Genomic DNA, 1,153,433 nt, shown 5'->3' on the forward strand with positions numbered 1-1,153,433 from the left:
GCCAGGGCTCAAGTCACCAGGCTGTACCCCACCTCTGCCTGCCACCTATCCCAGTCCCTCTCCTTGCCAGTGTGATCCAGAGCAATTTGCTTCATTCTCCTTGCCTCTCTTTCCTCACTTAATGAAAAAACAAACAAACAAACAAAAAACAAGCCAATTTCCTTGCAGGGTTTTGTGAGAATTCAAGGAGCTAACAGCTGTAAAATACCTGGTGTATGACAGATATTGGGAATACGTGTCTTACTTCTGAGAGAACAAGAATGAACTTTGTAAAAATAGATTGGCTTGCAAATAAGATATATCATTACTTACATTCCCCAATTTTTTTGTTTGTTTTTGACAAGGAGATTTGGAGAGTTTATTTGAAACATTTCAGGCTGCTTTACTCTGAAAGGAGTAAGCTTTATGGCTCTACACCCCCACTACTAATTTAACAAATTGTCTAAAAACTTACCCAGCATTTCTGCAAATCCTTTCCATTGAAATTGTCACAGTTTAAAGTCATTTATGCTATTTTCCTTATTCTGGCAGTCCCCACAGAAGCATCTGCTTTCTATTTACAGAACTAAACCCAGAGACCATGAGCTGGTCTGATTAATTAGAAATTACCAGAGTAGGTTGCCCTCCCCAACACAACAGTGACTCTTCTTCATATTCTCAATTGGTTCAGATGGTAAAGAAATCTGCCTGCAGTGTATGAGGTGCGGGTCTGATCCCTGGGTCAAGAAGATTCCCTGGAGAAGGGAATGGCTACCCACTCTAGTATTCTTGCCTGGAGAATCCCATGGACAGAGGAGCCTGACGGGCTACAGTCCACGGGGTGGCAAAGTATCAGACAGGACTGAGTGGCTAACGCTTTCACTTTTCATACTCTAATTTAAAGCATTTGGTCTTCATAGTTGGTTTATTTCAGGTCCAGAGAACAGTAATTTGCCCAGCCACATTGCTGATTACCCAAGGGGCTGCCTGAGCTTCTTTGGGGAATGAATAGCCCAAATCAAAGCCTCTGAGAACCTTGGAGAATCAAAATGCAGAAGCCTTGATATTTGCAAGCAAATAGTACTGAGCTCACAGGGACAGAAAGCACAGGGGAATAAAGGTTGGATGAGACTTAATGAGTTATTTACAGCAGAAACCTACCTGTGGCTCTGCACACACTCTGTGTAACCTGAGTGGATCATAATCTTCTTGAAAACAGCACTCACCTCCCTGGGTTGCTATGATGTTTAAATGGAATAATAGATACAATGTGCCATAATAAACTCCACACACTCCAGGGGTAGCATGTTATTTTCCAACAGCTGTCTGGCCAAATAGTACCGAGATTCCACAGGGTGATTCACCAGCGTAATTCACAATCATAGGCATAGATTTGGCCAAACTTACAGTCAGAAGAGGGCTTCCCAGGTGGTGCTAGTGGCAAATAACTGGCCTGCCAATGTAGGAGATATGAGTTTGATTCCTAGGTCAAGAAGATCCCCTGGAGGAGGGCACAGTAACTCACTCCAGTATTCATGCCTGGTGAACCCCATGGACAGAGGAGCTTAGCAGGCTATGGTCCACAGTGTCCCAAAGAGTCAGACATGACTAATGTGACTTTGCACAGCACACATGTTGTCAGAAGACCCTTTGATTTTTCTGGAAAAGAAAATTTCTTTAAACTAGGTCTTTCTTTAAGCTGGGTCCAGATGCCCACTGTGAATGGGCAATAGAGAGCAGCCAGGATGAGGGCTCTGAGAGGATATTTGGGAGGAGAGGAGACTGACATTATTCCTGATGTGGTCTGACGTATTGGGAGAAGATTTAGAGAACTGACAGTCTGGGCAAACACAAAGAAAACTACATTTAAAAACAAGCCTACTATTCATTTTATAAACCAATAGTTGTTCATATTCCTATATGACTCGTTTAGAATATTGTTTGTGTGGTTATAATGCTAATATTAAATATTGAATTAATAAAACTTTCATTCAAGTATAATTGAGATTTGAGGAGAAATGTGTGTGTGTATGAGAGAGCGATATACATACACACACAGAGAGAGATGGGAGGAAGAGTGAAAAAGAACTAAATCCTTATTTCCATAGAAAGAAGTCAATTTATGCTGCCTAGCACTAAAAAATCACAAGTAGTGTTTAAAAGGTATGTAACTGAGGGGCGGTCCTAAGATGGCAGAGGAATAGAATGGGGAGACCACTTTCTCCCCCACAAATTCATCGAAGGAACATTTGAACGCTGAGCAAATTCCAAAAAACAACTTCTGAATGCTGACAGAGGACATCAGGCACCTAGAAAGGCAGCCCATTGTCTTCAAAAGGAGGTAGAGGAAAAAAAATATAAAGGATAAAAAGAGAGACAAAAGAGGAAGGGACAGAGATCCATCCTGGGAAGGGAGTCTTAAAAAAGAGAGGTTTCCAAACACCAGGAAACACTCTCACCGGCGAATCTGTGGCAAGCCTTGGTACCTCAGAGGGCAACATAACTGTGGGGAAAAATAAATAAATAATTTAAACCCACAGATTATGTGCCTAAGGCAAATCCCAGTGGAAAAGCAGTGCAGACGCTTGCATTTGCCACTAGCAAATGGGAAATGGGAGCTGGGCAGGGAGGCTCAGGCTGCATTGCTTAGGGTAAGGACCGGGCCTGAATGCCCCGAGGGCCATCTGAGGGAACTAACTTGAGATAGCAAACCAGACTGTGGGATAACTATCCTGCAAAAAGCCCTGCAAAAAAAAAAAAAAAAAAAAAAGATGTCCTTTTCATTATAGGGGACTGGAAGGCAAAAGGAGGAAGTCAAGAAACACCTGGAATGACAAGCAAATTTGGTCTTGGAATATGGAATGAAGAGGAGCAAAGGCTAGCAAGGGTTTTGTCAAGAGAACACACTGATCATAGCAAACACCCTCTTCCAACAACAAAAGAGAAGACTCTACACATGGACATCACCAGATGGTCAACACCGAAATCAGATTGATTATATTCTTTGCAGCCAAAGATGGAGAAGCTCTATACAGTCAGCAAAAACAAGACCAGGAGCTGACTGTGGCTCAGATCATGAACTCCTTATTGCCAAATTCAGACTTATATTGAAGAAAGTAGGGAAAACCACTAGACCATTCAGGTATGACCTAAATCAAATCCCTTATGATTATACAGTGGAAGTGAGAAATAGATTTAAGGGACTAGAACTGATAGATAGAGTGCCTGATGAGCTATGGATGGAGGTTCGTGACATTGTACAGGAGACAGGGATCAAGACCATCCCCATGGAAAAGAAATGCAAAAAAGCAAAATGGCTGTCTGGGAGGCCTTACAAATGGCTGTGAAAAGAAGAGAAGCGAAAAGCAAAGGAGAAAAGGAAAGATATAAGCATCTGAATGCAGAGTTCCAAAGAATAGCAAGAAGAGATAAGAAAGCCTTCTTCAGCGATCAATGCAAAGAAATAGAGGAAAGCAACAGAATGGGAAAGACTAGAGATCTCTTCAAGAAAATTAGAGATACCAAGGGAACACTTCATGCAAAGATGGGCTCGATAAAGGACAGAAATGGTATGGACCTAACAGAAGCAGAAGATATTAAGAAGAGGTGGCAAGAATACACAGAAGAACTGTACAAAAAAGATCTTCATGACCCAGATAATCCTGATGGTGTGATCACTGACCTAGAGCCAGACATCCTGGAATGTGAAGTCAAGTGGGCCTTAGAAAGCATCACTACGAACAAAGCTAGTGGAGGTGATGGAATTCCAGTGGAGCTATTTCAAATCCTGAAAGATGATGCTGTGAAAGCTGTACTCAATATGCCAGCAAATTTGGAAAACTCAACAGTGGCCACAGGACTGAAAAGGTCAGTTTTCATTCCAATCCCAAAGAAAGGCAATGCCAAAGAATGCTCAAACTACCGCACAATTGCACTCATCTCACATGCTAGTAAAGTAATGCTCAAAATTCTCCAAGCCAGGCTTTAGCAATATGTGAACCGTGAACTTCCTGATGTTCAAGCTGGTTTTAGAAAAGGCAGAGGAACCAGAGATCAAATTGCCAAGATCTGCTGGATCATGGAAAAAGCAAGAGAGTTCCAGAGAAACATCTATTTCTGCTTTTTATTGACTATGCCTAAGCCTTTGACTGTGTGGATCACAATAAACTGTGGAAAATTCTTCAAGAGATGGGAATACCAGACCACCTTACCTGCCTCTTGAGAAACCTGTATGCAGGTCAGGAAGCAACAGTTAGAACTGAACATGGAACAACAGACTGGTTCCAAATAGGAAAAGGAGTTTGTCAAGGCTGTATATTGTCACCCTGTTTATTTAACTTATATGCAGAGTACATCATGAGAAACGCTGGGCTGGAAGAAACACAAGCTGGAATCAAGATTGCCGGGAGAAATATCAATCACCTCAGATATACAGATGACACCACCCTTATGGCAGAAAGTGAAGAGGAACTCAAAAGCCTCTTGATGAAAGTGAAAGTGGAGAGTGAAAAAGTTGGCTTAAAGCTCATATTCAGAAAACGAAGATCATGGCATCTGGTCCCACCACTTCATGGGAAATAGATGGGGAAACAGTGGAAACAGTGTCAGACTTCATTTTTCTGGGCTCCAAAATCACTGCAGATGGTGACTGCAGCCATGAAATTAAAAGACACTTACTCCTTGGAAGGAAAGTTATGACCAACCTAGATAACATATTCAAAAGCAGAGACATTACTTTGCCAACAAAGGTCTGTCTAGTCAAGGCTATGGTTTTTCCTGTGGTCATGTATGGATGTGAGAGTTGGACTGTGAAGAAGGCTGAGCGCCGAAGAGTTAATGCTTTTGAACTGTGGTGTTGGAGAAGACTCTTGAGAGTCCCATGGACTGCCAGGAGATCCAACCAGTCCATTCTGAAGGAGATCAGCCCTGGGATTTCTTTGGAGGGAATGATGCTAAAGCTGAAACTCCAGTACTTTGGCTGCCTCATGCGAAGAGTTGACTCAATGGAAAAGACTCTGATGCTGGGAGGGATTGGGGGCAGGAGGAGAAGGGGACGACAGAGGATGAGATGGCTGGATGGCGTCACTGACTCGATGGACATGAGTCTGGGTGAACTCCGGGAGTTAGTGATGGACAGGGAGTCCTGGCGTGCTGCGATTCATGGGGTCGCAAAGAGTTGGACACAACTGTGCGACTGAACTGAACTGAACTGAACAAGTATGAAAGGGGAAATTAATAATAATGCAATAATAGTAGGAGACTTTAATACCCCACTCACACCTATGGATAGATCAACTAAACAGAAAATTAACAAGGAAATACAAACTTTAAATGATACAACAGACCAGTTAGACCTAATTGATATCTATAGCACATTTCACCCCATAACAATTAATTTCACCTTTTTCTCAAGTGTACATGGAAACTTCTCCAAGATAAATGACATCTTGGGCCATATATATAGCCTTGGTAAATTCAAAAATCATTCCAAGCATCTTTTCTGACCACAATGCCATAAGATTAGATCTCAACAGGAGAAAAATTATTAAAAATTCCAACATATGGAGGCTGAACAACACGCTGCTGAATAACCAACAAATCACAGAAGAAATCAAAAAAGAAGTCAAAATATGCATAGAAATGAATGAACATGAAAACACAACAACCCAAAACCTACTGGACACTGTTAAAGCAGTGCTAAGGGGAAGGTTCATAGCAATACAGGCTTACCTCAAGAAACAGAAAAGTCAAATAAATAACCTAACTCTACACCTAAAGCAACTAGAAAAGGAAGAAATGAAGAACCCCAAGGTTAGTAGAAGGAAAGAAATATTAAAAATTAAGGCAGAAATAAATGCAAAAGAAACAAAAGAGACCATAGCAAAAACCAACAAAGCCAAAAGCTGGTTCTTTGAGAAGTTAAATAAAATTGACAAACCATTAGCCAGACTCATCAAGAAACAAAGGGAGAAAAATCAAATCAACAAAATTAGAAATGAAAATGGAGAGATCACAACAGACAACCAGAAATACAAAGAATCATCAGAGACTACTATCAGCAAATATATGCTAATAAAATGGACAACTGAGAAGAAATAGACAAATTCTTAGAGAAGTACAACTTTCCAAAACTGAACCAGGAAGAAATGGAAAATCTTAACAGACCCATCACAAGCACAGAAATTGAATCTGTAATTAGAAATCTTCCAGCAAACAAAAGCCCAGGACCAGATGGCTTCACAGCTGAATTCTACCAAAAATTTAGAGAAAAGCTAACACCTATCCTACTCAAACTCTTCCAGAAAATTGCAGAGGAAGGTAAACTTCCAAACTCATTCTATGAGGCCACCATCACCCTAAAACCAAAACCTGACAAAGATGCCACAAAACAAAGAAAACTACAGGCTAATATCACTGATGAACATAGATGCAAAAATCCTAAACAAAATTCTAGCAAACAGAATCCAACAATATATTAAAAAGATCATACATCATGACCAAGTGGGCTTTATCCCAGGGATGCAAGGATTCTTCAATATCCTCAAATCAATCAATGTAATACACCACATTAACAAATTGAAAAATAAAAACCATACGATTATCTCAATAGATGCAGAGAAAGCCTTTGACAAAATTCAACATCCATTTATAATAAAAACCCTCCAGAAAGCAGGAATAGGAGGAACATACCTCAACATAATAAAGGTTGTATATGACAAACCCACAGCAAACATTATCCTCAATGGTGAAAAATTGAAAGCATTTCCCCTAAAGTCAGGAACAAGATAAGGGCGCCCACTCTCACCACTACTATTCAACATAGTTTTTGAAGTTTTGGCCACAGCAATCAGAGCAGAAAAAGAAATAAAAGGAATCCAGATTGGAAAAGAAAAAGTAAAATTCTCACTGTTTGCAGATCACATGATCCTCTACATAGAAAACCCTAAGAACTCCACCAGAAAATTACTAGAGCTAATTAATGAATATAGCAAAGTTGCAGGATACAAAATCAACACACAGAAATCCCTTGCATTCCTATACACTAACAATGAGAAAACAGAAAGAGAAATTAAGGAAACAATTCCATTCACCATTGCAATGAAAAGAATAAAATACTTAGGAATATATAAAGAAACAAAAGACCTATATATAGAAAACTATAAAACACTGGTGAAAGAAATCAAAGAGGACACAAATAGATGGAGAAATATACCATGTTCATGGATTGGAAGAATCAATATAGTGAAAATGAGTATACTATCCAAAGCAATCTATTGATTCAATGCAATCCCTATCAAGCTGCTGCTTCTGCTGCTGCTGCTAAGTTGCTTCAGTCATGTCCAACGTTGTGCAACCCCATAGATGGCAGCCCACCAGGCTCCCCTGTCCCTGGGATTCTCCAGGCAAGAGTACTGGAGTGGGGTGCCATTTCCTTCTCCAATACATGAAAGTGAAAAGTGAAGGTGAAGTTGCTCAGTCGTGTCCAACTCTTAGCGACCCTATGGACTGCAGCCCACCAGGTTTCTCTGTCCATGGGATTTTCCAGGCAAGAGTACTGGAGTGGGGTGCCATTGCCTTCTCCCCCTATCAAGCTACCAATGATATTTTTCACAGAACTAGATCAAATAAATTCACAATTTGTATGGAAATACAAAAAAACCTCGAATAGCCAAAGCAATCTTGAGAAAGAAGAATGGAACTGGAGGAATCAACCTGCCTGACTTCAGACTATACTACAAAGCCACAGTCATCAAGACAGCATGGTACTGGCACAAAGACAGAAATATAGATCAATGGAACAAAATAGAAAGCCCAGAGATAAATCCATGCACCTATGGTCACCTTATCTTCGACAAGGAGGCAAAAATATACAGTGGAGAAAAGACAATCTCTTTAACAAGTGGTGCTGGGAAAACTGGTCAACGACTTGTAAAAAAATGAAACTAGAACACTTTCTAACACCATACACAAAAATAAACTCAAAATGGATTAAAGATCTAAATGTAAGGCCAGAAACTATAAAACTCCTAGAGGAAGACATAGGCAAAACACTCTCCGACATAATTCACAGCAGGATCCTCTATGACCCACCTCCCAGAATATTGGAAATAAAAGCAAAAATAAACAATGGGACCTAATTAAAATTAAAAGCTTTTGCACAACAATGGAAACTCTAAGCAAGGTGAAAAGACCAGCCTTCAGAATGAAGAAAATAATAGCAAATGAAGCAACTGACAAATAATTAATCTCAAAAATATACAAGCAACTCCTGCAGCTCAATTCCAGAAAAATAAACGACCTAATCAAAAAATGGGCCATAGAACTAAACAGACATTTCTCCAAAGAAGACACACAGATGGCTAACAAACACATGAAAAGATGCTCAACATCATTCCTTATCAGAAAATGCAAATCAAAATCACAATGAGGTACATTTCATGCCAGTCAGAATGGATGCTATCCAAAAGTCTAGAAGCAATAAATGCTGGAGAGGGTGTGGAAAAAAGGGAACCCTCTTACACTGTTGGGAATGCAAACTAGTACAGCCACTATGGAGAACAGTGTGGAGATTCCTTAAAAAACTGGAAATAGAACTGCCATATGACCCAACAATCCCACTGCTGGGCATACACACTGAGGAAACCAGAATTGAAAGAGACACGTGTACCCCCAATGTTCATCGCAGCACTGTTTATAATAGCCAGGACATGGAAGCAACCTAGATGTCCATCAGCAGATGAATGGATAAGAAAGCTGTGGTACATATACACAATGGAGTATTACTCAGCCATTAAAAAGAATACATTTGAATCAGTTCTAATGAGGTGGATGAAATTGGAGCCTATTATAAGAGTGAAGTAAGCCAGAAAGAAAAACACCAATACAGTATACTAACCTATATATATGGAATTTAGAAAGATGGTAACAATAACCCTGTATGGGGGACAGCAAAAGAGACACAGATGTATAGAATAGTCTTTCAGACTCTGTGGGAGAGGGTGAGGGTGGGATGGTTTGGGAGAATGGCATTGAAACATGTATAATATCATATATGAAACAAATCACCAGTCCAGGTTCGATGCATGATACAGGGTGCTTGGGGCTGGTGCACTGGGATGACCCAGAGGGATGGGATGGGGAGGTAGGTGGGAGGGGGGTTCAGGATGGGGAACACATGTGCACCCGTGGTGGATTCATGTCAATGTATGGCGAAACCAATACAATATTGTAAAGTAATTAGCCTCCAAAAAAAAAAGTATGTAATTTATTAATGGTGGTAGTGGTGGTTAGCCACTAAGTCACGTCCAATTCCTGTGACTCCATGGACTATAGCCCACCAGGCTTCTCTGTCCATGGGATTTTCCAGGCAAGAAAACTGGAGTGAGTTGCCATTTCCTTCTCCAAGGTATCTATCCAATCCAGGGAACAAACTCACATCTCCTGCATTGCAGGAAGATTATTTACTGCTGAGCCACAAGGGAAGTCCAATTTATTGATAAATGAGTAAAAAAAAAAAAATAGTAGGAGTTTAAAAAGTTGCAGAAAGTGGTCTCCTAGAAATAAAAATTTGAGATTGTGGGCAATGACTATGGGATTGTTTTTGTTTGGTTTGATTTTGCACTATTTAACTCCATATGCATACGTATTTAACCTTGATAAAAAATAAAAACTAAGTTATAAAAATTATGGTATTTGATCTGGAGAAAATCAATGACAATATTCTTCTTTCCCTTGGTAATTTATTGTTCTGTATGGATTCCAAGACTGAGTAAGGGAGACAAATTTTTTCTGCATGTGACCATACAAGTATATTGTGTGTGTTTGTGTGTGCATATGTGCATGTGCACACACATGTGCATATGTGTGTTCATGGGCATATAACATGCTTGTTCACTTACATTTGCTGAAAGGAAGAGATATACATTCATACATATTAATGCAGACTGGCTTGTAAGAAGCAAGAGAGTAAATAATGTGATGCTTATTAAAAAAGATAAGAAGCAATCTAAAATAATGGAATTCATAAAAGGAGCCATAAGCAGAGATTAAATTTTTAAAATTCTAACTGAACAGTTCTTTAGAATGTAACAGCATTGCTTAGATTAAATAATTGAGGTTATGGAAACAAATAATGGTTTACTTTGCATTTATTTTCTATAAATAGATCTAATGATTATCACTGTTAAAAATGATCTATTGTTCATTATAAAACTTATAAACAGAATTAACAAGTTCTTGTCAGTTTCTTGAACAAATCAAAGAAAAAAGCACTGAAGGAAATAAATATTTAAATGCCATCTGATATTTTTAAAGAGAAAATTTGTATTCAAAATATATAAATTTGGCTGGTTAAAAATTAACAGGAGTCTTATAAAGACTTGTGCAGTAGTGTAGTGTTGGAGACTGCTGCACACTTCCAGAAAGAAATAAGATTTGTCAAGATAGAATTCTGGAAGGGAAAGTGTGCACTTGATTTGAACCCTGGAATTCTAACTCTCACTGTCTGCTAGGTACCATGCAGCCCAATAACTTTCTAGCTCAGGTGGCATGGAGATGATCAAACATGAACCCACTCCATTAATGGAAACCACATATAGTTGACATACATGTACACATACGTATATATAATTAATTATCCAAAAGTACACATGGAACTCTGATGTTAATCCCTGGCTACTTTTCTCTCTGAGAATGTAATACAGCCATCCTTGGCCAGTTCTTTTCCTGGGTGTTACACATCATACTTGACTCATAAAGGAGATGACCAATTGTTCTCCTTTGTTATAGTACTTAGTTAGAGTCTTAGCATTTGACTGTGTTTCCTACAGATATTAATAGCATGGTTACATTCTGAATCTTCATCACTGATTTCTAGAATGGGGATTGCTTGCTTTAACTCACTTGGCTGATGCTGTGGGTATAGATTCTGTGATTATCTGTTCTGGCTGTTACACCCCATGCTCTCAGCTCTGATGACCACGTGCTTGGCATACTGTAACAAGATGAAGGATGCTTTAAATTCCTTTAGGAGGGAAAAATCATTTCTGGCTTAGAGCTGGAGATGAAATCATTCCTTTTTGTAAAGAACCACAGGCACCGAGATATTTTCTATGCAAGACAATTACACCCTCCCAGGAGCAGAGATTCAATGTGACACTGCTCAATTGTTCCAAACTTGGTATCATCCAACTTGCAGTAGAATATTTAACTTGTTCTCTTTTCCTCTTTCCAAGCTGGAGAGATGATTGTACAATGTCAGCAGTTGCCAGTTTCTCCAAGGTATGCATTCACATTGGTTTTTATTAATTCTCCTGTCCCCATATTCTGATAACAAAACTCCCTTTACAGTTGAGAACCCATTCCATGAGATTTATGAAACTGATTTCTATGTCTTACTGCCCCTACAGGGAAAGGGAAAAGATGTATATTAGGCATTTAGGGAGTAGAAAGAGAGGGAAAGCCAGTGCAGTAGGAAATTCCATCTTCAGGACTTCACCCAAGTAAGAAGTTACAGGGACAGGCAGCATCTCATTTGCTTCCAAGACCTTGGTCTTAGCACATGTGAATTCTGATATGACTGTTTTAATGACTTTTTATTACTCTCTATTATTATTTTTGCCTGCCCTGTTTCCAAACTTGTTTGATGATCAGGCTCATCTGAAGAACTTTTAAGTGAAGAAGATGAACAAAATGAATTCAAATCTTCTGCAAAGAGATCTAGGCAATGAGTATTTTTCAGAAGCTGCCCAGGAGTTTCTTAGCAGGAGCCAACTTTGGAATTCACTGACCTGCATAAGCAGTGTCATCCATGAATTAAACCATGAATTAAATGACCAAATTTCTGATCACTGCAGAAAGCTGACAGGATGATGTGACATTTCACAGCATCCATGTGTGTGCCTGCTGCAGGGCCTGTCTTCAGCTTTTATCAGGGAGAGCAGAATAAATTCCACTTCCCACTCTATGGAGGAGGCTAAACCTAGGACAAACTGAGCAGAGAGGCTACATCTTCCAACAGAATGGAGTTTAGAATAAAAGTCATTTAATTAATGGATGACACTGCTTATGCAGGTCAGTGAATTCCAACATTAGTGGCTAATGCTTTCCAGGCTGTACTGGAGAAAAGTAAAATCTCTATCATTGAAAGTGTGCATAATTAAGGTGAACAGTGAACTAGTTCATAAATTGAGGATGCAGGACTTTGCTTCAAAGCAGGCATCTGATCTCAAGGCAAATAATCCCGGAGTAAGAATAGAACAAGACCCACCACAGATGGCCAGCAGATCTTAGACTATCCGGACGGAAGAGGGACCCAGACTAGAATGGAGAAAACTCTTTGCCATATGGGTATCCAGCTTCCAAGATGGTTTTCAATGACACCTGTTTTCTGATATTTATACCCTGGGGGAGTCCCTCTCACATTGTACAGGGTTTATTTTTAATGAGTCTAGGTTGTGAAAGGCTGCAGCTTCTGTCTTGGGCACTCTCTCCTCTGCCTGTGCTCTTTCTCTCTCCTGGACTATTTGCTCCAAGGTGAGCCAGGTTGTGGGCAGTTCTCTGGAGAGACCCTTATGGGGAGGAACTGATATCTTCTGCTAAGAACTGTGTGACTGGTCTTGGAAGTGCATCCTTGAGCCTCAGTCAGTTCTTCAAAGACTGTAGCCCCATATGACACCTGGGATGTAATGTAACCTCATGTGAGACCTTGAACAGGAACCACCTAGCTAAGCCACTCTTCAATTCCTGACCCTTAGAAACTATAAGATATTGAAACTATTTGTTTCAAAGCAATAGATAACTGATAACCAAGCCAGTTCCACAATGAGAAGGGTCTGTAAACTTATTGTCAGAAAACACTCTATTTTTGAAACTTGTAATTTGCTGATTCTTTAGTCAATTTAAAGTACATAATTTATATTCTAGAATGTTGACCAGTAATTCTTGACTAATCTTTTTGTCACTATGATTCACTTACTCAGTAAACATTTAATCACCTATAATACCAGATCTTATTTCAGGCTCCATGAATAAAACATGAACAAGACTGACAAAGACCTTACCCTCACACAGTTTATATTATTGATGACCATAAAAAGTAAACACATAACTTAAAAGGTATTTTCATGTAGTGATAATTTTCATGAAGAAATAAACACACACACACACATATGTAGGTTCTTGGTGGCTCACACAGTAAAGAATCCACCTGCCAATGTAGAAGACATGGGTTCGATTCCTGAGTTGAGAAGATCCCCTAGAGAAGGAAATGGCAACCATTGTTGCCTCGGAAATCCCATGGACAGAGGAGCCTGGTGGGCTACAGTCCATGGGGTCACAAAGAGTCAAATACGACTTGAGTGACTACCACTTACTATATATATATATATACACACAAATGAAAAAACTATATATGTATATAGTTGTTGCTGTTTAATCACTGAATCATGTTCGCCAGGCTGCTCTGTCCATGGAGTTCTCCAGTCAAGGATTCTGGAGTGGATTGCCATTCCCTTCTGCAGGGGATCTTCCTGACCCAGGGATGAAACTCAGTTCTCCTGCACTGCAGGCAGATTCTTTACTGTCTGAGGCATCAGGAAAACCCTATTTCTATATCTATCTATCAATGTATCTGAATCACTTTGCTGCACACTTGAAATTACAAAATTGTAAATCAACTATGCTTCAATTAAAAAATAAATTAAAAATTTAAACAAAGAAATAAACATGTGAGCTGAATGAGACTAGATGCAGAGCTGCGGTGAGACAACATCTCTTGATCAGGTGGTTGGGGAAGGTCTCTCTAAGGAATGGAATTTGAGCAGAAATCTAAGGATGCAAAAGAGTGAGTTAGGAAGGGCCTGAGAAGAGAAAACCAGGCAGAAAAGAGCAAGAGCAGGGCACTACGGTGGCAAATGTGACTGTAAAGGAATACTATCCTTACAGTGTCTTTTCTACCTGCTAAGGATTCCTAGGGGCTTCCCTGGTGGCTCAGATGGTAAAGCATCTGCCTGCAATGCGGGAGACCCGGGTTTGATTCCTGGGTCAGGAAGGTCCCAGATGTTGGTACCCAGGTGAGCAGATTTCCCTTCAGCAGGTTGCTAGTTCACAGCATCCAGGTGCTTACCTTGGCACATTGCTAATCATTTTTCTTCCCTCCAACATTCTTGGTGTCCTTTCTGAAGAGCGAGAAGAAATACTCTTGTAGATAGATTTATTGGAATATTGTTTCACAGACCAGAAAAGAGAGGCTATTACCCACTTCACTAGACAGTGGAACTCCCTGCTCTTCACACATGGTAGTTTTTAATAAGCATTTTTTATACTCTTAGCTCATTATCTATCTGTGTCTCCCAACTCTGAAAGAATTGAGAATTTTGGAGACAAGAGCAAGCCATTCTCATACCCAAGTCTCTGGGGAAGCAATCTCATGCCCCTCAGTCTTAGCACTCCACACCTGCCATGTGAATTAAGGAGTGCCACTGGGGCAGGTGTATATCACTCTGAGCCCTGCCTCTCATTCCCTTGCTGTTGCTAACTCTCCCCTCGGTCCCATTCTGTGAGTCTTTCCATGCTTCTTAATGAAGCTTCCCATCTTTAGGAGACACAGCTGCTGTGCTCTGTGAAGGTTGCAAGACCCTCTGATGTGCTGGCCAGCTATTCCGAGCATCCAACGAATCATTACTTTTTCAACAATCTGGTGTGCAGCTCTGCGTGGTCATATTATTTAGCAGCAGATAATTTGGAGGGAAGAGTGAGATTTGCATTTGCAGTGTGCTGCAGTTTCCGAATCAGTCATCGCTCTTAGCTTGATGCAGATACTGTGTATATCAGGGTGAGCCGTGAAGTCACCATGACCCTTGGAGAGGAGCTGGCCTCTGTGCAGTCCTTCTGCTTCACGTGGCAGTGCATTGCCATTGAAATTCTGGCCAATTTCTCTTTCTTGCCCCCTAAACTCCCTGTGACATAAATTACAGTGATGCTCCAAGTGTCATCAGATTGGTAATTGAAAGGACACTTGGCATGTTTGAGAAGGATTCAGATGGAGAAATAAATCTGTTGGAACATTGTTGAGCTGTTCTTCCCAGAAAATTTCTTCCTCCTGCCCGGATGGTTACAAACTGACCAATAGAATCATGAAATATGGTTTATATGAATCATGAAATATGGTCTAATATGGTTTATATTTAGACACAAATGCAGAGATAAATAAGTCAAAGCAAATTGTTTCTACAAATAAGGATGATAGACAAGTTTTTTTTTTTTTTTGATAGACAAGTTAGAAAGAAATTAGAAATACAATCACCAACACTAAGTTGAGAGACAACCCTGGATCGGGTTCTTTTAAAGGCTAACAGAAATAAGTAGGTTGTTATTGGCAAAATGCATGTTATGATTTGTTCCTTTTTCCATTCAGACATCTTTAAAACATTATATGCCTTTCCTGATGGGGCCATAACTGAGATGTATTCACCATTTGGTATGATGTTGATAATTAGTAACTTTTCAATGTCAAGTATATTAAAACACAATCTCATGACCTTAGTGTAGGAAAAACTTTCTTAAATGTGATACATATATAAATTAAAACCATAAAGGAAAACATTTGTAATCTGGACTATATTAAAATTAAACATTGAACAGATACTTCAAAAACAGAAGGCTTCTAATGGATAATAACCGTATGAAAAGATGCTGAACTTCGTTGGTCATTAGGGAAATAGTTTAAAACCACAATGTGACACTAGTATACCTCCACCGGAATGGTGAAAATGAGAAAGACGGATAATAGTCCCTGGTGGCAAGGATGTGAAGCCACGGTAACACCCATAAGCTGAGGGTGAGACTGTAATTTGGTATAACAATTTTGGAAAAGTGTTCCATAGCATCTATTAAAGTGAACATATATACACCTATGAGCCAGCAATTCCACTCCTAGACATATAACCAACAGAAATGTGCACATATATTCACCAAGAGACAGTAAGCACTATGAACAATACCAAAAACTGAAACCCAAATATCCATCAACTGTAGTATCTGCACAATGGAAAACCATACAGTATTGAGAAATGATTGCCTATAATTACATGCCACAACACAAATGAATCTCACAAAAATAGAGTTGAGTGAAACAAACCAGACACAAAAGACAACGTAGTGTAGGATTTCACTTGTACAAATTTCAAAAACAGACAAAACTAATCTGCAGAGTTAGAAATCAAGATAATGGCTGTATTTGGAGGGTGACAAGGGACTGGAAAGGGGTTCGTGGGGCTTTTGAGGTTCTGGTAGTGCTCTGTTTCACAATCTGAGTGCTGGTTGCTCACTTGATAAAGATTGATTGAAGTGTACAATAAACATTAGTATAATCTTTCCCAGGTGTATTCCATAATAAATTAAAAGTTAACGTTAAAAACCCTCCATAGATGAATGGACAACCAAAATGTCGTGGATTCATGCAATGGAATACTATTCAGCCATAAAAAGAAATGAAATTCTGACACACGCTGCAACAGGGATGAACCTTGAAAATATTCTGCTAAGTGAAAGAAGCCAGTCACAAAAGGCCAGTCACAAAATATGTATATTTCTATTCATATCAAATGTCCAGTATGACCAAATCCATACAGACTGGAAGCAGATTAGTGGTTGCTATGGGCTGGAGGCAGGACAAGTGGAGAGTGACTTATGATGGGTACGGAATCTTTTTGTGGAGCACTGAAAATATTCTAGACTTAGATAATGGTATTGCACAACTTTGTGAATATACTAAAAATCACTGAATTGTACACCTAAAAAAAAAAAAAAAAAAAGAATCTGGGCTTTCCTGGTGGTCCACTGGCTGAGAATCTACCTTGTAATGCAGCAGACACCAGTTCAATCCCTGATCCGGGAAGATCCCACACACCGCAGAGCAACTAAGCCCACGGTCCATGACTACTGAGCCCACCTACTGCAACTACTGAAACCCCTGTTCCTAGAGCCCGTGCTCTGCAACAAGAGAAGCCCCCACAATGAGAAGCCTGCACACTGCAACCAGAGAGTAGCCCCCACTGCTAGAGACAGCCCACTTGCAGCAATGAAGACCTAGGGCAGCCAAATATAAATAAAGAAAAATTTTTAAAGAATCTTATCATGTGTGAAGTATATCTCAATTTTTTTAAATCCTCTGGAGTACTGGCTTTTCTACAACCATCAAGACATATGGGTCCTTTAAGTTATTGATTATCTGACACAATCTGTCCAACTCATTCATACTGTAGATTCCACATTAGTTTGACTATTCTGGATCAGGAATCTTAAATTTTTATTTTACATAGAGTGTGGCATTATCATTGAAAGCTTTGTGGATCACCAAACTGTTTTAAATATGCAAAGCTAAACCAGTAGATTGAGGGGAGTCACGTGTTATGTACAGTGACAAGCACTAAAGCTCTGCTCTGCTCTTTTTTCCTTGGCTGTGCTGGGTCTTCATTGTGGCTCAGGAGTGTGTGGGCTCAGTAGTTGAAGCACATGGGCTTATTTCGTCCACGGCATGTGGGATCTTAGTTCCCGAACCAGGGATTGAACCCACATCCCCTGCATTGGAAGTCAGATTCTTAACCACTGGATTGTCAGGGAAGTCCTTGCTCTTTCTAAAAATTTATATTAATATTCCCATAAACAAATGTGTTACAGAATGTGCGTGTGTGTGCTAAATTGCTTCAGTCGTGTCCAAGTCTTTGTGACCCTATGGACTACATCCCTCCAGGCTCCTCTGTCCATGGGATTCTGCAGGCAAGAATACTGGAATGGGTTGCCATTCCCTTCTCCAGGGGATCCTCCAGAGCCAGGGATCAAACCCTCATCTCCTGAGGCTCCTGCATTGGCAGGCAGGTTCTTTACCACTAAGCCATTGGGAAAGCCCCTGTTACAGAATGTTTTTCTATAATAGATTATCCAGTGGGAAAAAGCTAACACTTGTCTAATTGAATAGACATACATTAAGATTCTCAAATTTGTTCATACTCTTTGACCTAGTAATCCTTCTTCTAGGAGTCTATCCTAAAGAGATAATTAGGGATGTTTATTCATATTAAATGCCCAAACAATAAGGAAAGAGCAAAAAGGGGTGGAGGCAGGGCCTTCCAACACCCAAGCACAATTCTGGGCACAGAGTCTGAGGGAGTCAACCTGCTCCCCTCCTCCCCACCCCCACACAAGTTCCCTGGAGTTAGAGGAATGTTGATAACAGAATTTCATAGACACTGAGGGAGACATGCCGAAGTCACTAATCCAAGTAGTCCACCAAGTATGTGACAGCATGTCCTGTCTCTTCCCTTTTGCCCTCCTCAGTCTTCTAGCTATTCTTTTCCCAGTTGCTCAGGGCCTGACCCTGGCTAACATCCCTAAAGACAACATTGACAAGCTTTTGGCCTTGACCGATTAAAGTCAGCTGGCTAGCTCTGATCCGGAAATCTCTCTTGAAGTGGCATGGAGCTGTGTAAATAAATATTTGGAAACAGGACAATGAAAGTAGTGGAGTGTTAAAACAGGGACATCTTCACTCATTCGCACCAATGAATTCTCTGCCAAATGTTTGATCTCCATGCTGTAGACAGATAGAAGCTAAGTGAAAGGAGTGGAAGGAAGAGAAACTAGCAACCTCACCCCTCCTTGTTTAGATTCCAGTTCTTTGAAGAGGAACACCGCAGGGCCAGAGCAGGTGAATTTCCTATAGCAGTGCTCCATAGAATTCCAACATCTGTCTTAATGTAGCAGGAGACAGTGTCAGTATTTTCGAGGCTATGTACTTGTAACTTGTTCTACTTTCTATCTTAAAGTCAAAAGAGATTCAGACAGCATAGGAAAACATCCAAAGGACTGTGTAATAACTTTTAAAATTATTTAATTAAAACTATTGTTATAAATGTAGCAAATGTTTATTATTTAAAAAATTATTTTTCCCCGCCATTCTGTCTCACTTCTCAGAAGTAACCATTATTCATAATAACTTCAGTGGCTTTGTATATATCTATTATGCAGATACAGATGGATAAATTTTAGTACAATAAAGCACTTGTTCTCAAATTTTAATATAAGTGATCATCTGAGAAACCTGTTAAAAATGGAAATGGGGCCGAGGTTGTTTTACAAAAACCTCAAAGATATTGATGCAAGTGGTCTGCAGAGCAGACCATTGAAATCTCTCTACTCTATTATCCTTTGAATTCTTTGGAGTCAAAGATTATCAATCCCATGCCTTCTTGTAATGTGTTGAAGTGACACATCATTCCAACTCTTCAGATGTGTATCTGCAGAAGCAGCTTTCTTGACTGGGAAGGGACTTCATTTTACAAGGTAAGAGGGCGTGTGTGTGTGTGTGCACGCATGGGTGCATTTGCACATCTAACTTACTTTAGAATTGTTTTAGAATTCACTTCGAAAAACCTATACGGCAAAATTTTGCAAGGGCAGAAAGAAAGGAGGTAAGGTATACAGTTAGAAGGGAAAAGATGTCTAATCTGTTTTTCACAAGAAATAGGGGAATTTTTTCCAAGACCTTAATGCAACAACGAGGAAAACAACAACAAACAGCAGGAGCAATGACAGACAACGTTAAGAATAAATGAAAAAGAAATTAAAAAGAGAAAACCTTGTAGGAAAATGACTGTGAGAGATGGGCTAAAAATTTAAGGTAGAAAATTTGAAAATGAATAAAAGAAAACATTTCTTTATGAATCAATCAAATGATTAAAGTAAAAATTCAAACATGCAAAGGGAAGGTTTGGAGATAAAAATTTAAACAATTGAAAATAAAATCTTCTGCTCAAAAGCTGAAATGAAAATCAAAACAAAACCAAGTTTATATAATGTAATGTAAGGTAGAATGTTAAAATTAGAAACAAGGAAAAATAATAAAAGGGGACACTCTGAGCTCAGAAGGTTAAATGTTGAATGGGAAAGCAATTAAATAAGGCTTGCTGTTGTTGTTTACTTGCTGAGTTGTGTCTGAGTCTTTTGGGACCCTGTGGACTGACTGTAGCCTGCCAGGCTCCTCTGCTCATGGGATTTCCCAGGCAAGAATACTGGGTTGCCATTTCCTTCTCCAGGGGATCTTCCCTGGAGATGACATCCCCAAAATGACATAAGAAAAAGCCATTTTAAAGTTGAGATATTAAAAATAACAATAATAATATGAAAAGTGAAAAGCATAAGCAAACAAGTAATTTGCTGCTAGGGCCGACTGTGGATTCTTCTGGGCCTCAAAGTGAAAGTGAAAGTCACTCAGTTGTGTACCATTCCTTGCGACCCCATGGACTATACAGTCCAAGGAACTGTCCAGGCCAGAATATCGGAGTGGGTGGTCTTTCCCTTTTCCAGGGGGTCTTCTCAACTCAGGGATCGAACCCAGGTCTCCCACATTGCAGGCGATTCTTTACCAACTGAGCTGAGGGAAGCCAGGTAGGAGTCTTTCAGCAGTGAGAGTGAGGGTCTATATCACTGAGCTTTGGAGTCTAGATCTGCAGCCCAGACACTGTTTCAGAACTTGAAGACCAAGTCTCTTTTGTCAAGGTCAAGTTTTGGTGGGTCTGTACCTTCAAGGAAGAAACCAGTAGCCTCCTTCCTCTCCTATTTCCCCCACCACTAAAAATCTTTCTTTAAGACCATGGCTTGTCATTTTCTTTCAGGTCACCTTCTCTGATTTGTGTAGACAATGGAGCAGGGGTCCAGCTTGTTCAGGCAGTTGGGATTGTGGCAATCTTCTCTCCTGGCACAGGTCCTGGGATGGCCCTGGGTTTTCAAACCTCCAGGACCTAAATTGAGATTGAGTCACCCATCTTCCCCCAAATGTGTTCCTCCCAGTCCAAGTTCACTCTGCTGTTTAATGTGTAACCATTGCCCTGATCAGTGAAGCAAGCCACTTCAATCACTCTGGACTGTTTTCTCGTGTTCACCCCTACAACCAATGGGTCACTGAGTGCTGCCTCTTTTATCTCCCGCATCTCTGTTCTATCTTCATCATGTCTGTACTTTACAAACCTTCATTGTAAGTGAAATGGGTGTGAAGAGATAAGCAAGGGTTTTGTGTTTTTTGTTTTGGAGCTGGGAATTCATGAAAACAGTAGCTTGCAGAGATGTATACCATCTCAAAGGCGAGGGTAAAGAGGAACTGGGAAAACTGTGCAGATGCCAGAATTAATTCCATAGCACTAGCTCTGCTCAGTGCCACCCTACTTGGCATGCTTTTCTGATGTGCTGTCATCTTAAGCAGCAGAGGTGGACAGTCAGCTTCTCCATTATTTAATACAGTCTAGAAAGACAGTCTTCAGAGTTCCTATCTTGCTTAACATTTGTTTTATTCAAAGGAAGACAAAAAGCTCTGAGAGATAACAGAATGCTTGGGGCCAAGAGGCTTTTTAGTAATCATTATCAATCCCTCTGGCTTTCCTGGTGTGGTGGCTCAGCAGTAAGGAATCCACCTGCCAATGCAAGGGATGTGGGTTTGAGCTCTGGGTTGGGAATATCCCCTGGAGAAGGAAATGGCAACTCACTCCAGTATTCTTGCTTGGGTAATCCTATGGAGAGAAGGAGCCTGGTGAACTACCATCCTTGGGGTCGCAAAGAGTTGGACACTACTTAGCAACTAAACAACAACAATAGTCAATCACTCTTATCTTTATCCTCCCACAATAGAGCAGAGGCAGCATAAATCACATATTACTGCTTTTAATGAAAGAGGCTTCAAGTCAAGGGACTGCAGGACATGGCCCAGAGCCTTTTCTCTTACTAACCTGATTAGATATTCAATCTTCCGATGTTCTCTGAATCAGGCCAATGCTTATACAACACTGCATTTCTGGGTTCCCAAGAGAAGCTCTGGACTTAGCTCACATCAAAGCACTTTGAGTTTAAGATGCTGTGAACTGATAGTATCTGGAGACGGTTACAGGGGTGGGAGATGAATATGTGGTTGCAGAAACTTCTGGCAACAAATTCTGACACTGACTTTAGGAAAACACTGCCTCTTGTTTGAAAAGCAGCTCCAAGTGGATGTCATGCTGACAATAATCAGATTTAAAATTAGCCTTAATATGCCTTCATCAAGGAGGCTTAATTGCAGGGCCCAATCAGTAGACAAAATAACTGCCACGATAATTTTGCTGACAAAGTAATTCTAAACAAACCATTTCAGAATGAGCAAAATCTCTTTGGAATCACTTAGTTTTTGAAGTCACTCAAGACTTCCTTCAGGTCCATCTCATGCACCAGGTTTTTTTTATTTTAAATGTACAAATTCAGAATTTGCATGTTTTCCTTTCTCCAACTCTAGGAATTTTTATTTTTTGGCTGGATACAGCATTCTGGTATAGATCAGATCAGTTCAGTTCAGTCGCTCAGTCGTGTCTGACTCTTTGCAACCCCATGAATTGCAGCATGCCAGGCCTCCCTATCCATCACCAACTCCCGGAGTTCACCCAGACTCATGTCCATTGAGTTGGTGATGCCATCCAGCCATCTCATCCTCTGTCGTCCCCTTCTCCTCCTGCCCCCAATCCCTCCCAGCATCAGAATCTTTTCCAATGAGTTAACTCTTTGCATGAGGTGGCCAAAGTACTGGAGTTTCAGCCTTAGCATCATTCCTTCCAAAGAAATCCCAGGGCCGATCTCCTTCAGAATGGACTGGTTGGATCTCCTTGCAGTCCAAGGGACTCTCAAGAGTCTTCTCCAACACCACAGTTCAAAAGCATCAATTCTTCAGCACTCAGCCTTCTTCACAGTCCAACTCTCACATCCATACATGACCACAGGAAAAACCATAGCCTTGACTAGACAGACCTTTGTTGGCAAAGTAATGTCTCTGCTTTTGAATATGCTATCTAGGTTGGTCATAACTTTCCTTCCAAGGAGTAAGTGTCTTTTAATTTCATGGCTGCAGTCACCATCTGTCGTGATTTTGGAGCCCAGAAAAACAAAGTCTGACACTGTTTCCACTGTTTCCCCATCTATTTCCAATGAAGTGGTGGGACCAGATGCCATGATCTTCGTTTTCTGAATATTGAGCTTTAAGCCAACTTTTTCACTCTCCACTTTCACTTTCATCAAGAGGCTTTTGAGTTCCTCTTCACTTTCTGCCATAAGGGTGGTGTCATCTGTATATCTGAGGTGATTGATATTTCTCCCGGCAATCTTGATTCCAGCTTGTGTTTCTTCCAGCCCAGCGTTTCTCATGATGTACTCTGCATATAAGTTAAATAAGTAGGGTGACAATATACAGCCTTGACGTACTCCTTTTCCGATTTGGAACCAGTCTGTTGTTCCATGTCCAGTTCTAACTGTTGCTTCCTGACCTGCATACAGGTTTCTCAAGAGGCAGGTCAGGTGGTCTGGTATTCCCATCTCTTTCAGAATTTTCCACAGTTTACTGTTATCCACACAGTCAAAGGCTTAGGCATAGTCAATAAAAAGCAGAAATAGATGTTTTTCTGGAACTCTCTTGCTCTTTTGATGATCCAGCGGATGTTGGCAATTTGATCTCTGGTTCATCTGCCTTTTCTAAAACCAGCTTGAACATCAGGAAGTTCACGGTTCACATATTGCTAAAGCCTGGCTTGGAGAATTTTGAGCATTACTTTACTAGCGTGTGAGATGAGTGCAATTGTGTGGTAGTTTGAGCATTCCTTGGCATTGCCTTTCTTCGGGATTGGAATGAAAACTGACCTTTTCCAGTCCTGTGGCCACTGCTGAGTTTTCCAAATTTGCTGGCATATTGAGTGCAGCACTTTCACAGCATCATCTTTCAGGATTTGGAGTAGCTCAACTGGAATTCCATCACCTCCACTAGCTTTGTTCGTAGTGATGCTTTCTAAGGCCCACTTGACTTCACATTCCAGGATGTCTGGCTCTAGGTCAGTGATCACACCATCGTGATTATCTGGGTCATGAAGATCTTTTTTGTACAGTTCTTCTGTGTATTCTTGCCACCTCTTCTTAATATCTTCTGCTTCTGTTAGGTCCATACCATTTCTGTCCTTTATCGAGCTCATCTTTGCATGAAATGTTCCTTTGGTATCTCTGATTTTCTTAAAGAGATCCCTAGTCTTTCCCATTCTGTTGTTTTCCTCTATTTCTTTGCATTGATCGCTGAAGAAGGCTTTCTTATCTCTTCTTGCTATTCTTTGGAACTCTGCATTCAGATGTTTATATCTTTTCTTTTCTCCTTTGCTTTTCACTTCTCTTCTTTTCACAGCTATTTGTAAGGCCTCCCCAGACAGTCATTTTGCTTTTTTGCATTTCTTTTCTATGGGAATGGTCTTGATCCCTGTCTCCTGTACAATGTCACCAACCTCATTCCATAGTAGGGAGCACTCTATTTACCTGCTCTGTGGTCCTGGGCAAGTTACTTATCCTCTCTGAGTCTCAGTTTTCTCACCTGTAAAGTGAGGGAACAATGCTCACCTGAAAGACTGTCAAGAAGTTTAAAATAAATGAAGTGTGTAAACCCATCTTTATTTCCTTTCTCTTTACCAAACCCAAATGGCTCTGGTGTGTTCAGCTTAATGTCCCTAGGGACATTGCTGCTGGAATTTTTAAATCATTTGAAAATAGAATTAGTTTGATGTTGGCAGCAGCAGAATATCCCCCTATCCTCAACTCCTATATCTAGTTTAGTGATTCTCAACTGGGGAGAATCTCAATTTTTGGCCCACCCAAGGGACATTTGGTAATATCTGGAGACATTTTTGGTTTTTGCAACTTGCCGGGGGCAAGGGACAGGTACTACTAGAATTTAATGAGTTCAGGGAAGCTGCTAAACATCCTACAAAGTATGGGGCAGCCCCACATAACAAAGGATTGCTGCTGCTGCTGCTGCTGCTGCTGCTGCTGCTAAGTCGCTTCAATCATGTCCGACTCTGTGCGACCCCATAGACGGAAGCCCACCAGGCTCCCCCGTCCCTGGGATTCTCCAGGCAAGAACACTGGAGTGGGTTGCCATTTCCTTCTCCAATGCATGAAAGTGAAAAGTTAAAGGGAAGTCGCTCAGTCGTATCCGACTCTTAGCAACCCCATGGACTACAGCCTACCAGGCTCCTCCATCTTGCCCTAAAAATCAGTAGCACTCAGGTTGAAAACTTGAACCTAAAGGATGGTATATACTCTCATTTGAGAGTTCCCTGAATGTAAGGCATGTGCCTTATACATCATTCTTTCTCATAGAGAAGGTTTGAAAGACAGTTGGGAAAAATACTCCAATGGGATTGCTCTTATTGTTGAATGTCAGGGGAAGATTTCAATTCAGCATGACTTTGCCTGTATTTCTTTCCTCTTTGGTGAAGTTGGGCTCTGTTAGCATTTCTCTAACATCCTACATTGTCTCATTTCCTTTTGATTTGCAGTATCTCCTTCGACTTTTCCCCATTTGATATATAGGATTTACTTGGATTTATTATCCTTCTCCTCTGTTCATACTGGATGCTGAGAAGCGTAGAAGCATCTGTATAGGAAACTTAAGAGAGATATCCTGGTATGTGAGGTTGAGGATGCCCAGACCGACCAGGGCAGTGACCATATGAAATGAGATGCCAAACATTAAAAGAAGCTAAGTAGAATCACTAGATGAGACCTCAAGGAAACCTGGCTACACTAAGGACACAATTGTATGGATAGACTTATTTCCCTAACTGACTCCATTCAGTTGACTATACAAACACTTACAGATGTGTGGAATTACACAGTATCTGTTTATTTATCTATTAACTATCATTTATCTGTCTAATATATGGATAAAAGCCTGGAAGGGGCATATATTAAAATATTAATGCTGGTCATCTTGATTAGAACTCATTTTTTCCCCTATATACATGCTCCTGAATATTCCAGATTTTTTATGAGTATTTGATAAATTGAAAAATAATAGACATAGTTTCAGAAGAATTTGAAGAGTTGTTTTCAACGTGTCTGCCTGAACCTTGTATGCTGAGGATTTCTCCTCCTCTGTAAATTTCAAGTTAGATGTTGGCAAGATGTTGGCAACCATGTGTGCTAAGAGATAAATTGCTCTCCCACCGCCCCAGCTGAGAGTCATGTCTGGGTAACAGCTGCTTTGATAATGACTTTATTTTGTGATGGATGAATTCTTGGTTGCTTTACAGATGTTGAAATGACTTGGGCCAACGAAATTGCACGTACACCTGTTCATTTCTCCTCACTCCTCTCACAGTGGGTGTGGGAAACAGATAGCCCATTACAGGGCAGAAGGGATGGTGTGACCTGGCCTTCCTCTCCAGAGGCAGCATCAGCCTTAGGCGCTTGCTCTTGGAGAGCTGCATGAAGCTGGCAAAATTATGCACCAACGCAGTGATACTGCCCCACAGCAGGCTCTGCTGGGGTACAAAATGCCACTCCCATCCTTCTCTTATTCCCTCTTCCATTTTGCATTCTGCGGTGATAGAAGATTGCTCTTTTCCAAATGTAAACAGAAAAATGCAAAATCCAGTCTTGAGAAGGAATGATCTCACTTCTGACCTTGCTCTCATTGGTTCTGCCTGACTTCTAAGTATGTTGACTTAGTTTCCATTTTTAGCTTTCTTTCTGCTGATTGGGCCACTGATCCTGGTTGTCTAGGTAACATCCAGGGTCTGGTCCATTTGTTCAACATCACCACTACCACACAAGAAACTGGAGGTCAGATCCAAATGGTGGAAATAAGACAGTAGTGATTCATGAAGGAAAAGTGCGAATGATATAGCAGAAAGATCCACATGGTCATCAGCTAGCCTAGAAAGAGGAGTAGAGTGTGGCTTGATTCAAACTCCAGCTCAAAAGGATTCAAATGGACGTGTGTTTGATTTTTTTGGTATCAGAAAGGTCTAGCTATGAGTATTTACTACTTAGTATTTTTTGAGAATTTACTATACTGAAGATATTGTCCTGTGAAGCTTATGAACATGATTTGAAATAATCCTTCAATAGTTGTTATAAAGGAATTGTATAGACAAAGTGTTACAAACCAGGAAATAACTAGGTCACACAGCTAGGAAGCTTTGGAACTGGAAGTTGATGTAGGATTTCACAGCTTATATATTCTTAATAACTGCGTAACCATGACATTGCTCCAAAGTTGGACTTTTCCTCAACACACATGTACATTCTCATTCTCTCTCTCTCTCTCATGTATGTTTTTTCCTGGTATCATATTTTGTGCTTTTGTTTTTAAAGATTATATTTAGTAGCACCAAGTCGATAGCATTACTTGGTTCCAAAAATGAAATGAAGTGAAATGAAATGAAGTAAAATGAAAATAAAATAAAAATTGATTATGTTCTTAAGATTTAATTCTGTAAGAATTCTCTGCAAGTTCAGTAAGGTCTTACTTGCTAGACTGTCACAGTTTTAGAAAACTGTGATTGGCTTCAAGTGACATTTTAAATGGAGCACCATCAAACCAGAGTTTATTTATTGAAAGTGAGCTACAAACCATGTGTGTTTTAGTCTGTTCAGGTTGCTATAACAAAATTCCACTGACTGGGTGGCTTATGAGAACTTTATTTCTCACAGTCTGGAGCCTGGAAGTCTAGGGTCAGGGTGCTGGCTGGTCAGATATCGGTGAAAAGTCCTTTACCAGTTTGCAGTGACATCAGGTATTATTCTCATCAGTCGTATCCAAATGGTAAATTGTATTAATATTAAGGAGTATTACAAAATCACTTTCTTTTCCCACAGTTTTACTTGCCTGATATTTACCTGCCCATGTGTACCACAGTGGCTTTGTATTTGCTGGTATTTGCCCATCTCTATATTTTCAACTATTCATGTCATTTTATTTTAAGCATATATCTTATAACCTGTATTTGTCCAGATTTTGTTTCTCCAGCCAATCTGAGAAAGATTTGGTCTGGTTTCTCTTTTTGTTTTTACATATTATACTTCAAAAATATATAATTTTCCTTTTTCTGTCCTTGCAATGACAATCAATTTCACCTCTATCACAGCACACACATATATTCTTTTCTGAACTCAGGTTGATCCTAGTAATTTGATTAATAAGCTAAGCTTTCTTAAAAGTGAGGCATCCTTGCTTCCAACCGTAAAATAAGTCATGGGATGTAATGTGCAGCATAGGGAATAGAGTCAATGATATTGTGATAACTCTGTATGTGACAGATGGTAACTAGGTTTATCCTGGTGATTGTTCCTTAACGTAGAAAAGTATTAAATCACTACGTTGCACACCTAAAATTAACATAAAATTGCATGCCGATGACAATTCAATAGTAAATAACTAACTAAATAAAAGGGCTTGGAAAAACAAAGAAGGAAAAGCTGGATCCAGAAAATCTGGATTCAAATCCTAGTTTTGTCACTTACGTTCCTGCTAAGGGACTTCTTCCAGTAACATGTTATTGCTGCATTGGCAGAATGTTGTAATGATATTGAACTTATATAAACAGAATCATAAAAAGTGTTTAAAAAGAATGACTCACCTTGGACACACGTTTAACCTGGTCTTGTTGCTTCTAGAGCCACTCTTCCTCAACTTGTCTCTTGTGCTGTGGCCAGATCGAAAGTGGTGATCTTAAAATGTAAATCAGTTCATGGCCATTTACCGAAGTATCTATGTCAGTGGCTTTAGCCACATAAAGAATATAGTTCCAACTTCTGGGCCTGCCATTCAAGGTCCTTGACCTCTTTTCCAAGCTCATCTCTTACTGTTCTTTCTCCCACACTCATGTCTGTTCCAGCTATAATCCATTTCCTCTTTTTTAAAAAATTTAAATTTATTTATTTTAATTGGAGGCTAATTACTTTACAATATTGTATTGGTTTTGCCATACATCAACATGAATCTGCCACGGGTGTACATGTGTTCCCCATCCTGAACCCCCCTCCCACCTCCCTCCCTGTACCATCCCTCTGGGTCATCCCAGTGCACCAGCCCCAAGCATCCTGTATCCTGCATCGAACCTGGACTGGCAATTCATTTCTTATATGATATTATACATGTTTCAATGCCATTCTCCCAAATCATCCCACCCTCTCCATCTCCCATAGAGTCCAAAAGACTGTTCTATACATCTGTGTCTCTTTTGCTGTCTTGCATACAGGGTTATCGTTACTGTCTTTCTAAATTCCGTATATATGCATTAGTATAGTGTATTGGTGTTTTTCTTTCTGGCTTACCATTTCCTCTTTCTAATGGCTCATGCCCTTGATCAATTCTCTTAGAAAGTGCTGAAGGAATGCAGTTAGGTGCCCAGCACTGGGTTCAAGGTGGGGCATGAGAGTGGTGATAACCACTGGCCAGATGTCTTCTTTTATGGGGCTCCCAGCAAGTGAGGATGACAGTGAAAACTCATATGATCACCACAGGATAGGCAGAGGTGGTTGTGGGAGCACAGAGCAGGAGCCCACAACCTTAACTTTGATAGCCAGGGAAAGTGATGACCAAACTGGAACCCAAAGGATGAGTAGGGAATGAGCCTGGCCTTCTTTCCCTAGTCACCTGGTGGCTTCCTGCTCATCCTTCCAAGCCTCTCTCAGGCCTCACTCCCTCTAAGTGGAAGCAGTTGCCTCCTGCTCTGTGTACTAGCTCAGTGTTCTCTACATTATGGCCCTTTAGCCATGGGTTGCACTTATTTGTCTGTCCTTCCTGTTCTAGGCCATGAGCCTCTGGAAGGCAGAGTCATTTCTTATTACTTTTGTATCCCTGTACCCTGTGCATGGTGCACAGTGAGTGCCTGATGAAAGTGCATGAGATTTGGTTCCTGGATCCTGTGCTTCTCTGCCCAGCACATCTCCTAGTCCTGGACCCACTCCATACATTCCTGAACCGTTTTCTGGCCAGACTTTCCTTGGTTGCTTGACTCCCAGAATCCTCTTGATTCTTCTGTTGCTGCTGCTGCTAAGTCACTTCAGTCATGTCCAACTCTGTGTGACCCCATAAACGGCAGCCCACCAGGCTCCCCCCCCGTCCCTGGGATTCTCTAGGCAAGAACACTGGGGTGGGTTGCCATTTCCTTCTCCAACGCAGGAAAGTGAAAAGTGAAAGTGAAGTCGCTCAGTCGTGTCCAACTCTTCGCGATCCCATGGACTGCAGCCTTCCAGGCTCCTCCGTCCATGGGATTTTCCAGGCAAGAGTACTGGAGTGGGGTGCCATCTCCTTCTCCGGATTCTTTTGTTACTCTGTCCCTAAACTGACTTCAGCATTCAGAAGGCTCCTTCTCTGGTACCCCATTGATTTCACCCCTCAAGGGGCTGCAAGGGTAACTCTCTTCATTCCACAAAATACAGAATGACAGACAAATAGCTTCTACTAAGAAGTATTTATCGATGGTGCTTAGTTGCTCAGTCGTGTTCAATGCTTTGCGACCCCATGGATGAGCCCACCAGGCTCCCCTGTCCAGGGATTCTCCAGGCAAGAATACTGGAGTGGGTTGCCATGCCCTTCTCCAGGGGATCTTCCCAACTCAGGGATCAAACCCGGATCTCCTGCATTGCAGGAAGATTCTTTACCTTCTCAGCCACCAGAGAAGCCTATTGAAGGTGATAAGTACTTTTAATAGCATGTCTTCTCTGAGATTTGGTGCCTGGGAAAGGATATTTTCTTATGAGGTGATAGAAATTTAATTTAAAAAATGACATCTATATATCCCAACTTGCTTCCTTGTTTACACTGACTTCCAGGAAGCCCAGACTTAGATTTAACGTTCAAGTGTATCGCCTCTATTCGCATCATGTTTCTGGTAGAATTATCTTCTTCCTTCATTTGGGTGTGTTTTGATTAGTTTTCTGAATTAAAAGAAAAAAAAACATTTGAAGTGTTCATTTTCTATTTTAAGGTCAGAAAAATTTAATTCCATTAAAATAAAAATATAGAATATTACTACATTTTCACATAGAATTATACCATATTTGCTCCACCCACCTACACCCAAATTTATTTTAAATTGTGGTTTTATTGCAAGTTACCTGAAATATTTAATTCAAGAGTAAGTTCAAATTAAAAATTTTCTTCTTTCCTCCTTTATTGTTTTCCTTTTTCATAAAACAGGTTGAATTGGTTGAAACGTGCCATATAGTTTAACTATACTAGAGATCATTCAACCACTGTGTATCAAAAAGGAAAGGAGAGGATTTGAGAGAAGGAGAGGGCATGGATAGAGGACAAAAGGGATGGGAGGGGATTTATTTACTGAGTGATGACAATTTCCAGCCCCATCATCCACAGGCTTCTCAAGTCATGAAATTTCCATTTTAAGATGAGGTAAATGGCTCTCATTTCTTTGATTGGAGAAGTTCAGCAAACTCACTGTCTCATGATCCCCCCTTGCTATCATTTCCTAAAATCTCCCATCAAGTACTTGGTTTTTCAATTAAATTACTTGATTATAATTTTCTGATTTTACAAATTTTATTCTTGTTGCATTCCTAGTGTCTAGCTCTAAATATTTTTTGATTATTGTATTAATATTTATTTCCATTAAGTTAAAGGTTTATGTTTAAGACGGATTGAACCCATGTCTTTCATGTCTCCTGCATTGCAGGTGAATTCTCTACTCACTGAGCCATTGGGGAAGCCAAATATTTCATAACTATGACAAGATGAAACAAAGGTATATATGTTAATTACTCAGTTCATTATAGAACAGGCAAGTAGGAAGACGTTTAGCTGATAGTTCAAAAGTGGTTTAGAGTGGATTTGCAAATAGACTCCAGAAACATTCAGCCATGCACTTTTTCTTCTGCAATAGTCATCAGATTTTCCTATCCTTAGTAGTCACTTTTGAGTTTGAGAATGCCAACTAATTACCCTTCCCCCTATAGCTTCTGAATAAGAGCAAGAGAGGAACTAAAGTATCAATAGATTAAAATTCAATGATCAATTTTATTTCAGGTAAAGCTGAATTGGAGAATGTGGCTTAGCCATAGGGACAAAACTGGGCTTTTCCTTCAGTGTCCTTTGGCTTGGCTAATTTGTCCAGGCTTAGAATCCTGTGGGGATGGGGGCTGAGCTGAGGGTGGGAGGCTCACTGGCTGGGAAAGCCTTGGGCAGTGTAGGCTGAGAAGATGGGGTGGCCAAATGTGGAAGGTAACCCAGCCCCACATTGCCACAAAATGAAGGAATGAGGTCACACTCCCAGAATCTCACTAGTCCTTGAGAGGAGGGTCTACAAGGTGGCAGAATACTCTTTTTAATAGCCATGAAAGGGTTAGTTTCTATTTAATGCACCAAAGCAAGAGCAACAGAAGGGAGAAGGGCTCGTTCCTCCCAGCAAGAGTCCCTGGATCTCGGGTACTTGGTCCAAAAAATTCCCTTTTTCATAGATGAAGTCTGGTAACTCCTAAGTGACAAATGGTCTGACTCTGTCTCCTTTCTTTTACCTACAATTTATCATTTTATCAGGCTGATGGGTAAATCTATAAATGCTCCTTATGTGAAGGACATACATGTTAATGTCATCAAAACTTAATGTAAAGGAAGCTTCAACCTGACACTCAGGCGTGTGTGCATTGATGGGAAGCATAATTACTTGGGAATTACTATGGATCATAAAGGAAATTTTTTTCCTGTAATTTATGGAGGGTTCATGTCATCTCAACCCAGGTTAGCCTGTAATTGCACATCTTGGTGACAATAAAGAGCAGTGACCTGAAGGCATCTAACACTTCTGCCGTGAGTCAAGAGTGGCTTGTGCTGTGAATTCCACATCATTTGGAACTTCCTGACATTTCTTCCAGCTGTTGGGAGTTTATGATCCAGATATGCCTCCAATGGATATAACACGCAGAAAAATCCTTTGCTGGGCTCTGACCCATATTTCATTAATTCATGATTAGATTTATCTAGTTCTGGCTTGATTTATTTCTGGTCTGTGGGTCTGCATTCTTTTCTATCGCTAAATTTGTGCCTTCAAAGTGTGGTGTGTTTCATTTGGTCAGTTTAATAAATTATATAATGGTAAGGAAGAAAAATAAAAGATAAAGTCACAGTCAGGAGGTAACAGTGTAAAATGAATAGATTATAAATACATATTTTTAATTTTTTTAAATATCTGTTTTTTAAAAAGTAATTAATATGATCACTATACAGCATGTGGGATCTTAGTTCCCTGACCAGGGATCAAACCCATGCCCCTGCAGTGGAAGCGCCGTCTTAACCACTAGGCCACCAGGGAAGTCCCTACATTATATTTTTATGAAGTAGGTCTGATTTTCTAGCTGACTTGAGATGGTCTTCTTAGAAGGATCATTCTTTACTGATGCTCAGAGCCTATAGTGATCCAGCAAAGGTCAAGAGTCCCCAAAGCCAGTGCTTCTCAAACTTTAATATGCATGAGCATCACCTGATTCTTCAAGGTTGGGGTGAGGTTTAGATTCTGCAGTTTCAACAAGCTCTCAGTGATGTTGATGACTGAGCAGCAAGAACCTAAATTACCAAATCAAAACACCAGCTCTCCAACTCATCACAATTAATTTTATTCCACAGCATGTTTAGGGGAATGTTATTCTCAGGAAGATGTTTAGGACTCAAATAATTAAACAAAAAAACCTGGAAAGTACACACATTTATGTATCTCTTCTTTTCATTAAATATATATCTGTTTGGCAAAAAATGTTAGACTCTTTTATACAAAAACAAAGCAAAAAAAAAACCAAACAAACAAAAACCAACCCCCAAAACCAACAACCCAAACCCTCTGCAAATTGTCAATACCTGTAATAACTACAATGATGTAAACTTGGATGTCTGACAGCTTGACCATCTTGTGGAACCTGTGTTGCAGCAGAACCCCCCAGACCCTTAGATAGCAACTGCCTGTCATCGAGGCTTTTAGATTTAGTACATTAGAGATGAAGCAGGACGACTGATTTCAGCATTGTGCTTTCAGCTAAGGGGCTGGAGGAATGTGTGGCAATGAAGAAGGCAGGTCAGGGATGGGGCAGGGAGAAGAAACCCAAGACTAGCTGAGAGACAGAAAGGGTGGTCACAGCCACAGGGCAGACGTGATGTGGCCATGGGACCCTCAGATCGTGTCTGCTGACCCAACGCTTGTGAGAACTAGGATGAGGCAACCGCTGCTGCTCTTGGGACCAGAGAGGAACTGGGCAGGCAGAGGCCAGAATGGGGGAGGGAGGGCATTTAGAAGCAGATTTCAATTCACATGGAACTGGTGGTGTGAGCAGACCCTCTGGGGAACGAGGAGTGGTGTTTGTCTTCTCGAGAAGCTAGATCGTTTCCGGTTCTTCCAGACCCAGAGCTTGAGGCACACCCCTGTGTCTGGCTGCAGATTGGGAGGAGGTCTGGGCTGCTGGCTTGGAGCCGCTAGGAGGGGAGGACTTGCCTGCTGGAATGAAGATGGAAGGGCCCTTTGGCTCTCTCATTGGCGGTGGATTTTGCTTTTCTCCCACCTTTGACTGCAGCGACGGGAGGTAACCTAAAGCAATGGAGTCTAGGAACAGAATCGGGGTGGTGAGCAGGATGCCAGGGAGGGGCAGAAAAATGCCAGAGTTAGAGGAGGCGAGGCCAAAGGAAGTGTGGACCCACAGCGTCCCTTGACCACAGCGGATTCCACGGTGTGGGCGCCTTTTCATTCTTCTCTCCTATTAGCTAAATCTTCCAGTTTTGGAGGGGGTGCATCTGGGCCCAGGGTGCTTCAATTACAGTCATAGACGAAGTCATAGTTGCTGGGCTCCTTGGGGATGGGTGGAGGCGCGTCGGGGATCTGAATGTTTTCCAGGTCCAGGAGGCGGAGCTTGATTTCCATGCTGAGCAGCGTGTCCAAGTCATTCCGTGTTAGGTCACTCATCATGTCTTTCCCCAGCAGCGCATTCAGCCCATCTGTCCAGATACAGTACTGGGGAGAAAGAAGGTGACAATGAGAACGACTGATGACAATTACAAGAGGAATAACAATAGCTAACACCAACTGATCACTCAGCAAGGACTGGGCTCTGTGCTAAGGGCTTTGCCTACATCATCATTTGATAGTCAGCACCTCTATAAAATTGACACTTCGGTTAGCATCTCTGTTTTACAGATGAGGGAACTGAGACAATGAGAAATTAAGTCACTTGGCAGTATGTGGAGTAGGTGGGATTTGAACTTATGCAATCTGCCTCCATCGTCTGCACTCTTCTGTACAAATAATGCCTCCCTACATAGCAGCAGGAGGATTTGAATTTTTTCTGCCTGTGCAACAGAATATCTCTAACATCCCACCAGTGAATCAAAGAGTTAAAGGTATTGGTAGAATATACCCTAACACTCCTGGACTCAACATCAGATCATACTTGCTACTCTCCTGACTCTGAGCAGTTCTAATCTAGAGCTAATATCTGACTATCCTGTTTGATTCCTGCACTCAAAATGACAGTCGAACTCCACTCTGGGGCTAATGGTGGTCCTACCTTTGTATTTCTTTTTTTTTTTTTTTTTAATTCTTACCCTTGCTTTCAAGGGCAGCGACCCAGGCTAGGCCTACAGTAGATGAGTTTGTTCTCTGAGGCAGGACAATGCAGCTAAGTTCCTGCCCTCGAGTTCCTAGGGGTGTGCGGCCGGGGAAGGGCGGCCGCCCGCCTCCTTCCCCATCCGGGGCGCCGGGGTCGTGTCGATGGCTGAACACTTCCGGGGCCGCTACAACCTCCGCGGCTAGAGCGCCCTTCCTCAGCCGGTGAGGCCGCGATCCTACCTTTGTATTTCTTAGCAAAAGATTTAGGAATAGCTCAGTGCTGCCCAAGGTCTGGTGGACAAAATGGCTAAAATTATTGGGTGATCTTAATGGAAGGTGGCTTAGCTGCCAGTCTACGGACCTCTTCTGCCTGGGCTTCTGGTTTCTAAGGGTTTTCTCCTCCAGGTCTTTGGAGTCTGATCCCTGGGGACATCACCTGTTTTGGAAAGCACTCCATAGTAACCAACTAAGGATTTGGTTCTTCCCCTCTCATTAAAAATTAATCATGCCCTTTGCTTCTTTCTCCAGTAGGCTATGAACTATGCTTCATTTATCTGAGTACCTGCCTTGCTCTTGTCAGCATCCCTCCAGAGGCTGAAATCCTGCCCTGACCATTAAAGCCATAATACTTGGTGAAGAACTAGCCTCTGCTGCCAACATCAGAAAACTGCCTGCATTCTGGATGTTGTGCTCAGCTCACCATTTAGGATGTCCTAGTCCTATTCAGGGCTTCTTTGATAGTAATTCTTTGATAGTAATTTCACTGCTCTTCCTGTGGGACTGATCTTCCTTCTAGAATGTGCTCTAGATTATCCCCTCTCTTGCCCTTACTGGGTCAAGTTGCAATTCCAGACCCTACTTAGCTTGTCCTTTGCACTGTGGTTACCTGGGCTATGTTCCAGAATATGACAGCAGATCTCAACAAAAAAGCACTATGAGACGGCAAGCTTTATACAGATCTTAAGTCACAGTGATGGCTTAGAAATCTACCCTGATGCACACTGGGGGCTCCACTTGTTAAGCCAAGGAGGTGTGTTATTAAGTCTGTCTGAGTAGGGCAGTCCTGAACTGTAGAGCTTTGGTTCGGCTTTGACTATGGGATCTCAGCCAGAGCACTCAACCCATCTAAGTATCAACTGAGGGCTAAGAGGTTTCTGGAAGTATTAGTGATCTTGTGAATGCCTTAGAGGGTTTCTAAACACATCTAAACGTTTGTTTCTTCATAAATAATCTTGATAAAAATAGAACCCAGGTCCTACTCTGTAGATCTTGATCTTACAAATCTTAGGTCAGGAAATTTTATTTAGAAAAGCTTCCAGCTAATTCTGATGTATCTCCATTTAGAAGCACCACTGAACCCCATGCTCTTTGAGGCCCCTTCCAGTTTAGACACTGTTTCACTGTAAATCCCTAAGTGCTGGGGTCGCTACTCTTTGTACACAGCCTTCCCAGTCCTGGCTAGCTTCCTAGTACAGATTAATTTAACCCACAGGAACACTTCTGTGGTGCTTTTCTTTTGAGAAGCAGCAAGCACAGAAAACTTTTTTAAAAAGCATCATGATCAATAAATAAAAACTGTAGTACTGAATCTGAGTTGGAAATATCGGTATAAATGTATGATGTATTTTGTCTTTTAAAAACATAACTCCAAGCTCTGTCTACAAAAATGCCTAAAAATAATCACCAACCCAGTAATAATAGGCACATTGAATGTCCAGATTCTGGTTGCTAAATACCAAAAGGAGTCAAAACTCCATAGAGAAAAGGCAGGGAATGCTCAAGAAGAACCTGGAGTATCTTGTCATGCCAGAATGCCTGAAAACTGCCAGGGTCATCTGTCAATAGGACTCAGAAGCCAACCAGAAGGTATTCCTACTTTCTCTATAGTTGTTCAGTCGCTCAGTCATGTCCAACTGTGTGCCACCCCATGGACTGCAGCATGCTAGGCTTCCATGTCCTTCATTGTCTCTTGGAGTTTGCGAAAACTCACGTCCATTGAGTCAATGATGCCATCCAACCATCTCATCCCATTGCCCCCTTTCTTCTCCTGCCTGCAATCTTGTCCAGTGAGTTAGCTCTTCACATCAGGTGACCAAAGTATTGAAGCTTCAGTGTCAGTCCTTCCAATGAATATTCAGGGATGATTTCCTTTAGGATTGACTGATTTAATCTCCTTGCAGTCCAAGGGACTCTCAAGGGTCTTTTCCAACACCACAGTTCAAAAGCATCAATTCTTTGTCACTCAACCTTCTTTACGGTTCACCTCTCACATTCATACATGACTACTGGAAAAACCATAGCTTTGACTATACAGACCTTTGTTGGTAAAGTGATGTCTCTGCCTTTTAATACACTGTCTAGCTTTGTCACAGATTTTCTTCCAAGGAGCAAATGTCTTTTAATTTCATGGCCGCAGTCACCATCCACAGTGATTTTGGAGCCCAAGAAAATAAAGTCTGTCACTGTTTCCATTTTTTCCTCCCATCTATTTGCCATGAAGTGATGGGACCAGATCTACTTTTTCTAGATAAGATAATTTGGACACTGATAATGACAATAATGGCAACCTATTGAAATGTAGGACTTCCCAGGTGGCGCTAGTGGTAAAGAACTTGTCTGCCAATGCAGGAGACATAAAAGACATGGGTTCGATACCTGGGTTGGGAAGATCCTCTGGAGGAAGGCATGGCAACCCACATCAGTATTCTCACCTGGAGAATACCATGGACAGAGAAGCCTGGCGAGTTACGGTCCATCGGGTCTTTAGAGGTGCACAAGGGGAGTATTTACAAATAAAATGATGACATCTGGATGCGCTTTGAAAATAATCTGGGGTATGGCAGCTGGGTGTGGGCGGGGATACAGGTGAAACTTCATTGTCTATGAGTTGATAATTGCTGAAGCTAGGGGATGGGCACTGGCAGGAAGTCCTGAGTCCAGGTCCTGCTTTCTTCCTTCCAAGCCACCCAGTACAGGGCTCAGATAGAAGGTGTTTCTGGAACAAGACCCCCATTGTTTAAATCCAGGTTCTATCACTTACTACTTGTTTGATCTGGAAAAAGTTTTTTAAGTTCTCTGTGGAGCATTATTTTTTTTCTTTTAATAAAATGGGAATAACATTAGCTTGTTTCTTTTACAGTTACAGAATGAAGATTGAGGGAGGTGAGGCACACAAAGCATTGAATGGTGCCTGGTTCAGAGTATTCCAGTTATAATTACTATTGTCTTTACTATTGTTGAGGTAGTCAATTTTGGGAGGCTTCTCTCTCCTCCTTTGATCAGTGAAGATATCTGTAATAGAACTTTCTGCTTTATGGAGCAATTATGCAAATAAAATGAGGCAATAGATATGAAAGTGGTCTGAAGAAATTAAAAGTATTCACAAGTGCATGGCATTTTTCTCCTCACTGCATCAATAAAAAGTGGCAGATATGAATAAAAATTTGGCAGTCTCAGAGCATTTATCCTTATCTGGAGTTAATGTACACTGGGCAAAACAGCCTTGTATAGATTTAAATAGCATCCTCAGTTCTACTATTTTAAGTGGTTTCCTATATATCTTGAATATGGTGGCCTGCGTACAACCACAGTTTTATTTAAAAAGAGAAATGGTAGGACACCGTATCTATTTTCAAGAAGATGAAGACAAAGTCATTCCCTTCCATGAACTAAATGTCAAGTAACACAGAATTATATTTAAGCACCACTTTAAATGCAGGATTTGCATCTAATCTTTCTTCTCTTTGGGGGATGTACAATTTTATCCAAAAGCTTCAAAGCAGTAAAAAACAAAACAAATACAGAATAACTTCTAAATGAGTTAAATCTCCCTGGGGAAATGGGGAACAAAATTCAAGTTCTATTAAAATGTTCCTTCCTTTCTAAAAGCTTTTTATGTTACCACATGCACAACAAAAATTTGAATGGTATCATCTAAAAATAAGAGTTTCAAGCATGATGTTGTGTTCTAGCTTACAAGAAAAAAAGTTAAATCAGCCATAGCTGCTACTTCATCTTACAAATGCATTTTCCTAGATTTATGCTAAATATTTTAAATATAGCTGACAGTGTGCTTCGAGAAGAGAAACAAATTATACATATAACAAGATGTCAAAAAGGAATAAAAGCATCTCAAAAATAAAATTCCAACAGCAGAGACAGTCCTAAACCTCTTAAAATAACTTAAACATGATAAAAAATCTAGTTCTCAAATGTTTTAAAGAATTGAGACAAATTTATTATGGGAAAATTTTGACCAAAACCTAAATATTCAATAAAAACAAAGCCATAGCTAAGGATGATATTTTTTCTGTAACAGTATGTCCTTACTATGAAGCACTTGTACCTTCTTCTTTACCATAAACTCTTGATTAAGCTAAGAAGAAGCTGAATCTGTTTAATTTGCAGTTTTTTGAGAGGTTTTCATTCTATTCTAAGTCAACAAAATGTGCATTTGCTCATAATTTTTCTTAGGTAGACTTAAAAAAAATTCTTTCCAGTATTTTTTTATCTGCTGTTTTTCTCAAGAAAATATGACATTCTCTCATAAATTAACCCCTGGAGATCTTTACCTCATGCTTGTCAGGAGCTATGAAGTTCAGTTGGCAGTTTGAGTCATACAAGATGGAGAAAGCAAGTTCAAGCACCTCCTGCAAGAGATTAGAGAAAACACCACACTGAAGACAATTTGCACGTTTTGCTTTTCAGTTACAAATGGCTGCAGATTGCACGTGGAATAGTGCCTGTAGTGGGTCCAGGCAAGAGGAGCGGTAGTGAGGCTGATGGGAAGAAGGACGATATTTTTCAAGATTCACAACACGTTTCCTTCTCTCTGTTCATGGGAGGTCTGCATGAACCAATTCGTTTAATTCTCAAGACAGTGCATGGAGCAAGTGTTATCATTCCCTTTTTATGGGAAGGAGCTCAGAGAGGTTAAGTGAGTTGTCCAAGGCCACACAGCCCCAAAGCTATGCTACTTTCCTATCTTCAACATCTCCCTCCCAGGGAGACCACGGAAAGTAGTAAACTCTTTCGCAATCAGCAACATTATGGGCTGCTCTATCTTCTATCATTTCCAAAAAGACAGGTGTTCATAGTGGGTATAAACTTCCTAAAACATGGAAGCTACATAGGAGGTAATGAGGCTTCGGGATGAATCCACTATCTTTAGGTAGTATGTCTGCCCTTTGATCTCTGAACTACTGTAGAGCAAAGTTTATATGAAACCTAGTTTTATCCTATAGTGGCTGCAGGGTATAAAGGACAGTATGGGCCCAAGTGGCAGAATAGCTGGATTCATTCATTGGTGAATGTCTCTTTGTTCGAGTGCCTGGGTTCATTCATAGTACAGACTATGAGACAAACCCAAAGGGCCAAGGACTAAGTGTTGCAGTCATTCCATTGTAGCTGAATGACCTTGGCTGAGACACTTAGTGTTGTTCCTAATATGTGCGTTAAAATATGCTTCTCAAATTGTACACACTATGCACTAATAGATATAATGATTATTCTACTGGATTGAGCAGTCAGCAGGTACAGTCTCTGGAAGATGAGAGTCACTGAACATCTTAGCACCCTGTATTGTGTTTGTGTGCGTGTATTAGTTGCTCTGCTGCTGCTGCTGCTAAGTCGCTTCAGTCGTGTCCGACTCTATGCGACCCCATAGACGGCAGCCCACCAGGCTCCCCTGTCCCTGGGATTCTCCAGGCAAGAACACTGGAGTGGGTTGCCATTTCCTTCTCCAATGCATGAAAGTGAAAAGTCAAAGTGAAGTCGCTCAGTCGTGTCCGACTCTTTGCAACCCCATGGACTGCAGCCCACCAGGCTCCTCTGTCCATGGGATTTTCCAGGCAAGAGTACTGGAGTGGGGTGCCATCGCCTTCTCCAATTAGTTGCTCAGTCACATCCAACTCTTTGTGACCCCATGGACTGTAGCCCACCGGGTTCTATCCATGGAATTCTCCTGGCAAGAATACTGGAGTGGGTAGCCATTTCCTTCTCCAGGGGATCATCCTGACCCACGGATCGAACTTGCATCTCCTGTGTCTTCTCCATTATAGGCAGATTCTTTACCATCTGAGCCACCAAGGCAGCCCCTTTCAACACCCTAACAACTCCTAATTTGGAGGAAAGAGCCAAGTGAGTCCACATCGATGCTCTGCATCACTACAAAACTCATGTGCTAGCCTACCTTCTGTCTCTGTGTCTATTAGGCACCACTGAGGACTGCCCCTTTCCCTCACGGTATGATCTAGGAGCTGCATTCTCAGTAACCACCCGCAGGCGTTCTTTCTTAGGGAAGTAGACCTCTCCACATCATTCTCTACCTCAACATCTGTCAGAGGATTTGTCTTTGGCCAGTAACTCACAGCAAGAATGCTCCAGAAAGAAGACAGAAGGGAGAAAGATGAGGTCACTGCCTCTAGATTTAAGAATTTCAGATGAGAAAGAATTCTCCCAAGCGGACTCCAAAGGCTCAACATTAGGCGGATGCCTCTCCTGACACAGTCAGCCATCAGGCTATTTGTGGCTCTCATGAATTCTGTGTTTGGCTAGACTCTAGCTGTCCCCTCATTAAGGGAAAGCAGCTTTTGTTCTGAACCCAGACCTAACAGTATCTCATCCTCTTAGGGTATCCTCACCCTACCAGAAATAGAAACAGGTGAAGGAAAAACTGCTGAATCACAGACCAGGATCTATTCTGCAAGACTACCCACTCTGAATTTTTCATTCTTTTTTTCCTTAGGATTCTATTCAAGCCTGCCCAGGAAAGATCAATAAAATTGGAAAAGAGTTCACCAACAAACAAAAACAATTTCCCCATAAGTTTAGCATCTCTTTCAGGTCTTTTAGTGCATAATGAAAATGGTCATGGGTCCTAACAGTGGTACCATAATTGGTGTCATCCTTTTAAAAAAGCCTGTAAGGCAGTCCATATCAAGAACAAGCCGTCCCACTTTTGGAGTTACTCCTAAAAAAATTCAAAAGGAAGCAAAACTGTATATACTATTATCTGTAAGAATGTAACAGAACAGAAAAACACAGCACTGCACTCAGTTGTGCCTGACTCTGCGACCCCATGCACTGTAGCCTGCTAAGCTCCTCACTCCGTGGGATTTTTCAGGCAAGAATACTGGAGTGGGTTGCCACTTCCTTCTCCAGAGGATTGCTCCATCCCGGGAATTGAACCTGGGTCTCCTGGGTTGCAGGTGGTCTCCCGCATTGCAGGTGTATTCTTTACCAACTGAGCCACCAAGGAAGCCATAAGAATGTAATACAAGGAACTAAATAAATGTCCTCCCTTCTTTGGGTAAAACATTAAATAAAGAAATCACAAATTAGCAACCCTGCAAAATAAATGCTGCTAGGCATTAAGTAGCAGCAGCAGCATATATTTCGCAGGGTTGTTAATGGGAAATGGCAACCCACTCCAGTGTTCTTGCCTGGAGAATCCCAAGGATGGGGGAACCTGGTGGGCTGCCGTCTACGGGGTCGCACAGAGTCGGGCATGACTGAAGCGACTTAGCAGCAGCAGCAGGCATTAAGTATAATTACAAACATTTGATTTTAAGTGGAAAAACAAACAAGAGAAATGAACATTATTTACATACTGATCACAACTAGGAACAATGTCTAGCTGTGGTTGGAGACTGGAACCGAATATGTGAAATGAAAATAATTATGTTAAGGTGCTGGGATCATAGGTGATTATTTTCTTTTAAAAAACTGAAAACATTTTTCAACAAAATGTTAAGCTCTAATCTCCTAAATTCATAAAAACTGTTCTTAGATGAGAAACATTGATATAGATGATGATTTCTTTACTAATCTTAGTGTCATCCCCTGGAAAAATTCTGACTCGTACTTAGGAGATTGGAGAGAAAGGAGAGGAGGGGCTTTGCTTCTGGACACCCAGTCAGTACATCACAGCAGCACCAGGTGACCTTCAGAAGTCAACAGGAAAAGGTGAGACTGACAACGGATTTCTGACTGATGCTAGACCATGCCTGCTGCTCTGCTTAGGGCAGGCACATTAATCATCCCCTTGCTTACGACAGCAGGTGTGAGCATCACCAGAGCCCAGACGTGGCCTCTTGACTAGGTGCTGAAGTCTCTTGAGACCAGAGTGTCAGTGTGGCTGTCCTTGTGACACTTTCTCTTCCACAGGGCATGGAGTAGGAAGAAAAAGGAGGGGGGGCTGCCAACTTTAGGTTTTGCCCTTCTAAGGCATTTACCAGCGAGGACGTGAAAGAGAGGAACTGTCATGACCTAGATTTCTGATAAACACAGGCAGGGAATAGGAAATTCGTGAGAATGTCAATCCCCACTTTAATTTCACCAAAGCTGCCTGGGAGGGGTTGGAGGAATTACTTCTCTGAGTCGCACGCCTGCGTTAAAGGCTGCTATCACTTATAATGAGTTTTATTGACGTCTCCAGTTGGCTGTCATTGAGGCTTTGGTGGAGGTCAGCTCTCTAGCACTTTGAGCAGGCAGGCTGCAGAGCTGGCAGCGACGGCCTCTCGGGCTAACACTCTAGAAGCGGCCACCTGTCCAAACTGTCTGTGAGGGAGAGAGGTGCCAGGAGGCGGTGGAGTAAGTGGTTGTGGATCTGGGGCAGCATCCCCCTCAGGGGCCTCTTGTCACACACCACAACACTCTCTTAGATATTTGATGCTCTGCGGTTTTGCTACTCACTACCTAAGGTCTTTTATTCACTCTGGATCTAAGTCAGTGAAAAATCATGTCCAGGAGTAGCTTATTTCCATCCTCCATCTCACTAATTCATATGTCCTCCCCTCACATGTGGAGGAAGGCCTGGGATAAGTGAGTTCTGTGGCTGGAGGATACAGGAGGAACTCGCCCTATGACCTCTGACCCTACTCAACCTTCTGGCCCTGGGTCTAATGACAAGGCATACAGGGTCAGGGGATGCTCAGAGAAATTCTGGGCATGATGGTGTCTTGGTTTGGGGATTTCCACCTTCCAGGGCCACGTGATGGGCTGATGGAATATGAGAGTAGAGTTTTATACAACATAATTTCACTGTAAAGTGTTGGCTGCCATTCCTTACATTGTTTTGGGGTGACTTGTCTAATTTGGCCATCTCACCTGGCATTCACTTTAATCATGTTGGTTCTCCAGCATCTATCCATGTTATCTTGAGGGCAAAGCATTTTGATTACAGATGTGTACATAACTTGGCATGTGTGTGTGCTAAACGTGGCCAGAGAAATAGTAGATTTCATAGCTATTAACACTGCGGCTCATCTGTATACCTATGAGTTTGACTTTCTATTGTAGAAGGTAAAATCAGTCATTCATATATTATATAGTGAGAGGGTTTTGCCTTCTGTGAAGTAGCTTTATGTTTGGGCCCCATCTATCTGAGCCAATAGTTCTCCAACCCATTTTCATCTCTGTCCCCATCAATCCTACTGTGAATTCAATGTTTCTCAGTCAGAGGATATTCATCAGATGTCAAAAGACCCCACGCGCCTTTCATATATTGTTTCCTTCTCCTAGAAGGTCTTCCCCTCTCTTCTTTTCAAAACCCAGCTCAGACATCACTTCCTCCATGAACCTTCTCAAAATCCCAGGCTCCCCTTGTTTTTAAATTTACTGGGGCATAGGCACCATTGGATTATAATAGCATGTGGATCATTAAATCTTGTATCTGCTCTAGACACAAAATATCAGGGGCCAGGTCATATTTATCTTTGGATTCCCAGCACCCGGCACAGGTCTGGTATAAAGAAAATACTCAATATAGTGTGACTATGAATGATGAATGAAATAACTCTGAATAAAAGGCTTTTTGCTTAAGATCAGGATTTTCAAGTCAATACTAGAACATCATCTTCTAATATAATCTGCTTCTAATTTCAGGTACGTTAATCATACTGGAAAAATAAATCTGGGCTCTGGGCATGGTGAAATGGAAGCATGTCTCAGGTCAAACATATTCCTATCCCTTTCACTGATATCTGGTTAGAGTTTTCCTCTGGTGATTGCATGCTATTTAACTTCTAAAGCCCAAGGCAGTAGGATAAGTACCAGGACTGCCTACTTTCAAAAATACAGTAACAAATCAACTTTATTTCATGAACCACAGAGTTTGAATTTAGAATCCTTAATCCTTAAAAGTCAAATTCTTCCAATTCAATTTCCATTCACCCATGAAAATTCTTTTCAAGTATCAGGAATTTCCTACTCTCTCTGTGAAGAAGCCAATACTTTTTGTGTCCACAGAAATTTGTTGCACCAACTTCTTTTAAACAAGTTAGACTCAGCTCCAGGAGGACAGGGCTGTGTCTGCCTGTGCATCACTCTGTGCCTATAGCCCATCCTATCTCAAGTGCTCTAATGCTGACTGAGTGAAGGACTCTATGAAAAAAGACCTCTGCCTCAAGGGAAAGGATCAGTCCCTTTCCTTTATCTATTTCTAGGACCTTAGACTGTGCCTGGCATGTCAGCTGTTGAATGAGCAAGAAGTACTACCAGTTACCAACAGATCTGAATGTCCAGTTTGCCCTGCTCATAATTAAGCTAACCAAGAGTCCTGGGGCATAAAATGTCAGAATCTACTGTCTAGCTGGAAAAGCTGAAGAGCCAGCAGCAGGCCTTGGTTGCTGCCCACTGCCATGCCCTGACAGGCCTCCTGTGGACACACTTTGGCCAGCCCTCCTTTTAAGTTGCAGGCCTCTTCTTTCCATCTCATCCCATCTCATCCTCCACTGCCCCCTTCTCCTTTTGCCTTCAGTCTTTCCCAGCATCAGAAGATATGGTTGGATAGCATCACTGACTCAATGGACAGGAATCTGAGCAAACTCTGAGAGATAGTGGAGTACAGGACTTAGTGACCGAATGACAACAACTCCCCTTTCCTATCCAGAAGTCCCAGAGGTAGGGAGGAGCAGGCCTCTGGATCATTGGGGAAGGGGTGTGAGTGGGTTAGGAAATAAATTATTAGAATTTCGGGTTTCCTTTCTACTTTCTGACATTTTTCCTGATGCATCAAATATATGAGCACTATTAATATTATAAGACAAATTATTTTCATATGTATACAAATGAAAAAGCCAGGCTAGCAGAGCTACTACTACCTCTCTTAGCCTTCTAGGCTAGCAGATCCCAGAAAGTAGCCTTCATTTGAAGTCTTATCATGTGTTTACAGCACTGTGTCCCATTTACCAATCCATTCTTCCATCATCCAACCACCTCTCTCTCCATCCATTCATCTATCACTCATTCATCTGCCCACTTGCCCAGTTTTCTATAAGTGTCACCACAATTTTTAAAAATAAGGTTGGAAAAGTCATTCACTCAGTTTGTTTTGTTCTCCTCTAAAGGGAGAGGAATCTGAAACAAGAAGGCCAAAATCAGCCACATACATCCTAGGCTCAAATGAGCTCATCTCCATACCTGTTTTGACATTGATGGCTTGTATCTTCTTTCATTTTCTTTTGGTTAGTCAAGCTAGAAATTTCAATTTCATTTATATTTTCCAAGGACCAAGTTTTGCATTTGTTGATTTTCTCTACTATTTTCCTGTTTTCAATTTCATTGATCTCTAATATTTATTATTTCTTTTCTTCTGTTTTCTTTAGGCTTAAATTGCTCTTCTTTCTCTAGTTCCCTAAGGTGGAAACTTTACTGATTTTAGACTTTTCCTCTTTCCTAATATATGCATTTAATGCTATACATTTCCCTTTCATCACAACCCACCCATTTTAGTAAGTTATATTTTCATTTTACTTAGTGTAAAACATTTTGTTATTTCTGTTTAGACTACCTCTTTGGACTATGGGTTATTTGGAAGTGTGTTCTGAAATTTCCAAACATTTTGGGGATTTTCCATCTATCTTTCTGTTATTGATTTCTAGTCTAATTCCATCGTGAATTAGAATACAGTTTGTATGACTGTTACTTCTACATTTGTTAAGATCTATTTTATGACCCAGAATGTGGTCAGTCTTGGTGAATGTTTCTTGTGAGCTTGAGAAAAATGTATATTCTGCTGTTGAGTAGATTTTCTATTAATGTTAATTGGATCAAGTTAATTGATGGTGCTGTTCAGGTCATCAATATCCTTATTGATCTTCTGCTCACTTGATCTATCAATTACTGACAGAGGGTTACTGAAGTCTCCAGGACAATAATGGATTTGTGAATTTCTTCTTCCAGTTCTCTCAGTTTGCCTCGTGCATTTTCATCTTTGTTCATCCCATTACTTTCACCTCTCTTAGTTTCTATATTTAAGTGGGTTTCTTGGAGGGAAACATATATTTAGTCTTGCTTCTTATCTACTCAAATAATCCCTTTTAATTGGCGTATTTAGACCATCGACATTTAAAATGACTATTGACATAGTTATATTATGTCTGCCAAGTTTGCAACTTTTTTCATTTGTTGCATTTGTTTTTTATTTTCTCTCTTTTTTTTTTAAAAAAACTTTATCCTGTTTTGAGTATCCTTACTTCTTCCTCCTGTACATTTTGACTTTTCTGTCATTCATTTTACTTATCCATATGCTATAGATATAACACATTTTAAAATTATTATTTTAAGCAAAGAGTTACCTTTTAGATTAATTAATAAGAAAAAAATATACTTTTCTTTTACCTTCATATATTCCTTCCCTAATACTCTTTGCCTCCAAGGGCAAATGCCTCCAAACTGGGGACAAAGGAAATTCCTCTACCTTTTCAGACAATGCTGCCCCCCACACCTTCTGTTATGGAATCTAGGCTGTCATGGTGAACAACATGGTGGGAAGGGTGAAAAATACTGCAATGTGAAGAGTATTCAAGCAATATACAACTTTGGGAACATTTTCTCCCTTAAGCTGAATTTGAACCGTTTCAAATATGGGAAACAATATTTCCCATGATGCTGAAGAATATTAGGCCTTGAAAATTTTTCTCAGATTTTTGGGAGTCATCTGGTCTCTCTTCCATTTCCCAGACTTCTCTGAGACCCCATAGGGGTAACTAAGAAGAAGAAAATGGAAGAGATTGGGGAGAAAATGCAGAAGGGAGACTATGAACATAAATAGGAGGGTAGGAGGGGCCCAGAGGACGGAGATGAGTGGAAAGACTTGAGAGAAGACTGGTAACATCAGTGAGGGCAATTCCTAGGGCTGTATATGGACAGGAAGTGGGAGAATACAAGACATGGTAGGGATTCAGCAAGTGATCAGTGAGAGAAAGAGTAAGACTGAGAAATGTAAAAGGAATCAGGGAAGGAAAAGGAACTGAGTTTAAGAGATGTGTAACTGCGTGACACATCTGCACACACACACACACACACACACACACACACTCCCCAACCACACAGGCATAGCTACCAAAGAAGGGCCCATTGTAGTCACTAACTGCGTTGTGCAGACAGAACTACTTAGAATAATTTGGAAATCATACCTTATTTTGTTTAAGGGCACCTTTCTCTTTCATATGAGGGCAGTCCTTTCCCGTCACCACAGCTTTGATATCTGCCACCGGCACTGAAATTCATAAGAGAAAATGAAAGTAATTACATCATGTGACCGTGTAAGTGTCCATAAAATAGCAAGACTAAGCATTATCGAGTCTGTTGGGACAGCTGCCATTCCCAGACACTATAGCAGGAAGAGACAAGAGATGAAGAGAGGGAGAAGTCAGGCAGGCTCCAGGACAAGGAACTAAAATATACTCTTAATATTCTGGTAGAAAGTATTCCTGGGGAGAAAAATCTATGTTCATAAGTAGAATTTGTTTCAAGAAAAGAAATACCTAAAAAAAAAGATTGCACACAATAAAAAACCCACCATAGTTGTGTTAAAAGTGATGGCATTAGAAGAACCAATAATGATATAAGTAATAGTGGTACTGATACTGATTTTATGGAAGACATCTATGTGCCAGGAGCAAATGCCAAGTGCTTCCTATAGACTGATATCTCTTACTATAGTAGTGACATCACTTTAGTTTCTGAGTTTTGGATAATAAGGGGAAGTAACCCTATTACAAAAAAATCTATCTGAACATAAACCATTCTGAACTCTCACTCTCCAAATTCTCCCTCTTGCCATCTCATTAATTCTCACAACCATTCTGTGAGGCAGGTTTTGTTATTCCTAGTTTATGGACAACAAAACTAAACTCTATTAAATAAAGGGAACATTCCTTTCTGTTAGGGAAATAGTAGCTGGCACTTATCTTGGAAATCCTGAGAATAATGCAGTTAGATAAAATGATGTTATCTATCGTCTTATTCAGGACTTGCGGGAAGATAAAAGATATGGAAAGGCTTTTGCCCTTAATGCTTTTGTTAAGATCATCTGATGGAGAGAAGGCTGCAGGATGGTTTGGAAACTTTGTTTTTTTTTTTGGTTTGGAAACTTAATTTTAAAAACTGCAGAGTTATCTGTCCCTTTCCAACTCCTAATCTTTCAGTCCCTCAAGGGACTCTAGGGGCTCAGTTAGGATGTGCAGAAGCTTTGATTCATCAATTCCTTGGACTCCTCCAATGACGAAGATAATGAGAGATTTGACCATTAAAGTTCACCTACTTTTATTGGGGCATTGGGTTCTGGGGGTGACATTTAGATGAAGATAAAATTATAAAATATGTAGAATATCAACATGATATAACAGGAAGGCTCTTTAAAAGCTAACATTTTCCGGGTACCCTAAAGTTGCTAAGAACTCTGTCCAAATCCGTGATACCTCCAGAGCTCTCTCGAATCCTAGCGAAGAGTGGTGCTGTGATGAAATCTTCTAGGATTCTCTGACGGCACCTCCTGCTCTCTGTCCCACCACATCTGCTCCTCTAGCGTGGACTCCTGGTTCTAGATTCCTTGGTAGATAGGACTTGTTCTCATTAATAACGTTCTGGGCACATGGAAGACCATGCTTCTCAGCAACTTTTGCATTTAGGTGGGCCCGAATAGTGATTAGCTCTGGTAATGAAACATGAGAGGAGATGGCCTGGCTCTTTTCCTGGCTGAGGCAGTGAGAAGCCCACTTCCATCAGCCTCTCTTCCCCAGCCACAGGGACTGATTAGGCCACGTGGTCCCTCCAGATGGTACAGCTCTGGGATGTCAGAGCAGCCATCAGCCTGTGTCCCTGTGATCATGCAGAGCAGTCCTTTGAAAGCACATGTCAGTTATATAATTGAGGAGCGAGAAATAAACTGTTGTGAGTCAGTGAGGTTTGGGGGGTTATTTATTCCTGAAGCTTAATGTAGCAATGCAGCCTCTTTTGAGTGGCCTGACCCTTGACCTTGGACCCCCTTCCTCCCCTACCTGGCTTCTTGGGATCGGCATCTTCTTGTAGACAGTCCTTGTGATTTCTGAACTTTCCTTTGATCACAGCCATTGACTTTCAGCTTTTCTCAAATCCATTTTCATAACCAACAATCAACCCTGTTCTCAGTGGCCAACCTGGCTACCTACTTGCTTCTCTGGGAGGAGATACTTGGGCACTTTGGGAAGTTGGGTTTACTTAGTGTTTACTTTTCAGTGGAAAACGTACCACTGAAGTGAATTTGTGATATAATTAATGTACAAACTCCAAAACCCTTCTCAAGCCTCAGATGGAGTTTGAGTAGCAAGCACCTCCTAGAAAGTCTTCTGCTGTTCAAATATGTAACGTGCTCAGTGAATGAGAGAGTGTGTCTATGACTGGTAAATAGTAAGTTACCCCTTGGCTCTGAAAACCCATCATGTGGAGCAGGACAAGGGTCACACTAAGGTCTGCTGTGGGAGCAGTCTTCAGAATCTCTAATAAGCGGGCAGCGGGGGAGAGAAGGCATGCTTCCACCATGCTGGTGGCAGTACGTATTTTATGTGTTTCATATGCATCGCCCCCTGTCAAGGAGAAAAGCTGCTGTATTTCTCACAGGATTGTGGCTAAAAGGAAAACACAAAGTTCTAAAAATACAGCGTGGCTTTTAAAGATTGTTCTTTGCATAGTTTGTTGTTGGATGCACTGGAAAATTAGGCATTGGAAGGGCCAAAATGTCATCTTCTCTAAACCCACCAGCAGAGTTAGACTCACACATTTGGAATCTATACTGTAGGAGGTGACAGAGGGCTCTTGATTACTTCAAAATAGGGCCAGCGTTTCCATCAGGTCTTTTTTTCATGTGGGAGCAGGATAACAAAGTGGGGTTCAGAGATATGAGAACCAGAAAGGTCACCATTGGTTCCCTAGCCCCCACTCTTAACTCCTTGGGGCCTGCCCTCATTTCTTTCAATGCTATTTTCAGTTTAAGCTGGATTGAGACAATCTAATCCAACATTTCCATTTTATAGATGGGAAGACTGAGGCCTAAAGAGAAGAAATATGTCACACAGCTAGTGAGGGACAGAGCTGAGACAGCCGCTTTTTCTTCTATTCCATGGTCTCTTGCTAGGCCATGATTTTCTCCTATGTTTGGAAGGTGTCAGCTCCCCAGATCATGCTAAACACATGTCAGACACAGCCCTGGAAGTGGTTATCACTTCAGATATGTTCAGGAAGCTCTTTAATGGCTAATATCTGTGGGAGAAATTTTAATTGTGATTTAAAACAGAAATGTGTTTTTTTAATTAAAAAAGTAAATGTGGCCATCATGATAAAAATTGTTCTAGCTTTCACCCTTGGGAACCAGAAAGTTGAGGCAGAAATCACCCCAGGAAGCCAGTAAGTTGAGGCAGAAATCACTCCAGGAAGTAGCCAGTAAGCATGATCACTTGCCGTATATATAGCTCCGCTGTGGAAACTCCTTTGGGCAGAGATACAGAGGAGGGGCAAGCTGATCCCAGGACAGTTCAGTAGAGGATCTGGCCTCTAACTGAGCAGTCTGGAGTGGCTGGAAGAATCACAGAGCCTGGATTTGAGTTCTAGATGCACCTACTGGCTATGCCACTTTGGGCTTAAGTTCTTGGAGCATAAGCTTCCTTGTGGGTAAAAATCTGGACCAGGGGTTGGATAGCTGCATTCAGGTCTTTGCTCTGTTATTTACTAGACAAGTGGCCTTCAATAGGTTACTTAACTTTTGTGTACCTCTGTTTCCTAATCTGTAAAAGAAGGGCAATGGTACGTACTGCTTCAAGTCATGGGGAGGACAATTTGTTAATATGCAGAGCTCTTAGCACAGTGCCTGGTATAGAGTAAGCACTCCAAATATATTTGCAATTATTCTTATTATCAATAATCAGAGTTAATTCTCTTTGTAGATTGAAGGACCTAAATTACTTAGCATGCTTCAACAACCCAAATCGCCCCACTTTGCTTTGCTCTGGCTGCCACTCCTCTCTTCTGTGGTAAGAGGCTTAATGGTCTTGTGTGAGGGACTGAGCCCTCTCCTCCCGGCCCCTTTGATGCAGGAGTGAAAAGCGCTGGCCTAGATTCTCTCAAAGGGCGGTTCTGAGAGGTGGGGGCACTGCTGGAAAGCAGTGGAGTCTGGTTTCAGTGGGGTGATGAGAGTCTGCATACCTGGTGGGAGGAATGTGGGGCAAAGGGAGGTAAGGAGATATGGACTTTTCAAGGGCCATGTTTCCTGTCAAACAAAAGGAATACGAGAGAAGAGATTTGCTAAACTTTTAGGCACGAAGACAGCTGAGTAGCCCTCAATCTCCACTTGCATTCTCTGGATTAAGAGGGTTCAATTACACTATTTGACTCATCAATATCTCAATATTCAGCTGGTTAACTTAAGGGGTGGAAGACAATTTTCCCGTTGGTCTCAAGAGAGGGCAATCGTACATGGCAAGAGCAATGGCACTTGAAATTAATTAAAGGAACAGCTCATTTTTCTAGTGGAATGAGGTTTTTGACTTTGAAGGGCTCCAAGAGGATGGATTATTTTGCTCCAGGCAGAATGCAGAATTGGAATTAAATGCAAACCAGGTGGCAGGCCTGAAGCAGCAAACTTTGGTTTCCTGGGCTGAGGCCTTCTCATTTCCTGCACAAAACAGCTTGATCTGATTTCATTACATGAATGTTCCTCCTTACTGGCCCACCTGGCACACAGATATAATCTCTTTAATACACACACATATACACACGAACACCTGCACAGGTATGCATTCTTGGTTTATCTTACAATGGGTAAACTGTTTGTAGAGCACCTCTTCTGGAACTCTGAATTCCTAGATTTCTAAGGCCACAGAGGAAAGGGGCGGACAAGAGTTTCAGAGCCACAATCAGAAGGGACTGTTGCAATGCTTTCTCTGAACGAGCATCACAACCATGACCAAAAGCTCTCCAGAGATTTGCAGCTCTGTCCTGGCTCTTTTGCAACCACCCTGGCAAGCTGGTTCTCCCTGGCATCGGCACTCCAGTTTCCAGTCCTTGGGGATGCAGGCCTTGGTAGAGCTTGGGGTCATCAGCTTGTGGACAAGTCTAGAGACAGCCCCTACACAAGGCTTAGGTGCTGTCCATGCCCTGACCTTCTCTAGGGGGAGAGCTACTGACTTCCTAAGCAGCAGAGCCAGCTAGAATGAGAGTGCTCCATTTAAACTACAACCCATGACAATTTATGGGTTGAGAAATGGATTAGATCCCTACAAATATGGGGATAAAGAATACATTCAGTGCGTGGGAGAGCCGACTCACTGGGCCATGTGGGTCAAGAATGAACCCAGATGTGTTTTATTTTTTCTGGCCCAGACCACTTTCTCTATTTCCTGGCTAAGTTAAGAGAGAGGCAGTGGGAGAGTTTGTAGAGAGCTTCTGATTGCTATGGCCAACAGTAACCTCAAACTCTTCATTTTACCACCTTAAAGCTCTGATTCCAAGTGGCTGGCCTTTGCACAGTTCTTTTGAGCTCATGAGAGAGGATTCTCAGTGAATTTTTCACCAGTTAATAGCAAAGACAGGAAAATGGAGACACTCATTTTTAGAGATGCCATGAGATTTTCATACAGCTTATTTAGTGCAAGGGACTGTCCTTTATTCCAAGGTTAGGCCCTTCTGGTCTTTCCTTTTTTTTGGATCGAGTTCTTTTTACAATGAAAGGAATGTGATATTAAATTTTAGTTAGATTTTCTTTTTTAATAGCTTTTCTTTTTTTCCCTGCCAAAACCTGAAGTTGGCAAACCCACTATCCACTCAGGTTTTTATTCTTTTAAAATGTTTACGTATTGGTGAAAGCCAAATTTAGGGACCCACTGGGAAGCATATCCAATAATATCTAGCCCTGTAGTTCTCACTTTAAATGCGCATCAGAATCACCTGGAGGCCCCATGAACCCAGAGACTGCTGCTCCATTCCCAGAATTTCTGATTCATCAAGTCTGGGAGGGAGGATCTTGGGATCTGCATTTCTGTAAGTTCCCAGGTGATGCTGCTGCTGCGGATGGTCCAAGGACCACAGTCTGAGAACCACTGTTTTAGCTTGTCCGTGGTGGGATGGAGGTTTTCTGAGACTTAAAGGGAGGGTCCTTATCACAAAAAGAGAGGCCTGGAATGATCCCACAACAGGAATGTATGTATAGACACTATCCCAGACTCTGCAGTACTGGGTTTCAGATTTCTTTCCTTTCCTGTTAACAGCGCTAATAACATGGACTGAGACGGCAGTGCTCCCATGAAAGGAAATAAGATTGCTTTCTGAACTAAATGACACTACAAGGACCAGACTGTCCCATTTTTAAGCTGGAGGAAGAGAGAATATGCCAGGTTGTCTGTCTGATACGTAAGCCTAGAGTCTGAGTGTGTCAGGAATTTGCCACTCGTGGTTAATTTTCCCCTGTGACGGCTAAGAGCTGCAAGGAAGACAGTACAGATTGGACTTCCATGGGCCCTGGGGCGATTTTGGGGAGGTGCCAGGACCTAGGGGTAAGGATTTTACCTGTGAATTATGTGATTCATGGAGAGTCAAGGTGACTTTAAAAAGTTATTTTAAAGTGTCTTTACTTTTTCCTCACTGTTAAGTTATTTTAAAGTGTCTTTACTTTTTCCTCACTGTTTGATTTCTCTACCTGAGATATCCTCTGACGCTATGTCTAACTTTATCTCATTTCTATTCCAAATTAATTCATTACCTTTGTGTATTAAAAAAATTTTTTGGGGGGCCATGTGGTACATGAGATCTTAGTTCCCCAGCCAGGGATCAGATATATACCCCCTGCACTGGAAGCATGGAGTGTTAGCCACTGGGCTGCCAGGAAGTCCCTACCTTTGTGTATTTTAATGTTTCCATAATACTGTGTTTAATTTATATACCTTGTTGTTGTTTAGTTGTTAAGTCGTGTCTGACTCTTTTGTGACCCCATGGACTGTAGTCTGCCGGGCTCCTCTGTCCATGGCATTTCCCAGGCAAGAATACTGGAGTGGGTAGCCATTCCCTTCTCCAGGGGATCTTCCTGACCAAGGGATCAAACCCTTGTCTCTTGCATTGGCAGGCGAGTTCTTTACCACTGAGCCACCATTCAGTCAACTATAATGAATAAAAGTGGTAGGGTATCAAACACACAATTCAGGTGAGATTATTTTGGATCATCAGAAAAAGACAGCTGACAATCAGGTTTATGCTGGTTTTGTTTCTTAGAACAGCACATGGACAAGTAATATAAAAGCAGATGTTGGAATTCTAGAGTTGTATCTTTCAGGACAGATGTGTGAGTATTCCTTTCCCAAACCACAAATCCACCAAGGTCTTGTGCTTGATGAGATGGCTCAGGCCAGGACTCAGCAAGGTGGGCCATGTCCAATGGGTTTACTTAGGTTAATAGTCTTTCTGTATGATGTTCTGTGACCAGGAAACAACCAACCAACCAAAACTCAAGCCTCCTACACAGAAGAGACACTTACGTTTGTCCTGCAAGGAATCATGGGGCACTTCTCCCTGGGGACTTTCTTCCAGATCTCCATAGTGCAGGACCTTGTGGTTTGGTGAAAGCCGACAATACCAAAACTTGTCTGAGGGAAGGGAAAAAAAAAAAAAAAGAAAATGCAGATTTACTAGGTAAGTGATTCTGATTTTTAAAAAATATTGACATCCTTATTTCCTCAGAGCCTTTCCTGAGAGAATAGGCAGTTTCTTTGATTTTAAATCCTCAGAAAGGAATGAATTCTAAGAGCCCTGGCGGTCAGTCCCTTCTCCATTTTCATATGCAGTTAGCTCCTGCCTTCCACGTAGACATTTGGTGCCACTGGGAAAGTTACCAGATCCTTTGAGGACAATGGCAACAAGTCTGAGGTGGTGACTTCCAGAGGAGTAATTCATCAATATCTATAATGATGAGGGCATGATTAATTATTCAGTTGGGCCTGACAAAGTAGGGAGAGAGATGAAGAAAAAAGAGCTTTCTCAGAACTTTTCTGCTTCCACTTCCTTCTGTGAGATTCTAAGACTATTGAGATGTTTGTGCCATATCTAAGCTGGCATAGTAAGGCCTTCACCCCTGAGGCCTGTACACACAAACTAATCATGAATATATTATTAGGATGCTAGTAATCCATACACAAGGGGTGGGATTCATGAGGAACCACCCCAAGTCAGAAATGTATCCAAGAATGAGGATGTCACATTCATCTCTTCTCTAATTCGTAGAGTTTAGTTCCCTTGAACAGGCTTGACCAGTACCTTAGGATCATCCTTATAAATAACTCCCTCAGCTTAACTTCATCTGCTCCCTCAAAATGTAATAACAATTTTTGAATGAGCTTGTGAGGTAGTGAGAAGGAGGTAAAGAGTGCTTTTTCTAGATGAGAAACTTAAATTGTGAGAGTGATCTTTGTGCAGCTCTCAGGGCTGGGGTAGATGCTGCCTTCTCTGGGAAGCCCTCTGTGATTACTGCAGCCAAGGGGACTCTTCCCACCCTCTTAGCTGCTCCAGCGTCTCCTTTGATGGTTGGTGCCCTCATGTTAAATCCCTTAGTATTCCCATTATCTGCCATAGAGCTTAGGCAAGCAACTTGCCCAGTGGGGACATGATGAACAGTTATTAACAAAAGAAGAAGACTCCAGGACACTTAACAGTCCCGACAGTGTACAAAGCCAAGGCTCTCCGATGACAGCCATGGCCTTCATGATTGCACAGCACCAATCCCTTGGCACAATGCCTGCCATGTAGAAGCTGCACAGTTGCTATTGGCTAAATTGATAAATGAAGACCCAAAAGGACTCAGTCAAGATGTGTAAGTCACAAAACATCCATGACCTGTATACCCTTTGTCCAATTATGTGGTTGGCAAACATAGTGGCCTGGGTCAAATCACCCCATTACTGTGTCTCCCAATACAAATTGCCAATCTGACCAGAAAGCTCTCTATAACATTTAACAAAAATGTTCTTTTATCTAAAATTGCTTTCACCAAGAAGTATGTCTTAACTACAATTCTTTTAGTAGAAAACCAAGTTTTAAAGATGGAGGCAAAAGTCACACAGTGAACAAAGGAAACACCCAACTTGATCCACAAAAGCAAAATGCCTCTGTGATTCCTTTCTCAAGTATAAATAGGGTTTGAGAATTCCTGAATGTAGTCTGTATACAGCAATCCACAAATTTAAAAAAATCTAAACTCCAGTGGAAAAATTTGAGAGGAAAGAAAAAGTTATTTGAAGGCTAGGAAAACATCTGGAATTGCTAAATTTTCAAAATTCTGTTATATATATACACTCAACACAGGGAGGGCATTTCAAAGGGAGAAAATAAAATCATTCCCTGAATAATTCATAACCACTTCAATTAGGCAGCTTTCCATGAGGAGAACATATTTGAGAATTTGACTTGTAATTCACAATAGGAAAACTGCAATTTGATAGGAGTGGGCTAAGCTTCAGCCATGAGTACCAATAGCGCTCTCGGGGGCCTGGCATGATGGTCTATAAAGATCTCTTCATCCCAAAGGACCTTCCACCTTGTCTAAGTAAACTGTGATGACCACAGCTGGAAAAACTTTCTATAGTGCTTTCCTTCCCCTGCTACCTCTGAGGTGGGACTTTGGCTAAGTGAGCAACTGTAATAGGGTAACAGAAAGCTGGGAGGGAAGTTGGTGAGCAGTAGCACTTGGACATGCTGGTCTTATTTTGAGTAAGCCTGTTCTTTCTAGAAATCCCTCACTTCTCAAGCTGAGGTAAACTCAAGAGACTAGCAGTGCTAACATGAAGCCCAGGAGTCAATATGGCATAATCAAAGAAGACTGTCATCCTCAACAGATTTGGGGGAGCATTCGGAAATTTAAGTGGTACAAACATATATTGTGGAGCTAAATGCACAATTTACATTCATTTGCAACACTTCAGAAATTTGCTGCATACACCTCCATAGCTTGTCTATTTAATAGGTTGAGTCTGTTTCTCCAATGACTATTTGCAGAGTGCCTACAGTGCTCACAGGACTCTACTGGATGTAGCAAAAGTCATCAGGATGAAAGGCAAGCATGAGGGACAAAGCCGAAAAGCTCAAGGAGAAGGAGCTCCCTCAGTTCTTAGTGGCAACTTAAAGAAAGACGGTGGAAACACTTGTGTCTCAGGTCTGGGAAATATGGACAGTGACTCAGCAACTCTGCCTGTACTACAAGGAAAAACAGGAAAAGGAGAGATCTCTTGTGCACAACATTCAGAGACTACTGAAATCAGTGGCTACTTATCATGAGGGTTGAAGACAATCATCTTTGCAATGTTGTAGTTGCTGTTTGTTTAAAGAAACACAAAAGGCTACCTGGAAACCTGGAAATCTACCATAACACTACAGTCTAGAGCTGACAGATTTTCCTCCTTCCAGAGGACTAAATTCTCTTGACTTCTTTTTTTTCTTTGTTTTCAGATCTGAAATCCCTGGGCTTCCCAGGTAGCTCAGTGGTAAAGAATCTGCCTGCCAACATAGGAGACGTGGGTTTGATCCCTGCATTGGGAAGATTCCTGGAGAAGAAAATGGCAACCCACTCCAGTATTCTTGCCTGAAAAATTACATGGACAGAGGATCCTGGCAGGCTACAGTCCATGGGGTTGCAAAAAAGTTGGACTTAACTGAGCATGCATGGGCACCGGAAATCCCTGGTGTGTATATATTTATTTATGTATTTATTTATTATTATTGGAGTATAATTTCTTTACAATGTTGCTTTAGTCTTTGCTGTACAATCAAGTGAATCAACTATATGTATATATACATCCCTTCCATGTTGAATCTCCCTCCCACCCCCACACCTCCCTGCCGCCCCGCTCCATCCCGCCCCTCTAGGTTATCGTGAGCGCTGAGCTGAGTTTCCTGTGTTACACAGCAGTTCCCTTTAGCTATCTATATTCCACATGGTAGTGCATATATGTCAAAAAATTTTCCCAATTTGTCCCACCCTCTTCTTCTGCCCTGGAATCTCTGGACTTTTAAGACACACTGTCTTTTGGTTTTCCTTCTACCTCTGACTACCTCTTCTCTTATCCCACAGAAGTTCCTCTTTCTCTGTCTACCACTAAAATGGCAGAGAGCAAAAGATCTGTGCATCATCAATGTGAGTGATGTGTTCTGCTCCTCCCATCAAATAAGAAGCCTTGGATGGATGACAGAATATTGGGAAAAGGGCTGAAGGGCTTGGGAAGGTTGTTTTGATTCATAGACAAATGGGTGGATACTGAGCCAGTCTCTCCCTCGGGATAAAGGCTGGAGTCATTAGCTCCGGGAAGGTTTAGAGGCATCGTAACTTGTGTGTCTGTCTTGAAGGCAGAGCAGCTATAAAGGAAGCAGAGAGGCCGGCTCCAGCCAGCATAGCACACTGACTTGTTGGGTGAGACAGTTTCAGTGTTAGCCACTGGTGGCAGCTTGATTTGCAGTTTCTTTTATGGTAAGCAAAACATGTATTTTCTTTTCAAAACCCAGCATGATGTTACTAGTTCCCCAATCCCTTTGGGCAATGAATGAGTGGATTGTGTCACTAAAAGCAATTAGCAAGAAGCAGCGAGAACATTAGCAAAGATTGTTTACTAGCCTTTAAAGAGAAAGCATGAGTTAATATGGAGGTCTTTCAGTCAATTACAAATGTTACTACATCAATAGCCATTTTTAATTCCCCAAACTAAAAAACTGAAAATATGGAGATAATTTTGTGCTTCACTTTTTTCCCTGTGTGTATGTATGTGTGTGTGTGTGTGTGCATGTGTGTGTATCTGAAGGATCAGAGAGAAAAGCTGGTTTCAAAGCTCACAGCCTGGTAAGAAGGTCTCCAGGGCTGATTAAAGTTATTCCCAATGTCACATAGATCATTATGGAGCTAATCACCCCTGACAACTGTAATTCTTGCAGTAATATTTGATATAAGTTTCTGCACCACTGCAAATACTCTGTACCTGCTTTATTTAATAGTAAGGAAAGAAATTTTGAGTTTTATTTAATTTTAATTAACTCAAATAGCCATAGGTAGCCATACGGAACAGTACAGTTCACTGCCTGTCTTTGTATCCAAAGTGCAGATGAGTGTAGAGTTGGCCAGCAGGTCTTTAGGGCAGATGGGCAAGCTGAATAATAGCTACCATTGTTGAGTAGGAAATGTGGTTTGTAAAGTGAGGCACAGGCCACAGCAAGAACTGAGTCCTGATTGACTCTATCATGGACTCAGGGACATCCTTGTATTGTGTGCAAAGCCTACAGCTGGCAGCTGGCTGCTGGCCCAGGGGGCCCTAAGAATCCTGTGTTTGGGAGACAAGTGACCTTTACTAAAGCCAATTCTTATGGCATTTCCACTAAGATTTTGAGTCTTTCCTAGGTTAACCTAAAATGTGCAATGTCTTCGGTGTGCTCAGCGGAAGGTCCGCTTCAAACCTTCCCACGTTACAAAAACATCAGCGATCCTAGCGATGTGTTTAAAGGGAAATATTCTTGAGTTCAGTGAAGGAAGACAACAACCACAGATACAGAATGAAGGTCATTCTGCCTTTCAAATCTTCCTCACTACACTGAACATTTTTCAGAATAGAGACTCCTGTTTTGAGTCAGAATTCTGCCTCCCCGGAGACTCTTGTTTCACAGCAAAAGATAACTCCAGAGCCCTGAAGACATCTTCAAGATGGTTTAGCTTAACTGATGCTTTGGAGTCCACAGACCTTAGTTACACACCTGGCCTTGACACATCAGCTATGGAGTCTTGGCCAAATTATAAAAATCCTTATGGACTCCTATGGTTCCTTTGTTAGATAACACTAAAAGTTATATGAGTAAAACATATATAGAGTACCTGTCATTCATCTTTCACAGAGCCAGCTCTCAAGTATCAGTACCTTGGTATCTTTCAGTTAACAGTAACCCCTCTCATCCACACTACTGGATGATAATCTGTTATTCTGATCTATTGGAAAGTGCCTTTTTTCCTGAAAATAATCTGGCTTTTATTCTTTTGACAATGTACATTTTATACATATTTGCCTTTTTTTGTAAAAATGAGTTATGATAAGGTTTGCTGCTGCTGCTGCTAAGTCGCTTTAGTCGTGTCCGACTCTGTGCGACCCCATAGACGGCAGCCCACCAGGCTCCACCGTCCCTGGGATTCTCCAGGCAAGAACACTGGAGTGGGTTGCCATTTCCTTCTCCAATGCAGGAAAGTGAAAAGTGAAAGGGAAGTGGCTCAGTCATGTCTGACTCTTCGCGACCCCATGGACTGCAGCCCACCAGGTTCCTCCGTCCACGGGATTTTCCAGACAAGAGTGCTGGAGTGGGGTGCCATTGGTGATAAAGTTTAATGGAATATTAAAAGAACACTTAAGTCCAAGAGGAAGAAACAACAGGTGCCCCCAAATGGGCTGAATGTACCACTTGACTGCAGGTCTCTGGAGTGAAATGAAAGGGCAAGGCAGGTACAGCAACTGTGGCTGAAGTGCAGGAGCACGCCAACTCCTCTGGGTGCATGTTTTGTTCATCCCTGGGTTTCAAGTTATATTTGTCAAGTTAATGCTTAGAGAAGGGATGCTGGTCAACAAAATGGGCACTGTCTTTAAAGAGAAGTAGAAATTTCATGCTATGATTTCTTGAAAATGACACTCCAATGTGTAGCCCTGGGCTCTAATCAAGACTATTCAATGCAAGTGATTCTGAAAGACCCTAATCTCTGAAAAGGAAGGAAAATAGGAGGCAGTTCTGAGCCTATAGAGTCTCACGAAGCAAATAATGGCTTGAATGTAGGCAGCTTCTGAGATTTCATTAAAACTCTCTTGAGAAGCCCAGGGAACACAGATACAAGGCAAATTTATCATAAAGGACTGTGGACAAAAGCCTTTCACACTCCACAGTGAGTGCGGGACAGAGTGAAGCAGATATATGACAGTCACTACCAGTCCATGGCCTATGTTTAAAAACCTATATTCTAGGGACTTCCCTCGTGGTCCAGTGGTTAAGACTTCCAATGCACGTTCAATCCCTGGTTGAGGAGCTAAGATCCCACATGCCTCGTGGCCAAAAAAACAAAACGTAAAACAGAAACAGTATTGTAACAAATTCAGTAAAGACTTTAAAAATAGTCCACATCCAAAAAAAAAAATCTTTAAAAATCAAAAAATAAGAATGTATATTCTGAGTAACTATAAATTAAAATACTAAATATCATTAATGAATGTTTGACAATGTGCTGAGCACTAGACTAAGCGCTATGCATGCCTGATTTTATTTAACTCTCGAAACAATTTGATGTAGAAACTGATGTCTTCACTTGACAGATGAGGAAAGAGAAGCACAGAGAGATTTATTAGGTTGCCCAAGGCTAACCAGCTAGCAGGCAGGGAGGCAGGACATGGACGCAGCATGGTGCATCTCCCATGATTTACTGCTTCTCAGTTCTTCTGTGGTCACAATTCCCAGAAATCCACATTTGTATATATCTCTATTGGACTAACCAAGCAGCAGAGTTGCAAATGAGGCAGACAGAATGATGGGCAAGTAGAAACTCAGGGACCTTCTAGCCAAACATGGCATGATAAAGGGCTCTACATCTGCTCCTCCCCTTTCCAGTTGGGTGGACAGGAGCCTCTTTCCTACTTTCCCCTAGAAAGTTAATACGTAAATCCACTCATCTGTGTCTAACTCCCTGTCGGACAAGTTTAGAGGGAGTGTGGTCATGCATGGGCCCTTTGTACTTGCTCTTTAACCAGGGATATATTTCATGGGTGTCCTCGTCTCATATCTTACCTTTCTCAAAAGGACTTTGAGAAATAATTTTACTTCTCAAATAATTTTACACCTGCTGCTGCTGCTGCTGCTAAGTTGCCTCAGCTGTATTCGACTCTGTGCGACCCCATAGACAGCAGCCCACCAGGCTCTGCCGTCCCTGGGATTCTCCAGGCAAGAATACTGGAGTGGGTTGCCATTTCCTTCTCCAATGCATGAAAGTGAGAAGTGAAAGTAAAGTCGCTCAGTCGTGTCTGACTCTTAGCGACCCCATGGACTGCAGCCTACCAGGCTCCTCTGTCCATGGGATTTTCCAGGTGAGAGTACTGGAGTGGGCTGCCATTGCCTTCTCCATGTCCTCATTAATGTGTGTACATCTGAATGGAATGTTTGGATGGGGTGATAGGAAACCAATTTCAGCACAGTCTGCTTTGAATCTCTATTTTTAAGCACACAAAGCTAGTCACCAGATTTTAAATCAATTTACCAAACCCCAAAAAGCCTTCCTTTCTGCACTTGGAAGGATGATTTTATACTAAACACAGATGGTCATGCTCCCTAGGGAGTTTAACTAATAAATTTATAGTCTAGATGCTAATCATTTTTTGTTCATTAGGTAATTCATTTTTAGAAAACTGAAAAAGTTGAACATTTGGAAATAACGCTTTTTTGGCCAAAAAAACTGTAATTATGACATCTAGAAACAGAATTATTCTAATAGAATCTACTCATTTCAGCCTAGAAAAGGAAGTCTTGTGGTGGAGTAGACTGGAAGGTTAAATTAGCTTCTTTGAATTATTATTGTATTCAGAAGAATTGCATCAATAGCTGGCCATGAATGGGGGCATTTGGTGGCATGGGAATATTTGCTACCTTTCCCCTCCCCCACTTCGTGCTCTCTCCCCAGTGTCAAGTACATAAAAACTGTATAAATTACCTAATGTGGGCAATACACCCTGACTATTGATTTTGCCAAAGGCAACGAGGTGATCAGGGCATATAACAGACAATCCGGCTAACTGAAATAACAGATCATCTGATCTTGTACTCCCACTTAACGGATGAGAAATTGTGGACCTGAGAGGTCATGTGTCCTGCCAAAAGACACTCAAGTGGTTCCTCACAGAGTTGAGAAGCCTAGAACCAAGCCTTCTCACCCCCAGCTCCTTGTTCTTTCCTACAGGGTCTTCCAGAATAAAAGAGTAACTACCTTCTACTCCCCCCCACCCCACCCCCCCTTTTTTAGCTGCTTTCTAAGAGATGCATTCATGACCACTTTTCTTCCTCACAGTAAATTCAAGAGACAGGCATTGTTATCCCCATTTCATGGGGGAACTGCCCAAGGTCATGGAGCTGGACAGAGGAAGAGGCTGGATGGCACTCACTGTATCTGGCTCCAAGGCTCCTGTTCTCCTCACTGTACCACACTCTTTTCCTGGAGCACCATCCACTCTGATGAAGGTGCCCAAATGCAGGCGATGCAGCAAAGAAGGAGCAGTGAGCCAGTCCTTCCATGGCTGAATGGAAGAGGTAAGTGCCTTCCTCCTACTGTGAGCCTTTCTCAGTCCCAGCTGTAACTCAGCTCTTTCTTATTCTGCCCATTGTCCTCTCCTGAGGCCCAGCCTGAAGCTCACTGTCATCAGTGAGGGTTTCTTATCCCCTGGGAATGACCTGCATTTTCATTTGTCAAGGAAGTTCTGCCTTTGGACGTTTCTTAATATGATTTTTAATGGTTGCATTTGAAATACTTTGAATTTACTCAATATTCAGCACAAAGCCATTAAAAGTAAATGGCCGGGAGGATGGGCTCAGTATAAACATGAAGTGATGTATGTCATTAGTGGACGGGCGCTGTGTCTAAGCAGGGCATCCATCAGATTTCAAAAATATCTGCCAGGGTTTCTCCAGGGCCATAACTGATGTTTGTTCTTGGTACAGTTGCTAATGCTTATTCTTTTTCCTGACTGTTCCCCAATCTCTTCACCTCTCCCTGAATTTTATATTTCAATTTTATTTTCTATTTGTTTCTAGGACAGTATGAATACGAATACTTTGACTTTGCAATTAGCCATATGTCAAGAAAGCAATCAAAGGAGTTTACCTTCCTGGCTAAGAAACAGCTGGACATGCTTCCCATCTACTGGAACTAGTTTAATGGAACCCATTTGGACTCAATATTTTGGGATTAAAATTTATAAAGACAATTCAGAAATTTCTCTTGCAAGATTATGAAAACTGATTCTATCCCACCGTGGTTCACTGTTACTTATACTATGAATAAAATATTCTGACCTGGAAGAGAATCAGTATGGGGATTTGAAAACAAGGGCCATCCATGCTGAAAATTCCAAGATCAAATCACCAACAGTGGATGCTAGCACTCCTGACAGCATAGTGAATCATTAAAGGTTAGGGCCAGAGAGATGCTGGAGTTTAAATCCCTACTCTCTGTGACTGGGCAAGTTACTTTGTACCCCACTGCTTTAGTTTCCCTCACTGCCTTAGTTTATCTATCTGTAAACTGGGTGTAATCACAGTAGCTACTTCCTAAGGTTACTGGGAAGATGACATGCATTAACATGGGTCAAGTGAGAGCCTGGCACATGGTAAACACTCAGTAATGTTAGCTGTTGTGGGACCACTTCTGGCAGACATGAGGCATGAAATGGTTCAGGTGACTCTTCAGTTCCACGGGTCTTCTGCTGATTTTAGATTTTGATTCTTCCTGGGTCTACATAGGAAATTAAAACTTACCTGGAATAAGTTAGAGCTATTCTTATTCTGAGTACAATGCTGCTTAGCCGACCCTTAAACGAACACCCATACCCATGTGATTCCTTAGGGAGCAGGCCACTGTTCTTCCTTGCTAGGTCTGGAAAGAATACCTTGCCTCCGCCGGCAGTTGAGTTTCCTAAAGCAGGTCCCTTCTACGAGGCGGTTCAGGCGTTGTTGTTTGATCAGCTCCAAGATTTCTGGCTGGATCTTCTCCTTTAGTTCCCTGTGAAAGGATAAACACATATTCCACAACCCACCTTGAGAAAAGCACTTGTCTGAAAGGGCACCATGGCAGAGAGGGCAGGTGCGTAAAAGCTCCATCTTTTCCTGAACATCCCCAGACCTCCTAGGTTGGTGCTTTAGAGAATCATTTATTAAGCATCAGTAAACAGGGTTGTCTGCTGTAGTAACTGTATAGATTCTCTGACTTTTACAGAATACCCACAAGAGCCCCAATCACTTCAGTGACGTTTTTCTACACTGATGTCTCCAGAGACATTTTGTCTCTTGTTTTATAAAGTCACAGATACAAATTTATGCAAAAATTCACTTAGTTCTTCTGAGACAATGAATTACTGGTCATATTCTACTCCGTACAGCAGATAGATAAACTCCTAGACTACATGTGTGATCTGACCAAACAGGAGTGATGGACAACCATGTGGTGACTATTGTACAGCAAACACAGTGTTGGGTGAAGCAAAGGACCACTTACAAAGCGGAATAACATATCGTCCGAGATTTTAGCCCATAGAGATGGGGATAATGAGGGCATAAATTAAGGATTTGCATCTTGTTTCAGGCTAATACAATGTAATTTAGGTTTAGATGTACTATGCTGTAAAGATGAGTACAGTGGGTTGTGAACCCTTTTTCTTTTCTCAAGAGCAGAGATTTTTTTATCTTGTGAAATTTTAGGTAGCACCCTCATATTTGAGTATATTAAAGCTAGAGTTTTTCTAGTTGAAGATGTATAGAGAGACCTAGAGTCTAGCCCTCAGAGCAGTGTTGAAAGCAGTGACCCAAACTCAAAAGACTAGGATTTCCATCTAGGCTCTGCTCATAATTGGCATTTCATGTAGCTCCTCTAAGTCTCTCCTCATTCGTAAAATGGGAACAAGAATGTTTCCTTCCAAAGGGGATAGTGTGAGTATAAGTGAGCTGTAAGCGCTGGGCAGGAATGCCAAGCGTTTCTGGATTTGCTTAGATAATATTCTCGCCTTTCCTCAGGACAAACATTTCTTGTGCCCATATGTAGTCAAGGCTCACATTTTTCGTAAGCTTCAGCCTTAACTCTGGGCTACTCTGGATCGTAAGCAATCTATCTTCACGTGGTATTCTGTTCCCAGGTATGAAAGGCCCTACACATTCAGTCAGTGTGTGCTATGAGCCAGGCAGTGTACTAGGCAAATGTAGCTCATTTAACACCCTTCTCTCCTCCCCACCAAAGAACCCCCGACTTGTGGGAACAGGTATTAATATCATCAGTCCCATCTCACAGATGGAGAAATAGCTTACAGAAGTGAAGCCCTGAATAGGAGTACACAATCAAGTGTTTCTTGTGCAAACTGCTTCTATTCACTCCTGAGAAAAAAATAAAGAATAAAAAGCGATATGAAAGGATCTGGCCATCTAACCAGGTATGCTAGTAAGCTGTTGATACATATTTGGACTTAAATGGCCTCAAATACCAGGGCATTTGATACTGTTCCATCTGACCAGTTTTAAAGCTGAATGTGGATATTCACCCCAATGGTACAGCTTGGTGCATCTGCTCTCTGTGCATTTTCTCTTCTGGTGTGGGTCTCACAGGGTCTCATCTCAGGCATTCAGATCACTAACATTACCTATTATCAGCATTCAGTTTTTGTAGAATGGACTCAGAATTGCAGTTTTGATGAACCCTGCTCTGAATGGACAAGAAGGTGGAAGATAGCCAAGGTAGTCACACATGACAGTAAATCACTGCTTCTGGCTTCAAGTCGGGGTAATGAGGTGGAGAAATCATGGGAGAGAGAAACTGGGAATTTCATCAATTCTTAGGTTAGAGATGCACCTTTAAAGAATAGTTTTCCTAGGCTAGAGTTAACTATTAAAATGGAGATGAGGATGCAGAGATGAGGACCAGAAGGAGGAATAACTGAAAGAACTTGATGATTTATGATTTTTAGTGTAAGAGGCAGATGTTATCATCATAGCACCTTCCGTTATGAACCATCTCTGGGGATGGACTGTCAGAATAAGCGGATCTGCTGCTACAAAGGTTACCTTTTCTTGTTATGAACCCCAAGGACCCCAAAACATGTTTAGGCAATGAGGGAAATGGAATAGCTTTTTTCTTTTTTGTAAGTGATGTCCTCTTCTTTCCCGCAAATGGGCTCAGTAGCTGCAGACTTCACTCATATTAGGAAAACATATGTAATCCCTACATGGTGTTTCTGTGAATGAGATATGACCTCTGGGGGAATCCTGGTAATAAACATGGGCTGAAATTGGGCTTTGACATTCTCAGCTTGGGGTTAATGAGGTCAAGGTCATGGGTTCACTAGCTCTGCTTTGATAAATATTCCTCTATTTCTAGCTAAAAGCTTTGTAAATAAATAAAAGGAGGAAGATTAATGGAGGTAGAATAAATGAGTGTATGAAGAGCAGTTCAAAGTCTAGCACTGTTTCCGGAAGAGAATTCCAAGTCTAAGCCCAATGAGGCCGGTGACATATGCAGAGGACAGACAGCACCACTAGACTGGTGAGCCTCCTTTCTGGACCTGTGTTCATCTAGAACAGAGGCTGCATTGAACACTGGCATTGGCTATGAAAGCCATGAGCGAAGCTTGTGACCAGTCTTTAACAAGGATGTAGATTTGCAGGACAGGAAGTCCTGGCTCTATCTGCTTTTCCTTTTTCTTCCTCACCTACCTGTACTGTACACTCCGAGATAAGATGAGGTATAAACGAATATATTCACAGTGTCAGTTTTACCATTTCTATATTGATAGTGAGACAACTTGTTAAATTCTGGTTATCAACTCATAATAAGAGTGACTAATTCTCAGAGTGTTTGTTAAGTGCAGGGCATATACTAAGGGCTTTTCATGTATTACTTCACTGAGTCCTCTGAACAACTCAACAGTGTAGACATTTTATTAACTGTTTTTAGAAATGAGAAAAACAGGTTTAGAATGGGTGATAGAACTTGACTGAGGAGCCACATTTGCAAGCGATGGCCTGGGAATCTGATCCCGGGTCTGTTAGCTCCTGGGTCTGCGCTTTCCACATTTTGCTACTCTGCTTCCATGGTGTCTGTCCCTGCAGCTCCCCTCCCCCTCCCCCAACATCATGGCAAATGATCTATTTGGGGACTTATTAAGCTTTTTATATCCATTGCTACTGCTGCTGCTAAGTCACTTCAGTCGTGTCCGACTCTGTGCGACCCCATAGACGGCAGCCCACCAGGCTCCGCCGTCCCTGGGATTCTCTAGGCAAGAACACTGGAGTGGGTTGCCATTTCCTTCTCCAATGCGTGAAAGTGAAAAAGGAAAGTGAAGTTGCTCAGTCGTGTCCAACTCTTGGCAACCCCATGGACTGCAGCCCACCAGGCTCCTCTGTCCATGGGATTTTCCAGGCAAGAGTACTGGAGTGCGGTGCCACTCAGGTCAATTGTGCGGATGAACTTATCTGCCCTGTAAAGTCACACAAGGTAGAAAGTAACAAATACCTTCTTCTGAAATAATTAGTCAAGAGCTAAGAAAGAAAACAGAGCTTCTTCAACCCACTGAATACACAGTCTTCCAAAATATTTGTTCACCCAGAGCTTGCATTTTTCTGCTCAGGAAATATAAACATTTTATAAAAATGAGATGCACGCCTTGAGGGATCGTCGTGGCTCTGAGATTTGCTTCCATGCTGTGTGCAGCAGCCAGGTGAGGGGAAGGGGATGGTCAGCGGTGTTCTGCACCAGAGATCAACCATCCAGCCCAGCCACTGCCCAATCTGCAAAATGAAAAGCTTGAACTGGATGACCTTAAAGTTGCTTTTCAGTTCTAAAATATGAATTCCTAAGCCCCAAGCTTGGGTTAGATGTGTCTCCTATGTGCTTTTGTGACAATCTACCCGCCTGCGCTTCCTCTCACCTGGCACTAAGCACAGTCCCTGATAATCCCTGCTAATCTCAGCTTTGAAGCCTGGCACAGGGACAACCAAGTGTCTCTGTTTCTCTGCCTGTCCCAGCACCTCGGGACCTTGCAGGAAGGAGTTACTCAATACATACTTGTTAAGTGAATGAATGAATGAATACAATCATACATGGTTCTCTGCATTTTCTTTGTTGTGGGTTTATCCCATGAGCCACTGTGGCAGCATTTAGACTTCATCCAACTACAATGAGTTCCTGTCTAGCAGATCATTCTAACAGACAGAGCATCACTGGAGAAGCAGCTGGAGGCTGGTAGCCTCCTGCCTACTTCAGGGGCCAGGATAGGGATAAGGTTGGTTCATGGCCTCCCCCATGAAATAGCTCTGACAAGTTTTTATGACTTTACCAGAGCTCTGGTGGACCATGGTGCTTTTTAGTCCCATGCCCAAGTGATGATGCCAATGTATATACATACAGGAGATTTCTTTTGTATTTTCATAGCTTCTCTCTATACAATAAGCATAAAGGTATATAATAATAAAAATAAAGATAAGAGTTTCTTATAATTACTGGAAAGCAAGGGAAATGAAACTTCAGAACGTCATAGCAGAGCCTTGAGAAGTAAAGATATGAAGTCAAAGCAGGAGCAAAATATTTGTACTTGACAAGCACTTAACAGTCTTATTTGGAACAAAGTCATGGTCAAACATTAATTTAGAATCACTTGGCCTTTTGGACTTAACTGAAGTGGTCCCTTAAGACTCTTTTTAGGCTTTAAGAATTGTTGTCAAAAGCATAATAAAATCTTCTTGTGTTCACACATCTGCTGAAACAAACATGAAATCCAACATTGCAGTACTGTAGGTCCCAGGATGGGGCAAAGGGCCTCTGTCCCTCCTTGCAAGAGAGAAACTGCATCAGGAATCACCTCTCACCAATCAGAATGGCCATCAATGAAAATCTACAAACAATCAATGCTGGAGAGGGTGTAGAGAAAAAGGAATCCTCCTACTCTGTTGGTAGGACTATAAATTGATACAGTCACTATGGAGAACAGTATGCTGCTGCTGCTGCTGCATTGCTTCAGTCATGACCGACTCTGTGCGACCCCATAGACGGCAGCTCACCAGGCTCCCCGGTCCCTGGGATTCTCCAGGCAAGAACACTGGAGTGGGTTGCCATTTCCTTCTCCAATGCATGAAAGTGAAAAGTGAAAGTGAAATCGCTCTGTCGTGCCTGACCCTCAGTGACCCCATGGACTGCAGCCTACCAGGCTCCTCCGTCCATGGGATTTTCCAGGCAAGAGTACTAGAGTGGGTTGCCATTGCCTTCTCCGGGAGAACAGTATGGAGGTTCCTTAAAAACTAAAAATAGAACTACCATAGAATCCTGCAGCCCCACTCCTAAGTATATGTGTGGAGAAAACTATAATTCAAAAAAACATATGCACCTCTATGTTCATAGCAACACTATTTACAATATCCAAGACATGGAAACAATGTAAATGTCCATTGACAGAGAAATGAATAAAGAAGATGTGGTGCATAGATACGATGGAATACTACTAAGTCATAAAAAAGAATAAACTACTAAGTCATAAAAAAGAATAAAATAATGCCACTTTCAGCAACATGGATGGGCCTAGAGATTATCATGCTAAGTGAACTAAGTCAAACAGAGGAAGACAAATACCATTTAATATCACTTATGTGTGGGATCTAAAAAAAAATGAATGCTATAAATGAACTTATACCCCCAAAAGAAATAGACCCACAGACATAGACATGGTCACTTGTGGTTACCAAAGCAGATGAAGGGGATAAATTAGTAGTTTGGGATTAACATATACACACTGCTACGCATAAAACAGATAATTGGCAAGGACCCACTGTATAGCATAGGGAAATATATTCAATATTTTGTAATAACCTATAAGGGAAAAGAATGTGAAATGTATCTATCTATCTATTACTTTGCTGTACACCTGAAACTAACATGACATTGCAAGTCAACTATGTTTCAATAACAGACTCTTTTAATTAAAAAAAAAAGAAATAAACAGCATCTCTGAGGAGTCAGCTGTTTATTCAAAGCTCTTTCTACTTGGTATTCAGGGGCTGTTATCTTCTTCTATTAATAGATGATGACCAAAGCAAAACCCCAGCTCTGCCTCTTACAAGTGCTGCCTGCTGCTTGCTGTGGATATGGGTTAGGTTTTACATAGATGTGAGCTTCCAAAGGGGCTTCCCAGGTAGCTCAGGTTTAAAGAACCCGCCTGCCAATGCAGGAGATGTAGGAGATGCGGGTTTGATCCCTGGGTCAGGAAGATCCCCTGGAGGAGGAAATGGAAACCTACTGCAAATGACAACCTGCTCCAGTATTCTTGCTTGGGAAACTCCATGGACAGAGGAGCCTAGCAGTGTACAGTTCATGGGGTCCAAACTGTCACATGCAACTGAGCGACTAAGCACGAATAAGCCACCAAAGGCCCTGAGGAAGCATTTCCCCTCCCCTGCTGCCTAACCTCATCCCCACAAAAGCCCACAGTTCCGCTCTGCAGCTTCTAATGATGCTTCTTAAGGCTTGAAAACAAACACAGTAGATGCTATAGCTTGGCTATTTTTTTTTTCTGTGCACTTTTAAAAACTTCATCTTAGCCTTGCACTTGGCAAAGCAGCTCTGGTAGGGGAAATGAATATTAGCTAAGGGATCTGTGGGCTGGAGTTCAAGTCCTGGATCCTACACTTGCCAACAAGTTCCTTTCCTCTCTAGACTATATTCTGGTCCTCAAGTAGAAATAAGACTTGCCTTCCTCACACAGGTGTGAGGACATGATCATAGCATAAGGAACATGAGGAGGTGCTTTGCAAATCGCCAAGCACTGAACATATCAGATATATTGGAGCAAGAAACAGAAAGCAGGGATAAAGAAAAGGAATCAGAGAGAGAGAGATGTTGAAGAGGTGCTTCATGACACCAAGGATGTAAGATGGTTTCAGAAGAAGCCACATTCAGTCTTTCGAGGGAAGAATGAGAGTAAATGTCAAACACCTTCCTTACTTCCCGTTCTGTTTCCTATTTTCTTTCCTATGAAGTATAAGGTAACAAAATTGACCTAGTTCTAAGAAAAGGACACAGGAAGATAAACAGCTCAATACTAACAAAAGATAAAGGAAACAACAGTCTAAAACAGTGTGCATGTTCAAGGTTTAGAACATCATAAAGATGGAGATGAAATTACACAACCATTGCAAGTGCCCCTGATGCAAAGCCCTGTGAAAACGAGCCCCCTGATTCTTCACCTCAGGCCTCTGGGTTGATAGCTACAAGAGATGTTCTGCTGATAGCCATATGAGACGTTCTGATGCGAAGCAGAGCCAATGGGGCAGGGAGACAGTGGGTCTTTCCTGTCAAGCTCACGCTCCCTCCCACCCATGACACTTCAATGGTCCTCTTGTTTTAATTATCGCGAAGTCTCATTCTGGCTGGAGCAGAACATCTTGCCACTCAAGAGTGCCTACATAGAATATAGCTTTATGGACAAAACAAAAAAGATTGTCCCAAGTATTAGAAAAGTTGCCAGTCTTTTCAGCTGCAAATCCTTAGAGGACTCATCAGTAACGGGGTCACTTCTTGGTTTAGATTCTTCTGCCAGCACCTCCTGTCTCCACCTCCCCATAGCCTACCCCTGCCCAGCCTTTCTCAAGGAGTTGCTGAGACTTCAGGAACTGAGTAGAGATCTTTCATTGGCTTTCCATGCAACACAGCCCAGCTGGGTGATAGGCTTTCACTCTAGAAACGGTGCGTCAGAGCTGTTGAGAAGGCAGGGGTCAGAGGTAACTTACAAAATCGGGCGAGACTGGAAATCTTCCTGGTTCATCCTCTCAGACTGGCGGATTTTCAGGATTTCTGTGTAGCTCAGGTTCTGCAGTTTGCTCTTGAACTGGTCCAGGGAGCTAGGCTTGGTTGTAAGAGCTCTCATAACCTGTTCCTTCACCACCTGCATTACCTGTGAGATTGAAGGAAAACCATAATTTTCCTGGGGATTGACCTTACCCATTCAGAAAAATCTTCCACAGATTATGGTTCCCTAGCCCCCGGTTCCCTTCGTTTGCACTTTTGGCCCCAACTTGGAGTGTGCTTTTCCAAAGAGTCAACTGCTATGATATACAGCTTTCATTTCCTCCTGTACTACTGGAATTGCAAGGAAAAGGTGGATTGACTAACTTTGAATTGGGAAGGGAGAGGGAGACTTAGGGTGGGAGGGTATATACCTATTCATTTGCTTGATATATTATATGACTGTAGACAATGCAACTCAAGAGAAAAAGGAGTCTAAGCAACAGCTAGAAGTCTGCATAATCATTATTTTTTTCCAGGAGAAACTCTCTGAGACACAATTAACTGTGGAAGTTTGGTTGGCACTGGTTCAAGTGAATGTGAAATAATACCTACACCCGTCCCTCCTGGGTTGCTTTTGCCATGTAGTTAAGGTCTGAGTGTTCATACAGATGATATAGCCAGAAATGTGCATGTGGTATTGCCTCTCTGAGCCAGGCACTAAAAAAAGAGGTCTACTGAATTAGAGCTGACACATCCCATTGGAAGCCTCAAGGAAAAAGAAGAATATGGTAATTGGCTGCTTCGGGACAGGTCCAGACCACAAAGGCAATTAACCATTGCCTCTATTAATGTGGATTCATCTTCATCCAAATATCTAGAGCAGGAAAAGACCAGAAAACACACAGAGGCATCCAAGAGACTGTAACCTTGCAGCTTCTTTTTTTCAAATCCTCCATTATAGATGCTAACAACAATTGTTACCCTTGATAACATACCTACTATGAGCCAGATACTATGAAAGGTACTTCATATGTATTCTTTATTTTAATCTACTCTAGTTCAGGACGTGGGTATCATCATTATTCCTATATGCAGAAACTGAAGCTTTGAAAACTTTAGTCCAAAATTCTATAGATGATGGGTAGGTGGTTGAGCTGAGATTTGAACTTAGGGCTGACTGTAAATGCTGTATTTTACTGTCTTCATAGCAACATTCTGGGGTCATCTGCAACTTAAAAATAAGAGTAGATCACCAGTGCACCTCAATTATGTGCTAGGTTCGGTGTCAGGCACTTTGCTGTTCATCAACTCATTTAATCCTCTTTTCAATACAGTAAACTATATGTTTTTACTAGTACTTTAAAGATAAGAAAATGGACTCAATATTGGGAAAAGAATCTGAAAAAGAATAGATATATGAATATGTATAGTTAATCACTTTAATCACTTTTCTGTACAGCTGAAACTAACACAACACTGTAAATCAACTATAATATAAAGTACAACATTTAAAAAATATGTAAGAAAATGGTTACTGAGAAGGATTGAGAACTTCTCTAAGGTCACACATATCTAGTTGAGATCTAAGATACCTGTATGGTGAACAGAACACACACTGAGTGTTGAACAGCCCCGGGGTACCACCTAGCCCATCATTATGACTGTGATCTCAGTATGCTCCTATGGCTTCTAAACAGTTATTCATTCAACAATTCAAGCACGGTAGATAGTAATTGCTCACTGATGGGAAAAAAAAAAAAAAAAAAACAAGTATTAACTGCTCGTCGTGTCTGACTCTTTGCAACCCTATGGAATGTAGCCCGCCAGACTCCTCTATCTATGGGATTCTTCAGGCAGGAATGCTAGAGTGGGGTGTCATGCCCTCCTCCAGGGCTTCTTCCTGACCCAGGGATCAAACCCAGGTCTCCTGTGCTGCAGGCAGATTCTTTACCACCTGAGCCACCAGGGAATCCCACTCACTGGCTAGTCCCACCAAAATGTCAATATTTCATGAAATGTTATTGAACAGAAGTAACAGTTTTATAGGATGGAAAAGACCGTGGCAACCAGAACTTTCAAACCCAAATGATGGCCAGGTGATGGCGAAAAATCTCACCACCTCAAGTAATATTAGGCAGATGAAATGTCCTCCACACACTGGACAGCTTGTTGCACCAGCTGAGCTCTGTTTAACGGCATTGCCCTTCTCTGATGGTACAGGGTGCTTTCTCCAAGTGGATGTCTCTAGCACAGCTGTCCTATTACAAATAAGGACCTGTCCAGTGATCTGCTGGGGTCCACAGACATTGAGAGGCAGAACAAGAAAATGAATCCTTCTTGGTAGCAAAACAAAATGTGCCCTCAGAAAAACCAAAGCCTTGGGGGAACCCATAAGCCCATGAGTCCCCTCAGCTCAGGGATGTCTGATAGCTCACTCTTTAGTCATCTGCATGCACATTGCTTGCCCTGCCCTTGTGTAACCAGGAATCCCATGTCAACCACATTTTCCTTTAGTCAACTGAACACGGCTGAACCAAGGGTAAGATGAGTCATAGATGGCCGGGAGACAAACAGGTCTGTCTATTTTCAAGTGCTATCAACCCTTATTTTCCCTTATATCCTTCTAACCTTTAAGAATCCATGCCCACAGTAAGACTGCCCACTACTAGGTAATCTATTTGCATTTTCATAGGAACTATGAGGCAAGAAGTATTTTATCACAAGAAATAAATCTAATTGTAGGAATCTTGAGAAACTTCAGAAGAAAATGCAAAGGATGACAGATCTATATCATTCACTATGGATCTGCTTTATCCAGTAGGCAACACTGTTCTCAGAGGACTGTGTGCCATGCTTGCCTTGTAAAGAAGAGGTTGCTGGTGATAACACTGATCTAAGACTCTTGAGAGTACCTTGGACTGCAAGGAGATCCAACCAGTCCATTCTGAAGGAGATCAGCCCTGGGATTTCTTTGGAAATAATGATACTAAGGCTGAAACTCCAGTACTTTGGCCACCTCATGCGAAGAGTTGACTCATTGGAAAAGATTCTGATGCTGGGAGGGATTGGGGGCAGGAGGAGAAGGGGACGACAGAGGATGAGATGGCTGGATGGCATCACCGACTCAATGGACATGAGTCTGGGTGAACTCCGGGAGTTGGTGATGGATAGGGAGGCCTGGCGTGCTGCAATTCATGGGGTTGCAAAGAGTCAGACACGACTGAGCGACTGAACTGAACTGAACTGAAAGGCATGAAGGCAACTGTCCTCCAGGCCAGTGACTCATGGGACTTTCTGGGGCGATGGCTGGATTACTCTGCAGTGTAATTCCACTGGTTATTAGGGTTACCATAAGTCAGACTACATTAAAAAAATATTTTTATTTATGTATCGGGCTGTGCTGGGTCTTAGTTGTGGCATGTGGGATTTTTATCTGTGGCATGTGGAATCTAATTCTTTGATCAGGAATCTCTGACTTAGCCCCTGTGCATTAGGAGTGCAATTTTAGCCAATGGACCACCAGGAATGTCCCAATCAGACTGTATTGATCGAAACTTTTTTTTTTTGAGATTTGGGAACGGATTTTCTAAAAACCCAACTACATACTGTTAATAAGAAACATGTTTTTTTTTTTTAAATATGTGTTTTTACTAAAATTTTAATTTTTTTTTTCTTTTTTTAAAATTTATTTTAAGTAGAGGCTAATTACTTTACAATATTGTATTGGTTTTGCCATACATCAACATGAATCCGCCACAGGTGTACACGTGTTCCCAATCCTGAATCCTCCTCCCACCTCCCTCCCCACACCATCCCTCTGGGTCATCCAAGTGCACCAGCCCCAAGCTTCCTGTATCCTGCATCAAACCTGGACTGGTGATTCATTTCTTATATGATATTATATGTGTTTCAATGCCATTCTCCCAAATCATCCCCCCACTCCCTCTCCCAGAGTCCAAAAGACTGTTCTATACATCTGTGTCTCTTTTGCTGTCTTGCATACAGGGTTATCGTTATCATCTTTCTAAATTCCATATATACGCATTAGTATACTGTATTGGTGTTTTTCTTTCTGGCTTACTTCACTCTGTATAATGAGCTCCAGTTTCAACCACCTCATTAGAACTGACTCAAATGTATTCTTTTTAATGGCTGAGTAATACTCCATTGGGTATATGTACCACAGCTTAAAAATTTGCTCGAGAAGCATTATTTGTGAAATCAACATAACAAACATTGCTGAGTGCTCGTGGAAAACAGATGGAAACAGTGGTTGACTTTATTTTTTTGGGCTCCAAAGTCACTGCAGATGGTGACTGCAGCCGTGAAATTAAAAGATGCTTACTCTTTGGAAGGAAAGTTATGACCAACCTAGACAGCATATTAAAAAGCAGAGACATTACTTTACCAACAAAGATCCGTCTGGTCAAGGCTATGGTTTTTCCAGTAGTCATGTATGAACGTGACAGTTGGACTATAAAGAAAGCTGAGTGCCGAAGAATTGATGCTTTTGAACTGTGGTTTTGGAGAAGACTCTTGAGAGTCCCTTGGACTGCAAGGAGATCTAACCAGTCCATCCTAAAGGAGATCAGTCCTGGGTGTTCATTGGAAGGACTGATACTGAAGCTGAAACTCCAGTGCTTTGGCCACCTCATGCCAAGAGCTGACTCATTTGAAAAGACGCTGATGCTGGGAAAGATTGAGGGCAGGCAGAGAAGGGGATGACAGAGGATGAGATGGTTGGATGGGATCACTGACTCAATAGGCATGAGTTTGAGTAAACTCCAGGAGTTGGTGATGGACAGGGGGGCCTGGTGTGCTGCAGTTCATGGGCTTGCAGAGTTGGACATGAGTGACTGAATTGAACTGAACTGAAGGCATGCTCTTTGCCTTGTGTGAACTAAGGCTCTAATAAGAGAACCAGGATGAGCAAAGATTATGACAGCTGAAATGTGGATGTGACAGAGCAGATGGATGGATAAACATTGTTGGCAGATGGGAAGGTATTTCAAAGAAGAGAATGTCACATGAATTTAGAATGAAGTATGCATATTCAGTGATGTTGAAACAGGTAAATAATATGGAAACTACCACATCTTAACTGCTTGAAACCTGGGCTATGTCTGAATTGGAACCAGTTACATAAACATTGTTTCATGCCCCCAGTGTAACGGAAGAGAGGAAAATTTCCAGTTGACCTTCCACCTGATCTGCTTCTTTTTTTACTCAGGCAAAATGCTAAATTTGGGATGCTTCAAAAATTTTGAAATTGTGACCATCTCATATCTTGCAGTATAAATGGTGGCTAAATATGGTCAAGGCTGAATTATAACACTTTGTAGTTTCATGTGAGGGGCACTGCAGGAGCTGTCCCTTTCCTCATTTAGAGAAACTCAGAGTTGAGCCAAGGTTGTAATTGTCATCTCCTAATGTTATTTGACCTTCTAGCGGGAGGTAGGACATGTAAGAGAGACAAAGATATAGCCACTAGAACACCAAAAATGAAGAGGTTTTAAAATAGAATTAGGTTAATGCTGGGGGAGTCTTAACAGCTCTCTCCACTTTCCTCATTTTATAGATGAGAAAACAGGCTCAGAGGGCCAGGAGATTCTCTTATTTCATGAGTTTCTTAAGGAGCTGCCAGAGATGACAGTCACTAGACTACGTGTGACTAGACACAATGATAACGCTAGTAAGAGGGTATGTAGCATGAACTGACCAATCAGCATCCTTCCCAGACTTTTCTGACTCGACTTGAGGCAGAATTGAAGTGTGCTCTTTTCGCCTCAAATTGAGAACTGTGAGAATGTCCCTTAACATATGGCAGAGTGGAAGATAATGAGCCCGATGCCAGTAGAATCAGACACAAGAAAGTTAGAAGCACGTGCACGTGTGTGTGCGGGGGTGGAGAGAGAGAGAGAGAGAAGGAGAGAGACAAAGAATGTGTTAATAATGGTGATGCCATGTGCATGTACTAAGTCGCTTCAGTTGTGTCCGACCCTTTGTGACCCTTTGGACTGTAGCCTGCCAGTCTCCTCTGTCCATGGGATTCTCCAGGCAAGAATACTGGAGTGGGTTGCCATGTCCTCCTCCAGGGGATCCTCCTGACCCAGGGATCGAACCTGCATCTCCTGAATTCCAGGCAGATTCTTCACCACTGAGCCACTGGGGAAACCCAATGATGAAGCTATGCTGTTGCTGCTGCTGCTAAGTTGCTCCAGTCATGTCCGACTCTGTGTAACCCCATAGACAGCAGCCCACCAGGCTCCCCCATCCCTGGGATTCTCCAGGCAAGAACACTGGAGTGGGTTGCCATTTCCCTCTTCCTTGCATGAAAGTGAAAAGTGAAAGGGAAGTCGCTCAGTCATGTCCAACTCTTCGAGACCCCATGGACTGCAGCCCAGCAGGCTCCTCTGTCCATGGGATTTTCCAGGCAAGAGTACTGCAGTGGGGTGCCATCATCTTCTCCAACCACAAAGTCAGTTCAACCCTGGTATTTGCTGGTTTGATTACATAAGCCTTTTTTTCTGGAAATGGTTTGAATGGGATTCTTGTTACTTTCAACCGAAGATCTCAATGAACATAAGCAATGAAGTATGCAGGTATACCAATTTAAGAGGCTGACGTTGCCCAGATTGGAGAAAAAATAGGAAAAGGTCACTGGGTAGGAACAATAAAGCTATTTTGAAAACAAATAAGTTAAAATCATCTTCATTTATATGCTCATGGTTGTACCTTTGCATGGAAATGATGATAATCCCTTATGCAAGTATGGGAAACTCTTCAGCTTCTACTTATGCTCTGCACTTAAAATCCACTGTTAGAATTCCATTTCTCCTGCTTAAGACTTTGATCCCTGCTAGACGTAAGCATCCATAAGTGGAACAATCCTTTAAATCCCCAACAATCATTTACACTTCAGTTTGAAGAAAATATAGCCCTTTTCTTAAGAGTAGGTTGATAAGGGTGAAGAGGTCTGGATGGCACTGGCCCCAGGAAAAGGGAAGCAAGTGGTAGGTATACAGGATAAAACAGCAGCCAAATATTGGTTTTGCCTACCTCACAGTTTTGCTTGGCACTGGCCATTGTTCTATGTCCAACAGCAATGACCTGAGCGACAGATGTCATTGTTTCCTTAAGAAGGGGCAAAATAGTCAGAGGGGGCAAACGGCCTTCTATTCCTTTGCAACATACCTTCTACAAGAACTAGAATTAATGATGTGAAGTCTCTGTTAGTGCTCTATGTGTGCAATTTAAATCAGGATACTCACAACCACCATCTTTAACCCCATCCTCTTTGGGAAACCTTTAATCATTTTCTGAAAAACCCACAATGGTGTTGCAGAGGCACGAGCAAATCAGTGAACTTAAAACTTCTTAATTACAACATGTGCTTTGCCACAGACATCAAAGAAAACATACTCTTAGAATTTGCATTTGGTATTGACTGATTATTTAATCAAGGTCTGAACCGTGCCTGTGGTCTGAACCGTGTGTTTCTGGAGTTTTCCCAGCACACACTGACTGTAATAACATCATATGTTACAAAAGAAGTGGGGGTCCCACAAGACACTTGTACTTTAAATGGAGAAAACCTTTTGGCTCCTTGGCAGAGTGGGTTAAAGGTGTAAGTGCTGGGTATCCCTGAATAGAATCAAGCATGCTGGCAGTCTGACGGTGCTCCAGTTTCATTATTGTTAACTGCAATGAGCTTCTGATCCATGGAGCCTCTGTGTGCTCCTGGTCTCATCAGCTCTTTGACCCTGACACACCAGTTACATCTTTATCCAGCATCATTCATCCATTCATTCAACAACTGTTTCTGAGCATCTACAATGTAAAAGGCCCTAAGAGTGAATGTTCTTGTGTGGAATGAGCTCCTGGCCTGGGAAAGTGAAAGACTTGCAACTCCATCTGCATCTTCCAAGAGAGGACGTGACGTCATAGTGGTGCATGGGCAAGATATTCATCCCTCAAATATTTCCTGAGCCCCTCTCAAGTGCCAGAGGGCTGAGGGTGTAGAATGGGGATTTTGGCTGGGGTTTAAGGAGAGGCCAGATATGGACATGAGGAGGAGCAGGGAAGGAGCCCGTCTCAGTGGAAGAAACGGCATGAGGCAAGCTCAGAGAGAGGAGAGAACAGCTCTAGGTGGAGAAGAGTGGCTGGTGGTTTCATTTAATTGGAGAAATGAGGTGGAGTTGAGAGGTAAGGCTGGGAAGATGGTAGGTGGCTTTACTAAGATGAAAAATGCAGATTGTTTTTTTCTATTACTAATGATAAATCATCAGAGGATTTTGGGTGGTGTGATGGAATTCAGTAATGTATATTGGGACACATACAAAGGTATCTTTTTTCCTGGGCCAGTTGGGGAAAGGAGGGATGTCAGCAAAGTCTACACGGTTGAGACAAGACTGTTGCTGGGACTTGAAGGATGAATGGGAGTTACGATGTAATGGAAGAGGAAAATGTCCCTCCAGGCAGAGGGACTGGCAAGAGCAAAGGCAGGAGGTAGGCAGTGCATGACTCAGGTATTAGAGAAAATATGCTTTTGGAGTTCGCGTTAGTAGTTTTCAGCCAATGGATGGGTACTGGTTGCAGGGCAGCTACACAGCCTTTAGAGCTCAACACACACAATTTTGAAACCAGGCTGCCAACTTCCTCAAGACACTCAATCCCTCCCAGACTCATTTCCATCATCTGTAAACTGGGAGAATGAATCATTTGAGATTCATCAGAGCGTTAGTGATAAAGAATCCTTCTGCCGATGCAGGAGATGCAAGAGATGCATGTTCGATCCTTGAGTTGGGAAGATCCCCTGGAGTAGGAAATGGCAACCCACTCCAGTATTCTTGCCTGGAGAATCCCATGGACAGAGGAGCCTGGCAGGCTACAGTTCATGGGTCTGCAAAGAGTCAGACACAACTCAGCAATGGAGCGCGTGCGCACGCACACGCGTGCACACACACACAGACACAGACACACACACACACACACTGTTTATTGTTAATGAGGTAAAGCCTAAAACTCTGCATGGTATATTGTAGATAGTTAGCAAACACTAGTTCCCCTTCTCAAGCCTTAGTTTACTCACTGTGAAGTGGAAATAATAGTACAGAGTTCACAGGGTTGTTGTAAAATCTAAACAACATACTATGTGCAAAGCATCTGACACAGTGAATGGAACATACTAGATTCATGACAAATGTGAGTCCCCTTACCTTTTGAGAATGAAATTATGTCAGAGGTTTCTCCTATAAAAATATTCCCAGACCACATCATCTGTATTATCTGGCAACTTGCTAGAAATGCAGCTTCTTAGGCCCACCCCAGGCCCATGGAATCAGAAACTTTAGGGCTGGGCCCAGGAATCAGCGTTTTAATAGCTGCTCTAGATGATTCTGATGCACCTTCAAGTGTGAGAACCTCTGATTTCAGCAGATGTCCAGCACCTCTTCTGAGCCTTTAGTGTGGCCTCTATAGAGAGTCCTGTCATATGTCTATAAAGCAAGGAAGTTAATGACTAGTGTATCTGTAACCCCATCTAGATTGTAAATCCCTGGAAGGCAGGCACTGTTTCTTGTTTGTATTGTGGCCCATGGTACTTAACAAGTATCTGCCGGACTGTAATGATTGATAGGCTCAACACTGAAGATTCTCAGGCTTCTACTGTTCATCTATAGAATTAAACAAATGCAACCTTAACACAACTGTAAGACTGCTAACACACCTCTCAGAGAGCACTTTTCCACAGCCTAAGGAATAATGTCTGTGGCTTTGAGATGGTGTCTTGGGGTTCCAGAGGTCGTTCTGGGCTTTCTTTCAGAGGTGAGCTGGAGGGGGCTGATCTGAAGCTGAGTGAAGGGTTTTGGAAGAAGCCATGGCAGTATACCACTAAAGGGGATGCTTACAAATATACAATTACCCAACCAGTGGTGCCCGTTAAATGGATTTATCTCCATGATGAAGAGAAAAGGCTGTCTTAGAGAAGACAGATGCCAATGCGGTCTGGCTTTAAAATGACTCATGAGGGAGAGTTCTCATTGCTGGGTTTAGGACTGGAACCATTTTTCTTCCCAGAAATGTTCTTTACATAAAACAACAGAAGGCTGAGAAAACTTGAGGGATTCCACCTGAAGAGGAGTATGGGGGAAGGAAGACCCCAGGTACCCATGTATAAGCAGGATACTTTTCTGGAGACTAGGACTCACTCTAGGGGGCTACTCTCCAAGGTTAGAATGTGGGGAGAAGTGGCCTTGCCTAGAAAAAGTTCAAGAAGTTAGGGTGAAAACTGGTGACTTACCTGGAAGGGACAGTTACTGAACCAGATGTAGGCTGTCAACTGACCTCCATCCTTTAGAGGTCTTTAAACTTAGGATAGCTTCTGGAAACTAGAGATGATTCTACTTTATAGTTCTGCCATAGGTAGGGAATGGACTGCCTGAGTCAGTTCAAGCAAACAAGACTTCTGCTGAGTGCTATCAAGTGTATTGTCATGCTGCAGTCAATGGGGTCGCAAAGAGTCGGATACAACTTAGCGACTGAACAACAATAAATCAAGTATATTAAATGAAAGAAAGAAAAAATAAAAGTGATTTCTTAGCCCAAGGAGCAGGATTTAATTTTTCTGTATTTATCTTGGGGCAGTTTGATCTAGAGCAGAGGTTGGCAAACTTCTCTTAAGGGCCAGATAAGAAATATTTTAAGCTTTGTGAACCATATAGTGTCTGTAGTAGCTACCCAGCTCTGCTGTGGTGCCATGAAAGTGACCACAGATAATAAGAAATGATGAGCATGGCTGTGTGCCAATAAAACCTCATTTGACAAGATAGCTGGTAGACTGGGTATACAGCCTGCAGGTGGGAGTTTGCTAACCCCTGGTATAGAAGGAAAATACCTGGCTTTAGAATTAGGCAGTGCTCATTTCACAGTCTGCCTCCATCATTCACTTAACTGGGCAAATTGCTCTAGCTTCTCTGAATCTTGTTTCCTTGTCTATAAAGTGGAGGTGAATATCTCTAGTTAGGATTAGAAGATGCACAATATTTACCCCATTACTCTATACTCATCATTAGGAGGCTTCCCGTGAATCACCATTCTAATAACAGCTTATCCAAAGGAAAAAAAATCTTCCTTGTAGCATGCAAAAATCCTCATGACAACCTGGGGGGTTCATAACATGTGCAGGGCAATTCAAGATTATATTTAGGTTGCACTGAATAGAATTGGTTCAGACAGATTAAAGAGTTGTTTCTTTAAACAGTGTTCTCAGCTCTCCCTCAGAATGGTTTCACGGACTGGAAGACACTCTGGCCCATCCTTGCTTCCTTCTACCACACCTCCTACTGGGGTTGGACCAGTGCAGGCCCCTGCTGATGGGTCTGACTCTCCAGGACTCCATGGGATCAGGCTTAATGTAAGTGAATAGAGACTGTTCTGAAATCACAAGTCAGCTCAGCTGGTGTGCAACCTCCAGCCCATCCTCAATTTCATTCTATGTCCTCAAATTATACCAGATGAATCTGAAATAGTCTGTTCATTAATAAATGCAATAAAGTGTCTCTGCACTTCATAGAGGACATGATCTAAGCCTGGCATGTGATAATCATAAGAACCAGCAAGCTATTTAGCTTCTCCCCACCTCTGATGCTCCAGTGGGTCTTAATAGCTCTCTGAGCTCCTGTGAGCATCCCTCAGAGCGGGTGTCGATGACCTAATTCTGAGCTGTGTGTAACATGGGCTGTGAGGACACCATGATCAGACCTCTCTAAGACAGCATTTCTGAATCCATCAAACACTAGGCTTACTATGCATCAAATCAAAAGCCAAGATATGAACCCAGGAGCTGAGAATAAGAAGAGTTCACTGAAGACTGGGCTGTTCCATTGGTTTGACTCCTCCCAAATCAGAGTCTGGAATGCAAACTGCTGACAGTCTTGTTCTTAGGGGCCCATGTATCTGTACTGTGCTGGTATTGCACCTTGGAGTTTCATTATGTCTTTGGTGAGTGATGAAAAACAAAGTAGCAATGATCCAAATGGTGGAACTCTCTGGGCTGGGGAACCTAGTTCATGAAAGTTGGGTATTTTGCTAGGAGGATTATAGTTTTCAGAAGTGTGAGATGCTCATTCGCCTCTTAAATATCTATTCTTTTCTTTGACTTCACATTATTATCACTGACCCACCCCTGGAACCCTGCCTCATCACCTGATGCGACTTCCCAACAGCCTCTGGCTTCAACTCTGCCCCTTCCAGCCCCCCTACATAGAGGCTGGATTATTTCCAAAAGGTAATCTCATCACTGCCTGTTGGTGAAGACTGGCTCCTTCAGCGTGACCACGAGGGCCCTCATGGTTGCCTTCCACTCCCTTCTAGCCGATGCCTTCTACACTGTATCACCCTTCAGATTCCATGATCCAGCCACACTGAGATTCTCCCAGTGCCTTGAACTTCATCCTGTAGCTTCACTTGTGCTTACTTCCTCCCACCTGTGACTAATGACCTCCTTCCAATACCTGTTCATTCTTCAAATCTAGAAATCCATCTCTGACCTGCTGCCCTCTCACTAAAGGCAACGTCGGACCACCTATTCTCCCCTCATAGGACTGTATCATAATGTCATGGGCTGTGTCCTTCTTGGTGATGACTCTTGTATATTCAGAGTCTGCATGATCTGATCACATAGTAATTGACAAAAGGTCTGTTTAATATATGACAGATGGACTCATCAAATGATTAAAAGAAGAAACAGCCTCAAAATCAGTAATTCCCAATTTTCAGTCTACAACAAAATTTAAAATGTACCTTTGGCTGGCCTCACCCCCATAGATTCTGATTCATCTAGCTGGGAATGGGTTTCACACACTGAAAACCCACTGGTCACACTCTACAAAGCTCCCCGCTGCCGCCGCCACCGCCAAGTCACTTCAGTCGTGTCCGACTCTGTGCGACCCCATAGATGGCAGCGCACCAGGCTCCCCCGTCCCTGGGATTCTCCAGGCAAGAACACTGGAGTGGGTTGCCATTTCCTTCTCCAATGCATGAAAGTGAAAGTGAAGTCACTCAGTCGTGTCCGACTCTTAGCTACCCCATGGACTGAAGCCTACCAGGCTCCTCCGTCCATGGGATTTTCCAGGCAAGAGTACTGGAGTGGGGTGCCATTGCATTTTCCACAAAGCTCCCAAGGAGGCACTAAAGTTCAGCTGAGGTTGAGGGCTACTGGTCTTAAATGAGGAGGCATAAGAAGGTAGGAAGGAGCTATGATGATTGTCATTTCAGGAAAAAGAGAAAGGGATGTTCAACTTACAGATGAGGAACCCACAGCTTGGCTTGTTACAGCCCTCAAGGGCTCTAACAGTTCCCCTAAGGGCTGGCCTTCAGGTACTAGCTACAGTGTGGAGAGGGTGAGTGCTTTCACCTGGGACAGTCAGAGAGATGGTCAGGAGACTGCATCTGCTCTGAGCAGGCTTGGACAGGGCTCTCTGATGCCACCCCACTCGGGGGCTGGGTAATTTTCCCTGGGCTGCTTCTCACTGAGGCGGCCCTAGTCACCATGGTGCAAGCATCTGTTACCTGGGCTCAGGTGTTGCTCAGGGACCCACTGTAGCAAGGGCAGCCACCGCCTTCCCAATAAGCCCGCAGTCCCCTGGGCAGCAATCAGTATCAGCATTTCCAGATACATGGCAGATGCCTGAGTGCCAACACTGAGTGAGCAAGCCTGTGGTTGGCAGTGTCCAGACGGGCCTGGGGAACCTGATGGAGGGCTATTATTAGAGACACTATGAAAAATAACTTTTTTAAACTCACCCCGAGAGCAAAGCAGATGGCACCAGAGCTGTTAGAAATGGAGCTAGCTGCTTGGCACTGCCTTTTCCTTGCTCAGAACTTCCCCTAGTTCAACTACAAATAAAGTAGGAATCAGATGGCAGGGGGTAGTGATGCTCAGACAGGTTCAATCATCCTGAGAATCTGATCATATCCAAACTAAGAGCTCTGAGGGCTTTGCCATCAGCCCCAAATAACTTATTAAATGATGTCTGATCTGTGGTTCCGTGCAGGTGCTAACTGGGTGATTTCACATCTGATGATGAAGACACAGGCACTAACAGCTGCCCTGCTCTTCACAAGAAGGCATTTTAATTTAAGGTTTCAGGCACCTTTACAGCCAGTAAAAAAAAAAAAAAAAACATTTCAACTAGCAATTCATCTCAAAATCAATTAGTGCTGGCTTTGTGGAAGAACAATGGATGTGGAAGAAACATCCTTCTCAGTTTCTTCAGCATCCACAGGGAGCCAGTTCAAAAGAGGAGGCAGAAGAGGTGAGGGCTGGGATTAATGCCTTCCCTCTGCATCTTGCCCTTAGAGCAGGGGAGACCAAGAGGCAAACAGTCCTGTGACCAGGCTTCTTTTCCCCACTGAAACAGGGAGCCAGATTAATACAGCCATCAGGCTAGATTTGCTGGTTAGCTAATTGAAGGCCCTGGTGGACAGCAGGGAGCTATTTTCACTAGTGTCTGAGGATGCTTGCCTCAGGCAAGCAAAGTCCCTGCCAATCACATTAGTGGGTGGCATTTAATTCCATGGCTTTGAATAAACGACATGTCAAGTAAGTCAGTCAAAATGCATGACCATGTGTGGTGAGAGAAGCAGAAACCAATGGGGCTGGTTTTCAGGCCATAAAGTACCCTGAAAAGTAGGATAGTATAGTACAACAGCCGACATTCAGGGGCTGGCATAGAGTGAGCAGGAAAGAAGAGTTAATGACTGGAGGAGGGAAAGGAGATGGAAGATGGTAGAGCTGAAGGATCATCAGTAATAGAAGACGGAAGGCAAGATGCCATTTCACTCATGCTAGATATTCATGGCACATACATTCACATCTTTGAAATTTCACAACTTTGAAGGTTCTTATGGAGAAGACTTACTGTAAATGCATTGTGTACTTACTGTAAATGAGGGTGAATCCTGAAGCCTCCCACATTTGGCTCTCCTAGTAGGTTTGCATAAGCTATTAAATAGTGACAAATGAAAGAGGACAACCCACCCCTCTGGAAGGGAGATTGAATAAACTTTTCATAAGCGGACTGCTCAGGCAAGAACACGGGGGAAATGGGGTAGAAAAGGCAAGGTCTGGCTTCTATAAACCAGCTCTGCCACCAGGCAAGGCTGCCGAACTCTGAAGACATGGGGATCACTGCTTCGACAAGTCATTCCGGAAGGACCGTGCACCAAAGTGAACGTGCTGGTGGATGCCCCTCAGCAGACAAACTGCGCAGGGGCATGGCCATGCAGCAGAGCCCACTGGTGTAAACTCTGACATACAGGAGGGAATCTTCTTGTCGTCCTTCTCCAAATACTATTTCCTTTTCAGTACTCGGCAAATTAAGAGTGTGATATTTTTTCCCTCTCAGTGGTCTTATTTCACTAAAAAAGTAATTATAAGCTTCAAAATTATGAAATATTTCAACAGAAAATACTACAGCAGATACTTCATCATCCACCATATTAATTTTATTTGTGTCAACATTTTGTTTTAGATGTCTTTTTTAAAGATATAAAATGCCATACCTCATTCTACCCTTGCCAGAGATATATTCTTTCTGTAGATATTTTTATAATTCTACATATGCCTGTATGCATAAATAACATGTAATATTTTCTTGTGTTTTTACAGTTTTAAGCAAATGGTATATCAAATGTTTGTTTCTATAGTTTACGGTGTGATATTATAAGTGGACCATTCTTCATTGAGAAATTTAGAAATGCCTTTTACTTTCCAAACAGATTCAGCTGAATCATCAACAAAACATATGAAGAGTAAATATGCTTTTATTTTCTAAATTTTATCTAATGAGTTGTCAATTCCGGGTATGGCATTAGAAGCTTTAAAAGTACAGTTGACTGTTGAACAACATGGGTTTGAGCTATGCAGGCCCACTTATTTGTGGATTATTTTCAAAGGAAATGCTACAGCTACATGATTCAGGGTTGGTCGAATCCTTAGATGTGGAGCCACACTTACAAAGGAAATGCCCAAACTACGTATCATATGTGGAATTTTGACGGTGCAGAGGGTTGATGTCCTAACTGCCAGGTAGTTTGAGTCAGCTGCATGTATTCAGTCCCGAAGTGCTGGAAACACAAAGAACTAGATCCAAGGCTCACTCTTACAGAACTCAAAGGCAGTCAGGAGGAACAAATAGATGTGAACAAAAATAACAGTGGCCTCAATAAGTGCTATCATGGGTGTGAGTTACCAATATAATTGGGGGCAGGGCAAGCAAAGAGACGATTTAGCATACCACTGTTTTCTGTGCATACAAACATGTTGTTGCTCTTGTCGGATCACTTCAAGGACTTCACTTCCCAGAGTGTCCTGAAATTATGTATTCACTACTGGTTTCCCTTTGAAGGAAGAGACTATACCTCATTTTTCTTCTTATCGTTAGTAGGTTTTAAAATTTCTCATACCTGGAAAATATCCCCTACAGTGTAGTAAACCAAAGGTCAATTTGACTGTATTTCTGAATTACATGCTTTAAAACATGATTTCTGGCCCGTCCTGGTGAAGTCTGGGGTCAAATCTGTGTGATAGTTTTAAGCAGAGGGAAAGAGAGGGTTTGTACAGTAGCAATGATGGATTAACTCTGGTTAAAACACTGATGTACCAACGCCCTGCTGTATTTCTCCCAGATGGTTGTAAATTGGGACATCTCATAAATCCCCAGGCCTTTCCTTTTCCACAGTTGGTTATTACAGAGTCCCAGGGCAGAAGAGCACTTTCCAAAGTAAAGCAATTGTGAGCTATTTATTATCTTTAAAGGAGAACCTGTCAGCCACCATGGCCACAAAGCTCAGACAATTAAAACCACCCAAAGTGCCCTGATTCTGCAAAATCCTTTCAGTCATTTGGTGGTTTGGATCTAATGCATCCAAGGAGGCAGCTACTGTCACAGAAATCCACTGGGTCTGCCCTGTATTCACCTGAATGTGACACCTCCTGCCCCGCTTACTGATGGGTCCTTTGAAAGAAACAGCCTAGATGGCAATTATATAGCACATATCTCAGCATTCTTCTCTCCCATGACAGTGGCAGACATGACTAATCCATCACAGCACTTTCTTTCCTGCTGAACCAGAACTCTGTCTGCAGGCAGTCACTACCAATCAACTGAATTTGGTCTTCACAATAGCACTTATCTATCATCTCTGAAGGAAACGATGTTAGTCAGCAATAGTTAATTTTACCTAACACATTTGATTGTTCAATAACTTTGGATTAAATTTTCTTAAAAGCCCTAATGCCCCAAACCAAATTTATTGAGAAATAGCTCAAGTTCTTTCAGGGTCTGAACTTATGTTCAGTGGTATGTGCTTGTGAAAGTTGTTCAACCCAATAGCTAAACAGTATTTCTATCTCACTATCTTGGCAATTTGAAGTCAACAATGACACCTCTGGAAATGGTGTACTATCCATGGAAAGAACTTAGTTATGGGTCTAAGAACAGTGCCAAACACTCAGGAGGGGCCAACACATGTTTGTTGAATGTATAAAATAGTGGGAAGACATAGGTCACCTTGTTCAAACTGTACACCTTCTGATGTTGAGCATGCTCACCTTTTCCTTTCTTTTCAAATTTCAGTTAGTATGAACATCTGATAGGTGAAGAGAGTGAAGTCACTCAGTCATGTCTGACTCTGTGACCCCATGGACTGTATTCTGTCAGGCTCCTCCATCCATAGGATTTTCCAGGCAAGAATACTGGAGTGGGTTGCCATTTCCTTCTCCAGAGGATCTTCCCAATCTGGGGATTGAACCCAGGTCTCCCGCATTGCAGGCAGACTCTTTACCATCTGAGCTACCGGGGAAGCCTGACAGGTGAAAACTGGGGTCCGAGAATTTTCTGGGGGATACGAGGGGAAGACAATGATATCTATTTTTCCCAGTGGTGTCTGCTGATGGATAAACAGAACCATTTTCTCCTAAAAGGAATGCTTGAGAACTTGCAGGAACCAAAATTTTAGGAGTCAAAGGGGACAAGTGTCACTGAAGATGGTGCAGAAGACGATAGTCCTTTGAAACCAAACTTGAAACCTGGTGACCTCAGTTACTTGGTAGCCACCCATATTTCTATACAGGGCAGTAACTATAGGCTAGTATGCACAGGTGCACAAGGATTGATGAAATGCTGAATAAACCGTGACACTGCAAATGTTACAAACTGCTTATTGGTATTTGTTCAAACTTCTTTTTCTGAAATCTCATATTCTCAAAGTGACTTTTCCTTTTGGTTTCTTATTTGAGTATAAAAAAATGAAAAGTTCTTACCCTCAAGGCAATAACTATTGCCCAATAATTTTGCCCAAACTATAGTTATTTTAGGCAATAACTATATTGCCTAAAAGTGGAGATGAGTCTTCTAGAAGATCTCAGGAAGGATCCTGGAAGTTATAGGAAAAGTCTGTGCTAGTAATAAATAAATAAATGGATGAGTAAGTGAATAAAAGAGACAAGCAAATAAAAGGGAGTGTGATAGAACTGAAGAGTAGATGTGTTTCTCCACAATACCATCTGTATGCCACTCCTTCTGCATAAGGCACTGCACTTGGCTCAGATGGTAAAGAATCTGCCTGCAATGCGGAGGACCCGGGTTTGATCCTTGGATTGGGAAGATCCCCTGAAGAAGGGAATGGCAACCCACTCCAGTATTCTTGCCTGGAGAAACCCATGAACAGAGGGACCCGGCAGGCTCAGTCCATTGAGTCGCAAAGAGTTGGACATGACTGAGCGACTAACACACACACATAGCCACTGGGAAATGGGGGTGAGACAGGCACAGAGGTATAGGACTTAATGCATACAAGAAATTATATACATGATATAACTTCATAATCCTAATTTTTTTTACATTTACTAGTTTATTAAAGATATGGTAAAGGATACGGTTGAAAAGCCAGATGAAGAGAAGCATGGAGTGAGGTCTGGAAGGTGCCAAGTGCAGGAGCTTCTGTGCCCATGGAATTGGGGTATATCACTCTCCTGGTGTGGATGTATTCACCAACTCAGAAGCTCTCTGAACCCTGTGCTATTGGGATCTTATGGAGATTTCTTCATGTGAGCATGGCCAACTATGACTGCCATTTCCAGCCCTTGTCCCCTATCTGGAGGATGGGGCAAGGCTGAAAATTCCAAGCTTCTAATCATGGCCTGGTCTTTCTGGTGACAATTTCCATCTAGGGGTCCACCCAGAGTCAGCTCAGTAGAATAAAAAATTCTCTTAGAGCTCTTATCACTTAGGATTTCCAAATGATTTGGGAGCCTTGTGTTAAGGAAGGAGTCAAAGACAAATATTCAAATAAGAGATACATTAGTGTTCTTATCTCACAAGAAATTAAAAGGGTGTTCAGAATCCTAAAATTTTTAACCGAGTGGAACTCTAGAGGTCAGATTGCAGCATGTGCCAAGCTAGAATTAAATTATTTACTCAAAAATCACACACTGGAGAGTGGCATACAGCCCAAAGCTCCCGATTCCTACCTGGCAGGTGAGACCATTTCCATCTGGGGTGGTTAGGAAGCATCCTATGAACAAAGCAGGTTCTGGTGGGGTTCTTCAGGATGGGTTTGATTTAGATCTAAAAACAGAAGCGAGGGAGATGGGCTTTCCAAGCCAATTGAAAAGCACTTTCTTAAGATCACTTTGGCTTTAGTAAAAGGTCAAAGGAAAACAGTGACCACTGGAGTCACACAGAACTGGGTCTGATTCATGGTTCTCTTACTTTTGCATCTGTGTGTCCTAGAGCATATTTTTTAACTCTCCAAGTCTCAGATCCCTAGTAAACTGGAGATTACAGTATAAACATTGCAGGGTGATGTAAGAATTAAAGAGTATTTGTTGAGCAGCTTTTACAAGACCATACATCCATGACAGCTGTTGTTTATGCTTATTCACTTAGGGAGGTGGTGGTGGTGGTTTAGTCGCTAAGTCATAGCTGACTCTTGCGAACCCATGGACTGTGGCCTGCCAGGCTCCTCTGTCCATGGGATTCTCCAGGCAAGAATACTGGAGTGAGTTGCCATTTCCTTCTCCCTCACTTAGGGAGAGGGATAGGAAATAAGCTGTGGGAGACAGGACACGATCAAACTATGGATGCCTGTAGCTGCCAAGTAGAAGAATCTGAGCTCTATCTTGCAGGAAGTGATGAAAAATTAAAATCTTTGAGTAGAGGAAGCAAAGTCATAAAACCAAACATTAATAACTAAGCCAGAACACCTGGTGAATTTTCTTGTCTCATCTCCTGTGTAATCTTGGAGTCATCCTCTCATCTCTGGATTTTCTCCACCCAAATGGATTTGGGCATCCCTATAACTTTTGAATTAAGCATTTCAGATAGGTTAGTGAAAAAATGCCTTCTGAACAAGGGGATTATTTATCTTCAGGAAATACATATCCCTAAAGTTTCTAGCCAGAAGTTGGCAATGGAACTTCAGAAATGTTTTCTGTCAGTTTTATGTCAGTAATAGGGAGAAAAAGCCTGTTCTAGAAAGGATGAAATAAAGTACCATGCCCAATTTTGGCATGCCACTAAATGGATAAGACTCCAGTTAGCACTAAGATATTTTTTCTATAACTTGAAAATGAATGTGTTTCTTCCTCATTGTCTCACATAAAGGATAGAAAAAGGCAAAGAGGAGAAGTTTTGAGTAAAGAAATGGATGCTAAGCCAACATGAAACAACAGGTGAATGAAATGAGAAGGAAAAACAAGAGGTACATAAGGCAAGAAAAACACTATACACAATAACTTTTGTGTGTGTAAAGTTCAGTTGATAAAGAAAAAGTAAAGCTACAAATGCTTGCTCTTTTGCATAAGATCTTCAAAAGGAACATCTCAAAATACTCACACGAGTGACTTCTGTCTGAAGGTGTGGCTGAGAAGGCTCCATAAGCAAGTTATAAATGGTAGGTCCCACAGCATAGGGAAATGATGCAGTTATGAAAGTATATCAGTAACATGCCTTACACGGAATTTGGGGTACCTACCAAGAAACCACACCCCAAGGCATTTATTTTAACTGCAGAACCTGCCTCTTCCCTAGTTATGACAACCAAAAGTCATACCACTGTTTCTAAATGACTCTCCTTTCTCAAGAGTCCACCTCCTGTGCTCCCATCAGCCAACTTTCAGCTATTTGTCTTTGGCTAACTGGGCTTCTAAGATGGGTCTGCAACTGGCTTATTCCATACACATCATTAATCAGTGCCAAGCTAAACAGGCTCCAGCCCCAGCTGAGAGTACAGTGTCTTGGCTCATCACCCCAACAACTAATGAACAAACATGACTGATGACTACTGGGCAAACACCAGGCAAAGAATGCAAGGTGCCCAGGTGAGTCTTGCTTTAGATGTTACACCTAGGAAGGCTGTCTGACAAATACTGATAGCCAATGTAGAACAACAGGTGAATGAAATGAGAAGGAAAAGTAAGAGGTACATAAGAAAAACACTATACATAAAACCCTTTTTGTGTGTAAAATTCATTTGATAAAGAAAAAAGTAAAGCTATAAATAAATGCTTGCTCTGTGGCATAAGATCTTCAAAGGAACATCTCAAGATACTCATATGAGTGCCTTCTGTCTGAACATGTGGCTGAGAAGTGAGCTTGTTTCAGACATATAGTGTTAATAATGTACCATCAGGTGAAGCTTGCTGGCTTTCATTTAAAGTGTTGGGACTTCCCTGGTGGTCCAGCGGTTAAGAATCTACCTTTCAATGCAGGGACCGTGGGTTAGATCCCTGGTTGGGGAACTAAGATCCCACATGTCCCGGAGTTACTGAGCCTGTGTATCACAACTAGAGAATCAGTGTGTTGCAACAAAAGATCCCACGTGTTGCACCTAAGATCTAATGCAGCCAAATAAATAGTGTTAAATTATAAAAAGGTTAAAACTTGGGTCATCTATTGAGCATATCCAGTAACTTGTGTGACACTGGGTAAATGGATCTAAGCTGTCATAACTGCCATGCAGTAAAGGAAACTTAAGAGTGGCAAGGATTCTTCAATATCCTCAAGTCAATTAATGTAACACACCACATTAACAAATTGAAAAAATAAAAACCATATGATTATCTCAATAGATACAGAGAAAGCCTTTGACAAAATTCAACATCCATTTATAATAAAAACTCTCCAGAAAGCAGGAATACCTCAACATAATAAAAGCTATATATGACAAACCCACAGCAAACATTATCCTCAATGGTGAAAAATTGAAAGCATTTCCCCTAAAGTCAGGAACAAGACAAGGGTGCCCACTTTCACCATTACTATTCAACATAGTTTTGGAAGTTTTGGCCACAGCAATCAGAGCAGAAAAAGAAATGAAAGGAATCCAAATTGGAAAAGAAGAAGTAAAACTCTGTTTGCAGATGACATGATCCTCTACATAGAAAACCCTAAAGACTCCACCAGAAAATTACTAGAATTAATCAATGAATATAGTAAAGTTGGAGAATATAAAATCAACACACAGAAATCCCTTGCATTCCTGTACACTAATAATGAGAAAATAGAAAGAGAAATTAAGGAAACAATTCCATTCACCATTGCAACAAAAAGAATAAAATACTTAGGAATATATCTACCTAAAGAAACTAAAGACCTATATATAGAAAACTATAAAACATTGGTGAAAGAAATCAAAGAGGACACTAATAGATGGAGAAATGTATCATGTTCATGGATTGGAAGAATCAATATAGTGAAAATGAGTATACTACCCAAAGCAATTTATAGATTCAATGCAATCCCTATCAAGCTACCAACAGTATTCTTCACAGAGCTAGAACAAATAATTCCACAATTTGTATGGAAATACAAAAAACTTCAAATAGCCAAATCAATCTTGAGAAAGAAGAATGGAACTGGAGGAATCAACCTACCTGACTTCAGGCTCTACTACAAAGCCACAGTCATCAAGACAGTATGGTACTGGCACAAAGACAGAAATATAGATCAATGGAATAAAATAGAGCCCAGAGATAAATCCATGCACCTATGGACACCTTATCTTTGACAATGGAGGCAAGAATATACAGTGGATTAAAGACAATCTCTTTAACAAGTGGTGCTGGGAAAACTGGTCAACCACTTGTAAAAGAATGAAACTAGAACACTTTCTAACACCATACACAAAAATAAACTCAAAATGGATTAAAGATCTCAACGTAAGACCAGAAACTATAAAACTCCTAGAGGAGAACATAGGCAAAACACTCTCCGACAAACATCACAGCAGGATCCTCTATGACCTACCTCCCAGAATATTGGAAATAAAAGCAAAAATAAACAAATGGGACCTAATTAAACTTAAAAGCTTCTGCACAACAAAGGAAACTATAAGCAAGGTGAAAAGACAGCCTTCAGAATGGGAGAAAATAATAGCAAATGAAGCAACTGACAAACAACTAATCTCAAAAATATACAAGCAACTCCTACAGCTCAACTCCAGAAAAATAAATGACCCAATCAAAAAATGGGCCAAAGAACTAAACAGACATTTTTCCAAAGAAGACATACAGAGGGCTAACAAACACATGAAAAGATGCTCAACATCACTCAATATCAGAGAAATGCAAATCAAAACCACTATGAGGTACCATTTCACGCCAGTCAGAATGGCTGCGATCCAAAAGTCTACAAGCAATAAATGCTGGAGAGGGTGTGGAAAAAAGGGAACCCTCTTACACTGTTGGTAGGAATGCAAACTAGTACAGCCTGTATGGAGAACAGTGTAGAGATTCCTTAAAAAACTGGAAATAGAACTGCCTTATGACCCAGCAATCCCACTGCTGGGCATACACACTGAGGAAACTAGAATTGAAAGAGACACGTGTACCCCAATGTTCATCGCAGCACTGTTTATAATAGCCAGGACATGGAAGCAACCTAGATGTCCATCAGCAGATGAATGGATAAGAAAGCTATGGTACAAATACACAATGGAGTATTACTCAGCCATTAAAAAGAATACATTTGAGTCAGTTCTAATGAGGTGGTTGAAACTGGAGCTCATTATACAGAGTGAAGTAAGCCAGAAAGAAAAACACCAATACAGTATACTAACGCATATATATGGAATTTAGAAAGATGGTAACAATAACCCTGTATGGGGGACAGCAAAAGAGACACTGATGTATAGAACAGTCTTTTGGACTCTGTGGGAGAGGGAGAGGGTGGGATGATTTGGGAGAATGGCATTGAAACATGTATAATATCATATATGAAACGAGTCACCAGTGGAGGTTCGATGCACGATACTAGATGCTTGGGGCTGGTGCACTGGGATGACCCAGAGGGATGGTATGGGGAGGGAGGAGGGAGGAGAGTTCAGGATGGGGAACACATGTATACCTGTGGTGGATTCATGTTGATATATGACAAAACCAATACAATATTGTAAAGTTAAAAAAAAAAAAAGAGTGGCTTTGTCAGCAGTCTTGTTAAAAAGGACATGAAAAGGCACTGAAACATAAGAAAAGGTGCCTGCCATGTCTATGCCTTATTAAGAAATGCTCATACTTTAGGACAAAAGAAGACATGCCCATTGAAAATTATCCTGTAAAGACAGCATGTTTAATTATCTCTAATATTAACGCTACCAAAGATGGGGTAAATCACAGGAGAAAGATAGGAGCCAGTTGCTAAGCCACATCCAAAGGGATTTATTTTTGAAATTATCATAATATTAATGATAGTTAAAGCTGGTAAGGTACAACCCCTAGGGATGTTCTGGGTATAAACTGACCCATAATGGGCAGGGCGAAAGAGATAAATGAAGTGGAGAGAAAACTGGAACACTGGGCATTAAGTAAATGGGTCATATTCTGTCTCACTTCATTATTTTGATGTATTTCCTAAGGTCCTTTAGCAATATAGATTGGAAATATCATGAGTTTCACAAACAAGGAACTCTTCAGTTAATTTGTCATTTCTGAGTCTTAATTTCTAAATTAAATTAGAAAAGGCTAATTAAGCCTAAATACAGGTAGGAGCATTCAATTAGAAAGTATAAATGAAAGTATCTAAAATAACTTCTGACACATAATAGGTACTTAATAAGTACTAGTTTCCCCTCTGCTTTTCTTCACGTGTGTGTGGCATGTTTTACTTCTACCTCCCATTAAAGCTTATTTTGTACATCTTCATTAAGCTGTCAAAGTTGCTCAAATTCAAGATTTGTCCAACTATTTACCCCTACAGCACCATGAAGCCCACTCAGGAGGGGTGCAATAAATGCTCACACAAAAATGACCAAAAGACTCAACCCATTAGGCAAGGGGCATCCCTGCATGCATGTTTTATAATCCCCTGAGTTCAACACCTCTACTAACATAATGATCACACTGTGTGCAATTTATAAATCCACATTTGCCTCTTTCACTAGACTGGAAACCCTCAAGGGAGACCTAGTACCTAATAGGCACTCAATAAATAATAGATGACAATATCTTTAATGCACCTTTGTATCTTCTGGGGGGACTCTGTTGGTCTGAAGCACTACTCAGCACATTAGAGGAGAGGAATGCCAACATTCCTCAGCAGGAGAACAAAATGTGTGAAAAAGTTTATCTTGTGAGAACATGTACAGAGCTTGTAGAAAAAGAGTTAAAATACAGAGACAGAAGCTGTGGGATGTTTATACTTTTGTCTAAACAAAAGTGAGTTGACTTCCGGACATAGAATTTAACCAACTTGAGCAGAGAATGCAGTGGAAGATGACATGAGTTTGTTCTCACAACAGCTTTCTCAGCTTATGAAATGAACTGGGACAAGACTACATTTGTCAATAAGTAGTAACAGAGTTTGAACAACCTCACATTCTGTTAGCTGCGTTTTGGGGGAAAGTCGGAGGAGGAGTTTATAACACAGGCAAAGAATGGGGTCATGAAAAAGATATGCGTAGTGTACAGAAGAGTTAAAACGAGCCTGTGTGCTCCAATTTTTAGGTATGTAACTGCCTGTCGACGTCCTATTGACTTGGGTCGGTAATAAACCATGTGGTTGCAATTGGACTCTGATCATATAGCAATAGCAGAATATCCTTGATAGTCTCTCAATATGTAACTTGGCAGCTCAGAGATTTGCATCGAGTTTTAAAGTTTCATGTATCATTTAAAGCAAGGAGTATTATCTTGGAGCTGTTCAAATTACCTGTAATTGTGTGTCACGTTTTATGAATGTGTACATGTGCTTTTCTACCCCCAGGGAATCCGTGGCTGTCATCAGATCCTTAAAGTTGGTCATGATGAAGTCCCAAAGAACCACTGATTTAAAGAGTAGCATGAGAAAAAAAAAAAATTAATACAAACAAGAGCAGAAGCTGTGTTTCTAGCTTTGAGATATAAACTGATTTCTCTGTCTCAAAGCATTGTCTTAGAAGTGTCCCATAAACACTTCTCACACATTTCTAAACTTGAACTTATTATCTTTGTCTTAAAACTGCCCTGCCTACAGCATGTCCTATAAGGATTTATGGCGTCCTCCTTTGGACCAAAAATAACGATGTCATCTTGGACACCTTTCTAGTCCTTAGCTTCTGTGTCCAGTCCTCAAGTTGTGGCTCCAGCTTCTTCATGGTTCTAAGCTCTGCCCTTTCCCTTCTACTCCCACTTCGTCTGTTGAGGCTCCACATCCCTCATCCGGATGAATTCAGAAGCCTTCTAACTCCCTCTCTTCATGTTCAGATCCTCCCATCCCTTCTCCACGGTGTTATGAACTCAATACAAATCCAACCATTTGGATCCAGGTGCCCAGCACCATAAAAGATAAACTTTTCCATGTCAGAAAAGATGGCTCCCATCACAGGGCCTCTGCCTGTATCTTCTAGTCTCACTGATTGCCATTTCCCTGTTCAGATTCTGCCTTCCAGAAACACCAAGTTACTGGTGATTTCCTTGTTCTTCCACGTTGATGTCTCTTTTTGAAATGTTCCCTCTTTATTGGGCTAACTACTCATCCCTTACACAAGCAGGCCTGTCACCCATCACAGCCCTGATCTCATTCTACTAAAAGGCTTAGTTTAAGTGAACACCCCTTCCACCTCCACCATACTGTCATATTCTTTGGGCAAGGAAGCTTTCTATTAATTGTGTTAGCTCCAATACTTAGAATATTGCCTAGCCAACTGAGAATCTGTGGCATACTCATTGTCTTCTGCTTGGGGTATCCTGAAGACATAATGGCTGCTCTGCAGGCTTGGCTAACAGAGTCACCTATAGGAAACCATTCTGAAGGGAAAACAGGTCACAAAGGCTCTACTTTAGAATATAAAACCCTGCTTAATTCCAGGAGTTCTGCCCCTCTGATACTGACCTGAGTGTCAGCCAGCTGAACGATAATTCAGTCTTACCTCAATTTTTTATATGCATCAGCAAAGTATAATATTATTTCTTCATCAACAGCATTATTTGTGGCAAAAGAAGCCAATGACTTGCACAGCTAGGTCTGTGTGACCCTGCCCAATCTCCTCATGCATACAGCTGTTTTTTAAAACTCATGTTCCTTTATACAGCTTAAGGCATTTTGTATCTGAATTTACTTAGGTGAAACAGGGATGATAAGATCTACCCCAGAGTAGTTAACATAAAAGGCATGACACATATGAAAGTATTTCATAAAGTATAAGGTGTTATGCAAACACCTTGCTCTCCATCATTTTAGAATGATCACGAACATTTGAGTAAATGGCTTCCTGGTGTAAAATGAAGATCCCAGAAGATCAAGTTGTGAAAACCAACAGCTTTCATTGAACAGAGCACAGTTCCATTTAAAAATCTGGCCCTAGGAATAAAAGGCCCTAGGAATAAAAGATTAAATATACCTAGTCTTGGTCATCTTGCTCAGGTCACTAGTCATGATATATGCATATTTGAAATAAAACTACTCAACAATGTTATTCAACATATTTACTCCTTTATTTAAGCAATAGGCAGGAGAAAGAGTAATTGTGTACATGGGATTCTGGTCAGAAGAGTGAAAACAAAGATAATCAATGCTGACACCACATTTGGCCTCTGTTTGTGTCCCAGATGCACACTCTCTGAGAATAGAGAAGAAGCTTTCAATCATGTAAACCTCCTCAGCTTGCAGCCCAGAAAGAATTCATGAATGAAGACAGAAAGCCAAGTCGAATCAACAACTTTGAAGGACCAGAAGGCTGGACTGCTGTTTTCCAATCTTTCTATCTGAGGCAAAACCAAAAATAGCAGGGGCTTGCGTTGGAAACCCAGGAAATCAAAGCAGGAAAGATGCTGAGGGCTGAGTCATGGCAAGTGACCTCATCAACAAGGAGGCTGAATGTAGCTATAAACGACAGATGATGCGGCTCCATCTGAAACAGGAGGTAAGCACCAGAGAGATGGAGAGGATCAAGGCATTGATGTGATGCCCAGCGTGAGACGGAATGACTTATGAAAAGCTTCCTTCCAGACAGAACTGCTTAAATGAAGTTCAAGGAGGCTAATCTTTAAAAGATGTAATGTTTATGTGGAGGCATCCTTAATGCAGTGGGAAGAGTCCTGGTTTTGGAGCTTTGCAAAGCTCTGGGCTTTGGGGGAAAAAAAAAAAAAAAAACCTTTGGGCTTTTCCACTTAAGCTGACATGGTTCACTTTCATCACCTTTAAAATGATATAATAATACCTCCCTCCCAGAGTGGCTATAAGGTGAAATGAAATGAGGCACCAAGCTTGGTGACTAGACCAGAGCACGTGTCCAATTAATGTGTGGAGGCTCCTCCTTCCTTCCCCAGCAGACAAAAAGCTTAGTGGTGCCAGTTCTTGTAATGTTACTTTCTTCTCTAATCATTCCCAGTTATAACATCTTTGCCCAAACAGAGATTAGATATGGCCTAGTTCTGCCTTCAACCTAAGCTGGTGATAATCTCGATCATCTCCTGACATATGGCCCTTCAGCCTGCCTGCTAGAACAGGCAGGTGCTACAAGATGGAACTTTAATTGTGAGAAAATTTTGCTGCAGCTGTTAAAATATGCCTACCTCATAAGAGTTTATAAATTCAAATAATGTCAGTGTTTTTCAAAATGTAAAGCACTATATAAATGTAATGTAAGCAAAGAGATGAAAATATATCAGTTTATATTAAGTAGTCTAGTTCTCTAAGGCAACACTTCTCCCCTTCCTCCCCCTTTATCAGTAGAATCCCTTTTCAAATAGATCTTACGTATTACCCAGTACTTTACACCAGGGCTTCCCTGGTGGCTCAGATGGTAAAGAATCCGCCTGCAATGCAGGAGACCAGTTTGATTCCTGTGTCGGAAAGATCTGTCGGAGAAGGGATAGGCTACCCACTCCAGTATTCTTGCCCGGAGAATTACAGGGACAGAAGCCCCTGGTGGACTATAGGCCATGGGGTCACAAAGAGTCAGACGTGACTGAGCGACTTTCACTTTCAATTTCCACCAGGGCTGCCCTGGTGGCTCAGATGGTAAAGAATCCGCCTGCAATGCGGGAGATCTGGGTTCGATCCCTGGGCTGGGAAGATCCTCTGGAAGAGGGCATGGCAACCCACTCCAGTATTCTTGCCTGGAAAATCCCCATGGACAAAGGAACCTGGTGGGTCCATGGGGTTTCAGAGAGCCAGACACGACTGAGTGACTAAGCACAGCACATTACTCAGTACACGCACCAAATGAAGGCAAAGCTTGACCGTGTAAACTGGAAGAGGGGCCCGTGCGCCCTTCCAGCCCCCAGCTCCTTCTTCCATTTCTCTTACACTGTGAGGCACCTGAACTGTACTGCAGGGCTCCCTGGAGAAAGGAAACTTGAAATCCCCTGTTCTAAGGAGACACAGAGCTCTGATATCAGCCTTGTACTTTCCTAGAAAAAGGGAGAGATGTCACAGAGAAAGGACTGGTTTATAGTGTTATTTGAGCGAAATGGCTCAATTTGAGTCCAAGTAGTAATTAGCTTAATGAAGGCCAAAGCTGTAATTACGACCAGCCTGGTGGTAATGCAATTTGAGATACTTTGCAAGAATTTCAGGGCAGAAAGGAAAATTCAGTGAAATCTGAGGGACGCAAGCTGCAGACTGGAATTTTTGAGAGCTCTCTTAGTGAATTTCACAGAATGTCTTAGGTGCAAATAATACTTACTAGTTTAAAAGTGTTGTGGACACCACAATTTCATTATTAACAGCTTATTATTAATAGTTTCAAATCCTGCTATTAACTGATAATTATAAACACTGGGATTCCATTTCCTTACCTACAAAGATGGGAATCAAATCTTATTCTGGGTGGGAAAGTACTTCATAAGATCCTAAAACCATTAACCTTAAGATGAAAAACTGTTGGATTTACCGACATTAAATATAAGGATATTTAAAAAGATACTGGTAAGTTACCAGGGACAAATAACAAAACTGGGAGTTAATTATTGCAGCAGCCAGAGCTGACAAAGAATTAATACCTAGAATTTAAAAAGAAATAGAAAAGTGGATGAAGGGCATAAAAATGCAATTCTTAGAAGGTAAGGTAAATAGGTAAGAAGCACATGAACAGAAGCTCAAATTCACTAGTTTTTCAAGGTATGAAAATCAAAACGACAATGACACGTGCTCTCAGCAATCAGAATGGCCAAATGTTCACCCAACATTGGAGAGGGTATAAGGAGGTGAGACCACTCATGTGCTTTTTCCATTTATTAATATAGGAACAATCTGAAGCTAATAATCATATCATATGACTCTGAATCCCAGTTCCTGGGTATGCATCCCCCAAATAATGCTTAACACGGGTCCCCAAGGGTTACAAATGAGGATGTTTGTTGCGGAATTTTTCGTGACTAGTGGAGATCTGGAGGTGGGATAGGTGTATATCAACTGGAAGGATATAAATAATGTGAAATGAAATACAGGCAATGAAATACTATGAAAATGTCAGGAGTCTACATAATAGGGATCTACCTGAAAACATAATGTTCAGTAAAAACTAAGAAACATTTTTTATAGCCTATTTGTATTAAAGATTTATCATTTACAAAAATGACAATATACACATACACCAATAATAAGATACATTTTATAAAGACACATGCACATTTGAGTTCCAGAATATGTAGGTAGTTCTCTATTGGGAAGGGGAATGGGTTTGGGAGCCAGGGTGAAGAGGAACAGTAACAAAATAAAAGGTAAACATTAGGAGTGCGATGGGGGGACAGAAGGGAGGCTCAAGAGGGAGGTGATATATTTATAATTATGGCTGATTTGCCTTGTATGGCAGAAGCCAACACAACATTGTAAAGCAATTTTCCTCCAAGTAAAAAAATAAAATAAAATAAAAGGAAAGTCTTCCATGGACTTATGGTGATAAGCTATATAAGCTATATAAGCTATATATAAGACTGAGGAGTATGCACAACCCAAATCTGTATCTGAGGGCCAACTCTTAAAATGTTGGTAAGTTCTTGTGAAAATTAGGTGAAATCTATAAAACAAATTTCCTGGCATATTGGAAATACCTATTTGGTTCCCCTGTGACTCAGGAAATATGAAAGGAATGGGGTTTTCTTCCCTTAGTTTATCTAATAATTTAATCTATGAAAATAAATGAGTCTCAAGAAAGCGAGGAACTAAGAGTAGGACTCAGATATGGGTATAGAAGATCGGTACTCAAATCTGGGTGCATATCAGAATCACCCAGAGGATTTACAAAAAAACCACAGATAACCAGGCTCCACACCCACATCTCCCAGGATGGAAGGGATCTTTTTCTCTACATGGCGGAGGTGATGGGGATCAGGGCTGGGGTCCGAAGAGCAGCATTTGAAAAGCGTTGCCATCATGCCTGTCTGTCCACTATATTTCAGCCACTTAGGTTCTTTGGATCATTGCTTTTAAAACCTTCAACAACTTTTGCTAAATAAAGCAGCACTGAATTGCTCAAAAAGAAATACATTTCAAAATATATGACTAGTGTGTACAGTATGGTACTCCATCTGCTCTTCCAAAATACTTGAGTTTTAGAAAATAATGTGTAGATAGGTCTATAAATTGCTACCTCCCACAAAACAAAGTAGACTCACTTTAGGGGGTATGAGAAAATATATTTTTTCTTTTGGTTTATCCATAGATAAAGATTTATCTGTAAGAGCAAGCAAACCTGGCTTCCTTCCTTCCTTCATTTATTTAGTCATTCAGTCAACACCTAATGATGGTTCGACTAACTCAAAGTAATTCAACATCTGTAATAAAAATAACTTGCACAAATTCAGCAACTTTCCTTCTCCTAGCTCAATACTCAACCCAGTAAATGTGCATCTTGGGTTGGATGGTCCTAGAAGGCAGAGAATGCAACTCTCTCTGTTGGATGTCATTGTGTGCACACGGACTCCAGCATTTGGTTAATAATGACTAGGACAATCGTTCTTTTCTAAGATGCTTTTCTTTCACACAGTATTTAGTACCATGCAGTCTCTGCCTTTCCCAGTGCTGTTCATATACTAGCTTTGAGCCTTGAGGCTCAAAGATGAGGCTACCTACCCCTTATCTTTCCCAAACCAATCTTTGTCACCAGTGAATGAGGTTTTGACCGGCTCAAGAGAAGTAGCATTTAGTAAAAGAGGAAGAAAGTCGGATAACTCTGGGTTTGAAACTCGGCTTTATCATCTACTGTCTGAGTCTCAATCTCTTCATCGGTGAAATGGGATAATGAAATCAACTTTGCTGGGTTGCTGTGAGCATCACAGAGTGAATGTACAGTGCCTGGAACAGAGTAGACCTGGCAAATACGGAAGTGAGGCTGCTGCTGCTGCTGCAAGTGTACTGCTACAAAACCAATATCTAGTCCTCTCATGTGAGCTCTGGCCCCCCAGTGCTCACAAAGCTCCAATTCATAGCTCAATGCTTTGTGATTCACGCTGGGCTCCTGGTGGAACAGTTTCTTCAATCCAAAGTTCTCAGGAAAATGAAGCCCACCCTGAACTAAGATACGATCTTAGCTGCAACTGGAACAACCCATCTGGCCATTACCAACCTTCTTTCCTTAGAGGCCTAGCCCCTGTCATCCAACCATCCAGCCTGTCATTCCTAAATCTCTAGCCAATGTCTTAAATTGAGATCTTAGATTTTATGGACCTCTCAGAGCTATACTGTATCATACTGAGAACTCTCCATGGGGTGCCCAAAGCGCCCAACCCCTTTTAGATACCAGCAGTAATCTGATCAGGATGCTTGGTTCTTCCTTCTGGTCATTCTAGCCTGGACTAATAAATACCTAATAGCTTTCACCTCCAGGGGTCAGCTTTAGACTTCATCCTCTAATCTGGCCTCTAAGACCTAGATCTCACCCCTTCTACTGTATGTAATATGCCCATTGACAGCCATTCAAGAACCAACATATAGGGTTCTGGACCTACACACAAAACAATTTGTTGAATATGAGTCAGTGAGTCCGTGGAAATGAATGATGGAACAAACGAATGCATCACTCCTATTTACAAATGAGATTTGGACTGACTGGGCAGCTGGACTGTTGCCCAGAGCAGGCAACTATCACCTGGCACTGCCTCTGGAGAGAAACGCTGATCTCATGTACCTCTGAAAGGCTTATATTTTCCCATTGTGCTGATTTGTGGATATTTAAAACAACTGCTACAACATCCGAAACTAAAAACAATGTTCTTTAAAGTTAAATCATAACACAGTGTTCAGTTTATACCCTAAAACATACTCTCTCGCTCAATACATTAATTTTCATATCTTCATAATGAAATTCATGTATATATATGTGCATATATTTTAATGAATATCAATAGATCATTACGGTTTTATGCAGGAAAGGTTTTTAAAAAATCTGGCATGAAACATATACATATTAAATCACTCTACAAAATGGTAATTTATGAACAGAATTTTCCATGTTGTTTTCTGCCATTTAACTTCTCTGTTGTTAGACTGACGATCTTGTCTCTTGAAATGTCATTTGTTTTGAGACGTCCTTTCTGACTCTCCTATGAGTCACTCTATTCTCTGTTCACCCAAAGCTCTTTTTATAGGCCTCTATGAACATATTTAGATGATCAATTTCCATGTCCATGAGAAGCAGTGCTACCTTGTAGTTAGGAGCTGGACCACAGGACCAGATCTGCCTTTAGAACTTAGCTCTGCCACTTACTAGCTATGTGGTCTTGTCAAGTTACTTAATCTCTCTTGGCCTCAGTTACTTCAACTGTAAAGTGGGGATAATAACAGTTGTTCAGTTGCTAAGTCGTGACCAGCTCTTTGCTGTTATTACTATTATTATTACTACTACTCCCTTTCCACCTCGTCTGTGACCTCCCTGACAGCTGATGAGGGTCTGTTTCTTGCACTTGGTTCAAGAGTCAAGTATAATCATTGGTATATTGTAGGTATTCAATAACTATCAAATGAACTCTCCCAAATACCTTATTTTCAACACAGAAAAGTTCCTAAATGTTCTTCAGTGGAGCAAGGATCCAGACAAGATTGTGTTTTAGTCTGTTGGAACTGTTATAGCAAAATACCACGTACTGGGCAGCATATATTCAACAATAGAAATTTATTTCTCATAATTCTGGAGGCTAGGAGTTTAAGATCAGGGTGTCAGTATGCTGGGTGGGGGCTCTTTTCCTGGTTCACGGCTGACATATTTTCATTGTGTCCCCACGTGGTAGAATAAACTAGAGATCCCTGTGGGCCCTCTTTTATAAGAACACTAATGCCATTCATGAGAACAGAGCCCTCATGACCTAAGCGTCACCTTCCAAAGGCCCCTTTCCTAATACCAAATGGGGTTTGGGTTTCAACATATTAATTTGGTGGAGATACAAGCATTTGGACCATGGCAGATTCACTGTAAAAATCGCCATATTTGTGGTAGTCGTTTATCTTTCAAAGTTGCATGTCTCTTGAAAAAGTCCTTGGAAGAAGGATCACGTTGACTCTAGGGCATTTGCTGGGCTTTAACTATGAGGAAGTGCCCAGGTGAGGTTGTTCCAGAGAGTGGCAGGACTTCTTTGCATGGTGCAGACCTCCTTCCCTTTCTTATGGCACTCTCTATCAAACTATCAAAATCTATCACCCTCTATCAAACACTTGGGATTCTCTATATTTGCTCTTTGCTAATTATTCTTTTGCCTGTTCCCTTATGAAAGTAAAAGGGTTAGTCACTCATTCGTGTCTGACTCTTGGCAGCCCCATGGACTGTAGTCTGTCAGGCTCCTCTGTCCGTGGAATTCTCCAGGCAAGAATGAGGCAAATTTCAGGGAAACAAAGTAAGGTATCTATTTACAGTAAAATGGTTGAAAGTTCCAAATATAAGACGTAGGTGGTCAAGTCCAGTCAAGTCCACTGTCCAGCTGAAACACTTTAACGTAAGAGAGGAGGTTAAATTGAACAATCTATTCTTAAAAGAAAATCTACTGATTCATTAGCTAGTTCACTATGAATACATTTTCTCTCAACCTCCAACTACACAGAAGCTCATAAACTTCTATTTATTATTTTACTTCATATCCTTTATTTTTTTTTCACTTTTTCCCTTTTAAACTCAGATATCACAGACTGAAGAAGAAACAACAGATAATTGAGTTTCTTTTATCAGCCTCCTCCACCAGGCATTTTAAGAGACATTTTATTTATTCCTGGCTTTTGGGAAAATTTCAGCCTACGGATTATTTGTCATTTTTCTCATTTTGGTCAATTTGTCATTTTAATTAGTTTTATTCTTGGATTCTGGAATCTTTTCCTTTTGAAAATTAAGAAATCTTCCCAAACATGACTTGAAAGAGAAGGAAAAGCAAAGGGAAACAAGGAAGACAAAGAAAAATATGAAAACTTCCATCTTAGAATGCGTGTTTTGTGCTAAGTCACTTCAGTCGTGTCCAACTCTTTGCAACCCCTATAGTCTGTAACTCGCCAGGCTCCTCTATCCATGGGATTCTCCAGGCAGGCATTCTGGAGTGGGTTGCCTCGTCCAGGGGATCTTCCGGACCCAGGGATCAAACCTGCATCTCCTATGTCTCCTGCATTAGTAGGTGGGTTCTTTACCACTAGCGCCACCTGGGAAGCCTGGTGGTACTACACCTTTTTCTTTTCTACATCCCCTAGATGCCAATTAATTAACTAATGAACATTAAGGAAGATTACTCAAACTTCGAGAATAGAATGCAACTTTGAGAACTAATGGGTTCACTAACCTGAGTGAAATTTTTTCTGAACTTGGACTCACATCTTGCAGGATAACCTTCTATGTCAATATTACAGCCTCAGGTAGAAGAGTAAAAGTAAAGAGTAAACTTATTTTCAGTTTAGAGAAAACAGTTCCAAGAATGCCATGGCAACTGAAAATGACAGAAGAAGGGAAACCATGACAAAAACCCTGTGTTGACTAAATTTGTAGCAGTGGAGGACCTCGTCTACGGGCTTAGAATTGGCAAAGCTTTCCAAAGAGCAAGAGGTTGGGTGGGGATCTTGGAATTTTCAAGGCACCTTCTGGAATTTAGAACTTCAGGGAATGAATTTTTAAAAATTCATTGGGATCTTTGGGACTGGGATCATGCATTAACTCATTCAATTACATTCAGGGGATGTCCACTTTGTTCTCATTACTAGAAATTGAGAAAGGAATATAAATAATTATAATATGGCATGAGGAGAACCATAATAATACCATAGGTTATTAAGCAGGGAAGTAGCACCAAAGATAAGATCTTTCAAATTAGGTCAAGTAGGATGAGTAGGAATTTGCCAGGTAGAAGAGAAAAGAGAAGAGACATTTCTGGCAAAGTTATGAAAAACCCTGGCATATTGGGAAAACTGAAAATAGTTCTGTATAGCTGGAACACAGACAGTGAGAAAGCTGGCCAGTGGAAAGACTGGCAATGAGGCTTCTGTGGGCAAATCACACAAGCCTTCTGTTCCAGGCCGAGGAAGCTGGATTCCCCCTGCAGGAACCACCAAAGCATCTAAACAAAGAGTGAGATGCCCTTCTGAGCTATGTTTTGGAATGGTCCCTAATCTAAATTCTACCTATTCCAGCTAGGTTTCACTTCCAATTCTAAGTTTAATCTTTATTAAACATTTACCATTTAGACTGTTACCCAACAGCCCTGGTCTTGCCTCCATGGTTTAGCTCATCTTTCCTAGGAGAAATGTCCTTCTTTCTTCTTTGGAGGTATGTTAAATCTGGGAGCAAGAAGCTTACAAGTCTATGGGCTGGAAGCCTGTGACCACTTAGTATGAATCTCCACCACCTTACAGGTGGAAACGAGGGTAAAAGAACCTACTGCTGCTGCTGCTAAGTCGCTTCAGTTGTGTCCGACTCCGTGCGACCCCATGGATGGAAGCCCACCAGGCTCTGCTGTCCCTGGGTTTCTCCAGGCAAGAGTACTGGAGTGGGGTGTCATTGCCTTCTCCGGTAAAAGAATCTAAGCAGTACAAAAACAAAGAAGAACCTCTTCCAACACCAAAACAAACAAAAAACAACCCCTCTCACACAAAAAACTCCCCCCAAAAAACAGAACCATAGGGATCTTAGAACCAATATGTCCTCTATGCACTACCTTAAAACATAGACACACACACACTCACACACACGCACACACAGGTAAAAAAAACCAAATGGAAACACTGAGTGGAAATGTGTTTTCTCCCACTAAAGCGACACATTTGGCAAACTTCTTTAAAGAACATATATTTGGTAAATACAATGCAAATATTTCATGACAAAAACAGTGTGCATTAAACTTACTACATGTTGTGGGGGGAAAGAGGAGGGGGGAGAGCATTTGTCTTGGACAAAATTGGAGAATGGAGGGGGAATGTTGCCCCCATGGGGTGAAGTGGATGCAAAGTGGGCCCCAGGGAGACCAGTGGTCTGGGGGACACCTGATCATTTAAGAAAAACTGAAGGCAGGGGCCATGGGAATGGTTGTGTCTTCTGGGCAGGGGTCTCACCTTGGGATAATTTTGCCCACCCCCCACCCCACGGACCATTCAGTAATGTCAGGCCACCGCAGGTGGAGGTGGGGCATGCTCCTGGCATCCGGTGGGCAGAGCCTGGGAGGCTGCAACACACCCACAGGGCAGAGGACAGCCCCAAGACAAAGGATTATCCCAAATGTCAATAGCACTGAGGCTGAGGAACCCCTGCACCCATTCTTGGCTGCACTTCCCATGGCTGCGTCTGAAGACTACTGCCAATAGATTTAAAAAAAAAAACACTGTAATGTCTAAAAATAAAATCATTTTTATACTTCAAGGAACAAACAGAGGGATCATTTTTTTTTTTCGTGACTCTCTCAGTGCTTGAACATTTCCAAAGGCTGGAAGAGCAACCCTGCCTTCTATACATAGCTCCCAGGCTCTTGGATCCTCTCTGAGCTGGGCCGCGCCAGCCCTCTCTGGGCTAGATGCTGCTGCTGCAAAAGATAAGACCTTAATTTATAAAAGGATGCTATTCCTGGCAGGTAATGGCCAGAAATTTCCAGGAAAATCATCCTTTCTTATCTCCAGCCTCCCTCCCTCTCCATCATGCAACCCCTAGCATTTGATCCCTAATTTACCCCCTACTCATTTCAATTTTCCTGGACCCCAATTCTGGGCTCAAAAGCCCAGCAAGCTTTTTCGCCTTTTCTTTCTCTTTGCCCCAACTCCTCTGACTCTGAATGCAAAGACAGGCTGGAAAATGAATTTTCTAACAAGCAATTTTTTTAAAGGCAAAAGGTCCATGTGCCATTAAGAATCCAGAGTCCGGCCGGCCTATTACCTCCGATAAATCACCTCCTCCCAATTTTCTTCTAACAAATGAGGGCTGTGAGGGCTGCCGGGCTATAGCAGAAATTTGTTTAATGACAGTCTCTGGAAAATTAGCCACTGAGCAATGGTGAGGGAGGCCTCTCCCTTCTAGCCCCACCCCTGCGGCCTCTTTTCCACCCTAAACTCAACAGCCACATGGAGGACCAAATATGTGAAGAAGGCTCAGGGCCTGAGGAATCAATCTGGATTTCCCGTGCGTTCTGCTTCTTCCGATATCCTTGCAAGTCCCCTTCATCTTCATTCCTCCATCCCCGGAGTCCAGTGCAGTACCGGCTCAGCTACACCTGCAGGGTAGTATTTTTACCTTCCTGCTCTCCTTTTCCTGACCCAGTTACATAAGGAATATCCCGGCTGCCCAAGGCAAGGAAGTGGAGGGAGGGAACTCGGAATTCGTGACCGACCAAGACTCCGTCCTCATTTCTGCTCTGCTGTGTAAGCCTCGGTACAGTTCCCTGTTGTCAGGACGATGGCAGACTGTCCCACGGGAGGACGGGGCTAAGACTAAGGCCTGTCCCTTTGTTTTACAGAAGCATTAGGCTTGGGCCTGGAGTGACTGGCTCAAGATCACGAATTTTTTTAGTGGCGAGATTAGGGCCCACGTCTCCTGGGACTCCTGCTTTGAAGAGCACAATGGGCGATTTTTCCTCTTGTCTCACGTGTGGCAGGGTTAGGGTAAGTCTTTGCCTGGGCCCCCAGAGTCCCATGGGGGAAAGGACCCACTCCAACTAGCAGTAGAATTTCAGATCTTTGTCCTTTTAACTTTGGGCATCACTCAGTTGTTGTCGTCTAGTCGCCAAGTTGCATCTGACTCTGCGACCCCATGGACTGCAGCACGCCAGGCTTTCCTGTCCTTCACCATCTCTCAGAGTTTGCTCAGACTTGTGTCCATTGAATCGGTGATGCCATCCAACCATTTCATCCTCTGTCATTCCCTTCTCCTCCTGGGCTTCCCTGAGAATTGCACTTAAATCTCACATGATTAAACCTTCCCATCTCCTCCTTCTCTTCTTACTGTGAAGAAGGAGAGGATGGAGAGAAATCCAGTACTTGGCACTTGGCACCTTGTTCTTACTCTACAGAAGGTTGTATTCATGCATGGTTTCATTATGGAGGGGCAAGTAGGAAACATATGATCTGCCATTGGTAATTGGTACTATCATTTCACACAGTACTTTCTGAAGCCCAGAGCTTGTCCTTCAATGTTTCCAAACTATTATGTTCAAATTCCTATTTGACTCAAAATTTATAGCTTTCTATATAACTAATGCCATGGAATCCCATAATTCATTGTGTTTTCTACCTTTTAAATTAATTTTGACCTAATTCCACACATATTGGGGAGGAAGAAACTTATTTTGAAGCAAACAGTAAGCAATTATTCCTGAAAAAATTGGTGACTATGCAGTTTTCTGCTGCTGTCGTTGTTTAGTCACTAAGTTGTATCCTATTCCTTTGTGACCCCATGGGCTGTAGCCTGCCTGGCTCCTCTGTCCATGGGAATTCCCAGGTGAGAATACTGGAGTGGGTTGCCATTCCCTTCTTCAGGGAATCTTCCCGACCCAGGGATCGAACTGGTGTCTCCTGCATTGGCAGGCAGATTCTTTACCACTGAGCCACCTAGGTGCTCAAATACCCAGTCTTTTAGTCTGAAAAATTATAATAACAGCAATACTGCCCCTTACAGAGCACGAACCACATACTAGGCACAATTCTAAATGTTTTATATGGTTTAATTCATTTAATAGTTTTCAACAACCCTAGGAGGTAGATCCTATTATGATCCTTGTTTTAGAGATGAGGAAACTGAGCAACTTGCTTAGGACCACACAGATAATGAGTGGCAAGATAGGGATTTGAATCCAGACTATTTGGCTCCAGACTCCTTAACCACCAGCCTACCCTGCCTCAAGAGATGCTCTCCGGCAACAAGCTTAATGGCCAAGGAAAAATACAAAGAATATATTACAAATTTGTAGACAACTGGCAAATTCAAGATTCTTTGCTTAACCTAGAATTCCCTCAGACCTGTTGGACTATGAAAACTTCTTCCTTTTATACCTGCTTACAAAATCTCGAACACATATTTCATGGGATGTAATTTAGAATCTGCTGCTCAGCAACAATCCCACACACAGGAATCCTTATTTAAATTAGTGCTAGTAAAGTTGCAGAGCCTTCCTAGGCTAATTCTCACACTAACAGCAAGCAGGGAGCTATAATAACCTTCTCTTGAGAGAAGTCATTATTAACTGTCCACTGTATGGCTTTATCACATCTCTTGCTGCTGAAGAGTCGTGCAGATATCCTAATTAACCAACTGATTTCACCATTTTTGGCAGAGTATTTAGAAAAGTGTAAAAGCTTGCACTATTTTCTATCAAACCAAAAAATGAGGGGACCAGGACCTGGGAATGGACCAAGGAGTGACTGAGACATTTCATGTGTCTGTGTTCCCCTTTTCTTTCTCAATTCCCCTTCCCAAAATGGAAATTGCTGCTCTCGTTTTCCCTTTGAGTGGATTTTCATTTCCAATTTAAAGAATCTGAGTAACTCCTGCTAGATACGACTGGTGAAGAGCACATCAATGCCCTCGCTGTCTGTGGCAAACTACACCCATGTCCCAGCCAATGGGAGAGAATAAAGACTACAGGCCATTCCTTGGACTATGGCTCCAAGTCTCACATCTGGGGCAGTGGCTGCTGTTGTTTTTTTAAAAATCAATTTCCATCTTCACTTGTGAGAAGGACCCACAACTAGTAAGATTTACTCAGACATTTCAAATCACCAGCTGTAAATGCTAATAGACAAGAGTAATCTGGGAGTTTCCAGGTGGTTTCTGAGCTCTAAGAAGGATGAACTCTGATCTATGGGTACATTGCATGGATATACGTCAGGTAGGAATGTATCCTATTCCTTTGTGACCCCATGGTCTGTAGCCTGCCAGGCTCCTCTGTCCATGGGATTCTCCAGGCAAGAATATTGGAGTGGGTTGCCATTCCCTCCTCCAAGACATCCTCCCCACCCAGGGATCAAGCCCGTGTGTCCTGCATCTCCTGCACTGGCAGGCGGATTCTTCACCACTGTGCCACTTGGGAAGCCCACAAGGTGGAGAGATCACAGGCTGTTACATAGGGCAAGACGGGCTTATGTGACCTATGGTAAACACTTAAGGAAGTTTCTTTATAAATATTGGTCATTTTTATGGAAACATATTATCTAACTCTAAGAAGTACATATTATATATTATTACATGTATTTTGAACAGTTCTTAATGAAGATCTAGTTAATGTGTAAGCAACCAAAGAAGGCACAGATCAATGATAGCTTCTTGAGGTCCATAATTTTAGAAAATACTAACATTCTTTTCCATAGGACAGTGCTTGCCCTCCCTTCCTCTTTTACAGAGCAAATTTACCTTAGTAAACTAGATTAAGAGCAGCAAGGTGATAAAGTAAACTTATACCCTGATCATTTATAAATGTTGACACAATCCTATTTTAAAGCTGCAGACAGTAGTATACAGATCAGATTTATTTCTGAAAACATAAGGACATTTATAAGAACAAGTCACATTTCAGGCTACAGCTGCCTTTCCTTGCTCCCAGGAGCAGAACACCCAAACACAATACTGGACACCAAGCAGTAAACACACAGTGAATGGACGAAGCCTGCATTTATAAGCACCTTGTCATCCCCCAGTGCAGCTGGGTGTACCGCTTCTCTTTTACCTGCAGTCTACTACATCTTATCGATGATGGGGATTACACAAAGTTCAAAGCTGGAAGAGCAGATTTGGAAGCTTACAGTACACAGCTAGACAAAACTACCCATTGTGGTATCACATCCAGTTCTACTTTTGGGAGACCGTACCAAACCATTTTATTTATTTATTTTTTTGCAAAATACATGCCTGTTCTTTCCATCCAATGAGTACAACTCTAGAAATCAAATTTGAAGGAACTAGTCCATACTAGAGTATGAATGATTGCTAGAGGCCCACAGGCTATTTACATATTTAAAGGAATTGGTTACTTCTTAGGACTGTCATTTCAGCTACTATAATAGTAGCTCAAGGGGGAGAGATTTGGGGGTTCAAATTCAGAAAATAGGTGATTGGTCTCTCAATTCTTCTGGGAAACCAGACTTAAATTCAACCGGAATAAATCATATCAAATTCTGATTATTCAGAAATCCAAACTTCATCTCTTCATGCTTTATCATTTTCTTTGGGTATTGGTAAGTCCCTGATAATCTTAAAAGGCAAATGAGGGGAAAGAATATTCAGAAGTTTCATTTTTTGCCACTTGTTAACCAAGAAGATAAGCTCCTTGGTTCAAGTGAGGCTTCAAGATTAACTCCGGCATTCATAAATGTATCTTTCCTCTGCCCCAGAAAACAGAAAGCTGACTGTCTCTTGCCACCCGCACTTCTATCCAAGAATAGGATTATTTTAAGACATTCTGAATCTCCTCCTACCTTCTACCCTGCAGACTCCAGGGCTTTGACAGTAATGCTTACCCTCTCCATCCAATCAATAGGACTTTAAGCAAATCATTCAGTGTAACCAGTCAAAAGGAACGATCTGTATAAATCAGGTGCATAAGGCAAGTCCAACAGCATTAGTGACACATAAACAGCATTCTATACTTGAAAAGTTGAGTCTTTGATAAAAGCGATGTGTTTTGCCATCTTTTTTAAAAACCCTGATCCAGGAAGCAGTGACGAGAAAAGCAGCAGGGTAGTGACACCCTGCAACCAAAAGATAATGTCGACATCTATTTCAGGCCCTGCTTGGTTCCCACTGCCTGGTTAATAACACTTGCCTCCAGAGTCAGCCAACCATCCTCCATGTCTATTCCAAGTCCTCGCCATAAATATCAACTATGGTCTAAAAATGCAATCAATCATCCCACCCATTGGGCCAATTGGAATCAGACCACCAGGGAATCAGATGACCCTTACTGAAGAGCTTTTTCCTACTAGACTGAATGTGAAAGAGAGCTTTTCTGAATGGCAAGAATGTACCAAAGTGTGCATTCTATACATCTGACACATATAGAGCTGCTCAGCATGTGTGTGAACTTGTGTGCCTGTACAAATGTGGACAAAGGACTAGAAGCACAGGAGTGACAGACAGTAATGGCCGCATAGCCACACCAGCCACTGAAAACCAGCACTCATGGGATGTCTTCTCTGGCTAGCTATTGAGTTAAGCGATGCACCTGCCCTAGTAACGATGTTCTCAACTTCACATTATCAAGAAACGATAACTGAGAGAGGTTAAGAGCTTTACTCAAGGTCACATGGCTAGTAAGTAGCAAAATGAGAATCAAACAAAAGATGCATAGCACATCAAAGCCTGTACACCCTATAGCTGCCTTTGAGGACTGACCTCAGTGTGGGCAGTTGCAGACTGGGCTGTAGACTCACTTCCAATGTCAAAAGCCAGCCATATTGCTGAGCTTTGCCTTCCCCTGCAATATGAATGGGAGACTAGGTGATGCCATCTCCTCTTAATCCCCTAGGATCACTTCTGGTGAACCTCCTGCCTCCCAAATCAGTTTTCTGAAAGAGGGTAAATACATTTCAAAGTGTTAGAAAATTCCTCACTCCAGGTTGGAATTAAAATTATCACGTAACTATTCCTTACTGGGCAAATATACAACGACTCTCAGCATCACTTTTTAAACCTTTACTAAGCACACCACCCTTATAGCAGAAAGTGAAGAGGAACTAAAAAGCCTCTTGATGAAAGTGAAAGTGGAGAGTGAAAAAGTTGGCTTAAAGCTCAACATTCAGAAAACAAAGATCATGGCATCCAGTCCCACCACTTCATGGGAAATAGATGGGGAAACAGTGGAAACAGTTTCAGACTTTATTTTTGGGGGCTCCAAAATCACTGCAGATGGTGACTGCAGCCATGAAATTAAAAGACGCTTACTCCTTGGAAGGAAAGTTATGACCAACCTGGATAGCATATTCAAAAGCAGAGACATTACTTTGCCAACAAAGGTCTGTCTAGTCAAGGCTATGGTTTTTCCTGTGGTCATGTATGGATGTGAGAGTTGGACTGTGAAGAAGGCTGAGTGCCGAAGAATTGCTGCTTTTGAACTGTGGTGTTGGAGAAGACTCTTGAGAGTCCCTTGGACTGCAAGGAGATCCAACCAGTCCATTGTGAAGGAGATCAGCCCTGAGATTTCTTTGGAGGGAATGATGCTAAAGCTGAAACTCCAGTACTTTGGCCACCTCATGTGAAGAGTTGACTCATTGGAAAAGACTCTGATGCTGGGAGGGACTAGGGGCAGGAGGAGAAGGGGATGACGGAGGATGAGAAGGCTGGATGGCATGACTGACTCAATGGGCGGGAATCTGAGTGAACTCCGGGAGTTGATGATGGACAGGGAGTCCTGGCGTGCTGCGATTCATGGGGTCGCAAAGAGTTGGACACGACTGAGTGACTGAACTGAACTGAAGCATCTTAAAGTCCTCCAGCTGCAGGCTCAGTGTGGTCCAGCTCTAAATGGGTTGCCACCCAGTCACCATTTGTTGAATGGATGAATAATGAATGGTTCAACCAGCTGATGAATTTAAAAGAGGGTATGACTTAAAATCACTATAGCAGAACAATATAAAAGTAGCTGGCAAAGGTATATTGAAATGTTAAGTATTAAAATCTATGGTAGCCAAATCCATCTTACTGGTTTCCAAATGCACTTGAAACACACCACTGCTACATGAGTTGCCTGGATATGGGCCAGTGCTTATCTGGTCAATGATCGACTCCCAAAGTGTAAGTAAGGAGGTTCACCAGCTTTGCACACCCCTTTGGGAACAATTGAGAAAATGAATAGCCTGTTGCTCAATGAGATCCGAGTGGCCTAATGAAATAATACACCTCCACAAGGGCCTAAATGATGTTTGGGGATTCTGTTGCTCATTAGGTAGCATCGTGCTGTGAAAAGAACTGGTCAACCCACAGTGAAAAGTGGTAGGAAGCACATCTAGTCACTGAGCAGCCATGAGCTTACTCCCTCTCACTCTGTTTCTCTTGCAATTGAACTAAGTACCATAGTATATGTGATTTCCCAGCTCATGGGCTAGCCGACATTGACCAGGGAGAAGCCATGGCCCCAGATGTGTCTAGAAATTGTAAGAGGGCTATTTGGGGCCCAAGGCAATTTTGTTAACAATATCAATAGCAGGTCAATGTCATGAAATTCAAAAACTATATTTTGCTTCCAAATTCAGTGAATTTTATTCCACATGCCTATACTTGGCATATTTTAGGATGTGCCTTTTTAAGATGAAAAGAGTTAAAAGCCTACCTCCCTGCAATTCCCTCAAGTTAAAGCTATTTTAAATTTCCTAACCTTTGAAGGTTTGTTTCTCTTATGCTGTCATTAAAATTACTTATGCTTTTAATTTGCTGAGTTGCATTTAGCAGGAAGCCTCCCAAGCCACATGCCGAGCTTCGTTACTTCCTCCTGTGTTCCACAGCACTGTTCCCCATAAGAGTAAGCCCTAATTGAAATGTCCACTAAAACAGGGTAAAATCATCTTCTACAGAATATGCTCAGGTACATCACATTTTAATGCTGTGTTTTTAGACACATCTCACTGATTTTTTAAAATAAACTTTCACTGAGAAAAGTCCATCATCCAAATCACATCATATTTGTCATTTCTGCTGCTTTCCAATCAGGCAAGTGGCAAAAAAAACCAAGCTTGTTCTCCACGGTGGGAAGGGCATGCTTCCTTTCTTCTGCACAAGGAGGGCACGCAGACAAATTCAGTGGACACTTCCAAACAGGCTCACCTGTGAGATGAGTGTATGGGCACTTTCAGTTTCTTTCTCTCTGCTTCCTTCTCCATAATATTATTAATCAGTGGAAAGGGTTAGAATGAAAATGAGTTTCTGGTTTTCCAAGAGCACTTGGTTCATTAACATCAATTTGATAGTTTATGCCTTTATTCTTAACATTGAGTTTGAATAATGTGGAATCTCTGGCCACCATCACTCTAGTGAGAATCATTTTACAGTGAGAAAGACAGATGTACGTTTGAAAAGAAAAATGCTTTCTTTAGAACAGGTAAGGCAGCTTTGGGGGATTCATCCCAAAGAGTCCATGTCCTAGGACTAGTACTAGCTGTGTGAGCTGTAAGAAGCACCATTTGAGATGGGCCTGTTAGTATGAACTCGTGACCTTAAATAAGACCTATTTATCTTCCTAAGGCCCCAGTTAATCACAACACTAATAAAGACTCTGTAGAGTTGTTGCAGGAGTAAATTATAAACACATGGACAGCACCTAATGGCACATCCAGCTCATAGCAGATCCTCCGCATATGTAACCTGAACACAAATCCAAAATGTGAGCTGGGACCTTGGGCACACATACAATAGCCTCCCTGAAAAAGGAGGATGCTATTACCTATTTTACAGAATTCATTTAATGACCATCTGTATGTATCAATTAGTAACTGGTCTAATATTATATGCTAGGAACTTTTGTGTGTTTGTGGCTCTCTTTAAAGATATGCATAAAAATCAGAAAGTTCTGTATGATATAAGGTATTATTTCAGGTAACCAGATACTAAACACAAAAAGCTGTACAGGCCCAGGTGGTAAACACATGCTGAGATGTAACATGACCTGCTCTTTAGAGGGTAAACCTTATTCATTCATTCATAAAACATTTTTGTGGGTAAGTTAAGAGGCAGGCAAGGCGTTATTTAGACCCAGTTTAATAAAACATGGTCCCTGTCCACACACAAGAGAGGGCTCCCATACAGTTCCTGGCTCAACATCCTTCATAGTCAGTATCAGTTTCCTTCTTTCCTTCCTCAAGGAGATCTCTGGTTAATGGAGAGACAAATGAACATCAGTTCAAGGATTGGGTAAAAAGTGCTTAAAGAGAGAAATGTGCCTAATACCCTTTTGTCACTTTCAGGTTCATGTATGGAAGGGGACGGGCTTCCCTGGGGGCCCGGTGGTAAAGAATCCTCCCGCAATGCAGGGGGAGATGCGGGTTTGATCCCTGGGTCAGGAAGATCCCCCTGGGGAGGGCATGTCAACTCACTCCAGTATACTTGCCTGGAGAATTCCATGGACAGAGGAGCCTGGCCGGCTACAGTCCATGGGGTGGCAAGGAGTCAGACACGACTGAAGCAACGGAGCATGCAGCACAACCCTGGTCTCAAAGAGTGTGTGGGCCTGAAAAGGACCTTTTATGCCACTCACTCTGCTTGAAGAAGACTTTACAAGTCCAGGTGGCAGGCTGGGAATGTCTGTACTCCAAGCTCGCTTAGATATAACTATTTACAATGTCACAGACTTTCCATAGCGAAAATTTTCTGGGAACAGACTGAAACTGTGATATTTGCAAGGACACTAATCTGCTTGGCTCAAGACACCCGAGATAGGAATGACTACTCACTTTCTTCCAGGAAGACCAGGTCACTTTCTCCTTTAAGAACAGGAAGGACTCTAAGTCTATGCTTTTCTCTTGGAACTTGGATGTGAGAGGATGAACTGTAGCTCCCACCAATCCTCTAAGGTGAGAAGTTAGTTGAAATCACAATTGTAGGAACAACAGTGACCCATGCTTGTCTATCCACACATACCTTGAAAGCTCCCTGGGAAATACTTCTGTGCTCCAGCAAGCTACACTGAGAGGTGCATGACCAATACAAGCCCTTGGAAGGAGACAGCTCCAGAATGAGGCAATAGATGAGGGTAACACTCACATGCGCTCAAGGGCTCCACCTCTGTGAGAATAAGGGCAATTCCATAGGAACCTTCCAGACACATGTACAACCTGGGGAGTTTGGAGTCTAACTACTAGGCAGGGAAGGCAGGGGCTGGAGAACAGAATGTAGGGAGGCAGGGGCAGCTGAGTCCCAGCCACACCAGAGGGCTCATGGTTTCAGGTCTGTGATTTTTACACTGTGTTCAAGAGAGATGGAGGGATTCACCTCAGAGAACCGGGGGTTAGGGCATTATTTAAGTGAAAATAGCTCTGCTTTTAAAAGTTTTCCCTTAGACATCTACCTCCTCCCCTCCTTCTTTATTTCTCTCTCTCTCTCTCTTTCTTTATTAGAAAAGTTTTGACTGTGGAAATGTTTGAAATTTGCTAATTCAGCTTTCCTGGTACATTCGTTACTGGAGAGAGTCCCATGGGAGTGAAGTCAAGCGTTGAGAACAGGTCTTACTCTTAGAGGATATTTGCAGCAACAGGAAGAGAAAGTAAGGCTCATAGAGATTGGGACAATATGACAAGGAGCAAAGATGTAGAGAACTGGGGACAACTCAGGTGACTCAGAGGTTAAAGCTTCTGCCTCCAATGTAGGAGACCTGGGTTCGATCCCTGGGTTGTGAAGATCCTGGAGAAGGAAATGGCAACCCACTCCAGTATTCTTGCCTGGAGAATCCTATGGATGGAGGAGCCTGGTAGGCTATATAGTCCACTGGGTCACAAAGAGTCGGACAAGACTGAGCGATTTCACTTTCACTTTCAGGTGACAAGTCATATTCCTGGCATCCTGTAAACCAGGTTTATTATATGCACATTTAAGTCAGCTCTTCACCACCCGGGGACAGCGGGATCAAAGACGATGAAATACTTTCCCAATTGGCTCGGGAGCCAGAGAGGTCTGAGGAGTGGACAACATCTGCCCTTGCTTTGGAAACTCTGCAGGAAGAGAAGGGCACGAGCTTTACAGCACTTGCACTATTTTCCACTCCCTAAACACACCTGTGAAGCCAAACCTGCTGGGAGTGCCTTCCAAGGGAAAAGAGAACCTTCAGGCATGGCTTGGTAAGGCTAAGAACTGTTTACTTTGGGGCATTATAAACGTTAATAACATTTGGGATTATTTCTGCTTTGGATGCAAGTAATTGAAATGATTGAAATGGAAATGAAAACATGTGCTTTTGATGATTAGGAGATGAAAAAAGAAACAATTAGCATGAAGGTTAATAATGGGCAAAACAATTTTTTTCCTTGACAATACAGATGCTCACAAGAGGAAATGTCCTTGAAAAACTTTTGGATTTTGTAATGCTCCACTGGTATCGCTAGAAAAAATACTTAAAATAGCCAAGGGCCAGAGAAATGCTAAAGGAAATTCACAGAAGTAGTTCAACTAAGGGTTAGAGACAAATACCCAGGCTGTCCCCAAGGTCTGAGCCTGAGGAAACTCACTCCTCATTTCCCATCACTTGAGTGAGATGCTGGGCATGCAGGGAAGTTTCAGTTCTTCCATCTTGGACATTAATTGTTTCTGCTCAACTAATAGACACCACCACAGTCTCCCTCACTGCAAGTTGTCTCTTGAGAGGTTATAAAGGTATTACCTTGTCTCTCCCAAAAAAGAATCTGATACCTAACTGGTCTGACTGCAAAGTTGGAAGGTACAACTCCACCATCTCCATTCTTACTTGGGGAGTCAGCCTACCTGCTATCTTGCTCAGAGTGCATTAAAGCACAAAAAGGAAGCCAACAATCCAGTGGTTTTATTAAGGCTGTCTATTCAGGTGAGGGGAGAAGGCAATGGCAACCCACTCCAGTACTTTTGCCTGGAAAATCCCATGGGCGGAGGAGCCTGGTAGGGTGCAGTCCACGGGGTCGCTAAGAGTCAGACACGACTGAGCGACTTCACTTTCACTTTTCACTTTCATGCATTGGAGAAGGAAATGGCAACCCACTCCAGTGTTCTTGCCTGGAGAATCCCAGGGATGGGGGAGCCTGGTGGTCTGCCGTCTATAGGGTCGCACAGAGTCGGACACGACTGAAGCGACTTAGCAGCAGCAGCATTCAGGTGAGGGGATTCCCTAATAGCTCAGCTGGTAAAGACTCTGCCTGCAATGCAGGAGACCATGGTTCGATTTCTGAGTTGGGAAGATCCCCTGGAGAAGGGATAGGCTACCCACTCGAGTATTCTTGGGCTTCCCTTGTGCCTCAGCTGGTAAAGAATCTACCTGCAATGCAAGAGACCTGGGTTCGATTCCTGGGTTGGGAAAATCCCCTGGAGAAGGGAAAGGCTACCCAGTATTCTGAATACCCAGTATTCTGGCCTGGAGAATTCCATGGACTGTTAAGTCCATGGGGTCGCAAAGAGTTGGACACGACTGAGTGACTTGCACTTTCACTTTTTCATTCAGGTGGGGAATCCATTCTCCTAGCCCAAGGCCTCCTAGAATTTTCTCTCGACACTCAACACCTCAACAGCCTTATTCATTCACAGAAGCACATCATGTGAGGCTCTTGGCACCCTTAGAAGAAGGTGCACAATCAAGGGTGTGGAGACCAAGTTTCTAAGAAGCTGAGACTACGTAACTAGTCCAAAAAGCACACAAAGAGCTCAGCCACTCCAGTAAGGGAAGTGGTACCTGCTACATGAGAAAGCCAGAGACATTTGGTGTTGAACGTTAGTCTAACACTCACAGGCTATGTCATTTTGGAAAGAAGTAATTAACCTCTCTAAATCTCTGTTATTTTATCTGTACACCTGTCTTGCTGAGGTGGACGTTAGTGGTAACTTATATAGTCATTGCCCCCTTTTCCTTCCTAAGAGAAGCCTCATTTTATTCAGATATCCACCTATCCTCTGGGCAGTCCTTGAGCCTGAGTTAACGTTAACACTAACCCAGTCACCCTGACTGCAGGTGCCAGTCTGATTGGTCTGAGCTCCTCCCCACGCTTTTTAACACTATTTGGTTTGGAACAGGTGTGTATTCAAATTCTAGCCAAGGAGACAAGCAGAGCTTTGGCTGGGTGCTTCCACAAATATTCTCACTCCTTCTGTTATCATATTCTAAAATGACCCATGTCTCATGGGATGTTGTGGTGTGCAATGTCCAGCACTAAAGCTGCCACACAGATACGGGCAGAACCCGGGGAATCGCAAAACTGGAGTCCAGGGAATCCAGAGCTGCAGCCACCCTGGACTGAGTCAGCTCTGAATTCAGTCTCCATTTCTAGCTTTCAATTATGTGAGCCAATACATTTTCTTCTTGTTAAAGATAATGAATAACTGCAAATTTTCTGTTACTTGAAAATTAAAATATATAAAATAATAAATACCTATTAAGAATTTGGCAGAAGATAAATAAAAATGAGATGTCCTGTGCTTAGTGTAAGACTAAGTGCAGGGTTTGCATTTAAAACATGCTAGTTCTTTTTGCTGTAGTGTCTTTCCTGGCTGCACTGCCTTACCTAGATTAAGGGATTCTCCCAGAAGACTTATTTTGGTTTTATTCAAGCACAGGGACATCAGTGGCCTTATAAATGTTGAGAGGCTTTGTTTTGTTCACTACTGGTATCTAGGAATTGAGGGTGCTGAGGACAGGGAGAAAAATATTATGGATTGAATTGTGTTCCCCCCAAATATAAACCAAAATCCTGATGCCAGTACCTCAGAATGTGGCCCTATGTGGAAAGAGGGTCATTACAGACGTAATTAGGTAAGATGAGGTCACACAGAGTAGGGCGGACCCCTAGTTCAGTATAATTGGTTTTCTTGTGAGTAAGTAGCAATGTGAAGACACAGACACACAGGAAAATGTCATACGATGACGAGGGCAGAGATTGAGATCACGCAGCTGCAAGCCAGGGACTCCAAGGACACCAGCAAACCACCAGAGGCTAGAAAGAGCAAAGGAAGGATTCCCGTACTGGTTCCAGGAGGAGCGTGGGCCTGCTGACACCTTGCTTTTGGACTTTCAGGGTCCAGAACTGTGAGACAGTCAATTTCCACTGTTTCAAGCCACCTTGTTTGTTGTGCTTTCTTATGGCAGTTCTAGGAAATGGATATAGTGCCTAATCAGAAACATGTAATAGAAAGAAACCAGGTGGAAAGCAAGCATTTAAAATCATCTCTTTTTTAAAAAGAACTTTAAAATGTTATCAGGTGTCCTCTCTCTACAGCAATGTGTGCCAGGTTGCTAAAACTCTAAAATTTTCTCCCTAAAAGCATCCCAGTGGCCCTTATTTAGAGATACAATCATTCCCTAAGTCTTTTCTTTAAAAATGGAATTAGATGCAGCAGTCAGATGTATAACTTAGATAAAAGCGCAGCTCCTACAGCTGAAGAAAGCTGGGGAGATTCAGACCTGCTGCCAACTCTTTATAATGACCCCTGAGTGACCCCAATAAAATCATCTGGGTTCCATAGCACTTAGGCTGAGAAACACTCTTCTAGGTCATGCAAATAATGGGTGCTTATGGCTATATTTAGAAATACAATAGGAGTTCTGGTAAATGATTGCCGAGTAACTGACTTGCCATATTAAGAAATGCTCTCCTTCCTTTCTGTTAATATACTGACTGATGCTCAAGATGATGAAAAAAAGTGAAACTGTTAGTCGCTCAGTCATGTCCGACTCTTTGCAACTCTATGGACTGTAGCCCACCTGGCTCCTCTATCCATGGAATTCTCACCAGGCAAGAATAAGGGAGTGGGTAGCCATTCCCCACTACAAGCTAATCGCCTAATTGCTGTTATGCCTCTGTGCTTTGGGCTTCCCCAGTAGCTCAATGGTAAAGAATTCGCCTGCAATGCAGGAGACACAGGAGACACGGGTTCGATTTCTGGTCAGGAAGATTTCCTGGAGAAAGAAATGGCAACCCACTCCAGTATTCTTGCCTGGAAAATTCCACAGCCAGAGAAGTCTGGTGGGCTATAGTCCACAGGGTCGCAATGAGTCGGACACGACAGCACACACGTGGCACAGCTCTGTGCTTCTGCTTCTACCAGGTGTGGAGTGAGATTTTAGGGTCTGCCAATTACACTTGTTAGTGTTTCTGCCAGTTATGCTTGTTAGTGTAATTATGCAATTTGGTTGCATATTATATACACTGATGAAATGTGGGTGTGAAAAAAAATGCTCTCAGCTGCATGATTTAGAGGCTAGGGGAAAAAGTGGCTAAAACAAAATCAACCTGCTGTAGGGTTAGGTGTGGGTGGGTCAACACAAAAGACTGGAATCTTCTGTATTTGGATTGGTTCCTAAGTGCCTTCGAGATCTCATTCTACTTTAAGAAAACTGAAACGAAATTATGGATGATGTCTTTTCAGCCTGGTTTCTCAAAGACTGGTCATTAAAATCTCCAATCAGCAACTCTAAGAAATGCTTTGGTCTCACATTTTTAAAAGGTGAATTAATATGCATTTATATTTTTTAAATTAAAGTAAAATATTTAAGGCATATCTATATCATGTTACCATAACCATTTCCATGGTCTTTTTTAAAAATTACCTAATCAGCTGCCAATTCCAGCTGCATAGGGTAAGAGGGCCCTTAATCGCAGTTGCTTCATTTTTCATCCTTTGTTCTTAGACGGGCAAATGCTGTTTTGTTTTCTTTCTTAACCTAGTTGTCATCAATGGTCACCTAGAATGTAAGTTCCATTAGGGAGGGGATGTTTGCTTTGTTCAATGAATGATGTTCTAGAATAAAAAAAGTTCTATTGATTCAAAACATCAAAGACATTGTTAATTTTTTTAAAAAAGGAAAATGTGTTTACTTGCATAACTTTTAAAGCTATTAGAAAATGGAAAATGACCCATAAATCACCTTCTTTGGAGGTAATTATACCTTAGGAATGAGTCTCAGGAAAGACTTTGTTGATTTCCTGGCCATATCATATGTAGGTCAAAGACTTTGTCACTTACCATAGACAGAAGCCTGAGACCTGCTCCCTACCCTGACCCAGTCAGGTGAGGGCCAGCACTCTTAGAGCAGCTCTACATACAGATTTGGTATGTTTCACCTCCTGGAAATGGAAGTCTACAGGGTGTAAACCTCATTCCAACATGGATTTCTGTGTTTATTGTATTCACTCACCCAGAACTGCGTTTTCTGAATTTCTCAGGGATGACATAGTAATAAAACATATCAGCAGTATTGTAGTGGTTCTGGACTATTCCACATGCATATAAGAGTCCTTATCCCCATCCAGATTGCAGATAAACTCTTCCCTTGGGGAGCTGCAGGCACTCTGAGAAAGTCAGGCCAGAAAGGAGAGAACAGGGAGCGTCACAGTGCACTCTCCTGCTTTTAGCTGAGGAGACTGGGAGCCAGAGGGGCCAACTGGCTGGCCCACAGCGTGCATGGAATAGTATCTGACCTAGAGTGAGAACGCAAATCTCCTGTTCTAATCTTTGCCACACTGTATGCCCCTGGAAAAAGGAAAATAGGAAGAGGAATCAAAAGGGTATGAATGAGTTCAAAAGGCCACCCTGTCCCTACATGTGGCATGTACACAATAAATACTGGTTGGTTTGGCTGCCTGACTCCACAGGTGGCAAAAGGCTGAATATCATGCGGTGTGAACAACATCAAGACTTTGTAAATGAGAAGAATCTGGAATGGCATATGTTGTTGCCATCCTCCTAACCCCATTAGCAGCTGGGCAAGTGGAGATCAAAGAGACAACCTTTCCCAGTTCTGAGACTGTAATCTCTGGAGGGACTTCTGAACACAGCCTACATTGGCAATTAACCCACAACTTCACAAGGGTTTACAGTCATGGCAGGGCAAATCTGGTGAAAGCAACATCAGACAGAGCAGGCCAAGGAGAGCCTTCCACACTCCAAGTGTAGGAGGAAAGGCAATTGCCTGGTGGCTTACAAGTCTTTCATTTATAAGGGTGATTATCTCCATGGGCTTCCTTCATAGCTCAGTCAGCAAAGAATCTGCCTGCAATGCAGGAGACCCAGGTTCAATTCCTGGGTCAGGAAGACCCCCTGGAGAAGGAAATGGCAATCCCCTCTAGGGGATTTCCATGATTTCTAGGTTTTCCATGCTTGCCTGGAAAACCCCATGGACAGAGAATCCTGGTGGGCTATTATAGTCCATGGGGTTGCAAGAGTCGGACACAACTTAGTGACTAAACCTCCACCACAATCTCCACAGAGGGACTTATAGAGAACAGAGAAGCACAAAGGTACCACTGAGGCTGCTTTTCTGGATTGTGAGTGTTTATCTATTCATCAGCCCCTGAGAGGGTCATGCTTAGTGATCTGAAGCACAGGCTTGGGCAAGAGACAACCCATAGTTTAGAATACTGGTTCTGATGCTGGGCAAGTTGTTTAGCATTTCTTAAAACTTCAGTTCCTTTATTTGTAAACTGAGGTGAAAAGGCATCTACCTCAGTTTTGTTGTGAATATTAAAAGAAATAATCAATGCCAAGTGCTTAGCACATAGTAGATGTTTAACAAATATTGGCTAATGAATAATAAATAAGTAATGCATGTGTGCTAACTCCTTTCACTCATGTCTGACTCTTTGAGACCCTATGGACTGTAGGCCCATATTCTCCTCTGTCCATGGGATTCTCCAGGCAAGACTACTGGAATGGGTTGCCATGCCTTCCTCCAGGGGATCTTTCCAACCCAGGGATTGAACCCAGGTCTCCTTTGTCTCATGCATTGGCAGGCGGGTTCTTTATGACTAGTGTCACCTGTGAAGCCCAATAACTAAATAATAATAAAAACAGGAAATTGATAGTCTTAAGGAAATATGAGAAACTTTCATCATCTGAGTCAGTCATCTGAGCGTCTAGCACAGGCACACTCTCTAAGCACTCACAAAGCACAGGCATTGTGAGGCTTTAAGAAGCCCTCCACAAAAGGAGTCTCTTCACCAGCAGGGGAGTTACACCATGTACATGATTAGCTTTTAAGTGAGGTAGAAGATTATAAATGCACAAGAGAGGCACAGTTAAAGTGTGATAAGAGGTTGGGAGAAGAAAAGACAACTTCTAGCTGGGGAATTCAGAGCAGCTTCATGAATAAGGTGGCACTGTCCCTCAGCTATGTGGTCATATAGTGTTTTTTTAGAATAAACTCTACCACTCTCTGACACCATGCCTTTCTATTAACACAGGTGTAAAAAGCTAAGAGTAGTTTCTTTAAGGGCTTCCCAGGTGGTTCAGTGGTGAAAAATCTGCCTGCCAATGCAGGACACTGAGGTTCAATCTCTGGGTTGGGAATATCCCCTGGAGAAGGAAATGGCAATCCACTCCAGTATTCTTGCCTGGAAAATCCCCTGGACAGAGGAGTATGGTGGGTTGAAATCCATGAAGTCACATGAGAGTCAAACACAACTTAGTGACTAAACAACAAGTTTCTTTAGAATTCTCTGCATCAGCATTTTTCAGAATATGCTTTGGGTTACACTAGTTCCATGATATGCTCAGTGGGGTAGGGGAAAGGAAATTGGATAAGAAGGAAAGAATTCGGTGATGTATAATTTTAAGAAACTTCAGTTTTTATACCCTTCTCCTGGAGGCTCACTATATGTATCAGGATATATGAGTTAAATCTGTTCAACTTACAAAATAAACCTAGGATATCACAAACATATTTGGTCATGTAACACCTTTTATCTCTTAGTACAATACCTACTCGGAGAAGGAAATGGCAACCCACTCCAGTATTCTTGCCTGGAGAATCCTGTGGACGGGGGAACCTGGTGGGCTGCCATCAATGGGATCGTGCAGGGTTAGACACGACTGAAGTGACTTAGCAGCAGCAGCATAATACCTACGGATTTTCTAGTTCACCTTGGAAATTGTTGCCTTGAATGAGTTGCATGCGATGAATACCATGTCAAACCTAACCATATTCAGGCAATCTAGAAGGAAAGTTTGTGGCTTCTGGCTTTGTGCCTTGGGACCACACTCAGGGGAGATGATCAAACACACACTTCCAAAGGATTTAACTCATCTTTTCCATCTTTTCTACAAAACACCCTTACGTGGCCTGTCACAACACCTTGTGAGGTGGACTTTGTCTCCTTTCCACAGGTGAGCAAACTAAAGCTCAGAGAAGGTAGACCAGTGTGCCTAAGACTGCACAGCTGAGAAATGGCAGGGCTTGGGGTCTGTTCCTAAGCCTTCCTGGTCACTCTACCCCAGTTGTCTTAGATGTACAATAGTGCTAGAAAGCTAGGATCACCTTAGTTTAGTGCTGGGTGATTCTAGGGAATAGGGTTTTAAGGACAGACATAAGTAGTAATCTATAATTTATACAAATCTAGTGGAAATACAGTCATCATCTTATCAACAGATATTCAGAGATCCACTTTTTTAAGGTCCAACAGTCCCAAGCATTCTCCTGTTCGGCCAGATCTCCACACACTGGTTCACCACCTGGTGGACACTGAGCACAGAATTGCAGGGTCACTGGGCCACATCCCACCCTAACTCACTAAATGGTCCGCTCTTCTGCCACATCTGGAAAATCTTTCCTGTTCTACCAGGAAGCACTACTGCATGTTAGTTCTAAGACTCCTCAGCTATATATGGAAGAAACAAAGTGATTTTTACAAAACATCAGTCAACAGTCCTTGAAATAGAAACATGAAGTAATTACAAGTGACAGTTCTCCAATTGTGCTAAGACTCAGAAGCGGTGCTTTCCCGGTCTCAGGAGACCAACTGGTGCCACTACCATCTGAGAAAACCTACGACGTGGGCTGAGAATTTCAGAAGAGTTATGGAGAAGATGCTTTCTTTGCTGTAGACAACGAGTTATCTCAGTTGCACGAAATCCACATATTTACACCATGACTGAGAAAATCTGGATAAATGGCATGACTTGCTCCCTTTAAAGGAAGTGTTTCCTGCAATGGAGGATTCAGTGTATTTTAGTTTGAAGGGGTCTTAACAAGAGATCATACATGGCCTTGCATGATAATTAGGAGGTTTACTGCTCCAGCCAGGACACTCAGATAGTAAAGAATCTGCCTACAATGGACAAGACCTGGGTTTGATTCCTGGGTTGGGAAGATCCCCTGAAGAAGGGAATGGAAACCCACTCCAGTATTCTTGCCTGGAGAATCCCATGGACTGAGGAGCCTGGCGGGCTACAGTCCATGGGGTCACAAACAGCTGGACGCAACCAAGTGATTAACACAACACAGCATCAACTGCCCCAGCCAGGACCTTTTCAGGCTTCGTGAAAAGCCTGTACATAGGATGAACACTTGCTGAGAAAAGAAACACAAAGTATAGGAGCCTAGGAGTTGTTATACTATCTGGTAAGATGCTCCCAGGAGGGAGGAAGAGTTAGAAGAAAAAAGGTGGCTGTTACAACATACTACTGAGAGTTTCCAGGGTGCGCTTAGAGGGATAAACTGCCACGACAAGCCACCTTCAGATCACAGCAGCAGCAGGCTGGCCTAGCAGGATGGTGCACGGTGCCAGAGACCTCAGCTACCCCTGGAACCTGGATTTCCATCTCAGAGGTGCTCCCTATCAGTTGCTCCCCCCATCAGTTGCTCCCCCCTTATTTTGAGCACCCGGTTCTTTATTTGCACATCAGGGAAAACCTTTACCACATGGTTAGAGGATGATGTACATGCAAAAGAGAATGAAATTCACCAAAGTCCTTCCCATGTATGCATTCATGGTCACTTACTTAGGTGGGTTATGTAATTCTGGGATTGTCAACAATATTTTTCTTTAAGTATTAAACAAACTGAAATTATCATTAGTGTTTGTATAAATTAATCTTATTTGCCCCACATCCATTCTTAAGCTCTGCCTTAGCTTAGGTACTATACTAGTCCTAACACAGAGTTACTCACTTTCCCCTTGTCTACAGTCCCCTCTATGGTGTTCTGGATCATCACTCATGGACAGATCTTCATCCAATTGTTTGAGTCAGAAGGACAATGAAGGACAGACCGCCATTCAGTTTCATTAATTGATATTACCAATTAGATTAGATTTTTGAGATCAAAGATAGTCTCGCTCCTACTTCTCTCCCCAGCACCTGGCATAGGTGTCCAATCGCTGCATAAGAGGGTTTGACTAAATGAATGATTGGAGTGTATATCTATATCTTGAATTATGGAACTGTATTATATGCCTCTAAGTAATATACTCACCCCTTGCTAGGTAAACAAGAGTATTACTTTGGATTTTGGGAATACCTTGCAATTTTTTTCAATGAAAGAACATATGTTCATAACAATAAAAAACAAACAAGACCTTCACTCCAGCTCTACATAACAACACTCACCCTCCCTCCTGGGGCCTCAAAGGCCCCCTTTCTGGCTTTGTGTGGAAACTGGCACAGGTGCCCTCTTGATGAGGCCTTATGTACTAGACAACAGTTGTGCAATCCTTTATGAAGATGCCAATAATGTGGCTGGTTTCATAGTTAGTAAATGATCGGGGAATTGTTCAGAAAGGCAGGGATGAGTGAGCGAGTAGGATGGAGGGAGCAAGTACCCCAGGTGGGCATCTTTTCTCAGTGCCATCTGACACTGTCATAAACACACACAGAACACTTACCTCATGCCGTCTGAATCACTCTCTATATATGAATTACTTATTCACCACAGCAACACTCCCCATTTTAAACATAAAGAAATTTAGGCACAAAAAGTTAAGGAATTTGCTACAGATCTCTCAGCAAGTAAATGGCAGAAAAAGGAGGTGAGCCTGGCCATGTGGTTTGAGTTCCTTCTTGCAACAGTAACATCCTGCTTCTTAGATATCACAGTCCAGAGAATTTGATGATCATTCTCATCTGTATCATAACAATTGAAAAGCTGAGATTCAAAGAGACTCAAAATCTTTCCCAGAGTCCACCGATTCACATAAGGAGTACACAACTCAAAATGAAGTCTGTCTGATTATGAAGCTCTTACCCTTGGCAGTATCCTACTGGGGCTTCCTATATGATATGTTCTCCCCTTCTTACAGTTTTAGTGGAAGATGCCTCATTATTTCCTAGGGTGAGCACCTGGTTCAGCTATACTGTTGAATATCGAGCTGTAATTTTACCAGGAATAATTTTTCTGGTCTCTTCCCTAACATGGAAACAAGATTCCCTGATAATAAGAGCTCATAGAGTCAGCTCCACTCCCCAAACATTGGTCTGTTGCCTGCTGGCTGCTGGGTGCTGTACAGATTGCTCTGGAAGCAGAAGGCCTGGACAAGCGTGGCCTGGGAGGCATTCAAATCCCTTATTGGAAACATAGGCCTTTATCCATGGAGACAAGACTTGGGAGGAAAAGCCCAAAGCCCTAAACCCTAATAAATTAGCAGTCCTTTTGAGCGTGGAAGTATAACTAGAAGGTAACCAGGCCAGAGAAGCCAAGGAGACTGTGCTAGTGGTGATCAGTGGCCCAGGAGAGGAAAGAAAAGCCCTGAATTCACTCTGTGAACACAGAGCAGAGCAAATATATGTGCTATATTTTATACTGACGGCTGACTCCTATCAGCTTTGCTCTCTTCTCTTGGGATAAGACTAAAGGGAAAAACCACAGACAACATTGCTATCGTTGCTTCTTCATTATTTATGTGTTATTTCCTACTGCAGTTCTCCACAATATCTTTCCTCCTAATTTCCTATTTTGAATTGTTCAATTGCATGGTATCTATTGGGTTTCCTTGGTGGCTCAGAGGTAAAGAATGTGCCTGCAATGCAAGAGATGCAGATTCTATCCCTGGGTCAGGAAGATCCCCTGGAGAAGGATATGGCGATCCACTCCAGTGTTCTTGCCTGGAAAATCCCACGGACAGAGAAGCCTAGCAGGCTACAGTCCACGGAATCACAGAAGAGTGGGACACGACTTAGTAACTAAACAACAACATGGTGTCTGTTATTATCATTTGCTTTCTCAATACCTTTTTTTTTTTTTTTTCTGTTTTGCTGCACTGTGAGGCTTGTGGGATCTTAGTTCCCTGACCAGAGATTGATCCCAAGCCCTCGGTCATGAAAGTGTGGAGTCCTAACCACTAAACTGCCGGGGAATTTCCATCAAAACTTTCGTGGAAGGGGAAAATAATAATTTTTGATTACTACTGCTATCTTAGGCACCTTCTAGAATCATTTGACTCACCTTATATGATTTATAACTTGTCTACTTCCAGAAGGAATTGAAAAGCCTTATGACAACACAATGCACCAGATCAGTGAGCCCTCAGAAACAAGAAGAAGCAGGAAATAAACATTATAGAAGGAGGGAAGTATACTTCAAACAGAGCCCAGCCACAGTGACAGAGTGTTTAATTTAGCACGAAGCTTTCTGGGCATCCTTAGAATGACCATTTAGAAGGCCGTCACTTTAATCTGCATTATTCCAGCTATGGACACTTAGCCCACAATTTAAGAATAAGAATGGCTCTATATTTTTCCAAGAGTGGCTTACTGCATTCTCGTTGCTGTGGATGCACTGAGATGACCACTGGGCCAATTTCTTCTGCAAGATGACTTGCTGATGTAAATGGTTCCTCACCCCACCCATTCTCTTTTAGGTCAGCAGCCATGGTGTGCCCACACACAACAGCCAACATCTACCCAGAGCCCTTGAAGGCACTATTTTTAGCAAAGCAGCCACACAACACACAATCCAGAATGACTGTGTGTCTCACTTCACCTGCTTTTCTTTCCAACAGGATGAACTTAAATTAGAAGGGGCCAACGAATCACTATATCAGACAAATTTCCACTCTGACTGCCGAACCTGAAAAAGTGACATTTTAAAGAAACCCTTTTGGAATCCTGGAAGGAACGGCACTGGAGGCAGGTTATTGAAATGACTGATTTCCACCTGTCCCTGACTCTGCCTGCCAAAGGAGGATGGGACAGGGACAGGCTGCTGGCACAGCAGACGTGGCCCGAGCTCACAGCAAGAACAGCAAAGTTGACAGCTGTGCTTTTCTGCACCGAACACCCTGGGAAAATCAACGCTTGGGCAGCCCTGCTGCCATCTGTGGAGTTTCTACAGCAGACAGGTTATTTATAGAAACTTGTTTGTGCAAAGCCAATATTTACCTGTCTGGGCTGTCAAAATTTACAATTCATCTGTGCCATTAGCCTGCTGTTTTCCTGTTAATAATGGAAATTTCCATCACCACGAAGAGAGGCTTGGGGTAGCTATGAGGGCTATACTGTGTCCCAGTAGGTAGAGCAATGAGTAGAATTAATGGTTACAGGGAAAATACATCTGCTGTCCAAGTGGCCACTGGACCCTCCTGCTTTGCTGTGAGGATAAAGGGTTGTCAGGACAGAAAAGTGGAATTCTCCCAGTCACTTCATTATGGTTGAAGCCTTAATGCCACCCCTGGCTAAAATCAAAATGGCATTTGCTGCAACAACCTTTATGTGTGTGTGTTGTGTGTGTGCATGTGTGTGTGTGTGCATACAGGTGGGTGTATGTTGGTCTGTAACTTCTAAAGGAAGATACCAATAGTGAGGATAGGGGTGGGGTGGTTTTCCATAAATTCCTATCCTTTCTTTCTGAAACCATCAAGACTCTATTTTTCACTGAGAACAGCCTTCTCTTCTACCTCACTGATCATCCTCTTCAGTATCTTTTGTGAGTTTGCGTTCATCTGCACGTCACTTAGACGCAGTTACAGGTGTAGACAATGAACTGATGGTTCCCAGGATGTAAAAGGAGGGAGGGACAAACTAGAAGATTGGGACTGACATATAAACACTGCTATATATAAAGTAGGTAACTAATAAGGGTCTACTGTACAGCACAGGGAACTCTAGTCAATACTGTGTAATGATCTATACGGGAAAAGCATCGAGAAAGGTAGGATATATGTACACGGATAACGGATTCACTTTGCTGTACACTTGAAACTAACACAACACTGCAAATCAACTATACTCTAACAATAATTAAAATAAAAAAATAAATGCAGGTGCACAGTCCTGGACCCTCTTTCTCTTCTCACTCTCCACCTTCTCCCTCGGTGGTCTCCTTTATTCAAATGACTTACAGTTCTATCTCATGCTTATGAAACCAATTTTGTATCTCCAGCTAATCCCACTTACCTTTGCTCATCATTCCCTCTAGCTCTGCACAGGACATGACTTCCATGTGTATGCACACAAATCCCTTTTCATCTAGATCAGAAACTGAACTCATCTCTCCCCCAAATCCTGGTTTGCTATTATTCTCAGAATTCTCTATCTTGGTTAGAGGTTCCAATATCCACCAGAAATCATATTCAATGTCTCACTTTCCAACTCACTCTCAATTGCAATCAACAAATCACCCAGCTCTGTTGATTTCACAGCCTAAACATTGATTGATTCCATTTCCATTTTGGCCTGTACCTTGATTCGATCTTGTATCATGTCCTTCTTGGATTAGCAACCACCTCCTAAACCTCCTAAATTGGTCTCTCCTCTAGTCATCTGGGACTTTTCAATCCAGAAAGTTTTCTTTCTAAAGCACAAAGACCACGATGTCTACTTGGCTTAATATATTTCTGTAGTCTTCCATAACCCTGGGACAAAGCCTGAGTCCCACAGCAGGTTGTACAAGGCCCTTCACAAGCTGACCCAGCTCACATCTACAGCTGTATTTCTTGATGCTGTCCTGCTTACACACAGATCAATGATCTGGAAGCATCCACAGTGGAGCAACCACATTCCTCTTCCTGGAATATCCCACAAGCACCTCTGCCCCCAAGATTCTCTCCTCCTTCAGGATGTTGCCTGAGGATATCAACTAAATCAACTATGTTCATGATAAAATTCACGAAGGTAGGGCTCAATTGACAGAAGATGAGCAAATATTTGTTTGTGACAAACAGCCAAGTGGAGGATTATGTGTTCTTTTGATTTAATTTTCCAAGCTTCTGTGATAGTTCGTAGCATGCAGTAGATGTTCAAGAAATGCAGACTGAATACAGAAGTGGTAAAAAGTGGTGAATAACATAACTAGAATAAACAGGATCTTGATTTTATATGGAATTTATCTTACAGCAGCTTATAAGCACTCTAAAGGACATTTTGCCTTTAAAATTGGTGAGATAAATGGGGGAGAGAGAGAGAGAGGGATGTTCTTCTGTGCACTGATGGGGAAGGTAAGGGAAACTAAGGCAACTTGTGGGATCCAAGTGCACATAACTCTGTGCAGAAGAAGCTGGACTCCTTCGGCTAAACTCTGGAGCAAGAAGATGATCTGTCATCTGGCTAGTAAGTCAGCCAGGTATAGGAACTCTGCATACATTATCATTTTATCCTTACAAAGGTTCTACAACATAGAGGAGAAATACAGAATTTTCTTTATGGCCAACTAGATGCTCCATAAATGGGCTGGGCTTACTCAACGCTCACCTTCTCGGGTTCTGCCTTTTTTGGTCAGAGTTTCCAAGCTCTCTATTCCCCCAGTGCTTCGTTACATCTCCTTTTCATCCCTCCTGTCTATCTTACCACTTTTTCAGAGTTTAATTTTAGAAGATGAAACCACTGGCATTTCCCAAATGAACACAGTTTGAGGAACAAAATACTATGCATGTTATACAAACAATGAGGTACATGGCTGATGGGAAGTGATTGACTCCTGACTGGCTGGACTGGCTGACAGGCCCATTATTCACAGATGTGAGAGAGGAGGTGACATTTCCTTTAGCCTCATGAGTGAGACTCAGGAACTGAGCAGCCCACAAGCAGCTTTTTATGTAACCAGCCCACCATCTCTGCAGGAGACATGAGTTAAAACATCTGTTTTCTTTCCTCTTCCCTCCTGCAGTTCACTTTTCATGGTGGGTGACTGGGCAAAGGGTCACTCACCATGGAGCCCCAGGTTTTTCAAATTTCCTCCTTTGCCCCCAGCCACTCCTATCTTCTGTCCTTTGGTCCAACCTCCCCTGGATTTTGGTTCAACCTCCCTTGGATTCCAGGGCCAGCTGTGCTTCCTGGCTCCAGGAAGTTTACCTCTTTCTCTCTACTTCTTTGCTCATTCCTAAGGGGAAGGTAACAAGTGTGCACCTCTCAGCAAGGCTAGGGATGGACTCAGTCCTTCTTCAGTAGCAACACTGATCTACCCAGAGATATAGCCAGTTAGGTATTCCTCAAACCTTTGTGCACACAAGACACTGTGCCTTAGGGTCAGAGTCCTTATGGGGATCAGCTCTGGGCATCCTCTGTCAAGGCTCTGGGATAGACTGAAGATATAGTCCGAGAGTTAAGCTGAGGATAGGCTCCAGGAAGCTGTTACAGTGGGATGTGTGCCCAAACGGTTGGGGGCAGGGGTCTGAGATAAAGGCGAGGAGGGTATGCCTGCCTATTGCCCCTGTAGAGCCATAGATGACACCTTATTCTCCTGTCACTCAAGGCAGAAATGGAGGAGGCTCCATTTCTCTGTAACTTCTCTCTACTCATAGTGGGACCATCAGCTTCTCTCTAAAATATATCTTGGAATCACTTTCTTGCCTCTATGCTCTACTGCCTTGGTCCTACTGCTTGGACCACTGCATCAGTCTCCTCAGTGGTCTTCCTACTTCCACTCTTAAGCTGCCCCTATCTATTCTGGGTTCAACAATGGAGATCATCTTAAAAGTAATTCAGATCTCATGTAAACATATATCTCTGCTGTATCTATAGCTGATTCACTTTGTTGTACAGTAGAAACTAACACAACATTGTAAAACAATTATACTCCAATAATAAAGTAAAAAAAATTATATTAAAAATGTGCAGGGGCAAACTTCAAATTAAAAAAAAGTAATTCAGGTGAGTGCATCATATTGCTTAACATGCGTCAATGGTTTCTCACATTGCCTAGACTGAAGTTCAACCCCCTCACCCTGGTCTACAAGAACCTGCATGATTTGATCCCTACCCAAATCACCAACATCATCTTCTGTCACTTTCCCCCTCACTCTGCTCTGGCCAAAGCAGTCTTAATATCACTTCCTTGAACAAACCAAGCTCTTTCCTGTCTTGGGTCTTCTGCACCCCCTGCCTGGAATGTACTCTCCTCCACACACTTTCACATAACTGCCTTGGTAATACAGACTGCACCAGAGGTCAGGGATACAGTCGAAGGACCTGCCTTTCTAACAGGTTGTAGGTGAAACTGATGGTGCTGGCCCAGGGACCACAGCTTTCTCTGACCACACTGTTCAAAAGGTTTCCCCTACCCCTGGTAGATTCTGTCTATGCCCGTTTTTGGTTTACTTCATAGTACTTCTTACATTTGAGACCATTCTGCCTCGTTTATTCTTGTGTTGCCTTTGCTTGTCTCCCCTGCTAGACCGTAAGCTCCATGAAAGCAGAACCACGCCTCTTTGGCTCAGCATTGCGTCCCCAGTGACTGGTGCAAGGCCTGGCAAATAGTAGGCTCTCAATAAATACTTATTCAAGGAAAAACAACACAAAGTGGGATATAAAGGCCAGAGCAAGAGACTCTGAACTCAAAGACCTCTACATGAAATTAGCAAGGAGATTGCAGCTGGAGCTGGTTGGGAACCAGAGAGGAGGGTCTGGGCACCGGCAGGATGTCCCCAGGCAAGGGCCAGTGACTGCTGAAAGGTGTGTCCCTCTGGCAAACCCACTGCACACAGATGCTCAGCGTCAGGTGGAGGCCCATCTCCACCCCTGGGGGCTGCCAGGCTCAAGGCAGAACATGGATCTTGAGAAGAACCTCCCAGAGGATCCAGGTAGATTTTAAAGGAAATCAGTCAAAGAGGCCATCAAAGGCCCTTTAATTAAATGTTCTGCTTGGTAACCTCTTAGCGATTGTTCCCTGTCCCTGCGGGGTCAAACACGGCACCTGGCCACGGGAGGTGAGAGAGAGATGGAGTTGGCCACGGAAGCTTTGATGGCATTTTAATGAATGCTACAGAGAACGAGAAGGGTAGGCAGACAAAAGCCGTGAAAGATGACACTAATGAGTCTTATCCAGCTATGTGGATTTATGTGATGAATGCCCAGCACAGAAGAAACGTTTGATTAATAGGACAGCCTCTCTGTATCATCACTCTCACCTTAGAGTCTCCAGGTAAAAGGGTGGTTGTAAAGGGGCTGACTTGCTTTTAAGCAAGGTTCAAAGAAAAAACAATCACTCTAGACTCAGTTATGAAAATGAGTGGAGGGAAAGTGGGAATTGTAATGGTGCTTTTGGAAAATAAAAGGAAAAAAAAAAGACTTAACACGTTCTTTCCTATCACAGAGAGTCTCAAGCGAGGTCTACTTACATAAGAGAAGTTCTACTGGCATGTGAATGGATGGGGAGGGAAAAGTACTGACATCAAAGAAGACAGGGGTTCTTCTGCCCTTGGAGAAGACAATCTCTTCATTACCCCCAAAGCACTGCTTACGGGACCCAAAGGAAGGTGACAGGACTCTCATGACATTTCAGTACCATGAGGTCAGGTGTCGAATGGCAGAAGACAGGTACTGCTCTCTTCATATAAACATGAACATCACACACAAACCCCAAATTAGTTGTGCAAATACTTTTTAGGTCTGCAGTTAATGTCTGAAAACCCCAACTGTGACAATCTGTTAGATATATTTATGACACAAGTATGCTAAATTCAATGTAATTAAGTTAGAATAGGTAGCAATATTTTAAAATGTGATCCTTAATGCAACCATCTACAAAAAAAAAAAACACTTAAAAATTTTAGTGCACAGCTTTCTAGAACTTTTCGTAAGAATAGGTTTAGTATAATATTGTACATATTGTTTTTAAAACCTTTTTTATATAACATAAACATCTTTTCTATATAAAATCTATGCTAATACATCAACATCTTTAAGGAAAACAGTTTTCTATTTTCTTTTCTCCTATTGCTGAACATGTAGGCAGTTTCCAATCTTAACCTGTATTGAATGTACCCACAGAAGAGTTTGGCATCTTATGGGCATGTGTGTTAACATGTTGCTGAATGAATGACTAGATTTCACCTTTCCTTGCTCCAGACCTGGAACAGTATAGTGTGTGTGTGTGTGTACGTGTGCGTTTGGTCATCTCAAGGGTAATTTTGGAAAAAGGAGAAGTAAATGTTTCAATCTAAAGTTACTATCTTTATTCAGAAGCTAATAGACCTGTACTGAAAATTTTAATGCTCTGGACTTGATGCCTAAAACTTGGATACTTGCTCTGAGTCTCAGGCAGGCTTTCCAAAGACACTGCAGTTGCTCATAAGTGCGTAAACACACAAGTTGCTGGAAGGCAGGAGAAGCCCATGTGTAGGCTTACATAGAGCATTAAGCCATCTCCCCTCATCGTCATAGCAGTGCTGTGAGCTAGGTGTGTCGACCTCATTTACGGTTGAGAAATGGAAACTAGGAAAGTAAAGGAATTGCTGGAGGTCACAGAGCCACCAAAGTATCAGGGTTAAAGTTCAGACTAAGTGCTCAGAGCGCCTTCTACTGAGGGCAGATGCCCCTGGGCAAGGCTGATGGGGAAGGACAGGCATCTCTGGAAGGCAGTCCAGGGATTGTTGGACTGCCAAATGAAGGATGAAGATAATGGGTAAGGGCCAAGAGGGCCCCGGTGCAGAAGTCTGTGCTCAGTAGCAGGTAGAGTTTTCAGTCCTCCACCCCAAACACCACCAAAGAACTTCAAAAAAGTAATGCCAGCATGCATGCTCAGTCCCTTCAGTCGTGTCCGACTCTTTGCGACCCCAGGGACTGTAGCCCGCCAGGCTCCTCTGTCCATGGTATTCTCCAGGCAAGAATACTGGGGTGGGTTGCCATGCCCTCCTGCAGAGCATCTTCCCAACCCAGAGATCCAACCTATGTCTCCTGCATTGCAAGTGGATGCTTTACCCGCTAAGCCACCTGGGAAGTGCGCCCCCCCACACCCCCAAAAAGTGGTACCTTCTTGTTTTGGCCTAAGGCAGTGAGGCAAACTTCAGCTGTGGCACCTGGTCAAAGTGAACGTCAGACCTCAACAAGGAGTATGTGCACTTTCTCTTAAAAGATAAGAATCCAAGGTTCTGTTAACAGGCGGGGCACTTTCTGGCCTGATATTGCCAAGTGCATGTATTTTTTCAGCTCTTTTGAAACTGTTTCTCTAAAAATGGTTTCCTTGAACCACCTTCCTTGGAATCACATAATTTGTTTGTTTGTTTTTTAAAGCAGATTCCTAAACCGTATCCCTATTAAATCTTACTGAATCAGAAATTTTGCAGGTGGTTTCCAAGATTTGGCATTTTTACAAGCATACCAGGTGAGAAATGTTTCTAGGTACTAAAATTTGAGAGTCATTCTTTAAATTCATTATACAATTTCTGACTTTGGGGTCTTAACAAGACAAAGTTTATAACTGAAAGATTAGAGTCAGTATCAGCTGTCGTGTCTATCATGCTTTAAGGCATGAAAAGGCTTTCATGTTACCTCATATATGGTCTCTGTGTAGTTCCCCTTACACAGAGGAAGAAACGAATGCCAGGAGGTCATGTGACTTTTGGGCTCACGGCTCCTAACTGCTCACAATAGGAAGTAAACCCTCTTCTCTAGGTGCAAATCCTCTGCTTCTTTTTCTACATCCTCTCATCTCTTAATTATCATCAGTATACCCCTTGGTCTCATTCCTCAAAAATGGAGAATCCATTTTTAAGAACAAATTCTCCAAGTAAAAGCACTTGGAAAAGCAACATGCTTAGCGGGTATCTTCTCTTATGAAAACACTTCATGATGTCTTGGAAGCGCGTATACCTCTTTTTGTTCCCCTTAAATTCGTCACAGCTGCCGTGCGAAGGATACCAATTAGAGCTGTGATATCTTTCTGTCCCTTGCTGCCTCCTCGGGGTCCCAAAGGCAACCCTGTCCATGCCTCTTCCTCTACTCAGGTTGTTGCTTCCGCTTTGAATTCTCTCTCACATGACCTCTATCCCACTCCTATGGATGTGGCAAATTCTGAATCATCTTCCAAAGTCCAATCCAAGTATCTCCTGCTCTTCGTCGGTTCTCAGCTGCCCCTGCCCCATCCTTTACCCACTTTCTTTTTGCCTCCAAGAGGATTAACTGTTTTCACATCCTCTACTTAAGTCTAATGGAATTCAACAGGGCAGTTGGTTTGTCTCTACTGCTAGACCACTTGATGCTTGAGACTAGATCCTTTTTTCATTTTTATGTCTCTCTCTTAGTCAGTACTTGATACATAAATAGATGTCTGATTCAAATTTATCTCTCAATATTTGTTCCCTTTTTCAAAACCTTCTTTTGTCTAGGATGTCCTTAAGGCTATAAACATTTTGATTCAGGAACAAGTCAGAACAAAAATCAATAATTCTCTCCAAATCCTGCATTTGTTTTCTTTTCTTTTTTGAAAGAACACAATTAAGTGAGAAAATTTCCAAACAAGGCCTTGGTCTCTTCTGTATCCAAGAAGTAATTTTAGACCCAAATGCCATCAGATCAATCCATGTATTAAATGCTCGTAAAGGACAATTCTGAAATTGGCTAGGTTGCCTATAAAAAAAAAAGGTCAGTTTATCCAGGAAGTTTTGTTTTACAGCTTGAAAATGCGCTGAGGTGTATAAGAAAATGAGTTCGACTTTGAGACTGCCAAGTGAGGCCATCTCGCGACAGCCTGGAGACAGACAAGGCTTTTTAGCAGTTGTTGGAAAGACTATCATCAAAAATATGTTGTGCCTACATACAGATGATTAGCCTACATAAACACCATCAGTTGGGAAATTTTTCAATGACTACTTTGAAATTGGAAAAGTTAAACTTATAACAGGCAAATAATGGGTGGTCTGTAGGTTTGATTATAGGGCAGGAAAAAAAAAATAACAAGAAATGATTAACTGAAGTGAGTTTCCACTGTCCTTTCACATCCATCAGCTACTTCTCTGGTAGTCTGAGTTTCCCAAGTCCGAAATGTCTAGTGGTGAGCAGAGGAAAATATCATTTCCAAGTTATGGTCCAAGTAATGTTGTCAATTTCGCACCAACTGTGATCGCCCCAAGAGATGGCCAAAGCCATTTAAATGCTATCAGCCTTGTTTCTGTGGAAAGGATGGCACCAACTCTTTTCCAAAGTGAATTTGAAGTACACTCCATCAAAATAGTACTTGTTGAAGCATTCAACCAACCTAGTAATTCTGAAATACATTCGGGCAAAGACCCCAAATATCACTGGATGGTGATTTTCTAATCTAGAGAAGATAATGGACAACTGAAGGAATATGGTTTCTGAAAACCTTGAGGTTGCTCTTGACAGGTTGGAGGCGAAACCCCTAGGGATCCCCAGCCCCTGTCAGACCACTCTCCTTGGCATCCAAAGAGCCTTCCAAGTGCTCCTGGTTTCTGGTGCTATTTCTGCTTTTCCTCCTCCCACCGATCCCACCTCCTCATGAGAACCACCAATGAGACCAGTTCCAACAAGAAACTACTGTCAGTTCTGAGTAGCCCACTCTCTCTGAGACTCCACCGGAATCAGACTGTCACACCTCTCATTCCTTTGTATCTCAGTCAAGACTCCAGCTCATTCCTCATCACCCAGACTCTCACAGATCTGCATTCCCAAAGGTTCTCTGTATTCCCTACTTTGCCTGAAGCTCTGGTCACCCCCTCCTATTATCTTCAGACCTTTCCAGTGTGCCCTCTGAAACCCAAGGTCTGTCATCAGTAAATTCCCCTGTGTCTTCTGAAAGCATTTGTTTCTCTTTCTTGCCCTGGTGGAAATCTGGATGACTTTCTAGAAGACTGTTTCTCTTCTGTAGGCTTCTCTAGTCTTCCTTCTACCTCTTGGTACTACTGCTCTTGGAGATTGGATAAGTTGTCCTTGCTCTTCCTGGCTGCATCCAGACCACTGTCCTTTCTACTCCTTAACCCTTGTCCAGGTCCTTTGAGATCCCATCAGATTATACTACTCACTAGCCCTCCTTGTGTTACTTACTCTCCTCCCCGTCATGCCCACAATTTACTAAAGATTTTCTTACCCTCTTTCCTATTGCCATCGTTCTGTTACTATTCTTAGTAATCCCAATATCCTCACAGAGGATCCATCCAACATCTAGCTTCTTAGTTCCATGGCCTCCTCAACCAATGATCTTGTCCATTATACACTCCAAAGTCACTCTTTGCTGTGATTGTATCTTAAACATTGTTATTGCTGATATAGAACATTAGCCAAAGTTTCAAGTTGACAACTACTATCTCATCTTTACAATTCACTCTTGCTAATATGTCCATTCTGAACATTCTCTGAACTTACTGTGACTTCTGATATTGTCATCATTTCCTTCCCTATTCATGTCTTCACTTTTTTATATCATTTATATTCCATTATAATTATAATCACTCCCTTACATTTGCTTCCAAATACCCAGCACCTCTCCCCTCCATACTTGCCCAGCAAATCACCGATCTTCCTTAAATCCTATTCTCTGCTCTGCCCTTCTGCGGAGTTGAGTGGCTGGAGGAAAGCATACAATGGTGCAGTCTGGCGTCATTTAAAATCTATGACCATGGCTAACAAGTGAGTTAGTTCTGTTGGCAGTCCTACTGTGCTTCCCCAGTTGATCCACTCTTCATAGCTTCATTCTACTTGCAAACCTTCAGGGCCCCACCCCTTCCTTCTTAGTTTTCATCAGATAACTGATTCTCATTTCAGTAAGAAAGTAAAACCAATCACAAGAAAACTCCTCTAATTAGGCAGTGAATTAGAGCTGAAACTGCTTTAATCATGAGCACCAATGACCTCCAAAAGGCCCCTTCTGATAGATAATTTACAGTCTTCATTCCACAATAGGGTTTGAAACAGATGATTACTGCCTCTTCCAAAGAAAGTCTTTCTTCTCCTGACACTCAGAATACCACATTTTGTTGTCTGTGTGCTTTCTATTTTTTCTTAGTATCCGTTATTGAGTTTCTCTCTCTCTCTTTTTTTTTTTTTTTTGGCTATATCAGATGGCATGTGGGCTCTTAGTTCTTCAATCAGGGATCAAACCTGTGCCCCTTGCAGTGGAAGCATGGAGTTTTAACCATTGGACTGCCGGGGAAGTCCCTCATCTTTCTGATCTCTAACTGTTGGGAGTGCCCTGAGTTTGGTTCTTGAAGCTTGACTGTCACTCCCTAGACGAGCCAGCAACTCTCAAATTACATTCTGGTCCCAACCTCTTTGTAGGAGTCAGATGCATCTATTGCACTGCTCTCTCCACATCTGTACTTAGATGTTTGTCAGGCATCTAACACCCAACAGCTCCAAACTCAACTTTTTCTTCCTCTTCCCTAACCCCAGATCTGTTCTTTCCCAGTGTTCCTCAACTCTATAAATGGTGCCATCAGAACCGAGAGTCATGGTTAATTTCATTCATTCTGTCCCATCCCTACTCCAATCAGCGTATCCTATTGGCTGTGTCTGGAACACAAATTCAAATGTGACTGCTCTGTCTTCTCCAACCCTTCCACCTTAGTCTAGGCCACCATGTCCCTTGCCTGCTGATCCCTGCAGCAGCAGCATCCTCATCTCTCATGTCATCTTAACTCCTCTGCAGTCACAGTGACCCTTTAAAACCTATCAGATCCTGCCACTCACGTGCTCACCATCTCCAAGGGCTCTGTGTCTTACCAAAAACAAAAACCAAGGTTCTTTCCATGGCCCTGCGAAGTCTGGACCCTGTCTACCTCTCTGACTCAGTCCCCTACCACGTTACTCCTTGTTTACTACCCTCCAGGCACACTGACTGCCTTGATGTTTTTTAAACACCAAGCTTGCTCCTATTTCAAGCCCCTTGAGCCTGATCTTCTCTCTTCCCAGAATGCTCTTTCTCAGCAATAATTACATAGCTTTCTTTCCACAGCTCCAGCATCACTTCCTTACAGAAACCACCCAAGGGAACTCCAACCAAAACAGCAGCCCCAACCTTTCTCTAACCTTTCAGCCTTGTATAAGTTTTTCTATGATGTTATTACTTGATACGGCATTATCTATCCATCTATACAGGGCTTCCCTGGTAGCTCAGATGGTGGATTGTCTGCCTACAATGCAGGAGACCCAGGTTCGATCCCTGGGTCTATGAGAGTGAAAGCGAAAGTGAAGTCGCTCAGTTGTGCCCGACTCTTTGCAACCCCATGGATAGATAGTAGCCTGCACCAAGCTCCTCTATAATTAATTAAATTAATTATCACATAACTAATTATTGGAGAAATAACTGTATAATAAACTGAAAATAATACTTTTAAAAGGCATTTTGAGGACTTCCCTGGTGACTCAGTGGCTAAGACTCTGTGTTCCCAATGCAGGGGGCCTGGGTTCAATTCTTGGTCAGGTAACTAGATTCCACATGCCCCAGCTAAAATATCCCATATGCCACAATGAAAATCGAAGATCCTGAGTGCTGCAAGTAAGACCTGGCACAGCCAAATAAATAAATAAATAAATATTTTATAGAAGGCAGTTTGGAGATTCCTTGAAGTAGATAAGACTTTGATGAAGATCAGTGCTGTTCAAGGTGTGGTTGTAGAGCAGTGTTAGTCTATGAACTGCTTGAGATTCGACCACAAGATAAAGCTTGCATGAGAAATCAAGTCAATGTGCTGCTTCCTTCATTGAGAAAGTCTTACCAGGGCAAAGGTATAAACTGAACTAAACTGTATGTTTAATGACATAGTTGATTTAAATTCTGTTGCAAATCAGTTACAAAGAGCTCACTCTGAGTAATGCTGATGTAGACCATCTAGCCCAGTATCTTTTGCAACTTTTTCTTACCTCTGGTTTTGAAAACTATTTTTTAATCTCTGAGCATGCCTAGAGATAATTAAGTGTCCCTTCCACATACATATGAGGCATACATTGGTGACAATTTTGGAATATACGTATTGATGATGTATATCAAGAAAATAGAGGATAGATATGAAAGAAGACAAAATAGATTTTCTTTTGAGAATCATGTTGCAATGTATATAGCATGATCATAATTGGATAGATCCAGTGGGTTAGAAAAATAGGTAATGTCTACTATTATAAGCTTCTTTCAGGTTGAGTATGAAATTTCTTTCTCCTTTTATATCTCCATAGAGGAGTATATTACACAAAATCTTCACTCTTTGGCTTGCAAACACTAACTCAGCAGATATTTACTGGTGCCTAATGAACAAAGGCCTAGGGACCCACAGCAAACAAGACAGAGACTCTGGCTTTGTGAAAATTACATTTTAGTGGAAATACAAAGAAAAGTAACCAATATTGTTTTAAAATTCCAACTCTGTATCTTCCAGGAATAATGCTAATGATATTAAAGACTATATAGGGTGTTCACATTACCTCGCCTGAGAATTAGGGGATTTTAGTCCACCAAACTCTTTGAGGATTAGCAAGCTGCTGCTGCTGCTGCTAAATCGCTTCAGTTGTGTCCAACTCTGTGCGACCCCATAGACGGCAGCCCACCAGGCTCCCCAGTCCCTGGGATTCTCTAGGCAAGAACACTGGAGTGGGTTGCCATTTCCTTCTCCAATGCATGAAAGTGAAAAGGGAAAGTGAAGTCGCTCAATAGTGTCTGATTCTTAGTGACCCCATGAACTGCAGCCTACCAGGCTCCTCCATCCATGGGATTTTCTAGGCAAGAGTACTGGAGTAGGGTGCCATTGCCTTCTCTGGAGGATTAGCAAGAGATGAGGTTAAATAAACCTCTATTATAGCAATGTCCTCTTCATTTTCACAAATGTGTTTTTTTTTTTTTAAAAAAACTCCACCATAAATCTCAAGAAAACATACAACTGTTCCAAAATCTCTTTCTTTTCTTTTAAGCTTGATGATACTTATGAATATTATTTTCTGTAAAAAATATAAAGGATTCAGTGATTTTTCAGTACTTCTCTAAGAAAGCTATATTTTAAATATCTTAATTGAAAAAAAAAGTTTCACATGGTGCTTTAACCAGATTTAAATGAAATGACCTCTTGCCCTTCTACCCCATAAAACAATACTTTATACTTTTACACAGCCAAACATGTAGTAGTCTCTAGAGCTGGACTCTAATTTCCACTACCTGTTTTGTATTAGCTGAGAAATAAAAAATCCTGACTCAGCAGGAAAAAGCCTTCATAGCTTCAAAATTGTGTCACTTAATTAAATTAGGCTTTCTAAAAGGAAATAATTTTCTAATCTATACTTGCAAACATGCTGCTCTTTGGTGGAATGCTTTTGAAATTTTTCCTAAAATAATCACATTGTGCTGGATAATTTTAAGCCTTGGCTGAGGGAAGTTTCCAGCTGTCTCTGGCCTCCTGCTTTACAGTGGGTTCCAAGCAGATCAGTGCTTCCTATGTGCCCATCTTGGGATTCATGAAGGGTCAAGCTGCTCACATGGAAATCACAGGGAAGGTTTAAAACATACAGATTCTCAGGACTCAGTCAGGTGACTAGTCCCAGAAACAGACACCTGTAAGCCAAGCTGCAGGGTTGGAATTTTACCTAGAAAGCAATATGGCACCATCACAGACGTTGAGGTTGACCGTGGCATCATCAGATTTACATTACAATGAAGTATGAAAGATGGATTAGAGGGTAAGCCAAACCCAAGAAGAGCAGAACATTTAAAAAATTCTATAGGGATTCAGTGGCAGATTTTATTTTCTTAGGTTCCAAAATCACTGTGGATGATGACTGCAGCCACAAAATTCAAAGACAATTGCTCCTTGGAAGAAAAGCTATGACACATCTAGACAGTGTATTAAAAAGCAGACCCATCACTTTGCCAACAAAGGTCCATATAGTCAAAGCTATGGTTTTTCCAGTAGTTATGTACAGATGTGAGAGTTGGACCTTAAATTAGGCTGAACACTGAAGAATTGATGCCTTCAAATTGTGATGCTGGAGAAGACTCCTGAGAGTCCCTTGGACAGCATGGAGATCAAACCAGTCAATTCTAAAGGAAATCAGTCCTGAATATTCATTGGAAGGACTGATGCTGAAGCTGAAGCTCCAATACTTTGGCCACCTGATGTGAAGAACTGACTCATTGGAAAAGACCCTGATGCTGGGGAAGACTGAAGGCAGGAGAAGAGGTGACAGGATGAGATGGTTGGATGGCATCACCGACTCAATGGACATGAGTTTGAGCAAACTGTGTTAGATAGTGAAGGACAGGGACGCCTGGTGTGCTTTAGTCGATGGGGTTGCAAAGAGACACAGCTTAGCAGCTGAACAACTAACAATAGGGATTCAGGGTCAGTCATCTGGGACCAATAAACTAAACGGGAGAAGTCAGTATACAGATTTAGGATATTTTTTAGGACACAGAATGTAAAGAACTTGGTAACTTATTGGATGTGGTAGGTGTTGAGAGATGAGAGGAGCTGATAATGCCGTCCATGGTCTGACCTGAGTGACTGATTGAAAGGACTTGATGGCATTGGGATGGGAAGAAAGGAAAAACAAATAATAATTTAAAATTCAGAGACTCATTCAGTGTTTTGAAGCTGCCTTTCTTCTGTATAAAGGATGGCTTCACATCATCTGCAGTTAGAGTCAATTGGCAAAGGTCTTAAGAAAAAGTTTTGGGTACATGTGTGACTCAGTTAGAACTAGGATAGTTATCCCAAATCACTGTTCTCTCCACTTCTAGAGAATTATTACAGAAAAGTATGAAAAGACGTAAAGATTGTTCACCCCAGCATTGATTCTAACATTGAAAACTCAATAACAACTCAGGTGTCAACTCTGGAAGATTGGTTAAACAAATAATGACACACCTGTGCACTAGAGTGTCACATAGCAATTACTAATGATATCACTGAACAGCATGTCTCTATGTTTAAAGAATGAAAAAAGGCGACCACATAACCAGTACAGATAGTGCGATATTCTCATAAACACACACAGAATAATGTCTGAGGGAACATAGATTAGAATCAACAGTGTTTTCATTTGGATAGATGAATTGTACATGTTTTTCCTTTAGGAATGCTTTCATTTTCTATCTTCAACTATAAACTTGAATTAGTTCTGAAAAAGTGACAATGAAAGCATTAGCCGCTCAGTCATGTTCAGCTCTGCGACCCCACAGGCTGTAGCCCGCCAGGCTTCTCTGTCCATGGAATTGCCCAAGCAAGAACACTGGAGTGGGTTGCCATTCCCTTTTCCAGGGCATCTTCCCCACCCAGGGATCAAACCCAGGTCTCCCGCATTGCAGGCAGATTCTTTACTGTCTGAGTCACTTACCAATCAGTTCTACATGAATTAGTTCTGCATAAAACATACACTATTAAAATACATTCCTTTTCTTATTAAAGAAAAAAAAAACACTATTCAATTTTCATAATGATGTCAGTTTTTCACCTACACATCTGATATCCAAAATACAAGTGTCTCTTCAGTTAGCAACACAGACGATGTGCAACTGAGGCTCTGGCAAAGAGTCACCTTTGAACTGAATGAGGACCAGCGCCTGTATGTGAGGTGTATGCGGGCAGAGAAAGCCAGCCCGCAGAGCCTGCCCTCTGCCCTGCCCCAGGGTACTGTGTGTTAAGACCTTGGGTTATAGCAAAGCTATAAACTTGGCTGGATACTTTAACTCTTACCTATAAACATGAAATTCTTGTAGAATCCTGTGACTGACATAAAATTCCATGAAGACCCATTTCTAGAGACTCTGAAAACTAACTTATATTTGTTTTATATCTTACTTTGTAGTACAGTTATTTGTGTATGTTTGCTATGCACCTTATTAAACTGCAAGCTCATGGAAGGCAGAATTTATGTTTGATTATGGTTTGTATTCCCTAGTGTCAACAGTTTGCATACATTAGGTATTCAATATTCATAGAGAATTATGGATGTTTCTTGTATAAGACCCAATGGAATACATTATGTTCGAATTTATTTTAGAAGTTCCTTCCCTTAAGAACGGATAGCCTTCCCTTTTAACTAACCAAAATTACATAAGACATCATTTTCTTTCTTTTTTTAACCCTGGCCCTGAGGAAACAAAGAACTACATTTAAAATTCTCAGTTCCACTATTACTTCATTCTCCCTCTAAATGGTCTTGAGCTTGAATGGACTGTGTTTAGGCATCATACATGTGAGTTACCTCAAAACCATTTAGGAAGCTGATGGAATAAAAATATGAAGAGCTTAATCATAAGTGGTTTAATAAATAATTAAACCAAAATGAAAAGTAAATTTAAATAAAATGAGAAATATTGAACTTCCATCATGGTCCACCAGACACTCCATCAACTAGTTTCCTTATCTTTGACCTCTCTGCCTCCACATTCTCACGGGGCTCCAGCTGCCTGGCTGTCAGACACATCTTGAATACTTTGGCTTTAGGGCTTTCAGAAGCTTTCTTTGCCTGAAACACTCCCAGGCTCTGGATAGATGTGACCACACTTTCTCAGCATTCTAATTCCTTGCCTGACTGTTCTTCCTGTGTTAGCCCTCTCTCTAGGACCCGTCTTTTCATCCATCATTCTTTACTGTCGTTATAGCACCAATCACCTCCTGGTTGCCTGGCTGTCTCTCTCACTGTCTCCCTAAGAGCAGGCTCTTGGTCCTTTCTGTTCATTGTTGCATCCCCAATGCCTAGAAATGATGGCTTACAACAGGCACTGGAAAAAATATCTGTCTCATCAAAGAATGAATGAATAATTAAAGGCATTTCCTCCCTAGGTTATAAAGAAGAAATCTTGTTCTTTCTCCCAGAAGACAATTTGCAAACTCAGCTATGGGGAGATGTGAGGAAAACACTGGAAAAAGAGCTGGGGGAAGGGAAGGACCTCTGAGATGTTGTCCAACCTCATTTACATCACAGAAGTGTACTTTCAAGCTGTTTACAGTATAGGTTCTGCGGCTAAAATAAAACTTGAAAAGCAACGATCAACATAAATGATAAGTCTGCAAAAGAATCCTGTCTCTAGTTAGCACTGAAAATTGGAATGGCATTGCTATAAAAACATAATCCTTAACACTATATGTTGCAGTGTAAAGATGGCAGTGGAAAGGTTCAAATGTTACTGAAACCCATTTAGAACATCATTTCCTCTGCATTACCTAGCAGATCATTAACATCTCTTTGAAACACCCCATTTGCCTGTATGATATGACCTTAATTGGAATCAGGCATATCTCCCCACATGAGGAGTGTTAGACTATTAAACATATACCACTGGATAGAATGCTTACATTTTCATGTCTTGATCCCCCCATACTGTCTGTATTAGTATTTTTTTTTTCTTACAAAATGCCTTCAAAGAAAAGCTCTGAAGGAAAAAATGAATACAGTTCATTTATTTTTAAATTCTGCCAAATCATCTCAGTCAGGCAATAGAAAGGAAAAGCGGAAAGTGCTTGGTGTAATAGCGCCATATTTTTTTCTGCAGCTTTTCCATTAATTCTCAGGACCTCTGGCTGCCTTCCTTTCAGAATGAAACCTCATTTACATCTTACATTATCTTGCCTACTTCCAGCCGTTCATTACTGCAGAAGTCATGCTACAATGGCATTCCGCCAGCATTAGTTTTAATGTCACTCTTATGACTGAACTGTATACCTTGGAAGCCACTTGCGAGATGGGAATGAGACTTGAATCAATGGGCAAGCTCAAAGGTTATTTATATTTGAACTCCTTGTGTCGCACTGAATATTAGGACCACAGGGTTTTCAGGTGAGACTTCTGAAAACCCGATCCACACATGCTACTCCTCAGATAATGCTGTTTCACATGATAATCCTGTTTCCCAAAGAAGAGGCAGCGAAGGACACCACCTGTCTGTGATTCCTCAACAAGAAGGCTCTTTCCTCTCTTAATCAATAATGATGACAAATCTATTCTCTAAAACTTGACATGGAGATGATAAATGATTTGAGTAATGTGTTGATATTAATATGAACAGTGTCTTCTTCCCTGCAAGTACTATTAACACCAATGAATTGAATGAATGCGCCATTTGACAGTTTTGAACAAGGAAGTGGTGAAAACGGATTACCAAAGACTACAAAGAAATAATGAAAAGAAACTTTGACCATGAAACAAATTATGCTACAACAGGGGCCAGAATAGATACACTGGTTAGAATTAGGGCCAGTTTTGAGACCCATTAACCATCTGGAAAATGGGATAGGCAGCATGTTGATGAAATCAGCTGGCTCTTCTGAGTGGAATGGCAATCTAGAAACTGAGAAATCTAAGGTATGGAGGATGTTTAGAAATGTGACTTGAGAATAATGAAGCAACAATTCCCAGGAACAATTGGCCTGTCTGTCATTTGTACTCTCATATGCTGGTAGGTAGTATATGAGGAATAAAAGTAGCAGCAAGTGTTCTCATAAGTGTTCAGTGTATAAAATTAGTACAAACACTTCTGGCTAGTTTATAAGAATTTATTTCTTCTCACGTTGCCTTTCTTTCCTATACCATACAGGAATACATACCCTAGGTCAATAGACCCAAACTTGAGTATTTAATGATGCTTGTTAGATGAAGCATATATTTTAAGGTATACCCTTATGACGTGGAGCCCAGCAATATGTTTCATTAACAAGTGCCTCCATTAACCCAGCCTGGCACCAGTTTTCAGCCCTGGCTCTTGGGTAGGTCATTTCAGGAGATTTGTTAAATTGCCACTAGGGGGAGTGTTTGCCAAATTTTGTGCTTCTGGAAAAGGGAGGGTGTCCACTGCTTCCGGAAGCTCAGACTAACAAAAAGAAAGGATAAAGGATCAAAAAAAGGAAAAGGAGTCAGTGTTCCTAGGTGAGTAAGAGGCATTTTTAGTAGGAATTTAAATATCTGGCAAGAACAGCTGACTTCCTAGGGATTAATGATGAAAGCCCATGATGGAAGCACTGGGACACTATAGACCTAGGGTTTTGGAACCTTCTAGGCTCCAAAGGTCTCTAGCTAGAACGTTCTCCTGCCTTTTGTATGTTCTTGTGCACTAGCTGAACTTTATCTAGGATAGCAGCCCTTTGACACCCATAACATTCATTACTACTGTTTTAGTCACCCAATGCCTGCTTTCATCTCATTTTCAGTGATAAGTTTTTCAATTCATGTTTCCCCTATATTTTCTTTGATAAAATTGTCAATGGTTATTATTTAATGGAAGTAGTTCTTGGATTCACTATTGCTTCTGTTTCCTAGTTCATTATTGGTTTTTATCTTTCTTCTTGCCCCTTCTTTGTTCCTTTGTTGTTGTTTTATAACTTGTCCTTGATTTATTTATTCTCATTCTTTCTATAAAAATAATGATTTTTAGGGCTATAAATATATCACATAAAGAGAGTTTTGGCTGTATCTTGTAAGGTTCAGCATGCCATGTTCTCACTGTCACCACTTTCTGAATGGCCTCTAATTGTAGCTTTTATTTCTTCTTTAACTCAGTAGTTACTGAAAAGCCTCTTACACTGAGAATTTATTAAGGATCTTTGGCCATGTGACACATTTTCTTTAAAAAGTTGCATAGATCCTTGAAAAGAAGGCACACATTCAGTGTAAGGTGTGAATTCAATATGTACCTATTGGTTGATACTTATGTTTTAAAAAATTCTATATATTTAATTTGATAATATATTAAGAATGCTGTGATGTTTTATCACAACTATATTTTTGCCCATTCTTTTTTCTTAACTTTTCCTTTTCCTTTTGATAATATTGATATGTTGTGAATAAAGATTCATGACTATTTTTATTAGTTTGAACATTTTATCTATGAAATGATTCTTTATCCCATTTGATGATTTTAGGCTTAATTCCTTCTTTGCTGTCCATATTGCTATTCCTATTTTCTTTCTTTCCAACTTGTGTGCTCTATTTTTCCTTCAAAATTTTTGTCTATCATTTATTTAGGTGGTTATCTTGTGACTAGAATATGATTATATCTTGTTTTATAATCCAACTTATCTTTTCTTAGGAAGTTTAACTTGGTGTGTATATGGCCACAATAGGTGGCATTTTTCATCTTTCACTTCCTCTCTAGCTCTGTACTTTAAGTTGGTACACATCAGAATCACTTGAGTAAGTTGGTGTGGTGGTGAGGTGTTGTGTGTGTTGTTTTTAAACACAATTAAGCCTCACTTGCAATTCTGGTTTATAAAGTTAAGGTAATCCAGGGGCTGGGTCTCTCAATTTTTAAAAGAATCAATAGGTAATTATACTGTGCACCAAGGAATGAAATCACTGCTTTAAATACTTCCAAAACAAACTCTAAATTATGTATCTTCCATAATCAAATTCAGAGTAAACACACTTTCCTATATTGATAATACTGTAAAAGGTTTTTATTTTTACTGTCAGTAAAGAATCCATCTGCAGTGCAGAAGACCTGAGTTTGATCCTTGGGCCAGGAAGATCCCATGGAGAAGAGAATAGCAACCCACTCCAGTATTCTTGCCTGGGAAATCCCATGGTCAGAGGAGCCTGGTGGGCTAGAGTCAACGTGGTTGCAAAGAGTCAGACACAACTTAGTGATTAAACCACCATGACCAATATTTAATTAAGATTTATATTAAAACAATTCATTTTGACATTGCATACCTACAGCAAAAATATGTACAAGAGAACATCATATTAAAAGTAAAAGTCTTCTTCTGCGTTCCTCCATCTCATTCTCCAGTTACTCATTTTTAACATTGTCTTATTCATTTTCTAGACTTTTTTTCATATATGCAAACAGACACAAATGCATGCATACACCCAACACAAACACACACACACACACACACACACACAAATACCAGGGGTAATATGTTGTGTAGTATCCTCCTACCTTTTTTGTTCACTGAGAAATGTTTCTTGGCCATTTTTCCATTAAAATATAGTTCATTCTATATAGTAAGTTCACATTATCATAATTCATTTAGACACATGCCACTTGGGTATCAGACATGATAGCCTGGTTTGGGGAAGCCCATGCAAGCATAGAGTGCATTGCTCTTTGCCATGAGATATTTTTCCAAACATACAAGTGACAGAATGGTGGCCTATGACTTCATCTTTTTGAAGCTCTCAATTTTGTTATTAACTGGATAATATCGTTCAAGACGATTTACTCTCTCGTAAATTTTTTCACTCTTTTCTAAGATCCTGAGAGCAAAACCTAGATTGTATTCTCTTTGGATTCTTCCCATTTACCAAACACAGTACTAGGCACTTAGTATTCACTTGATAAATGTTTTGTTGAATCAATGCATATTGATGACAATGCAAAATGACCACACTTCTACTACTCTTCTAAGATAAGAGCAAAACCATTTCTTATTTTCTGTTTGCTCAAATGCAAGAACAAAACCCCAAACCCAGTGACTTAGGTACGTGGCTGTTTAATGTCAGAGCTGGTCACTTAGTCTAGAATCCCTTCACCAGAACTCTGCCCTGTGGGATCAGGAAGAAGCAGGAGTCACTCAGAAGAACACAGATGCACAGTGTAGGCTGCCCATGCAAGGAGACTTTGGGGAAGAAGCCAACAGAACTGGATACCACGAGGGGTTCACCATTCCAGCTGTCACTACCACGGGGATGGCCCTGCCCCACCGAGAAGCTCCTTGCAACTACCAAGGGCTTGATGGTCAGGCTGTCTATGATTTTACAGTGAGAGAATAATTTCAGCTGAAGGGAGCTTGAGAAGGATTATCTGGAGAGGTCATCTTTAGCAAAGAATGAAAGGAATAAACATTCTGAATTTCACCAAACACTATCTAAGAGGATATGACAATTACCTACAAGTACTTAGCAGGCTTTAGCACCAAGGTGAGGCATGAACTGTGTAAGGTGCTTTATAGAGGTATGAGAAAGTCTTGGCAGGTGGTGGTAATTAAATTTGTTATTTTTCAGTTGCTCAGTTGTGTCTGACTCTTTGTGACCCCTTGGACTGCAGCACACCAGGCTTCCCTGTCCTTCACTATCTCCTGGAGTTTGCTCAAACTCATGTCCATTGAGTTGGTGATGCCATCCAACCATCTCATCCTCTGTCCTCCCCTTCTACTCCTGCCTTCCATCTTTCCCAGCATCAGGGCCTTTTCTAATGAGTCAGCTCTTCACATCAGGTAGCCAAAGTATTGGTAATTAAATTACATTGAGAAAAATTGCATTTCAGCTGGGGATGTCAGAAAGTCTCCCTTATCTGTTACATAAGGGTCCCAAAGAATATGCTGAAGTCATTTAAAGCCAAACTGGACCAGTTATTTGGGAACATAAGAGAAGAACTAGTTTTAAATGTGGGGTGGTGGTGTTAGGAAAGGAGGAGATAGCTAGTTTAATTAGTCACATATGTCCTATTGCTTTGAAGGGTTGTAAACACCTCACTTCCAACTCTAGCTGGGAAAGACAAACCGTCAAGATTCTAGTGACTCAGAAAAGCAGTATCATCGAGAGATCTAAGTAAGCTTGGCATTATTTACCCACCAAATCTGCTTTGAGATGTATTTGGTCAGCTGTGCCTGGCTTCTGTGACTGGCTCTATTTGTCCAAAGGCTAATTAGCTCGAAGGGTAGAAAGATCAGCGAGTTAATCCATAATCTCAAGTGACTGATGAAATCTAACTGCCAACTGGTACCAGAGCAGATACTTTTTCTTTAAAGGATTAATAAGGCATGCTGGCTATTCTCAAATATTAGCCTTTGCAAGAATAAGACAGGATAAAGCAAGAGAAAAGATGATTAGAGATTTTTTTTTCAAAAACCCACTTCAAACATGTATATGGTCATTTCACAAATAAAACTTCCAGGCTGGGTGATTCATAGGTCCAAGGTAGTTGTTCCTTTGATCTCCAATAATGAAGACTTCATTGCTGAGCATCTATTATGTACCAAACACTCTTTCACACGGTATTATCTCTGTCGGTTCTTACAATAACCTTATAAGGCAGGTACTATTATTCTTCTGTGAGTCCTCATGGCTCAGAGGGTGAAGAATCCACCTGCAATGCTGGAGACCTGGGTTAGATCCCTGAGTCAGGAAGATCCTCTGGAGAAGGGAATGGCTACCCACTCCAGTATTCTTGCCTGGAGAATTCCATGGAGAGAGGGGCCTGGTGGGCTACAGTCCATAGGGTCTCAAAGAGTTGGACATGACTGAGTGACACACACACACACACACACACACACACACATTATTCTTCTATTTAACAAGTGAGGCTATTCAGTCCTGAGGTCACACAGCTGGTAGGTACGATTTAAAACCCAAAAGCTCTGGCTCCAGAGTTTTTTATCTTAAATACTCTGCTGAACTTCTCTAAGCGAAAGGAAGGAGACGAGGGGCCAGGACCAAAGTCTCCCTGGTTCCAGGCCTCCATCCTTAGAGGTACTCTGATAACAGCTTATGTCTTCTCTCTCTGTCTTTTCACATCATCTTCCCTCCATGCATGTCTTACCTCTGGATCCAAATTTCCCCTTTTTATTGGGACACCAGCCATCTTGGCTTAGGGCCCATTCTAATAACTTCATTTTAACTTGATTACCTCTGTAAAGACCTCTGTATAAGGTCACATTCTGAGGTGCTGATGGTTAAGACCATCATAGCTTTTTTGAAGGAGGACACAATTCAACTCCTAACATACATCAAGGTTGCTAGACAGGTTTAAACATCCACTTGTCTAGGACAACCCATAGTCAGGGCAGCTAGAGCACAGCACAGACTCCCATCAAGTCTGCAGGTACATCATGAAAAGCCCAGCCTTCTACCTTGTCAAGGAGCACGGCTGGCTGACAGAAAGGCCAGTACAGAGGCTCGTGAAAGGTATTTCTGATCTGAAGGACTGAACCCAGATGTCTAAGAAATCACTCTTTAGCACTGTCCTATTGGAGTCTTGACTGAGGGGTGACATTTACACTTGGGGCTCAGTTTGCCCCATGAGAAGAAAACAAATTCCCTCCATCACTGGATGACCTTGAACTATGGAAAGCCCCATCCCTGATCCTGTCTTCTAGAGTACTGGTCTCCTAACTCTCTATTTTTTAAAAATCTACATACTCTTTAACAAATTTTTATGTTGACTTAGGAAAAATTTTTATTGAAGTTGAAATAGTTGCAAAGAATATAATTTTCAGTGTATCACAGTGTTGATATTTAAAAAATAAAATGGTTGCATCGCTTTTAAAAGTGTATCCTTGGATATGCATACAAGAGTGATTTGATACCCATAATTGCTCATTTAAACATATGTGAATAAGTTCTTCTTTAATAACTGGAAATTTCACATCTTCATTTTTCTCATTTAATACAGGTCAGCAAACTTTTAATATAAAAGGCCAAATATAATTTTAAGCCTTCTGGGCAGTCTCTGTCATACCTAATCAACACTGCTATTGTAGCATGAGGGCAGCCACAGACAGTACATAGACAAATGGGCATGGCTAGATTCCAACCAAATTTTATTTACAAGAATAGGCCATGGCTTGGATTTGGCCCATGAGTCACTTGTGAACCTCTGTCCTAGAACTCAAATTCTCATCCTGCTTCCCATTTTTCCCATTCTATCTTGATTCTACTCATAAACTTTTTTCATAATAGAATTTTATGCTTAAATGTTAGCTGTTAATCATACTATTGTACTTCTCTGAAACAGAATATATATATGTGTGTGTGTGTGTGTGTGTGTGTGTCAACTTGGAAGTCATATATATGTGTTTTATACATATATGAAAGCCTCATATATATATATATATATATATATATATATGTGACTTTCAAGTTAACTTGGAAGCCACATATATATGACTTCCAAGTTGATATAGGAAGCTTGGGAGTCAGAGAGACCTGGATTTGAACTTACTTCCAGAGAGACCTGGATTCTTCCACTTACTTCCCTGGTGGCTCAGATGGTAAAGAATCTGCCTGCAATGCAGGAGACCCGGGTTGAATGCCTGGGTCAGGAAGATCCCCTGGAGAAGAAAATGGCAACCCACTCCAGTATGCGTGCCTGGAGAATTTCATGGACAGAGGAGCCTGGTGGGCTATAGTCCAGAGAGTCGAAAAGAGTAGGACACGACTGAGGGACTAACACTTTCACTTTCACTGCCACTTACTAGATGGATCATAAGCTAACTCTTCTACATCTCTATCCCCTTACCTGTAAAAGGGGATATAATGTCTTTTAACATTGCTGTTAGCACGATACTGAAACTATGTTAGGAAAAAGGATGGAGACTGAGAATCACACTAAAGCCTCCCGGATTCTCGACTTCTATTCATCCTTTGAGTATACAGGGATGCACCTTTTGGTAAAAACTTGTATCCTGATAGACCATGGCATGTGGTAATTTAAAAATAATAGTTACACTGAAAATATTTTTTTAAAGGTTTGAGAAATTCCATTAAAAGGACCTAAGAATATGTAAAGTGCCTAGCATAGAAAAGGCACAATTCATATGCCCACCAAAACAAATGTTTCTAACATTACTCTGGCCTTGAAGCAAGTGACTGGGAGTGAGTTTATGAAGGACATAAATTAAGCAGGGGTGGAAGAAAATGATAGCTCGCTACACACAGTGTGATTATTGTATAGTTACCTATAGTGCTCAGATATTGAGCTAAAAGATTTTCCTACCCACTCATACTTATACCTCTGCCCAGGAGACATGGAGTTGCCACAGTTCTTGATCACCATAGCTGGATTATTTCTTCTTTGACAATTCTAACAGTTCAGAAACCTCTGGTAAAGTGAAAAAAATCTGGTTCATCCAAATTTCAACTTGTAAGTTGTTTTGCAAAACTAAAAGAGTGCACAGCTCTTGTGTTTGCTCTTACAATTCAGATCTTCTTCTGTGTTCATTTCTAACTCTGTGCCAGCAAGGCCATAAACAGAGACCAGGAGAAAAGAAGGCAGAAGGTAAGGACAGTTATTGGCCAATTTGTTTTCATCGATTTCTTTCAAGTTGTTTTCAAATAGTTCTTCCAAGGCCCCAATTTTTGAAAGTAGATATTTATTCTTTATGCAAATGGGCATGGAAATAAATGCATAAGTGAATGCATGAATGAATTAATGAATATATAAATAACTTGTCTGTCAGAAATTTTTCTTATCATGGCTTCTGCATTTTAGGCAATTCCAATTTTGACACTAATGATTGCATTAAAAATAAACCTCCATGCAGAATAATCCATAGATTGTCATAGATTATCTATGTTCACAGATAATACTAAGGCCTAGAATTCATACACAGTAGGCATTCGGCAAGTATTGATTGTTGAATAAATTGAGAGAGCAAGCAGATGTGGCCACTGTCCTTTGTTAACAGAGACATATTAGCAAGTCAATCAATTTCTCTGAGCCTCATTTTTTCTACTTGTAATAACGTAACTGCATGGTGCTGTTCCCCTTCCCGTCCATGGGACCACTGAGTCCAGATGAAGAGCCCTGGTAACTACCCCCAGTACCCCCAGGCTGTCACCAGACGAAATTTATTTAACATCCTGGGACTCAGGTTTCCTCAAGATCTAGGATGTTCAGTTCAGTTCAGTTCAGTCGCTCAGTCGTGTCTGACTCTTTGCGACCCCATGAATCGCAGCACGCCAGGCCTCCCTGTCCATCACCAACTCCTGGAGTTCACCCAGACTCACGTCCATCGAGTCAGTGATGCCATCCAGCCATCTCATCCTCTGTCGTCCCCTTCTCCTCCTGCCCCCAATCCCTCCCAGCATCAGAGTCTTTTCCACGGGAATACAATAAACAGATCACCAGATGTTACAAAGGAAGAAATCACACCTCCTCTCTTGACAGAATGTATAATTCAGGGGTATTAAGTTCATGGCTGGCGGTGGTAGAGGGTGGGTAGGGGAGGGGAAGAAAGCGATCAAGAAGTGTCTGAGAACTTGCATAGAGAAGAACTCAAAATATGCATGCTTTCAAAGCTGCTTATTATATTTTCAAGAAGAAGGACAGAATTGGTGTTGTATGGCTAAGACTTGGCTATCCAGAAAGATTTATGGGCCATCTGCAGAGACCCAAGAACATCTTGACTTACAAATGTAAACACCACCAATTATTTATGGCAGTTCACAGTATCCCTGAATGCCACAAGGCATCTGCCTAGAAGCACAATATCGTTTGATCTTGACTGGCTTCCAAAATCAGGAAAGTATACATCATCATCCTGGAGCTTCTGGTACTCTGCCTCCAGAAACATCTTCCCAATTATCCTTCCTCAGAAAAACAAGGCTGAGTCGTTAGGAGATATTAGATTTTAAATAATAATAGTAATACTTTATGTCATAATTCACAAAGCACATGGAAAGTGTTAATTCTTTGGTTCTTTAGACATTTCTATATGTCAGATTAGTGTAAATAATATTTATATTTTATCTGTGAGGGAAGAAAATACTAATAATTGGAGAGGTAACATGGCAAGACCTAAATCTTAGTAGTGGCTAAGCTGGGACTTTTATCTTGGGCTTTGGTTCTAAGTGCTTCCCTGGTGGCTCAGTGGTAAAGAATCTGTCTGTCAATGCAGGAGATGCCAGTTTGATCCCTGGGTCAGAAAGATCCCCTGGAGAAGAAAGTGACAACCCACTTCAGTCTTCTTGCCTGAGAAACCCCATGAATTACAGTGGGCTTGTGGGCTACAGTCCATGTGGTCACAAAAGAGTTGGATACAACTTAGCAACTCAGCAACGAACAATGGGGTTCTAAGGGCAGTGCTCTCTTCTGGGTGGCCTCCAGCACTAGCAGAGCTGGGATAGCCCCTGTGGTTTAAGGAGAATGACCTGAGAGCAGACAGCAAGCACCCTGGTTGTCCAAGTAGAGAATCTTCCATAGCCAAAGTTTTGAGCTAGATATTCTATGAGATATGAAAAGTAAATGGCTTCTACCCAAGGACTATAATCATACTGTTTTCTCCTTACGTAGTGTATTACAGCATACTAACCACTCACACAGACATCACTCTAATTTTCATTCAACAGCCCTGTGAATTATGCATCTTTACTTCTATTTTAACAGATAAGGAAAACTAGGATTCATAAAGGTTAAATAATCATCTACACAGTGCTTGGAAAACTCAGAATGGACAGGGATGGTCCATAAGGCAGTCTTTGCAAAGATTGTTGGGTCTAATTTGCAAAGGCATTTGAGCCTGGCTCATGGAGTCAATGAAGGCTTTTGCCCCTCAAACCCTACCACTCTCTATAGCTGGAGGGGTGTGGCCCTGCTCCCACTCTTTGGGGGTACTAGAAAGAGTACCAGTGGACAGTACCAGCATAATACCCCTCAAACCTGAGTCTCAAATTAAAGCCTTAATGTTGAGAAGTCTAGAGGGAGTACCAGCATCAGTGACTTTCAGACGCTTCCTGCTTTGAAATCACTTTTTGCAAATGATAAAGCTTCTGAAATGCAGATTTCACTTTGCTGGCCCGTTAGACATGAGCAGGCTCTGCATCACCTGCTGGGACCTCTGGACTGGGCTGGCTCTAGATAGAAATGATTTGTCCCAAGAGGCTCTGACTGAATGAAAGCCAATAGCTGATGGGTGCTTCATTCCAACCAGGCAATTGGATGTTAGAATTGTCCCAGATGCTATCTCAAATGTTCAGCTAGAAGAATTCCAACCAAGTCAGAATGAAATTTTATTTCATTATGCTTCCAGGTCTGGGAATGATGCCAGTGAACTGCTCTCCTTGACAGGTCCCTCATCACTTAGAGCTCAAAGGAAGAGAGAAGTGAGCTCCCGAAGTGCCAGGCTGCAGCCCTCCCTGTCAGATGGCAACACCTCCATGGAACAGCTGAGCAAGGGGCTGAGGCAAGAACTGTCATTCCCTTATCGCTGAAACCCTGCATACTGATGATAATTCCCTGTATGTTCCTTTCCAAAGTCTTACACAAGGCACCGAGCTGATGAAGCGACCTAGGAGAGGATGAAAAGTCAGTTTCAGCTTTAAGCCAATTCTGATCCTTTGGCAGTGGCTGACTTAGCGCTGTGTTAAGAAGGATTCTGAAGCTCTGTCTGGGTACAATGGGAAAGACTACTGTAACCAATGGAGCATGGGCCCTCGAGGACTGAATGTTTCCAACTTGACACATTCATGACCCGGGAAGTCACCAGGTCTAAACTCCTCCTTACCCATGTGAAGATGCTGAGGAGCATAAGCGTTAAGTGACTTGTAAAATTTAATTCTTAAAGTAGAGATGACAATGCGAGACTACTGCTCTGTCCTCTATATGATAGTTTTCTAGTCCTGACTTTCTAGATGAAATAAGCTAGTGAACTTCAAAATCCTGTGATAATGCAAAAGCAATTACTGTAATGATAATTTTACTTATGTAACATACAGCTAGTTCCCAGTGTCTCTGTAATTACTGAAATCCCACAGCACTTCTTTTCATTCATGATTGAGTGGATTAGCTCTTGGCTTGGCCAAATATCAGCAGATTCACATACCAAGTCATCTTGCTCTCAAGAGTCAACACTGCCTATGGTTTAATCTACTTGGTTTGCCACTGTTGTCTCAGAACGAAAAGATTAAGTCATGTCATAGAAAGAAAGAAGTTGCAAAGGACTCACACAATTTCACCCAACCAACACTTGTCAAGTGCTTAAGTGCACAAGGCATTCTCCTTGGCAGTTCTGTCCAACACGCTAGAAATGGGTGGAGTTGAACCAGAAGGCATCCCCACTTCTAGGGATGGTATTTAACCGTATGGCATTTTTTTCCTTTCTCAATTTTTTCTATTATTTCTAAAAGAGCTCTTTACTAATGGAAGGCCTAAGAGCACCAAGCTTGGAGTGAGCTTTATCCTTCCACTGGCAGACTGGGCTGAAATTGTCAATGTCAGAATATCTTTAGGAGGCTGGAATTGGATACTTCTATGAAGACTTTGTAGCATCATTTTGATCTAGTTATTGAAGAGGTTGATTCTGTTTTCATGATTGCTTTTATATTTATAAAAAGAAAACTTTAGATAAGGATGTTGAAAGTAAAGATCTTAAGACCAAATTAATTGTAGGCACTATTCAGTCATTAATTTATGTGTTGTTGTTGCTCAGTCGCTAAGTCGTGTCTGACTCTTTTGTGACCCCATGGACTGTAGCCGACCAGGCTCCTCTGTCCATGGGATTCTCCAGGCAAGAATACTGGAGTGGGTTGCCATTTCCTTCTCCAGGGGATCTTCCTGACCCAGGGATCAAACCCATGTCTCCTGCATTGGCAGGCAGGTTCTTTACCACTGAGCCGCCAGGGGAAGCCCTCAATAACTTTTATAAATAAATAAAATTTGCAGAATTGAATAAGATGACATCAGTTAAATCATCCCTTAGCCTCAATTATGCAAACAGAATTATCTGCAGCAAAGTTACCTTCTTATTCTGGTTTGCTTAGCTTATTATTAAAATGAAACTCATGTTCCCTGAGCATATTAAGTTGAAGGAAGTAGTGCCAAAGTGCAGCGAGTGGCAAGGCCAAGATATCTGAGGACTGAAAAATGCCACGGATGGCATATTGACTTTCTGCAATGCAGAATGGCACACCTTTTAATTCCCCCATGCCAAACAGTGCAATGGAGCAACCAGATTTAGCTATATGCTGGATGTGACACACACAATGGTTAAGGGCAAAAGGTAAACACATCTGTGAATACTAATGTATGGTTTTTCTCTTTGTTAGCAGGGCAAGCCTGCTTGATACCTAATAGAGGTAAAAGAGATCAAGGTGCCATGGCCTGATGAGTAAGTGAGAAATGTAACTGACCTAGTTTATAAGGAGAATTCTCTGAGGGTTCACCACTACACTGTCCAGGGGAGTAGCCACGAACCACACATGGTCGTGGGAACCTTGAAACATGTGGTTCATGAGACTATGCAGTTGAGGTGTTTTGTTGTTTGTTTTGCATTTTTTGTTTTAGAAATTTGAAATTTTATTTAATTTTAGCTAATTTAAATTTTAAAATTGATACTTCAGTTATTGGAAAACTTCTAAGTATGTTTAGAACAACTTCTGTTCCTGAATCTACTTTTGTAACTGTAAATTTTGTGAAATCTAAATACAGATTTCCCGTGAAAATTCAGTCTCCAAATTGTGTTGTGCTGTAAGTGTAAAATATATGTCAGACTTCAGAGACTTAGCATGAAAAACTTGAATATAAATATTTTGTTAATAATTTTGTAGTTTGATATAGAAAGGATAATATTTTGGACATATTGGGTTAAATAATATAATTTATTAAAATGAACAGATTTAGAGTTTGGTTTTTTTTTTCTTTTTACTTTTTTAATGTGACTGCTAAAAAAATTAAAATTATATAAATTGCATTGTATTCCCGCTAGACAATGCTGCTCTAGAAAGAGATCTGTCATATTGTTTCTGGAGGACATTGTTTATTGAATGGTTATTAAATGTGTCTTCTACACATATGAATTGTTGCTGTTGCTGTCGTGTCCAACTCTTTTGTGACCCCATGGACTGTAGCCCACCAGGCTCCTATGTCCATGCAATTCTCCAGGCAAGAATACTGGAGTGGGTTGCCATTTCCTTCTCCAGGGGGTCTTCTTGACCTAGGGATCAAACCTGCATTTCCTGCATTGCAGGCAGATTCTTTACTGTCTGAGCCACCAGAGAAGCCCACACAAATTAATACTTGGTGTAATACTAGAAACTGCACAATATTAGACACGAATAACAAATAACCCATGTTTTTAAAAGCTGCTATTAAGACCCCTACAGATTCCTTTTCCATATAGCAATGTAAGCTTGCTTTTATGCTGCAGTCTTTCATTTCTTTATCTGCCAAACTGAAAATTTTGAGGTCAATAATTTTTGTTTTTCCTTCTAGGAACCCAACCTTTCAGGAACCCAACCTTTCCTTTCATTTTTCATTAGTAAGTCTTCAGTGGAGATTGCCAGTTTGCAAAACAGATAGAATGTAGATGCTCTGGTTAAAGTGGGAACTGAAGACTCACCCCGCTTCCACATTACCCCAGTTATCTCAATGATGGCAACTCTGAGGTGCATATTTTGAAATCTATGTCACTTGATGATTTCCAGGCCTAATCTTGACCTTTCAGTTGCTTCGTCTTTGTTTGTCCTCTGTCACTACCTGGAATCTTTCTGAGTTGGGGCCATCACTCCTGTTTGCCAAGTCTTCAGAAAGCATGGTAGCCCTGGTGATTCCCACAGCACACCCTGGCTGCTCTATTGTTGTGGCCCTTAACAACCCTCACCATTGCTATGGCAACTGCAAACCATTCCTGGCAAATGCAAGCAAAGGGCAGCTATGGAAAGAGTGACCTCCCACCTCTCACATATGGCCCAGGAGGAGCTGGTTTCATATAGAAATTGACCCAGTTAATACCAGTCAAATAAATACTCTGCAGAATAAGGTGGCACACCATACAGGAACACGGTGTGGTGGTGGGGTTGAACAAATGCAGCATTTTGGTGACAGGTTTTTACTTAGTTCAAATTTTTTTTCTTAAATGGTATTATTAATAATTTACTCAACTACCCCACAATGCCTTTCTAATTTGACTTTAATTATTGCAATGACTCTTTAATTCAACTCCCTGGGGTCTGACTCCACTAGTCAGACTAGATGACCTAGGAGACTGCCTTCCTCTACCCACCTGGGCTCCGTCCACCCATAAATTCAGCATTGTGGTAAATCAATGTGTGTGAAAACACCAAGCACTTGCCAGTTTCTAGCTGGATAAACGAAAACAAGTTCTTTACATTTTTGGTGACTCCATCTCCTCACTTAGGAAGTAAGGAATACAAGTAGTTCTGCTGGGCTGCTATAAAGATTCGTTGAGCTATTACATCTGCATAAAATATATTGAACAGTGCCTGGCACACACTTAATGCTCAAGGCAGGTTAACTACCCCTGTTGTAATTGATTTTATTCCAACTGCTGGGAGAACTGAGGAATCTTATCATTCCAACTTAATGCTAAATTTCAGGAATTAGATTCAATGTACTTATATTCACTCTGACTTAATGTTGGGAAACTCTGATAGTCACTTAAAAATCTAAGGGAATTCACTTTTTGGTCTTTATATTTATCTTTATTTTTTAAAAAATATTTATTTATATATTTGGTTATTCTGGGTCTTAGTTGCAGCATGCAAACTCTTATTTGCAACATGTAGGATCTAGTTCCCTGATCAGGAATCGAACCAGGTCTCCTGCATTGGGAGTGTGGAGTCTCAGCCATTGTACCATCAAGGAAGTCTCTACATTTAACCTTCTAATATGTCCTACATCCTACAAATTCCAAGAAGAGGTAGTGGGAAGAAGCCTTCTCTTCCAAGAGCAAACTAAACAGTTACAAACATGCAATTAATTCTGGTCCTTGAAAGAACATTTTCAAGTCCCATAATTCTAGCTTCACCAACCCTCTAAGCTCAGGAGTGAGAAAACCACCATGATCTATAATGATTTCCAAAACTTTTTAATACAGATCTTAGGTGAGAACATCCAGGGTCTCATTCAGATACCGAAATCATTGCTTAAGCCAGACGCTGAGTAGACCTGGCTGTAGCAGTACATAGTGGACCCATTTGCAAAAAGGAGACAATGAACATGAGCGCATAATAAATTCTTGGCTAGTCACATAGGGCAGAGATCTTACTTGACCCTGAAATGGGCTGTCCCCAAAATGTTATGAGATTCGGCATAAAGGTATTTTCTTAAGCCAGGGGAGAGTTTCATAGCTTTCAAACTCTTAGACTTCCATGACAAAAAATAGGCTAATAACTACTCTTATTCTTTTTTTTTACATTTTGACTGCTTCCATAAAAGGCTATTTTTTTCTCTCATTCGTGCCAACAGGTGCCAGCACTCCGCTCATGTCAAATGACACTAGAGGGGGAGAGAAGAGGTCAAAAGAGGATGGAGGGTCATTCTAATGAGGTGACGGGCACTTAATGCAGAGCCTCTAGAAACCAGACTTCCTCCAAATTGTGCCTATACTGAGGTGTACGGGGTAGTGAGATGCAGCAGAGAGATGCTCACACTCGCCTCCAATCAGGTGGAATTCTCGATCAGCACACCATCCTGAGCAGCTTGGGATCACAGGACAGCCTTCATTTCTAGAGAGCTTCAGTTAACAGACAAGACGCGGACCTGGAGCAGCCAGGTTTCCCGTGTGGGATGCAGGCACGCGGAGCTGGGAAACTCTCCATGTTCTCCAGAGAGTTAACCCTATCTCTTTACCAGTCACAAAAGCCGAAGATCTTTCCTAAACACCCAATCACCCTCGCTCTGTTTTCAAGTTTTCTACAGGCAAAACCTTCCTACTCTTTTGTTTCTTTACCGGTTCATCACTGAATCCATTTAGGACACAGCAAATTCCATTCTAGAGCCACGTGAAGACCTACAACGCTCTTCTGTCAATAGGACCTTGTTTTAAAGGACAAGCCAATGAGACTTCCCATATATGACTACTTTACACGCATCTTGATAATGCTTTTTTCTCTTTGTTTCTCTCTGTTATCTGAACCCAAGTGGACTGTAAACAGAAGATGTCAAGTGTGCTGTCAGTCTCCCTGGTACATAACGCGGGAGATCGCATTAAAAAAAAGTCACAGTAATGAAGCTTCAATATCAACAGAGATGCTGGGGAGAGGCTTATTAGGTAGAGCTGGAAGCCCCAAGTTCAGCTTCCACTCTCTGCACCCAAACCAAAGGCAATGCCTCTTCTCTCCACATTCGGAAAGACTGTAGTTCCCCTGGAATCCTACATCCTACTGCTGAGGATAGTGCTTGAGTTCCATTTCACCACATATATATTTAAGTTTGCAGCTAGAAGCGTCCCTAAAGGCAAAGAGTTTCTCCTTTCACACACAGCCCCTCCATTGCCTGTTTACAGCACTGCTTTCTTATTCCTCCTTTTTCTACTCAACAAAATTGAAAATTTCATCACCAGTGTCAGAAAATTAAACCCCAGGGAACAGAGCACTAGCTCAGAGCATCGGTTCTCTGGCAAAGAGCCAATCCTTGAATTCAACTTTGCAAACCTTCTCTGGTTTCAAAGGATGCAAAACAGAGTCATTTAGAAGCATGCTTCTTGACAGCCGGAATCTCTCTGACTGCACTCTAACTCTTTCTGCAATTAATTTTTTAAAAAGAGAGAGAATATATTTCAATTTGGAGACCGATTTCATGAACGAAGAAAGGGACCCGACCTAGCTCAGTTGCATACTTCCCGAGCAAGAACGGCAGTGCACCCAGCAGAGATGCTTCTTTCTCTGGCTGAGGGTCTGAAGAAGTGTTTGACAAACCATTGTAATAACATCTCTCTTCACAACGCAAACACCGGCAACACAATCAAGCAGCTCGCAGCTCAGGTCCGTGCCTGCACCCTTCTCTCTCCTCCCAGCCATGCACAGGATTGACTCTCATAAATTTAGTTTTAAAAGCTTCCTCTTTTGAAATGGATTCGTGCCCAGGAAGATAAAGTAAAACTCCACTCCTCACACTGATCCTAGCAAGACAAACCAACATCCCAGTAAAACACACAGTCAACTACAAACCCCATCATACCCGAGCGATGCATGCAGTCTTTGGAATACAGAGGCTCACACATCATGGGAACCCTAGCCTAGAGTGCTGATTCCTCCATGTGCTTGTTCCAATTCACCGTTTTCTTGGCAGACAATAAGACAAAGCTACATTTTAGCTCAGGCTGCTAATACCAGCGCACAGATGTGTAAGACTGAGGTTTACTCACCAAGCCCCCGTAAGTCCATCTTTCCCCAACTACAGATGCTGCTTCTAAGCTGCAGTTGCCACCAAATGACTTAAAGTCGACCTCCAGAAGAACAAAGTGCTGAAATACTGGACGGTTCCTGAGTGAGCTTGTTCACAAAATAGATTTCCAGTTGAGCCATGTGAATGGAGACCCGCCGCACACCTTTGAATGGTATACACTTCAAGTCCAGAAAAATAAGCATGTAGCTCTGCTTATGTTTATGGAGCTGGAACCCAGGGGTGCTCTGATTGGCAGAAGTTGCAGAAAGATCAGCCAATCAAAGGGAGCCTCCATTTCAGGGAAACTCCTGCTCATTTATTTAGCATCTTCAGAGATCATCGGCTTTTCGAGGGAGAGCTTTTCTCTTATAGCACCACAAGAGAAAACAATAACTTCATTTAATTTTAGTGCCCTATGCTCTTCTATCAATAAAGAGATACCTCCTCTTCTTGGTATTCCTCAGCACTCCCCCTTTTCTTGTAAAGAACTAAAAACAAAAGAAAAGGAGGAAGAAGAAAGAGCTAGTGGTGGGCTGGAGATAGTTCATATTCATCAGCCTCCACCTTGTTGGGAGAAAGGAGGGGGGAGCTCCCAGGCTCAATAATTACTGATTCTGTTGCCATGGAAACAGACTGGCTGCAGCAAGTTGGATTCGTGTAGAACATCTGCTGCCAGACCCACAATCTAACTGCAATCTCATCTCTGCCCCCTCCCTACTTTCATTTGATTGTGAGTTTGCTTTCTCCCTCCTTTTCTTCACATACAGTTTTTGTCCAGAAATGTCATGTAACAGCCTCACTCTGTACACACAGTACCAACACGCCAGGGGTGCTCACATACCCAGAAATGCGTTTATGCAAGAGTGCATCCCAGCAGGGCTCCCCCGAGAGGATTCATCCTCTGATTCATACTCAGGATGTAAACAAACACACACAGCCCCTCCTGAGCCTCCACCTCTCATTAAAATGTACTGTAAGTCACCTATAGAATGAGTGGAGTATCTTTTAAAATATTTGTCATCTAACAGTGCTAAAAGCCCTCAAATAAAAGTTTTCAGTGGCATTTCTCGAGGGCACTGTGGTGGTTCCTAGCAAACCTCTGGAATGAAGAGACGAAACCAGGTGCTTGTGGAAGAAAGCTTGCACAAACCCTTAAGTTCAACTTCTTTGCATTAGCACCTCACCAAGGTACCCTGAACGCTGGGGCTCCTCCCGGGGATTTCCTCAGCCCCTTTACATCCCCTCTAACTCCTCCCTTTGCATGCTCCAAATTCTGGTTGCATGACCAGTTAGTCACTTTAGATATGCTGTTATATTTCTCTATAACAGCAGGGGCCGCCACTGAGCAATGAATGGCTGCTTGGTCTGGTCAAACCCAGGTGATCTCACACCTGGGTCTGCGGGAAGCCCTTGACATGATGGAATTCTACAGAAACTGATGGAAAATGGCAAGTGTCAAAGAATGTTATAATTCTGGCTTAAGTTAGAGAGAAAGAAATTATTTTCTGTCCCATCATCATGAATCTTAAGGAGAATCTTTTCTTTCTTAACAGTCTCTATAAGCCTGGTGACCTCAAACCATTAATGACACTGGCCAGGCTTCCTAGAGGGCTAAAGTCTCTTGCTCTTGGAGCCAAGGTGAATTATTCACTACCACACAGACAGTGTCTAACAAGCAACAGGAGCCCTGGACCTCCTTTATTCCTTAACGACTCTTGGTCCAAACCATCTGTCTCCAAGTGCTCAGCTCTGGCCCAGTGGTCTTGATGTTACATTTGCTCTTTCACGAATCTGAGTCCTGGCTTTCCATTTTGTTTCTTTGTGCCACTGTGAGCTTGGGAAGGAATTCTCACCCAGGTTCTGCCTCTCAGGCACCCAGCAGTCTTTCTCAGCTCTGTCCAGACTACCTCAACACTCCGGGGTCATGCATATCTCAGATTTCCTCTACCACCTTTCTGGAACCTTTCTAAGTTCCCCTGTCTATCTTCCTCTGCCATGGGGACACCTGCGCATTGCCCTCTCACCCTCCTGAGATTATCCAAATTGCTATTGTTTTTATGCAGAAACATGTCATTCCAACCAGGTCTTCTTCCCTGGTTGGAAATTTAATAAAAATTGAATCATTTGTTTAACAAATATTTAGTGAGTGTTTATGTGCCAAAAGTAATTGTGCTCATGACAAAACAAGCTAGCACGTGTTGTGCCTTACAGCACAATGACCCTAGCAGAGACACAAAAGATATTAGAATGTAACTTTCATAAGGAGGATGAAGGAGAGCTGTGTGCTATGGGCACAAATAATAAAAAGACTGAACGTAGTGAGGTAAGGCAGAATACTTCGGAGGAAGAGATATCTAAGATCTAAAGGAAGAGTAGAAGGTAATGAGTTGAAAGCAAGGGGAACAGTGTTTCAGACATAAGGAATAATACATACAAAGGGCCTTCCTAGACACACACTGCCTACGAGGGAGGGTGACAGCTCTGAAAACCTGAAACAAGCCAAATGTGACTGATCAGAGAGAAAATGATTAAAAGGGCAGTGTGAGATGAACCCAGACAGCAAGCAGAGGCCAGATCTGCAGGGTCTCAGAGATCATGTCTCGGAGTTGGTTTTTATCCTATCACAATGACAAGCCACTGAAATACTTCACTCAGTGACTCCCTGACTTCATCCCTCAACACACCTACGTAACTCAATATATTCCCCAGTTAATCTCAACAACAAGTTAACAGTCTAATTGACATAGCTGATTTCAAGGCGTGCATAACATGTTGAACTGACCTAGCTAACATTTACGAGTTAATAGTCTGGGTAGCACTCCATCTGGATTAACCAATTTAAGTCTTACAACAACCCAGTGAAGTATTATTATGGTCCCTATTATAACAGTGTGAGGAAATGGAAGTTTAAGGAAGTTAAGTAAGGTTACCAAGATAAAAAGCAGCAGAGCTGGATGTGAACCCAAAGATTCCAGCTCCGGTTTCTTTAAAAGAGATCTACAGGGACCACCTGGATCAGAATTACCTGGAGCTCTCGGCCAAATGCGGGTTCCTAGGATCCCACTGTATCCCTCCTAACCTACGATCTTAGGAGTGGAATCTAGGAATGTTTTCCCAAGCTCTCCAGGGGATTCTCGTATACACCACAGCTTGACAATCACTGCAAGAGGGGTTAAAATAAGGAGAAAAAAAAAGACTAATCCTAAATTAATCTTTAATGCATAAAATGGAGAATGGCATGTGTGTGTGTGTGTGTTTGAGAATGGGGGTGGGTCTCACTACTCCAAGCCAACCCAAAGAATCCCTTTACATCAGAACAAAATCCCATTCCTTTGACTATCAATTTCTGAGTTGAGAGTAGGTACCATACATAGCACAGTTTGGGGCTCAGCAGCTCTGCTGGTGGTGAAGGAATTCATCTTTCAGTGTCATATCTTTTTGCCTTTTCATACTGTTCATGGGTTTTTCAAAGCAAGAATGCTAAAGTGATTTGCCATTCTCTTCGAGTCTCTTGGATAGCGAAGAGTTCAAACCAGTTAATCCTAAAGGAATCAGTCCTGAATATTCATTGGAAAGACTGATGCTGAAGCTGAAGCTCCAATACTTTGGCCACCTGATGTGAAACACTGACTCATTGGAAAAGACCCTGATGCTGGGATAGATTGAAGGTGGGAGGAGAAGGGGATAACAGAGAATGAGATGGTTGGATGGCATCACCGACTCAATGGACATGAGTTTGAGCAAACTCTGGGAGATGGTGAAGGACAGGGGAGCCTGTTATGCTGCAGTCCATGGGGTTGCAAAGACTCAAACATGACAGAGTGACTGAAAAACAACAACGATACTTGCTGGTGAGCAGGTATCTGAAGAAATAGCATGTAAGCTCCTGAAGACCAGATTTACCAGGTAGTTAGAGATGCTATCAGACTTGCCAGCAAGAAGACAGGTAGAGCTCATATTACCTGAATGATATGAAAGTGTTTTAGTTGCTCAGTCATGTCTGACTCTTTGTGACCCCATGGACTGTAGCCTGCCAGGCTCCTCTGCCCATGGGATTCTCCAGGCAAGAGTACTGGAGTGGGTGTCATTTCCTTCTCCAGGGGATCTTCCTGACCCAGGGATCAAACCCATGTCTCCCACATTGCAGGCAGATTCTTTTATCTGGTGGCTCAGATGGTAAAATGCTAAGAACTGTCATAACTTTTCTTTGGGTAATTTTTTTCTAGAAAATTCATTTTTTAAGACAAAATTTGCAAAGACAACAGAGAACGATTTTTGGCCTTCAGTCTGATCTGCTGCTTAGTCGCTTCAGTCGTGTCCGACTCTGTGCGACCCCATAGACGGCAGCCCACCAGGCTCCCCCGTCCCTGGGATTCTCCAGGCAAGAACACTGGAGTGGGTTGCAATTTCCTTCTCCAATGCATGAAAGTGAAAAGTGAAAGTGAAGTCGCTCAGTCATGTCTGACTCTTAGCGACCCCATGGACTGCAGCCCACCAGGCTCCTCCGTCCATGGGATTTTCCAGGCAAGGGTACTGGAGTGGGGTGCCATTGCCTTCTCCTCAGTCTGATCTACCCCCTCCTCTATTCAAAAGTTAGCGAACAGGCACTTTGGTTCACCTAGCTACTTCTGAAAAATAAGCAGCTTTATCTACATTTCCAGAGGAGTCACTTTATACAGAGTAGCTACAGAATCTTCAGAAAATCTTCCCAGGATTTTTCCCATGGAATGTTGTCTAGTACTTTTGTTACTGAGATTCCAGACGGGGTTAGTCAACTTGGCCATTATTGGGTATTCTTCCCTTTCTACGCTTTGTAATGAAAAAAGTATACACAAGCTTAAAGAGCTACTGATGGATGTAAACTATTATACAGAGAATGGATAAACAACAAGGTCTTGTATAGTACAAGGAACTATTTTCAATATCCTGTGATAAACCATAAGTGAAAAGAATATGAAAAAGAATATGTATAACTGAATCATTTTACGGCACAACAGAAATTAACACAACATTGTAAATCAACTATACTTCAATTGAAAAAGAGACAGCTGCTAATGAACCTCAATAAAAGGGAAACCTAGATTTTACTGCCTTGATATTATTTGAACTTCTGCTTGTCAAGTCCCCAAGAACTGGTACAGAGCATACATTTAATGGACTTGTACTCTAGAGGCTTAAAAGGTATTATTGGTAGCATATCATCAGTTATGAACACATTCATATTTATTATGTGCTGCCCACAGACAGAAGAAGGAAATCACAGCATCAAATACCTGGAAAATTCTGGGAGAAATAATGCCACCTGGGCATCTGAATAAAATCAGAGAAAAATATCTTTCCATTTTACCCCCACATTCCAGCCTGTACTCTGTTTCCTTCCAGGTAGGCACTGCTGGTGCCATTTATCCTGTGTTTTCTAGGGGAAGATTCAAACTAATTAAATTCTATTCCTTTCCATAAACATGATTTATCAAATGTATTATTACCAGATTTGATGTAAGTCATATAACTTTGCAATACTTTAAAAATAAATACATAAACCAAAAAGGATTCTGTTAGGTGACAATATATATTTTGGGATCATAAAATATAGAGATTATAGTGGAGTGATTTCTAAATTTGCAGTCTACATTTTCCTCAGTCTACCTACAGGTTTTAGCTAAAATGAACACCATTTATATTGGGCATTTAAAAGAGAGCTGAGGAAGATTCCATTTACTGAGTTATAAAGAAGTAGCACTAATAGCAAATCCTATTTGCCAACTCCTGGTCCTAAACAGATCACTTCCACAAGCCGGACATCAGTTTTGTTAGGATGCATGTTTCATTGCTGGCAATGTATATGATGGTAATGACAGCCTTAATTCATGATATGGTTATACTGAGATCAAGAAGACAGACTCCCATAAGCAAGGCGTCTAGAGCAGATTCAACTGCCCCACAAGCAGCCTAAGACACGTAACTCGCATTGTGAGGCGTTAATATGAAGTTTATGTCCCTGAACCTTGCTATTTTTGTGTTTCCCTTAGAAATGCTTAAAATATAAGCAAAATCTACAAACACTGAAATAAAAGTAGATCCACAAAATGCAAACCCATCCATAAACAGGTCTCTAATCCATGCACTTCTTCCCTCTTTCAGAGCAACTGACCTCTGACAGGTGGTGGCCATGATTTGCATTCATAAGGTTGGAGAGTCAAGGTCTAGAAGTCCTTGGGTGTGAAGGATTTAACCAAATAAAATCATCTGGCCTGAGAAGAACATGGGGAGCAGAAGGTTTGTTGTTTTTTTTTTGAAAAGTTTGAAAGTGGAAGTCGCTCAGTTGTGTCCAACTCTTTGTGACCCCATGAACTATACAGTCCATGGAATTTGCCAGGCCAGAATCCTGAAGTGGGTAGCCTTTCCCTTCTCCAGGGGATATTCCCAAACCAGGAATCAAACCCAGCTCTCCCGCATTGCAGGTGGATTCTTTACCAGCTGAGCCACAAGGGAAGCCCATGAATACTGGAGTAGGTAGCCTATCCCTTCTCCAGTGGATCTTGACCCAGGAATTGATCTGGGGTCTCCTGCACTGCAGGCGGATTCTTTACCAGCTGAGCCTGTAAAGGCGGCAGGAGAGTAAGGCCTAACATCATGCAGCTCTTATAATTTTGTCTGTCTGTAAAGGAGTACTGGTGAATTCTGAAAGTGTATGGACTTGCCAGCTCAAATTTTTCAAATACACTATGGAAGTGCATTCCAGAATTGCAGGCTGATGAAAAATCATGCCAAAAGGGAAAATGAAAATGCCAAAATCCTCAGCTCAGCCTTGCCAAGCATGTCCACTGCCAGTATGGTGGCAGAAAGCTGCTGGGCCAATGGTAGGATATGCTCTAGATGATACAAAATGGGAAACAGCTTCTTCACCATTTGGAAAAGGGATGCTTCTGGGCTGTCATCACATTCTTCTTGATTTTCAGATCTAATGCATAAGCAAATCTCTCCCAATTCTGAGAAAACATAGAATTTCACAAGCAAATAATTCTATCTTTTGAGAATAAAATTAGCTTCTGATATTCAGTAAAAGGGCCAATTTCGTTTCAGTCAGCAGATATTATATCTATTGTTTTGTCAAATGGTTAACACTGGATGCCCTCATTCTTTCTGCTCTTTCTGCTCACAGATTCACAGATAAATTATGTGTCCTGGTCTTTAGTTATAACAGGCATTACACTGCAACATAACATGGTAAACCAGGGATGAAGTGGAAAATAGGAGGGTTTGCTGAGAAAGAGGGAAACCAAGAAGATTAAGAAGATAAGTAGATGTGGTTTATTTAGGCAAGGAGGGAGGAAGAGGAAGGCGTACAGACATCAGTTTCTGGGACGTCAGGTTCTAAGATGTGGAAGGGGATGCTACAAAGCAAAAGGAGTTTAAGGGCTTGAAATAAAGTCCAAGAGGTCTTACAGAACCACATAAGAAACCACAAGGGGAGGACACCCACAGGACCAAAGGGATCCAACATATGAAATTCTACTCTGAGCCCTATTTAAACTCAATCATTTTGCCTTTGTCCCTTAATAAAGACCGTGTTCAGAAGCCAGACACATTACAACCATGCCCCCACCATTTCAATACCAAAACAACACAGCAACTCTCTAGGAAAACCAACTCTGAGTGTTGTGACCACTCATGGCCAACTGGCATCACGACTACAAGGACAAACTCGTTCTGAAACTCAGCCTTCAATATTATCAGCTGGTAAGAGCCAGATTGCTTGCAAACTGTTCTCTATTCTACTTCCAATTAAAGAAAGCTATGAAATGTGAACCATGACCCCTAGGCAAATGATATTAACAGGTTATTCCCAACTCTCAGGAAGAATGAGCTTTGCAACCTAATTTGTGCAGCAATTAAATTCAGTCCAAAGTATAATTTTGTTTTATTGCTCAGTACTTGCCTTCATTTTTTAAGTCAGTAATTGCAGGAAGGAGTTAATTTGATAATATAAATAAAAATTGGCCCCAAAGGGCAATAACCCATCCATTTAAATGCAAAAATGCTCTCCCTCCAAGTCATTCCACAGCAAATATGAAACATGATTTCCAAAATGCATTGCCTATAATACTCTTAATGCAGTGACAAGCAAAAGAATTGTGAAGCAGATATTTCAAATAATGACATATGTTCAACTATGAATAAGTGCTCTTGTTTACATTTTTGGGGAATCTACTGTGTGTCAGACATCTTAGTTTTTCTGTTCACACACTGAAGAAATATCTTTCACCAAAAAACTCCAGTTTGTAATTAAGGAATCGGGCCTCCATTCATTCAACTAATATTTAGGAAGTACTTATAATGTGCTTTCACATGTTTCTTTAAGGTTGTTTTTTTCAAGTCTTGGATACTGAAGAATACAGCTTTAATATCTTAAAAACAACAGAGCTCTGTTCATTAAGTTTTCTCTTCACGTATTCATTGTATTTCATGTCTTTTCCCCGCCAATTCTGTTCTGCTTACCTGGTGTCTAGTCATACATTAAAACCCTCCCAATAGAGTGCCTCTCCTATACAATTCCTCCTTTGAATTATTTCCATACAATGTATATTAGGTTTTTGCTATTGCATATGTCATGCTATTTTGTAATTATCTCTTTCCAGGGCTATGACCAATTCTGTGAACTCCTTAGAGTCTGATTTATTCACACAACACTAGGAACACCGTCTCTACATGTCTCTGATACCTTAGCCAAAAATATAAAATCTTTTTGCAAACCTTTACACTTAGGGAAGTGATAAAATCCTTCTGAGTACTTCTCTGTTATTCTACCCAACCTCAAGGATAAAGTTATGAGATGAGGATATCTTTGAAAACATCTCAGTGACTCATCTCATGTCTTCTTTCATTCCTTTCTCCTCCTACTTCTGCATCCCGAGGGGCCTCAGAGAGATGGAAAAGAAGTTAGATACCTTCCCTCCAGGAACCCATTTTACAAGCAGCCCAGGTGCTGGGACCCTCTCTCTATGAACTCGCTCACTTTCTCAAGGATGTCACATCTGCTTAGAACTTTTTTGCAGTTAATGAGTCTTCCTCGAATGGAGCCTCAGAGGGTTTTGATCTTAGTACCGATCAACTTCAGGCTGAAGATGCAGGGCACAGGCTCAGCTGGCACAGATAGCTCAAATACATGCTTTATTTTAAGGAAGAATAAATAAACTTAGCCTGAGTTGATAATGTGGGCTGTTGTGGTCAGAGAATTCCCCCTAGACCAGCACCACTTAGCAGATCACAACTGGAGCTTGATGACAGTTCTGTATTCTCATACTTTAAAGTTGTTCATAAAAATATGACTGTAAGAACATTTATGCTCAGTAGAGAATATGCTTAACATTATAAACTTAGTAAAACAGAAAAAATTATTATTAATCACACCATGAAGAGGAAACCATTGTTAAAATCATTCAAATTTCATGTTGAAAATTTCTTAGTTTACATTTTTTCTTGGTTAAGATATAGTGTTGCATCCTGCTCTCCCCACTACATTTAACATAATATTTTAAAATGTTTTCACAAATATCATTTTTAAATGACTACAAAAATTTGACACATAAATAAATGTGGCCATAAATTAATTTATCATGTTCTCATTGCTGAATTATTGAGTTAATTTCCATTTTCTTGCTGCTGTAAATAACAATGAAATGAACATCTGTATGTTTTCATTTTTTCCCTGGAATGTCCATAATTCTAAACACCTGTATTATAGTGCATGACTTTATAAATTAGTTTATCAATTATTGGTAGATTTCCCAATAGGAAATTTGTCCCAACTTGTTTCTTAAAATTCTGCTGAAATGTCAAGATTTATGCCAGCAAAATGGTAGCAAGCAGCCCTCTAATGTCATTGTGGATGCCAATTCCTTCTTTCTTTTTTGCAGAGGGAGCTCCAGGTTTTCCAACGGATATAAACAAGGGAGGAGAGGAAAGGAGGTAATCAGCCTCACAAACAGCTGGGGACTAGGTCTCCCAGGCTCTGCCATGGCCTGTGTTTGTAGCATCTCATGCCCTGGTCTCTGAACAGGAGTACACACCAGCACAAAACAATCAAATGGTTTTTGTCAAGCACTAAATACCATCAAAACCAAATGCAAAGGTGTTTTTAAGGTGCACACAACACACATACACATAATTTCTTTTCTTTCTCTCCTAGAAGTGCCTGAATTTTCTTCCTGGTCCAAAGAGAAATCATCACTCTGTAGTATCTTCCTTCTCCTGCTCATCTTAGCTACACAATAATACCCTTCACTTAAGATTGACTTTATTCCATAATTTGCCAAGTTTGTTCTAAGGTAAGCTTTCTAGCTTATTAAAAAACAGAAACATTATCAGTTTCTTTTTTCCCATTTGTGGCTGGATAAAAAATTCAATCCATTTAATTTCCTGGTGGCTCAGATGGTAAAGAATCTGCCTGCAATACAGGAGACACAGGTTTGATCTCTGGGTCAGGAAGATCTCCTGGAGAAGGGATAGGCTATCCACTCCAGTACTCTTGCCTGGAGAATCCCATGGATGGAGGAGCTTGGTAGGTTACAGTCCATGGGGTTGCAAAGAGTTAGACACGACTGAGTGTCTAACAGTTTCAATTTCATTTCAATATTTGTTGAGTACTTGTATAATATTTCAGTTGGCCCCTTGGGATAGAAAGGCAATACCGAATTTTTCCTTATTCTCTGGAGTAGAGTCAAGAAGGAGAAAGTACATGTGACGAACTATAAAATAAGACCATGGTTTTCATGGGTCTTTTTAGGGTTCTACTGTATTGCCATAGGCAGGCATGAGGTGGGACAAAAGGTGGCTAGGGACCTGCTTGAAGCAAGATAAAAGAGGTTTTCAAACTCAATGTATGGCCAAGCATGTGAAGTGCTACAAGAAAGGGAAAAAGAAAGTGCATCTAAAAGAAAAAAAAAGATTCTACCTCCTTGGAAGGGCTCTGCGGAGCTCATGGGCTGAGTTTTGAAGGATGGGCAGACTTTCAATACAAAGAGTGACGGGTCTTCCTTGTTGAGGGAACATGGGTAGAGACCTGGACATTCAAGGCACACTGGAGGAGCCATCAATGCAATGAATTACAGGTTAGTAGGGGTGAGTCGCAGGGTGCAACAGGCATTTCATTTGGAAAACTGGCTTACAATAAAATAGTTTGTCATCATGCTGCAAGAAGAGGAAACCCAACGTTTCCGAGTACAAATGTGTTATTAGAAGAACTGTGTTCTAAAAAGGTGTTTCTGGCAGCTAGGGAAAGAGAACTTATAGGTGGGCTGAGTCCGGATTCAGGGAGAATGTTAAAAGACAAACACAGGCTCCACAAGAGTTAATGGTGGCAGGAAGCAGGATAAAAGTGGTAAAAGCAGATGACCCTTTCTCATACACTCCTGGACCCACAGGATCTGGGGACAGGGGAGGAGAAGAGGTGAGGAAAGCCAGGGACCGCTGTAAGGTTCCAAGACTAAGAGACGAGGGGCCATTCTTAGAGTTGATGGATGATTGAAGATGAGAGGCTGTGGGACAAGAAAAAGGCGTAGGGGGATGCCTAACCTTAAGGGTTGAGCGGCGGTTGCAGTGCTTTGTGAGTCAAGCAATGGAGATGATCCCAGGAGGCACAGGTGGGGACACAAGCCAAAGCTCCAGGGTCATGGAACAGGATGAACATATGGGAACGGGCCATTAGACTTGACACTCAGGGGTGACTGCTGACCTAAATAAAGCAACTTCAGTAGGTGGACTTGGGTGAATGTCAAACCACAGCAAGTGGAAGAGGTGGGCAAGGAGATGGTGATCTCTCCTGGGAAATTTGGCAGAGAGGGGACAAAAGAGCCTGTGAAGAACCTGAAAGAGGAATCTTGAAGGAAAGGAGAGATTTTTAGGTGAAGAGAAGAAACTGAAGAGGGAGGAGGAGAGAGAATGTCAATAAGTATAAAGGAGAAAGGGATAAAAGATTTATTTTTATACATTTTTTGATGTCTTTTTTCATCAGAGCAGAGATTCTTAACAATGTGACTTCTTTCCAGTCTTAAATTAGAACTCAACAATTCGTCTCAATCTCCACTTGCCTCTAAGAAATCCTGTCTTTTATGGCTAAAGAGGTTTTCAAGTATTCAAAATGTGTATTAGTGCATTTTAGAGAGTCATATTTCTCTTCTCAAGATGTTATATTTTTAGCTGCCTTAAAATTTTTTTTTGCCTAAAATATCACTTGTAACTGGAACAATGATAATTATTTTACTTCATTTAATACATATAGTGTATCGTGTATATACCTTGTGCATGTGTTCATATCCAAAGCCAGAGTAAGATAGTTTTTAAGAAGAGAGCGACTAAAAGGGTTATGTGCTTCAAAGAAGGCAAATAACGAGAGATTTTAAAATGTCCATCAGAGGTAATTCTTGACTTTGTCAAAACGGGAGGCTTTTGTGGCTAAAGAGGTTTCAAGTATTGACAATATAATTTAGTGTATTTTAGAGTCCTACTTGTCTCCTTTTGCTGAATTCTATTTTAGTGAGAGCAGAAGACAAGTTGCAGTGGATTAATGAATTAATGGAGGAAGAAAAAAGAAATGGTACACAGATGGAACTATATGAGGAAACCCAGCTTGAAGTAGATAGAGGATCAAGAAGGAGTCATTTGTTTTTGTAAAATGCAAGAGATGTGAGTACCTTTTTATCATGGTGAGAAGACAGCATGCAAGAGGATGATACCGATGATGGGAAGATTAGAAGGGACATTGGTGCAGAGGACAAGGGAGAGAATTCAAAGCCCAGAAGCAGGAAGCTGCCTCAGGGGCCACCTCTCTCTAGACGGGAGAGGGGTGGTAGGTGCAGGTGTAGGAGAACCATCCAGGATCAAGCACTAAAGGCAGAACTGGACTAGAATCCACGCCTCCCACACCTCGTCTGGAGCACTGTGTAATCCTGTGGAAATGGCCCAAGTGCTTTATATATATTAGGATAAACCATAAAGAATGTTCAATTTTGTAATTCAGAAATGGTCAAATATCTGCCATTTCATATGACCAGCTCATCTTGGCTCATTTAACTCCCACAACAACTATATCAAGTTGTTATATTAAGTAAAATATCTATATTATTTCACAGATAAGAGATTGAGAAACAAGGCAAGGTAATGAACTGATCCACCCAAGATCACGTAGCAAGGAAATAATGGCACTAGAGTTTGAATTCCACTCCTTAGGTTCAGGGTCGATGCTGCTCTTGACTTACTGAACTTACTGACTACATTTCTTCTTTCTTTGTGAATCTCCAAACCCTCCTCTTGGTTCCTCAGCAGTGGGAGGGGGTTGGGAGTGGGGAGGTGAGTGCAGTGAGGGGTGGGGGTGGGAAGTCAAGGTTGAGGGCGTGTCTGCAGCAGCTTCTAGGCTCTTTTATCAGCCAAGTCTGTCCTGAAGTGTTCTATAACATGACAGTTTAATGAATACAAAATTTTAGTGAACTGCATCAAAAAAACATCAATATCTTTTATTCACAGTCTCATGTTTTCTGGTACATGCACGAGTGAATTTTATCTGTCTGAAAAAAAAAAATCAAAACCATCTCTACATTCTGTTATCTGCTTAGTAGAGGCTTGGAACAAATATCCAGAGTTGCTTAGTGCCCCATAAAACAAGCCAGGCATCTTTTTCTAACACATTTGAGGGCAACGGCATCTCCATTTTATATATATTTCTTATCGCAATAGACACATTTTAATAAGCAGGGCATCTCTGAGACATGGTTCTTATCCTTTTCTGCTTCTGCTTCAAGAACACACAGTGGCCTGGGAGCTTTCGGACAGAATCCTATGCTCTGTGATTCAAAAAATGGAAATCTGGCATTATATGCCAATGACATTTACTTCTGTGGCAGCTCAAGCGGCAAAAAGCCATATGCCATACACCTCGATTCCAGCCAAGCCACGCAAACGGGTATGTGAAAGAGAAATAAGGAAATCAGGACCAGAAGAGTTCTAGGGACTTGACTGCACTTTAAACACACAATAACTGTGGCAAGAATCAAATCTTCCTGCTCTTATGAAGCTCTTAGGGAATGCAACTTTTTTCTAATTTAAGGGAAATTTGGGAGGCAAAGGTAAAATACAAATGACAATTTTTATAAACTGCATGATGCCCTCATGTTTACTATTTGACATGCGAGACAGGTACAGGTTTCTTGGGAGTGCTTGGGTAGAGAGCAGTCATCTAAGTGGGATGAACTGCTGAAAGGCATGTCTGTCTTCCACACTGGAAAGTCTCTTGGTGGCCATCTTGTGAAAGGATAAATGCCATTATTGGTATTATTTTCCCCCGTGGCCTGGAGAAGAAACAAGACTAGGGAGAAATAGAATACTCCTCAAATGGCCAGGGCATGTGGGTTAAGCAAATCCAATAGTGGATATAAGAAATGAGTTAAGGTGAAACAATAAAACAGAGGTTTTCGTTTTTGTTTTAAACCAACTCCCCTTGGAAAAAAGAAATTTAGCTTATTTTGCAACTCTTCAACATTTTTGAAGCTTTCTATTCATCTTATTTAAAGTTACAGATGTGGAAAAATAATTTTAATTTTTCTTAAAACATGAATGGCAAAATCAGTTGTAACTCCCTCAAAATTCTGACATCTGAAGAGGAGATTCAGAAAGAAGGATCTAGAAGGGTTTTTCAAGATCTATTGGAATCCAGGACAAGAAAATTCCTTATTCTGTAGAACTGCAGAATTCTTAGTAACTATAGTCTCTAGTAATTGAACAACAGTGACCATCCCACAAAAATGGTATAAATTAATCCAGTTTATTGGCTGGGTAGGCCATTATAAATAATGAGTAAATTAAACATTTCTGGCCATTTATTCATTCAATCTTCAACCGTCCAAAAAATGAGCAGAGACTACTTTAAAAATAACAGGAAGATATTAAGATTTAAAACTATAGTTCTTGTTTCCAATGACATATTTAACTTAGAAAGGCAGATTTGTAAATACACTACTACTCTTAGCTCAAAGATATTTTCCAAAAGAAATTTTGAATTCCATGTTGTGGGGGCAGAGGTGCAGAATTTCAGTCTGAATGAAGGGGAGACAGTAACCATCTTCCTAAGGTTGCGCTTGTGCAAAATCCTGAAGTAGAATTTCAACAGGCAGATGGAGGAAGACATTTCTGGCAGAGGGAAGGACAATGAGCAAACACCTCAGCTAGGAAAGTATGATGGCACATGCAAGGAATGGTGGGCAGTTCAGAATATGCAGAGCTTCAGACAGGTACAGGTGAAGATATAAGGATGAAGCAGGGAAAAGTATTTTAGGCTAATAAAAGAGAAATGTGAACATCTTGTTAAGGTTAGGAAACTATATAAGTCAGGCAATGGACAGCTATAGATGGATTAAAATCAAGAATGATACGGTCAGATCAACGTTGCAGGACATTTGGAAAGTGGGAAGGTTTTAAAGCTAGGAGAAAAGTTACTGAAATAGTTGGTTTCTTAGTCAGCTATTAAGAGTGCTGTGTAACAAATAATCCCAATAGCTAAGAAGTTCTTCTATTCACAGGTCTATAGGTCAGCTGAGGTGACAGTGTTAAGCAAGATGTAATTTCATGGGATAGGTAAGGAAACTGCAGTCTATATGCCTCATTCTGGGAACTACAATAAAGGATTAATGGCTTCCCAGGTTACAGACTTTATTTCATGATGAAGGTAGAGTGCAAGAGCCCAACCCAACCACAGAAGCCATAGTCAGGCCTTTGCTCACTTCACATCCATGAACATCTCACTGGCCCAAGCAATCACTTGTACCAGATTTGGACAGAAGAGGAATATCAGAACCAAGGCAATGATGAGAAGGCAGAGGACCCAACAGTGGTTGTATTGACTCTGGTCACTGACTGGTGGTTTCAGAAAGAGGGACTAGTTTCCAAATAGAAACACATCAGACTGCCAGCTCCACAAGGGCAGGAACCATCAGTCTAGTCCTTCTCTGTATTCTTAGTGCCTGGGACAGTGCCTACTATGTTACCAACACACAATAACGTTTGTTGAAGGGATGGACCGCATTTAAAGTGTAGATTGGATATTAACACTACTAACCGAAAGTGGACCACTGATGTGGCCATGCTGTGTACATGATGGTTGTGGGAGAGTAACACTGAACACCTTCTATATCCCAGATATTGAGTAGATACCAAGAATACAGAAAAAGCAAGGCTCTACTCACTAGAAACCTGCCAGTTAGACAATTGCAGTTCCTTGTGGTAAGTTTTAGATATGGGTATTCACAAGGACAGAGCGAGGGGAGCACTTGAAGAGATCTGAATGAGTTGTTGCCAAAAGCCACAGTGGCTTGAGAACTTTCCTTAGGGAGAGTGTTGACTGGGTGTAGGAATGATATCCGACTACCCGCCTAAACAACTTCCTCCATGTACTTCACTAAGCACTCACTATCATTTTTAATTTTACCAGAACTTCAAGGAAAATACATAGAAAAGAAAGGGGAGAGGGAGGAAAGGAAAAGAGGAAACTAGCAGTTTGGAATGTTCATCTCTCATTCAAATTTCCACATTGATTTTTCTCTCTATAACAAATAGGTAGAGAGACTGTGATAAAATTGAACCTTATTGAGTACCCTCTTTTTTGCCTCTCAATCTTAGCTTCTGTTTTTGACCTGTTAGACCCAGTAGCTTATGTCCATGCTTGGAGATGGAGTGGGCAGGCCAGCCTCTGGTGTCATGCCATGCAGGTAACTGCTTTAGCACCAACTTAGGAAAATGAAGGTGGAGAGTCTTGACTCATCATTCATGGCTGCTCAGATGTAAAAGCATGACTTTGAAAAACCTACACAGGCACATGAGTAGTGTAAATGAGCAGTTAAACTATGTACATTTAAATAATTAAATATATATTTTTGCTCCTGACCGCCATGATCCAGTATTTTCACAGCGGGCATGTGGAAATCTCACTTGGGATCTTCTAACTTCTGCTACCTCTTGTACTGGAGTCTTTGCAACTGGCTTCTGACACTTCTGTCTCATTCTGACTCCTAATCTCATTTTATCTAGGGCCCCTCTTTGCCCTCTATCCCCTGCCACTACCCAACATCTAGTCCCCTCAGGTGGCAAGAAGTGCCTCCTGTACTTCTGTTCCACCTTATGATACACAGGTCTCTGAGGAGTGTCTTCTCAACTCCCTTTTAACATAATTTACTTTGCAAATGCAAGATAAATATTTTCTTTTAAATCAAAAAGGACTTGGCATTTTTTGAGAGATTCCCATCAAATGGTATTCTTCTTAGCTATCCATCCCTGTTTCCTATCTGCCCTTTACTTTAGAATGCCTAAATCTCATTATGCCTAGCTTAAAATATAGGTAATTTCCTTTCAATTGGATGTATACTAATAAAATGGTTTCTGTGCCATTATCAAATCCCTCACATGATCCACCATGGAATATGGAATGCAGGTCATAGGAACCAGTTAGCAACTCATACACTGCCCCCAAGGTGTAGTTAATAAAAGGGAAAAGAAGCTTCCAAAGTCATTGAATAGAGTTATAGAGAACAGTTAACTTAAAGAGTTGTCATTATTTTCATGTTCAGGAAAGGTCTGCAGTTGAACCAAGAGACATATACATGGTGGTATAATGTATCACATAGAGAATATAGTCAATAATATTGTTTTAATTCTGTATGGTGACATATGGTACCCAGACTTGTTGTTGTGGTCATTTCACAACATACACAAAATTGAATCACTATGTTGTATCCCTGAAACTAATGTGATATTGTATGCCAATTATAATTCACTAATATATATATATATACTTTTAAAGGAACTGATATGTCTCACCACTGTCCAGTAGAAGAACCTATCAATTCTTTGCTTCTCATAACTGGCAGGTCTTAATTTAGCACACAATTCACCTGCCAGTGCAGATCAAATACAGGTTTGATCCTTGGGTCAGGAAGATCCCCTTGAGAAGGAAACAGCAACCCACTCCAATATTCTTGCCTGGAAAATCCCATGGTCAGAGGAGCCTGGTGGGCTACAGATCATGGGGTTGCAAAAGAGCTGGACATAACTTAGTGACTAAACAACAACAACACATTCAGAGAAAGATACACCGAGTCTATGAAGACTTTGGAAACGAGAAAAGCCCTGAGCACATAAAGGAAACTTCAAGATGTATATTTACTATTGTCAACCTTTTCCCCAAATTGTTCATGAGACTCAAACACAGCAAGTATTATTTTTTAAATTTTCCGATTTTAGAAAATGTCAAGAGAGAAAAACATGTTAGCTGTGTTTTCAACCAACTAAGCCTATCAGTTAGCTTTTAAACAAATTGTTAATAGTTTAACCATTTCTTGTGAAAATTACAAGAGTCAACAAAATCTAATTCTTTCTGGATGATTCAGGATCCTTGTATACAACCCCTTCAAAAGGACATACACTCAGGCTGTTAGTGGCACAATCTCAGGATGGTCCCTGCAAATGAACCACTGTACGGTCACCCCTGCTTTCTCATAAAAGTTGCAGTGCAGCTGGGACCACTAAGACGGCATTCTGAGATGGACATTCTATTAAGCTAGTCACTTAAGTCAGAGGGAGAAGCCTGAAAACATTTCGTCATCAGCTTTGCCATGAGTTTTCTTTTTCAGGGGAATTTAGAATCCTGTGTCACCTGGTGCTCGCGCCAGGCCAGACTGAGCCAAGCAGTTTTGCGCCTGACAGGGTCCAGGGCTCAGAGCCCAGGTAGCCATGGTATTGCTCCTGCTGTTTCCTCACAGATGAGGAATCTGAAGCTGACAGGGCTGAAGCCCTTGCACAAGGTTATCCAGCTGACACTGGGGAACCTGGGCTCTTGAAGGACCAGCGTGTCCATCTCTGAGATTCTGCGAAGCTCCTGCATCACCGTGGTACATCTGTGGGTAGGCTGGGGAGAGCGTCCCTCATAACCACCAACTGCACAAAAGGACTTCCTCCTCACTAAGAAATGTGCCCCACTGTGGTCAAAATCCCCCTTTGCGGCTAAACCGTCGGAGAAGCAAACGGCAACCCACTCCAGTATTCTTGCCTGGGAAATCCCATGGACAGAGGAGACTGGTGGGCTACAGTCCACAGGGCTGCAAGAGTCAGACATGACTTAGGGACTAAACTACCACCACCACCACCCTGGGAAATCAAAGCTGCTCAATTATACTGAACAATCCAAATGCAAATTACTGTTTGTCCCCTGAGATCAGCACCTCCCATATGTATGGGGCAATTTACAAAGCCTACCACTGAGGGTCTAATTCTGTGATTCAGGGAAATATCATTGTTATTATTATTATTACTGCTACTCAGCTTACAGATGAGAAGGGACTTGGCGGCTAAAGGACATGCTCAAGGTCACATTTCAGGTGAGAAGCCATGCTGGGACTGCCTGCAGGCTCTTCTGTTGCTCTCTCCCAGGGGAGGTGAAAATTAGTTCTTGGAGGAGCAAAAATTCTTAGTCTTTTAACATGGAAAGTACAGATATACATATATAAACAAATAACAATATATCTGCATAATTGAAATTTCAGGAGGAGGGTGATTAGGTTTGAAAGATATGTTTGAAAGCTCCTTAATGGGGTTGTGATGCAAAACAGTTGGAGAAATACTGCTTCACACGGAAGCAATCTTCCCATCTTAGTCAGGACTATGTTACCTATAATTAATACATTTCTGCTTAGAAAGTGTACATGCTGAGATCTATTTAAGAAGATACCTCTTGAAAACAATAAATTAGTACAGTTGATCTTTCTTGGTCTTTTCACTGTCTCTCAACAGCATAATTGATATTGATGAGGACATGCCATGATTACTGTCCAACAGAAAGTGGCAAATTACATGAAAAAGGGTAATACCACCTTAAGTGGATACCTTAAACACACTGAAACACAAGCACACACACACACATACACAAACCATTTGCTACCTATGCAATGGGAAACATCAAAGGAAAAAATAAACCTATTCATATAATACATTTGCTTCTAGAGGAGATTTGATTTCCTTCCTGCCAAACCTAAAGACCTACATGAAACATGAGAAGCCTTTTGAATAAATACTTGTAAATGGCCTCGACAGCTGAAAAATGGATAATCCCATATGACATGAGGGCCTTTTCAAAGACTTCTCCTCTACTTAAATATTCACGTTTCAATTAAAACATACACCTACTTTATTAACCACACCAGGCCTGGGTTCAGATCAATAACGGCAGCACCAGTTGGAATTCTAATGAAGATAAACAACGCTGAGTTCCCCCCAGCTTCCCCTGGGCACAGATGCACAAAGCCTCCTTTCACAACTTGCTCCAAGATATTTTACAGTCACCTGCCTCATGCAAATGAGATTCATGTTTATTCATGGTGAGAGTTACAGACCACCTTTCATTCCCTAGGCCAGCTCAGCTAACCAACAGAGCGCTGTCTGCACCATGACGAAGTTGAGCTGGCCTAGGAAGGGGACTTCTGAATAGCTAATTGCTCCCTGAAAAGCATGCATAGAAAGTCAGTAAGCTGGAAGCGGTTTGGGGAGAAAACATATTTCCCTTTTTCATTTATGTGGTCACTGCCTTTGAGCTTTCAAACAATCCCTTTTCTATACCACATCAGAACCCATTAGATGTGACTATGGGACTAGAGAGTGGTTATTTTCCATGGATAACCTTCCAGGGGACTTCTCAGGATGTGTCCCCTGTCTTGTGTCTTGTTCTCCAATTCTTCCCACTGTGTTTTCACCCACTGACTTGGAAGAAGCTGGTAGCTCAGCCAGAGGCAGCTGCAGCTTTGTGTGGTGGGCCTGGGTTCTCCCCGTGCACAGCCTCTCCTCTTTGAAGGGACGATCTCTTATCTGTGAGCTGAGAGCGTAAACTCTATCGTGTGTGCTTTGCTTATTACGCTGTTGGGTAGCATTTTAAAACAGTGCTTTCACTCTAGAGTGACTGCATTTTTCAAATCATTAGTTTCTTCAGTTTTGGTAATTTGAAGGCATGGCAAAGTCATTTGATCTTGGTTTTTAAGGCCCATTTTGACAGCATCTGAAGTAACACTAATGCTATGAACAAATATTTTGATGGTATCTTAGTAGGCTCAGCCACCCTGGGGAGAAGTCTGGGCAACAAGGTAATTGCTGGAGAGGCCTTAACTCTCACCAGACATTAAGTACATGAAAACTGGGGGACCTGCTGATTTTTAGGCTGCTACTCATGGCTTGTCACGGGGAAAATCAAGGTACCTAATAAAGATGTTTGGGGAAAAACACCACCAAATTTTCAGCTTCAACCTTATTTCCACCAAAGTTAGATGAGCTGTTTAATTCAGTTCAGAAGTTAACTGGGGCTACATAGACAGCTTCACTTTGCTTTCTTCCCCCTCCCTCCTCTTTTTTTAAAACATAATGGCTAAAAAAATGTCTTCTTGTGAAAAAGCAATTTACTTGTATTTCATAGACAGGATTTATCTTATTACATACAAAAAGAGCACTTTACAACTGCATGTGATATTTTACTTCCTCAAAGTCTTTTTACATTTATGACTTCACCTTAAGATCACACCACTATAAGAGAAAGCGATAGAATTCTGGTATCCACTTTTTTTTTCTTTTTAATTTTCAGGCATAGAGCTCCTGAGTAAGAGAGTCAGGATTAGAACCTGGGCCTTGTAGACTGACAGACACACTGCTTCATCAGCACAAGTCATGAGTTGGTGAAATGTGTTACATGTGTCAACTGATGGTAATTCTATGGACATGATTTACCTTTAGTGATCAAATCTACCTTAATGAAAATCTTTAATAGTGCTGGCTCCACCCCCAAAAAATTAAATTGGCATGTGGTTCAGTTGGACACCGGGATAACAGAGCTTTCAAAAAAGCCCCCTAGGTGATTCTAACGTACAGACAGGCTGAGAAATGCTGTTATTCATAGATATTGAGTTTGATGTATATATATCCTTATTCAAATTTTTCAAGTGGAGCAGTCTGACACAGAAGCTTGAAATGAGATTCCCATACCTGAAATATCCAAGTCACTTGCATCCTCCTTCCTAACCCCCAACTCAAAAGTAAAGGCTTCAATGAAATGACTATGGAGCCACTTGCATTTTGGGGGATCCAGCTGTGCTTTAGCTCTTCTCTAATACCCATGACAATGAATAATGTATGCTCTGAAATATTGGTAATAAAAGGCAAAACCACAGAATACAAACTCAGTGGCCTGAATCAATGGATTACTCTGCAGAGACTGCTATATTGAGAAACTGAAAGTACTTTCAAAGCATAAATATTGTAATCACTCTTTAATTCTACTTTTCTTGAATAAATTAAAAAAAAAACAACAACACTGCATCTGCTGTTTCCCAGGTCTGGAGCAGCAGTGAGACAGCTGCTTTTCCAAACACTCACTTTCAGCAGCAGTGTTAACTTCCAAGCATTAGGTATCTACCAACGAGTGTCCTCAACAAAGTGGGTTGTAGAAGAGATTCCTGGGTCTGCCGGAATCTGGTATTGTTTGTTGGGAAGAAAAACCAAAATTTTAGATTGAGAAATACTGCTTCTCCACTAATAAGCCAAAGGAGGCAAATAGTTAAGCCTTTCTTAGAGAACCCTGTATCTCAGGTTGATGATTAAATCCACCATCCATGTTTTCATTCAAACAGGCAAAAGCTTGAGAAGATGTCCAAGAAAGTTCAAAGAAACTGTGTCTTCCGTTAGACTCTTAAAATACTTCTGAATTTCCATTTGTATAATCTTAGGAAACAAGAAAAACATTAAATCTACCAGTAACACCAAACCCACATTTGTTCCTAAACTCAGTCTCTTCTGCTACCAAGTTAATAACAAGAAGAAAAGTGAACTGATTACAATTTCAGCTTTTCTCTTTTCCAATTTATTATCTGGTAAAGCAAACAGTGGCTGATAGACAGGCAGCAGGAAAAAAATCAGAGAAGACATTCTTCACATTTAAGTAAAGGCTCTCACTCAGGGTCCTTCCCCACCACTCCCCCACCCCACCCCACCCCCGCCCTTTTGTTGTTGTTGTTGTTGTTAAGGCCAGCAACAAAAAAGAGAAATAAAAGAAAAAGGACATAATTATACCTGCATTTGAGCAACCATTAGCAGAACTCTGCAACTGGTATTATGCTAGTCTACCAGAAAAAAGAGCACCAGAAAAGCTCATCTGTCCATTGATTCATGTTTGAATCATGTTTCATTGATTTAAATTGATACTCACAGATACAAATCTATTATATTTACTAGTTAAGTACACATTATGGTAAGCAGAATAATGGCCCTGTGTTGATGTCCATAATCTAATCCCCATACTCTGTGAATGTATTTCCTTTTATAGCAAAAGGGAATTTAGATTGCAGATGAAATTGAGGTTGCTAGTCAGCTGACCTTAAAACAGGAATGATTACTCTGGATTACCCAAGTGGTCCAGTGTAATCACAGGGGTTCTTACAAGTGAAAGATGGAGGCATAAGAGGGATCAGAGTGAAGAGAAATGTGGTATAAAGGACTGAACTTGCAATCGCTGGTTTCAAAGATGGACAAAGAGGGCCATGAGCCAAGGAATGCAGGTGGTTTCCATAGCCTGGAAAAGGCAAGGAAATGAATTCTCCCCAAGAACCTCCCCAAAGAAACATGGTTCTGCTGACATCTTATTTTAGTCCTGGGAGACCTGTTTTTTGCTTCTGAACCAGGGAGCTGTAAGATAAAAAATTTGTATTGTTTATGCCACTACAATTGTGACAATATGTTACAAAAGTATTAAAAACCTAATACACATGCGATTAAAAGTATATAACTGATATACTTTTCTGGTTACAAAAGTAAGGCATGCACAGTATTTAAAAGAAAAAAGCAAACACACCAACATTTGATGTAGAAAATTTAAATGCCTTGTCACACCCATTCCTGATCCTCCACTGATTTCCATTCTTGACCAGTGGGCATGTGGAGTGGGGCGCTCTACCTCTCAGGCCTCCAGCTGCCTACTCACAACCATAATTAACCACCCCTATTTGGCAGCAGATTTATCATTTGTTGCTTAGTCACTCAGTCGTGTCTGACTCTTTTGCGACCCCATGGGCTGTAGCCTGCCAGGCTCCTCTGTCCATGGGATTCCCCAGGCAAGAATACTGAAGTGGGTTGCCATTTTCTTCTCCATAGTTTATGATTGTCCAGTGCAAAAAAGATGACACTTAGGCTACAATAGGAAACTGTATTTGAACCTGGCTCTTAGATCTTGCTGAAGAATGTTTCTGCAACCATATAAGTTAATTAAACAGATTTTCACATGACCCTTTGGGGGCCTTACTGTCACCTACCAGGACCTCACCCTACGCAAGGAGAAAATCATCTTCACCGGCCCGAGCACACAGCAGCCATGAACAAAATGGATCTGAGAGCCAGGCTCACCTCCTCCCTCCAGCCCTGCTCAGCAACTCCAGACTGAGGCCTCTGATTTCCTTTGTTACTGATGTATTCTTAACTTTATGTCCTAAACTTATAAGTTCTACAGTAATTAAGTACTTAAGTCTATGTACTTATTCCCTTGAGCCATTCCTTTGCAGGAATTTGCCAATATTTTCTATATACCTCATCTGTGCATAGATCAATAGCAATGATATTAGATTTTATCTTGCACAAAAATGCAGATATCTAAAATTCTGGGGAAGAAGGCTAGATGAACCCCCCCCCCCCCCAGAAAGCAGATGGATACCTGGTACCAGAACACATGGGAGCCAGTGACATCTTCTCCTGAGGAACAGGTGTCTCCAGGACACAAGAGCTGAGGACTGAGTGACTTTCAGAAACGGCGCAGCATGGGAAGAGCTGCGTTGACCCAGAGGCAAGGTGGCTACAGCACTCTGGAACTCTCAGAGCCTGCCGACTTAACTCTCCACTTGGTTTGGTCTGATTGAACAAAGGTCTCCATGCTCCTTCTTCCCTCTCTCCTAAGGATAATTTGCACCTGATTTGCAAAGTCCCTCATAATCAAGTAGAGTACACTTAGGCGGCTACAGTTATAATCATAAGGGAATTAATGGGCTTCTTCTTTCTCACTTCCCATCCCAAATCATGTCTGTCCTTGGACACAGTTGCTCAGACACTTGCAGCTCTAGTACACAATCTACAGACTAGTGTTTTCCACAGAGGGGAGTCCCTGGGGCCAATTTCAAGGATTTGAATAGATGGCCCAAGCGAATATACAAAAGGGTTGAAGATCACTTAAACAAACCAGTACACAGATTAAAAAACAATCAAAACATTTCTTAGAAGTGGTTATAACTACAATGAACAGCAATAGGATAAACATGAAGATGTAAAACAGGACATCAAAATCACAAAATGTGGGGGAGGGTAAAAAAGGTCCATCTTTTAGAATGTGTTTGAACTTACATGACTATCAGTCTAAAGCAAGTAGATACAGTTATGGGTAAACTTTCTCAAAAACCAGGGTAACCACAAATCAAAAACATACAATAGATTCACAAAAATCAAAAAGAAAGCAACTGAATAGGTGGCCCAGAATGACTGAGATGGAATGGTGTTCATTCTCTGTTACAAGTGCAGGTAAGATCATTATGCTGATAGAGACAGGTTCTAACCTTGGGGAGGGCTTGGGAAAAGTGTCCTTTCCCTGGTTTTCTTTCTTTTTAGCCAATATTGGTTCAAGATGCCATGAACCTGAAATATGGTGGAAAAGAAGGACTAGATAGACTTAAGTTCAGAGAAAAGGGGACTGGGAGGCAAAGACCATGAAGAATATCAAATGACACCAGAATACAGATATTACGTTATGCCCCAAGCATAAGCCCATGAAGGCCCTGCAGGATGACTCTGAGACCAGACACTTAAGACTCAGAAACAGTTCTGTCCCCAGTACCAGGCCAGGGAACACGGGTGATGGGGGCTAATCAAACCTAGAGCCATATATATTAGCAAATCAGAATTATTACAGTCCTATGCACACCTGCCCCAACCGCCAGTTGTTAGTAGCCACGTCATGATTGCTAACAAGGCTTTGACCTAAGGATAAAGATTTTGTTTATCTTGAAAAGTGCACAAGATATATCCCCTTTTTTTAAGTTGATCAACACTCTTCTCTCCACCCAACATTCACTCACAAGTGGAAATGTGAGATTCATACTCTCCACAAAAACCAAATGCTTTCTGTAAACCAAGAAATGTTCCATTTCAACTTACTCAACTCCCACAAAGAGGTCTTGCATTTTAATAAAAACTCTTTGTGACAGAGAAAAGGGCAGTTATCTCAACCCATTCATAACCCAGAGAGACCACAGCAGCCTTCCTCATCTCATTCTCTCCCTAGCAGTCACCTGCACAGGTGAAAGGCAGGTGCTTCCCCCACTAGATCTTATACTAACAAGGCCTCCCAGCTCAATGCCATTAAAGGCAAAGTTCACCTTATCAATATTTCTCAAGAAAGAGTCTCTGCCCGTGGCTTCTGCTTAGTGAGCCAAAAGGAACAAACTGTTCCAAGCTTATCCCTAGAGAGATAAGAACATCATTGGCACACAGGCTCCTGTCTGTACAGGTATGCCTTCCGTTTTCCACCCTCAAAGCCACCTAAACTCACAGCCATCCTCATTCTCCTTTCATGCGCAGCAAAGAGATCATGCAAAGGGTGGGGAGGAGCCTCTTCCAGGACATAGGAAGCTGATGCCTCTGCCTCAGATTCCTCTTACCTTGTTGAAGTCTTCAGAAGTTGCCCTCATTTCCTTCCATGTCTTGTTCAGGAGCTGGATACAGATGCAGAAAAACTCCTCAAAGGATCTGTCATGGGTGAAGAACATCGGGTGGAAATCGTTGCAGGTCTCACTAGCTGGAGGAAAGAGGAGGGAAAGAAGGGAGGAAGTTGAGAAGGGAAATGAAGAGACACGGCCACATCCCCCAGAGGGAGACAATGGGAGGCACATTCGGCTCAAGCCACCATAGAAAAAAAGGCACTTAGAAAAGGCAACCAGAGGCTAGTCCCCATGAAACCTCCAAGTTTAAGGTCAGATGGTCAGACCTACCCTTATGCACATATTTTGATTGATGGAAGTTAGCTCGTAATACTTCCCACGTTATGATCATTATGGCTTTGTTCCAGGATGCCTGGTGTTGAATATGGGCTCTGCATCTGCCTTATTGACCTTATAAAGATCATTCAAACTGCCCTGTCAATCACAGCTCCTCCATCACCCATAATTTCCCATTTCTCAACTGAATAACTGGCAGAAGATGAGCTTTCCCGAATACACAATTAATTGCAACGTTGAAAATAGCATCCTTGAATTATTTCTCCAGGGGGCTCTTTTCCCTCTTATGGCAGTAAGCAGGGGACATCTGAGATCATTAAGCATCTGATACCATTAACCATTTGTTTGACATTTCCAGATACAGATGGCTGGAGGTCGAAGCAGCCCAAGTGTCTTTGAAGGTTCAGTCCTGGACCAAACCCTTAAGTCAGTCAGACTGCCTTCAAACCACCTCATTACAAAGTTTCCTTTGTCACGGTCAGACCCAGTGCTCTGAATTCTAGGTGTGGCCACCTGTCTCCTCTTCCCAGACCAGCACACCAGCCCCTCCCTTCTCCTCAGCTCTTTGTCAAGCTTACATTTTTACAGTCCTTTTACATACATTCATTTGCTCTTTAGAATACCTCTGACTGTTCATGTCATATGAATAAGGCTACTGGAGCCCAAGGAAGTAAGCTTTGTGACTCCCCTGTCCCTGATTCCCCAGGGCCAAAACAGGATTCTACATTTTTTTTTTCTTTTAATATAGGCTGTTGCTGTTGTTGCTGCTGCTGCTGCGTCGCTTCAGTTGTGTCCGACTCTGTGCGACCCCATAGACGGCAGCCCACCAGGCTCCCCTGTCTCTGGGATTCTCCAGGCAAGAATACTGGAGTGGGTTGCCATTTCCTTCTCCAATGCATGAAAGTGAAAAGTGAAAGTGAAGTCGCTCAGTCGTGTGATACAGTGAAAGAATTTCTATTTTAATTGAACTCTATTTAAAGGCAAATTAGTCCTCAAGGCCCCAAATGGTTGAATTTCAAGCCCTAGCAGCCCAGGAGGGCAGGAGGGGTGGGGCGGCAGTAAGGTTCACAGCACTTGGGGAAGGTCAGGGAGCCCTTCCTGTAGTTGAACACAGACCTTATTTAGGGAGAATCCCCTGGGGAAAGCCCCTGGTGAGTTAGCCCTGATCAAACCCATGGGGACATGCTCCACTCTGGAAGGGGCACACCTATGCACAAACCTCTTTTGTCTTCATCCTTTAGAATAGATAGTAAATGCTGTTCTCTTCCTGAGAAGGTAGGGGCATAGGCTAGCAGCAGCCAGCAGTCACACTAAAAAGTTTGGGTCTAAGGGCAAAAGATTTGGGTTCAAGTCCATCCATGACAATGAGGAGCTCACTTCACCTTTATGGCTCTTGATTTTTGAAACTAAAAAGTGGAAATGAAATCTCCACTGCCTCCCCCATTCATGGGAAAGTGCTTTAAAAAGATTAATATGGAACAAAGCGGTGGTGATGACAATGAAGATTGTACCAGCAGATCACTTCCAGGAACATGGGATGTTCTCTGATGGCCCTCAGTTCTTAGTCAAGCCTGTTATTACATCTCAGAAATCAGAGGAAAGAACATATGAGTAACCCCAAGTCCAGCTCCTGTTAGTGGTGACTGGCCGACTGTTAGTCACAATCGTGTCTGACTTTTTGTGACCCCATGGACTGTACCCACCAGGCTCCTCTGTCCATGGAATTCTCCAGACAAGAATACTGGAATGGGTAACCAACTCTTCTCCAGGAGATCTTCCCGACCCAGGGATCAAACCCAGGTCTCCTGCCTTGCAGGCAGATTCTTCAGCATCTGAGCCACCAGGGAAGCCCGTTAGTGGTAGAGATGACGAAACTGAAGAAAGTGAAGTCCTGACCTGATATACAAAGCTATTTAAGGAACTTGAAAAGTAAATGCAGGAGGGTTGTGTGTTGCTGCCCTGGGCAATGAGCTGGCACTCTTACTTCCATAAGCACTGAAGCCAGTAAAATTACAGGTCTACAGCAGCACTGTAAAGCACTATCACCATACAAAAACTTATTAATCACATTATCGCAGTACCTTTTTCAGGACTGGTATGATTATATGTGTACTTTATGCCCTAATTAAAGTTTTATGGGACTACTGGAGCTGTGCAAGCCAGACAAAACTGAGAACAACGAGCCCTGCTCTTGCTGGGGTGAAGAGGGATGAAAACGACATCCTTAATAATAGGGATCAGGTGGTAGAAGATTGTGTGTAACTCACAAGGGCTCTAGGGGTGTTATCTTCACAGCAACCCAGGAGGTAGGCATGATGCTTATCCTCATTTTATATATGAAACTTGAAGAAATTAAGCCTTCCATCATGTCAACTAAGGCACGTGGCCCCAAACGAGCATTGGAAACCTACAGTTTTTGTTGACCCAGCAGCAGCTTCCTGCCTTAGTTGACACCAAGAGCACAGGGCATTTCCTTGTGATTGATGCTTTGAAAGTTAAATTCTCCACCTACTCTCCCAGATCTCCTTGGATTCTTCCTTCAACAGAAACCATGATCTTGATGGACAGCCCAGTGAGGCTCACAGCAACTACACAGCCAGCACCTGTTGATGGATAATACCTGGCCACGTGACAGTACCAACAACGGCCATACCACTGTCATTAGCCACATTTCAGGCCCTACTTTCCTCTAGGAAAATAACATCAATTTCTTTTTATTTAAATTAGAAACCGTGTTAGAAGGGTTATGAAAGTTGTCCAGGGTCACACAGCTTTCAAGTGGCAAACTCAAACTCAGTTGACTTGGCTCCAAAGTCCATCGTCATTGCCCTTCCATTGTTGAGGTGACAGCCCATCATTGTTGCACATCCAGCATTCTACACCAGAGCCACTCTTTCAACCTCCATAAGACAACAGCTTTCCCGTCGTCCTAAGCTTCTTTGGGACTCATCCCTTGTGATGAGAAATGGGCACACAACAAATCAAAAACAATTTGCTCCCTCACATGTTACCAAAGAAACAATGAGAAGACTGGTGTATTTTGGGATTTATGATTTAAATATTTTTCCTATATTAAAGGCAAGAAAAAAGTAGTATTTTTTTCCTCAAAAATATTCAAACTGCAGATATTCAGGATTGAGGATGATTGAGCAGAAGGACTGGTCCAGATTATCTGATCTATTTTCCTCTTTCATTTTTCAGGTAAGAGCAGTGAGAAAGGCAAAATGGCTTGTCCAAGAGTTTGTGTTGGCCGAAAGTAGGCAAAGATGCTGGGAGTCAGGCTGCTTGGGTTCAAATCCTGGTTCTATCACTTACTGCTGAGCCAGCTGGGCCACACATCTCATCTGTCATTGCCTGAGTGTTCTCATCTGTAAACTGGGGGCAACAGTAGAACGAACTTCATCAGGGGGCTGTGCGGATCAAAAGGGAACATGACTACAGGAAGTAAGCTCAAGGCAACTATGGGCCAACAAAATTACGCTGCTCTTCATCCCATAGCAAGTGGCCTTCAGCCCAGGCTGTCCCAGTGATAAACTAAACTTGCATCAGCTCACAGAGGTGGCCTGATTCTCACGAACAGGGTCCTTAATCTGGAGATTTAAACAAACAAACAAACACACAGATAAAAATAGGGAAGGGAAGGGTTATTACTGTTTTTTAAGGAAAACAGAAACACTTTTTTGAAGAAAAAGAAGTGTTGAATTTGTAGGCAATGATTTTATAAATGGAATTTAAAGAGAAATTTTCAATGAGACAAAAATAGATTTTTTTAAGAACCAAGTTGTTTTTAAGCACACTATTTTTAACACAATGAGATTCTCTTTTATTAAAAAAAAAGGATCAACTTACTGTTCTTTTAAGTCTGGAATATTAAGGTATTTTCAGGGCTGGGAGTAAATGAGTTCTTATTAATTTGCTGACATTTAATTCACTTTTAAATAGGAAGCTTTGAAAACTTCTATAATCCACACACTTTGTTTCTAAAATGAAAAATAAGAATGCTATACACTTATGTAGCATTTTTGCCTTTCAAAGTAGATTTGTTCCTATTTTCCATTGGATACTGTAAGGTGAGGCAGATATGGTCACTGGAGGCTCAAAGAACAATGGCTTTTGTAGGGTAGGAAGTAAAGAATGAAAAGTGAATACAAAGCAAGGGTTCTAGTGCTGCCCTGGGACCTTGAGAAGGTCATCTCAGCTCCAGGGCTCCAAGTTTCTTACCTGTAAATGAGACCACCTGGTAAGGTTCCACACACACACACACACACACACACCATAATGTATTTTGAAGTCCCTAATGTCCATTAGTAATTATAGAACTTGGAGATTACAACCTGCATTGAACTTTATGTCCTAAATTATTATTTCCTTGAATGACACATTTCAGTTAGGGTATTAGGGCATCAGAGTGGCATTTGATAGGCTTAGAGACATTTGATAAGCTAGTATTCAATCTTTCTTTCATAAGAAAAGTGTTAGTGTTTTCAGCCCCTTTCAATCTATTAATATCATCGAATGCAGACCATTACATAAAATTACACGACTAAAGATAGAATGACAAGATGACACAGGAAAATGCATATAATTTCTGCTCTTTCATGGGAATTTTCTCAGACAAATGTAATGTTTCAGATGCTGAAAAGCTCTGTTCCTGCTTTCGATGACCCTTGCTATACTCAGACTGTGAACCCGTTTGCAAGTGACTAAAGGGACATGTTTTGGTGGCACTAGGCAAATTCTGAGTATTTTTACCATGAAATAATGAGCCATTTCAACTAAACCAGTCTTTGGAAATGGTGCACTTTTGAAAGAGAGATAAGCACTGGCCTAACACAAAGGGCATTTTGTTTTAAAATTCTGAGCTACAGGAAGAAGGGGATAAATCATAAACACAAGAGCGCCGTGAAAACTGTCAGAATGGCTGCAAAATCTTACTAGGTAGCCACAGCATGGAAACTAGAACTATCTGTGGCTCTCGGGTCAATCTGGGAAATATATTGATGAATTCACAGATGCAAATGTCTATTTATACCTACGCACAAAATCTCACCCTTGCGGCCTTTGAATTTTCTATTTTTAGACTGGGTATTCCTTAATAGCTTGGCTTTGGAGTTTTGGTGCTGTGTGGGAAGAGGCTCAAAGTTCAAAACCTTTTGTAGGTGGGAGAGGTGAAAAGAGGCAAGGAGAGTGAGGGCAAGGAATGTGAAAAGTTCCCCACTGCTGAGCTCCACCAGTGCAGAAGCTTCCACTCCTGCTATTTCAGGACAGGGGATCAGATGCTTGAAAGCTGCTCAGCGCTTCCAGCTCCTGAAATCTGGTTTAACAGAACTCTGGATATTCTTTTCTATCCTCTCTCATGCCTAAAAATAGTATGAAATTGACACTAAAAAGACATATCGTCTAATCCAGTGCTCCATTGTTCACTTTCCTTCTGGGCTTTTTTTTTTTTTTTAAGGACATGCAGAGAGAAAAAAAAAAAATACCAACTAGTGTTAGGGCTAAAAATCAGACTCTAGCATCAAAAGATAAACAATTCACCAAGAATGACCTGAGGCCATAGCTCAAGCTCACAGTTGTGTGTTAATAAAAGAGCAGAGATGCTAGAGTGAGGTTGATCTGGGCAAATTTTGGTGTCACTACTGAATAGCAATGTGACCTTAACCAACTTACTCTTCCTCCGGGGCTCAGTTTCTTCATTATAAAAAAGATAATGCATCTTACCTCATCAGATTGCTGCTGAGATTAAATTTAAAGTGCTACACGATTCACATATTAACTGAGATAAAATAAGTGCTAGTTGTTACCAGTTTTAATAGCAAAATAATTATTATTGTACTTAGCTAAAATGGCAAATTTGGAAGAATTATACTTGTAGATAGACATTATGAAACTATAATAATTAGAACAGCTTGATATTGGTCCATGAATGGAAAAACAGAACAACAAAATAGGATAGGGACTTCTTACCTTCAGATATAGTCTTATATGTACAGTCACTAGATTTATGAAAAAGGTGACACTATAGTGAAAAGAAGTTTCAACAACTTGTGCTGAGCCGATTACATATGCATCTGAAAAATGAATTATAACTCCTTACCTCATACCATCTACAAAAATCAACTCAAAGTAGATTATAGGTCTCAGTGTGAAAGGAAAAACAATGAGGCTCCTATATAATACAAAGAATAATACTGATAACTTAGAAGTGAGCAAAGATTTCTTAAACAGAATCAAAACAATCATTAACCCTAAAGAAAAAGGTTTGATCTGCTTATATTAAAATCAAGAACTCTTGTTTATCAAAGGGTACAAGAAGGATGGCAACTTCAGGGTAGGAGAAAAACTTGCAGCATTGTCTGGCAAAAAACTGATATCCATTGTATATAAATACTTCTAATAAATCAATAAGCGAAAGAAAGACAACAGAAAAATAAGCAAAACATAAGTAGATACTTCACAAGATATCTAAGTGCCCAATGAACACATGAAAAGATACTTGGCTTTTTTAATCACCAGAGAAATGCAAATTTAAACTACAATGAGATATTTTCAAATATCACCAGAATGGCTACAATGAAAAGATTTAAAAAAATAATTAAGTGTGGATAAGAATGTAGAAAAAAATGGAATTCTCATAAACAGTTGTTAGGAGTGTAAATCAGCTCAACCACCTGGAAAAGAAGTTTAACAGTATTTAGTCTACCTAAAACATTCATACTCAATGATACAGCAATTCTACCCAAAGATATAGATCCGAAAGAAATGCATCAACTGCATAAGAAGGTATCTGAATGTTCACAGTGGCTCTATTTGTTATAACCCAAATCTCGAAACAGTCAAAATGTCCACTCAATATATTAGATAAATTTTAGTTTATTCATATAGCAATATTTGTTGTTCAGTCTCTCAGACATGTCCAACTCTTTGCGACCCCATGGACTGCAGCACTCCAGCCCTCCCTGTCCATCAGCAACTCCTGGAGTTCACCCAAACTCATGTCCATTGAGTCGGTGATGCCATCAAAACATCTCATCCTCTGTCATCCCCTTCTCCTCCTGCCTTCGATCTTTCCCAGCATCATATCTTTTCTAATGAGTCAGCTCTTTGAAACAGGTGGCCAAAGTATTGGAGCTTCAGCTTCAGCATCAGTCCTTTCAATGAACATTCTGGACTGATTTCCTTTAGGATTCACTGGTTTGATCTCTTTGCAGTCCAAAGGACTCTCAAGAGTCTTCTCCAACACCACTTTATAGTAGACTTTGTAGTAAGTATATAGCAACATACTTACTACAAAGAAATACTTTTTAAAAAGCTATACTGCATACAATAGCATGAATGAATAGAAAACACAACATTGAACAAACAGAATCCTCTTAAAAAGACCACACGCTATGTGATTCCATTTATGTAAAGCTCAAATTGGAAAATTTATCTATGGTAGTGGAAACAGGGTATTCTCCTATTCTCTTAGAGACAGGAAGAAATTGGGGGTAAGGCAGCCCCCAAGGGTCTCTGTGCTTTGCTGTACTTAGTCACTCAGTCACATCCAACTCTTTGTGAACCCACTAGGCTCCTCTGTCCATGGGGATTCTCCTGGCAAGAATACTGGAGTGGGTTGCCATGCCCTCCTCCAGGGGACCTTCCCAAACCAGGAATTGAACCCAGGTCTCCTGCATTGCAGGTGGATTCTTTATCATCTGAGCCACCAGGGGAGCCCCCACGGGTCTCTGGTGGTTGCATAATACTCTAGATCTTGAGCTAAGGAACAGCAAAATGGATAGCTGATTACTAAAAAATTCACTGAGGTGTGTTATGCTTTCAGGATTTGAATACTTCTATTCAATTAAATTAGATTGATATAAAAAGTTAAGTTAAAAGAGTAGAATATGAGCTTTCTAAGCAAATAAGAAGGAACAACATTTCAGACAGTGTAAAAACTACTGCAGATGATTTTGATGGGCTTTCAGAAGTGGTGCTGTATTTGCCCTGCCCATTACCTCTAGAGCCAGGGATTGGCATTTCATGTAGTCAGGTTAACTGCTGGATAGAAAAGCATATAACCTGTCTATTCAGGCATCCTACTGCAATCACTTAAGTGGTATTAGCCTCTAAAATTGTTCAGGGGTATGTCTCCACACCTGGACTTTAGTTCAATTTCATCTGTTAGGTAGATAAAAGGGTATATGTGTGCATTTTCTTTTGTGAAAGAAATTCACTGAAGAGTATTGCAGATGCTGATGGAAAAGCTTTAATAGATTTGACTGGTTTATACAAACTCTTAGAGTTACAAATCTCTTAAATTAGTTTCCTCCCTCCGTCCCTCTCTCATTTCCTTCATTCATCTACAGATCCTTCCTTCCTTCCTTCTTTCTTTCTTTCCTTTCATCCATGCATGTGCATGTCCATCTATCCATGCATGTGCATGTCCATCTATCTGTCCATCCATCAGTCCACTGACCCACTGATTTGCTCATCCATCCATCCATTCATCCACTCATTCATCCATCCATACATTCAACTAGTAAGGTGGTTAAGAACAGGGTCCTGGAGCCAGTCTGCCTGAGTTTGGATGCTGGCTCTGCCACTCATTATCTATATGACCTTGAGCTCAAGAAGAAGGAGAAATGAGTAAAAGCTGAAGAAACCAGCAGGCATCAGATCATCTAATTCTTTGTAGAACACATTAGGGAGCATGGGCTTTATTCCACCTGCAATAAGAAGCCATTAGCAGGTTTTAAACAGGAGTGGAATAAAGTAACAACTTCCTATCACCTTTCTTCCTCTACCTTTTATCTCTTTTTAATGGAATTAAAATTCAGGTAATTTGAGGATCCCTGTTATTCTGGACTCTACTTGATACTTCAGTGTATTAAGGGCGAGTGATGAACTACATAAAAACATTAGTGCTAAGTAGTTAGGAGTCACCAGAATTGAGGCTAGAATTCTTTCTCTATACTTTCTCAACTAAGTCCTTTATGTCATCAAGTCTATTATTATGATGATAATAACAGTAATTTACATCTGTAGAACTGAGTAAAGATATAGTGAGAGGAGTCCCTTAAAACACCTAGCATAGTTCTTGGCATATAATAAGCACTCAATAAATGGTAGCTATAAAATGCTGTGCAGAATACAAATATGATGTGCAATTTTCCCCAAAATCTTAAATTTAGATTCACACAGGTTTAGTCTGTGTGAAATCTTGTTCACTTGAACCTCCCTTCATGAAAGTAACAGACCCCCTGGAAAATTATAGAGCTGCATCTACCAAATGACAAAATGTGCAGAATTTCCAGGAAATTATGATTTCTAATAAGAATGAGCTAAGTGACTCCTAGATGTTGGCTTATAATTGAAAAATGGGCTTTCTGACATGCTCCGTGTTTGTGCTTCTTGGTCCTCTGGCTGAAACTAAGATGGGCAGTAAAACAGAATCTGGATCCTGACACCTTCTCTCTTGACAAAATAACTGCCTCTGGATTCACTTATACGTCTCTGAATGGTCTAAAGGAAAGAACATAATAGGAAAAACTGAATTCTTTGGGAAGAGTATCAAGTTTGTAGTATGCTTTAATAATACAAAACCAAAATGAAAAATCTAATTTGCCGACCTCCTGGGTGAGGGGTGGCTGCAGCATTGATAGGCACAGTGAACGATTAGGAAAGAGGAAAGTTCTAGTTGGGTGGTAGACAGTCCAAGGCAGGGCAAAGGAGAGCACATCCAAGAAGTGATTACTGCATGCCCTTACTGAAATTTCCTTTATAAGGAAAATTATTCTCAGAAGTGACACATTAAGAGACTGTCATACAGCAAATTTAGCATGGATAGAAATAATTGCCTGTTCAACCATGTGAGATGGGCACTCAAGGGTTATGTTGGGATAGAGGCTGATTAATGAACGGCTGGGACGTGTCTCACTGAAGCCCCAGCAAGAAAGAGCTGTGTGCCATCACATGACCATGGATGACATCTTTACCTGAGGCTCAGAGCCTTAACCAGGGCTGCGGATCTGGCAAAGAGGCTAAAAATAAGTAACCCTAAGTCCAATAAATAGCAAATAAAGGAAAGAGGACATGTCAAGTCTTGCTCATCGCATACATTCTTTCATGTCTTTGGTACTCAGTAATTGAGTCCCCTTAAAAACTTAGTGATTACATGTAGGTGTCAGGATAAAATGCAAATGATTTAGCAAAGCATTCAACACTTTCCAGTCTGCCCCTACTCCATTCTCCTAACTTTTCCTAACTGACCTAGGACTGAACATTAAATTCAACAATAAAGTCATCAAATAAACCTCTTCACTTATATCTGTGGGGCTGCCCCATGGCTCAATGGGTAAAGAATCTGCCTGCAATGTAGGACACGTGGGTTCAATCCCTGGGTAGGTAAGATCCTCTGGAGGAGGGCTGGCAACACCCACTCTGGTATTCTTGCCTGGAGAATCCCATGGACTGAGGAGCCTGGCGGGCTACAGTTCATAGCACTGCAAAGAGTCGGACATGGCTGAGCAACTACACGGGGACACATACTTGTATCTGCACATGTTAAGCTCCTGGGTTTCCCTCTTCATGAAGCCCAGTGAGTCAACCTTCAAAGTCCATCCCTTTGCTAAAGTCATTTCCCTCCAGCTCTGCCCAACTTCTGCTTCCTTTGTGTTTCCAGACCTTTTATTTCTTCCATCCGCTTGGAATCCCCACACTTGATTATGAGCCTCCAAGACACAGGAATCCTGATTTAGTAATTTCTGCATTCTTAACGGTGCTCACATGGCCAGCCTTCCACAAACACATGCCCACAATGCCTTCTCTGTTTTCCTCCTTCTTCTGCCTCCCTAGACATGCTTTTCTTCTATGTGGTTTCCATTACACCCCACTTCATGCACTGTTAATAAAATGGGATGAGAGAAGTTCCCAACTTTTGTATAACACACATTTCGGCACTCTTGCTGTGATAGGGCACTTTGGAAGGCCCCATACATGCTTCACCCACTACTTTAAAATAAATTGTCCAACCTACAAAATGACGCAGTCCTCTGTATCCTCTCTACCAATATCCTGAAATCCAAGTATAGGTGCTCTCTTAATAGAAAATGAGCTATGGAGTCTGGAGTTAGCATGTACACACTGCTATATTTAAGCTGGAGAACCAACAAGGTCCTACTGTATAGCACTGCTGCTGCTGCTGCTAAGTCGCTTCAGTTGTGTCCAACTCTGTGTAACCCCATAGACGGCAGCCCACCAGGCTCCCCCGTCCCTGGGATTCTCCAGGCAAGAACACTGGAGCGGGCTGCCATTTCCTTCTCCAATGCACGAAAGTGAAAAGTGAAAGGGAAGTCACTCAGTTGTGTCCGACTCTTAGCGACCCCATGGACTGCAGCCTACCAGGCTCCTCCGCCCATGGGATTTTCCAGGCAAGAGTACTGGAGTGGGGTGCCATTGCCTTCTCCGCTGTATGGCACAGAGGAACTCAGTTATGTGGCAGCCTGGATGGGAGAGGAGTTTGGGAGGGAATGGATACATACATATGTGTGGCTGATTGGCTTTGCTCTGTACCTGATACTATCAGAACATTGTTAAAATGCTATACTCCAATATAAAATTAAAAAGTTAAAAAAAAAGAAAAATGAGGAATTTTATAAGGGAAGCAGATTAATCACATAAATGTAACAACAACAACAAAAACGCCTCAAATCTGGTATGTACCCAAATTATGGTATATAACCCTCCTCCTGTAGATCAAATGCCAACAACTAGTCCTGCCCCAGGGTAGGGGCCTCTTTCCCTCTCCCCGCCCACCTCAGTTACCACATGTGGCTTTGAGCAGGAGCACCGGAACTCAGTGCTGATCTCGAGCCCTCAGCAGACTTCGTTACAAGGAACATATGGCCTCAAAAATTGCAGGACAGTGTTAACAATGTGTCCCCCTACCCATGGGGAATTAAAGGGAATATGGGGGATATGAAGAGAACAATCCAGTGACAATCATGCTTTTGCCAATGTGGGCTTTGAGAGGATGAAGATTTCTGTCAGTGATCAAAACAGACTTAAACCCCTAATTTTTTGCCTATATATAGTTCCATCAATCCTCTTAAAGAAGAGTGCATATAAGGAGTACGGCTCTCTCCTACCCAGGGTCACGTGGGCAGGTTTGTGCAGAGCGGCCAAGCAGTGTATCCAGCAGAGCACCAGCCCAAGAAGTGTATCCTCAAGCATCGTGTTAATAATGTAGGAAAAAGTCAGGCTTCACACAGGCACTTGACTGAGATTTACCCCAGAAAAGAGGAAACGAAAAGATAAAGCATTACATATCAAACCAGGAACAGCTGGCTGGAAAACTTGAAAAGGACATAGTCTGAATTACCAGTCACTTGGGAAATCTGCCAGAGCAAGTTAGAAGGTGAGTAGCCTAGAAAGCTGTTATTTACTTGATACCATTGCAGTGGCCATGCAGAAGAACTGTTCTAAGCTCCTTACAAGTATTTTCTCATTTAGTTTTCATTACAATTGCATAAAGGAGGTAGAGCTATTATCACCTTAACTGTACAGAGGAGAAAACAAGGCACAGAAGAGTGATGTTGCTTGGTTCACAGAGCTAAGAAGAGGCAGAGCCAGGATTTAACAATAATTTGGGTCCAGAGTCCTTCTTATCAAACTACTCAACACACATTAATTCCCCTCTATGGAAGATTTTTATAGCACAAAGTTAATACTTTCTAGAACGCCTATTTACTGTGATATAAAAATAAATTTAATTCCATTTCTTTCTTCTCCAAGCCATTATTTTAATGAACACTTAATCTTGAAAACTAAAGTAATTTTTGGATATGCAATTCTTACAGTTGGTAAGAATGCTGCATTTTCCAATTTATCTATGGCAGACATGTATTCCCACGAAAATGTTACTGTTTTAATGCCAGGGGAAAATTCAACAATTCATAGACTTTTAATTTCAGGTACCTTTTATTTGTTCATTGGTTTCTTAATAAAGAAGATAGAAAATTTGCACAGAAGATTAGGAAAATCAAGCTAATGAGACCAATTTATTTTTAATCAAACAATTCTATAGCACTTAATATATTCCAGCCTCTGTTCTCTGTGCTTTACAACTATTAAATCATTTAATTCTCATTTGAGACAAGTTCGATTCTCAACTCTGTCTCACAAGTGAGGAAAATTGGGGCACAGAGAGGGTAAGTAACTTACTTGAGGTCACACAGCCAGAGAGAGACAGGGCAGAAAGTAAGTCTGGAGGCGTCAGCCTGCAGAGGCTGTTCTCTGAATATATGCGTAGTCAGTGTACTTGGAGGTCTCCTTGCCCTAGTAGCGTTCTAGTTGCTGCTGGTGCTGTCCTAACCATTACAATACTGATGAAGCAATGAGAGCTTCAGCAGTATTCACATAATAAGGCCATTGAGCTCCTTTGACCCTGAGTGATCACACACATATCCATGACTACCCCAGATGTCTCAGGTTTAGGGTAAGTAGTCAAATTATATTATTTCTATTTGTTAAAAATAGCCCCATGCACTCTAACTTCTTTCAAAAAATTATGTTGGAACTGGATTTCTATTTCACAGAAATAGCTTCAAACAAATAAAAAAATCAGGCATCGGTGTTTTGGTGGTATTCTGGGAAATAAATTTGAGTAAAAATGTGGCACATTCACTCTGGGTGTGGTCCCAGAGTGCATCTCATTATCTTGAATACATGGACATCCAAGAAGTGAATACAGTTCTGCAGTTGATAAAATTATTTTCACTATTAAAGAGCACTAATAAAATTAGGTTTAAGTTCTTGTTATTGCTTTAATGAGACTAGTTTTTCATCTTACAGACTGTGGGCTAATTAGTATTCCAAGGAATGAAACATTGGTTTCTTGTTGTTGGGCCTATGAGACAGGTTCACATACATAGCTTCTGCCTCAGGAATGTGTGTCTGTAGTCAGTCTTAAATTGATGGCAAAGATATATTTTAACCCTTTGTTATCCACATTCTTTTTATATTGAATGTCTGCAGCTTTTTCCTCCATGGTCTTGCTGAGATATAATAATAGTTCTAAAGTTTCTCTAACATCCTTATATATTCAGGTGGTTATTATCCAATGACAGACTGCCTGCCGTTGAACTTGTTCTAAGCCAAATTCAACAAAAGTTATTTTGGCCTTCAGCTTCTTAGCCATCATCTTTCTCTTTCTTTTTAAACTCTCACCAAAAAGACATCGTTTTAGATAAGAACATATCTTAATGAAAAACCGAACTAAGGATAAGACTAAAATAAGATGCTTTTAACTTCAAGAGGACGATTTTCTGATGAAAATTCTCAGTCCTTCCTTCCATATGAAATAAAATGTAATGCTCTCAGACACTTTCATTTCCCTTCTTTGTAGACAGTTATTTTATTTTACTTTTTGGTCATACGATCTTATTCTTCATGTTTTGAAATAGTTTTCTCCCTCGCCTAGGACAAAAGCATTTGAGAACTTTGATTTTATAAAAATTCCCAATTCTCTAAAAACAGAGGGTGCTTCTGACATCACTTCCATTCTCTTATACACATAAATGATCATCAGGACATCTCCTGTGGTCACTAGAATGTACACAGGATACCCAATACGGGTACCCATGTTTCCTAGCAAGAAGGACATTATATCTAGCATGTAGAGTCCCTATAAATGCTTTTGAGGTTATTTGGCAGCTGTTAAGACTCGAGAGGGTAAAACATAAAAACAATAGCCTACTGCTGCTAAGTCACTTCAGTCATATCCGACTCTGTGTGACCCCAGAGACGGAATCCCCGTCCCTGGGATCCTCCAGGCAAGAACACTGGAGTGGGTTGCCATTTCCTTCTCCAATGCATGAAAGTGAAAAGTGAAAGGGAAAAAGTGAAATGCATGAAAGTGAAAAGTGAAAGGGAAAGTTGTGTCTGACTCTTCGCGACCCCATGGTCTGCAGCCTACCAGGCTCCTCCGTCCATGGGATTTGACTAGCACTGGATAATTGTTCTTCCCAATCTCACTGTTCTTTCTTGTCTTCTTCATAGACTTGTTTTTTGTTTGTTGTTTGGGATGGGGGTGGTGCTTTTCTCTGCCCAAGGTTCTGTTCTCATCTTTCTTTTCTTTTTTCTCTTCACTCTTGCCCTAGGAGAACTGAACTACTCCTGTGGCTCCCATGGTCACCGTTGTCAAATCTCGTTTTTGAGGTCAGAACTTTGCCCTGAGCTTCAGATAACCAGTTGCTTACTGGACATGTCTGCTTGGATATCCCTTAGTCACCTCACACTCAAAATGACCCAAACTGAACCCATCCCTTCTATCTAGTCTGGTTCCCCATCCAAGCAGTCTCCTATGCTTAGTCATCCACAGTCGACTGGACTCCTCTCTCAGTCACCTTAGTATTCTGAATATATTTATTTCCTCCTTTCCCCTCCTGCTGCCTCTGGGCTGGGTTCAAGTGTTCATTGTCTGCTGTACCAGATGGTGACAAAGACCTCAAAACGTCTTCCCACCCTCAAGACAGATTCATATTCCTCACTGCCCCACGAGGAATTCATGAAAATCTGTTGCCACAGCAAGATACAGATAGAGCAATAAGAAGCATTTAAACCTATTATTATTAGTGCTTTATCATAGTGAAAATAATTAAGTCACTCTGCTTAAAATCCCTTAGATAAAATCCCAGCTCCTCTCAAAGTCTTTACTGTGTGTACTCTGCCTAGTCTTTAATAGGCCCATTGCACATTTTTTAAAATAAAACTTCCAGAATGTGTTTACTGGGGAGAGGGAGAAAACAATTTCAAATTTTGAGAAGGAAATAGAATGACCAAACAAATTAAATCAAATAAGCTGTTTACAAGACTTCTAGACTTAAATAAAAGTTTCTCTTCTGCCTGAAACACCCTGCCTTGTCTCATTCCCCGGTTGGTGTTGTTTAGTTGCTCAGTCGTGTACGACTCTTTTATAACCCCATGGACTGTAGCCCACCAGGCTCCTCTGTCCACGGGATTTTCCAAGCAAGAACACTGGAATGGGTTGCCATTTTCTCCTCCCGGGGATCTTCCTGACCCAGGGATCGAACCAGTGTCTCCTGCATTACCTGTGGATTCTTTACTACTGAGCCACCTACTCAGTGATAACTCCAAAGGTCTTCTAACATCCAGTGCAGTTACCACCTCCATGGGATGCCTTTATTCTCATTACCTGTAGTCTGATACCTCTAACTGTCTCCATCTCACCCTCCATCATTTACACCATTCTCTATCTGTTTTTGTGTCTTTCCACAAAAATTCCAAGACTCTGGAGCTCCAGGACTATGCCTTTTCTGTCTTTAGAGTCTCCAAAAATGTTTGTGGAATGCATGGTTAGATGTGACACGCTACTTGTCCCATGGGACAACATTATTGAAGCTGCAACTTGCAAAAAGGCTCCATCTCCTTGCTACACTGAAACACAGCACTGAAATCTCATATTCTTGCCAGCACTAGTTAATCATTAAACATTTCTCCCCACTAACAAAACAAAACATGACCACAGGAGAAGGCTCTGCAGAGACCGTGCCCACACATTTCAATGCCTGGGCTAAAATAACCATGTAAGTGTGTAGGACTCTTCATCATATCGTACCAGGAAACTCGCCCTCCCATATTTAAAAATACACTTGTTTGGCTTGATTCAGGCTGTTCCTCATTCCAGGCCTGCATGAGTCATTGGAGAAACATCCTATTAGAGGGCACCCCACAGATTGGCTTCCTTTGTATGTTTTCGATGAGTCAGGATGTATGAGTCACAGTTCACTCTTATGACAAAAGGAACCTGTTCTCCCTTCCTTTTCATTACTAATATTTTGTGGGCTTCATTGGCACCTTTTAGAAACATCTAAGGCAGCCAGGGGCAGCTGGAGAATTGGCATTATTTATTTTTCACAAGCTACTCTACTTAAAGCCCCTTTCACCAGAACAGCAGGATACGGTGGAGTTCTAGCACATCCAAAGTTCACGTGGCTCCTGGGAGGCCTGCATTTGGCTTTTGCTGCTATGCATGTCATCGATGTGAGCAGGAAGGCTCACAGGAGAAGACACCCCACAAGGCCCCTTTCAGGACAGGTACCTAGAAACGGTCTCCCAGAGCTACCATTGATAAAGGGCCAGTTGGCTTCTCTTTCTTGGCTATGATAGACAAATGCTTGGCTAAGGAGAGTGACATTTCTCAGCATAATCAATGGCCAACTAGTGAGCACAAAGCTGAGTGGAAAGACAGTCAAAGAACTGCAATCATCTAGATGTCATCCAGGACACTCAGAACCTGCCAATGGAAGAATTTTTAAGCTCCATGATAATTAGAAACAATAGAGGTTAATTCCTTTCATTCCATTCCAGCAAATCTTTCAAGTGGCTATCCACAGAGATAAATCGGGCATGGAATCAGTGGCAGAAGAAAGTACAGTGAGTTATATACGCCACAAAAGAAGAATATGCAAAGGGTCATGAGAGTCCCGGGGAAGGCTAAGTTTATTTTCTTAGAGGAATTGGCATTTGAATTGGACCCAAGGATGAGGAGAATCTAATTCATAGTTCTGAATGTGTTTTTCCTTCAGAACCCAGTCAGGCTCCCTTCAAATTCATTTACATTCAGACTCCAAATTCCATAATCAGCATCTCTGGGAAGCCATTTAAAAGCATGCATAGAAGCCTGCCTGCAAGGGAGATGCTTCTACCCAGTTCTATCAGGAATAGTTTTACAGCGGCCAATAAGTGAAATAGAGAAGAGACTCACTAAGTCCACATCGTTCTGCTTTCCAGGGGATCCTAGTGCAGTGAATTCTGCTTCTGCTTTAATAGAAGGTGATAAAAATACTTGCCACCCACTTACCTCAGAGGAACACTGCCGGGATGCATAATGCTCAAAGCACTTTGAATTTTTTAGGTGAAAAGTGCTTTTGAAAACAAAGCTTTGTGATCATGAATGTTTGGTAAAAAGGAAGCAAAAACATTGTCTAGAGCATGTGTTTGTCGGGGTCGGAGGAAACCAGACACTAGATTATAACTTGTATAATCTTGTATAACTAGATTATACAAGAAAGTCAGCATTCTACAGTCAAGCCCTGAAAGTCCTTTCCCAGGAGGTAAGACCATAACTATTCAGGGTACATTTAATATATCAAGAAATGAGGCAAAATTGGTGTCTTTGATGATAGAGGTTTCTGATAAGAATAAAGAATAAGGAAAAGGAATTGCAATTTGTCCCATGATGAGGTATGGGGGATGTAAATTTTGCAGGCTGAGATAATCAGAATTGATTCTTAAAAAGCCAAGAAAAGAACACACAGAGGACACTGGGAGAAAAACTTTGAATGCCCAAGGACGAACGGGGTACATGATCCAAAATATTCAGTAGTGCAGTATAAAGACAACAGAAGATAAAGGAAAGTTGTAAACAGTGAGTAACTCTCTGAATTAGGCTACAGAGCTGTGTAGAAGGAAGAAATTAGACCCTTAGAAGGCTTGAGTGATAGTCCACTCTCTGGTACCAAGCAGATATATATATATATATATATATATATGTTCTCTATGTGAATGACTTAATTTCTCACAGCTTCACACAGCTGAGAGAATCAAAGGAGAAAATGTTAAAAAGTATCATCAAAGATGTGCTGGTATCTACAAACATCAGGGGTGGTGATGATGGAGCTGAATTGGTGGGAATGACAAAAAACCAGAAGAAAGTCCCCAAAGGAGAGCCACACATTTTGGTGGTAGAATTTTTTCTTTTTTAAAAAATACATGCAAAATCCTGGTGTTGAAGGAAGACTTCTGGAAAGGATCTAGTAACGCAGAAGGGATACAACCAGGGTTTAGACTTCCATGACAGGGAAATATTCAAGACATATTTTCAACAAATTGAATGTGGATGAGAAGACAAAAGAAACAAAAATCATGTCGAGAGCCCATGTCTGCAGAAATTGTAGGAGAACAAAGTGGCCAATGTAAATGGGAAGCTGAGGAAAGAGGGTGGTAAAACGGTGGGGTTGTTAAAGAATAAAAGATAAGCTTCTAATAAAATAGTAAAATGAGGGGTTAAAAATTTATTTATGGAATTTTCTGCATCTGCTAGTTAGCCTCACCGAAAATAAAATGGAAACTCTTCTATGTAAAAAGATTAGAATATGCCCTTTAAGGTTTCAACAAAAGCAAATCTGCAATGAAGAGGTGTCTCGTGGGATTAGGTTGACGTCAACAGTTCCTGTGCATCATGTTTTCTGTTATTTTCAATAACCTCAAAAGCTTTTTGGTTTTACTCCAGAGTAATATTCATGCTTGCATTTCCTTCCCCAATTCATCCAAAAACCTGATCAGCCGTGCTTTCACTGGGTTCTAGCCAGTCCTATCCACTCACACCTATGACTGAGGAGCCTGGAGAATAACTGAGCTGTTATCAGGGGAAGACACAGACATCGCCTGTGATAAGAACTCAGTAAGAGGGGCCAGGAATCAGGCCATCAGATGGCCTGAGCAGAGTGGACATGGGCTTGCAGCCATTGGCAAAAAACCTTGTAACACAGACTAGAGAGGCCAGCTTTGTTTTTGAGAAAATTCAGACATGAAGAAGAGGGATAGGGTAGTGAGAAATAAACTGAGGGAAATAACAGTCTGTGACCAAACCTATAGGAATCAGGCATTAGCCTGACTCCATCATCACCCAAAACCTGAGTCAGAAGTCAAATTTGGTCTGTTTTCTAAGGACATGAAAATAGACACATGACAGTGGGTCAGTTGGAGCAATACCTTAAATTTATATCTATAAATATTTCTTTCTATCCCTACTAAGTTCTGGACTTCTTCCTGAGTATTTTTCATGTATAATACAGAGATTCTTACTAACAAGATGGGTCATTTTCAAAAGCTTTCTTGTTTTTGCTTTAAGACATCATCTCATTTTGACTGAATGAATGATATTGCAAAGTATACTCAGATGCATTTATCTATAGCTTTAGGATATGGCTAATCTGGGCAACTGACACTTCCCAAAGTGTTAATATAGAATAAAGAAATTACAGAAATTATGCAAAACACAACCTATATGAAACACACTGATTGGACATTGCAATCAAGAGGACAATAAACATTTCCAGAGAGGACGGTCTCAATTTATCAGACACTATGCTTAAGTGGACCCATCTGCTCTGCCCATCATCCCCCATATCTGAAAAATATACATTCTTTAATTCACTTGTATGGCCCGTGCTTTTCAATCAGGGGACCACACAAAGACCACCTCAATGGAAGCCAAAGAAAAAATAAGCATGAAGGAAGCCATGAGCCCCTTGGCAACAATTGCCTCAGCCCCTCCACTTCTACGTGTATCTCTCACCACCCCTTCTTTAAGACAGTTTCATCTCTACTTCTTCCTACTTGGCTCAAAATCCCATGTGCACTCGGCCCCAGACTCATACTGCCCCTGGAAGCTTTAGGTCACTGACCTGACTGTGCAGATTCTTATACTCTAGCACTCTACCCAGGTGGTCCCTGGTTTCTCAGAACAGTTTCTCTTAATTTAATGGAAACTTTGTTCAGATATTTTGCTGGTGACTCAAAAGATACTCATATTTTGGAATGGATTTTCTTGTCTCCCTTAATTCTTACCATTGTAAGAAAATTGTAACATTTTCTGAATAATCTAAGCATCACCTACACCTTGGTAGCTACAGATGTTGGTATGACAGGTTTCTTCCTTGCTTAGAGATTTTCCTTCTAATATCACTTTTCTAAGCTCAGGAAACTTTGACATTCTTTTTATTCTTCAAAGGTTTAGAAAAAATTCTGGATGAGGTTTAGTGAAACAAATCATTGCTGCTTTACGTAAGTAACTACGATTTAGTTTGCAAGGACACTCTCCTGGGCACACAGGATCACAAAATGGGGGGCACTTTACATCATATGTTTACCAAGGGGTGAGATGTACAGACTTATGAGATGCCATGGTCTGAGGTAAGGTTAGTTTTGTTTCAAAATGTCAATGCTCTTTTGATGATAACAGCCATATTCTCTCCATGCTCCCTGAAGCCTGCTTAGCACTCTGTCCATAGATCATGAAGAAGAGAGACACGGATGGCATCTACACCAGGGCATTTCCTGCCCTGAATCTCCACTGTGGGTCCAGCTAATGTGGGTGGATAGGATGTTCAGCAAACTGTATCTTGGTCCCTTCCCACAGAATTGCAAAAAAGCATCATCATCATATTTTTACTTAATACTGACCAAAACATGAGGGGAAATTGAAATTCTGCAAAGGCAATTTTGACCTTTGAAGTTAAAGAATCACCATCAGAAGCAAGCAATACAGAACACAAAGAATAACTCAATATCATCAGAATTAGGAAGGAAGGTATGTTTTGGTGGTCACTATGCACTTTCCTTATGGAAATCTTTCCATAGCCTGATTCCAGTTGATTCAGTCTATGCCTAATTCCTCCTGATCATTTATAATCAACACTATGACCCACATGATTCACTTGCATAAATGAATTTTTTGGTTTTACATACTTTTGACTTGTATTTATCTCCTCTCTTTATAGGAGCAACATGATGTTGATTTAAGATAAAATGTAGGCTCCAATACAAAATCACTGGAAATGCAATGACTTAAAAAAATCTCATTTTACCTGGGAAAGGTATTGCATTATAGTGTTTTCCAGAAGAACTTCCTGTAATCTTGGAAGCGTGTGTGTGTGTGTGTGTATCTAGTGAAGTGAAAGTGTTAGTCACTCAGTCATGTCCGACTCTTAGTGACTGCATGGACTGTAGCCCACCAGCTTCTTCATCCATGGGATTTCCCAGGTAAGAATACTGGAGTTGCCATTTCCTTCTCAGGGGATCGTCCCGACCCAGGAATCGAACCCATTTTTCTTGCATTGCAGGCAGATTCTTTACTGTCTGAGCTACCAGGGAAGCACCCGGAATGTTGCTAGTATGACTGAGAAACTAAATTTTTAAATTTTATTTATTTCTACCTAATTCAAATTTCTATAATCAGATGTGGTGAGTGGCTAACCTCTTGGACAGTGCCGTTTTAGAAAGATGGATATTCGGCTTAGGAACCTCCTACTAGGCAAAACCATCCTCAGAGCACAAAACTAAAACCAAGTAGAAATAACCTGAGATGATTTTTTTCTCATCAGTAGCCCATTTGCCACAGACTGAAGGGGTGATGTTGTTCAAAGTAGCTGTGATGCTGTATGAAGAGTTCTTGCATAGATCTTCCAACCCACGACCAACAGAAAGGAGACTACATGGAAAAGAGTTAGTATCATTATGATAAAAACATTAACTGACACAGAAACAGCAAAAATACGGACACTAATGCACCCGACTGTGATCAGTGTGTGCCTGATACGATAGACAACACTGTAAGAGTGACACATCCCTCCTCCTCCTCCCCAAGATCGTACTTCATCGGCAGTGCGCCCTGGTACAACATAGCCAGTCCCACACTTGAAGGACTCATGCTTCTCACACTATGCTGCCACCACTTGGTGTATTTCTCCACCAGCAAAGGAGAAAGAGGACATTCTATTGCCCACCCCGTCAGTCAAAAATGGTGGGTATAAGGAATAAATGCTGTGTTTCTTTCTACTTGTATCATTACCATTCAATATAAGTCTAAAAGCTATTTGCAAATAGGAAGTTGGGGAGATCAGGAAAGAGTGTAGCATATATAAGTAATGTCAACATCCTGTATAGGAGAGGGAATAAGGAGAAACAACACTCAGGTTACATGGTTGCACGACCTTGGCTGTCTCTATAATGTCCTTAGGGGAAGGGAACAATGTGAAGATTAATGTTGCCATTTGTCATTTTATAGCCATAAGCCTGAACACATGAAGGCCTTATTCATCATGCACAGAGAGCAGGCCCCTGAAATATACAAGGTATATTTCAAACAGGAAGGTCTTTGCCTACATTGCTGAACTACTGTGGGCTTCTGAGTTATTACCAAAACATTTGAGGTCTGTGTGTGGCAAAGGAAAGCAGAGGTGGGGGTGGGGGGGTGGGAAGGTGGGGGGCAGTGCGTTGAACAACAGCCATTGTGTTCATGATGCTAAGGACAGTGTGGACACCTAGAAAAGATGAGTATGTATTTGGTCACCTCACACTGCCCACCACCATGGCAGGTACAGGAAGTCTGCCCTCCCTGATCAGTGCCTCAGAATCTCCATTCGCTTCTCTCTTCAAACCACTAGTAAAACAAAGAAACAGCTGCAGAAAATTGGAAGCAATAGATGGGCCTTCTCTCAGCTAATAGAGCGTAAGCTTTAAATAAACTGATTGATTTCCTGAATGTATTAACAGAACACCTCAGGTTTCCTCTGCTTTGTCCCTGAATTTTAACAAAGGCTGAAGGCAGCTCTGCTGACCATGTTTCTGAACCCTGGATACATGTTAGAATAGTCTACTTTAAAAAATGCCAGTGCCACTGAAAACAAATGAGTGGTTTACAGGGCGTGGGGGAAGAGGTGTCAACCCATCGATTCAAAGTGGCCCATCGATTTTTAGGGTGATGCAAATAATCAGTGTGTTGACTGTGGCACTGGTTGCATGACTATATGTATGTCAAAACTCAAGGACCTGTACACAAAGAAAGAAGAACTTTACCAAATGTAAATTATGTCTCCATAAACTTACCTGCAAAAAACTACTGATGTTTGGGCCTAACCCAGATAAATGAAATCAAATCATCAAAGCATGAGTCAGGACATTACTGAGAAGCTTCCTAATGATTCTCACATGCAACCAGGACTGAGACCAATGCAATTTGTGGCCATAGGAGAGTCACATGAAAAAGGGGCTGGGCCAAAGACCAGTGGTGTTGCTGGCTCTAGAGAAAGAATTCAGGTTCTCAGTTTTGCAGTTTGTGAACTACATATTTCTGCCTCTTCATTATAGGAATGCCATCCCCATTATCCAATGAGGGACTGGGAACAGTCACTCTTTTGTATACTCATCAGACAGACTCGAGGGAGGGTGGTGATGCATGGGATGTTTGTAAGGGAAAGTGCTACAATCCACTCATTTTGTCCAACAAAGACTTAAACAGGTGCTTGTTTGGTTGGTTTTGATTTTTTCTTTTTTTTTTCTTTTTTTGGTAATACAGCAGATAGGCTCTTTTGGGGCACATGTGAAAATCCTCCATGAGGTACGGTTTGGGAAGAGCTCTGTCCCAACAACCTTACTACTTCTCTCTAACCTCTCTGAAGACGAGTGTCCTTACTGTTAAACAAGGACAAAGATTGCAATGGCCACTGCTCTCCCTTAGATCACCTGGGACACTCAGAACAGCCAACCTGCAAGAAAGTGATCTATCAACTGTATCCCATTAAAATAGCTAGCGTGAATTACACATTTACTGTGTTAAGCATTTTCACATCGTTATATATTCATCCTGAAGTATCCTAAGTAAGACTATTCCTGTCTTCAGTTAAGAATGAGGATGTTGGGACTTCCCTGGCGGTCCAGTGGTTAAGACTTTGCATTTCCAATGCAGGGGTCAAGGGTTCAGTCCCTGGTTGGGGAACTAAGATCCCACGTGCTGCATGGCAGGGACAAAGGGGTAAAAATGAGAATGTTATGGCTTTGCCATCATCTCCACCATGCTAATAGTATATTTCACGTTACCTTTTTACTCCTCCTGAACATCCGTCTTGTTTGATGTGGTGATCACTCCTCCCCTTCCTCTTGGCTCTTGTTCATGAACTACTGATTGTCTGCTTACTGGTTCCTCCTCCTATCCTTAACCTCCAGGTTAGTGCTCAGTCCTGCACATCTAGGCTTCTCTAGCTGTCCTCACTCCCAGGGTGATGCAATCTCATCCAGTCTCTGGGCGCTGAGTCCTCTCCCTGCACCCAGACGCATATTTTCACTACATAGCTGTCAGCACCATTCAGATGTCTCACAGATACCTCAGAAAGACAGCTAAGCCTGGGTTCCTGATTTCCATCCTCAAGCTCTCCCCTCCCCCAGTCTTCCCTTCTGTAGTAAATGACCAAAGACCTGGAGGCATCTTTGGCTCCTGTTCTCTCAAACCCACATCCAATACACAAGCAAATCCTGCTGGCTCTTTCTTGAAAATAAATTCAGAACCTGATTACTGGTCACCATCTCCACCACTACCTGGTTTAGCCTCGTCACTGACTGTCGCATGTGGCCCCCTAACTAGACATCCTCTTCCACTCCTGCTCCAATCTCTTTTCCACAAAGAATCCAGAGGGATCCTTTTATAATGTAAATAAAATTAGCAATACAGAAGAGAATAGAATGTAAACTCCACAGGACAGGCCTCTGACTCTTCTGTTCATTTTGTACCCCTAGTGTCTACACAGGCTGGCTGGCACTTTTGTGAATACTGGTTGAGAGGATGAATGAGCTCGCAATGGCCTTATGTTCTGCACCCAGTCACAGTGCTAAGCCAGGATCTGCCAGGCTCTGTGACTTTCTTCTGCAGGCTGCACGGTCTCTTGGGTGGAATAGTAAGTCACAACTACTGAGCTGCTTGATTACTGCTAGCTTTACTTCCACACACGACACAGAAAGCTTCTAGAAAAGCTACTGTGAGATCAGCAGAGCCTAGAGTTAGATGTTGAGTTTCACTACTATGTCCTTCAACACATGTACATCATTGTTATCCTCATCATAGGGGTCTCTACTCTTATCATTGTGCTGAATTCAACAGCTACTAAAACCATTAAAAGAAGAATGCTTTTGTCCACACTATCTTCTGGGTCTTCAGTCTGAGATTACTCTAGAATTTCAAATAATCTTCAGCTATTTACAGGCTTAGACACATTCTGAGTCAGAGTTTGAAGGCTTCAAAATAGTATATGGTACCAAAATGGTTAGGAATGTGTGTAAAATCAAAATAAATAAGTATGAATTATAAAAGTAATAGTGGAAGTAGTGTGCATGAATGTAGTTGGCACTCTGTTATTTACTACAACTGTTTCAGGCTATTTTTAAAATTCCCATGCTAGTTTCTGCCTGTGTTTTGCTCAAAGTGGCTACACAGCTGGGCTCTAGGTGGAGGTAATCTAGAGCTAGAGTCTCCCAGTATGAGGCTATGAATGCTTTACTAGGATGATCAATAGAGACCCTTAGAAAGAGTAACTAGTTTAACACAGAGACACACTATAAGCTAGGACTGACTCTGAACCACCTAGAGTATAAATCCATGACTAAATATAAAGTGTGTTCTGGGTAGGCTTGTGGAACAGAAAAGGAACATTAGTTAAAAACCAAGGAAATCTGAAAGTATGGACTTCAGTTAATATTACTATTATTGATGGAAACAAATGTAATATTCCAGTGTAAGATGCTAATAATGGCAAAAACTGGGTAGTGGGTATGTGTAAAATTTTTATATTATATTTGCAATTTTTTGTAAATCTAAACTTTACTAAAAAATCAATTTCATTAAAAATATTTAGTGGCACAAGAAGGTAAGATTTTGCACTGTCTGCTTACTGCCCCCAAACTTATACCATTATTATAAAAATTTCTTTATTTGGACAAGACAGTACATGTATTTTTTTCAAATGACAGTAGCTCAAAAGCTTTTTTAAAAAGGCCCTCTTGCTGACTGCTTTTGCTCTGCAGCAATTTGCCTGCCCTTTATTCTCTATTAAATCTTAAAAATACCACTTATTTCCAAGGAGGAAGAATTATTTATATATTCATGCACTGCCTCATTCTACAAAGTAATCAAGTGAAAGGAAAAAGAGTTAAATAAAGTCTTCCTTTTTCTAGAGTCCCTAAAATAGCTTACAAGATAGTCTATATTTCCATAATAAAAAGTATATTTTATGCAGTAATTCAAAGTTAACAAAGTATTTCCCCACAGATTAGCATACATTAGGTAACCACTGTGAGGTTGAGAATTATCTCTACTTTAGGGACAAGAATACTGAGGCTCTGAGAGGCAAAGTAAAACCTTCCAACCCATGCAGGGCTTTCTACTTCCTGCAGACGTCATGACCTCTTTTATTCAGCTGATCCGGGAGCCACTGCCATCACACCAGATGCAGCCTTCAATGAATTAAATCCACAGACACATCTTGCCAAATTCTAAATCAATCCTCGCTGCGTCCACCTTTGCATATACACCAGTCTCCTGCTTTCTGAATGTAAATAAGCTGAGAGCCGGCTCATCTTTCCTTGTCACCTAACACATAATTTTACCTGTCTCTTTTTAAAATTATACAGTGTGTATAACTGTCCAACAATTATACACAATTTCAACAGATTAACTCAAGGTCAGCCTTGGAAAGAGAGAAAATTGCTTTCTGTACATACATAGTCATGTTAGAAGTCAGAACCATCTCAGATGACTCTGCAAGAAACATCAAGTATTCTTTGTATTTTTCGCACAAGGAATCCCAAGACATTTAGCACTTACTAATGTGAAAAGAAAGGGGGCCCAGGCCTCTGCCCAGCCACCTTCTTGTTGGAGAACACAGCGCCGTGCGCATCCCAGTTGGAGCTGCCTTCCGGGCTTCAGATCAGCTGAGAAAGAACCCTGGTGTGTCTGCTCTCATTAGAGCAGCAGTTTAGGTTTGATGTTTTTGATATGTCATAATCATCGAGGAATCAAATGGAGGAATGAGAATGATGAAAACAAGACAAAACAAAAAAATCAAAGCGTGAGACGAATCAAAGACCGAGGCAAACGTCTGCAGTTAACCCTGACGCTCTGAAACTCATGGAGAGATCAAGGGGAAGGTGACAATATGTACCTTGCTTGAGATTTTGACACATTGGGTAAGGAGATCTTTGAGAGATCAAGGGAGTTTCGTGAGCCAAATAACAGCTAATGTAAATTCGCTTTCTGATTTTTTAAAGAGAACCTGGGAACTCTCTTTGTGCAATTCCAGCACAAAGCACAGAGGGGTTTTCAGGATCCTTTCAGCTTGTGGAAGAGGCTGTGAAATGCTGGGAACAACTCACTAGGTGCCACTAATGAAACAAATTCTCCTTCTATGTTTACAACTCACAGATTGTCATATTAAAAAATTATGCCTTAGGATCAATCAAATGTTACACTTAAAAAGAATCTGCACAATTTGTCAATGGTAGTTGTTGATGCTGCTTCTTCAGCTTGCAAAGGAGAAAGAGAAAGCACTGAGCCACAGAACTGAATGTCTAGAGGGGCAGGGCTAGGACTGGCTCACCTTTCTGTCCCCAGCCTCTAGCAAAACATGTTTGTTGAATAAAATGACCTGGCCTTCTACTTGAGAGGCCAACTGAACAAAATAGCTTGTTAAATACAGAAATGGCTCATTAATCAATGCACCTGCCTGTCACAGAATTTCCTCTCTATATTTACCTGATTTTTTGCTATCTTGTGTAAGCTTTGAAACAAAAAGCTGACAGAGCTGGACTGACCACAAAAGAAGGTTCAATAATGGACAAGAATGCCAGCGTGGCCCCAGTTAACCTGGGTCCATTTTAGCTTATGAGAACTTGAGGTATTCAGGGGGTTTAGAGGAGAACAAATGCACAGAGTGGATGCAGCTGCCCAGGGTCACTTGTTCCCCATGGGATTAATATATCACTCTTCAAGAATCTTCCCCAATAAAGACATTCTGGCTGCACCACAGCTGCCAACTCTTCCTGGCTGGGTCATGTGACCTACTCCAGTTAAGTATCTTAAGTATAACCATGCATGCCACCACAAATATATCTAAACTGTGCCTTAGTTCAGTTCAGTCACTCAGTTGTGTCCGACTCTTTGTGACCCCATGGACAGAAGCATGCCAGGCTTCCTTGTCCATCACCAACTATTGGAACTTGTTCAAACTCATGTCCCTTGAGTTGGTGATGCCATCCAGCCAGCTCATCCTTTGCCGTCCCCTTCTCCTTCTGCCTTCAATCTTTCCCAGCATCAGGGTCTTTTCCAATGAGTCAGTTCTTTACATCAGGTGGCCAAAGTATTGGAGTTTCAGCTTCAGCATCAGTCCTTCCAATGAATATTCAGGACTGATTTCCTTTAGGATGGACTGGTTTGTTCTTCTTTCACTCCAAGGGACTCTCAAAAGTCTTCTCCAACACCACAGTTTAAAAGCATCGATTCTTCAGTGCTTAGCTTTCTTTATAGTCCAGCTCTCAAAAACCATAGCTAAATTAAAAATAAATATACCCTGTGCATGAGTTTGACAGACTTCCCTAAATGAAATATATGAAATTTAATGCTTATTTATTTATCACCAAGAGACTTTTCTGCACTCTCTTTCACAGATGTTAAGATGGGATGGAAAGGATTTTCCTCATTGAGCTTAATGGATGTGATGTGGTCAGACAGGCCCACCAGGAAAGCAATCACTAGCTTGATACTCTAACATTTTTTTACTTACAACTGCTTTACTCATAACAATTTACAGTGATTTAATTTCCCTTTAAGTTGTTTTTTCTGTCTTCTGATTGGAATGTCGACCTTTAAGATAGAGATCACTACACTTGTCTTGTTAGTGGATAAATACAAAAGCACACACTGTACCACCTCGGACACAGCTGGCTCTTAATATATATTATTGAATGAACTTGATAAATAAATGCAGGATCTGAGTTGGGAAGAGGTGCTTCCTGAAGCCTGACCACTGCCAGTGTTGCTCTGGGGTTCCCAGGATCCTTTCCCCCAAAGGTCCCTAGATCAGCTTTCCCAAAAGGATTCTCTCTGACTGCATCTCTTCTCCCTGGAAAGACCATTCTACTGTGGAAAAGATTCAGCTGGGTGGCCTTTTTATACTAATTAATATATGGGGCATATTCAACACCCTTCATCTTTGTGCAACCCAGCTTTCCTATTCTAAAGGAAACCAAGTGGCAGAGGCAGGGAGGAGGAGCTTAAAGCTGCAGAACTGTCCAGCTTTCCTTAAAGAACTTGCAAACTTTGATTTCCAACCACACACTTGCAAAAATGAATTAGCTGATTTTTGTCTCCAGATCAGCCCAGGGAAAGAGGAAGGCTTACTGAGAGAAAACAATGAAATCAATCTCCTTTAATAGATGTTTGGGTGAAGAAATACATCCTGAAATGAAATGGTCTCTACAAGGGCTATTTCAGGCTTTGAACTTTTATACTGAAGACTTACTTCTACTAACATGGTCAGAACAATCATATCCTGCTATTCCCAAGGACTAGCCTTGCTGAGGGCTTTCTCTAAGTTAAGCATTCTGGTAGATATTTTACATACATTAGTCCAATCATCCTCACGAAATCAAAAAAACCAAAATTTTTTTTCAAAGAGAATATTCAATAAGTGGACCAACTCTTTAGTAATTTGTATAATTTTTCTAAGCCTAATAAATCTGACCTTGAATTTGATCATGTTAAAAAAATGGCCTAAATTTTGAATGAGCATAATTTCTAATCTCCATTTTAGAGACAAGAAAACTGATATGTAGAGGTATTAGATAGATTGACTAGGGCCACCCAACTATTAATGGTAGAGTTATGGGGATGTGAACCCAAGACATTTTGTCCTGAACACCTGTTCTGTTGGAAAATAAACCTTTTCATCTGTTAAAAAATTAATACCTTTAATGAGATACAGTTTATGTACCATAAAATTCACCCACCTAATGGTGAAATTCAACATTTTTTACTGTACTTTGAGAGTTGTGTAGCTATCACCACTGTATAATGTTAGAAGATTTTCATCCCACCAAATGAAACTTCAGACCCCTTAGCAGTCACTTTCCATCCTCCTTTGTTTTTAAATCTTATTTTCCACTTTCTGTCATTCTGGCCACTGAAAACAATTTTGTTTTAATAAATTTAAAATTTTGAATCCTAGCAGTTGACACTTTTCTCTCCAAATGTGGCTTTCTTTTGGGAATGTGTCATCATTTTCTTTAGAACAATTGGAGAAATCAAGAACTTAGGTCAGCAAACCTATTTGCCACATTCGATCATGGGATTCAAAGACAATTGCCCTCTGGTCCTCCCCTTGAGGAGATGGATCCATCACAGATTTTACTTAGTATGAATATGTAAAGCCTTCAAGGACAGATGATACCTAGGTGTTCGGTAAGAATGAAAACTTTACCTCCCAAACCTCTTTTTCAGTAGTCTTACAATAGTCTTGAAAGAGAAGGTGGAAAGACAATCAACAGTTGCTGTGTCCCTACAATGATCCATAATGCCTTAGAGCAAGTCTACATGGTAGTTAACTTTTATCAGATGCTTGTAGAAGCCAAGTTCAGAGGCTGACTTGGAGTATTTTTGTAAGAGTCTCATCTGTGCTATGGAAGAAAGTCAAATATTTTTTCATTGATATTTAGCTTGCCCTAAATGAGGTTAACTACCCTCTAGGGGGACACAATTTAACCACAGAAGATAGCACAAATGGAGGGCCCCATTTACTCCAAGGGCTTTGGGCAAGATGCCCTGCCATAAATGTGGAATTTCTCATGAGAATTCTTCCTTTGACATGTTCAGCTTCCTTCCTCCTCTGGCTACTACATGCTGCTTGATCAAATATTGTTTCCTTTCAGAGTGGATATATGAAACACCAAAATGTGTAAAAGAGCTGCAGTGCTAAAAAGCAGGAAGATGATGAGAAACAGGGCTTGTGTACTTGGCCTCTTAATCACATTGGGTAAGATATGATATAAAGAGCTTTTCAAATGGACACCAGGACATCTTTACTCTGGAGATTATTCTTCTCAGGGGAACAAAAAAAAAAAAACTTTCAAAGAGAATTATTCAGTAAGTGGACCAACTCTTTAGTAATTTGTATAATTTTTCTAAGCCTAATAAATCTGACCTTGAATTTGACCAGATGTTAAAAAAAATGGCCTAAATTTTGAATGAGCATAATTTCTTTCAGCTCAAAGTTCTTTATGTGAATTCTTATTTAATCACAAAACCTTACAGGATGAACCTTGAGGATTAACTATATCATTTGTTATATTTCCTAAAATCAAGTTTCTATTTTTTCCCTTTGATTTTAGGGAGATTTTTCTCTTTCTATCCATCTCACATGTATCATAGAAAGCATTTACTAAGTGCATAATTGGGTATAGCAATGTTCTATAACTTAATAACTAGCGAAATTTGAATGAATCCTTTCCTCAAGGAAATTTACATTTAAATTCTAGCTATAAAATTTATGAATCTTAATTGGTTTGGCTTCCATGCAGGGTTTTATATTAGTTACCATTATATATCAGAGATTTTCCAACTTTTCTCTCCATTATGCTTTATATTCCTTTTCTCCATTAGTAGTTCCTTTTCTTCTTTTTAATTTTAGGTTCACAAATTTTTCTCATTCGAGCTTAATCATAGATCTCTGGGTCCACAGAGAAAAATGCTCATTTCAGACAATTTCTCTGTGTCTGGTGAGACCCCATAGGAGGACAGAAGTACCTTCCCCTGTGTGTCCAGCTGTGTCCCTGTCTTATCTGCAGAACATGACTGTCTACTCTGCACAGCCTGAGTTTATGAGATTTCTGCTTCTGTGGTCAAGATGTTCTGTCAGCGAAGTTCCTCTAGTTGTCATGTGATGACCTTTACTCAAGCTTTTTCATTCTTGCAAAAACCATGGTAAAGAATTGATATCTCCAGCCACTAGAACAGGACTTTGTATGTATAAGAGAAACAAAAACTGAAGAAAAAGTCTAGTTTTCATATCTAGTTTATCAGTGATGTAATCAAACCCTTAATATGCTTTCTTAGCCAGATACCCATCTAATCCAATATTTGCCTCATGTCTAAGTCTACCAAGAATCAATGAATATATACCATGAGATAATTTTGCATATTATTAGAAATGTAATTAATAGGTCAAGAGAGCTCTAAGAACATCATGTTTCATCTACTGCAGCTTTCTCAAAATCTCAAATCTCTTCCATAATTTATCTATCTTGAGAAGTCAGTGGACTGGGGTCAAGGCAGGCTGGGTGCCAATCAGATTTAAGAAAAGCAGGCAAAATCATCAGAAAGCTTGATGTAAGGCTGTGATCTATATGGTATGGAGTCATAATACTGAGGGATGCCAACAGGCAATTGATGCAACCTCAATTGTTGCAGGGCAGAGATAAGTAAAGGGCTTCCCAGGTGGTGCGGTTGGTAAAGAATTTGCTTGCCAATGTAGAAGACACAAAAGATGTGGGCTTGATTCCTGGGTCAAGAAGATCCCCTGGAGGAGGGAATGTCAATCTACTCCTGTATTCTTGCCTGGAGAATCCCATGGACAGAGAAACCTACTGAGCTATAGTTAATGGGGCTGCAGAGAGTCGGATATGACTGAGCGTCTGCAAACACACACACACACACACACACACACACACACAGACACACACACACAGAGTGAGAGAAGTAAAAAGCAAACCTTAGCCTGGGGGAATGCCTGAAAGGCCCTGCCTTGATTCAGCACCACAAAGAGCACCAAACCACCCGCCCTGCTTTCAGAGGTTGTGCGTGTTCCAGTTAGTTGCTCAGTTGTGTCCAACTCTTTGTAACCCCATGGACTGCAGCCCTGCAGGCTCCTCTGTCTATGGAATTTTCCAGACAGGAATACTGGAGTGGTTGCTATTTCCTTCTCCAGGGGATCCTCCCAACCCAGGGATTGAACCCAGGTCTCCTTTATTGCAGGCAGCTTCTTTTTTTTTTCTTCTAATTTTATTTTTAAACTTTACATAATTGTATTAGTTTTGCCAAATATCAAAATGAATCCGCCACAGGTATACATGTGTTCCCCATCCTGAACCCTCCTCCCTCCTCCCTCCCCATACCATCCCTCTGGTTCATCCCAGTGCACTAGCCCCAAGCATCCAGTATCGTGCATCGAACCTGGACTGGCAACTCGTTTCTTACATGATATTTTACATGTTTCAATGCCATTCTCCCAAATCTTCCCACCCTCTCCCTCTCCCACAGAGTCCATAAGACTGTTCTATACATCAGTGTCTCTTTTGCTGTCTCGTACACTGGGTTATTGTTACCATCTTTCTAAATTCCATATATATGCGTTAGTATACTGTATTTATGTTTTTCCTTCTGGCTTACTTCACTCTGTATAATAGGCTCCAGTTTCATCCACCTCATTAGAACTGATTCAAATGTATTCTTTTTAATGGCTGAGTAATACTCCATTGTGTATATGTACCACTGCTCTCTTATCCATTCATCTGCTGGTGGACATCTAGGTTGCTTCCATGTCCTGGCTATTATAAACAGTGCTGCGATGAACATTGGGGTACACGTGTCTCTTTCCCTTCTGGTTTCCTCAGTGTGTATGCCCAGCAGTGGGATTGCTGGATCATAAGGCAGTTCTATTTCCAGTTTTTTAAGGAATCTCCACACTGTTCTCCATAGTGGCTGTACTAGTTTGCAGCTTCTTAACCATCTGAGCCACCAGGGAAGCCCTAGAAGTTCTCTAATGATGACAAACTAGTCTCTTCCACAGAGAAAGCCTGGAACCAGCATCTGTGGTTTATAGGATGTTCAGCAAGTGTCTTGGGATGTGTGTCAGGTAGAAATGATCAAGTTCTCATTTTTTTCTATTCTTGGTAGTAGGTTTGTTAGAATATTCCTATAGAAATCTGCACTTCCAGACATGGGGGGAATTCATTTTAAAAAATTCCATAACTAACAACAACCACGAAAGACTGTCATGTAGTTTTGGTTCAAACATAATGAGCAATAACTCACGACTTTGCAGTACATATTCATTTGTTTTAACAAAATCAAACAATAGACAAAATCTGTGGTTTAATTTCCTAGTTTACCTCTAGAGTTACATGTGGTAAATCAGACACTTTTTCACTTGGCAATCCTTGAAACAGTTGAAGAAAGTTCTTATTTCTCCTCTTAGGTTTTTCTACAAAAGGCTAATCATACCCCATTTCTTCAGCTGTTACTTACAGACATCATTACTTTCTTCAATATATGCTTATTTGCCAAGGACAGTCTTAAAATAGGTGTCCCAGAATAATCCCTAGTATTGCAGGAATTGTCTGAGGCAAGTGTATCTACCATCAGACTATTACCTCTTCTTGGATTTGCAAACTATTTTGGTGAGTACAGCCTGAGACTTCACTGGTTTTACTTAACAATCATTTACCAAAGGCTTAACTGACAATGTCATCAACTAAAATGCTCAGGTTCTTCACCCAGGAAGATTGATCAAAGTCATTTCCCTGGTTTTAAAATTGTGGAATTGATTTTTTTTAATTGAAATGCAGAATTTTGTCAAAGGTAATTTTGATATTTATCCCACTGTTTCAGCCTACTAGGACATAGAAAAGTCTTTAATTATGAAAAGCTCCTCTTGATTTGGGTATTCTGAAAAGTATGATAAGTATAGTTTGCATTCCTTTATTCAGACTATGGATTCAATTTCTTAAAAATATACAGCCAAAGACAGACCCATGTACTCTCCAAGAAAATGATTCTAAGAAATTCTTAAAATATTCCCTCTCTTAGACACTAGATACACTATATTTAAAGGCACCTGTCTAATTTATCATATTAATACTTAGGACAGGAAAGAAAGTGATTTTTGGTAAAATTGAATTAGGGAACCCAAATGACTCTAAGTATTTGCTACTTTCTCTTACGAAAACCAAAACCTAGGCTTTTTCAATAATACATTTAAAATTTTTGTCAGTGGTAATTGTTTCCAGAATCCACTTTTAAAGATAATGAAAGTGATAACATTCACCCCCCGTCCCTTAGCATACACTGATTAACTGCCTGCCACAAAGACATAAGAAATGGATTCTGTTTTCAAAGATATGGGAAGAATGGGGAATAGGTTATGGACACTATTACATTGGTGTTAGTAACAAAAGGCAAAATGTGCTAATATTTTATTAAATACTTTAAGAAATCATAAGAGAGTATGTGAAATAGAAAAATTTTAGTATTTTATACAATCTCAATTCAAGTTAAATTTAAGAATTTATGTTTATTCAAATTATACTCAGCATACCTGGGGAATTTGTGTAAGATATATTATATAATTAATCCATATTATAAATGGATCTTCCCTGTAGCTCAGACGGTAAAGAATCTGCCTGCAACGAAGGAGACCTGGGTTCAATCCCTGGGTTGGGAAGATCCTCTGGAGAAGGGAATGGCAACCCACTCCCGTATTCTTGCCTGGAGAATCCCACGGACAGAGGAGTCTGGTGGTTCACAGTCCATGGGGTCACAAAGAGTCAGACAGCACTGAGCCACTAACACTATACCACTATACTGTATATTATGTAATATTTTACAGAATCATAGGATTTCAAAACTGGCAATAATTTTACCCTCCCCTTGCAAACAGCATGCATGCTGTAGTAATTTGGAGGAAGGTACCACTATGTAGCAATCTCCAATTTTTGGCACCTCTCCAATCTTCACTGAAAATCTGCTTTAAAAATTTCAATTTTCATTGCCTGTAAATGTGAAATAGACAAGCTTCTTTGGTTTAAACATCTTTCGAACCGTTCATGCACATATTAGCATATGTACTGCATTTCTTGTCCTAGCAATAATGCTACTGCTTATAAACAATGGAGTTAGGCATATTCCATTACCCAGGGAACAGATTTCTAAGGAACTTATCATTTAGCTTCCCCAAGATACCCATGTCTCCCTGTCAGCCATGTCACAAGCAGTTGCGGCTCATCCTGAAATGTAAACACTGAACATTAAAATGAATATGAGAAAAATGGCTTCTGTGGCCAGTGAATAAATAGAGAAAATGATAAGAAGCAAAGAGCCGGAATGTCTATAAAATAAACTTGTCCAAACTAGAAGCAGGAAAGTATACTGCATAAACACAAGTTTTAAAGATTTGGGTGAACTCCCTCTTGACCACTTACTAGGAATGGGAATTTAGGCAATCTGAATCCCTCTCTGAACCTCGTCTCCTTCATCTTTTAACAACTGATGCTACAGCAGAAGCCAAAGACCCATGAGTCCACACAGGTATGTGTGTCAGCCTAAAATCAAAGCTTTAGCACTCAAGATACCAACCCACCCCCTGCAGACTCACAGCCCAGCAATTCTTCCCAGAGCTAACAAAGCATGGTCTCCACCATCCATTTGCAGGATCTGCTCCAACCGGCCTTTGAGTCCGTGTTCAACACAGTGTTAGCTCCAGTCCTCCTGCAGGTGGAATGTCTTATTAGGTCTGTCTCCTGAGATTCTGAGGGTAAGAAATTGTTTGGGGAATGTACCTGCTCACCACATCTGTAATAAGCCCTATAATCACAGGTCTTGCTGTGCCCACAGATGCATTACTGTGTACAGTTAAGCTGAGCCCAATTCTAAAGGGCACCAGAACCACCAGGGCCATGTGAATGGTGCCCCCTACAGCTGGGCAGTACCCAACTATACACAGTGGGCTGCCACAGTCTTTCTAAGGCGGATGCCTGCTCATAGTCTGGGCTGAAAGAGCAACCTTAGATTTCCATATTTCATTCTGTACAATCCAGTAAGATTTAGCATTGATCTTAATAGTAACCAGCAGCCAACCAATCACAAAATATTCAGTAACCATTAGTGCTTCGAGAGGAAGAAAAGAAAGGCAAAAGCACAATCCTACCTGGAAAGAATTGATAATACTCTTGTCTCTCTCAATAATAATTCAAGAAGAGTTTAGTTTGAGTAAAATTTGTGGAGTAGTTTTTATACTTTGGAGGAAAGGTGATTTATAAACACAAGCTATTTTTATTGACTATAGATCCCGAGCTGGTTCTTTTTATGAGGTCAGTGTACCCGCGAGGAAAGAAATGCAGTGATTAAAAAGCAACAACAGTTGCAGTTTCTTCTCAGTGACTTTCTTGACAGGAGCACTAGGTAGGGTCTGCTTTTCACACATGAGTTCACAACGAGATAACTGATTCTGGGAGCACCATCCTTCAGAACTCCTACTGCACACACTGTGATTAGACCAAGAAGAGCTCCCATGGAAAAGCTGAAACCCAACTGTGATCCGTTAGATGGGGGTGTGATTGCCTGTTAAAAAACAAAATAGGATATCCCTACCACAAAATAGATCTATTTAATCTGTCAATTTTTATTTTTATTTATTTTTTTTTCTGTCTTAATTTTTATTTATTTATTTATTTATTTAAATACAAAAGGTCCCTCTGTGTCCAAAGGGATCCCGCCCTGGTGCCTTGCCTAGGACCCCGGCTAAATCAGGTAGTCAAATGCTTACTGAGAGAGAACCAGACAAGAATACTGGAGTGGGCTGCTGTTTCCTCCTCCAGGGAATCAGCGAGAGCCAGGCACCATTTACCACAGCATGATGCCACCTTGTCTTCAGAGAATCTCAGTACAGGAAACCCTGGGGTGGCTCGCCAGGCCAGGCCAGGCTCTGAATACTGAGTGTGGTATACAGATCCCCCTGGAAAACCAAGAGGCCCTGATTTCACAGGGGCAATATTCCTATCTGAGAATATTTGGTGGAAGGATTCCACAAAGACTGTGAGCCATTAGAAAGTCCAGAGTTGTGGTCTAATTTCACACACAGCCTAAAAGGATTTTTCAGAGATTTCTGAAACCCATGGTAATTTTCTTCCTTTCTACTACTCCCAATAAAGGACAAAGGGGAAGTGTGGGGAGAGGCCTGTGTCATCAGGCATTATGCTGCTATCCATGAGGCATCTATCAGTTTGAGATGTCCTGTCCAGGCCACCTGGGGTCTCTGTAGGTGAGAGTCTCCAATAAGGACTGGATGCTGGAATCTTTTCCAAAGCCCAGTAAGCCACCCTGAGACAAGTTCCCTTACCTTTGCTCTTCTGTGTTTTCTGTATTGATGAAGTCTCTTAATGAACCCAAGTCTGGATTCTGATATGCTCAGGGAAACCACCACATCAGTTAGGGGCTTTTATAGGCAGATGTTCTATAAGACAGGGAGCCTGATGACCCATAGTCCTCTGCAGTGCTTGTTGTCATGAGTGCCTTAACATAATTTCAACAGGAATATGAACCAATGTATCAGCTTCTCGCATATAGGACATCATAGAAATCGGATGTATCAATAGTAACAGTAGTAGTAGCAGTAGTAGCAGATATTTTATGGCCTATTAATTAGCTGCTATATTTTCCTCTTTCGTTGTATGGCAGAAGCCATTTCTGTGTTTCACTGCTTTACAGTACTGCCATCAATAGTATCTCACAGAGCCAAAGAATGATTCAGTACTATGTTAGTCATTAAGAATTATTCTAACTGGCAAGGAGATTAAGCTTTTAACTCCCACTTAAGGAAATGTGGCTTTGAAGTCATACGAAGGAGGCCCTAGATAGGACAGCTTAATTCTAGGCAGGTTTCTTTTTCCTTTATTATCCTGTGCCTCCCTCAAATTTTCCTGCATGAGGCCTCATTCCACCAGAGCAATAATGATAGCAATGCCTTCCATTTTCCTGTTAGTTTCCAATGGCTCCAAATTACCAATCTGAGTTGGAAATGGAGAAAAGGCAAATTAATGATGGATAAATGACTTACCTAAGGGCAGGCACGGACTGTACCTCGATTACCTGTTGGCATGTTAGTTTTGACAGCAGTCACTTTTAGAGGTTTCCGTATTATCATTGCAGGAAGAAGTTGGCAATGAGGAGAGTTACGTACAAGGAAAGACATGTATTGAGCACCTTCTATGAATTAGGCCCTTTGTTAGGGAATTTCACATCTGTGATCTCTTTTGATCTTCACAACACAACTATGAGATAAGAAACATCGCTGTTGTTGTTCAGTTGCTAATTCATGTCTGACTCTTTGTAACCTCATAGACTGCTGCACGCCAGGCTCCTTGGTCCTCCACTATCTCCCGGAGTTTGATTAAATTCATGTCCATTGAGTCGGTGATGCTATCTATCTCAACCTCTGCCACCCCCTTTCCAGGTCTTTAAAAGCTGGTACAGAAGGGCTTATAAAAGTACTCATCTGAGGTCACAGAATCAGCAAGAAGCAAAGCAGGGATTTAATCATCTAACCAAACCCTGGTGCTGAGAAAGCAACAGGAATGTTTTTCATTGGGCATAGTCCCTTTCCCTTTGTCTGGTTAGAAATGGGCCCGTAAAATTCTACAACAATCAACCAAAACATAAAAAACTTAGGTCAACAATTATTTTATGCTTTACAGCCGACATAATGTTAGACCATTATCTTTATTTAAAGTATAACTAAACCAAGTAAATTAATTTGTCAAAAATGTGGGTTAATATCCCAAGTTTTAGCCCAATATGGTGATGGGCTGGGGACAGGCAGGAAAAGAACAGGAGGAGCAGGGAACTCAGACACACAAGGTTTCTGACCTCCAAGGCTACTCAGGCTAAGTCTGATTTCCTAGAACACATTTGAATGACCATTTTGATCCATGACTGGTTCTGACCTCCAAAATTTGCTTACTGTTTTATATTTGCTATTGGGAAGTAGGTACCTGGCATAATATCAGGTGTGTTTTAGGAAAAAAAAGTTTCACCCCCAATTTTCACTGACTAACAGAACAGAGAACCAAAAAATAGTTGGAATAATGGTGATAAGAGGATCATTTTGTATGGAAATCAAGTAAAATAAGGGTTTTAAGGAAGAAGGGATTAGAGGACTTCTCTGGTGGCCCAGTGGTAAAGAATCCACCTGCCAGTACAGAAGACACAGATTTGATTCCTGATCAGGGAAGATCCCACATGCCATGGGGCAACTAAGCCCCTGTGCCACAACTGCTGAAGCCCATGCAACAAGAGAGGCCACTGTTATGAGAAGCCCGAGCGCTGCAGCTAGAGAGTAGCCCCCATACTCGTGGCAACTAGAGAAAGCCCTTGCAGCAATGAACACCAAGAGCAGCCAAAAATAAAGTAAAAACTAAATAAAATTTAAAAATAATTTTTAAAATGTCCATGCCTGGGCTCACACCCAGGGGCTCAAAAAAACAAAAAAACAAAAAAAAAAAAGAGAGAGAGAGAGAAAGAGAAGAGATTAGAAAGGAACAGATTTAAATGGTAATAAAGATCTTAGTCTACCACTCACTATTGACTACCAAGAGAGATTTACAGAGACGGCCTCCTTTCTAAGCACTAGATACAGTCAACATTTATAGATGGAAAAATATATGTTCTAAACAGAAACTGTATTTCTTTCCTCATACAGTAAACCTAACAAATAGTCAAAGAAAGTGACTCGGGTTGCCCACAGTTCACACTCATGGTGGAAGTACTTACTGGCCCAGCAAGTACTCCCCTTCCTGCCTCCATCCTTCCTTCTCCCCTTTCCTCCCTGCTTCCCTCTCAGCCTCCTTCCTCCCTTCCTGTTTTCCATCCTTCTTTCCTTCCACAATGCTTTCTTGCCACCATATATAGAACAGATATCAAGTTGGAATCGAGGAGGTCAGAGTGATAAAGCAGACAGTGGTCTTCAAGAACTCGTGTCAATAAATGAAGTCATTTAGCAGTGGGGTGACTTAAAGAGGCAGTATTGTCTGGTGCATTTTACTATGAGAATGGATTATAGTAAAATTAAAAAAAAATAAAAAGAAAGTATGTTTGAATCAGTACAATAAATACTCATGGGACTTTGTGACTCAAACATTTAATTGATTACCACCTTAAGAGTTTCCATGTTCTAATATTTTTCAATCAGGCTTTTATTCTTTTAATCCCTAAGATTCTGCAACTAATATCATCCCAAGTATCAGCTTCATCATCTAAAAATTGAAAATCACACTGAAAGACAACTCGTGACTTTGGACAGAAATAAACCCTGGCCAGGTTATATTTTCTTCTATGGAAAGTGTTCAGCATTCAACCTGCAGCATCCTAGTTGACATAGCAGCATCCTGTAATTACCCCTAAAGGCCATTTGATTTGATGATAATATATTCATCACCATGTATAATTTACATAATGTTTTACAATTATCCATTAATATGCAAATGTTAGGCTAAAGATTATGTGGCCTAGAAATGCAATGCAAGTACTTCCCTGATAGTCACACTCTGTGTGCATATAGATATCTAACCCAAGAGGCCTTTCAGTTTTAGCAAAGAAATGATTCATGCTGGTGGAAATGAAAGGTGAATGAACAAAACTTATCACCATACACAAAGCCATGTGACATTCAATCAACAGTTATTCAGTTTGGGGCACAAGGTTGGGCACCCAGAGTATGGGGATGAACAATATTTTTCTCTCTTTCAGCAAGGGCCTCCATGATGTTAGAAAGCCTGTCAAAAGTAGCACCAACCAAAGGCAGGAGGTAAAGGTTAGACACAGGCATCCTTGGACTTGTAATTACCATGAAAATAACTGGCCGGGTGAACATTGTGACACACTAATCAGATAAACTAGACTGTGAAAATCAATCCTCTTCTCCTTTGCCCAAGAGTAATCCATCTAACAGGATAAGGAAATGAAAGTGGGAAAAGGAAGACATACGTATATCACTATAGCATCACTGTTGATGTGTTAAATGTACTAACACAAGGAAATTTAGTTATGTTCCCATAGCAACTGCAGCTCGCCTCTTGGACCTGGTAAATTAAGTTATGGAAATTAATCCTATTTAGAGCACAAGGAAACACTGCCCCTAAGCAAGGGAAACCACAGCTACGTTGATCTTCCTATTAACCAAGTAGCCAACACTCCTCGAGAGGAAGACCGGGAGGAAAGACGCTCACATTAGGAACTCATTATGGGCTGTTGCTCAGGGAAAACACTTGCATTATAACTCATTAAAGGCTATTGTTCAAAGCTATGGTTTTTCCAGTAGCCATGTATGGATGTGAGAGTCGGACTATAAAGAAGGCTGAGAGCTGAAGAATTAATGTTTTTGAATTGTGGTGCTGGGGAAGACTCTCGAGAGTTCCTTGGACTGCAAGGAGATCAAACCAGTTGATACTAAAGGAAATCAACCCTGAAAATTTACTGGAAGGACTGATGCTGAAGCTGAAGCTCCAATTCTTTGGCCACCTGATACAAAGAGCTGACTCACTGGAAAAGACACTGATGCTGGGAAAGATTGCGGGCAGGAGGAGAAGGGGGTGACAGAGGATAAGATGGTTGGATAGCATTACCAACTAAATGGACATGAGTTTGAGCAGACTCTGGGGGATAGTGAAGGACAAGGAAGCCTGGCAAGCTGCAGTTTATGGAGTCACAAAGAGCTGGACATGACTTAGCGACTGAACAACAGAAGGAATGTTTTCTTCCACCATCACCACTTGACTAGCTGGGGAAGGTACAGTGCACGTGGACCCAGAGACATCAAAGAGAATGAACAGACACCTTTGCCCTGAATGCTAGGCAATTTTATGTCATCCACTCAGTAAGAGAAGGATCCCACAAAATGCACACTGTAACATACTATTTATTTGTGAATGCCAATTCCCTTTAGGTTTGATTAGAGTCCAAGAGAGAAAATAAGGTATGGATCTGAAACTCGTGTGAAGGGCAAAGTTTTAAGTCTTATGTGATTGTCAATTCACATGATGTTCACCCCGGAACAAAGTCTGATTGCAATATCTGAGGGGATCTGAAGATTGCATTTTAAATCAATAAGTAGCTTTTAGGGAATAACGAAACCATGACTAATATTAATCCAATTAGGATTTCTTTATTATGCCAGCACTCATTTTCAGGTTCAATACGGAATCTAAATCCTTAGAAAAGTTGCTAATAAAAGATTCCAAACTTAGTACTGAACAAAGTTTAAAATATTTTAAGACATGCTTATACTTTCCCTCTCTGATGAATACAACAAATCTGCGTGGTAAGTGAACTGCAAAACTGTCAGCCAACGCCAGCAATATCCAAAAGTTACACATGCAAAGGTGTCAAATGACAAGTTATTTAATAATAAATATTCCAGAACCAATATCATAAGTCTTTCTCTTCACCAGGACGTCTGCCTTCATCCTGGACTCCTTTTAGGTCCACATATATGACCCTTGGCCTCTGTGCTTTTTGGTTCTGCCCCTCCAGCTCCTGCCTCTCCTTTGCATGATCCTCTTCCTTTGAAGTGAAGGGAAAGTGTTAGTTACTCAGTTGTATCTGACTTTTTGTGACCCATGGACTACAGTTCACCAGGCTCCATGGGATTTTCCAAGATTCCCTTCTCCACGGGATTTTCCAGACCCAAGGATCGAACCCAGGTCTCCTGCATTGCAGGCAGACTCCTTACTGTCTGAGCCACCAGGGAAGCTCCCTTCTTCCTCTATGTGGTCCCTAAAGGAAGGTTTCCTGCAGGTTTATCTCCTAGACCTACACTAGTCACTCTCCAAATTCCCTTGAGGCAATCTTCCCAACACCATGACTTTACTACCAACTCACAGGGCGATGACTCCCAAGTTAGTATCTCTAGCACAGGCCTTCCTCCTGTGTTCTATGATCTGCATATGTATCTATTTTGACAGTGAAAGCACTCCTAGAAGACTGGAGGAACAAACCAAGAACTGGAACACTGCCTACCTTGAACAGCAGTCAGGCCACCTGGGAAGAAGGGACAGTCAACCATGCAAGACACTGAAGGAAGGTCTGGAGCCAGACTTCCAGGGCACTGGAGGTGCCTGAGTTTTGCAGTTACCATTAGGAGTGGCATGTCCATTAACGGAAATGTTTATGCACTTATGCTTGAGCTTTGGAATCTAGTATTTAGCAACTTGAGAACAATGGCAAGAACTAGGCAAAATGGAATCTCCCTTGGCACAATGTGACTCTGGGGTCATTCTCTGATAAGGTTGTGATTTCAGGTCAGTGGATTTTAATGCCTCACATACTGATACTGAGAAAACTGGACTCAAGGGCTCATGCCAATTTTAGGGTAGAGCAAAATTAATAATAACAATAAGGGAACTGGAGAGCAAGGTATTTGCGATTTGTTTCCAATACTTGAAAATCCACTTGCATTACCCAGTTAGGAAAAACTATGAGGGTACAATCACCTGCAGGAAGAACCACAACTGATTGGACAGAGATGCCAATAAAAAGGACTTGGGAATAAATTCTCTATCTGAGAAATATTCAGGACAGAAAAATTCTGCACAAGCTGTATTGATGAAGCAAACCTGATCAGAATTTAAAGAGGATTCCATAAAAAGGGGATCCATGTATTCTAGAGAAACTTATCCATTTGTCTTTAGATAAAGCTGTTAAATCCATAGACGTCACTGGTTCCTGAGGGGCAGGAGACAGCCCAAACACTCATCTGCAGATACAATGTTTCAGAAGTGAACATTTTAATCAAATGATGCAAAGGTGCCCTCTCAATTGAAAAGAATGAGAATAATTTATGTGATAAAAATCACCCATAGTACATATATGTGCTGAGCAACTTACAACTTTCAGGAGGTCTCTAGGATGTGGGGTTACAATGATGAGCAAGATTTCTAAACACATATGCTCCAAAGATTGGCAGAAATGCAAAGAATATTAACAATGACTATTGGGATGATCTTTTACATTTTATTTTAACTTTAAAATTTAACTTTAAAATTTCTAATTTCACTACTATGTTTAGGAAACTGTTGCACCATCAGAAAAAGAGCAGAGAGGTTTAAGAAAAAATAAGGAGATAATTTCAGAAATGACTTTAGATCATTAAAACATCTTTGTTTCTAAGTTATCTCTATTAACTTTAGAATCAGAAAATGAACAAACCAAAAATAGAAACTGTTAGTCTAGAATATCTTGAAAACTCACATAAAAAAATTCTTAAAGGGAGAATTGTCTCTATTACTAACACTGTAAAGGTTTAAAAGTTTCCTAGAAAGGAAGCTGGTAAGTATGTTCTTACAGGCTCTCCCTGGACTAGATTAATTCACAAATCTCAAAAGAATGAGTTTGAAATGACTCTAAGCAGGTTATCCTCACCTAGAAATAAAACAGTTCACCCTCTACCTGAGGTTATGAGAATCCCAAATTCAATATGATGGACATAGCCACACCTTCTTCCATCACAGTTGACACTGTGCCCCCTTCACTAAGGCATGCAAATTTTAACATTTGTTTGAGTAAAACATAAGTAAGGAAATTAACCTTACAAAAGAACAAAACAGTGACAATTCAGCTAGCTCAGACATCAGCATGATACACAATATTTAAACTTACAGAACTGGTGGGGTAGGGCACTAATAATGAGACACAGGAATGTTCAGGCTGGGTTTCCAAAGGAGGAGATGGTGCTGCTGACAAAAAAACGGGGATTCTGAGGGGTCCTAGAGAAATCCCCTTTAGAAGGTCTGGGCCCCTCAAGTAAATATTGCTCAGTAATGGTTCTGCTCCCGAGATAATCAGATGGTTCCTCAAATTATTTGAAGACTGAAGATTCTAAATACAAATGTGGCTGATAGAAATTAATTATAAAATACTGTTTGAATTTAAGTAACAATTCTGCCTTTGAATATAAAAGTGTTGATGACTTCATTTTAAAATGATTGGTGGGTCTCTTGTCCTCAAATGCCTGGTTACTGCAGTTGAAAGTCAGAACCATACCATGACAATCCGGCAGAGGCCTCTCCCAGGACACACTACCACTCACATGTCTACTGTTCCAGCTGCTGCTGCTTGGGGAAGCTCCAAGTGTGGAAATGACTCCACTCCAGTTCTGCACTGCCTGGATTGGTGAGAATTATTGCTTTTACTTTTTACTCCACCATCTGGACAGAGTCTCTGCCCTTCCCACTGGGTCCAACTAGAAAAAACGGGGATACATATGAAAGCTTGCTTTATCCATACAATTTGTAATTCTGTTCCTAAGATGGATCTATTTAGAAGAAAAACTATCTCACAGCTCTGTGTGTCAGATAACTATCTAACTATCAGAAAAACTACCTCACTGTGCTCTGTGAGGGGAGGGGTGGGAGGGAGGTTTAAAAAGGAGGGGATATATATATGTAGTGTTGTTTGTTGTTTAGCCGCTAAGTCAAGTCTGACTCGTTGGTGACCCCATGGACTATAGCATGCCAGACTCCTCTGTCCGTGGGATTTTTCAGGCAAGAATGCTGGAGTGGGTTTCCATTTCCCTCTTCAGGGGATCTTCCCCACCCAGGGACTGAACTTACGTCTCCTGCACTGGTAGATGGATTCTTTACCACTGAGCCACCTGGTAGCTGATTCACTTCGTTGTACAGCAGACATTAACACAACACTGTATAGAAATTACACTACAATTTTTTTTAATTTTTTTAAAAAGAAGAAGTATCTGTTTCTAGATCCAAACCACTTTGATCAGACTGACAAAGAAACACCAAATTCCACTCTATTTCTTCCTAGCCCCTTCATCTATAATACTGGATAAAGATCCAGAACTGAAAGCAGAAAGGTTGTGGGCTACAAGTATGAAATGAAGAAATTCCAATTCTCAACCTGTGCCTCAGTGAAGCAAAGAAATGTGAACTACTAATAGGAGCTGAAATTTCTAATGTATCCCATCTCATAACATTTCCCAAATTTTTAATTTATTCCATAACAAGTATTTTTATGTCAATGTTTGGGAAAATTATTTCAAATGGAGCCTATCTCCAATTTTATACCAACAGTTAATGAGAAAATTGATCTCAGACTTAGTAATCAGCTTTGCTAGAATGCTCCTACTCATTCTGTTAAAAATTATGAATTGGAAGAATTTTGAAATCTGATTATGGGTTATGTTCTATTTCGCTCCATCTCACTAGCATAGTCGAAAATTTTCTTATGTGAAGTTAGTCCGATTTCACCCTTTTTAACTTTGAGAACATGAGTTAATTTGCGTGCTCACTCTGCATATTTATATCTAAATCCTAGATTTGCTTGGAAATGTGAATTTTATCAGTTGTCAGAGGCAACTCAACATGGGATGGTGAGATGGGGAAATAATCAAATTATATTCACATGAAACTTAAGCTGGCTCCCATCTGGCTAAACTTTAAGCTTAAAATAAATGTAATTTTCTCTTCTTCACCTCATCCGATTAGACATGGGAGACATTCATTTGGGGGGTGAGAAGATAGTAATCAAGGGAGGTAAAAGAGAAGAAGCTGAAACTGCATCATTTAAAATCCTCATTACCCTACCTTCATAGCACCATTTGATGGCAAAAAGACTGCCTGCTTGACTCCCTTCACTCTGCAGTGCTCCCAGAGCCTTCCACCTCTGGGGGGAGTGTGATAAACAGACTTAAAGAGGATACTGTAGGCTGAGAAAAACTCATATGAAGATGCAATCTTCTTTTAGTCTTTATTTCTTTTTCATCAGTAGGAGAGGGCTTAGACCTAAAACAGGGGTTATTTATCAACTAAATAAGCTCACTAAAAATCACATCCTCTCTTGACTCCCATGGACATCTGTGAAATTTGTGGGCCTGTGTGTGCTTGTCTGTACTATACAAATTTGGATAGTATCTATCAATTAGGAATAATGACTAGCAAAAGGATGGGTTTACCTTCATGTGATCATCTATAGCCCCTTGTTTTCTTGAGCATGTGTTCTGGCCATTATTGACTTCTAGAAATAGATGGTGTGACGCATTGCAGATTGCAGGGCATGAGTTTTGCTCTGTTGTCAGGGAAAGGTTCTGGTCTATCTCATAAAACTACCATCTAAGATTAAGCAAAGTGTGGTAATCCAGTGGAGAGAAACACACGCCATCTCTCGTCTCTACTGTGACATTCCTTTATATATGCTTAACAAAGGGTAGGGGGACACGCTCATCAAGGAAAAGTTGTGTGATTCTAAAAGTTGAATAGATAAGATTGCTGAAGGCTTATGGCAATCAGGTTAGATTTAACTTCACCAGCTCCCCCCCACCCACCCCAACTTCCTATTGGCTAAGGACTATTTATCAAAGGCAAAATCAATTGTCAAGAGAACATTCTGAGGGGAGATGGAAATAGTCTCTATTCTGATTGAATCAGTTCAGTTCAGTCGCTCAGTCGTGTCCGACTCTTTGTGACCCCATGAACCACAGCAAGCCAGGCCTCCCTGTCCATCACCAACTCCCAGAGTTTACTCAAACTCACGTCCATTGAGTCAGTGATGCCATCCAACCATCTCATCCTCTGTCATCCCCTTCTCCTCCTGCCTTCAATCTTTCCCAGCATCAGGGTCTTTTCAAATGAGTAAGCTCTTCGCATTAGGTGGCCAAAGTATTGGAGTTTCAGCTTCAACATCAGTCCTTCCAATGAACCAGGACTGATCTCCTTTAGGATGGACTGGTTGGATCTCCTTGCAGTCCAAGGGACTCTCAGGAGTCTTCTCCAACACCACAGTTCAAAAGCATTAATTCTTCTGTGCTCAGCTTTCTTTACAGTCTAACTCTCATATCCATACATGAATACTAGAAAAACCACAGCCTTGACTAGATGGACCTTTGTTGGCAAAGTAATGTCTCTGCTTTTTAATATGCTGTCTAGGTTGGTCATAACTTTCCTTCCAAAGTGTAAGCGTCTTTTAATTTCATGGCTGCAATCACCATCTGCAGTGATTTTGGAGACCCCCAAAATAAGCTACTGTTTCCACTGTTTCCCAATCTATTTCCCATGAAGTGATGGGACCAGATGCCATGATCTTAGTTTCCTGAATGTTGAGCTTTAAGCCAACTTTTTCACTCTCCTCTTTCACTTTCATCAAGAGACTCTTTAGTTCTTCTTCACTTTCTGCCATAAGGGTGGTGTCATCTTCATATCTGAGGTTGTTGATATTTCTCCCGGCAATCTTGATTCCAGCTTGTACTTCTTCCAGCCCAGTGTTTCTCATGATGTACTCTGCATGTAAGTTAAATAAGCAGGGTGACAATATACAGCCTTGAAGTAACTCCTTTTCCTATTTGGAACCAGTCTGTTGTTCCATGTCCATTTCTTACTGTTGCTTCCTGACCTGCATATGGATTTCTCAAGAGGCAGGTCAGGTGGTCTGGTATTCCCATCTCTTGAAGAATTTTCCACCGTTTATTGCTATTCACACAGTCAAAGGCTTTGGCATAGTCAATAAAGCAGAAACAGATGTTTTTCTGGGATTCTCTTGCTTTTTCGATGATCCAGAGAATGTTGGTAATTTGATCTCTGGTTCCTCTGCCTTTTCTAAAACCAGCTTGAATATCTGGAAGTTCACGGCTCATATATTGCTGAAGCCTGGCTTGGAGAATCTTGAGCATTACTTTACTAGCGTGTGAGATGAATGCAACTGTGCAGTAGTTTGAGCATTCTTTGGCACTGCCTTTCTTTGGGATTGGAATGAAAACTGACCTTTTCCAGTCCTGTGGCCACTGCTGAGTTTTTTCAAATTTGCTGGCATATTGAGTGCAGCACTTTCACAGCATCATTTTTAAGGATTTGAAATAGCTCAACTGAAATTCCATACATATATCAAAACTAAAGAACTGAGTGTAAAACAAATACCATATATTAACACATATATGTAGAATCTGAAAAAATTGGATATAGATGATCTTATTTACAAAACAAAAATAGACACAGATGTAGAGAACAAACATATGGATACCAAGAGGGAAAGAGGGGGATGGGATGAATTGGGAGATTGGGATCGACATATATACACTATTGATACTATGTATAAAATAGATAACTAATGAGAACCTATTGTATAGCACAGGGAACTCTACTCAATGCTCTGTGGTGACCTGGGAAAGAAATACATAAAAAAGAGGGGATATATATATACACATGCATAGCTGACTCACTTACGGTACAGCAGAAACTAACACAACATTGTAAAGCAACCACACTCCGTTGTAGAGCAACTTTAATAAAAAATTAAAAAAACACAAAACCATACAATAGAATACCTAAAATGGGTGAACTTTACTGTGCTATTTATACCTCAACAAACCTGACTTAAAACGGGAAGCGAAACAAAACAAAACAAAGCTCACCTGTCATTAAAACAGGAGGTGACAACCTAGATGACTCTCGAAAACATTGTATTGAGTGAAAGAAGTGACACACACAAGGCTACATACTGTATGATTCCATTTATATGAATTGTAGGTAGAAGTGAATGAACGAATCATTCATCTCTTCCACCCACATACACACCTCATACTCCTCACCACACTTGCAATTCTAGGACGAAAATCATATTTTTCCCAAAGCTGGCCTCATGGTTTCAGGAAGAAACTAGCAGGATTTCACGACTGTATTTTAGAGTCTTGAAACGATTATAGTCCAAAGATAAAATCAATTTTGGACACTGTGATTAACTCTCTAAGAGAATTTCAGAGAACGCTCCTTGAAGATGCACTTTCCCTTATTACTCTCCTCCCCAAATTTAACTCAGTTCCAAAATTTAAATAAAGAGGACAATTTAAGTTTGATATCATATTCCTCTATTTGCATCTTCCTCTATTTGACATAACTTTAAAAAATACTCCTTCTACCATATCTTCTCTACTAACATTAGTCAAAAAGGTCATCTCCTGGAACCCTCAATTTCTCCAAAATGATTAAAATAAACAAAATGCCCTGAGGTAAATCTCACATTGCTTGTGTTCACATTTCAAACATGATATTAGGTCAGACGTTACTCTGGAATATTGCCCAGCTATTAAAATTAGTGAGTTCTATAATATCACACACACACACACACACACACACAATACATTAGTCTATGCAATCAGAGAGGACCAGACAAGTTCATCACACCAAGATTACTGCTGAGATGTGGGACTCAAGAAGAAGCAAACTGAGGATGGAGAGGGGAATTCATTCTCTTCATTTTAAATCTACTATATAATTTAAAGTACTTTATAATATCATGTGCTACTCTTTTAATAAAAGTATTAAAAATAAAAAAAGAATCTAAAACCTTAACAAATTTAAATACTACCCTATACAGGCCTTTGACAACTCAATAATGAGAATGTCTCCCAAAGTGGTTCAAACCCCTACAAACGGACTTTTTTAAAAAGATCCTTCTGATAATAGGGTTTGGATTGCCACAACTTAATTTCAGAATGCTAGTTAATGCGTTCTAATACTAATGCTAGTTAGCTCCTCTAAATATTTTTAAAGCAGTCTTAAATATATAAAGTAAAATGATCACCCTACATATGTTTTAAATTAGAACCACCAATTCTGCTTTATTTCAAAGAATCGATCTTCTTAGTCCTCACCTAAAAATCATGTGCCACCTGATAATGTCATCAGTTTCTCTTATTTATATAACATAAAGAAAGAAATAAAGTGTAGTCTCTTAGTCGTGTCTGACTCTTTGTGATGCCATGGACTATAGTACGCTAGGCTCCTCTGTCCATGGGATTTCCCAGGCAAGAATACTGGAGTGGTTGCCATTCCCTTCTCCAGGGGATCTTCCTGACCCAGGGATTGAACCCAGGTCTTCTGCTTTGCAGGAAGATTGTTTACCATCTGAGCCACCAGGGAAGCCCTAAAATATGAATTACACATATGTGTGCATGCATGCTAAGCCACTTTAGTTATGTCCAACTCTTTGCGACCCCATGGGCCATAGCCCACCAGGCTCCTAACATAAGGCATGCACAATTCTCATGATGATGGGAGGGATTTGGGGGCAGGAGGAGAAGGGGAAGACAGAGGATGAGATGGCTGGATGGCATCACTGACTCAATGGACGTGAGTCTCAGTTAACTCCGGGAGTTGGTGATGGACAGGGAGGCCTGGCGTGCTGCGATTCATGGGGTCGCAAAGAGTTGGACACGACTGAGCGACTCTGATCTGATCTGAATCACTTTGATACATAAAATATAAATGGCCAATTCATCATCAAAAAATGTTTAACATTTCCCATAAAATAGCCAAAATGGAGATGATATTTTGAACTCTCAAGTGAATGATGAGAGTTCTGGGTTTTGTTCTTTTTACAGTAGTGTAGTGAGCAGACACTCTCTCACATTCTGTTGAAGGGGAGGCAAATATTGAGATAACCTTTTCAGAGGGTAGTTTGGCAACAAGTAATCAGAACTTAAGGGTGTACAAGACTAGCAATTTCACTTCTAGGAATTTATTCTAAGTAAAAGACTAAAGATGAATGTCAGATTTATTTACAAGGATGATGATCTCAGAGGTGTTTATGATAGCAAAAATTAGATAAAACCTCAACATATAAAAAAAGACATCTATTAAATAAATTGTGATGTATCTACACAGTGGAATGGTATCCAGTCTTTAAAGAATATATCCTTGAAGGATATTTCAAGAAAAAGAAAGATGTTATAGATATGATAATTCTGAACAAAGAGAAAAATAGGATTCTGAACTGCAGAGGCAGAAAAACCTTACATTTTTAATATGTGCATATTTCTGCAAACATATGTATATTTACAGATAATGTGAGGATATAAACATAGATACAGTAGAGGGTAGAAGGACATGTATCACTTTGCTTATAGTTGTTATCATGGGGTGGCAGTATAGTGAGTGACTTTAATTCTCTTCTTTAAAAATCTTTCCCATTTTCTGGCCACACTATCCAGTGCAATCTACAGATTTAATGCAATTCCTATCAAATTACCCATGATATTTTTCACAGAATTAGAACAAATACTCCTAAAATTTATATGGAACCACAAAAGTCCCAAAATTGCTAGAGCAATATTGAGGGAAAAGAACAAAGCAGGAGGTATAACATTTCCAGACTTCAGACAACACTACAAAGCTACAGTAATCAAAAGAGTGTTGTATTAGCACAAAAACAGACATATGGATCAATGGAACAGAATAAAGAGCCTAGAAATAAACCCACACATCTACACTAAATTAAACTCTGATAAAGGAAGCAAGAATATACAATGGAGAAAAGACAGTGTCTTCAGAAAGCATTGTTAGGAAAGCTGGACAGCTGTATATAAATCAATGAAGTTAGAACACAACCTCACATCAAACAGAAAAATAAACTCAAATGGCTTTAAAGATTTAAATATAAGATATGACACCATAAAACTCTTAGAAAAGAACATAGGCTAAACATTCTGTGACATAAATCGTACCAAGGTTTTTTTAGGTTTTCTTGCCTCCCAAGGCAATAAAAATAAATGCAAAAATAGACAAATGGGACCTAATCAATCTATGTGTACTTGTACAACAAAGGAAATAATAAACAAATGAAAAGATAATCTATGGACCAAGAGAAAATATTTGCAAATGATGCCACTGACAGGAGCTTAATTTCCAAAATATATAACAGCTGATACAGATCAATGACAGAAAAAACAACCCAATCGAAAAATGGGCAGAAGACCTAAGCAGATGTTTCTCCAAAGAAGGCAGACAGATGGGCAACAGGCACATGAGAATATGCTCAACACTGCTAATTATTAGAGAAATGCATATCAAAACTCCAATGGGGTACCACCTTACTCTGGTCAGAATGGCCATCATTTAAAAGTCTACAAATAACAAAAGCTGGAAGGGGTGGAGAAAAGGGAACTCTCCTACACTATTGGTGGGAATGTAAATTGGTGCAGCCACTGTGGAAAACAGTATGGATGCTCCTCAAAAAACTAAAGATATAGAGTTGCCATATGATCCTGCAATCCCACTCCTGGGCATGCATCTGGACAAAACTATAAAAAAAATGCATGCATCCTAATGTTCATTGCAGTACTATTTACCATAGCCAGAAATGGAAACAACCTAAATGTCCATCAACAAATAAATGGATAAATACGTATTATGTATAAGTAATGCAATATTACTCAGCCTTTAAAAAGAAAGAAATAATGCTACCTGAAGCAACATGGATGGACCTAGAAGTAAGTCAGAAAGAGAAAGACAAATACCATATGATGTCACTTATATGTGGAATGTAAAATTTGACACAAACGAACTTATCTCTGAAACAGAAATAGATTCATAGGCACAAAGAACAGACTTATGGCTACAAGGGAGGTGGAGTGGGGGAAGCGTGGATGAGAATCTGGGAGAGGAAGATGCAAATCATTATATAAAGAATGGATAAACAGTGGGTCCTCCTATATAGCACAGGATATATTCAATATCCTGTGATAAATCATAATGGAAAGAATATGAAAAAAATATATATATATAAAACTGAATCACTTTGCTGTAGAAATTAATGCAATTAATTAGAAATTAATGCAACATTGTAAATCATATATACTTCAATAAAATAAATTTTAAAAAAATCCCCGTTTTCTAAAATTTCAATAATAGACATACTGTTTTTAAAAATTTATTTTTAATGTGTTGATTTTATAATCTTTATATATATACATATATATGTGATATGATACTGGTTTATGTAATTTTTTGATAAAGAAATGGCAGAGAGAAATCAAGGGCAATTATTATATAATCATTTATTTAAAAATAAAAATCTGATCCTATATAAAATGCACAGTATCATAAAGGAAATTTAGAAATAAAATATAAGCTACAAAATATCACTTGGCTAAACCAAAGATAGAAACCAAAGACTAGTGAAGTCTTTTGTTTCTATGGAACACTTCTTCGTTGAACAGCTTAAGATGACGCATGGAGATTTTGTTATCTCTCTAATAAATGGTTTTATTCACATGGCTGCACTGATGTTAGACTATAAGTTAATGAAAAGCACAAAGATAATTCCACGATTGACTTCTATATTATCTTCAACAAATCAGCCAGGTTCCAGTACCAAGATCAAGATGTGTGACATTGCAGATGCTCAATAGATACTGTCTAATAATTCTGTATGTGGGCTTCTCAGGAGGGAGAGATGATGAAGAAACATGTATTTTTTGAGCACAGTTCTTGAACCATGTAAGTGCTCTACAGAAACCCACTGAATTCAAATTAATCAGGAGGGTCCCCAAACGTTATGTGCCAATAACCTGGACCATATAGGCTGGGTTGAATTAGACCAAAAACAGTTACAGAGGAAAGTGCTAAAGAGCCAAGGAACAAAAGAGGTAGTTTGGTTTTTTAAGGTACTGCAAATGGCCTATATCTAAAGGAAATGCAAGCTGGTTGTGGCAGCTACTTTAGGGTTTAGGTTTTGTTTTGTTTCTTTCTTTTTTCTTTTTCCCAAGTTGTATAGAGAATAAGGTTAGAAAAGCAGACAGAAGCCAGATTATGGAGATTTTAAAGGTCCAAAGCAATCGGGGATTTTCCACAGTCCTAGGTTTGAGTGGGAGTGAATGACTATTCAGTGATTTTCTTATTAGTCAGGACCTCACAATTGCTTTCTCAGGTCCCACTTATTCTTATTCACATTCCCTCGATTGCATGAAGGGAGCCCAGGAGGAAGGAAGGGCATTTATCGTTTAGCCAGACATTTCTGCTCGGGTTTTAGATACAGGCTTTTACATACATGGTGGTTGAATGGCTTTCCATTTGGAACTGTTTAAAACAGAATATTGTCTTTCAGATGCAACACGGGTAAAACGCTGAAACAAATCAGAAACACAAAAGCTATTTTAAGGCTCCAGTCATTTCTGGCACAAAAGACTGGACACTGCCCTTTCATTTAAAGATATATCTTGTGGCTCCCTCTCATGTACATGTAAGAAATATCACACATAAAATTCTCATTTTCTAATCTGTAAAGAAGCCCTTCTAAAGAGCCTGGAAATTTGGGGTTATCACCAAGAGCTAGAAGTGGTACCAAGAGAAAAGATGGACGTGAGTAGTGAGTAGAAATCATGCAAGAGATGCTTATGGGCAATGATCAGCCTCACTCGTATCATTGTGAGGTAGGCAACTCATCCGTTAAGATAAACTCTATTGGAATAACACATCTGAATAAAAAAATATGCAACGCATACATTAATATAAAAACAGACAATGCTCTATAGTGCAGGTAATTTCAAGGTGAATTGCCTTATGAAGGAGTAGGGGAAGAGGCTTTTAAAGTTTTTCAACCATGACCGACAGCACCAAACGCATCTTGTATCCCAGTACACATGCAGATGAAACTGATCTAATGAAACACTTGTCTCTGCTACTTGTGAAGCACTCTAAAAATTATTTTATTCCATTTTTTAAAACCCTATTCAAAATTCACTACAGTGATTTCATTACCCAAATGAGTCACCATTTGCAATTATTTCAAGAGAGTAATCCATTTGACTGCCTCCTTCCTGATATTTTATTCCTATTTCTTCAGATAAGATGCTTATAACTACATCTCATGAACTAATCAAAGTTAGAAATCAAATGACTCGAGGCTATGACCCAGAGGAATATTCAGAACAGTAGAAATTATGCTATTATCTTAAGTATAAATGCAGGCAGCCGCATGGCATAGAGATGGTTAAAAAAAAAATGTCCACGGGTCCCCTCCTTACCATCTCATCAGCTACAATGACCAAAGTTATAAGAAAGAAGCAAAATGAGCCAAAATCTAGAGGGTTAAATATATTTTGGTTTCGATTTTCTTGTTTGTTTCCTCATCTTCTGAAAACTCAACTCTCTAGCCAGTCAAAATAGCTATAAATGTCACTGCCTATGCTTCTGACTTTTTCTCAAGACTAAGAGCAGCAAAGAAACTTGGGCTCCACTCTTTCATAAAGAGAACAATCATCTTGCTCCTATTGGTGATGATCTAAACATAGCAGTATTCACCTGATGGTTTCTAACCTCCATCTGATGGACACAGTCGTATCAATCTGGGCCTGCCCCACCATCCAGCAGGCAGGCCCCAGCAAAGCATAGGGCCAACCCTGGGGGACCAGAGTCCCGGTGCTCGCCTTCTCTAGGATGAAGGCAACAGGCAGCATCTGTTGAGTCAGCATCTGTTGAGTCTGTCAGACACTACGGTTAAGACCCATCCCACTGTCTTCTTCATCCCATATGACATCGCTTGTTCTGATTGGGAGGTTTCACTGACTCCCATCTGTCCAAATCATAGTCCCAGAGTCAATGGATTCAACTTTAAAACAAAATTTGTCTTTCCTCCAGTTCCATATGTTCCACTAGCTGTCCCCCATGCAGCCTCTGCGTGCTTTTCATCTATGCTGCATTAGTAGACAGCCTTACGTAAGAATCTCGATGGAGCTGTACTATAAAGTAAATGAAGCTGAAGGGAGAAAATGTGCAAAGACAGACAAGGAAATGTCATTTCCATGTATGTGAATGTGCTTCAGTTCAGGCCTCGAGTCCAGTCCTGTGTAATGTTGCTGTCAGGAAGTAGGGGCTGAAGAGTGAATCTGATGTAGGGATGCAAAGGAACAAAGGATGGATGCTCTGGAAGGGGCCTATGTATGTAAAGGTCCAGAGTGAAGAGGAAGAGTGTCATGATGGGATTTCCGGAGGGCAAGGGTAGTAAGGCAGTGGCTGATTTTGCATCCCTTTCTAGTTATGGCTCAGTGTCCTACTCCTCTACTTGGGAAGGACTTTTCAAGCTCCCTTGGGGTCGTACTCTGGTTAGGAGGCCCTGAACAGCCCCTTATTTTAATCCTGTCTAAGACCAGCCAGAAGAACAAGATTTTATTCCTGGCCATATTCTACAAGGAGAAGACCCTTCAGTATGGGACAAAGGAATCCCTGGAAGGGCTTTTAACACCCAACCTGTACGAATCAGCCTTGGACCAGAAACCACTTATCCTAACAGGAGAGAATAAAGGAAGTTGGAAGAGAAGAAGGTTTTACAACCCCTCGTGGGTACATTCCTAAGGCATGACCTTTTGGTGCTCTGCCAGTCTCTGTTGCACGCTCCTATTCTACCAGTTGTTAAGCCAAATGGGGAACATACGATGGTACACGACCTTACAGCAGTAAACGACACAGTGATCCCCATACAGCTCTCCATGGCCATTCTTTATACATATTAACCCAAATTCCTGAGGATGCTAAAAGGTTTACAGGACTCGATCTCAAGGATGCCTTCTTCTGTACTCCAGTTCATTCCTCATCACAATGTCTGTTTGCCTTTGAGTGGACTAATCTTGACTCAGGCCAAATGCAGCAATATAACTAGTTGCCTCAGGGGTTTGGGGAGAGCCCACCTGCTTGCTCAGGCCTGGGAAAGGGACTAGGGCTTCCCGGGTGGCTCACTGGTAAAGAATCTGCCTGCCATGCAGGAGACGAAGGTTCGATCCCTGGGTCAGGAAGATCCTCTGGAGGAAGGCATGGCAACCCACTCCAGTGATCTTGCTTGGAGTATCCCATGGACAGAGGAGCCTGGCAGGCTATGGTACATGGAGTCACAAAGAGTCGGAAGCAACTGAGATGCAAGGGTAATGAACAGAAGTTTGGATTTTATTCTGAGAGAAAACAGGAAGAAATGGGAGCCATCTTATTTTAATAAATCAGATTAAACAGATATGATTTATGCCCTAGATAAAGCCCAGGTTGCAGGATGGAGTAGGGATGGATTAGAGCAAGCAACTGTGGAGGCAGTACCATGGTGATCTAAATCAGGATGATGGCAGCGCAAACACAAGGAAATAGGGAGACAGAAGAAATCTTAAGTGGTCAAAAGGTATACACTTCCATGTATAAGACAAATACAGCATAGTAACTACAATTAACAACACTGGAGTTAAGAGTGTTGCATATTTGAAGGATGCTAGAAGAGATCTTAGTTCTTATCACGAACACAAATTTGTAATCACATGAGGTGCTGGAGGTTAACTAAACTAATTCTGATCATCATTTTGCAATATATACATTTATCAGCTTCCCTTCCCAAATTATTACATCATAAGGGCTAACACTAATACAAACTTACATGTTGATTATATCTCAATTTTTTAAGAAAATCTAGAAAGAAAGCTTTAGGTGCTGTCTTGACAAGGCCTGGTCATTGACTGACTGTGGACCTGTGGCCGTAACTAAAGATGACCTCAAGTTTTGGAGTTTTGGGAGGACAGCTGGGTAAATAGAGGCAGGGATCAGAAACAGCAGCCAATTTGGGAGGGAAGCTGGAAAGGGTTTACCTTTACTTTTACCAAGTCTTCTGTTACAGTCCACTGGTGGGAGGGAAATGGGATGGAACATATGGGAGAAGAAGACTGTATATCTTCCCTTTGTAACTCAAGTCAAGTGAAACTACTTAGGGACCATGAATATTTATAAATTTTGACTGACATTTTTCTCTTTTATTTTTTTCATAAGTCATATCAATTCATTATTAAAATTACAGAGAAGCATAATCAGGGCCAATCTATCCATGGTGCTTTGCAGGCACAGTACTGAGGGCCTGTGGGTATTAATACTCTCCAGCCCATGAAACTGTTTTCATCTGAATTGCTTTAAAAAAACCACCTTCCCTCCTAGGTGGTCACCACAAAACAGAAAAAAGTTAGAAGAAAAACATAAACAGGATAACAACCAACCCAGAACAGTGAATCCAGCCTGGATTATAGTCATCTTTATGACAATATAGTCTTTTTTGCAGACTTTCACTAATCTCTCTTTTTTTTTAATTTTATTGGAGTGTAGTTGATTTACAATATTATGTTATTTTCTACATATACATATATCTACTCTTTTTTAGATTTTATTCCTATGTAAGTCATTACAGAATATTGAGTAGACTTCCCTTTGCAATACAGTAGGTCTTTATTAATTATCTATTTTATATATAGTAGTATGTATGTGGCAATCTCAATCTTCCAATTTATCCCCTCCCATCTTTATCCTCTAGTAAGTTTGTTGTCTACATCTGTAACTCTATTTGTGTTTTGAAGATAAGTTCATTTGTACCTTTTTTTTAGATTCCATATGTAAGTGATGTCATGCAGTTTTAAAATATAAATTTTAACATTGTTTTACAGAATAAGCTGACCACAAAGGCAAAAGCTCCTGGGGCTTACAAAGGTCATAATGTGTCTGTGGTATGGACAGCTATATGTCATATCTAGGCCTATAAGCCTCTGTCATATACAGTAGATCCATGAGATACACGTCCATCTATCTGAGCAACTCCCTACGTATCATCACCCCAGGCCCCACCATCTCAACTAGGTTTCTTGCCCCACTCCCAGTTTTTTCAGTAGTTTAAAAAACTGTCTCAAAGCTTGTATCTAAATCTTCATGACTGCTTAGTAGTGTGCAAATGCTTCATCCTTTCTATGGGTAAATTGTAAACGAATAAGAAACTTTAAATTTTCAGATCATCTGACATAGAACTTCCACTAAGAATTAATCCTGAGGAAATAAAATCAGATAGAATTACAAAGACAGATATCACAATGCTATTTCCACTAAAAAATGGAACATCTCTAAATATTCTGTAATAAGAGTCTGGTTAAATTAATTATAGTTGATCCACACAATGAAATACTAAGCAGACATTAAATAATACATATAATTATATATTTATTGTAGGAAGATAGTCACAACATATGAAATGGAAAAAATAAGGTATTTCATATATTATAGTTTAATCTCTTCATAAAGCAATATATATATACCAATCTATTTTAGTGATGGGATCATGGATAATTACTAGTTTTGCTTCTCTGAATTTAAAAATTTTTCAACAATGGGCATATGTTACATTGGATTAAAAAATACTAAAAGTACATACTCTTTGATTCAGGATCTGCTGGTAGATATTTAACAAGAAAATTATTACAGATGTGTGCACAGATTTAGCCACAAAGATATAGTTCTCCGTCATCATCAGTTTTTCCCTCTCTACTGAATTTTCCTATGAGCATGTATAAGTACCATAATTTCTCCCATTGTTAAAACAGTTCCACTTTCATGTAAATTAGTGTAGCCACTACCAGAAGATAGTATGGAGGTCCTTAAAAAACTAAAAACAGAGTTACCATATCGTTCAGCAATCCCACTCCTGGGTATATATCCAGAAAAGATGAAAATTCTAATTTGAGAAGACACATGAACCCCAATATTTACAGCAACACTATTTACAACAGCCAAGATATAGAAGCAACCTAAATGAATATCAACAAATGAATGGACAAAGAAAATGTGGTATATATAAACACAATGGAACATTACTCAGCTATGAAAAAGAATAAGATAATGCCATTTGCAGCAACATGAATGTACTTAGAAATTATCATACTGAATGAAGTAAATCAGACAGAGAAAGACAAATAAGCATTTACAGTATAGCACAGGGGACTATATTCAATATCTTGGAATAATCTTTAGTAGAAAATAATCAGGAAAAAATACATATATATATATACAACTGAACCACTTCGCTACACAACTGAATTAATGCATATAATATAATGCATAATCAACTATACTTCAATAAAAAATAATTTAAAAAATAGGTGATGAGCCCATTACCAGTAGTTTGCTGACTCCTTTTCTAGAACATATATTTAAAAAAAAAAAAAAGACTAAAAAAATCACATTTGACACTTGACTGTAACTTCCCCTCCAGCTTCCACTTTACTTTTTTGCTCTGCCATAAAGCAAATCATCTTTCAACAGTCCACATCAACACCTATCAAACTCTGTGTAGCAAAGGACCGGTTTATTTTTCATTTCTAATCTGTGACTAGAAACAGATACTCATGGAAAATGAAATAAAATTAATCAATAGAAAAATGATCCTGTGCCTGAATGTCATGACCATGTCAAACTTCTAGAAAAGTTTCTAAAAGCTGACTTTGTACTATTAATACATCCCTGCAGCGATCCTCAGACATGCTGAGCAGGACTCTTCTGTACTCACTGTCCCAATCCTTCTGCCGTCTCTTGCTGTTAACCCATCCGGTCAGGCTCTCTTTCCATCCTTGTGCTGAAACTACCATTGCTCAGATCACCTTGAGCTTCCACACTGCTAAAATCAATGCTCAGATCAGATCAGATCAGTCGCTCAGTTGTGTCTGACTCTTTGCGACCCCATGAATCGCAGCACGCCAGGCCTCCCTGTCCAACACCAACTCCCGGAGTTCACTGAGACTCACGTCCATCGAGTCAGTGATGCCATCCAGCCATCTCATCCTCTGTCGTCCCCTTCTTCTCTTGTCCCCAATCCCTCCCAGCATCAGAGTCTTTTCCAATGAGTCAACTCTTCGCATGAGGTGCTCAATCCTCTTTTAATTCCACAGTCTGCAGCATTTTATACATGCAATCTCTCCTTCACCTTTAATTGAACTTTCTCTTGATTATCTTCCTACATCCCTATGATTCTACTCAGAGTCATTCTTCTTCTCCCCAGCCTTCAACTTTGGGGTGCTCAGAGCTCAGTCCTGGAACCTCTTCACTGTTCTCATCCAATCTCATCACTTTAAATAGGGTCTATATGCTGATGATGCCGAAAGTTAGATTTCCAGCTCAGAACCATCCCCTGAATTCTAGACATACACACACATCCAACTGCAAAGTCAACATCTGGATGTCTAAAAGGCATCTCAACATTAACATGACCAAAACAGAACTGCTAATCTTCTATGCCCTTCATCATTCTCAATGACAATTTCTTGCTTCTTTTTTTTTTTTAATTTTATTTTTAAACTTTACATAATTGTATTAGTTTTGCCAAATATCAAAATGAATCTGCCACATCCTGAACCCTCCTCCCTCCCCATACCATCCCTCTGGGTCGTCCCAGTGCACTAGCCCCAAGCATCCAGTATCATCAAACCTGGACTGACAACTAACCACCCATCCTTGACTCCTCTTTTTATTTCCTGGAATTTAACTGCTTTTTAGCATCTCCACTGCTAACACTGGTTTAAGACATCATTATCTCTCAGCTTGGTCACTGTAGTGGAGTATATTAACTTGCCTTCCCCCATAGTCTAATCTCAATAGAAAAACCAAACCATTTTTTCAAATCATAAGTCCCATAACAGCATATGCATGCTCAATCCATCCCATGGCTTCATTTTTCACTCAGAGTAAAAGCTAAACTTGTTACAGTGGCCTACGAAGGGCCTGCAGAGTCTCTCCTTCCTCCGATCCTCTTTATCTCCTGCTACTCTCCCCGGGTTCTCTCTGCTCCTGCCACACTGGGATACTTGCACTTTTTTTCTGCTGGATACATCTGCTTCAGGGCCTTTGCACTGCTGTTCGCTCTTTCAAGAAAGCTCTTGATTCGATACTACCTTGGTCCCTCCCTCACTTCCTTCATACTTTTGATCAATGTCATCATCTTAGTGAGGCAATGTCACGCATCTTCCCTTTTCTGTCTGATCTGTCTCTGTTGTACTTTTTACCACATGACATACTTCTTCATTTGCTTATTTTCTGTTGGTCTCCAAGTAAAATATATGCTACTTAAGAGAAGGGATGGTGTTCAGTTTAATTTTACTGTCACAGCCCCAGTACTAAGATGCAAACTGTATTTATTGAGCAAATGTTCATCCTGATGCCCTTCATAAAAAAAAAAAAAATTATTTTAAGCAATTTAAGTATTTATCAATAAGAGATTCACACTTTCAGAAAATAGGATACTATTTATATCTGTATCTACATGATGGCCATAGATATCAAATGGAATACTATTCAACTGTTCAAAGTTTACATGAACTGCAAATGACTACATTTACTGAGAGGAAAGAAGCCTGTAACATCTTAAAAAGAATCAGATTACCAAGTAATACACATGGCATTAGCTCATTCCTAAAAGGAAAAGTTTTTAAAGTATATGCATCAATGTAAACTCCTAATCCAAAACAACATTTTTTAAAAATGATCAAAACAGTCAACTCCACAAGGCCTTAAATCCGAGGTTTCCTCTGACAACATTCATGACACAGAAGAGCAGCAGGATGGGTTCTGATCTGGCCATGTTGGGATGGTCTGTGCAATTTGGTGGGATTCCATGGGCTCCAGTGCAAAGCTGCTCCTTAAACCATTAAATACCTAATAAAAGCCATAGAACCATCAGAGCTGTGCTTCTACAAGTGGGATAGGAATGACTTGCAGAAATGTTAAGTAGCATTTGGATTTAGGCTTGTGTCTTCTTCCAAGTTTCAGGATTATTTAAACACTCCTGTTTCCAAGTAAAGATGGGTAAGGCAGCTGCTTCAGCCCCCGACAGCCCCACCGCATCATGGAGTGAGGCAAGAGCCACCAAACCCAGCCGAGAGGATGACAAGGTGGGAAAAGACAGGGTGAAATCATCTAGGCAGGGAAGACTGAAGTGAGAGGAAGGGTTTTTTTTTTTTTTTTTTTGCTATTTCCTTTATCTTTTCTGGCAAAATTAAGGTTTAATTCTTTGCTGGCAACAAAGTTGATTTTTCAAATGAGGAAAACATTCACAGAGAGAAAGCACATTTAACTAAATTTTATGTTCAAAAGGTGAGTGCACTGATATTTGCAAGTCCTCTGGTCCATGCTGAGAGGCTGCCTTATCACTAGGAGTTCCTCCTCACAAGGTCTTTGTGCTTCTCTTCAGTTCTCTGACACGGAATCCACTAACCAATCTAGGTTGTATACATGTAATTAGAGAACTAATGATGGCCAAGTTCTAATTAACTAATGCAGTGGTTAGGGTCACCTTCTCGGGTTCATATAAAGGATTCTGCTGAACATAGCAGTTTTGGACCTGGTGGCCACTTGGGCAATAACAATGTTTTCACCAGAGGAAACTGAGGACCACATAGGAGACGATACTTATCTAGAGCTGGTCAGTAGTGGATCTATTAATAGAACTAGATTTCAGGTCTTCTAGATGACTCAGACAGTGAAGAATCTGCCTACAATGCGGGAGACCTGGGTTTGATCCCTGGGTTGAGAAGATGCCCTGGAGGAGGGCATGGCAACCCACTCCAGTATTCTTCCTGGAGAATCCCCATGGACAGAGGAACCTGGTGGGCTACAGTCCATGGGGTTGCAGAGTCAGACAGGACTGAGCGACTAAGCAGCAGTACCCAATCTAGGGCTCTTAGCACTCCATAAAGATAACCATTTAACTGGGATCCAAATTACCACAGCAGGGAGAAAGGGGGTTGAAAAGAGATTTCCAAACCTAGGAGACGCCAGTCTCGCTGCCTGGAAATGAACTGGGGAGTTTATAAAATGTGCTGATTTCTGGATTCCATTGCAAGAATTTATATATCACAGACATTCCTCTCAAGTAAATCTGATGCACAACCAAGTTCAGGAATCACTGGCCTGGGTTATACAAGACAGAAGAGCATAGAACCCAGCAGATTTCTATTAAAAAAAAAATGCAAGTCATTCTCCTTACTCACTCTATGAAAAAAATAACATGGAAATATGCAATTATAAAGCTCAAAATAGCTTCTTCAGGAGGAAAAAAAAAATGATTCACACTTCTAAAGATGCTCAGGCCACAGCTGCAATCTGTTCTTATGGCCAAAACCCTTGGAAAGCCCAATTAAGGGAAGCCACGTTGGGCTTGGTTGCCAAGACCCACCCAAAGCTGTGTTGTTCTCTCTGGAGACAGGGAACAATGACCACACCCTAGGGAGACATGCAGGCAGCTGACACTGACCTTCAAGGAGCTGGAAGCTTGGCTTCCTAACCTACAGCTGTCATCCCATGGGGCCAGGCTCCCTTCAGATCCTAGAGGCTAATGCACCTGCTTGGGCAGGAGGCGTCTTGGGAGGAACAGTTTACTGGCCTTTCACTAGAGTCCAAGCTCTGGGCTGGTTCAAGTCCACCCCATTTCCCATAGCGAGGGGGTGGGTAGAGAAGAAGAAGCAAGCTGAGAGCTGTCTGGAGGCAGATGGGGAATATAATAAATTAGGAAGTCACACAGCTGTGTGTTCTGAAACACAAGATTGAAAATAGATCAAGTTTTCCTCTTTGGGGAACATACTGTGGTGTTGATATTTTCTAATTCAAATTTGGACCCAGGAGGCCTCCTCACCAAATTACCCCAAGGCGGAGGAGGGGGAGGGATGAAGAGGAGTCCTTTGGTATAATTCATTTTCACTTACTTTGGAAGAAAAAAGGATGCTGTTTAAGAGGTTTGGGGATAAAGCAGAGACATCATAAAAAATTTAGTGATATCTGAAAAATATTTTTGGAACTGATTTTGAAGCAAATGGAAAGTTACTCTATTTGTATGGTAAATACTTTTTTATTTTTTTGGACCATGCCACATGGCTAGTGAGATCTTAGCTCCCCAACCAGGGATCGAACCCTGACCCTCAGCAGTGAGAGCATGGAGTCTCTACCACTAGACCACCAGGAAATTCCCATTAAATATTTATTAAATGCAGATTTATGTAAAGCACAGGACCAGAGGCTTAGCTAGAACATAAATTCACTCTGAGCCTCATTCTTGGAAGCGCTTACAGTCTGTAAGGAAGATAGGGCATTCTTTAAAAAATGAAAGCAGTATTGATAGTTTTGCACAGTAGTTAAAAGTAAACAGCACAGTAATATCCCATAATAATTAACTGTATCGAATGTCTTCATGACCTCAGCCTACTTAACCTCTCCTAGGGATGGGGGAGCCTGGTGGGCTGCCGTCTATGGGGTCGCACAGAGTCGGACACGACTGAAACGACTTAGCAGCAGCAGCAGAGTCCCAAGTCCTTCAATTGTAAATGGTGATGCTATAAGGGTTAACAGTGTACTGACCTCACAAAATTGCCTTCCAAAGAGAAAGCATCTGAAAAATGGTAGTGGTCTTGTTTTGCTTTTTTTTTTTTTAAATAGATTCTTTCTACTTATCTTTAAAGATCAACAAGTGGTTTTTGATTGAAGTTCAAGTGCCCAGAGTTGGGAGATTCTATTGGCATTCATCTCCTAATCTACTCCAGCAACCAGGAAAATCCATCCAAAGCCCTCAGAAGCTTTAAAAGGCATCCTAGAGCTTCTGTCCATTGCTGCTCTCTCAACCAATGGGGACTCCCTGGGAGTCAGTCCAACACTGTAGGCAATGAACTGAAGACTGGAGGTGTGGGTATCCTCCTGGATTTCTTGTGTGTTTGTTTTTGTTTGGCACATATATATTTTGGTTTTAAACCTTATAACTTAGCATCTCATCACTATTTCAGTGCAGTTTAACATCTTGATTGTGTTGTTTTAATTCCTTTCTTTTTCTGATCTATTTTATACTGCTTTACCATCTAGCTGAAACTTACAGCATTCTACTTATACTTTTTCTCTAATTTCATCCCTCCCAAATTAATATTCTATTTTTACAACATCCTTGGGTCTTTTATCTCATAACTTGGTGTGATACACTCCTACAATAAGTTCTGCAAAGTGTGATTAATGCTCTGGGGAAAAAAAAAAAAACAAACAGCCTATGGGTCTAACCCTGGGTTTTAGAAGAGACAGACATCTGCAGAACTAGAGGAAGATGGTTTTCATTTGTCACATTTTTGGAGTGAGACTAGTAACTTTAATACTAGATTGATTTCCCAAATGAGAACTGAAGATACCATCCATTTAGACAGCCTGCTTCATCTACTGGGATTACTTTACTTTAACGTTTTTTTAAAAATAATGTTTCTACTTATATAAGAAGCTGCATGTCCTGAAATCCATAGTTTTTCATGTATGTAACCACTGGATTTTTGGTAAGCCACATCCCCAGTATTGTTGAACAGAATGGAAGACAATGAAACTCATCATATATGCGGCTGAGCTGCACTGAGAAGGTGGCAGGTAGCAGTGAGCCTCTCTCAGACCCCCAGTGGTGAGATGTCCTGAGCCCGGCTCCTGCCACTGCTCTAATCATGATGCCTCATCCAGTGACATCCCAAACTTTCCTCCCCACAGCCATCCAAGGAAGCCTCTTGTGGGGCAGGGCTGCGGGCACTTTTTGTTCTAAGAGACAACAGGCCAGAGCTGGATCCAATTTAAAATCATATTTATTTATTTGAATTTTTAAAAAATATATTAAATTTTTTCCTGCAACAAGACACATTTTTTTCATATTTCCACATGCTCTCTATTGTGAATATGTGTATATATGTATATATGTATGTATGTATATATGTATGTATGTATGTATATATGTATGTATGTATGCGTAGACAGAGAGAGAAAGAGAATGGTAAAGCAGATATGGTAAAATGTGAATATAATAGTAGATGAACCAGGGTGAAAGGTATAAGTGAATGAATTCTTTGGACTCTCTTGCAAAAAAATGTTTTTTAAAAAAGAAATACTTTTACTTCCACTCGTTTATCATTGCTCTTACTTATCAATTCTTCCTTACCAATTTTTACATTATTATTCTTCCAAAGGAACTCTACCATCGCTCTGTGATGTTCCCATCCCAGATCCCATTGGTATTTTGGAACAAGATATGAGCCTGCACATTGACTGGGGAGCTTAAATCTTGATCACAGTATGTATGTTTTCCTCCCAGGAATAAAACACTTATTTAAAATTTGTGCTGCATATCTTGGTAAACTCTTACAGTTTTCTTCACATTAGTCCCAAGATGTTTTCTGTTAGGATTATTCCGAAGCAGTTTACATTTTTATTGCCACTACTAGAAAAACCCTTTTTATCCATTTTATAATTAACTAATTATTGCTGACATACGGAAATGTTACAAAGTTTTGTTTATCCACTATGTAGCTACTCTTCTAAATGATATTAATCCTAACAGCCTTTCCATCGCTTCTTCAGGGATTTCTAGATAGTTTTATTGTCTATAATTTAAAGTACTTTGTTTCTATCACTGTGTTGTACCTCTATTTGTGTCTATCAGCATCCTTTGCATCCTACTCTAGTTCCAGATTTTAATGGTAAAGCAATTTTGTTATTACCATTTTAAATATCATGTTGGCTTGTTGCATTGTAGTAGTTTACAAAATGATGCTAAGAATGTATCCTATCCCGTCTTTAACAGATGACATTAGTGCTATCAAATACCATTTTGGATTAATTGAAATTAGCATTTCAGTTTTCATATGGAGTTTATTCAGATGTAACGGGCACTGTTCTGTTTCTTTGTTACTGAGTTGCTTTGCCTTCCCTGAGATAAACGGATCTTTGAGCCAAATTCAAGGTCCACTGCTGCTGCTGCTGCTAAGTCGCTTCAGTCGTGTCCGACTCAGTGCGACCCCAGAGACGGCAGCCCACCAGGCTCCCCCGTTCCTGGGATTCTCCAGGCAAGAACACTGGAGTGGGTTGCCATTTCCTTCTCCAATGCATGAAAGGGAAAAGTGAAAGTGAAGTCGCTCAGTCGTGTCCGACTCTTCGCAACCCCATGGACTGCAGCCCACCAGGCTCCTCCGTCCACGGGATTTACCAGGCAAAAGTGCTGGAGTGGGGTGCCATTGCCTTCTCCCAAGGTCCACTGCTAGTAACTATCAATACAAAGGTCTTTATAACATGTATTTTGAAAACACTCATAATCTATTTTTTGTTTTGTTTTTTAATTGCTTTTGTTTTCACCATTTAATTATTTTCAAGTTATCTTTACACTTTTCAGTAAACCACCTCAACTTGTAGGGGAAACAAGGCCACAAATAAGGTAAAAACTCTTCACGTAGTCGAAAGTACAACAGAAGAGACACAGATAAAGTGCTTTAGGAGTTTAGAGGAGGATGTGATATCCTGTTACAGCTGGAGTTCAGGAAGGAATCAGAACAGTCACCCAAATGGGATGTTAAAGATGAACCTGGATGAAAAATATTGCTACAAGGCAGAAGGTGACAACGGGCATCTGTATCCTGTCAGTATGTCTGTGTCTCTCCTCATCATGAGGCGGGCAAATCTACCAGGCTTCCCTCTCAATCTATAACCTAATTTGATAGGAGGAATGGATACTGATTGTTTCCAGCTATGTATCTTCTCAAAAATAATGTAAAAAAGGGCAAGTCCTAAAAAAGCCTATTGTAACTATAAATTATTTTCATCCATTTATAATTGAGATGTGCTTGATATATTCTTTCAAACTGCCAAACTTAATTTTTCTCAGCAACCATGTGTCTATGGAGACAACCATTACACTGTGATTCAGAAGGATATACAAGGACAGCCTTCTGACACACCAACAAAACACCCCAGAACTTCAGATTCGTATGACAGCCACTGGATGCACAGAAAGAGTTGGCTTTGCTATGGGATGAGATGCATTTCAGTGTCTCTGAATCTCTGCATATTCAAGTACTTCCTTCAATAGGACAGCATTTTATAGTTAACAAAACACTTTAACTGACGTTCTTCCTCTGATTTTCAGATGATGATGATTTTCCTGTGTTACAAATGGGAGACTAAGGAGCAATATGTCTGGCTATCATGACAAAGACAAAATCACTGATGTCTATCAACCAGGGCTTCTGATGCTGGATACAGGAATCAGGCCCTCTCTCTCATGGTACTACTGTTATAAATCCTGATATCAATTGTTTAATTTTAGTTTTAGTGGAGTATAACTGCTTTAAAATGTTGTGTTAGTTTCTGCTGTACAATGAAGTGAATATGCACTATATGTATGCGTATGTCCTCTTCCTCTTGAGCCTCCCTCCACCCCTCCCCTTCAATCCCACCCCTCTAGATCATCACGGAGCACTGAGCTGGGCTCCCGTATACAGCAGCTTCCCACCAGTTTTCTGGTTTACACACGGTAGTGTATATATGTCAGTCCTACTCTCCCGACTCGCCTCACCCTCTCCTTCCCATGCTGTGTCACATCTCCATTCTCTACATCTGCATCTCTATTCCTGCCCTGCAAACAGGCTTGTCTGCACCATCTTTCTAGACTCTAGGTCCATTCACATCACAAATGACCTAATTTTGTTCCTTTTTATGGCTGAGTAATATTACATTATATATATTTTAAACAACCACTTTGGACTGACTTTCATACTCTCTCCTATGACATGTTAAATTGGGGCAAAAGTGCATGTAACTTCCTAAATCCAGGCTCAGGGCTTGAATAATTTTTGCTTATTTGCTTACATTAAACTTAAGGCTGAAATAGAGTATGAAAGTATAGACTATAAAGAAGTAGAATATAAACATTTAAGACAGAGTCAACATCTGAGAGGCTTCAACTTGCCATGGATCATGGGTACAAGCTAGTATTAGGAGGGAAAATGTCCTTAAGAGGTTTAATTGTTAAAAGCTAATTTCCTTGAGTTTGCTTTAGCCAGGATGTTCTAAGAATGAAAGTGATGGATGTATTTCTCCAAGTACGAAAACACCAATGTCCCAGAGTTAAGTGTCTATTCTAATTGTTGTGCACTCCAGAGTCCTTCAGATTGCTCATCTGTGTTATTTTTACTTGCTAAAGCAGAGGTGTCTGGGTGATGAATTATACAAGGTGCTTCACTCAGCACCACTGGTATGTGATAATAAATATTTCCACTGAAAGACAAGGTAAGAAAATGCTTAAAATTTTCATAGTGTGTGATGCAGATTTTGTTCTTGTATCTTTTTTTTTAAACAGAGAAGTAGCTATTAAATTTTAATCTAATTATGGTATAGTCAAACAGCTGAAGATGGCAAAGTTATTTCAGAGAAATATGAAGGCTTCAATCATAAATGTATGTCCATCCTGCCCTTCAGAACACTCTGGAGAATAACACACACGAAGGCATAATTGAGGAAGTGGAATATCCATTTGCTAAAAAGAAAATAAGGTAGTGGAGCTCTAGTAGCAAAGTGATGAAAAATGAAATACATTATAATCAAACTTCAATTTCCATTTTTCTGCAACCTTTGATATTGTGACCTAAAAAAATACAGTGCATTTCCTCAACTCCAAATAAAGGCAAAATGACACAGGGCTATAATCTTAATTCAATTTGTTATAGTTTTTTGCAGCAGTAAAGAAAATGCAGAAAATAGGTTTCAAAGTAAAGGGACAGAATTAAGGGTTTGAGCAGTTTGCCAATTTTCTTTAGCTACCCATCATCCTATGGCCACTCAGAGAAGACTAGTTTCAGTCTTGGGAGAAGCTAATGATTTCTATGACCTTTACATGTTCTAGTTCCCTCTCAGTGACTGAGTTTGACACAAGCAATGGTCACAGTGCTGGCCAAAGATACATGAGAAAAAGTTTGCTAAACGGCTTTTGGGTCTACAGTCACACCACCCTGAACACATCTATCTTATCTGAAGGGCTTTTGAAAACATTCTTAGACACCTAAGAAAGATTCTCTGGAAGACACAGCCTCTTGTTCCTCTGGACCATGTGATGATAGCTGCCATTTTGCTATAAGCACGAGAACAAATTTGGTATGCCAAGAATGGCAGAACCAAAAGATGGAAAGAACTTGGGTCTTTGGTGACATCACTAAACAGATATCCACCCCCAGAACCTACTCATGTCTGAAGCTGTGACATTCAATAAATGTTCTTCTTATGTTGGCCATTTTGAGTTGGGATTTTGATTACCTGAAGCTGAAAACCTCCTAATCGACTCTCCATTCATTATCTGTGCTAGGCTAGAGTAAGATAAGTTTGTCTCTGGTCCTGGAACTGCATATTGTCAGGCTTGCAAGGTCTTGTCACACCCAGAAAACATAATCTAGTTCTAGAATTTTATGCTTAGGACTGCAACATTTCTTTTTATTGTTAAAGTTCTTCTACTGGTTCCCACTCCACTATCTGGTGAAATCCAGACACCTCCGTGCTGCAAATCCTTATACCTTGATCCTTGCCTCTCCTGTCAGAATCTCCTCCATTTGCCTGCTCCCTCAAGCTTCCTGCTTTTGCTATACTGAAGTACAAGCCCTCCATATCTGCAAGGGATGGTTCCAGGATTGGTTGGATCCAAGGATGCGGAACCAGCAGATAAGAGCAGACTGCAGAATTCTCCAAACCTCCTGGTCTTTCCACCTACAGGTCTAACCCCCTGGAATTTTCAACAGCTTCTTCCCACCGTGCCTGCCTGGTTATTCTTTTCTTTATCTGCATGATTACACACACTCAGATACCTCTTCTTGAACAAGATGGCAGAGGAGCAGGTGGATGTGGAAAACATCTCTCTCCACGGATATACATCAGGAATAACCTTCAGACACAGAAGTGCATGCAGAACACCAGCTGAGAGCAGACAGGAGTACCTGACTAGCGGAAAAGAATATATAGACCCACGCAAACTTGGTAGGATGAAGGAACTAGGGGAAAAACAGGAGGGTTAGTAGCACTGGACCTGCCCTTGGCGGGTGGGGGAACTGAAGCAGGGGTCTGATCCCCACATCAGGGCAATTGTCTGAGTCAGAGGAGAAACATTTAAGGCTGAATGTGAAACAGCTGATCTGTGGCAGCCTAAATGGAATGAGAATCAGACAGTCCTTGCCGCAGCCATACATACCCCAGACAGGGACGAAGGTCCCCTGAAAGATGCAGCAGCTGGGAGCTAGAGTTTAGAGATTCTGGAGCAATCCCAGGGCGAGGGCTGCTGTTGACTGTGGAGAGATGGATCGCGGGAATGGAAGAGAGGAGATTGTGGTGGGAAATGCCTATGGAGGAAAATGGTCAGCCACGGAAGCAAGGCCATACTGCTGAGTCATGTGTAGGGGGTGGAGACATCACCATAGCCTCTCTTGCCCCACACACCAGCATCAGCAGCTGAACAATAAGAGAGACTAGCCCATCAAACCCCTGATGCACTTAACTATAGAGTAGGATGCCACCCAGGATACCCCTTTAAGTGCCGGATGCACGAATCTACAGTGTAGGACCCCAGCCAGAGGGGCCCCTCTATGTGCCTGACGCTCTAAACAACAGAGAAAGACCCCAGAAAAGGGAGCTCTCTATGTTCGTGAATGGGCGGAGCTATGGAGAAAGACTCGCCAAACAGGCCTTCTGATTGGCAGCTACAAGAGGCTCAAATAAAGACTCTGATAGGGTCATAACTCCTGCAGCTGAGGCAGTCCATGTCCCTGCACACTTGGTGCCGCCAGGGTCCCTGTAAGCTAAGCAGCTGCCCCACTTTCATGTTCAACTCTCACTGGGGCAGAACTGCCACAGGCAAAAAAGACTTGCATCTATGCGCGCAGGGTCACTTTGGTAGTGTCTGACTCTTTGTGACCCTGTACACTGTGGCCTGCCAGGCTTCTCTGTCAGGGAGCGGGGTTCTCCAGGCAAGAATTCTGAAGCGTATTGGCCAATACTGGTTGCCATACCCTTCTGCTGCTGCTAAGTCGCTTCAGTCGTGTCCGATTCTGTGCGAGCCCATAGAGGGCAGCCCACCAGGCTCCACCTTCCCTGGGATTCTCTAGGCAAGAACACTGGAGTGGATTGCCATTTCCTTCTCCAATGCATGAAACTGAAAAGTGAAAGTGAAGTCGCTTAGTTATGTCCGACTCTTAGTGACCCCATGGACTGCCCACCAGGCTCCTCCGTCCATGGGGTTTTCCAGGCAAGAGGGGGGTGCCATCGCCTTCTACGCCATACCCTTCTAGAGCACTGTATTTCCTGCTGCCCTAGCTGCCAACTTTCCTGAGTACCTGGTGCTACCAGAATACCTGCGACCCAAAGAGCTGCACCACCTCCACATTTGGCCTTCACAGGGGCAAACCAAAGTCCTCCAGGGCAGCTTCAGGAGCAAACCCCAGTGGACGACACACATGCAGAGGTGGAAATAAAACCACAATTGAAACCCAGGGGCAGCGTGGCTGAAGAAGACGACCCAAAACCTTCCCACCAGCTGTACAAGCTGCAGATTAAATCCACACGATCAACTAGGCAGACTTTGTATCTATGGAATATATAAAAGGTCATTGACAATTCCCACAAAAATAAATGCACTAGTTCTGATAGCTGTGGACATTGGAGGCAAGAAAACACAGGAGTAGGACCAGATTAGAATCTGAGCTGCCCTCACAGCAGGTCCAGAGATCAGCACCGTGTTGGAGGGCATCCTAGGGAAGTAAGGTGGACTGTGACTTCCATCGAGGGAAAGGACTCTTACAGCAGTGACTCAAGAAAAACATTATTCTGTTTTGACGTGTTCTGTAGATTCTCTTGGAATTTTTTCCCCCGTTTTTCCTCTTCTGTTGTAGCTATGGATTTTATTGGCACTGCTGCTGCTGCTGCTGCTGAGTCGCTTCAGTCGTGTCCGACTCTGTGAGACCCCAGAGACGGCAGCCCGCCAGGCTCCCCCGTCCCTGGGATTCTCCAGGCAAGAACACTGGAGTGGGTTGCCACTTCCTTCTCCAATGCATGAAAGTGAAAAGTGAAAGGGAAGTTGCTCAGTCGTGTCTGACTCTTAGCGACCCCATGGACTGAAGCCCACCAGGCTCCTCCGTCCATGGGATTTTCCAGGCAAGAGTACTGGAGTGAGGTGCCATTGCCTTCTCCTTATTGGCACTATGAAATCTAATTGAGCTTTTGAGCTTTTTTCCCTCAGTTAATTAATAATTAATTATTATTAATTATTATTTCATTGTTCTTAGAAACCTCTGCCTCTACACTGGGCATTTGCAGTTCTGTGGAGTTTTCCTTTTTTTTTTCTTTTCTCTGTTTTTAATTTTTAAAAAATTTTTAAACCTAGTATTTTTTCTACATTTATTCCTTTGTTTTTTCCTACTGTTCTTTTCCCCTTGCAGTTAATCTTTATATAAATCTTCTTTATCTGCCTCTATTTAACTTTGCATATCTATTCTTTCTTTTCTTTCTTTCCTTCCTCTTAACACATTAGTTTTATTTTCATTGCTTTATTTCCCAATTGGCACCTTACTTTGGTTTTATTTTCCAGTTTGTGCTTTTGTTAGTTTTGTTCTGGTAGATACAATTTTTGGTTTCCTTTGTTCACTGGGTCAATCTATTGTACTTTATTTTTGTTGGACTGTATTGATTTTGCTTATGGTTGTATATGTATATGTGTATATTCAGTCACACTTTTTATTGTTGTTATAAACCTCTGCCTCTACACTGGGCTTTTGCAGTTCTGTAAAGCTTTCCTTTTTTCCCTCTTTTTTCCCTCTCTTTTTTATAATTTTAATTTCTAATTTTTTAAGATCTACTTTTCTACACTTATTCCTTTGTTTCCCTTTTCTATTGTTCTTTTCCCCTTGCAGTTAATATTTAATGTATATAAATCTTCTTCATCTACCTCTGTTTAACTCTGCATATCTATTCTTTCTTTCCTTTCCTCTCAACATATTTGTTAGTTTTGTTTTCATTGCATTATTCCCCATTTGGCACCTTGCTTTAGTTTTGTTTTCCAGTTTCTGCTTTAGTTAGTTTTGTTCTTAACTAGTAAATATAATTTTTTATTTCCTTTGTTTGCCAGGTCAGTCTACTATATTTTATTTTTGTTGGACTGTTTTGACTTTGCTCATGGGTGTATATGTAAATGTGTATATTCCATTATTTTAATTATTATTTGCCTGATTTTGTAACTGCCATTTGTCTGGGATTCATCTTTGGTTTCTCATCTTTGGGCATTTGTTTTAATCTCATTTAATGCCATAACAAACCATTTGTGGAATCTTCGTTCCTGACCAGAGATCAAGCCCTGAGCTTTGGAGTGGGAGCACTGACTCCAAGACCTTAGACTATCAGAGAACTAATCTTAGGGAGTATCAAATAGTGAGCACTCACACAAGGGAAACCAAGTCTATACAAGACCCAGCATCACTGAACCACCAGTAGCACCCTGTACAGGATGCCTCATCTAAACAACGAACAAAACAAAGTGCAAACACAATCATCAGCAGACAGGGCTACCACCTCACTCAGCCTTGCCCGTCAGAGGGAAAACAAACAAAAATCCAGCACAAATCTCACCCTATACAAAGCTTACACAAACCACTGGACCAACCTTAGGAGGGCAGAGACGAAAAGGAAGAAAGAATTCAACCTTGAAGGCTGGGAAAAGGAGACCTCAAACACAAGTTAAAAAAAAAATAATGAAAAGGCAGAGAAACACTACACAAATGAAGGAACAAACTAGAAACACAGCGGTCCAAATAAATGAAGGGGAAATAGGAACTACCTGAAAAAGAATTCAGAATGGTGCTAGTAAAGAGGATCAAAAGCCTTGAAACAAAATGGAGAAAATGCAAGAATCAATTAACAAAGCCTAGAAGAATTAAAGAATAAACATACAGAGACAAACAACACAATTACTGAAACTAAAAATACTCTAAAAAGAATCAATAGCAGAATATCTGAAGCAGAAGAATGAATCATTGAGCTGGAAGATAAAATGGTGGAAATAATTTCTGAAGAGCAGAATAAAGTAAAAAGAATGAAAAGAACTGAGGACAGTCTCAGGGACTTCTGGGACAATATCAAATACACCAACATTCAAATTATAGGGGCCCCAGAAGAAGAAGCGGAGAAGGCAATGGCACCCTACTCCAGTACTCTTGCTTGGAAAATCCCATGAATGGAGGAGCCTGGTAGGCTGCAGTCCGTGGGGTCGCTAAGAGTTGGACACGACTGAATGATTTCACTTTCACTTTTCACTTTCATGCATTGGAGAAGGAAATGGCAACCCACTCCAGTGTTCTTGCCTGGAGAATCCCAGGGATGGGGGAGCCTGGTGGGCTGCCGTCTGTGGGGTCACACAGAGTTGGACACGACTGAAATGACTTAGCAGTAGCAGCAGAAGAAGAAGAAGAGAAAAAGGAAGGGTATGAGAAAAATTTTGAAGAGACTATAGTTGAAAATCTCCCCAACATGGAAAAGGAAATAGTCAGTCAAGTACAAGAGGCACAAAGAGTCCCATACAGGATAAACCCAGGTAGAAACATGCCAAGACACATACTCATCAAACTAACAAAGAAAGAATATTAAAAGCAGCAAGGGAGAAGCAACAAGTAACATAGAAGGGAAACCCCATATGCTTAACAGCTGATCTTTGAGCAGAAACTCTGCAGGCCAGAAGGGAATGGCGGGATATATTTAAAGTACTGAAAGCAAAAAACTCTACAACCAAATCCTTGTACCCAGCAAGGATCTCATTCAAAATTGATGGAGAAATAAAATGTTTTTCAGATAAGCAAAAGTTAACAGAATTCAGCACCACCAAACCAGCTTTACAACAAATGTTAAAGGGACTTATACAGTCAAGAAATACGAGAGGAAAAAAAAAAAATCTACAAAATCAACCCCAAACAACTACGAAAATAGCAGCTGGAACATGTGTGTGTGTTAGTTACTTAGTCATGTCCAACTGTTTGCAACCCCATAGACTGCAGCCCACCAGGCCCCTCCATCCATGGGATTCTCCAGGCAAGAACACTGGAGTGGGTTGCCATTTCCTTCTCCAAAAGGAACTAGAGAAAGAAAGAAAGTGAAGTCGCTCAGTCCTGTCCGACTCTTTGTGACCCCATGGACTATAGCCTACCAGGCTCCTCCACCCATGGTATTTTCCAGGCAAGAGTACAGGAGTGGGTTGCCATTTCCTTCTCTGAATTGGAACATATATATCAATAATTACTTTAAATGTAAATGGATTAAATGCTCCAACCAAAAGACACAGACTGGCTGAATGGATAAAAAAACAAGACCCATATATATGATGTGTACAAGAAACCGACTTCAGACCTCAAGACACATATAGACTGAAAGTGAGAGGATGGAAAAATATATCCCCTGCAAATGCGAAGCAAAAGAAAGTTGAAGTAGCAATTCTCATATCAGACAAAATAGACCTTAAAATAAAGAAGATTATAAAAGATAAGGAAGGACACTACATAATGATCAAGGGATCAATCCAAGAGGAAGACATAACAATTGTAAATATCTATGCACCCAACATAGGAGCATCTCAATACATAAGACAGACTCTAACAGACATAAAAGGAGAAATTGATAGTGACACAATAATAGTAGGGGACCTTAACACCCCACTCACACCAATGGACAGATCATCAAAACAGAAAATTAATAAGGAAACACAAGTCTTAAATGATACATTAGATGAGATGGATCTCAGTGATACCTTCAGGACATTCTATCCAAATGCAGAAGAATACACCTTCTTGTCAAGTACACATGGAACATTCTCCAGTATAGATCACATCTTGGGTCACAAATCAAACCTCAGTAAATATAAGAAAACTGAAATCGTATCAAGCGTCTTCTCTGACCACAATGCTATAAGACTAGAAATCAATTATAAGAAAAAAACTGTAAGAAACACAAACACATGGAGATTAATCAACACATTTCTAAATAACCAACAAGTTTCTGAAGATATCCAAAGGGAAATAAAAAAATTTCTAGAAACAAATGACAATGAAAACACAACTCAAAACCTATTGGATGCAGCAAAAGCAGTTCCAAGAGGGAAGTTTATAGCAATCTTACCTCAAGAAAGAAGGAAAAAATCGAATAGACAACCTAACTTTCACCTAAAACAACTGGAAAAAAAAGAACAAAAAACCCCCAAAATTAGTAGAAGGAAATAAATCACAAAGATCCAAGCAGAAATAAATGAAAAGGAAATGAAAGAAACAATAGTAAAGATTAATTAAACTAAAAGCTGGTTCTTAAAATTGACAAACCTTTAGCCAGCCTCATCAAGGAAAAAAGAGAGAAGAATCAAATCAACAAAATTAGAAATTAAAAAGGAAAGGTTACAACAGATAATGCAGAAATACAAAGGATTATAAGAGACTATTATGAACAACTATATGGCAATAAAATGGATAGAAATGGACAGATTCTTAGAAAAGTTCAATCTTCCAAGACTGAACCAGGAAGAAATAGAAATTATCAACAGCCCAATTACAAGCACTGAAATTGAAGCTGTGATAAAAAAATTTCCCCAAAACACAAAAGCCCAGGACCAGATAGCTTCACAGGAGAATTCTATCAAACATTTAGAGAAGAGCTAGTGCGTATCCTTCTAAAACTCTTTCAAAAAACTGCAGAGAAAGGAACACTTCCAAACTCATTTTACAAGGCCACCATCACCCTGATACCAAACCAAACAAAGACAACACAGAAAAAGAAAACTACAGGCCAATATCACTGATGAACATAGATGCAAAAATCCTCAAAAAAATTTTAGCAAATAGAAATCAGCAACACATCAAAAAGCTCATACACCATGATCAAGTTGGGTTTATTCCAGGAAAGCAAGATTCTTTAATATACGCAAATCAATCAATGTGATATACCATATTAACAAATTGAAAGATAAAAATCATATGATAATCTCAACAGATTCAGAAAAAGCATCTGACAAAATTCAGCACCCATTTATGATTAAAACTCTTCAAAAAATGGGCATAGAAGGAACCTACCTCAATTGAGTAAAGGCCATATATGATAAGCCTAAAGCAAACATTATTCTCAATGGTGAAAAACTGAAAGTATTTCCCCTAAGATCAGGAACAAGATAAGGGTCTCCAGTTTCACCACTATTATTAAACATAGTTTTGGAAGTCCTAGTTACAGCAATCAGAGAAGAATAAGAAATAAAATAAATCCAGATCAGAAAAGAAGAAGCAAAGATCTCACTGTTTTCAGATGACATGATACTGTACATAGAAAACCCTAAAGACAGTATCAGAAAATTACTAGAGTTAATCAGTGCATTTAGCAAAGTTGCAGGATACAAAATCAATACACAGAAGTAACTTGCATTTCTATATACTAACAATGAAAAATCAGAAAGAAATTAAGGAATCAATCCTATTTGCCATTGCAATAAAAGAATTAAATATCTAGGAATAAACTTACCTATGGAGACAAAAAGAACTGTACATAGAAAACTATAAGACACAAAAAATGAAATCAAAGATGACATAAATAGATGGAGAGATATTCCATGTTCCTGGGTAGGAAGAATCAATGTTGTGAAAATGACTATACTACCAAACACAACCTACAGATTCAATGAGATCCCTATCAAATTACCAATAGCATTTTTCACAGAACTAGAACAAAAACTTTCACAATTCATATGGGAACACAAAAGACCCCGAATAGCCAAAGCAGTCTTGAGAAAGAAGAATGGAGCTGGAGGAATCAACCTTCCTGACTTCAGATTATACTACAAAGCTACAGTCATCAAGACAGTATGGTAGTGGCACAAAAACAGAAATATAGACCAATGGAACAAGATAGAAAGCCCAGAAATAAACACACACACCTATGGGTACCTTATTTTTGACAAAGGAGGTAAGAGTATACACTGGGGCAAAGACAACATCTTCAATAAATTGTGCTGGGAAAATTGGACAGCTACATGTAAAAGAATGAAATTAGAATACTTCCTAACACCAGACACAAAGATAAACTTAAAATGGATTAAAGACATAAATGTAAGAATAGAAACTACAAAAATGTAAGACCAAAACTAGAGGAAAACATAAGCAGAACACTCGACATAAATGAAAGCAAGATCCTCTATGACCTACCTCCTAGAGTATCAGAAATAAAAACGAAAGTAAATAAGTGGGACCTGATTAAACTTAAAAGCTTTTGCACAGCAAGGGAAACTATAAGCAAGGTGAAAGACAACCCTCTAAATGGGAGAAAATAATAGCAAATGAAACAACTGACAAAGGATTAATTTCCAAAATACCCACGCAGCTCATACAACTCAATGCCAGAAAAACAAACGACCCAATCAAAAAGTGGGAAAAAGACCTAAACAGACATGTCTCCAAAGAAGACATACAGATGGCTAACAAATGCATGAAAAGATGCTCAACATCACTCATTATTAGAGAAATGCAAGTAAAAACTACAATGATATCACCTTACACCAGTTAGAATGGCCATCATCAAAATGTCTACAAACAATAAATGCTGGAGAGGGTTTAGAGAAAAAAGAACACTCTCACACTGTTGGTGGGAATGTGAACTGATACAGCCACTATGGAAGACGGTATGGAGATTCCTTAAAACACTAGGAATAAAACCACCATATGACCCAGCAATCCCACTCCTAGGCATATACCTTGAGGAAACCAAAACTGAAAAGAACACACGTATCCCATTGTTCATTGCAGCACTATTTACAATAGCTAGAACATGGAAGCAACCTAGATGTCCATTGAGAGATGAACGGATAAAGAAGGTGTGGTAATATACACAATGGAATATTACTCAGCCGTAAAAAGGAACACATTTGAGTCAGTTATGATGAGGTGGATGAACCTAGAACCTATTATACAGAGTGAAGTAAGTCAGAAAGAGAAAGATAAATATCGTATTCTAACACATATATACAGAATCTAGAAGAATGGTACTGAAGAACTTATTTACAGGGCAGCAGCGGAGAAACAGACCTAGAGAATAGACTTATGGACATGGGGAGAGGGGAGGAGAGGGTGAGATGCATATAAAGAGTAACATGGAAACTTACATTATCATATGTTAAATAGATAGCCAACAGGAATTTGCCGTATGGCTCAGGAAACTCAAACAGGGGCTCTGGATCAACCTAGAGGGGTGGGATGGGGAGGGAGATGGGAGGGAGGTTCAAAAGGGAGGGGAAATATGTATACCTATGGCTGATTCATGTTGAGGTTTGACAGAAAACAATAAAATTCTGTAAAGCAATTATCCTTCAGTAAAAATTAAATTAAAATGAAAAAAAGTCTCTTCTTGAGCGATGTCATATCCCTTCCTCAGCCTGCATGGCTTTCCATGAACAAAATAACTAAACAATGCCCCTAGGAACATTAACATATCTTAAATGTAATCTACAAATAGTAAGATGCTTTATAATTATTTGTTTACATGAAAGACTCTCCAGTCAGTGCGTGAACTGCTAGAGGATGAAGTGTGTGTTCTAAGTCCTCGTCATCAGTATAGGTTTCCCAGGTGGCTCCATGGTAAAGAATCCTCCTGCCAAACAGGAGACCCGGGTTCAATCCTTGGGTCGGAAAGATCTCCTGGAGAAGGAAATGGCTACCCACTCCAGCATTTTTGCCTGGAGAATTCCATGGACAGAGGAACCTGGCTGGACCCATGGGGTCTCAAAAGAGGTACCACTTAGTGACTAAATAACAACATAAAGGAAGAGCTCTAGCTATTGAATGAATGTGAAATAAAAAATAAATATCCTAGCTCTAACTGCAATTGGAATATAACTTATCTGTTGGATCCTTATCCAGAGGATAAGTAATTAACCTATTTGTGTCAGAAATCAAATTTTCTTTGCATTCCTAAAAAGCTTATTATTGCTTTTGAAACAGTACTACAAAAGCAAAAACAACAGTTATCATTGTTAGCTCCTGTTAGGAGCAGGGTTTCTTCATAACGAATCGATTAGCCTGTATCATGCCTCCTTTCCTTTGTAAGGAAACCATTTCCTGCTTTCGCCTATTCTCACCCATCCCACATTCACAAACACACCTCTCCTTTTGAAAACGTTCTCCCTCTACTTCAATATTCTTCTACATGGGGCTGACAATTCTACAACCCAGGCCACGGGGATGTGAGACTACCTCTAGGTCAATAGGATTCTTCTTTTTGTGATTTTTAAAATTGAAACTAAGAGAACACAAGTGCCTCAAACAAGCCCCATGAAGAAAGCCAGCATCAAACCAGTCAGTTCTAAAGGAAATCAATCCTGAATATTCATTGGAAGGACTGATGCTGAAGCTGAACCTCCAATATTTTGGCCACCTTAAGTGAAGAGCCAACTCATTAGAACAGACCCTGATGCTGGGAAAGATTGAAGGCATGAGGAGAAGGGGACGACAGAGGATGAGATGGTTGGATGGTATCACTGACTCAACAGACATGAGTTTGAGCATGCTCCAGGAGATGGTGAAGGACAGGGAGGCCTGGTGTGCTGCAGTCCATGGAGGTCAGAAGAGTCAGACATGATTGAGTGACTGAACAATAACAACAGAATGTACAGAATGAAGAAACAAAGGATATGGTTGCAGATCTTGCTTCCAGTTGTCACTTAAATCAGAGCACTTTCCCTTCTTGGCTTAACTTGGCAGTTTGTTTGTTTACGGGAAGTAAAATCCTATCACTTGAAAAAAAGACTATCATCTTCCAACTAAAGCACATCCAAGATCTCATTTAACCCTCCCAACAATTATATGCAGTAGACAGTATCTTTATTTTATGGATAAGGAACCAGAAAGCTCAGAACAGAGAGAAGCATGCCCAAGGCATCTGATTAATAGCTGAGCTATGATTCAAATTAGGTCATTCAGATGCCAAAATGCAAACACTTGACTTCCCTGCCTCTTTCTGAACCACTCTTTGAGCAACCTGAACACCAGTTTGAATTCAGTGACCTTAGACAATAGGCAGAAAGCACAAGTCTTCTCTTCATTAATCAAAATAGATGCTATTGATCTTGGTTAACTCCTGGGGGTATTACAGACTTCAATTAAATACCTTGATAAAGTGCTCTGAGAATATAAAGAGGCATTGTTTTATAGACTACACTACTAAACATTTGCGTCTTACAATGCCAATAATTGGGATGTAGAAAAACAATGCTTTTTTAAAAAGTAATCCAAAAAAACCTTGTGCATAAATATTAGGTATTAGTAATTTAACTGAACATTAATATGTTTGCTTCAGACACTAAGATATAATTGGTATTTCAGAAGTGGGTTCCCTCAAAAGACCTTAAGTTAAATCAAAAGGCAAAACATTTCTAGAAAATTGAATCTTCCTACTACTGTAGAAAAATGAGTTAGAATTTTAATTAGTACTTCTTTCGTCTCAGTACTTGCTCATAGACGTAATGTGACCGTGATCTTCCCGGTCAATTATTAACACAAATCATTGATTTGGGAATGGAGAAAAGCAAACACACACAGACCAAAGGGAGATGGATTTGTGTGTGAACCTAATTTTCCTCAGAAGAAAAACAGACATCTCCTCCAGCGTAAGGGTATGCTTAAATTTACTTTTTCTATTAGTAACTTATTTAATATGGCAACAAACAAAAGGCAATCCATTAAAAAGCAATTTTCCTCTTACTCCAGGGTGTTTCATCATTTGCTATCTAGCACTCAATCAGAATGTAGCAATCCTTTAATATTTTATGAGTAGAAAACAACCAATTTGGGCATGAAGACTTCAGAAATGTGGGGGTCTTTTGTAGGCTTGCAAAATGTCAGAAATGGGCTCTGCAGTCAGTAGAGGGTGAACACAGGTCATCCTGAAAGCTCAACTATCGAAATTTGAAAATTATGCTTTAGATCAGATAATGGGTGTGTGTATATATATATATATATATACACATGTATTTATGGATATATAAACACACATTTATAGCTAAGAGGAAAAAACATCAGTTTCAACTCATATACTTTCTCAAGTGGAAGACTGATTCCTGGGGACAGAGACCATATCTGGTTCACCTTTGCACCTACAGTGTTCAACATTGTCTCTGGCATATTGTAATTAATCAGTAGATTTTTATTAAACAAATGAATAGATGCATTTTTCATCTTAGAGGAAAGGAAGCCTGCCATGGAGATGTCAGAAACCAGACCTGACCTGGTGCTAAGCAAGTTGCAGCAGCATATTGGAGGCCTTCTCTGCAGCAGAAGGTTCTCACCTTCTGAAATGGTGCATAGTGTCTGGAACACCTCCAGGGATCCCAAAGGTATTTGCCTTCATTCTTACTTGATTACCTCAGCCCACAGAATGGGATTCTCTCCTGGTTCCTGGCTTGACTACCAGGTCTTCAAAAATCTGGGGAGGGTGCTCTATACCAGGCAGAGGTCAGCCCCTAATCTATACCAATTCCCTCCCTCAAAGCACAGAGCTGACATTTACATGAACAGCATGCTCTGCTTAGACTCTTGTCACAAAAGTTCTTGTCCACACACCAGATGGGGCACCATTGACAGGGAGGAGAGTCCAAATCAGATACACATTAATCTTGCCCACATATAGCCTGAAATGTGGCCATCCTGTCCAAGTTAGTTTCCTGAGGTTGAATACTGCCTATTCCTAGGGTACTCCTCTCATACTTAACCCTTGCAATTTCAGACACCAAAGTTACTTGTGATCAAGCCAAAATGAATGCAACTACTCAAACCATCACCCCAACCCTGTCTGGGAAAATGTAGGAATATGAGCATGTAGTGAAGTTTGCTACTCGTTACTCAAGGACACAAATGTCATAAGTAGCCAAGACAGAATCCCGCTGCCTGTTGTCCCCAACATTCTCCCTCTAGTCTACCATATTTCTGCTCTGTGCTAACTTGTAGCATAATGGACACATGCCCATTGGGCAAAGGAGAAAAGCAGAAAGCTGGGTATGACAGTCGAAGCACACAAGAGCTTACCTTCTGCTATCATCAAGATGAGAGTAGGATAGCCAAAGCAGGCCACTGGGGCAGACAAAAATGAAGGCAGGACAGGAGAAGGACATTGCAAGGCAGTAATCTGGACACAGGATATACCAGCCAAGCAGAGCGTGACTGTTCACGTTTCTGAAAATCTTGGATAGTCATCAGTGCCTTTTAGCAAGTGACTTTCTAGACTTTTCCCCATCAAATTGAGATAAACAGGAAATAGTCATGCTTATCAGACTGAGGAATTCAGGAGGATTTTTTTGACTCAGGACTTTAATTCTTCAGTGGAATACCTAGTAAGCTGCACAGCAGACATAAGTCTCTACAAGTTAGTGAAATGAGTAGGAAGGATAACTCAGGTCAAGGATTAAAGTAAAAATGAAATGTTAGCATTGGTGATAAGTGAACCCAAACAGACTACACAGACATCTCTCAGGATAGGTTGTTACTCTTTTAATGCAAAAATGACCTAATTTGGGCTTTGTAATGACCTGAAAGTAATGACCTTTCATGGGAGTTCCGCACCCGATTTGGTTTCTTTCCCCCACCCACATTGGGAGGATGATAACACTCACTGTGCTTGGTCAAACAGGCTCAAATTCTTAGCTTTTTTCCTTATTAAGTTCTACATTTTTAAAATTTACCTTAGCAGTGATAGTAGTCAGTTTTACATTGTAAATAAAACATAACCCCCTTTCCAATTTCATCTTTAGATTCCTTCCCATCAATCATTATAGACCATTATTTTATGCTCTCAAACAGGTGACTAAATATTTATGCTTTCACAATAATACCAAACACTAGACATTCCTCTGGTATAAACAGCTTTTGCTGATGCCTATGTTATTAAGTCTACAAGAAAAGATTTATATGTGTGTCGGCTCTATAGCTGTTATAGGGAATGGAATTTAGCTGCTATAGGGAGACTCAGTGTTAACAATGATTGCAGGCCAGGTTAAATCAGATTTGCCTTAACTGGTTAAAACCAAATTATGCAAGGGAGCAAAAGCCAAGAGAATTATCATGCTCTCTATTTCTAGGTATCCTCTCTTAAATTCTGTAACACTGTGTAAGGGAGGAAAAGAGCAATAAGCATATTTCTGACCACACAGCTACTCATTTCCTTCAATAATTCTATCTTTCATAGAGAAAGGATTATAAGCAAGTAAAATACTTGGAAGCAAGAGAATTTCATTAAAGTGTGCCATTTTTCTTTATATAAGAAAGATGTTTCAAAAAGCAAAAAGAAAATGATCTACTGGTAGCTTAAAATTGGAATTTTAAAAAAGAAACCCATAGATCTTTTCCTAAACAGAGCAATATACACTCTTACAATATTTTAAATTTGGTCACAATACCTGCACATTTTTCCATTCCTGTAGATTTTAGTATTTATTCCTAGAGCAGACATGCAGAAATACATACACGGGAAACCCGAGTTAAAGAATGTTTGGTCCATGGGAATGATGCCCATGCTCAGCTGTCAGCACCTTGGGAACCCTGACTGTAGGTGGGCACCCCCAGAAGCTGGATCTCTGCCAAGCTTCATACCCTGTGGGAAATGAGGGTACTTACGCAGCTCGCCCACTTTCAGGATTTCACACAGCATCTTGGTCAGCTCTATACTACTGCGGCCAAAGGGACATTCATGCTTATCTTCTCGGCTACTGTTCTCAAGCACAATCTGCAAGCAGGAAAGGAAGGAGGTCAGAAAGGGAAGTCAGTTTACAGAAAACATCAAAAGTGTTGGCTGTATTGTAATAGAGACACAGATCCACTTCAGACCACCAAACTAGGGCTCTTGGGAGCAGAACAAAATTGTACTCTAAGTATAGTCTCTGTATATAGGGCTGAAAACCCTCTTGTTTTCCAAATCTCCTAAAAACCACTTCCAACTCTGTAAGAGGATATTTTGCTCATCAGTTTCCACTTACCCAGAGGTGCCTATGGAGAGTTTTTAAAAATAGTACAATAAAGACTTTTTACTTAAGTAACAAAACCACTCTCTTATTCTCCCAATCATATCTTCCCTTTCCTGGGAATAGCAACTCTCCTTTAACGACTTCAGCTCTGACAGTTTCTTTCTTTTTTTTCAAATATTCTTTTCCACTATGGTGTATCATAGGGATATTCTATATTGTATAGAACTGTATTCTATACAGTTCTCTATGCTATACAGTAGAACCTTGTTGTCTCTCCATTCTATATCTAAAAGTTTGAAAGAAAGTGAAAGTCGCTCAGTCATCCGACTCTTTGCAACCCCATGGACTGTATAGTCCATGGAATTCTCCAGGTCAGAATACTGGAGTGGGTAGCCTATCCCTTCTCCAGTGGATCATCCCAACCCAGGAATCAAACTGGGGTCTCCTGCATTGCAGGTAGATTCTTTACCAACTGAGCTATCAGGGAAGCCATGTAAAAGCTTACCTCCTGCTAATCCTAACCTGCCACTCCATCCCTCCCCTCCAATCCCCTTCCCCTTGGCAACCACATGATTCTGTTTCAGAATAGGTTCATTTGTTCATATTTTAGATTCCACATAAAAGTGACATCATATGGTATTTGTATTTCTCTTTTTTGCTTACTTCACTTAGTTTGATCATTGCTAACTGCATCCATGTTACTGCAAATGGTATTATTCCATTTTTTTTTAATGGTTCAGCTCCTATATTTAATCACATATTTCCCACAGGAGTTTCCATGTTCTTACAAGAGCTCACCCCAGCATTAGTTGACCAAGCACACCTAATGGACATGTGACACAAAAATGGACCATCCAGAGTTCTTCCCTGAGACTTAGCACCATAATTGGGAAAATTGACCCAACTATGCTTATATTACCCAAGAGGTATGAGTGTAGGAACTACCTGAAAGTGAGTCTGCAAAAAAAAAAAAGGAAAAGAAAAGCAAGTCAAAATGCAAGGGGAAATAGAGCAGAGGCAGGGGTGGCCGTGGCAGCATTTGAGTGCTGAGCAAAACTACCTCCCCAAATTTATGGTTTATTTGCTCAACCCTCCCTTTGAAAATTATTTGTGCCATCTAACAAATTATCTTCTTTCCTTAAGCTGGTTTGAGATATTCCTACCATAACTAAGGGAGCCATTTAGCACATTTATTAAACAAAAGTAAAACAAAAAAGGGAAAACTCTACTTCAGGAGTAAAGGGCTATTAGCCAACTGTTCTAAAGCACACAATAATAATAAAAAAATTAAGGTTGCCAAACTTCAAATTCATATGTCGACAAAAAGAATAATCAGCTTATTCATCTCTGAAGCTCCCTATAACTTTCCCAGTGGGTTGTCTGGAATGTCCTTAAAAGCTATAGGACCTTCAGTAGGTGTCTCCCAGAAGCGTTTACCACTATGACTTCTTCAGTGGAAGAAATGGTGTTTTATTCATTCAATCAATAGTAGTAATTGAGTACCTACTGTCTACCAGAAAAATGCCTAGGCCCATAGAGTGGAGAGCGAGACCAGGGCTTTGACCTATAGGAGCATCCACTCTAACCATGGCAGACAGACAAAATGAAAGAGGCAATTACAGAGAGAAGAGCACTGATATATAAACACTATCATGTATAAAAGAATTAGTGGGAAGTTGCTAAATAACACAGGGAGCCCAGACTGGTGCTCTGTGATGACCGAGAGCAGAGCAGTATGGGGTGGGGATGGAGGCAGGGGAGGGAGGGAAGGGATACACACACACACACACACACACACATATATGACTGATCTGTGTTGTTTTACAGCAGAAAGCAACACAAAATTGTAAAGCAATTTCCATCAATTAAAAAATTAATATACTTTTTGAAAAAGAGGTAATTATAGTTTATAACAAGTGCTACCAAAAAGATTAACTGGTTGAGGTGGTAAAGAGTAACAAGAAAGACCTGCAGAGGAGAGTACAGATAACCAGGTGACTATTAGGAATCAAGGGGTGAAATAGAGTTTGCATGTCAAGGTCTAGGAGAAAGAATAGTCCAGGCAGAGATCAAGGACAGAGCCGCTGAGTTGAGTAGGGTATGTTTCAGATACAGTCTCCTCACGTAGCCTGGTCTACAATGTGGAGGGGTCTGGAGCTGTGCCGGGCAGTATTAGGATTCCAGGAGGCCGAGCAGGGAAGAGAGAGCCAGAGGGTGTAGAGGTTGGCTGAAACCACTGCCCCAGGGCTCCAGTGGGTGTCATTTTCAAATTCTGAGATGCTAACCTGGAAGTTGAGACAAGTGAGCAACATGGTCTGATTTGTTTTGAAAGATCTACAAGTGTAAAGAATGGATAGTAGGGCCTAAGAAAAAAAGTGCAGTCCTTGCAGAAGGCCTATAGCATCCCTGGCAGAGATGAAGGTGGCTCGGCTCTGACTGCGAGGGTGCACTCATTACACAGTAAGTGATCAAAAAAGGCAAGGAGAATGAACACACAAGAAATGAATACGGAAAGTGCTTACGAAAGACGGATAACAGGAAGACCGTTTGGAAGAAGTGAAGAAAAAGGAGAAAATTAAAAGGGGAAGAAGGAAAAGTAAATCAAAGTGCTGTTTTATTTACACAGACAGGTTCCAAATAGCAAAGTAACATGAGGCAGCACAGGATATGGAGAATGGTTTAAAAACAAAGGAGTAGGGACTTCCCTGGCAGTCCCGTGGCTAAGAGTATGTCTTCCAATGTAGGCGGATCAGGTTTGACCCCTTGTCAGGGAGTTAAGATCCCACACACCTCAGCAGCAAGAAAAAACAAAACATAAAACAGAAACAATATTGTAACCAATTCAATAAAGACTAAAAATAGTTCACTTCAAAAATAAATTAATTAAAAAAACCCAAAGGAGTAGAATTTCAAAACGAATGTGCTCCCATTGTTTTCCTCACAAACACTATAACAATAACACACAGAAATATACACACACATAATCATACGCATTGACAGTATCACAAACAAATCAACCATTTCCATTTGAGGATGTTCCTTCCAGCATCACAGGTATACCCAACCCCAATCACAACAGAAACAGTTCCACTTGCTGCATCAGGGGCAGTTTTCAAAGCCTTCATCATTGTGGCTTTATCACCCTTATGATTGTCCAAGAAGTTGATGAACTATCCCATTTTGTGGGACTTGTCAACCGTTTGCAGCCAGTGCATGCTTGCTCAGTCACTCAGTCATGTCCGACTCTTTGCAACCCCATGGACTATAGCCCTCCAGGCTCCTCTGTCCATGGAATATTTGCAGCACATGCTCACATAAATAATTATGCATTGACTATCAGCATGAATCTAGCCTTTGCTGTCCTTAAGATTCATCATAAAAATTCTTACAGTCTCCTTAGCCAACACACATTTTGAGTTAGTTACTTTTTTCTCTCAGAAAGCTCATCATAAACTCCAACTAAATCCCTTTTCCTGCCAAGCAGAAAGGACCAGTACTGGAGTCCTTGAACGGCTCTGCCCCTGTTCATGGTCTTTTCTGGAAATCTGCCTGAATGTGAACAGTCTCATTCAACTGAGCCTGAATCACTTCTTCCTTTTAGGTGAATCTTTTCTGGTTCTAACCAGAAATTCCAGTTCAGAAAAGCAGAAGGGAAGAACGACCGTATTCCCATCCATCAGTGAATTTTCATTTCTCTTTGAAAATATTTGTATCTGAGACAGCCCCATCAAGGAGCAAATCTGAATCTGTGGATGATGGGGAAACGAAGGGAGGAAACCCAGCAGAAGACAGAACAGAAAGAAAAGACAGGAGACAGGTGGTTTTCAGCCAGCCTGTGGCTCCCACTGACACTCCCTGGCATTTCACATTAACATTCCATCAACATTTCATGAGCACATCAATATTTAATGAGGATGTGATCTGAATACACTGCACATGGAATTACTGCAGCCAATAAATGTTCCGAACATTTCCAAGGCACTGTTTATTAGCAGGCACTAAATTAAGGAGTAATTTAAGTAACCAATATGTAAATCAGCTTGGAAAAGCCCTGCTCTTCACTTTTTAATGTACCATCTATCTTATCATATTTACCCACCTGAAGAAAAAGAAACTCTCCTTCTTTACTGGTTTTTTTAGACAAGACTGACACATATCATTCAAGTTAGTTACCTGCATGGGCTTTAAGGTCAACATTGTCACAAAAATATTCAGAAAAGACTAAATTATGAATATTACTAATAAGATATTACTATAGTGAGAGATCATTCTTAGACTAGACAGTAGTTTTTTAACTTAATATACTAATATATCTGTTTTCAATTTCAACATTCTGGTACTATCCATGTTTATCTGATATACTTGGGCCTCTATCTGGAAATATCAAAGCATATTTTTCATCTTTATTTTTTCCCCTCACTCTTTGGTTTTAAGAGCAAACAAACTGTAACAGAAACCTCGATGGGTGGAATACATATTTAAACTTTCTATTATCACTTACCTTAGAATATTTCATACAGCAAAAGAAGTTGTAACTGTCTGCATATTTTATAAAACACTGGATATTTATGCAATATTAAGTATAAAACATTTGATCAAATACTTCAAGATTACAGAGTATATTTACATACATTCTATCCACTGACCCCAACAAGTCTATAAGATTAATGAGGCAGATACTATTATTATTCTCTTAGGAAAGCTGAAACAACAGGAAGAGGTGACCTGCCTAGATCATACCTAGGTCACTCCTGGAATTCAATTTTTAAGGTCTTCAATTTCCAAATCTCTTTCTGCCCCATTATAGCTTACAAATTGCTTTCACATACACTTTGCCATGAAACTCAATGGATTTCTTGGTCTCAAGAGGCTAAGGGAACTTTGATCAATTTCCTCAATTTCACTGAAGTGGGTCTATAAATCCCAGCCCCTCCTAGACAAAGGTATAAGGTTCTCTCTTGGTTCATTTATCCCCCGAGGGTCAGTAACAATTACCTGGGTGAATGACTTTGTGCAGAGTGTCCCTACAGGCTTTGTTTTCATGCATTTTGAGTTCTTCTTCTGCACTGGTGCAGATGACAAACCTCTCTGGCTTGGGAGTGACTATTACGAGCTGAGAACAAGGCCAGCCACACTCTAATAACTGCCCTCCTCTGGCTTTTGGGACTACCCTTCCCCCTTAGCCTCCGCATCACATTGCTGACATTTACATTGTCCCTGGCACACTTTCCTCCACCTTTTCCTGAGTGAGGCTCATCTGGGGTGAGTCCGGTTCATTCAGCTTTCCCTGTAGCCAGCCCTGGAGCAAGCCTCAGGGACTTCCTCCATCTCCTCTCATCTGTGGAGACTTCTTGTGCACGCCACTTCGACTCTGAATGTCACAGGAAGCCTCAAGGTCTCCTCACAGGCCACCAAAGACAGTGTGTGAACCTACTTATACCAGAAATACAAGATAGAAGGTCCGAGGTGCTTGTATTCAAGCAGGCATCTTCCACGGGGTTATACAAGTTATACACGAGGTTATACAAGTTCTGCTGCTGCTGCTGAGTCGCTTCAGTCGTGTCCGACTCTGTGTGACCCCATAGATGGCAGCCCAGCAGGCTCTGCCGTCCCAGGGATTCTCCAGGCAAGAACACTGGAGTGGGTTGCCATTTCCTTCTCCAATGCATGAAAGGGAAAAGTGAAAGTGAAGTCGCTCAGTCGTGTCGGACTCTTCGCGACCCCATGGACTGCAGCCTACCAGGCTCCTCCGTCCATGGGATTTTCCAGGCAAGAGTACTGGAGTGGGGTGCCACTGCCTTCTCCGTATACAAGTACAGACAATAAGAAAGGACCCCGAAACCCAAATCACAGTCTGATAGTTTTGGCAATAAAATCCCAAGACTAAACAGTTACAGTCACCATAGGAACCTGTCCTCAGAGCCTTGTCAACCCCACAAGCTCTGCAAAAACTTGTCTCTTCACCCACCAGAGAAAATGCCAATCTTCTCCTGTGTTAAACCAATAAATAAAAAATAAAGACCTTTACTGTATCAACAAGTCCCCTCCCTATCCCCAACACAGCAGTACTTCTACATTAGTAATAGAATCATGGAACACCCCAGAATGAAGTGTTAGCCCTTAAATCTCATCATTGACACCCAGATATTTTCTGAATCAACGTGTAAGGCCAACTTGGGGGGTGGGGTCTTACATCCACAGGAATTTGGGAGACAAGAGCGAGCCACCTCCTACATTTCCCTTTGTACCAAAGACAATGGTGATTGGTACCAGAAAGCCAGAGGGAAAGCTTTAGAAAGAGCACTGAGCTACCTCAAATGGGCTGCACAAGACCTTAATCATGATCATGAATTTTGAGCAAGTCCCTAAAAATTAAACAGGCATGCCAAATCCCTAATATGCTTTTAAGTGTGCAGAGAACAAAGTAATATTACAATCATAGAAAGTATGCCAAGCAGGAAAATAAACCAGAGCGAATCAGAATCCCAGGCGGTCAGTCTACCCAACCTACCACCACTTCTTCACAGATGAGCATAGTGAGCCCCAAAGTAAATAGCTTTAAAGGCACAGACAAGACGGGAGAAAAAGAGAAACAGAACCTAATATTTACCAAGAACTTTTATTTCCCAGACTTTGTTCTAAATGATTTCACTGATTATCTCATTTAAGGTACATATACTGCTGTGAGACAGGAATATTGCATTGTCCCACTTTACAGATGGAGAAACTTAAGCAAAAAGATGTGGTATAATTTGCCCAGGGTTCATGTAACAGAAATAAGCAGACCCAGCTCAGGGACTCAGGGTGTCTAACACTAAAGCACACATTCCTGGTTACTGACTCCTACTGAAACACATGATACTAACTTTTACTGAAAAAGGAGAGGGTGAGATAATTATAATAAAGCTTTGATCAGGAAAGTTCTTTTCAAGGTAACAAATGACTAGAAAATGTGGCTCTAGACAGATATGGTTTCCCTGCATCTACTTCTAATAGATTTGGTGACTTGATAATGACATTCTTAATCTCAGTTTTCTCCCACAAAAACAGAAATAGGAATACCCACCCACAAAGGGCTGTAAAGATTAAATGGAAACAGAAAATGGAGGAAAAGATTTCAGTGCCTGAGACATCTCAAATACTCAATGAGGGAGACGACTGATCTACTATTACTATAGTAATTACATGAGCTCTTGCCTTACTGAAATATTCTTATAACTCTAGGGTAAAGATGTTGAAAAAAATCAAACAAAAAAAAACCAGTCACAACTGGTATTGAAATTATTAATCTTGCTCTTTGGGAAAGTAAGAACTTGGATGGAATAAATATTTCTGACTTAGGTTTCTTGAAGTTCTTTCAGCATCTTTTTACAATGGTAGTTCTCAAACTTGAGTGAGCATTGGAATTATTTGGGGGCTTATTAAACACAGACAGCTGGGTTGCTCCCCCAGAGTTTGACTTAGCAGGTATGGGAAGGAACGTAAGAAAATATAAAAGCAAGTGAATCGAAGTCTAAATTCTTTGGAGGTACTGGGGGGATTGAGGGAGGAAGTGTTAGCAAAGCATTTTAGAGTTCATTTAAAAATTATTTTTAGCAGCATAGTCTTTAAGAAAGAGAAAAAAACTTCTTCCCTGAACCTTAGTTGGCCCTTTAGAGAGAGATCACTGTCCATGGTATGCCCAGGGCTGAAAAGCCAGACCTCTAGGCCTTCTGAAGGGCCAGTGATACCCAGCAATTCAAATGGAGCAACCAGATAAGAGTCGGAGTAACAGATCACCAAGGAAAAGACCATCCGCAGAAGAGTTTGCAAAAACTTAAGGAGCAGTTTCCAAGAGCAAAAGAACAATGCATCTCAGGAAAAGGAGATTTTTTTTCACCATTTTCAGACTGGTGAAAAACCAAAGTGGAAAGCACACACAGGGAACTGAGATAAATAACAATCTGGACAAATGAGAAGAATAGTATAAAACCCAGCTAATGAGGTGAAATTCTTTCAGAATAAAATTAGGCAATTGCACATACAGAGGCATAATAAAGGCCATAAATATAAAATGGCAAGGAATTGACTGGGTAATGGTGTAGTAATTAAAGCCTGGAGGTTCATAATAGACCTCGAATGGAACATTAATCAACCCAAAAGAAATGCTGCCTGCACTCTGATATAGTGCAACAAAAATAGGACGTGTGAAACACAGCGGGCAATCACATCCACACGCTGCTGCGAAGTCCTCCCTTTAAACATGAAGTCAGGGAGCACCAAGAGGGGAAAGGATTAAATAACAGCAGAGATGACTTGTGTTTGCACCTGTGCCTGCACAATGATGCCGCTGTCACTGGAGGAAGTCGCGGCAACAGCTCTGTTGACTGTTCCAGGGGCCAGAGGATAGCCGGAGGAATTCCCTAGCTGATGCCTGCATCCAAGAAACCGGGTTGGAAGATCTCCTCTCTCTGGGCTGGAAGACCACCTCTCCTAGGCCAGTACGTGTGTTCTTGGGTCCAAGGATGGTAAAGGTGTGAGGCACGTGTAGTGACCCATAGACGCTTGGAGAGGCAACATCTGGTTTATTTAAAGCAGTGGTTCTCTAACTGAAGCAGGCATTAGAATCATCTGGAAGCTTATTAAAACTCAGATTGCTGGGCCCCACCCTCAGAGTTATGATTCAGCTCTTCTGGGGCAAACCCAAGAATTTACATTTTCTAACAAGTTCCCAGGCAATGTGGATGCTGCTAATTTGGGACCACATTTTATGAACCACTGTTTTTAAAGTTATACCACGTCTCTCCTTCCAGTTCCCATCATTAGCAAACCTCCTGTTTTTAAGGATGTGAAAAGCAATGAGAGTAGAAAGAAGAAGAAATTTAAAAATCTGAGTTTTGGGGTTTTTTTTTTCTGTGACTAATAAAAAATATTATTAATAATAATTAAATAAAACCCATAGAAAGAGAATGCAGTTGGTAGTGGCCAGGGGCTGGGGGGAAGGAGAATGGGGAACAACTACTTAATGGGTATATGGTTTCCTTTCAGGGTGAGGATAATTTATGTCTTAAAACCAGACAGGTGATGTTTGCATAACATAGTGAATATACCAAATATCACTTAAAAGTTCACTCTGAAATTGTTAATTTTATGTTATGTGAATTTTGCCCCAGTGGGGGGGAAAAAAGAATGAATATATATGGACTGATTACTATGTGCAAACTGTTAAGCGTTTTAACTCCTTTAGTCTTCATAAGCTGTCAAAGCAGGATATGTTACACATAAGGAAACCACACCTCAGACATTGAGTAACAGTTAAAATGTGATATGCCAGCAAGGTATGATTTCTACACTGCAGTTTTAAACGGTTTCTTGGGTGACATGAAATGTGTCTGTCTCCAAACTGGGGCTTAGGACTACCCAGATATGGGCACTAGAGGACATAGTTCCAAAACGGCTCAGGATGACACTCCTACAGGACACCCAAGGACAGCCACACTCAAGGGAGTGAAACATGAAGGCCTTACAAAGTCCCCAGTATACACTGATGAATAAGGGCTCCGCTGCATATGGCGTAAATGCAAATCACATAGCTTTCCTTGCATTTATTTGTGAAAGCTCACATTTTTAATTATATTGCAGATAAACAGGACAACTGTAGGTCGGCTCAAACTTTCAAGCACTCACTGCTCACCTGAAAATCTTGTTAAAATACATATTCTGATCCAGCAGTCTGGGGTAAGCCTGAGGTCCTGCACTGCTAACCAGTTCCCAGAAGATGCTGATGACGCTGGTCCAAACATCACATTTTGAAAAGCAAAATACTTCCCCAAATGTGTCATTTGAATTCTAGCCCCACTCTCCTTCATACCCTTGGATTGAGTGATTCATCCAACAAGCATTTCTTTAAGCATTGATTATTGCAAGTAACTTGCCAGAGGCTAAAAATACACATATAGATAAAATACCTTCTTTAGGGACTTGTAATATATTTGGAAGACATAAAGGGATGGCAGGTCAGATATTCACGTGTAGGGCAGATATTCACTTGCTATGTACCTCTTTTGTGTCCTTCTATATTGTTTGCATTTTTTACACAGAAATAGGACTTTCTGGGATGAAGGTGCATATAAGATGCAGTGGGCAGGCAGGCTTAGCTTCATCAAGAGGGTGAAACTTGGAGAAGAAACTGATTCCAGACTCTATTCTGAGGCATCTCTTTAACATTCCAAACCAGAGGTGAGCTATGGAATGTAATAAAGATTAATTACAACTGGGAAATGGATGCCGGATGAAGGCAGAGAAGCCCCTCTGTATCTTGGGCAATATTAACAATAAATCACACGATCACAAGGCAGAATTTTGACTCACTCAGTGTTGCATTACTGAATACAAATGCCTCCTGTCTCCTTCAATGGAATACAAAGACACCAAGATGTTTGGCATTGTCTGACAGTCACTTTTAGATGAAAAATTAGGCTTGACATTTCTCAAGCCTGATTTCTTACTGAGAAATTGTCACCACTGTCTTAACAGTTATTGCAGTCTTAAAGCTATGTTACACTGAAATTTATTTGGATATAACTTGCTTTACTAAACAAACACATTTCAGGAGAGCTAGTGATGAAATAGATCACACCTGTTTTCTCACTTGGCTTACAGATTTATAAATTCACTCTGTTTTGGAAATATGGACATGAGGGGATGGAAAGGTGAGGAAGAGAGAACTATTTTCCATCATCATCTTCTGGACAATAATAAATTGGCCTTTGCAGAAGCATTTTCAAACAGAAAAGAGTGTCAATTTTCCAATTATATACATATTAAGTTAGCTACAATGGGAAAATTACTTATTGAAATCTAATTAAATTAGGTCATACATTGTTTTACTTCAAGTTAAAGGCGTGTGAAAAGAGAATCTATCTTCTATTAAATCTAGCTTTTTAGATGGAATTTATCTCATTATATCTGATTCTACATAGGCATCCCAAACTTTGGCTACTTCTGCCAAATGAGAGATCTCTGTGATGAGACAGCCTGCCTATAGAAGTTGGTCCAGATGTGGGTTCCCAGCAGTCCAGAACTGCTTCCCCTGACACCTCCCCACCGCCCCCTCTCCTCCTGTGCCTGTCTAAATTGTCCTTTTCCTTTGGACCCAAGCCAGTGCTACTTTCTCCATAAAATTTTATGCAATTCTTTTGTCTAAAACCTCATCCCTTTATCTGTGAGAAATTTACCTTATTTCTCACTGCACTTCTCACTTTCTGCTCCAAATGTGGCTCAATGAGTAAAGAATCCACCTGTAATGTGTGAGACTTGGATTCAACTCCTGGATTGGGAAGATGTCCTGGAGAAGAGAATGGAACCCACTCCAATATTCTGGCCTGGAGAATTCCATGGGCAGAGGAGCCTAGTGGGCTACAGTCCATGGGGTTGCTAAGAATCGGACATGACTGAGTGACTTTCACTTTCACTTTTCATATATGCCTTATTTCCCCTAATGGGGCTGAGCCTTTAGGGTCAGAAACCACATGTTAGTCACCTGTGGATCTCCCACACTGCAGCAAAATCATACATACACTCAGTTCAGTTCAGTTCAGTCACTCAGTCATGTCCGACTCTTTGCGACCCCATGAATCGCAGCACGCCAGGCCTCCCTGTCCATCACCAACTCCCGGAGTTCACGCAAACTCATGTCCATCGAGTCGGTGATGCCATCCAGCCATCTCATCCCCTGTTGTCCCCTTCTCCTCCTGCCCCCAATCCCTCCCAGCATCAGAGTCTTTTCCAATGAGTCAACTCTTTGCATGAGGTGGCCAAAGTATTGGAGTTTCAGCTTCAGCATCAGTCCTTCCAAAGACTAGTGCTCATTAATGAACAATTATCAAACAAGTGAATGAATAGTACAGGGTACAACTCCAGCCAGGCCCACCGAGGGTCCATCACCATCCTTTATGGTGACCACTAGCTTGTGAGAATTGAACATGGGAGTTTCCATAATCTATTATTTCTGTACATTCACATGCATCCTGAGTTCTAATCATCTTCTCATCCCCTGTGACCCACATTCCCCATCCTATTTCAGAAGCAACGACTTCTGTATGTTCCCAGCAACCTCAGACCTCACTCCTTTCTTCATCATGGGGGTACTCAGGACCCAGAAATTACTTGCCATACAGCCATGCAGCTAGGAATCCAAGCGGAGGAGGAAACTTCATTTAGAAACTCTCTTGAGGAACTACTGCTGTGCACGGCCAACATGGCAGATGAAGGACAAACTCAGAAGGGAATGCTCTCTGGACCAAAGCCCACATTTCAAAGGTCTGCTCAGGGAAACTGTGTGCTCACCTTCTTTGTGCATTGTGAAAACAAACATTTACAGAGCGTTGGAATGTGTGAAAAATGTCCTCAGTTGCATGTTTATGGAAAACACTTGGCAAGTATTTGCTATAAACGCTTCCTATAAATGCTGAGAATGAAAACCAGCAGAAAAAAAATGTCTGTGATGTGTCTGGGAACCAGCTTCCATAGCAAAGGAATATGCCCTCCACATACCCACCATGCTCCACTTCTCACCCTCCTGTTACAATGAAGGGGTGGCACAGAATCCCCCCTTTTGGGTTTCGGTGATTGGGGCAACATTCCAAGGCCTTCAAATCCAGCATTCCAAGTTGAAGTCATGAAAGAGAAGCCTACTCCTGCTTCCGAGGTAGTGATGCTCCCATAGGTTCCTTCTCTTCTGTGCACATTGGGCACCAGCTCTGATTCTAAGTCCCCTGTTCCTGGAAATAGTCCTTCCATACAAACCCCAATTTGCTTGCCTGATGATGAGCCTGTCCCTAAGTTAATTTTATGATTTGCTGTTGTTTAGTTGCTAAGTTGTGTCTGACTCTTTGCAACCCCATGGACTGTAGTCTGCCAGGCTCCATAGGATTTCCCAGGCAAGAATACTGGAGTATGTTGCCATTTCCTTCTCCGGAGATCTTCCCAACCCAGGGATCGAATCTGTGTCTCCTGCACTGACAGACGGATTCTTTACTACTGAGCTTCGAAGGACACCCACTTTTTTATGATGTTTTCAGGTAAAACATAAAAAATGGGGGAAAAAAAGACTCAAAGTATTCCTTTATAGCAAGATTAATAGGGAAATTTCTTCTAATTACTGTACAATTGACAAAGATCGCTGAAGATACAGGTGGAGAGGGGAAGACAGTGTTGCAGGCTAAAGCAATGAATGCTTGTGATTTTCCCAGGAAGCAACCTTGACCAGCCCCAAACTGCCCTTTGGAATGAACCAAGCTCCTCTTGTGCCACCTGAGGTACATGTGGGGACCAAAGAGAAGGTGGCTGCTCTTGTTTCCAATCAGCTTACATGACAGTGTTAAGAGTGTAAGTATTAGGGAGATAAATGACCTCCCAGTTGTTATAGCCCCCAAAAGACTATTTTTTCCTTCATTTCAAAATCCTTTCTTTAAAAAAAAAAAATGACACAAATCTTAATGCACTTAAAGCTGCCAAGGCAAAGAAATGCAGCTGCCTGGCTGTATTTGCATTTACATGGGTGCCAAATTCTGTTCCTTTACTCATACTCGTGTGCAGACACCTCCTGCTAACCAAAGGTCCTCTAAACTGCATGTTATTTGAAGCTAATGATAAACATCTTGCACAGCAATTGTTTTGCTTACTTATAAAATTATTTCCTGTAGGGTTTTCCTGATGGTTCAGATGGTAAAGAATCTTCCCGCAATGCAGGAGGCACGGGTTTGATCCCTGGGTGGGGAAGATCCCCTGGAGAAGAGAATGGCAATCACCTTCAATACTCTTGCCTGAGAAATCCCACAGACAGAGGAACCTGGCAGGCTACGGTACATGGAGTTGCAATGAGTCTGACACGACTGAGCGATTAACACTTTCACTAACTTTTCACTTCAAGTCCATTACTAGAAAAGGAATTAAGTCAAAAGAGCTTGTTTGCTTAAAATATATTTACTGATATAAACCACCATCCAAGAAGCTTGTATCTCTTTATACTCCCCAAGGCAATGGGAGAGAATTACCATTAAAATCATTTCACCACCAAAATCCAGAATACTGACAAAACCAGATGCTAGTGAGGATATGGAGCAATAGGAACTCTTATACACTGCTAGTGAAAATGCAAAACGGTACAGGCACTTTGAAAGACCGTTTAGTGATTTTTAAAATAAAACTAAACATACTCATATTATTCTGTCCAATGACCACATTCTTTGATATTTATCTGAAGGAGCTGGAAACTTATCTTCATACAAAAACCTATCCATAGATGTTTACTGCAGCTTTGTTCTTAATTGGCAAAACTTGGAAGCAACTGAGATGTCTTAGAGTAGGTGAAGGGATAAATGAACTGCAATATATCCAGATGACAGAATACTATTCACTGCTGAAAAGAAATGAGCTATCAAGACACGAAAAGCCATGAAAGAAACTTAAATGCATATTACTAAGTGAGAGGAGCCAATCTGATAAAGTCATGATTTTCACGATTTCAATTACATGACATTCTAGGAAAGATAAAACTATGGCAATAGTAAAAAGATCAATTCTTGCCAGGGGAGGATGAGGGCAGTGAGGGGAAAGAGAGGCAAAACACAGGTAATGTTTAAGGCAGTGAAAATACTCTATATAATACCATAGTGATGGATACATGTCTCTATACATTTATCCAGACCCACAGAATGTACAACAAGCATGAACTGTAATGAAAACTATGGACTTTGAGTGATCACGATGCGTCAGTGCAGGTTCATCAACTGGAACAAGTACCACTCAAACGTGGATGTCGTTAGTGGGGGCGGCTGTGCATGTGTGGGGGCAGGGTATGCATGGGACATCATTGTACCATCCCCTCAATTTTTCTATGAACCTTAAACTGCACTAAAAAAAATATAGTCTTAAAAAATAATTCATAGCACCCATCTGAACCTAGGATGGAAAAGGAAAATCTATATGTCCTTGACATTTTTCCCAGCAGGAAAAGGAAGTGATTAGTAAGCACCAACCTGTCCCAATTACCCCACAGCTCCAGGCTGCCTCGCCACCCATGGCAGCAGCCACTCCTGAGTCCTATAAAGCTGCACCTTTCATGGGATGGGATGGTGATGAGAGTGGGGGCGGGGGGTGGTGGTTCCCCTATAGGCTCTCAAGGGAAGAATTCCTATGTAAGTACGCTCAGTTTTGTCCTACTCTTTGCGATCCCATGGACTATAGCCCACCAGGTTCCTCCACTCCAGGCAAGAATCCTGGAGTAGGTTGCCATTTCTTCTCTGGGGGATCTTTCTAACCCAGGGATCGAACCCAGGTCTCCTGCATTGCAGGCAAATTCTTTACCATCTGAACCACCAGGGAAGCCCAAGTACAAATCACTAAATTCAATTAAGAAAATTCAGGATTTAGAGAAGCTTCATTCTTCCTCTTTCCACTTCTAAGGCATTCTAGTACAAACAAAGTCTCATATCACTCAGGGCCTCTCTCTTCCTGCTCAGAATCACCTTTTGTCAGTTCCTCAGCTTTGCTGACAATAGGTTCCTAGGGGAAAAAGGTCCCTGCTCAAAATTGTCTTATTTGAGAGAAATGACAATTAAATAATAAAACATGTAATTATAGAATTCCAAATTGAGTCAGTGCTCTATAGGAAGTAACAAAGAAAGAAAATCAATAAAAGAGGCGCCTTGAGGATGAAGTACTAAAGAATGAGAGTTACGTGGGCAAGGAAGTATGGGCAGAGAAAAGTGGAGCTGAGACAGTGGGAATGGCATGTGCAAGAGCCCTGTGGCACAGAAACATCACCATTCAAGAAATGAAAGTGCGCCAGACTGACTTCCCTGATCCTAGTAATCACAAGTTTAGGGACAGGTATGAATGACATGTATCTGTGTCTTCTAAAAGCCTCCAAGTATAAGGACCCTTGTATTTATTTACAGAATAGCATTCGATAAGTCAGAGAGAAATTAAGCTGTTAAGGCCGTTATATCTGTTACTAATAGTGCTTCAGCTACTTTATCAAATACAAGAAAAATATTGTCTATGATTTATCCTAAATTTTGGAGTCTTAGTCTTTTTCCTCAAGACAAAGGAAAAATTGATAAAATTGAGATCAAAAAGAAAGCTACCTGACAATGTCAAATACTTCTGGGTGTACCAGGTGTATTGCACAGTTCCTAAGGGGAAAGCTATTTTTACTGAAGACAATGGGACATTCAGGAACACTACCATCTAAATTCTATTATACCAACACAAAATGCTTTCTGATTTGGTAGTCAGGCTGCTGATACTGGCTGGACTGAAGTCACATGAATACAATTTAAAAATGAAAGTCAGCAGTGATTCACCCAAGTATAAGCATCAGCATATCTGAGGCAAGGCCATTTTGGGGCATACCTGTATAACTGCTAATTTGGTTTCTATTCCAGAATGGACAAAGGACAGAAGGGCAGCTGCAGTTAGCATATTCCAGATAAAAACCCATCTCTGTGGCTTCTTACCTTGGGGTGACTGGTGATCTGGCCAGGAGGCAGAACACAAGCACCCACTCGATTCAGACACCCACTTAACAGATAAGTGCTGTAGAGTATGTAAACAGCATTACACTTGGAGTAAAACAAAGGAGGGAAGGTGGATGGGGAAAAAAGGATGAAATTACAGTCTTATATTTGGTGGTGAGAAGAGGCCACCGTGAATCTAGAGGAAGTGAGAGCAAAGGTACCCCTAAAAGGGGAGCAGATTTCCTGGAGAGGAAGCAGCAAGTGCAGACAACCCTCACAGATATTAAAGATTTGCTTCCAAACCACTGCAATAAAGCAAATATCAAAACAAAGCTAGTCACACAAACTTTTGATTTTCCAGTGCATATGAAAGTTACATTTACACTATACTGTAGTCTATTAAGTGTGCAATAGCATTGTGTCTAAAAAAACAATGTGCATGTCTTAATTAAAAAAAAATACTTGATTGCTAACAAATGTTGACCAGCAATTGAGCCTTCAGCGAGTCATTATCTTTTTGCTGTTGGGGTTCTTGCCTAGATATTGATGAGTGCTGACTAACCAGTGTGGTGGTACTGATGGCTGGGGTAGCTGTGGCAATTTCTTAAAACAACAATGAAGTTGACCCCATTGATTGACTCCTCCTTTTATGAATAATTCTTCTGTAGCATGCAATGCTGTTTGATAGCATTTACCCACAGTAGAACTTTCAAACTTGGAGTCAGTTCTCTCAAACCATGCCACTGCTTTATTAACTAAGTTTGTATGATATTCTAAACCCTTTGTTGTCATTTCAGCAACCTTCACAGCATCTTCACCAGCAAAGGATTGCACCTTAAGCCACTTTCTTTGCTCATCCATAAGGATTTTGTCTCTTAAAGGTTTTTTATGAGATTGCAGCAATTCAGCCACATCTTCAGACTCCACTTCTAATTCTAGTTCTCTTCCTATTTCCACCACACTTGTTGTTACTTCCTCCACTGAACTCTTGAACTCCTGAAAGTCATTCATGAGAATTGGAATCAGTTTCTTCCAAACTCCTGTCAATGTTGATATTTTGACCTCTTCCCATGAATCACAAAATTTCCTTATGGCATCCAGAATGGTAAATCCTTTCCAGAAAAATTTCAATTTAGAGATAACAACAGAGGAGTCACTGTCTATGGCAACTGTAGCCTCATGTAATGTATTTCTTAAATAATAAGACTTGAAAATGGAAATTACTCCTTAATCCATGGGCTGCAGAATGGATGATATGTTATCAGGCATGAAAACATTACTCTCCACCACAGCTCTTAGGTTAACTGTCAATGACCAGTAATATTTTGAAATGCAATTTTCTTTTCTGGGCAGCAGGTGTCAACACAAGCTTAAAATATTCAGGAAATCATGCTGTAAACAAGCTGCAATACAGGCTTTGTTGTTCCACTGATAGAGTACAGGCAGAGTAGACTTAGTATTACTAATTCTTGAGGGCCCTCGGATTTTCAGAATGGTAAATGAGCATTTTCATCAAGTAACCAGCTGCATTAGCACCTAACAAGAGAGTTCTTTGAAACTTGATTTCCCCTCTCTAGCTATGAAAGTCCTAGATGGCATCTTCTTCCAACAGAAGCCTATTTTGTCTTCATCAAAAATCTCTTGTTTGGTAGAGTCACCTTCATTCACTATCTTAGCTAGATCTTCTGGATAACTTGCAGCAGTTTCTACATCAGCACTTGCTGCTTACCCTTGCATTTTGATGGAGATGACTTCTTTCCTTAAACCTCGTGAATCAACTTTTGCTTGTTTCAAACCTTTCTTCTGCAGCTTCCTCACGTCTCTCAGCCTCTACAGAATTGAAGAAAGTTAGAGCCTTGCTCTGAATTAGTCTTTGTCTTAAAGGGAATGTTGTGGCTCGTTTGATCTTCTATCCAGACCACTAAAACTTTGCCAATATCAGCAATAAGTCTGTCTAGCTTTGTTATGATCCATGTGTTAATTTGAGTAGCACCTTTAATTTCCTTCAAAAATTTTTTCTCTGCATTCACAACTTGACTAACTGGTTCAAGAAGCATAGATTTTGGCCTATCTGCCTTTGAATAGTGGTGCTGGAGAAGACTCTTGAGAGTCCCTTGGACTACAAGGAGATCAAGCCAGTCAGTTCTATAGGAAATCAACCCTGAATATTCATTGGAAGGACTGATGCTGAAGCTGAAGTTCCAATACTTTGGCCACCTGAATGTGAAGAGCCTACTCATTTGAAAAGACCCTGATGCTGGGAAAGATTGAATGCAAAAGGAGAAGAGGGCAGCAGAAGATGAGATGGTTAGATAGTATCACAGATTCAATGAACATGAATCTGAGCAAACTGTGGGAGATAGTGAAGGACAGGGAAGCCTGGCATGTTGCAGTTCATGGGGTCACAAAGAGTCAGATATGCAACTGAACAACACCACCTTTCAATATACCTTCCTAACTAAGCTTAATTATTTTTAGCTTTTGATTTAAACTAAGAAACATGTAACACTTCCTTTCTCCTGAACATTTACAGTCCATTGTAGGGTTATTAACTGGCCTAACATCAATCTATTGGGTCTCAGGTAGGGACATCCAAGGAAAGGGAGAGAGATGGGCAATAGTCTGTTGGCAGAGCAGTCAGGAAACATATAACATTTATTGCTGAAGTTTGTCATTTTATACAGGCATGGTTCATGCAACCCTAAACTATTACAATAGTAACATCTAAGATGACTGATCACATATTATATATTATAAAATATGATAATGATGAAAAAGCTTGAAAAGTCTGAAGTATTACAAGAATTACCAAAGAGACACAAAAGGAACAGATGCTATTAGAAAAATATTGATAGACTTGTTTGACAGAGGGTTGCCTCAAACATTCAATTAGTTAAAAAAATAATGCCACCAATATCTGCAAAGAGCAATAAAATGAGGTCTGCCTATACCAGACCCAGAGATTGGAATGTGTACCTGGAATGTAGAAAGTAGACAGAATGCTATGAACTGAACAGTATCTCCCCCTCCCCCAGTGTGTATGTTAAAGGTCTAACCCTTGGTCTTCCAAAATGTGATTATATTGGGAGATAAAGCTTTTAAAGCAGCAAGAAAATGAGGCCATTAGCATGGGGTTCAAATTCAATAAACTGAGACCCTTATAAGAAGAAGAGAGACACCAGGGATGTGAGTACACAGCAGAATGGCCACAGGAAGCCACAGTAAGAAGGCACCTGTCTGCAAGCCAAGGAAAGAGGCCTTAAGAGGAACCAACCCACTGGCCTCGACCTCAGACCTTCAGCCTCCAGAATTGTTAAAGGGTATATTTCTATTGTCTGAGCCACCGCGTGTTTTGTTATGGCAGTCCTAGCAAACTAATAACTAAGGGGAACTTCATCAACTTGATAAAGAACATCTATAAAGACTCTACAGCTAACAACATCCTTAATGGTAAAAAACTTAACTCTTTCCCCCTAACATCAGGATTAAGGCTGGATATTCCTTCTGACTTATCCAACATCTTGTTGGAAATCCTAGCTAATGCAATAAGATAAGAAAAGGATATGAAAAGTACACAGATTGAGAAAGAAGAAATAAAACTGTTGGTGCACAAATGACATGATTATTTATCCAGAATCTTTCAAAGGACACACACACAAAAACATCCTGGAACTAATAGTCAATTATAGCAAGACTGTAGGATATTGGCTTCATTAAATCCAACAAAGTCCACATTAATGCAAGATGATAATAACATGAGAAACCATGTGTGGGAGAGGGACTGAAGGGGTAATACATGGGAACTCTGTGTACTTTCTGCTTAATTTTTCTGTAAACCTAAAACTGATTTAAAAATAATGTCCATTATTTAAAAATAACTTAAAGAGCTAAAGAGGCCTATAACACTTTCCACTTAGATACACAGAAGAGAGGGGATTCCCAGAAACTTTTCACCTCTTAAAGGGACAGGCAAAAGTGAATAGCAGCTCTTGGAACTTTAGAGAGTGGCACAGCAACTACAGCAGAAAGAGGAGAGGCCACACCATACCCCCAGCACAGCAGCTACTAAGCCCTCCACAATGAAGGTAGAAAGTGCATAATTAAAAGGGGAACTTAGCTGATGACAGCAGAAAGGAGACAACCTGTCACAGAGCAGGTACTCAATAAAAATGTATTTGTTTAACTAGAATAATGGGACAAACAATGGACAATGTGGACTGAGAAAGAACGGATGTGGAGAAAGAATGAGAAGATACGGCTGGGTCTAAGGATGGACCCAGGACAGCCCCTGTTGACTAAGGGTTTAGCTGATACCCTCATGAGCACAGCGTCACCCACACATGAGGCTGCCTGCAGTTTCTAACCTTGCAGTTCACTGGGCCTAGTTTGTACTGTGTCAACTGCATTGAGTTCCTTCTATTGGTTGGTTACATTTTTTTTTTAATCAAGCAATCCATCCACATGTTTTAAAATCCCACTATGTTTTACAGTTTAAAAACAACAACAAAAACCCTTTAGATACAGCTAAGTAAAAAGTTCTAAACCTAATACCCAGCTTGGGCTGGTGCAGAGGAACACGAAACATGTAACTACCAGGTTTAGACCTGCTTCAGATTCCAGTTACTGAAGTAGGTACCAAAAGAACTCAGGCGGTGAGAACTCAGGGCACATGCACTGCTATATCTAGCAATTGTTCACGGATGTGGAACCAGCCTTCACTCCTAAGATGATGGGTTGTCTGAGATAAAACCAAGCTCATGCTGAACAATGATCTCATCCTGAGGCTTGAAGTATTCCATTCAAATCATTGGCTTTAGAAGTCAGAAATTCTGCTTTCCAGTGCAATTAGTAAATCTAATCACATATATTCACACTCTCAAGGGGTCCTGATTGTTTGGCAGGAACAGCTTGGTTATTCACAATCAATGAAATTAATGCCACTATTTTTAAAACATGAAAAAAATGTACACAAAAACAAGCCTTCAGGCTGCAGAACTTGGTCAAAGAAAGAGTCAAAATAAAAAGTAAAGAATAAAGTATTTAAATAAATAATTAGACAAAGATTAAAGTCCCAGCAAGGCTTTGCCTTGAGGTCCTTGTTATCCTATGGATTCTGTGCCCCAGATCACCTAGAAGGAAAATATCACTCTAATAAAAAAGGTTCCTATACATGAAAACTCTGTGTTTAACTGGCAACATATAATTTCATTAAAAAAAGAAAAAAATTAGGAGCAATTGCTGCTGTAAAGCCATTTCAGGGACAAGGGGAGGGAGGGATCTGTCAGCACTAGGGGAAGAAAAAAAAATGATGTGCCACCAAGCTTTATTCCAATCATTTACTTCATAGTTAAGTTTAATTACACATTACACACTGTCTTGTAATTATGCCACTTGGGAAACTGCCAATTTTCCCCTTGAAATGTTAAAAGTTCCTTAATTTATTTTAAAGGCTCACCATTGCCCCCATCAGCACCCCGTTAGTGCATGAGGGATACTCGGTTTCTGTGCCCCTTTATGTGCAGGCTGCGGGCAGCAAGAATTCCATTGCGTGGTCTGACACACAGCACCGAGGGCTGACTGTGCGGAAAGCCCCCAGACACTGGACTCATGTATTTATAATAATATCTGATGCCTTTTTTTCTTTAATATTTACAACCAGAGAATTTGAGAACCATGCCTAATCTTTTCCTCTACTCTTGGGAGGTTAAAATTAAAGTCCTTTATTCTCAGCAAGAGAACAAATACCAAATACAGGATGAAGCATCTGCTCTCCAGGAGCTGACAACAAGGTGAAAGACAACATTCAGCGCAGAAATACGAAGCCCCAGGAGACAGGACAGTGAACCAAGTATAACTTTATGCACCAGGAAAAGAAAAAGTCAAGTAAGAGACGTTGAGCACCCACTGTGTGATGACAATGCACCCAGAACTTCACAAAGGTCGCTAATATCATGGCTACTACGTCAGGTCCCTGAGGCTGCAGGCAGCCAACTAGAATTCATAAAGCAGCCAGACAGAATGTAATAGGGAGTCCTGGAGCTCGCAATTCTTTTGGAGAGAGTGCAGGCCCTACCACAGGCAATTTAAATTCTCTCTTCATTAAAAATACTGTGTAAGGTGAGCAAAATACATCCTTAGAACTTACTTGATTTCCCACAGTCCACACAGTCAGTTTCAACCTCTATATGAATCTACGAACCCCTAAAAGGCACAGGGTATGGACATGAAGTATGGAAGCAAACTCTTCAGTGTTAAACTCAGCTCTAGCACAAGCACTTCCTTCAGTTCAGTTCACTTCACTCAGTCGTGTCCGACTCTTTGTGACCCCATGAACTGTAGCACGCCAGGCCTCCCTGTCCATCACCATCTCCCAGAGTTCACCTACACCCATGTCCATCGAGTCGGTGATGCCATCCAGCCATCTCATCCTCTGTCGTCCCCTTCTCCTCCCTCCCCCAATCCTTCCCAGCATCAGAGTCTTTTCCAATGAGTCAACTCTTCGCATGAGGTGGCCAAAGTATTGGAGTTTCAGCTTTAGCATCAGTCCTTCCAGTGAACACCCAGGACTGATCTCTTTTAGAATGGACTGGTTGGATCTCCTTGCAGTCCAAGGGACTCTCAAGAGTCTTCTCCAACACCACAGTTCAAAACATCAATTCTTCGGCACTCAGCTTTCTTCATAGTCCAACTCTCACATCCATACATGACCACTGGAAAAACCATAGGCTTGACTAGATGGACCTTTGTTGGCAAAGTAATGTCTCTGCTTTTGAATATGCTATCTAGGTTGGTCATAACTTTCCTTCCAAGGAGTAAGTGTCTTTTAATTTCATGGCTGCAGTCACAATCTGCAGTGATTTTGGAGCCCCCAAAAATAAAGTCTGACACTGTTTCCACTGTTTGCCCATGTATTTCCCATGAAGTGATGGGGCCAGATGCTATGATCTTAGTTTTCTGAATGTTGAGCTTTAAGCCAACTTTTTCACTCTCTTCTTCCTTAGCTGTGTGTAATCCTGTGTATCAGTTTCCCCATCCACAAAATGGAAATAATGACAGCATCAACCTGAGTGAGTTGATGTTGAATGTGAATATTGAAAGAGATTTCTCTTCCTTTGCCTGTGTGCAATTGCTTCAGTTGTGTCTGACTCTTTGCGACCCTGCCGCTCCTCTGTCCATGGGATTCTCCAGGCAAGAATACTGGAGTGAGTTGCCATGCTCTCCCCCAGAGAGTCTTCTCGAACTTGGAATTGAACCGGTGTCTCATGTCTGCTGCATTGACAGGCGGGTTCTTTACCATTAGCACCACCTGGGAAGCCCCTCTCTTTGGTTTGATGCTTTTTAGTATCTGAGAACAGAGAAGGCAATGGCACCCCACTCCAGTACTCTTGCCTGGAAAACCCCATAGATGGAGGAGCCTGGTGGGCTACGTCCATAGGGTAGCTAAGAGTCGGACACGACTGAGCGACTTCACTTTCACTTTTCACTTTCATGCCTTGGAGAAGGAAATGGCAACCCACTCGTGTTCTTGCCTGGAGAATCCCAGGAACGGCGGAGCCTGGTGGGCTGCCATCTATGGGGTCACACAGAGTCAGACACGACTGAAGCAACTTAGCAGCAGCAGCATCTGAAAAAATGAACCGTTTTTTATTTTCAGTGTGAATATGTCTCCCTCTGAGACAGATATAAGCAATAACAGAAACATCTCATTTGCACACTTTTGGCTGTTATTGCAACATATTTAAATAGCTTATCTGACTTTTTTAGTGTCTAGGATTAATGAACAGCATGCTTCTGTCTGGCTGTAATGCCAAGAAGTTTTGAACCTTCTGAAATTCTTCTGCTTGTCACTTCTCCTGTCACTAGTCTGAAGCTAATGACCACATCTGCAATCTGGAAAGCTTTGTAGTGATCCCTTCACCAGGCTCGATTACCCCTTTAAATAGCATGATGTAAGTAGCAATCAAATATGTGGTAATATGACAATACATAGGAAAAAGACAGCCTCGGTTTTCAAAGGATTTACAATCTAATAAAGACACTATGATATTTATATAAAGTCTGTAATAAAATGGAAGAAGTTGCCACCTCTCCTCCTTTTAGGAACAACCTTCTGATCATGCTAGATTTAGGAAAATCAGAACTGAATATAAACACTTGTTTGATGGTCCCATCAACTTCCCATGTCTTTAAGCATTCCTCTGAGTCTGTCCCTTTACCCATCATGTCAGGAAAAACAGACCTGTTGCATTCATCACAAACCAAGCCCTGAGAAAGGAGGCTGTAGAATGCAAAGAGCCTAAGATTTGGAAGCCAAAGCCGAAGTTCAAAGTCAGCTGGTCTCCTGGCTGTTTGACCTAGTGGAGCTCTTAGTACTCCTGTAAGTCCTAGGACCTGAATCTATGTGATAACACATCTGTCTCACAAGCTTTTCTTGAAGACTGAGCTAAATATATGGAGTGCATCTTATGTCACCCAACCTGTACTAGGTACTTATTTTCTCTGAACAATCAGCGGAAGACAAGTATCACCATAAAGAATTACTTCCATCCTGAAATGACGTCTTTAGTTTAGCATTTTTCTCAGGTATTTTTTTCCAGTCCCAGTTCCTCCCCAGACCTGACCATTGTGTGTTGGGAATCCTTAGTTTCTTCCTCCTGCTTTGTGGCTAAATCTTGGCTCCCACAATAGCCAGTCTGAGTCTTGAACCAAAAGAAAACAAGTCATTTGGTCTCAGTGGTTTCCAGTGAATAATTAAATACAGCAAGAATATATGTTCTAAGACCCAAGGTTTTATTTCCAATGGAGTCACTAAGCTTCTTTCTTCCAAGGTACTAAGAATTGCCATTCCAGGGAGTGAAAGCAAAAGCAAGATGAAACCACACACGACACGCTCAGTTATCCGTCTCTGAGCGACAGCAGAATCACGGGAGTGAGCCAAGCCCCACCCTCCACCTCACACAGACAGCCTTGGGTGGGAGTGGGATGGGGGGCTCTGGGAATGAAGCATTTCCAGAAAAAAAAGCAATTATGCCCACAGTAAATAAGACTCAAAGTCTGAAATCATGCTATGTCTTCAGATTTTACTCTGGGCATAGTGGGATGCTCAGATTTGCAATTTCTCCTTGTGTTCTGTGCCCGTCCAAGTGTGGGTTAATTCAATTACGTCTGCTGCTTTCATTAATACATGGTTACCAAGTTTATTCAAACAATACATGAAAAACCAGACTGCCCATCAATAAATTCATGTTGCAAAAATATACCTTTACATGATTGTTAAGAGAACCAAAGACCATGATTCCCAGATGATAAAAACGAATTGATCACTGGCAAGAGACGATCGAAATAAAACTAAAGAAACTACTCAACTAGCAAGCAATCATTAAAATCCACTATGTGCCAGGTGCCAGAGGTAGAGTTGTGGGCCAGGGGTGGTTCCCAAAGTGTTCTGAACTGTGGTTAGAAAAATCTTTCTAGCAGCTAGCCTGGAAGGTGGGTTCAAAGAGTGCAGGCTTTAGCAGGGAGGTAATTAAGATAATATTGTAACAATCTACATGAATAGAAAAAAGGGAGAATAGATGAGAGGAAAAGAGAAAGTTTAGAATGGAGAACGCATAGAATGTGGTATCTATATAGGTTTGGGCTCACTGTCTATTAGAAACGAAGACCTGGACAGATGCCCCATGTACGTATAGGGTCTGGATGTCTCCAAAGGACTATCCCCTCACAGCGTGCAGATCTATTTCATCTATGACACCATTGTCCATCCACTCAAGCCAGTATTTCTCTCTTCCTTGGAGGGAATCAAATTTATCTCAGCTCCAAAATAATTCATTCAAACTGCTTCTCCCCAATGCCACGGCTACTACCCTCAATCAGGTGACCATCGTTTCTCTATAATTTCCCCAATTTCATTTTCACCACTAGTATCGATTTCTCACGTTTCTTTTCTGGCAGGAGAATGATTTTTCTAAAATCGACTCTCATTCTTTTTCCTTAAAATAGTGCAGAAATTCTTCACTGCCTTTGGGTTAAGGCCTAAACAACTTAATACTACATGAAGGATGCCTAACGAACCAGCCCACAATTATCTCCCAAGCCATGATCATATCTGCCACTCCCTGCCTTAACCATTCTGTGCTATTTGCGGTTCCTTAAATAAAGTGCACATCTTTATGCCTCTGTTTGCATATTTCCCTCCATTTAGAGTACTTTCTCACACCCTTTTCCCCTCACCTGATAACTAGTACTACCCAACAGGTCTAAGTGTTATGCCACTTCTTCCAGGAAGTCCTCCTTACCTGACGTCTATGTTTGTGATGCTCCTCTGTGTCCCCAGTATCACTCATACCCAATCAAAATCCAATGAGTGGCTTGGAAAGTGCTGGTATTTATCTCTTCCCCCAGCTCCCCATACTTGCCATCTGTAGACAGTAAAATCCTCAAGGACAGGACTCATGAGTGACTTGCTCCTTGGGGACTTGCTGTCTCCTCATTCACTGCAGGCTATTTGATAGTTACTCAGTAAACGCACGCAGCCTGAGTGCCTGAAAGGAAAGTGCTCCACAGACTGGGCCATGAGGATCATGCGCATTTGATAAGCAGAGAAACCCATCAGAGAGACTAAAACAGCCAAGGAGAGAACCAAGACAGACACCATAGGCTGCAGGCAAAAAAGGGAGAACCAGCCAATGGAAACAGTGTCCAGTGTCAATGGGAGGGCAAATGAGACAAAGGAGGAGGTGAGGGCTCTTCATGTAGCAGGAGAACAGTTTCTGGAAAGTGACGGGTGCCAAGTGTTGTAAAGTCAGGGGCAGGTGAGTTAGAACATGGCGCAAGGAGACAACAGGGAAAAACACACAGTGCTCGAGGGAAAACAGTAGCTGAAGGGTGGTGGAGTGTATCAAGGGCAAAGAAGGAACGGGTATGCGTGTGTGTGTACATTAGAATTCTTTTTAAAAACCTCAGCCATAAATCTGACTGGCAAAGTGAAAAGTGAGACTATATATTCAGGTAGAGAATACATGCTTACTGAATGAAAGATATAAATAATAAGTGAATAACTGCATTTAGATAGGAAATTTACCATAAAAAAACACAAATTTTATCAAAATGTAAACTTATTAAAAACCCAAGAGCCCACCTTTATATTTCAGAAGAGACCACTCAGCTCATAGACCAAAATCTATAATTAGCTGCTGAAATGACAATTTTCATTGTCTCTATTTTACTGCCAGTGGGACATCTGTTTTCATGTGTGTGCGTGTGTGCTGAGTTGTGTCTGACTCTTTGCAACCCCACAGACTGAAGCCACCAGGCTCTTCTGTCCATGGAATTTTCCAGGCAAGAATACTGGGGTGGGTTGCCATTTCCTACTCCAGAGAATCTTCCTGATTCAGGGATAAAACCTTGTCCTCCTGCATCTCCTACATTGGCAGGAGGATTTTTTACTACTGTGCTACCTGAGAAGCCTGCTTTCATAGTCGCTACAAAACTTCTTTGCAGGGACTTGGCTAGTGGCTCAGTGGATAAGAATTGGCCTGCCAATGCAGAGGATGTAGACTCGATCCCTAGTCTGGAAGACTCCACATGCCACAGAGCAACTAACCTCGTGCGCCACAGCTGTTGAGCCTGTGTTCTGGAACCCACAAGCAGCAACTACTGAAGCCAGGTGCCGCCAGAGCTGACACTCCACAAGAGAAGCCACCACAGTGAGAAGCCCGCATGCTGCAACCACAGAGTCGGCTCAGTCTCCACACTAGAGAGCCCGACCAAAGCAACAAAGACTCACTGCAGCCAAAAATATGTACATTAATAAATAAACATTTTAAAAAATCGAAAAACTTCCTTTGAAATGCCTCAGATTTTATATACGATCCTGTAATCCCTTTCATTCAGATAAATAGCTTTAGCTTTCCAAGTAGCAGTTAATGACCCCGAAGTCAGATAGGACACAGAAAAAACATCAAGGAAGGGACACTTTTTAGAAAACAACAGATAACTCAGTTATCGGAATGTCTAACCAGAAAGTAAAGTGCATGTGGATGAAAAGGGCCACACTTTCCTTTCAAACAGGATTTTCTTTTAAGTTCCTATCAGATATAAAGTTCTATCAGGTTGCTGTGGTATTAGTTTAACTTATGATGGTTTAGAGAACACATCGAAGAAAATGGGCTTAAAATATTATATTACTCTTCTTGAGACATATGTGCCTTATGCAATTAACAATACATTGAGCATCAATATTCTAATTTTAGAAACATTCATCCACAAACATGAATCAGTTAATGCTAAATTTAATTTCTAATAGGCTTCTTCTTTTCACACTCAACTCTCTAAGGCCATACTACATGGTATCTCAAAAATATTAATTTACTTACTGTGGGAGCAATTACATTCCTAGAAAAAAATCTGTGCAATAAATGTACGCACATATAAAACAAATTAAACTTTTTTGAAAAAACTATTTTCTTATGGAAAATTGTATTTCTGACCGAGTACCTGAGAAGTGCATAAAACTTTCAGAGAAATTCATAAAATCCTTCATATAATTAAATTATAAATAATGCTTCAATATAAGTCAAAGTTTGTCAAATTGCATATATAGAAAAACATAAAGTTAAAATGTTTGAAAAGACCCTGATGCTGGGAAAGATTGGAGGCAGGAGGAGAAGGGGACAACAGAGGATGAGATGGTTGGATGGCATCACCGACTCAATGGACATGAGTTTGAGTAAACTCCGGGAGTTGGTGATGGACAAGGAGACTTGGCATATTGCAGTCCATGGGATTGCAAAGAGTCAGACACAACTGAGCAACTGAACTGAACTGAACTGATAGTGCTTACAGGGAACTCAGATCTGGCATGGCTTTTTTTCAAAGGAGTCACTACTGGGTAGGATAAATTTTCATGGTGCAGACTGTCCCATGTTTTAGAGGGTTGTGGCTAGTAGAACCCCAATGGGCATGGTGACTACTAAAAAAGGAAAAAAAAGCCCACACATTTTCAAATGCTCCCTGGGGGAATAAAGCTCCCTAGTTTGGAGAAGAAACTGTAGCCCATTCAAAAGGAATGGCTCACATTTACATCACCAGGTAACAATAGTGAAAGGTCTTGAGCCCTGGTCTCCAGAAAGCCAGTGCTAAGAGGGATCCAACAGAGAAGGTCTGGAGTAAATGCTCATGTGCTAAGTCACTTCAGTTGTGTCCGACTCTCTGCCACCCTATGGACTATAGTCTGCCAGGCTTCTCTGTTCATGGGATTTTCCAGGCAAGAATACTGGAGTGGTCGCCATGCCCTTCTCCAGGCGATCTTCCCAACCCAGGGATCGAACCTACACCTCTTAACGTCTCCTGCATTGGCAGGCAGGTTCTTTTACCACTAGCGCCACCTGGGAAGCCCCATACAGGCTCATATCCTACTCCGATTTCAGCTTTAGCCTTCATGCATTAGGATTTTCATTCATTGACTATTTTCTAAGTTTATATCCAGTCATCACTTTAACCACTCACCAATGCCCTTGCCCATTTATTCATATCCTCCTCCATCTCAATCATAGATCTATATTCCTGCCCCAACTGTGGTCCTCTTTCTAGAGACTGGGGACAGAGGTCAACACAAATCCAGGGTCTCCAGTGGAGCAGCCTTGATGGGCAGACCTTCTCTATCACTGTCTCCATGCTCCAGTTCTTTCACACTCTGTCTTTCCTGCCGATGCAGAGCTGGGCACCTTCAACTTGCCTTCACCCCACCCACAAAGGAATCTGCTCTGGTAGCTGGTGTTTCACTGATCTGTTATGAAATGCAAGAAGGCATTTCATCTCCCTCCCCATCTCTCCCACACTTCTCTGTTTATCTTATTGTATCTACAGCATTAGATTGAACAGAGCAGTACTAGACAGAATCCTGAGACTCTTCTCAAGAAGTCAGAAAAGTCTTAAGAGATTTCCATTTCTCTTTGTTATTTAAGGATAAGAGATTTTGCCATAATCAAATAACTGAATTATATATTTTTCCAGTATCTAATATATGTTTAAAATGTCATCATGTGAAAAAAACCTAAAAGTTAAAAATCCCTACTTTGGTGTTCATTTCATTTAATTTTCATTTTTTACTTTACTAAATAACAGAAGCAAAACTCTGGGGCCACTCATCTAAAGGGTAATCCCTCTATATATACAAGTTGGAAATTCAAATTCAGCAGAAAACCTACAACAGTTGAAAGAGGCCACATGCTTACCCGGATGTAGGCATCCTGATGGTGCTTGGCGAAGTACAGCATGTTGTCCAGAGCTAACATCCCAGGAGGGGTCTGGGTAAAGTCCATGGCGGGGTTGACATGATTCTGTGGTTAAAACAAAAGGTTTGATCAGGTCAGTTCTTCAGTAGATTTCATCAACAACCACTAGAGGTCTGGTTTCCCTCCACAAGACCACAAAGTACCACAGGGCAAGCTCCAAATAATCAAGTAGGACATTTGCTGTCTCCATGTGAGCCTGTTGTGGTGGCGATGGGGGCTTCTTTCTACAAGTGCGTCAAAATCGGCTTCTAGACACAGGGTTGGGAGACTCAGCTGAAAATCGAAATATGGGATTATTCTTAGACATGTGACATTGCAAGAAAAGAAAATAATGCAAAAACAGTTATTTCTGGTGGTTGTGCTCTACTGGAACCAGTAGTATTTGGGAAGAAAGACCTGGGATAAAGCTGTATGTCTGCCATTTACCTTTCTGCACCTTAACTTCCTCATCCTCATGAGTGAGGGTAAAGTATGGTCACACCAGTCCATGGTGTTTGTGAACTGTCCAGACTTATAGGTCTCTGCAGACACATGACTATAAAATTCAGATGTTCACAGGATCCTAACATCTCCCTACTTCCAGGGAGTGCTCTGGCCTTGTCACCCACACAGTGTCAAGAACCACACAAAAAAACAAAACACAATAGTTATAAATATGCCCAATAAATTGTCCATATGCTCAAGATTATTCAGTAAACACCACCAGAGACTCCTAGTCAGGGCAGTAAACCACTTTCCACAGCCAACTGTCGAAAACAATTACCAACATCTGTCTTGAAAATTCAGATCTAAATGGCTAATGATTTGGGGGGCTTTCCAGGTGGCACCAGTGGTAGAGGACCTGCCCACCAATGCAGGAGATGTAAGTGTTGAGGGTTCCATCCCTGGGCTGGAAAGATACCCTGCAGGAGGGCATGGCAACCCACTCCAATATTCTTGCCTGGAGAATTCCATGGAGAGAGGAGCCTGGGAGGCTATGGTCCATAGAGTCCCACAAAGTCAGATACGACGAAAGCAACTTAGCCCACACGCAAATGATTTGAGGGAAGTCATTTTTCTGCTAAAGAGATTGAAAAGAAATGCTGAAGAGATATTCAAGAAACTACTCTTTCCTCATAATCTAGGTAATTTGTATGAAAGAATATATTTTATTTTGTTCCTGAATACTTCTTAATAAACAGTCTGACCCTCTGATATGCCAGAGAAATTTTGGTCAACGGTAATTTTTTTTACTTTACATACAGGAAGAATTTTTTGTTCACTTGCTCAAACAACCCACACTTTTTTACCTCCTTCAAGAATACACAGAAGTTATCTTTTGCATGCTGATTTGACATTGTTTTATGAGCTAATAACATGTAAAATTATAGGACAGTGGCTTCCTACTGGCCACAGTTCCGCAATTTCCAGAAACCTCTGTCCATATCTGTAAAGCAATCTGGGCCCATGTACTGACTTCAATATTTTGTTTTAGCACTTTAACCTGATTTGTTTGTTAAGATGTTGAAAAATTTTTTAAATACCGAAGTACTACTAGTTAGGATAAGAAAGATATATTTCATAAAATAAATAAAATTGTAACAAAAATGAAAATCATTGAGCACATCAAGTGCAGTGAGATTCAGCCTTAATCTGATACTCACTGGTGTATGAGAGTCAGACCTGTATTCAAAAGTGAGGGGGTGGGTGAAGCAAAATGCTGAAAATAAATGATCAAAGATGTAGACTAAAAAGTAACTTGCAGTGAAAATCTTGTAATATTTTCAGTCCTTTAGAAGAGAATGGTAGAAGTGCCCTCATTATGTGTACATTTTTATTTTGACTTGAATGTATTCGATTTTCATGAACACAGCTAACATAAAAATGTTACTATCTGTTGAATACTCTTCAGGGCTAGCACTAGTTTGGGTTTCACTAGGGTTCTCTCATCTAATAAATAGGTGGTGGGCACTATTGTTATCCTCATTTTATTAATTTTTAATAATACAATGCTGTTTTATTTTTGTTTAATTCTGGAGTAGAATACTCCAAAATTCATCTCATATTTTTTCTTAGGTGTACATTTTATTGAAGTACAGTTGATTTACATTATATTAATTTCAACATTTAAAGTTATTACAAAATATTGGCTATATTCCCTGTGCTTTACAATATGTCCTTGTATATTTTATTTTATCCATAGTGGTTTGTATCTTTTAATCCCATACTCCAATTCTGCCCCTCGCTGCTTCACTCTCCCCACTAGTAACCATCAGTTTGTTCTCTATATCTGTGAGTCTTTTTCTATCTTGTTGTAGTCATTCGTCTTATTTTTCAGATTACACACATAAGTGATAGCATACAGTATTTGTCTCTCTCCATCTGACTAATGTCATATCCTCCAGGTCCATCCGTGTTGTTAAAAAATGGTGAATTTTTTTTTTTTATAGCTGAGTAGAAATCCATTGTATGGATGGATGTGTGTGTGTGTGTGTGTGTGTACACACATATATCTACATCTATGTCACACCTTCTTTACCCATTTGTTTGTGGCTGGACACTTTGGTTATTTTCATATCTTGGCTATGCTGCTATGAACACTGGGATACATGTATTTTTTTGAATTAGCATTTCAGTTTTCTTTGAATATATACCCAGGAATGGAATTGCTGGGTTATATGGTAGTTCTAGTTTTAGTTTTTTGAGGAAGCACCATACTGTTTTCCATAGTGGCTGCACGAATTTTATTGATGAGGAAACTACAGCTCAGATGAGATAAGAATCTTGCCCAGGAACTTGCAACTTGAACTTGGAAGTGCAGGCAAGGTCTTGCTTGGACAACAAGTTTCCACATGCTTTTGCTCCTACTTTTTTCCTTTATATGTTGAATGCATTTATTTTGGTACTGCTAGCCATTTATACTTTATATAGCCTGAGAAAAGCTTGAGAAAAAAGTAGGCTAATCAATATTAGCTGCTACACAGCATGGTCGGGCCAACAAAGGAGAGTGTGCCAAATAAAAGAGAAAAACATGACATTTACTTCAGACTTATTTCTAGTGTTGGTCTATGAATCTATTCCAAAAATAAGTATATGGAAAGACAATCATCTGAAAAAGAAATTAGTTTCTCTGAATCTAGTTTGAACAACCCTCCAAAGCTATGTGTTAGTGAAGCTGACCAAAAAGAAGGCCCTGTGGGTCAAGGGTCATCAGTCTTGTTTGAACAGTGCTCCTAGGACCCTCTAGAAACCTATTTCAGTCAATTATACACTTCCTTAGGCACACAATGGGGGTATCAAATAGGGCACTGCTGCTTTCAAAGGTCTTACAGTAAAGAAAAAGTATATTTTTATAGCTCTTTTAAAGATTCATGTGGCTATTTAGCAAACAGTCCCAATAAAATAATGCCTGCTATCTGTTACGTGTTATATAAACCACCTTGAAGATGTTAACTCTTAATCCTCATAAAATTCCCACAGAGCGGGTCTTATTATTTTCCTCCATTGATGGTAGAAAACTGAGGCACTGAGCATCTGGATAGCTTGCAGAGTTTTAGAGCCAGAAGGTGGCAGAACCAGAATCTGAACTAAGGTCACAGGCTTTAAACCAGGATTTTAGTGTCACGTAGCTGTTCAACCAGACACCTTTGGAAATTTTACAAAGATGTCCAATGCAGGTTCTCAGTCGTTGTAGTTTTCCCCAGTCAACGCTTTGTTCAGGCAAAGTGGGCCTGTGATCTATCCTTTTCAATAAAAGCTCTAATTTCTCCATCCCTTCCAGACATAACAGACCAGAGTCTCTCTCATGTTCAATAAACCAGGTCTTATTGTCTCCAAAAAATAGGCTCTTATTAAACCAAAGTCAATTAGAAAATTGCCTTTGATTTTCTATGACTTGCTCTAAATTATGAAGCGTCACTGCATTTTAGATTAAAAAATAACTTGCCTTGTGAGTGAACGATAGTCTGGTTTTTTTCTGTCTCTGTCTTTTTAACTCATTTTTCCAGCCTCTCTCTCCTTGAAATGATTGTTTCCTCTTTCTCTTTTGGTTTTAACAGCCAGTGAAATTATTTTACAAGCATAGATTCTGATAATGGAAAAAGTATAAGAATTACTTGCCAAGACATTTGAGAGCTCTCTATACTGTGACGAAAATAATCTGAGAACCCAGCAAGGCCAATAGTTCCCCTATTCCTTCCTTATTTATGAGATGCTCTAGATACAGATTTATTTTCTTTTCTTGTTCCATGTTATTTTTTTCCCACCTGTCTTGAAATGGAAGCTGCAAGTGCTTTGATAAATGACTTGAAAATTTCCCTTGTTTTACTGCAAAGCCTGTGTACCTCTGTACATCCTCCTGAAATGCCATTTGTTAGAGCCTGTAGAAGTGCTGCTCCCTGAATCACATCAGACAGCTCTAAGCCTCTGTAGAAAGGGGGAGCAGCCACTTGCATTTCCAAGGCACCAAAAATTTTCACTTTGGGAAAATGGTACCAACCAACTGAAGATAGCATGATTTATTTTATAGCGAGCACCCTACGTACGGTTTGTGTTTAGTGTTCCTAGAGATCTGTTTCTCTTCTATTATCCTCATGCCAGTTTTTTAAGTTGAATTGTTTCAATCACACATCCAAGGTCTAAGACAGAGAATCTTTAAATATGTTCCAGGCCCAAATCACTGGAGGTCACTGGAGAGTTGTGGACTTCAAATATAAGCTAGGCTGGTCATCTGATTTTGTAGTTAAGAAAACTAAGCACCTGGTGAACACTGGTGCTCCAACTTAAGCAGGAATCCAAGCCAAATCTCCTGAAGGCTCTGCTGAAGCACCAATTGCTGGCCCTTCTGATTCAGGAGGGCTGGAGTGAGGTCCAAGGATCTGCATCTCTAACAAGTTCCCAAGTGACACAGATGCTGCCGGTTGGGGACCACAATTTGAGACCTACTGATGACTGCAATGACTCATCTCAAATAACACAAGTAATATCAAAGTAAGATCTGGAATCCATATCCACTCATCCCCTGAGTCCCATGCAGCTTCTCTAAGCATCCCTGAGTCCCATGATCCCCTGAGTATCATGCTTTAAACTGACTGGTTCCAGGGTGTGATGCATTATAAATATACTTGTTGTTTATCTGCTTTGTGCTTTGGCCTCTTATTCAGAAAACAGAAATTTCCTTTTTCAGAAAAAGGAATTATAATTTAGAAGCCTCTCACTTCTATTTCTCAAATTTCGGACGAAAATAATATATATTAGTACCTCCACGGGGAAGGTAGGAACCTGTAATCAGTCAATATTTTTTACTCCTGAATGCTTCCTGGTTGGGGAAGCAGTGCTGGCACGAGCCTGAATGATTTTTAAATGATCTGTGTTTTTCAATTACCAATGCCATGCTAGTCCTTCATTAGTGTGGATAATAAAGAGATGATTACAATAATGCCTGCCAGATGGCATATCGCAGAGAAAGCCTTTGAGGATTTAGGAGTTAATATTTGTGCTATATGAGTGCCTACATTTGCTGAACAAATATAGCATTAAAAGCAACCTTTAAAACAAATCACATTGAGTGAATATTCATTCAGTCTAGGAAAAGCCCCATCAAGGCTATTTCTTGAGGCTGGTAAATTAAGGTCATGTTCTCCAAGGGGAAGCAGGTTTTGATGGTTGCAAAAGATCACGTGGGAGTTGTGCCAAACTGTGCATTCCTTCCACTCCTTGCCTCCCAACCCAGGAGAAAGGGTATGTGGGCATTTCAACAGGTTCCTACAACAGCACTTATCCACCTTGGATGCCCCCGAAAATCCCCTTTGGAGCTTTGAAAAATTCTGATGTCCAGGCTCTACCCAAAATCTGCTAAGTGGAAACCAAGCAACTGGATTTCTGAAGCTCCAATGTCCAGCCAAGATTGAGAACACTTTCCCAAATCATTGGGTCTCAAATTTGAGCATGATCAGAATCTAATAGAGCGTCTGTTCAGTTAGATTGCTGGGCACCACCTCCAGAGTTTCTGGTTGAGGCCTGAGAATCTGCATTAATACATGTTTCCAGGGGTTACTGATGGTCTCTGGACCATACTTTGAGAACCTCTGCTCTAAAGCCACAGTAACCCAATGCAAGAGAGTTCTAGGGACCTATACGCACCAACTGATGGAGTTGGAACCTTGATTCCCTGTATCAAAGTGTTTGGTTTGGCAGGGACTTTTATAGTGATGTCTGCTTTAGGGAGGACATGCACTCTTCAAATTGATACAGGCTCAGCACTCTCTCACCTGGCTGCCTCACACAGTAAAATGAGGAAGTTCATAACAGTATCTGACTATTTGACCCCCAACACAGATCACTGTTCCAAAGTCCTAGACATAGCCCTTAGAAATCTTTGCATTCTGTCCTTGGTCTCTTTCCATTAAATTCAATAAAAATGAAGAATTTGGATGAATACAGAGAAGGCAGCTTATTAAATCTGACCTAAGAGTGGGCAAGATGGTGAATATATTGAAGAGCAGAAAAATAGCTGTGACTAGGTACAGGTGGGCATTGTGCCAGGTACTCCAAAGGGGCGATTTAATTTAATCTTCCCAACTACCCAATGAGGCAAGTTATTAAGGAGGTAAATGTTATTCTTCTCTGCCTACAGATGAGAGTGATTCGTGCAAGATGCTGGTTAGAAGTGGCAAAGTCACAACTTCAACACTGTAGCTTTTTTTTTTTTCCTATTTAGGTTCAAAAGGTCTTTGGAGAATAGGAAGATGGGTCCCATTAGCAAGTAGAAGTTTAATCAGAGAAATGTAACATCCCATAAAAAGACTGTTTTAAAAATTCAAGAACAAATCTACTACAGAAAAAGGGAAATCTGGCTCACAAATAATTCATGAGATTCCAGCTCCACATCATTAAAATTTGATTCTTTTAGGTAAAGCACAAAGGATCTACAAGAAAGAAATACTCAGAAAGATGCTAAGGGTTCAGGTCAACAGACTATCCATGCTTCTATGCTGGCCTCCCTCTGAGCTATACATTCTCTTCTTTGCCTGGCCTCTGGAACACCCCTACACCTTTGCTTGTCTTTCTAATGTCATTCACCCACCTGTTACTCTGGTTTTCCTGATCTTCAACTTGGCTCCATTTATCTTCTTCCACAGGTCCACAACTAACCTTTTGGGGAATACCTCCAATTCACCATCCACTACTACCCAGTGTCACTAGGAACCCCCTCCCTGGGTCTGTTCTGCAACCTAGGAGAGTTCATGACCTATTCTATATTAAGAAATATGAGTTAGAGTTGGCAATATAAGTCCAAGATGAATCAATCTCAAGTGGCAGGCAGGAGGCTCTGACAGGCTGGGTTTTATTAACAGGAGCACAACCAGAAGAAGAGAGGAGAATTCCACCATCCAGGCCCAGCTGAGGCCATACCTGTACACAACAGAGAGATCTGGGGGGCCCCACTGCGAACCAGCTCCCAACACATAGGAAATTATACAGAGGGGCAGCCAGGAAGCAGCAGAAATATCTGGACAGAAAGGTGTGTCAGAAAAGTTGGGGGAAAAAAAATTTCAGATATTTAGCCCAGGGGGAAAAGTATACGTGGTGTGACGGTGGTGGTATGTAGTAGGATGGGAGCCGTGATCACTATTGTCACAATTGATCACCATTGTCCTCAGGCATCTCAAGGATTGATATCATTGTAAGGGCAGCTACAGGAAGCAGAATTGGCAGAAAACAGCCTTTTCAGAAATACTGAAGCAAGGACTGGATGTCCAGCCAGAATGTTTTCCAGAGAACTAAAGGGTAGAGAATTGGAGCAAAGGACAATAGATACTTAGCAGCCCTGATTCATTCCTTTTCTTATCAAATAATTTTGGATTTATACTACTGTGCAAGGCACCACAGGAGACAAAAATGATAAATTTCATCCAAAGATTTAATCAAAATAGTACTTGGCTTCAAGAAACTTCTGTTTCAGAAGTGAATTATTAAAAGCCTTAACAGTACAGCTTTGAAATATGCACATGTGCACATACACACACACTCTGCACACACATACACCCCACAAGCATCAATAACTTCACACATGCATACTGTGGAAGGTCTCACACAGAAAATTCTGGATTTAAGGCTAATTTCCTTAGTCAAAAAACATGTATATGTATGGGTGAGTCCCTTTGCTGTCCACCTGAAACTATCACAACATTGTTAATTGGTTATACCTCAATATAAAATAAAGTTTTTTTAAAAAATTGTCCTTTTAAAAATTACTCTTAAAAGGTCAGAAAAGGCCATGAAGTGCTATGTATACAATTTATGAAAAACTGGGCTCACTCTTCCTTCATTATCTTGAAGAAGCAGAGTTGAGACTTACTGAATAAAAGAATAAATTCTAATATTGTTTATTTTGTATGTTGATTTAACAGTCAATACAAAGAATTACCATGAAAACTCAATTAAAAACGCCTTGGGAATAAATTTCCTTTAAAATGAAGCTGGTTACGGTTTAAAAAAAAGCCTTCATGAATAATGAAACAATGCTGTCAAGGTTTATAAAGATATCTGCAATTTTTCTACTGATCTGAATGCACGCAGGATTCTCATTGACCCAAGCACCGTGGCTCTTGCTAGCAACACCCTACTCTTTCTTCCCTGAACTCCCAGCAGCTTTTTCACTGCTCCTTTTAGAACTCCCTTTTTGCCGGACTTTTGTAGTTTTAAAACAGAAGGTGAACTAGCATCAGTTATGCACAGGGGGTTTTTCTGTCTCCCTCTTTCACCCATCCCCAGGAAGAGCACAGGCTAAAAGGTCCATCAAAGGACACAGAACGTGTGCTACCCTCACTCCAGGGCTGGCGCTGCTAGTCATGCAGGGAACCCGTTCCCTCTGAGCCTAGCACAGCTCTCCAGGCAGCCTCTGATATGGGCACCACCACCAACATGGGAGACAAAACCTCTTTTCTGTGATGGAGCCAGGAGCTGGTCAAGATGCTGCTGCTATAGATGGGATGCAGGGGCTTGTGTACTACAATCCCCGCCACCTCCAGGACCCAGCACTGCATGGTGCTAGTGATGATGGTGATGACAGCTCTAATCATGGAAGTGTCACAGCTAACACACACACAGCACTTAATGAAGGCTGAGGACTATTCTAAGCCAGGGGTTACTTCTGCCCAGGGGCCAGATTGGGTCCAGCACTCAATTTTGTAGAGTTGTGAGTTTAAACGTGTATGTCCCTTCTTATATTTTCAAATCTTGTTTTTATTCAAAGGGAAAATAATTACCTCTGACACATGAAAATTAAATGAAATTAAAATTTCAATGTTCATAAAGAAAGCTTTGTCAGAACACAGCTATGCACATTTATTTACATATTATCTGTACCTGCTTGAGCATTTGGCCTGCAAGGTCTAAAAGTTTTACTCACTGACCCTTCTTTTACAAGAAAGTTTGCCAACCCTCTTTCTAAGTGTTTTGTTTTCACAGCAATGCTGTGAGTTAAGAAAATTAATGACTCTTTAATCAAAGTTAAACATCTCAACTATCAAAGAAATGCTAATGTTTGGTAAATGTTTAGTATCTGGATAACACAACCCCTATGTGAATGTTTAATGTTTTGCTCCCCTGGAAAACATTGTACTGATTTTAAAGATTACTAAATTTTAACTGGATAAATCCTGTGTCTTGAAAATGTTAAGTTGAAAGGAATGTTTTTAGTAGCCTTAATTTGTGATGCAAAGTCCCACCTTGGTGTCTTCAGGTCCCTTCTCCTTGCCAACCAAAGGCAAACCTGGGAAGGGACCTTTGACACACTTTTATATAAGACTTTTATACTTTATATAACTTTATGTAAGACTGCCTGCAATTTTGATGAGTTGGGGATCTGGACTGTGTCTCATAAGCATTCTCCTCCTTCCCCCTTTCAGCACAGCTTTTGTAAATGGCAAAGTCCTGGCTTTTAAATTTGGAGACTGTGTTCTCTTTTCCATACCAGTAGAATTCTTATGGTTGTTTTAAAGATGAAGAAATTGAGGAGCAGAGAAGTTAAGTGTCTTGCCAACATTCACACAAACATTATGCTTGGATTTGAACCCAGAAGTTCAGAGCTCATTTTTTAATGGCTATCCTAAAAGGAGAACTGGCTAACTACACAATGAGGGTGGGGTGGGGTGGGGTGGGAATCACGTAATAGAATATTGTATTTGTGCATGCTCAGTCACTACAGTCGTGTCCAACTCTTTGCGACCCAAAGGACCATAGCCCTCCAGGCTCCTCTGTCTATGGGATTCTCCAGGAAAAAATACTGGAGTGGGATGCCATGTCCTCCTCCAGGGTATCTTCCCCACCCAGGGATCGAACCCGGGTTTCCTGTATTGCCGGCGGATTCTTTACCTCTGAGCACTGGGGAAGCCTGATATAACATTATACAGCCTTGAAAAATTATCTTCATAAATAAAATAGACAAGCCATTTGCCAGACATCAAGAAAAAAAGGGAGAAGAATCAAATCAACAAAATTAGAAATGAAAATGGAGAAATCACAACAGACAACACAGAAAAACAAAAGATCATAAAACACTACTATCAGCAACTACATGTCAATAAAATGGACAACTTGGAAGAAATGGACAAATTCTTAGAAAAGTATAACTTTTCCAAAACTGAATCAGGAAGAAATAGGAACTCTTAACAGATCCATCACAAGCATGGAAATAGAAACTGTAACCAGAACTTTCAGTAAACAAAACCCCAGGACCAGACAGCTTCACAGCTGAATTCTACCAAAAATTTAAAGAAGAGCTAACACCTATCCTACTCAAACTCTTCCAGAAAATTGCAGAGGAAGGTAAACTTCCAACTCATTCAATGAGGCCACCATCACCCTAATACCAAAAGCAGACAAAGATGCCACACAAAAAAGAAAACTTTTTTGTTTTGTACAGGCCAATAACACTGATGAACACAGATGCAAAAATCCTTAACAAAATTCTAGCAAACAGAATCCAACAACATATTAAAAAGATCATACATCATGACCAAGTGGGCTTTATCCCAGGGATGCAAGCATTCTTTAATATCTGCAGATCAATAAATGTGATACACCACATTAACGAATTGAAAAATAAAAACCATATGATTATCTCAATAGATGCAGAGAAAGCCTTTGACAAAATTCAACATCCATTTATGATTAAAAAAAAAAAAACCCAGAATGCAGGAATAGAAGGAACATACCTCAACATAATAAAAGCCATATATGATAAACCCACAGCAAACATTATCCTCAATGGTGAAAAATTGAAAGCATTTCCCCTAAAGTCAGGAACAAGACAAGGGCGCCCACTCTCACCACTATTATTCAACATAGTTTTGGAAGTTTTAGCCACAGCAATCAGAGCAGAAAAAGAAACAAAAGGAATCCAGATTGGAAAAGAAGAAGTAAAACTCTCACTATTTGCAGATGACATGATCCTCTACATAGAAAACCCTAAAGACTCCACCAGAAAATTACTAGAGCTAATCAATGAATATAGTAAAGTTGCAGGATATAAAATTAACACACATAAATCCCTTGCATTCCTATACACTAACACAGAGAAAACAGAAAGAGAAATTAAGGAAACAATTCCATTCACCATTGCAATGAAAAGAATAAAATACTTAGGAATAAATCTACCTAAAGAAGACCTATATATAGAAAACTATAAAACACTGTTGAAAGAAATCAAAGATGACACAAATAAATGGAGAACTATACCATGTTCATGGATCGGAAGAATCAATATAGTAAAAATGAGTATACTACCCAAAGTAATCTATAGATTCAATGCAATCCCTATCAAGCTACCAAGCGTATTTTTCAGAAAACTAGAACAAATAATTTCACAATTTGCATGGAAATACAAAAAACTTTGAATAGCCAAAGCAATCTTGAGAAAGAAGAATGGAACTAGAGGAATCAACCTGCCTAACTTCAGACTCTACTACAAAGCTACAGTCATCAAGACAGTATGGTACTGGCACAAAGACAGAAATATAGATCAATGGAACAAAATAGAAAGCCCAGAGATAAATCCACACACCTATGGACACCTTATCTTTGACAAAGGAGGCAAGAATATACAATGGAGAAAAGACAATCTCTTTAACAAGTGGTGCTGGGAAAACTGGTCAACCACTTGTAAAAGAATGAAACTAGAACACTTTCTAACATCATACACAAAAATAAACTCAAAATGGATTAAAGATCGAAACATAAGACCAGAAACTATAAAACTCCTAGAGGAAAACATAGGCAAAACACTCTCTGACAAAAATCACAGTAGGATCCTCTATGGCCCACCTCCCAGAGTAATGGAAATAAAAGCAAAAATAAACAAATGGGACCTAATTGAAATTAAAAGCTTTTGCACAACGAAGGAAACTATAAGCAAGGTGAAAAGACAGCTTTCAGAATGGGAGGAAATAATAGCAAACAAAGCAACTGACAAAGAATTAATCTCAAAAATATACAAGCAGTTCCTGCAGCTCAATTTCAGAAAAATAAATGACCCAATCAAAAAATGGGCCAAAGAACTAAACAGACATTTCTCCAAAGAAGATATCCAGATGGCTAACAAACACATGAAAAGATGCTCAACATCATCATTATCAGAGAAATGCAAGTCAAAACCACAATGAGGTACTATCTCACATCGGTCAGAATGGCTGCTATCAAAAAGTCTACAAACAATAAATGCTGGAGAAAAAGGAACCCTCTTACACTGTTGGTGGGAATGTAGACGAATACAGCCACTATGGAGAACAGTGTGGAGATTTCTTAAAAAACTGGAAATAGAACTGCCATATGACCCAGCAATCCCACTGCTGGGCATATACACCCAGGAAACCAGAATTGAAACAGACACATGTACCACAATGTTCATCGTAGCACTGTTTACAATAGCCAGTACATGGAAGCAACCTAGATGCCCACTGGCAGACGAATGGATAAGAAAGCTGTGGTACATATATACAATGGAATGTTACTCAGCCATTAAAAAGAATGCATTTGAATCAGTTCTAATGAGGTGGATGAAACTGGAGCCTATTTTACAGAGCGAAGAATGTCAGGAAGAAAAACACCAGTACAGTATACTAACACATATAACAACAGACTGGTTCCAAATAGGAAAAGGAGTTCGTCAAGGCTGTATATTGTCACCCTGTTTATTTAACTTATATGCAGAGTACATTATGAAAAACGCTGGACTGGAAGAAACACAAACTGGAATCAAGATTGCCAGGAGAAACATCAATAACCTCAGATATGCAGATGACACCACCCTTATGGCAGAAAGTGAAGAGGAACTCAAAAGCCTCTTGATGAAAGTGAAAGTGGAGAGTGAAAAAGTTGGCTTAAAGCTTAACATTCAGAAAACGAAGATCATGGCATCCGGTCCCACCACTTCATGGGAAATAGATGGGGAAACAGCGGAAACAGTGTCAGACTTTATTTTTTGGGGCTCCAAAATCACTACAGATGGTGACTGCAGCCATGAAATTAAAAGACACTTACTCCTTGGAAGGAAAGTTATGACCAACCTAGATAGCATATTGAAGAGCAGAGACATTACTTTGCCAGCAAAGGTTCGTCTAGTCAAGGCTATGGTTTTTCCTGTGGTCATGTATGGATGTGAGAGTTGGACTGTGAAGAAGGCTGAGTGCCGAAGAATTGATGCTTTTGAACTGTGGTGTTGGAGAAGACTCTTGAGAGTCCCTTGGACTGCAAGGAAATCCAACCAGTCCATTCTCAAGGAGATCAGCCCTGGGATTTCTTTGGAAGGAATGATGCTAAAGCTGAAACTCCAGTACTTTGGCCACCTCATGCGAAAAGCTGACTCATTGGAAAAGACTCTGATGCTGGGAGGGATTGGGGGCAGGAGGAGAAGGGGACAACGGAGGATGAGATGGCTGGATGGCATCACTGACTCGATGGACGTGAGTCTCAGTGAACTCCGGGAGTTGGTGATGGACAGGGAGGCCTGGCGTGCTGTGATTCATGGGGTCGCAAAGAGTCGGACACGACTGAGCAACTGATCTGATCTGAACACATATATATGGAATTTAGAAAGATGGTAATAATGACCCTATATGCGAGACAACAAAAGAGACACAGATGTAAACAACAGTCTTTTGGACTCTGTGGGAGAAGGCGAGGGTGGGATGATTTGAAAGGGTAGCATTGAAACATGTATATTATCATATGTGAAGTGGATCACCGGTCCAGGTTCGATGCATGAGACAGGGTGCTCAGGGCAGGTGTACTGGGATGACCCCTGGGGGACAGGATGGGGAACACATATGCTCCCATGGCTGATTCATGTTGATGTTTGGTAAAAAAATACTACAATATTGTAAAGCAATTAGCCTTCAATTAAAATAAATACGTTCAAAAAATTATCTTCATAGAGTATTTAGGAATATAAAATATATGTTGTACTCTGTGTAGAATTTCAATAGTAGTATATATTCCTTGACATTGTATATTTTATATAGAGTACTCTCTATGTATTCTTATTACATATATATATATATATATATAACAGACATATACATGCAGGCAATATCAAGATATATACTTAGCATGTAATTGTGAGTTTTTAAAAACTGGAAGGAAACTTACCAAAGTATTAATGGTAATTTTTTTTGTAGTGGTAGGGAGATGGAAGACTTTTTTCCCTACCTGTCGGTGTTTTTCAAATTTTCTCTAATGAAGATGCATTGCTTCTTACTTATATCTGAGTAGAGGTGTGCCCATTGTTTTCTAAAAAGAAACAGAGACCATCCTGCAGGAAAAGATGAGAAATGGTTTGGAGTCTCACACTGGACTCCGCCCAAGCCTTTGCTGAAGGCCCCCTGTAGGTCATGTTCAGCTGTGCCCAAGGGACACATCTGGGCAGAAAGGTTCATCTCCACCTGCCCAAGTAAGTCCTGTGCAGAACAGCTTGCCTCCTGAACATGGCATTTCAGAAAGTGTGAGAATTAAGAAGGCCAGGAAGAGGTCCCTTATCTGAGTCAGAGGCAATCTCAGGTCCTGAGTCCCCCTGGCTTGGACCACTGCATGGCATTTGCTCAATTTGTCAGCCCTACAAAAGGTACAGCCCTCTGGGCTTAAAGGACTCCCCTTCTTTAACCCGATCCTTTTAAGCCAGCATCTCCTGGAGCCTGACTGTTCACACCTCAGTTCACTTTGTCAGGAAACTAGAATCACAGCTTCAGCCTGAGTGAGGCACTTCACTACTGACTGGGCAATCCTGGGCCAGCCCAGGGGCGGTCACCTGTAAATGCTGGCAGTTGGACAATATTATCTTGATGGGACCCTTCAGCTCTAAAGTCTTCAGAGCAGTAAATGTTCAGGGTTCCCCAAATATGTAGGGCTGAACCTTTGAAACTGCCAATATCTGACCATTTGTGACCTGCAGTAATGGAATTTCACAAGGTTCAATCTAAAAATAGTCAAGCTAAATAGATGCAGCCACCCCAGTTATCTTGAAAATTCCTGAAAGAAGATGGCTTCCTAAAGAATGCAATGGAAGCAATTCCAAAGAGAATAGCTGGAGCTGAGGATAGAAAGAGTGCCACAGTTTTAGTTTGAAAATCAGTAATAAAATAGATTTTTTAAAAACAAACTTCCAAAAATGCGTCTTATGACACACCTTCTGCCTCTAAGAAATCAGCAAAACCACAGCAGAAAAATCTCCCCTCCTGGCTGTCACTCACAGGACCCAACAGAAAAGCAAGTGATCTCTGCTTGATTTGGTTTTGCTCACACTAAATCTACCCATCTGCAGATACAATGACTGTGACCGTCTCAGTCCTGAGAAAAACGATCTGAAAAACAAGGATTTGAGACCATTACCAACAAGAGAGCAATAAACCCTGAAAGAGGATAAGAATTATTGAAAATGTTAGATAAATAGCATGTGAATGCCAAGTTGCCCCTAACCTTAGCAAACAGATTGAATGGAATTATTAATACAAACTACCACGTCAAAAAAGAAAACACCTCCTGGTTATCTCGCAAACATCACGTGCTCTAGGAACTTGGTCCTAAAGGAGCCCCAGTGTGCAAGGATCTGTCAGGTTACTCAGAGGCTGAGGGCAGGGGTGAGGGACAAGAGAAACTGAAACTAACTTCTTAAAGTCTGATTTATTTTTTGGTGGTTATTTTAACTAAATTCAACCTCCTCTAACAACTGGGTCTTTTTTGTAATTAGATCTCAGAAAAAAATAACTTCAAACATACACATTATGACTTTAAACTCATGATATTATCACAAGATATGTATGTAAAGAAAATTGGACTCAAAATTTCTACAACCATTTTTTTCAAAGTACAAAAACATGCAGGGAAGTGATATGCATCATGATAAGACGGCAGAAGGATAGGGACAGGTGGGGAGAGAGGGGGACATGGACTTAATCTGTAATGTCCTATTTTCTTAATCATGCCTCCTCCCCAAATAGAGATGTTTGAGGAAAATACAGTTAAATGTTACTATCTATTAAATCTGAATTGTAAGTACAGACATGAATATCTTTGGTGGTGGTGGTGGCTTTGTCATTCAGTCATGTCCGACACTTGCAATCCCATGAACTGTAGCTCATCAGGCTCCTCTGTCCATGGGATTTTCCAGGGAAGAATACTGGAGTGGGTTACCATTTTTCCCTGCAAGGGATCTTCCCCACCCAGGGATCGAATTCAGTTCTCCTGCATTTGCAGGAAGATTTACCACTGAGCCACCAGGGAAGCCCAATATCTTGTATCTTCAGTTATTTTTCTTTGAGTAAAATAGTTCATCATTACAGTGTAAATTTAGAAAGGCTATATTTTCTTAATGTTATTTGACTACAGCAACTGAAGTAGGTTTAATAATTTTAGGACTTTGCACCTTAAATATGAAGGCATAATAAAATGTAAGAAGAAAGGTAGTTGTGACCAGAACTGAAAATGGGCACTAACATCTGCTATTACTTTCATACTGATTATGTTAACTTTTTCCTCTGCTGTACCCTGGCATGTAAAAGAGAAATGAAATGTATTTTTAACAACAAAAGAGGAAACCAAATATAAAAGAAGACCCTTGGAGATCAGTTTTCCTATTACCTTTAGTGAAATTCAGTTGATACCTCTGTTTCTCTTAGATAAGGAATATTAATAGGAACATTTCAATCCTCCACAAATGAATCTTTCTTCAGCAGAGTGAGTGCATACATGGGCCGTCTGTAAAACCATTCTGAACATATTTATATAAATTCCTCCCTCGTCTACAAAAGAGCATAATTTCCTCTTCTAGTCTCCCATTTTTCTAGTAAAAGATCAATTTTCTCTTCAGCACCCCGAAGAGAAGAAACTTTGCTGAGTTCTTACATATCAGACAAAAGGCAGAGGAGGTAGAAAGAGTCTATTTGTTCACAAAGTGCTCACTCTTCATCAGTAAAGCTGGTGTAGGTGGTACCTCCCTCAGTGGCACCGTATGCAGGGGGTGAGATGGGAAAAATCAAGGGACAGTTCAAAGGGAGCACAGCTGGCCCCCCAAAAAGACCCCATAAAATCCTACCTCTAGGACTACAGTGCAATGCTGGAAGAATATCCACCTGGGTCCTGTGCCCACCATGTTCACGGAGCTTATTCTCCAAATATTTCACCCTAAATCACTTTGAACAAGCAGGAAAGTCTCTTCAGTTCTGACAAGTACTTCCTCAGTAAAGGGCCTGGCTAACCAAAAAGGGCAAAACAAGCACCCGTAAAAAGCAGCAAAGGGTATGGTAAGCAGCACAGACTTGGAGAGACACCAATGCGGGTTCCAATGCAATCTTCAAAATCAGCCGATGCTCTTAGAAAAGAAATAGCATCACTGACTCAAGGGACATGAATCTGAGCAAGCTCTGGGATATACTGAAGGATCAGGAAGCAACAGTTAGAACTGGACATGGAACAACAGACTGGTTCCAAATAGGAAGAGGAGTACATCAAGGCTGTACATTGTCACCGTGCTTATTTAACTTATATGCAGAGTACATCATGAGAAATGCTGGGCTGAAGGAAGCACAAGCTGGAATCAAGATTGCCGGGAGAAATATCAATAACCTCAGATATGCAGATGAGACCACCCTTATGCCAGAAAGTGAAGAAGAACTAAAGAGAAGAGCCTCTTGATGAAAGTGAAAGAGGAGATTGAAAAAGTTGGCTTAAAGCTCAACATTGAGAAAATGAAGATCATGGCATCTGGTCCCATCACTTCATGGAAAATAGATGGGGCAACAGTGGAAAGTGTCAGACTTTATTTTTCTGGGCTCCAAAATCACTGCAGATGGTGACTGAAGCCATGAAATTAAAAGATGCTTGCTCCTTGGAAGGAAAGTTATGACTAACCTGGACAGCATATTTAAAAGCAGAGACATTACTTTGCCAACAAGGCCCCTCTAGTCAAGGCTATCGTTTTTTCCAGTAGTCATGTATGGATGTGAGAGTTGGACTATAGAGAAAGCTGAGCACTGAAGAATTGATGCTTTTGAACTGTGGTGTTGAGGAAGACTCTTGAGTCCCTTGGACTGCAAGGAGATCCAATCAGTCCATCCTAAAGAAGATCAGTCCTGGGTGTTCATTGGAAGGACTGATGTTGAAGCTGAAACTCCAATACTTTGGCCACCTGATGCAAAGAGCTGATTCATTTGAAAAGACCCTGATGCTGGGAAAGATTGAAGGCGGGAGGAGAAGGGGATGACAGAGGATGAGATGGTTGGATGGCATCACTGACCTGATGGACATGGGTTTGGGAAAACTCCAGGAGTTGGTGATGGACAGGGAGGCCTGGTGTGCTGTGGTTCATGGGGTTGCAAAGAGTCGGACATGACTGAGCAAAGGAACTGAACTGAACTGAGGGAAACCTGGCATGCTACAGTCCATGGGGTTGCAGAGTTGGACACAACTTAGTGACTGAACAACAACAACAAAAATCCCCACTTCTTCACCTATAACTCTGTGTAGTATTCTCTCTCACTTGCTTGGCGAAGATCAAATGAGATGACATATAGAAAACATTTTGAACAGAGCAACAGGTAATCCCCAGGGAAATGGTAGCTGTGGGTTATTCACTTTCCATCTAGAATTGCATCAGTGTCCTCCCTCACCTTCTGCCAAAAGATCCCTCATTCGGAAATTCTGGTCCTTTTTCTAGTTCTGGTTCCCTTCAAGAAATCAACGGTCCTTGCATTCTTAAGCTTCAGCTTCCAGGCCCCACAGAACTGATTCCCAGACTATGCTCTGCTGTTGCTGAGTCACTTCAGGCGTGTCCGACTCTGTGCGACCCCAGAGACGGCAGCCTACCAGGATGCCCCGTCCCTGGGATTCTCCAGGCAAGAACACCGGAGTGGGTTGCCATTTCCTTCTCCAATGCATGAAAGTGAAACGTGAAAGTGAAGTCGCTCAGTCGTGTCCGACCCTCAGCGACCCCATGGACTGCAGCCTTCCAGGCTCCTCCATCCATGGGATTTTCCAGGCAAGAGTACTGGAGTGGGGTGTCATTGCCTTCTCCAAAGACTATGCTCAACCCACACTTACTCAAAGATCTCACCAATACTGTGCTAAAGGGGCCTCCTTCCCAACACTGTTGAATCATCTCCCCACCCCAGGATTCTGCCAACAGAATCAGAAAAGAATTAAAGAATCAAAAGTTCCCCAAAGATCCTGGGGGGATATTGTACCTTCCCCATCTCCTTGCATTCAAGTGTGGAAAATTTCAGTCTCCCACCTGCGTAGTAATTTGTTCTATTTATAGAGACTTCTGGCAGAAAAGATTCAATAGCATTTTTCATTTTCCACTCATTTGTACATTCATCAACATTTTACCTGACTTCCAGGTGCCAAGTTACATAAGATAATGCAGCATTGTATGTTGAGTACTCTGTCACTTCAAAATAAGTGTCCCTAAGCCACCATAAATCTGAGATACATTAATTCTCTTCTTAGGAAAATGACTTAGGTACACAGTTAAGGTGATCAATGCAAAGTTCAAATACATATGAAATTTCCCTCCACTGATTTGTGTGTGTCTCATTGCTTGGCATTTACTGTGCTTCTAAGACATTATAAAAAGCCCTGAAGTAATCAAATAAATATATATCTCAGTTAAACATGATGTCATCTGCCATACCATTCCAAGTCAGGGAGCATTCCTTAATGGATAGAGAGACAGAGAGAAGAAAGAAGAGGGAGCAAATAGGACTGATGGCAGGAGAAGGATAATGTGAGAATAATCAGGGTGTGGGAGGGTAAACCGAACTAAATATATTTCATGTCTGATGATCCTTAAAGGACGAGGGTGATAACTCCAGGGAACAACTGCATACATGGTTGAGGGTTTAGAAAACCCCACTCCTGCTGCCAAAGGAGTAAAGACAAAACCTACCTCTGTAGGGTACCCCTGAACCCCCAGGGATGTTCTGAAAAGGCTCTCAGGATTCTGTAGACAGTTCCAGCTCTGGTTAGAACAATTCCCTACACAAGCCCAACTCCAGCTCCTGAAACTTCCATTCACACAAATAGAATCATTTGCTAATCACGCTGACATCACTGGGTAAAAGTCTTGCTCACATACATTCTCAGCAGTCTACTTTTGAACCTGGTAAATATGCACTTATTATGCTTTTGGGTTACTATGAACTACTACCACACACACTTGTCAAGCTACAAATATATTTCATAGTGACTGGTAATAACTCTATTTCACGTGAGAGATTAAAATCTTGACAAAGGGAAAGGTTCAAAACTTTAATAACAGGACTCCTGTAAAAATACAGAATAAACATGGGTCAAGATTTACTCAACTCAGTAATGAAGAAACAAGTAGGATGATAAAACTGGTTCATAGTGCATTTGAAGAGGATGGTGTTTGTAGCATCTGCAAAAAGAATATTAGTAAAAGACTGCTGTATTACTTATAAAGCTAGTTAATGTCCTACAGAGCATTATAATATTTGGGGTAAGATTTCCTGCTAGGCAGCTCTACCAGCTAAAACCTACACAGTAGCATACCATTTCCCACTGACTAGGCTCTAGTAACAGTAAACAACCCAGTTAAACACAGGAATGCTCTCCTGGAGAATGGAATCATCTTTGGCCAGGCTTTTTTTTTTTTAATGCTCCAATACGACATTGAAAGGATATGCCACTCTACTCTTTGCCTCCTTTCCAAATTCTCAATTTTTTTCTTAGTAACTTATTGCCTATAATACTACACATTTCAAATAAAGGGAAAAAATAGCTGTGACTTAAACCAAGTTGGGTCGCAAATTAGAATTTTCTCTCATTGTTTTTCCCTTTTTCTATTAGAAGATTATTCTTAAATCTGATCTCTGAATTTCTTAGCGTAAAACAAAAAGCTGACTCATTAGGGGAGAAAAGAAAAGAGTTTTTAACCTGCCACTTAAATATCAAACTAACTCACTTCAGATGTTCTGAAAAAGAAATGTGCTGTCAATATTTGTGAGCATAAGAGGGAAGGGAAGGTTCACACTTATGAATCTAAGACATGTCAAAATCTCAAAGCTTAGTGCTTTTGACTTATGGCTTTGATTTATGAGCCTTGCAAAAGTCTACAATCTAGAGATAATTCTCATCTGAAAGTATAAAACTTCTAGAAATTCCATTTTTAATTAGTAAGACTCAGAATTAAGGTTATCATCTTCATCAATTCTAAGATGCACTTGTTTTTCATATTTTAATAGTTCTAAATCTGGGTAGAATTCCAAAATCAAGTGGGATCTTTGACTTCTCTCTACCAGACATCAGTCACAAAGTAATTTTCTTTGCATGAGCATGTGTGAATATTAAAAACCCAGCATCACATAGCAGAATGGGTATCAGGATCTGCAATAAAAACATTGAGACAATATTGGAGGTTTTCTTTTTTAACCCCAAGCCCCAGTGGTTGTGCAAAGGGGTAGAAGCAGAGGCAACTGAGCATGACTCACTACATTTTCAGCTGGGTGGCAGCCAAGAGTGTGCCAACTCTACAAAACTGCAGAAGAAGGATAGTTTAAGAGCTCAGCACCACTGACTTTTAATTTGTTTTCAGATTCTTTGTAAGCTGTATCACCAAATGGTTCTTGACAGCACATGGGCAAATTGTTTGGAAAATATAGATAGATAATGAAGAACTGAGGTGGAAATGATTCAGAAGAGGTGGGTCCATGGATAGAAATTTCAGGAATGAAACTTATTTTCCTGCTACTTCCTTTTATGTGCTTTCAAGAGTGTTAAATAATAAGCATCTATGTACCCAGGGATTGAACCCAGGTCTCCAGCTTTGCAAATGGATTCTTTACCACCTGAGCTACAAAGGAAGCCCAAGAACACTGGAGTGGGTGGCCTATCCCTTCTCCAGCAGATTTGCCCAACCCAGGAATTGAACTGGGGTCTCCTGCATTGCAGGCGGATTCTTTACCAACTGAGCTATCTGGGAAGCCCATCTATGTATCAGTAAGTCTGATTGAGCTCTTTAAATAAACATAATATTTTAGAAAATACTTAAATAATTGGAAATGAAGTGTGAAAGTGTTAGTTGCTCAATTGTGTCTCTTTTCAACCCCAAAGACTATAGCCTGCTGGTCTCCTCTGTCCATGTAATTGTCCAGGCAAAATACTGGAGTGGGTAGACATTCCCTTCTCCAGGGGCTCTTCCTGACCCAGGGATTGAACCTGGGTCTCCTGCATTGCAGGTGGATTCTTTACCATCTAAGCCACCAGAGAAGACCCAAATAATAGGATTAAATAAATAGATAATAGTAAGTGTTGGTTAATAGTTCACTGAGTTAGGTTTATTTTCATTCTAAGTTGTACATAAAATGTATATCTCCCAATAAATGACATCTTTGACAATGAAATACGGAGATATAAATGTAATACAGTAGCAAGAAGGTTTATCCAGGAGAATTCTAGGTAAATTTATGTGATTAGCTAAATACAATCCATTAACTTATTACTGTCACTAAGCTTTACTTTCTCTTCAAATACATTTTAAACTGAAGGGAACCAAGAAAACACATCTAACATAAAGAGATACTTAAACTCCATGAATTCCTAAACACATTCACACACATACCAAAAGATGAAAATAAGAACTGTGACAACAGTATTTGTCTCCAGGGAAGGGAAGAGGAAGGCTGGAGGAAAGAGATAGAAGGAATCATTTCACCATTTTTTTTTTCATCTTCTGTGCCTTTTAAGGGCTTCCTAGGTGCCTCAAGTGGTGATGAATCTATCTGCCACATCGAGAGATGCAGTTCAATCCCTGGGTTGGGAAGATCCCCTGGAGGAAAAATGGCAACCCATCCCAGTATTCTTGCATGGGAAATTCCATGGACAGAGCAGCCTGGCGGGTTACAGTCCATAGGGTCGCACAGAGTCAGGCACAGCTGAGCACGCTCACACATATACCTTTTGAATTCTGTACTTATCCTATTCAATATATAAGAAAAGATAGCAAGAATTTTTTTCAATAAAAAGTTATCATTTAGAAGAACCCTGTTTTACCATTTAGAAGATATCAATCATTGAACAATGGTAGAAGTTAGGAGTTAAAAGAGCCTCTGATGACCATCCTGTAACAACATTCTCAAAGATGGAGCTGAGTTTCTAGGACTTCAAGTACAATATATAGAGGAAAAGAAAAAGGAATTCCATATGGAGAGTTTTAATTTTAGATGACTTCTCTTGTCAGCTTCATTTCTATTTCTCCTCTTCTTTGAAATTCTGTAAAGGGTTGAGGGTGGAGAGAGAATTGTCTGTGCTTTCGTTTAAAAAAAAAAAGTCATTTCATACTGAAATCCTCTTCTGAGCCGCTTGAGATATTTCAGAAAAGAAATTTACTCTCAGTAACTAGGAAGTGTTTTCTGAGTATATCTTTTTTACATAAGAAAGGCCAAGTGAGACATACCAATGCATCCCTCATTTTGCTTCCTTCCCAAGCCTCTCTCCAAAATACTACAACACCCAAATCAACTTATCGTTCTCCCTATCCTCTCAAAGAGTCCATCAGCTAAGCTAAGAAAAAGTAAGATTTGATATGACATTTCTGTAAATTTAGGAAGTAGCCTGCTACCAAGAAGTACTAATAGCCTTGATTACCATATTAGATTCTACAGCAAGTGGCCAAATGCCTTATCTTAGGTGGAGGGCACATTAGCAACAATACAAGAAGTACAACTCAAGTTAACTACTCAGTTACTATCAAGTTAGTGCGTGTATATGCTACGCCTAGAGGGAAAATGGCCATCTTAAGTTGCAACACTGGAGCTAAATAAATAGGTTCTGTGTACGCATATAAGTACACATGCTTGAAACCCCAATTTCCCACAACTGGAAGAACGCACTTAGTCATCTCAACAAGCTATTAGCAGACTAGATTTTCCACTGTGAAAGGAGTAGAGGGCAGCAGGGAACACAGATCCGAAATAATGAGAAAATTGAGTTGAAACAGACACACAACAACCTCCTGTTATAGTAAACAACTTTCATAAGACTTGACTTTCCTCTGATGAAATGTGAAATAGCATTTCCTGTATCTTAATTCAATCTGCTTAATAAAATGTCTCAAAGGATTACCTCATCTGTAACTGTTCAGAATTTAAGGCAAACCCATTTAACTCTGGAGATACACTCTTTGAAATTAGACCCAGTGGCCTCAGTAATATTTCCCTGTTCTCAGACCCGGCCAGCACGGGCACGTGGGAATGCACCATGTCTTCTTCTATTCCACCTGGAAGCCCCTCGCGCCATCTGAGGGTCCAAGGAAAGGGGCCGCTGAGGTGGGTGGAAGCCAAGTTACAGTGGTCCCCTTTGATGCAAAAAAGCAACAGAGCTGCTGCTGCCAAGTTGCTTCAGTCGTGTCCATCTCTGTGCAATCCCATAGATGGCAGCCCACCAGGCTCATCCATCCCTGGGATTCTCCAGGCAAGAATACTGGAGTGGGTTGCCATTTCCTTCTCCAATGCATGCATGCATGCCAAGTCGCTTCAGTCGTGTCCAACTCTGTTGACCCCATAGATAGGAGCCCACCAGGCTCCTGTGTCCACAGGATTCTCCAGGCAAGAATACTAGAGTGGGTTGCCATTTCCTTCTCCAAGCAATGAAGAGGATGACTGGAAATCCCACTGATTTGCCTTTGAAGGTATTTTTCCAAATTTCCCTTTGATTTTACATGAAGCCAATTATCAGAGAAGGTCTTCCCTGGTGGCTCACCAGGTAAAGAATCTGCCTGCAATGCGGGAGTCCCAGGAGACACAGGTTCAATCCCTGGATCGGGAATATGCCCCAGAGGAGGGCATGGCAACCCACTCCAGGATTCCTGCCTGGAGAATCCTATGGATGAAGGAGCCTGGCAGGCTGTAGTCCATAGGGTCTCAACGAGTCAGACATGACTGAAATGACTGAGCACAATTATCAGAGAATTCATTTCAAAGTAAATAATGAAACTAAATTGCAAAAACTTAAATTGCCCATGATGACCACTTCCCCTGTCCCCATGGTGGCATCTTCCCACAGGTAGGCTCAATGCATGAACTCTAGGTGAACTCCTTCAGTAATGCATCTTGTGTTAAGCTCAAAACTTATTCAGAGAAGAGATAAGAAATGCTTTCCTTTAAAGGACCTCTCTCTTTTTTTTGGCTCCTCTCAGGACCACTCCCACCCCCAAACTCACATGCACAATGCAGATGGCACCTGCTCTGTTGGCTTTCCTGAGACTGGACAGAGAAAAGCCACATGACAGTGACGGCCCACCCCCAGGTTCCTGTAATTCCAGGTTACTAATTGACTACATGGCCATATCTGCCCATCTTCTGGTGAAACCAAAGTCATCTGCTTCGTGTTCTGAATAAAATCTTAGTGATCACTCGAAGCCTGTTTATATTCAGTCCCTAAATCTGTCTGAACCACCCTGCCAAGCTCCTTAATTAGTAAATGAAACCATGATGGGGGTGCAAATCTTCTGTTCTGTACTCCTTCCCACCCTACCTCAACTTATCTTATGCATCTTAAGCTAATGAGAATTATCCATCCCAGGCTTAATACCCTCCCCACTTCTTTTTTTCTGTGTACGTGCTTGGCAGTCAGCTCGTGGTCTGTTAATCAACACACAACACAAAAGCTGTGAAAAGGACTGAATCTACAGCAACACTCATCGAGGGAGGCAAGCCTACTTCACTATATGAATCTCTGAGCAAGATGTTTGGGGTTTGGGGAAATCTATTCAGAAGTCTACTTTAATCACCAAAAATTAAGCCTCCCAAGCTTCATCAGGAAAATAAATCAAAGTGTATTCTGATCATTTCTAACAGCCAACACAGATGCTGAGCCTAAGGAGAAAAGGGTCAGTTTGCCTCTGGGCTCCCGGGCACGTAAGCCTTCAGAGCTCATCCGCCATCTGTAGTGAGCAACTGTCTGGGGACACACGTCAGAGCTCTCATAACCCAGCATCAGGCAATGGAGCTTAAATGTCACTCCCAGCTAGACATCCAGGCACATCCCATGCCCACTAGTCCCATGGTTAAGATAAACTTCAGGCACCAGTATGTAGTATTATTCATTGAACTGCACTCACTTTATGATCTGAGGCTGGCACATTGTTAATTACATGGCAAAGAAAGGTCAGAATCAGGTGACAATGGAATCCAGCTGCCCCACAACACAATTGAATTAATCTGAGACACAGGGCCATCACCCTTAAATCACGGCCATAAGCACAAGCTCCTGCAGCCTCTCTTTATCAATAAGCCATAGAATGCAGTCCCTGAATCCTGCAGTTTCTCACTATGAAATGACATTCCCTTAGCATACTTAAAATGTAAAGCCTATTTTCCCAAAGGAAAAAGAAGGGAATTAAGAATGGCAGAAACTAAGAGGGAAGGAGAGAGAGAAGAGTGACAGAGAAGAGTGATATAGAAGAGAGAGGAGGGTTGGAAGAAGAGACGTAGGAGGAGAAAAACTGCATTGGAAATACCAGAAAAAGGGACAACAGGAGAAAGGGGACACAAGAGTAAAAGGTCAGAGGGAGGGGACGTCCCTGGTAGTCCAGTGGTTAAGACTCTGCACTTCCACTGCAGGGGTGGCGCACTTCCAGGCATGGGTTTGATTCCTGGTTGGGGAACTAAGATCCTACATGCTGCGTGGCACAGCCAAAAATCATCATCATCATAATAAAATTTAAATTAAATTATTAAAAAATGACAGAGTAAAAGAAAAATAAATGTGGGATAATTTTTGAGATGAGCATATTAATAAAATGCTTATCACTTCCAAATGTTGAACATGGGCTTCGAATCAAGTTGCCATTTACTATCATCACCTCTCGGAGTACAAATTAGTAAGTACTCACAGCTCTTTAAATTTGTTCAGCATATTATTTTCCATGTCTGATCGGAATGAGACAACAATGGTAACCGGTCACAGATGACACTGCTGAGCTACAGAATGAATCCTCCCCTTAAGACAACCAAAACCAAACAGATATTAAGAGAGAGGACGCTACTGAGGAGTTACATCAAGGCTCATCTTCAACCACCTCTCTCAACCCTACAAGGACACTGCTTTCCCTCTGTTCCATGCCCAACTCAAAATGGCCCCCGGTCACAGTACACAACAGTGTCTACTCTCTGTGAAGAAGAATGCAGCTATGTTTAATTGCAAGTTGGATTGTAATACTTAAAAATGATTTTCCACAGCAGATTGAGATTCCGGTTAGACATAAAAGAAAGCTTTCAAATGATATTTGGAATGATATACAAGACACCCAGCCAGCTTTTAAAATAGTCTTTGATATTGTTGAGAATATATTTTTACTAGAAAAAATTTCAGTATAGATTACAGCAGGCCGGCGAATGAATTTCGAATTGACCTTTTAAATCCCAACAATTTGATCGTCTCCCCAAAGACTCAATGGCTGCTTTGCTCTCACTATCACTTCCTAAAAGATCATTTTCAGAACCCCAATAATAAGTCCACATGAAAAGACAGCTTCCAAATGGACTTCCTTATCACCGCCTGATCCCAAGACACAGGCAAAATGCCTTCTTATAAATGACATTGTGCTAAAAACAAACACAAGCAAAACACATCACGGAACCTGAGAACAACGAAAACCTTCAAGTACTTTGTTAGTGACTGACCTCAGTGAAATAATTCAAAAGAAAAGCAAAAGTCATAAAAACAAAGATGCACAATAGAACATTATTCATAAATAGAAAAATACTGCAACATCAAATGTCCAGCAATTAAAAATGTCTAAATACATGACAGTGTATCAACTTAATGACATAAACAGTCATTAGGATGACGGCGATGTAACAATATGAAAAAAATCCTTTTGATGTAATGCTCCAAGTAAAATATGAAATAGTCTGTTTTTTAGCATTATAATTAGGTAAACATTACATATATGATCAAAACTAGAAACAGAGAACAAAAATTGTTGATCCACTGTAATCTGAACATAGAACTCAATTTCCTTTTGTTCCCTGATTACTATTATGCCACAGTTTGTGCAATAAACAGAAACTGGAAAAGAAAAAAGAAGGAAAATGGCGAAAACAGATCACAGCTTTTAGAAGAATATATTCTCAATGTCAGACAATACTGATATAAACCAAGATGGAGTATACAGCTTAATGAGAAAGCACAGAGATGGCATAGCAATTAAAGGAAGAAGTACAGCTGTATACTCCAGTGAGGAAAGAGACAAGCTCAGAAAGAGACACAGCACATTAAAAACTAGAGAGAACGGGACAGAAGAGATCTCAGGGGCGCTGAAATTAAGAGCTTCAAGGAATTACCAAAGATCACCTTTCCAATTAGGAAGCTCACTCATCAGTCCTTTAAACACAGCATGCTCTAGTAGAAGACTGAGGGTGCAGCAGATCTGAGATTTCCTTTTCTCTGCCCTGTCAGAAAACTTTCTGAACATATGTGGCTTATGAAAGCTCATGGTACTCAACTTGGTGGCAATGGCTGCCAAATACGTTCACACATCAAGTACGAAATACCAGCAATTAAATACATCATCTGCAAGAGGAAGTACAGAGAAGTGGGGTGGAAATGTGCTTGTTTCAATAGTTCTTGAACTTCAGAGCTAATTAAATTTCTTTTTTTTTCCCTCCCAATTGGAAGGATAGGTAATTAGCAATATTCAAGCTACAGCACAGTAATTTAGAATGTGTTCTGGGAGCCATAATTAGAATTAAATCATAGGAAGCAAACAAGAGTGATCTTCCATCTAAAGATGAATGTTATAAAATGAAAACTACATATTTGTTTTCTTTTGTTTTATGTTTTATTTGTCACTCTATATTTGGGAGGGCACTATTACAAAGATTTTATGCATTAAATACCAAACAATTCTGTACACCTGAAATTAAACATAATGTCTTATGTCACTTATACTTCAATAAAAAGGGGGTATTTCTAAAGTAAGCCACGAATTAGAGAAAGATTGAGAGTGACAATTTCAGCTGCTGGTGGTCATAGACTGATTATAGTTTGTGGATCACTTAGGCCCTTCCTCATTTTGGCTCATTGTTTAAATTGAATATTTCTAGGACCCAGATAGTTCATGAGTGAATGGGAAATGAGATACAATCCACATCCATGTTATTCCTTATACTGGCAGGAAAAGTTTATATTAAGATTAAAATCAGCTTTATGAAATATCCACAGATGCTCTGTGTCTAGAACTCAAAGAGTCAAAGTTCAGCAAGGAGTTAGGCAGATCAGGACTCAGTCAAGCACATCTATGTCTCTAGCATGCTTTGTTCCAGCGCACAAATCTGACACACAGAAAATAACCTTAAAAGAAATCTCAAGATGTGCTACGCTTTGTCCAAGACTCTCTAAACACTTTAGAAAGTGGCGTACCCACTGTCAACTTAAAAAAATAGTCACGACCTAAAAGTTGAGAGTTACACTTTATTCGGCAGGAATTGTTAGGATTTCAAACCCAGGAGACAGCATCTCAAGTAACCCTGAGAGAACTGCTCTGAGGAGGTGCAGGAAGGAGTCAGGTTATACAGAAGTTTTGCAACAAAGGGCAGGCAGTCTGAACATCAAAAGATTATTGTTAATTAAAGATAACCAGATAACCTAACTTAAGAAATTTAGGACTTTTCCACATATGGGAAAATGCAAGAGTCTGGGCTCACTGAAACCATTCCTTTCACATGCATCTCAGCTCTCCTGTGGCCAGAATCCTGTGGTTTTCACATCCTGAGTTCCCTTGGGGCTCACCACCGGCAGTGGCTGTAATTTGATGGCTGTTAGATCGCAAGTATTCCTCTCCTTCCTGAGTGCCCTTAGGCTCACCAGCTCACACTGGACCACTGGAATCATTGACGACTGTGACATCCTTGTTTACTGATATGGCAGGAAATATCCCACTTCTCACTATGCTTTTCAAGTGGAGTTGAGAGGTTGAAAGTATTTGAGAAAGAGGAAACCGTGCCTGCATTTGATTTTCCTTCATTGAAATACCCTATGTTATACAGAAAACTTAAATGAGCTCTGAGGATTTTATGCAAACAACCAAGTAACTGACCACGGTATTCAATTTTTAAAGACTAGTTGTAGCACCATGAAAGTGAAAGTGAAGTCGTTCCGACTCTTTGGGACCCCATGGACACCAGGCTCCTCCGTCCATGGGATTTTCTAGGCAAGAGTACTGGAGTGGGTTGCCATTTCCTTCTGCAGGGAATCTTCCCGACCCAGGGATCGAACCCAGGTCTCCCTCATTGGAGGCAGACACTTTACCATCTGAGCCACCAGGTAGCACCATAAAGAGATTTAAAACCGCAAAACAGAGAAAGAATATAAGAAAATTATAAAAGTCAATAAAGAAACCATATATCCCAGATATGATGTGATGAGATTCTCTGAGTAGAATGACACTTCATTTCCATCATATTCTTTCTTAAAAACCATAACCCGCCCCCCAAAGAAAAATCATAACTCCAGTCTAATCATGAGAAAACATCAGAAAAAAAACACAAACTGAGGCACTTTCTGCAAAACACAACACTAGATCTCTTTTAAAAGTGTCAAGATTGCTACACAAAGGAAAGACTGAGACATTACCACGGGTTGGAGGAGCCTAAGAAGACACGACAACTAAATGCATTCTGGAACCCTGGAAAGAAAAGAGGATATCAGTGGGAAAACTGGGGAAATCCTAGTAAACTCTGTGCTTCACTTAATAGTATCATACTAAAATCAATTTTTAGTTTTGAAAAATATACTACCATTGTGTAAATGTAACATTATGGGCAGGTACACAAAGGGTCACAGTAATTCCCTGCACTATAGTCCCAACACTTCTGTTCATCTAAAATTACTTCAAAATAAAAAAGTTTAAAATGGAAAGAGAACAACGGAGGAATTTTTCTTAGTGGGAACAGACTGCTGAGGGGAATTTTGTCCATGTGGCTTAAAAATAATCCAAATCTAATCTGCATATATTTGCATATAGCTTTTTCATTTCAACTTTTACAACAAAAGCCAAAATCCTTTTAGGAAAAGCTGAGTTATCAAATACAGCAGGATGGGGGAAAGGAAATACAAAGATTTGGGAGAGGCTGCATAAAGGGAGGAGAAAAAAACAGAGAGTCACTTCTCTGGTTCTGATAGCAGCTATAACACTACTAATAAAATAGTCTTAAGAAATTAGCCATGTACCCAAATTGATATTGTTGATTTGCTTTATAAACTCAGGGTAGTAATGCTTTTTTTCTTGGCAGAGGGAAATTCTACTGCCAAGGAAATAAAATGTACCATCCTCCCTGGGAAGGTATACAAGAGTCAAACAAGCAGCCTTCGCCATGCCCTAGAAGACTGGCTTAATTATCTTAACAATTTACATGGCAAATTGTCATTTTCTCACTTAACATTTGACAAGTGAATTAACATAAAGGGAACTCCATTTGGCTCCACAATATCAAAAAACAATGATTTTAACACAGAGCACTACACAATATGATTCTGTCACTGCCCTCCAGTCCTGAAGCATAAAACTGCTGATAAACAATTCCTAAATCCCCATTCTGCATCCCACTCCAGTACTCTTGCTTGGAAAATCCCATGGATGGAGGAGCCTGGTAGGCTGCAGTCCACGGGGTCGCTGAGAGTCGGACAAGACTGAGTGACTTCACTTTCACTTTTCACTTTCATGCACTGGAGAAGGAAATGGTAACCCACTCCAGTGTTCTTGCCTGGAGAATCCCAGGGACAGGGGAGCCTGGTGGACTGCCAGACGTCTATGGGGTCGCACAGAGTCGGACATGACTGAAGCGACTTAGCAGCAGCAGCAGGGAAACTAAACCCAAGCCCACAGGGTTAGGGCAGCTTTGCAATGTAGAGCTAAAAAATGCCATCTACACACAATTGCTAGTTTTTGAAGAGATAGTTTGAGATAAACAATGTTACCATGTCTAGCCTTTGGAAATCAGGACTCATTTTTCCACAGTACAGTATAAAATATCATGAGAACTTGAATCCAATGGTGAAAAATATTAGCCAAACTCAGGTTGAGAGACAATGTACGTAATAACTGGCCCATATCCTTGAAAACAGAGAAGGCAATGGCACCCCACTCCAGTACTCTTGCCTGGAAAATCCCATGGACGGAGGAGCCTTGTAGGCTGCAGTCCATGGGGTCGCTGAAGGTCGGACACGACTGAGAGACTTCACTTTCACTTTTCACTTTCATGCATTGGAGGAGGAAATGGCAACCCACTCCAGTGTTCTTGCCTGGAGAATCCCAGGGACGGGGGAGCCTGGTGGGCTGCCGTCTATGGGGTTGCACAGAGTCAGACATGACTGAAGCAACTTAGCATCCTTGAAAAATGACCAAGTAAGAGCTACTCCAGATTAAGGGAAAGCAAAGAAAATGGCAACAAAGTGCAACGTGGAACTGTGGATCTGGACTGAATAAAATGGTATAAAGGACATGTGATTAAATTTGAGTAAGGACTGGACAGCAAAATAGTATGTATCAATATTAAATTCTGAGATTCTGGTAACTGTACTAGGTATCCTTTCAGAATATAAATATATACTAAAGTTTAGTGGGAAATAAAGTTTAAATTGCAGTTGTGTTAAGACTGCATGTTCAGTACTGCAGTCCTGAAAAAGAAAATGGGTGTTCTCGGTAGAGGAAAGAATTCTACAATACACAGAACACATCCATTCATATAATAAACCAAAGACTTTATTGTGTGTGCTAACATACAAGGTTATGCCTCTCACTACCCTCCTCTTAAAAAACACTGACTGAAAATTGTTTTGCACTCATTTAGCCCAATTAAGATTGGGTCACCTGGCTTGGAAAATAAGAGGTGAAGGTCAATTCAGGTGTGGGTTCGATTCCTGAGTCAGGAAGATCCCCTGGAGAAGGGAATGGTAACCCACTCCAATATTGTTGCCTGGAGAATTCCATAGACAGAGAAGTCTGGAGGGCTACAGTCCACAGGGTTGCAAAGAGTTGGACATGACTGAGGAACTAACACACAAACTTGATCCACTTGGGCCAAACATGGCCCACTACCTCAAATGCCCACTAAATTGAAAGCTATGTGAAGATGCTGCCCCCTGGTGTCAGCACGAGGCAATTGGAGCAGCACAGTAAAGATGAGTTTCTCATCTTCTAGACCATTTTATAACATTGGCCATGCATCTTACATACCACTGCATTTCATACACTGGAAAATATTAGATGATATATTTATATAACAGTGCCATAGTTATTCACTTGCTTTTCAATATGTTCTTGAGAGTGAGAGACAAAGAGGCAGCATAAGAGAGTTCAGGCCAGAAGAAAGAGATATATACAAAATATAAATGAATTCTACCATGTGCTTTCACAGTGGGAAAAGGTTAAAAATTATTGTACCAGAAGCTGAACCAACCACTCATGCTCCAACACCTCCTCATTTGCATTCCTTAGTCCTCTTAACCTTTTATTTCAGAGAGAAGCAGTATGGTTCAGTGCCAAACAGCAGTGGCCTGGAGAATGAGACAAAATTATCACTGAATTTTTGGTGTCACTTCTTACCATCTGTGAGACTCTGGGCAGGTTATTTAACCTCAGTATATTCAGATATAAAATAAGGGGAAAACATCTATTTCACAAACTGGTTGTGAAGATTAAATGAAAAAAAAAAAATCATCTCAAACACCCAGGAGAGGACCTGTCACAGAATAATAAGCAGACAAAAAAGGCTGAGTTTTTCTTTCACCCCTGGGTTGATGAACCAAAAAGAAAACTCATACCTCTGCTACTTGTTCTTTTTTTTTCTCTTCAAAGTCCTACACAAAGTGTCAAAAAAAAAACAGCTCACACATGGAAGCGAGACTCAAAATGCAGTGACTAAGATGCATTTGGTAAAAGTGACTGGTGTGTACACATACTTCTATGGAACCACTTTGTGCTCAGTCGCTCAGCCGTGTCTGACTCTTTGCAACTCCATGGACTGCAGCCTGCCAGGCTCCTCTGTCCTGGGAATTCTCCAGGCAAGAATACTGGAGTGGGTTGCCATGCTTTCTTCCAGGGATCTTCCCAACCCAAGGATCGAATCCAGGCCTCCCACATTGCAAGTGAATTCTTTACCGTCTGAGGCACCAGGGAAGCCCTTAGAACCATTTTAAAGGAGACTATTTTAGAGACGGACATCATAAAACCTTCCCATAAGGACCAATAAAGGAATAGAAGGTGGAACACAGGTGTGGAAGACTAGGAGGAGGAAAGACAGATCTATTTATAGTGATTGACCCTTTCATTTTCATCGTGATTAAATATGCTGGGCAAAATTAAAAGCTGATGATAAAGAAAAATGGCAAACATTCTGACAGCCTACTCAGTAAATAACGCTGTTTCAATAATTATGCAATTTCTTGTAAAGCACTCTAAAACACTTGCAATAAAGACACGACAATTCCAAGAAAAAGGCAAGGAGATAACAGCAGGAACTGACGGACCCAAAAGCTTTATTCATTCACGCAGTGCCCATCCATTCCACTCCTATTACAGAAAGAGATAAGAAAGACCTAGAAGCTGACCTCCTATTATTTAGGACCCACCAGGGGAGCGAGATGAATCGGGAGATGAATTGGAATTTGCTCTATGAAAAGCAACAAATCTGTGCACAAAGCGCAGAAGTAGCACAGAAGAGAGAGGAAGAGTCTGTGCTACAACACCCCCAAACTCCCTCAACTTTCTCACCTCACTGCTCACCTTCCAGAACTTTCTCTTTCCTCAAGGTTAAGGATGATAAAGGTTAGAAGAGGAAAAGATGGACAGAGTTGCTCTGCTTCTATTTCACTAGTAAAAAATGTACTAAAATAAGAGCAAAATACTTTACCTTTTCTCTTACAAACAATAATAGCTTACATTTGCAGGTTTATTACATACTGGGAATCTCAGTGATTGTATTTTTTTTTATTCTAGACTGTCCATTTTGTTCTTTCCTATGGTTTTTATGTCTCTGCTGACACTTCTAATTCTGCTAAGATTTTCAAACATTGAAAACATGGTTTGCTTTTTTCACTGTGGACAGTTTTCACAAACATTTTAAATTCCTCTCCTAATTTCAACATTTGGTTCATCTTGGAGTTGGATTTGAGAGAAATTTGCCTTCATTCCTCATATATCAGAAAACATAAGACTGTTTTCCAGCCATTATGAATGTTAAGTTGCAAAGAGTCTGGATCCTGTTATTATTCTCTAAGGAGTGTTGTTTCCTCTGTTTTGGCAGATCATTTTCTTGCTTATGCTTGAACTGCTAACTGTTTGGAGGCTGAAGTTCTGGTCTCACTTCAGACTTTTTGTCTATAGCTACTGTTTTGGGTCTGCCCCATGCACAGGTGGTTCCGAGGTCAAAGATGAGTATAGACAGAGTTTGGGGATAATTTCACTGGCTACCAAGGTGGTCTGGCTCCAGGCACTAAAGCTATAACTGCAAATACCTGTAGATATGGGTTCCTACAAATTGCTCTATATAAAAAGGGCAAAAAGCCCTAAAATGTAGCCTGGGAAACCATAATCCCTGCAGAATAAAAATATAGCAAACCTAGACCAAATATTTATCCAAATCAACCCGCGTTCGTTGAATTGTCTGCATACATTTAAGTCCATCACAAAGCATGAAATTATTGTTTTTCCTCTGTTCTACATATTTGACCAATCTTCATGGGCTTATCTTGTGGCTTGGCTGGTAAAGAATCCGCCTGCAATGTGGGAGACCTGGTTTTGATCCCTGGGTTGGAAGATCCCCTACAGAAGGGAAAGGCTACCCACTCCAGTATTCTGGCCTGGAAAATTCCATACACTGTATAGTCCATGGAGTTGTAAAGAGTCGGGCACAACTGAGTGACTTCACTTTTCATGTCTATTATGCAAAAATCCTCTCACCTTTTGAAGTCACAGCATATGAAGACTGAGGATCATTTCTCCATTATAAATAGGGGAATAAACAGAGAATGGGCTATGGGGAGGCACTCGCCATTCCCTCTCCCATCATGGCCTCAAAGACTTTCTTTCTAAGGAGTTATTCTGGATGAAATCTGATAGCTTAAAGGCAAACAAATGCATCTTCTTTTGAATTTGCTGTCAGTCTCTATTTTTAACAAAGCAGCAAATAGAGTTTTAAAATAGAAACCATTTCTATACTTTTCAAAGAGAGTACAATGAAATTTGATACAATTCGAGCATAATAAAGAGGTCTAACTAGTATCATTTATGCAAAGAAAGGCTTTGATAACACTTATTGTTTCCACTTGTTAAAGTTTCCATTTGTTAATATAATGCTGCTTTAATAATTACAAGCAGCATTGAATATCCCTAAAAAAACTGCTGTGATTCAGTCGCTAAGTCATGTCTAACTCTTTACAACCGCATGGACTATAGCACACCACACTTCCCTGTCCTTCACTATCTCCAGGAGTTTGCTCAGTTTCATATCCACTGAGTTGGTGAAACTACCTAACCATCTCATCCTCTGTCAGTCCCTTCTCCTTTTGCTTCAATTTTTCCCAGCATCAAGGTCTTTTCCAATGAATCAGCTCTTTGTGTCATTGGCTATACTAAAGGCTTTGACTGTGTGGATCACAACAAACTGTGGAAAATTCTTAAAAAGATGGGAATACCAGACCATCTCACCTGTCTCCTGAGAAATCTGTATGCAGGTCAAGAAGCAACAGTTACAATAGGACATGGAACAACAGACTGGTTCCAAATTGGGGAAGAAGTATGCAAAGGCTGTGTATCGTCACCCTGCTTATTTAAATTATATGCTGAGAACATCATGCAAAATACCGGGCTGGAGGAAGCACAAGCTGGAATCTAGACTGCCAGGAGAAATATCAATAACCTCAGATATGCAGATGACACCACCCTCATGGCAGAAAGCAAAGAGGAACTGAAGAGCCTCTTGAAGAAGGTGAAAGAGGAGAGTGAAAAAGCTGGCTTAAAACAACATTCAAAAAACGAAGGTCATGGCATCTGGTCCCATTAGTTCATGACAAATATATGGGGAAACAATGGAAACAGTGAGAGACTTTAATTTCTTGGGCTCCAAAATCATTGCAGATGGTGACTGCAGCCATGAAACTAAATGACTCTTGCTCCTTGGAAGAAAAGCTATGACAAACCTAGACAGCATATTAAAAAGCAGAGGCATCGCTTTGCCAACAAAGGTCCCTATAGTCAAAGCTATGGTTTTTCCAGTAGTCATGTATGAATGTGAGAGTAGGACCATAAAGAAGGCTGAGCACCAAAGAACTGATGCTTTTGAACTGTGGTGTTGGAGAAGACTCTTCAAGAGTCCCTTGGACAGCAAGGAGATCAAACCAGTCAATCTTAAAGAAAATCAATCCTGAATATTCATTGGAGGGACTGATAATGAAGCTGAAGCTCCAGGGCGATGGCCACCTGATGTGAAGAACTGACTCATTAGAAAAGCCCCTGATGCTGGGAAAGCCTGAAGGCAGGAGGAGAAGGGGAGGACAGAGGATGAGATGGTTGGATGGTATCATGGACTCAATGGACATGACTTGGAGCAAGCTCCAGAAGATGTGAAGGACAGGAAAGCCTGGCATGCTGCAGTCCATGGGGTCACAAAGAGTCGGAAACAACCGAGAGACTGAACAACAACTTCGAGTCAGGTGGCTAAAGTACTGGAGTCAGCTACAGCATCAGTCCTTCCAATGAATATTCAGGGTTGATTTCCCTTAGGATTGACTGGTTTGATCTCCTTGCAGTCCAAGGGACTCTCAAGAGTCTTCTCCAACACCACAGTTCAAAAGCATCAATTCTTTGGTGCTCAGCCTTCTTTATGGTCCTACTCTCACATCCATACATGACTACTGGAGAAACTATAGCTTTTACTTATACACCTTTGTCAGCAAAATGATGTCTTTGCTTTTTAATAAATGAAAAATACATAAATACTTGGTGGAAATGCAAATCGTTATAGTTCTTTTTCTAACAAACTGTGCAATATACATCAAAATCCCTAAAAAGAGAGTATGACTAAATCTTGTTGTGGACAAAGATTGCTTGGATGTGGCCGCAAGAGTTGCCTCCATGACTGCTCCTTCTGTGAGAAGCTTCTATGAATACAAACAGAAAAGACAGGCTTCATCAATAGTGCTTAGCTCCCATATTTTTTAATATTTTCACTAAGTTTCTGTCAGATAAAGCTAAGCATATGATAAGATGGCATAAAAATTCTACTACATTTTCACTAGAAACCTTAAAATAAAAATTCACTTTGAAAATTTAAAAAACTAGAAGATCACATTTAGAGAAAGTATACTTATATATATAAGCATAGAATATATCTGGAAAAGATATGCACCAAAATTGTAACTATTTATATACGAAGGAATATGGTTTATTTTTTTCTAAATAATTTTAGTTAAAATTTTAGGAATTCTCGGCACCATGTCTTGCTCTCAGAATTAGAATAGTTTAAAAAAAGAATTCAAATAAAGTAGGTAGAAACAATGTGAATAAAATCAATTTCATGGACAGCAGGAAGAATTTAAAAATAGGAAGTACAAATAAACAAAATTAAATTAGAGTTTCAAAAATATCTGTAAATGTTGACCCAAGTGTCTAATAATTTCTTCTAAGGAAATAATTCTAAATGTGGACTGCACAACATGATCATCGAATCATTTCCATAATTTATTTTAAAATGTCCTTAATTATTGGAGGACCACCTAAGTAAGTTATGGTTTAAGTACTTACTGCAGAGCATCAGTCACTAAACATGATCTTTATCAAAGTTTACATGTGACAAATGGAAACGATTGGAAATTGAACATGAAATTTAATCTCAAATATGAAGAGAACAGAGCCCATAGAAAAAGCAATTAAGGAAAAATACTAAACAATAACAGTTTGCTATTGGAGGGTAGGATTATAGGTGTTGTGTGTGTGTGTGTGTGTTTGTGTGTGGTTTCCTATATGTTTGCTTTGCTTCTTCACAATTTCCTCTCCTCTCCTTTCCACAATAGGGAAGTACTAAACTGACCAGCAGAAAAAAGAATTTTAAAAAGTAGAAAGAGAAAGTCCGAGGGGTAAAAACCAAAACAAAACACTGCACATCCTTGTTCAGATCTGGAGAGAGGATTTTTTTGGAGGGCTTTGAAGGATTCAGCCTGACAAGTAATTATCCGTTTACCATGTCTGCCCAATCTTGTGAAAACTACCAAGGACTCCATGAAGTCTTTGACCACCTCCCTCTTGGTTTATCCAGGAGGCAGGAGGAAAATGCCTGTGAGAAGGCAGGCTGGGGACAGGCAAGCACACTTGAAGCCCCCGTGCCTGACAGGGGTCACAGTGCACAGCCCCCAAAAAGATGCTCATCCACCCACAGGCCCCCTGCACTTCTGCTAGGCTGACATTTTCACATAGATCGCTTTTAAGACGGAGGCAATTTTTTTCTGACATGTAAACTGAATGAAGACAACAGGCTGTTAAAGAAGCAGCAGGGGAGGACAGAGAGGATGGATGGAACTGTGGACCATGGGAGCATCAGACGAGGATGTGGCTCCACAAGCCTCCACCAGGGAAGGTCCTGCAGGACTGGGAGCTTGGAGGAGGAGCACCCTTGGAAACCAGCAGCCTTAGGCAGTAGACTCACACCCAGCACTAAAAATAGGGCAGGACTATCTATACCTTGTTGAGTCACTAGGAAACACTAAAAACAGGACAATGCAGAAGGCTCTTTACAGGAAGAGTATCAATTTTGTTTCCTAGCTCTTGCCTGGAAAATCCCATGGACGGAGGAGCCTGGTAGGCTGCAGTCCATAGGGTCGCTAAGAGTTGGACACGACTGAACGACTTCACTTTCACTTTTCACTTTCATGTATTGGAGAAGGAAATGGCAACCCACTCCAGTGTTCTTGCCTGGAGAATCCCAGGGACAGGGGAGCCTGGTGGGCTGCCGTCTATGGGGTCACACAGAGTCGGACACGACTGAAGCGACTTAGCAGCAGCAGCAGAAGCTCTTAAAAACAAATCAGACAGTTCCTATGTTACAGGCCATCCAATTTTTCTCTTCTTGTCAATTTCTCTCCTGCGAGCAGATGGGCACACACACCTGTGCACGTACACATAAGCACACACACATGTATGTGTGTGTGTGGGGGGCGGGACAGCGGTAGTGGGATGCCCCAAACAAGGAGTCTGGGTGAGGGATTAGCCACAGAAGCCCATAATCGGGGTATGGGAGCTGAAGTGGGGCTGGAGGTTTGGGAGTTCTTGTGGGAGTGAGAGGATGAGCTAAATAAACTAGTAAACCTATTACACATCCTCTGCTCAGAGGAACCCACACTGAGTATTCAAACCGTGCTATACTGACAGTATTCCCGCCACCGGAAGGCCTACAATACCCCCATATGCACACAGATAAAAAGGGCTGCAAGAATCTATTCCAAAACAACATCCTCTTTATACTACCATCAAAGTGAAATCTTCATCTTTAACCACATACTCTCCTAATTTAAAATTATCAAACTATCACCCAAACCCCCAGGCACAAATTGCTCACGACTTGTCGTCAAAGGAGCACTTTCTTCACATCTTCCCGTTGTCCTTGCTCATCACTCATGCTCCTCCTTCTCAGCCAGGGCTAATCCGCACTGGTCCCTTTGTTTACCCTCGAATTCCTGCACGTCTAAACACCTCCCCTTCTATGATGCCCATCTCCAATGTCTGCGCCACATGAGCTCACCTCTAAAGTAGGAAAAGTCATGGCTGTGCCTCGTGCCTTGTGGAGGCTCCACTGCATGGGAACCGTTTGGCCCAGGTCCCTAGACGGGCTCAAATGCTGCTGCTAGTGGGGTGGTCACTGTGGCTGTTTTGTCACTGATATAAGACCAGTGGAAACCCTAGTGGGCCTCCTTAAGATGACATAGACCCAGCAGGCTAGTCAGTTTGGTGAACATTTTAAAGAGGAGGAGCAGGAATAATAAGAAAGCAAAGGGTTCATGCACACCCATTACCCTTTTCTGACTACAGAAAACTCCAGAAACAGCTCAGAACTGCGTGTCATCTCTTACTGGTAAGTCTGTGGGTTTTCAAGAGCGCACAGAGAATTCCTCCTGTTCCCCTTTCTTTCCTCTTTGGAGTGAACAACGCAGGACATGTGCCAAGATGCCTGAGCCGGGACAGTTCTTACATAACCACCTTATTCTCAAATTGGTTCTGGTCCCTTCCATTGGAAAGGTTTTGACAGCCTTCCTACACATACAAAATGCCATACCCAGAATTAGAATCCCACACCACGGAGCCAGCTCCTGGTGTATAAATTACTTCCTCCCAGACATAAAACAGGTCTGCATGGCTTGTTCACACCTCCTCTCCCAAGGTCACATCACACCGAATTCAGAGCTATGAGACACACGGACAAATGGTGACCATTTGGAAAAGAGGACAAAAAATAGTCTCAGGAAAGAGAATGAGAATAGAAGGCCCACTAACTTGACCTGGGGCTGTTCAATTGCTGTCCAAGGCAAGGTTGACAGCAAGCAGGCGATTGCACCAGGGGTCTCCGTCCTGGCATTTCTTCACCCTCTGGCCTGCACCCTGGAAGATCCAGCACTGCTTTTCAAGATGCTCTGATACCGGCCTGTGTGTGTGTGCTAAGTCGCTTCACTCGTGTCTGACTTTTTTGCAACCCCACACACTGTAGCCCACCAGGCTCCTCTGTCCATGGGATTCTCTAGACAAGAATACTGGAGTGGGTTGCCATGCCCTCCTCCAGGGGATCTTCCTGACCCATGGATCGAACGCACGGCTCTTATGTCTCCTGCATTGGCAGGCAGATTCTTTACCACTAGTGTTACCTGGGAAGACCCCTGACATCCTACCAGGGGCAAAATCAAGAGGCTCAGCCACGAAGCAGAGCATGATGGGAAGAGATGCTGGATGTTTACAACAATCCGTCATAGGTAGCAGAACCCCATAACTGCTTGTCCTATTTAAGACTCTGATCAAATGCTCGAGTTCTAGTGCAGTCTAGCCTAAGTCCAAGGTACTCTCAAGGGCTACCCTGTATGGAGTCAGCTAATTGAAAAGTGTTTCCTGTTTGAACAGCAAAATTTCTTTGATTTACATTGTGATTTTGAGCCCTCCTGCCTCTTGGAACTCCTCACAGGAGCAGGTGTCTATGAGGACAGAATCCCTAAGGACATACTTAGCCATGGGCCTGAATGCTGGTTCCTGAGCTGCTATTCAAGGCAGAGGAAAAGGATTTACCTCTTCATTAAACACTTCTTGACGATTATAAAATTCCTGCCCTGCCAAACACTTTTAAAAAATTCTCTAGAATTCATGGAATTTGGGACCTATTGTGTATGTGCGTGCATACTCAGTCATGTTTGACTCTGTGCAAGCCCGTGGACCATAGCACAACAGGTTTCTCTGTCCATGGATTCTCCAGGAAAGAATACTGGAGTGGGTTGCCATGCCCTTCTCCAGGGGATCTTCCTGACTCAGGAATCAAATCTGGTCTCTTGCATTGCAGGAAGATTCTTTACCATCTGAGCCACCAGGGAAGCACTCTTGGGACATATTATCCCTCAGATTAGCTCCACTTTGAAGCCACTTATTTCTACTCTCTAATACAACTGGTTCCAGTCAATTGGAGAACTGTCAAAGTCAAAACGCAGACCCCACACTCACGGTGGTCACCCAACCCAAAGGGTAACAGCAATAATTAGAATTTATTAAATTTCTCTCAATGTCAGGCAGGTTTCTAAGAATTGGATTTCTGTTAACTCATTAATCTCAACCACGAAGCTTAGGTAGGAACTATTACTATGCCATTCTTACTAATGCAGATAATGGGATATAGAAAGGTTAGGTAAATTGTCCAAGGTCACGCAGCTGAGGAGCAATGGAGCTGGGATGCAAAACCAGGCAGTCTGGCCCCAGACTGTGTGTCCGGAGAGCAATGTTATATTATCTTAGATGAAACTGACTTGTTTATATATCATTAAGCCCACATTGGGAGAAGGCAATGGCACCCCTCTCCAGTACTCTTGCCTTGAAAATCCCAAGGACGGAGGAATCTGGTAGGCTGCAGTCCATGGGGTCACTGAGTCGGACACCACTGAGTGACTTCACTTTCACTTTTCACTTTCCTGCATTGGAGAAGGAAATGGCAACCCACTCCAGTGTTCTTGCTTGGAGAATCCCAGGGACAGGGGAGCCTGGTGGGCTGCCGTCTATGGGGTCGCAAAGAGTCGGACACAACTGAAGCGACTTAGGAGCAGCAGCAGCCAAGTCCACATTGAGCTATTTCAAATCTTAAAAGATGATGCTGTGAAAGTGCTGCACTCAATATGCCAGCAAATGTGGAAATCTCAGCAGTGGCCACAGGACTGGAAAAGGTCAGTTTTCATTCCAATCCCAAAGAAAGGCAATGCCAAAGAATGCCCAAACTACCGCACAATTGCACTCATCTCACACGCTAGCAAAGTAATGCTCAAAATTCTCCAAGTCAAAATTCAGCAATACGTGAACTGTGAACTTCCAGATGTTCAAGCTGGTTTTAGAAAAGGCGGAGGAACCAGAGATTAAATTGCCAACATCTGCCATATCATCAAAAAAGCAAGATAGTTCCAGAAAAACATCTATTTCTGCCTTATTGACTATGCCAAAGCCTTTGACTGTGTGGATCATAACAAACTATGGAAAATTCTTTAAGAGATGGGAATACCAGACCACCTGACCTGCCTCTTGAGAAATCTGTATGCAGGTCAGGAAGCAACAGTTAGAACTGGACATGGAACAACAGACTTGTTCCAAATAGGAAAAGGAGTACGTCAAGGCTGTATATTGTCACCCTGCTTATTTAACTTATATGCAGAGTACATCATGAGAAACGCTGGGCTGGAGGAAGCACAAGCTGGAATCAAGATTGCCAGGAGAAATATCAATAACCACGGATATGCAGATGACACCACCCTTATGGCAGAAAGTGAAGAAGAACTAAAGAGCCTCTTGATGAAAGTGAAAGAGGAGAGTGAAAAAGTTGGCTTAAAGCTCAACATTCAGAAAACGAAGATCATGGCATCTGGTCTCATCACTTCATGGGAAATAGATGGGGAAACAGTGGAAACAGTGTCAGACTTTGTTTTTGGGGGCTCCAAAATCACTGCAGATGGTGACTGCAGCCATCAAATTAAAAGACACTTGCTCCTTGGAAGGAAAGTTATGACTAACCTGGACAGCATATTAAAAAGCAGAGGCATTACTTTGCCAACAAAGGTCCGTCTAGTCAAGGCTATGGTTTTTCCAGTGGTCATGTATGGATGTGAAAGAAAGCTGAGCGCCGAAGAATTGATGCTTTTGAACTGTGGTGTTGGAGAAGACTCTTGAGAGTCCCTTGGACTGCAAAGAGATCCAACCAGTCCATCCTAAAGGAGATCAGTCCTGGGTGTCCACACCTGATGAGAAAAGCTGACTCATTTGAAAAGACCCTGATACTGGCAAAGATTGAAGGCAGGAGGAGAAGGGGACGACAGAGTATGAGACGGTTGGATGGCATCATCAACTCAATGGACATGAGTGTGGGTAGGCTCCGGGAGTTGGTGATGGACAGGGAGGCCTGCTGTGCTATGGTACATGGGGTCGCAAAGAGTCAGACATGACTGAGAGTCTATACTGAACTGAACTGAACTGAAGCCCACATTCCCTGTGCACCACCCTTGTACCTGCTGAATGGTAACCCTTGTTGCAAAATCCCATGTACAAAGAAAGAATGCCAGGAGAGGGCAACTTGAAGGAGTTCGTGACTAACACTGTTTAATAAGTTGCCTTCATAGTTTTGTTTGCAAGGAGACAAAATTCTTGTCGGTTTTAAGCTAAAGTTTAAGGCAGACGGTTTTGGCTGGCCCAGGGTTCAGTCTTTTAAAAATTACCCCACCAAGTACTCTGACTTCTACGAGCTGCTCTTGATAGAAAATATCTTCTGTCTGGAGAGTAACTAACACACATGCCTTTGTGTGGAGCGCCCCCTAGTGACTATAAATCAGCACTGCCGCTGCTGCTAAGTCGCTTCAGTCGTGTCCGACTCTGTGCGACCCCATAGACGGCAGCCCACCAGACTCCCCGGTCCCTGGGATTCTCCAGGCAAGAACACTGGAGTGGGTTGCCATTTCCTTCTCCAATGCATGAAAGTGAAAAGTGAAAGTGAAGTCGCTCAGCCTTTGTGTGGAGCGCCCCCTAGTGACTAGAAATCAGCACTAACAGGAGATAAATGGCCCAGCTTGGGTACAGTGATGCTGAGAAAGCTTGAGGGCACGAGAAGCGGGTGTCAGAGGACGAGATGGTTGGACGGCATCACTGACTCCATAGAAATGAGTCTGAGCAAAATCCAGGAGACAGTGAAGGACAGGGAAGCCTGGAGTGCTATAGTTCACGGGGTCGCAAAGAGCTGGACACGACTTAGCGACTGAACAACAATAGGCGCAATGAGTACTGAACAGGAGGAGAGTGGGGAAAACGGAGCAGGAGAAACCCATCCTCTCACTCACTTTTCAGTAGTCACCTGAGAGATTCTGCCTAGAGTTAAAACTAATTGCATTAAAATACGAGAGGAGAACAAAGCTCAAATATTGTCATGGCAATGAATCACAGTCCATTTGTTTGTAAAAAATTTTCCTTTTCAATATTTCTTTTAAAAATATAAAGCACTTCCAGAGCGCAGTTATTCACACGTCCCTTATAAGGTTGTTGTACTTTTCTCCATCTTCATGGCATCCATGGGTAACAGCTGACTCATGGGGGGCTGATTCTGAGATGAGACTGTCCCCAGTTCTTGCACCTCTGCACTCCTCTCCCTTGCTAGGGAAGGGAGAAGGGAAGTAACCTGTCACGTACGTGAAGTCACCAGCTGATGGAAGTGGCAGCAACAGCACAAGCCCTGATACAGGAGTCAGGCAGTGGTAACAGGCCCATCTGTCAGCTCCTACAGTGACAGAGAGCCTGCGTGGGGGCTGCCCCTGCAAGCCAGACACACCACGCCCACTTGGACCATCCGTTCCCACCCCAGCCAGACAGCAAAGGAAGAAGAAGAAACAAAAAGTCTGCAAGTGTTCTACACGGAACTTCTTGGTGTCCCTGCATCACCAGCAAGTGTGATGATGCGACCCTGCGATGCAGGCGGCCCTACCACCACACCAACCAGAAAAGCCCACCGCGCAGCAGCTCTGCCCAGTGATCTGCTCCCCGCAGTTCAATGACAGAGAAATGAAGCCCAATATCCCATCTTCTGGTTCTGCCAGAGACTTTCAGAAGCGAACTTTTATTCTTCTATGTGCGCACCCACAACTCCAACAATGCTATGGTCTCAGCACTTAAAACCAAACGTGAAGATAGTAGATGCTACACTGTGCATCACTGATCGAAAACATCCAAGACAGACACTGCAGAGCCCATCCTGGCCACGGTGTCCTCTCTTCACCTGTCATGAGGAGTTGCCAGACTCTTACCTGCCAGTCAAGGGAGTGACTGACAGAACTGCCTGCAAATTCTGGCTTAAACTATGAGTATCCTCAAACAATGCCCTTCTTTGGCTTTCCCTTTCACAACCCCCTTGCTATTTGTTGAAGTGAGGAAGAGAAAGGCAGGGATAAAAGGGAAAGAAATGTTCACGAGGTTCAAGTACCCCATACCATCAAGATGGGAGTCTCGGTGATCTCTCTGAACAATTAGTTCCAGAAATGGCTACTTAAAAGGGGCTTTCCAGGTGGCACTCTGGCAAGGAATTAGCCTGCCATGCAGGAGACACAAGAGACACAGGTTTGATTCCTGGGTTGGTAAGATCCCCTGGAGGAGGCATGGTTACCCACGCCAGTATTCTTGCCTGGAGAATCCCATGGATAGAGGATCTGGGGGGCTACAGTCCACAAGGTCACAAATGGCTACTAAAGGAAAAAGTTGAAAAATGAATCCATAATATTCTACTCACCTGAGAAATACGTATCAAGAATGAGCTCAGACTTCCACAATAGCTTTGTACCACATCCCAGCTGGTTCGTTTTTACTCTGCTACACACTCCAAGTTATTGTTGCTCCACGTTTTAATTATGTATATTTTTAACCCCCCAAATACATTATTATTATCATTGTTTCTACAGTCGATATTCATCTGGATTTTCTATTTACAGTGCATTCTTTCTTGAGTTTCCATGTTAAGACAGAAGAAAATGTTCGATGTATAGACTCTTAACACCCCATATAAAATATTTTCACGACAGCATAAGGAAAAATAATTGGAAATGAGCATCAGGAGATGTGGATGCTACATATAAATGCTCACTGGCTATGAACAGCAGGCCAATCTCACTTAACAAGGAGGCCAGGTGGGCATCTTAGAATGGCCCTAGCTTCTGTAGATGGAGAAGGCAATGGCATCCCACTCCAGTACTCTTGCCTGGAAAATCCCATGGGTGGAGGAGCCTGGTAGGCTCCAGTCCATGGGGTCGCTAAGAGTCGGGCATGACTGAGCGAGTTCACTTTCACTTTTCACTTTCACGCATTGGAGAAGGAAATGGCAACCCACTCCAGTATTCTTGCCTGGAGAATCCCAGGGACAGGGGAGCCTGGTGGGCTGCCCTCTATGGGGTCACACAGAGTCAGACATGACTGAGGTGACTTAGCAGCAGCAGCAGCAGCTTCTGTAGGACCTTGATGAAGGCTAAGCAGACCTCCTGAAGAGATCCTAAGGCTTCTTTTCTTGTCCCTACAGCTTCAAACTCTGCAGGCTGATAAGCAAAGCTGTAATATAATTGGGTGTCCCAGTGGCTGATACTCCCGAGTTCGTCGGGGGTGAGGTCTGATTGAGAGTCGTCAACGGCTGTGGGTTTACTCCATCTGCTGGCTGCTTCTGCTCAGGCTTCATTAGTAACTGTATCTCTCGGCTAGTTCGGTAATGCCCGACTCTTTGTGACCCTAAGGACTGGAGCTCACCAGGCTCTGTTGTCCACGGGACTTTCCAGGCAGAAATACTGACTGGAGTGGCCTGCCGTTTCCTCTCGCAGATGCGCAGTGCTCTGTTAGTTTCCTTTCAGATGGAGCAAGACTAGAAATGATTAGGACCGAGGCCTCACTGCATTTTGAATAGGGAAAGGGGATTTCTGAACAGAATGGACCAGAACACAGTGTCCATGAGGCAGAAGATAGAAGATGTGGTTCTGGGCAGTAGGTGCATGTGGTAACTGCCTGTGATTTCATCCAGACTGAACCTAAACATTCAGGGAGTTCAGTTATCCCTTCATCACAGTCTGTAAAAGGTCCCTCCCTCGGGTGGAAGGAGTAGGCTGGGGCTGGGTGGACTGACTAAGACTTGCCAGAGCTTCTGTGAAGAGCAACCCAAGCCTAATTAGTTGTCCCATTTTTTATGACCTAACTTTCATGGGTCACATCTTTAACTATTTGAAATTAGGGTTCTTGATTAGGAATACTATTCCAATTATTAAATCATCCCTATGGGAAAAAGTGATTTTCTTTATTAAAATCTGCTTTAACTTGTGGTTCCAGAAATGCTTGAGAAAGGGGGTTAAGGACAGCAAAAATTAGGTAAATGTTAAAATCTACTTTCCATATAGTCTAGATTCTTGCTAATGCTGTCCTTGTAGTCCAAGGGACTGAATCACATTCTCAGTGACAAAACCTTTAAGAAAGTCCTGTTAGGAGTGATGCTGAAATATAAGCCAGACCCACCCGAGGCTGTATTCTCATCTATGCAGAATGAGTTTGGAATGAAACTTGATTATAGGATGAAAATTCACCTAATTACCGGGATGTAGTATTTGGTACTGGAGAAGGCAATGGCACCCCATTCCAGTACTCAAGGAGCCTGGAAGGCTGCAGTTAGTCCACGGGGTCGATAAGAGTCGAACACGACTGAGCGACTTCACTTTCACTTTTCACTTTCATGCATTGGAGAAGGAAATGGCAACCCACTCCAGTATTCTTGCCTGGATAATCCCAGGGACGGGGGAGCCTGGTGGGCTGCCATCTATGGGGTTGCACAGAGTCGGACACGACTGAAGCGACTTAGCAGCAGCAGCAGCAGTATTTGATACAGCAGCAGTTTCAAGGCAGCCTCTTGAAATAAACGACTCAAGTCACAGTAGGTTATAGTATTCACACCCACCCGGACTGTCCTGAGTGGTGCCGTGACTTGCAGACATTTGTTGACGTCTCACATACCTGTGAGCTCTTGAAGGATGGGCCATCTCTTCCCAACTTAGCATGTACAGGATACGTGGTGAGCACAGAACTGAGCCTAGGACCACCTTAGCTTCTCCTCTCCATGGCTCACCCCCACCTGAAAGCTCTCCAGGGCCTTACAGTACATGGATTCTCTTTGTTTCCTATACCTATGGTCTATGAAATCATCACGGACACTGAGCCATTGTTCCTAAGGGCAGTACAGGTTTAGGTTCCTTTGAGCCCCTGGTCACAAATTTTTGTCAATCGATCAATATATAACCTTGTTTTGTGTGCATTTCTGTTTAAAAACTCACTATGTAGCATATTGTTGATTCATTAACACAACTCACAGCAACAGCAGTGTCACTCATGCCTGAAGTCAGTTTATCTAATACACAGGTTTTCTCCGTAAGGCACGTACATCACAGCCTCTACACTTAGGAAGACTAGACAGCACTTTAGCACAAAGTTTGGGGGCCATTTTTAATGGCAAAATCACCAAGAGAAAGCACAACATTTCGAAAATGTGTCCTTGGCTGGACTGCAAAAGGGATACTCGTTTAAGAGTTGAAACAAGACAGCAGATCCCTTGCTGATCTCGTGAGACTGCCCAGTAACTCAATTTTTTGGCCACTATGTGCTTGTCTGCAAATGACTGTGAAAGCCCACGATGACTGATTTCAAATAAATTGTAGGGAATGGGTGAATATTCAGGTATGGAAGCCATGAAGATTGACTGTCTATTTTAACCCCTCTGAATTTAAAATTCTCTATAATTGGTCTCTTGCTTGTAATGCCAACTCTACTTCTCTGACCCCAGGACAACATGAACACTGGTCATGACAAATTTCTTGCAGTTTCCCAAGCACACATTATTCCCTCATCTTTGTTATTTTGAACCATGCATTTTCTCATTATCTTCCTAGGAGCAACTTACAACGCTCACATTCCCCCAGCATTGTCTCTCACAGTGTCATGGGACACTGGGCAACATTCCAATAATAATATTAATAGTAGCTGTAACACTGTCCAAATTGCTATGTCCGGGTATCATTCTGTATGATTTGTAAGAGTTTACTCATTTAATCCACACAACAAACCCATAGACAGAAACAACTAACATGCCCCATTTAAAGATAAGAAAATTGAGACATGACAATGTCAAGTACCTTGCCGGAATCACTCAGCCTGTGAGTGGCAGACTCAAAGACAGCCCTGGACAAGCATAATCCCAATGTCACACTCTCCTAGTAGCTGTTGATTTCAGCAGCACTTAGACTAAGACGCTGTCTTCTGTGGTATGGGAACAGAGATGGAGATGGAGATGGAGGAAGAGATATATAAATATGCATCTCATTTCATATCCTGCCATCTGTATTTGAGAAAAAATATATTAAAATGACACCAAGCACTGCATATATAATTATGGATAATTATACTTGTGCATAAGTATCTTCTATCACCCAAGAAGGTAAAAAAATCCTTTAAAAATTTGAATGTAAATCTGTATTCATCATTTGTTTTTTCATTTTCTTATATTTTCTGATGCTTTGGAATCTTGGGTCCTTGCTGACATTGGAGGGGCTCCCCTTTGCAGACTGACCTACTTTCTAGAGATAAGAAGGCTGCCTTCCTCCCCCAACAACCTCCTTTCTCAGGTGTTTACACTCGGGGCCACCATCCACCCGCCCTAATGAACACAGGGCCAAGTACCGGACAACGCAGGGTAGTATGCAGGCTTCAGAACTCAGGGAGATTATTCAAACCAGCCAGTTCTGAGTCTGCTTACCCGCTGTGCCTTAGCTTTCCCGTGGAAACCACAACAAAGGCTATTGCCTTAGTTTTCCCCTTGCTCCCTCTGTCTCCTGACCGACCCTAGTGCCCCCTTAAGTTCCTGTGAGGTCACATGCTCCCTCCTCTTGGGATCTATGAATAACAACCTGCCTGTTCAACAACAACCATCTCCAGGGGCAGGGCTGGCCTTATTATACCTGAATACAATAAAACCTACATTTTAAAAGAGTCTTAATTCTGAAATAATATTTTTCCCACTACCTTGTTTCACCATCACGTTAGCCATTTTTTTTTATCTGCTAAGACCATCTGAAAATGTTAAGGTAAATGCTTATCAAAACACTTCATATTAAAAGCACATTATGCTGTTCAGAAACAGTTTCTTTTTAAAAAATGAGCTTATTTTATCCCCAGTCAAGCTCAAGAAGAAGAAAAAGACAATTAAGGAAAAAACCCACTCTTTTCCATTTTCTGACATCTTCCTTAGTCTACGAGGGCTCAAAAAAAGAACTACAGATATCTCCTTTTAGACTGGACAAAGGTAAAATCCACAAATAGAGAAGCTATCAATTTGACATCAAGACAGTCATGTTCTGAAGGGTCTGTGGCTAGGAACTCAACTCAACTCTTCTCAGAGTATGCAAAGCATTCGTCACAGTTCTTGGTCATTATAGTCAGGTATTTCCTGTGTTTTCAAAATAAAATCATTCTAAAAATGTGAATCTGCCTTCTGTCAGGTTGAGAAGCACACGTGCTCCTCCTTAGAAGTTCCAATAAGATTAGTATTAACCCAGACATCCTTGACTCCCTCTTCTTACCAGGGAATCTATAAGCATGTCCATTTTGCAACTCAGAAACCATTCACTAAAAGATCTTAGAAGAATAAGCAGCTTTGTGTTAAGAGCAAGTGCTTTTCTGTGTTATGACTAACCATATAAGCCATTTAGCCACTTTACATTGGGACTTTAGAATGATTTCACCAGAAAAATCTGCTCTGTTGGGATGCTGCACTGAGAAGAAATGTGAGGCCCATCTGCCTTCTCAAAAGTGTCGTGCTTTATTATCCGGTAACAAACTGTTCTTCTTGCCTTGTTGGAGCAACGGCCCCTCCACTTCGGAAAACTGAAAAAGCTGCCTATGATTTCCTTGATATGTGCTCTCCGAAAAGTAAGGGAGGGAAGTGCCGTTTGCTGGGTGCCTCCACCATGCAGGTGCAAGGCCAGTTGCTAAAAGATGGTCTTGAGCAGGGCCCTCCAGCAGCTGCGAAATAGAAGAGCATCTGCCCAGTTTCATCCTGAAGAAACTGACATCCAAATAGGTTAAGTAACTGCCCCGTGCTTGCATGATAAGTCACTTCAGTTGTGTCCAACTCTTTGCGACCCTATGGACTGTAGCCCATCAGGCTCCTCTATCCATGGGATTTTTCCCGGCAAGAATACTGGAGTGGGTTGCCATGCCCTTCTCCAGGGAATGTTCCCAACCCAGGGATTGAAACCGTGCCTCCTGTGTCTCCTGCTTTACAGGTGGATTCTTTACCACTGAGCCACCAGGGAAGCCCAAATAACTGCCCCACTGGCCAGTTATTAATAAATGGCTCATTATCAGTAAGTGGCTTTTTAAGTGGGAAGGATGGAATTAAAATCTAGACTCACTCAACTCCAAAAATTTGTCACTTAACATTTCCTGGGCAATGCGTACTCAGGAGATGTAAAAAAGAGGAATAACAATCTTATATGACTTGAACTTTTCTTCAAAAAGATCCAAAAGGTTACCCAAATCTCAGATTGTGGAGGAGGTCGGTAAGGAGTTTACAGACAAGATTACTCCTCCTTTGGAAGCACAGAGAGAATCCTTTACCAGGATAGTTTCCAGCATCCAGAGCTTTCCGGGCCAGACACTTGAGGTCCTCAACCAGCTTTCTGCGTTTTGCACAATGGCCTCTAGGTGGCACCACCAGCCTGTCTTTCCATTAGTGAGGCCTGTGTATTTCTGCTGACAGGTAGTCAAAAGAGAAAATTTCTGCTTGTGAAAGTGGTTGCATCATTTCTAGCATTAGAAATCATGACTGGTCTTTTCAGTTTCTCCATTACCTGATGCAATATTGTGGCCTGGAAGAAGTTTCAAAGGAAGGACTAAAATTGAAAGCTCAAAGAAAAGTACCAGGGAAATATGAAGGAAATCAACACTCCATTTTGGTTATTCTCTGTTCAAGATTTTTGCTTTTTTTTAAATGACTTTTCAAATCCTTGGAGTGGAGGCCACATAAGTGCTGAAGGCCTTAAAACCACATAAAATTAACTTTTACTTTAAAAATGCAACATTCTTCATAAAGTACTCACAAAGCAAAAAACACTCAGCAGACGTTGAAAGCTAAGACAGAGACAGACCCCAGAAGCCAACTGCGGAAGGAATTATCAATCGTGTTATGACAGATGGAGTTTCATCGAGAAAAATCACTCAGAGTTTGGCTTGTGGGATACCCTGGAGATTTCACACAGGACTAAAGTATGGAAATAAAAAAGGAGGTGTCTCATACCTCCCACCCTCATTAAGTCTAATCCTCCCTAGAGACCTGCAGTAACACAAAAAGCTGGGATAATCCAGGTCCTACCGAGTGGTCTTTCCTCAACTTCCCTCTCTCCTCCATCCCTCAGACACATGCCCAGGACAACAGATAACACTGTGTGTTCTGGGACCCAACTGCCCCCGACAAAACCCACTAGGACCTGGGTCAGAGACACACTGTGTCCAGGGATCAGTGTGTGTAAAGAGTTCACTTTGCATTTTCCACATTGTTCAAATGCACTAGAAATCCAGGTAGTTAAAAGGAGGAAATCCAGGTAGTCAAAAGGAGGAACATGAATGGCAGTAACTCAAGTGTATGCTATCCACAGGCTGTCCTCCAGGACAGAATATCAAGATTGAGGGGAAGCAGTTCGAAGTGTACACACCTTGGTCTGTGCCCTGGCCATTCTGATATGACCTAAGGGTAAGAGATTGGATGATTTTGCACAACTTCCCAGGTGATTTGCATATGACTCCTGGCTCAACATGGGGCTTCCCTGGTGGTTCAAAAGGTAAAGAATCTGCCTGCAATGCAGGACACCTGGGTTCACTTCCTGGGTCGAGAAGATCCCCTGGAGAAGGAAATGCAACTCACTCAAGTATTTTTGCCTGGAGAATTCCATGGACACAGGAGCTTGGCAGGTTCCAGTCCATGGGGTCCCAAAGAATCAGACACGACTGGGCGACTAACTTTCACTTTCATTTTCCTCACTGAACACATTAAAGTAAAACCTGGAAGGAACTGTCGGGGAGGTAGAGTGTGAGCTTTCGACGGCTAACTCCCTAGCAAATGGAGTCTGCCAACACACGGGTGAGGGCAGGGCTGGGGCCACCTCGGAGCCTTGAGCATCGACACACACCAAGCACAGGGACGCTCACCTCTCCATTAGTCTTGGAGCTTTTTGCTAAAATTTAGACAAACAGATTCAGCTAAAAGATCAAATGGAATGTCAAAGTCAAAATTTGGGATATGACAACATAAAAATGAAGCTCTGTAAAGCAAGCTGCAAAGTTGAATACAATGCTTCAGAAGTGTTCTTCTTAGAAAAAACATGTTAAGACTACCAGTAAATAAGGAATAACATCAAATTATTTTTTTTCTAGTTTTACAAATATTATTGGAGAGGTTTATAAAAAAGTTACTCTGATGCACCAATGGTTAAAGTGGAAATTACCCAGTGTTTATGGAAAGCAATTTGATGATGTCGAAAGCTTTAAAAATATATATCATAGAAATGCCAGTTCCATGGATTTATCCTAATGACATGATCAAGGATGTACATCAATACTGAGAGGCACAGATGTTAATTGCAGACTTATCTGTAATTTTAAAACACTGAAATACTCAGTAAAAGAGCTTGGCTAAATAAACTGTAGTACACTCATATAATAACAACTCTTTAGTAATGAAAACAATGCATATAACTGACGTGGAAACATTTTCAAAGAATTCCCACAAAAGATAAGGTTTTCCAAATAACAATAAAGCATAAATACCAATGTGTACAAATGAATATTAATATTAGTGTGTGTGTATGTATATTCAAGGAAAGAGTATTTGCAGTTATAAAATAATGCCTGATCATTTCTAATTACTGAAGACAAAAGTCTGATATATGTTGGTTATGAAGGAGGTAGAAAGAAACCCAAATTTACACCTGCAGAATTTGAGGTTAATAAGCCAAAGGTCATATAGAAATGTGATAATGATGAAAGCAAAACTGGACCGGAAGCAGAAACAAAAACAACAGATTATATTCAGGACAAGGCTGTGTTCTGATGTGCAAACCAAGTAAAAAGAAAATCTAGGTGGTGACTAATTAGCATCCACAGCAAGACAAAACTTTCAGGACAATATAAACTGCAGGTCACACCACGATCAAATTTCAGGAGACTCTCAATCTGATTTTGATATGGAATCGACATATGTGAATAACCCAGTCACCAGCCCCAAATAAGATTTCTCCCACAGTTGCCATCACCCATTTAATTTAAATAGAATCTTCAGCCTCCTGTGAAGTAGATCTAACGAAGTCTAGATGCTTTCCGGGCTAACTACTCTTGGTTACACTTAATCAGAACTGAATAAACAAACTCAGTATTAGTCACACTTGTACAAGTTATTCCATTCCGCTGCAGCCAGAAGAGATTTTCATGTGATCCTGTTTAAACCAGCTAAACATCTGGAAAATGTGGAAACTATTCTGTAAGGCACAGGAGGACCACACGCTCAGAGGAGACATCGCTTATGTGGCTGAGGTCAGGCCCCCGGGTGCTGGAAGGAGAGAGCTTACTGGAGATGGCTTACTTACTATGAAGCCAAGTTTTTTATAATCCCGGGTGTACATGGACTTGCGCTTCTCCATGCTGCCACTGCTGTTATTTGGTTCAGACTCTGCATCAAAAGCAATTCTTCGAAGTTCAAATATGATGTCCCGCTGAGCCTGAAGGGGTTAGGAAGGAAAAAACGGGAGGGAGAGAGAGCTGCCTTCATTCTGTGATGTTTCATCCACTCCCTCATTCCCCAGGGTCTAAATGAATCACTGGGTACAGGCAAAAGGGAAACAGATAAAGGGCAACCAGTGTTCTAAGTTACAGCTCTGTGAACTCTTTTCCCCCTCCTGCCACTCTCCCTGCTGGTCAGCCTTGGCTTTATTCCACAATTATCCTCATGGCCAAGCCCCTTGGACCTCTGGTATCAACTGCCCTGTGACATTCTCAATGAGGGCCCCAAATATGAGGGAAGGCTTCTGATTGGAAAAAGCCAAGTTAGAGGATCTTGAAGTCCTGTACTGTCAGAAATAAAGTGAGAGGTACATAAGGTTTAAGAACAATAGGTAAGTGACAAGGGACCCCTAACTCCACTGAGAAGTGACTTCATAGAGACAAATATGAAAAATGGTTAAAACGGTAAAGGTTCTGTGGTGCATGTTTAACCACAATAAGAAAAAGGCATGTATCTTTTACATAAAAAGGAGGAGGTTTCCAAGAAGGGAGGGCTGTTCCACCTCTGGACGCACTGCCTTTCGAACTAGAAGTCATAAGGCAGTCTCATCTTTCTGTGATGATTGCACTTGGCCTTGCCAGAAGTGTGGGGCACATTAGACGGCCGCTGGAAGCCTCTGGATCATTCTTAATCGCGTGGCCTCACGCCACGAACGAAGTGCTGCGGCGGTTACACACTTCGCATGTGCATCCACATCTGCCAGAGATCAGACCCTCACGTGCCAATAACGAGTGTTTTCCTTTCCAAAGCTGCAGCGCTGTTTAAGCTGCAAATATGCTACAGCAGCGCTCCCAGCTGTTTCCTCTCACTCTGTCTTCACACAGTAAAGTTCCCCCAGAGCCTTTTGGATCAAGACTTAACCTCTCAAGCACAACAGCCAGAGACCTAGAGAGATCTGTAGCAGAGAGCCAACCGACAGAAATGGAAGCCCAGAAATCAGATGTAACCTGGGACCTCCACCCACGGCTCTGACCACTGGAGAATGGAAATACTCTCTCAGCCTGTAGAAGCCATATCACACAGAGCTACCAAGTGGCTCTGTGTCCTGGGGACTTGAATCCCAAGCTATCACCAATGAAGGCACTAGCCAAGAGTCAGTGTTTGTAGTCATGCGACGTCAGGCTTTCTTATCCAATAAGGAAAGAGTATGCATGTGTTCGATACATAACAAAATATTTCATTTATTTTATTCTATGATCCTATGCATGTTTAGTCACGTAGTTATGTCCAACTATTTGCGACCGTTTGGACTGTAGCCTGCCTGGCTCCTCTGTCCATGGAATTTTCCAGGCAAGAATACTGGAGTGGGTTGCCATTTCCTACTCCAGGAGATCTTCCTGACCCAGGGATTGAACCCCTGTCTCCTGTGTCTCCTGGATTGCAAGAGGAGTTTTTATCCACTGACCTGTCAGAGAAGCCCTCTCTGATTCTAGATTCACCAAAATTTTAAATCCATTTCCCTAAGTTCTGAGATGATAATAATATTACCATCATCAAAAGCCTCCTGGTTTCTAAGAAGCTCAAGAAAAGACTTTTAAGGATGTTCTTTCCCTCATATGCTTTGACTGTTGTCTAATGAGCACTCACCTGGTCCTGTGGGTCCATCTTGGTCATCATCCTATCTTCCAAAAGGTTAAAGGTCAGCACCTGCAGCACATACAGCTGGTGTGCCATTTCATTGTTGATGGCCCGCTGAGCTCGGATGACATGCTAGGGAGATGGTTCATGAGTGAAACATTTTTAAACAAAGGAATAACGTAACAGCAAATAACCTAATTTACCCACCCCACCCCTATCATGATGCCAAGTAGAACCTCAGAAGACCTCATTTGGAAGCACGGGGCATGGAGGTGGGTGGAACCACTTTCAGGAGAAAGATGAGTGCACAGGTGACCCTGGTGTAAATTTTCCTTTACATTTCAGGACCCAATAAGCTTCCTGATCTTTAGGCCAGAACTGGGGAAAGACCTACTGTGTTCAGGGAAGAGTGGAGGTGCAGCAGGAAATGGAAATGCGGTGGCTATTACAGCCATATAAGAGAAGGTATGCCTAAAATGAGAGCGTCTTGAGGAGAGCTGTGGATTTCTACAACAGAAGCACTCCTTGCCTGCTTGCCTTGCCAGAAAAATAAATGGTATACATGTACTGTAAGCAGTTCTGCCATCCTCTTACCCTACAGCTGTCTCCGAGAAGTGATCCCACATCTAAACAGGGAAAGCTTTAGAAGCATCACACAAAGGCAAAGTAGCTATCAGATCTGTCATTAATTCACTGTGGACATTATACAGTGACCACTACCCCAACAAGGCAGTGAGTGAATTTTTTTTTTTGGAAAATGACCCTTCCCCTTAGAAACAGAACTAAAATGGAATAAATATAAAAAGAGTGGCAGCAGACTATAATACGTGGGCCTTTGTCCCCTCAAGGGCTGGGTTTGAAATGGAATTCAAGACTTGGACCTAATATGCATCTGCTTTGGCAGAAACCACAGAAACAGTGGTTTATCATGCCTTAAACAGTTTATCATGCCTTAAACATGCCAGTCAACCAGAGATTTTCCCGGTGGTTCAGTGGCTAAGACTCTGTGCTCCCAGTGCAGGAGGCCCAGGTTCGATCCCTAGTCAGGGAATTAGATCCTGCATGCTTCACCTAAGACCTAGTACAGGCAAATAAATAAATAAATACTTTGTAAAATGCCAACCAACCAGTCAAAGAGGTGAAACACCCACTCGAATGAGTTATTTTGAATTGCTAGGCCCAACCATGTCTTGCTGTCTCAAGGAATTTTCTCTGGGTGCCCTGAACCTGGACTCCACAGCCTGGCTCTGAGCACCATGATGAAACAGCCAATTAAAGGAGAGGTGGGGTGAAGAACAAGACAAAGAAGGAAGTCGCTGAACCAAAATTAGGTGCGTTGGAGGGTGGGAAGCCAAGCAATGGGATGGGGAGAAATCAAACCTCATATCTTCCAATCTTCCCAAGAGAATGTTAATTCTTGGTATATGTTTAATGTCCAAAGTGTATGGGCACTAAAGCATGTGGCTATTTATTTTATTAGCAACTCAACAGTATCTACACTCCACGTTCTTGCCAGAGAATACCAACCAATCTTAAACTTCCAGTCATCAAGGTCTCATTTAAAACAGTCACGCTGAAGTAAACTGATCTTTGAGACATGGTAGCTACAGTCATTTCACCCACTCCATCTCTGGGCATTCTAACTTCAACTGCCACACCAAGGCGATATCAACAACAGGCTAAGACTTTAATTCCAGGTTTCTGCTCTTTCATCACCCTCCACCCCCTACACAAATACCTTCATTTCTCTATGATTAATATTGTTGCTTCCACTTTTATTGAGAGTGAGTATAAAAAATAACCGTATTTTGAATCCCTCTACAATTTCTACAAAACCATTCTTGGACAAAGAACATATTAGAATGTTCTGACAATACCCGTTTCAGATTCCAGTTCCAGGGGGTGGGAATATGTCATCCTCCAAAGACCTGGGGTACCCCTTTTATCAAGTAATGAAAAGTACACTCATATGGTTTCTCTTTATCCTTAATAGCCAGGAAGTTTAACATCATACTTGATGACAAATTGTAGTCATTATTATTGGCTTTGGATTCTAGAATATTTATTTTATTTGCCCTCATAAGGTTTTTAATTTTTAATGGCCTCATGGTATTGGAATGTGTGTGTATGTGTATGTGTGTATGTAACTGTATGCTTGCAGAACTCCTTTTTGGAATTATACACGCATAAATCTTTATTCTTTTTTTTTTTTTTTGGTAAGCAGAAGAATCAATCACACATGTTTCTTTCAGCCTTTAGTTAAAAGTCAAGTAGCAGATAAGGCCTCAGGAAATCTCGCTATCTGATTTACTTCTAAACATTCACAACATAACATGTAGAGCCTCTTCTTGACTGAGGTTTCAGGTATTTTTTGCATTACAGTGAATGAGTGGGTTTCATGCCTGACCTTCCTGCCTTTCTGTAGCAAAGTGGCCCAGGAAAATGATGGTCAAAATTTCAGGACTTCTCTCAGAGTCTGATATGTTTCTCTCTAGTTTCCTCATTAAAAACGGTATTAGCTCATATTGGTGGATTTGTTAAAGTCAGGGAGTCCCTAACTTCCTTACATACAAAGCTAAAGCTCTGGTGAGTTATAATAAACCTGCCACAAGGCGTTTCTCTCTTCCAGGGACCCCCGCCCTCCAATCACAAGGCCATCTCTGGGGGAAAGCTTTATTTATTCCATTTCCAAAAGTACACTTTTACTTCCTTTCTACTTCCCACTGCTTGGCCACAGAAGCAAGTCACAGAACAAACCACAAAACCAAGCCAAAAGAGGAGATCAATAAATCTTACCAGACCCTTCCTCCCCAGCAAGGTGCTCACAGCACACAGGTACTCACCGTTAAGATGATGGAACGCAATTGCTTCTGAGCCAAAATATTCGCCATCTCCTGTGGAAGAAAACACGCAGATAGAAAAGCATCAGTTTGAAAGAAACATTTCCACGTGGCCCCAAATGACTTTATGCTGGGGTGTGCTTCAAAACTGGATATCAGCAGTATTTCTTACCAAAGAAAGGGCTCAAATGGACAGTACTACTCAACTGACTTTGTGAATGTTGTTTAGATAATACAGCAATGTCCAAAAACAAAGGAAAGAAATGTGGCACCTGTGACTTCTTTCTTTTTTTCTTTTTTTTTGAATTTCTTCCTTCCAGGGAAAGGTGAGTACTAAATCAAAATCAAACACTCCAAATGAGAGCAGTGGCTCTCCACTGAAATGGCTCATCAGCTTTTATTAGAATATATATGTGCAGAGAGTTGTTACTACAAGGCAACTTATGCCTGCGCCTAGGAGATTTCAATACTAGACAGCCATCACTTTAAAGATCTAAGACTTCTAAAAGCCATTTCATCTGAATCTGTGCAAAACCAAACATTGAGTAGTATATACCCCAAGGCTTAATAGTCTATCCAAATGAATTGAGTGAAGTTTTAGCAAAGGACAGACATCTGGGCAGATGCTATGCTCTAGGTCCACACCCAGTCTCCCTGGGCCTCAGTTCTGCAGATTGTGCACTGGCCTACCTGAGTGGCATAGAGGTTTTGCAGGTGATTTTATTAAATGACATGATTTACAGATGCTCTTTCTAAACATTGTCAAATAGATACTAAGGGAAAATTAAACAGTTGGACGCAATTGGGGTACAAACATCCAAAAGGAAAAATACTGCTCATATTCAGGAAGTCACTGGAATGTTTATTGGCAAAGGGGGTAATTTGAGGGTCACCACTCTTACTGAGTAGAGAAGAAACTAAGTTGTAATTTAAAAACACAACCGTGAATTTGATCAAGGTCAAAACAAACTTGTAGAAAGCAAGGCGAACTCAGAACACGGGGAGGAAGTACAAGGGGGTGCACAGGCAGGGCTGGACAGGAGCAGAATGAGGGCGCAGGGCCTGCTGAGTGCTGACGAAGGGAACGTGGGGACTTACAGTCAGAGGACACTCAAGGATGTCAACACTGCTGTCTACACCAACCTAACGGCCATCGCCACCACAGAAAGGAAAGCAGGTAGGAGAGAGAGGGATGGAAATTAGGAGCACTCTGTTAGACATCACAGCTTAATGTTAAAGTCCCTGCTCATCCACAGCATTAAAGAGACACGCGTACAAATACTCTACGGTGATCTAAAAAGCCTAGAGACGGCATCAGTCAAAATCCAATGCTGAATCCTCTTCCAACCTCTTAAAAACAAGAAGGCAAGGACAAGGACACCTTCAGAAATAAGTTAAATGGTGATCCAGAAGGAACTGCCCTTCGACGGGGTGAAGAAAGCATGCCTTCTTCATGATCAAAACAGAAAAAGTCCATCTTCTGTTTTTTTCCTTGGACCAGATGAATAACAAAGGCTCAACATTCCTTTCATTCCTTTTCTTTTATAAAAATAAACGTATTGCGTTATTGGCACACACACACAAATCCTCTGTGCCTATGTTAGCCTGACATAGATGTGCTTAGTCAATCAGTCGTGTTTGGCTCTTTGTGATCCCATGGACTATAGCCCTCCAGGCTCCTCTGTCCATGGGATTCTCCAGGCAAGAATACTGGAGTGGGTTGCCGTTTCCTCCTCCAGGGGATCTTCCCAATCCAGAGATCAAACCCATGTCTCCTGTGTCTAGTGCATTGCAGGGGCATTCTTTACTGCTGAGCCATCGGGAAGTCCATATTAGTCTATCAACTTACAAAGTTTTAAAATAAGTTAGAAGGAATGATATACTTCCAACATCTACTAGAGCAGTTATTATAATGATCTGTTTATGATATTTATCTTCTGCAGAAGAGTATGGTCCTCTCAAGGGCACACAGACTGTCCTTTTCATTTTTGTATTCCCAGCCCACAGCACAATGACTGACACAGAGTAGGCAATGAATGTTTGATAAAACAGTCCGATACCCTCTTAAAGGAACTGGAGCGTGATCAGAGAGAAAACGGAAAAATCCTTGTCCATATCATGGATTTTTTTTTTGTCCAATATTAAAGAATGATTTGAGAGAACTTGAGAATCTATGGAGAATATTTTATATCATTCAGTTCAGTTCAGTTCAGTCGCTCAGTCATGTCCTACTCTTTGCGACCCCATGAATCGCAGCGCGCCAGGCCTCCCTGTCCCTCACCAACTCCCGGATATAAAAGTATATGATTGTGGTTTAGTCACTAAGTTGTGTCTGGCTCTTGCGACCCCATGGACTGTAGCCTGCCAGGCTCCTCTGTTCATGGAATTGTCCAGGCAAGAATACTGGAGTGGGTTGCCACTTCCTTCTCCAGGATAAAAATATATAGATAAATATAAATATGGATATGGATACAGGCATACCTCAGAGATATTGCAAGTTCAGTTACAGACTGCTACAATACAGCAAATACCTTGATTAATATTAGCTCATACTAATATTTTGGCTTCCAAGTGCATACAAAAGTTATGTTTACACTAGACTGTAGTCTATTATGTATGCAATACATTATGTCTAAGAAAACAAAGTACATAAAACATTTTTTTACCCTCCTAAAGGAACTAGTGCTTGATCAGAGAGAAAATGGAAAAATCCTCATCCACATCATGGATTTTTTGTTCAATATTAAGGAATGGTTTGAGTGAACCATTAAGAATACTTTATTGCTGGTGGTTGCAATGGTAAGAATCTGCCTGCAATGCGGGGGACCTAGGCTCGATCCCTGGGTAGGGAAGATCCCCTGGAAGAGGACAAGGCAACTCACTCTACTCTGTTTGCCTGGAGAATTCCCATGAACAGAAGAGTCTGGAGGGCTACAGTCCATGGGGTCTCAAAGAGTCGGACATGACCGAGCGACTAAGCACAGGACAGATTGCTAAAAAATCGTAACATCATCTAAGTCTTCATTGACTCATAATCTTTTTTGCTGATGGAGAGCTTGAAAATTTGCAAGAATTACCAAAGACACCATGTGAATAAATGCTGTTGGATAATGGTGCCAGTAAACTTGGTTGATGCAGGGTTGTCACAAACATTCAATATATATATATGTATATATATATATATATATATTAGTATCTGTGAAGCACAATAAAGCAAAATGCAGTAAAACGAGGTCTGCCTGTATAGATATATTGACATGGAAAGATGTCCACAAAATCATGTTTAGTTTTAAAAGCATTTTTAAAAATAAACAGTGCATGCAGTATGATCACATCTAGTGAAAAATGATGTCTGAGGGGAAGTCTTTGCACAAAAAAAGTAGGAAGTAGGACCACGACAGTCCCACAGGGGTAAGTAGTGGCAGTGTTTCCCTCTCTGGGGATGCAATTATAGGTGTTTTTATTTCTATTTTTTTATTTTAACTTCTTTTGTTTTTATGATATTATACATGTTTTAATGCCATTCTCCCAAATCATCCCCCCCCCCCACAGAGTCCAAAAGACTGTTCTATACATCTGTGTTTTTAAAACTTCTTCCGGAATCTGTATTTTCTGATTTTTCTACCAAATCTTTAAGCTAAAGGGTTTGTTTGTTTAAAATAATGCTTATCAAAACATAAGTGTTTGTAGAGAAATTTGGAAGTGATCTGACAAACTTCTTCATCATGGAAATAATAAAATGAATAATGGCAACTAGTTGTAAAAAAAAAGGATCCATTTGCCCCCCTAACAACAATCCCCTCTCCGATAAAACAGTACCCTTTCTCTTCATTTGGGCAGGAAAAGGGAGCTTCTCCAATATCCGAGAGGCAGGCATGACCCAAGCCCTCACCTCCCAGGGCGGCTGACAGGGCACCATTACGCAGGGGGCAGTTATACCCCTGCCCAAGCTCAGCGCTCCCTCAGGCAGGTCAACTCCATGAATGCAAAACAAAAATGTAGCTCAGGTTTGCCTGCCAAGTAAAAATATTTGACTTTGGCGGTATCTTTCTTCAGTAAAAGTAGAAATAACATATTGGTATTCAAAATCCTTCCAAATTCATTAACATTAAAAAAAAAAACAACACCCAAATAATGGAGTCCTACCAATGTGTCTGACCCCGAGTTGGAAAGAGATGTTGAAATAAATAAAAATTTTTGACCGAAGTAGAATTTATCCAATGTCTAAAAGCTTAAAAAAAACAAAAAGGGACATTCCTGTAAATCCAATAAATAAGTGTTAAGGTTACATTTTAATCTAACTGGAGTAAGAAAATGGGCTTGATGTCTCTCAAGTATCAAGAAGTTGTTTACCAGACAAATACAAGGTCATTCTGCAGGAGATGCTTCCTTGACCAGCACTCAATGGGATGCTTTGCAGATAAGAGCAAGAGTAAGGCTGGGATTCTAACATGGACTCTTAATCAGCTCAGCAACCAGTCAAGTTCCTTACCTCTTTGACTCTCAATTTCCTCATTTATAAAATAGAAATAATAAGATTTTCTATAGATATGAGGATTAAATGAAATGACATAAAACATATTTGCAAGGCAGACTCTCAAATATTATCAGTGACAGGCTTTGGCAAGTTTTCTTACTTGCCAAAAATTTCAGAACTTTCAATTTTTCAAAACATAAATCAATCAATAACAAATACATAATATACAGTAAGATATTACCAATTAGCTTGAGCTTTTGCTTTATCGGACTTTACTGATATTCAAAAAATAATGACAAATAAGCTTTCCTTCATTATGAACTTGAAGTAATTTTTAGAGCCAACTCTCTTTTAACTCACTAGAAAGTATTTTATAAATTAAAAATCAAAATACTCCTTTTCTTGACAAATAGTCACTGATTCATCCTAAATTCAACATAGTCTATAAAGTCCAAGTTAATTTTCTATTGACAAGTATTGTCATTTTTATCTCAAAGACTAAAATCTGAATTTTCTCCTGGTTGATAAACACTCTTTCTTAGTTGAATTGTTTACTTAAATGATTTAATGTTATTAGACTACCTTTTGTGATTTAGTATTAATATAGTAATATATGTACAAACCGTGCTACGTCGGTTTCATATAGCCTAATTTTTCAAAAATAAAAAAGATTTGATTAGCAGAATTCAAGCCTAATATTAACGGCATTTCTAGTATAATGGTACCCCATTATATTTTCATTGTTATCATTGCCCTGGAGTCAGCATAGATTGGCATCTAATTCCCTACTTCTTCACGGTCATTCAATTACAGTTAATCAGATTAATAGTAATTTTAGTGTAACAGAAAGATGCAAGGGGTATGCATCTTACTCATGCAGAGGTCTGAGTGAAACTGTAGCACTTGGGGTGAGTGTGAGCTTTCCTTTCCTCTAATCTAGCCACAGAGGGAAAGACAGTTTCAAGAGTCTAGGTCAGTTTAGTCAAAGTCTTAGTTTTGGCCTGGCTCTTGACCCCACTCTACAAGCAGCTATCATTGGTCTGGCTAGGCATCCCTGGTCTGGCTAGCAGAAGAATCAAGCTTCTCTGTGATGCCCATGTCAGGCTTGTGAACATATGCAGGCAACTTACTGGCCTGATGGGAATTATCATGCTCCCAGTATTTAGATATAAATATAAAAGGAGCAGCCCTGCCCATGATCCCACTTAAGATCTGCAAAGCTGCCCTGAAATATCCAGACTGGAAAATAGGCTTGGAGACGGCAGGCACCCCCTGGCTCCAGCCAATACCAAACCAAAAGCACAGGAAACTAGAAAGCCACTCTGCTTCTTGTACAAATGTGACTCCTAGGAATGAGCAAACAAACCTAAATGGAAAACAAACCAGAAACCCTCATATTTAGCCACTGAGGTTTAAAATCCCTGGCAATGAAAAAAATAAAGTAAAAAAAAAAAAGTAAAATTCTTGCCACAGTGTTCAGTAGCATGCTAACCTCCTAAATTCTTCTAAAACGATTTATTAGTAACTGTCATAAGCTCCCCAGTATACTTTCTAAATGCTGAAAGATCTCATATTTCCATCTAGTTTCTAAAGGGAGTCAATTGTGACCTAGGTAACAAGTATGTTATGTTGCTGGAAAAAAAAAAGAAAGGATTCTGAGATGTGAGCCAAATTCTAAGACATGCAAAAGCACCACTTCTTCCACAGCCACTTTATAATGGTCCTTTCCCTCGCTGAAGAAGAACCAAAGATTGACAAAGGACAGTATTGAAGGGTACGTTCCAAGCAGGTACATTTAAGGGGTTCCCTCCTTCTGATGACACAGAGGAGAGGAAATGAATGCTCACTCCTCCTGGGCACATCCGCACACGGACAGCAGAAATACCACTAAGCAAAGAGCCTCTTACAGATGAAAGGTTCTCTCAACTGCGGCAGCAATTTACACATTCCCTTTCCCATCTTCCCACCCAGCAAAGTGTGACAGTTCTCAGAGTCTAGCTTTCCTCATCAGGAAAATGGGGACAATCCCTCCCTGGCCCCAGTGAGTATCCAGTGAAATGACAGAAGGCCACAGGGGCTTCTAACTCTGCATCCACCACAAAAGCAGTTTCCTCTTTCTTTCAGCTCTTTGTTTGGGGCTTCCATACTGGGTTTCACATGATGAAAGGGCTTTACCTCTGAAACACTTCATCTCCAACTAGCTCCCACTGGATCTGTGAATGATCCCAGTCTGGCCAGGCAAACTGCTGCGAAGCAGAGAACCCCAGAGGAGTTGCTGGGATTGGAAGGGGAAGGCTCTCCCTGCACCAAAGCTTGTCAGCCCTGGGCACAGGCTTTAAGGCAGAAGAAATGCAACTTACCTGCCTCCTCTCATCAGGGGCCTTCAGGAAAAGTGCATTAATCACTGCAATGGTATAGGTCTGGATTTCTTGATCTGTCCTGTAAAGACACAGAACAACATCAAAGTCAGAAAAGACCAGGGAAGGCGCCAAGATGGCGGAGGAGTAGGATGGGGAAAACACTTTCTCCCCCACAAATTCATCAAAAGAACATTTAAACGTCGAGTAAATTCCACAAAACAACTTCTGAATGCCGGCAGAGGACATCAGGCACCCAGAAAAGCAACCCAACTCCTCGAAAGGAGGTAGGAAAAAATATTAAAGACAATAAAAGAGACAAAAGAGGGAGGGACGGAGTTCCGTCCCGGGAAGGGAGTCTTAAAAAGAGAGAAGTTTCCAAACACCAGGAAACTTTCTCACTGCCGAATCCGTGCCGAGCTTTGGAAGCACAGAGGACAACATAACAGGGAGAAAAAATAAATAAACAATTAAAACTCGCAGATTGCGAGCCCTACGGTAACTCCTCCAGCGGAGAAGCAGCGCAGACGCCTGCATCCGCCATTAGCAAGCGGGGGTTGGGCAGGGAGGCGCAGCGCGGGCTGCATCGCTGAGAGTAAGAATCTGGCCTGAATACCTTGAGCACTATCTGAGCGAAATAATTTGGGCTAGCAAACCAGACTGTGGGATATCTACCATGCGAAAAGCCAGCCCTAACCTAAGACACCGCCAGCCCGCGCACGGAACAAAGGACTAAACAGAGGTAGCCGGCTGCAAACCTTCCCCCTCCGGTGACAGGCAGCCAGAGCCGGAAGTGGGCAATCGCAGCCCCAGAGAGACATTATCTATAAAACTGGCTTCTTTGCTAACTAAAACTTATTGGGGGTCTGGACGGTTAACATCTGCCTGAGAAGGTGCGCCGGTTTTACACCCAGATAACCAAGTGGCAGGGAGGCGATAAGTCGCAGCATTGGCGCTCGCCAAACACCTCATCACCTGAGCTGCTCGGACCTGGGAAGAGCACAAAACGCAGCCCCAACTGAGTCTGCGCCTCTGAGGACTACCTGAGTGCCTGAACCTGAGCGGCTTGGACCTGGGAGGTGCATGCAACCCAGGGCCAGCCTCGGATTGTTCCCGGCGGAACAACCTAGAGCCTGAGCAGTGTGGGCAGGGAGGCTACACGCGCCGTGAGCGGGGGCAGACCCAGTGTGGCTGAGGCACTGCGAGCGCACGCCAGTGTCATTTGTTTGCAGCATCCCTCCCTCCCTCCCCATAGCGCGACTGAACAAAGAGAAGAAATACAGCTCCACCCACCAGAACACCGACACAAGCTTCCCTAACCAGGAAACCTTGACAAGCCACCTCTACATACCCACACACAGCGAGGAAACGCCACAATAAAGAGAACTCCACAAACTGCCAGAATACAGAAAGGACTCCCAAACTCAGCAATTTAAACAAGATGAAGAGACAGAGGAATACCCAGCAGATAAAGGAACAGGATAAATGCCCACCAAACCAAACAAAAGAGGAAGAGATAGGGAATCTACCTGATAAAGAATTCCAAATAATGATAGTGAAATTGATCCAAAATCTTGAAATTAAAATGGAATCACAGATAAATAGCCTGGAGACAAGGATTGAGAAGATGCAAGAAAGGTTTAACAAGGACCTAGAAGAAATAAAAAAGAGTCAATATATAATGAATAATGCAATAAATGAAATTAAAAACACTCTGGAGCCAACAAATAGTAGAATAACAGAGGCAGAAGATAGGATTAGTGAATTAGAAGATAGAATGGTAGAAATAAATGAATCAGAGAGGATAAAAGAAAAACGAATTAAAAGAAATGAGGACAATCTCAGAGACCTCCAGGACAATATTAAACGCTACAACATTCGAATCATAGGGGTTCCAGAAGAAGAAGACAAAAAGAAAGACCATGAGAAAATACTTGAGGAGATAATAGTTGAAAACTTCCCTAAAATGGGGAAGGAAATAATCACCCAAGTCCAAGAAACCCAGAGAGTCCCAAACAGGATAAACCCAAGGAGAAACACCCCAAGACACATATTAATCAAATTAACAAAGATCAAACACAAAGAACAAATATTAAAAGCAGCAAGGGAAAAACAACAAATAACACACAAGGGGATTCCCATAAGGATAACAGCTGATCTTTCAATAGAAACTCTTCAAGCCAGGAGGGAATGGCAAGACATACTTAAAATGATGAAAGAAAATAACCTACAGCCCAGATTATTGTACCCAGCAAGGATTTCATTCAAGTATGAAGGAGAAATCAAAAGCTTTTCAGACAAGCAAAAGCTGAGAGAATTTTGCACCACCAAACCAGCTCTCCAACAAATACTAAAGGATATTCTCTAGACAGGAAACACAAAAATGGTGTATAAACTCGAATCCAGAACAATAAAGTAAATGGCAACGGGATCATACTTATTAGTAATTACCTTAAACGTAAATGGGTTGAATGCCCCAACCAAAAGACAAAGACTGGCTGAATGGATACAAAAACAAGACCCCTACATATGTTGTCTACAAGAGACCCACCTCAAAACAGGGGACACATACAGACTGAAAGTGAAGGGCTGGAAAAAGATTTTCCATGCAAATTGGGACCAAAAGAAAGCAGGAGTCACAATACTCGTATCAGATAAATTAGACTTTAAAACAAAGGCTGTGAAAAGAGACAAAGAAGGTCACTACATAATGATCAAAGGATCAATCCAAGTAGAAGATATAACAATTATAAATATATATCCACCCAACATGGGAGCACCGCAGTATGTAAGACAAATCCTAACAAGTATGAAAGGAGAAATTAACAATAACACAATAATAGTGGGAGACTTTAATACCCCACTCACACTTATGGATAGATCAACTAAACAGAAAATTAACAAGGAAAAAAAAAAAACAACATGTATCTATAAAGCTCACTAAAGCAAAGCACAGTAAAATGAGGTACGGCAATAAAAAAAAAAAAAAAATCACCACTGAAATCCCATATTGAGCAGGTGATATGCAGGGCAATTTCACATACTTTGTCTTATTTAATCCTAATGGTAGCCCTGTGATAGACATAAAAAAAAAAAATGAAAATAAGAGAGGAGAAACTCTATGGGTACCATTTCCCGAACTTGTACTTTCAGCTTGAGGACCCAGTGTGGGAGGAATAGGGCATGGAATTGTTGCAAAGAACCCTTAAATCCTTAGACATGTTGTGCATTTTCTGAGAATGGAAATAAGCATGGTTTTCCACTTCTAGACATACTATTGGATTTATTGTTGATGCAACCAATAAAGTGTGAGCTCATCTAAAAAAAAAAAATCCCTTATTAGATATATGATTTATAATATTTGTGCCTAAAATATGTAGATACCATCCATGGTCAATCCTAAAATAGTCTGCTTTTCTTAGCTTCATAATGTCAACAATTTAGGATAAGCAGTACATTAGGTTCTAATATAAAGCTAGTCACAAAATGTTTCTGTGGTTACGGTCAAACAATAACCATAGTTGTGGTTTGAGCAAACTGAAGTAATCTTTTTTGGACAATAATGATTTGCTGAATGGATGAATGAAATGAATGAAGCAAGACAATCAAAGATCATTCAACTTAAATTATTTAACGGTATGTAAGGAATTAGGTTTCCAAGACATAGTGACTTATATTACTCATACTACATTCATGCTGAGCAAATATCACCTGGATTCATGTTGCTATAAAAAAAAGAAAAAAAAAAAAAAAGAAAAAAAAAAAAAAGAAAAGAAAAGACCACCCCTCAGTGAGACCATGATAAGGGTCATGATTATTGCCCCAAAAAAGGTGAGAGAGAAAGGCAGGACCCAGAGAATGCAGTCAGCACTGTGTATTTCAACCATGAAAAGCTGGAAACACATGAGGAGACAATTACTATTGCTAGCCGGACAAAACACACTCACCCAGAGATATAGGTGGCCAGCTGGCTCTCTTCCTCTCTCCTCTATTAGAGTTAAAAATATGGACCAGTGTGTTTGTGTGTGTGTAATTCTCTGTCTGATGCATGAAGTACATCTGGGAACAGTCCTGGGTGTCCCCACATTCTTGGGCTTATTATAGAGGAAACTGCTTTGTCTCCATGGCAATATTACATATTCTAAAAATCTATTTTCAACTAGAAACTTCAAAGAACAAGAAGGATAGGTTTTTATGTTTACAAATTTGCTTTTCACAGGAATGAAATCAGAAATTCCAAATGAAGCCAAGATCTACAGTTAGGTGCATGGTAAATAGTAAATATTAAGCACAGCACAGCATAAATAGTAAATAAGAAGGACCCAAGGCATAAACAAAGAGCAGAGGCCAGAGAGCTACATTTAGAGATAACTGAGGAAGAGGCAGAGCTTATCACACACAGCCTCAGGAAGGATGAAATTCTAAGCCCAGTGCCCCACTGGCTGGCTGTGTGGCCTTGGACAAGTTCACGGGGTGTCCCTACACAGCTTCCTCATCTGGAACGCTGGGTAAAAACACACTCATTTCAAGGAGCTGCTTTTAGGATAAAATGAGGTAATGCACATAAAACCTTTAGTACAGCGCTTGGCAAATAAGAAACTCTCCTCTTGGCAAAGTGCACTGTAAGTGCACAATGATGCCCTTGAGATTCAGAGGAAAGACACAGACTTTTAAGTTGATACAGGTCGCATTCAGGGACACGTGAAATTGGTACCATTTCCAGCATGAGTTCACACAAAATCATCATTTTAGAGCATGGGCTAATTTTCCCTGAGGCCACAGTCTATAGCTTGTGTGACTTACAATTTTACACTCTAGTCAACCATCTCCTACCCCCAAACGAAGGAAACATCTAATGCATTTTGGTAGTTTAATATAAAGTTTAATTTAAACACATAGTCAACATTTTTGGTATACTGAGAACTACTGAATACTCCCTTGAATCCCCATTCTACACCCGCAACCCAAACAGGCCAATCAGGTTTCCTCTTGAAAATCTGCCAGTGTGACCTGAGAGAGCAGGGGCAGCACTTACTGGGAGCCAAGTCACATTACTGCCAGCCAATATACCAGAGAAAAGGCCTGTTGTGAGAACTCCAAGGAAGCCATAGTTTCTGTCCTTCCCAAGGCTTAGCTACTCAAGTCATTCCTCGGTTCTATAAAACACGCCAGTATCCTTTCAATAAACTCCCTGTCCTAGTCAGGATGCTTCTTGCCACCTGCGATCCAAAATACTTTCATTGATCAAGTGGCATCCTACAAGGATTCCTTCTCAGGCTGGTATCATCAGAGGCAACCTTGCTAGTTATCTAAGAGTGGGGAGGAGAGATTCCCCCAAAACCCAAGGCTGCTAGGGCAGCTATCTCATAGCTCAAGCGTCTTAAAATTTTGTATTTTATAAAATACACTAGAAAAAGGTTATTGTAATCACCTGGAGACAAATAAAGAAGTCTGGCTTTAAAAACTCCTAATTAACTATGAAAATTCTCGTATTGCAGAAAATACTGTATGATTAAGGATAAAGACTCTATTGAGATTGTAAGAGAACAAATTGCTTTATTGTATCTTATTAAAAGAAAAGCTCTACACTATCTAGCAACATTTATCAGAACTGAGTCCCTACCAAGGCATTGCTGCTAAGCCACTTTAGTCGTGTCCGACCCTGTACGACCCCATAGACGGCAGCCCACCAGGCTCCCCCGTCCCTAGGATTCTCCAGGCAAGAACACTGGAGTGGGTTGCCATTTCCTTCTCCAGTGCATGAAAGTGAAAAGTGAAAGTGAAGTCGCTCAGTCGTGCCCGACTCTTAGCGACCCCATGGACTTCGGCCCACCAGACTCCTCCGTCCATGGGATTTTCCAAGCAAGAGTGCTGGAGTGGGGCGCCATTGCCTTCTCCGACCAAGGCACTAGGGACACACTAGTCTCAAGAAGAGGCAAGGGGCGCACCCAGGGCAAGTCACTGTGTCATGTCAGTGTGATGGGGGACAAACGTGAGGCATGGTTTGATTATATAACAGATCAAGATTCTTTTTCTGTATATATTTAATGAAACCAATACCAAACCATCATGGGAGCTGTCTGCCTGAAGAACGTTCCCTCCCCCTGTGGCAGCGTTGATCTTGCTCACCCTTGGAGATGCGGAATGAGTTGGCCGATGGTGATCTCCTGTGCCACCTTCTGATAGAGGTCGTGGCTGTTGAGCACCATGGACTCCAGAATGGCCAAGGACCGTTGCAGGATGGAGACATCTATGGCCGACTTGTTGACAAAACTTGCTATCTGAAAACCCGAGAGAGACACAATTGATTACTCACGCTAAGCAGAGCAGAGAAGCAGAGAAGGGAGCAAATGAAGTCAATCGGTAGCTCATTTAAGAAACACCAGCTATTCAGTGTGAGAAGTACCTGGAATTATAGCAGGATAGCCAGAAATGTAGTGTCAACAATGACTGTTCACCACCTTATTACAAACCTCTATTTATGGCCTATTTCTCTAATTTGGTAATAAGCAATTTTAGAAAGGAGATGGTTTCAAAGAATTATTCTGTCTGGTGTTTTTGGAATGGTTCGTCTGAGTTTCAGCTTTCAGGGGCAGATAATTTCAACACATATATTGTAAGAACTCTTGTGTTTCTTTGAGACAGCAATTTCAACATATACTAATAGCCATTGCCTCCCATTTTCAGGCTACTCCTTCACCCATACAACCCATGGCTTTTATGTTCTTACTATGCTTCTGTTACATTCTTAAGGGACTCACACAAATCACACTTGTCAACACAGTTCAACTGGCAACTTTTCAGTCACTGGCTAATCTCCTTTTTATTCCTCAGTGAAGCACTCTTTCCCCCATTCTTTCCATTTCTTATGGTTAAAATAAATTCTTCTAATCACTCTCAAATTTAGCAAACAGGAAACCAATTAAATCAGAAGTGCTAAAAGTTAAAATAGTCGTTTAAGCTCTAAAATACATTCCCTTAGGAATTCATCACTAAAGCCTCAAACATAATAAATCAGAATGTAAGAGGGAAGTAAAATAAGGGTTAGAATAATGGATCACAGAAACCCAAACACATGGGTACCATAAAGGTTTTATTTTAGAGGCCTCATTAAATGTTATTACTGTTTGTTGACAACTCACATTAAAATGCTATTATTATATCATCATAATGACTGCTTTCTTAAAAGCTATTTGGTTCCATGACAAATTGACACTTATAGCTTCCCCTTATCAACGAATATTTCCCTTTTTGCTATTGCATTGACCCCTTCTCCTCATTCCCTCTTCATCTTTGCACAAGATAAAATTCAAAGGCACCATGGCAACTTACAGTTACCAGCTCAACCATTTTTAGCCCAATGACTCCCCAGTGAAAGCAGAGGGTACAGTGAAAAACAGAGGTGGGCAAGTACAGTTATCAGTATGCTCTCTGCCTCCAGATACACCTGGATTTAGGAGATAGAAAATATGTGACATAAAGAAATAAAGTAACATTATACTAGTATATTCCAAAAGGGTATTATTTTATAATACAGACTATAGGAAGAGTATGAGATTTTTAAGATTCTCAAAAGACTGCTTTAGCTCCTTTCACAGCTAATAAACTTCTTCAATGTGTTTACTGTCCCTGGCAAGCCCCTGCCTTAATCCTCACTGTCTGGGTCTATTCTCCTATCAGATCTACCACGATGAGGCCACTTTTCTTTCCCTAAGTCCATCTATCTCTCACAAAAATCCAGTGACCCTCATGCTGTGCTTAGGGTTAATGCCTAACTTAGACCTCTTCTAAATCCAATATTAATTCCTTGACTTCCTCATCAATGCCACACCAAACACTTTTCATGATCCCAGTACAATTTTTGACACTTATTGGAAAAGAGAAGAACTTATAAAGAAATATGTTGACAATACCACTGATTTCTTGGCACTGATTCTATTTTCCTTCCATGCTCCTATTCTTATTTCCATGTAGTAAATTTGGATGTACCTTTAAGACTCTGTGGAGAATCTTCTAGTTGAAAGTTTATGACCAAACCCCCTCCTCCACCCTCTTGCCTTCATCCCCTCTTTTCATTCATTCAGGTAATAGGTGTTGACCATGTACTACAAAACAGGCTTGCACTGACCTAGGATCTGGAAATCAAGAGATGAGCAAAGCCACATGCTTTTTAACTTCAAGGACCTTATAATCTAGCAAAGATGGACACACAACAGTCATTTACTATGAAGTATGTCAGAGAAGGCAATGGCAACCCACTCCAGTACTCTTGTCTGGAAAATCCCATGGACGGAGGAGCCTGGTAGGCTGCAGTCCATGGGGTCGCTAAGAGTCGGACACGACTGAGCGACTTCACTTTCACTTTTCACTTTCATGCATTGAAGAAGGAAATGGCAACCCACTCCAGTGTTCTTGCCGGGAGAATCCCAGGGACGGGGGAGCCTGGTGGGCTGCTGTCTATGGGGTCGCACAGGGTCGGACACGACTGAAGCGCCTTAGCAGCAGCAGCAGCAGCAGCAGCATGTTACATGCTTATTCTTGGCATCCAAAAGTATAAGTCCACTTAGATATTCTAAAGTCTAAAATTAAATGGGCTAAAAATCAATCTCACTGACTTCTTTCCTATTCCCCTTTTCTCAAGTATCACCTTTCTCCAAGTTTGCCATGATCATTAGTGATAAATAGTCCCAGTTCCCTACTTTCTGTCTCTGTGAACACATTTGCAATGTCTGAAAGTGTTAGTCGCTCAGCTGTGTCTGACTCTTTGTGATTCCATGGACTGTAACCCACCAGGCTCTTCGTCCATTGAATTCTCCAGGCAAGAATACTGGAGTGGGTTGCCATTCCCTTCTCCAGGGGATCTTTCCAACCCAGGGACTGAACTTGGGTCTCCTGTATTGCAGGTAGGTTCTTTACCATCTAAGCCACCAAAGAAGCTCTGTGCAACATCTACCGTCTCACATACATGAAGTCATATATGCACATTGGAACATGGTCCAGCTCATTCCTGGGTTACTATGACAGCAGCTTCTTCAATTTCCTCTATATTCAAGATTTCCCTCTGATACAAATTTACCCTCTACTTCTGTAAATATGCCTTGACAGTATTTCCTTTCTGGAAATACTCAAGAAAGCATGCATCTGACTCTTTAGAGTCTAATGTACAATTCTGTAGGAGATACTAGTTGTCTTTTGAAACTAACTTCTATCTTTTGGCTTATTTATCAGTAATTTCAGCTTGACATTTAAATGACCCAATACTTTCATCTAATGAATACTAATAAACAAGGTATCAGGGCTGACTGAGCAAACATGATGACTGTCCTCATTGGTGAATGGACAACTTTGTGAAAGTTTAAATGTTACTTTCTATGTCTAGTTTAAAAACTACAGATCGCAGTATAGCTATAGAAGGTTAAAAATCATCTTGTTAAATTTTAATTTCCCTTGTCTTCCTCAAAATCAATCATGACTTCCTTTGCCTTTAAATTTTTTCCAGCTGCATTTCTGTACTTTGGCCAACATGGGTGAACCAGCCTAAACCTGTCAAAGTACAGGTTCTTGAAGGTAGGTCTGTATCAGAGAGAAAAAGAAGGAGGAGGAGCTAACAATAATGATATCTATTACTTCCACATGCTTCCACTCATTTTTAAAGTGCTACCTAGAACTTTGGGAAAGTTATACACACAATGCCATATTTAAAATGGATAACCAACAAAAACCTACTGTACAGCACGTGGAATTGCTCAGTGTTATGTGCTAACACCCCTGGATGGGAGGGGTGTTTGGGGAAGAATGGATACATGTATACGCATGGCAGAGTCCCTTCACTGTATACCTGAAACTATCACAACATTGTTAATTGGCTATACCCCAATCAAAAATGTTTTCAGTGTTAAAAAAATAAAAATTAAAAGAAAAATAAATAAATAAAGGTGCTACTTAGATAAAACATAGGAATATTTGGGTGACTTTTAAGAAGTTAAGGGGCATCACAGTGTATGAAATCAGTAATACAACTTTTTAAAATCACAGAAACACTTTGAATTACTTAGAAAGAGACCTTAAAATTATCCTCTGTTATCAAAACTGAAAAGATACATGGAGAACATGGAGCCCCTCTCCCATATTTTAAGTTATTCAGGCAGTGGTCCATAAATCTCTCAAGCTTTTAAGAGGCAAAAATGACTGGGTCTCTAAACTGAAATTGGCTGGATGTTTATCTAGGCACTGAAAATACTGCAGAGTGAACCAGGCCCTCCTGCAGAGCTAAGGTTTCAAGAGCATTTGTATAAAACTTTCCTTCCAAGAAAAGGCTCTGATGTTATACTTGGCCAGGGTAAAACCAACTCGTAACACAGAAAGTTCTAGGTTGTTTTTCTTTTATTTCATTTCTTTCTTCCCCATGCCTTCTGACCCTCTCTCTAAGTCACCAAATCTTTAAAAAGCAGCAACATTAAAGACTGGCATCAAGGGATTCCAAGTTTCAAAGTGTTCATGAAATGATATTTCTTATTACAGAAAAACTTTGTAAACTAGACTCGAGATCCACACATAACAAAATAGATAGCAGAGAAGGATATCAGGGCTGGCAGGGAAAAAATATTTCTCCAAAGTCGTATGAATTTGGCATTAATAGGAAGCCAAGTCTGGACCACAGAGATAAGCATCTTTTGTCAGCACATTTCCTAGCTGATTTTTGTCTAGATAAAGCTCCATTTAAAAGACAGTTGCCTGTATACAATTCCTGGGTTGTCAAAGTGCTGAATTTGATCCAGCTAATGAATAAAAAGATAACCTTACAAAAACTTTCAATTATAAAGTCATTTTCTGATGACCACTTTTTAAAATTCACATAAGGAGTAGAGCTCGAAGTAGCAATGCAAGGAAATAGAATGGCTAGGAATGAGGCTGGAATACATTATAAACATGTTGTCTTCTGAAAAATACTCAATGTTTAATTTAAACTGCCAAGACTGCTAGTCTTTGCTTCCCTGAATCTAATATGATTTTTTGGTTAATTTCAATGAGCGAAAACCATTTTCATAAGCAGTTAGAAAATTAGATTATTGTCAGTCTCTTTAACCACATCTCCCATTTAAAGAAAGATACCTTTGTAATTCCTTTCCATTCATGGCTGAAGTTTTACTTGAAATATATTTTAAATATGGTGGCACTGTATTCTTTTTTTTTTTTCCTTCAAGTTTTAGAGTTTAGAAAAATACTTCCAAAGCAAATTTCATTTATTCATTTTCACAGAAATGTATTAAGGTCTGACTCAATGCCACGCCCTGAGGAGAGAGGCCAGAAGAAAGCCATGGTTCCATCCTAGCTTTCTTGGACTCATGGTCTTGGGAGAGCCAATCAAAAGAACAAAAAATTCATAGGAGAGTGATAAGTGATGGAACAGGGGCATGTACAAGATTCAAGGAGAATGGAGAGCAGAAGAAATCAGTTAACTCTGCCCCAGTGAGGTCAGGGAGGGCTGAACAAGAGGCTATGCTCTTTCAACAAGTCTGCTCTTCTGTCCTTCAGAATCTCTTCTTTCCAACATTTAAAGTGCAGGTACATGCTGATGCGGGAGGGAGCCCTGAAATGGGGGGCCAACGACACCCCACTCTCCATAACCTCACTCTACCTCCCCAAGCCACTGTGTCCTCCCCTCCTGACCAGGAACACACACTTACTGCTCTCTTCTGCAAAGGATTGCTACAGGAATCAAGAGATAGTGTTGCTGAAAGCACAACCTAATTTCAAGGAATTCACGTTGCGAACAGCATTGTTTTTATAGCAAAAAAGGCTATAATATCAAAGAAGCAAAGCAATTTGAAAGTAGAAAAGAAAAGCCCACCATAAATCCAGAATGAATTTAAAAATTTTAAGTATAAAAAATATCTGCAAAACCCAGTATCTTCAGATTTAAAGTTGCCTCCCAAGAACTTTTTTTTGTAATTGGAAATATAGTTGAGTTACAGTGTTGCATTAGTTTTAGTACAGCAAAGTCATTCAGTTTTATATGTATTTACGTGCATGTGTGGGGGTGCTCAATCTCTCAGTCAAGTCCGACTGCGATTCTATGGACTACAGACCTCCAGACTTCTCTGTCTACGGGTTTCTCCAGGCAAGAATACTGGAGTAGATTGTCATTTCCTTCTCCAGGGGCTCTTCCTGAGAGAGGGATTCAACTCTCATCTCCTGCACTGGCAGGAGAATTCTTTACCACTGCCCTACCTGGGAGGTCCATGTATATATATACATACATATTTTTTTTAATTTTTCAGATACGTTTCCATTACAGGTTACTAGAAGATATTGAATATAGGTCCTTGCACTATATAGTATATTCCTATTGTTTACCTATTTTATATATAGTAGTGTATATATGTTAATCCCATACTCCTACTTTATCCCTCTCCTCTTTCCCCTTCGGTAACCATAAATTTGTTTTCCATCTCTATAAGACTGTTTCTGTTTTGTAAATACATTCATTTGTATTACTTTTTAGATTCTACATACAAGTAATATCATATAATATTTGTCTTTTTCTGTTTGACTTACTTCCCTTAGTATAATAATCTCTAGGTTCACCCATGTTGCTGCAAATGGCAATATTTCACTCTTTTATGGGTAAATAATACTCCATTTCTCTAGAACTTTTATCTTGGAGAGACAAAATACAGTAATATTTTTCAATGCATTTAAAACCTGACACTTATATTTATTACCTGCCACCACCAAAGGAGAGTACTTCCTAACACATCTGGATTACCTTGGCTTTCTCTTCTACACTCATTTCTCTCTCTCTCTTTCTTTTTTTCTAAGCAATTCATGCCACTGATAAATACAGGCAAAAAGAGGCTTCATCCTTCTTTTTGTGTTTTCTTGAGTAGTTCTTACTACTCATTTTTTCTCAGCTTTATGCCCTTACGTAAGAAAAAAGGATTCAGAGGTACATCAAGAAGACCTTGGGTTCCCAAACAGTTCTTGCCTGAAATAAATAGACAACATCATTCTGGTATTCAATCTGTGAGACTTTCATTCCAAACATCCTCATTCGACAGACTAAGGGCTCTCCTATGCTCTTCAGTTTAAGGCAGTAACTCCCTCCAGGTACTGATTAACTTCAAAAGGAAAAGACGTAACTTCAGAGTGGGGAGACCCAGTGGTATCTGCTGGGTCGCAACCACATAATCAAGGTCACCATTAATAAGAGGTATCAACATCACATATTCTAATGTGATCCTCTAAAAAGAGCACAACATTACTTCTCTGACATTCTTGCCAAAAATGCATAACCTTGATTTAAGGGAAATATCAAACAAACCCAAACTGAGGGACATTCTACAAAATAACTGACCAGTATTCTTCAAAACTGTCAGTCATGAAAGACAAGGAAAAACTGAGGAACGATCATATTGGAAGACACTAAGGAGACATGATAACTAAATGCAGTCTCGAGTCCTTAACCAGAGAAAAACTGGTGAAATCAATTAATGGTGATAAGTCTTATAGCACTGTTAATTTCCTAGTTTTGATAATACTGTTATTATGCAAAATGTTATCATTAAGGAAGTTGGGTGAAGGTCATTTGGAACATTTTGTACTTTTTTTTTTTTTTAATTTTCTATAAGTCTACCATGATTTCAAAGTAAAAGTTCTTAAAAACTCAAGTGACTCATCCTGGATTTTGTTTTTATTTTCTAGCTTTCACAAAGACTCTCTGAAATTATTTTAGACCATTCTTCCCAGGAATCTAGACCTGTAAGATAAATATATGAATTCCAAATATCTCTTCAGTCTCAGTAACAGCAGAACGAAAGATGCCAATACATTTATAAACCATTTCACAAATACAAAGAGAGGAAAAATAAGTTAACAAATTAATGATGATGATTCTTGATTTAACACTACGTTTAATAGTTGAAAAGTCAAGGCTATTCATTTTTGGTTAGAAGACTGGAAAGAGAATTGTAAATCTGCAGATGTGTTTTTATTACTATTCAACGGCTAGGGATGGTGGGGAGCTCTTCTGCTCCCTCCTCACACCAGGTCCACCTCTGCCTGCCCCTTTGTTAGCTTCCTCCTAAGGACAGCAGGAACCAACTGAACGAGTTGATCCCAGAGACACGTACTACAACAAGATTACGAGTGAGCAGGCTTACTCTGCCCAAGAGGCATGGACCCAAGCACCCCATTTTCTCTTACATTTCTGCTTCAGACCCAGTCATGTAGCAATCAATATATTTTGCCTCTTTCCCTTCTCCTGAACACCTAGTTGAGGAGAGAAGGTTCAGGAAAGATACTAGGAACTCTAGTTAGGTCTTAAAAACAATGGAGCCCAGAAGAGGGGTTTTAACATGTCACCTTGACTTCTCTCAACTAGGGGTTCTCTTGTACAACTCCTATGATCCCGCTGGGGAGAAAATGTCATTTTTATATAGAATTTAGGCCCTCAGACCACCATATATATAATACTATCAAAAATCACACTCACACTTTAACACAAAGAACTAAAGGAAACAACTTTGCAATAAGCTCAAAGCATAGAAAAATATCTGCAGAAAACCAAGTGGTTTGAGCTTGGGAAGCACAATCTGAATTACCTTCTTAATGAATGCCACTGAAAACGTATCCCAGGACACTATTCCATGGTCCATCAGCTCCACAAAGGCCGTCAGGGTGAAGGACAGCATGTCTCCAAAGCTGGAAAACACAAGGAGGCGTGAGGGTGATAGGCCAGGAGTTCAGCACAAGGAGAGATGGGAGTGAGAGAGCTTTAGAGGGATGAATACAAGCAGAACTGGACAAGATCACTGGGATAAGCAGCTGGGCCACAGACAACGTCCTTACACACGTGGCTCAGTAGGAAGGAGGCAGGTAGCTTCACAGTGAGAAGCCTGGGCCTCTGGGGGACAGACCTGGATTCACAGTCTCACTCAGGTGAGCTGTGTTGCCCCTGAGCGGGTCCCTAAGATTCTCTAAGCCACCGTCTTCTCCACTGAAAAACTGGATAGTGAAATCTGTTCCATCACAGGGCTGCTGGTAGAGCACTGAATAAAGTTCAGCATACAAGCATTCAGAAAATGATAGCTTAAAAAAGCTCCTCAGCAAACAAATATTAGGAAGAGGGCAACACGCTTCTCTTATTATCTCTGGGTATCCAACAGGGAAGGTTATAAATAAGTCTATTAAAAGTATGAGCACTTTGCAAAAGATTCATGTGGCCCATAAATACCTAGGGGTGTGTGTGTGTGTGTGTGTTTGTGTGTGTGTGTGTGTGTGTGTGTTTGGTGAGTGCATTTACACACATACACACACTCACAGATACAAACATATATGTAAGTAAGCATATTAATTTCTATGTTACACTGTCCAGCATTTTAACTTTAGTTAACAGGCTTTATAGAATATCTTTCTAGAATATTATAGATAATAACGATTTGCTGGCCATTGACTTGCTGTGATTCAGAAGCTGTAGGAAGTGCCTCATGAATGAGTTAGAAATTTAAACAGATCAGGCAAACTCAGGTAAAAGAATTGCCTTCTATAATAGCTCCACCCACACCCCTTACCAGACAACAACCTGGTTTCTAGTGCTTACAAAACAACTTTGAGAATCTTTTACAGAAACTCACCTCTACTGTAAATTATCACCATAATAGTATTAACTTAAAACTCTCAAGGTAAGTTTTGTCTCTTCGGGTATATTAAATTACATCCATCAGAATCTCCATACTGTATACAACCATACTGATTCATATGCTTGACTTTTTAAAAATAAATTTAGTAGTTCCGATTTTTAATCTGTAGATTCCTATATATCATGACTGCTACTTTACAGAGTTTCATAAAGTGTTTAGATGGAGTCTTCCCATTCATTTTCAATGAACAGAATAGAAAACTGGCTCCTATTTCTTTTAAAACACCTTTGCAGTCCCCCTTCTTCCCAGTGTTCTCAGCCTGGCCTCCATGGAGGACCTTGGAAATCTTGCATCATCTCAGAAGCTGTGATGCTGAAAATAAATCTACAAAAGAGGAAGTGAATCTCAGGCAAGGACTGTAATCCAAAGGCACCAGACACAACAGAGGGGATGAGATGTGCTGGATGGAAATGGTTCAGTGGGTGGTTTCTGGAGTCAGACAGCAGAGGTGGACAGCTGTAAGTGGACAAGTCACTGACACAGTCTGTGCGCAAGTTTCCTCATTTTTTAAAACAGAGGATGACAATGATGCGGCTAGTGGAGGTGATACTTTACTCAAAGGATTCCTGGGGAGATAAAAGGAGTTACCACACGTACAGCCCTCTGAACAGTGTATAACACACGGAAGGCAGCATATGAATATTAGTTATCATCATTATGCAAAGAGGTATTTTAAAAAGGTACACGAAGCTCATGATTTTCAAATGTCTGTCTTCACTGTGACAAGAATTCTCTGTCCTTGGAACCAGAAAAAAAAAAAATTCAAGGAAAGCCAAACCTTTCAAATCAGATTAAAAAAGCAGCATATATTTTTAAAAGACTTTTCTGAGTCACAGACAAGCAATCCCCATCTTACAGGTTCCCCCTAGGTGGCATCAGAGAATCATGCCCCAAAAAGAAATTCCAAACCAGAAAACTCAAGCTCACTTTAAGAAAACAAAAAAAGTAGATAGTCAGGTAGAAAATGGACTAAAAGGACAAGTAAGAAAGGTTATAGAAAAATTCCAGAATGACTCTTCTACAATGAGTCATAAGAAAATCTAAACACTAGCTTGCAAAAAAAAAAAAGGAAATTTCTTCAGGAAAATAAGAAAGCCAGGAAATAAAAACAATTAGTAAGATTTATTAACAGATTATTAGATATTAGTATCACTGTGAAAACATTACATAATTATGTATAGAATTTTTAGTGAACAATATTATGTAATTTATTACTTTGTTGTATTATTAGTGGTAAACAATATTAACTAACTTCCCTTGTGGCTCAGACAGTAAAGTATCTGCCTGCAGTTCAATGCCTGGGTCAGGAAGAGGCCCTGGAGAAGGACATGACAACTCACTCCAGTATACTTTCCCCAAGAATCCCTATGGAGAGAGGAGCCTGGTGGGCTACAGTCCAAGGGGTCACAAAGAGTCGGACGTGACTGAGCAACTAACACACACACACAAACAATATTAACAAGTTTTTTACTCAAAAAAAGGGGAAAAAAAAAACACTAAGTGATAATGAACCTGGAGTCAGAAATGGCAAGTGCTCCAGTATTCTTTCCTGGCAAATTCCATGGACAGGGGAGCCTGGCGGGCTACAGTTCACGGCGACACGACTGAGCACACACATACATACACAACTGATAATGAATGGTTTGCATTTCTTTACACCTGGCCTGCTGAAAGATCTCAATTGCTAAAAAATGTACATGACATTGGAGGATGGCATTCATAGGTTCCATGCAGTGTAAAAACATTGCCTTGGTGTTGTCACTAAGAGAAAAGCAATGGAAACAGAAAAAGGAGTAACACATGGCTAGAAACAAGCTCTTCTTTACATTCCCTATATTTTGAACTAAAGACAGTATCAGTCCTCATTAACTGCTTTAAAAGCAAAAGATAAATTGTACTTATGCGCTCTAATTATCTGAAGGCAACAGAACTCTGTTCCTCCCTCAATGGACTCATAATCCAAATGGCCTCAGCGACATCTTGGGATACTCCCTCTTCCTCAAATGCCCCAGAACTCTGCCTACAGACTCCTCAGACAGGCTCCCAGGACCTGGGGCAAAAGATGCAGAAAAAGAGAAACAGTATTGTTTGGTTTCCAAATCTCCAAGCTGCTTTGGGGAACTAGTGTTTCAATCTCCATGGTTGGAATTGGAGCACTGTTTCTGAGACTGCCCCTAGGGCTTTCTGTGCTTGGCAATCACCAGTTAGTGTCAATGGTTGAGAAGTGAGAGAAGTTTCTTTACATCACACACCAACGTGTCCAGAGCAAGGATCACTCTCTTGGTCCAAAAAAGTTTTATATAAATGTTATATCATGCGTGCTCAGTCACTCAGGAGTGTCCTACTCTTTGTGACCTTGCCAGGCTCCTCTGTCTGTGGGATTATCCAGGTAAGAATACTGGAGCGGGTTGCTATTTCCTTAATGTATACTTATATAATTATTATCTAATAACACTTTCTATACTTGTGAAAGTGAAAGTGTTAGTCACTCAGTCGTCTTTGACTCTTTGCGACCCCATGGAGTATAGCCTGCTAGGCTTCTCTGTCCATGGAATTCTCCAGGCAAGAATATTAGAGTGGGATGCTGTCCCTTTTCGAGGGGATCGAACCCATGTCTCTTGTATCTCCTGCCCTGGCAGGAGGATTCTTTACAATCTGAGTCACATATATAATTATAAGCGGGCTCTCCCAGTGGCTCAGCTGTAAAAAATCCACTTATAATGCAGGAGACACAGAAGATGTGGATTCGATCCCTGAGTCAGGATGATCTCCTGGAGGAGGAATTGGCAACCCACTCCAGTATTCTTGCCTTGAAAATTCCATGGACAGAGGAGCCTGGTGGGTTAGTGTCCATAGGGTTGCAAACAGTTGGACACGACGAAACGACTGAGCACACACACATGTAATTATAAACTCTACAGATTAATGTTATTAGACATACATATGCTATATATTCATATGTATGTATATGTATAATATATAAAATATGTTATTAGATATATTTTATATATTATACACATTATATATGATACAATATCTTGTATATATAATGTATATCTTATATACTGTGTACATATATAACATACTTTATCTATTATATGATATATACATATATATTATTATATAGAATATGTATATAATATATTGTATTATATATACTATATATATGACATATATAATTCATTATAACTGGTTGCTGGATGGCATACTACCTTTCCATGGGAGACATTTTTCAAAATTCAACTTTAAATCCTCAGTTGCAAGGAAAGGATGGCAGTGCTAAAATGTTATTACCTTCCAAATCAAGGGACTCACTCACCTCATCTCAATTGAGGCAGCTACAAAAGCTCTTATTGAACCCTGACACAGATGTTTATTTCCACTGCTAGAGGAGTGATTCAGGTTCCAAAGAGGACAGGCAAGAGCCAAGATCCTGTCTCTGAAATCAGTGCTGGGTGCAGAAGATCAAGGCTAAAAGGATTATAGATATAAAGCAACCACATGGCACATGCGGGGAGCATTTTTATTTGTTTAGTTTATTTGTTTTTTTATAAAGTGCTAAGCTAAAGATTTTGCAGTACTGGCTGCGACAGATTAAGCTGACTACAAACTTTACATGCTGGTCGAGAGCCATGTCACAGCCAACACACCATGTGTGCTGGAATGATTCAAATAAATGTTTCTCATCAATTCAGTAGAGACCATCTTCTTTCCAAGAAAATTCAGCCAATCTCAAAGCATTTAAATTTTATGCTGTTAGTTTTATCAAATAGTGCTTCCAAATGTTTTCATTGGGTGCCATGCCCAAGAGAGAAGCAGAGAAAAGATGAAAATTAAGACCACTTTTAAAGTTATTAATAAATCATACTGAATATATCTGTAATTGCCAAAGTTAATGATATAACTTTGTTCTACCTTGCCTGTTGAGTTTTTCCAAGTATTTTATTTGTGTGGTAAAACTTATAGACACAGAAATGTATGGATTTCTAAACTGCCCCAGTGGACATTCCCTTTAGAATCATAGCACGATATATCAACAGACATCCTTTCAGCTCCTTTGTTGAAAATTTAGCTGTGGATCAATGTTAGACTCTTTATTCTATTCTATGGATCTGTCTATCCTTTTATATCAATATCACAGTATGTTAATTACTGACTTTGTAGGAAGTCTTTAAGTCAGTTAATGAAATCTTCCAACTTTATTGATTTTTATGGGTTTTTCAAGATTGTTTTGGCTCTTCTAGGTCCAATGCATTTCCTTTAAGTTTTTAGGAAAACTCGTAATTTCTTTTTTAGAAACTGTATTGCACTAAACCTAATTTGGGGAGAATTGCTATCTTAACAATACTGTGTCTTCCAATCCATAAAATGCTGTATTCTCTACTTATTTAGGTCTTCATTAATTTCTTCCAGCAATATTTTTTATTTTTCAGACAACAGGTATTAATGTCTCATTAGTTCCTAAGAATTTTATCATTTCTGACGTCTGTAAATGGAAATTATAAAATTTCACATTTCAGTTGTTGGCTATTAAAGTATAAAAATATATCCCTTTTACATACTGATGTTATACTCTGAAACTTTGATAAATTCAGTTATGAGATCAAGCCATTTCTTTGTAAATGCCTTAGGATTTTCTGTGGATAGTTGATTTTACTTCTTTTTTTCCAACATGAGTATCTTTAAAGACTTATTTATTTGGGGTTGTGCCCCGTCTTCGTGGCTGTGCAGCTTTCTCTAGTTGCGGCAAGTGGGGCTACTCTCTAGTTGGGGTGTGCAGGCTTCTCATTGCGGTGGCTTCTCTTGCTGCAGAGTGCAGGCTCTGAGGCCCGCAGCTCTCAGCAGTTTAAGCTCCTGAGCTCTAGAGCATAGGCCCAACAGCTGTGGCACGCAGGATTCGTTGCTCCTTGGCATGTGGGATCTTCCCAGATCAGGGGTGGAACCCGTGTCTCCTGCATTGGCAGGCAGATTCTTTACCATTACCATTAAGCCACCAGGGAAGCCCTTATTTCTTCCTTTCTGACCACGGTCTTTTATTTCTATGTTGACTTATTGCTAAGGCTAACAGCTATAGTACAATGTTGACCAGAAGTGCAAAAAGTGAATATATTTGCCTTATTCCCAATCTTTAGTGGGAGGAGTGGGGATTCATCTTCCAACATTAAGTATAATGCTTTTTTTTTTCTTAGATAGTCTTTATCAGGTTGAGGAAGTTCCCTCTATTCCCAGATTGCTGAGAATACTTATGAATGAGTGTTGGATACTATGAAATGCTTTTTCTGTATCTGTTATCTATTTTCTGTATCTATAAAGGTGGTTTTCCTGTTTAAGTTTTCTCCTTTATTTTTCTAAATCATGGTCACTGATTTTCAGATGTTAAACTTCTTCTGAGATAAATCTTGGTTGCCACAAATCTTCTTTATACCTTGCTTGATTATATTTGTTTATATGTTTCTGGGGAGTTTTGCACTTTTGTTCATTAGGTGGCCTATAATTTTTATTTCCTAAATTAGCTTTGTCAGGTTTTGTTATCAGAGTGATACTAGCTTCACAGGCCTCATAAAATGATTGGGAACTTTTCCCCACCATCTCTCTTTTCTGAAACCGTATGTGTAGATTCAGTATTTCGTCTGCATCTGCACAATAAAACTCACCAGTGCAACCAATTTTCATTGTGTAACCCTCTAACAGTCTGTATTTATACTGAGCTTCCTATTGGGTTAGCTGGGACTGTCAGATCTACATCTGCTTCCTCTTTTCTTCTTCCTTTCACAGGCATCAGCTCTACCTCACTATCTGAAAGGTATTCATATCCAACCTCACTTTGTGCCACAAAGTACCACCAATTCTCCAATAAACCTCTTACTCTCCTTACTCCATCTCAGCATCAGCTGCTCAGGGACTAAACTGACACATCAAAACTGACCACGAGCAAACAAAAAATCTGAATACCCCTTGGGGTTCACATACACACGTGTATATTCACACTTCAGTGATCAGTGATATACTTGGGCAGAATTCATATATATTTATGAGGGTTTCATATCCTCTGAGCCTCCTTTCTTTCATGGATTTTCCTTAGTTATCTAGTTGTTCTGCCAGCCCCAAATTATGTCGCATGGACAGAGGAGGCATGTACCACCAGTAACATTAAGATTGAGGGTTTTCATCACTCCATAATACCTGGATGGGGCTTCCCAGGTGGTACTAGTGGTAAAGAAACTGCCTGTCAACTCAGGAAATGTAAGGCATGCGGGTTCAATCTCTGGTTCAGGAAGATGCCCTGGAGGAGGGCATGGGAACCCACTCCAGTATTCTTGCCTGGAGAATCACCATGGACAGAAGAGCCTAGCAGGCTACAGTCCATAGCAGGCACAGAGTCGGACACGACTGAAGTGACTGAGCACACACGCAGAACGCATGCTACCTGGATGAGAAGGGATCCTCAGGCAAAAAGCTGTAAACACACAAATCTCATCTAGAGCCAATTTGTTCTCTCAAAGACTGACTTACTTCTTTCCTGTCTGTTTCAGTTGCAATCTAGTTCCTTAAATGCTTGTTTTTAGATGTTTTTGTTTGCAATATTTTGTCTAGAGGTCATAACTGTTATCTATGGTCCTTAGTCTGATTAGGCTACTTCGCCATTACCAGAACCAGGATCCTGAGCATTGATTTTGTCTACCATAAATAAAAATCATGATTCACACTTGTAATGCCCCTATAATCCAAAAGATTAACACTGCTGACAGATAAATTTTGAGAAGTTATTTGGGCTGGAGTCCAAAATTTTACATTAACAAATTGTATTAGGTTATTACAGAAGAAATAACCAGTTTGAATCCCAATACCACTTCACTTTAACTTCCGCATCAGGGAAATAATGCTAATTTTACTCATCTTGTGTTGTGGATAAAAGTGTGAATTAGAAGTAACAAGTGTAAACATTTAAACATTGAGACAGTGCCCAGGACAGAGTAAATTCTCAACAAAAGATGGATTTTATTGTCATTACCATTAAGTGTTTCTACTGTATTAAAATATATATCAAAATCAGATTTAAGAAGCTTTATCCTAAAAATTCAATGTTTCTACCTATTAGAATTTAATAACTGAAGAGTTCCTGCAACTAATACTTTTTCTAGTGGGAGGGGCAGGGGAACATGAAAGCTTGGAGACCACTATTACACTGTTCAGGATTTTCTCTGGAGGCTTAAAAATAAGGTGCACATTTTCAGATGCTGTTCAATCTTCCTTCTCAAGCTGAAACTGTATGCTTAACAACTGGGCCAAATGGAAATTCATTCAGCCTATTACAGAGAGTTTATAAGATCCTATTTGGACTCCTCTTGTTTAGTGAATAATAAAGGCATTGAGGAGGGAATACTCTAAGAAAGAACTTTTGAGATCTCCAGACACAATTATCATGCAATTCAAATACATGGGTGACTGAACATTTTCTCAGACTGAAAGTAAATAATTTTCCTTCCATACTTCAATCTTCAATATTTTTATGTGGATCTTTTTCTTACCACGTCATTGAAGAAAATCAAAGATTTTTGACTTTGAACATTACATAGGCCACAAAAAAGAAAGGTTTTGTTTTTTTTTTTTTGCCCCGCCTCTTTCCCTTTGTGTTGGTCATCTTGGCGAATCACTGGAAGATGGCGGTTCCGGCCGAAAAGGAAAGGTTTTGTTTAAAGTAATACATAAAATTATGCCTAGCCTTGCTCCAAGAGAAGGGGAGCAATCCTGATGTGATCATTCTGTGGTTACAAACATAAAAACACTCTACCACAAAGCAAAAAGAAAAGGGAAATAATTTTTTTAAGAACCTGTTTATAAGAACATAAAAAAGAAAGAAAAAAAATCACTCAAAATATCTAGACACATAGTTACACAATCATTCAGAGGACAGAGTTTAAATATTCAGAGAAGAAGGAAGTGTTACATCATCTATATCAACAGATCAGAAATTCTTACCAAGGCTTCATGATCTTCTGCAATTTCTGGTATCGTCTGTAAAATTCAAAAGCAACCATGTAAGGCTCATGCATGACAGCGATGGATTTTACACAAATTACATATCATGAATAAAGCCCAGAATGAGCTATATGACAGGTTTAACAGCCATTAAGGGCATTTCATTCATTTCAAAACATTTCTCCAAGTAATAAATTTGTGTTTATTAATGACACAAAACAATCAAAAATAGGGATTAAACTACTATAACCAACCTAATGCATTTACTTTTGAATAAAGGCAACAAAGGGGGCTTCCCAGGTGGCTCAGTGGTAAAGAATCCACCTGCAATGCAGGAGCCACTAGAGACGATGGGGGTTTGATCCCAGGGTCAGGAAGATCCCCTGAAGGAGGAAATGGCAACCCACTCCAGTATCGGCTATAGCCTATGGGATCACAAAGTTTCAGACACAACTTAGTGACTGAGCACGCACACAAAGGCAACAGAAACACTCCCTTTGGCTCAGAACGAGTATATATTCAACTAAGGAGGACATCACTAGAAATAAGGGGGAGCATGTTTTCAATGAAAAAGTAGAGCCCCAAAGCCTTAAACCAGTTGTTCTTTAAGTACATGCTCAATAGGAGAGAAATAGTTGATTATCTTTCTTTGGTAAAATGCTCACTAATTCTACTTCCTCTTTTCTCAGAGGGAAAAAAAAAATGCTTCTTCTGAAGGAAAACATCATGAGACAGTGCAGTAGTCCTGGATGACAGCTGGACCTCAAGGATCGTAGCCTGCAAAAACAGCACACAATCGACAACACTTGTCTGCAAAAAAGGACACTTATGCTTCTTAAAAAACTAAAGATTAGGTCAAAAAAATTAGGTAATAAGTGATTCTATCCTTATCAAGCCACTTCCCATTCCTCAAGCCTGCCAAATCTCTGGCATTAAGTGTGTTCTTCCCTCAGTTGGGGGAATACCCTTCTCCTCCTTGTCAGACTAGCTAAACCCTACCCCACATTCATTCCAGGCTCCTCTGTGAAGCCTCCCTGACCTCTGATTTCCCTTCCTTGACTGGACTGAGTGTGGCACCCATGTTGGCAGCGCTGAGAATACACCGGGCATTTGAGTTAGGACATCTCACAGCCCTTCCAGCACCATGAAGGCAAAGGCTGGCTCTGTAACTCAACTACTAACTATACCATCAGGCACCTGCAGAGTAGGTATTCAATTCAGAAGAAGTTAAATTTCACATTTCAACCACATCAATGTAAATGTAACCACTTCGGAAACCCAAATGACCACGAGGTGATCAGATCTAGTATTTGATAAAACTGGGGAGTTAAAAATGTATGTAATCTTCCTCTTCCTCCCCTCTTCCTCCTCTTTTACTTAGCTTTATCAATAAGTAATAGATATAATTAATTAAATAATATATTATATATGTATTCAGTGTATATATATACACTGAATAAATGCTCTACCTAAAAGTTGAGGATTTTGTTCTAGTTGAAGGACCTGGACTTAAGCCCATAGTACAGCCTCTCAAGACTGCTTCTGAGGGACTGCTCCAAGGCCTTAAGGGAAGAATCAGTATACAATGGAATTTTTGCAACAAAAACCAGTAGTCAGAACATCAAGATTACTGTTAAAGACAAATCGGACTTCTTAAGCTAGTGGATTTAGTGCTTTTCTAAGTACTAGAAGATGTAAGAGTCTGGGCTCCTTGAAATCATTCCTTTGATATGCACCTTAACTATCTAGTGAAGGAAATGGCAACCCGTTCCTGTATTCTTGCTTGGGAAATCCCATGGACAGAGGAGCCTGGTGGGCTACACAGTCCATGGGGCTGCAAAGAGTTGGACATGACTGGGCGACTCTCACTTCACTTAGCTATCTAGGGCCATTATCCTGCTTTTTTCCATCAGGAATCCGCACAGGGAGGGGGTGCAGCTGCAGTGGTTTATGGTTTGATGGCTCTAATGTCCTTTTTTAGCTGAGATGGCTGGAGGACATTTTTCATCCAGATCTGTATTAGCTTCCTTTTCTTCTCCTTCAAATTGCCATGGGCAGAGTAAAAGAAGTAGGCGGCCATGGAGAGGCAAGCCTGAGCAGAGTTTGGGCCCTTTTGCAAGAGCCAAACACTACCCTCCACTAAAAGGAACTGGGGCTCCTTGGAGAAATGACTCTGGCCAGGATTGGGGCAAGAAAAGACCAAGAAAATCTCAGAACATTTCATTGAGCCAAAAAGTACAGAAATGCTCAAAGAATAATGGGAAACAAGGTAGAACACAGAAGACAGCTTGAAGAAGTTTCCAAAGCAATACCGGGGACACTGAGCATCAAGGTAAATAATAACGGTGATGAGTTCTAGCCCAGGGAATAAAATAAGAACAAATGGGCCTACACTGCTTTAAAGGTAGTGTGCTGGTACTGTTGAAGAACTAAATCTCTAGGGAAAAATATATAAATCTGATTTGTACCACTTTCCATTTCCCATGGGTAACTACTCAGGATTCTCTCTTAATTATTTACAAAAGGGGTAAAAAGCATTACTGGGAGATACTTGGAAGGCACTATCTTAAAAAGTGGTCAAAGTGAACAGCAATAATAAGACAGAGATATCATGTGCCATTAATAGGATGCAAAGCATTTGTGATATTCTAGCCAAAGACATACGTTTTCTAAAACAAGAAAACATTGGATAAACCTATAGAAAAAGAGAATTTATGTTTCAAAGGGAAATTGGTGTCCACAGTTTTGTCTAGTGGTGAATTAACTGACTTCTTCCCTGCAGGTGAAAAACTAGTTTTGCCTCTATTTGCAGTTCATTTCAACATTCTTCTGTTTCATGGAAATTTGTGTCCTTTGACTCTTCCTTTGAACCGGTGAAAACACCTGCCCAGTTCCCTTATATCAAATGAATAACATACATTCTTGTAACATATGTTCAATTTTATATCTGTATGAAAGCCATGCTTTTACCTTTCCCTGATAATTACCTTTTAATTAGCTACTTATTAATAAACCTCAATTGGAGAATATTCTATAGATGGCTGACCTATGATCTTGAAAGTGTCAAAGCCATGAGAGAAAAGGCAAGATTAAGGAATAGCTCCAGACTATAAGAGATTATACTAGGGAACCAGTGATTGAAACTTACATGAGTTGTCTGGCAACAGGAGGTCCCAATGAGGAAGAAAGTGCTGCCACCAAAAACTAACCAGGAGAATTCAGGAGGGGCGGGCCCAAAGGACGGTGGAGAAGCCAACCCATATGTCCTACCAACCTCCCGAAATCCTTGCTGGAATCCATCTTGGCTGAGAGATTGCATGTACAACCAGGAAGTATGCTGAGTCAGACCAAATATGGGCACAAGCAAGATGATTGCCCAGAGACAACCCAGAAACTATGCATGACCATAAAACCTGAGATTGTGATCCACAAGGCAGAGCAGTTATTCTGGGTTCCTGTACCACCTTGCTGCTCTCTGTCCAGGCACCCCTTACTAATAAAGTTTTTTTTCTTGTATTTTGTCAGTTCTGTGTCTCCTAGAACAATTCATTTTTGAATGTTCAACAAGCACCTACTGTTCAGACCTGGAAAAGGTCCCCCTTCCTGCAACAATTAGGAGAAGGCAGGACAACTGGGTGCAAAGGGCTCTCTGGGATTAGATCTTTGTAAAGGACACAATCAGGACAACGGGTGAAACTTGAGCGTGCAACTTTTCCATTAAGTTTGGAACTGTTAAATTACTTGAACAAGCCACCCTTTAGAGCAGGCAGCTCGAATACTCTGGCTTCCTATATAATCAATCCAAAACCCGAAACCTACAAATGCCTCCAGGTTAGGAAATGGAAACCTAAGGACAAGCAACCAGACTTGACTAACAGTCTAACAAGGCCCTTGCTTGTTTCCACTTCTTCTCTGTAAGAGACTCTTCCCTCCCCAGCTCCTGTGGACAGAGTGTTTCTAACCACTTCCAGTTTGGCACTGACCAATTCTAACTGATTTCTGTTCAAATACACTCTAAAAATGTTTGCTATGGGTCAGTTAATCTTTTAACACAACTGCTTCAAAATTAATGCTTGTCAGAGGTGTATGTGTGTGAAATATATAAAGCAATCAATGCAATTTTTCAAAATAACCTTCTGGCCTCAGGCCTGTGCATCCTTAGGTATATATAAGCGTGTGTGTGTGTGTGGGGGGGGGGGGTGTTCTAACCCCTGTAGCAGATTCTGGCTTTAGAAAGTTCTTGACCAGAGTACAGAGAGAGAAATTCAGTGTTTCTCACTTCTCTACTTCCTCACCTTGGCTTCAGAGAAACATAAGCAGAAGAGGAATTTTTTGTTGTGATATCTGTTTTCTTATCTGAAGTTCTCTCTCTCTCTTTCTCTCCTTCTCCTTCTCTCTCTTTCTCTGTCTCCATATATATCCACTTCAAAGGAAACATAATCAGGGGAACAAATGATTCTCCAAAGACAATGCTTCACAGTGATCAGAAGCCCCTTACCTTAGCCCAAGCTGTGGCATCCTTTCCCCCAGCAGAAGACAACCTCTCCTTTAAACAGGCTGTATGACCCCTTCTTATTTCTATTATGAGAGTGATGGACAAAGACACAGAGACAAAGCAAAAAGGGATGGCGAGGCGGAGTTTCAGCATAAAGAATTTTCTGCCACACAACCCCCAACAAAGCCCAAGAAGATCGGCCCCTTTGGCGTTTGTGATGCAAATTCCTGGCAGGGCCCCAGAAGGGCTGCTCCTGTTGAAACTCCCTGAGCTCTGTGTTCTGCAGCGCCAAGAAGGTAGACTGAGGGAGCTGGAAGACTCAGCCAGCTTCTCAGCTGGGGCCCACGGACCACACAGAACTGCTTCTTTCTGGTTCGGCCTGGGGAGCCGCTGGCTCCTCCTCATGGCCTCTGTCCGAGGTGAAGTACAGGACACGCATGGTGTGACCTGTGCTTGGCGGCTGGCAGAGATTCCCTGATCAATCTGGCCTGGCCTGGACCTTCCACAACAACCATGGTTTATAAGAAACACTGAATTCTCAGAAGCAAGAGCCTGAATTAGAGCCAATAATCTGTGTCCGTGAAGCTTAGCAAAGTCACTTTCAAGAAAGAAATTTATCTTTTGTGTGAAGACAAAAAAGGTCACACATAGTCCCAAACTGTCATATGCATGACTGTGTCCTCTCCCTCCCCACCCAACAACACACACATTCTGTGTCTAACCCATTGTCAGGAATATCTGGCATTCAAAGAATACATACTTAGCTGAGTGAATAAAACCTAGAAACCCATTCTCAAGTGTGAGTGCCAGGCAACATCAAGGCCAAGACATCCTTTTGCATGCTTAATTTAGATCATAACTGAATTTCCACACCTGCCACACAATCACAACTCTGACTCCAGCCAGCAGAAAGTGACCTGAATCATCAAAGTTTAGTACGAAACTGTGTATTAACAATGACAATTTATATGAACAACACACATAGCTATACACACACCTGAACAGCCTCATCTGTGTCATCTATATGACAGAATGGGGAGGAGACTGGCAATTTATACAACAAATGTGGTTTGTTTTTAAGACAATTATTTAAGGGCTTTGCTGTGCTGTGTGCTTAGTCACTCAGTCGTATCTGACTCTGACCCCATGGACTGTTGCCCGCCAGGCTCCTCTGTCCATGGGATTCTCCAGGGAAGAATACTGGAGTGGGTTGCCATGCTCTCCTCCAGAGGATCTTCCCGACCCAGGGTTTGAACCCAGATTTCCTACACTGCAGGTGAATTCTTTACCATCTGAGCCACCAGGAAGTCCACTTAAGGGAAAGAGTCCCATAGTTATTTTAGAGATATACATATAAAGTAACTACGGGACTCTTTCCACTGTTGCTAGCATAGCCAAATTTTGGAGAAATCAACTAAGCAAATAAAAAGTCTTGTAAATTCCCCAGATTAGTGAAAACTCCTCAAATACCTCACTGCTATTTTTTTTTTTTTTTTTTTTGCTATTTTTCTTAGGAAAGCCAGAATCCCTAAGGAAACACCAGCCCAGTATTGCCCAGGGTGTTAGGAATGGACATACTCCTACAAGAAGGGTAAAGTACAAATTAGGACACGTCAGCAAGCTATGGGGCTGTTCTTATTTTAAAACAGTTTGAATATGTGCTGAATTAGTAATTTTATTTCAATAAAAAAATTATTCACAAAGATTCTGCTGAATGAAAAACTGATGAGAGAATGTTCACAATCATAATAAAACCTCAAAACAGTAAATATCCAACAATAGGGGAAAGGTTAATTCCACTCTGCATATCCTTCAAATTATCATATTACAGTGCTTACCAACTGTACTTCAACAGAGCTTTAAAAATGAACTAATAGGCAGACAACAACCTAGAGGGGAGAGATGGGGAGATGGGAAGAACGCTCAAGACAGAGGGGATATATGTATATACATATAGCCGATTCACTTTGTTGTACTGCGGAAACTAACATAACATTGTAAAGCAATTATACTCCAATAAAAAATAGGCAGATAACAAAAATTACGAAGGGAATAATATTTAACGACATAGCACTATTGTTAAGTACAAAAAGATTACAGAGACCATTAATATTATAATTCTACTTTTGTAAGACCTGTGTCTGTGTGTGTAAGCTTGTGTGTGTGTGTGTGTGTGTGTGTGTGTGTGTAAGCCTGTGTGTGTGTGTATCTATAAGAATGTACAAAAACAATATAAACCCAGATGTTAACAATATTTGCCTGTAGTAAGGCAGAAGACAAATGATTCTTATTTGTTTCTTTCTGCTTACTTACATTTATTTTTAAATAATAAATAAATGAGTTTTTGGTAAATATATGGATTTAACTTTTTTCACTCTTAACTTTTCTGCCCAGGGTGGTGCTACTGCTTACTCATACTCCAAGGGCGTAATTTGCCTGTCATGTTGCCAAGTGGGAAACTAGAAGGATCCTGCCCTTTCATTCTTGGAAATGTTCCTCTGTTCTTCTGATTGTTGAACAGCAAAAGGGCACAGAGTAAACCATCCAATTGTGTATGTGCACAGCAGCATAGACAAAGAACACGGTGTTTAATTAAAACCCTAAGAAAAGCAGTGTTATTCACTACAATGGATTTAAAGTTGCAGGTACAATTTTTTTTTCTTTCAAATAAAACAAAATATATCATTTCCGAGAATCTTTTAATATCTATCCTTAAAAAAAAACACAGAAAACAAAAATAATTGCCCATTCCTTAATGGATACCATTTTCTGACTCAGGCTGGAGAAGCAAGTTTCCCCAAAATATATATATGCTTCCACATCTATCTCTCAAGCTGAAACTAGGAATGGAATTTCAAAATGATACAAGAATGGAAAAATGAAATTCAAGTTTTAGACACTGTGTTCTGCCAAAGTGTCACTGCCTCTCGCTCCTCTGTTGTTCATTTTTTCCCTGTAGTCTCTCCTGGTACCAGCTGGAAAGAGACGTTAAAAAGCTCAGCCTTGGGTAATGGCAAGCAGGCAAGCAATCTTTGAATCTCATTATAGCTCAAAGTAAGAAGAAAAATTCCAGCTACATTTCTTCAGTGTTTCCTAAAAATTTCCACAGGTCCTGTTCAGGAAACTGCTGCCTTTCCCACCTGGAAGTCTGCCCAGGAGTCATAAGTAAATGCCTTCCAAATTGCAGGATCTATTTAATTTGTGCAGCTTCTATTCCAAAGGTTTCCTGTTAATTAATTAAAATCTTGTTTAAGTTTAATTGAGAAGCTGAGTTTCCCTATGACAAAAAGGTCCTTCTCTTTTCCTTTTCATCTGAGCAAAAGATCTGAAAATAACTGTTCATCAAATGAGCAGCTTCCTAGCATGAGTGGCAAGACCTTGCAGAAGGAAGGCAGGAAGGTTGTACAGCTCCGGTGCCCTCTTTACTCCATCCCTATGAGTAGTGTGACTTTGAACTTATACGCAAAATGGTGATAAGGGCACACACCAAGGTCATTCAGAGAGATATCATCCCTTCCCAGTAACACAGTGTGACGGGAAAGTATCAGAGACAATGCAAACCAGAACACACTCAAGATCTGGTCTTGAGTTCTGTTCATCTGTCTGCAGTCAAGGTGGATGTAACAAACTGGGATGGCTTACAGATTACAAATAATTAAAATATGAATGAGTATGATACATTTTGGAAAAAAAAAGAATTCAATTACTGTGGTTCACATACAGTAAATTCAGTATTGACGTGTGAAACCTAGTGATATAATTCAGATCTGCTGTCCCCAATGTTCATTCTGTAGGCCACTCCATGAGTCAAGATAAATTACAGAAAAGGCAACAGCACAGATGAAAACCACTAAGGTTGACAAGGCCATTCATCCGTTTTCACTCTTTCTCCTCTCCAGCACAAGTGGTAGTGTCTCCTTGATGGGTGTCATGGGCTGAACTGTATCCCCTGAAATTCATATATTGAATTCCTGTCCCCGATACATCAGAATGGGGCAGTATTTGGAGATAAAGCCTCTAAAGAGGTGATTAAGTTAAAATGAGGCCTTTAGGGTCCTAATCCAGTCTGACTGGTGTCCTTGTAAGAGGAGGCAAACTGGACAAAGAGACACCTAGGCTGCTTTTGATTAGAGGAAACTTTGTAAGGACATAGGAAGAAGGTGTGCATGCTAAGGCACTTCAGTCATGGCCAGCTCTTTGCGACCCTATGGACCGTAGCCCTCTGGGCTGCTCTGTCCATAGGATACTCTAGGCAACAATACTAGGGTGGGTTGCTGTGCATTTCTCTGGGGGATCTTCCCCGGACCTGGGGATCAACCCATGTCTCTTAAGTCTCCTGCATTGGTAGGTGGGTTCTTTACCACTAGCGCCACCTGGGAAGCCCTATAGGAAGAAGGTGACCATTAGCAAATCAAAGAGAGAGCTGCAGAAGAAACCATGCCTGCCAACACCTTGAGCTTGGACTTTCAGCCCCCAGTACTGTGAGAACAGAAATTTCTGTTATTTAAGCCATCTGCTCTGTGGTATTTTGTTACAGAAGCTCTAGCAAACGCATATAATGAGAAACTAAAAAATTAAAGCTCCTAGCATGCATTCTCCAGAGAATTGTCAAGTATATAACTGCCAACCTCCAGAGGTTCTGGAGCTCAGTTCCAGTCCTCTATTTAGGGTACATATCCCATGCACTCTGGTTTTCAGTGTATGGACCACTGTAACTGTAATTATGATTGTAGTTCTGATAAACCTGGAAGTATTAACACAATGTCATTCTGAATATGCCAGAGTTTAAGCCCCTGGACACTTAGGTATCTGTGGCAGAACCAACTAATATTATCAGGTTCCACTGAAACTGGTTCTAGTACATTGTTTTTGATATGCCAATGGCTGAGATTCAGATAAATCAATAAATGTGGGAACACATTTATGTTTTTGTTTAACATGTTACAAATGTAATGGAGGCAGAAGCTCCCAGGGCTCACTATCCCACCAGAAGTGGTAATGGGTGTGAAGAAGGGCCTACCATGTATGGCAAGCTCATGAAGTCATCCACAGTCACCAGTGAATGTGTTTGTAATCACAACTCACAATCCACTGTCCACTAGTTACAAGAAGTGAAGAATCTGATACACTCCTCACCGGATTCTAGCCTGGAGCTTCCAACAGGCAGAATCCTCTTTCTCCTTTTCCTTGGGTGAGCCTCATGGATGGCTAAACTTATTCAACTTCCCTTCAAGTTGCTGCTTCAAGCACCAACTCCAATTTACAGTAACCACTTTGGATTTTGATGACACCCAGAATTTGAGATTCCCTGTCCTACTCCAAGTCCATGTTTGCCAAAAATTTAATAAGCCGAGTTTTAGTCATCATTTACAAAATAGATAAGGAGATAGTTGGATGCATCACTGACTCAATGGACATGAATCTGAGCAAGCTCTGGAAGACTTGAAGGATAGGGAAGGATAGGGAAGCCTGGCATGCTGCAGTCCATGAGGTCACAAAGAGTCGGACACGACTGAGCAGCTGAACAACAACAACAAAACAGATAATACTGTCTACAACTGACCCTTTCCAGATCACCCAATCCTGATTCCCAGTCCTCTTGGATTAGACTTTCCCCCCTTCCATTATTCACTCCTGGATGTTTTCTCTACTTGTCTGTGAAGTAAGACACCCCCAGCTCCAAACTCTGGGGAACATTCTAATATAGGAGATATTTCTATTGTTATAAAACATGCTCTTTGAAATAGAAAAAAAGAATCCTTTATTAGCCAGTAGCAGAGGCTAAATAAAGCCAAGTGTAGGAGGAGACAGGAAGGAAGGAAGGAAGGAAGGAAGGCAGTGGGCTGAGACAGGTTTCTACTATGTACAGTCATCAGGTCATTCTTTAAATCACCACATACTGAAGAGACATTTAAATGACCCAGGTTTAAACTGCAGTTCTCGGTGATATTTATTCTTTCCTAATAAATACCTACCCCAGCTCTGCACATTATTCATTTGGCATATTACTATGTAGTTGGCTGGCTCAGCATCCCCACAAGGTCTAACTGGCATACTCTAATAGTCTTTACCAGTAGCACCTGACCATATAGAAATGAGCAGTTTCCTGTGGACCCTAAGCTGTCATTCTGTGGTCAAGGGAATGATCTGTCCACACATATAAAAGCTAGGTCCATCTAGCTCCTTAGACTTCACAATCACACCACAGAATCAAACCTTTCCCTAAGAAGATGAACTCCTCAAACAGAAATGCCCATTCCTTCCTTGCTCAGGATAGAACTCCAACTCCTTAAAGCCCATTCACTGACACCCTCCTGTAAGCTTCCATGAGATGTAACTGGTCCAACCTCTAGATTCCCAGCCCTCAGGAGGAATTGCACCTCAACTGAATTCTGCCTCTAAAAAGTTTTGGATGGCAAGATTCACATCTTGTAAAATTTTCCCGACTTCTAATTTTTTGTACACAGTGGGTACCTAATAAATGCTTATTGTGCATACATGCTAAGTCGCTTCAGCTATGTCTGACTCTTTGCTACCCTATGGACTGTAGCCCACCAGGCTCCTCTGTACGGGGGATTCTCTAGGCAAGAATACTGAAGTGGGTTGCCATGCCCTCCTCCAGGGGATCTTCCCGACCCAAGGATCAAACCCATGTCTCTTTATATCTCCTGCATTGGCACGTGGGTTCTTTACTGCTAGCACTACCTGGGAAGCTGAATGTTTATTGTACTTAATGGTAAATAACTAAATACATGTATTTGATCAGTCAAATGTTAATGTAAAAAAACAATTACTTTAGGGATGCTATTTAGACCTGATTTAAGACTCTGAAATCTAAGGAGGTATTCTAACTTTCTTTAAAAATGGAGTGAGGGGAGGAGAATTCTTTTTGCAGATAAGCAAAGGATGTGAGGGATTTATATTTTAAAGAACTATAATTTGTGTTGGAAAGGCCCTTAGAGATAATGACCTAATATTTCTCCTTCTAAATCTGAAATTTCAGACTGTGTTAGACACTGACTAGTTGGTGGGTGGAGAACATAGTGATCCTTAACAAAACCACACCCCACACACTATCTTAAACGCCATTTTTTTTCCTGAGCCTAGACAATTTCTGGTATTTAAAACTAGAAATTCTAAGAACAAGGAAAGTATACCCAGAATGAAGTCTAGATAAAAGGTGCTTACTCGGTGCCACTTTCCACCATCTGTGTCAAGAGAGAGATGCCGTCCAGATTTATAAACTCCTGGGCAAATGTGACGTCCCGGGAGAGGCTGGCCAAGTCCTTTAGGGCCTCCAGCTTGGCGTCCATACTCGATGACTGGATTCGCTCATGGAGCTGCTGGGCGTTTTGAGCCTCACCGGAGAGAAAAACAAAGCAAAGAGTGTTCACAGAGGAAACCACCGCAGATCAAAAAATAAAATAAAATCACCATCTCATTGAGAAAGGAAGAAACAAAGGCCAAATGCACAAGTTCAGTTAAGTATTACAAACCAAGGGAGGTTTCCAACCATAATGACTTCACCTTCAGGCAATGCTTGTCAATTTCACAACGAAAATCAGTTGCCTTTCTTTGACAGGACCCATATTCCCATCTCAAGGAGAAGCAAGAGCCCAAGAACAGTAAAACCCCGGAAATGGAGCGGGTATGGCAGTGTGGAGGGGAAAAGGGGGAGAATGTTTACTTTTTAAGTAAAATTATTATCTACAAATGACAAAAAGCTATTTGCTTAATTAAGCAATTGCACAAATTTATACAGCATGTTCAGCCATTCAGTCAATACTCTGAGTAATAACTGCCTACACAAAATGTTCAAAAGCATCATTAGACACCCAAATAATCTTTCGGGGTTACTGAAAATCTTCCAGCACAACACAACGGAGCTTGTAAATTCCACTTTTCAACAACATGTGTTTCATGCGCATTAGTTATTTACAGCATGATTTTAAAACAAAGTAATTAAACAAGCAAACACAAATACAAAAAAAATTTTAAACCAAATTAGCAGCTTTGCCTAGAATTAGAGTTCTCATTTTTAAGGCATTGGCACCTGGCTTCTACATCCAAGACAGAAATATACTGGAGGATCTGAATGTCTAGATAATAACGTGTCTTCACATTATGTGGTTTTCAGGGACAAGCAGCCTAAGAAAGCGACACTGATGCAGGGGTCTAATCGACAAAAACTCAGCCACATTGGGGAGGGGCCTCACGGAGGTATGTTGGGCAGCACGAACGGTTGGTGCAAAGGAAAAACAGAAGGAACAGGCCTAGGATGTCTGCAGGGATAGAAAGAGGACCAGTGTGCCTGCGGTTGGAGGACAAAGAGGGGCGTGTAAGGAGGTGAGGACAGGCAAACAGACTGGGCCAGGTGGCCTAAGAAGTTCATAAGCAGAAGCAGCAGAGCTGGAGGAATCCTGGGTGGTGATGATCTTCCCTGACTGATAGGATGAATTTAAACATCTAGACAAATGTGTGGTACCTTTGGAGCTCTTAAAATAGCTTTCATATTCAAACACTAGAAGCAATGAATATATAAATGCACACATATTTGCATAAACATGACCCAAGGAAACAAATCAAGATGTAGCCCACTGTTATTTATGAATTGTAATGTTCTGCATAATTTTTTGTTGCAAGCTTCACTTTTCAAATTTTCCATGAGTCTGTAATATCTTTATATTTAGGGGAAATTTTACATTATTAAAAAATAAAATAGCCTTAGTTTTGATTTTCCAAGCAGTTAGAACAACTGAAAAAGACTCTAATAGCCGTGTGGGTGATTGTATCAGAGAGTAAGTATTATTTTCCAGCATTGTCCTAGGAGAGAAAACAAGTTTCATCTTGAGTCACTCAAATAGCATGGTATGGCTGCCTAATGTCCAGGGATGAGAAAGTTCTGGGCCCAAGCTCAGAGGCAAACAGCCTCTGAGGGATCACAGTGGACACAGAATAGGTATATGCAGTAGATGCGTGCCAAGTATTTACCATCTTTGTTCTTTACGGTCCTAATTAAAGCTTTTCCCAAGGAATTTCCCGAATGGTTCTGGGTCCATGATACCAACTAAGAAGTAATCAAAAAAGTCTATAGGCTCAGATATTTTCAAATGTGCACTCAATATTGCCCAGCAATCCAACCAAGTTTCCCTGGAATGTCTGCTGCATGCGTACTAAGTCATCAGTCATGTCTGACTCTTTGTGACCCTACGGACTACAGCCCGCCAGGCTCCTCTGTCCACAGGATTCTCCACGCAAGAATACTGGAGTGAGTTGCCATGCCCTCCTCCAAAAGATCTTGCCAACCCAGGGGATTGAAGGTGTGTCTCTCAGTCTCCTGCAATGGCAGGTGGGTTCTTTACCACTAGCGCCACCTGGGAAGCTCTCTCTAAAATGACTCTTTCACACCTTTTCTTATTTCCTTAAGGCTCCCTCATTTCCTGTTTCCCTCACACTGGTGATCTTGCCTTACATTTTATTGAGGAAATCAAAGTAATCAGCCAGGAATTTCTGCATCTTCGTATTTCAAAAAGCACAGAGTTCCTTCAGCTTCCTGTTTGCAAGGACACGGCCCCGGGCCTCTATGCTCCTGCTCTGCTTCTTTCTGAATCTATGTACCTGACCCCTGTTTCCTGTCCAAGGTCAATCGTTCCCTTATCCCCAGCCCTAGAGCTGTCACCCTCTCACCTTCTCAGGCATTCTGCCCCTACTGTGTCCCCCTTTCTTTTGTACATCAGTCTCTCTCTGTGCAGTAGATCAGGTCCAGCTACAAACATCTGTAACAGGCCCTGTTTTAAAAACAAATGAAAAGGTGTGTACATTTGTCACACCTTTGCACATTGAGTCAATTCACTTCCAGCCAGGCCCTCGTTTCACTGCTTCCATTCTCCATAACAGTTCTGGAATTAAGAGTGGGTCTAAAATTGCCACTCACCTCACCTCACATTCTCCTCCTCACCTCCATCCATGAGCTTCCATACTCACCCCTATCTACCCATACAACGTCTCCATGATGCCCTGTCTACCTCGCTCATCTGGTCCTCCTTACCTTCTCAGCAGGCCTCAGCATACCTAAGTGTGCCTAACAGACTCCTAACTGCCTGGTTGACGTGTCCTCATGGACACAGGACAGGCATCTGCAATTCTTCATTTCCCGCTTCCTAAACTTTCTATTCCAGTAAGCAGCACTGCTGTTGATTGTGCCCAAACACCAGGGACATCCCTGCAGTCTCCCTCAAGGAGAACCACAGCCCCAGGATCAGGAAGTGCTGGGGCTTGCCCTCCAACACTCCTTCAGACCCTCCATGTCCAGAACACACAGGCAGCCTGCGCCATCATCTCCAACTGGCACTGCCATCCCGTCTCCTAACCCGGCCCCTTGACACTGGCAATCTGTTCCGGGGCAGCACCCAGAGTGATCCTGTCCCCCCTCTGCCTAAAAGCTTCCACTGGCTTCCCTCTGTGTTAAGCTCATAGGGCAACAGCAAGAAACAGAACTTAAGACATCCTGCCATCTGTTTTAGGTTTCTCAGCTCAGGAGAAAGAAATTGGCTCAAAAAATCATTAACAGTCTTACAGTTAAGAATCTCTGACAACCTGAATCCACAGAGTGACTGGGGTAACACTGTTTTCTTTTCGCCACAGTAACTGGCCCCCCAAATCAGCGCAGCAGGCTCTTTAACCCAGATGCTTCTAATATCAGTTCCCCAAGTGCAAGAGAGCAGAAGGCAGGGTTGCGCTTAAAGCTGACGAAGCAACAGCAGATACTTGATAAGCAATTTTATTTAATTTGTCCACATGGGCCAAAATGAGGGATAAGAGGCAAGAAGAGTTCAGGTCATATATAAAAGGGCTCCTAAAAATCTGATAGTTTGGAATACTGGAATGGTTTTAGCATGGAATGTCATGATTCATCTCTCGTATACTGTAGTGACATTATGAAATTTGTTTGCAGGTTTATTTAATTAAAAATAACATCAGCCAGGACTTCCCTGGTGCTCCAGTGGCTGATTCCGTGCTACCACCACAAGAGGAACAGGTTCGATGCCTGATCAGGGAAGATCCCATATGCTACGGTTCAGTTCAGTTCAGTTCAGTTCAGTCACTCAGTCGTGTCCGACTCTTTGTGACCCCATGAATTGCAGCACACCAGGCCTCCCTGTCCATCACCAACTCCCGGAGTTCACTCAAACTCATGTCCATCGAGTTGGTGATGCCATCCAGCCATCTGTCGTCCCCTTCTCCTCCTGTTCCCAATCCCTTCCAGCATCAGAGTCTTTTCCAATGAGTCAACCCTTCGCATGAGGTAGCCAAAGTACTGGAGTTTCAGCTTTAGCATCAGTCCTTCCAAAGAAATCCCAGGGCTGATCTCCTTCACAATGGACTGGTTGGATCTCCTTGCAGTCCAAGGGACTCTCAAGAGTCTTCTCCAACACCACAGTTCAAAAGCATCAATTCTTCAGCGCTCAGCCTTCTTCACAGTCCAACTCTCACATCCATACATGACCACTGGAAAAACCATAGACTTGACTAGACGGACCTTTGTTGGCAAAGTAATGTCTCTGTTTTTCAATATGCTATCTAGGTTGGTCATAACTTTCCTTCCAAGGAGTAAGCGTCTTTTAAATTCATGGCTGCAGTCACCATCTGCAGTGATTTTGGAGCCCCCCAAAATTAAGTCTGACACTGTTTCCACTGTTTCCCCATCTATTTCCCATGAAGTGATAGGACCAGATGCCATGATCTTCGTTTTCTGAATGTTGAGTTTTAAGCCAACTTTTTCACTCTTCTCTTTGACCTTCATCAAGAGGCTTTTTAGTTCCTCTTCACTTTCTGCCATAAGGGTGGTGTCATCTGCATATCTGAGGTGATTGATATTTCTCCTGGCAATCTTGATTCCAGCTTCTGCTTCTTCTAGCCCAGCATTTCTTATGACGTACTCTGCATATAAGTTAAATAAGCAGAGTGACAATATACAGTCTTGACATACTCCTTTTTCTATTTGGAACCAGTCTGTTGTTCCATGTCCAGTTCTAACTGTTGCTTCCTGACCTGCATACAGGTTTCTCAAGACGCAGGTCAGGTGGTCTGGTATTCCCATCTCTTGAAGAATTTTCCACAGTTTATTGTGATCCACACAGTCAAAGGCTTTGGCATAGTCAATAAAGCAGAAATAGATGTTTTTCTGGAACTCTCTTGCTTTTTCCATGATCCAGCAGATGTTGGCAATTTGACCTCTGGTTCCTCTGCCTTTACTAAAACCAGCTTGAACATCTGGAAGTTCATGGTTCATGTATTACTGAAGCCTGGCTTGGAGAATTTTGAGCATTACTTTACTAGTGTGTGAGATGAGTGTAATTTTGCGGTAGTTTGAGCATTCTTTGGCATTGCCTTTCTTTGGGATTGGAATGAAAACTGACCTTTTCCAGTCCTGTGGCCACTGCTGAGTTTTCCAAATTAGCTGGCATATTGAGTGCAGCAGGGTGCAGCCAAAATAAAATAAAATAACAGCAGCACATGGTACAGAAATATGTATTATCAGAAGTTATAAAGTGAAAAATAGAGTTAGCATAATGCTAAAAGTTTCTTGTGATATTCCTTGAGAACCATTTCTATTCTTTTATTGACATATACCTATTTTCCCTGTGCATCAGGGGGATGACTCTACACATCGTGTTCTGCAACCTGCTTTGGCACTTAATAAAATTCTGAGGTGCTTCTGAGGCAGCACATGCCACATTCTTTTTCACATCTACACAGTATTCTGTCACACAGTTATCACCTAATGCATTTAACTAGTCCCAACTGATAGCTAATAGGTTCCAATAGGTTTTGATTATGGAAAGCAATGATGCATACAGCCCTGTATGGATGTGTATGGGGTGTGTGTGTGTGTTTGTGTGTCTGTGTGTGTATCCTACAGTGCTTTTGTGAGACTATCTACTGAATAAATTCCCAGGAGTCAAATTGTCAGAACAAAGACACATGCATTTTAAGCTTGGGTGAATACAGCTAAATTGCCCTCCAAAAAGGCTGTACCAATTTATACTCTTGACCCCACAGCATCTTTGCCTCGTGCCTTGATTATCAAGAAATGTACATTTTCATCTCTTTTTTGAGAGGAAGATTGAGTTTCTTCTTTCACAGCTATAGGTATATAGCCATATATAGGTCTATGTAGATCCTGCTTGGCAAGATAAGATAGATAAATATATAGATTTATAGAAAGAGAGAAAGAGATCATTTTTGTTTATAGATTTTGGACCATATATTTTGGGGGCAGTTTATTTATTCACAAGGGATCCTGCAATTTGAGGAATTAACCCTCCATTTTTTACTTACATTGCCAATAGTTTTTCTTAATTTGCTATTTTTTATTTTGTTTCTGGAATTTTTCGCAAATATGAAAGTTCTGTGGTGTTTTTATTTTTGGTAATCAAATTTATTAATCTTTTTCTTTGTAATTTCTGAGTTTTGTGTCCTATTTAGAACTTAGAATGGCTTTCCATACTCCAAAACTACAAATATATTTACTATAAAAACTTTCCAAAACAAAAATTTCAGGAATGTGAAAACAATGGTCTGGAAACCTAGGCTTCCTCTATTAATAACAGGAACAGTAGTCAAAATTTATGTAAAACATGCTTCATGCAACATGTGACCTCAGGTTAGATTTCCATAGCTATTATTAATATTATCATGACAGATACAAGGAAATACTACTTAGCAGCATAATCTGAAGGTCTTCAAACCTTTAAATGCTCAAAAACTCACACATATTCACACACATTTCCAGGGTGGGTTCATGGCTATATTTTCATACCACTGGGGAGATAGATAAGGATATGACATCTAAAAAAGATATATATTTAAGATGGTCAGTAGAGAGATTGTCTGAAGATATGCAACATAGAGGAAGACCATATGCCAAGTGTTGGGCTATTAAAAGAATAACTATGCAGTTTTTTTTAAATCTTTTATTATTAATGCCCTATTTTGTTAGGAATAATCCAGAAAGAATAGTTTTATAACAGAGTAAGACTGAAAATAAATCCTTCAAAATGCCATTGATAGAGTGGACATGAGCTGCACATTACCTAAAACAAGAGTGTGTGCATGCATGTGTCTATGAGTGTGGGCGAGTGTGATACTGTGGCTACAGAGAGAGTTCAGCTGAGGTAGATACAAAAACTTGTAAAAGTTAGCACAACACCATTTGCTGGTTTCTTTATGGTACTCTAACACCTCCTTGCAAATTCAATAGAGACAGTTTTCAAAAATATATTTTTATTGTGTATATAAGAAGTGAAAGAGTTAGCATATGCTGACCCATATTTTTTCAGTCAAACACAAAATCTTTAAAAAGAAAATCTACCAGCAACAAACAAAGTTTAAAGATCCAATATGTCTTGCTTATAGAGTAATTCCCAATGCTAGACTCCATGGCTACAGTCAAACCATAAAGTGCTTACTTAAAGTGCAGGAGCTTGGACCCTTGACATCTTAGAAAGATGTCATTATTCAGCTTCTCTTTGAAGGCCCAGACATCAGCATTTTTAAAGTTCTACCAATGATTCAACTTTGGGGACCACTATTCTCTGGCAAATGTAAACTAGTCTCTTGCAGGGGGACTCTATTGTATGGTGTTGTTTTTGTGCACTGGTTTTTGCACGTCTCCCTTCACTGTGTTGGGTACACGAAGGGCACAAGCTCCAGTGTCCCCAGTGAGGCCAAGTCACACCACAGTGTCAGCATATTGGCTTTCTGGATGCTGAGAAACTTCACCCTGACAAACACTAACCTTCTTGCAAGCAGTAGCTTGGCACTGCAGAAATTTTGTTCATGAAGCCAAGGCGTAGATTAAAAAAAAAAAAAATGGTGTCTTTCTAATTCTGAGATGAAACAAAAGGTATACTCTTTCTTCCCATCAACCAGATGAATAATTTCAACAGGATACATAGGAACTACAAAACCCAAATGAAACCATGGTCTCTAAAAGTCAAATTAAGGTGAATTCATGCTAACTGAAGTAAGGTCAGTGCTAAGGCAGACAAAAATGTCTTGGCTCAACATGGAGTCACTGAAAAAGGAGTGTGAATGGTAATTTCCCTTAAGTGGGAAAGAAGGTACCAAAAGCCAGTTTAGCCAACTCCAGCAGCGTATTCTATTGAGCCCATCACTGTGTTTACGCTCAAGATGTTACTGGGTAAAATGTTTAGGTGTTTGTAAGCCTCTCTAATGTAATTTTCAACAAGAAGAATTTGTGGTGGTTACAGTACCCACAATTTAATTTTAGCCAGATGCTTTTCCCAATTTTTAAATTTATTTTTAGCCTAGCACATGGCTTCAGTGGAAACTGAAAATGAGAGCTAGACACAGTTTTCATCACATATGCAGAGTGAAAATAGTAACACTTGGTGTATTTTGTGCAGATTATTTTTTAGGAAAGTGATAAAATGCACTGTGAAAAAAACATAGTTTAAATATGCTAATGTTACTACCCAAAGTCTCCATAAGCAAGTAAGAAAGATCAAGTTAAGCAATACAGTTGGCTACAGTAATCTAAATATATTGTAGCATTTTGTTTAGCAGTTTTTATTTGGAAAACTTGAAAGGGTTTTTTTCTAGAATCAGCTGTCAGTGAAACAACAGAAGTGGCAAATATTTCTTAAACTATATTTGATGGATCGTCACAATAACTGACCAAACCTTAGGAAATACTTAAACGTTTTCACTCTTCCGTACACAGACACACGCCTTTTGACTTTCAAGGGAAGTTTAACAGGCTGTCTCTACTTGTGTTCCCTTTGTTTGTTCAGATAGTCTCAGGTGGATCTGTGGGTAGGTAGGTAAAACCGATTCGCAGGGTAGAGTTATCCTATCTATGTTATGAGAATTGTTGATATGACCAGGGAATTCAAACTTTAAAGTGAATTTACTTGCACATAACCTGGAACAAAAACTTCCTTTTCTGTGCCAGGAAATCAAAGGGGGGCATTCCTGCTACTCCAGAATAGGGGAACACTCCAAAAATCTTTTGTTTCACATGAGTCACCTTGAAAATTTAATATCCCATAATCACGTATAACAAACTGCAAATCACAGAACCACAAACAAGCATCAACTTACCGGAGATGTGGTTAATCGAAGGATAGTGCCATTTTTTATTTCATTTCTATTCTGGAAAAGAAAAAAAAAAAACTGTAAATCTTCAAGTGGAAGCTTGGGAAAGAAGAACACAAAGGCACATATCACCTAGCAGAGAGTCTATATATAAATAATATGCATTCATATGATTCGGTCTATTCTCACTTGAATAATTTTTAATTCTTTCTACAAAGGACTTTAATCTGGGTCCCAAGGCAATGGCACCCCACTCCAGTACTCCTGCCTGGAGAATCCCACGGATGGAGGAGCCCGGTAGGCTGCAGTCCATGGGGTCACTAAGAGTCGGACACGACTGAGTGACTTCACTTTCACTTTTCACTTTCATGCATTGGAGAAGGAAATGGAAACCCACTCCAGTGTTCTTGCCTGGAGAATCCCAGGGACGGGGGAGCCTGGTGGGCTGCCGTCTATGGGGTTGCACAGAGTTGGACATGACTGAAGCAACTTAGCAGCAGCAGCAGCAGATGCATTAACTTTATTTCCCCCTTCAATTCTTTTTTTTTAATTTAATTTTTATTTTATTTTAGAGTATAGCTGACTTATCGTGTTGTGATAGTTTCACATGTATAGCAAAGTAATTCAGTTATACATGTGCATATATTCTTTTTCTGATTCTTTTCCTATATATGTTATTACAGAATATTGTATAGAGCTCCTTGTGCTATATAGTAGGTCCTTGCTGATTACCCATTTTTATATGTAGTAATGTATACATGTTAATCCTAAACTCCTAATTTATCCCCCCACTCCTCCCTTTCCCCTATGGTAACCATAAGTTTGCTTTTGGTGTCTGTGAGTCTATCTCTGTTCTGTTTCTTTCTATCATCATGGACAGCATACCATACAGAGGAAGTGAATATGAACCCAGAGAATAGATACATGGGACACAAGGATAGTAATCAAAACAAGCAAGTTTAAAAGATTATTAAAAGGAGTATTATCCAGCAAAATCATTCCTACATACATACCCAAGAGAACCAAAACTACATAACCATACAAAAACTTGTACCTGAATATTCAGAGAAATTTTATTCATAACGACCAAGGTATAAACAACCCAAATATCCATCAGCAGATGACTGGATAAACAAAACATGGTAAATCCATTCAATGGAATATTACTAAGCCATTAAAAGAAACAAAGTATTGATTCATGCTACCACACGATCTTGAAAACATTAAGTGAAAGAATTGAGATGCAAAAGCTATGTATTTTATGATTCCATTTGTCAAAAGAGGTCCATCCATAGACACAAGGAAGCAGACTAATGGTTTCAAAGGGCTGATGGAGGAGGATTTGGGAGTGAGTGTTAACCGGCACAGGAATTTTTTTTCAGGGGTGATGAAAATGCTCTAAAATTGATGGTGGTGATGATTTTAGAAATCTGTGAATATAGTGAAATCCAACAAATTGAAGAATTAAAAGCCAGTGAGTTAAAGAGCCTCTTGATGAAGATGAAAGAAGAGAGTGAAAAAGCTGGCTTAAAACTCAGCATTCAAACAACAAAGATCATGGCATCCGGTCTCATCACTTTATGGCATAGATGGGGAAACAATGGAAACAGTGAGAGACTATCTTCTTGGGCTTCAAAATCACTGCAAATGGTGACTGCAGCCATGAAATTAAAAGACACTTGCTCCTTGGAAGAAAAACAATGACAAACCTAGACAGCATATTAAAAAGCAGATATATTACTTTGCTTACAAAGGTCCATATAGTCAAGGCTATGGTTTTTCCAGTAGTCATGTAGGGATGTGAAAGCTGGACAATAAAAATGGCTGAGCACCGAAGAATTGATGTCTTTGAGCTACGGTGCTGGAGAAGACTCTGGAGAGTCCCTTGGAGAGCAAAGAGATCAAACCAGTCAATCCTAAAGGAAATCAACCTTGAATATTCATTGGAAGGACTGATAATGAAGCTCCAATACTTAGGACACCTGATATAAAAAGCTGACTCACTGGAAAAGACCCTGATGCTGGGAAAGATTGAAGGCAGGAGGACAAGGGGACGACAGAGGATGAGACGGTTGGATGGCATCACCCACTCGATGGACATGAGTTTGAGCAAGCTCTGGAAGATGGTGAAGGACAGGGAAGCCTCGTGTGCTGTAGTCCATGGGGTTGCAAAGAGTTGGACATGACTGAGCAACTGAACAACAACAGCAACAAACTGAACACTTTAACAGGTGAATTTTTGGTCTGTGAATTATCTCAATAAAGTTGTTCTCTTTTTTGGGAAAAAAAAAGTTAAGAAGGAATCTGGTTTCTGGTTTCTTAACATTTGCTGGTTTCTATTGAACGTTGCCTTGAAGTTAAGAACAAACAGCATATATGAGCAGATTCCAAATTGGTCCATCTCCACTCAGCAAGTATATTGGAAGTGAGTGTTGTGAAGCTTTCACTTAGCATCTTTGGCATGCAAAGGAGAATTTCACTGGCAGTTTCCTCTTCTGCCACCAGAGTACGCACCATGCTCAGCTTTCAGGAGTTGACCTTCTGGGAGTCACACCACCACATCCCCCACCCCGGAGCACTGAGCCAGGAGGTTAATAAAGTGCCTTGTGGGTCAATCTCCTGCACCATTTCTGACAAGCCACAAGCTAGAATTTGCTCAGGATGCAGCAGGCACATTGGAGTAGTAGGAAATTTCTCAGAATGAGATGCCATAAACACAGAATACTCACTCTCGCCCTCAGCCAATTCTGATGACTTATTGGAAAATGAATTTTCTAGAACAATTATCTGAAAGCGAGCAGGCCTCAGGCCAGTACTTTCTCCCAAAGAAATCCTAATCTGAACGTTTTACACTGAGTTCAGCAGGCCTGAAAGCTCCACACTGCTAGATCCAAACTTTCCTTGGGCAATTTCAGCCCAATTTAGAGCATCCCCAGCCAGACACCCTGGGCCACCTCTTGAGAGAGCAAGGTCTTCATTACCGGAAGTGTGTAGGCAAGGGCTGGATGACCACTGGGCAGCCCAGTTCAGTTATAAGATGGTGAAATGAATTTCAGTATTTTTTTTAAAAATCTTTCAACTCTAAAATTCTATGCCTCTAAGAGAAATGGAGAGGAAAACCAAAAATACTCATTATAGAATATTAAGGAAGCCAAATAGATAGCTATGTCTTTCCTGCTCAGGTTTTATATGAATCAAGAAATAAAGGAGTCAGAAGGTGAAAACCTAAAATATCTCCTTTATTAGTGATTATGGAACACAGGGCTGAGAATGATAACCAGCAGACAGCTAACGAAACCCTCAGATTAGCATACCTGTTGAGGTTAAGACCCAAGTCGGGTTCCTTCCCAAGAGGAAAAGGGGGCCTAGTTTATTCTTCCCAAGTAACAAATCAAGCAGGAAAAGAGGGTATAAAGAGGCCTGCAGGGTTTAGCAATAATCTCTCCTCGTGAAAATTAGTAGTGGTGATGAAGCATTCCTAATAAAAGCGGTAAATTAACATTTATTGAAAGGCACTGTGGTGAGGGATTTGGGGTTTTGTTGGAATGGTTATTTAACCATCATAATTATCTTATGTTCACTTTAAAGATAAGAAACCAAAGCTGCCAAGAGGATAAGTTATTTGCCCAACATCAAGGAGGGGGAGGGGGGGACTCAAACCCCTCAGGGTGGGGGCAGATGACATCAGAGGCTGTGCTCCCTCTGGAAAAGGTAAACAACTTAGACCTTGCATTCCTCATTAGAGGGGCGAGCTCATCATCTGATTGCCATATATGAGAGCAAAGAAGTAAGTGCGGTATTAACAAACGCTCTGCAGATTCCCAGGTGCTCTCCAGGATGTCCTGGACATGAGGCACTGGGTGGAATTATGGCTGGGGTGACCTCAAGCAATTGACCTCCATGTTGACTCCTTCCACACAGACTCCTGACTTTCTGGGATCCAAGAATGAGTACTCTGAAGAAAGAGTCTTGAGGGTTGTTTATTTAAAACAAAAGCAGTGTCAAAACCACTGACAGGCAGGGCTGGGTTCAAATTCCATCTGACTCACACCACCTTGTAAGCTCAGTGCAAGCTATTCAACCACTCCAATCTAAAATGGGAAGAACAAGTCATTGCTTAGAGAATGCAGCAAGAACCAGATGTGACGTATGAGCTGTGCCTGGCCTAGAATTCTTTCAAAATGGGATTGTTACATTGAGAGCAGCACGCATCCCTTCTCAATCGGCAGCTGATTTGCTTTCTGTCTCTTCCTTATACCCAAAATACATTTTTTAATCAGTGTTTAGTATTTTGGAACAATAGATAAACAACAACAGCAAAAAATAGAAAAGCCACAAATATATGCATTAAAAACTTTAAGGTCCCAACAGAAGGGTAGATCAAACTCAAAGAAAGAGCCAATGGTAGACATCTGCTTCGGAGACTTTTCCATCAAGAAAATCCCCTGGATGCCACCTCTCGTGCCACTGACTGATGATGACGCCTTTTGCTCTCCAAGGAAGTCGAACTTGGGATGTAAACACGGGAAAAGGCTTGGACTTATTCTTATTTCATAAGTCTCATCCAGACAGTGTAGGGCATCACTGATGAGTTGGGTTTCCGGCTAGGATAGTCTGAACTAGATCCACATCTCACTTCTTACCTGGGGAATCTGGTACAAGTGACATAGCTACCCTCTGTGTCAGCTTGTTCGTGTGTAAAATAAGGATAGCACCCGTCTCCTAAGGCTGTTCTGAGGATTAACTGAAATAATCCATTTAAAGTGCTTAGGACAGAGAATGGCACCTTGCAAACGCTCATGAAAAAAGTTAGCTGCTTATTATTAAGTGCAAAAATAACATCCGAAAAGCACATTGCTGCATATGCTTACTTGTTTTGAGCCAGTCTCTATATGTAATCCAGCCAGTAAAAATAACAGTGCCGTCTAGGTGATCTTGAGTCTCAGACTTCAGGAAGTCAGCAGCACATATCCAGCGGGATAACAAATGCTATCAACCATTCACCTATTCCATCAGCAGATCAGCACGGCTGAGGGGAGGTCTGGCACACAGCATGCTCCACATTAAAGGCTGAGGACCTGGCACCCATTCTTTTATCATACTCTCGGGCCTCTACATCTGTTTCAGAAGGGACTTCTTTGATGCAGTCCTCCAAGCATCCAGCAAGCGGTGTGTGTGTGTGTGTGTGATTTTACTTATCCTGCCCATTGCCTGCCTCCCTCTACCTCCTGTCCATTCCCTCCAGCTTACCCTGACCAATTCACCTCCATCCGCTGATACTCTGCCCCAGCTGGCATGGATCCATTCTTCCTTAGTGAAGTGAGTAATACTCTAGCCAGCTTTGTCTGATCAACAGGTTATGTCAGTGACCTTTGGTAAGCAGATTTCAACAGGATCAATCCAGCAGCATTCAATAGAGGCACTTTTCTCAGGCCAGACAAGGAACATCATTAAATGACTTATAAAAGCATGTGTGTGTACGTGACGGGAGTACTTCCCTGATGGTTCAGGGATTAAGGGGGAAAAAAAAAAAAAGACTTTGCACTTCCAATGCAGGGGTTACAAGTTTGATCTCTTATTGGGGAACTAAGATCCCACATGCTTTGTGGTATGGCCAAAGAAAAAAATTAAATTTTAAATTTTAAAAAATATATAAAATTTTAAAAAGATATGCACTTTAAAGAAAAGCATGTGGGGGAAGGAACAGCAACAACAAAAAAAAGTGAACTCCCTCCCTCCAAACAGAGAGGGGGATTCTGCAAAACTAAAGAATGTATTCATCAACTCACAGAGCCAAGAAACTGTCCCATGCCCCTCTCTGGGAAATCAGTCTTTAATCCCTGATTCTCATGGGATCTTCATACCACTGGCTTGAGAATCACCCTGAGTATTAAAATGCAGATTTCTGGGACTCCCCAGCCCACCAAGCACACACTCAGGGGCCTCAGCGGCTACATTTTCACTATGCTTGCAAATAATTCTGATGCACAGTAAAGTTTAGAATCATCCTGGTCTAATTCATAAGACCATGCAGCACATTTAGAGTCAGTGTTTGGAATTTCAAGGTAATAAAGTAAGGCAAACAAGACTAATGGCAGCTCCTTAAAAATGAAGAAGAGAGCAGCAGAAAGAACATTTCTGCAGAGAATGTCCTAAAGTAACAGCACACAATGTACGGGAAGAATGACAAGGGCCCAGTGAAAGCCGCTAAACCCCACTGTCACAGCTCCTGCCACCCAGCAGTGGCAGACTGTACTAGCCCCTGACATTCACAAGCATCTCCATAGGATGTCTTTGTGCTTCTTCACGGAACCAGCTCAGTGACTCGGCCTCTGTGTGGATCGGATAATAAGATTCCTCAGGAAAATGTCACTGTTGTCATATTTTGCCTTCTGAAATTTGTTTATCTCAGTAGGCCAACTTTCTATGTAGCCAGGCAATATTAAGAATTATTCCCTGGTCAAAAATTCCAAATTCTACCCCCTTCCTGTGACTGAGAAAGGAAAGCAGGAGGTCAGAGGGGGAGGGGGCACTCACGACCAGACCCCGCAAGTCCAGGCAGCTCCAGGACCTTTTCTCTGGTTCTGCCTTTGTCTGTCACTGTCTCTCTCCCCTGATGTGATGGGGTCCTTACTTTGGAAATAATACTAGGAAATAACGCTGTTCTTTGTATCCATTACTCAGTCATCACAGAGGCTGATTTTTCACTGTAAACCTGATCCTTTCTATCCTTTATGCGTCCATTTGCATGATCTTCAAATCTTTGGGCTGAGGGAAATAACTGAGGACCACATATGACATGCCGGTTGCTAGGTTACAGAGCAATGCCTCTAGACAGAGGACTACAGGTCTAACATTTGAGGAGGAGTATAGAAATACCCTAAAATAAACCTGAACCCCCAAAGGCCAGGAGAAAAAGGCTGAGAGGTGTGGTGGGGAAAAAGAATAAGAAAGAAAGGGTGGCAAACTCTTCTAAAAGCACATTTCACATAACTAATATTGCAGACTTCCCTGGGGTCCTTACCATCAAGGACCATGTTCCTTCCCAGCCCCACGCCCCAGCTCCATATAGCTTGAGCAATTCATCATCATCCGTGGACGGAAGGATCTGGATGTGACTTCTTTCCACTCTTTTTTCATGCCACTAACTAGATTCTATTCTCAGTTATTGTCTTTCTTTAGTCAATTTATTTTTCATAACACCCATGTACCATTCACACAATTCCCCAAAGCGAGAGAAGATAGACAAGACAGGTGATAAGGAATATTTAGCTAATTACCTATCTGTCCTATGTAAACACAGACCATGATAGGGGAGGGCCTGTTCCATCAGAACGCTTTGTTCTCTTTCTACCTGTAATAAGATCTGGGTAAAAGGAATGGAGAAAAGCTGGTAGACAGTCCTCAGGAGCCCAGGGAATCTATGGGATGTAGTGATCCCAGGGGAGAGCCAGAGGAGAATGCCTGTCCCCCTTTTCGTTTTCATCAACTGCTTGTAGGAGACAAAGAACAATGTTTTCTGGAAAAGAGCATGCTTATCTTAAAGGAACAGGCACTATTAGATTTCACTGCTGCTTGGAAAGAGGCACCTTTTAGAAAGCCAGGGAAGATGCTTGCTTTCTCAGCCAATTTCATATGGCAAGAGTGAGACACATCTACCTTTGCCGGTCCTAGGTCCGGGCCCTAGGACCAAAAACTCAGGGTAGAACCCAATCCATGTCTCTGTCCCTCTAACATCCTAGAGAAAAAACTGACTGAGTCCAATCTGTTAAGAAATAATAAAAGGTCACTATGTAGATAGCATATTCAAAAGCAGAGACATTACTTTGCCAACAAAGGTCCGTCTAGTCAAGGCTATGGTTTTTCCAGTAGTCATGTACGGATGTGAGAGCTGGACTGTGTAGAAAGAAGAGAGATGAAGAATTGATGCTTTTGAACTGTGGTGTTGGAGAAGACTCTTGAGAGTCCCCTGGACTGCAAGGAGATCCACCAGTCCATTGTAAAGGAGATCAGCCCAGGATGTTCTTTGGAAGGACTGATGCTAAAGCTGAAATTCCAGTACTTTGGCCACCTCATGAGAAAAGTTGACTCACTGGAAAAGACTCTGATGCTGGGAGGGATTGGGGGCAGGAGGAGAAGGGGATGACAGAGGATGAGATGGCTGGATGGCATCACCGACTCGATGGACATGAGTTTGTGTGAACTCCGGGAGGCCTTGCATGCTTCAATTCATGGGGTTGCAAAGAGTCGGACATGACTGAGCGACTGAACTGAACTGAACTGAACTGATGTAGATGGTGAATCAACCTTGAAGTCAGAGTAGTCAGTTCCCTTGAGCACAGAAGGTGACAGGGATAATTTTGGTAATACAGACAAGTGGGGTAAGCACTAGCAACATCTCAATACAATAAACAAAGAGAAAACATTTAAGGCTTTTGAACATTATGACGGAGGGAATGTTTCAGAGAAATAAATCTGTCAGCAGCAGAGAATTAGAATGGAGAGTAAGTTAAAGAGATTGGGCAAGGTGGTGGAGGGTTGCAGCAATACACAGCTGCTTCCATCTCTGCAAGGCTTGGCATTCACTATATTAGACCCCGGATTCCAACCACAAGACTCCTGGCTGGGAGCATCTCCTGTCTCCAAGTTAACAATCCAACAGAGAGACCCAAGAACTGAAAAACTAGTAATAAGCTCTGTGACAAAAATCTGTGCCTTTCTTCCTACACATGACTTGCAGGACAATGAACAAAGACACATTTTTCATGGGTGATTTCATAATGTTTAGCAAAAGCCTTAAAAATCAAAATCAAATTCTATGAAGTTTTTTCCTTTGGAAACACCAGAAAGGCAAACATTTTATGAAAGCTGTCCACCGAGGCATCATTTATAACAGAGAGAAAACAACTAAAAGCAAGCCCAGATACTTTAGTTATTCATTTACTGTCTCTTAACCCGAAATCCAACATTCTTGGCCCAACTGCATATTGGAGCTGGGCCCTGCAACCATTTCCCTTTTGCCATCTAGGAGAATGTTAAACTTCACCAACAGAGAGCACTGGAATGATCCTGCCCGGTCATCAAAAGGTGGTTCTCTTTTATCATTGTTATTATCATCACCATTATTATTACTATTATACAAAGAAGTCCACAGGCCTCATCCACCCTCAACCCTTCCCCTAAAATAACTTGTGACGGTCTATCTACTTTTTGGAACCCTATTCTAAAACAACCTGGGATTCTGTAAGGACAAATATTTTCTGATTCAGGTGAGTCAGTGACAATTCTCACCAGGCATTTTTTTTTTTTTTTTTTGCTGTGCTGGGTCCTCACTGCTGTGAGTGGGATCGTTCTCTAGTTGTGCAGAGTAGGGGCTACTCTGAAGTTGCAATGCACGGGCTTCTCATTGCAGTGAATTCTCTTGTTGTGAAACACAGGATCTAGGCACATGGGCTTCAGTAGCTGTGGCTTGCAGGCCCTACAGCGAACACGTTCCAGTAGTCGTGACACACCGGCTTAGTTGCTCCGTGGTATGTGGATTCCTCCTGAACCAGGGATCAAACCTCTGTCCCCTTCATTGGCAGGTATGGAGTCTTATCCACAGCGCCACCAGGGAAGTCCTCTCCAGGCAACTTTTAACAACCTTGTGGCTTTTGTCTTTAAAAGCTCCTGACTCTCTTCCTTGGAATATTCTTTTGTGTTTACCCCAAACCTGTGTCTTCTGAATTGCAAATCTTAAGACCCCCCAAAAACTCTTTTCTAATATGCAGCCTCCTGCATTATTTTTAAGTTAGCACATAAAAAATGTAGGTTGCATAATAGTATTGCACTATGAATCCAAATTGATGGAATATATTACGTGTGTATAAACTGGTAAAATGCTGATGTCCAGGTAGATCCAGTAACAACTGGGCAACAATGCTTTTTACTTACAACATATGAAAAAAAGGAAAAGAAATTTTTTAAAATGGCTGATATTGTGAGTATTTGCCCACCCCAGCTAATGAACATTGGTTATGTTTCTAGGGGAGAAAGCAATCTCCATGGTTTTGGACAGAAAGATTTGCACAAGCTAGGGTAAACCACATAGATCAGGCCTCCCCTATGGTCCCTTTTTTCTATCTATTTGAGATAGAGATTTCATTGCCAGCCCCTCCTGCTATCAATTTTAACATAACCCCCAATCAGATGGCATGTGTAAATGTTTAAACCTGGATTGTGAAGGGCAAATCTCAGTGGTCTCAGAAATCCACAAAGTGCTGGAGAAGAGAGCTGCACTTACAGGAAAGAAGCTTATGCTTGTAAAAAAAGAAAAGATTTTAAAGGGCCATTCCAGTGGCATTGACAAGCATCACTAAGGATGCTGCTTGTTTTTCTTTGGTCACGTAAGTCATGTCTGACTCTTTTGTGACCCCATGGACTGTAGCCTTAGGCTCCTCTGTCCATGCAATTTCCCAGGCAAGAATACTGGAGTGGGTTGCCATTTCCTTCTCCAGGGGATCTTCCCGACCCAGGGTTCAAACCCCCATTTCCTGCACTGGCAGGCAGATTCTTTACCACTGAGCCACCAGGGAAGCCCAGGAATGCTGCTACAGCTAGGAAAATACAGACGCTATGGCCTACTCTAGGCAAAGCCAATGCAGACAACAGACTACGGAGTGAGAACGAGACGCAAACCTTTATGATGGAGAGGAGAGCTACTGAATAAAATGGGATGGAAACACCAGAAAAGGAAGAGTAACTGAGCTTGCTGCTGGTTTCAAAGAGACAGTGTGGTGTCTGGCATCTCGAACACAACCTGCTGTGATGTGAGCCACCCTAACACTGGTATCAGATGGGACTGATCCAAACCTCGGCATCACTACTGACAGCTTTGTCACCTGGGCATTTGGCATAGAGCCTGGCACATAGCAGGTGCTCAGTGAACATCCGGTCAATTAATACATGGGCATGACAGCTCCTCCGAGCCCACCTCACTGCTATAAGGAAGATCGTCACACCTAGACCGTATGGTGTTGTCATGGGATAAAATTAGACAGTGCTAATAAAGGCTCTGCCTGGCACTGGGTAAGGACTCGATACATCATTCACAAAGAAGAGGCAGCTTGGGTACTGGGTACTGGAAATACGAAAAATCTGTCAGATCAAGAAGCGGGAACAGAAGCTCAGGCAGAGTAAATGCAGTTCAGGCCATTAGGTTCCCCTGCCTGAGATCCTGTAAGGCAGAGATTTAAAGAATCTCTTTTCTTTTTGCCCCCTTTCATGGATGTTTTGGAAGTCTAGTGAAACCTACAGATCACTTCTACAAATAACACTTTTAAATGCATAAAATAAAATACAGAAGCTTGCAAAGAAACCAATAGTTATCCAAGTTTTTGAACTGTATCATAGTAATACATATGCTACTTTTTCAGTATCAGTTCAGTTCAGTCGCTCAGTCATGTCCAACTCTTTGTGACCCCATGAACCACAGCACGCCAGGCCTCCCTGTCCATCACCAACTCCCAGAGTCCACCCAAACCCATGTACATCGAGTCGATGATGCCATCCAACCATCTCATCCTCTGTCGTCCCTTTCTCCTCCTGCCCTCTTTTTCATCAGCAAACTTTTTCCATCAAGAGCCAGTTACTGAGAGGGAGGAGCCAAGATGGCGGAGGAGTAGGACGGGGAGAACACTTTCTCCCCCACAAATTCATCAAAAGAGCATTTAAACGTCGGTAAATTCCACAAAACAACTTCAGAATGCCAGCAGAGGACATCAGGCACCCAGAAAAGCAACCCAATTCTTCGAAAGGAGGTAGGAAAAAATATAAAAGACAAAAAAAGAGACAAAAGAGGGAGGGACGGAGTTTCGTCCCGGGAAGGGAGTCTTAAAAAGAGAGAAGTTTCCAAACACCAGGAAACCTTCTCACTGCCGAATCTGTGCCGAGCTTTGGAAGCACAGAGGGCAACTTAACAGGGAGAAAAAATAAATAAACAAGTAAAACTCGCAGATTGCGAGCCCTAAGGTAACTCCCCCAGCGGAGAAGCAGCGCAGACGCCTGCACACGCCATTGTCAAGCAGGGGCTGGGTAGGGAGGCGCGGCGCGGGCTGCATCGCTGAGAGTAAGAATCTGGCCTGAATACCCTGAGCGCTATCTGAGCGAAATAATTTGGGCTAGCAAACCAGACTGTGGGATATCTACCACGTGAAAAGCCAGCCCCAACCTAAGACACCGCCAGGCCCGCGCACGGAACAAAGGACTGAACAGAGATAGCCGGCTGCAGACCTTCCCCCTCCAGTGACAGGCAGCCAGAGCCGGAAGAGGGCAATCGCAGCCCCAGAGAGACATTATCTATAAAACTGTAAGAAGGCTTCTTTGCTAAATAAAACTTCTTGGGGGTCTGGACGGTCAACATCTGCCTGAGAAGGTGTGCCGGTTTTACACCCAGATAACCGAGTGGCGGGGAGGCGATAAGTTGCAGCATTGGCGCTTGCCAAATACCTCATCACCTGAGCTGCTCGGACCTGGGAAGAGCACAAAATGCAGGCCCAACTGAGTCTGCGCCTCTGAGGACTACCCGAGTGCCTGAACCTGAGCGGCTTGGACCTGGGAGGTACATGCAGCCTAGGGCCGGCCTCGGATGGTTCCCGGTGGAGCAACCTAGAGCCTGAGCAGTGTGGGCAGGGAGGCTACACGCGCTGTGAGCGGGGGCAGACCCAGTTTGGCTGAGGCACTTCGAGCGCACGCCAGTGTTATTTGTTTGCAGGGTCCCTCCCTCCCTCCCCGCAGCGCGACTGAACAAGTGAGCCTAAAAAAAAAAAAAAAAAAAAAGTATCCTCCACCGTCCCCTTTGTTTCAGGGCGGAAACCAGACACTGAAGAGACCAGCAAACAGAAAAAGTTATAACAGAGGGAAACGCCTCGGAGATTAAAACCCTGTGGTTACTATGGACTACATAGGAAGGGGCCTATAGATCTTGAGAAATATAAGTCGGACCAAGGAACTAGCCAAAAATGAACTGAACCCACAATACTCACAACAAAACCAGAGAAAGTCCTAGATATATTTTTACTATTTTTACGATCATTCTTTCTTTTTTTTTTTAATTAAAAAAAAAAAATTTAAGTCCTCTATTGTTCCTTTAATTTTCACTTTTATAACCTATTACTTTGCAAAAAAAAAAAGACCCTATTTTTTTCTTCTTCAGCAAACTTCATATATATATATTTTATAATTTTTTGACCTTGTTTTTTTTTTTCTTTTTCTTCTTTTCTTTAACATTGTATTTTTGAAATTCCAAACTCTACTCTAGATTTTTAATTTTAGCTTTTTGGTATACGTTATCAATTTTGTACCTATAGTCTTTTTTAAAATTTCTGTGACTTTTTTTTTTCTCTGTTTCTTTCTCTTCTTCTTTTATATAACATTGTATATCTGAAATTCCAAACTCTACTCTAGATTTTTAATATATGCTTTTTGGTATTTGATATCAATTTTGTACCTATATTTTCTTTATAATTTTTGCGACATTGTTTTTGTTTGTTTGTTTTCTCTCTTTATTTTTCTTCTTCCTTTTTTTTAACATTGTATTTTTGAAATTCCAAACTCTAATCTAGATTTTTAATTTTTGCTTTTTGGTATTAGTTATCGATTTTGTACCTGTATTTTCTTTATAACTTTCACGACCTTATTTGTTTTTCTTTGTCCGTTTTTCTCTCTTTCTTTTCTTCCTTCTTTTCTTTAACATCATATTTTTGAAATTCCAAACTCTACTCTAGATTTTTAATTTTTGCTTCTATGTATTTGTTACCAATTTTGTACCTTTAAGAACCCAATCTTCAGGACCCATTTTTCACTAGGGAGCGAGATTACTGGCTTGACTGCTCTCTCTCCCTTTGGACTCTCCTTTTTCTCCACCAGGTCACCTGTGTCTCCTCCCTAACCCCTCTCTACTCTACCCAACTCTGTGAATTTCTGTGTGTTCCAGACGGTGGAGAACACTTAGGGAACTGATTATTGGCTGGATCTGTCTCCCTCCTTTTCATTCCCCCCTTTTATCCTTCTGGCCACCTCTGTCTCCTTCCTCCTTCTTCTCTTCTCTGTATAACTCCATGAACATCTCTGAGTGGTCCAGTTGTGGAGTGCACATAAGGAAGTGACTACTGGCTACCCCACTCTCTCCACTATTGATTCCACCTCATCTCATTTGGGTCACCGCTAACTCCCTCCTCCCTCTTCTCTTCTCCATGTAACGCTGTGAACCTCTCTGAGTGACCCTCACAGTAGAGAAACTTTTCATCTTTAATGTAGGTGTTTTATCAATGGTGCTGTATAGAAGGAGAAGTTTTGAAACTACTGTAAAAATAAGACCGATAACTGGAAGCAGGAGGCTTAAGTCCAAACCCTGACTCCAGGGAACTCCTGACTCCAAGGAATATTAATTGACAGGAGCTCATCAAACGCCTCCATACCGACACTGAAACCAAGCACCACACAAGGGCCAACAAGTTCCAGGGCAAGACATACCAAGCAAATTCTCCAGCAACAAAGGAACACAGCCCTGAGCTTCAAGATACAAGCTGCCCAAAGTCACCCCAAAACCACAGACATCTCATAACTCATTACTGGACATTTCATTGCACTCCAGAGAGAAGAAATACAGCTCCACTCACCAGAACACCGACACAAGCTTCCCTAACCAGGAAACCTTGACAAGCCACCTGTACAAACCCACACACAGCGAGGAAACACCACAATAAAGAGAACTCCACAAACGGCCAGAATACAGAAAGGACACCCCAAACTCAGCAGTTTAAACAAGATGAAGAGACAGAGGAATACCCAGCAGATAAAGGAACAGGATAAATGCCCACCAAACCAAACAAAAGAGGAAGAGATAGGGAATCTACCTGATAAAGAATTCCGAATAATGATAGTGAAATTGATCCAAAATCTTGAAATTAAAATGGAATCACAGATAAATAGCCTGGAGACAAGGATTAAGAAGATGCAAGAAAGGTTTAACAAGGACCTAGAAGAAATAAAAAAGAGTCAATATATAATGAATAATGCAATAAATGAAATTAAAAACACTCTGGAGGCAACAAATAGTAGAATAACAGAGGCAGAAGATAGGATTAGTGAATTAGAAGATAGAATGGCAGAAATAAATGAATCAGAGAAGATAAAAGAAAAACGAATTAAAAGAAATGAGGACAATCTCGGAGACCTCCAGGACAATATTAAACGCTACAACATTCGAATCATAGGGGTTCCAGAAGAAGAAGACAAAAAGAAAGACCATGAGAAAATACTTGAGGAGATAATAGTTGAAAACTTCCCTAAAATGGGGAAGGAAATAATCACCCAGGTCCAAGAAACCCAGAGAGTTCCAAACAGTATAAACCCAAGGCGAAACACCCCAAGACACATACTAATCAAATTAACAAAGAACAAATATTAAAAGCAGCAAGGGAAAAACAACAAATAACACACAAGGGAATTCCCATAAGGATAACAGCTGATCTTTGAAGAGAAACTCTTCAAGCCAGGAGGGAATGGCAAGACATACTTAAAATGATGAAAGAAAATAACCTACAGCCCAGATTATTGTACCCAGCAAGGATCTCATTCAAGTATGAAGGAGAAATCAAAAGCTTTTCAGACAAGCAAAAGCTGAGAGAATTCTGGACCACCAAACCAGCTCTCCAACAAATACTAAAGGATATTCTCTAGACAGGAAACACAAAAATGGTGTATAAATTCAAACCCAAAACAATAAAGTAAATGGCAGCGGGATCATACTTATTAGTAATTACCTTAAACGTAAATGGGTTGAATGCCCCAACCAAAAGACAAAGACTCGCTGAATGGATACAAAAACAAGACCCCTACATATGTTGTCTACAAGAGACCCACCTCAAAACAGGGGACACATACAGACTGAAAGTGAAGGGCTGGAAAAAGATTTTCCATGCAAATAGGGATCAAAAGAAAGCAGGAGTAGCAATACTCATATCAGATAAAATAGACTTTAAAACAAAGGCTGTGAAAAGAGACAAAGAAGGTCACTACATAATGATCAAAGGATCAATCCAAGAAGAAGATATAACAATTATAAATATATATGCACCCAACACGGGAGCACCGCAGTATGTAAGACAAACGCTAACAAGTATGAAAGGAGACATTAACAATAACACAATAATAGTGGGAGACTTTAATACCCCACTCACACCTATGGATAGATCAACTAAACAGAAAATTAACAAGGAAACACAAACTTTAAACGATACAATAGACCAGTTAGACCTAATTGATATCTATAGGACATTTCGTACCAAAACAATGAATTTCACCTTTTTCTCAAGTGCACATGGAACCTTCTCCAGGATAGATCACATCCTGGGCCATAAAGGTAGCCTTAGTAAATTCAAAAAAATAGAAATCATTCCAAGCATCTTTTCTGACGACAATGCAGTAAGATCAGATCTCAACTACAGGAGAAAAACTATTAAAAATTCCAACATATGGAGGCTGAACAACACACTGCTGAATAACCAACAAATCACAGAAGAAATCAAGGAAGAAATCAAAATTTGCATAGAAACGAATGAAAATGAAAACACAACAACCCAAAACCTGTGGGACACGGTAAAAGCAGTCCTAAGGGGAAAGTTCATAGCAATACAGGCACACCTCAAGAAACAAGAAAAAAGTCAAATAAATAACCTAACTCTACACCTAAAGCAACTAGAAAAGGAAGAAATGAAGAACCCCAGGGTTAGTAGAAGGAAAGAAATCTTAAAAATTACAGCAGAAATAAATGCAAAAGAAACAAAAGAGACCATAGCAAAAATCAACAAAACCAAAAGCTGGTTCTTTGAAAGGATAAATAAAATTGACAAACCATTAGCCAGACTCATCAACAAACAAAGGGAGAAAAATCAAATCAATAAAATTAGAAATGAAAATGGAGAGATCACAACAGACAACACAGAAATACAAAGGATCATAAGAGACTACTATCAACAATTATATGCCAATAAAATGGACAACGTGGAAGAAATGGACAAATTCTTAGAAAAGTACAACTTTCCAAAACTCGACCAGGAAGAAATAGAAAATCTTAACAGACCCATCACAAGCACGGAAATTGAAACTGTAATCAAAAATCTTCCAGCAAACAAAAGCCCCGGTCCAGACGGCTTCATAGCTGAATTCTACCAAAAATTTAGAGAAGAGCTAACACCTATCCTGCTCAAACTCTTCCAGAAAATTGCAGAGGAAGGTAAACTTCCAAACTCATTCTATGAGGCCACCATCACCCTAATACCAAAACCTGACAGAGATGCCACAAAAAAAGAAAACTACAGGCCAATATCACTGATGAACATAGATGCAAAAATCCTTAACAAAATTCTAGCAATCAGAATCCAACAACACATTAAAAACATCATACACCATGACCAAGTGGGCTTTATCCCAGGGATGCAAGGATTCTACAATATCCACAAATCAATCAATGTAATACACCACATTAACAAATTGAAAAATAAAAACCATATGATTATCTCAATAGATGCAGAGAAAGCCTTTGACAAAATTCAACACCCATTTATGATAAAAACTCTCCAGAAAGCAGGAATAGAAGGAACATACCTCAACATAATAAAAGCTATATATGACAAACCCACAGCAAACATTATCCTCAGTGGTGAAAAATTGAAAGCATTTCCTCTAAAGTCAGGAACAAGACAAGGGTGCCCACTTTCACCATTACTATTCAACATAGTTTTGGAAGTTTTGGTCACAGCAATCAGAGCAGAAAAAGAAATAAAAGGAATCCAAATTGGAAAAGAAGAAGTAAAACTCTCACTATTTGCAGATGACATGATCCTCTACATAGAAAACCCTAAAGACTCCACTAGAAAATTACTAGAACTAATCAATGACTATAGTAAAGTTGCAGGATATAAAATCAACACAGAAATCCCTTGCATTCCTATACACTAATAATGAGAAAACAGAAAGAGAAATTAAGGAAACAATTCCATTCACCATTGCAACGGAAAGAATAAAATACTTAGGAATATATCTACCTAAAGAAACTAAAGACCTATATATAGAAAACTATAAAACACTGGTGAAAGAAATCAAAGAGGACACTAATAGATGGAAAAATATACCATGTTCATGGATTGGAAGAATCAATATAGTGAAAATGAGTATACTACTCAAAGCAATTTATAGATTCAATGCAATCCCTATCAAGCTACCAACAGTATTCTTCACAGAGCTAGAACAAATAATTTCACAGTTTGTATCGAAATACAAAAAACCTCGAATAGCCAAAGCGATCTTGAAAAAGAAGAATGGAACTGGAGGAATATACCTACCTGACTTCAGGCTCTACTACAAAGCCACAGTTATCAAGAGAGTATGGTACTGGCACAAAGACAGAAATATAGATCAATGGAACAAAACAGAAAGCCCAGAGATAAATCCACGCACATATGGATACCTTATCTTTGACAAAGGAGGCAAGAATAGACAATGGATTAAAGACAATCTCTTTAACAAGTGGTGCTGGGAAATCTGGTCAACCACTTGTAAAAGAATGAAACTAGAACACTTTCTAACACCATACACACAAATAAACTCAAAATGGATTAAAGATCTCAACGTAAGACCAGAAACTATAAAACTCCTAGAGGAGAACATAGGCAAAACACTCTCTGACATACATCACAGCAGGATCCTCTATGACCCACCTCCCAGAATATTGGAAATAAAAGCAAAAATAAACAAAATGGGACCTAATTAACCTTAAAAGCTTCTGCACATCAAAGGAAACTAATAGCAAGGTGAAAAGACAGCCTTCAGAATGGGAGAAAATAATAGCAAATGAAGCAACTGACAAACAACTAATCTCAAAAACATACAAGCAACTCCTACAGCTCAACTCCAGAAAAATAAACGACCCAATCAAAAAATGGGGTAAAAAACTAAATAGACATTTCTCCAAAGAAGACATACAGAGGGCTAACAAACACGTGAAAAGATGCTCAACATCACTCATTATCAGAGAAATGCAAATCAAAACCACTATGAGGTACCATTTCACACCAGTCAGAATGGCTGCAACCCAAAAGTCTACAAATAATAAATGCTGGAGAGGGTGTGGAGAAAAGGGAACTCTCTTACACTGTTGGTGGGAATGCAAACTAGTACAGCCACTATGGAGAACAGTGTGGAGATTCCTTAAAAAACTGGAAATAGAATTGCCTTATGATCCAGCAATCCCACTGCTGGGCATACACACTGAGGAAACCAGAAGGGAAAGAGACACGTGTACCCCAATGTTCATCGCAGCACTGTTTATAATAACCAGGACATGGAAGCAACCTAGATGTCCATCAGCAGATGAATGGATAAGAAAGCTGTGGTACATATACACAATGGAGTATTACTCAGCCATTAAAAAGAATACATTTGAATCAGTTCTAATGAGGTGGATGAAACTGGAGTCTATTATACAGAGTGAAGTAAGCCAGAAGGAAAAACACCAATACAGTATAATAACGCATATATATGGAATTTAGAAAGATGGTAACAATAACCCTGTGTATGAGACAGCAAAAGAGACAGTGATGTATAGAACAGTCTTATGGACTCTATGGGAGAGGGAGAGGGAGAGGGTGGGAAGATTTGGGAGAATGGCATTGAAACATGTAAAATATCATGTATGAAACGAGATGCCAGTCCAGGTTCAATGCACGATACTGGATGCTTGGGGCTAGTGCACTGGGACGACCCAGAGGGATGGTATGGGGAGGGAGGAGGGAGGAAGGTTCAGGAGGGGGAACACATGTATACCTGTGGGGATTCATTTTGATATTTGGCAAAACTAATACAATTATGTAAAGTTAAAAAAAAAAAAAAAAAGAGCCAGTTACTAAGTATTTTAAGCATTGCAAGGGAAGAAATTTTCTGTTGCAACTGGGATACATAAATGAATGGGCATGGCTGTAATCCAGTAAGTTTCATTTACAAAACTAGGTGGCAACCTGGATTTTGTCCACAGGCTGTAGTTCACTGGCACCTTTATTAATGCGTAAAATAACAAGATATACTATAAGCGCTAATAACTACTATAATTTACAATTAATGCAATTATCATAAATGACATTTTGAGATCATTGCAATAATAGCAATAAATGGAAATATCTATCATTTCTACCTGTAACGCAAACACAGATATTATTTAAACTAGCATGGCTTGTTGTCTACAGTCTCATTGAAATAATGTGACTTTTTTATTGTCATACAGTTATAACTTTCTTCCTATACAAATTCATAGACCCTGGGTTAAAACAATGGCATTCTGTGTTCTTAGAACAAAATCCCAATTCCTATCATGGTTTAAAAGACTCCCGACATGGCTGTGGCCAACCTCTACCATCCTATCTGATACTCCCCCAACGCCCCAGCTCACTCTCCTATTCCCTTTTGTCACTTATCACACCAAGTTCTTCATGCTTCAAGGCTTTTGTACTGGTTGTGCCTTTTGCTGCAGTGCTATGATCTGCCTCCTTGTTATTCTTCAGGCTTGGCATGGATATCACCCCTTCAGAAAGATACTTCCTGATGCTTTACAGCAATCTTGACCACAGATGGACATCCGGGGCCTTGCAGAGAGATGCAGATTGTCCCAGAGCTGGCACAATCCCAGTGTAAAGACCCAGAACTCAGACATTAAGCTTGAGTAGCCCAAACTTGGTACCTTAGGGGAGGAGTATAAGTTTGTTTCTTGGGGCACACATAATTGGAGAAGAAGGGTCATAGGCCCCCAGTTCTGGAAACTGTGTCCACTCTCCTGCAGCCTTATTTCCTCTATATCTGTTTATTTGGAAATTTAAAACAAGTCAAGTCATATTTCTGACCCATTCTTGAACCTAAATTACATGGCTAGCCTAGCAGACTGAGCTCCATAGCCATGCCTGCCTACCACACTCTGCTCACAAATCTTTATCACATTACCTCACTTATTTCGTTTGGAGTCTTTACTTCAATCTGAAAAATAAATACCTTGTCATTAAAAAAAAAATCTCCTGTCTCCACCCACGCCCATGAGAACATATGCATCAGAGGAGTAGGCATCCTCTGATTGTATTTTAGTTTTATTCATAGTATTTTAAGTTTTATTCATAGTATTTTAAGTTTTATTCATCATCAGTGCCTAGAACAGTGCATGGTATGTAAAATGTGTTTAATACATACTTTTTACATGAATGCAGTGGCTATTTTAATCATAATAGGGCCTGAAGCAATAGTCAGAATATATCTGTAAACTAAAACTAACTGCCCACTTTTCTCTTCAAAGATAGAGATACTGTCCCTTTCTTCCTCCCACAATGCAAATAAATCTAAGCCCATCTTTCTTTCCTTGCCCTATTTTACAAACTGCAGTCAATCTACGGCTATTTATTTCATGCCTACTATGAGATACTTGTATTATCTTTTTTTTAAAAAAAAGGGAAGAACAGAGATAATAATTGCTCATGTTCCACTATCAATTCTTGTGTTCCCATAATGTCCTGAATGGATGTTCACCTAAGCCACAGCATCAGGCTGCGCTAGCACAGAAGCAGAGTTACAAAGAGTCCCAGACATCTACAACTGAGCTCTGGGACTCACAAGACCATCCAGAACCACTCCTAGAAACTAAACTGTTACAATCCTAAGAGGAATTGCCCAGTTATGAGAAGAAACCAGGTAGAAGTCTTAGAAAAGCAACATTTGGCCTGGGTGTTGGAAGTGAAAGTACCCAACAGAACATATTAGAGAAAGAATGGGTTTGAGCTTGACTCCCACTATAGGTTTTTCCCTTCTAGCCTCTCTTCTTCTTGCACTAGAATAAAAACTAGATTTTAGGTAGATCTCTCTAGATGAGTTAGTATGGATGACAAATGAAAGAGAAGGAAATTAAACAATCAAAACTTTGAAAGTATTACCATAAAACTTCCAGAAGAAAACATAGGCAGTAAGCTTTTTAACATGGGTCTTTCTGGGACTGTTTAGATTTGACACGAAAAGCAAAGGCAACAAATATAAAACAATAAACAAGTGGGACTACTTTAAAAAGCTTCTGAACAGCAAAGGAAATCACCAACAAGATGGAAAAGCAACATATTGAATGACAAAAACTGATGTACAAATAATTTACAAATCATGTATCTGATAAGGGGTAAATATCTAAAATATATGAAGAACTCATGCAAGTCAACAGGACAAAACCAAACAATCCAATGGAAAAATAATGGGCAGAAGTCCTGAGTAGAGATTTCCTTAAAAGAAAAATGGCGAAGAGGTACATGAAAAGATGCTCAACATCTCTAATTATGAGGGCAATCCAAACTAAAACCACAATGAGATAATGCATCATGCCTGTTTCCATTGGCGATCATAAAAAGATAAAAAAATTAAGAGTGATTGCAAAAATGTGCAGAATAGGGAACTCTACTGCACTGCTGGTGGGAATGTAGATTGGTGCAATCACTATAGGAAATAGTATGAAGGTTCCTCAAAAATTAAAAGTAGAACTAGCATATGACGCCACAATCCCACTTCTGGGTATTTACCCGAGGAAAATGAAACCACTTGACTTGAAAAGATATATGTACCTCCATGTTTACTGCATCATTTTTCTAAGTGAAATAAGTCAAGATAAATACTGTATGTTTCACTTACATGTGGCATCTTAAAAAAAAAAAAAAAAACCTAAGTTCATAGATACAGAGAACAGATTAGACTGGCAATTGTCAGAGGGGGCGAGTTACAGGGTGGGCAAAATGGGTGAAGGGAGTCAAAGTGATACATTTCCAGTTATAAGATAAGTAAGTCATGGACGTGTCGTTATGGCATGGTGACTATAGTCCATAATACTGTATTGTATACTATATGACTCAGTGGACATGAATTTGAGCAAACTCCGGGAGATAGTGAACAACAGGGAAACCTGGCGTGCTACAGTCCATGGGGTCACAAAGGGTTGGACATGACTTAGCGACTGAACAACAACAGTACTATTTGAAAATTGCTAGGAAAAAAATATTTGTAATTATTTAGATAAGGGACGTTAACTCCCCACCTCTGACAACTGCCAGTCTAATCTGTTCTCTGTAACTAGGGACTTAGGCTTTGTTTCCTTTTTTCTTAAGATTTCACATATAAGTGAAACATGCAGTATTTATCTTTGACTTATTTCACTTAGCATTCACTTAGACTTATTGTGGTTATCAATTTACAGTATATACAAATATCGAATCCTTATGCTGTACACCTGAAATTAATGGGGAGTGAGTGAAAGTCGTTCTGCTGCTGCTGCTGCTAAGTCGCTTCAGTTGTGTCCGACTCTGTGCAACCCCAGGGACAGCAGCCCATGAGGCTCCTCTGTCCCTGGGATTCTCCAGGCAAGAACACTGGAGTGGGTTGCCATTTCCTTCTCCAATGCATGAAAGTGAAAAGTCGTTCAGGCGTGTCCAATTCTTTGCGACCCCATGAACTGTAGCCTGCCAGGCTCTTCTGTCCATGGAAATATCCAGGCAAGTATACTGGAGTGGGTAGCTATTCCCTTCTCCAGGGGATCTTCCCAACCCAGGCATCAGACCCAGGTCTCCCACATTGCAGGGAGATTCTTAACCATCTGAGCCACCATATAAAGTTATGTCAATTATATCTCAATTAAAAAAAAAAAACTTACAATGTATTAGAAAGTTCATCTACATCCTCATTTTTCACTGGAGCACCTGCCCTGCACTTGGACCTCTGGGCCTTATCTCTAGAAGCTGTCTGTCTTGCTGGGAGGACTAACCCTCTTAGCACAAGTAAAGTAGTGAGCAAGAGAAAAAACACACTGGCAATTAGAACAGGTGTTTTCCTTAAGAGTTGATTTAAAGATAACTGCCAGAGAAACATTTCTTTTATACACGTCTTCTCTTCCATAAATGTGTCTATCCAGATGAATCAGCTAATTGACATGAAGGAACTTCTACTTGGTGGAATAAATGCTTTTTTCACATAGAGACTCTACAATGAGATTTTTGTTTTTACTATAAAAAGATACTGCGAAACAAGGTGACATACATCAGAGAAACATTAGCTGATTTAAAAGGAAAGGCTTTTAGCAAAAGGTAAAGAATTAGATAAAACTGAGTTAAAATCCAGGTTGTACAATTAGTCATATACAATCCTCAAGTTAATCTCTCTGATACTTAATTTTGCTAATAATAAAAAACAGGAAATACACTGATAAATATATCTAGTGTATTTGCAGAAATTAAGCTCAGTAGAAAACTTTCTATACAGGAAACACTCAATGAATTATACATAAATAGGTATAAAGAGTAGAAGTTCTTAAAAACAGATACAATTTATGATAGACATAAAATTGTGAGTCATATAAATATATATAACAACTTTGAGGAAGAAATTATAAGAGTTTGTTGAAACAGGTTAAAAAACATTCTAATAAATGGGAAAATATATTGTTCACATGGAGGAGATAGACAGTATGCTAATAAAAGCAAATTTCTTCCAAAATTAATCCATATGTTAAATCCATTTTAATCAAAATGAGTATCAAAACTTTCTAAATTTTGAAAGAAAATAAAAGAGAATACCTTTATAATATATGACTAGAGGAAGTGCTTTCAGACAAAACGTAATAAGCCCAAGCAATTAAAGGAAAAGTGATTAGTTTGATCATACTGTACTCAGACACTTAGTCATGTCCGACTGTCTGTGACTCCATGGATTGTAGCCTGCCAGTCTTCTCTGTCCATGGGATTTTCCAGGCCAGAATACTGGCATGGGTTGCCATTTCCTCCTCTGGGGGATCTTCCTGACCCAGGGATCAAACCCGCATCTCTTACATCTCCTGAATGGGCAGGTGGGTTCTTTGCCACTAGTGCCACCTGGGAAGCACAATCATACTAAACCAGTCTTATTAACATCTCTTTAACAACAGACAGCATAGAAAATTAAGCAGTTATGGACTAGTGGACTAGGGTTTCATAGGACTTCATACAAATGAAATCCACACGCCTTCACCCTCCATCCAGTTAGCATCAGTAGGACTATGGGATGACAGAGGAAGAGATGGCTGGATGGCATCACCAACTCAACGGACATGAGTGAGCAGACTCCGGGAGATGATGAGGGACAGGGAGGCCTGGCAGTCCATGGCGTCACAGAGTCGAACATGACTGAGTGGCTGAAGAACAAAGCCGTACTATGACAAGTACTGGGTAAAAAGAAGGGAAGAGGACTCTATTTTGTGAGTAGGACTGTGTGTATGTGAAGTCGCTCAGTCGTGTCTGACTCTTTGTGGGCCCGTGGACTGTAGCCTACCAGGCTTCTCCATCCATGGGATTCTCCAGGTAAGAATACTGGAGTGGGTTACCATTTCCTTCTCCAGGGGATCTTCCCAACCCAGGGACTGAACCCGGGTCTCCCGCATTGGAGGCAGACGCTTTGACCTCTGAGCCACCAGGGAAGCCCGGTGGGACTAGGCTAAAAGAAATGCTTTGGAAAGCAGTTTGGCAACTCCTAGTAAAGTTAAAGATACAACCCAACAGCTCCCTACATTCTATTCTAGAGAAATGTTCAAATGGGGTCACATAAATATATGAACAAGGATATTTATGACAGTACTATTTATAATACAAAAATTGGGGAAACAACTTCATTGCTTGTCAGCAGAAAAATGGTGATCAACTGTGTTTTAAAAAATCAACTGTTTCGTTCATGCCATGGGACATTACCTATCATTTATCTTGAAAATATAACTTTGAGTGAAAAAATTAAGTTACCTTCAGTATGATACCAATAATTTAAAATTTAAAGCATAAAACAATTCTTTATATTATTCAAAAATACAAACAGACATAGAAAATTTATAAAAATTCATGAGAATAATATACATCCATTTCTGGCTAGAATTTACCTCTGGGGAGGGAGGAATAGGAGGAGAGACAGGAAAAAAGATTAAGCAGGGTTGTAGCAGGACTTGCACTTTTTTAAACAAAACTTGAAGCAACAGGCAAAATGTTAACATCTATTAACACCTAGATGATTGAATATATGGGAATTAGTTATGTCATTTTCTGTACTTTCTTATGTTTGAAATACTGCATGATTTTAAAGTTTTAAATTACTATTTAAAAAACCATCACTACTGTAAAACTCATCTGACTCAAAAGTAGTGACTGGATTCCTTACATCTATGCATTACTTAGTAATGAGGAAACAATTAAAGACAAACATATATTTAAAAACAATGTGCTGACTATAAATTAGCCTCACACAATCCCACTTTTCTGTTCCCTGTCAAAAGTTACATTCTTAAAACAACCAAAATGCAGTCTTTTTAAAAAGTGCCTATTAGTCAAGCCAATGATTTTCAAATAATGAAATCTTTTTGTTCTAGAAAGGGAAAAGAAATCCCTCAGAACCAAAAACAGACAAAGAGGTTTTGTATCAATATTATCATGTTTTATGTGCTTAGGTTTGTAAATGTATATTTTATTAAAGTTACCAGCAGGAATAATGAGGCTTTTTTATTAACATGAAAATTCAATATCTGGCATTATGGATGGTCGTTAGAATAATACAACGAGTTTCTACATTCAATTTGCTTCTGTGTTTTGTTATCTTATTCAATATAGAGAAAACCTGGATACATCTATACAGTATGCTAGTTTTCTATTGTTGCAAGACAAATTACCACAACCTTAGAAGCTTAAACAAATGTGTAATGTCACAATCTCTATGGGTCAGGAGGATAGCTCATTTTAACTGGGCCCTCTGTTTAGGGTTGCACAGGGATAAAACCAAGGTGTCAATTGGCTGCATCCTTATTTGGAACTCAGAGACCATTTCCAAGTTTATTCCAGTTGCTGCCTAATTTGTTTTCCTTGGTTGTTTGATGAAGATCCTGCTTCTCCCTATTTCCTCGCCAGCTGTTGCCCAGGGACCACGTTCAGCTCTGAGGTGGCTCTCAGGTCTTTAGCCTGTAGTCTTCTCTGCAACCTGGCAATTTACACCTTCTCAAGCCAACAGAGAAGCATCTCTTTAATGCTTCACCCTTTTTAAAGGGGCTGTCTGATTAAGTCAGGTCCACAAAGACAGTCTCCCTTTTGATGAAGCCAAAGTCAACCCAAAAGTCAAGTGATTAAGGATCTTAACTGCATCTGCAAATCCTCTGACATACACTGTGATGTAACCACAGGAGTAAAACGATCATATTCCCAGGTCCAGACCACACTCAAGAAGAGGGAATTATACAGGGCATGCAACAGTAGGGGATGGGAATCTCGGGAGCCACCTTAACTTACAATTCTGCCTACCATACCCAGCTATGTATTATGTAATAGCTATAAATGATGTCCTTTAAGATATCACCTTGAAGTCTCAGGAGTTTCTCAAGATGGTTAGGGAATAATAGGGCATATTTTTGCCAAAACTGTTTTGCTGTTGTTCAGTCATGTCCGACTCTTTATGACCCCATGAACTGCAGCACACCAGCTTCCCTACCCTTCACTATCTCCCAGAGCTTGCTCAAACTCACGTCCATTGAGTCGGTGATGCCATCCAAGCAGCTCGTCCTCTACTGTCCCCTTCTCTTACTGCCTTCAATCTTTCCCAGCATCAAAGTCTTTTCCACTGAGTCCATTCTTCCTTTCAGGTAGCCATGTACTGGAGCTTCAGCTTCAGCATCAGTCCCTCCAATGAACAGTCAGGACTGATTTCCTTTAGGATTTACTGGTTTGATCTCCTTCCTGTCCAAGGGACTCTCAAGAGTCTTCTCCAGCACCACAGTTCCAAAGCATCAATTCTTTGGTGCTCAGCATTCTTTATGGTCCAGCTCTCACATCTGTACATGACTACTGGAAAAAACATAGTTTTGACTATACAGACCTTTGTCACCAAAGTAATGCCTCTGCTTTCTAATATGCTGTCTACGTTTGCCATAGCTTTTCTTCCAAGGAGCAAGCGTCCTTTAATTTTATGGCTGCAGTCACCATCTGCAGTGATTTTGGAGCCCAAGAAAATAAACTCTGTCACTGTTTACATTGTGTCCCCATCCATTTGCATGAAATGATGGGACCAGATGCCATGATCTTAGTTTTCTTAATGTTGAGTTTTAAGCCAGCTTTTTCACTCTCTCCTTTCACTTTCAAGAGGCTCTTTAGTTCCTCTTTGCTGTCTGCCATAAGGGTGGTGTCATATGCATATCTGAGGTTATTGATATTTCTGAGGATATTGAATCAAGCTGGCAATCTTGATTCCAGCTTGGGCTTCATCCAGTCTGGCATTTAGCATGATGTACTCTGCATATAAGTTAAATAAGTAGGGTGACACTATATAGCCTTGATGTACTCCTTTCCCAATTTTGAACCAGTCCGTTGTTCCATGTCCAGTTCTAACTGCTGCTTCTTGACCTGCATACAGGTTTCTCAGGAGGCAGGCAAGGTGGTCTGGTATTTCCATCTCTTTAAGAATTTTCCACAGTTTGTTGCAATCCACACAGTCAAAGGCTATGGCGTAGTCAAATCTGTATAACTAACCTCAACTCTCATTCCTCATAATAAACACTAGAAGTCAAGCAAAAGACACCCAAAACTTACTGAAAGGAATAAAATTAGGTCTCCTCCTGTTACTGGACACCTGATGTGTACCCAAGCCATGAAGCCTGAACTATCCCTGATTGTACATGAACCAGGCACTCAGGTTCTGCGGCAGTAAATCTGCTGGGATGATTTTACTTGAGTAGGCGGGTATATGCTTGATTTAAAACAAAACAGTCCAATCTTTCCAGTCAATGACACATTTATAAGCGTAAATATATGCACAAGGATGAAGGCAACAAAATGTTTCATGTTGAAATTTGCCTAAAGGCAACTTATCCTGGGAGGTTTAGTTAAGAATAATGAGGCTATTATTAGAGTTTATGTTGATCTTTTTTATTCATGTTGAAATAGTTCAAAGCAACAGTTTAAAAGGCCAGATAATTCAAATATGTCTACAATTGCTAAGCCATCTCTAAAATCCTCTGAAATGGAATCTCCTTCACAATAATATAGAAGATCATAAGTTCAGCTCCAAAGATGACACTCAAAGTTGTGCGACCTAAAACTCCAAGCTTCCCCAAGACCCTGCGAACCTTTACTGACTGAATGAAATCACACAAGAACATGCCTGACACACAGGGGTTCATCAATAAGCAGTGGCTGTATAAGTCAGGATAATCCAGTTTGATTCTTCATTCAAGTTCTATTGATAGTTTATAAGGAAATAGTTAAAGAATCAGAGAAGGCAATGGCACCCCACTCCAGTACTCTTGCCTGGAAAATCCCATGGACAGAGGAGCCTGGTAGGCTGCAGTCCATGGGGTCTCGAAGAGTCAGACATGACTGAGCGACTTCACTTTCACTTTTCACTTTCATGCATTGGAGAAGGAAATGGCAACCCACTCCAGTGTTCTTGCCTGGAGAATCCCAGAGACGGGGGAGCCTGGTGAGCTGCCGTCTGTGGGGTCGCACAGAGTCGGACACAACTGAAGCAACTTAGAAGCAGCAGCAGTTAAAGAATTACTAAAAGACTCAGTTTAAGGAATGGACATTTTAGCATTTTAAAAAAGAGAGAGGGGAAGAAAGAAAAAAAAGCAAACAACCTAAAATACAAACAAAAAGAACTAATTTTAAAACTGAGTTGGATACTTCTCAGCCATTAAGAAAGTTTGACAAATACATAGGAAATATAACTCACTGAGGGATGACCACGGGCAAAGCGCCTGGCATAGTGTTTTAGCAGCATTATCCCATTTAATTGTCATTACATAGTGGAGTAGGTAGAGTGTATTAACGTGTCAAGATGCATATTATACATTAAGTTAAAATGCAAGTTATGAGAAGAATGTATATGCTATGATCCCAGTTTGCAAAGCAAATTATGCATACTCAAATATATCTGAAGTGTTTACATTAAAATGTCAGTGGTTTTCTCTGAATACTAGGATTCTGATAATTAAAGCAATTTTTATTCTTCTTTTTTACTTTGAATGTGTGTCCAACATGTTTATCTGTGTGCATAAATTTTTTAATGAAATTGAAGATTTCATATCTGTTTGTTTAGGAGTAGCAGATACCAAAAAAAGGAAATTTTTATGTAAGTTGCATTAAATTAGTAAAGTGGCACCTTACTATTTTTTATATCTAAACTCTAAACCTAACTACAGTGCTTGCAAGTCTAAAGTTTCAAGAGAGAAGGAAAGAAAGAAAAGTTGATGAAGAGAGACTAGGAAGAGAAATTTTTAAAAAGATAGTTAATATTCTAAAAAAGGAGATGGTAATGAGGAAAGATAGAGTGAAAGGAATCAGTAGGAAGAAAAGGGGCCACAGGAGAATTAAAAATAAATATCGGGGACAGAGAAAGAATGAGAAAAGAGAAGAAATACATCAAAACAATAAGAATAGAGGAGGAACCATTCCTTCCTATTCATCTCTAAATGAAATGGAAAAACTTCAATAAGATCACAATGAATCACTTTTAAAGCTATTTTTTATTTTTTGTAATTTTCCCCTGTAAGAGTGAGAAGGGGTTGAAGAATGTACTTGATAACCAAGGTTAACTTGTCCGACACCACCCCAGAACCTGGACAGGACTGCAATTAACACAACAAGTATTTTTCAGCTTTCTCTTTAGTCACAGTATCAAGCACAAGACTGTCTTTGTTTTTTTTTTTTTTTGATGTTTGAGCGTTAACTCATTATTTATTTTGATTGGTCATTACAGGCAGATTCTTTTTTTTTTAAATTTTATTTTAAACATTACATAATTGTATTAGTTTTGCCAAATATCAAAATGAATCTGCCACAGGTATACATGTGTTCCCCATCCTGAACCCTCCAGAGTAGTGACTGGGTTACAGGTGCCGCTGATGATAACAAAACTCTTATTTTTTAACTACAGTCTTCAGACATGGTAAAGGAAGTGAACCCATTTCCCCAAAAATTATACTCAAAAGGAGGTATAAATATCCAAGTGCCTAATTCTCTCTAATTTCCTCTGAACACTTGCTCAATTTACCCAGCTTCCTCCTGCCACCCTTAAGAAAAAGAAGCAATAAATTATTCCTCTACCTGTACCCTTTGTCAACGTGAAAAATCACATCGTTGATGCTCTGTGCTTTAATGATGTAAACTTTCTTCAATTCTTATTTTAACTATCTTGTCTTCTTCCTCTTAGCTTAAAACATCAAAATCAAGCAAAAGTAAAAGATCGAGTTTAATTTTTGGATAGCTTCTGGAAAATAGTAACTCCGCTAACAGCTTTTCCCTGAAGGAGAAAGGTAAAGTGATGTGGCATGTGGTGGTTTAATTAAAAAGCCCCAAAGTTGTTTGCCATCCTTTCCATGGAGAGGAGGGGCCCATATCTTCTCCCCTTGAATTTGGTCTATTTTCAGCAATAGACTACAGCAGAAGCTTCGACAGAACTTACCAGTCTAGGTCATAAAGCGTCAAACATCTGCTCTATTCTCCTGGAATATTGGTTCTCAGGAAGTACCCTTCCAGGGAGCTCCTAGGAATATTGCCACCATGCTGTGAGGAAACCCAAGCCTCATGGAAGGACCATAGGAAGGCACTCCAGTGTACAATCCCACTGGAGCTCAGCCTTTGAGTCATCCCAGCCCAGGAGCCAGACATACAAGTGAAGATGCTTCCAGATGATTCTGGCCCCAATATTTGTATCTTCCCGGATGGGACTCTAGACGTCATCACAGACAGGTTATCCTTGCTTTGCCATGTCCAAAAGGCTGACCCAGTAAGTATAACTAATCATCTCTGCTGATAATAGGTTTTCGTTTTATGTTACTAAACATGGGGTATTTTTGATGCAAAAATGAATGGGAACTATGGAGATAAAAAAGAAATGATCTTGCAATAGTTATTACTGCAACTTAACTCTGATTACAGTAGAAAGTGGGCATCCTAAAACCCCAAATGTCACAGAAGGCCGTATCCAGAAAACACTGAAGACACACCACCTTTCTGGGGTTGCAACCAGATCTCTTTCCTCTGCCCTCTTCCCAATCTTTCTACCAAACTTTTTATCTTCGTTTTATTTCTCTTCCTCCTTTCGGTCATGCCTGCTCCTCAAGTTTGCCTTTAAATCACTGACACATTATTGCTGTGGGCATTCATTCTTTCATTAATTAAATTTTTGAGCATTGTTCTAGATACTGCGATAGCAAAGGTGAGGATATCTAACTTTGTCTGTGACCTTGTAGAGCAAATAGTGTAACAAAATGCTTTTCACACTACAGGTCACAGTCAGTGATAGTCGTGAAGTCATCCTGACGGGTCCTAGCAAACATTTTTAAAAATATAAAACAAAACAGAAAACAATAAAAAAAATAAATTAACAACATCATGACAATTGTTTCATGAATTTTTTATGTTACCTTTGGCACACAGAATGTTGTGTTATCTTATAACTTTGAGAAACATAGTTCAATAGCTATTCAGAACTAAACCTCAGAAGGAAAAACACCAATACAGTATAATAACGCATATATATGGAATTTAGAAAGATGGTAACAATAACCCTGTGTACGAGACAGCAAAAGAGACACTGATGTATAGAACAGTCTTATGGACTCTATGGGAGAGGGAGAGGGTGGGAAGATTTGGGAGAATGGCATTGAAACATGTAAAATATCATGTATGAAACGAGATGCCAGTCCAGGTTCGATGCACGATACTGGATGCTTGGGGCTAGTGCACTGGGACGACCCAGAGGGATGGTATGGGGAGGGAGGAGGGTTCAGGATGGGGAACACATGTATACCTGTGGCGGATTCATTTTGATATTTGGCAAAACTAATACAATTATGTAAAGTTTAAAAATAAAATGAAATTAAAAAAAAAAAAGAACTAAACCTCATTCTTAGAGCAAAAAACATGAATGGGATTGTGGTCAGGAAATTTGCAATTAGGTTTCTGGCTTTGAAATACAATGTCACAGAGCCGTTCTCAGAATCTCCTCTACTGATACAGGTTTTTGCTTTTTACTGTCTTTTGTTTTGTTTAAAAGGGTATTCTGGGTCATTTTTGGTAAATAAGTGCCTGCCTTTGCGGGAAACCCATGTGTCACTCGTTCTGTATCTGAACATTACAGTTAAATGCTTCAGTACTTGAGTCAATCTATTCACTGGTTTAATAGCTGAACTGGAGAACATGGAATTATCATGACCTCTGGCATTTATTTTTGCCTGCAATTCTAGAAGCAGCCGTATCTTACCAAACACAAGCTAGGGAGCCTAAGCAAAAAAGTTAGCTGCCTGTGTAATCATCTTGTTATAGCCTCTATCCAACAGTCACTGGTAAACATTAAATAACATGTCATAAAACCCACTGACATCTGAGTAATGCTGGTGGCAGTCGGTACCCTCCCTCTCTCGCTCCCTCTCATTTATATGACTCAACTGAGACTGTTTTTTTTTTTTTTTCTTCATACTGAAATAAGTATATACTCTTCCAAGTCTTCTCTGGAGGAAAAGCACCAAATGATTTAAAATGATAGCTCCTGCCCAATTCCTAAACTCTTAATTAGAAAACTTTAAAAAAATACCCCACAAATGTTTTCAGAGACTTCAGAAAGTCTAATGCCAGTTTACTTTGAGTCACTAAGAGCAAAGGTACCAGGAGAGGGAGGGTGACTGGCTGGCTGAAGCCTAATGCCAGGGCTGGATAGCTTCTGGGGAAATTTGGAACTGTCTGATGCCTGTATGCATTCATACCAATGTGTGTGCATATTTCCATTTTCACAAGTTGGGCTTGATGAATTGAGTGAGAAAGGTCTGAGGGAACCCAAGAGTAGTACCTATCATTCTATCCCAATAACACGCCAGGAACCAAATACCCAAGTATCACGTGGCTATCATCCTGCCCTTCTGTCTTTGACAACTGAACTGGGAAAAATCCAGTATGTCCTTAAAGTAAATATTAATAATATTAATAATCTTTTGGTTCCTGACTTGGAGAAACTCAAAATGTAAGGTCTAAGGGATGATAATAAAATTTTATGGGTTCACATGTGACATGTGCTACAGACTGTGTCACCCTAAAAGTCATTTGTTAAACCCTAATGCTTAATGTATTAGGAGGTGTGACCTTTGGGAGATGAGCTTCCCTGGTGGCTCAGAGGTTAAAGCGTCTGCCTGCAATGTCGGAGTCCAGGGTTCGATCCCTGTGTCAGGAAGATTCCCCTGGAGAAGGAAATGGCAACCCACTCCAGTATTCTTGCCTGGAGAATCCCATGGACAGAGGAGCCTGGTGGGCTACAGTCCATGGGGTCGCAAAGAGTCGGACACGACTGAGTGACTTCACTTCACTAGGTCATTCCCTTGTGAATCGGATTAGCACCCTGATGAAAGCTGTCTCTCCCATTCTGTCTTAGGAGGGCACAGTGACAAGATGGCCACCTATAAACCAGGGAGCAGTCCCTCACCAGATGCTGAATCTACCAGCGCCTTCATCTTGAACTTCCAACTTCTATAACTGTTGTTTTTAAGACAGTCAGTCTATGGCAGTTTTGTTACCCAAACTGAAAGGTCTAAGACACAGCAAACACAATAGGATAAATTCCAAAGTGCTTTTCTTATTGGCCAAGACTCTCACTACAGCTTCTGTTCTTAGTGACTTGCTTTCACCATGTGTGCTGTGGGCTTAGTCACTCCAGTCATGTCCGACTTTGTGACCCCATGGGTTATAGCCCACCAGGCTCCTCTGTCCACGGGATTTTCCTGAAAAGAATACTGGAGTGGATTGCCTTTTCCTTCTCCAGGGGATTTTCCTGACCTAAGGATCGAAACTGCGTCTCCTGTGTCTCTTGCATTGCAGGCCAATTCTTTACCACTGAGCCACCAAGGAAGCCCTGTTTTCACCATATGAACATATAATTCCAACTACAAACAGCTGCATTCACTTGTTCCTTAGTTATTCGAAAATGTGGCACCACAGTGGACTGTGACTATCCTGTCTCACCTCCATTTAATGAAAAAGAGTGTGTGGGGTGGGCAGAAACTGCTGACAAGGTTTCAAAGTTATTGCCCCTGTTTTCCTTCATGGAAACTCTAAAGCATGTATTTAAGCCTAGAATTCTCTCTGCTCTTCTGTGATCACTGTTTCAAACAGAGTCAACTCCCTGATAAAGAACCAAAGATGGGTGAGCCACAAGAGTATTAATGGATCCCCCAGGGTGAAATAAAGTAAAACTCAGTTTCTCAGAATTGAACAACAAAATAAATCACAAAATTTGGGGTAAATTTTCTGTCACAACTACAATTTGGTTCTTAGAGGTTGTTGCCTGCTACAACAAAAATACATGATCATACTGACTTTGAAACTGTATTACTGTTTGATCATCTGCCTAATGATGAATTATTTGTATAACATGAGTTACCAGAGGGTCTCTTATTTTTCCCTTCCCATAGCTATTGCTGTGAGTTCTCAAAAACAGGTCACTGATTCTAAAGAAAGAGTACTGAAATCCATAGACTGGATTTAAGTATCATCTTGTGAAATCTCACGAATCTTTAAAAATTTTAGTCGACATCCAGCACAGTATAAATATTATGTGTGTGTATGTATGTACGTATATACTTATTTTGGGAAAGAAAATTAATCAGTGGTGGAGTACTGAAAGCCAACTTTGTCACACTGATTTAAGACTCTTAAGAGGAGCATTAAGATTCATTTATTCACTCTAGGATTTCTCCACTGTGAATAATCTGAAAGTGTATGTGCATATTCTGGTAATTGAATTAACCAATATCATACATAATTTATTAAGCAACTAATTGTACCTTTTATCTTACACACAAAAAAATGCATCACATAAAATCCACAAGCAATCTTTGAATACCTACAGAATATGTTCGAGGAACCACATGAGACACTGTACAGGGCCCCCGAGGTGAAAAATGAAGGTTTTGATTGTAAAGTACTTGCAACTTGGTGGGAGGGGGGATAAAAATTAGCCCACAAATAGTTAAGTCACATTTTAAGGCAACAGTCAAGAGATGCAGATCCTGCTTAGCTAACAAATGAATCTAAGAGATAATAAACTAAAGAGACAATCATTCCTACAACAACAGAGCCAAGGGAAGGGATTTAGAGCTAAGGACTGAATGAAGACACTGATCTCCAACACTGGGGAGAAGATTATTTCAGGCAAACACCCAAGGTCTCTTCCAGCTCAGATCATTTAGAATTGGTAGGGACAGAAGGGTTGACTGTCCTGAAATGGCAGTTATTTTAATGGCATTATTTCCCATGTGTATTCCTTGTTAAGACTCACCTCCCCCAGAAGCAAGGAGTCTGCCATTTCATCTCTTCATACCCAGCATCTAATCTAGTACCTGAAACAGAATAGGAGGGAGTAGGGGGGGTTGGGCAGGACTGAACTGCAGGTGAGTACAGCTACCAGGGGAGTCAGAGCAAAGTTTATTTGGAGAACATCAAGGCAATTTGGCTAAAGCAGAGAGAATAAGAAAAAGAAGGCAAATTGAATGTGTTGATTGGGGCTAGACTGTGACACACCTTGACAGCCAGGTTAAGGAAGGAGGTTGGACTTCATTCTCTCTCAGCAACAGTGAAAGTCAAGTGAACGCTGTCTCCATTATTAGGGAGCACACAGGACTACAGGCTGGTAAGAATTCATAATATGGGTTTTCTTCTGCAGCCAAAAACACTGCCTGCCATTCTGGTAAACAACAAATGTTGCCCCCAATAAAGTCATCAGCCACAGTAGCCAGTTTCCATGGCGTGCCCTGAGGACAATTTAGGATAGAGAAAAAAACTGGATACTGACCCTAGATACTTAAGATGCATATCTAAGGAATAAATGCAATGAGTCCAGACTCTGCATCTGCCCAAACATGGAAAGCACTAAAATCATTAACTTGAGATGCCTGGTTTTCTATGAGTAGCAGGAATCTTTGATGTTTGACTAAATGTTTGCTGTTGTTTTTCAGCAAAAACTCCCACATATCCTGGTTCCTCCTTTATCTCTTTGGATAAAAGCTATCTGAGAAGCTGTGTCCTGTCCTCAGTAAAGCCCCTGAATAAAACATAACTGATAACTTTTAGGTCATGCATTTTTCTTCAGCCGAGACATTGCATGCAGGAATAAAGAGAAAGGTCCAGAGGTTGCTCACACTTCTAATGGGTAAGGTTCAAATGTGGCACTGGTGGTACCACTTGGACTTGTTAAAAATATTTGAACCCCAGACTTGATCTATTGGATCTGCATCTCTAGATCTGAGGCCATGATCTATATTTACATTGAGAGCTGCTAGATTGGAACTTAAAAATGACGTGACTAGGAACAACACAGCTTTACTATCTAAAAAATAAAGTGCTGTACAACTTTGTATATATACTAGAAACCACTGCACACTTAAATGGTAGTTTTTATGTGTATGAGTTATATCTCAATTAAGATGCTAAAAAAAATCTCAAGCTTAGGACAGTGCCTGGCACATACAGGAGGTCAGTACAAGTTACTTTTCTCAAATGCATGCATGCATGGCTCTTTTCCCTGGACAGCCTTGGATTATGAGCTGGTAGATGCAGGACAAGTAGCTTGTGTAGAAGAGTCCAGTACTTTCTAAAGACTGGTGACAGGCACACAAGCAGCCAACAGGGCAAGGAGCATCCATACCAGAAGTCAGGTTCGGTTACAAATCAAAAAAGGAAGAATTCAGCAGCAAGGCACATGTGAATGTAGAGTGAGGATCAAAGGGAGACAGGCAGCAGAGTGTGAGAAAGGCAGGAGATGGGGCAAAGGGGCAGCAGGAGAGAAATACTGGGAGTCAGAAGCCTCAGAAGAGCTGAAAGGCCAGGGCAAGCTGAAAAGCAGGAACATCTTTCTCTGCCCATTCCTACCTGCTGAGTGCCAGTCCCGGATCTTTCTTTGCCCGTCCCTGCCTGCTGAGTGCCAGTCCTGGAGGCGCTTCCCCAGATCAGCAGGTCACAACCCATGCTGGTCACACCTGGCTGAGGGACAACTTGCTGAGGCAGCCACAGTGGCTTCTATTGAACAAATCCAGAATCTTTCACCATAGGTAGCAGAAAAGGGGATGTCTCGTACAGATGTGTGGCTGGGTTAGGAAATTTACAACATTCCTGGGCTCTGGTTTGCTTAAATTAAAACGCCTGTCCCAGTGAAAATTCTTTGAACAAGAGTAACTGAGACCTGCATACAGTGGTTTCAGGGGCAGAACTGAAAATGCCACAGCAGATCCTCTCACAGGGATGCGAAGACAGAAAACAGAGAACAGAATGGAAATAGGATTGGAAGCCTCTCCCCCTCCTCTGGCTTCCTCACAGGCCTTCAGCCCCACCTATCTCAAGTCTCAATCCTTTCTGCAGCCCGGTGTTCACCTTGTAGGAAGATGCATTCGCGTTGACACCCCAGTAGTTTTGACTCCATATGTCCTTTCCGTTCTAGCAAACACCATCGCCCAACTCACCTCTCAAGTTCAGATTTCCAGGAGAGAATGTAAGGGGGCAGGGCTCAGCTAGGGTAAGGCATCAACCAGTCCCTTAGCTGTTGGGGGCAATAGAGAAGGGACAAATGGCCTCCCAGGAGCCACTGGAGAGGCAGCTTCCCAGGAAAAGACATGCCTCAGTTTGCTTTGTGTTTTGTTGGGTGGCAATGGTAGTCGGTGTGTGGGTGTGTGTTTGTGTGTGTGTATTCCACTCTTCAACAAAGAATATGTTCCAAACATGAAACTTCCTTAAACTACTTAATATGCAGCACTTGTATGTATTCTCCCGAGTGGATCCCCCCACCTCGTAAATATTTTCAGTGACTTTCAAACATTGTTAACCCCAGGATAAAAAATAAGACTACACATATATTACATATGAAGCACACAAAACAAATGCTTCACAAAACAACACATGTAATGCACCCTGATCTTTTCTATCCTATTATAGCCATTTTAATGCTCCTTCAACCTGCTAAATTGATCTAACACCCACTAACAAGTGGTGACCAGTGATCTGAAAACCCTACTATTACCTCTATCACCTATAATTTTATCATTTAAAAACAATTTCACACTTTTCATATCATACTTATATAGAAGAAAATTCCCCAATTCTTTCCCAATAATATCCTAAATTCCACAATATTGTAGACAGTTTTAAAAGATGAACCAAGTTTACAAAAGATGTCTAATGCTTTAAATTGTTTACCCAACAATGTTCTTAAGCTAGTCATATGACACCCCTGTTCTCAATCTGTTTAGTGACCAGTAGGGACTCATGCACTGTGTCAACCAACCTAGCTGAGAAGCACCACCCACTGTCTCTGTACAAAGCCAAGCTGCCCACACAGGGATGGAACCAGCTCCCTTGGGCTCACCAAACTTGTCCCAATGGGAAAAGAAATTCTGTTGGTAATGTGTGTATCTCTGGGGAATTTCTAAGGCAGATTACTTTCTTCAGCAATGCCGATGCAATTGGGTTATTGGGTCATGGATATAAATAGGATCAAATGCTTGTTGGAGGACCAAGAGGTAGCAGAATGAGGACTGTCAGTAGAGGAAGCTAGGGAGGTAGAAGAGAGGATGGAAAGATGGATTTCCCTCTCCAGCACCAAGAACTGGTGTGACTTCCATCTGCGGCACAGCATGTTGAGAACTGCCGAGATTCCTGCCTGTCCCACAGCATGGCCCAAGAGTGTGGGACACGGGCTCTTCAGTCAGACCTGAGCCCACCCCTGATCTTTACTGACGTCCCCTGAGCCTCAGTTGTGTCCTCTGTAGAATGGAGCAGGTACCAATAAAACCCGGTTCACAAGCTTCCTGTGAAGACTCAAGTACAACAAAGAGCCCATGTGAAGCGCTAAGCCTAGTGCCTGCCACAAAGCAAGGATCCAACATATGTTCCGGACAGTTGTTATCATCCCCCAACTAACGCCCCAGCTCACCTGCCAAAGTGCTTAAAACACACAAGCAGATGTCTGTCTTTGAATGAGTACTTTTCCCATTAGCCTCTCGAATCTCTTATCAGACATGGTTAGCCCACTCCAGGACCTTTTTGGATCCCTCCTCTCTTCTATAATAAATTGATTTCTTCCTCTTCTTTCTCAAAACCAGTGCTCACTTCAATGTTTTCTCCCCCACTAAACCCTGAGATCCATGGATACACAGAATGAAAGGGACTCATCTCACTAAACTATTTATAGTGCCCAAAGCTTGATGGTTCACAATAATTGGACTGAATTCCACACAATAATCAGGTGGTCTCCGGACCCAAGTCAGACACACAAGTACCAGAGAAACGCAATCCCTGTCTGCCCAGGGATTATGGGAAGCTCAAGGCCTGTCTGAGAACCCAGAGCATTTAGGAGGTAGGAATGGCACTAAAAAGGGGTGCCCTTCAAAGACGCCACTTCCTTCCCAAAGGTTCCTGGGGCCAGCTTCAAAGAGGAGTCTGGATGAGGCATGGCTATCTCTATTTTTACAAAATAAGAACTTCCGGAAATAAGATACTGCCAAGGTATATCACTATACTTCACACATTCTGAGGTAGGTCTTAGCACACGGGGACCAAATACCATTGTGAAACTGTGAGAAAACTTCAAGGGTCCACCAGTACATGATCTCCTAAAGGTGCCTTCTACCACGCCCTGTGCTTTCAGGGAACCTACCTCTCTGTATGCTTAGGGTTAAGGATAACAAGGCAACTTTCCTGTTTCCTTAAAAAATATAGTATTAATCAATGATACTATTTTAGATAATCCAGACCAAAGGCAAATGAAAATGTATTTGCTAATCTCTACTGAGTAGAAGACTATCTGTTATAACTTCCTCCATGCCATCTTCTTAAGGAATAAGGAGGTCATAATAGCGTGGCTCAGTGGTGAAGAATCCACCTGCCAATGCAGGAGATGTGAGTTCAATCCCTGGGTCAGGAAGATCCCCTAGAGAAGGAAATGGCAACCCACTCCAGTATTCTTGCCTGAAGAAGCCCATGGACAAAGAAGCCTGGTGGGTTATTGTCCATGGAGTCGCAGAGTTGGACATGACTGAGCGTCTGACATGAGCACAGACTAAAGCTGGTAACCAATGCTCACAGGTTGTAACAGCCTATATTTATTGTCCTGAGGCAATTACTAACATCATCAGGATCAATGGCATAGTGTCAGCAAAAAAAGGGGGGCATCATAAACAAACTAGGGCCCTTCCAGGAGGTGACATAGGTAGATTGGAGGCTCAACCACTGCCCATCTGTATGACCTAAACAAGCTGTTGCATAATCTTTCTCTGTCTCATTTTGCTCATGGTAAAATGGAGATAATAATACCAGCATCATCAGACTGCCATGAAGATAACGGACCACCCACTTTAGCCCTCTCTCTCTATAAAATTATCCTTTCAGAAGACAAATTCTACTAGAATACTTAAACAAATGGGCCTACATTGAATTAAAAAGCTTCTTCACAGCAAAGGAAAGCACTGACAAAATGAAAAGGCAACCTATGAAACAGAGAAAAGTATTTGCAAATCATATATCCGATAAGGGGCTAATATCCAAATTAAATAACAAGTTCACACAACTCCATAGCAAAAACAAAAACAAAAAACACTCCAATTTTAAAAAATGGGCAGAGAAAGTGAATGGACATTTTTCCAAAAAAGACAAGTAGTCAACAAGTATATGACAAATCAGTATCACTTATCATTAAGGAAATGCAAATTAAACCATAATGAGAAATCACCTCACACCTGTTGGAATAGCTATTATCAAAAACAAAACATAGAAAGAGATACGTATTGGTGAGGATGTGGAAAAAAAGGGAACCCCCATACGCTGTTGGTGGGAATGTAAATTGGTATAGGTACTAGGGAAAACATAAAGGTTCCTCAAAAAATTAAAAAAAAAAAAAAAAACGGAATTAAAACAGGATCCAACAGTCCCATTCCTGGGGATACATCCAAAGGAAATGAAAACGTGATATTGAAGAGATACTTGCATTCCCACATCCATCGAAACATTACTCACAATAGTCAGGATACGGAAACAACCTAAGAGATGTCAATGGATGAATGAATAAAGAAGATGTGGTAGAAATATACAACAGAATATTATTTAGCCATAAGAAAGAAGGCAATCTGGCCATTTGTATCAACATGGATGTACCTTCATGGCATCATGCTAAGGGAAAGAAGTCAGACAGAGAAAGACAAATACTGCGTGGAATCCCTTATCTGTGGAATTTTTTTAAAAAAGAAAAAGTCAAACTCATTGAGGCAGAGAAACAGAGAGTAGAAAAAGTGGTCAGGAGCTGAAGGTTTGGTAGAAATAGAGGTTGGTAAAAGGGTACAAAACTTCAGATTATAAGATGACTAAGGTCTCAGGATCTAATGTAAAATATGATGACTTAGCTGATAACACTGTATTATATAGACATGTGCTAAGAGATTAGAGGACTTCCCTGGTAGATCAGCTGGTAAAGAATCCGCCAGCAATGCAGGAGAACCCGATTCAATTCCTGGGTCAGGAAGATCCCCTGGAGAAGTGATAGGTTGCCCACTCCAGTATTCTTGGATGTATTGGTGGCTCAGTATTCCTGGTGGCTCAGACAGTAAAGAGCCTGCCTTCAGTGTGGGAGATCCAGGTTCAATCCCTGGGTTAGGAAGATCCCTGGAGGAGGGCATGGCAACCCACTCCAGTATTCTTGCCTGGAAAATCCCCATGGACAGAGGAACCTGGTAGGCTACAGTCCATGAGATCGCAAAGAGTTGGACATGACTGAGTGATTAAGCACAGCACAGGGCAAGAGACTAGAACTTAAATGTTCTCATCAAAGAAATAATTAGAGGTGATGCCTGTGTTATGAACTAGATAAGCATCATTTCATAACGTGTATGTATATCAAACCACCATGACATATGCTTAAATATTTCACAATTTTATTTGTCCAAGTACACCTCAATAAAGCTGAAAAATACACAATTCACTTTTTATTTTGTATTCTCTCTCTGTCTCTGAGCCATCATTCTGAAATATAAAGTTTCTGGGGCAGAATCTGAACTTGTAAATAGCTGAATCTTAATGTTCTCTAAGCATTTGCATGCTATGCTTCTGCTGAACGCTGCTCGACAATATGACATTTTTTTCCCTTGTGCTGAAAAACAAAAGTTAATGGCCCAATAAGCAAATGAAGACAATTTCAGAAAATGGGCTTGGATAACATGAGAAAAGCAGGGGAGGTGCCTTCCTGAGGATCTTAGAAGACTGTCAACATCCGTCAGTTACAGAATATGTTAGCTTGTCCTGCCAGAGCTGGAGAATTTTTCTTCTTTAAAATTACAGGTGATATTTTATCCCTGCCAGTGGGAGGGGGAACCACTTCATATACAAGGGAAAGTCAGTAACTAAGAATATGCACAAGTTTCAAAAATTAGTCACTGGTTACCATGGTAACGCAAATATTGCCTAACAACTCACTGGGCTGTAAGTAACCGAGATGATGCTAAATACATCACTTCAAAATGGGAAATGGACTCTATTTTTAGGAATACTTGCAAAGAACTAGATGGACCTAACCGCAGACTGAAGGTGGCTCAGATTGACCCCTGTGGACCCAGGATTCAAGGTCCATCTCCTGCCCTGTGTGCATCGAGTTCTGTGTCACACGCATGTGCTATGCCCAGAGACAGCTGCAGGAGGAAGAGTGACGACATTTTATTTACAAACAAAAAATGAGCTTTCTCATTCCTTAAACTTTTAGTAAAGGAAGAATCCTTGCTATTGGGCAGTGGAGACATAACAGATTTAGGCGGCAGTCCCTTTAAATTCAATGTTAAGGATCTCCTCAGAGAAAATAACTAGCATGCCCAATGAAATAAATAATTTTCCTTTTGATTTGAGTAGTTTGAATTTTCTGAGTAGATATTAATGTTAGTTAGAATAAAAGTATAAACAATATATGAATTTTTAAATTATTCTAACAACTGACCGTACATCAACACCCTCCTAAATGAAACTTAGCATATGACTTCTGTTCATGGTGCACAGTGCCTGGGACACTGGGGCCCCAAGTCTTCAGAAAAGTGGTCCCAGAGCAGTGTTCTTCCTAATGGTCCCTGAGTATCAGCATCAGAATTCCAGAGGGCCCTTACAGTGTAAAATCCTAGGCCATATCTAAGGCCCACCCATTCTGAGTCTCTGAGGTTGGGATCTGAGAAATCTCCATTTAAAAAAGATGCTCCCTGTGATGTTTATGTTCTCTGGTCTGCGAAGTCCATCCTTAGCAATCACCAATAAATTGAGGTCTCCTGACAATGAAGACAGAGACAGGACAGTCATCAGGGGACACAAACCAACATGGTTTATCAAAGGCAGAGCTGTTGTGACTCAGTGGCTTTTGGGCCACAACCTAAGGTATAAAACCAGCACAAAATACTTGTATTATATGTGTGTGTGTATGTATGTATGACCCAAGTTTTTCAGAAACAACATGGGTGATGTACTCTGGCCTACTCTTATTATATTCTAATTTTTAATGTTACAGCAACCAACTAAATTGATTTCACTTCCCACTAATTGGTGGTGGTTGAAAAACTCTATTATAATATCTGTTGTCCTATATTTTTATCACTTAATAATTTAAAAATTTTTTCATATCGTATCCTAAATAGTAGAAAGCCATTCAGTCTTTTCCAATACACCCTCAAAGTCACAATATTTTAGTTACCTTTAAAAAGTGGATCAAGGTAAAGTGACACAGTCTTCTGTTTAAAGGAATCAAAAACAATACATTCAACTGCTAGCATTTAACTTTTATTTATTTACATCCTCTTTATCTCATAAATAGCATGCAGATTATATAAGTGTTAGGGGAAGCACACTGATTGAAACCGCCCACCCTGGCCAGGCACCATAGTAACCATTTGCATGAGCTGTTTTATGACAGGAGATCCTGATAAGGAATATGGAACTAATAAGCCACCACCAACCAGAAGAGTTTGGGAAAGGTCGAAAGGAGACACCGCGTGTCCATCCACTTCCCAGAATCCCTCTCACTAGCATCCACCTTGGCTGAGCGATGTGTGCCCACCAGGAAGGACTCTGAATTAGAATGATTGGCCAAAAACCACCCAGAATCTAATCCCATCACCATAAAACCCGAGACTGTGAGCCACGCAGCAGAGCAGTCCTCCTGGGTTCCCTTACCCTACTGCTCTCCACCCGGGTGCCCTTTCCCAGTAAAGTCTCTTGCTTTGTCAGCACCTGTGTCTCCTCGGACAATTCATTTCCGAGTGTTAGACAAGAGCCCAGTTTCAGGCCCTGGAAGGGGTCTGCCTTCCTGCAACATAAGTATAAAATAAATTAAAAATCTTAAGAAAGTGAAGCAAGAAGAAAAGAAAGACACAAAATTGAGTGCTTATGGAATAAATCAAAGGAACAAGTACAAGTAATAAAGACAATACAGGCCAGGAAATCTAGGCTACATGTTAACTCTTAGCTTTCTGGCCATCAGTGTGCAGAGGAAAACATGATCAGCTATGAAAATTCCAGGACCCATCTGGGAAGAATAAGCAATTTCTAAGAAGCATTTTCAGGCCTCTGGCTGTCTTCCCTTCAGGCTGGACTGAACACTTGTTGCCTCCTCAGGGTAGAGAGGGCAGTCACAGTGGGACAGACCCTTATTAGTGCCTCCACCCTCCACCACCATTTCATTCACAGGGAAACTGAAGATCGCTCTAAGGATTGGGACAAAGCAAGCCAGGAGCCACAGGCCACCCAGTTCTCCCTTTTCTTGGAGCACTCTGTATTCACTCCTGTCCCAGAGCTGGCCAGCTTCCTGTGATGAAAACTGTTCACAGACCCATCCTCTTCCTCCCCACCAACCCGAAAGGCCATCAGCTCCATGAGAACAATTTTGGCTCCTACGCGTATCAGTGAGCTCTCCATAAAACCGAGCTGAATACTAAACTTCTCCAAGAATTCCCCAAAGGAAAAGTGATAAAAGCACAAAGATCTGAATTGGCTTCTTGGTCTACGGTTTATCACTCCTGAGATTTTCGCTAAGCCACCTGACTGCTCCGATTCAGTTTCTTATCTGTTAACCAAAGCCAATGCGGTTTCCACCACAGGTTAGTCTTGTGGACGAAATCAACAAACAGATGTAAGGAGGCGGGCCCAGTTTCTGGCACACAGCAGGTGCTCAATAAATGTTACTTTTCCCTTCTCCACAGAAATCTCTAGGATATTAATTGTACTTTCTGCTAGAGCCACTATAGTATTCACAATCCTTCTCTCACTTCCAATTTTCCCAGTTAAAATCACCCACGAAAAAGCAGAGTTCCCAAGAACCACAGAACACTCAATGCCTACACAATGCCACCTTCAAAATGGTTTTTGTCATTGTTTCAATAACTTTAAGCAGGGCTTAGAGGTTATTCTGAGGAAAAAAAAAAAGTCTGAGAAAGGAAAGCTTGCCTAAGTCATTAAGTATCAAATAAATACTTAAACCAAGCAATAAAGAAGAGAGATCATTAGTAAATTCACTGTTAGAAGGCAAATGCTGTTGCTAAAACAGAACACAGAAACATATTTGGTCTTTACTCTTGAATGGGCTAAATATCCCCTTGTTAATACTAAAGTAGCGGTTGGTTGCTTTGCAGACTCTGTTTTCGTGAGAGATGTAAAATTTAGACCAGCATGTTTAGTCTTGAGCAGAGAAAACATCAGCTATGTTTTAATTTCCTTTAAATATAAGTGTTCCAGATTAAATAACGTGGATGACCTACCTTTTCTGTGATATAGAAGTTTGAACTATCAGCATGCTGCAGTGCAAAGTATTCATGGTTTGCAAGGGACCATCTGAAAAATGCAAGCAAAAGCTGATTAAAAAAACAAAAAAGAATAATTTTCATGTTCATATGATAGACTTAGATGAACTTAGCACCCTGTGATTGGAACTGGGCCAGTACCCAAGATATGCACAGGGCAGTTCCTAAAACAAAATGACTTTAGCTCCCTTATCATGACCCTGAGACCAAGATCTTATTCCAAGCCTATTGTTCACCCTTTAAGTATTTTATCTTCACAGCTTTGAGGGAGGGCTCATTAAATATAAAGTTCCATTCTTCCCTATGATGAAGGAGTAAGTGGAGCAGAAAGAGGAAAACAAAGGAAATGAATGCTATTTAAATTTTTGATAATTGTTACATTTCAGTTGTCTCTGTAGTCTACCATCCCCAATCAGTATGCCTGCTGTAGACTGGAACATTTCAGTTAAGAATTGTTGTTGTTTAGTCACTAAGTCATGTCCCACTCTTCTGTGATCCCACAGACTAACTCGCCAGTCTCCTCTGTCCATTTAAGGATCGCAGGTCTTAAACGAATTCCAGGTAAAATTCTATTCATAGTTCTGCCTTAAAAATTCAAAAAACCTCAGGCAACTTCCATATGCATGGATTGTTAGAGCAGCCCAAGAGAAGTAGGAAAGCTCACTATCTTTGTGAAGTTCCACCCACTGATCTGTCTTTTAAATTATTTTATCTTCTGTGGGGACCTGAGTGGTCTTCTCATTTTATATCAGATGAAGTGTGCACTTAACTTCGGGAACTTAGACTGCTTCCTGCTGAATAGGATGAATGAACCACATCTTTTCAAAGTAAATAAGATCAATCCCAATGTCCACATATCAGGACTTCTACACTTCCCACTCTTTGAGAAACAGAGAGAATGTTTTGGTAGAAAAGACAAGGAAATATTACACAGTAATTCTTGGTGTCTTGAGGCAAGTCAAATAGTGACTTAATGAGTAATATTTAACAATTGCACAAGAATATTTTATTTGCCTTTCAATATGGTGCCTGGAGCTCCCTGGATAAATCCTGAGTAACACTTACCCATCACAGACTTCCTTTATTATTGCAGACAGTGGTTTTTTCTGAAAAATAGAAAAAAAGGAAATACTTTCTGTTAGTTTCATTTCATCATTTTAAGCTCTAAAAAAAGAAGAAGAAGAGGCCTAATAAAGACACTTAAGTAAGAACAATTTACATTTTCTATTCTTGGTTGTTGTGAGTTTGTTTTTCTCAAGGTTAATAATCGACCAGCCATCACCACCAACTGCATTAATGATGTATTATCCTTTGGGTCCCTTTTTTGTTGAACAAAATATACATCATATTTCACTTGAAAGTGAAAGTGTTAGTCGCTTAGTCATGTCCAACTCTTTTCAATCTCATAGACTGTAGCCCACCAGGCTCCTCTGTCCATGGTATTGTCCAGGCAAGAATACTGGAGCAGGTTGCCATTTCCTTCTCCAGAGGATCTTCCTGACCCAGGGATTGAAACCAGGTCTCCTGCATTGCAGGCAGATTCTTTACCATCTGAGCCACCAGGGAAGCCCCAGTATTTAACTTAGCCACATTAAAATCAGGATGAAACATAGTTTTGGTCAAAGATCTCATAGGCAATAACAACCTACAAAGTCAATTGATCACCAGAATTCCTCAAGAGTACTACATGGGTTCGGAGAAGGTAATGGCACCCCACGCCAGTACTTTTGCCTGGAAAATCCCATGGACGGAGGAGCCTTGTAGGCTGCAGTCCATGGGGTCACTGAGGGTTGGACACGACTGAGCGACTTCACTTTCACTTTTCACTTTCATGCATTGGAGAAGGAAATGGCAACCCACTCCAGTGTTCTTGCCTGGAGAATCCCAAGGACAGGGGAGCCTGGTGGGCTGCCATCTGTGGGGTCGCACAGAGTCGGACACGACTGAAGCAACTTAGCAGCAGCAGCAGTACATGGGTTGGAGAAGGCAATGGCACCCCACTCCAATACTCTTGCCTGGAAAATCTCATGGACAGAGGAGCCTGGTAGGCTGCAGTCCATGGGGTCGCGAAGAGTCAGACATGACTGAGCGACTTCACTTTCACTTTTCACTTTCATGCATTGGAGAAGGAAATGGCAACCCACTCCAGCGTTCTTGCCTGGAGAATGCCAGGGACGGTGGAGCCTGGTGAGCTGCCGTCTATGGGGTCACACAGAGTCGGACACGACTGAAGTGAATTAGCAGCAGCAGCAGCAGTAGCAGTACATGGGTAGGACAACCAGTAGTTTGGCTTTTTGCAAACAAGCTTGGATGTAGGGTAATTTTATGAGAACACGAGGCAAATGGAGTATGAAGAGTAGTGACATTGTTCCTACAAAGTACATAGAATTCTTCCCACAACTGTGGTCCCGGCAAATGTCAATCATGCAGCAGCTTGAGCAGGACACACGCGAGTAACGGGACCATGACACCATGTGCTGTGGTGTCAACTGGCGGCTGACTACAGCTGTACTCTTGGCCTAATAGCCACAGCTGTGCTCTGCCTGCCTCCAGATAGAAAGAATGTAGTGAAGAGACACAGACAGCTCATCTAGAGATGTTGAAACTCTTTCTGCTTTGGATGTAAACAGACCCCAGCTGTCTCCTGGGATGGGCAGGAGTGTGTCTACCAAAGGAACACATCACAGACAAGAAACAAATGGGGAAGAGAAATCAAAGAAATACAACACATGGTCCTGGATTTTCAAATACAACCACAGAATAGCATCTAAACACTTTCTCCTCCTGTCCCTCTGCACACTGTGGTATGGCAGAAGGAATTTGAATCAAGCAGAATTGGTTTAACTTGCATGTTAAACAGAATTGTCAACTTGCATGCAGTGAGACTGACAACTTCCTTAATTTGCTGAGCCACAACTAGCTTATCTGCAAAATGGGCAGAAGACCTACCCACTCCTCAGGGTTGTCCTAAGAATTAAATGAAAATTAAAATAAAGGGCAAAATCCTCAAAAAAGGGTTAGGGCTCCACTTCTTTACTCTCTCGTGTCACTAGAAGAGCTTGATTTCCTCTTTGCATCCTTGCCCTCGGACCCAACGTTGCTAGGTCCCCCTCTTGGTTAATTCCAAGCACCCCATTCTTCACAGTCCTTCCTGAGGGCTTCGGGGCCCTGGTAAAGGCTCCAGTGCTGCCCTCAGTGTTCCTCCAATGCCCTCCTGCACTCTGGAGCGTAGGGTCTATGACTAAGCCCACCACCATGTTTTCAAAAGAACGTCTGCCTGCAACTCTAAATGCAGTGGGCAGAAAAGGGACCGAGAATTGTGGAGGGGTGGAAAGGCAGTACATATTAGCATTTTGAGTTAATCTCTTTTAGACTAAGATTAGAAATGGAGATTGGATTCGACAATGAGGTTACATGTTACAACTTGAGGCCTTTGCAAGAACTTGTCCATTGTTTACAGCTCTGGCTGTGAGTCAAAGAGCAAATGTACACTCCCAACCAAAGGAGAAAGGAGCTTTAGGAATAAAACTTTTTTCATAAATTGAGGATTTTGCACTTCCAGTTGTCAGAGACCTCTCCAGGCTATTAGTATTTCATGAGGACCTACCAGTCTCCTAGATAAGCTGCAGTCGTTCAGATGGTAAAGAATCTGCCTGCAATGCAGGAGACCTGGGTTCAATCCCTGGGTTGGGAAGATCCGCTGGAGAAGGGAATGGCAACCCAATCCAGTACTCTCACCTGGGAAATCCCATGGACAGAGGAGGCGCCTCGCAGGCTATAATCCATGGGGTTGCAAAGAGTTGGACACAACTGAGTGACTGACACTTATTTACCTACCAGTCTCCTAACTCCCCCAATCTTCTTGCATCCTCAAAACTAAAATATAAATAACAGGGTCAAATTTCAGACTTAAATTATATTGAAAGGACAGATCGAGCCAAGAAAGTATTGCTAATGATGTAGGAGAAGGCACTTAAATTACTGCTTTCAGAATGGGAATCCTTAAAGTCTAGGTAACTTAGAGGAATTCAGATTTTAATCCAGGTCTAATTCATAGTTTCAGAGTCAAATTTGAACAGACAGAAGTGGGCTTCTAGAACTATTATATCTAGAACATTCTGAAGTTGGCTATATGAAAGGAGTAAAGACTCTGGAAGAACAAAGTTTAGAGATTTAATAGAGAAAGATTAGAGTAAAACTTCAAACCCCAGAGGAAAAGGACTCACAGTTAACGTAACTGCAGCCTCACCAATTGAAATGAATGCTGTGTAAGCATGGGCGGGTCCCACTGCCTGCATCCTACACCCGCCCCCTCCCTTCTTTACATGTTCCAATGAAACACTGAACTCCACCACCCAAACCTAATTCCAATGACTTCACAATTTTCAACTCCCTTAATTCGTCCACATTTTTAATGTCATTACTACCTTCTTTTTGAAACCACCTTTCCAGAGTTGCTGTATTGCCTTCCATCTCCTACAGTTATAAGCAATAATCCTCCGATAAAATCCACGAGATCCTTCATTATTTGTTTTACTTCTAACTTCAGATTTATGTTTCTACTTCTTCTGTTTTCATTCAACTGGTCAGTTCCTCATCCCAAGTCTGCAATCTGATTCCACTCTTAGAAATCTCTGGCAGCTTGTTAGAAACAGCATGTTAACTCTCCTTCAAGCATCTTATTAAATATACAAACAAAAATCATTACTCTCACGATTCCCTAACCCAAAAATAGCATGTCCCCACCCCAAAATTCTCGCCATCTCAGTCATGATTTTTTCTATGACACCACTACAGCCCAGAGCATCATTAACCTTTATTTCTTCACACTCTGAGTCTGATTTGTTACAGGTAGTATTACATCTTCCTCTGTGACATTCATATCATTACTTCTCACCTCCTCCAAATTGCTCTTCTAAAATCTTAGCATTCCTCATTCCAACTCCTACCAGATAAATCATACCCCAGTTCCTTCACTCTTAATTCTGCTTTCTCAGCCCCAGTGCCTTTCCTGAGGAACAGCCCATTATTACTGGCATTAACTACTTGCCATAAATTTCCAGTCAAACATTACACTGGCCTATCAAACACAGATTCTGGTCTTGCATTAGTTCCTATATTTGTATTACCTACGTCTAGTAGTTCTCTCATGTAGATTTCTAGAGAACTTATCTTTGCCTTCTCTATTCTGTGAAATACAGATATCTACAAGACACTGAGTCTCATCAATACTTTGCAAAAACCTCTCTCTGCTTTATCCCTTCCAGACCTAAACTACCACCTTTGGTTAAGAATTCTCAGGATCCTGGCATCAGATCCTTGCAAATAAGTCTGTACATCACCAGTTTCTTTCTTTCTAATTCCTGCATTAATTATAATTAGGTAAAATTAGACTTTCCCCATAAACTTTGCTCATGTTGTTCTTTTGCTCTAATATCCACCATAGATCTTCAATGACCACCACCTGTATTGTATAAATCTTTTAGCTTGTCATCCAAGGCCTTCCAGAATCTGGTCTCAAGCAATCAAACTGTCTACTAATGTTGTACACGTTCCCCATACTTTTGGCTTAGCTAATGATTCATCCAAAAAATCCCACCCCCATATTTTTACTTTATGCCATTTTTTAAATATTCTTTTTGGCTGTGCTAGGTCTTCATTGCTGTGAAGGCTTTTCTCTAGTTGCAGTGGGGTCTACCCTCTAGTTGTGATGTGCAGGTTTCTCTTTGTGGTGGCTTCTCTTGTTGTGGAAAAGAGCTCTAGGGCTCGTGGGTTTAATAGTTGCCGCTCCCAGGCTCTAGAACATGAATTCGATAGTTGTGGCACATAGATTTAGTTGCTCCACCGCATGGTGGGATCTTCCTGGATCAGGGATCAAACTCATGTCTCCTGAATTGGCAGGTGAATTCTTTACCACTGAGCCACCAGGGAAGCCCCAGTGTTTAGGCACTAAAGTTGTCCCCAACTGTTTGTGACCCCATGGACTGTGGCACGCCAGGTTCCTCTGAACTTTCACCATCTCTCAGAGTTTGCTCAAATTCATGTCCATCGAGTCAGTGATCTCAACGTCTGTTGGCCCCTTCTCCTTCTGCCTTCAGTCTTTTTCAGCATCAGGGTCTTTTCCAGTGAGTTGGCTCTTTGCATCAGGTGGCCAAAGTATTGGAGCTTCAGCTTCAGCATCAATCTTTCCAATGAATATTCAGGGTTGATTTCCTCTAGGATTGACTGGTTAGATCTCCTTGCAGTCCAGGGGACTCTCAAAAGTCTTCTCCAACACCACAGTTCAAAAGCATCAGTTCTTCAGCCCTCAGCTTTCTTTATAGTCCAACTCTCACATCCATACTTGACTACTGGAAAAACGATAGCTTTGACTAGATGGACCTTTGTTGGCAACAAAGTCCCCCTATACTTAGCATATTAAATGAATCACTCCTAAGGACCTAGTATATCTGTCTTACTTTCTTGTCCCTTGAAAACAAGGTATCTTACAGTTCACAGATGCTAACAGGATATAAGAGGAAACAATATATTTCTGTTAAATGGAAAATTCACTTACTTTATTTTTTTAAAAAAAAGAACCAACAGAAAAGCCTTGACTATAAAAGTAAACCATTTCCTAAATGCCCATCAATAGATGAATTGATAAAGATGTGGTACATATATACAATGGAATATTACTTAGCCATGAAAAGAATGAGATGAGTCATTTGTAGAGATACGGATCGACCTAGAGAGTTTCATACAGAGTGAAGTAAGTCAGAAAATAAGTACTGTATATTAACACATATATGTGGAATCTAGAATAATGGTACAGATGAACCTGTTTGCAAGGCAAACATAGAGATACATGTAGAGAACAAATGTGTGGACACCACAGCGAGGGGAGAAATGGGGGATGGGATGACTTGAGAGATTGGGATTGACATATATACTATGACTACTACATAGAAAATAGGTAACTAATGAGAACCTATTTCTAATGGAGAATCTTCATTGGAATGACTGATGCTGAAACTGAAGCTCCAATACTTTGGCCACCTGAAGTGAAGAAATGACTCATTGGAAAAGACCCTGTTGCTGGGAAAGACTGAAGGCAGGAGGAGAAGGGAGTGACAGAGGATGAGATGCTATTCAACTGGATAGCATCACCGACTCAATGGACATAAGTTTGAGGAAACTCCAAGAGATAGTGGAGTCAGAGGAGCTTGGCCTGCTACAGTCCATAGGGTAGCTATGTATACATGTGTATACATATAGCTCATTCACTTTGCTGTACAGCAGAAACTAACAAAATATTTTAAAGCAAGTATATACTCCAATAAAAAATAAGGAAAATGATTAATGCATATTAAAAAACAAAACAAAAGAAAAAAACAACCAACAACATCAAAGTAAACCATTTCAAAGTATAGCCTGGATTAATCAGCACGAATCCCACTTCCTACCATGTAAACCACTGTGGGGTGGCTATAAGCAGCTGCTTAGACATGTGAAGGTTGTCACCACTCCCCACACAGACCACTCTGTGATTCACAGCTTGGGAGAGAATTGAGCCAGCCAGCTGATGAGGAGTATAATTCAACAGGTGATAAAGCAGATACCAATCAAATGATTGTCACCATCCTTTAGCAAGGCCACACAGGTGAGCAGGAACTATTGCTGTAAACAGGGATGGAACAAGATACTCCCAAATACACTATTTTGGTAGCAGTGCTTTGCTCACTTTCTATATAAAACCTTCAATCTGACATGACCTCCTTGCCTGACTTAAATTCTAAACTAAAGTTTGGCTCTATGTTTTAGTTAATATTTGTTCAGGTTACATAAGATGTTTTTATAATAATGCAAGTTTCACCTGAGGAAAAGAAAGCTTCCAAGGCATGCTTGGAAGTTCACTAAAACTTGGGAGTAGGATGACAAGCGCATTGCCTTAGTAGCTTTCTGTGGACCCACAAAATATTTGCCTTTCATCTCATTGAGAGAAAAGACTAGAAGAAAAGAAAATTTGATCTAAAAGGATAAAAACTGGTTCTTCTCTGAGTCCATAAACCATAAAGGAACTAAAATAAATTCTATACTCTATACAAATATATCTCCATGTAAAATATCAAGGCAAAATTATTTTAATTGCCTGAGCGTGTTTTTGTAACTCAACAAAAATCATAACTAAATCCCTTAAGCTTTTTGTTTTGAAGGTCAAATCGGTCTTCTCAGACTCAGTAATGAACTAAGATGGAAACAATAGAAATGTTTTTAAGGATAACCCAGAGGGTTAGTCAGTTACCAGATTTCCAAGTGCAGGTGACTGGGAATTAAATAGACTCTCCACTTGTTCCCTTTAGCAATGGTGAGGTCATTGTTCACCACATGAAAGTATTTCTTCTCTTTATACTAATTGGAGAAAATTTCAATAATGACACAAATATTTTTATTCATCAAACAAAGTATGCATTTCCAAATGAATTTTATTGGCAAAGTACTATGTGCCAACAATTATATTCATGGAGTAAATAAGCTTTTTGTTGTTGGATTTGTTTTTTTTAATTTATCCCTCCCTTTTAAACTCTTACTCTCCAAAAGAATTCCTTTATTCAACTTAATTTATCATAGACTACATCCAGAAAGCCAATTTCCAGTACAAAAAGATTTTTATTTACTTTTCATAAAATCACCTAGATTCCTGAGAATGGTCAAATTCACTAGCAATTAGCTTGTGATCTATATCTCTGCCTCTGTTCTCACATGGTGTTCTCTCCTCTTCTTACAAGAAGGATGTAAATCCAGGGTGATTCCATCACAAGATACACAATTATATATATAAAACCCCTTTTTCAAATAAGGTCACCTTTTCATATTCCAGGTGTTATAATTTGGACATACCTTTGGGGCCACTGTTAAAACTATTGCAATTGGGTAAGAAAAATATATATATATATTTTTTAAGGATTAGGGAGAAAAGAGAATGCACCCTTTTCTCCCTAATCCTTAAAGTGGGTGTTGGTCCTTCACTTTTCTTCCTAAACTCTTTCTTGCTTTTAATGAAATGCCAGTGTCCCAAATCCCTGAATCCATGCCTCCCACTTGACCCCTCTTCTATGGTCTGATCCTGCATTTCCAACAAGCCCTGGTGGATCCACATAAACGTCCTGCCACCTCTTCAAGGTTAGCACTACATTCTCTTCCTCACTAAACCAGATCCTCCTCCTGTCTCACTTTTATCTCAAAAAAAAAAAAAAAATATATATATATATATACATGTATTTATATCTCACTCTCCCCGCCCAAAGCTCATGGTTCCTTTCAGACATGAGAGGGCCCCCAGAAGAAACATCCTTGGGGATCTCCAGTTGTTTATTTCAGAGGCTGTGGAGTCCAGCCTGCCTTGAGGCATGTTCCCCGGACACAGCCCAGCTGTTGCCCCTCGTCCGTGTCCCCTCGCTGATGACTGCAGTTCCCATTCAACCACCTGTTCCTGCCTGTTGGCAGCGCACTTGGCCTGGGGATACTATGCGACCCAAATGCTCACCTCAGAGCTCACAGGTCCTCTCTGCCCACATTTCTGCCTTGACACTCGCCTGTGGAGGCTGGTATCTCCCTCATCTGAAGTGATACACACTGGTCAGCAACTATAAATTGTGGGCTGCTGTTCCTACCTCTGACATCCACTTCTCAGGCCCATGTCTGTCCTAAAAAGAGCACCACATCAGAAAGAAAGCTTGGCTTCTTCAAAACCTTATTTATTTCAAATGTTTTTAAAGATATGGGGTGAGGGTACGCTTATGAGATAGCAGTAGGGACACCAGAAAAGCACTCAGAATGCTGAATTTTTATCAACAACTTGCTTTTCTACATCTTACCCCAACTATAAGCACTGGAATAACTTTAGAAAATGATTTCCTGGGGTAGAACCCCAACTTCTGCAGCCCCTGGTTTTGTAGCTTTAGGCTTACTACTTCTCCTCTCAATGTTTCCATTTTCTTTTCTGAAAATAAAAGTAGCACCTCATTTGTAGAGTAGTGAGGACTAATTGAGAGGATGTTATATCAAACTCTCAAAACCGCACCTGGTACCCAGCGAGGCACTGGATACGTGTTACCTCTGAATAGGTTCTTTCATTTTGTGTATCCAGCTTGGACACTTTGCAGGTACTTTCTTTAAATGTCGGTTAAGAAAATAAAATACATGAATGAATGAACATCCAGTTCTTCTTCCTTCTTCCTGGAGTGACTCCAGCCCCCAGGGCTGCCTTTGGCACTCATCTCATCCTGTTCTTTACTCTTCAATGCATTTTTGTTTCCTCTGCCAACCAGATTATACACATTTGGAGGGAAACACTGCCTCTGAGACTCACCTCTGTCACTTCCCAAGCAAATGGCTGCTAGGCTACAAGGCGTGCAATTAATGAACTTTTTTTTAAATTAAAAACACATCTTTTTTCAGACTTTCAGCTTCTTTCCCTTTCTTCTGGTCTCTTCCAACTGCCTCTGAAGCCCAGGCAGAAGCTAAAGATGGAAGACAGCAAGAGAAAGGCAGGAGCAGTCTCCCATCACCACCTCGTAGCCACTCTGCCAGAGGGCCATTGTCAGACAGCCCTGTAATTGCAAAACCATTTTCCACCAAGACTGAAGGTTCTTGGTCCCAGACTATTATAAAGTCTTTCTCCAGTGCTTTCAACGAATGTGACAGATGCTTTGGTTTGACACTTTGGGGTGGTACAGCACAGCACCTGGGATTTTTACTTCCTTTTATAGATGGAAATTCATTGAACATATTCTGCCCAGCAGTTCTGAGTGATGTTGGTCCAGAAAGAAAAGAAAGCCAGCTCCTAAATGTCAGGACACCTCTGAGAAGGGATATATGCATGTTGACTAAGATGTAGCCCACAATGTGACTTGGGAAAACTTGCAGGTGCGGTAAGTAACCCATCTAGTTCCCGGAGGTGCCTCCTGACACCATGTCAAAAACACCAGTCATTTTTACAACAGCTTTATTCTTCCTCCAACGAGCCTGGTGACTGCTCTCCATGCTTCCAACCATATACCTTTAATAAGGAGGAATCAGATGTCTCTGAGAGGTGTGTATGAATATTCTGTTTTCCTAATAGCTGCTTAGATAAACTGAAAGTTAATGACAAAACCACACTTCCCTGAGGCAAATTTACTAAGAGCTGGTTCTTGGAAAGCACACATTTTGACAACAGTTCCAATGGGAATCACTGACACAAGATTCCAGTGACTGTTAGAAATGACAAAGGCAGGGGGTGAGGGGAAAGGACGCCCAACTCCGTCTCCAAAGCAGTAAAAACTACGTATCCCATTAATTTTAAAAATAGAAAGATGACACTCTATGACACCTTTTTCTCGACAGATGATTTGTTTCAAAAATAGTTTACTAAAAATGACTTGTTTCAAGCTTTATGAATCTAATTAAATATTAGATTCAGCAAGACCAAGTGCAATCTTTGCATCATAAAAATCACCGGACTATGCAAATGAGCAGACACAAAAAATAATCAGTACTCTCACTCAGTTCAGTTCAGTTCAGGCGCTCAGTCGTATCCGACTCTTTGCGACCCCATGAATCACAGCACGCCAGGCCTCCCTGTCCATCACCAACTCCCGGAGTTCACTCAGACCCACGTCCATCGAGTAAGTGATGCCATCCAGCCATCTCATCCTCTGTCGTCCCCTTTTCCTCCTGCCCCCAATCCCTCCCAGCATCAGAGTCTTTGGTATGAGGTGGCCAAAGTACTAGAGTTTCAGCTTTAGCATCATTTCTTCCAAAGAACACCCAGGGATGATCTCCTTTAGAATGGACTCTCATTAGTAATGAGTTAAAGAGGAGGAGAAGGTTCTCTTTCTCTTTTAGGTCCTCTGATATACCTCTGCTCAGTAGAAACTGTGTTCTGCTTCAATTGGAAGCAAAACTGCAATTTTAGAAAATGACAAAAATGTAGAAATGAACAATGCAAAAATAAAGCCCTACTCACATCAATTATCTATTCTGAGTCTTCTTCCTTCTTCTTGAGTATTTTACATTGTCCTAATACCAATGTTACTATGGATATAATTTTTTTTTCCAAATTTCAATATCTCAGGCAGCAAAAACAACAACTTTCCCAACTACTATATCCTTCTCTACCTTCCTTAATATCTGTCTTTTCTAAGAAGTGCTCCCAGATAATTCCAGCCTGTCTGGTGGGCCATTTCATTCCACCACACCTTGAGTCAGTTCAGTTCAGTTCAGTTCAGTCACTCAGTCGTGACCAACTCTTCAGGACCCCATGAACTGCAGCATGCCAGGCTTCCCTGTCCATCACCAACTCCCGAAACTTACTCAAACTCATGTCCATCGAATCAGTGATGCCATCCAACCATCTCATCCTCTGTTGTCCCCTTCTATTCTGCATTCAATCTTTCTCAGCGTCAGCGTCTTTTCAAATGAGTCAGTTCTTTACATCAGGTGGCCAAAGTATTGGAGTTTCAGCTTCAGCATCAGTCTTTCCAGTGAATATTTAGGACTCAGCGTCTTTTCAAATGAGTCAGTTCTTTACATCAGGTGGCCAAAGTATTGGAGTTTCAGCTTCAGCATCAGTCTTTCCAGTGAATATTTAGGACTGATTTCCTTTAGGATGGACTGGTTGGATCTCCTTGCAGTCCAAGGGGCTCTCAAGAGTTTTCTCCAACACCACAGTTCAAAAGCATCAATTCTTCAGTGCTCAGCTTTCTTTATAGTACAACTCTCACATCCATACATGTGAAAAACCATAGCTTTGACTTAGACAAACTTTTGTTAGCAAAGCAATGTTTCTGCTTTTTAATAGGCTGTCTAGGTTGGTCATAACTTTTCTTCCAAGGAGCAAGCGTCTTTTAATTTCATGGCTGCAATCACCATCTGCAGTGATTTTGGAGTCCCCCAAAATAAAATCTGTCATTGTTTCCACTGTTTCCCCATCTATTTGCCATGAAGTGATGGGACCAGATGCCATGATCTTAGTTTTCTGAGTGTTGAGTTTTAAGCCAACTTTTTCACTCTCCTCTTTCACTTTCATCAAGAGGCTCTTTAGCTTTTCTTCACTTTCTGCCATAAGGTATGTCATCTGCATACCTGAGGTTACTGATATTTCTCCCAACGATCTTGATTCCCACTTGTGCTTCATCCAGCCCAACATTTTGCATGATCTACTCTGCATACAAGTTAAATAAGCAGGTGACAATATACGGCCTTGACGTACTCCTTTCCCAATTTGGAACCAGTCTGTTGTTCCATGTCCAGTTCTAACTGTTGCTTTTTGACCTGCACACAGATTTCTCAGGAGGCAGGTCAGGTATCACTTGAAGAATTTTCCATAGTTTGTAGAGATCCACACAGTAAAAGGCTTTGGCACAGTCAATCAAGCGTTCTGGAACTCTCTTGCTTTTTCAATGTTCCAAGGGATGTTGGCAATTTGATCTCTTTGAACCAGAGATCAAACTGCCTTGAGTCAAGTGTTCTCTTTTATATGGAAATGAGTGAGTGATTCACTCTGTGACTCAATTCAGGTCCTAAGGTCTGCCTACCTTCTCTTCTGTGAAATAGTCCACTTACTAGTGTTAAGCTCATATGTGGAAGGTTAATCCTATTTATGTGCATGGTATGAAAGGATTGATAAAAAGTCAGACAAGCTTGATAGAATAAACAGAAATGACTGCTGACTGTGATGGATAAGGTAATAGCAGACCAGATGGGTAGATATGAAAAAGCGAGATAAGCTCTGGAGGCAAAGTAGGGTTCAAGTTCAATTTAAACACAGGATTATGAATGTTTATCAACTGCGAAGAAACTCACCTTAAGACAGCTGTCAAAAGAATACTAAGCCATAGCAAAGAGAGTTTTAAGAAGTAAGTTTACTTTTTTTTGACTTTTTAGTTCCCCTTCTTCTCCTTCTTGTCTCTCTGTGCCGTGTAGGTGGTTTACTGTTTGAGTGGGTGAGTGGTTTACCATGAGAGGATGCACTAGCACCAATTCACCTTTCTTTTTGAAAAAGTTTATTTATTTGGCTGCATTGTGTCTTAGTTGTGACGCATGGGCTCAGTTGCCCCACAGCACCTGGGATCTTAGTTCCCTGACCAGGGATCAAAGCTGCGGCCCCTGCATTGGCATGCAGATTCTTAACCACTGGACCACCAGGGAAGTCCTCCATCCTTCTTTCTTCAGTGGTGATGGATGTGCTGAGAAACGTGCCAGCAAGTAGTGGAGAAACATGGGCTTCTAGGTCTCCAATGTATGTCCCATGAGTGTGACCATGGCTACGTGAGGCTAAACCACAGCCTGGAAGAACAATAAAACAGGCTCTTCTGGAAGGATCTGAAATAGGCAAAGAACTTTTAAAATTGCCCTACCTTTGACATACCATTAACCCACACTTTCATTGTCTATCATTATTTGGTCAGCCCTTCTGATAATAATGATAATAGCAATAGCTGTCATTTACTGAGTGACTACCATATCCCACTGCAAGATGATGTTACTGAGCCTACATTACAAATGAGAAAACTGTACGAGGATCTCAAAATGTTAAATAGCTTGCTCACTTGTCTCACTTCATTTTGTATCCTCTGTCACTATCCTGTGCTGTCCTAAGTCACTTCAGTCATATCTGACTCTGTGCATCACTATGGACTATAGCCCACCAGACTCCTCTGTCCATGGGATTCTCCAGGCAAGAATACTAAAGTGGGTTGCCATTCCCTTCTCCAGGTCACTATCCTAGGCCATGACATAATTATTTCTCACTTGGGCTACTGCAACTAATTACTGTCTAACTAATCTTTCTTATTTAATTTTATTTCTCACAAAACAGTTCTTCAACTTTGACCCTCTAAAAATGCAGATCACATCATGTGCGGTCAAACCTTCTGCTGAGAAACATTCCTTTTTTTCCATGACTCTTGGACAGAGTATTGAGTCCATACAGTTCCTCATGACACACCCTCTATCCATCCAGCGGGCAAATCCAGAGCCCCGTGTGGAATTTGTTTCAACTCCAAAGAAAGAAGGTATTAGGCAGGATCTCAAATATTACCTCTCCACCATTTCTTCCATTCTTGTTCTTTATTAGTAGGATTGCCAGTTAGACACAGGATGGGACTTCTTAACCTGTCCTTTCAAGACAACTTCACACTTGTGTTTTTTGTTCCTTTATCTTTTGGAATATATTCTGGATGTATTCCTTACTTCCAACCTCCAAGTTACTGGTTCTCTCTTTAGCCAAACCCACCATAGAATAACTCTGTGTATTTTACTGCTTTTTTCCTGTTGTAGAGTTTTTCTTACATTTTATTTCTTACTTTTACATTTCTGAGATTTTCAATTGTTTCTTTCTCAAATTTATCTATTCTCAATTTATGTCTACCCATTATATGCGCATAATTTTCTGTTTGTGAAGATACTATTCTCTCTCTTTTAAAGTCCTTCCTTTGAGGGCCCATGACACACTTATTTTTAAGTCCTCCCTTGAGCGCTATGTTCCTCCACATTTACCAGATAGAATAGAGCCACCTGGAGCAGCAGCAGCCCGTGTGATAAAGAGGGACCAGATGCAAGTTTTCTGAGGTAACTGACTGTCTAGAAAGGCTGAGGGAAAGAGGAGAATCTAGGAAGACATGCAGTTGCAGCTTCAGCAAACTGGGTATATGTTCATATATCACTGAGAAAAGAAATTATTAAGGAAAGCAAAACTGCACAGGTTTGGGGGTGGAAGGAACAATGGGGACTGATTTTGACTATTTTGAGTTTAAGGTGCAAGAGGCATCTAGATGGTCAAAACAAGTAACAGATGGACACTGTTCATATGGGTCAGGAGGTCAAGAATGATGTGACAGTGGAAATTATGAGCATCTTATGGTGATAAGGCTGATGAATGCAAATAGATCACCACAAACTTGTTCCAGTGTAATGATCATGGCTCAGATGGTAAAGCGTATGTCTAGAATGCGGAAGACCCGGGTTCGAGCCCTGGGTTGGGAAGATCCCCTGGAGGAGGAAATGGCAATCCACTCCAGTACATTTGCCTGGAAAATCCCATGGACAGAGGGGCCTGGTAGGCTACAGTCTATGGGGGTCACAAAGAGTCGGATACAACTCAGCAATTTCACATCTCAAAGTCATTTGGCTGTCTTTTGATTACGGAATGCTTTGATGGAAGGATAAAAATAGATCTTCATAAAGTCAATTCATACGATAAAACAATATATTTAGAATGCGTGGTGGGGACAAGGGGAGGGATGTTCTTCTCAAAGGGCCACTCCTTTCATAACTGTATTTAATTGCATCATCAGACAGAGAAGGTGTAAACATCACCTATTTCCTTTGCTCCTATTCTTATGACTGTCCCACACACCAGGCACTGTACTAGGCACGGGGAACACACATGGCCTGTGCATAGCATCACATAATGAATAAGTGGAGCCATATGGACTGTTACAAATGCATATAACAAGGGCCTGGATCTGATCTGAGAAATCAGATGACTTCTAAGGAGTTTACATTTCATCTGGGATCAAGAGGGAATGGGAGTTAGATGAGCAGAGAAATGAAAGGATGGTAACTTCCAGTTAAAAGAAAAATCACATTTGTAAAGGCTCTGAGAAGTGTGCAGTTATGAAAGAAAAAAAAATTCACTTATAATTAGAACCAAGATAGGAGTTTGGTGGAAGTTGCAGTAACTCTAAGCAAAGCTGGTGAGGTAAGCAAAGGCTGGGGATAGCAGGTTCGTAGCCAGAACGTCTAGATTTTATTCTAAGTGCAGTGGGAAAGCACTGAAGGTTGATAGGCCTGGGAGAATGCCTTAGAAGGGAAGTAAGAGTGGAGACCAGGAGGCCAGCCGAGGAGGCAAGTGGAGGCAAGCGAGAGCAGTGAGGATCAAGAATGGGGAGGGAGGAGGGAGGAGGGTTCAGGATGGGGAACACATGTATACCTGTGGCGGATTCATTTTGATATTTGGCAAAACTAATACAATTATGTAAAGTTTAAAAATAAAATTAAAAAAAAAAGAAAAGAAAAGAAAAAAAAGAAAAGGTAGACAGAATCAAGAACCACTGAGGAGGTAAATTCCACAGGATTTGCTATTTGAGAGACTTTAGGAGTTGCAGGGGAGGTGGTCCAGCACCATGGTGGTACCACTGACTCAGAGGACTCATGAGTACATCTGATGGAAATTCTAGGAAAAAAAAAAAAAACAACCAGAAAAGCATATATTTCTTTCCCCCTGAGGCTGCTCTCATTCCCGAGAAGTTCTGGGCACCTTGCACAGGTCTACACACCCCTAGAGACAAAGTGCAAGCTGCCTTTCTCTAGAACAAAGCACCTTTTTAGGAGAAGCCAGAGTCCTGCTTCATGCTGAAAGCTACATATTTATATACTCCACCACAAACTGCCAGTTGACCTAACAGGAAAACAAAATACACAGTGTGACATACACGAAAGGTTCTAGAAATGTGAGATGTCTTAGTCATCAAAACCTTAAGGAAACATGGTTGATAAAAGGTTCTGTCCCGAGTTACCCAATCTGCTCTTAGTGACAGAGCTGAGGAAGGGAAGTAGACGGAGGAGAATATCACCCCTACCTACCTAGAAAGCAAACTGAAATCTGCAGTTCATCTTCAGAGAAAAAGCAGAATGCTGGAGTTCATGCTTGTGCAATTAACCTGGGTTCTCAGCTAAGGGGAAACATATGTTTTCCATCTTTCTCCTCCAAAGCATGGCAAACTCTAAGATTTTAAGAGATTATACACACTCTCACATACAAAGGGAGAGAGCTAAAACCAGAAAGGGAAGTTCTTCGGTCACTTTATATTAAAGGAAGTTTAAGAAATAGCTGTTACGATACCAAATCCAACAGTTGCAAAAATCAGATGAGCCATGACTTTTCCTGTCTCAGTATCATTCTACCTGGTTATGACAGCACAAAACCCAGCAGTATAACATCACACAGGCTTCATCACACTTTTCTTGCTGCTGCTGCTGCTAAGTCGCTTCAGTCGTGTCCGACTCTGTGCGACCCCATAGACAGCAGCCCATCAGGCTCTTCCGTCCCTGGGATTCTCTTAAGCGGGACCAAATAAACTCTTGAAAGTGTCATGTTTGTATTCTTTATAAAGTAAGAAAAAGCGAAGAACTATTAGGACCATTTTACTGAAGGAAGCATTAAGGACTCCCTAAACATTACTGTGGGAGCCAGAGGCAGCACCAGCAGAGAGAAATGTATAGGGCCGCACAACAGTTTCTAAATCTGTGTCCAAGAACATCAGCATTACTACGAAGCTTGAAGAAACAGGAATCCCCAGCTCTTGAACCACATCTACAAATAATCCTCTCTGTGTTCAATACGTGTCATAAACAATTCAGATGCAGAACCAAGCTTGGAGCCACTGATTTAGTCCCCCCTTGATAGGAGGAAATTTGTCCACCACCCAGGGGACATTGGCACTGTCTGGACACACTGTTGGTCGTCACAGATGGGGGAAGGAATGCCACTGGCATCTAGTGGGTAAAAGCCAGGATACTGCTAAAATCCTCAAATGCAAAGCACAGACCACAAAACTAAGACTTCTCCAGTCTAAAATGTCAGTAGTTCTGAGATTGAGAAAGTCCAATGTAATACAACCGTTCAGGAAAAGAGTTCAGGACAGGCACAAGACTTTTCATTTCTGCAGGGCAAGGGTAGAACCTTGTTTTCCAGAAATTCAGTCTCATTTTCTTGATTCTATGGGATCTTTTTTATTATGAACACTGTGGCAAAATACACATTACATTAAAATTACAATCTTAACTATTTTTAAACATACTGCTCAGCAGTGTTAAATACACTCAAATTGTGTATTCTATGTGACTGCAGGGAAGTCAAGAGATACCTGGAGTAACAGGCAAATTTGGCCTTGGAGTACAAAACAAAGTAGGGCAAAGGCTAACAGAGTTTTGTTAAAGAGAATGTACTGGTCATAGCAAACACCCTCGTCCAACAACACAAGAGAAGACTCTACACGTGGACATCACCTGATGGTCAACACCAAAATCAGATTGATTATATTCTTTGCAGCCAAAGATGGAGAAGCTCTATACATAAGCAAAAACAACACTGGGAGCTGACTGTGGCTCAGATCATGAACTCCTTATTGCCAAATTCAGACTGAAATCGAAGAAAGTAGGGAAAACCACTAGACCATTCAGGTATGACCTAAATCAAATCCCTTACGATTATACAGTGGAAGTGACAAATAGATTCAAGGGATTAGATCTGATAGACAGTCAATCCTGAAGGAAATCAGTCCTGAATATTCATTGGAAGGACTGATGCTGAAGCTGAAACTCCAATACTTTAGCCACCTAATGCGAAGAACTGACTCACTGGAAAAGACCCTGATGCTGGGAAAGATTGAAGGCGGGAGGAGAAGGGAATGACAGAGGATGAGATAGTTGGATGGTGTCACCAACTCAATGGACATGAGTTTGAGTAAGCTCCAGGAGTTGGTGATGGACCAGGAAGCCTGGCGTGCTGCAGTCCATGGGGTCGAAAAGAGTTGGACACGACTGAACTGAACTGAACTGAACTGAACGTGATTGCATCTGAATTCAGAATGTTTATTTGGAGCTCAACTGTTTTAGCTCACCAGGCTCTCAATATTTAAATGTCTTGGGAATTACAGGTTTTTAGGCTGAAAAGATAACTTTAATGCACTTAAGGAAAGTTTGTATCATTGGTTCCAGTCTTGCTTGAAACATAAGAAAATGGTTCTATTTCATGTGTGACCCTGAAAAAAAATCATAATTGGCTCCTAAATGATTATTAAGCAGGGCGCTGAATGACTACCTCACTGAATCCCCACAAAGTCAGGAAGGACCCAAGAATATTGACAGTTCATCCTTACAAAGCAGGAGGCTTGTCCCCTGTCACACAGCACTTAGTAGCAACCCAGATTTTGAGTCCAAATAAGCCCATCCAAAGGCTGTGCCTGTAAGCACCAGGCCAGTCTGCCCCTCCCAGTGTCCAACCCCAAAGAAACCCCCACGTTTCAAGGCTCTGTCTCATTTCAGGTGGGCTCCTTCAATGATAACCCAGACCATTCACCATCTTTTCCCTAGTTTTTAAATAAATTCAGACTTGGCTTTCATCATACACTGTGTCCCAGGAAGTCATCTTGTCAGTGGATGGAGGAGGCAATCCGGCAGTGGTAGAAGTGTCTGTTTAAACGAGGCTGTTGTTACTGGTGTGAGCCATTGAATGGAGCCATAAGGGATGGAGAGACCCAAACAGAACCACCGAACACACAAAATCAGACAGACAGCGAAGGACAAATACTGGTTTGATCCCTGGGTCGGGCAGATCCCCTAGAGGGAGCAAACCACTCCAAGATTCTTGCCTGGAGAATCCCCATGGACAGAGGAGCCTGGGGAGCTACAGTCCATAGGGTTGCATGAGTCGAACACAACTGAAGTGACTAAGCACACACACACAATATCACTCATATGTGGAATCTACACACACACACACACAAAATTCAATTTCCTAGAAACAGAGGGTAGAAAAGAAGTTGCCAGAGGTTGGCGAGTGAGAGAAATATGAAGAGATTGGTCAAAGCATACAAACTTTCAGCTGTAAGATGAACATGGCCTGAGGATTTAATATAAAACATGGTGACTACAGTTGATAATACTGTACTGTATGATTGAAACTGTCTAAGAGAATAGAACTTATGCTCCCGACTTCCCTGGTGACCCAGTGGCTAAAACTCCGCGCTCCCAGCACAGAGGGCCCAGGGTTTGGTATCTGTTCAGGGAACTAGATCCCACATGCCGCAACGAAGACTGAAGAGCCTGCCTGCTGCAACTAAGGCTTGGTGCAGCCAAATTAATAAATAAATATTTTTAGAGAAAAACAAATGAATTGTTCTCATCCTATGTCAACTGTACCTCAATAAAGCTGAAATGAAATTTAAAAAAGAGCTACCAAACAGAATTATGATTTAGTACAAACGGCCTGGATTTTTTAGTGTCACCCAAAAGTGACAGTGAAAGTGAAGTCGTTCAGTTGTGTCCAACTCTTTGCGACCCCGTGGATTGTAGCCCACCAGGCTCCTTCCTCCATGGGATTCTCCAGGCAAGAGTACTGGAGTGGGTTGCCATTTCCTTCTCCAGGGGATCTTCCCGACCCAGGGATCGAACCAGGGTCTCCAGCATTGCAGGCAGACGCGTTAACCTCTGAGCCACCAGGGAAGCCCAATCTGGATTCAGATCAATAACATCCTATCTGTGTGATCTCAGGTAACTCGGAAAAATTATGAAATGAGAAGTGTAAAGCCTGCCTTGCTAGGCTTTAGGAAGGGGATGAAGTACTCCATGCAGGGCACTTATGACACTGCCGGGCACATCATATGTGCTAATTGGATGGTATACGTTATTATTAATATTACCACTATTACTAGTACTATGTATAGAATGAGTTAAACTCCTGTGTCAAGCACAAAAACTTCAATGCGCTTTATGCAATGAGTGAGCCATTAAAAGGTCTTGGGTAAATCAAATTTATGCATATTGAATTATATCTTAAATATATTACAGAAATAGGATAGCTTAAATATACTACAGAAATCAGATAGTTGAGGGAAAACCATGAGCAATCATTTTGTGCACGCTTGCCTAAAAACACATGCATCTATGTTCCTTTTAGAAAAATAAAATCTGCAACCATGTATGAAGAGGGGTTGCTATTGTAATTTCTTTCTCTTTGAAGAATGGAGAATACCAATGTTTTATGCTTATCTTTACTACTCACGATTCAAGCCAAAAGTCATCCCACAGAAAGAGACCAATGTGATGGCCTGCAGAATACAAATGTATATAAAACAGACTGACCACCAGAAGCTTATAATCTACTTCAAAAGACTTAGGCACATTTTAAAAATGTAAATAATGTCAGGCTCAAGTTATGTTAACTGTAAACAAAATCTACAGGCAAAGAAAACGATATAAGGAATTAAAAGGATGGGACTTCCCTGGCAGTCCAGCAAGCAAGACTCTGTGCTTCCACTGTAGGGGTAAGAGTTTGATCCCTAGCCAAGGAACTAAGATCCCTCATGCTACGTGGTGCAGCCAAAAAAAAAGGGGGGGGGGGTAGGGATTAGAAGGATGGAGAAACAACTGCATTGCAACAGAACTGAAAAAGACTTGAGCAGAAAGGAGGCTCTGTGTGATGCTAGCAATGCCAAGATTTAGAGTGGAGGGAGTAAGAGAGGGCAGAAGAAAAGTGCGTGGGGGAAAGAAAAGTGCAAATATGGGCAGGGACACACTCGTAAAGGGGCGGTTTCTCCAAAGCAAGAGGGTACTTGAGAACTGCTCACAGCACATGCAAATACCTTGAACCTGGGATAATGTAAGAGAAAATCACAGCAGGACATGAAGCAAGCCAAGGAATCTGACAAGTCTCAGGGTCACCAGGAAGCTCAAGGATCATCCATGACTTTTTCTTTTAATTGTGGTATACTTTCTTCAAACAAAATCTTTCCCCAAAGCATCCAAAAGCGAGAAAAGGTCAACAGCCACTGCTGTGGCAGAAGTGGGCATGGAGACCCTGGAGGCCTATGGCACACAGCCTTCACCCTGAACCATTTGAGGAGGATCTGCAGAACTAAGGTTGAAAACCATGCATCTCTTTTCATCATCCCTTCTGGGCAAATACACAGCAGAGAATATCTAAGGCCCAGATTGGAGTGGTGGCTTTCTGGCGTCAGTGTAATCCTTGTAAAGAAAGGCATGGGGGGCAGAACAGAGGCAGGAGGAAGACAGTGCAGCAGACAGAAGAGCAGGTGGCAAAGAGGTGGGAGAAAATATTTTGGAGAAATACTAGGGAGCCAGTGAATATTCCACAGCATGAACTTGTTGTGTGGCCAGTTAGCATGTTCCTTTATTACTAGGTGATGCCTCCCTCCCACTTGCCCTTTAACTTTTTCTCTTTCCTAAATATTTACAAAGTCATGCAGAAAAAGAAGGATAAAGGTGGGAAACCATTCACGATAGAAGGGCAAGTAAAAAAGAAAACCTGAGCATCTCATTCTCTTATTGGATGAGAACTTGCTTAAATGAGCAGCAGAAAAGCCTTTGCATGCATGCTAAGCCACTTCAGTCGTGTCTGACTCTTTGTGACTTTATGGACCATAGCCCACCAGGTTCCTCCATCCATGGGATTTTCCCAGCAAGAATACTGGAGTAGGTTGCCATGCTCTCCTCCAGTGGATCTCCCCAACCCAGGAATCAAACGCACACCTCCTGTGGGTCCTGCATTGCAGGCAAATTCTTTTACTGCTGAGCCACCAGGGAAGCCCAACAATGCCTTTACTGTGCAATTACTCTGAACTGGGCAGTGTCCTATTCTTTTCATACATTTTCTTTAATCTTCACAATGATCATAAAAGTGGTGACTTATTATCTTGACAAGACAAAGATAATGAGGTTCAAAGAGGCTAACCGGGTTCTCACAGAAAGGGGGCCACTGAGCCCACCCCACAGGTTTAAATGTCCTGGAGCCCACATCGTGTTTGTTAGGACACACTGCATTATGCCTCTTGTCCAAGAGCTGGGGGTTCTACACGCTTGACCAAAAAACATCTGTTCAGAAAGCATTAGGTTAACGGGAAGAGTGGACAGGAAGCCTTTTTGGCTCTGTATATCCAGACAATGATCACCTAAAACCGCAAATGGTTCCTGAGGTTGAAAGCCAGCAACAGACAGTGAAGACAGGAGCAGAGGCCGCTGCCATGAACAAAGAAGCTAGATGACAGCTCTTTTGAGAGCCTCACATGATAGAGCAGACTTCACTTGTAAAAGGTTCCTCGGGGCTTTTCCTGTGGAGTAGAAACACAGAACTGTCTCCTCAAAATTTAGAATGAAGATAAACCAATCCACTCCAAGTAGACATCCCCTGCAATCGGGATGGGCCCTGTCTGAGCAGACTTGATCCCCACTCAGGAATCTCCCTCTCCCAGCTAGTCATTAATTATTTACTTATATAGAAAGGTTGGTCAACAGGCACTAGAAAAAAAGGTATTCAGAAATGGAGTAATTCAGGCTCAAGGTGGTTTCCTCTCAAGCCCCTGCAGGATGCAGTGAGGGTGACTCTGCTCTAGATTTATTTACTGCTCGTCGCAAACCAGATCAAGGGTCCACCCCAGGTCGGCAGAATCACAATCTCTGCAGTGGGCCTGGGAGTGCGCCTGGGATGTTTGTTTCTCACAAGCTGCCCTGACACACTCAGGGTTGAGGACCACCAGTTTAAGTTGATAGATAAGGACAACACAGTGTGACAAGTGGAGGGATACTGGAGGTTTGGGGGAGAAGACAGAGCAGCCATGCTTGACCCAGCTTCCAGAAATACCTTGTAGTGAAATGGTAGCTAAGAGCAAAGGAGCAAAGGTAAAATGCGATGGGAGAGAAGCAGGTGATGTGACCTTTACTAAACAAGGTAGAAGATTAGGAGAAAACTGCCCAAGTCTTCCTTGCTTGTGCAGATACATTTGCGATCCTAGTGCCAACTTCCAACTCAATCAAGAAACAGCACCTGATAGCAAGGCTGCCACTCACTCCAGCTTCAGCCACTGCAGGGCCAAAAGGGACTGGGTCTCCTAACACCTTGTGGAGGTCTCCATATGGCATTAGCAGGAGGTCTACAATGTAGCCAATGGTTGAAAAGTTCGGTCTTCAAAGTACAGAAGGCCTGTGTTTGTGTTCTGGTCTCACTGACTAGGAAATCATCTAACTTCTAAGAACCTCAATATTAGCATCTGTAAATTTAGAACCATCACAAAGAATGAGACAAAGCAACTTTATGTACCTCTTGACGTGATGCCCTGAAGAGGACCCTCATCTCTCCTTTCTGTCTGCCAAAAATGCAAAACATGCATCTAATTGGAAAGAAACACTGGAGAAACCCAAACTGAAGGCCATCCCACAAAATACCTGTACTCTACTCTACAGAACTTTCTAGGTCAGGAAAGATAAAGAATCTCCAAAGAACCATTCAAGAGCCTCCAAAGAACCATTCAAGAGCCGTAAGACCAGAGGGACATGACAATAAACGTATTGTTATGATTGATCCTTTCAGGATCCTGAAAGGATGTCAGACTGAGGAAAATACCTATCAAGGATCTTATTGGAATAACTGATGAAATATGAATATGGGCTTTGGGCTCTGAACCAGATGATAATTTTGAACTAATGTTCAGTTTTCTGGTTTCTATAAAGAGAGTATGGTTATGTAAGAGAATGATTTTGTTCTTAAGGAGGACACATTGATTATTTGGGGTAAAGAGAGATGCTGCCTCTAAGTCACACTCAAATGGTTCAAAAGGGGATATGTATACAAGAGAGAAAAAATAATGAAGCAAAATATTAATAATTAGTAAGTCTGGATAAAAGGTAGACAGGAGTTCTTTGTACTATTCTTGTCATTTCCGTGTGTGAAACTGTATTGAAATAAATTACTCCTCAAAACTATCAGGCCATGAAAAACAAGGGAAAGACTTGGAAACTGTCAAAGACTGGAGAAGACAGAGGAAACAAGATGGATATATTACAGTGCAGTTGGTATTCTTGTATTGGATCCTGTCACAGAAGGACATTAGTGGAAACACTGATGAAATCCTAATAAATTTTGTAGTTCAGTTACTAGCAATCAGCATAGTTGAAGCAAATGTACCACAGTTATATTAAGATGTTAACATTAGGATAAACTTAGTGAAGGGTGTACAAAAACTCTCTAACAATCTTTGTATTTTGTCTGTCAATCTAAAATTGTTACCAAATAAAAAGAATATTTTAGAAAGATTATTGATACACATACAACAAAGGCCATCCCCAAAGGCAGGGACAGGACACTGATTCCACAGGCCCCTAAGAGTATACGTCAGGAATTGCTGTCTTAAATAAGAGGTTTCCAAACACCCTTGGCCATGGCAGAATCAAAAGGAAATAGTTTACCTGAACCACTGACTTAGAATCTCTGGAGATGGGGCCCCAGAGAACATTTGAACAAGTGCCCCAAATGTTTCTGATATGGCCTCGGGCTTGGGCACAGGTATCCAGCTCAATATTTCTCAGACTTAACTATACAAGGAATCCCCTGGGGACCTTGTTAAAATTCACATCTGGGTCAGGAGGTCTGGGTAGGGTCTGAGAGTCTGTATATCTACTGAGCTCCTAGGTGATGTTCAAGCAACTGATCCTCAGCCCCACCTGCAGACAAGGCAAAGCAACAAAACAGAATGGGCCTGGGTCCATGACACTGGAGCATCAGTGTCATGTCACTGGAGCATGCCAGCCCAGGATGGCCCTGTGGACTTGAAAGAAAGAAGGAAAGAAAGTGAAGTCACTCAGTCATGTCCGACTCTTTGTGACCCTGTGGACTGTAGCCTACCAGGCTCCTCCATCCATGGGATTTTCCAAGCGAGAGTACTGGAGTGGATTGCTATTTCCTTCTCCAGGGGATCTTCCCAACCCAGGGATCGAACCCAGGTCTCCCACATTGTAGGCAGATGCTTTACCATCTGAGCCACTAGGGAAGTACTATGGACTTGGGAAGTCCTGTGGACTTGAGAAGCCAACTTCTATCTCTTTGAAACAATTGTTCTCTTGGGTTGTAGACAAACATAATCCTAACAACATTTAGTCTTCACCAAGTAGCCCCAGCCATATCTTGCAGTAATATTCAATGTGTACCCTCTCTCAAACAGCACATGAAAAAGCGTAAACAACTGTTGTCTGACACAAATGTATGTAAAATAACTGAGCGCACTTCTCTACTTTCATGGATTGCTTCTAAAGTCAACAAAATCTGCCTCAAAGAGCAGTTACAATGATTATGACATGTTGGTCTGATGACACCTTTTTTACAACAAAATTTACTCTTCCTTACATTCATGCTCAAACTCAACTAACTCTCATTTGACCTTTATAATTTAATGAATCATTTGAATGCACACAGTAGCTTATAAATCTTCCAGTAGTCTTCAACCAGATAATAAAATCTGACCAGAAAAAAAATGTACAGCGTAATCATAAAATAGTATCGAGTACATAAAAAGTAGAGTTGCTATGGTACCCTAATTTTGAAAACGTAGAAAGCCATCCAGAACCCCATACTACATGCTTTATGAAACCCTTAAGCATATACTAGGTCTCGAACTTTTTTGTTTTTAAGTCATTTCTTCTAGAATGACAAAAGTGAGCTCCCTGAGATTGCCTGCAATCGATTACATCATAAGACTCAGTACCCAAGCTAAAGGATGCTTCCATAGGTAAAACCATGCTAAAAATCTTTGTGATATTTTTTCGTGCAGTAAAAATTTACTGGGCATTTTTCATATACCAGACAATACACTAGAGCCACAGTGCATTTAACTCTAATAATGAAATGACAACTGGCTAGGACCCAAGACCCACCCCTCTATGCTAATTTCATCATCAAAATAGTAATAGGACAAAGTCACATTGTACTTGATGGCTGCTTCTGCAAAAACCAGAGAAGAGTGACCCCCAAAACTAAGTTTTGTGTTGTCTATAATAAAACAATCTACTCATAGTCATGAGTCTCTGCAAGGCAGTGCTAGGACAGCTCCACTGCATCAACGGCCCAAGTCCAGTCCCCTCGTCCCTCCAGCTCCTTCACAGCTTCGGACACAAACCCTGTACTGACTCACTCTGAGTAGATGTTGGACAAGTATAAAACCCCATCCTTCGCCACTACATGTGGTACAGAAATCAAACTATACTGTAACTATTATCACACCAATTTTTCAACACAGCCAGAGAGAGAACAGGAGAAAAAAGAACTAAGTCTGGGAAAAATTCAGAATAGAAGGGAAACTAAAATAACCGCCAAATGACTGCCAGTCTTACTAACCTGGTCGATCTCCATGAGCTTGGGGTAGGCACCTGGCCATTCTATGGCCACCTTGACGATGTCCGCGGGCGGCGGCATTGCAAATTCCAGGAACGTCCAAAGCCAGTGGAAGTGGGATCCTACGGTGTAGACGGCTGCACGTGTCTACACCTAATGAGGAATGACGAAAAGAGAAAGAGAAGTCGCTCAGTACAAATACAGGGTGAATTTTGCTTTATCACTTCCTGTTTTCACTGGTGGTTTAGGTACAAGAAACGGCTCTGGGTGCAGCAGACTCAGGGCGCCAACTGCACCACTCAGTGGCGGCTCCCCAGGAGGGAAGGTAGAGGAGGGGAAGATACCAATGCCCTGGGCTCAGAGCCACCGGGAGATGAGGCGCTGGCGAGGGATAGGCTCCCAAGTCTCCAGTGTGAAGCAAGGCGGAACCCTTACCGACCAGTTCTGCTCTGACCGGTGCCCGGGGTCTGAATGAGCCTGGCTCACTCTGCCCAGAAGCACATGCGAACTCCTCGTGCTCAACAGTCTCCGGAAGGACAGATTGCCCAGGAAGTCATGGCCAGGAAGCAGCATTTCTTTAAAGTGTTTTCTGGGTGTCACAAATAGAGCTCTGCACTATAGCAACCAGGATATCATGAGGAAGGAGCCACGCCCCACGGTTCACACACATGTACACACACCCTCCCTCCCCAAGGCCAGTTCACAAGAGGCGAAGAAAATTAACTGTGGTGGTGAATACAGCATTCAGAACAGACCTTGAATTCTCACTGGAATGAATAGTGTTGCTTACACAAGGGAAGTAAGATTAATCCTCTGCTGCCTCTCTTTCCCAGACTCCCTCATTTCTTTAAGAATGACTTTTTTTTAACATAATATTTTTGAACAGGTAAAACATTCATGCAATTCAAAATGAGAGTGTGTGTGTGTGTGTGTAAAGACAGTGTGAATCTCCCTCCTCCCGAACGGATATAACTTCCATCCCATCCATCCAGCTAGCCACTGTTAATAGATTCTTATGTGTCCCTTCAGAATTTCTTCATGTAAGTCAAATGTTAAAACATATATTTCCCATTTTCTTTATATAAAAGGCAGCATTCTAAACCCTGTTTTATTCAGCTCATGTGTCTTCTAAAACCTTCTATATTAGTATAAACACTGTATCCTGGTTCCTTCTACAGCTGCATAGTCATTCTTTGTATAGAAGTGTCTTATCTGAAGAGCGAGTCCCCTGCCATGAGCCACTGGGTGATCTCTCACCTCTGGCTGTTATAAACAAGCCTCTGGTGAATAACCTTATGCATACATCATTGTGCTCACTTGCAAGTATACCTTTACAGTAGATTCACAGAAGTAAAATTGTTGGGTCACAGGGTATAAGCAGTTTTAGATTCTGACACCATCTCCAAATATCCCTCCCTAGTGAGAGTTGTACCAGTCTACCCTCCCTTTAGCAATGGATGAGTCTGCCTATTTACACAGACTCACCAACAGATTGAACTTTTGCACACCTCCATGCACTGAAAAAATATATTTCAATGTACTTCCAATGTCTATTTCTCTTATTGTGAGGGAAGTTGAACGTAAAGATGTGAAGTCCCATGTCTACTTTACTGTGAACTGAAGTAATACTTTGCCCGTTTTCTACTGGGTTCTTGGTCTTTTATTCAGAAATTGATCTCTGTATAAAGCTTCTAGTCAAACATATGCAACTGATTCTTTATCAAACCCGAGTGGGGCTTGTCAGTTACTAACCCCTGTCTGTGGCAGTTGGACATGGCTAAGATAATAGAGATAACAGAGCTAATAGTGACAGCCTAATGTCAGTTAATAATAACAACACAAGCAGTGATATAAATAACTAACTTCACCAGAGCTGACAAGTAAAGGAAATGAACCAAAACAAAACGGCTGCCCCTCTGGCCAAGGATGATGAAGCCAGCCTGGTGTGAAGATAATCAGTGCTAACCAGCAGGAGCATATCTCCAAAGCAGTGGTGCAGTGGCTCATTCAACAAATAATTATTAAGCCCAATTCTGTGCCAGCTGTTTTCTCAGTGCTGGGGATACAGCAGCAAATCTGCACCTTAGGTGGCATCAAGGGACATGGAGAGAAATAAATCAGGGAAGGAGAATCTGAAGTCTGTGAGTATATCTGTGTGGGAGGGGCAGGATGCAGTCTTAAATAGGGAAACCAGGGAAAGCTTCAGTGAGAGGCAGAATGTGAGCAAAGGTCTATGAGAAGTGAGAAGGTGAGTCATGCGAACACTTGGGGAAATCATGTCACAGGCCAAGAGAGCGTGTTGACTGAAATAAAAATGCACAACCTAAAAGTTGAGAGTTATGTTTTATTCAGTGGATGTTCTTAGGACTTTGAGCCCGGGAGGCAGCATCTCAAATCACCCTGAGTAAACTGCTCCCAAGAGGAAGCAGTGAGCCAGGATATATCGGAGTTTTTGTAACCGTACCAGGAAGTCGAAACAAAAGATTACTGTTAATAAAAGAATACTAGATATCTCAAGTTAAGGAATTTAGTGCTTCTCTGTATATGGTAAGATGCAAGAGTCTGGGTTCACTGAAACCATTCTTTGATGTGCACCTCAGCTGTGTGGGGCCAGAAGTGCTTTCTCATAGAGGAGGGGAGTGGCTGCAGTCTGCTGACTGCTGGATGGCAGACATCCTTTGTTTCCTTCCTGAGTTCCCTCAGGACTCACATTTGGGCCGACTGTAACATGGTGGCTAGATCCTTTCTTTACCAATATGGCAGGTAATACTTTATTTCAACTAGCAAGTGCAAAGGCCCTGAGGGAGGAGCATGCCTTACCTGTTCCTGAAACAGGTGAGGGGCCAAAGTCAAGTAAGTAAGAGTAAGAGTAATAAGAGAGTGAGTTCCAGCAGTTTGGGGCCACAATGTGGTAGGTTCACTCACTGTACTCTTGACCCTCCTAGACATTCCTATGCTAACTCTTGGTCTTAACTTTTAAAGAAGAAAGTTCATGTCCATGCATATCTATCTATTCTGAGTATAAATTAGCACAACTTTCCAGAGGTATCTTTGGCAAACTGTACTCAAAGCCTTAAAATTCTATATTCCCTTTGAGTAATTTTACTTTTCTAGGATGTTTCCTTAAGAAATAACTATTAACTCAACCATAACAATGTCAATTGCCGTTTTGGTTGTAGTTCCCAAAACTTGAAAACAATTGAATATTCAACAACAGGGACTGCTACATAATTATGGGTCTCATAAGTACAAATACAAGCAGCCAGTCTGCACTGGGACAGATTTCTTCATAATCTGTACACTCTTTTAATTCACTTGAGAATTCTAAGATAGTGTATTTTATCGGTACCACATCACTTCAATCGAGGATCCATACTGAATTACATATCCTAGAATAAGAGTTAAGAAAACAAGTTCTAATGTGAAAACAGACTCAGTGCAAATATCAGGTAACACTATTCAAACCAAAGAACACATAATCGTGGTGGTGAAGAGAACAGATAATAGACAGTAGAAATAAAAATGCATTTTGAGCAATTTCCTCCCAACTCTACACAAAATAGTCTAGAGTTACTTTGAAAGAGGTCATCTGGCCTTCCAGGAATCAAAGGCCAAGTGTGCTTTTTTTCCCCTTTAAAAGATATTTATTTCTCAAAGACTGTTCAGACAAAACCTGTTGAACAGGTGAGAATAGAATAACACAGTTCTCCTTGTGCCTCCGTAGAGAACAACATAAGAGCGGTGCACAAAGCAGCCATTGAGAGCAAAGAGGCTGGGAGCACCCCTTGGGAACTCACCTAACCAGCCCAATTAGTCCTCATCAGTTTTCCCCACATTAACAAGCAGCAGAGATGGGGTACAGCCAGGTTCCCATAGGTAGAGTCAGGTGTACAACTGCAGAATGAATAATCCCATCCACCTCATTATTCTCAGAAGTCCACATTTTATCCTCTTGAATTTATATTTCCACGAAGAAACAGTTAGCTTCTATATATAGTCATGTTGCTACTGATGAAATTCAGAAGAGAACGTTTCTAGCTCAGGTTTTCTCACCCTTGTAAGATGTTTAGCAGCATCCTTGGCCTCTACCCACTAAAGGTCAATAACCCTGTTTAGCTGTGACAGAAATGTCAGAAATGTCTCCAGACACTGCCAATGTCCTCTGAGGGGAAAATCGTCCTCCAGTTAGGTGTGAGCTGCCAAGTTCTCAGGACTTCCCTGGTGGCTCAGATGGCAAAGAATCTGCCTGCAATTCAGAAGACCTGGGTTCAATCCCTGGGTCAGAAAGATCCCCTGGGAAGGGAATGTCTACCTAGTATTCCTGATGCAAACAGCCAACTCATTAGAAAAGACCCTGATTCTGGGAAAGACTGAAAGCAGGAGGAGAAGGGGATGACAGAGGATGAAATGGTTGGATGGCATCACGTACTCAATGGACATGAGTTTGAACAAACCCTGGGAGATGGTGAAGGACAGGGAAGCCTGGTGTGCTGCAGTCCATGGGGTCACAAAAAGTCTGACATGACTGAGCATCTGAAGGACAACAAATTCTTACCTGGGAAATCTCATGGACAGAGGAGCCTGGTGGACTACAGTCCATGGAGTCACAAAGAGTTGGACACGACTGAGTGACTAACACATGCCAAGTTCTCTGGGAAGATACTAATGATCAGGGCAAGCCATGGCTGAAGAGACACAAGACAGGCTCAGCAAGAAACATGAACATTCAGACCCAGTGCCTGGTCAGGCATCACTGAGATGCAAAAGTATTTCTAAATTTCAGTCAACAAATGTAGTCTCCTGGCATCTTTGCATCTTCAGACACAGTGCTCATAGCTTTTGAGTCTTCTCGTCAACCTCCCCCAACCACAGCTTGGAGCACTGTAAGGCAGGGTACACATCCTGATCACAGTTACATACCAGGGCCCACAGGCATCTCATGCATGGTGTTGGCTGAATGCATCCTTTCTACAACTGACATCTCATCAGAGCTACTGGCAGTAAAACTGAGTCTAATCAAATTGCCCAGTAAATATAAGCTGCATGAATTTATGTAATAAACTCCTTGATATAATAATTGTTATGCAAACTATAATTTCAGAACCACTGAAGGGCAGTGTAGGCGAGATCTTTTTTAACCACTCTGCCTTGTGGTCCTCCCTACCTAAGGAATGAGTGGAGAATTCTACAAGGTTCTGGCTTGGTTGCTGATTAATTTACTTTATGCCAATACTAAGATTCTACAACCTTAATAAGATGCATGTCAAAGGACTTGTTTACAGTTAAGTAAATTAAATGAATAAAAAAGGAGTCACTTCTTACTTGGAAGTGAGTTACCAAAATCCTCAGATGTAGCCCTGAGCAAGTTGAAGTTGTCTTTATTATTCTGCCGAATGTCTCCTCCTTATCTTTGGGTCACGTATCTGATACAATGGAGAGAAATCACTCTTGATTTCTATCTAGAAATCTATCACTGTGCATTGTTCTAAACCCAAAGTGCTACATGTTCTGTGTTTGAAACTCATTCCACTGAAGTCTCCTAAAGATGTGTCACATCTCTGCATGTTTTTCCAGGCAGTTTGATTAGATCTTGAAGTTCATAAAGTTCCCAAATATCTGACCCATTTTTTCCCCTGAATTTTCCATAAGAGTTTTAGCTTTGGGTCTCTGAATGGCTTTGAACTCTTTTATCTTATTTCTAGCCTTCCTGTTACACCAGCAAACCCTATTAAGAGAAGAGAAAATCAAGCCTATAAGGATGTTCTACAGGAGTTGTGTAGTGGGAAAGTTAACATGATTGCCCTGTGAACCATGTATCCCCACAACTGTACTGAAAGAGCCTGATAGATGGACCAGTAGAAGTCAAAAGGCAGATCGATGGGAAAGAAATAGCAAACAGCTGGAGAAACAATTTGTTTCAACTCCTCTGTCTCTTCCTTTCCTCCATAGGCAAGCTGTCCCCTGCTCCACTCGCCATCATTATCTACTTGTGACAGATAATAGGTTTATAATGAGTATGGGAATAGTGGGGAGGGAGAACTAGTTCCAGATTTTAAATGTTCAGTGGTCCCAGATAGAAAAAGAGATAAGACAACATTTTCCTGTGGTATCCAAATTATGTAAAAAGGGAAAGGACCTCTGAAAGTGGCTCTGAGAGTAGCCTTTCATTGTAGGAAGGGGAAAAAAAAATCCCCTTTCTCAATCCTCTTAGGTTCTTCAGCTGGGGACTGCAAATTAAACTAACAAAAAAAAATTAAAAGAAGAAAAAAAAGTTTATTTATTTATTCATACAATGCCTGCACATGCCAAAGAACTCAGAGATGAGTAACTCAAAGAGACAGTTAAAATTTGGAGCTCATAACCATCTTAGCAGGGGTGATTAAGCGAGGAGAAAAGGCTGGAGAAAAGGCTAGACAGAGGAAGAGGGGTTCAGGACTTCATGGATGCAGGTGGAAATGTATGTGGTAGAAAGGTAAGTTGGAAATGCACACTAAGAAAGGGTTGTTTACTAAGGTTTGTTATGCAGTCAGGTAGATGAGCCATGATCTCCAGGGACCATGCGAGCAGGGGGAGCAGACTTGTGTTTCCCACACTGCAGGGTCCAGATGGAGTGACACATGGTGGGGGTGCCATTTCAGATTCTCCATCTCTGTTAGAAAACTGTTGGCCATTGTGAGAAGAGCAGAGGGGCCAAGGAGGAAGTTTTATGACTTTATAAATGGGGGAAAACCCTGTGCAAGACATAAGCATTCAGAAGAAAGTGAAGAAAAGAGAGAAGTGAATCAAATGCAAAACCAATATCCCATTTTATGGATATGCAGTGCACGAAAACCACATATGGTATCTCACTAATAACTTGGCCCTTTACTTACCAGGTGGGGGTAATGTGCTATTAGATACCTTTGGCTTACAACAGGTTGCAAACTTTCAGAGAAAAATGCTTTCACAGAGGCTTGAACTGTCATCATGGAGGCTATGGTACAGTTGGCAGAAAGGGGCAGGGATGAGCTGAGACCAAGCACTGGATTGGGCATTTGAAATACATACTTTCTTACTTACTCTTTACCCCAGCCCCAAGTGACAGTTGGCAACATCTGCAATAAATGAATGAAGATATAAAGTCTCAGCAATTTGAACTACTTCCTCCAAATATTTACATACTCTCCAGAGGATGATACCTCTCCTCTCGGTCATGATACCTACTGTGGGCTATTGCATTTATTTCCTCCTCTTGATGAAAGTGAAAGAGGAGTGAAAAAGTTGGATTAACGCTCAACATTCAGAAAACTAAGATTATGGAATCTGGTCCCATGACTTCATGGCAGATAGATGGGGAAACAGTGGAAACAGTGGCTGACTTTATTTTGGGGGGCTCCAAAATCACTGCAGATGGCGACTGCAGCAATGAAATGAAAAGACGCTTACTCCTTGGAAGGAAAGTTATGAGCAACCTAGACAGCATATTAAAAAGCAGAGACATTACTTTGCCAACAAAGGTCCTCTAGTTAAGGTCCTATAGTTAAGGCTATGGTTTTTCCAGTGGTCATGTATGGATGTTAGAATTGGACTATAAAGAAAGCTGAGCACCAAAGAATTGATGCTTTTGAACTGTGGTGTTGGAGAAGCAAGGAAGTCCAACCAGTCCATCCTAAAGGAGATCAGTCCTGGGTGTTCATTGGAAGGACTGATGTTGAGGCTGAAACTCCAATACTTTGGCCACCTGATGCGAAGAGCTGACTCATTGGAAAAGACCCTAATGCTGGGAAAGATTGAGGGCAAAAGGAGAAGGGGACAACAGAGGATGAGATGGTTGGATGGCATCATCGACTCAATGGACATGGGTTTGGGTGGACTCCGGGAGTTGGTGATGGACAGGGAGGCCTGGCGTGCTTCGATTCATGGGGTCACAAAGAGTCGGACACGACTGAGCAACTGAACTGAACTGAACTAGATTCACACGATGAAGTTGCAACTCCCAGTATCTAAGATTGTGACTGTAGTTGGAGATTGGGCCATTAAGGAGATAATTAAATTAAAATGAGGTCATTAGGGCAGCCCTATTTCATCTGATTGGTATCCTTATAAGGAGAAGAAATATGGACCCACGTACAAAGGGATGACAATTTGAGGACATAGCAAGAAGAGAGCCATCTTCTTATCTCTTGGCTTGATTATTTGAGGACAAGCCAAGAAAAGAGGGCTCACTTAGCCAACCCTGCTAACACCTTGATCTCAGACTTCCGGCCCCTAGAACTGTGAGACAACAAATCTGTGTTGTGTAAGCCACTCAGTCTGCAGTACTTTGTCATGGCAATCCTACCAAATGTACAACACCAAAAACAGAAAACATAGGGAAGGGGCTATAGTTGTTTTGAAAGATGCTTAAAATTTTCTGCATTCCACAGCACATGATAAAAATTTAAACACAAATTACAATCTGAGAGTGTAGGGTCTTAGCCACTGTACCAGTAGGAAAGTCTCAGTTCAGGGAGCCCAGGTTCCATCCCTGGTCAGGGAATTAGATCTCACATGCCGCAACTAAAAGTTCCCATGCCACAACTGAAAAACACCACGTGCTGCAACTAACACCTGGCAGAGCCAAATAGTTCATTAAATATTTTAAAAATTGCAACCTGAGAAAGTATTTGCAATAACTATGTCTCATCTTGCCTGGAGAATCCCAGGGACGGGGGAGCCTGGTGGGCTGCCGTCCATGGGGTCGCACAGAGTCGGACACGACTGAATTGACTTAGCAGCAGCAGCAGCAACCTGAGATGGAAATCCCATGGACAGAGGAGCCTGGCAGGCTACAGTCCATGGGGCTGCAAAGAGTCAGACACAACTGAGTGACTAATACTACTACTATATTGTTACCATCAAGAAAAATGTAAAAGCAAAAGCCCTTTAAAAAAAAATTACTTTGTTTTTAATCCATAATATTTAGTGTAATAAATCTAGCCATTATAATTTCTGTTCTGATGAAACCACTAAAGTAACATTTCTTTAGTGGTTTATTGACCACTGATCTATTGACATTTTGGACAACATCCATCCTGAGAGACTGTGGATGTTCAGTGACATCTCTGACTCCGTCCACTAGAGCCAGGAGCACTGCCTCAGCTGTGACCATCAAAATGTCTCCAGGCATTCGCCCAGTGTCCCCTGGGGGACAACATCACCCATGGTTGAGAACTAGGTCACTCAGGTTACTAAGTCTAATCTTGCTTTAAAAAAAAAAAAAACTTTATTTCATAGAGACCAACTTTACAAAGTGGATATTAAGTTGTACATATGATATTTTAACTGCAAAAAAAAAAAGGGAGATGAGATATAAAGATCAATTGAAGAAAACCAACAGGAAAGGGAAGTTGACACAAAAACATGAATACCTTGATACCACTTGAGGGTAATTCTGTAACATTTTACTCCAACATATTTCCTTCACACACATCTCTAATGAGCGCTTGTCACTTGTCAAATAAAAAGATGCATAACATGAGAGTTGCCAGTTAAGTTTTCTTTGGGACAAAATGAGAACGGCAGCTCTGAGAGACTGCTCCAGAGATGCGGTTGGGAGAACGTCAACATATAAGATTTTGGTGGAGGGGGGTGTTCATGCAATCAAGCACTTACTTTACAAGAGATCTTCTGCGAGTCACGAAGAAAGGATGTCACCATGAAGAGATATAGTGGTTTTCTAGACATGAAGAGATGCAAAGACTGGGATCGTGAAATCAGTTCCTGAAAACACCTAGGCACCTGAAGACCTGTTCCACCAGATTCCCTGGCTTACAGAGTGTCTCACTCCACCCTGAACTCCCTCAGAGGGTGTTGAAGGTCAACAGGAACAGCAGCACAGGGCTCGGTCTCCACAGAGGTAAATGGTAAATGCCCTTGTTGTTGTTCAGTGGTTGGCAAATGCTCTAGCCAAGTACCAATTTGTAGTTGACAGGCAAGTGCCAATTTGTAGTTGACACACTCCAATTTTTTTGTCTAGTGGTCTAGCGAGCTTTTCCATCTCATTTCTTCACGTATTAGGTCCTGTCTCACCAGCTATTAAGCAAGAGTAGGCATGCGGCCAGGCCTGACCAATGACAGCCCCCATCTCCTTGGGAACAGTGGTTGGCCCATGGGACAGACATGGTCCAAGCAAATCAATTTCTGGGGATTGATTTATGAGGCCTGGAAGGAGAGTGTTCTCTCTTTCTGCATGGCTTGTTGAGCGAAGCTGTCAGTAGATAGATCCCATCCATGGAGGGGAAGGGCTGTCTGTTACAGGAAGGAATGAGGCAAGGAGAAGCAAAGACAATCAGAGAGGAGAGACAGGAGGGTGAATAAGAGGCCAGGAATCCTGACTATGTAGAGTTTCTGTCTTCTACACTTTTCCTTCCACTCTCTGATCTATCTTAATATTCTTCCTAGACTTTTGAACTCTTAAATTCACCATTATGCTAAGTGAGTTTGGGTTAGGGTTCTATCACTCGTCACTGAAAAATTCCTGACTGAAATAATCAACTCTATCATAACTGTTTATTGCTCTGAATTAGAATCTTGTCGTTCCCTTAGAGATGACTGGTACATAGAACACACACTGAAGTTACACAGTCTAACTTTGCAGCCAAGTGGGAGGGATACTTTGCTCTACAATTCTGGAGCTGTGATACCTGCCCGTCCATATTTCTGATGGAGCCCTCTCTGCCTAGGACCTGCCTTGGCTCTCCAAGACTGCTAACAGAAGTCGTTAATGCATATATGTGCAATCTAAAAAAAAAATGGTACAGATGAACCTATTTGCAGGGCAGGAATAGAGTCACAGATGTGGAGAACAGACGTATGGACATGGGCAGTGGGGGGGAAGGGGAAGGGAAGAGAGTACCACTGGCATACATACACTTCCACGTATAAAATAGATAGCTAGTGGGAAGCTTCTGTATAACACAGGGAGCTCAGCTCAGTTCATAATGACTTAGAGGGGTGGAATAGGGGGTGGGGATAGGAGGGAGACCCAAGAAGGAGGGGATATACGTATACATTTAGCTGACTCACTTCATTGTACAGCAGAGACTAACACAACACTGTAAAGCAATTATATTCCAATAAAAAAAAAAGTCATGCCTGCATTTTAGGATTAGTCTTAGGCAAGCATTTCCCACAAACACTACTTCTTTGATATATTAAATAACATAAAGCAAAAAAAAAAAAGAGTCAAAGCTCTTGTAAATCATTGAATGGATAATAGCTAATAGTAATAACCAGTTCATGGACTTTACATACCAACCTTATGGAATAGGTACCACTTACTAAACCATTTTATAAACGAGGAAACTGAGATGCAGAGACATTAAGTTGCTCAAAGTCCCATATCCCCCTGTGGAGCCCAGCCAGAACGCAATCCACATCTGTCCGATTCCAGAGCCCATGGTTTTAATTGCTATCCCATATGTTGAAGAGGGCACATATACTATAGGTCTTTAATATAATGCCCGTGTACTGTGAAATCTTCATATGCAATACACAATATTTCCCAAATGCACCTATCCAGAAAACTCTGATTTTTTCATGGAGCATCTAGTGACTGACACTGGTTTCTCATGGGACACACTTTGAGAAGAGATGCTTTGAGACCATTTGCCTCCTTTACCTCTCAGGAAAAAATGAACTGTTGAAAAGTCTGGGCCAGAAATACACTGGAAAGTGATAGAGAAAACTCTTTCCTTTAGTCCCATATTGAATTATCATCACCTGTGTCTATGGGATTGTCTCCAGGAAAGAAGCCCTGTTCTTTGAGTAATTCTTTCCAGTTCACATAGGAATTCAACTAACCACAGCTTCTACTGTGCAGGCCATCAGAAGATATATAAAAAGAAACAGAAGATTTGTATCTGTGATAGCTGGATTCTGAACATCTCACTTCTCACTTTAAATCTCTGGCAGGTGATTCCAGGCACATAAACCTTTCTGGCGCCCACCTGCCTCTGAGCACCACACCACCAGGGCCCCCTTCCCCATCAACTGTATCCCTGCTCCCCACCCCCTCAGACGCAGGCAATAACAGGTTTTCCCATAAAATCATCAATGATTCTTTTGCAGTGGCTGGTGGTAGCACTACTTAAAGAAGACAAGTCCCAGACTGGCCAGGTCAGGATCACTCTCCAAGTGTATCAAAATCTACTGAGGGGAGAGGGACAGTCCTGAGAAAAAGGTTGGCTATCTCTCTCCTATCAAACTCCTGGCCATTTCCCGAGCTTGCCAAATTTTTGCGGCTCCTGCTTCTGTTCAGTGTTCCCTCTGCATTCCAGAACTTCTCTTTCTCTCCCCCTGGGTTGGCTTCAAAAAAAAAAAAAAAAATCCCCACCTAGCCTTCAAAGCCAATTTCATGCACCCACTTCTCTTGAGAGATTTCTCTGACTCCATAGGCTCCAAGGCAAGAAGGAACAGCGCTCACATCTGTCTTCTTAGGTGCTTACAATGCACTGGTCAGAGCACCTTTCCACCTTTCCTTACGCTGTTGGTTAATGAGTTCCCCGAGGGCAGCGATCATCTTACTCATCTCTGGACCTCTGTTCCTGACCAGATGGCACGGCAAACAGCAGCTCAGTAAATATTTTTCAGACAAGTGAATAAATAAATCACTCTTTCCTTAAAAGCAAGTTCAGAGTTTTTTGGTTTGGGTTTTTTTTTTTTGATGTGAGGGATTACTCGAGCCAAGGATGCATTTTTAAAAATCCAGAATCCTTTGCATAGAAAACCTTTAGGGGTTTTTTCAAGCGCAACTGTTCATTTGTCTCATGGGACAGAAACAGAAATGGAGGTGCTCCGAGGTGAGAGCAGGGTTGATTCCGAATTCATTTTCCTCCCAGAGAAATTCTGTCAAAATACAAGATGAGATTAAAGCCACTGATGCTCATCCCTTCAACTCTGAGCTCTCTCTCACACTTTAGGGAATCAGCATCTCAAATGGAAAGTTCATTATTTTCACACTAATGTACACACTTTCTCCCTTGTTCTAGTTTTTGGATATTTGCTTTTCAAATTCCTTTTCAGCTGTTGCAATGCCAGTGTCTGCTCCCCACAACTCCCCAGCACCTCCCCCCAGCTCCCCTCCTCCTCAGGCAATTCCTATCACTCTGTGAGGTGTGCCGGCATTCCCAGTGGGGCAGACAAAGCTCAGGCCCAGTTTCCTATCTCAGAGCCCAGACTTGAGGCCACAGGAAACGCTGGAGCGTTTCCACCATCCTGTGAGCCAAACACTCAAAGTTTCCAAACCTGCTGATCAAAAAACAATACGCAAAACTTCTCTCTCCCTCCCTTTCCAGCAACAGCACAGCCCTAAAGGCCACCCTAGGAAATTCAATCGTATCGGATTAGCAGGGAGGGCCTTCTGCAGAAGGTGGGTGTCCGGCTGCACTTCCACAGGCTTCCACTGACAACTCAGCACAGAATTAATCATCCTAAAAGGCGGTGCCTGATGCAATGCCGAGCACCCCCCAAACAGGATGGCAATAGCCTCTGCCTTTTTCTCCCTCCTCTGGACCTTTAGGTTTCATTCTTCAGATGAGCACAGACATGTGAGTGAGCATGCTCAGACGTCCACCTGGGTTAATCCTGGTTCTCCGCATCCACAGCTCCCTGACTCTGGACAAGTTACATACCATGGCTCACCTTCAGTGTCCTCATCTGTAAAACAGGAGCAACAGTAGAACCTTCCTCGTAGGTCTGTTGTGAAGACAAAACACATAAAGCAACTAGAACAGGGCCTGCTACAGCATTCTGATGATTATTAATTGACCAGGCATGTGGTACCTGGATGAATAAACCAGGGGATTCTGTCATCTTCTCTAGTGAAATACACGGCATTCCAGTGTGTGTGCTCAGTTGCTCAGTTGTGTCTGACTCGTTGCGACCCCAAGGACTGTAGCCTGCCAGGCTCCTCTGTCCATGGAATTCTCCAGGCAATAATACTGGAGTGGGTTGCCATATCCTCCTCCAGGGATCTGGCCGACTCAGACATCGAATGCACATCTCTTCTGTTTCCTGTATCTCCTCTAGTGAAATACATGGAGGTCCTACCACAGGGGAATTCTTTTTTCCCTCAAGCATCATAATGGAAGTACACAAACTGTTAGGAGGGTAGAGAATGATAACTTGGCCTGAAAGTCTCAGGGTGGGGAGTGGGTCATAGATGAAGATTTTTCCTGGGTTTTAAAGGATGAGCAGAAGTTTCCAGGTGAGTGACTGGCTTGAGAGGAACTGGAGATGAAGATCAGGGTTAAGATTCAGGAAGGATCGACCTGCACTGCAAAGGCTGGGAGTCGCAGAGAACTGCCTGAGCAGATAGCCTGCTGAAACAGGCACGGGCCTCCCGAGAAAATTCTCTCAAGTATAGGGAGATGACCGGAACTCAACTTCCTCTTGATACTTTCTCCCCAGGGAGGAGTGGATGTGGTCTTCAGTTAAGAGGCAATTAATAGTCCCTAAAGAAGATGATACCACCCTTATGGCAGAAAGTGAAGAGGAACTAAAAAGCCTCTTGATGAAAGTGAAAGAGGAGAGTGAAAGAGTTGGCTTAAAGCTCAACATTCAGAAAACGAAGATCATGGCATCTGGTCCCCCATCACTTCATGGGAAATAAATGGGGAAACAGTGGAAACAGTGTCAGACTTTATTTTGGGGGGCTCCAAAATCACTGCAGATGGTGATTGCAGCCATGAAATTAAAAGATGCTTACTTCTTGGAAGGAAAGTTATGACCTACCTAGATAGCATATTAAAAAGCAGAGATATTACTTTGCCAACAAAGGTCCATCTAGTCAAGGCTATGATTTTTCCTGTGGTCATGTATGGATGTGAGAGTTGGACTGTGAAGAAAGCTGAACGCCGAAGAATTGATGCTTTTGAACTGTGGTGTTGGAGAAGACTCTTGAGAGTCCCTTGGACTGCAAGGAGATTCAACCAGTCCATTCTAAAGGAGATCAGTCCTGGGTGTTCATTGGAAGGACTAATGCTGAGGCTGAAACTCCAATACTTTGGCCACCTCATACAAAGAGTTGACTCATTGGAAAAGACCCTGATGCCGGGAGGGATTGGGGACAGGAGAAGAAGGGGACAACAGAGGATGAGATGGCTGGATGGCATCATTGACTTGATGCACATGTTTGAGTGAACTCCGGAAGTTGGTGACGGACAGGGAGGCCTGGCATGCTGCGATTCATGGGGTCGAAAAGAGTCGGACACGACTGAGCGACTGAACTGAACTGAACTGAAAGAAGGACTAAAGGGGTGTTCTCTGCTCAGCAGGGGGCCGGCCCCAATTACTTCACAGCTTCTCCAGCTGTCTGTCCTTCCAGCTTGGCAGAAGCAGGGGTTTTAGAGAGGACAAAGGTACAGTGGCCAATGATTACACAGCTCCTCTCCTAGCTTTAAACAGAAGCACCTCAAAACATTTCTCAGGAAAGATTCCACTAGAAAACATGAATCTCCCCTATTTTCAGGGTTTTAGATAGTTTATCCTCTGGTTACAAGGTACCACCCCACACCCCCGGCAAGACAAACAAAAACACAAGCCTATAAGTTTTTCGGTTTTATCTCTTCCACCTTAGGAGGTGCTATCAAAACTCCCTGGATTGCCAGAGGGAAATCTCTTCCTTCTGTTTTTTATCTGGGTTCCCTCACAAGTTTGCAGCAGTTTGTTTTAAGACAAAATGCTATCAGGAGACATGCTATCAGGTAGCCAGGCTTTGAAGAGTGTTTCACACAAACATTAAGATAACAATGGGTCCAGTGAGTGGGCCAGCGTTCCCTGTGGATGGGGGAACAAAAGAATTGCTCTTCCATAGACATATATCCAGAAACTGCTTACTGTTTATTTAAAAATAAAGCCAGGGTACAAACTGGGGGAAAGGTAGCCTGCAGTTCTATTCTGAAAGCCAGTTTTACTGATTACACCCTGAGGTTATTAACATCCAAAAGATCACATTCTGGATGGATTTTTTTTTTTTTTTTTAATGCTTTTGCCCTTCACTTTTCACTGGGCAGAGCTTCTCTACAATCTGTTTGCATGGCCCTGGGAAGCAGTGAGATTAAAAACCGGTAAGAGGAAGACAGAGGGATTCCAATTCAGTGTTCACAGTTTGCTAACTGAGGACCTTTTAAAGTTTCTGTTGGTAAATTAACAGGATGCTGATGATTTAGGATTCTTTTTAGTTAGCAGATGCAAGCTATTTTATATCAAATGGATAAATAACAAGGTCCTACTATTGCTCAGAGAACTATATTCAATACCTTGTGATAAATCATAATGGAAAAGAATAATAAAAGGAATGTATAATTGAATCACTCTGCTATAAAGCAGAAACTAACACTGTGAATTAACTATACGTCAATTAAAAAAAAATTTAAGATTCTTTTTATCTATAAATAGTTGTAGAATACTTGGGACTCAATCTGCTACCATCTACTTTGATAAGGACTCAATCATACAAAAACTAACAAACTGATAATAATAAAAACAGCCCTGCACACACACACACAAACCTTGCTAGATTAGTGAAGATGACTGTGGAAAAAATTAGGAAGAACTTCCATGTATCTTAAGTTCTATTGCAATATACTTTGCTTTGCCTAAAAAAAAGGTCATATATTATCAATCTTTGTGGGACACTTGAGTTCTGCTGACAGATCTGATAATGGGGTCAGACACTAGGACCTAATTATCTGAGGCATGAATTTAATGAATGAGGTCAAAGAAAATCAGATTCTACTTGATACCTAACAATCTTACTTTTTCCAGTTCTCAAATCAAAGCCAACAGCTCCAAAGGGGCAAGATGGCATAAGAAAGAGGATAAGTTTTAGAGTCAGACAGAGCTGGATTTGAATGCAAAAATGGCTGGTGTTTTAAGTCAGGGCACAAGAAAAGCAGATTTGCATTCTGCCTCAGCCTACAGGAAAACAGACACATGTGGAGAAAGAATGAACTGGTAAAAAGCCTGGTAAGATTGATGGCAATGGCTTGCGGGGTTGGCCTTGTAGATGGAGAAGGTGAAGGATTTACAAGCTATTTTTGAAGATTAAAAATCAACAGACGTCAATAAAATGGATCTAGGGGACAAAGGAGAAGCTGGAGTCAAAGATGAGCTGGCTCACTCTGGATGAGCCAAAGTGATGGTGATGTCATCACTGAGCTAAAAGTGAAAGTCACTCAGTCATCTCCAACTCTTTGAGACCCCGTGGACTATACAGTCCATGGAACTCTCCAGGCCAGAATACTGGGGTGGGTAGCCTTTCCCTTCTCCAGGAGATCTTCTTAACTCAGAGATTGAACCCTGGTCTTCCGCATTGCAAGTGGATTCTTTACCAGCTGAGCCACAAGGGAAGCCGATTACTGAGCTAGGGCTATTCCAAAAGGAAGATTCATGGCAGCCAATTTGTTGACCACTACCAGTAAGATCCACCTGGAGGACCCAGTGGTAAAGTCCAAGGCACTAGTATAAGAAACATCCTCTCCCCTCTTTGTAAACCTAATCTGCTTTACTGCAGATTACCTCCAAAACTCATGGCCATTTCCTTCTTATTAAGTTGAGAGGCAGCAGAGGATAGCAGTCATGGCCACAGACTGAACTCAGATTGCATGTATTCTAATCTCAGTTTCAGTGCCTCCTAGCCTGAGGCCTTGGGAAAATTGTTCTCTGTGCCTCAGTTTACTCAACTCTAAAATGTGGGAAACCACAGTAACTATCCCACAGCTTTCTTGAGATAAGTAATATGATGATGGTAATAGCTAATGGTTGTATAACTTACTATCTGCCAGGTACCCTACTGAACAGTTTACGTATTTTAACCCATTCAATCCTCCCAACCTCCCTCTGACATAGGTGCCATTCTAATCTCCATTCTAAAAATGAAAAATGGAGTCAATGAGGAAACCAGCCACTAACTTGGCGGGTTAGCAATCTAGCCAGTCCAAAGTCTGTGCTCAGAACCATTATAATCAACTTCCTCTGACTATAACATACACAAAAAGCGTAGAACAGGGCCTGGCAGAGAGTGAAACCAAGCACTAACCCCAGGAATCAGTAAATCCAGGCTTTTACAATCAGAAAGAAGGAGGCCTTAAGACACTTTTTCCATCATGGATCCCTGCTTCACCTTCTCACCCAGTTCTTACATAATACTGATAGTGATTTCCTGAATTGGCTTCTGACTTTGACCCCATAGACAGGAATCATACAGCCTGAAATTTTAGGCTCATCACAGATATATTTGTTGATGCTGTGACAGAACCTGCAACTTGAAAGGAACTCTGAGACACACCTCAGCAGAAAAAATACCCCATGGCTACAATCATCACTTCCGGTGAGTTTAGACAAGGATCTTTTCACAATCTCTAACTTTTTACATTTTCATTTAATGAGTAGATAAACCTTGTATGAGTTTATTCATCTCTCCCCCAGAGAAAGAAGAGAAGGAGTCTTTTATAAGCAGGTAACATGATTTTATTTCCACTAACAAGGAATAATCTTAATTGACATCTAGCTCTGTCAGAGTACAGCCTCAGAACAAGTACTCAAAACTGAAATAATGACTTTTTGGTAGCAGGCCTCAGCATTTAATGAGCTTATTATGGCAAAGAACCTAAATAGCAAATCAATTCACTCAGGTACAAGAGAGTTCACTGGGAAGTTATACAGCTTAAAATGAAAGTTTATGAAACTCCACTGAGATTAAAAAAATAATAATAATAAGGTAGACATTTCAAACATCTACTTAAAAATTTTCCAGGCAAAAATTAATTCAGCCATGCAGTAAAGCATAAAACTCTGGGAGGCCAAGAGACAGAAATTATTTATTTTGAGAAAAATCCAGGATCTGTTTGAGGGTATTCTTTGGCATATCCACCAGGAGGTAGGGTGACTGCCTATTCAAAAGTAGGATCAAATTAAGCTCCTCAAATTTCAAAAGGATTTCTACTCAATCCCCAGATCAACTGACTAGTTAAGGCATATGTGGTTCCAAGTAACTGCCAAGAATGAAGAGTAATTGCACTCTGCAGCCTTATCAGTAAGAATAACGTTGAACTCGCTGCCATCTACACAGATGGTGCACTGTATTGTCTTCAATGGAAAAATGTTATAAATAGGCATAATGTTTACTAATAGAAAGTTGATTTAATCACTTATGATAAAACTTTAAGATGGAATAAGCAGTGGTAAAGGATATACCCTCCCAGGATGCCAATCTGGAACCCTAAATACATTTTTCTTTGAAATCAAACTCTCTGATCAGTGTTTATCTCTATCTTTATTAATACAAAATGAGACTTCAGAGATACTCAGGGGACCCTCATATGACTGTGTGTCTAATATCAATTCTGCCAAATTGGCACAGTGGTAAAGAATCCGCCAGCTAAGGCAGTAGATGCAAGAGACACAGGTTTGATACCTGGGTTGGGAAGACCCCCTAGAGAAGGAAATGGCAACCTGCTCCAGTATTCTTGCCTGCAAAATTCCACGGATAGAGGGGCTTGGCAGGCTACAGTCCAAGGGGTTGCAAAGAGTCAGACACGACTGAGCAAGCATGCACAGTATTGAATATATGACTAACAGAGTTCCAAGTTTCAGACAAAAATCTAGAGTGCTGAAATCTAGAGTGTTACATTAAAAATCTTCTGAAAGGTTTTACTCAACGCACTCCAGTACTCTTGCCTAGAAAATCCCATGGATGGAGGAGCCTGGTAGGTTGCAGTCCATGGGGTCGCTAAGGGTCGGACATGACTGAGCGACTTCACTTTCACTTTCAACCATTTTTCCTTTCACCTAAATGTTAATCCAATTAGAAAAAGGGATTTGTTCCCATATTTATTCATGTGTTTCAAAAATCTTTAATGTATAGAAAAATCAAGGAGTTCTATAAGGCATGCTTTAGTGCTTTAATTCTGGTCTTTATTTCTGCTTTGAAATTTTTTTCCAGAATCCTTACTTTTAGTAATTAAAATTTTTAAAAATTCATGTCAAACCAAATTTCTTCGGCCTTTCTTTTCACAACCTTAACGTTTGGCAATGTTTGCTTGAGAAACTGGAGCACACTGGAGCACTTCTGTGGACACATCCTGTTCTTCAAGTGCAAGACAGCTCAGGATAATTCCTGTTCCACCACCACTGATGGAAAAATAAGATAAAAGATGAATCCTATTGCAGATGGGCCAGGAGCTCTTAACAAAGCTCTGGTGTTTTTATAAACTCTTTTACGTCTCGCACTTGGAACTTGTTCTCTGAATGGTGTCCAAACATCTTTATATTTGACATTTGTGAATGACTGTCATAGCTTGAAAGGTGAGAAATGCAGGTAAGCTTTGAGCCTTTATCAAATGAAAAGCTCTTCCGCCCCCACAGGTTTACATCTGAGCCTGCATAAGGTGGGAAAGCAATCTTAGTTTTTCTGTCTCTTCCCATCTGTTAGGAAACACAGCCACTTTTACTGAAAGGACTTCTAATATCAGGCCACATTTCCACTTTGTGTTTTAAATTCTATGATGTGGTCCTAAATTCCTAGAGTAATCAAAGGCTGTGAAACCTCACAGAGTGAAGAGTCTTTAAAATGGGGATCTGAAAATAAAAGTTGTTTTGGTGAAACTCCTCTTTTCCCAAGCTCACTACAGGGGATCATGTTGAAATGTGAGGAAAACAGGAGTGTAGGCAGGACTCAGCCCTCAACAGGGAAGAGAAGCATCCAGTCTCCCTCCATTAGTGTTGGCCAGCACCAAAGCCGCCGCAGGACAGAAAGCCAGCGGGAGATCTACTCAACACGGGTCCCTGGAGAGGCACTCCACATTAGAAAAGCAGAAGAAAAGACTGTCTTCTGCTGCAGAACTGACAGTTCTCAAATACCATCTACCCATCTCAGTCACTAATTCTAAAAGCCAAAACTTTGATCTCAGTGATCGTAAAAGTTCAAACCTAATGTAAAGACACAGAAAAAAAAACTGTGGCTTCTGAGGTAAAGTGAAGAGTTGAAGAAGTAACCAAACAGTTAATCAATGCACACCATCTGAAGAATCTTTTCCTCAATAGTAGACTCTTTTTTCTCCATTACTTGCAATTATCCCAACTCATGACTTATCTTTCGATAGGCAGATAGAGACATACTAAAGTATCACCATGAGCACCATTCTCTTTCCTATGTTGTCACAATATCCACCATGTGCAATGATTTTAAGCTTCATTAGTATAAAAATGTAAAACAGTTAATATTCACTGTATAACCTACTAAACTAAGATCATGACATCCAGTCCCATCACTTCATGGCAAATAGAAGGGGGGAGTGGGGAAGCAGGGACAGATTTTATTTTCTTGGGCTCCAAAATCACTGCAGATGGTGACTGCAGCCATGATACTGAAAGACACTTGCTCCTCAGAAGAAAAGCTATGACATATCTAGACAGCATATTAAAAAGCAGAGGCATTGCTTTGCCGACAGGACTCCATACAGTCAAAGCTATGATTATTACAGGAGTCATGTTCTAATGTTTCAGTTTGATGATAAAGAAGGCTGAGCACAAAAGAACTGATGCTTTTGAACTGGTGTTGAAGAAGAGTTTTGAGAGTCCCTTGGATGGCAAGGAGATCAAACCAGTCGATCTTAAAGGAAATCAGTCCTGAATATTCTTTGGAAGGACTGATGCTGAAGCTGAAACTCCCATACTTTGGCCACCTGATACAAAGAGCCAACTCATTGAAAAAGACCCTGATGCTGGGAAAGATTGAGGGCAGGAGGAGAAGGGGGCAACAGAGGGTGAGATGGTTGGATAGCATCACCTACTCAATGGACAAGAATTTGGGCAAACTCTGGGAGATAGTGAAGGGCAGGGGAGCTGTGTGTGCTACAGTCCAGGGGGTCGAAAAGAGTTGGACATGACTTGGCGACTCAACAACAACAATCTACTAAAAATAAAAACCACTACAATGATAAGAAAACATCAGATGGATGAGTCACCAAACTAAGATTTCACTTCCATCTACCACTTACAGGGACTTTTCCACCAGTGAGGTTCCTACCATTATTACAATGACCTAGAATTTGTCTCTAAATTCTAAGCAGAAAACCCCATCATACTCAAAAAGGCTAAAGAATGAGAGGGAAAATTCAGAAAGTTTCCTTACATTTGCCCCTCAAGTTTCATAATGGTGCCATTTTTCTAAAAGACAAAGGAAGAAACTATATTCATATTTAGGTGGTGTCAGTGGACTGTCCAGTGTATTTTTTCTTCAAAGTTAGATTATGTTTCATAGAAGAAAAATAAACATTATGAGTAATAACTATTTTATGTCAGACTGTAATTATTTCTCATATATTAAAACAGGCAAAAAATCCTTCCAACATCATATCATCATATATAAAATCTCTGTGAAGTACGTGGGCAAATACTATTACACAAATAGAGAACTGAGGCATAGAAATTAAGACCCAACTCAAAATCAGATTAGCTCCATTCCGTAACACCTAGTGTTCAGAACAGTGGCTGAAGTAAGACAAAGTTATGGAATCGTGAATGAATCATTTACATTGTCTAAATTATGTTTCTACTCAAAGACAGGAAGTCAGATTTTGAGAACTGGCAGTAGTGGTAAAGAATCTGCCTGCCAGTGTAGGAGATGTAAGAAATGTGGATTCAATCCCTGGATCAGAAAGATCCCCTGGAGGAAGAAATGGCGCCCTACTCCAGTATTCTTGCCAGGAGAACTCCATGGATAGAGGAACCTGATGGGCTACAGTCATTGGTGGCAAAGAGTCGGACTTGACTGAGCATCTGGGCATTCATTCATTCATTCAACCCTCACATTAAGGAGCCTCATCTATGGAGCACTTCAAGGCTGGAATGACATCTAACTTACATCTACCCCTTTCCAGTTACATTCCTCCAGAGTCTCTGCAGAACAGCAGCATCTCCCAGCATGATGCAAAGAACCTGCCCCAGTTCAGTGACAGTGTTTCTCAAACTCCTCTAAGGGAAAAAGAGACATTCTCTATTTATTTCATAATAATTAACAAGGGTCTTTCGTTTCATCATTCATGGAACTTAGAGTCTCTGACACAAGAGTGAAAGAAAGTCAGAATTTACATTTTTATTCTGGACTGAAGAAATCAATGAGACAGTAAAAGAACAAAAAGATACCAGATGCTACTGAATTACTTTACACTCACCTAGTTCCATTATGTCAACAAGAATAGGAAAGTAAAATCTATCTGATGAGTTTTTACAAGCCCAACATGTTCTGGCATCTGTCTCTTTCTCTGTCCCCACCTCCTACTCTGCTTACTCTCTTCTGACCACTCAGGAAGTCTTGAAGCTATTCAGATTTATCACACTTTCCACCCACTGTTCCTACAACTTCCCATAGCTGACATGTTCACCGAATTCAGGACACAGCCCAAATGTCATCCCCTCAGGGAAGCCTTCTCCACATGACCTAATGCCAGTAAAACTGGCATACACACCCCAGCGTACACATTCCCAGTCATCTTTTCCCTCTCTCATTCACTCTCCTTTACTCCTTATCTGTCACTACCTTGTAGCATATTATACACTCATCTGTTTGCTCCACTCTAGAGTTCAGACTCTGTAAGAGGCAGGAGTACTGTTATCCTCACCATTATGTCTCCAGTCATACAGTATATTCTTAATGAATATTTGGTGAATTGGGAAATGAATAAATGAATAAATTGATTAGATTTGGGGGAAGCCATTTATTTCTTAGATGCTTTAAAACAATTCCTTGGCAATACAGTGAAAAATAACAGGTTCCAGATTAAATTCAACAGAGGTGTAACCTAGAGAGACTGGGGAAGACAATAAAAGAAAGAATTAGTTAAGCAAAGTGCAAATTAAGTATTGCCAGGATGTAGTAGGAAAAAATGGTGGGTATCAGACATGGGTTCCAGTCATATTTATGGAATCAGAATTCTCTAAACAAGAAAAAGAAGCTGGAGGACTTCCCTGATGTTCCAGTGGTTAAGAATCCACCTTGCAATGCAGGGGACATCAGTTCAATCCCTGGTCCGAGAAGATCCCAAATGCTGCAGAGCAACTAAGCCCATGTGCCACAACACGCCAGCCTCAACTACTGAGCTCAAGCACCACATCTACTGAAGACCACACCCCCAGAGCCTGTGCTCTGCAACAGGAGAAGCCACAATGAGAAACCCGTGCACTGCAAAGAAGAACAGCCCCATTCACATGCAGTAATGAAGACCCAGAACAATCAAATAAACTAATTAATAAAAAACAAAAAACCTGAAAGTAATAACCAAGATGTGGTATTGTAAATGAAATTGTTTTATAGCATATAAACAATGAGAAATAAGCATACAACAGTCACATGTTACTTCCTCTTACCTTTCTCTCTCCACTAACATCCACTGCAGATACATTCATCAATCATTAATAATAAACTTAACTGCCTTCTGTCATAACCTAACAGGGCATCAGAATCACCAACTCATAGTCAATCATAATTTCTTAAAGCCTTTCAACAAAGTAGACAAATTAAGAGTAGAGGGGAATTTTTCTCCTAAACAATGTATACAAAAAGCTGTCATAAACAATAATTTCATTTTTTAAAAAAAGTTGCAAAATAGAGTTTATATTTGTGTAACTCTAATAAAAAGGAAATCATTAATAAACCATTGAAGACAACGGTTACAAGGCTGAAGGAAGGGTAAGGAATCAGGACTTCAAAGGCATCCGTGATGGTGATGTTCTATTTCTTAGGTTGGGTGGTGGGTACCTGGCTACTAATTTTATTACTCTTCATTAAACAACATATATGAACCTAACAGAAGAAGATATGAAGAAGGGGTGGCAAGAATACAGAGAAAAACTATGCAAAAAAGATCTTCATGACACAGATAACCACAATGGTGTGATCACTCACCTAAGCCAGACATTGTGGAATTTGAATTCGTGGGCCTTAGGAAGCATCACTATGAACAAAGCTAGTGGAGGTGATGGAATTTCCATTGAGCTATTTCAAATCCTAAAAGATGATGCTGTGAAAGTGCTACACTCAACATGCCAGCAAATTTGGAAAACTCAGCAGTGGCCACAGAACTGGAAAAGGTCAGTTTTCATTAGAATCCCAAAGAAAGGCAATGCCAAAGAATGTTCAAATTACTGGACAATTGCATTCATCTCACATGCTAGCAAAGTAATGCTCAAAATTCTCCAAGCCAGGCTTCAACATTACGTGAACCGTGAAATTCCAGATGCTCAAGCTGGTTTTAGAAAAGGCAGAACAACCAGAGATCAAATTGCCAACATCCACTGGATCATCAAAAAAGCAAGAGAATTCCAGAAAGACATCTACTTCTGCTTTATTGATTACGCCAAAGCCTTTGATTGTATAGATCACAACAAACTGTGGAAAACTCCTCAAGTGATGGGAATTCCAGACCACCTTACCTGCCTCCTGAGAAATCTGTATGCAGATCAAGAAGCAACAGTTAGAACTGAACATGGAACAACAGATTGGTTCCAAATAGGGAAAGGAGTACATCAAGGCTGTATATTGTCACCCTGCTTATTTAACTTATATGCAGAGTACATCATGCAAAATGCCGGGCTGGATGAAGCACAAGCTGGAATCAAGATTGCTGGGAGAAATATCAATAACCTCAGAAATGCAGATGACACCACCCTTATGGCAGAAAGTGAAGAAGAACTAAAGAGCCTCTTGATGAAAATGAATGAGGAGAGTGAAAAAGCTGGCTTAAAACTCAACATTCAAAAAATGAAGATCATGGTATCCAGTCACATCACTTCATGGCAAATAGATGGGCAAACAATGGAAACAGTGAGAGACTAATTTCTTTGGCTTCAAAATCACTGCAGATGGTGACTACAGTTCCTTTTAATGAAATTAAAAATGCTTGCTCCTTGAAAGAAAAGCTATGATAAACCTGCGGCTGCATCGCTTCAGTCATGTCCGACTCTGTGCCACCCCATAGACGGCAGCCCACCAGGCTCCGCCGTCCCTGGGATTCTCCAGGCAAGAACACTGGAGTGGGTTGCCATTTCCTTCTCCGATGCATGAAAGTGAAAAGGGAAAGTGAAGTCGCTCAGTCGTGTCTGACTCTAGCGATCCCATGGACTGCAGCCTACCAGGCTCCTCCGTCCATGGGATTTTCCCAGGCAAAAGTACTGGAGTGGGGTGCCATTGCCTTCTCTGATGATAAACCTAGACAGCATATTAAAAAGCAGAGACATTACTTTGCCAACAAAGGTCCATCTAGTCAAAGCTATGGTTTTTCTAGTAGTCACGTATGGACGTGAGAGATAGACTATAAAGAAAGCTGAGCGCCAAAGAATTGATGTTTTTGAACTGTGATATTGGAGAAGACTCTTGAGAGACCTCTGGACTGTAAAGAGATCCAACCAGTCAATCCTAAAGAAAATCAGTCCTGAATATTCATTGGAAGGACTGAAGCTGAAGCTGAAACTCTAATACTTTGGTCACCTGATGCGAAGAACTGACTCCTTGGAAAAGACCCTGATGCTGGGAAAGAGTGAAGGCAGGAGGAGAATGGGACTACAGAGGATGAGATGGTAGGATGGCACCACCAACTCGACATACATGAATGTGAGCAAGCTCCGAGAGTTGGTGATAGACAGGGAAGCCTGGCGTGCTGCAGTCCATAGGGTCACAAAGAGTGGGACACAACTGAGCAACTGGACTGAACTGAACTGTTTTTATATATCATCATTAGTCTATATGGTATACTTAATAAAATTATAAAATTCCATCATCGTTTACTAAAATAAAAATGTTAAAATTTGCTATTTATTTACCTAGAAAATTCCCTTATGTGAAAGACCAAATTTTAGCATCATAACAAAAGAATGATGCACTCGTTTACTAATTAATAAATCATGGGAGTACTTTGAAACCTTCCGGTATATAGGTAAATTAGTTATGTCTTAAGAAACTATTGGAGAAAGAAATGGCAACTCCAGTATTCTTGCCTGGAAAATTCCATGGACAGAGGAGCCTGGTAGGCTACAGTCCATGGGGTCTCAAAGAGCCGGGCATGACTGAGCAACTTCACTTCACTTTAAGAAACTATGCATAATGCTGAATCAATAAATCAGAAGATACAGATAAACGATAATGAATATTTTCTTTCTTAATCAAGTAAGGAGCATATTTTCTAGTGATGCATAGCTTAAAACCTTGAGATTCTAACAGCACAGACTAACTGCAGTTTCTTCCTGATTCTCTTAACCAGTGGCATGTTTCTTATTCTTTTCCTGAAATACCCTCCTCTCATGAACCACCTGCATCACTCCCTTGATGAGCTGATGGCCTGTCATGTGAATACTTAGCAACTCCAGGGAATGATGGGCTGGGGGTGGGGGTTCTTACAGAGAGAAATGAGAAAGCAGTTGAGATGTAGGCTCAGAAATACCTTCTTTCCATGTCCCTGTTACTAAAACTAACCAAAACTAACTGTCAAAAGTAAAATCCTGAAATGACTTAAACTGCTACAAATACTTGTTAGTAATTGCCATTTAGTCATTCTCTTGACCTTCTGTAATGAGTATCAGGGTGAACATTAGCTCTTCTCAGTTTCAGTTTAAAAAAAAAAAAAAGCAATGAGCTTCTAGTTCCAAAACTCTCTGATTAATCACAAACAATCTAATCCTGATCCCTACTTTTAAAATTAAGAAAACTAATTGGAGAAGTTAAGTGACAGAGGCAACAAATACATCCTCATGTGTTTAAGACCATAACTTCTGAAATCAGGAGGCCTGGCTTGGAATCCTGGCTCTGTCACCAACTAGCCAGGTGACTCTGGGCAGATACTCTCCCTTAAGCTCTCCAGGCCTGTTCCTCATCTGTAAAATGGGAATAATACTGCTACTTCACAAGGTTGCTATGATGATTAAACGATGCCAAGTGCTCCCATGAGACCCTGCCACACAATATGTTCAATAAATGATTATTATTATTATTTTTATTTTCCAAGGTCACAAAGCCTGCTAGTTCTGAAACAGAACTTTCTATAGATTTCTTTTTTATCCACTTGACCCTAACCCACATGTCTCATATTTAAAGTTACGTCACCTTAATAATAAATTTTTTATAACTCCAAATTGTAGTAATATACTTTTCTCTCCTTTCCAGGGCTAACTGGAACATAGGTAAGTGTATTTCAAACTAATAAAAATGCAGGAATTCAACAAATAATTGTCAGTCTACTTCCTGCCAATCCCTTCAGTCTAGTTTACACATTTAATGGGTATTTTCGTCTGTTTTTCTAGATAAATCCTTCACTCATAAAGGGATCTGGCGGTTGGCACGTCTCTTTAGCACTCTTTTTTTCAAAATTATCTTTCTTTTCAGCCTGGCATAGAACAGAAGGCAGGTTAAGATTAACATGAGAGACCTCCCACCTCAGTCAGACAGGCTTTTATGATGGAAAAATGCAGTTAGAAGCCCATCCTGAGGCTTGTAAAGATTCCACTAGTCTTCCACCCAAACCCTCAGTGCTGAGAAACAGTCACAACACGCTGTAACATCTCCAGGAAAAGATCACCCTAAAGATTATCACCTCAAATCCTGCCTCTCCAGCTGCTCTGCAAGTCAGCATTTCCTAGGACAGCAGGAGAGTCAGGTGTAAAGATGAAGATGGCGCTGGGGGAGGTCTGTTCTAGGAAAGGCACGCTTATTTACCCTAAAGCCAAGAGCAAATAATCTAACTAAGCCAATATGCAAAAGTGGTTGTCTAATAAATACAGATTTTTTGTGGCAAATCCCTCTGTTGAGTATTTTTTTTTTTTTTAATTACACGAGGTCTAAAGCTTGTTTGTTCATGGTGCTATTTTAATTCAAGCAATGCTTTTTCTTTTAAACAACTTTACACGTTACCATAAACGCTTAATGGCTATGCAAACAATTTTTACTCACTTTAAACCAACACAACTACTCATGGAAGTGCAAAATGTAAATAGAATCAATGCATAAACTCCCAGTTCTCTCCTATCCTTGCTGCCTTAGGAGACCTGCTCTGAGCTCAACAAGGGCTCGTGTTTAAGGCACTGACAAAAACTGATTTCTCATCCAATCAATGAGAAAATAAAACATTATTTGCTACTTAGGAGTTCTAAAAATAAGCTGAAGTCTCCATCATGAGAAAACATGCACTATGTTGGACTTCCTGACACTACTTTATGATTTATTTTTCATTTAAATTATAGCTGGGGTATGGGTACCATGTAGCCCAGGCCCCACTTCAGCCAGCTTTTCCTAAGAGCTGTCGTTTATTATACCCTGAGATTGCATTAACACAGCCACAGGGGCCCAGTGACCAATCAGAATGCACTCTGCCCCCAAGGGACCAGTATAACAGTAAGTGCTGGCTGAAGGCCAGTGCCTTGGACACCCAGGCAGCCCCAGGCAGCCCCAGGAAGGAAAAAGAGGAGGTAACTGCTAAAGCTTTGCTATTCTTATGCAATCATTTGTATCTAACTGTATCAGCATTCAGGTCCCATTTCTCCATGTTGCCCAAGAAACCAAGACCTTAATAATAAAATTATTATTTTTTAAATAATAAAATAACAAATTTTGGAAGTCTTGCAAAAGCTCAATACATTACATCCACGGCATCATTACCACTTGCCAGATGAAAAGAATATTAACTGTGTTTTTAAAAAAATTGAGAACTTTTACATAGTAATTTTGGTTATTTGTTCCTATCTCCTTGACTCCTCTAACAGTTCCTCTTCTTGGAAGCAAAGCAGAACTCAAAAGTATGCATAATCACACCTTAACAGGTTACCATTTCTCTAAAAACTTGGTAACTGAAAAAGAAGGAAATTTTGTTTTTACAGACCAGTAATCGGACATCAGATTTATCCTGATCAAAAAGGACCAGCTCCTGCAGTCCAAGAGAGAAAGGCTGAACCAACCCAGCAAGTTTCAGGATTATACCTCTGAACAGAGACCTGACCTTATAACCACAATTTTGTAAACATTTTTGTTTATCCAAGATCAAAAAGTTGCAAGAAATCTGTGAACCTGTAATTCATAGCATCCTTTCATTATCCATTAGTTTAAAAAAGCCATATCCACAGGATGTGGCAGGTCTTACAAGTTTCAAGAAGGGGAAGCTGCTAGGCCATGAGTTTGTCTTCGGGTCACTAGAAGCAGATCTTAGTTCAGAGATGAGTCAACTCTATGGCCTCACACAATTATGCAAATGAGGGGTGAGACACTAGTACCTCCCCAGGAAAGGGAAGGTCATGACCTTTGTGTCCTGAAAGGGTTCCCCTCCCAATATTCCTTACTAGGCACAGCACTTCAAAGGGGAGAAGATGGGTAAATTTGCATAAGGATAAGGAGTTGCCTTATTTTATTGGGTTCCAAAATCACTGTAGATGGTGACTACAGCCATGAAATTAAAAGACACTTGCTCCTTGGAAGAAAAGCTATGACCAACCTAGACAACATATTAAAAAGCAGAGACATTACTTTGCCAATAAAGGTCTGTCTAGTCAAAGCTATGGTTTTTCCAGTAGTCATGTATGGATGTGAAAGTGGGACCATAAAGAAAGCTGAACACTGTAGAATTGATGCTTTTGAACTGTGGTGTTGGAGAAGACTCTTGAGAGTCCCTTGGACTGCAAGGAGATCAAACCAGTCAACCCTAAAGGAAATCAATCCTGAATATTCATTGGAAGGACTGATGCTGAAGCTGAAGCTCCAGTACTTGGGCCACCTGATGGCAAGAGCCAACCCATTAGAAAAGACCCTGATGCTGGGAAAGATTGAAGGCAGGAGAAGGGGACGACAGAGGACAAGATGGTTGGATGGCGTCACTGACCCAATGGACATGAGTTTCAGTAAGCTCCAGGAGTTGGTGATGGACAGGGAAGCATGGCATGCTACAGTCTACGGGGTTGCAAGGAGTTGGACATGACTAAGCGAAGTGACTGAACTGAAACTAATAGCAGAGCCTCCTTAAAATACAGCTGCCCTCCACCTCCCCTTCAGGAGGAAGACAGACTCTCACCACCAGGAAGTATGAATTCTGCTTCCATCAGCATCAGAAAGCCTAAGAGAACTTTCCATACTTTCCCACCGAAGCTCTAACCCCACCCCCCCACTTTTTTCTTAAATTGATGTATACATCTTTACTTCTGGACACTTGACAAATTACTCCTTACTGAGTACTCCTACAAGCACAGGTAAATAAGCCTTCTCTTTTCTCCTGTTAGGACTTCTCTGGTGGTTCAGATGGTAAAGCATCTGCCTACAAAGCAGGAGACCCAGGTTCGATCCTCTGGAGAAGGAAATGGCAACCCACTCCAGTACTCTTGGCTAGAAAATCCCATGGGTGGAGGAGCATGGTAGGCTACAGTCCATGGGGTCGCAAAGAGTTGGACACGACTAAGCGATTTCACTTTCACTTTCTCTTTTCTCCTGTTAAATCTGGCTACTAATTGACTTGCAACTAATGTGCGCGAAAGAATGTTCAGAAAATTGATATGAAAAATAAAGGAATAACTGACCAAATTTGAATGCTAGTACATACAAACTCACAGAGAGACAGACAGGGAGAAAAAAGAAAACCAAATAGTCTAACAACTTTTATGGCTAGAATAACAAAAAGGGAAAAGAAACTAATATCGAACAGTGGTTTTCTATGTAAATACACATATCTAATTTGCTAAATTCTTGACTCTGCTCCCTACAATATTTCACCTTTTTAGGGAGTGAAGAATCTATCCAAGCAATCTAAGAGTCATTCCTAACTCTTTCTTTTCTTATCCTATACATTCATATTCATTGTCAAGACAAGCAGATCTGACCTCCTAAGCATCTCTACCCATCTTCTTCTACCTACACTGTGACCATCTCCACTTCCTCTGGGACCTCTTTTTTTTTTCTTAATTTTTATTGGTGTATAGTTGATTACATTGCTAGGACTACTGAAATAGCCTCCTAACTGGTCCCTGGCATTCACTTGCTTCTCCTGCCACTGCCAATTCCATTCACTACAGAGAACTTTTAAAATAGCTTATCACTTCCAATCTCAGAATCCCCCAGTGGATTCCCAGTGCTCCCAGAATCTTTACCATGCACTTATCTTGCATCATTCTCTCCTTGTTCATTACTTTTCAGCCACTAAGGTCTTTCTGGAAAGGGTCAGGCTCTATCCTACCTCACTCTTTACTTGGGAAGATCAAACGAAGCTCATCATCTGATCTCAGATTAAATGTCACCTTTTCAGAGACCTCTTTGCTGCCTGCTCGTGGAGGAAAACTGCCCCCTGCCATAGCAGTAAATAAAGAACGTTGCCTGCAAGCCATCAGCTACTACAGCCGCCCCCAACTGTGCATCCTGAGAGGACTCAGAATGGGAGAAAAGTTAGCTAAGGTACATATCAAAAGAATGATTTCAGTGAGCCCAGACTCTTGCCTCTTTCCATACATAGAAAGGTACTAAATTTATTAATTTGAGATGTCTGATTTTCTTTATCTAATAGTCATCTTTTGACATTCTGACTACTTGGTTTTGTTGCAAAACTCCTATTATGTCCTGGCTCCCCCCTTTGTTGTTCAGTTATTAAGTCCTCCAACTCTTGTGACCTCGTGGACAGCAGCACTCCAGGCTTCCCTGTCTTTCTCTATCTCTTGGAGTTTGCTCAGACTCATGTCCATTGAGTTGGTGATGCTATCCAACCATCTCGTCCTCTGTCGTCCCCTTCTTCTGCCGTCAATTTTTCCCAGCATCAGGGTCTTTTCCAATGAGTCGGCTCTTCACATCAGGTAACCAAAGTATTAGAACTTCATCTTCAGCATCAGTCTTTCCTTTACCTCTTCCAAACAGTTCTTCAGAGCTGAGAGGCTGCCTCCTGGGCTTAAAGTCTTCAGAAAGTTCATCGAATAAAACATAATTCTCAACTTTTAGGTTGTGCATTTTGTCTCGATCGCCACATCCAACTTCAAAATTAAGTATTTATTCTCTACAATTACAACCTATAGAACTGGTTATAATTTTCTTTCATAGAATGGGTCAAAATGTGTGACAATATACTTCTAAACTCCATGCAGGCAGGGGACATGGTGCTTTTGTTTCCACTGATACCTACTGCCCAGTACAATATCCAGCACCATAGGAGAGGATCAAGAAATATTTGCTGTCTGCTAATGAAATTAGGTATTTTAATCTCCACATTACCTGTTATAAGATGACCATGTGACCCGGTTTGCGTGACACTGTCTTTGTTTACACCTGTTGCACTAGCATTATGACTGACAAATTCTCCCTTTCACTCTGGACTTTATGATGAGTAATATAGTTACTCTACCTATAAGGAAGTTGAGATTTGAAGAGATCAAATAGACTCAATTCTCCTTATCCATGGTTGTTATTCTCTATAGAGTCTTCATGAACACTGAATTAGCAAATGCTGAACCCCTGCTCCAAGGTAAAATGCAGAATTACACTCCCTCACCCCAATCCAGGGAATGACTGGTTAAACCACTTCCTTCAGCCAATCAATAAATAACCTGGCTTCATGTGTGTTTTTGTTTAAAGACACCTTATTTAACATGTATTGTTGATCCATTAACCTTGAACTCATGGCATCAACATGCTTACTCATGTCTGCACACAGCTAATTAGCTTCCATAGTTTCTTTTTAAGGCATAGCACAGCCTTCTTGCATTTGGGAACACAGAGAGCACTCCATCACTATGCTTTGGGCTAATTTTAAATAGTGAAATCACAAACAAAAAGAATAAAACTTTGGAAAATGTGACACTAAATAGACTATGAAAAAAAGGACATTTGTTTACAGTACAAGAGATGAACCAAGAAGGCAGAGTACCTTGTTTGACCTCAGCTGGGAACTTGCTCACTGGGCAATTCCAAATGTTCACTGCTCCGTTCATGTCTTCAAGTACTACAAAAGCACCCTAAGCACCAATTTGAGGTTATAAATAAATAATCTCAAGTAGGCAAATTCACAAATATGGAATCCTCCAATAATGAGGATGCACTGTAGCTTGTCTAAGGTGATTACAGACACTGTAGAGTGAAGACAGACCCCAGAAAATGTCCAATTTCACATCCATTCATTAGACCAGTATTACCAAGGGAAGAGCTGCTCTTTTTGAAGCAAGGTACCACTACTCTAGATTTCTTGTTGTTCAGTCTCTAAGTTGTGTCCAACTCTTTGCAGCCCCATGGACTGTAGACTGCCAGGCCCCTCTGTCCATGGGGTTTTTCCAGGCAAGAATACTGGAGTGGGTTGCCATTTCCTTCTTCAGGGGAATCTTCCCAGACCAGGGATGGAACCCACCACCCCTGCATTGGCAGGCAGATTCTTTACCACTGGGCCACCAAGGAGGTCCATTACTCTAGATAGATTGGTTATAATTATTAAAACCCCTAGATTGCCAGTTTATCAAAGTTTCAATAGAAAGTACAGAGAGAGGCAAAACTCCTTCACAGAATGGACACAGATCTGTATAAAACTGGTTAGCAATTGACAACTCTACACTCCTCAAGAGTTAAATTGTAAGAACTAGCTACTAATAAGTGACAACTCACAAGGGAGCCCCAAGTTACTTATAATAACAATAGGTGATTTCACAATAAGATGTAGACCCTAAGATTTACCCAAAAAATGCAAATTTATGAGAATATAAATATTTTAAAACTCAAAATTTGAACCACTCACAAACTAATGTACAGGTAAGTTGATCTACAGACCATGAGAAATCCAGGATCTACACTTCGTCCTTGTCCACAGGGGAGGAAAAACTCTTCAACAACATTCCAATACTTGATTACTCTATTTAGGAAATCCTCTCTATGGTTTCTCACTTCTTACTGAATTTCTTTTTACTCTTTCACGTTTTTTTTTTTTTTTTGCGGAGGGTGGCGGCGGGTGTGGGGGTGGTTTGTGGCATGTGGGATCTTAGTTCCCTGATCAGGGATCCAACCCATGCCATCTGCATTAGAAGCTCAGAGTCTTAGCCACTGGACCGCCAGGGAAGTCTCTCTATTTATTCTTTTAAAACACATTCAATCACAAGGGTTGAGACCAGCCTATAAGTTTATGAGAAGTATGAATAAAAATAGTGTAAATTACAACTTAGTTTTCTATTTAGAAATTTAAAAGACTATTTAAGAATTCAGCATTAGACAAATACTTCCTACTGGTCCACTTTATGCTAACTGGCTTTGTTACCATGTCAAGACATACACTGCTTTATGGATAGAAGGCATAATATGTGAAATAGCTAATTGATATGAATTTAAGGCAATTTCTAGATCAATTGCTTTATACTTAAAAAAAAAAGTCTTCTTCCTACCATTTAGAAACTAGAGAGGATTTAGAGAGGGTTTTGAAATTTGGGAGAAAATTAAATGTTTTCTCCTAAACTCAATTTAGAGTTCATGATTTGAAATAATTTCAGACTTACATAAAAGTTTCAAAATGATCAAAAAAATAAACAACCCAATTAAAAATGGGCAGAAGACGAATAAACACTTTTCCAGAGAGGACACGCAGATGGCCAACAGGCACATTAAAAGATGCTCAACATTGCGAATCATTAGGGAAATGTACATCCAAACCACAATGGGGTAACACCTCATAGCTGTCAGAATGACCATCAGCAAAAACCAAACAAACAAAACACCCACAAATAACAAGTGTTGGCGAATATGTGGAGAAAAAGGAACCCTCATACGCTGTTGGTAGTAACGCAAATTGGTGCAGCTCCTATAGAAAACAGCATGGCGGTTTCTCAAAAAAATAAAACTGGAACTACTATATGACCCAACAATTCTATTCCTGGGTATATATCCAAAAAATAAAAATAAAAACAGTAATTTGAAAAGATGCATGTACCCCAGTGTTCAAAGCAGCCAAGAAATGGAAGCAACCTAAGTGCCCATCACCAGATGAATGGATGAAGAAAATGTGGCACATGTTTACCTACGGGCTTCCCAGATGGTGCTAGTGGTAAAGAACCTGCCTGCCAATGCTGGAGACGTAAGAGACTCAGAGGTCCATCCCTAGGTGGGGAAGATCCCCTGGAGGAGGGTGCAGCAACCCACTCCAGTATTCTTGCCTGGAGAATCCCATGGACAGAGGAGCCTGGTAGCTACAGTCCATAGGGTTGCAAAGAGTCAGACAGGACTGAAGTGACTGAGAATGCACATGCATATGTGTGTGTGTATATATGTGCAAGCATATGTACATATACACACACAGACACACATATACACACACGCACATATATATATATACACACACACATGCATATATATACATATATACACACATGTATGTGTGTTTTCAGCCGCTTCAATTGTGTCTGACTCTTTGCGACCCTATAGCCCTCCAGGCTCCTCTCTCCATGGGTTTCTCCAGGCAAGAATACTGGAGTGCATTGACGCACCCTCCTCCAGGGGATCTTCCCCACCCATGGATGGAACTCTGAGTCTCTTATTCTCGAGCATTGGCAGGTAGTTTCTTTACCGCTAGCACCACCTGGTAAGCCCCAAAACAGAACACAACTTCTCCTTACAAAGGTATCCCTAGCTTCCCATACCAAGAAGGGAATAGCAACCTTATCACCTGAGATGAGATGGCACCAGATGGACCTGCACAAGCAAACCCCACTAATTTTGACCCTTACCTTCCATTAGTTTCCACATAGCTTTACTTTCCTACATTTTACCATTCTTGGAAGCCTAACACCCCTTTCCTTCACCTTGTCACTGTTCCAAAAATTTTTGTTCTTTGTTAAGATACCATACAAGCCCAAGTTCTAACCACCCCTTTGAGTCACTCTTCACTGAGTTTCTCCCTTATGTATGCATGCTGCTTGTGTCAATCAACTCATGTGTTTTTCTCTCATTATTCTATCTTTTCAATCTAATTTGTAGGACCCCAACTAGAGAACCTAGAAGCATAAAGGAAAAAGACGTGTTTCCTCCCCTATAACTATATATGAATAACATGATATCATATATAGTTATAGACATGATATAGACATAGTTATAAACATGATATCCCTGTACCCTAAATATTTCAACATGTACTTCTGAGGATCAAGAGCATTCACTTACAGGGAATTCCTTGGCAGTCCAGTGGTTGGGACTCCAGGCTTTCATTGACAAGGGCATGAATTCAATCTCTGATCAGGGAACTAAGACCCTACAAGCCGTGCAGAGAGGCAAAAAAAAAAGTTCACTTACATAAACAGAGCATAGTTATCAAAATCAGGAAATTAAAATTGATACAACACTAGTATATAATCTACAAGACCTATTCAAATTCCACTAATGAGCCCAATTATGTCCCTTATCGTACAAAAACAAAGAATTTGCTTCCCTGCCTGGGAGCCAATCCAGGATTGCTAACAGAATTAAGTTTTTCATCTTTGGTTTCTTTCAGTCTGGGAGATTGCTCAGCCTTTGTCTTTTGTGACCTTGACATTTTTGAAGACTACAAGAAAAATCTACAAAAGTTACTTTTCAGAATGTCCCTCGATTTCGGTTTGTCTAATGTCTCCTGGCAATGAGATTCTGGTTATGGATATTTGGCAGAAATACAACAGGAGTGATGTCACATTTCATATCAGGTGGCACCTGTAGCTTGTTTATCCCATTAAGGGAGGTGTCAACTTTGAGCACTTCGTTAAGACTGCCCGCCTGATGAGTTTACAATTTTTTACTTGTCAATTACATTACATGCATCTGACACAAAAATCTCGAAACACTTCACAAATGAGTCCACTTACATAGTTTCTACTGTCTGTATTCTTTGTTATATTTGTAGAGATTCTATTTGGGGGTTCTTCTTTATTTCCTACCTATTTAATTATTTATTTATTACTATCATGTTTCTATTACTTTTCCTTTCTTATAACGTGTTACAAGAAAAATATCTAAACAGATTTTTGTTTTCAGGCAATGTTCAATACGATGTGGGTTTTAGGTAAATTTTGACATACCCAGGTTTTGTTGGTTTCTTTTATACTTTACCTCTAGTATGGATAGAATATGTTGCTTAGACAATCGACTGGATTCCAGTACCTACTTTGGCCATAGAAACAGAAAACAAATGCACATGCATGATATGCTGATGTGGACACTCTTTTAGTCCATTCAGGCCCATAACAAAGTGTCATACACTAAGTGGTTTGTAAACAACAGAAATTTACTTCTCACAGTTCTAAAGGTTGGAAGTCATGGAGCCTGATTAGATTCTAGTGAGAGCCCTGATTTGCAGACTGCCTAGCTCAGCTGGTAAAGAATCTGCCTGCAGTGTGGGAGACCTGGGTTCAATCCCTGGGAAGATACTGTGGAGAAGGTTACCCACTCCAGTATTCTGGCCTGGAGAATTCCATGGACATAGAAGCCTGATGGGCTACAGACCATGGGGTCAAAAAGACTTGGACACACCTGAGTGACTCTCACTTTCACTTTCTTTCATTTTACTTCACCTTTCATCCTCATTGTGGCAGAAAGTAAAAGCTGGCCATCTTCCTGGCCTCTTCTTACAGGGGACCGTAAAAGGCCGAGTGCCAAAGAACTGATGCTTTGGAATTGTGGTGCTCTTGAGAGTCCCTTGGACAGCAAGGAGATCAAATCAGTCAATCCTAAAGGAAATCAACCCTGAATATTCACTGAAAGGACTGATGCTGAAGCTGAAGTTCCAATACTTTGGCTATCTGATGCAAAGAGCCAACTCGTTGGAAAAGACCCTGAAACTGGGAAAAACTGAGGGCAGGAGGAGAAAGGGACAACAGAGGATGAGATGGTTGAATGCCGTCATTGACTCAATGGACGTGAGTTTGAGCAAACTCTGGGAGACAGTGAAGGACAGGGGAGACATGTGTGCTGCAGCCCATGAGGTCACTGAAAGTCCAACACAAGTTAGGGACTGGACAACATAACAACAACTATCTCATTCACGAAGGCTCCACCCTCATGACCTAATCACCTCCCAAAGCCCCTACCTCCAAATCCCAGTACATTAGGATTCCCTCCAAATCCCATAACATTAAGGTTAGGCTTTCAACATAAAAAAGGGTAGAGGGGAACATGGGCTTCCCAGGTGGCTCAGTGATGAAGAATCGCCTGCCAATGCAGGAGACACAGGAGACTCAGGTTTGTATCCTGGGTTGGCAAAATCTGTTGGAGGAGGAAATAGCAACCTACTCCAGTATTGGGTTCGATCCCTGGGTCGGGAAGTTCCCTGGAGAAGGAAAAGGCAACCCACTCCAGTACTCTTGCCTAGAAAATCCCATGGACAGAGGAGCCTGGTGTCCATTGGGTCGCAAAGAGTCGAACACGACTTTCTTTCCAGTATTCTTGCCTGGGAAAACCCATGGACAGAGGGGACTGATGGTCTACAGTCCATGGAGTCACTAAGAGTCAGACACGATTCAGCAACTGAGCACACAAAGAGGGAAACAGAATTATTCAGTCCAAAGCACACATTTAATTACTTACACTCGAACAAATAAATGAAGTAATACAAATGCAAATAAAAAGTGCAACTATTTAGAAAAGATATATTTAAATGAGTGATCAAAATAATTATACTGTGGAAAGAATTTCTATTTGTCAGGAAAACACTAAGGTCTAGAATGACTCAAAAGGCTGCCCAGAAATCTGGCCCTGATAAATTAGTTCTTTCACGCTAATCTGTAATAAAACCAGCAAGTGTTGTACACACACCCATACAAAACATCAGTATAAATGCACACAAATTGGTTTGAGTGTGTGACCTTGTTCAAATAACATTGCAGGTATCATATTTGAAAATATATGCAATTATTTTACAAAGTATAGAGTATACATTCCATACTTTGCTTTTAATAAGCACCATCAACATGGCCTAGGGATAAATTCAAAGATTTAGTTTAATATTTTCCTTGTGGCAAATGCATAAACTTCCTTGTACACTGCCTGAAAGTCTACCTCTTAGCAGGTCTTCCTTATTCTACTCTTGCTTGGGATAGTTAATTCTCCAGAATGATCCATCTAAATACAGATCAGATCATTTTCACTCTTTTGTCCAAATCTCTCAGAGGCATCCCATCACATTTAGAAAAATATTCAAAGCTGTATCTATAGTCTGTCATCAGCCTCTCTGATCTGGCCTCCAGGCTCTCTCTGCACCTCCTTCCCTTGTCTCCCCCTCCATTCAAGCCTCTCTGGCCTTGCTGTTCTCCAGGACGCCAAGCTTCTCTGCCTAGAACATGCACCCCCACAAACTGTCCTGTGACTCCCTCTCCCTCTTCATTCAAGTTCTAATGTCACCTCCCTGGGGAAGCCTGCCTTGACCCCGACTCAAAATAGTGTCCCGTCCTTCCCACCTCCTTCCTCAACTTGATTTTCTTGCTGATGCTTCTCAAAGCAGGATAGCATCTCAGGGATTTGTTTACTTTTTTATTTTCTGCATTCCCCACCAGAAAAGAAGCTGCTTGTGAGCATGGGTGTTTCATTCACTGCTGTACATCTAGAAGAAGGCCCAGCACATACACTGTGTGTGTGTATGAGTGTGTATCTGTGTGTATGCTCAGTCACCCAGTCAAGTCTGACTCTGTGACCCCAGGCACTATGAAGTGAAGCGAACTGAAAGTCCCTCAGTTGTGCCTGACTCTTTGTGACCCCATGGATTGCACAGTCCATGGAATTCTCCAGGCCAGAATACTAGAGTGGGTAGCGTTTCCCTTCTCCAGGGGATCTGCCCAACCCAGGGATCAAACCCAGGTCTCCCACATTGCAGGAGGATCCTTTACCTGCTGAGCCACAAGGGAAGCCCATGGATTATAGCCCTGATGCCTAATAAATATGTGTTGAATAAAGCAATGAATGAGTGCCTGTGTACACACACAGAGTGAGAATATGGAGAGTGGAAACTCTGTCTTTACATGAAAATGGCCTTGCATCAGAATGGAGTTTTGAAACTCCAAACATCAGGTCCAATCCCTGGAGATGCCAGTGCACAGGGACTCACAGTGTTCAACACTCCACAACCGATTCTGATTCAGAACCAAAAGCCAAATACCTCTCTCAAAGGCTGAGCTACCTGTTAACTGAAGATCTTCAATTTGAGGGCTCCAAGGCAGAATTGAAGTTGCTGTGCTTCAGTTGCTGGCTCTTGGCTGGAAAGAACTTCACCTATACAGTTAATGCCCACAGGCCACAGTCCTGTGGGCCACAATGACCCTATCCCCAGCACTGGAAATAAGAACACTTCTTAACTAACCTGTTTGATTTGTAAAGAAAGGGTGTGCCAACCAAGAATGCAGGTTTCCTTTTCTTTAGAAGCCTACTGAATGTTGTGATTGTCAGGAGCAGAACTTGGGGAGGGAGAAAGGAATAAGAAAAGAGGAATCAAGGCTTGGATAATGAATGGGCATAAGGTAGCAAGACAGGTTATTCCTATCTCGGGAATCTCACTGAGGAGGAAGGGGAGAATAGGATTGAAGCTTTCCTGAGGTGTCTCCAATGGTATAATGCTTGTCTCTCAGGCCCTGAACTCAATGCTTCACACACAATTTTTCCATGAACCATCATGTTACAGGCTGAATGTCTGCATCTCCAAATTCCCCAGGTTGAAACTTTATCCCAGTGTGATAATACTGGAGGTAGGGTTTGGAGGAGGTGATTAGGTCCTGAAGGTGTAGCCCTCATGAATGAGATTAGTGCCCTTTCTAAAGAGACCTCAGAGAGCTCCCTGCCCTCTTCTCCCAGGTGATGACGCCTCAAGAGGATGAACTTATTGTCCTGACAATTCACAAGCACAGTCGTCTGTTAAAGACCCAGAAAAGGCCTTCAGTAAAGCAATCTGTTGATTCTGTTTTTCCCAGTGTCTTATTTAACCATGGAACACTTTAACCATCACATCCGTTAATGACCCGTGGAACACACTTTAGGAAACATCTTACATGCTTGTATGGAATGTCATGATGAATTAAAACCTCACACGAGAGTGAAAGTATCAGCACCCAGGAGTGGACAGGCTGATATGGAGACCTGGGTTTCTCCTCGAGCAAACATCCATAGAAACCAAAAACAAAAGATAAATTATGTATATCTGTGGCGGATTCATTTTGATATTTGGCAAAACTAATACAATTATGTAAAGTTTAAAAATAAAATAAAATTTAAAAAAAAAGAAAAAAAAAGAATAAACATTAATCTGTCTTCTAAAAAAATTATCATGAACTGCAATTTTTTAAAGTGCTATTTATAATAAACAATTCTGACTTTTGCTCTTCAATCTATGCAGCTGATTTTCTGTAATATAATAGTTCACATGCCACCACACTTTGCAAAAATGACATTTCAGCCTTCTGGGAAGTTGAATTTGGGGAAGGAATATTATAACTTGGGGCAAGACATGTTGTGACTGAGGAAACCAAATGTCATCTTGTCTCCCTGCCAATATCAAGTTATTGCTTAGAACTAGTCGGACACGACTGAAGTGACGCAGCAGCAGCAGCAGCAGCAAACAGAAACTGGAGAAGGTAGCCTAGGACTTCTCCCCGCCCTGTCCCAGCCATCAGAAATCTGTCCTGTACATGATATGGTCCTGTATTTATACAAGAGACCACACAGAATACTGCTGCCACCTGGTTGAACAAAATACATTCTGAATTGCAACAAAAGCTTCAGAAAAGGGTAACTTGAAGTAGCACACATAGTCACCCAACACACAGTGTGGCTTCTAAAAATAAAACCATGTAATTTACATATTTCTATAGCAAGACTTGCTCAAATAGTTCCCTGAACACAGGGAACCATAGGCCATTTAAACTGAAAGGATTGAGTTTTTCAGGTTTTCTCTTTTGAGCAAAGTACACCTTCTTTTTTTAAAACTTTTAATTCAAGAAATAAATTACAATGCAATGCCAAAGCACTATTATCCACAGCAGCAAATTAGAGAGGGCTAATTTGTGGACACAGCCATGCCCTGTTATCTGTACCTTGTCACTTTAATTTAGCACAACCAAAACCTCACCATTTCTTTCGTTTTTACTTCTCCACATAGCAGAATTTTAGCCTTCATGCTGGGTTTCAAAGAGTCCAAATAAAACCAGCACACATTAAGCAAAACAGCCACATAAGACCTGTCCTTTATGTTTGAAGGAAAAGACTTTCAAAGTTCAGGAGGAGGTTTTTTAAAAGGCACTAAGTCTTGGGAAGGTTTTTTAAAGTCTATTTTAAAACATTGAGATTTATTCCCCACCATTCGTTGACATGAATGTGAACAGACACATGTATTTCTTCAAACAGAAGCAATGAAGTTGTTTCTTGAAATCTGCACACAATAATCTGTTGTTAAAACATCTCAGCTATGCAAGAATCTCAAAGAGTCACAAATTATCAAAGTTAAAAGATAAACCTATACTGTCTATCGTGCATTACAGGCAAGAATGATAGATTGGGCTCAGAGCTAGTTTCCAATTCTCAACATCCTGTTCTTACAATAGCGAATACAGCCATCTCTCAACCATAGGAAATAAGATTGTCAAGTTGCAGTAGACCCAAATGCTTCCACCTTCACCTAAGGGCATGCATACAGCATGAAGCATGGGTGCCCCCAGGATCCTTAATTAACTCTCTGGCACACGCAACCCTCAAGAGCGAGAGCTGCTATTTGAGACAAAAATCAATAATCGTAAACAGAAATATACGTTTTCCACACAGCCTCACGGGTGTCACCCAATTTCCAAAACCTCATCATCTTCTTTCCCCATACCACCTTCCTTTCTCACCCCTTGAAATTCAGAGCATATTCCATGGCCCTTTCATCCCCCAAGCAGCAAAGCCTTAAGTATCCGTCACCTGTGCTCTCATTCCATAAATCAGTTGCTTAGAAATATTAGCAACAGTGGATGGCTATGTATCGGCTACCACAGTGACAAGTTGTAAAAATGCACCACGGACGCGAAAATGTCGACTCTTTTGAAACTCAACTGGTAATTGGAATTCAGAGATAGTGCCCCACCATAAATCTGTACTTTGCAGCTGTCACTGGGAGTAAAAAGTCTGTCTTTTGACCGAGCAGGGACCCAAAGCCCATTACAGGGAGCACTTGCTTACACAGCTGTCAGCCTCCAGCCCCTTCGCCACTTGGAGGAGCGGGATCAGTTTCACATCAGTTTCACATCCAGCTATCCCCTCTCCCCGCTTGTCCTGGCCAACTTCACCTAGCAGATGCCTGGCAGAGCTGAAGAGGGTAGAACTCTTTCTATCAAATACGAAATCTGACTAACAGAGGCATAGCTTAGTAAGATACCCCAAGGAACACATTTTTGTTCCTGCTTGTCTCTCCCCGCCACCCCAGCCCCCAGTCCCTGATGCAAGGCCACCTAGGGACAAGGTAAAAGTGAAAGTTATAGGTCCCTAAGCAGACCACAGGGCCTACCTGCTTTGAATACATGTTTCAGGTGATTCTATTTCTAATTCTTTTCACTGGTCCACAGAGTTTGGTACTTACCACAGCCTCTGACCCTTAAAATAAATCAAACAGATGGCAAAAACTGGTGCCAGAATTCACATGGGGCTTTTTGTTTTGTTTGCAAATGGAAACCAAGTCTCTGTTTCTTGAGCCTTGCAGGTGCTCACCACTCCACCCTCCAAGCTATTGTTTCTGTCCACCAGGTGCTAAGGGCCATGAACTCCTCATGAGGCAGCACTTTTAGAGGAGAGGACGATCTGGTTGCCAACATCTGCCACAGAGCACAGATGGCCAGGCTAGGACTCAACAGCCAACCTGGTGACCATGTAGACACCCCAACTGAACACGTGGTTCAATGTCCACAGTGTAGAGACACAAATCAGGCATGTTCCAGAAAAGAAGTACTTATCCTTTATAAAGGCATTTGTATGAAAGGTCTTATCATGGTATGGGCAAAGGAGTAAACAAAATATAAAATTACACTAAATTGAGGAACCTGAAGTTGGACCAGGATGGGCTGGTCCATGTATATATGTGTGCTTCCTTTATAAAAATCAAAACAACCTTCTAAGCTTTATTTGGGGAATACAGGGTCCATGCCTAAGAACTCCTGTGGTCTTCATCACTCACAGAAGTATTCAGACCCTGTCGGCTCATCTCTCACCAATGAGCCACACAGAACCATTGCTGCTGGGCTGCAGGTAGACGTACTTGCATGCCAGGTTTCCAGTTTGCAGCACCTCTTCAAAAACAGATTCTAGCACTAAGAGCCTCAAGGTTTGGGTAACTGCAGTAACACTCACTAGAAAACAACCAGCTTTTTTACATAAGGAGCCATTTGGGACCACAGGTTCCAGGGCTAAGTACCTGGGGGCCTTGAAGTGCTTGGCCACCAGTGTGAGAAAGAACAACAAACCCTCCAGGGGAGAGGGGATTGAAGCAGCAGAGCTCTGAGGCGTGGGGGCTCACCCCTAGAGAGGCAGCATTACTCAGTTATAGAAAGTGAATTATCATCTTCATGCACAGACAACAAGCCCTCAATGGACTTTGTGCCAAGGAGCCGAATTCCTTTGGTTCACAGTAGTGGGGGCACACTGGTCTCAACAGGGAAAAAAATACCCATTGGGACTAAATCTCTAAAAGAAAGTCTGCAACTGGGGAAGTTAAATAGAAGATAGTAAGATATTCCAAGAACATAAGCCTCTTTAAAAAAAAAAAAAAAGCTTTCCTTCCTTTTACATGGCTTAAAAAAATAAATAACAGAAAAGAGGGAAGTTGCTACTCTACAGTCTCTCTCTAACCCAAGTTCCCATGTGGCCAGTGGCAGAAAAAAAAAAAAGATCTCTAAGGAAACTGAATAAAGTGGTAAATGTTCCTGAGAGTGAACGTATAAAATCAACCCAGAAGGAAGTCACACAGAATCACACACAAGCAAAGGCATTCAGGGGTCTTCAAACTGCCTGAGGCTATTTCAGTATCTAAAGAAAGAACACAAGCAGAGAGGTGGCCAACCATGAAAGCAGACCCAAACTGAAGTTTGGGAGGCCACCCCAGCTGTACCCAAGGCAGGGCAAGCCCCACCCCAGACTCACGCCTCCACGTAGCATTACCAGGTGCGAGGCTCCCACGCAGAATGCAGGAACCAGGCTGCCCCGGACCGGATGCCTCTGGACCTTCTGATCACACTGGCCAGCTCCTCGCTCTGTGCGTCCTTATTTACCAAGCAGTCTCCTGACTGCACCTGGCTTCCTCCTTGAAGATTTCCTACAGGGAGGAAATCTGCTAGTCAAAGAGTGCCAGTGGCCTTGAGTACATTTCCCACATTCAATCATCAAATTGGCATCTCTCTCCCCAGTCCCCAGAAACTTGCTAATTGCACCTGTCCCTGGGAGGTAGCTCTACTCTTCTGGAGCTGACAGTCTTTCTTCTGAGTCTGTTTTCACCCGCTGAGAGCTATTGAGATGCAGGCTTGTTCCTAGCTATGCCCTAGGCTTCACCACCTCTTCACCCCTAAATCTTCTCAAGGAAAACCAGGACCCCTCTTCCCCACATTTCCATCAGCATATAATGCAAATCTCATCAGGACAATTCATTTGTGGAAAGAAAGTCCAAGTTTGTTTATTAACATTTTTCTTTAAAAAACTTGTTTTTAATTTTCAAGCAATCTCAAAGTTACAAAAAAAAAAAGGCAACTAAAGTACAAAAAGCTTGCTTCCTTTCTGAAACACTTGAAAATAACTTGCCAAACAGAAGCCCATCACTCAATAACATTTCAGTGTGCATTTCCTACAACAGTGACATTCTCCTCCACAACCACAACAAAACCATCAATATCAGGAAATGAACATTTAATACACGCTGCATTTGCTCCTGGACACTATTCAAATTTTACCCAATGTTCCAGTGTTGTACTTTATAGCAGAGGGAGTCAGTTCATTCAGAATCACACAGTGCTTTTAAGCTGTTGTGCCTCTTTATGTGTGTGTGTGTGTTTATGCATGCTAAGTCACTTCAGTCATGTTTGACTCTTTGCGACGACGCTATGGACTGCAGCCTACCAGGCTCCTCTGTTCACGGGGATTCTCCAGGCAAGAATACTGGAGTGAGCTGCCATTCCGTTCTCCAGGGGACCTTCCCAGCCCAGATCGAACCTGTGTCTCCTGCATCTCATGCATTGGCGGGTAGATTCTTTATCACTGCGCCACCTGGAAAGCCCATTATATCCTTTAGCCTCCTTTATTCTAAAACATTATACTCAGTCTTTCCCTGATTTTTCTGACCTTGACGGTTTTTAAGATCACAGGCTGTTTATTTTGGATAAAGTCCCTCAATCTGGCTTTGTCTGATGCTTCCTCTGATTAAATTCAGGTTGTGGATTTCTGGCAGAAAATCATGGAAAAGTGATGCTACATCCTTTCCCTTGAATGTTATCAGGTGATCCATGATTTTGAACTGTCCCGTTGCTGGTTATGTTCACTTTTTTCCCTGGTTTGTGTGTGTGTGTGGTGTTCAAATCCCCACAAGTCCACGAAGATTGGCCTATCTAACCCAAAGACAGGCTGAGCAAGTGAGGGCCCAGGAGTACCTCGGTTTGTATTTGGTTGGCCAAAAAGTTCATTCAGATTTTTTTCTGTTACATTGTATGGGGAAACCCAAACAAACTTTTGGGCCAACTCTATATCTTCTCTGCCCTCTATCACAAACAGTGCTCCACTGCTCTGCCTCCCCCTTGTAGGGAACAGTAGTGATGGCAATGAAAGCAGATTTATAGAGATGGATTTACAGAAACGAGACATACAGAAAAGGAAAGAAGAGAGATGAGATGCTTTTGTGGGCAAATAACAGAATTCCTTAGGTCCTACTCACACAATTTTTCCCTACAAGTAAGTTGCATTCACTTCCTCAAGCAAAAAAGGTCCCCCTTCACTTATTCATTCACTCAATCTACAAAGAAATATATGGAGAGCCTCTCTGTTAGGCATGGGGACACCGATACACAGAGGACACCACCCTGCCCTGAAGGACAGAATGGTTATTTACAGAAATACCATAAACAACTACAGTGAGTTATTGAGGAGAACCTACTTCAGGTTCACAGGAAAGCAATCCAGCGTGGAGACTGGCTAGCTCAACACAGGCTGGCGTGTTCTGCTGAAAGCAGGTGTAAACAGATCCCAGGTCAGCCTGAGAGCAAAGCTGAGCTGCAGGAGACGACAGATTGGAGAAAGAGGTAGACAGGGACTGGGTCAGAAAGACCTTGGTAGGTTTAGCAAAAGTCTTCATTACTCATCCCTTAAGCCATGAAGAACCACTGAAGGATCTGAAGCCCAGTGGCAAAATCATGCAGATACTTTTACAACAATCTGAGGAACTATGTACAAAGAGGAAGAAGGGGAAACGGAAGGGAAGCTAAGTACACAGAATATATTGAGGAGAAAATTGCAGTCATCAGCCGGACCAGAGGCTGATGAGGGTTAATATGGGGCAGCAACAATGAGGAGGAAACAGGGACCAGATTCCATGGAAACACAGGATGCAATATCCAAGGGATTTTGCAGGAGCATGAGAAGCAGGAGATCAAGACATATCAGAAGTGCCTGGGGGCTTCTGGATTAAGTGGATATGAGTAGGGTGCTTTTAATCAGAATCCAGACTATAACAACAATAGATGTTGCTAATGACACTTCCAGACACAAAACCAATTTCCCAAACTCTTAAATCTGGTATCCTAGTGAATTTATACTCATCTGGGTTGGTAGAGGATTTCAAGGACTGTTTGCTGCTACGGATAGATACCACAGCATGCTGAGTTTCAGCCCCGGTATTTTAATTACATTTGAGTTCCTAACATTACCTACTGCTGTGATTATTGTGGGCATAGCTGGGAGTGATTGTACAGTAAGAGAAAGAGTGAGAGAGACATTTAAGACTTGTTCATCCTTGCCTCACTCACTGCCACCTACCACTTACACTTCCCTAATCATTTTCAGAAATGTTGGAGTTGAAGAAGCCTATTATTGACTTAATGACACAGCACACTTCTCATACATTTTTAAGTAATATGAATTATAACCAATTTTGTTTTGAGAACTTTAAGAGGTAGATCATGGCATCCAGTCCCATCACTTCATGGCAAATAGAAGGGGAAGCAATGGAAACAGTGACGACTTTATTTCACGGGTTTTCAAAATCACTGCAGATGGTGACTACAGCCATGAAATTAAAAGACGCTTGCTCCTTTGAAGAAAAGTTATGACAAGCTTAGACAACATATAAAAAGCAGATACATTACTTTGCCAACAAAGGTCCATATAGTCAAAGCTGTGTTTTTCCAGTAGTCATGTATGAATGTAAGCTGGACCATAAAGAAGGCTGAACGTCAAAGAATTGATGTTTTTGAACTGTGGTGTTGGAGAAGACTCTTGAGAGTCCCTTGGACTACAAGGAGATCAAACCAGTCTATCCTAGAGGAAATCAATACTGAATACTCATTGGAAGTCCTGATGCTGAAGCTGAAGCTCCAATACTCTGACCACCTGATGTGAAGAACTGACTCATTAGAAAAGATCCTGATGCTGGAAGATTGAAGATTGAAGGCAGGAAAAGAATGGGATGACAGAGAATGAGATGGTTGGATGGCATCACTGACTCAATGCACATGAGTTTGAGCAAGCCCCAGGAGATGGTTGATGATAGACAGGAAAACCTAGTGTGCTGGAGTCCATTGGGTCACAAAGAGTTGGACACGACTAAGCGACTGAACAGCAACAACAACAGGAGAAAAACTGAAAACACCCTACAATGCTCAAAAGCTAAGCTTAGGAACTGTACATTTACATGGTGAAAGATGAAAACTCTATGTTTGGCTGAAATCTAGAGGCAATTATGGTTCTTCTCCTCTCCCAACATTTTGTTTGTCCTGCTAATGTAAAGCAAACACCTCTGCTATATCTTATTTTAAACTACTTCTCTCTATACACCCAAAAAGCAAATATTCAGGTCTGAGGTAAGAGATGGGGACTTTCCAAGTACAAATCCATGCAATGAGTCAAAATAATTGCACAGACCTTTTACACACATTGTTTTTGATTTAAAAAACAAAAAACCCAACAGTATCATAGCTTTTCTGTAGGCAGTCTCAGCTCTTTTTCCTTTACTTATTTCTTCCTTTTATCTATATTCTTTGGTGCACAGTATTGGGTCACCCTCAGCCACACCTTGCCATCACTCACCTTGGTGAGAAGCATTTGAGTTTTCTGGGCAACACAGTGAAGTATATATAATCAGCAGTGGACCTTGATTCATATAAACCTGAGCTGATCTGGTGCCTCCACATTACACCCTGTCTACCCTAAACTAAGTCACTTGAACACTCTTAAGCCTGTTTTCCTAAGCACAGTGATGATAATGATAAGCTCACCTAAGAAGATTTATGTGAATATTAAATCACAATGCATGAAACAAAGATTCTCTCCTTGCCAAACTTTGGTCAGGCTCCCCCGAGCCCTCTGCTTCCGTCTCTGTCCTTGTAGAACCCAGTTTTAATAAGAATTCTGCTAAATTAGTTCAGAAAGAATTCTTACTATCTGATCAAATTCCTCATCCTCCAGTTGAACCGTGATCACCCTGGCCTGCCTTTAGCCAGAATCCTGTCAATGCTTGCTTGGTTTAGCAAGAATCCCATATTCTCAGCTTTCCCCCTTAGTGACTTTCCTTCTACTGTCCATTCCCCAGCCCTGCTGCACACGTGCATGCTCAGTCATGTCGACTCTTTGAGAACCCATGTACTGCAGCCTGCCATGCTCCTCTGCCCATGGGATTTTCCTTGCAAAAATACTGGAGTCGGTTGCCATGTCCTTCTCCAGGGAATACTCCTGACCTGGGAATCGAACCCATGTTTCTTGTATTTCCAGCGTTGCAAGCATATCCTTTACCCTCTGAGCCACCTGGGAAGTTCCCCCAACCCTGTTCCTCGGCTATAAATCTCCACTGTCCCTTGTTGCATTTGGTTGGAATTGAGCCTACTTCTTTACTGAGGCCTATTTTCCCCCTATTGCAATGGTTCCTGAGTAAAATTAGTTTCACAGCTTTAACTACCATCCAGTTCTGGTTTTACTGTGAAATGGGTGAAAGACTCTAACATTGTTCCTAGTGTAAACAAATTCCAAAATGTTATAAAATGACCCTTGTAAAATACTTACATATTAAAGATGCATTTAATTCCATGAGAAAACCAACAGAACAGAAATATTGTTTCAAAGGATTATAGGAGAAGATAAATATTTATATATAGTCACTGAAAGAAAGAATGCTGAAATTAGGTTGTTAAAGTAGATACAAACTTTGTTTAATGCCTTGCAGGGCATCAAAATTATACTTTTGGATTATCTTTTCTAATGAAAAAGAATCATTTGCATTGCACCATTTTCTGTAGGTATTCATCTACCCTTATAGACTTGTAAAATATTTTAACCAACAGTAAATAGTAAATCTAAGAAAAGCAAAGAAAGGCACACAGGCCTAGAGAATTAGCTAATCCTTGGGTAGGGATTATGTAATTCAGTATGACTTTGAAAGGACACAGAATCATCCTTTTGCCTGTTTCCACGTTTCAGGTATATACATATATTATTTATTTTTCTTTTTTTTTGTTCAGTCACTCAGTCCTGTCTGACTCTTTGCAACCCCATGGACTGCAGCCAGGGGTCTGCAGAGTATATACATATATATGTATATACCTTCTACACTAGAACATCACAAGTGTTCAATGTATTAGCCAGAAACTATTTTGAGAAAACTATATAGGAAATCCTATAGGACTCAAGTGCTGGAGAAGTCTCCTGAAAGTCCTTTGGATAGCAAGGGGATCAAACCAGTTAATCTTATGGGAGATCAACCCTGAATATCCACTGGAAGGACTGATGCTGAAGTTGAAGCTCCAGTATTTTGGTCATCTAATGCGTATAGACAACTCGTTGGAAAAGTCCTTGATGCTAGGAAAGATCGAGGGCAGAAGGAAAGAGGGCATCAGAGGATGAGATGGCTGGATGGCATCACCGAAGTAATGGACGTGAACTTGGGCAAAACTTTGGGAGGTGGTGAGGGACAGGGAGTCTTGGCGTGCTGCAGTCCCTGGGGTTGCAAAGAGTTGGAGAGGGTGACTGAACAACAACAGAAGAAGTAATAAGAGGAAAGTTCATAGCATCAAATGATCTCATTAAATAAGAAACAAAAGGAGAATAAAAATGACTGCATCATGTTATGAAGGAATATTTGTCTAAATCTGATAATATAACCCTAAGACAGAATGGTATAGACTGAAGATAGGGATTTTCATGAGAAAGAAACAAACTGGGTAGAAATATAAAATTAGTCATACTCTAACCATAATGATGGAGAAGGCAATGGCACCCCACTCCAGTACTCTTGCCTGGAAAATCCTATGGACGGAGGAGCCTGGTAGGCTGCAGACCATGGGGAAGCGAAGAGTCGGACAAGACTGAGCGACTTCACTTTCACTTTTCCCTTTCATGCATTGGAGAAGGAAATGGCAACCCACTCCAGTGTTCTTGCCTGGAGAATCCCAGGGACCGGGGAGCCTGGTGGGCCGCCGTTTATAGCGTCGCAGAGTTGGACACAACTGAGGCGACTTAGCAGCAGCAGCAGTAACCATAATGAACAGAGTAGAATGTCTGCAAAATGTATAGCCAACTGAATTTTATTTAACTTACTTATATGTTAAAACAAGACTCAAGGGAAACTCTAGATGCTTTTTTATAATTTTTTTTTTAACTTTTTGGAAAATTTTTATTTCTTTTTTTTAATTTTATTTTATTTTTAAACTTTACATAATTGCATTAGTTTTGCCAAATATCAAAATGAATCCGCCACAGGTATACATGTGTTCCCCATTCTGAACCCTCCTTCCTCCTCCCTCCCCATACCATCCCTCTGGGTCGTCCCAGTTATAGTATAAAATTTCTTAATTTCATTTCTTCTTTCTCTTTCTATCCCTTTGGATAGCAATGCTTAAAATACTTGATGCTCGAAATAGGAAGATTCGATTCAGTTATCAAAGATTAAGAAAGTTGAAGGGTGATTCATGTCGATGTATGGCAGAAACCAACACAGTATTGTAAAGCAATTATCCTCCAATTAAAAATAAATACCAGAATACTTCTTCTTCTGAAAACCCTATAATTAAACTTTAACAAAAATTATTACGAAGGAAAAAAAAAGAAAGTTGAAGGAAGGTTCAAGCTCAGCTTTGAAACAATATTTGAGGAATATGTCTTCCCTGGTGGCTCAGATGATAAAGAATCCTCCTGCAATGCAGCAGACCCAGGTTCAGTCCCTGGGTTTGGAAGATCCCCTGGAGAAGGAAGTGGCCACTCACTCCAGTATTCTTGCCTGGATAATCCCATGGAAAGAGGAGCCTGATGAGTTACAGCCCATTGGGTTACAAAGAGCGGGACATGATTGAGTGACTAACACTTGAGGAATACATAGGGTAAAAGTAATGGTTATAAAAGATATCTGTAAGACAGTCTCATTTGGTAGCACAGGTACACCAACAGGGTTATGAACAGCATGATTGTGAAAACAGAGTTGGAATCTGCACATCCATTTACCAGTGATTTTCCTGTAGGCAGCCCACATCACCTCTCTGAACATCAACTGTCTCATCAACATGGCCAATAATATACATTTCATTAAGACTCCTTTGAGCATTAAATGAGCTCACGTCACACAAACTCCAGTCTAGTCCTTGACACATGGTAGACACCAGAGAATAAGTACTACCTTTTTATGCCCCCAGGGTCATTTTTTTTTGGAGGAGGGATGTCTAAATACATGAAAAGCAGTAAAGGACTTTTGAACTGTATTCTAAGTAACCTAGAAAGTAAGGAGGTTTATTTTTTTATTTTTATTTTCCCTTCCTATCTCCAGGACTTTCAAGTTTCTTTCACAGGAAAATCCAATCTATATATTAATTTTAAAGTTTTTAATTAACCACGACACACTCTTTCTTCTGAAGCCCTGTTTGCTGCTTAATTCAAGTAACAGGATAAGAAAACTCAGATGGCAACCAAAAAGGGACTGATTTCACCAACCTTTTTTATCTTTCTGCTTTGTTTCCATTATTTTATTTACCTCGTGACATATGATTCCTGGACCCTTGAAACAAATGAAAACTTTTCTAAGTAAGGAAGCCAAAAGGGGAAAAGTTTCCTCCCCCAGGGAAACAAGAAAGAAGGGCAAGAAATCAGAAGATAGCACGGGCTCTGGTGTATCGCTGCTATTGTCACATCACGGTCTTCCAGCCTCACGTTCACGCATAAATCCCTCCTGGAAAATGACAGAAAGGATGATCTTAACGGAGACACACTGATACTTCTTGGACTCAGTCCCCCGAAAGATGTGATAAACAAGTCTGTGCCCTCTGTGTGTGTCCCTTGATCACCACCTCCATCCTCAACCCAGAGGCACAGCGGGGAGCTTCCTTCAAGAGTCCCTATTGCATTCCTGGGCTCCTTTCTGGGAAGCATCACACTCAGCTTAAGATTCTGACCTCCTAAGAGAATCATCCCCACCTTGCAAGCATATTCTAACCCAGTGCCAATTTGAGATACATTGGATCACTAGAGAGAGCTGGTCCAAACACAGCTTCATTAATGCTGATACTTAATGTGTCAAGGAGCAGCCCCCTCACATAAATCCTCATCAATCCAACAACTGCTGGCCAGACATGTGCCCCTGAGACTCTCCAGCCTGGACATCACATTCTGCCACTTGGCTGGACAGAATTCTTCAGTCCCCAGCTGGTTTATTCCCTCCCATCTGCAACCCAACTCCATCCAAGAAGCACATCCATCCAGGTTCAGGCCCCTCCTCCATCTGCCTTGCCTCAATGTCATTACCCACCGGGCTCTGCCAGGACAGGACAAGGAGGGCTGGGAGCACACCCTTGATTCAACTCACTGAGCAAACTCCTGGGGGGAAGAAGGGTGGGAGGAAAATTATTTTCTTCCAAGACTTGGGGAAATAGAGCGTCAGGCAATTTTGATCTAAATGTCACAATGTGCCAGCCCATCATATCCTCTACTTCAGCCTAGTCCAGATAGAAAGAGAACCCAAGTACTCTGACTGTAAGCCACTGTGAAACTGTGTGGGAAAAGAGGAAAGACTGAACTTTTTATCTTTTCCTTCCAGTAGACAGACATCCACCATCCTTTTGGACAAGGCATGGCACTGTGCTATACATAAAAGGAATAAGCTGAGTGACTGCTTCCACAGAGGCCAGAAACCCTATTATCTGAAGTTTCTTGTAGTACCATTACTCCAACATCTTGAGCAGATTTTCACACGTCCTTTAAAGGACCCATTTCCTCTAAAATTCTCAATCTTCAATTTGCTGTGACTTCCCTGGTGATGTTAGTGGTGAAGAACCTGCCTGCCAGTGCAGGAGACATGAGACATGGGTTCGATCCCTAGGTTGGGAAGATCCCCTGAAGGAGGGCATGGCAATCCACTCCAGTATTCTTGTCTGGAGAATCTCATGAACAGAGGAGCTGATGGGCTACAGTCCATGGGGTCGCACAGAGTCAGACACGACTGAAGCGACTTAGCAGGAGCAGTGGCAAAATGGGGAAAATACTGTACTCCCACTGCAGGTATTGGCATAAACTCTCTTTCCCCTAGGGTTGATGTGAAGATTAAATATTTAAAATATGCAAATTATCTGACCCAAAAGAGTATTCCAAAAATTGATCCTTCTCTCTTTTCCCTGCATTTATGTGAGATATGCCAATTAACTGCAAAAGGGTAGAGGAACTGACTTAGTGGCAAATGTTCAGGCTTCTGGGAAGACTACAGCTCCAGCTCTGCCATTTCTACTGCAAAATGTAATAACCTCTGCTTTGAAGGGAGTTATGCATCATAATGAGATGATACAGGACTGTGTAGAACATCAGATGGCATATGCTCACTTAGAACTGAGGCCCTTTGTCTTGCACACAGCAGGGTTCCTCTGTCTAAACTCTGAACCAATAAGACCTGAAAAGCAACACGCAGCCCAGGATCAGGGGGGGCATTCCTGGATGGAATCAGCATCAGCATGCTGTCCATTTATCACAAAGTACTGTGCAAACTACGAAGCCACTGGAATTATTAAAAAAAAAAAAAAAGTCAGCTTCACTTAGCAGTCAATTCATCAATTTGTCCTTAGGGAGCACAGACCTAGTTTGTTTGTTAGGTTGTTTTCCTTTTCTTCTGCCAGTTTCTTTGAGAAACGGGGCTTCCCTGGTGGCTCAGCTGGTAAAGATTCTGCCTGCAATGTGGGAGACTTGGGGACCTGGGTTCGATTCCATTGAGAAATAATTGACAATTTAAGGTGTACAGCATAATGGTTTGACTTATATACATCATGAAGTAAGTTTAGTGAACATCCATCATCTCATATAAGATACACAATTAAAGAAATGGAAAAAAATTGCTTTCCTTGTAATAAGAACTCAGGATTTATCCTCTTAACCTTCATATATAACATATGGTGGTACATATGGTGGTGTGAATTACGTTCACCATGTTGTACATTACATCCCTAGTACTTCCTTATGTTTCATTGAAAGTGAAAGTCGCTCAGTCATGTTAGACTCTTTGCAACCCCATGGACTGTAGCCCATCAGCTACAGTGGGAAGCCCAAGAATACTGGACTGGGTAGCCTATCCTTTCTCCAGTGGATCTTTCCAACCCAGGAGTCGAACTGGGGTCTCCTGCATTGCAAGCAGATTCTTTACCAACTGAGCTATCAGGGAAGTCCTTACTTACTTACTTCCTTACTTAAGTACTCACTTATCTAAAAACTGGAAGTTTTGACTACCTTCATCCAATTCCCACTTCCCCCATGCCTCACCTTTGGTAACCACAAAGCTGATCTCTTTTTTTGTGTGTGAATTTGTTTGCTTGTTTTTGACGTATAATTGATCTACAATACTATGCTAGTTCTTGTTATACAAAATAGTGATTTGATATTTCTGTACATTTCAAAATTATCACCACAAATCTATTACTATTGATAGTAAATCTATTTGATCTGTCACCATACCAAGATACAATTATTGACTGCATTCCCCATACTATACATTTCATACCCCTGACTCACTTATTTTGCAACTGAAAGTTTGTACCTCTTAATCTCCCTCACCTATTTCTCTCCTGCCTCCGTCCCCTCTGGCAACCACCTGTTCATTCTCTGTATCTATGACTTTGTTCCTATCTTGCTATATTTGCTCATTTGTTTGTGTTTTTTAGATTCCACAGTCAGTGAAACTACGTAGTATTTGTCTTACTCTGTGTAACTTATTTCACTTAGCATAAATACCCTCTAAGACCATTCATGTTGTAGCAAATGGCAAGATTTTATACTTTTTAATGGCTGAGTAATATTCCGTGTGTGTGTGTGTGTGTGTGTGTGTGTGTACAGTAGTTCTGTTTTTAATATTTTGAGAAATCTCCATACTGTTTTCCATACTGGCTGCACCAATGTACATTTCAGCCAGTGTACATGAGGGGGCCCTTTTCTCCACATGCTCACCAACACTTCTTATTTGTCTCTTTTTATAACAGCCATTCCAACAGGTACTAGGTGATATCTCACTGTGGTTCTGGTTTGCATTTCCCTACTCTTTCCTGGAGCATCCCCATGGACAGACGAGCCTGGCAGGCTACAGTTCAGGGGTCACCAAGACTCAGACATGACTGAGCGACTAAGCACAGCACAATGATTAGTAATGTTGAGCATCTTTTCATGTGCCTGCATGTCCTCTTTGGAAAAATGTCTATTAAAATCCTCTGCTCATTTTTTAAACACAGACCTATTTGTGGTTTTTTTAAATATATTCTCTTTTCCTAAAATTTCATAAAATCACTTCAGGGGATAAATATTAATTACAAAGCATTTTAACTGAAATAATTTTAAAAGCCCACAACATTTTTCACTATAAATGAAATAGCTACATCAAAGGTAAAATCTCCATCTGAAAAGCCCCCCCAATTTCACATAAATATGGAAAAGAGTTCAAAAAGGATAGGAGAGAACACAAAACTATCCTTTTCAATTACAGGGACATTTGATTAATTTTGCTTGAAAAGATCAAGGAAGATCAAATTTTCACCTTTTAGGGGTAACACTCAGGCTGTTGACTACTGTTTTATCTTCTACCTCCAAATGCATCTCCTTGTCAAGGAAGAAGTAAGATTTAAACCACTTTACAAATGGCAAAGTCCTCCTCCTTTAGGACAGAGGACAAAAATCTATGCACAACATGTGCATCTGGTAAAATTTTCAAGGCAAAAATCCTAAGAATTTTATGAAACACTGAGGAGGAGACTGATAGCTTTGTCTTACTTTGGTCCAAAACTTTGACTCTCAGAACTGAAACATTCACCATCATCTAATCCAGACTGCTTTCATCCTTAATTTTAGCTGTAGAAGCCTTATCCAAAGGAAACCCTTCAGCAGCCCTAATCTGTGAGGAAGCTGGAAGAGTGCTTATCAAGGAAGAAGTGGGAGGCCAGAGCCTGGCTCACTCTCCCCGCCCCCCCACACTCCCTCTACAGGGACCTCTAAGCTCATCTTCAGACAGTCTGGGCTCAAGGAAACATAGTTTGAAAGTAATTGATACCACATATCATATCACAGATTAATGAGGATGCTAAGGCCAAAAAAGGGACAAGTAGCTCCTACAATAGTCCCCGCGATAAATGAGGGCTGGTCAAACACTCAAGGGGCTCAGAAAAGCCACTTCCTGGCCTCTGTGCAGCTACAATGACTAAATGACCCATGTGAGCCCCAAAAAAAGACATCAGAGGAAATCTGCTAAAGGTCATTTTTCTAATACAAGAGACAAAGGGAGAGGAGAACTGCTGGTGTTTCCCCTTCCTCTTTCTTTCTGCTACGGCTGTGAGGTCATAGTGCCTGGTGCTACAGCAGCCATCTTGAGACAATGAAGCATGAAAAAAAGACAAAAGGCCAACATATTCATTATGGTTGAGCAGAAGAAAAGATCTTGGGTCCCTGATGATTCCCCTCAGCTACTTGATGAATCTGAAGCCACCTGGCCCTGACTTCTGGTTAAGTAAGTCATAAATGTCCTTACAGTAAGAGACTCTTGGCCAGGTCTTCAACTACTGTATTCTACCTAATATAAACGCTTCTCCAGATATTTCAGAATCAAGTGTACTACACATTAAGCAGCACCTACATTTCCCCACAAATTATCTCTAAGCTCTGCTCCCAAACCAAAGTCATGTGGAAAGTTCAAAGCAAGGAGAGAAGGTACAGTCAACCTGGAAGACAGTCTGGCATCTTCTTACAAAGCCAAACTCTTAGTCTATACCATAGAACCCAGCAACTGTGCTGGAATATCAAAGCATAACATAATGCGGATGAATCTTAAATGCATATTTCTAAGTGAAAGGAGTCAGTGTGAAAAGGCTATAGACAGTTTGATTTCAACTACATAACATTCTGGAAAGGCAAAACTATAGGAACAGTAAAAAGATCAGAAGGTGTGTAGCTGTCAGGGGTCGGGAGGATGGGGATGCAGGTAGAAGGGACGGGAGAGCAGAGTGATGAACAGAGAGAGCACAGGAGATTTTCAGGGCAGTGAAACTATTTTGTATGCTTTTATAATGCTGGCTACATGACATATGCAGTTGTCAAAACCCATAGAATGTACAACACAAAGAGAGAACCTTAATGTAAACTGCAGACATTAATGGATATTAATGTATCAATATTGGTTCATTAATTTTAAAAGATGTAAGATGTTGCTAGTAGGGAAAACTGTGTGCAGAAAAGGGAAGTATATTGGAACTCTCTGTACTATCTGCTCATTTTTTTCTGTTAAATCTAAAACTGTTCTAAAAAACAAAGTCTATTAATAGAAAAAAAGGAAAAGGAAAGAGGGAACTACTAGGAGAGGGGAACAATTCCCAAAATTATGTTTTTTGGTTTCTGTTTTTTTTTTCTCAAATCAGTACAGAAATTCATCCAATTTAAGGAGTGTGTGGGAAGGTTTGAATGAGCATCTTCCATCCTCACTGGTCTACAAAATACCTCTCTCCCTTCCACCAAGACCCATCTCTGAACTTGACCCTGGGTGGCTCCTCCCCTTCACCTTCACTTCACTCCAACGAGTGCACTTTACTGCCCATCTGCTCTGTCAGCTTTCCAGGGCATCCCTAGGGTCCTCAGCTTATTTTTACTTCTGATAATGATATCTGTGGAAAAGGAGGCATCCTTCAAATGTGTCTCCACATTAATGGAAGTAACATCCTAGTAAATAATAGATAAATTCCCTGGGGCCCTTCAGGTTGTTTACATTAGGGTTATCTCATACCCAAACACTGTCCAACCACTCCCCAACTGCAGCATCTTGAATTCCAATCAGTGTTGAGATCTAGCTTCTCTGTGGAAAGGTAAGTAAGGATTCTGAATTCAGCACAAATAGAAGGAGGTCTCATACTCCAGTCCCAAAAGTTTCCTAGATCTTTTTTTTTTCTTCCCATAGTTTTCTATGGCATCTCAAAGGCTGGTTTAAAAGTTCAGTACTAAAGCGACTGAGGCTGTGGCTGGATAATTGTTTTGATGAAAAAACAAAATATTTATTAAAAAAAAATCAGCTATTAGTTGGCTCAGATTTCTTCCCTGTTTTTCTGCCTTTTTCATCTTTTCTGAATAAAATGCAAATGGGCACATGATCAGGAGTCCTCCCTAAAAGTGTGGACACTATGAAATTGGCCCCAGAAGGAGGCATTTGCTGAGCAAGCATTCCCTGGGGAGCAGTCACTGTGGCCAGATCAATGAAGCTTTGGTAATGGGGCCACCAGCTCAGGGCTGAAATGCTTGTGTAACACAACATAACTTGGGGGTGACAATGGGATTTTATCCAAATCAATCATTCCCACCAGTAGGGCATGGGTGTTTTAAATACATCTAGACCAAACAACAAGAATGAATACTAACTAACAATTCTTCCCCAAAGGTCAGGCTTTCTCAGGGTTCCTGGCCTTAGCACATTGAGTTCCCTCTGCCTGGAGTGGCTTCCCCTTTCAGCCCAAGCCAAGCCTCATTACCATCCTCACCCCCAATCTCTGTCATACTCACACATTTTTCAGGATACAGCAGGAATGTTCCTCCTTTGGGAAAACCTGGAATTTACCCAAAGTGGTTATTCAATTCTTCCTCTCTGCCCCCTATTCTCTGCATGTGTCTCCTTTCTCAACGACTGTTAGCAAATCTTTGTCTTCACTTGACAGAGGGTTCCAAAGGCAGGGCATTCCTCTTAGTTCTCTTTCTAGCTCCAGCCATGTGACAGTATGCTGCCCATAGCAGGTTATCAGCAGATGCCTACTCAAAACACAGATCACAGAAGAAATGAACACACAGTATCCTGCATACAGTGGCTGTAAAAAAAGCCTCGAAACAGAATCTCTTTCAGCAAGAAATATTTTTTCAGCTTGACAAAATATTAACATGCATTTTATGCATCATTTAGCATAAAAATAAGCTCACAGAGTTTAACTCTGGGGAAAGCCGGCTTATCTGCGGTTATTCTCCCAAATCACAAAATAAAACAAATACATTTCCATGTTGTTTTGACTGACACAAATACCTGTGATGAAATGAATTGCACAGAAACACAATGCTAGCCTTGAAAGTAATAAGTTTCTTCATTTCATATCTGAGGCAATCATACAGCAATTAAACTTGCTTGTGCGTGGGGCACTGAAATCATGTCTGGCATGCTTACTGGGACTCAGGATGCTGGGTTCGTTCATTAATGGGGATGAGGTTTTTGGGAAGACAGGCTTATTAGAGTCAGGACAGTTATAACAGAGACAGGCATGACCTCTTCCAGTCTGGAGGCCTTACGGAGAAAACCACATGTCCCTCAGGGGACAGTGCCCACGCTGTTCTGCCCCCGAGGGTCAACTGTCTGGTCTCAACAGCTGGCCTCCAAGAATCTCACCTCAAGAGGGGCAGACCTTGGGAGCATGGATCAAAATTCACCAGGAAGCGCACCCAAATAAGGGAAATATTGACACTTCCTTCCCTGCTTAGTAATTCCCAGGTCTGCTGAGGCTACGAGCAGAATTAGGAAACTAAACTTAAGATGCAGAGGAGATGAGAAAAACAAAGGACTAGATGCTGCTAGGATTTTGTCTTTTGCTCATTACATCTCAGGGTTCACTCCATCATTCATGCAAACACCTGTGTACCCTCCTCGGTTTAGGTCCTGTGCCTAACATAACCAGTTCAGTAAACAGCCATCTTCTTGAGGTGGCTGGTGAAAAGAAAATATTGCAAGAAGGAAATCTATACTGTCAAAATCTTTCTTTTTTTTTTCTCTATACATTTCCTGCCTTCATTGCCAATACGAAAGATTTCCATTTGATTTGCTCCTGAATTCAAAATGATAAAACAATTTAAGATATAAAACAATCAGGCAGAAAAATATTCTTAGTGAAGAAAAATAAAGGTAAGAAAGAAGTAAGAAAATATTCTTAGTCTCGTTTTTCCACCTTTAAAATATGTGTTGACTAGAAAACTCCAAAGGTCCTTCCGGGTTTAAAACTTGATGACTCGCTAGTAATCAGGAAAATGTAAATTAAAACAGCAATAAGATAGCATGTTCATCTTTCAGATGAACAAAGGTTAAAGAATTCTACAATATCAAGTGTCAGAATGTGGTGTAAATAGGATCGCACATACTGCCAACTGGGAGTATAAGTTAATATAACTTGTTTGGAAAGCAATTTGGTCATATATAGTGAAGTCAAACAAATTCTGTGGGCCAATTATTCAGTATCTAGGATGATCACATACATGCTCAGGGTGACATGGATGAAAATAATCACCAAGGAATAGTTTTCTATGGCAAAATTAGAAACAACTTACATGCTCATCAATAGATAAATAAAATGTGATACAGTCTAAAGGGAGCTTCCCAGGTGGTGCTAGTGGTAAAGGACCTGCCTGCCAACGAAAGTGAAAGTAAAGTCACTCAGTCGTGTCTGACCCTTTGTGACCCCATGGACCGTAGCCTACCAGGCTTCTCCGTCCATGAGGAAGAATACTGGAGTGGGTTGCCATTTCCTTCTCCAGGGGATCTTCCCAACCCAGAGACTGAACCCGGGTCTCCTGCATTGTAGGCAGACGCTTTACCGTCTGAGCCACCAGGGAAATCTTGTAATAGATGCGGGTTTGACGCCTGGATTGGAAAGATCTTCTGGAGAAGGAAACAGCCACCCACTCCACTGTTCTTGCCTGAAGAATCCCATGGACAGAGAAGCCCAGTGGGCTACAGTCCACGGGGTCACAAAGAGTCAGACACGACTGAAGTAACTTAGCAGCACGCATGGTCTAAAGGTGACCCAATATACACCAATTAAATATAAATAAACATTGGAGAAGGAAATGGCAACCCACTCCAGTGTTCTTGCCTGGAGAATCCCAGGGACAGAGGAGCCTGGTAGGCTGCCGTCTATGGGATCACACAGAGTCGGACACGACTGAAGCAACTTAGCAGCAGCAGCAAACTATAGCTATATACGTGGCTGAATCTCAAAAATATTAACAAATGGACAAAAGATGAAGATCAATACATACATACTATACCATTTAGGCAAATTAGGCAAAAATAATACTAACGTATCCTTCGAGGATATATGTATTTGTTTATACATATATGTATATAAACGTCTATATATACATACAGATTATATATAGACATATTATATGTGTCTGAATATATAATATACAGACATATTATATAAAATCAGTGGTCGTCCAACAGTAGTGGTTCTTCTTCCCCTAGGGTCAATTGACAATGTCTGGAGATATTTTTCTTTGACAAAATGTGAGCAGAGGGTGCTACTAGAGAGAGTAGTGGCCAAATATTCTGATAATTTCCTATAATCCAAGGAACAACCCTCCAACAACAAAAAATTATCTGGCCTAAAATGTCAATAGCGCTGAGGTTGAGAATCTCTGCTTGAGAACTTTGAAATATAATGGTCGTTACATATCAATTATTTAACTAATAATTTCCCAGCACAAATTTAACTTTCTCAGCATATATAAACCTCTTTAGTGGCCACTGGCTAGAGTTGGAAGGCAGTAAGCTCCAAGACACAAAATGCCATGCTTCCTTTTCTTTAAAATAAAATTTAAAAATCACCAGTAGGTTCTGAAATACATTTTTTTGTCTTTTGAAATGAGAGATTAAAATGTTCCCAACATCCACAATCAATATCTTTCATGGGTTCCAACACTATGGTCAAACACCATTCATCAGGCCTGAAACAGGCTCACATTCACAAGGACTCCTTCCTCCCTGCATCTCGTGTTCTCTCTCATGACTCTTCCACTTCCTCACAGTGCTATCATTTGCTGGCTAGTAAATACCCAAGGGTACTTCATTGGAAAAATTATTTGTAAATTATGTTTCAGTAAATTGAATCATGTTTTAAATGAACTAAAGTAGGTCACCACTTAAAGGAACTTGCTAATAAACATTAAGTGACATTATAATAATATACGTATCTATTATACGATGCAAATAATAATGAAAGCCTGTTTTTTTCTGCTGTGTAAGGACTCATGAGTACATTTCAGGATCTGCAGCAAAGCACACGAATATTGAAGTCAAGCCTGTCCCAAGTTTCCAGTGTTCTCACTTTACTCAACTTCACTAAACGGTACCTTTTTGCATTACCCATTGCAAACCTTGCAGTGCAGTGTGCAAACGTCGTCTATATGTACAATGGAATCTTACTCAGCCTCTGAAAAGAAGGCAATCCTCTCACATGCTACAACACGAATGAATCTTATGGACATGATGGCAAGTGAAATAAACCAGTCACAAAAGGACGAATGGTGCATGATTCTATTTACATGAGGGAGTCAAACTCTTAGAAACAGAAAGAAGAAAGTAGAACAGTGGTTGCCACGGGTTGGGAGGATGGAGAACAGGGAATGGGAGTTGTTGTTAAGTAGGTATAGAGATTTAGTTCAGATATATAAGCAGTCTATTGCACAAGAGTGTTCATATAGTGAACAGCACTGAACTACACCCAGATGGCGCTAACTGCAAAGAACCTGCTTGCCAGGGAAGGAGATGTAAGAGACACAGGTTCTAACCCTGGGTCAGGAAGATCCCCCAGAGGAGGGCATGGCAACCCAGACTGCGGTATTCTTGCCTGGAGAATCCCATGGACAGAGGAGCCTGCCAGGCTTCAGTTCATAGGGTCACAAAGAGTCAGACACAGCTGAAGTCACTTGGTACACACAGCACAGCACTGAACTAAACACTTGAAAATGATTAAGATGATAAATTTTACATTATGTTTTTTTAACCACAATAAAAAAGCTTTTAAAACATCAGAAGCAGGACCTTCAGAAAACATTCTAGAAGTTTAAACGTTGATTACAGGTCTGGTTGTGACACTGAAAACCTCAGTGAAAACTCTGACTCAACAGAGGATAGAGTCCAGCATGGAGTCAGCATCATAAACACAGGAGAAAAGGGCTCCAGGAAGCTGACACATGACAGATTTGGCAAATGACAGAAAAGCAAACAAAGCAAGTTTCCTAAAAACTACTGGATACCAGAAGTTCATGGTGGCTAGAGGGGGGAATTTAGGTTGTGACAAAACTTTGAATTAATGCTTATTTCTGCTAAATATCTTCTCAACTACCAAGAATAATGAAAAAATCTTAGTGAAGCATTAGTTTTGTGCTGGTTTATATGCATCATTTCATCAAATCCTCTTGGCAACCTTATATGGCAAATGTCCTGGTTACTTATTGCTGCATAACAAAACATCCTAAAACTTAGGCCTTCAAACAACAGTCATTTACTTTGCTCATGAAACTACAATTTGGCAGGATTGGGCTGGCATGGCTGCTCTAGACTCCATGTGAAGGCAGCCAGGGTGGCTTGCATGGGGCTCATGAAGGATCCAGTTTGCAAGATGGTTCACACATATGCTGGAGAGCTGAGCTAGCAGTCAGCTTGGAGCTCAACTAGGCTTGTGGGTCAGGGAGTTCAATTACTCCCACTTTTTACAGCAGGGTGGCTGGCTTCCAAGAACAAACACCACAGAGCAAAATGGAGAAGCACAGCACTTTTGTGATTTGGCCTTGCAAGACAGATAGCATCACTTCTGCTATATTCTGTTGGTCAAGGGGGTCACAATATTCCACTCCAGATAAAGAGAAAGTATGTAAACCCTATCACTAGAGGCAAGGACAATCAAAGTGATACTGTAAAAAGCAAATATGAGGGGTCAGACTGAATATCTTTAGAAAATATAATTTCCCACAGTGGTCCATGGAGAAGGGAATGGCAAACCACTTCAGTATTCTTGCCTTGAAATCCCCATGAACAGTAGGAAAAGGCAAAAAGACAGGACACTGAAAGATGAACTCCCCAAGTTGGTCGGTGCCCAATGTGCTACTGGAGATCAATGGAGAAATAACTCCAGAAAGAATGAACAGACGGAGCCAAAGCAAAAACAACACCCAGTTGTGGATGTGACAGGTGATGGAAGTAAAGTTTGATGCTGAAAAGAACAATATTGCATAGGAACCTGGAATGTTAGGTCCATGAATCAAGGCAAATTGGAAGTGGTCAAACAGGAGATGGCAAGAGTGAATGTCGACATTTTAGGAATCAGCGAACTAAAATGGACTGGAATGGGTGAATTTAACTCACATGACCATTATATCTACTACTGTGGGAAAGAATCCCTTAGAAGAAATGGAGTAGCCATCATAGTCAACAAAAGAGTCTGAAATGCAGTACTTGGAAAAATCTCAAAAACGACAGAATGATCTCTGTTCGTTTCCAAGGCAAACCATTCAATATCACAGTAATCCAAGTCTATGCCCCAACCAGTAATGCTGAAGAAGCTGAACAATTCTATGAAGACCTACAAGACCTTCTAGAACTAACACCCAAAAAAGATGTCCTTTTCATTATAGGGGACTGGAATGCAAAAGGAGGAAGTCAAGAAATACCTGGAGTAACAGGCAAATTTGGCCTTGGAATATGGAATGAAGCAGGGCAAAGGCTAATAGAGTTCTGCCAAGAGAAAGAACTGGTCATAGCAAACACCCTCTTCCAACAACACAAGAGAAGACTCTACACATGGACATCACCAGATGGTCAACACCAAAATCAGACTGATCATATTCTTTGCAGCCAAAGATGGAAAAGCTCTATATATATAGTCAGCAAAAACAAGACCAGGAGCTGATTGTGGCTCAGATCATGAACTCCTTATTGCCAAATTGAGACTTAAATTGAAGAAAGTAGGGAAAATCACTAGATCATTCAGGTATGACCTAAGTCAAATCCCTTATGATTATACAGTGAAAGTGAGAAATAGATTCACGGGATTAGATCTGATAGACAGAGTGCCTGAAGAATTATGGACAGAGATTCATGACATTGTACAGGAGGCAGGGATCAGACCATCCCCAAGAAAAAGAAGTGCAAAAAGACAAAATGGTTGTCTGAGGAGGCCTTACAAATGGCTGTGGAAAAAAAAAAAAAAGTAAAAAGCAAAGGAGAAAAGGAAAAATATACCAATTTGAATGCAGAGTTCCAAAGAATAGCAAGGAGAGATAAGAAAGCCTTCCTCGGTGATCAAGGCAAAGAAATAGAGGAAGACTATGGGGAAGACTAAAGATCTCTTCAAGAAAATTAGAGATACCAAGGGAACATTTCATTCAAAGACCAGCACAACAAAGGACAGAAATGGTATGGACTTAACAGAAGCAGAAGATATTAAGAAGAGATGGCAAGAATACACAGAAGAACTATACAAAAAAAAGATCTTTATGACCCAGATAATCACAATGGTGTGATCACTCACCTAGAGCCAGATAACCTGGAACGCTAAATCAAGTTGGCCTTAGGAAGCATCACTATGAACAAAGCTAGTGGAGGTGATAGAATTCCAGTCGAGCTATTTCAAATCCTAAAAGATAATGCTGTGAAAGTGCTACACTCAACATGCCAGTAAATTTGGAAAACTTTACACAGGACTTTACACAGGACTAGAAAAGGGCAGTTTTCATTAGAATCCCAAAGAAAGGCAATGTCAAAGAATGCTCAAACTACTGCAAAATTGCACTCATTTCACATACTAGCAGGAGAAGGCAATGGCATCCCACTCCAGTACTCTTGCCTGGCAAATCCCATGGACAGAGGAGCCTGCTAGGCTGCATTCCATGGGGTCGCTAAGAGCCAGGAACGACTGAACAACTTCACTTCACTTTTCACTTTCATGCATTGGAGAAGGAAATGGCAACCCACTCCAGTATTCTTGCCTGGAGAATCCCAGGGACAGAGCAGTCTAGTGGGATACCGTCTATGGGGTTGCACAGAGTCAGACACGACTGAAGCGACTTAGCAGCAGCAGTAGCACATGCTAGCAAAGTAATACTCAAAATTCTCCAAGCCAGGCTTCAACAATACGTGAACCGTGAACTTCCAGATGTTCAAGCTGGATTTAGAAAAGGCAGAGGAACCAGAGATCAAATATCCAACATCAGCCGGATCACTGGAAAAGCAAGAGACTTCCATACAAACATCTACTTCTGCTTTATTGACTATACCAAAGCCTTTGACTGTGTGGATCACAACAAACTGTGGAAAATTCTTAAAGAGATGGGAATACCAGACCACCTTACATGCCTCCTGAGAAATCTGTATACAGGTCAAGAAGCAACAATTAGAACTGGACATGGAATAACAGACTGGTTCCAAATTGGGAAAGGAGTACATCAAGGCTGTATATTGTCACCTGTTTATTTAACTTATATGCAGAATACATCATGCAAAATGCTGGGCTGGATGAAACACAAGCTGGAAACAAGATGGCCAGGAGAAATATCAATAACCTCAGATACACAGATGACACCATCCTTGTGGCAGAAAGCAAAGAAGAACAAAAGAGCCTCTTGATGAAAGTGAAAGAGGAGAGTGAAAAAGTTGGCTTAAAACAACATTCAGAAAGCGAAGATCATGGCATCTGGTCCCCTCACTTCATTGCAAATAGATGGGAAAATAGTGGAAATAGAGGACTGTTTATAACGGTCTATTTGGGGGGGAGGCTTCAAAATCACTGCAGATGGTGACTGCAGCCATGAAATTAAAAGACGCTTGCTCCTTGGAAGAAAGGTTATGACCAACTTAGACAGCATATTAAAAAGCAGAGACATTACTTTGCCAACAAAGGTCCATATAGTCAACGCTGTGTTTTTTCCAGTAGTCATGTATGGATGTGAAAGCCGGGACTATAAAGAAAGCTGAGCACCGAAGAACTGATGCTTTTGAACTGTGTGTTGGAGAAGACTCTTGAGAGTCCCTTGGACAGAAAGGAGATCCAACCAGTCCTCCTAAAGGAAATCAGTCCTGATTATTCATTGAAAGGACTGATGCTGAAGCTGAAACTCCAATACTTTGGCCACTTGATTCGAAGAACTGACTCATTTGAAAAGACCCTGATGATGGGAAAGACTGAAGGAGGGAGGAGAAGGGGACGACAGAGAATGAGATGGTTGGATGGCATCACCAACTCAGTGGGCATGAGTTTGAGTAAACTCCGGGAGTTAGTGACAGACAGGGAGTCCTGGCGTGCTATAGTCCATCGGGTCGCAAAGAGTTGGACACTCCTAAGCAACCAAACTGAACTGAATAGTAAGTATTATCAGTATCATCTCCATTTTTTAGATAGAGTATCAGAGCTTTGGAGTGGAAATAAACTCCTCCCACAAAAAAAACACAAAGCTATTAAGTAATGACTCCAAAATCCAACCCAGATACCCATGACTCCTAGAGTCTGAACCCTTAATTACTCTTAACTATTCTGCTTCCCAGTTCTTCCACAATTCTCACTCTGAGTACTTCCCTTCCTAAGATCTTTACTCTCTTTGCATATAAGGGGCTTAGTTCATATGTGTGCTTAGTGGCCCAGTTGAGTCTGACTCTTTGCAAATTAACATGAAAACAAACGAACTTTCCAACTACACTAGTTGGAAACTATAACTATAAACAAACTATAACTTTCCAACTACTGAGCCAGAGGTAGCTCTCTAAATATTTGCTCCCACTATTATTGTGTTTTTGTTAATTTCCCCTTTCATACTTGTTAGCATTTGTTTTACATATGGCGGTGCTCCTATGTTGGGTGCATATATATTTGTAATTGTTATATCTTTTTCTTGGATTGATCCTTTGATCATTATGTAGTGACTGTCTTTGTCTCTTTTCACAGCCTTTGTTTTAAAGTCTATTTTATCTGATACAAGTATTGCTACCCCTGCTTTCTTTTGGTCCCTATTTGCATGGAAAATCTTTTTCCAGCCCTTCACTTTCAGTCTGTATGTGTCCCCTGTTTTGAGGTGGGTCTCTTGTAGACAACATATATAGGGGTCTTGTTTTTGTATCCATTCAGCCAGTCTTTGTCTTTTGGTTGGGGCATTCAACCCATTTACATTTAAGGTAATTACTGATAAGTATGATCCCGTTGCCATTTACTTTATTGTTTTGGGTTCAAGTTTATACATCCTTTTTGTGTTTCCTGTCTAGAGAATATCCTTTAGTATTTGTTGGAGAGCTGGTTTGGTGGTGCTGAATTCTCTCAGCTTTTGCTTGTCTGTAAAGCTTTTGATTTCTCCTTCATATTTGAATGAGATCCTTGCTGGATACAGTAATTAACTCTCACTGTTTGCAGATGACATGATCCTCTACATAGAAAATCCTAGAGTCCACCAGAAAATTACTAGAACTAATCAATGAATATAGTAAAGTTGCAGGATACAAAATCAACACACAGAAATCCCTTGCATTCCCATACACTAATAATGAGAAAATAGAAAGAGAAATTAAGGAAACAATTCCATTCGCCATTGCAATGAAAAGAATAAAATACTTAGGAATATATCTACCTAAACAAACTAAAGACCTATATATAGAAAACTATAAAACACTGGCGAAAGAAATCAAAGAGGACACTAATAGATGGAGAAATATACCACGTTCATGGATTGGAAGAATCAATATAATGAAAATGATTATACTATCCAAAGCAATTTATAGATTCAATGCAATCCCTATCAAGCTACCAACAGTATTCTTCACAGAGCTAGAACAAATAATTTCACAATTTGTATGGAAATACAAAAAATGTTGAATAGCCAAAGCAATCTTGAGAAAGAAGAATGGAACTGGAGGAATCAACCTGCCTGACTTCAGGCTCTACTACAAAGCCACAGTCATCAAGACAGTATGGTACTGGCACAAAGACAGAAATATAGATCAATGGAACAAAATAGAAAGTCCAGAGATAAATCCACATATCTATGGACACCTTATCTTTGACAAAGGAGGCAAGAATATACGATAGATTAAAGACAATCTCTTTAACAAGTGGTGCTGGGAAAACTGGTCAACCACTTGTAAAAGAATGAAACTAGAACACTTTCTAACACCATTGCTACTGTTAAGTCACTTCAGTCATGTCCGACTCTGTGCGACCCCATAGATGGCAGCCCACCAGGCTCCACCATCCCTGGGATTCTCCAGGCAAGAAAAGTGGAGTGGGTTGCCATTTCCTTCTCCAATGTATGAAAGCGAAAAGTGAAAATGAAGTTGCTCAGTCGTGCCCGACTCTTAGCAACCCCATGGACTGCAGCCTACCAGGCTCCCCGTCCATGGAATTTTCCAGGCAAGAGTACTGGAGTGGGGTGCCATTGCCTTCTCCGTCTAACACCATACACAAAAATAAACTCAAAATGGATTAAAGATCTAAATGTAAGACCAGAAACTATAAAGCTCCTAGCGGAGAACATAGGCAAAACACTCTCCGACATACATCACAGCAGGATTCTCTATGACCCACCTCCCAGAATATTGGAAATAAAAGCAAAAATAAACAAATGGGACCTAATTAAACTTAAAAGCTTCTGCACAACAAAGGAAACCATAAGCAAGGTGAAAAGACAGCCTTCAGAATGGGAGAAAATAATAGCAAACGAAGCAACTGACAAAGAACTAATCTCAAAAATATATAAGCAGCTCCTACAGCTCAATTCCAGAAAAATAAACAACCCAATCAAAAAATGGGCCAAAGAACTAAATAGACATTTCTCCAAAGAAGACATACAGATGGCTAACAAACACATGAAAAGATGCTCAACATCACTCATTATCAGAGAAATGCAAATCAAAACCACTATGAGGTACCATTTCACGCCAATCAGAATGGCTGCGATCCAAAAGTCTACAAGCAATAAATGCTGGAGAGGCTGTGGAGAAAAGGGAACCCTCTTACACTGTTGGTGGGAATGCAAACTAGTACAGCCACTATGCAGAACAGTGTGAGATTCCTTAAAAAACTGGAAATAGAACTGCCTTATGACCCAGCAATCCCACTGCTGGGCATACACACTGAGGAAACCAGAATTTAAAGAGACACGTGTACCCCAATGTTCACTGCAGCACTGTTTATAATAGCCAGGACATGGAAGCAACCTAGATGTCCATCAGCAGATGAATGGATAAGAAAGCTGTGGTACATATACACAATGGAGTATTACTCAGCCATTAAAAATAATACATTTGAATCAGTTCTAATGAGGTGGATGAAACTGGAGCCTATTATACAGAGTGAAGTATGCCAGAAAGAAAAACACCAATACAGTATACTAACGCATATATGTGGAATTTAGAAAGATGGTAACAATAACCCTGTATACGAGACAGCAAAAGAGACACTGATGTATAGAACAGTCTTGTGGACTCTGTGGGAGAGGGAAAGGGTGGGATGATTTGGGAGAATGGCATTGAAACATGAATAATATCATATACGAAACGAGTTGCCAGTCCAGGTTCGATGAACGATACTGGATGTTTGGGGCTGGTGCACTGGGACGACTCAGAGGGATGGGACGGGGAGGGAGGAGGGAGGAGGGTTCAGGATGGGGAACACATGTATATCTGTGGTGGATTCATGTGGATATATGGCAAAACCAATACAATATTCTAAAGTTAAAAAATAAAATAAATAAATAAATATTTGCTAAGTTAGTTGCCTTCTTTTCTGTGCTTAACAATCAACTCCTTGAAAGAAATGAAGTTCGGTAAAACCTGACATCTGTATGATATGTGATTCACTTTCTTGCATACATCAGGAGTTTCATAAGTACTTGTTTGAAATGGCCTACCTGTGTACTTATCTATCTCTCCAACCCTCCACCAGACTGTGAAATACTAAAAAGCAGAAAGACAGAGGGCTGGATGCTTAGATCACAATAATCTCTGTGCCTCATGCCCCACCCCAACACACAAACAGCCCTACAGAGTGTGCCTTCATTAAATGCTATCCTGAAGAAATGAATGAATGGCATACAGAGATGAGAGCAGAATGAACAATAATCCAGGTTTATAATAACTGTCCTCATTCAAACAAGAGAAACTTTTATTCAAACAAGAGAAATGAGATCCCATTTATTGGGCCCACTGGCCTAGTCCTAAATGAAGGCAACCAGAATTATATTTTGGTGGAGAAAAAAGAAACAGAGGGTTGCATGATAGACCTGTAAAGGGAAGAAGACATTAGATGAAAAATGTTTCAGCTGCATGAAGAAAAGATACTATTTATAAGCATCTTATAAATGCTTTTTGACACCCTCCCAACTTAGATGTTGAGGTCAGTGCAGAAATGCATGAGGAGAAGAGGAGGAAGGAAATTTGTTTCCTGATGCTACTCCATGCCAGTCACTCTACTAAGAAAGAGCTCAGGCTTCCACTCCCACAAGTAATACTTTCACATAAAATCTAGAACAGCTGGAATAGGAAGTAGAAACAAAAACTAGTGTGGCATTTTGCTGCTACTACTGCTGCTAAGTCACTTCAGTTGTGTCCGACTCTGTGTGACCCTATAGACGGCAGCCCACCAGGCTCCCCCGTCCCTGGGATTCTCCAGGCAAGAATACTGGAGTGGGTTGCCATTTCCTTCTCCAATGCATGAAAGTGAAAAGTGAAAGTGAAGTCGCTCAGTCGTGTCCGACTCTAGTGACCCCATGGACTGCAGCCTACTAGGCTCCTCCGTCCATGGGATTTTCTAGGCAAAAGTACTGGAGTGGGGTGCCATTGCCTTCTCCGGCATTTTACTAGCTCATAGCAAATGATTTTAAGAAGCAATTGTGGAGATACAGCAACTCATTTCTACCCTAGCAATACTCTAAAAGGGAAATCCCACTGGTATGAATACTGATTGTCAGTTCAGTTTAGTTCAGTTGTCCAACTCTTTGTGACCCCATGGACTGCAGCAAGCCAGGACTCCCTGTCCATCACCAACTCCCAGAGTTCACCCAAACGCATGTCTAATGAGTCGGTGATGTCATCCAACCATCTCATCCTCTGTTGTCCCCTTCTCCTCCTGCCCTCAATCTTTCCCAGCATCAGGGTCTTTTCAAATGAGTCAGCTCTTCACATCAGATGGCCAAAGTATTGGAGTTTCATCTTCAACGTCAGTCCTTCCAATGAACACCCAGGACTGATCTTTAGGATGGACTGGTTGGATCTCCTTTCCGTCCAAGGGACTCTCAAGAGACTTCTCCAACAGCACAGTTCAAAAAGTATCAATTCTTCGGCTTCCCTGATAGCTCAGTTGGTAAAGAATCCACCTGCAATGCAGGAGACCCCAGTTCAATTCCTGGGTTGGAAAGATCCCCTGGAGAAGGGATAGGCTTCCCACTCCAGTATTCTTGGGCTTCCCTTGTGGCTCAGCTGGTAAAGAATCTGCCTGCAATGCGGGAGACCTGGGTTCGATCCGTGGGTTGGGAAGATCCCCTGGAGAAGGGAAAGGCTACCCACTCCTGTATTCTAGCCTGGAGAATTCCATGGACTGATTGTCAGTGGATGAATTCAAAAAGCAGTCATCTCTTTTCACATACACACACATCTGTGTAAAAAAAAAATAAATAAATGAAGTCTCCCTTCTTTCATTTACCACCCAGCCTTGGTTTCTTCTAGGCTTTCTATATCTGCTACAACATTTCTTTATTTTCAAAAGAAATCATTGCAGCAAGCTTTATACTCTTTCTTTTCCAGCAACAAGTGGGTAAAGTGGATTGTAGCAGCAATAAAAGTGGAAAGTGATAGTGGAGAAAAATTAATACTTCATGCTTTTCATCCTCAAAACTCTTCAAATAAAATTTAATTTTGCTAGCTATTGCCCTTTAATGTGCTAAATTAGAAGAGGTAATGCACTCTGCTTTTCCAATTTCTTTATTGTATTAACGAATCTCTTTCCCTACAGTCTACAGAAATATTTTTTTGGGGGGCGGGAGGAGTGTGCAGATTTTAGCAAGTATATTCTTGTATTGAGAAAACTAATATTCACATGAGTAATGAGCATATTTTTCCTTACCAGGTTCATAAAAATTTCCACTGTTACTTCTGGTAATTATCAAAAACACTCACACCAAACACACATATTCTCCACTTCTCAGAAGTTTGCCTCCCACTCCACCAGTCATACTGTGATGCTTCAAGGTCACATGGTCATGGATGGCTTCTAGTTTTGATACTGACATGAGAATGGTGCCTCCCAATTTTCATTGCTGTCACTTTACGTTTCAATCCCAAGTGTGTGTACATATATTTAACTAATATATGTGCTCCACAGAGGGGAAACTTCTGTTCAAATTGAAGTTCCCTCCTCACTCTCAACTATCTCCCACCACCACCCACAAAGCAAACATTTTGAATGAAATAATACTAACCATCATTTGGTGTCATGATTCAACTACGTTATTTAAATGACAGAAAATAATTCTTACCGTTAGAGTACATTTGACAAAGCAATTCTAAATCCCTGAATAAGGAAGAGTTTTTCAAAAGAACAAACTGAATTCTCAAAGAAAATCATAAAGAAATTTGGTGGCTTTCAAAGTGAGAACTATTCTCTGGGTTCAAAGCATTTATAGGGTCCTCCTGGGTGCTGACTGGAGGCTGCACCCTTCCTTCACCACCCCAGCCTGAGCCACTTCTGTTTTGTCTCTCTTACGTAGTAAGTTTCTGCTACAAGATAACTTTTGAATAAATTACCAATTTTTATCTTAAATAACTAGTTGAGTAGATAAAAACATACTTTTGATATCATTGATACCATTGTTTACCAATCAAAACGTTATTTTTTTCCAGTAGTCATGTAAGGATGTGAGACTTGAACCATAAAGAAAGCTGAATGCTGAAGAATTGATGATTTCAAACTGTTGTGCTGGAGAAGACTCTTGAAAGTCTCTTGGACAGTAAGGAGATCAAACCAGTCAATCCTAAAGGAAATCAACCCTGAATACTCATTGGAAGGACTGATGCTGAAGCTGAAGCTCCAATACTTTGGTCACCTGATGCGAAGAGCCAGAAAAGACCCTGATGCTTGGGAAGATTGAGGGCAAAAGAAGAAAGGGGTGACAGAAGATAAGATACTTAGATAGCATCACCAACTCAATGGACGTGGATTTAAGTAAACTCTGGAAGCTAGCGAAGGACAGGGAAGCCTGGCATGCTACAGTCCATACAGTCACAAACACTGAGACATGACTGAGCAACTGAACAACAACAGATCAATCAAAACACTCTAGCCTGGCCAACTAAGATGAGTAAACGCTGTGGCAGAGAAAACTAAAGGAAAACCACTGTGAGGCAACTGTTGTTTTTGCTCCTGGCTGTTTTCAATAACAGCAGTGGTTTTAATATTATGTGTGCACATTCTCTGACACTCTTCTCTTTAAAAAAAAAAAAAAAAAAGACTCCTGGTTCTCCTCCCCTTAGAATGGCCTTTTCTAAAACACAGAGTGTTTGTGATTTCCAAGGCTAGATCATAAAAAGATATAGCTGCCACTTGACTATCTCTATCTCAAAAGTTCACCCTGGGAGAAGTCAGCTGTCATGTCAAGAGCACAAGCACCAACCGACCAAGCATATGAATGAGCCACCTTGGAGCCAATCTTCCAGCTCCCATCGGGCCTTCAGATGACTTGCAGACCCCATTAACATGTGTCTATGACGTCAGGCCAGACCCTCAACCAGAACTCCTCAAGATGCTCCTGGATTCCTGACCCACAGAAACCACAGAAGAGAGTAAAGACTGTTGGTTTAGCCATAAAGTTTTGGGCTACTTTGTTACACAGTAATAAATAACTGGTATAAGAATCTTTTTTTTTTTAACTGCTAAGCATTTAGACTCTAGCCAAACTAGATCATCGTTTTCCCAGCTCTTCCCTTGTCTAAAGTCCCCACTTTTTTCCCTTCCCCCACCCACAAAGGACTCATCTCCCCAGGAATCTTTCCCTCCTCTTTCCCTCCTCTTAGCCCCTTAGACTTTTTTCCTGTGCCTCCCTCCACATTTGACCCTCAGTATTAGCTATTTGGGTGCCTGTCTCATTTCCCTGACCAAGCTGAAAGACCAGGAAGGCTATACTTCTAAGGAAAGTCTCTCAATCAACTTAGACTCAACAGAGTAACTTGCACAGAGCAGCCACTTGGTCCCTTTACTAAAGAGAAGAAAATACCAGTTGGTACAACATGGCAAAAAAGGGCAACCACCAAATGAATTATGTCATCTGAAGGCATTTCTCACTTCTCAGAAGAAATCCCCAGGGCCAAAAGCGAGTGTCCGTGTGACACGCAAGCTTACAGCCCTTAGTTCTCTTTTTCTTGCTGCCTAAAACCCCAGCCTGTCATTCAGTGAAACATCCTTCAGCATTATTATATACTATATCCATACATACAAGGTGAAGAAGAAAGGAGATTAATATATTATTAATTTAAAATAGAGGTACCCAAGTCACTGGCCATGGTGGACATTTGTTGGCTGCCTCTCAAACATCCATGCTCCCATTCACTCTTCTAAAAAATCAAATGTTTGTCCTGCCATTCTTAGGTGATCACTTTGCTCATTAACTAGAGGAATTTGTCCCTTGCCCAGCTCCAAAGTTCAACTCTGGCAGAGAGAGAAAAATGCCCAGCTCCAAAGTTCAACTCTGGCAGACAGAGAAAAACAAAAAGAAACCAAACCCTAAATGACCTAGGGAGTGGCTGAATCAAGCTATTAATTAATTCTACATCTTCCTATACCTCTAACCTTTTCATTTACATAAACTTTTACTGTTTAAGCCACTTGGCACAGGGTTTTCTATTACTCACAATCAAAGTTATCCTAACTGCTAGACTGGAAAAATCTAAAAAAACACATCAGGGGTGAATTATGACAAAATCTTATCTGCCAGAACAAATGATCAGATAATTGTCAGGGACATTCCAAAAACACTTAATACTCCTTTTTTCAACCTTCTTGGAGACTGAAATATACATAGCATACATATAATAAAGAAGACCTAAAAAATTTTCTGAAATGAAAAAAAAAAAACTTAAGTTGTTAAACCAGTTACCTAAGTTGATTTAACTTTGCTATTGTTTATTACATAAAACCAAGCAACACCCTATGTTCTGAAACACATACTTTGGGCCACAGTTTTCATCTTGATAACAACTGAGTCAATCTCAAGGATATCTATGTATGAAGCCTGTGAATTTTTTAATTGCATGCTAACGTATCTTGCAACCCAGAGCCCTACTAGGGTACTTCTCATGCTTCCAGTTACTGACTGTACAAATTAGCATGATATCAACTTGAACAAAAGAAATTAAGCAAAGTGAATTAAACCACTGGCCTGAAATGCATATTACATGGAAATGCTGAGGTCTTCTGATTGACCAAAAAGTTCTAGATTGCATCTGTAGTTCTCTCCTCAACTGCAAAGATTTGCTTGTATCTGCAGTATCAAGGGTATATGGTGAAGGAGCAAGGGATCCTAAGCCAGAATACCTATGTTTCAAACCCTGACTTCATTACTTACAAAAATGTAGCCTCAGCAGGTTTGCTTCTCCAGGTTTCAGATCCCCACTATAAAATGTGAATTCTAACAGATATTACTCAAAAATCTAGTAAAGACATAAAAATTGAATAATAATAATCTAAAGCAGCACAGTGCCTGGCATAAAATAAGTGTGCAATAATGTTCACTGCTGAAGTTACAGTAATTAATACTGAAAAGGAAAGTAATGAATATGCAAAAAGGTTTATCTTCCCAAAGATACATCAGAACTTCAAGGAAAAAGCAACATGAATTAGAGTAATAATAACTCTCAATACGAAGTAAAAGGATCTCACTTAAAGATGAATGTTAATCCTTAATTATTCACTTTGAGAAGAAAAAAGAAGGGAGTACATTAAAAATAAATAGCACCTCAACAACTCATAAACCAAATAGCAAAAGCACATCTTCAACACATCTTAGAACAAAATTCCCAGAACAGCAATAGACCCACATGAAATTAAGTTCAAAGTATGTTCCATAATGAAACTACCACCTTTCTAATAACCAGCATTTCAGCTGATCAGCACCCCTAAATGAGCATGCAAATTCAAGCCTGTATTTTCAGACTTGCAACTGACTTGTACCAGAAATAAGTGAACTAACTATAGATAATTCCTTTATTGGACTTCAATCTAAAGCTAAGCTTTATTTAGGCCTTCAACGTGTAGAATCTATTTCCTAAATCAGATGTGCTGCCAACTATAAAACTGACGACACCAACCTCACAAAGATGAATCAGGGAGAAAAATAGCAATTTGACTTGCAGTCAACTCTTAGGTTGTACCCTGCTGAATAATATAATAGACATATGTGTTCTCCAAACTTAGGGACGGTGGTTTAGAATCTTGAGAATCCCGTTTCTATTGAATAATTAAGTCAGCAGAATGTGGTTCAAGTTTCACCCCACGACTATGTTACTTGTAAACCTCATGTTACCCCAGGAATGACCCGAAGCCACCTTGCACAGGGCCCAGGCGTGCCGCAGCATTCACACGGACCACCATACGAACTGCACCCTGGAGCTGAGTGGATACGACAGGTGTCTTACAGGACCACCTTGAAAGGATAGACACATTTGCTCAGTCCAGCCTAGAGTTTCTTGAACTTGCCCAACAAGGTTATTTTGCATTCCCTTTACAGAGCAGCAGAGGAGATTTCCATCAAGCAAATACTCGAGCAGAAGTAGAGGTGACAACAGCCCTGGAATCAGAATTTGTCTGCAGATGAGTCCTGTGGGCCACAGCATCGGAAGAGTTAACTTCTGATTTCCCATAGTGTTACTCGGTGTGGGGCTCATTCACTTCCTCAATTTCTCCATGAACTAGCTTGTGAAATCCTAGACTGGAAATGACTGGCCATAAAAGCGCACCCCTACTGAGCACTTTCTATAAGCCAGATACTATCCAACTAGCCTTTTCTCATTTAATTCTCACAGCAATCCTCTAAGAAAGGCTATTATTATCTCCACTTTACAGCCACCAAAACTGAGACCCAAAGCAGTCTGGCTGGTGGCCACACCCCTGAAGTGGGCACCCAGGACTGGATCATAGAAGGTAGTTATGGGTTGAATTGTGTCTCCCCAAAAGCTATATTCCTAAGCCTCCATATTCACGAATGTGACCGCACTTGGAAACAGGGTCCTTGCAGATATAATCAAAGTTAAGATGTGATCCTTAGGGTGAACTCTAATCCAATATGACTGGCATCCTTTCAAGAAGAAGAAAACGTCATGCCAAGACACACACACACACAAAGAAAACGGCCATGGGGAGATGGAGGTAGAGACTGGAGTCACACTGTACAAGCCAAGAAATGCCTGGAGCTACTCGAAGCTGGAAAAGCCAAGGAAGGAGCCTCCCCTAAGACTGGGTCCCAGGGAGCAAGACTCCCTGACATCTTGATTTTGCACTCTTAGCATCCAGAACTGTGAGAGAACAAATGTCCGCTGTTTTAAGTCACCCAGTTGCAATTTGTTAGGGCCAGGCCTAGGAATTGAACCCACAAGTCTGGACTCTCACTAACTACTCTTTCCCCCACCCACACTTCCACTTAATCTGACCTGTCTGTTAAAGAAGAGACACGAAAACTGCCATTCCACGATACTTTCCCAGATTTGAGACTGTTACAGATAGCAAGTGCAACATCTTTTGAACTGTCTTGAATAGTATTTTTACTCAAAATTGAAATAGGAGTATCCTACCCCACTCCCCAACTTCCAGCCCATCCAGCAGTCTGCAGTTCTGCTGTCCTGTAATGGGTTAACAACTTAAAAACAGGTTGTCTTTTCAAAACACAGTATCTGGTGACCTGGCCCAGATCACTGCAATGAGGTAAGATTGGAATCTCTCCCATGGGAGATTCTAGAACCTGGAAGTGGATCTGCCCAAACCCCAGGGGTGAGCAAGGCTGAGAGCAAGGACAGAGGCAGCTGAGGTAGCTGGGAGTGCACTGCCCCAGTGGAACTCTGTACCTGCTGAATATCAAGGCCAAGGATGCCTTAGAGTCAGCTCAAGTAGCCGCATCAGCTGCTGCAGGTCAGACTGGGGACAAGAAACATAAGGCAAGGCCAGGTATGGAGAGGGCCAGTCAAAGAATACACAGGATTCCCAGGTACAGACAGGTGGTCGGAATCAGGGAAGTTTTCACCCAACAGGGTGCAGTCAGTCACCAACAGGGTGCAAACTTCAGCTTCTGCAGTTGGAAGGCCAGAGAGGCAGGAAGGCGAGACTGGTACGAGTCCAGGGCTCAGCTCTCAGTGGGTTCTCCCAGCAAGGATTCGGGCACTTGGAACAAAGCAGAAGCCAGGTACAGAACACCAGTCAGCCAGGAGAGAAGAGCAGCCAGGGTGACCTGATCAGGATGTGTTGGTCCCTGGTCCTAGTGACCCCTTCAGCAGTCCACCCGCCAGCTTCAAAGGCTGGGCCTGCAAGGGAGGGAGCAGTGGGGAACACAGAGCAGAAAGCAGGCAGGCTCTGATCCAAAGTGAACTTGTCACCTCCTAGAAATGCAGAAAGTGTTTTTGGGGAGAACGAGGCTAAGGTTCAAGCTCTACTCTTAAACTTTCCATGAAGAAATAATCCAGGCTTCCCTGGTGGTCCACCGATTAATAATTGGCCTTGCAATGCAGGGGACACGGGTTTGATCCCTGGTCCCAAGAGACTCCCACATGCCATGAAACACCTAGGCCCCTGTCCCACAACTACTGAAGCCTGCATGCCCTAGAGCTCATGTTCCACAAGACAAGCCACCACAATGAGAAGCCTGAGCAACACAGCAAAGAGTAGCCCCTGCTTGCTGCAACTAGAGAAAGACCGTGCACAGCAATGAAGACCCAGTGCAAACAAAAATTCGGTTCAGTTCAGTTCAGTGGCTGAGTAGTGTCCAACTCTCTGCAACCCCATGGACTGTAGCACGCCAGGCCTCCCTGTCCATCACCAACTCCTGGAGTTTACTCAAACTTCTGTCCATTGAGTCGGTGATGCCATCCAACCATCTCATCTTCTGTGGTCCCCTTCTCCTCCTGCCTTCAATCTTTCCCAGCATCAGGGTCTTTTCAAATGAGTCAGCTCTTCACATCAGGTGGCCAAAGTTTTGGAGTTTCAGCTTCAGCATCAGTCCTTCCAATGAATATTCAGGACTGATTTCCTTTAGGATGGACTAGTTGGATCACCTTGCAGCCCAAGGGACTCTCAAGAGTCTTCTCCAACACACAGTTCAAAAGCATCAATTCTTCTGCACTCAGCTTTCTTTACAGCCCAACTTTCACATCTATACATAACTACTGGAAAAACCATAGCTTTGACTAGACAGAGCTTTGTTGGCAAAGTAATATCTTTGCTTTTTAATATGCTGTCTAGATTGGTCATAACTTTCTTCCAAGGAGCAAGTGTCTTTTAATTTCATGGCTGCAATCACCATTTGCAGTGATTTTGGAGCCCACAAAAATAAAGTCTGTCACTGTTTCCACTGTTTCCCCATCTATTTGCCATAAAGTGATGGGACCAGATGCCATGATCTTAGTTTTCTGAATGTTGAGTTTTAAACTAACTTTTTTACTCTCCTTTTTCACTTTCATCAAGAGCTGTGAATAGAAGAGAAGCAAAAGGCAAAGGAGAAAGGGAAAGATATACCCAAGGAGAGATAAGAAAGCCTTCCTCAGTGATCAATGCAAATAAATAGAGGAAAACAACAGAATGGGAAAGACTACGGATCTCTTCAAGAAAATCAGAGATACCAATGGAACACTTCATGCAAAGATGGGCTCAATGAAGGACAGAAATGGTATGGACTTAACAGAAGCAGAAGATATTAAGAAAAGGTGGCAAGAATACACAGAAGAACTATAAAAAAAGATCTTCACGACCCAAATAATCACAATGGTGTGATCACTCACCTAGAGCCAGACATCCTGGAATGCAAATTCAAGTGGGCCTTAGAAAGCATCACTAGAAACAAAGCTAGTGGAGGTGATGGAATTCCAGTTGAGCTATTTCAAATCCTAAAAGATGATGCTGTGAAAGTGCTACACTCAATATGCCAGCAAATTTGGAAAACTCAGCAGTGGCTACAGGACTGGAAAAGGGCAGTTTTCATTCCAACCCCAAAGAAAGGCAATATCAAAAAACGCTCAAACTACCACATAATTGCACTTATCTCACAAGCTAGTAAAGTAATGTTCAAAATTCTCCAAGCCAGGCTTCAACAGTACATGAACCATGAAGTTCCAGATGTTCAAGCTGGATTTAGAAAAGGCAGAGGAAGCAGAGACCAAATTTCCAACATCTGCCAGATCATCGAAAAAGCAAGAGAGCTCCAGAAAAATATCTACTTCTGCTTTATTGATTATGACAAAGCTTGTGACTGTGTGGACCACAACAAACTCTGGAAAATTCATAAAGAGATGGGAATACCAGATCACCTTACCTGCCTCCTGAGAAATCTGTATGCAGGTCAAGAAGCAACAGTTAGAACTGGACATGGAACAAAAGACTGGTTCCAAATCGGGAAAGAAGTATGTCAAGGCTGTATACTGTCACCCTGCTTATTTAACTTATATGCAGAGTACATCATGAGACAAGCTGAACTGGATGAAGCACAAGCTGGAATCAAGATAGCCAGGAGAAATATCAATAACCTCAGATACGCAGATGACACCACCCTTATGGCAGAAAGCGAAGAAGAACTAAAGAGCCTCTTGATGAAAGACAAAAATTAAAATAATTAATTTTTTAAAAAATAATTCAAACTGGTACTGTTAAAATACTTGTGATTGAAATTTTAAATAGAAAACTATATTAATTGAGAAGACAGTAGTCTTTGTTCCTTTTTTACAGTGCTTTGCAAACAGCAGAAGTAATTAAAAGGACATGAGGCAGGGATGCAGATTTCTGTGATGATGCTGTCTGGAAATGTCACCCAATTGAAAGTTTTTCATGGTTGGGTGGGTTTGTTTTGTTTGATCTTTTTTCCACTAAAAACATGTTTTTTCCTTTGTTGTTCTGTAAAGAGTTGTGCTGAAATTACGTGTGATGTGATCGTTCTTTGGAAACAATAAAATTTTAGGATAATTGAAGACTGCAATAATGCCATTTATAAGGCAGGATCAGCAATATCATTATTTAAATAAATATATACAATTTGCCAGGTGCAGAAACTATAGCTGAGGATAAAGTTTGGTCCTTTGTCTATCATCCAGAGATACTAAGATACTAAGGTCTTCCTAATTTCAGCACTTTTTTATTTGCTCATTATTTATAGAATTCAGATCATACTATTTCATATCATTCGGTTTTCACTTATTTGTGCATTACTTTCACAAAAAATTTATGATCATTTCCAATTACTGTAATCATCCTTTGTATGGAGATGTAATTCAAGCGTTTACCTGTCATTGGACAATTAGAAAGCTTTCATTTTTACACATATGACAAGGCAGATTGAACATCTCCAAACATAAATCTTTGCCTAGTGTGACAATAATTTTAAAAAGACAATATGGATTAGGCTCTTATTAAGTTCTGGGTACTAAGCTCAGTGCTTTAAGTGTGTTAGCCCAACGAATCTGGATACCAGCACTGAGTTATGTGCTCTGCTATGTCAGCTGCATCAATCTGTGGTGAGGGGAGGCAGACATTTTAGTTTGGAAAAGCTAAAGAATTTGGAGCAAACAGTGGCTGGGATTCAAACAGCCTGGATCTCTGTCTAGACCCTCAGCCCCTTGCAGGCACACAAAGGCAAAGACCACTGAGTTATAGCAGAAGACAAGTCACAGGCTTGTCTGAATAGCTGAGAGGCTCCCCAGAAAGACTGGGCCAATTCTCACCCTGCAGGGCAGCATGAGATAGCTGGCCTGCCACCCCTCACCAGCACTAATGGCTCCTTGGGGCCCCCAAGCAAGTTGGGGAAAAACACATTTTATATGCTGACATCTAAGAGAGTAACAGAAGCTAAAGCAGGGCCTCTCATCCTCTTTCTATTGAGTCCTTCCCATCCTCTTTCTATTAATAAATAAATGTTCACTTGTGCACCTAATTTTGTGTAAGTTTCAAACATAATCCCCAAACTTGCATAAATTCCAGGCCTCACAAGATTTGAATCCACAACTGTCTAGGAAGAACATTAAGAGTTGTGGTAGAGATGATGCTATATGTTCAATCACATCAATTGCATTTTCCACAGGCATATGGCAAAAATGTATTTCCCAGCCTCCTCTGCATTTGGCCACATCTGTGCTGAGTCTTCGGAGAAGGCAATGGCACCCCACTCCAGTACTCTTGCCTGGAAAATCCCATGGACAGAGTAGCCTGGTGGGCTGCAGTCCATGGGGTCGTGAAAAGTGGGACATGACTGAGCGACTTCACTTTCACTTTTCACTTTTGTGCATTGGAGAAGGAAATGGCAACCCATTCGTGTTCTTGCCTGGAGAATCCCAAGGACAGCGGAGCCTGGTGGGCTGCCGTCTATGGGGTCGCACAGAGTCGGACACGACTGAAGCAACTTAGAAGCAGCAGCAGCAGTGTTGAGTCTTGGCTAAAGGAAGCCAGAAGATGGGGAGTGTGTTGGGTAGATATTGATGCCTAGGCTGACCTCATTGGACTTTAGGGTGATCAAAAATTACATTCTTACTGTGGTGCCATTGATAGTTGGGGGTCATTGTAATGGCATTCAGGGTTAACTAAGGGAACAAAGCAAAAGACTTCAAAGAATTTGCCACACCTTTGATGGCTCTCTTTGCATGCCTATGTCACAATTATCTTGCTAACTTGGCATCTTTCCCTCTTATTTCTAAGCAAGCAAGTAAAGCAAATTTGCCGCAAGTATGCACGCTTGTATCTGACAGCCTTAGATTTCACTCCTAGGAACTCCTCTGCCACGTGGTATGCAAAAGCAAAGCCCAGAGCCATAAGCCACGTCTTCCTTTTAAAAACACACTCTGTGCAGCAGAGGCTCAACTCTTAATGAGGAGACAGAGTGAGTGGCAGTTACACATTTTCCACCAAACACTTTGGAATCCTGAGTTTTCTGCAAAGGAGCACAGATGTTCATATCTCCGACAACAGCCAGAAGCTTCTTGCCAACACATCAGCCCATTTCAAGAGAAAAACAGACACAAATACCAAATATATGCCAAGTTCTCTCTAAACAGCAATTTTCCCCTATTTCCTTATTTTAGCCAACTTGACTCTTTCTACCTTGCCCACCACATAGTTTCTGATTTCTTAGCACATGTTTATTTTGCGAATATCAGCCAAGAGGGTTCAAGATGACTTGTATCCTTCAGAAATCTACCCTCTTCTATATCCAGCAACTTCTTCAAGCACCGTATCAAGATAAATGCCGCAATCCCTCTGGGTCACAGTGCTGTTTCCCCAGAAGTCAAAAACCTTTCCCTGGGAGGATAGTCCTCCAGATTTCAAAGCTGAGCAAAAAAGGCTAGAAACTCTCTACTATAATCACAACTTCTAAACTTCAGGTCGTCCTGAAATTATCATCTCAATTCAACCTCAGCTTCTTCGGGGTTGACTATGCAGCACATAGAGGAAGCTGCAAAGGGAAAGGATGGAAAATGAAAGGTTTTATCAAAATAGGAAGGTGCAGTGGATTTTTTCTGAATGCTCTTTCTCCAGGCAAAGAGAAAAGAGCTATGCCTCATAAACAGCAGCAGAAGAGGATGTGCCAGAGGGTTAACCACTTTCACTGGTCAAAATTAGCCCTTGCTCTTGGGGCTTACAAATGCACTGGGATTTAAACTCAAGGAGCTGAAGCCACAAAGGATGGTCAGTGGTGTTTCTGACCTGTGTAGGGCCAGGGAGCCAACCTATGCTCCCAAAACACAGACAAGAGGTGCCTCTGTCCCCATACACAAGTTGACCTTTAAAGATTGCAGCTCATAAATCCAATTGCTTTGTGCAACTGAGATATTTGTGGCCTAGTCTGACTGGTTAGCTCTGATGGTTAGACCATCTGGCTAATAAGATTACAGTCAGTCCCAGCATAAGAAAATTAGCTTTCTTCTCTTTCAACACTACAGATTCATCTCTTTCCCAACTTGAAACAATTTTACAAAGCCAGCAAATAAAGTTTATTGATTACCAATTATATACATAGCATCCAGAGAAATAAATTCAATAAAAAGAGGAATTTGCATTATTTATCAGTGTCTTTCAGCCCTGAAAGACTTATTTCTGTGAGTTTAGACAAAGAATTTACATCTCTCTGGCCAAGAGGCTGAATGTTATTGGCTTAATTCATCAGATTTCCCCCCTCCAAATCTGTGCTTCCTTTTGGCCTAAGGGACGTGGTACAAGTCCCAACACATCAACAGCATTAGGAGAGAGAAGCTCATGTGGTTTTCCTGCCTCTTTCAGAGGATTCAGCTGTTGGCAGGAATATACACTTTCAGGGAATTTTGTTTAGTCATGAAGCAATTGGCTTTCATAATTTTAAATGTTTTTGGTGGATTTTTAACTGCTTAAACAGGTGTACAAATAGTCAGATGAAGCGGCAACACCTGCCTTGCTATTTAGGAAAAGGGTTTTAGAATTAGTTAACTGATTGTAAGAACTCCAAAATGTGTTTCCATAATGATGCACTATAAGATTTCTTTGGAAATAAACAAAATCGGACAGGCATGATGCCACACTCAGTTAAATCACAGGGTCCACAGCACCTCAGCAGGGCATTTCAGAGCTCCCTTCCAGGTGTGGTGGGCATCACTTAGATACTTTCCTATTTATAGTTCCTAATAAAAGCTACCATTTACTGGGCACTCCTTGTGCCAGGCCTGTTAAGCACTACATACATACAGAAGTCTGTATTACTATCTAAATCTTACAGCTGAAGAAACTGAGATTTGAAAATATAGCATAACTTGCTTAAATTTCCATATCCAGTAAATGGAGAATGTGGGGTTCAGCTCTGGCTCTTTCAAGCTCCAAGTACCATTTTGACCTATACCGATGTCTTTCATATTACAGCTTACTTCCTAAAACTATGGAAGGGAAACATGACCACCGTTTCCCTTCTAGTCATTTTTCTATGCGGTCAGGCATTCCTCTCACAGCCCACAGTAAACTCCTATAGACACGATTAAGCCTGTGTCTCTATACTTAACCTCTTACAGCTTTGCTTTCGTTTCTGAGACTAAATAAAACTTGCAGCTTTCCATTTTATATAACTTCTCAAACATCTATCCCAATTCTTAATCTTTTTAAGATTTTTTGTTTTTTACCTCTTTTACCTAGAATTAAATGTCTGATTTTGCTCTGATCCATAAACCCACATAGGAGGAAATAAACAATCCCTTCTCAGGGAAATACTCTCTTGGGGAAACCCAGATTCTCATGGGAAACATAGAAATGAGTTTGACAGACAGTGTCAGATTTATTTCCTTTTCTCTTCTTTTAAGCTCTAAGTGCCCTCTGTCAGAGAGATGGCATTTCTAACCACTAAAATATCCCTCTATAAAACTGAGGATACCCTTCTCCTAAATTAAATGATCTGCTTGAGATAAAGTGTTCCCTCCTGAAGTCCATGCTGATAGACCTCATGCGTGAGGGCCCGTTAGAAGCAGAGTCCCCTGCGGAATGCAGAGCAAGGTTTAGCATGATACTTCCCCCCTTCCCAGGATAAGAGAGCAAACTGTAAAAGATCCATGAGCATACCAGGATTAGATCATCATTTCCTCCATAGCAGAATGGTCTTCCTCAGTTAGAAATCCCTTTTCCAGTGGAAAAGCCAGTGGCTTTGTTGACCTTCTTTGTCTTCCATCTGGGCAGCTCAGAACCATTAGCCCAGCAGACTCATCGATCCTTTGTACTGTACCAACATCAGCCATTTTTTGTATACTTGAAACGTATAATTCACAGAAGCTTTGTATCCTTCCGTGAGTCCTTTTCAGTATCCCTGAGCAGAGATTTACAAGGCCACAGTGTGCTATATAGTTCAGAAAATGGCCAGATGGACACACTACCAGTACCCACAGGTAGTTCTTCCAAACTGAAGCCATGAAGGACTAGCCATCTGATACAATTCTGTGTCCCATCTCTATTATAACTGAACAAACTATATCTTTCTCAGGAATCCATTGATATTAGCAATTTGGGTAGAACCTTAGAGAATCTGGCACTGTAGCACATGGCCCAAAGCCCAGGAATCAAAAAACAGATGTGATATGAAACTCCAGCCAATGAAACAATTTAGCAATGCCGAGAAACCTATAGAGATGATTTTCCAATGTGACTTCTTTCATAAATAATCTGTCTTCTAATGACTGTCTAAGGTCAATGGTTTCAGAACTGGACTTCTTAGCAAGGATGACCAACAGACTTACTTCAAGTTCTGGAACAGTTTATTTTTAACATCCCAAAGAGCAATACGTAGTCCAAATAATAGCAATAGCAGTTATATACATTGGATGTACACTCACTGAATAAATTAACAAATGATACAAACTCTGCCAACAACTAGTTTTGACTTTGGTCAAATCATCATGGACCTTAGATTTCTCATGTTTAAAATGAGTTATAAGGATTAGGTGAGGTGCCAAATGGGTGCTCCACAGAAAACTGGTTCTGTAAAATGTGATAGGTGTTATCTAAGAAAGAGGGAAACTGTGGTTAATTAATTTTGAAAACTGTCATGTTACAGAAGAAAACAGATTTCTAACTGCAGGTTTCTGAGCATTTAACATGCTCATACATAAAAAGAATATCCTTAAGCAATTTTTATGAGAGCCACCCACTTCAACAAAGCTATAAAACCCTTAAGTCACAAGAGTCTCCAGGCAAGTCTCTGGATGCCTGGTGCCTCACAGTTCAGCACACTTTTAGGCTCTCAACAAATATCTGCTCCACAGGCCTTCAAATCTCCTAATAAAAGGACCCTTCTTCAAGGTCATCTTTGATATTAATTATTCTCAGCGACCTAAGATCAGCTAATGTGCAGTCCATCTTTCCCTTCAGTTCTGCCTCCTTCTGGCTCTATGACCTTGGGCAAGCTATTCATCCCATCTAAATGTCGAGTTTCTTACCTATAAAATAAAAGTATTAATAGTAGTTACTCAAAGGACTGTAGTGAGAATTAAGAGAGATAACGTGTATAAATCACTTTGCATCACATATAATAAACGCTCCATAAAAGGTTATCTGTCCTTGTTGTTATTATTAATATTATTCACTAGTGTAACACACTGTTGGGATTCCTGTCTCAATGTCACCACTAAGCAGCTTTTGGTGAGTTGGTTTGTATACAGCCTCATCAGTGGCAAAAGGCAGACTTTGGATTATATGAGCATTTCCCACACTCTAGCTCTTCAAAGCTCTTATTTCACCTTAGTCTCACCCTACGCAAGAAAGTCTGTGAAGTCATAGGTTTGATGTGCTTTTATACTTTTTCCAATATGCATTAAAATGAACAATTATTTAAATACCTTTTAAAAGCCAGCATTAATACCTGATTCATCTTCAACATCTTTCCACCAAGTAACTGGAAAACAGTAACGTAGGATCTCTAAGATCATTTCAATAGAAGATACTGTATCATCTCTGCTGAAAAACTACAAACAGAATTTTGCAAAAGCTAACCTGACCCTCTCAAGTATCATGGTTCCAACCATCAAAGGGGTCCTTTTAAGAAACTAGATTCAAATCATTTAACAGCTGGAAATCTAAGATGGCAAGGGGCACAGAGTTGCCTGTGACTTTTCAAAACAAAAATGGCATTTAGGATTCTCTCCCAAATTCAGATATATGTTCTTTTTCTGTCAAGCAAATTAACGTGTGTACTTATTTGGAACAAAATGGTTTGCCAAAATGGACCACTATTCTCTAGTTCAATTCACAATAGAAGAAAAGATATCTCTAGGATGTGCTTCATTAGCTGAGAGGTGGAGAGATGCTTTTAAGATATGTTTGGGCTAAGACATTCTCAAATTCCAAAACTGAAACTCGCAAAAAAGCACATAACAGGCAGAACAATGCCCAGCCAGGAACGGGAGCACCTTTCCCACCCACCCACCCCACCCTCAGGAAAAGCGCATGATGAACAGCTCTTAACATTCAGATGAAATAACCCCCAGTCACCTCACCCCAGGTTGGCAGCAACCATTGTTGAAAATGTGTCACAGCTCACTCCAGTGTAATGTCACCCTCCTTCAAATGTCAGCAAAAGAAAAGCCACGAGGAGATGGAGAAAGACATAAACAGTACTGTAGACTGGTCCTTAAGAGAAAGACCAAGGATACTATTTTGTAAACATTTAATGGACTCCAAATTTCAGCCCTTTCATGAGCAGAAACAAGTCTAAGTGGCAGTCTATAATATCTTTGCTGTAATATCTTTACTTTTAACTGCAATCATTCTAAAGCTCTTTTAATAGCTGTCACCTATTCATTTCCAGGCTCTGGCAAATTATAGAGGAGACAGCTGCTGACAGCTTCCCTTTTTCTGTGAATGGCACGCTCTCATTCTTGCAAGGCCATGGTCCTCCTCCATGGCACATCTACCAGGAACACAAAAGTCCTGCTTAAAAAGGACAATAAAGACAACAGTGCCCAGGTCTGCCAATTCAGAGAGACCTTGGTTATTCCAGCTCTCTCTCACAAGACCAAGGCCTCTCCCATGCAAAAAGGAGGAGAAAAATCAGTTTTCCCCATATATACTCGAAAGGCATTTTAGCAACATAAAGGATGCGTGTTTGGGAAGGGGATGGTGTGTGTCTGTGTGTGTATGTATGTTTTGGAGGAGGATGGGGACAGTGATTCCACTTGAAAGGAATCAAACTTCCAAGTATTACTAATATCATAAACTTCATCCTCTCAGGACACACATCCCAAGAAAAAGAGAACTGGGTCAAAGGCACACAGCAGTCCATAAAAAAATAAAATATTTTGAAGCTAAAATAGTACTTAATAAAAAAACTGAGTGATCACTTTTGGCACCTGGAAAATGGTACAGCCTGTCCCCAAATATTAAAATTGTATGAATACAAAAATAACTCTTCAGAGGAGCATTCAGAACTCAGGCTAATGAATCCAGTTATTTTGCTTCCTAACTGCCTTGATTAAATGGAACATTCGACTCTGAATGGGGATGGGGCAGAACCAGTGAACAACAGAGTATATGCTTAGAGTCCTGTCACATCTGTGTCACGGGGATGACAATCAGGAACCAGAACCTTACTGTGACATTTCTTTCTTTAACGCTGGTTCTTTTTTAAGTCAACGTGTAGCCTAAAAAGCAAAACAATCCAGTGAGAAGGCACATAGGAGAGATCCCTAGGAAATATTTTTCAGTCTTTATGTTTTCAAAAATTCAAAGACTCAACAGATGAAAGTACAGCAATACACAAATTAATTGCTCCTCAGAAGATGAGCTTTTGACTTTTTAATTCATGTTCTGTCCTTAACACCAAAGCAGAAGGAAAACATACAACATACAGTGCTTACATACCTCTATGGCCAAGTGTCACCTTTTTCCCTGGGGCTTTCTTTATCCTCCTGCGAATGTGTTTAAATTTAAGATGCAGTCTTGGCAGTATGTGTAGCTCAGTGATGCAAATAGTGTGGGATGGCGCCACCCAGAACTCTGTGAGTAGGAGGGCAACCAGGAAATCAACTTTCCTTTTCTCAGTGTGACTCTATTCCATCCAGAGGAGGGTTTGGGCACGCATATTGTCGGCTGTCTTTTTCAATTGGGGAAGGGAGGAGGCATAGGGAGGGAACGTCAAGTCATAGACTGAAAGGGCTTATATTGGCAAAACACCTGAATTTAAACCATCAGTTAATTTCCAACTTGTCTTCTCCCTACCTCACTTCTCTCGGTGATCCCACATCCGTCCTGGGGTGGGGGGCGGGGGGTGGTCTCAAGGCTATAGGATGGAATCCAGTTATACCTCTAGAACAGTCAGATATTTGAAAGGGAGGCATCAGCTCAATGGGCAATGGCAAATATGTTGGAGTGATTTATTTGAAACATTTCTTAAATCTTTTCCAGAAGTGCTAAAGGCTGAGAGAAGGGCTAATCTTCAGTTTCACTACCCTCTTACCTTGCTGTCTTGAAAAATGCCCCTTTGGGCACATTCTACCTGCCAGACAATGGGCAGGGCACAGAGGATGCGAAGATAAATATGGAACCTTCATTATATTCAGGAGCCTCCAGGCCAGTAGGGAGACAGAAAAGTAAATAAGTGCAAATTGATGAGTTTTATCATTCTTTTTTTGCACAAGGCATGAATTAATTCTCTATGGTGGGCCAATCAGTCAGAGGCCAGAAGGCTTTCTGAAGGAGGCATTTAAGAGGGCAAAAGGTTGTAAAGGATGAGGAATGGAGAGATAGCGAAGAAGAGGCATCAGAAGTCATCCAGGGATTCCCCAAGGGGGCTCCACATCACCATTAACTAGGGCAGGAACTCTTTGTTTAAATACAGATTTCAGAACCCACCCAGAATCCAAATGTCTTGTGTTGAGGACCCAGATTCCAAGTTTTTGTAACTGCTGAGATGATTCTAAAGCAGCTGACTGATTCACGGATCTTTGATTGGGATCCATCAATTACATCCAGCCCCCTTCCTGCATATTACAGAGCTAAGAAAACTGGAGCCATCAAGGAGGGCACAGATAACAGTGAGTTACAACCTCAGGACCAAGACTCTGGCCTCTTGAACCTGAATTCCATGCCTGGACCACCAGAGCCCACAGACCTCATGAGGCACAACATTTTCCTTGAAGCAGGACATTGACCAATAGAAACAGCGGTTGGCGCCTGCCTGAGAGGACCAGCGACACTGAGTTACTGGTGTGTCCATCACTGCCTCTTCCCCCACTGGAGGGAGGCAAGTCACGTTCTGTGTATCACCACTTCCCCGGCGTCGAGTGTTTAAAGAATGATTCAGGGGAGCTGCCCTGGTGGCTCAGTGGTAAAGAACCCTTCTGCCAATGCTGGGGACGTGGGTTCAATCCCTGGTCCAAGAAAATCCCACATGTCTCACAGGCAACTAAGCCAGCACACCACAACTCCTGAGCCTGTTCTCTAGAGCCCGTGTGCCACACTACTAAGCCCACAGGCCACAACCACTACACACTGACAGTGTACACTCACACCTACAGCCTGGCACCACAAGAAAAATGACCACAATGAGAAGCCCATGCACCGCAGCTAGAGAAAACCCAACTGCGGCAACAAAAACCCTGTGCAGCCACTGATAAATAAAAATGAATATTTTTTAAAAGAGAATGAGTCAGTGAATGAAGTTTACAAATGGGGTCTACAAACAGGACTCCCGACACCATTGGGCAAGTACTGAGAAGGTCCCCTGTCCTAGGGACCTTATTTTCTCTAAAGGGTCTTCTAAAAGAAGACCCATGCAAATCTGGTAGTGGAAAACACAATGAACTTTAAGTCTCAATGCAAAGAGCATTCTTAATGTTAAGAACACTATTCTTAATTCAAAGAACAAACTTCATGAAATGCTTTTGCGGACATAACAAATTCTAATGAAATGGCCTTTTCTCCCTACAAAAGTTAAAATCAAGCACGTGTTTCAGAGTCAGCCAACCAGAAGGGGGTGGAAAGATACAGGAATGGTGCATCTTGTGACTCCTAATTCCATCCCCTCTAACCAACCATTGGCCTTGAACACACAATTTTTGAAGAGAGGCTCAAAACGTATGTATCCTTTCACATCTACTGCATGCTGGCTGGAGCCAAGGAACTCTGTTCCTTGGTGACATGTTTCATTTTCTCATGACATTACATGGACACCATTTCCATTTATACAAGAGGATATGGAAGCTATGAGAGCTTAATGAATTTGCCCACAGCAAGTAGGGGATGAGTAATTTCAGACTCCATCTGTGTAGCCGTGGCGATCCTGCCTCTGTCACTCCCCCAAAGCAGCTCAGCAAAGTGTGTAAGAGAGCGAGGGCGTCAGGCCTGAAGCCAGTCAAGGGCTCTATTTAAGGACCTTCTAGTGTTGCGTGATTCCCATATAGACAGCAGAATCAAAGCAGCAGTCAGAATAGTCAGCTTTGCACAGACCTATGGGGTGTGGCTCAATGGATAAAGAATTCATCTACAATGCAGGAAACATAAGAGATGTGGGGTTTAATCCCTGGGTCAGGAAGATCCCCATGTCCCCCAGGAGGACATGGCAACCCACTCCAGTATTCCTGCCATGGACAGAGGAGCCTAGCGGGCTATAGCCCATAGCATCACAAAGAGTCGGACACAACTGAATCGACAGTATGCACATGGTATTGGCGAGTCAATTATGATATTTCTAAAGGTGAAACAGCCAGCCTACTAAATTCTTACTGGAGCCATTGAAGCAGAAAAGCTCTAGGTCAAGTGAATGCAAGTCCAACCTGAACCATTAAAAACAGAGTCACGGCCCTTCTATTAATTCCCCAACTTGAACCAGTTTGTAGACCCAAAAATCCCTTAAATAAAGATGAGGGTGGGTCCCCTTGAGGAAGGGCCCTGGTACATTGCTAAAAGCATATACTGTTAATCTTTCTCCTAGCCTTCCCCCAGAGGGACTAACAGCCTCTTCAGGGAGACTGTGCAATGGGGAAAGGGAAATAATCAAACCTTTGGGGGATTACTGGTCACTGACTCCGAAGTGACACTAATTCCAAGAGACCCAAAATGTCCCCAGTGGCCCAATTCAGGTGATCAGTGGAGTTTCAGCTGAGATCCATCTTGCAGCAGGTCCCTGACTCCAAGCTTTGGTTATTTCCTCGGCCCTAGAATTCATAATCCAAGTAGACATACTCAGCAATTGGCATGATCCCCACAGTGGGGAAGCAAGGAGTTGTTTGGTTATCTAATTGAAGTTGAAAAGGGCTGGGGAAGGTCGGAGAATGTGGCTCCAAAGGCCCAAACTCACTCCACCTCCAGAGTGAACTCAGAACACTTAAGTTTGGGGTTTACTGTGTGTGTGTGCTATCTGGCTTAAAAGAAATGGGCTCAGCTCAGCACTTGAACACCAGGATAAATCGTTCCAGCAATGAAGAGCCACGACACCTATCAAGTTTCAATTGCTAGCTAAAACCCTTGATAGCTGCTAGAAAAATAATGTGCGATTTTAGCTGAGAAACATAAATTATCAAGGCCATGATACTCTCAGAACGTAATAAATGAAATATAGGTAACCACAGATGTGGTAAGGATCCCAGCCCCCAGCATGTGTCATGAATGCTTGGTCGCCCACAGGCACCGGGAGGAAGGAAGAGAGAAACAGATTGTCCAGATTCAACACGGGCTGAACCGTGGATGAAGACACAGAGGGGGTACAAGTTTCAGGGTGGAAGCCAAGAAATGTTTTCTACATTCTTCCAACTTATGTTCTCCTGATATCTCCGCCCCATAGGCTTTCTGGTGACGAGGAGAGAATTACAAGCAGACACATGAAGTATAAATACTTCTGCAGGCAGTAACGCGCTGACAATGTTGGTGTTCTCCTCTGGAACATTCATTACACACGTCTGGGTCCAGTGGAATGACAGAAAAGCAGTAACCACTGCCACCACAGGATTAGGGCACTGCAAAGCCAGCAGCCGCTCGCCTCCCACATCTGACATCTGTCTGGCCTGTGCCTCCATCACAGTGACCTCAGGCGGGACCAGTCTTCAGCAAAACTGAGAGCGATCAGAATTACGTGCCAGGCATCCCCGAACCACTTGTCCCTGGGGCCCTAACTCAGCGATAAAGAAGCCATTTTAAAAGGTCTTCCAAAAGGACGCTGGGCTCACGTGCATGCATCATAGCGCTTCTTCCTGCAGATGCTCACTGAGCACCTGCTGCGGGATCAGCACTGGGAATACCCGCAGTCGACCCAGGAACAAAGACCGGAAGCGGAGTGTGAAGAGACAGCACAGAGAAGCACTAGTGCGTGCCAGGAGGGCACATGGGGAAATCACGGAGGGATCCCAGAGGAGGTGACCACTGAGCTGGGTCGTGTTGACCACAGGGACATGTGGCTTCGGGGTACTTCACTCTCTCTTCTAGCCACCTGATGCCTTTTCCGTCACTTCTTTTCTGCTGTAAATTCGCCCTTAATATTCATTTCTACCTGATTTCACCTGAGAAGGAATTCTGGGCTCTTATACTTCCCTGGGGAACCGCTGTGAGCCCACTCTCTTCCTCTTGATTGGTTTCCAAGCAGAATTTTAAGACGGCACCAGAACAGGGGAGCGAAAGGAGACGCCCTTCCCGAAAGTAGTCCCCCTGGTATCCCTGGCCCTTTGCTACTGCTGCTGCTAAGTCACTTCAGTCGTGTACGACTCTGTGCGACCCCATAGATGGCAGCCCACCAGGCTCCCCCGTCCCTGGGATTCTCCAGGCAAGAACACTGGAGTGGGTTGCCATTTCCTCCTCCAATGCATGAAAGTGAAAAGTGAAAGGGAAGTCGCTCAGTCGTGTCCGACCCTCAGCGACCCCATGGACTACAGCCTTCCAGGCTCCTCCATCCATGGGATTTTCCAGGCAAGAGTCCTGGAGTGGGGCCCTTACGTCCCTGGAAAAAATTCGACATTGTGGCAACTATGGGCTGACTGGTCTCTCCCCTGCACAATGTGCCAGTCTCCTGCTCCAGATGGCAAACTGAGCAAAACCCATGGAAGGGCTTCTCACCACCTCCTCATCGGGGCAGGCTTCCCACCACCTCCCCACCTCATAGCTTCATTTGGGCCTTATCTAAGAAGATTCCCAGGCTTCCCTGGTGGTGCAAGTGGTAAAGAACACGCGTGCCAATGCAGATGTAAGAGAAGCAGGTTCGATCCCTGGGTCGGGAAGATCCTCTGGAGGAGGGCACGGGCAACCCAATCCCATATTCTTGTCTGGAATATCCCATGGACAGAGGAGCCTGGTGGGCTATGGTCCAGAGGGTCACAAAGAGTCCTACACTGCTGAAGTGACCTAGTATGCACACAACAAGATTCTTATTAAATGGCAACAAAATGAAAAGCAAAATATCAGAGACACAGAAGTAGTAAGCCATAGATCTGAGAAAACAGCTGCATATGAAAGGATTAGGAAATAAATGAGAAGAAACCCAAAGGATTTAGAATCCATTTCAGGTGCCCTGTAAGAAAATCCCACCAGTATGGGGAGAACAGGCCCACGCTAAAATCCAGGCAATAAAGAGGTTCTATCCTGGACTGGCTGCCTGATAATGTTTTACCTTGAGGTTTATAATTCTTTTTTCACTCTCTAGCACTTTCTAGGATGAGGCTTCTTAAAGTGGAGAGAGGGCCACTTGCATCAGAATCAACCTGAGGGACTTGTTAAAACGCAGTTTCTGGGTCCCTGGTGATTCTTAGGCATTTTGAAGTCTGTGAACCACAGAACTAGGGACTTTATCCTTCTTAAGTGGTTGAGATATCCATGCTAAATCACTCAGTTAAACTGCTCTTTAAAATCTGAAGGAGACACTAGTGGCTCAATTGATTATTTTAGAAATTGTAAAGATTCTAAAAGTAGTAATAGTGAGGTCACATTGTGACCAGTTTTAAATGATGTAAAAGTTAACACACTGAAGTCAGAAAGATCATTGCAAAACATAAATGTGATCACATCACTCCCCTGGGTAAAACACTTCAGCGATTGCTCATTGCTCTTTTGAGAAAGGCCCAGACCCATGGTTCCAATGAGCCCTCTTTTCCAGTCTAATCCAGGCCTGGAGAGTTCCCTGCCCTGTGTTCTAGCTTCAGTTCCTTCAACATCCAAGTCTGCCCTTCAAATGACCTTCACACACACTAGCCATAGGCAGGGACTCTTCTTTCCCCAGTAAAATCTGTTCTTTCCCTTCCCAGCTCTGGCTGTATTAATCCCCAGTATCAGACCTTTTCCTCCATAGCCCTCGGCACAGTTTGAATGCCACATTTTTTTGTGTGATTCTGTAATTAATGTACACTTCCTCTACTGAGGTCTAAGAAGTCCATGACATCAGCTACAGGGCTATTTTTTTTTTCCCTAGGAAGGAGACCCACCATTGTTTATGTATCATCTAGCATACCCATGGTACATAGCTGGTGCTCAATAAATATTTGTGGATGAACAAAGGAATTAAAGAGTATTTCAAAAGCAAACACTGGCAGCTGATGCAGATCCCACAGTAGCCACCAAGAATTTAAACATACTCTGATCTCTCTCCTAAAGGTTAAAGGTTCCAGGGTCTCTCTAGCACCAGGAAGAATCAAGTCCTCTGGTGGTTTCCCTCCCCCTACCTATGTTACAAGATACCTTCCTTTGCATTTACCATTTCAAAAGGATGAGCCCAACTCTTCCTAATGCGATTCCTGGAATTTGAAAGAAAAGTGGAGTTCAACATTAAATGCTATTATGCCATTTCTCTGGGCCTTGCTTTGATTTGGCTGTAAAAAATTACCCTAAAGCCTGTTCATTGTCTAAAAAATATATGCTGAAATAAAAACAGACCTCGGGGTTTTCACAATGACTTACTTCCTATATTTTTGTACACCTTCATGAGTCTTATCATTCTCGGCTCCAGGTGCCGGTTCTCAGACTGTTTCAAGGCATTTTCAAATGCTGGAATTGTTATCAGCATATTTGAATGATTTCAAATGGCCCTAAATAAGCTGGCAATAATCACAACACAATTTCTACTACAGTAGAATGAGGCTTCACGAGGATATAAATGAACCCACCATTACCGCCCTCTCCTCTCTGCCATCTTGCCAGCAGTTGGCCCTGGCTCAGGTAATGAAGGGCTTGCAGCCCTGACTGTACTCTTTCACATGTTCCTGAAGCAAAGTTCTCACAGCATTGTTCCCCATCCTTCACCAAGTAGACATAATATTCCAATGCAACGGGTTCAAGTGAGGCAAAAATGACTTAGACAAATCAACAGAGACACGGCAGCAAGAGAGCATTACCGCATTTGATGTGCTACAGAAAAATCCTGGATTTTGAAAGAAGAGTGAAATTCAACATTGAAACTGCTATTATACTGTTTCTCTGGGCCTTGCATTGTTCTGCAGCCAGTCTCCCTGACATGTATTATCTATAAAACGGGTCCAAGGTGAATGAATATGTTTGAATCACTGTTGATCTGATCTATATTTTGCTGTGGATGTAATTCTCCAGTGACGTATCATAAATTTATATTTCACTATATAAATCTTTGTATGGGTCTTTAACATTTATTTTAACATTGGATCCTATTTAAAAGCCACATACTAATCCTGATAGATAGTAAAGAGGCCTTACCACACAACTGACAATCTAGCAATGAAAAATCCATACTTATCACCCTACCTGGGAGAAGAGAATGTGACTGGGGATTTTGTTGTACACTAAAGAGAGTGTATAATTTGTCAGGTACCAGACAAGATTTGATTATAGTGATTAGATAAGAGATTTTTCATGACTATAGTAAAAGGGGTGTGGGGACTATACTTTTCAAAGCACAGACTTGGAGAAGTAGTTTTCACTTGGCACATTTCTCTCCTACACCCATACTTCATGGCAGTTTAGTGTCTATGTTGAGGCTTTTTGTTTTTTCAACCCACTTCATAAAAGCCAGTACCAAGTGGCAGCTACATGAGCTACTGCTTAATGAGCTGGTGAGCCTTTCAGCTAGTTGTTGCCATCCTGAAGGAGCATGAAGTAGAAAAGGCATCCAAATAAACTGGAAATGGCCAGGGAAAATGAGTAGAAATGGAAACAGGTGGCTTCTACTTAGGTGGCCATAAAATGAACTGTCCAACCTGGGGCACTTGTGAAAGAGAAACTTGGTACAATTACTCACGCTGGGATGACAGAGCTATACTGTGGCTGTACACTCAGGATTGTAGACATCCTAGTTTTATTTTCCTATTGCTTATATCCAGAATATTTTCTAATCTGATTTATAGGCTCAAATTAAAGAAGAAAAATGAATACTTTCTTACCATTCACCTGCCAGTGAACATTTCAACCATCCCCTACTCATGAGAAGTTCCAAACGACTTAGAAAGGGACAGTTACAAAGCATTATTGGAACCACTGAGCTAAGTCCTTAACATGCAGCATAATCATATGAAACCCAGTTCAACTGAATGAAATTCCTGCCAAATACTTCTCCACTATTGCTCCACAAACTGTGGGTTTCTCACGGGGCTCCCATCCACACCAAATAAGAATAGCCTCAGGAAGGCTGAATTCAAGGAAAGGGAAACACCCCCAATTAGCAACCTCCATTCTCTCTACCCAAAGTAAAATAATAATAAAACAGTAAAATTCCAGGTTAGTTGTCAAAGAATGGGAGATAGAGATCCATTTTCAAGAGCTTTTATTTGAGGGCCCCACGTTGCTAACATTATTCATTATGTCAGTTCTTTTAATTCACAATCAATGGTAATTTTCCCTAACCTACAGTCTGTTTCTCCTGTTTTCCTGAAGAAAAAATATGTAAATCAACCTAACAGTCTAGTCAAGATTTTAGGAGGAATTCCCCAAGCTACTTAAAGAGGATAAAATAATAAATGTATGTCTTTAAATGATTTCAGGAAAATATCTGAATAAAAAACTTGAATCAAAACTACTGCATCAGTAATGATAACATCAACAATCACAGCAAATCCAACCCAACCCAGTACTTTTGGGGTATCTTATTTTACAATCATTATTATGTTTAGTTACCTCAGCAACTCTAAGAGGTAGGGACTTATGCCCATTTGAAAGGTATAAAATCTGAGGCTGAGAAAAGAACCCTCAACCAACACATATTTATTTAGATTTAAACCTCAAAGACTTTTCCCTTTTTTCCAAATCCATTCAGTCACCAAATCTTTTATTTTCATCAATGCCAATATTTTTTCCTTCTGGCTTGAATCCAGCCTGGAGAGGGGGAAAGGTTGGCCCTCTGAAAGTTGTCTCTTTAAAGGAAGAGGACTGGCCCACGCCTCAGACTTGAAAATGGAATTGCATTTATACAGGAAGTTTTATTTACTCATTTGATCAAGACTTTGTGTTTCCTCGGGTGGGCCTAGAAGGAAGTGGCTTACAGCTTCCATCCTTCCTTGGCACTTCCCGCCTGCTGTACCATCCAATCTATCTTCCATGTGGCTCTGGGACTTATGCTCCTTATTGAATTCCAACTGAGTCTTTTTCTTGCCTAAAATCGTTTAGCATTCCTTTCCACTCAATCCAAATGCCCAGCTCCCAGAAGAGTTGACACAAGGCATCTCTCAAACTTTCTCCCCACCACGCTGATTGCTGTATTCCCCAGACTTAACCAGTTCTTTCTTTTAACATTCAGCTTTCCAGAACATTCTCAAAGTCATTTCATTGTGAACTCCTTCCTCTGTGATCTACACACACTAAACATACATTTGTCACACTCTATTATGACTATCTATTAATGAATTTGTTTCTGTGACCGCTCCCCTCACCAAACTGCTCATCTGAAGTGGGTCTTATAAGGACCAGCAAGAGTCTTGATTGTATGACATAAAATGCTATCAAAATGGCTACTGAATGAATGAAGTATTATGAAGCATGCTATAAGCCCAATCATATTTCAACTTAAAAATACTTATATGCATATTTAAGTATAAGGCACACATTTAAAACATTCTCACTGTTGTTTGAGTCACCAAGTCGTATATGACTCTTTTGCGACCCCATGGACTCTAACAGCCTGCCAGGCTCCTCTGTCCATGGGATTTCCCAAGCAAGCATACTTGAGTGAGTTTGCCATTTCCTTCTCCAGGGAATCTTCCCCACCCAGAGATCAAACCACATCTCTTGCATTGGCAGGAGGATTCTTTAGCACTGAGCCACCAGGGAAGCCCGTTTAAAATATATATACTACAATAAATAAATAAACTTTTATTGTGCTTCTCTTATCCTAATCCAGGCAAATGTTTCTCCAAATCCTCAAAGAACAGGCAGTAATTGAGAAAGTAGTTCTAACGAGTTGAAGTCACTACTTGGCAGTAAAGTAAGTTTAAGGATGATGGAAACAAATACATTCCTTGATAAAAATTTTGATTTAATGTGATTTATACTGACTTGCTTTAAAAATAAAAATGATAAGCACTGGAGAAAACAGGATTTAGCAGGTGATAGAAGAGTTTCTTTGTTCATAAAGACCTTTCAATATTAGGAGAGCTACATGGATATGTGTGTGTGTGTGTCTGTGTGTGTGTTTGTCACACACACACACACACATACATACACAACAAACATTTACTATTTTAGTGTATGAAAGGATCAGTCCTATCCCCCAAATCTAAATGTCTGAATACTTGGCCACTTCCTACAGAATGGTGCATGGCTGGAATAACGAGGGCACATGATCCACTATAAAAATGCTCTGAAAATGATGGGGTGGGGCAGTGGTGAAAGTGGGCAAGAGTCAAGGCAAAACTAGTCTTACTGAGTGTTATTGGAATTCTCTCTTCACTCAGCCAAAACTACGCAACCTAACCAAAGTCCCTCCACTGGCTCCACCTCCCAAGCCACATGCCTTCTGGGGGCCAAGGGCAGAGCCAGCTGTGGCTCTGCATTTGGATAAAAGAGCCTGAAAACAGGGGAAAAAAAATTATTTTGAAATGCATTATGCTTCGAAATTAAGGGTAATTGTGTGTAGCAGCCTGGAAAATATAGCTCATCCAGGACTGCTCAGCCACAGAACCCCAGAGCACAAAACACTGGCTTTCTAAATGCAATCTCAAACTAAAAAAAAAAAAAAAGCACAAAGGGCGGAAGGAAGGGTGGAGGTTGGCTATAGGGCTGTGACTTGTAAGAAGGTGGCTGCCTCAGGGAGATACAGCTAGTACATGAGCCGGCAATATCGCTGTATCTACATCGTCTAAGCCACTAGACGCTGCCCTGCTCTAGCAGCACAACAGTGAAGGTAAATAAAAGGTTGACAGATAATTACATAAGGAAACAAATGTGGCAAGAGTAGGACAGGGATCTAATGGACGGAGTGGAAAAGGACTCCACATCTAGCAGCATCTTAAAGCAATGTCCTGATCACCCTAACGGACCATTAGTATCTATCACTACCCAACTAGCCAAGGTGTATTTTACCAGCAGAGGAGGCATTTCACCCTCTCAATTCATCCCCACACAGACAGTTCTTTAATCTCGTAACAGAGACCTATGAACAAGCCCAGCTAAATTCTGCGACCATCCTCCTGTTTCATTGATTTTATTCCCATTATGTGGAGGATATAGCTAACGCGGTAACCATGGGCCAGAATTCAAGACCTTGTGAGGAAACAGAGACATAAAATCACTAGCTACAGTTTTTTTCAACCAGAGGGTGACAGGAAGAAACACACATGAAACTGACTTGAAAGCAATTTGGGTTAGGAAAACAATTGCAGTTTTAGGAGAGGAAGCTAGAGAGGAAACTTGGAGAACTAGAGGAAATAAATGAACATAAAGGGTGAGACCACCCACGTGTGAAAAAGCCACCTTAGGGCAAAGGAATCACCAGTGAATAGAAAACTGGGCCACTTATAACTGCTGTCAAAAGTCTAGCCTGTTGGATAGCCCAGAGTTGGACTAATTCATGCAAGAAAACCAAACAGTGGTTCTTACTATGGGAAGGGTACTGGCAACTGATTATGTCTGGAGACATATTTGGTTATCACACCGGTGTGCTGCTCCTGGCATCAGGTGGTAGAGGTCAGAGAAGCTAGTAAACATCCTAAGAGTCACAGGACACAACAAAGGATCATCTAGCCTCAAGGGTCAACAGTGCGAGGTTGAGACTGCCTGACACAAAGGATCAACATAGAATTGGCAATAGCCTGCATGAACAAAAAGAGAATTTACAGCCTCAGCATCACCCAATGGAGAAACCATCCTGGCTAAAGACTCTAGTCTCTGGTTCCCTTGGTTGGTATTAATATATGGGGCAGGACAAGTAGCAAAAAAGGTATGACTAGCTGGAAGATACTTTAAATGTATTCCTTCCTCCAAATTGGTCCCCATCACCACCACACCAAGTAGTTCCACGCTTTTGATTTCATCATGACTCATCCACAAAGAGAAAAAAACTGTTGGTTAAAGAATATGTGTCTATTCTCCTTGGCAAACCTCAGTCTCATTTTTGATTAATGAATTGCATTCTGGCTTATGTGCTTCAATATCATGAGCTTAGGTGATGGGCGTACTCTCCCTGAGAGAAGGATCACTGACTCCCAGGACTAAAGAGGTCAGCTCTGGAATGGGATATACAAAGTTAGGCACTGAACAACTTGGCCTCAGTGATGACAGACGCATCCCTAGGTGCCATGGCAACCAGGACACATCCATCAGAACCCAGGGCATTTCTACTAGCATATAGGAGTGAAGGGTATCCTGGATGGGCTGCAGCATAGCTTGACATGGGGGTCCTGGCCTCAGACTAGGCTAGTCCAAGAGAACCAACAAGAAGAATAAGCAGTCAACATAAGAGTCATGGGGCATGTGAAAGAAACAGCAGCATAAAGAGTCAGAAAGGGCAGATGTCGGTTCAGATCTACTAGCCAAGCACAACAGTGACATTTCATTTCTCCAGGCCACTTCTATAAAATGGATAAGAACACTATACCAGTTTTTCCCCACTGTCTCCAAAACAGCATTCCTGGAGGAAGCATGTCAGCTGCCGGCACAAGGAGGAAGATGTAGCATGAATCCTGTGACCCCAAGGCCACTGGGGCAATGCTCAGTCAGAGTTACTCACTCCTGCCGCCCTCTAACCTCTGCTCCTTATCCAGCAAGTATAACCCACCCAACCCACAGCAGTCTGGGAGCCCAACAAGTAGTACGCTTGCCAGTGTTTTCTACTGAGGAAAGTTATGTTCCCTGCATTAACTGTTAGAACTAAAATAGCCAAAACGGTAGCCTCAACTCCTAAAATTAAGGTTCCAGTAATAATCTTGCTCAGATTCTGGAAATCAGTGTTTGTGGGGGCCTAGAACACTGACTGAGACTCATCATCTCCTTCTATTTATACATGTGACTAATCTCTCTACTCAGTAGTAGGCCAGGTTGTTGCTGTGGTTAATACTGTTTGATGATCTAGCATTCCCTCTCCCACACAGATTCCTACCAGATACTTGGCTGTTCACCCCACCTTAGGCTGGTGACAAAATTCTGCTCAAACTGACCTGCACTTATCTTAAAAAAGTTCAGAAATCATAGTGCTAAGTCACAAGTTAAATTAATCATGGATCATAAGAGTGATCTGAGGTGTTCAGTTCTGGCTATTAAACATAAGTTCCAATTGTTGACACTCAGACAACCTAAATTATCCAGGGACCCAAACACTGCAAGCAGTGTGTACACTGTGCTTTCAGGCTAGCTTTGCTGTATCTAAAAGTGCCGAACCAGGCATATTCAAAGGCTTTCACAGGCCACACACATTTCATGGGAGCCACACTCTCTTCCCTGGGTAACTGGTCTTCAAAATCCTGATGTTTTGAATGGTACTGAAGTTCTCAGCCTTTTTGTTTTTTTGGTTGGCCAGTTCCAAGCCCTGGTCAGCTAAGAAGCTTAATCTAATTGTGTATCACAGCAGTGTGGCAGCCACCAGACAAGATTACTTCTGTCTTTGCAAACCTCTGAAAGTAATTAAAATCATGCCTTTGAGAACTGTGAGGTGTAGAATATGAAAGAAAAAGTTCAGTGGAGTAAGTTCCAAAGACCTCAAAAGCTTAAAGACCTCATAAGCTCTAAACTAAAACTTAGCCAGAAAAGAGTATTTTTCACTCATTTTATGCTAAGTTATTACATACAATCTACTGCCCTTCTATATCACTTAAGTGAAAACCATACACCTGGATCTCCAGCTTTGTCAAAATGGCATTCTTGGGGCCTAACAGACCATTGAGTTCTATAAACAGTAGTATTTTAAAGGTTGAGTCAATGGCTGATGCTTTTATTGCATCTGATTCAACACTGGGAAACAGCATCTCTTGCAGGAGATTAAACTAATAGCATTTTGTAATGAGGGAGGGTGCTAAGTGTTTCTTAAAGTATGACCCCGTGAACACTTTGATCACTATCCTTGGCAAATGATTTAAAGTGTATATGCCTGCTGCTGCTAAGTCACTTCAGTCGTGTCTGACTCTGTGTAACTCCATAGACGGCAGCCCACCGGGCTCCCCTGTCCCTGGGATTCTCCAGGCAAGAACACTGGAGTGGGTTGCCATTTCCTTCTCCAATTGTATATGCCTAGCATTATTAAAACAGACTTTTTTCAACACGACTCATATTAAGTAATATATTTGGCATTTAGATTTGGTATCTGTTTTGTAAAACACTCTATTTTCCATTGTACTCTCTTCTATTTTGTGTTTTCAACTGCTGGTCTGGACCTAAGAAATTGATGTTATGATCCATTCCTTGTTGCAACCCTAAGCTTTAAAAACACTAGTTAACTAGAAGAAGCAGAAATGGAGTTGAGTAATTAGCAGGAAACACTTGAGGCTTGGTGATGTAGAGAGGCTTTGTGATGTCTTAAAAATCAAATGATCCACTTGGATGGTTTCAGGCATTAAAAAGTGGTTGCAGGCTTCAGTTACAAACCTTAAGGGTACCCACTGTCTTAGATCCAGACAGGATATGTCCTCCATAGGAATGATTACCTATAAACCTACAGTGTTCAGAAAAACGATAATGTCAGCAAAGTGTGTGTTTGGAGCCCCTTGGCACACCCCCAGCCACATCCTCTCTGCAAGGGCTTCAAAGCATGCCCTTCCTTCACCTTTATCCCCACCCATTCACACCCAAAACCCAAAGGGGGGTTATTTATTACTTTAAAACACTCAAATGTTGTCTTATCTCAATTTAATAAATATGTATGATTTGTTAACAGCACTGTAGAAGCCCCTCGTCCCATTTCCTCTCTTTCACTTTTCTTCTCTTGGGCTTTTCTCATCTCTCTTCTCCCCAGCATCTGCTACCCAGCTCCATTCTATCTTCCTCTCCTTCCTCCTTTATTCCCTCTCCTCCTCTCCTTCACTCCCATCTACTGGGGGAGTGGAGTGGCATACAGTGGCCGTCTCTGACTTCACTCTATTCACAGTAATACCTTTCTTCCCAGGGGAGTCTTCCTTTGGCTAAAGTAACACACACTTTAAAAAGACATTCTCCAAGGAGAGTGATGAAACAGATACCAGATCTAAAGCGGTTATGTGTTATTAATAAACTGTACTGGTTGTTCACTCTCCCAAGGAATCATTTCTCAGTTCCTTTCTTCAGGCTGAAATTCTACAGGGAGGAGTTTACTCAAGGCAGAAAGGGATCTGCAAGAGGTGCGGCTGAGCATGGGGAGACGACAGAGGAGAAAAGGCAAAAGTCTTTTCTTACTTGTCCCTGATGCTGTAGTATTTTCTCGACATATTTCCCTGGTGAGCCTCTCCCATGAAGGCCCATCTTAGTCAGTCAACAAGTATCTATTGAGCACCTACTAGGTAGGAATCAGTCTAGGTTCTGGCCCTGTAAATAAGACAAGGTTTCTGCCCTTGTGGAACTTCCATTTTAATGGTCAAGATAGACAATAAGCAGACAAAGAAATGAATATATAATACCAGAGGGTAATAAATGTTTAGAGGGAAAACTGAGAGACTGAAAAGGACCAGGGAGTGGCTGGTTGCTATTCTACAGTCATCAGGGAAGCCCTCCTATAAACTGACAACTGACCTGAAGGAAGCATTGGAGTGAGCCATCTGGACACATGGGGGAAAGCTCCTTGTGACAAAGGAATAATATGTGCAAAGACCCTGGGGACAGAACTTGGTGAAAAAGGAGAATGTGAGGCAATCAGAGTTGCTGCAGTCAAGAAGGGCAGAGAGATGAGACAGAAAGAAGAAGGGGTAGATGTGTCTGCTCCCGAATTCCACCATCTCAGGTGTGGGCCAGCCTCGCAGCCTGCCCCTCCCTGACACCTATCCAGCTTCTTCACAGTTCCCTTCCCTCCTGCAGAGTCTGAACACTCAAGGTCATTCCCTCAGATTTTCTGAGAGGACATCCAGTCCATCTAATTAAAAACAATCAAAATCAAGTCATAAGCCATAGTAAGAAAGCAATATATATGCACATTTAACCACAGCCCTTAAGAGACAGGAAATCTACCGCAGTAAAGAGCAGGGGCAGAGGTCAGCTACAAGAAAAAAAAAAAAATGTCCCCCACATGACAGCAGGGGATCTGACCTTCCAACTCACAAACTGGGGAACAATACACTTTGAAACAATCTTGGGCAGTAGGTATGGAGGTGAGATACTATGGAAAACCATGATCAAAGGAGGCTGATGTTAATGGCCACTGACACCTTTTGGATCTGAAAGCGAGCCTGAGTGGTGTTAGGCCCCTCTAGTTCCCAAAGTTATCCTCAAAGAGTTGATATATAAATGCCAGTCATTAATTATTTTTATTTTATAGACCAAAAAAAGAACAACTCAAAAATTCACCCCCAAGTCACTGGCAGCGCTACCGTGGGGAGCACCGCGGCCTCTGTCTCAAGGGTGGAGAAACCCTTGTTACAGATTCTCTGAAATCTTAAATATAACGATCTAAGTTCGCATCATTTAAAGCCAGTGATGTTAGCAGGCCCAATTTTGGGGCACTGGGCACCACAGAGTATGCCCTGCGAGGCCCCGGGGCTGTCCAGAGACCCGCAGAGCCGGGTCACACCACCGGGGTCCAAGCCCTTGGCTTTAGGTCAACGCAGGTCCCACCGTCAACAACCCTTGTCCGGATCAGTCAATTTCAAACAGCATCTAGGCGGCAGAGGGTCACTCAGCGGCATGGACTCCAGGGCTCCAGAGCCCCTCTCGTCTTTCGGTCTCTCTCTCTCTCTCTCTCACACACACACACACACACACACACACACACATACACACGCTCGCCGCCCTCGCGCGCGCCCGCGGCACCACACGGACTTCCCAACCCCAAACACACGCGCGCACCCCACGGCCGGCTGAGTTCTGTATTTCCTCTTCCTCAAAGCTACTCTTGCGATCTTAGCCGCCCCGCTCTGCTTCGGACTCCAGGGCCCCCAGAACTCTGCTACCTCCCTTCCCTGAAGGCGCGCCCGGTGCGCCCCTCCTCTGATGCCAGGGTCACCCATCGAACCGCACCCCCTCCACCGCCTTTCCGGGTCCCAGCCGGGACTTCTGAGTGTCCCCGGGAGGCGGGTATTTACTAACAGTCGTCCGGGGCTCCCAGCTGTCCCTGCCGCCCCTTCGCGTCCCTCCGGGCCCTCCACCCCTCTAGACCATCACCGCCCCCTGCCAGGAGCGCGCCTGCGGGGGGATTCCCTCCCATCTTCGAGCGCCTGAGAAAAGCCGGGAGTCCTCGCTGCCAGTCCTTTCTCCCGCGCACCCTCTGTGGTGCCCAAGCCCCCAGTCCCACTCTCCCCGTCCCTAGTCCCCAGTCCCCCAGCTCCAGCAGCGCAACCCCAGGTCGACCCCCTGCAACCAGCCCTGGCCGAAACGTCTCGGCTGGTTCCCCGGTCACGAGCCCTGCGCCCCCTCCTCGGCGCCCCTCCCTCGGCTCCCATTCCTCCTGCCGCCTCCCCCTCTGCCCTGACTTCCCCAACTGCGGAGTGCCCGGGCGCGCCAGCAGCCTTCACCCCGCCGAGCCCGCGGCCACCCCCGCCTGCGCCGCGGCGCCCCCAGAAAGGAAACAAAAGTCTCCGCGGCGCCCAGAGTCCCCCGGAGCAAGACGCCTCCTCCTCGCCCCAGCCCCAGGTCCCTCCCGGGCCGCGCTGAGGTCAGCGAGTCAGGGCGCCGCGCCAGCCCAGGAAACTTTACGAACCTGCCCGGGGTCGCAGGACCGCGGCGGCGAGGGTTCCCAGCGATAAGATCTCTGGCGACCCCGCGACCGTGGAAGGGGAGCCGGAGACTCTGTCGCCCAGCTCAGGGGCCCCGGCGGTGTGAGTGGCTCTGCTTCTATCTATCCCGTGCCCATCCTCGCCCGCTCTCGCTCGTCCGAGAACACGCACTTACACTCCGGGTCGGCCGGCTGCTGCGCCGCCGGCTGCCGCTGCTCTCACTTCCTCTTCCTTCCTCCTGCTGGCCAGAGACACATTTTGCATCTGCAAGGCATCCCGAGATTAGCCGCGAACTCTCCTACAGAGCAGACGCTGCGGAGTGGCCGCCGGCGCCCCCGGCACCTGCGCCGGGACCCGCGTGGTTGGCGCGTTCGCCTCCAGCCGGCGCTCTACTGCCTGCCCACCGCACTTCGCCTGGGGGGGGATGGGGGTGCCCACGACTTTTTGTAGTCCCCCTATTTAAAGAGAAAGAAATGTCAAACACCGTGCACGCCTCAGTTCTGCTATAAATAATATGTGTGCAGAGCATGACTTCTCGGATGAGCTCACAAGCGGCGTTTTGCAGGCACTAATTAACTCCGTCACCCTCATAGCGCCACCTCCGGGAGGCCGGGAGTGCGTGGCATTTTTTTTACAAGCTTTCAATTTTGGCAGTTGGTTTGGGATTTTGAGGGGAAACTTCGGTGGGCCGTTTTAAAGCTACTTGAAGCTGGACTCTTGGACAGCTCGACAAAATTAACGACAGAACGTTTCCTCCTCCTCACAGTCGCCTGTGCGCTTACGGACCACGGGATTTATTTCTCATCAATTAAGCCAGGGATTCCCTAATTTTGCATAACTTTGCATAAAGACGTTCTATCCCCAATTTGGTCTGTAAGGTACATTATTTGATTCATATAACCTATTTTAGTCCTTTTTAAAGCAGAAATCAAGCACGTTAACTGAGTAGCTGCCAGAAGGGAAATGACAGTTGTTGCAAGGTTGCAGGAGAAACACCTGTCCTGTCCAAAATTCTGAAGTATCTATGCTGGCTCTACCAGAGAAGGAAAAGACAATTGCTATGCATTCCCTGGAAATTGGCAAAGGAGATAAATTGGGACAGGGAGGCATTAGAATGTAAGCAAAGGTGTTTTTTAGGTTTCAATCCCACCCACTCCACCACCTAGGCCCCAAAGGAGATTTAAATTTTAACCCTGCACTGACTGCAGCCATGAAATTCAAAGATGCTTGCTCCTTGGAAGGAAAGCTATGATAAACCTAGACTGTATTAGAAAGCAAAGACATCACTTTGCCGACAAAAGTCCATGTAGTCAAACCTATTCACAATAGTCATGTCCAGATGTGAGAGTTGGACCATAAAGAAGGCTGACTGCCAAAGAATTGATTCTTTCGAATTGTGGTACTAGAGAAGACTCTTGAGAGTCCCTTGGACTGCAAGGAGGTCAAACCAATCAATGCTAAGTAAAATTGACCCTAATTATTCATTGGAAAGACTGATGCTGAAGCTGAAACCCCAATACTTTGGCCACCTGATGCCAAAAGCCAACTCCTTGGAAAAGACCCTGATGCTGGGAAAGATTGAGTTGCAAGAGGGGACAGGGGCAGCAGAGGATGAGATGGTTAGATAAAATCACCGACTCAATGGACATGAATTTGAGCAAACTCTGGGAGAGAGTGAAGGACGGGGAAGCCTGGTGTGCTATAGTTCATGGGGTCAAAAACAGTCGAACACATCTTAGCGACTGAATAATAACTGTCCATTAGCAGCCAAGAGCTCCAAGCAGCTATTGAATGCTTGAAACGTGGCTAGTGCTAAGATGTTCTGTAAGTGTAAAGTAGACACTTGACTTCATGTGAAAATAGAAGATAAAATAGCTGGTTAATAATTTTAATATTGATTACATCATTCCAACAAATGATGATAGTTTAGATGTGATGATTCAGTTGGGTTAATTATTGGGTTAAGACATAAATGTATACTATATATACTAATTTAAAATAATTTTACTGGTTTCTTTTTACATTTTAAATGCAACTACTAGAAGAAATAAGATTATACACATGGTTCTCATTAGTGGCTCACATTATATTTCTAGTGAACCACTCTGATCTGACCCCTTATTATATGCATAACCCCAGGAGTTAGTATCAGGAGCATGAATACTTGGGTGCAGATCATTATAAACCAATAATTTAAAGCAGGATGATTCCAGGAAAGTAATTTCGCTTCTTTATTTCCCCATCTGTAAAACAGTAATGATACAGTAATAACAGTCAACAGGGCAGCTATCAAATGAGGTAATTTAATAAGCAGTCAGTAAATGGGGCCTTTACTAATGATGATGAGATGCTTATAATAATAAGTATGAATTTCATCCACAACTTTCTAGCTCAGGCACATAAAGACCTTTAGTGCAGACATCATGAACATTCAGTAAGTGTTAGCTGTCATAATTGTTCCAAGGGTAGACAGGGAACTTCTCACAGCAATTAGACAACTCCACCTCTTTGTAACCTTTGGTCCCAGTACTGCCCTCTGCAGTTAACACGGAGTAAGTCACATCCTTTCTAGGGAGATAACCTTTCAGATCTTTTTTTTTTTTTTTAATTTTATTTTATTTTTAAAACTTTACATAATTGTATTAGTTTTGCCAAATATCAAAATGAATCCATCACAGGTATACATGTGTTCCCCATCCTGAACCCTCCTCCCTGTTCCCTCCCCATACCCTCTGAGTCGTCCCAGTGCACTAGCCCCAAGCATCCAGTATCGTGCATCGAACCTGGACTGGCATCTCGTTTCATACATGATATTTTACATGTTTCAATGCCATTCTCCCAAATCCTCCCACCCTCTCCCTCTCCCTCTCCCACAGAGTCCATAAGACTGTTCTATACATCAGTGTCTCTTTTGCTGTCTCGTACACAGGGTTATTGTTACCATCTTTCTAAATCCCATATATATGCGTTAGTATACTGTATTGGTGTTTTTCCTTCTGGCTCACTTCACTCTGTATAATAGGCTCCAGTTTCATCCACCTCATTAGAACTGATTCAAATGTATTCTTTTTAATGGCTGAGTAATACTCCATTGTGTATATGTACCACGGCTTTCTTATCCATTCATCTGCTGATGGACATCTAGGTTGCTTCCATGTCCTGGCTATTATAAACAGTGCTGCGATGAACATTGGGGTACACGTGTCTCTTTCCCTTCTGGTTTCCTCAGTGTGTATGCCCAGCAGTGGGATTGCTGGATCATAAGGCAGTTCTATTTCCAGTTTTTTAAGGAATCTCTACACTATTCTCCATAGTGGCTGTACTAGTTTGCATTCCCACCAACAGTGTAAGAGGGTTCCCTTTTCTCCACACCCTCTCCAGCATTTATTATTTGTAGACTTTTGGATCACAGCCATTCTGACTGGCGTGAAATGGTACCTCATAGTGGTCTTGATTTGCATTTCTCTGATAAGGAGTGATGTTGAGCATCTTTCAGATCTTTGAAGATAACCCTAGAATTCTACCTACACTTTCTCTTCTGAGGATTAAACATTCTTATCTATCTAACTCCTTTTCAGGTGATAGGGCTTCAAATCTCTTTCACCTTTTTGTAAAGGACACCTGTCTCTGTCTTTTTAAAAAGTTAATTGTCATGTAAATGAACTAACTAGACATTAAAAGCAATTTATGAACTATGGTGTTGGAGAAGACTCTTGAGAGTCCCTTGGACTGCAAGGAGATCCAACCAGTCCATCCTAAAGGAAATCCATACTGAATCTTCATTGGAAGGACTGATGCTGAAGCTGAAACTCCAATACTTTGGCCACCTGATGTGAAGAACTGACTCATTGGAAAAGACCCTCATGCTGGGAAAAATTGAAAGCAGGAGGAGAAAGGACAACAGAGGATAAGATGGTTGGATGGCATCACTGACTCAATGGACATGAGTTTGAGTAAACTCCGGGAGTTGGTGATGGACAGGGAAGCCTGGCGTGCTGCAGTCCATGGGGTTACAAAGAGTTGGACACGGCTGAGCAACTGAACTGAACCGATGTAGCCTAAGCTCTTGGCAGTTATTTTTCAGATTCATCCAGTGCAAGGGGAAGACTGAAAATTATTTGCTGTGTTACCATTAGGCAATGTCCGTGCTTACGAGGTTAGTCTTAGAAACCAAACTCTCTGGTCCACCATCTCTAGGTCTCTTTGGATTTGATTCAGGTGTCCAGTGTCTCTCCATGTCTGCAGGTCAGGTAGAACGCTAAGGTTCTGGGTGACACCCTATTAACAAACTCCCTCTGCCACCTTGTGGGGGTCAGCATTCTTTGGGTTATCTGGTTCATTCAGTTTCTGATAACAACCCTCTTAACTGTGCAATTGCCAAGCCTTATTTTTCTGTTGTATTCATAAAAACATCTTAGATGTGTCAAATGCCTTAGAAAAGTCCACCTTCACCCTGGGCTAGCTGGTGGTCTGTAGCAGGCACTCTGTGCAGAGAGGGCATTGTGGTGGTATCATGTGGAAGGGCTCTATCTCTGGACTTGGTTGTTGGACATAAATTTCAGCATTGACATATACTAGCTGCATTACCCTATGCAAGTGACTTAACTCATGGACTAAAACTATATCTACCTGGGAGGGTTGAGTAAGAATTAAATGAGTTAACACAGTAAAGCTCTTAAAGCAGGGCTTGGCACGTACAAGCATTCACTAATTGTTAGCTTAGCTATTATTACCTAGAACAGCCTTCTAATCAGCAAATAAACAGCAACATCTCCCGTTTCCTACCTATCAGTTTCTATCCGTAGGGGAGGAAAAGAGCTAGTATGAATGACTCTGATTTTATTTTAGCTCCTGGTCAGAGCTCAGATCATTCAATCATCAGGTCATGCTGTGGTAGAGAGAGGGACCACTTGATAATAAGGATCAGAATCCAAGTGCAGCCCGTCACTCGTACCTGCAGGAATTCCACCAGGACAGGGCTAGTCTCTCTGCAAATGGGCCAGCCTGCGGATAGGGAAGTGGACTCAAGATCTCCTCTGCAGGACCACCCACCTCAGTCTCAAGATGGCTAGGAGAAAAGGAAGCATGGAAGAGAGGGCTAGCTAAAGAACAAAATTCACTGAAGCGTCAAGTCTAAACTGCCTCCCACAACTATGCTTACAGGACAGCTTTGTACTGTTGAAGGATAGAGAGCTATTTGGGTGAAATACCCAGATTTAATAACTCTATCCTGTGTTTCCCACCTCTTTATTCTCTGCTGTGCTTACAAAACTCCAAGATAAGATGGATGAGTACTCAAATATCACCATGAAAACCCCAAGTGCAAAAATGGCCTATTATATTTTTAATCAATGATGACTCATGTTGATCAACTCTTTCCTTCCTAAGTATTTACAAATATTCATTTCTAATTCATTTTTTAAAAACATTTATTGGACTGCAAATGGGTCCTGTGCATTTAATAATACATTTCATAATTTGCTTCAGAACTCTCCCTCAAATCAGCCTCAACTTCCTTGATCTATAACTTGAAGAATCTGTTCTCTTTTCCTGTCTTAGAATCAGGCTTATGTTGGCTTGACTCCAGTCTTGAAACAGCTCTGGGGGTAGAGAGAGTGACCTCAGCTCCAGGAAGCTGCTGTACCAGAGATAACAAGGTCTGCGGAGCAGGCAGGCACCTGCAGTCCAGAGCCACTGGGGTCAGCCCTGGGACAAACCGAGTGGCAGGGAGGTGTGTGTGCAGAGCCTTCTTTCTCTCTATCATCCATTAATTCAATGTGTGCTGAATGCCTTAAATGACAGCCACTGTGAGAAGAAGGGAGGCTACAGTGGTGGGCATGAAAATCATGGGGGTCCCCCTCCTGGCACTTTCAACCTAGTTAAAAAGAGAGACTATAGTAGAAGGATATAGTAAAGGAAGGCTGCAGTACCATAGGGGGCAGGGATGCTACCATAATCTGTAAACCCTCCTGGGGAAACTCTGCTAGAGCTGAAACCCAAAGGGTGAGTGAGTAGGTATTAGCCAGGATGGCGAGGGGTCTGTGAGCTGGGTAATGGGAAGGGGTTCTAGATCAACAGGAGCAGTTTGTATAAAGGTCTATAGATGTTATAGTGCTTTTTAAATTGACCTTTAAAAAGTCAATTTGGTTAAAGTATGAGAATATCAAAATTGAATCCAAGAGCAGAGGGCAAAATCTAAAATCTGGAAGCCATTGGCATTATTAAGGTTAATGGGAAGGCACTGAAAAGCTTTTTGTTTGAGGGTTTTTTGATTTGTTTTCCAAGTGAAATATTTTAAGCAAGAGACTGTTTTTGTATATTGATGGTTCATCCTATCAAATAGAGAATGGATTAAAGGGGACACCAAAAGGCACAGGGAAGAACGGATAGGGAGTTATTGCAGTAAACCAAAGATAGAGAGGATGGAACCTAAGTCACCAAAACTGAGAGGCTAGGAAGAAGTGGAGAAGCAGAAATGACACAAAGGAAGCTTAGGGCACGTAGAACAGATGGTCATTTATCCCAGCTGTAGAAGCCCACAAACAAGGATTTGCTTTTGCCTTACTGCCTCGGTGCAACCAAACATTGAACTTCTACATTATTATGCATGGCAGAACCAAATAGTATGACTGTACCTAAAGACAAGGAATATAATCTTATGTCATTAAGCCAGTCACTCCTGAAGAGTAATGTGTCAGGAATAAAAGACTGAACAGATTCTCTCTTCTGGATTCTGTCAGATTCCCACAATTTGGGTATATTTTCATTTACTTCATGGAGGCATCACAACTTTGTGGTTTTCCCTCCTTGGAGTCTTAAAATTGCCAAAACATATTAAAGTCTTCCATACCCTTGCACGTGGAATCCACTTTACTCTTGAAGACATTCTCCACAAAGCCTTCAGATTTTCCATCCCAACGTCACTTATTCCCTCACAGTTTTCCCAGGATTTCTTTTCATTCCCCTTTAGTTATGTCCCATGTTTCTTGAATACTCTGACTTCTGCTTTGTAAGATTTGTTTCGCTGAATTATATAAGAAAATTGATTTTTTAGAAAGTATGAATGGAAGATAAACATTTCTGAGAATCTTCATGTATGACAATATCCTTTTTAATGTTTTTAAAAGTTTTATTTGTTGATATATAGTTGCTTTACAATGTTGTATTAGTTTCTGCTGTGTGACAAAGTGAATCAGCTATCAGATCAGATCAGTTGCTGTCATGTCTAACTCTTTGCGACCCCATGAATCGCAGCACGCCAGGCCTCCCTGTCCATCATCAACTCCTGGAATTCACTCAGACTCATGTCCATCGAGTCAGCGATGCCATCCAGCCATCTCATCCTCTGTCATCCCCTTCTCCTCTTGCCCCCAATCCCTCCCAGCATCAGAGTCTTTTCCAATGAGTCAACTCTTTGCATGAGGTGGCCAAAGTACTGGAGTTTTAGTTTTAGCATCATTCCTTCCAAAGAAATCCCAGGGCTGATCTCCTTCAGAATGGACTGGTTGGATCTCCTTGCAGTCCAAGGGACTCTCAAGAGTCTTCTCAGCACCACAGTTCAAAAGCATCAATTCTTCGGCGCTCAGCCTTCTTCACAGTCCAACTCTCACATCCATACATGACCACAGGAAAAACCATAGCCTTGACTAGACGGACCTTTGTTGGCAAAGTAATGTCTCTGCTTTTGAATATGCTGTCTAGGTTGGTCATAACTTTCCTTCCAAGGAGTAAGTGTCTTTTAATTTCAGGCTGCAGTCACCATGTACACACGTATCGCCTCTCTTCTTGAGCCTCCCTTCTAGCCCCTCAACCCATGTCCCACCTGTCTAGGTCATCACAGAGCACCAAGCTAAGCTCCCTGTGCTATACAGCAGGGTCCTACTAGCTATCTGTCTTACACACGGTAGTGAATATATGCCAATCGCAATTTCCCAATTTATCCCAATTCCTCACTCTCCCCACCCCCATGTCCCCATGTCTGTTATCTGCACCTGCATCTCTATTCCTGCCCTACAGATAGGTTCATCTGTACCATTTTTCTAAATTGCACAGATTAATAGATAGAAACATGTAATATGTAAATACAATGGAATATTCTGTGTATGCTCAGGCTCTTTGCAACCCCAGTAGCCTATATATAGTTTATAGTCTGCAAGGCTCCTCTGTCCATGGAATTTTCCAGGCGAGAATACTGGAGGGGATTTCTAATTCCTACTCCAGGGGATCTTCCTGACTCAGAGATCGAACCCAAATCTCCTGCAACTCCTGCTTGGCAGGTGGATTCTTTATCACTGAGCCACCAGTGAAGTCCTTATTCAGCCATAGAAGGGAACGAAGTTGGATCATTTGTAGGGATACAGATGGACTGAGAGTCGATCATACAGAGTGAACTAAGTCAGGATAAGAATATCTTTATTTGCAGGTACATTTGATTGGAAGATTGGCAGCCATCAGAACACTAAAAAAGCATGGCTTCCTGTCTGCCAGCTGATAAAAAGTGAGAGGTCAAAATGGTCTTTCTCTCTTGTGGTTTACTTCATGTGTCTGTGTATGTGCCCATGTGTATGTGTATTTTCTTTTCTAGAAGCATTTAGCATCTTGTCTTTATCCTTGACATTCTGAACTGTTGTCAGGATGCAAAAGGGTGTGGGTATTTATCACCATTCTCTCTTGGCACTACATAAGCCTTTCAAAAGAAAGGGTTGTCTCTCTTCAACCTCAGGAAATTTCTTTCTGTCTTTTCTTCATTTTCATCTCATTTTTTGTATTCTCTTTTCTGGAAGTTCTATCTAAATCCTTGTTGGATCTTCTACATCATATCTCCTTATCTCCTACCTTTCTTCCTTTTTTTGCTCTGTGCTTTTCTAGAAGATTCCTGACTTTATCCTCTGACCCTTTTAGTGAATGCTTTTAGCATTAGCCATCATGCATCTTGGGCTTCCCTTGTGGCTCAGCTGGTAGAGAATCGGCCTGCAATGAGGCCTGGGTTTGATCTCTTGGTTGGGAAGATCTCCTGGAGAAGGGAAAGGCTACCAACTCCGGTATTCTTGCCTGGAGAACTCCATAGACTGTATAGTCCATGGGGTCGCAAAGAGCCAAACATAACTGAGCAACTTTCACTTCACTTCATCATGCCTTTTGGTATTTCTGATTGTTCCTTTTTTCACAGCAGCCAATTCTTTTTTTAAGGACATATCTCTTGAACTCTCTTCTGGCATTTTAATTAAAAACTGATTTGCTTTGTTTTTAAATTCTCTATTTCCAGAATCATCTGTTAATTTGAGGTTTTTTTGTTTGTTCACATTGGTGCTTGTCTCTGGGACTGATGATTTTCTTTAATAGTCTAGTGATCACAGATTATCGGTTTATATTCCTTAATATTTATATCTATGAAAATGAATAGTATTTTCAGGCAAATCTTTTAGTTTCTTCAGACAGCAACTTCCCAGGTGGTCTAGTGATAAAGAACCCACCTGCCAATGCAAGAAACATCAGAGACACAGGTTCGAACCCTGGGTTGGGGAGATCTCCTGGAGGAGGGCATGGCAATCCACTCCAGTATTCTTGCTTGAAGAATCCCATGGACAGAGGAACTTGGCAGGCTACGTCCCTAGGATCGCAAAGAGTTGGACACTACTGAAGCAACTTAGCATGCATGCAAAAAGTACTGCTGCTGACCATCCTCTAAATATAGATGGGACCCACTGACCCAGCTGTTCTGTACCCAGTCCTTGATTGTTGCTTGATTAAATTCCTCAATCACTGTTCTGCAGTCCATTCTTGCTCCCAGTGCCTGCAGCCTCTAAGCCAGTGTGGAGTCTGCTGGACAGATCTGTGTCTGTGTCTCTGTGTCCCCTTTCCCCCGGGTCTCCTCCCAGCATTAGCTCCCTGCACTCTGGATCATATAGATCCAGTCTACTGGCCATACTACATAATTTCATCACTGCTCTGGCTACTGGTCCCTCTTTCTGTTCTCTCTGTGGTTTCCTATTGATCACCTTTTGTATACCTTTACTGTTATTTCAATCGGAATTTTGACAAAGGTGAGAAAACCCAAGTGCTCAGCCTACGTTCTTCAATCCAGACCTCCCTTAATTTTCTAATCACTATACTCCAACTTAGCATCCACTTACCAAATTGGCTAGAGATCCAGTCTCAGTTGATCATACACGTCCATCACCCGCTCCATGATCATATAAGTGGATGAAAATGTTTATGGGTGACCCCAAAGAGTTTTTTGGTCTGTGGCATTTTCGTGTTGGAGCCTTTGTGTTGAGGGCAGACAGGACTGCTGCTCTTGAAGCTCACTCTGAGCCCACATGGAGATCTTGCTTACTGTGGTTTCCAAAGCCCTGGTGCTCAATTCCCCATGCTCTCGGGCACCAATACAGTCAAGCTTTCCAACTCCTCATGCACAGGAGAGCTTACCTGGACTCTGCAAAATGTCAGTGTCATGACAATTTTGAAAAGAAAGCAGAAAAAAACAGTAAGGAAAAAATAAAGAGATCATTCAAAACTATAAGAAAGAAAGAGGTCAATCATACATAAAGACTGGAGAAGACTCTTGAAAGTCCCTTGGACTGCCAGGAGATCAAATCAGTCTATCCTTAAGGAAATTAACCCTGAATCTTCATTGGAAGGACTGATGCTGAAGCTGAAACTCCCATACTTTGGCCACCTGACGAGAAGAACTGACTCATTAGAAAAGACCCTGATGCAGAGAAAGATTAAAGGCACGAGGAGAAAGGAGTGACAGAGGATGAGATGGTTGGATGGAATTACTGACTCAATGGAATGAGTTTGAGGAAACTCTGGGAGATAGTGAAGGACAGGGGAGCCTGGCATGCTGCAGTCCATGGAGTTGCAAAGAGTCAGACATGACTTAGTGACTGAACAACAGCAATTCACATAAATAATACAGTAAGTAAGTTTTGATTAGATCCTGATTCACTGAGGAAAGCTATTAAATATATTATTGGGACAACCTGGAAATTGAGTCACTGAATCAGTTCAGTTCAGTTCAGTCACTCAGTCGTGTCTGACTCTTTGTGACCCCATGGACTGCAGCACGCCAGGCCTCCCTGTCTATCACCAACTCCCGGAGTTTACCCAAACTCATGTCCATTGAGTTGATGATGCTATCCAACCATCTCATCCTCTGTCATCCCCTTCTCCTCCTGCCCTCAATCTTTCCCAGCATCAGGGTCTTTTCAAATAAGTCAGCTCTTCACATCAGGTGGCCAAGTATTGGAGTTTCAGCTTCAGCATCAGCCCTTCCAATGAACACCCAGGACTGATCTCCTTTAGGATGGACTGGTTGGATCTCCTTGCAATCCAAGGGACTCTCAAGAGTCTTCTCCAACACCACAGTTCAAAAGCATCAATTCTTCGGCGCTCAGCCTTCTTCACAGTCCAACTCTCACATCCATACATGACTACTGGAAAAACCATAGCCTTGACTAGACGGACCTTTGTTGGCAAAATAATGCCTCTGCTTTTTAATATGCTATCTAGATTGGTCATAACTTTCTTTCCAAAGAGATAGCGTCTTTTAATTTCATGGCTTCAGTTGCCATCTGCAGTGATTTGGAGCCCCAAAAAATAAAGTCTGTCTCTGTTTCCACTGTTTACCCATCTATTTGCCACGAAGTGATGGGACCGGATGCCATGATCTTAGTTTTCTGAATGTTGAGTTTAAGCCAACTTTTTCACTCTCTTCTTTCAATTTCATCAAGAGGCTCTTTAGTTCTTCTCCACTTTCTGCCATAAAGGTGGTGTCATCTGCATATCTGAGGTTATTGATATTTCTCCTGGCAATCTTGATTCCAGCTTGTGCTTCTTCCAGCCCAGCATTTCTCATGATGTACTCTGCATATAAGTTAAATAAGCAGGGTGACAATATACAGCCTTGACTCCTTTTCCTATTTGGAACCAGTCTGTTGTTCCATGTCCAGTTCTAACTGTTGCTTCCTGACCTGCATACAGATTTCTCAAGAGGCAGGTCGGGTGGTCTGGTATTCCCATCTCTTTCAGAATTTTCCACAGTTTGTTGTGATCCACACAGTCAAAGGCTTTGGTATAGTCAATAAAGCAGAAATAGATGTTTTTCTGGAACCCTCTTGCTTTTTTGATGATCCAGCGGATGTTGGCAATTTGATCTCTGGTTTCTCTGCCTTTTCTAAATCCAGCTTGAACATCTGGGAGTTCACAGTTCACGTATTGCTGAAGCCTGGCTTGGAGAATTTTGAGCACTACTTTGCTAGCATGTGAAATGAGTGCAATTGTGCAGTAGTTTGAGCACTCTTTGGCATTACCTTTCTTTGGGATTGGAATGAAAACTGACCTTTTCCAGTCCTGTGGCCACTGCTGAGTTTTCCAAATTTGCTGGCATATTGAGTGCAGCACTTTCACAGCATCATCTTTTAGGATTTCAGTCACTGGATGGTAGATAATTTTTTTTTTTTTTACTTTCTTGGGTATAAAAATAATATTGGGCTTATGGAGGAGAATGTTTTGATATAAATATATAAATGAAGTTGGGCAAAATGTTAACAATTCTTAAACCTACAAGGAGGGTACAAAGATATATTTATTAAAATAGTTTTTTAAATATTCTGTATGCTTGAGATTTTTCAAAATAAAAATGTGGGGAACAGAATTGTATCTTTTGAAGGGATCTGTCCTGGGTTATTTTATCAAAACCCATCAAGGTCTTAGATTTACTTGTGTTGGCCAGCTGGTGCAGAATACTTGGGTTGATTCCACTGAATTAACAGAATGCTCCTGTAAGGTGCTCTCCCTGAGTACTGAAATGAACTGGGGTCTACTAGTAAAAAGCTACAAGAATATCTGAACAGCCATTTATTTTATGTGAGACTCTATAAGGACAACAAAAGGACAAAGTAAAAATGACTCAACTCATGTTGAATAAAAACTATACTTATTTAATTGTTTAGTTAAATGTGTACTTATATTCTACAAATGCTTCATAGTGAGACCCTGGTCTTTTTAAAAAAAATATTGTTTTAAAAACTTTTTATTTTGTATTGTACTGTGGTTGATTAACAATATCAATCGTTGTTTAAAAAAAACAATTGTTAAAAAGTTCAGTTTTTCAGGGCTATTTCATTTTGTAATTGATATGAATTTTAACATTTGTACATCTCCAAAAAATTCCTATCTTAGGATTACTACTTTATTTTTTTCGAGATCCAAGAGTACTTTGTCTTCAGTGAAAGAAATTCAGAGAGCCTACACATTTTAAAAATCAGACAACATATTTTAAAATAAGTTTTCTGCCTCTTTCCTCTATTTCAATTTCTTATTACATTAACTCTTATGTTGAGTTGACTAATACCTTCTACCTTCTCAGATTGGTCACTGAGAGGCCTTCACCTCTCAGGTGCTGCTTCTTCTAAAATTTTTAAGCTTATGCATTGGTTTTATTCCTTATGTATTGGGATATAGCCAATTAACAATGCTGTGATAGTTTCAGGTGAACAGCGAAGGGACTCAGTCATACATACACTTGTATCCATTCTCCTCCAAACTCCCCTCCCATCCACGCTGCCGCAAAGCACTGAACAGAGTTCCATGTGCTGTATAGTAAGTCCTTGTTGGCTATCCATTTTAAATATCACAGTATGTACTGCGTCAATTCCAAACTCCCTAACTATCCCTTGCCCCCATCCTTCCCCTCACCACACCCCAGCAACCATAAGTTTTTTCTGTAAGTCTGTGATTCTGTTTCTGTGAGACCCTGGTCTTAACCTCTGATTTTTTTCTTATTAAGCACTGGATCTAAAGATTTATCAGGAGTTTCTTCTTCAGTCATCTGAGTTATAACTGTCAATTAACTTTATCTAGAAACTACAGTAGTATATTAAGAGGTGAAATGCTCCCTTCTATCTACTACGAATTAGTATTAATAATGTGTGGGGCCCAGGCAAATCCTCTTATAGAATAGCAAACACTCTGGATTTGCCTGTTGCCTCTGGTGTCATTTTATTTATCGCTCTATTCTTTGTGCTTCTGGAGGAGTTAGGTGTGATGACCTTCACATTAAACATTTTGGGCATGAACCCTTCATGGGTGACATAGGCAGTTGGCACCGCATCACATCCACACATGCATCGTTAGGCTATGTCACTCTTGGGAAGGTTGTCACCACCAACTAGACTGAGCCAGTGAAAAAGTACTTTTCTCCCTTTACAATTAATAAGAAATCTATGAGAGGACACTTTACACTGTACAAATATCCTATTCCAGAACCATCTTTTACCCTGCAGTTTTAGCATCTGCAGATAATTCTCCCCGATTCCAATTTAATTCCAGCTTGCTTCCTGTTTCTTTTACTTTGTTCTCCTAGTTCTGAATTCCAGTAACTGTAGCTTACTTCTCTTTGACCGCCAATCTCCCTGGAATGGATGTTTATCCCTACTCTCACCTTGATTTGAACCTCTTTTCTTTTGTTCTCTTTCAGACTCAATTCACACTTCCAGTGTTCCATCATTTTTGCTTCAGTTTCTCTCCCTACAACCCAGGTAAGTACTGTCTCCTTCAAGGGTGGAAGGGATTTGGCACATATAATGTGATAAAAAGGACTTATTTTCGTCTGAGTATGCCATTTACTGGGCTTCCCTGGTAGCTAAGCTGGGAAAGTATCTGCCTGCAATGTAGGAGACCCCAGTTCTATTCCTGGGTTGGGAAGATCCCCTGGAGAAAGGATAGGCTACCCACTCCAGTATTCTTGGGCTTCCCTGGTAACTCAGATGGTAAAGAATCTGCCTGCAATTCAGAAGACCTGGGTTCGATCCCTGGGTTGGGAAGATCCCCTGGAAGAGGGCATAGCAACCCATTCCAGTATTCTTGCCTGGAGAATCCTCATGGACCAAGGAGCTTGGTAGGCTATGCAGTCGCAAAGAGTCGGACATGACTGAGTGACTAAGCACAGCACAGCACATGCCATTTACTACATCAGCACGGTAAGTTTTTTGGAGGAATAGAGAGGGCTTCCAGAAGGACATTTGTGGAAAATATCACATTGTATTTCATCATGAGAGACACCCAATCCAAGAAAAGCAAATAAATTGTTCTTTGTTTGCTTTCTGCTATTAGAAGTAATTTCATGTCATAACCAATTAATGGAATCAGAGAATTACTCCTTTCAAAGATCACACTTGCTGTCCCAATACTTGTGTGTCCTGGGCTAAATTCTCCTACAGGACCCAAAGAAAAACAGCTCACACACCTGTGTAAAGACCACAAGCTAAGGAGGGGGAATTTGCATATTACAAACTTGACAATAAATAGATGGAACTCACATCCTGGTGTTACAATACTCCAACCAGCTTTCTGCAGTTTGAAGCCTTGTTATGCTTTTCCCCCAAATTTCCTCTGTTTTCACGTTTGGGGTTCATTATTCATCCATACCTTGATTCTTTAGGCCTCTATTCCTACCTTACTCTTTTCCTAGCCTCCACAAACAAGTTTGTTTTTTTTTTTTCCCATCAGTTTCTTGACTTCTGTGAAAAGGAAGTCTTTTTATTCTGAGCAATAGATTCTCTCCAGGTTGAGGGTTTAAAATGTTCTCTGACTACGAAAAGCTTTCTCATGCCCCTTTGCAGTCAGTCTCTCCCCTCATTCACCCAGCCCTCAGCAACCACTATCTGCTCTCTGACACTTGGATTAGTTTTACCTGTCCTAGAAATCCATATAAAAGAAATCGTAGAGCATATGCTCTTTTATGTCTTGCCTTTTTTCACTATGTGTGACATTTATATCAGCAGTTCATTTCTTTTTACTACCGAGTAGTATTGCATTGTACAGATACATCATTATTTATTCATTTTTATTCATCTATGGTTGGTCATTTGGATTTTTTCTAGTTTTTGAAAGAAAGTGAAGTGAAGTTGCTCAGTTGTGTCCAACTCTGCGACCCCATGGACTGTAGCCTGCAAGGCTCTTCTGTTCATGGGATTCTCCAGGCAAGAGTACTGGAGTAAGTTGTCATTTCCTTCTCCAGGGGATCTTCCCTACGCTGGGATCAAACCCAGGTCTCCCACATTGCAGGCAGACTCTTTACCGTCTGAGCCACTAGGGTTTTTAGCTATTGTGAATTAAACTGCTACAAGTATTCATGTAGTTTATGTGTGAATGTATATTTTCTTTTCTCCTGGGTAATTGTCCTATTTATTGATTTCAGCAATGATTCTGTGGGTATTTCAGTTTGTCAAAACTCATCAAAAACTTAAAATTAATACATTCTGTCCTTCATTAGAGGACTGGCTAAGCAAACTGTGGTCATCCATACCATGGAATAATACTCAGCAATAAAAAAGAATGAAATACTGATACAACGACTTGGATGCATTTCCAGGGAATCATGCTAACTAAAAAAAAAGTCCTACCATAAAAGGCCACACACTGTATGATTTCATTTAAATATTGTTTCTAAAATGACAAACCTATAGAAATGGAGAAGAGATTAGTGGTTACCAGGCACTAGTGCTGGTGGGTGGGACAGTGTGGGGGTGAAAGAGGTGTGTGATTATAAGGGCTGCATGAGGGAGCCTTGTGATGGAAATGCTCTTCTTTCCCACTGTATCAATGTCAATATCTTTTTGTGATAGTATACTATATATATTTTTAATACATCTTCTTATATATGTATACTGTATAATATATATATATAATATACACCATATTTTATAAAATAACATTGTGATATTTTGCTATGACTTCACTTGGCTACCAGCTTAGGTAAATAGTTCGTGGAATCTTTCTGTATTATTTCTTATAACTGTGTGTGAATATACAATTATCTCAAGATGAAAATGAAAAATTTCAAAGAGGTGAATCTTTTAAAAGGTATGTAAATTACATCTCATTCAAGTGGATTGTTTTAAAAGTTCTCCTTTCAGTCTGTAGAACTCACTTGCCCCCTCCAGAGACCAGTCAGAATTTTCCTGAAGATCTGTTCCCACTTTGTGATTCACATGACTCATGAATCAGGCCCTCTGAGCCATTTCTCTCTTCCACTTCTTTCCTCACTCACATCTTCTCCAAGAATCGGGATCACATTTTCCATCTTCCCCTCCTGGGTCACCACACACGATTCAGGGTCAGCATACCTGAGCTCATCTACTACCTTGGTCCCTTCAAAGACACACATACCTGGAGAAATTTAGTTCATCTATAATTCTATGTACATTGATTTTGGTTTAGGATTGAGGTCCCAGATTTTGATTGAAGGTTACTTCCTTTAAAAGCTCCATAGTAAGTCAGACAGAGAAAGACAAATATATGGTTTAGCTTATATGTAGACTTTAAAAAAAGTGATACAAATTAACTTATTTACAAAACACAAAACAGACTCACAGTCTTAGAAAACAAATTTAAGATCACCGGGGGAAAGGGTGCAGGAGAGGGATAGATTGGGAGTTTGGGATTGACATGCACACACTGCGGGTATTGAAAATAAATAGCCAAGAAGGACCCACTGTACAGCACAGGAAACTCTGCTCAGTGTTCACTAATAACCTAAACGGGAAAAGAATTTGAAAGAGAATAGATACATTTATATGTATCACTGAATCACTCTGCTGTATACCTGAAACTAACACACCATTGTTTATAAACTATTCTCCAATATAAAAAAAAAATCCTCCATGGCTTCCCTGGTGGTTCAGATGGTAAAGAATCTGCCTGCAACGCAGGAGACTAAGGTTCAATCCCTGGATCAGGAACATCCCCTGGAGAAGGAAATGGCAACCCATTCCAGTATTCTTGCCTGGAGAATTCATGGACAGAGGAGCCTGATGGGCTACAGTCCACGGGGTCACAAAGAGCTGGACCCAACTGAGGAGCTAACACTTCCACTTTCTTTCCATGACATTGATTTTATTTTAAAATCAAAGTCCCAATTTTTTCAATTTTTTGTCAACATTCTATATTGTTTGCCCCGAAACATGACCTTATCTCTTCTTTTCATTTCAAAAGAAAAGGGAAGGATTATATGTGAAAAGATATTGAATACTTTAAGGACAGTGTAGTAATTTTACCATTAATTGCCAGTTTTAAGGATTTGGACTTGATATGGTTCTTATATAATTTTTTTTTAATTTTGCTAATTACCTGGATAAAATTTGGAGGAATAATATTAGGTTTTATATTAATACAATAACATTTATTATAAAATACAGCAATTACTCACTTCTAAGCATGTGAATTTATTTCCCTAGTGAATCTAATATTGAGGGCACGAGCCAGGAAGATAAAGAGCAAGTAGGATCCTTCTTCATATATTTGCCCAAAGGCAAAAATCTTAAATAGCATTTTGATTCCATGAGCAAAAGGTTTTAGATGAACCTAGAGAAGGTAGGCCCTCTTTTCTGGAAAATCCACTACGGATTTTAAGATAAGTTCAAAGTAGGTTATGTAAATAACATAATTATGTTATCTTGAGCACTCATAATTGAGGTGAGATCTTCAATTTGCATATGTACTTATGAAAATAGGAAAGTTTTATAATATTTGAGGGAAATGATCTGTGGTTTATTCCAAAGAGACTAATTATAAAGGGAAAACATTTTAGCATTCTAGGCAGTGGGTTGTGGGTATATTACTTCTAAGTAAAGTAAAAAATAACTTGTTTTTGCTATTGATATTCTTTGTCTGAAATTTCTAATCCTGAAAAGCAAGGATTAAGCAATGAAAGGTCTTTTGTTTGTGTTCAGTTCCACAACTAAAGGAAACAACACATTTTATTGTCCCCATTTTAAATATGAAACAGAGACTCAAAGAGATTATGTGACTTGCCAAGTTCATACAACTACAAAGTGACAGATGAGAATTGAAAGCAAATGTCCCAGTCCAGAGCCAAGATCACTCTGCTATAGTAGACATCCAATAAGATTTGCTTTAGAAACCACCACTGTGGTTAAATCTTACAAGTATCTTACAAGTATCACCAGGGTAAGATGATAGATGGATTAAAGTGAAGGAGGAGGCACTCTAAGTGTAGGCTATTTAAGTATATTATGAAGCTATTTCAAAGTTTATAAATACAGATGTACATCATGATAGTCATTTCACAGTATTTCATCTTACACAGTAGTCCATCTTATGAATTGTTGGATGTTTAGTCTTTACATTTTCTCTATTACATATGGCAATTCAATGAACATCTTTGAACATACAGCTCCAAACACATATCTATTATTTCTTTAATAAATTCCCAGGAGTGAAATTGTAGGGTCAAAAATGGGTATGTTATATTTGTTGCCGCATTATCACCAAATTGCCCTCTGGAAATGCTGTACCAAAGCAATAAACTCCTAACTGAGATTTCTGCTTCTAGTCTCTTTCCAGTCCATACTGCACATTCTAAGGCTAATGCCCCCAATAAGCTACTTTATTCAAGTCTAAAACTTTCAGATTACCTATTATCCACAAATAATTCTAAACTCTAACACTAATGCTTTCTGCTATCAGCCTGTCAGCCTCTTACAGTTTTCTCTCTCCTACTTTTCTATACAATTACCAGGATTTAGTCAAATAGTTCACCAAACAAGCACATACTGGAAAAGATAGGTTTATGTTCCTTTAATATCAGTCGCATAAACACTTTCAATCTATTGATCTCTTCACTCGTCTTGGCCTATTTTATTCCTTCCTCTGAGAAAGAAATGTTGACCCTACTTCATTCCATATTTTAGTTTTAAGTTTAAACATTTTAATTTAAACATAGAGAAACTTAAAATCATGTAAGTTAAACCCGGGAGACCGCAGAGGAGGCTCTTGCAACAGTCCAGGAGCTGACTGAAAACGTCTTTGACTGCAATCCATCTCCCTCTCTACCACTAGGTCTCCCTTTCCAAGAAGTGTATCTGATCGTGTCACTTGTTTTAAGCCTCCAATAGTTCATCATTGCTTGCAAACAATAATGTGAAGTATGAGCTATACACAGCCCTTACTGGCCAGGATGGAGGAATACATGTGTCTGGAAATGCCACACCCATTTCCTCCCCCCAGGCATTAGGAGTTTTAACACATCCTTGCCTCTGTTTCTGTCCTATTTTGTGCACAGAAAGCAGAGACACAATTGAAAGGCAAACTATTAGTGAGGGAGATATTTGGAAATACGTATTATAGGTGTTATAAAGGATTATCATTCTTCATATACAATGAACCCAAACACATCATTAAAACACTAAAACTCCAGAAAGCAAATGAGCAAGGATATTAACAGATAATTTATAAAAGGGAAAATGCAGGTGGCTAATGGAACATTAATGGAATTTAAATAAAATCTCTAAGAATTCAAATAGCTTTGAGTAATTGTTTTCTTCATCAAACTCACAAATGTATTTTTTTTAAGATTTTCGTTATAGTGGTCCAGAGTTTTGTGAGATAGACACACCTATATATTCCTTGAAGAGGTAGAAATTGCTTCAGTCTTTCTGGAGACTCACTGACCCTGAAGTTTCACTTACTCCTGGTGATGTATACTTAAGAAAATGATAAGAGATAGAGACAAACACAATTGGCATGAACATGTTTATCCCAGTTTATCTTATAGCTACAACAATCAAAAGTTGCATGAAACTCAAATGGTCAACAGCAGGGCAATGCTTAAATAAGTTAGTTTATCCATACAATGGAGTATAAATGTTCATTAAAATGACATGTATATATGAAGAATTTTTAATGATGTTGGAAATTATATCATGTGGTACAAAGAAAACATATCATTTTGCAAAAATGAAGAGATAGACATTTGTGCATTATATTTCAACTATATAAATGCATATCCAAAAATATATCAATGCTATCTGAGAGTGAATTGTGTGTGTTTGTTTTACTTCTTTTGTTTGTAATTTAAACACTGGACATATATTTCCTTTAAAAATTTGCAAAAATTAAAAAAAAAAACTATGCCTTGTATTCTTTAATGTTAATGTCACTCCTATGTCTGTCGCTCCTTTGGCACTTGGCAGATAAGGTAAAGAACTCTTCTCTCCATGAAGATCATAAATTCCTCAAGAGTTTACACCTCTTCTTTTGCAATGCTGAGTGCTTAGAAAAACTCAAAACCATTTGTGAGATGACTAAATGCAAGGATGATTGAATGGCTGTCTGCCTTCAACATCTCAGAGTCACGTTGAGTCATTTTGCTCTCTGAATGCATAGAGTAACTATTGATTTGAAGATCCAAATGGGTTCTGTTTTAAGGGGTCATCCATCCTGTGTAATGCTCACACATCCCACGAGTCATTTCTTTATGTTTATGTATTTGGTGATATCTTTAGGTAATGCATGAAACTCAACTTTTCTACCTGGATATTGCCTTAATGACTGATGGAATGCAAAGGTTCTAGTTTGTCAAAGGTTTGGGGTGCCTACTTTTTTTGTAAACATTCCTAAAAGCTACTGCTATAAACACATTTCCATAAATCCAGTAAATAAAGCATGTACTACTACTTTTACTCAGACAGTTCTCTTACGACTATCTGGGGCATATGGTTAGAGACCTTATTTAGAATATTTAAGTATCCAAATTTAGTAGGAAGATTATGATGTTTCCTAAATCCCTTTCCTTCTTGCATTAAAAAAAAGAGAAGAACTCATACCTAAGGCCTCCATTCATTTATTCTCAGCTACCAGCAGAATTATCTAAATTACTGCTAGGGATTATTCGACAATGACATGAATCTTGTTATCAAAATTTTTAGTGAATAAAGTAAGACCATTTTTCTTTAAATGAGAATGGCTAAGATTCTAGTTTTATCCCAAGTCATTAATACCTTCTTTGTTTCTCCATCTCTTTTGCAAATGTTGGGAATGCAGACGCTGGATCTTTGTTGGGTCTTCATTCTGCCTCTACCACTCACTAACTCTGTGGTCTGGTGTAATTGCTTCACTCTCTTGGATTCTTCATCTCTAAAATGGGATAGTATTTGTCTCACAGTGTTGTTAGGAGTATTAAATAAAGTAATATATTTTAATTATGCATGTGTTTACACTCAGTCTTATCTGACACTTTGTGAATCTAGCCTGCCAGGTTCCTCTGTCCATGGAATTTTCAAGGTAAGTATACTGGAGCAGGTTACCATTTCCTTCTCCAGGGGATCTTCCCAACCCAGGGATCGAACCCATGTCTCTTGTGTTGCCTGCATTGGCAGGCAGGTTCTTTACCAGCTAAGCCACCAGGGAAATTATAGTTTCCTTTAAGATGTCAGCTATTATTGAGTTGTATAGGCTAGTACAGAAAGAAATGAAAAACTACTGTGATTGAGCAAGGGCTCGTGCGCCCACGGCACAGAAAACTAAACTCTGACAGCAGATGTTTGCAGCAAAGTCAGGGTTCATTGTAGAGTACCAAGCAAGGGAGCCCGAGAGGAGCCTCAGATCCACTCCAGGTTGGTCTTTGAGTTAGTTGCTTTTTAGAGGGGAAGAACAAAAAGATTGGGGTTAATCAGTCTTGTGCCGTTTCCTAGTTGTAGTTTTGCTCAGGTCATCTATAGTTTAGGAGTCTCTGGTCTGATAGTCCATGACTGGAGGATCTGTTAATTCATTTTGTCTAGGAGAAGCAACCTGAGTCCCCATACATTAGTAGTGTTACTGACAACAGCAATATTAGTCATCTGACTCTGGATGTTTAGCATCCAGTTAGCACAATATTGAGGTCAGAGGAAATAAGAAAGGGAATAAAATTTTGGATAGAAAAGTTAATCATAAACTCAGCAGGGAAACTCAGTTTTAGGGGCATTCAGCTTCAATACTGTGATTAAAGGAAGACGTCTCCCAACCACACCATCTATTATAAATATTGCTCTTTGGTCAGTTGATTCTTTCTGTATTTTTGAGCATACTGAAAAAGAATCTGCCTGCTAATGCAGGAGAAAACAAGAGGCAGAGGTTTGATCCCTGGGTCAGGAAGATCCCCTGCAGTAGGAAATGACAACCCACTCAAGTATTTTTGCCTGAAAAGTTCCATGGACAGAGGAGCCTGGTGGGCGACAGTCCACAGGTCTCAAAGAGTCAGACATGACTGAGCACACATGCGCACAAACACTCACACTAAAAAAGAAGCATTCTTGTGTGTTCAAAAACGTTATGTCCCACGTGTGTTTTGGAGTAGTCAGAAAGTGATTTCTCTGTTCCCCTTCACAGCAACATTTCTTTTGAATGCTAACTCCTTCACCATCTCTCCTCCCTCTACAATCCACGCCAATCTGACTTCTGTTCCCACCACCCCATCAAAACTGCTTTTGACAAGGCGGCCAACCACCTGGGATTTATCAGTGCAGAAGGACATCTCCTATCCTCCTTGACTTGCCCTGCCAGCAGCATTCCACACAGCGAGCTGTTTCCCTCTTCTGAAATACTCCCCTTTTGTTTCCCTTCAAGTCACACTCCCCATCCCCGACCCCACATTACTGGCTTCCCTTTCTTGGACTCCTTTGCTCTTTTTCCCGCTTCTATCTGACCTCTAAATGATTGGTTGCCTCAGAACTTGACCTGGGTCCCGTTCCATTCCTTCCAAAATAATCTGTTCCTGTCCCATAGCCTGAAATACCATTAGTTGTGATTACCTCCCAAATTAAATCTCTGAGCCAGACATTTCTCGTGAAGTGTGAGTTCATAAATCCGCCTACCTTATTGACTGTTCCACTTGAAGACACTCAGTGCCTAACCCCCACCCCCAACATACACAAACACACTCCATGCCCCACCCTCTTCCCAATTTCGATAGGTAGCACTACTATCCACCCAAAATGTGTCTCATAACAGTCCACTTCCACAATTATCTCTTAAAAATAGAAATGAGGCAATGGCACTTCTCAATTTAAAACCCTTGAGTGGGAACTCATGGCCAATGAAATTAAGTAAAACAAAATCCCCTCCATTACCCCTATCAGGGTCTGCCTATCTGACCTCAGTTCATGTCCCTCTTCTCATCTGCAGGTGACTCTCACCCTCTGTTCGACACACACTGACCTTTTTCTCTTCTTTAAACAGAGCAAGCCTGTGCCTTCCTCAGGGCCTTCGTATGTGTTCTTCTCTCTGCCTGGAAGGCATTCACCTGATTCTCTAAATGCAAGCTCCTTATACATCAGACCTTGGCCTTAGTTTCCCCCTCAGGTAGTCCTGCCTTTGGAGAAGGCAATGGCACCCCACTCCAGTACTCTTGCCTGGAAAATCCGATGGGCGGAGGAACCTGGTGGGCTGCAGGGAAGAGTTGGACATGACTGAAGCGACTTAGCAGCAGCAGCAGCAGCAGTCCTGCCTTAATCACCAATCAGAACAGACCCTGCCACACTGCGTGTATTCATTGTATTTAGTGACAGCCTTTCTTGCTGTTGTTTAGTCACTAAGTTGTGTCCAAGTCCTTGCAACCCCAAGGACTGTAGCCCCTCAGGTTTCTCTGTCTCTGGGATTTCCCAGGCAAAAATACTGGAGTGGGTTGCCATTTTCTTCTCTAGGGGATCTTCCCGACTCAGGGATCAAACCCACATCTCCTGCACTGGCAAATGGGTTCCTTTTCACTGAGCCACCAGGGAAGCCCTGGTCACAGCTCTATTTGGCCCTTATCTTATTAAATAAGTTTGGGAGCTACTTGAGGGTAGTGCCATGTCACTGTTCATTACCTGTTCAATGTCATATCCTGGGAGTCTGATGGAGGGCTTGGCACAGAGTCCACTCTCAGTATACTGAATTGATCAAATGCTTATATGTCATTGTGTTCTAGGAATGGAGTTGGTATGAAGGAGACAGAGGCCCTGCCCTGCTTGAGAAGCACTATCATAATGATCACACAATGTGTAATGGAAACTCATGGCTGAAGAAACTTCATAAGAAGTTATATCAGAATTCAGATGAGCATAAATATACTAGGGGAAAAGAGGTGTGGGCCACGTGAATAGCATGAGCGAAGGCCTGGAGCTGTGAAAATGCAGGTCATGTTTAGATTATCGGCTCAAACAAGTTTTCTGAAGAAAGTAAAATTAATGCAGCTCTTTAGAACTTGGGAGAAGGAAAGTCAGGACCTAAATAAAATCAGATGGAAAAAGCTTTATATGTAAGCAAAGAAAACGCAATTTTACAACTATGACTCATTTAAGCTACTGGTAACTAAAAGCACATATAGTATCAAAGACCACCTTGGTTTTGCAGGTGTGAATAAACTTAAAAAAAATGGAGGTAGGAATAGTTTGAAATAGCTCAAGATGCAACTAAAGAAAGCCGAGTGAGTTCAGTGCCTTTTGTCCAGTAATGGGAATGAACATGGTGATGGTGACAACCATGTGGCAGAATAATTTCATTTCACCTGGGATAGGTAGTAGGAATAGAAAAAAATAATCCTGGGCTTCCAGGAGACCACAGTCTAATAAAAGGCCAAAGTATGTGAATAATTGCCAATCTAGGATTTCAAGAAAATAACATTCTATATAACCTCAATAAATGTTCTAGCTAGTTGTCCAACACAATGCAGAATAATTTTTCCAAAAATTTTACTGGAAGTTTGTGCTAAGCCCATTTTCTCATAGGATGTTTAATTTAGTCTGCACATGAGGACAGTTCTGATGGTGAATTATACAGAAAAAACAAACACTGGTCATGGAAACTAGCTAGAAAATGCCAATGAATTCCTTTGCATTTATGTATGAGAGACATCTCTTTTTTAAGAATAAAACATTTTATATTTAAAGATAATATATGTTCATTTTAGAAAACACTAAAAATTTAAATGAAAATAAATACATGCCTACTACACATACATTTTAATAGACATTTTTAAAACTAAACCTAAGCTCACCTCATAACATGTTTGCATTTGTCTTTTCTGACTTGAAGGTTATATATTTGAGCATTTCGTGTTGTTTTATCAGTTGTTTTGAGGCCTTCCCAGGTGGCACAGTAATTAAAGAACCTGCCTGCCAGTGCAGGAGACTCAAGAGGTGCTGGTTCAATCCCTGGGTCGGGAAGCTCCCCTGGAGGAGGGCATGGCAATCCACTCTAATATTCTTGCCTGGAAAATTCCATGAACAGGGGATCCTGGCGGACTATAGTCCGTGGAATTTCAGAGTCAGACACATCTGTGCGCACGCGCACACACACACACACACACACACACACACACATCTGTTGTCCTTACACTTTTAAAATGACATTAAAAACTGTAATCTTTTTATATCAAATTAAGAATGGAAAGCAATCTTCTGAGTCCTCATATGAAATGTAGAATTTAAAAACCTGTTATCACCCTAATTCTTGAATTTTGTAACATAATTTTAAGTTTTAGGAACTAAATGATTTTGAGAATTAAATGATTCTTTTGTCATATATATCTTGTTTTTAAAAAAAAATTTTAGACTTGTCTCTCTGGTATTGTAACTAAATTCTCAATAGTTATTTGTACTAAGTGGTTCCTGTTGTTATCAGCTGACCTTTTTCACACTGTAATATCTAGTCATAGATTAGCGTCACAGAGGCCAACCTAACTTTTATCCTTTGCACATAATCCACTTTTTGGCTTTGGCATATATATATATATATATTCTTTCTTGTAGTTCTTACATATCAAGTATTTGTCAGGATGTACCTAAATTGTCTAAGAATGTGATGAAGCCTACTGAGTCAAATTCTCCCGTATTTTTGGTCTGGGAAAGTGTTACATATTTATGTCTGACTCATGCTCTTGTTCCATCTTTGTGTTTCCTTCCTCAGGTCCACCACAGAATTGCTCAGCTGAATCTCTGTTCTCTGTCATAGATACTTATCCTCTTTCTTGTCATTTTTTTCTTTATTCTCTTTGTCTGTTTTCCTGAAGAGTTTCTTAATCTTGCCTTCTCTACACTGATTTGATTTTCTGACCGTTTTGGTTTTTTCTCAGTAAGTGCTGTGGTTTGGGGTTCTGCTATTATTATATTTTTAGTTTTCCTGAATGCCTTTCTTATCTTACCCAGTTCCCTTTTCATCTCAGACTCTCCTATTTTTTTAATCTGCTTCTTTTCCATGAAAGTTATATCTTCTTTCATTCTGTTGAGGTTGACAGTTTTTAAACAATTTCTTTTGGTTTCTGAAATAAAGCCATTTCAGACACTTGTTTTTCCTCTGGAGTTTTTAGCATCATGTCTGACATTTTTTATTCATTGCTAATACTTTCATTCCATGGGCATATTTTGCTACTGTTTTTGCTTTGCTTGCGTATCTGTTAGGTGGTTAGAATAGGAAAAAGGAGTCCAAAATGGCAGTGGCTAAAAGACAAAGAAAGAGAAAAGCCCACAAAAAGGGAACAAAGGAAAAATTCACGGACCTGAGTAAGAACCTCAGTGAAACAAACACGCCTCCTTCCTGGCTAGCTCTACTTTACATAGGGCAGGCTCAGGAGAGAGGAGAAAAGTGTATAAAAAGAGGGAGCCAAGACAGGTTGAGGCCTCTCCTTTGGGGCTGGCCCACCCTCACATCTCAAGGGTGCACTGTCCATTGTTTACCAAATAAAACCCTGAGCTCTAACCAACCTGCAGCACTGGTCGGCCATTTCAAGGCTTTGTTGTGGCGAGACAGAACCGAGGCAATTACACACTCTCTCGACATATCCATTCCAGAGGAAGATATATCTGTATACTGCCTCCTGAGTTCCACCACGCAGGATATGAGCACTGCAAGAAAAAAGCAAGCTCTGCTTAAGTTTCAGTTCAGTTTAGTCACTCAGTCGTGTCCGACTCTTTGTGACCCCATGAATTGCAGCATGCCAGGCCTCCCTGTGCATCACCAACTCCCAGAGTTCACCCAAATTCATCTGCATCGAGTCAGTGATGCCATCCAGCCATCTCATCCTCTGTCATCCCCTTCTCCTCCTGCCCCCAATCCCTCCCAGCATCAGGGTCTTTTCAAATGAGTCAACTCTTCGCATGAGGTGGCCGAAGTATTGGCGTTTCAGCCTCAGCATCAGTCCTTCCAATGAACAACCAGGACTGGTCTCCTTTACAATGGACTGGTTGGATCTCCTTGCAGTCCAAGGGACTCTCAAGAGTCTTCTCCAACACCACAGTTCAAAAGCATCAATTCTTCGCCACTCAGCTTTCTTCACAGTCCAACTCTCACATCCATACATGACCACTGGAAAAAACATAGCCTTGACTAAATGGACCTTTGTTGGCAAAGTAATGTCTCTGCTTTTGAATATGCTATCTAGGTTGGTCATAACTTTCCTTCCAAGGAGTAAGTGTCTTTTAATTTCATGGCTGCAGTCACAATCTGCAGTGATTTTGGAGCCCAAAAAAATAAATTCTGACACTGTTTCCGCTGTTTCCCTGTCTATTTCCCATGAAGTGATGGGACCAGATGCCATGATCTTCGTTTTCTTTTTTCTTTTTTTTTTTAATTTGATTTTATTTTTAAACTTTACATAATTGTATTAGTTTTGCCAAATATCAAAATGAATCCGCCACAGGTATACATGTGTTCCCCATCCTGAACCCTCCTGAATGTTGAGCTTTAAGCCAACTTTTTCACTCTCCACTTTCACCTTCATCAAGAGCCTCTTTAGTTCTTCACTTTCTGCCATAAGGGTGGTGTCATCTGCATATCTGAGGTTATTGATATTTCTCCCGGCAATCTTGATTCCAGCTTGTGCTTCTTCCAGCCCAGCATTTCTCATGATGTACTCTGCATATAAGTTAAATAAGCAGGGTGACAATATACAGCCTTGACTCCTTTTCCTATTTGGAACCAGTCTGTTGTTCCACGTCCAGTTCTAACTGTTGCTTCCTGACCTGCATACACATTTCTCAGGAGGCAGGTCAGGTGTTCTGGTATTCCCATCTCTTTCAGAATTTTCCACAGTTTGTTGTGGTCCACACAGTCAAAGGCTTTGGCGTAGTCAATAAAGCAGAAGTAGTGCTTTTCTGGAACTCTCTTGCTTTTTCGATGATCCAGCGGATGTTGGCAATTTGATCTCTGGTTCCTCTGCCTTTTCTAAAACCAGCTTGAACATCTGGAAGTTCACAGTTCACTTATTGCTGAAGCCTGGCTTGGAGAATTTTGAGCACTTTACTAGCGTGTGAGATAAGTGCAACTGTGCAGTAGTTTGAGCATTCTTTGGCATTGCGTTTCTTTGGGATTGGAAAGTAAACTGACATTGTCCAGTCCTGTGGCCACTGCTGAGTTTTCCAAATTTGCTGGCATATTGAGTGCAGCACCTTTACAGCATCATCTTTCAGGATTTGAAACAGCTCAACTGGAATTCCATCACCTCCACTAGCTTCAAATTGACATTCATTGAATGAGCCACTGAGTATAGCTTTCAATTCAATTCCATCAGCTTTAGTGCTGGAGAGAATTCTTTACAAACTCCAATAATATATTGGTAGGAAATCTTAGTTTTTGATGTGGCTGAATGTTTCCCCTTCTTTTGACATCTTCATCTGGATTTTATTTTTGGAATTTAAGAGCCTCTTAGGGCCAATAACCTGATGTCTTTTTTTCTCCTCTATGAAAGTAATTTCCTGCAGACCCATTTCTCCAAGGTTCTGAACTTCTATTGACTGATAAGAGCTTCTACTATTGATGTACAGGTCAGAGTTTCACCTTGCAATAGAGAGAAAATCTCCCTATTTTCATCAACAGTTCTTCAACCATCCTTTTCCTTCATACTGTGACAAGCTAAAGGTTAATAATGAAATATAAAGCATCCTTCTCCTGAAGCACTTTGCTTAGTATTCAGAGACGGCAGATCCCCAGGGTAAGGATGAGAATGGTCCCCAGGCAGTAGAAGCAGTTTGTTCATGTTCACTGAGGAGCTCTTTTTGGTTTTGGATTTTTAGGGAGCCTGACCTTCCAAAAACTGAAGTTTCATGCTATGATAGAAATCACCAAGTGAAACGTTTTACTAGTCTAGTAAACTGAATCTATGTAAGTGCCTTTTGTATGAAGCATGTCTGTTATTCTCTGCATTCTGATGCTTTGACATCTAGCCTTGCTGACCTTGGAGGGACTAACCTTACCAGGGCTAGCCAATTCCTAGAGACAGTGAACAAATGGCCAGTAAGCACACCTTTCAAATGCAAACCAATCTATCCAGAGCCCTTAACCTCAATCACAGCCTTTATCCAGCGTTTACATTCTGGGCCATCATCTACTTGCCCCAAGCACCACAGGTTCAGGTACTGAACAACTAGGGACAGACTCTGTGCCCGGAGCCCATTGAAATGATCCAAATTAGCCAATTTTAAGTTTGCTTATTGTGCCAGACCCATTCCTTCCTGCAGAAGTCACAATAAAGGCTCTTGTTCACAACTTTCCCTCTTCCTCTGCCTCCTGACCAACCCAGTGCCTCCCTAGAGAGCCCTCCCCACCATATTGTGGTGTTTTCCCACTTCTTGGCATCCGTAAATATAATAAACTATCTTTTCAGTGGTGGTTGTCTCTGACCTGGAGGCCTCCCCATGCTCATAAAGGATAATAAAATCTTTGTTTTGGCAACATGGTACAGCTTACTGGATCTTAGTTCTTCAGCCAGGGATTGAACCCTGACCCTCATCAGTGAGAGCGCAGAGTCCTAACTGTACCACTGTACCACTAGGGAATTCTCCAAACCCATGTTTTAAAGCACCTTTGAATGGCAGAATTAAAACTAGTTTAGCCTCCTCCTTCATGTTTACCCTCAAAGCTGATGAAGCAAAAGAATGTTAGACATAGGAGTCGTAGGAGCTGCTGCTGCTGCTGCAAGTTGCTTCAGTCATGTCCGACTCTGTGCAACCCCATAGATGGCAGCCCACCAGGCTCCCCTGTCCCTGGGATTCTCCAGGCAAGAACACTGGAGTGGGTTGCCATCTCCTTCCCCAGTGCATGAAAGTGAAAAGTGAAAGCGAAGCTGCTCAGCTGTGTCCGACTCCTAGCGACCCTATGGACTGCAGCCTACCAGGCTCCTCCGTCCATGGGATTTTCCAGGCAAGAGTACTGGAGTGGGTTGCCATTGCCTTCTCGAGTCATAGGAGCTAAGACAGGGAGAAAAGAGAAAAAGAAGACCCCAGAGCTACTTTGAACTCCACGTGGACAGAAATCTCCCATCGGTACTCATGATTTTGATGCCTCTTCCTAAAATAAGTAGGTTCTAGAGTCATCATCAGGATGTTAGTGAGTATTCTCCCCCTTGTCTGGAGAGCAGGAAGCAGGTGGTGGTGTAAGTGTGCCGAAGGCAATGCCCACATTTGCAGGTGGAGAGGTGTGTGCCAAGCGCACTGCCATGCAGGGCTGGTCTCCCTGTGGGTTTCACCTCACTTTGTTTCCCCACACTTGATTTTGTTCACCACTTTTCAGTCTCTAACCTTCCTATTCTGACATTAAACACAGTATTTCTTTTGTTCCCATTTAATTCTTTATTTTTTTTTTTTACAAATTGAATTTCCCCAAGTGCTTAAATTAATGCATGGCTTTAAGAAGTAATTATTTTTCCCTTCCTTGCAGTGTCAGCGGTGCTGACAGGGAACCCAGCTCAGCTCTGGCAAATGAGCAGGCTTGTTAGCACTGGCTTCGGTTTGGCAGGGAGAGGACGTGGGGCTGATTCCTTGAAGGTCACTAATAAACAAAGTTCCTTTTTAATTCCTTTGCTGTTAAATGAAGCTCCTGCTTTTGTTACTCTAAGCTCTTGGTGAATTTCATGATAAAATTCTCCATAAAATTCTTCATCAATTATTAAAGAATTCCATGCCTAAGTTCTCTTCAAAAACTAAATGCAAATGTGATTAGAAACTGATTGAGACCCTCTTGATTTTTTAAAATTGGTTACATACAAACATTTAAACAATGAATATTAATTGAGTGTTTACTCTATGGCTGGGCACTGTTCTTAGTAATAGGTATGCATCAGTGAACAAAATAAAATTCCTTCTATCATCATTTAAATTTAAGATCATTTCACCATAGTGTTGGCTAACAGTGCACAGAAGAAATGTTGCCAAAAATATAGAGATGAAAATCTATAAATCCAACCTTTTCTACCTAAATTGATCTGAAAAGATTGGTATATTCCAACACTTTGGCTTCCCAGATGGGGTAAGGCAGAAGAACACTTGTCCAAGTTATGGCTGGAACAAACTCAGATCCCTGGGTCAGGGTGGAAGGGATGGGTTTTTTAAATTCCCAAATGTTGGCTAGATTCTGCTAAATCTAGTTTCAGTCCCATGAATAGTAAACTCCACTAATGAATTAGTCCAGCTGCCATACATAGTCTGGTAGTAGGTAGGCTGTCTGTCTGAGGGTTCATTGTTCTCTGAGTCCCAGTGGGCATTTCAGTGGAAAACTGGGGGAGGCCAAGTAAGAAACTATGAGTTAAAATGCCACTTGAAACCAGCAATGGTGGATTTGGGGAGTTAGATTTTCAAAAGCCTGTTTTTGTTTTTGTTTCCTGCAAACAGGTGATAGTCCATTCAACTTAGAAACCCCCTAGTCTAAAGCTACATGAGAGATGCAGACATAGAGAACAGACTTGTGGAGACCGTGGGATCAGAGAGGGTGGGATGAATTCAGAGAACAGCAGTGACATAGACTCACTGCCCTGTGTAAAGTGTCTATCCAGTGGGAAGCTGTTATATAACACAGGGAGGTCAGTTTGGTGCTCTGTGATGACCTGGAGGGGTGGGATGGGAGTGGGGGTGGGAAGGAGGCTCAAGAGGAGGGAAATATATATGTGTATTTACCGCTGATTCATGTTGTCATATAGCAGAAATCAACACAACATTGTAAAGCAATTATCTTCTTAGTTCAGTCGCTCAGTCGTGCCCAACTCTTTGTGACCCCATGGACTGCAGCATGCCAGGCTTCCCCGTCCATCATCAACTCCCAGAATTTACTCAAACTCATGTCAATTGAGTCAGTGATGCCATCCAACCATCTCATCCTCTGTTGTCCCCTTCTCCTCCCACCTTCAATCTTTCCCAGCATCAGAGTCTTTTCCACTGAGTCAGTTCTTCACATCAGGTGGCCAAAGTATTGGAGTTTCAGCTTCAGCATCAGCCCTTCCAATGCATATTCAGGACTGATTTACTTTAGGACGGACTGGTTGGGTCTTCTTGCAGTCCAAGGGACTGTCAAGAGTCTTCTCCAACACTATAGCTCAAAAGCATCAATTCTTAGCTTTATTTATAGTCCAACTCTCACATCCATTCATGACTACTGGAAAAACCATAGCTTTGAGTAGATGGACCTTTGTCAGCAAAGTAATGTCTCTGCTTTTAATATGCTGTCTAGGGTGGTCATAACTTTTCTTCCAAGAAGCAAGCATCTTTTAATTTCATGGCTGCAGTCTCCATCTGCAGTGATTTTAGAGCCCCTAAAAATAAAGTCTCTCACTGTTTCCATTGCTTCCCCATCTATTGCCATGAAGTGAAGGGAGTAGATGCCATTATTTCAGATTTCTGAATGTTAAGTTTTAAGCCACCTTTTTCACGCTCCTTTTTCACTTTCATCAAGAGGCTCTTTAGTTCTTCTTCACTTTCTGCCATAAGGGTGGTGTTGTCTGCATATCTGAGGTTATTTATATTTCTCCCAGCGAACTTGATTCCAGCTTGTGCTTCATCCAGCTCAGCATTTCTCATGATGTACTCTGCATATAAGTTAAATAAGCAGGGTGACAAAATACAGTCTTAATTTGGAACCAGTCTGTTGTTCCATGTCCAGTTCTAACTGTTGCTTCTTGACCTGCATACAGATTTCTCAGGAGGCAGGCCAGGTGGTCTGGTATTCCCATCTCTTTATCTTCTTCTAATTAGAAATAAATTAAAAAATAAAGCTACATGATGAAATATCTAGTTTTATCTCTTATCTAAGGCAGTAAAGATTTTTTTAATGGTCAGAAACTCTTCTTGTTATGTATTTGTGTTGGAAGGATTAGGGAGAACCATGTTTCCTCCAGTAGGGTGTTAATGGCACTTTTTAAAATCAGCAGCTGGTCCAAAGTGGCTGGAAAGATGGTCTCTCTCAGTGGAAGTGTTAGCCTTGTCTAGCCGCAGGAGCTAAGTTAAGGATGAGGGCAGTGCAGAAACGCCACACTTGAAGCATGGCAGAGATTTGTATTATGCCAGGCACAGAGCTGATGCCTTTTTGGATGAATAAATGGTGACCTGTTCTAGAGAGTACGTAAAATGTCTCTCAGAACCCTCCCAGAAATATTTGGGGGTGAAGGTCCTTTATTGGAAGCAGGTCTTGTGTGAGCTAGTAAGGCCTCCTCTGTGAATGATATCAGCACCTGAATGTGATCTTTTTTATGCCAAAAATCTTGTGAGGATGCCTCTGTGAATTCATATGGTCTAGATCCCTAGGTTTCAACACTTGCTTTAGTAGAAACACTGATAAATTTCTTCTCGAAGCAGAAACTCTGTCTTTAAAACAAGTAGAAGCAGAGATGCTCAGGTGGAGGACCTGAAGCATATCTTCCCTGGCTCTCTCCCAGCAGCAGCCTCCATGGGGCACAGTCTGAAAATACTGGTCTGAAGATACATTTTGGGCTCATTATCTAGATCCCATGAATAGGTTCAACTATATTTTAATCTTTGTCCTTACCCTTCCTGATTCAAGAGGTGAGATTTCAGTTATTTGAATTCATCCTCAAGATTCACTGATTACTAATCAAAATCTAGGAGATTACCCAACCTGTATTCTTAGCTTCATGAAAACAAAAAGAAAAATACTATCAGGTTGAGGCTTTGGAGGTGAAATACTGTGCAAATACCATCTAGTAGTCAGCTGTTTGACACCAACTTCACTTTGAGGCTTCTAATTTTTGAGGTAAATGTATGGAGGATCAAAGTTCTGCTTGAGGAAAAAAAAAAATCTCACTTATGTAAGACCCCATCATTAAAATTCACACCATGGTGCATGAGCCTTAGGGGATGGATTAGACGTTAGGATGAGGTTTCATTGGAGCATTTTCTTTTCCTTTTGTCCTGAACTTTTAATTCACCAACAATTTCATTGATAGAGCTTTGTTTAATAAATAGTTTGAGATTTCTGATGGAGTGCAAGATCATGCTGATTGCTTCCTTTTTCTTTTGCAAAGTGTTTTTGAAATAATAATTCACATACATTACCCATTTAAAGGATGACATTTGATGGCTTTTAGTATATTCACAGAGTTGTGCAACCATTATAATAGTCAATTTTAGAACATTTTTCATCACTTCAAAAGGAAATCCCTTATCTTTTTAGTTATCACCCCTATATTCTCCACAGACCTAAACAACCACTAATCAACTCTCTTTATACTTCATATAAATGGAATCATATGATATGTGGTCTTTTTTGAGTAGCTTCTTTTACTTAGCACAGTGTTTTCAAGGTTCATCCATGATATAGCATGAAATCAGTACTTAATTCCTTTCTATGGCTTAATAATATCCCATTGTATGGATAACCACGTTTTGTTTACCCATTCATCAGCTGATGGATATTTGGGTTATTTCTACATTTTGGTTATTATTAATAATGCTGTTATTAATATTTGTGTATAAATTTTTGTGTGGGCATATGTTTTCATTTCTCTTGAGTACATTTCTGGAGTGGAATTACTGAGTCAAATATTAATTCTATGTTTATCTGTCTGGCATACTGCTGAAAACAGTTTTCCAAAATAGCTGTACCATTTTACATTCCCAGTGGCAGTGTATGAAGGTCACATTTTCTCCATATCCTCACCAACGCTTATTATTATCTAACTTTTGGGTTACTGGCATATCTCCTTTCATTGTGCTTCATGGATAGTGCATTTTCACAAATTGAAGGCTTGGGCAACTCTGAGTTATCAGATGATGGTTAGCAATGAAGCATTTTTAAATTAAAATATGTACTTTTTTAAGATATAATGCTAATAACACTTTATAGACTACAGTGTAGTATAAACATAACTTTTATATGTACTGGGAAATTTTTAAAAAAATTGTGTGACTCCCTTTATTGAGATAATCACTTTATCTCAGTGGTTTGGAATCAAACCCTCAAAATCTCCAAGATATGCCTGTATCGCTATTCTAGTGAGTGTGAAGTGGTATCTCATTGTGGGGCTTTGTTTTTTTTTTGGCTGTGCTGGGTCTTTATTGCTGTACGGGAGCTTTCTCCAGTTGTGTAGAACGGGGACTACTCTCTTCAAGTAGAAAGTAATGCACAGGCTGCTCTTGTCGCAGAGCACAGGCTCCAGGGTGTGCGGGCTCAGTAGTTGTGGCTCACGGGCTTAGTCGCCCCACAGCATGTGGAATATTCCCAGCCAGGGATTGAATGGGTGTCCACTGCACTGAGGCATGGATTCTTAACCGCTGGACCACCAGGGAAGCACCTCTTTGTGGTTTTGATATGCATTTTTCTAATAACTAGTAGCAGAGACTACTATTGTTTTTCTAATAACAAAAGCAGAGACATTACTTTGCCAACAAAGGTCCGTCTAGTCAAGGCTATGGTTTTTCCTGTGGTCATGTATGGATGTGAGAGTTGGACTGTGTAGAAGGCTGAGCACCGAAGAATTGATGTTTTTGAACTGTGGTGTTGGAGAAGACTCTTGAGAGTCCCTTGGACTGCAAGGAGATCCAACCAGTCCATTCTGAAGGAGATCAGCCCTGGGATTTCTTTGGAAGGAATGATGCTAAAGCTTAAACTCCCGTACTTTGGCCACCTCATGTGAAGAGTTGACTCACTGGAAAAGACCCTGATGCTGGGAGGGATTGGGGGCAGGAGGAGAAGGGGACGACAGAGGATGAGATGGCTGGATGGTATCACTGACTCGATGGACGTGAGTCTGAGTGAACTCCGGGAGTTGGTGATGGACAGGGAGGCCTGGCGTGCTGCAATTCATGGGGTTGCAAAGAGTCGGACACGACTGAGCGACTGAACTGAACTGAATAACTAGTATATGCAGAGTACATCATGAGCAACGCTGAACTGGAGGAAGCACAAGCTGGAATCAAGATTGCCAGGAGAAATATCAATAACTTCATATGCAGATGATACCATCCTTATGGCAGAAAGTGAAGAAGAACTACTTTCTTGATGAAAGTGAAAGAGGAGAGTGAAAAAGTTGGCTTAAAGCTCAACATTCAGAAAACTAAGATCATGGCATCTGGTTCCATCACTTCATGGCAAATAGATGGGGAAACAGTGGCTGACTTTATTTTTCTTGGCTCCAAAATCACTGCAGATGGTGATTGCAGCCATGAAATTAAAAGACACTTACTCCTTGGAAGGAAAGTTATGACCAACCTAGACAGCATATTAAAAAGCAGAGACATTACTTTGCCAACAAAGGTTCATCTAGTCAAAGCTATGGTTTTTCCTCTAGTCATGTATGGATGTGAGAGTTGGACTATCAAGAAAGCTGAGGGCTGAAGAATTGATGCTTTTGAACTGTGGTGTTGGAGAAGACTCTTGAGAGTCCCTTGGACTGCAAGGAGATCCAGCCAGTCAATCCTCAAGGAAATCAGTCCTGAATATTCATTGGAAGGACTGATGCTGAAGCTGAAGCTCCAATACTTTGGCCACCTGACGCAAAGAACTGACTCTTTAGAAGGACCCTGATGCTGGGAAAGATTGAAGATGAGAGGATAAGGGGATGACAGAGGATGAGATGGTTGGATGGCATCACCGACTCGATGGACATGAGTTTGAATAAACTCCAGGAGTTGGTGATGGACAAGGAAGTGTGGCGTGCTGCAGTCCATGGGTCACAAAGAGTCAAACATGACTGAATAACTGAACTGAAGGGTTCTTTATATATTTGAGATTCAAGGCCCTTATCAGATATATGATTTGGAAATATTTCCTCCCATTCTGTACGTTGTCTTTTCACTTTCTTAATAGTATGTTTTGGAAGTACCTAAGTTTTTAATTTCAAAGAAGTCCTGTTTATCTATCTTTTCTTCTTATCTTGCTTATGCTTTCGGGTCATATCTAAGGATCCTTTTTCCAACCAAAGGCCACAAATTTACAGATTTCCTCTTATGCTTTCTTGTATAAGTTTTATAGTTTTGGCTCTTACATTTAATCCTGTGGCCCATTTAGAGTTAATATTTGTATATGGTTCTTGTTTTTGTTATTTCTTTCTTCTTTCACTTTTACATCTTCAGAGATACAAAAATCAAATTTAAGGCAAATTGGCTCAATAGTATGTGGAAATATTCATAAACTGGTTATTAGTGTGTTGAAGGGGAAATTTTAGGCAATGGGGTTAGTTGGTTTTGAATTTGTATTATGTGATCTACACATCTAAAATTTCCTGGATAAAATTGTGGCCAAACGATATTTAGAATTTCATCTTTACTTCCTCCTTGCAAATGAACACTTCTTCCATTTTACTTATGAATATTCATAACTTGTTTCCATTCTTGCTATACAAGCCATTTCAAATTGTGCTGCTTACATAACCCAGCTTTTGTTTTCATTAAAAAAAAAATCTGCTTTCTCTATAGGCATACTGTCTCTCTCTCACACACACAAACACACACACACACACAAACACTGCTCCCTCTTCCCAATATGTTCATGTTTTTGCTGGCACAGATGTCCCAGTAATTCCCCTCTTCTGTCACTCACCTTTCAAGTTATATACACATCTGAGGTTTCTCCATTATTTTCACAGGCACAGTTCAGCATGGGAGCAATCTGGATGATAAGAAAAAAAATCACAAGGGAAAGGAAGGGGAAGATAACACACTAGCGTGTTTAGTCGTTCCTTTGTGTTTTAGTATAGATCCTATGCAGGATTTAGCCATGGAGTAAGCATAATGTATAATTATCACATTGGGATGCTAAACACAGACGCTGCATTCACTCTGTGCATAGAGTAAAATCTGGTTCATGGAAAAATGCAGGTTTTGCATTTTTCCAACAAAATAAGTGAGTGGGGGTGGAAGGAGACTGGCATTCTGATGATTATTTCAGAATACTAATGCCTACCAGAGGCGGTGGCAGTGCTGGCAGATCTCCACTGCATTATGTTGACAGAAAAATGAGGGTGCTCCTTCCCTCTTTAGATGTCTCTTATGGCAGTAGCCCAACAGGTACTTTTGACCAGCCAGCAAGTAAGTCTTTTATACCTCTATGGAAAGAAACATTATCCAAATGGTCAGGGACAACCCAGCCAGGAAAACTGAAGCAATACTCATGCAGTAATTGGAGGACAATTGAGCATCAGATTGTGTGATCCTGAATACGAGGGCTGAAGGAGTACGGAGGAGGGAGGTCGATGAGCCTTGGAAATGGGGGTGGTGGGGTGTCAAGAAGCTTTCACAGAGAATGTAGGCTGGGATTAGACTGTGAAGAATGAAAACAATTTTTTTTAAGTAAAAGGGAAAAAAAGAGAGGGTGCGCCATACTCAGTAAAAGGACAGAAACTCAGCCTTGCAATGGACCAGGCTCAAAGCAGAGCCTTGTTGTGGTCTCACTTGATGCTGTACTAAGTCACTTCAGCCATGTCCAACTCTTTGTGACCCCATGGACTGTAGCCTGCCAGGCTCCTCTGTCCATGAGGACTCTCCAGGCAAGAATACTGGAGTGGGTTGCCATGCCCTCCCCCAGGGGATCTTCCTGACCCAGGGATTGAACCCCTGTCTCTTAACATCTCCTGCATTACCAGGCAGGTTCTTTACCACTAGTGCCACCTGGGGAAGTAGTTGTAAGTCCCTACTTGAGGAGTTTAATAACTTGATTCCTGGTCATGCTGCTTCTAAGCAGCCACACAGTGTTTGGATCAAAAGTCCTCAGTCTTCCCAGCAGGGCACCCTGTTACTGCTGTCCTGCAAGTACAGAGACTGGAGTTATGATCAGTGGTCTCTGCATCAGTTCTAATTCCTCCCTACTGTTCTGTCTCTGACCTACCGGCAACACAGATATTGAGAATCACTGTTTCAGGTTTTGAGTTCTCAATCTGTGGATCCTCAGAATTATCTTAGTAGCTAAAAAAAAAAAAAAGCAACCTGTTTCAAAACCCCACTCCATACCTAATGAAACCAACTACCCAAAGATGAGATGCTTGGGTCATTTCCAATTGTCCTCCAGCACCTCACATAGAACCCTGGATAAAGCAGGCATCAATAAACATCTATCAAATGAATGAATAATTAATGCCTCCATTAAATCATTATTTTATTTACTAATTTGTTGATTGTGAGTTCCTGGTTGCCTTGGTTTATTTCTTCTGTATTACACCATGATGATTCTTTTGTGGAAATATCTGTTTCTGAGTGATGAAAATGAGGACTTATGGGCTTTTTCCAGCTTGGAGTCATTGTGAACGCAGAGTATATTTTTTAAAAATTGAAATACAATTGACATACAGCATCATATTAGTTTCAGATGTGCATAATAGTAATTCGATATTTATATAGATTTTGACATGGTCATCATAATAAATCTAGTTGCCACCTGCCCCAAAGTACATTTGACTAGGACTTAAAGAAAGCAGATGCATGTCTCTGGAGCTGGGTGAATACACACCCCAACTTTCCTCTCCTTATTATCCAGGCTCTCTTTTCATCCTAAATCTAAACCTCTGTGTTAAGACCAGCCTTTACTGTTTCTATTTTTCCAGAGTTAAACATTAGGTTTTTAAAAAAATCCTCTTTACAACTTTTGTGCTATGGAATAGACCCTGTTGATTTTCCTAAACTGACCCAAATCACTTCTGTGAGCTGAGTTTCATAGTGTGGTGGAAGATGGAAATAGGCAAGTAAACTTACCTGGTCTTTATTAATTACATTTGTAATCTGATTTATGTCAAGAAGTAGATGTGTTTTGGGTTGGATTATATTCATCAGGATGATTTAAACATTGCTTCATCTGGTTCCAAATTGAAGTGCTTGATAAAGTGGTCCTGTGATTTTCCCATCACTTTCTTCCATCCACTTCAGCATGCTACCAAGGCTTCCACGCTGTATCACCAGATTCTCATATAGACAAATGATTGGAGAAATGTGATACCATGATTAGAAATACTGGCGTTCTCCAAGTTTAAGGGTGCTTCAGTCATAGCCTTAATTATTAGTGCAATAAAAGCAGGAAAAGTCTAATTGAGATTCACCCCTCTTTAGCATCAATGGATCTGAGATTATATTTTAGCCTTGCTTCATTTTCCCTTCTGCATTTATTATTCCATTATTATAAAATGTCACTTTGCCTATAAAATATTTTGCCTTGCTGTCAAGTTTTATTTGGTTCAGCTTTTAAGTCAGTATCACTTGTGGCTGATCAGTCCATGCCAAAGGAATTTTCCAAGCTATAGTGTGTGTTTGTTTTGTAAACACACACATTGTTTTTAAGGTAGCTTGGGAACAAACATTCACTTTAAAAAAATCATATTTATGCAAAAGACACACATTCACAATCTAACGAGGGTCTGAGGGGAGCATCCTTTATCATATAAACCGAACTTTAAACATTGCTCTTAGAACTGATTTGAGTGGAAGAAAAAAGGCCAATAATCTATGCCATTCATGGGACATTTTGTCACCGGGGAGAATAGCAAACTGTTTGAAGCAAAAAGAAAAGAGTTCCTTAAAGGCTTGAACACGTATGAGATGATTCAGTTTTGCCATATTATCCTGGTCTGCTCCACTTTCTCACCCACCATTTCAATTTCAGTGACCTTCTCCTTATCATCCATCTTTCAAAACTGTCATCCAAATTTCCAGCTGCTTCTCCAGCATGTAAAACCCCGTTAGCCTGGTGGAAGCTGCAACTGTTTGCCTTTCCTCCTACTGCTTTTTCCTAAATAGAAACTCTTCATTAAATTAATTCTCTCCATATAGTTTGATGAGCAGCTGCTTGTTAGCAGGAGTAGCAGGAGTATACCCTTAGTCTTTGAAAGGGAAACAAATTAAAATACTGTTTTGAGATAAGAAACTATTTTTGTAGAAAAAAATCCAATAGGAGCTCTGGTTAATTTATGCACTCAGTATGTTTTAGTTCATGCTTATGAGATTTGCATGACCACACAAATTTAGTATTCTGTCTACAATCTACCAGATTGCTTTTCCCATAAAATAAACCTTCAGTGCATCCCTTCCAGGCATAAGAATAGACATGAATTATTTTTGAGGAATGCCAGTGATTCCCATCTAAAACCAGTTTTCAAGTGTTTTGTCAATAGACAGGATAGCTTACCATTACCTCTAAGGGCATCAACACTTTTGATAAAAGTATAACAAGTTAATAGATTTTCATTTTTATGGAGAAAAGGCTTTGCTTTGATGAGGGTTTTGTCTTTGCTAAATTCAGTGTGGATGGAATTCTTACCTTTATCACAGCTCTGGACTTGCTCTTAGACCACCCTTTAGAATGTATCACAATGGCCACTGTTAGCTTTCAATAAAGACAACAAATGAGGACCAACGATTTATGGCCAGTGCCACCCTGATCTGTGTGTAGTTATGGATTGTCTCCATTTCAGACTCCCTTGCTGTCAAACAGCTTGTGTTAGAGATTGTTCACTATGATTGAATAACTATATTTGAAGTTGCAACATTACTGTATGAATAAAGGCTAATGCAAGGGAAAGAGACAGTGGAGAAGGAAAACCCCAAATTAGATGTGCTAAAAATATTCTACACATGATTAACTTATAATATAGTTGGAGGCCTTATGATAAGAGCCCCAGTCAACTTCTCACTGAAAAGTGTGGATTGGGGCTCAGAAAGCATTTCACTTGATCATTACCAAAGTCCAGGATAGATATCAGAAGAAAAAGGGGAAGAAATGCGGTGCTAGCTGTAGGAAGGAGAAAAACCCAGGAGGAATTTAATGTTATAAAAAACAGCCACGTGGAAAACAGTGGGCCCCTGTGACATGCTCATGTCATGTGCTCTGTGACATGCTCTTGCACTCACATCATTCTTCAATAGTTTAGACCTTCAGGGGCAGAAGGGAAGGTGAAGGTGAGGATCAGCAACTTTTTCAGTTGGTCAGTTTTACAGTTGAGTTCAAATGCCAAGAGCCATTGAACGTCCCTGTCTCAGTCAGATCCGCCGTGAAGGGCAATTTGCAAAGGTGGATTCCGGTACTGGGTCCAACTGTCTTGATAAATCGTGGAGCTGATGAAAACCTCCTGGCAAGGGACTTGTGGTAATTGAATAGATCCCCAGGGGCTGGCTGCCATCTGAGAATATAGTCCCAGACACCCACTTGCTAGGCAGGGCCACTGGGCAGCTCATCCTGGTCAGGGGTGCCCCTGCTTCCAGAGCTAGAGGCTCTATTCTCATTTTAAAGGCATCTCATATCCCCATGTTACCCAGAACAATTGTGCTCAGCCTTCAATGTGCCTGAGAAACCACTGAGCTTGCCTTGCTCCAACTGCCCCCGTGCACAGAATAGACTGATTTAATATGGATTTTTGTTTCTGCCTCAACAGAATGGGTTTCCTGCATGAATCACCTTTATTGTGTTCTACCCTGGGCCACTTAGCCATGTTATAAATGATCTTTAGAGGCACGAAATAAATCTGCTGCCCCTTTGGTTCACCAATTCTACAAACTAAAAAAGCTTAGGCTTATTTAGCAATCTATTTACAGAGAGGCCAACAGGGCTTTGGTAGGTTGACGGCAGAAGACAAATGGGCAGTTTCAGGGCAGCCTGTGAAATGGCTCGTACGAGAGCTCCTTGTATTCCCTGCCCCGTCGTTCGTCTTCCTGGATTCTGTTAGCAGGTCTTCTGCCATCTCTGAATATATGCCGTTTGCAGCAGGCAACTATCTTTTCAAAGTTGCAGCCTTTTTCCCCCAAATACCACCTTCAACAGGTTCCTCTACTACAAACTGGGGACAAACCCCCTTTATTTGGCACAACATTTCTGGGCAGGATGCATCAAAGTGAGTTCCAGGAACTTCCAGGATCAGCCTCATTAACTAGATGAAGCTGTTGAGTGTTTCCCTCTTCTCCTTCTTAAGAAAAAGATTGCATTTCAGACAGGTGCCTCCAGGACAAATCGTTCAATGTTTTCCTCGAGCTTCCTTCAGTTCTTTACTCCTGCTGCTGCTAAGTCGCTTCAGTCATGTCTGACTCTGTATGACCCCATAGATGGCAGCCCGCCAGGCTCCCCTGTCGCTGGGATTCTCCAGGCAAGGATACTGGAGTGGGTTGCCATTTCCTTCTCCAACGCATGCATGCATGCTAAGTTGCTTCAGTCGTGTCCGACTCTGCACATCAGCAGCCCACCAGGCTCCTCTGCACACAGGACTCCCTGGGTAAGAATACTGGAGTGGGTTGCCATTTCCTTCTCCTCAGTTCTTTACATTAGTATCTTATTTTGAGAACTGTCCCTAGTTGCTCAAGGCATTTTACAGAGAGTAAACTTCCTGAGGGAGTGTGCAGCATCCTCCTGATGATTAAGGACCTGTGCCCTCCTGGGGCTCGGCTCGGGACTGGCCTTGATCTTCCACTCAGGATTGCTTTGCTTTTCTCTCTACAGCACACTCTGTTCCCAGTACCCACAGTCCTGTGATCTGTCCTTGTCAGGATTTGAAGTTGATACATATCGATAAATAAGCAGAGGCAGGGGTCAGGCAAGAGCGTGACTACTTCCTCCCCCGCAGGAAGGAATTTTGGGCTCAGCCTGTCACCTAGTGAATGCTTCCTGTTCAGGGGGATTAGCGGTGGTTGGGGTGGTTCCACAGCAGGCAGACTTTCATTTCTAATGAGGCTTTGAGAGGCAGCCTGGCCCTCAGCTAGTTTCCTGGAGAAGGGTATGTGGTTGACCCTCAGATGCAGGTTTATGGACATGCTCTGTTGTTCCTAGTATGCTGACAAATTATGTCTACACGGAAGGAGAAGGAAGCAACAGAGGATGAAATGGTTGGATGGCATCACTAGCTCTATGGACATGAGTTTAAGCAAACTCTGGGAGATAGTTAAGGACAGGGAAGCCTGGTGTGCTGCAGTCCATGGGGTCACAAACAGCTGGACACGACTGAGTGACTGAACAACAACACACATCAGTGATTCTTCAAATCTCTGGCCAAATCCTGAAGCAGAAACGACTGGATGAAAGTACCAGCTGCAAAAGTCAGAAGTTCATTTCCCAGGCAAAATGGAAATTTGGCAATAGTTTAAAACTTTTGGGGGACTTCCCTGGTGATCCAGTGCCTAAGACTCCAAACTGCCAATGCTGGGGGTTCAAACCCTGGTCGGGGAACTAAGATCCCACATGACATAAATAAATAAATAAAACTTTTTATTTTGAAATAATTAGAGAGTCATGAGAAGTTACAAAGCTAGTAGAGAGGTCATGTGTTCTCATCACTCAGCTTTCCCCAATGACACCATCTTATATAATATATCAATATTACATTAATATGATTAGGAAGCTGGTAGTTTTTTTATGGCAAGAGAGAATGGGTATCAAAAAACCTGAGATACACTTAGTATTTGGAGTTCTGGTCCACTATTTGTTAAAGAATGGCTATAAATTAGTCACACAGGAAAACTCCATGTGTCATGAAAAAGAAGGATCCCATTAAAAGCTACCACAAGCCACCTTGAACTCTAATCCTACTCAGAAAAACTTTTATGCAAAAAGTGGTGCGTTATGCTTGGCAGGAGGGGAGGCTCCTTTACCCCCAAAATAAGAGATTTACAAACAGTCTTAGTTATCTTGAAAGACAAGTGGTTTTGGCTAATTGGGTCACTCCTTACATCTTTTTGTGGAATCCCAATTCCCCAGACATCTTGAACACTATGTAGGCAGAATGAAGCTTAGGAAGAATGGAGAAGTCCGCCTTATTAATAGTCATGTAGCTAGGATGGGTTGGCAAAATTTAGTTGACATTTATTTATTACATAGGAGTTAAGAGCTTGGATCCTGAACTCACATAGGTCAGGTTTAAGTCCCAGGCTTGCCACTTACCAGAAGTTAACTTTGGACAAGTTACTTGACTCTCTAAGCCTTATTTTTCTTATGCATAAAATAAGGACTACAGAGCACCTGAGAAATCAGTGTCAACTGATTGGAAACTCTCAGGCATCTAGTTGGTGCTCAGTAAATTTTAGCTGTTGCTATGAATAATTATCTCTGATTAGGGTGTTCTAGGAAAGGATTTTTATTCTATTCAGTTTCTTGGACTTATTTCCAAAGCTGATCCAGATAATTTGTGAAATACTTTCCAGTCCTTTCATGAGGCTGGATGAGAGTAGCTATTCATTATATTTGGAAAATCCATTTTGATTCCCATTCCAGTTATTATTTTAAAATAGTAATTGCTCACTATCTCATAATGCATCATAAATCATTGTAAAATTTACACATTATTGGCTATTTGTTAAGTTACTTACATTATAAAGTAGCCTAAAATCAGATCAAAATCATTTGCAGAATTTTAAAATCTAAAGTCATTAAAATCCAGGTCCATATAACTAACTTAAAGTTAATGGATCTAGATTCATAGTTATCTTCTTAAAAAATGTAACAGAGGCCACTGGAGTTGTTTGTGACAGCTAGTCAAACATCAAGAAACATTAGTTGTTTTCGAACAGTTTTTATTTGTTGTGAGAAGTAGATCTATCTGTTACCATGGTTGCCTGTGTCTTGCTTATAATTGTAGGTTTTCTTTTCCTGGCATATTAGCAACCAGTAGCAAAAGTACCCTTTTCAACATCAGCCCTACTTTAGTTGATAATTAATTAATAAGTCATAAATCACTGAAAATTACATGTAAATAATTTTAGGCTTAGATTTTAGAGTGGATGGAGAAGCTTTGCACTGTTTTCCATAAATATGTTCTTTTTAAACAGAATATTATACTCCCAAATATCTTGACACAAATTAGTAGAATGAAGAAAAAATGGTTTATATCAAAGCTTTTATGTGAAGAATTATCAGCAAATAGTGTTGGCAAAATGAAAGAAGCCTAATTGTAGCATTGGGAGGCTTTCTGGCCTTTTAATGAGATGCTTTGTAAACAAAGACTACTCTACAGCTGTCAGTCTCAGAAGGCAGAGATCTCTGATTAAAAGTACATCCTGTCAGGGCTTAAATTTTAAAAGTAAGCCCTCACCAGTAACTAATCTTTTGGTGTCTTATACTGAGAACCAGCGCAAGTGAATTATAGTGCCAGGAAGGAGGAACTTATATTGGTGACACTAAAACAGAATCCCTGGAACCAAAACTCAATCCTTTGTGTCAGATCGTCATCAGCCATGTGTATCTATGCTTGCATTGCTTCCCCATTCTTGGGCCAGCCATGGGGTGTGAGGATGGGCAGACAAAATTGCTGCCTTGAAATTTTTTTTTTTAATTTTATTTTATTTTTAAACTTTACAATATTGTATTAGTTTTGCCAAACATCGAAATGAATCCGCCACAGGTATACCTGTGTTCCCCATCCTGAACGCTCCTCCCTCCTCCCTCCCCATACCCTCCCTCTGGGTTGTCCCAGTGCACCAGCCTCAAGCATCCAGTATCGTGCATCGAACCTGGACTGGCGACTCGTTTCATACATGATATTATACATGTTTCATATGAATTGTGTTTTCAGAGTACCAGAAATGTTAGAGAATACTTGTTTCCGCTTTGATTCTAACAGTACAATCTTGGAGAAAAAGAAGAAATCCAGGTCTATCAGGAAGATTTTCTTTTTCAAGGAAAAGATACAAGTTTCTAAAGAAAATCTAAATTAATAACAATCTGATACCTGTAAATTGATTACTTTCTGAGTATCAAAGAGATGGGAGGAATCGCAAAGAGAACTTACAATATATTTTACTGCTTGAAAATGAAAAACTTTCAGATATCCCAAATGTAAATACAATTAAACACCAAACAGGAACAATAGTTAACCAAAACAGACACAGACAAATCAGAATATTTTTAACACTTAGTAAGGCAAATTTGGCCTTGGAATACGGAATGAAGCAGGGCAAAGACTAATAGAGTTTTGTCAAGAAAATGCACCGGTCATAACAAACACCCTCTTCCAACAACACAAGAGAAGACTCTATACATGACATCACCAGATGGTCAACACCGAAATCAGATTGATTATATTCTTTGCAGCCAAAGATGGAGAAGCTCTATACAGTCAGCAAAAACAAGACCTGGAGCTGACTGTGGCTCAGACCATGAACTCCTTATTGCCAAATTCAGACTTAAATTGAAGAAAGTAGGGAAAACCACTAGACCATTCAGGTATGACCTAAATCAAATCCCTTACGATTATACACTGGAAGTGAGAAATAGATTTAAGGGCCTAGATCTGATAGATAGAGTGCCTGATGAACTATGGACGGTGGTTCATGACATTGTACAGGAGACAGGAATCAAGACCATCCCCATGGAAAAGAAATGCAAAAAAGCAAAATGGCTGTCTGGGGAGGCCTTACAAATAGCTGTGAAAAGAAGAGAAGCGAAAAGCAAAGGAGAAAAGGAAAGATATAAGCATCTGAATGCAGAGTTCCAAAGAATAGCAAGAAGAGATAAGAAAGCCTTCTTCAGTGATCAATGCAAAGAAATAGAGGAAAACAACAGAATGGGAAAGACTAGGGATCTCTTCAAGAAAATCAGAGATACCAAAGGAACATTTCATGCAAAGATGAGCTCGATAAAGGACAGAAATGGTATGGACCTAACAGAAGCAGAAGATATTAAGAAGAGGTGGCAAGAATACACAGAAGAACTGTACAAAAAAAATCTTCATGACCCAGATAATCACGATGGTGTGATCACTGACCTAGAGCCAGACATCCTGGAATGTGAAGTCAAGTGGGCCTTAGAAAGCATCACTACAAACAAAGCTAGTGGAGGTGATGGAATTCCAGTGGAGCTATTTCAAATCCTGAAAGATGATGCTGTGAAAGTGCTGCACTCAATATGCAAGCAAATTTGGAAAACTCAGCAGTGGCCACAGGACTGGAAAAGGGCAGTTTTCATTCCAATCCCAAAGAAAGGCAATGCCAAAGAATGCTCAAACTACTGGACAATTGCACTCATCTCACACGCTAGTAAAGTAATGCTCAAAATTCTCCAGGCCAGTCTCAGCAATATGTGAACCGTGAACTTCCTGATGTTCAAGCTGGTTTTAGAAAAGGCAGAGGAACCAGAGATCAAATTGCCAACGTCCGCTGAATCATGGAAAAAGCAAGAGAGTTCCAGAAAAACATCTATTTCTGCTTTATTGACTATGCCAAAGCCTTTGACTGTGTGGATCACAATAAACTGTGGAAAATTCTGAAAGAGATGGGAATACCAGACCACTTGATCTTCCTCTTGAGAAATTTGTATGCAGGTCAGGAAACAACAGTTAGAACTGGACATGGAACAACAGACTGGTTCCAAATAGGAAAAGGAGTACATCAAGGCTGTATATTGTCACCCTGTTTATTTAACTTATATGCAGAGTACATCATGAGAAACGCTGGACTGGAAGAAACACAAACTGGAATCAAGATTGCCGGGAGAAATATCAATAACCTTAGATATGCAGATGACACCGCTCTTATAGCAGAAAGTGAAGAGGAACTCAAAAGCCTCTTGATGAAAGTGAAAGTGGAGAGTGAAATAGTTGGCTTAAAGCTCAACATTCAGAAAACGAAGATCATGGCATCCAGTCCCACCACTTCATGGGAAATAGATGGGGAAACAGTGGAAAGTGTCAGACTTTATTTTTCTGGGCTCCAAAATCACTGCAGATGGTGATTGAAGCCATGAAATTAAAAGACGCTTACTCCTTGGAAGGAAAGTTATGACCAACCTAGATAGCATGTTCAAAAGCAGAGACATTACTTTGCCAACAAAGGTTCGTCTAGTCAGGGCTATGGTTTTTCCTGTGATCATGTATGGATGTGAGAGTTGGACTGTGTAGAAGGCTGAGCAGCGAAGAATTGATGCTTTTGAAGTGTGGTGTTGGAGAAGACTCTTGGGAGTCCCTTGGACTGCAAGAAGATCCAACCAGTCCATTCTGAAGGAGATCAGCCCTGGGATTTCTTTGGAAGGAATGATGCTAAAGCTGAAACTCTAGTACTTTGGCCACCTCATGCGAAGGGTTGACTCATTGGAAAAGACTCTGATGCTGGGAGGGATTGGGGGCAAGAGGAGAAGGGGACGACAGAGGATGAGATGGCTGGATGGCATCACTGACTCGATGGACGTGAGCCTCAGTGAACTCTGGGAGGTGGTGATAGACAGGGAGGCCTGGCGTGCTGTGATTCATGGGGTCGCAAAGAGTCGGACACGACTGAGCGACTGATCTGATCTGATCTGAAGCTTATATTTAAAAAAAAAGAAGTCACTAAGTAGCAAGTGATGGAAACACAATTCACACTGGATGGAAGAAATACAACTGGCTAAATAGCTATATCAGGAAAGCACATAAAGTTGCTGATATTAACATAATGAAACTTAGGAACTACAATGAGATACTGTTTTTTCTTCTATATAGTTAGCAAAGAATTAAAATACCAGATTTAAGGGGTACCTTTCAATGCTGCCAAAGATTCCTTCAGTATAGTAAGGGCCAGGGCTCTGGCAACTGATCACTTGGCTCCAAAAATCCAGTTGTATGAGTCCAGGGAAGTTTGTAACCTCTTTGTGCCTCAGTTTATCATCTTTAAATGGGTATAAAATAATACCTACTTCATATTGCTATGGGTAAAGTTAAACGAGAAAACACACACATAAAGCATTTAGTATGGTATCTGGCACATAATAAGACTTAAAAAAAGGTTAGCTGCTATCAGTTACTATTAGAGTCTCATTCACTGCTGTTAGAAGTTTTGAGCCAGGAGGCAGACTGGCCCCAGCAGGGTAAAGCAATTGGAAATTCATTCTCTATTGACCGGAAACTCCAAGATGAGAATAGCAATTAAGGGAGGAGGCTGGGCCCTGCCCAGACCACACATCTCTCATTCCCCAAAGTCAGGAGAACTCCCCAGCCACACAGGCACAGAAAGGCTCCTTGCAGGCAAAAGTGGGAGCAATGTCTAGAGATGCCATACCCAGACACGTTTGCATTAGGATCCATCTTGGCTAAGAGATGCGTGTTCACACATGGAAGGATGCTAAGATATACCAAATAGGGACAGTGAACCAGGCAAATCAAAATGACTGACCAAAGGAAAACCAGAAGAAATGCCCCATATAAGTGATTTAAACTGCCACTCAGGCGCAACTCGGGGATTCTCTGTCTGAGTCTGCTTGTATGCCTATCCACACATGCTGTATTCTTTACCCTCTTAAAACACACACACACACACACACACAAACTTTACTTGCTTCACTACTTTCCGTCTTTGTGGAAGCTTCTTTTTGCAAAACCAAAGGGCCAAAGCCCTTGTCACTGACCACTGGCCTAGAGGCTAGAATCTAGTGCTCTCAGTGCTGTGACAGCCCCGTCTCTGGGACCAACCCAAGTCCCACTCCAAGCCATTGCCGGCCAAGGCCACCTGAGATCCATTTATTCTACTAATTGTAATAAAACCAGAAGGCAGTGTGGTAGTACTTAGATCAAAAGCCTTAAAAATAATCAAGTATGTTTTTAGGAAAGTGTTCCAAGAAAGCAATCTGATGTTCACAAACATTATGTGTAAAGATGATCATGAAGATAAAAATATTCCAAGTGATCTAAATGCCCAACAGTAAAAAGAAAGAAAAAGAAATTAACCTGATTATGGGACATCCCTCTATGGTGGCATACAACATGGCTATCAAGATTATGTTTTTTAAGAGGTTTTGATGATATGGACCACAGCCTTGTCTAACTCAATGAAGCTATGAGCCATGGCATGTCAGGCCACCCAAGATGGATGGGTCATGGTGGAAAGTTCTGACAAAATGTGGTCCACTGGAGAAGGGAATGGAAAACCACTTCAGTATTCTTGCCTTGAGAAACCCATAAACAGCATGAAAAGGCAAAAAGATAGGACACTGAAAGATGAACTCCCCAGGTCGGGTGAGTGCCCAATATGCTACGGGATATCAGTGGAGAAATAACTCCAGAAAGAATAAAGAGATGGGGCCAAAGCAAAAACAACACCCACTTGTGGATGTGACTGGTGATGGAAGTAAAGTGTGATACTGTAAAGAACACTATTGCATAGGAACCTCGAATGTTAGGTCCATGAATCAAGGCAAATTGGAAGCAGTCAAACAGGAGACAGCAAGAGTGAATGTCGACATTTTAGGAATTAGCAAGCTAAAATGGAGTGGAATGGGTGAATTTAACTCATATGACCATTATATCTACTAGTGTAGGAAAGAATCCCTTAGAAGAAATGGAGTAGCCATCATAGTCAACAAAAGAGTCTGAAATACAGTACTTCGATGCAATCTCAAAAACAACAGAATGATGTCCATTTGTTTCTAAGGCAAACCATTCAATATCACAGTAATCCAAGTCTATGCCCCGACCAGTAATGCTGAAGAAGCTGAAGTTGAATGGTTCTATGAAGACCCACAAGACCTTCTACAACTAACACTCCAAAAAGATGTCCTTTTCATAATTGGGGACTGGAATGCAAAAGTAGGAAGTCAAGAGATACCTGGAGTAATAGGCAAATTCGACCTTAGAGTACAAAATGAAGCAGGGCAAAGGCTAACAGAGTTTTGCCAAGAGAACACACTAGTCACAGCAGACACCCTCTTCCAACAACACAAGTGAAGACTCTACACATGAACATCACCAGATGGTCAACAATGAAATCAGACCGATTATATTCTTTGCAGCCAAAGATGGAGAAGCTCTATACAGTCAGCAAAGACAAGACCGTGAACTGACTGTGGCTCAGATCATGAACTCCTTAAAGCCAAATTCAGGCTGAAATTGAAGAAAGTAGGGAAAACCACTAGACTATTCAGTTATGACCTAAATCAAATCCCTTATGATTATACACTGGAAATGAGAAATAGATTTAAGGGACTAGATCTGATAGACAGAGTGCCTGATGAACTATGGATGGAGGTTCATTTCATCATATGAGAGGCAGTGATCAAAGCCATCCCCAAGAAAAAGAAATGCAAAAAGGCAAAATGGTTATCTGAGGAGGCCTTACAAATAGCTGAGAAAAGCAGAGAAGTGAAAGGCAAAGGAGAAAAGGAAAGATATACCCATTTAAATGCTGAGTTCCAAAGACTAGCAAGGAGAGATAAGAAAGCCTTTCTCAGTGATCAATGCACAGAAATAGAGGAAAATAATAGAATGGGAAAGACTAGAGATCTCTTCAAGAAAATTAGAGAACCAAGGGAACATTTCATGCAAAGATGGACACAATAAAGGACAGAAATGTCATGAACCTAACAGAAGCAGAAGATATAAAGAAGAGGTGGCAAGAATACAAAGAAGAACTATACAAAAAAGATCTTCATGATTCAGATAACCATGATGGTGTGATCACTCACCTAGAGCCAGACATCCTGGAATGTGAAGTCAAGTGGGCCTTAGGAAGCATCACTACAAACAAAGCTAGTGGAGGTGATAGAATTCCAGTTGAGCTACTTCAAATCCTAAAAGATGATGCTATGAAAGCACTGCACTCAATATGCCAGCAAATTTGGAAAACTCAACAGTGGCCACAGGACTGGAAAAGGTCAGTTTTCATTCCAATCCCAAAAAAAGGCAATGCCAAAGAATGCTCTGACTACTGCATAATTGCACTCATCTCACCTGCTAGTAAAGTAATGCTCAAAATTCTACAAGTCAGGTGAACTGTGAACCGTGAACTTCCAGATGTTCAAGCTGAATTTAGAAAGGCAGAGGGATCAGAGATCAAATTGCCAGGATCCATTGGATCATCGAAAAAGCAAGAGAGTTCCAGAAAAACATATACTTCTGCTTTATTGACTACACCAAAGCCTTTGACTGTGTGGATCACAACAAACTATAGAAAATTCTGAAAGAGATGGGAATACCAGACCACCTGACCTGTCTCCTGAGAAATCTGTATGCAGGTCAAGAAGCAACAATTAGAACTGGACATGGAACAACAAACTGGTTCCAAACTGGGAAAGGAGTACATCAAGGCTGTATATTGTCACCTGTTTATTTAACTTACATGCAGAGTACATCATGAGAAAAGCTGGACTGGATGAAGCACAAGCTGGAATCAAGATTGCTAGGAGAAATATCAATAACCTCAGATATGCAGATGACACCACTCTTAGGGCAGAAAGCAAAGAAGAACTAAGGAGCCTCTTGATGAAGGTGAAAAAGGAGAGTAAAAAAGGTGGCTTAAAACTCAAAATTCAGAAAACTAAGATCATGGCATCCGGTCCCATCACTTCATGGCAAATAGATGGGGAAACAATGGAAACAATGAAAGACTTAATTTTCTTGAGCTCCAAAATCACTACAGATGGTGACTGCAACCATGAAATTAAAAGACGTTTCCTACTTGGAAGAAAAACTAAGATCAGCCTAGACAACATATTAAAAAGCAGAGACATTATTTTGCCAACAAAGGTCTGTCTTGTCAAAGCTATGGTTTTTCCAGTAGTCATGTATGGATGTGAGAGTTGGACTATAAAGAAAGCTGAGTGCCAAAGAATTGATGCTTTTGAACTGTGGTGTTGGAGAAGACTCTTGAGAGTCCCAAGGACTGTGAGGAGATCCAACCAGTCCATCCTAAAGGATATCAGTCCTGGGTGTTATTTGGAAAGACTGATGCTGAAGCCGAAACTCCAAAACTTTGGCCACCTGATGTGAGGAGCTGACTCATTTGAGAAGACCCTGATGCTGGGAAAGATTGAGGGCAGGAGGAGAAGGGGACAACAGAGGATAAGATGGTTGGATGGCATCACCAACTAAATGGAGGACATGGGTTTGCGTGGACTCCGGGAGTTGGTGATGGACAGGGAGGCCTGGCATGCTGCAGTTCATGGGGTCGCAAAGAGTCGGACACAACTGAGCAAATGAACTGAACTGAACATGTATGGATGTAAGAGTCGGACTATTAAGCTGAGTGCCAGAGAACTGATGCTTTTGAACTTTAGTGTTGGAGAAGTCTCTTGAGAGTCCCTTGGACTGCAAGGAGATCCAATCAGTCCATCCTAAAGGAAATCAGGCCGTGAATATTCATTGGAAGGGATGATGCTGAAGCTGAAACTCCAACATTTTGGCCACCTGATGTGAAGAACTGACTCATTTGAAAAGACCCTGATGCTGGTAAAGATCGAAGGTGGGAGGAGAAGGGAATGACAGAAGATGATAAAGTTGGATGGCATCACCAAATTGATGGACATGAGTTTGAGTAAGCTTCAGGATGATGATGGACAGGGAAGCCTGGAGTACTGCAGTCCACGCGGTCACAAAGATTCGGACATGACTGAGCAACTGAACTAAACTGAATGATATGGCATATGCTTAAGAAATAACATTTACATTAAAAGCAGAATATGAAATTATATTTATAGTACTGAATTATGCAAATATAGATATAAATTAAAGATATAAATACAGAAAAATATGAAGGAAACAGCAAACATTTTAGTGGTTCTTATTTCTGGGCAGTGAGATTTGGGTATTTTCAAAAATATACTTTTCTACTGTGAGCCTGCATCACTTTTTCTGCACTTAAGATGAAACCTGAATTCAGAGAAGGAGATTTGAGATGGCACAGTGGAACACGTCATTGCTCCTCATGAAATTTAAAATAGGTTTTCAGGGCTATGTGAGGGGAAACAGAGGAAATAAATCAGTAAGACACAAAAAAAATCACATTTATGTTTTGATCCGACTGATTCCGTTAATGTTTCAAGTCAATCTCAACCCACTGATGACTTTCTGTTTCAACTACTGTCAGTCAGTTGATTAACAATGTTTATCACGGGCCTACTGTGTGCCAGGCACTGGGTCATGCCAGACAAACTGTGTGGAGCAAAGCAAATCCAGTCTTCACCCTCCTGCAGCTCATGGTCACATGGGTATTTAGTAATTCCAGATACAAATCTCAACAAACAAACCTCATGTATTTAGACATTTATAAATTTACTGGAGTTGTTCTTTAATGCTAAAAAAAACATATTTTTTTTTCAATTAGAAGAAAATTTTTTTAAATTAAAAAAAAAAGCAAGGTGTTCAATTTGTCTGAGATGCTGTAGATTGTAGATGTGGCTGGAGGAAATGTTAATGTGGGTCTTCAGGAAGGAGTTAATGTTTGAGGATCCAGGGTTACCAGCTGTGCTCCAGGTCACAGAGAATGCCATTGTTCTTTCTTGGAAACGGCTGCTTTTGTTCATCAGCTCCTCCATCCTGCCCCTGAGAGAGCAGACAAACAATTCCAGTCCTGGTATATTACTCCTTTGTAAACTCTCTTATTCCTGTTTTTGTGGTGCTTCTACCATGTAGTGACCTTGATGAAGACAATTAAGCAAGGAAAGTAACTCAAATAAAGCAGATTCGTGTGAAGTCATTCCCAAAGTGGAAAAATGGCTCCTTTTCCTCTCTGCCCCATATGAAAGACACACTCACATATATGCATGTATAAATACATATACATAGAAAGCAATGCAAATATGCTGTCTCATAAAACACTCAGAAGTACATCTAGATTTTTTAAGAAAGAAAATATGCTCTGCTATTAGTAGATGAAAAATAAAATAATTGAAAACATTTATATATTTTAGGGGGCCACAAAGCTTTTCTAGAAATGTTATGATTATAACCACAAGTAAAAGTAGATTCAGAAGATTTACTTGAAACAATAGTTCAACTACCTACAGTCTCCCCCATGGGAAAAACAATCAAGAATGAGGAAATAATTAGAAAGCACTGGCAGAGTAGATATTTCAAAGTATCTCCTACTTCACTGATTTAGTATTCCTTAACTCCACTGCGTTCCTACTCTCCTTCTTACTCTGTACACATTCCTAACAAACTAAATGTGGTTATCAGCCTTCCAAAACTTCTGAAGATTAGCAATAGAAAGAATCCTCCCTACGGCATTGGTGTATTGATAGAGACATGAAATAACAATTGAAAGTAAGGTGAAAAATAAGAAAACCTTACCATTTAGGTACAAGAATTCAAAGAGCAAAGATGCCTGTGTTAATGTACTATAGGGGCCAGTAGCCCTCAGTGGACTACTTGCAAACTCTACAGAATACACTTTCACAGACTGTGTTAAGTCTTAACACAGTGGTTAAATTTTATTCTGTATACTCAGTCGAAGTTGAGTGATTATCTGAGTATATTATCCATTCAAAAATACTTTACAAGTGACTTTAAAGGAGCAAGCTTTTGATGCTACCAAAAAATTCTCATTTAAAATAAAACTCAAGAGCTTCCCTGGTGGATCAGTGATAAAGAATCCGCCTGCCAATGCAGGATACATGGGTTCGATCCCTGGGTTGTGAAGATCCCACATGCCGCGGAGCAACTAAACCTGGGTGCCACAACTATTGAGCCCATGTGTGGCAACTGCTGAAGCCTGAGTGCCCTAGAGCCCACGCTCCACAACGAGAGAAGTCACTGCAGTGAGAAGCCTGCTCACCACAGCTAGACAATAGACCCTGCCTGCTGCAACTAGAGAAAAGGCTTCGTAGCAGCAATGTCCCAGCACATCCGAAACTAACTAACTAAAATTATTAAAAAAAAAAAAGCAAAAACAAGAAACCCAGAACACTCATTTCAGGAAGTTCTAGAGAGCACAGGAACACACACACAGGAGCATGAGCACATACACGTACACATTCCTCAGAATGCTATTGCTGCTGCTGCTGCTGCTGCTGCTGCTGCTGCTAAGTTGCTTCAATCCTGTCCGACTCTGTACGACCCCATAGACGCCAGCCCACCAGGCTCCCCCGTTCCTGGGACTCTCCAGGCAAGAACACTGGAGTGGGTTGCCATTTCCTTCTCCAATGAAAGTGAAAAGTGAAAGGGAAGTCGCTCAGTCGTGTCCGACTCTTCAAGACCCCATGGACTGCAGCCTTCCAGGCTCCTCTGTCCATGGGATTTTCCAGGCAAGAGTACTGGAGTGGGGTGCCATTGCCTTCTCCTATTCCTCAGAATAATTTGCTGCAGTTCAAGAAGACGCTTTTCTTTGTGACTTGAACTAGAAGGAAAAAAAACTGCTTTGGTTTTTTAAAAGAGGTTTGGAAAATATCCGCAGGGAATAAGCAATACATTTCTCTAACTCCAGAGATCAATGTAATTACTTCAAAAGACAGATCAATGTGGTTCGACTTTTGAATACCTAATATAAATACCACCCATTCCTCCCAGAAGAGATTAATTTTCATTGCATTCTATAAAACACATTTTCCCCATTCTACAAAGCTCAAACTGCTTTCCAAAATTCTGTTACATACAGTGTTGAACCTGCCACTCTGAATTTTCTTGGGGTAATAGTAACTTAGCAAAAATTCATCTGGAGACCTTAAAGTGAAACCTACAACTGCTGATTTTCAAGATAAAAGCTAGAGGAGGCTGAAAACAAAGTTTCTGAACATCAGGAACGTTTCAACCAACTGGGATTTTTTACTACCAGGCAGATTTAGAGCAATGTAAATCTAGTTCTTAGAATTTTGCATAAAAACCATATGTTAGAAAAACAGGTTCAGGTCTCTAGTTTATCCTCACCAGTCTGATGTGATAATTCTGCACCGTGGCAGTGTGGCCTAGGAATGTGTGTTTTAACTGGCTCTCCTGATGGTAGGTGGCTTACTCGTAGAGAATCCCTATTTAGAAATATCCCCAAAGCTATTTAAACCACTTTTCCGTGCTTCTCTGACTCAGTCTGTTTTCTTTATCAAACGCATTGGAATTCTATATAAAATAATTACCTCTTTCCAAGTTTAAAATGATCTTCTCCATTTCTTTTGACCTTGCTAAATCAAATGTATTCATCCATTTAATAGCTTTTTTTTTGGTCTTGAGTACACCACCTAGCGTGAAAGGTGGTAATTACAGGTTCTTCTGGAAGTGCAAAATGATTTGAATACTACTTTAGGTAGAGATTTGAAAACTGGACTTTTCTGTCTGACATTCCAAAATGATTTGGATTCCCTATAATTTCCTTACAGTATCTTTATATCCTAAGCATTTAGCAAACCTCCATTTAATCAAATATTATAAATTATTTATTATTACTTGAGTAAACATTCTATTTAGGGTAAAATTTCTTAAATATTTAGACTGGCATTTTACCATTTTGTAGATGATGCATGTATATTTTATGGTACATTAGGCGCCTCTGTATAATTAGCATGTTCAACACATGTATGATTTTGTGTCCGATGTGATGCCTATGTCATGGGACTTATAGCAGAGTGTTAACCTTCTCAACAATTACCAAAGTTAACAGTTGAATCTGCATTTATGATAAGATGTTGGTCAAAAAGGTTGTCTGCTCTGCATTTGGTCAGCGTTATAACTCTCAGCTTTCATGTTATTCCTTCCCTGTAGTGACAATTTGTTGGGTGACGTCAGCATGCAGTGGTTTTAAAGATGGGCTGCCTTTATAAGGGATGTAGGGAAATTACTAGTTTAAAAGATGACTTGACAAATGACACGAGGCAGAAAACTAATTTTGTGCAGAAGATGAAGCCACAAACAAATGACAGTGTAGCATTTCCTGTGCTAAGATTTCATGAATAAAGTAAAAGCTGAATTGTCCTTATTCCACCCCAAGTTTTAAATTAGCAGTGCATTTTGGTACCTACTCCCCAAACTGTGCCTTAATTTTAGAAAAGCTAAATGGAAAATATGTTTTAAATATGATACTATGCACAAATATGATATAAATATGAACACATGGTATCAGACATAAATCTGATATTATAAAGAAAAGGGGACCTCTCTGCCCTTTCTTTCCTCCTATTTGTGAGACATAATCCTCTCCCAAATCATCTCAATCAAGTGCCACAGTAAGCATGACTATTGTCACAGATGGGTGCTTTTCAAAATAGTTAACAATCCTTTTACACATGCCCCCCAAAAGGAGATAACATTATTCATTGAATTAGAAGGACTGCCTGTGAAAGAAGAGCAGAATTTGTAGGATTGGAAAAGATAAGCTAGGCAGTCCTCCAACAGAGTACCACGTGGCATGTGTCTACTGCTTCTTCTTGTGTTGTGGTAGAAGCACAATCCACTCCAACAAAAATCTTCCACGTATGCTGGGACATCTAGGTCTGACCTGTCTGCCGTGTAAAGCGCTGGGTAGAATAAGTCATGCAACGTTTCTCAATGTGTGTCCACAGAGTAGGTGAGTCTACTTAGTCTGTTCAGTCTGTACCTGACAAAATTGCAACATGGTCAGAGAACTGTTGGCACTACTGTGTTCAAAAGTGTCTGCAGGGTTCTTAGTGTAGGATATCTCAGAATATTTAATTTCAACTTTCCCTTTTTCATTGAGTAGCTCATGAAACAAACATTTCTAGGAATTTGCTTTGAAAATTGTTGGTGTTTTGGGTTAATTTTAACTCAGGAGTATTTTGTGTACACACACACATATGATGTGTGTATATATAATAAACATGATTTTGAAACAACTGAGCCATTGTCCTGTCTCTATAATTTATTATATAGTTTATTGTTAATTTGAGAATAATGTTTTTAAAGACATTTTAAACTATCCATTGTAAAATGGAAATAATCATTTCATGGTAAACTCTTGAGTTAGGAATTACTACACCAGCACATCAGTTCTGTTCTGAAGACCTCAGTTGAGGGGGAGCTGTGAAAATTAAAAGGGAAACTTCATGGAAATGGAGCTGGGAGGCCAGAAGGGGAGCTCTCATGCATATACCATTTGTGCCAGCACAGATCCCAGTAGGAAGAGACATACCTTGCATCTCTGGCAGAAAGCGACATTACAGGGCCAGCAGGAAGAGGAAACATTTTCTTCTTGCCTGACAACAAACAGCTCAGCCAAGGAAAAACTGCTGTACTTTGGACTTTGTGTTTATAACAGCTTCTCTCCCTTGCTTTACCTGACTTGCCTGTGCTTCATCATAATTGCATGTCCAGAATTGCAGTTCTTTGCTGCTCCCAAGTAAAAACCCTGTTGTGCTGGAAAAATAACTGGCCCTTTTATTGTTTTAGGTTAACAGAGAAGAAACAGACCTGGGAAGAGAGAGTTTCAATGCAATGGGAAGAGGTTTTTGAGCTACTGCTACAGAACGCTCTAGGAAGCCACATGAATGGGTTTTTATTTCACTCAATGGACAATGAGTCTTGCAGGAGACAATGCTTGTGCTGAGTACTGAAGAATAAACAGAATTAGTCATTCAAAGAACTGGAGTTGGTGGGGCATGTGAGCTTGAGGCATGGAAGAGCACATGGTATAATAGGTGGGAAGTTTATTTTATTAAGAAGGAAAGGGGGAAAAGTAAACCTAAGCTATCCAGCCAATACCTGGACCATGTTCCTTTGTGGCCTGTCAAACCCTTATAGGATCTTGGAAATTATCACCACCTGAAACATTCCCCACTATGAGGACACAAGATAAAATTTCTTTGTTTTTGGCATTGCTTATTTAGGCACATTGGAAATCATACTTATGTCCTATTTGTTAAAAGGAAAGAACACATTCGATCCTAGAGTGTTTCAGAAAGAGGTAAATTAAAAAAAAAAAAATAGCATACAAAAAGGTGGGAAAAACAAAAAAAAAGAAGGAAAAGGGGAAGATGAAATTGTAAGTAGGGAAAGGCCAGACTATGGGAGGAGTTTGAATAGAGTAGTACCTTATTTTTTTAAATTGTATTATGACTATCATTAAACAAACAAAAAAACAAAAGCAATTTTGTATATATTTTAGTGGAAAATTAGAGAGTCTCTCAGGGACTGCTAGTCAGATGTAATTTTTAATCAATTCATTTGAAAATCTGTAGCAAATAATGAAATCCGTGAGCTACTTATTGCTTTAGAAATCAGCACAGCTATTTATTTGACAATTTTCACATGAAAAGCTTAATTTTTAGAAGCATATTATTAAAAACATCACTATACACAGGACACTTCATTCTAACGTTTATATCCACTTGAACCTTGTTACAGCAATTTTGAAGTTAGTGTTAATAGCTACATTCATGATTGTTTGACTTTTTTCCAGATAAAACTGTGAGGTTGGGGAATACTCTTTATGAAAGGTAGTGTGTGTGTGTGTGTGTGTGTGTGTGTGTGTGTGTTGGGGTGTGTGTTTTGCTAGGTGAGGATCTTATAAAATTTTGCTTAAAATAGCAGGTAAGTTTCAGGTCTAACTGAAGATCACCTGACCAAAAACCTATCATCAGCCATTTTCTGTCCATAAACATGGCAGAGATTCTAGAATAGATGGAGAGGTTGGCATTTCTGGTTTGAGCCAAGAAAATAAAAAGGCAAAAGTATCAAGCACACAACGTTCTGCAATAACCATCACTTTCTGCAAGGTCATCATACTCAAGGACGTCCTTAAGTGGCTATGGTTTTATTTTGGTAATGTCTTTGGCTCTTAACTCCAGTTTTTAAAAACAGGTTTGTCTCCAAAACGGCAGTATTGACATAAGTTATAGCCACCAGAGTGCCTAAGGGTGAATGTCAGCTTGGCATTCCCTGGAGGTGAATATATTTATATATATACATATATATGTATACATATTTTTTTAAGTTTTCAAGTTTAATCACCATCCAATTTCTCTTGATTTAAATGAATAAAATGTCATCTTATTTATATGATCATACTGTTTTAAAATGCTAATCTAACATATATGAGCCTTTATAAACCAAATGACTTTTCAGCCTACATAGATTTTATTCAAAGAAATCTACAAATTAGACATCATTATCGTCCTTATTTATAGGGGAAAAAACTGAAGACTAGAAGGTCCCAGACTCTTGGGAGGTGGAACACAGGATGTTAACACTGTTCCTGTGACAGTCTTCCCCACTGCAATAGTCACTGAATCTAGACTCTGTTAGAACTTTTTTCTCCTGGATTGGAAAGGCTTCCTTTGTTTTAGTTTACACAATAACAGCTTAGAAGATATCGCTTTATTTTTAAACTTTATAAAATCTGCCTAACAACATTACAGCATGTTTATTTAATATATGGGGGTTGGGAAGTGTTTAAATGCCAATGTAGAGACCCACTCAGATCCCTAAAATTAATATAAAGATTATTTTAAAGTAAAGACATTCTAGATCTAACAGATGTAGAAAGAAACCTTCCTTTGGCACAGAAAGCAGAAACTTCTGGGAGTGAGACTGTTAAGAATTCCCTACCCAGAAGCTTTACGGCCATGAAGGAAAAATCTGAGATGACCACTCCCACTTGCATAAACAGACATTATCACAAACTTCCTTATCTCCCATTTGTTCCCTAGAAAACCATTTGTTCTTCCCAATGAAGATTTTTCTCTCCCACCTCTCAGCCCCCACCACTAAGTTAGGGATATAAACTCCCATCTTAAGCTATTTGGAGAGCTACTTTTCTTGGTGTATTTTCGTGTGCATATAAATAAGCTATTTTTTTTTAATAAATAAACTATAAGTGCAAAGATTAGTAACCACCAGCTCCTCTGTCTATGGAATTTTCCAGGCAGGAATACTTGAGTGGGTTGCCATTTCCTTCTCCAGGAAACTTTCCCAGTTCAGGGATCGAACCCGCAGCTCCTGTTGCATCTCCTGCATTGTAGGTGGATTCTTTACCACGGAGTCGCCAGGAAAGCCCATTTGTTCCCCTAGAAAACCATTTGCTCCTCCCATAGAAGATTCTTCTCTCCCTCCCCTCATCCCCCACCATTAAGTTAGGTATATAAACTCCTACTGCTGCTGCTACTGCTAAGTCACTTCAGTCGTGTCCAACTCTGTGCGACCCCATAGATGGTAGTCCACCAGGCTTCCCCATCCCTGGGATTCTCCAGGCAGGAACACTGGAGTGGGTTGCCATTTCCTTCTCCAATGCATGAAAGTGAAAAGTGAAAGTGAAGTTGCTCAGTCGTGTCTGACTCTAGCGACCCCATGGACTGCAGCCTACCAGGCTCCTCCGTCCATGGGATTTTCTAGGCAAAAGTACTGGAGTGGGATGCTGTTGCCTTCTCCGATATAAACTCCTATCTTTAGCTATTTAGAGAGCCACTTTCTGGTGTATTTTTGTGTGCACATAAATAAGCCATTTTCCTCTGTTAAACTATAAATTTATGTTTAATTTGCACATGCCAGTACTAAACCTAAGAGGGTAGAAGAAAATGTTTCTGTCTGATACTATTACACCAAATCAGATCGCTTATTTTTTTTTACCATAGTAAAAAACACATAGCCTAAATTAGATTGTATCTTTTTATATATTTCAGTCCAGCTCTGACATTTTTGTAGAATTTTCAATGCATCTGTACCTTTTTAGATATATGTAATCATTCCTCTAGATAGAATTCATTGAGCACTACCCGTGCCAATAAGTGGGATAAGTTGCTTCATATTTTAGCCCATTTAGATTTCCTAAATCTTTAAGGTAGATGTTAACTCCCTAATGGCATGAAACCAATGAAATATGGGATGCACAGTTGGCCCTCAGAAAGGCAACTGTGTACCAGTCGTATATTTCATGATAAATAGGACGTCCACATGCCTGTAATAAGATAGTGTAATTCTCCTGTTTCACTGCTTCCCAACTGGGTTTGTGTTTGGACTTTACAAATTTTGAAAATGGATCCATCAAGGAGTCATAAAGTGAAGCTCATGAATCAAGATCCAGGGAGGTGAAGTGATTCAGCCAGGAAGAAACCTTGTGGTCCTCGGGTGCCATGAGAAAGAGGACCATCTCTTCTGGGGGTAGGATACAGTAAAAAGGCTCTTTTATCTACTTGATGTGTGGCTCTAAGTAAATTCTGATCTCCTTGGGTCTCAGTTTTCTCATCTGAAACATGAGGATGATATCGTTTTGAAAGAGCTGCTGGAAGGACTAAATCAAGTAATATGGTAATGTATCCGCAAGAGGATGATACTCAGAAAATTCAGGATGGCACCTTTTCAGGGAAGGAAGGAGGGAGAAGAAAGGACTCAGGAAGGGAGCAAAGGGGGCTTCTGTTTTAGCTGGAATATTCTGCATCTTTTATACGAATGTACAAAGATCTGAACCAAGTAGAATACAATATTGGTATTTGTTAATCTGGAAACAGTGCTTGTTAAACTATTTTCTGTACTTTAAATTTTTTTAATGAAAATTTTTTAGTGCCTATCACATAGGGCACAGGGAGTAGGGATTCAGATCCTTTCCCACAGACCTTGTCAGAAGCTAGAGCCTCTACTGTGATAAATTTAGGTGCGACCCAAGGAAACAGACCCTGCGGTGAGCCTGAGCTGAAGTGGAGTGCGCCCTGGGGAGCTGGGCATTCACCTTCCACAATGGAGTTCAACAGACAAGTTCACCCTCCCTGCAGACTGGATGAACACAAGCTCGCTGCACTGCCTTCCTCAGCTTCGCCACTCAGTGCAGAATAGATAGTGCTTTATGTGGTCTGCATTCTACAGCCACATTCCATTTTCCATATGGGATTTTCTATCAAGGAAAGCTGTTTACATTTTAATTTATTGTAGCAGGCAGCTCCTGCCAACGCCATGTGTCACCAAGATTTCCATATGGGAGCCCTCCCTTCCCCACAATGATGTTTATTTGGTGTGTACAATTTGTTTAGATTTTCCTCATGGAAATTCGGGATTTGGGTTTTTGAAAATAACTCTTCCAGAGCGCCTACGTGTGGTGAACTCCACAAGAAAGTGGGTTTTTCTGAGCCTTATGGTAAACCAAGCGATTACCATATATAGAAAGGTAATTGAAGTAATTAGAGAGGACATCGACTCATCTTTACGTTGCCACATAACACACAACACAAGGTAGCTCAACTCAGGGGGGTTTGCAGCCTCTGAGAGGACTGAGGGCTATTCAGTGGTCTAGTTCTTTTGAAATGGCAGCCCACTCCAGTGTTCTTGCCTGGAGAATCCCAGGGACGGGGGAGCCTGGTGGGCTGCCGTCTATGGGGTCACACAGAGTCGGACACGACTGAAGCGACTTAGCAGCAGCAGCAGCAGCAGCAGCTTTCCACCCTTATGCCCTCTCACTCTCCCCTCACCTTGACTCTGAAAAAGGAAGAGAGAATATTCTGGAGACAGAAATTAAATTAATCAAGCCTGTCCTACCGCACTTAGTGATGGGTTCCCCCGTCATTTCTTTTCTATAGAAAAAGGCTCATGGTTCACACACGCGGGTCTTTGAGAGCAGTATTCTTCCACTGCCGGAGAAAGAGAAAAATAGTTTGTTTTCTTTTCTATTTGCGGGGGGTGGGGGGGGTGGGGGGTGGGGGGTGGGCAGGGGGGCAGAATTGATGCAGGGGGCACGTGACTCTCAGCTCACTCAGGATACGCACAGAGGAATTTCAAACTGCTTTCAGATCAGATCAGATCAGATCAGTCGCTCAGTGGTGTCCGACTCTTTGCGACCCCATGAATCGCAGCACGCCAGGCCTCCCTGTCCATCACCAACTCCCGGAGTTCACTCAGACTCACGTCCATCGAGTCAGTGATGCCATCCACCCATCTCATCCTCTGTCATCCCTTTCTCTTCCTGCCCCCAATCCCTCCCAGCATCAGAGTCTTTTCCAATGAGTCAACTCTTCGCATGAGGTGGCCAAAGTACTGGAGTTTCAGCTTTAGCATCAGTCCTTCCAAAGAAATCCCAGGGCTGATCTCCTTCAGAATGGACTGGTTGGATCTCCCTGTAGTCCAAGGGACTCTCAAGAGTCTTCTCCAACACCACAGTTCAAAAGCAGCAATTCTTCAGTGCTCAGCCTTCTTCACAGTCCAACTCTCACATCCATACACGACCACAGGAAAAACCATAGCCTTGACTAGACGAACCTTTGTTGGCAAAGTAATGTCTCTGCTTTTGAACATGCTATCTAGGTTGGTCATAACTTTCCTTCCAAGGAGTAAGGGTCTTTTAATTTCATGGCTGCAGTCACCATCTGTAGTGATTTTGGAGCCCAGAAAAATAAAGCCTGACAGTGTTTCCACTGTTTCCCCATCTATTTCCAATGAAGTGGTGGGACCGGATGCCATGATCTTCGTTTTCTGAATGTTGAGCTTTAAGCCAACTTTTTCACTCTCCACTTTCACTTTCATCAAGAGGCTTTTGAGTTCCTCTTCACTTTCTGCCATAAGGGTGGTGTCATCTGCATATGTGAGGTTTTTGATATTTCTCCTGGCAATCTTGATTCCAGTTTGTGTTTCTTCCAGTCCAGCGTTTCTCATGATGTACTCTGCATATAAGTTAAATAAACAGGGTGACAATATACAGCCTTGACGAACTCCTTTTCCTATTTGGAACCAGTCTGTTGTTCCATGTCCAGTTCTAACTGTTGGTTCCTGACCTGCATACAAATTTCTCAAGAGGCAGATCAGGTGGTCTGGTATTCCCATCTCTTTCAGAATTTTCCACAGTTTATTGTGATCCACACAGTCAAAGGCTTTGGCATAGTCAATAAAGCAGAAATAGATGTTTTTCTGGAACTCTCTTGCTTTTTCTATGATCCAGCAGATGTTGGGAATTTGATCTCTGGTTCCTCTGCCTTTTCTAAAACCAGCTTGAACATCAGGAAGTTCACGGTTCACATATTGCTGAAGCCTGGCTTGGAGAATTTTGAGCATTACTTTACTAGCGTGTGAGATGAGTGCAATTGTGTGGTAGTTTGAGCATTCTTTGGCATTGCCTTTCTTTGGGATTGGAATGAAAACTGACCTTTTCCAGTCCTGTGGCCACTGCTGAGTTTTCCAAATTTGCTGGCATATTGAGTGCAGCACTTTCACAGCATCATCTTTCAGGATTTGGAATAGCTCCACTGGAATTCCATCACCTCCACTAGCTTTGTTCGTAGTGATGCTTTCTAAGGCCCACTTGACTTCACATTCCAGGATGTCTGGCTCTAGGTCAGTGATCACACCATTGTGATTATCTGGGTCATGAAGATCTTTTTTGTACAGTTCTTCTGTGTATTCTTGCCATCTCCTCTTAATATCTTCTGCTTCTGTTAGGTCCATACCATTTCTGTCCTTTATCGAGCTCATCTTTGCATGAAATGTTCCTTTGGTATCTCTGATTTTCTTGAAGAGATCCCTAGTCTTTCCCATTCTGTTGTTTTCCTCTATTTAGACATTATAAAATTGTAAGTTAACAGCCAACAGAGGTATTTACGGAAATTAGACCATCTTTCAAATCATTTATCAGTGTGCCTCCAATTCCCATCGCAAGGCAGGTGAAATAATAATAGATTTGGGGAACTTGAATCATATTCAATGCAGGAAAGAGAAAGCTATCTGCATCCAGATTATCCAAATAAAGGGAAGAACTAGAATTGCCTCAGCAGATAATGCTGCTGCCCTCAGTTTTAACTGGGGGAGGATTCCGTGCAGCCTCCCAGGGAGAAGGCAGAAAGCTAAGGCTCACTCTTATTACACAAAACCCTCCTGGAGAATCCCAGTGCCAGCCCTGAGCCTCCCAGGCTGCCAGAGACCAGAAGTCAAAAAACAATCCGCAACCTTAAATGTGACAGCAACGCGTTTGACTTCCTTTAAGAGAGGAGAGAGAAAACTCTTGTCATAAAAATGCTGCTCTCTGCCTTTAAAATGATTCCCTTGGTGTTTTAAAATAATAAAACGGCAATATCCTTTTAAGCCAAAGAGCAATCTCCCCAAAGTAATTACTGCGCATCAAGGATAATTGAAAATATGTAGAAAATTGAGGGAAAGAAAAGGTATTTCTTCCATTAAAGTGAATGTAAATGGCAGCACTTTTGTGGCATTTGGTTATGACAGTGGAGCTCACAGCTGCCAAGAAGGAAAACACCGAAATACCTGAATCCCATTAATTCTACAATAGTCTTTCCATAGGGCTTCCAGTGAGACTTAGTGCAGTTCTTCCTGTCCTTTTGTGGGAACACCAATACAACTATTCACGGAGAACTTTGCAAGATAAGTTGGAACTTAGTACCACCAGAAAAACCAGCACAGAGCAATTATTTCCATGTGATCATTTAAATGATGTGATTAACTCAGTGGAAGACTTGTTTATCCTCTGTCCTCTAATGTGGTTGTCTTAGAAAGACTTTCTCTTTTAAAGACAATACCATTTCATTAGGCAGCAAATTAGAAAAGAATGAACTAACACACAGCCAAAACTGAAGGTGAAATGCCTCCTTGACTCTCTTCTGCCCTCTGCTGGGCACTGTGTATATCCTTTTTGTCCAGGGGGATAAAAACAAAAAAAAAGGATCTTTTCCCATCTCAAATCTTTCCAAAAGATAGTGTTGAGGTGGGTCTGGATGTGACAAATCATTCTATTATGATGGATCTTGTAGGTAAATTTCTTAAGAGTGAGTCAGGTGTTTATTTATTTTATTTCTTTTTTTTTTTTAATTATGCATCAGTTCAGTTCAGTTCAGTAGCTCAGTCGTGTCCAACTCTTTGTGACCCCACGGACTGAGGCATGCCAGGCCTCCCTGTCCATCACCAACTCCCGGAGTTTACTCAAACTCATGTCCATTGAGTCAGTGATGCCACCCAACCATCTCATCCCCTGTCGTCCCCTTCTCCTCCTGCCCTCAATCTTTCCCAGCATCAGTGTCTTTTCAAATAAGTCAGCTCTTCACATGAGGTGGCCAAAGTATTGGAGTTTCAGCTTCAGCATCAGTCCCTCCAATGAACACCCAGGACTGATCTCCTTTAGGATGGACTGGTTGGATCTCCTTGCAATCCAAGGGACTCTCAAGAGTCTTCTCCAACACCACAGTTCAAAAGCATCAGTTCTTGGGTGCTCAGCTTTCTTTATAGTCCAACTCTAATATACGTCACATAAAATTTACCATTTTAACGGTACACGGTTCGGTGGCACTAAGTACATGCCCATTGTTGTGACACCATCATCACCATCCATCATCAGAACTTTTTGCATCTTGCAAAACTGAAATTCTATATCCATTAAACACAACTCCCCACCGTTCCTCCCCACCCCCACACCTGGAATCCGTGATGACCACTCTTCTACATTCTGTCTCTATGAATTTGACTATTCCAAGTACCTCCATATAGTATTTGTCCATTTGCAATCATGTGTTAATTTTCATTACTTATAATGAAAAAGTAAAGCATATGTAGATAACAGTGAGGGGAGATGAAACAGAGTATATAATTGGCATGTACTGGACAAGCATGTGAAGGAGACAGGAAGTCAGCATAAACAAAGTGACGAATAAAAGAGCAGTGTGACAACTCCTGGCAGGTCCTTCACTCTTACAACCCCGTGGCAACTAAAGTGCACAAGGACACAGCTAATGGGTGGCAGAGCTTGGTCTGAGTCTAGGATTTTCAGATTCCAAAGTTTCACTGCATTGGTATTTTATCAACCAGTATCCTCCAGGGCACCTCCTCACCTTTTACAACATTAAGAAATTCCCCAGCGGGAAAGACCATGTCCTGTCCTTACTGTTCTCTCAGGCATGTAGTAAACTATCAGTTCATTTAATATGTTTGACCCTGAGACCTGAACCTCAAATATCTCTCATCTCACTTTTTGTCTGAAACATTGTAGCAGAAGGGTGGCTGCTGACTTTAAGCTTGGACTCATTCAAGGCTCCAAGATCTTGACAGTCATTGTCATGTGGGTCTACTCCATTTTAGAAAGATTCTTTGAAGGTGCCTGAGAGGTTTCTAAACTGGAGATCTGTAGAATCAACCCAATAATTAGTTGAGACAAACTGGATCTATAGGAGGTTCCCTTTTTATTAAATGCAGGTATAGCCAACAAGCAAGCAACAAAGAGAAAACTAATTTTAGGTTTGATGAACAGCACACCTTGTTGCCATCCCATTGGAGCACTGGAAATGTTGCAAATTTAAAATAAAAATGTTCTCTGTAACTTGCCTTGTAAATGTACTAGCTGTTTAAAAACAAGCAAATAGGCTATCCTTCTCATTGTTGGTGCTGGTGTCGAGGGAAATTTCTAGTTTCTATCAGTTTTGGTGGGAAGAGAAAAAAGTACTTCCCAGACCGTGTTTCTGCTGCTGCTGCTAAGTCACTTTAGTCGTGTCCAACTCTGTGTGACCCCATAGAAGGCAGCCCACCAGGCTCCCCCGTCCCTGGGATTCTCCAGGCAAGAACACTGGAGTGGGTTGCCATTTCCTTCTCCAATGCGTGAAAGTGGAAAGTGAAAGTGAAGTCCTCAGTCGTGTCCCACTCTTAGCGACCCCACGGACTGCAGCCCACCAGGCTCCTCGGTCCATGGGATTTTCCAGGCAAGAGTACTGGAGTGGGGTGCCATTGCCTTCTCCGAGACCATGTTTCTGGTGGGCCCTTATTCTGTGGTGGCTTCCCAGACAGGACTGTCAGTGCTACACTCCTGCATAGCAATGAGATTCAGAAGTGTCCTTTGCTACTCCTACAAGAGTTTATTTTAGTGTTTATTGAACAATGTTGTGCCCAGTGATGACATTTACAACTGAATTGTCATTTTTTATTAAATGGTTAGTGCTTGAATAGACCATTAGAGAGGACTTTAGTTAAAATATTTAAGGCAATATTTCTCAGAATATGATCAACTCTCATCCTTTTATATGACAGTAAACTGAATTATAGGAATCAAAGGCAAGTTACAGAGAACATTTTTAATTTAAATTAGGTTTGTTGGCATAACATTTATCTTCCCACTCTGGTTTACAAAGGCCAGAGAGTACATTATAGTTAGTATCTAATAGTATACTATTAGATATATAGTATCTACCTCTAATATACTATTAGATATAATAGTATCTACCTCTAATATAAGCCAAGAAGTGTCTTTATTTGATCTTGGTAAGATTGCCTCCTGGAGTGCTCTTCCTGGGATGGACATCAGTTTGCCCTGGTCAGTACAAAGCTGGCCAAGCGATTTCCCCACTAATTTCTGCTCTGTTGATGAAGCTGTCAACCTTGAGAACAGTGACTGTATCTTTAGCTCCATCAGCATGACCTTTGGCTTCATCAGCGTAGCCCCCGGCCAGCTGCAACTGATTCTCTGTCTCAACCTTCTGAAAGGCATAGCAAGCGTTCTGAGCTCCAGTTCTGCCTCTACCCTTCCAGAAAGGCATTCAGACCCCATCTCACCCTCTCACTGGCTAAAAGACCTCTGGCAAACCACTTCCCTCTCAGGGGTGCTGGGTGCATCTAAGGAGGTGATGCTCTAAAGTCCCACCTCGGTTCCCGGCACCACATGCTCATTTTGTACATAGGGCCCCCTCTGGACAGCTGAAAGGTGTCTGGGCTTCCAGCCTGGGGCTCTGCCTTTTGGCTCCATCCCTCATTCTTACTTTTGTCTTTCTTCTTAAAACCATGCTTGTTATGGGTGAGGCCCTGCCACTCTTTTCCTCTGTAATCCAATTCTAGGCTGAACAATGGCTTAGCTTCCTGGACATGTATTCACTTATTAGCACATCTTCAGTTATCATCTTCCTGGCTGCTTGGGACTTTCCAAATTAAAACGACCTTTTAAAACAACTGAAACAGTCTCTGAAGTGGCAACATGGGACTACTTGGGTCCCCACTCCAGCTCGGCCTTGCAAAGTCAGAATGAGCTTTAAGAAAGTCCTTTCGCTTCTGTGTGCTTCAGCTCACTTATCTGTAAAATGGGGGCTAATGGTGCTTCACAGGTACCTGTGAAGATCTGAAGACCAGGTACATGTAAATTATTTTAGAACACTACCAGACTCTGTGATTAAACGGGACGGTCGCTGTTTATGCCTTTTCTAAACAAAGCGTTCCACTTTGGGGTTGCTTGGTAATGAGGTATGTGGAGGACACAGAAGGAAGGGGGAGTAGACAACAGGGAGGGGCTAGAAGCACGTGAGGCCCTAGGGAGGGGCCAGGCGGAGTCTGACACGGCGGGGTTGACACGTCACCCCCAGCCTGAAGCGAATACATTCCTAAGGCACAACCTGTTCTGTTCCCTGCAAAGGCTGAGCAGCTTGTCTCAGAACTGTTCATGCCCATGGTGATGAGGGGACATGAGATGCTTTTAGGACATTTCTGTGATTTCAGGATTTGTGCACTTAGTTAAGGGGCCCCTGTTATCAGCTTGTCTTCCCTAAGAGCACTCAGCCTTACTCTTTTTCTTCTAACTCTTTGAAGGATGTACTTTAACCAAGAAAGTAACTTGATAAAACATTCCAAATACCCAGTTCCAAAAAGCCATATACCTAAGTCACCCTAAGCGTATTATTTAGGGACTAAATTCCTAACATTCTCTTTTGTAAAATAGAGATGATAATATCTGCCTTACAAGGTTGTTTTGAAGATCAGACAGAATTACATTGGTGCTAACCACAGAGGTTGGCATAACTGAAAAGACGGATGAATATTTCTTGTTGCTGATGCTGGGGAGGATAGTGGTTATAACAGAGGTGCCTGCCCTTCGAGGACACTGAAACTAGCATGTGGATGGCCTCGATCAAGCTTTATATCGCACTCATGGATGGTGCTTTCTAGGGACTTAGCAGAGTTTACAAAGTACGGGCATACACCTTGTCTTAATGGCTCCTCCCAACAGCAAAATGAGGAAGATAATGGGACAGAATAATATTCAAAGAGTCGGGCTTCCCAGGTGGCGCTAGTGGCAAAGAATCTGCTTGTCAATGCAGGGGAAATATTCAACCAGCCACAGTGGGAATGGGAAAGGGAGGGATAAGGAGAGGGTGAAGGGTGAGACCTGCATCTTTCCTGGATTCTTCCGACAGCTTGATAAATTCACCAAGTAGTCAAATTTAAAATTTCAGTAGACTTTAACATTTGGAAAGCAATGACCCAGTCTCTTGGTTTTTGGCCACCCCCATCCTCCCATTTGGGACCTGCCTCATAGCTCAGTTGGTAAAGAATCCAACTGCAATGCAGGAGACCCTGGCTTGATTCCTGGGTTGGGACGATCTGCTGGAGAAGGGATAGGCTATCCATTCCGATATTCTTGGGCTTCTCTTGTGGCTCAGCTAGTAAAGAATCCTCTTGCAATGACAGAGACCTGGGTTTGATCCTTGGGTTGGGAAGATCCCCTGGAGAAGGGAAAGGCTACCCACTCCAGTATTCTGGTGTGGAGAATTCCATGGACTGTGTAGTCCATGGGGTTGCAAAGAGTTGGACACGACTGACTTTCACTTTCACTTTCATCTTCCCATTCCCCCTTTCTGGCCTTTCTAGATAGTGAACCTCCTATGGCAAGTGTTTAATTGGTGATCTGGTAAACTTTGTCAAGGAACAAACTCAATCAAGGGCTTGTCCCAGGGTTGATCTTGCAAAAGTCACTCCCAGAGAACAGAGCTATTGATTCCTCTCTGGGAATCAAGAAAAAAGCCTTTCTCTTTTGCAGGCAGTGGAAAATCAGTTCAGAAGGATTCTGACACTTCTCCGTTTTAGGCAAGTGGCCTGGAGCCACCTTCCTGAGCCTGTTTCTGCATCCGTAAAATGGAAGTAGTGCTAACTGTCTTGTCTTAGAAGGATTAGAGATAATGCCTGTGTATACGTTAGGAACACAATCAGTGGCAGTAACTATAATTACATCTGCGCTTCCAGGGTGGAAGGATGAGGGGTTGGAGAACGAGGGAGAAAGAGTTGTGTTGCAAAGACATCATAGACTGGAGACTATTTTTGTTTATTTAGGGCCTATCCATTTTCTGAAATCCATCTTCTATCTTACAACCTAATCTAGACTATTACAGAAGAAAAATAAAACACCCTACTAAACACACACCTTTCCCAGGATTAGTTTTTAAAAGTGTGTGTGTGTGTGTGTGTGTGTATGTGTGTATTTATTGGAAAACAAGATGAGAGCTCTGTTAAAAGCCTGACTCGAGTCCTGTGTTGCAAGGACACCTCCACAGCTCCATAACGTAGATCATCCCCTAGGAAACCCAGCAGAGATCTGTAGCGTTCACGGTGCTCGTGTCCTCTCCATTTATAGCTGACCTAATTTTTCTCTAGATGAAAGATGCACACACCACACAGCTCTCCGTGCAAGCCCGTGGCCAGAAGCTGATGCTCCTTCCATCCTGAGGCCAAGTCCCTGGCTTCCAGCCCTGTTACCACACACCTGCCCAGGAGGGGTGGGGTGGGGGAGAACTAATGAGATGGGGAACATTGTATTCTCTTAGTGGTTGTTGAAAAGTTCCTCTTAGAAGAGGTTTACCTCGATGCAGAAATGCATTTAAGATCTCCACTTGAGTAGAAATAGTTCTGGGGCTGGAGAAAGGAAGTATGTGGAGGGGGAGAAGCTCTGTCTTGGTGGAGGTAGGAGAGAAGAACATGAGGCAGGGAGGGACGAGGGAGGTGGCAGATGGAGTGGGCTGGGTGAAGCTAGCTTTCCCTCGTGTACTCCAGATCTCTGTACATGTAACGGCCATAAGCTGCTTGTTGTGGTTAGTTTCTTATAAAAAAGCTGTCGTAGGTTGATTTTTGGTTGTCACCAGGTGAAACCAACACAGCAAAGGAGGACAAAGGGGCAGGAGCAGCAGGACATGGAGAACTTTAGGTCCAGGACTGGGGGGACAGCCTTAGATGTTCCCACGCCTGGATGTTATTGGCATCAATTTCGATTTGAAATTGATTCACCTCCTCTCTCACTGCTATCTCTCTTGCTTCTCTGCATCCCAACACTGGCTGCTCCCCAGCCCTGCACAGGGCATTGCTACCAGCTGCTCCCTCCCCAGATACTTTGTCTTCTTGAATGGGACCTTCCCCAGAAACCTCTCTGCCGCCTCATCTAAGATTGCACCTGCCGTCATCAACTGTTAGCACACCCCCTCTTTAATTTTCTCAGAGCTCTTATTACTCTCAGACATCTATAATACATCAATTTATTTATTTCTTGTCAGTTTCCCCTGACCAGTAGACTTGCTGTCTGGGGGCAGGGCACTTGCCTTTTCTGTGTATTTCCACATCTCCAGTTCAAGGGCGCTCAATAAATATTAGTTGAAAGGTGACATCTGGGGGCACAGTATTGAAGCCAGAGTCCCTCCTCAGGACAGATCATATTCAGCTTGCTTGGACTGGCACCAAGCTCATTTCTCAAGGGCTGCCTGCTGACCTGGAAGATGGTGTGGTTATTTTGTCTCTTCTCTCCTTCTCTACCCTTATCAACACATTTCTAGAGCCTTTGGGATGCTCTTAGCCCCCTTTCTACCTGCTCTCGTACATATCCCTGCAACATGACGTGGAGGCTATTTCCTTTCTCTTCTTCACATCACTGACTCCAGGCTGCCCAGCATTCACCTGCCTGGGCACACACATATTCCAGTGATCTCTTGGCCCCTGATTTGGAATTTGTACTTTTATCTGCTCTGGGTTTGAATTTTGGCTCTTAGCTGATTAAGGATGAGACCATGGAAATCACTCACCCCTCTGTCTCAGTTTCTAAATCTGAGTCAATGGTTTTATCGACCTCAAAGGATGAGTGAGCTCCTGCCCCATGCTCCCTCCTAAACCGGCAAAGGGCTTGGTAAGTGACAGCCATTGTTGTCATTCAGCCTCTGGAGCACTTGGAGAGCTCCCATACAGGAGGATGGGGCAAGGGGGACATTCAAGTCTACCTTCTCTTGATAAATGTTATCATGAAATGCTTCGACATTAGCCAGACATCATGGCAGAGATTCAACTTGTAGCCTCAGTATCTTCCACAGTTATTATCCTGACACACTCCTTGTGACTCATGGCCCCTTACAGCGAGTGCACTTTTGGTCTTGCCCCCACGGTGGTGAGTTTCTAGTTTAGAAAGGAAAAAAAATAAGAACATCTCTGTGTTTTTCAGATCACCCAGAGGTGGATTCTGAGGCAAGTACCTCAGTGTGTGTGTGTGTATTAGTCGCTCAGTCATGTCCAACTCTTTGTGACCCCATGGACTATAGCCTGGCAGCCTCCTCTGTCCATGGAATTCCACAGGGACGAATACTGGAGTGGGTAGCCATTCCCTTCTCCCGAGGATCTTCTCAACCCATGACCAAACTTGAGTCTTCTGCATTGCAGGCAGGTTCTTTACCATCTGAGCCACCAGGGAAGCAAGTACCTCAGTGCTGGTGACTTATTAGAAGGTGATCCCAGGAATCAGAAGCAGGGTATGAAGCAGTGAGACAGAAGAGAAAGCCAATGACACATCCATGGGTGAGGCAGCTGTGGGCACAGCAGAGACTTGGTCCACCAGGGCCTCTCAAGAAACTGTGGAACATGTCTCAGGACTGTGCCAGCCAGGCATGGGGAGGTGCGCATTTATCCTGGGTCCTCCTGGGGGAGTTAATCCCCCATATGCCCTGCTTCTACTTGTATGCAACCTGTATTGCTAAGAAAGCCCCAGGCAAGACACCGAGAGACGCAGGCGCTCCAGGTTGGAAGCTGTCAGCCTCCAGATTGTCAGCCTCAGCTCTAAGTCAACATGGAGGTGGGCTGAGGGCACAGGGGACTTGCCACAGTTTGGATTCCAGGAAGCTGACTCTGAGATGGAGATTAGTATGCAAGATGTATTATAGGAAGAGCTCTTGGGATCAACATCTGCAGAGGACAGAAGGAAGGAGGCATGGACCAAGACAGACATTTATTTGGCTACGATGCAGGTTCAAGGGAGGTGCAGCTGACCCCTTGGGGAGCTTAGAAACAAGGATGGCTCTTTAGAGTTGTTCTGAGTTGGAGCAAAGGAGAAGGGTATGTACATCCCCCTGTGGACCAATCTTTGGATGAGGGTTGTCCATGGGCAGTTCCTGGACAGGGCTCAGAGCTGAGTGCTATTGGCCAACTGCCTACTGAACAACCAGGAAAACAGGCCCTTAATTTCTGAAGGGAGACCTAGGTTATACATCACAGCATCTTCCACGGACATCAGCAGCGTCTGCATTATGCAATTTGGAAGGGAGAAGCAGAGGCGGAGAAAGCTCAAGGTCCAAAGCCCAGGTCTTTGACCGTGAATCTGGGCTGGAGGCCAGCAGTTGAGAGCTTACTTTTCCTCAGGATAAGAAAATTACCAAAGCCCCACTGCTATCCAGACTTTAAAATATGACATGCACATCCATCTAGGATTGTCAGATTTATTTGGATTCATCACTTGATGTGAAAATACTAGATCTGGTTTCTCTTAACTCATTATCTGTGGTGGCAGTGGTGGCGATGCTGATAAAAAGTCATGAAAGTCACAGTGACAACAGGCTGAAGCCAGGTTCCCCAAACCCATTACGAGCCACCTGATTTTGAGGTGGCTTCCAATAAATATATTTTCTGGTGGCCATTGAGAGAGGCACAAGAGAGAAGATCCAAAGTGGATGAGTGGTCATGGATGCTTAGGTTTTTCTGACAGAGAGAACAGCACTTTGTGGGCTTGTGGAAAAGGACTTAAAGTGATGACTGTGTTCATTTAGTTGCTCTGCTGCTGCTGCTGCTGCTAAGTCGCTTCAGTCGACAAAAAAAAAAAAAACACAAAAAAACCAAAACCCCACATTTCCTTAAAATTCTTTACCAGCTTCCCTAAAATTCAGACTGGATTAAAAGATGTTGGAGATTATCTCTGAGCAGTTTTGCTGTTGTTTCTTGGCCAAAACAAAATACATTTTGTTGACATAAATAGCTGCAATGATGATACAAGTATTTCTGGGTCCTGAGCATCCTCAGAAGATCCAGAAGTGCCTGTGAATCATCTTACTAGCATTACACATCTGCCTTCACCTCCGTCCACTCAGGGCACATTTGCAGTTTGATATCACAGTAATGGTTTCTTGGCTAATTTTTCTTGAGCTCTACACTAGGCTGCACAGGATTCCATGATTCCTGAGTTTGAAAAAGCAGTTGACAAATCCACCAAGGTAAAGTACCATCCACACTGAAAACTATTTGTGAAGTGGAAACTCTCTCTCGGTATTTGTGATTCATTCATTGATGCTTTGACCAAAATACTGTGTCACAGGTTAACAGAGGATATGATCGGGAAAGATGGCAAGAAATGTGCTCTTTTGCACAATCCTGTGTTGGGGGTGGTGGGAGTGGGGGCATCTATAACTATGCGCTACTCTCTGTAGCTCAAGGTGGGCTTTGTAAAACAAGGAGGACGTGGTGGCTTTGAGTGAGGTCTTGGGATACTATATTTAAAACTCTTAGTCTTAAAGGCAGGAAAAGTCTCCAAAGGTAACACCAACCCTCCAGGAGCAAGGAGGGAAGAGACAGGCAAATAGTTTTGTTCTTGGGGTGGTTTTACTTTAGGGACAAGCAGAAAAGACAAGCAGTTTGCATGCTGTGCATACTAAGTCGCTTCAGTTGTGTTCAACTCTGTACAATCCCATGGACTGTAGCCCTAAAGGCTCCTCTGTCCATGGATTCTCCAGGCAAGAATACTGGAGTGGGTTGCCATGCCCTTCTCCAGGGCATCTTCCCATCTCAAGGATTGAATCCACGTCTCTATGTCTCCTGCATTAGCAGGCAGGTTCTTTACCACTAGTGCCACCGGGGAAGCTAATTACAGTGTGGGTCTCGGCTATTGTGTGCTCAGAAATATTCAAGTCACTTTTATGCTAATTTGTATTTTAGCAGGAGCTTGGGTCTGTTAGGTAGTTAGAATAGGAAAAAGGAGTCCAGAATGGCGGTGGCTAAAAGACAAGGAAGGGAAAAGCCCGTGAAAATAGAACAAAGGAAGGTCCGAGGACCGGAGTGAGGACCTCAGAACAAACAGCAGTCCTGGCTAGCCCAGTTTACATAGGGCAGGCCTAGGGGGAGGAATGGCGAAGGCGATGGCACCCCACTCCAGTACTCTTGCCTGGAAAATCCCATGGACGGAGGAGCCTGGTAGGCTACAGTCCATGGGGTTGCAAAGAGTCCAACATGAATGAGCAACTTCACTTTCACTTTTCACTTACATGCATTGGAGAAGGAAATGGCAACCCACTCCAGTGTTCTTGCCTGGAGAATCCCAGGGACGGGGGAGCCTGGTGGGCTGCCATCTATGGGGTTGCACAGAGTCGGACACGACTGAAGTGACTTAGCAGCAGCAGCAGAGGGAAGAAAAAACATATAAAAAGAGGAGCCAAAGGGCTGGGGGTCTCTTTCTCTCCTGTGCGCGCTCTTGTTCTCTCTCTCTTCTCTTCTCATCTTTTGGGTCAACACGCCCTCATGAAGCGAGTTAGCAGCAGCAGCAGCAGTCCTCACACCTCGAGGATGTACTTTCCTTTATTTTCTAAATAAAACTGGTCTGTCCAAGAACTATAACAAAGACTGTCCAAGAGCTGTCATGTGCTGAGGGCTTTAATTCCGTCGCTTCAAATCTTTGTTGTGATGAAACAGAACCAATGAGATTACACTCCCCTAACAGGTCCATTCTGAAAGTTAGGTTTTGGGGTAGGCAAGAACAAAGTGTTTGGAATATGATATAAAACATGCTGATGCAAATATTCACTGGCTTCTCCTCTAGGTACTTGGCCGTAGTCCTTGGTGGAGGTCTGGGGGCCTCAAAGGAACCACGTCCTTATAAGAAGCCACCTCTGTGCCCATCAGAGCAGCATAAGTAATTTTGGAAATGGGGGTGTAGGAATTAGAGGTGGCAGCCACACGAGGGGTTTTCTCTCCATCTTGATCATCTCTTACACTCTGGATTGACATTTGAGAGCACTGTCACCTACTCAAGTGATTCCACATCACGGGCAGGACAACGAGCAGTAGACCAGGAAATGGACCTGAAAATGGTTGCAGTTACTCACTTTGGGCAAAAGAGTTGTAAATGTCAGAGCAGAGCACAGAACCAGGACTTGGATTCCAGTGTGTAGTGCTTTCTGGCAAGTGGTAATGATTTGTGTCTCCTCTGAGGTTCAACCTTGCCTTCCATTTCTGTATACCCAGATTGCGCTCTCTCCCTATGTGTCTATCTACCTACCTATCTATCCATCCACCTATCTTCCTATCTATCCATCCATACATACATGTAAAAGAGGGTCTAACATGCAAGTTATTCTTTTAAACAAGGAATGAAGTTGATTGCTGGACAATAGTCAAATAGCTATTACTGGTGAAATATTTCATTTAAGCTACACAAATTCATCATTTTTTTTAATATTCCCCTAAAGCATAATATGAACTGTATGTCAAGATGAAAATAATCAGTGAGAATAATTATACAAGGGGACAGTTTTAATTTAGAAAAAAAAATAAGAACTTTAGACATTAACAAACTCCTGCAATTAATGTTTGTTGCTGTATATAAACAATTAACATAGTAAATACCCTGACCATCAAAGCCAATTTAGCAAGGTCTCAATTTGAAAACACTCAGTTGATTATTTGTTTGAGTGACTCTATTAATAGAGTGAAGTATGGTGTTATTAAGTGAAAATGAACTTGAGAAGATAGGCTGTTGTTAGAAAGTGTTATTCTATCATAGAATTAATCAGACCCCAGCCTTTATTATTAAAAAGCAGAGAACAATAGCCCTAGGAGGCCAGAAGAGGATGCCATCTAGCCTCCAGGGAAGGCATAAAGCTTCTTCGTATTAACCCCACTGCATCCCAGATCAGAGGAATCTTATGTGAATGGATCTAAGTCCAGGGATATTTAATGACTCCAAGCACTTAGAGGTGGAGATTTTTGAGAGACAAGGAAGGAAGTTTTGATTGCAGCTCAGAATGGAAAGTTTGCCCTTTTCTTTTCTGCAGATTTATTCTCCTTCCTCCAGAGACTATCTCTCTGAAAAGAGTGAGGCTCTGTGTCCTCTTACAAGCTTTTTCCTCTTGGCCTCCTCCTACCCCCATGGGCCTGTTCGCCAGATTCATACTCCACCTCCTTCTTCCTTGTTTTTACTTGGCACAGTTTTCCTTGGAATGGCCTAACCTGGCCATTCAACTGGCAATAATTAGAGGGCTAGACTACGAGTTTGGACCCAAAGGAAATGCACAGAGGAAGTATCTCTCTCAGCTTTGCCCCTACATCTCATAGCTGTCAAATGTAAGCAAGAACAGTCACTGAGTCTCCATTAAAGGTTCCATATTGGGTCTAGTCCCAAAGTCCCACTTAGTGATAAAGAGATACTTTGCCTAGTCTTATTATGCTATGTATGTGGATCCTTGCTGCATTAATTATCTACTGCTAGAAAATAAATTACCCCAAAGACCCCTGGGTTGGGAAGATCCCCTGGAGAAGGCAATGGCAATCCACTCCAGGACTATTGCCTGGAAAATCCCACGGACAGAGGAGCATGGTAGGCTACAGTCCATGGGATCCCAAAGAGTTGGACACGACTGAGTGACTTCACTTTCACTTTAATGACTTAAAACAATAAACATGTATTGTCTCACATAAATGTGTTTTGAGGTCTAATCCAAGTAGCTTTGCTGGGGGCTTCTGGTATAGCCCTCTTGTGAGACTGCATTCATAAGCTAGGCTGGGGCCACGATCATCTGAAGGCTACACTGGGGCTTGAACGTGAATTCCAAGATGGCACCCTCTTGGGCCTGTTAGGAGGAAGTCTGGCTCAATGTATTGGTGTTTATGGGCAGGAGTCAAATTCTGTATCACTTTAACCTCTCTATAGGACTGACTGAGTGTCTTTTTGATGTGGCAGCTGGCACTTGCTCAGAGTAAGTGACTCTAGAGAGAAGACAGAGTGAGCAAGGAGGAAGCTACAGTGCTTTTTATGACCCAGTCTTAGAAGTCACACAGCATCATTTGTATATGTTAGAACTTGAGCCCACACTCAGGGGTAGGGGAATTAGGTTCTACCTTTTGAAGGGAGGCGCATCAGAGAATTTGTAGGCATGTTTAAAACCACTGCACAACCCAGAGACTGCTACTGCTCACCAGCTTCTGTGTGTCTCCTGTTATGTTGGGCACAAAGCTACGTCTTAGATCCTCATCCCTTTCAGTCAGTGGAGTCAAAGGAATGTGAGCAGAGGGGATGCACGCCTCTTGTAGATAAGCCTGTCCCTTCAAAGGCTCACACTGCCCCTCTCCCTCCCCACAGTGACCTTGGAGACACATCACAAATGTTGCCCTGAGCTTCTGGCATCACAAGCTGGGAGGAGCCCTGGAGTTCAAACCAGAATCTCTTTTCTGTCAGCAGTGGTCTGTGATCTGAGAATGCAATACCCTTTATCATTTTAACATGCAGATTTCTGGGTTTATGTCTTATGGTAGCTGGATTTATTCACTTTAACAGAACCTCAACAGGGACTTACAGAATTGATGTTGGATATGTGTATGAGTGCATGGAAGCTGTGTCATTTTTTACATATTGGCATGGAAAGTTTCTGGAAAAAATACAAATTACGATGTTATGATAATTTGGGGATAACTTTCCTTCTTTTGAATATTTTTGAGGGTATTTTCTGATGTTTGTCATAAAAATGTAGCTTACCTTTATTTTTAAAAATTTTATTGTGGCTTAATTGACATATAGTATTATTTTGGTTTCATGTCATGATGTAATGATGTGATAGGTTTATAGGATATATGATCACAGTAAGTCTAGTTAACTCTCCTCATTCTTATACATAATTACAAATTTTTTTCCTATGATTGAAACTTTTAAGATCTACTCTTTTAGCAACTTGAAATATGCAACACAGTATTATTAACTATACTCACCATGCTGTATATTACATTCTCTGGGACTTTATTTTATACCTGGAAGCTTATACTTTTTGACCTTCTTCACCCATTTCACCTACTTTCTACTTCTGGGAACCATCAATCTGTTCTCTGTATCTATGAGCTTTTTTTTTTTTTTTTAAACTATTTCACTTATAAGGAAGATCATACAACATTTGTCTTTCTCTGTGTTCCTTATTTCACTTAGTATTATGCCCTCAAGGTCCATCCATGTTGTCTCAAGTGCAAAATTTCTTAAGATTTCATTCCTTTCTATGGCTTTATCTTTATCCATGTATCCATTGATGGATGCTTAGATTGTTTCTATATCTTGGCTCTTATAAAGAATGCTGCAGAGAACATGGGAGTCCAGATTTATTTTTGAATTAGTGCTTTGATTTTCTTTGGATAAATACCCAGAAGTGGAATTGTGAGATCATCCAGTAGTTGCATTTTTAATTTTTTGAAGAACTTTCATACTATTTTCCACAGTTGCTGATCCAATCTACTTTCCCAACAACAGTGCACAAGGGTTCCATCTTCCCCACTTCTTTGCCTATCATTTTAATTCATTCTTGGTTTCACTTTTGCATTTTGTATTTCTTGCCTTCTTGTACTTTTATATTTTTGCCAGTTCTGCAAGTTCCCTTTGTGTCTCTTCTTCCATCTCAACCACTTCTGTTCTTATGGTTCCCTGATCCTGTTTCCTAGAGGTCAAGCCCTCGGGGTCTTTTTGAAGACACCAACTTAATGTCCTCTATAATTTTCTTTCCTATTCTTTTCTTCCTTCTTCCCTTCCTTCCTCTTCTCTCTTTTGTTGTTGAAAGCCATTTTTAGATATATGCTTTTCTGTATTTTCAGGGAGCATTACCTTTTCCATATGTTTCAAGATGTTTTATGAATTACCTTGTGATTGTTTTTCTGTTTTCACACACTTCAATAGGAAACATTTTTTCCCCCTAGGCAAACAGTTAATATGCTTTGCCTTACAGGATCTCAAAGAGAAGAAAAGTAAGAAGGGTACCTACCACCCGGGCCCGCCATGGCAGCGTGTATCAAGACATTCTAACAATTGGGAATACTAAACCTCATGTCAAAGGGACACCTGCAGTATTCTGGGGTTGTACAGCAGAGGGCAAGTAATACTGCCTAGAAGAATCAGGGAAGCTTTGAAAAGAATGTTGGATTTGAGTCCTGTGTTGAAGAATGGGTCATAACTCAGTAGAGTAGAAAAGGAAAGCATATCAGTAAAGTTGTGGAGATGAAGAGAGAGTGAGTAGTTTGGGATCTTGATCGTATGCGATGATATCTGAGGGCAGGAGATGATGGCAGAGGGGTAGGCAGAGGCCATCATGAAGGGACTCATGGGCCATGCTGATGATTGTAGTGTTTACTTGAAAGACGAAAAAGGAGCAACCATTGTCGGGAGGCTGTGAAGAGCTGTGCATTCGATAAAGCTCTCCAGAGGGCATGAGGGCTGTGTGGAGGATGGAGAGAGGGCGTCACTGGAGGAGGGGTGATTCCCACATTCCTAAGAGATTTCTGTAGATTCAAGAGCACCTGGGCAAGAGGCTGCCAATTATTGTGAACATACATTTGAATGGTACTTCATTCAAAAGAATCCAATTAAACATTTTTCTTCCTTCTATATAAATATAAATATTTCTACTATATGAAGGATTTAAGACAGTTCCAGTTAAAAACATATTTTATGTGTGATGGGCATGTACCTTGTTGGCAAGAGAAGGGGGAGACAGAGATGAGACAGTTGGATGTCATCACTGACTTAATGGACATGAGTTTGAGCAAACTCAGAAAGATAGTGAAGGACAGGGAAGCCTGGCATGCTACAGTTCATGGGGTCACAAAAAATTGAACATGACTGAGCAACTGAACAACAATCTTTTTGCAGGCTGTCTTTGCCTGTTCCCTTGTGGTTCAGATGGTGAAGAATCTGCCTGCAAAGCAGGAGACATGGTTTTCATCCCAGGGTCGAGAAGATTTCCTGGAGAAGGGAATGGCTACCCATTCCAGTAACCTTGCCTGGAGAAGTCCCTGGTGGGCTACAGTCCTTGGGGTTGCAAAGAGTCAGACACAACAGAGCAACTAACATATATACATTTGCCTTTGGATAATCTGAAAATCTCCTCAGTGGTTAAAATGATGAGAAGCGTTTCATTTCACCTTAAAGCACTTTCATGCCAATTTCACCTCTGTGTCTCCCACGTCCCATTCTCTGACATTAACATTCAAGTCAGTGTGTGTCTGTCGCCTGGGCTCTGCCTGCTAGGACCTGGGGAGGTGTGCAAACCTGCCAGTTCCCATCCCAGGACCTCATACTCTCTGCCCCATCGTGGCATCTGCCAGGCTGTGTTTGTTCACTGGGCCTTTTGGCAGCTCCAGTTGCTTGTGAAAATAAGATCATTTTGTTAGACAAAGAAGCACTGCCAAAATGTCAAGCTTTGTGCTGTTGTCAGGTGGCGGCAGGTGCTCTGCGTGGAGTGCCAGCTGTGTCATTAGCAGTTACCTTATGGCAGGTTTGTTGTGTGGGTAAAACCTTTCTCCATAATCCCCCCTTTGCATAGGAGCAGAGATGCCCAGGGAGTAAAATTGTCTGGCTGTGTTCCTTGGCCCCAGGGAGTCTTTGTGTGGTTGGGATTAGGCAATATCTTTCCTGTCGATGATTGTCATACTATGGGATGCTTAAAATCAGCAGGAAGGGAGCTTCTCCTTGAAACCCAGAGGTCAGTGAGTGAGGAATAATCTTTGGGGCAAAAGGTGTCCCAGAAATGTCTTACTCTGAAGAAGCTTATGGGGAGTTTTACTGCATTGCAATTTCTCTCAGTCGTTGAGTGGACCTGTTTGGGCCTCTATGGTTTATATGAGTTGGCTAAGGCTGTCATCACAAATGACTACAGACTGGGTGGCTTAAACAACAGAAATCCATCTATTGTCCTGAAGTTCTGGGGGCTGTGTATCCAAGATCAAGGTGCTGTTGGATTGGGTTGTGGTGAGACCACCTTCCCATCTTCTCACTGTGTCCTCATTCAGCCTTCCCCTGGTGAATTCAAGCTGGGTGAGTAGGAGTTTCCTGGGACTGACGTCTTTAATGTGAACTGCATATAAAACAACACATCTTGTTTAGTTGTATTGACTATTTGATTTCACTGTGAAGGAGAGACAGCAGCTAAGATTTGCTCCGAGGCTGCATGGGCCAGGTACTCTGCTGTGAGTTTCTTTACAAATCTTCTCACTCCACTCTTACTCCACTGTGAGATAAGTGCTATGCTTATCCTCTTTCTACTGATATGGAAACTCAAAACTCAAGGCTTAGAGATGGTAAATATATTGATTGATTCAAGGTCTCACAGGTAAAAAAACAAATGCCTTAAGGAGGAAATAAAAGTGGCTTGACTTAGGTTTGGAGATAATATTAACAACAATAATGATTTGTTGAGTACTTACTATGTATCAGTTATGGTTCTAAGCACTTTTCGTGTATTAATTTATGTAATTCTCACCTTCACTCTGATAGATAGATGCAATTCTGATCATCTCTATATTTTAATTGAGGAAACTGAGGAGAAGAGTTGAAATAATTTGTCCTGTACCATCCAGTAACACAGGCAGAGCGAGGTGCTGAACCCCAGCCGTCTAGCTCCAGGGCACTTTCTCATGACCTATGGTTAGAGGATCCACACAGGGGTGAGAAGAGTCTGACTGATTTCATGCCATCTGCCTCTCCTCCAGTCTACTCTTATCTTACTAATTCAGGGAAATATGTAATTCAGGTGAAATCAATTCATAATAGATACCAAACGATGTTTATGGATAAAAATAAGTCACAAAAGTACAATGTGGGGGATGTGCTGGATAAAGTGTTTGTGTGTCGGCAACCATGATTGCAATGATTTGCCATTGCAATAGAGCTGATGGGGCTTCTGTACATAAAATGTCTCAGGCTGCTTTTTGCACTATATTCTTTTTCCTATTAGCTGCCTCCCTGAGTCATTCCCCCAACGTCAGTCCAAACTCTGGGTTGGGGAGAATTGCCCTAGCTCATCTTATACTGAAAATTGTTCTACATGTAGTAACGTTGACCCAATGCTAATGACCAATCCACAGGGCATCTAAATGGGGACTGTGTGGGTGTGGAAGGGAGGGGCCGCTTAGACCTCAGCCTGAGAATTGACGTGCTTTGGGAGTGAGGGGAGGGCTGAATCTGAAGCAGTGTTCACCAACTATGTGCCCATCAATCACCTTGGGATCTTGATAAAATGCAGATTCTGATTCAGTGGGGCTGGGATGGGGCCCATCATTTGACATTTCTAAAAGCTCCTAGGTGATGCTGATGCTGCTGGTCCAAGGATCACATCTGGAGAAGCAAGGTCTACCTGTTATAGACAGAATAGATGTTGAGTACCACTTCTAATGGACAGGCTAGTGCCCTTGAGAGCAGCTGATGGAAGAAAGAAGAGCAGATGAGCCAAAATGTAGGGAAAGCCAAGCCATTTTGCCCATGTCTCTCACCCATGACAGCTCCCAGAGCTACTGAGTAGCATGGGATAATAATTGATATTATTGAGGGGCTAACTTTCTTTTGAAAATAGGTCATTATCTTCTGGATTATACATTGAATAAATTAGGAAGGTGTGAAACATCTGTTAAAAATATTTCCATCAAAATTTTTACATTAAAAACAAAAAGTGAGAGTTGCAGATAGTGAACATCTGTTGGAAAGAAAAAAATACCTCTGTAGATTTCCCAAAGGATTAGGTCAATAAAGTGTTATTTAAACTTGTAAAGCCATTTGTTAAGGTCTTGTGGTGCCATGGGTTCTAGCGGTGAGATAAAATTTCAAGAAAACAACAGATGTTCCTCCCTTTCTTCAATTTGCTAGTTGTTCCCAGATCGCTCACCCATTGAGCCATCCATGGTTCTGGGAGATGGTGGGTTCAGATCAGTCAAGTTTCTGAATAGAGTTAACTATTTTGAAAACTGCTGGTAATAGAGCTAGAGCCAAAATTTGGAGAGAAAAAGTTTTTTGAATTTTTAGGGAATGAGGAAGTATTCAGTATGATGGAAGAGCCTGTTTTTGCTTCCTCAGGAATATTCAGTGGCTTGTGACTCATTGGTACAGGAGGACGCTCAAGGCAGACAGGAAAGCTTTGACTCTAGTATTTCAGCAGTTTGGTGGCAGTGGGGTCAGATATGCCTATGAATGAAGATCCAACAGGACAAGAACACTGTTCTAGATGTCAGCACGCATGGGCCCATATGGAGGAGGAGACAGGGACCCCTCACGCTGCACTGCAAACCTCCGTGCCCCAGAAACTAAGCTCACCTCCAGGGAGAGGCCCAGTGAGTGGGGTAAAATATTATATTGACCATTTACCCAAAGAAAAGTCTGAGAAAAACCCAGAAGAGAAAGGTCTACCTTGAAATGTAAAATTTTAGATTCTTTCAACCAGTAAAAATTAGGGTTTGAGAATAAAATAAAATACAATTATTGCAAAATATTTTCATTTTTACTTACTCAAGTTGGTGACTGTAAATCTTGTGCCTGCACTAGAATTTGGTAGTCTGAATAAAGTAACTGCTAAATAAATCCTCATTTATATCCAATGGATTTTTATTGAATTCCTAGTATGTGCCAACCACCATTCTAGGTGCTAGAGAGATAGCAGTGAATGAAATTAAGCTTCTTCTCTTTTGGGTGAGAGGAACAGATTAAGTAAAAATAAATAAATAAATAAATCTATATGCCAGGTGCTGAATTCTGTGAAGAAAAGTCAAGTAAGGTGAGGATACATTGTGCACATGATGTGGGTCCTCGTGTTGCATGGGCGGGGGGATATTTGTCTGAATGTGTGTGTGTGTGTCTGCTGGATGTTCTCTTGTACAATTTTCCATCAGCTGATCTAGGAAAACTGCACAGAAAAGTTAGTGTCTTATTTTGGAAAAACCAAACCTCTCTCTGGGGGAAAGTATTCCAGACAAAAAACCCCCAGCAAATGTCAAGGTTTGAGTGGACTTGAATGAGTGAATGACTCTACTAATTCCCCATTCTCCCAAATTTATTGTTTGGTTTTACCTATTTTTGAACTTTGTACATTTTCTCCTATGACTTGTTTTTTTCCCTTGCTTAGTATAAAGTTTTGAGTTTCCTTCATAGTCACATGTTGCTATAGTTCACTGATTTTCCTTACTGCATCCTATTCCACTGAATGAGCTCACCACCTTTTATCCATTCTGTGGTCAGTGATCTTTTGGGTGGTTTTCTGTTTGTTTACTATTATAAAGAATCCTGCTATAAAGTACATTCTTGTGTATTTTTCATGCAAAAGTTTCTCTTTAATACTATGCCTCTTGAGCCTTCATGGCATACACTGAAATAGATGGTACTTGTTTAGCACATTGCGGCAAGGTGGAGGGGAGTTGGGGCACCTTCACAGGTATTGGTGAAAAAAGAACTATTTTTATGTTTCATAATTATGTTAAAAATTAATTTTTTAAATATTTCATAATCATTTTAGGAAAAAGTGTAACACTTCCACATATAATCTTTTCACATTTTTAAAAGAGAAACTTGAGATTTCCTCCTTAAACATACTTTTCTAAAAAAAATCAAGTTTTCTGCATGAAATAGTTACATGCAATTGTGATCAAGATTTTAAATGATGATCTCTTTACATTTTGATAGTCATCATGGACAAAAGCCATTACTCTCAAGGTTGGGAATAAAATTTTAAAATACATAATAACAATTCACGCAGGATACTTGAAGAATCAAATGGCTTTTTTTTTCTTTCACTGACAAATGTTAGGTTGAAAAATCCCTTGATAATGGCACTTCCCTGGCAGCCCAGTGGCTAAGACTTTGCCTTCCAAGGCAGGGCATGCAGGTTTCATCCCTGGTTGGGGAACTAAGATCCCACATGCCTCGCAGCCAAACCAAACAAACAAACATAGCAGAATGAAGCAATACTGTAACAAATCTAATAAAGACTTTAAAAAAGTGTTCACATTATAAAAGGGGGTTCTTTCTAAAAAAATTTAAAATGCCTTGATAATGCAACTGGATTTCAAATTCAATTGCAATTTTTTATATCAACTGTTGCAAAATTGGGGTTTCCCAGGTGGTGTTAGAGGTAAATTGCCTGCCAGTGGAGGAGACATAAGAGATGCAGGTTCACTCCCTGGGTCTGGAAGATCCCCTGGAGAAGGAGATGACCGCTCACTGCAGTATTCTTGCCTGGAGAATCCCACCGACAGAGGGCTGCATTCCACAGGTTTGCAAAGAGTTGGACATGACTGAAGCAACTTAGGACGACTGCAAAATAATGAGGAAACACTTATTTGCTGTGGAGGCCTGTCTAGTCAGAGCAGTCCCCCTACAGCCATATGGATGTCATAAAAGAGAACATCAGCTACAATCTTATTCTTGTCCCCTCCTGGGAGTCCTGCCCTGCAACACAGAAAGGCCCATCCTCAGTTTGTACAGTTTGAGCCAAACTACCCGACTGTGTAAAAGAGTTCATGTCTGTGCCTGGGAAGACTTTATTTATTTTGTGACCTAAGAGGTAGACATCCAGAGTGGAGAGGACCCCTCTCCTGGAGGAAATGCCTATGGGAGGGAAGCTTGTGTAGGGTTTTGCTCACCATGCTCACATCCTGCCAAGTGTCTTGTCACATCTGGGCCTCCTCCACTTCCGCATCCTCTGAGGAGCAATCGGAGGTCACAAGCAGGGGGTTCCACTGGCTGGAGAGCTTGACTGCATGTGGGAATCATCTGGATGTTTTAAGATACCGATCCCTTGGTCTCACCCCTAGAGATTCTTATTTAATTAGTCTGGATGCAGCCTGGGCACAGGATTTCTAAAAGCATGCCAGGTGATTATGACATGCAGCAAATTTGGGGATCCACTCTAAGGAGTGGACTTAGGTTGTAGGGTTGTGGGTTTTCAGTTCTTCTTGGCAAGACCTAATTGTGTTACAAAATGGTGATACCCAGTCACCTCCCTCTAGCAGCGCATCTGAGTCCCAGATCATTATTTTCTAGCCATGCTTCACATGTTATCAACTTGGTGGGTACGAAAGAGCATTTTATTGTGATTTTAACTTGCATTGTCTTGTCTTCTCACAACACTGAGTATACTTTCATATGTTCATTAACTTTCCTGTCTTCTCTTCTGTAAAATACCTGTTCAGATCTTTTGCTCATTTTTTTGTTAGTTTGTTTGCTTTTTTCTTATTGATTTATGGACATTCTTTTATTCTGGACATGAATCTTTTGTCAGTTAAATGTCTTACAAATCTCTTTTCCCAGATTGTGCCTATCTTTTCAATATTTTATGGTATCTTAATGAGCAGAAGTGCTTAATTTTATGTAGTTGAAAACAATAGCTTTCAAAAAATAGTTTCACAATAGCTTTCAAAAGATATTTTCTTTAAAAAGTCTACTCTAAGACCATAATGATATCCTCATATGCTTTTCTTCTAAAAAATTTAAAATTTTACTTTTCATGTTTAAGCCCTTAATTTATTTCTATCTGGATTGATTTTTTATATGAAAGTAGGGATTTTCCAGGCAAGAGTACTGGAGTGGCGTGCCATTGCCGTCTCCTGAAAGTAGGGAAGGAGGGCTCTATTTTCATTTCCTTCCCATAGGGGTCATCAGTGGTCCCAGCATCATTATTAACATATTCATTCTTTCTTCACTGATCTGCAATAGCCTATCTCTCAAGTCACAGGATAAGCTGCTGCCGCTGCTGCTAAGTCGCTTCAGTCGTGTCAGACTCTGTGCAACCCCATAGATGGCAGTCCACCAGGTTCCCCCGTCCCTGGGATTCTCCAGGCAAGAACACTGGAGTGGGTTGCCATTTCCTTCTACAATGCATGAAAGTGAAAAGTGAAAGTGAAGTCACTCAGTCGTGTGCGACTCTTCGAGACCCCATGGACTGCAGCCTACCAGGCTCCTCCGCCCATGGGATTTTCCAGGCAAGAGCCATAAGAGATAAGCTATTGTATGTCAAATCCCATGACACACATGATTCAAATTTGTGCTTCAGAAAAATTATAAATACCATTACCTCTCACATATTCACCACTGTTCTTGTCCTCACAAAAATCATATGAAGAAGTATTTTTTCTCATGTGCTTTTTAGCAATGGGAAAACAGGCTCAGAGAGGTTGTCAGCAGTCCAAGGTCACACAGCCAGGGTTCAAATGCAGGCTGGCTCCAGAATCTGTGCCTTGACCACTGTGGTTGCTGTGCTGCCTCTGTAAATGAATGCACATTCTGAACCTTTTCAGCTCCTCACTCATAATTATTAATCATTAGTGCCTCTACTGTATTGATAAATGACATAGAAGTTTAAATACACAGATTAGGAAACAAGATAGATGATTCCTAAACGATGTCCTTTAAAGAACCACTCTATTTTTAAGCATTCAAAAACAGAACCCAAGAAATCTACAGAGGCCTTCAGTTCTCCAAGTCTCTATTCTCAGAGTCTCCTAATGACTGTAAACAGCCTGTCACTCAAGCTGGCAGGTCAGAGTCCACAACTATGCCTCCCTCTGCCAAGTTCACCTTGAGAGTTAACACTGCAGGTCTTGGTTATTTTCAAAACCAGAAAAGAAATATATATATATCATCCTCTGTTTTAAAAAAAGAAAACAACTTAGAGAAGACCTGGTTCTTCTAAGCACTAACTGGGCCCAAGAGATGGGGACTGAGTGGGGTGCAATGGGGCAGGGTGGACCAGATGTCAGAGGGGAAGCAGGACTTTGGTCAAAGGCACCCATTGGGCTGAGATCAGGTCTCTGCTGCTAGAGGGGTCAGTTGGAGGCCCCCTGAAGTCAGAGCATAAGGAACAGCTGTTTCTCCTTTCTGAAAGCTGGCAGACAAGTAAACTGATCTGAGACCAGAGGGCTTTTGTGTGTGATAATTGGATTCTCCTGCAAACAAGCTGGCGGGCAACACTGGCTGTTGGCAATCCTAAGGACCTTTTTGGACGACTATAGAAAAAATTGCCAAATGGCTCTAAAATAGCTGTGTATTCTGACATCTTCATCAGCCTTTTTCTGAACATTGTTTCCAGAAGAAAATACATGCAATGATACTGATGTCTATGAAGACTTTTTAGCTCAGCACCTTGAAAAGACCAGGCGTTGTCTACCTGTCTCCAACTTCCATGTCAGCTCCAGGGGAGACCTGGTTCACAGATGTTGGAATCCCAGTTCATTTTTCATTATCTTTGTTGACACCAATTGCTGCCAGTGCTGGTGGGTAGGCAAGAGTTGAGTATTTAATGCCTTTCTGTCTTCACTCCCACTTTCCCCAGATGAGAAACAATCACACATAAACAAACCCAACCAGATGTCAAGCATGAAACAAAAGTTAAAATTCCAGATCTTTCTGGGAATCACCATTCCTGAAGATGGGGTGAAAATAACAAGCCTTTGTTCTACAAATGGATGGATTTTTTACACCAAAATTCCCAAAGACTGGGAAAAGATGTGTTCTTTCTTTCGTTTATTTTTCCATGAGGCTGAAAATTAATAATTCTCTACATAATTCCTTTATGTAGGGATGAAAGGATTTGGGGAAGAAGAAATGGGACTGGATGTGGGATTAGCAATAGTTGGTTGCTGTTGGGGAGAGGATTCCTGCTTATCACTAATAAGAAGGAAGTGAGTGGGCCATGGTTCCCACTCTGATTTCCTTGGGTAGATGAATTTAATGTAATTTTGTTCTTTGTCAAGGCAATTAATTAGAGGCTTAACTAAATATGATTTGATTGTCATATGTTTCAGATTATCTGAAAATTCAAAAATCTCTTGTAAAACAAATCATGCATTTTAGTCAGAAAAATGTACACTGTGTCTGTCTACCTGAGGCCCTTCTGTTCAAAAGCCTGAGAGTGGGCTTGTCTAGGACCTGCTGGGCAATTAAGGTCAGGATCAGCACAACATTGCCAAAACAACCTTTTCTTCCCCACTGGGTGAAAGTGTTGACTAAAGCCAGGGGGTGGAGTGGGGTGGGTGAGGCTGTCCGTAATGAGAAAGTTAGTAAAGTGAGCAGGAGTAGCCTGAGGGATGAGCCATGGCTCAAGAGACCTCATTAACACCTGGGGACTCAGGAGAACCATGGGTTTAGTGGGAAGAAGAGAGGGCTCCTGGTTTGAAATCCTTTTCTCATGAGCCATACATATTTCTCTCTAAGAGAGGACAGTCGTGCATGTCCTGTGTTGCCTTTGTCATTCCATCACTTTAACAAAAATGTACAACACCATTTACTCCGAAGACATGGAAACCCAGAGAAGTTAGACAAATTGTCCTAAGAAGAACAAGCTGTTGATGGCAGAGCCAAGTCTTAGAAACTGAGTCTTAGGACTCCTGATGCAAGGTTACCCCCAGCTCCATACTGCTGAGTGCTAAGTGCCTTGTGCTTTTAAGCCATTTTGCTGTAGGAGCTTAGCCTTTACACCAAGAAATGACCAGTGTATTTTGGTGGCTGGAGACAGGGAGGACAAAAGAACATATAATAAAGGTAATATTTCTTTTCTTAGTAGACTTCAGAGCTAGGCAGAAGGGAGTGGGGAATAAATAACTTAAAAACTATGAGACATGGCGAAACCCACTTCCTCCTAATCTACGAAGCTAGCCTCTGTGACTAGACACAAGGCTTCCATCTGCCTTGTTTCCTCTGGGTAGTTTTCTCTACGATCCTTCCTGCTGAAGTAAAGATGCTTCTTACCCAGTCCGGTGGTACTTAATGCAAATATGTGAATTTGAAATAGTGTGGCCTGGAAGTAATAACAAAGTCTCAATTGGTTACTCAAGTATGAAAAAAAAGCTATAAATTCCTCAAATTAAAAACAAATTCACACAATTTCAAAGCAGAGGGCCTGTATGAATTGCATCCTGCGTTCACATTCTCACCAGGCGACACTGTCACTTTAGCTGCTTAATGGAAATACCCTGCCCGCTCAAGAATTTCTGCAAGGGGTTTTGATCCATTTTGCACTATTATTGTAATATTCATTGCTACTTAAACATTTAAAACTCTCTGTATCACATAACAGTATCATCAAAGATGTCACTGTCATATTGCTTGTGCAAGTGCTGGAAATCAGTAACTTTGTAATGAAAGGTACATAAAATGCTACTACATGAACCAAACGATCACTGAGATAGGCCAGGCAGTAAATTTAGTGAGTCTCCAAAGAAAAATACTAGAGAAGATACTGAGAAAAAGAAAACGAGGAAATATTAACAAACTAAGTGATAAATATATGTTGAGATAATAGTCCCTCCGCCTTGCCCTCAACTATTGTTTTTCCTTTAGAAAAACTAATTATGAAAGTTTCATATCATATGAGATTTTTAGGAATGCATTCTTGACACGAATAAGGATACATTGTACCTAAGTGTCATGGGTTAAGCTGTGTACCCTGCAAAAAGTGTTGGTGTCCTATCCTCCAGGACCTGTGAATGTGACGTTACGTGGCAATGGGGTCTTTGCAGATGATCAAATTAAGATGAGGTCTTTAGGACGGTCCCTAACCCAGTATGACTGGTGTCCTTACAGGTGTCCTTATAAATGGGGAAATCTGGATGCACAGACAGACAGGTACAGAAGGAAGGTGATATGAAGACTCAGGCTGAATGCCATCTACAAGCCAAGGCGTACCTGAGGGTACACAAGCAGGGGGAGGGGCATGGGACAGGTTGTCCCTCACAGCCCTCAAAGGGCAACAAGCCTGCTGACATCTTGATTTCAGACTTTTGGCCTCCAGAACAGTGAGATAATAAATTTCTGTGGCTTGAGCCACTCAGTTTGTGACACTTTGTTATGGCAGCCCCAGCAAACTAATGCACTGACAGCTGTACTGCTCAGTCGTGTCCGACTCTCTGTGACCCCGGGACTACAGCCCACCAGGCTCCTCTGTCCATGGGATTCTCCAAGCAAGAATACTGGAGTGGGTTGCCATTTCCTCCTCCAGGGGATCTTCCCAACCCAGGGATCAACCCACATCTCCTGAGTCTCCTGCATTGGGAGGAGGATTCTTTACCACTAGCGCCACATGGGAAGACCCAGTGCACTGACTGACCTTTGTTTAAAGAATTCATTTTTGCAGAGGGTACAAAGGTTCCTGGACTATAAAGAAAGCTGAGTGCCGAAGAATTGATGCTCTTGAACTGTGGTACTGGAGAAGACTCTTGAGAGTCCCTTGGACTGCAAGGAGATCCAACCAGTCAATCCTAAAGGAAATGAGTCCTGAATATTCATTGGAAGGACTGATGCTGAACCTAGAACTCTAATACTATGGCCACCTGATGCAAACAACTGACCCATTAGAAAAGACTCTGAAGCTGGGAAAGATTGAAGGCAGAAGGAAGGGGGACAACAGAGGATGAGATGGTTGGATGGCATCACTGACTCAATGGAAATGTGAGTTTGAGTGAACTCCAGGAGTTGCTAATGGACACGGAGGCCTGGCGTGCTACAATCCATGGGGTTACAAAGAGTCAGACATGACTGAGTGACTGAACTGAACAAAGGTTCCCAGAGTTTGGGCCAATGGAGGACCCTGAGGAATTCCTACGTGTTAGGTTACAGTCCCGAAGGGGAAGCCTTTTCTTTCTCACCAGTCATTTACATGTCAGTGTGACTAGTCCATCAGATACACTTCTTGAAGGTTGATTGACTTTACAGGGAAAGGAAGGCTCTTAATTGGGGTGAGGACATGTGAGGGGGAATTTGGAGCACTGCCCGGATGACCATGCATACCCCCTACATCTGACTCACACTTATGATAGAGCTGGAGTACATTGATGGAAACAATCAGGAAACTGAAGTTTTCCTAAGAAGGTCAGAGGCAGTATCAATGACCTGCATTTTGGTCAAGAGCCAGGTGTGTACAGGTACAGAAGAGCATGGCTAGATAGGGAGGAGAGGGCAGAGGTGGGCAGGTTGAAGGGAGGAGTTGAGGCTGAGGCAGTGAAGGGGGTGCAGCGGGCTGTATCACAGCCTGAAGTGTGGCACAGAGCTGGTACCCCAAGGGGGATGAGGCTGGAGGTGTTGGTGGACAAACACCAGGTCGGCAGGGATGCAAACAGAAACCCTTTTGTCTGTGCTTGGCCAAAGGTGAGTGGCAGTGTCAACCCAGGTAGAAGGGAGGGATAAAGACAGCCTGGGCTGTCCACACTGGGGAATTCTAGAGTCACGTGTCTAATTATTCCCAAAGCAAGATGGTTTCTTGGGATGATGCATATTTCTTATGCAGGTTGGTGATTTTGGAGATAAAATCAAGTGTCAGGCTGCTGTTATTTCTGAAGCAGAAGTGTCTAATGAGGACTCTGTGCTCAGAATACAAAAGAGAGTTATCAAAGAGGCTGCTATACAGATGGATCTCCTGATCCAGGAACAGCTCAGACCCTTTCTAATCTAGTGGGCCCCAAGTTTTTGCTTCCATTTCTTCCATGGTCTTCATCTCTCCCTCAGCCATTACAGGAGCAAATATGGAGGCAAGCAGACATGTCGTGGGACAGAGGATTATGTATCTTTGGGAGAGGGTCCATGGGGTCGCTAAGAGTCAGATATGACTGAGCGACTTCACTTTCACTTTTCACTTTCATGCATTGGAGAAGGAAATGGCAACCCACTCCAGTGTTCTTGCCTGAAGAATCCCAGGGATGGGGGAGCCTGGTGGGCTGCCATCTATGGGGTCGCATAGAGTCGGATACTACTGAAGTGACTTAGCAGCAGTAGCAGCAACAGCCATGACAGCAATCACAATAATAGTAGTGGAAATCATGGTAATGGATATTTCCTGAGAACTTTGCCAGTCCTGTGCCTGGCCCTGGACTAGGTATGTTGATTTTCACTGTCATCATGCAAGGAAACTCTTATTATTCCTTCCTCATAGACAAGAAGCCAGTGTTTCCCAGACATTATATAAATGTTCTATGTCGCACAGACGTTAAGTAACGGACTATAATAATATAAGATATTATAGTAACATACAGGAAATAGAATCTGTGGCCTGGCTTTTTGTCATCATAGGTGTCATCCTAAAGAGACATGAGCCATACTAGGCCCTTGCCACAAGCTGTGACGGGACTGGAGGGCAAAGCTCACAGGACAGCTGGCTCTATTTTTCCTACAGAGGTCTAATAAGTGGCTGTGGAATGAGATGAAAAGTAGAAGTAGACTGTGTAAATCTGGGGGACAAAAAATGGTAAGGCAATGGCAATTGCATCAGATGAAACTCACGGTCTGGTCCTCTTGTTCTTACTGTGACTTGCTGTTGCTGTAGGCTGAAGCTCTCAGGTCATCGTGATGAAATTTCAGAAATGGTCCCTTTGCCCATTGTGTAATACAAGTTAGAGAGGAACATTTCCTTATCAAACACTGTTTTAGGGATGTTGCTTGCATTTGAGTTCCTCTTTTGCTCCATTCCTCAGCTGCCAAATGCTGGCCGAGTTTCGGCAATACTGGCTTGGGCAGTCATTTGGGTGATAAAGGGGAGGGAGTCTAGCTTAAGCATATGTTCTCCAACACCTCCAGGAGCATTCTGTGCAGCTAGAACTATGATGAATGATTAGGCTGGTAGTGAAGTTAGACTATAGAACTTGGCTGAGATCAAGGTGGGCCTGAAGCGTGGCCTACAAGAGGCCATCTGAAGATCAAGATGATGCAGTTGAGTGGAGGCCCAGAGGAAACCAGGCGGGGGTTCCCTGCTTGAGCTGCAGCAACAGCCCTGTGTCAGGGAGAGAGTCTGAAGGGCGGGTGGCAGAAAGCAATGGCGAGGACCTGGGCCAATGCCCTCTGTGGAGAGCCATGAACTGCTTCTTCCTCTGGCCAGCCAGAGCCGCTCTGTAAACACTTGTACTGTAGGCTGCTGTGTTAGTTTCCTGAGGCTTTGTAAAAGTGATCTGAAACTTGGTGGCTTACAACAGACGTTTACTTTCTCATGTTGATTTTCTGCGGGCCAGGCGAGGGTCCTCCCCTGCCTCGGCTAGCTGCTGGTGGCTGTCAGCCCTCCTTGGCCTCTTTGGCCTGCATCTCTCTAACCTCTACCTCCGTGGGCACAGTCCCTTCTCCTCTTCATGTGTCATCTCTCCTGTCTCTTATGAGGACACCCATCACTGGATTTAGGACCCACCTGAGTAATCCAGAATGATCTCATCTCAAGATTTTTAAATATTTTTGCAAAGACCCTTTTTTGAAATAAGGTAACATTTGCAGGTTCTGAGCTTGAAGAAATGGACAAGTCTTTTGGGGCTCACAATTCAATGCATCATAGATGCCAAAAGAGAGAACTATGAGGACTTATATCTTTGTTGTTTAAAAATACATTAAAAAAAAACTCCAAGTCACACGTATTGCCCGGGCTTGAATTTGTGGGTGGCATTTAGTGGCCAAACTTCAGAATGTCTTTTAGCCAAAACTATGCTCCTGGGTGACCTGTAGGAGACTATTTTCTCTCTGGAGTCTCCCAATATAATCTATAGCTCCTCCTCTGCCTCTTCCCTTCATCCCATGGTGGGTACATTAGGATCAGTAACTATTAAGAATGGAAGGGTCTTCAGAGACCATAAAGAAGGTTGACCACTGAAGAACTGATGCTTTTGAACCGTGGTGTTGGAGAAGACTCTTGAGAGTCCCTTGGACTACAAGGAGATCAAACCAGTCAATCCTAAAGGAAATAAACCCTGAATATTCATTGGAAGGACTGATGCTGAAGTTGAAGCTCCAACCCCTTGGCCACCTGATTCGAAGAATGGACTCATTGGAAAAGACCCTGATGTTGGGAAAGAGTGAAGGCAGGAGAAGAAGAGGGCAACAGAGCATGAGACGGTTGAATGGCATCATCAACTCAATGGACATGAGTTTGTGCAAACTCCAGAAGACAGTGAAGGACAGGAAAGCCTGGCGTGCTGCAGTTTATGGGGTTGCAAAGGGTCAGACACAACTGAACAACTGAACAACAACAATCAGAGACCATTCGAGTTCAAATGTTTAGCACAACTATAACCGGCTTTACCCTGGTTAGTTCAGAGCAGTCTCTCAGTCGTGTCCGACTCTTTGTGACCCCATGGAATGCAGCACACCAGCCTTTCCTGTCCATCACCAACTTCCGGAGCTTGCTTAAACTTAGGTCCATCAAGTCGGTGATGCCATGCAACCATCTCATCCTCTGTTGTCCCCTTCTCCTCCTGTCTTCGATCTTTACCAGCATCAAGGTCTTTTCAAATGAGTCAGCTCTTCACATCAGGTGGCCAAAGTATTGGAGTTTCAGCTTCAGCATCAGTCCTTCCAGTGAATATTCAGGACTGATTTCCTTTAGGATGGACTGGTTGGATCTCCTTGCAGTCCAAGGGACTCTCAAGAGTCTTCTCCAACACCACAGTTCAAAAGCATCAATTCTTCAGCGCTCAGCTTGCTTTATAGTCCAACTCTCACATCCATACATGACTACTGGAAAAACCATAGCCTTGACTAGACGGACCTTTGTCGGTAAAGCAATGATCATCTATTTATTATGACACTAGGTGGCGCTAGTGGTAAAGAAGCCACCTGCCAATGAAGAAGAGATACCAGTTGGATTCCTGGGTCAGGAAGATCCTATGGAGGTGGGCATGGCACCCCATTCCAGTGTTCTTGCCTGGAGAATGGGGTCGCAAAGAGTTGGTTATGACTGAAGGACTAAGCACATCGTGACACCAGCCCAGCTGGAGCCTCAGATTTCCCAGACCAGTCCTCAGCCACTGCCAAGGGTTAGAGTTAGCACGCGAAGGGAAACTTCTTTGCCATCCCTGACCTGAAACAAGCCTCATTTTTCTGGATAAGGAAACTGAGACCCAGGGAGGAGGTGAGAACTGATAAAAGTGGTACTCTACGCAAGGGGTACTTCAACACTTCATTTCCCATCTTAAAAAAAAAGATCAGATTAAAAATCCCTAGATTCTCCAGTTATGATTTTTTTTTTTCATCTTCATAACACCTAGGTGTTGACCTGATTTTCTTTTTTTAATGGCTCCCTACTCCCCGCCGACACACGGAACCTGTCACCCTACCAATGTGACTTATAACATTTTGCACATCCATTCTGCTCTGCAGCTTTCAGGCCCCATCTGCTAACTCATATAAAACAAAATTTATATTAAATGGTATATTAGAAAAATCATCACGGCCTAAATTGAACATCATTTGTCAGGAAACAGAGCATATATGCCAATTTTGCTTTTGATTCTTGGCTTGGCCCATCTGAGTTCTAGGTGGGGAAGAGGACAGTGCCCCCTGTCCTCTGCAGTGTTGCCCCTGACAACTCCATTTCCTAGAGCAATTCTCATCTTGAGGCTGAGTGGCTGAGATGCTGACCTCCTTAGAAATTCAAATCAGCCTTTTTTAGACCTATTGTTAGAAAAGCACAGCCCTAAAACATCACATTCAACTCAGTTTCTCCTATAGTTCTTTGGACTGCTACGTCTGGGGAAAATTAGCAGCATCAGCTTGGGCAAGGGTTAAGAGAAAAGAAACGAAGCTGTAAGGTTAGAATCAATATTTAACTTGGTTTCTTTGCTTCTTAGGGACTTGTTCATTTGACACGTGGGATGAAGGAACATTGATGGGGGGTTTGAGGTAGAAGGGACTGCAGTTTTCAATGACTGAGGGGCCATGTACAACACTCCATATTAGGTGAACGATAAATATCTAGGATAGCTGTTCTTCCACCCACTTGACAGAGCGGGAAACTAAAAGTGGGCAAGTTTGTTATTTGCCCAACATCAGTTAGCAGATGGCAAATGAAGTAATGGATTTCCAGTGTCTTCTTCTAATTAAGTAAGGTATACCAAGAGGAATCTAAGGGCTGTTTTCCATCTTGTATATGGCATTTCTCTAGAAGAAGAATCTAGGACTAAATGAAATGTGGCCAGTCCTTGAAAGGAGGAGTCAGGGAAGACTTCATTGCAGGTTGAGAGCTGAGATGTGGCACAGATATGAGAGGACAAATTATACGATGAAGTATATTCCCTTTATACATCCCAAACTGGAGTTTGTTGATTTCCTGAACACCTTCTTGAGCTCTTCTGATAATCTGAATTTCGCTAATTTCACTGGCATTGCTTATTACATTTTGATTATATTTTGAGTGACTATTAGGGCTACCGTAGTAGGTGCTTGGCAATAGCTGAGATTAAATATCTCATTTAGTCCTCACAACAAGTTGCGGTGGATGGAGTAAGTATTGTCATTTCCAGTCTATAGATCAGGAAACTAATGCAGAAAGTTACATAGTTTTTCCCAAGTCCCAATCCTAGGGCAGAGTGGGATTTACCTCCAAGGTTATGACTCTCCAGTGTGTTCCAGGTAACATCCTCTGGTTTGAAGCTCCACTGAAGGCAGGAAGAGTGGCTTGATTTTGTTTGTTTCTAAGTTTTCCTTTAATTGGAGAAGAATGTATTATCAGTGAGTCCCTTTCTTTGTTCCTTGCTGCCTTTGTCCTTTTAATATCCACAGTCCTGACTCATTCCACTTTGATTTGGATTTCAACCAACTGAAATCTAATCCCTGACCCTCTTAGCTAAGACAGAGTATCAAATATTAACCCTCTAGGGAAAGCGTTTTAAAAAGAAGACTCTGAAAGGGCAAAAGGCCTTTAAGACTCAGATGCTCTACTAACAAAAACTGAAGCAGGCTGATGGGAAGATGCTTTTGAGAGGAAAGATCTCAGAGCTTGAGAACAGGTAGAGAAAAGGTGTGGCTCATGGCCCTGCAGCATTGACACAATTTGTGAGCTCATTAGAAATGCAGAATGTGGGGTCCACACTTTCACAGGATCCCCAGGTGATTTGGGAGGACGTCCACTACAGTTTGGCAAGCACTGGTCTAATCCATACTCTGACTTGGTCTGAACTCAGGCAATAGGCTGGGCTCAGAGCTAGAACTGAAAAGGTGAATTTGAACTGTCTTTTTCAGGTGATCAGGCAAGAGGGAACTTCAGGCAAAGACAGCAGAAAATCAGATGTAGGCCTATAGGAGCTGGCGGTTTGTCGGGAAACACAGCCGACTGATTCAAAACCGAATAAAGGGGCCAACCTCATCGTGTGGTGGATGAGTTAGCAAAAATCTACCCATCAAATCCAGTCCACAGTGTTTTAGCTTTAGATAAGCAATTTCTAGCTTTCCCTTCATGAGGGTAAATGTAAAATAGTCTAAAATTTGTATTAGCAGTTGGTGAGTTGGCCAGATCCCTTTTCCTCTCGGAGCCAGTGCATTCATTCCTCTCACAGCTCAGTTCATGAATTAACTATTTCCCCTGGAATTGAAATTGTAAGAGCTTCGCTGAGCAAAAAGCAATTTTGTTCCCCTCTGATTTTTTTCTAAGTGCAGGTTAGCTTGAAGCTCCATGCCACCCTGCTCTGCAGACATGCTCCAAGCTGACCTGTTCCTCTCTCCCCACAATGTCATCTCACAGATAAATCAGAACTTAAGAATCAGAAGAAAAACCAGCCTTAGAATTTGGCATTTTCTCTGCTTATCACACTGAGTTCTTGGCAAGTCTTTTAAACTTTAAGTGTTTAAAAATTTCCCTAATATAATATCATTTACCTTGCCATCTTCTCTGGGGGTGAAGGTTAATGAGATGATGCAGCTGCTTTGATCTCCTGGGGAGAAAAAGAAGCCTATAAATTTATCACAGACAATGACGAGAACAAGATTTTTAAAGAAAGGATAAATCATTAACACAATTACAAATCTTCATTAATCATGCTATCTCCAGGCTGGTCTTATTTACAAGTGTGGCCATCGAGGTTATTCTGATGAGCAAGGGCTTAGAGAAGGTTCTATCTCTAGCACAGAGGACCCTTTCCTTCTCCTACCGCACACTTTGTAATGTGTCCCCATTGCCTTCCGACATCCCAAAACTTCCATTTTTGTGTTTTGACCTTTGCTCACCTCTTCAAGCTCAGTTTTTATCATTGCCTATCTCTCCTTTCACTGTAAGCCTATTTTCTGTTCTTTAACACACCAGGCTCCCTCTTTCTCTCTCTCTCTCCCTTTAGGGCACTTTCTTATGACATTTACTATTCTCTTTGGTCAGAATACTGTTCTTCTCTCAGCTTCTCAACATCAGCACCTGGGCCAGTTCTCAGGGCCCTGTTGGGCTCAGCTGCCTCCTCAGGGAAGTCTCTCAGGATCTCCCAAGCTAGGGTGGAGAGGGTTGCACATGGTTCCCCTGCATCAGGGATTTAAACCCTTTCTAGTAATTCCCTGCTTATTCACCATTCTCTCTCTCTAGACTAGTGGCTCTCAGCTGTGGTGGCACATTTCATGGGACACCTGGGGACATTTTGAAACTGCAGACATACAGATCACAGGCTAAGGAAATTACAAGCTCTTGGAGTAGGATTCAGGTATCGGCTCTCCTGGTGATTCCAGGGTACAAGTCAGTTTGAGAACAACTGTTACATTTACACTATATAGAGCTCAGATGCATCTGACTCTTTGCCATCTCATGGACTGTAGCCCACCAGGCTCCTCTGTCCATGGGATTCTCCAGGCAAGAACACTGGAATGGGTTGCCATTTCCTCCTCCATGAGATCTTCCTAATCCAGGGACTGAACTCGAGTCTCTTGTCTCCTGTGCTGGCAGGTGAGAACCACCTGAGAACCACCATACTAAGCTGTAAAATCCCAAGGGGTCACCACAATTACCATAATGTTTGGTATGTAATTGGCATGCAATAGAATTTGCTGAATGAAAGAATGAATGAGGTGTTTCAGTCTCAGCTTTGCAGATCCTAAACTTTGGCTCCTGGGTCACCACCAGAGGATGAGGTTGTTAGGTACTTGAGGTTCTAAGATTCATATTCAATGGAAACCAATTAACTTTATTTTCAGGAAATGCAACCAAATCAACCAGATACTTTTATCACCTTTCCTCTCCTGTTCCCAATCATGAGCTCCTTCTTTTCCCAGTATGAAAGTCTCCTCAGAAAATCAGATTAAGATTAGATAAGAAAAGGGAAGGAAGTTGAAGGTCTTACAGGATATTTTTATTTGGCTGTGATGCTGATAAACATCAACTTTCTACTATAGAAATCCCATGGATATGCTTGGTATTTGAGATAATTTGTCTGGAAGGGCTTTGAAACCATAAAAACAGTATTGTTATTAGTATTATGCATTTCACTTATTCCCATAACAAGTATTTGGAGGGTCTTTATGATTGCACTAGATAATAGAAATATAAAATGGAAAAAGGGCTGTTGCTGCTCCTACAGGGAGAGCATGCAAAAGTGTCCTCAGAAAGGGTCGCTGGCACCCGGGGTGGTGAATCTGGGAACTCAGAGAAAGTGAGTGCTATCCAGCTCTGTCTTCTCCTGGAAGGTTAGTATTGTAAGGGGAGAAGCCATCCTGCTGGTGTGCAGTTCACCAAGGCCTCACACAGTAATTATATCCATTACTAAGATGAATAAATTATGGGCCATTTGGTAATTTGGATGCTTGAGTTCCAGGTACTAGAAAGCCAAATAGATTCATCTAAGTACAAAAAGATTTAGTTGAGGGATCAGGGTAGTTCAGAAAGTCAAAACCAACATCAGTAAAAAACCACAACATAAAAGCAGAGCCTTAGGAGTGCTGTGTCTAGGGCTTTTGTGAGGACATTTTTTTTTTTTTTAATTATGAAAGCATGCTAACACAATTACAGGAGACTTGGAAAATGAAGAGCAAATTTACATATAGTTCCACTATATATTACCATTATTTTTAAGTAGGTAAGATTTTGAGTTGGAGTTTCACTATCATATTCTCAAAAATAATAGAACGAATATACAGAGAAGTAGAAGATTATAGCAGACCTGAAAAGCACTATGAACCAATTCAACATAATTAAGATGTATACAATTTTCATACAACAGTAGGATACAAATTCTATTTCAGTTCCCATAGGCTGTAAACTAGGAGACATTGGAATATATCCAGGGACACTAAACAAGGTGCAAAAATGGCATGGTGTAAAGGTATTGAAATCATACAGAGTCTGTTCTCTTATCACTATGAAATTATAATTATGTTAGAAATCAACATCAAAAGATATCTGAAAGTAGCCCGCATATTTTTAAGTGTAATGTGACGCTTTCTTCTGAAGTCTTTTGAGACTAGGAACTTGGGCCCCCTTGGTGTCACCCACCTCTTCTTCTCTTGTTTGTAACAAGGTCCTTCTTTCCTCCTGCAGGTGTGTTTGGACAGGCAGTGGGCCCAGAGGCAGCAGAGGGCTCTGGACTCAAATTTTCCCAGTCTTACCTCCAGAGTGGAAAGGGCTGTCTCTGCTAAGCTCAACACACACATTCCATGGGAAGGACTCCAATTTTCCAGGATGAAGATGTTAAAACCCCTGCCTAGTCACAGAGACAGAGTACAGGTGTTACCTGTATGAGGACCAGAGTGCAGGTCCTCAGATAAGGCTGATGATCTTCTCAGAACAGTACCATCTGCAGGCATGTGGTTATCAAAGGAGACTCCTGAGTCAATCAGATACAGAAACAGGATTCACAGGCTGAGGCTATTATTAATCTGTTATTGCAGATCTTTAGGAAAGGAACAAGGAGTTCTACTTGCCTCTCTGTAGGTGATTACAATTACAGTTGTCAGGGGGAGTGTGTAATTTACTTGGTTCTGTCTCCTCACAAGAAAAATTTGAAGTGACCGACGTTAAAGCCCTTGGTGCATCACAACTCTCAGTGTTACAGCTCCATGTTACAGCTCAGTTTTATTTAGAAAATAAAGGAAAATACATCCTCGAGGCGTGAGGGCATGCTGACCCAAAAGACGCGGGGGCGGGGTGGGGGGTGGGGGGTGGGGGAGAGAGAGAGAGAGAGAGAGAGAGAGAGAGAGAGAGAGAGAGAGAGAGAGAGAGAGAGAGAGAGAGAGAGAGAGACTGCGCATGCGCACACGGAAGAGCGCCCCTCCCCCGCCCCCTCCAGCCTTTTGGCTCTTCTTTTTATATATTTTTTCCTCCTCCCTGGGCCTGCCCTATGTAAATTGGGCTAGCCAGGACTGCTGTTTGTTCTACCTGAGGTCCTCACTCCCGTCCTTGGACCTTCCTTTGTTCTATTTTTCGCAGGCTTTTCCCTTCCTTGCCTTTTAGCCACTGCCATTCTGGACTCCTTTTTCCTATTCTACCTAAAACAATGAAGGAGAATGTAACTTTTGCAAACCCTAGACTCAAAGTCCATCTGCTTAGAAATTGTGCTGACTTACTTGAATGTTTCTACCAAAATTAAGGTGACATTTATTGCATAGTGTCCCAAATCTGGTAAGGTGAGTTATGATCATACCTTTGGGCCTGAATGAAATAGCAAAAGGGTGGAGATGATACCCCTGCCCTGGAAAGTCATTCCAGTATTGACAGAGTTCTGGTTGCTTTGAAGGCCATGACCCGCTGACTGGGGCTCCCTGCAGGTCTGCAGCTGAAGAAGCCCTTCTCTATCCAGGAGTGCAGGTGCTCTTTACCTATGACCTGGTACTTCATTTAATAAAGGATAGGAGAGTGATACTCTTGAACAAGTTTTTATTTCTTATTGTCCTGAAGCTTCCATTTTAATGCAAGCAAGAGACTCCAACACAATCTTGCTCATAACAAGGTGTTTGGCTGGCCTTAGACTGGAAATGTTTCCATGGTTCTTTCTGATGGTTCAACGATTCCAGAAGCAAGGCAGAGAGTGCACGTCACTCAAAGTGGAGGACTGATCTAGACCTCTGGGAAGAAACATCTTGTGGGAGCTGGGATGTTGGAGGAAGAAATGACAGGGAAGGGATGATGTTCCTCAAGGGTTTCATAAGGCTGATGGATGGAAATCGGGATTGGCAAAAATGATATGAAAGCAGAGCTCACTGAATCCAGCTCATATGAAGCCAAATGGATTAGACAGAGTGGGGACAGTGCACAGAGAGCAGATTTTTACAGAACCAGGATAGATTCAGAACAGGTTCAGGATCCTGGCAGAGGAGGAACAAAGTAAGACCCCCAAAAGGAGTTGAAATTCAGGTCAAAAGAGTCTGAATAGAATTGAAGAGGCTGAATAGAGCTGCCAGTGGGAGGGCTGAGTCAAGAATACCAATGATAGTGGGGCGTATCACCGGGCTGGGAAAAGGGGGTGGGGGTAGAAGGCTTTACATTCTCAATTGTCTGGTCCCAGGCTAGTAACCCAGGAAGATACAATGACAGGAGCATTCTTAGAGCTCATTTTAAATAGGACTGCCCTTCTGCCGCACAGGCTTCACAGACAAAAGGTTCACATACAAATTGTTACTGAGCGTTTGCCACATTTTAAATAGGGTTCTTTGGTGAAGCCACAGTTCAGGGTAGCAACAATTTTTCTAATTGCTATTTAAACAAACACTGCATCTCTGTTTTTGCCCTCTGCTAGCATAATTGCTCTCAGGGGGCAAATGATTTTTTTTGCTTAAGCAAATGAATTAATATATCTGTGGTTCTATTGAGTGCAATGCTCCCTCCTACCACCCAGAGACACAGGGTTTGGAAGCAAGGGACAGAATATAGAGAACTGAGTGGTTCTGCATGAGAAATTGAGTTGAATTCAGAGTTTGCGAGGACAGAAAGAGGAAGGGGTGTGGAAGGAAAGGGAATCAGCTGAGCATGTGACATGAAGCTGGGCTTCAGGGAGAAGAGAAAAGCAGCAAAAACCCTTAACCTGGCCCCCCTGGTGGGGGGACTGGCCAGGGGACTTCTAGAAACAGCAGTGGCCATCCTTCAGTTGTCTTACTTTATTGAAAATATTACTTCAAGAGTAGGATGTTAAAGTGCATGACATTTTAAAACTGTAAAGGAAAACAGTGTTTATAAGTTTGATTTTAAAAAATTCCATTTTCATTCATGTCCTTTGATGATTTGTAACGTAAGCCCCTCCTCCAACCATTGCCCTAGGATCTTTGGTTCAAGGCATCCCAGGTGGCACAGTGGTAAAGAATCTGGTCTGCCAATGCAGGAGATGCAGAAGATGCAGGAGACATGGGTTCGATGCTCTGATCAGGAAGAGCCCATGGAGAAGGAAATGGCAACCCACTCCAGTATTCTTGCCTGGAATGTTCCATGGACACTGGAATCTGGCAGGCTACAGTCCTTTGGGTTGCAAAGAGACAAGCAAAGAACAACTGAGCATGCATGCACGCACACCTTATGCAGGGGGTTTTGTGGGAATCAAGGAAGAAAGGGTCATATTCCATGTTTGGCCCATGTTGGGTGCAGAGAAGGGAGCGTCAGCAAACGAGGAGAGAAGGATGAGAGGATCTGGCAGTGCAGGAAGTCAGAGCAAGTTAATGCCTAAGAGAAATGTGGGAGGCAGAGATTTCCCATCCATTGGGCAAGCGCCTTGATGCACTTTTTCTTGCTTTTTATTATTTTTGAAAGATATTTCAACAATGAAAAGTTTAAACATCCTGAAATGTTGAGAGAATAGCACTCTGACCTTCTTATGCCATACATAGAGTCAAGAATTACTGACAGCCACGATTGCTTTATTCATCTTTTCTATGTTGTCATTTAGTCGCTCAGTCCTGTTCAACTCTGTCACTCCATGGACAGTAGCCTGCCAGGCTCCTCTGGTTCATGGGATTCTCCAGGCAAGAATACTGGAGTGGGTGGCCATTTCCTCCTCCAGGGATCTTCCTGACCCAGGGATTGAACCTGAGTCTCTCATATCTCCTGTACTGGCACTTTACCTTTGCTTTACCTTTCTTTTCCTACTATTTCTAATTAAGTATATACATTTGCTGCGACATGTATATGTCACATATGTACATGGGGGTGTGTAATGTACATGGGGGTGCAAAGGGAGTTTATTTGTGAGCAGTGGTGAAGCAACACAGAGGTGTCCTGGCAACACCATGCATGCTGCCGAATGCTACCACATTGCCTGGCCACACAGTGGATTTAATCCAGGGGTTTATTCCAGGCCCTTCTTTGCTGCAGATACTCTTTAAACCACATATTCTAAATGAAGCCTTGATAGGTGGGCAGCCACCTGGATGAAATTACTCATTTCAAAACTGAAAATAAGATGTGCTGTGGTGTCAACAGCAGAAGCAGAAGACTTTCTAAGTGAAGTTTTACATTCAGGCCAGGTCAGGTCTATTAAGCTTTTTGCCTCAAGCATTTGGCAGGGAAAATGTTTCAGTGTGAGCACAGGGAGGACAGTAATTTCACCAACTTGCCAGAGACCACAGTTCAGAGGTACGGAAGGTGCGTCACTTGACTGTCTCACCCCAGAGAACCCGCGATCTGCTTCTGGTTGGCAGGACACTCACTTTGGTTTGTCATTATACACTCATCAGTGGGATTACATTTTCTTATGAGACCTCAAGCTCAAAGAAGAAGACAGAGACTCTGTCTAGCACAGTGCTTGGCACACAAAAGACTTTCTATCATCAAAAGGAGGAAAATGGATATTTGCTCACTACATATTTATGAGTTCCTGTCAACTGAATGCTAAGTAGACAACAAATGTATCATTATCAAATGTAGCTAGAGAAGAACAATAATGTTTGAATAATTTGAATCTGTAAATTTTGTATCATGCTCTAATTAATCTTTCTCCTCTAAATTGATATTTTAAATAAATCCTTTTATTGGATTTTGAGTTTGTTTTTTGTGGTGCTTCAATAACAATCCTGCATGCAATTGAGATATGTATGTACAATAAAAGAATGGGACTGTGAGTTTTAATATTTTTCAAGACATTAAGCAGAGGTTGCCCTTTTAAAAAACAAAATATCTAATTATGAACAAACATCAATTTTCTCAATGGTAGCACAGTTAGTTTTTTGTTTTGTTTGTCTGTAGAAGGAAATGAAATGAGAAGGTAAAAGCATGAATTGACCAAGAATCACTCAGAAGCCAAAGGAAACTAAATGTAGGGAACAAAGGGTGTGATTCGAGCATGAAAACTTTCTTGAATCCACTGAATACATGCTGAACTAGAAATGGAAGAATAACATGAATAAAGCTTCGTTGACAAAATATGAGTTATTGAGATAGATAGAAAAGGCAGGGTATGAGATCAAAGACAATTCACTTGTGCTGAAAAACAGTGTTAGTGGCCATGTTTCATACTATGTTTAATATAAAATAAGTCATTATTTGAAAAGAAGAAAGCAAGCTCACCTTATTACATCACATCAATAATGCATTTTCTGGAAGCTCATCATGGTTCTTTCCATAAAGGCCAGATAACACAGAGAAATCATCTTTTATGTCTGTTTCTGCCTTCCTGCCTAGAAGGGTTCATTTCATTATTCTGTTTTGGCTCAACCTATCAAAATTCTCAAGGAGTTTCAATGCAGATGAATCCAGGCACTCTACGTGTAGCCATCTAAAATAATTCAAGACAAAAAGAAAAAGTAAAATAAACAACCTGTTTCTATTAATGCTTCCACTCTCAACCTCATCCTCAGAGCAAGGTGCTTTTTATTTTAACAATCCAGATAATTAGCTCATTTTTTCACTTAGCTTTGACTTTACATAAATGGCTGTAGAGTATGAATGTTCTATTATTCTGTAATTTTTAGCATTTTCTACATGCCAGGTACTATTGAGGGTGATCCAAATTCCTAAATTCTTGGTCCTTTTAGCTCTAAAAAGGGAGCAGTAAGGCTTATTTGCTTGGAAATGAACAGAGATCATTCTGGCATTTTTGAGATTGCACCCAAGAATTGCATTTCAGACTCTTTTGTTGACTGTGATGGCCACTCCATTTCTTCTAAGGGATTCTTGCCCACAGTAGTAGATATAATGGTTATCTGAGTTAAATTTGCCCATTCCAGTCCACTTTAGTTCACTGATTTCTAAGATGTCGATGATCACTCTTGCCATCTCCTGCTTGACCACTTGCAATTTACCTTGAATTATGGACCTAACTTCCAGGTTCCAACACAATATTCTTTACAGCACCGGACTTTACATCCTGCACCAGTCACATCCACAACTGGGTGTTGTTTTTGCTGTGGCTCTGTCTCTGCATTCTTTGCAGAGTTATTTCTACACTCTTCTCCAGTAGCATATTGGACACCTACCGACCTGGGGAGTTAATCTTTTAGTGTCGTATCTTTTTGCCTTTTCATATGTTCATGGAGTTCTCAAGGCAAGAATACAGAAGAGGTTTGCCATTCCCTTCTCCAGGGGACCACATTTTGTCAGAACTCTCCACCATGACCCGTCTGTCTTGGGTGGCCCTACAAGGCATGGCTCATAGTTTCATTGAGTTAGACAAGGCTGTGGTCCATGTGATCAGTTTGATTAGGTTTCTGTGATTGTGGTTTTCATTTTGTCTGCCCTCTGAAGGATAAGGATAAGAGGAGTATTGAAGCGTCCTGATGGGAGAGACTGACTATGAGGAAAACTGGGTCTTGTTCAGATGGATGGGGCCATGCTCAGTAAATCTTTAATCCAATTTTCTGTTGATGGGTGGGGCAGTGTTCCCTCCCTGTTGTTTGAGAGCAAACTATGGTGGAGGAAATTTTCATTCCAATCCCAAAGAAAGGCAATGCCAAAGAATGCTCAAACTACCACACAATTGCACTCATCTCCCATGCTAGCAAAGTAATGCTCAAAATTCTCCAAGGCAGGCTTCAATGGTACATGAACCATGAACTTCCAGATGTTCAAGCTGGATTTAGAAAAGGCAGAGCAACCAGAGATCAAATTACTAACATCCATTGGATCATCAAAATAGCAAGAGAGTTTCAGAAAAACATCTACTTCTGCTTTATCAACCGTACCAAAGCTTTTGACTGTGTGGATCACAACAGACTGTGGAAACTTCTTCAAGAAATGGGAATACCAGACCACCTGACCTGCCTCCTGAGAAATCTGTATGCAGGTCAAGAAGCAACAGTTAGAACTGGACAAATGGAACAACAGACTGGTTCCAAATTGGGAAAGGAGTACGTCAAGTCTGTCTATTGTCACCCTGCTTATTTAACTTATATGCAGAGTACATCATGAGAAACGCTGCTTATTTAACTTATATGCAGAGTACATCATGAGAAACGCTGCTCATTTAACTTATATGCAGAGTACATCATGAGAAACGCTGCTTATTTAACTTATATGCAGAGTACATCATGAGAAACGCTGCTTATTTAACTTATACGCAGAGTACATCATGAGAAACGCTGGGCTTATGAAGCACAAGCTGGAGTCAAGATTGCTGGGAGAAATATCAATAAACTCAGATGTGCAGATGACACCACTCATGGTAGAAAGCGGAGAAGGACTAAAGAGCCTCTTGATGAAAGTGAAAGCGGAGAGTGAAAAAGTTGGCTTAAAACTCAACATTCAAAAAAACAAAGATCATGGCATCTGGTCCCATTACTTCATGGCAAATAGATGGGGAAACAATGGAAACAGTGAGAGACTTTATTTTGGGGGCTCCAAAATCACTACAGATGGTGACTGCAGCCGTGAAATTAAAGGACACTTGCTCCTTGGAAGAAAAGCTATGACCAACCTAGACAGCATATTAAAAAGCAGAGACATTACTTTGCCAACAAAGGTCTGTCTCGTCAAAGCTATGGTTTTTCCAGTAGTCATGTATGGATGTGAGAGTTGGTCTATAAAGAAAGCTGAATGCCAAAGAATTAATGCTTTGAACTGTGCTGTTGGAGAAGACTCTCGAGAGTCCCCTGGACAGCAAGGAGATCAAACCAGTCAATCCTAAAGGAAATGAGTCCTGAATATTCATTGGAAGGACTGATGCTGAAGCTGAAACTCCAATACTTTGGCCACCTGATGTGAAGAACTAACTCATTGGAAAAGACCCGGATGCTGGGAAAGTTTGAAGATGGGAGGAGAAAGAGACAACAGAAGATGAGATGGTTGGATGGCATCACTGGCTCTATGGACATGAATTTGAGCAAGCTCCAGGAGTTGGTGATGGACAGGGAAGCCTGGTGTGCTGCAATCCATGGGGTCACAAAGAGTCAGACACGACTGAGCAACTGAACTTAACTGAATATTTATTTCATAAACCTCAGTTGGTATTCAATGAGATGAAGTACGTGAGGTGTCCACAGTAAAATATGATACACAGAGGGTGGTCCCATTCATTCTCTTACTCATTCTTTATCTCTTTTGACAACAATAATTGTTGGTCACTGGTTAGGTGTTTCCCAATAGGAATTTAGAATCAAATATGTGAGAAAAACAAGCAAACAGAAAATAGTGTGTGAGTCATGCAATGATGTTGGAGAAGCCGGCACCCCACTCCAGTATTCTTGCCTGGAAAATCCCATGGATAGAGGAGCCTGGTAGGCTGTAGTCCATGGGGTTGCTAAGAGTCAGACACGACTGAGCGATTTCCCTTTCACTTTTCAGTTTCCTGCATTGGAGAAGGAAATGGCAACCCACTTCAGTGTTCTTGCCTGGAGAATCCCAGGGATGGGGGAGCCTGGTGGGCTTCCGTCTATGGGGTCGCACAGAGTCAGACACAACTGAAGCGACTTAGCAGCAGCAGCAGCAGCAGCAATGCAATGATGTAGCTATGTACAGGTCACCTGCCCCACCAAGCTAGGTGGTGAAGGTGAGGGGATGTGAGTGTTATAGTAGAAAAAGTTGTGAGAAGTCAAGAAGGTGCATGTGGACAGGAGCAAATGCCCAGAGAGTGAGTGAGCTTTGCTGTTTTCAGAGAACTGAAAGTCATTCTGTCCAGCCCTGGACTGTGGTAGAAGAGATAGTGAGAAACCTCTCGTGTTAAATAAAGGTCAGATGATGAAGAAATGGGCTTCCCCAGTAACTCAGTGGTAAAGAATCTGCCTGTAATGAAGGAGACGCAGCTTCATTCCCAGGGTCAGGAAGATCCTCTGGAAGAGGGAATGGCACCCCACTCCAGTATTCTTGCCTGGAGAATCCCATGGACAGAAAAGCCTGGTGGGCTATGGTCTTTAGGATCACAAAGATTTGGACATGACTGAAGGAACAGAGCACGATGAAGAAATACATTCCTTCTAATGAAATTTGGACTCAATTACGAGGGCAATAGAGAGCCTCTCAAGAGTTGTTTAAAAAGGCAAACAAACTAGTATTGCTTGTTTGCAGAAGTTATACCTCTTCATTAAAGGGAAAAACAGAAAAGTTTACAAGTGAAAACATAAAATAAAAAACCTCTACAGTCCTCTGATTATGAGAGAACCATCAATGATATTCTGGTGTAACATTATCGATGATTGAGACAGTATATTTTATTGTTTTTGATCTTGTTATTAATGTTGCATATTAGTTGTAAAAGGAAATTACAGATAACTGAAACAAATTAAAATGAATAAAAACTTTCTTCACATAGCTACATTTAACAGCTCATGTAATACATTACATATATTATTTGCACACTGAAAAGGTCCAGCTTTTCTTGTACCAGACATATATGTCTGCACCCCAGCCACTGATGTCATCAGGTTTTTAAATAGTTAGTTTTATAGATAAGACATGGTAACTCATTATTATCAAATTGCATTCCTTTGCTTAATAATGAAGTTAAGCATATTTTCAAGTATCAGTTGGTTAGTTTTCTCTTCTCTTCCAAACTGTGTTAATGAAACTTTGCCATGTATTGTATTAATTATTCTCTTATTAAATCTTATATTAAGGAGATTTACCCTTTGTAGTATACACTGAAAATGTTTGTGTTAGTAAATAGTCTTGTGTCGAATTATGTTCATGGATATTTTGTTGCCTGGAAGCTATAGCAAAAATGTTTTCAACATTTCAATAACTGAATTCATCAATCTTTTCTTTATGCTCTTTTAGGCTCATAGTATTCATCTTAGAAAGGCATGATTGCCTGAGTACTACCCATGATTTATCTTGGTAATTACATTTTTATCCACGTGGAATTTACATTTGTGTAGTGTGTAATGGAAAACTTTAGTTTTCTTCCCCCACCACCTTCCACCCTGCTTAGCCACCATCACCATATGTATTGAGCAATCCAACATTTCATCCTTCAGGATACAGGATGTTTGGGGCTGGTGCACTGGGATGACCCAGAGGGATGGTACAGGGAGGGAGGTGGGAAAGGGGTTCAGGATGGGGAACATGTGTACACCCGTGGCGGATTCATGCTGATGTATGGCAAAACCAATACAATACTGCAAAATTTTTAAAAATAATAATAATAATAAAAAAATAAAATACCATTCACGGCTGACACTGTCATTACTATTTATAACCAATTCTCATTCTTTTCTGGACTAAAGGAACCCAATTGTTGGGAGCAATGGGTCCATGTTTCCTCTCAGCTGACCATGTGAGTCAGAGAGCAGAACAACTGAGGTTCCCAGGACGGCCCACATTTTCTCAAGTGGTGGTCTCACTGGAAGGTGTCGCTTCACCTCTCCCCTTTCTTGTTCCTGGAATATGAGATGGATCCTGTCGGTCAGTGGGTCAGCCATCTTCCCACTTTGGGGGCAAATGTGGCTGCTGAGGATGGTGGGGCAGGAGGTCAGAGAAGTCTGACCCCAGGTGACTTTCTCCAGTAATCATGCTAGCTTTAGACATCTTCAGTGTGAGAAACCCAAATTCCTCTTTGGTGAATTCCCCATAATTGGATTTCTCTTTCATTCGGCCAAATTAATGTTCACTGATAAATCATTTTTGTTACATAATTAATATATTTTTATATATACTAGAGGGTGTGTCAAGGCTTTCTAATACATGTCATTGATCTGCATGCCCTGTGTTATTCTGAAAGTGTGCGTACATGTGCTCAGTCGCTTCAGTTGTGTCCAACTCTTTGCAATCCTGTGGACTGCAGCCTGCCAGGCTCCACTGTCCATGGGATTCTCCAGGCAAGAATATTGGAGTGAGTAGCCATGCCCTTCTCCAGCGGATCTTCCCAACTCAGGGATTAAACCTTCGTCTCCTGCATTGTAGGTGGATTCTTTACTGCTAAGCCACCGTGAACGCCCGTACAACCATACAAGCCAGGCCAATTAGACAGATCCAAAATAACCTGGCTTCTTAGCACAACTGCCCTGTGAATGTTACAATCCTTCTTTCCTCCAAAATGACCCTAATCTCACGTGAAAACAGTTACTGTGGGAGAACCAGAAATCTGGCTGTGTGGCCAAAAGTAAAGTGAAAGCAGGAAATTCTTCCCTCCCACTGGGCTTCTCTGCTTCTCTTAGTCTTGCTTTCTGAGTCCCTCTTTTTCTGCTGATCCATGTTTGCTCTCGGTAGGTTTGAATACACCATTTGAAGTTTCTTTGGTGCCCACCACAATGCTAATCTGCTTTTTCCTCAAAGGAGCTCTTAACACTTGTCCCAGGCCTCAGAGGCCTCCATACAACCTCTTGGTTTGACCATCACATCGTGCTACATCAGGGTGATAAACTAGCTGCCTTGTAACCAGCAGTTCTGGTCGGGTCAGGTGAGTTCTATAAGGAACTGCTGGCTTTGCCTTATCAGCCCATGTGCTTTTCTTATACTGCATTTCTTTAGATAACTTGATATTTGTTTTATCAGACTCATGTTGTCTCTCCAGCTATCTGAACCTTCATTTATGTCCCTCACTGGAGCTGAAACATATTATTCAGGTCCATGATATTTCTTTTGTTTCTTTCCTATTTTTTGTGGTTATTGAATATTGGAAAATTTTTTCCATTTCCTAATAGCTTTTTTTTGTTGTTTTTAATATACTTTTGATCTTTTCTTTGGTGATTACCTTGTTGAACATTCTTATGATTTCAAAATTTATTGGTTGGCTTCTTTGAATTATTTTCCTGATAACCAGTCATTATAAACTAACATTACATTATTTTTCCCTTCTATATTTGTGCCTGTTATTTCTTTTCTTGCGTCAGTACCCCAGTGGGAATATATAAGCATTCTTATATAAGCGTACTCTTTTTTTTTTTTTCTTTCTGACTTTAGCAAAAATGCCTCTAATCCATCATTGTGAAATTTCATGTTGCCTCTTAGTTTTGAGGTACACTCCAGTTTCTGTTTTCCAAAGTTGTTCAGAAAAATGAACTTTGAATTTCATTATTCCTTGTTGTACCATCTATCAAAATGATCACCTGCTTTCCCTCTCTACTCTATTGACAGGTTGAGTATTTCTCAAACTGAGTTATAAAGACATTACTTCTAACATTAAAGAAGATTTTATAATCAACTAAATTTGGAAAGGCTGAAGACAATTGCTCCTTCATGTACATGAACAAATTAAAGGCACTGAGAAGACTTGCAACCAGGAAATTTCTTTGACCTTTTTCAAATCAGCTCTTCCCCTTTTTCTTATCCAATCACCTTAGATTCCACCAGACATTGAGAAATTCTCAAGTAATTAATACATTTAAATGAAATTATAATATTGATAACTGAATTTCTGAAATGTAAAGTAATGTCGTGTGCATGCTTAGTCGCTTCTGTCGTGTCTGACTCTTTGTGACCCCATGGACTGTAGCCCATCAGGCTCCTCTGTCCATGGGGTTCTCCAGGTAAGAATACTGGAGTAGGCTGCCATACCCTCCTCCAGGGGATTCTCCCGATCCAAGGATGAAACCAGTGTTGATCTCTGGTTCCTCTGCCTTTTCTAAAACCAGCTTGAACATCAGGAAGTTCACAGTTCACGTATAGCTGAAGCCTGGCTTGGAGAATTTTGAACATTGTTTTACTAGTGTGTGAGATGAGTGCAATTGTGTGGTAGTTTGAGCATTCTTTGACACTGCCTTTCTTTGGGATTGGAATGAAAACTGACCTTTTCCAGTCCTGTGGCCACTGCTGAGTTTTCCAAATTTGTTGGCATATTGAGTACAGCACTTTCATTGCATCATCTTTTAGGATTTGAAATAGCTCAACTGGAATTCCATCACCTCCACTAGCTTTGTTCGTAGTGATGCTTCCTAAGGCCCACTTGACTTCACATTCTAGGACATCTGGCTCTAGGTTAGTGTGAGCAATCACACCTTCGTGATTATCTGGGTCATGAAGATCTTTTTTGTACAGTTCTTCTGTGTATTCTTGCCACCTTTTCTTAATATCTTCTGCTTCTGTTAGGTCCATACCATTTCTGTCCTTTATTGAGCCCATTTTTGCATGAAATATTTCCTTAGTATCTCTAATTTTCTTGAAGAGATCTCTAGTCTTTCCCATTCTGTTGTTTTCCTCTATTTCTTTGCACCATCCCCGAGGAAGGCTTTCTTATCTCTCCTTGCTATTCTTTGGAACTCTGCATTCAAAAGAGTATATCTTTCCTTTACTCATTTGCCTTTCACCTCTCTTCTTTTCACAGCTATTTGTAAGGCCTCCTCAGACAGTCAATTTAATTCTCAATTTGGCAATAAGGAGTTCATGATCTCAGCCACAGTCAACTCCCAGTCTTGTTTTTGCTGACTGTATACAGCTTCTCCATCTTTGGCTGCAAATGATATAATCAATCTGATTTTGGTGTTGACCATCTGGTGATGTCCATGTGTAGAGTCTTCTCTTATGTTGTTGGAAGAGGGTGTTTGCTATGACCAATTTGTTCTCTTGGCAGAACTCTGTTAGCTTTTGCCCTGTTTCATTCTTACTCCAAGGCCAAATTTGCCTGTTACTCCAGGTGTTTCTTGACTTCCTACTTTTGCATTCCAGTCCCGTATAATGAAAAGGACATCTTTTTTGGGTGTTAGTTCTAGAAGATATTATAGGTCTTCATGGAATGGTTCAACTTCAGCTTCTTCAGCATTACTGGTTGGGGCATAGGCTTGGATTACCATGATATTGAATGATTTGCTTTGGAAACGAACAGAGATCATTCTGTCATTTTTGAGATGGCATCCAAGTACTGCATTTCAGACTCTTCTGTTGACTATGATGGCTACTCCATTTCTTCTAAGGGATTCCTGCCCACAGTAGTAGATATAATGGTCCTCTGAGTTAAATTCACCCATTCCAGTCCATCTTAGTTCTCTGATTCCTAGAATGTCGATGTTCACTCTTGCCATCTCCTGTTTGACCATTTCCAGTTTGCCTTGATTCATGGACCTAAGATTCCAGGTTCCTATGCAATATTGCTCTTTACAGCATTGGACCTTGCTTCTATCACCAGTCCCATCCACAACTGGGTATTGTTTTTGCTTTGGCTCCATCCCTTCATTTTTTATGGAATTATTTCTCCACTGATACCCTGTAGCATATTGGGCACTCACCTGACCTGGGGAGTTCATCTTTCAGAGTCCTGTCATTTTGCCTTTTCATACTGTTCATGGGGTTCTCAAGGCAAGAATACTGAAGTGGTTTGCCATTCCCTTCTCCAGTGGACCGCATTCTGTCAGACCTCTCCAGCATGACCCATCTTGGGTCATGGGTGGCCCCATATGGCATGGCTTAGTTTGGGTGGCCCCATATGGTCTTGGGTGGCCCCATATGGCATGGCTTAGTTTCACTGAGTTAGACAAGGCTGTGGTCCGTGTGATCAGACTGGCTAGTTGTCTGTGATTGTGGTTTCAGTCTGTCTGCCCTCTAATGCCCTCTCTCAGTGCCTACCATCTTACTTGGGTTTCCTCTTACCCTGGACGTGGGATATCTCTTCAGGGCTGCTCCAGCAAAGCGCAGCCGCAGCTCCTTACCTTGGACATAGGGTAGCTCCTCTCAGCTGTGCTCAGGATGCAATATGTTTTGGTTTTGCCTTCTATGTTATTTCTATTAGAGTTAGTAATCAGGATTATGTTAGCTTTTTAACATTAATAAGGAAGATTTTTAAGCTCAAAAGAAATCTAAATAGCAAGGACAAATTTTTTTAAGATCTGAACAAACTTCCCTGAGCAATGATTCCCTGGGGGCAGCTGCTTCTATGTTTTGACAGCTTCATCTTTTTCTTCCATGATTATTGGTCAGTTTAGGTTTCTTTTTCTTGTTTTAATTTGGTTTCTTGTTTTTCCTAAAAGGTCATCAATATCAATGAAATTTTCAGAGTTTCATCATACAATTATATGTGGGAACTTTCCTTTTTGAGTCTTCTCATTCTGCTCAGACTCTGCCACTCTGTGCTTACCAGGAGCTGCTGCTGCTGCCGCCAAGTCGCTTCAGTCGTGTCTGACTCTGTGTGACCCCATAGACAGCAGCCCACCAGGCTCCCCCGTCCCTGGGATTCTCCAGGCAAGAACACTGGAGTGGGTTGCCATTTCCTTCTCCAATGCATGAAAGTGAAAAGTGAAAGTGAAGGCGCTCCGACTCTTAGCGACCCCATGGACTGAAGCCTTCGAGGCTCCTCTATCCATGGGATTTTCCAGGCAAGAGTACTGGAGTGGGGTGCCATTGCCTTCTCCGGCTTACCAGGACACATCCCACTAAATGGTTTTGATAGTGTATCGTTCTGAAAACGGAGGGAAAGGAAAAAAACAGGAAGACGAACAAAGAGGAAGAACAAGATGGACTTTTTAATCAATGATGTTGACAAAACTAGATACCTATTTGGAAAGAGACCAATCTATCTATTCTTCTACTATGTACTAACATAAATTCAAATTTATTAGAAAGTTAAATGTGATAAGTTATTTAAACACTAGAAGAAAACATGGATGAAGTCCTTTATGGACTAGGAATGTGGAGTATTTTTCCACTTATGACTCAAATTCCAGAAGCAACTTTTACATGATAAAGAAAGTAAAAAGACAAATGATTGACTTGGAAAAACACTTCAACTTTTATCACCTCATGTATAAAGGACTTCTAGAATAGAAAGGGAAAATATTTAGAAAAATTAAAATAATGCAAATGGTCCTGAAGTGTGAGAAAAGATGATCAATCTTACTCAGAATATGAGCTATGTAATTCAAATTTCACTGAGGTATCATTTCTCACATAGCAGACTGGCAAAAATCCAAAAGTTTGACAGCACGCATTGTCAGCAGGCTGAGAGAAAACAAAAAATTCTCATTCACTGTTGGTGATATTTAGAAAAATTACATATGCATTTACCCTTTAACTCAGCCATCCCATTTTTAATAATCTATCCAGAAAATAACAGTAAAGAATCTGCCTGCAATGCAGGACACCACCTGCAGTGTAAGAGACCCAAGATCCCCTGAAGAAGGAAACGGCACCCACTCCAGTGCTCCTGCCTGGGAAATGCCATGGACTGCAGGCCATAGGGTCACAAGAGTCAGAGACAACTGAGCAACTAAACCACTACCAGAAAATACACTAGTAAAAAAATGAAAAGAATATATAATGTAGACTATCTATTGAAGCACTGTCTCTAATAGCAAAAGCTTAGAACCAACCAAATATAAGTTGTAGAGGCATAAGCCCTAGTAGTTCAGGACACTGGAGGACCATGCAACATAAAAAACACGTGAAAGCTCTCCATGTATCACTAAAAAGGGATCTCTATAATTTTTCATGTAATGAAAATAAGCAATCTGGAGTCAAGCTTATAAACTATGCTACATTTTACCTAAGAAAGAAGAGGATACAAATATATATCTACATTTGCTTATATTTAAAAACCAATCACTGCAGATGGTGACTGCAGCCATGAAATTAAAAGATGCTTACTCCTTGGAAGGAAAGTTATGACCATAGATAGCATATTAAAAAGCAGAGACATTACTTTGCCTACAAAGGTCTGTCTAGTCAAGGGTATGGTTTTTCCAGTGGTCAGGTATGGATGTGAGAGTTGGACTGTGAAGAAAGCTGAGCGCTGAAGAATTGATGCTTTTGAACTGTGGTGTTGGAAAAGACTCTTGAGAGTCCCTTGGACTGCAAGGAGATCCAACCAGTCCATCCTAAAGGAGATCAGTCCTGGGTGTTCTTTGGAAGGACTGATGCTAAAGCTGAAACTCCAATACTTCAGCCACCTCATGCGAAGAGCTGACTCATTGGAAAAGACCCTGGTGCTGGGAGGGATTGGGGGCAGGAGGAGAAGGGGATGACAGAGGATGAGATGGCTGGATGGCATCACCGACTCAATGGACATGAGTTTGAGTGAACTCCAGGAGTTGGTGATGGACAGGGAGGCCTGGTGTGCTGCGATTCATGGGGTCACAGAGTCGGACACGACTGAGCGACTGAACTGAACTGAAAAACCGATGGAAGGATAAATCTAACAATAGCTGTCTCTAGGGGGAGCAAGAAAAATAGATTGGAAGGGATAAAGACAAAAGTTAGACTTCTTTACATGTATTTTATTTAGTGGATTTTATTTGGAATCATGTATATTCTTTACATTATTATGAACAAAATTAAGTTGAAGTCTAGAAGGCAAAATGACACAAGTGAAACTGTGTATTGAGTTGGTGGTTTTGCCAATAAGAGTAAAATTATTTCCAGTGGTTGTGAAACATGGTAATTTGATACATGCACATATATGTATGTATATACACTGCTGCTGCTGCTGCTGCTGCTGCTAAGTCCCTTCAGTCGTGTCCGACTCTGTGCCACCCCATAGATGGCAGCCCACCAGGCTCCCTCGTCCCTGGGATTCTCCAGGCAAGAACACTGGAGTGGGTTGCCATTTCCTTCTCCAAAGCATGAAAGTGAAAAGTGAAAGGGAAGTCGCTCAGCCGTGTCCGACCCTTAGCGACCGCACAGACTGCAGCCCACCAGGCTCCTCTGTCCATGGGATTTTCCAGGCAAGAGTACTGGAGAGGGGTGCCATTGCCTTCTCCAGATATACACACTAGGATAAAGTAAATAAGTAATTATGTTAATGTGGTTAAGAGTCAACATTTAAAATCAAAGAAATTGTGTAAAAACCCATAGGCCAAAATTTGAATTGGAGATAATACAAACTTTATAAAAAGCTGACTAGTTTTCTCTTTAAAATTACATATTTTCTAAGTTTATCCACTGAAAAAGATTAGAAAAAATTATTAACTCAGAGCAAAGATCATCCCAAACATCCAGACTGTAGTCCCTAAATACTCATTTCCATAAAAGGAACAAGAGCTCTTTGGAGAGATGGCTGATACCAGGTCTGTGGCAGCAAATGTACAAAATTAGCCTGAAACTTCAATCTTGAAAGTAAGGAGAAAATTGAAAATCACTGGAGCCATATCAAATGGACTCAAGAGGCAACTTGAATTGGCTTCCATTTTGTCTCAAAAATGTAATAATTGAACCATCAATAGGGATAATAATACAATGAACTGGAGCACATCCAACATGCTTAAACCCATGAGTTCATAAGACTTTGAAGGAAAACAAACAAACGTGTGATCGCTGTTGGAAGATGCTCAGGAATCAATTCATTCTGAGCACTGAACAAAGGAAAAGCAATTATCCTCGTATACAAACCCTAATAAAGACTATATATACACACATATTCAACTTCATTGATATAAAATATTCTTTATAAAAGAGTTTTAAATGATAAATGCAGAAAACAATGACAAAATTAGAATACCAACATTTCACAACCCCTAATGAAAACCTAAATCAAATCCCTTATGATTATACAGTGGAAGTGAGAAATAGATTTAAGGGACTAGATCTGATAGATAGAGTGCCTGATGAACTATGGAATGAGGTTCATGACATTGTACAGGAGATAGGGATCAAGACCATCCCCATGGAAAAGAAATGCAAAAAAGCAAAACGGCTGTCTGGGGAGGCCTTACAAATAGCTGTGAAAATAAGAGAAGCGAAAAGCAAAGGAGAAAAGGAAAGATATAAGCATCTGAATGCAGAGTTCCAAAGAATAGCAAGGTGAGATAAGAAAGCCTTCTTCTGCCATCAATGCAAAGAAATAGAGGAAAACAACAGAATGGGAAAGACTAGAGATCTCTTCAAGAAAATTAGAGATACCAAGGGAACATTTCATGCAAAGATGGGCTCAATAAAGGACAGAAATGGTATGGACCTAACAGAAGCAGAAGATATCAAGAAGAGGTGGCAAGAATACACAGAAGAACTGTACAAAAAAGATCTTCATGTCCCAGATAATCATGATGGTGTGATCACTCACCTAGAGCCAGACATCCTGGAATGTGAAGTCAAGTGGGCCTTAGGAAGGATCACTACGAAGAAAGCTAGTGGAGGTGATGGAATTCCAGTGGAGCTATTTCAAATCCTGAAAGATGATGCTGTGAAAGTGCTGCACTCAATATGCCAGCAAATTTGGAAAACTCAGCAGTGGCCACAGGACTGGAAAAGGTCAGTTTTCATTCCAATCCCAAAGAAAGGCAATGCCAAAGAATGCTCAATAATTGCACTCATCTCACACGCTAGTAAAGTAATGCTCAAAATTCTCCAAGCCAGGCTTCAGCAATATGTGAACTGTGAAATTCCAGATGTTCAAGCTGGTTTTAGAAAAGGCAGAGGAACCAGAGATCAAATTGCCAACATCCACTGGATCATGGAAAAAGCAAGAGAGTTCCAGAAAAACATCTATTTCTGCTTTATTGACTATGCCAAAGCCTTTGACTGTGTGGATCACAATCAACTGTGGGGAATTCTGAAAGAGATGGGAATACCAGACCACCTGACCTGCCTCTTGAGAAACCTATATGCAGGTCAGGAAGCAAGAGTTGGAACTGGACATGGAACAACAGACTGGTTCCAAATAGGAAAAGGAGCACGTCAAGGCTGTATATTGTCACCCTGCTTATTTAACTTATATGCAGAGTACATCATGAGAAACGCTGGACTGGAAGAAAACACAAGCTGGAATCAAGATTGCCGGGAGAAATATCAATAACCTCAGATATGCAAATGACACCACCCTTATGGCAGAAAGTGAAGAGGAACTAAAAAGCCTCCTGATGAAGGTGAAATAGGAGACTGAAAAAGTTGGCTTAAAGCTCAACATTCAGAAAACGAAGATCATGGCATCCGGTCCCATCACTTCATGGGAAATAGATGGGGAAAGAGTGGAAACAGTGTCAGACTTTACATTTTTGGGCTCCAAAATCACTGCAGATGGTGACTGCAGCCATGAAATTAAAAGACGATTACTCCTTGGAAGGAAAGTTATGTCCAATCTAGATAGCATATTCAAAAGCAGAGACATTACTTTGCCAACAAAGGTCCGTCTAGTCAAGGCTATGGTTTTTCCTGTGGTCATGTATGGATGTGAGAGTTGGATTGTGAAGAAGGCTGAGCACCGAAGAATTGCTGCTTTTGAACTGTGGTGTTGGAGAAGACTCTTGAGAGTCCCTTGGACTGCAAGGAGATCCAACCAGTCCATTGTGAAGGAGATCAGCCCTGGGATTTCTTTGGAAGGAATGATGCTAAAGCTGAAACTCCAGTACTTTGGCCACCTCATGCAAAGAGTTGACTCATTGGAAAAGACTCTGATGCTGGGAGGGATTGGGGGCAGGAGGAGAAGGGGATGACAGAGGATGAGATGGCTGGATGGCATCACTGATTCGATGGACGTGAGTCTGAGTGAACTCCAGGAGTTGATGATGGACAGGGAGGCCTGGCGTGCTGCGATTCATGGGGTCGCAAAGAGTCGGACACAACTGAGTGAGTGAACTGAACTGAATGAAAACTGAATCTAGACAAAGACTATTAAAATCATTTGGTGAAAAGGTAATAAAATCTTTATTTTGGACTGCTCAGGTGGGCAACTCTTGGATTTACTGATTAATTTTAACATAACAAAAAAGAGACAGTTACTCTGTGACTCTTAAAGTGCTGTAAAAGAAAGTACAAAACACCAGCTATGAAGTATTCTAGCCAAACATTTAAAACAAACCTATAAAGCCTACAACTGTACAGGAAACACAAGAGATAGAAAAGCATGTTAAACAGCACCCTAGTGACATATCAGCGAAATACAGTAAATGAGAGACTCTACAGAACAAACAACCCGCTTCTTCAAAAGATAAATAAAATAAAAACACAAATAAAATTACAAAGGAGAGGGGAACTATTGATTAAAAGAGATGTAAGGGATATATCAGGGCTTCCCTAGTGGCTCAGTGTTCAAGAATCTGCCTGCAAAGGAGACATGGGTTCAATCCCTGGGTCAGGAAGATCCCCTGGAGGAAGGCATGGCAACCCACTGCAGTATTCTTGCCTGGAGAGTCCCCATGGACAGAGGAGCCTGCAGGCTACAGTCCACAGGGTCACAAAGAGTCAGACACAACTGAAATGGCTTAGCACATTTCACACGTGCACATAAGAGATACATCAACCAATGCAAGCTATGGAATCTGGACTTTGCTTCTAACGAGCCAGCTGTAAAAACAAACAAGCAGTAACAACACAGAAACAACCAACCAACTAGCCAACCAACCAATAAGCAGTAAAGATATTTATGTGATATGAGTTTGGAGTATGTATTAAGATACTAAGGAATTATAATTTTTAAGTACAACAATGGTATTGTGATTATGTTAAAAAGAAGAGTAATCATCATTAAGACTGTCACATATGTGGATGAAGTAATGTAATACCAGTGATTTGCTTCAAAATAATCTAGTGTTATGGGAGAAATGGCTGGGGTATAAATGGAAGATTTTTCATATATTTAAAACAATCGACGTTTGAGCCATGGGTGCATAGATTTATTGTATCAGTCTTTCTACTGTTGTGTTTATTTGAAATTTTCCATTGTTGGAACAAATAAACAAAATTTAGAGGGCTTGCCTATGCTGAAGCCAAACAGATTTCTTAGGCAATGTCTCTAGAGGCAAGCACCACATGACAAGCATCTCCTTATTTTTACCTATTCAAATCTGGTTATTTTTTCAGTTAGCTAAGAACTTATCTCAGTGATTAATTAACACACATTCTTATTTGCCTTCTACTTCAATTCTTTCTACTGTAGCACTAAGCAAATTTAAAAAAATCAGCATTTTATTTCAGCTACAGTTCTCTCTTCTAAATCACATATATATAAAACTTGTCCTCATAAGTCACCATTAATTTTGCTTGTCTATGGCTGCCTGCATGTCTTAGGACCCTTCTCTTCATGCCTGCAGTTTCTTTAACAAGAATTAATATATAGAACACAATGCTTGCTATACATCCTAGACTGACCTACAGAACACAGAATAAGAGAATTACATCCTTCCCTTCAAGGAAATGGCATAGGCAACATGCCTGGCATATCACCTGAGAGCTATGGGCGGGGATGCCCTTCCCCTTCTGGGTGCCTGCTGTTGTTCAGAAGGGCAGGCTACATAGTCATAGAACAGAGATAACAACTCATATTATCCTGGGTGGTGTATGCATGCTGCCACCAGACAACGTAGTATGTAACATGTGTTGTTGTGTTGTTAGTTGCTCAGTTGTATCCGACTCTTTGCAACCCCACTGACTGCAGCCTGCCAGGCTCCTCCATCCATGGAATTTTCCAGGCAAGAGTACTGGAGTGGGTTGCCAATTCCTTCTCCATATGTAACATAGGTCTAACCTAAGGATTGACCATAAGGTATCCGAAAAGCATCCTTGATTTTCCCTAAGACCCTGGCTGTTCTCCTCACTGTTCCAGTGAATTCCCCTCTTATGGGGACATTTTAGCATCACCCTATGGGGGGTTGAGGCTTAGGGATATTTATGAGAATGATTCTTTTTAGTGGGTCATTACCAATACTTTTGACTTTCCGAGTGGCTCAGTGAGTAAAGAACCTACCTGCAATGCAGGAGATGCTGGAGATTTGGGTTCAATTCTTGGGTTGGGAAGATCCCCCGGAGAAGGGAATGGCAACCCACTCCAGTATTCTTTCCTGGAGAATCCCATGGATGCAGGAACCTGGCAGGCTACAGTCCACAGGGTCACAAAGAGTCAGACACAACTAAAGCAAGTTAGCACATGCAACACACCAATACTTTATTCATTCAACAAATGCATGCCTGCCTACCATGTGCCTGGCACTGTAGTCAGTGAGGTGACATAAAGGAGAAGAAAACAAAGCCTTTATTGTTCTGTAACCTATGGTGTTGAGGAGAAGGCAGACGTTTATCAAACACATACACACACACACATACAAATATATATAACTGTAACTTGTGACAAGTTAAACAAAAGGTACACTTCCTGATTTTAGAGTGTATAGCAAGGGGACCCACCTCTCCTAAGCAGTTGACTGAGGTCTGAAGGCTGCACAGGACTTAACTAAGAGGTGAGACTGTGCAGAGACTGGGGTGAGGGAAGAGTCCCTAGGAGGTGACAGGCAATGTGGCAGAGTGTGTATTAAAGAAGCTGAGACGGAAACCACATCATCCATCAAGACATTGCAGCAGAGAACAGGGGGCGAGCACCTGGAGGTGCCACGTCAGGCATTACCCATAATTGCAAATTATAGGTAACTCTAACCTGGGAAATACATGCAGACAATAACACAGAGATAACCAACTCAGCTTGGCTGTTAAATACTCACTGAGATGAAGGAATGTTGTGGGCTGATGAACAGAGCAGCTGGCAGGAGAAAAAGATGGAGTTTTAAGAGAGCAACATGCATTCCGGGGAATGCTTTTTCACTCATCTCTGTTTGCCCTGAAACCCTCTGTTTCCTACTGTTTATAGTTTTGAGAAGCAGGTTACTAAGATTGGATAGAAAAATCTAAGTCATTGTTCTTCCAGGAGAAAAGAGACGGTGATACTTTCTTTAAGGCATCAAAATATATCTTAGATCCAAATCAAAATAGAAAAATGGATTTCAGAGTTATCTCAGGCATTGGGCCAAAAATCAGGTTGAGATAAGGAAAGAGGGCTGAACCAAAATAATCTAGGAATCCAGGGTTTACTGTGTGTTTGAATGAATGAATGCACGCTGTTAAGTACTTTATATGTACATAGTATTTGTAATGTATTTATATGTATAATACACACCACACATATAGTTTCTTTAAATTCTCCCAACAGCTCATTGTAGTTATTATTTTTACCAAAATTTATCGATCAGGAAAGGTAGCTAATTCAGGTTACCAGGTTAAATATGTGTAATTTTTTACTAAACTTCGTAGGCACAGGGATTGCATAAGCTTTCTTAGCTGTTTTGTCATCCTGTCCATACTGTCCATTTGGCTTGGTACAGTGCTTGGCCCTTGCCTTGCCCCCTGTATGAGCTAACAGCCCACATTACCCAGTGTCATGGTAATAAGAATGCATGTCCTCCTCTGCCAAGGCCAGTCAGGAAGCAGGTCTTTGTGTTCTCACAATACAGGCACTTCTCCTGTGTGCAGAAGTGGCTGCATTTTTTTGTAGATTTTCTTCGCAAAGCTTTGGTTTTTCCCTTGGGTCCTCCCATGTATATGCAGGACAGGTTCTGTTTATAAGTCTTTTATCATCAATTTTTTATTAGGTTTTCATATCTTTGGTGAGTCATTTAGATTACAAGCTGAAAAGCTTATTTTTTAAGCTGACGTCAAGCCAGCATATTATCCCTCCCCCCAAAGTGTCTTTTATTAAAAACAAAACACACACACACAGGCCTCACATGGAAAAAATTCTTGCTGCCGACAGACCCATCAAGGTCTTATTGTATATTAGAAGTGAGGCACTATTTCTCCAGGCAGCATCCTCCTGGGTGCTCCTGGTCTCCTTGGAGACCACCAAGAGGAGAAAAGCAATGTGAAAGTCATGGGAGCTTCATGGGCAGTGGAATAACAAAGGCTGACTGCAGCCTCCTCAGGTGAGGAGCGACCCAGAGGAACAGCCCAGAGGAACAGCATGATTCAGACCCAGGAGCAATCTTTAATTTTGACTTTACCACTGACTGGCTAAGGAGATTCTGCAAATCACTGAATTCTTTATGATGCAGCTGCCTCATCTAAAAGCTAAAAACAAAAGATATTGTTTCATCTTTCTTAAGCATGGATTATTAAAACTCTTAAAAGACATATTTTCCAAGTGATTAAATTTGCACACTCCACAAAGGATTCCAAGGGTTTGGTAGTCATTAGTTAATTTAATATTGGCTTCTCTGAACCACGTGTGTAAAACAATCCTTAGCTGAGAAGAGCTCATGTATTTGAAACACTTACCAAGTAATCAAAGTGTAAACACACTTGTACCCAGTAAACATTTCCTACATAATTGTTAATATTGTAAGACAGAGCATGATGCAATGATTTTTATAAACTACATGGTTTGCAAACAGACAAGCCTGGGTTGGATTCTTAGTCTGCCCACATTTATGTGGGTGTGTGTTGAGTCGCTTTAGTTGTAGCTCACTCTTTGTAACCCTGTTGACTGCAGCCCGCCAGGTTTCTCTGTCCATGGGATTCTCCAGGCCAGAATACTGGAGTGGATTGCCATGCCCTCCTCCAGGGGATCTTCCTAAGCCAGGGATGGAACCTGCATCCCTTGAGTCTCCTTCATTGCAGTTGGATTCTTTTCTGCTGAGCCACCAAAGAGGCCCCCATTTAACCTTGGTACAATAATAAACCTTGATGCTTGAACACTTTTTAAGTGGAGAAATAATTCTATTGTGAGCAGTTACTATGCAAAGTACTTAGTGCAGTGTCTGAGGCATAGAAAGTGCTCAAGGAATAGTGGCTTCTTTCTAAATATTCATGCACCCGTCCGTTATGTGTCTATATCTACAGTGTAGCTTATCATATTTTATAAGACCTGGTTCTCTGAGACTGAATCACTTTGGAAATATTGACTCACCGAATTCATAGAGCTGCATCCCAAATTTAACCATTTTCCAAAGAAAAATATTAAGATGAGAATATGTAACAAAAACACCTCCTCTTTTCCTTGAAATACTACCTGCTTGGAAAATTCAGGGCTCTGTGCCTGTATAGTGCTGTGGAGTGCACAAACAGTAATAGTTGCAGTATTTGTGGGTAATTATTAACATGTATCATCTCTGCTTCTTTGCACCACTATCTCAGTTTTCTGCTATAAATCCGGATGTTTTATTTTTCTTCCGTGGTAGTAATTTGGCCCAGTATCTTTGGAGTTCAGTGTTTTGCTCTTACTAATTACAGATAGTATCAGTGAGAAAAAGCATTGGAATTTCTGGTGCCCTAAATGTCTGAAATCAATCTATAATGCTGGGACCAATCCCCATGCTCCACACATACTAACTGTTACTGTTCTCTTTCCCCTCTAACCTAATTTGCTTGTCAAGGAAAGATATGTAGTGTGATTTAAGCAAAAGGATGATTATCTGAATAGGTGGAATCTCATCACAGCCAGCATAACGGCCTGTCACACTCGCTTGGTTATATCTGAAATCTGTGTAAATGGGTATATATTGCTATTATATATAATGTACTTGATTTAAAAACATTTCCCCAGAGGATTTCCTGCAAGTGCCTGCTCTTTTCTTTCCTTAACTTTATTAATCAGCTCTATCTGATTTTTACTTATTTAGAATTAAATTAAACTAAAATAATTTAAACTCTTATTAGAACAAAAAAATGTATCTGTCCTGAAGCTATCTGATTTTCAGATCCTGAAATTTCTACAAATACTTTATAGAGTTTATCACAGTAAAAACTCTTACATTTTAATACTGCTATAGCATTAATGCTAAATCTAAAAATACATTAGTTTCTATATTAGTATTGAATTCAGCACCTATTTAGCAGAACTATGTGTACATAACAAAACAGAGCAATGCACTACTTACTAATAACAAGGTAACTAAAGCATGGGCTTTGACGTCAATGAATATAAAATCCTGGGGGGTGTGTGTGTGTTAGTCGCTCAGTCATCTCCAACTCTGCGACCCCATGGACTGTAGCTCGTCAACCTCCTCTATCCATGGAATTCTCTAGGCAAGAAAACTGTAGTGGGTTGCCATTCCCTCTCCAGGGGATCTTCCCAAGCCAGGGATTGAATCTGGGTCTCCCACACTGCAGGCAGATTTTTTACTGTCTGAGCCACCAGGGAGCTTCACATCCTAGGGTAACCATAGCTAATTAAAAATTCTAAAGTCATGTCAACTGCATCTGCTAGTATAGAATTCTTTTAATGGTATTTTTATCATTGGCTCAGCAAAGTATTTTCCCTCTAGGCTATCTAATTCTGAAAGCACACAGGAAATTAGATGCTAAAATATTTGATAAAATGAGTTTTAAATGATATAATCTCATGTACAGAAATGTGGTTAAACATACTGTGTAAAGAAATTAGTAATTAGAATGAAAGTCATAAATTGAAAGGATGAATTTTGCTGATGGAGCTAAAGATTATACCTGCAATATAGACTATAAGGCTAAAAGTAAAATACTCCATTGCTTACTTTAATGATTAAATAGACGTCAGGAGGTTTAATCCCTTTGATTTAGCAAACTGAGAATGAACTCATATTTACAAGAAAATCACAACTCATCCAGTTTATCTCTTGTTTGCTATCTGCTGTACTATCCTGAAGATGAGAAAAAGAAAAAAAAAGTTGCTTTTAAGTTCAGACTATATCTGATAACCCTGTAGTGTATAATTGAAATTTATTAAGAGGGTAGAACTTAAATGTTCTCACCTCCCCTGTCCCAAGAAGAAAAGAAAAGATGAATAAGTGAAGTGATGGATATTGATATGTTAATTAACTAGACAAGGAAAATCCTTTCATGATGTATACACTTATCAAATATTTAAATTATATTAAAATTTTATATGTCAATTATGTCTGAATAAATGGAAATGAGAAAAAGCAGTTCAGACTTTCATTTAATAATGTAACAGCTTTAAAATAATGTAATAGCTTTAAAACCATCAATTAATGGCTTTCTATATTTTATTAGAAATCCTGAGTACCTGTGCTGTTTCCTACCCCCTAATCCTCTGCCAGAGACTTTTGAGTTGGGAAAGGAGATTTTAAAAGATACAGCATTTTTTAAAGGTTTTAGAAGATACAGCAAGATTTCCTGCTCCACAATAAAATAATTAAATGAGAATTTCTGAGAAGTTGCCAAGAACAATTAAGAAAAATGTTGCTTTTTATGCAAAGCACTTACTGAAGAATAGCTTCACATCTTAGTCATTGAGCAGCTTCTCATTAGTTATTTAGGTTTATCTGTCAGCTATTCTCTGAAGGGCTCATTAGAGGAAATTACTCCAAGATCATATACATTTACAGACATTTTATTTATCCCTATGTTTACTTTCATATCTTTTCAGATTTTACCCATAAATGTGTCTTGAATCTAGTCACATTTCTCTGTCCATACCACCATAAACTTAATCCAGACTTTCAGTCTTTCACTTAGCTGAGTGGCATTGCCTGTAAGCTGGGTTTACCATCTCCACTTTTGCCTTTTCCATCTGTTCTCTATCCCACTGTCCCATGATGACTTTTCTGCAAACAAGCCAGCTGGGATTTTGGTAAAGATGATATTGAATCCATAGATCAATTTGGGGAGTATTATCATCTTAATAATACTAGGTCTCTGATCCTTGAACATGAATATATTTTCATTTATTTAGTTTTTTTTTCTAATTTCTTTCAGTGATGCTTTATAGTTTTAGCAGTGCAAGTATTGCAATTCTTTTGTTAATCCTACACCTAAATATTTTATTCTTTTTGATGCTATTTAGTGAAATTGCATTTTTAAATTTCATTCTTAGATTGTTCATTGTTGCTATTGAAATACAATTGATTTTTATAGGTTGATCTTAACTCATTAATTAATGGATAAAAGGATAATGCCATTTGAAACTAGAGTTAGTTTTACTTCTTTCTTTGTAATATGGATGTCTTTTACTTCTCTTCCTTGTCTAATTGCTCAGTCTAGAACCTCTAGTACAATGTTGAGAGAGGGTCAGCTATGTTTTGTTCCTGACCTTAGAGGGAAATAACCCTGATAGCTCAGCTGGTAAAGAATCCACCTGCAATGCAGGAGACCCCAGTTCGATTCCTGAGTCAGGAAGATCCCCTGGAGAAGGGAAAGGCTACCCACTCCAGTATTCTTAGGCTTTCCTTATGGCTCAGCTGGTAAAGAATCCTCCTGCAATGTAGGAGACCTGGGTTTGATCCCTGGGTTGGGAAGATTCCCTGGAGAAGGGAAAGGCAACCCACTCTGGCCTGGAGAATTCCATGGACTGATCAGTCCACGGGGTCACAAAGAGTTGGACATGACTGAGCGACTTTCACGTTTAGAGGGAAAGACTTCAGTGTCACCACTAAGTGTCATATTAGCTGTGAGATTTTTGTAGATGCTATATATCAGAGAGAAGAAATCCCTTCTATTTGTATTTTTTTTTCATGAAAACATGTCGAATATCATCAAATGTTTTTTCTAAGTATATTGAGATTACCGTGATAGCTGCAGGGGATTGGATCCAGAACACCCACAGTTACCAAAATCTAGTCATGCTCAAATCTCTTATATTGAGTAGTATAACAGAGTCAGTCCTCCATACGTGGGCTTCTGTATATGTAGATCCAACCAACCTTGAAATCTGACATGTGGTTGTTGCATCTGAGGATGTGGAACCAGCAGTTACAAAGGGCTGACTATAGATTTTGTCCTTTTTCCTTCCATTCTTCAGATTACATTATCTCTATCAGTCTATTCTTTCTTCTGACAGCTCAAATCAATTAGACCAATTCAATGAATTTTAATTTAAATTATTGTACTTCTCAATTCCACAATTTCCATTTAGTTATTTGTCATACATATTGATATTCTTTATTTGGTGAGACATTGTCATCTTTTTTTTTTTTTTTTAACTTCTATAACATGCTTCTTTTAGCTCTGATATTTATAATGGCTACCTTCAACCCCTCAAAGGTAAATTTTGTTGTCCACTCCTTTTTTCTGTTTATGGGCAACAATTTCTTGTTTCTTTTTATGTCTCATCCTTTCTTTGTTCTTGAAAATCAGACATTTTCAATAATATATCATTGCAAACATGCATACCAGTTTGTCTCCTCCTCCATCTTCTTTGGTATTCTTATCGTTTGCTTGGGTATTTGTTTGATCACTAATTCAGTGACATGGCTGCACTAGTTCAGTGAAGTCTGTCTCCCAGGCAGTGTGCGTGCTCAGATGTCACTCCCTAAAGGGTGCAGCTTTGCATATGTGCACAGTTTCACTGACCTCCTTCCTCAGAGATGTTTATGGTTTTAGCTGGTTCTCTGACTGTTTCTTTCTCTGAACCCCCTGTTAAGCTTCAGGCTGGTTATCATACTTAGCTATTAGCCTCAACTGTTTGCCAGCTGGTTTTTCTATTGTTTTTGACAACACTCTGGGTCATAAACTGCTCCATAGTCTGATTCAATTAGAGTTGGGCCCCTTTGCAGACATAACTTTGAGGCCTCAGGAGAGCTCTTCTTAGCTAGCTTGTTCTCAGGTTCTCTCTGCTATACTTCTAGTTGTTCTATGATTTTTCTTGTTGCTATCAGGAGACTTCTCTTAATTGCTCACCTCCAAGAACTCTTTTGCTTTTATCAATGCCCTTGAGCTTGAATATCCCCTTGCTCTGTGACAAGTAAAGAGATGCCTTGACAGATATCTCTATTTAAATTTACATTACCTGTCACCCTCTCTTCATTTGCCCTACTATATTTTTCTTCATAGTCCTTACATAGACTTGACATTAGATTACATATTTGTTTATCTTATTGTCTATCTCCGCCATGATAATATAAGCTCCCTGAGGGCAGCTTACTGCTATATACACAGTTTCTGTACCATACACGTAGTTCCAAGAATTCCACCTAACACTCAGCAGGCATATGAAATAATGGTTGGATAAGCAATTTAGTGAATAATGAAGGAATACATACATCAATAAACGCCACTATCTAATGAAAGTAAAAGGGGAAATTTGCAGTGAAAATCAAGTCTTTGTGTACTGATGACTATTCAGAAAATCTCTGAAGTCACTGATTAAAAAAAAAAAACATGTTGAGAAAATGAAAACTATAATGGGATGAGTAGGACTAATGCCCTAAATGAAGATGAATTCAATAATAATGACGATATTACTAATGACAATAACAAAACATGAACTAGTGTGAACAGAAACTCTTGCTTATAGAAGACTGAGTCCTGTGCTATGTTTGAATTCCTGATGTGATTTAATGCAATGGCACTTTGAAGGAGGTACTATTTTGCAGATGTGTATACTGGACAGAGGAGCCTGGTGGGCTGCAGTCCATGGGGTCGCACAGAGTCGGACACGACTGAAGCGACTTAGCAGCAGCAGCATACTGAACACAGGAAGAATAAGGAGGAAATACAGGAAAGTAATACAACTAGCAAATGGAAAAATTGGGAGTCCAGACCAGGTGGTTAAGTTTCAGAGCCTATTTTATCAAATAAGCTAAAGTGATTGTATGCTTAAACATACATGATATTAGGAATTAAGGACATGGTAAAAAAAATTTTTTTTAAAGAAATAAAACCAAAATCTTCATAGATCCAAGAGCTGTGGTTAAAAGTGATGCCATGTTACTATTAATTGCCAAATTATTTTGGCTTTTTACCTTGTTTCTTGGAGTATGACCCTGGTCCTGGGTGAAGACAGCTTCCTGCAGTCTCCACACAAAAGTTCTGAGGGACCCCCACAAAGTCTCTCATTTGTCTCACAATAATTAGAAGTGCATTTCAGGTACTGCCATTTTTCTGCACACGTATCCAGTGGGCTTACACCACTTCCTGGTGGACCTCCTGGTCTCCATGGGTGTTCAGTCACTACTCTGTGGTCCCCATCATCAATGCACTAGTTCACAGGTCTAGAATCACGATAGTTAGTGGGTTCTGAGCAGAAATGAGGATCATGCTCACGGTACTCCCTCTGTGTTGCATTTTATCTATGGTCTGAGAAGCCAAGCAACCCTACCCATGCCCCAGTCTGAAAGTGTTTCTTGTAAAAAGAGATGTTTTAGCCTCTACAAATTTAGAACTGGGCCCATGGACTCAGTCTTGGGAAGATGTTTGAAACTGTTTCCCTCATTCCTTTTTAAACCCTTATGTATTCATGTAAACCTGCCTGATAGCATCCTTTCTCTTCTTAAACCAAAGCAAAACTGCTGGCATGAATGGATCTCTGTGAACTGATACTATTTACATGCCATTTTCTAATTATCATCAGACACTGTTGAATTCCAGCATGGTGCAGCCTCAGCTTAAATTGGTTGCTCCTGTTTGTCTCCAAAGTTGCTGCTCCTGACATTACATTTTAATTTTGTTTCTGGTTAATTTCCCAACTTGTATGTTATCTTAAGTTTGTGGACCATGGGAAGAAACTAGAAAATACAAAATGGAGGCACATTGCTTGTCCCTTCTGGGGTTCTAGTCTCCAAAACTCTTGTCTGGACACTCCTGTCCAGAACGGATTACAGAATATGCAAGTGATCACCTGGGAAAATGCTTCATGCTAGAGCCAAGGGATTGCAAGAATATGAAGTTTCCTTACATTGCAGTGGGAGAGAGCAGTGTCTTAACTCTAAAAAATTAGAGCAGTTGTCAGCTCTGATGGTAGACCATGGTGAAAACTGTATACTCTGAAGTCAGACACACCTGGATTAGAGTCCTGATTCTTTTATTTCAATTGATTTCAGCAAACATGCACCGAGTACCTATGCTATGTTTCAGCCACTTCTAGGTACTGGGCTTCCCTGGTGGCTCAGACAGTAAAGAATCTGCCAGCAATGCAGGAGACCTGGGACCCATCCCTGGGTTAGGAACATGCCCTGGAGAAGGGAACAGCAATCCACTCCAGTATTCTTATCTGAAGAACTTCCCACGAACAGAGGAGCCTGGTGGACTACAGTCCGTGGGGATGCAAAGAGTTGGATATGACTGAATGCCTGACACTTTCGCTAGGTACTAGTGACAGAGATAAATAAACCATTATCCTGAAATTATACGGTTCAAAGTCTAGATGGGGCAAAACACCTAAAAACAGAAAAAATAGATAAAAAGATGTACTAGGTCAGGTGTAGTACAAAGATATCTATTGTTGGGAATTAGATCAAGTTCATTGTTCTTAAGCCTCAGTTGAATCTTTCATCTATAAAATTGATCATAATAAAAGATCATATTAAGGCTTGGAAAAAAATATATCTATACACATGTGAGCATGCATGCTAAATTGCTTCACTTGTGTCCAACTCTTTGCAACTCTAGGGACTGTAGCCCAGCAAGCTCCTCTGTCCATGGGATTCTCCAGACAAGAATACTGGAATGGTTGCCATGTCCTCCTCCAGGGGATCTTCCCCACTAAGGGATCAAACCTGTGTCTCCTACATGTCCTGCATTGGCAGGCAGGTTCTTTACCACTATTGCTACCTAGGAAGTCCATGTATACACATACACACACAAACACACACACAAAGACAGAACAAGATAGAGAGTAAGTGATAAAGCAGAACCTTACATCTTTATCAAGATTTGCCTTTTGTTAACAAGGTTAAATAACCTCTTCAAACTACTGCTGTAAGTTGAAGGATGTAGCACTTGAATCTCTTTTTTCTTCTGTCCAAAATTTCATTGACAGATCTGAAATATGTACTTCAAAAGAAAAATTTCCAACAGCAGCAGAAAAACACGAAAATCTGCTATAAGTAGAGCAGAAGTCTTGCAGTATTGCAGTTATGAATCAGAGCTAAAGGAATATAACCCAAAATACAGATTGGAGCAAAATAGATGAGATTATTTCCTCTCCAAAGAAATCCAGATAAATTTTAAAGTCACGGTCAACAAATGCAACCAAAGCAACCATTGGCCTAATTCATTGAAGGTCTTCAAAATAGCTGGGCTAGTTGGGGCTTCTGCTTCTCTACTTACACTGCCCACCAGTGAGTTCCCTGGGGAGACCAGGTTGGACCAAGAGGCAGGGCAGAGGTGGAGATAAGGCTCTACCCTTGGGTGATAGCTGGGAATTAAAAATGGAAAAGGAGCAATCGACACCAGGCTTTACCCCTAGATGAAAGCCAAGGCAGGATTTTCTACCAAGAAAGTCTTGACTCAGAGATTCCCAGACAAGCATTTGGTTGACAGGAGGATAAGAGAGTCCTACTCTGCTCACTTGGCCTCCTGCCCACTCTACCCAACCTCTTCCCCTGTCCCTTCTCTCGACAAACACCATGAGTCCATGATCAGGGCTTCTAGTCACAACAAAGGAATGAGAACTCTTTGGGGGAATGAAAATAGACCAGTGACCAACAGGGTTTTAAGTCTAAACCCTCAACTCAAAGTAGGAGCATACGGTTCTAAATTTTCAACATTTCAAGAAGACTAATAGTGTGAAACAGGTTGCAGGGGTTGGTTCTGATGCTACACAAAAAGAGAATTCTCTGACTCATGACCACTATCAGCAAAGCTGGTGTTTTATCTGTGTTTCAGAAGCCAAAAGCCAAGAAGGAGTCCAGGTAGGTTTTAGTATTAATTGGATAGGCTTTATATTCCATAGAAGTCATTTTTTTCATACTATTTCCTTCTCTGTGTTAAGGCTTTATGGCTAACCAAGAGAATGAGAGCCTGAAGGTGTTTCCCAACGTGAATGTAAATGTGAATGTGAATGTGAATCAGCCACCACCATCCATGGCTCACAATTCTTTTCTAGGATCAGCCAGGCAGTTTATTCAAAAGGCCTTGTAGGGAGAATTATTTCTAAATGTCTTCTGGTGGATGGCTGAATAAGAAACTGGATCTCAGCTTTCCAGTGTCTGGTACCTACTGAGGAGAAAAAGGCAATCTCCAACTCTCTGCTCTGCTGGGGCCCATAACCCACAGTGGATATAAAATGCAGATGTTGTTTTATTAGAGAAACTGTTAATTTTATGACAGCAACTCTGAACTATTTATATGGTAAAACAAAACAAAACAAAACAAAAAAACCTCACACAGGAGTTTGCCACAGTTTCACACCCCAGCCTGACGCTTCTGTAAATGCTATGGGAGCACGCTGTGAGATTGTTAAAATGGAGCTGGCTCTGAGTGTGTTCCCAATGAGCCACCTGCGAAAACCAGCCAAGTTAGAGACTTATCCGAACTTATGACCCAAGATAGAATTTATCTGAAAGTACCTTCTCTGATAGGATTAACACATGCTTTCCCCTTAGACTGCTTATGTGAATAAAAGTGGGGTTTTTTGTTTCTTTGTTTTTTAATTTTAAATTTTTTAAATTTAAAAAAATTTTTAATTTTTTTAAATTTTAATTTAAGAGCTTTTAATGACAAAGCTCTCTTAAATTATCATATGCAGTGCTCAGTCACTCAGTACTCTTTGCGACCCCATGAACTGTAGCCCACCAGGCTCCTCTGTCCATGGGATTTTCCAGGCAAGAATACTGGAGTGGGTTGCCATTTCCTTTTCCTAAACTATGATAGATAATGTTAAAAGACATTTACTATTTGGCAGGTGGGGAGGAAGCATGAACAGCCAAGATGGGGTCAAGTTTTATTTTGGAACATTTTAAGAAAAGGAATGGGAAATTGATCAGGGAATAAACTTCAAAACCTCTAAATGTGTGAGTTTCTAAAAGCCTATATATAATGAGATAATTTTGTTTGTGATGACTCAATTAAGGTAGGTATTGATGACTGATTTAGCAAGACCCAAAAATTTAAAATGGATGAGTTAACAACTTTAAATTTATTTCAGAACAAAGTGTCTTTCAAGATTGTAACTGGGTACAATTTGCCATCGATCAGACTAATTTATCTCCTGAGAGGCCTGGGAGATTTTATGCATCATGAGAGGCTAGAGAACAGTGATGAAGCCCACTCTGTACCAACCCAACAGATGGGAGCCTTTCAGTACAGTTCAGTGCTCAATCGTGTCCAGCTCTTTGCAACCGAATGAACTGCAGCACGCCAGGCTTCCCTGTCCATCACCAACTCCTGGAGTTTACTCAGACTCATGTCCATTGAATTGGTGATACCATCCAACTATCTTATCCTCTGTTGTCGCCTTCTCCTCCAGCCTTCAATCTTCGCCAGCATCAAGGTCTTTTCAAATGAGTCAGCTCTTCACATCAGGTGGCCAAAGTATTGGAATTTCAGCCTCAACATCAGTCCTTCCAATGAATATTCAGGACTGATTTCCTTTAGGATGGACTGGTTGGATCTCCTTGCAGTCTATGGGACTCTAAAGAGTCTTCTCCAACATCACAGTTCAAGAGTATCAATTCTTCTGTGCTCAGCTTTCTTTACAGTCCAACTCTCACATCCATACATGACCACTGGAAAAACCATAGCCTGGACTAGACAGACCTCTGTTGGCAAAGTAATGTCTCTGCTTTTTAATATTCTGTCTAGGTTTATCATAGCTTTTCTACCAAGGAGCAAGCGTGTTTTAATTTCATGGCTGCAGTCACCATCTGCAGTGATTTTGGAGCCCAAAAATATAAAGTCTGTTACTGTTTCCCCATCTATTTCCCATGAAGTGATGGGACCAGATGCCATAATCTTCGTTTTCTGAATGTTGAGCTTGAAGCCAACTTTTTCACTCTCCACTTTCACTTTCATCAAGAGGCTCTTCAGTTCTTCACTTTCTGCCATAAGGGTGGTGTCATCTGCATATCTGAGGTTATTGATATTTCTCCCAGCAATCTTGATTCCAGCTTGTGTTTCTTCCAGCCCAGCATTTTTCATGATGTACTCTGCATATAAGTTAAATAAACAGGGTGACAATATACAGCCTTGCCGTACTCCTTTTCCTATTTGGAACCAGTCTGTTATTCCATGTCCAATTCTAACTGCTGCTTCCTGACCTGCATACACATTTCTCAGGAGGCAGGTCAGGTGGTCTGGTATTCCCATCTCTTTCAGAATTTCCCACAGTTGATTGTGATCCACACAGTCAAAGGCTTTGTCATAGTCAATAAAGCAGAAATAGATGTTTTTCTGGAATTCTCTTGCCTTTTCCATGATCCAGCGGATGATGGCGATTTGATCTCTGGTTCCTCTGCCTTTTCTAAAACCAGCTTGACCATCTGGAAGTTCATGGTTCACGTATTGCTGAAGCCTGGCTTGGAGAATTTTGAGCATTACTTTACTAGTGTGTGAGAGGAGTGCAATTGTGTGGTAGTTTGAGCATTCTGTGACATTGCCTCTCTTTGAGATCGAAATGAAAACTAACCTTTTCCAGTCCTGTGGTCACTGCTGAGTTTTCCAAATTTGCTGCCATATGAATGCAACACTTTCACAGCATCATCTTTTAGGATTTAAAATAATTCAACTGGAATTCTGTCACCTCCACTAGCTTTGTTTGTAGTGATGCTTTCTAAGGCCCACTTGACTTCACATTCCATGATGTCTGGCTCTAGGTGAGTGATCACACCATCATGATTATCTGGGTCATGAAGATTTTTTTTGTACAGTTCTTCTGTGTATTCTTGCCACCTCTTTTTAATATCTTCTGCTTCTGTTAGGTCCGTACCATTTCTGTCCTTTATTGAGCCCATCTTTGCATGAAATGTTCCCTTGGTATCTCTAATTTTCCTGAAGAGCTCTCTAGTCTTTCCCATTCTATTGTTTTCCTCTATTTCTTTGCACTGATCACTGAGGAAGCCTTTCTTTTCTGTCCTTGCTATTCTTTGGAACTCTGCATTCAAATAGATATATCTTTTCTTTTTCCTTTGTTCTTCACTTCTCTTCTTTTCACAGCTATTTGTAAGGCCTCCCCAGAGAGCCATTTTGCTTTTTTGCATTTATTTTCCATGGGGATGGTCTTGATCCCTGTCTCCTGTACAATGCATGAACTTCTGTCCATAGTTCATCAGGCAGTCTATCAAATCTTGTCCCTTAAATCTATTTCTCACTTCTACTTTATAGTCATAAGGGATGATTTAAGTCATACCTGAATGGTCTAGTGGTTTTCCCCACTTTCTTCAATTTAATTCTCAATTTGGCAATAAGGAGTTCATGATCTCAGCCACAGTCAGCCCCCAGTCTTGTTTTTGCTGACTGTATAGAGCTTCTCCTTCTTTGGCTGCAAAGAATATAATCAATCTGATTTCAGTGTTGACCATCTGGTGATGTCCATGTGTAGAGTCTTCTCTTGTGTTGTTAATAGAGTTTTGCCAAGAGAAAACACTGGCTTTAAACTTCCTTTAAGTTGAAGGAAAAACTTGAAAAGTGTTAGGACCAGTATTTAGATGATACGTTTATTCTAGTAAAATTATTAAACTAGAGGTTCTACCTATTTTATATGCTCAAAGATAATGTAGAGGAAGAAAAAAAATGAACCAAATAAACTCAGAAGATCTACACCTACTCTCCCACAATTTCCCTGGCAAGAAGTCAGAAAGGCAGTGCTTTAGTGAAATATCTGAGGTACCAGATTTTATATTATAGTCTCCAAAACTACTTCAACATTTGTTTGCCTTAGAACCCTGCATCTAACTACAATTATTTCAAGACTTTCTGCAGGTCCAGTGGTTAAGACTCCATGCTTCCAATACAGGGGACATAGGTTCAATCCTTGATCGGGGAACTAAGATTCTTCATGCTGCATGTGGCCATAAAAGAAAATTAAGCTTAAAAATATTTTTTAAAAAGTTACATAAAAAAGAAACATCATATAACTACAGTTGTTCTGTTAATAGCAGAAGGCCACTACCTATGGCCCACAGACCAAACCTGGTATGCTGCCTGTTTCTATAAACTCAGTTTTATTGGACCACAGTCATGTGCATTTTCCGTGACTGCTTTTCACTTGTAAGTGCATATTTGGGTAGTTTTAGCAGAGCTTATCGGAGAAGGCAATGGCACCCCACTCCAGTACTCTTGCCTGGAAAATCCATGGATGGAGGAGCCTGGGGGGCTGCAGTCCATGGGGTCGCTAAGAGTCGGACACGACTGAGTGACTTCACCTTCACTTTTCTCTTTCATGCATTGGAGAAGGAAATGGCAACCCACTCCAGTATTCTTGCCTGGAGAATCCCAGGGATGGCAGAGCCTGGTGGGCTGCTGTCTATGGGGTCGCACAGAGTCGGACACGACTGAAGTGATTTAGCAGCAGCAGCAGCAGAGCTTATATGCCCTGCATAGTCTAAAATATGTACTATTTGGCCATCTTCAGAAAAAGCTGGTTGACCCCAGACTAAAGCATCCCAAACCATGATACATGCTTCGTGAAGATGCTCATTCAAAATAGGACACAGAGTGGTGAGTAACAAAGGCCACGAAAGATAATGAGTGCATCAGTATAGATAAAACTCAACTCAAAGTAAATTCGCCTTTGTTGTGAGTCTGTGCAGTGGACAACCTAAACCTACTGGGGTCACTATTGTGACACTGGCCCTGGGGTGTGCTCACAGGTATCTCAGTCTGTTGGCACCACAGCCGTAGGAGGTTTAATTCTCTGTATATCTACACAGTTGTGATGCAGCATTAGCTGGTTGGAGACCAGCCTGTACCACTGAAGATCTGTGTCCTTGATGAACATCCTTTTTCACAAGTCTCGCTGGAGCTGGTGCCCAACCATCCTTTTGGCATCATCACATCAGGATTTAAAGGCTGACCAGGACCAAAGGTATATCATTTAGATTTATGTTTTCAAAAGGTGAAATAGTTAATGACTAGAAAAGAAATGTGATTTTCTATAGTTATCCTAGGGTCACTCCTCTTCAAAGCAGTTTTTGATGAGAGTGACGTCAACATAGTGGTGGCAAGAGCCCTTCCCTTTTTCTCTTCTTTTGGTTCACAATTAACCATACATCCATGACCCAACAGAAGTGCTTATGCACAGTAACACCAAGACACCCGAGAGACCAACCCACCTGTGGTAAGTGAGTGGCCTGAACTTCAGAGGGAGAGATCCCGGGGAGTCACAGTCTACTGATCCCTACTTGCCACCACAAGGAGCAAGGCAACCTGGAGGGTGCAGACCCGGGCACTCATGGGAGATGAGAAGCTGTGGAGGTGCAGCCCGCCTGACAGGAGAAATCAGCAATCCATGGAGCAGGAGTTTGGAGGAGGTGGAAAGTGAAAGTGTGTAGTGTGAAGACTCAGTCCAGTTCAGAGAAACCAAAACCTTGCGTTACAGCACCATCTTCTGGAAAGCAAAAGAGGTTTCTGATGGCTAGATGGTTGATTTGCACTTCTCTTGTAATTTGTGTTGCTGAGAATCTTTTTTTTTTTTTTTTTTTTTTTACATTGAGCTGCATGAACTGTTTGTATTTTTTTTTGAGATTAACCCATTGTCAGTCACAAGTTTTGAAAGTATTTTCTCCAATTCTATAAATTGTCTTTTAATTGTGTTTAATAATTTAGAAGTTTCATTGATAAAAATAATAAAATTAAAGGAAGTCATATATCTTTCTCCTCACTTAACCAATTAAGCATGTACACTGTGATCAAAAGTGTGTCTATAGCATATGTAATAAAAACTGTAGAGAAAATACCAAACTTAATAATTATTATTTATGATCATGGAAATGTGAGTGAATTTCCTTTCGCTTTGTGTTTTTCTGTAGTTAAAAGAAATGTTCTGGAGTAAACACATAATGCCTTTTCAATCCAAAAACATTTAAAAATTAACATTTGGGTTTCTTTTTGTACCATTGGAGGGCATATTTGTCTCTTTATTTTTTTGACCTCAACCTACTTTCCCCACTCCTCAGTTTCTATAGTTTCAAATATCTTGTACAAAGTATAGTTTTATATGACTTGGATTTTTAAGGAAGAAATATATTTTAATATTTTTCTTGCTTCTCAGTTATAAGTGATAAGAATGCTAATAGTTCAAAGTCAGGAAGGTTGATTCCTCCAGCTCCGTTTTTCTTTCTCAAGATTGCTTTGGCTCTTTGGGGTCTTTTGTGTTTCTACACAAATTGTGAAATTTTTTGTTCTACTTCTGTGAAAAATACCACTGGTAGTTTGTTAGGGATTGCATTGAATCTTTAAATTGCTCTGGATAGCACAGTCATTTTCACAGTATTGATTCTTCCAATCCAAGAACGTGGTATATCTCTCTGTTTGTGTTGTCTTTCATGTCTGTCTTCTGTGCCTCTGGTGGTAGGTGGCCCTCAGGTGTCTATTCCCTGCCCAGACAGGAAGGGGCAAAAGTAGCAGCTTACTAAGGCTCACTTGCACAGTTGGGCTGGGGAGAGGAAGGGATGTGGCAGACATGGTTAGGGTGTGTGGGGAGTGCCCACTGTGGCTGAGACCTGCAGGAAGTTACCACAGTTTGAGACGGGTTGTGCGCTTCTCCAGGGGAGTTGGCCCTGTGTTGTGGGTCCCTCAACAGAGCAGAGCCATTAACAATAAAATAAACCTTAACCAATACCCAAGTATGAAAACAATTTTTAACACAGCACAGGCATGCCTTTACAGAAAGATTCAATAAAGCCAAAGGAACTAAGCAATCAGAAATCCTTCCTATTTACCAAAATATTATGTATAATGTTTTGTAAAATATTTTTATTTTGTGGGTTTTTTTCCAAATAGTTTATGGATAGTGTCATTTAATCCAGAAAAGGGTTCAGGAAATCCGTTTATTGTTTGCTTCATTGATTGTGCCTCGGTGTCAGACCTAAGAAACCACTGAAACAGACAAGGTCATGAAGACATGTGTTTCCTCATGGATTTGGAAACAACTTCTAGTGTAAGATTGAGTAAGAGTGGTTTAAGGCACCATCTTGACCTTATTTTTTATCCCATGTGGGATGCTGCACAAGCAGATGACAGGTTCCCCCGCAAAGGCAGAATCAAACCTAACAGGCAGCTTCTGGAACTCTGCTGTTAAGTGGCCTGGTACCACGCAAGTATTTGTTGAATAAATTAATAAATTTATCCTTCAAGAAAAAAAAGTGCTCTGGAGATACAGCTACCAAAATGGAGAACTGAAACGAATATGGTAAGTAAACAGAAAACTTGGAAAGATTTTTTTTTTTTTTTAAAAAGAAGAATGAAACTTTGGGGGCTGCTAAAGGAAAGGTCTAGGACTTCCCTGTGGCTCAGTGGTCAAGAATCAGGCTGCAATGCAGGAGACCTGGGTTTGATCCCTGGGTCAGGAAGATCCCCTGGAGGAGGGGGTGGCAACTCATTCTAGTACTCTTGCCTAGAGAATCCCATGGACAGAGGAGCCTGGCAGGTGGCAGTCCATAGGGTCGCACAGAGTAGGACACAACTGAAGCAACTAAGCAGCAACAGCAAAGGAAAGGTCTATTGCAACTGTTTCTTAAACTTCTCTGGCAAGAGCTGGCCATTCTCAAGGAAACGCTCTGAAACTCTCCCCTGAGGATTGTTAGGTAACCAAGGAAACCATCACTGATGATAAGCTCCAGGTTAGTGCTTGATCAAGTGGGGAGGTTTCCTGGAACTGAAAAAGCCAAATCTACCTTCAGCTACAAGGGATAAAAACAGAAGACAAAGCCAAACAGGAGCTAGGTATATGTAGACATGGGTGGTGAGGCAAGAAGTTAAGGTTAAGATCAAGAGAAAAAAAGCCCAAGACTGTGTTTTTTGTTTTTTGTTTTTTTCAACAGGGTTGGAATATGTGAATCTTAGATTAGGTGCTGGCCTGGTTTAGCCTAGAATAAAGGATTTTGGTGATCCAGTTACTAGATCTGTCTGTGGGGTGTGTGTGCGTGTGTGTTTGAAATGTATTGATGAATAAACACACTGAAAACTAAAATTCTTCACCAGTGTTCTAAGACTTCCTGCCTAAGTCAAAACACCCCTAGATTTCTTATCTATTTATAGGAGTGTGGTCTCCTACGGTGCAAGGGCTGATGCTCTGCTTCTAGAAAAACTAGTTCTGTTTTAAAAATGGCACCATGAAGCTTGTTTCCTATGAATTACATAGGCCTTGAATCCAGTCTCTTTTTGAGAGGAAGTACAGATTTGAGGTACATTTATATTTCCTCATAAAATTCATTGGTCACCCTAGCAACTGTCCTGAAATGCCTTGTAATATCCTGACATGCAGAAAAATAGAACTCATGCTATGAGAAGCCAAGTGAGTGTTATTGTTATGCCAACAACAGAAGTATTACAGTGTGGACTTCAGGGTGGGCTGTCAGTTTCATTATCAAGGGCATGATCATCATCATCCTCACTATGGTTGTTGTCATCCTCATCTTCCCACATAACAGCATTTCGTCACAGGTGATAACCTTTTTTGTGTAAGTATAGTGTCTGAATGCATTAACCTGTGAAAATCTTGAGCCTTTGCACCAATGGGGACGTTTGATGGTCTCCATTTCAGAACAGTCTCTATGTAGAGTTTGAAATTCATGGAATACCTTACAGGGAAAATACTGGTTTAGACAAAGTTCATGCACATTATAAAACAAATTAAAATTCTACAGCAGGGGTCTAGGCAATTAGCCCATTATCTTATTTAGCAAGATGAGGCTCAGAGAGTCTGGATGTTTTTTGCTGAGGGCACTCAGCTTACTAGGTGAAAGGGAGGAACTTGAACGCAGATGAACCTCCAAATTCTTGTGTTCCACTGTGAGTACAGACTCCACAGGCTAATTCATGTGGCTGGAAGGTTAAGTTTAGTGAGGAGTATTTTGGATAAGATATCAGAATAAAGATAAAAATCATTACACAAAGTTTATGTGGTTTTCATGCAGGCATTTAGCAAGCTTGCTGCTGGCCACATAGGCATTCTGGAAGCACAGGCTGTGTGATATTTGGAGAAAAGCTCTAACTGAAGGACACACATGAATGGACTGGTGCCCAACTGGAAGTTTTCAGGTGGCTGATGAAGGCCTTGAACTTCAGTTCTGTTCTATTGGACATCTTGAAAGATGATGCAGTGGTCAGATTTAGGATCCAAGAGAAAAGGTGTGGAAAAGCCTGGAACAAAGTAAAGTTTAGTAAAGATCAATGCAAGGATCTTCTCTTGGGTCTAAAAGCACAAGATGGTTAGAAGATATGTTTGTAGGCAGCTCTTAAAGAAAGCACCACGTAACAAAGAGACATTGTTTCACAGGATAGAGAACACTGCCGGCACTGGGTGTCGTCTGGATAAACCCTGAAAAAGAAGTTAAATAAACTGAAGGGCATTGAAGGAAGAGTGGCCAGGAGGGTGGAGAAACTCAAAGCCACCTCAGATGAGTATTGTTTTACCAGAACACAGCTCCAGGCATTGAGAAGACAGACTGGACTAGTCTAATGTCATCAGTATTCACAGCACTGTCATATAGAAAAGGGATTAAGCTTTTTCTCTGTGGTATAATGGGAAGTGAACATGTGGGCAGATGGTATCGTGAGACAGTTCAGCTTGTGAGTAATGAATAACTTTAAATGTCAGAGCTGTCAATGAACAAGTAGAGTCTGGATGATTACTTGGAAGATGTTTCTAGTATCAGTGCATATCTTCAAACACTGAAATTCTCTGCTTCATAGACCCCTCCCCTGCTCTTTAAATACTTGACATTTTATCACCAGCCTCATTTTTATAGGGGATGCCAATATTGGAAAGCATTCTTTTTTATGTGATTAAGATGATTTCTGAAAATCTGCAGCAGAGCTCAACTAGAGTTTACTTTGCATACTGATGTAATAGGTAAGAGCTGGGAGCTAACAAATGCCACATGCAACTTTTTTCTTGGTGAAGAGGTAAAAGTCGCTCGGTCGTGTCCGACTCCTTGTGACCCCATGGACTGTATAGTCCATGGAGTTCTTCAGGCCAGAATACTGGAGTGGGTAGCCTTTCCCTCCTCCAGGGGATCTTCCCAACCCAGGGATAGAAGGCAGGTCTCCCACACTGCAGGCAGATTCTTTACCAGCTGAGCCACAAGGGAATGAGCTTTAAATATGGATTTGGAGCTAATTATTCTGATATTTATTTCAGTGAGGATGAAGAACTGAGCATACATATTTCAAAAAAAAAAGGAAAAAGAGAGAGAAACATTTTCAATATTTCCCATTAAAGCATGATGTTTGCTATTAGATGCTGTAAACATCTTTCTATTTTTAGTTTGTAGGTTTTCTTTTTTAAAATCATAGATAGATGTTGAATTTTACTGAATGATTTTTCTGCCTCTATTTAAGATGATTATGATTCTTTAGTCTGTTTATTTGGTAATTTGCCTTCATAGATTTTCACGTGTTATACCATTTTGCTCTCCTGGAATAATTGTCCCCTGGCCATAATGTATTATCATTTTTATATATCACTGGATTTGCTTTGATAGTATTTTGAGAGTTTTGTTCTATATAAATAAGAAAGTAGTTTCCCTTATGCCCTTTAGTGTAATGTTCTTACCAATATTTGCTACCAAAGTAATGATGACCTCAAAAGATGACTTGGGAAGTTTTTCCTCTTTTTCTGTCTCTGGAATAGTATATGTAAGATTGATTCCATTTCTAAATGTTTGGAGGAATTCACTAGTAAAACTACCAGGCTTGGAAAATTTTTTTCAAAGAATTTTAGTTACAGATTCAATTTCTTTACTACATATTAAACTGTTTGTATTTTATCTTTCTTTTTGTGGCATTTCAGCAGTTTTGGAAAATTATGACATTTTAAACCTTTTAATTATTTTATTGAAATTATTACCCTGAAACTGTTATGATAGTCTCTTGTTTTCATTTTCTTAACTGTGGGATCTATACTTAAATCTCTCCTTTGAAAAAAATCATTCTTAATATTGGTGTTTTATGCCCTCTTTACTTTCTTCTTGACCTGTTTTTCAGGAATTTATCAGATTTTAAAACCAACTTTTAAAAAAAAATCAACTTTTAGATTGATTTCCTCTAGTGCATGTTTGTTTTATATTTTAGTGACTTTGTTTTTATTTTTATTATTTGTTTCCATTTGCTCTCCATAGATTTATTTTTTTAACTCATGGAGCTGGATGCTTAGAGAATTCATTTTCAGCTTCGCTCCTATTATAAGCATTTAAATATGGTGTTAGTTGTGTTCTGAAATATTTGACGTTTATTTTTAATTACCATTCAAAGAAAAATTTTCTGATTTTCATTGTATTCATTTTTTAGCTTTGAATTATTTAAAAGTACTTATATCAAGTAATTTTCAAACATGAGAAGATTTTAATATTACCTTCTTTTTTATTGAGTTCTAACTTAACTGTACTATTGTCAGAAAATGTACTCTGCATAATTTTAGTTGTTAGATCTTTGTTGAGATTTGTCTTATACCTATCACTTAGCTAATTTGATGTAAATTTCGCTTTTGCTGGGTATAGAGTATGTAAATTAGGTCAAGTTTATTGATGGCATTGTTAAAAATCTGTTATATTCACATGGAATTTCTGTCTTCTTGGTCTATCAGTTACTAAGAGATAGCTGTTAAAATCTCCCTATGATAATGGGTTTGTCCGTTTTCCTTTTAGTTGTATCATATTTCCCTTAGTTGTGTCATTATATATTTTGAAACCGCACTATTAAGTGCAATAAATTTAGAATTGTAATATTTTAGAAAGACTGTGCCATTGTTACAATGAAATTCCTATTGTTTATTGCCAATAATGTCTTACCTTATCATCTAACTTCTCTCATAAATATATAGCTATACTGAATTTCTTTAAAATACTTTTTCATTTTACATATATTTCATCTTTTATTTTAGATTTTTTTGTGTTGCTGCATTTTAGTTGTGTCTCTCTTAATCAACATTGAGTTGCATGTGGTTTTTTCATCTGATCTAAAAATGTTTGTTTTTGACTGCTTACTTATTTCAGTTCAGTTCAATTCAGTTCAGTTGCTCAGTCGTGTCCGATTCTTTGCGACCCCGTGAAATGCAGCACGCCAGGCCTCCCTGTCCATCACCAACTCCCGGAGTTCACTCAGACTCACGTCCATCAAGTCAGTGATGCCATCCAGCCATCTCATCCTCTGTCGTCCCCTTCTCCTCCTGACCTCAATCTCTCCCAGCATCAGAGTTTTTCCAATGAGTCAACTCTTCGCATGAGGTGGCCAAAGTACTGGAGTTTCAGCTTTAGCATCATTCCTTCCAAAGAAATTCCAGGGCTTATCTCCTTCAGAATGGACTGGTTGAATCTCCTTACAGTCCAAGGGACTCTCAAGAGTCTTCTTCAACACTACAGTTCAAAAGCATCAATTCTTCAGCACTCAGGTTTCTTCACATTCCAACTCTCACATCCATACATGACCACTGGAAAAACCATAGCCTTGACTAGACAGACCTTTGTTGGCAAAATAATGTCTCTGTTTCTTGATATGCTATCTAGGTTGGTCATAACTTTCCTTCTAAGGAGTAAGGGTCTTTTAATTTCATGGCTGCAGTCACCATCTGCAGTGATTTTGGAGCCCCCAAAAATAAAGTCTGACACTGTTTCCATTCTTTCCCCATCTATTTCCCATGAAGTGATGGGACCAGATGCCATGATCTTCGTTTTCTGAATGTTGATCTTTAAGCCAACTTTTTCACTCTCCTCTTTCACCTTCATCAGGAGGCTTTTGAGTTCCTTTTCACTTTCTGCCATAAGGGTGGTGTCATCTGCATATCTGAGGTTATTGATATTTCTCCCGGGAATCCTGATTCCAGCTTGTGCTTCTTCTAGCCCAGCATTTCTTATGATGTACTCTGCATGTAAGTTAAATAAGCAGGTGACAATATACAACCTTGATGTACTCCTTTTCCTATTTGGAACCAGTCTGTTGTTCCATGTCCAGTTCTAACTGTTGCTTCCTGACCTGCATACAAATTTCTCAAGAGGCAGATCAGGTGATCTGGTATTCCCATCTCTCAGAATTTTCCACAGTTTATTGTGATCCACACAGTCGAAGGCTTTGGCATAGTCTATAAAGCAGAAATAGATGTTTTTCTGAAACTCTCTTGCTTTTTCCATGATCCAGCAGATGTTGGCAATTTGATCTCTGGTTCCTCTGCCTTTTCTAAAACCAGCTTGAACATCAGGAAGTTCACGGTTCACATATTGCTGAAGCCTGGCTTGGAGAATTTTGAGCATTACTTTACTAGCATGTGAGATGAGTGCAATTGTCCAGTAGTTTGAGCATTCTTTGGCATTGCCTTTCTTTGGGATTGGAATGAAAACTGACCTTTTCCAGTCCTGTGGTCACTGCTGAGTTTTCCAAATTTGTTGGCATATTGAGTGCAGCACTTTCAGAGCATCATCTTTCAGGACTTGAAATTTACATATTATATTAAGGGTTTTAAAGTTATCCTCTTACCTTTCACTTCGTACTTGTCAACCCATTCTAGATGTCTTTTCCTTTGCTTTGAGCACTTTTTTGGATTAATATTTTTTATCATTTCTTTTCTTCTATTTTATCTTGTTAATTATATGTTCTATTGTTATTATTTTAATGGCTACCCCAGAGATTACAATGAGTATTCTAGACAGATTTAAATTTGAAATAAATTAGTGCTTTTACCACCACCAAGAAGATGCAGAAGTGTTAGGACACTTTCATTGAATTTACCTTCTTCTCATGTTTTATTCTAATATTGTCACGTATTTTGGTTCTCAGACTTCCGAGGTGGCTCAGTGGTAAAGAATTCTCCTGCCCATGCAAGAGACGTGGGTTTGATCCCTAGGTCTGGAAGATCTTGGGTCGGGAAGATCCCCTGGGTAGAAGATGGCAACCCACTCCAGTATTCTTGCCTGGGAAATTCCATGGACAGAGGAGCCTGGCAGGGTACAGTCCATGGGGTTGTGAAGAGTCAGACACGACTGAGCAACTGAGCACATACTTTGTTTTCTCTACATTTTGAAGCTCACAAAGCATTATAATTATTGTTACCATATATCTTCAAAATTTAGGTTTACCCATATTTACTCCTTGTTTTGCTTCTTCCTTTCGACACGCAGTACTGACTTCCACCTTGGATACACTTTTGCTCTTCCTGAATAACTCCTGCTCATTCCCTTAGCAGGTTATAAATGTCTGCAGGTTTTAAATTATGTCAGTTTTGATTTATCTGGAAATGTTATATATTGCCTTCAAGATAATTAATGTATTCATCGAATAAGGAGTTTTAAATTGGTAGTTGTTTTCTTTCATAGTTTTGAAGGTGTTCTTTCCTTTCTTTTGGGTTTCATTGTAGGGAAGTTTATTTTTACTTTTATTGTTGCACTTTTAAAAATAATTTTTCCCTTCAAACTGATTTTAAGATTGTTTGATTTTGGTTTCGGTTGTTAGCAATTTTTCTAGATACAACTAGGTGTAAATTTTCTTCATTTCTGCCGTGCTTGAAGTACATAATGCTTCTGGAGTCTATGTCTTTTTAAAATTATTTAATATTTAAATTTATTGCCTCTTTAACATTGTTTCTGCCCAATTCTTTCCTCTCTTTCTTAGGACACCAATTATGGGCATGTTAGAACATTTCTGTTTGTCTTTCTTTTTTTTTTTAAATTTAAGCTTTACAATATTGTATTGGTTTTGCCATATATCAAAATGAATCTGCCACAGGTATACATGAAAAGACCTTTTCCTGTGTCTTTTTTCTGCTTCTCTGTTCTTCAACCTGATGTTTTCTATTGAACTATTCTAATTCTCATCTTCTGGGTCTAATTTTCTCTTAGTCCCTACCAGTTGGGTATTTAATTTTAGCTGTCTTATCTTTTAATTTCAAATTTTCCATTTAAAGAGATAGATTCCAGTATAAAATATGAAATCCTCTACATTTTACCTAATTTCTTCTATTAATCACAGTTATTTTAAAGTCCCTCAATCCTGTATCTCCTTGCACATCTGTTTCTGTTTTCTATTTATTTTCATGATTTTGGTTATTTAATCTTATCTTCTGACGTGCCTATTAGTATTTATTGAAATTTGGACATTGTGAATAAAAAATTTGAGAGCAAACTTGTTGATCTGGATGTAGATGTAGGTTGTTATAGTGGTGCTAAACTAGATTATCTAATTACTGTGCCTACTGATTTAGTACCTTGGGAGAAGGAAATGGCAACCTACTCCAGTATTCTTGCCTGGGAAATCCCATGGATAGAGGAGTCTGATGGACTATAGTCCATGGGGTCACAAAAGAGTCTGACACAACTTAGCAACTAAACAATAACAACTAATTTAGTTGATTTAAATTGGACTTCAATCTTGTGATGGCACAATATTTCTAGTTAATGCCTTCTCCTGAGATATAGCCCTGCAGGGGTTCCACTTGAAACCTTAGGGTGACTATAAAGATACCACCTCCTTGGTAATTTCTAGGCTCTAATTTTGCTCCCTAATCCAAATATCCTTCACTTCTGAGTTTCCTAGCTACCCCTTCCTGCTTGATTTTTCTGCTTCTGAGTAGCCAGTTACAAACAGGAGCACTTTGAGTAAAAAAAAGAATAGAAAATTAGGTTCACATTGTATTTCTCTTCTCCTGGGGATTTGGTTTCTTCAGGTTCTCACTGCCTGGCCAGCTTTCTGAAGTGTTGAAACCAATAAACTTATATTCTAATCCATTTTTTTAGGTTGTTCTCAGAGGGTGAGTTTATCTAAAACAGTCTTCTCTACCATTACTGAAAATTGAAATTCTTCTAGGATAAGTTATTTTGAAGCATATAACATTTTTATTCCTGTGACACAAATGGTGCATACCTGCTGAAGTTGAAGATTTTCCAGATGTAAAATATTTCCCTTGCAATTGAAAAAAACAAAGTCAGGTGTATTTGTAACATTATGTTTGAAATGAGAAATGTGAACAATAAGAACTGAAAAATGTTTGCCTAGAATATGTGTTCCAACACTGCAAAGGACACCAGAAATTATATGAAATAACCAAACTCATAATTCTACCTAGGGCCTTTAAAGTAGAGAGAACTCAGGGATGGTACAAGTTTGATGCTCCCATAATTTTTTTAAAGAAATGTCAAATTAGAGTTTAAAAACTAGAGTCGTGTTTAAAATATTGATATTTAATAAATTAGCATTTTAAATTCACAGATATCTATATATTATTACATGATTTACAAGATATAGTATTTATAAAATGTTAATTTACAGGTTTGATACCTGGTTTGGGAAGATCCCCTGGAGAAGGAAATAGCAACCCACTCCAGTATTCTTGCCTGGATAATTCCATGAAGAGAGGAACCTGGCAGGCTACAGTCCATGACATCGCAAGGAGTTGAACACAACTGAGAATGCACACACACGTAGTGTGGCGTAAAATGACAGGCAAGTGAGAGCAGTTTGAGGAACTTATATACTTTCAATATTTGCAATATGTATGGTTTCTTATGGGTCTAAAAAATGAGGCTGTGAACAGACACACTTCCCTCCTCTGGCACTTTAATAGACTATCATTCTAATATCCTCTTTCTTAACTCTAATTAACTAAGCTGAAGTTAGTGTCATATTGTAGTCAATATTATATACAATGACAGAACTAATCACTGAAATACATTATAAGAGTAGCAATCCCACAGCACAGAGTTCATCTTCTCTTTTCAGTTTTGATAATATCACTGTTTCCCCCCACTTCCCATTCTCTACAAAATTCAGTTTGAATACTTTTTAAAAATGGATTCTCATAGTAGTCCTAAAACCTTAAAAAATATTTGGCAGTTGGTCTTCCTGTAATTTTGCAACTTGGAGTTCATCTTTAAGAGCTTGGTTTTTCAATACTAATGTGTCTGAAATGATCTTGAGGTTTTGTGGTTGCTGGTGATTCTCTGAAAAACTTAAAACACTAGCTTCCTTTCGTTTGGTGAACTGTCTAGGCTGTGTGAGTGCTCGCAGACCAGGGAAATGCCCAAGCAGCCTTGCTATTAGAAAAGAATTCTATTTGGAAGTCTGTCAGGTGGCCCATCTCTGCACATTTCCCTGAGAAATCTGTCTTATTCAGGTAAGTGCAAAAGGTTTGAGCTGGGGGGTATGTATATGGAAGTTACGCATAAAGAGAGCACGCTGGACTTTCCAACGCTGTTCTAATTCAGAATCTCCACACAGTCTTACTGTAAAAAAAACAAGTTTATTTACACTGACCACAACTCCTCATTTTAGAAAGAACTGGTCTGTTCTCGTGTAGTACACATGATGTTGAGTGTGACACCCAATTTTTATTAGGGCTTAAATATGAACAAAAATGTTCTCAGAATGTGTCAGAAAAAAAAAGAATTCTGGCTAAAAACATCATTTAAGAAGTCTTTAGGGAATCTGGTATTGTTTTCACATACTATTCAAATGTTTATCTTTGAAGAAGTGTTAGTATTTTTATTACGAAAATCTCTAAACTCTATCATTGGTAATATTGTCATACGTACTTTGAAACCATTCAGGCAACCCTACTGATAGAAGAAATCAGTAGTAATTAGGTGCTTTGAAATTTCTAAAAGAATATATTCAAAATAGCACATGTGATTTTATAATAATAGCTATCATAATTCTTTGTATTTCATGTTTATAGTACTATATTACAGGAGAATCTGAAAATAACCTTAAAAATCATTTAATTAGTAGTTAACAATAGCATCTGTTCAAGTATTTTGCTTTAAGTAAATTCCTTCCATATCATTATTTCCGTTTACAAAAAGTATTACATTTCAAACATGTGGAATAGTAAGTATTCAAAGTAAAAAAAAAAAAAAAAAAAAACCAGTAACACACAATCTGAGTTTGACAGCTTAGTCTTGCTTCTTTAACTAATTTGTAAGGATTTTGGGTAGGTCACTAAGTTCTCTGGATTTCAACTTCCTGCAAAATGTCCAATTATTTATCTAAGAAATTGTTTATTAAATACTCCAAATATACAATTTCTTTTTTTCTTTTTATCAGGTTTAATTCAATCAATAAGTTAGTCAATATTTTAATTGATCAATAGGAGTAATGAGAGACCAATGGATGAGAAGTCAAGTGGTATGAATCCTAGTCCTCTATCTTATAGTAACTGGCTGAGTGATTTGAAAGATATTTTCTAACCATTCGGGGGCAAGGATTGGCAAATTTTTTTCTATAGGGACTAGAAAGTGAATAATTTAGGTTCTGCAAGTCAATAGGTAAAATTGAAGATAATGTACAGACTCTTACATAACTGTTTAAAATATAATTCTTTGAAAATGTAAAAGCCATTCTTACCTCAGGCTATAAAGAAGGAGAAATGTACCAGATCTGGCCTCAAGGCCATAATTTTCCAGTTCTGATTCTTGGGAATCATTTTTAACAGTTATAAAATGGAAGATATAGACTCACTCATGTGACCGCAAAGGAGTTCATGAATGATACTTAAGGTAATTCACCAATCCCCTAATATTGTATACAAAAATCTGAGTGTTTGTAAGTATGTACTTTTTTAATGGGAAACAGACTTCCACAGATTTCCTTAAGAGCAGGAAATCATTCTTTTAGGATGATTTTTTTTTTTTTTTTAATCTTGTATTCTGGAATGGAACTTCCCAGGTGGCACAGTGGTAAAGAATCCACCTGCCAATGCAGGAAGCACAAAAGATGCAGGTTCGAGCGCAGGGTGAAGAAGATACCCAGGAGTAGTAAACGGCAACATACTCCAGCATTCTTACCCGGGAAGTCCCATGAACAGAGAAGCTTGGTGGGCTACAGTCCATGGAGTCACCTGACAGGAGTCGGAACCACTGAGCAACTGAACACACATTCTGGAACGGTGTGTGTGACATACTGAGTATTCAGCATCTCTGGAATGAGTATATAAATGAATGAAAGAATGAACGAATGGAAAGTTAAAGACACCACCACTGAGATTATGTAGATACTGAAGGCTTAGGGCCTCAAATGCTCTAAAAACAGTAGTTGCTAAATCCAAAGATTGCCTTTTCTTTCAAATTTGGATGTAACTGGGATTTCAAAATACTTGGTCAACTAAAGATTGCAGTTCCTGGACATTATGTCATTTTTTAAAAACAGTGAAGTTGGTTGAATTTAATTGACACATTACAGGTTTTCCCAGTAACCTAGCCTCTGGGGTCGGGGGACTGGAGAATGAAGTTTTGTTAATGAATAGTGGCATTCTTGGCATCAGGCAGGAGACTGTACTGGCTGGAGTGTTACACATAAATGGAAGGTTTTCCTGGGCAATTCAAAAATCAGGCCTAACAGAGTTTAGGATTGCACTCTGCTCCCTGACACAGAAGTTCAGTCTGGCCTTCAGTGCCTGGTTAACTGATGACACCAAAATCTGAGCTCCGTTGGCTGGGGAGTCCCCACAACTACCTGGAGTGGGAAATGGCTTGAGATCTAAACATACCTCTCTTCTCTCTCTATGAATAATTTCATTTTCTGAAAGAGCAATTCAATCTACAATAGCTGGTTTACAGTTCATTCATTTCTTTAGGGAAATTTGAATTCTAAGATTGAAAACCAATGTAAGAAATGCTTACTGAAAAACCTACACAGCTTTGTATAATCTGGTACTATGCCTGAAATATCCTTATTCAGAGTGCATCCCACTCCTCCCCTCCCTACACTATCCCTCCACCTCAGAAACAGCAACTTGCAGTTTACTTTGTGGTGTGTTTACATACTGGACCTGTGCAGTATCTGTGTATTTAAGGGTACCATGGTTAGATAGCATCACTGACTCAATGGAGTTGAGTTTGAGCAAACCCCAGGAGATAGTGAAGGACAAGGAAGCCTGGCATCCCCAGTCCATGGGGTTGCAAAAAGTTGGATATGACTTAGCAACAGAACAACAATAATAATTTGTTCAATTACATAGAGGTTGTGCTGGAGTCATATCCCTGGATCTGCTTAGGGGTTAAGATTAGTCCCAGAGAAAGTCCAAAAACCAAAACCGTCATGCATGAAATCTTAAATATATAACTCACTTCTGTTATTGGTACAAGGCCTCACTTAAACGATGACAGGAAGCTCAATCTCCTGTTGAGGATTTCTGAGACCTGGTTTACATACAAATCCGAGACAGAGGGTGTCCCTCACTCTTACTGCCTCAGGTCTGTCTGTGGGTCATCTTCCCACTTGTCTGGTCTGCTTTATTCCAACAGGTAGACAAGGCCCTTCCGATTCCCTCTCCCACACAACTAACTTGAATCCATGACACCCTTTGTTGGGACAAACTCTTGCTGGGACCAGATAATCAGTGTTTTAAGTATTGTGGGCCATCCAATCTCTGTTGTAACTACTTCATTCTCCAGGAGTAGTGTAAAAACAGTCAGAGAAGATATATAAATAAATAAGCATTGCTGTGATCAGATTAAAACTTTACGAACATGGCTGGGACATGGGCTATAGTTTGCTGGCCCGTAAACTATATTGAAGGCTTGATAACAGCTTAAGAAATTACAATGTTTTAGACAGAAATGAACAATTCCCAACCTAGGGAGCACCTTCTTCCCAACAGCCATTCTCATTAGTCCTTGTTTGAGGCCACGCTGCTGGAGTCTACTTATAATCCCAGGCAGAGGTCTTCTTTCTTCCTTATCCTTACATTCACAAATTCAAGTCTCTTCCTTCCTGCGTTAATTACCAGTTCAGTTCAGTTCAGTCGCTCATTCGTGTCCGACTATTTGCGACCCCATGAATCGCAGCATGCCAGGCCTCCCTGTCCAGCACCAACTCCCGGAGATCACTCAAACTCATGTCCATCCAGTCGGTGATGCCATCCAGCCATCTCATCCTTTGTCATCCCCTTCTCCTCCTGCCCCGAATCCCTCCCAGCATCAGGGTCTTTTCTAATGAGTCAACTCTCCACATAAGGTGGCCAAAGTACTGGAGTTTCAGCCTCAGCATCAGTCCTTCAAATGAACACCCAGGACTGGTCTCCTTTAGGATGGATTGATTGCATCTCCTTGCAGTCCAAGGGACTCTCAAGAGTCTTCTCCAACACCACAGTTCAAAAGCATCAATTCTTCGCTGCTCAGCTTTCTTCACAGTCCAACTCTCACATCCATACATGACCACTGGAAAAACCATAGCCTTGACGAGACGGACCTTTGTTGGCAAAATAATATCTCTGCTTTTTGATATACTATCTAGGTTGATCATAATTTTCCTTCCAAGGAGTAAGTGTCTTTTAATTTCATGGCTGGAATCACCATCTGCAGTGATTTTGGAGCCCAAAAAAATAAGTCTGACACTGTTTCCACTGTTTCCCCATCTATTTCCCATGAAGTGATGGGACCGGATGCCATGATCTTAGTTTTCTGAATGTTGAGCTTTAAGCCAACTTTTTCACTCTCCTCTTTCACTTTCATCAAGAGGCTCTTTAGTTCCTCTTCACTTTCTGCCATAAGGGTGGTGTCATCTGCATATCTGAGGTTATTGATATTTCTCCCGGCAATCTTGATTCCAGTTGTGCTTCTTTCAGCCCAGCATTTCTCATGATGTACTCTGCATATAAGTTAAATAAGCAGGGTGACAATATACAGCCTTGACATACTCCTTTTCCTATTTGGAACCAGTCTGTTGTTCCATGTCCAGTTCTAACTGTTGCTTCCTGATCTGCATACAAATTTCTCAAGGTATTCCCATCTCTTTCAGAATTTTCCACAGTTTATTGTGATCCACACAGTCAAAGGCTTTGGCATGGTCAATAAAGCAGAAATAGATGTTTTTCTGGAAGTCTGTTGCTTTTTCAATGATCCAGTGGATGTTGGCAATTTGATCTCTGGTTCCTCTGCCTTTTCTAAAACCAGCTTGAAAATCAGGAAGTTCACAGTTCACATATTGCTGAAGCCTGGCTTGATGAATTTTGAGCATTACTTTACTAGCATGTGAGATGAGTGCAATTGTGCGGTAGTTTGAGCATTCTTTGGCATTGCCTTTCTTTGGGATTGGAATGAAAACTGACCTCTTCCAGTCCTGTGGCCACTGCTGAGTTGTCCAAATTTGCTGGCATATTGAGTGCAGCACTTTCAGAGCATCATCTTTCAGGATTTGAAATAGCTCCACTGGAATTCCATCACCTCCACTAGCTTTCTTCGTAGTGATGCTTTCTAAGGCCCACTTGACTTCACATTCCAGGATGTCTGGCTCTAGGTGAGTGATCACACCATCATGATTATCTGGGACATGAAGATCTTTTTTGCACAGTTCTTCTGTGTATTCTTGCCATCTCTTCTTAATATCTTCCGCTTCTGTTAGGTCCATACCATTTCTGTCCTTTATCGAGCCCATCTTTGCATGAAATGTTCCCTTGGTATCTCTAATTTTCTTGAAGAGATCTCTAGTCTTTCCCATTCTGTTGTTTTCCTTTATTTCTTTGCATTGATCGCTGAGGAAGGTTTTCTTATCTCTCCTTGCTATTCTTTGGAACTCTGCATTCAGATGCTTATACCTTTCCTTTTCTCCTTTACTTTTTGCTTCCCTTCTTTTCACAGCTATTTGTAAGGCCTCCTCAGACAGCCATTTTGCTTTTTTGCATTTCTTTTCCATGGGGATGGTCTTGATCCCTGTCTCCTGTACAATATTACAAACCTCTGTCCATAGTTCATCAGGTACTCTGTCTATCAGATCTAGTCCCTTAAATCTATTTCTCACTTCCAGTGTATAATCGTAAGGGATTTGATTTATGTCATACCTGAATGGTCTAGTGGTTTTCCCTACTTTCTTCAATTTAAGTCTGAATTTGGCAGTAAGGAGCTCATGATCTGAGCCACAGTCAGCTCTGGGTCTTCTTTTTGCTGACTGTATAGAGCTTCTCCATCTTTGACTGCAAAGAATATAATCAATCTGATTTCAGTGTTAACCATCTGATGATGTCCATGTGTAGAGTCTTCTCTTGTGTTGTTGGAAGTGGGTGTATGCTATGACTAGTGTGTTGTCTTGGCAAAACTCTATTAGCCTTTGAGCTGCTTCATTCCGTATTCCAAGGCCAAATTTGCCATTAATCCAGGTGTTTCTTGACTTCCTCATTTTGCATTCCAGTCCCCTATAATGAAAAGGACATCTTTTTTGGGTGTTAGTTCTAAAAGGTCTTGTAGGTCTTCACAAACCCGTTCAACTTCAGCGTTACTGGTTGGGGCATAGGCTTAGATCACTGTGATATTGAATCCCCACGTCCAAGGAGTGGTGGCTGTGCGATGCAGGAGGGCCGAGAGGAGCTACTCCATGTTCAAGGTCAGGAGGGGTGACCTAGTCCAAGGTAAGGAGCAGCAGCTTCGCTTTAGTGGAGCAGCCGTGAAGAGATACCCCACGTCCAAGGTAAGAGAAACCCAAGTACGATGGTAGGTGTTTTGAGAGGGCATCAGAGGGCAGACACACTGAAACCACAGTCACAGAAAACTAGCCAATCTGATCACATGGACCACAGCCTTGTCTAACTCAATGAAACTAAGCCATGCTGTGTGGGGCCACCCAAGACGGACGGGTGCTCCACTGGAGAAGGGAATGGCAAACCACTTCAGTATTCTTGCCTTGAGAACCCCATGAACAGTATGAAAAGGCAAAATGATAGGATACTGAAAGAGGAACTCCCCAGGTCGGTAGGTGCCCAATACGCTACAGGAGATCAGTGGAGAAATAACTCTGGAAAGAATGAAGGGATGGAGCCAAAGCAAAAACAATACCCAGTTGTGGGTGTGACTGGTGATAGAAGCAAGGTCCGATGCTGTAAAGAGCAATATTGCATAGGAACCTGGAATGTTAGGTCCATGAATCAAGGCAAATTGGAAGTGATCAAACAGGAGATGGCAAGAGTGAACGTCAGCATTCTAGGAATCAGCAAACTAAAATGGACCGGAATGGGTGAATTTAACTCAGATGATCATTATATCTACTACTGTGGGCAGGAATCCCTCAGAAGAAATGGAGTAGCCATCATGGTCAACAAAAGAGTCCGAAAGGCAGTACTTGGATGCAATCTCAAAAACGACAGAATGATCTCTGCTCTTTTCCAAGGCAAACGATTCAATATCACAGTGATCCAAGCCTATGCCCCAATCCCCAGTTAGAGGATGTCAAAAATTAGTTCATGTCATAATTATCTCTGAAGAGCAAGTCCCATTGAACAGAAATGTGGTCCGTCTATGTGTGAAGCATGTTCAGGACTCACAGCAGCACTTACCTTCCATTTGTACAGCTAAAAGACTCACCAAAATTTTGCTTTCTTGATTAAACCACAGTCTTCCCTAAAAACTATTTTCCTAATTTTTCTTTCAATTTTGGTAAAGTATACATAACAGAAAAATTACCATTTTCACCATTTTTATATGTACAGTTCACTGGCATTAAGTACAGTCATTGCAACTAACATTCTCCAGATCTTTTTCATCATCCCAAGCAGAAACTCTATGCCTTTTAAACAGTAACTTCCCATTCCTCTCTGCTCTGGCCCTTGGTAACCACCATTTTATTTTATGTTTCTTTGAATTTGACTATTCAAAGTTATTCACATAAATGGAACCATAATATCTATTCTTTTGTGTAAAAAGCAAATTCTGGCTTGTAATCTTAAAATTAAATGAAAAAATAAACTGGCTGTCTATTCTGGCTTCCAGCTTTCTCTTGTCTAGAGATACTGGGGACTAGAGAACACCTGACTCTATCAGTCAGTTCAGTCGCTCAGTCGTGTCTGACTCTGCGACCCCATGGACTGCAGCATGCCAGGTCTCCCTGTCCATCACTAACTCCCAGAGCTTGCTCAAACTCATGTCCATCCAGTTGGTGATGCCATTCAACCATCTCATCCTCTGTGATCCCCTTCTCCTCCTGCCTTCAATCTTTCTCAGCATCAGGGTCTTTTCCAGGGAGTCAGTTCTTCGAATCAGGTGGCCAAATTATTGGAGCTTCAGCTTCAGCATCTGACCTTTCAATGAATATTGAGAACTGATTTCTTTTAGGAATAACTGGTTTGATCTTCTTATTGTCCAAGGGACTCTCAAGAGTCTTCTCCAACACCAGAGTTCAAATGAATCAGTTCTTTGGCACTCAGCTTCCTTTTTGGTCCAACTCTCACATCGATACATGACTAATGGACAAACCATAGCTTTGACTAAACAGACCTTTGTTGGCAAAGTGATGTCTCTGATTGTTAATATGATGTCTAGGCTGGTCATAGCTTTTCTTCCAAGGAGCAAGCATCTTTTTATTTCATGGCTGCAGTCACCATCAGTAGTGATTTTGGAGCCCAAGAAAATAAAGTCTCTCACTGTTTCCATTGTTTCCCCATCTATTTTCCATGAAGTCATGGGACCAGATGCCATGATCTTTGTTTTTTGAATGTTGAGTTTTAAGCCAGCTTTTTCACTTTTCTCTTTCACTTTCGTCAAGAGGCTCTTTAGTTCCTCTTCACTTTGTGCCATAAGGATGGTGTCATCTGCATATCTGAGGTTATTGATTGATATTTCTTCTGGTAATCTTGATTCTGGCTTGTGCTTCATCAAGCCCAACAGTTCACACGATGTACACTATGTATAAGTTAAATAAACAGGGTGGCAATATACAGTCTTGATGTACTCCTTTCCCAAGTTGCAACAAGTCCGTTGTTCCATGTCCAGTTCTAACTGTTGCTTCTTGATCTGCATACATATTTCTCAGGAGGCAAGGAAGGTGGTCTGGCTCTACACTTTTCATGAGTTATATCCCACTATTCTCCTGTTTGTTTCCTCAGCATCAACGATTAGGACATCTCATTTTCCCCAAAATGCACATGGCACATTACTTTCTTTGGAATATTGGGATTCATGCCTTTAATGCCACCAAATGGCAATGGTTTTAGGAGCTCTGTGAACCAGTGGCAGAGTAACGTGTTTATTTCTTATTATTTCACAGCAGGTACAGTGGTACTCATGATTAATTCATCATGGACTACATAAGATTATTTTGGTGCAGGTCTTATCTTTCCCTATACTGTAATCTCTTTGCAAAGTAATGACCATATCTAATACAGGTTATTCTATGCAAGGACTTAATTTAGAGAAACTTTAGTTGGGATTTGAACATAAATTCAAGAATTAAGGAAAAACTGCCACATTCATCAATTACCTCTTTCCTTTCTCCCCTTCTCTCAATCTCTTTCTGTCTATGCTCCTTTAAACATAATCTACCCTATAAACGGGCTTCCCAGGTGGCTAAGTGGTAAAGAATTCACCTGCCAATGCAGCAGATGTGGGAGATGTGGATTTGATCCATGGGTTGGGAGGATCCCCTGGAGAAGGAAATGTCTATCCACTCCAGTATTCTTGCCTGGAGAATCCCATGGACAGAGGAGCCTGGCGGACTATAGTCCATGGGATTGCAAAAGAGTCGGACACTGCTTAGTGACCAAACAATACAATACAATACCCTATAAACATCTCTACCAGGAGGAATATTGTTGGTCTGTTTCAGATCTCTTCCCATGAAGAAACTATGATGTAAATTTCTTTAGTTTCTCTTGAGTTTTCAGGAAAAAATGTAACAAAAATATAAGAATTATTATATCTACTTCACTCTTTATCCTGTTGTGTAGAGAAAGACAAAAAGAAATATTCAAAGATTTGTTTATGTTCTCTGCTTTCCAGGAAGCAACAATATAGCTGGAAAGACACAATTTATCCATGTGAAAAAATGCAAAGGTCATAAGTCATTATAAGACTCTGAACGTCAATGGTTTGACTGATCTCCCTGGGTGACTATGAAGACTTGTGGTTAGGCAGTTGCTTCTTTCTTATCTCATATTCCTAATCTCGTATTTTAAGTGCTAATAGCAGAGACATAACTAACAGCTGCTCCAAGGGGTTTAAGTCTAAGGGAAAGAGGAATAGAGAAGGTTCTAAGATGTTCAGAAAGACAACCTATGCGTCTTGGCCCCATGCCCAACATGGTGTAATACATACAAGAGAGGCTAAGAGGAAGACAGAGGCTTTAATCCTCACTACACTGGCTTTCCTTAGAAAAGACAGTGATTCTCTCTGCCATTATACACTTCTAAGTGACACACACATCTGCCATGCCCCAGACTCAGGTGACTCAGTGGTAAGGAATCCTCCTGCCAATGTAGTTTGATTCCTGGGCGGGGAAGATCCCCTGGAGAAGGAAATGGCCACCCACTCCAGTATTCTTGCCTGGGAAATCCCATGGACAGAGGAGACTGGCGGGCTATGATCCAGGGGGTTGCAAAGAGTCAGACACAACTGAGCACACACAGAGTGAACAGACCTAGTCACCTTCAACAGTCCTCAGCTTCTGTGTCAGTAAAAGGTAGATCACAATATCTAACTCAAATGAGAATTATGAAAAAAAAAAGCACTTAAAATGCCTGACATAGTATTATTCAATAATTATTACTTTTCTTCCCTATAACCACCACTGTACAGTTTATAGTTTTTAAAATACAAATAAAACAATCTGACATTATTTCCATCTCACTGTCCCATCTGTCAACGACTTTCAGCCAAAGACCATAAGGACACCTGTAGTTGGACAACTTGAGTTTATGATTCACTGCAGGGAGGGGAGGGTCTATGGAGGTGTGGGGTTCACTCTATACTGGATGCTGTCAGAAAGCAGAAACGATTTTATGCTCGGCAAGGAAAAGGAAGCCATTAATTTTTAACCAGGAAAGTGGGTGTTTGTCATTTTATGGCTAGTCCCATGACCTTGTGTTTGCCTGTGCTTAGACAAAATTACACAGGGACCTTGTTTTGTCTCATTTTATCAGAGCGACTGTACTCAGGTACTTTCTTCTGAGATGAAACAGAATGTAGGGGGGAAGTTGATATTTACTTAAATATTTATTTAAATGAAGAGATCAAACATTTGGCGGGTACTTTCAGCATCAGGCTTAGCTTTAACCCTCTCAACAGTCTCACATGTATATTATCTACATAAGGTGGGATATGAAGCCAGAGCTAGCTGAATTCTAACTACAGAAACTTCTAGTCTGATGTGTTGCTGCCTTGTTGAGCTGTGCTTTGGACATCATTGGATTTCATGAATAAATTCCTGCCCATCACTCTAAATGGATCGCCTTCAACTTTACTTCCAACAGAAAAGATCCTTTTATCTATAATTAGAGACTGGCAGCATTTTTTGTTGTTGCAAAAAGATAGATAGCAAATATTTTGAGTTTTGTAGGCTAATTTGGTCCCTTTCATGACTACTCAACTGTCATTGTGACAGGAAACAGACATAGACCACACGTGAACAGATGCACATTTAACTCTGAAAATTTGGGTTAGGGTGAATGTGGAAACTGACATTCAGTAACATCATAGCATCAGAAGAAGATTGCACATCCACTCAACCTCCAGTTCCCTTTTTATAGATTCCTCTTTTGGCAAGGCATAACATAGTGTCTGAGTTAAAAACAATGATCACCTACCATCAGCATATCAGATTGTCTTCAATTTTGGGTGGAAAGATGGGGTGAGGCATGTCACAGGAGATGTTCTACTCAGTCTCCCCAAGCATATGTGATGCTACTGCTCTGGTGGAAAGAGATTTTTTTATTAGAATCTCCCATTCTTCAAATGTGCAGAAAATGCAGTTGTGTATGGGTAACTGACACATATATTTTTTATAATTTCATACTTAAAATTGCATATCACACAATGATATTTTTCAGGTAAATTGAAACAGTCATATAGTTTATATATTCATTTATATTGTTAACCCAGATCCTACATATTTCTATGATATTGCCTAATAGGCAATATTGTTTTTTAAAGAGAGGTCCAACCTATGTTCTTCTCCTCCCATAAAGCTTAATTTAAAATGCATCTGCCCCAGGAAATCTATGAATAACCTCGCCTGGGTGCTTCATCCTTCCAGTTCAACCAGGATTTGTACCCTCCGTTTACAGTACAAATAAAACAGACTGAAGCAAATATGGACCCCAATGATGCTTGAAACTATATCATTGTGATGGGACATTCTTATAGTATATATATTTCTAAGAGTTCCATTTGAAAATTAGGGACAATAAATCTCACAATTCACTTCTAATTAGGTAAGTTAAAAATAAGTCCTCTAAGTGCTCAAAATGGAGTATGGCAGAAAGAGAATGTATTAATATTTTCCCTGATAAGCCCTGTCATCTCAACTCTCTTTTAGTTTATCCCCACCTAGAGTTGCCAAATTTAGAAAATAAAATTCAGGACTCCCTGTTAAATCTGAATTTCAGATAAATGTCAATAATTTTTTTTTAGTATAGGTATGTCCCATATATTGCATGGGATACATATACAAAAATAATTATCTGTTACTTATCTGGATTTTAAATCTGAGTACTCTGTATTTTATCTGTCAACTCTACACACAAATCCTTAAGGTTCAGTTTTCACATAGAGAGCTTTCTGATTTGACAGAATTTGATTCAATTTCCTGTTCAGCCACAAAAGAGCCCTTAGGCAATCTATTAATACTTAGCCTGGAAGTAATAATTCACATTGTGGAGAGTTATCATAAGGATTGCAAGGAGAGAGTGCAAATAAACCACATGCGTGAGGGCCAGGAATAAGCAGTTGTTCAACAAGCATTGGCCAAATGTTATTTCCTTTTCTTCCTTGAACTTCTTTCTCTTCTTCCCCAATTTTTCTGAAAAGAATTAGGTGCTACTCCCTAATAGACTGTACCTATTTCATACAGCATTTATTATACAGGACTTACGGCCTGTTTTATAATGATAATGGCTACATTAACTTCTTTCTTCCATCCCTTCCTTTCTTACTTTTTATTTCTTTAGAGTTTGCCAGGTATAGCATTTTAATTTTTTTTCTTTTAAGTTTTCCAGGCCCTTTTATTTAAGATGTATCTAAATAATGAATTCGAATGGACTTTTAAACATAAATCTGAGAATCTTTTTTGACTGTGAACTTTGGTCCACTTAAATGAATGAAATGTGCATCTAGTCCTACCTTTAAATTTTTTGCATCTATTTGTACGCCTTGTTGTAGGTTTCCTTTTTTCCCCCTTCCTTCCTTCCTCTTTTCTTTCCTTCTCTCCTATGTTCTTTTCTTTTGGACTAACTGAATTTGCTTTTTCTTCACTTCATTTTCCCCCATTACTAGTTTGGAAGATAAGCATTCTATTTTTATTATTCTAGTGCTGTTAAAGAATTATGAACTTCCATGTAGTTTAAAAACCCTGGAAGTTAAACAATGTCTTACTATCATCTTAAGTAATACACAGATCTTAGAACACATTGACAGAGAGCCCCCTCCCAACTTGTATTTTTATATGTAAAACTTCCATGATATTATTACCCAATATTTTAGTATTGTCTTGTATTTTTATCCAATAGACATCTTTAATATTGTTATTTTATACAGAATCTGATTAGACTTGCCATATATTTAGTTCCTTTGATTAACATTCTTTTCCTTTGTAACTTAGACTTTCCTTCTTGTATAACTTTGTTTCTTTCTTAAATATATATACATGTTCCTTTAGAAAGAATATATTGGTGTTATTCTCTTTCAATTTTCTTTCGTACGAAAGGTCTTTTTCTTGTCCACATTCTTGAAAGACAAGTTTGCTGTGTATGCTTTGTAGGTTGATGGTTACTTTCACTCACTGTTCAAGGTAATATCATATCATATTCTTGCCTCCACTGCTGCTTTTAAAAACCCACCTATCTCTGTAAAGCCTTTTCTTTTTAGGTGATCCATCCTTTCTAACTGGCTGCCTTAAAGATCAGCATCTCTTTTTTTTGAGTATTCTGCAGTTTCACTAGGCTGTGTCTAGGTATGGGTTTCTTCTTATTCACCGTGCTTAAGATTTTTTGACCTTACTGAACCTGACAGTCAATGTTTTTCATCAAATCTAGAAAATTCTCAGCCATTATCTCTGAGAAAATTGCCTTTACTTTGCTCTCTATCGTTTCTTTTGGAACAAATTTAACCTCCATGTCACTTCTCTTTTGTGCTAAGAAAAGTATACAATGGGCTTGCTCTTATTATTTTCCTTTCTGAGCTGCGTTCTGAGAAAGTTTTATCTATTTTAGAGCTCACCAATTTTTATTTTCTTTGTTGAATATGTCTTGAGATTCTGCTTCTATTGATACATGTTTCATTTTCAAAATAGATTTTCAGTTATTTTGCAAACTGCATGATCAATATTTAAAAATCACTTATGTTAAAGATTTTATTTGTTTATATATTTGTATTTGCATTGGCATTTGTGTCTGCCATGTGGTTTTTAGCCAGATATCCAGAAACCCTAGGCCAGTTTGAAAACTGCATGTACTGGCCTCTCTTCAGTTTGCTGGGAAAACACTGAAGGGGGATAAAGTGAGCTTCCTGACTTGTTAAACCTAATTTAAAATGACAAAAAAATGAAAGTCTGATAGAAAAGAAACGAAACCCTGAGGTTGGGAATTCAATTTGAGACAGTAGTTTTCATTCTTGGATGCCTATTGGAAATACCTGAAGAGCATTGAAAAAATATGGATACCTAGGCCCCTTCCCAGAAGTGAAAGCCATGCATTAGTGTTTCCCAAAAACTTCCAGGCAATTCTACCATGCAGCCAGCATTGATGCATCAACCAGAGTATCATGGAAATAACAACAACACTCTAGGTGTTCCAAACAGGGAGGAACTTAATGTAGAGGATGAGAGGCTACAACACCATTGGAAGGGCCATAAGAATAAAGATTAGAAGCAGTTGCTGATTTTTTTCTGGAAATCAGGAGGTACAGGAATCTCAAAAAACACCACTGAAAACTACAGCTATGTATGCTCCAAGAAGGGTTATTCAGAGGAAGACTGAGACCCTTCATTAGCAGGGTTTATCTGCTCTTGTCTAAGTCCTCAGGCTGGATGTTGTTGACACAGGAAAAGTCATGGCGTCTCTTCAATTTCACCTTCAGATTGCCATGGGGATACTTACTACTGGTGGCATCTAACACTAAATTCTTTGGTCAGAGACCCCAGGGGATGCAGAGAAGGGGGAAAATGGTGCAACTCTGTCAACAGATTGAGAATCACTGGTTTGGGATGGGTGAACCTCCAAAATTCAGAACTCAAAGGGACTTGGGCCTGTCAGTATCAAAATGCTTGTAAAAGATCCATGAAAGCAGTTTGAGGTTAAACTCTCCCAGTGGAGAGAAATTTTGTCAATCCTTTAGATTTCTGTAAGTACTAAGAGGAAGTGGAAATATCTTCTACCACCCTGCTGCTGCTGCTGCTGCTGTTAAGTCGCTTCAGTCGTGTCTGACTCTGTGCAACCCCATAGATGGCAGCCCACCAGGCTCTCCCGTCCCTGGGATTCTCCAGGCAAGAACACTGGAGTGGGTTGCCATTTCCGTCTCCAATGCATGAAAGTGAAAAGGGAAAGTGAAGTTGCTCAGTAGTGTCCGACTCTTCTCGACCCCATGGACTGCAGCCCACCAGGCCCCTCTGTCCATGGGATTTTCCAGGCAAGAGTACTGGAGTGGGGTGCCATTGCCTTCTCCGCTTCTACCACCCTACAGTGCCTTTAACTTTTCCAACAGTGCTAAAGAATTCACAAATGAATCATGAAAAGAATCTATAAGAAGAATCTTAGTCACATGAATCAAAAGCTATACTTTGCAGAAACAGCTGAATCTGGTATTCAAATGGAGAGGTTTAAAGATGGAGTCCATGAAAATGCAACTGTTAATAAAAGGAAAATGCATCTTTGTTCTTCATGCCACTGCTTCTTAATAAGCAAGTTACAGTATGAATATTGTTAGGCTATTTTCTTTCTTTCTTCTTTTTTTTTTTTTTTTAACATAAATCTTATAGGCCATATAGCTCAGTCATGTCCAGCTCTTTGCAACCTCATGGACTGTACAGTCCATGGAATTCTCCAGGCCAGAATACTGGAGTGGGTAGCTTTTTCCTTCTCCAGGGAATCTTCCCAACTCAGGGATTGGACCCAGGTCTCCCATATTGCAGGCGGATTCTTTACCAGCTTAGCCACAAGGGAAGCCCAAGAATACTGGAGAGGGTAGCCTATCCCTTCTCCAGCGGATCTTCCTGGCCCAGGAATCGAACCAGGGTCTCCTGCATTGCAGGCAAATTCTTTACCAACCGAGCTATCAGGGAAACCCGGTCTGGCATGGGTTAAGAAAATTTTTAAAAAGCCCTTCTCTTGGTGGTTCTTCTCCTGTTCCCTCTTTCTGAGAGTAACCACCCGCTTGGTGTGTTCCCTAGTTCTCTATCACTGCTATAACCTCTTCCTCTTTCTCCCCTACACTTCCTCAACCTTCTTCTCTTCTTCTCTTTGCCTCCTTCCTGTTAAACTGTCTGATAGTGGAGCCAGCCAGAGATGTGGTCAGGTCTGTATGGGGTTTATCAGAGGTGGGCTCAGCTCAGACTCTGTGCCTACTGGGAAAGTATCATGCTAGAGTTAGACAGCTAGTACCTCCTAGACCATCTCCTGTCATAACAATATTGAATGTACACAGTCTGTCAAGATGTGCTTAGAACCATGATTCATACCTACTTAGGCAATGGCACCTCACTCCAGTACTTTTGCCTAGAAAATCCCATGGATGGAGGAGCCTGGTAGGCTGCAGTCCATGGGGTTGCTAGAGTCGGACACGACTGAGCGATTTCACTTTCACTTTTCACTTTCATGCATTGGAGAAGGAAATGGCAACCCACTCCAGTGTTCTTGCCTGGAGAATCCCAGGGATGGGGAAGCCTGGTGGGCTGCCTTCAATGGGGTCGCACAGAGTCAGACATGACTGAAGCGACTTAGCAGCAGCAGCAGCAGCACCTCGTATATCACTATTACTAAAATGTTCACAAAAGCTTTACAAAGAGAATAATCTTATTATTCCCATTTTATACATGAAGAATCTGTAGGTTTTAAACATATTGAATAACTTGCTCAATTTCAAGTGGCTAACATCCTAAAAGATGCTTACTCCTTGGAAGAAAATTTATGACCAACTTAGAGAGAATATTAAAAAGCAGAGACGTTACTTTGCCAACAAAAGTCCATCTAGTCAAAGCTATGGTTTTTCCAGTAGTCATGTATGGATATGAGAGTTGCACTATAAAGAAAGCTGAACTTTGAAGAATTGATGTTTGTGAATTGTGGTGTTGGAGAAGACTCTTAAGAGTCCCTTGGACAGCAAGGAGATCCAACCAGTCCATCCTAAAGGAAATAAGTCCTGACTACTCATTGGAAGGACTGATGCTGAAGCTGAAACTCCAATACTTTGGCCATCTGATGCGAAGAACTGACTCATTTGAAAAGACCCTGATGCTGGAAAAGATTGAAAGCAGGAGGAGAAGGGGACAACAGAGGATGAGATGGTTGCATGGCATCACCAGCTGGATGGACATGAATTTGGGTAAACTCCGGGAGTTGGTGATGGACAGGAAGGCCTGGCATGCCTCAGTCCAGGGGTCACAAAGAGTTGGACACGACTGAGCGACTGAACTGAACTGAACATCCTGATCAAGTGGTGAGCATCCCAGTGTGTTCTGAGTTTTCCTGATTATGTTTCTGCTACCAGTTCTGCCACTATAATTTAAGAAGGACACTGGCAAACTAGAATGCCCAAATCATCTAGCCATATGAGGAGGTGCTGGAAACCATACCACCTCTATCAATGATGAACATTTATGGGGGCGGTATCTATTCCAAATCTTATGATGTGTTTTATGTAGACTATCCACATGCAAGTAAAACATTTAGAGCAATAGCTTTTTGAAATATGTAATATTATAATCCTCCAACTGACAGATAAGGAAAATGAGGTATGGGGATATTAATTAAGTTGCCCAAGATGGCCGAGCTAGTGAATAATAAAGCCAAGACTTCAGTGTCAAAGCTTATAATCCCACATTATGCTGTAAAACTTAGTTACTTGTCTGAATAAGAAAAGATGACAGCATACAGAAGTTGAGAGAAAAGGCAGATGACAGGAATATTCAGTTGATTAAAAATATAATTTTAAAAGGAAAAATACTTTTTTCAGTGCTAACTTCCTTTCTGTGTCTTATGAAAATTACTGTTTTCCCTCTTCTCCCCTTTTTGTTCTTAAACAAAGTAAAAGTGACACCTCAAAGAAAATAGGAAAAACATTTATGTTGTAAAGATCCCCCAAATAGAACTATGACTATGGTGGGGTTGTTAGAGGAAGGTAGACTTCTGTTCAATATAATAAAGAACTTTACAGCTATTATTTCAGAGAAGGCAATGGCACCCCACTCCAGTACTCTTGCCTGGAAAATCCCATGGACGGAGGAGCCTGGAAGGCTGCAGTCCATGGGGTCGCTGAGGGTCAGGCACCACTGAGCGACTTCACTTTCACTTTTCACTTTCATGCATTGGAGAAGGAAATGGCAACCCACTCCAGTGTTCTTGCCTGGAGAATCCCAGGGACGGGGGAGCCTGGTGGGCTGCCGTCTATGGGGTTGCACAGAATTGGACACAACTGAACTGACTTAGCAGCAGCAGCAGCAGCACAGCTATTATTTTTATCTAACAACATCACAGACTATCTCAAAAAAATGTGAATTTTATGAAGCTGAAAGTATCTTTGTGGATATGAAAGAAATTTCTTAAATTGAAAATATACACTTTGGAAAGTGTATGACCTCTTAGATAATATGAGACCTCTGAGATGCTTTGGATCTAGAAGTTAGCTCGTTTAAACCATCACAGAAGCCCACTAGATTTAAGACTGCAATTTTATAGTGGCCATATTGAAGCATGATGAGGAAAAATGGCTGAACCTAGGTAAGGGGCTAATTTAGAGCTCTGATTTAGTCTTTTATTCCTTTCCGCAATTTTTGTCCAGTTGTCTCCTAACAAATTACTTGGCAAAAAAGCTGGCCAAATGCAGTCTGTGTTCCAATTATACACAGAGTTGCTGTTCTTTCTAAATTTATTTTTGTGCTGCTGCTGCTGCTAAGTCGCTTCAGTCGTGTCCGACTGTGCGACCCTAGAAACAGCAGCCCACGAGGGCTGGGATTCTGTGATTCTCCAGGCAAGAACACTGGAGTGGCTTGCCATTTTTGTGCTAAGAGACACATTTCTTCTTCCACAGCTTAATGGGAGTTCTAATAGGGTGGTGACAAAGGAGGGTGTCATCCCCAGGGAGTAGTGAAAGCTAAAAGTGCCCTGCTAAAACTTGGAAAAATGAGTAAATGATGTTGTGTCTGAGCAGAACTCAGTGTTGCAGGAGAGGCATGAGTCCCTCTTTGGAAAAGGCAGATGACTTCAGGAAACCAGTGATGGAGAACAGGAGGACAGGTGCAGGGCCTGACCCCAGATAGACAGGATCCTTTCTTTGTATAATCTTTGGCTTCATTATACAAGAGGGTGTGTACAGAAACAAGATGTCAAAGTCCAAATGCCTTGCTTAAAGTACTCATTCAAAAAAGTAGTAATAATAATGGCAGTTTTCATGGATTACACTGTATGTTCAGGTATGGTGTCTTACCCACGTCTTGTCAACATTTTATATCATGTATACAAAGGAAACCGAGAACTTGAAGGCTGCTTATAAAGACCGTATTATACGTTGTGTCTTCTTTATCTTCAAAATGACCTTGAGATAGAGCTGTTATTATGCTTTTAACTAAGCCAAAGAAAGCTATATATAGATGTAGAAGCCATAGGCGCTATTCTGAGTATATCTTAAGCTGTTGTTTGTGTCTGTCACCAAAGTCACTATCATCAGGCAGCTAAGAAATACAGGGAAAACTAGAAGGTCCTACCATACGGCACAGGGAACTGTAGTCAATATCTTGTGATCAACCATAATGGAAAAGAACGTGAAAAAGAATGTACGTATATGTGTATATAGATATATACATGCATATATAAAATGAATCACTTTTCTATATAGCAGAAATTAACTCATTGTAAATACCTCAATACATTAAAAAAGTTTATTTTTAAGAAAATTGAAATGAGAAAGGAAAATAAAGAAATACAGGGCAATTTTACATGATGGAGGAATTACTAGAAGAACTAATGGTTTTAAAATACTTGGCAAAACTAATACAATATTGTAAAGTTTAAAAATAAAATAAAAATTAAAAAAAAAGCAGCACTTCCATGGCAAAAAAAAAATACTTTTGTAATAATGAAACTTATATTTTTATTACTGAAGAAAATTTGGCAAACATTGAAAAAGTCTGCAGAAAGGGAAATAAAAAGTATTCATGATCCACCTTCCCAAAGCAACTGCTCAAATATTTGATAAAATCACTTTCAATAAATACATTTATTCAGATAATACAGTAGAGATCATAGTGTATAAACAGTCATTTATCACAGGAATTTTCTATTTCATTTAATATTTCTTTATAAGCATTATTTTAGTGCCACAGTAGGTCAGAGATAGGTAGCAGAATTAACTTATTGTTCGCAAGTCTCTTTGCATCTAGTGTGTACATTTTGAACACATTGATGGTATTGCTCTTAGTAATTCCTAGCAGAGGGTTTACGGCCTCAAAGAGCATGACTGCGAACTTGCCATACACTGCCAAATGGATTTCTAGAAATGTGATCTCCATTTCAACTCTAATGAGCAGTGTTACCTTATCTGTGCCAGCACTGAGAATGTCACAATATTTCACTTCACTGGATGAAGAAGATCTTATTGCTGTGTTGGTTTTCACTGATGGCAATGATTTTCAAATACCAATACAGCTTACTAAAAACACAGATAAAAGTATCTGTGAAGGGCAGTCTTGAACTAGATGTTTCCTGAACTTCCTGGTGAAGTTCAGACAATCACGTCACCCCCAACTGGGCATGGGCGTGGATATTGAGTGCAAGATCAGGGGAGCACAGTGGCAGGGACTCCAGTGTGTCTGTGAGCTGGCCTCCCCTCCCTCCACCAGGAGTGTTTTTTATCAAGTGAACAGTCACTGAATGGCTGTTATGTGCTCAGCAGGCTTGCACTAAGAGGCATTTTTTTTCATAGCACAGATTGTATTCACAAAGCTCTCTTTTCAGAGGACAAAGTGAGGATGCACTGCTAGAGAGAAGCTGAGAGTACTTGGTGATCTGGAGGGAGCCCTGCTGGCAATGTTTCCTTTGGAGGCCTTGGATTTTATTGTATTCACCCCTCATCAGAGAAAATGGGAGAATATATCTATCTTTCACCATCGTTTGTCTTCTTTAAAGAAAATGTTTTCTGTCTTTATTTTTTCTTTTCAGATTACTAATTAAAACTGTCATTATGGAAAATTAGATCATACCGCACAGTAGATCCCATATATTAATCATTGCCTAGCTATGTTCAGGTATGGTGATGCAACTCACAGCTGCTCTGGTTTGGTTTATTCCACCTCCCCTGAAACTGGATCATTTTGAAGAAAACCCCAGAAAATTCCCAAAGTAAAATCATCTTATCCATAAATATTTTGGTATGTATCTGTAAAAGATAAGGACTCTTCTTAAAAAGAAAAAACAAAAACATAACCATAATACTATCATTTTGCCCCCAAATAATTCTTTAATATTGTCAAATAGCCAGTTACCACTCACATTTTTTTTCACACAACCTTTCTCTGCATCTCTGGATAATGTATCTGGTTATGAATCAAAACTATTAAAAAAAAAACCCATAAACTTGATACCTGAAAGATAGCAAAGAATAGTTGCCTTTGGTTGCAATGTGTGAGCAGATGGGGACATTATTTTTAAAAACAAGACACCTAGTAAAGATACTGTATTCGGCTAGATACTGCCAGCGAAATATTGTGTGATAAGTCATCTCAAGACTCAGAAACATTATGAGCAAGTATTTATCCTTTTGGAACTGTGTATTGGCTAAGGGTCAACCAATTGGTCTAGGCCCAGCTGGTTGGCTTTCCAAATCTCACTTGGTCTTGCTCCAGCATCTGTGTCTGCTGCCTGAGGCTGGACTCTGGTTTAGCTCCACTTTCTGTGTCTCTCATTCTCCTCCTGGGACCAGATACTAGCCCAGCATGCTCTTCTCAGGGTAATGGCAGAGCCATGGGGATGGGCAGAAATACCAACTCTTAAGGTCTAAGTGAGAAACTCTCACACCATCATTTCCCGCCTTAGTCTTTGGGCCAAAGCAGTCACTTGGCCAAATGCAAAGTCAAGGGAGCTGTTTCTGTGGTGGGAAGGACTGCAAAGTCACACTTCAGAGGGTGTGCACACAGGGAAGGGTGAAGAACTGAGCAAAAATGCCCTGTCACAAATATACACAGTATGATACCAGTCAAGTCAAACAACATTACATATAAGAAAACTCAGATAAAATACCATTAGATTTTGATGCCAATTTATAATGCTTTCTTATGGATAAACTGTTTTTTTTTATTTTATTTTTAAACTTTACATAATTGTATTAGTTTTGCCAAATATCAAAATGAATCCATCACAGGTATACATGTGTTCCCCATCCTGAACCCACCTCCCTCCTCCCTCCCCATACCATCCCTCTGGGTCGTCCCAGTGCACTAGCCCCAAGCATCCAGTATTGTGCATCGAAACTGGACTGGATAAACTGTTAAAAAAATCACACACACATAAACTTTAGTCAGGGTCTCTAAGGCATATCTCTCAGGTCTTGTTTAGATTTCTCTTCCTTTTTTGCTGCCTAGACTCTTCTAAGTGTTCTTCTGGGTTTTAAGTGGTTCCAATATTAAATGTGTCTTTGTTGAGCCTTATTACTTAATGAAAGTCCCCAGACTCTATATGTACAATTGTTCCATCACTTTAAATATATGTCATCTTCAATATATGCTGCCTTGTTGCTTAAGAACCTTTAATTCACTGTGCAAAATACCCATTAATTACATATTTATGTGATTGAAACCTTATTTCTCTACTTGACTATTCTGTGTCATTTCAGCTACCTTTTATTCAGATCAGATCAGATCAGTCGCTCAGTCGTGTCCGATTCTTCACAACCCCATGAATCGCAGCACGCCAGGACTCCCTGTCCATCACCAACTCCCGGAGTTCACTCAGACTCACGTCCATCGAATCAGTGATGCCATCCAGCCATCTCATCCTCTGTCGTCCCCTTCTCCTCCTGCCTCCAATCCCTCCCAGCATCAGAGTCTTTTCCAATGAGTCAACTCTTTGCATGAGGTGGCCGAAGTACTGGAGTTTCAGCTTTAGCATCATTCCTTCCAAAGAAATCCCAGGGCTGATCTCCTTCAGAATGGAGTGGTTGGATCTCCTTGCAGTCCAAGAGACTCTCAAGAGTCTTCTCCAACACCACAGTTCAAAAGCATCAATTCTTCGGCGCTCAGCCTTCTTCACAGTCCAACTCTCACATCCATACATGACCACAGGAAAAACCATAGCCTTGACTAGACGAACCTTTGTCGGCAAAGTAATGTCTCTGCTTTTGAATATGCTATCTAGGCTGGTCATAACTTTCCTTCCAAGGAGTAAGCGTCTTTTAATTTCATGGCTGCAGTCACCATCTGTAGTGATTTTGGAGCCCAGAAAAATAAAGTCTGACACTGTTTCCACTGTTTCCCCATCTATTTCCCATGAAGTGGTGGGACCAGATGCCATGATCTTCGTTTTCTGAATGTTGAGCTTTAATCCAACTTTTTCACTCTCCTCTTTCACTTTCATCAAGAGGCTTTTGAGTTCCTCTTCACTTTCTGCCATAAGGGTGGTGTCATTTGCATATCTGAGGTTATTGATATTTCTCCCAGCAATCTTGATTCCAGCTTGTGTTTCTTCCAGCCCAGCGTTTCTCATGATGTACTCTGCATATAAGTTAAATAAACAGGGTGACAATATACAGCCTTGACGAACTTTTTTTCCTATTTGGAACCAGTCTGTTGTTCCATGTCCAGTTCTAACTGTTGCTTCCTGACCTGCATACAAATTTCTCAAGAGGCAGATCAGGTGGTCTGGTATTCCCATCTCTTTCAGAATTTTCCACAGTTGATTGTGATCCACACAGTCAAAGGCTTTGGCATAGTCAATAAAGCAGAAATAGATGCTTTTCTGGAACTCTCTTGCTTTTTCCATGATCCAGCGGATGTTGGCAATTTGATCTCTGGTTCCTCTGCCTTTTCTAAAACCAGCTTGAACATCAGGAAGTTCACAGTTCACATATTGCTGAAGCCTGGCTTGGAGAATTTTGAGCATTACTTTACTAGCGTGTGAGATGAGTGCAATTGTGCGGTAGTTTGAGCATTCTTTGGCATTGCCTTTCTTTAAGCAGTTCTTAATGCAAGCCTCTAAACTGGACCCTTTACATCTCTTTATTTAAGAATTCTGCAATGTTGTTAGTGTAATCTCCATTACACAGAGGAACTGAACTCAGAGAGATTAAATAAATTGCTTAAGTTCAAACTGATAATTTTATAGTATCAGATTTAACATACGGTCATTTTTGGCCACAAAGCCAATGGCTTTTCTACTATTTTCTGCATGTCTTTTGTTTCATCCTCTTCTTCCCTCCTGGACCTGAGTTTCTAGATTTTCCTCTGCGATGCAGTGAGGGATAGGTTTTATGGCAGGTATTTTGGTGGCAAATGTTGGTAGGATCATTTTTTACTCTCTTGAGAGCCTATGGTTTTGGCAGGGCATGTATTATTATCTATAAAGCTGAAGGGGTATTTTAAAGTGAAGAGATGTACACAGCCAATAAGTGGTAGCGCTAGGACCCAGGCTCAGGCTATTTTTCTCCTATATCCTGTAATTTATTACATTTAATTATGATAATTAAAAGAGTGGTAGTTTACAGTTTTGCTAATGGAACTAACAAGTTAACTTGACTATTAAGGACTATATTTTCTTTTAAGGCTCTAAAAGGATTCAGGAATAAAAACAGAGAGAGTTTTTCTCACATTACGACAAAATAAAAGGTAAGTTGGTAGAAGATGATTACTATATAGGCTTACAGGCTGCTGGCTTCCCTGATAACTCAGCTGGTAAAGGATCCACCTACAATGCAGGAGACCTGGGTTTGATCCCTGGGTTGGGAAGATCCTCTGGAGAAGGGAACGGCTACCCACTCCAGTATTCTGGCCTGAGAATTCCATGGACTGTATAGTCCATGAGGTTGCAAAGAGTTGGACACAATTGAGCGACTTTCACTTTCTTTCCCTTTACAGGCTACTAGATTCTAGAGTGTTGGGTTTGTAATAGGAGTTTTGGAACTTTTGGAAAATAATTGCTGGTTCTACAACTTCTTAGGCAGTTCAAGTTAAACAATAATCCAAAAAGAAGCAAACTTGAATTTATCCAAATATCCTTGAGTAAATCAAACTGAAGTTTCTTCCTTTACATTATCCTTATTGTACTTTTTACTGCAAAGATCTAATTCAAGAAATTGAGAGTTTATATTTCTTTGTGTCCTAACCTGCCCTTTTGTGTAGCAAATACTGTTACACCATGGTTTGTTGTGTAGAAATAGGTAAGTCATTAGGTTATTTGCAATGGTTTCCCATTAATCTGTATCTCAAGCACTAGGAGTCCCCAAAATACCAGAGTCCTGGTTTGGGTTAGTTGTCTCCTCATGAAAGTTGGAGGATGAGGTTTCATTCCTAAGTATTATTTATTTTTATTCTGAGTTCTTCAGAACATGCTATTATAAGAATTTTGAGTTATTGATATATTTCAGGGTTTTTATTGTGTTTTGTTTGTTTGTTGTTTCGGAAAAAGACCTCTGGACAGAAAAGAAAGGGAAACTAATGAGATTTATAGGGTGGCCACTCAGGGTCAAGGCACATGCTGAGTGCTTTTACATACTTTATCTCACTAGTGGTTCCATATTATCAATGAGGAAATACTGTAGTAACAGTTTTATGAAGGCACACTGGGTAAAACTTTAACTTCTTTAATTACCAGATTTTAGTGGTACAAAATTTGATTAGGGGATCTTCTGTTTTTTTTTTTTTTTTTCCTATTAGAACTTATTTCATATACCAGATAGCTAAATGTCTACTGCCAAGCTACCACTTAATCAGCATCAAGAGCCTAAAATATGTTGATTTCTGTTATGGTAGTAAAATCACTGTAGCACTTCTAAGTCTCAAATGTACTCACTCTACTTTGTAAAAAAAGAAAAAGAATTTGGAGAATTCCCTGTCAGTCCAACGGTTAGGAGTCCACACTTCCACTGCAGGGGGCAGGGGTTTGATCCCTAGTCAAGGAACTAAGATCCTGCAACTGCATGGTAGGGTGAAAAACAAAACCAAAAACAACACAAGAAGGTTTGCCTTTTCCTCGAAGGAATCTTGAAATTCTTTCTTGAGTGGACCGAGTCATGTGTTCATATTGAACCAATTATTTTAATTAGGTATAAGATGAGGAATGAAATATACCACTCAGTTTACCTTAACCCAAGTTTAGAATCCCATCATGAAGTTGAGGCATGAAGTGAACATCTTGAGAATGACATAGATCCTGAAATGGAAATGATGGGCTTTGAGGAATGCAGAAATGACATCTGAGGAGGCAGGCAAACACCACTGTCCACAAATCATTTATCCTTCTGATGAACCATGGAGACCACAGTCTTTCTAAGAATCATGGGGGAAACTGAAAAGACAGACACATTCCTGCCCTGGGAGGTCTATATTTTATTATAGAGAGGGGGGAGTTAAATTAATAACTATAATCAAACCCTGAGATGATGTGAAACAAAAGTGGTGCAACTAACTATTAGAGTGGGAAAAATTCCTCGGGGAGGAATATGGAAAATTCTTAAAGGAAGTGAAAAATTACTTAGAGCATAAAGGAGTAGTCAGAACTATTTTTGGGGCCATGTTTAGTATATTGCCAAGAGAAACTGGGACACGGGGAAAAACAAGCTTTATTAGAGAATAGGATGGACAGAGATTAAAGGAAATAATATTCAGGGCTTTGGTAGAAAATGTAGCACCCTAAAGAACAAAAATTACTCTATTTCACTGTTTTATTTGGGTATGTTTCCTCAATATGGGTGGTAAAAAAAAAATATAGCGTGTGATCAAAAGTATCATTTCTTGCTGGCTGAAAATGGCAACTTCTGTATTCTCAGGTGAGTTTGTTCTGTTGCTCAGGAATCTGTGTACCACAGAGCAAGTTTTTCTTTCAGTTTACATAATTCCCTCTAAAGAGTTTCTATTTCTGAATGAAGTTTCAACTTATTTACTTGGATCTCATTTGTTGTAAAAGAGGACATAATGTTGCTGAACTTTCAACCGAGGTTTTCAACTCAAACTCTTTGTATCTGAGCATTAAAGGAAAGGTTTTCCCTTACAGTCTAGAGATGCATCGGTGCCTCCCAGGAGGCCAAGCCCATTGTGAGCATTTATTAGGATCCAGATCTATATAAGGTGTCCAGGAAGATATGTGGAAAGTGCCGTAGCCAGAGAACCTCAATTTTCTGTGATGGATATTATCAAAATGGAGCAAGGCCACATGCAAACCATGGATGTTTCTGATTACAGACAGATCTTCCTAATGGTGGGTTTCTCTAAGATTAAAATTTACATCATTTTTAAAACACACAATAACTGTCAGCAGGGAATGTAGGCTTCGAAAATGTGGACTGAGGCTTGTGAGAAGAATGAGTAGCTGCTTTCAGATCTATGAAAGGAAAATGCTATGCATCTTTCTTCTAGTCTAAAGCATATGGTCTAAAACAAACTAATAAAAGAGAAATACAAGTATATCTCCTACTGTCACCACCCTTCTCTCCAAAAGTAAAATGCATTGAGGACATCTCTAAACAGCCAAGACTAGAAAATCACAATCTATGGAGGTTGGGTGTTTGCTGGTTGACACATTCAGGCTGTGTTATGTTCCTTAACAAACCCTTCAAAGTGTGGTGTCTGTTCTTTGTGGTTCTGGCAGTTCCATCCCTTGAAATTTCCAGTCTCCTTCTCCCTTCATCTGCTCTCTTTCTGCCTGCAAAATCCTTTGCATCCTTAAGTTCCATTTTAAAAGCAGCCTCTTCTGTGAAGCCTTCCTGGGTTCTTCCTTTTCCTAGTGTGGCTTGTTCTCCCCCCACCACTGTGCCCTCAAGGCACTATTTCATTCCATCTGCATGTATTTCTGCTACACATATCTGTCTCTTGCACTAGGGCATAAGGTACTCAAAGCCAGGCCTGTGTCTCCTTTTACTTTATTTTCCCTCCTTCATTACTATATAATCTTTATACATCTCTTGGGAAAACATATGCATCTTAAATATAATTACTCAAAGACAATAAATATACTAGGAAATGGGTCCCCTGGTCTCACAGCTTTGCAATGTATTCCTTCTTCTCTCAGGGATAAAATATATAAATTGTATAGAAAGTTTCCACCATTCAAAAATTTGTACCTAGTAAGGGAGATCAGGAGTCTTAAACTCAACAAATAGTCCACAAAATATTTAATGTTTACTATGGACCTAGCATCATACTAATAATGGACTAAACAGTTATGGTCACTGCCCTCATGGAGATCCTTGTCTAGTGAGGAAAATGATCAATCAGTATAGAAATTAACAAATAATTAGAAGTTAGGCATTGCATTAAGTGCTATGAAGAAAGTGAGTGATGATTCTGGATAAAATAGAAGCTTCAGAGAAATTGTGAGTTAGAAAGTCTATTCTGCTGGTAAACCTGATTTGAGATGAGCAGAGTGACAACCATTCAGGGATTTCTTGAAAGAGCCACCAGTAGGCAAAGGAAACAGGATATTTGCCAACCAGTACCTCATCTGCATAAACCTTGGCTCTTCTGAAGTCCCAAGGGTGATAGAGAATATGAAGATATCACTGACTCATAGAACCTTAGGGAATTTTTTGAAGTCTTGGATATCCACCAACAGCATGGAATTTGAAGATGTAGTATCTTAAGCAGAGCTTAGTTTCGTAATACTCTTTTATTTTAAACTTCTCTGGTAAGTAGTATGCGTGTTTTTGTGTGTGTGTTTTGGGGTTGGGGTACAATACAGAGACATGCAAAGTCTACTCTTTGTAAACAAGGAGTTTCATCAGATGTTCCTAACTTTCTTCTGTGATCTGTGAAGGCAATGGTGTGGAACATAGTCAATTTGCACTTGAAAATGTTCCCATAGATCTGGGTGGTTCTAACATTATAGACTCAGAGGTTCTGCTACAATTCAGACTGTCTTCTCCTGTACCAAATAATGTACCAAAATAGTATCCTATTTCCTGGTGGTAACATAACAAATCACCACAATCTTTGTGACTTAAAACAACAAAATGTATTCTAACACAGGTCTGGAGCTAGAAGTCTAAAATCAAAGGCCCAAAATACAAATAAGATAAAATAAATAAAATCAAAGGCCCACAGGGCTGCACTTTCCTTGAAGGCTCCATGGGAAAATCTTTCCTTGCTTCTTCCAGCATCTTAGAGGTTCCAGGAATTCTTTGCTTGTGGTTGCACAAGTCCAACCTCTGTCTCTGTCGTCACATGAGCTTCTCTTCCTCTTTCTGTGTGTCTCTCTTCTGTGTATCTCTCTTCTGTGTATCTTTTTTTAAGGACACTTGTTATTGGATTTAGGGCCCACGTGGATAATCCAGGATGATCTCAACCTCATCTTGAGATCCCTAATTTCATTACATCTACCAGGATTCTTTCTCCAAATAAGGTCACATTCATAGGTTTCTGAGATACTAACTGAACATATCCTTCTGGGTGCTGGCCATCATTCTACCTCACTACACCATCTTATTCAGAAAATATGGGAAAGGCATTTCTATTTTTATTGTACATAGTTATAGCTATATATATATATAAGAATATAAAAGATAATCCACAATACTAGCATGTTATCTGAGATGAAGAAGCATCATCCAGGGGAAAAGTATTGAGGACAAGTCAATGACACAGGTTTTGGATCTCTGGTGAATGCTTTCCCCTATTTGTCATTCGCAGAACTTGAAGGTCCAAGTCCTTTTTGAGTATTCTGTCTTAAGAATAATTCTTTAGCCAGAATACAGAGAAGCTGCTGATACCAGTATTTGGTAGCTTTAAAAAGCTGAAGGGTGGGCTTCCCTGGTGGTTCAGTGGTAAAGAATCCAACTGCCAATTCAAGAAACACGGGTTCAATCCCTGATCTGGGAGGATCCCACATGCCTTGGAGCAACTAAGCCTGTGCACCTCGACTACTGAGCCTGTGCTCTAGAGCTGGGAGCTGCAAGTACTGAAGCCCACACATCCTAGAACCCACACTTCACAAAAAGAACTGCCATCACCATGAGAAACCCATGCACCGCAACTAGAGAAAAAGCCCTTGCAGCAGTGAAGAGCCAGCACAGCTAAAAAAGTAAGAAAGAAGCTGAAGGGTGAACCAGAAGCCTAGAGAGAAATAAATGCCTTTGGCTGTTTGGTAGTTGGTTCACAAGGTGGTTCTGTTGTCTGAGCCTAAAGCGGAAGTCTGGTGAGTTAAAGAGATGGAGTGAAGATAGGACTGAAAAAGCCAGGTCTTTGTTAAATTATAGACTCTCAGAATTGGTCATCTTATCTTATCAGATTCAGTGATGAGTTTTCTGTACAACAATCTGTCAAGAAGTTTTCCAATTCATGTTTAAATATCTGGCACTTCTTGTTTCATCTGGCAATATGGTTAATTGTTTCTTCCACTCACCCATTTTAATTCTAACATGGATTTCACCCTGTGTTTCATAATGAACAAGCTGGTCCTCCTCTTCCTGTATAAAGGACCAAAACTCTCTTAGCAACTTAGTTCCTCTCTTCGAAAGTTGAAACTTATCCTTTACCACCTGTATCCGAGAGTCATGAATCACTTTTGTAAGAAGGGACTACATTGTCTAATCTTAGAATTCATCTTTGTTGTGGTTAGAATATGCTGTTCAGAGGCAGCTGGGTAGCAAACCAAAAATAAAGGAGTTGGGGGAGCTGAGAATTAGGTGGGAAACTGAGGAAGTAAGTGGTATCTCCTCCTACTCTGGGATTCCTGTAAAAAATTACTTCAGCCCCTGTTGGGTGGGACAGCAGAAAAACTTTGAAGGAAAGAGATATGGGAGCACATAGCACAAACTTGAATTCTTCCAGAGATTCCATTAGGAATAAGGCAACGATGAGGGGAAGCAGAAGCAGCCCTTGGAATCAGGCAGAGTCTTTCGTGCTGAGCCACACCAGGGAAGCCCTTGTCATCAGATAAGAGTACCCAGATCCTAGACCTCTTGGGAGGATTATAAGTGATGTAGATGACTTTTCCATCATAGGGCCAGGAACTGAGGAAGATCTGAGGACGTGGCAGCTATGTTATTGACAAACTGTGCTAGAATCAACACTCTCATTGTTGATGAGGAAGCATAGACCCAGAGACACCTGGGGCTGAAAATGAGAGGGGGGAGAGCCTCAGCAGATTTGTCTGGCAAATTTCTCAATAGTTTTGAATGCAGAAAGCCTTACTGCTCTAAGATATTTCACATTCACCTTGGAGGTATGGTGCCTTCCATCTATAGCTGTTGATGAGCTCTCAAATGAAAGGCTATCTTTCTCTTAATAAAGAGGCTCAACATTCTTTTAAGTCATTTCCCACTCCCCGTTTCCCCAGGTGTTCTGTTGGCATGGCATCTTGATTTGTTGATAGATTGCACTGAGCTCCAAGACAGAGGTCAATGATTTTTCCAAAGCTCTATTTAGATGAGACGCCAAGACAGGATTTGAATAGGAGAATACCTGTAGAACTTCTGGAGTGCTTCTTTCCTTGTTGGCTTAGCTCGCTGAGGGCTAAGAGTATGGTTTCAAGTGGCAATGAGTTCAGTTCAGTTCAGTCACTCAGTCGTGTCCAACTCTTTGCGACCCCATGAATCGCAGCATGCCAGGCCTCCCTGTCCATCACCAACTCCTGGAGTTCACCCAGACCCACGTCCGAGTCAGTGATGCCATCCAGTCATCTCATCCTCTGTTGTCCCCTTCTCCTCTTGCCCCCAATCCCTCCCAGCATCACAGTCTTTTCCAATGAGTCAACTCTCCCCATGAGGTGGCCAAAGTACTGGAGTTTCAGCTTTAGCATCATTCCTTCCAAAGAAATCCCAGGGCTGATCTCCTTCACAATGGACTGGTTGGATCTCCTTGCAGTCTAAGGGACTCTCAAGAGTCATCTCCAACACCACAGTTCAAAAGCATCAATTCTTCAGTGCTCAGCCTTCTTCATAGTCCAACTCTCACATCCATACATGACCACAGGAAAAACCATAGCCTTGGCTAGACGGACCTTTGTTGGCAAAGTAATGTCTCTGCTTTTGAATATGCTATCTAGGTTGGTCATAACTTTCCTTCCAAGGAGTAAGCGCCTTTTAATTTCATGGCTGCAGTCACCATCTGCAGCGATTTTGGAGCCCAAAAAAATAAAGTCTGACACTGTTTCCACTGTTTCCCCATCTATTTCCCATGAAGTGGTGGGACCGGAAGCCATGATCTTCATTTTCTGAATGTTGATCTTTAAGCCAACTTTTTCACTCTCCTCTTTCACTTTCATCAAGAGGCTTTTGAGTTCCTCTTCACTTTCTGCCATAAGGGTGGTGTCATCTGCATATCTAAGGTTATTGATATTTCTCCCAGCAATCTTGATTCCAGCTTGTGCTTCTTCCAGTCCAGTGTTTCTCATGATGTACTCTGCATATAAGTTAAATAAGCAGGGTGACAATATACAGCCTTGACGTAGTCCTTTTCCTATTTGGACCAGTCTGTTGTTCCATGTCCAGTTCTAACTGTTGCTTCCTGACCTGCATACAAATTTCTCAAGAGGCAGATCAGGTGGTCTGGTATTCCCATCTCTCGAAGAATTTCCCACAGTTGATTGTGATCCACACAGTCAAAGGCTTTGGCATAGTCAATAAAGCAGAAATAGATGCTTTTCTGGAACTCTCTTGCTTTTTCCATGATCCAGCAGATGTTGGCAATTTGATCTCTGGTTCCTCTGCCTTTTCTAAAACCAGCTTGAACATCAGGAAGTTCACAGTTCACGTATTGCTGAAGCCTGGCTTGGAGAATTTTGAGCATTACTTTACTAGCATGTGAGATGAGTGCAATTGTGCAGTAGTTTGAGCATTCTTTGACATTGCCTTTCTTTGGGATTGGAATGAAAATGGACCTTTTCCAGTCCTGTGGCCACTGCTGAGTTTTTCAAATTTGCTGGCATATTGAGTGCAGCAGTTGCACAGCATCATCTTTCAGGATTTGAAACAGCTCAACTGGAATTCCATCACCTCCACTAGCTTTGTTTGTAGTGATGCTTTCTCAGGACCACTTGACTTCACAATACAGGATGTCTGGCTCTAGGTCAGTGATCACACCATCGGGATTACCTGGGTCGTGAAGATCTTTTTTGCACAGTTCTTCTGTGTATTCTTGCCACCTCTTTTTAAGATCTTCTGCTTCTGTTATGTCCATACCATTTCTGTCCTGTATCGAGCCCATCTTTGCATGATATGTTCCCTTGGTATCTCTAATTTTCTTGAAGAGATCTCTAGTCTTTCCCATTCTGTTGTTTTCCTCTATTTCTTTGCATTGATCGCTGAAGAAGGCTTTCTTATCTCTTCTTGCTATTCTTTGGAACTCTGCATTCAGATGCTTATATCTTTCCTTTTCTCCTTTGCTTTTCGCTTCTCTTCTTTTCACAGCTATTTGTAAGGCCTCCTCAGACAGCCATTTTGCTTTTTTGCATTTCTTTTCCATGGGGATGGTCTTGATCCCTGTCTCCTGTACAATATCACGAACCTCCATCCATAGTTCATCAGGCACTTTATCTATCAGATCTAGGCCCTTAAATCTATTTCTCACTTCCACTGTATAATCATAAGGGATTTGATCTAGGTCACACCTGAATGGTCTATTGGTTTTCCCTAGTTTCTTCAATTTAAGTCTGAATTTGGCAATAAGGAGTTCATAATCTCAGCCACAGTCAGCTCCTGGTCTTGTTTTTGCTGACTGTATAGAGCTTCTCCATCTTTGGCTGCAAAGAAGATAATCAATCTGATTTCGGTGTTGACCATCTGGTGATGTCCATGTGTAGAGTCTTCTCTTGTGTTGTTGGAAGACGGTGTTTGCTATGACCAGTGCATTTTCTTGGCAAAACTCTATTAGTCTTTGCCCTGCTTCATTCCATATTCCAAGGCCAAATTTGCCTGTTACTTCAGGTGTTTCTTGACTTCCTCCTTTTGCATTCCAGTCCCCTTTAATGAAAAGGACATCTTTTTTGGGTGTTAATTCTAAAAGGTCTTGTAGGTATTCATAGAACCGTTCAACTTCAGCTTCTTCAGCGTTACTGGTTGGGGCATAGACTTGGATTACTGTGATATTGAATGGTTTGCTTTGGAAATGAACAAAGATCATTCTGTCGTTTTGAGATTGCATCCAAGTACTGTATTTCAGACTCGTTTGTTGACCATGATGGCTACTCCATTTCTTCTGAGGGATTCCTGCCCACAGTAGTAGATATAATGGTCATCTGAGTTAAATTCACCCATTCCAGTCCATTTTAGTTCGCTGATTCCTAGAATGTTGACATTCACTCTTGCCATCTCTTGTTTGACCACTTCCAACTTGCCTCGATTCATGGACCTGACATTCCAGGTTCCTACTCAATATTGCTCTTTACAGCATTGGACCTTGCTTCTATCACCAGTCACATCCACAGCTGGGTATTTTTTTTGCTTTGGCTCCATCCCTTCATTTTTTCTGGAGTCATTTCTCCACTGATCTCGTAGCATATTGGGCACCTACCGACCTGGGGAGTTCCTCTTTCAGTATCCTATCATTTTGCCTTTTCATACTGTTCATGGGGTTCTCAAGGCAAGAATACTGAAGTGGTTTGCCATTCCCTTCTCCAGTGGACCACATTCTGTCTGATCTCTCCACCATGACCCACCCATCTTGGGTTGCCCCACAGGCATGGCTTAGTTTCATTGAGTTAGACAAAGCTGTGGTCCTACTGTGATTAGATTGACTAGTTTTCTGTGATTATGGTTTCAGTGTGTCTGCCCTCTGATGCCCTCTTGCAACACCTACGGTCTTACTTGGGTTTCTTGTACCTTGGGTGTGGGGTATCTCTTCACAGGTGCTCCAGCAAAGCGCAGCTGCTGGTCCTTACCTTGTACTAGGGGTATCTCCTCACCACCACCCTTCCTGGCCTTCAACATGGGATAGCTCCTCTAGGCCCTACTGTGCCCGCGCAGCCATGGCTCCTTGGATGTGGGGTTGGTCCTCCCGGCCCCTGCCCCTGGCCTCAGGCTTGGGGTTGCTCCTCTCAGCTGCCCCTGAGCTCGGACGCGGGGTAGCTCCTCTCCGCTGCCCCGACCTCAACCTCGGACGTTGGGTAGCTCCTCTCAGCGTTCCTGCGCTGTCACAGCCTGGCACTCTCGGCCGCTGCCCCTGACCTCGGACGTGGGGTAACTCCTCTTGGCCTCCGCCCTTCGGGCATGGGGTCCTCCCAGCTTCTGACCCTGACCTCGGACGTGGGGTAGCTCCTCAACGGCCGCGCGCGCTTAGCGCGCCGGTCGCGGCCGCCTGCGCTTAGCTACTTGAGTTACAAAGAGTTACTTGAGGATTTTATCCACAGCTCCTCACTTAGTCCGTTACAGAATTCTGACAACAAGAACAACAAATAGAGATTGCTGGCTGATTGGAATCATTTAGATAAAGTATATTTAAAAAAAACTGCTTAATAGAAACAGATTAAATTAGAAAGCAGGAATAAATTTTTTACTTTAAATGAATATTTTGTCAAAAAAATGTCAATGTAAAACAATTTGACACTATAAATATAAATCCATAAATATTTTCATGTCATACAACCACTCTTTTCTTGGATACCAGAGAAATAATCCAAAATATGTAAATACTTAATTCACAAAAATGTTCATATCATAGAAGTATTTATAGCAACAATAAATTGGAAATGTCCCACAGCTGAAAATTTGGTTAGATAACATTGAAGATGACCATTTGATGGGATGTTATGCAGTCATTTAAAAGTACAGAAGCTTAAAGGCTAAGTCCTTCAATATATCACTAGTGAAAAATATATGCTGAAAATTGAGGTACAATATAATTATAGTATCTCACTAACAGAGATGCATAGAAAGATCCCAGCAGAAAATATACTAAAATACTCAAGAGAGTGGAAAAATTCTGTTCAACTACTTTTCCTTTAGTTTTTTTTTTTTTTTTTTTAGTTTAGTTGCCTCTTTTTGCAATAAAACAAGACAAACATACCAAGAAAAGAAAAGGAAATAAAACCCTGGTAGTTATCATGAAGGAAAAAAGATAATGGGGAAGATGAACAAGTAGATAGTTAAGCACAACATGGTCAGAGCAGTGCAAAAAAGAAGACAGCCTACTTGTGATAGTCTTGATGAAACAGCATGAATCATGTGAAATGAAAATGTGAAAAACAGCCTCTTTAGTGATATCCTATCCTTCCTCTGTTTCAGTTCTTCACTGGGCTCAGTGGGAGCTTACGGGTGAGGAAATTACTAACATGGCTGACTACGAAGTTCTGTCTACTGGACATCGTCCTTCCTTGCCTGACAGGTTGTTTCTGTCTTTGTGAGTGGAGTGGATTAAGTCGACCAGATTCCGCAGTGAGGCAAGAGGAAGATCATTACTGCAATGGGCATAGAGCAGTTCCAGGAACACTCTCCCACAGATTTAACATTTCCTGAGGACAAACAATTATTGGGCAAGAAAGTATTAGTATCTTTTTTAAGCAAAGATTTCCAGGAGGTGAGGGACATATGCGAGGGTCAGAATTCATAGCACATTTTAGTAACTATAGATATGAGGAAAGCTCCCCCTGGGAATGGAAAGAACTCACAAAGTGCTTCTCATTTTGCGGAGAGCAGGTGGTAGAATAGCATGCCGAGGTGACTTGCAGGCAACGTGGCTCTTACTTGTACAAACACAGAGACTCTGAGTTTCAGTCTCATGGGGATCCTCTCTCAGCTTTCACTTCTCTTATGGGTCACTGGAAGTTGACAAGTCAGGAGCAAGGTTTAACTCCTCAAGTGATTGCAAAAATAATAGCTCAACCCAGAATGCTGTTGTTGTTTGAAACAATTTTTTCATTCGAGAAGCTGCAGATTTAAAACTTTACTTAAAATTGCCTAAGCAGGCTTTTCTTTTTTTCAATTTTAGTTGAAGACTCAGGAAATTCCTTTCAAACTTCAGAAATAGGATAAGTAAAGGAAAATGACCACAAAAGAGGGAATTTGAGGGGAAAAAACAGGAGCGGGATGACTGTTTAATATGTTACTTAGGCATGTAATTCTTTCAAATGGCTTTCTTTAGAGTTGACTTATCTGCTTTTTTTGTTTTTCATCTTTTTTATGATATTTCAGCAAGTTTTTTTTTAGCTACACTGAGGTGGTTAGTTCTTAATATGGAGCTGTCATTACAGAGTCTTTTCTCAAAATACTTTGGATAAAATGCTGCTTGATTTTCATGATTAAAATGAATGTTCCTATTTGGTTCCAGTAGAAAGAACAAAGTGTAATTTGTTCTAAAGCTGAATGTGGTTCAGTAAAGAATCTGCCTGCGATGCAGGAGACCTGGATTTGATCCCTGGATCAGGAAGATCCCCTGGAAAAGAGAATGGCAACTCTAGTATTCTTGGCTGGAGAATTCCTTGGACAGAGGAGCCTGGTGGGCTACAATCCATGGAGTCACAAAGAATCAGACACAACTAAGCTACTAACACCTTCACTTTCAAAGCTATCTCAAAGGCAGGGAAGCCATGTGTCCACCAATGGCCTTTTCTCCCTCTCTGCCTCTTGTAGCTGGAGCTGAATATTCACTGTGACTCCTAACAGGTATCCTTGAAGAGGGGTATATGGGGGTGGGCTTAAAGCATGGCTTTGCCACAAAGAACCTGCCTTCCCTAGGCCTCTGGGGTCCTGTTACAATGATGCTGTGTCATGGGGACAGTTCTGGACTGGAATAGGGGAACTGAGATGTAGCTAGTGACTCTTGAGTTAGGTAAGGAAGGTCTTGGTTGTGCTGCAGTGTTTTCTTCCATTTAATGGTGTGTTGGACACAACAGCCTCTAGGTTTCTCCCCAATGTTAAGATTTTGTGATTTTTGTCTTCTGATCCTTGGTAGAGGTGTTCCTCTGGACCTAAAGAAACAGTGGTAACTCATACAGCTTTCATGGATCCTTTCTTTCCAGAAGGGTGCAAATGTGGGTGTGGAGGGTGACAAGGAAAAAGCACTCTGAAGAAATGACTATGGTTACTTTCTCATACTGAATGATCAGGAAGCTGAATCGCCCACAGTCCCTTCCGTTCAGTCGGCAGCAGCAGAAGTGAGTGATTCAGAGATGGAGTGGGAAGCAGAGAGGAATGAATAAGGTCTGGGGGACGAGGCCTTTTATCACGAGCCTGGCCAGGCCACCCAGTGTTCTTAGTTACAGACATAGCAACCACTGTGGGTCACTTCACTACTCTGCTCCCGACCTTAAGGCAGCCACTTAGCACAACCAGTCCTCTGTATTAATTCTTGCCTGCCAATGCAGGAAACGTAAGAGACGTGAGTTCAATCCCTGCATCAGGAAGACTGTCTGGAGTAGGAAATGGCACCCTACTCCAGTATTCTTACCTGGAAAATTCCATGGGCAGAGGAGCCCAACAGGCTACAGTCTATGGGGTTGCGAAAGTGTCAGACATGATTGAGTGAATGAACACACACACCCACACACACACACTTATATTTTGGGTTACTACTATTGTATTTCTTACTGCGGTAACATCGATTTATGACATTATACAAGTGTTATGTGTACAACATTGTTTTTACTTTATTATATTTCTACCACCATGACCACCACCAAAAGTTTAGCTTCCATGTGTTACCATACAGTTGATCCCCTTTATCCAATTTAACCTCTCCTTCACCCTTTCCCCACTGGTAACCACTATTCTGCTCTCTGTATCTACATGTTTATTTTGGTTTGTTTGGTTTGTTCGCTTGTTTTTTATATTCTACATATGAGGGAAATTATATATTTGTCTTTCTAGGTCTGACTTATTTCGTTAAGCATATTTTCAAGATCCATTCATGTTGTCCCAAATGGCAAAATTTCATCTTTTTTTTTTATGGCTGTGCAGTATTCACACACACACACACACACACACACATACACACACATCTTCATTCATTGATTTGTTAATGGGCTCTGAGGTTGTTTCCATATCTTGACTATTGCAAACAATGCTATGATGAACACATAGGTGCATATATTTTTTTCAAGTAAGTGTTTTCATATTCTTTGGATAAATACCCAGAAGTGGGATAGGTAGATCATACGATAGTCCTATTCTTAAATTTTTGAGGAATCTCCATACTATTTTCCATAGTAGCTGTACTAATTTATGTTCTCACCAATTATGTGACTGATGCTTTAGCTGAAGCTCCAATACTTTGGCCACCTGATGCAAAGAACCGACTTATTAGAAAAGACCTCGATCCTGGGGAAGAGTGAAGGCAGGCAAAGAAGGGGGTAAAAGAGGATGAGATGGTTGGATGGCATCAATGACTCAATGAACATGAGTTTGAGCAACTTCCGAGATATTGTGAAGGACAGGGAAGTCTGGAGTGCTGCAGTCCATGGGATCACAAAGAGTTGGGCACAGCTTAGTGACTGAACAACCAATAGTATACAAGGGTTCCCTTTACCCACATCCTCTACAACATTGTTATTTCTTGCTTTTTTGATAATAGCCATTGTAATAGCTGAGAGTGACTTTGATCTCCCTTCATTTTGAGCCTATGTTTGTTGTTAGAGCTGGGGGAAGCATATAATTCTGTCTTATTTTTAAATCCACCCATTCACTCTGTGTCTTGATTGCTGAATTCAATCCATTCATATTTAGTGTGATTATTGATAGATGAGGACTTAGTACTGCCATTTTATCTTTCGTTTTATGGTTGCTCTATATCTCCATTGTTTCTTTTTCCTTGTGTTTCTGTCTGTCACTTTGGTTTGATGGCTTTTTAATAATGTTTACCTCAGTTTCCTCTTTTTCTGTTTCATGTCTCTGCTCTAGACTTATGTTGTATGGTTGTCATGACGTTTGTATAAAATGTCTCATTGATAAAACAGCCCATTTCTGTTGATAGTATCTTATCTTCATCTATCTATGAGATCCATCCTTCTTTCTTCTTTTTGTTATCTCAAATTATCACTTTTTATGCATTTTTTAATCCAAATTGAAGTAGCTATCATTATTCTTTCCTGCTTTTCTTCCCTTTAAACTTCATGCTTGAATAAAGTACTCAAAAACATATGCTGATATAGAGTTGCAATTTGCTAATTCTATTTACCACCTTACTCAAATGTCTATGTATTTTTGCCTTTTTGTTTGTGATAGAAAAGTTCCTATCAATATTTTTTTATAAAACTGGTCACTCAGAAGGGGTTCAACTCTTGAAGAACACATGGACTATCACCCACCAGCCTTCTCTGTCCATGGAATTCTCCAGGCAAGAATACTGGAGTGGGTTGCCATTTCCTCCTCCAGGGGATTTTCCTGACCCAGGAATGGAATCCGGGTCTCCCACATCGCAAGCAGGTTCTTTACCGTCTGAGCCACCAGGGAAGCCCCATAAAGCAGGTCAGGTGTTGATGAACTCCTTCAGCTTTTGTTCATCTGGGAAAGTCTTTATTTCTTCTTTGTATCTGAATGACAATTTTGCTGAGAGTATTCTTGGATGACAATTTTTATCTTTCAGCATTTTGAGAATGTCATCCCAGTCCCTCCTGGCCAGCAGAGTTTCTTCTGAGAAATTTGTTGATTGCCTAAAGGGAGTTTCTTTTTAGATTACAATCCTTTTTATTTTTTACTGGCTGTCTTTAAAATTCTTTTTTTGTTATTGACTTTTGATAGTTTTAATATATTGTGTCTTGGAGAAGGTCTTTTTGTGTTAAACTAATTAGATATTCTTGCAATGGCAACCACTCCAGTACTCTTGCCTGGAAAATCCCACGGTGGAGGCTGCAGTCCATGGGGTCGCTAAGAGTCAGACACGGCTGAGCAACTTCACTTTTACTTTTCACTTTCATGCATTGGAGAAGGAAATGGCAACCCACTCCAGTGTTCTTGCCTAGAGAGTCCCAGGGACGGGGGAGCCTGGTGGGCAGCCATCTATGGGGTCGCACAGAATCGGACACAACTGAAGCGACTTAGCAGCAGCAGCAGCAATTAGATATTCTTTTAGCATCACAGTCTTGTATATCCAGTCCCTTCCCCAGGTTTGGGAAGTTCTCAGCTATTATTTCTTTAAATAATCACTCTCTTCTCCCTCTCTTCTCCTTCTAGGATGTATACCCATTACCCTACTGTTGCTCCTCCTAAAAGAGTTGGAATATTCTTGGAGAATTTCTTCATTTTGGGGGGAATCTCAATTTTCTTTCCTCTTCTGTCTGTATCATTTCTAGATTTCTATTTTTGAGCTCACTAGTTCCCTCTTCTGTATGGTCCACTCTATTTCTAATGCTTTCTAATGTATTCTTCATTCTATTTATTGAGGTCTTTAGCTCCAGAATTTCTGTTTGGTTATTTTTTAGAGTTTGAATCTCTTTGGTAAACTTTTCCCTCTGATTATTAGTTTTATTCCTAAGCTCATTGAACTGCCTTTCTGACTTCTCTTGTAGCTCATTGAGTTTCTTCATAATAGTTTTTTTGTTTGTTTGTTTTAATTCTCCTATCAGTTAGACCACAATCTTATGTGACTTAAAGTCTGGTTTCTGGAGACTTGCCATTTTCTTTTTCTAGTACCATGTTACTTTGGTTCTTCATGCTGCTTGATGACTTGTTCCTTTGCTGGTGCATCTGAACTGTTCAAAATCTTTCTTTAGGTAAAGTTCCTTTTTTTTTTTTTTTTAACTTGTCTCTAAGAATTATCCAACCAGTCTATCCTAAAGGAGATCAGTCCTGGGTGTTCTTTGGAAGGACTGATGCTAAAGCTGAAACTCCAATACTTCGGCCACCTGATGTGAAGAGCTGATTCATTGGAAAAGACCCTGACGCTGGGAAAGATTGAAGGCAGGAGAAGAAGGGGACGACAGAGGATAAGATGGTTTGATGGCATCACCGACCAAATGGACATGGATTTGGGTGGACTCCGGGAGTTGGTGATGGACAGGGAGGCCTGGCCTGTTGCGGTTCATGGGGTTGCAAAGAGGGGGACACGACTGACGGAACTGAACTGAACTGAGGAATTCAGCTGGTGCATCTAGAAATTAGAGGTCTTTCTTTTGCGTTCCAGTAGGTGGCGCCATACCGTGATTTTGGTTTCTTTTACCTGCGCTGCCTCTGGTTAAATTTGAGAACGCACTTTTCACCTTTCAGGGCCTCTGTCAAAAGAATGGCCCAAGACCCTCATTATCACGGCTGTGCCTCCCTCCAGGATGGATCAGTGGTGCCTTGCTGCTGCTGGTGTCACTGGCATCACTGGCTGGGGCTCCAGACAGTGGGCTCTTCCACCAAGCTCAGGATCTTTTGAGTTGTGGGCTCCTGAAACACAGGGGATGGGGAAGGTGGCAGGGAGCTGGTGGTGCAGGCACCTCTGCCGTGTCTGATTTTGTCAGGTTCATAGGCTCTGCTGCTGCAGGCAGAGGGCGTCATGGGTGTCTCTGTGACAAGGGACAAAAATACGGGCCCTGCCACTCACTGCTGCCCATTTTCCTGTGGCTGTGGTCGCATGGTGGCTGGGAGGCTCTTGCTGTCTGCACCTCCTCCTCTCCTGCTCCTGGGTACTCTGGGCTCTGGGCTCAGCTGCTGTGGCTGGTGTTTCTGGTTCTCCCTCCTCTGTTTGTTCTCGTCCACCCATTTTTAGATGTACAGATAATGTGGAATGCCCCAGCACCCTGGTGCATTCAGCAGAGACACCTTTGTTGAGTTGCGGACGTTTTACTGGTTGTTGCTTGAAGGGGAGAAACAAAGACAGCATTTCACATCACTGTGATGCTGGTGTCACTCCCCCACTACTTTATTTTTGGTATCCCACATATCTTTTTTCATTTTTAGAATATACATTACTCATTCAAGGAAAATCTGAGAGAGGTAAACTTTCTGAGTGTATATGTATTAGAATACCTGCTTCCTTTTCTCTCCATCTCAAATGGTAGTTTGGTTGAAAGCAGACTTCTAAATTCAAAATTGTCTTTCAAAGCCACTCAAATGTTTTCTCCAGCATTCAATATGTCAAAAGTCTGATGTTGATTTGTCTTAAAACCTTTTTTAATGCATCTGGGTTTTTTTCCCCCTCTATGAGAATGTTTAGTATGTTTCATTTCATTCCTTCAACAATTATTGATATTTATTAAGAAGGTATTATATGCAAAGAACTATTTCCAGTGCTGGAGGTAAAAAAGTGAACAAAACAAAATTTCTTGTCCTTCAGGAGTCTGAATCATAGTGGAGGGAGCAAGAAGACAAAGAAACAAACAACAAAAACATATGGCATGTCAGCGATAAAGGCTGTGGAGAATAAAAGAATAAAAAGAGGATGAGGTGTGCTGGGTAGAAGTGGTCAAGTGCTGACATTTTAAATAGAAAGGAAAGGAATCAGTGAAGCAGCTTTGGTCAGAGATGTGATGAGGGTGAAGGTACGAGTTGTGCAGATATCTGAGGAGAGAACGCTCCTCAAGAGGAAACTTCATGTGCAAAGACCCTGAGGTGGGAACATACCAGGGAAGCTTGAGGGTAAGCAAACAGCCCATTATGTTTACTTGGAATTCACCAACAGAAGGGAGAGTTAAAGGAGATAACATCAAAGAAAGAGAGGATGGGGGGAGAGGGTTAATATGCCCCTGTAGAGCGTATTAGGCGTTTTCCAAATCTTGACTTGACTCTGAGAAAAATGAGAAGTCATCAGGGGGTTGTGATGAGACGAACAACCCCTTCTGAATTATATTTTGAAAGATTACCTCAGTTGCTCAGCAGGAATAGACTATGTTGTTGTTGTTTAGTTATTAAATAGTGTTCAACTTTTTTGTGGCCCCATGGACTGTAGCCTGCTGGGTTCCTCTGTTCATGGGATTTTCCAGGCAAGAAAACTGGAGTGGGTTGTCACTGCCTTCTCCAGGGTATCTCCCCGACCCAGGGGCCGAACCCACATCTTCTGCATTGGCAGGCAGGTTCTTTATCGCTGAGCCACCTTGGAAGCCTGGGGAACAGACTATAGGAGAGACAAAAGTAAAAGAAGGGAGAATTCATGAATTTGTTATAATATTCCTAGTGGAATATTATGTGGTTTGAATTACAGTTGTTTTAGCAATGTAAGTGGTGAAGAGAAGACACAACTTAGACTTATTTTTTTGTATTTTTCAACATAGAAAAATTTTGTATTTCTAAAAACCTTATACAGATGGTACAAAGGACTCCAATATATCCTTAACCCAATTTCCCAGTTGTAACATTTATCACATTTGCTTTTCACTTTTTACATATATATATATATATATATAACAATATTTTGACCCTTTTGGAAATAAGTTGAAGATGTGATGCTTTTATCTCTGTGACCTGCAGTATAGACTTCCTAAGAATAGTACATTCTCTTATATAACCACATACAGTGACCAAAGTCAGGAAAGCAACACTGATGCAATTCTGTTACTTAATCTATACATTCTGTTCAGATTTTGTCAATTGTCCCAGGAATGTCCTCTATATAAAAAAAATCTTTTTTTTTTTTTTTTGGTTTCATAGTGGACTTTATTGGGAAAAGTTAGTGTAAAAAACATTCAAATTCATAAAATTTAAATAAAGTAAAATTATACCTTGTAGTTATAGTAATCGCTATAGTAATCACAAATAAGGTAAGTCTAAATTATTGCCTAAGCAAACACTATTTTGTCAGGCTTCTCCTAAGCCCAAGGCAGGAAGCGCTGCAATTATTAGAAGTGAACCCAATGATGAATTTACATCTGGAAGCTGAAGGAAGTTAAAAGAGCATGTTCTGATTATGGCATCACAACATTCTAGCCTGAAAAAAAGCAACTTTATTAATGTCCCACAGCAGAGTACATTAGTAATTGTAACCATGCATTAAAATCCTCCTTTCATGTTATAAAGAGAGTAATCCATTTTCTTTGTGATACATTGTTTTAATTAGTCTGTCCCTCTAAAGACCTGTCTGGGAATGTTCCTTTCTCCAAGGCCTCCTAAGACGCCCGGGATGCTTCCTCCGGGTTGTCTTTGGTCATTTACTACCAGCCAAGTGGCCAGAACTGGGGGAAGCCCCTCCCTGAACCAAGATAAAAAAGATATCCGAACCAGATAAAAAAAATCTGATCCAGGGATCCTCTGTTAATTATTCTGAAGAAAAGACGATAGGACTGGAGACCAATTTGGGGAGAAAAAGAGGAGTCTAGTACGACTTTAAGGTTTTTCACTCAGGCAGTAGAGAGTGGAGTTCCTATCAAACCTAAGGCTGGAAGGACTTTGAAAGTCATAAGTTTATATGTATGTCTGGGAGGTGGGGAAGAAAGCTATAGGAGTTCAGCTTTGGATATACTAAATTTGAGATGTTTATTAGACATCCAAGTGGATACACAAGTGTGCTGTTCTTTGTGGTTTGAAATTCCATCTTGATGTCTCTAAACGTGAGTCTTATTTATTAATTCAGCTCAGTACTGGATAAGAGCCTTTAACATAAAGAGGTCATCTTTTTTTGTAGGAGATGCTCTTCAATGATTTGAGCATCCCATTCCATTCTGCTCTCTCCAGATGATGCTGGAAGTTAGATTTATCCTAAGTGCTTTGTAGCATTCCCTTTCAGTGCTCTCTGTTGGCTACTTTTTGTTCCATCTGTGAGAATCTTTCTGAACATTTTTATAAGCTCACCAATTGTGTTTCTGCTACATCTTTTATTCAATAACTGTAATAGAATTTCTTTCACGTCATTTTCTTCTTCTGAGGGTATTGATTACATTTAAAGTTACTTTTCATCCTTTGTCCTTTTAGCCAACTAGCTAGTCTGTTAGTTCATTTGCCTGAGGAGTTTGATTTTTTTTTTAAAGTGGCATTTGTTTTCTTTAAACGTTAGTGATTATTCCTGTCTTTTTATTGTTGATTTGACATATAGATGTCATTACTTGCTAACTGATGCGCCTGAAGTATACAATGTCTTCTCCACCCCTAGTGTCTTCAATTTTCATTTAGTTTGGGGGTTAATCTTCCTAGGTGGTATCAACTTGTACCAGTCCATGTAGCATTTAAACTTAATCAGCATAATAGCCTACTATAGTATCAATTTTTTGTCCTGCCTTCCTCCAATCCTTCCTTCATTCTGTTGCCAGAAGTAAGCTTTTGCAATTGAAATATTAAAATGTTGATATTTTAAGTTTTGAATCTCTTATAAGTTTCAGGATACAATAGGAAATCCTCAGAGTGGGAACATGTTTATTTGGTAGGCCTCATCTATAGATATTCACTTATTTTTCTACTCATTTACTAATGTTCCTAGCATATCAGATTATTGGTATTTTCCGGAACATGCATCCATGCCTTCTCTAAGACTCTTGTCTTCACCCAGAGTGCCCTACTTCTTCCTCTCCGCATCTAGAACTTCAGTGCCTCCTTCAGGATCCAGCGCCTGGTACATATCTGGGCCCCAGCACTATCCACTGCTATGACATTTTGATGCCTCCACTTTCCACTATTGGTTAAATACATTACTCCCCTTTCTGGATTCTTGGGGCATTATCAATGTACCTGTAGGTGTTGTTGTATTGACAAATAATTTATGTACCACTTTCTCCCCTCCCAGACAAAAGGAGATTTAAATGCAGTGAGGGATGGGATATGTTTTATTAATCTCAGAATATTAACTACCTACTATATGAAAGATACTTTAAGTGATGTGATTTGTTTATTAAATGAAGTGAGAAATCCCAAAGTAGATTTTATATGCTCTTCTTGAAAGGAGGGGTGGTCCCGAGACCTGTAAGCTATGCACTCATGAGGATGTAGATTGCCTAATGCCATTTTGTAGGACTCTACATTTTTTTTTAGGATTCTTACTTCATAGACTGGCCTCTGATGTTAGTTCTATAATGGATTCCTTATCAAACAGCCACAGAAGCCACTTCTTGTCTTGCTGCTGATATTGAGGTAGTCATCCATCCAAGGGTATTGACCACTTGGACACCAGGGAATTCCCCCAAATTAGGATAATGAGAGAAGGCAGAGATTGGAGTTTGAGGTCCAGCTGTACTTCAGGGGTCAATCACAGAGATAAAGAAGAGCTCACTGTCCAAGGTAAGGAGGTTCCCAGAGGGCCAGGGAGGCAGTCCTGCTCTTAGGAGACTGTGCTCTGGGCCATATTTATTCTAAGATCCTGACATCAGCTACAGAATTAGATCCAAATTTGGTCCTTCCAAAGGTATGCTTAATAAGGTCAAGGTGGTTTTTCCACCCTTATCTCCCCATTCAGTTAAAAACTCATGCCTACTATAAAAAATATCTTATTAGTTCTGAAAGAAATTCAACATTAAAAACAGATACACAAATACCTAAAATAAATAATTAAAATGGGAATTAAAGAAGAAACAAACAAACAAAAAAGGAATGAGATGCTTAGGTGAAGCAAGAAAGCAGCTGAGAATCTATAAGGGGGTGGAGGGTGGTGGGGCCTGAAGGAAAAAGAATTTGGAGTTTGGACCTCAGGAATGTTCAGGAAAGAATGAACAGGTTAGACTATTTGGGCAAGGGGAAGCACAGTGAAGACATATGGGTGACATATCTGAATAACAGCAGCAAAAAAGTGCTATAGATAGTGCTCTAAAAAATTCCCTGGCTCCTTGGATTTACAAATGGATCATCTCCATGGAAGCATAAACTATATCCCTTACTTTCTTTCAGATATTACAAAGGTCAACCACTCTTTTGTAACCAGTTCATATATTAGACAATCAACTGGGTAAATCATTATATTTGTATTATTTCCAGGTATAAAGACTCTGATGCCAGGAAAATACTAGTCAGCTCAAGGCCTGTAAGTGATGATGGCATGGTTGGCCGGGATTCGTAGAGCCTGCTGCCTTCTTCCTCTTCTTCTCTCCCTCTGCCTTATTCCCCTTATTCTTTTCATTGTTCCTGTTGCTTCTCTGTCCTTCTGTCCCCCATTTTCTCGATTTCTCCCTTTATCTTTCACAACCTCATTCAATCATTGCAGATATACTTGCCACTTGTGCGTGTGTGTGTGCCTAAGAAGTTGCTTCAGTTGTGTCCGATTCTGCAACCCCATAGGCTGTAGCCCACCAGGCTCCTCTGTCCATGGGGGTTCTCCACGCAAGAATACTGGAGTGGGTTGCCATGCCCTCCTCCAGGGAACCTTCCTAACCCGGGATTGAACCCATGTCTCCTGTAGTTCCTGCACTGCAGGGAGATTCTTTACCACTTAGCCACTGGTTACCATGCAGTAAGTTATTGGGCTGGGGCTCACATTATTTTTTCCTGCAAAAATTGGGGGGAGTCTTTTTTAAACTTAATTAATTTGAGCTAGAGCTCTTAAATAATAATAACTAGTGTGGCTCAAACATTTGACCTGGCTCTCTTCTGTGTTTCGGGTGCATCCTCTTCAAAATGTCTTTGTCCCAAAGCACAGCGCAAATTTCCAAACCTGAGCCTGAATACTTAAAAATCCAAACACACAGCATCTAAACTTGATATTCAGGGAAAGAAACAGCTTCTCCGTTAATAAGAGACTATGCACTATCTGTAGGGATTTATCAAACCTTGCTTGGCGAGTTCTGTATATAACACACATCGATACCCTTGGCTGAGCTTGCTCTTGAGTGAGCATTGTGACTGTGGGTGCTGGTTCTGTTGTTCCAGGTCCCAGGTACTGTCTTCCAGGCTCATCTGTCACAGATTTCACTGCTTCTCTCAGACATTTTCCCCATCTAGGGACTGTTCTTACTAGCAAGCAATTGTTCTGCAGTGAGGCACTGGAAACATTTCTGAATGGAATTTACTATTTTTGTGTGTGCTCAAAGTTTTTGAAATAAAGGCATTTCTTTCCAAGACTTTTAAGCTTTGAAATTCCAATTTTGCGCAAAAACTTGAGATACCCCCATTCTTTTTGGGTATCCAACTTCAACACATAAAGTAATAGATCAGGAAAGATTTAATTGTCCAGGTTCAAACAAATCTGTTTACTTTGTTTAAATTGATGTTGTTATTGAAATAAACTGTAGAAAGAAATTTGACATAAAAAAAATATGACATTGCTCATAATGCAAGTGAGAACTTGTCTGCAGGCTTCAATATTTCAACTTGCATTCGCAGAATGTAATTCCCTAATGTAATATTCATAAAATAGTGCTATTCATCCATGTGCCCATCTCTTCTCAAGCATCCAATACTGTGAACATGTGGCATGAGCCTGTCCCTACACCGGTGTGGAAGTGACTGACAGGGTGGTATTGGACATACACAGTCATGGCTACAAACAAGTCATGTCTGTGGGAAACTTAAGTGTTTCTCTTAATTCTTAGAAAGGAAGAAGGAGAGGAGAAAGAAATTTTTTATGCTAACTAATTTAAAATGTCTATTAATCACTGGAGTCATATCCCACATGCACAGGAATATTTCTTGGACACATTTTTTTTTTTTTTTTTCTTCCCGGAAGAAACTGGGCCCAAATCCATATCTGATCTCCCTTACTACCTGTGACTCTCAAAAGCCTTTACTGCTTCATTGTCATCTTTCTCTAGGCTCCATTCTAGTTCTGTTTTGCTTTCAAAAGCCAATGAGTCATCTTGGTGGTGGAGGACAATCCCGTGGAATGGAGCAGTCTTCAGGAGAACAAAAAAGAGAAAGTTCCATGGACAGAGGGGCAAAGAGGAAGAGAGTCTTTAAAAAGAAGAACATGCTCTAGGAAGAAAGAGTCTTTAAACCTCTTTTCTCATTCTGTTACCATAGTGGAGCTGGTTCCTTGGCAGCGATGTGAGTGAAAGAGTGTCCCCTGCAGGCAGACTGAGAGAGTGCATGGCACAGCTTAGCTGAAAGGGCACAGTGCAGCAGCTGCCATCTAAGGCAGACCATCTGGGAGTCTTGCATAATACCTGATGAGCGCAAATGCAAAAATGCTTAACAAAATATTAACAAACTAAATTCAACAGTACATTGAATCATACATCATGGCCAAGTGAAACTTATCCCTCTATGCAAGAATGGTTCAATATACAAAAAACCAATCTATGTGATACACCTCATGAGGGATAGAAATCACACAATCATCTCAAGAGATGCAGAAAAAGCATTCAATAAAATTCAACACACTTTCATGATAAAAACTATCAAAAAATTATGTGTAGAGGGAACTTATCTCAACACAATAAACACCACATATGAAAAATACAGAGCTAAAATCAGACTCAATGGTGAAAAGCTGAAATCTTTTCCTCTAAGATCTAGAACAAGGCAAGGATGCCCATTTTTGCTGTTTCTATTCAGCATAGTACTGACATTAAAGAGAAATTTAAAAAGCAAGTAAAAGAAATAAAAAGATCAAGGAAAAGAAACAAAAAAGCATGTAAATTGGAAAGCAGTAAAATTGTCTGTTTGCAGATAATGTTACCTCATATGTAAAAAACTGTAAAGATTCTACAGAAAACCCTGCTAGAACTAATCAATAAATTCATTAATGTTACACTATACAAAATCAACATACAAAAAGTCAGTTGAATTTCAATAAGGTAATAATAAAATATCTGAAACAGAAATTAAGGAAACAATCCCATTAACAATAGCAGGAAAAAATGAAATAAAATAGGAATAAACTTAACCAAGGGGGTAAAAAACTTGTACACTGAAAATTATACAACACCGATGAAAGACATTAAAGCAGAGAGAAATAAGTTGAAATATTCTACATTCATGGATTAAAAGACTTAATATTATTAAAATTACTACTTATAGTAATCCATACTAGTATAAGTGATCTGCAGACTTAATACAATCTCTATGAAAATCTCAGTGGCATTTTTTTACAGAAAAAGAAAAAAGTCTTAAAACCCATATGAAACAACAAAAGACTCTGAGTAGCCAAAGTCATTTTGAGCAAGAAGAACAAAGCTGGAGGCAACACATTTTCTGATTTCAAAACGTATGACAAAGCTACCATACAAAGCTGTAATACAAAACATATTACAGTGTAATGCAAATAGTATACTACTGGCAAATAAGCAGACACAGACAGAACAGAATAGAGAGCCTAGAAATAAACCCATGCATGTATATCAAGTGATCTTTGACAACAATACATGATGAGGAAAGGGTAGCTCTCTTTAATAAATGGTCTTGGAAAACCAAATTCAAAAGAATGAAATTGAAGCCTCATCTTATACTACATACCAAAGTTAACTCAAAATGGATTAAAGACTGAATTGTAAGACCTGAAACCACAAAACTCTTAGAAGAAAACATATGGTAAAAGCCTCTTGACATTGACCTTGGAAAAGAATTCTTGGATGTGACATCAAAAGCACAGACAACAAAAGCAAAAATAAACAAGCAGGATTATGTTACACTAAAAAGTATCTGCACAGCAAGGGAAGCCATCAACAAAATGACAAGGCAGGGACTGTGCGGAAGGGAAAACAGGGAAGTGTTAGTCAAAGGGTACAACATTTTAGTTATACAGCAACTGACAAGTAACTAATCTCAAAAATATACAAGCAACTCCTACAGCTCAACTCCAGAAAAATAAATGACCCAATCAAAAAATGGGCCAAAGAACTAAATAGACATTTCTCCAAAGAAGACATACAGATGGCTAACAAACACATGAAAAGATGCTCAACATCACTCATTATCAGAGAAATGCAAATCAAAACCACTATGAGGTACCATTTCACACCAGTCAGAATGGCTGCAATCCAAAAGTCTACAAGCAATAAATGCTGGAGAGGGTGTGGAGAAAAGGGAACCCTCTTACACTGTTGGTGGGAATGCAAACTAGTACAGCCACTATGGAGAACAGTGTGGAGATTCCTTAAAAAACTGGAAATAGAACTGCCTTATGATCCAGCAATCCCACTGCTGCATACACACTGAGGAAACCAGAATTGAAAGAGACACGTGTACCCCAATGTTCATCGCAGCACTGTTTATAATAGCCAGGACATGGAAGCAACCTAGATGTCCATCAGCAGATGAATGGATAAGAAAGCTGTGGTACATATACACACTGGAGTATTACTCAGCCATTAAAAAGAATACCTTTGAGTCAGTTCTAATGAGGTGGATGAAACTGGAGCCTATTATACAGAGTGAAGTAAGCCAGAAAGAAAAACACCAATACAGTATACTAATGCATATATATGGAATTTAGAAAGATGGCAACAATAACCCTGTATACGAGACAGCAAAAGAGACACTGATGTATAGAACAGTCTTTTGGACTCTGTGAGAGAGGGAGAGGGTGGGATGGTTTGGGAGAATGGCATTGAAACATGTATAATATCATATATGAAATGAGTCGCCAGTCCAGGTTCGATGCACGATACTGGATGCTTGGGGCTGGTGCACTGGGACGACCCAGAGGGATGGTACTGGGAGGGAGGAGGGAGGAGGGAGGAGGGTTCAGGATGGGTAACACATGTATACCTGTGGTGGATTCATGTTGATATATGGCAAAACCAATACAATATTATAAAGTTAAAAAAAAAAAGCATAGTGGCTATAGCTAGCAATACTGTATTGTAGTCTTAAAAATTTGCTAAGGGGATAGATCTTATGTTAAGTTTTCATACATAATAATAAGTAAAGGAGGCAGGATGATTTTTTTAATTGGAGGCTAATTAGGTTACAATATTGTGGTGGTTTTTGCCATACATCAACACGAATCGGCATTAGGTATACATATGTCCCCTCCCTCTGGAACCCTACTCCCACTCCCCGCCTTATCCAACCCCTCTGGGTTGTCACAGAGCACTGGCTTTGGGCTCCCTGGGTCATACGTGGAATCCACACTGGCTACCAATTTTACATATGGTAATGTTATGTTTCAATGCTATTCTCCCAAATCATCCCACCGCCTAATACCCTCACTGTGTCCAAAATGTCTTTGTCCTCTTTGCTGCCCTGCAAGTAGGATCATCAATACTATCTTTCTAGATTCCATATATATGTGTTAATATATGATATTTGTCTTTCTATTTCTGACTTACTTCACTCTGTATAATAGGCTCTAAGTTCATCCACCTCATCCACCTTGACTCAAATGTGTTCCTTTTTATAGCTGAGTAATATGCAGCACAACTTCGTTATCCATTCATCTGCCAACTGACATCTAGGTTTCTTCCATTGCTTAGCTGTTGTAAACAGTGCTTCAATGAACACTGGGGTGCATGAATATTTTTCAGTCCTGGTTTTCTCAGGATATATGCCCAGTAGTGGAATTGCTCAGTCATATGGAAATTTTTGAAGGCGAAGGACCAGCTTATGGCATGGATGATTGTGGTGTATACTTATCTTTAAAGTCATTGAATTGTATACATGAATGTATATAGCTTTTTGTATGTCAATCATACTTTAATAAAATCTTTTTTTAAAAAAAAGAGCAATGGAAAGAAAACTAAGTGAGTAAATATAAATGTCTATCGATTATTAACCATACAATACAATGATAATATATTGCGGAGTTTAAAATGTACGCAGAATTAAAATATATAACAATAAAATGGAAGTAGAGAGTAAATGGAATTTAAATGTTCTGAATTTGTATCAATAGGAGGGAAGTGGCTAGAGTAATAATTTATATTAGGCTTGTTGTTTGGTTGCTAAGTTGTGTTCAACTTTTTTGCAACCCCATGTACTCACCAGGTTCCTCTGTCCATGGAATTTTCCAGGCAAGAATACTGGAGTGGCTTGCCATTTCCTTCTCCAGGGGATCTTCCTGACCTGGGGATGAAACCTGTTTCTCCTGAATTGGCAGGCAGATTCTTTACTGCTGAACCACCAGAGAAGCCCATAATAGGTAAAAGGATGCATGTTATATCTTTAGGGTTATCACTACAAAAAAAGTAGAAAAATATATAACTAAGAAGTTAATAGAGGAGGAAGGGATGAAATAAAACATACTTGAATAATCCAAAGGAAGGCAGAGAAAGAGGGAAAGAGACTACATGAATGGTTGACTCAAACAGAAAATAAAATTAAGATGATACATTAGACACAACTTCAATCAGAAGTTCCGTCACATGTAAAGAAACAGTTGAAATAAGAAGAGCTGTTAGACTGAGTTTAAGAAACAAGATCTAACTATATGATATTTACAAAGACACATTTTAAATGTTAGAACCATAAAGGTCTACAAATAAAAGGATAGAAAAAAGATATAAAACAAATAAATATTTAACAAAAAAAGGCTTTGCATATTATAAAAAGTAGATATTAAGGAAGAATAATTTTGGAAATAAAGGGGACATTTTATGATTAATATATACAATCACTATTTTAAACTTTTATGGTCTAATAACATAGTGTAGAAACATGAAATAACAGTTGACAGAATGAAAAGAATACTGCACCATCTATAATAAGAATATAAAATCTTAACAAACCACTCTCAATTGCTGCTAGAATCGGGAGACAGAAACCCCCCACAAAACAGTGTATATGTGAAAGATTTAGATAATAAAAATAAATTTAATCTCAGTTGAATGCATAGAATACTGAAAGAAATAACCTCAATTGTACACAAAGTCTTTTAGAAAATGGTAAATGAGAGAACATTTCTAAGCCCATTTAATGAAACCAGCAAAACCTTTTTATACCTGATAAGGGCATTGAAGAGAGAATTATAGATCAGTCTTTCTCGTAAGAGAAGCAAAATTCTATACAAAATACTAACACTTCAAATAAGCTGATATATTAATGAAGTTTATATGTAACATCGAAGCATGTCAGTTGCCCAGTTGTATCTGACTCTGTGACCCTATGCTCTGTAGGTCACCAGGTTCCTCTGTCTATGGGATTCCCTGGACAAGAATACTGGAGTGGGTCGCCATACCCTTCTCCAGGGGATCTTCCCAACCCAGGAATTGAACCCTGCTTCAAAATGGGTTTTATTCCAGGTTCACAAGTATGGAACATGTACAAATCAATCACTAATCCACCACATTAAACAAAAAAGGGAGAAATATCATATGATTATCTCGATAAATATTTTAAAAAAACATATAAAATACTTCTATATAGAAAATCATAAGACATCATTGAGACAAATTAAAGAAGATATAAAAACATGGAAGGATATATTATGTTTAGTTATTAGAAGACTCAGTGTTGAAAAGCGATTGCTATCTGTTTAAAGCTATCAGTATGTATAATTTTAATGTAAATTCATTAAAAACACCAGAAGCTTTATTAATCAGATTTTAGAACTTGTATGGAAATGCAGAATATCAAGTATAGCTCAGGGGATCTTAAGGAAAAGAAAGTTAAAAAAATTAGACTACCTGATATGAAAATTTACTATACCACAATAGTAATTTAAAGAGTGGTTCTGGCACATGTGTAGATCAACAAACCAGCAGAACATATCAGAGACTTAAAAAAGGGCTAACTTGACTCATATGTGGTCACCTGATTTATGACACAGTTTAGTGAATGTGGGAATGATATTTCCAATTAATGATTCTGAGTCAATTGCTTATCCATATGGGAAAAAATAATCATGGCTCCTACCTTACATTATATTAAAAAATCACTTCTAGATAAACTGTATATGTTAAAAAAAGAAGAAGATGAAAATACTAGTATACTAGGTTAAGATAGTATACTATCCTTATTACTTTTGTGTAGCCAACTCCTTACCAGGACATGAAGGTGCTGACTCTGTTAAATTACCAATTTAACAAACTGGTAATACCAAAAAGTAAATATTCTGTTCATCGCAAAATACCTATTAAGAAGTATAGGAAGTATAGGAAGAAGAACATATCTCTAATAAAGGAGTGGTATCTAGGCTACATAAAGACTACTGCCAATCAATAAGAAAAAGGCAGACTACCAAATAGAAATATGGTGAAAGACTGCAACAGGCACTTCACAAAACAGAATATCTAAGTGTCCAACAGATACATATGAATGTGGTCATCTTTATTATTCAGTAAGCTAAATGCAGATCAAAACCACAATGAAATACAACAACATCTACTACAATGGCAAAAATTAAAAGGACAGAAAATTCTGAATATTCTGGAGACTGTGGAGCACTGAAACTCTCCTGTACTGTTAGTGAGAATTTATATCAGAAACTGTTTCTGGGTTTCACTGAAACAGAACAAATACACATCCTACAATCCATCATTTACACACTTACGTAAATTCCCAACAGAATTTGGGAATTTATTTATTTTCACAAAAGATGAAATGCATACTTATTTTCACAAAAGAAATGTATAAGAATGTTCAAAGTAGTATTATTTATTTATTTATTTTTATTTTATATTGGAGTACAGTTGATTTACAATGTTGTGGTAGTCTCAGGGGTACAGGAAAGTGATTTAGTTACACATATACTTACATCTGGCTTCCCAGGTGGCACTAGTGGTAAAGAACCCGCCTGCCAATGCAGGATACTTAAGAGGTGCTGGTTTGATCCTTGGGTCATGGGAGATACCCTGGAGGAGGAAATTGCAACCCACTCCAGTATTCTTTCCTGGAAATTCCATGGACAGAGAAGTCTGGCGGGCTACACACAGTCCATGGGGTTGCAAAGAGTCGGACACAACTAAAGCGACTTAGCACATACATATGTATCTATTCTTTTTCAGATTCTTTTCTATATAGGTTATTACAGAGTATTAAGTAGAGTTCCCTGTGCTATATAGTAGATCCTTGTTGATAATCTATTTTATATATAATACAGTGTATATGTTAATCACAAACTCCTAATTTATCCCCCACACTCACCTTTCCTCTTTGGTAACCATAAGTTTCTTTTCTAAGTCTGTGAGTTTATTTCTGTTCTGTAAATAAGTTCATTTGTATCATTTTTTAGATTCCACATATAAGTGAGCTCATAGGATATTTGTCTTTGTCTGAACTACCTCATTTGATATGATAATGTCTAGGTGCATCCATGTTGCTGCAAATGGCATTAATTCATTCCTTTTACGGCTGATATATTCCATTGTATATATATGTATCACATCTTTTGTATCCATTCATTTGTTGATGGACATTTAGGTTACTTCCATATCTTGGCTATTGTAAATAGTGCTGCAATGAACATTGAGGTGCATGTATCTTTTAGAAGTATGGTTTTCTCCAGATGCGTGCCTAGGAGTGGGATTTCTGGATCATATGGTAGCTTTATTTTTATTTTTTTAAGAACCCCCTATAGAATTCTCTCTAGTGGCTGTACCAATTTACATCTCACTAAGAGTGTAGGATGGTTCCCTTTTCTCCACACCCTCATGTGCTTTTTGGCCATCTATATACTTCCTTTGGAGAAATGTCTGTTTAGATCTCCTGTGTATTTTTTGTTTGGGGTTTTTTTTTTTTTTTAATATTGAGCTGCATGAGCTATTTGTATATTTTGGAGATTAATCCCTTGTTGGTTGCATTTTTTGCAAATATTTTCTGCCATTCTCTGGGCTGTCTTTTCATTGCTTGTGGTTTATAGTGTTATTTATAATAGCTCTATAAGTGGAAATAATGCTATTGTCCATCAACAATAGAATGGGTAAATTGTGAAATATTCATGCAATGATACAATATACTAAATAAAATTATACACATGAATGAATCTTAAAGCATAATACTGAGTGCACTAAACTAGATACACACAAAAAAGGACACTGAATTTATATAAAATTCAAAGTAGACAAACATATTATATGGTTTTAGCTGTCAGGATAGTGATTGTCTTTGGTGAGGGTATGGTTAAAATTCATTGAACTGTATACCTATATCTGAGCACTGTACTATAAGTATGTTAGTTTTCAATAGTAATGTTTACATTCATTTAAATAACTTCATTAGATTATATGAATACAAAGGAAAACTCAGTTCTTCCCTCCTCAATCTTGTTCGGAAGGCAGAAATGTAACTGAGTGACATAGTAGAGGTAAGCATGATTGGTATGTTCCATGGACAAACGGGGATTACATACAACCTGAATTGAGAATGGAGATTAGTAAGGCTTCCCAGGGGAAATGATGACTCAATTGATCCTTAGAATAGGAATTAACAAGGTATATCATGGTTGTTCGGAGAAGGCAATGGCACCCCACTCCAGTACTCTTGCCTGGAAAATCCCATGGGTGGAGGATTCTGGCAGGCTGCAGTCCAGGGGGTCGCTAAGAGTCGGACACAACTGAGCGACTTCACTTTCACTTTTCACTTTCCTGCATTGGAGAAGGAAATGGCAACCACTCCGGTGTTCTTGCCTGGAGAATCCCAGGGACGGGGGAGCCTGGTGGGCTGCCGTCTATGGGGTCACACAGAGTCGGACACGACTGAAGTGACTTAGCAGTAGCAGTAGCATCATGGTTGTTACTTGCAGACAAAACAACCCACTTAGGCTGGTCTATTATCACCCTGCTTATTTAACTTATATGCAGAGTACATCATGAGAAACGCTGGACTGGAAGAAACGCAAGCTGGAATCAAGATTGCCGGGAGAAATATCAATAACGTTAGATATGCAGATGATACCATCCTTATGGCAGAAAGGGAAGAGGAACTAAAAAGCCTCTTGATGAAAGTGAAAGTGGAGAGTGATACAGTTGGCTTAAAGCTCAATATTCAGAAAACGAAGATCATGGCATCCGGTCCCATCACTTCATGGGAAATAGATAGGGAAACAGTGGAAACAGTGTCAGACTTTATTTTTGGGGGCTCCAAAATTACTGCAGATGGTGACTGCGGCCATGAAATTAAAAGACTCTTACTCCTTGGAAGGAAAGTTATGACCAACCTAGATAGCATACTCAAAAGCAGAGACATTACTTTGCCAACAAAGGTCCGTCTAGTCAAGGCTATGGTTTTTCCTGTGGTCATGTATGGATGTGAGAGTTGGACTGTGAAGAAAGCTGAGCGCCAAAGAATTGATGCTTTTGAACTGCGGTGTTGGAGAAGACTCTTGAGGGTCCCTTGGACTGCAAGGAGATCCAACCAGTCCGTTCTGAAGGAGATCAGCCCTGGGATTTCTTTGGAGGGAATGATGCTGAAGCTGAAACTCCAGTACTTTGGCCACCTCATGCGGAGAGTTGACTCATTGGAAAAGACTCTGATGCTGGGAGGGATTGGGGGCAGGAGGAGAAGGGGACGACAGAGGATGAGATGGCTGGATGGCATCACTGACTTGATGGATGTGAGTCTGAGTGAACTCTGGGAGTTGGTGATGGACAGGGAGGCCTGGCGTGCTGCGATTCATGGGGTCGCAAAGAGTCGGACACGACTGAGCGACTGAACTGAACTGAGGTTGGTCTAAGCAGAAGGTGTTTATTAGAAGGTAACAAGTTACAAAATATCATAGAATATCTGGGAAGCAGACTTGGCTGCTACAAAGACATGATCCATATAGACAGAGAAAAATATCCAATACCACTATGAAATTAATAGCAGAAACATCACTGACTCTCTTGCTTTCTGAAGTCCATGATACATAGTACTGGATTCCTGTGCCACTACTGTCCCTGAGAAACCAGACATTTCTACTACTGTCTTGCCAAATAACCTAATCTCTCTATACACTGACATCCTTCACTTTTGCCTCCAAGTTTTGCAGTAGTGCAACAAACTAGTAGAGACTAGCTCACTTACAAGCACTATAACTGCAGAAAACTGTACAGAAAATTTCTGACAGACCAGAAAGGGTTGGAATAGGCTATTCCAATGGGCTATTCCAATGTTGAATGAGCTAACATATGGGATCCGCAGTAAATCAAGTAAAAGGAATAGGAAAGTAAGAAATCCAAAAAGAAGGAAGAGCAGCTTTTAAGATATATTGGCATATAGCTATGTGAGTAGAACCAAATATCTTCATGGCTTCCCCTCCTTCTTACGTTAGAAGCTGCACAACTTGCTTCTCTATGATGCAGGAGTTTGTATATTTCTGAGTGTGTGTGTGTGTGTGTGTGTGTAAAACTCTGGAGAACTTGGCAAATGATATCTGGACTAAAGCTTAGTTTCTTCATTTGAAAATCAGTATAGTGATACATATTAACACACAAAGCCCAGGACTGCTTTGAGGGTTAAATGAGTCCACGTTCAGGTAAGCATCTCATGTAGTACCTGATATATACAAGAGATGTGACATAAACTTCCTTTATCTGAAAGAGAGAGATTATGGCAGTTGGTGAGAAAGGAGGACTTGAGACGGATGTTGTGCAACTAATCATATTTTCTTCTTTTAGAAGCTGAAACTTCTAGGTAAATAACTGAAAAAAAAAAATGACAAGCAGAACTTACGATGGCACATTCCTCCTTGATTCAGATACGAACAAAATATAATTTCACATTTACCTGATGGAACTACTTTTCTACAGAGAAAAATAAAAGGTGAGTGCAGAGATTACATATCACAGAGAGCCAGTATAACAGGAGGCAAGCTTTAATGTCTGTTACATGGAAATCCTATTCCAAACCCAGGAAAGCAGAGACTCTCTGGGGCCAGGTTATTATGATTTTTTAATTAGTCCTATTGACCTATAAGTTATATGCAAGAAAAGTCACCAATTTTAAGTGTACAGATCATTGAGCTTTGACAAATAACTACAGCACAATATAAAACATCCCATCATCCCATAATTTCCCCCAGGCTCCTCTGAAGTCAGTCCCTTCACCTTCAAACTAGGCCCTGAGCTACACTGATCCTTCTATCATATCGGTTTTGATTTTCTAGAAAAAAAAATCATTCAGCATGTAGTCTTTTGTGGCTGGCATCTTTTATTTAGTGTGGCGTTCTCCACTTTTTCACTGCCCCTCTAAAGAGCCTTTCTATACCTATTTCCCTAATTATCTCTCCCCCTTTTATGAAATTTTAATGCCACAGATATACTGTTTGTGTGATTATATACTACATGTATACCTGCATTTTATACACTAAAAATTAGATTTTTCACACCCCCAGAACAAACATTTTCCCCCTTGGAGACAATATTGCCCAACTGAGAATACATGATTTAGTATGATGCTTTTTTGATTCATCAGTATTATATCATCAGTTGGTTCATTTTTATTGTTTTGTAAGTTTGATTGTATGAAGAGACATTCAAGAATGAATAGAATAATTGTGAATGTGTTACAAAGGTCAGGTATTAACCACATGATTCAACTACTGTTCTTCCTTAACTTTGATCCTTGTTGTCCCTGGTATTAGTAAACAGACCTCCTATCACACAGTTGTTCAAGCAAGAAATCTAGGAGGGATTGAGATACTGCCTTTCCCTTAATTTCTCCTTATAAAATTAAAGTCAAATCCTGTTAATTTAATCTCTAGATTATTTCTTGAATCTGGTCTCAAGGGATTGGATTTTGCTATAACCCAGAACATTCTAGACATGTTAAGACTTTTGATTTTTACCTTCAAAGAAATGGGAGGCCACTGAAGGAATTTAAACAAGAAAGTGAAGTGACTTGATTAGTGTAATTAAAATTAATATGTCTTTTATTTAGTAAGTAGCAACTTAGAATGTAGATAATAATTAAATCACTTCCCAGGTGGAACAGTGATTAAGAATCAGCCTCCCAAAGCAAGAGACGTGAGAAACGGGGGTTTAGTCCCTGGGTTGGGAAGATCCCCTGGAGGAGGAAATGGCAACCAGTATTCTTGATCACACGGACCACAGCCTTATCTAACTCAATGAAACTAAGCCATGCCGTGTTGGGTCACCCAAGATGGACGGGTCATGGTGGAGAGGTCTGACAGAATGTGGTCCATTGGAGAAAGGAACGGCAAACCACTTCAGTATTCTTGCCTTGAGAACCCCATGAACAGTATGAAAAGGCAAAATGATAGGATACTGAAAGAGAAACTCCCATACTGAAAGAGAAACTCCCCAGGTCAGTAGGTGCCCAATATGCTACTGGAGATTAGTGGAGAAATAACACCAGAAAGAATGAAGGGGTGGAGCCAAAGCAAAAACAACACCCAGTTGTGGATGGAACTGGTGATAGAAGCAAGGTCCGATGCTGTAAAGAGCAATATTGCATAGGAACCTGGAATGTTAGGTCCATGAATCGGGGCAAATTGGAAGTGGTCAAACAGGAGATGGCAAGAGTGACCATTGACATTCTAGGAATCAGAGAACTAAAATGGACTGGAAAGGGTGAATTTAACTCAGATGACCATTATATCTACTACTGTGGGCAAGAATCCCTTAGAAAAAATGGAGTAGCCATCATGGTCAATAAAAGAGTCCAAAATGCAGTACTTGGATGCAATCTCAAAAGTGACAGAATGATCTCTGTTCGTTTCCAAGGCAAACCATTCAATATCATGGTAATCCAAGCCTATGCCCCAACCTGTAATCCTGAAGAGGCTGAAGTTTAGAGGTTCTATGAAGACCTACAAGACCTTTTAGAACTAACACCCAAAAAAGATATCCTTTTCATTATAGGGGACTGGAATGCAAAAGGAGGAAGTCAAGACACACCTGGAGTAACAGGCAAATTTGGCCTTGGAATACAGAGTGAAGCACGGCAAAGACTAATAGAGTTTAGCCAAGAGAACACACTGGTCATAGCAATCACCCTCTTCCAACAACACAAGAGAAGACTCTACACATGGACATCACCAGATGGTCAACACTGAAATCAGACTGATTATATTCTTTGCAGCCAAAGATGGAGAAGCTCTATACAGTCAGCAAAAACAAGACCAGGAGCTGACTGCAGCTCAGACCATGAACTCCTTATTGCCAAATTCAGACTTATATTGAAGAAAGTAGGGAAAACCACTAGACCATTCAGGTATGACCTAAATTAAATCCCTTACGATTTTACACTGGAAGTGAGAAATAGATTTAAAGGACTAGATCTGATAGAGTGCCTGATGAACTATGGATGGAGGTTCACAACATTGTATAGGAGACAGGGATCAAGACCATCCCCATGGAAAAGAAATGCAAAAAAGCAAAATGGCTGTCTGGGGAGGCCTTACAAATAGCTGTGAAAAGAAGAGAAGCAAAAAGCAAAGGAGAAAAAGAAAGATATAAGCATCTGAATGCAGAGTTCCAAAGAATAGCAAGACGAGATAAGAAAGCCTTCCTCAGTGATCAATGCAAAGAAATAGAGGAAAACAACAGAATGGGAAAGACTAGAGATCTCTTCAAGAAAATTAGAGATACCAAGGGAACACTTCATGCTAAGATGGGTTTGATAAAGGACAGAAATGGTATGGACCTAAGCAGAAGATATTAAGAAGAGGTGGCAAGAATACATAGAAGAACTGTACGAAAAAGATCTTCATGTCCAAGATAATCATGATGGTGTGATCACTGACCTAGAGCCAGACATCCTGGAATGTGAATTCAAGTTGGCCTTAGGAAGCATCACTATGAACAAAGCTAGAGGTGATGGAATTCCAGTGGAGCTATTCCAAATCCTGAAAGATGATGCTGTGAAAGTGCTGCACTCAATATGCCAGCAAATTTGGAAAACTCAGCAGTGGCCATAGGACTGGAAAAGTTCAGTTTTCATTCCAATCCCAAAGAAAGGCAATGCCAAAGAATGCTCAAACTATTGCACAATTACACTCATCTCACATGCTAGTAAAGTAATGCTTAAAATTCTCCAAGCCAGGCTTCAGCAATACATGAACCGTGAATTTCCAGATGTTCAAGCTGGTTTTAGAAAATACAGAGGAACCAGAGATCAAATTGCCAACATCCGCTGGATCATGGAAAAAGCAAGAGAGTTCCAGAAAAACATCTATTTCTGCTTTATTGACTATGCCAAAGCCTTTGACTGTGTGGATCATAAGAAACTGGAAAATTCTAAAAAAATGGGAATACCAGACCACCTGACCTGCATCTTGAGAAACCTATATGCAGGTGAGGAAGCAACAGTTAGAACTGGACATGGAACAACAAACTGGTTCCAAACAGGAAAAGGAGTATGTCAAAGCTGCATATTGTCAACCTGATTATTTAACTTATATACAGAGTACATAATGAGAAATGCTGGGCTGGAAGAAGAACAAGCTGGAATCAAGATTGCCAGGAGAAATATCAATAACCTCAGATATGCAGATGACACCACCCTTATGGCAGAAAGTGAAGAGGAACTAAAGACCCTCTTGATGAAAGTGAAAGTGGAGAGTGAAAAAGTTGGCTTAAAGATCAACATTCAGAAAACTAAGATCATGGCATCTGGTCTCATCACTTCATGGCAAATAGATGGGGAAACAGTGGAAACAGTGTCAGACTTTATTTTCTGGGGCTCCAAAATCACTGCAGATGGTGATTGCAGCCATGAAATTAAAAGATGCTTACTCCTTGGAAGGAAAGTTATGACCAAACTAGATAGCATATTCAAAAGCAGAGATATTACTTTGCCAACAAAGGTCCGTCTAGTCAAGGCTATGGTTTTTCCAGTGGTCATGTATGGATGTGAGAGTTGGACTGTGAAGAAAGCTGAACACCAAAGAATTGATGCTTTTGAACTGTGGTGTTGGAGAAGACTCTTGAGAGTCCCTTGGACTGCAGGGAGATCCAACCAGTCCATCCTAAAGGAGATCAGTCCTGGGTATTCATTGAAAGGACTGATGCTGAAGCTGAAACTCCAATACTTTGGACACCTCATGTGAAGAGTTGCCTCACTGGAAAAGACTCTGATGCTGGGAGGGATTGGGGGCAGGAGGAGAAGGGGACGACAAAGGATAAGATGGCTGGATGGTATCACCGACTTGATGGACATGAGTTTGGGTAAACTCCAGGAGTTGGTGATGAACAGGGAGGCCTTGCGTCCTGGGATTCATGGGGTCGCAAAGAGTCAGGCACAACTGAGGGACTGAACTGACTGATTCTTGTCTGGAAAATATCATGGGTAGAAGAGCCTTGCAGGTTAACAGTCTATGGGGTGGCAAAGAGCTGGACATGACTGAGTGACTGGGCACACACACAATAATTAGAAGGGACAAAGACTATATAGAGAAAGGATATTTCAGAAGTCCAGAGGAAAACTGATAGTGGTTCTTTTATGAATTTAAGGGTGTGTGATGGGAAAATTGGGAGACATGCTATGGTCTCAGGGGGGCCCATGATAAAAACTTAGTCAAGCTCTCACTGTTAGATGATAATGTTACTGTGATGAGAAATTCAGATAAATCCTCCTATTGCTTGCTGCTGCCTTGATTTAGTCTTTTTTTTTTTTGCCAAACAAATCATATCTTAAAGAAATAAAGTATAAATATTCTTGGATCATTTGCTGATGAGTTGGAAGGAATTAGAATGATATAAAAGAAAAAAACATTTTGTGTACTTAATGCATCCACTTTGCTTTCTGTCCATCTTAGGATATCCTCCCCTCCCCGACCCCCCCCTCCCTGCCCAGTGGTTACTGCAATACTAGTATCTATGTATGAACTTCAAATGGTCTGAAATCAAGCTTTATGCAAATAGTTTTGACTGTGTAGATATACACGTATCTCTGGGGGCCTCTAGAAGTGGTCATTAACCTACTAAAGGTCAAGAATCAATGACTTACTGTGTTTTCAGTGTAGAGTACCTGGAAATGCATATGATAATATTTCTCATTCTTAAGGCATATAAGGTTTACATCATGTAAACAGAAAAATGACAAAGTCACACTGCCAGTTTAATGGAAACAAAATATGAACAAAATTCTGGAAGCTTGTTAGTTACACTCGTGCTTTATCTCTTCCAGGTGACTTCTGAAGCATGGCTGCCCACAACAGTTCCTCCTGCGATGACCCCATATTGACACCCCATTTAACCAGGCTCTACTTCGTAGTGCTTATTGGAGGGCTGTTGGGCATCATCTCCATTTTGTTCCTGCTTGTGAAAATGAACACCCGGTCTGTGACCACCACAGCAGTCATTAATCTGGTGGTGGTCCACAGTGTTTTTCTGCTCACAGTGCCTTTTCGCTTGACCTACCTCATCAAGCACACTTGGACATTTGGGTTGTCCTTCTGCAGATTTGTGAGTGCCATGCTGCACATCCACATGTACCTCACATTCCTGTTCTACATGGTGATTCTAGTCATCAGGTACCTCATTTTCTTCAAGCACAAGGACAAAGTGGAATTCTACAGAAAACTACATGCTGTGGCTGCCAGTACCGCCATGTGGCTGCTGGTGATTGTCATTGTGGTACCTCTGGTTGTTTCTCAGTATGGCATTCATGAGGGCTATGACAGCCACCACTGTTTCAAATTCCACAAAGAACTTACTCATGCATATGTGCAAGCCATCAATTATTTGATAGTCGCTGTTGTCATAATCATCGCAGTGATTCTCCTGGTCCTCCAGATCACCATCATCGTGTTGATGGCACGGAAGCTTGGACACTCCTTACTATCCCATCAAGAGTTCTGGGCTCAGGTGAAAAATCTGCTTTTTATAGGAGTCATTCTTATTTGCTTCCTTCCCTACCAGTGCTTTCGAATTTATTACTTGTACACAGTGGCACACTCAAGAGACTGTAACTACAATGTTGCATTTTATAATGAAATCTTCTTGAGTGTAACAGCAATTAGCTGCTTTGATTTGCTGCTTTTTGTTTTTGGGGGAAGCCACTGGTTTAGGCAAAAGATAATCGACATATGGAATTGTCTTCTGTGCCGTTAGCCACAGACTACAGTATTCAACATTACCTCCTTAATATTGACAGTAAAAACAGGAATGGCTATTTCTTTACTCGATTAAAACTGTGTCTTGATGCAGCCAAACAAAAGGACTGTAAAATGTCAGAGCACTCATTTCAGCCTTTGTGTAATTCTTCTCATCTTTGAACGATACATATACGAAGACTAGTGATGTTCAATCTACCTGGAGCTGCAGTACTGCATGATTTTCCAATATAAAATGTCTACTTGGCCCATCCAGGTACCATGGGTCCAGTGGTTTCTGAGTTTTACTACCTTATTTTCATTTCCTCAGTTTGAAACATGGCCTTTCCTTAGGTTTTGGACTGGACTCAGCCCTCTAATTCTTTTCATTCCACTTGAACTTAGGTAAGTTAATCATAATCATGATTCTACATAAAAGACTCAAACTTCACTTGGCTAGCCAGAGGAGATGACCATACAACTCACACCCTCACACACACACGCACACACACACACACAAACAGATGAGGAGGAGAATACTATGAAATAAAAAACAACAAAAAACTTATTTTAGATTATCAAAACTTTGATGGGAAGTCACTAATCTAGACATCAAGAGAAACAAAACTCTTTCTGACTAAACAAGGTACCTAGATTTGTCTTTTGAAAGATAAATTGTAAGGATGAGATCACTTTCCTCAATATCTCCAAAAATCATTTAAAAGCTTACTGAATATATCTAAATAATGGTGAAACTGTAACTTAGAGAATAACCCTGACCAATATGCTGCTAGGCATAAAGATTAGTTCAAAAGAGAAGTGATTAAATTTTCCCCCTTTGGTTTTTTGAAGGATTTCTAGATGTCTTGGGCCACAATTTAGATTTTCCTTGGAGACAGAAAGTTATACTGAAATTTTAGAGTTTCCTTCCTCCCTTAGTTATGTGTCTTTAAATAAATGAAAACAATATTCTAAAAAGAGAACTTCTGAGAAATATATAGAAAAACCATTAAGCTAGATTATGAGATTAGACTGCTAAATTGAAACATAGGACTATGGATTTTTTTCCCTCATGCTCACATTTCTACTATTTCCTTCAAAGTTTCATCATCTTGAAACTTAGCAAAGAACTGATCCTGTTTCCTATCTGATTCTTCAAAACCTGAAGTGATTCTTGGTACGAAGAGAAGAAATGAGTGAATCAATGTAATTTTTTTCTTCTCCCAGCAAGGTAAATGTTTAGGATTTAAAGATTTTTCTTTATTTGTTATACCCTGCTGCTGCTAAGTCACTTCAGTCATGTCCGACTCTGTGCGAGCCCATTGACGGCAGCCCATCAGGCTCCCCCATCTCTGGGATTCTCCAGGCAAGAACACTGGAGTGGGTTGCCATTTCCTTCTCCAATGCATGAAAGTGAAAAGTGAAAGTGAAGTCGATCAGTCGTGTCTGACTCCTAGCGACCCCATGGACTGCAGCCTATCAGGCTCCTCTGTCCGTGGGATTTTCCAGGCAAGAGTACTGGAGTGGGGTGCCATTGCCTTCTCCGTGTTATACCATATGCATCCACAAATTCATCAAATGAATAAGAGATATCCTTGTGAGTTTTATGATTACCGAAACTGCTGAGTCATAGAAATTAATTTTGAGGAAGAAAAGTGACAGCATACTGCATAGGTGACTTATTCAAATTTTTTTCCTGATTTAAATTTTCTCTTATCCATGTTTTTTTCTTTTTAAGTTATAATTATTTAAAAAATTATTTATGAGAATTACATTGTTTCTCTCCTTGTATATCCATGTCTTACTATCATAATGTCTTGTTAGCTTGTAGATTGTATTAATATTATAGTCTCTTTCAGTCTTTAAAGATGTTAAGCTCAGGCAATTATGCTTTTCTCTGTATTATCATATATTATAATAAAGAGCCTGTTTTACAGACATATAAGAAATGCTATCCCAAATATAAAAATACAATGTATAAAATATCTTATTCATTAATATTTACAAAATAAACAAAAATTTCAATCTGTCGGTTCTTTGTCTTTAATTGCTTTGAAAGTGAATCTCATGCAGGAGTAGGAGTGGCATTGGCCTCTCAGGCTACTTTTGGATATCACAATTATAAAAGAGTACTACTGGCATTTGATGACTGGGATTAGAGGCCAGCCTTGCACACAATGAAAAATTATCAAGGTGTGCAGCCTTGCACACCTTGCCTTGCACACATTTAAAAATTATCGAGTCCGTGAAGACTACCCTGACGGTCCAGTGGCTAAGATGCCATGCTCCTCACACAGGGGGCCCAAGTTAGATTCCACATGCCACAACTAAGACCCAGTACAGCCAAAGAAAGAAATACTAAAAAGAGAATCATCAGGCCTTACCCGTATTAGAGTGTTCTTCAAGGCATTCGTGAAATAAGACACATGATCATAATAATCAGAGCAGTTACTTAGGTTTTATTCACTTTACATAAACACATAGTATTTGTGGGATGGTATGATGTTAATTTTTAAAAATTTCCAGAAGCGTAGCTACCATGGATATTGAGGAAAGATTTTATTCTGTTTTCCTCAGAACTTTATCAAGAGTTGTTCATACCTTTGGAAAATCATATTGTCAATGGCAATACCATCTATGACATTAATATACAACACACACACCTGTAAACAATATTTGTGGTTGTATTCAGGTAGATATTAAACACAGGTGCCAACATCAGACTGCCTCATTTGTCTCCTTTGAGATCATGTCTGAGCACTTACACACTGCAATACATATATTTTATTACAAATAACTTTCTCTTTCATTGCTCATTTATGTTACAGTTAGAACAGTATATATATATATATATATATATATATATATATGGATTGTATTATGGGTTGTATTATCAGTGAATTTTATTTTAGAATGGTAAAAGTATTGCCAAATATTTGCAATAAAATTAAGACATTGGGTCTGCAAGAATTGAGAACCACTGAACTACCACAAATAGGGTCAGTTTAAAAGGGAGCATTGTCAATTATGACATTATGAACTGGAAAAATACTCCTATATTTTGGAAATACTTAACCTCAGTGTTGTTCAATTGTGTTTTTTCTTGCTACACCACGCGGCATATGGAACTTCCCCAACCAGGGGAAGACTTTTCCTGGTGGCTCAGATGGTAAAGAGCTTGCCTGCAATGCAGGAGACCCGGGTTCGATCCCTGGGTCAGGAAGATCCCCTGGAGAAGGAAATGGCAACCCACTCCCGTATTCTTGCCTGGAAAATCCCATGGACAGAGGAGCCTGGCAGATTATAGTCCATGGGGTTGTAAAGAGTCAGACTCAACTGAGAGAACCAGGGGGACCAGGGATCAAATCCATGCCCCCTTCAGTAGAAACACAGTCTTAACCACTGGACCACCAGGGAAGTTCAGAGTGATTCAATTGTAAATTATTTTTTTCATTACTATAGTGATTAAAAAAGTAAATACAACTTCCAGGAAAATACAAAAAGAATATATATGTATTTTTTCCTTTTTGATAAGACAAAGGCATTTCCCTGAACTGCATAACTTCCAGATTGGCTCATGATCAGTATCTACCAGATTTTGAACCCATGGATAATGGCAATTTTTTTTTTTTTTAATGAAATGAATTTTCTGTGGATTGATTCAAAGAGTGCTGAAAATCCCCAAAACTCTCCCAAATCCGTCTTAGTGGGACTGCCATTAAAGCTGCACTCCAAGATTAATATGGCAGTTCTTCTGAAGGACTTCAGTTCAGTTCAGTTCAGTTGCTCAGTCGCGTCCGACTCTTTGCGACCCCATGAAACGCAGCACATCAGGCCTTCCTGTCCATCACCAACTCCCGGAGTTCACTCAAACTCATGTCCATCGAGTCGGTGATGCCATCCAGCCATCTCATCCTCTGTCATCCCCTTCTCCTCCTGTCCTCAATCCCTCCCAGCATCAGGGTCTTTTCCAATGAGTCAACTCTTCGCATGAGATGGCCAAAGTACTGGAGTTTCAGCTTCAACGTCAGTCCTTGCAATGAACACACAGGACTGATCTCTTTAGGATGGACTGGTTGGACCTCCTTGTAGTCCAAGGGACTCTCAAGAGTCTTCTCCAATACTACAATTCAAAAACATCAATTCTTTGGTGCTCAGCTTTCTTCACAGTCCAACTCTCACATCCATACATGACCACTGGAAAAACCATAGCCTTGACTAGACGGACGTTTGTTGGCAAAGTAATATCTCTGCTTTTTAATATGCTATCTAGGTTGGTCATAAATTTCCTTCCAAGGAGTAAGCGTCTTTTAATTTCATGGCTGCAGTCACCATCTGCAGTGATTTTGGAGCCCCCCAAAATAAAGTCTGACACTGTTTCCACTGTTTCCCCATCTATTTGTCATGAAGTGATGGGACCAGATGCCATGATCTTCGTTTTCTGAATGTTGAGCTTTAAGCCAACTTTTTCACTCTCCACTTTCACGTTCATCAAGAGGCTTTTTAGTTCCTCTTCACTTTCTGCCATAAGGGTGGTGTCATCTGCATATCTGAGGTTATTGCTATTTCTCCCAGATAAAACCTCTTCGGTCAGCAGCTCTTGAGTGTGAGGTCAGTGAGGTGAACGTTTGTGAAACTGCCATTTCTTAGACTTGGTAGATTTTGCCCACTTACTCTCTAACGAAATAAGGCTTAGACCAAGGACTCTCATACCAACTGGGGCTGATGGGAACAAGGAAACTCTGCTTGGAATGAAAAGTGAAAGTGAAAGTCGCTCAGTGGTGTCCCACTCTTTGCGACCCTATGAACTATATCGACTATTCTCCAGGCCAGAATACTGGAATGGGTAGTATTCCAGAATACTGGAATGGACTATTCTCCAGGCCAGAATACTGGAATGGGTAGCCTTTTCCTTCTCCAGGTGATCTTCCCAACCCAGGGACTAAACCCAGGTCTCCCACATTGCAAGCAGATGCTTTACTAGCTGAGCCACAAGGGAAGCTCAAGAATACTGGAGTGGGTTGCCTATTCCTTCTCCAGCGTATCTTCCTGACCCAGGAATCAAACTGGGATCTCCTACATTGCAGGCAGACACTTTTCCAGCTGAGCTATGAGGGAAGCCCCCTGCTTGGAATAGTAGTGGCTAAAGCACTTTGAAAACAGGTAGCAACAAAAAGCCTATGGTAAAGGGGCGTGGCAATGATGGATTCACTTGAATAAAGCTGCAAAATCTCAGAAGGCCAAAGAGCATCTATAGATACCAGAAACCGGGCCTTGGCCAGGGAACCTGAAAAGGATTTTGGTCTTGGTCATGGCTGACCATTGTTCCATTTCTGTGATAGAACCAGAATGCCAGGCATTACCAAAATAAAACTCAGAAAAATGAGTAAGTTCTATTTCCCGAAGGGATATACATGTTGAATGGAACTTCCAGAGATAGCTGGGCCCCAATGTCAAACTGTACCTGATGGAGGCTTCAACACGAGACACATTGGAAAAGAAATAGAAATCAAAAAGTACGCCCTCTGTAATAAGGATGTAAAAACAGACACATAGATCAATGGAAGAGAATAAAGAGACCCCATTAAACCAGTGCATATATAGTCAATTACTTTATGAAAAGGTGCCAAGAATATACAATGGAGAAAGCATAGTCTCCTCAATAAATGCTATTGGGAAAACTGAAAAAACCACATGCAAAAGAATGAAATGGGACGCCTATATTGTACCATATGCAAAAATAAACTCAAAATGAATTAAAGACAGATTCAAGATCTGAAACTGTAAAACTTTTAGAAGAAAACATAAGGAGCAAGATGCTTGACAGAGGTCTTGGCAAAGATTTTTTTGGGTTTGTCACCAAAGGCAAAGGCAATAAAAGCAAAAATAAACAAGTGGGACTTCATCGAAACCAGAAAGCTTCTGTTCTGAGGGGAAAAAAAAGCAATAAGATGAAAACTTTCAGGATGAAGAAAATATTTGCATATATTTATATAATATGGGGTTAATATCCAAAATTTACAAAGTACTCACACAGCTCAATAGCAAAAAGTCAAACAATTCAATTAAAAAATGCACAGAAGAAGTGAATAGATATTTTTCCAAAGGAGACATACAAATGACTAACAGGTATATGAAAAATTCTCAACATCATTAATTATCAGGGAAATGCAACTAAAACCATAATTAAATATTGCCTCACATTGTTAGAATGGCTTTCATAAAAAAAGAATAACAAATGTTAAGGATGTTGAGAAAAAAAGAACTCTTGTGCATTGTTGAAGGGAATGCAAATTGACATATCCACTATGGAAAATAGAATGCAGTTTCCTCAAAAATAAAAATGGAACTATGGATGTAGCAATATAATTACTGATTTTTAATATCTAAAGAAACTGAAAGCAAGATCTTGAGGTATTTGTTCTCCCATGCTCATTGCAGCATTATTCAGTGACAGCCAAGATATAAAACAACCTAAGTGTTCATCAACATATGAATGGATAAAGATGTATCATATATATATATATTTATATGTGTGTACATTTACAGGGACTAGGATGGTGGGGAAAATAGAAATGTTGGTCAGAGGGTACATATTTGCAGTTTTGTGAGTATGAATAAGTTTAGAGATCCAAGGTTCAAGTATGATGACTATACTTAGTACTGTATTAAACAGTGGAAATACACTGAGTATAAATTTCAGGTGTATTTGTCACACACAAAACATGATAACTATGCTATTAATACTAGCTTGATTATAGTAATCATTTCACTATGTATATGTATATCAAATTGCATGTTATACACCTTAAATATATTTAACTTTTATTTTAAAAATATTTTAATTATAGTATCAGCTTTTAACTTCTGTCATTTTGAAAATAGTATCAATACAGAATTTTTCAAAAGGAAAAGACAAACATGTTCTTTATTTTAACACTAGATGGCAGCCAAAAGTAACAACTTGTATCTGCTTTTCAAAGCTTTGTTACTTGAGTTTGAAGCTTAATTTATTTTTAAAAAGGGGGTGGGGTTGAGAAAAAAAAGAAAATGAAATAATAACAGTTTCATATGGCTTTTGAAACTGTGCTAGATTCTCAGGGTTGTTTTGTTTTTTTTTATTAAAAGGGATATATTTCGGAGTAACTTCCTGTGGGAAGTAGACTGAGAAGATACTATTAAAGTATAACTCTTTAGCTATAAGAGCAAAAATCATACTGAAAGCAAATATTTTGGCTTATGTCATAGAGATATTCATGCCTTATTTTGATAACAGTTGTTGTTTTTCAGTTGCCCAGTCGTGTCCGACTCTGCCACACCATGGACTTCAGCACACCAGGCCTCCGGGTCCCTCACTATCTCCCAGAGTTTGCCCAAGTTCATGCTCATTGCATCAGTGATGCTGTCCAGCCCTCTCATCCTCTGATGCCCTCTTCTCCTTCTGTCCTCAATCTTTCCCAGAATCAGGGACTTTTCCAACGAGTTGCCTGTTTATATCAGATAACCAAAATACTGGAGCTTCAGCTTCAGCATTGGAGAAGGCAATGGCACCCCACTCCAGTACTCTTGCCTGGAAAATCCCATGGATGGAGGAGCCTGGTGGGCTGCAGTCCATGGGGTCGCTAAGAGTCAGACATGACTGAGCGACTTCACTCTCACTTTTCACTTTCCTGCATTGGAGAAGGAAATGGCAACCCACTCCAGTGTTCTTGCTTGGAGAATCCCAGGGACAGGGGAGCCTCGTGGGCTGACATCTATGGGGTCACACAGAGTGGGACACGACTGAAGTGACTTAGCAGCAGCTTCAGCATCAGTCCTTCTAGTGAATAATCAGGGTTGATCTCCTTTAAGATTGACTGGTTTGCAAGTTGTACAGTTAGTTAGGAAAGATTTTGTGGAGGCATTTTGAGATCTTCAAAGAAATGAAGAGGTTGAATTATGCTAATAAAAGCTAATGCTTAATGAACAAAACAAAACAAAAAAAAGATTGACTGGTTTGATCTCCTTTCTGTCCAAGGGACTTTCAGGACTCTTCTCCATCATCACAGTTCAAAGGCATCAATTCTTTGGTGTTCTGCCTTCTTTATGGTCCAGCTCTCACAACCACACAGTAGCTGCAACTAATTTTTGAACCCAAATTATGTTGATTCTTGCAAATACTTTGTAGAATACACAGTTGTTTTTTTTAGAGGATTGAGATTTAGGTGACCTATTATTATTTTTTAATCACTGCAATTTGCATAGCATTTGAATGTCTTTAACACAAGATTTCAGGAAAATTCCCTACATCTTAAATCCTGAAAAGGCTGGAGCATATGAGGAAAAGTATCTTACTGACCTTCCCTTTCAATGACAACCTTTGATTAGCTCAGGGAAACTTTTATTCTTCTGACTTGTAAATAGTGTGATGGAGTATTTCTCCAAATTCTATGCTATATGATTTATAATGGCTGAAACTTATATCAACCCAAAATAAAAAATCTAGGAAAGAGAGAGCATATTAATTTTATCCTCTCTGGCCCAAGGTTGAATGTGTGGTGTCCATTGGGTACCAAGGAAAGAGAAGTGCTCGTGAGGATTACTGATGTGAAAACTTATTTTGTGTTGTTTTAATAATCTCAAGCATTCTCAAAAGTTATAAATAGAACACAAATAGCTTCTTTTTCTGAACCATTTGAGGATAAGTTGCTGACCTGATGCCCCATCTTCCTAATATTTTAGTGTGAATTTCCCACAAGTAAGACTTTTGTCTCCTATAAGTCATTATACAACCTTAATACAAAATCAGGAAATTAATGTTGATTCATTCGTTACAATCTAATCCACAGATCACATTTAATTATCATATTTCCTCAGTCTCTTTCACTCTGGAGCAGTTCTTCAGTCTTTCCTTGCCTTCCATGAACTTGGCACAAACAAGAATTTTTTTGTAGTTTGCCCTTCAGTTTGCGTTTGTCTCATTATTTAGTTCAGTTCAATCTCTCAGTTGTGTCCGACTCTTGTGACCCCATGGACTGCAGCACGCCAAGCTTTCCTGTTCATCACCAACTCCCAGAATTTACTCAAACTCATATCCATCAAGTCGGTGATGCCATCCAATCATCTCATCCTCTGTTGTCCCCTTCTCCTCCTGCCCTCAATCTTCCCAGATTCAGGGTCCTTTCCAATGAGTCTTGGAATGAGTCTTTTCCAATGAGTCAGTTCTTCACATCAGGTGGCCAAAGTATTGGAGTTTCAGCTTCAACATCAGTCCCTCCAATGAATATTCAGGACTGATCTCCTTTAGGATGGACTGGTTGGATCTCCTTGCAGTCCAAGGGACTCTCAAGAGTCTTCTCTAACACCACAGTTCAAAACCATCAATTCTTCGGCATTCAGCTTTCTTCACAGTCCAACTCTCTCACATCCATACATGACCACAGGAAAAACCATAGCCTTGACTAGATGGACCTTTGTTGGCAAAGTAATGTCTCTGCTTTTGAATATGCTATCTAGGTTGGTCATAACTTTCCTTCCAAGGAGTAAGTGCCTTTTAATTTCATGGCTGCAGTCACCATCTGCAGTGATTTTGGAGCCCAAAAACATAAAGTCTGACACTGTTTCCACTGTTTCCCCATCTATTTCCCATGAAGTGATGGGACCGGATGCCATGGTCTTCATTTTCTGAATGTTGAGCTTTAAGCCAACTTCTCAGCAATACATGCCCATCAAATATCTGTTAATAAAGAAATGGATGAATTAATGAATCCTCCAGAGCACAGGTCTAAGCAAGAGTTTTTGCAATGAATACAAATAATCCACAATATACTTTTTGATATATACCTAAATAACTAAAAAAAAAAAGCTTTTAAATTAAAGTTTTTATTGAATTACAATGTAATTATGTCAGAAAACAATTTAGTTTGTTCAATGGGTAAAATACTTTTATATCTTAGTAACCTCAAGGGATAAAATAGCTTTTCTATCATTTTCCCAACAATGGTTGCTAAATACAAACCACTCTACTATTGACATGGGACTTTGTGTATCCAGAGAAATCAACACTTTTTAAAATGGGCATTATTATTAACTGATTTATGAATGTATATAGATTTCGAGCTTTGGGATAGATATAATTTGTTTATAAGCCATTTTCTTTAAAAAGTCTGCTCTGTAGCCAATGACTTTTGTTAAAACCATAGAAAAGGTTTTAAAAATTGACCTTCTGAGCTAATAAGAGGCTGGAAGTTTAACTCATGCAACTCAGTTTCCTTTCAGTGGGCATATAAGCACTGTTTTATTTTCTTCATTAATCTGAACAATTTTGATAGTACCACTGTAAAGCTAAATGAAAAGAGCTCACTTTTTAGAAGCATGGCATCCATATGAGGCTCAGAGTGATTTTCAATATGCCCCAAGGAGATGATCCTTTAATGGCAACTATTTCTCTACACTGTTTTTGTTTAATGAGAATGATCTTGCTTGAGCAAGAAAGGAATCAATGACTTTAGATATTGACTGTGTTTTCTGTTGCTATACAATTATTCTTCATTAAAGAATAAAAAGGAAGATTAAAATCTCACAATAAACATATTCAATTACTTTACATACAGTTTTCAATTAAGTTCTCAACAAGCCAAATTAGGTATTAGGCTTTTACTAAAAGTAATTTATGATCCAGGATGTTCTTTTCAAAGCACTAGAGATTTGATTAAATATAGCATTCATTTTTATTTGTATTTTCATCTTTATTGCATTGATTATGATCCTCTCGGCTAAAGCAGCTTGCAAAGCTCTGAATAACTTTTAAGTTGCAGAGGGCTCCACATATATCCAACATAAAGCCTTTTAAACTGGAAAAGGTCATTCATTCCAATCCCAAAGAAGGGCAGTGCCAAAGAATGTTCAAACCACCAAACAATTGGGCTCATTTTGCATGCTAAAGTAAGGTTATGCTCAACATCCTTCCAGCTAGGCTTCAGCAGTATGTGAACCAAGAACTTCTAGATGTACAAGCTGGATTTAGAAAGGCAGAGGAACCAGAGATCATATTGCCAACATTCGTTGGATTATAGAGAAAGTAAGGGAATGCCAGAAAAACACATTCTTCTGCTTCATTGACTACATGAAAGACTTTGACTGCATGGATCACAACAAACTTTGGAAAATTCTTTAAGATATAGGAATACCAGACCATCTTACCTGTCTCCTGAGAAACCTGTATTCAGGTTAAGAAGCAAAGGTTAGAACCTCACATGGAACAACAGACTGGTTCAAAATTGGGAAAGGAGTATGAAAAGACTGGATACTGTCATCCTGTTTATTTAACTTAATATTCAGAGTGCATCATGTGAAATGATTAATCACAATCTGGAATCAAGATTACTGGGAGAAATATCAACAACCTCAGATATGCAGATGATACCACCCTAAAGGCAGATAGTGAAGAGGAACTAAAAGCCTCTTGATGAAGGTGAAAGAGGAGAATGAAAAAGTTGGCTTGAAACTCATCATTCAAAAAACTAAGATCATGGCATCTGGTCCCATCACTTCATGGCAAATAGAAGGGGAAAAAGTGGAAACAGTGACAGGTTTTCTTTTCTTGGGCTCCAAAATCACTGTGGATGGTGACTGCAGCCATGAAATTAAAAGACTCTTGCTCTTTGGAAGAAAAGTTATGACCAACCTAGATAGCATATCAAAAAGCAAAGTCATAACTTTGTCAACATAGGCCCGCATAGTCAAAGCTATCATTTTTCAGTAGTCACGTATGGATGTAAGAGTTGAACCATAAAGAAGGCTGACTGCTAAAGAATTGATGCTTTTGAACTGTGGTGCTGGAGAAGACTCTTGAGAGTCCCTTGACAGCAAGGAGACCAACCAGTCAATCCTGAAGGAAATTAACCCTGATCATTGAAAAGATTGATGCTGAGGCTAAAGCTCCAATTCTTTGGCCACCTGATGTGAAGAGCTGACTTATTGGAAGACACTGAGAATGAGATAGTTAGATAGCATCACTCACTTAATGGATATGCATCTGAGCAAACTCCAGGAGATAGTGAAGGACAGAGAAGCCTGGAGTGCTCTAGTCCATGGGACTGCAAACAGTTGGACACGACTTAGCAACTAAACAACAGCAAGAGAGATTCTTCCAGAAGCAAATGCCCTATCACAGATTCATTCAATCACAAGATATGTTACAAAGCATTCTAAAATCTGAGCTAGCTTAGTACGTTTACCAGCCATAACCTCATGGCTCAACCCTTGCTTTGCTACTCAAACATTTCCTTATACATGAAGATGTTTTTATTTTCTCTATGAGATAATACTGAACAATCTAACCTGTTCATTATAGCACCTTGAACATAAAAATAAGTCAGAATTAACTGAAGACCAGAAAGTGTCCATCACCTTAAACTCAAATAGCTGTGTTGGCAAGAACTTTTATAATTTTTAGAAATTATAGTCTCATTCTTGCACTGTGGAGAGGAACAAACTTTCTTAGGATATACTACTTAATGTGGCAGATTTGCTGGTGGCATTTTTCCAGATTTTTTCTCACCGAATCTGAAATATTACAGCCATATTTATGAGGCCAGATAATAGAGATGTTTGCCTGTATTTATACAAGTTGTTTTTCTGGTTATCTTCTTCTGTGTCACAATCCCAAACTTAGTGGTTTAAAACAACAAACATTTTATGTACTTCACAATTTCATTGGTCAGGTATTCAGGTATGACTTAACTTCTGTTCCAATGTCACTGACTTAAGTCACTTAGTAGTGAATTCAGCTGGTGGATAGGCTGGTCTAGAGGGTTCAAGATGGCTTCACTTCATGTCTGGTGCCTTGGTAGGTATGGCTACAACGGAGGCTCAGATTATTGGCTGGAGCATCTTCACATAGCTTCTAGAGCATAATAAGCTCAGAGAAATCTGCCTTCTTACATAGTAACTTGTTTCCCCAAGAATGAGTGTTGCAGAGGCCCAGATAGAAGCAGGACTTTTTATAATCTACCTTTGAACATTCCAGAACATCACTTCTATCACATTTTATTCATTAAGCAAGTCATTAAGGCTAGCCCAAAATCAAAGAAGAAAAGGAATGGGCTCTTTCCTCCGTTTCTTGATGGGAGTATGGCATGCTTGTATAAGGAGAGAAGAAATTGATGGCAGCCCTCTACCATCATGACGGTTCTGGAATCATGATGACTATGGACCAACACCAAGCAGCTCATCACCAAATGACTGCTTTACCAAAAAAAAAAAAAAAAAGAAAGTATCTTTAAAATACTGCAGACTCTTTCTGTCTGCTTCTGATGCCTATGTCAGAAGCTTTTTCTATCTCCTTTATACTTTAATAAAACTTTATTACACACACAAAAAAAACAAAAAAACAAAAAAATAAAATAAAATAAAATACTGCAATCTGTAGCAGCCAGGATCTGTAACTTTCAGTTCTAGGCCTGAACTATCTGCTAATATTTTTGATAATAAATTATTCCAGCCAAGGATATCTAAGACATATACGATTTGGATTTTCATTACTAGTATTTTTTCATCCCAGTGATAGTTTTAGCCTTTGTTAAATAAAACTTTGTAAGATATTCCAGGTAAACATACACATAGGAAAGCACAATATATTGCAAACCAGAGTTAATAGTAAATCATGACACTTGAGCCAGCATGTGATATACTTCATTACTGGGTCTTATTTTCCTACATGAAAAGAATATTAAAGATGGTCCTTGACTCAAGGGTTGCTTAATAACTGGAATAAAAGAGGGATAGATATCATTACAGGTCCTATAGACATTAAAAAGGTAATTTTGTGAACACCTATATGCCAATAAATTTGACAACTTAAATGAAATGAAGTCTTTGAAAAACATAATTTACCAAAACTAGTACAAGATCACAAAGAAAACCTGAATACCCTTGTTTCTATTTAAAAAATTGAATTTGTTTTCAAAAACTTTTCCACGAAGGAAACTTCAGGTCCAGGTTATTTTGCTGGTTAAGTCTATCAAGTATTTAAGGAAGAAAATGAGATAATCCATCATCAAAATGAACAATCTTCTAAACAAAGGACATTGAAAGAATGTGTAAAAACAAAGTAAATAAAAAGTGTTTGAAAATAAGTGTGAAACAAATTTTCCATAGGTTCTCTATAAATCCCACATTGGAAATGAAGTAAAACAAGTTTAGGAGGAAAAGATAATCAAAACAAACTTGCTAGAGACATATTTCAGAAAAAACAGTTCCAACATGTATTTTGTTTCATTTTGTCTTACTTAAAAAATATAAACTGCCAGAGTTTATGTGGAATTTGATGCTACATTTAAAACAACAACAACAGACATATTGCTAAGAAAGACAAAGCAGTTGAACTGAATTACTCCATAAAATGAATTGATATAAAATTTAGGAAGATCAGTAAATGAAGTGTGGTGGTGTTACTCATGTTATGATGTGACATTAAGAAAATCCATATTGAACCTAGAACTTGTTATACAGAGTGAAGTAAGTCAGAAAGAGAAAAACAAAAATAGTATATTAACGCACACATATATATGGAATATAGAAAAATGGTATTGATGAAGCTATTTGCAGGGAAGGACTGGAGATGCAAATGCAGAGAACAGACTTGTGGACACAGTGAGGGAAGGAGAGAGTGGAGCAGATGGGGAAGATGGCATCGGCATATTTGTATCACCATACGGAAAACTGACAGCTGGTGAGAAGTTGCTCTATAACACAGGGAACCCAGCTGGTGCTCTGTGATGATCTCAAGGGGTGGGGTTGGGGGAGGAGAGGGAGGCTCAATGGGGAGGGGATATATGTATAATTATGGCTGATTTGTGTTGTGGTAAGGGAGAAACCAATACAACATTGTAAACCAATTTTCCTCGAATTACAAAATAAATGAAAAAAAAAAAAAAAAGAAAATCCATATTGCATTAAAGTGTAGTGAAAACCACTTTTCATGTCTCAGTAGATGAGTATGGTTCCCAAAACAATCATAAACAGTAAATATGTGTTGCCTCGAGGGAGTTAGCAGCAAACATCCTATGGCAATAAGAACAAAGGTCAGTTTCTAAGTCTCAAAGTATACTTATTTCGCTCCCTGTTCAAGCATGAAAATTGTGACTAATTAAAATATTTATAAATACTTCTAGAAATAATATATCTGTAAAGGTACAGAATAAAATGCAGCTGGAGCTTAAACTTTATAAAATAAAATCCAAATCAAGAGAGAAATCATTCAGAATGAAGATAACTGTCTAAAAAAATATGAAAGGCTTGCCTTAAAAATTTCCATTTAGTGAGTTCCTTGGTTGCCCAGCGGTTAGGACTTGGTGCTTTCACTGCCATGGCCCATGTTCAATCCCTGGTCAGAGAAGTTAGATCCTGCAAGCTTCTCAGTGTGGCCAAAAATATTATTCTTCAATTAGAATTTAGATAAGTCCAACATAGGAAGATTTAGGAGTAGCCAATAAGTCGCCTATAGTATCACTGGGTTTTAGACTTTCAAATTTTATTTATTTTGTAAACATTATATATAATGCCTTTGAAAACAGAAGTCTTAGAGTAAATATTTTGTGGTTTTCTCAGTGATGCCTCAAATTTTTCAGTTTCAAGTGATAGTTATATTTTTAAACTATCTTAAACATCTTTCAGATCAGATCAGATCAGATCAGTCGCTCAGTCGTGTCCGACTCTTTGCGACCCCATGAATTGCAGCACGCCAGGCCTCCCTGTCCATCACCAACTCCCGGAGTTCACTCAGACTCAAGTCCATCGAGTCAGTGATGCCATCCAGCCATCTCATCCTCTGTCGTCCCCTTCTCCTCCTGCCCCCAATCCCTACCAGCATCAGAGTCTTTTCCAATGAGTCAACTCTTTGCATGAGGTGGCCAAAGTACTGGAGTTTCAGCTTTAGCATCAGTCCTTCCAAAGAAATCCCAGGGCTTATCTCCTTCAGAGTGGACTGGTTGGATCTCCTTGCAGTCCAAGGGACCCTCAAGAGTCTTCTCCAACACCACAGTTCAAAAGCATCAATTCTTCGGTGCTCAGCCTTCTTCACAGTTCAACTCACACATCCATACATGACCACAGGAAAAACCATAGCCTTGACAAGACGGACCTTTGTTGGCAAAGTAATGTCTCTGCTTTTGAATATGCTATCTAGGTTGGTCATAACTTTCCTTCCAAGGAGTAAGCGTTTTTTAATTTCATGGCTGCAGTCACCATCTGCAGTGATTTTGGAGCCCCCCCAAAATACAGTCTGACACTGTTTCCACTCTTTCCCCATCTATTTCCCATGAAGTGATGGGACCAGATGCCATGATCTTTGTTTTCTGAATGTTGAGCTTTAAGCCAACTTTTTCACTCTCCTCTTTCACTTTCATCAAGAGGCTTTTGAGTTCCTCTTCACTTTCTGCCATAAGGGTGGTGTCATCTGCATATCTGAGGTAGTTGATATTTCTCCCAGCAATCTTGATTCCAGCTTGTGTTTCTTCCAGTCCAGTATTTCTCATGATGTACTCTGCATATAAGTTAAATAAACAGGGTGACAATATACAGCACTGACGTACTCCTTTTCCTATTTGGAACCACTCTGTTGTCCCATGCCCAGTTCTAACTGTTGCTTCCTGACCTGCATACAGGTTTCTCAAGAGGCAGGTCAGGTGATCTGGTATTCCCATCTCTTTCAGAATTTTCCACAGTTTATTGTGATCCACATAGTCAAAGGCTTTGGCATAGTCAATAAAGCAGAAATAGATGCTTTTCTGGAACTCTTTTGCTTTTTCCATGATCCAGTGGATGTTGGCAATTTGATCTCTGGTTCCTCTGCCTTTTCTAAAACCAGCTTGAACATCAGGAAGTTCATGGTTCACATATTGCTGAAGCCTGGCTTGGAGAATTTTGAGTATTACTTTACTAGCGTGTGAGATGAGTGCAATTGTGTGGTAGTTTGAGCATTCTTTGGCATTGCCTTTCTTTGGGATTGGGATGAAAACTGACCTCTTCCAGTCCTGTGGCCACTGCTGAGTTTTCCAAATTTGCTGGCATATTGAATGCAGCACTTTCACAGGATCATCTTTCAGGATTTGGAATAGCTCCACTGGAATTCCATCACCTCCACTAGCTTTGTTCGTAGTGATGCTTTCTAAGGCCCACTTGACTTCACATTCCAGGATGTCTGGCTATAGGTCAGTGATCACACCATCGTGATTATCTGGGACATGAAGATCTTTTTTGTACAGTTCTTCTGTGTATTCTTGCCATCTCCTCTTAATATCTTCTGCTTCTGTTAGGTCCATACCATTTCTGTCCTTTATCGAGCCCATCTCTGCATGAAATGTTCCTTTGGTATCTCTGATTTTCTTGAAGAGATCCCTAGTCTTTCCCATTCTGTTGTTTTCCTCTATTTCTTTGCACTGATCACTGAGGAAGGCTTTCTTATCTCTTCTTGCTTTTCTTTGTAACTCTGCATTCAGATGTTTGTATCTTTCCTTTTCTCCTTTGCTTTTCACTTCTCTTCTTTTCACAGCTATTTGTAAGGCCTCCCCAGACAGCCATTTTGCTTTTTTGCATTTCTTTTCCATGGGGATGGTCTTGATCCCTGTCTCCTGTACAATGTCACGAACCTCCATCCATAGTTCATCAGGCACTCTGTCTATCAGATCTAGTCCCTTAAATCTATTTCTCACTTCCACTGTATTACCATAAGGGATTTGATTTAGGTCATACCTGAATGGTCTAGTGGTTTTCCCTACTTTCTTCAATTTAAGTCTGAATTTGGCAATAAGGAGTTCATGGTCTGAGCTGCAGTCAGCTCCTGGTCTTGTTTTTGCTGACTGTATAGAGCTTCTCCAATATTGCATGGGAACCTGGAATGTTAGGTCCATGAATCAAGGCAAATTGGAAGTGGTCAAACAGGAGATGGCAAGAGTGAACGTCGACATTCTAGGAATCAACAAACTAAAATGGACTGGAAAGGGTGAATTTAACTCAGATGACCATTATATCTACTACTGTGGGCAAGAATCCCTTAGAGGAAATGGAGTAGCCATCATGGTCAACAAAAGAGTCTGAAATGCAGTACTTGGATGCAATCTCAAAAATGACAGATGATATCTGTTCGTTTCCAAGGCAAACCATTCAATATCACGGTAATCCAAGCCTATGCCCCATTAATCCTAGTAATGCTGAAGAAGCTGAAGTTGAACGGTTCTATGAAGACTTACAAGATCTTTTAGAACTAACACCCAAAAGGGATGCCCTTTTCATTATAGGGGACTGGAATGCAAAAGGAGGAAGTCAAGAAACACCTGGAGTAAAAGGCAAATTTGGCCTTGGAATACGGAATGAAGCAGGGCAAAGGCTAATAGAGTTTTGCCAAGAGAACGCACTGGTCATAGCAAACACCCTCTTCCAACAACACAAGAGAAGACTCTACACATGGACATCACCAGATGGTCAACACCGAAATCAGATTGATTATATTCTTTGCAGCCAAAGATGGAGAAGCTCTATACAGTCAGCAAAAAAAGACCAGGAGCTGACTGCAGCTCAGACCATGAACTCCTTATTGCCAAATTCAGACTTAAATTGAAGAAAGTAGGGAAAACCACTAGACCATTCAGGTATGACCTAAATCAAATCCCTTACAATTACACACTGGAAGTAGAAATAGATTTAAGGGACTAGATCTAATAGACAGAGTGCCTGATGAACTATGGATGGAGGTTCGTGACATTGTACAGGAGACAGGGATCAAGACCATCCCCATGGAAAAGAAATGCAAAAAAGCAAAATGGCTGTCTGGGGAGGCCTTACAAATAGCTGTGAAAAGAAGAGAAGCGAAAAGCAAAGGAGAAAAGGAAAGATACAAACATCTGAATGCAGAGTTACAAAGAAAAGCAAGGAGAGATAAGAAAGCCTTCCTCAGTGATCAGTGCAAAGAAATAGAGGAAAACAACAGAATGGGAAAGACTAGAGATCTCTTCAAGAAAATTAGAGATACCAAAGGAACATTTCATGCAGAGATGGGCTCGATAAAGGACAGAAAGGGTATGGACTTAACAGAAGCAGAAGATATTAAGAAGAGGTGGCAAGAATACACAGAAGAACTGTGCAAAAAAGATCTTCACGACCCAGATAATCATGATTGTGTGATCACTGACCTAGAGCCAGACATCCTGGAATGTGAAGTCAAGTGGGCCTTAGAAAGCATCACTACAAACAGAGCTAGTGGAGGTGATGGAATTCCAGTGGACCTATTTCAAATCCTGAAAGATGATGCTGTGAAAGTGCTGTACTCAATATGCCAGCAAATTTGGAAAACTCAGCAGTGGCCACAGGACTGGAAGAGGTCAGTTTTCATTCCAATCCCAAAGAAAGGCAATGCCAAAGAATGCTCAAACTACCGCACAATTGCACTTCTCTCACAAGCTAGTAAAGTAATGCTTAAAATTCTCCAAGCCAGGCTTCAGCAATAGGTGAACCGTGAACTTCCTGATGTTCAAGCTGGTTTTAGAAAAGGCAGAGGAACCCGAGATCAAATTGCCAACATCTGATGGATCATCAACAAAGCAAGAGAGCCCCAAAAAGCATCTATTTCTGCTTTATTGACTATGCCAAAGCCTTTGACTATGTGGATCACAATAAACTGTGGGAAATTTTTCAAGAAATGTGAATACCAGACCACCTGACCTGCATCTTGAGAAACCTATATGCAGGTGAGGAAGCAACAGCTAGAACTGGACCTGGAACAACAGAGTGGTTCCAAATAGGAAAAGGAGTACGTCAAGGCTGTATATTGTCACCCTGCTTATTTAACTTATATGCAGAGTACATAATGAGAAATGCTGGGCTGGAGGAAGCACAAGCTGGAATCAAGATTGCAGGGAGAAATATCAATAACCTCAGATATGCAGATGACACCACCCTTATGGCAGAAAGTGAAGAGGAACTAAAGACCCTCTTGATGAAAGTGAAAGAGGAGAGTGAAAAAGTTGGCTTAAAGCTCAACATTCAGAAAACTAAGATCATGGTATCTGGTCCCATCACTTCATGGAAATAGATGGGGAAACAGTGGAAACAGTGTCAGACTTTATTTTGGGGGGCTCCAAAATCACTGCAGATGGTGATTGCAGCCATGAAATTAAAAGATGCTTACTCCTTGGAAGGAAAATTATGACCAACCTAGATAGCATATTCAAAAGCAGAGACATTACTTTGTCAACAAAGGTCCATCTTGTCAAGGCTATGGTTTTTCCTGTGGTCATGTATGGATGTGAGAGTTGGACTGTGAAGAAAGCTGAGCGCCAAAGAATTGATGCTTTTGAACTGTGGTGTTGGAGAGGACTCTTGAGAGTTCTTTGGACTGCAAGGAGATCCAACCAGTCCATCCTAAAGGAGATGAGTCCTGGGGTTCATTGGAAGGACTGATGCTGAAGCTGAAACTCCAATACTTTGGCCACCTCATGCAAAGAGTTGAATCATTGGAAAAGACTCTGATGCTGGGAGGGATTAGGGGCAGGAGGAGAATGGGACGACAGAGGATGAGAAAGCTGGATGGCCTCATTGATTCGATGGACATGAGTTTGGGTAAATTCTGGGAGTTGGTGATGGACAGGAAGGCCTGGCGTTGTGCAGTTCATGGGGTGGCAAAGAGTCAGACACGACTGAGCGACTGAACTGAACTGAACTGATTTTCTCTTAGAAGAGGTGACTTTTTTTTTTTTTTTTTTTGTATTGGGGTATATCTGATTAAAAATGTTGTGATAGTTTCAGGTGAAGAGTGAAGGGACTGGGTCATAAATAAAGTATCCATTTTCCCTTAAACTCCCCTCCCATTCAGGATGCCACATAACATTGAGCAGAGTTCTGTGTGCTATACAGTAGGTCCTTGTTGGTTATCCATTTTAAATATAGCAGTGTGTACTTGTCTGCCCCCAACTCACTAACTAACACTTTCCCCTGTTGCTTCCCCCTCAATCATAAGTTAGTTCTTTAAGTCTGGTAGTCTGTTTCTGTTTTGTAAATAAGTTCATTTGTATCATTTTTTAGATTCCACATGTAAGGAATGCCGTAAGATATATATCCTTCTCTGTTTGACTTTCTTCACCAACATGACACTCTTTAGGTCTATCCATGTTGATGCAAATGGCATTATTTCATACTTTTAATGTCTGTTTAATATTCCATTGTTTATATATATATATATATATATATATATATATATATATATATATATGCCATATCTGTCCACAGACAGAGGAGTGGATCAAAGTCGTCTAGCCAAAGCTATGGTTTTTCAGTTCTCATGTATGGATGTGAGAGCTGGACTACAAAGAAAGCTGAGCACTGAAGAATTGGTGCTTTTGAACTGAGGTGTTGGAGAAGACGCTTGATAGTCCCTTGGACTGCAAGGTGATCAGACCAGTCAATCCCTAGGAAGTCAGTCCTGAATATTCATTGGAAGGACTGATGCTGAAGCTGAAACTCCAATACTTTGGCCACCTGATGTGAAGAACTGACTGATTGGAAAAAACCCTGATGCTGGGAAAAATTGAAGGCAGGAGGAGAAGGGGACGACAGAGGATGAGATGGTTGGATGACATCACTGACTCAATGGACATAAGTTTGAGTAAACTCCAGGAGTTGGTGATGGACAGGGAGGCTTGGCATGCTGCAGTCCATGGGGTCGCAAAGAGTCGGATACGACTGAGTGACTGAACTGAACTGTCGATGGACATTTAGTTTGCTTCTATGTCTTGGCTATTGTAAACAGTGCTGCAATGAACATTGGGGTGGATGCATACTTTTGGGTCATGTTTTTCTCTGGGTATATACCCAGGAGTGGGATTGCAGGGTCATATGGTAGGTCTATTTTCAGTTTTTCAAGGAACCTCTATAATGTTCTCCATAGTGGCTGCACCAGTTTACAGTCCCTTCAACAGTATAGGAGTGCTCCTCTCTCTACACACCCTGTCCAGCATTTATTGTTTGTGAATTTTTTGATGATAGCCATTCTGACTATTGTGAGGAGATATCCCATTGTAGTTTTGACTTGCATTTAAAAGTTGACATTTAAACATGTTCTTCAGTGATACATAGGGCCAACCAAACCCCTTCCCCCCACCAGGAAGTTCTGGTTCAGTTCTTTCCAGATTAACAAAACAAAGACAAAAGACAGATTGTAATAGGAGGGAAATGGGCAGGGCACAACTTTTGAAAGAATGACATAGCCCAAGGACACAACATAAACTGATTAGAATCAAATGAGTCCTGAGATGGCTGGCAACTGACAACTTAGATTAGACCTTGATCCTCAATCAGCAAGCTAAATGACACACCCAGAGGTGCCAGGCTTTCCTCCTAGCTAAGTAGGTTAAGAATCTGCCTGCAATGCAGGAGACCTAGGTTCCATTCCTGGGTTGGGAAGTTCCCCTGGAGAAGGAAATGGCAACCCACTCCAGTATTCTTGCCTGGAGAATTCCACAGACAGAGGAGACCAGCAGGCTAGGGCCATGGAGTCACAAGAGTCAGACATGACTTAGTTACTAAAGCACCAAAGGTTCCATGACAGTTCCAAGGCACTGTCAAAAGACCAAGCAGTGGGCAGTGGCCCAATTCCTAGAAATCTCTACCCTTTCCCCAAAATAGTTGGAATAATCCTCCCACTCATTAGCATATGAAATTACCCAGCCTATAAAAAGTAACAACCACATTCCACTGCCACCTGACTTACCCTCTGTGATGGCCCACACTTTTTCTGCTTTGAATCTGAACAAATCCACTTCTTACCTATCACTTTGTCTCTCATTGAATTCTTTCTGTGATGAGACATCAAGAACCTGAGCTCATTAGGTCCTGAAACCAGATATCAAGTGTTTTGGCTGGGTTAGAGTCCCAGCCAGGTGGGTTCAAGCCCCAAGCAGGCTTTTGGCCAGGTTCAAGTCCCAGCACATGTGTTCAAGTCCCAATCTGAGGTAAATGGTTTCAATATCAAATTATTTCCCTTTGCTTTTTATCATTTCCTGAATTAATGATACTAAACAGGTGAACTGAAAGTTGATATGTTGCAGGTATTTCAAACCTCCATAGCACCAAATTTTAACAAGGAAAAATAAATATCTCTTTAACTTATAGAACACCAGAACTTACACAGGACTGGGGAAACAGACTCTGGGAGGGCACAAACAGAACCTTCTGCACACCAGGACCCAGGAGACAGGAGTGGTGATGCCACAAGAGACTGACCCAGACTTACCCTTGAGTGTCTAGGAGTCTCTGGCAGAGGTGTGGGTCAGTGGTGGCCTGCTGCAGGGTTGGGGGCACTGAGTGTGCAGTGCCTGCATGGGATCTTCATTACCTCCACCATAATTTGGCCCCAGGTAAATAACAGGGAGGGAACACAGCTCCAACTGTAAAAAAAAAGTTGGATTAAAGATTTACTGAACATGTCCCTGCCCATCAGAACAAGGCCCAGTTTCCCCCTTAGTCAGTCTCTCCCATCAGGAAACTTCCATAGGCTCTTATCCTTCTCCATTAGAGGGCAGACAGACTGAAAATCACAATCATAGAAAACTAACCAGTCTAATCACATGGACCACAGCCTTGTCTAACTCAATGAAACTATGAGCCATGCCATGTAGGGTCACCCAAGATGGATGGGTCATGATGGAGAGTTCTGACAAAACATGGTCCACTGGAGAAGGGAATGGCAAACCACTTCAGTATTCTTTTTTTGAGAATCCTATGAACAGTATGAAAAAGCAATAAGATAGGACACTAAAAGATGAACTCCCCAGGTCAGTAGGTTCCCAATATGCTACTGGAGATCAGTGGAGAAATAACTCCAGAAAGAATAAAGAGAGCCAAAACAAAACAACAACCAGTTGTCCATGTGACTGTGATGGAGAAAAGTCCAATGCTGTAAAGAGCAATGTTGCATTGGATCCTGGAATATGTTAGGCCCATGAATCAAGGCAAATTGGAAGTGGTCAAACAAGAGATGGCAAGAGTCGATGTCGACATTTTAGGAATCAGCAAACTAAAATGGACTGGAATGGGTTAATTTAACTCAGATGACCATTATATCTACTACTGTGGGCAAGAATCCCTTAGAAGAAATGGAGTGGCCACCATACTCAACAAGAGTCCAAAATACAGTACTTGGATGCAATCTCAAAGATGACAGAATGATCTCGGTTCATTTCCAAGGCAAACCATTCAATATCACAGTAATCCAAGTAATTTAGCCAGCAACGCTGAAGAAGCTGACATTGAATGGTTCTATGAAGACCTACAAGACCTTCTAGAACTAACACCCAAAAAAGATGTCCTTTTCATTATAGAGGACTGGAATGCAAAAGGAAGAAATCAAGAAGTACCTGGAGTAATGAGCAAATTTGGCCTTGGAGTACAGAATGAAACAGGGCAAAGGCTAACAGACTTTTGCCAAGAGAATACACTGGTCATAGCAAACACCTTCTTCCAACAACACAAGAGAAGACTCTATACATGGCCATCACCAGGTGGTCAATACCGATTGATTATATTCTTTGCAGCCAGAGATGGAGGAGCTCCATACAGTCAGCAAAAACAAGACTGGGAGCCGACTGTGCCTCAGAACAGGAACTCCTTATTGGCAAATTCAGACTTAAATTGAAGAAAGTAGGGAAAAACCACTAGACCATTCAGGTATGAAAAGAAAGAAAGAAAAAAAGTGAAGTCGCTCAGTCGTGTCTGACTCTTTGCGACCACATGGACTGTAGTCTACCAGTTTCCTTTGCTCATGCGGTTTTCTAGGCAAAAATACTGGAGTGGAGTTGCCATTTCCTTCTCCAGAGGATCTTCCCAACCCAGGGATGAACCCGGGTCTCCTGCATTGTAGGAAGATGCTTTACCATCAGAGCCACATGGACCTAAATAAAATCCCTTAAGACAATACATTGGAAGTGACAAATAGATTCAAGGGATTAGATCTGATAGAGTGCCTGAAGAACTATGGACAGAGGTTCATGACATTGTACAGGAGGCAGTGATCAAGACCATCCCCAAGAAAAAGAAATGCAAGAAGGAAAAATAGTTGTCTGAGGAGACCTTACAAATAGCTATGAAAAGAAGAGAAGTGAAAGGCAAAGGAGAAAAGGAAAGATATACCCATTCAAATGCAGAGTTCCAAAGAATAGCAAGGAGAGATAAGAAAGCCTTCCTCAGTGATCAGTGCAAAGAAATAGAGGAAAACAATAGAATGGGAAAGACTAGAGATCTCTTCAAGAAAATTAGAGATACCAAGGGAAAGATGGGCACAATAAAGGACAGGAATTGTATGGACCTAATAGAAGCCGAACATATTAAGAAGAGGTGGCAAGAATACACAGAACTATACAAAAAAGATCTTCACAACCCAGATAATCACAATGGTGTGATCACTCACCTAGAGCCAGACATCCTGGAATGTGAAGTCAAGTGGGCCTTAGGAAGCATCACTGTGAACAAAGCTAGTGGAGATGATAGAATTCCAGTTGAGCTATTTCAAATCCTAAAAGATGATGCTGTGAAAGTGATGCACTCAATATGCCAGCAAATTTGGAAAACTCAGCAGTGGCCACAGGACTGGAAAATGTCAGTTTTCATTCCAAGAAAGGCAATGCCAAATAATACTCAAGCTACTGCACAACTGCACTCATCTCACATGCTAGTAAGTTCAGTTCAGTTTGGTCGCTCCAAGCCAGGATTCAACAGTTCATGAACTGTGAACTTCCAGATATTCTAGCTGGTTTTAGAAAAGGCAGAGGAACCAGAGGTCAAATTGCCAACAGCCGTTAGATCATCAACAAAGCAAGAGAGTTCCAGAAAAACATCTATTTCTGCTTTATTGACTATGCCAAAGCCTTTGACTGTGCGCATCACAATAAACTGTGGAAAATTCTGAGAGATGGGAATACCAGACCACCTGACCTGCCTCTTGAGAAATCTGTATGCACGTCAGGAAGCAACAGTTAGAACTGACATGGAACAACAGACTGGTTCCAAACAGGAAAAGGAGTACATCAAGGCTGTATATTGTCACCCTGCTTATTTAACTTATATGCATAATACATCATGAGAAACGCTGGGCTGGATGAAGCGCAAGCTGGAATCAAGATTGCTGGGAGAAATATCAATAACTTCAGATATGCAGATGACACCACCCTTATGTCAGAAAGTGAAGGAGAACTAAAGAGCCTCCTGATGAAAGTGAAAGAGGAGAACGAAAAAGTTGGCTTAAAACTCAGCATTCAGAAAACTAAGATTATGTCATCTGGTCCCATTCAGTTCAGTTCAATCACTCAATCGTGTCCGACTCTTTGCGACCCCATGAATTTCAGCATGTTAGGCCTCCCTGTCCATTACCAACTCCCGGAGTTCACTCAAATTCATGTCCATCAAGTCGGTGATGCCATCCAGCCATCTCATCCTCTATCGTCCCCTTCTCCTCCTGTCCCCAATTCTCCCCAGCATCAGAGTCTTTTCCAATGCGTCAACACTTCGCATGAGGTGGCCAAAGTACTGGAGTTTCAGCTTTAGCATCATTCCTTCCAAAGAACATCCAGGACTAATCTCCTTTAGGATGGACTGGTTGGATCTCCTTGCAGTCTAAGACACTCTCAAGAGTCTTCTCCAACACCACAGTTTAAAAGCATCAATTCTTCGGTGCTCAGCTTTCTTCACAGTTCAACTCTCGTATCTATACATGACCACTGGAAAAACCATAGCCTTGACTAGATGGACTTTTGGTGACAAAGCAATGTCTTTGTTTTTAATATGCTATCTAGGTTGGTCATAACTTTCCTTCCAAGGAGTAAGCACTTTTTAATTTCATGGCTGCAATCACCACCTGCAGTGATTTTGGAGCCCAAAAAATAAAGTCTGACACTGTTTCCACTGTTTCCCCATCTATTTCCCATGAAGTGGTGGGACTGGATGCCATGATCTTCGTTTTCTGAATGTTGAGCTTTAAGCCAACTTTTTCACTCTCTTTTTTCACTTTCATCAAGAGGCTTTTTAGTTCCTCTTCAGTTTCTGCCATGAGGGTGGTGTCATTGCATATCTGAGATTATTGATAATTCTCCTGGCAATCTTGATTCCAGCTTGTGCTTACTCCAGCCCAGTGTTACTTCATGGCAAATAGATGGAGAATCAGTGGAAACAGTGACAGACTTTATTTTTTTGTGTGCCCCAAATCACTGCAGATGGTGACTGCAGCCATGAAATTAAAAGATGCTTGCTCCTTGGAAGAAAAGTTATGACCAACCTAGACAGCTTATTAAAAAGCGAGACATTACTTTGCCAGCAAAGGTCTGTCTAGTCAAAGCTATGGTTTTTCCAGTAGTCATGTATGGATGTGAGAGCTGGACTATAAGGAAAGCTGAGCACCAAAAAAACGATGCTTTTAAACTGTGGTGTTGGAGAAGACTGTTGAGAGTCTCTTGGACTATAAGGAGATCCAACCAGTCCATCCTAAAGGAAATCAGTCCTAAATATTCATTGGAAGGACTGATGCTGAAGCCAAAGCTTCAATACTTTGGCCACCTGATGTGAAGAACTGACTCATTGGAAAAGACCCTGATGCTGGGAAAGATTAAAGGCAGGAGAAGTGGACGACAGAGGATGAAATGGTTGCATGGCATCACCAACTCAATGGACATGAGTTTGAATAAACTCTGGGAGTTGGCGATGGACAGGGAGGCCTGGCGTGCTGCACTCCATGGGGTAGCAAAGAGTGGGACAGGACTGAGAAACAGAACTGAAGTGAATTAACATATTACTTGATGTTCCAAAAAGGAATAGGTGAATGCTTTCTTATTAATGACTTTCTGGGGATTATTTGAATAATTGGAATGCTGTCTTTTGCCCTTCCCTCTTCACTTCCCCGCAAATTTCTTCTTATAGTTTAATATCACATCACTGAATTGACTGATTTATTTTCCTGTGGTTTAGGTATGTTCTAGTCTCATATCAGTGACTGTATTTTTACCTAGACTAAGCAAGGTTGAACGCCCAATAAAATTAATGCCATTTAACATTTATGATATTCTAGTCCACTGTGCATATTTAAAAACCATGTTTTTTTATTAATGAAACTCCTGAAGCATGGACTGAAAAAAAATAAAGACTAGGCTTCCTCTGAAATTGGCTCCTGCTCTATTGCTTCTCATTTTGAATTATATTTCAGTAATCAAGAAACAAACAAATTGAACTTACACAGTATTTTATAACAATAAAAAGTAATACTTATTTAATATTTAATTTATCTGACATTCTATATAGCATTGTTCTACTTGAACATTAAAATTTATATTTCATAAAATATGAAATAATACTGGCCTAAAACTCATAATAATTCTCTGTAGAATTTACACAGCCTGCTTTTGGATATGGGTAAATTTTTCTTTCAATTAGAAGTCTATTCCTGATTAATTAAAATCACAAACCTGAATTGGTGTTTTTTGTATACTCAAGTCTAGAATAGTAACTTTCCCATCTCTATGTTTCAAGATTTTTAGAAAACAAAATATGTAGAGAGTCCTATACCTTTCTAAAAAACTGGCACAATGTAAAATGTAAGGCATGCTGCCCTGAGCAGTGCCATTTAAATTTCTGAAATCATTCTCTCCTTCCTAATTTGACAGGAATTATGGGTTCTCTTTCTAGAAAAATGCCTGCACACAAAATTTTGCATTCAATTTTAGGGTATTCTCTAGTGACTTTCCTAGGGGCTTCCCAAAGACCTCCAAGTTACAAAACAGTAGTCTGGAAGGACTGTTACTTTGCCTTTACTAGGTACTATTTATAGCATGCTATAAAAGATTTAAAGTAGTTTATTTACCTTACAATTCACGTTAATAATTTAACAGAGCCTGTTTGAATAGTGGAGTAATAATACACTCATGGAGCTACAAATTAGTTAATTTATTTGGTAGTTGTCTCACTGTGGAGCTAGAATTAGACCTGGCAAATAGCTCCTGAAATATGGTTTTAGCAGGTGCTGTTATTCACTTCACAAATATTTATGGAGCTTCTACTATGTACTAGGAATTGTGTTAGGCAATGAAGTAAAAAAAACTTGTAAAAACACACACACACACACTTTAAGGGTATGAAAACTTACATTGGGGTTAGAAGACAAGAGCAATAATGATACTAGATGATAGGTATTATCATAGGGTACGTAAAGATGTCTAATAAAGTAAATAAGAAGGGCATCTGGAAGAGCAAATGAAGGCTTCCCAAATAAAATAAGAAACAGGTCAGTTCTGAAGGATGAATAGGAGTGAGCCCATACCTCTGACACATGTGCTTAAAAAGTCAGCCTTCTATGAAACCTATTACAAAAACAGCTGTCCTTCATTTTCTGCTCCCTGGAGTTAATATCTTCCAGTCATACACACAGACTCTGTTTATTTATCTATATATCTCAAAATTAACACACTTAATTTGCATTTCAAAGAGTTTGAATTTAGGTATTATCTTTTGATATCCTACTGATGAAGATTTTGCTCTCTTTAATCACCTTATCTTCAACCCCTTGCTCCTGGCCTTAGCACAAACCTATGCACACGTAAACACATCCTCCCATGCCATACCTCATCTTCCATTTTGTCAGTATTTATATTATGCTTACATTATTTTGACCATGTAAATACAGTTATGTTGAGGGAGGAAAGGAATTTTCAGGAGTCAGGCAGAGCTGACTCCATCTTGAAAAAGAAGAAAACTTTTTGCACTTTCAGTGAGCTTTGGACTATGTGCCTAGTAGCACAGGGATAACATACCTACGGCTAAACTGGCCTCCCGTACTGATAAACACCAGATTCCATACCAAGATTTTCCATCCCCCAGAAAAATGTAATAATCCCCTATGTAGTCAATCACCTTTGTAATCTTTATGGCACCCATTTGTATAGGCTACAATGTATAATCAGCTGACCCTTCTGATTATGAATCATGGCTGTAACCTGATTGTATCTCCCTTTAACACTTTCTAGGCTAGGTTTAAGGAATTTGGGGATGTGGGCTTGAGCAGTACACTTAAGGTATAAAAGGTTTTCACAAAAGTCAGCTGGGGTCCTTGCCGAAGAGGAGACTCTGCCTTGGGCTCGCCGATGTAATAAACTGCACTTTACTATCCATGGCGAACTTCCAGATGGTCAAGCTGGTTTTAGAAAAGGCAGAGGAACCAGAGATCAAATTGCCAACAGCCGTTGGATCAACAACAAAGCAAGAGAGTTCCGGAAAAACATCTATTTCTGCTTTATTGACAATGCAAAGCCTTTGACTGTGCGCATCACAATAAACTGTGGGAAATTCTGAAAGAGATGGGAATACCAGACCACCTAACCTGCGTCTTGATAAACCTGTATGTAGGTCAGGAAGCAACAGTTAGAACTGACATGGAACAACAGACTGGTTCCAAATAGGAAAAGGAGTACATCAAGGCTGTATATTGTCACCCTGCTTATTTAACTTATATGCATAGTACATCATGAGAAACGCTGGGCTGGAGGAAGCACAAGCTGGAATCAAGATTGCCGGGAGAAATATCAATAACCTCTGATATGCAGATGACGCCACCCTTATGGCAGAAAGTGAAGAAGAACTAAAAACCTCTTGATGAAAGTGAAAGAGGAGAGAGAAAAAGTTTGCTTAAAGCTCAACATTCAGAAACTAAGATCATGTCATCTGGTTCCATCACTTCAGTTCAGTTCAGTGGCTCAGTTGTGTCCAACTCTTTGTGACCCCATGAAGTGCAGCATACCAGGCTTCCCTGTTCATCACCAACTCCTGGAGTTCACCCAAACTCATGTCCATCGAGTCGGTATGCCATCCAGCCATCTCATCCTCTGTCGTGCCCTTCTCCTCCTGCCCCCAATCCCTCTCAGCATCAGAGTCTTTTCCAATGAGTCATCACTTCAAGGCAAATAGATGGGGAAACAGTGGAAATGGTGTCAGACTTTATTTTTCTGGGCTCCAAAATCACTGCAGATGGTGACTGCAACCATGAAATTAAAAGATGCTTACTCCTTGGAAGGAAAGTATGACCAACCTAGATAGCATATTCAAAAGCAGAGACATTACTTTGCCAACAAAGGCCCGTCTAGTCAAGGCTATGCTTTTTCCAGTGGTCATGTATGGATGTGAGAGTTGGACTATAAAGAAAGCTGAGCTCTGAAGAATTGATGCTTTTGAACTGTGGTGTTGGAGAAGACTTGAGAGTCCCTTGGACTGCAAGGAGATCCAACCAGTCCATTCTAAAGGAGATCAGCCCTAGGTGTTCTTTGGAAGGAATGATGCTGAAGCTGAAACTCCAGTACTTTGGCCACCTCATGCAAAGAGTTGACTCATTGGAAAAGACTCTGATGCTGGGAGGGATTGGGGGCAGGAGGAGAAGGGGACGACAGATGATGAGATGGCTGGATGGCATCACCGAGTTTGAGTTTGAGTGAACTCTGGGAGATGGTGATGGACAGGGAGGCCTGGCGTGCTGTGATTCATGGGGTCACAAAGAGTGGGACACGACTGAGCAACTGAACTGAACTGAACTGAACTGAGCGACTGAACTGACTAACTCTAAGGTGTGCTTGTGTGAATGAATGACATGCCCTGGGCGAAGCAATTTAGGAGCCCTGCTCTGCTGTTTTGAATGAGATGCCTCGTAATTACTGAAGGCAGCCTCAAAAAGGGGCACCTCATTGGGGGTTTATACCGACCTGCCAATGCCAAGGACATCCAACCTCCCTGTGAGGGGAGCAACCAGAAATGGACAAAGCATGTGGACCAAAGTCTCTTTTCTCGGTCAAGCTTTCTGGTCTCTCTGACAATTTCAAAACTTCTTGGGAATTAGAACTACTAACCTCATCTGTCAGATCACAGATTTTCAAGGGACTTGCTGTCCATGATGTTACTGTGTACAGTCACTTATGTCCCAAACTTGGATTGGTAGTCAGGAAGCGCCCAGCCTTGCTAAGAATCCAAAGTTCAGAAGCTAGATGGAGCTCAAGCTCCAAGAGCATCTCTCAGGTTAAAGATTATTCAGATAGGAAGTACAGCAGGCTTCTTCCTTTGGTAACACTAGCTTTTAGTGGGACCAGAGGAGGCTCTCCAGTAACTTTTGTCCCAACTACTCAGATATTCTTTCTGTGGAATCTGTGGGAATGAACTGAAGGACTGGGCCTAATAACTCAAGGAAAAAAATCACTTTTTCCTCACTGGCCAGCCCTTCACCATCTCTTTTGCTATCACTTATACTCATGTGGTGACGCTTGGAAGGAACATTGTGGTTTTATGTTTGTATCGGTCTTATTGTGGTCAGGAATATACTCAGGGTCATACACTAGCACTCAGGTGATGAATGTTTTCCCTAGTGATCTTAGCTTGGGAGGCATTCTGGAAGGTTACTTTGATTGCACCCTGCGTGACATGAGAGGCAAGCAAGTTTTTAATGGTGAGAAACTGGACACTGGTCTGGGACGCCATCAGGTCTACCCCTGGTGCATCTCCACCCCATCTTGATCGTAGAGCCGGGAATTTCTCTGGGAATAGAGAAGTGGGCCAGTCTGTTATTACAAGCTCAAGGAGAGACGTGAAACTGGAATGTGCTAGCAAGTGGGAAAATGATATGCAAAAATGTCATCCTCATTTGGCTCTTATTTTACTGCTGCAGAGAACTAAAGAAGTTTGTGACCTGCTCCCCCCTACCCCATTCCATTCCACTTTAGCCACTTACTAAAAAGGGAAATTGCCCCTTTTCAGACAGTTAGTGAGGAGGGGCTATTCTTCTGCCTAGCACAGTGCCTAACTTCAAATCCAAGTTTGCATGCTCAGTCACTTCAGTTGTGTATGACTCTTCATGACATCATGGACTGTAGTTCCCCAGGCTGGTCAGTTCATGAGATTCTCTAGGCAAGAATACTGGAGTGGGTTATCATTTCCTTCTTTAGTTACTTTAATAAGCCTAACAGTTTTCTGTCATTTCAACTAAAATATGTAACTTTAAATTCTGAAACATTTTAAAAAATAGTAGACCTGTACCTATTATTTAAATCAGTAACGAAATTTGTCATCTTTATTCAGCTCCTCACTTTTCTCTTTTAAAGCAATAACACATAAGATCTCTCCACCGTCACCCCTTCTTGCCTCCTGAGAAGTAATCATTATCCTGAAATTGGTGTGTTTCTTTTATGCAGGAATGTAAACATAAGCACGTTACTGTTTTGTGTATTTTAAAAATTTAATTAAGTAGTAGACTGTTCCCTGGGTTGGGAAGATCCCCTGGAGGAGGACATGGCAACCCATTCCAGTATTCTTGCCTGGAGAATTCCTATGGACAGAGGAGCCTGGTGGGGTAGTCCACCAGGTCTCATGATTTGGAGACAACAGAGACTAAGCACAGCACAGCACAGCACACAGTAGACTGTTGCCAGACATTTTGGAATTTACCTTTTTCACATAATTTGGGTATTTAGTCATGGTGATACATGTACATGTAGTTCATTCAACTACTACTGTGTAACAGTCTATTTTGGTTTATAGAGGTGTTTCAGATTTTTTCTTTTTCAGAGAAGCATGAGATGGGATCCTCACCTTGGGAGAGTAGTAAGGGGTAGTAGGATGGGAAGGGAGCAGTGTGAGGGAGAATCAGACTGGAGATATGAACTCACTTGAGAAATACAATAATGCTGCTGGGTCCAATTGGGGTTTCTGGATATGAATGTGGAATTAAGCCTGTCCATTGGTATGATCTTCTCCAGCTAAGTCTAACTACTCTGATGTAGAAAAAGGCAGACAGGTATTTGAGTTCAATGAGATGGAGTTTAGGCAAGTGAGAACAGTAGACAGGGGATCAATATTGTTTAAGGTTTTACTGGAGAGCAGTTATGATGGTTCACAGCATCAGAGTAAGGATGGAGGTAAATACAGAAGGGGGATAGCGTTGGTTATCTATTGCTACCTGTAACAGTTAATGTGTCAACTTGGCTGGGCCAGAGGGCCCAGATATTTGGTTAGATGTTATTCTGGGTCTATCTGTGTGTGTTTCTGAATGAGATTAACATTTGAATGAGTGGACAGAGTAAAGTAGATTGCCCTCCCTAATATAGGTAGGCCTCATTCTCTGGTGGTTCAGATGGTAAAGAATCTGCCTGCAATGCAGGAGACCTGGGTTCGATCCTTTGGTTGGAAGATCCTCTAGAGAAGGGCATGGCAACCCACTCCGGTATTCTTCCCTGGACAATCCAGGGGACAGAGGAGCCTGGTGGGCTACAGTCCATACGGTTGCAAAGTCAGACATGACTGAGCAACTAAGCACAGCACAGAAGAGTAAGGCAGAATTCACTCTTGGCCTGCCTTTGAATTGGGACATTGACTCTCCTTCCTTCAAACTCAAACCCAGACTAGAACTTATACAATCAGGTCTCCCAGTTCTTAGGCCTTCAGATTTGGACTAGAACTACACCTTGGGCTCTTCTGAGTCTGCAGCTCACCAGCTGCAGATCTGGGAAATTGTTTCTCTGGAAAACACATCCTAAAACACTTCCTAACAATCCACCCCAAAAGGAATTTAGGAAGAGCTCAGCTAAGAGATTGTCTCTGCTGCATTTGAAGCCTGGAGTGACGGGCTTGAGAATCAATTTCAAGGTGGCTTCTTCACTCCATGTCTGGTATCTCACTTTCCAGTTTTTCCATGTGACTTTGGTTTTTCCAGCATGATCTCAGGGTAATCACACACCTTACATGGCACCTGGTATTCTAAGGAAGCAAAAGCTCCAAAGAGGAAATGAAAGCTGTCAGGCCCATTACAGGCTGTTGGAATTAGCAGTCACTTTTACTGTACTCTTATCAATCAAAGCAGCCACACTCTTTTCCAGAAAAAGGTAGAGAAATAAACTCCACCTCTTGATAATGGAGTGGCAAGGTTATACTGTGGAGAATATAGGATAAGAGATATTTTGCAGCCATATTTGGAAAATGTAATCACTGCAGGGATGATGGGCCATGGAAAAGGGTTGGTTGCAATGTAAGCTGTTCCAGTAACTATGCTAAAGAACAGAAGCTGGTGGTCAGAATGAAGAGCTTGAAGTTGACAATTTTCAAAGCAGATGCAAGTACTGGAAATGACAAAGGTCTACCACTTACCATGGAAATGAGGTGGCTGAGAAGGAATGGAGGAAAAGTTCACTGGAGATGAGGTGGTCAGGCAACCAAAAAATCAGAGGGTGGTGAATAGGTTAAAAATGATAATTCAAACAGGCCATTCCTTGAAGAAAGTTTCTCTAACACAGATGCATCTTGGTCAATATCTCTACCCTCACCTTTCTCTATAGCTTTTTCCCTGACAGCTGTGTTTTAACCCACTCACCTCATCCACAGAAAAACAGTGTAATCTAAAAAAGAAGAAAGCATGTACGTGAACACCAAATTAGTTGACAGAACTGTTCAATTTAGCTAGTAATAGAAAAATTCATCTGCACATCAATATTCCAACTCTCGATGCATGAGTCATTTTTTTCAAGATCAAAAGTATGCAGAAAAATTTCCTGCTTGATGTTTAGATCAATGCCATGTTATTATTTATGATGAAATCTTTTTAAATGACTTACCAATCTCCCTGAAGTATAGGCATAAAGATACACAGCTTCCTTAGACTTAATATCCTTTCTAATTATCTGGGATAGAAAGGAGGAAATAGTTTGTGGTGGGGATAGCCTTCTACAACCAAAATCAATTAATAGGTGGCATAGCACATAACTGGTAAATTGTACTGTACACTGGAAACACAGAATGTTTCAAAGACTATAAGAAGATCAATATCCTTCCCTAAACATTCTCAAGGTATGAAGGACATAATTGTTAAAAAGGTTCTTTATTTTAAATAATAAGAAATTCTAAGTAGGCAAATTCAGAATATTCATCCAAACCTTTATTGAGTGAATATTACATTGTCAATGAAACAAAAGTGAAGATGAGCCCTGGCTATGAAGCCAGGGATGCTCTCTCTTGTCTGCTTTTACTTCTTACTTCATCACATTACCTTCCCCCATCCCATGTTAACACGTCTCTTTGATCCTTAAAAGCTGTACTTTCATTTATTCAATTAACACTAGAATTAAAAAAAAAAAAAAAGCATAGTCAAGTCGAACAGAAAGCCATAACATCATGATATAAAAAAAGGATAAACAAAAGCAACCATACTCCAATAAAAATTAATTTAAAAAACGTGTAAGTACTGCTACAGTGTTATAATACAAACCCTGTAGAAACAAAGAAAAATCCATTTTGATTGGTAAAAGGGATGATATTCCCACAAAGTTGAAATGTAATTTTAACTGGTTGAATTTAAAGAATAAAATAAACAGACAAAGTCAGCATGTTTGAGAAATGCTAAGAATTCGAGTATGGCTAGAACACAGGATGAACAGAATCACAGAGGATAATATACATGATGGAAACAAGTTGTGCTGTATTCTGTACTTATTAAAGGGTGATTACCGATTTCTGAGCTAGGAAAGTTAAGTGGTACACAAGTGATACAGCTAGATGTATAGTTTAGGTAAAAAACTTAACAGTGGACTCCAGGAAGATCCAAAAGCAGGAGATCCAAAATACAGGTACTATTAGTTAAGAAGTTCCTATAATAATCCAAGTAAGAAATAAAGTTGGTCAAAACCCCCAAATAAAATTTAACAGTTAACTGAGTTAGGTTGGAACACTCTGAACTGAATATACAAGTCAATAGTATCTTAGATACTTGTAATATAGTAGTTTAAAGAAATACAACTAGTTTAAATTATTCCTGCTGCCGCTGCTAAGTTGCTTCAGTTGTGTCTGAATCTGTGCGACTCCATAGATGGTAGCCACCAGGCTCCCCAGTCCCTGGGATTCTCCAGGCAAGAACACTGGAATGAGTTGCCATTTCCTTCTTCAATGCATGAAAGTGAAAAGTGAAAGTGAAGTCGCTCAGTCGTGTCAGACTTATAGCGACCCCATGCACTGGAGCCCACCAGGCTCCTCTGTCCATGGGATTTTCCAGGCAAGAGTACTGGAGTGGGGTGCCATTGCCTTCTCCGAAATTATTCCTGAGTAAACTATAAATAGAAAATAACTATAATGTACACTTTATAATGACTTAAAAGGGCTATTTACATTTAGAGTATGTATTTTAAATATTATCAAAATGGAACTTAATATATCTTTATTAATTATACGTATATAATTTATACAAAAATGTTAAGGATTTTCCCCCCCATGGTTATAAGGATACCTCTGATTAACTTTTTTATAATTAGCTAACACACATTCATATGCAAATAATCACCATCCACTTAGAAAAACAATTAAAATACTATCTGCTGTGTAGTCAACTATTTATTGAGCACAACCTATTTTTCAGCACCAAAACACGTTTATTACCTTACAGAAATCAAAAAAACCATCCTTCGTCTCTTTCTTAGTTACCTCCCTAAGGTCATTACCATGTGCACGTGCTCAGTGGCGTCCAGCTGTTTGCAACTCCATGGGCTGTAGCCTCTCAGGCTACTCTGCCCAAGGAATTTTTTAGGCAAGAATACTGGAGTGGGTTGCCATTTCTTACTTCAGGGGACCTTTCCAACCCAGGGATCAACCTGCATCTCCTGCATTGGCAGGCAGATTCTTTATCATTGCACCACTTGCAAAGCCATGGTCATCACCACCTATCTATAATTTCTTTTAATAAAATACATGTAAGTGGGAAGGTATAAGAAGAAGTATTATTCTATTCTGGAATTTTAAAATGAGACATGCACACGTTTAAAGGTTATACATTTTAAATAGATATAAACTGTTAATTCCTAAAAAATATTTAAAAAATTAACCTCATTTTAATTTTTGGTTTATAAAAATAACTTTAATGGCAGGGTGTCAATTCAAATAACTGTGTATTATGATGGTCAGCTACATATAAGATATATATTCTTTCAAGTTTAAAGTACCTCTCCTAAGAACTAGGCTAATGGTTGATTCCTTATTTTAGTTCAACTGGAATAAAACCTAACAAGAGTATTTTCTGGTAAAATACAAAAAATATTAGTCGCTTAGTCATGTCCGACTTTTTGTGACCCCACGGACTGCAGACCTCCAGGCTCCTCTGTTCATGGGATTCTCCAGGCAAGAATACTGGAGTGGGTTGCTATTCCCTTCTCCAGGGGATCTTCCCAACCCAGGGATCAAACCTGGCTCTCCTGCATTGCAGGTGGATTCTTTACTGCTCGAGGCATCAGAGAAGCTGTATAATACAAAAAATTACAGCCCAAAGGTCAAGCAACACAGAATTTAATACACATTGAGAAGAACCTAACAGGTAATAGTAGAAAATTCTAGCCAGCATCTACTTTTGTGTAAGATTATCATACAGAAAACTTGTTCTATTAAAAGTATCTTCTATAAAGGGAAGAAACTAAAAAGAAACAACTATGTAAGAGATCTAGTTCAGTGCCCTCCTTCTACAAATTAAGAGACTGGGACTCAATCTTAAGTAACTTGTCCAAGACACATCTCAATGGTAGAATCAGGACTGATTCTGGAACCTGACTTCTATTCTGGGCTCTTGCTTACCATGTCTGTGTTCTCTCATTTTATGACTGAATCATATTACTTATTCACTAAGTTTTTACTTTAAATTTGGAAAATTAACAAGCAATGAAATGTCATCTACCCAACAATTCTCGAGTTGTTTTAAAAAAATGAGCATAATAAGAATAGGATGCAGTTCATAACATTAGAGCACTTGCTTGGCTTAAGGTTAAGAATTTCACACAGGAAAAAGTTCACTTTACACAGAATTTGGTTTGGCTAACAGAAACCTTACATGAAAGTCACAAACTTGGAAACCTCTTAATCTATATCATAGTAACTTCATATGTCGTGAAATGGTTTTCTATAATCTTGACATTTTCTTCAGATAGCCAGTTTTCCTGTTTTAGCTGCCTTATAAGAGCTTCCAAAGACTTCAATCTCCCTAGAGTTTGTTGTTCCTGTAACTCAAGGAGAGTTATCTTTGAATGTAGTTTAGACACTTTCTGCCAAAGATGTTCCTTATTTACATCTTGTCTGCAGTAAGAATGCTCAATCTGTAAAACTTCTGTCTCATAGTCTACATCCTTATATGAGTCTTCGATGTCTATATCTTCTTCCATTTCCACTGTTTCTTTGGGGGCAGGTATAAAAGAATTAATCGCAGGTTTGGAATTTTCTGTAGGTACAAAAATGGCAATAACGGATTCTTTATCTGTGTTTAATTCTTCAACTGTTTGAGTAACTGTGCTGAGTATGAATGGATTTTCCTGTGCTGACTTAATTTCCACAGAATTATTTGTAAAGTGTGGGTTAGCAAGATGATTAGTAGTTATTTCAATCACTTCTTGGGTTTCTAAAGGCTGCTGAATGCCCTCTGAACTTGCAGTTGTCAAAGTAATAGTTGTAGAACTTAGATTCTCAAATGATGTGTGAAAACCACCTATACCCATGTCTTGGTTAACTGATGTTTCCAATATAGATTCTGGTTTTCTGGTACCTTGTTTAACTAGACTAAGAGTTAATATGTTATTTTGCACACTTTCTGCTTTTGGATCTGGTGGTTTTACCAAGGCAGATGATTCAAGTAATTCTGCATGTTCAGGGAGGAGATCTGTATTAACTGGATGCTTCTTTGGCTCATTTGATGCAAAAGATTCTTCTGACTTGGCTTTTAGGCATACTTCTTTCTCACTTTTCAATTTTTTCTTCTGAGATTTTTTTTTGGAAGGATCTTTCTCCTATAAAATAACATTTTCAAATTCTAAAAAAGATGTCCTTACTAGGCTTTATCCTCTTATTAGTTAGTGCTATTTCCATACAACTTTGAGTAGTATACTGACCAAACAAATTTATTCAGTTAAAAAATGTTTTCAGTATGTTAACAGCTCAAAATGTATGTGAAAGCATTTTTTAAAAAAATTATGCATAATCAATATATAAAGAAAAATCTCAGATCATTCACAAGACTAGTAAAAAAATCTCAGATCATTAATTTACATTAAAAACTTAACCTGATAATTTATGTATGTGTTATCTTTGGCTCCTCTTAAGCTATGCTTCAGAATGGTTTATTAAAAAATTATCACTTTCAGTAAAAGTACACATGAGTTTTCCTTTCTTAAGTATGTGTTTTCCCAACAGTTATTTTTCACTCTCCTCCCCCTTCCTGACTACCTGCCACCCTGCAATCTGCCACCATACTCAGCATTAGCCCCTTCTCCCCTACTCCCTGCCTCCAATACCTGATTGTCTTCAGGCAAAGCAAATATTGTTGGAATTGCAGTTTGTTTCAAATAGCGAATACCCCATCTGATGTCAAGAGAGTCAGGAGTAAAATGGTCACTACACAGGAACTGGTATTTACTTGGAACCCATGAATCTCGTTTCATATTCTTTAACCATTTTTCAAGTCTTTCTTTGTCATGTAGAGGAAACCTGAAATTAAAAAAAGGAAAACTTTGCTATATTTTAACAGTAATGCCAGACTCCAGGCCTGTATATACAGGTAACCCAAGGGCCACAAAGACAACTGCTCCTACCATACAACAGCATCTTCATGACAACAACTGCCATATCACCTCTGCAGCAAAGAAAGCTAAGGTATGAGGTGTGCAGCCAAAGCTTTTGTCTGAGAAGTATAACTCAGGGTCCTTCAAGTAAAATATTTATGTTACTACAAAGGATAAAATCTATTCATATTTTCTATGGATTATGTTTCTTTTTCATTCTGTTGTATAGTCTGTAGAACTAGTAAAGAGTTTTGTTAACTAAAAAGTTCTATTCAAATATTCTTCATAGTAATATAACAAATCAAACCATTTCCTGTCTATAAGAAGCATTAAACCTAAGGCTTTTATATTAATATTTTTAAAATAAGGAGATGTTAATTCAAAAAATGGTTTAGCTAACATAAAAGGAATACTATATCTTATAAAACTACTAATATTCCATTCTCTTTACTGGAATCAGCCTCAATTCCAACCATCTATAATGTAGTCCAACATTTCTAGTCTTCTTTAGCTAGTGGTTTGGGAACTCTAAAATTCAAGTATTCAAGTTCTGAAAGAGAACCAAACATGTTAAGAGGGCAGACTCATATTTTATAATAGGAAACACATCGAAAAGACAAAGAAAGGCAAGAGAGTTCTTTATATATGTTGTTCCTGTACCAAATAGCCTGGATATTCAGAGTTGGCTCTAACACACTACATGTTTTAGGGTAAAATTTGGACTTGCTGCAGAATTTGACAGAAAACTTTATTCTACCAGTGTAAACAGGTTTGTATTAAACAACAGTGATTTATACTTCTTTTGAACATTTTATAGGAACACAGTCCAAGACACATATTATATAATAATCTCCTATTTTTAAAAAGGAGTAACATAAAAGGTTCTCATACAAGAAGCAGCTGTTATACATTTCTCTCAATCACAACCATTTATGCTTTGTAGTAATAAGATCTTATAAAAAAATAAATATTGATAACGTAGTAAGATGCTAGATGAAAAGAATCTGGGTGCTTTGTAGGAAATAATTTTTAACCCTGATATCGTTCCACAGAAAAATCATATTATCTGCTTTTGGAAGTTTTTTTTACCATTAATACAATATTCATACACAGTTTAAAAAGTTTTTAACCTTACATATATCAGTAACTTATATTATAAATACGATAAACGTAATGAGAAAAGGCATTTAGTGGCAAAAAGAATTTTACTTTCAGAGGACTTAGAATAATCACTGGTATAAACTGAGCACTATATTCATTGAATTTCCTAATTAATATAAATTTATTTTGCAGCACGTGACAGTGTTAGCAAGAAAATTCTTCAAGTTGGATGCTATTAGGGGACTGAACACATGAAATTTTAAAAAGTCAATAAAAAGTTCCATTTCCAGTAAATTCATATTTTGAGGAATAAAAATCTATAATTGACTTTCTCTGGCCTTATTATTTTTCTCTCCTTAAAAATAGTAACTATGCAGTCTACAAGACTAAAGAAGTCCTAGTCTGAGGTTATGAGCCCCCCAAACCCAAGGCCAAATAAATATGGGAAATATGGTATTAAGTTCAACATGATTCTTTGCTACAAACCTCCTCAGAGCCAGTGACATTCATATACCAGAGTATGTTTATCCCCGTAAAATATCTCTGCAACCTGTGGAAGGGCTTCAAGGAAGATAACTGTAGAAACACGGCACATAGTTCAAATCATTTGGAGTTATCAGTTTTTTGTTTTTTTCCATTAGGTAAGATAATGGAAAGCAGCTGAGTCATTACTGAACAATGAGCTTTAGGTCTAAAGTCAAAAAAGCTTCACAAAATAGCTAGTGAAACTTCAAATTAACTTAAAGACACTCACATTAGAGCTAAATTATTTAGAATTCCACGGACAGACGAGCCTGGTGGGCCACAGTCCACAGGTCACAAAGAGCTGGACACGACTGAGCAACAAACACTTTCACATAAGAAATAAAGGAAATTATAGAATAGTCTAAACACGTTGATTTCTCACAAACACGAAGCATGTTATGAATGCCAAGTGCTATTTTATGTTTTTAGACGTTACGTGTGAATTCTGTACTATTAACGTGTCCACTTTACAGATGGAAGGTCTTGGGTAGCAGGGTTAAATAATTTACAGGTCGTTCAGCTACAAAGTGATGGAGCCAGGATTTGAACCTAAATCTGGCTTTGGAGCCGGGTATCTTACTAATAAGTAGTACACAATACTTCTTCCCTATTGTTCCAAGTAAAAATGAGTACTTTTGGGGTTCCTCAAAAAAATATTTCGTGGCTATAGTTATTTGGAATACATACAGTAATTTGGAATAAAGTAATTTGGAAAAAACTCTACTTTTCCAGAGTTCGCTTTCTGCCACTTCACTTTTAGGAAAGTTTGGTCTAACAGGTATTAGGGCCCAAACAAATTTTTCGCTTTTACAAAATAAAAGCAATTGCTTCCTCGCTTAGAAAAGGCTTCCTAGGAACGCTCTACGTTGGGAGAGCGGGGAAAACCTGTTAGCCCTTACTTACCTGCTCCCTGCACCAGTGAAGAATTATCTAGAGCCCTGAGCAGGTGACAGATTATAATTCCGCCTCTGCCACAAAACTTTCAAGGTATGTTACCTTATCTTTTCTGAAAAGCCTGTTTTCTCAGGAGAAAATGGAATAACATCTATGCGACCTAACTCACAGGAGGTGTAAGATAAACTTGGAGGGCACCTTCCCATTCGGCACGTTTGATGCACCTGAAGTGATTCAGTTCAGTTCAGTCGCTCAGTCGTGTCCGACTCTTTGCAACCCCATGAATTGCAGCACGCCAGGCCTCCCTGTCCATCACCAACTCCCGGAGTTCACTCAAACTCACGTCCATTAGCGTTGTTCAATGAAATGAGGTCAGGGGAGGTGGGGAAACGCTCTGAAAACCAGAAGTGTCGCTCAAATTTTACCGCTTAAAATGCCCTATTAACACCCCCAACAGACCCCTCCCTATGCCTCGCCACACGCCCAGCGTCCTCCCTAGAAATGTCAGAACATTTCCAGGTAGACTCAACTCGCGCCTTCGCGCCCTCCTCCTGCGCAGAAATCAAACACTCCCGGAGAACCCAGGACAAATTTACAGAGCAGACAGGAGACGCCAAACCCTAACCCCAAACGCCACAGGACAGCGACCCAAAGGCAAGGTGAAGCTTCCGCGTTAGGGGCAACTTACGGGTAAAAACTAAGCTTTCGCTCTTTATTATTTCGTCCCCGGCGGTTCTTACAGCAAATCGCTGCGCAATAGCGGGGCATCCCTGCAGCGCTGCCACACAAGACCCGAGCCGCCAAGGGGCACAGGCGGGACTTCCTCACCGAGGCGAGGCTGGAGATCCTTGCTGCCCGAGGTATCGCGCCTGCGCCAGGCGGGGTGGAGTGGAAAGACTCGGCCACCCTGAACTCACTTCCGTTTCCGCCGGCTTCGGTTCGGCCCTTTAGGGGGTTGGAGCCGGAAGTGACGCATGGGCTGATCAGCAACAACAGTTTTCCACGTGCGCGTAGGGCGCCAGGGTCAGGTGGGGAGGCGGGAGCCAATAGAAAAGCGTTTCGTGTATGTCCTCCTGAGGTGCAGGCGCCCGCAGCTACCGGCCAGCCAGTGGGGAGCGGGCTGTGCGGGAAGGCGGTTGCGAGAGGCGTGTGAGGTCGGCGGACAGGAGGCAGTGGGCCCGTATCGGCTCACGGAAGCTGCTGAGGCCGGGGTGAAGGCCGAGCCGAGCGGCCGTGTGGAGTCGCTGGTTAGTGTCGCCGGTTAGGAGCAGCAGCAGCCGGAGGTTGTGGACGAGAGACGAGGCCGAGGTCTCGGGGAGGGGGGTTAGGCCTCGGTATCCGCTACGATCGCCGCTGGGGCTTCGGGCTGCCAGGTGTTCTTGAGGAAAATAGGGGAAAGGTGATGGCAGAAACAGCGTAGTGCTGTTTGTCGTGGGGTTGTGCCGCGGGCTTTCTCGGGTGTGGGCAGCTCCTCTTAGGGCCGGACCCCGGGTGGGACCCCGAGCCCTTCAACCCAACGGCTGCATCTGGTCTGCTAGGGCGAGTATGGGTGAGGGCTGACGGTCTAGTCCAAGCAGTCACCGGTTCTGAGGAGAGACCCTCGGGACTGTCCGCCAGGTCCCTCTTAGGAATGAGGAGTCAGTATAAGGCAGTCAGTCTTCTAGGAAAGGATGGGATATTCACCTTGAAACTGTGAAATGAAGTTTATTAAACCAGGAAGGTACCTCTCTGCCAGTGTTAGACCCGCCCTTTGGCAACCGCCCTTTGGCACCGCAGTACACGCTCGGTTTGTGTTCGTTTAACCAGGAGTTTGTACTTGATTCTTGGTACCCGTGACTGTGACTAACTCTCTGGAAAGAAGTGATCTGTCTACTAATTACGCTTCAAACGGGCCACAGGAGAGGAAGGCAGGCAGTTTCCACAAACCAGAGTGTCTTTCGTCAGGCATGTTATGTCATCTTAGGTTTATAAGCACTCCTATATTCAAAAAACAGGATCAATTCTTTTTAAATCGCGAATCATTTAATCTGTAGTCTCGAGAATTCCAAGTTGTATTCTAGGTGGAAACTTCTTTGAGGTTAGAGAAATACTTTAATGACTCCTGAGAAGTTTGAAAGTAAATTTACCTTATCTGTAGTACAAACAATGAAAGTTCAATTTTTTTTTTTTTTTGGCAGCCTTAGCAGAAATCCTAAATTTTGTTAATTACGAGTTTTTAACATAACATATATTCATGCTTTTGTATTAAATATTTGAGATCTTACAGTTTTTTTTTTTTTAAAGAGATTACGTTCTGTTGAGTTGTCAATATTATTGTGATATTGAGATTCTATAAGTGCAAGCCTTGGCTCCTTTTGCCGAAATGAAAACTGAAAATTTCTTTGTTGCTGTTGAGTCATTAAGTTGTGTCTGACTCTTTTGCAACTCCGTGGACTGTTGCCTGCTAGGCTTCTCTCTGCCCATAGGATTTTCCAGGCAAGAATTGTGGTGTGGGTTGCCATTTCCTCCGGGGATCTTCCCGACCCAGGAATTGAACCTGCGTCTTCTGCTTGGCAGGCTGATTCTTTACCACTGAGCCATCTGGGAAGCCTGTTTCTTAAGGAGGGAAGGTTACTGCTAATTTAGACATATGGGGCTATTTACCATAGACATGTTTCCAGTTAAATTTTTTTAAACCCCTTTAGAATATACATCGGAGAAGGCAATGGCAACCCACTCCAGTACTCTTGCCTGGAAAATCCCATGGGCGGAGGAGCCTGGTAGGCTGCAGTCCATGGGCTCGCGAAGAGTTGGACACGACTGAGCGACTTCACTTTCATGCATTGGAGAAGGAAATGGCAACCCACTCCAGTGTTCTTGCCTGGAGAATCCCAGGGACGGGGGAGCTTGGTGAGCTGCCATCTATAGGGTCGCAGAGTCGGACACGACTGAAATGACTTAGCAGCAGCAGCAGAAGCAGAGTATACATTCTTGAAGATTAGGATTCTTTCAAAAAGTATTTTGATTTTCCACCCTTTTTGCATTACTGCATTAGTGTACTTTAAATCCTGAAAGCTCACCCAGTTCCTTTTAAAAGAAAAATCTAAAGATTAATTCCATAATTTTTTTTCTTTTCTTTTTTAGGATATTAGAAATGGCTACTCCCCAATCAGTTTTCATCTTTGCAATCTGCATTTTAATGATAACTGAATTAATTTTGGCTTCCAAAAGTTACTATGATATCTTAGGTGTGCCAAAGTCGGCCTCGGAGCGCCAAGTCAAGAAGGCCTTTCACAAGTTGGCCATGAAATACCATCCTGATAAAAATAAGAGCCCTGATGCTGAAGCAAAATTCAGAGAGATTGCAGAAGGTATGTAAATGACTATTTCCAAGGTCTCAAAGGTATTAAGTAGTAAAGGAGAATGATAGGTAAGAAGTTTGTATGTATTTGAAGGTTTTGTGGGAGATGAGAGGTAAAGTGGGATGTATATGTAAATGTAATGAAAGTCTCAAGGCTGTTTTCTTATAACATTTTGATCCTGGATGTATGGAAGTATATACTTTTTTGGGCATTCAGATCTAAAAATGTTGAAAATGTAGTATTTCATTCTTTTATTATTTATAACATCGCTTATTGTTTATGTTAGGAATTTTAGATACCTCAAATTTAAAGTTTTTATGAAGTATGGAGATTAAATATAAAACTATTGAGCATAAAAAAATTAAATAGATTTTAAATGTTTTTTTTTTCTTCCTCACTTGGTCTACATCTCAAAGCCACATTTGTCTTTAAAGGAAAAGTTTTAAACAAGTTTTGACTTAATACTAATTCCGAAACAGATTGCATCTCCTGAGCATTCAGTAGTTAATGTTGGGTAGTGGTAACTGGGAGTTGGAGTTAAACATTTATTTCAGCTAGTAAGGAGGTGAAAAATCTGAATTCCTCTTAATTTGCTCGTTAAATTCTTTAATGCAAGCAGTGATTTTTACACAAATAGTATGAAGAATAACTCTGAAATTGTTGCCCATATAATTATTTTTAGTAATGGTAGCATTTATTTAACATTTATTGTATAGATACTAGAGGCAGGTATTGTGCTAACTGCTGATAGCATACAGTGGGTAAGACAAAAAATCTCTGCCTTTTGTGACTTTTTACTCTTACGCTTGTAAGCTTTGGTTTTATTTGTGCTGTGAAATCTTTTCATAAAATAGATAAATTTAAAAGGTTTGGATATATGTAATTTTGTTTCTCTTCAGTTACTAAAGTATTTTTATTTCTTTTCAGCATATGAAACTCTCTCAGATGCTAATAGGCGGAAAGAATATGATACACTTGGACATAATGCTTTTACTAATGGTAAAGGACAAAGAGCTAGTGGAAGTCCTTTTGAGCACTCATTTAACTTCAATTTTGATGACTTATTTAAGGACTTTGATTTTTTTGGTCAAAACCAAAATACTCGGTCCAAGAAGCATTTTGAAAATCACTTCCAGACACGCCAGGATGGTTCCAGTAGACAAAGGCACCATTTCCAGGAGTTTTCTTTTGGAGGTGGTTTGTTTGATGACATGTTTGAAGATATGGAGAAAATGTTTTCTTTTAGTGGTTTTGACACCACCAACAATGGACATACAGTACAGACTGAAAATAGATTCCATGGATCTAGCAAGCACTGTAGGACTGTCACTCAACGAAGAGGAAATATGGTTACTACATACACTGACTGTTCAGGACAGTAGTTGATTCTTTTTCTGTTCTCATTAAACCCAATTAGGTGACTCCTCTTCAATATCTTTGATGCAGAAAGAATTTTTTTGTGAACTATTTTGACAAGTGCATGATTTCACTTAACTTAATATAGCTGTTAAATATATTTAAATTGTTTTTGACAATTCAACATCTAATTAGGAGACCAGTAGCTAATTAATTTCCCTGATTAGACAAGGTTCTTTAAAAAAAAGATACTATAATTCTGCCTGGTCTTTTTTTCTCTACTTGTCCTTGGGCTTATGACCAATTTAAGGAAAGAATTGACTTTGCCTGATAAATATTTAAAGGTTAAACTTTAAAAGTTATTCTAGATTTAAATTATGTGAACATGAATGATTTTTTTTGAGTGAAACCTTTGCTAATTTAAAATTGCATGCTCTGTAGCATCTCTGACTTAGGTTGCAAAATGTATGTGAAACTGTATAATTCAGTTCAGCAAAGGATGGCAAGCAGTATCTTGTTTAATTTCCACTGAAAGCTTGAGAAAAGTATGGTTTAATATTTACCACAGAACCATGCAGAAGAATTGGAGTAAAGGAAATGATTGTGTTGCTCATAGTTTTTAAGACCAAAAGAAAGTTGAAAACTTAAATATTGTCAAGAGATTGTTACCTGTTTGATCCCTGGCTAATGATTTTGTAGTGTTAAAGTCATAGCTGTTTTACATATCTTTTCACATTTCTTAATTAGTTGTTGGCCCTCTAGGTCTTAGTGTGAATTTATGTATTTTTGTGTGTGTGTGGTTTTTCTTCTTTGCACTCATCTTTAGAGATTGACTAATACCTCATTCTGTTTATAAAAACAGCCAGTAATTTCTGTGCAACCTTATTATGTGCAATATTTTTAAATCCTAAGAAATGTGTGCTTTTGTTTTCAGATGGACTTATTTCTTTAGTTCTGCACTTGTTCCATGTTGTACTCCATATGAGTACTAATCCTATGGATACATATTAAAACTAGTAAATATCTCATACAGCTTTGTGAGTGAGAGAAATATAATATTTACAATATGATCTCTGTTTTCATTTTATTCTTAAAAGTCTATTCTGCAGTTCTGGAGGGTATATAAGCAATTGAGCTGCTAATACTGACCATAGACTATTCTAGAAGTTTGAAGATTTTGTTAATTATAATTTTGGTATATTTGCTTGCTAGGAGCGAGTATTCTTGCCACTGGTTCTTTCCTCTTCAGGCCTGGTTGGGAAAAAGCAGACTGCATGAACCTATATTTGTTAGTAATCATCTTTAATTTGAAATCTGTGAAGAAAATGAATGTATTATATTTATGTATCTTTATTAGTTCCTAAAAGTTATACATACTACTTTCATTTGATAATAAGAAAATCACCTGCCTTGAATTTTGGTCTAAAAATTCTCTGTGGCCTATTAAACAGAAAAAGTAAGGCAAAAAAATAAGCAAAAAAAAATTTCAAATCACAAACATGAAGGATTATTTTATCTAGTTTTAAACATTCATTTGACTGCCCCCCCCGCCCCCCCTTTTTTAAACCTCTCATTTTGCTCTTTGGCATACTTTTTGCAAGGGAAAATGTACCATGAGTCATACACACTTAGGATACAAGCTAAATATAAAGAAAGATCCTTAGATAATCTAGGTATATGTGTGAGTAATTAGCTGTGTAAGCAACTAGAAATTAGACCAGTAATCAGTATAACAATTTCCTCCGTAATTTAGAATTTTTTTTCTTTATAGTTTGTATAGGTTGAATGTACAAAGAGAATGGTGAACTCCTGTAGTTATGCAATGACCAATATGATAGCTTAATCTGTACTCCCTATATAAGTCAACACAAAATCTGTCACCTTTTTTTCTTCTATATAAAATAGTAACATAACATGACTTTATGTTTTTCTGGAGCTAACTTGTGTAATTCTTCAAGTTTTGGGGATTGAGTATGTCTTGCATTGGGTACTGTAGTGCATGTGGTAAATTTGAAGTTCTTTTGGTGCTGTAGATTGGTAGGCAGTTTTGTGCTCTAAATTTCAGATCCAATTCTGAGATCAGTTCCATGAAAATTTAGGTTGCCTAGTGGCTCAGAGGTTAAAGCATCTGCCTCCAATGCGGGAGACCCGGGTTCGACCCTGGGTCAGGAAGATCCCCTGGAGAAGGAAATGGTAACCCACTCCAGTATTCTTGCCTGGAGAATCCCATGGACGGAGAGGCCTGGTAGGCTACAGTCCACGGGGTCGCAAAGAGTTGGACACGACTGGGCAACTTCACTTCACTTCACTTCACTTCAAGGTCAGTTAAGAATTTATGCATTCATGAAGTAGTTATTTTAATTTTTCTAAATAAAACCACACTAGGGGAAATGGTGCAGTGGCACCCTACTCCAGTACTCTTGCCTGGAAAATCCCATGGATGGAGGAGCCTAGTGGGCTGCAGTCCATGGGGTTGCGAAGAGTCGGACACAACTGAGCGACTTCACTTTCACTTTTCCCTTTCATGCATTGGAGAAGGAAATGGCAACCCACTCCAGTGTTCTTGCCTGGAGAATCCCAGGGACGGGGGAGCCTGGTGGGCTGCCATCTATAGGGTCGCACAGAGTTGGACACGGCTGAAGCGACTTAGCAGCAGCAGCAGGGGAAAATGAGACCACTGTTGAACAGAATACAGAAATTTATATCAGGAATAGGTCTCTAAAATTTATATTGTTCATGTTAATGCTGGCACCTTCAGTTCCGTGTGACATACTGAATAAAGTCAGTCATGGTGGTTTCCCACCAAGTTCCAATGACAGAATACGATGAAGCCATGGTTCAGTTGCTCAGTCGTGTCCGACTCGGCGACACCATGACTGCAGCATGCCAGGCTTCTGTGTCCATCACCAACTCCCAGAGCTTGCTCAAACTCACGTCCTCGAGTTGTTGATGCCATCCAACTGTCTCATCCTCTGTCGTCCCTTTCTTCTGCCTTCAATCTTTCCCAGCATCAGGGTCTTTTCAAATGAGTCAGTTCTTTGCATCAGGTGGCCAAAGTACTGGAGTTTCAGCATCCGTCCTTCCAATGAATATTAAGGACTGATTTAATTTAGGATGGACTGGTTGGATCTCCTTGTGGTCCAAGGGACTCTCTGAGTCTTTTCCAACACCACAGTTCAAAATTATCAATTCTTCTCTGCTCAGCTTTCTTTATAGTCCAACTCTCACATCCATACATGACTACTGGAAAAACCAAGCTTTAACTAGACGGACCTTTATTGGCAAAATAATGCCTCTGCTTTTCAATATGCTGTCTATGTTGGTTATAGCTTTTCTTCCAAAGAGTGTCTTTTAATTTCAAGGCTGCAGTCACCATCTGCAGTGATTTTAGAGCTCTCCAAAATAGTCTCTTGTTTCCATTGTTTCCCCATGTATTTGCATGAAGTGATGGGACCAGATGCCATGAACTTAGTTTTCTGAATGTTGAGTTGTAAGCCAACTTTTTCACTCTCTTTCATTTTCATCTTGAGTTCTTTGCTTTCTGCTGTAAGAGTGGTGTATCTGCATATCTGAGGTTACTGATATTTCTCCCAGCAATCTTTATTCCAGCTTGTGTTTCATCCAGCCTGGCATTTCGCATGATGTACTCTATAAATAAGGTAAATAAGCAGGTAACAATATACAGCCTTTCCCGATTTGGAACCAGTCTGTTGTTCCATGTCCAGTTCTAACTGTTACTTCTTGACCTGCATACAGATTTCTCAGGAGGCATTTAAGGTGGTCTGGCTTTCCCATTTCATTCAGAATTTTCCACAGTTTATTGTGATCCACACAGTCAAAGGCTTTGGCATAGTCAATAAAGCAGAAGTAAGTATTTTCTGGAACTCTCTTGCTTTTTCAATGATCCAACTGATGTTGACAATTTGATCTCTGGTTCCTCTGCCTTTTCTAAATCCAGCTTGAATATCGAAGTTCACGGTTCACGTACTGTTGAATCCTGGCTTGGAGAATTTTGAGCATTAGTTTGCTAGCGTGTGAGATGAGTGCATAGTTAAGATGTTGGAGTGCAGTAGTTTGAGCATTCTTTGGCATTGCCTTTCTTGGGATGAAAACTGACCTTTTCCCGTCCTGTGGCCACTGCTGAGTTTTCCAAATTTGCTGGCATATTGAGTGCAGCACTTTCACAGCATCATCTTTTAGGATTTGAAATAGCACAATTGGAATTCTATCACCTCCACTAGCTTTGTTCATAGTGATGCTTCCTAAGGCCCACTTGACTTTGCATTTCAGGATGTCTGGTTCTAGGTGAGTGATCACACCATCGTGGTTATCTGGGTCATGAAGATCTTTTTTGTACAGTTCTTCTGTGTATTCTTGCCACCTCTTCTTAATATCTTCTGCTTCTGTTAGGTCCATACTGTTTCTCTCCTTTATTGAGCCCATCTTTGCATGAAATGTTCCCTTGGTATCTCTAATTTTCTTGAAGAGATCTCTAGCCTTTCTCAATTTATTGTTTTCCTCTATTTCTTTGCATTGATCACTGAGGAAGGCTTTTGTATCTCTCCTTGCTCTTCTTTGGAACTCTGCTCAAATGGGTATATCTTTTCATTTTCTCCTTTGCCTTTAGTTTCCCTTCTTTTCTCAGCTATTTATAAGGACTCCTCAGAGAACCATTTTGCCTTATGCATTTTTTTTCTTGAGGATGGTCACTGCCTCCTGTACAATGTCACAAACCTCAGTCCATAGTTCTTCAGGCACTCTCTCTATCAGATCTAATCTAAACGAAGCCATGAACATGCTTATAACATAAAATAACATCCAGGAGTTTTGAGGCATGATATAAAAGGGTATAAAGCAAAGAGCTTGAATTGAGAGGTAAATCTGAGAACCATAGTTAAGATGTTGGAGAAGCTTTTAAGTCTCAGATTTTTAGTGAAGAAATGGGCCAGAGCTCAATTATGTTAATTCATTGAAGAACTTCATTGGGAACTCTTGCCCTTTTGCTTTCAGGTAAACTGTTGACAGCTTTTTCTTAAGGTCAGAGACTCAGTGTAACTCTTCAAAGAAAAAGATTATTTCTGGGTGGGCTCCCCAATTGTGGGCATTGAGATGACATGATAGATTGAGCAGAGGTGAATTTTCACTTGGTGGTGGAGAGGGTGGTGTTGAATAATAGTAACACTCCAGTCCCAGAGTAAATAAAACCATATTTTGACATGTAGGGAGCAATAATTTCTGCATCCTGATTACATACTTACCTGCAGTTGCTTGCAGGTTGAAATACCCTGACAACTTACAAGAAACCATAGCTCCTATTGAAAAAGGAGCTGTAATGCAGGCATACGTTACTGTTGAAGAAACTGTTTTTCTCATCTATGCAAATTGAATTCCTTCATAAACACATACATATGCTCAAGGAATTCAGACATTTAAGGAAAACCAACAGTAGGGAATAGAAGCCTGGACATCAAACCCCGTATTTACTGGTTGACTATGTAGGCCTCATTGAGAAGGTGAATATACAGACTTGAGTTATATGTATGAAAGATGGAAATGTGTAACAAGTCCTAGGAAAAGTGAAGAAGCTGATATAGCTGGAGGTCATTGATAAGGCGGAGTAGTTGGAGATGAGTCTATAAAGATAGGTAGGTGGGCAGGACAGATCCTGTAGGGCTTTGTCAGCTTTTGTAAAGATTTGACAATGGAATGTGATAGCTGAGTTTTGAGCAAATAGATGACTCACTTTCATAGACTTTAGAAGGATCATACAGGCTGCTGTGTTGCTAGTAGACTGTAGAGGGGCAGTGGTGGGCTAGAGAGATCAGTTAGACTACCTTCATATTCCCGGATGAGAGATTAATGCAGCTCACACTGCACCAGTGGGAATGGTTGCCAGGATTATTTGCTTAACAATTGGATGTAGGCGTGAAAGAGGATAAAAAGATTATTCCAAGCTTAGTGTTTAGAGAACCAGAAGGACAGTTGTTGTTAACTTAAGATGGGGAAAGCTGCAAGAAGACATTTAAGGGGAAAGATGGGAAGTTCAGTTGGACATACAATTTTGAAATAATGTATACACAGGGTTAGAGATAGGCCTGGAATTTGGAGAGAGCTGAGCTGAAGATGTGTATTTCTGAATTGTCAAAATATAGGGAATATTTTAAACCACTAGTCTAAATCACCAAGGGAATATTTATAGATATAAAAAGAAACAATCCAAGAACTAAGCCCTCAAGTGCTCTAAAATTAAAGGCAAAAGAGCCCCTCCCCTCCCCCCAAAAGAAACATGAGGAGAAAATGAGGAATACACAACGATATCTCAGAAGAGGCAGCCAGTGTGTTAGGAGTTTTGTGTCTTGGGAGAAAGTGAAAAAAAGTTTATCAAGAAGTAGAAAGTGGGGCTTCCCTAGTAGCTCAGAGGTGAAGAATCTGTCTGCCAATGCAGGAGACACAAGTTTGATCCCTGATCTAGGAAGATCCTGCATGCCACAGAGCAACAAAGCCCATGTGCCACAACTATTGAGCCTGTGCTCTAGAGCCTGAGAGTCACATGCCAGTTTCAGTAGTTGCAGTGCCCAGGCTCTAGGGCACACAGTCTCAGTAGTTGTGGCTTGAGGGCCCTAAAGCTCATGGGCTCCAGGAGTTGTGGCACTCGGGCTTAGTTGTTCCATATCGAATCCATGTCCCCTGCATGGGCAAGTGGATTCTTAACCACTGGACTACCAGGGAAGCCCCACCATTAGAGATTTTTAAAGAAGACTGGGCTTTTCTCTTTGTACCCTGAACTGATAGCTGAATTTTTCAGTTAGGAATCAACCTCATCTTAAATGTTACAGAATCTTGGCATTGGTAGGTTTAATGTTTGTGGTTTCAACTATTTGGGACAGACTCCAAATTTCTATAATATAAGAATTTGTGATTTTTTGAGGTATAAAATGGAATTCCATGCCATATTAGTGTATTACTAGGTAGTAAGTAGACCTAGCCACCTATCCAATATCTACAAATCAAAGTATCTTTGAGTACCTCGTATTTATCATTGTGTAGGCATTTAAAGAAGGAAATCATATGCTAATGGTGTTGACTAAATTAGAGATATAAGTCTCTTTCTTCAAAGTTGAGGCTATTGTATTCTTTTTCATGTGAAGATTGGTTGCTACCATGATCCATTTACCGGATCAAATCTTTTGCTTTGATCCACTGCTTTCTATTCTGCCCCATCCTGCCACTGTCAAACCTCAATTTCCCTCATTTATTTGAATACCTGTTTTGAATTTTAACTACTGGCCTGGAGGGAGTCAAATCTACACCTGTTTTCAAATCTACATTGTTTTCACCTTCCCTCCACCAATCTATGCTGCTGACATCTCAAAGATGCTTCATGGTAGTCTTTTTTGGGTTATGACACATTATATAATTATCACTCACTAAATTAGCAGCTTAAAATAAAAAACTTTCCACTATTTAATTTTTTAAGCTTAATTTATTATTATTCAAATATAATTTCAAGTAATAATGATCACTTGAAAAATTACATGAGTGATTACACATATTAGGGAAAAGTCATTAAAATCATTCGCTGGTATTTTACAGTTTATTTTTAGTGACAATGAAATGTATTAACATGTTGGTATTATTAAAAGAGCAATAACATTTTCTTGTTTTAAATGAATTTTACTATTTTCTACATTATGTTTCATAATTAGAAATGGAATGAGTTGATGTTTTCTAATGCATAATTATTTGGTTATTTGTATTCATTCTTATCATTTAGATAATACTGATTCTCATTCCCTGACACACATCAGGAATATAGACCCACATACATTAGAGATGTAAGATACAGAGAAAAACATTTTCTTTCCTTTTCAGAGAGCGTTTTTGTTCCTTCACTCCGTTTCCTTCCCTGTTGTAGGTAGAGGTGCTATGTTAGTTGGAATAGGCTAATCTACTCTGTAATAATGTATCAGTCACATTCATATTCTTAAATATTGGAATAATATCAAAATAAATATGCCTAATGACTGTATTACTTAATGCTATATTTAAAAAAAAGAATAGCTGTAAACTGTGTTATTTGTGTGTTCAATGAAAATAAGTATGGGAAACACTAGTTTTCTTTATTCCCCTGAAGTGAAAGTGAAGTCGCTCAGCCATGTCCGACTCTTTGCGCCCTGTGGACTGGAGGAGGACTTTGCGCCCTGGAGGAGCCCACCAGGCTCCTCCATCCATGGGATTCTCCAGGCAAGAATACTGGAGTGGGTTGCCATTTCCTTCTCCAGGGGATCTTCCCGACCCAGGGATCGAACCCAGGTCTCCCGCATTGCAGGCAGACCCTTTAACCTCTGAGCCACCAGGGAATTCCGTATTCCCCTAAGACTTCTCAATTATTTTTTTACATGCATAGCTCCGAGAAGCAAATATAGTTTGAGGCATTTCTAAAATCTATGATCAAAAAACTCTTTTTCTAGGAGCATCTCTCTGGACCAATTAAGTAAAAGAATTCCATGTAACACTCTGGAAACTCTGGACTACCAATACCTTTAAATCTAATTAAAGAACACACTTTTGTGGAAAAGACAAACTTTAAACACTTTAAAAGTTTTCCATAAATAAGTGTTAGGATTAATGTCCCTTATAGCACTACTATGGGCAGTAGAGAAAATTAATTAGAAGAGTGATTTGAAGAGACAGCCATGTCATTGAAAGTGTAAAGCACATGTGTATAGTATTACTTTGCTGTTCTTTGTTATAAACATTACAAAGCTCTGGATTAATGTTAGATTTTGGTCATCAAGATAGAATACATATGCTTAAGAGATACATTATACATAGTAATGCACCTTAAGGGATCCAAGCCTAAAAGTCCTCTTTTTCTTATTCTCAAAATGCCCACTGATGTCTCTGTGTTGGTTTGCCACATGGAAAATGACATAAAAAATATGCATATAATAAACTAGTATTGGAGAAATCAGAAAATTCACCTGGATGGAAAAAAAAAAAAGCACAAAGATAAATGCATCCATGCTCATTCATAGCTGGCAATTTTCTTTCTTCATTGAGAAAATGGAAGAATTCTGAAAAGAACTCTCCAAGTTTCCTATCATCTTCTATAGAGGCTGCTCCACTTCCTCTGCCTTTCTATGAGCCCACTACCATCAGTAAACTCCTTATGTTCCCTCCTAAAGCCAACCCCTCCACCATAGACTGGATCACATCTCTCAGAACATTCAAAAATATTCTTCAGAAATTCTTCCCTCTTGTTCCTGTTATCAGTTTTTTTGCTTTCCATTTAATAATTCCTACCAGGAAACAAACCTTTTGCTAGTTCTATGTTAAAAAATTTTTTTTCTCTTGACTCTACTTTTCCAACCAGTTGCTGTCTAATTTCTTTGCTCATCTTTGTAGTGAGACTTCTTCAAAGAGTTTCCATTCCCACCAGAACTCTCTACCAGAACTACTCTCATCAGGGTCGCTGATGAGCTCCACATTGCATATCAATGTCAAATAACAAATAAATTGGCCACTTTTCAGTCCTCATCTTTACACACAGTTCAACATTCTCCTCCTTAATATATATCTTGGCTGAGCTCCCAGAACACCAAACTCTTGGTTTTTCTTGTTTCTCATTGATTGCTTCTTAGTTTTCTTTGCTGATTCTTTTTTCTCTTCTTTGTGTCTTTTCAGTCTTGGTTCTTCCCTCTTCTCTTTCTTCTTCTTCCTCTTTCTTTCCTTCCTTTTTCTTCTTCCCTTCCCCTTTCATATGTTACCTCTCTTCTCTTCCTCTTTTTGTGATTTTAAAGTCATCAGTATAACTGCCACTTACAAATTTCTGTCTCTAGGACAACTCTTTCTCCTAAACTCTGACTCTCATATTCAACTATCTACAGCTCTCTTCAGAATATCTAAAATAGAATTCAAGATATTCCAACTCAAGTCTGCTTCATCTCAGCTGATTGTCAATCCATCCTGCCAGGTGCTCAGGTTGATTCTTGGTTTCTCTCTTGCTCTTGCAATCCCACCGCATAGCCAATTCTACTGGCCATACCTTCAGAATCTTTTCAGAATCTCACAACTTCTTATTACCCTAATATTAATAACACCATCAGCTCTCACATGGATTAGTGGGGTCAAAGTGTTGACTAAAAAAGATGTACAGCTTGTGAGTTGCAAGTTAAGTTCTAGTTGGGGCAAAATGAGGACTGCAGGCTGGGAAGCAGCATCTCAGATAGCTCTGAGAGAATGCTCCAAAGCAGCAGTGGGTGAAGGTGAATATATAAGGTTTTGGTGAAGAGGGAGTTCAATACCATGAAGCCCTCATTTTAAAAAGACTTTTTGTTGTTGTTAGTCATGAGGATGAAATCCCTTCATAACCATGAAGGGATTTAGTGCTTCTCTAGATATGAGGAGATGGAAGGATTGAGATAATAAAATCTGTTCCTAAAAACATCCAACTACCCAAAGACTTTTCCCACTAGGGATCCAATCAGTCAATCCTAAAGGAAATCAGTCCTGAATATTCATTGGAAGGACTGATGCTGAGGCTGAAACTCCAATACTTTGGCCACCTGATGTGAAGAACTAACTCATTGGAAAAGCCCCTGATGCTGGGAAAGATTGAAGGTGGGAGGAGAAGGGGATGACAGAGGATGAGATGGTTGGAAGGCATCACTGACTCAATAGACATGAGTTTGACCAAGCTCCAAGAGTTGGTGATGGACAGGGAAGCCTGGTGTGCTGCAGTCCATGGGGTCGCAAAGAGTCAGACATGACTGAGCGACTGAACTGTCCCACTAGATTCCCTGGAGCACAGAGTGCCTCACTCCACCCTGAAATCCCTCAGGGATTGTTGAAGGTCAACAGCCATAGCAGCCCTGGGTTCGATCTTCATAGAGGCAGATGGCAAAGGCCTTTGTTGTTCAGTCATTAGCAATGCTCTTGGTAAGTGCCAATTTGTAGTTGAAAAGTATATTTTCATTCTTTTTTCCTTATAATGTGTCATCAAATCAGCAACTAAGATTATCCTTTTAAAAGGTAAGTCTGAATTTGACGTTTCTCTGCCTAAAGTTTTCTATGTACTCCATTGTCATTCACAGTAGAAGCTGGTTGTTGTTGTTTAGTGGCTTAGTCATGTCCTACTCTTTGTGACCCTATGGACTGTAGCCTGCCAGGGTCCTCTGTCCATGGAATTTCCCAGGCGAGAATACTGGAGAGGGTTGTCCTTGCCTTCTCCAACAGTAGAAGCTAAATCCTTTATAACTGGCCACAAGGTCGTGCACAATCAGCCCATCCTCCTCCTTAACTCACTAATTTTATCTTCTACTCCTTTTCCCCTTGTTCACTCTGTTCCTGCCAAGCTGGGCTTCTTAATCTTTCAGGAACGTGCCAGGCACACTTCCTTCTTAGGGCTTTTGCACTAGCCCTTTCCTCTCTTTGGACCACTCTTCGACCATACGGCCGACCCTTTCACCTCCTTTCATTCTTGGCTCAAATGTCACCATTTCATTAGAACCTCCTGGGTCATCCTATTTAATATTATGAAGTGTCCCTCCTCTACCTTCCCCATTCCTTTCATCTCTTTTTTTCATTTTTTTAAAATGCCCTCTTATTTGCTTACTTATCATGTTGTCATTTTTCTTCTTGATAGAATATAAGTTCCATGAGGATAGGAATCTTTGTTTTGTTCACTCATGTGTCTTGTGTACCTAGGTCTGTGGCGGGCATAGAGTGGATACTCAGTATTTACTGAATGAATGAATTAGACATCTCAATAAGATGGCATATCACAGCAATTTGATTTTTGGAAACATTGCAGTATCTTTCATTTATCTCTTAGAAAGGGGTTAATCTGAATAGGGACATTTTGATTATACCAGATAAATGACATCTATTCATAAAAACATTGAGAATCTAATGTAGTCATCCAGTGGATTTTTTTTTTTTTACTAAATGATAACATCTCTTTTGCTATTAGTTTTTTCTCATTATTTTTCTTTCAGACATTATAGTGTTAGAAAGTAATATTCTGTTCAAATACCATAGTCTCAGCTGTCAGAGATAATATCTCATAAGAAATTATTTTTGAAAGGAGACAAAATTAGTTTATATATTGATACAGTGGATCTTTAGATACTCAGAAAACTAGGACATGGCTCCTCACTTATAAGAAGATCAAAGAGGAACTTTAAAAGAACTTTTACTAAGCTAAGAAGTTAAAATCAGCTGTTAACTCTTTTTATATAGACACTCATTACTGAATGGGAATATGTGAGCTTTTCTTTCAAAAACTTTGAAAATGATAAATCTTCCTTCTTGAAACCCCTTTGAGCTGTGTGCACAGGGACATAAATGTACAATTTAAGTTTTACTTTAAAGCTATAATAATGGTGTACTGAAAATATCTCCTACGTGGTAATTAGAAATAAACAGAAGAATTCTATCTTTTTCAGCGCTTCTGGAAAATTTTAAAATTGATCATAAAATAAGTCAAAGGAAATCTCAATGAATTCATGTTTGGAAAATGTATAGGATGTGCTTTCAGCTGAGACTGTTAACAGGAAAAATGATGTCAACCTCATGCTGCCAAGGGCTACATTATGGAAACAGAGAAAGGGCTTCCATGGAGGAAGTTTAGATAAACAGATCCAGAGTCATTTATCCCTGGATCCAGCTATGCCTAAAGCCAATACTTCCCCTGGGGTCTTCATTATGTGAAAAAAACAACAAAAAAAGTCTTTTTATATTAGTTAGACTGAGGTAGTTGAGGTCTAGCAGCTGTCACACAAATCCTTCATTGAGTGTCAGGAGCAGTGAGGAACCACATTGGGTAGTCCCAGAGAAGAAAGGGGAGGACAGGAAGACAAAGAAAGCATGTGTGTGTGTGTGTGTGTGTGTGTGTGTGAGAAAGTCGCTCAGTCATGTCCGACTCTTATGCTTAGATAAAAAGGTGAATGTGTGCTGGCCTCATGGAGAGAGGGATCCTCTGAGACTGGAAGGTAGCAAGTGTGGCAGATTAAAGATGGCAGAACTTCCCCTCCCACTTAGTTGTCCTGGAAGACTTCATGGAGACAGCACATGCAGGTCTGTGGTTTGATCTCAATAATGTTATGAAGTCTCAGTCTCAATGGCATTATTGTAAGCCCCGTGACCAGTCCTGTAGTCAATGTAGACTGCTTCCCCAAAATTGTGCTGAGGCATGACAGGGTTAACCAGTTGCCCCAGTATGCCATCAAATATTTTCATTTTCACTGAGTTTCATGATGTAAAAAAGACGTTTGAAAGCACTAGAGAGGATTACATTGTGGGACTTCTCTTATAGTGTTTGTAGTAGATAGAGTAATGGTCTTCCCAAAATGTTCATGTTAATTCCCAGAACCTATGAATATGCTCAGGTAGGTGACAAGGGAGCATTAAGGTTGAAGATTGAATTACAGTTGTTAATCATCTTACTTTTACCTAAGGACGTTTCCTGGATTATCGAGGAGGGCCTAACGTAATCACAAGGGTCTTTGAATGGGTCAGAGGGAAGCAGAAGAATAAGAATCTGAGACTATGGTGTTCTGAAAAAGATTTGTCATTGCTGGAGCAAAGGGTTACTCATCAAGGAATGAAGGCAGTTTCTACAAGGTTTGAAAAAGGCCAGAAAATGGATTCTCCCCTAGAGCCTCCAGACTGGAACACAGGCCTGCCAACTCCTTGCTTTTAGCCCAGTAAAGCCCATTTTGGACTTCTAACCTCTGGGACTATGAGATAATAGATTTGTATATTAAACTACTAAATTTGTGGTAATTTGTTCCAGCTACAGTAGGAAAATAATACAGGGTCCTGTAGAGGACAGAGGCTCAGTGCTTGATGGAAAAATAAAGCAGCAGAAGGTGGATGATGAAGACAGATGTGACTGAGGGCCAGGCCTGCCCCATTTTGCTGTCGCCATCTGAGTCCTGGGATTCTCATACATTTCTCAGAGGATGGCAAGGTGCACCAATAATGGTATTTACCATCCCATCAGCAGGTAGGTAGGAAATCCAAACCAGATTTAATTTTATTTGGAAAATAATGTACTGGTATCAGAAAATCATGGAACAATGAAAATGTTGTTTATCAATTGTATAACATCAATTTTGAATTTTGTTCATTTATACTCTTTTGAAGTCACTTTTTGAACTAATTACTAGTGTCAAGTCTTTACAACTGTGTCTATAAAACCCCTAATTGTGCTTTTCCTGGAGGATTTCTACTGTATGAAGTTCATGCATTTCTCCCTTTTGACATTATTTTCACCAGCAGTAGCATGGAAAATCCCATGGATGGAGGAGCCTGGAAGGCTGCAGTCCATGGGGTCGCTGAGGGTTGGACACGACTGAGCGACTTCCCTTTCACTTTTCACTTTCATGCATTGGAGAAGGAAATGGCAACCCACTCCAGTGTTCTTGCCTGGAGAATCCCAGGGACGGGGGAGCCTGGTGGGCTGCCGTCTATGGGGTCGCACAGAGTCGGACACGACTGAGTGACTTAGCAGCAGCGGCAGCAGCACTATTCCATCTTTGTTGATAATCATAGCCAAACTTTTATGAGTTCGTTTTTTCCCTGGTGGCTCAGATGGTGAAGAGTCAGCCTGCAATGCAGGAGACCCAGATTCGATACCTGGGTCAGGAAGATCCCCTGGAGAAGGAAATGGCAACCCACTCCAGTACTCTTGCCTGGAAAATCCCATGCACGGAGGAGCCTGGCAGGCTATAGTCCGTGGGGTTGCAAAGAATCGGACATAACTGAGTGACTTCATTTTCCTTCTTTTCCTTTTTCAACTTGCACCCACTTTGAGCAGTAGCCTACTAGTTACAAATCTCATCTCTTCTATTTTTTTTTTTTTTTTTGCCTTGAAGCATTTGGGTTATTAGTTCCCCACCCAGGGATCCAACCCTCACCCCATGCAGTAGATGTGCTAGGTCTTAACCAGAAGCAGGGTGGACCAGCAGGGAATTCCCTCATTTCTTCTATTCTTGGCCTGTCTCTCCCACCTCAGTGAACGCTCTTAGGCCCAAACCCTCCCTCTTCCATCCTCATTTCTGAAGACATCCTGTTGTTATCTTAAAAGGCACTAATCATCATGAAAGATCATGAATTTATCCTCTCTTAGGATTCTAACTAGTCTTCATATTCTTTAAAGCCCACCCATTCTCTGACCTTTACTTAATTTTCTTCTGTTAAGCGACCAAGCATGTATGCATCATTTGTCTATCAGTTTCTCAAATTTTTAAATCTATTTGAAACAGCTTCTGCAGTTTCTGTTATATAATTAAAATGCAAAAGCAATTCAATGTCATTTCAAATGGAAACATATTACCAATTGGGTTGATAAGCTCATATATTGGTGATACCAGGTCACATCTTTTTTCTTTTCCCAAGTACTTTGAGTAATGATAGGAACTCTCAGACATTTAATTTTACTTATTGACTGTGTCTTGGGTGATCAGGTGCTATTTTTCATATATTTTAAAGTATTCAATATTTTCCACATTAAACTGTAACATATAGAGTAACTGCAGTCTTTATTCTTGCTATTATTTCTTATAAAAAGCAATTTAAATATATTGATTGAATTGTAGTTTAAAATGTAGTCTTTGTTTTAATTAGATGGATTAAAAAATATATTTCATCCAAAGGTGAAAAGACTTTCTTCAAAATGATTGTATGTTTCATTTTTTCCCACTATTATTAGAAACGAGGAAAAAATTACCTTTATTCTACTTAACCTACTGCCTGAAGGAGAAATTTTTTTCATTTATTTTCTCTGATGCATTAGTATTTGTGATACAGCAGAAGCTGGAACATTACAAATGTTTGTAATTGTTTGCTTTGCTGTAGGGAATATAATGTTGTTAATATCTATTACTGGACTAAATGAATGAATTAAGTAGCCAGAAACAAATATGATTGTCAAGCATGATTTAGTTGGCATATAGCTTTAACAGCTGCCAAATTTAATATGGAGGGTGGAGGAGGGTTTCATAACATTTGCAAGTAACATTTGCAATGTCAGACACCTCCACTTTTCCACTAGATGGAGGCCTTGCTTTGCTTTGAAACGGTGGACCGCCTGGGTGCTGCAGTGTGTTGTAAAAATGAGTAACATCCTATGGGCTTTTCTTTTTCCTTCTGTGTTCCATTGCTCTATTTTAATTGTTAGCTATCATCTGTGCCTTGTGCAAGCTTTTGGCCTTTGGAGTGGGCCATAAGAGAATGAGAGGATTAAGTCAGAAGCAGGGAGAGCAGGAAAATCAGAGGTTAAAACTGGTTCTACCACAAGTTGCACTGTGAGGAAGCTGAGGTATTCCTTTATTTCCTCCCATTTTGCTCATCAGTATCCACTACCCTGCTTTTGGACACACAGGATACACGAGGCCTCACTTCCTTTGGCATTCCTGATATATTTATCAAGACACCTTTTCAGTGTCTTGTTTCTTCATAAGGATTTTGATTCATATTTTGGTTCTTCTAATACTGTACTCATTGTTCCTACTCACTGTTCCTTCTGTGCTAGAAACTTTCACACCAACCATTTCATCTCATTCTCACCAAAATTCTATGAGGGCAAAGGTTATCAGCCATCTCTCAGCCAGATGGCTGTTAGCTATTCTGGCACTGTAATTTGCTAAAAGATTTTCCAAACTGATGTGTCATAGCTGTTTCCACAATGTTTCGATGTGTTCAATAAACTTGGAGAACATGGTGATAGACACTATAAAGAACCATGTATTCATTGCAGAATTTCCCTGAGTCTTTAACAATGACTCTGGCTGTGAGAAGTCTTCACTCCCTCACCTATTAATAATATTTCTGCTCCATGAGGGTGCTGGTCTTTCTTATGTGTCTGGTGTCTAAGGACCTCCAGGTATAGAACATTCTTCTTGGAGATCAACTGTCTTCATTAAAAATATTACTTGGGGTAACTCTAGCTCTAGCTAGCATCCTCATGGAATTATGAGGAAGCAAGGGATTAGGAGTTAGTGAGATCTCTAGGAGAGCAGGTAAAACTTTGCCATCCTGGCAGTGAGTAGGATGGAAGCTACCAGCTGCAGCATCTCTTTCATGTCACCTTTCATTGCATGTGTATTAAAAAGTGAGTACCTCCTGGTACTTCATCAGGTTTAGACCAGTGGTGTTATAGAGGAGAATTCTTCTCTATCACCAGTTCCTGGATTATGGATTACGTCTTTCATTTGCTCCAAGTTTTCTCATCTAATGGTTCATATTTATTGGAGATCATGAATATTAGCACATACCTTTTAATCTAAAAGTTACATTGTATAATATATTAATAAATACTAATGTTTCAGTAAATTAAATATTCCATGTCACAGTGGGGCTCGTAGATCTGGGGAAAATTAAGCCACAAGTTTTCACAATTCTCCAAGGATAAGGATCTTCAGAGCTCTGCCAGCAGAAACGCTGGAGTCAGCCTCAGATGAAACCTGATACTATTACCCCACTGATTTACCTGACTTGGTGCTGGTCCCACTCCCTGGCTCTTTTCCTGTCTTTCAGTGATTTTTTAATCACAGGGACCTCTTGACTGTCTTTGGCTCTGACCTTTGGTCAGTGCCTAGTAGCTCAGTCGGTAAAGAGACCGCCTGCAATACAGGATCCCTGGGTCAGGAAAATCTCCTGGAGGAGGAAATGGCAACTCACTCCAGTATTTTTGCCTGGTAAATCCCATGGAGGGAGGAGCCTGGCATGCTACAGTCCAAGGGATCCCAAGGCTTGAACATGACTTAGTGACTAAGCCACCAATGTAGTCACATATCTCGTTGATTGAATCTTGAGACAGAAGATTGAGATTTTGAGTCCTTCTTTCCTCAGAAGACCTCTACGCTGCTTACACAAATTTGTTCATATGTTCCAGCATCCTTCAGGAGTTTCCCCTACTATTATTTGCCACAACCTCCCCCCCGCCCCAACCTACTTGTGTATTATTTATTTCACTTCTGCATCATTGAACATCTAATCGAAAGTCCAAAACAAGCAAACAAAAACCTCTTAGAACACTAGATGCAGCTCTTGCTTTTGCTTCAGAGGAAGGCAGAGGCTTCAAAGGCTGGTAGCAACACAGTAGATATTGAGTACTACCAGCAAAGGGCAGATGTGCTAAGACAAGATGAAGCCTGGTTCTGATCCCATTTTCCAATGCCCCCCTCTTGACTGGGAACTGGGAACTAGGGGGCCGAGCAAGAAGTTGAACGGAAGCCATTGGAGGAGTCCCTCAGCATCAAGAGAACTACAGAGAAGAGGTCCTGTGTATGAGTGCATGTGTGTTTCTCATGAGGAGTGATTTCAGAAAAGTCTACGAAAGCCTACCACCAAGCAATTCTCTTTGGCCAACTGCTCAACTCATTGAGCTCCAAGGCAAAAAAGACAGCTGGACCCAGACTTTCCTTCCCGCTCATCCTTCTCCTCTCACTTTGGTCTCCCTTGAAGGGCTCCAGAGGGTAATAGCAACTACAGCAAGGAAGATGAAGTGTTCCACCATATCCTGGGCTTCCCACTCCCAAGTTTCCTGATCTTAGGGCTGTCTAACCTGCAGATGGAACAAGTAGGGGCTGGGGTGGGTTTGGAGGAAGTAAAACTGAATAAAGAATAAAGTTTTAGTATTGAATTTGGCAAGATATTCTATTGCCCAAAATGCTTAGAGGGGTTAAATATATATAATATAAAATTTACCATTTTAACCGTATAAAAGTGTACAGTTCAGTGACATTAAGTACATTCACATTGGTGTGTGACTGTCGCCACTATCCATCTCCAGAACTTTTTCTTCATCTAAAGTCTATACCCGTTAAATGATAACACCCCATTCCCCCTTCCCCCAACCTTTAGTAATCACTATTCTATCTGTCTCTATGATTTGACTATTTGGGTATACTCTATATAAGTGAAATCATACAGTATTTGACCTTTTGTGAATGACTGATTTTACTTAGTATAATGTCTTCAAGATTCATCCATGTTGTAGCTTGTGTCAGAACTTCCTTTTTAAGGCTGAATATCATTCCATCATATATATATATACCACAAGTTCATCTGTTGATAAATACCTGGGTTGCTTCCGCTTTTGGTTGTTGTGCATAATGCTACTATGAACATTGGCCTACTGTTGAGCTCCTGTTTTTGATTCTTTTGGGTATATACCTAGGAGTGAAATTGCTGAGTCATACAGTAATTCTGTTTAATTTCTTGTGTAATTGCCAAGCTGCTTTTCTCTGTAGCTGCACCACCTTACATTGCTACCAGCAAAAAAGCACAAAGATTCCAATTTCTCTACATCCTCACCAACAAGACTTTTTATTACCTATGCTGACATGAATATCTGCAGGACCAGCCCATAATTTCTTTTCAAGGACTCAGAAGAGCAAGTGAAGGATTGAGTGGAGTGTAACAAGGCAGGACCCTATGGGGTCTTCCCAGAACAGACGCCTCCCCTCGAGTCCTCTGCTGCTTCTCTTCTCCTAAGTACCTAAGATTGTTGAAATGCTGTAGTCATTGTTATGTCTGACTCTTTTTGTGTACCTTTGCATAATCTTTGCATATTACCTTAGTCCCTAAGATAATAGCATCTAATGCACATTTCCTGAGTTGTTTCACAGAAACTAAAGCCCCCACCAAAAGGAAGATGTTAGCTACTTGATGACAGTGCGCATAGCCCGCAGGCCTATTGGAAGCTAAGGATTGATAATGTTAACCCCTGTGACACCGCCCTGTTACCTCACAATCAACCAATCAGGGAATCGTACACAAGTTGATCACTGACCCTGGGACTCCCTTCCCTCATCTGGCCTTTGAAAATGCTTCCCAGAAACCCATGGGGAATTCAGGTGTTTTGAGCACTAGCTGCTCTGGACTCCTTGCTTGGTGCCCTGAAACAAACACTGCAGTGTTAGTAAACAGGCTTCACTGGGGAGAAGACCCAAGTTTTGATTTGATAACCCCAGTGGCTCAGTGGTAAAGAATCTGTCTGAAATGCAGGAAATATGGGTTCAATCCCTGGGCCAGAAAGATCCCCTGCAGAAGGAAATGGCAATCCACTCCAGTATTCTTGCCAGGAAATCCTGTGGATAGTGGAGCCTGGTGGGCTACAGTCCAGGGGTCACAAAAGTTGGACATGACTGAGTGACTAAACAAGTTAGCTACTTTTTACTGCTCTCTGCACCCTATGGGGCCTGGTTTGGAAGCAGTCAGATGGCACTGACAATCAGGAAGTAGCTGAAGCTGGTTCAGTTTCCTCCATCAACAAAATCCTGAGGCACTGGCTTTTCTCCTTAAAAACTAAGAACAAAGGGCTTCCCTGTTGGTCCAGTGGCTTAGGCTCCAAGAGCCCAATTCAAAGGGTTTCAGCCTTGGTCAGGGAAATAAATCCCACATGCTGCAAGAGTTCCTATGCTGTAATTTAAAGATCCTGCATGCCTCAATGAAGATGGAAGATTCTATGTGCTGTAACTAATAGTCAAATAAATGAATAAAAATAAATATTAGGGAAAAAAAAAAAAAACCAACTGAGAATGCAGAGAGCCAGAGCTCTGGGCCATATTCCACCATTTTTTATCTTCTGTGCCTACAGGTGAGCAAAGTGAGTAAAACCAAGGCCTGCAAATGAGTTATTTATTTTGTACAGATTTGTCCTTCTTATTCTTCTCAAAAATCAGTATGAAAAGATGGGAAGAGTTACAGAGCCAGACCTTCACAACTCAGAAATTATCAATCCTCATTTGCAAGCGGTTAGTTTTTGTCTTCTTTTATCATATGGCTAGTTTTGTGGTCAGAATGAAGACTACTGAAACCTGCAACATAAATGTTCATGGATTCTTTTCCTTTCATTGTCCAATTTTGTCTTCCTATCGAGCACAGTGGCACATAGGTGCCATCTCCTATTTCCTCAGCTTTATCAATGGTAGAAATTAGTCCTAAATTAGCCCTTTTTATGAGCTTACTAACTTCTCATAAAATGTGTTGATAAACTTCTACAGCCATGGTCCACATTTAAGCAATAAAACTTAGATGAAATGAGCATTTTCTGGCATTAATAACTGAATGAAGTAGCTAAGGGCCCCAGGTGAAACCAAGGGTTCCCTATCCAGCATTAACCAGCAACATTAATTCATAATCCTAGCAATTATCCTCAGCACTTTGCAAGCATTAACTAGACCTTATACACTTTTGTGAGGCAGATATTGTTTACTCTATTTTTACAGATGAGGAAATGACCTTAAAAAGACCAAGAAGCAAATTGCTTAGAGAGTATCTGACTATATCTCTGATTTTCCAAGTTATATGGTGGGGAAAAAAACAGGGACAAATAGATGGTTTCTCTTTCTCTACCTTTCCTTCCTCAACTAAAAGGCTAATTGGAATTGCAAAAAATATTTTTGAAACAACATTATTATTGTTATTATTATTTCCTTTTTGCCCAGGTCTTTGAAGAATTTAGAAATCAAAAAAATCTCTTTCTATAATTAAAATGTGAAGACAAAAGCTACGTGTAGCAGAAAAACATCCCGTTAATGTGATTTCCTTGTGGTGGATTGACAAGTTCAAAGCAGAAATGTATGTTGCCATGGCCACCAGATCATATTTGCTCTGCTGGTTCATTTGACTTAGCTGCTGAAGAAGGAGGGTAGCATTCAACCAGGAATCACTGAGCATTGTTAGGATAGATCTGTAATTTTTATGTAATACTTTCTCTTTATAGATCTACACAGATCACAGCTGCAAACTGTTTACAGTCACTTTGGGGGCAGAGTTTTCAGAATCTCACAGGAATATAAGCTGCAGAAGGGGGCACAGGAGGATGCCTTTCCTCCATTCTCAAACATCTCACCCATAACAGACTATAAATAAATATTTGTCAAAAAGATGGGGGATGGATGAAAGGATGACTCATTATCATGCACCAGCTGCCTGAGTTAAACTTTCGGTTGATGGGAAGGGAGGTTGGGAAAAGAAGTTGCCATAAAAAAGAAAGGGGAGGCAAAGGGGGATGCCAGGAGAAAGAAGGAAACAGACTCTCTGGAGTGCTTTGTAATCTTTCGGACACAGGGGGTGCAGAATGAAAGTTCTCCTTCTGCAGTGACAGAGGAAGAGAGATTAAGAGCAAGTGAGAGAGAGAGAGACACTTCCTAAGACCACTGAAGTCAAATACACAAAAAACAGTTAAATATTATGAGCCCAACGATGCTCCCCACCTCCTCCTCTCTTCTTTCACTAGGTTTACAGAGTCTGATAGTAAGCGAGAAAAGGGTGGAAGCTTACTCTCTGGAGGGACAGGAGTGGTTCCCTGGTGCTGAGCCAGAGTTTGACGTTTAGCTTCATTTGTTTCAACTTATCAGGGCTAGGTGACTTTCATTTTGAATTATACGTTTTCCTTGCCTGATAAATGAAGCCTCCTGCCAAGGCCTTTGGATCAGGAAAGGCTCCTGCTCCTCATATGCAGGAGCAAGCATTAGCAATGTGAAATGATGGTTCCGGAATAGCAGTGGAAGTAGCAATATTTCATGGTGGTTTTCTCCCTCCCTTCTCTCTGTGTTCAGCATTGTCTAAGCAAATTCTGGTGATGTCTTTTGTGTCTGCATGATGCTTAAGTAAGCAAAAGGCAGGATAAAGTAAATGTCTTCCAAATCTTCATTTATCACGAACACAGACTGTAGTTTCAGCTCTTCTGCTCGATACAAGTAAGCTGACAGATGTTTATCATCTGCAGTAAATCTTATGACTGACATAGCTGTTGAATTTGTACCTCTGTTTTTCCTGGGGAGGGGTAAATTGTGACATAAAATCATTTGATGTTAATGCTCCCTGTCCTTTCTGCTTCAATTTAGCTCCAAGGCACACATTTTCAGAGCTCTAGTTGCTAGAGGGCTAATGGCTGGGCTATCCCAAGGTTTGGGGTATCCTGGTCTCAACTATCTGTTGAATTCCAGATTATTTTTCTCCCTTTTCCTCAACTTCCTTAACCACCACCTGCCACCAGTTACATCCTTTTCTCAGTTATTCCTTGACCCTTGCAGATAACTGTTTGATCACATACTAATTCATGTGCTGTGCTTAGTCACTCAGTTGTGTCCGACTCGTTGCAACCCCATGGCCTCTAGCCCACCAAGTTCCTCTGTCCATAGGGATTCTCCAGGCAAGAATATTGGAGTTGCCAAGAATACTGGTTGCCATGTCCTCCTCCAGGGGATCTTCCCAACCCAGGAATCAAACCCAGATCTCCCACATTGCAGGCAGATTCTTTACTGTCTGAGCCACCAGGGAAGGCCATAGTAATGCATAACAAGTATTAATGGATGATAATATTAATAGAAAGGAGTATAATTTCTCAAATGTTTCCACTAAAATCTTAAATTCACTACAGTGAATGAAAATCTCTAATGGGGCTGAGGGATGTAGGGTGAGAGGCAGGGGTGTAAGGCTGAGGTAAGAAAAGCAAGAGAGAAATTGCTTTAAAAATCTATTTTAAGTTATTTATCATTTAGGTTACTTAATGCTCCTGGCTTCCTTGGTGGCTCACAGGTGAAGAATCCACTTGCAATGCAAGAGACCCAGACTTGATTCCTAGGTGGGGAAGATCCCCTGGAGGAAGAAATAGCAATCCACTCTAGTATTCTTGCCTGGAAAATCCCACGGACAGAGGAGCCTGGCTGGCTATAGTCCATGGGTCACAAAAGAGTCGGACACGACTTAGAGACTAAACAATGCTCTAGCCTATCTGAAATTCCCAGCAGAAAACACTCTATACATACCTTGTCCATCCTGTGTGTGTGACTGTGTGTGTGTGTGTGTGTATACACATGCTCAGTTGTGTCTCACTCGTTGCAACCCTTTGAACTGTAGCCTGTCAGGCTCCTCTGTCCATGGGATTCTCCAGGCAAGAATACTGGAGTGGATTACCATTTCCTCCTCCAGGGGATTTTCCTGACCATCATGTGCTTTTGCAAACTTCCAGCACACTGCTGTGTACTTTTGAAGGTGAGTAGGGATAAATCTTTAATTCAGATGAGTAAATTTCTGTTATCATTTATGTCATCCTTTAAACATTCTTATTAGTATTAATACAGTATAAAAGTAATATTTTTTTAACCTCAAATAATATAGGAGAATATCAAGAAAAATGACCCCTCTTCTAATTTCATTCTTTTTGGAGAAAATCACTAATAATAATTTGCTGGCTATTTTTTTCAGAATTTTTTTCAAGTAAGTGCATATCATTATATGATCTATAATGTATTATAAATTAGTTAATTGTGCCTGTGTTTTAGCTTTAATCAATATCTTAGGGCTGATTAGTTAATCTTTGATATATGCTAATCAAGGTTAGGGTTCAAGGAATGGTCAGTTACCATTGAAGTTCTAATCAGAAGGCCCTACTCCAGAGAAACTAGTTCTCCAGTTGTTTATTTCTTATTTTTTAAATTAAAATTAAAAAAAAAATTTTGTTACCCCAGATGGGACTCAAATATTTATTTTTTACCATAATGGATGCTAGAAATAATATTCCCTTAGTAAGATTATTAATGTTTGAAATATGTGAATTGATTAGAAATATTATATTGGGTTCCCCAGAGGCTCATGAAGGAGACCCAGCTTTGCTCTCTGGGTCAGGAAGATCCCCCAAAGAAGGGAATGGCAAACCACTCCAGTATCCTTGCCTGGAGAGTTCCATGGACAGAGGTGCTTTGCGGGCTACAGTCCATAGATTCACAAAGAGTTGGACATGACTGAGTGACTAACAATTTCTTTCACTAGGTTTAGGATTTTGTTCTGTCTTGTGGGACAATTCTTTGAGCTAAGAGAAGTAAGTGTGATTTTATTTGTACCTACTAATAAATCTTTGTCTTCTGAGCTAAAGTTCTTGTGAGACCTGCTTTCATTGTACCAGATACCCACAGTGGGGGCAGTTGTGGAAGAAGGATCCTTTACTATCACCTACTTCTAACCTTTAGAGCCTACCATTCTCTATGAAAAAGAAACTACGATTGTGAACAAGTGGGACTGGGTCAGTTCCCAGCACATCTGTGTATGTGCTTAGATGCTTAGTTGTGCTGACTCTTTTTGACTCCATGGACTGTAGCCCTTCAGGCTCCTCTGTCCATGGGGATTCTCCAGGCAAGATACTGGAATGGGTTGCCATGCCATCCTCCATGGATCTTTCCAACCCAGGGATTGAATCCAGATCTCCCGCATTGCACGCAGATTCTTTACCATCTGAGCTACCAGAGAAGCCCCAACACTTGTATAATAAGATATATAAATAATAAGTAAATAGATTTAAAGTATATACTCATTAAAAAAAAGAAATGGAGTCATAAATATATACTCTTTGCTCGAGATAGTTTACTGTTGTTGAAAGTGAAAGTTGCTCAGTCGTGTCCGACTCTTTGTGACCCCATGGGCTAAACCGTCCATGGAATTCTCCAGGCCAGAATACTGGAGTGGGTAGCCTTTCCCTTCTCCAAGGGATCTTCCCAACCCAGGGATCAAACCCAGGTCTCCCTCATTGCAGGTGAATTCAACTGCTGTTGAATGAATTCTAATCTCAGGAATTTTGGGTACCTGAAGGATATTAATGAAAGAGATCTGGGGGTAAGATGGACTTCTACAAATCTTGTTAAATTTCTATTACATAAGTGCATATTTGTCCTGCTGATGACTTGAGTTATCTTTTCAGCTCAGGCTAGGCATTTTAATCTATTCACTTATTTTCTGATTTTAATAGTAAAATACATTAATCATGGAAAGATTAAAAAATTACAGAAGAAATAAAAATCATCTCTAATGGTCTTATTTGGATATAACTGTGTTATTGACAATTTGGTGTGTTTCCTTCCAGTGTATGTGTGTGTATACATCTGTACAGATATACATACAAATAAAATCACACTGTAAGTAGTTTTGTGTTATATTTCTTTCACTTAGAATTATATAGTGAACATTTCTGCAAACCATTAAAATGACTTGAAAACATAATTCTATAATTGTCTAATAGTTATAGATGGACCATAGCTAAATCATTTCCCTGTCATTGGACACTTACATATCTAGATTTTTTGTTTTAATATTATCATATTATGACATATTTTAGACATAAAGATTTGCCCTAATTTCTGAGACTAGATTCTCGTGTATAGTTTGGAAACCAGTTTATACATGACCTATTTCATCCTTCTCATTCACCTGTTATGCTACAAAAATAAACAAAAAGAAACTCTGTGATCTCATACTCTGTCATTTAGAAATATTTGAGAGGCTTCTAGAGAAAAAAATTAGAATGTTCTAAAGAACAGTACTGTTGGTGTTGCAAGCTATGCTTTTGTTTTGAAAAATGAAAAAGCCACTTTATTTTCTAACGATTAGTTTAGGAAGCATGGGTTTAGGATTCTAGTCTGATGTAACCATCAGAGTAGCTCCTTGCTCAGCAACATTCTATCCCAGTGGATCTGGGTTGTCCTGCCGTTATAGTGCCATCTAAAGCACCAGCCCTTCAACCACTGTGCGCAAATGATTCCTCCCTTCTTCATTTCTGGTTTTCTGTTTTTTTTTTTTTAGGGGAAACAAACATTTCAAGCTTTTGTGTGGCCCCCAGCAGGTGCTAGTGGCATTCAGGGAGCAGGCCAGCCTCAAGCTCTACAAAGGAGGAGTGAGGTGGTGCTAGCCATCTTGCTTAGCTGAGAAGCAGAGAGAATTCACAGCTGTTCACTGCTAGCCCTCTCATCTCAGGAGTCTGTGAAGTGGCACTTTCCATGGACTCAAAGTAGATGTTAGGAAAATTTTTGGAGTCCTCTCACCCTGGAAACTGCTAATTAAAGTGCCACCAAGATGCTTGCATTGGCTCTGAGCTGGTTACACATACATTTTAAAGAACTGACCTCTCCCCTTTCTGTCTCTTGTACCCCATTGTGAGTGCTCTGGGTGGTCAGCAAATAATAACTGATAATAACTCTCTCCTATTCTTTCAGACCCCTACAGAAATGGAAATCGCTGCCTTCAGAAGAAAGCACACAGGCATATGAATTTTATGTGAGCAGGGACTACCAGTGAGTCATGCTTGATGTTGTTGTATAAACTATTCAGGTGGGAAGGCTAACACTGCAATACGGGAACACGATGGGGAGTGTCTTTTTTTCCTGAATGTTCAATTATCAGAGAGCACACAGTACACACAAGTCCCAATCCACAAAAACAGACAATTACATAAAATGTACGCCAAAATCTCCACAGGGAGGAAAACGAAAGTCTTCAAAATCAAATGGTTATCACAATGCAGAAGAGAAAAACTCTGGAAGGTGGTGAGCAGAGTTAATACCTGAGAGGGAGCCAAACTCATGCAGATGTGTGTTATTTATGCCCTTAATTGTTATTTCCAGTAGGTTCCTGGCTGCCAGTGCACATGAGTGAAGTGCTGTAAAATAACAGATGTCACACATCACAAGAACAATAGGGAGTCAACATAAACAGCAGCATAAATCTGGTTACCTTAGGTACCAGGGAAAAAAAGAGAACATACAGAAAAATGGATGAGCCTGTGGCTGTAATTTATAAAACAAAAGATCCCATACAAATATGTTCTATACTAATTATATACCTGCGTCAAATACACTAAGAGACAAGTCATCTTGGAATGAAACCTACTTGGGTAACAAAGTTTCCCTTCATTCTTAAAAGGACAAAAGAAAGGGGAGAAAGAGAATGAATGAGAGGGAACAGAGAAAGAGAACCAAGTCAGCCAGTGGCATTTTGTAGAGAAAGGCTTGTGGGATGTAAGAAAAAGACCAAGAAGAACTGGGATGTAAATTTTAAAACATCATCAATGATCCGGCAGAGAGATGTTCCAATAAGGCTTACAATCTAGCACCAAATAATGATGCTGAGAACACTACAGACTGAGATAGTTTACAAAGGCTTAAGGGAGCTCAGAGGCTTGAACCAAAAAAACAGGAAAAAAATTCAGGATACAACTGAGAAAAGTGAACACACACACACCTGGGGAACAAAAATCTTAAGTAAAGATACCTATTTGGAGAAAACCTGTGTAAAGCCTGGATGTGGAGTGAAAGCAGGTAGCAAATACTATCAGAATTGCAAAGTATTACAACAGCTCCAAAAGGTGAGAGTTCCCTCTTGGGGTTTTTAATGCAGAGGTGTCTCATTATGAAGCATTGACAAAGGAGCTTATGTCCCTCTTTACTAACAGAGTGAGATCTTCACTACACAGCTGACCAAATGAACCTTGTTCACAGTACAGAGTGCACTGGGGGTCATGTGAATATGTACACGTGGCCAGAACTGTTCTGATTCTATCACTTCTAGTCAAACAATTTAACAGAAATTTGAATATACCAACCTATAATTTTCAGAACTTAAGGAACTATGTAAGAATAATAGCAGTTACTAAATACCAGGCATTGTTGTAAGCACTATACATATTTAACTAAATCCTCATAACCCTCCAAATAGGTACAATTGTTCTCCTTGTTGGATGGGGAAACCAGGGTGCAGAGCTTAATGAAATATCCCAAAGTCATACATTTTAATAAATGGTGATTCTGGAATTCAAACCCAGGAAGGTTGTCCCCCAAGTTCTTGTCCTTTTAGCACTACACAGAACTTCTGTCAGTGGGTAGAAAAGGAGGCTTACTCCATAATTCCTATCAGCTTGACAGATAAACTTTATCTCTGAACAGGACTGGAAAAACTGACAATCCAGGCCCAGCCTATGCCATTCATCCTCATGTTTGCCTGCGTGTTACTTCACTCCCAAATATGCGGTTCCCCTTCCAAAGGTGATCTAAATGGTCTGCCAAGGCATAACTCAAAGATTAAAATTTGTGCTCCAGCACCTGGATTGTTTTCATCTTGGCCCACTGAGCTGTGATAGTCTTCAGAGACATAAACATGCTGGAGACTGTGAAGAGCCTGCATAGATCAAAATATCCCTTGTGACTTTAGTCATTTAGTTGAGAAATTAAAACTAGTTAATTTTAGAGTGTTATTAAAAGTAATTGAAGTAATACAATTTTTGAAACACTCCACGCAAGCATACATAAGCATGTATTATTTATGAAACATTGGTTTCTTTGCAGACATTCTTTGTCACCCTGGAATTGTGAAGTACAGATAGTTGACCCCATAACAGTGTTGTGAAAGAGTCAATAAAATTGTATCAAAGAATACTGGGCTGCCATGGTTCTATTCTGTTTTCCTCCCCATCTTGAGTCTCCCACCATGAGTCAGGACTTTTTATTAGACAACAGAAGCACACTGCCTCTGAAAGAGCATCTTCATTCAAACCCTTGTGCAGGGACTTCTTTAGTGGTTCCGTGTTTAAGACTTCACCCCTCAATGCAGGGGGTGCAGGTTCACTCCCTGGCCAGGGAGCTAAGGTCCTACATGACTTGCAGCAGAAAAAAGAAAGCAAAGACAGAAGCAGTATTGTAACAAATTCAATAAAGACTTTAAAAATGGGCCACAGTAAAAAAAAAAAAAAATCCATGTGCAGAGCGTGGTGAGTATCTTGTAACTGATCACGTTCCCCTCCCTGTGTTGGCACCTGGGAATCTCAGAGTCAGGGTTCTAACCCAGCCTTGACAAATGTTGCTCTTTATTCTCTCACCATCTTTCCTATTCTTAACGTTTGTCCAATTTCTTGACTTATCTATTATTTTACTGTTATGGGCTGAATTGCTGCTGCTGCTGCCAAGTTGCTTCATCGTTTCTGACTCTTAGCAACCCCATGGACTGCAGCCTACCAGGCTCCTCCGTCCATGGGATTTTCCAGGCAAGAGTACTGGAGTGGGTTGCCATTGCCTTCTCTGACTAATATTTGTATGCTGACATCATAACTTGCAGTACCTCAGACTGGGACTATGTTTGAAGAGAGAATCTTTAAAGAGGTAACTGAGTTAAAATGAGGTCATTAGGGTGGTCCCCAATCCAATATGATTGGTGTCCTTTTAAGAGGAAATTTTTACACAAACATGTATAGAAGGAAGATCATGTGAAATTCACAGAAAGAAGATGGCCATCTACAAGCCAAGTAAGGAGAAAGTAATCTGAGTTGTGAGAAAGTAAATTTCTGTGGTTTAAACCTTCCAATCTGTGTTGCTTATGTCTGCCTCTTATGGACTGAATTATGTCCCCCACAGCCAGGAAGACAGGCCCTACCAGAAACCAGTTCTGATGGCATCTTGATCTTGAATGTCAAGCCTCAAGAACTATGAGAAAATTAAATTCTGCTCATAATTAAATTCTGCCTTTGTTTCTCTGAGTGGGGCTTAGGAGTAAAGTCAATGGAAATGAATCCTGCTTTTGAGAAGAATAGGGCAGATGGACCAGAAAACTGAGTCTGAGCTTCACCTGGGCACTGCTGTGTTTGGGGCTTTTCTGCCATCCAGTGCAATGGGCTGAATATTTGTGTCCCCCCAGATTCGTATGTTGAAATCCTAACCCTCAGTGTAGTGGCATAAGGAGGTGGCATCTTTGGGAGATAATTGGGTCTCAAGCCCTTATGAATGGGGTAAGTGTCCTCATAAAAGAGGTGTTTGCTCCCTTTTTAGCCACATGAGGATGCAAGGAGCAGTTGGCAGTCTGCAGCCTGGACAAAGTCTCTCATTAGAACCCGCCCATAATGGTCCCCTGATCTAGGGCTTCCAACCTCCAGAACTGTGAGAAATAAATATCTGTTGTTTGTAAGTCAAGGCACACAGTCTACAGTACTTTGTTACAGCAGCCCAAACTAAGGCACACAGGAACTGCCTGAACTTAGCCTCTTCAACTCACGCATGGGAACCTTAGCCACGAGCCAGCCAGGCGTGATCCAAAAAGACTTGTTTTAGTGTGAATCTGTTGCCAGCCACATCCACCCTGGACCAGAGTGTCTCAATCACTAGAAAAATCTTCTTTGGGACTGGGAGAATTGAAGATTAGATAGACTTCAGGCTTGGTACTGCTTATTGATTCTTTCACTTCATCTGAGAAATATCTTTCCCCCTTTCAAGAGACTGAGATTGAATTCTCAATTCAGTAGGTTTATGTGATGAGGTCAAAAGGATTATGCTCAACATTTTATCCTTGCTTCATGTCTCCTGGCTCATGCAGAGATCATCCAGAGTGAGAGGCTGGAAATAAGTTGATAGAATTAAAATGTAGCATGTGGCATATCCAGAGGAAAATAAGCTCTAAGACAGAATTGTGTACCTAATTCTGCCTACTACAGGTGTCTTCAATCAGTCAAGTGAGATATCTGATATAGATGCATGCATGCTCAGTCCTGACTTTTTGTGATCCCATGGACTGTAGCCCACCAAGCTCCTCTGTCCATGGAATTTTCCATGCAAGAATACTGGAGTGGATTGCCATTTCCTACTCCAGGGGATCTTTCTGACCCAGGGACTGAATCCATGTCTCTTGTGTCTCCTGCATTGGCAGGTGGATTCTTTGCCACTGAGCCACCTGGAAAGCCCCACTTGATATAGGTATTTAAGTATAATCATACTTAGACTTGTTATTTAGTTATATGTATTTATTATTTAGTATAGATAAATATTTATTATATATATAGTATAGAAAGAGAGAGAATGAGAGAGAAAAATGAGAACTTTTTGAAGGGATTCATCACAGAATATATTGACTTAGACATGAGGATGGCTTCTACGCAATATCAGGGTAGAAACAGAAAGCAGGGCAGGCAGGTAGGGCTCCAGGCAATGGAAACTGTCTGGCTATCTTTTACAGGCTCTGCTCCTGGAATGAATGTGACCCAAATTTTATTTATTTATTTATTTGAACTATCTTTGAATTATTCTTCTCAGTGTTCAAAGTCCATGGAGAGAGGGCTGCATTTCATGAGTTGGTGCCAAATCTGATAGGGGTAAGGTATAGTTCGACTAAGACTTCACAGAGAGGTGAAGAAGTAATTTTTCTAAAAGGAGTTAGGCTAACATAAGAAAGAGGGAATGAATCCTGTTTAGCAGAACAATAATAACAATAATGACAACAAATGTCCACTAGCTTCTGAATCCTTCTTGCTTCCTCAGAGCTGGTGATCCATCCAGGGTGACTCCCTTTCAATGTGTTAAAGGCTGCTCTTGGCACCCTGTCTGAGAGACGATGAATACCCCTTGCTTTGAAATCTACATACCTGATCATGCAGAGTTGTTAGCATTATTTAAGCTCTGGCCCAGAGCATAGCTTTAAGGACTTAACTACCATCTGCTGATGTTCAGGGCATAGTGCTTTTTTCCCGGGTGCTCTGAGCAGCATATGGGATCTTAGTTCCTCGATCAGGGCTAGAACCTGTACCCTCTGCATTTGAAGTGAAGAGTCATAACCTCTGGACAACCAGACCAGTTCCCCAGAGCACAGTGCCTCATTACTGTCTTCCCCACTGCACTGGATGCCTACTTTGCTAGTCTGTGAAGGAAGGAAGCAGGGCTCCATGGAGCTGCCCCCTCTGCATCTTACCTTGTGTCTGTGTACTTGCTGCTCTCCTGTTGGACAATCAGACTACTGTGCCCCAGGGCTAGGTGATGAGAGTTTTCAACTCCTCTTGCTGGCAATGGCATTTAGTTTTGGGTTAGTCACAGCCTGCCCACATCATGAAGGCTAGCAGATGTTACTTAGAGAAGGAAGAAGATTCTGAGAGTTCATAGTACTCCTAGGAATGATTTTTGTCAAATTAATTAGCTGTCACTTTGAAGAGAGGTGAGGCACGGTAGTGATAAACTATGGGTGGCTAGGTACTAGCAGGAAGTGTACAGGAAGGCTGCCTTCACAGGTGCCCAAGCAGCCCCAGGAATGCAGGGGTCTGGAATGGTAGGGCTCCTCTCGTCACTGTCAGTTTTTATGTTCATTCTCACCCCTCAGCACTTCACCTCCCTTAATAAGTATCGAGAATCGTCATGCTCTTTTTCAGTTCCTGTTAGAGCAGACAAAAGGTAGCTTAATAAACACCCACACATACCAAGGTGCTAAGAACTGGGTGAACTGCTTTTCCAAGGGGAAACTGCACTTTTAAATGGTAGAGAGATTTATAACACAATGGAATCAATTCTTTCGGTGGGATTTAATTAACATAGTAGTGGAGAAGGCAATGGCACCCTACTCCAGTACTCTTGCCTGGAAAATCCCATGGACGGAGGAGCCTGGTAGGCTGCAGTCCATGGGGTCACTAAGAGTCAGACACGACTGAGTGACTTCACTTTCACTTTTCACTTTCATGCATTGGAGAAGGAAATGGCAACCCACTCCAGTGTTCTTGCCTGGGGAATCCCAGGGATGGGGGAGCCTGGTGGGAGCCTGTCTATGGGGTCCCACAGAGTCGGACACAACTGAAACGACTTAGCAGCAGCAGTGGGGAAAATATCATTGGAAAATGGGAGTCTTCTTTATATCTTTAGAAATATACCTTATTGACCATTTCCTGATTCTGAACATGTGCACCTTTAGCTGGGGGCCATGTAGCTATTGTGAAGAGAGGAAAATAACACTGATCAAGAAAAGGGGCCCAGGGCTTCCCTGGTGGTCCAGTGGTTAAGAATCTGCCTTGCAACACAAGGGACACAGGTTCCATCCCTGGCCTGGGGAGATCCCAAATGCCGCAAGGAAACTAAGCTTGTGTGAACCACAACCACTGAACCTGCACTCTGGAGCCTGTGAGCCTCAACTACTGACGCCCGTGCACCCTACAGCTTGTGCTCCACAACAAGAAAAGCCACCACAATAAGAAACCTGTGCACCACAGCAAAGACCTGGGCCAGCCAAAAATAAATTTTAAAAAAAGAAAATGAAAAAACATGGTTCCCAGCTCACTTTGGCTGCAAACAAGTTCTGTGCTTCAAGGGAAGGGCTAGTGGAAGAAAACCTGAAAAAGCTGGTTTGAGTAGCATTTAGCTAACAAAACACCTTTCTTACCTCTCCTTAATCCCAGGAGAGATCACACTTTTTATAATCATACAATAGACCAAACCATCAATATATTCTTAGAAAGCCTATGAAGATTAGCCATAAAAACTAGTTAAGGGCAATGATTATACTTCAACTTATTTGTTGAAGTATAATCCACCTTCACTTATTCAATTCTTTTAGCAAACATTTATTGAGTGCCTACTATTTGCCAGCATCTTCTGGATCATCGAAAAAGCAAGAGAGTTCCAGAAAAATATCTATTTCTGTTTTATTGACTATGCCAAAGCCTTTGACTGTGTGGATCACAATAAACTGTGGAAAATTCTGAGAGAGATGGGAATACTAAACTACCTGACCTGCCTCTTGAGAAATCTGTATGCAGGTCAGGAAGCAACAGTTAGAACTGGACATGGAACAACAGACTGGTTCCAAATAGGAAAAGGAGTACGTCAAGGCTGTATATTGTCACCCTGTCTATTTAACTTATATGCAGAGTACATCATGAGAAACGCTGGGCTGGAAGAAGCACAAGCTGGAATCAAGATTGCCGGGAGAAATATCAATAACCTCAGATATGCAGATGACACCACTCTTATGGCAGAAAGTGAAGAAGAACTAAATAGCCTCTTGATGAAAGTGAAAGAGGAGAGTGAAAAAGTTGGCTTAAAGCTCAACATTCAGAAAACTAAGATCATGTCATCTGGTCCCATCACTTCATGGCAAATAGATGGGGAAACAGTGGAAACAGTGTCAGATTTTATTTTTTTGGGCTCCAGAATCACTGCAGATGGTGATTGCAGCCATGAAATTAAAAGATGCTTACTCCTTGGAAGGAAAGTTATGACCAACCTAGATAGCATATTCAAAAGCAGAGACATTACTTTGCCAACAAAGGTCCGTCTAGTCAAGGCTATGGTTTTTCCAGTGGTCATGTATGGATGTGAGAGTTGGACTGTGAAGAAAGCTGAGTGCCGAAGAATTGATGCTTTTGAACTGTGGTGTTGGAGAAGACTCTTGGGAGTCCTTTGGGCAGCAAGGAGATCCAACCAGTCCGTCCTAAAGGGAATCAGTCCTGGATATTCATTGTAAGGACTGGTGTTAAAGCTGAAACTCCAGTCCTTTGGCCACCTGATGCAAAGAGCTGTCTCATTTGAAAAGACCCTGAATCTGGGAAAGATTGAAGGCGGGAGGAGAAGGGGACGACAGAGGATGAGACGGTTGGATGGCATCACTGACTCAATGGACATGAGTTTGAGTAAACTCTGGGAGTTGGTGATGGACAGGGAAGCATGGCGTGCTGCGGTACATGGGGTAGCAAAGAGTTGGACATGACTGAGCGACTGAACTGAACTATTTGCCAGGCACTATGTTAGATGTTCTTTCCTGGTGGCTCAGATGGTAAAGCGTCTGTCTACAATACGGGAGACAGGGGTTCGATCCGTGGGTCAGGAAGATCCCCTGGAGAGTGAAATGGCAATCCACTCCAGTACTATTGCCTGGAAAATCCCATGGACAGAGAAGCCGGGTAGGCTACAGTCCATGTCGCAAAGAGTTGGACACGACTGAACCATTAGGACTTGATGCTAGATGTTAATGAATCTATATGATTAAGTTATAGTTCCTCTGCTTAGAGAGCTCAGAGTCTAGTGAAGGAGACAGATGGGCACACAGTAGTTTTAAAACGATATGTGAAGTGCATTCTTAGCTGTAAAAGTAAATTGCTCATATAATTGAAGAGAAAGAACGAATTCTGTCTAGCTTTAGACACAGTCTGGCATTTGAGCTGGTCCTTCAAGGACAAGAAGGTTTCTGAGTATCTCATTAGCTCAGCATCCTAAATATAGCAGTTTAATAAATGTCATTGTCTAACAGTCTCCGAGACGGAGGAAACTAGAATTCCTTGAAAGTTGAGTTCATTGTTGGTTCTCTCAGTTTTTGCTTGGACTGAGGTCGAACCAGTTCATCTCATTCATGAAACCCCTGTGTGGTTCTAGTGTGGCGTCATTTGATCACATAATCAAGGTTCCTTAGGTTATCATACAGATACCGAAGGAAGATAGGAGTTGAAAACTGGATGTATCATATATGCAAACACACTTAGGTGTTGAAATTGTCATTTCTCTCTCTCTTTTTTTGTTCTTTCACTTTTTTTAAGTTCTCAGTCTTGAAACCACTCTCACAACCCCAGTAATTTAGCCCAAGTTCATTCTGATGGGTGAATGAAATGTGTTGCTGTCATGGCACTTAAACTGCCACAGCTCCAGAGTTGCAAATTGTAGATTTTATAATGAAATTTTGATTAAACTGGGATTTCTGCCCCCTCCCCCCCCCCGCCCCCCAGCGATAGCTATCTGTTAAGTAGTTCAGTATTTACAAAATAAATGGTGAGAAGCTCACCACACATTCTCCGTGTAGTTTTAGCGACTTCATTTTTAACAGTAACAATCATATTATTCTGAACTATTGAATTTCTTTTTTTCAGGCACTCTAAAAAACTAACAATTGAATGTTTGAAAAAATTTATTGATTGGCTGCTCCTATCAGTTGTTTTTGTCTGTATCTAGATAACGACTTGGAGAAGGAAATGGCAACCCACTCCAGTGTTCTTGCCTGGAGAATCCCAGAGACGGGAGAGCCTGGTGGGCTGCCGTCTATGGGGTCGCCCAGAGTCGGACACGACTGAAGTGACTTAACAGCAGCAGATAACGACTTATATCTAGGTGAAAAGCACACATTCTACAAACTATCAGGCATTTCAAAAGGATACAGAAACAATGAGAGGAATGAATCTGTCAATTTCTATTAAACTTGATTAAGCCTTTGCTGTTGACTATCGGGGGACTCTTTTTGATGTCAAAAACAGTAAAATTCTAATTTCCACCACAAGGGGGAAGTAGAACACTAAAATTGTAATGAAATGGCGGCTAATGAAAAATGTAGTGCATTTGTGTTAAGAAGAAACGTAATATGTTGCACAAAAAATGAGAACTTAAAAAAAAAGTTGACTAGAATTTAGTAATCTCTGTGGCTTCATATTCACATTAATTTCAGCTCCTTCATATATATGTGTGTGTGTATATAAATATTTTTAAAGAATATTTTGAAAGTTGAAATCTCTTTTTCAATACCTTTATGTACTTTTTGTTGTGCTGAGTCTTCACTGCAGTGGGCTCTTCTCTAGTCGCGGCAATTGAGGGCTACTCTCCTTGTGGTGTGTGGACTTCTCTTATCGTGGAGGCACGTCTTATTGAGGAGCACAGGCTCTAATAGGCACATGGGCTTCAGTAATTGTGGTTTCCAGGCTTTAGAGCGCAGGCTCAGTAGTTGTGGCCCACTGGGCATAATTGCTCCTCAGCATGTGGGATATCCCCGGACCAGGAATTGAATCTCTGTCTCCTGCCTTGGCAGGCGGATTCTTTACCACTGAGCCACTAGAGAAGCCTTAGCCTCCTTATATTTTGTAAATTTTCTACCAATTTCACCTTTGAGCTAAATATATGGCTTATGAAATGGACAAAGAAAAGAAATAATTATCAGTGAAGGGAAATACTTGACTTTTCATCTTGAATGATAGCGTGTAAATTCTCAAATATTTTGGGGGTGATGATCAATTTTTTTTTTTTTAAACGGCTGGCTGGGAAGTATATATTTTTGAGGTTGCAACATCAATGGAAAATAGATCAGCCAAGTGGTTGAATAATATGGTTTAGTGTTTAAACAGAGCCTACACTTCTTTGAAAAGGTAAATGTTTAATCTGTTTTTCTGGTCTTGCTTGTAGTTCAGGCAAGCTCTTGTCAAGTCTGATTACAGATTCTCTTCCTTCAAGAAATATTCCTGATCTCGTTCCACCTTAAACAGATGACTTTTCTTTAGTGTGCCTCAGAATCCCCTGGAAAAGTTCTGAAAACAGATTGTAGGGTTCTTCCCCCAGAGTTTCTGGTTTGGTAAGTCTGGGCAGGGCCTGGAGAATACGTACTTCCAACAAGTGCCAGGTGGTGCTGATGTTGCGAGTCTGAGATCACACTTGGAGAACCATAGTTCAGCATGTATTCATTCGGTTTATGCTTTCAAATATCGTCACAGCAAAGCCTAAAGAATGTTACCCATTTGTTATGCTGGAATTTGGTTTGGCTCAATATTGTTTGAAACCAAGTGGCTGCTGACAGTGGCTCAGGAAGTTTCCTCAGCTCTGCAGTTGGATATATTTATTAGGATTTGATGTGAATACTGTCCCGCATCTTTGGGCATACTGGTTAATCAAGACATTTTGTGTGTCTATATTGTTTTTCTGAGCACACTTGAAGTCACTCGAAGAGGGCTGAACCTTTTGTCCCGTGATTGCCCTTAGAGGCCCCTAAAGCTAATTACAGTGTTTGTTCTATAGCATATGTCTGCTGCTGCTGCTGCTAAGTCGCTTCAGTCGTGTCCGACTCTGTGCGACCCCATAGACGGCAGCCCACCAGGCTCCCCTGTCCCTGGGATTCTCCAGGCAAGAACACTGGAGTGGGTTGCCATTTCCTTCTCCAATGCATGAAAGGGAAAAGTGAAAGTGAAGTCGCTCAATCATGTCCGACTCTTCTCGACCCCATGGACTTCAGCCTACCAGGCTTCTCCATCCATGGGATTCTCCAGGCAAGACTACCTAAACCTTAATAACTAAAGAAAAGTTGAAATATCAGTTCATAGGCTACTTAGAGGGTAATTCTTGCCAGAAACACTAATACTGATATAAAGTGAGAATTAGGGAAGGATTTAGTCTGAGTCTTTCAGCTTTTCTATCTATAATCATTAGTTAAATTAAAATCCTTAGTTGTCCATATTTCTTTATTTTTTGCCTCAGTGAAAGAAAAACATGAGCCAAAACTGTGCTGAGTATCAATAGACTTCTAGTTGTTTTGATCATGGGTTTAGTGGGTAAATTATAGCCATGTGGTCTTTAGCCTTCCAGAGTAAGATGAAAATAGTCACACTTCTGAATTCACTTTGCTGTAAAGCAGAAATTAACACAACATTGTAAAGCAATTTTACTTCAGTTAACAACAACAACAAAAAAGAAATAGCCACACTTACCTAAACAGATCCATTTGTAAACATAAAGTGCTATAAACATATTTAGTAAAGAGAATCAATTCCATATTATAGATTTGACAGGTCAGAGCTATTTTTTACAAACCACACTTCTAGAAATAGAGGAATTATAAGTAGAAATGCATGGATCCACTGAGGACAATATAACACAATGGCAACTGCTTAAAGATACTGAAGATTAAAGCTGGCTATTTACCAGCATGACATAATGGGTGTAAGACTTTATATGGTACATGTTCTAATTGCTTAACAAATCAACACAGGAAATGCGATTAATCTGGTAGGTACACTCTACCACAGATGCTTTGATTCACAGTAAGTAACACATCCTTCAGAGGTTCTAGAAGTATGTGTAATCCCTGCAAAACAAACTGAGATTCCAGTTTCTAAATCATCACTGTCTTCTCTCTAGCCTTGGTGAAAGTACAGGATATCCCACAGGTTGTATGAAGGTACTGGATTCTCTAATATTCCAATCCTAGCTTCAGGGCACAGAATAAAAAGGATTCTTTTGTGAGGGCCCCTGTGAGAGTGTTTACAAAATGTTTTGAGCTCCTCAAATGAAGGCCTGATATTCCACATGTTGGTATGTTCTTCAAGCAAGATTTTGGATTTTTTTTTCAAGTGAAGAGTTCTGTTTGACCTGCAGAATTTGCTCTTGAATGATCCATGCTTACAAAAATGGCTATTTCCAGTTACCCCTTTCTGATGGTGGCTTATAAATATAGGTGGTTAAAGCTGCTGGATGAGGCTGAGCACAGGCTTCCAAAGCAGCATCACACACCTACCTGCTGTCCTGGCTGTAGGGTTCCACAGCTTAAAGACTGTCCACTGGCTGCTTTTGCCCCTCCCTTGATATTTGGCTGATTCATTTCAGTTTCATGCTCATTTTTGCTATTTCTTTTCTTCAGCCAGTGCTCCTAAGGGGTTCTGGCAAAAGTACAGACCATGAAGTTATATTGCCTGGATTTGTCTCTGATTCCACCACTGGCTTTCTGAGTCTCGATTTTCTCTCTTTCTAACGTGGGGATGTATTGTATGCGTGATAAGTCACTCAGTCGTGTCTGACTCTTTCCGACTGTTTGGACCATAGCCCACCAGGCTCCTCTTGTCCATGGGATTCTCTAGGCAAGAATAGTGGAGTGGGTTGCCATGCCCTCCTCCAGGGCATGTTCCTGACCCAGGGATGGAACTCATGTCTCTTATGTCTCCTGCACTGGCAGGTGGGTTCTTTACCACTAGCGTGCCACCTGGGAAGCTCACAATCAAAGGTCGTCAAGATTTGCTGAGATAGGGGACTTTCCTGGTGGTCCAGAGGCTAAGACTCTGCTCTCCCAGTGAAGAGGGCCCACGTTCAATCTCTGGTCAGGGAACTAGATCTCACATGCCACAAGTAAGGATTCCACATGCCCAAAGAAGATCAGATCCCACATGATGCAGTTAAGACCTGGCACAGCCAAATAAATAATTTTTTTTTAAATGTTAAAAAATATTTGCTGAGCTAAACACAATTCCTGACAAATATTTGTGCTCACCATATGCCAGTTGTTGTTATGACTAATTAGGTATTGTTTTTAGCTCTGTTACTTTGGCTGCATGATCTGTGCTGCTTTCTCCTGCTTAATTCTGTGGCACTGATGTCCTGTCCAGCTTTTCTTGAGCTGAGTGCATCCTCTGCTTGTTTTATCCCTTGTTTCCTCTCTTGGAGTTAGGAGAGCCTCTGCTTTCCTATTATCACCAATATCACTATGCTTCCATCTCAGATAACAGCAAGCATTCCTCAGATTTCATCACATAAAGGACCAAATGGGCAGTGGAATTGACCCATTGGTTTTGTCATCTGAATAAACAGATGATCACCTCCTGAAAGATTTGGCTTTAGAAATCATTATTCATGGGATTTCCCTGGTGATCCAGTGGCAAAGAATCCATCTTCTAATGTAGGGGATGTGAGTCCAACTCCTGGTTGGGGAACTAAGATCCCATACGTTGTGAGGCAACTAAACTTGTGCACTGCAGCTACTGAGCCCAGGTCCTATAGAGAGCCTGTGGGTTGCAATAAGAAAAGCTGGTGCAACACAGTGAAGACCCAGCACAGTCAAATAATAATAATAAACATTTTAAAGAGAAGTAACCAATATTCCTTATCACTGTGGTTAAAATGACTGAATGGATTGGCTATTGTCCCACTCACCACTCATTGATTAACTGCTGGTATGACCTCAGAATTCCTATCTTGTAAACAATTATTTCAACCCCAGCAAAATAGACATAGAGTTCTTTTGTCTCCAGCCAAGTTTTAGGTGTAACCATTATGTATTTTAATTGTATGCCTTCTTTTAGAGAAACCTCATTCAGTTGACTAGCTTGAAATATTTTCTGTACCCTAAAGCCAACTCATTTTGCTATTCTGTAGGTCAGAGAGGTCAGGCTTCTGGGGTCTGGAAGAGGCAGGCGCCAAAGCTCAGAGAATTAATTTCCTGCTCATACAAAACTAGTGGATGGAGGATTTCCTCCTTGAGAGGCTTTGTAGGACAAATTTTGGCACTCTAAAGAATTGGCAGAGATAAAAGTAGGGTCAAATAATGAAGAAAATTGTACACTGTGAACAAAAGGGCTTAAAAAAAGATTTTTACCTATGGAATAATGTATAGTGATGTGGTTCTATTTTCAGATGACTCAATCTTAGCTTGTCCTTCAACAATGAGTAAATGAGGAACTTCAACCTACATTAATGTGAATACCTGTGCTATATCACTGTAACCAATAGTTTGTTCTTTTGTCCCACGAGTGAGCTGAACACAGAACCTTACTTCAATATAAAATGTACCGATTTTGTTGGATCCTATTGCATTCCCATGCTGTTAAAAAGTCTTTTCATGTTCAAATTCCACTGTGTTTTCAACGTCAGATTTTTTTCTTTCAAAAGGAAAAGGGTCCCCTGTGGAAATTTATGAAAGCTGACACATTTTCTTGTAAAATATCCTTCTGAGACCATATGGTTTATTGGTAAGCACATATTTTTGGACCTTTTAAAATAAGTATTATGAAATTAATATGAGATATTTTTAGAAAAGTGAATGCTATTGACTCAGTAGGGCAGAATGCCTGTCTTCTTTGTGGTTGTTACTCTTTATAATTCCCTGTAAAAGGCATTTGCAGATAATTAAAAAAGGTATTTGGAGCAAAAATACTTATCAAAAGAGGTTATATAACACATGCACGGCAGCCACTTGTCAAAATTAAATATACCCATTTCTTTCCCCCCGCCCCAAAGCCATTAGATCTATTACCACCTAATTGCTTGGAAAATTCATTTTCTTTTTCTCAAATCACAGCCTTAATTGAGGTCTGAAAGCTCACCAAGTGCCTCTTAAATCAGTAAACCTAACTTTTTTTTTTAGTTCTTCTATAATTTATCTTTGTGGCTGAGGGCATATTTTTTTTCCTTTGAGACAGTTACGGCAGTCAGAACTAGGAGAAAAACCTCTTACTTTGAGAAATAAGAAAACATGTCTCATGTTTCTGATAATGTACGTTGAGGCCAAGAGTTCACAGCAAAGTGAATAGATATTGATGCAAGCATATTATTTAATCACACTGATGCCAAGAGATTTTTAACCAGTTTATGTGAGTATTTTGTTCTCAATGTCAAGGTGAGAAACACAAATTTCTTCTTCATTCTGGCTATGGAAATCTGCCCTTCATGTAGCAGTCATCAAGAGTACCATATGCAATACTACAAAGCAATTATACTCCAGTTAAAAAAATTTTTTTTAAAGTACCATAGGTACTTTTACATGTTATATGCTTATTCCTTATATACTTGTTCCTTGTCATATAAACCCTGAAGAATGTACATGACAAGAAATAATTTTCTATGTATTTTGCAGATTTTTAAAAAAATTCATTTTTATTGAAGTATAGTTGAATTACAATATTGTGTTAACTACTGCTATACAACAAAATGACTCAATTATATATATATATATATACACACACACATATATGGACTTCCCTCGTGGCTCAGACAGTAAAGCGTCTGTCTACAATGTGGGAGACCCACGTTCGATCCCTGGGTTGGGAGGATCCCCTGGAGAAGGAAATGGCTATCCACTCCACTACTATTGGGTGGAAAATTCCATGGACAGAGGAGCTTGGTAGGCTACAGTCCATGGGGTCGAAAAGAGTTGGGCACGACTGAGCTACTTCATTTCTTATACACATATGTATACACACATTCTTTTTCATATCCTTTACCATTATGGTTTATCACAGGCTACTGAAAATAATTCCCTTTGCTACACAGTAAGAGTTTGTTGTTAATCCATTCTGTATATAACAGCTCAGATCTGCAAAATAAACCAAAGCTAAAAATTATTTCTTGGGATTAGCCTGATACAAGAAATAATTTTGAGGTTTGATTTATGATATATCAAGCATCAATGGTGATTCAGTTCAGTTCAGTCCCTCAGTTGTGTCTGACTCTTCATGACCCCATGAATAGCAGCACACCAGGCCTCCCTGTCCATCACTAACTCCTGGAGTTCACTCAGACTCACGTCCATCAAGTCAGTGATGCCATCCAGACATCTCATCCTCTGTCATCCCCTTCTCCTCCTGCCCCCAATCCCTCCCAGCATCACAGTCTTTTCCAATGAGTCAACTCTTTGCATGAGATGGCCAAAGTACTGGAGTTTCAGCTTTAGCATCATTCCCTCCAAAGAAATTCCAGGGCTGATCTCCTTCAGAATGGACTGGTTGGATCTCCTTGCAGTCCAAGGTTCCCTCAAGAGTCTTCTCCAACACCACAGTTCAAAGGCATCAATTCTTCGGCGCTCAGCCTTCTTCACAGTCCAACTCTCACATCCATACATGACCACAGGAAAAACCATAGCCTTGACTAAACGGACCTTTGTTGGCAAAGTAATGTCTCTGCTTTTGAATATGTTATCTAGGTTGGTCATAACTTTCCTTCCAAGGAGTAAGCATCTTTTAATTTCATGGCTGCAGTCACCATCTGCAGTGATTTTGGAGCCCAGAAAAATAAAGTCTGACACTGTTTCCACTGTTTCCCCATCTATTTCCCATGAAATGATGGGGCCGGATGCCATGATCTTTGTTTTCTGAATGTTGAGCTTTAAGCCAACGTTTTCACTCTTCACCTTCACTTTCATCAAGAGGCTTTTTAGTTCTTCTTCACTTTCTGCCATAAGGGTGGTGTCATCTGCATATCTGAGGTTATTGATATTTCTCCCGGCAATCTTGATTCCAGCTTGTGTTTCTTCCAGTCCAGTGTTTCTCATGACGTACTCTGCATATAAATTAAATAAGCAGGGTGATAATATACAGCCTTGATGTACTCCTTTTGCTATTTGGAACCAGTCTGTTGTTCCATGTCCAGTTCTAACTGTTGCTTCCTGACCTGCATACAGATTTCTTAAGAGGCAGGTCAGGTGGTCTGGTATTGCCATCTCGTTCAGAATTTTCCACAGTTTATTGTGATCCACACAGTCAAAGGCATTGGCATAGTCAATAAAGCAGAAATAGATGTTTTTCTGGAACTTTCTTGCTTTTTCCATGATTAGAATATCTAAATTGGTGTCTGAAACCAGAATTAATTTTAATTATATGAAATAGATGAGAATAAGTGTGACTTTAAAAATGAATATAGAAGTAATCGTTCAGTTTAGGGTTGTTAGTTTAAGGAATTATTTTGGGAAGCTACAGACAAATTTGAAAAAATAAATCTATTTTTCAAAATATTTTTAGAAACCCTGTGTCAGAATTGCTTGAAAGTTGGTTTATGACCTAGTTTGCCTTATTACTTTATTTTTTAAGAATTTTAAGATTTTATTTGAGCAATATGAATCAATTGGAATTGGGCAGTGTCAAACCTTTTCCTATTGTTCATGGGGTTCTTAAGGCAAGAATGCTGCCTTAAGTGGTTTGCCATTCCCTTCTCCAGTGGGCCACATTCTGTCAGAACTCTCCAAGACCTGTCTGACTTGGATGGCCCTACACCATATGGCTCATAGTTTCATTGAGTTAGACAAGGCTGTGATCCATGTGATTAGTTTTGGTTAGTTTTCTGTGATTGTGGTTTCCATCCTATCTGCGTTCTGATGGATGAAGAGGGTTGTGGAAGCTTCCAGATGGGAGGGACTGGCTGTGGGGTAAACTGGGTCTTGGTCTGGTGGCAGGATGGCTATGCTCAGAAAATCTTTAACCCAATTTTCTGCTGATGGGTGGGGCTGTGTTACCATCCTGTAGTTTGGCCTTAGGCCAAACTTTGGTAGGGGTAATAGCAGTAATAGAGACCTTCAAAAGGAGCATGCCGAAGCTCCCAGGACTGTTATTCAGTGCCCCTGACCCTACAGCATGCCGCTGTCAACCCATGGCATGGGGGTTGACAGCGGAGACTCTGGACCCTCTGCTGAAGACTCCTGGACCCTCACAGGCAAGTCTGGCTTGTCTCTTGTGGGTCCTGGTGCACCCAATGTTTTGTTTGTGCCCTCCAAGAGTCGGTTTCCCTAGTCCTGTGGAAGTTCTGTAATCAAATCCCACTGACCTTCAAATTCCCTGGGGATTCTTAGTCCCTGTGCTGGATCCTCAGGTTGGGAAATCTGTTGTGGGTCCTAGAACTTTTGCCTTCTTTGATTGTTCTCCAGTTTGTAGGTTGTCTGCTCGGCGGCTCTATGGTGGGGCTAATGGCAACCTCCTCCAAGAGAACTTATGCAACATGCCACGCATCCCAGGTCTGCTGCAGCCAGAGCCCTGTCCCTGCAGCAGGCTACTGCTGACCTCCTCAGGAGAAACTCAGACACTCAAAAGCAGGCCTGGCTTAGTCTCTTGTGGAGGTCACTGCTCTTTTCCCTGGACCTTGGTTGTCCATAAGGATTTGTTTGCACCCTCTGAGCATCTCTGGCAGGTAAGAGGTTTGATCTAAATGTGATTTTGCCCCTCCTACCATCTTGTTGGGGCTTCTCCTTTGCCCTTGGATGCACAGTATCCTTTTTTGGTGGGATCCAACATTTTCCAGTTGATGGTTGTTCAGCAGCTAGTTGTGATTTTTCCAGCACAAGCTGGAATCAAGATTGCTGGGAGAAATATCAATAACTTCAGATACGCAGATGACACCACCCTTATGGCAGAAAGTGAAAAGGAACTGAGGAACCAAACAACCTCTTGATGAAGGTGAAACAGGAGAGTGAAAAAGCTGGCATAAAACTCAATATTCAAAATTCGAAGATCATGGCATCCAGTCCCATCACTTCATGGCAAATAGATGGAGAAACAATGGAAACAGTGAGAGACGTGGGCTCCAAAATCACTGCAAATGTGACTGTAGCCATGAAATTAAAAAATGCTTGTTCCGTAGAAGAAAAGCTACTACAAACCCAGATAGTGTAATAAAAAGCAGACATTACTTTGCCAACAAAGGTCCATCTAGTCAAAGTTATGGTTTTGGCCAGTAGTCATGTAAGGATGAGAGTTGGACCATAAAGAAAGCTGAGCACCAAAGAATTGATGCTTTTGAACTGTGATGTTGGAGAAGTCCCTTGGACTGCCAGGAAATCAAACCAGTCAATCCTAAAGGAAAAAAATCCATCCTGAATATTCATTGGAAGGACTGATGCTTCAGCTAAGGCTCCAATATTTTGGCCACCTGATGCAAAGACCTGACTCATTACAAAAGACCCTGATATTGGGAAATATTGATGGCAGGGGAAGGGGACAACAGAGGATGAGACGGATGGCATCACTGATTCAATGTACATGAGTTTGAGCAAACTCCAGGAGATGAAGAACAAGAAAGCCTGGGGTCCTGCAGTACACGGGGTCGCAAAGAGTCAGACATGACTGAATGACTGAAAAACAGCAAGTGTCAAATGAAAAGTGGTTTGGAGCTCAGGGAGATAGTTTTCTAGGGAAAAGGGAGAAGTTAAAGAAATTATTGATTGGCTACAGCAAAAAGCTTAGTTGACTGTAATTGGTGTCCTTAGTGTTTTGATTTCATTACCTTGAGGCATTTACAGGCTTAGATTTTGGTTTGCTTAAACAGGCCACTAAGGCATTACAGTCACATCAGTGTAATGGCTTCCCTGTTTAATTAATTAAACAATTCTCCCCTTTTGGTCGTCCTCTGATACATGAGATATTGACCGAAAATGTAGAGTTAGTGTCACTCTCAGTCACCATCAGATCTAAGCTGCTCTTGTCTCACTGTGAAACTCATAGGTTATGATGTCAGATCTGTGGAAGAGATTGTTTCTGCTGTTCATCTTGATTGTTCTCAAGCATACTGAGACCATCTAATGAACTACTGGTGACTGTGGACATTCATTTAAGACTTTTGGGAGAACACAGTGCACCAGGGACAGACACTTCAAGGATAGCTGTTAGGAGGATAATACCAAGACACTGATGTATACTCCTTAGACAGAGCCCCCATGAACCAAACCAGTTGTTAGCAAATAAATTAAGGAATGTACCTTAAGGGGAAACAGCCTGTTTTAGTCAAGCAGTTTATTTATTTCCTCTATTTTCTACAATACCAGAGGTGTTGATCCAGGTAGAGCAGAAGGTATTTACTATGGCACAGACTCTTCTTTGTTCAGCCAAAAGCAATTCTATTACCTAAAACCACTTTAGCAAGAAAATATAGGCACTTTTGCTGTGCAGCTATGGGCTTAGCAGTAGATTCAGCAATAGTTGCCAGATTTAAGGAGCTCTGTTTTCTCATGCATTAACAGAGAGAAAAACTAAGTTGTGAAAAGGCAAAAGGAATCAAGCTTTTATATTGAATAAGGATCTTGACCTCTGATTTTGGGAGAGCTGTCTACCTCAGGATGCCATCTGCTTCTGGGGAGGAACTTCCCAAGACAATTTTAATTTTAGATCTCTAGCTAGTGTGCAGTTCAAGAGTCTAGAGAGCCCATTTGTAATTGGGGGATGTGGACCCAAAGTTCAAGTTCTTGAAGTTTGGCTGCTTTCTGGGTTATTAGGCATATCTGGTATTGTCCTGCCAGAGAGGTTCAAGGGCAGTCTTTGCTCTTAAGGATTCCCACTCAGAAAGGGAGAAAACTGACAGTGTTAGTTTGGAGACTTGTAGCCAGATATTTGAGGATACTGGAAGAATCAGGATCTAATTTGGTTTATAGATATATAACAAAACCTCAAAGGCAATAAATGGAACTAGAATCTGATATCCACAGAACTGTATTATAATTCTCTACTGAAATATATTTTTTCCCTCATAATCACCCTCAATTCTGTAACAGAGAAAACATGAGCTTATCTGACTTTTAGTGAATCTAGGTAGAATCAAAGTATCATATTCGGTGCTTATAACTCTAAAGACATGCCTACTGTAATTAAACCAACAAAGTTTAGCTTTTATCTTAGATCATGTGAACTTGAAAAACATTTGGGTTAGTTTCTATTTCTGAGAGAACACGATTAATTTAAAATTTTGTCTTCAAGTAAATTAAATAGAACTCTTGACATATTAGTTTTGGCAATATCATCCAGAGGCAGAAAAATTTCATACAACTATAACATACATACAAAGGCATACAGACACATTGATTTTATAATTTTTGCTTTAAAATGTTATCCATGAGGTGCAACAGTGCAAACTGTGGTTTATAAAAGAAAGGCTGGTTGTGTTTCTGGCAGAAAGAATAAATTAAGATTACATGTCAGATGGCTAAAGCTTTTACTAATATTTGTGAAAAAGGCTTGAGACTTTTCATTCACCTTGTTTCCAAATAGTTTATTTTTTCTCTGATAAAAATTCTTTCATAAATTTGCATTTCAAGAGATGGAGCTGGGTTCCTAAGGAAGACCAGGTAGAACATTTACAATCTCAAAGGACAGAGAAAGGCTGTAAATTTCTCCAAAAGGACTTTTGTTTCCAAAATTCAGATGTTTTACAACATCTACAAGCCTTTTGAGTTAAATAGGGAAGTTGAGGGGATTGGTAAAAAGATAGGTAGACTTTGAATTGTTGCTAGAGCTGCATTTTTGTTCTGGTAAAGACTCAATTGTAAGACAAGTACAATTGTTTTAATTCCTCAAAGAATTGGGTTGTAACCTAAATAATTTCAAGATGCTGACCCTACCATCCAATCTTGCATTATTCTCAATTTTCTCTTTCATTTCCGGGAGAAGATTTCCAACAAAAATGGAAATCAAAAGACTCCTACATTCTAGATTTAGAGCCATATTTCTTTGGAATGTTTAGTAATCCTTCCACAATGGCTTCAGAATGGTTTTCTTTCCCTCTGGGTGCGTAGATTCATTTTAGCTTAGTTCAGTTCAGTTCAGTCACTCAGTTGTGTCCGACTCTTTGTGACCCCATGGACTGCAGCACGCCAGGCCTCCCTGTCCATCAATAACTCCCAGAGTTTACTCAAATTCATGTCCATTGAGTCGGTGATGCCATCCAACCATCTCATCCTCTGTCATCCCCTTCTCTTCCTCCAACAACACAGGTCAAAAGCATCAATTCTCTGGCACTCAGCTTTCATTATAGTCCAACTCTCACACCCATACATGACTACTGGAAAAACCATAGCCTTGACTGGATGGACCTTTGTTGGCAAAGAAATGGCTCTGCTTTTTAGCTTAGTAGACAAGGTCTAAAAAAGAGTTCTTATCAGATTCTGAATGTCAGCTTTCAATTAAGTCAATTTCTGACCAGAGAACTACTTTAAAAAATAATCCTCTTCAATATATTGTCTCACATTTTACCTGAGACAGAGAGTAAATATTCTTGACAGGGGTTCCCCAGGTGACTCAGTGGTAAAGAATCCACCTGCCAATGCAGGAGACACAAGGAATGCAGATTCAACCCCTAGGTTGGGAAGATCCCCTGGAGGAGGAAATGGCAACCCACTCCAGTATTCTAGTCTGGAAAATCCCATGGACTGAGGAGCCTGGTGGGCTACCGTCTGTGGAGTCACAAAGAGACACAACTGAGCGACAAGGCACAGCACAGCTCAACACAGCACCTGGACACAAGAGGGGTCTCCAGTGAAATGCAAACATTACTCCCCTTCCGAGATCTAGAGCCACCCCCAAAGATAACTGAAAGAATGACTTAGACAATTCCCTTGAGAGCTGGGAATGGTTGGTAGGACCCTAGCTGCAAATGGAGTACAACCCACATTTGTATCTGGCCATATTTTGGGGCCCTACAATCTGATGGTAGCCAGGCCAACCTCTCAGGATACACAGTGAGACAGGAAGGCAAAGGGAAAGAAAGGGTCAAGAATCAATATTTTTCCTTGCCAATCCTAATTTGGGGAAAAATGAACTATGTAAAATTTTAGCTTCTTCTTTTGTTGACTTAAAAAATAGTCACAACCTAAAAGCTGAGTCAGTAAAGTCAAGTAGAAGCATGCAAATAAATTCACAGGCACAGAGGATCCATGTTTAAAACAATTAAGGTAGCTATGATGCAACACCAACAATTTGAATGGCTCTGACACAGTCAAAATATAATCTTAATTATTCAATGAAATCCTGAAGCAAACTCTTGCTAGTCTTGGTATACTGCTAAACACTAAAGTAGCAAGTTTTCCCATGGTTTTAGCTTAGTTCAAAGAATTTTTACACTATTAAGTAAGAAAAAATTAAAATATTGCCCCTTTTAAAATTTATGTAGACATTTAATTAGCTTTATTTACAGAGCAGTAATTTTTTTTAGTCTCCAATGATGCCTAGATGACATCATTAAGCAAGAATGCCAGTTTAAAAGAAATCTATGCCATGTGCATGCGTGCTCAGTCTTGTCCGATTCCTGGTGACCCCGTAGAGTGTAGCCTGCTAGGCTCCTCTGTCAGTAGAATTTTCCAGGCAAGAATACTGGAGTGGGTTGCCAGTTCCTCCTCCAAAAGTTGAGAGTTATGTTTTATTTGGTGGGAAGTTTTAGAATTTCAAGCCTGGGAAACAGCATCTCAAGTAATCCTGAGAGAACTGCTCTGAGGAGAGGTGGGGAGGAGCCAGATTATATAGAAGTTTTACACAAAGGGCAGGTAATCTGAACATCAAAATATTATTGTTCTGCCCATAGCCGAAATGACGCCAGCTCAGAAGTTGCCTAAATTCTAGAAGTTGCGGAAGCTGGTCTAGAAGCTGCTGAAAGAGAGCAGTGAGGAAGGAGTATGGTAGATATCATTGAAAGACTCTGGGAGGATGGGATCCAAAAGCACATGATACAGAATGGCCAAGGAAAGCTCTCTGACTTTCAGGATGGAACCAAAGTCAAGTTCCGCTACCAGACTCTTTGCAATGACAAGGAGAACACCATGCTGGATGACAGCCGGCCAGGGGGCAAACCATGGAGCAAACCATGGAGCTCATCATTGGCAAGAAGTTTAAGCTGCCCCTGTGGGAGCCCATCCTGTACACCATGTGGGAGGGGGAGATCGCTCAGTTCTGTTGTGACGTCAAGCATGTGGTCTTATATTGGCTATTGGCCAAGAGTTTACTCAACATCACAGCCAGCAAGGACCTCCTGGAGGGCATCACCTAGATGCAGGAGCACAATTCCCTGGGCCATGCTGATCTGGATACCCTGCAGCAGAAGGCCTAGCCTCTCATCTTTGACATTGAGATGCTTAAGATGGAGAATCCTGGCACATATCAGCAGGACCCATGGGCAATGACAGTTGAGGAGAAGGCAAAGGCAATGCCAGTCATCCACCAGGAGGGCAACTGGTTGTACCTCGAAGGCCATGTGAAGGAGGCTGCTGCCAAATGGTATGAGGCCATTGCCTGTGTCAAGAACCTTCAGATAAAAGAACAGTCTGAGTCCCCTGACAGAATCCAATTGGATCAGCAGATCACACTGCTGTTGCTCAACTACTGTTAGTGCAAGCTGATGGTGGAAGAGTATCAGAAATGCTGGGCCACTGCTCCTCCATCCTCAGTAAGTATGATGACAATGTCAAGGCCTACTTCAAGTACATCAAGGCACATGCATCAATGTGGAACACTCAAGAGGCCCAGGCTGACTTTGCCAAGGTGCTGGAGCTGGGACCCACCCTGGCGACTATGGTGAGCCCTGAGCTGTGGATCTAGGTGCAGATCTAGCTGTGAGCCATGCCTCTAAGTGCAGATCCCTCAGAAAGACAAGGAGGACAAGGCCTGCTTCTGGCGCATCTTCTACCACTGACAGGGCCCTGCTGGTGTGGTCACCCTGTCTGGCCTGCTGCTGCTGACAGCCCGCCTGCCCCCGCTAGTTAGTCATGCTTCTCTGTATGTGTGCTCAGTCACTTCAGGCATGTCTGATTCTTTGCCACTCCATGAACTATAGCCCGTCAGGCACCTATGTCCATGGGATTCTCCAGGCAAGAATGCTGGAGTGGGTTGCTGTTCCCTTCTCCAGGGGATTTCTCCAATCCAAGGACTGAACCTGGATTTCATGTCTCATGCAATGGTAGGCGGGTTCTTTACTACTAGTACTACCTTAACTCCACTCACCACTAGCTCTTCTCTGTATATAAAGGCCTTATTTATCTCTTAAAAAAAGTATTGTTAAAGAAAACCAGATATCCCAAGTTAAGGAATTTAGTGCTTGTCTATATATGGGAAGCTGCAAGAATCTGACTCACCGAAATCATTCCTTTCATGGCCATCTCACCTGGTACCCTGTATTTTTCACATCCTGAGCTCTTTTGGAGCTTACTATAGGGAGTGGCTGCAATCTGATGGCTAGTAGGTATTCTTCCTGAGTGCCCTTATGACTCACCAGCTCACATTGGAGGGCTGTAATCGCTGATAACTGTGAATCCCTGTCTACTGATATGGCAGGAAATATTTTATTTCACACTAGGTGCCACAGAGAGAGATCTAGGGGAGCTGACTTTGGTGAGAATTCTCATCCTTTCCTGACCTCTGCAGTTTTCCCAGTATCCCATTTGCAAGTCTCATCCTGGTCACCAGAAACTATAAAGGAAGAAAAATAGTTTCCCCTCTATTCTTTATAGTAAGTGCCTGAGTGAAACTCCTTTGTCTCTAGGGCAACTATGTAAATGGATAAGCCTATCTAAGATGATTATAGAAGTGGAGAGCACAGGGAAGAAAACATTGCTTTAGACATAGCATTTTCCACACATTTTCGACAATTAACAATACCCATTATATACCCTATGTCCAAGGTAAGAGAAACCCAAGTAAGATGGTAAGTGTTGCAAGAGGGCATCAGAGGGCAAACACAATGAAACCATAATCACAGAAAACTAGCCAATCTGATCACACGAACCACAGCCTTGTCTAACTCAATGAAACTAAGCCATGCCGTGTGGGGCCACCCAAGATGGGTGGGTTATGGTGGAGAGGTCTGACAGAATGTGGTCCACTGGAGAAGGGAATGCCAAACAACTTCAGTATTCTTGCCTTGAGAACCCCATGAACAGGATGAAAAGGCAAAATGATAGGATAGGATACTGAAAGAGGAACTCCCAGGTTGGTAAGTGCCCAGTATGCTACTGGAGATCAGTGGAGAAATAACTCCAGAAAGAATGAAGGGATGGAGCCAAAGCAAAAACAATACCCAGTTGTGGATGTGACTGGTGATAGAAGCAAGGTCCGATGCTGTAAAGAGCAATATTGCATAGGAACCTGGAATGTTAGGTCCATGAATCAAGGGAAATTGGAAGTGGTCAAACAGGAGATGGCAAGAGTGACCATTGACATTCTAGGAATCAGCAAACTAAAATGGACTGGAATGGGTGATTTAACTCAGATGACCATTATATCTACTACTGAGGGCAGGAATGCCTTAGAAGAAATGGAGTAGCCATCATGGTCAACAAAAGTGTCTGAAATGCAGTACTTGGATGCAATCTCAAAAATGACAGAATGATCTCTGTTCTTTTCCAAGGCAAACCATTCAATATCACAGTAATCCAAGTCTATGTCCTGACCAGTAATGCTGAAGAAGCTGAAGTTGAACGGTTCTATGAAGACGTATAAGACCTTTTAGAACTAATACCCAAAAAAGATGTCCTTTTCATTATAGGGGACTGGAATGCCAAAGTAGGAAGTCAAGAAACACCTGGAGTAACAGGCAAATTTGGCCTTGGAATACGGAATGAAGCAGGGCAAAGACTAATAGAGTTTTGCCAAGAAAATGCACTGGTCAGAGCAAACACCCTCTTCCAACAACACAAGAGAAGACTCTGTACATGGACATCACCAGATGGTCAACACCGAACTCAGATTGATTATATTCTTTGCAACCAAAGATGGAGAAGCTCTATACAGTCAGCAAAAATAAGACCAGGAGCTGACTGTGGCTCAGATAGTGAACTCCTTATTGCCAAATTCAGACTTAAATTGAAGAAAGTAGGGAAAACCACTAGACCATTCAGGTATGACCTAAATGATTATCCCTTATGATTATACAGTGGAAGTGAGAAATAGATTTAAGGGCCTAGATCTGATAGATAGAGTGCCTGATGAACTGTGGATGGAGGTTCATGACATTGTACAGGAGACAGGGATCAAGACCATCCCCATGGAAAAGAAATGCAAAAAAGCAAAATGGCTGTCTGGGGAGGCCTTACAAATAGCTGTGAAAAGAAGAGAAGTGAAAGGCAAAGGAGAAAAGGAAAGATATAAGCATGTGAATGTAGAGTTCCAAAGAATAGCAAGAAGAGATAAGAAAGCCCTCCTCAGTGATCAATGCAAATAGAGGAAAACAACAGAATGGGAAAGACTAGAGATCTTTTCAAGAAAATTAGAGATACCAAGGGGACATTTCATGCAAAGATGGGCTCAATAAAGGACAGAAATGGTATGGACCTAACAGAAGCAGAAGATATTAAGAAGAGATGGCAAGAATACACAGAACTGTACAAAAAAGATCTTCATGACCCATATAATCATGATGGTGTGATCACTCACCTAGAGCCAGACATCCTGGAATGTGAAGTCAAGTGGACCTTAGAAAGCATCACTACGAACAAAGCTAGTGGAGGTGATGGAATTCCAGTGGAGCTATTCCAAATCCTGAAAGATGATGCTGTGAAAGTGCGGCACTCAATATGCCAGCAAATTTGGAAAACTCAGCAATGGCCACAGGACTGGAAAAGGTCAGTTTTCATTCCAATCCCAAAGAAAGGCAATGCCAAAGATGCCCAAACTATAGCACAATTGCACTCATCTCACATGCTAGTAAAGTAATGCTCAAAATTCTCCAAGCCAGGCTTCAGCAATACATGAACTGTGAATTTCCAGATGTTCAAGCTGCTTTTAAAAAAGGCAGAGGAATCAGAGATCAAATTGCCAACATCCGCTGGATCATTGAGAAAACAAGAGAGTTCCAGGAAAACATCTATTTCTGCTTTATTGACTATATGGATCACAATAAACCGTGGAAAATTCTGAAAGAGATGGGAATACCAGACCACCTGACCTGCCTCTTGAGAAACCTATATGCAGGTCAGGAAGCAACAGTTAGAACTGGACATGGAACAACAGAGTGGTTCCAAATCAGAAAAGGAGTTCCTCAAGGCTGTATATTGTCACCCTGCTTATTTAACTTATAGGTAGAGTACATCATGAAACGCTGGGCTGGAAGAAGCACAAGCTGGAATCAAGATTGCTGGGAGAAATACCAATAACCTCAGATGTGCAGATGACACCACTCTTATGGCAGAAAGTGAAGAGGAACTAAAAAACTTCTTGATGAAAGTGAAAGTGGAGAGTGAAAAAGTTGGATTAAAGCTCAACATTCAGAAAACGAAGATCATGGCATCCGGTCTCATCACTTCATGGGAAATAGATGGGGAAACAGTGGAAACAGTGTCAGACTTTATTTTTTTGGGCTCCAAAATCACTGCAGATGGTGACTGCAGCCATGAAATTAAAAGACACTTACTCCTTGGAAGGAAAGTTATGACCAACCTAGATAGCATATTCAAAAGCAGAGACATTACTTTGCCAACAGAGGTCCATCTAGTCAAGGCTATGGTTTTCCCAGTAGTCATGTATGGATGTGAGAGTTGGACTGTGAAGAAGACTGAGCACTGAAGAATTGATGCTTTTGAACTGTGGTGTTGGAGAAGACTCTTGAGAGTCCCTTGGACTGCAAGGAGATCCAACCAGTCCATCCTAAAGATCAGTCCTGGGTGTTCATTGGAAGGAATGATACTGAAGCTGAAACTCCAATACTTTGTCCACCTCATGTGAAGAGTTGACTCATTGGAAAAGGCTCTGATGCTGAGAGGGATTGGGGGAAGGGGGAGAAGGGGATAACAGAGGATGAGATGGCTGGATGGCATCACCTACTCGACGGACATGAGTTTAGGTAAACTCCGGGAGTTGGTGATGGACAGGGAGGCCTGAAGTGCTGCGATTCAGGGGGTTGCAAAGAGTCAGACACTACTGAGCGACTGAACTGAACTGACCTGAAGATGATTAAAACTTCTCTACTTGTGTACACTGTAATTCAATATTATCTTTGGTAAAGTTAACCTACTTATTTAGCCTGAAAACAATTTTACTCACCTGAGGCCTCACACTGCACCCAATCTAGTTTTAAATTGGACCCAGTCCAGATTATCTCCCATTTCTAAGCTGAATTTAGTCTGATCCCAGACCGAGTCTAACTCTGGACAGCTTCTGGACCCTACCCAGAAAAACAAATGCTCAAATATAGTCTGAAAACTCATAATTCAAAAGCTGTGGAGCTTGGATCCAGGATCCAGAAAGGACTTACCAATCATTTCCAGAGACAGTGAAATCAAGGGGCTCACGCAGTCCTATGCCTGGTTGCTCATTGCTTTGTGGGCCATTGGGGGTCTCGTTTGGTTCCCTTTTTGGACACCAGAACTGTTAAAAGATAAACAGATGCATATTGAAAAATGCACAAAGAGATTGCACAGAATGGAGCCCATTTGGGCAATGCCAAACTGTAAATGGTTAGAAGTATGCCCTATTACTGTAGTTACATTTTTATTATTGAAAGCAAGCAGGCCCCTGTAGGGGCTCCTGGGCACTGGGAGACTTTCTGTTCCACCCCTATAACCTTCCCTGAGTTCTGAAGGGCAGATTCAAAAAGTTGCTAATCCAGGAAGGGAAAGGATTCAGAGTCAAGGGAGGAGCAGCCAAGAAACATAGCTCGGGTTTGGGGCAGGGTCCTGGTTCTACCTCCAAGGACACACATAACAATATCCTTAATCCCATTTATAGAATTAAAACCCAACAAGGGAAGTTGTCAGCATTCTCCAAATGGGAGAAGACCACCTGAGGCCAGACTAATGGAACCACAGAAGCTCATTAATAAGATTAACTGAAGCCAGATTATAGAAGGGCTGGCCCTACTCACACGCTAATCTTATCTGCAACCTTGCCCTTAAATTATTGCTATAAAATTCTTCCTCATATCCTCCCTAGCCGGGAAATAGCTTTCAAGGGCAGAAGCCCTTTGTATCCCCTTTAACTTGGCATAGCAATAAAGCTATTCTTTTCTACTTTACCCAAAACTCCATCTCTTAGATTCCATTGTGCACCAGTGTGCAGAGGCTGAGCTTTCATCATCACTACTGATGGTATTGCCCTGTTTAGTTCACTTACTCTAGTCATCAAATTTGACTCAAGAGCCTGAATTTTTGTTAGTAGAGAAATTTACGAAGACATGGGATAAGTAATTCCAAAGTATTCTATTCAGCAGCATCCTCTCTGGAATGGCTATGTGCCTCCTCTTCTACCCCAGGATAACTCAGATTTAAAAATGGGAAGAAGGAAGCTCAGTGATTAATATAAATCACTTTTATGTAATCTTCACCAAAGTCTTATGAAGCAGGTATTATCCTTGTCATCTAGATGAGGAAGCAGAATAAAAATGTTTAAGTGATTTAAATCCCTTAGAACTAGTGTAGAATTGGGACTTATCTGGCACTGAAGTTCTTCTCTTGATTATACTCCCTATTATTTCCTTCCATGGTGACAACCTCATTTTGGAATAAGTTCTGTTGTGTTTGTGAAAGTTTACATTACTTTTTAATTATGTCACATGCATTATCTATGTAAGCCTGGGCCAGTGCATAGGAGACATTTTCTAATAATCTGTTTGTGATTATGTGGCTTTGAGCAACGAGGAAAGGGAAAGAAATGCAATTTTTTTTATACATAGCAAGCACTGTGATAGGAAGCCAAATAAAATTGGGCACTGTTGACAGTAATGATGTTTTACCTCCTAGTGTTATAAAAATTTGCCTCATTAAACAAGATCAAACAAATGAGCCAATAAGAAGGAAGCCTCTTTTCTAACAAGCAAGCTTTAAGAGAAAGTAAGCCAATGAGAAGTGAGTTTCTGGTGTTAATAGACAAACTTTGGGGAAGATGAAACGGAAAGGATTCAGGCCTCTACTTAAAATGATGAGCTTGAAGACAAAAGAATCCATATGAAGTAATGATTCCAGGATGAGAAGTTTAGGTGGTGTGCATCCTGCTTGCTTAAATGATTTGACTTTTGAAAAAAACAGAAGTAGGAAATATGTAACAATCTACATATAGTTCAAATGAATAATCTTGGCATGTATCATCAAAAAATTCTAACATGTATACACTACTTACTATGTACCAGGTAGGGTAACCAAATCATCCTGGTTTGCCCAGGACTTCTCAGCTTTAGCCATCCCTGGTGGCTCAGATGGTAAAGCATCTGCCTGCAGTGCAGGAAACTGGGGTTCGATTCCTGGGTTAGGAAGATTCCCTGGAGGAGGGAATTGTAACCCACTCAACTATTCTTGCCAGGAGAATTCCAGAGACAGAGGAGCCTGGCGGGTTACAGTCCAAGGGGTCACAACAAATTGGACACGACTGAGTGACTAACACTTCACTTGCTCATTAAAGCTTTAGCATTGAAAATTCTGCATCCTGGGACCATTTCAATCCTAAAAAATCAGGATGATTGGTCACTGATGCCAGGTTCTGTTCTAAACATTTTCTATTTAGTAACACATTTAATCTTCACTAGACCTCTGTGAAGGAGGCACTATTATTATCCCTGTTTTACAGGTGAAGGAAATGCTTGCAAAGAATGGCTAAAAAATATCCCTATCCAGGCCCTACCTAGACTCTGGTTGTTTTTCAGAAGTTCCCCAGGTGATGCAAATATGAAGCCAAGAGTTTAGCCCTGAACCAGATCAGTAATTCCATAATGAGGGACTATGACCTGAAATTGCTGAACATCCTTCTTGTGTCTGTTGTAACAGGAACCCAGGACACAGAGGGCATGGCTGCCATGGCTTAGTGGAGACTGTTGCCCCACACTTCTAAGTGGAATTAGCCACCTAGAACAAGTGCTGAGTGGGGTCTGACATCATCTTTCCGGAAGGAAACTCAGGCCTACAGGTGCAAGTTAAATATTTGTCAGATTAAGCTTGTTACAAGTATCTACATCATCAAGAGGATGTAGTTGCTTTAAGAAAGGAAGGGATCATCTCTTAGTAGGTATACTAAAGGAAGTTTTCTACTTTTGCCAAAGTGTTAGTTGCTCAGTCCTGTTCGACTCTTTTCGACCGCATGGACTATAGCTGGCCGCTTTTGCAATAGGGTGATACCTGGTCTGCAAGCACTGCGGACATAACTTGCTTAGGGAAGTGACACCTTGTCTCCCACCATTCTTTTGACTTCACTTACAGCAAACCTCAGCTCTCTTACTATTGGATCGAGTGTTCATTGTCTGTTTGATATGGCCTTCCTCCAGTTGAAATGTATACACTTGTACAGGCTCTAGGATTTTATTTTTGCTTCTGTCCTCATTTGCACTAATGAATGCCTTCTGCGGTAGCATGGGTACCATCTCCCAGTGGTCACGTGGAACCAGCCCTTGCTGAGCCTGGGAAGAGCTGGCCAGGCTCTTCTCTTTGCTGCTTTGCCCACCTGGAATGCTTCTATTTTTCAGCTCAATTTACCAGCTCGTGCCCACCTAGGCTCAACAAAGGCCGAGTGAAGGCAAGATGCCCTGCTTTCTGCAGCTTTTGTTGGTCTCCTTGTCCTTTGATGTTGATTGAGAGCTGCCGTATTCCAAGAGGAGCCCTTTGCCTCTCTCTGACTTCCTACCTCTCCCACCTTCTCTGAGGATTTAAATAGATCATAGGCAGAAGTTAATTGAAGATAAAAGTTTACAGTTAAGCTGGCAGGTTGTAGCACAATATCTATATAATCTAAAGTAACTGGGGCTCTCTCAGGGTCATTGAAATGAACAGAGATATTCTTCCAATGCATTTTTAAAATGTAGATAAATTGTGTGTCATATAAAATGCATTATAAAAGGTTCCAATTGAGTCATTGGATTAAATGAACCTTTCAACACCTCTCAGAGGAAAGGAGATTGTATTTGGTGTGATGAAATAGTCACTGCTTGGCTTCACACTTAGGTGATGCAGTGATCATGAGGGAAGAATTACTTAAAACAAAAAAATAAAAGAAATAAACTAATGAATCCCTGACTTTGTATCAGATATTATTATTTTTAAAAGCCATAACTTTCAAGATATTCTCAGGAAGAAAAATGATATTTAAAAGCTCTTTTGTCCTTTGACCCATTATTAAGATAGTATTTAATCCTCCCCAATACCCAATATCCACTACAACCTATTAAAAAATTGATTACTCATATGCTAAAAGCTGACTGGATTTCTCTCATCCCTTCAGTAGCAAGTGTTATGTAAATTCTGCTAAGGTTAAGATTAACAGGAAGCCAGAAGCCAATTTCTGACCAGTGAACTAATACAGAAGAATGAGAACAGATATGATTAGTATATTAGCAAGGGTTTAATTCTCTTCATTCTTTGGTTATCTTTATTCTGAAGCTATGTTTTAGAATACTATTTAAGAGCTCCAGTTTGCAATCCACTTAGATTGTCTCGTATTTGGAGAAGAGTTTAAGGTCACTCTTAGAGATACTTCATTTCATTTGCATAACATTGTACTATTACCTTTATAGAGAATAACTAATGAGAGACTATTGGAAGGTGGAGATATTGAATACTATCCTTGAAACTGAAACGGAACTTTAAGGCTGAAAACAGTGAAGCAGGCAACTCCATGAAGGGCAGTTATGAGGTTTACTGTGGGTAATAACATACAGGCAAGACTGAGTTGAGAATGATCCAGGGACGTACTCTAAAAGGGGTATGTGAGCATGCTAAGTTGCTTCAGTGGGGTCTGACCCTTTGCAACCCTATGGACTATAGCCTGCCAGGTTCCTCTGTCCAGGGGATTCTCCAGGCAAGAATAGTGGAGTGGGTTGCCATGCCTCCTCCAGGGGATCTTCCTGACCCAGTACAGAGGAACTTAAAGGGGCCAAAGCTAAAAATAGAATCTGATTGCTAAGGAAGAAACACATCTGCATGACAAGAACCAGGGGCTTTTCCTTCCACCGAGGGTCTCATGATCATTAATCTTCTGGTTTTCATATCAAATAAAGGCAAGTGTAAAAGCTGATGAGGCTTGGATGCATTTCTTATAAGGATGCTAACGCTCAGCCACTCAGAAGGGAAGGCACGGTGAGTCTAAGAAGGAGCTGACAAAATGGAATCAGTGTGGGTCAGCTGCACAGAGACATCCCTAATCTTACACTGCTTAAATCCCAAAGTCTACTTCTCTCATGCCTTTGGCTATCCTCATTTCACTGGCAGACTCTTTTTGTGTCTTGACCTTCCCACTGATTAGTGTGTGGCATCCTCAGTTTGCTTTTCAATTTAAAGGTAATATTTTGCTCACATTTTCTTGTTCCTCACTTGTATATATGTACCATAATTATTTTTCTTAAAATGTAAAGTATCTAATGTAGGGGCCTTGCACCTGCTAAATGATGCTCTTGGATGGTAATGATGATAAACTAAAAGAAAGAAGAAATCAAATTTGTATATGTTAAAATAGTTACAAGAAACATTGAAATCTTTGCATACAATTTATATTATCATGTATAGCAGAGCTTCTTGAAAACAGTATCATAGATGCTAAAAAGTTAAAATTTATAAACATTTTTTTTTTCTTCTTGGAATCTTCCATTCAAATTTTTATTGAGCAACTACACTGTACTTCATATTGACTTCCCAAGCAGTCTTTTTATTTCAGTCTTGGATAGAATCCCAGATTTTCTTAAGCCCCAGGGGTGAGGTGGAAGAGTAAATTATTAATAAAAAATTATTCTGGCATGCCAAGCGTTGCTGTCGCAGAGTGGAGGTGACCTTGCAGCTGAGTATCACATGATAGACCACTGTGCCAGGACCAGATGTTCATTGAGAGATAAGATGGGCTTAAAAAGAATGAGGCTTTAAGGAGACCAAAAGAGATCAGGTCATAAATCCCACCAGCTGCCAAACTTAACAGCAGATGCTAGCAGAACAACCCGGGACAGGCCCAGTGGTACTTCTGTGTTTGTTAGTCCAGAGAAAAACATAAGGACAGAGAATATAAATCCCAGACCTCCCTGCTCTACTGTCAAGAGGGCATAGGAAACACATTGCATATACCCAGATGTCTCTTTGGGGATGAGAAGGCTGAGAGAGAGCATCTGAAAGACTAGACATTTATCCAAAAAAACACCGAGTTCCCTAGAGAGAATTAGATTAATTAATAAGAGAATAAACTCAGTTTTTATCACCACTCAGCAGGTGGGTGCTAATGACGAAGATTAGATTGGTTACAGACAAAGAAGCTGAATTTTCTCTACACATTTTTTGTGCAGTGAGGGAAATTTGGGAACCCTCTGTTGTGTGTGTGTGTGTGTACATCTATTATTCAGGGAAGATCCCATTTCAAAACCCAAAGAGGAAGTAGTGAATATAGAAGGAAAAATTTAGAACTGGTTGTGGGTGGTTCTGGCAAGGAGTGACCAGCATTCCACATCGTTATTCATGAGCATTGCCAAAATAGAATGAAACAAGGGCTAGCCAGAAGTAAAAGCAACACCCAAAGGGAGTATTATCAACACAATTTGGGCAATTATGAATGACTTTATTTAAGAAGTGGTCTTTGAGGTGTATCCTGAAAGATGAGTAGAATTTCAGAAGGAGACTGTTCAAGGGCTCCAAAGCAAGGGAGTATGAAGCATGCTTAGTGAAACATGAAATGTCCAGTGTGTGCAGGGTGTAGAGAACACGGATGGAAGCAGCTGACAAGCGTGGCTGAAGGGGCAGTGTGGGGCCAGGCTGGGAGACCAGGGCGTTGGGCTCTGCAAGTGACTTTTGTTCACCTTATTCTCCTGCTGAAACTTCTCAGTTCTTATGCATGTTCAGTCACTTCAGTTGTGTTTGACTCTTTGGGACCCTAATGACTATAGCTCACTGGAACTCTCTGTCCATGGGATTCTCCAGGAAAGAATACTGGAGTGGGTTGCCATGCCCTCCTCCAGGGGATATTCCTGATCCAGGGATAACACACACATCTTTTGGTTCTCTTGCATTGGCAGGCAGGTTCTTTACCACTAGTGCCACCTGGGAAGCCCATAGACAACAACTTTATATCCTAGAATAGGTTTAATAATGTATCCTGCCAGATGTCCTATGGAAAAAGTGGTTCCAGGTCAAATAAATCTGGCAAATGTCTTACATCAAAATTTCCTCTTGGAGAGTCGTAATACACATTTGTATATTAAAAGCTCTGAGAAATCCTGTGGCAAAGAAGTCCTTTTATTATCAATTATTTTAACCCAGCATTTCCTGGATTTTATTAGATTCTAGAAGCCTTTTTTTTTTTTTTTGGTTTTTAAACATCAACCCCACTTTTTTTTTTTTTAATTTTCTTTATAAGTAGAGGAGGCTTTTCCTTTTGGACTTAAAATTCTCTAATTCCTCACATAAAATTTGCAAACTCTTCATGATCTGGTCCTCTTTGTGCAATGAACTTCCTTTGCACTAGCATTTTCTGAGCTACTGTATTTCTCAAGATTCACCTGTTTCCTCTTCTTTAGCAACTTTGTTCTTTGCTGAACAGGGAAGAGCCTGTTGATAATTTTAGGTGGGGCTCCACTGCACTTTTTATTGTATATCTTTACCATGAGTAATTTCCTTTCCTGTACTTTAGTCCCTTGAGAATAGAATGCACATCTTATTAATTTCTATATTTCCATCTTCTGAGATAGTGTCTGACACAGCAAAGACTCAATTTATGCTAAATAAATGAATAATTCCACCTGGTCTCTACAAATTGTTCTGACAGAGGTATGGGTGATGAATTTGAGGAGAAAAGAAAGTGGAGGCAAAGAGACTTGTGGGAACCCACTGCAGTTGTAAGAGAGAACTTAGACCTGAACTACAGTAATTGCAATGGGGATGAAAGAGTGGGGCTAAGTTTTATTGAGCATCTGTTATATGCCAGGTACTAAATAAGCTGTTCGCACATCTTTATCTGATCCTCACCAGCGCCTGTTTTATACAGGTCAATCAAAAGAGTACTCAATTACACTGCTCTCTCCTGGGAAACCTCCAAGGGCTGGTCTGTCAACAGTTCTCTCAGCAGATGGAACCATGCTGTGTCCATGTGACATGACCATGGTAGCCACATGAGTGTATCGAGAGGAGCATCAGTCTCCAAGGCAGCCATCCACAGGCTGAACAGTGGTCTATAAGAGATGGGGATCAAAATCTGTGCAAAAGCAGAGTTTTATTTTGATTAAGAATTTGATCAAACCTTGTGTTTTAGGCAGCTTAAAAATGAAACAAACATACAAGAAAGGACGCAGTGAGTAGTGGAAGCGGCTGAAAAGGAATACATGAAGAAATTGCTTTAGAATGAAGGCAATAATAGAAGTAGGAGGTTAACAGGAGTCATAACATGAGGAGTAGAGAGAAATTAGTTGGTGATTGAATAGAAGGAAGGACTTCCTTGGTGGCTCAGTCGGTAAAGAATCCACCTGCAATGCAGGAGACCAGGGTTCAATTCCTGGGTCAGGAAGATCCCCTAGAGAAGGAAACGGTTACCCACTCCCATATTCTTGCTTGGGAAATCCCATGTACAGAGGAGCCTGGAGAGCTACAGTCCATGGGATAGCTAAGAGTTGGACATGACTTACAACCAAACCACCACCACCCAAACTAGAAGGAAGCAGGTGGATAAAAGGAGAGAGAGAGATTGTCATCATTTTGCAGAGGTGCTAGTGTTAGGAGAAATGAACTCTCATCTTCAGGTGAATCTGAGTCCTCATGGACCCTCAGAACAGTACCTGCCCTGTTCTGAGTGATGATGAACAACGTGCTGATTATCAGGATGGTGACTGACACAGTTTCCTTTTCATCTTTATAGTATCTTTATATGCAGTAATTGGAATGTACCTTGTTTTCTTAAACCTGAGAGCGCCCAGCACAGCATTATCATTCTAATTTTTGTTGTAAGGAAACCAAGGCAGAAAGAGACTAGCTATTTTGCTCAAGTTCATAAAACTAGCAAGCACTGGAGTCAGGAGCAGAAGCCAGATTTGTCTGAGTTGGAGCCGATATTATATCTAATTCAATACAAAGCTTCTGCCAGCTGGAAGGCAGAGAATGGATTCAAAAAACACTGCAGAATTAGCATCCATGGTGCTTGGTGACCTAGTAACTGTTTCATTTGCATATCATTAAACAAAAGGTCTTAGAATGTTTTTTTCCTCTTTGCCCACATTTTTCTTTTAACCTCCATTTGTGCTGTGGGAAGGTGACACAGAATCACAGACTCAAAGTGCTGTGATGCTGGTGAGTCCGATTCTTTTTGCTATTTTTAAAAAATTTCTGAAACACTTGTGAATTTACTTCGGCTTAACAGCAGAGACTTCTTAAATATAATAACTCTTGATTTGGGGTACTGATGAAAAGAGAAAGCTTTCCTGCTGCTCACCAGTCTAGATTGAAGACCGAAGCACAGCACACACCCTCATGGAATTCACAAAAACGTTCCTTGCTCTCCACCACTGCAATAAGCTTTTTTGTTATTGTTGACGAATCCTGGCCTAACCCTTGTTCTGCTTTCAGAAAGGATTCCACTAGCCTTCCTCTGAGGGGACTTTCAAGTGAATTTTATTTGTTCCGTCTCTACAAATTTAAAGACAAATGAACAAGACACAAGGTGGTCTGAAGTTTATCTTGTATTAGTTCAGTTCAGTTCAGTCGCTCAGTCGTGTCTGACTCATTAAAATATATTTGAGGCGGGTGGGGATGGCATGAAGGATATGGGGGTAAGCAGTATGCCTTCTATAGTGTTATGTGAGGGAAAATGTGGACCAAGACAGCATCATCTGTCCTTCCTAATACATCATAAGCTCCGCAAAGTCAGGGACCAGTTCTCTTTTTGTCCATCACTGTATTTCCATCTCTGGTGTAGTGTCTGCTGCCTCTTATGGAATGAATTGTGTCCTCCCAAAATCATATGTTGGAATCCTAATCCTAAGTGTGACACTACTGGGAGACGGGCCTTTGACAGAGGTGATTAAGATGAAATGAATTCATAAGGGTAAAAACCTAATCCTATACATCTGTGGCCTTATGGAAGAAGAAGAGAGACCAGAGATCTCTCTTTCTCCAGCACAAAGGAAAAGCCATATGAAGACACAATGAGAAGGCAGTCATCTGCAAGCCAGGAAAAGGGGTCTCACTAGAAACTCACCCTAACAGAACCTTGACCCTGGACTTCTAATCTCCAGAACTGTGAGAAAATACATTTCTGTGGTTTAAGCTACCCTGTCTGTGGTGTTTTGTTATGGCAGCCTGCATAGATTAACTCACTACCCAAAAAATATTTTTGGAAAGGAGAGGAAGGGAAAAAGGCAGATAGTAGAAGAGAGCTGACTTTTCAACTGACAAGATAATATGGTCTTTGGTAAATCATTGTAAATGTCTCTACTTGAGCCTCTATTTCCTAGTAGACAAAATATAGATGAAAAATGAGACCCATAGTTTAGGGTCATGTGGAGGAGTAAGTAGGACAGTGTATGTAAACTACATAATACTATTCAAGTACTAGGTGCTCTTATTTAAGAAACTATTTTCCCCCAAATATCAGTCATTTCAGCAAAGGGACTAACTCTGACGTTTTACTGTAAATTAATGAGGACTTCTAGACTGCAAGGCCTAGAAGCACTCTTTATTTTTTGACTATGGAAATAATGAACAAATAATGAAGTCTGTATTTAAATGATAAAATAAAAAAAAATTAGGGAATAAAAAATATAGTTGCTATCTTTATTCAACCTCTCTAGCTGTTTCTTTCCATGCCTTTCAAAAACTAGTACGTATATGAATAAGCAAAGCCTGTAACATCTTCTCAACTCCCTTATATTTTACTGGTATCATACTAAAATTTGTATAGCCCTCTCAGCATTTACATGCTGTAAATGCTATTCACAAGTGAGGGGTAGTACAAGCAATTCTTTGTTATCTGGTATTACTGTCTTCCTCCTGTTCCTAAATCCTTTAAAAAGGAATAAAAGTGATGAAAAAAATTGCCAAGTGCTACCAAACTGTCAGTAGACTTCTGGTGAAACCTTATGTGTCGCAAGAAGTGGTGTCCTAGAATGACCTTGTGCTGGTGTGTGATAGCCAACCCTTGTGTTTTCGACATCTCTTTTCAACTCGATGCCATGATGGCACACTGATAGCTTGAAATTAGCCATATAGGCTTACTTGCTGCTGCTAAGTCACTTCAGTCGTGTCTGACTCTGTGCGAACCCATAGACGGCAGCCCACCAGGTTCCCCCATCCCTGGGATTCTCCAGGCAAGAACACTAGAGTGGGTTGCCATTTCCTTCTCCAATGCATGAAAGTGAAAAGAGAAAGTGAAGTTGCTCAGTCATGTCCGACTCTTAGCGACCCAATGGACTGCAGCCTACCAGGCTCCTCCGCCCATGGGATTTTCCAGGCAAGAGTATTGGAGTGGGGTGCCATTGCCTTCTCCACTTATACCTTAGCAAATGCTAGGAAACTTGGCTTTCACACCCTCTCCGTTGAAGACCCACTATTGTTAAACATTTATCAGCAGATAAGAAGTGACTGTAAGTGACCCTCAGGCCCACTCAGGGTGGCCTGGACAATGAACCAGCTGAGACCTGAAACAGCATGTCTCTCAGAGTGGGGATGGGGAGTGAGGAGTGTACAAACTCAGCTTCCATGGGACTTCGGGCTTCCTCTTTCCAGAAGAGGGAAGACACTTGTGTGCTCTGGAAGTCTCTAAAGCTTGGTGTTTGCAGGTAGATACCATACAGGTCTGATAGGCCAAAACAGACAGCCTGGGGCTGGCAGCCTGTATACTCCCTCACTGCTTTCTCTTATTGATCCTGTGAAAAAGGCAGAATAGCACAGTACCATGCTCTGCAGTGGAACACAACCTCCTCCCCTCCCCGAACACCAACCCTGTGCCATCCCCTCAGCAGAGCCCTGGCCTTAGTGTGACTTCCTGTGAAGTAATGGGAGCCATGTCATCTAGCACTGTGCAGTCTGTCCTGCAGTCTGGTGCTTGTGAGATGGGACACCAAGACCAGCAACAGAAAGAAAACAAGCAAACCGAAAACAACACAAAAACCCCAACAACTTTGAAAGCTATGGTAATGGAACCTAGTCATCCACATAGCACATTTGGGAATAAGTTCTAAAAGTTTCCTGGCATTCCAATGGGTAGGATTCCATGCTTCCACTGCAGGGGACCTGGGTTCGATGTCTGGTCAGGGAACTAAGATTCTGTATGCCATGTGACAGGCCAATAAATAAAAGCTGTTTGCTTATTAAATTTTTCTTATTTGTTATTTGCTTTTGAACCATTTCACACATTTGCTCAGTCAGGGAGGGTTCTTTTGCAAACTGATGAAGTCCGATGGGTCCAGAATCCAGTTTCAAGAAATGATGCTATCAGTTCACTGAGGAAGGATGAGATTCTGTGGGAGCTGACTTTAGGCTATGAGGTCTCATTGTTTTATTCATAAAACAAGTGCTAACTTATTAATATTCAATGGGGATTTACCTTTTTGGGTAAATAAGGTCACTAGAGAACACTTATCTAAAATAGCCCTTTGTGTTATCAAACTTCCTTGGAATCCAAGTTGCTAATCAAAAAGTTATGAGGTAAGAATGAATATATGAGATAATGGTAAAATAAATTGAGTAGGCTTGAAGGGTATTTCTTTCAGATTGTGGCAAAAACTAGAGAAATCGCTCCTGCTTTACTGCTGACTACATATATCTAATGATTCATATTGCAGGTCTCTCTGAATAAACCCAAGATCATTATTATTCATCAACTTTCTGTTTCTAAACTTCATACTGAGTGCCATATCATTTTGTTTGCATTTATTACGAGCATGTGATTATCCAGGTTATAAAAGGTCAAAGCTCAGGCTACAGTAATATTGTATTTGGATTGGAGACCTTAAGGAAATTCAGAAACACTGTAGTCTCCTGCACAACTCATTTCAAAGTGTCTCTCAAGGGTCACTCCTTTAGAAGGCTAATCACATCCCTCCCTTCCATATTAATTAATATAAACTTCAATTTTTCAGAGAATGGTTTTTCTGATTTTGTTCCCAATTTCTCTGAATAACTTGGAGTATATTATGCACTAATTATTAAAAAATGCAAGGGGACCAAAAATACCATCTTCTCTTTCCTTTACTGGGGCTCACCTGAGACTGGGATTATAGTGATAATCTTGCATGTATGTGTGACAATTAGTATGTGTTTAGGCTTTTAAAATTTTTACCGAAATGAATAAGAGAATCTGAAATAAATGTGTCAGTGTATTACAGTAATACACAAAATCACTTGGAAAAATGAAAATCTAAGAAAAATAAAAGCATCCATCCATAATTTCCCTCAAAATTATTCTTGCAGCAACTCTACCTTGGCTCCAGCTCAGGCTAACACTATTAGGAAGTGAATTCCATCCTGATTCAACCCCTGCTGCTGCTGCTGCTGCTAAGTCGCTTCAGTCGTGTCCGACTCTGTGCGACCCCATAGACGGCAGCCCACCAGGCTCCCCCGTCCCTGGGATTCTCCAGGTAAGAACACTGGAGTGGGTTGCCATTTCCTTCTCCAGTGCATGAAAGTGAGAAGTGAAAGTAAAGTCGCTCAGTCGTGTCTGACTGCTAGCGACCCCATGGATTGCAGCCCACCAGGCCCCTCTGTCCATGGGATTTTCCAGGCAAGAGCACTGGAGTGGGGTGCCATTGCCTTCTCCAGATTCAACCCCAGTTGTGTATTTTATGGTACCAGAGGGTTTTACTCTCTTGGATTCCTAAAACCAAGATGTGCTACTTTCTGTGTGATATGTGAACCACTACCTTCAGAGAAACACTGTTACAACTTGTTTTCCCAGTGTTTGTCAGTTTTAAATTTGTACATGTACAGTCTGAACATAAATAAAAGAATATGTCTGCCATCAATGACTGGATTTGGTAGCAAACATTAATTTTTTTAGGCTATTTTTTAATTATCATAAATAGCAATTTAAACTTTTTTGAAAGACACATCAGAACTCACCTTCACCTCCTGGATAAACTTCAGTTTGATGCAGTAAATTCTGTGCTTGATTCATATTAAGACTGTAAATATTTTTGAGAACTCTTAATTAAAAAAAATACATTGTTATTTTAATGGGGAAAAAATTTCAAGTTGAAGTCTGTTTTTCTAAAGAAAATGATTTTGATTTTGAGAAACGAAACTGTCCTGTCATTTGGAAGATCAATCTATCATATTTCTCAAGAAAAGTACAGGTTTTCTTACACATGTCCCTTTTGGAATTAGTGGCAAAATTGATGTCTTTGTTTCTTAATGCCGAAGTCAGACTGGTATAGGCAAAATGGCTCCTGCATTGTATGCCTCTTCTCTCCTCCTTAAAATGCTGGGCCTAATTAAAACTTAAAGATGAGAGTCAAGAAAATAATTATACCCTGCTCATTGTTCTTGCCAGAGGGGGAGTTGTAAGTAAACAAAGGAGAACCCAGAGCTTTGAAGCTATAATAGGATTTCTCTTGTGTGCTTTTTCCTCTTTGTATAGACATTAGTTGAGGCAAATCTCATTTCACTTAATAACTGCCTGGATTAAGGAAGTTTTTGAAGATACTAATTTACATAAAGTAAGCTGATTTGAATAATTGGTGCTAGTTTGCATATTGAAAACAAAACATACATCTGCAATTTTATAAAAGATTTGGGTTTGATTGGCATTGCCTCAGGTGTTTCTTATATCAATGAAATTAAAGTTTCCTTACTATATTTATGTATCAGTGGAGAGGGCTGAAGGGAAATTTACATACAAATAAATTCTTTGGCAACTAATTACTAGGCACTTGCCTAAAAGTCTGTACTGCTTAAACTTACAGAAATATGAAAGTATAGTTCAGATTAATTCCTTTGAAACTAAGGATTTAATGTTTACCTTTTTTAAATCCTAAAAGGTGTGAACAGTGTTTAATGGCAAAACTGGATACAAAATAAGAATTACTTTATATCTGAGAGTAAAATAATTTTTGTAATAATCAAATAAAATTGCATAAAAAGTGTTTCACTCAATTTCATGAAAGAACTAAAAGGTAATAATAATGTATAGTCTATGTCTAGAGTTTCATATCATTTGGGCAGAGGTTTCTGAGCTTTTCCTGTAAACAGGACTTTTAGTATCTGATAATTTTTTCACTGGGTTTCTCTGGTGGCTCAGTGGTAAAGGTTCTGACTGCCAATGTAGGAGATGCAGGTTCAATCTCTGGGCAGGGAAGATCCCTTGGAGAAGAAAATGGCAACCCACTCTAGTGTTCTTTCCTGGGAAATTCCATGAACTTGAGACACAGAAGAATTGGACAGGACTTACTGACTAAATAACAATTCTTTTTCACTGCATCTTTAGGCCAAAAGACTCATTTAGTAGATCTACTTATTGAGTATTTAGGTCCAAATAACTTAAGGATTTATATCCTAACATCATAGAAGCTGGTTGGAAAAACAATATTGTTTTTTTTTTAAAAAACAATGTTTTTTTCATTCTTAAATATCCAGTTATTTACTATTGTGTGCATGCTAAATTACTTCAGCTGTGTCTGACTCTTTGCTACCCTGTGGACTGTAGCCCACCAGGCTCCTCTGTCCATGGGACTCTCCAGGCAGGAATACTGGAGTGGGTTACCATGCCCTCTTCTAGGGGATCTTCCTGACTCCAGGGATATTTCATGTCTCCTACATTGACAGGCAGATTCTTTGCCACTAGCACCACCCAGGAAGCCTCCCTATTGCCAAATTCAGACTTCAATTGAAGAAAGTAGGGAAAACCACTAGACCATTCAGGTATGACCTAAATCAAATCCCTTAAAATTATACAGTGGAAGTGACAAATAGATTCAAGGGATTAGATCTGATAGAGTGCCTGAAGAACTATGGATGGAGGTTCCTGGCATTGTACAGGGGGCAGGGATCAAGACCATCCCCAAGGAAAAGAAATGCACAGAGGCAAAATGGTTGTCTGAGGAGACCTTACAAATAGCTGTGGACAGAAGAGGAGTGAAAGGCAAAGGAGAAAAGGAGAGATATACCCATTCAAATGCAGAGTTCCAAAGAATAGCAAGGAGACATAAGAAAGCCTTCCTCAGTGATCAATGCAAAGAAATAGAGGAAAACAATAGAATGGGAAAGACTAGAGATCTCTTCAAGAAAATTAGAGATACCAATGGGACATTTCATGCAAAGATGGGCTCAATAAAGGACAGAAATGGTATGGATCTAACAGAAGCAGAACATATTAAGAAGAGGTGGCAAGAATACACAGAAGAACTATGCAATAAAGATCTTCATGACCCAGATAATCACGATGGTATGGTCACTCACCTAGAGCCAGACATCCTGGAATGTGAAGTTAAGTGGGCCTTAGGAGCATCACTATGAACAAAGCTAGTGGAGGTGATGGAATTCCAGTTGAGCTACTTCAAATCCTAAAAGATGATGTTGTGAAAGTGTGCACTCAATATGCCAGCAAATTTGGAAAAGTCAGTAGTGGCCACAGGACTGGAAATGGTCAGTTTTCATTCCAATCCCAAAGAAAGGCAATGCCAAAGAATGTTCAAACTACCGCACAATTGCACTCATCTCACATGCTAGTAAAGTAATGATTAAAATTCTCTAAGCCAGGCTTCAACAGTACATGAACCATGAACTTCCAGATATTCAAAGCTGGATTTAGAAAAGGCAGAGGAGCCAGAGATCAAATTGCCCACATCCATTGGATCATCAAAAAAGCAAGACAGTTCCAGAAAAACATCTACTTCTACTTTATTGACTATGCCAAAGGCTTTGACTGTGTGGATCACAACAAACTCTGGAAAATTCTTAAAGAAATCGGAATACCAGACCACCTGACCTGTCTCTTGAGAAATCTGTGTGCAGGTCAGGAAGCAACAGTTAAGACATGGAACAACAGACAGGTTCCAAATTGGGAAAGGAGTATGTCAAGGCTGTATATTGTCACCCTGCTTATTTAAATTATATGCAGAGTACATCATGAGAAATGCCATGCTGGAGGAAGCCCAAGCTGGAATCAAGATTGCTGGGAGAAATATCAATGACTTCAGATATGCAGATGACATCATCCTTATGGCAGAAAGTGAAGAAGAACTAAAGAGCCTCTTGATGAAAGTGAAAGAGGAGAGTGAAAACATTGGCTTAAAACTCAACATTCAGAAAACTAAGATCATGGCATGTGGCCCCATCACTTCATGGAGATAGATGGGGAAACAGTGAAAACAATGGCAGACTTAATTTTTTGGCCTCTAAAATCACTGCAGATGGTGATTGCAGCCATGAAATTAAAAGATGCTTACTCCTTGGCAGGAAAGTTATGACCAGCCTAGATAGCATATTAAAAAACAGAGACATTACTTTGCCTACAAAGGTCCATCTAGTCAAAGCTATGGTTTTTCCAGTGGTCATGTATGGATGTGAGAGTTGGACTATAAAGAAAGCTGAGCTCTGAAGAATGATGCTTTTGAATTGTGGTGTTGGAGAAGTTACTTGAGAGTCCCTTGGACTGCAAGGAGATCCAATCAGTCAATCCTAAAGGAAATCAGTCCTGAATATTCATTGGAAGGACTGATGCTGAGGCTGAAACTCCAATACTGGTCCACCTGATGTGAAGAACTGACTCATTTGAAAAGACCCTGATGCTGGGAAAGATTGAAGGCAGGAGGAGAAGGGGAAGACAGAGGATGAGATGGTTGGATGACATCACTGACTCAATGGACATGAGTTTCAGTAAACTCTGGGAGTTGGTGATGGACAGGGAGACCTGTTGTGCTCCATTCCATTGGGTCACAGAGTCAGACATGAATGAGTGACTGAACTGAACTGATGTGTATGATTGTGCCACTGCACAGATTCTCAAACCATGGAGTAAAGTGGACCTACTGTTCTCATTTCTTGTTTTATATTGATTCTTTTTTTTTAGTTCTTGGTTTTTATCCCAGTAACTGCTAAAAATATTTCACAAAGATATGACATCATTGCAATATAGACATATATTAAATCATTATGTTGTACACCTAAAGGGGCTTCCTAGACAAAGAATTCACCAGCAGGAGATGCAGGAGAGGCAGGTTTGACCCCTGGGTCAGGAAGATCCCCTGGAGTAGGAAATGGCACCCTGCTCCAGGTTATGGAGAAATATTTGCCTGGGAAATTCTATGGACAGAAGTACCTGGTTGGCTACAGTCCGGGAGGTTGCAAAGAGTCAGAGATGACTGAGCAACAGAGCATGCACTCATGTACACCTAAAACTAATACAGTTTATGTTAATTATAATACTAATATGTTCAGTCAGTTCAGTTCAGTTCAGTCACTCAGTCATGTCCGACTCTTTGTGACCCCATGAATCGCAGCACGCCAGGCCTCCCTGTCCATCACTAACTCCCGGAGTTCACTCAGACTCTCGTCCATCGAGTCAGTGATGCCATCCGGCCATCTCATCCTCTGTCGTCCCCTTCTCCTTCTGCCCTCAATCCCTCCCAGCATCAGAGTCTTTTCCAATAAGTCAACTCTTCGCATGAGGTAGCCAAAGTACTGGAGTTTCAGCTTTAGCATCATTCCTTCCAAAGAAATCCCAGGGCTGATCTCCTTCAGAGTGGACTGGTTGGATCTCCTTGCAGTCCAAGGGACTCTCAAGAGTCTTCTCCAACACCACAGTTCAAAAGCATCAATTCTTCGGTGCTCAGCCTTCTTCACAGTCCAACTCTCACATCCATACATGACCACAGGAAAAACCATAGCCTTGACTAGATGGACCTTTGTTGGCAAAGTAATGTCTCTGCTTTTGAATATGCTATCTAGGTTGTAATTGTATCTAAATAAAACTGCAAAAAAATATGACATCAAAAGGAATGTATATGTTGAAACTGAACTATCTCAGAGCTGTTTTCTGCATGTATCTGACAGATGTCACTGTGTTTCCTTTGAAAATTAAAATATCCTGTGGCACCCTTACTAATTTTCTGTGGCTCCTATGGGTGGCTCTGGAATTTGAGAAGGGCAGTATTTAGGACAATATATTTTTGAATGTTTTATAATTCATCTAAATTTTAACTATCTAAAGCTAAATTTCTTGTTAGTGTTCTCATTTCTTGAACTGACTGATAGTCATTAACTACTCAAGGAGGTACTGGCTGTATTCATATTCTGAATAAGCATCCATCTATAATAATGATTACAATCTATTTCAGGAATAATGACAATGTTTGCATGATAAATATTTGTTGGAAATGTTGACTTATTTTAACTTTGCAGAGAAGCAGTATATAAACAACCTTCCAATGGATCAGAGACTGGGATGGATCCAGAGGTAGAATGGAATAAATGACCAGATGAAAGAGGGATACTAGAAATCTCCATTTCCTATTTACCTTACTTAGTTTCCATGCTCAGAGAAGGCAATGGCACCCCACTCCAGTAATCTTGCCTGGAAAATCCCATGGGCGGAGGAGCCTGGTAGGCTGTAGTCCATGGGGTCGCTAAGAGTCGGACACGACTGAGCGACTTCACTTTCACTTTTCCCTTTCATGCATTGGAGAAGGAAATGGCAACCCGCTCCAGTGTTCTTGCCTGGAGAATCCCAGGGACGGGGGAGCCTGGTGGGCTGCCATCTATGGGGTCACAACTGAAGCAACTTAGTAGCAGTTTTCATGCCATTGCTGTCTTCTGATTTGTTTGGAATTTTTATCCTTGTAATCACTCTTTCATGAATACAGGAAACAAAGAGCATGGGTTCAGACAGTGTTAAACATCTCATCTTGGAGAATAGTGGAGAAGAATACAGTGGACTTGGTGTTCTACCTGTATTGTTACCTGCACTTGAGTATCAGTTCAGTTCAGTCACTCAGTCGTGTCTAACTCTTTGACACCCCATGATCTGCAGCATGCCAGACTTCCCTGTCTATCACCAACTCCTAGAGCATGCTCAAACTCATGTCCATTGAGTCGGTGACGCTAACCAACCATCTCATCCTTTGTCATCCCCTTCTTCTCCCACCTTCAATCTTTCCCAGCATCAGGGTCTTTTCTAATGAGTCAGTTCTTCGCATCAGGTGGCCAAAGTATTGGAGCTTCAGCTTCAGCATCAGTCCTTCTAATGAATATTCAGGACTTATTTCCTTTAGGATTGACAGGTTTGATCCCCTTGCAGTCCAAAGGACTCTCTGTGATGTTCTCCTACTTCACAGTTCAAAAGCATCAATTTCTTGGCGCTCAGCTTTCTTTATGGTCCAACTTTCATGTCCATACATGACTACTGGAGAAATTGTAGCTTTGACTGTAGAACTTGTAGAGAGTTGTGAGGACTGGATGGAGGACAGGTGAAATTTAAAGTGCAGATTTAGATGTAGAGTGGATCAAACATAAAACAGGTAAAAGCAACATGAGGGCAAGAATAAGCTTTAGGTTAAGGGAGGATGGAAGGAAGTGTTATCTACACATTAAGCATGCCCATTCAAATAGGGGACACTGGATTAGGAGAGGATCAGCTATTTCCAGTTGGTCGTGAAACAATTCCATTGACTAGCCCTTAAATTCTTGACTCTTAGAACTAATAGTGTGCTAGATATTCTCATACATAGATCTTTGTGCACATCTATGATATTTTCTTAGGACAACTTTATAGATATGTATGTTAAGACTTTTGGTACTCTCTGTCAAAGTATTCCTCAGAAAGGTAGTAACGATGCAAGGTCCACCATCAATGTATGAATATGGACACCAGAAATGGCAAGTTCCATTTCCTCTGGCAAGCTCCACTTAGGAGAGAGAGGGCTTCCCAGGTGGCGCTAGTGGTAAAGAACCTGCCTGCCAGTGCAGGAGATGCAGGAGACTCTGGTTCAGTCCCTTGGTTGGGAAGATCCCAATGGCCACCCTCTCCAGTATTCTTCCCTGGAGAATCCAATGGACAGAGGAGCCTGGTGGGCTACAGTCTGTAGGGTTGCAAAGAGTTGGACACAACTGAAGCAACTTAGCATGCACTTAGAAGAGTTATATCTGTATATGGCCACGAATGGGGATTCTTAAGGTCAGAATCTGATTCACTGACAAATACTAGATTTACAATAAAAATTTTAAAAATAAGCAAGATAGACTAAGAATGTGGGTTTATCAATACTGCCCAGCATCTGTGAATACTCGTGATATTCTGGGTGGGTTGCCATTTCCTTCTCCAGATATTCTGGGTACAAGCTCCAATTTCTCAAGAATGGAGGTATACCAAGCCAGAGTGGCTGAAGGAGTGGTCTGTCTCTGGTTTGGTCTGGATATTTTTACTTTGATTAAAACAGTAATTTACTGTTTTAACAGTCATTTACTTTAAAAATGACCCCATTAGTTTTGCTAAAAAACCTTACCTGCTTTCTAAATTTTCCTATCCTTGTGAATAGAACTACTACCTCCACATCTGGCCAAGCCAAACCTGGGAATAATATAAAAATACCACTTTAACCCCACACAGCCCCAGCAGACAATTATTTTAACAATTACTATCAATCCTATTCAATTAACATCTTCCAAACATACCCCAATTCGAGTGCTGTTCTTTCTGCCTTTGTAATTTCTTGCTCCCTAATGTTCTTGCTACCCTTGACCTTATATTGACGCTAGAGTGAAACTTCTAAACTGTGCGTCAGATCATGTCATGTTCTTACTCAGGATTTTTTGGTATTATTGCCTACAGAGTTGAAACTAAAGCTTATAGTTAGCCTTACAGGATCCTATTAACCATAAAGCCCATTGTTATGTCACATAGGTGGTGTCACCAAATACCCACGTGCTGGTCATGGTTTTCATCCTGAACCTTTTGCCTTCAGCCATTTGAGGGGCCATAACCTGACTTGGGCCTTATTCTTCATGCTTTTGGTGCATGATTTATCTTCTTAGGTACAGCTGCTCTTTCACTTTCCCATCTCTTGCTCAGCACAACTTCTCTGGCTTTGACCTTTTGGTGGCTCAGATGGTAAAGAATCTGTTTGCAGTATGGGAGACCCAGGTTCAATTTCTGGGTTGGAAAGATCCCCTGGAGAAGGGAATGGCTACTCACTCCAGTATTCTTGCCTGGAGAACCCCAAGGACAGAGGAGCCTGGTGGGCTACAATCCATGGGTTTGGAAAGAGTTGGGCATGACTGAGCAAATAACACTTTACTTCCTTCACTTCATGCTGCCCTGCTACTATTGAGAATCTCCCCTTTTCCTGGTTGCTACTGTGGAAATAAAGACATCAGAGTTCTAGTAGCATCAGTGCAGGATTTCAGAGCAAAACTCTGTCCAGAGCTGGCCCACAGCCTAGGGAGGGCAAAACTTACCAGAAGGGGTTCATTTGCTTGAACTTCTGGATTAAGAGTCTCAAAAACTCTTAGCACCAAAACTAAGGCCTACCATGTTTGTTAGAGGCAAAGTTCCATCTCAAAATTCTGTCTCATTTGTGGTTTTTCCAAGAAAGCTATCATAGGAGTGCTGTAGAGAGAATGAAGTTTTTAATAGAATTCCTTCTGCAGATTTAGAAAGAATGGTATCTGTTTGCTAAATTATTTGCAACTGAGAAATGGCTTCTGATTTGAAAAAGCAGGAAAGCACTACATCCTGAGTGAATCTTCATCTACTGATAAGTAATAAGGTGACAGCTGAATTAAGCTGGCTACTCTAAACTCTGGGAGTTGGTGATGGACAGGGAGGCCTGGCGTGCTGCGATTCACGGGGTCGCAAAGAGTCGGACACGACTGAGAGACTGAACTGAACTGATGCTGAAATGTAATTGGTTAATGAACAGAAACAAAAACATTGCTGATATAAATAATATAGACACATATTTATCTTATTAACATACTTCATAATGTTTCTGATTAAAGGAAATATACAAAATAAGTTCTAGGAAAATAAAAATGGACATTACTGTTATTTACTTAAATAATTTGACTAAAATATTTATAGTTGACTTATTGAGTCTAAGGTGCTTTGCTGCCAATTACATCATGTTTGATTACCTTTTGCATGAAAATAATAACTTAAATTTTCCTATGTGCATGGAAAATGAATACATATAGTAAAATAAAACAGTGCTGTGAAATGTGTAAGTCGGCCTTACAAGAATCAAACTTGCATTTATGTCTTTGTTATAGTTTTTAAAATTATGGTATGTAGCATTTTGAGGTCAGAAAGGCTTTTATTGGTCTTCAGTCATACGGTGTATGAAGAGATGAGGATGATTTAATTGGGAAAGTGTCTGAGCTCCAAGCAGACTCCTAGTGCCTATTTTGTCAGGGAGGCATGTGGTGGAAGGGCATAAAGGAGTCTCAGAATGGAGAGAGAAGGCAGTAGGCATGTGGACTCAAATCCCAGGCAGACCATAAAGAGATGTTCTCAAATATATGCAAGTGTATGACCTACATTGTCATTGAGTATTGAATAGATATTCACCAGATTAACACTTAATAAAACATCAAAGAGTAAGAGATTCCATTTTTTTCTTGGATAAAGAGAGAAAATGTTTATGTTTAGGCGCGTGTTATGAAAAACGCTGTGAACTTTATCCAGATTGAAATTACTGCCTCTCACTAAGAAAAGCTTTCACTGACACCCCATCTTGAGTAATAACAAGCATATTGTAAAACCCATCCAACTGATAAATAGTTTTTGGCTTTTAGGAGCATTTTCAATAACATAAAAAGATTGGAGTGAAGTGGAAGGGAAGCCATCTGTTTCAGTGTTGAATTTTAATTTTCCATTATTAATATAACAATTAGCAACTGATAATTATTCCAGATAAAAAGCTGTATTCTTAAATATTTAAAATGAGACAAGTGGGTGGGTGGGTTGGATACCTTTGAGGTGATTTGGATCAATGAAACTAGAATTTAGTGGTTATATGGTTTGTGTTTCTTGTTAAATTCTGGAATGGTACTGGCATATAGAATGGTGTTAAATTAATTTCTTTTTTCACTCTTGTTTTCATGTAATTTCCCACATTATACCCTTTGCTATAAAACATGCCATGTTCAATTAAGGCATGCTAGTATGTTGAAGTATTTTTCAACAACTCTGTTGAAATCTCATGAATGAGGTCAGCTCACAGGGTCAAACTAATACATGCTAAATGCTTGTATGTAATTTTTAGCTTGAGACAGGCTCAGAGGCATTTATTTGACAAACTCCTGAGAACAATTGGTTCTCCAACAACCTTAACAAAATAGGTTTTTTGAGAGTAAAATAGGTCCTGTTTCATTTCTTTCCTGTACCTCATTTTAAGTAGCATCTTATGACAATCCTAATTTTAAAGTTACTTCTATTCACCCAATGAAAGTAATGTGTTTCTTTTGATCCTTTAGGTTCCTGAGTCTTTAAATTGCTTTAAATTATTTTCTCAAACTGTCACTGTTAATCATGCACATTTGTTTTGCCTTATGCTATTAGTAGGATGGAATTTACCAACTTCTTTGCATGATCCTGTTATACTGATACACTTAACATCTGTCATAAATGATTTATTAAGATTTAGTGAAAATTATATTTCAACATATTTAAGGAGCAAACTTCACTGAAAACAAATGTTTGACACACGTTTCAGTACTCTCCAAGCCTTTCTAATTATAATTAAGATATAATTTCATTTCATTATTATTTGGAGACCCAAGCTGTCAAAATTTATCGTTTCTTTTATGCAGCATTTCCCACTTAAACACATTCAGGCAACTTTCATTTTATTCAGATAAGCACAGGATTTTGGTGGCAATTTCTTTTTCAGAACAAATATATGTTTCAGAGTATAGATGATTTTGTGATTTTCAAAGTAATAGACAGGCCAAGTTTACAAATTTAACCCAATAGATGGAACACATAGACACACACACAAAATTTGATACTCATTTTTTTTTCTTAATATTGCTCACACCAAAACTTATTTTATCCAAACATATACAATCACTTGGGTCACTGAAGCTAATGTAGTAAGTCCAGCCTTTTATGTTAAAGCATTAGCTTAGTGGATTAATATGTCTGCTCTGAATAAACAGTGCTCTTGAGATGTTTCAGCCTGTGAGTTCAATAAATTTACTAACCCCCTGAAAGTATTAGGCTTAAATAGAGTTCAACTCTCTCAGGACATTAGCCTCACCAACACAAAAGCAAGTTTTGTAAGGGTCATCCATTGCCTTTCTTTCCCCAAGCTTCCCTTCCTTCCTCGACTATGCTCCTACTTGTTTTGGGAGACTTTGTGACTAAGGAGACAAGTCTTACACGTATATTGTGTAAGGTTTGTAAATTTAATTCGATAATTAGTGACTAGAATAGGCTGCCATGTCCAAATGCCAAAAGCTCATTTAACTTTGGACAACTCAATTTCTTGGAGCCTGAGTGTCCTCATTCTTACAATAAAGGCAGACTTTATATATGTTAGTGGGTAAAGGAATATCTTTGGAACCACTAGGGAGGGGTGGGTAATGGGGACAGCTGAAACAGGGTCAGGTTCATTAAACACTCAGCAAATATTAGCTATTATTATTATTAAAATAAATGTGCAACAATTTTCCATTGTCAGGGTATGGACAGCACAAAATTGCTATACTAAGGCAGAATACAAGCAACACAGGACAGAGGCTTATATTAGAAAGCAGCCCTATTTCAGTATTAATAAATGAAATGTCATAGGTTTGGTGGCGTTTCGTTTTAAAGAGCACACCAAAGGAAACATTTATAAAAATCCTTCAATAAATGTTTGTTGCCAAGCATACTTGAAAAATCGTCAGAGAGAGACTGAAAATAACCTACATTTTTTTTTTTTTAAAGCAAGATTTCAATCTGGAGGTCCATGAATGAGATTTTCTCCTCCATGTATTTTGCTTGATTGTCAGGATGGTTTTAAAAATTAGTCTGAAATGAAATGAACTTATCAAAACTTATGGGATGCTGTGAAGGCAGTGCTTAGAGTGAAATTTATAGTGCTGAATACTTATGTTAGAAAAGAAGAAAAATTTTAAGTTATTAATCCAAGATTCCACCTCAGGAAACTAGAAAGAGAAGAGCAAATTAAAGCCAAAATAAACATAACAATAGAAAAGCATTAGAACATAAATAAAGTTGAAAATGAGAAATCGATAGAGAAAATCAAACCAAAAGCTGATTCTCAGACAAGGTTAATAAAATCGATAAGCCTCTAGCCAGTCTATGAAAAAAAAAAAAAAAAAGATGCACATTACTAATACCAGATGTGAAAGAGAGGAAGGACATGACTAGAAATCCCATGAAAATTAACATAATAAAAATAATAAAAGAATACTATGAATAACTCTTGGCTCGCTAATTTGATAACCTAGATTAAATGGACCAATTCCTTAAAAGACCCAATCTGCTAATACTTAGACAAGAAGAAATAGATAATCTAAATAGGCTCATATTTATTAAAGAAAAAATCAATAATTAATGACCTTCCAACACAGAAAGCACTAGGCCCAGATGGACTTAGCAGCAAATTCTACCAAACATTCAAGGAAGAAATTATACCAATTCTCTACAATCTCTTTCAGAAGACAGAAGCAGAAAGAATACTTCCTAACTCATTATGTGAGAGCAGAAAAAACAAGCTGCAGAACAGTCTTTCTCGTGAACATATATGCAATAATCCTCAACAAAATATTAGCAATTGAATCCAACAATGTACACAAAGGATTACACATCGTGACAAACTGGAATTTATCCCGTGTTTGCAAGCCTGGTTCAGCATTCAAAAATCAATGTAATCCATCACTTCAACAGACTAAAAACAAAACATCACACGATCACATCAGTAGATGCAAGAAAAGCATTTGACAAAATCCAACATCTGTTCATGATAAAAATACTGTAAATTATGCATAGGGAGGAACTTTCTCCTTTCGGTAAAGACTGTCTACAAAAACCTTCAGCTAATGTCATATGCAGTAGTAAGAAACTCAAAGTTCTCCCGCTAAGATAAGGTACGAGGCAAGGACGTCCCCCTCTCATCACTCCTTTCAACATCATACTGGAAGTCCTGGCTACTAAAATAAGGCAAGAAAACGAAAGGTATACAGACTAGGAAGGAAGACATAAATTTGCTTTTGTTCATAAATGATGTGACTGTCTATGTAAAACATCCAGAAGAACTTGATATAAACCTAAAACTATTCTAAAAGAAAGGTTTTAAAAAATACCTCCGTAATATAAGTAGTCCATCTTTCATGATAAAAAATGAATTTGGATTACTTTACTCCAGTTTGTTAAACACTCCACTATTCTCCAGTGCTTAAAAATTGGCAAGGTTTACAACTGTATATACCTGTAGGGGATTTGTAGCTTATTGAGTTCATGCTCCCTGAGAATCAAGCATTTGTATTGGTGGTGGTGCTGTGCTCAGTTGTGCCCAGCTCTTTTCAACTCCATTGCCTATAGCCCACCAGGCTCCTCTGTAGAAATTTTCCAGGCAAGAATACTGGTGTGGATTGCCATTTCCCACTCCAGGGGATCTTCCTGACCCAGGGATGGAACCCACATCTCTGTCATCTTGTGCATTGGTAGGCAGATTCTTTACCACTGCGCCACCTGGGAAGCCCTCAGCATTTGTATTAAGGGTCCTTTTATCCTGTGACAGAGATGTGTATGAAAAGAGTGATGCTTAGCACCAACAGAATGCCCTGCTAAATTAGGAAGAATTTTCCACAGCAAACCAGAGAACACTGCTTTAGCCATGGCTTAGTATTTCCATTTTTGAGGGGGAACTAGAATTTACTGTAGAATTTTCTCTGTGGAGTATCTACAGATGCTTAGAAATATTCACTGGGGCTTCCCCAATGGCTCAGCAGGTAAAGAATCCACCTGCAATGCAGGAGACACAGGAGATGCAATTTGATCCCTGGGTTGGAAAGATGTCCTGAGGAGGAAACCCACTCCAGTATTCTTGCCTGAAAAAATCTCATGAACAGAGGAGCCTGGCAGGCTATAATCCAAAGGGTTGCAAAGAGTTGGACATGACTGAATTACTAAGCATGCATGCAATTCTTAAATTAACATTATTAGTAAACTTTACCTAATTTTTACTTTTTAGTGTAAATCTGGTGCTTCTTAGTGAATTAACTTCTGGCCTTTAAAAGGTGGCCAAATCCTTCTTCTCATTGTCACTGTCCTGGGTGGACCCTGCCTGAAGATTCCAATGCTATTTCTAGTGTTCATTCTCATACTGATGGTAGACTTTCTATTGTTATTACCTTTCTGAGGAATCCTTTGGAAAGTGTATCAAAAGTTTTAACACACATATAGTCTAGGACCTAGCAGTTCTCTTTCTAGAAATTTGTCATGTGGAAATTATATATCTCGTACACAAAAAATATTTTTGAGGATGTCTAGTACACTATTAATTAAGAGTGAAAAGTCAGTTAAGAGTGAAAAATCAGAAAAATCTAAAGGTCCCCAAATGAGTAGTTGTTAAATAAATTCTAGTTTGGTAATTTGGAATTTTCTTCAGCCATTAAAAATCTTTATTAGAATATTTAGTAATATGGAGAAAATATTTATAGCTAAATATTCCAAGAAAGAAGAATATTATAAAATAATGTGTATGCTATGGTTTCATTGGGCTCCCTGGTGTTTCAGACAAGTAGAGAATCTGCCTGCAATGCAGGAGACCTGGGTTCCATCCTTGGATTGGGAAGATCCCTTGGAGGAGTGCATGGCAGCCCACTTCAGTACTCTTGCCATGAACAGAGGAGCCTGGTGGGCTACAGTCCATGTGATTGCAGAGTCAGACACGACTGAGCGATTAAGCACACACACACATATGGTTTCATTAGAGTCTTTATAAAAGCAAAAATAGGGCTATAGAATAAGTTTCAAAAAGTGCCCCAAAATGTTAACAGTGGTTCTTTGGGTGGTAGGAATATGGTTGATTTTTATTTCTTTTATGTGCTTTGCTACATTTTCTAAATTTTATAGTTTTGAAATGAGATTAATAATAAAAATATTTTAAGAGGCATTCTAATGCTCTGATGGTTCAAACTAGGCTAGCAGCACCCCTTAAAGACTAGTTTCTGTCTACGCCCCCTCCCTGAACCAGAGGACTTGGGCATCAGATCTCTGGAGGGCCCTTTCATCAACATGGCCTAATTCTCTGATTTTAAGATAATCATGATTTGTAGATCTCTTGTCATCTCAAGCAACTTTTCAGTTGGAGAGGAATTGGAAGCTTTTCACGGTCAGAGCTAATGGTCCATGCCGGTACTGCTACCCTGTAGAATAATAATGCTTTTAAGGAGAACATTCTTTGCTGTGATGGTTAAGTGTGGGCTTGTTCTCTTCATTTCAGGAGGAGTGGCTCTAATTTAATGCTTCTGAATGATATTGCAGTGAATGGATATTTGTTCTTAGAAGGATCTTTTTAATAGGATCATTGCCTTGAAGCAATGTTCCCTTGGAAACTGCTTGATGTCTGTCTGGGCAGCAAGAGTATTAGGATTTTTAGAAGTTGGGTGCATGTGAATTCATATTGACATGGCTGAAGACAAAACAAATAAGAGAAATACATTCATATCCTAAAAACTCAAATTAAATTAAAACATGTAACTGTATTTTTCAGAATAAGCAGATAATGAGAAGAAACATTTAATTATTGTAACTCTTTCAAATGTTCACATGGGAAAATACACTAACTAAAATACACAATTCCCAAGTTCACACTAGTTTGCAAATTCTTTCTTAGCCTCTGTGCTCTGGGTTATATGAAGAAATTAACATATGTCACTGCAAAGTTGCTTTCTTGGCACCTGAGCCCTTGCATATATGAGGGATGTGGGAAAATAAATTAATATAAAACTATTAACATCTACTGCTTTTATGGGTATTGTGAAAGGAATAAAAGAAAGCTTACATGTATTAGATGGCATAGACAGATTGTATAAGAGATACGAAACATCATTTTGGTTAATGTGTTCAGACCATGATCTATAGCCGATAAACATACCTGTTAAGCATTTAAGGAGATGTTGGAGAACATTTTCTTCATCGTCTTGAATGATCAGTGTGCATATGTTTCAGGGGACAGGCAATGGGGCTTGAGCAGATAAGAAATCAATTCTAGAATATTCTCAGATTGCCCAAATCCCACTCTACCCTAAACGGTAGTATCAAAATTGATGGAGGAGAAGGGGGTCCAATGGTTATGTGAATTTTGAAAAATTCCCACATTCTTGTTTAAAAACCAAGCTGTTTAGCTGTCTATATTTATGAATGAAAATATCAGTGCAGTTAAGTGGCATGATATAAAATTGCCAGGCTAGTTTTTGAGAAAACTGAGATTGATGGATGAAGTATTTTAATTTTTAATATAAAATTTAGAGAGAGGGGTAGGATAAAAGCCTGAATGGATTGAACAAATAGCTTCTCAAATTGCTTTACATGCTCTGCCCCCATGTCAATCCAATGCTTTACTTGTCACCTATTGATGGATTCAGTCATCATGACTGTTACTGACCCAACTCTGTGTCATAGCTGCCCCTTTGGTAAAGAAATGAGTGATCTTTGAGAAAGTGCTCCCTATGATGTCAAGATGGAAACCTAATTGGAGGGGCTAAAGTATGTGGAAATGAGCAAAAAGAGACAAACAGAGATAGACTATTGTTTCTAGAAGTTATCACTAAAGAAGAGTGATAGTGCTAGTTGAGTACTAGAGAAAGAATAAAACCCTCTATGGGGTGTGGCAAAAAAAAATTCATGGCTAAAGTTGTAGAATCTTTCTACATGAGGTTGATGCTATATATGAAATTACCTTCAGATTTTTGCTACAATAACACTGCATAACAAATGATTCTAAAATCTAGTGGCTTTCAATAACAAGCATATATATCTTTCTAATGGGCTTGTAGGTCATATCTGACTGTGGGCTCTTCTGGGCTTGGCTGGGCTTTGGTGCTGTAGTGGAGTTGACTCTAGATGAAGGCGTGGAAAATTTACCTGTGCTAACAGAAAGGAAGGTGGAATAACTGTAGCCATCCGTCTAGTCAAAGCTATGATTTTTCCAGTGGTCATGTATAGATGTGAGATTTGGACTGTAAAGAAAGCTGAGCACTGAAGAATTGATGCTTTTGAACTGTGGTGTTGGAGAAGACTCTTGAGAGCCCCTTGGAGTGCAAGGAGATCCAACCAGTCCATCCTAAAGGAAATCAGTCCTGAATATTCATTGGAAGGACTGATGCTGAAGCTGAAACTCCAATACTTTGGTCATCTGATGCGAAGAACTGACTCATTGGAAAAGACCCCGATGCTGGTAAAGATTGAAGGCAGGAGGAGAAGGGGACAACAAAGGATGAGATGGTTGGATGGCACCACCAACTGAATGGACATGAGTTTGAGCAAGCTCCGGGAGTTGGTGATGGACAGGGAAGCCTGGCATGCTGCAGTCCACAGGGTCGAAAAGTCAGACACGACTGAGCAACTGAACTGAACTAAACTGTTGATGGAGGTGATGGCAATAGTATCTAGAGCTATTTATCCTTCTCTCAGAGATACAGGAAGCAAAGTTGAGAGTTAAGATGAGAACATGCTAGAATTTTGAGGTGAAAGAAAATGTAATTGAGTGCAGTAGACAAATGCAGTCTATTCACTGGACAGAACTAAAGATCTTTGCAATTAGTGATCATGATTTAAAGATACAGCAAATTGCTTTTCTCCAGCCCCTTGGCTTCATGGGTATCAGGACAGAGCAGGTGGTCAGTTGATTTAAACTATGATTAAAATTTGCCAAGTAAGATTTATGAGATAAGAAGAGCACAAGAGAGTTGAGGGGGAAAAAAGGGAGTTGAGGTTTTGTGCAAAAGAGGAATAATGGATTGTGGATTCTAAACTACATAAGAAGAATATTATCTACATGAATAGGATGTGGGGAAAAGGTCCTTGTTGGGAATGGGATATTAGAGGAAAGAGGTAGAAGGGCAAGAGGTGGTGGTGGGAGAGCAGGGTGCCTGCAGTTGAACTTATGAGGGAATTGCTATTATTGGTAACGAGAAGGTAACTGGGTTAAGTGGCAGAGAAGATCATTGGAGATGAGCTCAAATGGACTGGAAGGATCATCAGGGGATCTATTGAAATCACCAAGAACAATGACAAGTAGAGTTCTGGAACTGACAGTGAGTTAGGAGCTTAAGTCTTCAAGGAATGGGGAAGGACATGGGTCTGTACATAATTTCAACAAGGAGGGGTTGCTGCAACAAGGGTTGATACTCTGATGAGTTGAAGGGAAGCCATAGCACGGAGAAGGCAATGGCACCCCACTCCAGTACTCTTGCCTGGAAAATCCCATGGACGGAAGAGCCTGGTAGGCTGCAGTCCATGGGGTCGCTAAGAGTCGGACACGACTGAGCGACTTCACTTTCACTTTTCCCTTTCATGCATTGGAGAAGGAAATGGCAACCCATTCCAGTGTTCTTGCCTGGAGAATCCCAGGGACGGGGGAGCCTGGTGGGCTGCCGTCTATGGGGTCACACAGAGTCGGACATGACTGAAGTGACTTAGCATAGCATAGCATAGCTTGGGGGAGGGCCAGGTCGAGTTGAGTATATTAATGATACAAGGGATTTTGCTGGTGATTGATTGGGGGTTCCTGGGGAATTTGGGTAGGTTGGAGATAAGTTTCTAAAAGGGTAAATCCACAACTATCTGAGAAGAGATGAAGGCATTTCTAGGCAAGGAGTGGGGATAGGCTTTTTGAGGTGATCAACAAATCAGGAATAGGAGGCTGTCTGTCTGAGTTACAAGGCATTGAGACAGTCATAGTTGGTGTAGTGAGGGATCAGAGTTGTTATTACTCATAGAACATCAATTTGGACACCTTTCTCTTCAAGTCAAGGACAGTATGGAAGTGGAAGAAGAGGGGTTTTATCTAGTTCTTATAGAGCTCTGGGGCATGGAATTAGGGTGGTGTGGTGTGTGTGGCTGAAGTAATATCTAATGTTAGAATCATCTCACATAATCAGTTAACCAAGGCTGTGTTTTCAGGGTCTCTAGGTTTAAAACATGGAGCTCTTTTTCCCTCATCATAATGCTTTTTTTTTTCCCCCCTGATTATGTCATAAAACCTATAGGTCAGTAGCCACGGCAATTGAGTTAAAAAAAAAAAAGCAACAAAAAACAAGTATTGAGAACATGCATACAAGACAGACTTATAGGACTAGTTTATCTAATTTAACTGTTAATCTATCCATTCTTCATTTACTGTGTGGGAATATGGTTGGGTATGATACTGTTAGAACTCAAATTTCCTAGAAGATAGAAAATGTACCTAAAATATTTAATATGAAAAGAACAACTTAGGGCCATCTATCATCTTCTTTCTGTTTCTGTAATCTGGTGAGTTTTCTGTCTTTTTTTTTTTTTTTAGATAGTCTTCATGGGGTTTTTCATAAGATCCTGCAGAATAATAGGCTTGAAGAAATCAATTTTACATATTTCATGTTGCAAAATCCTCTTTCCTCCAATTCAGAGAGAGAAAAAATTGATGAGGTCATTTGGCTGTTTCACAAAAGAAATTTCCTTTATTTTGTTTAACAAATAGAGCATAAATATACTTTATTTTTACAAAGTACACTTTTACAGTTACTTTACTTACAATGGTTAATTTTATGATAGAATTTAAACTTTTTGCCAACTTTAATTTATGATGTTAAAGTGTTACATTTGAGTACTTTGCTTAATTGGCTTCCAGAGAATGACAGACGGGCATGGCTTACGTTAATCAGCTCTGAATCTCTATGGCAAATTTTCTTTTACCTTATTAATTTTATGCTTAGGAGCTGTCAGGAAATAGTATAAATCCCTTTGGGAATCCCACATTTTAGAGAAGCAAAGTGTGGAAAGATAATAAACTATAGCTCCTTGACACTTATGCTCCTCTACGTTGAGATTCTTGAATAATTATACCTTTACTGGTTGAGAAGCACCACTCTACTGTGTTCAAAAATGAAATATATTTCAGGTCATCAACAAGCATCCTTTATTTTGGAGTCTTGGGATAGTGGTTGCAAACACGCCATTCATTTGTTCCTTTGTTTTTCCTGAGGGAAACCACATCAGATTTTGATTTCTTCTGGACATTCAATGGAGACAAAAGTGACCACTAGCAAGAGGATAGAACTAAATGTCTTAGTCCATTTAGGCTGCTATAACCAAATACTGCAGACTAGGTATTTTGTAAACAATAAAAATTTATTTACATGAGGAATTAAAAAAGAAAAAAGAAAGTTGAACTCATAGAAATGTAGAATGGTGGCAGTCAGTGGGCAGGGGTGAGGGAAAGAGAAAGGTTGGTAAAAGGGTACAATCTTTCAGTTAGAAGAGAAATAAGATCTGAGAATCTAACACGTAACAGTGACTATAGTTGATAATACTGTATTGTATGGTTTCCCCTGGTAGCTTAGTGGTAAAGGACATGCCTGCCAAAGCAGGAGATGTCAGTTCGATCCCTCATCTGGAAAGATCCCCTGGAGAAGAAAATGGCAACCCACTCTAGTATTCTTGCCTCAGAAATCCCATGGACAGAGAAGCCTGGTGGGCTACAGTCCATGGGATCGCAAAAGAGTTAGACATGACTTAGCAACTAAACAGCTGTATTGTGTAATTGAAATGTGATAAGAGTGGAACTTGTGTTCTCACACACACACACAAAAGATAAGTACGTGGGGTGATAGATTTAATTCAATGGTGAGGATCATTTTACAAGGTGTATGTATCAAAGCACCATCATTATACACTTTAAATGTATTACAGTTTTGTCAATTATACCTCAGTAAAGAAGAAAAAGTGAAAAATGTATTAATAGTGGTGATGACTATACCACTATCATTCAATTCTGAATATAAAAATCTAATTGTGCACTGTAAAACGGTGAACTTTATGGCATGCAAATTATATTTCAGGTAAAAAATTTACAGACGAAACAAATATTTATATTTGCTTTATTCAAGGCATTGATGGTACTGGGGATTCATTAGTGAATGAATAAAGAGAGTGGAGCTTGATTCTAATGTGAGAAATTCTGGTGGACTTCATAGTTCAAAGTATCAGCAGGAGGTGGGGTGGGGTGGGGTGGGGTAAGTGTGGGGTGAATGTGTATGTGTGTGTGTGTGTTTCTGTGTCTGTGTGTGTGTTAGTCCCTCAGTCATGTCTGACTCTTTGTGACCCCATGGATTGTAGCCTGCTAGGTTTCTCTGTCCATGGACGTCTCCAGGCAAGAATACTGGAATGGGTTGCCATTTCCTTCTCCAGGGGGGCGTGGGTATGGGAGATGAAAAAGACCTAACAAAATTGTGGGTGAGGGGAAAGGAATCAGGAGAGGAAAATGGAGCTAAAAAACTGGTAAAAAGGATTTTTTCTTGGGAGAAAATACTTTTTTTTTTTTTCTGAAACAGAAAAAACAACAAACAAGCAAAATATAGGCTTAGCGTTTATAAAATTTTTAGGTAAAAGTACAAGAACTTTTTGGTGTTTTTGTTGGGTGGTGTTATATCTGTAAAGAATGATGGAATTTAATTCTTATATTGAATTACTTTTTGTGCAAATAGGAGAAGACATCTGTTTCATAGTCACAGGACTTTAGCACACGTCACCCTTCTAGAGTCTAGGCATTTAGCGCTACGGGCACAGCTGGAAATTTCTACCTGGGTAGCTGTCCTAGGACAAGTCTATCTTGACCACCACAGCAACCGACACACAATTTCCAGCCCGCTATTTGGTCTTATTTTTAGGTTGTAAATGTCTGCAGGAATGAGCTCTGCATTTTCAAGTGCCCTGTGTCCATGCTTTTCATAATAGCTGAATAAATATTTGATGCATGATCAAACTTTGTTAACAGCTACTTCATTTCCAGAAGAAGAACGAATGTGAGTTGCCAGGGTATGTATTCTACCTAGTACTTCAGTTAGTAGTGGGATAAGGCAGAGTATTGTACCTTTTATTTAAGCTTATAGTTGCACAGTGCAACCTTGTGATTAAGTGAGGGAGGTAGGTTGGAAGGGAGGCTCCTGGGTGGAAATATCCTAAAAATCCACAAGAGGGAGATATATTGCCATTGAAGTAGAGGGTAGCTAATGAGATACCAATCCCTAACTTTTCAGAGCACAGTATTTTATGATATTTCCCTTGTTGAAAATAAGAAAAGGGTAGGCTTTCTCAAATTTGGCTTTTCAGTTTTCTTTTGGGATGGGAGATTAGATTTAGGAATTCTCAGTTATTTGCAGAGTCTTGGAATACGCATGCTATGCCAAGGTTTATGATGCATCAACAGCTTTGATGAGCACATTTAAAGACTTTAAGGATGTTTTTGACCTGATTGTGGCTCTTTCAAGGATGGATTGCAAAGCTGCCTTTTCTCTACTTCCTCTTTTCATTTCTTTGGTGGTGGCAGTGGGGAGTCAGTGCTGGCCAGAGTGGGTTTTATTTATTTATTTATTTTTAATTTTTAAGAAAAGATTTATTTATTTACTTACCTATTTGTTTCTTTTTGGCTGCCCCAGGTCTTCACTGTTGAGTGTGGGCTTTCTCCAGCTGCGGCCGGGGACTGCTCTCCAGTGGTGGTGCACAGGCTTCTCATCGAAGTGGCTGCTGTTGTTGCAGAGCGTGGGCCTTAGGCCACAGGCTTAGTGGTTGTGGCTCCTGGGCTCTCTAGAGTGGGTGTTTAATAGTTGTGGCGCGTGGGCTTAGTTGCTCTGCAGCACATGGGATCTTCCTGGATCAGGGATCGATCCTGTGTCCTCTGCATTGACAGGTGGATTCTTAACCACTAGACCACCAGGGGAGTCCCCAGATTGGGTTTTACCTTCTTACTGAGAAGTGCCCTCATGACTCTCACTGTCTCCTTTGGGCAAGATGTCTCAGCAGAATGAATCATTTTGGTTTTCAGTGGCCTTTACCTACCAAGAGGCAGAGCTGAGCTCTAGGTAGCTATAGAAGAGGAATGAAAGGAAACTTTATTTTAAATAGCATGTATCTGTACTTTGAAATTCATACTGTTTGCCTGACCTCCTCATGTTTATGTGGTCAATGGGGCAGAAACCCTTTATTTCAAAAGAATTTTTGCAACATATTACTAGGTTACTTACAAGTTTTATTTGTTGTCTTTTAAGGAAAAATTTTTTTTTAATTTTAAAATGATATAGGCTAATGATACTGTTAGTGTTTGCCTCTCCTGAAGACTCCCTAATTCTTAAACCTATTTCTTCCTTTATCTTCCCATTTCCTTTTATAGCTTCTTATTCTCAATATTCTTTGAGTGGTCTTTTCCTTCCTCCCACATCATTGCTGTCCAGGGTTAGGTCTGTGGTCAGCCTCTTTAATGACTGCTCTGTTGGGTACAGGTTGAGAGCAGAAGCTGGGTTCACATTCCCGCTCCAGCACTGTGTGTGGCCTTGGGCAAGTTGCTTAAATCATATGAGTCTTGGCTCACAAACCACAAAATGGGGATAATGATAAAACCAACTTCACTGGATTTATGTGAGAATGAGATCGGTTAATACATATAAAGGGCTTAGAACAGGGTCAGGCACATCAGAAACACTCACGGTTGGCCATTATTATTGCTTTTGTTTATTATTGTTTACTGTTAATCTCATCCACCAGAGACTCTCCTTGCAGGAGCTCATACACCCAAAATCTCAAGCATTCCCTTTATATCTTTTATGAGCTCTAGACACATTTCCTAGCACTTTCTGGACAGTTTTGCAGGGGCTGCCCACAGGGTATCTCAAACAACATGCTTAGAAGTGAACTCATCATCTATCACTCACCACTCCTTGCAAACCTGCTTCCTCTATTCCCTCCTTTAGTCAACAGGTCATTTCTTATCTCATAGCTGAAGCCACGAAACAATGAGTTATCCTTGCTGTCAATCCTTTACCTCCAACTCATTGGATTACCAAGTTATGTCAATGGCCCTGTTTAAACTTCATCCACACTCAAGCCCTTTATTACTATAGGGACCTTGAACCCATCTCTTTGCCCTTACTCATACTACTTTGTTCTTCCCACTTCATCCAGAATGGTATTTCACAAATAAAAATCTGATCCCCTACTTCCTCAGATTAAAACTTTCCATGTTTTTCCTAGCTTTCAATGTTATATATAGTCTGACTCACAAGATCTTTCATTTCCTGGCCCTTGCTTGGCTCACTGTGCTGAGCTATTGCTTCTCTTTGTCACACAGAAAATGTTTGCATTTTGTCCTGGGAACATAAAGAAGAAACCTCATTAACCATGCAGCGGAGAAGGATTAGTATCTAAATACCTGTGTTTAATAGAGATCCTAGCATTTAGTAAGTATTAAATATATGTCAATATTTTTTATAAATAAAATCTGGACTCTATGAATGGGAGTGCTTTCTTGCTCATGACTTTAAAACTGTCCTCAATGTGTTGATTGGAATCAGCATGTTCCTCAGCATAATTAAAATGTGAGAAATGTTTCTAGCACATCAGTAATATAGACACTTTCAAATAATGTCTGAGGAAATGCAAACTCAAACTTACAAATAGCCTTTTACATAAACACCACTCAGAGGTGCATTTTCTCCTTAATGCATGTATATAGCTTCCATTAAGGTCCTTTGCCTTGGTGTTTAGCTTTTATTTTTATGTTTGTTGTATAAATCTGAGTCTTGACACTTTAATGGAAAGATCTCGGTTTGTGATGACATCATATCAAATGTAAAATAGAGATGGTTGCATTGTTTGGAAAACTTTCATCTGGGAATGTTTATCTATAAACTTGAAGAAAAATTATTTTAAGCCAGTGACAGTCTGCTTCTCAAAGGAACCTCTTCCAGTTCATAGATCCTGCATGCTGCCTTCACCCCTCCAAATTATATTTCCAGATAATTTCTTGTGGGTAGCTATAGAGAAAATGGCTTATTACTGCCCAATTCCGCTGAAAAGGCCAAGGGCTCAGCTGGAGAGAAAGGCAAGAATACTGTATGACTTCTAGAGGAAGGGGCTGATGTGCTGCAGGGAAGGAGTGAGAAATGGGTCAGGGGAAGGACTGGACTAGTTCATTTTATTATTATTATTGGTGTAATGTTTGGCATATAGTTGGTATTTGAGAAACCAGTTTGGTGAGACTTTGTTTCACATCCTGTAATCTGAACCTTTTCATACTAACTTCAGGCAAGTTAGAGGTTTGAATATGACAGAGTTTCCTGGATTTCCTTATGTTCTGAGATTCTGAAAAATTGGAGGTGGGCATAAATCTGGAGTCTTCTCTCAATTCTCTTTCAGGCCTCCTTGAGAAAGGATGTGGCTATTGGATCCTGCTTGTCATAAATGGAAGTCTGGAACCCTGCAGTCTCCCTAAGTTGTCTTCACTCACTTCCCACCCCACCTATCTATAGTATTTAGCAACTGCCCCGATGATTGATGTGTGGCTTTGACCTTCATGCTGAATTGTGACCATGACTTTTTATTCTAGTACTTTGTTCGCTGGATCAGACAAAGGCTGAGAGTTTTTTTATCCCAGGATAATACCGCTTGAACTTCAGTGGCTACTTCAAGGATTGTAGAATATTGAGCTGAAATTTAGATCATTGTCCCCTTATTAGTGAGGAGGACACAGGCTTACAGACGGGAAGTTCCTTGCTCGAGATGGGTTTAGTAACAGAGCTAGTCTGGGAGCTCATTTACCTGATTTCCAGCACAGACTTTTCCTGCCTTGCTCCATTCCATGTATTTCTCATTCTCTCTCTCTTTCTTCCATTTCTTCTTCCTTTCTCCCTTCTATTTTATTTTTGTCATGTGGGAACACTTTCACAGCATAGAAGACAATATTTTTTATATCATAAAAGTCCTAACAAGCATCTCTTAAATGACCACCTGATATTATTCAAAGGCGTAATAAGATGGAGTTTATTTTTTGAGTGTTTTATTCACTATTTCTTGCGTGCTTGGTCGTGTTCGACTCTTTGCAACCCTTTGGACTGTAGCCCACCAGGCTTCTCTGTTCATGGGATTTTTCAGGCAAGAATACTGGGGTGGATAGCCGTTTCCTCCTCCAGAGGATCTTCCTGCCCCAGGGATTGAACCTGGGTCTTCTGAGTGTCTCCTATATTGCAGGTGGATTCTTTACCACTCAGCCACTGGGGAAGCCTTTATTCACTATTGTGTGTGTATGTGTGCGCTCAGTCGCAGCTTTCTCGATATCAGAGAACTGAGTCCTGACAGTTTTGCTTTCAGACTGCTCTGTCAGTGATGTTGGTTTGTTCTCCTTTTTGGTTCATTTTTTTGTAGCTGATGCTCTGCTAAGGGCAACTCATCGTTTTGTTCTTAGTTGAGCCTGCTCTCTCGTGTCACTTAATATCACTGTGACACTTCTTTCTGCTGACAGTTAGACATTAACATCAGTAATTACTTTTCCTTTTAATTTAAAAATGTTCCAAGCATACAAGAGATAGTAATAGAAATCTGTATTTTCCACCATCCAGATTTAGTTCATATTAACATTTTGCCATAACTTCTTCAGATACTTTTAATGAAATACAACATTCTAGATAACATCAGAAAGCTCCTTAACCCCCAAATCTTCTCAGGAATAAATATTGTTAATGTGCGCCTACTTCTTTATATTATGTCTCCAAAAACATTGTGTTTTTAATAATTTACATGAATAGAATCACTGTGTATGTGCTTTTTTGCAACTTTTCTTTTTTACTCAAAATTAGTTTCTTTAGATATATTCATACAGATACAGCAGTTTGTTTTTATGGATCCTGTTATGTATATTTATGAAAAGCATCATAATTCACCTATCTTTTCCACTGTTCCTAGATAAGTAAAACTACATTTAATTTTTTCTACTATAAACCATTCTGCAGTGAACATCTTTGTCTATATTTTTTATGGGATATTTGTGGGAGAGTCTGTCTGGTATCCACTTAAGAATGAAAATTTTGGTTTGTAGCTTATATTTAATTTTGCTAAATGTGCTGAATTAATCCCCCAAGTGGCTTTCCAGCTGTCACTCTTCCCAACAGTCCATAAGAGTTCACATTTCCCTACATCCTCTGTTGCAGTAACTGAATACTGTTCTCCGATAACTTCCTGGTCTCTGCCTTCTAAGGCATATAGTGGCCTCATACTCTCCCACACCCTTTGAAATTAGGCAGAGCCAGGAGATTGTTTCAGGCAATAAAATGTGAGCAGAGCTATAAGGGCCAGTGAGGCATTCATCACATTTTCTGGACTCTGCCTCAGTGAACTCTAATGATCCACATGGTGAGTACTTCTTTGTACTGGGTTGCAGTGAGAATAACATGGAATATAAAGTCTCCAGTTGACTGAACAGTAAACGTTAACTATGAACTATAAGCAAATCATTGATGTTTTATATCAGAGATTGGAAAACCATATCCTGTTGGCCAAGTCTGACCCACTGCCCGTTTCCATAAAGTTTTATTGGAACACAGTCATGCCCCTGTATGTACACCTCATCTAGACAGAGTTGAAGAGTTTAGACAGAAACCAGATGAAATTCACACATAAAATTCCATAATTTTTGTTAACTGTATAGAGTTTGCAATCATCACTAAAATCCAGGTTAGAGCAATTTCATCATCTCCAAAAGTTTTCTCGTGCCCATTTGTAATCAATCCTTAACTCCCATTCTTAGACCCAGACAACCACTAAACTGCTTTCTGTCTGCATGAATTTTTCATTTCTGGACATTTTGTACTTTTGGAATCATGCAAGTCGAAATGGAATCATGTAATCTTTTGCATTTGTCTTGTTGCACTTAGGATAATGTTTTTTGAGATTCATCCTTGTTTTAGAACAAATCAATGGGTTTGTTCCTCTTCATTGCTGAATAGTATTCCATTATATGGTAATTTTACATTTTGTTTATCCATCCACAAGCTGATGGAAATTTGATTTGTTTATACTTTGGCTATTATCAATGTTGTTATAAACATTCATGCATATGTCTTTATAGGGACATATATTTTAAATGGGTGAATTTCTGGGATTGGAATTCCTGCATAAGATGGCAAGTTTACATTTCACTCTTAAAAAAAACTGCAAAACTGTTTTCCAAAGTACCTGTGCCATTTCACATTTGCACCAACCATATATGAGAATTCCAGTTTTTCCACATCCTCACCAACATTTGATGTTATCTGTCTTTTTGATTATAGCCATTCATGTGGGTGCACAATAGTATCTCATTGTGATTTTAATTTTCATTTCACTAATTACTAATGATGTTGAGCAATTTTTCATGTGACTTTTAACCATTCACATATTTTATTTATGAAATACCTATTCAAATATTTTGTCATTTAAAAATTAGGTTGTTTTTTCTTATTATTTAATTAAAAGATCTTTATGTGTATTCTGAGTACAAGTCATTTACTAGATGTATGATTTGCAAATAATTTTTCCTGGTCTGTGTCTCTTTATTTTTTTTAATAATGTTTTTTGAAATGTGAAAGACTTTAATTTTGATCAAGTCGCGCTTATAATTTTTCTCTTTTATAGATCATGTTTTTGGTGTTGCTTCTAAGAATTATTTGCTCAACTCAAGGTCATGACAAATATCTTCTATATTTTCTTTTAAAAATTGCAAAATTTTAGCTTTTACATTAAGGGCTATGATCCATTTTGAGTTAATGTGTGTGTATGGCAACCCTAGTGGCTCTTACTTCATACCTTTTGGAGTGACTAGTGGAGGGGAAGGGAGTATCAGGGGTGAAAAACTGGTGCCTTAGAGTTTTATTTAAAAGAAAAAAGGAGGCCAGTCAGAAGCCAGAGAACTTTTTCCCCAACTTTCCAAATATGAAAATATGAAAGATTTAAAGTAGGAAAATATATTCCTTCTGTGAAAAATACATTTTAAAACATTATCAGTGTTTATATTGCAAGCAAGAAATGAGAGCTTATTCCTCTTATGTGCACAAAGTTGTGGATGTTTGAAAAGAAACTAATTGAAGCTTATGCAACCTTATCTTTCCTTCCTGTTTTACGGACTTCAAGAGCATTAGGCAAGTCCAGAGAGACTTAAGTTTTCTTCAAAGATTTCAGGACATAACTCAACTCAGCAAGGAACACTTTCATAATTCTTTCATAAAATGAGGGGAACACGAAACGTCTTTGAGTAGGACTAACAGCGTTCTCTGTAGAGATTTAATTGTACACGTGGAGATAAGCTTGCTTTTCTTTCTAGCTGCGACAACCTGGGAGCAGAGTGGGAAGTTACACTGCGCTTACTTAGCTGCAGAATTATGCAGTTATGAGTCAGCATTTCCCCCACTGTCCCTACCACAACCCAAAGGGGCAGGCATCAGGGTCAAAGTAACAATAGCAACATCCAGAGATCCTCATAATCTCCCTCCACCAGGAAAATGCTCTATCTTCCACTCTCCGCACGTTGCTTTCCTGCTGGGCAGAGTCCCTGGTCCTGGCCCCACCTTCCATGAAATTTTCCTGTGTTTAGTGTTGCTCTGCTAGCCAGAGTGGATTTCATGGTCAAGGGCTGTCTTGTAGGCTCCTCCACAAACCCATAGGCCTTGGATTCAAACAGTCCAGCAGACTTGGCTTGAATCCTGGATTTCCTAATGGCTCCTGGTGGCTCAGATAGTAAAGAATCTAGCTGCAATGTGGGAGACCCTGGTTCTATCCCTGGGTTGGGAAGATCCCCTGGAGAAGGAAATGGCAATTCATTCCAGTATTCTTGTCTGGAGAATTACATGGATGGAGGAGCTTTGTGGGCTACAGTTCGTGGGGTCACAAAGAGTTGGACATGACTGAGTGACTAACACACAGCATGACTGTGGACAAATCAGTTGCCTTTTTCTTTGGCTGCACAGCATGGCAACTGAGATCTTAGTTTCCTGTCCAGGCCTCCTGCAGCGGAAGCACAGAGTCTTAACGACTTGGACCACCCAGGAAATACCCATTTGCCCTCTTTGAGCTTCAATTTCCTCTTCTTTAAACAGGAAATAGTAACACCCAATCTTCAGGATGTCTATGTGGATTAGAGACAATGGGAAGCACCTAACACAGTGCCTAGCTTGATATAACATTTCTTAGCATCACTCATCTTTTTGAGTACGTACCTGAAATGGTAGCCCCCCTCAAAATCCAAAACAAAACAAAGAACTAGTGGCAGTATTTCAAGTACATTTTCTCTCTCTTCCCCCTTTCCTTTTCCTCCTTTCTTCCTCCTCCTCTCCCTTACCTGTGACAAATGTCATCAGTGTTGCAGATGTTTCGATGCTAAGACCTATGTGCTCTGAGTCTGAGCCACTGTCATTGTCACAAAAATCTCTCCTTGTTGGCTAGCCATTATTGTCACCAACTCTACCATCCTGTGAGCCTAGAGAGGGAGTTTACCTATCAGAACTAGCAATACCTTTCATTTCAGGGTAGTGTTGGCTGAAATGTTGCCAGGGTTGTAAGGGATAAGACTTTAGAGCACAGTTTGGGAGAATTCAACGTATCAACCCCCTAGATATGGCCTCTTTGCTGCTGCTGCAAATCCCAGTTCAAGCCACTATCATGTCTCTCCTGGCCAGGAGTCTCCTTACTGCTGTTTCTGCTACTATGTTTGAACTCTATAATGTATACTATATTTTGCAGCCAGAGAGATCTTAAAACATAAATCACAGCATGCATTATCCTATATAAAACCCTCTAATTGCTTCCCACTGCTCTTAACATAAAGTCCAAACACTTTGTCATGCTTTTACAGAGTCCTATATACCTGGCCACACTAAAGTCTCTGCCATCATCCACCACTTAGATTTGCTGTGCTCTAGCCACACTGAATATCTTTTTGTTCTTTAGCCAAGTTAAAATTAGTATTTTCACATGTGCCATTTCCTTTGCCTAGAATCCTCTTACCCCATGTCTTTCATGGCTATCTTTTTTTCTTTTATTTAGATTAAGCTCAAATGCCATGTCTGCAGAGAGGCCTTTCCTGAATGCCTGATCTAAAGAGGTGTCTCCAATCCCCTAGTCTTTTGCTATTGCACTATCAATGTTTTAGTCATGAATTTATGTTTGTATTTGTTTTTTGTTTGGTGTTGGTCTCCCCTAACTAGTATGTTAGATCCAGGAAAAAGAGACCTTCTCTGTCTTCTTCACCCCTTTGTCATCAGTGTATAGAACACCGCCTGAGATGTAAAGGACTCAATAAACATTTGTTAAGTGAATAAACAGATATCCATCCAGAAACAATTTCTCCCCTTCAGAAAGAACTTCTGACCACTTCCAACTGCTCAAATGTTTTGCTCCATGATTTCTCGCTCTTGCCTTTGAGGAACATCCCTTCGCCCTCCCCTGGAGAGGAGTTCCTAGTGGAGGGTGGTCTCGTTCTTTTGAAATCTAGGTAAGGTACCTCCTGTCCATAGTCTGAATTCTTTTAAATAGTGACAGTCTGGTGTTCGACGAATTTGGATGTCAAAGACAGAATGTTGAGCTGTGGAAATCAGTTGGGTTAGTCAAGAACACATAGCTAAGGCATGGAGCAAAACTAGGTATTGGGATTTTGACTGGTGGGAAGCTTTGCTCAAGAAACCGTGCTGTGAGATGGCCCAGGGAGAGTGGTATAGATGAATTCTAGATTGGGACTATGGATTCCTGAGGCCATTTCTTATGGAAGCAGAGCATGTATTTAATGTCGCCCATCTAGATTTGTTTAAGGAATTCTAATGCTGTTTATAGAGTCCAAGACTCCTTTGGAGGACCTACCTCAGTCAAGTTTTTCATGATCACTTTGTATCTTCCTTTCTGAGGAAGGCTGCTGTAATCCTTCCCACAGTTAAAGCTTTACTGTTCTCTAAAGTACTGTCCAAATATTATGGCCTTGGAACAATGGAGAAATGAGATATTTTATAATCAGATTTTCAAGAGAGAGCCTTGGACTCAGTTTTCAGGCACACAATCTTTAGGTCCAACCATTGCTTGTTTGTGAGACATCTTTGCCTGCCATCTATAGGATGTAATTATTTGATGCAATACACAGAGATGTCCCTTAAGAAAATGTAGTACATATAAATCTGAGCTAGGTGAACTCTAATATATACATTAGAGGTAGCTATATCACAAAACACTAAATAGCAGATACCACTGATGATTCAAAATAATATTTAATTTAAAGCAATAAGATCATCCCACACATTTATGGCATAAAATAAAGAACATGTATTTAAAAAAAAAAGCCATCATTTCTCCTCAAATATTCATAGGCTTTTCTCAACTTTGCCATATATAGAGAGTATAAATTTTGGTTGGAGTCATTGTTTGGCAAAGCCATTGTTTGCTCAAGACAGCAGTAGAGACATCAATTTCCCTCAATTTTCACATTGAAAGGTATCACCCGGAAGTCACGACTCCCCAGAACTACCTTCTCTGCACGAGGCATTGTCATTTGTGCTTGCTATAACCGTGGTAGGTGCTATTATGTCTGTCCATGGGGAAACAGACAGAATAGCTGATTTCTTACAAATGTGGCTGAGGCTTCATAAATCAAGTCTTGCTTTTTGAATAACAGTCATACCTCTTATTTCAAATCAAAAGCCCAGCAGGTTTTTAACTTCACCAATTTTCTTGGTGAGAAGGAAGCTAAACAATAATGTGTCCATAAAAGTATGAGCAAGAACTGTTACCCTAGAGTTTTGCAGAAATAGAAAGATGCAAGAACACTGAATTTTTTTGTTGCTGTTTTGTTTTTGACATGTTGGGAAAGTCTGTAGACAATTTTGGGTGTGAAAAAAATTGACTAAGAAGTGTAAATGTGCTCTGCTGTTCTGGCCTCAGAAACACGTTTGTACTTCATTTTAACCTCTCTTTCCTCTATTTTATAATGACTTTGTTTTCTGACTATAACCTGGCTGGAATTCTCCAGGCATGACTATATTAGAATTAGATTAGTAAAAAAGAAAATTACACCAAGAAAAAACTAAAATTAAGTATCATTAGTTGTTATTAATATTCTAATAGTTACTTATATTCATTCAAATGAAAATTCATATAGGATTTGAAAATGACCATGGAGGAGAAAGATTGTTTTTATAATGAAGAAAATATCCACTTAAACCCACTCCAGCATTCTTGCCTGGGAAATATCATGGACAGAGGAACTTGGCAGGCTACAGTCCATGGGATTATAAAAGAGTCGGACACAACTTAGTGACCAAACAACAACAAAACCTCCCAAATTTCCTAAATAATTGATAGAAATTTAACCATGTATTTTCCCTGAAGTAATAGGTTGACAAAGTGTTTCAGTTGATATATCTTGTCATATCCCACAGAGGTCTGTAAAAAATGTTGAAGAATTCTGGAAACCTTCTGGAATCATTAGTGTTTTTTTTTGTTTGTTTGTTTTGTTTTTTTTTAACTCCTGCTAAGTCGCTTCAGTCGTGTCCGACTCTGTGCGACCCCATAGACGGCAGCCCACCAGGCTCCCCTGTCCCTGGGATTCTCCAGGCAAGAACACTGGAGTGGGTTGCCATTTCCTTCTCCAATGCATGAAAGTGAAAAGCGAAAGTGAAGTTGCTCAGTCATGTCCGACTCTTCGCGATCCCATGGACTGCAGCCTACCAGGCTCCTCCGTCCATGGGAGTTGCCAGGCAAGAGTACCGGAGTGGGGTGCCATTGCTAGTGTTTATTAATATGCATTTACAAATTAGAAAAAATTGATCTCTTCCTTGGGATCAACCTACTACAACTGTTTAAAAGCAGTGGATCCATATACTCTGAGGATTAGAAATAGCAGGTGTTGGAAAAAGAGGGAGAAGTTGTTGTTTTTTTAAAATATTATTTGTTTACTTATTTCCGTACTGGGTCTTCATTGCCGTGTGTGGGCTTTCTCCTGTTGCGGTGACTTCTCCTGTTGCAGAGCTCAGGCTCTTGAGTGTTGACTCAGTAGTTGTGGCACACAGGCTTAGTTGCCCTGTGGCACGTGGGATCTTCCTAGACTAGGGATTGAACCCATGTCCCCTGTATTGGCAGGCAGACTGTTAACCACTCTGAGCTACCAGGGAAGTCACGAGAGGGAGTAGTTTTAAGATTATTTATTTTTTATCTGCTGCCCATTAGAATTAACTGGGCAGTTAATAAATCTCAATGTTAAGCCCATGTGCGTGCTCAGTCACGTCAGTCGTGCCCGACTCTTTGTGTCCCTTTGGATGTAGCCCACCAGGCTCCTCTGTCCATGGGATTCTCCAGGCAAGAATACTGAAGTCAGGTGTCATGCCCTCTCCAGGGGATCTTCCCAACCAGGGACTGAACCTTCTTCTCTTATGTCTCCTGCCTTACCAGGCGTGTTCTTTACTACTAGCACAAGCTGGAAAGCCCCAAGCCCACACCTCAGACCAATTAAATCAGAACCTAAATAGATGCAAATCAAGGTAATTCCAGTGTGCAGTCAAAGTTGACAACCACTGCTTTGAGAGACTCTTCATTTAAACAGCCCACTTGAATTCTCCCTTCTTTGAATTCTTTTTGCTTAACCTATTTTCACATGCCTTTTTTTTTTTTAACTTGAAAAATATGCTGCCTGTGGTCATGAGGTGTGTCTTAAAGGAATTTTATGTATAATTATTTAAACCACCTCTGATATAAATAAATACTTTCAATAATTACTGGGCTGCAGTCTAACATATTTATAATGAATCATTTTTTCTCCTCCTAGATTGCTTAAATATGTTTCAAAATTGTTAAGATACAATCCAGATGCCTTATAATCTAGTAATCCTAATCTGTCATCTTTGGCACAGAGTATATGGGAGAATATGTATCTGTGTGTGTGCATGAACGAATATACACATAAGTTAAATTCTGCTGAAATGCCAAAAAAGAAAGAAAAGGAAGTCGCTCAGTCGTGTCCGACTCTTTGCGACCTCATAGACTGTAGCCTACCGGGCTCCTCCGTCCATGGGATTTTCCAGGCAAGAATACTGGAGTGGGTTGCCATTTCCTTTTCCAGGGGATCTTCCCGACCCAGGGATTGAACCCGGGGCTCCAATATTGTAGGCAGACGCTTTACCATCTGAGCCACAAAGGGAAGCCACAAGGGAAATGCCAAATCAGCATATTAAATAGTAGAGGGAAAGCTGGTTTAATTATCCTGTATTACTGACAGCCACTTTTCCTGATCTTATTTTTTTCTACTCAGTACAATAAGAGGCTTATGTTTTTATTAAAATGAATAAATATGCATCATCAGTATATCTTTTAATTCCTAGGATATCTTAGATGAGTTAGGTTGGTGATTTAACTATATAGTATGCCATTATATCCAAATTTGAAAACAAAGATTATGACATCCATATTTCATATATGGACCAGATAAGACTCTAGACTCTTAATGAAAATATCTGTCTCTAGATTTCAGCTAAGCTCAAATGAGTTCAAATGGTGATGTGACCTACCTCTCTCTTGATTAGTGTAAAAGGAAAAGTTGAACAAACCTTTTTGAAAGAATCTCCCACTTTCACACTTTGCTCTGAATACAGAATCAAGCTTTTAAGTGTATAAGTACAATGATATTTAAAAATCTTAACAGTTAACCAGGGCATTGAGTGAGTAAATGCAGCTCAACCTAGTGGTTCCTCTACTCAACTTTGTTTTCATTTTTCTTTCTTTTTTCTCCTTTAGCATGATTCATGGTGAATCATTGTTGTTTGAAAAACTACAGGATTAACAATTTATGATTTTCATTATATAAGCTGGGGGTATTTATCATTTTTATGATATGGGAACCCTAATAAAATATTTCTGCCTTATTGACTATGCCAAAGCCTTTGACTGTGTGGATCACAATAAACTGTGGAAAATTCTGAAAGAGATGGGAATACCAGACCACCTGACCTGCCTCTTGAGAAACCTGTATGCAGGTCAGGAAGCAACAGTTAGAACTGGACATGGAACAACAGACTGGTTCCAAATAGGAAAAAGAGTATATCAAGGCTGTATATTGTCACTGTGCTTATTTAACTTATATGCAGAGTACATCATGAGAAATGCCATGCTGGATAAAGCACAAGCTGGAATCAAGATTGCTGGGAGAAATATCAATAAACTCAAATATGCAGATGAAACCACTCTATGGCAGAAAGTGAAGAAGAATTAAAGAGCCTCTTGATGAAAGTGAAAGAGGTGAGTGAAAACATTGGCTTAAAGCTCAACATTCAGAAAACGAAGATCATGGCATCTGGTCCCATCACTTCATGGGAAATAGATAGGGAAACAGTGGAAACAGTGTCTGACTTTATTTTTGCAGGCTCCAAAATCACTGCAGATGGTGATTGCAGCCATGAAATTAAAAGACGCTTACTCCTTGGAAGGAAAGTTATGACCAATCTAGATAGCATTTTAAAAAGCAGAGACATTACTTTGTCAACAAAGATCCATCTAGTCAAGGCTACAGTTTTTCCAGTGGTCATGTATGGATGTGAGAGGTGAACTATAAAGAAAGCTGAGTGCCGAAAAATTGATGCTTCTGAACTGTGGTGTTGGAGAAGACACTTGAGAGTCCCTTGGACTACAAGGAGATCCAACCAGTCCATCCTAGAGGAGATCAATCCTGGGTGTTCATTGGAAGGACTGATGTTGAAGTAGAAACTCTAATACTTTGGCCACCTGATGTAAAGAGCTGGCTCATTGGAAAAGACCCTGATGCTGGGAAAGATTGAGGGCAGGAGGAGAAGGGGATGACAGAGGATGAGATGGTTGGATGGCATCACTGACTCAGTGGACATGGGTTTGGGTGGACTCCGGGAGTTGGTGATGGACAGGGAGGCCTGGCCTGCTGAGGTTCATGGAGTCGCAAGGAGTCAGACATGACTGAGCGACTGAACTGAACTGAACTGAATAAAATATCCAATTAAGATTTTTCAAAATTAATTAACTGGAAGATTCTATTGTTCTTCCTTGTAAAGTTTTGTCTGAGAAGCTGGCACTTCTCAATTTTCTACCTACCATGACTTAATTGCTATAAAATAATGTCAGAGCCTACTTTTAAGGAATGAAGAGGTTAAAGAGCTTTTTTTTTTTTAATTTAAATTTATTTATTTTAGTTGGAGGCTAATTACTTTACAATATTGTATTGGTTTGCCATACATCAACATAAATCTGCCATGGGTGTACATATGTTCCCCATCTTGAACCCCCCTCCCACCTCCCTCCCCGTACCATCCCTCTGGGTCATCCCAGTGCACCAGCCCCAAGCATCCTGTATCCTGCATTGAACCTGGACTGGCAATTCATTTCATATATGATATTATACATGTTTCAATGCCATTCTCCCAAATCATCCCACCCTCGCCCTCTCCCACAGAGTCCAAAAGACTGTTCTATACATCTGTGTCTCTTTTGCTGTCTCGCATATAGGGTTATTGTTACCATCTTTCTAAATTCCATATAAATGCATTAGTATACTGTATTGGGAGGGATTGGGGGAAAGAGGAGAAGGGGATGACAGAGGATGAGATGGCTGGATGGCATCACTGACTCAATGGACGTGCGTCTGGGTGAACTCTGGGAGTTGGTGATGGACAGGGAGGCCTGGCATGCTGTGATTCATGGAGTCGCAAAGAGTTGGACAAGACTAAGTGACTGATCTGATCTGATCTGTAATGGTGTTTTTCTTTCTGGCTTACTTCACTCTGTATAATAGGCTCCAGTTTCATCCACCTCATTAGAACTGATTCAAATGCATTCTTTTTAATGGCTGGGTAATACTCCATTGTGTACATGTACCATAGCTTTCTTATCCATTCATCTGCTGATGGACATCTAGATTGCTTCCATGTCCTGGCTATTATAAACAGTGCTGCGATGAACATTGGGGTACACGTGTCTCTTTCAATTCTGGTTTCCTCAGTGTGTATGCCCAGCAATGGGATTGCTGGGTCGTATGGCAGTTCTATTTCCAGTTTTTTAAGGAATCTCCACACTGTTCTCCATGTGGCTGTACTAGTTTGCATTCCCACTGACAGTGTAAGAGGGTTCCCTTTTCTCTATATCCTCTCCAGCATTTATTGCTTGTAGACTTCTGGATCGCAGCCATTCTGACTGGCATGAGATGGTACTCATTGTGGTTTTGATTTGCATTTCTCTGATAATGAGTGATGTTGAGCATCTTTTCATGTGTTTGTTAGCCATCTGTATATCTTCTTTGGAGAAATGTCTATTTAGTTCTTTGGCCCATTTTTTGATTGGGTCATTTATTTTTCTGAAATTGAGCTACAGGAGTTGCTTGTATATTTTTAAGATTAGTTGTTTGTCAGTTGCTTCATTTGCTATTATTTTCTCCCATTCTGAAGGCTGTCTTTTCACCTTGCTTATAGTTTCCTTTGTTGTGCAGAAGCTTTTGAGTTTAATTAGGTCCCATTTGTTTATTTTTGCTTTTATTTCCAATATTCTGGGAGGTGGGTCATAGAGGATCCTGCTGTGATTTATGTTGGAGAGTGTTTTGCCTATGTTCTCTAAGAGTTTTATAGTTTCTGGTCTTACATTTAGATCTTTAATCCATTTTGAGTTTACTTTTGTTTATGGTGTTACAAGTGTTCTAGTTTCATTCTTTTATAAGTGGTTGACCAGATTTCCCAGCACCACTTGTTAAAGAGATTGTCTTTTCTCTATTGTATATTCTTGCCTCCTTTGTCAAAGATAAGGTGTCCATAGGTGTGTGGATTTATCTCTGGGTTTTATATTTTGTTCCATTGATCTATATTTCTGTCTTTGTGCCAGTCCATACTGTCTTGTTGACTGTGGCTTTATAGTAGAGCCTGAAGTCAGGCAGGTTGATTCCTCCAGTTCCATTCTTCTTTCTCAAGATTGCTTTGGCTATTTGAGGTTTTTTGTATTTCCATACAAATTGTGAAATTGTTTGTTCTAGCTTTGTGAAAAATACCATTGTTAGCTTGATAGGGATTACATTGAATCTATAGATTGCTTTGGGTAGTATACTCATTTTCACTATATTGATTCTTCCGATCCATGAACACAGTATATTTCTCCACCTATTAGTGTCCTCTTTGATTTCTTTCACCAGTGTTTTATAGTTTTCTATATATAGGTCTTTAGTTTCTTTAGGTAAATATATTCCTAAGTATTTTATTCTTTTCGTTGCAATGGTGAATGGAAATTGTTTCCTTAATTTCTCTCTTTTCTCATTACTAGTGTATAGGAATGCAAGGGATTTCTGTGTGTTGATTTTATATCCTGGAACTTTACTATTGGAGAAGGCAATGACACCCCACTCCAGTACTCTTGCCTGGCAAATCCCATGGATGGAGGAGCCTGGTAGTTTGCAGTCCATGGGGTCGCTAAGAGTTGGAGACGACTGAGTGACTTCCCTTTCACTTTTCACTTTCATCCAATGGAGAAGGAAATGACAACCCACTTCAGTGTTCTTGCCTGGAGAATCCCAGGGATGGGGCAGCCTGGTGGGCTGCCGTTTATGGGGTTACACAGAGTCGGACATGACTGAAGTGACTTAGCAGCAGCAGCAGCAGCAGCAACTTTATTATATTCGTTGATTAGCTCTAGTAATTTTCTGGTGGAGTCTTTAGGGTTTTCTATGTAGAGGATCATGTCATCTGCAAGCAGTGAGAGTTTTACTTCTTTTCCAGTTTGGATTCCTTTTATTTCTTTTTCTGCTCTGATTGCTGTGGCTAAAACTATGTTGAATAGTAGTGGTGAAAGTGGGCACCCTTGTCTTATTCCTGACTTTAGGGGAAATGCTCTCAATTTTTCACCATTGAGGGTAATGTTTACTGTGGGTTTGTCATATATAGCTTTTATTATGTTGAGGTATGTTCCTTTTATTCCTGCTTTCTGGAGAGTTTTTATCATAAATGGATGTTGAATTTTCTCAAAGGCTTTCTCTGCACCTATTGACATAATCATATGGCTTTTATTTTTCAAGTTGTTAATGTAGTGTATTACATTGATTGATTTGTGGATATTGAAGAATCCTTGCATCCCTGGGATAAAGCCCACTTGGTCATGGTGTATGATCTTTTTAATGTGCTATTGGATTCTGATTGCTAGAATTTTGTTAAGGATTTTTGCATCTATGTTCATCAGTGATATGGGCCTGTAGTTTTCTTTTTTTGTAGCATCTTTGTCAGGTTTTAGTATTAGGGTGACGGTGGCCTCATAGAATGAGTTTGGAAGTTTACCTTCCTCTGCAATTTTCTGGAAGAGTTTGAGTAGGATAGGTTTTAGCTCTTCTCTAAATTTTTGGTAGAATTCAGCTGTGAAGCCGTCTGGACCTGGGCTTTTGTTTGCTGGAAGATTTCTGATTACAATTTCAATTTCCGTGCTTGTGATGGGTCTGTTAAGATTTTCTATTTCTTCCTGGTCCAGTTTTGGAAAGTTGTACTTTTCTAAGAATTTGTCCCTTTCTTCCACGTTGTCCATTTTATTGGCATATAATTGCTGATAGTAGTCTCTTATGATCCTTTGTATTTCTGTGTTGTCTGTTGTGATCTCTCCATTTTCATTTCTAAATTTTATTGGTTTGATTTTTCTCCCTTTGTTTCTTGATGAGTCTGGTTAATGGTTTGTCAATGTTATTTATCCTTTCAAAGAACCAGCTTTTGGCTTTGTTGATTTTTGCTATGGTCTCTTTTGTTTCTTTTGCATTTATTCCTGCTCTAATTTTTAAGATTTCTTTCCTTCTACTAACCCCGAGGTTCTTCATTTCTTTCTTTTCTAGTTGCTTTAGGTGTAGAATTAGGTTATTTATTTGACTTTTTTTCTTGTTTCTTGAGGTATGCCTATATTGCTATGAACTTTCCCCTTAGCACTGCTTTTACAGTGTCCCACAGGTTTTGGGTTGTTGTGTTTTCATTTTCATTCATATTTTGATTTTTTTTAAATTTCTTCTCTGATTCGTTGGTTATTCAGCAGCGTGTTTGTTCAGCCTCCATATGTTGGAATTTTTAATAGTTTTTCTCCTATAATTGAGATCTAATCTTATTGCATTGTGGTCAGAAAAGATGCTTGGAATTATTTCAATTTTTTTGAATTTACCAAGGCTAGATTTATGGCCTAGGATGTGATCTATCCTGGAGAAGGTTCTGTGTGTGCTTGAGAAAAAGGTGAAATTCATTGTTTTGGGATGAAATGTCCTATAGATATCAATTAGATCTAACGTCTATTGTATCATTTAAAGTTTGTGTTTCCTGGTTAATTTTCTGTTTAGTTGATCTATCCATAGGTGTGAGTGGGGTATTAAAGTCTCCCACTATTGTTGTGTTATTGTTAATTTTCCCTTTCATACTTGTTAGCATTTGTCTTACATATTGTGGTGCTCCTATGTTGGGTGCATATATATTTATAATTGTTATATCTTCTTCTTGGATTGATCCTTTGATCATTATGTAGTGACCTTCTTTGTCTCTTTTCACAGCCTTTGTTTTAAAGTCTATTTTATCTGATAGGAGTATTGCTACTCCTGCTTTCTTTTGGTCTCTATTTGCATGGAATATCTTTTTCCAGCCCTTCACTTTCATTCTGTATGTGTCCCCTATTTTGAGGTGGGTCTCTTGTAGACAACTTATATAGGGGTCTTGTTTTTGTATCCATTCAGCCAGTCTCTGTCTTTTGGTTGGGGCAGTCAACCCCTTTATGTTTAAGGTAATTATTGATAAGTATGATCTCGTTGCCATTTACTTTATTGTTTTGGGTTCTAGTTTATACACCCTTTTTGTGTTTCCTGTCTAGAGAATATCCTTTAGCATTTGTTGGAGAGCTGGTTTGGTGGTGCTGATTTCTCTCAGCTTTTGCTTGTCTGTAAAGCTTTTGATTTCTCCTTCATATTTGAATGAGATCCTCACTGGGCACAGTAATCTGGGCTGTAGGTTGTTCTCCTTTATCACTTTAAGTACGTCTTGCCATTCCTTCCTGGCCTGAAGAGTTTCTATTGAAAGATCAGCTGTTATCCTTATGGGAATCCCCTTGTGTGTTATTTGTTTGTTTGTTTGTTTGTTTTTCCCTTGCTGCTTTTAATACTTGTTCTTTGTGTTTGATCTTTGTTAATTTGATTAATATGTGTCTTGGGGTGTTTCACCTTGGGTTTATCCTGTTTGGGACTCTCTAGGTTTCTTGGAATTGGGTGATTATTTCCTTCCCCATTTTAGGGAAGTTTTCAACTATTATCTCCTCAAGTATTTTCTCACAGTCTTTCTTTTTGTCTTCTTCTTCTGGGACTCCTATGATTCGAATGTTGGGGTGTTTAATATTGTCCTGGAGGTCTCTGAGATTGCCCTCATTTTTTAAAATTTGTTTTTCTTTTTTCCTCTCTGATTCATTTATTTCTACCATTCTACTTCACCAATCCTATCTTCTGCCTCCGTTATTCTACTATTTTTTGCCTCTAGAGTGTTTTGGATCTCATTTATTGCATCATTCATTATATACTGACTCTTTTTTAAATTTCTTCTAGGTCTTTGTTAAACCTTTCTTGCATCTTCTCAGTCCTTATCTCCAGGCTCTTTATCTGTGATTCCACTTTGATTTCAAGATTTTGGATCATTTTCACTATCATTACTCAGAATTCTTTATCAGGTACATTCCCTATCTCTTCCTCTTTTGTTTGGTTTGGTGGGCATTTATCCTGTTCCTTTACCTGATGGGTATTCCTCTGTCTCTTCATCTTGTTTATATTGCTGAATTTGGGGTGGCCTTTCTGTATTCTGGCAGTTTGTGGAGTTCTCTTTATTGTGGAGTTTCCTCTCTGTGGGTGGGGTTGTATGGGTGGCTTGTCAAGGTTTCCTGGTTAGGGAAGCTTGTGTCGGTGTACTGGTGGGTGGAGCTGGATTTCTTCTCTCTGGAGTGCAATGAAGTGTCCAGTAATGAGTTATGAGATATCACTGGGTTTGGAGTAACTTTGGGCAGCCTGTATATTGAAGCTCAGGGCTGTGTTCCTGTGTTGCTGGAGAATTTGTGTGGTATGTCTTGCTCTGGAACTTGTTGGCCCTTGGGTGGTGCTTGGTTTCAGTGTAGGTATGGAGGCGTTTGATGAGCTCCTGTCAATTAATGTTCCCTGGAGTCAGGAGTTCTCTGGTGTTCTCAGAATTTGGACTTAAGCCTTCTGCTTCTGGTTTTCAGTCTTATTTTTACAGTAGTCTCAAGACTTCTCCATCTATACAGCACCGTTGATAAAACATTTAGGTTAAAGATGAAAAGTTTCTCCACAGTGAGGGACACCCAGAGAGGTTCACAGAGTTACATGGAGAAGAGAAGAGGGAGGAGGGAGTTAGAGGTGACCCAAATGAGATGAGGTGGAATCAAAGGAGGAGAGAGCAAGCTAGCCAGTAATCACTTCCTTATGTGTGCTCCACCGTCTGGACCGCTCAGAGATGTTCATGGAGTTATACAGAGAAGAAAAGAGGGAGGAAGGAGACAGAGGTGGACAGGAGGATAAAGTGGGGAATCAAAAGGAGAGCGACAGATCCAGCCAGTAATCAGTTCCCTAAGTGTTCTCCACCGTCTGGAACACACAAAGAGATTCACAGAGTTGGGTAGAGAAGAGAAGGGGGAGGGAGAAGATAGAGGAGACTTGTGGAGAAAAAGGAGAGTCCAAAGGGGGAGAGAGCAGTCAAGCCAGTAATCTCACTCCCAAGTAAAAATGGGTACTGAAGATTGGTTTCTTAAAGGTACAAAATTGATAACAAATACCAAAAAGCAAAGATTAAAAATCTAGAGTAGAGGTTGGATTTTCAAAAACACAATATTAAAGAAAAGAAAAAAAATTCACAAAATTATAAATAAATATATATATATATATATGAAGTTTGCTTTAAAAAAATAGGGTATTTTTTTCTTTGCAAAGTAATAGTAGGTTATAAAAATGAAAATTAAAGGAGTAATAGAGAACTTAAAAATTTTTTAAATAAATAAATAAAAGAATGATCGTAAAAATATATCTAGGACTTTCTCTGGTGTTGTTGTGGGTATTGTGGGATCAGTTCATTTTCAGGTAGTTCCTTGGTCCAGCTTATATTTCTCAAGATCTATAGGCCCCTTCCCATGTAGTCGGTACTAACGACAGGGTTTTAATCTATTGCACCTGTCACTTCCAAGGCAGTTCCCTCTGTTTTAGCTTCTTCTGTTTGCTGGTCTCTTCAGTGTCTGATTTCTGCCTTGACACAAAGGGGGCGGTGGTGGACACTTTTTTAAGGCTCACTTGTTCAGTTGCACTGTGGGGAAGGAGGGATGCTGCAAATAAATAACACTGGCATGTGCTCGCAGTATCTCAGCCACACTGGGCCTGCCCTCACTCACGGCGTGTGTGCCCTCCCTGCCCACACTGCTCAGGCTCTATGTTGCTCTGCTCAGAACCATCTGAGGCCAGACCTGGGCTGCATGCACCTCCCAGTTCTAAGCTGCTCAGGTTCGGGCACTCAGGAAATCCTCAGAGGTGCAGATTCGGTTGGGCCTGTGTTTTGTGCCCTTCCCAGGTCCAAGCAGATCAGGTGATGAGGTGTTTGGTGAGTGCAGTCACTGTGACTTATCGCCTCCCCTGTCCCTGCTGCTCGGTTTTCTGGGTGTACAACTGGCGCACCTTCTCAGGTGGATGTTGACTGTCCAGAACCCCAAGGTCTTAGTTACCAAAGAAGTCTGCTTGCAGTTTGGTAGATAATGTCTCTCTGGGGCTGCGATTGCCCCCTTCCCACTCTGGCTGCCTGTCACAGGAGGAGGATGGTCTGCAGCTGACTAGCTCTGTACAGTCTTTTGTTCTGTGAGTGGGCCTGGTGGTGTCTTAAGTTAGGGCTTTTCACGTGGTAGCTATCCCACATTCTGGTTTGCTAGCCCAAGTTAGTTCCCTCAGATTGCTCTCTGGGCATTCAGGCCTGGTCCCTACTCTAAGCAATGCAGCCCACGCCTCCCTGACCAGCTCCCGCTTGCTAGTGGTGGGTGCAGGCGTCTGCACTGTTTCTCCACTGGGGGAGTTACCGTTGGGCACATAATCTGTGGGTTTTAATTATTTATTTATTTTTCTTCCCAGTTATGTTGCCCTCTGTGGTTCCAAGGCTCGCCACAGACTCAGCAGTGAGAGGGTTTCCTGGTGTTTGGAAACTTCTCTTTTTAAGACTCCCTTCCTGGGATGGAGCTCTGTCCCTACCTCTTTTGTCTCTTTTTTTGTCTTTTATATTTTTTCTTAACTCCTTTTGAAGACAATGGGCTGCTTTTCTGGGTGTCTGATGTCCTCTGCCGGCATTCAGAAGTTGTTTTGTGGAATTTACTCAGCGTTTAAATGTTCTTTCGATGAATTTGTGGGGGAGAAAGTGGTCTCCCTGTCCTATTTCTCTGCCATCTTAGGACCGTCTCCCCAAGGTAAAATAACTTTGAATTGCTCACACATGACTATGATAAACGTGACTATGATAAACTGTTTAAACCTTTAGCTGCTCTGTGTTACTTCTCACACACTAAAGAATAGCCAAACCCAGGTTGGTTTCAGAAAGGACTCCATTTTATTCCTGAAAGAAGCGATCATGTGTGAAATGCTTTTAAACTTAACAATTATGAATATTATCATCTGATGTCAGGCAATACCTATTGTATATGGATTCCCTTTATGATAAAGGTTGACATTTCATGCTAGAACTGAGTACACCTTTTCTTAAAACCAGGCTTTCTCAGGAGTCACTTCTCTGGCTCATTCCAAGAGGAGGCACCTTGAGGCACACTGTGTTCTCTCCCATTTCTATATCACATGCAACAGCACTCTTGCTGATTAGAGGTAATTTGACAAATGGAATTCAAAAGAGGATTATTAAAACAGCTAGCAGAAATGTAACACCAGAAATTCCAGACACCTACAGAAACAACTTCTTAAATGCATTCTTTAATAATTTGTATTTGACGTTTTAGATTTTGAGCAGCTCCTGAGTGAGAAGAGAATTGGAACAGAGACAATATGCTTTGTAGGGTTTTGTTTAGTTAGATGCATCTAGATAGCCATGTTAGAGTCTATTCTAGGAGCTTCATGGAAATGAGGAACACTCAGCGGTAGAGACACTGTATGTTAATAGTGATTGCATCATCACCCTTTCCAAGTGTTGAGGTCAGTTTGATTTAAAGAAATAAGTGGGGCTTTTTGTTTATTCTTTTTGCTTTTTGTTCTTTGTCTGAATTATTCTGGTTTCAATAAAGAGAGATCCTTCTCAAGTGTGCTGAACAAAGTAGACTGTTCTCTGAGAGCATCACAGGAGGTCTCAGTTTCACAGGAGGTCTGATGTCGTAGTTCTAGATACAAGGCTCCCCATGAACTTTAGTGGCAGGAGCATGGGGACTCAGTTGCACTGCAAAGGACTACATCTTTCCCCTTGTCCATCAGCTGCAGAGCAGAGGGAATCAATAATCTACTGTCCTCTCAGCAGGGACAATAGGTGGGAAATGTTTCCTTGATAATACAGATGTGATATTGTCACAAAATACGTTGTTACCAAAAATGTTACTGGGAGCAAAGGAGAAATAAATCCACAGAAGAAGTGTTATGGGGAGACAATGTCAAAGTCATGTTTGCCTGTATTGAACAAGAAGTGACTGCAGATATCCAAGAGTACGTATGTAGAAATGATTTGTTTGGTTGAATCTGAAGCTCAGGGCAGAGGGCAGAACTCTAGAACTAGTTTTGGTTGTCATTAGCACATAAGTGAGAGTTCAAATCATTAGCTCACATGAGACTACCTGAAAAGACTTTATGGTGAGAAAGGCAGTTATGCAGAAAAATAATGAGAGGATAAAACCCTGCAGAACATTAATATTTAAGGAACAGGTACAAGAGAAGCAAATATACTCATATAGGAGATGGTAACACAATAGAGGTAAACCTAGAAGAGAATAATATCATGGAAACCAAGGATATGCAATTTTAGAAAGGACTGAGTCTCAATCACTCTCAGATAAGAAAGAAAAGACTAAAAAAAATGAGAATAGAGAATTGATAGATTTGACAAGATGGAGGCCACTGGTTGCCATTTCCAGAGCAATTTTTGTAGAGTTGAAGCAAATGTGTGATGCACAGGAGGTGAAAACCAGCTTTTCATGGTTGAGGGAATATAGGAATGGGAGGCAAGGATGCCAAGGTAGTTGGAGAAGAGGATTCCTCAGATGTAGCTGAAAAACAAAAACCAAAATGAGCACAGGGTTAGAGATAAGGCCTGGGCCAAGAAGAGATCCTTTTTCAGGATAGAAGAAATTTGAGCATGTTTATTAGCTAGAGGTGAGAGACTGGAGGTTGCAAAAGGACTAAAAGTTTGAGGGACTTCCCTGGTGGTCCAGTGAATAAGAATCCACCTGGCAATGCAGGATACACAGATGTGATCCATGGTCCAAAAAGATCCCACATATTGATGAGCAACAAAGCCCATGTGCCACATCTACTGACTCTACACTCTAGAGCCCTAGCACTGCAATGAAGAGTAGCCCCAGCTCACTGCAACTAAAGAAAGCCTGAGGAGAGCAATGAGGTTCAAGAAGGATGGGACGTATGAATGTCTATGGCTGATTCATACTGATTTATGGCAGAAACCAACACAATATTGTAAAGCAATTATCCTCCAACTAAAAATAAATTAATTAAAAAAGAAAAAATACATACAATTATTTTTTAAAAAGTTAAAAAAATTATGGTACTAAAGAAGCCAAGAGAAAAAAAATATGGAAGATTTCACCTTGATAGGCAGTTGCCAGTGACAGCTTGGCAACTCTGTGAGCTGGATACCAGAAGATATTTGTAAACAAGCATAGTGTCTAATTCTTAAATTGATTTATTAAATCATTGCTATCTGTGCCAAGACTTTCTGTCTCTGATCTCTTATTATAAGTGATGGAATTTCTCTTTCTTTGCCTTTTTCTGGTTTGTAGTAGAATTCAAACACCATTGCTACTGGCACAAGGATATCAGGAACAAGTAGAATTCCCTGATAATGCATTATAAGCTATTTTAAGACTATATTTAACCATTTGGATCTGCCTAGTATCTTAGTGAAATTCAAAATATAATGTCATTGACTGACATTCTCCATTTACTTTACAACTTACCCCAGGAAAAAATACTAATGAGAAAAAATTCTAACATTTCTTTCAACAAAAATATTTAACAAAATACTGTCGAACTCTCCCAACTCCAACCAGAAGATTGAAGTAGCCTATACAACCGGAAAATTCAAGAAAAAGTTTTTGTGATCGGGAACTTTCTGCCATTTATAAGGTTGTAACCATTTCCTTATGACATTGCTGATTCCAGACTTGCCTTTCTATTGCCAATGGAGCTTAGTCACTCATGTCAGCAGGGAAAGAAAACAGAGACAGGGTCTCAGAAAGACATAGCATGGGACATTTATACAAAATTAATTAAGGGAATGTAGCCATGTGTCATCTGCTATAAAATAATTTACAGTTTCAGTACAGATTCCTGATAAATTCCTTAAATTCCTTGATACATGAAGTCAGATATAACAGTTAATTATTTTTTGAAGTGTTTGTCATTAACAGCCCCACTCAGCTGTGCGTGCTGTGATCAAAGCTCTAAGGATATCTGTAGACTCATAACAGCAAACATCTCTTTCTGTTTAAGCAGAGAAAAAGAACTCTGTAGCTCAAGCTGACATCCTGGTAAGACCCAGAATGTTTCATATCTGCTTCATTTGGTGCCTCTGACTTGAAAAAACCGGGGACAAATATGGGCATTGTTACCACTGGGAAATTTTATATAGTTCCTCTTTTTAATTCAAGGACTACTCAGAATTACAATTTTAAACTGGGGAAAGATAAAAATCTAAAGTAATATTTGAGAGGGAGCAAAAACTGCTGAGAGTAGGAGAGGCAAATAATAAAGCCATGAAAATATTCTGCAATGTTCTGAAGAGGAGGACAGATTGAAAATAGGTTTGTGAATCAAACAAACAAGTTGGAATCAGGCAGTGATGTTTGAATCTAGGTGTGGGCACTTAGCAGCCCTGTGACACTAGATGAAATATTTGGGTCTATAAACTCCAGTTTGCTCAACTATAAGTGGGTTGCTGTGAGTTTTAAATTAAACATGAAGTGATAAATGTGATGCCCGGCACAGGGGAGATGCTTAATAAATGTCAGTCATCATAATTAAAAAGGGATACCTAAGGGATGTATGAAATGGAAAATGGGTCTGATGAATACACACAGAGTTGTTTGTTAGAAACAAGCAGAGAACTATGGATAGACTGAGGAACTGCAGGTGTCCTCTGAGTGGGGGAAGCTAATCACTTGGGCACATGCTCACTTCTCTTTTAAAGAAATGCACCTGGTTAGTTTCAGGACAAAGGACAGTGGCTCCACAGGAGAGTTAAAAAAAATGCGTATATTCCCAGACTGCTTCACATCCTTGCCCCTTTCCAACTGAAATGTCATTGAACAGGGCTGGCAAGAAGAGATAAGAAAGCCTTCTTCAGCGATGAATGCAAAGAAATAGAGGAAAACAACAGAATGGGAAAGACTAGAGATCTCTTCAAGAAAATTAGAGATACCAAGGGAACATTTCATGCAAAGATGGGCTCGATAAAGGACAGAAATGGTACGGACCTAACAGAAGCAGAAGATATTAAGAAGAGGTGGCAAGAATACACAGAAGAACTGTACAAAAAAGATCTTCATGACCAAGATAATCATGATGGTGTGATCACTCACCTAGAGCCAGACATCCTGGAATGTGAAGTCAAGTGGGCCTTAGAAAGCATCACTATGAACAAAGCTAGTGGAGGTGATGGCATTCCAGTTGAGCTCTTTCAAATCCTGAAAGATGATGCTGTGAAAGTGCTGCACTCAATATGCCAGCAAATTTGGAAAACTCAGCAACGGCCACAGGACTGGAAAAGGTCAGTTTTCATTCCAATCCCAAAGAAAGGCTCAAAGAATGCTCAAACTACCACACAATTTCACTCATCTCACACACTAGTAAAGTAATGCTCAAAATTTTCCAAGCCAGGCTTCAGCAATACGTGAACCGTGAACTTCCTGATGTTCAAGCTGGTTTTAGAAAAGGCAGAGGAACCAGAGATCAAATTGCCAACATCTGCTGGATCATGGAAAAAGCAAGAGAGTTCCAAAAAAAAACAACTATTTCTGCTTTATTTACTATGCCAAAGTCTTTGACTGTGTGGATCACAATAAACTGTGGAAAATTCTGAAAGAGATGGGAATACCAGACCACCTGACTTGCCCCTTGAGAAACCTGTATGCAGGTCAGGAAGCAACAGTTAGAACTGAACATGGAACAACAGACTGGTTCCAAATCGGAAAAGGAGTACATCAAGGCTGTATATTGTCACTGTGCTTATTTAACTTATATGCAGAGTACATCATGAGAAACGCTGGGCTGGAAGAAACACAAGTTGGAATCAAGATTGCCGGGAAAAATATCAATAACCTGAGATATGCAGATGACACCACCCTTATGGCAGAAAGTGAAGAAGAACTAAATAGCCTCTTGATGAAAGTGAAAGAGGAGAGTGAAAAAGTCGGCTTAAAGCTCAACATTCAGAAAATTAAGATCATGGTATCTGGTCCCATCACTTCATGGCAAATAGATGGGGAAACAGTGGAAACAGTGTCAGACTTTATTTTTTTGGGCTCCAAAATCACTGCAGATGGTGATTGCAGCCATGAAATTAAAAGATGCTTACTCCTTGGAAGGAAAGTTATGACCAATCTAGATAGCATATTCAAAAGCAGAGATTACTTTGCCAACAAAGGTCCGTCTAGTCAAGGCTATGGTTTTTCCTTTGGTCATATATGGATGTGAGAGTTGGACTGTGAGAAGGCTGAGCACCAAAGAATTGATGCTTTTGAACTGTGGTGTTGTAGAAGACTCTTGAGAGTCCCTTGGACTGCAAGGAAATACAACCAGTCCATTCTGAAGGAGATCAGCCCTGGGATTTCTTTGGAAGGAATGATGCTAAAGCTGAAACTCCAATACTTTGGCCAACTCATGAGAAGAGTTGACTCATTGGAAAAGACTCTGATGCTGGGAGGGATTGGGGGCAGGAGGAGAAGGAGACAAAAGAGGATGAGATGGCTGGATGGCATCACTGACTCGATGGACGTGAATTTGAGTGAACTCCGGGAGATGGTGATGGACAGGGAGGCCTGGAGTGCTGCGATTCATGGGGTCGCAAAGAGTCAGACACCACTGAGCGACTGAACTGAACTGAACTGAAGATCCTGAAATCTGTTCATTCAAAGTGATCCTCAGAGGGTCTGATTACTTAGTCCAGAAACTACTGGGTTAGGAAATGAAGCTGAGAAGGAAAAGATAGATTAGAAAATCTCTATATGGCAATGATATTAAAAAAAAAATATCTGGGGGCTTTGAAGCCCTCTGAAATCTGACATGCAGATCCTTTAAAAAATGCAGCCTGTACCTCATAAAAATTTGCATACATTTCAAAGTGTTCACTTACCTCTGAAGCTCAGCCATACCAGGCTAAAGAAAACCCACTGTAATAATTATTTATGGAAACAGAACTCTATGGCACAGATAACAACTAGTCAAATAAAAGAATTCCTTCCATGGGTTCCTAGTGGGTTGTAACAGAGACAGCTAGCCTTTCATCAGAAACTTGTGTCCTTATTACAGTGTAAAATTGTTGCTGAGAAACGACTGCATCTGTCTCAGCCTCCCTCACATCTAGGTATGGCCATGCCAGCGGCCTTGCCAATGAAATACGAGCAGAGGTGACATGTGTACCTTGCAGGAAAAGAGGGTCAAGAATGAGGCATACCCTCTCCATCGCCTCTTTTTTCTCACTTACTGGCTGGATGAACACCCCTGGGGTTACCTTGGAGACCACTGCTGAAAACAGAAGAGGAGTAAATTGGATGGAGGCTGGGTCTTGAAACACTGCTCAAAGGAATGCTGGCAGCTGATCAGCAGCATCCTCTTTTCCCTTACATTAAAGATAGATACATTTATGTATTCAGCCACAGAGATTTCAGGGTTTCTTGTTTTAAAAGCTGCCCATGTCATCTTAACTAACCATTGTCAGTTTTCGGAACTGTGTACAGGATTGAGCCCCAGACCACTCCAGGGGAAATAAGTAGCAAGTGTATAGCCTTCTGGTATAGGTCAAGAGGTTCAATTTCCCCTGCTGTGGGCAGTAAATTTCATAGATGTTGTACTGGGAAGTAGAGCAGTGAACGAAGACGATTTTACTCTCTAGGGCAATGGTAGAACTAGTCAGTTATTTATTTCCCTGGATCCTCTCCTCTAGTACATGCTGTTTTCAGCTTAGTGTATTTTATCCTGGCAGGAAGGTTAATACCAATCTCAGGTCTAATGTATGTATATTTGGGGTGAGGGTGGGGACCTTTTCTTGCGTCTATCATCAGCTTACTCTCTGCGTTTTAGGTCTCCCGTTTAGAAAATGGCAACGATTCTCTTTCTTTGTTTCCTAGGTATATGTTTTGGGAGTCGAAAGAAAGGTTCAATGCCATTTTTAGCAGAGACTATTAGATGTTCCCCAAGTTCTCGTTCTCCTTTTCTTCATGAACACACAGCTGGCTAATTTTCCAGCCTCTTTTGCACCCCATTTGGGATAGCTATGTGTCTGAGCTCATACAATGTGAGTAGAAGTAATACAGGCCACATTTTTTTCTGGCTTTAAAAAATCTTCCATCCTATTTTTGCTTTTTGGCTGGCTGGGAGGGAAATGACCATGATAGCCTTGGAAGCTACACACTGAAGATGGCAAAGCTTCTGTCACTTTAGGTCCCTAAATAACTGTGAAGGCACCCCTGATCTGACCAGCTGCCCAGCAAGAAATAAAATCCTATTGAGTTTGAAGCAATACACATTTTGGCAGCTAGTATTGCTCAAACCAATATAGCTATTAACTAAACTTCGGATCATATACGCCTCCTAAATATCCTTAAGAAGTTCATAAATTAACAAACATATATAAATGTACATATGCATCAAAATCAATGCAGATGGTGACTGCAGCCATGAAATTAAAAGACGCTTACTCCTTGGAAGGAAAGTTATGACCAGCCTAGATAGCATGTTCAAAAGCAGAGGCATTACTTTGCCAACAAAGGTTTGTCTAGTCAAGGCTATGGTTTTTCCTGTGGTCATGTATGGATGTGAAAATTGGACTGTGAAGAAGGCTGAGCGCTGAAGAATTGATGCTTTTGAACTGTGGTGTTGGAGAAGACTCTTGAGAGTCCCTTGGACTGCAAGGAGATCCAAGCAGTCCATTCTGAAGGAGATCAGCCCTGGGATTTCTTTGGAAGGAATGATGCTAAAGCTGAAACTTCAGTACTTTGGCCACCTCATGTGAAGGGTTGACTCATTGGAAAAGACTCTGATGCTGGGAGGGATTGGGTGCAGGAGGAGAAGGGGACGACAGAGGATGAGATGGCTGGATGGCATCACTGACTTGATGGACATGAGTCTGAGTGAACTCCGGGAGTTGGTGATAGACAGGGAGGCCTGGCGTGCTGCGATTCATGGGGTCGCAAAGAGTTGGACACGACTCAGCGACTGATCTGATCTGATCTGATCTGATAGGCTTCCCTGGCAGCTCAGTGATAAAGAATTCACCTGCCAATGCAGGAGACGCAGGAGATGCATGTTCGATCTCTGGGTTGAGATGAAGCCCTGGAGGAAGAAATGGCAACCCACTTCAGTATTCTTGCCTGGATAACCCCATAGACAGAGGAGCCTGGTGGGCTACAGTCCACCAGTGGGGTCACAAAGAGTTAGACATGAGTTAGTGACTAAAACAACATATATACAATGTATATATTAGATACATAAGATGTTTATACATGCAATACACACACATATACCCATATATGTAAAAGGAAATCATTGATGATGTTTCAAATGGAATAATGAATATGATGATAAGAACACTGGACAAATACTCTGGGGATCTGATTTGAGTTGCAAGATATTTGACACTGGGGAGATCCCTTACCTAACTTGGATTAGGACCCTGTTAATTAATGGAAAGTAAAGGGGTGGTTTTGAAATAGAAGTGGCTTTCATAGTTTTCTTTTTCATTTTTTATCAGTGATTTGCTTGCTCAAATTAAAATCTGATGGAAATTAACTTCAGAATTGCTCCTTTTGAAATGATGGTAGTGGGTGAAGGGCTGAATTCCACCAGATTAGGGAAGGCTCTGCAGAAGCTTCCTAGGGCCACTCAGAACAGAATTTGGACCATTTTTAGTTAGATGAATTTTTAAAGTTTCTTTAGGATAGAACATGTTCTCGTCCTTTTGGGAAAACACAACAAGTTTTTCCATTTTGTTTTTCTGTATTTAGTTCACAAATAACACTAAATTCTGCTTCCACTTTCTGTTTTGATTAATAGTAACTTAACTGACTAAACTGATGGGAATCCAGTAATATTTTACCTTCTTTTCTAAGAGACCGGCATTAGAAAACATTGCTCCCAGGAGTCAGACCAAATTGCAATCTAGGATCTGTGTGAATATACTTGTAATTACTTTTTTGATATCCGCTTTTAACGATAAAACTATTGTCACTGTCCCTTAGAGCTTGGAGTTGAATTTTATTCCTAACTCTGTGTGTGTGCCTTTGTGCTGTGTGAGTATATGTGCATGTGTGTGTGTATAATGACAAGTATCTATAGAAATGATCAATAAAACCTTTGATGAAGGTCTTCTTTCAGCTCTATAGGGAAATCTATTCATTTGCTAGCATATGGTTTTAAACCTTATTCTAAAGTATTGTTAAACAAAATATTGACTGATTTTATCAGTGAGCATTTCAGCAGAAAACAGATGGGATACTTAAAGGGAATGATAAACAAAGGCCCATATGGGGAGCAAGGCATAGCACAGTAAGTGTGTGTGTGTGTGCACGTGCGCTTAGTCGCTTAGCTGTGTCCGACTCTTTGCGACTCCATGGATTGTAGCCCACCAGGCTCCTCTGTCCATGGAATGCCATTCCCTTCCCTAGGGTATCTTCCCGACCCAGGGATTGACCCTAGGGCTCCTGCATTGCAGGCGGATTTTTACTCTCTGAGCCACCAGGGAAACCCAGCATAGTAAGTACCTGAGAGCTAGTAACAGTTGGAGTGTCATCACTATCTGTTGGAGCCAAAAAGGTGGGATAATTACCAGAACCTGGAGATAGAAAGGTATCTGGAGAAGGCTGTCTGAAAGGAACTGTGACTTGTGGTTGAGGGATATTGCTAACCCACAGCTATGCAGCAGGAAGGGAATAGGGAGAGAAGTAACCCAATTTTCCTCTGCTCCTTCTTTTCCATCTGTAGGGAATTCACAGTAACTGAGCTCAAATGGAAACCAGAGGGCAAATGAGTCTATTTACATAATTCATGCCTGTCAGCCTGTGGGGTCTAGAGTACCGAAGAGAAAGGTAGAGACTTGATTTGAAAGGGCAAACACAATATCCAGCCCACTGACCATGGGTCATGGTTGTGAAATTCAAGAGTATTTGTAAATATTAGAGTAATTAATGCTCATGGTTAAAGAACTAATCATTTATTTGAGGTGCTCTATCATATATAAGACTATTCTTAATTATAAAAATATAAAAACTCTGATTCTCTGTCCAAGGATCCCCATGTGGCTATTTAAATTTAAGACTAGTTGAAATGAAAAGTTATAAATTCAGTTCCTCAGTTTCAGTGGTCGCATTTGACGTGCTCACTAGCTTCGTGTGGCTGACGGCTGGTGTACTGAACAGTACAGACTGAGGGCATCTCCACCACCGCTGCAAGTTTTGTTAGCTAACACTATTCCAGTTAATCCACTCCTCATTGTCCAGGATCTTTACTCAAAAAGAAAATAAAGTGATTTCTGTAATTATTCATTTTTTTCCTGAACTCTTAGACCCTAAAAGTAGTATTAGTGTCAGATTTTAAAATATCTTATTCTGAATGAGTTAGTTATTTGGGTGCATGCATGCAAAAAAAATAAATAAATAAATAAAATAAAACAAAAAACCACCTCTGGCCAACTTAGGGAAAAAGGATCTTTAAGAATCCTAATTTCAATTTACCCAGAAGTGGGATTGCTGGATCATATGGTAGTTTAATGTTTAATTTTTTGAGGAACAGCCACACTATTATTCATCATGGCTACCCCGTGTTGCTAATACTTTCCCAGCAGTAGCATACAAGTGTTCTAATTTCTCCATATTCTTTATAGCATTTATCTTTATCTCCTTTTTTTTTTTGATAATTGCCACCCTAGTAGGTATGAGATTTTATTGTGATTTTTGACTTGCAATTCCCTGATCATTAGTGATATTGAGCACCTTTTCTATACCTGTGACCTTTTAAATGTCTTCTTTGGGAAAATGTCTATTCAAGTTCTTTACCCATTTATTAAGTCAAGTTCTTAGTTTTTATCACTAAGCATGATTATTAAAAAAAAAAAAACAAACATGTTCCAGGGAATTACCTGGGTTCCAGCTGTTATCCTTGAACCCATTTAATTGTAGTAACTACTTCAGGATCTTGGTCAGCACTCTAACACCACTTTCGCCTATTTTCCCAATGGCAAGAGGATCCCTGCTCTGTCAGAGGCAGTCTCAGCTTTCATTTTGGTGAGTTGTTGTTGGATGCCTGTTGTAGAAATTCCTTCCTTGTATAGCAATTTGCTCTTTTCTGTGGTGAAAATCTCTAAACTACTCAAATGTGTGGGGTAGGAACAAAACACATTGTGGGTGGATCATTATGTGTGATCCACATAATGGAAGTAAACTTTTCAAACACAGTTTGACTTTTAAAAGGCAATGAAATTTTTAAGAACTAGAGTGAGATGATCAGCTTTGTATTTAGAAAGTAGGACTGTATTTAATTTGCTCTATGAATTATTCTCTGTTTAGTTAGTTGATCAGCACATCTCAAAGTAAGATTTGCATTCACTCTGCCAGTTCCCTGGAGCTGATATCAATCTGGAGCTACCATAAGTTAAAAGTTTTCTCTTGAGGATTTTTCTCAGATCATTCAGATAGTGTGAACTCAGATTGTAAACGAGGTTGAGGAATGGCTTATGGTTGTGAATTACTAGGGTAAATACATATATTTCTTTCCCTTCCAAGAGATGAGTTTCTTTGGCACAGATGAGTTTCTTTTCTGCTCCATTCTGTGTGGTGGGGTTTATGTCTCACTCACCCTTATACAGTGAGTGCAGCAGGGACCACTTATTGAATTACCCATCTTGAGGTGCCCTGGCCTTTATGTCAGAAAGCCCCTACTTTCTAAGCAGGTGTCAAATAGATGCTCAAGGTCACACAAGTTCAATAAAAATTTTCAGGTCAAAACTCAGCCTTGATTCTTTTTACTTTTAAGTTACTTTTAAGGCTTGACATCTTTATACTTCTTTGTTATCTCAGTGATGTATTTAAGAATAATTCAAATATTTTATCTGATATTTTGTTTTATTCAAACAGGTTATTCAGGATATCTAATCTGTCTTACTGTCAAATGGAGAAGTCCTTCTACCTTTATTTCAAAGGTAAAGAAACATAGATTCAGTGTTACCATGACTTTCCTAAGATCATACAGTTCTTTTGAACAACCGCATATGCACTATTAGATACTAATTTTAAGACAAGACAATCAGATTTTCTGACAATGCCTGGAACCTTGCTTTTACCTCTGTACTTAAAAGATCAATGTCTTAATCAAAGTTGATTTGACTATACAACATAGAACCTATTAATAATATGTTAAGCCAAAAGGAAGATTTGGGTGGTCTTACAGAAATGCTGGGCTGGAAAAAGCACAAGCTGGAATCAAGATTGCCAGGAGAAATCTCAATAACCGCAGATATGCAGATGACACCACCCTTATGGCAGAAAGTGAAGAGGAACTAAAGAGCCTCTTGATGAAAGTGAAAGAGGAGAGTGGAAAAGTTGGCCTAAAGCTCAACATTCAGAAAACGAAGATCATGGCATCTGGTCCCATCACTTCATGGGAAATAGATGGGGAAACAGTGGAAACAGTATCAGACTTTATTTTTTTGGGCTCCAAAATCACTGCAGATGGTGACTGCAGCCAAGAAATTAGAAGACGCTTACTCCTTGGAAGGAAAGTTATGACCAACCTAGATAGCATATTGAAAAGCAGAGACATTACTTTGCCAACAAAGGTCCATCTAGTCAAGGCTACGGTTTTTCCAATGGTCATGTATGGATGTGAGAGTTGAACTGTGAAGAAAGCTGAGCACCAAAGAATTGATACTGTTGAACTGTGGCGTTGGAGAAGACTCTTGAGAGTCTCTTGGACTGCAAGGAGATCCAACCAGTCCATTCTAAAGGAGATCCGTCCTGGGTGTTCTTTGGAAGGACTGATGCTAAAGCTGAAACTCCAATACTTAGGCCACCTCACGTGAAGAGTTGACTCACTGGAAAAGATTCTGATGCTGGGAGGGATTGGGGCAGGAGGAGAAGGGGACGACAGAGGATGAGGTGGCTGGATGGCATCTCTGACATGAGTTTGGGTGAACTCTGGGAGTTGGTGATGGACAGGGAGGCCTGGTGTGCTGCGATTCATGGGGTCGCAAAGAGTCGGACACGACTGAGCAACTGAACTGAACTGAACTGAACAGTCCCTGGTGGCTCAGATGGTAAAGAATCCACCTGCAATGCAGGAGACATGGGTTGGATCCTGTGTCAGGAAGATCCCTTGGAGAAGGAAATGGCAAACCCCTCCTGTATTCTTGCCTGGAGAATCCCATGCACAGAGGAGCCTGCCAGGCTATGAATTTAAGGCAGTCGTTCTTCTGTGTTTTCCACCCAACAGAGTCTCCAGTCTCTACAATTCTCTTGTGCTCACTTTATTCTCTTAATGTTAACTGACCTTTTGTACTTCATTTCACATAAGGTGAAAAATAAACATTCTAATCCTTTTTAAGTTATCTCACAACTAAAATATTCAACAGAGACAGACTGAGGTATCCCAGTTCTAACTTCAAAATGATGATCCAAATGAGATGATATAATTGGCTCAGTGTGGATATTTTCTTCCAGTTAGCTTTGGCTAGAGTGTTATCTTGGGGTATGATAGCAGAATTTCTAAGAGTGAAGTATGGACGTATTATTTAAAAAGAGAAAATGAGGAAATGATAAAATAATATATATCCATCTTTAGTACTTCTAGGAAAATAAAGAAACAGATAAATGAAATTTTTACTGTGGAATTTTGTAGCATGCCAATAATTTGGGCACCTAAAATAACAGGATATCTTGTTTCCCCTTTTGTTATATAAGACAAAAAAAAAAAAAAAACAACAAACCTTTGTCTTCATACTAACCCTTTGTTCATGTAGTATGCTTGTTAGCATGATATTTATTTCCTTTGCAGGCCAGTCCAAAAGTTACTAAATGTGGTTTAATGCTTTGTTCCAGCCAGTGTGTGCCAGATATAGGATGCAAAAGAATGACCTTTTTGAGCCTGGCTCCTTATAGAGGATGGTTGCCAAAAAGAAGTCAGCTTATAGGTAGATTTAATGAATGGGACAATCCATCATGAATAGGACAAGATGGACTTGAAACTGTTACTGATTGTGAGCCTATTTCAGATATTTTATTTAAGTAAGAGTCTGTAGAATCAGTTATGTTCTTGGTTTATTTTATTTCTTCCAATCTGAAATAAACAGTCTTTTGAATACTGGGTAGAGGAAAAAGAAGATAATGTAAATTGTGTGTGTGTGTGTATGTGTTTGTGCAGGAAGGGGAATTATTTTAAACAATTAAGGGAAATATCTTCTAAGAATTAGAAAACTAGATTCTCAGGAGATTTGAGAATATATATTTTAAATGTATATGTAAATGTCATGTAAAGAACAAAAAATAACTTGTATATTTGGAAGCTATTTTGAGATTAAGAACAGTTCTTAGAGAAATACTATGGGAGTTATTGAAAGTCTAAGGTCAATAATATATCTAAAGAAGATCGAAGAAGGGTGAAGAAAAACTCAGATGTATCTCTCTTTCTAGTTCCAAAGGGAATGGTAAACGTATTGTAGGGAATTGGAAAAGAAATAATGAAACAACTTAAATTTGATGCAGTTTTTGTTGGGAAAATACTCTGTTTACCCACTAATACCACCCAAGTTTCCAGTAGTTGCTGATTTTGAATTTGTCAATCAAATCAATTGTGGATTCCCTAGGCTTTGAATCACATTGTGATGACCATCAAAATATACAATAAACCCATTTTGCACATTTTGAATTGAGCTACAGAAGGGGTTTTTCCTGAGTAACTTTTTTTTTTTTTTGGTGTTTATGTGATGTAACTCTCCTAAAACAAGCTTAGGATAGTTTATATTCTGGGAAATACATCTGACTTCCAGGCCCCTCCCCGCTCCCCCCACCCCCACCTATATCATTTCAGGAGATAATCAACAAGAGTCTTTTTGAGAGTTTATAAACCTTTCTAAGCAATCAGGTACTGTATTATTCACCAGCGTAAATACCATTCTTAACTATGGTAGTGTCTGGCACAATATATGTGCTCAATTATTATTTGTAGGATGAATGGACAAGGTACATGTCCTATTGGTTTCAAAGAGAATAAATGACATGATATACTATCTTAGATTTTTCATTTAATTTTGCAGGGTATAATCAGGTGAATAAAATAAAAAGAAATGATATCAAATTGATTGGTAATTCAGGCTTGGAAATCTAGGAGTTTCTGGGTCATAAAATAATGGTTAAGGTTGAATCTACATAATCTACATTAACTGCTGGTTTGTCCCTGAAAACTTGTCCAGGGCTCACTGACATTAAAGAGAGCAAGAATTATGAACTGCAGCCTACCTAGACATATAATTTATCTCTTTTCATATGGCATTTACCTTGAATAGTGATGAGTACATTAAAAATATCATAAATAATGTCATAGAAGCCTCTTTTACTTTGAAATTTTAAAATTGAAAACTTAGGGGAGAAAGGACGCAATAGTGGAATGAATTCGGCTGTGTAATAATATCTTTTGGTAAAATTAAAATAAAATTTTAATTATGAAGGAGACCTCTACACATTTTTTTATATAACTAGAACTGGAGAAAATGTCAACTGATAATTTGGGATATTTTGCTTTTGGTAGTCTGCTAGGTTGAATTGTTAAAATGTGAGAATAATGTCCCATTCTTCTTTGAATTCCTAAGATCTAACATAAAGTCTGGCCTCTCTCCCTCAAAACAGAAGTGGAGTTGATAATAGTCAACACTAAGCTAATCAGATAATCCTGTGAATTTAGTTGAGAACTCACCCATTAAGACCTTTATGGACAACATATGAGTGAAAGCATTTCAGATTTCTTCAGAAATCCACTTCAGACTTCTTCCTTTTCACTAATGAGATGTTACAGTGCAGTGTTACTTTAAAAACCATTTGAACAGCAAAAAAAGGTTACTGAAATTATTATATAAAAATTCTATTTTCTACAGGGGCAAAAGGACAAAGCATTAGGGGACGAGGCTGAAATTTCAGCTTTGAATTGAATGTATCTTGAAACATGAGGCAATACATCTTTGGTTGACTAAGGTAATACATAAGATGAAATACCTTTTACAGAATCCATCTTGAAAAGTATAAGCCAATGACAGCAATCAGTTCTTTTTCAAGAAGTGATAAGGACATAGTTAAAAGCTTTAATGTTGATGAGAAATGGGCTTGCTGGGGCTTTAGGGGACAGAATGTGTTATTTGCAGGAAAAAAGCGTTAAGTTTTCAGGAAAATTTTAAGTGCAATGGGATGTCACTGAAACAAACTATTAGGGAATATTAAATCTCTGGTTAGAGCAATAGGTTCAAATATTATTTCTCTCCGGCTCCTCTTTGCTGTCCCTATCGATTAAGTGCTACTTAGTTTTATAATTGCTCGCCTCTCTCTTGCACATGTGCCATTGACCTCTGTATCCAGCTTTGACCTCTCCACCTGAGAGGTGGAGAATCATAGATACACAGTCCTGGTGGACATCTTCACTTGGGTGTCACACACAACCTGAAACTAGTATCACCATTTTCTTCTTTTTCCCCAGCACTACCCAGCAATGGTGACTCTTCTAGTGTTAATGATATCACCATTTATCCAGTTGCTTGAGACAGGAAAACTTTGCTGTGCTTTTGTGAAAAGCAGAAAGTGTTGACATTCCTCTGTGCATACACAGATTCTATTCATAGGAAAGCTCAGGTTGGATTGCAGTTCCCATTTCCCTCCTCAATTTGGAGCATGACATGCATAAAAATAGGGAACAATCCTCAGTCTAGATTTTTCTACTTTTTAACCTACATCTGATCAGTTTTCAACATCTGAATATCCTTGAATCTGCAACTCCTCTATCTCCTCTATCTCCTTGAATCTGTAACTACTCTGCTTAATTGTCTATTAAACTAAATATTTAATATTGAAAAGTATGTTATGTATGCATGTTTACTGTGTGTAATAATATAGAAAACATCAGTGAACATGCCACCTTCCCAAGAACCAGAACATTATTGGTATTTTGCTCTGTGCTTTTTGATTCTTACTTATTATTTAACTACGGCTAAAGCTGCCTAGTCTCATTTCAACTCCCCAATATGCTCACATCCAACTACATAACATATCACCTTACATCTAACCATTTCACTGCCCTGCCTAAAACTCTTCTATGTATTTCCATTCCTTAAAAAAGAACCCCTAAATTTCCCAGTATGGCAGAGAAAGATGTCCAAGTTCTATCCCCTATAGGGCAAAAGCTTCATTTTTGGCTGCTTCATAGTTTAGGCAGAACTAAAGTGGTTCCCCAGACGGCTCATTCCACTGTTTGTTCTGCATGAATCACCACTTCTTCTATTGTGTCCAGTCAATTCTTTCCAATTTTATTGAATTATCTCTGAGTCTGTCTCCCTTCCTAGACTGCAAGCTATTTGAAGCTAACAAAGATATCTCATTTATTTTTTATTTTTAATCCAGTTTCTGGATCACTGCAGGGTTTCAAATATTTGAATCAAAATGATTAGGAAGGAAGTTTATCTTAATATTTTGGGGGGTGATACCAAATCTTTATTCTATATTTTTGTTTTAATTTTAACTGGTCATCTAGACATTTGTTATGGATGTCTTTAAATATATATTTTCTAATTCTTTCCCGTCATGTAGACATTGCCTCTGAATTACCTTACAGAAATTTCTTAATGTGAATCAGGGAGTCTGACAGTTAAAATGTCAGACAGTAGTGTTGATTTTATCCTCCACTCCAACATAATTACATGAGTGAAGCCAAAGGATTTGCTTGGTATCACATAAACTCAGCCTACCTGACTGTTGTCTCAGGACACTCCGTGGTAGGTTTTAGAAGTTTCCTTTGCACCCACATATCTTCTCTTTTGTTTCCTTATGTGATCTCTGGCATATCCCTCTTCCCATTCCTGATTCCTACCCTACTGTTCAGGGTCAGCTGAGACACCCATCAGATCTGTGCTCATAAAGCAGTTTAATTTGTTACAGTTTTTCCTCCTCCCTCTGACTTCAAACCTGTTCTTCTTCCAGGGCTGCCATTTTTTATTGGCTGTCAGGGTGGAGGCAATCTCATTATACAAATTCAACTAGCATATGAATAACTGTTATTTAACTCCATCTGTGGAGTTTCTTAAGTATTAAGTTTTAAAGGATACTTTTCACCTTAAAGAAGCTTGAATAATGCTTTGTATTTAGAGGTGGTAAGTGCATCTTGATATTTTTCTAAGCATACCAAACAATGCACGTGCTTATTGCTTTTCCCATAAATCAGCCTTGCTTAGATGTAAAACTATTCAAATTGATCCTTTTATAAAGAAAACTTTATTTAATCACAAAGTCAAACAGAGGTACAGAGCATTTAAAAATCACCTTGGGTGATTGTTATCTGTGGATGTCAGCCATAAGAGCAAAGTTTTAGCCTCTTCGGGCATCATTCAGCTTTTCTGGTGGCTCAGCAGTAAAGAATCCACCTGTGATGCAGGAGCCATAGGAGATGAGTATTCAGTCTCTGGGTGGGGAAGATATCCTGGAGGAGAAAATGGCAACCCAACCCACTCCAGTATTCTTGCTTGGAAAAATTCCATGGACAGAGGAGCCTGTGGGCTATCAGTCCATGGAGTCAAAAGAGTTGGACACGACTGAACAACTAAACCACCACGACCACCAAACTTACAAGACACAGGTTTAGCTTTTGACCTCCCTTTCCATCTCTACAGCAATCGCATACTATGAAAAAGCTTAGTTAGTAATGTGGTCTGTCCTTTATTCTTCAGTCCTAATGCATATCATTATACCAGGAGAAACATCAATAACCTCAGATATGCAGATGACACCACCCTTATGGCAGAAAGTGAAGAGGAACTCAAAAGCCTCTTGATGAAAGTGAAAGAGGAGAGTGAAAAAGTTGGCTTAAAACTCAACATTCAGAAAACGAAGATCATGGCATCCGGTCCCATCACTTCATGGGAAATAGATGGGGAAACTGTGGAAACAGTGTCAGACTTTATTTTTGGGGGCTCCAAAATCACTACAGATGGTGACTGCAGCCATGAAATTAAAAGACGCTTACTCCTTGGAAGGAAAGTTATGACCAACCTAGATAGCACATTCAAAAGCAGAGACATTACTTTGCCAACAAAGGTCCATCTAGTCAAGCCTATGGTTTTTCCTGTGGTCATGTATGGATGTGAGAGTTGGACTGTGAAGAAGGCTGAGCGCCGAAGAATTGATGCTTTTGAACTGTGGTGTTGGAGAAGACTCTTGAGAGTCCCTTGGACTGCAAGGACATCCAACCAGTCCATTCTAAAGGAGATCAGTCCTGGGATTTCTTTGGAAGGAATGATGCTAAAGCTAAAACTGCAGTACTTTGCCCACCTCATGCGAAGAGTTGACTCATTGGAAAAGACTCTGATGCTGGGAGGGATTGGGGGCAGGAGGAGAAGGGGACGACAGAGGATGAGATGGCTGGATGGCATCACTGACTCGATGGACGTGAGTCTGAGTGACCTCCGGGAGTTGGTGATGGACAGGGAGGCCTTGTGTGCTGCGATTCATGGGGTCGCAAAGAGTTGGACACGACTGAGTGACTGAAATGAACTGAATGCATATCATGGTGGGACAGGATGTTTGAAAACTTTAGTACATTTTTCAAAGTGACAATTTGTTGGGAATCACCAAAGAATGGATGCTTTTGAACTGTGGTGTTGGAGAAGACTCTTGATAGTCTCTTGGACTGCAAGGAGATCCAACCAGTCCATCCTAAAGGAGATCAGTCCCAAATATTCACTGGAAGGACTGATGCTGAAGTTGAAGCTCCAATACTTTGGCCACCAGATGTGAAGAACTGACTCATTGGAAAAGATCCTGACGCTGGGATAGATTGAAGGTGGGAGGAGAAGAGGATGACAGAGGATGAGATGGTTGGATGGCATCACTGACCCTATAGACATGAGTTTGAGTAAGCTCTGGGAGTTGGTGATGGACAGGGAAGCCTGGTGTGCTTCAGTCCATGGGGTTGCAAAGAGTTGGACACAACTGAGTGACTGAACTCAACTGAACTCAACTGATACTATTTTCAGGGCAGTGTGCAATGAATAAGACATGATTCCTGTCCTCACAGAACTTATCAGAGGTCCTCATGCCCAGATAGAGGGCAGGATGTGATAAATGTTATATAGAAGGTGAAACAGCCTCCCCAGGTTTACAGGAGAAGATTAATTCTGTTTGGCAAAGACTGAAAAGATTTTTCCAATGAATGGCATCTGAAGAATAGCTATAATCTCAAAATGTAGAGTTATTGGACAATGGTGTTCCAGATAAAGGGAGGAGTATGAGCCAAAATACAAAGGCAAGGAGGGAAAGGAGGTAGAAGGATTTGAATGGCAGAGAGTTAGACGCCTTGTCTACTACTTAAGGTTTTGACTGAGAAACATTCTCAGTGCATGACAGCTCCTTTGTTATTCTTGGAAAAATAATTTAAGCTTGTTCCTTTTGCTACATAACATTCTTACAATTCAGTTGTTCATCTTCAATTGGTTTGATTTTAGGGGAAATAAAAATCTCTTTCTTAACAACTAATAGGAAAATTTAGGAAATTTTTTCTTATTTTGTTATTTAAATATGACATTTTAAAACTTCATGTGGTTAGGACTCCATGCTTCCACTTCAGAGAGCATGGGTTCGATGACTGCCAAGGAAACTAAGATCCTGCGTGCCACAGGGCCAAAAAAAAAACCACTCCAAAACCCTTGGTTTTCTCCCCCGTTTTTTTCCATTACCCTATTACCAATTACCATCATCTTTCTCCCAAACTTCTACAAAAGTTGCCCAATTCATCTGCCTGCTTCCAGGCACAGCCGCACTCCTGTAATCCTTAATCCACACAGCAGCAAGAAAGATGGTTTTAAATTTTGATTAAATTAAATGTGAACCTATAGGGAGTCCCATGAGTTGTGGTTTCTGGAAGATGACATAGTGGTGGCAATACTGGTTATAAATCCCCCTGCACTCTTACACAAAATGTCAGTGTTGTTTCTCCCAGTCTCTGAGGAAGTGTGATCACTGGGAAGTGCAGGAACTGCTGAAGCCAGAAGTTTTTCTAAGCATGGATTTGTGATATACACTCCTGGGAGTCACCCTCTCATGGGCTGACCTATATGCTGCTGCCAGAGATAAGGGATAGCGTGCTATAAGCCTTATCAGTTCTTTTGGTAGCTTTGCTTGTAATGGTGTGATTAAGCCATTGTTTGGGCGAAAACACCTTAACATCGAATTGAGCTGTCAGGGACTTGCTGGTAATGTAGCAATTTTTCAGACAAGGTTCTGGTGCTTTCTGATAACATCACCATTTTGTATCTAATTAATACTACTGCTAGATGAGTGGTATTTCTGAGGTGAACTTTGACTACTTCAGAAATCTGGGATTGGGGAGAGAGGTGACATTTTCTCAAGCGTCTGAATTTGGTTTTCTCTGTTTTTTCCTCCTCCCCTAAACGGGTCATCATAGCCCTACTATTGTTACTCTTTATGATAAAAAGCACAAACAATAACCCCTCCTCCCCCAAGTAAATATAAAACCATTTCCTGTTGGTGTTTTTTTTAATTAAAAAAATCCTTTCATTTTATATTAGAGTATAGCTGATTAACAACGTTGTGAGAGTTTCAGGTGGACAGCCAAAGGATTCAGCTGTATGTACAGATGCATCCCTTCTCCCCCAGACTCCCCTCCCATCTAGACTGTCACATAAAATTGAACAGAGTTTCATCTGCTATATAGTAGGTCCTTGTTTATCCATTTAAAATATTAATACAGCAGTGTGCACATGTCCATCCCATCCCAAACTCCCTAACTATCCATTTGCCCCATCCTTACCTGCCGGCAACCATAAATTTGTTCTTTAAGTTTGTGGGTCTGTTTCTGTTTGTAAATGAGTTCATTTGTATCATTTCTTTTTAGATAACTCATATAAAGGATGTCATACGATATTTCTCCTTCTCTATCTGACTTCACTCAGTATGATAATCTTTAGGTCCAGGATGCACCCCACTCCAGTACTCTTGCCTGGAAAATCCCATGGGTGGAGAAGCCTGGTAGGCCGCAGTCCAATGGGGTCGCTAAGAGTCGGGCATGACTGAGCGACTTCACTTTCACTTTTCACTTTCATGCATTGGAGAAGGAAATGGCAACCCACTCCAGTGTTCTTGCCTGGAGAATCCCAGGGATGGGGGAGCCTGGTGGGCTGCCGTCTATGGGGTTGCACAGAGTCGGACATGACTGACGCGACTTAGTAGCAGCAGCAGCAGCAGGTCCAGGATGAGTGGTTTTAAGGAAATAAATAAGCGATATTGAGGCACTCAGAAACTAGCAACAAGAGATATCATTTGAGGCCCCAGGCTTGAAGAGAAATAGTATTTGAGCCTACCGAGAGTTGGAGCTTTGGAGAAGGGATCAATTAATATTAATTGCAGTATTGGAGGAATGTAACTGGTAGAAATATAGCCTAAAGCATAGACCATAAGGGTAGAAAAACTATGACTTCTCTCTCCTCCCAACATGTTTTCCTTCTGACGTTGCCCAGTGGCCACACCTTACTTAAGCTCAGCCACAAAGGATCTCAAGTACCTTGGTCCGTTGGACCAGTGACAGAGCAGGAAGAAGAAGAGCTAAGAACAAATTGATGGCGCTAAATGAACAATAACCACAACATTTCTAATTTTCAGCTGTACTATTGTTTCCTGAAATGTGCTCCAGTTATCTGAAGGGGTTTAAAATTTTTTCTAAACAATGGTTAAAGTCATTTTGTGGGGTCATGTCAAAAAGGCCAGCGACAAACAGCATTGCAAGTCTAAGTTTGGAAACTGTTGGGTCATGAAAAAAAATCCATGCCTGCAGTTTTGGCTGTACCACTGAGTCTGATGAACAGGGGGCTGGAAACTGTGGGTGCTGGCTATACCACCAAATAAGCAAGTCTCTGTGACGCTTCCTCATACATGAGGAAGCTTATTGTTCTAACTTGTGAAGGTCACTATTACCACTACTGAATCACAGATAACTTCTGTAATATATACTTAGGAAAGGCAAATCCACAGCCCCAAATGTATGTAATAATGAAAACCATTTAGATGTGATTTTAGTTTTATCACCATTTGGGATTATCCATAATGTCACAGCAAGGTTAGTTGGAAGCTGACATAAACACAGATGTCCTTTGTACAAAGCCTGCTATAGCTTTGTGATATGAAATTAAATGCAAGTATTTGGAACCAATGAAAAGCTGAAACATGAGAGAATGCCGGAATTCCAATACTGCAGAGATGGCTATGTTTTTTATTTGTGTTTCCCTTAGAATACATGCCTGCAGATTAGCATCCACTGAAGGTCAAAGATAATAATGGTAAAGCCATTGACTGTTTTCCATGTGGTCTACACTCTCAGATTAGATTTGGGTCTTCGTCTTTTGCTTTTCATGGGGCAAGGATTTATTTTCCTCCTAGGCAGCACTTCTCTTTTATTTGTCCCTTTCCATATTCAGCTTCCTTCATTCTCTTTCTAATTCTGTATTTCTTATTCTCATGCTTCTTCCTTAAGAGCAGCCATAGTTTGGTGTGTATATGTGGTAGAGGCTGAAGGGGCTTCCCTCGTGACTCAGATGGTAAAGAATTTGCCTGCAATGTAGGAGACCCAGGTTCAATCCCTGTGTCGGGAAGTTCCCTGGAGGAGGAAATGGTAACCCACTCCACTATTCTTGCCTGGGAAATCCTATGGACAGAGGAGCCTGATGGGCTAGAGTCCGTGGAGTCACAAAGAGTCAGATATGATTAAGCAAATAACGCTTTCACTTTACTTTCTTTCAGAGGTTGAGGAGTTCTCAAGAACTGTAAAATGCAGAGAAAGAAAGCAAGCAGCAAAGGGGGTGGATTGGTATTTGCTGATACCAAAAGTTATGGGAGTTGCCTATTAAGAGAGAAGTTGGCTTTAAGGTATAAAGAGGCATGTCTGGCACATCTCTTGTTCTCAGAATTGTAGGGGATAAGGTATATATTTATTAATCACTAAGAATCAGGCTTAGATGAGGTTCTTTCTACTCCCCTCAAGCCACTTCTCTTTATGAAGCATCTCAAAAGGTGACACCCTAATGTATGATATAGGATTGTAGGTGTCATGCTCCCTAAATCATCACACTCAATCCACCATGCCATCTGGCGGAATTCTGTTGATTTCATTTCCCAAATATCTTGATGTGTTATTCATTCATTGGCTTGTTCATTCACTCAGAAGGTACTGAAGTGTCAAGTACTGTGCTAGGTTCTGGATCCAAAGATGAGTAAGTCTTCGTGGTCCTGACCTCACAGTCCTGATAATGCAGTGTGAAGGAAAAATAAATAAATACACAAATGCACACTTGCAAATTGCTATAGTATAAGATGCTGTGTTAGAGAATAAGGGAAGAGGAACCTAATTTAAAAAGAATAATTAGTTAAGACCTCCCTGAGAAGGTGATATTCAGGATGAGGCATGGAAAGTGAGAAGGACCCAATCATGCAAGAATTGGTGTATCAAATATCAGAGGGTGCTAGAGTGGTGGTAGAGAGCTGTGTGAAGGTTCTGAAGAGAGAAAAAACATGATTTGAAGAACTGACTTGAGATAAATGGTTAAAGTGTTATAGTTTGCATGCATACTAGTCATGTCTGACTCTCTGTGACTCAATGGATTGTAGCCTGCCAGGCTCTTCTGTCCATGCAATTCTCCAGGCAAGAATACTGGAGTGGGTTGCCATGCCCTCCTCCAGGGGATCTTCCCAATCCAAGGATTGAACCTGTGTCTCTTATGTCTCCTGCATTGGCAGGCAGGTTCTTTACCACTAGCACCTTCTGGGAAGCCGTGATTAAATGTGTCCTCCCAAATTCGAATGTTAAAATCCTAACCCCAATATGCTGGTATTTGGAAGTAAGATTTGGGGGCGATGGTTAGTTCTTGAGAATAGGCCTTCATAAATGGGATTAGTGCTCTTATAGAAGAGACCCCAGAGAACTTCCTTGCTGCTTTTACACTGTGAGGACACAGTGAAAAGATGATAATCCATGAACCAGTAAGTGTGCTCTCCTAGAGACTACATCTGCCAGCACTTTGATCTTAAACTTCCCATCCTCCAGAACTGTGAGAAATACATGTCTGTTGTTTATCAGCCATTCACTCTACAAGTTCTGTTAGAGCAGCCTGAATTGACTGAGACACAAAGGCTCAGAAAGTAGTAGACCCAAGCAGGATTAGGAGTTGGTTTTTTATTTTCATTGCAGTGGAAAGTCATTGAAAATTGGGGAGTGACATAATCAGCTTCACATTTCAAAAAGATATTTCTGGTTATTTGGTAGAGAGTGGATTTGAGGGTATCAGGAGTAAGGACAGGGAAATCCAGTTCAGAGCTAACACACTGTCAAGGTGAAAGAGGTCAAGGTCACCATCGTTACTTGTAATAATGCTGGGAGCAGTAAAGAAGGAACTAAATCGCTTTGATATGGAGTACTCTGTGCCGTGGCACCCAGATGCCCCTTCCAGGACTGAGGTGCTCTCCCAGTGCTACAAGTATTGGCTGCTGACAGCTTAGAGCTTAGTCGATCTCCAGGACTTGTCCTTTGCCCAACAGAAATGCCTCACTCAAGATCATGCCTCTGAGTTAGTGAACATCCAGTATCTGGTCAGTGAGCGGGGAGGATAAGGTTCTTGCTTTAAATTGGGATAACTCTGAAAGGCCATTCTGAGTTTCCCGTGGAATTGTCTGAGCCCTCTATGCAGCTGCACTTTCAGTTCAGCCTCTACTTTTATCCATTCTGCTTCCCTATTCTCCTACAAATTTGTCCTGAGCCATCCCCAGTTGACTTCTTGCCTGTAAGTCTTCTCTGAATCTGTTTCCAACCTTAATCAAGAAAATCAGAAACCAAATTTGAAGGCAGAATTAATGAAATTTGTGAACAGAGCAGAGAAGACTGAATATGGGGGGTGGGCGGTTGTGGGGAGGCAAAATAGGAAAAAATAGAAGCATCCGTTATATCTCCAAGGTTTCTGACCTCCATATCTAGCAGCATGTGTCTTTTATTGAGACTGGAAAGACTGAAAATCATCAGTAGGGCTTTGAATATGTTTTGCTTTAGAAGACGCCATGATTTGCCTGTTTAGGAAGGAAATGTCAAGTATGGAGTTAACACATGAACTGTTACATTCTTCAGATCCCCACTGACACCTCCCTTTGTCCTCTCTGACCTGGAGTTCTGTGACAGCTCTTAACTTGTCTTCCTGGTTGTAATCATGTTCCTATTAAACCTTTTTACATTCTTTATTTACAGAAATATTATAAAACTTCATAATTTACATTTCATACTTAAAATGCTTTCATGATTTCCTCTTGTCCTGATATAAAGTCAAGATCCTTAATTCAGTTTGTAAGATCTGCCACCTGGACCCTTTCTGTACTGTTGCCCTCCTGTCTTTTCCCTCCCCTCTTTCATACGTGCCACTCTGATTATTTTATGCCTTAACGCACCATGTTTTGCTTCATCTCAGGAACTCTGCACATGTGCCCAAACAGTGCACATTTGTAGAACGCCCTCCGACTGAGCCGTTCTTATCACTCTCCACTGTTCTTTCAAAGGGTTAACTCCTAACCATCTTTTAGCTTAAATGTTAGCTCCTCAGGAAGGCCTCTGTCCTAACAGACCCCCTGTGACATATTTTCAGAGATCACTGCTGCTGCTGCTGCTGCTGTTGCTAAGTCACTTTAGTCGTGTCCGACTCTGTGCGATCCCATAGCGGGAGCCCACCAGGCTCCGCCGTCCCTGGGATTCTCCAGGCAAGAACACTGGAGTGGGTTGCCATTTCCTTCTCCAATGCATGAAAGTGAAAAGTGAAAGTGAAGTCTCTCAGTTGTGTCCGACTCCTAGCGACCCCATGGACTGCAGCCTACCAGGCTCCTCCATCCATGGGATTTTCCAGGCAAGAGTACTGGAGTGGGGTGCCATTTCAGAGATCACTATGCTAATTATAATCCTCATTCTATGTTTCTGAGTTTGGGTTTTTTTTTTTAATCTTTCATGTGGTCTCTTCTTCAATGCTTGTAGAAAGTAATTTATTTCTGTATTCGGAAATAGAAAAGTCTGGCTAGATATATACAATTCTGTTTAGTTTTTCTATAAAACCCTGCCCCTTCTCTTGGTCTCCTTTTATCATGAAATAAAAAAGGACTCAAAATTACAAAAAAAAAAAAAAAAAAAAAGGACTACTCCCCAACCTTAGAATGTAGGTTTCTATTAAAATTGGCTTCTAGGTCAGATAAAACTTAATAAACTTGTCTCTTTACAACTCTCGATCTCTCCTCCAGTATCCCACCCTGGTCACAGACACGGTAGAACTGGGAGTCCTAATAACAGATCTCCTTCCTTGCCCAACTAAGGCCATCCAGGTAGAAGGGGGAACTGCCAGCACCTTCTTTCTTTGATCTTCTTTGCTTAATTTTTCATGAATATATCATCTTGCCTACAAGTTTCCCAAAGCTCTCCTTACTTGTATTTTGAAGGCACACCACCTTGTCTATATAAGGCTCTCTGGTTATAATGCATCCCCCTTTGAGGAGTGCTATCCACTCTCTTTCACTACACATTGTTGTCTCTGTTGGCTTTGTCACTTTGGGCTGCCACTACAAATACCATAGACTAGGTGGCTTAAACAAAGCATTTTTCCCCTCAAAGTTCTGAAGGCTGGCAAGTCCAAGATTGAGGTCCTGGCAGGATTCGGTTTCTAGTAAGTTCTCTCTTCCTAGTTTGCAGACAGTCTGCTGTATTGTCACATGACAGGAAGAGAGAGGGGGCAGGGATCGGTCTTTTTTTCAAAAGGTCACAGTCCCACCCTTATGACCTTATTTAACCTTAATGGCCTTACATTGACTTACATTGACTTAACTGACTTACATTGGGACTTAGGCATATGAAATTTGAAGGGGCACAATTCAATCTATAGGAGCTATTTTAAATATTCTACACTCTGCAAGTGACATTCTGTCACCTGCATGAAGGCAAGGATACTACCTTCGTCTTTGGCAGCGTCTTGCAGAGTCCTGACACAGAGTGACAGCAAAGGAAACTCTGACTCCTTGAAGAGACTGGCCGTTTCTAGTTGACTGACTGAATTTTCCTTGGGGGGAATCCTTTACCACTTTAGACCTAAATTTTTCCATCGGAAAAATGAGAGGTTGAATTCTGATCACTAAGATTTGACTGGAACCTTAGAATCTGTAATTTTCCTTGCCTGAGGGAAATCACTTTAGCTTGCTTTGTAGAGATTTTTATGCCCCTCTAAGGACTCAGCAAGGATCTACTAAATGATGTATAAGGGGATGTTCGGGATACCAAAGAAGAATTTAGTAAAAGGTACTTACCAGCTCACTTTCTACATTTTCCTCATTTTTGCCCAAGAAGTTCATAGAGAATGCCAGCTCTCTTTGTTTTGGATGCTGCTATGCTAAAGTAATATAATACTATTAATTTTCATCTATAACTGAGTAATATGAAATTTCGAATCCAGCTATGCTGTTAACTATAGTTGAAAAGTCATTTTTATTCTTCACACATGTTGAGTGTCAGATATATTTCTTTCCAATCGTTTTTCATTTTTTGATGACTATTTTCAATATACAATTCCACTGTGTGTCTTTTTTATCATTAGTTTGGTGCTCTGAGGCATTCCTGACTGTAGAGTTACTTTATTTTACCTGGATGATGGTCTCATATGTTGGTATAACTTCTACTCTGAATGGACTCTGAGTGGGTGAGTTCAAGAAATATAGATTCAATATGACCTTCTTTCTGCAACTTTGGATTCTGCATGAACCTATACCTGACGATCTAAAAATGAAATTCTCCTCCAAATTTGGTTAAATGGCTGTTATTTTTGGAGAAGTAGACCTTGTTCTGTTATCCCCACTCCCATACCCCTCATTATGGTATGATTTTGCTATTGGGGACATAAGTTCCAACTTTCCAAAACTTGTGCAGTACATGGGAAACATATGATAATACTAGTATTATTAATAGAACCTCATTCCCCTCATATGCCATCTTATACAGAGAGGCATTATGATGAACAGAATGACTTCTAAAATGACTTGTAAAATCTATGCTATTCTATGGCTCAAGATAAAACAAAGGAGTACATATGCAGATTTGCACTCTTTCTCTTTAAGGTATCCTATATTTATTCATTCATTATGGATCCCTTCTTGGAAGCACTGATGTTGAAGCTGAAATTCCAATATTTTGGCCACCTGAGGTGAAGAACTGACTCATTGGAAAAGACCCTGATGATGGGAAAGATTGAATGTGGGAGGAGAGAGGGACGACAGAGGATGAGACAGTTGGATGGCATCACTGATGCCATGAGTTTGAGTATGCTCCAGGAGTTGGTGATGGACAGGGAAGCCTGGCGTGCCACAGTCCATGGGTCACAAAGAGTCAGACGTGACTGGGCGACTAAACCGAACTGAACTGATGGATCCTTTTATGCATCTTTATTTTTTTTCAGTAACTGCTCAATATTTGATTTGAAATTATTCTCCTTTCTTTTCCCTAATTCAAAAATCTGTGATTTGTACATGGATGGCTTTTTAGAGGGCATTTCTTTGGCTATCTTAATTATCTGTATATAAATTGTTTCAAGATGAACATTCTGGATCATGCCCTAACAGGAAAGGTTTTTTTTTCTTCTTACCAATAGGAAATATAAAGTCTATGTACATTTGGGTTTATAATGCAGATTTTCTGATATACTATTACAGTTCAACAGCAGTTACATAGGTATGGAATAAGAGGACTATATTAGGAAGAATCCAGATGCTATGTAAGAACAGAATGAAGGATATAAATAAAACAGAATTAGGGCTTCATGGCACCCCACTCCAGTACTCTTGCCTGGAAAATCCTATGGATGGAGGAGCCTGGTAGGCTGTAGTCCATGGGGTCGCACAGAGTCAGACACGACTGAAGCGACTTAGCAGTAGCAGCAGCAGTGGTAAAGAATCTGCCTGCCAATGCAGGAGACATGGATTCTATCCCTGGTCCAGAGAGACTTCACATGCTGTGGAACAACTAAGCCCATGCAGCATAACTACTGAGCCTGTGCTCCAGAGCCCAGGAGCTGCAACTCATGAGCCCACATGCCACAACTACTGAAGCCTGGGTGCCCCAGAGCCCGTGCCGTACAATAAGAGAAGCCCCCACAATGAGAAGCCCGTGCACGAGTAACCCCCACTTGCTGCAACTAGAGGAAAGCCCAAGCAACAACGAAGGCCTGGCATAGCCACAACTAACTAACTAACTAAATAAAAAGTAAAGACAAAACCCAGAATTAGCAATAGAATGAGTTTTCCATGTACACCATAAGTGAACAACAGTGGAACCCAAGAAGATTCCTGTTACTCAGGTGTGCGGTGCTTCTTTGGGTTGAAGCATTCTGTTGTACAGGTTTCATCATCATCACAGTCTTCAGCTCCTCTCATAACACCTACATACAGCTGAGTACTGCCCTGGGCCTCTCAGCATCTGCCACGCATGCATCACTGATCAGAGCCAGGCTTTCATTGCCTTTCAGTTCCTACTCCTCAGTTCAGCTTGGGAAGGGAGGCACTGTGCACAGAGGCAGCGAGTAAACAGTGTTTGGAGGAAATGCTGGATCAAAAGTCCTGTCATCCTTTGTCTTCACAGAGTATGAATGACAAGGGCAGGCTCACCCAGGGGTTACCTGAATTTCCCAGTCCATGAGTAAGCTGGCATGCACTCCCAGAGATGAACTGTGCTTCTTTTGCAGAGCCTGCACCCATCACTCTGTGCTGTCAGCGATGACACCAATTAGTGTCACTTTTAATGGTGGCTCTTGAGACCCAAAGGAGACCAGTATTTTGGCTACTGAAATATGTCTGATTTTCTATTCAAATGTTAAGAAAAACAGACATTCTTATTGAGTTTGCTGATGTGGATGGAGACTGAGTGAGTCACTTGACTACCATAAACAATATTATGGTCAGTAGGTGCCCAATTTGCTACTGGAGATCAGTGGAGAAATAACTCCAGAAAGAATGAAGGGATGGAGCCAAAGCAAAAAGAATACCCAGCTGTGGATGTGACTGGTGATAGAAGCAAGGTCCGATGCTGTAAAGAGCAATATTGCATAGGAACCTAGAATGTCAGGTCCATGAATCAAGGCAAATTGGAAGTGGTCAAACAAGAGATGGCAAGAGTGAATGTCAACATATTTTTGTTTATTTTGTCCATACATGGTTAATACTTTATTTTTTTGGGAGGGGTAGTTTTATAGGCTTGTAGACTTCTATGGTCTGTATCTGCATATGAGCTAAAGTGCATTCTCTCACTTTTTGGTGCAAATGATGGCACTCATTTGGAATACGTTTCCAGGAGTGGTACTGGATTATGCTGAGCAGTTAACTCATTTTAGACCGATCATTTTCCATATTATCTGGACAGAATCTATATGAAACCTGTAACCACTGGAAAAGAGGCTTTATATTTCTGTGCCTCCTTAGAAAGCTATTCTAAATTACAGTTAGCTGATGTGTTCTTAATATGGCCTGATTCTCTTTGGTAAGGAGGTCCTTGGCCTGCACGTGTTTTTTTTTCATGTTTCCTTTCCTTTAATTATCCTTCTGTTTAAGGAAGGAACTGAGCTGACCATGTGGAAAAAAATAGAGAGCGTTATCTCTATCCAGCACAAATCTCACATCAAGGTTGATAATCCAGGAACACAGAAATGGTTACAATTATAGCCTAACACAGAAAAACACTTTTTAAAGCAGAGATTCAATATTGGGGATGAGAACTAGTTCAAGCCATGAAGGAAGTTTACCCTTGCAAGTCAAGTTGATATAGAAAACTGACTAGGCATTAAAAAATCCATGAGTTTTTCTTTGAGCATAAAAAATAATGTAAATTGTTATTTTCGGGGGGAAGGGGAGCTACCGCTTTTTTATCTGCCAAATTTGGGGTGGTGATTATCACACATTTCTGTCTCTTTATAGTAATATTATATAAAATTGACAACATGGTCTGCTCTTTAATTATAGAAACAGAATAGATAATTGTGTAAAGACTTAAAAAGGAGTCAGATAACATTTCCATTTTATCATATGATGTATTATTCTCCCTTTCCACAGGTTTTGGCAGATTCTAGAAGGGCTTGTTGTGTTGTCTTGGCATGACAGGCTTCCCCTGTTTTACTGCTGTCATTGGTGAGCGTGACATGCTTCTCATGAATTCTGACTTCTGCAGAGGAGTGTAATTTGGGTCTTAGGATGGAATTTCAAGTTTTGAACTAAAAAGCTTTAAGAAAAACATCTTACCATAGTTTTCTTTAAATATAAAAATGAGGTTAAGTATTTATCTGTACTTTGAAGCAAATACCAAAGCCTATGTTGAGGAACTGTTCATGGGGTTCTCAAGGCAAGAATACTGAAGTGGTTTGCCATTCCCTTCTCCAGTGGACCACATTCTGTCAGATCTCTCCACCATGACCCGCCCATATTGGGTTGCCCCACGGGCATGGCTTAGTTTCATTGAGTTAGACAAGGCTGTGGTCCTAGTGTGATTAGATTGACTAGTTTTCTATGATTATGGTTTCAGTGTGTCTGCCCTCTGATGCCCTCTTGCAACACCTACTATCTTACTTGGGTTTCTCTTACCTTGGACGAGGGGTATCTCTTCACAGCTACTCCAGCAAAGCGCAGCCACTGCTCCTTACCTTGGACGAGGGGTATCTCCTCACCGCTGCCCTTCCTGACCTTCAACGTGGGATAACTCCTTTAGGCCCTCCTGCGCCCACGCAGCCACAGCTCCTTGGACGTGGGGTTGCTCCTCCCGGCCGCGGCCCCTGGCCTCGGGCGTGGGGGCGTGGGGTAGCTCCTCCTGGCTGCAGCCCCTGACCTCGGACACTGGGTAGCTCCTCCCGGCCGTTCCTGCGCTGTTGCAGTCTGGCACTCTTGGCCACTGCCCCTGACCTCAGACATGGGGTAACTCCTCTTGCCCACCGCCCTTCGGGCATGGGGTCCTCCTGGCTTCTGCCCCTGACCTCAGACGTGGGGTAGCTCCTCTCAGCTGTGCGCTGGTCGTCGCAGCTGCCTGCATTTAGTCATGGTGGAGAGATCTGACAGAATGTGATCCACTGGAAAAGGGAACGCCAAACCACTTCAGTATTCTTGCCTTGAGAACCCCATGAACAGTATGAAAAGGCAAAATGATAGGATACTGAAAGAGGAACTCCCCAGGTCAGTAGGTGCCCAATTTGCTACTGGAGATCAGTGGAGAAATAACTCCAGAAAGAATGAAGGGATGGAGCCAAAGCAAAAAGAATACCCAGCTGTGGATGTGACTGGTGATAGAAGCAAGGTCCGATGCTGTAAAGAGCAATATTGCATAGGAACCTAGAATGTCAGGTCCATGAATCAAGGCAAATTGGAAGTGGTCAAACAAGAGATGGCAAGAGTGAATGTCGACATTCTAGGAATCAGCGAACGGAAATGGGTGAATTTAACTCAGATGACCATTATATCTACTACTGCAGGCAGGAATCCCTCAGAAGAAATGGACTAGCCATCATGGTCAACAGAAGAGTCCGAAATGCAGTACTTGGATGCAATCTCAAAAAATGACAGAATGATCTCTGTTCATTTCCAGGGCAAACCATTCAAGTCTATGCCCCAATCAGTAATGCTGAAGAAGCTGAAGTTGAATGGTTCTATGAAGACCTATAAGACCTTTTAGAATTAATACCCAAAAAAGATGTCCTTTTCATTATAGGGGACTGGAATGCAAAAGGAGGAAGTCAAGAAACACCTGAAGTAACAGGCAAATTTGGCCTTGGAATATGGAATGAAGCAGGGCAAAGACTAATAGAGTTTTGCCAAGAAAATGCACTGGTCATAACAAACACCCTCTTCCAACAACACAAGAGAAGACTCTACACATGGGCATCACCAGATGGTCAACACCGAAATCAGATTGATTATATTCTTTGCCGTCAAAGATGGAGAAGCTCTATACAGTCAGCAAAAACAAGACCAGGAGCTGACTGTGGCTCAGATCATGAACTCCTTATTGCCAAATTCAGACTTAAATTGAAGAAAGTAGGGAAAACCACTAGACCATTCAGGTATGACCTAAATCAAATCCCTTATGTTTATAGAGTGGAAGTGAGAAATAGATTTAAGGGACTAGATCTGATAGATAGAGTGCCTGATGAACTATGGAATGAGGTTCGTGATATTGTACAGGAGACAGGGATCAAGACCATCCCCATGGAAAAGAAATGCAAAAAAGCAAAATGGCTGTCTGGGGAGGCCTTACAAATAGCTGTGAAAAGAAGAGAAGCGAAAAGCAAAGGAGAAAAGGAAAGACATAAGCATCTGAATGCAGAGTTCCAAAGAACAGCAAGAAGAGATAAGAAAGCCTTCTTCAGCGATCAATGCAAAGAAATAGAGGAAAACAACAGAATGGGAAAGACTAGAGATCTTTTCAAGAAAATTAGAGATACCAAGGGAACATTTCATGCAAAGATGGGCTCGATAAAGGACCGAAATGGTATGGACCTAACAGAAGCAGAAGATATTAAGAAGAGGTGGCAAGAATACACAGAAGAACTCTACAAAAAAGATCTTCATGACCCAGATAATCCTGATGGTGTGATCACTGACCTAGAGCCAGACGTCCTGGAATGTGAAGTCAAGTGGGCCTTAGAAAGCATCACTACGAACAAAGCTAGTGGAGGTGATAGAATTCCAGTTGAGCTCTTTCAAATCCTGAAAGATGATGCTGTGAAAGTGCTGCACTCAATATGCCAGCAAATTTGGAAAACTCAGCAGTGACCACAGGACTGGAAAAGGTCAGTTTTCATTCCAATCCCAAAGAAAGGCAATGCCAAAGAATGCTCAAACTACCGCACAATTGCACTCATCTCACACGCTAGTAAAGTAATGCTCAAAATTCTCCAAGCCAGGCTTCAGCAATATGTGAACCATGAACTTCCTGATGTTCAAGCTGGTTTTAGAAAAGGCAGAGGAACCAGAGATCAAATTGCCAGTATCTGCTGGATCATGGAAAAAGCAAGAGAGTTCCAGAAAAGCATCTATTTCTGCTTTATTGACTATGCCAAAGCCTTTGACTGTATGGATCACAATAAACTGTGGAAAATTCTGAAAGAGATGGGAATACAAGACCACCTGATTTGCCTCTTGAGAAATTTGTATGCAGGTCAGGAAGCAACAGTTAGAACTGGACATGGAACAACAGACTGGTTCCAAATAGGAAAAGGAGTACGTCAAGGCTGTATATTGTCACCCTGTTTATTTAACTTATATGCAGAGTACATCATGAGAAATGCTGGACTGGAAGAACACAAGCTGGAATCAAGATTTTCGGGAGAAATATCAGTAACCTCAGATATGCAGATGACACCACCCTTATGGCAGAAAGTGAAGAGGAACTAAAAAGCCTCTTGATGAAAGTGAAAGAGGAGAGTGAAAAAGTTGGCTTAAAGCTCAACATTCAGAAAATGAAGATCATGGCATCTGGTCCCATCTCTTCATGGGAAATAGTTGGGGAAACAGTGGAAACAGTGTCAGACTTTATTTTTCTGGGCTCCAAAATCACTACAGATGGTGACTGCAGCCATGAAATTAAAAGACGCTTACTCCTTGGAAGGAAAGTTATGACCAGCCTAGATAGCATGTTCAAAAGCAGAGGCATTACTTTGCCAAGAAAGGTCCGTGTAGTTAAGGCTATGGTTTTTCCTGTGGTCATGTATGGATGTGAGAGTTGGACTGTGAAGAAAGCTGAGCACCGAAGAATTGATGCTTTTGAACTGTGGTGTTGGAGAAGACTCTTGAGAGTCCCTTGGACTGCAAGGACATCCAACCAGTCCATTCTGAAGGAGATCAGCCCTGGGATTTCTTTGGAAGGAATGATGCTAAAGCTGAAACTCCAGTGTTTTGGCCACCTCATGTGAAGGGTTGACTCATTGGAAAAGACTCTGATGCTGGGAGGGATTGGGGGCAGGAGGAGAAGGGGACGACAGAGGATGAGATGGCTGGATGGCATCACTGACTCGACGGACGTGAGTCTGAGTGAACTCCGGGAGTTGGTGATGGACAGGGAGGCCTGGCGTGCTGCGATTCATGGGGTCGCAAAGAGTCGGACACGACTGAGCGACTGAACTGAACTGAACTGATGTTGAGGAACCACATAACATTACAGGAAAAAAATGGAAAGAACATAGTAAATGCTCATTTTCATGTTAACTTAAACATGAGATGCTTTTGTATGTTTGTTTTATATGTATACTTTTATAAGTTTTTACATTTGAATAAAACATATATAGGCATATAATATTCACAGCCAAGCTTTAAATAACTATATAATTCTGCTAATAGTACCATTTAGATCTCATAGGAATTAACTCATAAAGGACCACTTTTTAAGTCACATAGGCATTAACATTTCCCTGGAGAAGGAAATGGCAACCCACTCCAGTATTTTTGCTTGGGAAATCCCATAGATACAGGAGGCTGGCAGGCCTTCTTGGGGTCACAAAGAGTCGGACACTTCTGAAGCAACTTAGCACTGACATCTATTGATAACTAATGGGACTCATATATATATACACATCCAGGAGAGATGAAGGAGGGTTTGCCAAAGGCAGGGCAGGAAGGAGTGAGAATGATAATGAAGAGGAGAGTTTGGTATCAACTTCTCCTTCCAGGGACTAAAACTGTGAGCGCCTAAAGAGGGGCTGAAGAAGCAGCTGAGATAACTTTGATTTTATGAAGTTCTGGGTACAGGCAGAATTTTCAGATATTGGTACTAAAGAGTGACATGGTACCGAGGGGAGAAGACCACTAATATTCTTATACTTTGAGGAGCTGAAGCAGATACTATCCCGAGCATCTGAGAGGCTTTGTGGGCAGCACACCGGGCCGGACCTTGGCATGTACTTGCTGCTGCCCGCTTTGACCCCCGTGTGCTGGCGACCTGGACCAGAGCACCGGAGTTGGCGGGGCAACGTGCTGACCAGCGTCCGCCTCTACGACCCAAGGACTCCCAATGCAGGTGGCAAAGCAGCCACCTGGGTACTTAGCCAGTGGCAGACTGCTCATGTGGACGCCTGGACCAAGGGCCTCGAGGGCAATAGCAAGAGCTCAGCTGACCAGGCCGAAGAGCCCTAATTGTCTGTAAGTCGGGCCTCCAATAGCCCTAACTGGGAAGGCCAGTGAGAATGGGTGCGAGGCGGAGGTCACAGGTGGAAGGATTACAACAGGCCCAGGCCCAAGGCCCCTGTGGTCCCTGCGCCGCCACAGGCGACTCGCCACCAGAGGGCGCCCCCGCCAGCCCCGGGTTAGCCACGTACCCATGCTCGCTCTTTCCTGAAACTGGCCCCCAAGACCCTCTCCGGTTCTGGAAGCCGGTTTGCTGGAAACGGTTCGGCCCGCGAGGGTGAGCCAGACTCTGGGTCCCTGAAATATGTTTTTAAAGGTTTTGTCCCCACGATCTCCCCCTTTCGCCAGTCATGTTAAGCCGGAATCGAGCGTCTCCCTGCACCCCATCTTCCCAGTGCAATATTTAAGGGCCTCATGCAGAATTGGAAACTTGGGGGAAGGAGTTCGGGTGTTTTTTTTTTTTTTTTTTCTTTCTTTTCTTTCTCTCTCTCTCCTTGTCCCTCCTCCCCTCTCTTTTTTAAAGTAATACTTTCTTTGAAACATATAAATTGTTTATAACCATCACCAGAAGCAAGGGCGGACTGAGCAGCCTCCAAAGGGTCAGTGCACCATGATCAGGTTGTCTCTGTGTCTTTTTCATTTTGTTTTAAAAACCATAATTAGTGAGATTTTTCTTCAGCCGCCAGTGTCAGCCTTGAAGCAGAGGGCTGCAGCCCTTAGTGCTTGTAAAATAAGGAAGAATACTCAGTGTGCTGTGGTTGGGTGTTTCCCGCTTCCTTTGAGAATCTTCTTTTGTAAAAGCAAAACTCAATACTTTTTTAAAACAGAAATTTGTGGTGAAGCTGGAACCCTTCACTTGGAATATTCAGCCTAAGAACCCCATGGGACTATGAATTCACCCCAAATTTTAATTTGCCATCCAGCCAAGGTTTTAAAGAAAAACTGTTCCCTAATGAAGATTGTAATGAAAATGTAAGTACTATTTTGGAGTCGAAAATTGATGATGCAGATATCTATATAATGTACTGTATTTTTACAGTGATAGTCACTGAATGACTCTGTTCCACCCTCTTTCTGTACTCCACGTCTGTCTTCCAGACATGTCACCTGCTCTTTCTCTTGTGGTCTTTTATTTATTTATTTGGTCTTAGCTGCAGCACTCAGGATCTTTGTTGAGGCGCGTGGGTTTCTCTCTAGTTGCGGAGCCCTAGGCTCCAGAGTGTGCGGGCTTAGTTGCCCTGCGGCATGGCAGATCTTAGTTCCCAGACCAGGGATCTAACCCATGTCCCCCGCATTGGAAGGTGGATTCTTAACAGGGAAGTCCCCCTCTCCTGTGATCTCTTATTCCAATAGTTGTATTACTGCCATCAAAGGATGCCATTACTTAAGAAAAAAAGAAATATTATATATACATATATTAATGATTTAAAATTACATAGATGTCCAAGTAGAAATGTAAAGTTATAGTAAAAATTTATAGTAACTGACAAAAATAAGGAGAGGCTAGAAAAATAGTCTTAATAAGCTGTCTTTATATTTTATACCAGAGAGATTTGACAGATCAAGAGATTTTAATGTAAGCATAGTTTTAAATATTAAAGAACTAACTACTAGAAGAGCTGAAACAAAAAAGTTAAAAGTGATCACCTTTTGAAAGCCAGAGTTCAGATTGGAAAAGGTGGATTGGGGAATTCTACTTTCCATTTAAAACACCTATTATAGAATTTTATTTTTATTAACAAGTGCATATATTACTTTGTTATATGTTTAGAAAATAAAATATCCAGAATCTAGAATATGCTTAATAAATATTCCTTTCCACATCTGTGTTCTTTATATAAGTCTCTGAGCAAACATTTCTTCAAGTCAGTCCTTAGAGTTACTCCCTTGACTTCTGAGTTTTAGTTCTGTGACTCTCAAATTTTCATGTGCATTTAATCTCCTGAGGGATCTTATTGAAATGCAGATTCTGATTCAGTGGAGCTGAGGTGGGGCCTAACATTTTTTGCATTTCTAACAAGCTCCCAGGTGACAGATGCTCCTGATCTGTGAATCACATTTTGAATAGAGAGAATCTCCTGGTTATCTCCCTCCACCATCCACAAGTTGTATTTTCCTGCTTCTTTGCACGTATAGTGACTTTTGATTGGATACAGATATGATGAATGTTACCTTGTTGCATGCTGAATATTGTTACTTGTTTATTAATATGAATATTCTTGAATTTTGTTCTGGGATGCAGCTAAGTAACTTGGAAGCAGTTTGATTCTTTTGAGGTGTCTGGTGGATCCAGAGCAGTCTTTATTTAGTCTGGGGATAATTTTATTCCACTTCCGTGGTATCTCAGCTGGTAAAGAATCCACCTGCAATACAGGAGACCTGGGTTCAATCCCTTGGTTGGTAAGGGAGAAGGGAAGAGCTACCCACTCCAGTATTCTGGCCTGGAGAATTCCATGGACTGTACAGTCCATGGGGTCATAAAGAGTTGGACACGACTGAGAGACTTAAAAAAAGAAAAAAGAACTGAGACAATACTTTTTTATGTTCTCCATCACTTAGGGGGTTTTCACTCCGGCTGTTGGGAGCACAAATTATTCCTTGCCCTTTGTAAGCCCCAGGGGGGCTTCTTTTCTCTGCCTTTGGTGATTTCTTCATACACGTGCACTGATCAGTACTCAGTTGATGACTGAAGGAGAATTCTCTCCAGTCTCTGGAGTTCTTTCTCTGTGCCATTTCCTTCTGTCCTTTCCTCTGCCTTGCAAACTCTAATTGCTTAGATTTCTCAACTGTATCTCCTTAACTTAGGGGAACTGATGGCTCTTCCTGGGTTCTTCTCTTTGCAGACTGGAAATTCTAGCAGGCATTTTGTTCCCCCTCTCTCAGAGATCACTGTTCTATACTGCCTGATGTACAAGTGTCTTAAAAACATTGTGTTCCTGTATTTTTTTATTGTTATAGTTATTTTGGGCATGATATTAAATTTGGTTCGTTACTCTGTCTTGACCAAATACAGAAGTTCCTAGATTCAATTTTCTATCTCAATTGGCTTTGCTTATTTAGCTTAGCATCAAGAACCATGAAGAGTCTGAGATTTCACCCAGACTGCAGAATAACAAGTTAGTCGGCCTCTGTTTTAAAATGCTGGTAGAAGACAGGAGACTCCTGGATCAGAGACAAAGGATTTATTATTCTAGGCAGACCAAGAAACTTGAACTTCCTGTTCTTATTGGTTTCCTTTGTCCCCTAAGTCCTATGGCATGATATGAAATGATCTAGATACATAGTGTAGAGAGTGGATCTGTGGCATAGCTGAGGAATCCTGAGTCTCAGTGTTATGAAGAAGATGCTAGCCAGTTTGCTAAAATTTGTTCCAGAGGGAGAGACTTTTTAAATTATTCTTGTCACTAAAGACCTCTATTCTCTGCACAGAGGGAGACATTATCTCTTTCTTTTAAGATTGTTCGCCATACAGACATTCTTGGAAATATAGTGCAGATGAAAGTTGTCACAACACATGTTGAAGCTATGGAAAACAGTTCCTCAACACTGAGCTTTGCTAAGTGACCTGGCTGAGTGCCTTTAGTTCTGTGGTTATCTCAATTATTTTTTATTAGGTATTGAGCGATGCAGAATACCTATGCAGGATGACTTAAATAAGGGCCGGACTAGCTTTACAATGAATAGCTTTTAGGACATACACATTAATTATTTAGCGTATGCTCAATTTCAACAAATTGGATTTTTTCTAAGCATTAGAAAGCACAAAAACTACTCACTTTTTCAAGGAAAATTGCCAAGCGAGATAGGTTTCTGCATTTTTAACATTGATATTGGATCTCAGCTTTCCTGTGGGCACATATTCCCAATGTACATTCAATGCCAGCTTATTGACCTTCTTCAATAAGGTATAATAATGTTATTGAGCATGTAAAAGGATTATTTCCAATTTAAATTTTATATTTCTCATTATCAAGCTGGTTACTTGCTAAACTGGAAAGGTAAAGCTATGAGAGGTAAGTCCACTAGGTACAGTGAAGATCTCGTTCTTTTTTTGGAGAATTTCTTGGGTTTTGATAATATGGTGCATGTGATGCTGTCTGAAAGATTCTAATTATGTGAAACAAACAGTAGATATGCTACAGTTAGCCTTGGTTAAAGAAACAGACTTCCCTCATAGCTCAGTTGGTAAAGAATCTGCCTGCAGTGCAGGAGACCTGGGTTTGATCCCTGGGTTGGGAAGATCCCCTGGAGAAAGAAATGGCAACCCACTCCAGTATTCTTGCCTGGAGAATCTCATGGACAGAAGAGCCTGGCAGGCTACAATCCATGGGGTTGCAAGAGTCAGACATGACTTAGGGACTAAAGAGAGAAAGAGAGAAAGAAACAGAGCTGATAATATTGGCTATATTATTTGGCAAAATCCCATAGGAAACTAGGAGTATCAGGCAAAACTATCTTGACAATGTCATAAGCAAGTTAATAGAAGCCACTCAAAGGCTTTGTTGGCTTATAGAACAATTTAAACACATTGCATTCTCTAAGGAGGCAGGTTTTATCAGGTATTCAGATCAAACTCATGACAGGTAGAGACGCTGTGCTCATTGCATGGCTTCATGAAAGAGCAGAATGAGAAGTGCTAATATTTAATATTTATAAATGACTTCAAGTATTAGTTTGTGTCTGTCTGACTTGTAATTGGATCTAAAGTTTTTGTGGGTGGCATCAGAGAAGTCTGTAATTCCATATCAGCAGGAGCTCTTACTTTATGTGACACAAGGGGATTTTCGCAGAAGCCTGAGAATCTGCGTAAAATTTTCTGTGCACGGATGTGTTGCATTTTAGGAGGGGAGAAACTCAATAACTTTCATTAGATTCTTGAAGGATCAGTGAAGATTAACCAAGGAATAATTCAGAGATATTTAACTGGATATGTTTGTATTCTCAAAGTCATTTGGAAGGAAAATTGTACACTCAAATGTTGGGGAGACATGGTAGACTGAGCCAAGAAACAAAGGAAAAAATCAAGATTAAAAGAGAGAGAGGGGTGAGGGTAATTAAACAACAACAATAACTATAGTTAATCCGAGAAAAAACATTTTTGCATTTTTTCAGTAAAATAATTATCTGGCAAGTAGTAGAGAAGTTAGGCTGGAATTTGTTTGTTTGTTTTGTTTTGAGATGACCACCATCAAAGAAAACCATTTTAGTTGTTGATAAATTCTCCAGAAAACCTTGAGCATTCTGCTAACATATACACATGACAGGTTTCTCTCTTCACATGCCATCCTCAGCACCTTCACCATAGTTAAGCTAGTTCAGCCTCATTTCCCTTAGAATTTCTCACAGGTCAAGTTGAACAAAACCCCAAGAGAGAATCACATGGCAGAAAAACCACACAAAATCTTTCCTGAGTGATGAGCCCTACCTCTAATAGTCAAACTCTTAAATTAGTTCTAGTTTTATGCTTCTTTCAGGAAGCAGTCACTTTATGACTTCAAAATTATAGACCAAATTCTGGACATACATTTCAGACTCTGTTAGCTTAGAAACAACTGAATTATCATTTCCTCAAACTGTATTTCATATGAGAAGCATAACTTAAGAGCATGTGTTTTATTATCAGTCACAATGCAAAGCAATTTCATGTTACTAGGAAAATTGCCAAGGATGATTAAAGGCAACTTAATAATTAATTGGCTTATCAGAATCCTTTTTCTCAACATTCAGAAGCTATATATTGGCCTAATTATGTCCAGGAAGTTGATCTCAGACTATCATTATTTCTTTACTCTGTTTTAAAACATTGTTGTCAAAACCCGATTAGAGAGAGGAAAGATATAAAATGATGTGGAATTCTATTTTAAATTAGCATTATCCTGGTTTGTACCCTAGGTCTCCTTTCTAATATCCTGCCTCAGGACCTTAGGACATGCTTTTCTGTTGGCTACATAATCACTTTCAGCAGTTTGCTCCAAAATTTTCTCCTTAAAGGTGTTTTCTTAGTTACTCTGAAAAATATTAATCTGTATTATCTCAGATTTAATTATTTAAAATATTACCTATGTTTTTCTCTCCTCCATGGTGCTTTATTTTTTTTCAGAGCACTTGCCTGTTGTATTCCAGATCTATTTTTTTGTGTATTCTTCCCTGGAATGAAAGGAAACTCAGCAAAGGCAGCTTTGCTATTAAATCTCTTGCTTCCAGAATGGTGCCCAGAACACCGAAGTTTCTGATTATTTATTGGGAGAATAAACATGTAGATTTTTATGTAAATATTTTGGAATAGTTTCTTTAGATGGATTGTACAGTTGTCCTTCAACTGTACCAGAAATAATGAAACTTCTTTGACTGTGTTAAATACAGAGTATATTGCCTTGCTCTAGGAGCAGTTTCTAAAAGGTTAAATTTTATGCTTAGCACTTACTAGAAGGAAGAGCTGAATATCAATAGCATAATCTTAGTTGTCATGCATGAGTGCTAAGTCACTTCAGTCATGTCCGAATCTTTGCAGCCCAATGGACTATAGTCCACCAGGCTCCTCTGTCCATGGAATTCTCCAGGCAAGCATACTGGAGGGGTTGCCATGCCATCCTCCAAAGGATCTTCCCAACCCAGGGATCGAACCTGAGTCTCTTATGTCTCCTGCATTGGCAGGCAGATTCTTTACCACTAGCACCACCTGGGAAGCCTTTATAAAATATAATTAGTCGTTTCTTAACTTAGTACTTTAAAATTTTATCTTTTGGGTTTTAAATGGTCTTTCCCCCCCTATTATCTTGCATGGAGATGTGGCATCCTGACCTATCACTAGGAAAGATTAAGGATCAAATATCTGACTTACCTATTTATCATTTTACCCCACATAATCCCAAAATCAAGATAAGATCCATACAAAGAGTATGGAAGAAATTAGAATTCATACAAAATGTGAGGGAAAAGATGGTGTGAGTGGCTAAAAGTGAAAGTTACTGCAGTTGTTCATTATTTATATCATTTGATTACAGAAATTCAATAGCTAAATTTAGGATTCAAGATTTTAATCAACTCAACTTAGGTGCTTAAAATTTATATTCCACCTACATCTTTCTGGTGGTCTGTTTCACTTTTGTTCTTAAATATCACATTTTGTGATAATTTTTAAATTACTTCAGGGCTTACTTGAAATGCATAGGGCACAGAGTCAACTAAAAAAAAAAAAAAATTGTGAGCTTCATTTTTAGAAGAGCCATACATGTAACTCTGTATTGCATCTTTTAGTATTCATGGTGATAGTTGTAGATTAATTTATTATCATCTCAATGTAGAAAATGAACCAATATCTTTACAATATAGAGTCAAAATCATTTTACAGCTATTTTTAATCTAAAAGTCTCAATGTTGAACAGAGATTTTCTTATTATCAACCTTTGTCCTTCTTTTTGATGAAATGGGATAAAATTTGAAAGAAGATAATTGAGGAAACAGTTAAAAATGAGTTAGAAGTACTGATCCAAATGGTCTTAGCCTACTATCAAGGTTTGCTGCTGAAATTTTTTCCATTACCTGTCATCAAGGAGATGAGAAGTATGGGCCCTATAAATTATGTTGCAGAGCAATTGCAGTAGAAAAATGGCAGCCATTATTTTATCAAATTACTTTTCATCTACAAGACTGCTCTCCTTGCTGCTGCGCTATTGTAAATTAGGTGGTAATGTTTGAGAGAGAGTTGTTACTTAGTTTCTAATCTCTACTGCTATCAGTGACAAAATAACTTTGTCTTTTAAATAAATCTCAGACCCCTCTGAGTACTTTGTGGTTTGGGCTCCTGTTCTTATTTGGTGCTAATACATTCTCATGATAAAAAAAAAAAATTAAAGCAATATTTTATTTCATTAGTATCATGGGGCTGTGAGTTAGCTAAGAAATGTTATTAACTTGATCAATGATTAATTTAACATATAGTACTTAAATTTCTTGATATTCCAACTTTCAACTGCAGTTTCTTCATTGAGCTAAAATTGTAACTTCTGACATAGACTTCTGTATGTTTCAGTATTTTTCACAAATGTTATTCAGCTATGGATGGGGTTGTGGTTTGGCAGAAAAAAACTCCTAATATATGTTTAGGGCCTATGATATGTTATTTGTTTTATCTTTCTGGTGCCTACAGTTCAGTACCTTGTAGATACCTGGTAAACTGTAAGTATGATTACATGAATTTTATAGAAAAACTTCCACCAAATCATACAACTTCAAAAAAGAAGAATCAAGACTGGTCAGAATCTAAAGATGTGTTCTAATACTACCCCATATTATTCACACACTGTTTTTTTTTTTTTTTTAATTGGAAACTATGGGAAAGGCAGGAATAATTATACTTATTTAGCCTGGCGGGCTGCTGTCTGTGGGGTCGCACAGAGTCAGACATGACTGAAGCGACTTAGCAGCAGCAGCAGTATGAAGAGAAGAGGATTGAACATGTCTTCAAGAAGGTGTAATGTTTAGGAGGCAAGATGATGCATAGAAACAGTCCTGAAACTGTAGTTTTGGAACTCAAATCTGTGATTTAGGCTCTAAATAGCCATATGGGTCAACAAATAATTTAACTAGAAAGAGATCCCATTTCCTTCTAGCAAATGAAGGAGTTGGTTTTGGTATTTTAAGTTCTCTTCCATGCCTTACTTACTTTGATTCTGTGATGTTGATAGGTTATATTGCCTTAACTATCTTGTTAAAGCAAAAGGAATACCCAGCTGTGGATGTGACTGGTGATAGAAGCAAGGTCCAATGCTGTAAAGAGCAATATTGCATAGGAACCTGGAATGTCAGGTCCATGAATCAAGGCAAATTGGAAGTGGTCAAACAAGAGATGGCAAGAGTGAATGTCGACATTCTAGGAATCAGCGAACTGAAATGGACTGGAAAGGGTGAATTTAACTCAGATGACCATTATATCTACTACTGCAGGCAGGAATCTCTCAGAAGAAATGGACTAGCCATCATGGTCAACAGAAGAGTCCAGAATGCAGTACTTGGATGCAATCTCAAAAACGACAGAATGATCTCTGTTCATTTCCAAGGCAAACCATTCAATATCACAGTAATCCAAGTCTATGCCCCAATCAGTAATGCTGAAGAAGCTGAAGTTGAACGGTTCTATGAAGACCTACAAGACCTTTTAGAACTAACACCCAAAAAAGATGTCCTTTTCATTATAGGGGACTGGAATGCAAAAGTAGGAAGTCAAGAAACACCTGAAGTAACAGGCAAATTTGGCCTTAGGATACAGAATGAAGCAGGGCAAAGACTAATAGAGTTTTGCCAAGAAAATGCAGTGGTCATAACAAACACCCTCTTCCAACAAAACAAGAGAAGACTCTACACATGAACATCACCAGATGGTCAACACCGAAATCAGATTGATTATATTCTTTGCAGCCAAAGATGGAGAAGCTCTATACAGTCAGCAAAAACAAGACCAGGAGCTGACTGTGGCTCAGACCATGAACTCCTTATTGCCAAATTCAGACTTAAATTGAAGAAAGTAGGGAAAACCACTAGACCATTCAGGTATAACCTAAATCAAATCCCTTATGATTATACAGTGGAAGTGAGAAATAGATTTAAGGGCCTAGATCTGATAGATAGAGTGCCTGATGAACTATGGAATGAGGTTCATGACATTGTACAGGAGACAGGGATCAAGACCATTCCCATAGAAAAGAAATGCAAAAAAAGCAAAATGGCTGTCTGGGGAGGCCTTGCAAATAGCTGTGAAAAGAAGAGAAGCGAAAAGCAAAGGAGAATAGGAAAGATATAAACATCTGAATGCAGAGTTCCAAAGAACAGCAAGAAGAGATAAGAAAGCCTTCTTCAGCGATCAATGCAAAGAAATAGAGGAAAACAACAGAATGGGAAAGACTAGGGATCTCTTCAAGAAAATCAGAGATACCAAAGGAACATTTCATGCAAAGATGAGCTTGATAAAGGACCGAAATGGTATGGACCTAACAGAAGCAGAAGATATTAAGAAGAGGTGGCAAGAATACACAGAAGAACTCTACAAAAAAGATCTTCATGACCCAGATAATCATGATGGTGTGCTCACATCCTGGAATGTGAAGTCAAGTGAGCCTTAGAAAACATCACTATGAACAAAGCTAGTGGAGGTGATGGAATTCCAGTTGAGCTAATCCAAATCCTGAAAGATGATGCTGTGAAAGTGCTGCACTCAATATGCCAGCAAATTTGGAAAACTCAGCAGTGGCTACAGGACTGGAAAAGGTCAGTTTTCATTCCAATCCCAAAGAAAGGCAATGCCAAAGAATGCTCAAACTACCGCACAATTGCACTCATCTCACATGCTAGTAAAGTAATGCTCAAAATTCTCCAGGCCAGTCTCAGCAATATGTGAACTGTGAACTTCCTGATGTTCAAGCTGGTTTTAGAAAAGGCAGAGGAACCAGAGATCAAATTGCCAACATCCGCTGGATCATGGAAAAAGCAAGAGAGTTCCAGAAAAGCATCTATTTCTGCTTTATTGACTATGCCAAAGCCTTTGACTGTATGGATCACAATAAACTGTGGAAAATTCTGAAAGAGATGGGAATACAAGACCACCTGATTTGCCTCTTGAGAAATTTGTATGCAGGTCAGGAAGCAACAGTTAGAACTGGACATGGAACAACAGACTGGTTCCAAATAGGAAAAGGAGTACGTCAAGGCTGTATATTGTCACCCTGTTTATTTAACTTATATGCAGAGTACATCATGAGAAACGCTGGACTGGAAGAAGCACAAGCTGGAATCAAGATTGCCGGGAGAAATATCAATAACCTCAGATATGCAGATGACACCACCCTTATGGCAGAAAGTGAAGAGGAACTCAAAAGCCTCTTGATGAAAGTGAAAGTGGAGAGAAAAAGTTGGCTTAAAGCTCAACATCCAGATAACGAAGATCATGGCATCTGGTCCCATCACTTCATGGGAAATAGATGGGGAAACAGTGGAAACAGTGTCAGACTTTATTTTTCTGGGCTCCAAAATCACTGCAGATGGTGACTGCAGCCATGAAATTAAAAGGCGCTTACTCCTTGGAAGGAAAGTTATGACCAACCTAGATAGCATATTGAAAAGCAGAGACATTACTTTGCCAAGAAAGGTCCGTCTAGTCAAGGCTATGGTTTTTCCTGTGGTCATGTATGGATGTGAGAGTTGTACTGTGAAGAAGGCTGAGCACCGAAGAATTGATTCCTTTGAACTGTGGTGTTGGAGAAGACTCTTGAGAGACCCTTGGACTGCAAGGAGATCCAACCAGTCCATTCTGAAGGAGATCAGCCCTGGGATTTCTTTGGAAGGAATGATGCTAAAGCTGAAACTCCAGTGTTTTGGCCACCTCATGCGAAGGGTTGACTCATTGGAAAAGACTCTGATGCTGGGAGGTATTGGAGGCAGGAGGAGAAGGGGATGACAGAGGATGAGATGGCTGGATGGCATCACTGACTCAATGGACGTGAGTCTGAGTGAACTCTGGGAGTTGGTGATGCACAGGGAGGCCTGACGTGCTGTGATTCATGGGGTCGCAAAGAGTAGGACACGACTGAGCAACTCATCTGATCTGATCTGATCTAACTATGTTGATTTTTAAATGAAGAGAGAAAATTCCTTAGAATGAGTTTATGAAGGCACAAAGGGAATTCTTGTGTACTTAAAAAAAGTTGTAATCAGAGGCCATGGAAACACAATCTTTAGGATTTTTAAAAATGAAGGACCTACTTTATTGGAGTATCTTGAGAGTGAAAAAAAATCACACATCAACAATTAAGTTTCTGAGTCCTTTCTGTGTGCAAAGCACTATGGTGTAAGATATAACGACCTTCAGGAAAACTTTGATCTAGTAAGGGAGGTACATGTGTAAACATTAATAGAGTATAGTATTTGTACAATACTCTACAATAGGATCTAATCATACTATAGTTGTCAAAGGAATGATTTAGAAACCCAACAACAGTTCAGAATAGCTCTCTGTTTACTTATTTGCTTAAACCACATGAAAGGCATTACATAACCTAAAGCAATACTTTAAATATTTCCTTTGTCACCCATCCATTTTTCTCACACAATCTCAGCTCTGTGCCTCTTTCTCTCCAAGTTTTGCCAAATCACACCCCTGCACACCTTATGTCTTTTCTCTTCTTTTTCCCCATTCTCTCTTATGTACTGATTTTGAAAGAAAAGATCCAGAGGAACCAATCTGGCAGGAGAAAATCAGTCTCTGAAAGCAGAGAAGGAAAAGAAACCAAGCCAGCAAACATGGGAATCCTCCTACCAGGGTCTTTAATAGTTACAGCTTGATTTTTCTGGCTTGCTTCCCTCCCCTTCCCTTTTCTTCCTTTTCTCTTTGGTATATAACTTCTTCCTGTGGGGAATACTGTCAGGGAGTTTCTAAGGCTTACCAGGTGGCCACAGTGATAGATGGGCTCAAGCACTGGCCATCAAACTCCCTCGTTCCCCTGACAAAATGAGCGGTTCAAGGACATACACGTGTCCAAAATCGGGTCAGTCAAATGCCCTCCTGGAGATTGGTTGTGGACTCTTTCTTCCTCTGTGTATCACTAGCTATAAGGGTCATAGTGTAGAATTGCTAGCATTCATTTTCCTTCATTTCCTTGGTTGAATTTGATAGGTTGCTTGGAAAATGAAGCTGACCAAGGAGGAGGGCAGAACTGAAAATGGGGAGGAAAATACATGGCTTGGCAGCATGAGCCTGAGGGTCTAACAGTGTCTGAGGCTGATGTGCCCCTGAATTCTCCAGTCACATGAATTAATAAATCCCACAGTTTTTTTTTTTTTTTTTCTTTTCAGCTAGTTTAAGCTGATTTTCCCCCCCTTAAAATGGAAGGAGCTCTGTATAATGCACATCTTCAGCAGTCTTTGTGGGAATATTCACATGAATAATTATTGTCCAGTAATACTTTCCATGAATTAGTCTTTATTAGTCCAGAGCATCTAAATATTTTTGTATCTCAAGTTCCCATCCTACTTGCTTAGGGCTCTATTTACTTTCAGTGTCTCTTCCCCCTTTTCTTATGTTGAGATTATATATAATACATATCTCTCAGGTTCCTCTGTAGAAGCTGTGAAGTAGACCCCACCTTAGTTCATTGTGGTGTCTTCTTCCAGACCTTGGGACTGAGGAATGGTTAACATCTCAAAGAGCAAACTGTTGTTCTTGGTATTTAATTCCTGGTAGCTCAGCTGGTAAAGAACCCACCTGCAGTGCAGGAGACCCCGGTTTGATTCCTGGGTTAGGAAGATCCCCTGGAGAAGGAATAGGCTACCCACTCCAATATTCTTGGGAATTCCTGGTGGCTCAAAAGGTAAAGAATATGCCTGCAATGTGGGAGACCTGGGCTGAGAGGATTCCCTGGAGGAGAGCATGCAACTTACTCCAGTATTCTTTCCTGGAGAATCCCATGGCCAGAGGAGCCTGGCCAACTGCAGTCCATAGGGTCACAGAGTTGGACACGACTAAGCAGCTAATCTCAGCACCTCATGACCAGTATTTTAACTCTAGACGTGAAAAGGAACATGGGAAAGCTGTCTTTGAATAGAACCAGAAACAAGGCTTCTAGTCCAATCACATTAGATCTGTAATCCCCTGTGAGAGGATGGTGTTATAACTATATCCTTCCTATGTAAGACCCATTCTAATTTACTAGAACCAAATTAAGAGGCTCAATCTTAACCAAGGTTCCCTGGCTTATTCTGGAGGGCTTACTGACCATTGTCAGAAGAATCAGCCTATCTCCACCTACTGAGATCTCATCTGTTAAGATTCATCTTCAAGGGAAAGAGATATACCTTCTGTACTTCCAGCTTCCAAGACCACCCAGAAAGTGTCATGTCTGAGCTTCATTAGTCTGCTGGCTAGAGATCAGCTAATTATCTCAATTCTTACTAGATTCACTGTTCAGAGTTAATGTTTTTAGCTTGAGTTTCTGGAAGATTTGTGATGCCACTGTGTAAAATAGAAAATATAAGAGATGGTGTAACCTATTTTGGGGGCTGAGACAGGGATAATGTTATCTTGGGGTGTGTGGATTGTAAGTTTTCAGATAGGTGTGCATGTGGGAATACCATGCCAGGGCTGGAAAGGCTGGCCTGAAATTTAGTAGAGAGGCTCTAAATTTCAGTGAAGAGAGTGAGGGAAACTGCTGGGGGAGAGATGCTCACAAGAGGAGGAGAGCTTCAGATGAGCTTCACTGTGATGACAGCCGGTGATCCTCAGACCAGGGTACAAAGAGATTTTCTAAGGGGTACACTGGTGGGTCATTTTAGGGGGACCATTTCCCAGAGAATGGCCTTCCCAGGTGATGCTAGTGGTAAAGAATCCCCTAGCCAATGCAGGAGATGCAGGAGGTGACGGTTCTATCCCTGGGTGGGGAAGATCCCCTGGAGAAGGAAATGGCAACCCACTCCAGTATTCTTGGCTGGGAAATCCCATGGACGGAGGAGCCTGGCAAGCTACAGTCCATGGGGTCACAAAGAGTCAGACATGACTGAGTGACTGAGCATGCAAGAATGTACTATTTTCAAAAACTGATTTACCTCAGAAGTTATCTGAGGTGGATATTCCCTTTGTGACCTCCTCTTCCACAAAACCTCTCTGCCCAAATTATAAAAGAAAAACCTACCTTCACCCACCAGGAATCTTATTATGAGACTTGACCTTGGGACTTCAAAGCCAGTAGAGCCACAGGCAGAGGGACCATTCAGTGAGTCCTCTAATCAAGACATGGTACAAAAAAAAAAAAAAGACATGGTACATTTCCCCTTCTCATTAAGCTGTATAGGCCCAACAAAGTTCCGTTTTCATATTTATAATTTTACTTTCTATTTAATATTGATATACTTTTTTATATTTATGTTCACCTTTTAAATTTATATGTTATTTTGTTCATTTTAAATCAATACTAATTTTAATGAATTATTAATTCAAAGAAAATGTATAGCCTTGTGTTCATAGAATACTAAAATTCCTATATTTTGTTGTAGAGAACTATAATAAGGTGATAGTGAACAACTTTCAAGTATAAAAATGTATATAAAGATCAAAAGCTGTGGGGACACAGGAGGAGAAATATGAAATTCTAGGAAAAGAAAGAATTTTCCCTAGGACCCACAAACAAAAATATTTGAACTACTTGAGCATTGTTGATGCAAGTGACTGGTATATATTTGACATTAATGTGAGCAGTGTCCTAGTGACAAATGTTTGACAGGAAGCCACGTGCTTAGATTCTTATACTCTAACTGGCTTCTTAGAATCTATTTTAGAGCCTTAATTTATGCATTTATTCTTTTGTAGCTCCTTTGGGACTTCCCTTGGGAAAAACTCAGGAATATCAATGGTCATCTCGTTCAATCACTTTAGATCCTAAATAATCTTTTCAACCCTCTGAAAAAGTTCTTCATCTTTCCTTCTGCCTGTTCTTTTGTCCTTTCCTCCACTCTTTTCCTTCTTTGCATGGATACACTTATAAAATGAAAGTTTTTATACCAAGGGTTTATGATAAATGCTGAGGGTGTAACTCGTGAAGAAAATAAGTTCCTGACTTCTCTGAGCCTACAGTCTAGTGGAAAATACAGACAATGAAATAAGCATTTTTGTAAAGTGCAAGGGCTATAACCAGGACTATATAGGATATTATTCTGCTTCCCTGGTGGCTCTCTTGGTAAAGAGTCTGCCTGCAATGTGGCAGTCCCTAGGTCAGAAAGATTCCCTGGAGAAGGAAATGGCAACCCACTCCAGTGTTCTTGCCTAGAGAATTCCATGGACAGAGGAGCCTGGTGGGTTATGTCCATTAGGTCACAAAGAGTCGGACACAGCTGAGTGACTAACACTTTCACCTGTCAAGTTCACACACTATTTTGTTTTTTCTTCCCCAGCCCTGTTCTCTCGAGGATCAAGAGAGATAAACTTCTAGGGCTCATAGAACCTATATTCTATTTAAAAGGTAGAGACAGAGTAAACAAACAATAGAGGAAATGAGTAGGCTAAATTTCAGATAATAACGAATGCTATGTAGAAAAACAGGATGATTCAGTCATTCATTATTAAAATTTAATGAGTGCTTAGTATTTTCTTTGCCCTGGTCTAAGTGCTGGAGATACAGACAAGACAAGACATTGTCTCTTTTCTCATGGAGCTTACATTTATTTCTGTCAGGGGAAAGAAAGAATACATAAGCAAGAATGTATAATAGGATCTCAGATAGTGATAAGGATTATAAAATGAAATAACAAAAGAAAAAGGGAAAGAGTGTGGAGAAGTCTGTTTTTGATAGATGGTGGTGGGGAAATGACAAATGAGCCAAATTCTGCATGAAGTAACTTATGCAAATATCTGGGAAAATATTTGTTCCAGGTAGAGGAGGCTGCAAGTGAAAAGATTATGAGGCCAGGAACATGCATCACATGTTGAAGGAACAGCAAGCAGGCAGCATGGCTGGAGCAGAGAGAAGCACTGACAGCAGTTGAGGATGGAGGGAGCCAGAGGCCACCACAAAGCTTTGCAGACCATGGTGAAGAGGATTTTGTTCTAAATGTGATCAGAAGCGACTGTAGAATTTGAACAAAGAGTGGGGTGTTCTGGTTTATGTTTTCAAAAGATCACATGATTTTGTTTCTTTTGTTAGTGTTTATGAGCTTGATGATGACTTCAGCATGTTTCATCTGATAAGGATATTTGAGCTGGATACCAAAGCTGCTATCTGAAGGATGAGAAGAACTTACCCGATGTTGAGGGGAAATTATTGTGTGGTATATAAAGACACTAATGAGAGCTGAAATCTGAAGATGAGTGAAGCATGTTCTCTTCATAGGTCTGGGAAACATTCATTCGGTCTGAAGTCCAGAGTACAAAGGCAGAACTATGAAAGAGGAGGCTGAAAATGTTTAGTGAAGGAGTTTGGATTCTGTTCTAAAGGCAGTGGAATGTTTTGAAGACTTTTAAGTAGGGGAATACAGGGCAGTTCTATACTTTGAATGGTTTGCTTAGGCTGTTGGAGAGGCACTGGAGATGGGAGATCAGGTAGGAAGAAGCTGCAAAAGTAACTCAGGTGGAGGGGTGGACTATAATCATACTTTATGTGAACATTTCTTGGAGCTATTAATATTCTCTTAATTTTGGAGTGCTGTGCTTGTTGAATAGGTCTTGCCCATACAGAGTCAAACTACCATCTTGGAACTTCCATACAGGACAAATTTAATTCTGTTTTTATATGGAAGTCCTTCCTATTTTTAAGGCAGTCATTCGTGTCTTTTTTCCCTTTATTTCCATCCATCATGTGGGAATTTTTTTCTTGTGGTTGAATGTCCCAAATTTCTTTAGTTCATGAGAATTGAGTATTCCCCACATGACACAACTCTTTTTTCCTTCTCAATATTTTGTTCATTTTTATCTTGATCAATTCTTGTTGGCTAGCAACCCTCTCAGACTGTGCAACCCTACTTTTATCAGCATAGTAAAAAGAGCAATTATTTCTTCCCTTTTTATGATCATATATTCTACAAATATTTACTGTCCTCAAAAGCAATAAAATAAGTTCTAAAATTTTTTTCTAGTGCTTGTACAATACCACTGACCCTGCAGTCAACCAAAATCTCATTTTCATTTCAGTTATGTTACCATTAAACATGAGTTTGGAGGAGGAAATGTCAAGCCACTCTGGTATTCTTGCCTGGATAATCCCATAGGTGGACAGAGGAGCCTGGCAAGCTACAGTCCATGGGGATCGTAATGAGTTGGACATGACCGAGCCATTGAGCACACTGCAAAGATGAGTTTGGCTGTATGATAACATAGATGCAGGGGACCAGAGTGGAAATAGGGTATCCAAAGGCTTTTATATTAATCAGATGAGAGAAGATGGAAGCTTTATCCAGGGTATTAACAATAGAAATAGAGAAAGAGTGGTAAAATTCTAGATAAAATTTGAAGGAAAATCCACTCAATATTTTGCATCCTTTGAAAAATGTACATAATCAATGACATCAAGAGTCTGTCTTTGCTATATTGTCTCAAACGACTGGCTCATATTCAGTCCCTACCACATGGGAGAAGGAAATGGCAACCCACTCCAGTATTCTTGCCTGGAGAATCCCACGGACAGAGGAGCCTGGTGGGCTGCTATCCATAGGGTTGCACAGAGTTGGAGATGACTGAAGTGACTTAGCATGCATGCATGCATTGGAGAAGGAAATGGCAACCCACTCCAGTATTCTTGCCTGGAGAATCCCAGGGACAGAGGAGCCTGGTGGGCTGCTGTCTATGGGGTCACACAGAGTCGGATATGACTGAAGTGACTTAGCAGCAGCAGCAGCAGTACATGGTTAAAGTTGAAACCTTTAAATTTGTGCATATTTTACATGCCCATGAACAGAATGTGTCAGAATAATTGACTCCTGTGATAGGTTGCAAGTATGTAACTTTAAAATACCAGGCATATGCTTTATATTTTGGTTTGTTTCACCTTTGTTTTATTGATCTAAAATGTGTCATGAGACTTTTACTGTCACCTTCAAATTTCATTAAATCACTCATAATAGACGACATTGACAAAGGGGCTGGTTATGCTTTATGTTTTTTATAGGATTCATAGGAAATGTCATCATGATTATGTCTTCTTGCTAAAAGGGATTTTCAAGAACTGCTTCACATTTATAGAGAAGATGACAGCCCCCTTCCATCTGAAACTTAACCTCTCAACTCCATGCCTATGAATCCTGTTGCGTTTGCTCCACAGATACTCATTTCTTTAACTCAGGTTTCGGTGTTCTGTCTGTAAGTCCTGGTGAGACAATGTCAGCTTGTCTTGTGCCCATACGCACTGAATGATAGCTTTACTATTTTTGAATGGTAGCAGAGTGAGAGGTCATTCTACCTGGCCATGCTGCCAACTGAAATGCTTAGTGTGTTTTCAAATCTTGGGTTATTAGAGCCAAAGAAACTTCATAAATCAGTTCATCTGTTCTCTTATAGATGTGGAAAATGAGAGTAGAATAGCTAAGAAGAAACTTCTTTTCTTTTCTCTTTTTAACCATTATTACAGACAAGAAGGTGTACATTAAAAAAAAAGCCATTATCTGGGGTTGAAGAGTGAATACTTTAATAAGAAATATTGTCAAAATATGACTGCAGTCATTCTAGGGTCAAAATCGTGGTGTTAGAAATATGGTGTGCAAAATTACCTTCAGAGAAACAGCCTGAGGGGCCCCTAAGAGATGTGTCTCTCACAGTTGGATATGTCTCTATCTTAACCTCAGCAACGATCGTATTAAAGAGAGAGGAAAGTAGTGCCTTGTTTCTTCTTGGAGGGCAAATCATTTGAGTTACAATTATTTTTAAAGGGCTATCCTATTAATAACAATTAATAAAACTTTGGGGGATAAAAGCCACATTAGTAACCAGTTAATGCAAGGGGAAGATAGTGTGGGCTAACATCTTTCTCCAGTGGGATACTGACACTTAAACTCACATTATGCCTTAAAGCAGTTCATACATGCCTTCTTTTTAGTCACCAGCTGAGCACCAATTTTATTTTCTCAGATATTTCTAAGCTGTGAGAGGTGTCTGCCTAAGAGGAAATCCAGGGGCTGTTTCTAGGATGAGGTGAAAATTGATTCTGAGAGGAAAAACAGTAGACATTCTTTGTAACGAGTGGGGTGGGGGAAGGCAGTGGAGAGTGCAAAGGGATTTCATGAGGGCTTCTTTATGACTGAACCGAAGTTTCTCTACCAACCAAGTTTGCTTTCCAAATCAGGATATTATAGAGAGATGGAGCAGAATCGTAAACTTTTCAGTATCCGAGGCATCAATTCCTGGCTTTTGATTTCTTAAAACCCACATTTCTAGGTCAAAGTTTAAATGTCTTTCTGGAATAGTCCTCTTCACGTTTCCACACTGTCCCTGCAATAAGACCTCTTGCTGCATGCTTCATGGTGCACGCACAGACTTACTTCACTTCTAGATGGAGAGGGAGACTCAGAGAGAGACAGAGAAGAGGAAGCCACAAGGTTTTCAGCCTTGTGGACAGTTTTGTGTATTCCTATGGGAACGTGTGATTATGGGGAATATTGCCTGCAAGATGCTGTATCACTATACTATGTAGGTGAGAGAGCATCTTAGAAGAAAATAGAATTCTCTGCTCTTCACAATGATCAGGCTTAAGGGAGAATATGAGGATGTGAGTAGGTTAACTCTGGACAATGAACATCTACTCACATTGAGAGAAGTCCATCAAGGCTTCTACCGACCTCATATCCTTAGTTGCATTGGAGTGTCTCTTATTCCTGGAACATGCTGTGCAGTTTCACCCCATGTTGTGTGAGTATTCCCCCTCCTGTCCCACCAAACCCATCAACTACCTCACTCTTTCCAGCTATCAACAATGCCTTTCCTTAAAGGTTCTGTGAACAATCCTCCTCCTTGAAGTCTGTCCTTTTCCATTTAAGCTGTTGGCCAGATTGAGCTGGTCAGAATACTTCTGTGGATTTGTTTCTAACTAGAGTTTGAAGATGAAGTTTTGTTGTTTTTTGTTCATTTGATTTCCCCCCCTAAGTTAGAGGGTATTAAGGTGTCAGGTAGGACTTTTAGCTACTAATTCATAGCCATCTGGAGAAGATGGTCTGAGAGAGTGAAGTAACCTACAAAGAGAAATGGAAAAAAGAGAAAAGTATTTTCTTATCAGTGTTTGAGAGCTTTCTTTTGGGTTTAAAAAGATAGACTCTGTTCTCCCTTTCTAAGGTTTATTTACATGAACTAATGTGTGTGTGTATTTAAAAGTTTAATATACTTTGATGGGTTTCTGCCATTTGCAACGGAATAATTTTGATCAACACGAGTACCTTGGAGGAATCAGGGACATAATCTCTAAATTTAACAAGTGGTCACTTTGTCATCAGTGGAAGAATGGAATGAAAAAGGATTATAAGAAAGAGTAGTGATACTGTTGAATTTTAAGAGAATTATTGTAGTTTTTGTAAATAATATTTACTAATAAACTTCCAGTGGCTCAGAATTATTCTACTCATGTATTTGAAAATGTTTTAAAATAACAAAATTTTAAATGATGCTTATTCCAGGTTTTGTTAGAAATGAGACACCTAATCTATAGCCTTCTAAGCATTATGTTTGTCTGATATTGAGAAATCTGACATTATTATTTTAATGCACGTAGCCATATTTATATGCATAAGAAATTTAAGTGGAAAATCATTAGATTTTGCTGTATTATTGATTTCTAGTTTCTCTAGTGAATTAAAAGTTACTGATTTTTAAACTCAGAAATAAAACCTCATATACTGGTGCTTTTTATGCTAAAAAAAAAAAAAAAGAGAGAAAGAGATTATCTTTAGTTTTGCTTTCAGACTAGTGAATTCCTTGTAGGCTGGTGAAAAAGTTAAAAATCATAATTTGATGAATTAAAAGTAGTGTATATTTTCATCACTTTCGGACACATAGAGTGACTTATTTTATGATTTGCTAAAGTTGTAGACGTTTTCTGACCTTTTCTAAAGCAAAAATTGTGTGCCAGTTTTGCAAACTTTTCTTTATATTTGGATCTGTCTAAAGCTACCTTTGAGAACTAGAGAATTCTGATCAAGAATTCTGTTTTTCCCTGAAAAACTTCCTTCAATATCTGATTTGGATGATGTGATGGAGATTATCTTTGTTCCTACTTAGATATGTTGAAATTGCCTCAAGGCTTTGAAGTTCTGAGATTTAAAAAGAAGATGAAATACAAATACGTATGTGCTCTTTTCATATGGAAATAATATTCTGAATGAGAAGTAACTTCTTTGTTGGCATACAGTGGGCCTTTGGAGAACAGGCTGCATGCTTTTCTGTTGACTTCACTAAGATACGTTGTTAAATAAGTAGAAACCAAAAACTTTCAGGATTTTAAAGAGTAAATGATATTTTCATTAAATTTTTAACACTTAAGAATTTGAGGGTTGTGTTTATTTCTGTGTTTAAAGTGTGTCTATTTCATTCGAGTTCTAGTGTTTTTTGCTAATAACTTTCTATTTTATTAATTCTGATTATTAATGCTGTAAATTTTCATAGTAAAAGAAAATCATGTAATATAGAAAGGTAGCTTGAAAATTACTTATAATGTTTCCACTCAGACTTAACCACTATTAGCCTTTTAGTATTTATCCTTTCATCCTTCACCTGTCTGTATGAATCTTTGTGGGCACAACTTAATCTGTGCATCTCAGACCATTCTGTGGGTGTCTTCAGTGGGCCTATTTGACTGGCTTCTCTTTCTTCATTGAGATTTCTCTTTTTTTATATGCTTTACTCCATTCTATCTATAAGGGGTTTCCTGTCTTTTATTTTTGCTTTTTTGCCCCTTATCTCTCTATCACACACACTCTCACTGTTTTTCACGTTCTTTGTATACAGAGTCATACATATGTAGTGTGAGTGAGTCTCTATATGTGACGTGAATGTGAGTATGTATGTATATATATACATATGTCAAAATAGGACCATAGGATACATGCAGCCTTATAATTAAAATATTTTTTGTAACAATAAATCTAGATCCAAAGCTCTTTTTTTTAAAATATATTTTTTAATATGGACCATTTTTACAGTCTTTATTTTATTTGTTACAATATTGTTTCTGTTTTATAGTTTGGTTTTTTGACTGCAAGGCATGTGGGATCTCAGCTCCCTGACCAGGGATCGAATCCACACCCCCTGCATTGATTGGAAGGCAATCACCAGGGAAGTCCACCACCAGGGAAGTCCCAAAGATCCATTTTTAATGACTGAATAGTATTCTGTGGTACTAGATTTAATTTATTTATCCAGTCCTTTCAAATAATTTCTTTTGGACATTTAGGTTGTTTCCAATTTTTTGTTTGTTACCATATTTAGTTTTCTTAATGCACATTTTTACATATTTGTAAAATCATTTCTTAGTAAGTGCAATGTTAATATTAATTATTACTAATAATCCTACTGTAAATTTCCTTAATTTAGATGATATAAATTATGTAAACTTAGAAATTCACTATTAGGCTAAAGTCAATACAGTTTTTATAAGATTTCTTGGGAAAGCTCAATTTTTTTTTAAGCAAAATATTAAAAGGTGCCAGCAACTCTTGGTGGGGTGTGGTTTTATATTGCTGTTGGACATATCTAACAGTGTATTTTCTGATGGGTATGTCCTGAGCTCTCTTCTCTGTGATCAACAGGAGGAGTGTTTTGAGAAAACCAGTTAGGGTTATGGCTGTTGTTTGTGATCCAAAGAGCAGGATCAAGCTACATATTCACAGAGCAGGAATGAGACTCACTACCCTGCCCTTACTTGGATCAATCACACTCTTTGCTCAACAACAACAGGCTTTCATTTTAAGTTTTGCCTCCTTTTCTTTAGTTCTTTGTCTAAATAAGGTTTACTTGAGACAGGAGCTTTGTTTTCACTGTGTTGTTTTGTAAAATGCCATATGCACAGATGACATTTTGTAGATAATAAAACAGCAGTGATTATAGGCTGTTGGTAGTTCTCTGTTGATATCCTTGCTGGTAACAATACACTAAGATATCACTTGACATTCTATTGAGTTAACAGAAACTGTTGTGTTGGTTTTTACTGCTGCTAAAAGCAGGGAGAATATTGATTTTAATCAGAAAGAGCAGGGAGAAATTGCTTTGACATGTGTTTTTCACTTGATCTTTGAGAATGTCATGAAAAAATAAAAAGAGTAAATAATAATCTATGTGAGGTTCTTTCAAAAGAGCTGAAAGGTTGTTTGAAAATAAGTGACCCAAGGATAGAGATTTCATTTCAGAAATGAAATGTTTAATCAGCCATCTCAGAATAAAATCTCACATGACAAAAATAAGCCTTTCATTGGCATATTACATAATTATATTTTTAGTCATGCTGTGATTGAAATATAAAGGAACATGGTTTAACGTGTTAATAATTTTAATATTTATGTGGTTATTCATTCAACAAATATACAGTGATCACCTCCAATAAGGCTGTTGTTGTCCTAGGTTCTGGGGTCACACTAGAGAACAAAGCAAAGCCCTTCCCTTAGTGGAGTTTGGATTCTAGAGGAGGAATAGATACAATAAAAAATGATGTAGTGTGTCAAGTAGCAGTAAGTACTATGGAAAAAGAAAACGGAACAGAATGGGGAATGTGGATGGTAGTAGCATTTTACATATTGCAGTTGGGGAAGCCACCCTGGAGACCTAAAAAAGGGACAAATGGGCCATATTTGTATTTGTTGGCAGAGTGTTCCTGGCAGAAGGAAGAGTAAGATCAAATGTCCTGAGTTAGGATTATGTTCCAGAGATAGCAAGGAGGCCTCTACTGCCAGGAAAGTAACAGATATCAGCAAGGAAGTGGGAAGAGTCAGATCTTCTAGGGCCTTGGAGGCCGTTATATAACTTTGGCTTTTACTTTGAGTGAGATGAAAGTGAATAGAAAGTCATAATCATGAGAAGTGATCTTATTTCCTTTTAAAGGGATTAGTCTGGATGCTATAAGAAAAACTGTCAAGGTGCCAAAATGCAGAAATGCTGGAGTAAGCTAGTTCATATCCAGACAATGGGGGATAATGGTTTGGATCAGGGCAACAGCAATAGAGGATGTGAAAAGTGATTCAATTTTTGCTTTGTTTTGGAGATAAGGGTGACAGAATATCCTGATGGATTTGATGTTAAGTATGAAATAAAGCAAGCAAAGATGTTTCCAAGGTTTTGGGTCTGAGCAATTCAGAAGGGTAAGGCTGAAGAAAAGAGAGTTTGGTAGGGAACGCAGCAGTTCATTTTGGGATAAATCCAGTGTGGACATTACGGATGAGTATTTAGTTCCAAGAAAAAGGTCATAACTGGACATGTAGATTTGGGAGTTGTCAACATAAAGTTGATATTTAATACCATTAAATACAGGAAACTGGAAGAGATTATTTAGGGAGTAATTTAGGTAGAAAAGTTCTGAGACCCAAGGCTTGGGTTCTTTCCAGGGTTAGAGGTTGGAGGGATCCACAGTAAAGGCTGAGAAGGGGTGAGATTGTGAGGGACAAGGGAACCAAAAGAGTGGTCTTTCAGGGGCCGAGTGAAGTAACTGCTTCAGAAAGGAGGGAGGGTGCATGGTGTCAAAAGCAATAATAGGTCTATGAAATAAGGACAGAGTTGGCAACTGGGAATCATTGTTGACCATTTTGTGAGTTATTCAGAGAAATATTAATAGAAAAGGCTTTCTGGAGAGAGTTTAAAAGAAAATTTAAGGACTTCCCTGGTGGTACAGTGGATAAGGAATCCTCCTGCCAATGTAGGAGACACGGGAAGATCTCACATGCTGTGAAGCAGCTAAGCCTATGCATCACAACTACTGAGCCTGTGCTCTAGAGGCTGCAAGCTGCAGCTACTGAAACCCGTGAGTCCTAGGGCCTGTGCTCTGCAACAGGAGAAACCACTGCAATGAGAAGCTGGCACACCACAACTAGAGAAAACCCTTATGCAGCAACAAAGACAAAGCAGCCACAAATAAAATTAATTAATTAATTTAAAAATGTCTAGAAAAAAAAGAGACAATAAAAAAAAAATAGAGGCAACAGTATAAGTAACTATTTATGAGTTTTGCTCTAAACAGGAGAATGGTACCATTGTCCCAACCGTGTTGAATGGGTAACCAGGCAGCATACATACCAGGCTGGCTGGAGCAGTGTTTGCTGGGAAAAGCTCCAAGGGGCAGAACCAGTGTCTGATGCACGAGCCCCTGCTGCACATGACATTTAGGGCAGTGCACAGAGAACCAGCAGGGCTGAGTGTCAGACTCCAGGAGAGAAATTCTTCTTTTTTTTTTTTTTTGAGAAATTCTGACACTAGGCGGTGGGGCTTTAAAGCTGCACCAGCTCCTCTTCTGATATAAGTAGGGGCCGATTTCAGCCCAATTCCTTAAATCCCTGCCTTAATTGCTAACAGGGCTGAGGTTCAAGTTTCTGGCTGACCAGGGTTGGATATAATAAGTACTAGCTCCCCAGTTTCCATAGGAGCTCTATCAGAAAACAAATTCTTTTCTAGGACCCCAGGTTAAAGAAGATTAGTCCTGATAAGGTGAGCCTTATTTCTTAGTAACAAGAGAAGCAGGAGAAGGTATAGGAGGGCTTTTCTTAACTTCTCTCTTCCTCCCTTCTCTCCTTTTCCTTCTCTTCCTTCCTGCCCTCATCCTCTTCCTTCCTTCTTTTCTTCCTTTTCTTTGATGTGCAATATTATAGATTTTTATACTCTAGTAGAGAGGAAAGACCATTGACTATAGTGACTACAGTGAAGTTGCTCAGTTGTGTCCGACTCTTTGTGACCCCATGGACTTTAGCCTACCAGGCTCCTCTATCCATGGGATTTTTCAGGCAATAGTTCTGGAGTGGATTGCTATTTCCTTCTCCCAAGGAAGGATCTTGGGAGGGGATCTTCCCAACGCAGGGATCAAACCCGGGTCTCCTGCATTGTAGACAGACGCTTTACATCACTGGAGTGATTGCTGTTGAGAAGATGAGAAGATTACCAGTCAGTGTAAGTGGAGGGCTTGGCCTTCGTGAGAGGAATGGATAGCACATCCACAAAGCAGGATGGGTAAGCACAGCTGTGCTTGTGCTGTGGTCAGAGCTTGTGGACATTCTTTTAGGACTGCTTCTAATTTCTCAGTGAAAGGTGAACTTGCGTTAGAAGCAAGGAGTGCGAAGCAGCTGTTGGAGTGTCTGTAACAATGTGTGATTAAAAACCTCATTTTCCCAGTGAAAACAAATTTTAAAGTTAGCTACGTGCTCTAAAAAAAGAAACTACTTTCCTTCTCTTACCCAGGATTGAATTTTGTGTATTTTCGGTGGACAGTCTTGGTTAAATCTGTTTAAATATGTTGTGCTGTGCTTAGACTCTCAGTCCTGTCCTGCTCTTTGCATCTCCATGGACTGTAGCCTGCCAGGCTCCTCAGTCCATGGAATTCTCTAGACAAGAATACTAGAGTGGGTTGCCATGTTCTCCAGGGGATCTTCCCAACCCAGTGATTGAACCCAGGTCTCTCACATTGTGGACAGATTCTTTCAAGCTGAGCCACCAGGGAAAATTTTGTTTAGCTTTTGGTCAAATATTTATTTCTATGGGCTGCTTTTTCATATTAAAAAAAATCTCTTTTTTAAGTGTTCTGTGATTTGAGTCATGTTAGATGATTCTGTCAGCATAACACAGAAATAAGCAAAATGTTCTTGAGCTTCTATGGCACATGTGCAGAAGAATCTGTACTTATTAAGCTTACAAATATGTTTAAAATTCAGTAACCTTCATGTGGCTCCCAGCAAGAAGAAACATGACATTTGAAATTGTGTCTTCATAGCCTTCTCAGGGCACCGGATGATTGACACATTCTAACCTACTTATAACTGTGAGACTGAATCAGTTATTCATATAAGTTTTTTCCCCCTGCATTTGGAGCTTTAGATAATTGGATTAAATTATAGCAAAAAATAAGTCAGGTCTGCTATACTTACACTCTGTAAACTGGCAGGAGACTGACTATTTTGGTAAAATGAATACATTTTCCGTATGTCATTATTAGGTGTTACTCTTGAAAAAGCAAGCAAAAATCTCCTATTTTAAAGTAAATAAAATAACATAATAACTGGACTCTATAATCCTTGGTTTCCTCAGGTTTAATATGAAGGTCAAGCTAACATTACACTAAATGGTGCTATATATACCCATACTTTAGTTGCTAAGTTGTGTCTGACTCTTTGTAGCCCTGTGGAGTATAGGCCACCAGGCTTCTCTGTCCATGAGATTGCTCAGGAAAAAATACTGGAGTGGGTTGCCATTTCCTTCTCTAAGAGATCTTCCTAACCCAGGAATGAAACTCTCATCTCCTGTGTCTCCTGCATTGGAATGCGGATTCTTTACCATTGAGCCACCAGGGAAGCCAAATGATCCTATTAAAGTCAAGTGTTAGTCACTCAGTCATGTCTGATTCTTTGTGATTCCCATGGACTGTAGCTTACCAGGCTTCTCTGTCCGTGAGGTTCTCCAGGCAACAATACTGGAGTGGGTTGCCATTCCCTTCTCCAGGAGATCATCCCAACCCAGGTATCAAACCTGGGTTTCCCACATTGCAGGTGGATTCTTTACCACCTGAGCTACCAGGGAAGCCTTATTGATCCTATCAGTTCAGTTCAGTTTAGTCGATTCTATATGATTCTATATGATCCTGTAGACACATCCAATTATAAAATTTTATGATCTCAAAATAGTTTTAGCAAGTGAGCCATTTGTAGCTAAGTTATTAACCTAGATGATGCCATCCACTAGTTTTCCAACATACCTGTGGTTGTTTCCTCTCACAATAGCATTTCCTTTGTTCCTTTGGGATGAACCTGCCATTTTACTTCAAGTTGTTAAGGTGGCTCAAATGGAATCAGGGGACTTATTTCAAGCCTCGTGTATTTCTTCTTCTTCTTTTTTTTTTTTTACAGTCCCAAGATCAGCTGCAGTAATAGGAACTGCTGTAGGTAGTTAGGGCTTTTTTTTTTTTTTTTTAAATTTTATTTTATTTTTTAACTTTACAATATTGTATTGGTTTTGCCATATATCAAAATAAATCCACCACAGGTATACATGTGTTCCCCATCCTGAACCCTCCTCCCTCCTCCCTCCCCATACCATCCCTCTGGGTCGTCCCAGTGCACCAGCCCCAAGCATCCAGGATCGTGCATCGAACCTGGACTGGCGACTCGATTCATATATGATATTATACATGTTTCAATGCCATTCTCCCAAATCATCCCACCCTCTCCCTCTCCCACAGAGTCCAAAGGACTGTTCTATACATCAGTGTCTCTTTTGCTGTCTCGTACACAGGGTTATTGTTACCATCTTTCTAAATTCCATATATATGCGTTAGTATACTGTATTGGTGTTTTTCTTTCTGGCTTACTTCACTCTGTATAATAGGCTCCAGTTTCATCCACCTCATTAGAACTGATTCAAATGTATTCTTTTTAATGGCTGAGTAATACTCCATTGTGTATATGTACCATAGCTTTCTTATCCATTCATCTGCTGATGGACATCTAGGTTGCTTCCATGTCCTGGCTATTATAAACAGTGCTGCGATGAACATTGGGGTACACGTGTCTCTTTCAATTCTGGTTTCCTCAGTGTGTATGCAGCAGTGGGATTGCTGGATCATAAGGCAGTTCTATTTCCAGTTTTTTAAGGAATCTCCACACTGTTCTCCATAGTGGCTGTACTAGTTTGCATTCCCACCAACAGTGTAAGAGGGTTCCCTTTTCTCCACACCCTCTCCAGCATTTATTGCTTGTAGACTTTTGGATCACAGCCATTCTGACTGGTGTGAAATGGTACCTCATAGTGGTTTTGATTTGCATTTCTCTGATAATGAGTGATGTTGAGCATCTTTTCATGTGTTTGTTAGACATCTATATGTCTTCTTTGGAGAAATGTCTATTTAGTTCTTTGGTCTATTTTTGATTGGGTCATTTATTTTTCTGGAATTGAGCTGTAGGAGTTGCTTGTATATTTTTGAGATTAGTTGTTTGTCAGTTGCTTCATTTGCTATTATTTTCTCCCATTCTGAAGGCTGTCTTTTCACCTTGCTTATAGTTTCCTTTGTTGTGAAGAAGCTTTTAAGTTTAATTAGATCCTATTTGTTTATTTTTGCTTTTATTTCCAATATTCTGGGAGGTGGGTCATAGAGGATCCTGCTGTGATGTATGTCGGAGAGTGTTTTGCCTATGTTCTCCTCTAGGAGTTTTATAGTTTCTGGTCTTAGTTTAGATCTTTAATCCATTTTGAGTTTATTTTTGTGTATGGTGTTAGAAAGTGTTATAGTTTCATTCTTTTACAAGTGGTTGACCAGTTTTCCCAGCACCACTTGTTAAAGAGATTGTCTTTCCTCCATTGTATATTCTTGCCTCCTTTGTCAAAGATAAGGTGTTCATAGGTGCGTGGATTTATCTCTGGGCTTTCTATTTTGTTCCATTGATCTATATTTTGTGCCAGTACCATACTGTCTTGATGACTGTGGCTTTGTAGTAGAGCCTGAAGTCAGACTATTGATTCCTCCAGTTCCATTCTTCTTTCTCAAGATTGCTTTGGCTATTCAAGGTTTTTTTTATTTCCATACAAATTGTGAAATTATTTGTTCTAGCTCTGTAAAGAATACCATTGGTAGCTTGATAGGGATTGCATTGAATCTATAAATTGCTTTGGGTAGTATACTCATTTTCACTATATTGATTCTTCCAATCCATGAACATGGTATATTTCTCCATCTATTAGTGTCCTCTTTGATTTCTTTCACCAGTGTTTTATAGTTTTCTCTATATAGGTCTTTAGTTTCTTTAGGTAGATATATTCCTAAGTATTTTATTCTTTTCATTGCAATGGTGAATGGAATTGTTTCCTTAATTTCTCTTTCTATTTTCTCATTATTAGTGTATAGGAATGCAAGGGATTTCTGTGTGTTGATTTTATATCCTGCAACTTTACTATATTCATTGATGAGCTCTAGTAATTTTCTGGTGGAGTCTTTAGGGTTTTCTATGTAGAGGATCATGTCATATGCAAACAGTGAGAGTTTTACTTCTTCTTTTCCAATTTGGATTCCTTTTATTTCTTTTTCTGCTCTGATTGCTGTGGCCAAAACTTCCAAAACTATGTTGAATAGTAATGGTGAAAGTGGGCATCCTCATCTTGTTCCTGACTTTAGAGGAAATGCTTTCAATTTTTCACCATTGAGGATAATATTTGCTGTGGGTTTGTCATATATAGCTTTTATTATATTGAGGTATGTTCCTTCTATTCCTGCTTTCTGGAGAGTTTTTTTTTATCATAAATGGATGTTGAATTTTGTCAAAGGCTTTCTCTGCATCTATTGAGAGAATCATATGGCTTTTATTTTTCAATTTGTTAATGTGGTGTTTTACATTGATTGATTTGCGGATATTGAGGAATCCTTGCATCCCTGGGATAAAGTCCACTTTGTCATGGTGTATGATCTTTTTAATGTGTTGTTGGATTCTGATTGCTAGAATTTTGTTAAGGATTTTTGCATCTATGTTCATCAGTGATATGGGCCTGTAGTTTTCTTTTTTTGTGGCATCTTTGTCAGGTTTTGGTATTAGGGTGATGGTGGCCTCATAGGATCAGTTTGGAAGTTTACCTTCCTCTGCAATTTTCTGGAAGAGTTTGTGTAGAATAGGTGTTAGCTCTTCTCTTTTTTTTTTTATTTTCTACATGGCTGCTGCCCGAGGAAGCGCGACTGCGCAGGCGCCTCGACCCTCCAGGCCGCCAGGGCGCCTGCGCCGCTCTCCCACACCCTTGCCTGGGTACCCACGAATCCCAGGGCCAGCTCTTCTCTAAATGTTTGGTAGAATTCAGCTGTGAAGCCGTCTGGACCTGGGCTTTTGTTTGCTGGAAGATTTCTGATTACAGTTTCAATTTCCATACTTGTGATGGGTCTGTTAAGATTTTCTGTTTCTTCCTGGTCCAGTTTTGGAAAGTTGTACTTTTCTAAGAATTTGTCCATTTCTTCGACGTTGTCCATTTTATTGGCATATAATTGCTGATAGTAGTCTCTTATGATCCTTTGTATTTCTGTGTTGTCTGTTGTGATCTCTCCATTTTCATTTCTAATTTTATTGATTTGATTTTTCTCCCTTTGTTTCTTGATGAGTCTGTCAAGCCTCATGTATTTCTAAATGACAGGAGTCTGAAGGGAGAATTTTCCTGGAACTTGTTAAAAATGTAAATTTCCAGGACTATGAAACTGGTCTTAGAAATCTGCATTTTAATAACCATTCAAATAGTTCTGAGGTCGGCAGCCAATGAAACACTTTGGAACACAGCCCTGGTTAACACATAAAAATTACATAATTATGTATACTTGCCTGATTTAGTGAGATTGGACATGAGAACTCAACTGCCATAAGGTTTAGCTGAAAATCAAAAGATGATGAAAATTATCAAAGGGAATGGAAATTAAAAGACAGTGTAATAGGATTCCTACCTGATAATTGCCAGGTTGTCATGATGATGAGAAGGAGCTGAACATCAGAAAAGTTTATAAAATATTATAATGAGAGATATCTTAAAGAATTCATTTAATATGCAAGCTTTGGAATTAGTTGGGAGAACTCATGCACTGAATGCCAGGAAGTAACACATCATGATGTTAAAAAAAAATGAAGAGAGCTATAAATCAGACTATCTTCTGTAGTTTATGGAATTCTCCAGGCCAGAATACTGGAGTGGGTAGCTATTCCCTTCTCCAGGGATCTTCCCAACCCAGGGATTGAACCCAGGTCTCCCATATTATGGGTGGATTCTTACCAGCTGAGCCACCAGGGAAGCCCAAGAATACTAGAGTGGGTAGCCAATCCATTCTGCAGTGGATCTTCCTAACCCAGTAATAGAACTGGGGTCTCTTGCATTGCAGGCAGATTCTTTACCAGCTGAGCAACAAGGGAAGCCCCTTATCTTCTGTTAGTCATTCCCAAGCGACAAAGAATAGCAGCCACTGAAAATAGGACCTTAGCATCTGTAACATAATCTAATATATGTAGTTCTATACATCCATCCTTGAAATCTATCTTGAATCCAGAAAACTGTCATGCTGGAAGTTAAGAACCCTGTTCAATTATGCTGGTAAATTTTCTTTCTTTCTCTTTTCCTTCCTTCACCCTCTCCTTCCTTTTATCCCCCTTCTCTCTCTTTATTGCTTTCTCTCTTTCTCAGTATCTGTCTCTGTTCCCCTCCCCTCCCCCCTTTTTAATATCTGAATCTTATGTGTGTATCGTATAGTCAGGGAAAAGATGTCCATTATTTTGTCTTTAAAAAAATTGTTTTAACATTAAAAAAATTATAAGCTCCACACAGGTAAAGAGTATGACAAATGCATTTTAGAAACCCTTAATATTTTCCACTGTAAATGGTAATATTGGAGTTGCAGCCAGTATTTTGATGAGCTCTCTGCTGTTCCTCTGCTCAAAGTGTACTTCTCATTTTCTTCCTTGGGTTGAAATACTGGTAGTTCTTTGAGATTTAATTAAAGCCTTAGTTTCTTTGGAAGTATCCCCAATCACCATCCTTAAGTCTCTCCATACCCACCAATTAAGTGCTTTTTCATTTGAGTTTTCATATAAATTTGATCCTGCGTGCCTGCTAAGTCACTTCAGTCATGTCCAACTCTTTGTGATCCTATGGACTGTAGCCCTCCAGGCTCCTCTGTCCATGGGATTCTCCAGGCAAGATTACTGGAGTAGTTTGCCATGCCCTCCTCCAGGGGATCTTCCTGACCCAGGGATCAAACCCATGTCTCTTGCATCTCCTGCATTGGCAGGAGAGTTCTTTACCACTAGCACTGACTGGGCAGCCCCAATAATTTGATTATGCTACTTATCAATTTGTGACCTCCTTAAGTAGGGTACTGGAGATGCTACCGGAGATCAGTGGAGAAATAACTCCAGAAAGAATGAAAAGATGGAGCCAAAGCAAAAACAACACCCAGTTGTAGATGTGACAGGTGATAGAAGTTAAGTCCGATGCTGTAAGAGCAATATTGCATATGAACCTGGAACGTTAGGTCCATGAATCAAGGCAAATTGGAAGTAGTCAAACAGGAGATGGCAAGAATGAACTTCAACATTTTAGGAATCAGTGAACTAAAGTACACTGGAATGGGTGAATTTAACTCAGATGATCATTATATCAATTACTGTGGGCAAGAATCCCGTAGAAGAAATGGAGTAGCCATTATAGTCAACAAAAGAGTCTGAAATGTAATACTTGGATGCAATCTCAAAAATGACAGAATGATCTCTGTTCATTTCCAAGGCAAACCATTCAATATCACAGTAATCCAAGTCTATGCCCCGACCAGTAATGCTGAAGAAGCTGAAGTTGAACAGTTCTATGAAGACTTACAATACCTTCTAGAACTAACACCCAAAAAAGATGTTCTTTTCATCATAGGGAATGGAATGCAAAAGTAGGAAGTCAAGAAATACATGGAGTAACAGGCAAACCTGGCCTTGGAGTACAGAATGAAGCAGGGCAAAGGCTATTAGAGTGTGTGCCAAGATAACACACTGATCATGGCAAATACCCTCTTCCAAGAACACAAGAGAAGACTCTTCACATGAACATCACCAGATGGTCAATACCAAAATCAGATTGATTATATTCTTTGCAGCCAAAGATGGAGAAGCTCTATACAGTCAGTAAAAACAAGACCAGGAGCTGACTGTGACTCAGAACATGAATTCCTTATTGCAAAATTCAGACTTAAATTGAAAAAAATAAGGAAAGCCTCTAGACCATTCAGGTATGAACTAAATCAAATCCTTTATGATTATACAGTAGAAGTGACAAGTAGATTAAAAGGATTAGATATGATAGAGTGCCTGAAGAACTATGGAAGGAGGTTCGTGTCATTGTACAGGAGGCAGTAATCAAGACCACCCCCAAGAAAAAGAAATGCAAAAAGGCAAAATGGTTGTCTGAGGAGGGCTTACAAGTCGCTGTGAAAAGAAAAGTGAAAGGCAAAGGAGAAAAGGAAAGATATACCCATTTGAATGGAGAGTTCCAAAGAATATCAAGGAGAGATAAGAAAACCTTCCTCCATGTCAATGTATGGTAAAAATCACTACAATATTGTAAAGTAAACAGCCTCCAAATAAAATAATTGATTAAAAAAAAAAGAAAGAAAGCCTTCCTCAGTGATAAGTGCAAAGGAATAGAGGAAAACAATAGAATGGGAAAGACTAGAGATGTCAAGAAAATTAGAGGTACCAAGGGAACATTTCATGCAAAGATGGGCACAATAAAGGACAGAAAAGGTAAGGACCTAACAGAAGCAGAAGATATTAAAAAGAGGTGGCAAGAATACACAGAAGAACTATACAAAAAAGATCTTCATGACCCAGATAACCATAATGGTGTGATCACTCACCTAGAACCAGATATCCTGGAATGTGAAGTCAAGTGGGACTTAGGGAAGCATCACTATGAAAAAAGCTAGTGGGGGTGATAGAATTCCAGTTGAGCTATTTCAAATCCTAAAAGATGATGCTGTGAAAGTGCTGCACTCAATATGCCAGCAAATTTGGAAAACTCAGCAGTGGCCACAGGACTGGAAAAGGTCAGTTTTCATTCCAATCCCAAAGAAAGGCAATGCCAAAGAATGCTCAAACAACTGCACAATTGCACTCACCTCACACACTATCGAAGTAATGTTCAAAATTCTCCAAGCCAGGCTTCAATAGTACATGAACCGTGAACGATGTTCAAGCTGGATTTAGAAAAGGCAGAGGAACCAGAGATCAAATTGCCAACATCTGTTGGATCATTGAAGAAACAAGAGAGTTCCAGAAAAATATCTACTTCTGCTTTATTGACTACTCCAAGGCCTTTGACTGTGTGGATCACAACAAACTGTGGAAAATTGTGAAAGAGATGGGAATACCAGACCACCTGACCTGCCTCCTGAGCAATCTGTATGCGGGTCAAGAAGCAACAGTTAGAACTGGACATGGAACAACAGACTGGTTCCAAATCGGAAAAGGAGTACGTCAAGGCTGTATATTGTCACCCTGCTTATTTAACTTATATGCAGAGTACATCATGAGAAATGCCACGCTGGATGAAGCACCAGCTGGAATCAAGATTTCTAGGAGAAATATCAATAGCCTCAGATATGCAGATGACACCACGCTTATGGCAGAAAGTGAAGAAAAACCAAAGATCCTCTTGATGAAAGTGAAAGAGGAGAGTGCAAAAGTTGGCTTAAATCTTAACTTTCAGAAAACTAAGATCATGGCATCTGGTCCCATCACTTCATGGGAAATAGATGGGGAAACAATGGAAACAGTGACAGACTTTATTTTCTTGGGCTCCAAAATCACTGCAGATGGTAACTGCAGCCATGAAATTAAAAGACACTTGCTCCTTGGAAGAAAAGTTATGACCAACCTACACTGCAAATTAAAGAGCAGAGACATTACTTTGCCAACAAAGGTCCATCTGGTCAAAGCTATGGTTTTTCCAGTAGTCATGTATGGTTGTGAGAGTTGGACTATAAAGAAAGTTGAGTGCTGAAAAGTTGATGCTTTTGAAGTGTGGTGTTGGAGAAGACTCTTGAGAGTCCCTTGGACTGCAAGGAGATCCAACCAGTCCATCCTAAAGGAAATCAGTCCTGAATATTCATTGGAAGGACTGATGCCGAAGCTGAAACTCCAGTACTTTGACCACCTGATGCTAAGAACTGACTCATTGGAAAAGACCCTGATGCTGGGAAAGATTGAAGATGGGAGGATAAAGAGATAACCGAGGATGAGATGGTTGGATGGCATCACGGACTCAAAGGAGATGAGTTTGAGTAAACTCCAGGAGTTGGTGATGGACCGGGAACCCTGGCATGCTGCAGTCCATGTGGTCTCAAAGAGTTGGACACGACTGAGAGACTGAACTGAACTCAACTAAGTAGGGTAAGTATAATCTCTTAAATTTTGGGTCAATTTTGCTGATTTAAGTATTAAGAGGGCCCCCTTTCACTCTTAGTACAGGAGATGTCCATTCTATGGTGAAGAACTTTTCGCCTTCAGTACTTCATCTGTTATCTGTTACATGGAGGTATTCAATTAGAGTTTGTCAATGAGTTTGAATTGAATTTTATCATTTAATGGCAGGAAGAACTGTTAGGGGCTTGGCAGAAATCTTTGGGTATTTATAGGTATTATTATGTGTATCTCTTATTTATAGGTCTTAATGTTCAAAGACAGCCAAAGTAGGATCCCTTGAAGCCATTAATTACTTTGAAGAAGGCAGAGATAACTTGAATCAGACTTGGGGAATTGGCAAGTATCCTAGTCCAGTGGTTTCTAATGGTTGACTCAGAAATGTCCACAGGACAGTAAATACCCTTGAAGATACTGTTACTGTTTCATGACAAAAAAGAAAAAATAAGGTGCAAGTAGTGAGTTATAATTAAATGTGTTTATTAGATTGATCTTCATTTTAGGATTATATCTAGTGTTAGACTATTGTTTTCATGTTAGATTTTCTTTTTCTGAATCAATGGTAATTAAAAAGAACTTTCAAAATGAAAAGTTGGCATGCCTCAAGTCTGGCAAACATTGACTAAGCAAACGGGCTGTGGATGGAAGGTGCTATCTGGACTCACAAGATAAGAATAATTAAAGGGCTCACACCTGCCAGTGGTGGAAAGATCCATTACTATCCATTCTAGAAAATGAGATGGATAATATCTTTTTTTTTTCACCACTTTATCCCCAGGACTTACACAGCTTCATATGCACTAAGTGTTCAATGATTTTTTATTTAAATAAATCCAAAAGTTACATGAATAAATCACTTGCTGAAAACATCTGAAGTGACCCAACCTGTTGAACAGATGAGTTAGTTATGCCCTGCTGGTTATCCAGCCATTTCCATGACTAGGAATCAGTGACTCCATCAGTTGTTGCTTCTTTAGTTAAAGTTTTAGCTAAAGATTCAATGCTTTTGTGTGTGGACTATTACAATGGTTTCCTTTTTTTCATTTTTGAAGTAAATAATTGTTAAAATACATTAAGATTTAACATCTTAGCCATTTTTAAATGTGCAGTTCAATGGATTCCAAATATATTCACACTGTTGTCCTCCCATCACTCCCATCCATCCACAGAACACTTTTTATCTTGAAACTGTATCAACTAGACAATAATTTCCCCCATTCCCTCCTTTCCCAGCCCTGGTGACCATTGTTCTACTTTCTGTCTCTGTGAATTGACTACTCTAAGTACTAGATATAAGTGGAATCAGACAGTATTAGTCTTTTGTGTCTGAGGTATTTCACTTAGCGTATTGTTCTCAAGGTTTATCCATTCTGTAGCATGTTTCAGAAGTTCCTTCCTTTTTAAGACTGAATTATATATATATCACATCTTGTTTACCTACTCATCTGTTGATAGAAACTTGAATTGCTTCCATCTTTAAGTTACTGCAAGTAATGCTGGCATGAACATGACTTTACAAATATCTCATTGAGTACCTATCCTATTCTTTTGGGTATATACCCTAAAGTAGAATTACTGGATTATATGGTAATTCTCTTTGTAAAGTTTTGAAAAATCACCCTAGTGTTTTCCATAGTAGCTGCATGGGTTTTACATTCTCATCAATAGTGCACAAGGGTTACAATTTCTATACATGCTTGCTAATAATTGTCATTTTCTGGATTTCTGGTTGCTGCTGCTAAGTCACTTCAGTCATGTCTGACTCTGTGCGACCCCATAGATGGCAGCCCACCAGGCTCCCCCATCCCTGGGATTCTCCAGGCAAGAACACTGGAGTGGGTTGCCATTTCCTTCTTCAATGCATGAAAGTGAAAAGTGAAAGTGAAGTCGCTCAGTCGTGCCCGACTCTTAGCGACCCCATGGACTGCAGCCTACCAGGCTCCTCCGTCCATGGGATTTTCCAGGCAAGAGTACTGGAGTGGGGTGCCATTGCCTGGTAGTAGCCATCAAAATGAGTGTGATGTCATGGCCTCTGTCTCCAGGACTTTTCTCTAGAGTGTTTTTTCTTACCTGTAAATCTGACTGTCAAATCTATTGATGACTCTCCAATTTCTTTTGTTTTAAATTCTAAGCTTCTTAACATGCTAACCTCTCAGGTTAATTTCTATCTAGCCACCCCATAATCTAGTCATAATGACATATTTGCTCTTCTGTATACTTATTGTCTGCTTTCAAGTCTCCATGACATTTTACTAGTGATTTTTTACTATCATGCAGTGCTTTAATTCCATGGTTCCCAAATTTGATTTCTTTTCTTTGTGCCTTTTCCCGAATTAAGAGTTCCATCTGTACTGTTACTTTCCTATGACTTTTTTATTTGCACACATTTTAAACAGTTCACTTAAAAAACTTTAGCCTTATTCTAAACAACAAAAAATTCATGAAATATTGGGTTTAATAAGTTGATCATATTAGTTCTTAACATATCCTAACAAATATACTACTATTACATTTTTAAAAAGTCTGTCTACATATCACCAAAAATTCATCTTGAACACCACCAGTGATGTGTGTACTACACTTTGTGAAAGACTTTGCTAACCCACCTTCCCAAGTCCATCTAATCGTCTCTGACTCATCCTTAGGATGAGCTCATGCATTACTGTAAGTAGGGAGTCATGATGCCGGCTCTGGAGGTAGATGAGAGGGTTCAATTTCTGACCTCCCACTCACTAATTATGTGACCTTGGACATGTTATTGAATATCCAGTTAAGCTCCCATTTCCTCTTTTGCAAAAAAGGGGTAATATTAATTCCTACCTGAAGATTTGTGAGATATTATTAGGATAATGCATGAAGAATTCAGTATTTTCTGACTATTCTAGCTCTCCTTTTGTGCGCCATATCATTAAAAGATGATCAATATTCTTTTAAACTTTTTGTTTTGTATTGGAGTATCGCTGATTAACAGTGCTGTAATAAGGACTGTCCTGGTGGTCTAGTGCCTAAGAATCTGCCTGTCAACACAAGGGATATGCGTTCAATCCCTGGTCAGGGAAGATTCCACATGCCTCGTGGCAAATAAGCCCATATGTCACAACCACTGTGACCATGCTCTGCAGTCCATGCTCCACAGCAAGAGAAGCCACCACAATGAGAAGCCCATGCACTGCAACTAGAGAAAGCCAGCATGCCACAATGAAGACCCAGTGCAGCCATAAATAACTAAATCTTAAAAATTAAGCAGCTTAGGGCAGCAAGTGTTTTAAAAAAAAACAACCAAAAACAATGGTGAACAGTGAACAAAGGGTCTCAGCCATACTCATACATGTATCCATTCTTCCCCAAACTCCCCTTCCATTGAGTCTCCCACATCACATTGAGCTAAGTTCCCTGAAAAAATGATCAACATTTGCTTCAGTACACACATTCAAAGGTATTCCCCCCGCTCCACCACACACACACAAAGAAAGGTACAAAGTTATCCCACTAGGAAATTAATGAAAACAAAAGTAAAGTGGAGTCTATTCAGACTATGCTTTCGTGATTAGTCTAGTACAAGTAAAGTAATTGCAATCTTTCGACCCTAAGTTTTCTGGGCACCTAAATTATAATATTTTATATGGGATGTCTAGTTGACCTTGATGTTTTTCTCTACCTGTTTCAGTCAACATCTGCAGGATTTTAATGTAACTTAAAGTGGGATAGAGGCAAAGGGGTGTTTTCAATAGCTGCTTCTTACTCTACAATCTCACTGGTGTCAAAGTAAACCACAAAAGACAGAACATTTATTTCATCTTCATGTCCAGAACTCAATAACAGCTGTAGAAATTGGTTCCATTTCTCACTCGCATTCCTTTCTAAGTCTCTTATGTCCTGGTGAGATTTTTCTCTGTTATGTTCTCTAGATCCCGAAACATTCCGGTGTACTTGTAACTGTCCATTTCTTTCCTCTTTTGTCATCAGAATGCAAGTTTTTCATTTACCTTTTCTGTGAAAATCCTATGTGCACTGAAACTCAAGGAAGGGGAGGAAAAAAGTGCAGGAGGAAAAAGGGAGGGTGGAAACCTAAGAGATGCCTGAAAGCCAGTACTTCTGAAACTGACATTTAACTGAAGAATGGGCTTTCTTGTTATATGCAAATAGCTTTGTCTGCATTTCTTAGATAGTAAGTCTCTGGAGGAGAAACCTACCTCTGCCTTCCCTGGTACCGTGCCAGGTACAGTGTGAGCATTCTATTAACAGGGACACCATATTTTCAACTTCAAATCTGAGGATTCTCTTTGCAACATAAGAGAGACTCAATAAGAATAATGCCAGTTTTTCTTTCTACCAGACCTGTTTCAATCATAAGCATAGAGTAAAAAAGAGATTTACTAAGTAATTATTCCATATCAATAAAAGAAAGATGGACATAGTTTTCTTTTGAAATATTTTTTGTCTTAAGCTATTAAAAATATAAAGATTGTTCTTTAGTAGCTATTAGCATATTTATGCATTCAAGACCTTTATCTTACAACCTTATGGACTTCTAGCATTTAACCCATGTGAACTTGACATTTAAGATGGAGTAGGTGGAAAATCCCATGGGCGGAGGAGCCTGGTGGGCTGCAGTCCATGGGGTCGCTAAGAGTCAGACATGACTGAGCGACTTCCCTTTCACTTTTCACTTTCATGCATTGGAGAAGGAAATGGCAACCCACTCCAGTGTTCTTGCCTGGAGAATCCCAGGGACGGGGGAGCCTGGTAGGCTACTGTCTATGGGGTTGCACAGAGTTGGACACGACTGAAGCGACTTAGCAGCAGTAACAGCAGCAGCAGGTGGTATGGTAGTGATACTTTGAAACTTCAGGAATAGTTACTACTTTTCAGATGTCTACTTTCAAGTGCTTTTGATCCCTTCAGAGACAGACCTTTTAATCTTCAAACAATATTTTATGTTTAAAAAAACTAAGCTGTTTGTCAGTAATGCTTATTAAATGGAAGGTCATATCATTTGGCAAAAAATATGAAGAATGGATTATACATGCATGTTTACTGAAGAATTTAAATTATAATTTTAAAGAAGTGTGGGAGTTTAGTTTGGTAAATGAATTCTTAGCGCTCTTAGCTAAAATTAATTAATTCTAGCAAAAAAAAAAAAAAAAGATTTCTTAAATACAAAGAGTTAGGTCACCATCCCTTTTCTGTTGATTGATTTCTTTACGATTTCTACCAAAAGCTGTGGTCTGTCAAAAGAAACTTTTGTTTTCATGTTGTCATTGCAAAATGTTGTAATGATTTTTATTTAAAACAATTAACCTCTCTTGAGCAGCACAAGAGATTTAATTATATGTTTCCACAAGAACCAGAATCCAATTTCATAAAATAAAATTAAATAAAGCAAATAATTTGGGACTTCCTTGGTGGTCCAGTGGTTAGGACTCTGTGTCTTCACAACCATAGCCCTGGGTTCAATCCCTGATTTGGGAACTAAGATCCTGCAAACTGTGTAGTGGTACACCCCTTCCCACCCCAAAGAATATGTGAATGATGTGGTGGGACGTGGGGTACCATTATATTGGGAAATGCAGACTGCCAAAGATTTCTGATTATTAACTTGAATGAAAAAGAGTAAAATATTAATGTATACATAATTTTTATGGGAAGAGCAGAGTTGCTTTAAATATGATTTTATTCCTTGGTGGCATGTTTCTTCCTCTTTTAAATAATAAATGTACCAATTTGAATCCTTTATTTTAACATTGGCTTACTGTACTGTTCAATTCAGTCACTCAGTCATGTCTGACTCTTTTCGACCCCATGGACTGCAGCGTGCCAGGCTTCCCTGTCCATCACCAATTCCCGAAGCCTGCTCAAACTCATGTCCATCGAGTTGGTGATGCCATCCAACCATCTCAAACTCTGTCGTCCCCTTCTCCTCAAGCCTTCAATCTTTCCCAGCATCAGGGTCTTTTCAAATGAGTCAGTTCTTCACATCAGGTGCCCAAAGTACTGGAGTTTCAGCCTCAGCATCAATCCTTCCAATGAATATTCAGGACTGATTTCCTTTAGGATTGACAGGTTTGATCTCCTTTCAGTCCAAGGGACTCTCAAGAGCCTTCTCCAACACCACAGTTCAAAAGCATCAATTCTTTGGCATTCAGCTTTCTTTATAGTTCAACTCTCACATCCATACATGACTACTGGAAAAACCATAGCTTTGACCAGACAGACCTTTGCTGGCAAAGTATTATCTCTGATTTGGCTTACTGTACAGAGAACTGAAAACATATGTTGGGATAAGTTTGGTTATTTTGAAACACACTCAGGGTGTGGGTCAGTTTTTAACCCAGCCTTGGATAAGACCAGGATGTGGGTTGCATGGAGCTAAGTTTGTTCTAGAACACAGCAGATACAGGCTGTAGTTGAAATTTGGTGGTAGCAAAGATTAAAAAAAAAAAAACAAAAAAACAACAACAAAAAACCTTTCTAGGATGTTTCTGTAAGATTTATGGAGATTATAGATTAGTAGCTACCAACAGTGGCTGAGGAATAAATAATCAAAACTGTTAGAGAATCAGTGGTTAGTAACACAGGAAAGTCCTGGATTAGTGGGCCAGAGAATGGCTCAATTCAGAAGCATGTCATGGTCTTGGATGACTCTGAGTAATTGATGGGGATCTTTAACTCAGTGGCAGAGCATTGCTGTACTGAGCAGGTATTTCCCCACGAATTTGCAAACACATTGTTCTACTATTCTAGGACAGTGGAGTTTATTTCAAGTGGATGTCAAAACTAAGCTATTCTCTCTTGGAAAGAAAGGCAGGAAAAACCTTGCATGGTTCACTGTTTCAGTTGTGAGGACTGGTTTGGCCCAAACTTTTAAAATATTAGAATATTGCAGGTATTAATTATTCAATGTGAAAAATCATTTATTTTCACATTACACACTATTTATAAAAGATAGTGGCTTTAAAATCAGCTGTAGGACTTCCCTGGTGGTCCAGTGGTTAAGAGTCCTCTTGCCAATGCAGTGGGTTCGATCCCTGGTCTGGGATGATTCCACATGCTGTGGGATACACCTGTAGCTTAGTTGCATCACAACAACTGTGCCACAGCTCCTGAAGCCCGCAAGCCTAGAGCCTGTGGTTGGTGACCAGAGAAGCCACCACAGTGAGAAGCCTATGTACCTTAACAAGGAGTAGCCCCCACTCACGCTGCTAGAGAAAGCCCACATGCAGCAATGAATACCCAGCACTACCAAAAATAAATAGATAAATAAATTAATTTAAAAAATCAGCTATAAAGCTTGTCTTCCTCTCTCTCTAGCTACACAGTGGAGAAAGGAAAGTACCAGCTCCTTGCTATTTTTTGGCATGGAGAGTGATCTGAGTGGTGTTGATGGATTATTTTAGATTATCAACTGAAGGGATTATCCACGCAAAGGGAGAGGGCTGTCAATTGTATTTCATCTTTTTCTTCCAAGTCATTTTGTAAGATTAGATCTCTCACAGCTGAATGACAGAATTAATGACACTGTATAATAATGTTTGGATATAATAAATGATGCCAAATGAAATTTCTGTCATCCAGTCTGGTAGATTTGAAGCTGACCATTATTCTCTAGTGAAAACGTGGAAAGTGCAAATAGAGTCTTAATGAAGTGACTTGCTCAGAAGTAATAAAAGCTTGGCTAAAGCTTAGCTTCCACCTCAGAGTCAATAATATAACTGAGTCAGAGTGTGAAGCAAAACAGAACTTCTGAGTTCTCTCCTGGCTTGGTTACCTGTTTGAGAAGAGCGGCAGGGAGGTCAATGGCACTGATCAGTACTGATAGAACTACTACTGTGTGGAGTATACAGAAGTGGACACAAAGAGAAATAAGGCACAGTACCTTTGTCAAATAATTTGCCATCTTTGGGGAAGGGAAAAAACCTAAATACAAATGACTAGTAATAAGGAGGAATGTGATAATTAATAAGGAAGAACTTTTAGGAAGAGACTGGGAGACCTGGAGGTCATTACAATGGTAGAAAGGACATAAAAGAAAATACACTGTTTTCTGAAGATTTGTGGTTGCTGTTCCTTATAAATTATTTACTAAGTATATAGTGTTGGTGTGGAAAATCTGTAGGTTTCTTGCATTTACCCTCTCTCTTCAATCTACCCCAGAATAGAGGGATGATAATTTAATTCGTTAAATTTCAGAGATTATTTGTAAAATATTTGCCAGATGATAGGGGCATTGCACGGTGATAAAATATATACATAGATCTGTCTTACATTTTCTCCTTTTTGCCTAATACAGTTGAAGTGATAAACTGATCCAAGCTATACTGTCAGAAAAATCCTGATAACATTTCATTATATATTCCTTTTCTTTTTTTTGGCCAAAGAGCTTTGTCCAGCCATGCAGAGGTAACTCTGCATTCCTTATTTCTCTGCTCTCTGGGTTTTCAGCCAGGTCTGACTTAAAACTATGGCAATAATCTGTCTAGCTGAACTTGGAGTTAACCCTTGGAGCAAATTCCTTTTGTTGTATCTGTTCCAGCATTTTGGAATGTGTGTTGGATATGGCTTTCTGTGTACTGCAGTGAAAAGATCCTTAGTTGGGTCTGGGGATGGTGGGAAAACAGACACTGCATATTTTAAAATGACCAGTATGGTTTTCTCTGGTTGAGTGAAGACATGCAGTGGAGACCTATGTTTGAAAACAATGTGCTTCATAGCAAGATAGTTTTTATGCTGGGAGATGCACCTAATGTGGGAACCTCAAAATGTAAAGAGAGCTGTGTAGAGCTAGAAGAATAAGAAGCTTCACTTTGCAAGGCTGTGCATCTTAAAAAAAAATTTTTTTTTTTTTTTTTTTTTTGTCCACTCCCCAGACTAGGGTTTGAACTCAGGCCCCCACAGTGAAAGTACCAACTTTCAGTGAAGGCTACACAGTGAAAGCACCAAGTCCTAAACACTGAACTGCCAGGTAATTCCCCAAGGCTGTGCAATTCTAAGGGATGTTAAAAGTTCTTAAAGTATAAAGCACTATACAGTTGTCTGTTATAAAGCTGGAGTAGTTTGCCATTTCCTCCTCCAGAGTATCTTTCCAACTTAGGAACTGAACCCACATCTGGTGTCTCCTGCATTGGCAGGCAGATGTTTTACCACTAAGCCACCTGGGAAACGTGGTAACAAATATGCTATATCAGCAGTAAAAGCTATTTATCTTTATTTTATTATAATACTTCTTAGAAATATTAGTAAGGTTTTGATTGTATAAAAGTGGTTATATTATTATGCCAAAAGTACTCAGGAATAGAGGGCTTCCCAGGTGGATCTCAGTGGTAAAGAATCCTCCTGCTCATGCAGGAGACGCAGGAGACACAGGTTCAATCCCTGGGTTGGTATGATCCACTCGAGAAGGAAATGTTAACCCATTCCAGTATTCTTGCCTGAAAAATCCCATGGACAGAGGAGCCTGGTGGGCTACAATCCAGGGGTCGCAAAGAGTCGGACGTGATTGAGTGACTGAGCATGCACATACTCAGCAATAATCACATTCTGCCCTAAATTAGAGCTGACCCTCCCTGTTGTCCTAAGAAAGATATACACATAAGGAACATAGACGCAAAGAAACACTTTATTTAGGCTGGAATTGTGCCTAAAATTCCAACAGAATACTTATGACCTGAACCTTTTCCTTGCCTCCTAATCCAGATTTGAGGGCATACTGTGCTTCTACAGGGAAAGATAAAACATGGAAAAAAGCATGTATGAGAATGAAGAAATGGCCACATTTATAGGCACTTCATTTTTTCATTCATTTAAATAGTGTGACCCTGTTCACCGGTAAATATTGCTAACCTCTGTCCTGGAATCAGAGAATAAATAATAATAATAATAAAGAAGATTACCATTCTTCTTTAAGGGGAGGGAGTTTTTCACTCTGGAATTCAGTTCTTTAGTTGTCTGGAGGCTTTGTTCTCTGAAGGCTCACAAAATGTTATAACTTTGTATACTGTCCAGTTTTTTCTTCTGTGGGTTGGAATTCAATGATTGAAATTTTTGGTATTTAGATAATAAGTAAATATCTAAGTTTCCCTAAGTAGAAACTTATGAAAACTTTGGGTGTTGAACTTCGAAACCCACTTTCCCTCCATTATAGCACACTAAATTAGTAAGCTCTTCAAAGATCTGGGATAATGTTAGTAAGTTATTTTTATATAGGGTTTTTCCAGTTAAGAATACTTCAGTTTTCATACTTAGTAGCTGATTGAATCCTTGTAGTTTTGTTATTCACACATTATTCAGGACCTTGAGAAAAATCACAATTTAATAACTTAATCCAGCAACTAATAAAACTGAAACCTGCTTCCAAAGCACATATCAATGTGGATATTTTAAATGGATATAGCCTTATTGACTCTTTAAATGTTGAGTTTACTCCCTAAATGATAAAAAATTAATTAGTGAGAAGTTTAGAACCTGAAAAGGAAAACTAATTAGTGAGAAATGGCACTTAATCCAAGGTTTATTAATTCTCGAGCCACTATCAGCCATCAATAGCATTCCTTCCTTTAGATGAATGTCAAATGGATGATGAGCTTTGAAACTGTACCATTATTTTAGGGGAAAAAAAACGATAGAAGATTTTGCTGTTCTTATAATGAGCTAAAACTGCTTCAGAAATAAAGTCAACCTATCTTTCCCAGCATTTTTATATCAGTGGGAGACCATTATTAGAATACAAATTAGTATTTTATTCATATTATCATTTACACATGCCATTTTAATAACCCATGTACAGTTATACTGAAAAAAAAGGCATACAAAATTCATCTTTAAGATAAGGCAAACATTATTTGTGAAAAGTATAGATATTTTAGACACTAAGATTTATAGGATTTAAAGTTGGGGCATAGCTAAGTTGGTAAAGAATCTGCCTGCAATGCAGGAGACCCTGGTTCGATTCTTGGCTTGGGAAGATCCACTGGAGAAGGGATAGGCTACCCACTCCAGTGTTCTTGGGCTTCCCTTATGGCTCAGTTGGTAAAGAATCCACCTGCAATGAGGGGACCTGGGTTCGATCCCTGGGTTGGGAAGATCCCCTGGAGAAGGGAAAGGCTACCCACTCCAGTACTCTGGCCTGGAGAATTCCATGGACTGTATAGTAAGTACATGGGGTCACAAAGAGTCAGACACAACTGAGCGACTTTCACTTTCAAAGTTGGGGCAAGTGGATGGTTCATTCATAACTAGATATATGGGATAGGACAACTTTGGATAGGATGTTCTTCCTAGTATATCGTTTAAGGGAAAAGCATTCCATTCCTAAAAATTGGTCCAAAGTCATATAAAGAGAAATGGTAAAGTACTGAATTTATAATGTGGGAAAATTCTACCCCAGATACCTTTATACTTTAATAGGTTTCAAGTCAAGATCCTAGAAATAATTAAGAACTAGAAGCATGTAGTAAGATTTAAAAAAAAAATCATAAACCTTATTTGTCTCAAAGTATATTCTAGCTGCCTAAATTCTTGCCATTGAAATAGGTTTAATGCAGTTCTAGATGAAAATGTCACCTTTTATCTGGTGGAGGAAAAATAAGTCAGTAAGTTAGGTTAGCGATTTCTCATCTTGCAGAAAGGATTGCAATGAGAGAATGATTGTGGTCAGATGAGCTTGTATAGAAGGTAGATCAGAAAGGGTGTAGAGCTCATGACATTTCCTATGAGAGTAATCGCGATAAACATGAAGATGCTGGGCATGGTAAAGAGTAAAGATTTCAACTCTCCATAATTTCTTTCAGAAACTTAATATAGAATGTACTTGCTTATATGGATAGCGTCTAGTCCTTGTTAAGGCTTCCCTGGTGACTTAGTGGTAAAGACTCTGCATGCCAATGCAAGAGAAACAGGTTTGATCCCTGGTCCAGAAAGATCCTCTGGAGGAGGAAATGGCAACCCACTCCAGTATTCTTGCCTGGAGACCTCCTGGAGCCTGGCAGGCTACAGTCCATGGGGTCACAAAAAGTGGACACAACTTAGTGACTGAAGAGCAACAACTCCTTGTTAACATCAAATCAGAGAATGTACACTATTTAACAAATATCCGTCATGTATGAGGCACTACTTTGGGAACAACAGAATGTAAAAAATAAGACACCTTCGCTGATTTACACAGCAGAAACTAACACAATATTGTAAAACAATTATACTCCAATTAAAAATAAATTAAAAAAATATAAATCCTTTCACCTTTATGGAGTCTCTGATCTATTTAAGATACAGATATCAAATTACAGAAAAAAGCAAAGAGGCAATAACAAAGATCAGTTCAGTTCAGTCTCTCAGTCGTATCTGGCTTTTTGCGACCCCATGGACTACAGCACGCCAGGCTTCCCTGTCCATCACCAACGCCCGGAGTTTACTCAAACTCATCTCCATTGAGTCGGTAATGCCATCCAACCATCTCATTCTCTGTCATCCCCTTCTCCTCCTGCCTTCAGTCTTTCCTAGCATCAGGGTCTTTTCCAGGGAGTCAGTTCTTCACATCGGGTGGCAAAAGTATTGGAGTTTCAGCTTCAATATCAGTCCTTCCAATGAATATTCAGTACTGATTTCCTTTAGGATGGACTGGTTGGATCTCCTTGCAGTCCAAGGGACTCTCAAGAGTCTTCTCCAACACCACAGTTCAAAAGCATCAATTTTTCAGCACTCAACTTTCTTTATAGTCCAACTCTCACATCCATACATGACTACTGGAAAAACCATAGCTTTGACTAGACGAACCTTTGTTGGCAAAGTAATGTCTCTGCTGTTTAATATGCTGTCTAGGTTGGTCATAGCTTTTCTTCCAAGGAGCCAGTGTCTTTTAATTTCATGGCTGCAGTTACCATCTGCAGTGATTTTGGAGGGCCCCCCCCACCCCCCGCACCAAATAAAGTCTGTCACTGTTTCCATTGTTTCCCATTCTATTTCCCATGAAGTGATGAGACTGGATGCCATGATCTTAGTTTACTGAATGTTGAGTTTTAAGCCACCTTTTTCAGTCTCCTCTTTCACTTTCATCAAGAGGCTCTTTAGTTCTTCTTCGCTTTCTGCCATAAGGGTGGTGTCATCTGCATATCTGAGGTTATTTATATTTCTCCTGGCAATCTTGATTCCAGCTTGTGCTTCATCCAGCCTGGCATTCCGCATGATATACTCTGCATGTAAGTTAAATAAGCAGGATGACAATATACAGCCTTCAGCTCAGTTCAGTTCAGTTCAGTCGCCCAGTTGTGTTTGACTCTGCGTGTTTGACCCACGTGTTTGACCCCGTGAATCGCAGCATGCCAGGCCTCCCTGTCCATCACCAACTCCCAGAGTTCACTCAAACTCACGTCCATCGAGTCGGTGATGCCATCCAGCCATCTCATCCTCTGTTGTCCCCTTCTCCTCCTGCTCTCAATCCCTCCCAGCATCAGAGTCTTTTCCAATGAGTCAACTCTTCGCATGAGGTGGCCAAAGTACTGGAGTTTCAGCTTTAGCATCATTCCTTCCAAACAACACCCAGGGCTAATCTCCTTTATAATGGACTGATTGGATCTCCTTGCAATCCAAGGGACTCTTAAGAATCTTCTCCAACACCATAGTTTAAAGGCATCAATTCTTCGGTGCTCAGCTTTCTTCACAGTCCAACTCTCACATCCATACATGACTACTGGAAAAACCATAGCTTTGACTAGATGGACCTTTGTTGGCAAAGTAATATCTCTGCTTTTCAATATGCTATCTATGCTATGCTATGCTAAGTCACTTCAGTCGTGTCTAACTCTGTGTGACCCCATAGACGGTAGCCTACCATGCTCCCCCATCCCTGGGATTCTCTAGGCAAGAACACTGGAGTGGGTTGCCATGTCCTTCTCCAATGCATGAAAGTGAAAAGTGAAAGTGAAGTCGCCTAGTCGTGTCCGACTCTTAGCGACCCCATGGACTGCAGCCCACCAGGCTCCTCTGTCCATAGGATTCTCCAGGCAAGAGTACTGGAGTGGGGTGCCATTGCCTTCTCTGATGCTATCTAGGTTGGTCATAACTTTCCTTCCAAGGAGTAAGTGTCTTTACAGCCTTAACATACTCCTTTTCCTATTTGGAACCAGTCTGTTCCATGTCCAGTTCTAACCGTTGCTTCCTGACCTGCATACAGATTTCTCAGGAGGCAGGTCAGGTGGTCTGGTATTTCCATCTCTTTAAGAATTTTCCAGTTTGTTGTGATCTACACAGTCAAAGGCTTTGGGGTAGTCAATAAAGCAGAAGTAGATGTTTTTCTGGAACTCTCTTGATTTTTTGATGATCCAATGGATGTTGGCAATTTGATCTCTGGTTCCTCTGCCTTTTCTAAATCCAGCTTGAACACCTGAAAGTTCACGGTTCACATGGTTGAAGCCTAGCTTGGAGAATTTTGAGCATTACTTTGCTAGTGTGTGATATGAATATCCACAAAAAGAATTGAGAAAGCTCCCTGAGTTTTATAGGTGAGAGCTATATACAATTCCTTTGTTGTTATTATTGTTCAGTCACTAAGTCATGTCTGACACTCTGTGACCCCATGGATTATAGTCTGCTAGGCTCTTGTCCATGAGGTTCTCCAGGCAAGAATACTGGAGTGGATTGCCATTTCCCTCTCCAGCAGATCTTCTCAGGCCAGGGACTGAACCCGTGTCTCCTGTATTGGCAGATGGATTCTTTACCACTGAGCCATCAGGGAAGCCCATATAATTCCTAGAATAAGATAGTTGGGATCAAATTCCAATGAGCAAGTAGGATTTGAAATGGACTGAGAAAGTTTGGATGAGTGGAATGCAGGGGCCATCTTTCAAAGGGAGTTATTTGGAAAAAGCACAGTATAAGAGGAGGAAATAAATTTGTCTGGAGCAGATGATTCTCGGTGGAGAAAGATAGAAGATTAGTCAGAAGATTTGGGTTTCCCTGGTGGCTCAGTAAAGAATCCACCTGCCAATGCAGAAGGTGCGAGTACGATCCCTGTGCCAGGAAGATCCCCTGGAGAAGGAAATGGCAACCCACCCCAGAATTCTTGCCTGGAAAATTCCATGCAGACTGATGTACTACAGTTCATGGGGTCCCAAAAGAGTCGGACATGACTTAGTGACTGAACAGCAACAATTTGGGACAGGAATGGATTGTGTGGTCTCCTGCTCATATCCCTCTTAATCTATTAAATGTTGATACTGCCTTAGTCTCCAACCTGAAACCAACTTTCACTTTACATAATCTCCCTAGGGACTCACATCTAGTCCTAAGCTTTCAGTTATGAAGAATAGATGTTGAAAAATTTCAAGCTTTCTGTGTTGCTAGACTCCAAGCTACTGTATACAACTGCTTATCAGACTTCTTTACTTAAATATCTTCCAACTATTAGACTAATGAATTCCAACCTGATTTTCCTAATTTCACTCAACCCCCTCTCCAAATTCTTTCTCCTTCTATAATCTTGTCTTCTCTGCTTATTACTTGAATGGACTTTGCATAAGATGCTTAAGTTTTTGTATCTTGCTTGCTACATTTGAAAAAAATAGGGATAAAGTTATTGTTATTTTTAGGAGTTTCTAGGAGGACAAAAACAGCCAAAATAGGCAAAATATGCAAAACTGTACGAACAGTGCTTAGCACATAATAATGCCACAACAAATATATATGTGGGGCGCATGCACACACACACACACACACACACATTTGGTTATCTAGCCAGTTTGTTTCATTACTTTTCTCCCAGTATTTAATTGGTCACAAAGTACGTTCACATATGTGCTTCTCCACTTCCTTTCCTCAATCACCTCTGATATGGCCTCAGTCCAGATGTGTGTTACTTCTCAACTGTATTGTTGAGATAATTGTACTAAACTGAAAATGGTCTTCCTGTCTCCAGTTTTGCTTCTCTTGCCTCTAATTTCCAAAATGCCACTATTGTGACCTTTTGAAACTGCACCGAACCAAACGCTTCAAGAAAAGTGAGCTATATTCATAATGAGGCCCAAATTTCCTTGAATCACGCTAGGTGCTACATGATCTGGCCCCTGACTGCCTCTTTGGCTTTCTCTCCCACCATTTTCTGAGCTACTGATGCTCATAAATATCAAATATTCCTTGCTCTTTACATTTTTACAAATGCAATTTTTTTTCCAGTCTTAAAGTCCATTCTTTAATCCTTTTTCTTCTCTTATCCAGTCTTCCCTTCTTTTCATGACACAATGAGAAATTTGTCTTCTTAAATGTGGTTCTTTTCAACTGAGTCTGGGTTGGTAGATGTATCAAGAAAACAGCATGCTCAAAGTTGTTCATTTAAGGATGGTTTAATATAGGGATTATTTACAAAAGTGTAGATATGATTAAGGGAAACCCATAAGAGATAGTGCAGGAACACAGGACTAGCAGCATCTGGGAGTGATAATTGCTCCTAGGTCTGACAGGACAAGAGGTGGTAGTGGTTACCCCAGAAGGGACCAACTCACAGGAGATGTGGTCTGTTGCACAACCTGCGGCTACCTCTCAAGGAGGAATTTGGAGATAAATACCTATCCTTGGTAGTCTTGCACTCTCTGCCCTTTGTTCAACATTTCCCATTGTCTGTACCCCACTGGGAGCCAGTTGGTAAAGGTGTTGAAATAGCCATAAAGTCCACCTCCTGGCAGCATCATGGAGGAAGGATGGAAACCAGATCTGCAAGTATAACTGAAGAACATTCAACAGAGGTGCTCCCCTCTGCAGTTCCCAGTATCCAGAACACATCTTTATTATCATAAAACTTAACACATTGTATTGAATACATATCCACGTTTGTCATAAATTGAGGAGTTTTTGACCATATAGGCTACCTTTATGTTTTCTCAGCATTCAGCCAGGGATCCATATATTAACATGTGCGTGAATGAATGAGTGAGTGAATGTCAATGTCAAGGTAAGGTCTGTGCCATGTAAAACAGGGGAATCATAACAGTTTGAAGCTGCTTATCTGCTTCACCCTCTAGAACTCTAGATTTCTGCTATAATCCAGGCTTTCCTGTTAAGACATGATGCCTATTTCTCTTTTGTGTGATATGTAAATGAGTGCAAGTGCACACATGTGGTATTTATTTCATAATTTTTAAAAGTGATGATGGGTCAGGCAAATACCAGACAATTCACAAGCTTGAGACAAATAGGAGAAAACAATTTCTCTAAGAAAATGATCTCCATTTAGTCATTTATTCACTTGATTTAACCCCATGCTGCTATTAGTTATGCAGGGAAATAGTGTTTTAATGACTCTTCAGAAAATGTTCACCACAGGAAGAAATACTGTATGACTGGAATGGACTAAGAGGATATTTATCTCTCTGTGCATTTTGTGGCTCTCAATGCTATCACACCTATGTGCTCCAAGAAAGATATGATAGTAGAACAGCTGTTAATAACAAAGGTGTTTATAATTCATATGAAAATTAGGACTTCAGAAGAGCAAAGTCCTTTTAAATATATTATCTGGTCTAAATATCAAATATAAATGACCTAATCTACTCCTTATATTAGCCACCATGACTATGATGGTAATTAAAGGTAATTTAGAAAATAATATAAAATGTTAATAATGTAATTTGGTCTCAGCTTTTTTAAATGCAGTACTCTCATCAAAAAAGTAATGCTAACTTGTGATAATTATGATCATCCCAACTTCTTTTGTAACAAGAAAATCAGGTTTTTAAAAGGATGAAGGAGACATAGTCTTACAGATTATAGTTTAATGGAAATCACTTTCTTTTTAGATGCAGAGATAGGACCCTTGTTTATGAATTTCCAAGCCTAAATTTCTTATACTGCATCATGCATCTCCTCAATGTTCGGCACTAATGAGGTAAGACATCATCTAAAATTAGGCAGTCAATCCCCCATGGCATTTGATGTGGGGGCTGTGATTTCTGGAGAGTCAAGGACCTTATTACAGAATACAGTGATTCATTTAATAAGAGCTTTCCTACAGAATATGGAAGCCCAGATCCATTTATAAACTACAGAACTAGAAAAGGTCTCTGCTAAGGACATTTTGTGGGCGAATGGTTGTAAGATGGCATCATTAATTATTTCCCTCATTAATGCCTTGTCAAAGGAAAGCAGAAGTGGTGTTTTTATTGTCTTGGGGAAAATAGTTTTGCTTACTTTCTATTTTCATAAACAAGGAGTACCATTTTTTTTTCTAAAGTATTTTCTTATAATGGTAACTTTTAATGGGAATTCTATTAGTTCTCTTTTGCTGATCATACTGAATGTTACCTCCCCATGTTTTCATAGCTCAGATTTACTATTTTTTCCCCTGTTTCTAACCTCTTCCGTAATCATTTATATTAGTTTGAAAGCTGAATAAAAGGAAAAATGAACTAAGAAACAACTATTCACTTGATTAAATGGAACCCATTTATTCTCTTATCATGGATGTGAACTTATCATCTAAAATCTCATCATTTATTTCTATCTTCTCTTTGTTTCTGGTTGCTGAATGAGAATCTTTAAGACTTGGAGCCATTTTTTGATGTTAATCCTTAAAAAACCAGTATTAATCTTTGTCATTTATGACAGGTCCTGACATTAGGAGTGCTGAGTGCCAATTTGGAGAAAACAGATATAATATTATCTGAACCATTTCTCCCATCTGGCAAGCATTAAGGATTGCTGCTAAAATAAGAAAGGGATTCCTTCCAGCATAGGGAGTGTTATCTCTAACCCTGAATTTTGCCTTAAGTTTCAGAGTAAGATTATCTGACTCCATCTGGATTTTCCTCAACAGCTTTTTGAACCTCCCTTGACTCTTCCTCCCCAGACTCACTTTTTCATTACTTTGCACACTTCAGTAGCATTGAAAGTATGGCCCCAATTTGAGTGATAAAAGTAAAAAGTGAAGTCACTCAGTCATGTCCAACTCTTTGCGACCCCATGAACTGCAGCCTACCAGGCTCCTCTGTCCATGGGATTTTCCAGGCAATAGTACTGGAGTGGATTGCCACTTCCTTCTCCAGGGGATCTTCCCGACCCAGGGATTGAACCCAAGTCTCCTGCATTGTAGACAGATGCTACACCGTCTGAGCCACCAGGGAAGTCAGTTTGGGTGATAGGAATGACTAAAGAAGAAAGTGTGTCCAACTTCTCAGTAGTGTCCAACTCTTTGTGATCCTACAGACCATTGCCCACCAGGCTCCTCTGTCCATGGAATTCTCCAGGCAAGAATACCAAAGTGGATTGCCATTTCCTTCTTCAGGGGATCCTCCTGACCCAGGGATCGAACCTGCGTCTCCTTCGTTGCAGGTAAATTCTCTACCATCTGAGCCACCAAAGAAGAGACAAAACAGGTGAAGCCTATTTCAAGACTGAAGAAGTGTGTCTCATAGAGGGAAGTTTGTGCTCTGTGTGAAGGGAAACTTTGAAATTTTCTTCTAAGTTATTCTATGAAATAATTAGGAACAGAGAGGGGCTCAGCTTCAGTAACATTTGAATAAGCGTTTGGAGAGTTTTCAGAGATAGCCTTAGATGCCTGCTGTTGGTGAAAGTAAATCCTGTGTCATAAATCATACCAGTTTATTAGTAGTAGGTGGGATAAATCCTGTGGTAAGTGAAGAGAGGCTTAATGAGAGAGTGCTTTATTCCTAAAGTATCTGAGAGAGACACAAAAGAGAGCTGTAAATAAAAACCTGGTGAGAAATAGAGGTGGGAGGGCACTGGTGAGGTGCCACACTCTGAAACAAGCGATATCTGCCACTAAACACCTTGATTTGGGGACTTGGATTACTGGGCATTGCAGACATAGTGGGTTGTGTGTCTGAAGAGATTATAAAAAATAACTGCCTAAAAAAGATCAGCTTTTTTTTTTTTTAGGTATTTATCCTGGGCTCCTAGCATCTGCAAGCTAAGTTTGTTCCTCTGAAAATATTGGGAGACTGGCAAGAGATAAGGGAAAACCAGGTTATAAAATGTGAGTTCTGTTCCTCTTAAAGATGCCATATTCACTCTTCTTAGGATCTAGTCTTATTTTCCAACTCTCTTATATCTGCAGAACTTTCCTCTTCACTGGCCTTTGCCAGCTTGTCCATCTATAAAAATGTCTACATACTAAGAATTATTACAGCTTCATTGGATCTTGAGTCCCCCTGGTGCTTAATATTGTCCCTATTCTCTGCAGTCGAATTTGAAAGAAAAGTCCATACTCACTTCTTCAGTCTTCCTTAGCTAGGCCGGGATTCTCAGTTCTCATTCCCATCCATCACTTTACAGAAGCTAGCTTCTCAAAGGTTACTGACAGTCTCCCACCTGCCCTATCTAACGGCTTCTTTTCGGTGGTTATCCTCTAGGACTTCTGCAGCATTTCAGACAAAGCATCCTTTGGCTTCTGAATCACAACTTTCTCCCATATTCCTCTTCTTCTTCTTCTTCTTATTTTTTTACCATTTAAAAAAATCAGTCTCCTTTTAAGTTTTTTTTTTTTTCCCCTTTCAGTAGCTTGTAAATATTGATATCACCAAAGGTTGAATTCTTTCTTTCTTTCTTCTTCTTCTTCTTTTTTTTTTTTTTTACTATTTTCATTCTTTTATTTATTTCCATGGGCTCGACTATTGCTGATTTCCACAAACCTTTATCTCCAGCCCAGACCTTGTGTCTGAGTTGCCAATTATTGCCTTCACCTAGTGGTTGTAATGCCTCTCAAAGGTCACATAGCTAACTACTATTCTCTGGTAAACTTTTGCTTCCTCTTCTCCACTTTCAAACCCTATTAATAGAATTACTTTGAAGTCAGCCCCTCTGGAAACTTGGCCATCTTTGATTCCTATTTCTCACAGCTCCAGGAACTGATCCATAAGTCTAGTTGATAGTATGTCAAAACTAACTTTGAAATTTCTTTTTTCTTCTTTCATTTACTCTGCCATTTCCCTCATTTGACTTTCCCATTTCTCAACTACTTTAGTTAAATATCCTCCTAATAATATTTCATCTTCAGCCATCTCAGTTCCTCTCCACGCTTCTTCTAAACTTTCTCAGATATCTTTCTCTTATCATGTCTATTTTCTTCTTAAAACAACAAATGACTCTTCATTGCCAAGAACAATAAAATAATTAGTATGGCTTTAAGGCCCATGCTAATTTTTTGCCATCTGTTTCATGGTGATCCAAATCTGTCGAGAAGGGTTTGGACGCTCTCTTTTGTCGTAAAGGAAAGGAGTGCTGATTGTGCTTAATTCTGTTACTTAGAGATTGTTTTATGCAAATCCCATGCCAAAGTAGAACAAAACAACTCCTCTAAAGGAATTCCAAAGAGGAGCTAAATGCATGGAGAAGTTAATATGTATAGTCAAGGCAATTGCCATCCTGAGAAGTTAAGTCCCCATTAAGAGCTGAGTATGAATAGCACCCCACTCCAGTACTCTTGCCTGGAAAATCCCTGGGCCGAGGACCTGGTAGGCTGCAGTCCCTGGGTACTGGAGTTTCAGCTTTAGCATCATTCCTTCCAAAGAAATCCCAGGGCTGATCGCCTTCAGAATGGACTGGTTGGATCTCCTTGCAGTCCAAGAGACTCTCAAGAGTCTTCTCCAACACCACAGTTCAAAAGCATCAATTAATTCTTCGACACTCAGCCTTCTTCACAGTCCAACTCTCACATCCATACATGACCACAGGAAAAACCATAGCCTTGACTAGACGAACCTTTGTTGGCAAAGTAATGTCTCTGCTTTTGAATATGGTATCTAGGTTGGTCATAACTTTCCTTCCAAGGAGTAAGCATCTTTTAATTTCATGGCTGCAGTCACCATCTGTAGTGATTTTGGAGCCCAGAAAAATAGTCTGACACTGCTTCCACTGTTTCCCCATCTATTTGCTATGAAGTGATGGGACCGGATGCCATGATCTTTGTTTTCTGAATGTTGAGCTTTAAGCCAACTTTTTCACTCTCCACTTTCACTTTCATCAGGAGGCTTTTTAGTTCCTCTTCACTTTCTGCCATAAGGGTGGTGTCATTTGCATATCTGAGGTTATTGATATTTCTCCCGGCAATCTTGATTCCAATTTGTGCTTCCTCCAGTCCAGCATTTCTCATGATGTACTCTGCATACAAGTTAAATAAACAGGGTGACAATATACAGCCTTGACAAACTCCTTTTCCTATTTGGAACCAGTCTGTTGTTCCATGTCCAGTTCTAACTGTTGCTTCCTGACCTGCATACAAATTTCTCAAGAGGCAGATCAGGTGGTCTGGTATTGCCATCGCTTTCGGAATTTTCCACAGTTTATTGTGATCCACACAGTCAAAGGCGTTGGCATAGTCAATAAAGCAGAAATAGATGTTTTTCTGGAACTCTCTTTCTTTTTCTATGATCCAGCGGATGTTGGCAATTTGATCTGGTTCCTCTGCTTTTTCTAAAACCAGCTTGAACATCAGGAAGTTCACGGTTCACATATTGCTGAAGCCTGGCTTGGAGAATTTTGAGCATTACTTTACTAGCGTGTGAGATGAGTGCAATTGTGCGGTAGTTTGAGCATTCTTTGGCATTGCCTTTCTTTGGGATTGGAATGAAAACTGACCTTTTCCAGTCCTGTGGCCACTGCTGAGTTTTCCAAATTTGCTGGCATATTGAGTGCAGCACTTTCACAGCATCGTCTTTCAGGATTTGGAGTAGTTCAACTGGAATTCCATCACCTCCACTAGCTTTGTTCGTAGTGATGCTTTCTAAGGCCCACTTGACTTCACATTCCAGGATGTCTGGCTCTAGGTCAGTGATCACACCATTGTGATTATCTGGGTCATGTAGATCTTTTTTGTACAGTTCTTCTGTGTATTCTTGCCATCTCTTCTTAATATCTTCTGCTTCTGTTAGGTCTATACCATTTCTGTCCTTTATCGAGCTCATCTTTGCATGAAATGTTCCTTTGGTATCTCTAATTTTCTTGAAGAGATCCCTAGTCTTTCCCATTCTGTTGTTTTCCTCTATTTCTTTGCATTGATCACTGAAGAAGGCTTTCTCATCTCTTCTTGCTATTCTTTGGAACTCTGCATTCAGATGTTTATATCTTTCCTTTTCTCCTTTGCTTTTCACTTCTCTTCTTTTCACAGCTATTTGTAAGGCCTCCCCAGACAGCCATTTTGCTTTTCTGCATTTCTTTTCCATGGGGATGGTCTTGATCCCTGTCTCCTGTACAATGTCACGAACCTCCATCCATAGTTCATCAGACACTCTATCTATCAGATCTAGTCCCTTAAATCTATTTCTCACTTCCACTGTATAATCATAAGGGATTTGATTTAGGTCATACCTGAATGTTCTAGTGGTTTTCCCTACTTTCTTCAATTTAAGTCTGAATTTGGCAATAAGGAGTTCATGGTCTGAGCCACAGTCAGCTCCTGGTCTTGTTTTTGCTGACTGTATAGAGCTTCTCCATCTTTGGCTTTATAGGGGACTGGAATGCAAAAGTAGGAAGTTAAGAAACACCTGGGTAACAGGCAAATTTGTCCTTGGAATACGAAATGAAGCAGGGCAAAGAGTAATAGAGTTTTGCCAAGAAAATGCACTGGTCCTAACTACTATGTATAAAAGATAACTAATAAGGACCTAGTGTATAATAAGGACCTAGTGTATAATAAGGACCTATAATAATAATAAGGACCTAGTGTATAGAACAGGCAATGCTTCTTGATACTCTATAATGGCCTATATGGGAAAAGAATCTAAAGGAGAGTGGAGATATGTATGTGTGTAACAGATTCACTTTGCTGTACACCTGAAAGTAAACCAGCATTGTAAATCAACTAGAGTCCAATCAAAAATTTTTTTTAAAAAGCACCAATGTGATCTGATCAGGGAGGACTTTTCTCATTATTATTACTTCCTGCCCCCCTTCCTGCCCAATCTGGGTTAGGTAACTGCCCCCATCCCCACAGATCACTCTCATAAAAAGGACCCCGTGCTTACCTTTGCCTTATCATTAGTGCATTTGTCTCATGATCCACCAGACTGAGAAGTTCCAATGTCAAATTTGTGACTTATTTGGCTTTGCTCTTCTGGGTGTAATATAGCGCCTGGGGTTTAGCAGTATTGAATGTATCTTTGCTGACTAAAATTAAGAACCAAGTATAGCTCCATGGGAATTTTGCTTTTAGTGAAATTGCTAACTTTCTCAACCATTCTTGCAAATAGTTTCTTGCTACTGGTCTTCCACCAATAGAGATGTATTTTTTAGTTTGTGATATATCCTATGGAGAATTCCTTGATGGTTTAAGGTGGCCTAAATACTTCAAGTATTATATACTTTTGAGGGGAGAAATTGTCCATTTAAACCATGGTATCTAAAAGGCCCTATTAAGGGTGGCTCTTTAACCTGACTATGAGTTCTCAGTAACTGTTTTCAGAGACTTTGATCTGGGCTGGCTCCTTAGAGAAGAGAGGAATGATTTACAGGGGACTCGGAGCTTCTTGGTTCACTTAGGGTAGGGTTGGATCAAGACCAAACTTCTGCACATCTTTTGTATAAGCAGACATTTTCATATGTTCCCAGAATAGACACTAAGCTTTGATTAATTTAATTGTCCTCATTGAAATGATGGAATTGATTCTAGGACATTTCTGCCAGGTACACAGGGACCACCAACACAGGAAGAGGAAGGACACAGAGCAGTGCCCTCCTCTCTCACAGTGCTGTCTTATTCTCACTCTGTCACCCTTAACTATTAAATGAAAGCTCTTTTAGGTGAAGTAAACAATCTTGCCAGCTTTCGTGTTGACCCCAAATGCCGGATTTATTGTCCTATTTTGGGAATGTCTTAAAACAGCAGTGGACACAAAAGTCTCTGTGTGAACACAGAAGTGATGAGCTGAATCTGCCACTAGATGTCATTGCATTTTCAAACAAATGGCTTTAAAGATCATTTCAGTAAAAGCTCACTTCAAACCTCAGATTTTTGTGTTCTTTTCCATGGCATCAATGGAGTAAGTAATAAAGCTATCATTCACTTTTAACACATTTGCCCTATTTAGATTTTGGAATTTATTTTGCTTTATTCAGCCCGTTGCATTGTGAACTGGTGCTTACAGTGCGTGAATGGTACTTTTCATAATGCAATACTGATCTTGTCTTCACTTAAGAAGATGTGAAAACTATTCAGAAGCACAAAACAATATATATTTAATAGCCTTTCCATTACAGAAAGCTAATAAAAATTCAAATATGAATAGATTTTGCTGGGGAAATTGCATTTCCATTTCTCTTGGGAAAAATGGGTACTTTATTTTTTATGTTCCTTTGTAAATGACTACTAAATTGCATAACTTCTGTGCATTCTAGAGCTGTGCATCAGCTTTTTCAATTTTTTAAAAATAGAAGTGCTACTAAATTATTGTTATCAATTATACTTTTCAATATGAACTCTTATATTGTCCTAGTCATACTTCACCAAAGTGGGGTTGTACATGGACCTGTTTTTTTTTTTTTTTTTTTTAAGAAAAACAACAAACCCCAAACAAAACCAAAGTAAGATTAAATATAGCAAAAGGTAATCAGTAAAGCATAGCAATCTCACACTTCCATGTTTTATAATCTCTGATCACAGCAGGAGTAACAGTTATACAGTTGCATATCTAAGTCATAGGCTTTCAAAATCTCAAGCCAAATTTGATATCATTATAAATTGGTATATGCTCCTTGTTTATATTTTTTTGAAAAGATTATTAATAATTAAAATTTCTTGTAAGAGACTGATGTTTAGAACTAGAAATCTCATTTTCTATCCAGTGCATGTATCCTATCTTTTTGCCCATTTCTCTGGTATAAAGTAGAAAATTTCAGATTTAAATATGAACATGATCTTCCTTCCTACCATTGACCTATCAGATATATCTCATTTATACAATGTTGTCAGTAGAGAGCTTTTTTTTTTTTTTGAACAGCCAATTCATCCTGCTAGTAAAACTTCTGTAATACACATACCAAAGCATGTGTAATACACATACCAAAGATGAAGATTATGTTATGTGTGGATGTGTTTGCTGGCTCAGTCATGTCTGACTCTTTGCAACCCCACGGACTGTAGCCCTGTCAGGCTCCTCTGTCTGGAATTTTCCAGGCAAGAATACTGGAGGAGGTTGCCATTTCCTCCTCCAGGTGATCTTCCCCATCCAGGGATCAAACCCACATCTCTTGCATCTCCTGCATTGGCAGGCGGATTCTTATCAGTGTGCCACCTGTGAAGCCCATTTTATGTGGGTATTGCTCAATAATGCTTCACAACCACTAGTGAAGTTGATTAAACTTTCACTGGGTAAACCCTGCCTAAGCCTCTCCTGGGAACCTGCCCTCTGAGGCTGCTTCTAAGATGCTGAAATGAGTAATACTTTCTCCTTACTGTTGCCATGTCAGGAGAAGCACTGGAGATGTTCACTGTGGAAGTAAAAGTATTTAAGGTTGAAAAACTTCACCCATAATTAGAGACAAATGGTTGACAAATAAAAGTTTACAAATGAGCAAAGATGGCTAAGATTGTACCAACTGGGTGACACTGTGTCACTGTCATATTGGTATCACTGGTGCCAAGGACAGACAGGAGGCTGGATAAACATTTACTGAGTTGAATTATAAGAAGACATTTTAAAAGCACGCAGAAGTTTATTTATTACTGTATGAGGTCTGCGTTCTTGTGGATACAGCATTATGCTGTCTTTTGAACAAAAAAAAATATAGTAAAATATATACCCTGATGTATAGTTAGGTTGGGATGTTTGGATTTGTGTCTCCCAGAGTGGTTGAATTTTCGTGATGGTTTGTTGGTCATACTCTCATCTTGTCTGTCTTGGTTACTTGCATTTATTGCAAAATAGGGGGCTATGATTTGGAGATACATTCTACTTTGTAGGGACAAAGAAAGATAAAGAGAGAAGGCCTCAGAAAGAGAAAAGGACTTTGCACTTGCAAGGAAGTTCACTTTGATTCAAGGTCTAAGTACTAGCCTAGAAACAAACTAAAGTTGAGTTATCTACCACATGAAAATGAAAACCGTAGCTTTTGCATCTTTAATGCATTTCTCTAGCCACCATGGTGGTTGGTCAACTCTTCGGTATATAAACGCTAGCGTTCTATATGGAGAAGGCAATGGCACCCCACTCCAGTACTCTTGCCTGGAAAATCCCATGGACAGAGGAGCCTGGTGGGCTGCAGTCCATGGGGTCGCTAAGAGTCGGACACGACTGAGTGACTTCCCTTTCACTTTTCACTTTCACGCATTGGAGAAGGAAATGGCAACCCACTCCAGTACTCTTGCCTGGAAAATCCCAGAGACAGGGGAGCCTGATGGGCTTCCATCTATGGAGTTGCACAGAGTCGGACACGACTGAAGCGACTTAGCAGCAGCAGCAGCAGCGTTCTATGAGGTCACTACTCTCCTACAATCATGTGACACCTATTGTAGTTACATGTACTTGCCTTGAATGTTTATTATGGGACACCTGCTGTCTACTTCTGTACCTCTGCTCTAGATTGGAGGCTTCCAAAAATTGATTATTGTCTCATTCAGACATGACTGTCTTTTAGATCTGACTGGAAAATTAAATACAAAAGGTTCAGATGTGTTTATACATATTAAGTTATAAAGGGAGAGACTTCTGTCTAGTAAATCTAAGGACAGAATCACAAGTACTTTTCAAGATATCCATGAATGAGGTGTTCTGAAGGCAGATTTCATTTAGAATAGTAGGCAGCACTAGTAGAACAGCTCTGGTACATCTGTTTTAAGCAGCGTGTAACTGGGCTCAGGGGCAGATTTGGTCATGGACACCTGGCTTCTTCCATTGCAACTTGGGTGATCGTCATGATTTACTTAACCTCCTTATTACAAACTTTCTTCATCTGGTGCAAACTTGGGATAATATTACCAATATCTGGGTGCTGCTGTGAATCTTCAATAAAATAACACATAAATTTAAAATAGCACCTGCTATTAATACATACTAATAGTCAGTGTTAGTTACTGCTATTTTTATTATTCTTATATTGAATTTCTGCCTACTAATTCCTTTGAAAAATGGGACAATTTTCTTCAGCCAAGAAAGTTTGAAACCTACCAGTCTTGACTATTACTATATGAAAATTCTCTTTTCTCTGCTCAAAGCATTTTGCCTAGTAAATTGGAATGGGCTCTACAGATCAGAGCAATGAAGCGCTCAGGTCAGTGCTGCATGAACCCTGATGAATTGTTCTTTGATGAGTTGTCATTTTCTATTCTTAAAAGGGGCATTAAGAATTTATAACAACTTTCTAGTTGCATTACCGTTTGGACAGTGTGTTTATGCTAATTTCTACTGCCAATCCTAATTACCAGCAGTTAAATTCATTAAAAAATAACTTTTTTCATACTCTTTTCTGATTCACTTTGCTTTTTAGAATATCTCAATTTCCTTTTGGTTCACTTGCCACAAGTATCAAATGATTTATTCACCAAGCAGTATAAATCAGAGGTGCCTTTCCTTTTTCACCAGTCGGTTACTGAGTGCTTCTGGTTGCTTCTTGGGTATCCAAAAATTTTCCCATAAAGCCTTGGAGGTCATCTAGTCCAGCAGGTCACATATGATAGAGTTATTTTTGTATGCTGAGTGACAAGTGGTTCTCTGTCTGTTACATGAAGGCTAGATTCTTGCCTGGGACTAGCTTATATTATAGTACTGACACATAATGTAGAACTAAGTAAAGTTACAAAGCTTTCACATTTTTCAATCTGGTAAGTCAAGCACACAAATACTACTGATTTGTCCAAGTCACAAAAGTAATAGTATGCTTGAGAACAGAATTCAGGTGCTTAGCTCCTAAAATACAACTTTATCACAACACTGCTTTCCTCAGAGCCATTTCTTCTTTTAAAAAGTGCTGTGAACAATGATTTAATATTTAGCTAGGCAATAAAACTAAACTTGGTTTAATGAAAAGAACACTTGTTTTTGTGGTCAGAAGTCATGGATAAGAGATCAGGCTTTGCCTTTGAACAGTTGTGTGAATGCTGTCAGCTTCCTTATCAGCTTCAATTTTCTTCACCTATAAATTCAGGGTTATAATTCTTGCCTTGTCCACCATGTCAGCTAGCTAATCCAGTGAAGTTATTCTTGGGTAACTCTTACTTTGCTCAAACTCTTTTGTAGAAGGCAAGGTTTCTAAATTTAGGAATATCTTCTTCCTTAGTTCATCTTCTCCCGGTCATGTAGAACTACTTACATCCTGGAGAAGAACAAAATTCTTCACCTCACATATCACCTCAGTATAGGCTGTTGAAAGAGACAGAATAGCCTATGTAGTAGGAACAAATCGCCATCTACAAATTCAGTCTTCCAAGAGATACCTCTGGTAGAAAGTGCTAATTGTTCTCCTATATTTATTCTCCTTTCCTCTGAGAAATGGAACTCTGTAAATGGCAGCTCATGGTTTCCACATTTCCTTGACTACTGGAAGTATTCCTGTGACTCCAGTCTGGCCAGTGGAACATAAAAACACAAGTGATGTGTGAAATTTCTGGGAGGGAGTGTCCTTTCCTCTCGATTTTCCCTTTCTGTCTGTATTATGTGCATGTGTGCTAAGTCACTTCAGTTGTGTCCAGCTCTTTGGGGCCCTATGAACTGTAGGGCCTTATGGAGCCAGACTCCTCTGTCCATGGATTCTCCAGACAAGAATACTGGAGTGGGTTGCCATGCCCTTCTCCAGGGGATCTTCCCAACCCAGGGATCAAACCTGGGTCTCCCACATTGCAGGATGATTCTTTATAGTCTGAGCCACCAGGGAAGCCCTCTGTAATATGAATGTCTATAAATTTTAACTCAGTCATCCCCCCAAAATGGAAACATATACTATTAGTATTTTCACTCAGCTGCTGAGGGATTTCAGGCACTGAAGGACCAGGAGCATTTTCCCAAGTCATATACTTCTGATGGAGTCAGGTTTCCCATTTAGAAAGCGTAGCTCTTCAGACCATTTGTACAACTACTGCCTCCCCTGAGAGGAAAATGGAATTACACTGTTCCAGTTCTTCCTGAGGGACTGCAGGGAAATGTGACTATAATTATCCTTGAGTGTCCCCTCCCCAAGTTTCATATACATTACTAAAATTTCAGATAGGCCTTGATGGTCACTGGTCACCTTTCTACCATGGGTATAACTGAAATGTCCATTATTAAGAGTAAATTTTTGAAAATGTTGACTAGGGCATAGAAGGCTCTACATATTTTCAGCCCAAAAAGAGAGACAAGAAGAAAATTTAAAAGGAGAAAAGCCTAGAATACAGTTGTTAGACCCACTGGAATTAACATTCAAGAGGAATGAAACTGTACCTGTTCTGCTTCCCATAGCTCTGACATTAAGCCATTATCTTATAATTTTATAATAAAAAAACCCCCTCTTTTCCTCCCTCCATTCAAGAAAATAGTAAGAGTGACTGCTTCTTTGTTGAGAGAAGCTTGTGGGAGGACTTTGTGGGTTTTGTTTTGAAAGCTGAAGTCCAGTGGGATTTGAGGTGAGAGAAATTTCTTCCATGTTAAAGGAGATTGTTAGACACCATTAAGGAGTAGAGAGAGGAGTGTGAATCAGTGAACAAAGCTAGAGGTTTGTGTTGTTTGACGATTTCAGTTTAGGGGGAAGGTCAGGGTAAAGTCTGAGGGTTTCATGCTGCAAATAAAATATTAAATGATGAGGGAAATAATTCTTAACTATAAAAAACCTAAATTTATCTTTGAAGTTTATAAGCTGTTAAGCAAGGAGTGTGAGTGATGTTCAGTGATAGTCAGCCAAGCGACTCTGAATTCACGTGGTCCTGCCTGTACTTCCCACCCATTTGTTCTTAAAACTCAGTTATACTTCTTTACTTGTCCCCTTGGCTGGGGACAGTAAGGTCTGTTGTATGGATACTCTTATCTATCCCCCACAATAGGCCTGATGATTTGGGACTGCTTAGAGATTGAAAGAAAGTGGAACCACAGGAATTTCTCTCCCACCAACATGCCTTACTCTTTCAATTAGATAACTCTGCCTTTCCCATGCCATTCTTGGATTATGGGGCTCTGATCAGTCCAGAAGACCCATGTAGGATCCAGTTTCTTTGAAGTTTAATGTGACCATGGATTATAATACCACTCCCGGTCCAAGGGCTCATAATTCAGCCCAGGCCATCTTTTGTTTTCAAACCTTATTCCTCCCGCAGTGCTAAACTTCTGAAAATAAAGCCCAGATTACCCTGACATGAACTTCTCCTGAAACAAACCAACAAGGAGCCTGCCGTCTGCTTTTAAAGCAAAAGAAGGGAAAGGGAATGTAAGGCAAACCATTGAAATTATCCTGATCCATGCATATCATGCATACACATATTTTATCTGAAGACTAAAAAGAGACAACTGAGAATCAAGCAAAACAATCAGTCTTCCAAATGTTCATCTGCCTCGTGACCATTGAAGGCTTGGCTGGTGAGTCTTTCTCCCCTCTGTTGCCCATCAGAAGCTTTTGCCATGTGGGTCATTTCCAGTCTGTCAGCATCCACAGTCTCAGCTTCTCTTGCTTGCCAAGAAACCTGTATTTAGTTTCCTCTGGAATAGCTGACCTTAGCTCATCTTCATTGTATTCTTTGTTGCCCAAATTCCAGGAGGCCCAGTGCTAGCAAATAACTCACCTTTCATCCTATACCAGGGGACAGTGACATCCTTTCAGTTGTTTTCCTCAAGCATGACTATTTATCCATCTTTTCTCTGTGCAAAGGCTGTTATCACTTGCCAATCTGCATTCCAAAATTCCCTGACATAAAACTCGACTCAGAAAGCATTTTATGAAGCATGTAGGACTCTATAAGCGGGCAGGTTTTTTTTTTTCCCCTGGATTAAATAAAACAAGTGTATTCACTAAAATTTGATTTTCTTAAATAGTTGTGCTCAAGAAAATCAATTTTAAATGAAGGAGGATAAAACAAGCAAATGATTTTGGATCTTTTCTCTACAGCTATAGAAATTGATGTCCCTTGTTCTTTTTATACTTTTTATGTTGGAACTACCTGTAACATATGGGGTCCAGGGTATTTTGTGTGAATGTATCCTTGGCTCCAGTCTCACCAAAAGACTCAGAAAAATCTTTCCATGACATATTCCAGAAAATTGCCACAACTGGTAGCCTGACGGACAGTTGTCAACTGGTTGTCCAACTGGCACCAGTTCATTCGAGATTGAGCATGAGAGGTTTAAACACTAATACCTTTGAGCTGCTGAAACACTGTGTCATACTGAGAGGAGGCTTGCTTTTAGCTGTAAATCTGATCACAAAGTTACATTTTCCTCCAAAAAGAATGAACAGAATCAAATCCTTCCATTATCACAAGGTAACTGAAGAATGCAAAACACAATCGAGGACTTCCCTGGTGGTCCAGTGGTGAAGAATCTGCCTTCTAATTCAGGGGACACAAACTAAGATCCCATATGCCTCAGGGCAACTAAGCCCCCTGCGCTGCAACTGAAACCCAGTGCAGCCATGGAGAAGGAGGTCTTAAATAGGTAGGGAGTAAAGTGAAGCTAAGCCTGGCCTCTGTCTCAAGAAGAATAAAGGTATGATAGGAGGGAAGGGCTTGTGAACTAAACTTTGAGACTGACCTTGAAAGTACTAATGAATTTGGACTAATAGCACAATGCAAAAATTTACTGAAGTGAAATTTTGAGCCTGACCTTGAAAGAACATATGAATTTGGGTGAGTGGATAATCAAAGTTTGGAGGTAATGATGACCAAGAAGCAGAAATCTGCAGCATTTCCCTTTGTGCAGATGAAGCAATCTCCATTATTATGGTTATTGCGGTTATTGCTTTTTGGCATCTCAGATGGTTTTAACTTATTTTTAGAAATACTGTCACAGCTTTATCTTTATTGTGACCAGATGTGAGCAGATTCAAAGCATTTGGAATTGTTTGGAAATATTAGAGTTTGTGTAAAAAAGACACATCAGACAGAGGTGGACCGTTTTAGATTTTAAGCAAGAACAGAACACATTTTGCACAAAATGACAAAAAGAAGAAACAAAAATACTTATAAGAATAAATGTAATTTATGTATCTATTAAATACAGTATTATTAACTTATTAAGTTGCTTCAAATGCCTATTTTCTATAAAATCATGAACTTGTACGTTAATGCCATCTATTTTTAGTCATTAGTTCACCCTTCTCTATGAGAGGTGAGAGCCTCATAAAGCATTAGCGTTACATGGACCTAAGAGGTAATTGAATTCAAGCTTTGCATTCTGCAAATAACAAAGCAGAGACTTAAAGAAACAATGATCTTCCCAAGGTCACGCAACTGGTTAGCACTGAAGCTGAAGCTTCAGTGCTAGAATTCTGATCTGACGCTTAGGTCATGATGTGCTTGTTTTCCTAATATTCTCCAAGATGGCCTTTGTGGCAAGATTTGGAAGTCAACTTAAATATCTGGTACTAATTATATCATGCATTATACACAAACAGAATGGTGTATTATAAATCACAAGAAGACCTTATAAACTAAATAAATCATAAACAGAATTTAATTTTTGTTATATGATTCATTAGGGAGATTAACATTAGAGGCAAAGATGAAGAATTATGGGTTTATTTTAGGGAGACTTGAGTTTATGAACAAAAAATGTAACTTGAGAGGTAGTAAGTCATGGTAGATTCTTCATCTAGGAGTGATGTGATCAATGTCGTCTTCTAGGAAGATTATTCCATCAGGTCTGGATATTGGCAAATAGTCAGGTTGAAACCAAGAGAAAGAGCATGAGGTTTCTGAGCTAATCTAGAACTGATGAGAATAGGTACCCTTCAAGTGATGATGGAAGCTCTGGATCACTCTTCATTTAGTGTCTGAGTCTATTTAGGCTACTATGACTGAGCACTACATAGACTGAGTGGCTTAGACAAGAAACAGTAATTTTTCACAGTTCTCGAGACTAGGAAATCCAAGACTCAGGCACTGGCAGATGCTGTGTCTGCTGAAAGCCCACTTCCTAGTTCATAATAGTCATCTTCTCGCTGTCTTCATGTGGCAGAAAGGGCAAGGGGGCTCTCTGGAGTCTCAGGAGGGCACTAATCCCAATCATGGGGGCTCTGACCTCATAACCTAATCACTTGTCCCAAGCTCCACTTCCAGATACCATCCATGGGGAGGTTGCTGTGCTGTACTGTGCTTAGTTGCTTAGTTGTGTCTGACTCTTTGCGACCCCGTGGGCTGTAGTCTGCTAGGTTCCTCTGTCTATGGGGATTCTCCAGGTAAGAGTACTGGAGTAGATTGCCATGCCCTCCTCCAGGCAATCTTCCCAACCCAGGCATTGATCCCAGGGCTTCCACATTGCAGGCGGATTCTTTACCGTCTGAGCCACCAGGGAAGCCCATGAATACTGGCATGGGTAGCTTCTCCAGGCAAACTTCCTGACCCAGGAATCAAGCTGGGGTCTCCTGTATTGCAGGCAGATTCTTTAAAAGCTGAGCTACCAGGGAAGCCCACTTGGGAGACTGGATTTCAACAAATAAATTTTGAAGGGACACAAACACTGTCCATAGCAATTAGTGATTGAATAACATCAATAATGAGGAAAGACAGAAAATTATCATGGTTGCTAACCAAGGCTTTCTGAAATCAATGGAAGTTTAAAAAATGCAGCTACTTAAGCTTCAAATTTTGTGATTCTGATTTTGTCCTGGATGAATCCTGTCTCTATAGGTAACAATGTCTATGAAATGGTAAATGAAAGTGTTTTAGGGGGCCTATAGAAAAATACCGACTTTTTAAAAAGCAGATGTAGAGATTCTTAGCTAGAAAAGCAAGTTTATTTTCCTTCTTTGTAAAGTCCCTTAATTAGTTAAATAAGTGAGTGACTCACTGGGTAAAGAATCCACCTGCAATGCAGGAGATGCAGGAGACATAGGTTCATTCTCTGGGTTGGGAAGATCCCCTGAAGGAGGGCATGGCAACCCACTCCAGTATTCTTGCCTGAAAGAATCCCATGGACAGAGGAGCCTGGCAGGATATAGTCCATAGGGTCAAAAAAAGTCAGACACAACTGAAGCTACTGAGCATACACACACACATTACTAATTAATGAGGGTGTGTATCCCCTATAGATAAGTAAGGTTAGACTCAAACTTTCTTGCCCTGACTTCCTAATTTAAGCATTTGGAAATAAGTAAATATTACAAATTCATGGATTATTCACTTTCAGGTATCCTTGTATTTTTTTTACCTTTTTTTTAAATTCTCATTTTTAATTCTCTTTCTCAAGAACTTTTGTACTCTCTGGTTTCCCTTTTAATACAGACCACTCTGTCTATAATCAGGCTTCTTTCTACAGATGGAGTCCTTTGAGAGGAAGGATGAAAAGGGAATTAATGGTGCCAAACCTCCTATCTGAGTGAGAAGATAAAGTGATCATGGTTGTTTGTCTTTAGAGAAACAATGTGGTAGGATTTGTTTGAAAGTGGAATCCTGCCTCTTTCTGCTCTACTTTGCTTTCTTGCTCTACTTCAGATATTCCAATCTGAAAGTCCTGCTATAAAAATGGAAAAATTCATTAAGATTTTTAAGTGCCACTCACTCTTTTGCATTTCAATATTGTATAAATCTTAGCCTTGACCTGGTAAACTCCAAAAGCACAGGCTGAAGATTCATGAACTCATGTTTTCATCTTGAACACCTCTGAACTCTAAATTTGTGTACTGAACCATCTACTCAGCATCACCACTTGCATATATAGCAGGCATCTCACTTTAAATGTATTCATAACTGAGTTTGTCAATTTTCTCTCAAAGCCTATCTACCCCACCTAGCCTTCCCCATTTTAACTACTTACAACTCCCTTATTATGGTTCCTTGAGGGTAAGACTCCCCAAACAAGACCCCATTGTCACTCTCAACTAGTTTCTTTCACTTGATTTTCACATCTAATTTGTCAGCAAATCCTAGTCACTATATCTTCAAAATATATCTTGGCTTCCAGGTATGATGGGCTGGCTTGGAGTTAACCAGTCCTCTCCCTGAGAGCAACTAGAAAATCTGGATAAAATATAGAAAAACATCTGCTGGAAGGCATTGTATGGTTTCCAAGGCAGCCAAGATTTGAGCAGTCATAATCCTAGAAAAAAAAAATTGCAGAGAAGTGAGATTTACCTTCTAAGCAATTTTGCCCATGAGGCAGTGCTGACCAGGAGTTAGAGAAGCTGAACAGAGAGCAGTTATCAGAAATCTGATGGTACTGGGAGACAAAAACTGGAGTATAAAGTCTGCTAAGTGAATGTGCCCAGGTTCTCAGTTTAGAGCTCTAAACAACAACACACAAGAAGTAAGGGCAAATCAGAAATAGATCAGCTTGAGGAATATTGAAAGTTTTACCGCAATCAGCTTAAGCCCTGACTTGGTTAATATTTCTGCTCCTATTCAAAACTGCCTTCTAGAAGCTTGAGAAAAGCCTTTTAGAGGAAGAATTGCCCTTTCAGTTTCTCTACAATTTTCCTGTCCAATGCCCTGACTTATTACTAGATAGGACCTTGGGAAAGAGTAGACAATAAAAATACTCACAGGTGATTCAGATATTGGAATTTAAAAGAACTAAAAATTATGTTCAAGAAAAATTGATGACAGAATGGGGAGTTTCATTGGAAAGCTGAAATCTATAATAAGGAATAAGTGGAAATTCAAGAACCAAAAATCATCCTTTTTTGATGTGATAATTTTTTAAATGTCTTCTCTATTTTTCTTGATAAATCAGAAGTTTTTCAATTTTGTTAGTCATCTCAAAGAACAAAGTTCAAGTTTTATTGATTAGAGAAATAGGTTTGTTTCCAGGAGGCAGCTATAGATAATCTAATAAACCATTCTAATATTCAGTTTTTCACATCTTGAAAATACACATTTTAGCTTAAATGAGTATTTATTGAACTTCAATAAATTGAACTTCAGTAAAATGTTAAGGGCTTCCCAGGTGGCGCTATTGGTAAAGAACCGGCCTGCCAACAGGAGACATAAGAGACGTGAGTTCGATCCCTGGGTCGGGAAGATCCTCTGGAGGAGGACATAGCAACCCACTCCAGTATTCTTGCTGGAGAATCCCTCCCACGGACAGAAGAGCCTGGCGGGCTGCAGTCTATGGGGTTGCAAAGAGTTTGACACTACTGAAACAATTTAGCATGCATGCAGTAATGTTGATTTTTGATTTGTGAAGAGAATACCTTTGTGGAGATGTGCCATACACAGGTGGAACTACAGAGCTGGCTGAGTTTAGGAGAAAAGTCCAAGCTAGAATGGATCATCAGCCAAGAAGGGGCAGTTGTAGCTAAGAGGGTGCATAGGATCACCAAAAAAGAAAGGGAAGAGACAGAAGAGGGAACGTTAAAGGGATAGAAATGCAGATTCCTGAAGCTGGGCATTTGAACCAGCTTTCTTTATAAATTCCAGAGCTTGATCACCAGCCAAACCATTAATGAGACAAAATAAACAGCCCCCTTTCCTCTGCAAAGTAAAACAACTTATGTTTTACTAAACAATCTTCTCCTTTTTAAAATCTTTTCCAACAGAAGGTATATGTTGATGTATTTAGTATGAATGAATGACATATGCTTCAAAAAGTGGGGTTCTTGAGCAATGTTAAAGAAAGAAAGAATGGTTTTTAAAGATCTAGTGAAAAGATAGAATTATGCATTCTTATTCTCTGGGATCAATTAATATAGAAACAAAGACCTGAATTTTAGGTGACTCTTGAGAAACTTGTATGCAGGTCAGGAAGCAACAGTTAGAACTGGACATGGAACAACAGACTGGTTCCAAATAGGAAAAGGAGTACGTCAAGGCTGTATATTGTCACCCTGCTTATTTAAATTTATGCAGAGTACATTGTGAGAAATGCTGGGCTGGAAGAAGCACAAGCTGGGATCAAGATTGCCGGGAGAAATATCAATAACCCCAGATATGAAGATGACACCACCCTTATGGCAGAAAGTGAAAAGGAACTAAAGAGCCTCTTGATGAAAGTGAAAGTGGAGAGTGAAAAAGTTGGCTTAAAGCTCAACATTCAGAAAATGAAGATCATGGCATCTGGTCCCATCACTTCATGGCAAATAGATGGGGAAACAGTAGAAACAGTGTCAGACTTCATTTTTGTGGGCTCCAAAATCACTGCAGATGGTGACTGCAGCCATGAAAGTAAAAGACGCTTACTCCTTGGACGGAAAGTTATGACCAACCTAGATAGCCTGTTCAAAAGCAGAGACATTACTTTGCCAACAAAGGTCCGTGTAGTCAAGGCTATGGTTTTTCCTGTGGTCATGTATGGATGTGAGAGTTGGACTGTGAAGAAAGCTGAGCGCCGAAGAATTGATGCTTTTAAACTGTGGTGTTGGAGAAGACTCTTGAGAGTCCCTTGGACTGCAAGGAGATCCAACCAGTCCATTCTAAAGGCGGTCAGTCCTGGGTGTTCATTGGAAGGACTGATGTTGAGGTAGAAACTCCAATACTTTAGCCACCTGATGTGAAGAGCTGGCTCATTGGAAAAGACCCTGATGCTGGGAAAGATTGAGGGCAGGAGGAGAAGGGGATGACAGAGGATGAGATGGCTGGATGGCATTACTGACTCCATGGACGTGAGTCTGAGTGAACTTGGGGAGTTGGTGATGGACAGGGAGGCCTGGCGTGCTGCGATTCATGGGGTCGCAAAGAGTCGGACACGACTGAGCGACTGAACTGAACTGAACTGAAGGGACGTGTTGACACCAGAGCATTGGAAGGTTCCCATGAAGCTTTGATTTTAAAGCAGGTGTTGAGTTCCTTGGAAAATATATCAAAACATCTATTAAAGGTATATATTTATCAAAATTGTAAAGTTTTCAGGTCTTCTGTTTCAGTCATTCATATCTATGTCTTGCCCAAGATGGAGTGCTTTTAATTTCTTGAGTGTATCGACCATAGATACTATGTGAACCTGATGACATGTTAGTCAATGGCCTATAATCTCAAATCGAAAACTGTGCTGATCTGGCATGCTGTGTAAGAAATTTCACCTCCTTGGTATTATCAAAATCCTGACATGCTTTTAATAAATTGTTGAAATTAACTATGACACTTGCCTTAGTATACACATTGCCTTGTAATTTACAATGTATTTGCCATGCTGAAAGATTGATTTTTAGATAGGTCTTGCTTGTCTGGGGAAAAAAATGTCATTCTGTCTTATGGAATAAAACAAGATTCCACAAGACACATTCAGTTAAAATGAAGCAAAAACTGCAGTGTTTGAGAATGGTAATGCCGTGTTATCTGGATTTATTGATCAAAATAAAATCAGTGTTCCATTTCAAATTTGCCTGCAGCAGCATGCTCTTTGCAACAGCCTCGATTTTTTGAAGTTTCCCACTGTACCCTCTATGACCCTCACTAACCACTTTTGAGCATAAAAAAAAAATTGCAGAATTGCATGCTAACTGAGAGATTATTGAGTTGCTTTCTATAAAGTTAAGATAGAAGTGAGCCAATGAATTAAAAACCTGTAGGCTTTTGAAAGGTGCTTTCTTAATACCTGATATTATAAGAAGTTTTTATTGAACTCAACAGGTTAGATTTGAATAAAACCTAATTTTACATTAAAAATTAATAGCCTGAGAGACTATGGAAAATACTCTCATATAGACTTTTAAAATGTTTTCTTTTGTGAGGAATTATGTACATAAGTTATTTATTTTAAACTCAACTAAATAAGAACCAGGGCTTCCCAGGTGGCTCAGACAGTAAAAAATCTGCCTACAACGTGGTAGACCTGGGTTTGATCCCTGAGTCGGGCAGATTGCCTGGAGGAGGGCATGGCAACCTACTCCAGTATTCTTGCCTGGAGAATCCCTATGGACAGAAGAGCCTGGTGTGCTACACTCCATGGGGTCTCAAAGAGTTGGACACTACTGAGCAACTAAGCTCAGCACATATATGTGTGTGCTGGGCAGGGGCTGTGTGTAGGTCTGGGGCTCTGTTGGTATGCTTAGGGAATCATGTGGCCAGTCTTCTATGGAAATGAAAGAAAAATAATACTAAAAGTGAACTAGAATACCATGCTGTGAGCCATTATGCAAAATTACTAGGGCCAGAACAATTCTATTTGACTTACAAATCATTTATGCCCAGAAGGAACATGGAAATAAAGTTTCTGGGAGCTGGAATGTTAATTTTCTACTTTGGCTCTTCAGCTGGAACTGTCCAAATGACTTCCAGGACTGAAGTTCGATTTACATTTCCTCTCTTTAATAGCTGAGTAATATTCCGTTGTACCACAGCTTTCTTATCGATTCATCTGCCAATGGACATCTAGGTTGCTTCCATGGCCTAGCTATTGTAAACTTCAGTGAAAGCAGGTTGGCAGTGACTAACATGGATTATCCTCTGATGTCATAAGTAGTGACAGACCTTTCTGCCTAAGGTCACAATGGGGGAGAAAGTGGGAATATTTCTTTGGTCCTTGCTCTGGAATGGAAAGTGATTTCTGTCAGTAGTTGACAGCAAGAGTTAGACTCTGATGTGTGTGATGATTATCCGGGCAGCCTCTTATTAAAGCAGATGTCAGAACCATAGCCCCAGAGATTCTGGCTTAGTAGGTCTGGGCCCAAGGCTTCTCTCTGTATTTTTAAGAAGCTTCACTGATATATTTGGTGCAAAGTAAAGTTTGAGAACAATTGCTGTCAAACCTACGTAAGAGAAAGGAAGCAGTTGTCAGGTTAAAACCCAGTATCTTGTTAACCTACAATTCCATTATTATATATCAACTGTGAGTAAACATATTTTTCAGTTGTGTCTTTCAACAAATACTTTATGAACATCTACTTTGTACTGAGATTTTTTTCCTAGAAGATGGGAACAGACAAAAAGAATAATACACCATCATTTCCTTGGACAGCTCAGTTTGGTGAACAGAATATGTAAAGATATATTACAGTGACAAGGTAAAGAACCTGCCTGCCAATGCAGGAGGCATAAGAGACGCAGGTTCAATCCCTGGGTCTGGAAGATCCCCTGGAGAAGGACATGGCAACCCATTCCAGTACTCTTGCCTGGAGAATCCCATAGACAGAGGAGTCTGGTGGGCTACACTCCATGGGGTCGCAAAGAGTCAGACATGACTGAGTCAACTTAGCACACATGCTCCACAATGACAAATGTATTATAAATAGAAAAAAATCTATAAAATAAAGGTACATAGAAGGAAATAATATATTCTGGGGACATAAATGAAGACTTTCCAGAGGAAGTGATACACAAACTGGATTTTGAAGAATGTATTGGTATGTTCTGAATGGATTAGGGCAGAAAAAGTAATCTGGAAAGAAGTATTAATTTAGAAATTCCTTAGATGTCCAGTGGTTAGGACTTTGTGCTTCCAATGCAGGGGGCACAAGTTTGGTCCCAGGTTGGGGAACTAGGATCCCACAAGCCTCGTGGCATGGCCAAAAAAAAAAAAAAAGTAAGAAAGAAAGCTAGAAAGAAGTGCTAGTTTATACACGCTGCTGCTGCTGCTGCTGCTGTCACTTCAGTAGTGTCCGACTCTGTGTGACCCCATAGATGGCAGCCCACCAAGCTCCCCAGTCCCTGAGAATGTCCAGGCAAGAACACTGGAGTGGCTTGCCATTTCCTTCTCCAATGCATGAAAGTGAAAAGTGAAAGTGAAGTCGCTCAGTCATGCCCGACTCTTTGTGACCCCATGGACTGCAGCCCACCAGGCTCCTCCGTTCATAGGATTCTCCAGGCAAGAGTACTGGAGTGGGGTGCCATTGCCTTCTCCAAGTTTATACATAGGCATGAGTTATACTGCTTGAGTAGCTGCAAGTAGTTTAAGTGGAATGGTAAGATGTAAGGGAAAGAAATGCAATCAATGAGTCTAGAGAGGTAGGTAGGAAACAGACCATAAAAGTTCTTCTATTTCATACTAAATATCTTAGGTTTTTAAAATCCATTATGTCAGTAGTTTTTTAAGCTTTACCAGGTCATGGATTTTTCTGGGATAGTTTTCCAGGAAGTTTCGCTTACTTATTTAAAAAGTTTTGCATCTGATATCAGGGCATCACAGACAAAGAATTGCCAATATAGATCATGCCTAAAGAGACTTACATGATCAGGTCTGTGCTTCAGAGTCATTGTTCTAGTCAGTATCCGCTTAGCAGCTGGACCGGATTAGGAAAGGCCAGCCTAGAGACAAGGGAAATGAGTTAGGAGGGAGTGGCAATAGAAATGAGAGGAGAGTCAAGGTTATTGAAATTGGAGATCATTGTTTATATAGGGAAAGGAATGAGTGGAAGACTTCTCCAAGCTTTCGACTAGGCTTTTGATTATGTGGAAGTGTTCTCAAATACAGTGGGCAATATGAGAAGATGTGCAAATAATGATTGGTTTTGCACATTTTAAGTTTGATAGAGCACATGTTTCAGAAACAGTTGTACTCATGTATCTGTTGCTCATAGGAGAGATCAGTGTAACAGATACAGTTGTGGCCCAACTAAATCTTCCCCACATTTCTTCTTCCCTGCTGGTAGAGGTCTGACTTTGCATCCTCATCCTTCTCTGTGCAGCCATGTGCTTTGGGAAGTTGAGTCCAACTTCAGCCTCAACAAAGGTTTCTGAGAAGCCTCTCAGCTTGAATAGTCTCTTCTGGTCATAGTGATACCAATTCCTGCACCAGTCATTTGCTTAGAAAGTGGCTGGTGTTTCAGTTCTGGTCAATGAGAAATAGAAGGGTGTTTACTGGATCCTACTGGGAGAGTTCCTTAATGCTTACTAGGCCAGATGTGTGCGAACATGCAGCCATCTTGAAGCCATGTAGTGCGCTAGCCAGGGTGCTGAGAATGGCTTTTCTTTTTTTTTAATATGAATTTATTTATTTTAATTGGAGGCTAACTACTTTACAATATTGTAGTGGTTTTGTCATACACTGACTTGAATCCACCACGGGTGTACATGTGTTCCCCATCCTGAAGCCCCCTCCCCCCTCCCTCCCCATCCCATCCCTCTGGGTCATCCCAGCACACCAGCCCCAAGCACCCTGTCTTATGCATCAAACCTGGACTGGCGATTCATTTCACATATGATAATATACTTGTTTCAATGCCATTCTCCCAAATCATCCCACCCTCACCCTTTCCCACAGAGTCCAAAGGACTGTTCTATACATCAGTGTCTCTTTTGCTGTCTCGCATATAGGGTTATTGTTACCATCTTTCTAAATTCCATATATATGCGTTAGTATACTGTATTGGTGTTTTTCTTTCTGGCTTACTTCACTCTGTATAATAGGCTCCAGTTTCATCCACCTCATTAGAACTGATTCAAATGTATTCTTTTTAATGGCTGAGTAATATTCCATTGTGTATATGTACCACAGCTTTCTTATCTATTCATCTGCTGATGGACATCTGGGTTGCTTCCATGTCCTGGCTATTATAAACAGTGCTGCAATGAACATTGGGGTACACATGTCTCTTTCAATTCTGGTTTCCTCAGTGTGTATGCCCAGCAGTGGGATTGCTGGGTCGTATGGCAGTTCTATTTCCAGTTTTTTAAGGAATCTCCACACTGTTCTCCATAGTGGCTGTCCTAGTTTGCATTCCCATCAACAGTGTAAGAGGGTTCCCTTTTCTCTGCACCCTCTCCAGCATTTATTGCTTGTAGACTTTTGGATAGCAGCCTGAGAATGGCTGTTCTGCTGCTTGTAATAAAAATTATCCTAAATTTGAGATTTGGAATGTATAATCTTTCTAACATTTATCATGGTAAAAAAACACATGTGTTTTTTGTCATCTTAACATTTTTAAGTGTACAGTTCAGCAGTGTTAAATATGTTCACAATGTTGTGAAGCAGATCTCCAGAACTTTCCACCTTGCAAATATGAAACTTTATATTCATTAAACTGGCACTCCCTCTCCCTCCTTCCCCTAGACCCTGGCAACCACTGTAGAATTTTTTTTAAATAAGTTGTAATTAAAAGTATGAGGGGAAATAAAACTCTACCTAAAGAGAATGTGATAGTTGGAATACTGGCATTTTAGGAAGGAAGCAGAGAAGAGCTCCACAAAGGAGATGGAGAAAGATTAACAGGAGATAGAATGAGAAGTGGTAGCATACAAGTCCATGAGACCTGAGAGGGGAGGGGCTTTGGGGGAATGGAGTGGTTTGCATGCTGAGTGTTGCAGAAAGATGTATTAAAGTGAAGCCTAAAAATGTCAACACTATTTTGCAATTAGGAACTCATGGGTAATGTACTCAAGACCCATCTTGGTAGAGTCAAGAGGTCAGAAGCCAGAACTGAAGAAATAGGAGACAATTTCCAGCAAGTAAGAAAGCCACACAAATCTCTATTTTCCTCAACCAATAAGGTTCAAACTCACTCCTTTAACATGCTGTGAATATTTGCTCTTTTCAGCTGGATAGTGTCCAGAACATTGCCACAGAGACTGGAACAAAGCAGAACCTTCAGTCCTGTTTATCCTTCTGCTGCTTAAATGAATACATATACTCTAGAGGAACTTTGGTAGTTTGCCAGCAATTGTTTATCTTTGTTGGCCCTGTGGCTATAGATTGTTTTATTCTTACATGGGGATCTGTTTTTTTCTTACATGGGGGTCTGGAAAGAGGTATTGTTTCTTTGAAAGGTTTAAATTTACCCAGCAGAGGGACCTAATTTATTATTTTTTAAATTAATTTATTTTAATTGGAGGCTAATTACTTTACAATATTGTGTTGGTTTTTGCCATACACTGACATGAATCAGCCATGGGTGTACATGTGTTCCCCATCCTGAACCCCTCTCCCATCTCCCTCCCCATCCCTTCCCTCTGGGTCATCCCAGTGCACCAGCCCTGAGCCTCATGCATACCTTGTTTCATGCATCGAACCTGGACTGGCAATCTGTTTCACATATGATCATATACATGTTTAAATGCTATTCTCTCAAATCATCCCACCCTCACCTTCTCCCAGAGTCCAAAAGACTGTACTTTACATCTGTATCTCTTTTGCTGTCTCACATATAGGGTCATCATTACCATCTTTCTAAATTCCATATATATGCATTAACACACTGTATTGGTGTTTTTCTTTCTGGCTTACTTTACTCTGTATAATAGGCTCCAGTTTCATCCACCTCATTAGAACTGATTCAAATGTATTCTTTTTAATGGCTGAGTAATACTCCATTGTGTAAATGTACCACAGCTTTCTTATCCATTCATCTGCTGATGGACATCTAGGTTACTTCCATGTCCTGTCTATTGTAAACAGTGCTGTGATGAACATTGGGGTACACATGTCTCTTTCAATTCTAGTTTCCTTGGTGTGTATGCCCAGCAGTGGGATTGCTGTGTCATATGGCAGTTCTATTTCCAGTTTTTTTTAGGAATTTCCACACTGTTCTCCATGGTGGCTGTACTAGTTTGCATTCCCCCCAGCAGTGTAAGAGGGTTCCCTTTTCTCTGCACCCTCCCTAGCATTTATTGTTTGTAGACTTTTTGATGGCAGCCATTCTAACTGGCATGAGATGGTACCTTATTGTGGTTTTGACTTGCATTTCTCTGATAATAAGTGATGTTGAGCATCTTTTCATGTGTTTGTTAGTCATCTGTATGTCTTCTTTGGAGAAATATCTGTTTAGTTCTTTGCCCATTTTTTGATTGGGTCATTTATTTTTCTGGAATTGAGCTGCAGGAGCTGTTTGTATATTTTTGAGATTAATTCTTTGTCAGTTGAGAAGCAGATATTTTTATATAACTCCCTTGCTTTCTCCATGACCCAGTGAATGTTGGTGATTTGATCTCTGGTTCCCCTGCCTCTTCGAAATTCAGCTTATGCTTCTGTAAATTCTTGGTTCACATACTGCTGAAGCCTACATTGAAGGATTTTGAGCATAACCTTGCTATATTTTTGAGATTAATTCTTTGTCAGTTGCTTCATTTGCTATTCTTTTCTCCCATTCTGAAGGCTGTCTTTTCACCTTGCTTATAGTTTCCTTTGTTGTGTAAAAGCTTTTAAGTTTAATTAGGTCCATTTGTTTATTTTTGCTTTTATTTCCATTACTCTGGGAGGTGGGTCATAGAGGATCCTGCTGTGATTTATGTCAGAGAATGTTTTGGCTATGTTTTCTTCTAGAAGTTTTATAGTTTCTGGTCTTACATTTAGATCTTTAATCCATTTTGAGTTTATTTTTGTGTATGCGGTTAGAAAGTGTTCTAGTTTCATTCTTTCACAAGTGGTTGACCAGTTTTCCCATCACCACTTGTTAAAGAGATTGTCTTTTCTCCATTGTATATTCTTGCCTCCTTTGTCAAAGATAAGGTGTCCATAGGTACGTGGATTTATCTCTGGGCTTTCTATTTTGTTCCATTGATCTATATTTCTGTCTTCATGCCAGCACCACACTGTCTTGATGACTGTAGCTTTGTAGTATATTCTGAAGTCAGGCTATTGATTCCTCCAGTTCCATTCTTCTTTCTCAAGATTGCTTTGGCTATTCGAGGTTTTTTGTATTTCCATACAAATTGTGAAATTATTTGTTCTAGTTCTCTGAAAAATACCATTGGTAGCTTGATAGAGATTGCATTGAATCTATAGATTGCTTTGGGTAGTATACTCATTTTCACTATATTGATTCTTCTGATCCATCTATTAGTGTCCTCTTTGATTTCTTTCATCAGTGTTTTATAGTTTTCTATATACAGGTCTTTTGTTTCTTTAAGCAGATTTATTCCTAAGTATTTCATTCTTTTCATTGCAATGGTGAATGGAATTGTTTCTTTAATTTCTCTTTCTGTTTTCTCATTATTAGTGTATAGGAATGCAAGGGATATCTGTGTGTTAATTTTATATCCTGCAACTTTACTGTATTCATTGATTAGCTCTAGTAATTTTCTGGTGGAATCTTTAGGGTTTTCTATGTAGAGGATCATGTTATCCACAGTGAGAGTTTTACTTCTTCTTTTTCAATCTGGATTCCTTTTATTTATCTTTTTTCTCTGATTGCTGTTGCTAAAACTTCCAAAACTATGTTGAATAGTAGTGGTGAGAGTGGGCACCCTTGTCTTGTTCCTGACTTTAGGGGAAATGCTTTCAATTTTTCACCATTGAGGATAATGTTTGCTGTGGGTTTATCACATATGGCTTTTATTATGTTGAGGTATGTTCCTTCTATTCCTGCTTTCTGGAGGGTTTTTATCATAAATGGATGTTGAATGGATGTCAAAGGCTTTCTCTGCATTTATTGAGATAATCAGATGGTTTTTATCTTTCAATTTGTTAATGTGATATATCACATTGATTGATCTGTGGACATTAAAGAATCCTTGCATCCTTGGGATAATGCCTACTGGTCATGATGTATGATCTTTTTAATATGTTGTTGGATTCTGTTTGCTAGAATTTTGTTATGGATTTTTGCATCCATGTTCATCAGTGATATTGGCCTGTAGTTTTCTTTTTTTTGAGGCATCTTTGTCAGGTTTTGGTATTAGGGTGATGGTGGCCTCATAGAATGAGTTTGGAAGTTTATCTTCCTCTACAGTTTTCTGGAAGAGTTTGAGTAGGATAGGTGTTAGCTCTTCCCTAAATTTTTGGTAGAATTCAGCTGTGAAGCCATCTGGTCCTGGGCTATTGTTTGCTGGAAGATTTCTGCTTACAGTTTTGATTTCTGTGCTTGTGATGGGTCTGTTAAGATTTTCTATTTCTTCCTGGTTCGGTTTTGGAAAGTTATACTTTTCTAAGAATTTGTCCGTTTCTTCCACATTGTCCATTTTATTGGCATATAGTTTCTGATAGTAGTCTCTTATGATCCTTTGTATTTCTGTGTTGTCTGTTGTGACTTATCCATTTTCGTTTCTAATTTTGTTGATTTGATTCTTCTCCCTTTTTTTTTTTTGATGAGTCTGGCTAATGGTTTGTCTATTTTATTTATCTTGTCAAAGAACCAGCTTTTAGCTTGTTGATTTTTGGTATGGTCTCTTTGGTTCTTTTTAATTTATTTCTGCCCTAATTTTTATGATTTATTTCCTTCTACTAACCCTGAGGTTCTTCATTTCTTCCTTTTCTAGTTGCTTTAGGTATGGAGTTAGGCTATTTATTTGATTTTTCTCTTGTTTTTTGATGTAAGCTTGTATTGCTCTGAACCTTCCCCTTAGCACTTCTTTTACTGAATTCCATAGGTTTTGGGTTGTTGTGTTTTCATATTCATTCGTTTCTATGCATATTTTGATTTCTTCTGTGATTTGTTGGTTATTCAGATGCGTGTTGTTTAGCCTCCATATGTTTCCATTTTTAATAGTTTTTTTTTTTCCTGTAGTTGACATCTAACCTTACCACACCGTGATCAGAAAAGATGCTTGGAATGATTTCAATTTTTTTGAATTTGCCAAGGCTAGATTTATGGCCCAGGATGTGATCTATCCTAGAGAAGGTTCCATGTGCACTTGAGAAAAAGGTGAAATTCACTTTTTGGGGGGTGAAATGTCCTATAGATGTGAATTAGGTCTAACTGGTCCATTGTATCACTTAAAGTTCGTGTTTCCTTGCTAATTTTCTGTTTAGTTGATCTATCCATAGGTGTGAGTGGGGGTATTAAAGTCTCCCACTATTATTGTGTTACTGCTAATTTCCCCTTTCATACTTGTTAGCATTTGCCTTAAATATTGTGGTGCTCATATGTTGGGTGCACATATATTTATAATTGTTATATCTTCTTCTTGGATTGATCCTTTGATCATTATGTAGTGTCCTTCTTTGTCTCTTTTCACAGCCTTTATTTCAAAGTCTATTTTATCTGATATGAGGATTGCTATCCCTGCTTTCTTTTGGTCTCCATTTGTGTGAAATATAGTTTTCTAGCCTTTCAATTTCAGTCTGTATGTGTCCCTTATTTTGAGGTGGGTTTCTTTTAGACAGCATATATAGGCGTCTTGGTTTTATATCCATTCAGCCAGTCTTTGTCTTTTGGTTGGGGCATTCAACCCATTTACATTTAAGGTAATTATTGATAAGTATGATCCGATTGCTATTTACTTTGTTGTTTGTGGTTTGAGTTTATACACTTTTTCTGTGTTTCCTGTCTAGAGAAGATCCTCTAGCATTTGTTGAAGAGCTGGTTTGGTGGTGCTGAATTCTCTCAGCTTTTGCTTGTCTGAAAAGCTTTTGATTTCTCCTTCATATCTGAATGAGATCCTTGCTGGGTATAGTAATCTAGGTTTTAGGTTTTTCTCTTTCATCACTTTAAGTATGTCCTGCCATTCCCTTCTGGCCTGAAGAGTGTCTATTGGAAGATCAACTGTTATCCTTATGGGAATCCTCTTGTGTGTTATTTGTTGTTTTTCCCTTGCTGCTTTTAATGTTTGTTCTTTGTGTTTGATCTTCATTAATTTGATTAATATGTATCTTGAGGTGTTTCGCCCTGGGCTTATCCTGTTTGGGACTCTCTGGGTTTCTTGGACTTGGGTGGCTATTTCCTTTTCCATTTTAGGGAAGTTTTCAACTATTATCTCCTCAAGTATTTTCTCATGGCCTTTCTTTTTGTCTTCTTCTTCTGGGACTCCTATGATTTGAATGTTCAGACATTTGTCATTGACCTAGAGGTCTCTGAGGTTGTCCTCATTTCTTTTAATTCTTTTTTTTTTTTCCTCTCTGCTTCATTTATTTCCACCATTCTGTCTTCCGCCTCACTTATCCTATCTTCTGCTTCAGTTATTCTACTGTTGGTTCCCTCCAGAGTGTTTTTTTATCTCAGTTATTGCATTATTCATTATTGATTTACTCTTTTTATTTCTTCTAGGTCCTTGTTAAACATTGCTTGCATCTTCTCAATCCTTGTCTCCAGACTATTTATCTGTAACTCCATTTTGTTTTCAAGATTTTGGATCATTTTTACTATCATTATTCTGAATTATCTTTCAGGTAGACTCACTATCTCCTCCTCTTTTGTTTGGTTTGGTGGGCATTTATCATGTTCCTTTACCTGCTGAATATTTCTCTGTCTTTTCATCCTGTTAGATTTCTGTATTCAGGATGGCCTTTCCATATTCTGGCAGTTTGTGGAGTTCTCTTTATTGTGGAGGTTCCTCCTTGTGGGTGGGGTTGGATGAGTGGGTTGTCAAGGTTTCCTGGTTAGGGAAGCTTGCATTGGTGTTCTGGTGAGTGGAGCTGGGTCTTTTCTCTCTGGAGTGCAATGAAGTGTCTGGTAGTGAGTTTTGAGGTGTCTGTGGGTTTCATGTGACTTTGGGCAGCCTGTATATTAATTCTCAGGGCTATGTTCCTGCGTTGCAGGAATTAGCATGGTATGTCTTGCTCTGGAACTTGTTGGCTCTTGGGTGGAGCTTGGTTTCAGTGTAGGTGTGGAGCCTTTTGGATGAGGTCTTGTTGAATAATGTTCTCTGAGTCAGGAGTTTTCTGGTGTTCTCAAGTTTTAGATTTAAGCCTCCTGACTCTGGTTTTCAGTCTTACTCTTACAGTAGCCTCAAGACTTCTCCATCCATACTGCACCAATGATAAAACATCTAGATTAATGGAGAAAAGATTCTCCACAGTGAGGGACACCCAGAGAGGTTCGCAGAGTTACATGGAGAAGAGAAGAGGGAGGAGGAAGATAGAGGTGACCAGGGGGAGAAAAGGGAGAATCAAAAGGGGAGAGAACAATTTAGTCAGTAATCAATTCCCTATGTGCTCTCCACAGCCTGAAACAGACAGAGAGGTTCACAGAGTTATATAGAGAAGAGAAGAGGGAGGAAGGAGATAGAGGTGACCAGGAGGAGAAGAGGGGGGTCAAAAGGAAAGAGACAGATCTGGTCAGTAATCAGTTTCCTAATTGTTCTCCACAGCCCTGAATACCCAGAGAGATTCACATAGTTGGGTAGAGAAGGGGGAAGGAGGAGATAGAGGTGACCTGGGGGAGAAAAAGGAGAGTCAAAAGGGGGAGAGGGAAATCAAGCCAGTAACCACACTAAGTAAAAATGGATACTGAAGATTGGATTCTTAAAGGTACAAAATTGATAACAAATACCAAAAAGAAAAGATTAAAAATCTAGAGTAGAGGTTAAACTCTCAAAAACACAATATTATGAAAACAAAACAAAATCATAAAAATTATAAAAAATATATATGAAATTTTCTTTAAAAATAGGATCTTTTCTTTCACAAGGTAATAGTAGGTTATAAAAATGAAAATTAAAGGAGTAATAAAGGACTTACAAAATTAAAAATTTTTTAAATTAAAAAATTGATAATAGTAAAATATATCTAGGAATTTCTCTGGAGTTGTTGTGGGCAGTGTGGGGTCAGTTCAGTTTCAGATAGTTCCTTGTTCCAGCTTATACTTCTTCTCGAGGTCTATAGGCCCCTTCCAATGTAGACGGTGTTAACTACAGGGTTTTAATCTGTTGAACCAGTCACTTCCAAAGCAGTTCCCTCTGTTTATTTTGGTTTCTTCTGTTTGCAAGTCTCTTCAGTGTCTAATTTCCACCCTGACACAAGGGGGTGAAGGTGGTCACTTACTTAGGCTCACTTGTTCAGTTGTGCTATGGGGAGGGGGGAACACTGCAAACAAATATCACTGGCATATGTGGGGAGTGCTTGCAGTGTCTGAGCCATACTGGGTTTGTCCCCGCGCATGGTGTGTGTGCTTTCCCAGTCTACACTACTCAGGCTCCAGGTTTCTCTGCAGGGGAACTGTCTAAAGCAGGCCCTGGGTTGCGTGCACTTCTCACGTCTAAGCTGCTCAGGTTCAGGTTCTCAGGTACTCCACAAAGGCACAGCCTCAGTTGGGCCTACGTTTTGTGCCCTTCCTAGGTCTGAGCACCTCAGGTGACCAGGTGCTTGGTAAGCGCACTCTCCCCAGGTAGGGCAGTGCATCTTATCACCTCCCCCATCCCAGCCGCTCAGTTTCCTGGATGCACAGCATCTTAGGGGTGCCGTGTGTCTCCTCTGGGGAGCTGATGTCTGGCTGTGACCCTTCTGGCAGATGTCAACCATCCAGGATCCCAGGAAGTCTTGGTTAGTAACTGGGAGCCTGCGTGCAGTTTGGTAGAGAATGCTGTCTCTGGGGCCGAGATTGCCAGAGGGACCTAATTTAAAACTCTTAGTTTTAGAACTACATGCCTTAAGAGACATGTTTGGGGTTCCCTGGTGACTTAGTGACCAATGCAGGAGACACAAATTTGATCCTGAATCCAGGAAGATCCCAAATATCTCAGGGCAACTAAGCCTGTGCATGACGACTACTGAACCCACGTGCTGCAACTACTGAAGCCTGGGCATGTTGGAGCCTGTGGTTTCAGGGACAGAAGCCACTGCAACGAGAAGTTCCTGCACTGCGACTGGAGAGCAGTCCCTGCTAACTGTAACTAGAGAAAAGCCCATGCAGCAACAAAGAGCCAGAACAGCCAAAAATAAAAATAAATAAATAGACATATTTGGTCCTCTGTCCAGCACTGCTTACAGCACAGTGTGGTCTTCTTTAAGTTCAAAGCAGCTTCATTATTATTATTTATTTCCCTATATTAGTTTAGGTGAAAAATATGTTAGTATTGTGCAGCAACAAAGGTCATTTTGTTCTCCACAATTTTTCTTCTATGTCTATGAAAGTGGATATTTCAACAAAATGTTGCCATCTGTTTAATTGTAACACCAAGAGGTTGAGCTGCCAGGTTAGTGGGCTAATGACGTTCATCCTCTGAAACTGTAAATTGAAAGCATTTACAGTAGATTCTTAGATATCCTCAGGGCTAACTTACAATATGACTAGGTTGTAGATTCCCCAGGCTTGACCAAAATGAATTGTTTTTAATCTTCTTTTAAAAAGATTAGTGAGTGAAGTTGATCTTATTAATGAGTGAAAATGATCTTAACTCCCACATAATTAGTGTATTCAAATAACATATATATATATATATATATATATATATATATATATATCTATCTAAGAAGTTCTGAAAGTAAAACTCGGATGTTATAAGTATCTCATTTAGTCATTGAATTCATGTTCAATGAGTAAATCAAGCATCTACTGTATATAAGACACTGAAATGATGTCTGTTTAAAGGGATACTATGTAGCAACTCAAAAAGTTGTATGAAGTGAAAAATGGCTCTTATTTTTTGAAAGTCAAATTTTCGTATGTTGAGGTTTTGAGTGGGCATGGGAATAATGTATGGGGCTTCCCAGGTTATGCTAGTGGTAAAGAACTTGCCTGCCAATGCAGGAAATAGAAGAGATGTGGGTTTGATCCCTGGGTTGGGAAGATCCCCTGGAAGAGGGCATGCAACCCACTCCAGTATTCTTGCCTGGAGAATCCCCATGGACAGAGAAAACTGTGGGCTATGGTCCGTGGGATGGCAAAGAGTGGGACACGACTGAAGTGACTTAGCATGCATGCACGGGAATAATATGTATGGTTAGTGCCTCTACTCTGCCAGAAAATATTTATCTTTCCTCCTATTTCAAATATTGCATATGGATATGAGTGATTCTCCTGATTGTCAATGAAAATTCAGAAGGTAAGTCTAGAGACCAAAGTGTTAAGATATTAAAATGTGCTACATTACTTGGTAGACATGTGAGTAGAATCAACTTTGAAATGTTGCATAAAGAAAAAAAAACCTTTGGATATGCAGATTGGGTCACAGAATGTTGGGTGTTTTCAAGGAATAAAATGTCTTGAAAACAACTTGCAGTAAATATCAATTAAATTCCACAGTGATAGACATATGTTTATATGATAAAGAAAAATTTTGGGGAAACAAACCATCCTGAGCTTCTGAATATTTAAATGAGAATATTTCAATGTTCTACTAAAATTGTGGAGTTCAATAAAAAGACAGCAACCATGAACAAAGCTCTTCCACTTTTATTTTGCTTCTTTGTGTCAGGATATATGCTGGAATCAAATCTGAAATATCTGTTTATTCATTGACCTGATTCTCAAAATGTCTCAAATGTAAAATTTCTTGTTGCTGTTTAGTCCCTGTGGATTCCTACAGATTTGAGGATTTAATTACCTGCTTTTTCACTGTATGAAGTGGTCAGCCCGTGAAGTCAGCTCTCAGCTGATAATCACCTAGGAGGAGGAACTGCTGGTTTTTATCCTGATGATTTTAATTATCTCTGGTAGCTCAAGAAATAGTAAGTCTATCTAAAGTTGTTGCTAACAAGAATTTTTGACAGCAGAAAAGATGGAATAAATTTCAGAGAGTGTAAGAAATGCCCAGATAGAAGAAAGATGCTATTCACAAATGAATGAACTAATGGAGAGTAGGACTATAATTAGATTTCTCTCTTCTTCTTCCTTTAAATTCCCAGGATAACCAATTTAGTCTAGAAAGGCCTTCCCTGGACCATAGGCATTGTTCTCCTCAATTTTGATGTTGGTGACTTACTAAAAAAAAGACAAAAAACAAAAAAACACTATGCGTTTCAAACTAAATAGACCTGAAGGTTGACTTCAGTTTATAGGTCACCAATTTCCACCAATTTCTGCTTCAGACTTTCTTCAGTATGTTAACTGAAGTGATCATTCTCTCTTTCAAAAGCATTTAAAAATTATTGTCTGTGCAATTCATTCTGAAATTAATCATGACTGCCCCATGACATCTTTCCTATTATGTCTTGAGTTGCCATTTAATTTTTTATGGCTGTGAAACTTTTCACTTGCCTTGAGACTCTAATCAATTAAGTTCTATGCAGAAGTGCAAAAGACATGTGTCTTATATTTTTTTGTATTTCCTCTAGTGCCAAATATAATGATCTCTCAAAGAATTAATGTTAATTTTATTTCATAAAGATCCACAACATTCCAAGTCTATATTTACCTTTTCTATAAGAGTAGTAAAATGACAGAAAATTAGAAATAATCAGTTCATATTCATGGGGTGATATTCATTTCTCCCTGGAAATGGCTGCAGAATTTGTAAAAAGACAGAAATTGTTGTTTAGTCTCAAAGTTCTCTTTTGCAACCTCATAGACTGTAGCCTGCCAAGCTCCTCTGACCATGGGATTTCCCAGGCAAAGAATACTGGAGTGGGTTGCCATTTCCTTCTCCAGGGCATCTTCCCAACTCAGGGATGGAACCCTGGTCTCCTGTGGCTCCTGCATCAGCAGGCTGATTCTTTACACTGTGCTAACTGGGAAATCCCATTTGTAAGGAAAATCAGAAAAATCTCACAGATGCTTCAGTTGTACCACCAGGGAAAGTGCCTCCCCCCTTTCCTTTTTCCCGCACTGAAAGGTGAGCAGATGGAGGAAAACAGATGAGCAGATGAAGAGAAGAAGCACCATATCAGGAACTTTACATACCCATCTCTTTAATTCTCAAAGGTCCAAGAACAGGAATTCATATCCCCCTCTTACAGATGGGAAACTGAGAGGTACAGAGGTGATGTTTTCTACAAGATCACACAGCTGCTATTAGGGCTTGGATTATAATTCTGTTTTGTTTTTGCAAATGTGGGCCATCTCTCTCAGCCAGGCAGCTTCTACTAGAAGAAGCCAGGTCATTTTAAATGTTCAATATGAAAGGGCCCTGGGAAAAGGTCAAAATTGTGAAGTAGTCTTAGTTTAACAGATCCTTCCTTTCTTATCATTTCTCTTCTTGCACGCTGCTGGCTTCAGTTTGCTCATGCTTCTCTAGGCTGGGAGAATCCAACTGCTGCTCCAGACCTCCCCAGCCCAGAGCACACAACCGGGAATCTAATCTAGATCTTTGTGCTGTGCTTAGGTGCTCAGTTGTGTCCGATTCTTTGAGACCCCATGAACTGTAACCTGTCAGGCTCCTCTGTCCATGGGGATTCTCCAGGCAAGAATACTAGAGTGGGTTGCCATGCCCTCCTCCAGGGGATCTTTCCAACCCAGGGATGGAACCCAGGTCTCCCGCATTGTAAGCAGATTCTTTACCTTCTGAGCCACCAGGGATGCCCAAGAATACTGGAGTGGGTAGGTAGCCTATCCCTTCTCCAGAGGAACTTCCCAACCCAGGAATTGAACTGGGGTCTCCTGCATTGCAGGCTGATTCTTTACCAGCTTGGTTGTATTCTCATTAAGATATTAGTTCCTTATCTTGCTTGTTGTTCAGTCGCTAAGTTGTGTGTCTTTGAGACCTCATGGACTGCAGCACTCCAGGCTTGCCTGTCCTTCACTATCTCCCTGAATTTGCTCAAACTCATGTCTGTTGAGTCACTGATTCCATCCAACCATCTCATCCTTTGTCGTCCATTCTCCTCCTGCTCTCAATCTCTCCCAGCATACATTCTCATTCCAATGAGTTGGCTCTTGGCATCAGGTGGCCAAAGTATTGGAGTTTCAGCTTCAGCATCAGTCCTTCCAATGAGTATTCAGGGTTGGCTGTCTTTAGGATTAACTGGTTTGATCTCTTTGCTGTTCAAGGGAATCTCAAGAGTCTTCTTCAGCACCGCAGTTCAAAAGCATCAATTCTTTGGGCGCTCAGCCTTCTCATTACTGTTTGCTAAGTCAATCTGCATTTACACATTAATGGCCATTGATGGACTAACGCCATTCTTCTAGATAACCCTGATCAATAGAGGCTCATAGGTATTATTAGGAGTTTTGGATTTGGTGGGAGTCATAAATGGGAGAAGTAATGTCATGTAGGAGTTCTTCATTTCCATATCCTGACAAGTTCTGTGATAGACTTATCTGAAGGGCAAAATGCTTTCTTTATTACATGCTCCTTTATGTTATTTATTCTTAAACAATGGGAACTATTTGAAGCCAAGTAAAAAGCATTTCAGAATTTATATTTAGTTAGGGAACTCCTACAATCGTGTATTTCAAGTTATGTATTATAACTTCTGTGATCTCTGAAAACATTCTTCTTTGTAACAGGTAGTATGTGATTTTGATTTTATGAAGATGTAGTATTGGGCTCCAAAATCACTGTGCTTGGTGACTGCAGTCATGCAATTAAAAGACACTTGCTCTGTGGAAGAAAAGCTAAGATAAATCTAGACAGCATATTTAAAAGCAGACACATTACTTTGCTGACAAAAGTCTGTGTAGTCAAAGCTATGGTTTTACTAGTAGTCATGTATGGATGTGACAGCTAGACAATAAAATAGTCTGAGCACTGAAGAATTGATGCCTTCAGACTGTGGTGCTGGAGAAGACTCTTGAGAGTCCCTTGGACTGCAAGGAGATCAAACTAGTCAATCCTAAAGGGTATCAACCATGAATATTCATTGGAAAGATTGATGCTGAGGCTGAAGCTCCAATACTTGGCCACCTTACACAAAGAGCTGACTCGTTGGAAAAGACCCTGATGCTGGGAAGGTTTGAAGGCAGGAGAGAAGAGAATGATATAGGATGAGATGGTTGGATGGCATCACCGACTCAATGGACATGAGTTTGAGCAAGCTCCGGGAGATGGTGAAGGACAGGGAAGCTTGGTGTGCTGCTGTCCATGGGGTAGCAAAGAGTTGGATATGACTGAGCAACTGAATGACAACAACAAATGTGATTCCACATTGTCAAACTGAGAAATTCATTTAAATAAGTAGATCATCTGCTTACACAATATCAAGCAGTTATTGCACTGAACACATTATGGGAATATTGTACTTGCCCCGTTTTAAGGGAATTGCCTCTAAAATAAGCACTTGGAAAGTTTCTTACAAAGCAGTATTTTTGAAAGTATGATCCTACATCAGAATCACAGAGGTGCTTCCTAAAAATGGTAGTTCCCAGATTCAACGAATCAGAACCTCCAAGATACTATATATATATTTTTTAAAACCTTACTTTAGGTTGGTGAGGAGCTCAAAAGATTTCTTGGGGAATCTTTTATAATTAAGGTAAATCACTTCCTGAAAAAGTACATTGTTTCTAGTTAATTCAGCTACTCACAAGTGCCAAATTCATTTGAAGGTAAAACTATTCCCACTAGAGAAAGATATAATACCAAAAAAATAAAAAAGTCACTGGGTCACCAAAGCCAAGGAAAATCTGCACACTTTTCTGGGGGTACATTAAGTACAAGTGGAGTACACTACACTCTTTATGCTAGGTAAAACCATCTTAAATGTGCTTCATCTTCTAACATTTCCAGAGTATAACTATACAAAGAGATTCTGTACAAAGAATGAAAATGTGCACCATTCCCAGTTGGCAATCAGTTAGTTGTGCAATCACTTTAAAACCACATGTAAAGACTGTTTTATGTCCTAAAATTATTGTTTTTCTTCTTTTTATGTCCATTCTCTTTTCCTATTTTTATTTCTATGGAAGGTAGTTCCTTTAGGAAAACCAATTGTATATGAGTTAACTTTTTGAGCAGACTCCTCTCTAGGAATACCACAGTGTTTCTGCTTTGGTCTCCTTTCATTGGAGAATAACTGGTTCATGAGTCAAGAGAGTTTGGTCCTGGTTTTGTAGGCTAATGAACTGTGCAGTCTTGCCACACCTGTCTGCACAATGAAGAGGGCTGCAATGGCTGATTTCTGATATCTCTTCCATCTGTATGATGGGAAAAGAGCAGAGACAGTCCTTGCCTGTGTTTTTCCTGGTAAATATTAATTTCTAAGCCATCTTTTCTACTTTCACTGTGAAATAATATGCACATTTCTCCTAAGAGAAGACACAGAAACAAAACATAAAATGGATCATTTCCATTTAAATTGCTTAAGAAAGATGGAGATTACTCACTTATTTAAGTGAATCAACCTTTTCTTTTGGAATCCAGTGTGTCATCATGCATTTCTTAAGTTAATCACTTCAAGAAAATGGCTCTGGAGGTGAGTAGGCCAAAGTTTGCAAAACAAGGTACTTTAAAAAAGTAATCCCTTTAATGTATAGCTGCTTAACTTAGTGGTTTCTTGCTGAAATGAGCTTTGTCAGCATTTCAGAACAAATCATCTAGAAATTAAGAACTTACATGCTCTTAATTCTCTCCTGCCCCTTGTTCTTTTTTTGACAAGCGGCCTCAATATTTTTGAATATATGCATCTATCATTAAAAAACTCAGTATGCATTCCCCAATACATATTTATATATGTATTTATAAGTTATATCTATACATGTGCTGTGCTCAGTCACTTCAGTCATGTCTGGCTTTTTGTGAACCCATGGACTGTAGCCTGCCAGGCTCCTCTGTCCATGGAATTCTCCAGGCAAGAATACTAGAATGGGTGGCTATTTCCTTCTCCAATATCTATACATACAAACATATATATATATATATATATATATATATATATATATACACACAAGCTGTGTAGCAACATATATATATATGTTTAAACATATATATATATATACGTTCCCTAAACTATCTATATATAAACTATCTCTAATTACTATCTCAAAGAATAATGTGCAATTAAAAGAAGTTCATTATTAGAGAATATTGTGGAAGACTTTAAATAATTTATAATTGAGGGGATTGACATAGATCCACATATGATTAAATCATTGTTGTTTTTAATTTACAACACAGCAAAGAATTCATATTAAGCATAGATGTGCTAACTCTGTTACTTTATTTTTTATCTACTTGAACTCGCATCATTAGTTTTATCTTTGATCTGAGTTTCTTTGCAGAGATGTTTTTAGAAGCCCTTTGACCATGCTGAGAAGATTTAGTTTTGTTGAAAACCTTATAAATATAGGCTGTAGACCTTCTAACTAGGCATACACAATCTGTAATTCATTGCAATATGTTGAAATCTAAGGAACCAGTGAGAACGGCAAGTTGGAGGAAGACTTACCCTTCCTTCCATATCCTGTGTGGAGCATATGTCACATGTGACTCTCTGACATATAGACTGAGGGTGGAAACCCAGGATCATTCAACAGTAAATATTAGTAAAGCTTAATTGCCTTTTTCTATTTCTAGAATAGGATAAGTGGAATTTCAATATTTTCTTCCCACATCTCACTTCCAAAAATTACTGCTTTAGTGGCAGAGTAGTGTGGACAAGCTGTGTAGCAAATGAAAGGTGATTTTTTGAGTCATAATTAGTAGCAAGGATGTAACTGTTGTTGAGTTAATAAAGTATATTTCCCTTTCCCTCCCTTGTGCTCCCGATAGTCAGGCGTGATGAAGTTGATATTAATTGAGGTGGGAAGAGAAGAAAGAAAGAATGTGTTTGTCATGACCAGCTTTCCCTAATCATAAGCTGCTGTGTGAGTTTGCATCTACGGCTTCTTCTATAGCCTGTGGTCTTCTTAACAGGAATTATTATCCACTGAGACAGAAACACTACAGTATCTGTCCTTAGTCAGGGCTTTAAAGTTAGTTCAAGTACAAATTGCCCATTTTTCTTAGGGATTATATTCTTTTCCACAGGGGTGAGAAAGAAATGTAATGCCATTGAAACAGAATATGCTACAGAGCGTTTACATCATGATTAATATAGTTGCCCAACTGCCCGCTTTGACAGTTGGGAGGCATGCATATTTTCCTTCTGTCTTTTTCAAGTCTCAGTTGTTCTCTGGGGCATGTTGTGGGATATATAAAGCTAAGTTGTGCGCATTGATGGTGCTTTTGCCCTGAATAAATATGTGCAGTCTGCCCACATGTTTTCTGTGTAGATTCTCCTGGTGATCTCATGGCTGCTTTTTAGTGCTGTACTTAACTTTCTCTAGTGTGAAACATTCTGTCTTCAAATGCATTTGGCACTTGCTTATAGCAGAGTTAACTGAAAATAGTGCATTTTTCCAGGCGATGATTTGCTTTGATCATGAAGGAACATTTCCTGGGATCACTCTGAGATAGCTTGAAAAGAAAAATGATTATTGCAAACACAGTTTTGATGTCCACCTTTAGATACGCACTTCATAAATGACCACTGTATACTTAAAATATGTCCAAGGTACATAAACTCAGGAGAGAAGTTTATCTTATTTTTAGAACCTGGAAATCTTTAGAGCTAAATAATAAAAAGAAAAAGTGGAAGGGTCTGACATTTTATAACCATTCCATGTTGAAAAGGAATACTTACAACTCACTCTCTAGTACTGTCATTTTCAAAAAGGGAGTAGAGGAAAACTTGCCAGGAAAAAACACTGCCATGTTATCTGTGAGAAAACCAAGAAGTGAAATTATAAACTCCATGCTTCTAATTAGACTCATTTATTTAAAATCAATTTTTAAATTTAAATTACATAAGCAATATTCTTCTTGTAAAAAAAAAGAAATTAAAAAATTGTTTCTCCACTCTTCCCACAGACCATCTGCTTCCCTAAATCCTGTACCTAGACTCTCCAAAAGGAATTGTTATTAACCACTATTATGAATTTCTTGAACATATATGTAGGCATTTTTGATTCATATAGACATGCATGTGAGGAAATGCATGCACACACAGAGTCTAGTGATCTCAGACCCATGCACAGTTTGATAGAGCAGTAGGGTTCCTGGAAAGAATCCACACAAACACAGTATAGGGTACCTTCCACATGGATGTATGCGTCATGCACCATGCAAAGGCAATGACTCCACGTTCATTTAATTTCCTAGACTGATGTCATGCCTTTGACCAAGGTTTCTTCCAGCTTTCCAATGATTTCATGCAACTATTGCCCAGTCCTTTCCAGATTACAGTTAAGTCTAACATGTCCTTTATGATATCAAACACTTCCTTTAGTTCTCAATTACTGGGTGAGATTTGCCTAGATTTCTTTTACTATTCTCTCAAAGCCCTTAGTGCATTCACCAAACTTGTATTTTCAGCAGCGGCGTAAACTTTTCCCTTTGCATCAGGTCCAGCCCTGTCATTAACAAGCTTTCAATGAGGTTAATTTAATTTATTTGCTCATCCATAGACAAATGGCAGAAAGACAAATCACCATACAGCAGATAATGGAAGATACAGACCTCACCCAATTTATGCCATAGACCTCACTGAGTCCACTTATACTCTAGATACTCACAAGTTGGAAGTATAGTTGGATAAGAAGATACTGTCACTGACCGAGAGCATATAAAATAGATCATGAGAAAAACATATATATTCTAGTTACCTGCCTGTTGTCTATCTATAGTATAATAACCAGCATTAAATTTAATGCCATCAAACTGGTCCTAATGTTCAAAACCTCTGGGAACAAGAATGTGGACAGAGTAAAGTGTTGGTGGCTTGTCTTTGCTGCATGAGGACTAGGACCTCAGCTGAAAAGAGGGGTAGGGCTTACATCAAAAGCCATATTAGCTCAGATGTTAAGTAGTTAATGCAGGATGTTTAGTGGGCCTCAGCTTGGTTGTCAGCCCAAACATCTGTAGATGGGCTTTTCATGTGGCCTTGGCTTCCTCAGAATAGAAGCTGGGTTTGATAATGAATATCCCAAGATACCAGATACCAGAAAGTGGAAACAGGTTTCTCATAACCTGAGTCCAGAAACTGGGTAGTATCACTCTCATCCTATTCTGCAAGTAGAACAGAGACAAAGCCTAGGTTCAAAGAGGAGGAAATAGACCTCATTTTCCTATGGGAAGAAGGTTAAAAAAATTGTGGGACTATTTGTTTTTAAACTTCCTTAAGTATGAATGCTGTACTGTCATGAATTGTTTACATATTTTTCTTCACATTAGACACAAATAATATCTCTGAATAGTATGATATTGAACTACTCTACCTATACCTATAAGTAGCATAAAAGCAAGTCTCTCTTTTTCTTCCCTCATCCTTGATATATTGAATTTTGTAGTTTGTAATTTCCCTTTCTTATACAACAGCTTTCAATATCATTATCTAATTTTAATATAAATTTATCTTTACTTTTTAATTGTCTGTATAGAATTCTATTGTGCTGATTTATTTGGAGGGGGGCACACCACACAGCATGTGGGATTTTCCCTGATCAAGGATGGAACCCATGCCCCCTGCATTGGGAACACAAAGTCTTGACCCCTGGATCACCAGTGAAGTCCATAGTATTCTACTGTATGGATGTAATGGACTTAATTAGTTTCCAAGTAGATTCGTATTTATTTCATATTTAAATAACATTTACTATGTGCCAAGCACTGTTACATGCCCTTTATAAATATCACCTCATTGACTTTTCATAATAACATAATGACATAGAAAATATTATTATCCCTATTTTACAGATAATGAAACATAAGAACAGAGAGGTTAAGTAACTTGCTTCAAGTCAAACAGCAGTGAGTAGTGGAGCTTTGATTTAACCCAAGTCCCTCTGACTTCAGACTTCACTCTTTCAGCCATCATGCTTTGCTACCTATTAATAGACCTTATTTTTTTCTCTGTTTGCTAGTATAAGCCATGCTGTAGTAAACAACCTCTTATTTGTATCTATATGTCTACTAAATTTAATGAGTATATGAACATACATATCTTTAAGTAGTACACTTTTAATGATATCCTTATTACACATGTGCATTCTTCTTGGCAGAGGTGGGTTTACTATGAATACAATGAAGTAGAAGCTTTCGGACGTGTCACTTGCATGGTTCTCTGAATGCTGAGAGGTGTGGAGGATTTTTGGTGCAAGAGGATATCAGGATGCAAACAGAAAACATTTTTACATGAGTATTTCTGATGGTTTTCCTAAAGAAAGCTTTTTTTTTTTTTTTTCTAAAGAAAGCTTTTAAAAAAGGAGGGACCTGATTTTTAAGACTCCTATAATTTGGTTTAATTTTTTTCTTATTATATATATTCACTTTTGTAATGATTTTGAATTCATTTTGCTGTGTTCTTTTTCTTAAAGATGCTATCTTTAAGATGGCATTAAGTGACTTAAGTTTCTGACCTCACAAAGCCTAGTCTGCCTCTATTTCTGGGATAAATTCCTGTAAATGAAGTTGCTAAGTCGTAGGTCTGCTTATTTTAAATGTAGATAATAATAATAATGATAGCTAACATTAGAGTTTTATGTTTCAGATACAATTCTAATTACTTTGTATATGCTTATACATATGCTTGTATACGTAAATGAGCATTTGTATAAAGCTAAGTATATGATATGCTTATACTATAAATAAGTATTATTATTTCCATTTATAGTTGAAGAAATTGATATAGGATTGTCACAATTTCACCAATTCTTCAACAAGAATTAATAGAAATGAAAGTGACTGAATATTATTGAATATTTTAATTCTTAAAGAAATCTGAGAATTAAAGTATTTTAGTTTACATTTCTTGTCATGAGAGACTTTGGACCTATGTGTATTGGTTAGCTATACTCTGAATTTTAACTGGTCTTATTTTTAACTCTTTCAAAATCCTGTATGCGTGGAGATGTTGGGTTTATATGAACTCAGATAGACTGCACTGGTATTAAACAGCCCACTGGCTCAATTCAATGCAGAAATGCCACCTAAAGATACAACAGCAATATTCAGAGTTGTGACAAATGAAACTGCTGGGTCAGGCATGTTGTTTGTTATCTAGATTCATTCTGAGAGCATACCCTTATACAAAAAGAGAAGATTGAAAATACGGAGAAGAGTTCTGGAACAATATGGCAGCCATTTGATATGAATAACAGTTTCTGTATATTAGGCACTTTTAGGCTCCAGGTTTCAAAATGTCTCACTCATTGTGAGAATTAATAAACTAAACAGACCCTAATGAGACCTGACCAGTCCATTCTGAAGGAGATCAGCCCTGGGATTTCTTTGGAAGGAATGATGCTAAAGCTGAAACTCCAGTACTTTGGCTACTTCATGCAAAGAGTTGACTCATTGGAAAAGACCCTGATGCTGGGAGGGATTGGGGGCAGGAGGAGAAGGGGACGACAGAGGATGAGATGGCTGGATGGCATCACTAACTCGATGGACGTGAGTCTGAGTGAACTCCGGGAGTTGGTGATGGACAGGGAGGCCTGGTGTGCTGTGATTCATGGGGTCGCAAAGAGTCAGACACGACTGAGCGACTGAACTGAACTGAATGAGACCTGAGAATCATGAGACCACAGGGTGGATCCAGAGGTATGCAGTTTGGCAATTTTCTCCAGAGCCGAAGTGGCCATCAAGAAGAGGTGACAGCTAAAATCACTAATGATAAAGCCAGAGTTCTTTGGAGAAGGGTAGAAGTGACTAGTGAAAACAATGAGCTGTAGAACTTGTGATTGGTGAAGACCCTTAGAGAATATACCTGTCAGTCTTGGGGACTGAGAAGAAGCCTTGACCTTGAAAAGAGAATCCAAAGTAGCATGAGATCAGAGTCACCTCACCATGTGGGCACCATGAAGTCCCCTGGTCTCAGAGCCAAATCACTCTGCACCAAATGTAGCAGACAAAATAATTCTAGAATGTCCCAGGTAGACACAGACATTTCCAAACCCCTTGTTCAGTTCAGTGCAATCTGTGTAACTATAAAGAAGCAGAGGTAGAAGCAACGTGAAGAGTAGCGGTGGCAGAATAGTAGACATAGAAGTAGCAGCAGTAGCAATTAAGGCAGATATTTTTATATATTACAATTTGGAATTAAATGAATTAAAAAAAAAAACCTGCAGCCAGGACAAACCTACAGATGGTTGCTTCAAATACCTTTTTTTTTGTTGTTTGAAAACAAGATAAGCTATAATTTATTAATTAAGCATAAATAGATAAGCACTTCTAAAAGCTACCCTGTAAGCCAACTGAAAATATGTAATCAGCAAAAGAAATGTTTTGAAACTCAAAAGTTGATTATGTCAAAGATAATTTACTTTTAAGACTAGCCCTTTATTTTATTTGTGTAAATTAGAAGTAAAATTGGAGTTTATTTTCCCATGTTATTCATTATATTAGTTCTTAATTCTTTTTTTTTTTTTTTTTTACAAAAATTTCTATCAAAAAAAAAAGTCATTAAAGTAAGGAAGTAAGAACATTATATGGAATCCTTAAATTTTTATTTTTATTTCCTTCTGTTGTGGGAGGAGATCCAATTGTCTCCTCAGCCTTAAGTCACAGAAGTAGGAGTTAGAAAACTGACCTTTGAAAGGAGACTGCTTTTCAGATGTGAATATTACAACATAACCTGAATCTTACATGGGCATTATTAAACATTTCACATGTTCACCATGTTCACAGCATTCTGGACGTCTCCTAATAATGTCTCATCTGCTATATCTGTGGCCTGAAAATTAGTGTTAGAATTAAACTAGACAATGCCTCAACTTTCTGACTACACTATACTTGTTACCAAAGAAGTAAGTAAAATACATAAAATGGAAGAAACTCAATTTTTAAAATAATCATCTTAAAATTATTACAACTGTTTCCCAGTGTAATATATTTCAGCTCTCCTATAGTATTACTGAAGAATGTTGATAGTCTCTACCTAATATCTTACTAGTAGCCTCCTACACTCTTAACTTTTACAAATTATCTTCTGCACTGCGTTTTCTATTCTACATTCCTTCAAAAGTAGCAATTTACTTATCTTTAACACAATGATGGATTTTGTACAATTAAAAGGTAATTTATTAGAAATCTATTTGGACTATAAGTCACTTACTGTAGTTTGACCCATGAAAATGATCTCCATATTTTATTTATTTTTTATTTATTCTTTGAATCTATTCCAGTATGATAAGCAGACAGTTCCTTTGGCTTTATTAATATGTATGGCCTTTTCTGGGTAGGTTTAGTTTCTTCAAATTTATAGTGGTAGCTGGCATTAGGAATGGAATAAACAGGTCTGCTTAGCTCTGCAGAAAATAAAATAAAGTGTAATTTCATCAACTTTCTTTTTAGTTGTCAGCTCTAAATGCAGCTCTCATGTTGCAAGGTTAGTGTTAGGCTGACATTAAATCATCATCTATGGCTATAGCTGAAATGCACTGAATTATGTATTTAAATGTACTCACACATTATCTCCATATAGAATAAAACAAAGTAATCAGATTTCCATTTTATTTCTCTGCCAGACCCTACAGTATTATTTTGCACTCACTGGAGGGAATTTGGCAATGCGTTATTCTCCTCAGGCCTGTTTCACATGATAGCAATTCAACTGAAGTGCAGTGTAAAAGTATTTATTAAAAGCTATTCCCCTCTGGCACTTGGAAATGAAAGACAATAGGAGTATGTTGTTTTGCTTTCTGGGACGGGTTCACATTTTGTGAGTTGATGAAAAAGTTCCATGTATCACACCTTTAAATAAATATCTGTGCTTGCCCCTGGAGACAAAAGTAGCAGGAATTTTCAGAAGTTCTTAAGAAGCTTAAAAGAACAATGCCTAGCACCTTGGAATAAGGAAGGAGACAGTTTAAGTGTTCAGTCTTGCCCATCTCTTTATGTTAGTGTCTGTTCTCTCCACCTGAAGGCTTAGTCCATTTCATTGACCCATCATCATTTCCCATCACTACCTCCCAGCATCTAAGACCATAACAATTATTGGATGTGTATTTGAGTCTCTGCCCACTCACCTTGGAATGCAGAATTAGTCTTGTTGACAGAATCAAAATTCCAAGGATGCCTGCTGCAAGCAGTATATATGTCCACTGAATTGCCTATGTCCTCTCATGGAGTTGTTCAGGCCACCTGATGGTCTTTGGCTTCTGTTTCTCTGGCTTGTTCTTCCTTGGGTCCTTGCCATGTCCTTTTGACAAGAATAATACACACAGCTCTCTGTTCCCTGACTACTGAAAATACTCTTGGAACCAACTCAGCTTCAACCAACATGTGCTCTGAATTTCTGTTGCAGTACTTTATATGTTGGCTTGGACTGCAGTACCTGGTTGAACCAAGTGTGAGTCTTCCTAGCACTGGGATGATGAACATCAGACCAAAAGTCATCTTCAGCAGTTGGCACTATACCTGGGTTGGTGGCATTTGAATTTACTACCTGTTCTTTTCTGTCCTGATTTCTTCCTCCTCACAATCAGCTGGCACTGTCCCAAATGCCTCTTAGTTGAGCCTACTTTATAGCCACCTGAGATATTGAGAAATGATTCATGCTTGATAATGTATTCACTTTACAGTGGTTTAGCATCCTTGATAAGTTAGTGCTTCAGTATCTACTAAATGATTAGTTCAGAGAAGGCAATGGCAACCCACTCCAGTACTCTTGCCTGAAAAATCCCATGGATGGAGGAGCCTGGTAGGCTGCAGTCCATGGGGTTGCGAAGAGTCGGACATGACTGAGTGACTTCACTTTCACTTTTCCCTTTCATGCATTGGAGAAGGAAATGACAAGCCACTCCAGTGTTCTTGCCTGGAGAATCCCAAGGATGGCAGAGCCTGGTGGGCTGCTGTCTATGGGGTCGCACAGAGTCGGACAGGACTGACGCGACTTAGCAGCAGTAGCAGCAAATGATTAGTTAAAACCATGTGATTAAAAAAGCTCTCATTTATTATGCCTTTAAACTAGTAATTATTTATCTCTCTTCTTTTCTGTCAAAAATTTTGCTTTTCTTCCATCTTTAAAAAAGTAACAAATTTAAACAGGGAAGGAAGACTTTGTATTCAAGGTTATTGCAATAAGAGAGAGAAAGACCAGAACTCACTCTGAGTTCAACCCCACCAAAAGCAAAGGTTGTGAGAGTTTTTAAAGACTGAGGTGAGTGAGAGAACATAGGCCATCTGAGTTTGTTAGATGATAGGCTTTACCCAAAGGAAAAGTAAATTTTCTTGTGTCTTTAAGACAGGAGATAGTTTATGTATTTATGTATTTATTTATTTACTTTCGGTTGGGCTGCGTCTTCACTGCTACATGGGCTTTCTCTAGTTGCAGCAGATTGGGGCTACTCTTTATTGCAGAGCATGGGCCTCTCATTGTGGTGGCTTCTCTTATTAGTTGCAGAGCACCAATAGACTCTAGGCATGAGGGCTTCAGTAGTTGTAGCACACAGGCTTAGTTGCTCCGTGGCATGTGGAATCTTCCCAGACCAGTGATGGAACTCGTGTCCCCTGCATTGGCAGGAAGATTCCTTACCACGGGACCTCTAGGGAAACCTGAGACAGGAGACAGTTTTAATATTTGAAGCAAGTTTGGCACACTGTGGTTAGTCTCCTATCTCTCCACACTAGTAGAAAGTTGGGACACTATTTCCCCTGATGTTTACATTTCGAAGAGATGGCTCCTAGGCCCTGGAGAAAGAGATTCCTGGGTTTCAAACAATCAAGAAGCTTTGAAAAGATTTACATACATCTCAGTGGGGCAGGGAAAGAATTTACAAAGAAAAGTTCTCTAAAGTATATGCTCTAAGAACAGGAGGTCCAGAGGAAACCTATCTGAAGTTTAGTCAAGCTGAGAACAGTAGGCAGTCTCGTTTGCTTCCTCTCTCCCCTCCTCCCCATACCCTCTCCTCCCTCTTCTTCCTCTCCTTCTTTATTTTTTTTTTTCTGTCTTCTATTTTTTGCCCTTGTCTAGCTACCTCCCTTTTCTTCCAAGGGATTATTTATTTAACATGTAATGATAAGCTTATTTTATTAAATTTCCCCATCAGTACCCTGTATCTTTTCCAAGTTGTTTGTGTATTACATTAACAGTACAAAAGAAGTATGAATAACATTTTATACATCCTCGGCATGATTGTTTATCACAATAAGTAATTTTCATGTCATGTTTTAAGAAAATGGTTATTTCTTACCATGGACAAACTTTATGTTATAGATGTGGATATATTACAAAGCTATGTTCTCAGAGAAAATCACCTCAACTTGTGGACTGAATTTAAGACTTTGGATTTCTTATACTGTCTCACTTTGAGAACCATTTCTGTAGAACAAAACATGTTTTTTTGTTAAATATATAGTTATTTAAAACAGCTAAAACATACATGTATTGTTACTTGTTTGTCCCCCATTCATCCACTCATCAGACAGGCACTGACAACCCATTATTCTTCAATAAGCTTCTTCTATAACTTGGCCTTTTCCCACATTCTTTTATTTTCCTTTTGAAACATCTCTTATACTAATCGAGATTTCATTGTCCAACTTGTTTCATAGTCCTGAATCCTTATTTCCTTCCTTCATGTACTCAATGTTCAGGAAGTCCTTCCAATCAGGAAGTCCTCATTTTTGTATAATAATTTCTTAGAGCTAAGAATGCTTTCAAATTATGCCCAGTTAAATCCTGTGTATTAGATTTTTCTGTTAAAGTCTTTTTAATTTTTATTTTATAGAATATCAGTTTGCTTATTGTTTGTTTTTTTTTTTGTTTTGTTTGATTCTGTAAAAATTTTCCCTTGCTTATTAGGTAGGAAACTCCCTGCATTTCTCCATGCTGTGAACTCTATTATATGAGCTATGAATTGGCATATTTGCCAGATTTTTAAATGCTTTTTAAATTTCTAATCTATTTCCTAGTAAATTATTTTTTCACTAATTCTCAGTTTTCAGAGAAATTGTTTTCTCCATGTTAATGCTGATATATGTTATGTGAATATACTTGAACATAATATTCCTTGTGTGAATTTGCTATTCATTTTGTGACTACACTACTTCTTAAACACTGAATAATGAGTATTGGTGGTGGTGATTTAGTCACTAAGTCATGTCCAACTCTTGCAATCCCATGGACTGTAGCCTGCCAGGCTCTTCTGTCCATGGGATTTCCCAGGCAAGAATACTGGAGCAGGTTGCCATCTGCTTCTCCAGAGAATCTTCCTGACCCAGGGATTGAACCAGTATCTCCAGCATTGGCAGGTGGATTTTTTAGCACTTAGCCACCAGAGAAGCTCATCTTGAATGGATGCTATAATGAGTAATAGAAAGTATTAAAATGTTTCTAAAGACACACCTAATTAGTGAACCAGTTTTATGAATATCCCTGTGAAGGCATCCAATTTTAATCTGCATTTTTTTCAATACGTGTATGCCATGCAGTTTTTGGTAATAGGAATACAGGAGTGAATCAAAGAAGAAAGTCTTTGCCATCTAAAGATTATGCTGTGCACCTTTTGGTGACGTGGGCAATACACCAATAACAAACTGTGTAGTATCTTTCTCATTCTTTCTGGTAACGTTTTGCCTATGACTCATGTTTTTTTAGACCTTGCCAGAAATCTTAAGTAATGATGAGAGATACGAAATAATTGGAACCTGTAAGGGGAAAGAAACTGGAACGTTATGAAATCCTTACGGAATGTACCATGTATTGGGGCCATCAAAGAAAGACACTTTCTAGAAGTCAGTTGCATTCTTTGATGACTAAGGATGTTTTATTTCTGATGAATGACTGCATGAATAACTAGTTAATTCATATTTGAACTACTTCATGCATTTAATACAATCTCTCAGAAAACCTCCTATAGAGACACAGAACTTCAGATCCAAGTACTAACAGAGTAAAGGAAAATATCTCAGGTCTTCAAAGATTTCAAAGGGAGGAAAGGAAGCCAGGTTGAAAGAAGAAGGGGGAGGAGGCAGGAGAGAGGGGCAAAAGGGGTGGCCTTACAGACGTCTCCTGCCACCTGCAGATACCCAGGCATTATGGGCCTTTACCCTGGGCCTCCAGAGAAGGGAGGACTGGAACTCGGCCCTACCAGAGATCAGACCAGACCAAAGCCAGAATTCGAGTTCTCTGCCAAGAGGAGGTGATGAGTCTCTAATCCTCAGCTCAGGCTGAGGCCCTTTGACCAGATTCCTGCATTCAGGACTAGGGGACTAGAAAACGGGGAAGGATAAGAAGGGTTAAGGAGAGGAAAGAGAGAGGGAATGGGAGAGAGGTCAATAAAGTCTCTTGTTCCTTACCGGTCGGGGCACTCTAGCCAGTTGGCCACATCAGGAGGAGACCAGGGACAAAGGGGTCCCAGTTGTGGCCGCTGGGTCTGGTCCATTGGCAGGCAAGCTGGCCTCTGAGTACCCCGAGTGGTCAGGATGTCAGTCTCAGTGAAGAAGAGTCCCCACCAGAGTCGCCATTTGTTGCAGGAAGGCGGACCCCTTCCAGGGCCTGAAACTGGGCTCTTGTCTAACACTCGGAGATGAATTGTCCGAGGAGACACATGTGCTGACAAAGCAAGCGATTTTATTGGGAATGGGCACCAGGGTGGAGAGCAGTAGGGTAAGGGAACCCAGGAGAACAGCTCTGCCGCGTGGCTCGGAAAATCTCATGGGTGGAGGAGCCTGGTAGGCTGCAGTCCATGGGGTCACGGAGAGTCAGACACGACTGAGCGACTTCACTTTCACTTTTCACTTTCATGCATTGGAGAAGGAAATGGCAACCCACTCCAGCGTTCTTGCCTGGAGAATCCCAGGGAAGGGGGAGCCTGGTGGGCTGCCGTCTATGGGGTCGCACAGAGTCGGACACGACTGAAGCGACTTAGCAGCATGCCTTTAATGAAGAAGTGAAGCCTGAAGGAATTATTTTTTAAAGTAAAAAATGTGAATTCTTTATGATATAGTTACCGGTTGCTTCATACCATCGCATATTTGTAACTCTTGTCATCCTTTAACTTCCTTCTGGATATTCTGACTTCTCCTTTGAACCCCTTTCAGT

At 40.6% G+C, this 1,153,433-nt stretch overlaps 4 protein-coding genes, 6 long non-coding RNA genes and 1 pseudogene across 22 annotated transcripts in view; 7 read left to right on the plus strand and 4 right to left on the minus strand.

Moving 5' to 3' along the window:
• Positions 1-33,416: 33,416 nt before the first annotated feature.
• ELMO1 (engulfment and cell motility 1) lies at positions 33,417-619,313 on the minus strand. 7 transcript variants are annotated; one of them, XM_086398483.1, is made up of 23 exons: positions 618,702-619,073; positions 553,324-553,477; positions 507,213-507,362; positions 480,350-480,390; positions 479,243-479,315; positions 432,361-432,411; positions 423,421-423,590; positions 411,738-411,773; positions 402,660-402,759; positions 394,186-394,337; positions 388,060-388,138; positions 381,226-381,276; positions 378,392-378,514; positions 376,611-376,742; positions 320,103-320,207; positions 289,017-289,125; positions 200,182-200,318; positions 74,223-74,386; positions 66,356-66,468; positions 56,192-56,299; positions 48,830-48,912; positions 39,983-40,060; positions 33,417-34,817 (listed from the first exon to the last, which is right to left on the minus strand). In XM_086398483.1, the coding sequence occupies exons 3-23, from the start codon at positions 507,288-507,290 to the stop codon at positions 34,617-34,619; spliced, it is 2,184 nt and encodes a 727-aa protein (XP_086254609.1). In that variant the 5' UTR covers positions 507,291-507,362; positions 553,324-553,477; positions 618,702-619,073; the 3' UTR covers positions 33,417-34,616. The 7 variants fall into 7 exon arrangements, with proteins under 7 accessions (XP_086254609.1, XP_086254608.1, XP_086254607.1 ...); XM_086398482.1 differs by having other exon boundaries at positions 618,511-618,734; XM_086398481.1 differs by lacking the exon at positions 553,324-553,477 and having other exon boundaries at positions 618,702-619,313.
• Positions 59,149-65,773, plus strand: LOC147374233 (uncharacterized). The gene is made up of 3 exons (XR_015163219.1): positions 59,149-59,383; positions 64,762-65,000; positions 65,502-65,773. It is a non-coding gene; the product is annotated as an uncharacterized LOC147374233 (long non-coding RNA).
• Positions 619,314-720,622: 101,309 nt separating the features above from the next.
• LOC147374234 (uncharacterized) lies at positions 720,623-722,747 on the minus strand. Its single transcript, XR_015163220.1, has 2 exons — positions 722,689-722,747; positions 720,623-721,518 (listed from the first exon to the last, which is right to left on the minus strand). It is a non-coding gene; the product is annotated as an uncharacterized LOC147374234 (long non-coding RNA).
• Positions 722,748-768,379: 45,632 nt separating this feature from the next.
• On the minus strand, positions 768,380-775,982 carry LOC147374235 (uncharacterized). The gene is made up of 2 exons (XR_015163221.1): positions 775,820-775,982; positions 768,380-768,700 (listed from the first exon to the last, which is right to left on the minus strand). It is a non-coding gene; the product is annotated as an uncharacterized LOC147374235 (long non-coding RNA).
• A 529-nt stretch (positions 775,983-776,511) lies between these two features.
• On the plus strand, positions 776,512-845,377 carry GPR141 (G protein-coupled receptor 141). 2 transcript variants are annotated; one of them, XM_086398494.1, is made up of 4 exons: positions 776,526-776,654; positions 830,419-830,572; positions 836,967-837,111; positions 842,440-845,377. In XM_086398494.1, exon 4 carries the CDS (start codon positions 842,454-842,456, stop codon positions 843,363-843,365), a length of 912 nt encoding a protein of 303 aa, XP_086254620.1. In that variant the 5' UTR covers positions 776,526-776,654; positions 830,419-830,572; positions 836,967-837,111; positions 842,440-842,453; the 3' UTR covers positions 843,366-845,377. The 2 variants fall into 2 exon arrangements, with proteins under 2 accessions (XP_086254618.1, XP_086254620.1); XM_086398492.1 differs by lacking the exon at positions 830,419-830,572 and having other exon boundaries at positions 776,512-776,654.
• Positions 845,378-879,283: 33,906 nt separating this feature from the next.
• THAP5 (THAP domain containing 5) lies at positions 879,284-887,447 on the minus strand. Of its 4 annotated transcripts, none has more exons than XM_086398491.1 (4): positions 887,296-887,423; positions 886,692-886,861; positions 883,681-883,873; positions 879,284-883,176 (listed from the first exon to the last, which is right to left on the minus strand). In XM_086398491.1, the coding sequence occupies exons 3-4, from the start codon at positions 883,825-883,827 to the stop codon at positions 882,262-882,264; spliced, it is 1,062 nt and encodes a 353-aa protein (XP_086254617.1). In that variant the 5' UTR covers positions 883,828-883,873; positions 886,692-886,861; positions 887,296-887,423; the 3' UTR covers positions 879,284-882,261. The 4 variants fall into 4 exon arrangements, with proteins under 4 accessions (XP_086254617.1, XP_086254615.1, XP_086254616.1 ...); XM_086398489.1 differs by having other exon boundaries at positions 887,156-887,403; XM_086398490.1 differs by lacking the exon at positions 886,692-886,861 and having other exon boundaries at positions 887,296-887,447.
• Positions 887,448-887,574: 127 nt separating this feature from the next.
• DNAJB9 (DnaJ heat shock protein family (Hsp40) member B9) lies at positions 887,575-892,234 on the plus strand. Its single transcript, XM_086398495.1, has 3 exons — positions 887,575-887,714; positions 889,591-889,817; positions 890,736-892,234. The coding sequence occupies exons 2-3, from the start codon at positions 889,601-889,603 to the stop codon at positions 891,188-891,190; spliced, it is 672 nt and encodes a 223-aa protein (XP_086254621.1). The 5' UTR covers positions 887,575-887,714; positions 889,591-889,600; the 3' UTR covers positions 891,191-892,234.
• A 12,811-nt stretch (positions 892,235-905,045) lies between these two features.
• On the plus strand, positions 905,046-920,031 carry LOC147374239 (uncharacterized). Its single transcript, XR_015163222.1, has 3 exons — positions 905,046-905,175; positions 918,167-918,244; positions 919,892-920,031. It is a non-coding gene; the product is annotated as an uncharacterized LOC147374239 (long non-coding RNA).
• Positions 920,032-942,374: 22,343 nt separating this feature from the next.
• Positions 942,375-943,293, plus strand: LOC147374240 (AH receptor-interacting protein pseudogene; annotated as a pseudogene).
• Positions 943,294-1,018,169: 74,876 nt separating this feature from the next.
• Positions 1,018,170-1,062,041, plus strand: LOC147374241 (uncharacterized). 3 transcript variants are annotated; one of them, XR_015163224.1, is made up of 3 exons: positions 1,018,170-1,018,272; positions 1,019,122-1,019,186; positions 1,060,850-1,062,041. It is a non-coding gene; the product is annotated as an uncharacterized LOC147374241 (long non-coding RNA). The 3 variants fall into 3 exon arrangements; XR_015163223.1 differs by lacking the exon at positions 1,060,850-1,062,041 and adding an exon at positions 1,021,081-1,021,554; XR_015163225.1 differs by lacking the exons at positions 1,018,170-1,018,272; positions 1,019,122-1,019,186 and adding an exon at positions 1,044,686-1,045,413.
• Positions 1,062,042-1,098,813: 36,772 nt separating this feature from the next.
• Positions 1,098,814-1,153,433, plus strand: part of LOC147374242 (uncharacterized) — an 89,638-nt gene continuing 35,018 nt past the window's right edge. Inside the window, exons 1-2 of the long non-coding RNA XR_015163226.1 lie at positions 1,098,814-1,098,904; positions 1,100,221-1,100,346. This is a non-coding gene — a long non-coding RNA (uncharacterized LOC147374242). The remainder of the gene's footprint in view (positions 1,098,905-1,100,220; positions 1,100,347-1,153,433) is intronic.

This window comes from Bos grunniens, chromosome 4 (genome assembly GCF_055505025.1).
Source record: "Bos grunniens cultivar Pamir isolate PY7600 chromosome 4, Bosgru_T2T1.0, whole genome shotgun sequence".
Taxonomy (NCBI): domain Eukaryota; kingdom Metazoa; phylum Chordata; class Mammalia; order Artiodactyla; family Bovidae; genus Bos; species Bos grunniens.

Excerpts from the sequence above, each read along its gene's own strand:
- GPR141 (XM_086398492.1), top strand. The coding sequence starts at position 842,454 with ATGGCTGCCCACAACAGTTCCTCCTGCGATGACCCCATATTGACACCC.
- ELMO1 (XM_086398481.1), bottom strand. The coding sequence starts at position 507,290 with ATGCCGCCGCCCGCGGACATCGTCAAGGTGGCCATAGAATGGCCAGGT. Across the intron at positions 402,760-411,737 it reads CAGAAGATCATGAAGCCTTG|CTTTGGAGACATGCTGTCCT; the intron begins GTAAGAATTTCT and ends TGTGTTTTCCAG. Across the intron at positions 48,913-56,191 it reads TGATTCCTTGCAGGACAAAC|TGCCGGTGGCAGATATCAAA; the intron begins GTAAGTGTCTCT and ends TATGAATTTCAG.
- THAP5 (XM_086398488.1), bottom strand. The coding sequence starts at position 887,235 with ATGCCCCGCTATTGCGCAGCGATTTGCTGTAAGAACCGCCGGGGACGA. Across the intron at positions 883,874-887,155 it reads CGAAAGCTTAGTTTTTACCC|GTTTCCTCTACATGACAAAG; the intron begins GTAAGTTGCCCC and ends TTTTAATTTCAG. Across the intron at positions 883,177-883,680 it reads CTTTGCCTGAAGACAATCAG|GAGAAAGATCCTTCCAAAAA; the intron begins GTATTGGAGGCA and ends GTTATTTTATAG.
- DNAJB9 (XM_086398495.1), top strand. The coding sequence starts at position 889,601 with ATGGCTACTCCCCAATCAGTTTTCATCTTTGCAATCTGCATTTTAATG. Across the intron at positions 889,818-890,735 it reads ATTCAGAGAGATTGCAGAAG|CATATGAAACTCTCTCAGAT; the intron begins GTATGTAAATGA and ends ATTTCTTTTCAG.